Below are 1,031,746 nucleotides of genomic sequence, written 5' to 3' on the forward strand. Positions count from 1 at the left end.
ATATATATAAACACACACACACACACACTCAGGCTCATGAAGGATATGCATTTTTATAATAAACGTAAACATATCTTGCCTTTAAATGTTGTGCATATGTTTTTAAAATTTTACAAATTGCAGTTCTGATTGTGAAATTATTAGATATTAAATAGGCACAGTGTGGTGAACTCTGAAGCATGGAGCTACGCACAAGGAGACATTACAATCTGGGCAGTATTAACATGATTCACTGCTAATCTTCTTGCCTTTTAGCATCTCTCACTGCTACACATTCCAAGCATCAAGCTGAGTAAGATGCTGCTTCCAAGTGGACATTTACTGTACTTCACGGCAGAGAGCCTCTCGCGAGTTTGTACGGGATAATAAAAATTGAACAGGAAAGAGCAGTTGGGCCTGATTATACTCGGGATAATATAAAAAGTGCACCTAGTAACTGCCCAAGTTTACTTGGGATAATAAGGCAAACAGTTAAAATGTATTCTTTCCTAGTTAGATTACATAAGTTATTTGTAGAAAATAGGACATGTTACTTTATATTTGAACTACTGTAAATTCATTATAATATTCAGTGATAAAAGCTTTTTCCTCAAAAATGTGTGCCAAAAATATTCCGGCAAGTACGCTAATTGCACATATTACAATATTCATCAATCAGTATAAATTTCCTTCATATGTAAATATATCTTGCATGGGAAAGATTCTAGACAAAATAAATATACCTTACCTTAACACGTTTCTTGATTTTGTCTGAGATCAATGACATTCCAAAATCTACAACAAATTTTAGTGAAGGATTTACATTAATTACATGAACTTCCTTGTGACGCATTGGTAACGTTTTCTGTAATGAAAAACACTAATTAGTAATACGGAACATACATCTTTGTGGATTATTTTTGGGTTGACAATGTGTATCCATAAACAGAAGTGTACGAGAGAGATAGAATGCATATTTTACTGGCATGTTGGATTAATACAAGTTCAGAAACCAATATCAGCAACTCGTTTTCAAATACAGTTTCACAAAAGTACAACAGGGAGAGAATACCAAGAGAACCTCTCCTCGAGATGATTGAGTCAGAATTTTCAAATAGGAATTCCAGAAACTTATGTAAAATCACAACAAATCATTCTTTGAATCACAACCTACCTATGGTCCCTATACTCTCAATACCCTCTGGTTCAGACTGAAAATTTGCTTACGATTACCATAAAATTTTCTTTCTAACTTTAGTGTTCTTGAATAAGGTGATTAAATCTCCCCTTGACAAGAGTTTGAACCTGGAACCTATGACTTTGTAGCTCTTAGGTATGTATAGGTTCAATTGTGGCTAAACCCTTCTCAAACGTTTTCTCAATATATGGCCATGATTTTTAACAGTGTTCCAAGTTGGTATAATTTTTCATACATGCAGGGTAGGCCAAAAGTGTGTCACCTCCCATATAAAACACAAATGGGCTAACACACACCAATCCAATGTGCCCACACATGATGTGAGGAAAAACCATCAAGGCCATGCTACCAAGATGCCTGCCATTTTGAAAGCTGCCATCTTCGATGTACCCGTATGTTCTTAATGGTAAGGAGGTTAATGTGATACATGAAATAGGGGCATAATACCATGAGTAAATAACACCACCCTGCATTTTTAAAAACAAGGATGATTTCAAATCAGTAGGTGATTCTGGAAGTATTTTGAATGCTGATCACGAAAATGACATCCATTACTTTACTTATCAAAAGCATTTATGCAAGGGAAATTTAGGTTGTTTCCAAATTAATAAGTGATTCCAAAAGTATTTTGAGTGCTGATCACGGAAATGACATCCATTTTTTCCCATTACGTCAAGATTTTTCACAATTTCACAATCAAAATTATCATATTTGCCATTCCATTACGCCTATTACAGAACGCAACAAAATAAATGTAAGCAATCAAAATTTTGGTTGTTTACAAACCAATAGGTGATTCTGGAAGTATTTTGGATGTTAATCATGCACATGCTATCCATTTCCCCCCATCATGTCAGGATTTTTTACAATCAAAATTATCATATTTGCCATTCCATTACACCTATTACAGAACACAACAAAATAAATTTAAGCAAGCAAAATTTCGGTTGTTTACAAAACAATAGGTGATTCTGGAAGTATTTTGAATGCTAATCATGCACATAATATCCATTTCACCCATCACGTCAGGGTTTTTCACAATCAAAATTATCATATTTGCCATTCCATTATGCCTATTACAGAATGCAAAAGTATTTTGAGTGCTGATCACGGAAATGACATCCATTTTTTCCCATTACGTCAAGATTTTTCACAATTTCACAATCAAAATTAACATATTTGCCATTCCATTACGCCTATTACAGAACGCAACAAAATAAATGTAAGCAATCAAAATTTTGGTTGTTCACAAACCAATAGGTGATTCTGGAAGTATTTTGAATGTTAATCATGCACATGATATCCATTTCCCCCCATCATGTCAGGATTTTTTACAATCAAAATTATCATATTTGCCATTCCATTACACCTATTACAGAACGCAACAAAATAAATTTAAGCAAGCAAAATTTCGGTTGTTTACAAACCAATAGGTGATTCTGGAAGTATTTTGAATGCTAATCATGCACATGATATCCATTTCACCAATCACGTCAGGGTTTTTCACAATTTCACAATCAAAATTATCATATTTGCCATTCCATTATTCCTATTACAGAATGCAATAAAATTAATTTAAAGAAAGGAAATTTGGATGTTTACAAACCAATAGGCGATTCTGGAAGTATTTTGAATGCTGATGACGGATATGACATAAATTTCTTCCCATCACGTCAAGATTTTCCTCTAGATCAAGATTTTTCTCCACATCATTAAGTTCAATCAACCCACTACATTTTAACATTGAGTTTTGGACATTTTGTGAAGGAAATTTTTATGAGAGATTTTGAAAATGGAATTTACATAATCAAAGTTTACAATTTTCATATCAATGTGTCTTGTGAAGATAGAAGGTGGATTAAATGCTTACTATTCTATGTGCATTTATAGTTCAAAATTGAAGGATTTGTATTTTAGAAACCAATATTTTATCATCATCTAAGCAGAGCCATCTATTGAGGAAATCATGGAACTACACATTTTATTGTGAAATAAAGGGACTTAATATATTGCTATTTTCTGAAAAACTACACGTGATGGGTAAAAATGGATTTCATTTTTGGAATCGGCATAGTAAAATTATTCAGGGACAACAGTTATCTGTGAGTCATCGAAACCCATGCAGGTCTGTGTAATTGGTGTGCTCAGTTCTAACGTAACTCTCATGGTATTGATCATTTCATGGTCTATGCAAAACCTGACCATATAAAGGGTGATTCATAAAGAATGCCGGATTTGAAGTTGCTATAAATGAATTTTTATAATAAAAAAAAAAAGCACAAATCACATACCATTCTCTTCAGGAGATATTAAGGTTTAAACATGGAAAACAATATTGGGCATATGACTGCCCCCCCCCCCCTACTAGCCCTACACGCAATCACTCGGTCCATGAAATTCACCATAACCCGATCACACATTTCCCCATCAAGTGTGTTGAGGACACGTCGAATTTCTTGCTTAAGTTCCAACAAATTTCGGGGTTTGTTCTGGTAAACTTGTGACTTGGTGTACCCCCACAAGGAAAAGTCACATGGTGTCAAGTCACAAGATCGAGGTGAGAAGGTTTGGTCTCCTCGCAACGAGATTATTCTGTCCGGAAACTTCTCCCACAGCAGATTGATTGTTTCTCCTGAAGTGTGGCAAGTCTTGTTGGAACCATACATTTTTGATGTTCATTTGATCCAAACGAGGCCAAAGAAAATCGGTTAGCATTGCACGGTAACGAATTCCTTTCACTGTCAGAGCATTTCCTTCTTAGTCTTCAAAAAAGTAAGGACCATTCTTGGTGGCCGCGGTGGCTCAGTCGGTAATGCGTCTGACTACCATGCTCAAGGTCCCGGGTTCGATCCCCGGCCGGTTCAAATCCGGGAACTTTTCTAACGATGGAAGCGGCCCCGGCGCCCACCCAGCGTCGAATAACATGGGTACCTGGGGGAAACCCTGGGGGGTAAAGGCGGTCAGGGGCGTGATGCTGATCACATCACCCCCACTCACGACCGGGATCAAGAAAGTGTGGGGCGTTACACCCACACCCCCTATACGCCTTCATGGCGTGGTGCTATGCACAGGGGAGCACTTTACCTTTTTTACCATTCTTGTTGGCGCCATATGCAGTTCTTGAGCACGATGGTGATATGATTTTGCAGGACTCACAACAACAGAATCATGCACAACTGCATCATTTGCTTCACTCCGGTGACTTCGAGGGCGTCCAGGGCTTTTGATGTCTTGTGTTGATCCAGTTTCTTCATATTTCTTGATCAACCTACGAACAGTTGATTCGTTCGGTGCATGAAGATGACCAAGTATCATACGGAGTTTCCGAAAAGTCACCGCGAAACTTTCACCATTCTTGTAGTGCATTTTGACAATCAAAACTCGCTGTTCCGTACTGTGCCTTTCCATGGCGTTAACAACACACACAAGCAGTAGAACAACTGAAATGCTTCTCAACACAAAACCTTAATGATAACTGATAACAACAATCTCACAAACAATGCTGCCAACCAAACAAAAAAAAAATATGGCATCCTTTTCAAATCCAGCATTCTTTATGGATCACCCTCTATGTAGGTGAAGACCAAAAATGAAAGGAACAATCAATGACAATGCTTAACACCCTATAGCCAACCTCCAGCAATCTATGGTGCGAAGGGTCCTGGAATCAAATCCCAGGCTGATTATCGGAGTTCTTTTTGAGTATCCCTTCATCAATTTCATCATATCATCATCACTCATTCTCATCATATGATTAGTCAACGTGGCAGAAAAAGACACAAAATAATAAAAATCAGTGACGTATTCTGAAAATTTGACCTGATTAACTACAGCAATTCTTATTTATTGTATATAGTAATTCGATATAATAGAAAAAAAAAACACCGATGCAGGCATGTAAGTAAAACAAAAATTTGTGTAAACAACAAATTTTCTGGCAATTTCTACATGTACGTACAAAAAAAGTTGGTTTACCAGCAGTAAACCAGATAACATGGGAGAATATGCCACTGATAGAAATCAATACAAAGCATAACACCCTATAAACTGTACAATAATGAATGAAACATACGATCAAATAGAAAAACTTCAAGTTTAATGTGGTATTGAGATCCTGGCAGCTATCATGCTGAGGCAAAATAGCTGCACTCCTTTTATTTTTGCCTCTGCACCATAAGTGCCGATGTAATGAGTTTTTCCAAAATGGAAACTTGAAAAAACTTACCTCCCCATTTTTGACTATTCTGACTGCCTCTCTGGGTGTGAAAAGTGTGAGATATGGAAATCCGACACCCTTCCCATCATTCCAGTGTACGTAGCCACGAATTTGGTTCTCCTCATCTTCCATCAGTGTTTCATATGTGATTCCATGAATTCTGCACATATCTGCATTAGTCTGTTTGTAAGGGTCAAATTTGCCTGAAAATAATATAATGGTAAGTTCATCTTATTACATTGTCCTCTAGCCACGGTCTGAAGAAACTATTGTATTTTTTACCAAGAATGGTAGTTAGTGTGAGGAACATCATTTCATTTTCTGTAGAAATCAGTGATTTATTATTGCCTATTTACTTAAATAAAACTTTTTGAAATCCGATCCATGTAGCCTTGTTATGGATTAATAAGTGACAAAGTTTTGTTAGACTTTCTTATAATAATTATTGCAGGCCAGGATTTATATATGTTGTGATGTCCCTTCCTGTATACAATTCCAGTTATAACTTTTAGGTCAAATTATGTCAGATGGCTAGTTGTATTTTCAATATTTTTACCATGTTCCAAATACCTCATTTTTTTCAAAGCAATTTCTTCTCCAGTGGAGGCCTGGGAATGTAGGCGCCCCCAGGCTGCTCCTAAATCAAAATGTTTTTGTGTCAGAGCAGAAGGTGTACATATATTATTTCCACATTTATACTGAAGCACAGGGGTTGTAATGAACAATTTCAAGGAATGAGAAATAGCAAGAAAATTTCCACCCTCTACAATCCTGTGATATTTCCAGAGTGATGTTTGACGATATATCCCATCCCATTATGAGAATTCAACTGCCCTCCACACACCACACTCCAAACTTGAATGTTGACAGCAAAAAGAACCAGAACATCTTCACAAATTTAATTTTAAAGAAATTAGATTTTCCAAAGTGCATATATGAGACATAAAATGGACATCTAACGAAAGAAAGTTAGAAACATATAAAGTAATTCACAAATGCATATTTGCATTATGATCCTTTCTATGCTTATATATTGCAGTGGATTTAATAGTACTCTTTCTACAATTTGGAATACATATTCAATATGAGAATATGTACAAAGAACACCTTACGGCCACAAGATATAAATAAACAATTCGGACTTATGAGTAAATAAAATCTCTAACATGGAATCCTCCGCTTTGACAACTCTTGTATTTCCCTGGAACCTGCTTTATGAAAGTATGAAGGTGGGGCTTAATGTAGTTTCTTGATGCCCATCACAGTCAGGGGTGGTGCCAGAGGGGCGTGAAGGGATGCTTGCGCACCACTTAATTTTCTTCCATGCCCCTTCAGCACCCCCTTTTCAAAACTTATTTTCAACTTAATTAAATGTTTAAAACAATGTCGTGACTTTGAGCATAGAATGTTAGATATTGAAGTGATACTGCTATTATTGTATTCATCCATTTGTCCTGAAAGAGAAATCACATTTACTTTCCTGTAGTGGCAGTGATATATACAAACATCAGCAGCTGCTGTCTTTCGTTCGACAGCTCAGTGTGGGTTGTTTCATGTTATTTAATTATTTTATTTAGTATTGTTGATAAAAAAAAAAAAAACAGTTTTTCTCCACCCACTTCTTCTTACTCTCTTCTCAAAATAGCACCGCAACAAAAATGTTAGTTGTTTTCAGCAGATCATCAGGTTGTGCCCGGGAAATTATGTCACACGAGTTGTATCGAGATGGTTGTTTGTTCAGTTGTTGTTGTTTATGCAGACTTCTATGTTTGGGAAGCAGTCTGATAATTGCATGAAACTTATTACATGATTTCATATTTTTTGTACGTGTTATTTTCTTTACAAATAGTAGAACTTCAGGTTGCATAGGGATTTTCTTTTACGCAATGCACACAAATTGAACACTCAATAGTGGTCTGATATCTGTGCATCGTGAAAAAGGACAAAAAGACAAAGAACTGTTTATCAACGAAATCTTAGACTTTATGGAAAGGATATAAGATTAATCCAGTTTCAATTTAAATAAAATAATGGGCTCAAGACTGAACTTGGCACCAACGCCAAAGTATTTTCAATTCAATTTCAGTTAGTTTTATGATTTGTGTAACTACAGCAACAATAATAAAGGTAAAATATAAGTTCCTGGAAAGATATAAGATATGAAATCTTACTATCACCCCCCACACATGGAGAAAAATCCTGCAGATGCCCTTGCATGCATGTTTGATGTTTTCTATATTATCAACATCGCACCCCCTAAATGTCATTCCACACCCTCTCAGCACCCCTAGATGATTAATCCTGGCACCACTGTTGATCGCAGTGGAAGTGATATGATCAGCACCATGCTGTAGCTGACCTTATATCCACAGTGCACAGCCATGGAGTCATTTATGTAGAGAAATTAAGGGGATAAATGACACTTGAGATTGCCCAATTACTGGTTGCATTTATGACTACTTATCACCACTTACCTGGTATCGCAACAACTATTCTTCTTCCTTCAGCATCTCTTTTGGGCAGAGCAAACAGGTACCTGCAAGAACAAGGATGAACTTAGAATTTGTCCTTGGCGATAGAGCCACCAGCCACCATGGTTTAGTGGTTATGATGCCATGAGTTCTGGGCAGAGGTGTCTGCTGAGTGCATGCGGTGCATGCGTCAATTATGGGAATAGAATGATTATGAATTCTTTCTATATTACATTTCTTGGATCTGAAGTGAAAGAAAGTAATCATTATTTTCCCACAATTGATGCATGCACTCAGCAGATGCCTCTGGTTCTGGGTAACTTTGTTTGATCCTTCAACAATTCACCATTCATCACGATTAGCCTATAGACGTAGAAAAGTGATGTAAAATAGCCAAAAATACAATAGTAGTATTTTTTATTTGGATTGTTATTTTACATCATATGCCACTTTTCAACTAATTGTGATAATGAAGATGAGTCATGATTAGATGAATTTGATGAAGGGACTTGAACCCAGGAACATCAGTCAACCACTTAATGTGCTTGGCCAACGAGCCAGTTCATCATAGCAGTGCAACCAGTAATTATGTAAGGAACTTCTCTCACAGTGGCCGCGGTGGCTCAGTCGGTAACGCGTCTGACTACCATGCTCAAGGTCCCGGGTTCGATCCCCGGCCGGTTCAAATCCGGGAACTTTTCTAACGGTGGAAGCGGCCCCGGCGCCCACCCAGCGTCGAATAACATGGGTACCTGGGGGAAACCCTGGGGGGTAAAGGCGGTTAGGGGCGTGATGCTGATCACATCACCCCCACTCACGACCGGATCAAGAAAGTGTGGGGCGTTACCCCCACACCCCCTATACGCCTTCATGGCGTGGTGCTATGCACAGGGGAACACTTTACCTTTACCTTTACTTCTCTTTTTAACAGCTATTATTATATTTTTACGTTTTTTCATGTATCTAGCATCTTTTTTTGAAGAAAACTAGACCAAGAAATGAGTTCATATAACCAGAGTTGTATTTAATGGGCTCTTGGAAATAAAATATAAGGAAGGGTATGCTTACACATGGTGAGACTAACCCCTTCTCAATTCAATTTCTTGTTTAATAAATCTAAATCTTGAATTTAGATAGACAGGAAGGTCTTGTTGATGGAAAATATAAACCCTCCTAAGAAATACCACTCTTTTGGAGAATTTGTAGGCATTGTATTGGAAGATGTGGATAAATCACTATCATAATTAGAAAATTATCAATGAACTCCTGCAATAGTGTGCTCAGGTAGTTCCTAAAAGGAGCACACAACTACAAGGAATAGATAGATGACTCCTTTGTAGACTTTCTCTTGTTGGGTACATACAGTGCTTGAAGTGGGATATTGTTGGATGGGAGGATGTTTCCTGGAAGGGGGAGGGGTTCTCCTATGATTTAACATGGTGACACAGACAGGTGGGAGGACACTTAGTGTAAATTTTCCGAGCTGGGTGAGGGGAGGGTTAAAATATCACTACATCCCTCCTCACTTTAAGCACACCACTACTGAACTCATACCATTGACACAGACAGATTTCTCTTGAGAAGCGTGTAGACAAATTGAATTGATCTGCAGAAAGATTATCTTTATTTTAAAAACGCCAATTATTCTGGGGTTTCAGTAGATAATAATGATAATTATAAGCATGTGCACATTTTATTATAATTAAATGTTTCCTCACACCCTTGAATTGCGTAGCTTGAGCAGTAATTTTCCACGAACCTAATTTGTTTCATACCTTACATACACTAGTATTCAATATTCATCAGTTCAGCAAAAAGGACAAGAGAAATCTGTAAAATATATAAATCAGTGCTTGTAGTGGAAAATGTTAGCTTGGGGGTGTTTGTTGAGCTTTGGAGTTAACTGGGGGGTTGCTCCTAGGGTTTAACATGATTGAGTCAACTGGGGGATGTTTTGCAAAACATTTGCTAATTGGGCGATAAACCATTCCCTCGTACCCCCCCCCCCTCTTATTTCGAGCACTGACATAAATAATCTACGAATTTTGGAAATATCATGAAAATTGTTCAGATAGACAGTGGATTCAAGTCTGTTTTATGATTTGTATAATAACGAAAATTCATATAATCTTCAGCTGCAATGAATATAATAAAAGACAACTTAAATTAGATGGAAAGAAAGATCCTTGCAAGTAGTTAATCCGCCACTGTTGACAATCTCTAAGGTTGGAAAGCTAAATTAGTTTTCTACAATGGTTTTGTTCCAAGTCACTGGGAAAATTTTCAGTCATTACTTGCCACACTGTCGTGATTGCTTATCGGCGGAGTAGGTAAAAATCAAGATTTTTTAATAATACGAGTACTTTAGTTTCGTTTACATTATTTGTGCTAGTGTCGAGTGCTGTATTAATTATAAATATGAACGAAGACATGTTAACAAACGTGAAGTTTACAGCTGTCATGAAGCGATGTGTTCGATTAGCTGTCTGGCTCAAGGCATAAGAAAACCCTACAGCTGTTTCTTGAAGGTAAGTTACAATATTATTGTCCCTTGTTTCCTTTGCTTTTTTTTGTACATTTTTTCGTAGTGCACTATGTGCATGTGGCTGCCATATTTAACCCATCCATTAGATTTGCTTCTCTTCAGACCTTCTTTACGTACGAACTCAGTCGAGCGTTAGTTGGTTATTTCCAACTGTTTATTGATAGACGTGCATATCATCATCATCATTGGATAGGATTTCATCTTTATGAAGATTGGCGTCATCTGCATTTCGCATATCTGCAATTTTACGTGAAGAAAAATTACGTTACACATTTTTTCATGTTCTCCATTGCTTTCGTAAAACTTCTTCTTATGTGCAGGCGGTTTTTTTTTGCACGATATGTGAACAGCATTTGCCGTTCGTAAAAAAGGGGTGGTAGTATAGGTAGCCAAAACGGCAGGCAGGGGCCGGGGGGGGGGGGGCTGAGTCCCTCCTGGAGTTTCCGTCAGCCACCGGCACTGCCGTCAGCCCCCTTGACATTAGGTAAAACTATTTTGTGTAATTTGTTTGCAGTGAAGAGTGAAAACATAGAAGCATATATTATTCTGCTCCCAACTTTGAAGGATACATTCACAGAGAATGAACAGCAGCTACATTACATTCGTTCGTCTTATTTATAAGAAGTCTAAATAGCGGCAAGTATTTGGAACATTCCCTTCTCTAGACTTTAGAAAGAACCTTCATAGGGGAGCTTCTTTATCTGTAACTTCGCTGCCCCTGTTGCGATTTGCAACCTCCCGATTAGACAGAAACTTGTAACTTTGACAGTACATCATGCAAATTCCCTCACACATATTTTACCTTCATTTAATACTGTTAAACTTTTGAAAAATGGACTTGGTTTACAAAGCCCCCCCCTGATAACCCGTGAGCCCCCCTGATGGAGATCAATTCTAGCTACGGGCCTGCAAAACGGTAACAGTGCTGCCATCTTTTTGCATAGAGTGGAAGATGGAACCGTGCGCGTGATTTATTTTATGTGTTGGCGAGAAAAGACGGAAAAGAGTAGTAGCGCCAATGTCGCGGGGGACCCCGGGATTTTTTTCCACCTGTTCAAGCGGCTCCGGCGCCCACCCAGCGTCGTATAAATTGGGTAACTTGGAGGAAACTCTGGGGGGTTTGCTAATTGAAATCGGTAAATAACAGATTTAAAGAATTGTGAGAATGCATTGTTGGTGTGCACTTTATTCATATTCGTCTCAGCCTCATTGCGTTTTACAGATCTTATATTTTTTTATTCTAGTGAATTTCGCCCTTTTTTACGCGTATATAGTGCAAGATGAAGCGAAAATGGGCAATTTGCAGTTAAGCTAGCATTCTTCGATTTGGCAATATTCCTTATTAATGGCATGACTGCTTTACGCAGTGATCTGGAGTTGACCCAAGCCTTACGTTGTTGAATGACAGCATTTGCCGTAGTCGCATTAGAATAAAGCGGTCCCGGTGGAAGCACTTAATTTTTTTACCGACACTACAAAGCAGATGGTTTACATCTGTAATAATACTTACCCTTTAGTGATGAGTTCGTCCATTGAGGGAATGGAAATATCCAGATTGTGAAATGCTTCGGCATATGTCTGTCGTAGGAGAAGATATCGCTCCAGAGCTTCCTGTGCCATGGGAACGCTGAATTTCTTGCTTCTTAGGAAGCGCAGGAGAAATTTGGAGTCTGAAAATAGAGGTCCGTAAGGTTTTGACATGCCTTCAGTGCATTGTACAGGGTGATTCAAAAGTTGTAACCTACGACCAAATTTTGATTCTAAATAGTATGAAACTTGTACGTTACATTCGTCCATATTCAAAAAGAAAACAACAAAAAAACTTGAATCCCGACTTCATCAGCCAAGGTCACCGTTAGGAAACGCGAAGCTCTGTGTGAACTACATTCGCGAGGCCCTTATTTTGAAAAGAGAAAATGTAAACATCTTGCAATCCTCGTAAAATTTGACACCAAAACCAACTGATTGTTAATCACCACTCCTCAACGCAAATAGAGTTTCTTGTGAACCACACACACACAAAATCGTAACTTGTACAGGACATCTTGATATCTTCGTCGTTCACATTGATGTCGTCTACAAGCTGACACCTTGTGTATGCGTATATCAATAGCCTATACGTATACGTATATATGTGTTTGTGTGTGTGTGTTTTACTTAAAATCTTTACACATGAGCATTGTGAAAGTATGGACTTTTCATGATTTTGGTAAGTATGGTAGAGAGAAAGACAAAGAAGCGAGAATGAGAGAGACCTAATGAAGCCAGATATAGCACGGGAGAGAGAAAGGAAGAAAATATAGCCGCGAAACAGAGAGAGAGAAAGAGGGAGGGAAAGAAAAAGAAGACGGGAAAGAAAATATAGAAAAAGAAATAATCAAGAAGAGAGTAAGTAAGCACAAACAGAGAGAGATACTGAGATTGTGAAAGAGAAAGAAAACAGGATGAAAGAAAAGAGAAAATTCTATAATAGAGAAGCAAATAAACGTTCGGGAAGAATAAGAAGATAACTTTTCCTTATTCCAGGAAGGAGCCAAGCGGCCCTCCCTGTCAAGGACGTATTTAGGGGAGTCCAGGGGGTCCGGATGACCCTCCAAAAGACTTATCAAGTACTAAAATTAAATAATGAACATATACTCGTTTTGCATTTGTTGTATAATTTCCTCTGAACTTATTGGAAGACAAGGATTATATTGGGATCACATGGCTTTGAAGGACAGGAAGGACTTATTTGGGGAAGGTCCAGGGGTCCGGACCCCCCGAAAGACCAAGTACTAAAATTAAGTAATGAGAATATTAGCATTTGTTGCATAATCGATGGTTATTAATTTCCTCTGAACTTTTTAGAAGGCAAGGATTATATTGGGATCATACAGCTTTGAATTACATTACAAAGAAGATTTATGTACACTGGTACTCAAAATAATATGCATAAAATATTAACCAGAAACTTACTTTTCTCCAACTACATGAAAAATCATTTTTGTTACTATAAGTATTCAATTATTCATTTATTTGACATTAATTTTATTGCCAGGGCACTTGTTTTTATATAAATTATTCCGATCTGAACTACAGGTAAGCTACGTAATGAATATGCGCTGTTACATCTCTATTCTTAGACAGTCTTTTTACCTATTCGTGTAATAATAATATTAATTTATGTATTTTAATTAGTATTAATTTGATTTATTATAATTATTTTAAATTAAACATTATTATTATTACTACTATTACTATTCCTGAGACACTTGGTTCGGACCCCCCCCCCCAGAAACATATTTCTAGATACGTGCCTGCTCCCTGTGTGGACAGGGGTGTACCTACCCATTCTGCAGCAGGCAATGCGAGGATTTTTGTTGATCCAGTCTCTCATCTGAGAAAGAGCGTGCTCTCTGATGGCCTTCTCCTCCCTCAGCTCCTGCTTCGCCACCTGCTGCAACTCCTCGGACAGTTGACATTCGTAGACATCGGGTTCCGTCGCCCATTTGCTTCGGTAACTCATCTCCTACAAGAGAAAGATGGTAACAGTCAGAGGCTCATAAACTCCCACAGTTTCCCAGACAGTGTGCGATTTAACAGTTGGATCCAGGTGTAAATAGGAAATTCGTGTACTATTTTGTGATTTATTCGGTTTATGTTATTTCGCTTTTTTTCTGCTACTGGTGTTCACCCCCGTGGAATGGGCAACCAAGGGGGTAAAGGCAGCTGGAGCGTGGTGCTGATCGCATCGCCTCCGGCCGAGATTGTGAACATGTGGAGCCCTATCCTCTCATCTCCTCATAGGCATTCACGGCATTTTGTAATTTTCCTTTCTATAGGTAAATGTTTTATGTAACATAATTTGTTTCAAGAATAAGAGTTTGTTTCATATTTTCTTTGCTCTGTCTTTTGCTTTTCATATTTGAAAATAAGGTTTGTTATAATTTAATGAAAATTAATGTCAATTTTAGCTGGTCACGTACGTCGGTAAAAAAACGAACAGCTCATTTGGCTGCCCGAGAGTATGAAGTGATCGACTTTCGATATCGCCATCGAAGTTTCCGGGTCGAATCTCGGTCTAAGCATGGGGGTTATTTGTGAGTGTCCCTTCATCAGTTTTATTTAATTATCACCGATCGTCGCGATTAACCAAAAGTGGCAGAAACGGGACGTAAAATATATATATATAAAAAAAAACAATCAAATCACCGATGGCGCAGTGGTAACGTCGTTGGTTTGTAATCAAGGGGTCTGGGTTTGATACCCGATGGAGGCATATTGCGGGTCCCACTTTAAACTGTAGGTCCAGTTCTGATTAGCCTATCTATGCATAAAGTGGACTTAAAACAACAATTCAATCAATCAATCACCTCCACAAATGGCCGAATTTGTGAATGTGTAAAGTCAGTGGCGAAGCGTGACATTTTTACGTAGTCATCGCAAGACTTGTCAAACGTCAGGGTCGATCTTCCCAACCTGAAGAGAGGGGGGAGGGGGTCACAATATTTCTCCTCAGTAAACGCCAAAAATATTCCAAGATTTCGATAGCTAACGTCACTCTCACTTCTACCCTGAAGATGAGAAGCTCTCGAAAGCTTGGAATCTTCTCCACAATTCACCTGGTCGGTAACCCGAGAGAAACTTTTCATCAAAGGAGAAAATGTCTTCAGTAAAAATATTTTTTGAAAGCATTGCAAGAAGTGCAGAAATCCATACGCTGTGCACACACCTGCCCTGTCCATTTCTGTTGTCATAAAATATTAGGGAAAAAAAAGTCAATTATTGGCTCCCTGTACTGTTCAACTATGTTAACTAAGCGTGATTTATAACATCACCTGGGTTGTGAGAAGGATGGGATGGTTTTCTTTTAACGTTCTTGTGTGGCAAAGTGGATAAGAACATATGGTATTTCATTCATTCCCTGGGACAGCACCAAATCTATACTGGATCGTAGCAATCCGTAACTAACGCATAGTCCTTGCTCTTCTTTTGCAAATCTGCTAAATGCCCCGACATAACTGCCGACCAGTAGCGAAGCGTAGTCTTACGAAGGAGGCAAGCAATGTTTCAGTACAACAAAACATGTAGTACAATGGCACGCCAAGAGGGGGATTAAAGGTTTATAGCCTCATTGGCCCGGTCGCTGGATTTGTCAAAATATCATAATAAAGTGACGGTTCTAAAAATAAACCATATGATCCTCAAACGTCACATTTACTTTCGAAATTTCAGGTAACGTTATTCGTATGGTAGTAAACGTCTTACATATGCGAACTTTCCGCATACGACTAAAGGGGTACGTAATTTCTTATTTATTTATTAGTACTTTTATTTGTTCATTATTTTTTAATGTGGGCAAACGGTGACCAAACGGATTTAGGTAAAATAACTCATTTATTTAATTTACACTGCGTGATTGTAATTTAGGATTTGTGGGCACCCTAAAAATCGCATTCGGAGTCAAACATTAAAATAAAAAGTTAAACACAAACTTTAAAAATTTCATTTCAAACCAAAGAAAAACATGCATAGACGATGTACTCACCACAATACATTCCAAACTCCTTGGCATATATAGGAAATTTCCCGCTATCGAACAATTCAACAAATCTTAGGGCCTCAAGGTTCTCAAAACGTGAAGACACTCCCATGCTCTTTCCACAACTGGAAAGCATCCACGCAAGATCACTTTGGAAATCTCTGAAACGACCGAAAGTGATACCAACCTATTTCCTTCATTTTATCCCTCATGGGAAGGAAAGATATATCAGTATGGAGATAGAAATTAAGCGGTGGAATCAGAATCATTACAGCAGAAAGAGTATATACATAATATTTAAGTAATAAAGTGTCATACAGAGGCGGGGCCGGGGCCGGGGGAGGGTTGGCCCCCCTTTGGCCCAGTATTCCTAAGAAAAGGAAAGTCAAAGGCAGGAAAAGATGACAAAATGAGGAGACTACTACAAAAAATCCTGGGAGCACCACTTGTGTCATAAAAATAAAACTTAAAACATGTTCTTGTGTTCATAATATGTACAATGTATACGATTTAATTGTGCTGTGTAAATATCAGTAGAGAGTTCTTTTTAGATAGCTTTATCTTCACCCCAAGTTTTATTCAAAAGCAGTCAATTTATTGAATGTGGTTGTAAAATTTGTGAAACAGCTCACTTGAATTACTGTGTAAATAATTTGGCAGTTGCAAACACTGGTGCGGTCAACACTTTTGACGTAATTTGAGCTGGACCGAGCTGGACACAGGGTGCAGACCAAGGTCCGTCGAATCTTCCCTCCCTCCCTGGGGAAACTCTGGGGTGCAGACATTTCACTTCCTGGAAACACAAACCCCCGCCCTTTACCATCTCGCCCGAACTCCCAATATCCATTTTTTTACGCGTTTTACAATTCGCGAAATCTAAAATAAATTGTAATATAAAATGATATATATATATATGGAATTTAGAACAATGATAATAACTTATTTTAGTTATTTTATGACTAACAAATATTTTTATATTCGCGATCTTATTTACGTGTTCATGAAGACAAATATTCTTTACTCGTAGTTTTTGGTGGCAATATATCCTTCTGCTTTCGGTTGAGCTCGGCTATTTTCGGGAATAACGCAAGCTCAGCAAGCAGAGCTTTTGGTATAAGCGTTGTGGACGGGTTCCACTCGAATTTCACGCTTCGCCATGTGACTCCTTCGGGTGCGTTATTTTCCCGCAGAGCAGCCGCAAGCATTGAGGCTGGTGCTTGCTACAGAGCTGCTGAGGGAGTTTGCGGCCGTAATTTTTCGCCAAATCGAGTGCGATGGAAACGAAATAAGGCTAAAATATTAAGCACTTTAAATGATATTCGAATAATGCAAGCAGTGCTTGCATTGCTTGTACTATATCTTCGCCTCTGCTGCCGACCCGTCATAAGTAATAATAAATTTATCCTCCAGTTTCTACTTATTGACAATTTTTAAATCAACAAATAACCCGTCAGATATGCAATCGGTACTCACATCAGTAAAATCAATAAACCCTCCTCCTTATGCACAGATCTCAAGACAGTTGACAATTGAGACCTACTGTTAACATTAGATGGTTCGTCTAACATAATTGAAAGAAAGTCTGATTTTTCAGTTTATTTAAATTTTTTTTCACTCACGACATCACTAATTGCATGTATTAGATCATTGCATTACATGCTTTACAATGATGGAAATAGCACTCGGAAAAATTTTAATCCTGTGACGTCAGACAAACCCCTGCAGTAAACATGGGAGCTGAAAAAATAAAGGCCTTTTATGACCAGACCTTCAAGCGGTCGTTGGGTGTCTTCCGAGCAGGTAGAGAGATTTTATGGTGTTGCTCGGCTTATTTCGCACAAATATGAGAATATTCTGACTTATTTTTTAAAGTATTAAAAATGCAGTATTTTTATTATTTTGCTTAGTCATCGCCGCATGTGCCGATGACCTAGCCTCTGTGTCAAGTCCTAACTCCACAGACCCCTTTATATACCTTGACGACATGTTGCAATGTACACGGTATATTTATATTTATACCATTATACCGTGTGTGTGTGTTTACATAACGCGTGAACGCCACCTGTTCAAAACTTATCGTCTGCATTGCCAGGAAATAAGTCTACGCTCGGGTATGTGTGTCAAGCGAGTCTATTGTGCTTGAGAGAACAGAAGAAACCAGGCAAGGAACGTGGCCGGCGAGACAGTGGGTCAAGGGCAGCTGCAGTGAAAGTGTTTTTTACACTGTTCTCCCGCATGACTCAACCGCGGAAGCTCTATGGGGAGCCGCTTCGTCGTGGGTCAATTATCACTTCGGAGCAGTCCGCTGCGAAAGGGAAAGTAATTTGGATCCGAAGTGGGCGTTCACTTGGCGTTTTCTTTGGTCTTCTATCGAGAGGGTAATATATCACATGTGTTACTATCAGTGTTGCCATACGAATGGAAAATGGAAATGAAGCCTGCTCGGTGGTCGACTTTCGATCTCGCTACCGAGATTCCCGGGATCGAATCCCGGTGTGAGTATGGTGAGTGCCCCTTCGTCAGTTTCATCACTCATCTCCATCGTCGCGGTTAGTCAAAAGTGGAAGAAAAGCGACGCTAAATAACAAAAATAACAAAATACCAACTGAGAAACTCTACAAGAAATATATCAAAATAGCAGGGAATTTTAAAGCTATATTGTATTGATCGTATTTTAGAACCAAGCCTTTCGAAGTGTTGCAAATTCCATTTCGTCGCTTCGGTTCGGATCCCACTTTAAACGGCAGGTCCAGTTCCAATTAGCGTATGGAAGCATAAAGCGGGCTTAATTAAAGCAAACTTTACGAGATAAACTTTTGTTGCGCAATTCATTCCCGTCTCGAAATGAACCAATGTAAAAATTAAATGTAACTTGGAACATAAACTTTGCGTTATAGTACTTTAAAAATTATTATAATGTCACAGCCGGTATAAACCCAATGTTGTCATGAAAATATTAATATTTTGTATTGATTTATTGATTTGGTTTATTTTACTTAGCTTTCCTGCCACTTTTGGCTAATCGCGAAGATGAGGATGAGTGATGATATGATGAAATTGATGAAAGGACACTCACAAAGAACACCCATGCCCAGGCAAGGATTCGAAACCAGGACCCCTGACGTCATAGCGCGATGTGCTAACCGCTCCGCAACGAAAAGAGTGCACAATTTGATAAGAATATTTTTTTTTCTATTATTTTCAGTCATTTAAACATTCCTAACATTTCTGTGAGTCAACTAAACAAACAATAATAACAATAGCTAAATTTGAAGTTTTTTAATCGCAGATTTAAACTTTTCTAAGGGGAAAGATAGCTTGAAAAGGAAAATCGTGCTTCCAGTTTATGGCAACACTGCACACTACAGCATGATGTAATGCAGAATCGCGGGCCTCCATCTGTCTATTGACCTACTAGAGGCACAATGGTCAAATTGAATGTGTTTGATAATGAGTTTGCCCCTCATGGTTCTTTTCTGTGAACGAAGCTGTCTTATTTCGGTTCACTTCCTGCCAGCACCTTCTACCATGTTGCAGGAATAGTTCTTTACCAACAGTTCCACGTCATTGGGTAAATTTGACTTGAAGAAAATATAGGAAGTCAAGCAAAAGCAAGCAGGTTTATTTGCTAACGTTTCGTCACAACCACACGGCGTTTTCTTCCGACCAAGCACATTTTAATACAACGCATGCTCTTAGGAAAGATCAGAGAAAATGTCTAAATATTTACTTTCCTTTTGAAAAAAAAAAAACCACGAACGACTCCAGTGACGTACTAGATTGAGTAAGTTACTCAAAAAAGTAAGGTGTTAAGGTTACCGTTACTTGCTTACAAAAGTAACACGTTAGACCTACAGTTGTTACTTTGCTTCAAAAGTAACGCCTTACAGTTACCGTTACAACTACTTTGCTTTCATAAGTAACGTCTTACTGGGTGGGCGAGGTGGGCTCCAGCCCTCCGTGAAACAGTCTTTGCCCCATTTCCTGCCTACCAAAATAATAAGAGTAACAATAATAATATAAATGAATACAGCTAAGGGCGGGCACAAGGCTGGTTGCAGTGTTGTCTCTTTGTTACTTTATCCATCCGTCATAAACAATCAGAAAGAAGGGAAAATATATTTTACTTCTCAAAAGATACAATATGCGATTCGAATATGTTCAAATTTTTATGTAACTTTGATATTTGTATCCTTGCGTCAAGGACGTATTTAGAGGGGGTACATGGGGTCGGGATCCCTTTGAAAGACTTACCAAACCCAAAATTAAATAAGCAAAACACTTGTTACTGTTGCACAATATGAATTTGATTAAATTTAAGGACTAGATTGTGGTTATACTTGCATTGACAGTTCCTATGAAAATGTATGCGTACCACTAGTAATAATAATACATATAAAGATAATGATCATGGAATTTACTCTTCAACAGTTGGACTTCACAATCTTTTTGGTATTAAAAAATAACCAATTATTACATTAATTTTTTTGGTAGGACAGCTGTCTTTATAGAAATTTTAGTGGTCTTAACTAGATTTAAGCTAGATAATGAATAATACATGTTTTTACCTGTTTTATGTAATAACAATAATATGTTAACATTAATGATAACGATAATCATAATTATTATGAATTGAGGTGCTTTAATAATATGACTAAGTTAATATAAATATCAATCTATTAATTATAAACTTTGCTATTATTAAGTATTGTATGTAAGACACTTGGTTTGGACCTCTCCGAAAATACAGTTCTAGATACGTGTCTGCTTTGGATATACAATTTTAGTTAATGTGGCAACATTGGTCTACACTGAATGAACTGTTCACCAAACGGCAACTGCCTTCCATCAACAAACTTTCTGCTACAATCTCTCTTAACATTTTCTTGTCTGGCGGAAGTCCATCGCCCGTGTTGAAACCGAAGAAAGCATTACATAACGCGAAGACCCATCGCATCGCCCATTGTCAAGTCATGCCACCTGTTGGTTTATTCACTCCAGCGCCCCCTCCCCTCTTTCCCCTTTCACTTCTCGCGGAAGTTATGTAACCCGTTCCGTAATCCTCGCCCAAAAGAAACCGGGAAATCGAATCCGTGTCACTATGGCGGCTGATCCGAAATGTCTCGGGTGTTAGCTTCGCCCTGCGGTTTCTTTTTTTATGGTCGATCATTTTGTAGAGAGGTTATTATGTGTCTCTTACGTTTTTAATGCTCTTTTGCAGTGACACCTGAGGTGAGAAAGTGCATCATCATTAGCTCGTTCATTTAGTTACGTAATAAAGAACCTCGTTCATTATTAGAATCATTATACGTTGATTGGCAGTTCATATAAGGCGAATGGAAGAAGAAAAGTTTAGGTAGGTCTATTTACTTGCAGACCAAGCCCTGCGATTAAGCAATTGGAATTTATCATTGAGTAAGCGGAAAAAGAAGCAGCGCGCCTTATTTGAAAGCTACAAGTATCTACATATCCTAACGTTGTCGCCTTGTGATCGAAGGGTCCCGGGTTCGATCCATAGTCTTCGATTTGTTTAATTTCTCTTTTCTACCAGTTTTGGCTAATTGCAAAGATGAGAATGGATGGTGGTAAGATGAAATGGATGAGGAGACAATGTTCGGAAAAAGGCACATAAGTCAGAAACTGCGACGATTTTCTATTGCTTTCATCTAAGCCACACTGACTGAGAAAATATTATAAGTACAGGGTGATTCAAAAGTCTTTGGACACCATTTAATTTTGAAACCTGACAGGAAAATGTGAAATCTTGTAATGGGAGATGGTAGTAGAGGGGCGCAACTTGTAGGATACATGGTCACCATGGCCGCCATCTTGAGCGCAGGTTTGAAATTTCAAATGGGAAGGGGGGCAGGTAGCATATCAAATTACACTAATTTGAATTCCTGAACTCACGCTAGTGTAATTTGATATGCTATATGTCCCCCTTCCAATTTGAAATTTCGAACCTACGTTCAAGATGGCGGCCATGGTCACCATGTACCCTACAAGTTGCGCCCCCCCTCTCTACCAACATCTAGGGCCTTCACGATGGTGCAGTGGTAGCGTCGTCGCCTTGTAATCAAGGGGTCCCGGGTTCGATACCCGGTGGAGGCTCATAGTGGTTCAGATCCCACTTTAAACTGTAGGGATCAATCAATCAATCTAGTCCCATTACCAGGTTTCAAAATAAAAGGGTGTCCAAAGATTTTGAATCACACTGTATATAGTTTTATAATGGCATGTGTAAAGATTCTAAACAGTGATGATGTAATGTTTACTCACAGATCTGAGATTTGCTTTAAAAGAATGATCGTAAATAACAGTCTGCTGGAAAATTGCGCTTTTTGACTTTAAGTGATTCTTTGATTTGATTTGTTCTTTTAAGTCCACTTTCTGCACAGTAAGGCTAATCGGGACTGGACCTACAGTTTAAAGTGGGATCCGGACCACTTGTGCCTCCACCGGGTATCGAACCCGGGACTCCTTGATTACAAGGCGAAGACGCTACCACTGCGCCATCGGGGAGGCTTCTCTCCAAACTCTCGATAAATGGATGATACAACACCAACAGAGGATTGTACTGGTTGTACTGTAAGTCTAGACGCTAGAGTCTCGTTAGACTGGAAAATACAGCCCAGGATGAACTACGTGGGAAAATTGTTGACCTTTGGGTGTCTTCACACTACCAACAGCTGTTCGGATCCCAATTCAAAACTGTAGGTCCAGTCCAGATTAGCCTATCTGAGCATAAAAGTGAACTTCAAGCTAACTTTCTTGTCACATTTTGCAAAAGCGGTCAACTTAAAATTAACTTGCTGTAGATAAGATTGATTTTTATTTAATTATAGAATATACATATTTGTAATTTAATTAAAAGTAAAAATAAATTACTCAATTAAAATATTTTTTTTATTAATTACCTAAAGTAAATTAAATTGTTAATTTTATATCAGATATTGTATAGCAGCTTAGTAGTTCCATTACTAACTGGTTAAAGATGTTAATAAATTATGAAATAGTTGGAAGTGGTTTTTATTATGTGTACGTTTTTGTTTAGTTTGTGCTTTATTTTAATATAAATCAATTACATTTCATAGTTATTATTTTCTTACATTCTTGTTTTACTTTTATTGTGGGTATTGGGTATTGATGTAGATTTGTTAATGATCCTACTCACAACTACAATAATTTGTGTGTGTTTTCGATATTATGCTTAGTCAAGTATAGGCTATTTGAAATTAAAAGTAATTGCTTATTTTTTGTTTCTTATAACAAAAACTCTCCCCCCGGAATTTTTTTGGTGGGGGGATTTTTGAGGCCAAGATTGTCGGTGGGGGGAAATCCCCCCCCCCCACGATTTCGCACCCTGCGTTGTTTTCCTCTCTCTGTCTTGTAATATTTCATCCTCTGTTTCTATTTTCTTCTTCACTTCTTCCTGTTTCTTTTCATCTTTCATCCTCTGGTTTTCAACCTTTTCTTATATTTCTCTACTTCTTCCTGTTATTTTTCAATATATATTTCTGTGTCCCAATTCCCTACCTCTTTCATTCTCCTGTCTGTGCGCATGACTTTTTGATATTTATACTCGAAACGATTCTAATGTAGGCTATATGGGTGTGCAGGAGAGTGTGCTGACTATTTCACGGGAGAACTAGAGTCGACCCGGTGAGTCTCTAGGCGTGAGCACTAACGCAATGTAGCGTTTCACATCGAAACCCAGACGAGAACGAAACTATAATTTACTTAGCTATCGAGATGGTTCAAAATCATTAAAGATTGATTGATTGAGTTTCGATTTAAGTCCACTTTTATGTACAGATAGGCTAATTGGGACTGGGCCTATAGTTTAAAGTGGGATCCGAAACACTATGTGCCTCTACCGGTATCCAACCAAAATCATTATAAATGGGGTTTGGTAGGAAAGGTCTTCAGTCAGTCACACACATACAAACATAATTAGTTCTAGTTTTTGGACTTTTAACCACTGTTATTTTTTAAAGAGATTTACCTACGTTTCGGAGGCGTAGTCATATAATGGTTGCCTTGGAGGATTATTCTTGGTGGCCTAGGCTCCACCGCGTCTGTCGGTCACAAGGACCTCAGTATACAAAAAGTTGCCGGGTAGGATTATCAGTGGCCCAGGCTCCACTTGTCAGATGACCACGTCAAGGTAACGCTCAAGGCTTCGTGTGACACCGTTAGGTTTCCACCTTGATCTCCGGGGAATGGACTGATAATCCTACCCTGCAACTTTTTGTATATTGAGGTCCTTGTGACCGACAGACGCGGTGGAGCCTAGGCCACCAAGAATAATCCATTAGGCAACCATTTATATGATCTAACAGACTACACGCTACCCTGAAGACGGAGGCAGATTCAGCCTCCGAAACGTAGGTAAATCTCTTTAAAAAATAACAGTGGTGAAAAGTCCAAAAACTGGAATGAATAAATCACCACTGATTAGCTACAAAGAAGAAAAAAACATAATTAGAACATGACAACATGCCGTGCAACATTCCAATTTGAAGTTTTCTTCTATCCTGTGCCTACAGCGTTGGTTTTTGGCTCCTTGCTGTTATCAGCAATGAAAAACAAAGAGAAAGAGATAAAATCAAGCAACACGCCCAAATGCACACAAAAATCGACATTATCGTTCTTTCCATATGTATTGTGCAGGTGTTCAACATTATAACTGCCTGCTCGATGGTCGTGCACTTTAAGTGGATGACTTTCGACATTGTCATCGAAGTTCCCGGTTCGAGTCCCGGTCTCACCATGGTTTGTCTCATGTTTAAAACAAATATAGAACAACGTTCTATATTTTTGGTTTCTTTTAAACCTGAGCCTTAGCCATAACTCTAACCCAGAATCTTCGGACCCCAGATTGTTTGATTTTTTGATTTGATTTTAGTTTATTTTACTTCGCGTTTTGTGTCTCTTGGCTAATTTGCGAAGATGGGGATGAGTGATGAAATGATGAAATTGATGAATGGACATTCACAAACAACCAAGCCCGACCAGGATTCGAACCCGGGACCCTTGGCGTCACAGCGCGATGTGCTAACCACTCGGCCATAGGGTCGGGCGGACCCCAGATTGTAAATTGGGCATTCAACGTGCTCAGTCGTGGGTTCGATTCCGGTGAGGACACATCAGTGAGTGTTTAGGTTAAGCCACGATTATCCTTTCTGTAGTATACAAAGTATCTTAAAATTCGTCCAATCTAAAAAAATAAAGACAGAGGGACTTGAACGATATTCGCTCGAATATATAGAATCAAGGTTATTAGAATTATATGTGTAGAATATCAAATATCATTTCAATGCGACAATAATCGTACAAATATATGTGTAAAATTCGTGTTGATAGTTTCAGCCCATAATCATCTATTCATTTTCATATATTACTATGCCGGACCCTGTGGCCGAGTGGTTAGCACATCGCGCTGCGACGCCAAGGGTCCCGGGCTTGGTTGTTTGCGAATGTCCATTCATCAATTTCATCACTCATCCCCATCTTCGCAAATTAGCCAAGAGGTACAAAACGCGAAACAAAATAAACTAAATCAATCAATCAATCATATAATATCAATATTGGTAAGATAGACTAAATTACAATTTAACATGAAAATGAAGACTATGTTCACTTCAGTTTCAATCTCACTGCGTCTTTCATTTCACGATCCATATTTGAGGGTCAACTACCACAGACAAATCACGGTTATATGTGTACTACTGGGCTTCGAGCGTAAACAGCTCGTTTTGCCTGTTCAAGCGTTATTCGCTCGAGCGAAGAAACAGTCGATTCCGTAAGCCATCTAGCGTCATCCGTGTGAACTATTAGACGATCGAGCAAAGAAGCCTCGATGCAGCAGTGACATTTTTACGTAGTCATCGCAAGACTTGCCAAACGTCAGAGTCAATCTTTCCACGGGGGTATGGGGGCAATATTTCTCCACGGTAAACGCCAAGCCAAGATCATGAGTTTTGTCGTGCGATTCATAGTATCTGACTGATAATATCTCACGGTGCTGTAAGCGCATGTCCACACTATCTCAAGAAAACGAAAAATTATGAGTTTTGTTTATCATACATGTTCGTCCGATAATAAGTTCCGAGAAATCGGGAGAGCAAATCCTATCGAAAATAAAAAAATCAGGTTGATAACATTTTTTACTATAATATCACGAACGTGATTTAAAGCCGAAATTACTAGGAATTACATCAAGAAGAGACTGAAGAAAGGTGCTATTCCTACGTTGATAATGATGATAACAGGGCTCGTACAGTGGGATCCATAAGTATTGCTCAGCAAATTGTCCATGACTATTTTCGTTGGCTTTTATCTTCACCCTACGTATTCTTAAGGACTATATTTGTACGTATACTGGTTCAGAGGTTGTAAGCAGCTTGTTTGGTGTTTTGTGTCAGTTCTCGAAGCTCTCATTGCATAAAACAAAGGGAGTAAACGTGATGGGCAATTTGCTTGATAATACTTATGGATCCCACTGTACATGACACGTGAAGTGGATGACAAAATCCGGATTGATTTTTCTACGGAGTATATGATCGTAAAATGAGGAAGACGAAACTTTCTACCTGAAAAATGGAAAAATTGTTAAACCTCTCTCTCCGGAATCCGGGTGGTAAAATTTCCGAATCGAGATTTCAAATTTTCCGGAATCCTGATATTTTTGGCCATCGCCAGTGTGAAGATAAGATGTGCTAGGAAAAAGGTTCTGACTAGTAAGTATGTCTGTCACCTCGAGAACAAAAATCTTGATAAGTCTTGTTATTTGTAAACATAGTAAACACAAAACAACTTCGTGTTTTTGTAAACTAAGAACGTTTTTTTTCGAAATAGATATTTGAACCTCAGGATCCCAAAAATTAAAAGGAGAAATACTATGAAGAAAATAAATGGATCCAGAATTGCTCTTTCTCCATTTCTTTTCAGCACTAACCGTGGGTAAATTTATGCTTTTTGCTTACTCATATTTTTCTCTATGCACCATTACTTTCATGTATTCTGTGTAAGTTGTGTTGCGATGCTCTTCAATATGGGTTTTTCTCTTAACACAAGAGCGTTGCATGCTTTACAGTGCTGGAAATAGCAGACACTCCGAGGAGTTTCATCTTGATGATGTCACAGAACCTTGCCGTGGTTGTAAACATCTGGGCTGAAAAAAAAAAAGTATCTTATGACCAGACCTTGAAGGGCGGGGTAGCTGTCGACGGACCTTGGATTCGCACATTTTCTGCGATGACTGGGTCGCCTGACACCATTGCACTCAACAGGAAACGTAGCGGGACGGTTGGGCACGAGGGTGTAGACCTGGGCTCTCTTTCTACAGTGCGCGTCAAATCTCCTGCATATTGCCTTGAACGGCTGAACAGCACCAGCGAATCACAGACGTGCGACGTTGCCTAGTTCCGTGACAAGGCGTTTCGCTCAACCACGTTGTCTCTTTTCCGTGTGAGATTTCGGCATGGCACCGCTGCAATGCGATGCTATTGGCTATCGCCATATGCAGGAGATTTGACGCGCACTCTAGCTGTTTCATGCTGGGTTTCGACTCCACACGGCACAAACGCGTACTACTTTCCGGATGGCCCTCGTATTTTGCTTTGTCATCGCCGCATCTCCTGATGACCTCTGAATATTTTATTTAATTGATTTAGTGTAACTTAAATGAAAGCAACAGAAAATCGCGGTTTGTGACTTAAGTACTTTTCTCCGAACACGCTAGAACTCGTAAACGATGAAAAATTTATTGGATTGGTTTACGAACGTAAAGCATCAGCCACGTGATTCAAGAACAACCATATTTAGGAGAGAGGAATGCAAAGCACTAACTATAATTTTTCGTTCGTAAAACTACGAATAAATAACAAGTTAACAACAACAAATATATAGGCTATAAAGGGTTTTCCAATAAGAATGATATGATTTTGAAACGAACTGGCAACTATGCTTCAAATATTATAACTGTCACTAGTTGTCATTTGTATTTAGCATACTGTGACAATTTATCATGGCTAAATACACGCTTCAAGAACGTTTGGTTATTATCCAAAAAATATATATATGAAAATAGACGTTCTATTGAACTTGAAACGGATCATAATTTTGGGCAAAAAATTATCTTCTCAGATGAAGCTCATTTCTGGTTAAGTGGATATGTTATCAAACAAAATTTGTCGTTTTTAGTGTGAAAACAATCCGCAAGAGATTCACGAGAAGCCCTTGTATCCGCAAAAGGTTACTGTATGGTGTGGTTTATGGCATGGTGGCATCATTGGACTTTTTTTTACCTTCGAAAACGAGGTAGGAGATGCAGTTACAGTGACTGGTGAGCGGTACCGATTGATGATAACAGATTTTTTGTGGCCAAATTTAGATGAAATTGATTTGGAGGACATGTGGTTCTAACAAGACGGTGCCACATGTCACACTGCTGATGCCACTATCGACGTATTGCAAGAACAGTTTGGTAAAAGGATAATTTCAAGAAATGCAACTGTTAGTTGGCCTCCAAGAAGTTGTTATGTAACTCCTTTAGATTGCTTTTTGACGGGTTATTTGAAATCTATAGTCTATGCAAACAGACCACGAATCCTTGATGCATTAAAATTAATATCGAACGCTGCATTCGTGACATTAGGCCCGAGTTATTGCACAAAGTCATCGAAAATTGGGTTCATCGAATTCACTCGTGTGCACGAAGTCGAGATGGACACTTAAATTATGTGTTATTCAAAACATAATGTAATAAACTATGCTTCAAAATAATATAAAAAGTTTGGTTGTATCTGAAATAGTTCTATTTTATTTCATTGTAAAATCATATCGTTCTTATTGGAAAACCCTATATATGCAGACGACCAGTTATTGATGGCAGCAAGCAAAGATGATCTACCAAGGTCTGTTTTCAAACTTCAATCAATTCTTACAAATTATAACATGAAAATTTCAGAGGATAAAACAAAGTGAATAGCAATAATAATAATAATAATAAAAACTTCGTAAGAGTGGATGAATGACAACATAATTGAACAGGTAACAGACTTTGCATATTTGAGAAGCCATATTTCACAGTTCCAACACCAAAAATAGGTATGTTCAGAAAAAAAAATTAAAAATACAATAGATTAAATGGAATTTTGATAATCAATTTTGGAAAACAAACGAGAGAAGATATTTAAATTAGATACCATAGCATAATTTCAAGACCAGACCTTCTATGTGGTGGCGAATGTTGAACTATTAGTCAACATGATAAAACTAGAATAAATCGTTTACAAATGAGATATTTGTGGTCTTTAAGTGGAGTACCCTTACGAGACAAAATTAGAAGTGAACAAATACACAATAAATGAAAGGTCTAAACAATGGAGGAAGAAATTTGAAAAAATATCAGTTAAAGTAGAATCCACATGTTCTGAGGATGCCAGATAGCAGTTTGCCACGAAAATGATGAAATTACATGCCAAATGGAAAAATAAATTTAGGAAGGCGATATAACCGATGGAATTATCAATCTTTGTAGTCGCAGAACGGGCTTTGGTTACCCAAATCTGCAAGAGGAGGAGGAAGAAGATGAAGAACAAAAGAGAATCAAATTTTCATTAAGTCACTCCGTTTACCCTCGCCAATATTTATTTTCACAACAATGTTTTCTCCATTTCGATACCTTCTGCACATCAAACTCTACCAGCATACTTGACAATTTTCCAACGGGCTTCAATGATGGCGTAGTGGTAACGTCGTCGCCTTGTAATCAAGGGGTCTCGGGTTCGATACCCGGTGGAGGCTACACTAAACTGTAGGTGCAGTCCCGATAGTCTATCTCTGCATAAAGTGGACAACAATTCAAACAAACAAACAAACAAACATCACCAGGACATGTGCCAGTCGAACTCGGCAGAGTCAAAGTTCGGCTGAAAGCGAATGTGAATATACTAAGTGACACCTGAAAAGGCACAATACTTACGTATGTTGACTTGTCACTTTCGATGCTCAGGTGTTCGGTGCTCGCCCAAGGAAACCTGGGTGAATAATGATGGGAACCATTGAGGCAGCAAGATATACAAGCGCTCTCCTGGCCAATGGAAAGTAGGTTGCCCCTCCCCCGCCGACCTACAAAGCCTGTCTGCTCCTCAAAAAAGCCATCTTCCGCAACACGTGGTTTCCACGCGGTGTTAACAGACGTCTAAATGCTATCTTCTCTTGTAATGCAAACAGTCTATTCCCCTCCCTCCCACTTCTGCTCCTTCAAGAAATTGCCACAAGCGCTCATATTGTTCCTTTGCTTCCGCCGGTTTTCAATGGTGTCTGTAGAATGGGGGTGGGGGTAGGCTTCGGTAAACTTTAAAGAATAAAATTCCCGGAGATTTCTTTACAGCCTTCAAACTGCTTAGATAATTTTCTTTTTTTTGGGAGACCAAAGTCCTGAATATAAGCTGTTACCTGTTGGAGGTCTTCTTACTGTGAAATACAAAATTGAATCAACTTGCTCAAACAACCTAGCAACCACACTTTGTAAGCAAGCAAAACAAAAGCAATATACAGATATACAGGGTGTACCAAAAGTCCCATTACCCCCCCCCCCCCACCCTTTGAATTGTAGACAAAACTGCAAAATGTTATTTTAACAGCATGCGTATGATGAGAGGATGGTATACCCTTAAATCAGACCAATGACCACCATTTACTCCAGAGGATCTGTGTGCACACCGCCATTTTCATGGCACAGTATTATTCGCCTCCAGGTGCGATGTGAAATCCTCTGTAACATGTCAGATCTGGATTTCGGGGTGGCCATTTTAAGAGAATTCCTCAATGATGTGTTCAGAGACAAATGGATTGGGCGAGGATCGACAAATTTACCAGCACCTCTAAAATTGCCACCCCGAAGCCCAAATCTGACATCTTGTGATAATGCGCTATGGGGGCACATCAAACAGAAAGTCGCCCATAATCGTTATCAGACAACTGAGGAACTTCAAGAAGCTGTTCGCAGTGCGCTTGCTTACCTCATGCCAGCCAAGTTACGGAGGATTTCACATCGCATCTGGAGGCGAATAATACTGTGCCATGAAAATAGCTGTGTGCAAACAGATCCTCTGGAGTAAATGGTGGTCATTGGTCTGATTTAAGGGTATACCGCCCTCTCATCGTACGCATGCTGTTAAAATAACATTTTGTAGGTTTGTCTACAATTCAAAGGGGGAGTAATGGGACTTTTGGTACACCCTGTACACATTGAAGCAGCTCTTGAAGTGAAAATTCTTAGTTGGGGGGAATGTTTGGTCCATCCTTGGGGCAAGCTGGAGGGAATGCTCCTATGGTTCAACATAGTAACAATGAGAAAATTTTACCAGCTGGATGCGTACCATTCTCCCTCACTTCGAGTACTGTTCTGAAACCGTAATATTAACACAAAATTCTTCAAAATGAAACACCGGTCGAGTCTTCAAATAATATTGCGAAGTTTAATTGTTTGGTTTTCAATAACAAATTTCTTCACGCGGCAAATAAGAAAACAAATATTACAATAATACTAATTCTCGTCATTCCGGGAGATAACAAAGATTGTCCGGGAAACCTGAAGAGTAAGTTTGATTCAGGGAGGGTTGGCAAGCCTAATCCTCCCCTCCCTAAAGTCATTCATCTAAATCCCATCCAAAACCGTTCATTACAATCCCCTCAAAATACTGTAGTTTGTTGAATAAATACGCAGGAATTGATTTTTATTTTAATGTAATAGCCTGTTAAATTGTCGCATTATTTTCATTAAAACAAATTCAAAATTTCGCAATACGGAAAGCTAGCACATTGATTGAATAAAAACCTAAGCCCCGCGACAGGTTAAGTTTGCAGCAACTTTTCTCGTATATAAACCCAAAACGTACGCGCAGAATTTAGTTCCTCTACAATACTGCCGATTTTCTCACTGTCTATGATATGAACAGCTCGGCGGTTGAGGCAACACTGGCACAGGAGATGCTGAGCGCCGCTCTTGCGTGGATTAATACATAAAACCTGCTGCAAACTTAACCTGTCGCGGGGCTTAAGTCCATCTGACTTGCCAGAAAGTAAATATGCGCGTTTAATCAGTGTTCGTGGGCGAAGAATAAGACTTTTTAAAAAATACAATTTCACTGTTTAACACAAATTATTTTCAACTTAAGATAGAAAATTCTAACTGGGCACACCAAATATTCGTGCTGCAGTTGTCTGTTATAAGTAACTAAAACTAGTTAGTTCATTATAGTTGTTTCATGAGGCATATACAAAGCCGTAGCCAGAAATGTCTAAGGTCGGGGCGAGCTAAGTATCGCTAATCAATATCTTTATCCCTTAGCCCACGCAGCTCCTACCAGGAGCGTAATATTATTCATATCAGTGAGATGATGATGCTGATTCTGGAGTTCGCAAACTGATTTCCTATGAGTTGGCAACCTGATTTCCTATGAGTTGGCAACCTGATTTCCTATGAGTTGGTAACCTGATTTCCTATGAGTTGGCAGCCTGATTTCCTATGAGTTGGCAACCTGATTTCCTATGAGTTGGCAATCTGATTTCCTATGAGTTGGCAAACTGATTTCTTATGAGTTGGTAACTTGATTTCCTATGAGTTGGCAACCTGATTTCTTAGGAGTTCCTAAATTTATTTCTATTAATAGCGTAGGATCACGTGACATAGTGAGATAGGCCAGATCTTGGAATCAGTATACGCCACTGGCCCCTACCATTAACTTCGAGGCCGGGATCATCATATGAAAGTGCTCTTTTTTTTTTAATAAGTTCAAGTTAGTGTTAACCAGGGTGGCTAAAAAGCACGATTTTTATTAAAAATATTTTTTTGTTGATTTTAAAAAAATGTAAATCGATTTTTAATTTTTTTTTAAAAAACTCTTAAAATTGCTTGTATGGTTTTTGGCGCCATACATATAGATATATGTTTTTTATAGAAAGGCTTTTCCTAGTAAACGGACCTGTAAAATATTTGAACAGTTTGATTAAAGCAAATAAAAAATATACGTAAATATACATTTTTCTTATTCTGATACTGTACCTATTGTGGTATTGGTGTTGTTTATTGTAATGATACAATTTATGTATCACTCCACTTTTCTTTGGTAAGTTATAACTAGGAAACGGATTTCTAGGTCCATACCTATTTTTTTTCTTTTGCTACGTTCTAGAGATATGCTATTTAGATATCTTTGCGTTTCGTGTACACAACACCCCTCTACTGAAATTCTATAGGACCTAAAAATGCCTAAATGAACTATAAATCCCTATAAATGCCTAAAAGCCCTATTTTGACTTGAAAAGCGTCTTCTAAATCATTCGCTTAACTTTAAAAATAATTTTTATTAAGAACGACCCTTAATTTCCACCAGAAAAATTTGAGACCCTTGAATTTTGAGAACTTGAAAAAATCAGAGCCACAGAGGAAGTAATGCACCATCAAGGAGTGTCAACGTCTGTGCAAATTTCCGCCATCTTCCAGCCTGCATCACAAAATTGAAAAAAATGTGGAGCAAACTGACTGGATGAGGCTTTCTCCATCGTTGAACGCTGTACTTCTGAGGTGATAAAAGGTAGGTGTAGTGTACCAAACAGAAATACGAGCTGTTTTGGAACGGAATCGTAGCTACAAAATCATTCAGTTGTTAAAACAGGGCCGGCATTATCCAGGCCTCGAACAGTGTAAGAGCGCGGGAAGATTCCAAGAATACATCCGTCTGATTGGCTGTCTCGAGTGCCTGATGTGACGAATAGGAAAGGCAACCCTGCAGGAAACTACAACTGCCCTAGTATAGAGGCTGCTCATCAAGGACAACAATACCACTGCGACCTGCCAGCGGTTGAATTTTTTAGCACACTTTTATGCACACATACATGGGCGTCGGCAGGGGGGTCGAACCGATCGGTCGACCCCCCCCCCCCCTTGGAAATTCCCATCTACTTTTTTTTTTTCAATTTATGGCAATTTATAAACGAAACCCTTTATTTCACCTCATTTTGCGTCATTGTTTAAAAATGGTCTTGACATAACGAATTTGGTATGAAACTTTCATAGTTTGCGACATTGAAACTTTGTTAATTTGTAACTTTCACACGTTCCGAAGCTTCTTATACTACTGCGTTTGCTGCTGCTACTGCTACTAATGTTTGAAGTAACTATTATGTAATCTTGGTTGTAACAAGTACTATATTATTCATATAATAAACTTATTGGATGCTAAAATAAAATAAACAAAAACTGCTAGTGACTACTGCTACTAGTAATAATAATAATAATATAATAATAATAATATCCTCGACATCTTCAATTCGAGCCCCCCCCCCCTAGGAAAATTTCTGGTGACGCCCATGCACATATAGACTAATCGGGACTTGATCTACAGTTTAAAGTTGGATCCGAACCACTATGTGCCTCCAGCGGATATCGAACCTACGACCTCTTCGTTACAAGGTGACGACGTGACCACTACGCCTCGAGAAGAACCAAGTCTGCCTTGGGAATCAGGAGCAGTTGCATCTATGAAGTCTGCACCAATAACTTCATGCGTCGTGAAGGGAAGGTTCTCCATGGACACTTTTGGGTTGTAACGATCACATTGAAAGTTAATGGGATTGTTACAATACAGAAGTGTCCGTGGAAGAACTTCACCACGGAGAACATTGTAAAACCATTGGGTGGGCAGTGCTTCAAAATATGATAAAGTTTTTACGTTGGACAAATTGTATATTTTTTTATAATCAAAGAAAAGTAACTAAAAATAGTAACTTTTCTATACAAATTGCATCTGAAACAAGTTATTTCATAAAATTATTATTAATGAATAATTAACCTATTAATTTATTATAATCACCTAAAAGTCCTAAAATGGAGTTTATAAAGTCCTAAATCCCTCTTTTTTAGCACCTAAAAATCCGTTTCCCTAGTTATAACACTCAGAAATAGCTAAATATGAAAAAAATACATTTGTGAATAATTTTTTTTTGCATTTCTTGTAATCGCTCAAACCATCTTTGAACATCTTGTATATGCTGTGGTAGAAAATGCGTAACTGACAGGAATGCCCATCCCCTCAAAAAACCCAAAGCCAATGGCGCGTCCGCCTAGACCATGTCATAAAGTATTTAATTACGATATCGTGTCTACTATAATCCTATTACTGAAAGTCACTTTTTTAAAGCTTTACAGAACATTTTACTTGACCTTCCTCCCTAAAGCCTTCTATTCTACATCTAACGGACAGGCACGTATTTAGAAATATATTTCGGAGGGGGTCCGAATCAAGGGTCTCAATAATAATAATAATAATAATAATAATAATAATGACAACAACAACAACAACAATATAAATATTTAAATTAAAATAACTATGTCATAACTAAATTAAATATTAATTAAAATCTGTAAATTTATTAATATTGCATTTTTATTATTATATGAATACGTAAAAAGATGGTATAAGAATATACAGGGGATGGACAAAAATATGGAAACACCACGACATAGGAACGGGTGGTATCGACGCAATTTTTCCACTTGAAATCGGACGAGGTGCGACATTATTTTGTTTTGCGCCGTGAGATAGGATACTGTCAGACTGGTAGGAGTCGACAATTGCGCTGTAGGTAGCGTGCATTGCAGTTGATACTGAATCATGTCCGAGCTGACAGAGTTTCAAAGAGGGCAAATTGTTGGTACCCGCCTTGCAGGCGCCTCTGTTACCAAAGTAGCCATGTTATTTGGCGTATCGAGAGGGACTCTATCCAAGATCATGATGACATAATAGTGTGTCCGGAAAGACATCATCAGATAAGCACCTGCGTGGACGAAAATGTACACTGCGTGACAGAGACAGACAGACACTGAGTAGGATTGTGACCATGTTTTGCATGAAGAATGGTGCAGGATCCCATTATCCACCATCCAGGACTTGTATTGTCCATTCCTCGGAGACTGCAGGCCGTTTTGGAAGCTAAAGGTGCTCCTGCACCTTATTATCTACAGCATTCCGGCTTTTCTTCGCAGGTGTTTCCTTATTTTTGCCCATCCCCTGTAGATATATCTTCATATATCTAGCTTCCGTGTACTTAAGATTGCCAAAATTTGCATAGAAAACAAGGAAATTAATGTCAAATAGATAAAGAATCGAAATTAATGTCAAATAGATGAAGAATCGAAATTTATCGAATAATAAAAAAAGGATCTTAGATCTCGTTGAAGCAAAGTAAATTTCCTGATAAATATTTTATGCATGAGTAGTAGTGTGCATAAATCTTCTTTGGTACTGTCCTTCAAAGCAGTATGATCCAAATATAATAATAATCCTTGCATTCCAAGTTCATAGGAAATAAATAACCTATAGTACAATCGAGTACAGTATTATGCTGAAAAGTACATTTTCATTATTTTATTTTAGTACTTGGTAAGTCTTTCGGGGGGGGTCCGGACCCCTTGGGCCCTCCTAAATACGTACTTGCTAACGGATTAAATATGGTGCAGCTAGTAACAAAAGTGACTTGGAACAAGATAAAGTAAATGAAATACGAAGGTCCCCACAGCCTCATCGCGCATATTGCACGTGGTGACACAAGGTATAAACATTTTTCTTTTTACATATATTTTAGAAAAATATATACAAGTTGAATGTTATATTATTTCAAGGCATAAAATCCCCCCAAAATTTTGATGGTGCGGTCGGCGCCATTATCCCCCTCTGTGGGCAACCCTGGTTAACTGAAGAATCACCTTTACAGCAAGGTGGTAGTTTACGACAATGTTCCTTGTGCAGGTGTTTTCATGAAGTTTGTAACTGACTAAGGTCGCATGCGTTGTCTTTCTCCTGTCGTGCATGCTCTTTTTCTTCACAGCATCACTGCTAATGGAAAACAATTGAAGTGCGAAATTTGCGGTTACCCCACGTCCTCCGCCGAGAAACCTCAAGTTGAATTATGGCTTGCAATTCAAAAGTGTTTCGTTACGCGGGGAAGACTTCCTGATTGCTCCCCCCCCCCCCCTTCACTGCAACGTTTCGACACGAAGGAAGAGAAGAGAGTGTTATCTTAGGTTATGTAAGTCTTCTTAAAAGTTTATTTGCTAAGTTCATTGTCAGGAAAGAAAGGAAGCCAGCGAACACACTTTGTGGCTTGGGGCTATATTGTGGTGTTCTTAGGAAGCAGTGAAGCCGACTTCATGAGACTTTGGGAGAGAGGAAAGACTTTATATAGGGTCTATGTGAGGGATGCAAGGGGTGAGGTGACCCTTTGGGAAGGCACCCAAACGTCAACCTCATTTCCACCCTGGACTGCAAACTAACAAGGCTCTGGCGTGTGGACACAGTCAGTATAATCATCTGGGACTTCTGTTGTGCGTGATTGCCATTTATCACCATTAATCTTCATCTTCGCGATTAGCCAAAAAATTGCAAAAAAGGATAATAAATCAAATCAATCAATATATACGTATATCTACGTGTGTGCATACAGAGGTTTATCCAGAATTTTTTATTTGGGGGGTATAAGTTTGTGTTTAGGGGGTGTAAGGGTATATTTGGAGCCAAAATTACCATAAATTGGGTTTTGGTGGAACATTTTAAGGAGGTGTTGAAGAATGTTTGGCGATGTTAAGGGGGCGGGGGTATTGGGTGTGTGGATAAATCACTGTGTGTGTATTTGTTTGATGTATGTATGGGCTCCGGCATGGCCTAATGGTTAGCGCTTTCGCCTTTGGTACGAGCGTCCGGTGTTCGATTCCCGGTGGCAACCTCCATAATTTCGGCGTTGACCCATCATCGTGAGGACAATTGGGAAGCTACAGAGCTAGGCCAGAAAACAGGGGCGATGGGACTCAATGCGCTGAGCACGCGGGACCCAATGAAAAAGCTGCTTGCCAGACTCTGATAATTACGAATCGTAATTGTGTATCCAGTTTGCTCCGTAGCGGTATAATACACATTTGCAATTCCAGCTCCCTCCAAAAAAAAAAATCGTGCGTGCGCTAGTGTGTATATTTGATCAACCAGAGTAGTGAATATCCAGTGGGCTGCTTTTATTTATTTTTCACACTTCACACCGTTAATATGTTGAAATGCATGGCTGTGTAATTTTGTTAATTTTACACACTTCGTTCAAGAAAAAGATTTGGAAATTGGGGGAAATTTTAGTCATTATGTTTACATTCTGCAACCTTACGTAAAAGTCTCGTTTCTGGAAGGTTCAAAACTTACTGAACCATTCATTCTTTTGATTAATTGGTAAAATTACCTAGTAAATAACAGGCTCTTTCCTAGATCCTACATTTTACATTCAATTATTGAAAGTAACATTTTTTCCTGTTCTGTAGATTCTGCTAGAATACTAATTAACTGAATATTTCTATTTCGACTCTCAAAATAATAAGGTTCTCTTTTTACAGTGGAAGCTAATAATGCCAATTTCCAATTTCAACCCGATGCGTACGTTCGCAAGTGCCCTTTTATCAACTTTATATAAACATTGTTCAACCCACTGTGCGAATGAAGCTTTTTGCTTTTGGGGGGGAGAGGGTGGATGCTCACTCAGTGGCGTATTTGCGATTTCATTTTGGGAGGTAGGTTTTTTTGGTACGCTAATTTGTCCATATGTTACCAGTCAGTAAATTAAACTGCTGCCTTGAGGTTGGTTCTAAGTACCTTAGATCATTGGTTCTAACCTAGGTTATCTTATGATAACATTTAAATGTAATTTAAAACAGTTAGCACATATATTTACGTTGTAAGAAAACACAAACTCATACACAAAAATATCTATCGAAATGGTAACACTAGTTCGATAAACTGACCAAATTTCTATTGCCAAGTTCAAACTTAACGTCCATCTAACCTACATGCAGGTTTGTTGTGAACATTTTAATGGCCGAGTCTGCTGCCACGCACGTGTCAGCAGTAAGAATAAGCGTCAAATTTGCTCCTGCCACGTAATTCGTCTGCTAAAAGGATGTTTCAAATCTTAAGAACAGATGAAGACGAGAAAAATGCAAGTTTATGATTAGTGGGAATGAATGTACAGGTAATTTAGAACCTTTTTCTTTAGAAAGCATTTAGCGATATTATTTTAATGCTAACGGAACCTAACCTAACTACGAGAGCATTAAGGTTTATTATTAGAAGAATGCTAAGGGACCTAATCTTAAAATATTTATGTGAAAGTAATCGCTACAACTTCACAGTATGTGTTACAGACGTAATTGCATACATAGCATGATGAAATCACGATAAAACAAAGACCGAGTTTGCTGCCACGCGCATCTCTTTTGAGGTTCCAGCAGAAAAAGAACGTGGCAGCAGACACTACCCATTTTTAATACATGTAGAAAACAGCTTGTTGTTGTTTCGACTCGGTAAGTTTGTTCAGTTGCAGAATAGTGTCCTTTAATCCACAAGGTTTTCGGCTGGGAGATCTTTGGATCTTTAATGGACACAAATACTTTTTGAATTGTGTTTGTTACATACTTGACAAATGGTATACTACATTTCATTTCAATTCCATTTTCTTTGAGGAGTATAAAAACATCCCTAACAGGGATAAAAATAAATTTCCTTTGGTGGGGAAATTTGTGTGTGTGAGGGGGGAATCCCAGGCAGTCCCCCTTTAATTCGCACACTGGCACAACCACACTCTGGTGATTAGCTTCAACAGGCAGAATAATGTGAGTTGAAAAGATAGATAGATACACGTACAAATACAAACACGCAACTGCAATAAGGCCATCTGGTGTTGGGACGGAAAAAATCTCGACAGCAAAGTTGGAAATGTGCAGCAAGTACCGTTTACGTAGGCGTAAACACCCAAGGGGCAATCGTTTAGCAAAATGAGGATGTGCCAGTTGTTGGACGTGGAGGAACAGGAGGAAGGAACGTGCTACACGGAAATCGAATGGTACCGTTGCTGCACGACGGTCGCGTTAAAAAGAGAAAGCAGGGAGCATGTAAAAAGTGAAGAGGGGAGAGAGCTATTGTTCCTATATCCCGGTTCCTCTACTTCACGCGTTACGTAATGGGTGACAGCAGCTTGATTGCGTGAATCTGGACTGCACCGCGCCTTGGTAAACAGGAGAAGCCCATTAGAAAGAAACGCAAAAATCTGAGTGCAATCAAATGTGATAGAGCGAAAGGTTGCTTCCTCCTTATTTGATCGAGACTACTGAGAAATTTAAGAGGGGGCAAATATTTGCCTTTTTTAGTACATTCCCGTACATAGTATGCATTCCACCAAGGATGCTGTTGCTGCGAGGTTAGTCCCTGGCATGATACATGCAATGAATATATATATGGGTAGATAGCTGACTCCGCCTCTCCCCAACGGTCGCTGGGTGAAGCCACTCATGCGGGCAGCCATGTACGTCAGAAGAGGGGAACACTCCATTAGCAGCTATGCTTACGAATGTTAATTTCGAGTTTTTTTACAATTTTTGGGTTGGGAAGAATGTTGTAACGATGAAAAATGAATTCGTAACACATTGTGAGTTACTTCTATGCAATAAAATTAATTCACTGCTATTAAATTAATCGAAAGTCAGGCAAAAATACTTCGCGTACCGTGTAAAGTGTATATATTTTTTTACGGAAAGTTATCGGAAAGATTATAATTAGTAGGCTAAACGAACCACTGCCTTAATGCAACATAAACAAGGATATATTTAAGGTCTTCCAGAGGTCCTTATCCCCCGAAAGACTTAGCAAGTACTAAAAATAATGAAAATGTGCTTGTTTCCACTTGTTTATTTATTTCCACTGAACTTACTGGAGGGCAAGGTTTATATTGCGTTGCGGTCATACGGCTTTGTGTGGCAGTGCCAAGGAAGATTTATTTTATAATAAAGTGCATAAGATATTATTCACGAACTTTACTTTTCGTTAATTGAATCTAGCATAGCTTTTTTGCTTTTCAATAAATATTCCGCTTTGTATCTTTTTTTAAAAAACATTCCATTCTTTATTTTTTGTTCCTTATCAGAAAAATTGTTTTAACAAATTTTGTCGATCTTAACTATGCGCAAGCTAGATAATGAATGCAACCTGTTATATCTCTACTCTATTCTTAAATCTATTATTTTTATCTATTCATGTAACAGTAACAATGCAATATTAATTTATTTACACATTATGAATGAACCTATAAAATATATTAACGTATAATTTTAAACATGAGTATTATTATTTGGTTCTTCAACCTCTGAAATATATTTCTGGATACGTGCCTGAATATAAAATATTCCGTTCAGTTCGCTTAATTTATTAGTAAATAATAATAGAAACGTTTGTAATGTTAACAGATTTTGTGCATCTGAAGTTATTTGAAATCGCACAAATCCACGTTAATTGGACATTTTCCAAAAAAATAACCTCCCCTGCCTTTTTTTTAAAAAAAAATTAACAGACAATTCCAGGGTTTTTCAAACTGCCCAGCAGCTATGAAAAACGTTGCCACATTTATTCCTCTTAAAAAATAAATAATTTGATTTTGTTTGACAAGTTAACCGACTAATCCAGGGAATATCAAACAGCATAGGAGTTTGTTACAAAAATATTTGTCACCATGAAAAAATGCCATGCCATGAATTAAAAAGAAACGCTTGTCTTCCTTGCCTTTCTCTACAAGATGATTTCAAACTGTGTTCGCTCAGGCTACACACAAAAAAAAAACTTCGATATCAAGTGTAGTGTGCCAGACCCTGTGGCTGAGTGGTTAGCACATAGTGCTGCGACGCCAAGGGTCCCGGGTTCGAATCCCGCTCGGGCATGGTTGTTTGTGAATGTCCATTCATCATTTCATCACTCATCCCTATTTTCACAAATTAGCCAAGAGGCACAAACCGCGAAGTAAAATAAAATAAATCAAATCAAGTGTAGTGTGTTGGGAAATACCTCCTCCATATACGTGGTTTGTCCCCAGAAGCCGTAACTTCATATAAATATTTGGTGGTGGTGGTCAAGATTGACAATATTATTTTTTTACGCATAATGTATATACTTCTTGAGGAATTCAGGGGGCAGAAAGTCAGCGCCTATGCTTGTTCCATAAATAATATAAAAGTATACAAATATGTAGAGTGAAACACGAACTGGCTTCCTTTCACGCATTCTCACATTTCCAGTAAGATATACATAAAATAGTTACGTTTTTCACAGTAGAAATGTAGGTACACAATTAATAAATACATATCTATGAAAGGAAACATCCGATCCTGACTTTTCCAGGGTTATGCAGTGATATGCACTACAAGAAATAACCATATTTACGGCTACCACGCATACAGCCAACGCAGTCAACAAGGTAATGTTACCACAACGTTGTGGCAACGTTAGCTCCTAACATTAACTTTTAATGAAAATGATTTTTTTATCACCCTGTCTCTGAACGGCCCATCCCAATTTTTCCATGAAGCATTAGTACCCACTCTCAGCTACCTGTATATAAAATTTGGGTGAAATTGAAGGGGGGCATTCCACGAAATTCGCTCTTGAAGTTAGTCATTTATTTTTCTAAAAAAATACATGAAACTATACATAAAATACATCGTTTATTGATACACTGATCAGAAACCTTATTTAAATGAAAGCTTACACTATCCTGAGCAAAAGAAATCAAACTTGAAGTTTCTACGGCAAACCTGAGAGAAGATACTATAATTTATAACCTAATGCGTGTCATTCAAAGTGGAGCCGCATGTGGTGTACAGGGAGATTTTTAAAATTGCGTAATTTCTGAACCCCTTGACCAATCAAAATCGGAGATGGTGGGTGACATGGCCTGGATGATTTGACGTGGAATGACCCGAATGCTAAACATTTCCATTCACACATTATTAAGTAGTTTGATAATAACGAAAAAATACAATAAAAAATAATAGTTTTGCGGGTTAAGTGGTAGAGCAGCCACAGGTTGAATTTCTACCATGAGGACTTCACCAACTTATTTGACAAAAACTGTGTTGATCTTTTAGTTTCTAATACACATCGCTGTTCGTGCGATAAATTATACAATGCAGTGGCCATTAAGAAGCAGTATATTTGAGATTGGTAATGTTACGTTAGTCAATATTGCGTATTGTAGCATCACATAGCACGAGTTGCATGAGCGCGAAGAGCGAAGAACCGGGTAGGAATTCTGCCGTTGTCGTCTGCTTCAGAAGGCAGGAAGGGTCACATGAACCAATCACGGTAGACCTCTCGTACGCTGGCGTAAGAGAGACCATTTACGCATGTGCTGTAGAAATCGAAGCTTTCCCTCCAGAAAGGCAGCAAGGAATATAGAGTCCTGTACGCCGAACCTGCTCGGCGTCCGGCCGGGAAAGGCATTGAAAAGAGATGCTAGAACAAGTGTTGAGAGTGGAGCGTTGCAAGCGGATCGCGAAAAATAGCTATTATAATGCCATGAAGGTCAAACATATATGAAATTAGTCACGTTTTACTTTATAATCACAGCATTTAAGCATTTTTGAAATTTTAAATCTGGGAATGCCGAGCGTACTATAATGCTACGCCACTGATCGTTTGTATCACCTAAACGAAGTTTTCACAGGTGTACAAGGTGAAAATCGACAGCATAGCCCAATTGAAACAACGAATTTCGGCCGCAGTTGCTTAGATTACACCAGCTATGTTGGAGAAGGTGTTTTGGGCTGTGGTGGATTGTTGGCATATGCACCTAGACTTGAGGGGTGGTCACATTGAGTTATACTGATTTTGTGTCCTACTGTGATATATGTTTCAGTACATATTGCATTTTGTACAATAAATCCTGTTCATGCAGAAATGTATAGTGACTATAGAATTAGACAATAGACGTGCGTCATATCACACACATGAAAGTTATAGCACAGACAATACTAACCTATGTAACTATTGCACCATATACTGTAACAGGCATGTTAAGTTTATAGAGGTGAACTCATGAACACTAACTCACTATTTTTCTTTCTGACTCTTCTAAACCCAAAGGTTCATTGTCGCAGTAATGTAGTAAGTTTTCCATCTCTCCCTATTCTGGGCAAGATCTACCCACCCTTGACTATCCGTACCAATTTCCTTCAAGTCCATCTTAATACTGTCATTTCATCATTGCCTTGGACTTCCTACAAGTCCCTTACCATCAGGTTTCGCAACAATGATCCTATAAGCATTTCTATCTCCTTCCATGCATGGTCAATCCACCAAAGTCTTTTTGATTTGATAATTCTAATAATATCATGGCTAACATGCACAGCTATATTTTTTACCACTCTTGATTAAATTAAAAACAAATATGCAACAAAATTCAATTAGTGTATTTAAGTGCTATCAAGAATATATTACAGTCATCAGTCTTCTGATTTGGTGAAGTGTAACGAAGTTATTGACAATATCATTTACAAATTATTACACTGATATACAAAGACGATTCAAAACATCACATATCTTTCAATGGTGAAAGAAAGACTTTTACATGATCAAACAAACTCCTTTAAAAAAAATAACTTTTTCAAAATTGCATCACATGAAATTCAGACGTGTCTTATTAAAAATGGCAAACAGTGGCACTTTTCACAGGTACAATTTCTATTGTTCTTCTAGAAAATATATATACGTGTATATGCACCAAACACTCCAATGTTTTATAAATTACTGGACAGAAAAATATATCAATTTTCATTTATGTCTTGCCAAGTACTGACAAATCTTCACACACACATATATTGTTTTTTCTCATTGCTCACATGTATCAGATTCTGAGGTCTATCAGAATGAAAGTCCAAACAGAAAACAGCTTTTGGAAACACCATGTGGATTTTGTACTGAATAGTAAGTTGTGACAATTATTAGTTACTTACAGGTATTTCAAATCTAAGACCAGCTTTTCACGTAAGAGTACTATGCTTTTTTTTTATAGTTAGAGAATCAGTACAAAGTAAATTATAAGCCTAACTGTTATCCTACTGCAAATAATAAGAAATATTAACTCAAATGTCAATTCTATTAGCACAATATATGCCTTGCTTGATTTTAACGACTCCCAGTTGCCATTTACACTGATTTTACAGTTGAATGAATGATGATAATTTCTGCCATAGATATGAAATATTAGTGTTATATACTTTTTGAAACTTATAATGTAGTTACTACCACGAGTGTTTTATTTTACTTCGCTTTTGGCTAATTTGGGGATGAGTGATGATTGGACACTCACAAACATCCATGCCCAGGCTGGGATTCGAACCCAGGACACCTGGCATCGTAGCGTGATGTGCTAACCAATCTGGCACTGGGGCTGGCAGTTTTTAGATACAAACATATAAATAGACCTTACCTAAAATAAATAAATCTGATTACTCATATATAAAATTACAGTCAGTACATTTTTAAAAGTTACATTGAGTGTAAACAAAAATGTTATCGGTACTGTCACAGGCTTTTAAATTGTTTGCCAGAGATGAGATCCAGCAAAGTAAACAAAATAGTGTGTGGTAAAATAACAAGTCAGAGAAAAAGTTATACAAAATTTTAAACAAATTTCAAAGAACTGAACAGTTTTGATGTTCCAAGCACTACTATTATTCATGAACTTTCGGTTGAGTTTTGGTTTGAAGTCTATTTTATACACAGATAGGCCAAATGTGACTGGACCTACAGCTTAAAGTGGGATCCGAACCACGATGTGCCTCCACTGGGTGTCAAACTTGGGACCCCTTGATTACAAGGCAACGACATTATCACTGCATCATCTAAAAGGGCTCATGAACTTATTCTACAGTATTATTAACATGAATAATTCAACTATACACAGTCTTAAAGAACTTTCATTTTGTATTTAATGACTGGTATTTCTCAATTTAAATTATGAATATTGGGCCTTCCCGATGGGGCAGTGGTAGCATTGTCGCCTTGTAATCAAGGGTTCCCGGGTTCGATACCCGGTGGATGCACACAGTGGTTCAGATCCCAATTTAAACTGTAGGTCCAGTTCCGATTAGCCTTGCTGTATATAAGTGGACTTAAAACAACAATTCAATAAATTATGAATATTGTAGATTTACTGTTCCATTTAATATATTTGTATATATTCAATTTTGACATAAGTGCATAACTGATCCAACACACAGCTTCAGATAAAGCTTAAGAATATTACATATTTCCCACTCCTGATAAAACAGGCAACATAGATATATCAAAGACTGTATAATTATCTTATTTCAAACAAATATGGAATGTTACAATGTAAAATGAAACCAAGTATCATAGAAAGTAATTATTATATAAGTTGAAAGGGGTTCCCACACAGCAAAAAACTTGGAAATTTCAGGGGATTAAAAAAACAACTTAAAAAATCTCAGGGCAAAAAATCATCTAATTGATAGAGTCCCAACAAAACACATCTAAAGGACTATAATATGCTCCTGCCTTCTGATAATACTAATAATTGATTGATTTATTTGTTGTTTTAATTCCACTTCATGCACAGTAAGGCTAATCGGGACTGGGCCTAGTTTAAAGTGGGATCCGAACCACTAGGTGGAACCACAGGGTATCGAACCCGGGACACCTTGATTACAAGGTGATGATGCTACCACTGTGCCATTGGGGAGGCCCGAATAACTTTAGTAACTTGCTTTATACAAGCTACTTTGAACACTTAGTCTGTAGATATGTTTATTTTGCATTACAAACTAATTGATATAGTGGTCTATTTGTAAACTTGTATTTGTCAAAATTGTTCTAAACATATCATTGAAGTTAATTTTGTTTGAGTTGGGTTTTAATTCCACTTTATGCACAGATAGGCTAATTTGGACTGGACTAGAGTTTAAAGTGGAAACCGAATCACTGTGCAATGTGCTTCCACCGTGTATCAAATGCAAAAACAAAAATAACCCTTGGTTCCTAAATATGCGCACGAAGATTAATTTTATTCTTAAATTGATTTTGTTACTGGTATTAGAAAGTGAACTGATAGCTGATAATGATACCAATATTGTACAGCTCCAATATAAAATTGTGAATGTTCCTTCAGGAATATGATTAGTTCATTCTACTTCATTAATACATGTAACCAAGTGATTGTGATGGGCTTTGCCTTTGAAAACAGACTGCATATTTAGAAATTTACTTTACAAAACAATGACATATGAATTCTAAGTTTTTATTCATAAAAATATAAAACGACAGAATATTGCACTAAATTACAGGCTATTTATAAATACATCATTAATATTACTGATAAAATCGACACACGATATGTCTATCTCAGGTGATACCAGTAAGAGTATCAATTACATAATCTGTCACTTCTCTAATAAAGAAGGTGAAGATGGTATGGCTATGAGGGAAATGATTGATTGAATTGGTGTTTTAAGTCCACTTTATGCACAGTAAGGCTAATCGGGACTGGTTTAAAGTGGGATCCGAACCACTATGAGCCTCCACCGGCTATCGAACCCAGGTCCCATTGATTACAAGGCGACGATGCTACCACTGCACCATCGGGGAGGCCTATGAGGGAAATGAAGGAGGCCACTGTAATATATATTTAAAATAGTGATATACAGGGTGGGCCAGCATTCATAGCATAATTTAGTGTAGTACAATGCTGTAATGCAATCTACACACACTGCCAAGACTGTGGCGCTCAGTTGTGCAGGAGCTGCCTTTGTGTGTGTTTGTTCGACATGGAGTGCTGACCATGGTGCTCTTGCTGTCGAAACTTGTTTCAATCCCAAAGGTTAATTTCTCGATTTGGTGATATCTCTTGGCCACCCCATTCTCCCAATCCCACATGTGCTGATTATTTCTTATGGGGGTAACTTAAACATCAAGACTTTCAAATGTGTTGTGCCACCATAGTGGAATCAGAGCTACTGTCATCAATATCCCTTGCGATATGCTCCGAGTGATGGAAAGCTTTCAATGCTGTGTGGATCAATGTCTACAGCAGCGGGGCCATCATTTGCACAGGGTCATTTTCAAATACTGAATGGTAAACGGCATTTATGCAACTACTATTTGACACAGCAATAAATACATTACAAGCAGTTCGCTTATGATGAGTTTTCCTAAATATGCTATGAACACTGCCCCACCCTGTACTACGTATCAAGTATTCTAGAATAATATTGAGAATTCTGGAAAACTCTGGAAAAATACACTTAACCCTAGAACACTGTCGTGTTCCAAAATTACAGTGTAACTAGCGCTAAATTTTACGTACATGAAGGAATCTATTTTTAACACAACCTCTATCATGAAAACAAAATGATGATCGTTTGTGAACATTATTTTGTTTATTTTCCTTATAATGGAATTTTATTAATTTTAAAATATATAAACATGGTTTTATTTAACATAGAATATTATAAGAGAATGTCTTGATTGACAAGCCCGTACATACATTAAGAATGAAGGCGAAAAGTTCGAACAATGAAAAACAAACAATAATAATATTCATAACGCTGTAAATAATGAACAAATGTAATTTTAAAGTCTTACAAGAAAATAGTGCATGCTTCTAAACTTTTTTTTTCAAAATCTAACTATCCAAATCAAATTTACAAATGTCAAAATTATGTGAAAGTCTTTTCTAGAGCTACGTAAAATTGACATACAGTGCACAACATAACGAACAAAGTAAAGACGTTCAATGCTTGCACCCTCCTTACCACAGTGCTGCCTTGCCTCTGACAGAATGCCTGAGGCACTGCTAGGCAGAAGGGTGAGTGGGTGGTAGGTGGGAGGTAGGGGAGGGATTTGAGTGCAAAGCATAGGTAAGTTTTACGTACAGTAGTGTTTTAGTGTTACGAGTTCATTTGTGAACCCCGTTGAAAAATGACTGTCAATAACAGTACATTTTGATTGATTGATTTAGTTTATTTTACTTCGTGTTTTGTGCCTCTCGGCTAATTTGCGAAGATGGGGATGAGTGATGAAATGATGAAATTGATGAATGTCAACCAAGCCCGAGCTTGATTCGAACCTGGGACCCTTGGCGTCGCAGCGCGATGTGCTAACCACTCGGCCACAGGGTCCAACTCAATAACAGTACAGTATGCCCACTGCATTGTTATTTTGTAAAGCACACACAAAACAATTGGATTTCAAATAATATAATACAGTGCATAAAAAACATCATACAAACACTTACTAACTAACATGTCTTTGACAATTAATACTGTACGGTGCAAAAATTATTCTGGAATGTTAGGCCTTCATACTTACCTTTCTCTTCATATTAAAGAAAACTACTTTTCTTCTCTTTTTCCTGATTATGAATCCGCTTTCATCCAATTTCTGGCAAATGATTTGTATTATACTCATGGAGTATAAAGTCATAGTACTTTAACAATATATAGCATCATATTTATCCTTTAATCCCTCATGCAATTCTTGCAAACAAATTTGGGTTACTAAATTAAAATCCTGATAAGAACCATGGTCAGTGTACGAAGAAAATAATATATAAATGTTCGGTTTGAGCAGGTTTTAGCACATGAGCATTTTAAGACAAAGTATTAGTAACATTGATTTAAAAATGAACCAAATAGAAACATTCCCAGCACAAAATCTATCACAGACGCCAAGAGTGGAAAAACAATGGAACTGAACATCAAAATTTTCAATTATAAAATGTAGGCCTATACATAAAAAATACAAAAACAGCTTTTCTCCCCTTCTTTTGTTTCTTCTATTACTTTACAACAGATGTTCATTTTAGTATACCTACTAAACAAAAACTTGCTACCAGAACTCAACCATTAACACTTAGAATTTTTAAATTTTGCATTTTCATGGTGTAAAACGTCTTGCAACATATGACATTTAATGCAATAAATATGACATTGAAATCAATATTGCATAAAATAGCAAATTCATAATTTATGTGAGTCACAAATTTGTACCTGAAATTAGCACACATAATTTGCACATTAAGTTAAAGTTTTGAAGTCAGATGCCGCAAGATGAACTTTGCTCGAAATTCCTTTGCACCCAAATGGGAACAAAGTTGAATCTGAGCTTACAGATTCCAATACCTTCTGCACAAGTTGAGGTGAAGCAGGCAATCTCTCTTTATGTAGCATATCTTTAATGCAAGAAATTATGTCATGCTTAGCTAGCAGAGAAAAGGGTACTGCACGGGTCATCAGCGGAGTCTCTTTGAAAGATTTCTCTATTTGAGATCCAAGTTCAAACATATGCTGATTGTATGAGAATGCAAAACTACCTTTATCCTGATTGCAAGTATTCTTAGTATCACATAAAGCAAATCCTGAGATGAACAGAATTACAATACTATAATTCTCTTTAACATTGATCATATTTAGCGAATTTACGAAGTCCACGCCAGCTATCAGTGCATGTGGCAGTTGGAAATCTACTCCATCAATTATGACAAGATTCAACCCACACTTTGATAACTGGGGAACAACCATTGAGTATATGTGATTCAGAGATTTCTTTGTGTTATTTCCCGGTACTGCAAAGTGCAAGACATTTGAATTAATCACAAAATTATTCTGCATCACAGTTGCCATGTGCGTTTTCCCCACACCTGTCCCACCATAAAAATTTAAAACCAGTGGCGTGTTTACTGATGCTTCTTGCATGGATAAGAATTCCTTGAAAGCCGACAAGGTATTTTGAATGGCTATTTCTTGCCCGTACACTTCTCTGTAAAATAATTCTTGAAGGTTAACTATGCTTATGTCCACAGAACATTCACTTGTTATAGGGTAGAAAACATAAAATGGCAGTAAGCCAATTACAATAATAACAGGTACAATGATAAATAGAAATACCCACGGATATGTTTGATCTTCTTGTGAAGTTTTGTTTATTGTTTGTCGTCTCAAGCTGCTAGTATGCTGATGTTGGATTCCTGGCTGTACTGTTCTTGATGAAAACTCTTTGTCACCATTCTGACAGTCTTTTGTTTCTTCATTATTAGTCGATGCACTATTTGCTTGTCCTCTGTGCCTGACTGTGCTTGTAAGTGAACAATTTCCGGCAGGTAGGATACTCTTGCAAGCACCTTTGATCATGGATGCCACTGTTGCTTTGCTTTCAACATCGCTCCATGGGGAAACTTTTCCACACAACTCTTTGTCCTTGCTGCAGAAAGATGTCAGCTCTTCTCTGATCATGCATCTCCTATATGTGTTGCCCGATGCATGAATTTCACTCACAACTTGCTTCATCTTGTAACTAGATGGAATTGTGTTGTTTGGATCATCAATACGTAAACTGTTGATACTGATGTGCCTTGTTGTTACATTGTATTCGAGTCCATCCTTAGCAGTGCGGCCACTCTGAATGCTTCTCAAGTTTGGTAGTGACAAGGAATGGGTGTCCAACCCTTGGTATTTGGAGATCAGGTTTCTCATGTCCAGTAAACTTCAATCACACCTGAAAAACAAGTGAGCAGATTACAATAATTTACATGACATCAGTCTTATATTAATAACATAGATTCTATTCATAAATTGAAATATACACATTGAATTATGCTGAGAATCCAATAAAACTAGCTTGATTGCTGGGTGCAATTCAATAAATGGTGTCCTATCAACTGACCCAAAAGGGGGAAACATATTAAATAAGTATAGAGAAAACTTACAACATACTACATACATGGCAGCAGATGTGTAAATATAATTACACGTTATTAAAGTTAATAATTGTTAGTTAAATTGCTATTACAGGGATTTACATTCTAATTATATACGGAATTATTCCTGGACTTTTAGAACTACAGGACAGGAGGATGAGGGGGGTTAGAGGTGGCTTGTTTTTCAACATCATAACAGATTTCAACATTTTTCCATTTTACCATTCTTTGAAGAAAATTTATAAAAACAATATTTTTCCACTAGTTAAATGAACTTGAACTCCACGTTTACACTACCAGCGAGAAGTAAATGGTGCAAAAATCCACAAGCAGGAAATAATTGCAGCTAGTTCTCTGTAAATCACATGCAGCATGCATACCTATAATTATCTATGTAGCAACTTGTTGATTCTGTTTCCACTTTTTCTTTGAGGCCTTTCTGTCAGTGTGCTAACTTGGAAACATAAAGCCGGTGCACCCCAGGAATGGGAGATAGGGGGGAGGGAAGGCAGCTTCAATTTAAATCCATCTTTTCTAAATTGAAGCAATGGCTGTGAAGCATGGGAGGGAGAGAAGATAAGAGTGATCTTAACCCTCTCAGAAAAAATCAAGGTCCAAAAAATTCGATGAGACTAGGGTTGAAAAAGTGACAACTCAGCAAAATCGTGGCTTAGAGAACAAAAACAGAATGTATTGAATATGCAGCATTTGCTCCTCATTGTCTAGTACTACTGACATGTATTAGGTCATTTTTCGTAAGAATAAGTAGTTGTCCTTACAAAATTTGCCTCTGTCCAATGTACAGGGGAGAACTTTACTATTCACACACACGAATTTCTACATAATGTGTGTGTGTGTGTAATAAAATTCTCCCCTGTGCATTCTATTGTACCACGAATGCACTTAGAGTGGAGACAGAGCAGCTCAAAACATCATTAGATGGATGCTCCAGCCACATTTACCTAGCAGGTCAGCCCAATTTACACATTGATTAGGAAAAATGGGTGAAACATGAGAGAAGCTTATTCAGGGGGCAATGACGGTAAACTTCTAACTTGAAAGTTAACGTTAAAGATAACGAAACAAATGGTACAATCTTCAGAGTCAGACACGGAAGATTACATTTTTTAAGTCTGTACTTCGCAAGACTGTAGTAAATTTTCTCAAGTGTAACATTTTAATTATAATGCAGAAATCAGTAACACAAAAGTTAACAATGTGTTAACTTTTTTTTCAGACCGGAAAAAAATTCCCTAACTGTCATGAAGAAATTGCATGTGTCGATTTGGACTATATTCAATTTTAATCTATATTCAAGAGTATTCACTGTATCCTAATCTTGCACGATTTTAAATTTAAATGATTTTTTAAGTACTGGTAATACCTGCACAATTTTCTTAAAAGAAAAGCATAATGATCACACCCCCACTTAAATAAAAAACATAACATGACAATTACCGTATATTCTTATATATAATGCATACTTTTTTCCAAAAAATTTGCCCCCAAAAACTGTGATGTGTATTATGCACGGAATAATTTGGACAGCCAACATGAAACCGTACATGGTCATTCCATGATTCTGACAAGTGCACTGATTTTTCATGTTTATGGAACCCTTTCATGTTATATATTGTTGTAAAGCTTAAATTCTGCAGTTTCTGAATATCGCAATCAGTATTCCATTCAAGATAGTGACACTAATGTGCACTGCGGTTCAAATACGCTCATCACAAAATTATTTTCCTGTAGTTTACGGTTATTACAAGCATAAGAAAACAGTTTTTCTTTGTGACGTTTCAGAACACACGCTCCTTTCATCAGACATTTATTTTCATTTTGACTAAAGATAACTACAGGAAAATAATTCTATAATGCAAGCAATGCGAACATACAAGAAAAACTATCATCACAAAATGAAGGAACGTTCTATTTTTTATGGTGCTTTGGATGAAAGAAAAGACAAGGAAAAAGAAAATAATAAATAAAATGTATTACTGGCTCAATAATATATTGTGTGCGTAAATGTCATAATTGAAGAAATCTTGTGTTGCTAACTGCTACTTTGAGAATCTTCAACAGGCTTCATATAAATGTTACGTTAATCACCGAAAAAGTGTATATTTTGAAGGTTTTTTCTTTAGAAAAAGTAAAGGAATGAGCAAAACCACATATAAAAGTATACCAGCCATTTCAACGATTTTTCACTTTGTAAAGTAATGTTCTGTGACATCAAGAAAAGCAGTGCCATTCTGGCAGAATTCGAGCATTCACCTCCCGTCATATGTGACGCGTATCAATAGTATTTGTTGGGTTAGAAATCAGGGTTGCCTGTTTTTTTTTTTTTAAAAAAAAACCAAGCCGGGTGGGTGTTTTTTTCTTTTTTCTTTTTTTCGAAAAATCCAACCCGGATGGTGTTTTCAGATAAAACCCGATTAAACCTGGGCAAAACTGGGTGTTATTGGGTTTTTTCATCGCTTGACCTTGACGCGCTTGTCGTTTGTCGACAGCAACATCAATCCGTTTTTTTTCTAGCCACACCTCGTATTTAAGAATTGATGATCAAGGTCCACATCACCCCCACTCAGGACTGGATCAAGAAAGTGTGGGGCGTTACCCCCACACCCCCTATACGCCTTCATGGCGTGGTGCTATGCACAGGGGAGCACTTTACCTTTTTTTTTTTTTTTTAATCATCATCATCAAGGTCTCACACCTTGAAATGATTAAACCAAAAACATACATAACCCGTGCCGCAACAGACCACTGAGGGCCCAGACCAACCTACCGACTGCCGGCCACACTCCCACCTGTTCCTACTCCGAAGTGGGAGATCATAAAACCAATTACGGGGTGATGTGTGGTCAGCACGTCGAACCCCTAGTCGTCGTTGTAGGTTTTCATGACTGGGTTCTGCTACTCATTCGTAGCTCCCCAATTTAAACATGGTGAGTTTTTACCAGTCTCATACACAGGCCGAAATCTCAGGAGAAAAGCTGTTAAGTTTCCCCAAGGAGACTCAATCTCGCACGCATCCCATAGCCGGAGCATGACCGCACAGGCACAGTGAGGGGACAAATGATTAAATTATCTGAAATGCCATGTTCGATTGTACTCTTGCTGGATGGTGAAACATTTAATAGATCTGTGATCAGTTCCCAGGGCTGTGCATTGCAATACTATACTAATACTTAACAGCTGTGGTGGTTTAGTCACCTTCCATGCCAGAGTGGTTAGCACGGCATGCTGCAATGCCAGGGGTCCTGGGTTCCAATCCTGATTCAGATGTGGATATTTGTGTTTGTCCCAATGATAACACAGAAAATTGAGAAAATAGTTGGAAAAAGGGGAACACTACTGCTTAGCGGTATTACTTTTATTACAAAAAAAAAAAAAAGTAGACAGGCTGGCTGACTGCCATGCAGAAGACACAGGTTTGAATCTTGGGGTGGGTGATCTAAGGTCGGTATTTTTCCAGTCTTGTCCCTGCATAAAGCAGATGACGAACTCACCCAACCTCAAATCAATGGGTCCTGTGGGGTAAAGGCAGCCGGAGTTTGGTTGTGATCACATCACCTCCAAAATGGCCGAGATCAAAAATATGTCGGGCCCTACCTACATATCCTCTGAATGTGCCTTTATGGTGTGGTGCTATATCAGGGTGGCCACTCTAGGACCATGATAAAATTACCTTACGTATTACCGCTTCTCACCCACACATACACACACACATATATTAACAATATAAAGGTTCAGTGTAATTCCAATGTATTCAAAAATTCTAAATCAATTCAAATAAACAGCACATATGTATATTTCAAATATTAAATTTCAGGTGCGGAGTTTACATTTGGACTTCACATATTCACTCAAAATACATCTACAAACATAAGTTACTAATGTTACGGGATATACTAATGTACGAAAAATTCTAAATGGTATAAGAATTTTTAGCTGAAATCTACCTATTCAACTTCAGGATATATTGTCTTGCAATAATCTTCCATCTATCAGACAGATGTTCTACAAAGGACAATAAACGAATCAAGCCCGACCCTGTGGCCAAGTGGTTAGCACATCGCGCTGCGATGCCAAGGGTCCCGGGTTCGAATCCCGGTCGGGCTTGGTTGTTTGTGAATGTCCATTCACCAATTTCATCATTTCATTACTCATCCCCATCTTCGCAAATTAGCCAAGAGGCACAAAACACGAAGTAAAATAAACTAAATCAAAATAAAATCAAAATCAAATAAACAAATCAAGAGAATTCAATTTTATTTTTCACGTAGCTTTCTCTCCCTTCCTTGATAAAAATAAAACTTGCCTCAGAGCATTTATAAATTCAATGGGATATGGTTTGATTGATTGAGTTGGCGTTTTAAGTCCACTTTATGCACAGAAAGGCTAATTGGGACTGGAGTTACAGTTAAAAGCCAGATCCGAACCACTATGTGCCTCCACTGGTTATCGAACCCAGGACCAATTGATTATAAGGTGACGACGCTACCACTGCGCCATCGCGGATGTCCTTAATGGGATATGGATTTAATAAATGTTGCGATTTTTTAACATTTACGGAGCAAAATTCACGGAGCCAATTATTCATGCATAATTCCCAGAATTCAAAGAATGCCCGGTGAGTAGCCACCCAGGATATGCATGGGGAACTTTGCCTTTACCTACTATACAACATACGGTAGCTGCATACACACTTTTAAATCTGCTTCAATACAGTTTGTTCACAGTTGTGTTTTCCAATTATTTTTGTAGATGTTTCAAGTTTAAGTATCTCCTCCGTGTATTAACCATGCCAAAATTTTGGTTGACATATTTAATTGTCTTCACTGATTTTATCCAAAAGGAATACCGTATCCATCCTCCAAAATATCTGGTTGCTATGAAACTAACATTTCCCATGGACAAAACATTAGTGACCCCCTTTTGGATCTCAACATACATACATATGCACTATATTATTAAAAAAATATATTTGTCAAGCCATAGCTTAAATAAATGCCCTAAAATATTTAATGTCAAAAAATGTAGTTTAGGCAGATATTTGAAAGTGGCATCAGAATTTGGAGCTACCTCAGAATATGAAAAATCAATTTTTCATCCACCATCTTGAAATACTTTCAACAAATGCAAATGCAAAATAAAATCATTCCCTGGGTGTATCTATTTGCGACATGAATTTCAGCTTAAAAACTCTAAAATTGCTAGATATCGTGGTCTCAAAATTGGTGACCCTTCCAAAACCCCACACTATATTACAGTTATTTTATTAAAAACTTCAAGCTCAAGTAATGTCCTAACGTAGCTGAGACTCGGTTTTCTTAATCTACGAAAATCTAATCTCAAATATTTGCATAACTTAAAGCTCTCGCAAGACATGTTAAATCAGTCTGTCGTCCACCATCTTTAAACATGGTGACAAATTTTTCTCAAATACAATATGACACCAATCCTTTAAGTTATCTTGTAACTCTAAAAATTGTAACTCAAAAGGTTTACATTTATGACAAAAATGTATGTTCGCGATTTTACCACCACTCCTCCCCTAAACTATGAAATATAATTTTAAAAGTTTTACTGCAAAATTGCGGACTGACGGATTATCTACAATGACTGAGTTTTCCTTATACTCCGAAAATGCATTGTAGACAATTTTGGGGAAAAAGTGAGCATGGTATAGAGCATGTGTGCAACATGAGGAAAATCAGTTTTTCATTCACCATCTTGAAACACATTGTTCAATTTCACTCTCATGTAATACCATTGCAGTCTGTCAAGTTTTCTAGCTGCAGAAACATGTTATCATGGTTACTAAATAGATGACTTGTCTTTCTTTGCCCATCCACCACACCCATGCTCCTCCTAAATCGTGCATTAGATTTCGATAATTTTATTTTGAATTTTCAGTGAAAGTAATGTCACAATGCTCCTGAAAGTTTTATGCACAAAGCTCGAAATTGTTGTCTCTAAAAAGGGTTGAAAATGTAAAAAATGGTCAAAATATGAAAGTATATGTATGCATTGTATTTACTTGAGTACCCCACACACCCTATTTTTAAGAAGAAAAAAAGAAATTGTGGTAGATTATGAGTGTGCTAGACTTCTTGCGTATAGAACTCCTAACCACAAATAACATTTCTCCTACATGGGCAAGCAACCCATTACGTCCAATCAGTGCACTGAACTGGAGGGAGAAAGGTTAACTGTCTCAGTGGAAGGCACTGGAAAGATAACAGAACATTTGCACACATACTAAATTTTGAGAAATGAAATGAATCATTTGAAAAGTGTTTGGTTTAATTATACCACAGTTAACTTTATTCTACTTTCACGACATTTCAATAACATGTACCCAATTCTTCTTTGTAATGTTTTATTTATGGAAAAAATTATTGTAAAAAAATTATTTCACATGGGTGAAACTATGTAGCTTGCGCACATATGGAAGTGACTGATATCTAAAGTGCTACCACATTTCAAAATTATAAGCTTTGTTCGTTCAATGTTTTATCTAAATATTTCAGATCTTTTGATTTTTTTGTTTCTTGGATGTAAGTTCGTATTATTTCTGTTCAAAGTCCATTTGTAACATGATTTGAGAAAAATATCCTGAAAAACCCAATCTGACTTGTTCCACATTAATTATTTTGAGTATTATAAGCTTGGCTAAGCTTTTATTTTGCTAGCTTTCTAAAAATGTTGACAATTCTAGAACCTTACAATTATTTAAAGCAATAATTTACAAGATTTTCTGAAGAAAAAAACACACATTATGAGTGGGTTTTTCTGAAAAACCCCGTGTGGGGAAAATTGGGCTGGGCCCACCCAGGCCAACCCTGCTAGAAATAATAGAAAATAACTTCTTGAGCATTGCAAAGCCATAAGGTAATTTTGATCTCGCTTTCTACTATTACAGAATAAATAAGGTGGTTAAAGAGTGAAAGCTTTGGGATGCTAAACACAGTTGAGGGAGGGGGGGGGGGGGGAGGTGGCGTGGGTTGGTGACTTATTGTTTACACAAGAAGATATTCTCCTCTTGGTCCACATAGCAACGGCTTTACGACCTACAACTAAGAAAGCCACTTCTTGAACCTGGATTGTACTGCGCATTATATACGAGATATAATTGTTTGTCACTTTTCCCCATCAAAAACCAGGGTGCACATTATATACACGTAAATATGATATGTGGTGAAATACAGTAAATAAATTGATTGATTGAGTTGGTGTTCTAAGTCCACTTTATGCACAGTAAGGCTAATCGGGACTGGACCTACAGTTTAAAGTGGAATCAGAACCACTTTGCCATGTGCCTCCACCGGGTATCGAACTCTAGACCCCTTGATTACAAGGCAACGACACCATCGGGGAGGCCCTCGGTAAATAAATAAACTCACAATTTAAAATATATCAAACCATGATTTATGTTTTTACGAGTAGATTTAACTACATGGTTGGTTTGGTTATGTTTGAATTGATGTGAACTCCTTGAGTTGCTTGCCTCACAAAGTCATATACAGGGAACCACAGACATAGCCAGTGAACCTGAGCCCCCTGCTAAAACTTAGTCAAATTACACATTACATTGCTCTACAAAAGTATTGGTTGGGCTTCCTTGATGGCATAGTGGTAACATGATGTTGTAATCAAGGGTTCCCAGGTTCGATTCCTGGCGGATCCCACTTTAAACTGTAACTCGAAATGAATGGTGTGATTTTTCATGGAGGTCAACGGACTGGTACAACCTCCCAAACCCCATGGTGTGAATTAACGTCTGAAGTTTGTAGAATGTGAATATGTTGATTTTAAGTGATTGGAAGCAGCAATTTTGCCAACATTTCTGATAAGTAGGTTATAGAAGTTGTCATGCTCATAAATTTTAGCTGCTAGGAGTGTGTTTTTGACTAAAAGTGTTATATGTGTATATGAGTATTCATACAGAATTAGTAATGAAAAGCTGGAAAAAGTGTACTCTGTCAACGATCTTGGTGTTGTTGTTGATTGTAATTTATCCTTTGAGGAACATATTTCGAATATTGTTAAGGATGCATATAGACGACTAGGATTTCTCATAAGAAGCTCAAAGAGCCTAAATAATTTAAATGTTATTATGCTATTGTATAACAGTATGATAAGAAGTAAACTCGAATATGTGTCGGTTGTATGGTCTCCTGGGTTTATATCTTATAAAAATAGAGTAGAGCAAATTCAAAAGAGATTTCTACGGTACTTATACTACAAGAAGAATCAAGTATCTGCTTACGAGATGAAATTATCTTATAAGTATTTATTGAAAGAGTTTTGTTATGTAAGCCTCAGTAGTAGGAGAGAATTAGCACAACAAATTTTTCTTTACAAAACAGTAAATGGAATTCTGGATAATAGTAACTTTCTTCATCAGTTTAAATTTAATACTAGAAAATCTAATCTTCGAATGCGACACCTTTTCCTCTGTGATATTCCGAGAACAGAAAAATACAAATCATCACCTATATTCAGACTTTGTTCTGCATATAATAATATTTCTACAAAGCATGAAAATCTGGATTTTAGTCTGCCACTTTCCTTGTATCTAAAAACACTAAAACCAATTTTTGAAAAAGACTAGATATGCATCTGTGAATCCATTCTACTGTGCATTATTTTCCATTGTTCTGAAATTATTTTACCTTCTATGCTATTTTTATTATTATTATTATTAGTAGTATTATTATTGTTATTATTTTTTCCGTTCAATACTATGTAAAGGCCATGTTCTGAACAATGAATATTTATGTATATGGTTGGATGTATATATGTTTCTTTCCTGTAGTACTTCACTTATAATCTTGTGTGTATAAATGCGTTTGTGTGTGTGTTTATATGTAATCTACACTTTTATATGTTTATTATTTGAATTATGTAAGCTTTCCTGTAATTGGAGATTCTCTCTGTAGGAAGCAAACGAATAAATAAATATGCACAATAAAAAGGAAGACTGAGGTACAGAAACACTGAGGCAATCTAACCTTGCATAATCTATTCAATTTCCAAGTGGGGGAAAAAAATAAACCTGCGGAATATGTAAAGAAAACAGAGCTTAGCTGTGCACAATCTAAGTGAATGTACCTGTGCCACACATATATGGAAATATGTGGGTCAGAAAATTAAGTATTCATTATGACCCTTTACTATGTGCATTTAGACATATAGCTGATGCATATGATGTAGAATAGGCACCAGTAGAATGCACAGCACTGTATCATGCATTGTGCACACTCCTCACTGGCCTGGGAACCATGAAGGAATGTACAAAATGGGATGGAAAATTATTCTGAATTCAGAACAAGTGTGAATGCAGACATGTAGTGGATTCGCATGATCTAGAACAGTATCACCTGTATGTAAAATATCATTATGTATCATATGGAACTTAAAGCTTGCTAATTTTGCCCACACAGACAATGATAGAGCTTTGATTGCTCCCAGTATTAAATTGGGATTGTTCGTGTCTACAGCATGCGTGACTTGCATGTTCGATTTTTCTAGCAAACTTTATTTGAATGATCCGATATACATATATTAGCATACACCACACTCCTGACTAAGTAGAGTTATGTTTGTAAAGAAGTAGAAGCAGAAAGTGTAAAATGTTCATGATTTTTCTAAAACAATCCAGTCACCTAAATCAAATACAACGAAACATTTTCAAAAAAATCTCCCCCTGATGAGGAACTACAATAACTCAATGGTGGCTGGAGACCTGGGGGCAGTTTACCAACTGTAACCCCTCAAGAATTATGTTGAGATTTGTATTAATCTACAGATTTTGCTGTTTTACTTAATAAAAAATTAGTTCCAAAACACAAATAATGGATATTCAATCACAAAGTATGACCCACGTAAGCAAGAACCTGCCATTTCAGTGTGTTTTCGATGCTTTTTATTATTAGAACCCTTTGTATGCACACTCAAATAGCGTAAGAACACATCGATAATAATTATTGGTACCACACCTAGCAATCCTAACCTAACTACGTAAAATTATAGTTGCTGTTGTGGAATGTCATTTTGGGTGCTAGATTCATTTCCGCGAAACCTTCGGGCTGTTCTTCTTCATGGTAAAGTAACATGCTAAGTTAACAGACGTACTTAACTTCACAATAACACATTTCCGCAAGCTAAAATCTACTGAAAACGTTCATAAACAACAAAATCTTCATATAGCACCCAAAATATTTAATTTTCTCTAGGGGGTACAAAGGATAAGGGCACCGAGACCTGACCTACACAGCAAGATGTGCACTGTAAGAACATGCACCAATAGAGACTGACACTGCTTTTAATAATCCTGTTACAATAGGCTTGTTTGATTAGGAATTTTTTTTTCAATTATATGACAAATCAAGATATGATAGGAGGCATTGCTAACACACCATGTCCCTATATTAAGTAAATTTGTTACATTTATCTAACAGCATGAGTAATCATGGATGTGCCTGACCTATTTCTATTCCCCATTATATGTCAATTCATCTGTACATCCTTAATTAGTTTAAAATTTATTTTCAGTTCTTCACTGAATAATTCATGTTTCTGTTTACATTTTTTTCATGCAAGTTAAGGATGGCGAAAGATGCCCAATGACAAAAATCTGGTGAACAAACTGTGAAAATTTCAGTTTTCACACAATTGTTGGTATATTTTACATACTATTATTATACTAAAGAGCGTAAATAACTAAAACTGTTAAAAGTAACAGCATAGATCAACCCCTTCCCTTCCTTCCTATTCTCTAGATACTGATTTTGCTTGGATTTTTATATCTGAATATGCTAGTATTTCATTCACAGACGCTTTTTCTTCAAAATCTAAGGTAGATACTATGCAGCCACATCTGCAAAATGACATATTAGGAACTGAAATACGTCAGTTTAGTTCTCAGTTCATACAAGTTAATTAACCATTGGAAAGAAAGAGGGTCGGGTACCCTATTCTACACCCTCGAATTTTAGAAAGATTCAAGTAAGAGAGCTGAGTTAGGTTTCACATGTACTTACAGCAGATTATTTACATTTTGCTTGATGTGTGTACCTGCAGTATAAGATATAATTTTGATAACTTATTCTGTGATACATATTATTTTGACACCTGATTATGAGCTCAAACCGTGTTCATTACCCGTAAAATCCTATTTTATGTATTTTCACCTGCAAAAGCATCTGAAAATGTTACCGAAGAAAGTTTTACCACTACCTTATTCGGTAGATATTCAATCATAGACTGGTGTATAACGTTGCCGTTCTTGCATGATCGGATTCAAGAAACTTAAACCATGCTAATCTTATTTACATCATGGAATCCACTCACATTGCACTAATGCGATATTTTGCCTAAGCTAAAATTTATGTGCAAGGAACATTCTCTAGCGGTTAACATTCGACTATACGCAGTACTGTGGACACAAAATTAATGCAAATTTTCAAAATTGACTGACGTAACACCAAGTTTAAAGATTGAATATTTGTACGATACTTCAATCCAGTAACATTTTTTGAGCGTTCCTTCAGTCGTTAATCCTCTTGCAAAATGTTGGCACCAAATCTTATCTTAACAAATTGTTGTAGTGTCTAAAATCTGATCTTACATCTAAATTTACCCTTTGAAACTGGTGTTCGTAAAATCGCCGGCGTCAGCGAGCGAGTGATTTAATAGGCATTTGTTTTAAAAGAATTCCCTTCACTCCCAATGTGCTGCAAGTTTACCAACTCACTATTTTATACCTAGATGTAGCTATTTTAGCCTTTAGTGAAATACTATGTACCTAAATAAGAAAAGGTAGCAACAAATATTTATTTATCAGTATTATATATGTAGTCAAATGTATTTAGATCACATAGAACTAAATTCGAATATTTTTCTAATTAAAATATTTAGCGATTTTATGAGAACACCAGTTGACAACAATGGCTAAATAACAGGAATTTTCCCTCCATTCACGATCATCTGCTACATAAAGTATACAGGAAAGGGAAATTATACAAATCACATTACCGAATGTCGGGATTTTAAAAAATTTCCCGTCCCGACCCAAAAAATTCTGTCCCTCACACCCCTACTTCTCTATGATGTGTTGTTTCAAGGATCGACGAACCGTACTCTATGATTTAACCGCAGAGAAATAAAACCTATAGAATACTCTTTGATTTAACACACACACATTTTCCAGCAAATAACCACAAATTAGGCGTTTGGACAGAACGCAAAGAAGAATGACGCGCCAGTGACTTCACGAAATGTGTGTATGATGGGGAGGGGCAGTAAAATAACCACAACGTATATCATAATTCTTTAAAATTCAGTTCAAATTCAGAACTAGGGATTTATCCAGAATTTTCGTCTTGAGGTATGTAAGGTAGTTTTTAGTTGTGTGCAGTGGTGGCTATTAAGGGGGCGTGGGGGGCAGTTGCCCCGCACTAGGTGGGGGGTCTCTCTTATCGCACAACACTTGAGCAACGTTTCGTTCTGACGTCAGGCGAGGAAAACCTACGGTGTTAGATAAGGTCTGTTAGCTTTGGTTCTATTAGCATAAATCATTGCAAATTTATTATTTATGCTATTAGAACTAAGCCTAGCTAGCCTTACATATTAGGCATTTAGCCTAAAATTAAAAGCATTCTCCCGTGACGTCAGAACGCAAGGTTGCTCAAGTGTTGTTCGATAAGGGAGAACCCCCGCACTATGCTAAACCTTATGTATCAAGGGAAAGTAAACTGGCTTTGCCAGTTTTGGAACCCTACCACCGCCAATGGTAGTGTGTAAAGGTAAATTTCAAGCAGTTATACGGGATGTCTACATTTTGGTGAGTCTTTGGCGCGGAAAGAAACTTATTTTTTCCCCATTACTTTCGACTACAATATTGCAACTTTACTATTCTACATCTAGCTCCAATACTACCATAGCGTTGGTGGTCACAGCCAAAGTGCGAAATCCCAGGAGGAACGAGGGTGATCCCCCCCCACCGGCACACCAACCATCTTGTTCTAATCCGCCCTCCAAAATGTTTCGAGGAGAATAGTTTTTGTTGTAACAGCTAAGATAAGCAATTAGCTCTGACTTCAAGCGTACTTTGCTAAGAACAATATCGAAAAAGAACGAAGAACAAAGAATAATATCTGTCTCTGTGTGTGAGCGTTTCATGCAAGGTTTCTCTTTTTCCCTCTTTAGAACTGGTGACAAACAGCATCTGTCATAAAGGCGGTTACATCGCCGGATATAAGGACGGCGGAACTGTACACCTGTGGAACAGCAGCCTTCTGGAACCAAGAGCTGTTAAGCGGCTTTGCATGACGCGTGGTCAGCGCATCGAGTCCTCTTGCCGCTGTTTTCTGGCTTTCGAGACTGGAGTCCACCAACTGGCTCCCCAATTGTCTTCACGATGCTGGGTCAACACCGAGATTTGGAGCTTCCATCTGGAATCGAACTCCAGACTGCTCGCATCATATGTGAGAACGCTAATCATTAGGTTACGCGGAAGTTCAGTTCATATTAATATAGCGTACAAAAAATTTCCGAGAGTGTCAATTATACGTAGGGTATATGAGTTTCAATCTTCTTATTAGGGAAAGTCGAATGAACTGCAATGAGACATTTGAAAATGAATATTTCCTTCAATTTTTTTGCAGTTATCTTCCCTGTCCCATCTCTTGCTTAATTTGGTTTCCAAACTCCTATTCCCATCCTAAATGCCGTTTCAATAACGTTTCTTCCTCTCTCTTTCTCTTCTTTCTATTTCTATTTTCTCGTTTCTTCAACATCTTCTTTCAATTTAACTTCCCTTTCTCATTGCACTCTGTTTTGGTTCGAATCTCTTTCAACCACACATTTTGTCTTGTCTCTTTTCTTGCCTCTCAATGTTTTCTGTATTACTCCATTTGAAATCTTTTTTGTAGTTGTTTCCTTTTATACTTTCCTTCCTTAACTTCATGCATTTCGACTTCCCTTCTCATTCTCACTGTATCTTTCTAATCTTCTTTGCACTTCCTAATTCTCGTTCTCTTACTCATTTTCCCACAACGACTTTCTCCGTACTTGTTATTCTAACCCATTCCTTCCCTGTCTCTCTATTTTATCTTTTCCTTTTGGCTTACCTTTATTCGTGCCTCTTGTTTAACCTCTTCCTTGCGTTTTAGCTGTTGCTTCTTGCACTCATCGTTTCTTTTCGATCTTCTTCTCTCCACGACACCCTTAAATATGGGCCTGTCAAAACACCACTCGAATGTTTTTCCTGGACAAGAACTAGGGATGGAACATATATTTAGAGTGTCTTAGTTCAGTTCGCAATGGACCTAAAATAGCAGGCAAAGTATTGGAGTTCGAAGAGCAGCGGTACCCACAGGATGTTGACAAAGAGGAGTGGAAGGGTGGAGTTGGTTGTAAGCGTTTAAATCCTGAATAGTCCACCATTTTAAGGTGTCAAGCGACATATATGTGCCGATGTTTGAATTATCGAGCAAGGCAGATATGGAAGAGAGCTGTTTTGGAAGCTGGAAGAGGAAGAAGGTTCCATATGCACCCGCTCGAGTCACGTAGTCTGTGACTTCCTTACGGGAAATTGAAACATGTCCTTTTCCCCTGTCTTTTCGTTCAGAGATTTAGCTGCGCCGGTGTGGTTCGATAGTTGTTTGTTTTCGTGCGGTTGACTCTCTGACACGCCTTTCCATGTCGAACGCGTTTTCGTTTAGTGATAAATCATCTACTGAAACCGACTGTACTTTAACACATACTTTGATGGGGAAAGAGAGGGGTCTAGAGCAGTGATTCTCAACCCTTTTCAGTCCGGGACCCACCTTGAAGAATATTACACGTCGTTGGACCGACCCATAAGCAAGGACGCCGGAAGAATTACTTAGGGGTGTGCACCCAGTTTATATCGAGTACTTTAAGAAGCCCTCTTTTACGTTTCCTTAAACAAATTACACATACTTCATTCTAGAAAAGTAAAAATATAATTTAAAAGACTAATTTACCCTAGTTTAACATCTAACTAAACACACATGTTAAAATTGAAAACATTTTTTTTACTCACTTAACTAATGTGACGATTGGGACTGCCTTTTCCGCATAAATTGTGATATGTTGGTTGGTTAACTTAAGTATTAATCTGAGTGCGCATCAAGTCTCTTTCCGTACTTGCTTTTCACTTGAATCAGAGATGAAAATCCATTTTCACACAAATATGAAGCGGAGAACGGCATAAGCAACGCCTTATCCGAAACTTCAGGATACTCACGTATTAAAGATATCCAAAACTTTGTTAAGTCTGAACCTAAAAATTTAGTTTTAATGCCAGAATCACAGCTGATGTCACACAGTTTTACTGACAAGTTTTACTGAACTTTCAAAATACGAGAATGGGTGTCGAGTACAATTAAATTCACTGTAAGTTTCTGGAAAGTAATTTTTCAATCTCGTTACCGAAGCTGCTGGTAAAAAGCAATGGTAAAGCGTGAATAACAGAAATGTAGTGTTTAGACTATGTACAACACGGGTTGAATTTAAATTGTTAAAACACATATCTTAGTAATTTCAATGTAATAGGTTTTTTAAGACACAGTAAATACATTTTCGAGCTCTACTTCGCGACCCACCAAACGTCCCCTCGGGACCCAGCAGTGGGTCGCGCCCCATAGGTTGAGAAACGATGGTCTACACTCTAGAGGGTTAAGACCAGTGCCGTTGCTACGAGGGACAAAGGTGGCGGATGCCCCGGGCGCCAGATGGGCGAAAGAGAAAAGCTGGAAAATAGTGAACGTCTCGAGAACGACGGACGGAGACGAGTGATTGTTAGAGATTAACGGAGGAACACTCACAAGGAACAATCGTGGCCAGGACTCGAATCTTGGACCCTTGGACACGAAGGGTTTTATTAGCTTAATGTTATTGTAAGTTTGCAAAGAAACTTATATATTTGCTTTTATACGCTTCGCTCGCAATGAAATCCTTTCTCTAAGAACTACATCCGGTAATTTGCTTCAAAACAGTTACGCAAGATTTTTAGACATGATTGCATGATAATGTAAGTGATGATTGAAAGTGTGTGCCGGGACATTTTGAAAAAGTTACTACAACTGTATTAGTAAATATAATATTATTCGTAAATATTTAATTAAAATGAATATTAATTAACGGCAGTTTTAAAAAAAAGCAGCCTTGCAACATTTTAGCAATGCTGTTCTTCTATACCTGCTACTGTATTAACGATTCTTTGTATGCTCTAATAATTATTAGGGAAAGGATTTTAAGGTGCAAAATTATGGCCGGGAAAGGGAAAAGAAGGTTCTGAAAATGTTTTCAAGAAGGTGCAAAAAAAAATGTGCTGATAAAATGCCTTTATTCAATGCTCTCTTTTTCTGCGCCTTCTGTATATAATGAGCGCGGACCGCGTAGAGAACTGTTGTTCTGCCGAATAGATTTTGTTCAAGTTTGTGTTTTCTCTCGCGGGTTTTACTACATTATCTTGGGAAACATTGGGGCTGCAATGATTATATAATGCAACTTTATATCTCTCGTTCTGCTCTACAAAATCAGTCTATAGGATTTTATGTACCTGCTCAAGAAGAGTGAAAATAATTTATTTTTCTGTCCAATTTTTTTAACAAGACGTGAAAAGGAAGGAAGAAGGTGCTGAAGCATGAAAAAGGGGATAAATGTGCAAATCTCACGAAAAGGTGCAAGAAGGTGTAACAAAGTGTGTTAATTTTACTTGGTTTCATGTCGAAGATCAATTTTATCTTCTTGATCTTTACTACAGTTATTAAACATCAGGTTTTTATTATTATTATTATTATTATAGAGGAAAGCGGTTTGTACCACTGCTTCAACCTCTTCGCATACATGTTGTGCGAGTTCTTGCTGTTGTATCTACGTTGTTGTTGTTCCCGGGGAACTTGTCACGTGAGTTGTCTTGCTAGAGCAAGTAGGCGCCATATCATCGAATGAGCAAAAACTGAAGTTACGTTTCACATACACAGAGAAATTTCACTGCAAAGGTACAATGAAACAATACTATATGATTTCGCTTAGTTGTTTTTCTAGGGTTGTTAAAGGTCCAGGAACTCATAAATTATGAAGGACCGGAACTTTTTCTCGGACAATTTAAATTCGGTCCAAGTTGCGTATTGTTTCATTTCAATACGGAACTTGAACCCTATTTAAATTGATCTGGAAAAATGGTTCCTGGACCGTATTTAAATTGATCCGGGGAAAAACCATTCCTGGACCGTATTTAAATTGATCCGTGAAAAGGTTCCTGGACCGAATTGAAATACTTTACAGATAAAAAGGTTCTTTATGGTCCAGAACCTATTTACGCTTGCTGATTTTCTCTCTTGGATTGGAAATCCAAATCCGGAGAACCTCTTGATTACAAGGCGACGACGCTGCCACTGCGCCATATATACATAGGCGCAGTGTGTGTTTATATATATATATATATAAACACACACACACACACACACTTCATACACTGCATTGCCATTCATATACGTATCCATGGGGCAAAACTCCGAGCATACCCTCTGGCAGCCATATTGCTTCTACAGGATTCTACCATAAGTGTGTTTTTTATTGTTATTTTTTTTGCAAAAATTAATTGCTTTTATCCACATATTTAATGGAAACACGTAACAGCCCAGTAGCGGCTCGTGGTGAACCAAAGTGGAGGGGCGATAGCTCACAAATTTATTCTATTGATTTGCTTTTTTTTACTTCGCCTTTTGTGCCGCTTTTGGCTAATTTGCGAAGATGGGGATGAGTGATATGATGAAATTGATGAATGGGCACTCACAAACATCCATGCCCAGGCCGGGATTCGAACCTGGTACCCCTGGCATCGTAGCGCGATGTACTAACCACTCCGCCAGGGCCCGACACAAATCTGCTCTACTAGTAATGTGAGTTTAAATGGTGAATTTCGTATAACAGCCAACGTGATAAGAAAGCTATTATAATAAATTAATAATTATTTAACAGTAATGCGAAGAAGATGGAAGAAGAAATATAATTCTAACAGATTTAGTCGTTTAACAGAGGGGAAAATTCAGAGAAGGGATATTAATTTTTACAAAACTTGATAAGCACAATGACGAATATTTACGTGGATTGATCTTGAAAATTTCTAGTAAGAAAGTTACACAGAAAAAGTTTTCTGTCCAACATTACTAATTGATATGTGAAATAGGGCACCAAAATAAATATCTCACTGGAAAGGTGATATCTGCGTTACCAGAAGCTCTAAAGTAAAAACTTCAAACTTACCAGAAATCTTCAGACATGCTAGTAACTAACTGAAAATCATCCTTCTGTCCTTCAACGCAAAATTTGCGGGTGAACTCACGACCTCCCTTCTATGACACTTGTTCTAGATTCAAATCCGGCCTAGGTTTCTTATGCTTATTTTTTCATCCAGACTTCAGACTTCTGGTAGAAAAACTTCGCACCAACAATTTCTCCACACTGTTCATCGCGACAAATGCACAACTGCAGCACACAACTACCGAAAAGCTTCACTTTTCCATGGAAAATGAAGAAACAACAAGTGTCAATACTATCGCCTTCTCATCCGGTCGTTTTATTGCTTCGGGGTTGACAGACAATTTTGCCAAATTTTAAGAAATTTGTGGTTCACAGGTTCCTGCAGCGGCTCTTGGTGAGTTTAGATGACGAGTTTCTAATTTATTTAACATCCGCCTTGAAAAGAAATTGGAGAACTTTGTCACATTATCAGGAATTTTTTCAAACGTGCTAATCAAAACATGTAATTAAATCTACATGATGTACTCCACATCATTGTAATCCAAATGTACTTTTCACTAAACTCAGAAAAAATACAACGCATATATACGATAATTTTGCGTGTAACAAGAATCTATAGCCGACTTCCATGGCTAGCATACCGCATTACAAAGCCAGGGCTTTTGGGTTCGAATCCCGGCATGGGTATGTGTGTTCTTTATGAGTGCCCCTCCATCAATTTCATTATACCATCACTCATCCTCATCGTCGTGATTACCGAAAAGTAGCAGAAAGCGACGGTAAATAACAAAAATCAAGCAAGAGTCTGTACATTTTCAGTTACCGATATTTTCTTTCCTCATTGGAAAATGCGTTATTTATTGCTCTACTCTTATGTCATAAGTGAATAAGATTATGGAATACAGAATGATTTTTTTCAACGGTTGGTAATTTTCTTTCTTATGTTAACTTCATTGCTTCTGGCAACTCTTCATTGTTTACCGTTCTCCGGAGAGAGGGCCAGTTTCGCCTAGGGGGTGGGTTTCGGACGACAAACCCTCCGTCCTCCCAGGCACAGATCCCGTGCGTGTTATTCTCCTAGTTCCCTCGCCTCTTACCCCTCGCGGCCGCGCCTGAGATGCTCTACGTCTCGTAAAGCGGGAGGACGGCGCCCCGCCAGATTTTTCTCGAAGTTCCGTATTCCCCCGCATGGTGGCGTGCAAACTTCACAATTGTCGCGGAAGAATGAATACAGAACCGACTAACCAACGATCTATAAGCAATGGAATATTTGCAATTCAGACAATATAAAAGCTAATATATAAATGTTAATGTAATGTTTGTTCACTTGTGGTTACACACGGCAGTGCGGCCGCCCATGTAACAGCCTATACTCCATAAAAAAATTGGACACAGTGCTAAAACAAATTAACATCCAATAGCTTCAGATTGTAGAATTAAGATATGACAGACGCAACAAAAAAGGGATGAATATACATGCAATTTAATTTGAATACAGTGCGGGTAGGAAAAGAGTGTGTGTGTAAAATGGCTCTTCGTGAGTTTGTCCATGCAGACACCCATGCATTAATTCGACATTCAATTATTTCCAACTATTAACGCCATCTAGTGATCTAATATTGATTTTCAAGTACTTCAAAATTTGATAAGCTCATCCTTTTAAGTGCTGCGATCTATCGAGTTTGCTGCATCCTATTCCTTTGATTGCTGTCTCAATGGCTGCCGATTGACAACAGGGCCATTTTCCAACTCCGACAGAAGAGGCATCTCTTCGAAAACCATTTTGAGGCATGATTATCTCTCATTACCCACGCTAGCAAGTTAGCGTCTGCCGAAGGAGGGCCTCTAATTTAAAACTTCTCACACGCCACTGCCCAACAAAGCCTGTTTTCCAGGCAAGAGGCCGGGAAAGGACTTGCCGACATAACGAAAAGTGAGAGGCTGGCAACAGTGTTTCTAACTACACTTATATTCCACTAAAAATATCCGTTTTGTGGTTAAGCTCTTGGAAGTAACGGGTTACTGGTAACAACAAATAACAACTGCTTCTGGTTGTTAATTATTGTAAGTAGTAACTTTTTAAAATGGGTAATAGTAACTGCAACTAACTTATTTTCTTTCTTGCGTCGATTTCCGTTCTAACCGGTATGAAGCATGGATAAGGCATTAATGTTTCATTGTGTCTCCCCGTCTTCCACCTGTTCAAGCGGCTCCGTCGCTCACCCAGCGTGTTGTATAAAGTGTGTACATGGAGGAAACTCCGGGGGGTAAAGGCGGCCAGGGGCGTGGTGCTGATCACACCACCCCCACCTTCGGCCGTGATCAAGAAAGTGTGGGGCCCTAACTCCACACCCACTACACGCCTTCATGTCGTGGCGCAAAGCACTTTATTTGTGTCAGTTCTAACATCCACTTCATCATCTATCATATTCATGTGTATGGGGAGCGATGTAAATTATTATTTATTTAGAATCGGTGATTGATTGATTGATTGATTTGGTGTTTTAAGTCCACTTTATGCACAGTAAGGCTAATTGGGACTGGACCTACAGTTTAAAGTGGGATCCGAACCACTATGCGCCTCCATCGGTGATTGATTGATTTGATGTTTTAAGTCCACTTTATGCACAATAAGGATCTACAGTTTAAAGTGGGATCCGAACCACTATGTGCCTCCAGCGGGTATCGAACCCGGGACCCCTTGATTACAAGGCGACGACGCTACCACTGCGCCATCGGTGAGGCCCATTAGAATCAGTGAGATAATGACACAGGACGTAGTGGCAGAAAAAGCTGCGTTATGTAATAAAAATGCAAAGTAGAATTTACAGTTATATATATATATATATATATATATATATAACTGCAGACGATTGTTTTTCATATTTTATAACTGTACGAAGTAGTTTTTACCTACACATATAAAAAAGTGCAATGTTATAACTTTGGTTAATAACGGAAACTAAGAACATTACTGATACAAGCAACTTTGTGATTGCTTTAAATTGAATTGATTTTGATAGTAATTTAATATGAGTCCTTCTCCGTGGCCTTGCGGTCTACGGCTTTGAACTCCGACTGCGGGACGGCATGGGTTCGAGTCTGCCTGGGTTCAGTCTCCGCGTTCTCGGCGTGTGTATAGGACCGGTGGCAACCCACCATCGTGAGGAAATTGGAGAGCTACGAGGGAGTAGCGTAACCCGGACTCGGATATCTCCTAGAACGACTGAGGGTTCGACGTGCTGACCCCACGTCAGCTTATTACCGGTTGAAGATCTCCACACCTCTAGGTAGGATTGTGGGGGGAGACTGGCAGTCGGGAGATAGGCAAAGGCCCTTCGAGGGCTGTTCCGCCATGGGTTATTATATTATTATTATTATAGTTTAATATGACATGGAACTGGTCCTATACCTTGGACACGTGCATCTACACTGAGAAGACTTGATCTCTTTATTACATTGTGCACTCTAACGAACTTGCTATCATCATTTACTTATTTATTTTTATTGTTAGTAGTATTACTAATATTAATAACAGCTGTGGTCTTCTGTCTGCTGGCTTCTACGTGGGGGATCCGGGTTCAATATCCGGGTAATTTCAGCTTGGCATTTTTCAAGCATTGTCCATATATGGAGCTTCTCGGGGGCTCATACAACCTCGAATATATGGGTACCTGAAGCTCTGTTTGGAGGCTCTATTTAGAGTCAGATCTACATACAGTATCTCCAACTCTGATCGTAAGGTGGAGTCATTTAACTGAAATTCACTCACTTTTCTTTAAGTCAGGCGTAATACATTATTTCCTGTCTCCTGAAAATTCGATAAATTAGAATTACGCCTCTCTGATTTCCAAATGACAAATTGCAGTTAATGCTTTGAAATTCCCCTGTAATTTAGAGAAACAGTTTCCTGCCTCTCAATTGGGATACTTCTTGATTGAGGCATCTACAGTGCGTTCATTTTGGCTCAGGGCCGAGATTAGTGTGTGCAGGCCCGTACCCAGGATTTTTTTTTTAGGGGGGGCAAGCCTGAAACCTTGTATATACAGGGCTATTCTAAATGATCTTCCCGATTTCAAAGTTTAATATCTCACGTTTATTTAATCACAATGACATGCAAATTATTTTATATGAAAGAAAAACTCAAATTTGTTTTTACATACATACGTGTTATGTTCCTCGTCAAAGGTGCTCAATATGAGTGCCTTTTGTAATTCGGCAAACATCAAGCCGATAGTCAAATTCTTGCCACAATCTTCCCAACATCTCAGAGTCAATGGACGCAACTGCTTCTTGGATGCGTACTCGAAGTTCAGGTAAGTTGTTAGGTAGGGGAGGGTCATACACTTGGTTTTTAACATAACCCCACAAAAAAAGTCACAGGGGGTGGTATCTGGCGAAGGGGGGAGGGGGCAAGGAAGCAGAACCTGATCCTCACGACTAGCTCGTCCTATCCATTGATTTGGTAACCTTCTGTTGAGTTCCCTCCTGACATCCCGGTGCTAATGTGGGGGTGCCCCATCCTGCTGCAAAATAAAATTTTCCATGTCCTCTTCCAGCTGCGGGAAGAGCCATGTCTGCAGCATGTGAAGGTAGGAAAGTCCGTTTACAGTGTCCTCCTCGAAGAACATAGGGCCATAGGCCAAATGGTCTATACCACTTCCGAATTTAGTGACCGCTTGGTGGATCTAACCCGAACTTCGTCCTAAAACTTCGCTGGACACAAGAAACTGACTGTTGTACATGAAATTCCAGGACACAAAATGCTCTTCTGTCTTCGTTTCCAGCCATCTTGATTTACTGTCGCCCTAGCGGCAGAATGTGGAACTAAACATCAGCTTTGCCAGACACAAAAAGTTTTTGAGTTTTTCTTTCATTTCAAATTATTTGCATGTCATTGTGACTAAATAAACGTGATATATTATACTTTGAAATCGGGAAGATCATTTAGAATAGCCCTGTATATGTATATATTGTCATGAAATAAATGTCAATTATTAAATAATTAATTAATATCATTAATTAATTATTTTTTATTTATATATATTTATATTTATAAACATATATAAACAAATTAATTTGCTACATTTATAAACTAGCAAATTAATTCCTTTAACGACTCGTTCAAAATGTCAATAAATTAGAAGATAGGTGAAATGCTTTTAATAAGTGTTAAATATTATTTAATTATTGCTTTTTATTAAAAATGATAGTTAGATGTTCATACTTTTATTGTGTTATGTTTTTATAATGATGTAAATCTATTAATGGTCTCTCGAAAGGAAATATTTCCTTATCATAGTTGTAACTAAAGAATTCAGCGCCCAGGACGAGAATGATTTTCGCATCACCTGCACCGAATTTGCACCTCCCTTACTAGATGTAGCTGGCATACTTAGACATTGTAGAAATTTTATGTACTTACTCTTTTCCGCTGAATCCGATGAAAAGAAAACTTAGCATTCAAGAAATGTAGCTAATAAAAGGACAGTCGGTTGTGCATCCCACACCATCTTCATTGAAGCAGTGTGTGTTATTGTTCACATCTGCAAAATCGATTGCATAGATAACTAGGTGGAGGGACAAAAAATAAGAAACTTTAAGAAGACATTAGTTTCCTATTAAATTAACATGTAAGTGCTATGTTTTATTCCCGACGAAAGCAGGTGAGAAATGGAGGAATAATGACAGGTCGATCTAATTTCTATGTTCCAGGGGCTTAGGGTGACAATAACAACCACCTTTTCATCTACGGCTACATTTCTTACTAGTCCAATTTAATATAATTTTAAAATTTTATCTATGACTGTAGAAGTACGTTTTTACCCCATGCTGTTACCAGCCCTAAAGAGAGAGAGAGAGAGAGAGAGAGAGAGAGAGAGAGAGAGAGAGAGAGAGAGAGAGAGAGAGTGAGAGAGAGAGAGAGAGAGAGAGAGAGAGAGAGAACAAGAGATGTATGCAACATTCACACACAGGCTGACATCATTCTTTGTTATTCCTTCTTTGTATGTGTTTATGATGTTATTCTTAGTAAAGTATGTTTGAAGTCCAAACTAATCTTTGTTGTTATAACAAATTCTTACCCTCGGAAAATTTTAATGGGAGAAACATTTTAATAGAACAAGATCATTGGTGGGAAGGTGGGAGATCCCTCTTTCACCATGGGAATTCGTACCCTGAATGTGACCACCAACGCTATGGAATTATTCTTATAATGAAGAACATGTCTGAACGTAAATTGACCACAAAAAGAGAACATTTTCTCATCATCACTGCAGTTCGAAAAAAGTCAAAACAGGGAGTAAATATGGAGAACTGTCCCGACTCCCGACCAAATTGGAACATTTAGTAGCTTCACATAAATGGTTATAAAACTAAAATTACTAAATATAGTAGACTGGAGGCTACCTCTCTCCAGGGACAACCAGGTTTGCATCGAAATATTTCAAGGCCCCTTGCCCCCCCCCCCCACCCTGGGTACGGGCCTGAGCGTGTGCATAACTTTGGACAACTATTTTAACACAAGTTGGTACTCGTTATGCAATATAAATATAATTGCCTACATGCTAAAGATATGTGCTTAAATAAGCGAGAAGTTACGGGACGAAAATGCCGGCATCTGCGCCATGTCACGTTCTATCTCGGCCCAGACCTAAAACGATCGCACTGTATAATTGTAAACGTTAATGAATTATGTCAATAAACGTTTTACTTTCAACTATTGTCTCCCCAACAACGCAAGATGTCAAGTTTGATGCACAGGAAGGCTAATCGGGACTGGACCTACAGTTTAAAGTAGAATCCGAACCACTATGTGCCTCCACCGGGTATCGAACCCGGAACCCCTTGATTACAATATGTCCAGTTTAAGGAGTGCACGACATTGCACTTCTGTCCAATTCAACCGAAAAATCGTAATTATTTGGTTCCGTTCGGCGGTTGCTGCAAAACGGCTGTGCAATAGAGAGTAGTTTGACCCCAGTGTAACCAATACGCTCATTTACATGGGTGTTCTTTGTGAATGTCCCTTCATCATCATCCTCATCGTCACGATTAGCTAAAAGCGGCAGAAAACCGAAGATAGATAAACCAAATCAATCAATCAATGAAAATTTACTTTCAAAAACATTATATGGCTGCCCCCCCCCCCCTTTTTGGAAGAGTGGTTAGCACATCGCGCTACGACCAAGGGGTCCGGGGTTGGAATCCTGGCCTGGGCATGGATGCTTGTGAGTGGCCAAACATCAATTTCATGTCATCACTCATCCCCATCTTCGCAAATTAGCCAAAAGTGACACAAAACGCGAAGTAAAATAATTCAAATCAAAATCAAAAACGTTGTACGGATTCACTGTGACCCCTGAACAATAATTTTGGGAACCACCTAACTCAATAACAGTGAAAAATAGTTACTTAATTCACTAAACTGAAACCATTTTAAGGTTCATCCTGTATAACCAGACTTCCCGGAGGAAATAATGCAGGAACTTTAGCTGGCAACAGTGATAGAATCAGAGCCCCTCTTCCTGCTTCCCCTCCTTGCAAATTGAAATCCAGAGGGCTCTGTTGACGCAAGCGTGCTTGGGCTTCCCTTTTCTTCCCATTCTTCCAGCATGATTCCAGTAAATTAGGCCTGGAAGTTAGCCCACTTTGAGTACGAGCCGTGCCCTCCCCCTACCCTCCCCGCCCTCCGCCGAGAGTCGCAATCAAAGGGCCGGCGCATAGCTGCAAATTGAGCGAAAATGATAACCGATTCCAACCCATTAAATAAAAACCATTCCGCAAGTCGGAGAAGGAACAGACCCCCGCCGACCCCCGGACGGCTCGGAAAACGATCCGATCTTTATAGGAAAGTTCGGATTGTCATTGCATCGCGCAGTGTTGCCACTAGCGGAAGGAAAGATGGGCGCGGGTGTGGTGGCGACAATCTGTGATGTTGAAAATATCACAAACGACATATTCGTGGGGGAACCAGGTCGCGCTTTTTCTTTTTCCTCTCAACTTGCGAATGCAGGTTCATTTCTTGCTCTCTGATTGGCTGTTGTAAAGTTACGGTGCTCTGATTGTGAGAATATCTTATTTGCGCTGAACGTTAGGTTAGGTTAGAAGGCAGCAAATTTGCGCTGAAAATAGGAAATAAGATATTCTCACAATCAGAGCACCGTAACTTTCCAACAGCCAATCAGAGAGCAAGAAATGAATCCGCATTCACAAGTTGAGAGGAAAAAAAATCGCTACCAGGTCAACACGCTCACATTGTTGGAAGCACCGTGAAATTTACAAAATCCTACTCTTAACTTAACAAAATCGGGACTTTTTTATTTTATTTTTGAATGCTGTCACATTCATGTTGTCACTTGTCTGAGCTGTTGCTAGAGAGAGGCGTAACGAGACTCATGGGGTCCCCGGTGCAGACTACTCTAGTGGAGGGGCCCAGTCACTGCTATTGTAGTGGCTGGAGAATAGCAAAAAAGCGTAATTTTGGCAATGAGTTGGAAGTAAATATAATTTTCTTTATTATGTTTAAAGATGTGTTTGTTTTTTTATAAATGCTAGAAACGAATAGTCCGAAGTAACTAATAAAGTAGATACTGTGAAATACATTATTTACACATAAACAAATTAAGATTAATGATTAATTACAATGCTTACGTTATAGATTAATTACGCGTAAGCATCAATTACTTTGTTAAACGTGATTTATTCTCTGTCGTTTTCTGTTGAAAGTAAAGCTAGACCACTAAAACGTGCCTGACTTGTAGTACTGCGTAAATAAAGTTTTAAAATTTAAAATTTAGAAAACCATCTCTCTGCCTTTGCTATTGTGTGGGAAACGGTAAGGTACAGTCATCAGTAGAGCCCAGATTTGTTTGTAATTAAATTACATATTCTATTCCTTTCTAGATACATACCTTGAACAGAAAAATGTCAACGAATTATATAACTGACATGATATTGCATAAGTTTTATGTTGCATATTTTTATATATTTGCCAGGATATTACATAGTTTACATATTTACTAATTTACTTTACATATTTTTTTCCTATCTCGATTTGATTGATTGATTGATTTGGTGTTTTAAGTCCACTTTATGCACAGTAAGGGTAATCGGGACTGGACCTACAGTTTAAAGTGTACCTCCACCGGGTATCGAACCCGGGACCCCTTCATTACAAGGAGACGACGCTACCACTGCGCCATCCGAGAAACCCTTTTTTCTACCTCGATCCGTTTTCCTACGTTTTTGATCTCTGAAACACGATGAAGAATATTTGTAGCTCATGTGATGTCATATTTTCTAATCAATGATATGCATAACATATTTATATTGCAAACACTGATATACGAACGGCTAAGGAAAAAGGGGGGGTAAACTATACTCATGTTTTGTCGATTTTCGCAAAACAGGGACAAACTATGGGATAAACTGTGGCACATGGGAATGTTTGCGACTATGGTAAACGCGTTAAGAGCGATATTTAGGAGGGTGGAGTTCTGTGTCAGGTGGCAGGCAACAACGGTGACTGAACATAGAAAATCGGGGGCGGGTGTGAAGCAAGGTTTTATCCCCACTCCTGTTTATACTCTATATAAATGACATTGTCACATATATAGAGGGGAAAGACGCCGAGACCCCAAAGGTCGGGACGGCCAAGGTTCCGGTTCTCCTGTTCGCGGACGACATACGGAAAGAGAGAGAAGTGGAACTTTATGGGTCAAGAACTGGAAAGGGTTAAACGGATAAATTACTTGGGTCTAACAATCACTATGACAGGAACATGGGCGAGACATTACAAACAGTGAGGGGGAAGGCGCGAGCTGTAACGGATACAATAATGGGAATAACAAGAAAACTGCAAAACTATGAAATGATCTTCGTCGATAAGCTATATCGAGCCCTATTAATATCTTCCGTTGGGTATGGGTGCGATATCTGAGGGGCAAAGGGGAAAACGTAATTAACCAAATACACTGCAGCTACTTCAAAAGAGCCCTGCATGTCGCAACAGGCACCGCAAACAGCGGGGTACTACGGGAACTCGGGCTGGCGAGGGAGAACAGCAGACTAAAGTGGAGAAGGGTCAAATATTGGGCAATTCTTATAATAGCAGGGGCAGACACTATCAAAGGGCAAAGGGAAGCCTCTCATACAACAAGTAAGGGGAGGGGAAATGGGCTCGTTTGCAAAAGAAGTTAAAGGTAAACTATTCGAAATCGGGTTGGGAAGGGTATGGGAAGAAGAGCACGTAGACCAGGAAACACTTGAACTCGTTAAACAGCGACTAGAAGATATAGATCGGCAAGAAATAATGATGGAAAGTGCAACAACACTATTACTAGACCTCCAGGCAAGGGGAATAAAGTAAGCAAGGAAGCAAGATAGGGATTAGTATGGCTGAGACTGGGGGTGGAGACACAGTGCGGTGAAAAGAGAGGGAGGTACATATGAATGTATAATATGTAAGGGGAATGACGGGACGGATCATCTGTTTGCGTGCCCGGGAACGCGCGCCCTGCAGGACAAATGGCTGGAGGGTGTGGGAAAAGAAGAAGCACTCAAATTAGTTGTGGAAGAGAGTGCAGCTAGTGTGGAAAAGTTAGAGAAAATGGGAGTGTTTTTGGTGAAAGTGAAGGAAAAGAGATGTGAGGCGAGGAAGAATGACTGCAAAAAGAACGAGTGGAGTGAATGAGCCGTTAGGGGAGGGGAAAGAATGTGTACATAGGGGACAAACTAAAAGACAGCATATAAGATAAACTTAATGCAAAGTATATATAATGTATGTATTGTAGAAAAATCCAAATGTTATGTAGTACGTACAGCTTAGTAATCTAATCTAATCTAATCTACTTAAAGTCACCTAAAATTGACTGCCAAGTCGAGAGAAGGCTGAAAACAAAATAATAATAATAATAATAATTAAAACGGGGAATGTTATTTATCGAAAGATACTGGAATTCCTCCCCCCTTCCTTCTGGTTACATGTAATTGTTTCGCTTTTAGGTTTAGGCAAAGCACCTAGAAACTTGGCATCAGTGAAGAAGAAAGCTACTTTCCTGTACGTAGCGAGTTACACAATATGTTCCCTTGTACAATAAGTACAAGAGTAGCTATGCATTTTCATCCGATTGTTCTTTCTGTAGACGCTTTTTTTTTTGTTTCGAAAGTTAGAAATAGCTCTTTTACATATTTGCATATTCTACAATAATTTGCGATGTGAAAAGTAATTAATAGTTGACAAAATTGGTTTCTTAAATATGTAGGTATGTTGCTGTGCTTCTAAGATTCTAAAATGGAGAAAAGTTGATTTACCGGCGGTAAACGCGGCAACGTGAAGAAAATGCCACTGCCCATTACATACATACAATGACACACGCTGCACCAATATCGTGTAGATATGTTGACATTTGTGCAATCTCAACCATAGATGCTAAGAGTCCAGTTTTCTCTAAACGCACGGCCATGAAAATAGGCGGCCGGGCAGAATTACGCTGGTGCAACATTTGGGAAAATAAATGCGAGAGCGATACAAAATTCTCTGGTTCCCGCATACTGTGTGGTTACGTTAAACGAGCTGCGTTGCCTAGCGTCACACCAACCTCTCTCCGGGACACTTTCGAGTTCCCATTCGATAGGCTATACAGTTGTCATCCGTGTCCTTTCGAGCAAATATCGTCAGTTTGTATTACATGGATTACAAGGTCCATCTGTACAACAAGATCTTTCATTTTCTTAAACCTCCACACGGGGTTGTGCTATGATGTGGCAACAGCGCGAACTTCTGCCACCCGCCTAATTTCATTGCCGCGCATTTTATTACATGTTTTGTACTACACCAGTAATGGTTTCGCTTAGATTACTACTTACTAATGTGGTGTGCCAGTGATACTTTGCTTCAAAAAGTGATGTGTTTATTAAGGAGGCTTAATACTTCTAGCACCAGTCGCAGACGTGTTATAGAATAGTGGTGTACAGTGGAATTCACAAATAGCCTATATCTCGACAAATTGTCCATTACTATTTTTATTAATTTTTCTCTTGCATTGCAATTATAATTATTTTGTAATAAATATAATCTTAGGAGCACTCTGTTACATTTCACAACTTGATGTTTTCTGACAGATTTCTATGTAGAACGAGAATGAAATGACGTTGGAAGTTAACAATTTGACAATTTTAAGAAGATATTATTCCTTTTGGCTCGCATGGATTTGCTTTAAAGTGATACATGGAAAAATTATTTCGTTTTGAACATATCGTGTTTTAACGCTTCATACATAGCTCAAATATGTCATATAGAAGTATCAGACAAGGCACCTTAAAAACGTACTGAATAGTCCAGAAAATTTACAAATTGTCTGTCTCGAAATTAGCGACATCTCTGTTTTTCTTTTTAATGATCCAATAAAAGTTGTAAACAATGCTTTACTGTATGTTCGCAGAAAACTTTTCCAATAACTGCCATGCATTTCCATTAGTTTAAAAGAGAGAATGCAGACCCATTGAGGCTCAAGATTGCTCATTCGAAGTTCTTCCAGAGCTATTCTCCTGATAGTAGTCTGTGTTCTTGCTGACGCTGGGAAGTAAACTGTGTTTTTACAACTTCCTTCTTTGCTTGGAACTCCCTTCCTTTCATAAAGAACGACTGGTCTGGTGTGTGCGTACTTGTATTCCGTAATAACATCCCTTTCCTGACTTTATAACATTCTCTCCCTCTCTCTTTCTTCTCCCTTCTTGTTCATTTTTCTAGAACATATCAGGAACCAAAATGGCTGTCGTACCCTAAATTATTTTCAGGAGCAATAACCTTGTCTTGAAGTTCTTCTGTTTTTCCGTTGCCCTCCCTTCTTCGTAGCAACTTTATACTAGGAATAAGTTATGGCGGCAAAAGAACAATGACGTCACTCGTGGGGGTATCCTTTTAGTGCTTACGTTAACGAAGTCGTGTTAATATACTTCTTGCCCGGGATTCGTCTGACATTTTATTTTATGATCGGACCGGGAGCTGAGATGGATGATAAAGTTGGTGGCGCTAGCGTCGGTTTTTATAAGTGCGCCGTCTTCTCTTTTATGACTTTGTAACGGGCGAACTGTTATTGGCGCGCGGTTAATGTCCCAATCGCGTGACCGCCGAGCCAGCTTTCTGCTCCTCTCCGCGAAAATTAATTCCCAATTACGCTTGGATTTGCTTTGGTAATTAACGGTACCCACACGCGCTCTCCCTGTTGATTTGTGTTCCAGCGTTTTTTATTTTTATTTTATTTTTAAGTGAGGGAAGTGGTAGGTGCTGCCACGGCGATACGAAAGAGCTTACCCTTGTCTTCCCGTTTCCAAGACGATAAAGATATCTTTGTTGCCCCGAAAATGGGGGAAGGCAGTGCCGGATTCAAAGCCTCGGCGCCCCTCCTGCACTATTTTTTTCTGTGTTGGTGTTAACTTTCTGTACATCATCAGTAGCCGATCTCCGTGGCGAAGTGGTTAGCACAGCGCGTCTCGGGTTCGAATCCCGTCCTGGGCATGGGTGTTCCTTGTGAGTGTCACGTCATCAATTTAATCATATCATTACTCATCATCATCTTCGCGATAAACCAAAAGTGGCAGAAAAGTGAAGTAAAATATCTAGGTATACCAGGTCAATCAATCAATTAGTAAGGTGTTACTTGGTCGACTTGGGATCTCGATACCTAGGATTCCCGGTTCATTTCCTGTCCTGGTCATTCCATTGTTAGTCCCCTTCGTCAATTGCATGCAATCACAACTTCATCCTCATTGTCGCGAGTAGAGAAAGTTGCGGAAAAGCGATGCAAAGAAAATATAAGTACGTTGCATCATTGGTTATGCTTTATACATTTTTAAGTCCTCTGATAGGCTAATCTGGAGTGGACATCACATATAGTGTCGGGTTGGATTCACTGTGCAATGTACAGTTACCGGCAATAAAAATGAGACACCTAGATCCTGAAATACTCGCTTCCTTGCAAGGCTCCATGCGTGTTGCCTAACTCTACTGCGATAAGTAGATATTAATATCTAATTTTCAATCGCAATTTCTTCTACTGCCGTACAGTTAGGCAACACACATTTTGCAGGGAAGCGAGCATTTCAGGATCTAGGTTTTGATTTGTTTTGATTTAGTTTTATTTTACTTCGCGTTTTGTGCCTCTTGGCTAATTTGCGAAGATGGGGATGAGTGATGAAAGGATGAAATTGATGAATGGACATTCACAAACAACCAAGCCCGACCGGGATTCGAACCCGGGACCCTTGGCGTCGCAGCGCGATGTGCTAACCACTCGGCCACAGGGTCGGGCCAGGATCTAGGTGTCCCATTTTTATTGCCGGTGAGTGTACTTCTACAAGGAATCAAATCCACATGCACTGTACATAAAACAAAGTTTACAACAATTGCAATAATTGTTTGAATTTACAAATACAACAGCTCTATCAGGGGCGACAATCTTCTTCTTAGAAGACTGTAAGAGCACAACTGAAGACTTTTATTTGTTTTCTTTGCTGATTCATTAATATGTTGCAGTTTTTTTCATTTCATAGAGCACACACAGGCACACTATACCTCGCTGAAGCCCATTGACGAAATTTTTGCTTGGACATTCCCCGCCCCATTCTACCAAACACGTGTTTATAGCTATAGTGAGGCCACTCTTTTATGATAACGCCTTTATGACAGTCAGTGACCCGCTGTTGCTGCGTTCACCTACGAAGAAACTTGCGTCAACTGTTGGGGCACCAAGTGGCCACCTCTTAAACCCTCCTCCCCAAAGCAGCCAGCAGGAAAGCAGGATTTTGTCAAAATAACCGTTCTGCGCTGTGAATGGAGGCCGGTTCTTATGGCGGCTCTACTATAGTTCCAGCAGGCTTTTATATTCAGCCTCTCAAATTGTGGATAACACAAGAAATGAATGTCTTTGTACGTAACATGATCTGAATTGAAAGATAAATAATAGGAAACAATAACATTACGTTCTATATGCTTACTGTATATTTATTCTTTTCTAATGTTAACGACTTTCCTTTCTGGCAAAAACACACTTATTTGGGGGGTGGTGATCTTAAAAGTAAAAGCCTCATGCTGAACTCTTAACTTGGGATCGCCTATAGCAGCCGAGAACTCACATGCAAGTTTCTGTCCTGAACTAAGGACTGATGTAAAGGTCGTGTGAGCATGGCTTAAGGGCACACAAAGGGGAAAGCACTTGGAAAAAAGAAGGAGCACAACAAACGGGGCATAACAATCCCATTAAAGGCAGCATGGAAGAAAGAATGCTTCGTCCCGAATGATGTACTACTGCGAACGACTAATTCAAAAGAGCAGTTCCAGAGGCACCTAGAGAACAGAAAGCGCCACCCGAGAAGCCACGTGGCGCCCACGTGTCCTAATGGGGTTCTGGAGGGTTCGTTACAGAATGAAGTGGCGGTCGGTACCCGTCTTGTGATGAATGTATGTGAGCGTTATGCAGGGTTTTCTTCACATCGGACTGAGAGTTCCAATCGAGCGTAACAGGTCTGCAGCATTCTCGTTGTGTTTCGAATTTTCAGTGCTTAGCCCCATTATACCTCGTGCAGTGTGCCCACTTGGGAGGGAAATGCCCAGATCCGGAGCCTACTATACGGCGCACGCTTTTAGAAGGAACATGAGTTCGGCCAATACCCAGCCAGTGCTACTGCGCTGTTGCCTAGCTAACTGCTAGCGCAAGGGAAGGACAGAAAATTCGCGATGTGTCCATTGTTTTTGATAATGCATGCACGGTATATATGAGTACAGTGAAATAATATAGTGAATATTTCTACACAGGATTATAATATCATATCACTGTAGCATATACGAGAAACCCATACCTGAAAGAAGCTTGAATGTATTTATTCATCACCGCTCTAGTCGTCTTCCTCGGTCTCCGCATGGACGTTCGCAGGATTTTTTCCAGGGAGGGGCAAGGAAGGCACATTTCCCTCCATAATAGTGTTGTTCCCTCAAAAACATTGCTTAAATTTGAATATCTTATTCATGCAATAATTAACACATATTATTGTGACTGTAATGAAATTATATGTGAAAAATATATAATTTTTGATTCACTTTCATTTTCCAGGGGGGCCACGGCCCCCCATTGCCCCCCCTCCCGGACGCCCATGGGTCTCCGTATCACTGAATTCACTCATTTCCGAATCACTCTCCTGGAGGTTAATGACTAGATTTTGCACCCTTGGTGCCTGTACTACTGGTGCTAAGTTTTGAGAGTGACATTATTTAAAATAAAAAGAACACACGGAACACACACTATCGCACGAAAGGGCTGTATTTAATCTTTTCACAAACTGTTCTTTGTCGCACACGAGTGAACGATAAACGAATAATTTTACACCAGCCTTGCTACGAAAACGCTGAACTCAAACTGACCCACACTTTCAATGTTCGAGAACGCCCAGAACAATGAAGGGTAATTGTTTATATCGACACGAATTTAACACCCAGAGTTTTCCCTAGACAGAACAACTCAGCTGCGTCAACACGGTGGCAACGAAAAAAACAGGCTTCAGGAAATGAAAGGTGATGTTTCCCTTGTTTCTTCAAGGAACGATAACTCCAGCTGTAGGCGACGAAAATTCATGGGATTTGGACAGTCTTGTTCAAAATGCCTTTCTCCATCTTATGATGAACCTTAAAGTGGCGAGTTTTACGAAAACTTCTTGCGCGCAAGAAAAATACAGAACACGGCTTTTAACTTCCGCGCCGCAGTCTCCTAACTGTACAACGTTGCACTCCTGCCATTGGCTGATCGCCACGCACACCCTCGGCGTGGCCCCGCCCGATATCGCTTCTAAAAGCGTGCGTCGTATAGTCAAACAAGATATCTACACCATGAGAAACAAAAATATGATAAATCTTTTATGATAAAATTTAGCATTACAAAAACATAAAATGCAAATCCATTTTCTCTTTTTCTCTCTCTTATTTTCTCTCCATTTCTTCCTCTCTTTTCTTTTTCTCTCTCTCTTTCTTCCTCTATCTTCCCCCTCTTTATTATTAGTATTATCTTTATTATTATTATTTGCAGCAGGATTACATTCAAGGTTAGGCCTATAGCCGATTTCCTTGGCGGAGTGGTTAGTTAACACAGAGCGCTATGACGCCAAGAGTTTCAGGTTCGAAATCCGACAAGGGCATGGGTTTTCTTTGTTAGTGTCCCTTCATGAATTTCATATATCATCCCTAGGCCTCGAAAGTTGAAGACCTATAAATTGCCAAAAAAAAGACCTAAAAAATATCAAAAAAAGGACGTACAAATGTAATCCAAAGTCATTAATAACTTCAGTTTTAATTACAAATTTAATGAATAAAGAAAAGACAAAATTCTGGTGGTATGGAACACACAGTGCGAAAAAACTATATGAATGAAATACATCTTCTTTCAGACATTATATATTTTTTAGATTAACATAATTTGAAAAACCATATATGGCCTAACCACACTAGGGTTACAGAAGAAGGTGAAGTTGCAAACAAAAAGCCGTTAAGACCTAAAAAAAGGCTAAAAAAAGACCAATAAGCCAAAAAACGGCAAAAAAAGGCAAAAAGGACAAACAAAACCCACCTTTTTCTGGCCTACAATGACCCAAAATGAACATATATTATGTTGGGCCTCGTCTTCGGATACTAGGGAAAAAAAGGATATTTCCTCGACTTCCGAGCCCTTATCATCACTGATTCTCATCTTCACGATTAGCCAAAAGTGTCAGAGAAGCGAAGTAGAATAAACCAAATCAATTTTTTTCCCCACTTTATAAAACAGCTTTTACACAACATATATATGTATATTTCATACAAAATACAGGTAAATAATAAATAAGGGAAATTACAAATACTTAGAATTTGTTTAAAAAAATGAGAGGAAAATATATGTAATTAATTTCAAAATTAGCTTGTGGGAGGAAGGCAATGACGTATATGATGCACGATTTTTTCCCCTCTCTCTCTCTCTCTCTTCCCCTTTTTTCTATTTTCCTCGATTATTTTCTGTATTTCTTACTATTTCCCTCTCGTTATCCACTTCTTCCTTTCACTATTTATTTTTTCTTCGTTTCTTTTTCAACTATTTCTTTTGATCCTTCTCTCTCTGTCTCTTTTCTTTTCTTGTGTCTCTTTCTTTCTATCCCTTCTTTAAATCTTCTCTTCCATTCTACTGTGTATTTCTTACCATCGCTTCTTCTCCATTTTCTCTCTATTCTTACTATTTTTTTCCCTTTCTTTCCGAACCTGAATCGACACTGGCTGAAGTAGCTCTTTCAGTTTGCTCCGGTTTTCTTCGGAGTAAAATTTCAACCTAACCTTGAAAAATATTCAAATTCCTCGAAGAAAGTCTCTCAACCAATGAAAAATAAATGGATCAGACACAAACAGATGAACGAAGATCTTTCTCCACAGTTTACGTACTCATCGAAACGTATGCTTCACTTTCGAAAAAAAATCCACCCTTGGCGTTGCACAAACCCCGAAAAGAAAGAACACAGTCATCATGACCGAACAGCATAGGCCTTTGTATGACTATTGAGACCGGAAACTGCACGGGACCGGGGCCGGTCTCCGATTCAAATCACCAGTGCTATTCTCTCTCAACAGACGCCCGTCTCTCTCCTTATTGTTATCGCCCTAGCAGGATTTTTATATGCAGGCCAGTGTTGCCAAAAGTATAGAAGTTTGACTAAACCTTTGAAGTTTCTGCCTTTAGAACTTTTGGGGCTGTCCATCCACACGTACCAAAACACACTCAATCGTTCAGTGGTGGTGGGAAATGTAAGACTGGTGTGGTCTGATACCAGTGAGTAACTCCATTACGTCACTAAGCTTAAGTTCGAAAACTTTTGGATTCCCATGAGAAGTTGAAAGGGAAGGTTTAGGTCGGGTGAGTTCGGTTCCACTTCTTGTTAAACCCTCAGCATCTATCTTCATGGAATGGTGTTGCTCACTTCTTAACCTAAAACGAATTATATGCCGACGATTTCATTGAAATGGATGGCGATTTTAATGACACAGTGTATTTTGAAAATATATTGAAGTTTTTAAAGGAGAAGTCAATCTGCTAAAAGAGCATTGTTTGAATGCCATTATGAGTAGGAAAGCAAAATTATGATAGTCACCTATTTTCTTCAAGAAAATTAAGTTTACCTTGAAGAAACTTAATCCCATAACCCTCCCACTCGGTGTACCAATATTTTCATCTCTAGACGTGACCGACAATGAAACTGTGTCTTCTTCATTTACAAGCCAGAACGAGACTAGTACGCAAGATCTCATCACGACATTCGGCTGGACAGAATTTGATCATCCTCCCTACAGTCTGGACTTAGCGCCAGTGATTATGACGTGGCCGGCCGCCGGTTCTCCGACAACAAAGTCAAGCAAGCCGTCAGCACGTTGTTGAATGGCAGTACTTTACGTTCCTCAAATGACTTGAAAATATATTCTTTTTCCCACCGATAGTTCATCGGAACTTACTTTCTGAACAACCCTCGTACAAGAATTGTGGTAGGATAACCTGGACTACACGTAGAAGCGTTAGATGGCGAGTAAGGAACTTAATAATGACACACACGCATAATATGACCATGTTGGCAACACTGTAGTTTCATCAGTACATAAAACTATATTTTTGTCCGCCCCTTCATTGCCCCGATTCGTCGCACACTCCTCTATCGCTGGGTGTACCATTATGCGTGCCCTTCGCTACGGTACGCCCCAGTGATAATTGTAGCCGATCATTATAGCGAGCCAAACCAGCAGTCAGGGAACGCACGCTCGGTGCGTTCATTTAACATCACACTCTCCTGACTCATCCTGCGTGCAAAATGCGTAAATCATGTCCGCTGAATTGAGTCTGACCCCCAACATACGCTTGTCAATGATCATGTCAAGAGATAAGTTTTTCCCACGTACGGTTGCGAAGTGCTCCAGTCCTTTATACAGACGACACAAAGTTCACTTTATGCACACAGACTAATCGTGGATGTGTGCTTTTAACACGCAAACCATGCACCCACCGTTTCCTTACAAGGATATATTTTTAAGCAACGATCTCGTAAATAAACGCGTGTGACATTTTTGTTACTTTGAAATAGAGACGCTGCCGAGATGGCCTTGTAAAAATCGAGACGAGAAAGTGTTCGAGACTCTCGACCTCGTTCGACACTCTCGAATATTTACCTAAACCAAATTTTCTTTACTAGTCGATTTCTTTGGACATCCCAAGCTGTCATCTATCTGGTAATTCATAGATAAGTAATATATTTTGAAATTTCAATATCAATCCATTAGTGGTCATTGAGAGCCTGTGCCTGGTTGCACAACCGGCCTAATGAATTTGCTAATACTGCTGTAGGTGATGCATATAACAGCTCACAATTGCGACATAATAATCCTGAGTCGAATGGTGTGCAGGTGATCTGACAGGTGGCAGTACTTGTACCGCAAGGTTAAAGGACACATAGTGGTGCACGTACAAACGTGTTTGCAGTGTCCAGGAGTCAGGCTCCCAAGACCTTACCAGACCTGATTTTTACTTGTGAGGTTTACTGGAGGACAGGGTGTTTGCAAACAAACCGCGTACGTTTCGGCTGAAATCAGGAACCACCGGAGTAACACTGCGGTGAGTCACGGCGAATATGCAAACGCGTGTGGAAAACGGCGGACACTTTCAACACATACTCTTATCACAATGAACAATCAACGGCACACTATCCAATGTACGTCGTGTATAAATTATGTTAATATCTGTATGATATATTTCAAATTACAACTCATTTTGCCGGGCCGGTTCAATAAGAATCACCCTGCATAGTCAGGATAAAATGTGGATTTTCGAGAGACCGTAGCGTCGAAACGCGGCGTCAAACAGAACATCCCTATCAACAAAAGTGATTTGCCTTGACAACCCTACAAGCTACGAAATACTTTTGTATATTGGCACGCTTACATTCACCAAATCTTTTTGATGCATATCATAATGTAAAGATAACGTCAAAGTATCTCTTTGTATGTCGAGCCGTACATTAATGCATCAATCGATGCATTTTTTGGTGTAGGCTACATTCCTGCATCTTTATTTATGATGAACTTAAAACATTTGGTCTGAGTTACACACTTTATGCATTTTTTGTTTCAGCTGATGCATTTACTATTCTGTGTGTATGATGTTTCTACTATTTATCTAACATGTTAAAAATGTCATGTACAACTCGAAACGAGACAGACACTGCCAACTCTCGTCTCGTCTCGTGTCAATATCATGGGTATTTTGTAACAATCTAATTAAGGTGAACCTTTTCGTTTTAAAACCATCGAAATTGGAAAATATTTGTATTGACATTTTTCTTATATTACGCCCCATTTCTACCTCTGTATGTTAATCGCGAGTATGTGGATGAAAGGTGAAATTTATTAAGATATGAACACCTGGAACACCTTGACTCGAACAGAAAACTGTCGGTGATAATATCGTTAATCTACCACTCAACTTGTTCGGTCACCGAGGTGATATACAATGTGAAAAGACAAAATTGAGTTCTCCCAACCCTCAATAGTGGTGAAACGTCATCTGTCTCTTTTCCTAATGGCAATGATAACATTGAGTGGTAATTATTGAAATTGATGATGCGACACTCACTTAGAAACGTTCATGTTTAGGCCAGGACTCGAACCCGGAACTTTCGAACGTAGTTTAATTGATTGAGCTCTTGAGAAACTCACTGAAAACACGAAGATAACATTTTTGAGTAATGAAATTTCTATGAAATAATTAATTATTATGTTATAAATTATCCTCATTACTCAATTCGCAAAAATTACGTAACAAATTAACTGTTGATATGCTACGTACTGATGAGTACTGTTGGAAAACATCGTAGTTATACGCCAAAAAGAGATCCAACTTGTGACTGTTGCACCTAACCTGGTTGCCGCTCCAAACGTTGCATTTACGAGCCTCCAGAATTTTTTCATTTGGATCCTTGACCACGAAAAACCGGTAGCGACCCTTCTGAGTTTAAACTCTCAACAAGAGAACGAACAACGAAGAGGTGTCCACTCGCTCTCTCAAGAGAATTGCATATGTGTCATCTGGGGGTCGTCGATTCGCTGATCCCGGAACGTTTTGACTGATCGAGTCCCGGTGTCGCGGTAACAAATTCCCCATGCATATAATGATTTCGGACTTTACTGTTGATCTATTGCTCCTTTCGTTACAAGATTGCTGGTTTCATCAAAATTGTGAACGATATTGTACTTACATTTTCGTTTCTCAAAAAGCCTACTTGTTGTGACGTCATTTCTCCACAAAACCCTTCAACTGCCAGCGATTGTATCACCTGTATGCATCAGACTTGTAACTGTTAATTTTGCTTATCGATTTTACGTAGTCATTTGTTTTCAGCGCTGTGCATTCGTGCTGCAAAAGATGTAGAAACCTGCAGTATAGCGTCGTGTAGAATTCGTGAAAAAGGATAAATCTTTAAAGTAAGTGTTTGTTTCAATACTGAACTGATTCCATTAAAATAATTTTTAACATGTTGGATAAAGTCATTGTGAAATCGAAATGTTAGAGTTTGATATCATGATACACTGAAAAATTACATAATTATTTTAACAAAATATTATTGCTTAAAGAATTCACATTACCAATGAAATCTGCTATTGTTACGGCCATTTTTCAAATATGCTATTTTATTGCCGGTATACGTATAGTGTTGTGCACATATATTACTCGGCAAATTGTCCATGGTTACTTTTGTTAATTTTTCTTTTGCATCCTGTGTTTTACGGAATAGATTTATACGTCTGCTGATGCAGAGGTTGTCAAGAAGTTGTTTCGTGTTTTGTTTCAATTCTTGAAGCTCTGGTAAAATAAAGTGCATGCGTCCCGCTGTACATATATGCCAGTGGTATTGACCGAAATAAACACGCTGATACAAGTATATTTTGTAGCTTTTGCTTATCTCTGTGTATTTGGATTAATCATTATAGAAATATGCGATAGGCAAAAAAAAAAAAAAAATGGGGTGGGAAGAGATAAATTTTGACAAATATGATTCCTCAGTCACATGTTCAAAACGACAACTTGTCTTTCGTAAAACATCTTAAGGAGTAGAAAGAAAGCTGTAGATGATTCTTCTGGCTAGGCTTCTCCGATAGCGTTGTCAGGGTTGTTAAAGGTCGAAACCATTTTTCTCGCACAATTTAAATTCGGTCCAAGTTACGTATTGTTTAATTGAAAAAAAGGTTCCTGGACTGTATTTAAATTGATCTGGAAAAATGTTCCTGCACCAAATTGTAATACTTTACAGAAAAAAATGTTCTTGACGGTCCAGAACCCATTTACGCTTGCTGATTTTCTCTCCTGGACCGGAATTGAATTTATGTAAAATTTCTGGACCATTAACAATCCTGAGCGTTGCACTGCGTTGAATTCCCGGTTAAAGTACTCACAGGGACGTCGGAAGTTTTTTTGGAGTGAGGGGGGGGGCAGGTTTTCAAATCTATCTACCAGTTTTTACAATCTCATCCCCATATATATATATATATATATATATATATATATATATATATATATATATATATATATATATATATATACTATTAAATAGCTTATTTTATTTTGTTGTCATATATAATTATTACATAAATAATAAATATATATTTATTGAATATATGAATATCCACAGTGGCGAAGCCTCATAAGATATAAGAGAAGGCCCAGAGGCCTCTCTTACGGAATATTTTATTACTTATAATTCCATTAAACGGTGCTTAATACATGAAAGCTGAAATATTATGTCTTACGACAATTACCGCAAATTTCCACCCTTGCTTGGTACTCGATCTTCGCATGCAGTGAAGCATGATGGTAATGAGCCATTCCTTTAATTATTTGTAACTGAAAACGCACTAGTTTTAAAAGGCTGCGAAGTACACGTGGAAACGTATTGAGAAAATCCATATTTCTGAAGCTTTCTGATGGATGTGTTAAAAGGAAAGTTGCCCGTGGCCGTGTTCTCATTTACCATTTCATCATTTTATAAATCTTAGTATAATTTTAACAAAAACGTCGGTCGCATACTAAACAAGAATTACACGAATGAAAGAGTTAAAAGAAAATAATTTAATGATAGATTTAGTTTATTTTACTTCACTATTCTATAATTTTTAGCTGATTGCGAAGGTAGTCGATGAGATTGGGGCAATGTGGTATATTTTATTTGGTAAGCGCTATATTTTTCATATTTCAACATATAAAACATGTCTGATTCTAAAATGGCGTAACAAAAACGATTCTTTCACCTTTTACAGATATTTTCAAATCCCAGACTGCTATTCAGGGATTAAGATTAAGAAATGAAACTATCAGTAATTTCAGAGTATTTCTAAGCTATAGTTTTCCAACGAAGGCTTTCAAATATAGTGCATGGTTGGAGAGGGCCGAGGTGTCAAATATGGGGCAAGTCGCCACGCTACGTCAACAGCTTTAAAATTAGATATTTTGATCTGTAATTATAGTAGCAGCTAGGTACTTGGTATTGCGGTTTAATGAAATCAGTTTGAGCTTTACATGTCTTTCCAGATCAATGACCCCTCTGAGATGTTTCAGATTTGAGAGAAGAACCTACGACTGAAGGCTATCCCCCCAACCACTAACCCCCAACCCCGAGAAGTCTAAAATATCGATCATGTCTCGACCTTGCCACCTAGAACTAACCTCCCAACATAATAATAAATCACCTGTGAACATAAGAATGAACGGTGTTATCTCTCTCTGAGGTCTAAAACTAAGCCATCATCCCTAAACATGACGTTTAAAATAAAATCGTAAACTTTTAATAAATCTAAATGGCCAAGAAATAAAAGTTCCTCCCTTCCCACGAGACGAGGTGGTTCATACACTCCAAGTTTGCAGCGTTAAATCCCGAAAGGGCAGAGAACTGATGGTGTATCGGAACGATACTTGTCTGTCTCTAGTCTCGTCTTTTTATGTCCTTTCACACAGAAAATATGCATTAGTAAAGGAAACGTAAGGAGAGAAGTAAAACTTACCAATCTCTTGATTCTATATCAGGCGACTAATTGAAGTGCATTGATGCTCGATCTTGCAGTCGGTCTACTTTCTGCAAATGATTTAAATGTATATAAACTATATATGTACAATTATATCGCTTGGTGTGGAAGGAAATCCAAACTCATCACTACAATTTGCAGAGTAAATGCCGAAACACTCCTCTGCAGTTATTCTATTCTGAACAATGACTGTGTCGTCTGACCAAGTCTAAATTTGGAAACGGAAGGGGAGATTAGCCTAGACTTGAATATCCAAGAACTTACAAGGTGCAGCTATTCTCATGGCCGATGACCTTTTTGACAGCAAGGAGTCTCTAAATAAAGCTCGTGTTCGGAAGTGCTCCGGAAGATTTGAAGTTAAGCTGTCCTCTGTGCCCCTTCCTGGTGCATTGTTATATGCGAGCGCACTTGTAGGTACAAAACCTGGCAGGCTTCAAAGCAAAACTGGAAGCAGAAGCAGCTAATTCCTACGGGGATACTTGATTTGCAGAGACCTGACTGCCATGTATCGTGCCTCTTGTTGTTAACGGAAACTTGAGTGCACGTTCACAAATCTAGTGCAAAAATATTTGGCAAATATTCTTCACAATCAAGATAAGTTGAAATGCATGTAGTCTCATTTTTTAGGGCGTGACTGGGGGGAGGGGGAGCAAAAAGACAATCTTGCCCCTCCTCTGCGGTTTCTTAACATCAGGCAATACTGAAAGTACTTGTGGGTAGAGACGGAACAACCAAGGGAGGAATTTTCATTTCTTGGCCATTTAGATTAATTAAAAGTTTACTGTTTTAAACGTCATGTTCAGGGCTGATGGCTTAGTTTTAGACCTCAGAGAGAGGTTCATTCTTATGCTCACATGTGATTTTGTTTTATAACCCATGCCAATAGCACCGTGCCATGTAGGCACATTTAAGAAATGTTGGGGGTAGGGCTCACACATTTCCGATCTCGGGACATTTTGGAGGTGATGTGATCAGCACCATGCTCCGGCCGCATTTACCCCCCCAGGGTTGCCCGCAGGTACCCATTCATTTTAGGCTGGGTGAGCCCTGGAGCAGCTTTTCGCGGGGATAAGGCCGGAAAAATTCCGACCTTAGATCAGCCACCACGGACATCGAACCCGAGTCTCCGCGTGACAGTCAGACGCCCCTAGACCACCGCGTCGTCTCGCATTCGTCTCGAATTTCTTCCCACCTTCACCTTTTTACCTAGAAGGCTCAAGCTCCACCTGCTCCCTGGTTCGGAGCCCTTGCATCCATGGAATGTAGTTGCAGATGGAAAATAAGAGATTCAAAATTAGGCTGCTCTCTGCACCCTTCCCATCACGGGGTTTATTGTTTCACCGACCGCATCTGTCCGTAAAATCTAAGCGGCGAATTCCTAATGGGATAATTCCACCTTACACTTGATTTGCGGAGACGTGGCTGCAATTCTTATCTGTCACGTACTTCTTGCTGGTATCGAAACTTGAGTCCACGTTCATTTAACTAGTGCAAAAATATTTTTCCAATTTTTTTCAAAACGAAACCCAAGTTGGAAAAAATATAGTCTAATTTTTAGCACGGGGGAGGGGGGCAAAAAGACTATTTTACCCCCTCTCGATGATGAGTGCCCTCCCCCGGTTCTGACGTCCCTGAGTACTCAGTGCTTTGTGTCCCGCTTTAAACTGTAGGTCCAGTCCCAATTAGCTTAACTGGCTAGGAAGGAGACTTAAAACAGACTTTGATTTCTGATTAACATGGATCTGGTTGCGTTAAGTTACCAAGGTAAATTAGAAGGGTCACGGAGGGGAAACATTTATGGCGACAGTTCATTTGGTTTCCCATCTTTTGAAGGGGGTGCGGTTAAGATCAATTGGGGTAGGCTATGTCAACGCCAGAGCCTTGCTAGCCTTCAAGGACTTTCTGGCGCTCTAAAAAATACACCTGGATTTACTAGCATAAGCATGTTTTTATTTTCGAAGACGGGCTGGAATTATACCTGTAAAGGTGGATGGTACATTAGGGGAGGGCCCACATACAAAAAATATTTTGCATATTTAGAGGTGTTTTTTAAACTCTATTAAAATTGTAGTTAAAGACAAAAATGTTAATTGGGGCCATTTTAAGTGAGAGGCTGCACTACTTTAGTGATTTCATTTTGAATTTTTTTTTCAACATTTCAATCGAGGGTTGTAGCCCCATCAGCTCGCCCTTGTGTACGCCAGTGCCTTGATTTATTTGATATGTCAACGTTGTCGAGTGGTAAAATTAGCAGTATTTAAATAGCTTTCCGATTTAAATACTATTAATTTCTTATCCTTTTATTAGTATTATTTGGAGGTTATTTCGGTAAGTGGAGGGGCGGGTCGACGCTGGGGTCATCGTTTCCTTACCTCCCTAGCTAACGGCTTTGCATTGTATACACGTTGTAAATATGTATTGTAGCTGTTCGTACATCAAATAACACATCCACATAAATTGAAATCCTGTACACGTTACGGATGGATGTTTAAAAAACAAAATAGCTCCAAACAATTCGACAATTGCAAAAAAGAGTTATCAAAGAGAGGGAGAAAGAACGACAAAAAGCGAAAACACAAACCGGAAATTCCGTTTGCCATTCAACCCCAGGCTTTGCACGGTTGCCAATAGTTTCAATGGCTTAAAAAAAGAGAAGATATTAGTGGGGGGAAAAAGTACATATATCGGCAGGCCGAATGGAAACAAATGAAAAACGCAAAACTTCCCGAGGCGATCGATAGATGGCACCGCAGTGCAGTTACGCACTTGCAGGCATCCCCCCTCCCCTCCAATCAGCTCCCCATAAAACAAATGTCAATCGCCCGCTGGATAAAACAAACCCGGTCATGATTTACGGCTGGCGTCGAACAACAGATATACACAAAGTCAATTAACTTCGCATGACATATATCAAAGGCGTAGCGCCATTCACGGGGCTAAGTAAATCAACAGAATACATGAATATTGCATATTAATATCGACTCCCCCCCCCTCACCCCCGACGCGAGCGCCACCCAGCGCCGAGAGGGCCTGAATGGAGGCCCCCGCAAAAACCGATGGTGGAGATGCATCTCCTATCGCGTCGTTACGATGAAATATTGTGGCACTTTCGCGCGCCGAAACGGCCATTTCTGTTAACATGGTGAGGTGATCCGCATCTATCCTCTCTAATAGCAGCTTTGTGCATACAAATTAGCGGAACGAATGCGCTTTCGCTTGGTGAATGGGGTAGATTTCACCGCCCGGGATCGAAATGGTAACAAGCTATCGACGTTCTGGATACATCACAAGCCTTCCAGGAAAACTTTACTATTGTTATTATTATTATTATTATTATTATTAACCGGCCCCCGTGGCGGAGTGGTTAGCACATCGCGCTATGACGCCAGGTGTCCCGGATTTGAATCCCGGCCTGGGCATGGATTTTTGTGAGTGTCCATTCATCAATTTCATCATATCATCACTCATCCCCATCTTAGCAAATTAGCCCTAAGTGACATAAAAAAAGCGAAGTAAAATAAGCCAAATCAATCAATATTATTATCATTACCTATTATTACCGTGCTAACCACTCTGACCTCGGTAAAGTGTTGGTTAACGCAGGCTGTTAGAACGACAGTTGTCCCAGGTTCGAATCTTGGGTACAGCTTAAAGCCCCGTTTCCATTACCACAAATTTGCCGCGCAACATGACGTGCGGCATGGGACGCGGCATGTGCCAAGCATATGTTGAAATGGAAACTGTCTGCAACATGCCGCGGCGCAAGTGCTGGGGACAAAATTGCCCCAAACGATTTTGACGCACAACATGCGCCGCGAACAATGGAAACAGCCTGCAGTAAGTTCCTGGGGCACGGGCATGCGCACTAGAGTAGAAACAGACTACAATCTCTGATCCAACAAGATTTAATAACAATTCAAAATCACTTGCAGTCATTCTTACAAAGTTTTCGTATCCACTTTGAAGACCTAAGTCTCTCATCAACGAGTTCTTTTCGATAGAAAACTTCTAATCCAGTGGCGTCGCATACGGTTTGCATACGAGTGTTCACAATAATGGTTTTGTACTGAATGCAGATTTATTCCTCTCCCTTGTAACTTCATATTCAATAAAAAGTGAGAATAACAGTTCAATTATTTTCAACAATTTCCCCTCAAAATCACGCTATATTTGAAGTAATACAAGAAGGACTTTAGGGAAATTGTCCCTCTCCCCCTTAAAATCCACCAGGTTTAGCGAATTGTCGCTAAAGTTTGCAACTATGTAGCACAGACCTTTTCGAATCCCCCTAGACATCCCTTGTATATGCTGCACTATGGTGCCGAATGTAAGAAGTATTGCCGCTTGCATCAGTGTTCGCACAGGGAAGTGAACATCTTCGGGGTATAGTGGCCAACAGCCCCTTAGCTGTCAGCTCTATGCAACACGCACATCAATTGTGTTCAACGCTTTTCGTGGAACACTGTGGGAGTCAGTGATACCGACTATCTAGAAAAGTTATCAGGCATGAAAGAAGTCGTGTCAGAGTAAATTTCATGTATATGCTCGTACATCAAACATAGTATTTTTTCGAATAAAAATATATATGTGTGTGTACATTTAATATGTACGTAATTTAAGATACATGAGTGTTCACGTGCTCATGCGAACATTATCAGGCGACGCGCCTATTCTAATCTAGGTTGTTTTCGCCTTTTTTTTTAGAAGTTCATGGTACGCGCCTGCCATAACCACAAAACCCGCCATAGCTGTATTGTCCATCTTTACACAAGTTAAATCACCACCAAATTATTACAATACAAGAGAAGAAACACCGACTGTCCACTGAGGCACTGCACAATGCTACACTGCGGTCCTGCACACCAGTGTTGTTGCGGGCGTATTTTGCAGAAGTAGTTTTGAATTGGAAACAGTGCACTAAATGACGCGCAACATGCGTCATGAGTCTGGAACTTGTCAGATTGGAAACGTAGCTTAACCAACGTAAAGCCTTTTCCGAAAGGTGCAAGGCCGTACTTGAAGCGAACACACTTTGAGAATGCTCTCGCAACTCAGTCTTGAAGCCTTGGACTGGAAGCAAAAATCTCTCAAATTACCCTTTGACTGCATCGTCTCATACGATCAGTAGGCAAAACTAAGAACACATTGTTTTTTTTTTCCGTGCTTCAAGAAATCACGTAGCATTTTGTAAATTCTGCCACTTTTGACTAATCACGAAGATGAGGATGAGTGATGATACGATGAAATTGATGAAGAAACACTCACAAACTACCATGTCCAGGTCGGGATTCGAGCTCGGGACCCCTGGTATCGTATCGCACTCCGCCACAGAGGCCGGCAATGTAAACAAGTAAACAATGGGCTATTTAAAAATAGAATTTCAGACGTGAAGTAGGAGGTAATTGGTTTAAGGTTTAATTAACTGTTTAACCGAATGATTTTTCGATTGTGTTTTTTCCATAGTTAAGAAATTATGCTTTCAATTCAGTTTGCTTTGAAGGGGATAAAAACATCCCTGGTAGGGATAAAAATAATTTTCTTTTGGCGGGGTTAACAATTTCTGTCTGGGAGAAATCCTCGGCACCCCCTGCCCCCCGTTAATTATGAACGTTGTATCATTCATGGCGTCGGGAGGGGTGGTCGAACCTGTGTGTCAGTCCCCTTGGAAATTCGCATCGTTCGTTTAAAGTTACAAAATATCAGTCTTTTTTTTCTTCTTTAACAGCAGGAATAAAGTTCAGTTAGTTTATATTCGAACAGAATGGTGAAAGTAAAAACTGAGAAAGATTTGAGCGTAAACGCAGGAACCAGGTTCTGTTTTCATATTCTACAATTTAATTCAAATAATGAATAGTTTCACACTTTTCAAAATTTCAAAAATGAGAATTTCGTTTTAAACCTAACGACTCAAATTGTCCCTTAATATTCAAAGATTTGTTTCTTGAACAGGGAGGCAAAGTATAAACAAAACAGAACACTATTAATTAAAAATATTAACAACATGTAATGTGTAAAATGACAAAATGTTATGCTGGATATTACCTCATTAGGTATATGGAGTACAAATCTCTCCTCCAAAGATATAATAATAATAATAAATTGGCAGCTTAGTATCATTATTTATTTATAATAATGGTTTTTTGATAATTATTATTTTTAATGTTCTCAATTTTACATGAACACTTCTACAAATGTATGTGACGACATCTGTGATTATCTAACGTGACTGCATTGTTTTGCGTGGTTCAACCTTAAGGGCTGAACTAGATCACTTTTCTGTATTGTTTATTTCAGGACACCAACCTACTTCTCCTCGAGACTGTTGCTACTAATTAAAAACCTGAAATAAGTATTCCCTCAACCCGTACATAGATACAATAGAATTTTATTTTTCTTTCCTGATTTTGTCATATTTTGGAGCTTGCAACCCTGATCGTCCCGAAAAGACGAAAATGGCGGAAGCTTGTGAGTACGGACGGAGATCGTCCCTCAGTTTCCTTGCTCCTCTCGCGAGCAGGAAGCCAAGGAGCTAAGAACGAAGTCACACCGCGAGAGGGGGGTGCTGCTTGAGATTTACACATCGAGGCCCTAATGGAGGGGGATCTTCTCCTCCCCCTATCTCGAATCTAGCAAGAGACCCAACACAAAGCAAGCACCAGAAGCGTTGCGGTAATGTCGATTTTTTTTTAATATATCGTTTATATTTTCATTGTACAGGTCGCTATGAATTATTGGTTGAACAAGGCGCGGATCCACGGGGAGGTCGATAGGGGCGATTGCCCCTCCCAACTGCCACGATTTTGGGTGTATTATCATGCCTAATATTTTTGAAGACTTAAATGTTCTGTTTTATATCACCAAGTTTAACAAGCTCGAGAATATTTCTTAAAGCTTGATTTAAGCCCACTTTATGTGTAGATAGTCTAATCGGAATTGGACCTACAGTTTAAATTTGGATCCGAATCAATGTGCAATATGCCTGAAAAGGAAACGAACCCGAGACCCATTGAGAGAATAGGTTTTTGTGTTTATTTTTACTCATCTTGTCATTCAGTTTGCCGTAGCAACGGGAGGAATTGTGATAACTAGGCTCGGAAGTTGAAGACCTATAAATTGCCAAAGAAAGACCTATAAAAAGACCTAAAAATGTCAAAAAACAGGACCTAAAAACGGAAAAAAGGACGTATAAATGTGATCCAAATTAATTAATAACTTCAGTTTTAATTACATATTTAATGCATAAAAAAATACAAAATTGTGGTGGTATGGAGCACACAATGCGAAAAAACAATATGAATGAAATGCATCTTCCTTCAGACATTAGGCTATATATTTTTTTGATTAACATAATTTGAAAAATCATATTTGGCCTAACCACACTAGGATTACAGAAATAGGACTTCGGAAACCTTACCTCAGTTGGTTAAATATATATATATATATATATATATATATATTATTTCTTTACTACAGAAAGGATGTTTAAGAGGTGATGAACTGATGATGATTCGAATTGAGAATGGGCAGTGAAAGCGTAGTCGAATGAAAGTGAAGTTGCAAAAAAAAGCCGTTAAGACCTAAAAAAAGGCTAAAAAAGGACCAATGAGCCAAAAAAACGCCGAAAAAGGCAAAAAAGGACAAATAAATCCCATCTTTTTCTGGCCTACAATGACCCAAAATGAACATATACGTATTATGTTGGGCCTCGTCTTCGGACACTAGAAAAAAAAAAAGGATTTTTCCTCAACTTCCGACACCTAGTGATAACATACAACAATAACCATCTATTTCAACCCTGGACCCTTATTTTTGCAAAACAATACTCTAATCTCTAGAACATGGAAGTCAGCTTGGTTCCTATTTACAGTACTATATCCTGTTTATATTACGTAGAACGGCGCAAGTGTAGGTTAGAAATAATTCTTGGTGAGGTGAGGTACCCAACTAAATTTCGCTTCTTCCAACTGTAACTTCTGGATCCGCCACTGGGTTGAACAGCCATTTGCATTGAAAGTAGATACATCCGTATAACGCCATTCGCAGCAATGCGTATAATTGTCTTCAGAGGATAATGCGAAGAGAGTCTCAATTGTTTTCGTTCTCCTATATGACAAGAACATAGCAGCATAGTTTTGAAGCAATGTTTCATAGCGTTGAGATCTTTCATGTAATTAAATACTTTATTCCTCTGCATGTGGTTGAATGGAAAGCAAAAATGTTAGAGAATCACACTATATCCGGGCCACGTTATCTCCCGGCCCCTATTCACAGCGCAGAACGGTTATGTTGATAAATTCTTGTTTTTCTGAAGACCACTTCGGGGGTAGGGATTCTAAGGTTGCAGCTTGTTGGGTGAGAAAGAAACAGAGGGGAGAGCTACAGAGATAGAGAAATTAAGCAAGGATAGAGCGATCGAGAGAGAGAAAGAGAGAGGGACTGAAAGATAGAGGGGGAGAAGGGAAGCAAGACAAACAATGTTGAAATATTACTCTATTACTTATTAAGTATCCTAGAGAAATAGTTTGTGAATGGAACACTGCGAAATAGTAGACATATAACTTGAATATCTCTTCGTTTCAGCACGTGAACATTGGAAACGCTGGTTCCTTGACCGCCATCTTGAAATACTTCACTGAAAGACAAGTATAGACCTGTATTCCTATACTCCATGAGGCCTTGAAAGGTACGCTTCGCGGGCTTGCAGCAGACGACACTATGGGGGTTTGTCTGCGAGAACCAATCAGGTCCGCAAATGAGCGAGCCCGGTTGGCACATCTAGCTCGCTACACCCTTCTGGAAGGGTGAGTGACCTCTGCCTCTTGCTAATTCGGCCTGTTTGTTCGGCTGAGAAGCAGACGACACGAGAGTATCGGCAACAGTGTGCGAGCCACGTCTGCTGTTAGCCCGCGAAGCGCTCTTTCTAAGGCCTCCTGCAGTTACAAGAGGTAGATTTCGAACCCCGGACAATTGTATTGTCTTGTTTAGATTGATTTGCTTTATTTTACTTCGCTTTTTGTGCCACTTTTGCTTAATTTGCGAAGATGGGGATGAGTGATGGTATGATGAAATTGATGAATGGACACTCACAAACATCCATGCCAAGGCCGGGACCCCTGGCGTCGTAGCGCGATGTGCTAACAACTTTCTTCTTCTTCTTCTTCTTCTTCTTTTTTTTTTTTTTTTTTAAGGATTCGGTGATATCCCCAGCCATTCACACTTTTGCTCAACATTCATACAATCAGTCTTTATTCTCGGTTTTTCTCATTTTACGGACAACACAAACACCCAAGTCCTAGCCGGAATTCCCCCACGGGGACCGGCTGTCGTGTTTAGAAGTAAATACCAGAAAAATATCTCGTTACGAGCTCGATGCCAAGTCCTTGACGTTTACACCATGGTCGATTATGTTTCTCATCAACCAAGTTTATTTTGACGAACGCGCTTGGTATCATTAGCAATAATAAAAACAATCGTCATTTTTATAAAAACAATTTTATAGTTATGGCGTATTTAAGAAAACAACAGCATCACTCCACATACAAGCCTCCCTTTAATATAAAGATAACAAAGCGAGCAAAGAAGAAGTACTTATGTATCCCTCACGAAGCTCATATTTGTTTTTTTCCTGGAAATCTACTGCACTTGGAGTTAAATGCATCAGAAGATAAACTGACCGCATTAAAAAATAAATAAATAAAAGCAAGTGTTTTCGTGTGTTTATGTGTTTTTCTTATGACGTCACAGACAATTCCCAACCAATTTTCAGTTTCAAGACAGGCGCTCTGTTAAAGGTTATCGCAAAATATATACACAATATTCTACCCTTAAAATTTAAGAATCTGATTATTAATTTAAAATAACGTGACACAACGGGTTTTTCTTTGTGGGCGAATGCGCATTCATACCGTCACAGTTCTGCTGTGGATGGATGGAATGAGAAGTAAATATGGCGGAAGTCAGAGGTTTATCCTGAATTTCCCAACCGGGGGGGGGGGGGAGTTGTAAGGGTACATTTAGAACCAAAATTGACATCAATTGGTGCTTTGTTAAACATTTTAGGGGGTGTTACAGAAATTTAGGGGTGTTAGGTGGTGGAAAAATCACTGGCGCCAGTCACCGGTTGGAATATTGAGTATCTTTATTCAATATTAAGGTCTCTTACCATCAGGTTTCCCCGAAAGAATCTTGTTCTATCCTCTCCCACGTGCTGCACTGACTGCCCACGAAGTCGTTTCCATTTAATTATTCTAATAACATGAGGGGATAAATTTAAATTACGGAGTTCAATATTTTATTACGTTCTCCACTTACCTGTTGTTTAAACTAACTAACTAACTAACTAACTCCCTAGCCTTCTTAAACCCGAAGGTTCATGGCTGCAGCAACACAGGCCTTCCATCTTTCCCTATCTTGAGCAAGTTCTATATACTCTTTTCCATCCCTACCGATTTCCCTTAGGTCCATCTCAACGTTGTCCCTCCATCTTCGTCTTGGCCTTCCTACAGGTCTCTTACCATCAGGTTTCCCAACAAGAATCCTGTAAACTCCTCTTTCCTCTCCCATTCGTGCCACATGGCCTGCCCACCTAAGTCTTCTTGATTTAATTATTCTAATAATATCTGGACATGAATACAAATTATGTAGTTCTAAATTATGTAACCTTCTCCACTCACCTGTCTCCTCATCCCTTTTAGGTCCAAAGATTTTCCTAAGGATTTCATTTTCAAATACTATTAAACTATTTTAGGTTTTAGATTTTATTAGAAGAAAAACAATTTTAAAACTATATCTATGAACTGAGCAGTAAGACACACGATTTTGTAGGGGGAGGGTGTACTTGTGAAGGAGAGAATGTGGCATTCAATGACTTTCCATTTGTAATTTACTTCTGTAACCCTTCTTCCTTATACAAAAAGCTTAACATATGGATGTGCATACGCCACTGACAATAAGAACATCCTCCATGGCGGGAGGGGTTAGCACAGCACACCATAACGCCAAGGTCCCAGTTTCGAATCAAGGCCTCGACATGGATGATGTTCGTGAGTTTACTCTCAACAATTTCATCATACCATCACTCATGCTCATCGTCGGGATTGGTCAAAAGTGGCAGAAAAACGACGCCAAATAGAAAAGAAAAATGATCACATTTAGTTATAATTTGGAGTGCATTTTTTCTATCCTATTGTTCGGTCTTGATAGTTCTATCTATTATGGTTGTGAATTGCTCATTTCTGAAGTCTTTATTAGTTGTATGTAGGTTCCCCACTTGGTACCCTTCTGCACGCAAATTTGCCTGCTCCTGGCAACCCTGACAAACGCAAGAAGAAGAGAGAGTGCGGAGGATGTGTTCTTGGCTTATCTCGTCCCTCGATCTCCGCAGGGCGCGCCAGCAGCTCTCTCTTACGGTCGGAAACAGAACTATAGTAGCAGAGAGGAACACAACTTAATCTAGGAAGTCCTGAATAGTTCCTATTGGCATAATTTTCCTATAAAAGAACCCCGTTGAACTATGGGGAGGGAAGGGAATCCTTTTTTTCTCTTTCTCTCTCTTGGTTCTGTTGTCTTTTTCTGTTTTGAGTTCTACACTGTTTTAGATAAACGTAAATAATATCTGAGAAGGAAAAATTTCCGGGCGAGGCTGAATACGAAAAAAGTCCCCCAGCGAGGAGAGAAGCAGTATGGCGAGGGATGTGCCTTTTGGCCGAGTTCCATATCGCATCTTGGCGCTCTGAAAGGAAGTACGAAATATTGTATCCTATATCTGCATTAGGCTCCCTGTTTGTTGAGTTTCTTCTGAGAGTTACTTCTGCGTTTTCTTTTACGAGTTTAGCTATCAGAACATGCAGTGGGAGCGTCAAGAGAGGGGGGCGAATCCGTCCGTCGACCCCCGCCGCTGAAAATTGACATCGTTTATTTGAACTTAAGAAACGGGTGTAAGGATAACCCTTTTTCAAGACACTCAAATATCAACCCCCCTCCACGTAGTACACCATGGATTTCATTTTACAGACAAGTGAGGATCTTGGGTCTGGATTCACAACCAGTATATTCGTCTGTGGGGCTCGTGCTGTGTCGACCATAAATGTTGCCATTCACCCTCATATTCGTAATTAGCTAAAAGTGGAAGAAAAGCAAAGTAAAATAAATCGAATCAATCAATTGTGACGTTCCTCTCTGATCACTACGTCACGGTAGCTACCCAATCTCCTTGTGCGGCGGAGTTATGAGACTCTCCTTAATGTTATGCTACACTGAGCATTCTCAGGACGTAACGATTTGAAAAAGAAATAGCTTCTTGCCATTTTACAAATTTAATAACACAATTCACCTTTAAGCACTCACTGCAAAATAACAACAATATTCACGAACACAATCACATTTCAATTAAGCTGCGGATTTTCCTTTATAATAGTGTTTTTCACAAATTTAACATCATCTCACGCAACTCAACTTACTTTTTCCCTTTTTAGCACTGTTGTTCCGGCAACGGAATCAATAAAAGATTGGACAATTCCACAAATGTTTATAAACCGGAAATGACTTCCGCTTCCTATATTGCGTGTAACAAATATACAGCAAAAAATATAAATTTAAAGCAACACAAACAACAGTATTGAAACTAACAAATAAATAAAACAAAATTTCTGTGAAATTAGCAGAAAACAAATAAAATATTACATATGGCCAAAATAAACAAGGAGTATCACAATTAATCAACTTACAACAATGCAGAAATTCTTGATTGATCTTGTTTATTTTAAATCGCATTTCTGCCACTTTTGGCTAATCCCGAAGATAAGGATGAGTGATGATATGATGAAACTGATGCACATAGTGGTTCGGATCCCACTTTAAACTGTAGGTCCAGTCCCGATTAGCCTTACTGTGCATAAAGTGGACTTAAAACACCAAATCAACCAACCAACGGAGATTGGGTAGTTGAAAAGTCTCTCCAAGGATATAATAATAATATACTTGGTATTTAGTACAATAATACAGTAATACGTGTTGCGTAATAGACCTAATCATAACAACCATGATAATAATAATTATCATTATCATTTTCACTCCTAAAGTTTTGTCAATGGTCCTACGAACATTTCTGGCCACGCCAATGGCTAGGCAAGAAAGATGCCCTCTCAGGGGTGGTGGGTTACAGGCTAATCGGGACTGGACCTACAGTTAAAAGTGGAATCGGAAAGATTACGTGCCTCCATCAGGGTATCGAACGCGAGACTTCTTGATTACAAGGCGACGACGGTAACACTACTCCATCGGGGAGGCCCAAAGAGAAAGAGGAAAGATAGCGATAGAGATCAGATGGAAATAGAGGTAGAGAAACAGAAAGATAGAAAAGGATAAGTAGAGACACAGGAAAGACAGAGAGATAAAAATAGAAATACACAGAGAAACAGTGGAAGGATGAGAGAAAAAGAAAAGTGTAGATAGTTAAATAGGGAAAGAAAAGAAATGGAAATGAAACACAGAAACAACGGTAAATGAAACAAAGATAGAAAGAAAATGAGAGAAAAAGCGAGACAGCTGTACTAACACAGAATCAGAGCTCACATAGAAAGCCCGCCATCTTACATCGCTTTGAGTAATTTCGCTACAATTTAATATAAGATCAGTTCTCCGAGGTATCTAGCGACTATAACAAAATTGCTAATTTTGTCGCAGTTAGCGTGGTAAATATATATATATATATATATATATATATATATATATATATATATATATATATATATATATATATATATATATATATATATATATATATATGGTGACCTGGCGCTCATATTCTTCCACTTCTTTCTTAATAAAATGGATGTGTAATTTTTTTGGTCAAATGTGATTACCTGAAATATTGTATACAAAAAACTGAAAGGTGAGATTTTTTTATTTTTATACACTACAAACAGTTTGATACAGTTTTCAGTTTTCTACATGGCCTCCATTGCGAACTCTGCACAACTCATAACGGTGATTTAATTCATTCCATGTCTGGTGTAACATCTCTGGGGTGATTCTGTCGAAAGACTGTGTGATTTTGAGTTTCAAATCATCAATGTCTGTGGGTTTCTGTTCAAGTAGCCTGCATTTTCTTCCATCTTTTGGCCAATAAAGGTTGCGAAAGGACACATTTAGGCCATTGCTGGTTCGTAAACGCCATTTTTAACAATAACGAATCAGTTCAAACTTCATTGTTGCCAACACACTACAGAAAACTCCCATGTTTCACGCACGAAAACACCAACACGAAAATGTTCCTACTATCACATTTACGTTTCTATTAATGTTTTATTTTATCCATACCCAAATGGATAACCCTGTATATTCCTAAAAAAATATTAAAACGTAAAACTATATTAAATATAATTCCCTAATAACTAGATATAAGATAAGTCGAATAACATATTATTACAAATAATAATTTTAACAGAAAAATCTCTTACAAATAACGTTTACCTAGTTTAAACTCTTTTTCACTATTGGCACAAAATCAACAACTCCCTGACCTTGACACCGTAAATAAATCCATTGGAAAAATTATCCTAATTTTGTTTCAAGTGTGTAAGCTTCACTTACGAAAACCTTTTCTCACTTAACTGTAACAAAGATCGCTTAATAAGGCAACATTATCCTGCAACAGGAAGTTCAAAATGCGCATTTGGCATTATTTACGTATCTCTATACTATGGCTAATTTACAATCCCTTTCAATCCTACAATACTGTGCTATTAATATAGTGCTGTAAAAATGATACATATGTAGTCACGTGACGTATGCCTGTTTGTGACAGTTTCTTAACTGTTGGAAACTATTTTTGAGGCAGTTACTGCACGACAAATACTGACGACTGCAGTGGACAGTAGGTGCTTACTTGAACTCCATAAAGATACAACATGATGAAGTATTTTTTATATAAATAACTAACACGAAGATTTTTTGTAATGGCTCGTAATGCAGATATAGCACATAACAACTTCAGAATATTTTCCAACTTTCCCCGTTTCCGATTATAATAATGCCCTTGCACGTACTATCACTCATACACAATAACGCTTATGTAGAATACAATACATACAATAATACATCATATAATAACGGTTATATTATGAGCGAGGCGAGTAACAAAGTTTAACTGGACATTTACTCTTTTTGTTTGTGTGAGGTCCCCATTTTCTTACCGCGTTGGGCCGTTAGGGGTCCCGGGCAAATGCCCCCTCTGCCCCCTTCTCGGCGGTCCTGAACTTCGATTTTAGGGTTCTTTTAATACGTTCACTAGAAAAGCAGATACAACATTTATCCAAAAAACATGCTTGTTCTCGTATTTTTGTTTGAAATATGTATATACGAGGGTCATACCAAAAGTAATGAGCATTTATTTTCTTGCGGGTAAATGTGTAACAGCAGAAGAATGAGCGCTGTGAGGTAGGTGGCGCCATCTGTTGTGTATCTTTGAGTGTCGTAAGACGACAGTAGCTTTCATCACGTGACCAGTATTACTGCTAACAAAATGGTGGACAATCATATTTCGTTTCGTCAACTTGGTGTTCAAGAGAGACTTCACCGTGCCTATGGGAATGTGTCCATGGGTGTTAGTAGTGTTAGAAGATGGGTGAAAGATTTTAAAGATTGGAACATGATCATCCAAGCCGTCCCCCTCGAACAGCAACAAGAGGCTTGGGAACAAAGAAGTGTACAAAGGAGTGGGGACTGGAGATTATGGTTATGTACTTGGGTTTTAAATAATGCATCATAATAATTTACAAAAATTGTTGCTCATTACTTTTGGTATGTCCCTAGTACAGTCTTTACTTTCGAATTATTTTGAATCTAGTAGTGCTCAATAGAGCTTTAACATGCAAACCTGTAATATTTTCTTCTGTTTGGAATAAGGGAGACGCATCCCCCTGTGTTCCCCCACTTCCGACATATAGGGAGACTATTTCGGTAACATCTATGGCTCTTTTGCATTTGAAGCTTGTAAGCGAGTCGTAACTTTCGAAGCATCCAATCAGCAAGCGAGCTTCTGACGTCATTTAAACTTTGGACCTATTGCCAAGCGTCTTGCCCACGCTCTACACTGTTAGAAGGCTCGCTAGTTGGACTGGAGATGTTCCGAAAATGATCGGACTACTAATACTAATGATGGGGAAAATGAACTTCGAGTTCATTTTTCTGAGATTGAAGTAGAACCTGTTGTGATGTTGACAGTACATCCCTTCGGCGCTCTCCGAAATCAATTTCTAGTCGGATTTTTGAACCAAATAATAAATGTTTCCCGAGGCAAGTTGCCCAAACACTGTGGAACTTCATGAAAAGCTATGTAAATCATGGAGGCCCTTTCGTGTCACAGAAACTAATCTTGTGAAATAGCTGAGAGGATTTGGAGCGGGGGGAGGGTTGAGGGAAAAGGAAGGGGTGGGGGGAGATATGTGGAAGTCGGTATGGAGAAGATTGGCCAAAACCCGGAAACTATTTACAACTCCGATAATCTGTTTTCCAAGATAAGGTCCTGGGTTCTCTTCGTGGATGTTTATGGATTCCTGCTTCAAAGCAGACCCCCCTCCTCTCCCATCCTTCCCGCAGCGCGGCGCTGCAGTCGTTAACGGTTTTCGTCAACTGTGTGCAAGAGGGCGACATTCGAGTTTCCTCTCCAATTTTCGGATGCTTCCTCTTCGTTTCTTGCTTTCGAGAGCTCTGGGGGAAATAGGGAAAAATGTATTGTTCAGCTTTGGAAACTGTATTTGTCGTGCAATCTGTACCGTAGGCAGAAGACAAGCAACAAAAATATATTCGCATTTGGTGTAGAATTTAAGGAGGAAAGGGAATAGGGTTAGAGGCTATAGTTATAAGGGTAGTTATAAGGGTAGTTATAAGGGAAGATGAAAGGCGAACTACCCTCCATTATGGATACATACACTTAGCTCTTTGGAAAATACTCTCTATACAATAGCTTGATACCCCGAAATACGAGGGTGATTCAATAATTATTGTCCCTGACACATAAGCAGTATTATTTTTCCACAAAGTCCCCCTTCACAGTAATGCACTTCTTCCACCTATGCTGCAAAGCCACTATGCCAGCTTCAAAGAATGTCTGTGGCTGAGCCGTGAGCCATTCTTCCGCAGCGTCCATAACAGCAGCATTTGAGGGAAAATGCGTCCCCTTGAGGTGCTCCTTCAACTTCGGGAACAAATGAAAGTCACCAGGGGGAGGTCGGGTGAGTAGGGAGGGTGTTCCAACACATGGAAACCAGCAGCATGAATTGCGGCACCAGTAACATGGCTTCTGTGTGCTGGAGCATTATCGTGGTGAAACAGCACTTTTCGCCGCAACATCCCACGCCTTTTCTCCTTGATTGCTTCGCGTAACTTAGAGATTAGGGCTGCATAATAGTCCCCAGTAACAGTGTGTCCCACCAGGTAGTCAATAAGGAGCACACCCTTCGCATCCCAAAAAATTGTGGCCATAACCTTGCGTGCTGATGCTTGCACCCTGAATTTGCGGGGGGGGGGGTGAATTGCTGTGCCGCCACTCCATACTCTGTCGTTTGGACTCGGGATCATAGTGGTGGAGCCATGTCTCATCCACTGTCACAAATCTATCACAGAACTGCTTCAGGTCTGCCCCCACCATCAGCTCCAAACCAGCTCTTGAACATTGAACTCTGTCTTTCTGTTGTTCACGGGATAACATTTTGGGGACCCATCGCGCTGACACCTTTCTGAATCCCAAGTGTTCATGCACAATGGTTTCCACTGAACCTACAGAGATGTGCATGATGTCTGCTAACTGTTGCACCGTGATTCTTCTGTCAGCCATAATCATGTCATGCACAGCATTAATGTTTTCTGGGGTGGATGCTGTTGTTGGAGGACCAGCACCAGAGGCCTGTTGACAGCTTTCCCTGCCGCAACGGAAATCGCGGCACCAGTTTTTTACCACCTGGTAGGTAGGAGCCCCATCACCCAACACACTGACCATGTCCTCATGAATCTCCTTTGGGCTTAGCCCTTTTTTCTGGAGGTACTTGATGACAGCTCGTTGTTCGGTTTTCTCCATTTTTCAAACTAAGTGCCACCTCTCACACCTAAAACGGGAAAAACAAATTTACTATAGCACCTACGGTCCTGAAATTTTGCATATAGGCATCTAAGACATTAGGCTACAATATCCCCATCATTCATTGCAATTCATATACTTTAAGTATGCCGGGGACAATAATTATTGAATCGCCCTCGTATATGTTATTGTAATAGCCCTCCTTTTCCCTGGAAATGTTTCAAATACCACAGCGTGTATTCAAATCGTACTTACAAGTACAATGATGCATAGGCTGCATACTACAACTATCCTTCAAGACAGTCCATATATAGGTATAAACGAACTTAAACTTTTGATGAAATTTTGATTGACATATCTGTTCTGTTTGCAAGTTGTTTTCTTGCCATTGTTAACCCGGCAAGACAAGCGCTGGTAAAAATATCCATAAGAAAATTGCTTCTTAAGTCCGAAGTTTATTTGTTTTAAAGCATGTAAATAATATCTTCAATGAATAACATAATTTTATTAAGTTTGAACATTTTTATTTCATTACGCAAAGATAAAAGTCGAGAAAAAATTAGAAGGAAAGGACTCTAAGAAGAGCAGAAGAAAAGTGAGTAAATTCGAATGTTAATTGTTTTATAGCATGTGATTTGTAATGTCTTTAATTGATTAATACTGTATAATTTTAATTTTGAACATTTAAATTTGAATTACACAACTTATAGAAACGAGGAAAAAATAACATGTTTGAATACCAAACTGAAACGTATGACCACGCTTTGGGTATAATTTACCCAGGCAGTGTTTCTACTACGGCTCTACTGACAGCCGAGTCAAGGTCCCGACACTCCGGAGGGTTCACACTGTCTGAAACTCACGTTGCAGGCGTAAATGTTATTGCTTATCAGTACAGTTCTGTTCGTTTTAGCGTGCAGTGTAATTTCTCTCTAATTTCAGCCACCGTGTGTGCACGTTGCCTCTGTGTGTTAGTTTTTCTCTGTGGAATTCCAGTGTGTGTTCAATAACCCCAAAAAATAGAGCCTGTAGAAATAATCCCCACACTGTACATGAACTGAGCAATATACGAACAGAACTTACAAGACTTACGAAGAGGAGCTTTTGCGTGTCAATCAAAAGTTCATCGGGATGTGTGAATGCAGTTCGTCACTACTTTAAAGAACTCTTATAACGCAGGTTACTACTCGTTATGCAATATAAATACAATTGTCTTCATGCTAGAGATATGTGCGTAAAAATAAGCGGGACGTCACGGGTCGAAAATGCCGGCATCCGGGCCGTGCCTCGCCGTTCTGCAGGCACGCGCTATCTCAGCCCAGAGCCAAAATGTGTAAGAAATAAGAAATAATCTTAAACGGATCCTAGTGTCAAAAAGTGCATCGAACTGGATGGGGCAATTTATACACATCCAAAACCCGAATTGGATTCGAATGCAGAACTCGTAAACAAAACTTAAAAGAGACATTGATATCTCACGATTCAGGACACAATTTTATAATAATTTTGACCCGATATTGGAAAATTTTCTGCGGAGGGTTCAACACCGTTATTGTTAGTTCAGTTCTACTTTTTTCCTTCCATAATTCTGATCGTCAAAAGATCAACATCACGAAACACGGCATCTGTCAACAGGGAAATGTGATTAACAATCACTTATTTATTGTTTCTGGGGTTGAAAAGTCAGAAAGGGTCCAACAGGGGAGAGAGGTTTTTTTTGTGTAGTGTTTGCCCAGAGCAAACGTTACAGTTCTTCCCCTCCTGCCGACTCTTGCGTCTAGCACCTGCCTCATGTACTTTACGTCAAACCGGTCGCCCCTCCCGACCCATCCGTCTGGTGGGTGGGTGGTGGGATATGGAAGATGACGTCACTAATAGCATGACACGCAAGTTGATCGGATAGTTCACCTTTACTCGCTTTCAGAGTTGGCAGGACGTGGCAAATGTTACCGCTTCTATCTGAAATTCTGCCCATTTGGTAAAATGCACTACTGCGCTCACGTGCATGGCAACCATACGTTATTCCTCATTCATTTCCTGTGGTTTCTATCAAATGACATTTCTTTGCGAACTCTATATCAAGGACGCACACATGTCCCTCCTGGAGGCCATTTTCCAATATGGAAGAAGAAGCTACAATTGAATATTTGGAGAATTTTAATGTTTCTCATGTATTTCTGGACATTTATACCGATTTTAATGTCTGTGAATTGTGTCCAATCAAATGTATTATGTTTTTTTTCCATTTTTGAGTATGGTTCATGTATTTCATGGCTTGTTAAAGCAATATAAAGAAAACAAAAGAAGTAATATAGTTTTAAATACACGATATTTCTGTTTGCAGTTCTTTCCAGATTCAAGAATGATCAACTCTTCACTAGTGACCTATTGCCACTTTTTCATATCCTGATCCAATGCGCCATAACAGCAAACGCCACAAACTTCCTTTACACAGAGGCTCCAATGCTCTCATAAGAACGGAGATCGGTAAGATGCTCGTGCTAGATTGATTGATTGATTGATTTGGTTTATTTTACTTCGCTCTTCTGCCACTTTCGGCTAATCGCGAAGATGAGGATGATAGATGATATGATGAAATTGATGAAGGGACACTCAGCTTGGATTCGAACCTAAGACCCCTGTATGCAAGATAGAGATTCGGTTAGTTTCTTCAACTCTTCAGTCTAGGAGTTGCCTATTTGGGAGTGGGGGTCAGGAAAAGCATACGTTATTTTCCTCCCTCATTCTCACCCAACGAGTTTCTAGACGCCTGGGATTAAATAGTATTGATGACTTTCTTTGAATGAATCCTACTGAAGGATTGTAACACTTCTTTATAAGCTACAAATCGGAGAGAGAAGCATTTTTATTTTAAGTCCATTTTATGGACAGTAAGGCTAATCGGGACTGGACCCTACAGTTTAAAGTGGGATGCGAACCATTGTGCCATGTGCCTCCACCGAGTATCGAACCCGGGACCCTTTGAATAAAAGGCGACGACGTTACCACTACGGCCATGCGGAAGACCTGGGTTCTATTTCCGGGGTGAGCGATGTAAGGTCTGAAATTTTCCTGTCTTGTCCCCGCATAGAGCGGCTCCGAGTCTCACCCAGCCTCAAATCAATGGGTACCTGGGGGCAACCATTGGGGGATAAAGGTGGCCGGAACGTGGTGCTGATCACATCATCTACAAAATGGAAGAGCTCGAGAATGGGTGGGCCTCTTCTCCCACATCCCCTAAATGTGCCTTCACGGCACGCTGCTATATACACAGGGAACTTTACCATCTTATCTTACCATGGAGGAGACCCATAACACTACAAATCCTCAACAATTCATCAAATGTAGTGTTGCCCACGAGACGAGACTTTGGCCTGTCTCGTCTCGTGGAAATGCTGTGAAATGCTGTCTCGTCTCGAAAATATTCGTTTGTCTCGGGACACATGATCAATCTCGTCTCGTCTCGAATTTTTAAAAGCCTGTCCCGTCTCGTCCCGTGGGCAACACTAATCAAATGATTCTCCAGGTCTCCGTCTTTGCAAATAAACTTCAAAGACGGTGCATCAAGCAGTTGAATAGTTATTAATACTGATTTTATCATTATTATTATTATTATTGTGTGTTTGTGTATCTTATCACGTTATTTTCCATTTTCACTGTTAATATCCTGATATGAAATGAATATATTCTGCATTCAGGATTTCCCAAATAAATAAAAACATCCGTATCTGGACATTTGATAAAGCTCCACTGGCAACACTGTTCGGCAAAGCGTAAACGATAACCAAAGGTGAAGTCTGTCCAGTGTAATTACTCTTCCATTAACTCCCTCGGCCATCAACTATTAAGAATAGATGGCGCGCTTGATGTTACCTAATAAAACAAACGAGACACGTAGGTTAATGTGTGTGTGTGCGCTACTGTCTCATCTATTCAATGCCCCCCCTTCCCCTTCAAACCCCCGATGCTTTGCAATCACTGCGCAGGTGTAAGGCATGAAGAAAAGAGCATTTAGAAATCACCCTCAACGTGATTGCTCCTCACAGAATACAGGTGGTGGGTTTCATCACTGAAAGGTGCGTTGTGTAATTTGGTTTCCATAGTGTCAGCCCCCCGACAGCCCCCTCTCCCCTCCTTTAAAACGATTAATTTTAGTGGCCGGTTTAATGGTTACGCGAGGGCACCATTAACCGCGACATATTAACTCGAAAATTTCATTCTTTTGTCCGTTGAGGCAGGAGATTTTTTCGTCGCGTTTTCTGCCGTTAGGTTTTCACGTAATTTTGCCTGTACACAATATGTGTTGTGCCCACATGTAACGTTCATAATTTAAACGGCCAGATATAATCTATGATAATATTGTTACTTGTAATGACACACGAAAGCTTCATGTCTGAAAGAGTTCCCAACTAATCCACGAGGAACGTCACATGTTCAGTTTAAGTCCACTTTATGTACAGATTGGTTAATCGCGACTGGATCTAGAGTTTAAAGTGGGATCCGGACGACTATATGCCTCCACCGAGTATCAAACGGGGGTCCCTCGATTACAAGGCGACGCCTTTCCACTACACCATCGGGGAAACCGTAATTTGATCGCTGTTACATCATGCTAATTCATTGACAACCAAAGACTCCTCAGTGGCGTAGCGGAAATGCGCTCGCCGTGTAATTAGAGGGTTCCGGGATCGACCTACAGTGGAGGCACACAATGGTTCCTATTCCAATTTAAACTGTAGGTCCAGTGCCGATTAGGTTTTTAGTGAATAAAGTTGACTTAAAACATTGACAACCATTCTACTGTTTTTTTATTTTTTTTATCAACGTCTAAATTGGCTAGGGATAGAATTGACAAGAGATGAAACGAGATTAGAGTGCGCGTCAAATCTCCTGCATATAGCGATAGCCAATAGCAGCGCACTGCAGCGGTGCCATGTCGAAATCTCACACGGTTGAGCGAAATCCCTTGTCACAGAGCACGAAACTAGGCAACGCCGCACGTCTGTGATTCGCTGGCGCTGTTCAGCCGTCCAAGGCCATATGCAGGAGATTTGACGCGCACTTCTAGGCAATGTTCCGAGTTCTAAGTACCTCTCTCGTTCACTGTTTCGTCTCGATTTATGAACAGCAGTCTCGGTGTCCACACGGTCTCGTCTAGAAATATAAGGGCAAGTCAAAAGTTTTCTTCAAGTTGGCCGTAGGCTACTGCTTTCTGCGCGCGCATTTCAATAGAGTGTGTATTTGACGTTCCTTTAGCGATCTTTGACCTTCAACACTCAAGTTCTTTTCTTGTTGTTGCAGGCTAAACATGGCCATACCACTCTCCATCTGTACCAAATAAAACAACGAGTGGTGATTGTGTGTGTGTGTTTTCTGAAGGTGTACCAGGGGGCCGAAGACTTCCATCACAATATGGGGAGAGTGCTATACCACGGCGAAGTGTATTCGATTGGTTTGAGAAGTTCAAAAACAGTCGGACAAGTGTTAAGCACGAAGGAGGGCCAGGATGTCCATTCACATCCACTGAGGAAGCCCGTGCTATGGTTCCGCCAAACCGACGAATGATTCGATGAAGTGGCAAGTTATCTGCACATTAGTCCAGAGGCTCCAACTTAAGATAAATTTTGTGGGGGCATAAAGTGCCTTCCCCCCCAAATTCGGCGTCTATGCATTAGTCCCCCATATTGTGATGCGAGTCATCGGTGGATTTCGGTCCCTGGTACAGTGTCTCTCAAAAGTTTTAGGACAACGACATTTTAAACTAGGCAACCCAAATTACGTAAGGCACTGGTGGGTTGCGTGTAGAGTTAGGCTTAATTTCAGGGTTGCCATATGCACAATAGATATTTACGACATACGCGAAAGGAATAAAACCAAGAATTATTGTATAAAACTCTATTAAAAAAGTCAGTATTACATTTGTCGCAAATAAGAAATACTTTCTGAAAGAGAGAAAATCGATTTTCTAGTATTTCATCGCTGATGAGTCTACACAAAGGAAAAGAAGAGAGAGGAAACGAAAAGGGACAACAAATGAGAGGAGAAAAGAGAGAGAGAGAGAAAGGGGAAGAGGAAAAGTAATGGAGGGAAGAAAACATAGGACAGATGTGGATAGGAGAAGTAACGAGGAGAAAGGGAAAAGATGCGAGGAGAGATGAGGAAAATGGAGCAAAGAGGAGAAGAGAGGAGGGAAAGAGATGAGAGGAGAGGAGAAGAGGAGGTTTGAGAGGAGAGGAGGAGACGAGAAGATTTGAGTTCAGAGTAGAGTAAAAGAGAGAACATGAGAAGAACGAAAAGAAGAGGAGAAGAGTGCAGTGGAGTCTGAAATCTAAGACAGGAGAGGAGATAAGAGGAGTGGAGAAGAATGGGATGGAAACAAGAGAGAAGGCGATATGAAATATAAGTAGAGGAGAAGAAGGGAGAGAAGAGAAAGGAGATCAGGGGAGAGATGAGGTATTTGTAGAAAATATCTCCTCAGCGTCAAGAATTGATGCATTGATCAAAATATCGACATGAAACATTCAATAATATTTTTAAATGAATTGGAGAATGTATTAGATCTGTGTGAAATGCCTTTTTGCTGAGTTCAGAGCTAGATAAAATCTGCCACGTAAGACCTTTGATTCTACCTGCGATTACACCACTAAAAACATGAATTTAATTTTCATATTTATAAGAATTATCCATTTTTTCTCCACTTCTCAGTTCGTTGAAATTTAGGTTTTGTTATTTAATATTTCTCCTCCCCCCTCGTTAATTCCAAACAGAATCATTCCGTTTCACCTTGCTTGGACAATGAACACAATGGGATATGTCTAAAACTTACGAAAATTTTGTGGCACCGGAGGGGATTGAACCTACGACCATCAGGTTGACAATCTACAACGGTAACCACTACCCTACAAACTTTCGTTCTTGAGAATAGCTACGAAGAGCTGACCAGTGTGAAATGTAGATGCAACTCTCCTCCTACATGTAATGTGAAAAAGAATACTCGTTTGTAACAAAGAAAACGAAAGTAATACGAATCGGCGCAAACATTTAATGGAGAATTGCACATAATGAAGACTTTTCATTCGATATTTTCGGAGGTATCCTTGCATTGAATTGGAGCGGGTAAAAGTGTAAAATTAGTATGTCCTAGATCACCACAGATATAGTTATTTCATTAATATTTGTCAATGTCTTTGAAGCAGTACACATTTATCTTTGGAGTATCATAATTCACGATCTTATACGTAAAAATATCCCTTTGAACTTGTGTCAATTCATTTTTTTAGTAAATTCCATATACAGAACAATGTAGCTACTATACACTGCTATTACAAATAATGTTACAATGCTCTTGTTTAATAAAAGAAGAATTAAGAAGAAAAAAAACACGTTTTAAGGAGACTCGAACCTGGGACCCCTAGACGCCCAGTCGAGAGCTCTAAGCACTACACCACGCCTTTATCTTCCTCTCAACCAAATTTTTTATATATTCAGTCACTCCAATATTGTAAATGACGTTGGATATTCATGTAGTTGAAGTTTTACTTTAATTTTGAATCTTGTATTAGCAGCTATGTATTTGCTGTTTTGTAAGGAAACGCAAAACAAAGATATTCTACATGATTGTTATAAAGAGCTCATTTAATTTCTCATTAATAAAACCACACAACAATTTTTCCATAAACCTGCATGTTAAGTAGGTTCTAATTTATGTTTGGCTATTTATCATTCTTTTTAATTATCATTCCAATTAATCATAAACATGCATATGCCAGTGATTTTTAATTTCACGAAAACGAGAAAAGCAGGCACTTCTACACATGCTGTGCAGGAAGTTTGAGAATTCGCAGGTTGAAATTAAGCTTACATTATTTATAAACATTCAAATAAACGTCGCCGCTTTGTGATCAAGGAGTCCTGGATTCCATACCTGATGGAGGCACAATGTGGCCACTTTAAACTGTAGATCGCGAGCCGATTAGTCTTACTGTGCATAAAACGTACTTAATGCGTCCTGCAATGTAGAAGCCTCTAGATATTTTCCATTAATAATGTCTAATCACAATAATAAGTTAGAAGAAATAACTCGCATATTCGAATATTCTCGTTTTCTTCATCACTTCGAATTCTTTTTCGAAGATTGCTGCTAATACAAGAAAAGCAATTCAAAATTAAAGTAAAAGTTCAACTACATGAATATCCAACGACATTTACAATATTGGAGTGATTCAATATATAAAAAAAATGTTGTAAAGGCGTGGTGTAGGGCTTAGAGTTCTCGACTGGGGGTCTAGAGGTCCCAGGCTCCTTACGACGTGTTTTTTTCCTTAATTCTTCTTTTATTAAACAAGAGCATTGTAACATTATTTGTAAAGCAGTGTATAGTAGCTACATTGTTCTGCATCTGGAATTTACTAAAAAAAATGAATTGACACAAGTTCAAAGGGATATTTTTACGTATAAGATCGTGAATTATGATACTCCAAAGATAAATGTGTACTGCTTCAAAGACATTGACAAATATTAATGAAATAACTATATCTGTGGTGATCTAGGACATACTAATTTTACACTTTTACCCGCTCCAATTCAATGCAAGGATACCTCCGAAAATATCGAATGAAAAGTCTTCATTATGTGCAATTCTCCATTAAATGTTTGCGCCGATTCGTATGACTTTCGTTTTCTTTGTTACAAACGAGTATTCTTTTTCACATTACATGTAGGAGGAGAGTTGCATCTACATTTCACACTGGTCAGCTCTTCGTAGCTATTCTCAAGAACGAAAGTTTGTAGGGTAGTGGTTACCGTTGTAGATTGTCAACCTGATGGTCGTAGGTTCAATCCCCTCCGGTGCCACAAAATTTTCGTAAGTTTTAGACATATCCCATTGTGTTCATTGTCCAAGCAAGGTGAAACGGAATGATTCTGTTTGGAATTAACGAGGGGGGAGGAGAAATATTAAATAACAAAACCTAAATTTCAACGAACTGAGAAGTGGAGAAAAAATGGATAATTCTTATAAATATGAAAATTAAATTCATGTTTTTAGTGGTGTAATCGCAGGTAGAATCAAAGGTCTTACGTGGCAGATTTTATCTAGCTCTGAACTCAGCAAAAAGGCATTTCACACAGATCTAATACATTCTCCAATTCATTTAAAAATATTATTGAATGTTTCATGTCGATATTTTGATCAATGCATCAATTCTTGACGCTGAGGAGATATTTTCTACAAATACCTCATCTCTCCCCTGATCTCCTTTCTCTTCTCTCCCTTCTTCTCCTCTACTTATATTTCATATCGCCTTCTCTCTTGTTTCCATCCCATTCTTCTCCACTCCTCTTATCTCCTCTCCTGTCTTAGATTTCAGACTCCACTGCACTCTTCTCCTCTTCTTTTCGTTCTTCTCATGTTCTCTCTTTTACTCTACTCTGAACTCAACTCTTCTCGTCTCCTCCTCTCCTCTCAAACCTCCTCTTCTCCTCTCCTCTCATCTCTTTCCCTCCTCTCTTCTCCTCTTTGCTCCATTTTCCTCATCTCTCCTCGCATCTTTTCCCTTTCTCCTCGTTACTTCTCCTATCCACATCTGTCCTATGTTTTCTTCCCTCCATTATTTTTCCTCTTCCCCTTTCTCTCTCTCTCTCTTTTCTCCTCTCATTTGTTGTCCCTTTTCGTTTCCTCTCTCCTCTTTTCCTTTGTGTAGACTCATCAGCGATGAAATACTAGAAAATCGATTTTCTCTCTTTCAGAAAGTATTTCTTATTTGCGACAAATGTAATACTGACTTTTTTAATAGAGTTTTATACAATAATTCTTGGTTTTATTCCTTTCGCGTATGTCGTAAATATCTATTGTGCATATGGCAACCCTGAAATTAAGCCTAACTCTACACGCAACCCACCAGTGCTTTACGTAATTTGGGTTGCCTAGTTTAAAATGTCGTTGTCCTAAAACTTTTGAGAGACACTGTACAACTTCAGATCACAAGAAACGAATCAGTGCTTTCTGTTCTTCTTTAATTCAAACAGAGAGTGGCGCGGCGATTTTTTTAATCTGCAACAACAAGAGAAGAAAGTGATTGATAAGGTCAAAGATGCGGTAAAGAAACGACAATAGGTCAATCCATACTAAACGATTCAGCACTGGTTGCTTTACCATTAAAAAACAAACAAAAAAAACCATTATTTTTCCTTGTTGTGACCTCCACGCAAGGGTAATTCAAAACAGGTACTATTTCTTTTATATATGGCCTCGTTTTAAAATGCCGGCCATTTTTATTTCATTGCTTCGCACACTTTTGGTCTTTGCAGAGTTGCGAAATATGATAACTCAGTGAAGAAAAAATACAACGCTGAGCTAAAAAAAGACCCTTGTTTTCAGTATTTTTTAAGCCTTCTTTTGCCATCTCTAGTGCAAATGACTGAAATTGAGTCCAAAATTGATATTCGCTTTTCAACAAAAATCAAAATTTAGTATTTTTAGCGGTTGAGCTCTGTTACTGTTTTTTCTATCAGTTATGGTTCTTTGAAAATGATAGTTTTTATTTTTCATTTTTTTTTTCAAAATTTGAGTTCCAATATCTCTGTTGCGGCCTAATAAAAAAAATATGATATTAAGTCACATAAAGAAGATATAATGCCTTTTTTTAACTACCTTTGCAAAAGGCGTTACAACAAAAAATAATATTCTTTTAAAAAAAATGTCCGGCAACCAATTTTGTTGGACCATTTTATATCGATTTACAAATAAACACTCTATTGACATATGCGCACAGAAATCTGTACGGCCAACCTAAAAAAAATTACAGCAAAAGAGCCGATTACTAGCTCACCCTATGTATAGTGCAAAATGCTCATAGAGCGTATTACCGCACAAACGTTCACAGCATACAGTGGCCATTAAGGCAAACAATTTTCCTTAAATACACAAAGCTTATTCCAAAGGATAAACTGCTCCTTGAACTCATTCCTAAGCATTCCTTGGGGGCTGCAAAAAATCTCCATAGCCACTTACACTGTGAATAATTCGCAAGAGACCCTCGCTGCAAGCTAGGGCTTGATGACGTACACAAAATTTATAGCCTCGTCGCTCCGATTCCATTGTTATGCAGATATTAATTCAGTTGGGAAGCTTGTTTTCAGACGACGGAGTCATAATTCACGACGAAAAATTTTTCCGAAGTTTTACCAACCGTCTCTTGGAAGGAGTGTCGTGTGGGAGGGTTAGGGAGTAGACGAGAATGGAGGAGGGGGTCACAGTCGCAGAAGATTTCAAATTATTTCTCTTCTTACTTTGCCACATACAAGGTAATGGCGGAAAGGATCCAAAACATTGTTACATTTGTAAGGGAATTTCCCTCCACTGAGGGAAATTTTGCTGGAATATGTCACTTGGAAGGAGAATTTTAAGATTGGAGTGTCGTATTGTTGAATACTTTCCCCCCCAAAAATGCCATTCAATATTAGAGCCGCGGTGGTAAGGCGTCTGATTGCGACGGGGGGACCCTAGTTTGATTTTCAGAATTGGTGACTTCAGGTGGAAACTTTAGGAGCAATGTGCCTGGAACGACTCTGGGGTTCATCCAGTCTCTAACGAATGGGTACCAATGGTGCTCATCACATCGCCTCTACAAATGCCTGAGATCATGTATGTGAGAGGCTCTTCCTCCATATCCACCATATGTCTCCACTTCATGTTGCAATATATGATTAGTGCAATATAAACGAAATTATCACTGCATGTGCCCAAAACTCAATCTATGTTTTTTTATATCGTAAGAGTGCAATGAAGAAATATATACGAGGGACGTTCCAAAAGTAAGTTTCGTCATTTTTTTTCACAGGGAAGCTTTATTACAAGGAGAAGAATACAATGTCATAACAAAATACAATCTTTTGGCTATTTTTTCACATAGACGCCACCGACATTGATACATTTGCCGTACCGTGAAATCAATTTGAAGAAACCCTCCTGGTAAGAATCGGTGCCCAGCGATTTTACCTCTTCGTTGCTTCCGAAGTGACGACCCGATAGTGCTGACGTCTACTCAGAAAAAAGGTGGAAGTCTGATGGGGCAAGATCGGGGCTGTAGGCCGGGTGATTCAATCTCTCCAATCCCAGACGACGAATGTGTTCTGCAGTGACCCTTGCTGTGTGGGGTCTTGCATTGTCGTCCAAGAACAAAACCACTCAACGTCGTCTCCGTAGACACTCTGTAGGCATCGATGAATATCTTGAACACTAGTCCCATGCGCCCATTCATAGCACACGACAGTACACACTTCAATTTGTGACCACGTTTCCAGCACACGTTTTTCTGCCATTCTGGTTTGCACTCGAATGAGCTCGGGCACGTCGGTCTGCTGCTTATCTCGATTCTTGGGCACTCTGCGCATGCGCCATCGCTCCTCTGCTCTCGCTCCTCTCATCGTCAATTCAGGACAGATTGTCTTTTGTTATGGCAATGTGTTTTCTCACTTTGTAATACAGCTTCCCTGTGAAAAAAAATGATGAAACTTACTTTCGGAATGTCCCTCGTATGTTATTATACAGAACATTTTCGTTATGTAACGAAGAAGTTGCCTTTTCTAAACATATAAATTTTTTAACAACCTGAAACCTATTGTGACAATTACTAGTAATTGTTTTCTTTCATTCGTAAAGAAAACCGTGGGCTTGCATGAGATCATTTTGGCACTGCTTCTGTTAGTGTATATAGTTACTTTCAATTCTCAAGCACATTTTCTATTCATAGGTAGTAGAAACGTTTCCCCCAATATTATGTTGAAAACTATTCACCAAATTCCAGACAACGTCAATGATTCTTTCAGGCATTTATCTTCGTGATTGGAGCCCGTGCTGTGTCTTTGTTCTTCTTTCTATGTGCTCTTAATGCGTTTATTCTGTTTGAGTGCCTGTTCACTTCATCTTTCTCTGTGCTTATATCGTATGGCTATTTCTTGCTTTTTCCCCTAAGTTATTGGTGCCTTTTTAGAGCCTATTCCACCTTTTTGAGCCTATTTTCTAACCTGTAAGTAACTGTACACATCATCAATACTGTAAGTGATCAGCTTCCATTGTGTCTATATATGTGATTTTTCCCTTGGAATTTATACAGCATCTTTTCTTCAAAGAAGCCATTTTAATTATTTTTTGCTCGCTTTCTTGTTTGTTTCTTTTACAAAGCATCTGAAAAAGTTTCAACAGAGGCTGTTTAGAGCATGTAGTTTCTCGTGTGCTCTTTTACTATATAGCATAGTTCTCCCTGATCACACCCAGTGGTGCACTGGTTCAGTTAGTGGACCCAAAATATTATCACAGGCTTGGGCTCAGTGGGCAAATATCGTCCTGACCATATCTCAAAGATCTTCACTTAAACCTTTCCCTCATGTGTCCGTTGCGTCTGGCCATACGAGGTCTAGACTTCGTACGTATTTACTGTTTACTCACCCTTTTAAAGTTGTATCATCATTCTTCCCAAAGATGACAAAAAATTGGAATCAAACAAAAGTTCGTTGAAGCCCACTTTGTGCTCAGATAGGTCAATCGGGATTGAACCTATACTTTAAAGGGGTACCCGAACCGGGGATCGAACCATGATTACAGGAGGAAAATTAAAGGGAACGTACGTGTTGACCGTTAGATGTACTATCCCAGCATTTGCCAAGGGTGACTATGGAAGAATAGAGCAGAACCTTGGTCAGGAAACCAACCTTTGTTTCGGCGATGACCAGGATCAAATTTCTTACTTGGGGGAAAATAATCTGACGGAGGGAAATATTTTACTCCCTCGAAGGGAAATGCTTCCGTCCAAGGATGGCAGCACTGGCCTGAAGTTGAGGGCGATGCTTGCTGTATCATGAATGATTAATCTGGTGTGCGTTTAATATTCATGACATTCAAAAGGAGGCTTGAGCTTATCTTTTGTTACGATGTGGATTTATCGAAAACCATTACAACTATGAGGCACCTGGGAAACTTTTCCGAGGAGAAATTCTCCCCTCCCTCCTCTTTCCTTTACCTCTTCTTCTGGATGTCATAGTGGAAGGAGTTAAGATGATGACAAAGGAGCAAGAGAAACAGGCCGCCCAAAACGACGAAAGTTAAGAGTAACTCTGTGTAGGGGAAGTCGAGAAAGGATAGTGGGCAGTCTAGGACAAGTCGAGAAGCACAGCCAAAGACGTTGCTGGGAAGTATCGTTAAAGTCGGTTGTCAAATGCTAAGCAAATGCACATTAGCATGTATTTTCCCTTTGATTTTCACAATGGAAGGCTCCAGTAAGAGAACCGCCAGGGACGAGTTGGCAACCCTTGAATACAATGCCTTAAAATGCATTACAAGTATCTAGGGGTGTAGAAAATTAAATATTTCTATCGGTAAAGAATTATTATTATTATTTTATTTATTTATTTATTTATTAAACACTTCAGGCAAATGCCCAATTACAGTGCTTTGAGGTTAAATTCTGAGTTACGTTCATATACATGTTGACAAAACAAAAGTAATTAAGAATTGGTAATATAAAACAAAAACAATAAGAGAAGAAGCTATAAGAAGGAACAGAATAATCGTTACATAACAACAATATATAATACAAGGGTGGTATATAATAAAGTATACATATTTGGTTACAATGATATTATACAGGGTTCACATAATATGTTTGCTTTCAGGTCTAAATAGATCAATGTCAGGGGCATTATTAGTGACTATATTGTACAACACGCACATCCTCCTCATGGGATCCGTTTCGGCCATCCTGGTTCTACCGCGTGAAATTTGGAAGAGGTCATTTCTGGGTCTTAATTTTGAGTATGAAACATAAAAGTTTATTTTTGCGAGAAGTGCGGAGGAGTCTATTTTTCCATTGACAAGTTTCCATTAACTGGTGCATCTGTCTTCTTTTTTCAAGGGACGGGACACTCAGCATGTTGCGTAAGATGTCACCCGAAGTGAATTTTGGATAAATGCCATCTAATTTATATACTAAATGCCTTAAGAATTTATTTTGGAGTTTCTCTATTTTTTCGATTTCCTTTTTAAATAACAGGTCTCAAAGGACTGAGGCATATTCAAGTTTTGATCTGACAAACGTATAGTAAAGTAGCAAAAAGGTTTCTTTTTTCTTAAACTGGCTATCCATTCTCATCACAAATCCTAGGTTCCTATGTACTTCACTGAGGATGCGCGCAGTGTGTGTCTGGAAATTTAAAGCTTTGTCAAATGCTTTTATGATGATGATGATGATGATAATAATAATTGTTTCTTGTTACTTAATGTTGAGCAGAGCAATGGCCAGATACAGCATCATGTCGGGTCGGGTGTGAGACACGTCCAGCTGCAAGCCGCGAAAACGTGTTACTATAACATCCTTAAACATGGCCTCCTAACCTAATGACGCAGTCATTAGGCTATTAGAATGGTAATTGTGAAAATAATGTATTTAAGTTGGTTAAGGGGGCTAAGTTTTTGTGCTATCAGCATGTCCGATTTTCGCCAAGTGTCAGCAGCTAGGTGTATCCTGCACCAAACCCGGATCATGTCTATATTTAGGATCCTTGCAAACATTAGCTCACAATAAATAGTCACTATCATTCGATGAGAGCATTTTATCCACAAGTACACTTTGAAACAAGCGCCTTAGATCTGAAAAGAATGGCTAAATAGCAAATTGCCTGTACATATTTTTCGTTTAGATGGAATATACGGCCCTGGTGGAACCATAAGGTTCTGGAAATCTAATTTCTGTAAAAGACATATGTCCTCCTTTGAAAATAAAATTGAGGTAGTGTTTTTGTTACAGCTTCTAAAATACAGTGTTTGTAGATTAAGAGATTCCAACCAGTCCTCATATTTAAATGTTACATAACGATTTTCTCTTATAAAACCTGATCACTTCCAATTTGTTAAAATAATAATAATAATGAATCATTGAATAGATAAATTGTGATTTCTGAAAAAATTGGCTGTTCAAAAGACCATGTCACTACCTTAATATTAAATCCTATGGAGAATCTCTGTTTTGCGGATAATTTTGACCTAGCATCATCATTTTTGACGCCAGTGCGGTTAAATGTTTTCTCAATTAATAACCTCTCTTTTTGCTTCTAGGTGCGAAATCCGAGCTTGTGCGGGCTGAGGAATGACATTCACGGTACCCTCCACGGCTTCTGGTTCGAGTCCCTGCACGAGCATGGTAAGTAACTTGTATGTTGCATTGTGTTGTCTAGAAATACAAGTAAACTGTGATAAGTGCACGAAGGAGATAAATTGTGTTTCGAATTGCCACATTTACTACATGTGATTGATTTCTTTGATGCATATTTTGTGTGTAAATTTAAGCTCCACAATTTCTTACATTTTAAAAATATTTTAAGGAGGAGAGGCTATTTTTAAAAAGGCCCTTATGGAGGTGTTACGTTTTAAATTTTTTTTAGGGGCATGGGCCAACGAAATTAGGTACGAAGCATATTACAGAGTATTGAGGCTCTGGCGGCTAGGCTCATAGCCAGTATAGTCCTCTGTGGAGCTCGTGTTACGTCATTCATGTACAGTTTGTGATTGTCCCTTCATCCTTCACATCTCATCACCGTCATATCCATCTTCACGATTAACAAAAGTGGCAGAAAAGTGAAGCAATATACCGGGTGGCCAGAATTAAAGTTACCCAACTCAGAGCCCTCTGTTGCCTGTTTGAGGCATCGTAGAACTCAGAAATTTGGTGAATCCACTAGGCAGATCATGGGGAAGAGGATGGCGATAAAAAAAATAGTTCAATTTTCCGCCACCAGGTTGAAATGTGGCGCTGCACTTCCATGATGGGTTGTAATAATGACTTAAACTGCTCCAATGGGTTATGGATTTTCCTTTACCTTGCAATCTTGCAATAAACGAGATATTATTTTCTCGCAACTTCCAGCCACTAACAAATGTCTTTCTAATTAATAACTCAGCTAAATCACTTAACGTGAGTGCTGAACAAAAGTTCGGAAGTGATCACCATGCCATTAAATACGAAAGAACGTGCATTGCTGGTGAAGTTGTTTTATCAGAACGGTAGTAATAGTGCAGCTGCACTGCGAGATTATCGTTATGCGAAAGGACTTCGAAAGGGGCCCATGACGATATTCATTATTACAGCGCCACATGTCAACCTGGTGGCGGAAAATTGAACTATTTTTTTTTTTATCGCCATCCTCTTCCCCATGATCTGCATAGTGGATTCACCAAATTTCAGAGATCTACGATCCCTCATACGGGCTACAGAGGGCTCTGAGTTGGGTAACTTTAATTCTGGCCACCCGGTAAATCAAACCAATCACTCAGTAAATGAAAGAAAAACTTTGCTGAGATACGTTCTTCTGGGAGAGGGATGTCTTTTGAGAAGGCACTACGGTAACTGCAATGTTGCAGGCTAACGAAGCTCAGGTATCAGGACCCAGGGCTAGTATAACCCTCTGTAGGGCTGTGCTTAGTCCTGTGTTTTGTCTTTATATGTGCTCAACGCCCCTTTATAGCCTTAGCTTTTAACTAGGTAAGGAGATTTTAGTTACGATAAGGGGCTGGACCGTGTATAATATGACACTAGTGAAAATAACCCAAAAAGCGTATTTCAATTATTCAATCCTCAGGAAGAGTTATGCAACCCGCAACTTCAGCCAAGTTATAACGATTGCCTAACAGGGAAGGATAACATAAAAAAAAATAGGAAACGGCCGCAGAATTACAATTCTATCATCGTTGATCACTTACGAAACCCGTCAAGAAAAGCAGGAATCTTTCCAAGGTCTTAGGCCAGCATTGGTAATAGAGGGTTCGCGTCGGAAAATATGAGCTCAACAGGTAAAGATAGGAAGCGTCCTGTCGTGAGGGGGAAACAGAGGGAGTGGAATTGCAAAAAGAAGCCGCCGAGGGCAGAAATCGATACAACACACGAGGAGTAAAAGCACAAGGCAAGGTCGGCCTCGGTAAAATTGATTTTTGCAGAGGGTTGACTTAGCCACCGCCACATAGATGCTAGGGGAATCATCTCGTCTCTGTGAGAGAAGGTGTGCTGCCCGGTTGAACGATATCCTCCATTAATCTTTACTGCCGTCCACACAGTGGCGTGCCAAGGGTTTTCGAAAGGGGGTGGGGGTAGGTATAGTTTATTTTAGAAGTCACCCCTAATTTTGCCATATCTCCTGCCTTTGACGTTCTCTTCTTTAAGAGTATTGGGTCAATGGATGGTTATGATCCCAAACAATCCCCCTTGGGTACGCCACTGCGTCCACAGCGCCGACTATTGACTGGACTGAAGAAACTTAACGGTCTAAGAACATTAGTTTTCATCGCCGTCCAACTACCGCAGAAATGACCGTGATTTTTTAAAGTATCACGGGCAATTACATAGTTAACCTAATTAATGTAATTTTAAAAAGTCCAAGCTGCAATTTGAAATCATTACCTATATTTATGCACGATAAAATATTCAAATTTAAATAGAAACGGTCGCGTCTTGTTTTCATAAATTAACAGACAGACTGTAAAATTTTAACAGCAGAGTATTGTACGCTAACTTCTATCAGAGTGTTTCCTCACGAGAGAAATTAGAGTACCTTAGGGGTGGAAGGCAATTTCTGGACCCCGCCCAATTCACGTAGAGAGACAGATAAAATATTGTTTATGCCAACTTTACCCTCCCCCAAATATATTTTAAGTTGGCGCTTCTGTTCACCCACCCCTGAATATTCTCAGTTAACATTTTTCATTGTATATCGATAGAGAAAAGTTGATAAGTTTCTCTCTCTCTCTCCCTAGATAAATAATATATTTATTAGCACTCAGGTCCATAAGGGATAAGCGAGATTTGACACCCAAACGACAAGTGTTGCTTTGAGGATTTTACCAGTCGAAAGCAGGCTTGTGCTGCCGCCTGTCATTCAGCTACGGTGTGAAACATTGCTGTTGATTGGCTCGTCCCCAAGCGACATGCATCGCGTGTCGCTCTGGTTTGAAATCCCCCTAAGAGCCACCAACCGGACGCGTTGAGTGCTGGACTCACGATCTCACCACTGGCGGTATACGTCTTCAACTTGTAATCAATGTGTACCGGGTTCGATACCCTGCGGAGGTACATTGGACAGTGGTTCCCAATTAGCCTATCTGTGCGCAAAGTGAACTTAAAAAGAAAAATCTTTGCTACCGGTGGTCTAATGTTCGAGGCCCGGCCTGGACATTGGTGTTACTTGTGAGCGTTTTTAATCACTTTCATATAATCCATTCTCATCGTCGCGTTTAGCCTAAAGAGGCAGAGAGAGCAAAAAATCAGTTTTTGGAGGCGGATTAGAGTAAATCTCGCAGAGGGTTGATGATTTCATCTTAAAAATGAGTCAGCAAAATGAATAACTACTCTCATAAGAAACTTATTTCTTTTTATTGTACCGTAGACTTGTACAAGGTGTGAAAGAAACGAATCGAGAATTCTTCCCTCTGCTTCTTCCACCCTTGTAACATGTAATAACAAACCCATAAAATATTGTTAACTAATTCTTGATACTTAGTTGGGTATGCACTGTCAGTTTCACAACATTAATACCAGCGCAGTTATGTCATTTGAAAGAACGACAATTTATTACTCCATGAACAAATTTAAATGTATGAAATGCTTGTGTTATAAATGCGATTATTATATTGTTATGGAGTGAGAACTTACTTTTATTGGCTCTGGCATACTTTCGGCTAGAGGGGCGACGGGAGGGGATATATTGCTGGAATTAGTGGGATAATCGATTTAATTTCATACAATGATATATTGAATTGGGCAACTGTTGGGTTGCAATCACCTGAAGTATTCTCTACTCAATAGTTATTGTTGTATCGTTATTGTAGTTATTGCACTAAACCTGTGAAAAATGACTGTAATATTACTTTAAAATCACCTGCACGAGGTCATCCTCACGATAACAATAAACATTTTACAACCTTTCTACAATACATTTTACATTGTTTGTCATCATGTACATATTTTATATTTAGAAGTTGCTTGCAGTGTTCGTAAGTTTCTTATTTACTATGAAAATACTTGAGATATTATGTTGTTATCACCGTAAAGTTACAGATTTTTTTTTACCATGCGGGAAACAAGGAATCTGTGAGAACGTAAAGGTGCTCTGGTGTATCCGATCACTCAAACAAGTTCTGAAAATTATTCTCGTTGGTTTGTTTGAATTTTGATTCAAATCTACTTTTATGGACAGTTAGGTAAATTGGGACTGGACCTTCAGTTCAATGTGGGATCCGAACAACTGTGCGTTTCGAACCCGGGACCCGTTGATTACAAGGCGACGAGGTTACCACTACGCCATTTCGGAGACCCTTGTCTACACTGTCGATACCTACTTGAACTTTTTCTACAATTTTATTCATTAAGTACACCAGGAAACTTCTCAACGACTAAAGATTGTGCCGAAACGAAATACGTGTATGTCTCTAGCAAAGGATAAAGAGCTAGGAAACGAACAGAAAAGAGGGAATCAGACAAATGAGGGAGATAGAAGGAGTTGAGAGAGAGAAAACACGTAAACAGAAATAAGAAAGGAATGACAGAAAAAGAATGAGAAATATAAAAGGAATGCGAGAGAAAGAAAGAAAGGGGAAGAGATGGAAGTTGAAAGAAGATATTGAAAGAAGGAGAGAGAGAGAGAAAGAGTTTGTGAAATGGAGAAGAGAGAGAAGGAGCTAGAAGAAAAAAGGAAAAAAAGGAAAGAGAAGAATGCGGTATCTGAAATGAAAAGATGGAAAAAGAGAGAGAGATAAAGAAGGAAATGGAGAAAGAAAATGGAAAGGAGAGAACTGTCAATTACCACCAAAGCAAAACCCACTAGAAAATATGTCATTCACAGTTGATCCCCCCTAAACTAAATTTTCTCATGCGCCGGTCTGTGGAAATTTGAATCCGAGCCCATCATTTCAAAATCGAGACGAGACGGAGACAACTTTCCAAGATTCTCATCGTCTTTGAGACTCTAATAAGTATATTTTTCTACCTTTTATAGCACTGTTTGGCTAATGAGATGAATAATGATTGGAACCAATACGAGGATGAATAATGTAAATGGATGCACACACATACTCAAGCCTGGAACTTTGGTGAATAGTTAAACTTAACACGCTTGAACATCTCGCCGAAATCACAGTTCATTAAAAGTTCAACTATTGTTTAATTTGTTCTTTAATACAATGGGCAAAACAAAAGGAACAATAGGGTCAGACGTTTCGAAATGCACCAGAGCCCCCAGAGAATGAGCTCAAGGTGACACGAGGTAATATTCATCTGATAAACGTGGCTACCAACTCCAACCCTCTTTCTCTGTTTCCTTTTGTTTCTCTCCTATTTCCCCTTTTCCTTCTTTCTTTTAATCTTTTTCCCTGACTATCTTTATTCCCCGTTTCTCTCTCTTTCTCTCCCTCTCTCCACTCTTTATTTCTCCCTGTCTCACTTGCTTTTTCTCTTACTCTGGCTGTCTCTACTCTTTATTTCTTCCTATCTCTACTTGTTTTTATCTCTTACTCTGGCTGTCTCTACTCTTCATTTCTTCCTATCTGTACTTGTTTTTATCTCTTACTCTGACTTTCTCTACTCTTCATTTCTTCCTATCTCTACTTTTTTTTATCTCTTACTCTGGCTGTCTCTACTCTCTATTTCTTCCTATCTCTACTTGTTTTTATCTCTTACTCTGGCTGTCTCTACTCATTACTTCTTCCTATCTCTACTTATTTTTATCTCTTACTCTGGCTGTCTCTACTCTCTATTTCTTCCTATCTCTACTTGTTTTTATCTCTTACTCTGGCTGTCTCTACTCTTCATTTCTTCCTATCTCTACTTTTTTTTATCTCTTACGCTGGCTGTCTCTACTCTCTATTTCTTCCTATCTCTACTTGTTTTTATCTCTTACTCTGGCTGTCTCTACTCATTACTTCTTCCTATCTCTAGTTATTTTTATCTCTTACTCTGGCTGTCTCTACTCTCTATTTCTTCCTATCTCTACTTGTTTTTATCTCTTACTCTGGCTGTCTCTACTCTTCATTTCTTCCTATCTCTACTTGTTTTTATCTCTTACTCTGACTTTCTCTACTCTTCATTTCTTCCTATCTCTACTTTTTTTATCTCTTACTCTGGCTGTCTCTACTCTCTATTTCCTCCTATCTCTACTTGTTTTTATCTCTTACTCTGGCTGTCTCTACTCATTACTTCTTCCTATCTCTACTTATTTTTATCTCTTACTCTGGCTGTCTCTACTCTCTATTTCTTCCTATCTCTACTTGTTTTTATCTCTTACTCTGGCTGTCTCTACTCTTCATTTCTTCCTATCTGTACTTGTTTTTATCTCTTACTCTGACTTTCTCTACTCTTCATTTCTTCCTATCTCTACTTTTTTTATCTCTTACTCTGGCTGTCTCTACTCTCTATTTCTTCCTATCTCTACTTGTTTTTATCTCTTACTCTGGCTGTCTCTACTCATTACTTCTTCCTATCTCTACTTATTTTTATCTCTTACTCTGGCTGTGTCTACTCTTTATTTCTTCCTATCTCTACTTGTTTTTATCTCTTTCTCTGGCTGTCTCTACTCTTTATTTCTTCCTATCTCTACTTGTTTTTATCTCTTACTCTGGCTGTCTATACTCTTCATTTCTTCCTATCTCTACTTGTTTTTATCTCTTACTCTGACTTTCTCTACTCTTCATTTCTTCCTATCTCTACTTGTTTTTATCTCTTACTCTGGCTGTCTCTACTCTTTATTTCTTCCTATCTCTACTTGTTTTTATCTCTTACTCTGGCTGTCTCTACTCTTTATTTCTTCCTATCTCTACTTATTTTTATCTCTTACTCTGGCTGTGTCTCCTCTGAGAGAGAATATAGACTCTCTTTGTGAGCAGGTTGTCAGCTTTTTAACTCACACGAATGGAGTAACTGCTCCTAAATCTTGAGACTCTTTGTCGTATTGGGCCTCCCCGATGACGTAGTGGAAACGTCGTCGCTTTGTAATCAAGGGGTCAAGGGTGGAGGCTCCCAGTGGTTCGGATTCCACTATAAACTGTAGGTCTAGTCCCGATTAGCCTTATGTGCATAAAGTGGACTTGAAACTCAAATCAAACGAAACCAAACTTTGTTCGCATTAATAAAAAGTGAGCAGATTGCTATATTTTCGTACGACTGCGAAAGTCTTTTGTCTTTATCTGCATATTTTCTAACACAGTGACTTCTCTTAGTTATATCAACTTTTTATGACTTCGCGGCATACAGAACGTACGCCGTAGTTGTTATGCAGTGGCGTAAGCTGACTCTAGGACATGGACTAGCTCACTATGGATTATGGGCTATGGAGGAGGGTAGAAGACTAGGCTTCTTGACGTCTTGAGGGAAGCCACGTTGCCATCCCAACGGTAGTCAGGTTGCAAACTTATAAAAATTCAGGTTGCCAACTCCTAAGAATTCAGGTTGCCAACTCCTAAAAATTCAGGTTGCCAACTCCTAAGAATTCAGGTTGCCAACTCCTAAGAATTCAGGTTGCCAACTTCAGAATCGCCATGATCTTCTTTTTAAAATCAGATTAATTCAGTCTCTAATCAATTTTTCTTCAGTATTTTACTTTATAGGCTTCAGGCTTCGCAGATAGCCTGGAATATACGCTCCTGTTTTTATGTATGTATAAACGCCTTCCTTGATTACTAAGAACATTCTCTACATTAATTTCAAAATATGAACGTTGCTTTCGCACAGCCAGTACTTACGAAGAGAGTAAGTACATGCTCCTTGCGTAAGCAAGCAGGTCCTTAGTCTTTTCATCCATACGAAATATGGAACGTCCTACAAAATTTTAAGAAATAAGTAGGTGCAGTGGTGTGCTCAGAACTTTCGAAAGGGAAAGGTTAAGCATCAAATGTGCCCCCCCCCTTAGATTTCTGTAAAGAGTTAATGCAATTCGAAAGATGAAATTTTAGCGATATTTTACAACAAAAAATATTTTTTTGTGACTCACAGGCCCTAACTTATAGCAAAATTATTATTATTATTATTATTATTATTATTGAAGTAGGATTACATTTAAACTTTCAGGCTAATATGTATCTAACTATAAAAAACAGCTTTTTTCCTACATGAATTAATATGTTAAGTATACAGTTATGCAAATATGTATAGATATACAGAATAAGAAAATTGTAAATGTATGTAATTTTTTCAAAAATGCAATAAGTAATAATAATAATATTGATGATGATAATAGTAATAATAACAATAGCAATAATACTAGCAGTACTACTAATACTACTACTACTACAGTGGAACCTTGAAAACTCGAACCTCAACAACTCGAATCTTGATAAGACGAATTTTTGCACAGTTTATGGGATGCCGTTCGAGCTCAATAACTCGAAGGTAGACTATGGAAAACCTCTATGAGTCGAAGTTAAATTCTAATCACCTCTATAACTCGAAGTTTTAGTCGCACGAACCACAATAAGTCGAAGTGTTGTAAACTTTAGACCTCTATAACTCGAAGTCGGCGATTTTGTCCCTCAATAACTCGAACCTTGGGAAGTCGAAATCCTTGATACCTCGATTATTTTCCCCCTCAAGTTCGAGTTATCAAGGTTCCACTGTACTACTACTACTATTACTACTACTACTACTAATAATATTAATAAAAGTTTCTATGACTGCCCCCCTGAGGAAAAATCCTGCGGGCACCCTTGTTAAGTATACTTTTTTAGTAGCCAGTACTCATTTTGTCATCCTACGAGTATATTGCCTATGATGTTCATATTAAGGAATACTGGATTAAAGGGGGTAGTTATGACCCCCAGCATCCCTCCTTTGGCACGCCACTGAGTAAGTGCCAAATTCTATTATATCTGTCGCAGGCCCGTAGCTAGAGGGGGGGCAGGGGGGGCAACTGCCCCCCCTGAGAGCCTGCTCTGCCCCCCCTGTGAAAAATACAGAACACATTCCTACCTGCAATTTTCACTAATCTTTACAATTATATCATGTGTTACTCTAGCAACATTACAAAGACACTTATTGATTTTGTGATTTATTAGGGTGTATGGGATTCCGTATAATGTCGTATCAGGATTGGGGGGGGGGGGAATTCCCTTCCAGATTAGACTTCGGGAAATGATTTCACAACTTTCAGTATCTAGAACAGTTGCGACATTTTGAGTAGTATTGTACTAAAGGTGCCTAATGTGTTTGGATGTTTTTCTTGGATGTGTTGCTATGAACTTTGAATTGCTTAAATTTTTCTTTCCCAAGTCTATCTTTTGGTAATAGTGTGGTAGAGAGAGGGAGTGGATATTTTATTTTTGTAACTTTGCGTTGCTTTTCTGCCACTTCTAGCTAATCGCAACAATGAAGGATGACGTGAAATTGATGAAGAGACACTCATAAACAGTACCACAACTACAGGGGGCAGGGGGCATTGTCCCCTCCCCCTGACCTTGGACAGAAGTCTATTCTAGGGGAAGCAAACATTGAAGTCAAAAACAAGACTAGCAGAATCTAAGAATAGCAGGACAATTGGGTACTCATGATGGAATTAGTTTTTACGTGTTCCTTGCATTTGTCTACCAGACGGCCAAGGGCACTTGCAAGGGGCACAGAGGGGCAATTGCCCCCCTCGATTTCAAATCTTATACAAATAAAAGAACATTTTGTAAAATTTTCTTGCTCGCTTCGCTCGCAATTTCTGCTGTTCTTATAGTCAAAGTTCAGAGCTATAGCTATGGGGCGGCAGGAGTCGGCCCTGGGAGCCAAACGATCTATATGGAAAAAAAATGTTAAAGAGAATGCCATGGTGCTCCGTGAAATTATTGCACCTATTAAAACAATTTATTTCTATGAAACTTAATATGAAATATAAATTTGAATTTGAATTTAAAATTTTGGGTGCGTCAGCACTAAGGCTATTTTGCACCCGTCACATTATACGGGGTCCAGCCCCTTATCGTTACACATAACAGCTCTAACGTTGCATAACTAAAATCATAAAATATTCTGACTTTCGTTAAAAGATGAGGCTGTAAAGGAGCACTCAGCACAAATAAGGACAAAACACAGGACAACACAAACAAAATTATACTGGCCATGAGGCCAGTCGCCAGAGCCTTGTTAGTCTGCAGTCCAGGGTGTACTACGTGGAAGTGAGGTTGACTATTGGGTGCACTACATGGAAGGAGCACACCTTACACCCCATGAAATATTAATGATGACACTGTAATCCAAGAAGTCAGGTGTCAAAAAATGTATTTCAACTATAATATAATACAATCCACACAATATTTTGCAAAATGGTTAACATAACCAGTCGGCAAACGTTGTCTGTAGTGATGCAAGAGTCTCCCCTTTGACAGTAATAGAGTCCGTGATGGATTAAGGGACCCATGTTTTAATGTTTTAGCAAGTACAGAAAAAATGTATTAGCTACAAATTTTTACACAATTCATCAAAGTGTAGGTAATATGTAACCATTATTATTTAATTAATTCTATTTTTCTTGCATAACACAACACAATGGTGTTGTTGGATTCTCGTTAGATTTCTTTGTGCGTAAAAATCTTGCATACTGGAAACTAGAGGGAATCATTATGAAGCATCGTTTATAAAGGACTCCCTTAATCAGTTCTGCAGAGAGGCCCAAAGTTATCTATTAACATTATCGACCTGCAAATATCAACTAGATACATTCCCTATTAGCCTACCTAGGGATTTATGTTAAACTTCATATTCTTTGGCAATCTGGAAAGGTCATTATCGAAATATTGCTATTTGATGTTGCTTGAAGTTCTTTTGTTCGTTGTAGTTTCAAGATATCATCCCATTTCTGTTACTTATCTCTTTTGGGCGAGGGGGCAAGTGCCTTTGTGTACCCTGTTATATCTACCAATGCGACACAATAAATTAAAAATTTGCCCCCTCTAGGATTGACTTCGCCCCCCCTACAAAGAATTCCTGGCTACGGGCCTGATCTGTCGTGATTTAACCGCTTGGAATCGAACCCGTGACAACTTCACTAAAAGTAAGAGCGCAAACATTAGGTTACGCGGGAACTAAATAAATCCTAACATGTCTTTGGTTTCTAGAGTGGCTTGCGAAAATTTAACTCCTGCAGCGTTTACGGATTGACCGACGGTGCTCAGATTCAACGTCTGGCCGAGATGAAGGGAATCCGACAGACCACGTCTCCGGGGTAGATGAGAAGGACGGGAGGGGGGGGAGTTGCGATTCTCATTTTTACACCTCCCGCGAAAGGGCGCGTGCGCGGGTCTCGCAACTCGATACCCAGCGACCAATCGCGTCGAGCGCTAGACATCGAGCCGTTTCGCATGCTGCGGGGAAGGGAGGAGGGGGTGTTTCTCCGAAAAAGGCCATCACTATTTTATACCCCCCTTCTTCCCCCCCCCCCAACGCTGCTCTGTCCATGTCCCCCTCCGCCCCGCCGCGGGTCCGCGGGGGGACGAGTCTCGCGGGAGGGAGGGGGGGTAGGATTTAATTAGTCGTTAAGGACGACACACGTCGGAGTGCGTAAATGCATGCGTGTTTACATGCGGTACTCTCACACGTGCTACCCCGAAAATCTCCCCCACTCTTTTCTCCGGTCCTTCTAAGGGCCCCTCAGCAAGCATTGCGGCCGCAAGGAAGAGGACCCAGTACCGCACAAGGCCCTGAAAGGGTTTGAATGGTTTCCGTTGCCGGGTGTCCTCAGTACGACCGTCTTTCCGTTGGTTTACGTGTCGTTTTATCAGGTTCCTCCTTTCTCCCCCTTTTCCTTTTCTCTCCTTGGCGCTCATCTTTTGTTTCCTCTCTCTCTCCTTTTTTTATTCCTTCCCGTGCGCGACCGTATCGGAGGTGCGCGGGGGGGCGCCGCATAGTTGATAATTACCGCCCCAATATCCGCCTATTGGTCGGTACGACGTTCCCTCGTCGGCGACGGCGCTGCAGGAAGGAAGGAAGGAAGATCGAGGCACTTCAGCACCAGAGAGCGCATCCGAACCATAACATTCCAAGATTTCCTCCAAGTGACAGCCAGGCGACCAATCAGAGTGGGAGATAGCGGCCTCGTCTTGTATCGCTTTGGCAGAAGGTAAAAAAAAGAAAGAACGACCGAAAAATATCTTTTCAGTTGTCGTTTTCAGTGTGTGAATTGCCGAAACTGTTTTTACTGCTGCTGTCGCGTGCCTATCTTTAAATTTTTGATGTCCGATATTACCCTCCCGTGCCATATTGCCCGCTTGTTCTGTGTTGTACCACGCATTCTCTTCACTACTTTCAGAGAGAAGTTACACGGTTATGTAGCGGTTAATACCGTGTGATCAAGAGGGTTCCTGGTTCGATTTCACGTGCAGGTTCCTACAGCGTGAAATTTTAGTGATGCCTCGAATTTCTTCAGTGCTCTCGCCACTGAAGTTCCCGGGTTCGAGTCACCGTCTCCTCATTGATGTTCTTTCTGAGTGTCACTTCATCCGCTTTATCATCACTCAACCTCATCTTCGCGATTAACCAAAAGTGGTAGGAAAGCGACATAAAATAACAACAATAGAAAGTTTTAGTGTTTTTTTTGTTGGTTTAATGTTGTCTTCTTTATTAAAAAAAGAGATTTGTGCACAACATAATAGTATGATAGAAACGATTTCCTCTCCAAGATTTATACATTGGTGAGTAATTTGTCATTACTTAGTTTTCTAGTTTTTGGTGTTAAAGTATGCTGAATCTTATGATGTTGCTTTTGATGTGACTTTTCTGGCAAAATTGTAGTTTGGACGAGAGGTTGATCATATATAATTGTTAACTTTGAGATCTTTTGTTGAAAACTTCTCTACAAGTTGATTTGTTTGCATCTTTCAATTCCAAAATGTCCCATAAACGTCCACGTCACACAGTCGCAGGTTTAGTGATCATTTTCACTACATTGAAACCAGATGGGAACGTTTATTGACGATAAGAATATGAATGTGAAAGGATATTACGTTGTTATCTCCTTTACAATCTAGAGTAATTTGATTATGATAAATGTTCTAATGGCTCAATTTATTTTCATAAATTTTCCAATTTTCAAGAGACATAACAATTCTGTCTCGCTATATTTGTTATTATATGCGGAGAGGTTGCAGTTTCACTTTACTATATTTGAGATTGCTGCATTAATTTTCACGCATGCTTTATCTGAAACCAAACTGATGATTTTATGGCAATTTTATTTTATTCTAATGAACAATCAATAAAATGTTTGTTACGTTAGCCTTGATATATATATATATATATATATATATATATATAACAATTAATTATTGATTTTTGAATTAAATTGAATAAAATCAAACGTAAAATACACACACACAGATACACATAGATAGAGAGAGAGAGATAGAGGGAGGTGTGTGTGTGTATTTTTACAAAATTAGAATTTCTAAATCAACAAGTGATGATACGTACCATAATAATTTTGCATTCCTATGGGTGTAAATCCTTATAGCCCCTTTTAGCACTTTACTCGGGGTAACTGTAATTTAGTTGCTTTCAAAATTATAGCAACTTATGTAGCAGTACATTTAAGTACTACTGAAGGTGCAGCTGAAAATGCATTTTAGAAATATGAAACAAATTTTCTGTCATTTTTTTTTCAAAATAATGTATTATATATAGGGATAACCCGGATTTCTAGCCACCAAAAACTGCCTAAATAGTCATATAAAAAGGCACCAAAGATTTCGAAAAAGGTTCTACAATAGGCATTAAGTTCAAATATTTTGAATAAAAAAGCGTAAAATTTAAATCCTTCATTTAAAATTTAACACGTCGTAACGTTAGCAAATGTGATTTTGTAATATGGAGAGACAATTGTACTTTTGCATTAGCGGAAATTATTATTAATACTTTTATTGAGTTTGCAAAACAGAAAGATTTTTAGAAACTTTTGTTCTACGTCCTCAAATAAAGATAGTTTCAGTGTACATCACCAATTTCTCCAAGCGGTTTGTCATTCGTTCACAACTTTCTCAAGATGCTACTGCCGTATATTTATTTCAGCCTTCTAACGTCTTTCAAACTCTATGTTAAATTGCTCTTGGCAATCTTGCCTATTCTCGTATATACTCTATTTATTATTTCGTTTGTTTTGAATACTATTTATACTCAGTTGACAACATACTAAAGCACCACGTGCAACACAAAACACACGAACAAGTATTTAATAAAACTCCTACCTTTATAATCCACACTTCATATTCAGCAAGTAGTACCTTGGTGTAAGCGACAACACACTTGAAGCAATATGTTGTCTCCCTCCTTTCTTGAAATATCTTGGTACTCATATGCTCCAATAATCGAAATATTATTATTTGTTATTTGCAGTAGGACTATAGTGAAGCGTATAATTTACTTTCTGCAGATGTTCTAACCATATAACACAACATATGAACTCTGTATATTGGTGTAATCCTGTTAAGTTCAATAACAATAATAAATAAATAAATCACTTTTCCATTTTGCGCCACTTAAATGTTATGCTACAAAATTATGGTATTAATTAATTACTATTCAAAATATAGGAAATATGAAATAAAGAAAATTACTTATCAGCTATAGCATATGGGAGAGAGGAAGAGCCAATTCATAGGTTAACACGTACCTTAACTTGTTGTTTAAATGTGGCCATTTTCTCTCCTTTATGCACTTTGCAAGCAATTGATCCACATATTACAGAATCAATAGAGATGGTATGTTTTGTTCCGTATCTTGTCTTGTTACATTTCGATACACGGATACTTTGGCATTTCTAGATGGTAGATTGGGTCTTAGTAAGTGGTTGTTTTTGTGAATTGCTTGGTTGACTTTTTTTCTTGTAGAATTTGCGTATAATTACTGCAACACCCCGAGACATATTTGTATCTCGAAAGCCTACGAATCTCCTTATGGGTGCAATTATTAGAAATTTAGGACAAGATCCGAGTTCCACTTATATCCTATATTAATCCAGCTTTTCCAATGGTTTGCCGAGAATTGTTAAAAACATAGATATAGTGCGGGAAACAAAATCTGCAGATCTAATATCCTTGACATATAAACTTATACATTTACAAAGGTACTCACGGAAAAGTGAACACATAAATTAAACATTATTTAGATTTAAATGTTATTATCATAGCACTCGATTCATGAAAACGGCTCACACTTTTCCCAAACAAAACTAAATTATTTTTATTTTTAAAATATAATTATTCCATTATCATGTTTAGAAAAATTATGTATTACTTATAATGCAGTAAATATATTGCAGAAAATAGTTATGTTAGTCATTTTAAACTTGCTGTTTGAGAACTATTTTTTCAAATAGTTGGCAACAAATTACAAGCATAACAGAAAAAAGGCCTAGAAAGTAAACGAGAAAACTTGAACCAATAAGGCAATGAGACACACAAATGGAAGAAATGAATACTTTTTGTATTCAAGTACAAAAACATCGTTCCAGTCTATGTGTGGATTCATGTTAATACTTTAGTTTCTCTTGATGAACGAAAAATGTCCCATGATAGTAGATCCAAGGAACCAAAAAGTACGCACATTGTTTTATCAGCTGATGCATTCGAAATACATAAAATGCATTTTAATATATTTTCGGTTCTGTGTGACAGCGGAAACTCAATAACACAATATTTTGTGCAAATTTTGTACTACGTGTAATAATGATATAATAATACTCATAATACTTATATTTTAAAGTTATATTATTATTAAATTTTTAAATTGATGATTATTATTGAAAAGTGTTAATGTAGATAAATGTTGTTCAATAATATTTCTCAGTTTGACGTTTATATAGGGCCTTATCTTGTGTTGACTATTAATGCATTTAATTTTCTTGGTGAAATTAGTATAAAAAGCAAGAAACCATATATCACAAGAAGAAGTCATTGCAAATTAGAGAAATAGGATCAAATTTAATTTGCGGTGGTTTATTTTTATTATTCACAAATGTTCGATTGTAGGCAATTATAAATGGAAAGTAGATTTGTATTTATATTTTATGGGCTGGGAACATTTCAATGGATGGAAGCATGTATTGTTACTGTTTTATTAATTTCTGTGATCAAACTTCTGATCCTATGTTTACTGCTTGGAATAGAACGTTTCCTAAATTTCAGTCCCGAATTATTTTGCGTTTGAACCAAACAGAGTGTGTAATGATTTGACTTGAGTGATATTTTGTCAAGATTTGGAAATGTATCCTGTCATTCCCGATTGACTAGAAGTAAGAACTCTTGTTGAATGTGCTGTGTGGAATGCACCATTCGTCACTGGGAATGACTGCCCTTGGCCCATGGTAAGGAGGGCTGTCAGGGATCGCGCGAGGTCACAAAATGTCTGGCCGATAGACGTGTAAGATCTGTCCGTCACATAGTATCAGGAAGAAAGCTTAAGTCCACACTTAAGTTGCTCGCCTCCTCATGGATAGGGGAAATTCCGGATCATTGAATTCGACATCGATTATTGCTGTAGATTAGGGATATCATCTCAATTCCCCGCCTACAGCAGCTTCTCAAAGCTATACCACCCACGTGTAAATCCCAAAAGTTAATCATTACATTTAAAAATTCTTGCATTGGACCTCAAGGCGCTAACACCACTACACCTAGAATAATACAATCACTGTATTACCAGCCACACTACACCCAACATTTGATGCAGTTTAGACATGAGGGCAAAACTTGCAAGAGCTCCGTGCAAGAGTGAGTCGAGAGAGCGGCTACAAATTCCAACCCCGTATGATATAATGCTAATAATAGTTATAATAGAATAGAAATGCGAGAAAATAGCTTCCCCCCCATATTTCGGACAACTTTGTTCACTCCTTGTCAGTTGCAATATCGAGAAATGGAGGGCGTGAAATTCCGAGAGTGAACCGATTTTATTAATAAATTAACGTGCAAACTGTAACTTCTACCCTCAAAATTATTTAGTGCAAACTTTAACTTCATTGAAATATATTTTTCTTCTTATTTCGGTTGTTTTCCGTCGTTTTTGTACGTTGTCGCGACTTGGGTATGGGTGTTCCTTGTGAGCGTCTCTTCATCAATTTCATCATGATTCATTCTCTTCTTCGCGATTATCCAAAAGTGGCAGAAAAACGAACTAAAATAAGAAAAATCAATCAACCATTCAAATAAGTCTCTTTAAAAAAAATCCAAGAAGTAGCAAGATAGTCGAAGGCCCATTGGAACCTTAATGTCCCTGTGTCTTATGCAACCACCACAGCGTTAGAACAAAGTGGGTTGAAAGGAAAGAAAAAAACCTGGTCAAATGCATACTGGGTTGATGACTTACGGTGAAGTAACAGGCACAAGGAAGAACACCTAGAACTTACAGCGAAGCCTCACTTTTACCAGAAAGAAGGCTCTCCGATAGGCCGACTGACACGAGATCATTTCCTCAAGCCACCTTCCTGCATCTCTCTCCTTCTTTCCAGTTTGCAAATTTGGCTTTTACGCAAGTGCTCAAGTGACATTATTGCGATTGAACATGTTTGAATATGAGTGAAATGCAACCTCAATTATTAACGGTAAATACGGCCAAAGCTGCAATATGTAATAATTTCACTACACTACATTACATACCATGTTGGCAAGGGTTGAAAGAAAGTTGCTCCAGATGTCAGCAAAGGGAAGTTTCAATGCCCCCCTTTTGTTTACTAATTTTAAATGTACTGTAAAAAGGATTTATGTATATAGACAGAGTTATAATCCTCACTGAAACTACTCAAATTACACAGCTCTTATATTGAATATAATAACAAAATATTCACATACAAAGTACATTTCATCGGTCACTCTGTACAAGAAAGTACGACGCCCAGGTGGACAAGTATGTAAGTGGACAACACATGATCTTAACAGAGAAGATTACAGGTTGGATGCACATAGTGGTTCGGATCCCACTTTAAACTGTAGGTCTAGTCCTAATTAACCTATCTGTACAAAAAGTTCATCAATCAATTAATGTGTGGGTCCATTTCATACAGTCACTAGTAATCTCCATCAACGCGATTAGCCAAAAGTGGAATAAAGCGACGCAGAATTAGAGAAATACAAAATTCAAGTAAAAAGGGGTGTAGGAGTTTTTTTCGGAGTAGTATATGGGTATGGGAGTGTTGGCTGGAACGAAACTGAACAGTTTGAAAATGCGCAAAAAAATCTGTGAAAACCATAATTTAGTAAAACTTTTTTTTTTTTTTTTTTTTTTTGTAAACGTAACTTCCCAGTTGACTGTAGGTAATAGCAATAGAACTGAGCAAGAAGGGAGATATGCAAAGGTATGTTTCATATCTCGAATCTGATACACGATACATAACAGCCCTAAAAATTCAGTTTTAAAAACTTGTATTTATGATAAACTTAATTGTATTTATAATCACTATCTATCTTCATGCATGATAAAATATTGAAATTTCAATAAAAAACGTCTGCGTCCAGATTTTGTAAATTAACTGGCATAGTGTTAAATTTTAGTGGTAAAATATTGTATTTTACGAAAACGTCTAACAGCGTAGCCAGATGTGAAGGGTATAAAATAATGCCCGACAGGCAAGGATTTACATTTTTTACGGGATCTTTTTTTAGGGGAGGGATATATCATTTCGCTATTTTGCTTAAGATGGCAAAGAAAGATTAGAATTCAAAAGTGACAATCTTGCTTTTTCCCAGGATAGTACACTTTGAATACTTGGTTCATGGAATACACATAGATGTCGTACTGAACTGGATTTATAGGTATACATTCCAAGTGGCTGACATTTTGTCACAGTAATTCTTACGGCTTTCCATTTATTAATATATTTTACTTTTATAAACAAGAACCGCTTTTCAAGCACTTGTGAATAAAAATGTTAACGTTCTGATACGTCACTTGTTTTTTAACTCTGAAAATGTATATAAAGTTGAATCTTTAGTACTCACTTCTGTTAGCGTTTCGGGTGGACTCAAGAATGGACCAAATGTTTTCATGTGGTTCGAGCTTCGATGGTGATTCTCTTTCTTTTCATTCTCCCTCCCCCATTTTTTCTCTCTCATCCAAACAATATTTTCCTTCTATACCTTTCTTTCTTCCCTACTTTGTTCTTCCTATTATCTCTCACACACAAGCTTTCTCTTTCTCTAGTTTGCTCACTTCCTTCTTCTCTCTCACTTTCTCTCACAATTTTTATCTTTGTCTAGTTTGCTTGTATCCCGCCCTTCTTCCTCTTCCTTCTTTCTCTCTCTCTCTCTCTCTCTCTCTCACACACACACAAAAGATTCTCTTTCTCTACTTTGTTTGTCCTAGCTTCCTTCCTTACTATTTTTCTCAGCACAAATTTTCTCTCTATATAGTTTGCTTACTTCCCTACTTTCTTAATTTACTCTTCCTTTTCTCTCACAAATTTGCTGTTTCTCTAGTTTGCTTTCATTCTGCCTTTCTTCCTCATTTTCTTTCTCTCTCTCTCTCCACCCCTCTCTCACAAACAAATTTTCTCTTTCTCTAGCTTTCTTACATTTCGGCTTCCTTCTTCTTCTTCTCTGTATATCTATATCTCTCATACACACACACATTTTTCCTTTCTCCAGCTTGCTTACTTCCCGCCTTTCTTTCTTCCTCTCTCTCTCTCTTTCTTTGCTTTTACATTATATTTCTTTCTTTCTTCCTCTATCTCTTCGTAACTTCCTACTTCCTTCCTTTTCCTCTTCTCTGTATCTTTATTTGATTCTATCCCTCCATATCTCTTTCTCTCTTCCCTTTCTCGATCTTTGTTCCTCTGTTTCAGACTTTGTATTACTTACTAACAATGTATGTATCTCATTCTATATCTTCTTCCTTGTTATCCCTTTATCTATGTGTGATTCTGGCTCTAATATTAACAATTGTGAAAATTTCTCGTGTTCTGTGTAGCTGGGCGTAAACTATTTCACAGCGAGCTGGAATCCACCCTCACCCAGCTGGTGGCGACTTTCAATGGAATCATTACAACCTAGAAGTGTACTTGACTCTACGTCAAATTTGAATTAAATTTTCTGTGTCGGTATATACGTAGTTATTTACAATTAAAAACCAGACTGGATCCCGCATCCCCCTCATATACTTTCATGCCATATTGCAATGTGCAGGGGCTAGCTTTTCTTACAGTCGCAGTCAGCCCAGTAGCTAGATATTTTGGCGCCCTAGACAGTTATGCACCCCCCCCCCCACCAAGCAACGACATTTTATGAGCATTCTTTGATATTTTCTTCTTTGCGCCATGGTTTGAGACATTTGCATCCTACAAATTTTGAAATAAACAAACAAAAAACTCATTAAACATAGTTGTAATATAGGTTATATTTAAATATTCATAGTTTGTATTTCCGATTTAAAAAAGTTTAACATATTTAAGAATATTTTAGTTATGTCTTAGAGTCTGAAGACGTCTTTTAAAACGTACTATTACCTCTACCTTGGGAAACAAAAAATCCAGCAATGACCAGAATGTCAACCTACAAGTAAAGGAAAAATGTTAAGAACAATAATTATAACAAATAATATAGTGTGCGGTATGTTCTTAGTAAAAAAAAATGTAATTTAAAGTTAGTCATTTCTATTTGAAAAAAATTCATCGTCACAAACTATGTACGTATTACACATTTAAGTAAAATTTTCTAAATATTTATAAAATACGACTGATATATCAGAAAGAAAATAATTAGAATTTATATTTTCTTGCTTTTATTGAATCAAAATCGTATATTATTCTTACCTCTGCCAAGTGTGTCTCATATTATAAATTTGAATGGCACCCTCTTCACGTGTCTTAGGCTTCAGCCACTCTAGCCTACGGGTCTGGTCGGAATCATCCTAAAAGTACAAGTAAGCGACGTTAATTAAATCTGACAAATAAGAACCAATTGCGAGTTCATAACAGTGTGGCAGAAATTGATCATGTAATTTAGGCAGCAACCGTTAAGTCGTTTCATCTTCATCGCCTATGCTTTCTCTTTCCCTAAGAAAGTCCAAGTTTATAATTCCCCTCCTCCGTCTCTTCTTTCCGTTTCACTCCCCCCTTCCCCTCCCTCGGTTCCTCTTCGTGTTTATGTTTGTTTATCAAATTCTTCCACGTCTTCTCTAATGCGATCCGTCGTGGCTCCGAAAGGGTTCGCATGCAGAGCGCCAATTTGCATCTCATCTGAAATGGCGTGCCTCCAGCGATAAGGCACTTCCTCCTGCCCTCCCCCCTGCCCCTTCCAACAACACACAATAGCAGAAAGGAAGAAAAAAATGACTCCTTCAACTTAATTAATTCAATCTGGCAACAACGCTCTCTCTCTCTCTTTTCTTTTCACTCTGAAATTCCATCATTTTCAAGAAACCGGAAATGGAATCTCGATAATATTTTCCTTCTGCATGACCTCTTCTCCTGTCTTCTCTTTTCTTTCTTTCTTTCCCCCTTCTTCTGTAGGTCAATGGGCAACTAAAATTGCCCTGCCATTAGGCCCTCATCTATCACGTTGGAACAATTTTTCTGTCTCTTGAGACGAATGATTATAACTTCAATTGTATAGAGTTGGAGGAGAAGGAGGCCTGAGAAAACTTTTTCTTGCTTATTTTCTCGCTTTGTGGTAAATTCTATAATTCTCCTACAAACTAGGAACTTTTAATTCTTTTCGTCTTCTTCTTTTTTAATTAATTTACTCGTACTGTGGCTGAAGTTATTAGGAATTTATATTTTCTTCTTAGAATTTTTTAAAATGTTTCTTTGTCATTTTATTTACTTTCTATAGTTATTGTTATTATTTACTTCTTATTAATTCATATTATGTCCCGCACCGTGGCCGTGCGTCATGCTTTGGGCTCCGGTTACGGGACGAGCTCAGGTTCGAGTCTCCTGGGAGAAGCGTAACAACTTTCTCGTGAGATTTCCTGTGTATGGGACCACCCACCATCGTGTAGAAATTTGGAAGCTACGAATGAGTAGCGTAACCCGGTCATGAAAACCTACAACAACGACTGGGGGTTCGTCGTGCTGACCACACGTCACCCCGTAACTGGTTGGATGATCTACCTCGGGAGGCGGGAGTGAGGTAGGCTGTGGCCATCGCCGGCTGTCGCACAATTGTTATTATTATATCATGATTCATATTGTACTTTCTCTTTACCATAAGATAATGTCACTATTAGTTCAATCACGGCTGTAGTCAAGGGTATAGGGAAATATACGCCATATACCATCTGATAAATCTTACTTATTAGCGTATACATTATGTTACAATGCGTGTATCTTCTACTACTTTGTAATTACGTTTCGTTTATGCTTACTTATGTAATTTCGCCATTACTTTAGGGAGCTTATTACTGTGAAATACTTCTGGTTTCACGTGATAGGGAACCTAATTGCGAGAGGCTCGATGGAACGTAGAAATACACAAAATAGTATACAGGAATGTTGAAAAAATATATATCCCCGAAACGTGACGAAATGAAATAAAATTTGGTAAACATTAATGTCGCTCACTAGTTGACCAGTTAAGCCGCAGGAATATGGGAAGATGTGGCTGCAAAACCACCTTTCTGAAAATGACGCTTATTTTAGTGTTTGTAAGAAAACGTAACAAAAGAGGCACTTTGGAAGTAGACTCTGTTGTTCAATGTAAGTAGTAAGTCTTGAAAGTATTTTTTCACAAGTTCTTCATTTTGAGTGCTATTTAATAAAAGGTAGCAACACTGATAATATATAGGGTGCTCAGCCTGAGTTAGCGGTGGTGTGCTGTGTCTAGATCAGTGTTTCTTGAACCGCTTAGCCGTCGCCACGTACCGGGCCAGGCCCGTAGAACTGATCTCCAGGGGGGGCTCACGGGTTATCAGGGGGGCTCACAGGTTATCAGGGGGGGGCTTTGTAAACCAAGTCCATTTTTCAAAAGTTTAACAGTATTAAATGAAGGTAAATTATGTGTGTCGGGGGTCATTAAGTTAATTTAAGATATACAAAACGTAGAAATATCATACAAATACTACAGTTTTTTTCTATATCTTCTAAAACATCTCTTGAAGTGTTAATGACTGCTACTGACACCATCCCTTAGTACCCACGCCATACTATTTTCTATGATACAGATATTTATATCATACATGTTAAAATGTATAATATTCACTTCAATCATAGTGCTTATCGTACATTCCACCCTCGGCCGAAGCAATAAAACTTCCATTCATTCCCAAAACTTGGGAGCTGTTGACATTTGACGCAGATGTGGAAGGAATTTGGATAATGACGTCAAAGCCACAGATTTCTGTCAAACGAGGGGCTGCAACAGGGGCAGGGAAGGTACAGATATAGAAGGCTCCCTATGAAGGATGTTTCTAAAGTCTAGAGGATCTTCTAAAGACTTAATATATTCTGTTTACATTTTCACTCTTCACCTCAAACAAATTAGAATACAAAATAATTTTACCTAATGTCCAGGGGGCTTGCGGCAGTGTCAGGGGCGGCTCAGCCCCCCCCCCCCTGGCCCCTGCCTGGGTACGGTCCTGTACCGGGCTCTGGCGTCAAATATTCCGATTTCACAAAAGCAGAATTTGACTCATATATAAGTCCAACAAATGAAATATCCACAAATTCATTCCGACTTTTAGATGTAGATAACCAAACAGTATTACCAATCAACACAGCTGTTCGAATTTTAAGTCGCGAGAGGTTCTCCTGAAGTTTGCGATTTACAGCCCGATCTGGCCACCACCTGGAAAGATGGCCTTTCGTTCGAGTTTCCACTCCGATAACAGGAAATGTAGTCCTGATTGTAGTGGTGAGCGATCAAAAGATCTAATCGCGGAACCATTTTTCCCGCCTCCAAATTTGAAGGTTGACGGACGGGAACCACGGTTAATTTAGTTTGCGCAGCAATTTTTTAAAGCAAATATACTAAGGTAGAAATATTCTGATTAATTGGAATTTTCCGGTGTCCGAAATGGAACATTCCAATGAATGTTTAAAAGCAGTTTCAGGTTTTTTTCCCGAGTGGAAACATGAATTTTGTAGTGGCTGTTCTTTTTGCATATTTTAGTTATAAGTGCCTATTTTAGTTATAAATGCCTATTTCGGAAATAACTGCTTTCAGAGCACCTTATCCGCAAAAATGACGAAAAATATGTCGTTCTTTATCAATTTTAATGTCTATTTTGTATTTTTCTGCTTTTTTGCCTGCCTATTTTGAGAGTTTTTAGTGCCTCATATAAGCCCTTGTTATCCTTTGCTTTCCTGATATTGATGTGATTTACACGGATAGTGTAAATGATATAGGACAACTGAAAAGTATCATGCTGAAGATGTAACACATTATTTTGAATTATTTTGATAACACTCAGTCAGTAATTAAGCTGTAAGATTTTCCTAGGTGTATAATGATGAAATATTTTGTTTTCTTAAGAGCGGGGATTTCATTTCTAGAATAAAATACCGTAAGAGACAAATTATTGGATAGAATCGAGTCCCATAAGCCCATATAATTTGGTGTCACTGCCATACCAAATCGCACAGTGAGTAAAAATTTCAAGCAATGATTCTAAAGTTTCAACCACCTTCAGTGCTCATGTCAAATTTGATAATTTTCACTGCATTCACTATCGCTATAATCACGACCAAACAATTCCTCTAAACCGTACACGAACTTCCTCTCAGGCTAGATGAAAACCATAAGATCCCCTTAAGCTTTCATTTCGAATTCTGTCTCAAGAGTATTTCTTGCCTATCGTACAAGAAATAATATAGGTCACATTCTTCCGAGAACTTTTTTTTATTTATATACGCTGCTTGATATTCCAGCGAATAAGCATAAAACCTCACAAAGACTTGTTTGCGAAGCAGGGACCGGTCAAAATGTTTTGCAAGCCCAAGTCTCCTTTCCACACGCAATCCCCCACAATGCCCTGCGATCAACGCAAGACATGGGCTCGTAATGGCGGGGAATATAATTCTGTATGCAGAAATATTCAAGAGAAAGGAGCGATTGAAAAAAGAAGGACGGAGGGAGAGGGAATACGATAAAAGCTGGTCACATGAATAAACATAGAAATTACGTCCTGTCAGTGTTTTTGGAATGAGGTTGTTTGGGAGTCCAGAGACTGAGGGTTCGCAGAAAAGAACTTTAAAAGGAGCTTACGAGTATGTATATGTGCAATTAGGTGGAATATGAAGTACAGTTGATTGCAAACTAGACAGTACTCGTCAGAGTGACGTTGAATATTAATGATCAGAATATAATATGACTTTGGTCGATAAGCGTAGTACCGAAATCTCTTGTATTGTCATGTTTACACAGTGATGTTACTGTTATCGTATTCACTAATATTTTCAGCTTATGCATAAGGATACTTCGATATATCCAGGTCCCTGGCGACTAGGTGTCTAACAGGTTTGAGTAATTCAACCTTGTTCTTGCCAGGTCATTGGTGTCACATTGCATTTGTTGTTCTACAATATTTGTATTCAATCATTATTCAACCTCAACGTTTCTATTTACCCAAAAACGTTGAACAAAAGTCAAGTTTTGCTATAAATCCACTTTATGCACGGATAGCTAATCGGGACTGGATGTACAGTTTAAAGAAGGATCCAAATCACTATGTGCTTTCATTGGATATCGAAGCTCGTACCACTTCATTACAAGACGACAATGTTACCACTACCCATCGGGGAGCACCTACAACCAGTACATGTATGCATGGGAGGAAGGTAATGTGGTAAATGAGGCACGGTGTAAGTAATTGTGTGTTAACATCCTTACATAATGTTTGATTTTTCCAAATTTCTCTCCTTTCTGCAGTTTGTTGAGAGCTGGTTTTAGGATTTCTGCTTTTATTATTTATTTTGGGTGCGCAGATACTCTTTGTATCATTGTATCGCGGATTTGGATGATGTAGATTGTGAGAGATCATTACTTTGACACTTAGCAAATGATTTTCTGTGTGGATTGCTTGATGATTTCGTCTGAATTTAAGCGCGATTAGTTGAAACTTTTCTCTACTTGTAGGAGAAGACATGTACGGTCACCGGCAAGAGAAAATGGACACCTAGATCCTAAAATATTCGCTTCGCTGCAAGTCGTTATGCGTGTTGCGTAACTTTACGGCCATAAGTGAATTCTAATAGCAAATTTTGAATGGCTATCTCTATCACCGCCATATAATGCCTTGCAGAGAAGCGATTATTTCAGGATCTGGGTGTCTTATTTTATTGCTGGTCACTGTACATTATATTATCTTGTTTTCATGCTGCTGTAAGAATTACAAGACTTGTGTTGACTTCGATATCTGAACTGCTCGCATTCCCTGAAATACATTCAACTCGCACTGTAATATTATCAATATTGTCACATACTTATAAGAAGTTCCTAGGACCTCCGCGATGGCGTAGTGGTAACGTCGTTGCCTTGTCAATTTCAATTTTATTTCAATTTTATTACTCCATGTAAACCATTACATTGGTATTTGGAGGGTTCAGTAAAGTTCATATAAAAAATATACATATAATTACAAAATTTCTATAATTTACAATCTAGATATTCACTACGCTATAATATTCCTTATTAACTAATAGTTTCATTAATTTATTTTTGAAACTTGTCATACTTTCTGCTTTTATATCATTTGGTAAATGGTTGAATATTTTAATTGCCATCTGTTGGGGTCCTTCTTGAACTAATGTTAGCCTGGTGAAGTAAGGCTTTAAGAGCTGTTTATTTCGGGTGTTATATGTGTGTTCTATTAAACTTCGCAGCGCAATATTTTTTCTCGCAAATAATGACATTTCATATACGTATCTACAGTGAAGGGAGGGTTAATATTGTAATGAACGGGTCCCGTTTTCGATCCCGGTGGAGGCTTATAGTTGTTCGGATCCCACTTTAAACTGTAGGTCCAGTCTCGATTAGCCTAACTGTGCATAAAGTGGACTCAAAACACAAAATCAATCAATCGATCAATTATAAGAAGTTCCCACTAATTCTTGAAGCCACCCAGACAGTGAATAATATAGAGACTCTCTCGGGATATTAGCCAGATCAGTTCCAGATATGCTTCAGATTTCTTGAGACCGAGAGCTAAGGTAACTTTTATCCTCAGAAAATCTCTTCAAGCTCCCACTAGCCCTGTGGTTTGCTTCCGCATCAAATCCTTGGTTTCAAGAATCACGATGATGATATAAATTTTGAGATCTATTTAGAGTTCGTCCTACATCAGCTAGGTGACACTCCAGTTCTCTCTACGTATTTAAAAATATACATTAAATATTATTTCCACAGATAAATAGGTAGTTATTTATCTTAAAATAAAAGTTAAATATAGATCAATTACACAAAGTCGTATTTTCGTATTGTCGAAACTAATTTATCACGTAACTCACTACTGGGGAAATATAACCCTACTTCATTCTTTGTTGTATAATCGTGATTTAATAAGTACCGACAACAATGTTTCCTTTCTCCTGTGATAACACTTTTACCGTCGCTTTCTCTTTACCACAGAATAAGAACAAATAATGTTCTGTCTCTCGCCCGACCCTGTGGCCGAGTGGTTAGCACATCGCGCTGCGACGCCAAGGGTCCCGGGTTCGAATCCCGGTCGGGCTTGGTTGTTTGTGAATGTCCATTCATCAATTTCATCATTTCATCACTCATCCCCATCTTCGCAAATTAGCCTAGATGCACAAAACGCGAAGTAAAATAAACTAAATCAATCAAAATCAATCAATGTTCTGTCTCTCGATGCTTTTCTTCGATAATCGATTTCTGTATCACGTGATCTGTTTGGTCGAAAGCCTGTGTTCAAAGGTTTATTTAGAACTGTTTTAAATAAAAATTCATGAACGTTAACCTTAAATACAATGAGAAAAATGACGTGTGCTCTGACGTAATTTCCTCAAATGTAGTATAGAAGATGTTGTTCGAGGTCCATTTGATCATGTGCGGACGGTTTAAATAAATTGTGCAGAATGCTTCATAATCGTGCGTTTATAATGCGTATTTTTCGTAGCCTTGTATAAACCGCCACTGCTTTTTCTGCGTGTACAAGACTGCGATTACAGATACATGAATATTCACCAATACTGTAGGACCTAACAAAACTAAGAAAAGTATATTTTGTCTTCATAACATTGCGCCGGGAAGACCCATGGCTAAATTTTCCTTTATGCGTCGGTTCGCACGCATTGTTGCCTTTTTTGTCTTTCTCCGTTCGTATTGTTGTGCACGCTTAATCGCTGTTTCTGACTCCCCGTCTGGCTAAGAATGCTTTATGCTTCCTAACTCACAGGGAGGCGACATAATTCGATGAAAAACGTTGCTCCTTCTCTGCGGGTTCGCTCGGTCTTGAAATATTCGGTGAAATATGAAACGCAGGAAAAACATGATCAAAACGGAGGAACGAGTGTTGTTCTCGCATATGCTGGCTTCATTGGGTTGGTAAATTAAAGCCAGGGCTGTTCATTGCAAGTGAATTTCTTGAGTCTTGAACTCACCGGATCATTGTTAGTACAAGAGCCTTCATAGAAAGAAGTGGGTTTTTTTTAAACAAACTAAGAAATAGATGCTGGGTGGCCAAATATTTTATTCTTTACCAACAACTTTCTTTAGTAATCTGAGCAATTCCGGCCCAATTGTTTAGAAATGGCAAATAATTTTGTCAGAGTTGCCAACTGTAGGCAATATATACTTGAACCTGATTATTTGTAGATAAAACACACATTTTTCTCATGGTAATTATTAGAGCTCGTAAGTTTGGCAAAATGACTTTTCTTTCCTTCTGCATTGATTTATTTTTGTTATATACATTTTTATGTTGTTCCTGATGTTTTCTAAGCTTTTTTTCATTTTACCTATTTTACCTACTTTCTGCCCTACTGCTTATTTTTAACTTTAATGCCTTTTTTTGCCATTTTCAATGACATTTTAGAATGGTTTTAAAAAATTGTATATAACTTATTTTTCTATCAAAAATTGTATTTATTAGCACACCATGGTGCTGCCATAGACAATTACAAAGTTGGAGAAAGGGTGAAACTCTTACAGCTTCCATGAAAGTCTTCGGGGAATTGTTGCAGCAGCTGATTGAAATACCAGGAGGAAAAAGTTAGCTGTTGCAGAAAATGCAAACGTGTAACGAGTACAAATGTGAAAGTGGAGAAATTGAAAACAATTTGTGATATTCTTAAAGGCGTAAGTTCTTTTCCTGACGATATGAATCCGGTTAGAATAGCCTGTTTCAATTACTTCTGTCGAAATAGAAATAGGCATATTCTGTTATGAAGAAACCTTACAAAATATGTATAAAAGCTAGTTGTTATGTGCCATCAAGGCAACAAAGGAAATTGAAAATGTTATTTCTGTTTATGTTTCTTTTATCTACTATTTTCTGCCTCATGTTCATCTTTCTCTATCAATCTTTTGTTATTTTCTCCCTTCTCTCCTTGTCTCTCCTATTTTTTATTTATCTTAGTGTCTCTCTTTCTCTATTTTTTATTTACTCTCTCTCTTTCACTGTCTCTTGCTTATTTATGTTTACTTCCTTTGCCCTTTCCTCTTTCTCTTTCTTTGCCAGTCTCTCACTTCTTTACTTGACTGAGTTTTCCTTCTCTTTCAATTCTTTATTTAACTTTCTGTCTTATCTTACTTTCTTTCGCTATCTCTCTATCTATATATATCTTGCTTGCTTGTTATAATCAGATAATAAATGCACACTTTTCATAATTATACTAACTAACTAACTCTCTAGCCCTCTTATACCCGAAAGTTCATGGTTGCAGCAACACAAACCTTCCATCCGTCCCTATCCTGGGCAAGATTAATCCAATCTTTTCCATCGTTACCGATTTCCTTTAGGTACATCACAACGTTATTCCTCCTTCTTCAACTTGGTCTTCCTACATCTAAGCTACCATCAGGTTTCCCAACAAGAATCCTGTAAACTCTTCTTTCCTCTCTCACAAGACTTGCTCACTTAAGTCTTCTTGATTTAATTATTCTAATAATATCTGGACTGGAATACAAATTGTGCAGTTCTAAATTATGTAAACCTTCTCCACTCACCTGTCTCCTCATCCCTTTTAGGTGCAAATATTTTTCTAAGGATTTTATTTTCAAATACTCTTAATTTATATCACTCTTTTAATGTAACGGACCAAGTTTCACATTAATATAATTCTACAGGCAAAATTACCGTTTTGTATATTTTAACTTTTAGCTTTTCAGATATTATACTAGAAGATAAACGTTTTTGAAGAGAAACGAGAAAAGCATTTCCTGAATTAAGTCTGCTTTATATTTCCTTCTTGATATAATTTTCATTTTTCATAATTATACGTTCTTGGTTAAATAACAAGCATGGCGGATCGCATGTAATAGCAATCTACCTAACAAAAATGATGCATTGTAATGCCTTCCTGATCAATCACCTCTTTTCGAAGCAACCCAACGACAAAGGCATTCCCGTGCATGGCAACCTTGATTTTTCTCCTCACATAATCGCTTGATAAATGTGATTTTTCGGAGCACTGACGTCTTCCAGCCCTTTGGACTTTCACGTCGCGCCGACGAAAAAAATAGCAAGAGTGAGAGAGAGAGTGGCAGTGAACGGCGTTAAATATACAACCGAGAATCAAATTTCGATATTCATTTTTCTTGTAAGCGGAAACCGACCTCATATAAAGCGGTCCTCTTCTCACGCGCACCTTGGCACTAACTTTTGCGGGACCGTCCACGGCATTAATCATTTCCTATTCGGAAACCAAAGTTTCGCACGGTCAGTTCGTTTCTTTCTCTCCTCCCACTAACTCCGACGTGCGTAATAACGTTACATGCCCCCCCCCCCCCCTTCTCTCTCTTCCTCATTTCTCTCTCAGTCGTATTTCATCCTTCCAACTTCGGTACAATTGTCACCACGTATCCACCAGTGGATATTCCGATTTTGTTTCAGATGTCGAAAGCGAGCTTTTTTTTTTTTTTTTTTTACTTTCTTTAGTTCAAACTCAATGTTTAAATACAATGCATTGTATGATGGGGTCCCGGATTCAAATCCCGGCTTGAGAATAGGTGTTCTTTCTAGGTGTTCCATTATCATATCATCGATCATCCCCATCGTCTCGATTCGCTAAAATTGCTTCTGCGACGTAAAATCAGTTTCTGGCCGAGGACGTTCGTGGTATCAATATTAAGATGGACGTCAAGAAAATTGGTAGAGTTGTTTTGCCCGTGATGGAAACAAGTGGAGAGCTTGTGCTGCCGTGGCAATATACCTTCGGGTTCATGAATGCAAGAGAGTGAGTTAATTATGTGTTAATAACTTGTTGAACTTATTCTTACTACTACTAGTTCGGAATATCGATTAGGGGGCGCGTAGAGGACAGCTGCCACCCCACTTTTTGCCACCGCACTATGCCCTCTTTTCGCAAAGCCTTGTCTATCAAAAGAAAGTTAACTGTCTTTGCTCGCCATTCGCCTCTACTTGTTACTTGTAATGAAAAGTCTATCCCCAAAAAGAGATTGAATTACCTGTTCAAATCTGAATACAGTAAATGACAACAGACCCCCCTCCCCCCCAAAGCAAAAGTTACTCTGATGGTGAATCTCTTTTCATAGAAACGTTTCTACATATAATCCTCTGCTTGTTTATATTCTGTGTCCTATTCGTTTGTGTTTGCGATTTTTCTTCTCATCTAATCACGATTCTTCTTCAAGGAACGTACCGTACCAACCATTACATTCATCCAACGGATTCTCTACAGCATGTACGGTAAAAAAATGCAACTTTGTTTCACCTTGATGCAACATATGCATAGATGCACCATAGGAAACTAGATTGTGTTTCACTTATGTGCGAAGCTTTGAAGTGTGCCAACTACAATGCTCAAAGAAAAGCTAAATTCACTGATGCAACAAACTATATTATTCACATTCTTAGAAAATGGAATAATAAGGAAGAACGAAGACTAAAATTGAGAATGTCTTGTGGAAGTTTATCAAAATGTCCTACTTCCGTGCAGAGGATAAAATTATTATCATTATTATCAAATTATAATAATTGGCTCAGCATTATTGTCAGAATCTGTTAATAGGCATTAGCCACTTCGAACAGTTCACAGTTACCTTGCCGACAGCACTTCTCCCTACTTGTTATATGCGGGGAGCCTACTACAAAATAATAGCTGCGTCTATACGCAGATGACACGTCCTTTTTCGCAGCAGAGCAACAACTTGATCAAATCGAAGCCTGTAATTGACTGTGGGTTAGCGGGGGAGAAGAGCATGGCTGTAAACTACTTACGCAATCCTATACTATAACATGGGTATTCTGCATAGCAACAGCGATAAATACTTACAATTAATTAATTGATTTGGTTCATTTTACTTCGTTTTTCTGTCATTTTTGGCTTCGCGAATATGAGTATGAGTGATAATATGATGAAAGGCTTTCATTCCTCGAGTTCTGAGCTACATCTTAAACGACACTATATAACTATTGTGTTTGCTCAGTATGCCATAATTGACACTGATATTGAAGCAGGGTGTACAGAATCTGGCGCTAAGAATGATAAGTTGTCAATGCAATTTAGCCGCTCTTCAGATATATGAAAATCTTGACCTCACATCCCTGGGATGAAGTCGTGGATGACCTGGAACAAAGGAATCCATTCCAACCCTAATGTATAGGTCTGCTTTAGATCTGGAAGGAAATCGACATAACAGCAGTCAAGATATTTTCCTCTAGGTTACTACTTGGATGAGTGGTTGTTAGCTACTGTTCAACTAATCTCATGGTGTCGTGGGAGAAGCGCACGTGGAAGGAGCACACAGTGTGATCTGCGCACAGAGAGAAAAAGATCGTGGGTGAAGCGCACATTCAAATGTTCTTCTTTCTTTCCTTGCAGGTGAATGCGCAATGGAAGTTATTACCGGTGACAAGGGTAAACTTTGTCTCTTACTGGACGGACATCAGTATCGTGTTGGCTGTAAGACCAAAAATTTTTATCTACTGGAGATGTGCAAAGAAACGCCGGCTGAAGCAAGGGATCACTAAAGACAACATTAAACAACGACGTTTTGGAAAAAAAACAACTCATCAGTGTGTTCCGAATGTTGCTGAGTTGAAAGTTGTAAAAACGATGTCTGTATGCAGGAAAAGAGCAAAGGAGGAACTGTCAACGCCAGTGAACGTCGTCTACAAACAAGAATTTCAGAAATTGACAATAGAGGTTATGAACTAGTTACTGAAATTCCAAAATATGATGACGTAAAAACCTCTTTGTGTGAAATACGTAGGAAAACCCTGCGAACAAGCCAAAATCCGATTGGTAGTTCCGAAATCTCCTTGGATGAAAATGTATTGAGATTTTCTGACGGAACGAGCTTCCTTATGCTTGACCTGATAGTCGACAAGGAAAATAAATGTCTGGTGTTTGCAAGTAACAGTGGCAAGAAATTATTAACATCTTGTGATTCTTTCTACCTTGACGGAACATTCAAAAGTTGTCCGAAACAGTTTGAGCAAATTTATTGAATTCATACTGATGCAGGAAATAAACATCTGGCCAGCAGTTTATGTGTTACTACATGATAACAAGAAATCTACTTATAGACCTAGGCATTCTAGGTCGCAAGAGAAGAAAACAGTATATTGAAACCGACAGGTGTATAAAAACAATTTTAGACAAATATGTTGAAACTGAAGATTTATTTCGTTGCCTCAATTCCCTGTCGTATGTTGCACAGTTTGATTGAAGATCGTTCTGAAAAGTTGACGAAGCTGTAATAGAAGCTGCTGATAGAAGAACCATGAAACCACCTTCGTGTATTAATCCACACGTTGTCCAGTCCAAGTCTGGAAAGAAAAGTGCGATTGAAGGTTTTTATTGATAATCATACTGTGCGCTGATCCCACTAACACCTGAGATCCTATGCGTTAGTCCCACGAAATCTTGCTGTGCGCTGATCTCACGTGCGCTCCTCACACGTAATCAATCTCATAGGAAGGTTATCGGTCTAAGGATACTGCATTGCTTAGTTTCACCAGAAGGTTTTGGTCTGCATAACGATGTATGTAAGATGCAACCATAATATTATTATTTCACTTATTCTATTTTCTTGCAAATTAACTGTGACAACTGAGACAACGTGTCGCTTGCAATCGTAATCAATTGAACCTTTCGAACCCTAGCGACACGACAAGCTGCACGTCTCATGTCGCTTGCGTGTCGCTCGGACTGTGCCGTTTTTCTCAATACGTGTCGCCTCAGTTTGTTGTTCGCGTATGCGCAGTGAATGCTTCATTCCAACGAGCTATATTTAGACTCTAGAAGTGAACCCAACCGGAGGTCTTACAACATGTTTGAAGCTCTAATTTGTTGATATAATAAAGTATCGATATGTACAATGTTTTAAGATTTAAACACTACGTTCTTTTCGCTTTATCAATTTTTTTATGCAGTTATCTACTGTAATTTTCTTTCAACAACGTGTAAAGAGGCCGTGTTTTGAGCATTTAGGACGTGATTTCTGTTAAATTAAAAAGCCAGCTCATAGAGGCACTTTAGTCCAAAATAGATTAGTCAACATGGTAAAGTACTCTAGTGCATTGTTTCTCAACCGCCGGCCCTCATATCAACTATACTGAGCTGCGAAAGGTTATGCTGAAAGAGGTTGACAAATAACACAATCCAAATATCATATTTGAGTTGTGAGTTTTTAGACTAATCAGAACTGGATCTGGCCGGTGCCTCCACCGGGTATCGAACCCGGGATCACTTAATTACAAGGAGACGACGTTATTACTTCGTCATCCATATTTGTCAACAATCCTACACGTTATCAAACTATTAGTCTATTACTCTTTATGATTATGCTAGAATTTATTTTTCAATATTTAATTTCATGGGTACATGTTAATTCATGCATGAAACCTTAAATACTGGAAAGATATTGAAGAAGGCTGAGATTCATTTCTCTAGTGTTTAGGTCTTCGCTTTATCCAGACTGGAAAGTCTAGCGTATACAGTTTGAGGTTAGTGCATATTATTTATCTATTTCTCATGCACAATATGCCTCTCCCAAATTTCAATAACTTGCACAAATTTTACAATGCGATTTATATGTAACAACGTCTCTTGTTACTTTTTTGGGTGATTAAAAAGCTGATTAATGCAATTATATCGCTATCATCTTGCGAACTGAGCAAGAAATAAGTGCCGCGTGTCGCGTGCGGCTTGTCTCTTTGGTGTGAAACACTCGTGTCGCCTGTCGCGTGTCTCTTCGGTGTGAATATTCCCTTAAATTCTCATTACATATGTTTACGTTAGCGTGGAACCTTACGTACCTTACTACAGGGAAAAAGTTTTTAAATTCGATTTATATTGGCCCTTCACTTTATGGCCTCAAAGTTAGTATATCCGCCACCATTGGCGTACGCAGGGGGGGGGGGGGGCTCATGGGGGACTACAGACATCCAGAAATTTTGAGAAAATTTAAAGTTTCGAATGAAAGCAGTAAAGATCTCGGAAAAGCCCTACTCGTGAATTCAACTTCTCCTTTAAAATAAGTTTACCCGATTACCAGTCGTTTATCTTGAACAACTTTTAAAACGGAGGGTAAATCTGGGAACTACGAAATAGTTGATATTATATTCCGCTTTCCCCAAGAACGCAGCTATGTAATATCAACCTTTACAATTCCAGCCACTCGGAAAAAGAATCCTGCGTACGCTAGCAGCCTCTATTGATTTGAGCAATGCAATAAAATAAATAAATGTCCTGGTACGAATTCAAACCAGATCTATTTATTTAGAATTTAGAACATGAATGTGTATCTTCCAAACTGGGGATAATATAGAGAAAAGTCCAAGGTCCAACAGAACTCAGGGGCGATTCCTCCATGTAGGAAGTGAGGAACTTCCTACAGTTCATTTATACTTGTTTCCAGTCCTTTACTTTTTAGGAGTTTAATAATAATGCGTATTATAAAATTATGAGCGCAATGTATGTACAATTGACTAGGTTAGCTACGGTCAAGAGTTGACTGGTGCTGCTCGTTCCAACCCCAGCGCCAAAGACGATGGACTCACAGGCTTTGCTGCCCCGCCTGAGGAACCTACTACAAATAGATGGGTGGAGAGTGGAAAAGGGGCAGGGGGAAGGTTGCGGTTTCAAAGCATCCAGTGAGGAAGCATCGAGGGGTTCCTCAATCACTGGTGCCAATCCCATCAAAATGGTACTAAATCTAGCACAGTTTGATCTTCGTTGGCACCTAGCATCCTGCTTTTTGGCATAATGGTAAAATATAGCATAATCTGCAAACGCGAGTCCCTGCGAGATGGAAATTGAATTCAAAGGAATATGTTTTCAGGAAATAGAAATAAAATTACGTCCAAATCTTATTTATATTTCACCAGCGGATTTGTTTAAAAGAAAGGGAGTATGCATACACAACGACACGCTTTTTTTTACAACCATGCGACCAACCACACTCTATCTTTTCTTTATCCTGTTGATTTTGTTCCTGGGGAGAGTTTACGGCATTAAATCGATAGAAGTTTGGGGGTAAACAAACCATTTTCTCAAACCGTTTCAAGTTCTATGCTGAACTCATTTTGTTTGTTGAGCCATTCCGCACAATTTTGTGGGAGAATTAACATCACAAAACTGTAATGAATTATAAGTAACGCAAGTTCGAAACTCCAAAAGTATATGCATAATTGAACTTAAAACTGCAGTTATCCGAAAGAATAATTAATAATAAATCCTAGCACAATTTAGAAGCATTTGGCATTATTTCAGAGTTTAAGCAGCGCATAAAATATTTCCTAGTTCAAGGGGGCAAGGACCTGCACCTAACATTCAAAATGCAATGGATAATACAAGCGATATGTGTGACTGTAATTGAACACATTTTTCAAACCTTCCTCTGTTCCACATTCTGGTGTTCCCCAAGGGTCCAATCTTGGACCGCTTTTGTTTTTATTACTTATCAATCAACGACTTACCAAATTGCATACAAAATTCTCAAAAGTTGCTTTTTGCCGACGATCTTAAGCTTTTCCACGAAATAACTACCTCTGACGACTGCTTGAAACTACAGGACGATGTAGACGAGTGATTTCTTGGTGTAAAAATAACAAGTTGGATCTTAACCCAACAAAATGCAGCGTAGTCACGTACACAAAACGCAAAGCTCCTTGTGTGTTTCCATACCGTATTAAAAATGTACAAATCACGCGCAAAAATGAAATTAAAGATCTAGGAGTGACCTTCAACACCAAGCTCAAATTTAATGAGGATATTGAAACTGTTACTAAGGACGCTTTCAGAAACTTAGGTTTTATAATCCACGACTTCACGAAAATAGAACCAGTGAAAATACTTTACTATTCCCTCGTACGGTCAAAACTAGAATATGCGTCAGTAATCTGGAATCCCACTCAAATAGACTTAATTCATAAACTAGAACGTATTCAGTCAAAGTTTCTTAGATATCTCAAATTCAAAGCCTGTGGAGAATATCCAACATTCGATTCATACGAAAATCTAGTCTCAGAGACCAACTTCAGCAAACTAGCACTCCGACGACAAGTAAATGACCTGCTCTTTCTGTATAAAGTAATTAACGGTATAATAGACGATTCCAACTTATTGTCAGCCGTATCGTTTAATGTTCCCAGTTCCAAAACACGCCCCAAGCACAAAATCTTTCATTGCCAGAGAGCGAAAACTTCAATTCTTTCTACCTCTCTGGTGTGGAGAGCGTGCAACTATTTCAACACAATTTCATGTGTAAATAAAACAATTGATATTTTTACAATGAATTTATACAATTTTAAAAATACTATTACTGGAACATTGAATCAATGGTAGTAATATTATGTAATTAGAGCACTATAATTGGGCTCTGTTGAGCTCTATCAATAAATAAATAAATTTACTATTTCTTCGTACACTCCAAAGAAGCCACGAGTCGCCACTGGCAGAACTTCAAGATAGCGCATTCCCTACAAGTACAGAAACAACCAATTTCCTAAATCAAATTTAGAAAAAATAATAGTTTTTAACGATCTGCAGCCATCGAGAAACATACACATTAACGACAATGGCTGATAGTCGATAAAATTATATTTGAAAACCGAAGAGAAACGGATTGGGCAGTTTGATTCCATAGGTTAACGATAGATGTCACTACCGTACGTTTCTTCCGTCTGCTTCTGGAGCTTTCTTGATGACCCGTATCGGCTAGATTACGCTTCTCCCCTCCTTGGTGGGGGGCAATCATTTGTCTTCTTTTTCTTTCGCTTCCCGTTTTTCCTTCCCTCTCCTTTCTTAGCATTTCGATATCCCCAAGTTGGCGAAACGGCCGAAAAGAAAACGCTGCAACAGCCCCTTGGGGCTCTGGGAACGAAGCAATGAGGTAGATCGAGCCAGATTTACGACAGGGGTCTCTGCTTGCCACTTATCAGGTCAGCGCTCAGGTCGTCCACGTGACGTCATATATTTCACCTTTTATCTGTTCCGGTACGGTGAACATTTTTCCTCCCCGGGACGCGAAGAAAAAAAAACACGCACTCGCCCGCACAAACACACTGGCGACATCTGTGGAGCATCTTATGAAATGAATTTAGAATCTGTTTTCGTTAGCTCGGGAACGAATTATTGCCACAGTTGAGGAAGGGAACTCCAAAAATCGAGAAGTTGTTCATTTTCAATTGTAATAGTCTTATGGCTTGAGTATATTGATTTCTTGATGAAGAAGATGGAATATTGAAGAAATGAGACTGTCAGCAATAACCTGAGTTATTATTATTATTATTATTATTTCAAATACTTAGGAGTAATATTAACAAATGGAAATTATATTAAAGAGGAAATAAAAAGTAGGCTTAATTCAGGAAATGCATGTTACTTCTCTCTTCATAAACTTTTGTCTTCTCATTTAATATCTAGGAAACTAAAAGTTAAAATATACAAAACAGTAATTTTGCCTGTAGTATTATATGGGTGTGAAACTTGGTCCCTTACATTGAAAGAGGAACATAAATTGAGAGTATTTGAAAATAAGATCCTTAGGAAAATCTTTGGACCTAAAAGGGATGAGGAGACAGGTGAGTGGAGAAGGTTACATAATTTAGAACTACATAATTTGTATTCATGTCCAGATATTATTAGAATAATTAAATCAAGAAGACTTAGGTGGGCAGGCCATGTGGCACGAATGGGAGAGGAAAGAGGAGTTTACAGGATTCTTGCTGGGAAACCTGATGGTAAGAGACCTGTAGGAAGGCCAAGACGAAGATGGAGGGACAACGTTGAGATGGACCTAAGGGAAATCGGTAGGGATGGAAAAGAGTATATAGAACTTGCTCAAGATAGGGAAAGATGGAAGGCCTGTGTTGCTGCAGCCATGAACCTTCGGGTTTAAGAAGGCTAGGGAGTTAGTTAGTTAGTTTAGTTATTTATTAGTTCAGCACAGATACATCTCCTAATTATGTTGAACGCAATATACTATGCATAGAAAAAAGCAATGAAAATGACAATCTATATACACAATATTTACACTAATTTATGAACTTGTTTTCTTCAGTGCACTATATGATTCTGTGAATATATAAAACTTTACAGTTTTTAATAGTTCGTTCAGTATGTCCTGCATTCGCACTGCAGGTGAAAACCTATACACGTTGACTCTTGATCTCTTTGTGTAGAATAGATTTCTACAAGAGTGTAGCCACCAGGTGGGCAAAGGTGGGTTCTACACAGTTGCGTAGCGCATCAAAAATATTGGGAGCTCCTTTCGTGAGAAAAAAATATAATTCTATTATGCTAGAAGGGTAGGCCGACGTACAATATTTAGCTAGTCCCCTCCTCCCCACAGTTGTACGAGAAATTACCTTTACCACAAAATACCTACCCTTCTCATTTTCTCTTATCGACTTACATACAGTGTAGTACTTTCTGGAAACTAAACCAGGATGATAAAATTTCTGAATAAATAGTTTGGAGATAAATTTGGAAATATTATATTTTACTTCAACGCAGTGGCGTAGCCAGGATTCATTCTTGGAGGACAGGAGGCAAAATATTTAATTCATGGCTTCTTGTAATTTTTTATGCATTTTTAGAGCATTAGATTACATTATGTAGCATTCCATTGTCACGGGTGGATCACGCGGACTACATGTTCTATATTCAAGTAACTATTTAACTGCTAATTAAGCAACAATTTTGTTGAAGTTTTCTGTGCAATGAAATATGAAACTGAACACTTTGATTATGCATAACTACCGTTAAAATACTTTCCCAGATTTGTATCTATGATTGAACAATTTTTTGTCATGGGTTGGACAGAAGAATCACTGCCTCTTCACTTAATAAGAAATATACTTTAATTTCTGTGAATTGTCAAATAATGAAAAATAAATTACTTAAGACATGGAGTGGAGATAATTGACCTTTGAATATTCTAGTGGAGTTGAGAAGGAAATGCAACAGTTAGAGGATAAATTAATTGCTTTCTGGTGTCATGGGTGGCTCACAATACAAAACACAAGTAAATCAAAAAGGTAAAATAAACCAACAATATTTAAAATACCTTCTACATTCTAACTTAATATTCTATATATATATATATATACATGTATGTGTGGGTGGGTATGTATATATGTTTGTTCTGGCATAAACTTTCGAACGCCTGGAGCAATTTCAACCAAACTTGGTACACGTATCACTTGCAATCTGGAAAGGATATTTTTGAGGGTTAGACACCCCTGGCACCCCTAGGGGTGGGGTGGGAAGGGGTGACATGTAAAAATAATCGAGATCGACCAATATTAAATTCCGCACAAACAGACATCCGTGACTCTATGCAATTCCGCACAACGATAATGTTTCTCGGGTTGTCTAACATTCAGGCTGTGTTTCGAAAACGACCGATATTAGTGTGGAATCCATAGTTTTCGTGACACTCCCAATGCGGTTCAACATCAAGTTCATCACCTATCGGCATGTGGGCTGAGAGGGGGTGAAAAATAAAATGCCACAAATGACCTAGATTAGTGTCGAATCCATAGTTATCGGAGTCGCTAAGCTAATTGGTGACATTCACGATCACATTTATAATTAGTTACATTTTACCCTATAGTTAGAATTCATTATTTTCCTGTCTAATACGACATTGGGATAAATAAATACCCGGGCAACGCCGCGTAATCAGCTAGTTATGTATAATACTTGATTTTTTGGGGAATTGTTTAAAGAATAGTAGACACTCCTCTCTTGGGCTTTGAGGTGAGCGGGGCTTCAACCCCAAACGCAATCCGCTTGGCTACGCCAGCCCAATATGCGAGGTAAATTTTGTCCACATTCCCCTAGTAATATTGATACTAATAGTAACTTGCCCGACCCTGTGGCCGAGTGGTTTGCACATCGCGCTGCGACGCCAAGGGTCCCGGGTTCGAATCCCGGTCGGGTATGGTTGTTTGTGAATGTCCATTTTCATCCATTTCATCATTTCATCACTCATCCCCATCTTCGCAAATTAGCCAAGAGGCACAAAACGCGAAGTAAAATAAACTAAATCAATCCAATCCAAAACTAATAGTAACTCACATACTATTACTCACTCAAGTAAACTTACCATTTCAGTTTTGGGAGTTGAACTGAACCTCTAGTTTGTCGGTGTTGTTTCAGCACCAAAATGTCAATTGGAATCTACTAGAAAGAAATAGTCACGACTCCAGTCTTGAGAGATAGGTAATAGAACGGCGATAGAACTCCATTCATTGAAAAATGCTTCACTCAATGTAAAGCTGATCGAAAGAACTTGACCCTCAGAACATTATTGTACGCAGTCAGTGAGTTTAATTTTAATATTAGTGTACCTCAATATTATTAATCATAACTTTAGCGATACCATTTCTTGTCGATAGAATAGAAAAGTCTTTTTATTTATTACAGAGCGAGGTTCAGCTTTAGGGTGCTCTACCACCTAACTCTGGCAATTAAAAGTTACACTACATCAATTAATTTAACAGCAATGAAAAATAATAAAATTTGAAGAGAATGCAATGACAGATACACACACTCAGGAGGTTCCGGGTTCGATACCCGGTGGAGGCACATAGTGGTTCGGATCTCATTTTAAACTGTAGTTCCAGTCCCAGTCTTATTGTGCATAAAGTGGTCTTAAAACACCAAATCAAATCAAAATCAAATTAACACACACACACCCACATATCATACATTAATTAGATATTCTTTCTGAAATGAGACCAGTGTTTTTAATAGATCGTTAGTGTTCGAAGTGTGTTGGGGGAGGGAGGTAGGCATTGGAATGATATTCCTCCAGCTAAGAACATTTTCATAAAACATTCCCCAGGTTAGGATAATTTGCATAATCTTTCAGTTGTCTTTTTCAACTGTCACAGGCAGCCCCAACTACTTTTGGCTGATAACATCTTAATGACGCGTTTCCGGACTGAGATTCCTGATCTCATATTGGTGCTTGGATAATTCTTCATCTACCCTAAAAATCTGATTCAAAATCACGGAAACACCCTGTATAGATTAACCATTGGTCCCAGAAAACACATGCTTCTGTAGTGTAAAGCGACTGTAAACAATACTGTTAAGTAAAGGACCAATTATGGGGAACTGCCTCCTAAAGTTGTTTTCTGTTTACGGCCATTCCTCTTATTCCCCATACTATTGTGGCTCTCATTCCTCTCTAAGATAAGGAAAAAACCTTATCGGCTTCTGTTGTTGTTCTTGTATAAACCTCTCCATGGGTTTCGAAAAGAAAATGTTAAATGTTAATTCTGATATTGGGAACTTGGAATGGGACTTGCTATGAGTTGTGCAATGTTTTCTTTTCTGCTGAATTTGCTTACTAATACCTACGGACCTCGATATTCAGTGTTATTCTCCCCAAAATTGGCGTTTTAATTTTAGCACAATTTTCTGCCAAATATACCTAAAATTATACCTTCATTGTACTTTTAAACTAATACTTTATTTTGTAAGTCAAGTGGCGTACGCCTGCTCATGATTCATACCTTGGAAATGTCTTTTGAGGAAGGTATTTTCCATTTCTCGCGGAACATATTTCGACTCCCGTCTGACGGTAGGGGTGCTCAATATCTCTCCAGAACTCCCCCGCTTTGCTCGGAGACGCAAAACGTTCCGATAGAAGGTGAAAAATTGTGAAAAATATTCATTTACGTGTGGTTTCATGTAGTAGTCGGAATTATTCCATGTATAACACGCACCATACTTTTTTTTGGTGTGGGGGGTCACAATTTAGGGAAACTTGTGGATTACACACACGTAAATCTTATTTTTTTAAATCCTAAAACACAAAATATGTTGAAATTAGCGAAAAAGGTCACAAATCGCGTTATTTGGCGATTTTCAATGCATGACAATATGTTTAGAACATGTTTAGAACATAGTTAATAATTTCTCGCAACCATTTTCAGTGTTATCGTATTTGCGAAAAATCAAGGTCCGTACTAATATCGTACACCTTCTTATGTTTTTTTCAGGAGCGCCCTCTGAGCAGCCGTCAAAGAGGGCACCGCGATGCTCAGCATGTACGAAAACTCTTGCTCGTACCAGAGCGCCTTAGACCTGAAGCGAGTCTCCACCTGCCCTCCGGCCACGGTGGTTGGTCCGAGCCAGCTCAACATCAAGACCGAGGAATGCGTGGCGAGCAGCGATTGGGCCGGGTGCGCTTACCGCTTCCCTGGGCTGAGCGCGTGCAACTCGTCGACGTTCGAGCAGCTGAAGCAGTCCGTGGAGAAGGCGAAAGCGGCTTTGGTCGCTGGCGAGCGGGGAGGCTACCTGGCCAGCAGCGCATTCAGCGATCTTGCCGCCACCTCGCACGGCCTCAACGGCTTCAATGCTCGCGAGCACTTGACAGATTCACAAGATGGCGTCAGGAACAGGGACGATGCGTCGTCCAATGCCACGTCTACAGAGAAGAGGTCCCATAGTACAGGTGAGTCTTATTTCAATGTTTTTCAATTCACTTGATTGTTCTGCCCCTTATCTAGATAATTTGGCGCCCCCACAAGCACCGATATTTTATGGGTGTTCTTCGATATTTTCTTCTTATGCCATGGTTTGTGATGTTTACATCCATCAAGTTTTGAAATGATGAAACCTTAAAAATATATTTTCTGTATATTAAGATTCTTAATTTACATGTCTGATTTTTTTAAAAATGTTATATATTTAATAATATTTCACTTATGTCTTAGTTTTTAAAGAACATCTTTAAAAGTGTACTATTGCTAGTACTTTGGGAAACAGAAAATTCCAGCAATGTGTTACCAGAATATAAGCCTACAACTAAAAGAAGAAAAAAGGGTTAAAATAGTAATTAGAAATAAATAATACAGTGTGTAGTATATTCTCAATGATCGAACAGGGAACGTCATGTACCGACTTGAATGTTGACATCCAATTTCACGGTGTCCCCGCAAAGGAAGTATCTAGTGAAGGACAATTTGGCTGATTACAATTATCCACACCGCAGCCTATATAGAAACCAGAAAGCCATAACCAAAGTGGATGAATAGGAATAGGAAGCGGCAATAAAATAAAGGTGTCAGACAAGGATTCTCTCTGACAGATTGATCATCAATTTATACATACATTTAGGGAGCAATGAATGACGTAAAGGAGAAATGAAATGTCGAAAATTTAAAGGGAAAAAATTAGCATGCTCCGATGTAGAACCTTAAGTGAGGATGAAGCAGGGTTGAAAAAATAGTAAACGAAATGATAGAAGTCCTCCAAACCTGTTATAAATGTGAAGAAAACAGGAATGCAGCCGAGAACCTCAGATCCTAAGAACATACATAATGATAGGGCAGAATAGAATCCTTGAAGTCGACGAATTTTGGGAAATTACGATAACTAATGATGAAAGCTGGAGAAATTAGACATATAAGATGGTACAGGCAAAGAAAAGCTTTTGCTAGAAGATGCAATTATTAACCTCTAGGATCATAGATTTGACTATAAGCAAGATATTTGTAAAAATCATTTGTCTGGAGTACAGCAGCATATGGATGGAAAACATGGACAGCCGCTGAAGCTGAAAGACAAAGTTTGGAATATACTGAAATGTGTTGCTATACGAGAATGTCGAAGATCAAATGAACGGACAGAGTAACAAAGGGAGTTGTTTTCAGACATGCACATGACAAGAGAAAGCCTGTGGAAATTGAACGTCTAGAGAAGATGGTAAGCCATAAGCCCAGGATTGGTGTATGACGTTCCTCGTACTGCCCGTCCCGTCGAGGTAATTTTAAAACGGCTTCGAATTGGACACAGCCGTCTTACACATCGTTATTTGCTACTAGGGCTGGACTCTCCGCTGTGCCGTGTTTGTAATGTCGTTTTAAATGTTCGGCACATCCTTCTAGAACGTTCCGATTTTTATTTCCTCCGAATTATCATTCATGTTGCGAGTTGATGAGAGTGTTTTAACTAATGTTCTTAGCTTTGCCTTTTCCACTCTCTTGAAGGATTTTTTTTAGTAGTGTAGGTAGGGGGAAATCGGATCACTTATTTTTAAAAAAACTCTATTTATGGGATATCAGTACCTTTATTACAATTGAAATCTTATGCATAAAAACAGGCAAACCTTCAGCTAATAGACTAATATAGAAATTACTTTGATTTCGTAATATTTACCCAGATATTATAACTTTAATGCAAGTGAAGCATTGATCCGATTTCTCCAACTCAGCGGGGTAAACCGGATCAGCTGTGGAGTAAATCGAATCACACAGATTTTGATAAACAAATACCACAAATGAACTGATTTTTACCAAAGGCGTTTACACAGCGTTCATGGAACCACTCTTTACAAGACTGGCACTGTATCCAATCTCCAGGCTGGTGACTTTTTCATGGTAGTACGAAATACGGCAGAATCCACACCTCCACGCTTCGTTGTTCGCACTTCTTGATGCGAGTTTTCCTGCTTGCTTAACCTGTCTCTTATCCTTCTCATTCTTCCCCTTATCCCCAGGGTTGAGATAAGGATCATTTTCAACTGATGTCAGACGAAGCGAAGGAATACATTTTCGTGTATCAAACACGTCTGAAGCTTTCCGTATTGAATATTGTCCTTCTCTAACAGCAGCGATAGTTTATTCCATAGCAACAACTGATCAGGAACTATTAGGACCATGAGCAGTTTTCCGATTGTAGTTTCGAGGTATCTGAAACCTTAAAGCATACACATACACGTCGTACACATGTGTTGTGTTACAAATTAGGCTGCTGATGATCATAGATATACAGACTGATTTATGAAAATATAAATATAGCCTACTGGATCCCTCCAGTTATTTCAAAACAATCAAACAGACAGGAGAATTTGAATGATCCGATTTACCCCGAAATACACCTTATTAAAAACCTTCATTTTGTTTGCACTGATTTACGTGCTTTGATTAAAATTATCACAACATCTGGTGGGGCATGCTTAATTCAATAAAATATTACAACTGAAAATCAAATATACTTAACAAGCAATGAAGAGAAACTTATTACACGACAATGAAAATTTACATTTGCTCCTTTTTCGTCTTCACAAAAAATTCACTACTTCAAGCAAGTAGTCTGTAACTATTCTGGCGCCAAACAAACAATGGGTTCTGGCAATTTCCATTTCTTCTGAATCATGGCAGCACAATACACACAGAAATAACGCACAAACTTTAGTTCTTGTGTCTGCACGACTGAGTTGTTTTCGTCCTATCCGATTTCTCCCATGATCCGATTTCCCCCCTACCTACCCTATGTCATTACCTTTTTAATATGTTATTTATGTGTTGTGCAGGTCCCTTTATAACCTCCACTTTTAACCCTTCTCAAGGGGCTTCTCACACCACCTTGTTAACTCTGATGTTGAGATTTCAAATAAAGGAATTTTCCTTCGTGTACAATAAAGTGAACTGCAATAATTACCGTGGAATTTCTCTGCTCTCAACAACATATAAAATACTATCTAACATTCTTTTAACAAGACTAACCCCATATGCTAATGAAATTATAGGTGATTATCAATGTGGATTTAAACGTAACAGATCAACTACAGATCAAATTTTTCACATCAGACAGACACTTAAAAAAAAGTGGGAATATAATCAAAATGTCCATCAGCTATATATTGATTTCAAAAAAGCATATGATTCGGTCAAAAGAGATAAATTATATAATATATTAGTAGAAGCTTGTTAGTTTGATAAAAGTATGCACCAGTGAAACAGAAAGTAAAATTCGTGAGGGTATTAATGTGACTGACAAATTTACAATTCATGATGGATTAAAACAAGGAGATGTATTATCTCCATTGCTCTTTAATTTTGCCTTAGAATATGCTGTTAGGAAGGTAAAAGAAACTAACGAAGGACTAAAATTAAATGGTATGACTCAGTTGTTAGCATATGCAGATGATGTAGACTTATTAGGGGGATGATATAAATACAATTAAGAATAATGCTAAAATATTTTTCAAAACTGCTAAAGAGATAGGTTTGGAAGTTAACAAAGAGAAAACTAAATATATGCTTACAGGCCGAAACCAAGTGTTAGGTAATAATCAAAATCTAATTATCGATAACAACTCGTTTGAACCAGTTTCCAAATTCAAATACTTAGGAGTAATGTTAACAAATGAAAATTATATTAAAGAGGAAATAAAAAGTAGGCTTAATTCAGGAAATGCATGTTGCTTCTCTCTCCATAAACTTTTGTCTTCTCGTTTAATATCTAAGAAACTAAATGTTAAAATATACAAAACAGTAATTTTGCCTGTAGTATTATATGGGTGTGAAACTTGGTCCCTTACATTGAAAGAGGAACATAAATTGAGAGTATTTGAAAATAAGATCCTTAGGAAAATCTTTGGACCTAAAAGGGATGAGGAGACAGGTGAGTGGAGAAGGTTACATAATTTAGAACTACATAATTTGTATTCATGTCCAGATATTATTAGAATAATTAAATCAAGAAGATTTAGGTGGGCAGGCCATGTGGCACGGATGGGAGAGGAAAGAGGAGTTTACAGGATTCTTTTTGGGAAACCTGATGGTAAGAAACCTGTAGGAAGGCCAAGACGAAGATGGAGGGACAACGTTGAGATGGACCTAAAGGAAATCGTAGGGATGGAAAAGAGTATATAGATCTTGCTCAAGATAGGGACAGATGGAAGGCATGTGTTGCTGCAGCCATGAACCTTCGGGTATAAGAATACTAGAGAGTTAGTTAGTTAGTTAGTACAATGAAGGGTAAAAAATGGCCATGTGCCGATTCACGCTCCAAAAAAGAAATGCATGAATTTTTAATCATGCACGACTTTCAAGATAAAGCCAGGTCGTTCTGAAATAAGATGGCCTTCCCGATGGCGCGTGGTAGCATTGTATTCAAGGGATCACGGGTTAAATACCTGGTGGAATCACATAGTGGTTCGGACCCCACTTTTTATTTATTTATTTATTTATTTACTCAAAGTTTCAGATACAGTCTATTTGGCCATTTTACACTGAAACAACATAAAGTAGTAACAAAAAATAACAAAAGATAAAAGCAATAACAAGATTGGATAGATTTACATGTTGTTGGTTAGTAATATACAGAAATTACGTTCTGGAAGGAAAATATCTACATTCAGGGGAAGTTTGTTGTAGATTTCTGGGAGCCTGTAAAACAAGGAGCGTTGTAGAAGGGATAGCCTAGTGGTTGGGTTGTGGAAGAGTTGCAGGTTGCGCGTTTGCTTTTTGGGTACCCTAACTGTGAATTCACTGATTAGGAGATCTGTTCTGATTTTGCCATTTATTATCTTGTATAAAAATTTCATGTCAGCTAGATCACGACGAAAGGATGGAGAGTAAATATTCATAGCAGCCATGGTGTCTGATTTGGATACATGTCGAGAGGAAGGTATTCTATGGCGAACAATTGCAAGAAAGAAACTGAGAACAGAATCTGTTCTGATGAGATTGGTTTTTGAAGCCATTGCCCAAATTGGGGAACAGTATTCAAGGATGGGCGAGATGAAAGATTTAAAGAATAAAGCAAGAGATGATGGGTTTTGAATTTCGCTAAATCTGTATAAAAGACCGAGAAGGCGCATGGCTTTTTTAGTGCCAGTCCCAATTATATCCACTTCCAATTATCCTTACTGTGCATCAAGTGGACTTAAAACAACAACTCAATCGATCATGAAATAAGACGAACCTCCAGCAGAATTTCCGGGAAGTTTTTTTCAGTAGAGATCGGATTTTAAAGGGAAGTCCTTTTTTTATTTTTCAACAAGGATCATGGAATATATAACAGTGTTGATAATTATCTTCCACCAACAAGATTACATGGTTTTGACTTCCCTTTTTTCCTTTTTTCAGCCCAGATTCCCTTTTTAAAACATTTCTGGTCCCTTTATTGATTAGTTTTCAGCCTTCATTCCTTTTTTCTCCATTAAAAAAAACATCTTCCTTGGTCCCTTTATTGACAAGATATCAAGTATTTTGTACGACAGTTTTTTCCCTGAACAAAACATTCAACAATTGTCTATTTGGTGCATTTTACAGGAAAGAAAGAACAAGCGCCTTCTACCTTAACTTACCTCCATGAGTGTTAGGAGTACGTTGCAGCGATTGTTGAAACAATGCAATCTGGGCTTACGCAGCAACAAACGCATTGTAAGCGGCACGCCTGTTGGATTGAAAGTGTACTTATCTGCTAGTTTTTAGTTTTCTTGTGAAGATTTTTAGAATAGTTTTAACTTAACAGTGTGATAGTGACGACAGTATTAACTGTCAGTGAAATTGCGATGCCAGATACAAGTGGTAACAAGCAATGGAATGCGGTAAGCTGTTGCAAGGAAGATTTAATCGAGACAGTCGGTAAGATTATTCGCTGTACTTTGCCTTCAAAAAAAGGAAATGAAAAAAGACTATAGTTTATTTTTGCACCCCACTAGAAATATTATATTAAATGAAAGCACAATACATACCATTCATATATAAAATAAAATACGAAATTTAATGCATCCCTTTTTGCTTTTTTCTAATGGTATTATATTGTGCTTTAATTTACGTAAAATAGTATTTTCAGTGGAGAGTAAAAAAAAACTGTAGTTAGTCCTTATCCCCCCTTTTTGGCAATAATTTTTTTTTTTTTTTTTGGTCTTTTTTAGAGGAAAATTTTTCCCTTTAAAATGCGGTCTCTATTTATCATTAACGCCGTTTGACTTTCTGGTATGGGTTGACGACATCTTGAAAGGAAAATATATTTGAAATTCACTTGGTCCAAAAAAGGATATATATTACATAAATAATAGGAAGTAGGATATTACTATTGGACAAATGCAAATGTTGCGTTGCAAATGAATTTTAGGTAAAAACCTCCATGATCAATGAGTGTAGTAGCAGAGTGCGCTTGGAAACCTGAGATCCTGGATTCGAATCTTGTTTCTCATCAATCATTATTTAAATATCCTTGTGTGAATCTCATACTCAGAAATGTTTAGTACGTGTATGTATGTATGTGTGTAAATGTTTGTTTTTCTATTTTCTTTTGTGTGTGTGTCTTCTTCATCCTATATATTTTGTTTGACCTTGTTCCTTTCTTTGTAAACATTCCTCTTTTCTTTTTTCTTTTGGTTTATGTACACGAGTTATAAATGTATAAGCTGGGTTAGGTGGGAGAACAGGTACAGGCTGAACCACGCCCTTCAATAAAGAAAATTTGAATTTGAATTTTCTTTACACTTTCATTTTATTTTTTATCACGAAATTTGTGAGTTAATTTTCACAGAGAGGGCCAGCAGGTGGGTCGTGGCACAATATTGGCGCAACCCCTAACTTCTAGCACGTTGAGAATTTGCTTCAAATTTTGATTTTTAAAAATAAAGAAACTCAATTATCCTTCCTGGTGGTCATTTTCCAATATGACCTACGAAACACCAGTGAGATATAGGAGTAATTTTAAAATACTATTCTTCATGCATTTCTGGACAATTCTGCCAAGTCTAATTTCTTTGAAATTTTTTCCATAGAAACGTGATAATTTTCCTAGACAAATTAGCTACATATTAAATTATCATTTATTTGTAGAAGATTAATCGAAACCCACGAACTCAAAGCTTCTATAATGCAGCACAAGATGGTTCTCAATTTTAGAAACAATATTATTAACAAATTAAAGTTAGAATTAAAACAACAATATTCTTCTTATGGATTATTTAAGGAATACATATATGTTTTAAAAAGAGCACATCGGATATTGTTCTCATATTAAATTAAAATGAAGCAATGTTATAGCACAAATTAAAAACTCGTGGAATAAATTATTCGTAGCACTGTAATATTACTATAAATTCATACAATCCAATAATTAAGAAATATGAAATTAATGGCCCGGATGAACTATAGGGTAAAGGATGGAAAGATGGCGCACATTTTCTGTCAACGCAAAAAGCTGTTTATTTATCTTATTTATTTATTTATTTTAAATGTACTTTACATCATTTTTCAGTTCTTGAGGAACAATAACAATGTACGATGGATAAGTTCTGTATCACCATGTAGTGACAATGTGCACGGAAAAAATAGTAGCCTTTAGCCATCTGTCCCACCTGGGTAGCCACTCATTCATTTTCATTGTCGATAATATATTCGCTGCGGTCACAGTCCACAGAACATAAGCGAAGATGAGTTCAATTCCGGGTGGAGGCATAAGTGGTCCCACTTTAAACTAAGGTCCAGTCCCGATTACCCTTCATGTGCATAACGTGGGCCTAGAACCAAAACGCAAACTCAATAAGCGAAGGTGAATGAGCCGGTAACCTTAAATCCGCCAATTTCATATGTTCTTGGAAAGAAGTCGCCTCTACAGGTAGACTCTGGTTTGTGGAATTGTCGACTCGCTTCCGGCACTTCCATCTGCTCGTTAATCTTTCTCCGTCCAAGATGCTCTTTCCGTTGTTCTCTGGCACGTTCTGGGCATATTTCTGTAAAAAAAAGAAGTGAAAAGCATGCATTACTAACTACTACCGTAAAGGCTGAAGTAATGAAACGATAGTATCAGATTCCGTAGGAGATTACTGATCTTGTAAACTTTCATGTAAATGTAAAAAAGCGCCGCCATGTGTCCCAATCAACATTGCGCCATCTTACCCCACAACGTCAAGATGAATGTTTTTACAAAACCTCACCAGATGGCAACACTGACCTGAATATACAAAACAACTATGGAAGTACAACAGACAAGCTTCCCGAAAATGCGTTTGAAAATTCCTTAGTTGCTTCCTTTGTGAGATATATGATGCTTACAAAAGAGTGGTAATAAATTTATTTCACTTACCAGCTATGTGCTGACGACGTAAAAGACTTATAATATCTCGGCTAACGGATTTATCGGGAACACAACGCTTACTCATTCGTCTGTTGTCTCTTCTTCAAAACTGTGGAAAAGTGGCGCCAACGTCCTGCTCTTTCTCTCTTAGTCATGTGATGCTCCATCTGTCCACCCTTTACGGTATAGAAATTTTAAACGCAACTTTCCATTTTGAATGTATCACTTGCTTATTACACGATATATCCATTTCTGTTACCATTCACTCATTCTATCCTAATGCAGAATTGACCCTATCTAATGAATGTTATTTGTTTAATTTAGCACTATAGAATTACTTAATGCATGCAGTAGTGGAAAAATTGTTACTAATAAACAAGTGACTCACACACATTGGAAACTAGTGCGGAATTTTAATGTAGGCTAGTAGAAAAGTTTTCAACTAGTGTACCAATAACCAAATATGTGAAGTATTGCGGGCAGATTCCGACACCCCCATCAGGGATGTAGGAATTTTGTAACAGTTGTAGAGTCACGAACATTTCTGAATTGTAACAACCCCATTGAAACTTAGTGGGGTAGTTACAACCCAAAAGTGTTCGTGACTGTACAAAATTACAAGCTTACTTTCATGAAATAACATCTGCCAGCCGGAGATTTTCAGAACAATTTCATCACTGCACGTTCATAATATCTATTAAAATAGTTATTAAAGTAGACCATCGAATGTGTAACCACACACACACACACACACACACACACACACACACACACACACACACACACACACACACACACACACACACACACAGAGAGAGAGAGAGAGAGAGAGAGAGAGAAATCTGAACATAGAGAATATACGAGAAAAGCAACAGTAATGTAGGAATCCTTCTACATATAATTTCCTAGGTTGAACTTCTTAAAATATAGCGGCATTTTAACAAGGGTTCTACTTTTCCAAAAGATAGTCCTGAGTCATGTGTGTACATAGAGAAGCAAACCAACACGCCACTCTATCTTAAAGTTGCTTGAACATTAGAGCGTATCGAAGGCCAATGTTAGGTCATTAAAGCCTGTTATTTATGGCAATTCCAAATGACTACTTCAGGCCATTTAGAACGATATATGTTTCAATGAAACTCCGCTTTGCCATAAGACCAGTCATCCACCGCCATTTTCTTTACATTTTCGCAATCCGAAACTGTTCGGAAACGATGGCTGATAACATTTTCTTACGGGAAATCCAAAATTTACATTATTTTCTAAGGTGTACACTTGAACACCGTACACTAATGGCCAACACTATACCTAATACAGGCAGTGTACAAAAACTACCTAAAAAATTCTGGTTTCTCTCTTGAAACCCTGTTTCCTGTGGAACATCTGCTTTTGGATGAAAATAAACAGCCATACTTCATCACATAAGCGCAGTAATACATATATATTTTCCTATAATATCTAGTTTTTTTCTGCGCCTAGGGGAACTGTCATACGCACGATACCAAGCCTCGGAAACCAGAGAAAGAAAATATCCCACCGTCGCTACGGGCTCGCAGAAAACATGGGGGAGCTAAAACTCTCTCTTTTGCTTGCGGTGTGGGGAAATCTGTACAATGAAACCTCAGACAGTCTCTCCCGTTGCCATGGTAACCCGGAAGTGCAGGGGGGGATGAAGAATCGCGACAAGAAGGCGGTAATAAAGTAGCAGGGAGAACGATCCATCTTTCCTCCTCGCGTTTTCAGCCCATAATCACTTCGCGCCGCCGAAAATCTGGAAAGAGGAGGGAAGCGCAAGACAACAAAAAACGACAGTTAAAAAAAGAATTGAAGGAAATTTTTCTCGTGAAAATTTTTTAACGCTTTTTTTTAATTATCATGTTTCGGAACGGGAGAGAGGAAGGAATCTAAACTGACTCTAGCAACAGTTGCTAAACTCTATCGGCTATTAACACCTTCGCTTTTTCGCCTCTTCTGTTTTTTTTCTTTCGTTATTTATGTTCCTTCTTTTCATGGCTCCATTCTCTTCTTTCGGAGGTAATTATGATCTTCATAAAGATCGTTACATTAACTAGAAAATTGTCACCCCGAGTCCGTTACAGTTGCCGGTTTGTGATATTTTTTTTTAATGTGGAAAGGAAACTTTTACTGAAGGACCCATCTCCGTTTGAATCCAGAGGAGGGGTGGGAAGCAGTGGTCGGAAAAGAATTCAGTAGAAATGAGCCTGACTGAAAGGATTTGACACTTGTAGTGGCGTGTATTTTATAAAATGTTAATTTGAGTTTTAACTGGCATTCGGTGCGTTCTAACGTGCCGTTAAATTTTAACTTGTAATTTCAGTGTTCCACAAGTGATGGTGCGAAGCGAAAAGAAATTAAATGAAGTCAATTAGTACATGATTAGTTTCATGATTTACTAACGTGAGATTAAAGTTTAATTTAAGTTAAATTGTCAATGTTAACGGGGCCTCCTCGATGGCGCAGTGGTAGCGTCGCCGCCTTGTAATCAAGGGGTCCCGGGTTCGATACCCGGTGGAGGCACATAGTGGTTCGGATTCCACTTTAAATTGTAGGTCCAGTCCCAATTAAACTTACTGTGCATAAAGTGGACTTAAAATACCAATTCAATCAATCAATGGTAACATTTCTGCGCACCTTCATATCTGAGTTTTTTTTATTAGAATTCTGTGAGTTGTGTCACATGCTAACGTGAGATTAGAAATTTAACTTTAGTTTAAATTGCCATTTGCACTCTTTCAGTGAATGGCATATGTTAAAAGAAAGAATCAACTGCAGTCAAATGAGTTAAAACGAGCTAGATCATTTGCTAACCTGAGATTAAAGTTACCTTCCAATGTGAGATTAAAATTTAACTTTAGTTTTAATTGACATTTACACTCTTTCAGCAAGCGTTGTAAGAATTTAAAAAAATGCAACAACTGTAGTCAAATGAGCGAATTACGAGCTTCATTATTTGCTAACCTGAGATTAAAGTAATTTCTAACATGCGATTAAAATTTAACTTTACTTTTAATTGACGATTGCAAAGGTACACAGTTAAAAAGGAATAAACTGTGTACAAATTAGAGAATGACGAACTTCATTTGATAACCTAAGATTAAAGATATGTTTTATTGTCAATTAAGACTATTCAATTTCCTTAAACAACCTATTTTAAACGATATGATATCTAGCGTATCTTCGAAAACAGACGATGTCAAATTGTAATATAATTATTGAGCATTCCTAGTTGTTGAAGAAGCGTTTAAGTTTTGCAGTGATCTTTAAATTTCTGCTATGCAAATTTTCGGACTGATAAAAGATGTTGTTGCGTAGAGCAATAAAAAGGTTTTGTTCGTAAGTTTGATTCCAGTCCATTTTTGCACATATAGGTTAATTCGAACTGAACCTCGACTGGGTGTCTAACCACGAAATATTTTAGAACATTTCAAAATATCAGAGATTACTAATATCATACTCTAAGGAAACTTGTACACTAAAACACAATCTATATTTTGGTTAAAATGTTTATTATAGATCTCAGACTCCTGGACGGGACACTTTTCAGTTTTAAGAGAACATATGTGGGCTGCATGAATATTGAAAGAATAAACTTTACAAGACAATATTAATTATCGCGTTAATATATTTAATAATAGTAATAATAAATAATATTATTTATAATAGCGCTAAAACAGTAGCTTTTTTCAATTAGTTTCATTTTGTGTATACTGTATAATTGAATACTTTTAGGTAACAATTTCTTTAATTTACATCTTAAAATAATTACGTTTTATTTCATCTCTCTTCCTTCCTATTACTTATATTACATGACAGACGAGTAAAAAAACACAAATAAAGAATTCGAAGCTGGAAACCCTGGCTTCGTAGCTCTTCCTGCTAAGCACTCCCCACGGAGGTGGACATTTTAAATATGCAAGTTTGGTGCCGTAGATAGAACGGCCGTTCTATTACAATACTCGAACCGGGGAACTCCGGTCCTGATTTCGAAAGTCGAACGCTTAACGTAGGTCGGCCATCGGCTTGAATGGGTGTCACTGTTCCTGTTCGTTTCTAGTGGCAAAATTGTGGTGTTTTCTGCAGTTAAGATATTGTCTTCTTTGAGAATACTATTGAAAATAATAATTATATGGAAATAGTTTTTTTTCTAAAAGGTTGGTTAGAAATTTCTGATCAACAATTAGTTATTATGTGTTGTCCTTTCCATTTAAGTCCACAATGATACTTAAATATGTCCGTTTTGTATTATTTTGTTTCTACGAGGGAGAATCAAATGAAAATGTTAAAAGTCCGACAAAACTACAGAACAGTCTCTAAACAGTCCATCTTTACATGAGTTATCGACTGTTATTTACAAAAGGACCTCAAGGCTGCAACACTAATCAACTGAACTTCACAACATGATTTTCGTAATTTTAAAGATGGTGCCTCCTGCATACACACAGTGAAGAGCAGTGGTTTCTTAACCTCTTGCCCCCCCCCCCCAAATATTTTCATTTGACTGTCCCTCGTATATATATGTCCATTAAAGGCAGGGGATGGGGCAATGGGGGCAAAGGCACCCGTGCCCTTGGTGCCAGGGCCAGCCCGTCCGTGCTTCTTTCCATTGAGTTAATTCCAGTATCCCCCCCCCCCCAAGATGGGTGGAGAAACGTGTACCATTTAGCGACGACAACTCTGCAAATATCGGCCACACACAAGTACAAGTCGTAATCTGGTGTTGGACAACTTAGTTATTCATAGCTTAACGTACAATTACCATAGTGGACCCTGACGTATATGCAATCAGATGCCGCCCCTCTTATCTCATCAAGCCAATCTAGGCGACTACACCCCTCCAACCCTCGCATCAAAAAGAGAGTGTGTCGAAAGACATGAGGCTTTGGGGGTGAGCTAACTGGGGTTGATGCTGGTTGAATGGGGTTGGGGGGAAGAAGGGTAAGTGAAAGAGAGGCTCTGTTGGTGACCTTCCCTCGATACATTGTTTGGTTTATTGAATCATAATGGACGTTGCTGGTTCCAGGGATGGTTGATGGTGCAGTGGATGGTTGAGTTTCACTTACGATGTGTGTGTGTGTGACGTCCCCACCCCTCCCTCCTCCCCTATTTCCGCACGTCTCATCGCCGCCTCGGTTGTTCGGGACACGCGCCCACCAGCAAGTTCTTTTCTTGTCGCTTTGGTAGTCGCCAGCTCATGGACTGGGGAAGAAGTCTCTGCAATGGCAGTTGCGTTGCGCTCCATTCGTCATGCACGATTCTGCCCTTTGGAACAGCGAAATGAATAGCTGATGCCACGTGTCAACGTCTTCAAGATGGCCGCCGCGGTGGCAAGACCAGATTTAGGCGAAGTACCAGTTGGTGAGCGCCTAGAGGCGGTAAAAGTGATCTATCCCAATGCGGGACATAATTTGGAAATTACAATTACTATTTATAGGCATTCAATTTTGAACTTATGAGAAAATCTCGCAACTAAACTTCGAAATTATCAAGTGAAATTTTTTGAGGATATTCTACCAAATTTTTTAGTGAATATAGCTGCAAATGTTTCTGTTTATTTCTTCCAATAATAATGTAGGACCTACGAAGTTGTTGGAAGAGGCTACAAACTAGCATTCACAGAGTCATTTAGCGTTACTTCCATAAGAGTACGTATACGTAATAAATCTTAGAGCAGGGATGGCCAAAGGCAGTACATCATGTGTACTTTTTAGGGGTAGTCTTGAATGTGCTCCCCCTATTGTTTTCAGAAATGCTATAATTACATGTGTGTGTTTGGTTTGAATTTGAGTTGGTGTTTTAAGTCCACTTTGTTCACAGCAAGGCTAATCGGGACTGGACCTACAGTTTAATGTGGAATCCGAACCACTATGTGCCTCCATCGGATATCGAAGCCGGGACCCCACACGTGTGTGTGTGTGTGTACGATACATATAATTTAGCAATCCTTATATTTCAAAGGATTAGAGTATTAATATCTGAAAGGAAGAAAAATATCGTTATTATTAAGATTTTTTTGAATTTTTATTATTATATTTTTACGGTCTCGCAATATATATATATATATATATATATATATATATATATATATATATATATTTAAACCTAAATAAATGATTTTGAATCATTTAAGAGATAAATTTTTGTACCCAGATGATGGATGAAGACACTTTCTCAGTCCCTCACAGGTCAAACTGAAATTAGCTTTCGGCCCTCCCAGATGAGGTAGTGGTAACGTCGTCAACTTGTTATCAAGGAGTTCCGGGTTCGATACCCGGTGGAGGCAACTAGTTGATTAGATTCTACTTTAAACTGCAAGTCCAGACCCGATTAGCCTTTCTGTGCATGAAGTGGATTAAAAAAAAACATAGCCTACTCAATGACAAACCCAAATTAGCTTTCCCTTATTTTGTTGTTGTATTCTTAGCCTAAATGTTAACGTACTAATAATATCATTTTCATTCATTAATTTTTGACCCCCCAAAAAAAACGAGAAATCATATTAACATAATTAATGGAATGAATCGATCATACGTACATATCACGATGAATCGCACAAGTTCAAAATCGATTCTTTGGAGAACGAACTGCTCCCCCTCTTTGCAACCCGCGCTGTGACGTAAGCGTATGGCACGCTTCCACTTAACACTGCCTCCATACATCATGTGTGAATATGGAGCCACGTGTCCCAAGAAGGTCGAAATGGATCTGTAATGGGAATGGGTCACAAATCCTTTCAAAAGGCTTTTGTGTCTTGCTTCATTGTTTGGAAGAGGTAAGCGTCTGTATTTGCAGAAGTGTATTTTTCTATTGTTACTGTCTTCGAGTACACATCCTATTCAGTTAATGACGTCAGCGGATAAAGTAGGGATAAATTTAAATCGCCCTCAAGAACGAGTTACGAGAGGCAGATTTGTACTCGGGAGGTTGCAGGTTGAAATCCCGCAGTCGGACACCCTGAGGCTGTATTGGAAGCTTCTTTAGTAACTGAAGCGAATGTAGGGATGGTATCTTCAATGAACTCAACGAACACTTGCAACTGTCCCTTCATCAACTTCATCATGTAATCCATCATCCTCATCTTTGCGATTAGCCAAAAGAGCCAGAAAAGGGAAGTAAAATAAACCTAATGAATCAATCGTACAAAAACTATAGACAATGGATTTTTGTATGGATTTTGTATATAATACAGAGTGACCGAAAAGTCACGCAACCCGGTGTTTACGACCGTATAACGGAATAGCGAAACGGAATGAGAAGAAACGCTTTCTGCCAAGAGAATGCCCTGTATATTGGGAAAACTTAGAGAGACAAACATATGTAAGAACATGCATATTTTAATAACAAATAAGCAAAGTGTTGCCAAAGGCGGAAAAAAAATATTTGCAAATCGCGTATATTGATGCACGGAACTCACTGAGGTACATTATTGAAACATTTCACAATACCAACGAACAATTTGGATGGCCATCTAATGAATTTGACAGAAAAAGAACTTTGACGAAGTTTCAAAAACATTGCAGAAGGGAATAAATGGGCTGTTCCAAAAATCGATGTTTTCACAATATTACGAGGGATACTGGCAACACTGTTGGTGTCACGTGTCACTAACAGACGTGTTTCACCTCAGGCTATCACACTAAGGCACTTTTAACGACAAAGGTGAAAGTTGGTTATTTTCGAACATATGCAATAAATTACATACACCTTGCAACCCTGAAATGTGGGTATCACTACAAATTAAAGCAAATGTTCGAAGTGTCCACCATTTTCTTGGATACATAAGATGGTTCGCTTGATCATGTTCTCAGATAACCTTCCTGAGGGTTGCAACACCGATATTATTAATTCCCTGTGTAATGTTTCGTTTCAGCTCCTCCAATGTTCTGGGTCCCGTTTGGTATACTTTCCCCTTTAATTAACCCAACAGAAAAAAATCTCCAGATGTTAAATCGGGCGAGCGACTGGGCCATAAATCCTTGGATATTAGACGATCACCAAAAAATTCTCTCAGCATACGAAGAGATTCATTAGATGTATGGCAAGTTCAGTGGCGGTCCCTCCATGGAACAGAGGGAACAGGCTGTTCCCTCCTACTTACTGCGCTTTTGGGCTATTTAAATTATTTATATTAACATAATAAGAACACTTTTCTCTCGAAATCAACGTTTCCAAAAGTAACACTGAAGAAAATCTTTCACCGTGGCTGGACGTTTGTTGACGTCATCTACCCCCAACGCATCATGGTTCTCACCCCATGCTCTACCATGGTCTCTTAGTATCATGCCCTCTACTGTCTGAAGCCGAGTATTTCCGACCACGCCCGAAGGTAAACTATCCCCACGGCACAACGGAAGCTGAACACACTAGCTGTTCCCTCAGAGAGATATTGCGGATTCGCTTTTCTTCCAGTTTTTGCTATGTGCTGAAGTTTAATCGCGTCACAAGTGATACATTTGAGTGTAGAAAGTCTATAACTTCCTAATCTCGTTGAGAACTTGCGTCTGACATTCATAACGAACTGGAAAAATCTTCTACAGTCTAAGCGTCTGCTAAATGCCTTGGCTAAACGCTGGGAAATAGCTTCCGAGGGAACAGCTCACATCCACCTGTTCCACCAACCCCAAGACCAAAGTTTCAAGGCATGCAGTGGCAGGACAAGAAGCGAATGTTGCGAGTGTTGTATGATCGACTGGCTTAAGTCGAAAGCCTTTAGTTCATTCAACTTTGCAGAAAATACAACAAACCAACACATATTCTAACTGAATTAAAAACTAAAACGAAATCATACACAGAGCATTTTCAAACGAGTTACTACAACTCTGTAAATTATTAACTGAATATTCTTCCAGTGGCAAATTATATTGTTGTCCTTGTTTAATCCTGAGAAGGGAGTCTGGAACAGGTCGGGTTTTGTCACATTAACAACTTCTACTAACAGGGTGGCTACTCACCGGGAATTTCTTGAATTCCGGGAATTATGCGTGAATTATTGGCTCCGGGAATTGTGCGTGAATTCTGCTTGAAATTTTCTCTGTAGACATGAAAAATTGCAACTTTTTAAAATCCCAATTCCATTGAATTTATACATATTTATTAATGACCTGAAACAAGTTTTTCACAGTTTAGGTTTTATTTTTATTGAGGAAGGTAAATAAAGCTGCGTGGAAAATAAAACAGAATTCTCTCAATCCATTTGCTTTGTTAGTGTTCTTTGAAGAACAATCCATCTGATAGACTGAAGATTATTGCAAGATAAAATATCTTGAAGTTGATTAGGTAAATTTAAAATTCTTATAGAATTAACAATTTTTCGTAGATTACTATTTCCCGTAACATATGTGACTTGTGTTTGTATATGTATTTATAGTCCCGAGTAGCAGTGGCGTGCCCAGGATTTTTGTAAGGGAGGGGTTACCTATACTTTTTCTCGGTAGTCCGCCCTCATTTTGTCATATTTTCCTACCATTTTTTTTTAGGAATATTGGGCCAAAGGGGGGGTATAATCCCTACCAACCCCCCCTTGGGCACGCCACTGCCGAGTAGCTATGTGAAATGACAAATGTAAACTCCGCACCTTAAATTATATACAGTATGTAACATTCTTATTCGTACACACGGATTTTCAAAGAAAATGCTTTAATATCTGAAAGGAAATACACTCTTTTGAAATTGTTTCTTTACAATTCAATAACTAATATCATTAGGAACATAAAATCTTACGCAAATTCAGTATAACCAATAACAATAATAAATTAAATGAAACTGAAAGAAAAACATGCCATTTTTTGTACAACTTTTCTATTCGTACACTTAATAATATATAGGTAAGAAAAAAGTATATTCAGCAAATTGACTGACAGTTCTAATACTTTGAAGCGTATCCTTTGACTTTAATTACTGCTTGACACCTGTTCTTCATAGAATTAACTAGTTTCCGACATGTTTCAGAGCTTATTTTATTCCACTCGGCTTGCACAACAGTTTTCAACACTTGTTTGGACTTGACGCCTGCTTTATGGACTCGCCTCTTCAAAATTGCCCATAAATGCTCAATGGGATTTAAGTGTGGACTTTGAGCTGGTGTTTGTAGTAGTTTTGGGCACATTCCATATTAGCCAATTCATGTTAACTCGCGCCTTATGCTTACTGTCATTGTCTTGTTGGAATCTGTAGATAGGCGGCATGTCCATTTTTTGGGCACTCTTCTTTACATTGTTCTTCAATATGTCAAAATAGACATATGCATCCATGATACCATCAATAAACTGGATGGTACTAACACCTTTGGACGACATACAGCCCCAAATCATTAATGGCCCACCACCGTGTTTAACTATTGGAACTGTGTTAATGTGATCATTGTCTTTATTTGATTTTCTCCAGACCCTATTTATCCCATCTGACCCGTATATATTAATCTTGGACTCGTCTGACCATATGACACTATCCCAAAATTTCTGGTCCTTGTGGATGTGCTCTTTCGCGAATGAAAGTTTATTCCTGCGATTCACCTTATTTACATACGGCCTCTTTCGTGGTATTCTGCCATGATATCCATGTTTCCAGAAGGCACGTCGGACAGTTTGATCGGACATCATCTTGCCAGCAACATTTTCTACTAACGGTCATAACTGAGGAACACTTAGTCGGGAGTTTTCTCGCACTCTTTTTAAAATAAAGCGTTCGTCACGTTTATTCAACCGTCTCTCTTTTGGTTTTCTCGGCAATTCTGTGTTGAACCTTCCTCTCTAAATTTGTTTACTATGTATTGAACTGAGGAGTGTGATTTATTGACTGTTGTCCTATTTTTCTTAACGAATAACCTCTAAGAGCCAAATTTATAATTCAAGTTCCTTCACCTTGCACATTAGATAGATAGACGATAGGCCTACAACAATACCTACGCCAGCATTCCGTCAGCATTGACGGGGAGCGCGCCTGCATGTTCAAACTTGTTACGAAGTTGCAAACTGCACGAAATCGCTCGAATAGTGGTGACGTTGTATGCGAGGTAGATTGAAACTCTTGCCTGTACGAATAACAATGTTGCATGAAACAGCGTGTTTTTCTCTTTTCACACAAATTATATGCTCTGTTTATACACTTTGAATATACATTTTTTATTGACATTTGTTGTTGAAACCTTCATTAACATTAATTTCCAGGTACATATGAAAATGATTATATTTACTAGTAGATATGACATTTTTTCCTCGGAAATTCTATGTGTACGAATAACAATGTTACATACTGTATATGTACCCTCCAAGTGAATTAGAATTATTGGATTCATTGGAATCTCACAAACCATATATTGTTAATATAAGTATTTGTTTGTGTGTATGTGTGTGGGTGGTGAGAGACTGTAAAACCTTAGTTTGAAATAGAGAAAACATCTGCTTGAATTTTTGTAAAGTTCGCTTTGAAAACCGGGAATTATACTTGAATTTTACTATGGTCCTACAGTAGCCACCCTGACTAATCTAGCGAAAAAAAACTCAACCATCTGTGTGCCATTATTGGATTGAGAAAGTTTGAATTACAAGAATACTCAACTCTATGAAAAAAGGTCAACTTAATCTACGAATAAAGAGATGAAACAGGTCACGACAAAATATTATTTTCTTTCTCTGATGACTCATAAATTTATATTATCAAATTTTTCTTTGTTGCGCATCAACAATTTTATTTTTAATGTTTTCTTTATATTATATCACATTTGCTTTAAAATTATTATTGTCATATAATTTTGACGTGCCTCATGTTTGTCACTTCTGACATTTCAATAAGGGTTGAATTTTACTTGATCTATTGTATTATATTAAGACACCCATGCGATGGGGAGCAAGTGCAGGTGACCTGTTCCCCTGCCTGATTTATCACCGCACGCCACTGGGCAAGTTGCTCCATCTTGTTGTAGCCAAACATCACGTTCGTCTTCTTCCAGGAGAGCAACGAATTGCATTACGAGATCCCCGTACACAGGGGTATCCACTGTTGTCTCTAAAAATAACGGTCCCACAATACGACGTCGCGATATTCCACCCCATACACCGATTTTCGGAGAGCGCAAGGGTAGTTCATGCAACTGATGTGGGTTTTCTGTCTCCCAATGCCTGGAATTTTGGCTGTTGACATACCCATCCAATTGAAAGCACATTTCAGGGTTGCAAGGTGTATGTAATTTATTGCATATGTTCGAGAACAACCAACTTTCACCTTTGTCGTTAAAAGTGCCTTAGTGTGATAGCCTGAGGTGAAACACGTCTGTTAGTGACACGTGACACCAACAGTGTTGCCAGTGTCCCTCGTAATATTGTGAAAACATCGATTTTTGGAACAGCCCATTTATTCCCTTGTGCAATGTTTTTGAAACTTCGTCAAAGTTCTTTTTCTGTCAAATTCATTAGATGGCCATCCAAATTGTTCGTTGGTATTGTGAAATGTTGCAATAATGTACCTCAGTGAGTTCCGTGCATCAATATACACGATTTGCAAATATTTTTTTTCCGCCTTTGGCAACACTTTGCTTATTTGTTATTAAAATATGCATGTTCTTACATATGTTTGTCTCTCTAAGTTTTCCCAATATACAGGGCATTCTCTTGGCAGAAAGCATTTCTTCTCATTCCGTTTCGCTATTCCGTTATACGGTCGTAAATACCGGGTTGCGTGACTTTTCGGACACTCTGCATATTGGCTACATTAGGTCAAGTCTAAACTTCAGTACGACTAGTGAAAACTAGTTTCAATCGTTTTGAGTTCGTGTTTTAAGTCCACTTTATACACATTAAGACTTTTCGGGACTGGACCTACAGTTTAAAGTGTAATCTGAACCACTATATGCCTCCACCGGGTATCGAACCCGGGACCCCTTGATTACAAGGCGATGACGCTACCACTGCGCCTTCGGGGAGGTACAACAAGTTTCAATCGTAGTTATGTTAGTTTAAACTAGTTTTAACCACAAACCTGATTTGTATCTGGTTTTACTAGTAGGAACTAGGGGTCAATATAGATAAACATTTAATCTGTTGTAAATAGGTAGCCTATTGGATAAACTAAGTTTCATCTAACTTCAAGTTGTAACTGTAATCTGTATAGGCACACTTGTTCGGTTCATGACATTTGACATTATGTCAAAACTCTCGCAAGATTTTTTATCAGTTACGCCCCTGATACAATTATTAATGTCTGTGTTTACGGATTATAAACTTTAAATGTCCCCAATATTTGTATTTGCATTTAAAAAAATATATTTTTCTATCTAGTCTTTCCTTTTATAATTAAAAGCATATTCTTGAATTGCAGGACTGGATTCTCCGAACAGAGACAAGGCACCAACACACGTGCATACGCCATCATCGAGTTCAGGTAAGTGCTTCATTTTAGTAATAAGGGAAAATTTGAATTATGAGACATTTTAATTTAATTAGAGATGATATCAAGATGAGACGAGACGAGACTGCACTTATTTCGAGTTGAAAGTGCAGTCTCGTTCTCGTCTCGATTTATAAACATCTGTCTCGTTCTCGTCTCGATTCATAAACATCTGTCTCGTTCTCGTCTTGATTTATAAACATTGCCTCTTCCTGGTATCGATTTATAAACACTTTCTCGGTCTCGTCTCGATTTATATACATTGTCTCGATCTCGTCTCGGTATCGCTCCCGTTTCGATTCACATCAATATATTTTAATGTCCACTCTATGCTCCGATAGGCAAATCTAAACTGGACATTCAGTTTTAAAGTTGAACAACTATCTTGGATTGAATCCGGAACCCTTTGATATCAAGGCGATAGCGTTAGAACAACGCCATAAACAATGTATAGAAAGTCCTACTATTCAAGTTTTTACAGCATATCGAGGCAATCAAAGAAAACTTTTCTCAGCAAAGTTTTTCTGTTTGACACCTCATTTCGACGCTACGAACCCTTTGAAGTTGGGATTTGATCCTGAATATATATATGCAGTGTTGACGTGCAATTATTATAAATAATATGAATTTGTTATATATAGTGAAGTAGATATCTTCTTGGCATCTTTGAAGAACTATCATAGTACAGTAGATTTGGTTCAGGTAAATTTTTCAATATCGCACCAAGTCTCGAACGAGACGGTGACATATTTTTTTCTTTAAAATGAATGAATATCTGATGGACATTTTGATTACATTTCCACTTTTTCTCAAGTGTCTGAGTCTCGATATCTTCTAGGTTTTCCCTCAATGACAAATATTGCACTTGAGAAATTGACCTTAGCTATTATCCCCCCCATTCTATACTCCATGTTTTATTATGGAACGGAATTGCTTGATGCTGGAGTATTGTTTTCTGCACCCGCGCACACACATACACAGTACACACACCTATTGCATCAATGTTATCTAATCATATGCCATTCTCATCTCAGCGGTTATCTTAAACAGGTACACCGTTCGCCAATAGTTTCCGAACAACGACTTTGTATACTAGGCAATCCAACTTACACACGGCACTGGCGTGTTCCAATAGAGTTAGGCGCATTTTCAGCCTTGCCAAGTGCACAGTAGATACGTTCACTTGAAACATATAGGAAACTGTATTTTAAACGTATAATGGCTTCCTATTTTTCTATTGCATTTCACACACATCTATTGTGCTGAAGAGGCAATAATATTGGTTTTACTATTGTTGTTCTTGTTACTATTATTATAATTATATTATTTTACATTTTACTGTTGATATTCTGATATAAACCGGATTTATTTTGTATTCAGGATGTTTCAAGCAAAGAACTCCTCACATTCATCAACACATGCACGACATGTAATCCACATAACTTAAGGTATCTTTCTAAAGGGTGTTTCAATAAAAAGGTAACTGAAAGTATCCAAAACACACCATGTACAAGTTACCTTTTTTATTGAAAGACCCGGTACCATTGATAAATACTATTGCTTTTCATGCGAATTCTACATTTTGATGAGAAATGAGCAAGTTGCTTATACGTAAGGCATCACACACTCCCCTGCGACAGTCTTCAGATCAAATATTTCCACTCGTGTGCGGTTGGACATGTTCAAAGGCTTTCAAGATGCCAGGTTGCCATTTTGCCACCTTCCCGCTACTTCAGTAGCTTATCGGGGCCTGGAACCTTGCAAATATTTTGCCAACTGACACTCTCCTACCATGGAATTTTTACAGAAACGAAAATAAATCTTTATAGATCTTGGGAAGCTGTATTCTATAGTGTGTTCCGTACAGGACGCCGAATTTGAATCGAGTGCTATTGTTTTGTTTCGAGGTTGGCAGACCTGTTCTTACCAATGTTGGTATCTGTTGTCATGCCGATTAATGTAGCCTCAATTGTTTTGGCTTGTTTGTTGTGGTTACGATATGAGACCCTTGCCTTACTCCATGAAAAATTCCCGCAACGAGTGATCGCTTTGCACGGTGACCAGGAATGGCCGGCAGGTCATGTGATCTTACACCCTGTGATTTCTTCTTATGGGGGTTTGTGAAATCACAGGTGTACGCCAACAACCACTAACCCTTTTGGAACTGAAGGCGGAAATCATACGGCTGATTGGAGGCATCGGGACAGACATCTGCGAGAGGGTTATCAATAATTTTGTGGAGCGTATAGATGCATGCAGACTCGGTAGGGGTGGACATATGCCTGACATTGTCTTTCATACGTAAATGCGAGATGTTACGGCTTACATATATGTGAAATATTACTATTTTTATGATATTTTCCCTATTTTTATTTAATTTTCTAATTCGACGTCCTATACGGAACACCCTATAATATGGCATAAACATTTATTAATTTGTGATTACACCGATAGGGACTAATTGTTGTAACTGAGTATCAGTGAACAAAATTACAATGCTAAATATATTTTTCACGCATACTAAGTCGCTAAATAATGTAAACTCTGTATGATCATGTGATTTTTAATGTTTCAAATTTCACCATATTATGTGAAAGAATGGGCTAAAATCGTAAATTATCTGATATGTGGGTTTCATGTCTTCGATAACATTCGGACAAAAGTAATATTTTATAAATACAGTAGTGAAACGGATATATCCCCGTAGCGCAACAGGCACTACCTATCGACTGCCAGCTTCACTCCTACACACAGAAACCAAAACGTGTCAATTGACACACACATGTTGACTCCAATAACACATTAACGTGTATTAAACTGCAAATGATGCAGTTTTTGGTGTGTCAATATAAATTTAGGCAGCTCACACGATTTTAGACGGTCAACACTTATTAAATATTAAAGCCCTGCTATCTAAGTTGATATAAACAAACAAGCCCATACAATGCGAGTCAAACTTACAATTACCATCAACCCACCAGAAGACCAGAATACTTTACCTCTCTCTATTAAATACATATGTAAAGTTTAATTTTAGATTTATAAATACACACAGAAATGCATAAAAGAGCACTATCATCAGCTGGTGTTCCGTGTGACGCACTAAAAATGCATCAATTGGGAAGATCAGACAAGATCATTTCAAAGATAACAAAAGTACACATCTGTGTCAATTGATGCATTAAAAGTGAAATTTTGATATTTTTTAAATAATCTTGTCTGATCTTCCCAATTGATGCATTTTTAGTGCGTCACACGGAACACCAGCTGATGAAAGTGCCCTTTTATGCATTTCTGTGTGTATTTTAACACACCAAAAAGTGCATCATTTCCAGTTTATGCATGTTAATGTGTTATTGGAGTTAACATGTGTGTGTCAATTGACACGTCTTGGGTTCTGTATGCACATGCCTCGGCAGAAATAGATCATCCAATCAGTTGCGGCGATACATAGCTGTAAAAAGTTGACGAGAAATGAAGGTGTATGATTGTTTTTTTTTGTTTTTTAATGACCATGAACGTTGTTGAAGTATTAACGGTCATTACAAAGTTAACCTAATCAATATATAGAATAGTTTTTCTTTTTAGAATATAGAATCGTCTCTTTATTTTTTACTGAGCAAGGTTCAGCCTAGGGCTGCTCTACCACCTAACTAATATAATATTAATGATTCGTTTTTTTAAATATATTTTTAGGTATACCTAGGTACGCTACTGCAATTTATAATCATTTGTGAATAATGAAATAAACATGTTTGAAACGGTCTCGTCCCGTTCTTGTACATTAACATGCAGGCTGTAAAATTTTAACGGTAGAATATTGTAAATTTTATGGTAACTTCTAACAGTGTAAGTGCAAGTTATTTTATTAATATTTCCTGCTTACAATTTTCCATTATGATTTTTTTTTAACTAAGATTGGGCCCCGCTCGAAAAAATGTCATGCCCACGCCCATGCGCTGCATCACCAACATTTGCGTATGCCCATAAATGTGTGAATAGAGTCCAAACATGGGTCAATTGGCGCATTTTAGGATTTTAGGATCTGCGTTTATATTCATGGGGGGCTATATCCCTCTCGGACCCACCCTTGACGTTGCTCCTGCTAGGTCCGTAGTTAGGGGCAAGGTTGTTAAAGGTCTAGGAATTTCAAATAAATTCAATTCCGGTCCAGGAGAGAAAATCAGCAAGCGTAAATGGGTTCTGGAGCGTAAAGAAACTTTTTTCCCCGGATGAATTTAAATACGATACAGCAACATTTTTTTTCCGAATCAGTTTAAATAGGTTTCAAGTTCGGTGAAACAATACGCAACTTGGACCGAATTTAAATTGTGCCCACCTAAGTCTTCTTGATTTAATTATTCTAATAATATCTGGACATGAATACAAATTATGTAGCTCTAAATTATGTAACGTTCTCCACTCACCTGTCTCCTCATCCCTTTTAGGTCCAAAGATTTTCCTAAGGATCTTATTTTCAAATACTCTCAATTTATGTTCCTCTTTCAATGTAAGGGACCAAGTTTCACACCCATATAATACTACAGGCAAAATTACTGTTTTGTATATTTTAACTTTTAGTTTCTTAGATATTAAACGAGAAGACAAAAGTTTATGAAGAGAGAAGTAACATGCATTTCCTGAATTAAGCCTACTTTTTATTTCCTCTTTAATATAATTTTCATTTGTTAATATTACTCCTAAGTATTTGAATTTGGAAACTGGTTCAAACGAGTTGTTATCAATAATTAGATTTTGATTATTACCTAACACTTGGTTTCGGCCTATAAGCATATATTTAGTTTCCTCTTTGTTAATTTCCAAACCTATCTCTTTAGCAGTTTTGAAAAATACTTTAGCATTATTCTTAATTGTACCGTATTTATATCCTCCCCTAATAAGTCTACATCATCTGCATATGCTAACAACTGAGTCATGCCATTTAATTTTAGTCCTTCGTTAGTTTCTTTTACCTTCCTAACAGCATATTCTAAGGCAAAATTAAAGAGCAATGGAGATAATGCATCTCCTTGTTTTAACCCATCATGAAGTGTAAATTTGTCAGACACATTAATACCCACACGAATTTTACTTTCTGTTTCATTGGTGCATACTTTTATCATACTAACAAGCTTCTGAGGTATTTCAAACTCGACTAATATATTATATAATTTATCTCTTTTGACCGAATCATATGCTTTTTTAAAATCATGAATAGCTGATGGACATTTTGATTATATTCCCACTTTTTTTCAAGTGTCTGTCTGATGTGAAAAATTTGATCTGTAGTTGATCTATTACGTTTAAATTCACATTGATAATCACCTATAATTTCATTAGCATATGAGGTAAGTCTTGTTAAAAGAATGTTAGATAATATTTTATATGTTGTTGAGAGTAGAGAAATTCCACGGTAATTATTGCAGTTCATTTTATCACCTTTTTTAAACACAGGTACAATTATGGATTCTTTCCACTGTTGAGGGATTTCTTCTTTATTCCATATTAAACAAATTAATTTATGAATTTGACATATTATTGAATTTCCACCATATTTAATTAACTCAACTGGTATTAAATCAATGCCAGGTGCTTTGTTATTCTTTCGCCTTTTAATAGCATCTTTAACTTCAGTCAAGTTAGGTTCTGGAACTAAAGGTTCTGCTGTGTGTAACTCATTTACTTCTGATTTATCTCCTACATGGACATTTAAAAGGTCATTAAAGTAGTTCTTCCATCTATTTAGAATATCGCTTGGGTCAGCTAGAAAATCACCGTCTTTATCTTTTATCAAGTTTACTTTAGGTTGCCACCCCTTTCTAAATTCATTTACACCTTTATATAAATCTCTGATATTTTTGTTTTTGCTGTTTGTTTCAATTTCGTTAATTTTGCTTTTCAAGTAATCTCTTTTTTTACTTCTAAACGCGCGGTTAACTTCTCGCTTTATTCTATTATGTTTGCTTAGATTTGTATCATCAGAGTTATTTAACCACCTAAGTCTAGCCTGATTTCTTATTTCTATTAGATTATGACTTTCATTATCATACCATGGCTTACTTTTTCTTGGTTTATGGTATCCTATACTTTCTTTAGCTGCTGATTCTATTGCATTATGTATGTGCTCCCAATTCTTATTTACGTCTGTTTCTTATTTATATTTTCATCATCATTTAAATCCTGCAAAACATCAAATCTATTTGACAGTTTAATTTGTTAATCTTTCTTAATTCTTTCATCAGCAAATTTTCCTGTATTAAATTTTAGAACTTTTAGATTTTGTTGCTTATGATTTATCACTGCGAGTCTTTCTCTTAATTTAGCAATTACTAAATAATGGTCACTGGCAAAGTCAGCACCTCTATGTGCACGAACGTCTTTATCTTCCTCTAGAAACTGCTTTCTATATCTTTCTTCACACTCACGTGTAGAGCGACGCTCTCCGATGATGTCGAGTACAAAAGGTCATTTTGCCATTTTTTTGGTCTTCATTCCCTTCTTAAACCTGTCGATTCAAATGAAACCTATTGTTCTTAGTATTTTTTCTTTGCTTCCTCGTTTCAAAATTTGTAGGATGTAAATGACACAAACCATTGCATAAGAAGATACATGACATGTCGGTGCTTGTTAGTGCTGGGGGAAGGGGGGAGCTAAAATCCTGTCTAGGGCGCCAAAATATCTAGCTACGGAGCTACGAAAGTGAAAGTAAAGTAGAATGTCGCGAATGTTGTAAATGGTAAGGATATTGTTTCATTAGAAATTGTATTCTCACCCATACAATATCTAAAAGGAGTCACGAGTATGGATGGAACTCTCGTCCCGTGACAGTAGCCGAACACTTCAACACTCAGCTCCCCCCCTTTTTTTTCTTTTTTTTTAATCAGGAACGCTCTTCCTTTGAAACGTCATGTAATGAAAGAACCACAGACGTTTAAGCTGTGCGAAAAAAAACGAACCTCAGATTAGCATGGTACACACACCGCTTTCATCCTTACCCACCCTTTTCCAGGCTTTGTGTTCACGCTAAAAGATAGCAAAATACAGACAGGGGATTCCGCCATATGCTACACACACACAACCATATTCAAAATCCTCCCCCCATTCTTGCCTTACGCGACGCCAGCTACAAAATGGCGATCCGCGGGCGAGCCTCTTCCCTAGCGACTGATAGCAACCGCTGGAGGCTCTGGAAAATTGAGTGTATTATCACTGGAACAGCGTCCGAAGATAAGGCTCCTAACGAGAGAGAGGGAGAGGAGGATTCTCCACAACTCCTCCCAAAAGCATCTCTCCAGTGAGCAGGGTTGCCAGGGGGCCATTCGAAAAATGTCTGCTCGTGTGTCTTCTTCCCAGTCAAGAAGAGACTATTGTCAATAAACAGCAGGGAAGTATTTAGAGGAGTCTGGGACCCCCGAAAAAGTCGCCAAGAATTAAAACAAGGTTTCTTCTTTCGCTTAATAATGTTAAAATGGATGTTTCACAATTAACATTAAATAAGCAATATACGTTTTTGTCCTTTGCCGTCACCACACAGTACTTTTTAGTATTTAGAATAAATTTTCAGTATACTGTTTTTCTTGAAATGTGTTCTTCGATCTTCCTTTTTTTTAAAAAAAAAATGCTTCTCTGTTGGAGTTTTCACTGATCGCACATGACTAAACGCAGAGTATTCTGGTGAGAGGGTCTGGAGCAAGTGCCCCCCCCCCCCTCCCCGCCCATAGCGATGGCTTTGCCTGAGCGTCATGTTTGCTAGTAATGTTGAAATCTTGGTAAAATTAGCGAACTCTAACTTTGTCAGTAAAACTATCGGGCCCTCGTCGAATTTTGATAACGTTCCTTTAAAATTGAATGCTCAACTTCGTCAGCAATGTGATTAACTGCCTAAAATAGCAGTTAGTTGGTTAGTATGGTGAATCGGCAATAATCGAATAGCATTTCGCGCTTTGTAAGATGAAAACCCTGTATAAAAGGTCGGCTCTGGTCGGGTCAGCAACAGCATAGATCGGGATCTGTAAATTCATACAAAATAAATCAAATGGGGTAGTAAGTAACCAATCATGAGCGACCGGTTCAGTTCGGTTCATTTCCCTTCAGTTCGGACATGGCCATAACGCAGGGTATGCTACTGCGAGAATTAAAACTGGTCATGTGAGAACACAAAGAGGAAGTTACCATACTAGAGAAATCAGTTAAACTTGTATTTTGTAGACGCGTATAAAACAAACTATGCAATGCAACATTAAAATTACAAAAAAGATTCACCTAATCTTAAAAAAATGAAAATTAAACACTTCTGCAATTAACAAAATACAGCATCTTCGCTTTTTCTTCTTCGGAAGACATTCATTAACTGTTAAGATGACTAAATGAACTCGAAGAAACTGGTTGGCAATTATAGTTTTGTGATTGACATCTAGTGAGCATTTCTAGAATTAGAGGGCTTGTTTTCATGCGAGCGGTCCCACGTTCAATTTCTGGTGGTAACCATAAAAATGTCGGGGGTATCACCCAATATATATATATGGATATAAATGAAACGAGAATATAGCACTTTTGTTCCTGTTCTTGAAAATATTGTGTAGGTGTAAGAGGCAACTGTTTCAAAAGGCACCCACGTAATATTTCATGGGTTGCATTTTAGCAGCTTAACAAGGCTTTGTAAAAGTACGCACATTCTAACAAGAAGATAAATACACCGTCTAACTCACAAACTGAAGCGGATAGTCATTTGTTTATTCCTTTCACAGTCACCGCAGACGTAAATATTCCCCTTTGCTTGTGCCCGAGTGCCCCCGCGTTGCCATGTAACTTCTGCCCTTGTTGCTTTATCGAAAACTTCAACTGCGTCTCAGCTTTCTCTGCGTACGGCTCTCCAAACTCATGATGATACGAACACTTGCCACCTCAACAAAGCTGACGATGATGTGTTGATAAATGCCGCACATATTGGCAACGCAAGGGCAGTATTAAACAGCTTATTCCATTGCTCACGCTCCCTTTGTTTGGTTGAGGATGTACCAACTCAGGATGTCCCAATTCAGGAACAGCTATTTTCACGTGGAATGTTCTAAATTCAGGAACTGATATTTTCACGTGGAATGTTCTTAATTCAGGAACTGATATTTTCACGAAGAATGTTCCTAATTCAAGAACTGATATTTTTCACGTGGTATGTTCTCAATTCCGGAATTGATAATTTCACGTGGAATGTTGCTACTTCAGGAACTGATATTTTCACGTGGAATGTTCTCAATTCAGGAACTGAAATTTTCATGTGGAATGTTCTCAATTCAGGAACTGATATTTTCACGTGGAAAGTTCTTAATTCAGGAACTGATATTTTCACGTGGAATGTTCTTAATTCAGGAACTGATATTTTTCACGTGGAATGTTCTCAATTCAGGAACTGATAATTTCACGTGGAATGTTCCTACTTCAGGAACTGATATTTTCACGTGGAATGTTCTCAATTCAGGAACTGATATTTTTACGTGGAATGTTCTCAATTCAGGAACTGAAATTTTCACGAATTTTCACGTGGAATGTACTCAATTCAGGAACTGAAATTTTCATGTGGAATGTTCTCAATTCAGGAACTGATATTTTCACGTGGAATGTTCTTAATTCAGGAACTGATATTTTTCACGTGGAATGTTCTCAATTCAGGAACTGATAATTTCACGTGGAATGTTCCTACTTCAGGAACTGATATTTTCACGTGGAATGTTCTCAATTCAGGAACTGATATTTTTACGTGGAATGTTCTCAATTCAGGAACTGAAATTTTCACGAATTTTCACGTGGAATGTTCTCAATTCAAGAACTGATATTTTCACGAAGAATGTTCTCAATTCAGGAACTGATAATTTCACGTGGAATGTTCCTAATTCAGGAACTGATATTTTCACGAAGAATGTTCTCAATTCAGGAACTGATAATTTCACGTGGATTGTTCCTAATTCAGGAACTGATATTTTCACGTGGAATGTTCTCAATTCAGGAACTGATATTTTTACGTAGAATGCTCTCAATTCAGGAACCGCTGCAATTTGCCTCGGGAGGGAAGGGGAATAGGTAAGCACCGGTTTTTGAGAAGTACTTATCGTTACTGGACGCTACCCTGAAATACCGTACTACTAATACTAATACATTTGCAGAAACAGTAATGTGGTTTTTTGGTAGTTTCTTCTTTCCTCTAATATAGGGTCTACCAATTTGAACGTCAGATCTTTAAAATTAGATAGAACGAAAACCACAAGTGATAATGACATATATATTTTTTATTATTTTGAAGTGGAAACAATGGCATTATGTTTTGAACAATATGTCGTTCAAATGTCCTTGTCTGCTTCGGTGGGTAGAATGGATTCTGTATGTCCAATTTTCCAGCACGCCTGCACACATATTGAGCGGTATAGCCTCAATGGTTCGTTCGATGTTCCGTTTCAGGTCACGAACTGTGCGTGGCTTAGTCTCATAGACTTTAGATTTGACATAACTCCATAGAAAATAATCCAGGGAGGTTAGGTTACCTCATCTTGGTGGCCAGTTCACATCACCCTTTCTGGACAGAACTCGTCCGGCGAACTTTTCCTGCAATAATTCCATTGTTTGGCGAGCTGTGTGACAAGTTGCACCGTCCTGTTGGAAAAACACATTGCTGATGTCAAGATTTTCCAGTTTAGGCCACAAAAACTGGACCACCATATTCCTGTATCGCTCCCCATTGACAGTCACGCGATTTCCATGTTGGTCCTCAAAACAATAAGGCCTGATCACGCCATTGGCCCAAAAACAACACCACACAGTCACTTTTTTAGGATGAAGGGGTACGTCCAGAATCACTTGCGAATTTTCATCTGCCCAAATCCTACAGTTTTGTTTGTTAATGTAGCCATGAAGGAAAAAATGTGTTTCATCGGATAACATGATTTTACGGCCAAAATCTGTCGAACTGAACACGAATTTTGATAATAAATTCGAATAATTTATGTGCGATAACTTCCCACAGACTACTGCTCACAGATGTCACAGTTCCATCTCGTCATTCCATTCAGTGTTGCCATAAAACTCTCTCAAAGTTCTGACGTTCAAATTGGTAAACCCTTTAGTATATTTTGAGTATATTACAGGTATTTTGATTGTAGGTTAGGCTAGCAGTTACAAGGATGTGCAAAATGTCAACTGTTTCAAACGCAAATCTATCCTTCCCCGAGGCAATTAGTAGGACTTCTTGAGCTGGGAAGTCATTTCACCGAAATATCGAACTGGTAAAGACCAGTTCCTGAGATGAAACTGTGTTCATTGGAATTTCCATAGTTCCTGAATTGGTAAATCCTGAATTTGGAATGAAATAGGGTTGAAAAATTAGATGACAGCACCACATGAGTTTTTCTGTTTTTGGTATAGCAGTAGTATCACACAACGATCTGTTGGCTTACAATAGAACAGCGATGATATGTTTTATGCTTCAGTTGCTGCAGTATTTGAAACCAAGAAAAAATGTTTATTGCAAGATTCGTCACATCATAATATCGTTATTATGGTGTGAGGAATGGTAGCATTCAGTGGCGTATGCTGAGGCAAAGACCTGGACTAGCTATGGAGGAAGGGAGAAGACTAGGTTCATTCTTGACGTCTTCAAGGAAGCCACGTTGCCATCCTAACGGTAGTCAGGTTGCCAACTCCTAAGAATTCAGGTTGCCAACTCCTAAGAATTCAGGTTTCCAATTCCTAAGAATTCAGGTTTCCAACTCCTAAGAATTCAGGTTTCCAACTCCTAAGAACTCAGGTTTCCAACGCCTAAGAATTCAGGTTACCAAATCCTAAGAATTCAGGTTGCCAACTCCTAATAATTCAGGTTGCCAACTTCAGAATCGCCATTATCTTCTTTTTGAAATCAGGTTAATTCACAGTTCGTAATCGATTTTTCTTCAGTATTTTGCTTTGTAGGCTTCAGGCTTCGCAGATATCCTAGGTAGCTTTGTAGCTTTGTAGCTTTAACACATTTTTGAATTCTCATTGTTCCGCAAAATCAACGGGATTCCTCTATTTTGCTCATTTCTTTCTGGCGTTGTCACTGAATATGTGGAAAAGTAGGGCGAGGAGAGAATGAGATAGAGGAAGACAGAGAAATTTGTAAAATTTCCTTTCTGATCCCAGCATCTTTCAATGCGCCATGAGAGAAATGGATGTTTCTGTTTTCATTAAAATTTTGGTGGTCCTGGCAACCCTGGCAGCTCTCTTTTAATCTTCCAGCGTCGGCGCTTTTCCTCCCAGCGTGTAGTCCCGCCCTTGCAATCTTCTCAGCAGTTGCCATGGAAACCTATGGAGCTTTCTCTCCCTGCTTCATTACCTCCTTGGTTCGTTTACCATGTTTGTTCCTCTATTTATTTATTGCAATATATTGCTAAAAGCCACGGAAGTAGTACTTACTTAAAACCTGCAAACCTTTTTATCTTCAAAAATACGGTGCTCCGAAGTGAGTGATTTTTATATGCTCGGTTTCTGAAGTGACTCACCATAAAATTTGAATTTGAGCCATAAAAATTTTGATTTTCAAAATCCTCATGGAGTGTAAGAGGTGATCGACCCTTTGTGAAGCCACCCATATATCAACCCTTCTTGCAAGTAGAACACACTGGACTGTACTTTGCAGACTAACGAGGCTCTGGTGTCTGGACCCACAGCCAGTGGGGCTCGCGTTGTGTGCTGTCCACTTGTGTTTGTCCTTGTCCTTTCATCCAATTCATCTTTCCATCATATTCATCCTCGAGCGAATTAAAATAAATCAAATCAAATCCTCAGTTTCATGTTGTAGGTATAATTACTGTTATCAAAATAAAGGACCGTAATTTTAAAGATTCAGACGTACTATAATATAAACATAATTATTAGAGGGTGTGGAGATACGGCGCCACACATTCTGGATCATATTGGAGGTGATATGATCAGTACGTTATTCAGCCGGATTGCTCCCAGGTACCTATTCAATAGAGCCTGTGTGAGCCCCAGAGCTCGTTTGATTCTCGGGGTGGGGGATTTGAATTTTCCATCAATGTCCCTGTTTGCAGCGGCGCTGGGATTCGCCCAACCTCTAATAAATGAATACTCGGGGGTAATCCAAAGTGATACTCAGCACCCGAGCGTGGTGCTGATCACACTACATCCACAAATGATAGACTTATTTACTATCGTTCCTAGTAGAGTATAGGGCCTCCGTGAAGCATTTTCATCTTGTCTGATTCTTTGCCAAACTCTTGACCTTATAGCCCTTTCTTTCTTGCTCTGGTTCGGATTTAAGATTATTTGTTTTAATTGGGATTAAACATACCCTTCCGATTGACCGATGAAAGATAGCTATGAACCTACATACTGGACCCCCATAGGTACGTGGTACACCATACATCAAGTAATTTAATTACTAGAATATAAAGTTCACTGGATAGGATTGGATGACAGTTTATTTAACAAAACTTCAATTTAGTATTAGAACAATAATATTATATATACATAAACTGTCATTAACAATTATGACCTCAATGATAACATTAATATATAAATGAAGTTACTTTTCAATAGTTATCCTTAACTAATAATTGACTTTCTCTCCTTTCGCTGACTATTTAATTGGTATCATTATTCATCCATGTTCACCTAATTACCTAAGAGAATATTTCTTTGTTAAATTTCCCCCTTTTCCTACTTGTCTGTAATGACGATCACGCGGTAAAGATCAACAAGCAAATTAATATAATACTACGAACAACTCTACAAAATTAAAAAAATAATATTAAACTAATTCTCTACGAAAGAAATGAAATTAAACCGTCACCACTACGTGCGTCTAAGTCCCCTGTTGACCTCTCCCGTCACGTCGAGTGCCCTGTTTGATTTTGAACGTGTGCCAGCTAGAAGTGGAGTGTCTCGGTTCAGGATTCTTACCTCCAACCGGCAAACTGAATGACGTAACATGTAATCAGTACCATCTATTGACTTTTACCTTAACCATTCCTTTCTTTCATTCGGAGAGAGAGAAACCAGAAACTTACACAGGCTATAACCTCCAACCACGTCTTCTCTTGTTGCAGCAGCACCTGTTCGATTGTCCTTCTCCATGTACATCTAGAGCGTCATCTCCTTCGTGCTCCCTGGGGGTTCCAATCCAAAGCATCCTTTTCTATTGAGCCATTCGGTTTTCTCAGGGCTTGCCCGATCCACTGCCATGTCCTCTCCTTTATTTGTTGTGTGATTGGTGTCTGATTTGTGATATCCCAAAGTTTCTCATTTGTAATTTTATCAGGCCACTTTATATCCATGATCCTCCTTAAGCACCTATTCACTAATGTTTGTAGTTGGTGTCCTATTTTATTTGTTTGCTTCCAAGTTTCACAGCCTTATAGTAAAACTAACTTAACATTTGTTTGAAATATCCTGAGCTTTGTTCTTAATCCAATTTGTTTACTTTTCCATATTGGATACAGTTGATTGAAAGCTATATTGACTTTGCTTATTTTGTTCTTGACATCCTCTTCTGCTCCTCCATTTTTTGTTATTATTGCTCTAAGATATTGAAATTTTTCCACTCTTTCGACAATTGTGTTTTCTTCCAATTTCTGATTCTCTGTGGTGGCATTTATTCTCATTTCTTTGGTTTTTTTCCCATTTATTTTTAATCCGACTACTTTTGATTCGGTTTCAATGTCTTTAAATTTGTTTTCTATATCCTTGAAGGATGGATTGCGAAAGAAGACAAACATCATCGGAAAATTCGATATCCTCGAGTCTATCCGTCATTTTTCATTGTATTCCTCTGGTCTTTTGTCCAAAGCTTTCCTCATTACATCGTCCATCACTAATAGGATTGGTGCTAACACACACCCTTGCCTTACTCCAGTTGTATTTGTTGTTGGTTCCGATCCGATAGCTGGTTGTTGTGTATAACTTGATACTTGCTTTCTTCAAACATGTTTCTTATCAGATTTAGTGTGTACTAGGCATACATGTTTCCTGAAGAATTTTCCACATTTTGTTACCATTTAGTGAATCAAAAACTTTTTTCGTAGTCGATGAAGGCTGTATATAGTGTTGTTCTCCATTCTGCTGACTGTTCTAGAATAATTCGAAGAGTATTTATATGATCCACACGTGATCTATTGGAACAGAATCCTGCCTGTTTTTTCCATATAGTTTCTTGTATCCGTTTTTTTATTCTATTTAATGATATTCTTGCAACTACTTTACTCGGTATTGATAACAAGGTTATTCCTCTCCAGTTACTAGATTTTGTAAGATCTCCTTTCTTTGGCAAGTTAGTAATCAATCCTGTTTTCCATTCTTCTGGGTACCTCTCTGTTGTCCAAATTTGGGATATTAAGGGATATAAAAGTGCTGCTGAAGTTTCTATATCCGCCAACAAAATATCCGGCGGTATTCCATCTTCGCCTGAAGCTTTACCTTTCTTGAACTGTTTAATTGCTAGTTAAATCTCATCTAAATTAGGAGTATTTGTGTTTACCTTCTTCAAGCCTTTAATCTCATACCTCTCACCAGTTGCTGATGTTTCTAGATTTGATTTGTAGTTTCTTGTTCTTGATGTTCCCTGTTTAATAATTCTTGGAAATAATTATTCCATCTTTCCATTTGTTCTTTGTCTGATGTAAGCAACTTCCAATTGATATTTTGAATTGGTTTGTTCTGTTGAATTTTCTTCCTTGCCAATTGTCTTGTTATATTGTATAGTTCTTTTAAGTTATTTCTGTTTGATCCGCAAGTTCCTCTACACATTTCCTTTTATCCTGTCGAACACTTCTTTTAATATCTTGATCTGTTTGTTTGTATAAGTTTGTATAAGTTTGCTATTTCTTGTTCTTGTTGTGTTGTCCTTGCGTTGTTAAATCTTTGTTTCATTCCTCTACTGTATACTATTTTCTTCCATGTATAAGCTGAAATCCATTCCTTCCTTTGGGGATTTTTGTAACCAATGAGTTTCTGCAGTTGTTTTTAGTACTTTCGCCGTTTTCTCCAAAGCGTCCTATGGGTCTTTTATTTGATCTATCGGTTTCTGAGTTCTATTGTAAACTGTTGTTTTATTTGTGGTATTTTAAGTTTATCTATATCATACTTCCGGTTTTTTTTTTGCTGAATTTTATTACATGCTGCTATCATTTTGAATTTTACTTGTCCTATTAGCATGTGATGTCACTGTAAATATCAGCGCTGCGCTTATTCCTTACATCTTGTAGACTTCCTCGCCATCATCTACTTATTATGTTCTGATCTACTTGATTTTCTGTTTATGAAACTTGAGAAACCCACGTAACCTTATGACAATTCTTATGTGGGAAGATTGTTCCGCCAATTATTAAGTCGTGGCTTTCACAAAATTCTGCTAGTAATTTCCCGTTCTCATTCATTTTTCCTGTTCCATACCCGGTGGGAGCACATAGTGGTTCGGATCCCACTTCAAACTGTAGATCCAGTCCCGATTAGCCTTTCTGTGCATGAAGTGGACTTAAAACAACAAATCAATCAATCAATCCTTCATTGTTCCTAATCCATGTCTTCCCATTAGAAAAACCAAAGTGAAGCATAGCCGGACTGATCGATCGACGACGACTTTTGGCCTGAATAGGAAGACGAGAATAGCAACATGGAATATTCGTACACTGAGGGAATCAGGTAAATGTACGCATCTGATACAAGAAGCTAAACGATTAAGATTGGAAATCATTTGAGTAAGTGAAACCAGACTGAGGGAGTTTGGGGAGGTAACCAGTGATAAAATGACATTTTTTACTCAGGTACGATTCTATTCTAAAATAGGACCCATATCTGTTATTCAGCGTTATACTCCCACAGAAGAAGCAAATGAAGCAGATAAAGAAAACTGTTATAAAGCGATGAAGGACATCCTTAACAAAATACATAACAAAGACATACAAATAATAATGTGAGATCTCAATGCTAAGGTAGGCGACATAATTCAGGATTGGAAAATGTAATGGGAAGACATCCACAAATGGCCGAGGCTATAAATGTGTGGCCCCTATTTCCACATCCTCAATATGCTTTCGCGGCATTTTCCAGTGTGAAGGAGTAGCTTTACCTTTTACATTATCCACATATGTAGAGACACTGACTGTTGACTGCTGATCTCCGTAGCGGAGTAATTAGCTCATCGCGCGCTACGACGCCAGGGGTCCCAGGTTCGAATCCCGACGTGGCATAAGTGTTCTTGATCATCATATCATCATTCATCCTAATCCTCCCGATTAGCCAAAAGTGGCAGAAAAGCGAATCAATCAAGCAATACACATACTCACTATGTGTCTAATTCGGACATACGCTCATACTCAAAAGTAACAGTGGACTGTGCATAAAAAAATGAAAGTAATACTTCCTGTGTTATAAAGTTTTAGCTTTTATTTGTTCTAATTAGTGGAGGAATATATGTTAGTGTGGGCAAACCTGTTTAAATTTCTCTGAGCTCGAAGTGCGGATCGGTGAACATAAATTTTCTAAAGACAACATACTTTTGTCCATATTAATAAACAGCTTAAATTTCCATATGTAGTAATTCACCAACAGATGGCAGAAAATATATTGCATATTAATATTAAAGATAATGAACATTTATCAAACGTTTTGCAAGTAGTTCATATTTTATAAATAGAAGCTGTATTTTTGTTTAAAAAAAAGAAAAATATTACTAACTAAAATATTACTAACTAATTAGCTGCCTCTTTGCGTAGGCACTTCTTAGATATGTCCGTAATTTCCTGCATAAGTCACGCCTGCAATAATTAGACAAATAAATACGTGAATGTAACATTTTTATTGCTGATTTTGTTAATTGTTGGTAACTTACATAACATTTAACTTACATCGATAGCCCACGTGCTTTTTTCGCGGACTGCTTCAGTTCATTAACTAGGATATTCTTAATATGTTTGAGTTTGTGTTTTAAGTCTACTTTGTGCACATATAGGCTAATCGGGACTGGACCTACAGTTTAAAGTGGGATCCGAACCACCATGTGCCTCAACCGGGTATCGATCCCGGGAGCCATTTATTTCAAGGCAACTACGTTACCTCTACGCCACTGGGAAGGCCAATAATCTTAATAATTTTGTGTAATTATTATGCAAGACATACAATTTCATTACTTCATTTCTAGAGGCATGTGAGTGGACAGGAGTTTGCAGAAAGTGTGCTGGGTTGTAACAATCGTATTGAAAGTCAGCAGATTCGTTACAACTCAGAAGTGTCCGTAACTGTACAATCAGGTGTGGGGTGTAAGGGGTGACCCATTCGGTAGGCACTGTTACGTACCCGAACGCAAAGATTAGTTATACAGCGGACGATAGATGGCAGGGAACGGGAAAAGATGAAAGAGCTCTGATTAACGCGCGAGGAAAACATATGAAAGTAATTGTAAGTAGTAAAGTTAATTATAAATGTTTTAATCTGTGAATGTGTAACAATAATGAATTGAATCGAAGCGTCAGAAATGAAGGATCGCCATTTATATCATATATGGTTTGGCAGAAAAAGTAAAGAAGCCAAATTACAAGTATAATTCTGGGTCCTTATTGTTTAACGGGAACGAGCTTCTCTGCTAGACCTTTTGGTCGTTTGTCCTGTGGTGGCGCCAAGTCCTCGGCAGCTCCCAAGCACTTTCGTGTAACGCATTTATTGCAGCTCAGAGTCGAGGTTGAGTGCGGGATCGGCGGCGCCCTTCGATTACCCCTCTTTGGTTAAGTTAGGTGGTGGCGCAGTGCTTCCAGCAGCGACCCGAAGGAGGGGCTTTAGATCTTTGGGTAGATGCTTAAAAGGAGATAAATATAGAAGGTTGCTACATACGAAGAAGCCGGTAGTCAAAGAAGAAGCTTGTAGCCGCAGAAGAAATGCTACAGAAGAAGTTTGTAGCCAAAGAAGAAATATGAATACAAAAGGTTGCTACAGAAGAAGAAGAAGCCTGTGTCAAAGAAGAAGCTTGTAGCCAAAGATATATGAATATGGAAGGTTGCTACAGAAGAAGAAGCCTGTAGTCAAAGAAGAAGCTTGTAGCCAAAGAAGATATATGAATACAGAAGGTTGCTACAGAAGAAGAAGAAGCCTGTAGTCAAAGAAGAAGCTTGTAGCCAAAGATGAAATATATGAATACAGAAGGTTGCTACAGAAGAAGAAGCGTGTAGTCAAAGAAAAAGAAGCTTGTAACCAAAGAAGAAATATATATATATATATATATATATATATATATATATATGAATACAGAAGGTTGCTACAGAAAAGAAGAAGCCTGTGTCAAAGAAGAAGCTTGTAGCCAAAGATATATGAATATGGAAGGTTGCTACAGAAGAAGAAGCCTGTAGTCAAAGAAGAAGCTTGTAGCCAAAGAAGATATATGGATACAGAAGGTTGCTACAGAAGAAGAAGAAGCCTGTACTCAAAGAAGAAGAAGCCTGTGTCAAAGAAGAAGCTTGTAGCCAAAGATATATGAATATGGAAGGTTGCTACAGAAGAAGAAGCCTGTAGTCAAAGAAGAAGCTTGTAGCCAAAGATGAAATATATGAATACAGAAGGTTGCTACAGAAGAAGAAGCGTGTAGTCAAAGAAGAAGAAGCTTGTAACCAAAGAAGAAATATATATATATGAATATAGAAGGTTGTTACAGAAGATGAAGCCTGTAATTAAAGAAGAATCTTGTAGCCAAAGCAGAAGAAGATTGTAGCAAAAGAAGAGGTCCATATATGGATGCATAAGGTTGCTACAGAAGAAGAAGCCTGTAGTTAAAGAAGATGAAGATTGTAGCAAAAGAAGTACATATATGAATGCACAAAATTGCTACAGAAAAAGAAGCCTGTAGTCAAAGAAGAAGAACTGTAGGCAAAGAAGAAGAAGACGGTAATCAAAGAAGAAGAAGACTGTAATCATAGATGTTTATAGAAGGAAATTTGGAACACAAAACGATATATAGAAATTATAAGGAATTGATTGAGTGTGTGACTCTTTCTTAGTTTAGTTGTTAGCCTTGCTCAGTATTACAAGCAGAAGCGAGACTGTGTTCCGCTCATTCTAAATCCGTCACAGTAGAATGTCTGAGAGTTGGTATTGACAGGTTTGGAGCTCGACCGAAAGTGATGTTCGTCTTTTTCAGAAGTCGCGGGGGTTGATGGATCGCTGGGCGTTGCCCTAAGAAGCAAGCGGCGCCTGGTCCGGCCCTGAGACCTTTGTCGTAGCAGAGTATCTTCTTGAAGGAGAACAATCCCTGTAAGAAAGGGCGCGTTCAGAAAGTCGCACGAGTTTAACAAGTTAAACGAGTTATGGCAAGGCCGTTCCTTAAGGGGAAGAGTGATAGTTTCTCACCAGTGTGAATTTATCTCAATGTCTTTGGTATGGGCACTGCTACTAACAAGAAACCTGACTTTATGAGAGATTATGATTTTTTCCCCACGTTACAAGCAGAAGCAAATTCTTAAATTGATTTTAAGCGAGATGCGATCTGTAAAAATATGATGAAAAATATTTTACAGAATCTCGTGTATTCCTCGTGGAAAATAAACTTCAACGTCAGGTTACGGCTAATCAAATGGGAGTTTCGACTTTTCCTCCGACAACTGAAATCTTCAAGGCGAGTTCTTTCCGTTGATATGTTCAACTGCGCCATCGGGAGTTTGACATTCCCAAGACAAGAAATAAAATAATACTCCCATAAGCGCAACGCTAAGTTCTCTCCTCCTCCTACGACCATCCAGAGCACAGACCTCTCTGTCTCCAACTCGCTGCGGGGAAAGGGTGGTAGGGGAAGAGCTCGCGTCTGGCTGGACACAAACTGTTCCTCCTGCTCTTAAGTCCTCCAGTGAAGATTGTGAAGCTCGTTATGCAGGCCTGTAGCTAGAATTGATCTCCAGGGGGGGGGGGATCACGGGTTATCAGGGGGGGCTTTGTAAACAAAGTCCATTTTCAAAAAAATATTAAATGAAGGTAAATTATGTGTGTGGGGGGCGCTCATTCATTTATAAATATCATATACTACATAAATACTAGATTTTTCTACATCCTTTAAAACATCTCTTGAAGTGTCAAATGACTGATACTGAAATTATCCCTTACACACCCCATACTATTTTAGATGATACAGATATGTATATCACACACAATATTTAATCACAGTGCCTACAGTATATTCCACCCCCGGCCGAAGCAATTAAACTCCCCTTTCTTCCCAAAACTTGGGAGCTGTTGTTGGCCTTTGACGCAGATGCGGAGGGAACTTGCATGATGACATCAAAGTCATAGATTTCTGTCTAAACGGGAGGTTGCAACAGGTACAGTGAAGGTACAGATAAAGAAGCTCCTCTATGAAATAACTTTCTGAAGTCTAGAGAATGTTCTAAATACTTGCAGCTACTTCTGCTCATAAACAAAATGAGCGAATGTAATAGATGCTGTTCATATTCTGTGGATTTTTCCTTAAAGTTGTGAGTTTTCTACATTTTCACTCTTCACTGCTAACAAATTATTCAAAATAGTTTACCTAATGTAAAGGGGGGCTGATGGCAGTGCCAGGGGGGCTGGCGGCAGTTCCAGAGGGGCTGAGCCCCCCCTGGCTACGGGCCTGTCGTTATGGCTGTTCATAATGCCGCTTTTAGAGCAATGCGCGAAGATCGTTCTCCCACGAAACGCACCGGTTTGTTCCGTGTTTGTCTTCTACTTGCAGACATTACCCCGTGCGTGCTTGCTTCAAACTGTACTGAGTGTGCCATAACTGTCGATTAAAATCACGGGTTTCATCAAATTCACCAGACCAGATGTTCTCGTAAGATTTGTGCGTTTCGATATGACATAATGGACGCGCACAAATCGTCAATAAATTACTCTTGGTGGGGTGGAAATGGCCAATCAGCGTTCTGGAACTTTTAATAGCAAAGCCATGAAATGTTCTTGATTTGATTTGACTTTTTTCATTTAGCGTCGCTTCTCTGTCCCTTTTGGCTAATCGCGATGATGAGGATGAGTAATGATATGATGAAACTGATACAGGTACACTCACAGTGACCATCCATGCCTAGGCTGGCCTCTGCTTTCGTAGCACGCTGTGATGACAACTCCGCCACCGATGTCGACCAATGAATTTTTCTCTCTTATAATGGAATTCTGTCCCTTATCATATGTACATCTAGTTTATCTCCCCTTTTGTTTTTTCTCTTTCTCTCTCTCCGTCTATATTCTCTCTGACTCTCTTCCTCCCTCTCTGTCTCTTCACCCTCTCTCCCTCTCTCTTTCCCTATCACACACACACACATACTATATACGAGTGTTCCGGTGGACTCGAGATCTTGCCTCCGCAGGTTCAACTGATTTTTTTTTCTTTCGCATTTCTGCCACTTTTGGCTAATGGCGAAAAAGAGGGTAAATGCTGATGAGAGGAAACACACACGGTAAAAACACCCCCAACACAAGTCCCACAAGGAATTATTTTACCTGTGAGTTTAGACGCGAGAGTCTGTCTGCAACAATGTCTGGGAACACTGTCGCCGTTTTCAACAGTAAATAACGTACCGATTAGCCTATCCGAGCATAAAGTGACTTGAAACAAATTTCCACAAATTTTGATTAACTCTTTATAGTAGATATGGGAAGGCATACGGTGAGAAGAGGGATGAAGATAAATGGAATAAAACTGGTAAAGAGAGAAAGAAGGGAGGACAGAGTCAAAAAGAATTGGAGAGAAATAAAATATAGAAGAGAGAGAACAGACACATAAAAAAGAGTGAGAAAGATGGAGTAAAGATTGAAAAAAGAGGACAGGGTCAAAAAGAATTGGAGAGAATGAAAATATAGGAGAGAGAAAAGTGAGAAAAAGAAAAAGGAGAGAGAGAGAAGTGGGGGAGAAAGAGAGAAAGAAAATATATAGAGTAAGAAATTGAGACAAAAGAAAAGGAAGTTAGAGAAAGATAATAAATAATGAAAAAATGAAAATGATGGAAAAAGAACACACAGAGAATAACAAATTAGGGAAATAGATTACTTATTCCTTGAAGGTGAATTCACACATCCACCAAGCATACCCGAACGAAATTGCCTATAGACGCCTCTGTTCGAGTCCCGGCTAGGGCAAAAGAGTTTCATTGTGTCTATTTGCTGTGACCATAAACCATTCTCAGCGTCACTTGAAATTGGAATAAGTAGGAAAGAAAAATTAGCAAAATGTGTGTGTGTGTGTGTCTATCTATATAGAGGTCATTCCTTGTCAAGTCACGAACCATCTTCCGTAGTGATAAAGTCGTTGACTTGTAATCAAGGGGTACCAGGTTCATTACCCGATGCAGGCGCATAGTGGTTCGGATTAGCCTAGATGTGCATATATGTGAGCTTACATCAAAGCTCAAACGGTCATTCACCACTGCCCTCTCCGATTTTTACCAAACGTACACCACTTGTTTCGTGAGGTACCCTGAGCATAGATGTAATACCTTTCCCGAAGAAGGAAAAAGGAAAAAGAGTTACAGCATCATCAAATTTTCAGTAAAGCATCAATTGTTTGAGGGGCCAGCTTCAACTCGAAATCCTCTCCATACCAAGTGGTGTGGGGCACCATTATTACAGTCATTGCCCCCGCTTTTGTAAGTTTAAAGCCTCCTTGAGAATTTTGTAATTAATATTTGTGCTATGGTAACTTTACATGCAATTAACAGCTGTACTCTTTTAACTTTCAGGTCTTACATCCAAGGGATACCACTCAACGCTTGCTGACTCCTTACGTGGCTGCAAATCAGGTAGGTGTTTATTGCTCATGCTTCTCCTATGTGTTTTTATCTCCTATACTGCAATACGTACATAGATAAGGTTTCGATCTAACGTGGAAGAAATGCAGGTATGTAAATACAGGAACCAATGATGGTATTTTCTGGTGACGTTTTCTGGACGCTGGATGGGCAAAAGGGCCTCTGTGGAATGGGCACCATGGTCACCGGATCTCAACCGCTGAAACTTCACGACATGGAAACGTATTAAATCCGGGGTATATGCTGTCGTCCAGAATGCAACGACTACTCTCGAGTGTTACATTTGAAATACGTAGAATTCAAGGAAGGGTGTTGAAACGATTGAGGAACAGGTTTTGTGTGAAGGAAATGCGCTGTTCATCAGTTCGTGCAATTGGTTATAAATTTTATAGTCACCCTGTAGTAACACCAGTTTATTTAACGTACTTTGCATATGGGCAATGCACTTTTTTAATTATGGATCCAGCAACAAATTTCACTCTATGAAAGGTAATTCGTCTTTCTTGTGAAACCAGTTGCAATTTTTCACATGTCCTAATGTGATTAGATCAGGAGCGTAAGGTGGATGGTCATGCATTACATAACCTAACCTGCTCTAATTTCGTAATTGTGAGGCGGGCCTCGCGGCAATTAGCATTGCCTTGCAAGAAATAGGATGTCCTTCATTAGTTTCTCGAAACTAGCCGGTTGTAGATGCACATGAATGTAGCAGGTTCTCAGATGCTTGCGAAGAAAGCTGTATAATCAGCGTACAGTCTTGTAGACAGTTATTCGCTGGTGGTAGATCGGCTTTAATCTCTTCTGCGTCCTGTAGTAGGCGACGAAATAGAAATCGTTCAAGCTTTCTTCTTAGGTGACTTGTGAAACTAATAGACCTATTGCTAGTTTTAAAATGTGGATTTTTGAGGATGTTGCATCTTTTGGCATCTCTCCAGTTTACAGGTTAACGTGCTGTGAGAAGGATTTAATTGAATATTTTTTGCCTGCTAGATTTTGAATGAGGTATATAATGTCATATTCATGTATTGTAATGAGTGTTGACATAAACGTGCCATGCTTATTAAAATCATCAAATTTCTTTACTTTTTTCATAACCAGTAATGTCTCATTATAATATTTTATTTAATTATTATAATAGTTTACGCTGCCGAGAGCAGCTTAACTATGATTATTATGACAACAGTAACTTTTTTCAATGTTCGCGTATTGGTTTTTGTACACAATTTCCTTGCAACCAATCATGTACTTTCCATTTTATATGTGTATTTCAACATAAATGCTATAACAATTAACATTTTTATGTTTCATATAATCAATAATTACCTTCAATAGTGTAAAAGAAACAGCACAATAATTGAAAATATATTTCACATTTATTTCCTTGGTAGTCAATCAAAATGTCTTGAATCGTTTCATTTGGTAGGTTCTATGGAAATACTGCAATATCACTGACATCTATTATCAATTTTTGCATTTCTTCTCTGAATCCTTTTAGAACTTCCCTTTCTGATCCAAGATTCCTTCCATTCTTGCTCGGCGTTTCCCAAGCTTCCTCCCCGGTTGCATCACGTGATAAATGACGCAATAGAGCAAAACGGAGCAATAAATAAATATTATATTACGGCGAGCGCTACACCCCCGTTGGCACAATTGATCTTTTTAACGAAACCGCGGTCGCCTCAATTCATAGGGTGGGATGCAGAGAGACTCCCAACCAGCCAGTCCATTAGCTCATTATCCTCGCTTGCTCCCTCTCTTCCCCCTTTTCTCCCTCCCCCCCTGACTGGGGGGCTGGAGAGGAGGGGAAATGCTATTCACAAGTCCTTAGTTGCAGAGGCGCTTGCTTGCGGGCGGCCGCCATGATGAATGGTGTGCGTTTGCTTCGAGTCCTCGCCGCCTCTCTTCCTCCGGCGCTGCTCTCTTTCCTTCAGAAGTAATGCACTTGCGAACATTAGGATAGGCAGTGTTGGCAGCTATGTACAAATCGCACTAGTTCTGGAGCAATACTGTTCCCGGATAATAGAGACACGTGGTGGCAACGCGAAGGGAAAACATTGTGTCTACAGCTTTCCCAAGACTTCCTATGTTACAGTTACAAGAAAAATTAGTATGACTATTAATTTATATTGGAAAAGTGAAAATAAAAATCGCAAAGTGAACTTCGATTGATTTTGTGTTAAGTCCACTTTATGCACAGTAAGACTAATCGGGACTGGACCTAGAGTTTAAAGTGGGATCCGAACCAGTATGTACCTCCACCGGGTAACGAACCCGGGACTCCTTGATTCCAAGGCTACGACGCTACCACTGCGCCATCGGGGAGGCCCGCTCCATCCACAAAAACTTGGAGAATGGTGTGCCGTATCCCGACGACGTATTGCGAGTCCCATTTTATTTGAGTGAACAGTGGATGGTATTGTGTACCGAGATATCATCACTCAGTTTATTTCCCTGCTTCAAGAGTATGGCGCTACTTGCCATACCTCCAACGAAACTATGGCATTTTTGGGCGTGTTTTTTTTATGAAAGGATTATTTCCAAAAAATTGTGCCCCCACCAGATCACCAGATTTATCCTCTCTAGATTTCTATCTTTGGGGTTACCTCAAAGGAGTAGTTTACAGGATACATCCTGCAATAATTAAAGACCAACATTGAAACTGCAATTTTGAACATTAAGGAGAAAACACTTCCCCGAGTGTCAACCAACATGCTTAGAAGAGTGTGAGCATGTATCCATGAGAAGGGCACCCACTTTGAGTATCTCCTGTAAAAGTGACACGTTTGCTATTGTTGTAAGACTATTTCTCTTTTACGACTTGACAGCAATCAACAATATCAAACACTAACAAATGATCCCACAAATTGTTAAGAGTTGGTATTTACAGTTGAAAATAAATTCCCGGATATTTTCAGCAAATTAACAATGTTTATAAAATATTGTAATTGTTTTTGTTTGGATAAATAATAGCAAATTTATTGACCCAGTGATTGCCTACATGATTAGTAATTTAATCGGAACACTTAATGTCAAAATTGTAAAAATTATAATAATAAAAAGTACACAAACACAAAAAAGTCTCACTGACTCTCCCTTACCATTTCGTAATAAGCTCTCGTCAGCTGTCTTAAAATGGCAGGGTTGCCACACTTAAATGTCAAATTTCGGTGCAAAATTATGATTTTGATCTTTCATGCAAATGTAGGACCAATATTTAAGCACATATTGCGTGCGTCTGTTGACAAATTTTTGACCTGCTAGTGTTACCAGCTTCGGAGATATGTCCCAAATATGGCACTTTTTCACTCAACCCAAAAAATAGCCAGTCATAAATCAATCAAATGCTGCACATGATCATTATTAGTCGCAAATCACAGATTGACACGGCATCAGTCATTAGACGTCTAATTGTGACTCTCCGATAATTTCTTATATAGTTTTCTCACTCAAAAGTGCATTTCTAGAAAAGTTTTAACGCTGCCTTCCGCCAGTTATTAATATATTTAATTTTTTGTATGGAATAAATTGATAATGTTAAGCATTGAAAAATATCTCAAAGGATGAGGCTTTATAATGCGGCAAATCTGATGTAAATATCTCTTACTGTTTTTGTGATATAAATTTTCAAAGTTTGCGTTGCGTGACTTTTGAAACACTCTGTAGTAGTATCAAGGACTTTATTATCCTCGTAAATTACACAAAAAGGGGGTAGAAGTCGGTGCTAAAGGATTTGTGTGGGAATAAACGGTTTTCTCAAAACGTTGAATTTCACGTTAACTAATAATGGAAATCAAACACACAAACTGTATTTTTTGAATGGCAGAAAATTAATTAAGAGAAGTCTTACTTCACTCTGCGGCAATTTACAATGCATTATATAAAATAATGACATTGCGAGCGAAGTGAGAATGAAAATTTTTAGATCCAATTTCTTGCAAATTGAAAACAATATTGATTTAATAGGGAGCAAATAATTTCACGGGGTACTTTTTTAATGTAGATCGTTCGGTACCCAGGGCCGACTCCTGCCGCCCACTAGCTATGTATCTGAACTTGAGAATAAGAAAGGCAGGTATTGCGAGAGATCGAGCAAGAAAATTTTAAGAACTGTATTATTATTTGTATAAAAATTGAAGATGAGGGGGTCAATTGCCCGTCTGTAACCCCTGCAGGTGCCCTTGACCGTCAATATTTGCCCCCTTGCCCCCCTTAGAATAGGTTTCCGTCCAAGATTGGGGGCAATGTACCCCTGCGCCCCAAACCCTGTGCAGGGCGTGCCCAGGATTTTCAAAAGAGTGGGGTTACGTACACTTTTTCTGGTAGTCAGCCCTCATTTTGCCATGTTTTCACGTTTGACGTACTTTTTTATTTTTTTAGGAATACTGGGCCAAAGGGGGGTTATAACCCACACCAACCCCACTTTGGACACGCCACTGACCCTGTGGTTGCGTCACTGTCTTGTATAATTCGTAGTTAAAAAGACTCTTGACAGCCATCTGATAACATTGTGACTGTTTGGATAAAAATGGACAAAGCACCTTCTTTCCCTGTGGTCTTCAAATGTATTTAAAATTTATGAAACACCAGGCAAGGAGGAAAGAGAAACCGCAAAAATGATAAAAAAAACGGTAAAAAATACTGAAAAATGATCCAGAAGCGAGAAAGGGATGGAAAATGCAAAGAAAAATAAAGCAACATGAGAACAATGTATTTGGTTCTAACTGAAGAGAAGCAGAATACAATCAGGTTTAGGTAGCATTGTCTTCAGGGTCCAGAAAAAAAATATATAATTTTTCATCGACTTCCGAGCGATTGATTGATTTGCTTTATTTTAATTCGCTTCTTGTGCCACTTTTGGCTAATTTGCGAAGATGAGGATGAGTGATGATATGATGAAATTGATGAATGGACACTCACAAACATCCATGCCCAGGCCAGGATTCGAACCCGGGACCCCCGGCGTCGTAGCGCGATCTACTTCATTTGTGTCTCACTGTTTATTTAAATCCCAACTATGTAGTAAGGATGTGTGTTTTTTCATCACCCTTCACCGTGAGATTTTTCACACACAAGTTTGTTTTATCCTCTGTACTTCCCTTCTCTGTGTTTTCCAGTCTTTTTTTATATTTTTCCGATACTTGTCAATATGCTTCTACCTTAACTATACCGCGTTTGTTAGAACCTGTCCCCTTTCCCGCGCTAGCGATCGCTCGACAGTTTCGGTACCAATGAGAAACGAGGAAAAAATCGTCTGCTGGGCAGCGAGGAGCGAATGGAAGCCAGAAGAGAGGCGCTTACGTAGACGCTGCTGCCACGTTCCGTATTTTAATTGGCTGCCTGGCTTTGACTTTTCCCAGCTCGGAGAAAAGCCAGCGATCAGCTAGCGCGGGAACCGGGACAGGTTGTAACAAACGCGGTATAGCATAGAAAACAGAATCCAATCATATTTGATCCTAGTGTAACTAGTGCATGTCATGATTTGAGGGAAGGGCCAGTCTGGAAGCGAGATCTTCCCAGATAAATGATGAGTGCGTGTATTTACTACGATGTCGTAGACGTGCGCTGAATCCCGCTCTCTCTATGTGGTGGGATTATCAATGGATTTCTTCTACTGGAGTGAAAACAAAGGGGACCCAAATTCAATACTGTAAAATGAAAGAACACAATACGTGCTGAAATCAGTGCATGATAACATCCTTTCAATTTCAAATTAAACCTTCATTCAGAAGGAGTTCAAGTTGCAAATTTTAATCAGTGCGTCTAACAACCGCCTTTGTTCGATCATGCACTACTAGCTTCTGCTACGAAGCCAGAGATTCCAGATTCGAACCCTGGGTATTATTGTGTTTGCCCCACCATACTCTTCATCCTCACAGTTCCCATTAACCCAATACGCAGAAAAGCGACGTAAAGGAACAGAACAGCTCATAGAAAGAAGGTAAAATTTGAATGTACAGAAATTCTGCACTTCGTATCACCTTACCGCACACCATCAAAACAACTTGGAGTGTTACTGACATACCGAGACCGAGACAGCCTTGTGAAAATTAAGACCTTGACATAGCGTCTGCGACTTTCAATTTTGTTTGAATTGTTGTTGTTGTTTTTAAGTCCAATTTATGCACAGAGTCGGGACTTGGAACTACAGTTTAAAGTGGTGTCCGAACTAGTGTGCAATGTGACTGTACAGGGTATCGAATTCGGGACCCTTTGATTACAAGGCGACGACGTTACCACCATGCCATCATTTACAGATATGTATTTCCTTGAACTATAAAGTTAATCCATTAGTGACAATTGTAAACCTGTACAGAATGATCAAATATATCCACACTAAAAATCCGAGCTTAGATACCTTGTATGTTGGAAACGATGCTCCAAACAATCAAACAAGAAATGTATTAAGATACTTTTTTACTTTAATGACTTCTATATCCTGTGACTTTGTGCAGTGACTTGCTGTAAATTGTGTTTATTAACCGAGAATTGCCAGACCGATGCTAGAATGAGACGGGTTCCACAGCAAGAAAGCATTAGTCTGACAACATAGTACATCTTATGAGCCAAGGAACAAATCTGAACCCTCTACTTCGACGCAAGAGCGGTCCGAATTCGAACCCTATCACCGATACAGATTTTTTGGTGTTGGGTCTGCACCGTGAGGATAATAGGAATGCTATTTAGGAGGAACAAGTCAATTTAGAAAGCCGTTAGTTGATCCGTGTAAATGAGATCTTCATGCACTAACCACGCAACACCCTAACGAAAAGCCGTTTCGTCTTGAAAGAATGTTGCGTCAAAGAATGTTCGTGTGTGCATAAACAGGGCGGCGTCTACAGGGGGGATGATTGAATGCCTTGCTCTTCATCTTTGTTTCTAAATATTTATCTTCATATATCATGATGTTTGTAGTCTGTTGAAAAATTGCAATATCTCGTACCGCCCGTAAATAGAGTCATCGACAAGATTTTAGACCTCATTCAGTCAATATTGCGCCTATTATCTTTGAACGGAACCTCATCTGAAAATCGACAATATAGGACGTCCACATTTTTGATCGTAAAGGTTCGGCTCCTTTCGGTCTTTTTCTCGTGTGATATCTTGTGTCCGCTGCGGAAGGATTGATTATTCGCTAACCACATATATCACGTAGGAGATTGTTGCCACAGAAAGGCCAGTGGAATAAAATGAGAGCGACATCTCAAGGCAGACTGGCAGGTCTGCCTACAAGCACGAGCGGTACCGGAAATACCCGAAGAGCTGCGTTTAAAAATATGAACAAGGTATAGTCTTGCCACGAAACAGACGCGTTCCGCGTTGTGTAGATTGAACAGCGCAATCGTGCATTTGAACGGGTATAGATATGCGCAACCACGCAGAAGAAGAGCGTAATCGGTTGGCAACACTTAATGAGAGAGGGACGTTCCCCCTTGTTACAAAACTTTAACCAGTAAGGGGTTACCGTGGCCGACCGGCTCTGACTAATCTTGAAATTTCCGCTCTGGAATGAGAGAATCACGTCATCATTTCCCTTCCCTTTTTCCATATCAACGTTGCCAAATAACTGAACGGTTTTTGTCGCAAGCCCAGAAATAGTCAGAGCAGGGTAAAGTCGACAGAATAATGACCTAACATTACAGTTCCCTCCCCCACTTTTCTCAAAACAGACTCGAGGCCCCTTTTGTGTTTCATGATTGATATCCGAGGCATTGTCGATAAGGCTACTATTTCGAAGGATTAAGCACACTTAAAGGCGTCAATAAGAAAAAGAAAAAGGGGCAAGGGTGGGGGGGGGGAGATGAAGGGAATAAATATAAAACCTCACGCAATATGCCCTTTCGTTTTCGAAGTTTTCCGTTTGTCATTGACGGCGTTCCAGGTGTTTACAGTGGGTAGGCGTGGCTCCTGGAAATGGCGGTGTTCCGGATATTCCCACCCACTTTTCTTTCTTGTTCTTATTCTCCAAAATTTCTTTCCGTCTTCTTCTTTTTGGGAGGCGATCAAGGGGAGAATTAATCGCTTTCTTATCGAGCTCCCCTTCCCTGACCAATTTTCTCCAGATTTGATTTACCTGTTACCACTGTTCGGCGGGGACCACACCTGTGAACCTTCGCTCGATTTCTCTCTGGGAATTTGGGCCTTTGGAGTCTTTTCTGGCGCTGGGGTAGATACTAGAAAGTTGACAGAGAAACTGCAAATCTCATTAACCTGTGAGTTGCGACTCATGCGTTGTTTGATGAAATAGTACCCTTCAAGACCCCCGCAGAATTAGTTTATCAGGGGGTATAACGAAATGAAACAGAAACTTGAAGTATTTTGGAGAGAAGATGATTTCATACAATCACTGCTTCATCTATGTCAAGTATTAATTGTATTAACTGTTTTTTCAATATTATTTTTAGTTATAATTCCAAAAGGGATGAGTGGAGAAGGTTACATAATGTAGAATTGCACAATTTGTATTCCTGTCCAGATATTATTAGAATGATTAAATCAAGAAGACTTAGGGGGGCAGGCCATGTGGCACGAATGGGAGAGGAAAGAAGAGTTTACAGGATTCTTGTTGGGAAAACCTGATGGTAAGAGACCTGTAAGAAGGCCAAGACGAAGATGGAGGGATAATTTTGGGATGGACCTGAAGGAAATCTGTAAGGATGGAAAACATTGGATAGATCTTCCCCAGGTTAGGGACAGATGGAAGGCTTGTGTTGCTGCAACCATGAACCTTTGGGTTTAAGAGGGCTAGAGAGTTATTTAGTTAGTTAGGTATAATTCTGTTTGTGAATTGTTATTGGGGATTATGCGGTTCTTTATTCCCTCTAATTATGTAGTCTAAAGCCCTTTAGGCTCATTGTTAAATAAACCACATAATGAAAATAGCCCTTAAGTACTGTTATTTGAAAACCTACAACTGGCGACTATGCAACGTCCCCCGGTTGTACACCAGTCGTCAGAAAGTTAGTCCGCGACTCCTTTAGTCGGGAACATGAGAATCTTTGCAAATCATCAGGGCTTGCTGGGTAGAAAAGAAACACAACACAGTATTCAAAGTTAAACGCAGTTTTATAATAACTTATATTTCCTATCGTATATGGACTTACAAGCCAGGTACAGATTTGCTTACGTTTCTCCCTGAAGAGGAACAATTCTATAGCATTTTAAATCACATCCCAATCACTAAACACACTTGCATATAGAATTAACGTTGCACAAGACAAACGTAAATACACGAAAGTTTCTGTACTTAATTATTATTGCCAAGTATAGCCAGAATGAAACGAAAAAATAATTAACAATTACACTATTCGGGCATTCCATTAACCGTTACCACGTTTCTGTTGATTTCTCACCTTCACCTGTTCTATAACTGAGTCTGTCGTCAGGTGAAAAACATTCAGGTGGGTTCACTTCCTCTGCTGAGATGAGAAAGTGACGTCAACACGAACACATTATGACGTATTTATAAACATATACACAAGTTCCAAACACAACTGTATCAATCTAACTACAGTTGTCTGTGACAACTTGCACATTATTTGAAGTAACAAACATTTTATAAATCTTAACTTTTTACCTTAAACTCTCACTTTCGTTACAACTTACAACTTACATTACTATTGTCTTCCACTGCCTTAATATAATATTTAATAACTCTTCTTGGTTATTTGACTGCCTCTAGTTTGTAAAATGAGTTAATCTCAAACATATAATAATAGAACGTCAAGCAAATAAGTTAGCTGGTCACAGAGGACAGCTAAAGTGGGGAAGAAGAATGGGGCATGCTATCCCCCAGTTAAGAAAATTCTCATAAATAGGCATCCACCCACCCACTACATTTTCTCCATGTTGATTCATACAAGCATTCCCAAAAGTGGGCGAAGCACCACACCTCCCCTTCCCCAAGCTATGAATTTCCACTTCGAGCACTCCGGGGCAGAGTCAGGCCCGTAGGCAGGCAGGGTCGCCAGGCCTCCCCCCCCCCCCCCCGGGGAACTGCCGCCAGCACCCTTGACATTAGGTAAAACTATTTTGTATTGTAATTTGTTTGAGGTGAAGAGTGAAAATGTAGACAGAATATTTTTTTTTATCACAACTTCGTTCGTTCATCTTGTTTATGAGCAGAAGTCTAAGCAGCGGCAAGTTTTTAGAAGATTCTCTAGACTTTAGAAAGTTCTTTCATAGGGAGCCTACTTCATCTGTACCTTCCCTGCCCCTGTTGCAGCTTCTAGTTTGACAGAAATCTGTGACTTTGATGTCATCATCCACATTCCTTCCGCATCTGCGTCAAATGTCAACAGATCCCTAATTTTGGGAACGAACGGGGAGTTTTATTGCTTCGGCCGGGGGTGGAATGTACGGTAGGCACTATGATTGAAGTGAATATTGTACATTTTAACATGTATGATAAATATCTGTATCATCGAAAATAGAATGGAGTGTGTGTTAAGGGATGGTGTCAGTAGCAGTCATTAGCACTTCATGAGTTATTTTAGAAGATACAGGAAAAGAACTGTAGTATTTGTATGATAATGCTAAATTTTATATTTTACATTAACTTAATGACCCCCGACACACATAATTTACCTCCATTTAATGCTGTTGAACTTTTGAAAAATGAACTTGGTTTATAAAGCCCCCCCCCCCCCCTGATAACCCGTGAGCCCCCCTCTGGAGATCAGTTCTAGCTACGGGCCTGGGCAGAGTAAAGCTTGACGCCCATGAGACTGACACTGTAAGCGGCTACAGAACGCAACAGACCCGTTTCCGGCGTCTGAGTGGGCGATAATCTTTAAGATGACCTGCAGACTTCTGGCACGGAAATTCCTGCTTCGGTTCGGTGCGTTTCCCTGTAGTGGGCGTTACATCATTTGATCTCAATAGAAGCAGACAACAGAAGTTCTGTTACCGCGTTTCTCGTTTCTCTGCGTCTCAGTGGGCGTCCGTCAGTCATAAAAACTAAAATTTTACCTTTCATTGTTATTGTTCTCCTCATAACATTGAAGTGGAATTGAAAATACCTTTACGTTGTTCTCAAGTTCAAACTTGATTGATTTGTTGTTCTAAGTCCACTTTATTGTGCATAAAGTGGACATAAAACAACAAATCAGTCTATGAAGTTTGAACTTGAGAACAACGTGAAGGTATCGGGACTGGACCTACAGTTTAAAGTGGGATCCAAACCAAGTTCAAACTTAAGTCCACCATTAAAATCGAAACTGGATTTGACTTGTTTCCTTTCAATAAACATATACTACTTTGTTGATGAACAGTTCTTTGCCATTTTGCACTTTTACACGAAGCACCGCGTTGGAGGCACACAGTGGTTCGGATCCCACTTTAAACTGTAGGTCCAGCCTCGATTAGCTTCTCTGTCCATAAAGTGGAGTTAAAACAAAAACTTGAAGTCAGAAACTTAATCTCTCGATGCACAGATATCAGACAGATACTACTTATTCTCAGGCCCGTAGCTAGAAATGATCTCCAGGGTGGCTCACGAGTTATCACGGGGGCATTTATAAACCAAGTCCAATTTTCAAAAGTTTAACAGTATTAATTGAAGGCAAATGATATGTGTGGCGGGGGATCATTAAGTTATATAAAATTTAGAAATGTACAAATACTACATTTTCTCTATTTTTTAAAACATCGATTTTTGAAGTGTCGACTCCTACTGAAATCATCCCTTACTTCTGCACACTCCATACTACTTTTGGTGATACAAATATTTATATACACAAGAAAAAATGCACAATATTCAATCATAGTGTCTACAGTACATTCCACCCCCGGCGGAAGCAATGAAATCCCTTTCATTCCGAAAATTTGAAAGCTGTTGGTCTTTGAAGCAGATGTAGAGCGAATTTGCATGATGGCATCAAAGTCACAGATTTCTGTCTAAACGGGAGGTCGCAACAGGGGCAGCGAAGGTACAGATAAAGAAGTTGTCCTGTGAAAGAACTTTCTATTGTCTAGAGAAGATAATCTTCTAAATACTTGCCGCTACTTAAAACTTCTTCTTGTAAATATGATGAACAAATGTATTAGCTGTTGTTCATGTTCTGTGAATTTCCTTCATCAAAGTTGTCAGCAAAATAATATCTGCTATCTACATATTCACTCTTCACTGTAAACATATTACACAAAATAGTTTTGCCTAATGTCAAGGGGGGCTGACGGCAGTTCCACGGGGGGCTCACCCCTACCTGGCCTCTGTCTGGCTACGGGCCTGCTTAGTCTGCTGTCTTTCATGGCACCCCACATTCATGTCTTCACTCTGCAGTTTTACACCCCTCCCCTTCTGCGGGCGTCCTTGGTACTCTGTTATATCATGCTAATTCAAGGAAAATGATTTATTATCACCTTGTCTTTTTTACTAACATATAAAGTTAACTAGCGACCGTCCACAGCTTTTCCGCTTTTCATCAGATGTAAGAAAAAGACGAAGACAAAATCGTCACGTTCAAGCCACCTTGTCAAGATAGAATAAATTAGTAACAATTATCAAGCATTGCTTAGTGCAGTTCGTATCAGAAATTAGCATTCTAAGAATAATAGGCCTGTTTTTTTTAGGTGCTTTATATAGATCTCCTCTAAACGCAAGCATATCGAGATGTATCTACGAGTATCTCGTTTTACACACAGCGCCATTTGTTGAAACCTTTGTTGAAAGTATTTTCGTCTTTCTGGTTCCAGGAATTCGTGCAATCTTTATTTTTACGCAAGGATTCAACATTATGCCGTTTTCAGATCTGTTGGGATATTTTAGTGTTTAAACCTAAAACCTAATTTTCTAACATACAAATCTAGTGTTTAAAATTTCTAAAATAACACGGTTTTCAAACTTGGCATATATGACGAGCAATATCCTGTAGATTTTTAAATTTATACGATTTTTTTAATATGGAAAAATTCTATAATAAGCTTCGTTGTTAAGGATGTACATTTTAGGTGTTCAATCTCTCTTCCTTCTCTCTTCATACGTATGTCGTTCAGTTCTCTTCTATACAGCCTTCTGTCTTGTATATTTCTCATTTCTTCTTCTTTCTCCTTATCTTTCCTTTCTTCTTCTTCTTTCCTCTCTCTCTCTCTCTCTCTCTCTCTCTCTCTCTCTCTCTCTCTCTCTCTCTCCCTGTATCCCTCCGTTTATTTCTTTCTCTCATTTGTGTCTTGTCCTTATATTTATTTTCAAAATTCTCTCTTTCTCTACTTTCATTCATCTTTTAAATTACTCTTTTTGAAATTCAGTTCTAAAAGAAAAAAATATTTTTGTTAATATTTCGAAATTATGGAAATTTCCATTATCTTTTTTTTTAAATATGGAGTGCAGTATGTTTTATTTTATTTTTATGTGTATTTGTATCACATGTATCATTAAAATAGAATAATAAACACTCCATTATACATTTGTGCACTGTTGCTATTCGAATTTTAAAATCTGCGGCGATATGGTAGTGTCCATAAGATAAATGTTGGGTGGGCAAGATCGGCATTATCAATACTTTATATATATATATACACATGGTCCCGGGTTCGATACCCTGTGGAGGCACAAGTGGTTCGGATTCCACTTTAAACTGTAGGTCCAGTCCCGATTAGCCTTACTGTGCACAAAGTGGACTTAAAACAGCAACTCAAACCAAAACACACACACACACACACACACACATAAAATGTGTCCTTCTACGTGAATTGGTGGGGGGCAGAAACTGTCTTGTCCCACCCCCCGCCGAAAGTAAGCGGCTATGGTAGTGTTGACATATAGAATGTATTGCATACTTATTCATGCTGCTACCTGTACAGCCTACTTTAGGAAGGTCACTCCGGCCCAAGAATTAATTAATTTTAATACAATCTTGTATTAATTAATAAATTAAATATTTTAGGATCATATTTCAAAATGTGTAGTTTTTCCTTAGTTGGATTCATGGCTATCTTAGACCGCATGTGAAAAAAAAAATAGACTGCCTTCTTATAAAAAAAGGGGCTGGCGCTTGAATTACTTTAAATTCCTTCTAGCCCTGTCTATAAGGAAGAAAAAATTGAAACTCTTTAGACCGATTTTGCGACACTTATACTTACAGATTTGTTCTTATTTTTGTGCTACATCCGTAAAATATGTCAGGAGAAATTACGGTCTTAGACCGCTGGCATCCAGCTGCCGTAAAAATTACAGTTTCTAAAGCATGAACGGTCGTTACATAGTTACCCTAATTAATGTAGACCTAATTTTTTTTATTGTATCATCTATAAAGGCAGATTATGATTATAAATTACCGTTGCGTATACCATAAATATATTTTGAAAAACGGTCTGTTTTTACGGTAGTTGGATGACCGCGGAAATTAACAATATTAGACCGTTATTTCTCGAAACAGTTCTTGACAGTGTGTAACCGTTGCTTAAAGTTGTGTCGGTCAATAGTCGGAACGCCAACCACAAATGAATAGACACGAGTACTACTACTACTACTACTACTACTACTAATAATAATAATAATAATAATAATAATAATAATAAGTGTATATTAAAATAACAGTGGTATTTATTATTATTATTATTACTACCAGACATTGGCGGCGATTGGATTCAAAAACTGCAGGAGCAAGGTGACAAAATTGGGAGGGGGGGGGGGCAAGGACAGTTTACTTTCCTTTGGTTTAGCGTAGTGAAGGGGCAATATTGGCAAAAAGTGGGGAGGAACTGCCCCCCCGCCCAATCACCGCCACTGCTACCAAAGCTTGGGAAGAAAGGTAATCTTCAAGTGTTTGTGTCTACAAGGATGCACTCTCATTTATGAACATGCCGACAAAACTTGAAGATTACCAAAAGTATGATATTTATTTAAGCAGGCGTGTTTCGGCCTCATGGGCCATTCTTACAACCAACCCTTGTCAGAGATACAATAAGTAAATAAAACAAAGATGAAAAAGAATTAATGATCTTGATAAAACAGTAAAGGTAATATGAAGATTATATAATGATAAAATAATATATTGAATTGATTAGTATGTATACTAGGAGTAAAGATAAGTAATAAGTCTTTAGTACTGCATTGTGGGTTGGGGGGTGGCGTTAGGTATGCATTATATGTATAAGTGCAATTATTAAGATATGTAGGTTAAGGTACTTATTGGGACAATAGTAAGTTCTTTCGTTTTTCTTGAAAGTATGGTGGCAAATATTGTTAATCAATGGTGCAGCAGTTTCTTCCATTCCCCAATGCCTGTAACAATGAAGGACTTGTTATATGTTTTATTTTTGGGGATTTTTAGATTGTGTTTCATGCGGATATTATGTTCGGCCGAAGTTCTACGAGAACAGATCTTATTGGATAAGTATTTTGGAGAGCCGCCATTAAGAATTTCGTTCATCAAGGTGAATGTTAAGTGTTTTCTTCTGTTGTTAATGTTTAGCCAAGAAAGTTTCTTTAAATAGCGGGATACATGTTCTTTTCTTTTTAGGTTAAATATGAAACGTATACAAGCGTTCTGAATTTATTGAATTTTATAGTTTAGGCCCTGGGAGATATTACTGTATACTGGAGCGCAATAGTCTAAAGTGGACATCTTGAAGATAGAAATAAAAGTAACGAAGTTTTCTTCTTTTATTTTAACATGCATTTCAGAAGCTTGGTTCATATGGACTTCTTTGCAGCTCTGGAAATGTTTGCATCTTCGGCAACTGCTATCACATTTTTTCACGATTCTAATACAGAAGATTTTTGGCATTATTTCATACTTTTATCCCATATCTTCCATTTTCATCACCCAAATCACCATATATGTCAAAGTCTTTTAAGTACTACAGCGCTCCCTGTTTACAAATATATTGGTACGCATTTCTGATGCTCAAAATTTTGCTCCCAGTGTCAATATCAGGACATTTGGCGAAGCTCCCCTCAAGCTAGCGCAGACGTCATTACAATCGTGGCCAACAGATGGCAGCGCAATATCAAAGCTCTGAATGGGAGAACGATGTAGTTGAGGAGAATGCCGCTAAGGGGCAGCTCTGTTCGCGTTTCTGCATAATTATCAGGTGATTCAAAGCGAATGCCCGCGAATTCAATATTCTGATTTTTACATAAATGTTTCCGAAGAAACAAATTCATATTCATATGAATAGATTTTATTCTTGTTTAATAAGGTCCTGAAATCAGATGTTTTCAAGTATCGGTTGATTTGATCACTCGTTTTCGTAAATATTTGCACTGTAATGACATTTTCAAATAGACGTGTTGCAACATGTCGTGAATGCATGTGGCTTTACACATTAACAATTTCTGTCATTTGTAGATGGGGTGTGATCTGCACCACACACTGGCAGCTTTTGCCCCCCCCCCCCCCCCCAGCTCCCCAAGGGTTGGTCAAAAGTACCTATTTATTAGGGGCTGGGTGAACCGCAGAGCAGTTTGATTAAGAGACATTTCTGGAAAAATTCCCACGAGAGAGACTCTTCCCAGCAGGAATCGAACCCGGATATCCAGTCAGACAGCCTATCGACTGGACCACCACAGCTCTGCAATAATTTCAGATAATTTGGAAAATGTAAGGAATATCACATTACATGTAGCTCTTATGTAGTTTTATCAGTATTTTATACATACAAGTGTATATATCAGTGGCCTACGCTGGGTTCAAGTTGTGGGCTATCTCATCATACTGTCTGTAGTGTTCGAATTAAATTATTATTATTATTATTATGTTAATCCAAGCTCATAAAGGTGGAAACATCAATCAAACGAAAGAATAAAATGTATATTTACTGGAATTTGTAGCTAAATAAGGATGAAAATAGGATTATTGAAAATTGTGTGTGTGAAGTACTTATATTTCTCATTGAAAAATAAAATATTCAACATCCAAGGACATATGAACCTTCTATTATGTAGATATGCACATATCAACACAAAAGCGCTGCTCAGTCGTTCTGGAGATACACGGTAAAACTGTTTTACAACATGCTTCCCGAAGCAAAGGGCAATCTAATAATGCTCTTCGTTTTAAGTGTTGCACTTGGCCTGTAGATACGCCTGGGACAGTTCTAGGATATTTATACGCCAATCTGCAATATTGAACACAGGGACTCTGGAAACCTAGAACATTGAAACCCGGAAACTCTGGGAAACTGGAACTCGGAAACTCTTTGGATTGTCCTTGTTCGCTCTATGTTTTCGTATATACATTCTTGTGCTGCATCGGCTTCAAGAAGTATCAACTTCGGAGTCCTTGCTTCGATTTCAGATTGAAGTGCATGGGAGCTTCTAATCAAGAAGTGAACCGTTGATCTCATCTGAACCTCGCACCTATCGCTATCCCTCCACCTCACGCTCTGCTCTGTTGGTAGTGTTTCTAGCTAGGTACGTTTTTCGGATGTTACGCATTTGCAGCTTCGGTGCGAGTCAATCTCCGGCAGCCTCCAATCAAGAATTGAGCCGCCCACCAATACAGAGCCGGAATATATCCAAGATTTTATTATCTAATATAGTCACAAATATTCCTGAGGCCAGAGATGTTACGCAAATTATTTTCTTCTTCTATTGAGAGGGTGTGATTTCTTCTGTGTAACAAGTTATCTGAAGAAATTACGGTCTAAGGCCGTCAATTTCTCTGCCGTGTTTTAAAAAAATGACCGTTTATAAAGTAGTAACGGCTGTGATATAGTTGCCATAATTAATGTATTTTGAATGATTCAGTTTTAAACAACATATTTATGCCGTAAGAGAGTGTAATTTATAATCATTATTTATCTTTATGCATTATAAAATATTCACATTGAAATTAAAGAAAACAATTGTGTACCGTTTTTATAAATCAACTGTCAAATTTTGAACAGTAGAATATTGTCAATTTTTAGGTAATTTCTAATGGTGTTGGCCTCTGTCGTCCTCTTGACGTCGGCGAAGAAATTCCTTTACTAGTTAAATAACAAAAATCAAATTAATAATTTCAGTTTCGTTCACTTTATCCTCATTTCTTGACAGAAATGCCATCTGCAAATTAACTCTTATCTTTATGGTGCATTGAAAATGCATTGAGTCCACTGGAAAAAACGAAGAAACTAATAATTTCACGCAATTCACATTGTTGGTAGACCTGTATAATTTGATGCATTTAAAATGCATAAAGTGTATTTCTTGAATTAAGCATTCATAAAATTTGATGTATTTTCAAATGCATAAAATGTACTGTATCTCATACAAAATGCATAACATGTAATTGTTGCATTTAAAGTTCAGAAAATGCATTGAGACAATCATGTATAAAACTTGTTCGACACATTCAAAATGTACGAAATATTATCATGCATTAGAGATGATGCATTTAAAGTTGAAAAATATATTCATTTTTTCAAAATCAAGAACTCCATCTGGAAATTAACTCTATCTTTATTATGATGCAATGAAAATGCACAGAGTTCTGGAAAGAACGAAGAAACAAGGCAACGCATATTCTTGTATTTTGATGCATGCATCAAATGAAAGTGTATTCGTTGAATGAAGGCCTAGGATATATATTGAAGCATTCAGAAGAAAATGTGTTCGATGTATTTCAAAATGCACAAACTTGGTTTGGTTTGAGTTGTTGTTTTAAGTCCACTTTATTCACAGTAAGGCTATTCGGAACTGGACCTACAGTTTAAAGTGGGATCCGAACCACTTGTACCTCCATCGGGTATCGAACCCGGGACCCCTTGATTACAAGGCGACGACGCTACCACTGCGCCATGGGGGAGGCCCCCAAAATGCACTAACTGTATCTGATACAAAATGCATAACATGTATTTGTTGCATTTAAAGTTCACAAAATGTATTGATGCAATCAAGTATAAAAATGTGGTGTACTCTTTAAAAAATGTACGAAATATATCATCCCTTAGATTTGATGTATTTAAAGTTCATTATTTCAAAATGCATGAAATGCATTTACTTTCGTCCATGCGTAAAGGAAGGATAAACTTTCCATATGTGATAATTTGCCATATGAAGGGAACCACCAACGTGATGGATTTTTGTGTGAATTATTCACATCATTCTTTTCAGAAAGGGAAAATAAAAAGACTGGAGATAGGTTCGAACATCGGACCGCAACCGTGATGGAGGCTGTTTCCACTCCAGTGAGACGGGCATTCCTGGACAAATGGCAGAAAATCAATATGTGAGGTTTACTCCACACTCCTCCCTCCTCCGTTCCACATTCAGGAAACCCCATTCCGGACAAGTGGATGTTCCCGAGCGGTAACTGTTTCCGCCCAGTAACAGTGCTCAGTGTGTGTACGCGCGTTCACTCACATCCGGGGTATTTGCAAAATCCACAGGTAGATGGCAGCAGCGACGCAACTGATATCACTTCCATGGCTTCCTCTCACCTTCTTGTTCTGTCGCTGTACGATATTCGGAAGATTTATGTAATTATTATGCTAAAATGCACTAAAGCTTCAAGACTGGTTTAAATCTATATTTATGCTTTAAAAACGAGACCACTACATGAAAAGTACAGTGCAATATGAGTCGTCAACCATAGATATTTCTGTACACTGGCCAGTTATTGCCAAACCAGATCTTGGACCCATTGCGACAGTTGCAGAAGTAATTGACACAGAATACATCCAAATACGCCATTATTTCAATGAACTAATCATCACATTTAGGAGCCAGGCCATACGGCGACACTCCACTGCAACAAACGTCAATATGTTCAAGAGTCCAGAGAGAGTAGAAGTTATCATGCGTGCTCTTCCATCTTCAATCCATTCTTAATTAATTTAGAAGCACCGGTATAATTAGGGGTACGATTTTCATGACCTAAAATCAACAAAATATGATAAAAATATGGAGTTAAAAGGTAAAATGTCCATAAATATGGTCTACTAAAATGGAAGCCATCTACCACTGATGTTCGTCAATTTAGAAGCATCAGTATTCGATATTATCATAGTAGGCTCTAAAGTAAACAAAACAAAATTTGGACTTATGAGGTCCATAAATATGCTCTACTAAAATGGAAGCAATCTTTCATTGTAGTTCGTCAATTTGGTTGATTTGCTGTTTTAAGTCCACTTTATGCACAGTAAGGATAGGGGGACCTAAAGTTTAAAGTAGGATGCGACCACTATAGCCTATGCCTCCACCGGGTATCGAACCCGGGAACCCTTGATTTCAAGGCGGCGACGCTACCACTGCGCCATCTAGGAGGCCTAGTTCGTCAATTTAGAATTATCGGTAGCCTTCTCTATATTATCAATAGGGATAAGATATTTGTGATCTAAATATCACCAAAATATTCGAAATATGCGCGAAAAAGGGAAAATGTCATTAAATGTGGAATAATATTGATTGCATCCATCCACCACTGTAGTTCTTCATTTTAGGGACATGGTTTGATTGACCGATATGGTTTATTTTACATCACTTTTCTGCAACTTTTGGCTAATCGCGAAGATGAGGATGTGATAATATGATGATATTGATGAAGGGACACTCACAACTAACACTCATGCCCAGGTCGGGATTCGAACCAGGAAAACCTGACTTCGTAGCACGCTGTGTGATAACCTCTCCGAGACGGAGCTCGTCCATTTAGAAACGGGTGTTTTGTAGGTTGGTTTCATGTGGCATCAAGATTCGCATAGTCTCCATGTTTGCAGCCAATTTTATCTCTTCCGCCCGCCCTTGTGAATTCCGTATGCTTACAAGAACTGACCTCCATCATGGCTGCTGGAAGCCACAATGCAACAGTTTGTGACGTAGGTGAAGCACGAAATCAAATGCCCCTAAATATCGTCTAATAATAAGTTTTAATTAATAACTGTGTTTTCTTCGTGCGGTGTATGGTTAATTTAAGATTAAAAATCAAGGGAAGCAAGTGGAAAGTATGAGAAATGACCACTTAATGTTTCTTAAGATTTCATATTTCGTACCTTTTACCTGCTTCTCCTAATGTTTAATCTTAAAATAATATTATTAGATCATCACCTTTCGAGTTTTGCTGTGTAAGTGCAAGTAAAAAGTAATATTATATAACCCCATTAATTCTATATTCGGGATATTGTTATTATAGCTACGTGCTAGCGCTCTCGTACACTCAGAGAACTAAATGCATCATATCGATTGACGCACTAAAGTGTGTTTCATGGCTTCTTCATAGAATCAGATTCACATTTGATGCATTTTGGTGAATTTTTGTATCTCGTGAAAGAAACACCAAAGTGCATCTTTTGATTCGATTGAGGATTTCTTTCAGTCGAGATGCACTTCAATGCATCAGTTGATGCATTTTGATGCACCTTGATGCGTTTTGATGCACCAGAATGCATCTCTTTAGATATTGTACTTAAACGTTTCGTCTGAGCTACATAAACTATGCAACTCAGACCAAAGGTTTAAGTGCATCATCCAAAAAGATGCTGGAAGGTGCATCAAGGAACATCAACTGATGCATTGAAGTGCATCTTGACTGAAGAAAATCCTCACTTGAATCAAATTATGCACTTTGGTGTTTCTTTCACGACATACAAAATTGCACCCAAATGCATCAAATGTGAATCTGATTCTTCGAAGAAGCCATAAAACACACTTTAGTGCATCAATCGATGCATTCTGGTGCATCAATCGATATGATGCATTTAGTTTTCTGTGTGTATGCACGTCTGGATTGCAGAGCAAGCAGCGTTGTAAAGGTGGTGGGCTATTCAGAGGCTTCATCGGTCGCTTTCGTGCAGTGAGAAACCTGTCACCATCCGGCATCCGCATCCAGTTGTAATGGTGGAGATGTAAACAATATATCACTTCACATTTTTAAAAGCCGATAACTATTCAACCGAGAGGAATAACGTTTTCTATAAAAAGATCAGGAGTGTATATTCCTGACTAGCTAGGCTATCTGCGAAGCCTGAAGCCTAAAGCCTACAAAGTAAAATACTGAAGATCATGGCGATTCTGAAGTTGGCAACCTGAATCCTTAGGAGTTGGCAACCTGAATTCTTAGGAGTTGGCAACCTGAATTCTTAGGAGTTGGCAACCTGAATTCTTAGGAGTTGGCAACCTGAATTCTTAGAAGTTGGCAACGTGAATCCTTAGGAGTTGGCAACCTGAATCCTTAGGAGTTGGCAACTTGAATTCTTAGAAGTTGGCAACCTGAATTCTTAGGAGTTGGCAACGTGAATTCTTAGGAGTTGGCAACCTGAATTCTTAGAAGTTGGCAACCTGAATTCTTAAGAGTTGGCAACCTGAATTCTTAAGAGTTGGCAACCTGAATTCTTAGAAGTTGGCAACGTGAATTCTGACAAGTTCGCAACCTACATTTTTATAAGTTTGCAACTTGACTACCATTGGGATGGCAACGTGGCTTCCTTGAAGACGTCAAGAATGAGCCTATTGTCTTCTCCCTTCCTCCATAGTCTAGGACCAGGTGTCATAGTGAGTTAGTCCAGGTGTTAGACTCAGCATACGCCACTTTAAAAGGTGTTAGGTACAAATCAATGTCGCTGCTTAAATACATACTTTATAGCATATACAGTACACATATGGAAGACTATTTTAGTTTCAGTTGTAAACGCCGTGCACTAGCAATAGATGGTGTAACTCGGTGTGTATTTCGTACGGTACATATTATGCATCGGATAGCTCACAGACCGAAGCGGCACGCAACAAGCTAAAGGCGACAATCGACATGTGTCGCTTGTCGCTTCGATATGAACTCCCACTGTCGCGTGTCGCATGTCGCTTCGGTCTGAAATCTCCCTAAGAGTTATGAAACGACGAGTAATACTAGAATTAGGGCGCCGGCATTAACAATTATATTTTTTAAATTGAAATAGTGACGAAATATTTTTAAATCCACACAAACACACACACAGACACACAGAGATTCAACATTCAGTCACTCAAATGTAATGCAATTTTAATAACTAAGCTGTTCTGGAGCGGCTCTGAGGTTCACCCACCCTCTCATAAATGGAACCTGGAGGGTTAAGACCGAGACGGTTGAGCGTCCTGTCATCTACAAATTGCCTTGGTCGTGAATGTATGGAGGCCTACCTTCACCCCCCCCACCCTATCTTAAAGGCATGTTGAAAGTTAGTTTCTTTATATTTTCTTGCTATTATTATTAAGGAGATTAAGTGTTAAATAATACATTTCTGAACACTTTATATGGACGAGTCTGCAAGTAAATTCTATTATTTTATTACGTTAATACTTATTTGCTCCATTTTATTGAATTGTAACAATCATCTATCAAAATATGTCGATATATCATGAGATTGTGGACAAAATACTTTACTGAAACAGAAGAAACCCCACTTTTTAAAATGGAAGCTTGAATTCCAGCTGTACACATGCAAATTCAGCATAAAAATTATTGCATATTAAGTCTCATTAGAAAAAATTATGTTCTCTGTTTATGTCCCCATCTGGAGATCATTTACTAAATCCTCCAATTTTAACATCTCTATTGAACAATGCAATATTTCTCCAGTTTTGTCTTCTTGAATATTATAGGTATTATTACAATTGAAGACCTTGGTGCAACGACATGAAAAGCCACATCCAGTAAATTTTTCAGTAGAGCAATTTTTAACTTTTCAAAATTTCCATAATTCTTGTTATTCATTTAATGTTCGTTAGGCTTCATAATTTTTTAAATATATATTTTATCTCTTTGGCTCAAGCGAAGGAATGTTTTAAGTTTCACTTTACAGAAATTTAATTATTTTTCTAAATAATAGGTACACATTATTTTTTGGTTTGCCGTATTCTTGCCCTCACATAACAAACCAACTGAAAGTTTCGCGGCAAAAATATGACAAGCCACGTTCTCTAAATAGCTTTAATAACTATTACAACATTATTTTTTTTAAATGCCATCTGCTCCTGAATTGTTGTTGTTACTTTACGCCAACAAAAATATTATATAATTTTTTTTTCAGTTATAGCCGAAATTCTTGATGATACCAAGTCCAAAAAACATGATTAGGATGGGATTAAAAAAATTAAAAATATACCTTAACATTTTAATAATAGAGTAAGATGGGGCAAGACTGCGCAGTTTTTGTTCGTTATGTTTTATTGAAGTTATGAATCTATAGTAACATACGGAAAAAGTAACACAGAATACACTATCCTTTGCCAACATACAGTAAATTTCCGAAAGCTCAGTAAACAATATTTCAGCATAAAACAGACGAAAAGCATGACCATGCAAACGCGTAGTCTTACCCGCAGCGCTGGGTAAGACTGCGATCACGTTCGGGTAAGAATGCGCATCGTATTAACACTTTCTAAACAGAGTCACATTCGTATGAAGGTTCTATAAAAAGGAACACAAATCACTAAAGAAAGTTCCTCTTTCATATGAGAAGCATTTGTCGTGTCATCCTCAGATGTGGCACACTGAATCCAATCTTCGACTGGGAGCATAGGCGTAGCTACGGGTTGTGCCGGGTGTGCCTAGGCACACCCTAATGGGCTGCTTTATCAAAGAGAATTAAAGGCAGATATTTTAATAAGAAAGAAAATAAGCGGCAGTTTGTAAGAAGTTAAAAATATTATTACTTGGTACAAACGTGTGCATTACCGCTGATGAAACGAGTGTCTGTAGTTTTTCAATTTTTTGATGTTATTGGAGAAAAAAAGATATTTACTGCATTCTACTCTGTACTACAGCGCTTTTCTTCTATACCTGTCACAAGCTGCACGTGTGAGAGAGCTTTCTCCAAGCTTTCCCAAGTTAAAACTAAATTAAGAGCAACTCAGAAGCAGGGTAGATTGGAAGCCCTGCTCTTGCTATTTGTGGAACAGGAAAAAGCTTAGTCTATTGATGTAAATGAAGTTATTGATGAGTTTAAGAACATTGTACCTTTTGACAGACGTCTCTTGTTATAGATGACGTGTATTTTGATGTATTTATTTGTAACATTTATGAACATTTTGTGTGTGTGTAATTTCTATGCAATTTGATTTTTTTCTACTACATATATTCAGAAATTTTCAACACTGTCATTTAGTGAATTTATATTCCTTTACAAACATCAGTGCAGTTAAAGAGCCAAGTGATTGTGTTGCAAAATATGCTATTAAAAAGGTACAAGACCTCATTTTTTTTCTTTGTGCACACCCAAATATAAAGTTCTAGCTATCCTATGACTGGGAGTTCGCTGTACTTCTCATTGCAACCAGGGCAACTGTACTCTTTCTTTTGACGTTGCCACCTTGATACGTCTCCTTCAGCAAGCATATACGTTTCCATCATCGTACCAATAGCAGATGGCGGTACCCCATCAAGTAGTTCTACTTTCATTGTCGTCCGTGGAAAGATGAATGCAGGAGGAATGAAACTTCCTGACGCTCTCATACGACATACAGCAGTGATGGTTTGTCCACCGTTCTCCACTAACAACTTCCTTTCCTCTTCACACTTATCGCCTTTGGAGGTTTCGAAGGAACTGTGCTGACACCAGATTCATCCATATTAAATACACGGCATGGTTGAAACTTATATCTATCCAATAATTACTGCAGATTTGTAAAATATCTGTTCAACTGGAATTTATTGCGCAGTCTTTCCCCGTGTCGCAATCGGGAACAAAGCACGTGATGCTGTCGAGCCATTGCACAATGCAATGAAAACGAATACACAGGCGGACTCGGCATTAACACGGCTGCCTCTATGAATCAACAACGTGATATTCTCTACATCCACACTGAAGAGATTCTAAGAAACCTTAGTATCTAAATAAATAGTAAACACCTTAAAATTGTTCTCACCTTCCTCTCTCTCAGCACAACGAACTACCAACGTGTCTTCGCTAACATCCACGGCTAGCTTCCATGTTGGAGCAGTGGTGCCAATCGTGTACGATTTTTACCTGAAACTCGACGCGTAGTCTACCCTTCTCTACTCTACAAACGAGATATCTAATAAAATTCAACTTAAAAAATCATCTATTTGAGGCCGTAAATAATTTTGTACCAAATATTTTGCTCCCAAGAAGTTAGCTATAGAAATTAGAGACACATTAGTATGACAAGCCACATATTATTTTATTGTGTAATTAGTTTATTTGAAGACGACGAATTATTGCCTGATAGTCGATAGCCAATGTCCTCATCACTATCGTCTATAAGAACTCTTGAACTAGGCAACAAAGTGTCAAAATTGAACAATTATCTCTTGGGATTAAGTAGCACGTCACTGCATGACGTCACCTTACACATTGGCTTGTCACGTTTTCCTCAAAAGAGAGAGGGGAAATATTTTGGGCAACAACACGACAATCCGCATGTTGCAGTTATCGCTTAGAAATTTACGGAAACATCTCTTGAAATAGTTGGATATATTAGCAACACACAACCTGAAGCGGAAAAAGTGTGGCTTGTCATGTTGTTGCATCAAGTCCTTCAACAAGGATGGTTCCGCAACAGGACCGGGACCTTTTTCTCACACGATTTGAATTCGGTCCAAGTTGCGTATTGTTTCATTTAAATACGGAACTTGGACCGGATTTAAATTGATCTGGAAAAAAGGTTCCTGGACCGTATTTAAATTGATCCGGGAAAAAGGTTCCTGGACCGTAAATAAATTCATCCGTGATTAAGGTTCCTGGACCGAATTGAAATACTTTACAGATAAAAAGGTTATTTACGGACTAGAACCCATTTGCGCTTGCTGATTTTCTCCCCTGGACCGGAATTCAGTGTATTTAAAATTCCTGGACCTTTAAGAACACTGCCTTCAACTAATGCGAAACGTTTACTAAACCAACAACTGTATGCATTTTGCACTTATTAGAACTTTACCTTATATGTGATCATTCCTTGGCTTGTCCTTTACAAACGCCTCTGATTGTAAGGAGGGTTGCATATTTCTGTCGTCATGTCAGGTCACGCGCCTCGCAACTTCTGTCCTTGTCACCAGTGATTACGTCACGCAATGTAGGTTCGCCTGCTTCGAATGGGGCAATTCGGGTCACGACTCGAAATTAAACCGCTGCGTCGTAAAATATTTTATCTCGCACTGTCACCAGCCTACGCTTACAATCAAGGGATTCCGAATTCGATACCCGGTGGAGGCTCATAGTGGTTCGGATTTCACTTTATACTGTAGGTGAAGTCTCGATTAGCCTTTCTGTGTATAAAGTGGAATTGATTGATTTAATTATTTTTATTTTCGCTTTTCTTCCACTATTGGCTAATCGCGGAGATGAGGATGAGTGATGATGTGATTGAATTTATGAAGGGAGAGACAAGGAACACCCACGCTGAGGCCGGGGTTCGAATCCAGATACCATGGCGTCATAGCGGGCTGTGATAACCACTTCGCCACCCGGGACGGTAAAGTGGACTTCTCAAAAACGAACACAAACATTACATTGCTTTTATTTTTATTCATATTTATTTTATTTCAGACCGGCAGTATGATGTCGGACTGCCACGGGAGACATGTAGGTCCCTTCTCTGATTAATGCTAGGGAGTCAAAGACGGCCAAAGCGTGATGCTGATCACATCACCTACGTGCCTATGCCTTCATTGCATGTTACCATGCACAGGGTGTGGCTATACCTATCTTTATTCATCTTAGTTTCTTACACTTTATAACAATGGCATATGCATTGAAAAAAGATCATCAAAATTTCAAATTCGTTTTTTCTCCGTATTTTATCGCGATTTTTGCGGTTTGATGTTTTTTACACGCGAATTTTTCAGGTTCCCTTCTTGCAACGTCAGTGTCAGATATGATATTGCAAACTGGCGCAGTTCGGTTTCGGTAACGTGTCTGACGCCGGGGGACGGGATTGAAGGGGAGGAGAGGTTTGGGGGGGGGGGGGGGGGGCTGCCGCACAGCACACACGAATCGGTCGATAACGGTTCGGCTTCACGGACCAACGCTCCGCTGGTTTGTTGTGTCTCTGGTTTACCTCCAGCAAGCATTCCAGCGAACCTGCACTTTTATCCCTGGAATTGCCTTGTTGCATTTTGATTGCGAAGGGAGTTGCGTAGCGGGGGAAAAGAAATTTGTTTTCCTCGGAACCCTTTGGATCGATGTATTTTTTCTTTTTTAACTTTCGCTTAATCGTTGGTTGCCGAAGAACTTAAGTCACGGCGCACCGAGGAGCATAATTTATTTCTAGACATTGTTTCCGCAACCCAAAAGGAAATGACCAATCAGAGAGCAACATGCTGCTGGTTTTGGTTAAACTTCCTCCTGGCGCATGTTGAACCCTGACCCTCAATTCTCGTTAATATATCAAGTTAAAGTTATAATCTCTAATCTCCTTGAAAAATACAGGGTGTCCGAATTGAAACGCCCGAAAATTTGCGCTTTTTCAGCATTGGTTGTCATTTTCACGTTTCATCCCCTGGAACGATACAAAATAAACGAATCCTTACTATTCATTGCATATTTAAAATTTCCACAGCTAAGCTACCGTATACCACCTACCAAACTGTTCTTGCCCGTACATTATGTTTAATAAAAGTATTTGAAATTAGGGCGTTTCAATTCGGACACCCGGTATATTTTCCTACATAGTCTGTATGAGAAATTTTCAAGCATATAGAGGCAAAGAATGGTAGGAAAAGAAAGAATGACGAAGAAAAATGAAATCGGAAAGATTGAAAGGTTTATTTTTTGTTATTTAACGTCGATTTGCTTCAACTTTTTGGCTATTCGCGACGATGAGTATGATTGATGATGCGATGAAGTTGATTAAGGAACACTCACGAAGAACACCCATGACCAGACCGGGATTCGAACCCGGGACCAGGTGTAAAGAATGAGAGAGGGGGGAGAGTAAGGGGTGAAAAGACAGAAAGAAATAATATCTGAACGGAAGGGAAATAGAAAGAAAGTAAGGAAAAGGTCAAAATGGAGAAATGGAAAGTGAGAGAAAGAGAGAGACAGAAAGAATGAAAATTCCTAGCAAACGAAAGCAAAACATATATACCTAAAACTATGTTGTCCATCGTTCAGCCTTGCCTTATGAAGTAATTTAGGGAGGCAGCTGTAAATCCGATATTGCCAGAGGGCGTTACTTTCAGTTTGCTCCTACTTGCTAAAAGCTCCCTTAATTGTCTGAATTTTAATTCACGCCAACATTTATGCAAGGTGTAGTATAAATATGAAAAATATACATTTTTAAAAATAGATCTTAGGATATTTTCTTACTTCCTTTTTTTGGAATTCAACATCACTTGCGCTTCACTTGTTTTGAATTGAATTAGTTTTTAATTCCACTATATGTACAGAAAGGCTAATGGCGACTGGATTTACAGTTGAAAATGGGATCCGAACCACCATGTGCTGGTCGTTACTTGGGACACAGCGCCTTGAATAACGTAGTGTGGAAAACGGCAGTGTTCTGGGCTCTCTGGTTGGGTCCACTCGAATATGATACCGCTAGAGGCGCTGGTGTCGGTAAAGCTGCATGGCATTCGTCTGCTTATAATAAATGGAGTTTTCGCTGCAACGTCTCATTCTTTTGCATGAAGCATTTGTATGAATGTGATAATTGCTATGATATATGGTACAGTGATCGCGAAGATATTAACGAACATTCTCGACAGCCGACCACATCCTGTTATCGTTATACTTTCATTAATAATACGGGAGAAAAAATACGCCTTGAATGCTCTTGGTAACTAAATTCTTGTGTATGAATTAGGTTCATTATTATTATTATCATTATCATCATCATTTGTTTTAAAGATATACACACTGAAGCATTTGTATTTTTGGTCTCTTTACTTCCGATTTAAACTAATCGCGGCGATCATGATAATGATGATTGCATGAAACGGCAAGGGAAAACCCACAAAACTTCTTTAGTGCCATCGACATGAGTGTAAGGAAACTTTCAGACCAATGGGACAAGCGACACAGGATGTTCACACTGATGTGACTAGTGACACAGACGCTTCCAGACTGTAAAATAGCATTCATTGCGCATGAGAGTCCAAACAGCAAACGACACGTTCATATGCCGTATTCGCGTGCTACTTACTTGTTACTTTGGTCTGAAAGCTCCTTTAAGGACGGGTGCTCAGACCTAAGCGACGCGCCACAAGGGGAGTTCCCAACTAAGTGACAAGCGACATGGTGCCTTCAGTCTATTAGCAAGCTTTTGCTGCTAAGTATGCGAACAGCAGATCTAGGCGACACGATAAGCCACACGTGTCGTTCATAATGGGCCCTTTTCCTCAATAGCTTGCAACGTGTTGCCGTGGTTCGTTGTTCGCGCATGCGCGTTGCAATAAGTGTCTTGCTTTAGGGAGATTGCGCACCAAATCGACAAGTGGCACGGGACACCTATGGCTTGGGGATTTCACCAACAGAACGCTACGATTTGAAATGTTGCTCTTGATTGGCTCGTTTCCAAGTGACATGTGTCGCGTGTCGCTTCGGTATGAAAGTTGTCTTGGACAGAAGAACCCGTGTCGCTTTGGTGTGAAACCCCCGTATCGTTTGTCGCGTGTCGCTTTGATCTAAAATCTCCTTGAGGAAACGGTGCAGTCAGAGCTTGTGTTCCTACGGTTCGAAAGGCTGCATTGGTTACCAACTGCTCGCTTCCAAGCGACATTTGTGGTTTGTCGCCTCGGTATGAAATATTTCTCAGGATACTATTTATATATTGTGTACTCTAAAACACAATCCAACACCTGATGTCTGGAATCACATTGCGATGTTTCTTCTTGTGTTACGCATGTTATTTATTTATTTATTTCCCTTCAACAGAGACAAGTCTCCAATTACAGAAGGTAATATCAAAATATTAAATTTTCTTTTACAACTTGTATGTACGCACATACACATTCTCCCTCCTTCCTCCTTTACACACACACACATATTCACAAACATAGGCAGATAATACATAATATATATATACATACATACATCTTGGTGACAGAACACGTTTACTGCTTAACTGTGACAACAGAAATTTTCGGATATTTACACATTTCATCTGAATTACACAAAACAAGTATCATAAACCTGGCACAATATATCATTACAACAAACTTCAATATGACAACTCCAATTCTCATAATAAATACATTATTAAGATATTCATAAATTTGGTTCGTGTCATACCGAAATCCAAGTCCACCAAATGATTTGAGATCTTGTTATATTGAAGTGTCATTTTTTGTAGTGGGGAACCTTTATACATTTCTGTTCTTGGGAGATTTTGTGTGAGAGTAAACGTCTATTGTTATTGTAAATGACCCTGTCTCACATTAAGCCATATTCTCTCTAGTATAGAACTACTATCAATATGTCCATTTATTATTTTATACAGAAACATTTGTTGAGAAATTTCACGTCTATTTGACAGGCTTTCAAAATCAAAGTCATTTAACAAATCATTTTATGTTATTTTAAGGATTATTGGCGATATTCGATACTTCTTATAATATAAAAATCTGAGAAATTTCTTCTGTATACGTTCAATCATATTTTTCTGGAAGTCACACTTTGGCGCCCATACGGAACAAGCATACTCTAATTTGCTTCTAACTAAACATTTGTAGAGCATACACAAAGAGCATATATCATTTAAACTTTTAGCATTTCTTATTAGAAATCCAAGATTCCTGTAGGCATTCTGGGTAATGCAAGAAATATGCTCAGTAAAAGTCATATTATGGGTAATAATTACTCCTAGGTCTTTAATGGAATTCACTCTTTTTACAAATTCACCGTTAATCACATACTTATCATTTCGCACATTATTTCGTGCTCTGGTAAATATCATGTATGAACATTTCTTAATATTAAGCCTGAGATCATTTTCTACACTCCACCTATGAACCATGTTTATATCAATCTGTAATATCCTAGTATCGGTAATATCCCTAATTTCTCTATATATTTTAACATCATCTGCGTACATTAAACACTTTGAAAATTTGATTGTACCTTGTAAATAAATCCAATATATATATAGCCCCAATCCCACCACTCACTGACATAAATGTTCTCCATGAAGGAAGCCCCGGAGGCGAAAAACGCCCGATTACGACCCCCCATGAAATCGTCCCAAAAGGCCGAGAAAATTCAAAAATCTCTCAATCGGCCCTTCCTTAAGGGCGAAAATGCCCTTTTTTCACGTCCTTAGCAACCGTTGCCACGGGCATTTCTTTTGCACACATTGTTTCCTTCAATTCTTAATTGTCTAGCTACATTATATTTCTCACAGATCAATAGGACACAGATGAATGAACTCATGACTTTGAAAAGGTGCCTGAAACAAGGGTGACATCTACATAATAAGGAGTTTCAGCCCAGATACAATTACGTATATATTGTTATACTCAATGCGTAAATATCTGCATCGTGCTTGTTTTAACTAAATGTTTAGTAGGTATAATGACATGCAATTTCTTAGAGCTTGCCGTACCTGTTGTTGTCCATGGAAACTGACGTTGCTAGGGAACCTAAAGAATGTTTATTTTCAACCCGAAAACTACTGTAAGGGAATTATGCTAGACTCTTCGAATTTCAAAATGCGAGCATCAGAATTTATTACAGAGGCAAGGCAGGCAAAAGAGGGGAATGACGGAAAACAGTTATTATCCAATTACGTTCAAAAATGTGAAAATTGAAAAAGAAGTAAATATAACATTTTCAATTTAGTGTCGCAATTTAATTCGTAAATGAAAAACATCCAACTAATTATCTTGAAACGGTTATTACTTACTCAGTTCATTATTAAGAAAATATACAATAATAGTTTGAATATTTGTACCTTATTAGAGCCCATACACACATAAAGTTACTTTCTAAACTTTTCAAACTTATACATATGTTCCCCATCATCCAATACAACATGCAGACATTTTCAAAGTCATTAAGATCTATGAAGAACCCCATCTATAACATGATTGCGACCACAACGTGGCCGAAGGTCACGCATGCGAGCGTACAAGACGTGGCCAAAGGCCACGTCGAAAGTACGCGAGTCCAATAAATATATAGCCCCAATCCCACCACTCACTGACATAAATGTTCTCCATGAAGGAAGCCCCGGAGGCGAAAAACACCCGATTACGACCCCCCATGAAATCGTCCCAAATGACCGAGAAAATTCAAAAATCGCTCAATCAGCCCTTCCTTAAGGGTGAAAATGCCCTTTTTTCACGTCCTTAGCAACCGTTGCCACGGGCATTTTTTGCAGCACACATTGTTTCCTTCAATTCTTAATTGTCTAGCTACATTATATTTCTCACAGATCAATAGCACACAGATGAATGAACTCATGACTTTGAAAAGGTGCCTGAAACAAGGGTGACATCTACATAATAAGAAGTTTCAGCCCAGATACAATTACGTATATATTGTTATACTCAATGCGTAAATATCTACATCGTGCTTGTTTTAACTAAATGTGAAGGGGGTGTAATGACATGCAATTCCTTAGAGCTTGCCGTGCCTGTTGTTGTCCATGGAAACGGACGTTGCTAGGGAACTTAAAGAATGTTTATTTTCACCCCGATTTTGATTTTTTGATTTTGATTTACTTTTATTTTACTTCGCGTTTTGTGCCTTTTGGCTAATTTGCGAAGATGGGGATGAGTGATGAAATGATGAAATTGATGAATGGACATTCACAAACAACCAAGCCCGACCGGGATTCGAACCCGGGACCCTTGGCGTCGCAGCGCGATGTGCTAACCACTCGGCCACAGGGTCGGGCTATTTTCACCCCGAAAACTACTGTAAGGGAATTATGCTAGACTCTTCGAATTTCGAAACATGAACATCATAATTTATTACAGAGGAGAGGTAGAAATTTGATGGGAATGACGGAAAGCAATTATTTTTCAATTATGTTTACAAATGTGAAAATGACAAAAGACATAAATATTGCTTTTTCAATTTAACGTCGCTATTGAATTCGTTCATACAAGAAATATAACTATCTTGAAACTATCTTGCTTACTCACTTTATTATTAAGAAAATTGGCAATACTATTTTGAATATTTGTACCATATTAGAGCCCGTACACATGTAAAGTTACGTTCAAAACTTTCGAAATAACTGAAGCACGTCGGCGAGCGTACGAGACGTGGCCAAAGGCCACGTCGATAGTACGCGAGTCATTAATATAAATTGCTAAGAATAGAGGACCCAAATTTGAACCTTGTGGAACTCCAGATTTAACATCATAAACAAAAAACTTCGCTTGTTTTCTTAGAAGACTATAATAAGAGTAATTGTGTCAAAAGCTTTTGCGAAATCTATATCTATTGCATATACACTAAGTCTCTCATGGAACGCATCATGTATATCCTGGACAAAATTTATCAGATTTGATTGTGTTGATCTACATGGCAAGAAACCATATTGATTGTCACTTAAGAAACTTTTTACATGATTAAATATGAGATTGTATGGGATGGACTCGAATACTTTCGCCGGTGCACAGAGAATTGATATGGGCCTGTAATTTTCTATTTTTGAACTTTCACCAGATTTCACGCGTTTCCTTCCAGATATCAGGGAACATTTTTGTTTTCATTATTAAGTTATAAATTCTAAGTAGAGGATACATCAATACCTCAGAGCATCCTTTCAAAATGTAAGGTGGTATTTCATCTGGGCCGCTAGATCGTTTGCCTTTTAACTGTTTTGTAGCACTTTCATATTCTTTCTGACTAACTGGCGAAATAGCTAATGTGTATGATATAATGGACTCAGTGCGTTCGTCTATTATACATGGTTCAGATGTTTCAGCATATGCAGACCTAAAATATTTAGCAAAAACATCAGAAATATCTTTTGCAGATTTGAGAGAATTTTCTTCAAAATTCATTGTGATGTTACAAGCACCATTATCTTATTTTTAATAAAACTCCAAAACTCTTTAGTATTTGATTTCAAATTGCTTTCCAATTCCTTATGTAGTTTTAATGGGCACTACTTATCATTGTTTTACATGCTTTCTAGTTTGCCGAAACAATGTCTTATATTCTATTCTAAATTTTATATTTTTTCTGTAATACTCTTTTAACTTTATCAATTTAATGATATCATTATTAAACCAACATGGGTATTTGTTGTCTTTCATCTTCTTTTTGGGACTATGGCAAGAAATACTTCATGAACTCTATTACAAAAAATATTAACCGCCTGATTTACATCAGTCGTAGTAGGGGGTCATACCTGCCTTCCCACGCCCCTCTAATGACACGAAGATTACCTTGAATGATCTAGAAGAAATACCAAGTAGGTAGATGTTTTTATCAGATTTTTGGAATATCAAAACGGTTTCTTGAAAGCAGAGAAATCTTCGAAATCGACTTGTATAATCGAACAACTAAAATATGGCCTCCATCTGGAGTCGAATCGGAAATATCTAGCAAGTATGACTTACGTTTCAATTTGCAAAACTCCCAGTTTTAAGTTTTCAATGTCGCAGACATGTAAGGCAAATCTAGTCCTGAAATTAACTCTCGCTACCGACTGAGCAATGTTCTTTATAGCTATACCTGGTTCGTGTTTTAAAGCAGACCGCTTCGGACATTTTCGTTAACTCTCGTACTTCTTGCTGTATCTACCAATCAACGCTGAGATGTTTGTGCCATTGGATTCCACTGGAGTCGCCCGTTCTGAACAGGTCATAGCTTATTGGTAAACTGAACAGCCAATAGCCTCGGAGACGGTGAAAAGAAGCCATTCGTCAAAATTTCCGAGAAAGACCGAACCAGTTTGCTCAAAAGCTGGAACCACCTATAGCACAGGGCTACGGGAGATGTTTCGTGCGTTCCTGAAATGCGACCTTGTGCAGTCATGTCGAAGAACTTGCAGAACGCTTAAAGTGCGCGGGGAGCGGGGCCGCGGACAAAGAAGGGGACGAGGGGGGTGCAGTTGGAACAGCGGTGACTGTGTCCCTTTGATTCTACGCTCATTATTTCTCGCAACATTTGTTCCCCATTGTGGCAGTCTCTCCGCCGAAGAATGCCTCCTTAATGCACGGCCGCCATGAATCATTATAATTAGAGGTAATTGTAGGAAGAGGACAACTAAGAGACAATGTAGCTGCTGTCTTCGGAGCGAGGGGCAGCCACGAGAGGGATTGTTGGAGAAAGGGGCTTTTGAGTGGCAAATTGTTGAGAGGCTTGAAAAGGAGGTTGGGGGTCGAGAGGGTGTGGCGAGGGAGCACAAGCGGATCCTTCCAGATTCATAGCCTTCTCTTCTTTGTTTCTACCTGTTAGAGCAGGTTCGCTTGCGCTTCCTGGGATTTTATTCGTCTTTCCGTCCTGGTTGCACGTTTGTTAAGGTTTATAAGGATCATTCTTTCAAGTTATGTCCAATAGGTTCATCCATACGCCAAATTATATATGGGGAAGAAGTATGAATACGAATAAGATGGCTGTAGGCACTGGCGTACGGAGGGGGGAGCTGATATGGTACAGCTCCTCCCGACATTTTGAGAAAATCAAAATTCTCAAATGAAACAAAGTGGTAAAACTGCCCTTAAAATGGCCCGCCCCCGATTACCACTACCATACGTTTTCACTTTGAACAACTTTTAAAACGAAGGTCAAATATTGTAGTTAGTAGTGTACCCGTCCCTTACCCTAAAATGTGGATATCAACTTGTACAATTCCAGCTCACTCCGAAAATAATCCTGCGTACGCCAGTGGCTATAGGCAGATGAGCTAACAAATTTCAGAACTCCAGTTCTTGTTGAGTGTGCTGACCACGACATACTGGAGGGGTATTTAACTCACTGTCAGAGATGACAACTGGGTTTTAATCAACATTTTTAGCTTTCCATGAACCATAGGTTTTGGCATTGTCTGCTAGGAATTTTAGAAACTCTTATTCTGTGCACATCGATACACAGCCTATACTTTTGGCTTCATGCGAGGGATTCATTTTTTAAAAACTTCTCAAAACTTTGTGACGTCACACGTCTTTAAGAGTAAGGACATCTGACAAACATATATGTCAGAATGAAATGTTTGCTAATGTTTCGTGACGTCATTCTGAACTGATGATGCATTTATGCTCTCTCCGTGTGTGTTTATGGACCGACTTGTAGGTTGACAAGGACTTGCAGATATCATTGACTATGTTTTTAATGTTACGCTTCATGTTATGTTAAGTTATTTGGATGAGATTTGACCGCTGTTAGCGGTGTGTGACGCGTACCACCACACTCCGTCTTTCCTTTTAAACAAACAGTAGTTACGATGTTGTTTACATAGTCTGCAATGTCTGGGACGACCTTCTGGCAAGGCATCGGAAAGTCAAATTATCTCCCACGTAGTACACACCGGTAACTTCTTCTTGCAGGCTGTGTTGGTTCTTATTTGTGATTAGCGCCCCTCTACGGCCTCAGCTTTTAAATAGGCAAGGCGAGTTAAGTCCTCGGACACAGGTAGTGATTTTAGTTACAGTTAGGGGCTGGGCCCCGTATAATGTGACGGATGCAAATAACCAAAGCGTTGACGCACAAAAAAATAAATTTTAATTCAAATTCAAAATTCTACAATGTCTATGCGTATCATATAGTCTATACATTGTCTACACTTATCGCATATCCTACAGTCTAAAATGTATTATTAATATATATAGTCTGCAATACATATCCTACAGTTTCTACATGTATTACATAGTCAACAGTTTCAACACGCATTACATAGTCAGCATTGTCTACACGTATTAAATAGCCTTGAATGTCTTCGCGTATTACGTAGTCTAAATATATTACTAGTTTACAATGTCTACACTTCTTACATATTCTACAGTGTCTTCACGTGTAATAGATAATCTACATTGCCTACACGATTAGTCTACATTGTCTACACGCATTACATAGTCTACATTGTCTATTCGCAAAATGTAAACTATCTGTTCGCGCCTAGACACATTGTAAGGGTACCCAAACGCACGACGTATGCATTAAGTTGTTGGGAACTCAAGCACAAAAGCGCACTTCAATGTAAAGCTTTTGTCATTGTCACTCGCGAGTGACATCTTCGGGTGAAGAAAGACTCTAAAACATTGCCATTGTCCACCACTCGTGATACACACTCGAAACCAACTGCAATAAATTCCGTGACTTTTCAAAAGTACCACCCCGACGATAGGAGCCGTGGCACAAATTATACCTTTTTTTTATTCCGCCGAGGGAATACATAATCCGACTCACCCTAGCGTCGTTCCACTTGACTTACCCGTAACCCTACCCAGTGACCCCCATGCGATGCCGGACCTGTGACCCCCTTCCTCCCCTTAAAGGGGGGGCTGCGGTGGCACGCGCCGGTCATTGAGTCGACTCGACTTTTTCCCAGGCTCGTCAGCAAAGGGAGGGCGATATTTTCAACGAACCACCTTTATGCGGGGGGGAGCTCGACCCCAGGCTATCACAACATTGAACCATCACGTATTGTCACGCTTTTTAGCCCCCTTATCGCGAGGGTTGACTCGGAACAGAAAGGTATTATGGGGCGGACACGCGGACAAGAGTTCCCACCGCTCCACATCGCCGGGTCTCTGAGGACATCCTATTGTCGTCGCCGACTTCTGGATGAAGAGGACCTAGATTGGGGAACAAGGATGATAAATTGAGGATCGCTTTTGGGGCGGTGATTCCCGACCGTGGATAACCGCCGGGTAAGATGACGCCAATTAAATCACCAAAAGTTGTATTGGAGGGGGGGGGGTGTAGAGTTCTTAGCGAAATTGTCGTTCACTTGTCTAGCGCTTAACGCTGGATGATCCATGCTCTAATTCAATGATGGTAATTACAATGTCTCCTGGTCTTATCCAGTGACGATTTATTTAATTTGATTGATTGACTGATTTAGCTTATTTTACTTCGTTATACTGCTACTTTTGCTATCGCGAGTATGAGGATGAGTGATGATATGATGAAATTGATGAACGGATACTCACAGAGAAGTAGTTGTTAAATTACTATTTATTAGTTTAAGAGACCATTACTTACATTTCAGTCATATGATGCAGATTCTAACCGAGGACTCCTGGTGTCGTAGCGCGCTGTGCTAACCACTTCGCTACCGAGGACGGTTTATTTAGTTCTTGATTAACTTTACGCTATCAATGATATAACGCCATGCTAGACCTTTTATCTATGAGAGCAAAGTCGTTTTCGAAAGGTCGCTCTTTTAGAAAAATAATGTGATTTACGAAATTCTGAAAACTTGTATCTACTGAATAGCATCTTCGTATAGTTTGCTGTCTATGTAACAAATAGATAAATTCAATATATGAGGAATAAAACCACCTTATCCATGTTAAAAGCTTATGCTGTAAAGGGGCACACACAACCAACCTTACAGAGGATTATACCACAGAGCTTCTCTGTGATTATACCGGCCGTATGTTCAGACGCCAGAGCCTCGTTGGCCTCAAAGACTAGTTTTCGGGTGCACTACCCGGAAGTGAGGTTGACTTTTACGCACCTTTCCCAAAAGGTCGCGCCTTACACCCTCTTCTGAAATGAATATGCGATGAGGTTAAAATCAGCAGTTCGAACACCGGAAGTGATTCAGTTTGATAGCAGATGTCATTATAGAGTAACTGATTCTTAGGGGGAAAAGCAGAGGAGCGTGACCTTCACCCGTTTGTTAACAAGTACTTGTAACATTCTCTGGCAGTGAGAGTTTCGCTTTTCTGAGTAACTTAAGAGGTTTCTCTCATCCGAATAAGAGTCTTTCTGAGGCCTGCTAGATGTAAGTTTGCTACCATCTGAGGAGACTTTGCTATTGTGTTATTAAAGCAATTGCTACCGTCCGAAGAACATTTGGCTTACAATTTAGAAATAGGATTTGAAATATCTGAAAACCAAATCAGATACTCAATAAGCCGTCGTGTTAATAAAATAATAATTGCAGTTCTCAGTGGTGCCAACCCCTCACCAAGTGAAAGTACACATGCAATTTTATCTACTATATCTCTCCATCTATCTAAACATAACAATAGTTAGACAACAACACTAACACTTTTGATACACTGCGTGATCATTTGTGAAGACACCGAAATGCCAACTTTTCTACGTAGTGCATACGCACTGGATTGCATTAGCAGACTAACGACGTTCTGGCGTCTGGACTCGCAGCCAGTATAAATCTCTGTTGTGTCCTGTCCAGGTAAGTTTGTGATTGATCTTTTCTCCATTTCATCTTAATCACTGTTCATCCCCATCTTCGCGATAGCAACGTGAAGTAAAATAAATCAAAACTTTGAGACATTAGTTTATATACTGGTGTGTCTGTGTGGTGTATTGAAGGTATTGTTTATTGGGCCTAAACCCTACGATATACAAATCCACGAAGTGAACTACACTGCCAGACTTTCAATTGCGATATGAGAAATCGCGGTTCGATATTGCATGAAGGCTTTGTTCATTGTTGCACAGACGGTACCCAGATAGCACAGACAGCTTGCTGCAAGCATGAAGCAAGCTTACCATGGCAAGCTAAGTAGCTAGCAGCAAGCTTGCCATGGAAAGCTATAAGCTGGATGCAAGCTTGCATTAAGCAATCTAGTTACCACAATTGGAAGTTGCAGCAAGCTTGCAAAGGCATGCTTGCATCAAGCTTTTCATAACTAGCTGTAAGCTTACAGAATGCAATCCTCGAGGTAAGCGATAATATGTATCTTGAAGCTAAATTTATATATATCTGGATACACTTACATTCATAATAGCAAAACTAGGAACAATTGGGGCTAATTAAGAACAAACATCCATGTTTGTAAGGTCAAAGTTTCTCTTTGCAACTTATAGTCCTCCCCCAAAATAGGCAATAGTTAGGATGAAGAGTTCAATGAACTAATCAATAATCAAACAATCTCTAACTATACACTGGTATTCAATTTTTCTTTGCAGTATTTAGCTCCTGATTATATAGACTTGGATAAAATTATTTATCATGGGAGTTTCAATTTTATTCACCACATTTTATTTTATGATCTTCGTTGAAACTTCAATATTCACACACTTTTCAAAGGATAATAAAACACATTTTTTCACTAATTACAACCAAAGTTATCCTTACTAATGTTACTAAAACTTATGTTTGTTTAACATTTGAGTCGCATAGCCATCTAGTGTATGCCGCATGGAATAAAAGCTTTGATGCTTTATTCGCACTGGAATTTATTCCATTGTATTTAGTTTTTTTTTCATTTTGTCACTATTGTTTATGTTTAATAAGTATCTTTATTGTTATATTAAATGGGTGTCTCTATTGTTTTATCTTTTAAAAATGCATCCTATCAGGCTTACGTCGAGCTTGCCATGTCAAACTTGCTTTGACAAGCTAAAAGAAAGCTATCGCAAGCTTGCTATAAGCTTATGTGCTATCTGGATCTTACAAATGTTTTTATTCAGATTATTAACAATATTTTGCTTTCAGAAAACTTCACTTCTAACACATTTTGCAGTTTGCGAGATTGTATGATTTTCACTGAAAATAGCAGAATCAGAAACACCTTATATCACAGTTCAATATTGACATAGGGTCTATCACTGGTAATTCTCTTCCTTGCGGCCGAAGGTCTGGACTGCACGTCTGTATGGAATATGTACATTAGGGCTAGAACTGTACAATTGGCAACGCTATAAGCTCTCTAACTAACTATCTTGTTAAACCCGAAGGTTTATGGTTGCAGCACCACAAGCCTCCCATCTGTCCCTATCCTGGGCAAGATCAATCCACTCTTTTCCGTCCTTACAGATTTCCTTCAGGTCCATCTCAACGTTATTCCGCCATCTTCGTCTTGGCCTTCCTACATGTCTCTTATCATCAGGTTTCCCAACAAGAATCCTGTAAACCCTTATTTCCTGCCCACCTAATAATTCTAATAATATCTGGACATGAATACAAATTATGTAGTTCTAAACTATGTAATCTTCTCCACTCACCTGTCACCTCATCCCTTTTAGGTCGATAAAACTTTCTAAGGATTTTATTTTCAAATAGCTCTCTAGGTAAAATTATAAGTTTCTACACGAGGAAAACATTTGCAGCAGCTATGATAGGGCTGAATAGATTATTATCATGGATATGAACATAGGACCGTTGGTTTCCTATTCTGTTTGCGTGATGCTGGAGTACTGAGTGTGGCCGTACAATAAATCTCCCACCCTACTGATCACACGAACACATTGGAGAATGTTTATTTCTTGATCTGCGAAGTCTGAATGTCCTTTCAGGCCTACAGGAATAGATTTTTGTTCGTCCTCGCTTGAGCTCCTAAGGAAGGAAAAAGGAACCTTTGTCAATTTCTACATAATTTTCGAAATCGAAAATTTCCAACCATTAAATTCTATTTTTATCTTTTTTCACAAGAGAAAAAAGAAGTTTCATTTTGTCCCCTCCCTTCCCAGACCCCCCCCCATCCTACTCCTTCGGACAACAATTTTTCCCTTTCGGGAGCAGCTCCGGCACCACATTTCCTTTCCGGGTGTATCGCCCAAGAGCTCGTTCCATCTCGGAGCAAGGTTCCGGGAAGCAGGAAGCTGGAAACTCCGGGGAGAGAGAGGCGAGAGGGAGAGGGACGACAGAGCGGCGGATACCGCCGTCTCCGGGAGTCCTTCCTCCGTCCCCCTCCCTCCCATACAGACTCTAGGAAAGAGAAATTTCCTGAAATCCTTGCCGAGTGATTGCCGTCATTATTTGTAAGAGAAAATTGCGTCAATCAGGAGCCTATTCATTACTGGATTCTCGGACTAAGTGCGAGACTGGGGCGACTTCTCAGGTTCCCAGCTCGGGCGACAATTGGTCCAGATTACCGGACTAGAAGGAGGCAATCTGAACACCCCCACCCTTCTCCTCCCCTCTCTCTCTCTCTCTCTCTCTCTCTCTCTCTCTCTCTCTGCTCTTCAATCCACCCTTTCCGAAAGATCTCCCCCTCTCCTCTTTGCACCACAATCAATACCGGTTTCAAGAAAAAGATAAAAGTAGCGTAAAATGGAAGCTAAGAGTGGAGGTACAAAAAAAGGGAGACCAGGGAAAATACTACAAAGGGCGGCTTGAGAGGTAGAACAATGGAATTCCAGTGCAAGGTCTTTCCCTCTCCTCTTTTGTTCCTTTGGGCTAATGGCGATGCGTTGCAGAAATCATAATGCCCGCGTCTAAGTGACCGTTAGAATCAGGTGTAGCTAAAGCTGGCGTGAACGTTCTATACCTCGTCTATGTGTTTCAGCTTAAGGCTTCGGGTGGCTTCGTTAGCTCTCGTGCAACGTCGGGACGGCTGACAATCAGTCCTGAGATGTTGCCGCTTCGCTGCACTCAATGAAGCATTTCTGTCTCTCTCAAAGTTGATTTTATGCTTCTTTTCAGGCTGACTTGAATGGTAAACACTTAGGGAAATTTCAGACCGAAGCGACACGCGACACATGTTGCTTGGGGACGAGCCAATCAACAGCAACGTTTCACACTGTAGCGGTATGGTAGGCCGCACAAGCCTGAGTTCGATTGGTGAAATCCTCAAGCGAGACGTGTCGTAGGTCGCTTATCGTTTCGGTGTGAAATCTCTCTTGCAGTAGATTTCACATTACATTACTGTTTATGATTATCTGTTTTGAAAAAAATATATAAATGCTGAGCATTTGATGTTGTTTAAAGTTTGTGTTAGTATTGTATTAGAAACTTGATTGATACGTATTCTACTCTGAGCAAAATAACAATGTGTGAAATGAAGTGGGAAAAGCTGGAAATTTTTGACGAAGTCTTAAATTACGAAGTCATAGTTGCATAACAGATTTCCAATATTATTATCTATACATATGAAGCAATTGTTCGGGTGGTAATTATTTTCAACTATTTTTCACATGCGTAGTGTCAGAAAACCCGGGAAGTGTCCATTCCTTAGTACTGATATTGAATTGGGTAAATCGTCTATAGGTATTTTCTTATTGGTTTAAGTTTGTAATTCTGCAAACCAACCACATATTTGTGAACCCGTTCCCTCTCCGTAAAACGATTCTACTAAATATTGTTTAGTACTTCCGGCATAAACTAAACATTGTTTATTTCATTGGTTATGTTTCCTCCAATTTCTCTCCATATGTACACCGCAATTGTACATTTATTTCAATATCGCCCGAATGGGCACTGCTACTAAAATAGAACCTGGGTGTATCCAAGAATATGAATTTCTCTCCATGTTGCAAGTGGAAGGGTTTTTTTATGTTTATTATTACTCTAGACACGATGTTTGAAAAATATGATCAATAAGAATTTTCGGAATCCCATGTATTCCTTATGGGGAATCAACTTCAACATCAAGTTACGGCTCATCAAATGGAAGTTTCGACTTGTCCGCTGGTGAAATCCATCTTCAAACTGCCCTCTTCCCGTTGATATATTTTTCTATTCCATCAGAAGTTTCATATTCCCAGGAGAAAAAATCAAATGATATTCCCCTCCCATAAGATCAATGCTTTTCTCCTTGCCTCCTTTCAGTGTTGCCAAACCTGTTGCGCATAAAAGAACTAAATTTCACCTTGAATGAAGTTATGACTGACTTCAAGGAGCTACATTTACGAAGACTGGATAAAGTGCCTCCTAGGGTAATGTTAAATGTCAAAGGGGTGTGGGCACTGCTATTATCGTTAGCTCTAAATTGATTACAATTTATTCTTTGTTTTCAACAACTAGATCCGCCGGCATCGCACATCTCAATAATCCACCGATGGTCGTATGAAATCGAAAATATAGAATTCGCCATAACAATATTATATCAATTTCACGTCTAACATTGCGCTATAAAGAAGTAGCTGGGGAGATAAGAGGGAGTGGGGCGACGCAGCCAATATAACAATATCACGTCACGTGCAAAATGTATAATTATAACAAAAGTTGGTCTATGTAGGCCGAAACCAGTGATGAGGTTGGGCGTCCCAGTTCACAACCGAACGAGTGTACGAAAGAGCCAGATCTGGCTCCAAGAGAGCTAAGTTGGCACACTGCCACGGACGGAAGAGCTTGGGAGTAGAGCCTCATTTTTGACATCTTTTCCTGCCTTTCACGTTTATCTACAGGGATACTGGGCTAAAGGCCAGTATTAGTATACTAATCAGTAGACCCAAATGGAGAATTCAACGCCCGAAAGTGAGGCTCGGTGAGGCTCGCCTTAATGGATTTCTCTCGTAAGGCATGAGCCTCATTTTCTTGCAGTGTTGCCAGCTGCTTACTCGAAAAAATCACCAAGGTTTTTTTTGGGTCTAACCTAGCCTAAAGCAAGGAGCTGGCAATCTTGCTTGAGGCTTGCCTTACAGTGCATAAAGCAAGGTTGCCAACCTACTGGTACTTTTACCATGGTTTTTTACAAAAGAGAAAGGAGAGAGAGGGAAAAGTTAAACAACCGACAGTTTACCTACAGCCTTTTTCTTCTTGGTCTAACCTAGCCTAAAGCAAGGAGCTGGCAATCTTGCTTGAGGCTTGCCTTACAGTGCATAAAGCAAGGTTGCCAACCTACTGGTACTTTTACCATGGTTTTTTACAAAAGAGAAAGGAGAGAGAGGGAAAAGTTAAACAACCGACAGCCCACCTACAGCCTTTTTCTTCTTGGTCTAACCTAGCCTAAAGCAAGGAGCTGGCAATCTTGCTTGAGGCTTGGTTTACAGTGCATAAAGCAAGGTTGCCAACCAACACACACTAAACAAGGAGAGCCGGCAACAAATATGTACTGCCGTAAAAGAGAGAGAGATGGGTGGATGGTAATATAGTATGTGTGTGCGTGTGTGCGTATAATATGTAGCATTATTAACTAGAGTGTGTTGACAATTTACTTACAACTAAAAAAAAATAGAGATGCCAACGTTTGCTGTAAGATGAAGAAAGAGAGAGATTTATGGCTGGCAACAGTGGTGAGCGAATGTACCATATCGTAATTTTCCAAGTCCCGGGGACCAAAATGTTTGTATATCGTGACTTTTGTAAACCTCTCTCGGGGGAACATTGTAACACAAACAAACAAACAAAATAATAATGGTTGTTTTTAGGATGCCTGGCCCCTATAACCTCGCCAGGGTGCGTGGTGCCCAACCAAAAATGTAAAAGTTTTCTAATGGCTGCGGTTATAGATTACCGCACCTCTGTAGAGTTTCACGTGTTTTTTTTTTTTCCCCCCCCCCCCCCAAACTTCCATGAAACCCTACAGAGGACCTCCGTAATGCATGCAACGTGTACTAACGACTCTAGTGTTATTTTGATGTTGTGATATTTTTAGATATAGAGTTTTATTGTGAGATAGATAAAAATAATTATGTTTATTATAATATTTTCTTGATGAAGATGGAGAATGTATGTGTGTGTGTTACAAATAAAGTTGCATGCTTTTTTTTCTAGTGTGTGTGTATGTGTTTTTGATGTTTCGACAGCATCTGAAACGATAAGAAAGAAATTTTATTGTTAATTTTCACGTGTAAAAAACAACAACAAATTTTTTTTTGTGCAAATTTTCTGATTGTCTCGTGCTATAGTGCAAAAAAAAAGATATTGTAGCTGATAGCTAATGAAATTGACATTTGTAACTGATCTGAACTAGTGAAATTCGTATTGTGCTATTGTAACTGATTGTGCTAGTGCAGAAAATTTCTTATTGTGCAAGAAAAGATGTTAAAAAACTTGTTAAAACTGCTCTGTGACCCTCTCGTTCTTCACGTCGTAGGCGAAGGACTTCTCTGCAATCAGGATGACACTGCATAGGGTATCCTCGGGCAAGGCATCGTGGAACTCGCAGACGACCTTGATGTTGGTTCGATCGTTGACCACAACCTTTTTTCTCTTAGATGTGTTGATGACGGTCATGGGTCTCCGTGCTTTGAACTCGCTGGGCGTGTAGTACATGTCCACGCTTCCCTCGGTCACGCGTTTGTAAGCCGAGAACGCTTCGTAAAGTTTGAGGTAATCGTTTTTTGTCACGTCGAGGTTGTAATTCTCGCGCGGGAACACTTCGTTGCGTCCATTTTTGAGATAAACGTTCTTGATCTTGCAGTCGTCGAACTTGCTGGAATCTTTTTCCTGATTCTTGTCCCTCCCGGTCTGAAAAAGCACTACGACGAAATCTGGCATGTCGAACTGTATGTTGTTGAACTGCGTCGTCACGTCGAATTCCATGTGACTTCCCGACGCCACCTTCTGCACGCACTGGTAACCGTGAAAGTGAATCAGCACCTGCGGACTTTTCAAGATCTCCGCTTTGTACTTGAGGGCGTAGTTCGTTTCGTATTCTACCACCGGCATTCTCAATTCCATGCTTTGGATGACGCACTTGGCTGCTTCGGGTAGAGTGTTGGCTATCGGCGTGGTGCCGTCCGGACCCAAAGTAGCGTATCGCATCAGTGCGTCGTTGTCGTTGGCCGCTCTTCGAAACGTGACCCTCAGTCCTCCCTTCCACATGATCTCCTTGTAGTCCGAGAAGAAACCAGGCAGCAGACGCATGGGAAAGAGCACCGTGTGACTTTTCGTCGATATTTTGGTCCCGGCTTCGAATCCCCCGGCCTGGTAGTACGCTGCGTCCGTTTTGGATAATTTCAACGATCCCACTGCCGTCGACGTGATGCCTGGATAATCTATTCTGTCGATGACGGTGTTGTGTTTCCTCACCTCCACCTGCGAGAACAGGTGAGGCACGAAGTTGTCCACGAGTATCAAATTTGCTGCTGCGGGAAACGCGTCTCCGCTTTCCTTCTTTACCACGTCGAATTGAAGGTAGAGGTCCGCTCTGTGAGGATGAACGAACCCATCGCCTACGTCCACATCGTATTCGATCTCCCTGTTCGCCTCGTTCAGATTGGCGAACGTGCGACGGTTGGGAGGGAAAGATTGCAATTCGTAACTTTCGATTTGCTCCATTTTACATGTATGGTTATTTATTATACGTTGATCTCCACGATGGCAGTAGTCGTTGCACCTGCGAAATCCACCACGTCTCCTTTCTCGTTCGTCACCACCAACTCTATGTCGTCTATGCGGTTGCGACATACTGGAAAATAGATCGGCGAAGAGGGCGTGTAGATGATCGGTTCCATGAACTCGGAACTTGGTTTGAAAGTGGCTATGATTCCCGTCTGCTTGTGACTTCCTAACAATCCGTCCGAAGATTTCGTGATCATACCTTCGGCCACGTTACAGTGTACGTTCAGAGTCTCTATGGCCAAGAATTTAGGAATGTTGCTTGCCACGTGCTTGATGCCAGCTTCGAGTTTGGTGTCGTTCTCGAAACCTAAAAGTTCTCCCATGGTGCCCAGGTCCACGGTCTCCGTCGCGGATAGGATTTCCACTCTGTGCGTGACCGAATTTTGAGAAAGGTATGTGCCTTTGGGTAATTCAGCTTGCAAAGTGGAAAGATTGTATTGTCCTGGCGTGACGACGATGTGTTCGCTTCCGACGCTAATTTTGTTGTTGTGATGCGTAACATTGGGTATGAGGTACATGCTGTAGAATGCACGCAAAGCCACGGATTTAGGATAGACGATGTCGTCGTGCAGCGTGAGTTTCAAGATTGAAGATTCGCTCGTGAGATGGAACACGCCCATCCTAGTGATGCTGTTTGAGGTTCCACAATACTTTCTGGAAATCCTCGATCGTAGGGTTATTTATTTTAGAGAGAAACGCGAGCACGGAGAGGCAGAGATGACCACAGTTCACGTCTCCGAAATTTTGAATGCGTTCGTCGTTGTAGTATATGGAGGTTTTGTTCGTTTTCAGATAATGAATTAAATTTGTAGGTGGAACACCTCCGAAAGAATCGAAAACGAATGCTTTATCATCGTTTTTGTGGTAACATATCCAATGCGTGCCTGGATTTTCTTGATCGTCCAAGTTGACTACTCCGCATTCTCTTCTTTTAACGCTTGAAGGTAACGAGTCGGACATGAAAACTCCTCTGAAGTGTTTGATTTGTAACGGTTCGATCAGAGATTCAATGTCTCGGTTGGTGAGTGCTTCTGTTTCTTTTTTTTAAACTTTCTCATCACGCCCTTCCCCTTTTTCCTCTCCATGGCCAGGTTGTGACGTTTCTGTTCTTCCAACTCGGCCTTGTTCTTCTTTGAGTCGATGACGGTTTTCGCGATGGCGGCACTTCCGCCGGCCAAACTTCCAACGGCCCCCAATGCTGCCAGGATGGCCGGGATGCTGAATATGAAACCTCCGATCTTTTGCTGTTTCCGCGAACGCTGCAATCTTTTCAATTGAGGAGTGCTGAGAAGTAATTTCATTCCGTGTCCTTTCGACAAGCAAGAACGTTTCTTCTCGCGTTGTTTCTTGGTGAGTAACCCATCGAGGGCACCTAGATTTTTTAGATTGGAGTATGGTATCTGGTACACGACACCCTTGGGCTTCATGTTGATGCTCTATGTGTTATTTTCACGGTATGTTATTTATATATATATTCTGAGATTTTTTCTTGTGTAGTTTTTTTACGGTATGTTATTTATATATTTTCAAGGCCTCGCAGTCGTTACACAAATTCTATTACGTGCTTTGTTTTCTTGCCAAGAAGTTCCTTTGTCCCCTTGTACACGATTCGAGTTTTGTTCTCGATTAAAATAGATAGCTTCTCGTCGGATAACATGTTAGCGTATCGATCTGGTAAAAATAGACTGTATTGTGCGTTGAGCAACAGGCGTACCTTGGGACCATACTGGGTAGAAACGATTGAACCGGAAGTTATCGTGTAAGGTTTGTCGACTTCCAATTCCTGAATTTTTACATACTCAACTGACAAATTTAGCATTTGTTTTAATGCTTGGAGATCACTCATTTTTTCAGTCGTCATATCAAAAAAAAAAAATTCAGAGTGTTAGAGAGAAATTTAATTGTTTTTTTTTTTTTCACGATGTGTGTTATTTATATATATACCGAAGATTATTTTTTTATGATGTGTGTTATTTATATATCAAGTTTTTTTTTTCACGATTTGTATCGTATATATATTATTATTTTTTTAACAGAGGAAGAAAGTTCGTGCTTCGGAAAACGCGAGGATGTGCGTAGTGATATCTTCCGTCTCCTGCATAGACTTGTACCAATCATCAGTATACCGTCTTCTTCCCTGCCTTGCCTCGTACAGTTCGTCCGACCTATCGTTTAATTTCTGCCCTGCAGCCAAAAGCAGAATGTTGAGATCACCGCACCTCAGGCCACTGATCTCCCGAAGAAGGTCCTTGAGAACCATTTCACAAGGGATGCGAAATTCCGGCGTCGTTCTTGCTATGATTACAAGTTTATTAACATCTCCGTTAACTACCTTTTTGAATATTTTAGATAGTAGTTCGTGCGGCAAATCAGTTATGCAAGCCATGTTGTTTTTTTTTACTGTATGTTATTTATATACCCCACCCCAATTTTTGTTTCGTGTTCATGGCGATGGTGGTACCCAGTGCGGCGACCCGTTCACCCAGCGATGCGTCTCTGCTCACGAACCTTTCGAAAGCTGCATGCTCTAACTTTCTGTCTGCTTCGTGACGTGCGTCCAGATCCGTCTGCGTGGTGTTGTAGGCGATGTCGTGATCTTTGCATGCTGCGTCCAACGGATTCACACCCTTGTCTCCTCTCTCCAATCTTTTCTCGAGTTTGGTACCCGGTCCGCAGTACTGGTAGCCAGGTAGATGCATCTCGAAAGGTAACTTGTTGATGATGTCGTTCACGAGTCCCTTTCCTTCGGCCACGTTCCAGAATTTCGGAGGCAGCGTGTTGATGATTTTGATCAGGTAACCTATGCCCTTGTCGTCGTTCACGATGAAGTTGGAAAGTTTCGTGCTGATCATGTCCACGATGCCAACCTTCTCGTTGTAGAAATTACGGTTACCTGCATTCTCTTCGCCGGCTATCACCAACAATCGGTCCACGAGTTTCCTAACGTCGTCCACCCAAACGAATTCTTTGGGTAACGTGTTGTAGCGTTTCACGCCGCTGCCCATTTTGACCTGGTTCCAAATCGGTTTGATGAGATTCCTGTACTTCTCGCCGCTGCTCGATTTCACCCTATTCTGCGAGGCGTCGTTGTTCTGGTACAAGGCATCCGTCATGATCAGAATTTCCTTGTAACTTTGGTAATCTTCGTCGGTGTAATCTTTCGGCTGCTTTTTGGCAACGAGTTCCCACAGTCCCACCGTACCCGGATACCTGTTCCAACTATCCTTGTCGCCTAAATTGACTTTAATGTCGTTGCCTTCGAAGGTCACCTTCGATTTCCCAATCTTCCACACCACACCGCCGCCTTCGCTGGTTTCCATGCTGGGATACAATCCGAACACTTCATCCTTGTCGAATTTCCCCGTGCTCAGGTAGTCTCGTGCCAAAGGCCCCAACTCGATTTTATCCGAAGACGACGTGCTACCAATGGCTCGACGTCGTGCCGGTGCATCCTTCAGTTCGAACGGCGTCGAAGGAATACTCGAAATGGGCGTGGGTATTGCGTAACTTTTAGCTGCGAGCGGTACGAGTTCATTAATCAAATTTTTATTTTGTTCCGTGACACTTTTAATTTTTTTACCTAGACTGCTGATGGCATCGATCACGGGTTGATCCTGACGTTTCTTCTCTTCGTAGAATCCGCGATTCTCGGATTTCCAACCTTTGAAGCGTTTCGCGAGGTAATCGCGAAGCTTGAGATTTTCGTCTTCGATTTTTCGTTTCGTCATGACGTTATTTATATACGTCGTTTCTCACAACGTTGCAACGTTTAGAAAGTCGTTGATTTTGTTTCTGTATTTTCCTTCGTTGGGTTTTCTCGTCATGTCGATCGTCGCAAATCCGAAATCGTCACCGTTCCAGCAAGTAGAGCAGCAGCGTTCCGAAAATTGATTGTAGTTCATGTCTCCGCCTACGTAGTCATCGTACGCGTGCTTGAGGTTGGTGTGATCTTGACGAAACAAACATATGAAATTAGCGTTGTCGCGCACTAACTGTTTTGGAATTTTGGAAAACGTTTGAGCTAGGTAAAAACAATCCATTCCTTTGTGACGACCTTGCGTGAAAAAGTTGCGAATTTCATTTTGATTTTCCAGGATGGCGTCGTCGAACACAACAACTGAATTTTCACGACAATCGTCGAGTGGTTTTATTTCCGAGGCGAACGTTGCAATGTCCAGACCATCGTACAGTTTCATCAGTTGCTGGTATTTGGATTGCTCCAAACTTTTCGAGAACACGTACAGGTGCCTGTTCTTCCAATCTAACCAATTCGGTGCGAGGAGAAAATTGTCCACGAGCAGTGTCGTTTTCCCACACCCCGAAGGACCTACGATCAGACAGCGGATGCTGTCGGGGAGCAACTCGCCGTTCTTTTTCTTCGTTTGACTTTCCGGATCCGGTAGACGCTTCACCACGTTCCACGTACTCACAAGATCACTTCGTCCGCGTCGATCCAACTCTTTTCCGGAAGTCCCAGCCATTTGACAAACAGTTTGTCACCTTTCCTACGCAATACTTTCTCGATGAGGTACGTGTCGGGGTGTTTCGTTTTAGAGAGTTCCTCTTCGTAAAATCTTCCTTTCAAAATCTCGCCGCTACTATCTTTTATTATATACGTGTGTCGGTTTCCGGGTAGAACTCGAACCACCGTAAAAAGTTCCGTGCTCCAATTTTTTGTGAATCCCTTCTCGAAGGTGCGTTTGAATTTGCTGATCCTCACCTGGTCTCCAATTTTGTATTTAGCTTTTTTTGTCGTGGGTGTGTACTTTGGACAGTAAACTGAAGAAATTAAACGCTGCTCGTCGGACTTGGTAACGTCGGCTGGCTTCATGCCTATCGTTCTGTGTACTGTATCATTATAGGTGTCGACGAGTTCCGGCAGGATGTCGACCCATTTGTAATTTCCCCCGAAGCGTGAATCGTTTCCACATGTGTGTTTTCAAGGTTCGATTGAATCTTTCCACGATGCTGGCTTTGATGTGACTGAAGCTCGAATAATGTCGAATGCCATGTTTTTGAATAAACTTTTGGAATACGGCGTTGTAAAATTCTTTACCGTTGTCCGTTTGCAGAAACCGTGGTCGTCTGCCGCCGCTTTCGCGAAAAATTGTCTTGAATGCTTCCGTGACGCACGTTCCCGTTTTCGCCTTCAAAGGTAGAGCCCATGCGAATTTCGAAAACGTGTCTATGACGGTGAGGAGGTACTTGTTGCCCTTGTTCAATTTATGCACGTTTTTCAAATTGCCGCTACTCATCTCCACGAGGTCACTTTGCCAGAGGTCGTCGATGCCCTTGGTTACCACGGCCAAACGTTCGTAGTTGCGGCGTGCAGGTTTATGCAATTCTTCGACGATGGCTTGCCTAGACATTTTTTTAGAGATTACGTTTCAAGAGAAGCACAAGCGTGATGGGATTCAAAGAGGGTGGCACTTCGCTCGTGTTTTGAATGATCAGCTTATCGCCGGCACTCACGTCGAAAACGGTGAGATCTTCGTCTTCGTGTATTTCATATATGTTGCGCGTTTCGTTCCAACGTGCCAGAGGAATGTTTCCTGCTTTCTGGACACCACGATTCGATATCAAAGTCATGGTGGGAACGCTAGCTTTTCTACCGTGAGACCAGTACGAAAATTCGTTTATCTGAATCGTGCCATCGAGGAGAAACTTGTAGTACGGATGATAAGGATGCAACATGTACAGTTTGTTACCTTCGACGAACGTGGAGATTCTCTGTTGATTGGGAACGCTGTTGATTTCGATGGCTTGCAGAGAATGCAGTTTAGCGAATTTAGTGTCGACGCCGAGCAGATTACTGTGAAGCTGACCCAGTGTGTTTTGTACGGGCAACAAATGCTCGACTATGGTATCCGTTACGGTAGAAAATGACGGTTTGATTTTCACTTCCACGTTCAACTGCTTGTAGTTTTCGTTGAGTTCTTGCAACTTGGCACCGAAAGAGGCCAGCGTCGATTCCTGCGTGGATTCCAGCACTCCAACTTGATCTCTGATGTTGACGACGATGTTCTGAAGGTTCTCGACTTGATTCAATTTCGAGCTCTTCTCGGTAAGATCGTTCACAATAATTTGCATCTCTGTAAACTGCATGTGAAGGTCGGCGACGCTCTGCGAAGTGGGCAGCGTCGACACCAGGGAAGCAAGTTCGTCTCGAATCTGTTCCACGTTCGCCGTTTCCGTTTCCAGTCGTTTCAGCATACGTGATATGTTCCTTTTCAAAGCATGTAATTCTTTGGAGGTGGGGAGATTGGCCACTTTACTCTCGAGATCGCTCAACGAGCTTTTGATGTCACTCGAATCGGATAGTGCCGTCACCGCCGTTTTCAATTTTTCCAAATCTTCGCTCGAAGGTACGCTCGTCCGTAACGATTCCAAGTCACCCTGTATGTTGTCCAGTACGTGATGAAAATGAGCGAGATTCGTTTCGACGTTCAAATTTTCTAAATATTCGATCTTCTGCTGAACCGTGCCCAACGTGTCTTGAATGCTCGTCAACGCTCTCGCTTCAGCGTGAATATTTTTAATTTCTTCGTTGATCAATTCCAAGGACGCCTGAAGCGTAGCGATGGTGGTTTGAATGTGTTCGAAATCTTGATAGGCCTCCAATTGAATTTTTATGTTCGCGACGCTTTTACCGATGACCTGCAGTTCGTCCGACGATGGTAGGTTCGTCATTGTATCTTCCAAATTCTGCAACTTGGATTTAATTTCTTCCAACGTGCTGGTGAATTCTTCTTGTAATTTGGAAACGACGACATGTAAGCGTTCTGCGTCTATATCGTTCACAACGGTTTGAAGTTCAGAGAAATTCTTTTCGATTGCGGAAGTTCGTTCTTCGATTTCGAGTTTTAATTTTTCCAAATCTTCATTTTTCGATTGAAATTGCTGTAATTTGGCCAAATCATTTTGAAGCGAATCCACGCTCAACTGTATATTTTGAACGTTGTCGTAAGAAGGTACGTCGACATAATTTTTTATCAGCGTCTTCAGTTCGGAATCGATTTTCAGAATGGGGTCGAGACATTGCGTTTGGAGCGTAGCGATTTCCGACTCTAAACTTTTGTTTAAGGTTTCCTGCAAAGCGATCAAATCGGTCCTCAACTTCTTAACTCGAACGTCCAACATGAGAATCTCTTCTGCATGGTCTACACGCTTGGTGTTGCCGAAAATGTCGTTAGGCATTTTTGGTTAACGGTTATTTATAATAGGATAGACGATTCGTAATTCTACGAAGAGAGGAACAAGTTTGTCGTAATCTCCGAGGAGTTCCACGTACAGGTAATCTCCTGCAGACACATCGTACGTAATGTTAGAAAGCATCTTGTCGTGCTTAATTCGAAAAATATTCTTGCCGGCAGAAATTTTGATTTCGCCTGCGTTTTCCGGATTCACGGTGATTTGAAGTTTCCCGTCGATCGGAATTTCGTAGAAATCTAAATTGTTATTAAAAACATAAAACATCTTGCCCACATCGTCATTCAGTTTCGTCCAAATGCTGTTGAGGTGAATGATCAACAGACCGTTGAGTTTAGGTAACACGGAAGGTAAGACTTCATGATCTGGTATGGTTTCCATAATGATCTGTTTTTTGAAACCGAACAAATTCATAGGCATGCTGGTTATTTAAGAATACGGTCAAAGTTTTTTTGTAATGACAGTCAAAATGTTTTTTTTTTTTGTTTTGTTTTGTTTTTATGAATCTTCTGTTGAAGATGGACATATGTTGCAGGTTTTGCTTTCTGCTAAGCGATAGTGCCCCCACGGCAGTGTGTGAATTCCGCACTTCAGGATGCACCTCTTATCATCGTGCGCATCCAAAGCAATCTTCCTGACAATGTTGGTTGTCAATTTATGGTTGACGCTCTGGATTCGATACTCTTTTCGTAGAACAGGTGAGCGAGTTTTCAGGCATTCAACATAATCCTCGAATGCGAGATGCTTTTGTACAACCTGCCTACCTACACCCTTGGCCTTCTTGGTGACAGACCCCTCGGCCCGAATTGCATAGGCTTTGGCCCGAAGTCCAGCAAACTCAAGAATAACATCCCCGTCCTTCTCGTCCTTGAGTTTACCAGGCACTTTTTTGTTTCGGGGCAGGATGCCGTACTGGTTCGGTTGGGGATAGCCTGATGTGTCGAAAAGCTCGATGAAAGGTGGAATCCACGCTATATCCTTATATGCATCAACTGTGCGAACATGGTAGACCAAGCTGTCAGTATCTGTATATAAAAGAGAAATGTCACGATCATAATGTTTGCACAGTGTACCATAATGTGTCTCAAACATATGCAACTTGCTCAAGTCCAGAATCGTGGCACCAACATAAATTGGCTTGTTTAGGTGCACCACAGGTTTATCCATGTGGACCAGAGCCAACTGCTCATTATAAATGGTCCTTGATTTAAACAACGGGCTTGCAATCAGCTTACGACATCGCTTCGCATTGGTAACCAGCCTAACGTCCACGCGATTTCTCACGTTCTCCATCGTTTTACCGAACACAGCATTGTTCATCAGCTTGAAGAAGTTTTTGTCAAGCTCCGAGGTTGCAGCGATGCGGTGTTCGGTATTGGCTTTGATGTAGGGTACTAACCAGTTACTGTGCTCGAACCTGAGGATGCGATGAATTTTACCAATTGTAACACCCTGCCTCATCAACCAAGCAAGATTCAGGTAATGTACCACATACCTCTCTTTGGGCTCAACATCCATGATGAGCTTGGGTTGATTCGAGTTAGGTAAACGCTTAAATTCTGGAGCAGGTGGTAACTCGCTGAATACATCATGGAGCTTCTCGGGGAATTTAATGTCCACCTCGGCAAAAAATCCGTATGTACTATCTTCGAAATTTTTTATGTCGAAATCCGAAGGATTAACCCACTCGAATCCCTTGTACGGAAGTTTCTGCATCATGGAAAATCCATACAGGTTGTTTACATCTGTGTGGAGGATGTAGCTTGTTGTTGTAGAGGGATCGTAACCGGTGGCCATGTATTGATTGTTAGCACGTGCATAGCGTTGCGTCACCTGGACCATACCGCCTCGGATGCCTCGTTCCAAAAAAAGTAACTTTTCCGCATCATTAAGAAGCTGGAGTTTAATCCTGGTCATGAGCAGCATGGCCGACCATGCTAGTCCGGGGAGGCTGTAGAAGTAGGCAGGGTCTAGGTGGTAGATGTTTATTGCTGTCGCGCGAAACGCCTGCAAAACGTCCGCGAGAAGCGTCACGTCAAGCTTTAAATATGCGTCGTGATAATCCCCAAAATTTCGACAACGTAACTCTTGCCACATGGACTGGGCGTGCTGGTATTCCTCATTTGTTATGTTAGAGCCTCTCAGACGACTGTAGAATTTATCCTGTGGAGGAAGCGATGTTTCCTCGAACTTGTCGGGGTCCGTTACGTACTCGTATGGGTAGACCCCCTTACGTCTGATGAGCCCAACATCTAAGTTTGGAAAACTAGCTGCAGTGATAGTCAGCTGCTCGTCCCTAAGCTTGCCTACAAGAGCATCAAGGCTTGCATGGAGAAAACGCAGCGAGTCAAGAAACCGAAGCTCGATAGTTGCTTCCAATTCGGGGATAGACACCCACTTACTCACGCTAATATAGCGCTCCTCGTTCTGAGCTAAGACCCTGATACGACTATCATCGTAGCCGAGATGGGGTACCAAGTGATGAAAATCGTATCCCGAGCCGTTGTGAAAGAAGATGGGAATAAAGCGCGGGTCCCTAGCTTTTAAGTTGCACGTGTTGCACCACGGACCGATGTAGCTACCAGTATCATAATGGTCGTGGTGGTGCACTTTACTGTTATCGTCGGTGAAGACCAAGTTGCAAACAGGGCAGTTGGTTGCCTCCTCGTGCCTACGCTTATTCTTAGGAGAAAGTCGTCGCATGCGCTTGGGGGACAGCAACACCTTTCCTATCTTTTGGGCCTCCTCTACCATCCTCTGCAAGAAGTGCTTGACCGGGTCGGGACCGCGATAGACATACGGCTCGGGGGCAACACGTTGGTCTCGCCGTACCACAACGTAGGCGTAACTTGAGGCTTCGTGGAGTTGGTAAGGGGTGGTGGAAGAAACTTCGGGATCGGGATAGCAGGTGGAGAGAGGTTCGAGGAAGGCTTCGAAGTCTGCTACAATGATGGCAGGATGCTTTGCCATGGCGCTGTGCATGCGAAATTTTTCTGTCGCATCAGGATTGGGTAGAATAGTTCGTGCAGGTTTGTTGGTACTGCAGTAACGCATGTGAAGAGCGAGCTTCTCGGCAGCGATGTTTTCTCCTTGTAAGCTCTGGTGTTTTTGTTGTCGGTTGTCAAAAGTGATCAGACACCTTCGACAAACTTCTATGCTACCATGATGCTTGCTTTTCTGATTCGACACCAACCGGGAGAGCGAGCGAATAAGGGTGTAGTGGTGTTGCGTCTCGTTCTTGATGAGCAAGAGGTTGATTTCTCGTGCCTCGTTGTTGTTGCTCACGTTGCTCACCCGGATGGGGTGGACCTCATTTTTGTTCTCGGTGAGACCGTAAACGTTTATGGCTAATTGCAAGTTGCGAGCACGTGCCTCAAACTTGCCAACATCCGAAAGCGCCATCGGGTAGTCGATTCCCACCATTGCATCCTCCAACTCCGACTCGTACTGCTCGTAGTGGCCAACACGATACGGATGATTTTTCCAGTCGACGGGGTGCATTGCTGCCAGCACCGACCATACGAAGCACTTGTTATCCTTGTTCTGAATATTTAGAACAGCCTTCTTTGCTGCAACATCTGGTGGTAGAGGGACGTAACTAGACCCGGACATTGGTGCAAACTGACTAAAAGTAACACACAATTTATGGGGTTCTCCGCACAGCGAACCGCCCGAGCCTGTGGCCTCGTGCTCCTCCTGTTTAACAAGCAGCTCCTCGGTAAACTTGTCGTAAATTTCCCCAATGCTGTCACCATCCGCCAGATGCAGCGTTTTTGCTTTCGTTGCATGAAAAAAAGTGTATTTTTCATCGGTCGGTTTCTTGTATGTGCAACATAGCGTACCGTAGAATTTAGTGGAGGAGTGCGTAGCCAGTGCATTACTAAGAATAGAAACTATCTCTGCTCGCTTCTCCTCTAAAAAGCTACGAACATCGCAAGAGCCGTCCGACAATCGGACATAATCTTCTAATATTCCTCCAAAAGCAGACCGGTCTGCTTTCGTCGCAGGCTTGACGCGTTTGGTAGGTGGTGCATTGATGGGGGCTGCTTCTGCCTTTCTCTTGGTGGAGGTCGAAGGCTGGGCCCCAGATGTATTTTTGCTTAGACAAGTAAGCTTATGCTTCTTGACATACGCAATTGTGATCTGTTTATTGCATCCGGAACACAGTTCGGTGGCAGCCAAATGCTTGCCTGGCACGCAGGTGCGACAATGTCTTGCAAAATTTTGACTTGATATGCTTCTTTTGCACACAGGGCAACTTTTCATGGAGCGCATTTTTTTGGGGGGTATGTTTATTTATATGTGATCTGTTGGTGGCAGAGTGTTTACAAAAAAAAAAAAATGTCTTATGAGAAAAATTTTGCAGGCTAATTCTAATTAGTGTTAGTTTGAGGGTTTATTTATATATGGGTGGCGTTGTTTTCCTCAAATATGTGCTTTAATAAACCCTGTAAAAAAATTTAAAAAAAATATATAAGAAAAATATGATTGTAGATAGAAAAAGCACAATAAATATTGTATGCATGTGTAATTCTATTTAGCTTATTTTTGCTAGACACGAATCTTCTTCAGATTTTATTGCCCATTAGTATATTTTTCTACCAATCTAGTAGAAGTGCGAAACTATGAAAATGTTTTTGTTTAAGCACTAATCATTATGTTTCCAATAGGACTCCTATGGGACGTAAAACCTTGTAACTTTACTCTATGTATATACTAGTGCTTTTCCAACATATTCACAAAACCTTAGAACCTTCACAGACAAAAAAATAAAATTCCCCCTGTATACTTGTATAATTTTAATCTCCAGGTTCGATACCCGGCAGATCCCACTGTAGGTCCAGTTTCGCTTAGCCTTACTGTGCATAAAACAACAAATCCAACTTAGAATATCAACACATTCAAAAACATAAAGTTTCTCCCCTGTACACTTGTATAATTTTAAACTCCAGGTTCGATACCCGGCAGATCCCACTGTAGGTCCAGTTTCGCTTAGCCTTACTGTGCATAAAACAACAAATCCAACTTAGAATATCAACACATTCAAAAACATAAAGTTTCTCCCCTGTACACTTGTATAATTTTAATCTCCAGGTTCGATACCCGGCAGATCCCACTGTAGGTCCAGTTTCGCTTAGCCTTACTGTGCATAAAACAACAAATCCAACTTAGAATATCAACACATTCAAAAACATAAAGTTTCTCCCCTGTACACTTGTATAATTTTAAACTCCAGGTTCGATACCCGGCAGATCCCACTGTAGGTCCAGTTTCGCTTAGCCTTACTGTGCATAAAACAACAAATCCAACTTAGAATATCAACACATTCAAAAACATAAAGTTTCTCCCCTGTACACTTGTATAATTTTAATCTCCAGGTTCGATACCCGGCAGATCCCACTGTAGGTCCAGTTTCGCTTAACCTTACTGTGCATAAAACAGCAAATCCAACTTAGAATATCAACACATTCAAAAACATAAAGTTTCTCCCCTGTGTACATGTATAATTTTAAACTCCAGGTTCGATACCCGGCAGATCCCACTGTAGGTCCAGTTTCGCTTAGCCTTACTGTGCATAAAACAACAAATCCAACTTAGAATATCAACACATTCAAAAACATAAAGTTTCTCCCCTGTGTACTTGTATAATTTTAATCTCCAGGTTCGATACCCGGTAGATCCCACTGTAGGTCCAGTTTCGCTTAACCTTACTGTGCATAAAACAGCAAATCCAACTTAGAATATCAACACATTCAAAAAGATAAAGTTTCTCCCCTGTGTACTTGTATAATTTTAAACTCCAGGTTCGATACCCGGTAGATCCCACTGTAGGTCCAGTTTCGCTTAGCCTTACTGTGCATAAAACAACAAATCCAACTTAGAATATCAACACATTCAAAAAGATAAAGTTTCTCCCCTGTACACTTGTATAATTTTAAACTCCAGGTTCGATACCCGGTAGATCCCACTGTAGGTCCAGTTTCGCTTAGCCTTACTGTGCATAAAACAACAAATCCAACTTAGAATATCAACACATTCAAAAAGATAAAGTTTCTCCCCTGTGTACTTGTATAATTTTAAACTCCAGGTTCGATACCCGGTAGATCCCACTGTAGGTCCAGTTTCGCTTAGCCTTACTGTGCATAAAACAACAAATCCAACTTAGAATATCAACACATTCAAAAACATAAAGTTTCTCCCCTGTACACTTGTATAATTTTAAACTCCAGGTTCGATACCCGGCAGATCCCACTGTAGGTCCAGTTTCGCTTAGCCTTACTGTGCATAAAACAACAAATCCAACTTAGAATATCAACACATTCAAAAACATAAAGTTTCTCCCCTGTACACTTGTATAATTTTAAACTCCAGGTTCGATACCCGGCAGATCCCACTGTAGGTCCAGTTTCGCTTAGCCTTACTGTGCATAAAACAACAAATCCAACTTAGAATATCAACACATTCAAAAACATAAAGTTTCTCCCCTGTACACTTGTATAATTTTAAACTCCAGGTTCGATACCCGGCAGATCCCACTGTAGGTCCAGTTTCGCTTAGCCTTACTGTGCATAAAACAACAAATCCAACTTAGAATATCAACACATTCAAAAACATAAAGTTTCTCCCCTGTACACTTGTATAATTTTAATCTCCAGGTTCGATACCCGATGTTTAATCAAAACAACACTTTCTGTTCACTAACGCCACTCGTAATTATTATTATTAACACACACACATGCAAAAGAAATAGCAAGAAACAAAACTTACCTACAAAAAGCTGCTAGCAATTTAACACTCACAAATAGCAGTATAATCGCGCACAGTCATAAAACTTCACTGTTCTGTCTAGAAGTTTCCACAGAAAGCGAAAGTCATCTCCCCACCCGTCGCATCCGGTTGTGGTGACAGTGTCAGTATTGCCAACTCACTAGGCCTCTAAGTTCAGGGCGACCCGAATTGTGCTGCCAGAGCGTGTTGCGCGCGGACCAGGTTCGAGGGCACAAACTCAACTGGCATCACTCGCATTACTATTTCAGCAAAGCGTTGCAGAGCAAGCAATATTTGTGTTTCCCACGGCAGCATTATCACAAGCTGGTCGGGGGTTACGTACAGCAGCTGGCCCCCTTTCAGCGTGAACTTGGGAGTGGCGCGAATTCCACGTCGCCGGAGCGGACGTTCCACCCGGTACGGAAGTTGATGTTTATCGCGGCGTCACGAATCCCCGGGTAAACTGCTCGAAATAGACGCCAAACAGAACACGGCTAAATTAATAATAAATAGTATGCACGGGTAAATGTACAAATTGAAAGACATCCCCGAAGAGATTCGCCCCCACGTCAATCAATTTTACGTTCGAAGGCTGTACGGGAAAACCTTTTACATTTTTGGTTGGGCACCACGCACCCTGGCGAGGTTATGTAGGGGCCAGGCATCCTAAAAACAACAATTATTATTTTGTTTGTTTGTTTGCGTCACAATACACGCGCGCGCGTGCGTGCGTGTGTGTGTGTGTGTGTGTGTGGCTCATCGCCCCCGAGAGAGAGAGGTTTACAAAGGTCACGATATACAAACATTTTGGTCCCCGGGACTTGGAAAATTACGATATGGCGCATTCGCTCATTACTCTTGCCAGCCATAAATCTCTCTCTTTCTTCATCTTACAGCAAACGTTGGCATCTCTATTTTTTTTTTAGTTGTAAGTAAATTGTCAACACACTCTAGTTAATAATGCTACATATTATACGCACACACGCACACACATACTATATTACCATCCACCCATCTCTCTCTCTTTTACGGCAGTACATATTTGTTGCCGGCTCTCCTTGTTTAGTGTGTGTAGGTTGGCAACCTTGCTTTATGCACTGTAAACCAAGCCTCAAGCAAGATTGCCAGCTCCTTGCTTTAGGCTAGGTTAGACCAAGAAGAAAAAGGCTGTAGGTGGGCTGTCGGTTGTTTAACTTTTCCCTCTCTCTCCTTTCTCTTTTGTAAAAAACCATGGTAAAAGTACCAGTAGGTTGGCAACCTTGCTTTATGCACTGTAAGGCAAGCCTCAAGCAAGATTGCCAGCTCCTTGCTTTAGGCTAGGTTAGACCAAGAAGAAAAAGGCTGTAGGTAAACTGTCGGTTGTTTAACTTTTCCCTCTCTCTCCTTTCTCTTTTGTAAAAAACCATGGTAAAAGTACCAGTAGGTTGGCAACCTTGCTTTATGCACTGTAAGGCAAGCCTCAAGCAAGATTGCCAGCTCCTTGCTTTAGGCTAGGTTAGACCCAAAAAAAACCTTGGTGATTTTTTCGAGTAAGCAGCTGGCAACACTGCAAGAAAATGAGGCTCATGCCTTACGAGAGAAATCCATTAAGGCGAGCCTCACCGAGCCTCACTTTCGGGCGTTGAATTCTCCATTTGGGTCTACTCTAATCTCCACTAATGTATGTTTCCTTATAGCAATTCCCTTTACTGTATACTACATATGTTAAACTCCGCTGCTCTTTTATTTTCACAAACCAAATCTCACTACTCCCTTCGAGGGCCAAGGCCTGCAAAGCAGCTTTTCATTCGGCTAAACGGGGTCAGCGCATCGAGTCCCATCTCCGATCCTTTCTAGTTCGCCACTCATTTTAGCTACCCAATTGTCCTTACGATGCGAGGCCAAAACAAAAATTTCTGGACTTCAGCACTGGGAATCCAAGCGGGACATCCAATGACGAGAGCTTAACCATTCAGCTACGTGTAGGTATGTTAATCCCTACCAATCAATATTTCCAAAATAGTAATCCCCACTATTCCCAATTTAGGTAAATGGATTAGTTCCCACTACATTTTCATGTAATCTATCCATTTCTTCAAATACTAATTCCCATTAGTTTCTGTTTCAATGTTGAAATCCTCATGATTCCTATGGCTTCTATATACCAAAAGAGAAATGTAAGAAACAACAGAGTTCAATATTTTTTTCAATAAATTATGGTGACGGACCACTAGCTAGGGATCACTTGGTGATCTTAGAATATGGAAAAATGCTCAATTTATATTAACTTATTTCTCATGTTTGTTTTCCTTCTCTTTTCCCTCTTTCCGTTTTTGTCGGTTTTCTTTATCTAGATTTTCGCCTTCCTTTCTCTAGTGTTTCTCTCTCTATCTTGTTGAGTACTGGTATTACTACTACTCTTCTTGTTGCTTTTCGTTTTCTCCATTAACCTCCGTCCTTCTCTTTCTCAAGTTTCCTTTATTTAATTCTTATTTCTCCATCACTCTCTTCCGATTCCTCTCTGTCTCAATACAGCTTCTGTTTCTTTTTTCTTTTTCTTTCTTCCCCTCTTTCATTATGAAGTTTCATTTATTCCTTTCTCAATTCTTTTTATTTATTTCTCTCTCACGTTCTCTCATTCCATCTTTTCTTTTTTATCTCCTTTTATATCTTTGTCCTCTCTCTCTCTCCCTCCTTTCTCTTTTCTCATCCCGCTCTCTCTTTTTCTCTTATCTTTTCTCCCTCTCTCTGTGTCTGTGCGTGCTTCTCTTAAAACATTTATCTCTTACGATGATCCGTATAGGATGATAAAGCCGTCGCCTTTTAATCAAAGGATCCCGTGTTCGATACCCGGCGAAAGCAAATAGTGGTTCTAATTCCATTTTAAACTGTAGGCCCAGTCCTAATTTACCTATCTGTGTATGAAAATGGACTTAAAATAAAACTCAAACCAAACCCGCATCGGTATATCTTAATCCAGAGCACGCTATTTTTTATGTAGTAGCCCTTGATATCAGTGATGTGCCGTAGACTATAAGTTTACGTCTACATACGTTGTCTACACGTAATCTACGCGTAGATTACATTGGGTTGTAGTTTACATAGACTACGTAGACAATCTAAAGTGCATTAAAATTAATTTTCAAGGGTTTCATGAAAAGAAAGTGACATTTTCAACTGTATTGGTTCCTAACGAAATGAAAAGAATCCTATTTACAACAAAATTTATCTTCTATTATCAACTATGGAGGAAGATAAATAGTATGCGAAAAACAACAACAGATGGCAGTCGTGAGGTAAGAGTGGTCTTTTCCCCATACAACACTAGAATATTTCCTATATTAGGTTTCTTTCTAGGTGAGAAATTGTTTGAATTTGGAAGAAAGAGTATGAAAAGTTCTTCTCACACATCACCAACTGATAGGCAGTATAATATTATTTTTATTCTACGGCGCCCTTTGCTAAGTTATCACCTTTCGCCATGTTGTTTACATAGATTACGTAAGCTACGTCTATAAAATAGTCTACGTGTAGAATGTAGACTATCGTTGTTTACGCATACACGCACATCACTGCTTGATATAGATAATATGTCAAAATTCCGTAATGTTTCATAGAAAATATGATAAACTGTCTTCGTACTGACAATGTTATTCGAATTATATTAATTCCTGAGTCACACGCCTTTTGAATGGAATGGATGGTAACATTTGCCAGAGCAGATTCTTTTAGGTATCGGATTATAAGGTCAGCTTAGACCGGTTGACGATGGAAGGGCAGGAGGGGTGGGGGAGGTGTCGGAGGGACAAGAGCTGTGGAGAAAGTCTGGCCGGGATTGTAAATTTCTCGGTTCCGCTTCCCCAAATCGATCTCCGTTGCTATGACGACACTTCCGGTTTTCGGGGCGGTGCAGTTTGCCAAGAGCCGCACTGAAAGAGGCTGAGAGAGGACTCCGAAACCGAGCGCTGCGAGATAGTGGTGTGCGTGTGCCTGACTGTGTGTGTGCGTAAGACAAAGGAAGATTTTAAAATATGTTTCCATTGCAAAAGATTGAACCATTGCCTGTGCCTGTAACTTCATTCATTGCCTTAAGAGTAATTTCAAAAATTATGTATATAGTTTGAGTCGTTGTTTAAGTCCAGTTCATATACACAGAGGCTACTCGTGATTGTACATAGAATTTAAAGTGGAATCCGAACCACTGTGCAATGTATCTCCACCGGGTATCCAACCCGGGACCTCTTGATCAGTGTACAACTCTCTGTCTCATCTCGGAAAATTCTGGGTTAGAGTCCAGATCTGATCATGATTGCTCCTTTATGGACATCCTTTCACACACACAGACCTCAAAATGCATCAAAATCAAGGTTGATGCATTTTTTGTGCATCCTTTGACACAGTTAAACGTGTCATTTTGATTTCTTTGGAATGAACGTGTTGAATCGTGTCCGTTGATGCATTTTTGCACGTCATGAGGAACAGTAGGTGCTTAATGTATCCTTTGATGCATTTTTCTGTGTACTTTGGTCTTAGATGAACAAAAAGTGCATCATTTGCAGTGTATGCACTTCAATATGTTATTGGACTAAAATATGCATGTTTGATCCCACTTTAAACTATAGGTCCAGTCCCAATTAGCCTTACTGTGGATAAAGTGGGCTTAAAACGTCAAATCAATCAAGCAATCAATAAAATATGCATGTTTGTGTCAATTTTATACATTCTCGGTTCTGTGTGCATTCCCCTTGTTGCGACTAGATAAAGAACACACACACACACACACACACACACACACACACACACACACACACATCAATCTGATAATTTCGAAGTTGAATTATCTGGAACAAGAAAATAAATGTCCTTGAAAATCCCGCACTTCTTTTGGTGTTTTTTGCTTATTGGCATTGAGAAATTACATTAGGTACAACCAATGAGTGTATAATTTTATGGTTCGTTCATTTATGACAAAGCTTTGTTGTAACCATAAAAAATAATGTTCCTCGGGTTCGAAGGCACATTCAAAAGTTTAGACAGACACGAACTTAGGCGGGTGGGGAGGGGGGGGAGGTTCCTTGGATCAGGCTGCAGCTCCGGGCTTCAATCTGCAAAAAGGTTGCCACTGGAGAGTAACGTTCCATTTTAAAGGGGCCACAAAATGAAAAAAAAATCTGAAATGCGATAAAATATAATTAACATAACTAACCATTTACAATATACTATCATTAATGTTTAAAAGTCATCCTGTTAATTTCGTGAGCGAAAGCGCATTCAGGTTGTTCATCATCAGGTTACATTTAATTAATTCAGGTCCTACGCCAATAGGGAACACTTATTTACTTAAGTCTTGCACAAGTAGGGAACATTTAATTACTTCAGGTCCTACGCCAATAGGGAACACTTATTTACTTAAGTCCTACAAATGCAGAGAATATGTATTTACGCCAGGTCCTGCACCAGCAAGGAACATTTATTTATGCCAGTTCCTGCACCATCAAGGAACATTTATTTATGCCAGATCCTTCATCAGCAGAGAACATTTTAATTACTTCAGGTCCTACACCGGCAGGAAACACTTATTTACGCCAGGTCCTGCATCAGCAGGGAACACGTATTTACTGCAGTTGTGTAACTAATTATTAGAACTAATTATTACCACACTAAAGTCATTAATTATAACTCATATACATCAAAATTTCATAATAATAAACAACAAATACAAAAACACACAAAAATAATAATATTAATTAATATTTTTATATTCACAAATAATAAACAAAAAATAATAATAAATATAAATTACACACAAAAAATTTTCCTCAAATTTCTATAAACCTACAAAAAAGTAATAAAAATAATATTTTATAAACTAGGAGAATGCGAGATGGTGTGATACTGAGTCTACATTTAAGCAAATATACGTATGATAGTTCGAAAAGTTCGAATTCAATGTCTGTCACAGAGTCCAGAATCTGGGTTGAGGATTACGTCCTAGGGCAGACTCCGAACACATCGATCAGTATGTGACAGGCGGTCAGGGCGTCACGAATTTACATATCACAAGTGACATGATTTCTTTATATAACCTTCCCTCCTGACTCGTGCAAGTTATTGGTGTTTCGCAGTTTATCAGCCTAAAAACCAGACTTTTTTTTTTGGTATCAAAACTTTGTGACCTCGAACTTTCATTATTCCACATCTTGATGTCATCACTCATCTTCACCTTTATCCATATTGAGAGCAACTTTCAAATCCAGTTTTGTTGCCTGGTAACCGCTGTTAGTTTCTACCAGATGATAATGTGTATATACAGGGTGGGCACAAACTCGCTTTCCCCAATAAATGAAGAAATAAAAATATTGGCGGAAGCGACTTTGTGCCCACCCTGTATAACTCACTTACCATTCAATTCTCACAGTAATTTCATTGATTTATTGATAGCAATTTTCTGGAGAAACAAGAATCAAAAGGGTAGTGCACGGATCAGTAAAAGGTGAAAAATCTTCGTTTGTTCCTGTATACCACGGGTAGGCAACCCGCAGTACATCATGTGCCAGTTTTCATGTTCATTGTCTTGAATATTCCATTCCACCTTTACATAACTCCCAATCCCATGGTTCCGATTCTTTTCAAGTTTGTTAGTCATTGTGACAAAATATATGCAAAGATTATCAGAAGACGTACTAAAAATGCTATGGTCTGTTAATAAATATTGTGCATCTACACGCACACACATTTATTTAGTTAAAATACAGGGTGATTCAAAAGTCCCAATCCATTTCCAAGAAGAAACAGATTTATTGATGGGAAAACAACACGAATCAATCCAATGCCTCCCTAGGATGTGGAATCAATGTAATTCACCATGACCTACCCCCATGTCTAGGCGTAATCCCCACCTCTCCACAGTTGATCGGAACACCCGTTGCAAAGTTGCTGGTGTAATGGTGTCCGCAGCAGCTCGAATTCGATTTTTCAATTCCCGGATACCCCTCCTTATCTTCACCTGGTAAACCTTTGATTTGATGTAGCCCCAGGTAAAGAAATCAAGAGGGGTCAGATCAGGTGAACGGGGAGCCCATACCCTAGGCGAGCCACGTCCAATCCACCTGTGAGGAAGGACTGCATTCAAGTGGTCACGGACAATGTTGGCAAAGTGGGGCCGGTGCCTCATCCTGTTGGAAAACAACTGTGTCGTAAACCTGATCCTGAATCAGCTGTGGCTCTAGGAACTGTTCAAGCATATCCAGGTACGTTCAGCGAACATGTAAGGCCCATACACTTTTGTCTTAGTGAGACCCAACCACACATTAACTTTAGGTGTGTTTCTTTCCAACTGAAAAGTTTCATGAGGCTGTTCTCCACCCCATATCCTGCTGTTGTGGCGGTTTACGAATCCACACACGTGCAAACGTGGAAGGTCGCCTCATCACTTAACATGATGTTGTTCATCAAGTCCTCGTGTTCCAAAGCCGCAAGGAGATCGTAACACATGGACTCGCGACATCCATGGTCTTCATCCTCAAGCGCATGCATCACCGGGATATGGTAGGCACGTTTGTGAAGCTTAAAGCGTAGGATTCTCCATACGGATGCTTTGGATACAACAGTCTCTCTGCTGAGACTCGAGGGCTACGTTCAATTGCGTCCTGTATCCTGTGCACATTTTCTGCCGATGTCGATGGTCTTCCTGCACGTCTTTCATCCAGTACAGATCCTGTTCTGAGAAATTTGTTCATCAAGATCCTGGTATTTGCCCTGGACGGGGCAATTTTATGATATTTCCGCCAAAACATCGCCTGCACCTCAGCAGGCGACCCTTTCATCCGTCCACACACTATGGCTATTCTCTCTTCTTTAGTGGCCATTGTTTATATTACCTGTAAAAAAAACAAAAAAAAAAACTTCAGTATTATGAAAATGGATCGGGACTTATGAATCACCCTGTATAATGTTATTAGTTTTGTTCTCGCCTAGAAAAAGGTGCGTACCATTTTGTACCGCCAGAAAAAAACACTGTGTGTGTGTAGTTTGGGCAGAGACAATCGGAAATATGCAGCAATGAGAGTAGTGTTCCTCAAAAAACGAACCACGAAGGAAGCTTGTATGGTTTGCATGTAAGTTGTCCACTCCTGCTGTGCACTATCAATGTATCTGAAATACAATAACGAAAATTGGTGGACTGGTAGATCTACAAAATATTACTCAATATTTGTACTTATAACTAACTAATTAACTTTCTAGCCTTCTTAAACGCGAAGGTTCATGGCTGCAGCAACACAGGTCTTCCATCTGTCCCTATCCTGAGCAAGATCTATATACTCTTTTCCATCCAACCAATTTCCTTTAGGTCCATCTCAACGTTGTCCCTCCATCTTCGTCTTGGCCTTCCTACAGGTCTCTTACCATCAGAGCGTTTATAAATAAATCGTGCATGGGTTAACTGTTACACTATTAAACCTTCCCGTACATTGCAACATATCAGCAACGCCCAGAGAAGGGGAGGGTTTGTGCACCCAACTCGATCTCGGTCGATGTGAAGATGATGTGATCAGCACCACGCTCGGACTTTATGAATCGTAAAGTAACTTGCGTTACCCGAATCTAGTGTGCTTTAACTTCCTCTTTAATATTATTATCATTGGATAATGTCACTCCTTTTTTGGCAGTTCGGATGTAATTTTGCCTGATGACTGAGGAGTCAGAAACATTTATATCAACTAGATACGAGTCAAGTGTCATCACATTATGAGCCAAAGCGTCACTTGGCTCGTCCCCAGGTACATTGGCTGGTATGATATGTGCATCTGACTGTACAAGGGGGGAAAGTCCAAACCGGGAGGAACATTTCCTTTAAGCGCGGAGTACATAAGGGCGGGTGGCCGATCGGTAAAAGAGCATTGCATGATGGGAAGAACTGCGAGAGGAAACGGAAAGCCAAGTTCTCGAAACACTAAGTGGCAGTGATTGATTGATTTATTTCCTCCTGGTGCTCCTCCCACGACTATCGTGCTGCTCACAGCGCCCCCCGCGCGTCCCTACGGGGAAAGGAGTAAATACATTGGCCGGGCCCCGTCTCTGTCCCTCCACTGTCACGGAAACCACGCTCTGCCTTGACATTTCCATTTCAACATTTCCATATTTCGATGGCTGGCCCGTAACCACGTGGGGGCCAAGGAGGCACAGTTTCCTTTCCCCAAGGACCCCAAGCCCAGTGCCTCTAACGTCAAAATTTTGTTTCCTTCTTTCAGAAATATCTTTCTACAATATTCCTGTATTTTCTTGCCGGATGATGTAACGAACTGAATTAGCTTATTCGCTAATAAAGGGAATGTATCATTGAGATATTTTCTCTTAGCGGTTTTGCGCCTCCCCGATGGCGCAGTTGTCGTCGCCTTGTAATGAAGCGGTCCCGGGTTCGATACACGGTGGAGGTACATAGAGGGTCGGATCCCACTTTAAACTGTAGATCCAGTCACGAGCTTTTCTGTGCATAAAGTGGAAATAAGAACAAAACTTAAAAAATACAAAAAAAAATATGAAATTGTTATATTTTTCAATTAACAAATGTTTTTTATGAATTTTTAAGCATTATACGTATCTCAAAAATTGTAATCAACAACACTGTTACATGTACTTTTAGGCATAGTTGTAGAGTGGAAATGAAATCCGGGCTAAGTGCCAAATCATCGAACTTTCAGTTCTGATTCGAAAAGTGTGCTATGTGCCGAGCCCAATATGCTGTGCAGTGTGCTATCTGAAATGTGTATTGTTCGTAGTGCATAATGTAGCCAGTAGAATGCGTTCCACCGGCTGTGGAATGAAACAGTTCAACAGTTTTTCTTCGTTTTCTCGGAATTCCAGTTTTGGCACTTAGCCCGGTTTTCATTGCCACTCTACAGTTCTTCAATGAGTCTTATTTTCTCTGATTTTCTGTTTATCGAACTACAAGACAAATTTCAAAATGAAAATGATGATATCATGGTCAAAATTTTACGACTTTTCCAAATCTATCCAGGACATTGTTTTGAATTGTAGTTTTAGGTCCACTTTATGCAAGAAAGATTAATGGGGACTGGACCTTCAGTTTAAAGTGGAATCCGAACCACTGTGCCATGAGCCTCCACCGGGTATCGAAACCATGATTATCCAGGACACTGGGCAACACTAAAATGTAGGACAAGTGCTTTGAAAAGAAGGAGTCTGTTTTACCAGGCCCAGAATTTCGAGATTGACTTAGTATCGTGATGACATTTTAAGAGCTGCATGAAGGAAAAATGGTGGATTCGTCGAAACGAATCGATCGCTGAGCCCACAGTACCTAATGAAAACCCATTCAGCAAACAGTTTCTCCAAAGGGACTCATGCATTTAGTTTGGAATAACAATTACGAATAATAGGGTTGGAAGTTAGCAAAGAGAAAATTAATATATGTTTACAGGGTGAAACCAAGTGTTAGGTAATAATCAAATTTGATTGATAACAACTCGTTTGGACCAGTTTCCAAATCCAAGTACTTAGGAGTATTTCTAACAAATGAAAATAACATAAAATAAACTTAATTCAGGAAATGCGTATTACTTTTCTTTGCATAAACTTTTATCCTCTTGTACAATATCTAAGAAATTAAAGTTAAAATATACAAAACAGAAATTTTACCTGTAGTATTATATGGATGTGAAACTTGTTCAATTACATTTGAAGAGGAACATAAATTAAGAGCATTTGAAAGTAATATCGTAACGTACTCTGAGTATGGGATCGAACCAAGAACCTTAACCATTGAGGGGGTGATGTAGCTCGCTTAATCATTAATCCTCTTCATTTGAGCACTCGCCCTTCAAGGTAAGCCTAATGGTAATGGGCGAGGAGTACTAACTACACACTTAGAAATGGCAAAACACAAACTTTCGGATTTATACCTTCAAGTCTAGATCAACATGGTTGGAAGTAACAATACCTGTCTGTCTCTGATGATACAATTCCCCGCTGATAGCTGTTCATATCGAAACGTGTTTGATCGCTCAATCTCCTCGGTTCCTTCTTGTTCGGCGATTCCAGGCAAATAACAAAGTAGAGAAATATTTGGACCTAAAAAGGATGAGGAGACAGGTGAGTGGAGAAGGTTGCATACTTTAGAAATGCCCAATTTGTATTCCTGTCCAGATATTATTAGAATAATTAAATCAAGAAGACTTAGGTGGGCAGGCCAAGTGGCACGGATGGGAGAGGAAAGAAGAGTTTACAGGATTCTTGTTTGGAAACCTGATGGTAAGAGACCTGTAGGAAGGCCAAGACGAAGATGGAGGGATAATGTTAAAATGGACGTAAATGAATCGGTAAGGGTTGAAAAAATTGGATTGATCTTGTTCAGGATAAGGACGGATGGAAGCAATAACAAAAAATACTTGCATATAGTACTCGGCATGTATCAATCGACAAAAATATGGTTAACAGAGGTCCCGGGTTCGAATCGCGGTGTGGGCTTGGGTGTGATTCTGTGTGGCAGAAAAATCGAACAAATATTAACCAAATGAATCAATCAGTCAACAAATATGGTTGACTTCACTAACACATTGAAGCCTAGTTCAGTATGAGAGCAGCCTAAAGTGTCGCGATGGATGTTTCCGCTCCCTCTCTTCGTCTCCTTCGGAGTTCAGAGCTGGTGATCGTGCGCAGGTCTCTCCCCAGCCATGCAGCTAAGCTATGATGATTGTAAAAGAATGGTGCTTTCCTTCCTAATTTTACGTGACGCTATGCGTCGCTCCTCTTAGTTATTCGCCTGTTGATATGAATGATAGAAAGTCGAAAGGACAAGGACAGCACATTTCAGAGTAGATACAATTTTGAAAACGTTTCCCAACTTCTTTAATCTTCTAATCATAACGTATGTGATTATTCCTGTTATCATTTATTCTTATTCCCTTTTTCATAATTCATTATTGTCCTGTTACCACAAATCAAGCTTCAATTATATATTAACAATACATGCATCTAGTTTAATCTTCCTATAGTCTTATTTACATCATTTAAGCGAGACGAAATTCACGTATTACATGGTGCTGCTATCTGTTAGTCACCGTTTCAAATATTTACCATATGTTTTGGGCACGTGAGAACATCCCAGTGAATTGAACTCGGAGCTTTCCTTGATCATCACACTCTTTAGACTACCCAGTTATTTTTCCACGATATTTTAGAGACCGGGCGTTAGGCACTAAAAAAAAATAAAAGAGGCAGGTAGCACTACCAATATAGAAAGTATGCACTTAGATAGACAGTAAAACTTACTACAAAATGAAATAATTACATACATCTTAAGTTATGCTCTGTTTAATTAGGACGACATACCTGAGTATGCACACATATGGATTTGCACTTCATATAACGGAATCGAAAAAAAAAATATGTGTTTAAGGTTAGAGCAATATATCACTGTCACCACACAATGATCATTGATCGCACATGACAAGATACATACTTCTTCAAACTTTCAAATTTTAAGTATTTTCTTCTGTCCGAGAACACATTTTACAGTAGTGCAAAGTGAGATGAGAGAAACAAGTTTTGAGTCGCCGGAAACGTAATAGGGATATGAAGTGAAGTTTTTTTTACGATGCGGGGTGAAAGTAGCTATAACTAATTCAGAAAATATCGGCTACTGTATATATTTCAATTCTAGGGTGTTCGAGAAAAGGCATGTAAGTCACAAACCTTCGATTTTCTCTTGTTTTCTTTTATGCCTCCAGGAATCAATTAAATAGCATATTATAAGTATAATTTTATATTGGGTGTCGAGGAGTGTAGCCCCGTTCCAGTTTGTAATGCGATACTTTCGGTTATTTGCAGGAATGACAACCATCTTACGTGATGCACATTTTTAATAAACACACAAAAATAACAGTTTATACAAGCACAGTCTCTAGCACAGAGATGTGAAGCGATATTGATAGACATAACATAACGACGTCGCTGCTCAAGCACACACAGTGTTGCCAACACTCTTTTGGCATTTATAGTTCACAAAACTGAGCTGTCCGCCATATTGGAAGCAACTATATGGTGGAGCCAACACATTGGGCATGTGCAAAGATTCTATATAGTAGTGTTGCCCACGGGACGAGACGGGACAGGCTTTTAAAAATTCGAGACGAGACGAGATTGATCATGTGTCCCGAGACAAACGAATATTTTCGAGACGAGACAGCATTTCACAGCATTTCCACGAGACGAGACAGGCCAAAGTCTCGTCTCGTGGGCAACACTACTATATAGTTATGATCCAACATGTGTATTACGTTTGCAATAAAAAGAATGAACATAGAAAGCTACTTGTTCTAAACTTGCATTTTTTTCTTTTACTTAAGTGCTTTTTTTCTAGAACACACTAGAATTGCTTTAATGCAATATGAAGTTAATTTCGGAAACGAGGTAAATAGGCACTTACAGACATTAGACACGCAGAATAAGCGTTATACGCGACCTTCTGATAAGGGACCCAACCCTTGCGTACGCAACCCTAATACCCTGACATGAACTTATATTAAATCATTTTTATAACATCTGTAACAATAAAGTACAGGCATTTTGCTTATGATCCCGTCTCTAATTACACAATCATAGCAAGCTTAAACACGTCTTGTGAATATGTCATAATGGACCAGTCATTGATCGGGCGTCACAAACCTTCACTTCAGGCGCGGATGGAGGTGGCGGGGAACACACCCAGAAGCTTTATAATCGAAAACGGATTTCTGCTTCTGTCCCCTCCCCCGCTCTCTTTCCCCATCCCCTTCAGCCGCCACCCCTCCCCGAATCCCAATACCGTCACTCTCATTTCCTTCCAACCAGTTCCTGCGATATTAATTTTAAATTAAAGGATTTTGCCGGGGACACGGGCAAGAGAGGGGGTGGGGGAGGTTCCTCCAACTGATCCAGAGTTTCGATCCAGCGAGAGGAACAGGAGCGAGCCAGGGAACAGGAATAATAAAACTGGAGAAAATAAAATATATATATATTTTTATTTCCGTTAGTGTTCTTCAAAGTATTACACAACGAAGAACATGAGTTTCAATAAAGGTCAATGAGAGCCCTATCAAAACATGATTCATTTTGAGAACGAGAATTTCCTGGTAAATTCCACTCCATCATTTAGAACTGCATAATTTGTATTCATGTCCAGAAGACTTACGTAGGCAGTTCATGTGGCACGAATGGGAGAGGAAAGAAAAGTTTACAGGATTCTTGTTGAGAAACCTGATGGTAAGTGACCTGTAGGAAGGCCAAGACGAAGATGGAGGGATAACGTTGAGATGGACCTAAAGGAAATCGGTAAGGATGGAAAAAATTGGATTGGTCTTGCCCAGTATAGGGACAGACGGAAAGCCTGCGTTGCTGCAGCCATAAATCTCCGGGTTTAAGAAGGCTATAGAAATAGTTAGTTAGTTCTTGATTGATTTTTATATTATGGGTACTTCAGCCCATAGGCTACTTTTACCCGTAACGCAATAAGCCCTTTAACTAAAACAAAAAAATAAACTAATTCACTCATTCATTTCAAGAACTAAGCTATACTATCTCTGAGGAGTATGACGTCCTTACGCAGGGAAAAAAACTGAGACTGTATAAATTGACAGTCAGCACAGCACACGGAAGGACAAACACAGGACAACGCAACTCCACAAAGGATTATCCTGCCCGTGGGTCAAGGCGCCAGAGCCTCGTGGGCCCACAAGGAACAGTTACCGGGAAGTGACTTTTGAGTCCCTTAGCAGAAAGTCGCCTTATACCCTCATTGTACCCTGCACAGTATCTTTGCCTTCTACCACTCGTAAATTTTAAAAAAATAATTATTTTCAGTCGATTTGTTTCAACTTTAGTCCAACTCGCCTCACTATAGGTTATTGATTAATTCAGGTTTATTTTATTTCGCTTTTCTGCCACATTTGGCTAATCGCGACTATGAGGATGAGAGGTGATATGATGGAATTAATGAAAGGACACTGTCCATGCGCAAGTCGGGATTCGTACCAGGGACCCCTAGCATTGTATCACGCTGTGCTAACCACTCCGACACGAATATCGGCTCCCTCTCTCAAATATATACAGTACTATATACTGCTTACCATTAAAATAGCAACACCAGAAGTGATACTCTCAATAGACTAGACATTTGCAGAATGCTTAGAATTTGGTGGGGGGGGGGGGAATCATGAAATCATTGCACTCTTGGACCATCAGTGCTCTGCATAATTACTATTCCTTTGATAGCACTTGTCTTCTCTCATCGTCTTGCAATTTCAATGGATACACGTGCGTGTGTGTGTGTGTGTGTGTGTGTGTGTGTGTGTGTGTGTGTGTGTGTGTGTGTACATATAGTTGTTATCGCCTCCCCGGTGGTTTAGTGGGAATGTCGTCACCTTGTAATCTAAGGGTCACAGGTTCGACACCCGGTGGAGGCAAATAGGGGTTCGGATCCCACTTTAAACTGTACGTCCAGTCCCGATTAGCCTATTTGCGCGTAACGTGGACCTAATATCGAAACTAAAGCAATATATGGTAATACATAACGTAATATTCTTTCTGGTTCTTTTATATTGCGTATTACTGTTTCGCTATTTCCATCTTATGGTAAAAGACATATTTCTTTTTTTGCTCAGAATTTACTCCCGATATTAGAAGGATGATCTAAGCTAAGCTAATTAATCTCTTGTATAATACTATAAAAATGCAACTTTCTGCAGTGGTATATCATAGATTCAAATGCCTTTGATGGCTTTTAGCTGATGTATCACACAGTTTATTCTTCTTGTCAATCCACTCTATATAGAACCACAGATTAACTTCCTTTCCTGCATGGTGTGCGTCGATGTAATTAGCATTTTAACCGCTTTTAGTCGTGAATACAGCTGGCGCCCTCTGTCGTCTCATTACTAAGCACGCCAACCCAATCGAACCGTACGTTACCGAACAGTTTTCGTTGCCGGAAAATTAATTAGCTGGCAGGTGAGAAAGCGACAATGCCTTGTAGCCATATTTAAACATGTCCTTCGGTGCCAGTCAGCCAGTGGCCGCTTGCGGTTTGCAAGCGGACAGCATTTGTAGCGCGCGTGCATATATGAATTTTGTATTACGTAATTTGCTGATACTTGTGTGAGACGATGAATGTTTAGTGCAGTATTTGAAATGTTTTTGATGTATACTATCTGCACAGGTCATCCGCTAAGATGTTTGCACTGTTACAGGTTACCGTACAATTTCTAGTATTCTACCGTTAAAATTTGACAGTCTGTCTGCCATTTTTTTTAAAAAAAAGAACGGGTTGCAATCGTTTATCGGTGAGCGCATGCACATTCATGACGTCACCTCTCTGTGCTAGGCTACTATAAGAAGTACACGTGACTTCGGTATATGCTCCAAATATTCTCTGATTTTTGGAAGAAAAATTTCGATCCTTATCAAATAATATGAATTTCTGTTATCACTTTTTACTTGTCAAATAACCGTTAAACAATGCTGTCAGTAGAAAAATGTTTTTTACGAAAGTTGTTTATTTTTGTACGAGGAATGAGAATAATAAATACAAATGTAATGGCTCCTTTTAAAAATTGTGTGACCTTGAAATGAGCTTCAAAAACGTCCTCCCTACTATACTCTGTCCCGCGAATCTCTAGAGCTAGCGAACGAAAAGAAGTCTGCGCATGTGATGATTACAGAGGACTCGACCAATGAACTCGTGAGAGGAGAAGTGAGTGCTTGCACGTACTGCTTTGCTTCACCAACCCGCTTTGTCCCCTTCTCTTCCGTTATGCGAGGCCTTGCTCCACATATTCCCGGGACAAAGTATGAAACCTCCATTCGCTTTCCCCCTTAAAGTCAACTAACTTTTATTTGAAATATTTCTTTATAAAACGCTTCGTGTGTGAGATATTTCCCATTATCAACTTAAATGGTACACCCTGTATGTATGTTCGTGTGTGGGGGGAGGGGTGTAAAAAATACGGATCTATGTGTCTCATTGCAACAACAGCAGGAAACATCACACCTCTCCGCCACTTTTAGAGGCAATGTTTACCTGGACTCCAGACAAGCATAAAATGCATAATTGCCAGTACCTTACTCATCGATAAGGTGACATTATAGGCCCATGCCCACAAGACAAACCCCACCAGCCCCTCCTCATTCTCCTCACAACGCCACTTCCGCTTTAAAATTAGTCTTGTTGAGTTACACTATGCATTCCTTCCACATTCTTTTCACATAAATGCAGCAGCAAACGCAGCTCCAACGCGATAAGTGAACCTCTAGCTATCCACTTCCAGCACAATGAGAGACCATATGCTCCAGCACAGTGTGGGAACCGGTCGGAATTTTGAACAATTGTTGCCGTTCGATCGGCGGGTGGCGGCAGGGGTCAATGGGAGGAAGTGGGGCGCGTGTGGGGGGGTTTAGAGGGTCCCGTACCTACTTCATTAATGCGTAACGCCACTGATATTCGCGGAGCGTGTGAATTATTCGTTTCGCCCCTCCCGAGAAATTATTCCCGTTCCAAGGTTGATTTTTGTTCTGATCTCTGACTGCATGCGGTGACTCGAGAAGTGAAGATTATTATTCCCCCTTTTTATTTCCATTCTTGTGGAACCCATATCCCTACGTTTCTCTCTCTCTCCCTCTCTCTACACACACACACACACACACACACACATATATATATATATATATATATATATATATACAGGGTGTCATTTTAATGGCGCCCACGGACCACAGATTCGTATAGAGGACATCAAAACAAAAAAAATTTCCCAGTAACATTTTACTCGTTGCTGCGTCGATTCGACGCTACAGCCGTTCAAAAAAGACCGTTTTGCCGCCTGGATGCTGGCAACCCAACACAACATTTGATCGTACCTGTGACGTCATATCCTGCGGCGAAACAGCGCACGGTAGGGTTGCAAGGAACACATACATTTTGTGAAAAATGACAAACTACCAACCACATTATTATCTGTAAAACGAAGCGAGAAACACGTGCAGCAGACCGAACATCATAGCCTACCAGCCAGAAGATCAGCAGTCATCTTACGGGAAGGGGGAAGTGAACCAACGATATGAGAAATGGTAAAAAACGTATTCAAAATGAAATGTCAATGTTAGATTTTGTCTCAGCCTACATCTGAAATATCAACATCAATAAATTTTATTGGACTTACAGCTTACACGTGGCTGTTTACGCCCAACTACATGTCAAATATTTGCAAATCTCGTTGCAAGGTTGATATCTACAGGTTTGTATCCAGATGCCATGCGGTACTTTTGCGTTGATAACGGAAGTATCCGAGGTTCACGTTGTTACAGTACGGCTAAAACAAGTACAACCACAGTAACAATCTAATTATGAATCAGTGCCGAATATACTGCCCTGTTCACATTTGCAAACTATCACATGTGTATCCGGTGCATAGATAAACACAAAGTCGTCTTAGAGCTTGTATTACTACTACTTATATCCCTGTATTTTCAATCATTTTTGACAGTTACCTCATAATGCTCTGAATATACATTATATTATCTGTTGCTTACCTTTGGAATTTTGAGTTCTTTCATTTCTATTTTGTCATCTGTTCAGTGTGTCACAGACAACTAGTATCAGAAGGACGAAGTGGATAGACTAAATTGTTGATGCCAACTTGGTAACTAGATTTGCAAATATTTGACATGTAAGCTGAGACAAAATTCGATATGACCACTTCCACTTGAATTCTACTTTCTTTCTACTATTTTTCGTATCGTTTGTTTACTTCCTGTTAGGTTACTGAACGTGTTTTCTCGATTTGTGTTACGGTACATAATGTGGCTGATTGTAGCTATGTCATTTTTCACAGAATATGCGTGTTCCTGGGAACCCTGGAACGCATCGCTTTACGACAGGATATGACGTCACAAATGCAATCAAATGTTGTGTGTGGTTGCCAGCATTCAGGCGGCAAAACGGGCTTTTCTGAACGACTGTAGCGCCGAAACGACGCACCAACGAGGAAAATGTTACTGAGAAAAGTTGTTTGTTTTGATGTCCTCTATACGTTTCCGTGGTCCGTGGGCGCCATTAAAATGACACCCTGTATATATATATATATTATATCCATATATATATATATATATATATTATATGCATATATATATACTACATAGATACATAGGGTGCTTTTTGGGTGCAGAGTTAGGTGTAGTGCTGCCGTTCAAAACCGACAAACTTTCACAGCGCGTAGAAAACATCAAGGCCGGCAACATTTCTCAGTAAGATTTTGCTCCCGACTCCTCCAAAATGTGCATTTTGTATCCTGTAAGTATGCTTCCGTGAGACACAGTTTCAGTTTGCACCAATGAAGCTATAAGACCGAAGCGACACGCGACACGTGTTGCTCGAGGATTTCACCAATCGAACGTAGACTTGTCATTTCGCTGCAGTGTGAAATGTTGATTGGTTCGTTCCCAAACGACGTGCGTCTCGTGTCGTTTAGGTCAGATAGCTCCCCAAGACGGTTTTGGAGACAGAAACTACAAGCTACACGGAGATTTCAGACCGAAGCGACAAGCGACGCACGACAGCTGTAGTTCACACCGAAGTTGCAAGCGACGCGGGCCCCTTCAGACTATAAGCTAGCATTTATCGCGCATGAGCGAGCAACAGACTGAGCCGACACGATGCATGCTATTGGGAAAATGGGCCCAGTCCGAGCGACAGGCGACACGTGTAGCGCCTCACTTCGATGCGAACAGTTGAATATATTTCCGAAGTTTGTCTGGCACGTGTCTCTTCGGTCTGATGGTTCTCTAATACGACGGGCAAACGCATATATTCAAGTAATAATTATCACAATTGTGAGACAAATATTCTCTACGACTAAATTTTTTGGTGGTCTGCCACTGGTCACGCGGTCATTCGTACATTATCATCATACCACGGTGGCACGTAGGGGTTCCGATCGCACTATAAACTGTAGATCGAGTCCCGATTAACCTATCTGCACATAAAGTGGACTTAAATCTAACTTCAGCTTCACATCATTATCCCCATGCAACCTTCGCAGTGGTGTTGTCAGAGTAGTGTGCAGTGAGACAGGCGTCTACCTAACTAATTAACTAACTCTCTAGCCTTCTTAAACCCGAAGGTTTATGGCTGCAGCAATACAAGCCTTCCATTCCATTTGTCCCTGCTGAGCAAGATTTATATACTCTTTTCCATCCCTACCGATTTCCTTTAGGTCCATCTCAACATTATCTCTCCATCTTCGTCTTGGTCTCTTACCATCAGATTTTCCAACAAGAATCCTGTAAACTCTATTTTTTCCCTCTCCCATTCGTGCCACATGGCCTGTGCACCTAAGTCTTCCTGATGTAGGCTAATTATTCTAATATTATCTGGACATGAAATACAAATTAGTTCAAAATTAAATAACCATCTCCACTCACCTGCCTCCTCATCCCCTTTAGGTCCAAATATTTTTATAAGGATTTTATTTCCAAATACTCTTAATTTATGTTCCTCTTTCAAGATCAAATCCCTCGTTTTTCATCAATCCACCCACCCCTTGATTCCCATGGTTACGATTAAGCTTTAAAAAAATCTGGATCACTTTCAGACCCAGGCAACCCCTTCCCCCGTCAACATCAAGAATTTATTCCACCAAAAAGTGGTAGCTCTGTAAAACCGTGTGAAATAGGTATTTAATATCAGGTCACAGACATGTAAGCTGTTTCCCAATGCAGCTGTTTTGGTGAAGTGTGATTGATAGGCAGGGCCTGCATTGGAAGCGGTAATCACTGATCCAGGCACGCAGCTGCAATATAAATCTTTTGGGAAGGGAGAGGAGAGAGGGGGAGGGGAGACTATGGAATCCCCAGGTAGACAGGAAATGTTCGGAGCAATTTTAAAATTCCATTATATAGTTAGGAAAGTAAATCAGGAAACTTGTATTGCTTTTGAAATTAATCTTTTATAGTAGGCACGTTAACTCTTTTTTTTTTTTTTTTGAAAAGTTTTTGACATGCACCTGTCAACGTTTATATTAATGGTAACTTGGGAAGGGGGCTTTGCATGCATTCCCTTTTTTGGTTCGGCTGACAGGCAATGTTCCGAGTCTGTCTGATCGTGAAGTATTGACCTCGACTGCTTGGCTCGGTTGCAGCGCGCATGGCCGTATTTACAAGGTTTTTAGTTCAAGTCCCACGCTCGTTCAGCCAAGATTGAACAATCAACTATTTACGTCACATTAGGCGTCCGCACGAGAGGCACCTCGGCATCTCCTAGTGCGTCTTCAAAATATTAAAAAATCTAGAATCTACCATTAAAATAATGAAAATTATATCGGTGTTTAAAATGTTAGGAATTTCCTTTCATTTCAGATGATCTTTCTCTCTCCTCAAAATAATGTGATATTGTTTACTAACATAATCAGTAATCACACAGTAAAGATGTTTTTCACTTTATAAATCGCATTGAGTTCCTACACAAATCAGTCCGCACTTATCCCTCTCCAGAGCACAACCTCGACAGTTATAACCTCAATATGCTGACCAATGCAGAAATTTATTTTATTATAAAACATAAACTAAACGTAACGTTTCAACCTTCTAGCAAGGTCTTCTTCAGACTCTGCACCAAGTACAAATGAAACAAGATACAAAAACAGGGCATTACATATACACAAACATTACTCCCCTCCAGACTATTAGAAAGTAGTTCTGGAACATTCTAGCAGGAGGCTTTCCCTTGTCCACTGTACTTTCACCTACAAGGCTAAACATATTTTCTTCCATCTAGAATGTGGTTGGACTCTTTATCTCACCCTCTTTTTCCTTCATTCTTCTTTCTTCTTCTCTCCTCTTTCTCTCTTGGCCTTTCCACTCTTTCTAACACCATCTTCCATTCTTTGTTTATCTTCAGTCCCCCATTCCAGTTCATTGTGTCTTCTTCCTCTTTCTTCTCTATTTCCTTGGCTTCCTTCCATTTTCTTACTCTAGTAATCTCTTCTTTCTTCCTATCTGCTTAGCCTCATCTCACTTTATGTCATCCCCTGTTTCTCCCGTGTGTTTAAATATCGCATTTCTCTCTCTCTTAAGTCGTACATCATCCCTATGTCGTTTCAACCTGTCTTTCAGCCTTTTTTCGTTTCTCCTATGTACACACTCTGACATTGTTTACATTTCACTTCGTAGATAATCCCTTCCTCTTCCTCTTCTCTGTTTTCCTTTTTCTTGTTTGCATTCTTCGCTATTCTTAAGATGCATCTCCCTCCCTTCCGTGCGTTTTAATGGCTGCTTTCCTAAGCACTTTGCATATCTTTTCTGTGGTTTTCCCCATACTCCTTATTCCAAACCTCCTCTCTTTTTCTTTCTCTTCCTCTTTTTCTTTCTTTTCCAATTCTCCCCTGCCAATTTTCTTCCTTCTTCTGTTTATCTCCAGTCTATCCTCCTCCTCATAGCCATTCTTTTCCAGCTGTTTCCATAGGCTATTTATTTTGCCTTCCTTTTCACATTCTTTCGTACATATTTTCTTGATTCTGTCCACCATATTCTTTATAAAATTTATTTTTGTCACCTCACTTACATCACTTATTTTGTGGCAGAATACCCCTGCTGCACACTTCTTCTGATGCCAAGCGGTTTCAATTTCTTGTCCTCTCTCTTCTCAACCTCGACAGCTATAGAGCGACCACAAGCAAGAGAGCCTTCTGCCAAAAGCCTTCGCGCATCATCCCCTCCATCCGTTCAACTCGGGCCTGCTCCACTCTACCCTACCCTTCCCCTCCACGCGCGAGTACGATGCACAGAACACACGGTATACGCGCAGGCTATTTTGTCTATGGTCCCACTGTAAAGCAATCTTCTTCAACTCGGAAGGCTTATTTGTTTATTTACATTTATACATAGCAAGAAGATTGCAGTAGTAATGAAAACAACACCCACACGAAAAATAAATACAAACCGATTTATGGAGAACCTCTGTGCAATTTATAAAGTGAGGATAATAATGGTTTAATAGCGGCAAACAGTAATTATGAGAAGATCTTGTTGTCGCGTAAAATGGACAAAGATTCTTTTGACGATTTCCCTTGCAGTGGAAAGTGATAAAAATCTCATCTTCCTATACCTAATGGTTTCTGTGAGAAGGGAACGTGAAGTTACGACAATTATGCTATCCTTGTCCAGATACAGCTAGGCAATTGATACTTCCCTTAAGGCATCCCCAAATAAATTAGTATGCGCACGCCTATGATAGCAACTAGTCTGTCTCTATTATACTATTGTGGGTAAATGGACAAAAATGCACGGAGGATGTGTCTAACTCGAGTGGACGAGACTAAAATTCGCTGTGAGCTTATATCATTATTTCCTTCTTATGCTTAAGATTGTTTATTATTGCCCGGTTTTGCCACGACGACGTCAATAAGTTTTAAACTCCAGTGTTCTGTCAACTGGAGACGATTTTCACAGCGCCTGCTACCCCTTGTGCGTTCCACTTGCAGCAGTTACCCCTATTTTGCTACTGGACTCTTCCAGTTAGCGCATGCGCAGAAGCAGACTGTTTTCACGAAACCTGTTTTACCCTTCTACGTTGTCATTGATTGCTTCTTTCTCAAATGGCATGTGATGCGTATCACTTCGGTGGAAGTCCCAAACACAATCAATCAGCGCATTTTGAATATTTTCTGCAAAAAGATTGATTGATCTCCCACATGGCCTATTGTCTAGCACTCTTTGGTGCGAGTGGTCCTGGGATCGATCCATAAAATATTGGTGTTGACCCAGCACCGCGAGGAGTATAGGGAGATGTACTTCAAAGAAAATAAAAACGGCGCGCAACCGTTTCTTTTATTTGATTATATTATCATGCATAAAGATAAATAATGACTATGAATTTTAGTTGCGTGCACCATAAATATATTTAAAACCTAAATCATTAAAATTACATTAATTAGGTTAACTAAGTAATAGCTCTTAACATTTAGGAATGGTCATAGTCATTTTTTACGGTACACTGTTAGAAGTTACTGTAAAATTGACAAAATTCTACCTAATTCTGCCTAACGTTTTTTATTTCAGTTTGAATATTTTATTATGCATAAAGATAAATATTGATTATAAATTACACTTGCTTACACCATAAATATATTATTTAAAACTGAGTCGCTCAAATTTCATTAATTAGGGCAACTATGTTACTACATGAAAAACGGTCACGATTATTTTTTAATGGTAGTTGATGGCAGCGGAAATTGATGTTCTTTAGTGTTGCCCACGAGACGAGACTTTGGCCTGTCTCGTCTCGTGGAAATGCTGTCTCGTCTCGAAAATATTCGTTTGTCTCATGACACATGGTCAATCTCGTCTCGTCTCGAATTTTTAAAAGCCTGTCCCGTCTCGTCCCGTGGGCAACACTAATGTTCTTAGACCGTTAATTCTCCAGTCGACTTTTTTGCAGTGTAGAGGCAAGCATTTGTGTCACCTAGGATAAATGTTCATCCTCATCGTCGCGGTTGTTCAAAAGTGTCAGAAAAGAGACGCAAAAATACAAGCAAGACCAGGGTGCGAAATCATTGAAGATTGGTGGGGGGGTAGAAAGATCTTAATATACAACCCCCCCTCCACACAAACATATGTATAAATTATACGATACACATATTTATAATGTTATTAAAAGTAAAAGGAATACTAAATTAAAAATATATTGTTATTGTTATTAATTACAAATATAGAAATCAATTTGGTCGTTTTATATACATATATCAGATATTATAAACTGGCAAACTGATTCCTTTACTAACTGATTAAAGATGTTAATAAATTATGAAATACTTGAAGTGCTTTTATTATATGTAAGTTATTAATTAGTTTTTGCTTTATGTTAATGTAAATCATTGTTTTACTTTTATTGTGCGTATTGATGTAGATTTGTTAATGATCTCTTGAGAGAGAGAGCATTCAACACTCACAACCACACTAATTTGTGTGTGTTTTCGATAGATATTATTCTTAGTAAAGTATATTTGAAGTTAAAAGTAATTCCTGATTTTTTGTTTGTTGTGACAAATACTCTCCCCCCCCCCCCCGGAAATTTTTGGTGGGGCAATTTTTGAGTCCAAGATTGTTGGTGGGGGAACCCCCTCCAGGATTTCGCACACTGAGCAAGTCAAGGATTTCAACGAGATGCGAAACCTTCTCATTCTCATGAGACGAGACGTAATTGTTCCGAAGATAACCACTTCGCCACAGAGGTTGACTCGTCACCCAAACTCCGTGTAATCCTTACAGAACGTTCCCTGTATAGATACAAAGCTGTGGGTTTAACTCGAACTGAAATAGATCCTGCTCCACATTTGCTCCTATCCCATGACGTCACTGCTGACGTCTCCACTCTCATATCTGAATGTATCTTCCGCGAATCTTGTCCTGGAAACTTTCTTTCATTTTATCTCTCTCAATTTTTTTTTTTTAGCTTTCGTGTTAAGTTCGGGCGCAAACGGGAGAAGGAGGAAAGGGGGAATAAAAAAGAACTTTCTGAAAGTCAAAGCAACGACATTTCAGGGAAGGAGAAAAAATAATTTTTCCTAATCGTGACAATTTCCCGCTTTTGTCCCCCGATCTGTAGCTTCTCGCGACAGTGTTGCCAATCCCGTTCTTCATTCTCCACATAGTGAGGCTGACTTTTAGTCTATATCTATTTTGCTTTTTTATACATTGCTTTTCTGTCTCTTAAGGCTCCAAGTAGCCAAAAGGTTAGCGCTATTACCTTTGGTGCGAGTGGTCCCGGGTTCGATTCCCGTTCGAAGTCTTCAAAATTTCGGCGTTGACTCAGCGTCGTGAGAACAGTTGAGGAGCTACTTGAAAAGTTGTAGCCCGCTACGATCTAGAAAGCCAGAAAAACAGAGGCGATGGGATTGGATGCGCTGACCAGGCGTCACGCGATGGAAAGAGCCGCTCAGGCAGCCCTTGGCCGTTAGAGGGCTGTTGAGAATGGAATTTAGTTTTAGTTTTTAATGTCTTGGGTTAATCCTGACTTTGAAGCCGAATGGTGAGGCAAACACAATGTTGTAGCCATGCAGGCGCGGCGCCAATGTGTTGCGCACACTCTAATTGTCTTACCCACCTCTTTCAGCACCCGTTTTTGTCTTCACAGAGGGAAAAGTTTGTAATAATCAAAAATAGTTTTCTGGCAACCAAACACTTGTTTAAACAAGCAAGAAACAAATGATTATTCACTAGAATGAAATGCTCTGTAGTAATCGAGCACGTTGCATTTGAAATTGAATTAAAAAATTCTGGGTGCGTCAGCACTGAGGCTATTTTGCACCCGTCATACTATACGGGGTCCAGCCCCTTATCATAACAAAAATAAAAGTGTGTCTGAAAACTAAAATTCCATTACCTTGGTTAAAAGCTGAGGCTAAAAAGGGCGCTCCGCACAAATAAAGACAAAACACAGGACTACACAAAATTATACTGGCCATGGGGCCAGTCGCCAGAGCCTCGTTAGTGGAAGTGAGGTTGACTATTGGTTGCACTACGTGGAAGGAGCAACCCTTAGCTACACTCCAAATAATCGAGCACGTGTGCTTATAGTTTCCAAATAATTTATTCAAAATTACCAACTTTAGTAAATAGTATACTATATTTACAGTTACCAAAAAGTTTAACAAAACATGTTTTGTTAATTCAACCAAATATCTTATTTCTGTGTTGCAATGCCATTCACGTTATGACTTAAGAAAACCAAGTCTTTATGTGCGTATAATATTGAGTATTGAAGAGAGACCACTATTATTGTATACTACAGGCAAGCTATTGATACTAATATGAATAACATGTTTTGGTCAAAGCAAGCAAGCAACAATTAATCAAGTCATGGGCATATTTTCATAGAAGCCTACTAAATGTTGATTGGTATTTGATGTAGTGCGTAAAGTATACATGCAAGTTTCATTTTGCCTTTATTTTCAATATCGCACCCCCTCAATACCTCTAGATGGTTGGTTAATCCTGGTGGCGAATAGAGAGTATCTAGTGGCAAAACCTCATTGATTGATTTATTTGCTTTATTTTACTTCGCTTTTTATGCCACTTTTGGCTAATTTGCGAAGATGGGGATGAGTGATTACATGATGAAATTGATGAATGGATACGGACAAACATCCATTCCCAGGCCAGGATTCGAACCCGGGACCCCTGGCGTTGTAGCGCGCTGGGTTAACCTCCGCCACTGAGGTCAGCATCAAGAGTTAGAGACTTTGGTAAATATTTAAAACGCCAGAGCCTCGTTAGTCTGCGAAATGCAGTCCTGGGTGTAGTACATGGAAGTGGTGAAACGTGATTGCATACATTCAGGATAACACTACGTTGTTCGAGGGTTAGTCGACAGCAGAGGTCCTGGGATTCGAATCTCGGCCTGGATATCGACACTATGTCTCGAGTTGTGTCTCGTTCTCGGTCTCGATCTTGTCTCAAATATCCTGATCTCGTCTCGGTATCACCCGCAGGTGGCAGAGTGGTGGCGCTGCCAGGTTAACAGCGAAAATGGTTGTGGATGTTCGAAGCTGATTATAAGGATAAAGTTGATTGAGATTCAGTAACAAGCAAACCGTGCAGGAAGTAACAAACCATGGGACTGACTGACCCTCACACGAGAAACCCCGCGCGTGCCGCTGCCTACCTTGGGGAAGTTCCGCGAAATCGAGTCGGGTTATGGCAACACTATCGAAGTTTCTTCGATGGCAATCGCCTGCTTCCCCCGGTTTTCTCTGGAACGCGAAACGGGGCGGAGCTTGCTGACGCATTATGGGAACGGTTCCGGGCGCCGATTGGTCGAGGGAGAGATGGCGTAACGCCCAGCAGATGTGTCTCCTCGCTCGCTCCGGCTTAGACACGAGGACACGGCCAGAGCGTCGTCGAATATAGCGAAGTCAGCGGAAAATGTGAGACTAAGAATCGGGCCAACAAAAATACGATCGACCTTTTGCGAGTGTGTGTGTGTGTGTTCTCCTTGCCGTGCGTTTTGAATTGATTTAACCGTGAGGCGCGATCCGAATTATTTTTTTTCAAAAAACGTGACAGTTGACATGTTTTACAGTCCGTGAAAATCAGTGATTATTACAAGTGTTGCTCCTCGTGTGTTCGGTAAGGCTGCAGTGTGTCTCAAACATAGTGTCCACAGGATTCTTGTGCTTTTTTGTGGCTCTTGTCAAACTCAGGGATCGAACCGAGGACGCAGGGGTCAAACCGGCCCCGTTCTGCTGACCTGATGAGCGGTCTCGATTGATGTTCTGGGATTTCTAACGGTCAGCCAAGTACTATTGCCAAAATGCTGGACATTAAACCATCGGCCGATTATCTCAGTCGGGCTGGAACTTTTACTAACTTCTCTATGCTCTTCGCTGGTAAATATTGTTTTATAATGTATTATTCTTTAGTTCCAAAAGCTTTTGCAACGTATGGTTGAAGCAAGGATTAGATTTATCGTGTGTGTATTTGAGACTCCCCATTTGCTGTTGCCCCAAAATTAGTGACTCGTCTCTTTAGAAGTTGTGTAAAATTTACAATAATCTACTGTTATAACTTAACAGCGTATCAATCAATAAAAGAATCAATGTACCTAAGTTTCTTCATGCATAAAGAGGGATAATGCTCATGAAGCACAATAGCGTGAATCATAAATATCCTTGTAGGAACTGAATCAGTCCAATTACACCTCCGTGGTGAAGTGCACACCGCTACGACGCCAGGGGTCTCTTGTTCGAATCCTGTCCTGGGCATGGGTGTTCTCTTCCCTGTGAGTGTACCTTCATCAATTTCATCACATCATCACTCATTTCCATCTTCGCGATTAGCTATAAGGGGGATAAAAGTCACGCTAAATAACAAAAAACAATCAATCATTAAAATTACATTAATTACGGTAACTAGGGTGAAATGCATCAGCTCAAACAATAAATTGCATGAAGACCAAAGGTTTAAGTGCATCATCGCGGAAGATGCAGGAAGGTGTATCAAAAATGCATCAGTTGATGCATTTAAGTACAGCTCGAAACAAAAATAAATACTCACTTGCACTTTGGAGTTACTTTTATAAAAATGCATCAAACTGCAAACCCTGATCCTTGGCAAAGGCCAAAAGAATACATTTTGGTGCATCAATCGATGCATTTCTGGTGTATCAAATGTATTTGATGCATTTAGTTTTCTGTGTGTATTCAAAAACCGTTAATTTTTACGGTATGGTAAGATGGTAAAGAAAATTGGCGGTTTATACCGTTATTCCTCCAGAAAACGTTTTACAGTATAGATATGAAGTCATCCCCACCTTGACAATCGTTACCTGTATTCTTTAAAGGGGATTGCCAGCAGCTGTAAGAAGCATTCTGAATGTCATTATTAGGATGCCTTCTTTTTCATTCTTTGTGTTAAAACAAAGGCTTTAATGTTTAAAATTACTTTCACGTTCTTACGAGCGTGATAGCACCTTGCTTTGGTGTCTGTGTGGAAATAATCTTGATTAAAAATTCCTTTTTCTTTCGGCACATTTGGTTAATTCTCGCTTTATTTCGCTAAATTAGTTCCCTCTTGCTTTGTGATACTTCATCCGATTCATCTCACCCCTCATCATCGTCGCGATCAGACGAAAGTAACAGAAAAGCTACGTGAGATAGTTCCTAATTATAATCTAATTCAGTATAAAATAACTATGTTGAAAAGTTATACTTATCTTGGTAGTTAAAGTTATATCCCAATTTAAACTTGTTTACACAGAAAAAAATAATTTGTTTCAATTAACAAACACCTTTGGTTAAGCTTTTTGTTAGTGGTGGTACCTTTTACTAAACTGGTTGATTTTGACTAAATTATTTGGTAATCATAAGCTTTGATAGATTGATAATTGATTTGCTTCTATTGTGCTTTGCTTTTGTGCCACTTTGAGCTCATTGCTAAGATGGGGATGGGTGATGATATGATGAAATTAATGAATGGACACTCACAAACATCCATGCCCAGGCCCGGATTCGAACACAGAACCCCTGGCGTCGTTGCACCATAAGCAAATGTGCACCATTTGATCATTTGTGAAACTATTTTTTTTTTAGTTTTCCTACTTTTTCTGTCCTAATTATTTCAACCTAAATTAGATGATAATCAGAACTGTCTCACTAAAATTCAATAGAATATAAAGAATTAACGTTAATATGCTGCATGTGACTAAGAAAATTAGTAACAAATTCATGTCCATTGACATATCAAATTTTATACTGCCTATTTTTATCATTTTGGCGGCTATTTGCCTCCCCATTAGTGCCTATGAATAGGCACTCTAGTTATGCGATTATTAGAATGCGGCGAAATATTTAACTTGGCCTATTTTCTTCAGAACATTGAAATCCAAAGCTGGATTCTGATCCCCATAATCCCACTTTGATTGCTCCTATGCACACAGTGCATACTGCCAACAAAAATTTAATTTTGATTCTAAAGACAGTGGCCTAAAATACTCATAGAGCCAGAGGTATTATTTAAAATAAGTCTATGGGACATGACGTCCTCTTAAACTAAGAGTTCCAGCCTCGAAAAATTAACACCATATAATGAATCACTTGCTAACTGTAGTTGTTTGATAAACGTTAGATGGTACTCCGATACTACATTCGTTAATACAAATTTAGTTATAATTGTGCTGTTGATGTAAATTCTACTAGTACCCAAAAAATACATTACAAAAGTAAGTTTCAAGAAAAAGTCGAAAAGCATAGATATTGAATATGCGCTAAAATACAATATTTTTTAATGAAAATATAACTTATATTACTAATTTTGAATTCTTATAAACTAAATTGTAAAGGGTCTTACTACACGTATTTTTGGAATGCAGCGTATAATACTGAAAAATGTATTAAATGTTAGTTAAAAGTTAAAGTTGCTGTTTGAGAGAACTTTCAGATCTCTGCAACATGTTATTAAGTATGAATAACATTAACAGAAGAATACATAGAAAGGAAAGCAGTCATATGACTCAATGATGTAGTGAAACATTGTTTATTTTGAACGTTCCTACTGGTACGAAATAAGTAAAGTAAAGTTACTTGAAACAAGTAACATAAATACTAAGGAACCTTCTTAGTTATGTGATTTCAGTTTTGGGGGAAAAGCTTGATTAAAGTTATAATCCATCCCCTTGGCACAATTTTCCTTTTATAAAAAAAATTGAAACCGCTTGTGCTGTGTAAGTGCTACACAATTAGGTGCAGGTCGAAGACTGGCATAACAGTGTTCATTTCTTGTAGATTATCAACGAAAGGACAATTTATGCGATCAGTTCGTGCCTCACGGCAGTGGCGCTAACTTATACGGGCCCGTGGGGCCCTAAGCCCATACAATAATTTGTCCTGTTCTTCTTATTATTATATGTTTGTTATCGTGATCCGTGGTGAAGTGCAATCAGTAAATAACATAAAATATAATAATACGTAAGGAGGCATTGTTGGTGTGTATTAATCATGACACAAGGAAAGGAGGATTTAAAAGGTTTTTTGTAAACTTACCAGAACTCATGTGTTTGAAGACCTTTTCATGACACCCTTGTCTCACAGGTTTAAAAACATTCCTATTTGATCAATGAAAAGTAGATATATCTAGAAATACCGGTATAACCGCATGTTAACCGAATAGCTCAATGTTATAATCAGTGGTGACGGTTGGGGGTCGGGGTAGTTCTTTCCCCTGTTTTACCACTTTTGTCCTTTTTTTTTTTTTTACCTTTTTGAGAAAGTAAACTGTTCTTGCCCCCCAGCTTTTTCCCTCAACCACAGCTACTGGGTATAATAATAATAATAACAATAGGTCTAATATTACTTTAAAAATATGATTAAGTATAGGTAAAATAATACTAATAATTATGATTATTATTTAATGAATAGGTAAAAATATAGCGTAAATGAATACTGAAATAAACCCCGCACATTCATTATCTGCTTTTCTAGTTAAGATCAACAAATTTCTATAAAAAGAACAGTTGTCCTTCCAGGGAAATTAATGTCACTAGATAAATGGAATATTTATAGGTTTTTGGTGTTAGCTGATGTAAAGTGAAGTCCCTGTATATTATTATTATTATTATTATTATTATTAACACTATTATTAGAGTACAAGAACATGCTTCAAAATGCACTAAAATTATACAAAACCTCCCAAAAATGACATGAACACAATCTGCAAAAAACAAATAAAAAAAAAAAGAAGATCACAGTTGCTTTATTCAACTTCTTTTGTTGTGACACACATTAATATCTAACTGAGAAATGTGTTGGCCTTGTACCCACAAAAGAGATGCAAATGCATCAAAATCCCAGCCGTGAACACGAACTCGAAATGCATCAAACCAATATTGAAGCACTTTCTGTGCATTAATCGACACATTTAAACGTGTAATTTTGATTTATTTGAAATGATCTAGTGCATCGCACAGAACATCAACTGGAAGAAGTGGCCTTTGATGCATTTATCTTTGTATTTTTGATACCCAAGAAGTACATCATTAGCAGTTATGCACTTTAATGTGTTACTGGAGTCAAAAGAATGTTATGTAATTTGTGTCAATTCCGCTAATACACAGATGCATTTCATAAACGTAACCATTCATTTCAAACACTACATTCACAACATGGAAATAAGATAAATCTCTTATTTTCAAATGTAATTCGGCTTTATATTTTATCATTAAACGAGCACATTACAAAACTTTTTAAGGATACATATTTTATATTAAACGAGCAAACTCTTTTCATTGACGGAATTAAACGTTTAAATATTAACTCAGGTTTATGCTGCGCCATCTACACGCGGATATTTGTAAGCAATCTTTCAATCGAACAGGTCAAGTTCAGGTTGACCTATGTCTCCCGGACAACAAAGGTAAAATTTCATCCTGGGAAATAGGGGCGACCTTTTCGAAGATCACTCAAACGTTAACACTAACGCTCCACTTGGCATATCCTGGACACATTCTTACAGGGAAACGAGTCTCCGGCGTCTAGGCACAGCCAGCATAATCCTCTGTTGAATTTGTGTTCTTTGTTATGGCTGCATGTGTTTGTGCCCAATACTTTCAATCACGATTCATCCTCATCTCATCGACACGGTTGGCCAAAAGTGGCAGAAAAGCTATTTAAAGCAAATTAGCAAAGGGCAAGGTACCAATTTCGTGAAAGCAATTACTGAATCAAATTTAGAGGGCTTAAAATTTTATCATGAGCAGATTCCTAGGATGAACGATCTAATACCGCATTTGATCGAAATAGGTCCCAATGTTTGACGCTGGCGGACTGGAATTAATGTTTTCCAATGTTTCGTACGCTCCAAATTCTTTTGATATATTCATATCAAGAAGATAATATCAAGAAAACTTAGGTGGGCAGGCCATGTGGCACGAATGGGAGAGGAAAGAAGAGTTTACAGGATTCTTGTTGGGAAACCTGATGGTAAGTGACTTGTAGGACGGCCAAGACGAAGATGAAGCGAAAACGTTGAGATGGACCTAAAAGAAATCGGTAAGGATGGAAAAGAGTGGATTGGTCTTGGAGGACTGTTTTGATATTGCATTTGAAGGAAATCCACCAAGACCACTCACAACCCACAATATCAATAAATGCGAAAAATACAATTGGCATAGTTGATGTGTGAAGATAAAGCCTATTATACAAATCCAGTTCACAATATCTGTATTTAAAAATTACAGATTGTTATTCTGGGAATAAAATGAAACAGTTTTAACCACAATGTGAAGTAGTACGTTTGTATTTGTATTATCTGACAACTTTTAAAAAAGCTCAAAATGAGAAAAAAATATTCTGACCTGCTCCTCCACTTCCCTCCCAGTTCGGCCTAAATTTTCTCAATTTCCAACCCTGTGTGCAAATAATGTACTATGTAATATATTCTTTCTTTTATATGTGACTTCGAGCTAGCATTTTAATTGAGTGTATGGCAAATTTTCTTTCACGTCTTAGTTTGATAGTAATGAAGTCCCTCTGTCGGTGTGACGTCTGGCTCCAACGCCAGAGACCCGGGTTCGATTCCCTATGGAGCGAATTCGGATATATCCTTGCTTAAGCTGGTCTGGAGCTCACACAGTCTCTGAAAAATGGGTACCTGGGAGCAAGTCCGCGGGTTGAGGTGGCTGGAGCGTGATGCTGATGACATCACCTCCAGTGTCGCCGTGATCGAGAATGTTGGGACCGCACCTCCACATCCTCTTTGTCCAAGCCACGGCGCAGAGATTATTTGTTTAACGTCGCTTTTCTGCAACATTTGGATTATCACGACATTGGGGATGAATTTATATGAAATTATGTGGTTCAAGTGACAATCACAAACACGCATGAACAACATAACAAGAAATGCAGCCCGGGGTGTATACTACATGGAAGAGAGGTTGGGATTTGAATGCTTTCAGATAATGTCACTTCTTACGCCACGAGAGCTTTGTTTCTAGTAATAACGATAAATATTAATAACTTGTTACACCAAAAGGTCCATGGTAATATGTTTATTTTTTCATTGCAGATACATCATACAAAGGAACATGGAGTTCTCACACAGGCAGTCAGACTCAAGGTAGGTCCAATATATTGAATGTTCTCACTGTTGTTGAAGCTTGGGATCTATTAGAGCAATAGGTAGCCGTTTCGATTCCACATTATATAACTTGAATGCAAGTTTTATTCTATTTTACGCATTTCCACCGCAATTACTAATTCGGAGATGACAGAGTTTCCATCTATGTTTACTAAATTTTGGCGAGATACCGTACATACAATTTAATGATTATGTATTTGTCAAGGACATATTTAGGGGGGTTCAGGGGGTCCGGACCCCCCTCCGAAAGATTTATCAAGTATACTAAAATAAAATAATGAAAATATATTCGTTTAGCCGTTGTTGTATAATTTCCTCTGAACGTATTGGAAGACAAGGATTATATTGGGCTCATATGACTTTGAAGGACAGGATGGACGTTTTGGGGGGGTCTGGACCCCTCCCCCCACACACACACCTGAAAAACCTATTAAGTACGAAAATTGAATAATGAAAATATACTCGTTTAGCATTTGTTGTATAATTTCCTCCTTAACTTATTGGAAGACAAGGATTATATGAGATCAAACGTCTTTGAGGGACAGGAAGGACGAATTTAGTAGCGGTCCATAGGTACGGACCTCCCGATAGACTTACCAAGTACTAAAATTAAGTAATGAAAATATTAGCATTTGTTGCACAATCGATGGTTATTAATTTCCTCTGAACGTTTTTTAATCAGAAACTTACTTTTCTCCAACTACATGCGACATTTTTGTTATTCGATAAATATTCAATTATTCATCTATTTGACATAAATTTAATTGCCAGAGTACTTGTTTTTATGTAAATTATTCCGATCTTAACTAAAGGTAAGCTACGTAATGAATATACGCTGTTATATCTCTATTTTTATAGCTACAGTCTTTTTACCTAATTGTGTGATAATAATACTCGTATAATATTAATTTATGTATTGTAATTAGTAGTATTAATTTGATTTAATATAATTATTTTAATTTAAACATTATTATTATTATAGTTATTATTATTATTATAGTTATTATTATTATTATTATTACAATAATAATTATTATTATCCTGAGACACTTGGTTCGGACTCCCCCCGAAACGTATTTCTAGATACGTCCCTGGTATTTGTGGAATTTCTCATTCTTAAGTCCATGCAAAAATTTCACCAAGAATAAGTCTCTGTCGTGGCCTAAGATCTCCCCGCCAAAGCCTGAATTTTCTTCTCTGAGTGTTCCTTCATCTATTATCCACATCGTCGCGATTACAGCAAAGAGGCAGAAAAGTGACGTAAACAAAAAGTGCAAAGAATATTTTCTCTCATTTTTTTTATTCTTGTGACGCAAAGGGTTAGTGTAAAGTAGTTTTTCAGATGGAAGTGACAAACGATAAGTATATTTATTATTTAGCGTCGCCTTTATTCCACTTTTAGCTAATCGAAAAACAGCAACTATCACCCATGTCAGACCTGGACTCGAACCCGCGAAATTCGGACCAGTGACGAACGACAGGAGATTTGTGATGTAAGACAGGTGGGTTCCGGAAAAATAAACCACACGACCACAAACTGCACACTTCGGGATAGGCTCTTTCAATCTCTTCTCTGTAAGAAAGCATTTCCAGTGCATGTGCGACGAAGAGACCTGATCGACACAATTAGAATCTGCTCATTCCGAACGACAAAAAAGCGACATGTACAGCTGAACGTACCACTGCAGCACGAAAGGAGATTTGTTCCAAGTCGCAAGTGTTTTTTATCGCCTATACCGTCAGATGTCTCTTGTTACTTTGGACTGAAAGTATTCTAAATATATTTTATGGGATATAAGGCAGTGATTGACAAAATAATGAAAAGTTTATCATATTAGTTATTGATAAATAACGAAAACTAGTATTTTTGTTCCATTTTACCGGGTTCCTGTCGAGGCTTTGCATTTGTTATTTCATGTATTTATTTCAATCATCATTCATTATCATCGTCAAGAATAGCATGTAGAAATAGAAAAGTGGCAATAAATAACAAAATTGTAATAATTTTTTATTATATTTGTTTTTAAGCGATTGTTAAAGACACCTAGAAAAATGCAGACTTATAGCAAAATTTATAAAATATATATATATATATATATATATATATGTATGTGTGTGTGTGTGTGGGTGTGTGTGTGTGTGTATGGGGGGGTGTGTGTGTGTGTAAAATGTGGCACAATTTTGGTTCTGACAGGGTGTATAAATGGGGTGCCGAGATGTACTGAGCAAATAATTAGGGGTGGCGCGTAATAAAACTAAGCCTGAGAGTTACAGAATTAATATATTGAATCCTAAAAACCAGTCATCCTAAATGGCTCAAAAATATAAAGATCAGTATTTTCTCATATGAACGGAGCTTTGGTGGATCAAGTTAAAAAAGATCGGTTAGAGTTAGGAAGATAGAAGTCTTACTGACTGGGAGAAGGAAGTTATATCCTTGTGCTTCGAATATAGGAATTTGTTCCATCTTTTCCCCTTGCATTTCCATTCCCTTTTGACTTCATGACGCAAGCGATGAACGTACCTCATGGCTGTAACTTACGCCACTTTTCCCTTTTGCTGCGAGGAAACTTCTCTCTTTTGCATTTGGACGTTCGTCTTAGACCAAGGAAGGCATTGTGTAAACTTTCTTTAACGATCCTTCTCTAATTCTGTCACTCGTTCTCTTACTATTTCTCTCTGACTTTTGTTTCTGGTACTCTCCTTGCTTGACTTATTTCCTTCTTGCTTGCTCTCTCTATATCTCTGTGTGTTTCTGTCGTCTATATCTCTTTCATTCTTACACCACCTGCATCTCTGTAGTTATCTCTCTTCATTCTCTCTAGTTTTCTAACGTTTCATTTCCTCTTAAACTCTTTACCTGTCTTCTTTCTTTCTTATCTCTCTCCCTGATTATATCGTGTATATTCTTTATTCTCACACCCTTTATCTCTTTTTCTCTCTTTTCATTTTCTCACTTTTCCCCTTTCGTGTTTAATTTCTCTCACACTCTTGAACTGCCTTCCATCCATCTCTCTCTCTTTTTATACTTTTTATTCTCACATCGCCTAATCATTTCTCTTTATCTCTATAGTTCTCTGGTTTTATTATCTACTACACTCTTTACGTTTTTGTTTCCTTCTTTCCCTCTCTTCCTCTCTATCTCTCTCTGTGTGCGTGCGTGCGCGTGTATGCGTGTTCCTTATATTTCTTTTTCATAGTTTCTCTCTATCACCATACACGCCCACAGCTCATTTATCTTTCTCTCTCTCTCTCTGCCTGTTGCAACGTCCTCCACTTAAATGCCTAATTTAACCACTCACAAGTCGTCATAAAGACCTAATTTTAACTCTGAAGGCTTGCTAGGTAGAACAAAAATAACACAATAAGATTTCCAAAGATTAAACAATGTTCACACATACAGAATTAGATCCTTTTCTTTAGATTAGCCAATTAATGCTTGCACGGATGAAAGAACAATTCTTCAATTCTTGCAGCATCTCAACCACTAACAACTAAAAACACTTGTACATTCAGAATTTACGTTGTGCAAATCTCACTAGAAGTGGAAGTTTCTGTACGTAATCAATACCATACGTTCGCGTACCTCAAAACAACTTTTCTTGTTCTCCGTTTCAGGTTTCCATTTTGTTAATCTTACTCCCCTTCTTGCTATTTTTTCAACCCAGCCGCCGTTAGGTGGGAATATATAGGCAGGTTCATCATCCTTCTATATTTTCTTCTTTTCCAATGTTTTTTTATATTTACACCCTACAAATTTTGAAATGAAACAAATTAAAAAAAATATTAAAAATAAGGATTATGTTTTCATTTCTGATTTAAAAAAGGTGTAGTATATTTAAGAATATTCAGTTATGTCTTAGTGTCTGAGGACCATATTTTTAAAAGGTACTATTACTACTACTTTGGGAATCAGGGAATTCCAGCAGTGTGTTACCAGAGTGTACCTCTGTCAATTGAACATTTCTCCCTCTCATATTCTGACTTTGTTGTCTAAAAGATAGCTTTGAATGACCCCTAGGCTTCAGCCCTCATAGCCTACATTGTTGCTTCCTATTATCTGTCTCATTTGATCTCTGTTGCAATCGTTTTCCTACCACTCTCAAAAATCCTGACTCATGACCCACCACGAATCTTGCCTCTTCCTACAGCCGCCTCTGTCGTGTCATTTGAAATATCGATTTGACCTGAGACACGACGTCGCCTCCTACCAAACCAACTTTCTCTCTCTCTCTCTCTCTCTCTCTCCGTTCATTCAGCCTAAGCAACAGCTCCTTCCACACGCATTTTCCGATTTCCCCATTTCCAGCAGATAATGCGTTTACATCCGCAGTCGGCAGGGTCTGTAATTCGTTTAGGCCAAAAACGGAGGATTTCTTGTTTCTTTCCGCGTGCAAGTTATAGCATTTCCCCGGTAGATGGCGAGCAAATAGATCTGCGAGGAAAATTGATGCGTAACCGAATTTCGTGACGAGGACAAACAATAATTACTTCAGAACATCCTTCGTGAATTTGACAGAATGTTCTTGTTATTACATTTGCAAGCCTTGGTTTTGAAATTTGCCAGTGACACATTATTATCTTAGATCTCCGCGTACATATAGTTTAGAATACATTTAATATACTCGAGTCTAAAGCTGGTGCCAATTTGGGTGTGGTCTAATCAACGTCAACAGAAAATTTGAACCAAATTCCGAAATAAGTTATTCATAGGGCTTTCTATAGGATTTTTTAGTGTTATTATTGTCAAAATTCTCATTTTCGTTCTATCTGATTTTGCTTTCAAATGCACCGAAAATTAAGCTCTCCTGGTAAAAACATTATTTTAGGAGCACGATTCATACGTTTGTTGTAACTATAGGATGATGAAAAAGTCAGGTTATATAAGTGAAAAGACCTAATACCCCTGGAACTTTGCTTGTGCTGTTACTTGAAGACAATCCTTTACGCTAAGAAAAATAAGAGATCACAGACGCCGTTTCCCAAATCTGCTCCACCACATTGGCAGACGAATTTTAGCATGTATGCAAACAGATGGTGTGCACATTGAACGTGTACTGCATATCAATCGTGTGTATATTTATATGCACTTATTTGTTTTCCTCTGTGATTTGACTTTTGCCTCATCCTGTATATAAACCATTAAGCATATGAAAAATACCATTGATCTTCAGTGAGGCATCAATTATATTTATGCTTTAAAAAGTTACTAGGTGATTATGGTACATATGTAGTCTGATGAAGGTTACATAATTCAATTCCGTTAGCAAAAATCAATTTTTGCAATCAGGTATGCTGACAATTCTCAACTTCTTTTTATTAAAGAATTATAAACTTGAAAATGACACTTTTTCTCACTGAAAAGTTCAAGAAAGAAAAAAAATGGAACCATTCTATCGTCTCTTTGACAGAACATATAAATAGTAATTTAAATGGAGTAAGTATAGCATTCTGGGGGAATGATGTTTAAACAAATTTCCTGTGTTTAGTTCTGAAGTGGCCATTTTTCCAACATGGCATTTTTTTGCGTTTTTTGGAGTTTACGTAAACCTTAATATCTCAAAAACCAGTAGACGGAGAGACATAAAACAAAATTCTTTTTGTAACTAATGAAGTGTACTTTGTATGACATTCAGGTATGTTTTGCTCAACAATGCATCCTAAGTTCGAAAATTGTGGTGGAAATTGTGGTAACAGTAGTTAAAAAATTAGATTTTCAAGCCAGATTTTTTTTAAATGAAGAGGTTTAGTCTAAGGTTAGAATATTTTTATGTGTAGTGTCTTCAATTAAAATTTCAGTGCTTTGAAATACACCCCTTATTTCAGTATGAACCCAACATGACTGTTTATGGAATTTTAACAGATTTCGGGGTTAAATATGTCGGATGAGTCCTCACGAAATATATGAAATCCGGAAGAAAGGAAGCCCTGCATGAACCTAACTCACATTAAAAATCTGAGTTGGTAGACTCAATTAGTTTGGTCAATATGAGATAATATGACCTAATTTGTGATGAGGAGTAAGATTAAGCTACATACATACCTAAAATAGCGAAGCCTTCTCACTTTCTTTTTTTATTTTGCTTTAAAAAGCCTCAGCAAATATAATACCATAGGATTTTAATACTTGACTTACCAGGAATTTATATTACAAGGAATGAAAATTTAAGACCTATGAAATCTCATTGCAAAGGGTTTGATTTATTTGGTAGAGTAAGAGAGGGCGTAACTCAGAAAACAGAGTTAGGAGTTAATCAACGAAAGCTCTCTGCACCATGCTGGAATGTTACAATATTCATATATACTTGCCTACAATGTACATGAATATTGTCATATTCCAGTAAGAGATGCGGGGGTAGATAGTATTCGTTGATTAACTCCAAACTCTGTTTTCTGACTTACGCCCTTCTTCCAGTTAACCCTTCAGCTACTTGAAAGTAATAGAAAAACAGCGGCGATGAAACTCAATGCTCTGACACATGATATCCAAAGAAAATCCATGTAGCTTAACATTTTTGAAAATAAGTGTTACAAAATATGCGATACAAAGCATTATTTACTATCAAGGTTAATTATATATTAATTTCTTAAAAGGGTACAAAGCAACATGCTGTTCATGTGCCTGTTTTAAAAGTTGCTTTTCGGTTTGGAGAGACGCTTCTGCAAGTTTTAAATTGGCAACACTGTTGCCTAACTCATCCCTCCCCTCCCCTACACGTCAATTACCGCCACATTACCGCATCTAATATTGCAAAGGGCTCCCCCTTCGCCATGTTTACGTAGAATCGGAATTCGCCCAGGATGCGAACAGAAAATGACATCGGGAAGAGGAAAACGAAGTTGTCGCAAATTGATGCGAACCGCCAATTCCGAGACGTATATATCTCTCTCTCTCCTTTTTCATCCCGGCACCTTGTCTTCTCTCCATCCGTCTTCCCACCTTTCTCTCTCTTTCTCTCTTTCCCGTCATTTTCTCCCGATGAAGGCGCTCCGCCCGCGCCGGAAGTTGAGTGTAACAACGGGAAATTCGGAGACAGACCTGGAAACGAGTGTTCGTAAGGGTTTTCCGTTCCCGCCCGCCTCCTCAAGATCGGTTTTGCGTTGCTCTTCTTTCATTACTTGGGTTTTCTCCCGCCCCCCTTCCCCCCCCCCCCTCGTTCCGACGTATTCTATTTCCTCCGCCGCCCCTGCTTCCTGCCTCGAAATATTTGCGCCCGCATTCCTCTGCGCTTCGTTTTTCATTTGCCATTGTTTCCCAACCTGCGAGTCTCAACAGGCCCGCGTCTTACCTCGTGTCGAATGTGCGGTCGAACGTACAGTCACCGGCATTAAAAATGGGGCACTTAGTTCTTGAAATACCCGATTCCCTGCATGACGTTATGTGTACTGCATAACTTTACTGCGATGAGTGGATTTTAATAGCAAATTTTCGATGGTAAGTTCTACCATTGCCGTAGAGTTAGGTAACAGCAACGTCTAGGTGTCCCGTTTTTATTGCCAATAATTGTACAAGTGTCCTTAATATACTATTAAACTCAACACTGATTACCCAATTTAACTCTTTTCAGTCCAGTAATACGTGATGGTGAAGATATATTAAATTACTTGGACATGCATAAGACTGACGTCAAACTAGCGAAATACAAAAGTGCTTAGAGAAAGTAAGGACAGTGTTGATTCCGAGTAAAACACATTTATTTTACGTATTTATTGATTTAATTATTGAATTCATTTCTATTTTATGTTTCTTTAAGTTTTATTTTTAACATTGACTTCAATTCTACCCTACCTGAGTCGCAGTAAAGTTGGACAATTTTGCCCTCTAGGTGTTTTTGTAAAGACTGATGTCAGGATGTCATCTACAATTTACAATTCTACCGTTCAGTCTGCCTGTAAATTTACAAAAATCGGACACAACTATTTTAAACTTACATTTGAATAATTTTTCTGGCGTAAAGATACATAAACTGCAGTGGTGTGACATTAACACTACATCTACATCCATTGCCTCTAATATGTAATAGCAATTAATATTAAGGGCTTTCGGAAATGAATTGGACAAGCGTTATATAATCCACATTTGTTACCTTTTACCTGCATTACAAAGATGTACATTACCAGTAATCTCCCCCTGATTGAATGCACCGCTCCCATTTATCGGGAAGTTTCCTGATGGTTTCAGAGAACCACTCTCTTGGAGTAGACTTGCACCACTCACGGACACCCGTCTGGAGTTCTTCATTAGATTGAAAGTGTCGACCACGCAATGCGTCCTTCATTTTGTCGAACAGTGCATAATCCGAGGGTCTAAATCCGGTGAATACGCAGGATGTGGGAGCACCGTAAAGCCAATTGTTGCCAATGCCTCCTGTGTTTGGCGGCTCGTATGCGGCTTTGCATTGTCATGCTGAAGAATCACCCCGAGAGCCCATTTTCCTTGCTGCCTCTGCTGAATTCTGCGTCGCAGCTTTCGTAGAGTTTCACAGTAGCTGTCGATGTTTACAATTTGGTTAGTGGGAAGCCAGTCCACCAGCAAAATTCCATCTTCATCCCAGAAAACTGTACCCATTTGCTTCTTGGGAATGAGAGTCGGTCGAGGTTTTTTGGAGCGTGGACTTCTAATGTGTTTCCATTCCATGGATTGCCTTTTTTTCTCTGGAGTTTCGAAGAGAAACCAAGATTCGTCGCCAGTCATCAGTCTTTCGAAAAATGTTCTCTGTCTTGGTTGTAACGGCGCAACAATTCTCTGCACATGTCCACTCGCTGTAGTTTCTGCTGATCCGTCAGATCGCGAGGCACCCACTGAGCACAAATTTTCCTCATTTGCAGATCATCATGAATGATTGCATGCAGAGTTGCTCGCCCAAAACCAGTTTTACGTTGCAGTTGTTCAATTGTTACACGTCGATCTCCCATAATCAAGTTGGAAACACTTTGGATTGCTGCTGGGGTACGCGTTGACCTTGGGCGACCACTGCTGACACCTTTGTCCACTCTTTCGTTTCCCCTTTTGAAATTTTGAAACCACTGAAACACTGCACTCCGTGAAGGCGCTGACCCACCACAAACGGCCACAAGTCGGCGATAAATTTCGGATGCCGAAACACCCTCTTTAAACAGGGACCACGTAGCCCACCTCTGACCACGAGAATCACCTTCCATTTCATAGCTTGTTCACGTATTCACTCACACCCGTTCACGTTATGAGTCAGCAATTCTCTGGTAGTGGCGCTAGCAGACCCATCTTGTGGTGGAATGTAGAACTATGTCCGACCGTTAAGTAAAACAAACTTCGCTTGACAGCTGTTATTTCCAACAATGCAATGTTGCCAGTCCAATTTATTTCCGAACGACCCATTGTAGTTTAAGATCATTTTTTACGGTATTATGGCAGCGGAAGACGATCTTATTCCAGTCTCCTGAACGAGGGAGATTTTGTAGTTCCTTTTCCCAGAACTCAGACTATTGTTTTTTCTGCTCCCTTGGCGTAATCGCCGCTATGAGGATGAATGTTGATTAGATGGGATTGCTGAAAAAATGAAAACAGGGGAATACTCATAGAGCATCTTCGATACCGTGTTTTCCTCAAGAGTTGTTCCTTCACTAAATTCAAAGTCGAGTTCAATACTAGGTGGAGGCACCGTAGGTCTGTAGGTTCAGTCTCGATTAGCCTTTCTGGGCACAAAGTGCACTTAAAAACTAAGGGAAACCAAGTAAAAAGTAAAAAAAACTTTAAAGAACAGCAAAAAATCAGTCGCACACAAGCAGCGAATGCGCCTGCATATCTGCAACCCATTTAACTTTGTCGTATTTTGGGTTCACAGCTGATTCAGGATAACAGGCTAGTTTGGCCTTGTTTAAATGTTCATCGCCGTTCTGTATTGCCGACGGCACGCATTGGAAACTATTTGAAGTCTAGCGGACGACTCTATAGAGACGCTATGCAAGAATTCACTAAAATACCACATTTAAAACGCATGCGCCAAGATAATGCCTCTGGTATAGCATCGGACAAAGAATGTGATCAGTAGGGGTAGGATTTTTCATGACAGCGTATTTTTTTGGTAAGGGTGATGTATATAAATTCATATTGTGAGGATACTAATTGAATTAAGGTGTTTTTTAAGGGCATATTTTTGGCATATTTGGCTATTTCTACGTGATAAAGCATATTTTGATGGATTTTCGGTCATATTCAGAATATTTTCGCGTTCAAGAAATATACAGTCATTTTCCAAGTTCTTCGTTCTTACTCCCATGTTTACTCGTGGTTTTCTTTTTTACTGCAGCAAAATAATTTTCATTTTTAATTGAAAATTTACAGAGAGTATTTATTCATTGTGCATTTCAACTCATCAGGGCCCATACAGTGAACTAAAAATATTATGTTTATAAAAATATAAGCATATGTTAGATATTGATGTTTCAAGCAGTCTAGTTATAAGGGCATATTTCTCAAATTATAGTGCATATTTTGCAAAATGTTAGGTCATAAGAGCATATTTTTTTTGCATATTTTAGTGATTTTTAGGTCAAATGTGTTACTAGTAAACAGAATATAGTATTTTAAAGTTGTTTGTGTCTTTATTAGCGTTGTCAACCTGTGTTGCAACTGCTGATTTTACTTCAAGAAGTCAGTATATAACTACGGTGCCATCCCTGACTTGGCAACAAGGAAATACTCAAACATCGCAATAAGGATATCGATACTCTATATCGAGTTATTGATACCAGTTCCAATATACTGAATCTGACATCTGTCGCGATACATATAATATAGGTACAGCAGGAGTGAGACATAATATGTTGCCCCCAACAGGTACGAGACCAAAACAGTTCATGAAGATTTTGCATTATTACCAGTTTTAAATTTTATCTCAACAGTTAAATAAAAGATATATTTTCTGTTCTTATTTTATTGTTTGTTTATTTGATTTATTGTTTTAAGTCCACTTTATGCACAGATAGCCTAATCGAGACTGGATCTACAGTTTAAGTGGGATTCGAACCGCTGTTCAACGTGCCTTCACTGGCTATCGAACCCGGTACTTCTTGATTACAATTTTTTATCTCAACAGGAAAAATAAAATGCAATAGTGATTATTTATTAATTAATTAATTATTATTAATGAAGATTTTCAATTATTACTTCTTTTTATTGAGATAAAATGAAAAGGCATTAATAATTAAAAAATATTTTTAATTACTGGCTCATTAGAAAGGCCCTCTCCTTGATGCCACACTTGTAAGCTGGAGCCCCGTATTCAATCACAGGGGAGGAACATTTCACAGAGGCTCGGATCTCGCTTTGCACTATAAGACCAGTGCCATTTAATCTATCTGTGCATGAAGTGGATTTAAAGTAAAATTCTGAATCATTAGAAGCCATGAAAAAATTCCATTCCCTGTCAAAATGTAATGATAGCTTTGGAACAGTGTAGAATGAATATTTAACATCAAAGCTTACGAATCACCCCGTATGAAGTGCTTACGAAAAGAGGGTCGAGCTTTAATTATCATTCCCCGCCCTCCTATAACCGCACCCTAGAAAAGTCGCCTAATGCGGTGTTGAAAAATCAAGCAGTTTCGTTGTCCCTTGCTATCTGCCTAATGGCGAATTACGACATTGGCATCCACCCCACCCTAGGCGACATTAATACTCTAGCATTGAGAGCGCTGCATCAACACTATTACCCAGAAACCCACTGGAGAAAAACAAAAGAACGCCGCCGTCTCCGTAACACGTCAAAGTTCATGGCTCCTTGGAGACAAACAGTGGGCGAAAATGAAGTTTTAATAATGTCCGTGATTTCGCTTTATCGTCCATTTGACGGGGGCTGACTAAGATTCCCCCTGGGGGAATGCAACGCTACAATTAATTTTGCAATTGAAATTAGCGGCGGATTAGAGGGGGTTCGCCTCGAGGGGGCAGCCGCTGTATTGAGATGGCAATTACGTTCGCTTTTCTTCCCACTCAGCTCTCTCTCTGGCCAATTTGATGAGCTCGCCTGTCGGCTGGGGAGTCCCAGGTCTGTTACATCCATCGCCGCTCCGGGTCCCGGTGGGACTCGGTGCGAGTTTGTGGCACGGTTCTCTTTATTGGATTTGCAGCCCTTTTTCTGAAGGTTTCTTGTGCTGGGCAGAGGCGGCAGGAGAGAGGATACCCCTGCCAAGAGAATACCGGTAGTGAGCCTGATGGAGCTGTAGCAGTCCCAAAAATTGAGGCGAAGAGTTGAGAATCTTGGTAATTTTTTGTTTGAGAGAATTTCGTTCTGCCCAGCTCAAGCATGGAAGAAATATCTTCAAGTGGCTTCTATTCTCGTCTAATAAAGTTCTCTCTGTCCTTTTCACTGCTTTATATATCCCTAATTTATTTTCTCATATTTTTTCGGTTTCGTTTCTTTCTTTTTCTCCTTTATCAATCTATTTACTTCTTTGTATCTTTGTCTTCCTTTCTCTCTCTGTTTCTCTTCCTCTGTTTCGCTCTCGATTTTTCTCCCTCTCTTCCTTTCTCTCTCTTTTTCTTTTCCTTTGTCTCTCCTTTTCTCTTCCTTTGTCTCTCTTTTTCTCTTTTTCTGTTTCGCTCTCGATTTTTCTCCCTCTCTTCCTTTCCCTCTCTTTTTCTCTTCATTTTTCTCTTTTTTTTCTTCCTCTGTTTCGCTCTCGATTTTTCTCCCTCTCTTCCATTCTCTCTCTTTTTCTCTTCCTTTGTCTCTCTTTTTCTCTTCCTCTGTTTCGCTCTCGATTTTTCTCCCTCTCTTCCTTTCTCTCTCTTTTTCTCTTCCTTTGTCTCTCTTTTTCTCTTCCTCTGTTTCGTTCTCGATTTTTCTTCCTCTCCTTCTTTCTCTCTCTTTTTCTCTTCCTCTGTTTCGCTCTCGATTTTTCTCCCTCTCTTCCTTTCTCTTTATTTTTCTTCCTCTGTATCATTTCTCTCATTTTCCATTTCTGTGTATCTCCCTCTCGAGGTTTTCCCGATGACATAGTGTTAATGTTGTCGCATTTTAATCAAGGGGTACCAGTTTCGATACCCGGTGGATGCAATTTTCGTCTGGATCCCACCTTGAAACCGTAGTGACTGAAACCAAAACTCAAACTTTTCCTCTCTACGATTCTCCCTCTCTGTGCGTGAATCGTCATCTACTGTAAATTATGATGAACATTGTTTTATTGTGTAAAGGATTTGGACGAACAGGAGTGTGTTCCAAGAATATTTTACGGTGGGCTACAGCCCACCTGTCTTCCACGCCCTTGCTTGCCGTATGCGTTTTTATGAAGCGGCCTTAGTAGATTGTGAACCTTAATATTCTTTTCGAAACTATTAGCACATTACAAAATCTACGCTCCATTATACGCGTATAATAGTCATAAAGTCTTGAAATCATTGTTTCCTGATTACAGGGCGATTCAGACACTGGATTGGGAGAAGGGACGTTCTGGAATGGACACCACAGTCACCTAATCTTAACCACGTCAACTTTGTTTTATTGGGAATTTTGTAGTCTGAAGTGTATGCTGCGAAATTCCGATTCCTTCTTCATCGCCAAATGGATAAGAAGTGCAGCTGCTGTTCTCGGTCCTCACATTTTGAAGATAATTCGAGGAAACTTTTGAGGAAGTACGTTGAGACCGATGGCGGAAATGTGCCGTTCACCAATTCTCCCGCTGGTTCCAGATTTTATGGCCACCCTGTATAAGGTTCTTAATGTCTCGGAGAGGGGATCGTTTAATTTTAGGGTGAGAGAGCCATTTGCGTCTCGTGTATCAAAATATTAATTGTTCATTGCACTTTGTTATTTCTTTAACCCACAAATATAACCTGTATATAAATAAATTCACGCAGCTACTACTATATCGGAATAAGTTTCATAATATTTTTTTATATATACGTATACATACGGATATGTAGAGAAAATTTTCCTCGGTAAAATTTTGCTTGCTGACGCCTCGTTTTGAAGTTATGTTAACAGCATGTTCGATTCTGCACATATACAACCACGAAGGATAGAAAATGAACAAACCTGAAAATGTCAAGATTTTAAGTCTACTTTATGCAGATTTGATTACTTGACTTGTTGTTTTAAGTCCATTTTATGCACAGTAAGGCTAATCGGGACTGTACCTACAGTTTAAATTGGAATCCGAACCACTGTGTTCCTCCACCGGGTATCGTACCCGGGATCCCTTGATTACAAGGCGACGACGCTACCACTGCGCCATCGCGGAGGCTCACACTTTATGCAGAGAAAGGCTAATCGGGACTGGATAGTTTATAGTTTAAAGTTGGATTCGATTATAAGGCAACGACATTACCACTCCACCATCGAGGAGACCAATAGTGTTGAGACCTACACAGCAACACACGATCAGAAAACCTGTTGCGTAATTCTGCTCACATGTACAGTCACCGGCAGTAAAAATGAGACCCATAGATCCTGAAATACTCGCTTCCCTGCATGCCGTTATGCGTGTTGCCTAACTCTACGGCGGTGGTAGAAGTTGCCACAGAAAATTTGCTATTAAAATGCACCTAATGCCGTAGAATTAGGCAACACACATTACGCCTTGCACGGAAGAAAGCATTTCAGGATCTAGCTGTTCCTTTTTTATTGCCGGTGACTGTACATAATTTGACTCCTTTAATGCTAATGTTCGACGAAATCAGTCTTGTTGTTTTTTTCATTTGGAATGAAACATTCATGATAGTTTCGAATGAAGAAATATTGCATTGAGACCCAGCAAATAAATTCCTAATCTGGCCGTGGTGTTCTACCACAGTGACATCGTGGTTGCGGTCTCTGCTCCTACTTCCTGCTTTGACTAAGTACCGGAAAAGCAACAAGTTGGTCCACATGCACAATATTTCCCCAGCTAAACACCATTTGCCGGCGTTTTTTTGGTCCGTTTTTGTGCGCGGAGCGAAAGGTACGGAAACGGATGCGCGATGTGTGTTGCATATGAACAGGCGTAACTCTTGCACCGGAAGAACCATTAAATCAACCTGAATAACTTACACGTCTGCGCTGTCTCTCCGTGGATCGAATTTCACTGAGTACAACGAATGTAACGATTGCAGTTCAGGAACGAATCCAGGTTGTCGAGACTTTTCCCTGGCCATAGATCAGGAGAATAATTGGAGCTGCTGTTGTGGCCACCAAGTACACAATCTTCATCCAATGCTTGATGATTTATTGTTAATAATAATAATGAAGATGATGCATCTTACTTTGAATAGCGTAGTTAAATCCGTAAAGATTTATTTCATTTTTACGTAAAATATGTACACCCAAAGACCGCCCCATCCCCGCACACACATTTCTTATTTTGCCTCTAATTATGGTCCTTCATTCTTAATTTACCTATAGTGCAGGAGGCCTTAGAAAGATCGCTTCGCGGGCTTACGGCAGACGACAATATGGGGGTGTGTCTGCGAGAACCAATCAGGTCCGCGAATGAGCGAGCCCGGTTGCCACAGCTAGCTCGCTGCACCCTTCTGGAAGGGTGAGTGACCTCTGCCTCTTGCTACCTCGGCCTGTTTGTTCGGCTGAGGAGCAGACGACACGAGAGTATCGGCAATAGTGTGCGAGCGACGTCTGCTGTTGGCCCGCGAAACGCGCTTTCTAAGGCCTTCTGCACTATAGTACAGTATGGTTTTGCGATTCTACTTAACGTGTGTTTTAGTATACGTAAAGTTATTGTAATTTTTAATTTGTAATTTTCTATTTAAGCTGCAACTAAGATGCCATGAAAGGGAAATAACTGTAAAGAAGAAACAGGGTTCAGGAATAGAATTTCCGTCATCGCCATTTTGATGACGTCATTCGAGGACTTTAAAACTTGGGGTCATGTTCTCCGCTAGAAGTGAAATATTTTTCGGTAATCCGACCCCACTAATTACTCAAATGCTATACGCACATTACACTCATACATACAAGTCATAAAATTGCAGTGGTGCCACCTTATATGAGCCTGTGGGGCTCGAGCCCACCCTGCTAGTGCACTATATTTTAGAAATGAAACATCCGCTGTTTTTCCCTTAGATGACCGCTAAAATGACCAACCCCCTCATCGTTTGGCAACATAAGCACCACGTGGTGTATTTCTCCATAGCAACCAGCTGTTTCGCCTCCACGCCCCTGCGCGACGAAAGGGTGACATCGTACGCTTTATCTTAGCCTTCATCTCGAAATTAAACTGTAATAAATTATAGTAAAAGGTGTATGTATGAAATTGTCGTATACATCAAAATTTGTTTACTAAGAAACGTATTGAGATATAGTAGTAGCTGGGTGAACTTTTTTATAGACAGGTTACATTTGTTGGTTTAAGATATAACAAAGTGCAATGGACAGTTAACGTTTTGATACAGGAGATGCAAATGGCTGTCTCACCCTAAAATTAAACGATCCCATCTCCTAGATATTTAGAATATTATACAGGGTGGCCATAAAATCTGCAACCATCGGAGGAAATGGTGAACAGTACATTTCCGTCACCCGTCTCAACGCACTTCCTCAAACGTTTCCTCGAATTCTCTTCAAAATGTGAGGATCGAGAGCAGCAGTTGCACGTCTAATCCTTTTGTCAATGAAGCGGGACTCGGAATTTCTCAGCATACACCTCAGACTTCAAAATTCCCAATAAGACAAAGTTGACGGGGTTAAGATTAGGGATGGCCAAATGGATCCGGATCCGATAAATCCGGATCCTTTCGGATCCGGATCCGGATCCAAAAGTTACGGATCTGGATCCGGATCCGAGAGTTCCGGATCCTCGGATCCGGATCCGGGTCTGAAAGTTTCGGATCAGGATCCGAGAGTTTCGTATCTCAATCCCATTATAATATTACCACACCTTAAAAGGTATTATGATCTTCGATTACAAAGAAATTTTTCGTTAGTCCTACAAGATTTTTTTTTCAAATGTTGTTCCTAAAATACTTTGCTACGCATCGGCTAACACACTCGTGCAAAAAATAATCTTACTTGTTTAACATAAAATGTCAGAGGTGATTTTATAAATGCCATTGAAACGAATATGTATTCATTCGAATGTATTGGAAATGAAAACACACATAAATGTGAGACATTCCATTCCAGGATGAAACCTTTAACACATATAAGAAGATAGAAATGTTATACAAAAATTATACAATTGTTCTACAGTTACAGTTCTACAAATTAAAATAAAACATTATAATATATGCAGTGTTAAATAATTACAAGGGAGGTTATCTAAGTGTCCCCCTCCGATTTCCATGAAACTTGGCAGTATAGTGGGGCCCAAAGGAAGAAATACGTGTTTTCTTTGTTTCAGCTAAAAAACTGTTTTAGGGGGCAAAACCCCCTCAAATATCAAGATGAAGACAAATTGAAGTGAGGATCTGACCCCTGTGTCCCCCTCTGATTTCCATGATACTTGGCAGGTGTATAGTGGGGCCCAAATGAAGAAATACGTGTTTTTTTGTTTCAGCTAAGAAACGGTTTTACGGGGCAAAACCCCCTTAAATGTCAAGATGAGGACAAATTGAAGTGAGGATCTGACCCCTGTGTCCCCCTCCGATTTCGATGATACTTGGCAGGTGTGTGTATAAACGGGCCCAAATGAAGAAATAGTGTTTTTTTGTTTCAGCTAAAAAACGGTTTTAGGGGGCAAAACCCCCTCAAATGTCAAGATGAGGACAAATTGAAGTGAGGATCTCACCCCTGTGTCCCTCCGATTTCCATAAAACTTGGCAGGTGTATAGTGGGGCCCAATGGAAGAAATACGTGTTTTTTTGTTTCAGCTAAAAAAAACGGGTTTAGGGGGCAAAACCCCCTCAAATGTCAAGATGAGGACAAATTGAAGTGAGGATCTGACCCCTGTGTCCCCCTCCAATTTCCATGATACTTGGCAGGTGTGTGTATAAACGGGCCCAAATGAAGAAATTCGTGTTTTTTTTTGTTTTGGCTAAAAAACTGTTTTAGGGGGCAACCCCCCCCCTCAAATGTCAATATGAGGACAAATTTAACTGGGCATTTGACTTATGTGTCCCCCTCCGATTTCCATGAATCTTGACAGGTGTATAGTGGGGACCAAAGGAAGAATTTCGTGTTTTTTTGTTTCAGCTAAAAACTGTTTTAGGGGGCAAAATCCCCTCAAATGTCAAGATGAGGACGTGAGGATCATCTGCCCCCTGTGTCCCCCTCCGATTCTCATGAAATTTGACAGGTGTATAGAGAGTCCGTATGCCCCCTGTTTCTTCCTATGCCATATTTACGTGGTTTCGGGGTCAGATCCCCACTTCAATTTCTCCTCATCTTGACATTTGAGGGGGGGAATGAAAACACACATAAATGTGAGACTTAGACCTCCCTTGTAAGTGTATTAATTAATTACAAATCGCGCACGCGCGCACACACGCACTATATATATATATATATATATATATATATATATATATATATATATATATATATATATATCTGTGTGTGTGTGTGTGTGTGTGTGTATGTATATTATATATATATATATATATATATATGTATATTAGCAGGTTAGGGGATGGAAAAGAGTATATAGAATTTGCTCAAAATAGGGAAACATGGAAGGCCTGTGTTGCTGCAGCCATGAACCTTCGGGTTTAAGAAGGCTAGAGAGTTAGTTAGTTAGTTAGTTAGTTATATTAGCAGGTAACAATATGTTATAAGTACATTCTTACTTTCCAAAGAAGCGCATGTGGGATGGCAAAACGGATCCGGATCTGAAAATTCCGAAACCGCGGATCCGGATCCGAAAATCTTTTTGATCCGGATCCTTAGGATCCGGAACCAACCGGATCCGGATTTCGGATCCGCTAGGATCCGGATCTGGCCATCCCTAGTTAAGATTAGGTGTCCGTGGTGTCCATTCCGCAACGCACCTTCTCCCAATCCAGAGTCAGGATCTTCCTGTAATCAGAAAACAATGTTTTCAAGACTTTATGGTTAATATCTATTATGTATATGACCGGCCTCAGAGATTCCTAGATTTATCTGTCACAAACGTAGTAACTTTTCCTTATCTTTCAAAAGTTAATACAACATATCACCAGTGAATTAGTTGACCAGTCATTTGATTTATTGTCTACGCATAAAAGTAATTCCCCTTTATTTTCAGTTCTTCAAAAAATCAATACGTATGTTTCATAAAGTATAAAGTACTAAATATATATTTAACTTTTTACAGGATTTTCATGACAATAGAATAACAATAATTTTTCAGCGCCTTCTCTGAAACAGAAAATAAGTTCAGCTCTGGTAATGCGAAATTTGTTAATTCACATCAGTCATGGAGAGGGGAGGATAGCTGCCCGCCTTTTAAACGCCCTCTAGTTAACGATAACTTAGATACATAAAATGCTGTTTTGATGCAAATATAAATTTTGTGTGCTATTTAGGTATGTGACTGATTCACATATAAGATTTGCTCAAAACATGTACTACAATACACCAATGCAAGAATTTTGAAAATGGTACACATTATTGCGGGGATTTTGAAAAATGTGTTTAAATTTAAGCAAGCGCCTCTACTCATGGAAAAGATAAGGTGTAAAGCTATATAACACTTTTTCTCCTTTTATGACTTTTATGATTGGTTGTTATTTCGCCAGTGGCGGAACCGATGTCTAAATGTAAGTTACTCTGTGACCAGTTGTAAAGGCCCTTCTCTCGCTGTGATAGGCTGTTTTTTTATGTTTCTGAAATAATCTCTAGAAGCGCACTAGTAAACCACCAAGATCACTTGCCTCCTGTAATAATCCATGAGCGTCTCATAAAGGCTCGTCAGATGGCGTTACTCTTATGAGTAGTAAAACCTGAGAGTTTGGCAAATATTTTCTCGAAATTGAAACAAACAGGTACTCTATTTTCAGGAGAACTTTTTAATATATTCGAGTTATCCGTTGTAAATCAAAACACCAGAAAAAATATCAAGATGTCTCTGATGAAATCAAATATTAAAGAACGCTATTATACGATAAAATGTGATAAATACAGTAGAAGTTGTATTACAATGTGAATTGCTATTTTTAAAATGACTTCTTTCTATAGGTTACGAAATCATATATGAAACAAAGTTCACATGTGGATTATAAGTACAGCCCTAAAAGTGGCGGGAATCCTAGTAAAATTTACAGATTATCTTCCTATTGGCACTACAGGATATGGGGGTATTCAGTAGGGCTGATGGAAATAGTCAAGCTCACGGGAATTTTCAGTAGGAGGTATGGGAATGCTCAGTAGAGCCTATGAGAATTCTCCTTAGGATCCATGGAGATTTACAGTATGGTGTATAGGGATTCCCAGTAGAGCCCATGCGTATTCTAGTACAGCTTATGATTGATTGATTTGGTTAATTTTACTTTGTTTTTTGCCACTTTTGGCTAATCGCGAAGATGAGGATGAGTAATGATATGATGACATTGATGAAGGAACACTTACAAAGAACACCTATGCCCAGGCGTGGATTCGAACCCTGTACCTATGGCGTTGTGTTAACCACTCCACCACGGAGGCCGGCTGTAGAGCCTATCAATATTCTCATTAGGGCCATGTATATTTTATCTTGATTTAAAATTCAATTACTTTTATAGGCAAAAATAGCAAATATTTTTTGTAGAATAATATACAAAATACTAATCATGTAAAATCGTCAATAGTGTCATTATCATTAAACTGTAAATAAATGTGGCAACTGATATTTTGCAAACTATCATTTAAAAATTGCCAAAATTCAGCTACAGAACTGTAAAAAAATATATTAAGTTACAATTATAGAGTACATCCAGAATATTTTATTTTCGCTGGAAGAAAAGTTACTGAAATTATTACAGTTTCGTTAACACACTCAACATACATTTACGTAGTAGGTTCATATGTACTATATCAGAAACACAAAAATGTATATTTACATGCAATTTTTCATTTACTTTAATCAAACTGTTCAAATATTTTACAGGGCAGGTTACTAGAAAAATACTTCCTGGTGCCAAAAAACATTTAAATGAAAAAAAATCTGATTTAAATTTAAATAACCATCAAAATTGATTTTTGAAATAAAGATCATGATTTTTTATTCACCCTGGTAGGACCTTTGAGAATTCTCACTTGAGCCCATAGTGATTTTCAGGAGAGCCTATAAGGATTCTCAGTAGAGCTCATGGGGGTTTTCAGTAGGTACCATGGGGATTCTCAGTAGAATCCATGGTGATTTTGAATATAGCCTATGGGGATTCCCACACGAAGTATCATGCGGATTCTCAATAAAGACCATTAACATGTTCACGAGGAGCTTCAGCATATATCTTGGGGATTATTAGAAAATATTAATAGAATCATCAGTCATTTCTTAAGAACTAAAGTGGTCCTGAGACAAGAAGAGTTGAGAACTTCTGTTCTAGAAAGATTTCTGCAGAGATATGCTTAACAATTCGAAATATTTAGAAAGAAAAATATGTTTCGGTGAAACACCCACGACCACAAGACATCTAATTTTAGAGACACCCTGTTGCAGACCATTTTAACAAGCGCCATCCTTGCAAGAAGCTTCGCAAAGTGTTGACAATTAGCTTATTGATTCTTTTGATTTGTCGAACCAACTTTTACGCAGAGGTTTCGCTCCCCGGTGGCCTCCGAGGAAGGGTAAGAAGAAAGGGTAAACGCGGGGGGAGGGGAAGGGGGACGCCTATTTTCATGTCATTTCCAGCCCCCGGCGTCCCGACGGCCTCGACGCATCCGGCAAGAGACGCTCGTTATCGGCGAGGGTAAAAAAGGGGAGAAGGGTGCCGTAAGGGGGACGAGATAGCATTCGGGTGCAAACAGAGGCAGGGTCGATAGTGGCTCCGCCACTTTGTCCCGCGTATCTGAAAGCAAATTTAACAAGTTCCGAGTGAATTTCCCCCGGCTTTCCGTTTGTGTAATCTGACGGGAGCTTGAACGGAGTTTTCTTGAATCCAATCTCACTCTCATTCTCTCTCTCTCTCTCTCTCTCTCTCTCGGCCAGCGAAGGAGGAAAGAAGAGATATAGGGAACCCGCCATCTCTGTCGCCGCTTCCTTCCTTCGCCACCCTCACCCCCTTCGGGCATCATCAGCTCCCTTTTGAAGCCTCTGCGTGACTGAAGGGGGCAAAGGGGGGGGGGAACTGCCCCCCCGGAGGCATCCTGCAGATAAGCCGTTACTTTGTCACCGGCCCTGGTGTAAGTCAGCCACCAAAATGGCGCCCCCCCAACTCCCATCATTCCTCCGGGGGATGAAACAGCACCAAAACACATAACGCGAGACGGGTCCTTTGATCACCTTTATGGAATGCCCAGTCGACTGTGAACCAAAACACCCACACACACACAGATAGAAAGGGGGACACAAAGACATGCACACACACGCGGATGGCGCTGACATCGCCTGGAAGTGAAGAAAAGGACCACAAAGGTAATCCTGCGCACAAAAGGAGCAACCCAACAAACCATGCAGGTCTGTCATGCGTGTTGCATACGACGGAGGACACATCCTGGGGCTAGTTGAAAACCCTCTTGTGCTACAAGAGGTACGAGGTTGCTATCAAAGTGAACGGGGGAGCAAGGGGAATGTCCTTCAGAGACTTAGTTTCCTTAATTTTTCTAATCTAGCCCCTAACTTCCCCTGGGATGTTTACCTGGTAAGATAAGCTAAATAACAAATATTTTTTTTTCCACCAGAACACACTAACAAGTTAACTTTGACAGCAACTTATGAAGAGGGGTGGACTGGGGTGAAACTGAGGTGGGGGTAGCCATTGCAGCAGGCAAAAGGCAGAAAGCCGAATTTTATGATTGATTGATTTGGTGTTTTTAAGTCCACTATATGCACAGTAAGGCTAATCGGGACTGGACCTACAGCTTAAAGTGGGATCCGAACCACTATGTGCCTCTACCAGGTATCGAAGCCGGGACGCCTTGATAACAAGGCGACGACGCTACCACTGCGCCATCGGGTTCTCATCGGATCACTCGTTGTCATACCCTCAATAACAACAAATATATTTCCACTAATGTAAATATAAAATAGCAATTTACATAATGTAATTATTATAGTTTCAACGTTCATAGTTATTAAATAGTAAAATAAATACATCACCAATAGAATTTGATATCGCTGTTACCGTACAGACCCAATGTCCAAGAGGCATCTAATGTGAAATGTACTATGCAATTGATGTCAAATTTTGGATATCATGTGGACATACAGGCTAACCCATGGATATCCAGACTTGAGATCCCATTGATATTCAGGATTGGAGATCTCATAAACACCCGTAATTGGAGATCCTTTCTCTACGCCTCTATTACAACGCTACAGTGCCGCTGCTCACTCTGTAGTCCACATACGAGAACGCTCTTCCACAAATACGGCAGGTTGACCGACCAAGCCTCTTTTAATCTATACAGGGTGTTTCCGGGCTGATGATACAAACTTTCAGGGATGATGGAGAAGGGCACATATATCAATTTCAGATAAGAGACCCTGGTCCGGAAACGACTTAGTCGAAAGTTATAAGCGAAAATCGGTGTATGAAGATGTAATACTTTTATTACCTGCACAAGTTTCACAAGCTGCTACATTCACAACAGGTGTTCAAAGTGGCGTCCCCCAGCTTCGCTGCAGGCATGACATCGTCGCACAAAGTTCTGGCGTACTCGTTGGAACAACCCTGGGGTCTTTCAAACAACGTCACAGGCAGCGAGAATTCTTGCCAGGAGATCCTCTTCAGTCTCGACAGGTGTCTCGTACACAAGACTTTTCACATGATCCCACAAGAAGAAATCAAGTGGGGTCAGATCAGGTGACCGATCTGGCCACGGAACAGCTTGTGAAACTTGTGCAGGTAATAAAAGTATTACATCTTCATACACCGATTTCCGCTTATAACAGTCGACTAAGTCGTTTCCGGACCAGCGTTCCTTATCTCAAATTGATAAATGTGCCCTTCTACATCATCCCTGAAAGTTTGTATCATCAGCCCGGAAACACCCTGTATATGTCTACACTCGAAACGAGAAGCAGCACACCACGCGGCATATTAACGTCTGAAAGACACATATCTCGTGGATATTAGTCCAGTAGCTCTGGATGTCCAACAAGCACCCAGGAATATCCATTAGACATCCAGTGGATATCCATTGGATGTCTACTGGATATCAAGGGGATACCCCTATGAATATCCAGCAAGTATATTCCGTGGATGGTCTGTGTTTCGTTTTTGGATATCAGTGCATGCTTAAAACTTTGGCGATATTTAAATCTAAATGGATATCTAGTTAACGTTCAATAGATATCTACATGTGGATATCTTATGGATGCCACTTGGAGATTTATGCCGTATGAGAGACAGATCTCCGCCAAGTCTCGTCTCGTCTAGGTAGTTCCCGTGGCAGAAATACGCAAGCCTAAATGCAATAGGCACACGCATTTTTCCCCCCTAATTGCTTCCATGAAGCTGGAAAAAGCGAGGCGCTTATGTCCAGTGGCGCGGCGGTTAGCAGGGATATGGAGAGATTTTTCACGCTCAAGAGGATCACGAGTGGGTTGCCGTCTGTAATGGAGGTAACCAAGCGTTGCTAAATTTCGACAACAGGCGCTGAATAGGGGTGTTTTCTATGCAATCAACATTTTGAGACGGGGATAGAAAGAGAGGGGGAAAAGTTTCCAGACCGGAGAGGAGGGGGGGGGGGGTGAGCGAGAAAAAGATAGACTTGAACCCGTTTCAGACTCTTATCTTCTAACCCCCTTCTCCCTCTCCACTCCCCACAACTTCGCTTTGCTCGACACGCAGCTTATTATTCTGGCTTAATCATGCCGCACTTGAGTTGATAGCGCTCCCCATTTTCACTCAAACTGAGAAGCAGTAGCGCCAACTCAGGATACTTTTTAAATATGTGCTGATGAATTCAGAGTCCAAACATTGTCCATTGTCCAGAGTGTATAATTTACATGTAGACCATGCTGAGCTCCGTGGCGGAGTGGTTAGCATAGCGCGCTACGACGCCAGGAGATCCGGATTCGAATCCTGACTTGCGCACGGGTTTCGTCATCAATGCCATCATATCATCACTCATCCTCATGGTCGCGATTAGCAAAAAGTGGCAGAAAAGCGACGTAAAATAAGTAGGGCTGAACCGATGCCGATGTATGGGTATCGGAAAGCATCGGTAGGAATTCTTTTACCTATACCGGTCGATACTTTTACTGGGTCCGGAGGGAAACCGTGCGATACTTTCGCGGATCCTACAAATTATGCAAAATTTGAAGTTTCTTTATATTGTGTACCAGTCTTGTATGAAAACACTGAATTTTGTAATAACATAACATGTAATTTAAGAATGCCAGATTTTAAATGTGGCTAGAAGTTAACAAGAGAATTTCCCAAAGAAAAGGCAGTCAACCACTGATGAAATTCTGTTTCCCGCAGACTTTGTAATGTACTGTATAGTGTAATTAGGCCTATGCCCTTTAAATACTGTTCTTTTAGGTTATTTCAGTTAATCCGGACTTTCGTTAAACCGGTCAACTTATCGCTCCATAAGTCCGGATTAACGAGGTTTTACTGTAATTGGAGTAAAATACCTACACACTAATATTATTCAATATTTGAACAAATTTTAATTATTATATTTTTCAAGTATCGTTATTGGTGAGAGTATCGGCATTGGTTTAAAGTGGTATCGGATGAGCCCTAAAAATAACCTAATTCAATGGATCAGTTTCCAACAGACTAGTGATGCTAAACAAATCACAGAACTGTGATTTTTTCACTTGAAACATAAATCACAATCACAACTGATTCAGTTGTGTGTAGTTTTACCACTGGTAAAAGATATTGCGCAGACCCGCGACTCCTGTGTATCATACTCCCGCGTGGAGGGGAGGGACAGAGTGGAGTAGACTTTCTTATGGCCCGAGTTGAAGAAATGGAGGGGAAACTGCGCGAAGGATTTTGGCCGAAGGTTCTTTCGTCTGTGTTTGCTTTATTCTAAGAATGGTGATCGGAGTGATGACGGTATAAGACCGTCAATTTCCGCAGTCATGTAAATACCGTAAAAATTACCAGGACCATTTCAAAAGCGTTTGGTGTCCATTACAGAACATATAAATTAAGTTGACTGTCCCATTTATTTGTGAGAGATCAGAGAAGAGAAAGTTTGAGAGGTCATTATGAATTTTGTTAGATAGACATTGATCATTTTTTCAATTTCTCTATTAGTCAGATATTTAGTACTTGGGAAATATTTAATTCTACTTTTATATTTTAAAGATTTCAGTGATTTCATAGGCTATATACTACTATGCCATCTATGAATTGATTTTCATTCTATTAATTTATTATATTGCATAGATAAAATAAAAGTCCGAATTTCTACTTTCTAGATACTACTACTTTGGTGCTGCCATTTCTTTTGTGGAGTGGGCGACGTGATTGGCCCTGACGGGCGCGTGAATCTTACACGTCACAGCAAGCGCTTGAAACAGCCAGTCAGAGGAGAATATGATTGAAATGTGCCTGCGTTCTTATGGTATAAAAGACCATGAAAAACAACGGCCCTACTAAAAGTTTAGTTGCGTTCTGGTTATTTGATGTTCGTATTCTAACGCGCGAAGAGTAGCCAATGATAGATGAGAGATGAAATTGTAGAATTCCAAAGCTGGGACTCGAAACTAGTATTGTGACTCGACCACTCCACGCGGCTAGATTACCTAACTCGCACTAGCGGAGGAAACGGATGATATTTATTTCTAAATATTTTTTCTAATTATCCTGTTGATATTATGCAAGAATAATTAGTACTCAATGTGTTGGGCTTCAGCATATATTTACCCACAGTGCAATTTCAAAGTCAAAGTTTTTTTTTTTTTAGAAATTTTCTCTGATAGGATGGGAACAAAATATCCATTCTTTGGTAAGAAATAGAGGTAATGTTTCATTATGTCTATCCCACGTCGCTTTCATCCTTCATAGTACACGTCCTGGGAGTGTCCGAATCCGCAAACGCTGTTACGTTGTTTCCTGTGTCAGCGAAGTCCGAATCGAAAAGCTCCCGAGCAGTACAGTCAGGGTGCGAAATCCTGGGGGAAAGGGGGGGGGGATTTCCCCCACCAACAATCTTGTCTTCAAAAATCCCCCCACCAAAATTTTCCGGGGGGGGAGAGTTTTTGTTACAAAAACAAAAGGACAGCAATTATATTTTTACTTCAAATATTCTTTACTAAGGATAGTATCGAAAACACACACAAAGTAATGTGTTTGTGAGTGTTGCATACTTTCTCTCTCTCTCATTCAAGAGACCATTTACAGATCTTACACCATTAACAAATATTATATTGATATAATATATACATAATAAAGGTAGAATAACAATGCAATACAAAAATAACTATGAAATCTGATTGATTTATACTAATAGAAAGCAAAAACTAAACAAAAACTTAAAGCATAATAAAAATATTTCAACTATTTTGTCATTTATTGACATCGTTAACCAGTCAGTAAAGGAATTAGTTTGCTACTTTTCAAATATCTGATAGATATAAATGTATATAGACTTAATAATTATTATTATAAATATGTATTATACGTATAAATATTTATATATTTGTGTATATGTGTGTGTGTGTGTGTGGATTAAGATCTTCCTTCCCCCCACCAATCTTCAATGATTTCGCATCCTGTATACAGTTCCCACTTTTCCCGCCAGGTGTCAGTTCGAATGCCACCCATTGCCCTCTGTAACACAATACGGAAGCAGAAGGTAGACGCCAACTAAACATTATAATGCGTTCCACCTAGTAAATATTTAAAATGTAGCACGTGATTTTTTCTTTTACACATTTCTAAAGATAACCCGCGAGGAGGAGGCCCTACCCACCGACACACTCGCACCTTCCGAGGTGGGAGAACATCCAACAAGTTACAGAGTGACGTGTGGTCAGCACGGCGAACCCCCAGTCATTGTTGTAGGTTTTCTAGGAACGGGTTACGCTACTCATTCGTAGCTTCCAAATTTCCTCACGATGGTGGATGGCCACCTGTCCCATGCACGCACGGCTACTTGTGCGGGGACATTCTTAAAGATAGTGTTATCAATAAAATGTCCACATAGCAGCGTGGTTTAGATCGCCTCTTGAATGAAAGTCGCATCTACAATGTGAAAGTTGAAATAAGGTTGAAAAGTGTAAGGCTTCAGCGAGTTGAAGCGTCTTCCTCTCTCCTCAAGCTCCATCTATGTCGCGATTCGGACCATGACGGCACGCGAATTTAGCAGGTGGACGATTCGGACACGACGCTATCTGGGTGATAAGAAACTATATAGGAGAGGTCTCACCATGCGAACAACGACGAGACTGGGGTAGTCCATAATGGAGTCAGATGCCTGACATATCGGCTGAACACGTGAAAACATATCCCAAGACAAAGTTGTCCAGTCCCAAAACATTGCGCGTGAAAGAATGTTACAATAAAATTACAACCGTAACGTCGTTAGAAATAATGATAGTGCAATGAGACAGCCACACTTAATATTAATTTTTCTTATCATCACATGTGAAATGCAGTAAAAGACATATAATTAACTTACTGTTTCTTGTCTCCCGCGGACAGAAATTCTCCCAGCATTCCATCTTGAAAAGGGCTGAACATAGATGCTAATACAGAATACATCAATTTCTTCATCTTGTAAATATTTAATAAAGGTTATACGTTAGCCCCAACTTGTTTTATGTTAATTTTTGTGTGCCATATCTGTTTTGTTTTAAAAGCTCGTTAGCGAGTTTTGCTTCTCTGTTAGGACAAGATGCATTGGAAGTACATCCCTTTCCCCCCTTCTGACACGTCACGGTTACATTGTTTACAAAGAACGATATCCTTCGGTTAACTCACTTCTTCACCCTGTCCATGGAATCTGTGGAGCAAGACCGTGCATAACGGTAGAGAAGAGGAGAAAGCGAGCAAAGCAGTTTTAGCTGCGGTCGCGTTTCCCCCTCCTCTCTCACGCGTTCTCTCTCTACAGTGGAGTCGCCGTACTAACCGGTGTGCAATCACAGCTCAGAACGGTTATTTTGACAAAATCCTGTTTCCCTAACGTTGTCACTTCTTGTCCAAGCGGTGGGCATAATTGGCTGTTTGACCGCGAGTTCCTTCGCAGGTAAACACGGCAACAGAGGGTCACTGCCATATAGACGGTCTCCGCGCCGGTTTCTGGACCGGAGGAGGTTTCCGAGTCAGAGTGCAGATAAATGTCTTGGTTATCAATTTCGTGATCTCATTCTCAGAACATCATTCATGCACTGAAAGGGGGCTGCAGTCCCATCAGGCACTGTACAACCCGTTCCACCGTACCAAGCAAAAGAAGCTCAATGATGCGCATTTGAAACCTAGAGGTATTTAACAGGAGTTGGCAACCTCGCCGAAAATCTCTTCCAGTTGAAATATCCGACCAGTGAAGCAAAAGCTTCAAAGAATCAACAGCTTCAATTTCCAAGTTAGCTGCTCCGGAACAGAATGTGTGCAAAAACCGGGCTTTCAAAGACGGCGGAAATGCAAAAATCCCGCCTCTCCCTCTCCGCTACTTATTCATATCAAAACTTCCCCCCTTCCCTTCCTCCCCCGTAGGTGCAATAAAGAGGGAAAATTTTCAATTAACTCAAGAAGAGATAGCGGGGAGGCATTCTCTTACTTTGTGTCTCGTTCTCTCGGATTTTGGAACTAATATTGTTTGCATTTTCTGCCTTTGGAATGCCCTGCTAACTCGTTATTTTCTTAATTATTTACACTTCTTTTGCATCATAGCTTTACTCTGATACACAGCTATATACAGAGTGTTCATGAAATCTATACCCAATTTTAGAAAGCGTGCGCGACTGGTTGGATGACATGTTTCCAGGACGTTGCATTGGGAGAAGGAGCACCGTGTTCTAAAAATCCGGGATCCGAGAAAAGTATCCGCTGCAGTGGCTGCTCGAATTATTAATGTTTTGAAGAGAATTCAAGAAAGCATGTTGAAACGTTTCAGGTTTTGTGTGTGTTAAGACCGGTGGCATACATGTGGCGCACATTTTGCGGTAAGGAAATCCTCTATTCGTCAATTTTTCCTAATTGGTTTTAAACTTTATGGCCACCCCATACATTATTTGTTAATTTGCCTTTTATAGAGATTTCACACCGAAGCGACAGGAGACACATGTCGCTTGAGGATTTCTCCAACCGAACGCAGTGTTTTGCGGCCTGTCATGCTGCTACGATGTGAAGCATTGCTGCTGATTGGCCCGTTCCCAAGCGGCGTGTGTCGCCTGTCGCTTAGGTGAGAATTCTCCATAAGTTTCAAGATGGCGACTATTTTTCAAAATGGAGGAAATATTTGCTGCAAATCTTAGAGAGACGTCGTGGATATGTAATATACTGATACGTGCATTGAATTCTGTGGATCCAGTTAAAAATACAAAAAAATTAATACCGTGCGGGACCGATGTTCATTAGGTATATGTCGCATTTAATTACAAAACTGGGGATGTCCAATATGAAACGATTATTTTACTTCTCAGTGGCAATTTTTAATCATATCCAATGACATTCTCTGTCATAATTGAGGACTAAAAGTGGTAAACGTTGTAAGTGCTAAAAGCGAAAGTGTTGGGAAATCGCATCATTCCGCACATCAGCCCGTAAGAACGTGCACACTGGTGACCTCTATACACGCCCTTTGAACTACTTAGAGGGCTACCAGCCACATTTCACGTTTACCACGTTATAAAGCATGGCACATTTCACAGTTTAACGTGGAAAACGGTGCTTGAATTCTTGTGGCACTTACAGCGTTTAAAATTTTAGTATTTAATTCTCTCTTGTTTACTTTCATTGATTTTTGACGCTGTAATGAATTTACATTGTTTCATATTCACTTCATGATTCCATTTCCCCGTGAATTTAATGATTAGTGCATATTAACTAGTTATGATTGAAATATTTGTGCATGATTTTTATGTATCACTTTATTAAGAATATAATTTAAGTAATTTTGGATATTTTAAAGCATGTCAAGACAATCCATGCAATCACGAAATAGTCGGATAAGTTGCTTATATTATGTCCTATACATTAGTTTTTAATTGGAAGCATCAGTGTCCTATAAACTCGACAACAGATGGCGTACTTTTACTGGTGACCTCAGACATTTGAACATTTGATGATGTAAAATGATTCGTCTTTATAAATAGACATTGTTTTTATCATTTTATTTTTTTTCTTCACTAATGTAGAGCATAGTTACTTTCTTCTCCAGATTTGAATTTAAGATTTTTACAGTCCCGAGTTTCTCATATAAATGAGCAAGATATTTAACAATAAGAACTGCCTGTACGTGTTAGCTACATATACGTGTAGTCATTTTGTCTGTGTTGGTGCGTTTCTTGAATACATTTGACTTTTTGGTCGCATCATATTTTTTATCCTGACCTGTATTTTATGGGTATGTGAATTTAGAAGAAAATGGTGTTGATTTTTATTTGTCGTATATATACGTATTTTTACCATATTTTGGGTAAAACGTGGCATGGAAGAACATGTTTGGATCATTTTTAGGGTATTGCCTTATTTTAGAAATATGTTACGATTATGTAAATGGAATAATAAGTTTATTTACAGACGATTTTTTCATCTGTGAACAATTGTTAGAAAAAAGTTTTGCCATTTGGTTCTATTTTCACTAAAATATGTTAGTTCAGGTTAGGTTAGATTAGGTTAGGTTAGGTTAGGTTAGGTTAAAGTAAAATCGTAGTCTATACACAGGTTAAGATTGATATGAAAATCACAGACACCTTGATCGCAACAATTGGATGTTGTGTCTGGCCGATATAAGATTTATCGTAATATACCAGGGGCGTTCAAGTCAAACCGGAATTTTTGAGTTTATTAAATATAAGAACGAATTTCAAGGAGTGGAAACTGCATTTCTTTTTCGACATATTCCCCTGTTACATTTATACACTTATCCCAGCGTTTAACGAATGGCTGGAAAGCTTCGGCATAGAAAGATTTGTCAGTACATTTGAACCATCCCAGTACAGCCGGCTTCACTTCGCAATTTCTCGAAATTTTTTTGGTTGTGGTGTTCGCAAGTTTCCACTACTTTGATGTTCGTTTCGAATGAGCGATTGATTGAATTAAAAGTTTTGGTTGCGTCTGCACTTTAGGCCATTTTGCACCCTTCAATGTACCCTTACCTAAAATTCTGATTGTAATACCATTAAGCCTTGTTTCCATGATATGAAAAACTCAATATGCTGACCAATGCAGAAATTTATTTTATTATAAAACATAAACTAAACGTAACGTTTCAACCTTCTAGCAAGGTCTTCTTCAGACTCTGCACCAAGTACAAATGTAACAAGGTACAAAACAGGACGATATATATACACAAACATTACTCCCCTCCAGACTATTAGAAAGTTGTTTTGGATCATTCTAGCAGGAGGCTTTCCCTTGTCAACTTCACTTTCACCTAAAACGCTAAACATATTTTCTTCCATCTAGAATGTGGTTGAACTCTATATCTCACGCTCTTTTTCCTTCATTCTTCTCTCCTCTTTCTCTCTTGTCCTTTCCACTCTTTCTAACACATTCTTCCATTCTTTGTTTATCTTCAGTTCCCCATTTCAGTTCATTGTGTCTTCTTCACCTTTCTTCTCTATTTCCTTGGCCACCTTCCATTTTCTCACTAGTATTCTCTTCTCCCTTCCTATCTGCTTAGCCTCATCCCACTTTATGTCATGTCCTGTTTCTCTCGTGTGTTTAAATATCGCATTTCTCTCTCTCTTAAGTCGTACATCATCCCTATGTTGTTTCAACCTGTCTTTCAGTCTCTTTTTCGTTTCTCCTATGTACACACTCTGACATTCTTTACATTTCACTTCGTAGATAATAACTTCCTCTTCCTCTTCTCTGTTTTCCTTTTTCTTGTTTGCATTCTTTGCTATTCTTAAGATGCTTCTCCCTCCCTTCCTGTAAGTTTTAATTCCCGCTTTCCTATGCACTTTGCATATCTTTTCTGTGGTCTTCCCCATACTCCTTATTCCAAACCTCCTCTCTTTTTCTTTCTCTTCCAATTCTCCCCTGCCACTTTTCTTCCTTCTTCTGTTTATGTTCAGTCTATCCTCCTTCTCATAGCCATTCTTTTCAGGCTGTTTCCATAGGCTATTTATTTTGCCTTCTTTTTCATATTCTTTCGTGCATATTTTCTTGATTCTGTCAATATGTTAACAATAGTGTAAAATGGAAATAATTCATATAATTTCTCATAAAATAATACAATTTCATTTTCATAAAATCCAACACACATATAATTTGAAACATTTGAAAACAAAAATCTAAATGTAGGATAATGAAAAATAATGTTGTATTGTAAATATAATCAGTGCGCGTCGATATGTGCAGTGAAATATTTAGATATGTTAATTCGAAACTGTTTACAGGAAATATTAGAGCAATTACAGAGGCAACAGATTGACGATTTACAAGCAGTTTCTTTTATATTTTATTTCTTTGTATATGATTCATGAAACATATAATGAAAAATATAACCCAGGAAATGTACAAGTAGTAATCTTTCTTCTTGCATAGCAAAATATCTTCAAATGTATTCTGTATGGATGTATGTGTGTATACATATATGTATGTTTGTTCCGGCATAACTCTCGAACGCCTGGAGCGATTTTAACCAAACTTGGTACACGTATCAGTTGCAATCTGGAAAGAAATACTGTGGCGGTAAGACACCCGTGGCATCCCTAGGGGTAGGGGTGGGAAGGTGTGACATGTACAAATAATCGAAAACGACCGATATTAGCGTGGAATCCATAGTTTTCTGGGTCGCTAAGATGAATACTGACACTCCCAATGCCGTTCAACTCCAAGTTCATTTTACACTATAGTTAGAATTCAATGTTTTCCTGTTTAATAGAAGATTGGGATAAATAAATACCCGGGAAACGCCGGGCAATCAGCTAGTGTAAAAATAAATTTGAAGGTGACACAACTGGCAGCCAATGAATCGTGAGTTTTCTGAATCAAAGTTAATGGAACAGTGCTGTTTAGAGACAAATTTTAGAGTTTAGAAACACGTATTCCTATTACCAATCTAAAGATGCTCTCCTCCAAAACAATGTACAATCACCGGCAATATAAATGCGACACATAGATCCTTAAATACTCTCTTTCTTGCAATGCGTTATGCGTGTTGCCTAACTCTACGCCTGTGATAGAAGTTGTCACTGAATGTTCGGCATTAAAATTCACTTATTGCACTAGAGTTAGGCAACACACACAACGCCTTGCAGGAAAGCGAATATTTCAGGATCTAGGTGCCCCATTTTTATTGTTGATGACTGTACAACATTTAAACACATTACTCTTCACCGACATACAATTTTGACCATAAAGGTTGCTATTTTTCTGGAAATGTTTAGCAATATTTTCTTGGTTATATTTTCAGTTCTAGGCGATACAAATCAAAGTCGTATTGATTACGTACGACGTATGCATTTTATAGAAATCAAATAAGTAATTTAACGATGAGTTCCATGGGAGTTATGCTTGGTGAACCATTGTCCACTGCTGCCCCTGACGACCCAGACAGTTCCGCCAGGCCCTGGCAACCCTGCGTGGAAACCGGGGAAAGGAATCCCCTGTTGAAAGCAAGCTAAACATCCGAGGAAGTGAGCGACGAGGGAGCCAAATTTGCGAGAGAAGTGGTTTTCTGTTTGGCCAGACGCGGGGCGCCAGAATTTTAAACGCGCTCTGGGAGGGTTAAAAAAAAAAGGAACGATTTTCTCTCTCTCGTCCACAAGTTTTTCCCGCATTAGTGGGAATGGGAGGCTGGTGGTGGGGGGGGGCATGATACCCAGATGCTTGGTTTCATTCCTGTGTCTGTTCGCCAACGATACAGCTGGCTGAATTTAGATTTTTCGAGTGGAAAATGTATATACAGGGTGCGCTTGCAACTTCGTAACAGGATACTTTTATTTAGAAGCACAGGGCCGTACTGACAAACAGGGAATGGGGCATTTGTTCTTTAGGTCCCGATATCATATTGCTTTGATTTTGGATCCCTTTAACTGATATATATTTTTTTTTTTTAAACGAAAATGATCCTATTGATATACCGTTATAAATTTGAGTACAAACAACAGCTTGAACCGATTATTGACCAGAAAAAGCCGTGTCTAACATATGTAAATGTAAATTAAGAATTATAGATTGGATATGTGTGCAGAAATAGCGTTGTAAGTACTTACAGTATCAGCACACACACAAGATTGTATTTGAAGAGATTGGAGGAGAGAAGAATTCCCTCGTGTGGTTTCTGCATCACTTTTCCTGGTTGTTAATTTTTCGTACTTCATATGTAGATCTATATAATATGAGGGGCTATGTACATGCATATACTTATGACGTCAGGGACCTCGGGTTCGAATCCCAGACTGGGCATGGGTGTTCTTTGTGAGTGTCCTTTGTCAATTTCATTAGGCTATATCATCACTCATGCTCATCGTTGCGATTAGCCAAAAGTGGCAGGAAAGCGTGGCTAAATAACAAAAATGCAATCAACAAACACATACTGATGCTTCAAGAGCATTTACTGTTAAGTATTACAAGTACCACAGTGTGTGTGTGTGTGTGTGTGTGTGTGTGTGTGATTGCTACGTCTTTGGACTAATCGCACGGATTAGGGTGGATGACTACCCCAACGCTGATCGAGACTCGAACACGGAATTTTCGTTGTCGAGATCGTGAATCGACAGTTCGTAGTGCTGGGTCAGCGAGGTTGCAGAAGTGGCGAATGCTTAATTTTATGAATTCAAGACATGATTTTCAAGCTGAAGTTCTTGATTTGGAAGTTGGTGCTTCGGCTTTTGTCGGGATTTTAGACGAAGTTTCTATCGTCTCAAGTTCGCACACCTCAACTGGAGGCTCATCTTCGAGAGCTTTTTCCTATTTACCAGTGATATTCCATGGTCTGTATACCATCAAGGCCTCCTGCAGGATTTTTCTTAGGGAAAGCAGCAGTACTTAAAGTGGGGCAAAGGTGGGGTGATGCTTTCTCCAAGTTAAGAGAATTCTCTTAAGCATCCCCGGTACTAGGATAAGTTGCATAGGTACTTAATCTTCTGCATTTCACGACACCCCTCGTCAATGTTTTCAGGCTGCAATTTCAAAATTTGATTTCCAGATATCTCAGGGAGGGAAAGTCCCCCCGGCGCCCCTTTGCGGGCGCCCTTGTCTACCATGATGAGGCGGTAAATCCCAGATGCGAAGTGGGCGTATACGAAGAAAATAGATTGTACTGTTGCAACGTAAATATATACTGCCTTTGCTTGCTGAATTGTTCGCGTTTCAATAGGAAGTACACTTCTGCTCACATAAAGTGGCACATCAAATATTCAACTCTATAAAATGTGCCACTTTATGTGAACAGAAGTGTACAATGGACGAAGGTCCTTCGACCGCTATTTCTTCCTGTGTTCGTTAAAGCCCACCAGCACCACAGGTCCGGTCTGCAATAGTGCAGAACGGTTATTTTGACAAAATCCGGTTTCCCTACTGGCTCCTTTGGGGAGACGATTTTTAACGTTGTCGGATCTTGCCTAAGTACTAGGCCTAATTGGTTGTTTGACAGCGAGTTCCTTCGTAGGGAAACGCGGCAACAGAGGGTCACTGCCATAAAGGCAGTTCCCACGCCGGATATAAGAGCGGCGGGACTGTAGTGTTAACATGTCGAAGGAGGAAACTACGGGCTTACAATAGGTACGACAACATTGTGTGTCTGACCTTCGTTTGTTTCTCCCGCGAGCGGCGTTCGGCACCTTGGGACACGAAAGTAAAATACGCCAGTCGAACACAATTGAATCGATCACTGATTGGTTGCTTTCCAGCTGTGAGTTGAGCCTAGCACGATCAGTGCCATTCGAATATCCACAAGAAATTATCTTGTTTCTTGCCGCTAGATTTGGCGGGAACTGTCGAAAGGACTCGACGAGTTCTGCCTAGATGCACGTTCATGGCATATCTGTTTCAATTTATAATCTCATATGTCGACCAAGACCAAATTGAGAACTCCCGCTGTCAAAATCATGACCATCAAGACCATTTCTTGAATGGATAGGAAGTCTTGAAGTCTAAAAAACGAAGAAATATGCCACATATCCTGTACATGATATACCAGTAACAACGGTTTTCTAAATCACCAATTGTAGAAGGTTAGGTACTACATAGCCAACAAATAAGACAGCGATGCTTGTCTAGTGTTGTGACGGGAAGGCAACAGAGTTGTACCTAATGTTCTATAGATGGCGAAAGAGTAAAAGCACCATGTTTATTCCACATGCATGTCAGATGTCTAACTATTAGCCTCTCTTTGTTGTATTGTATATGTGAGTTTTGTAGTTCGCAAATAAAGTTTTTACCAAGAGGAGGTTAATGTTAGAAAGTAATAGTTTGAATAAATTGATTGTGGTAACCCAGAAATATACATGCATTTTAAGCAAATACAAATTAAGTTTCATTAATGGGAACAAATGTTCTGTAGATGTGTGAAAGTTCGTCCCCCCTTTCCCTCGTTTCTGTCCGGCCCTCTTGACTACTTCCTACTTTCATCCCTCAATCTCTCCTTTCACCTCACCCTGGGTGCCAAGCGAGCAGATTATATTTGAATTACGAAAGGGGGGTTTCACACAATAATTTATATTTTTATGGCCCTGGTTCGTTTACACATGTACAGAAAGTGAATATACAACTTGTTAAATGGACAGTACCGTAGTTCTTTGAATCATAAGATTCTAGTAGGATATATTGGTTTATTATACGTAGTTATAGGTATATATACATATTTTACATAGCGTTTCCATGTGTGTCTTGCATAGACCAAATTAACAAATCTCTAAATCAATATAATTGCGCACCTATGGCATAACCATCGGCACTTCCTTTACCACAGAGTTAGCATACCTATCTCTGTGGGCCTATCCTCAGCTTAAATGATATTCCGTTCATTACAAATGCGTTTCCTTACGCCTTCACTCCTTCTTTTGGGCATCAATTAATCAATACGGAAATATCCACATAATCAAAGCTTTTTCTAAAAGGGGACTTGGGACAGCAACAGGGGCTGGCATAACCAGATGCTACATTATTATATCCAGTTTAGCCACCATAAGTGGACTAAACTTGAGGAGACGTTCCTCTTTCATCGATCAATGGGGAAACACTGTTTTTTTGCTAAAGCCCACTGGCCTTTTTTATAGTCGGGGTAAACGTCCGTGGACGAGGACCCCGTAGCTTTGGAAAATTCCACTGCCAACGGTCTTTTGAAAGAAAACTAGCTCCCCCAACCGGGGAGGTAAAAAACAGAGGAATTTAACATCTAGCAAGGCACAATCCAATAAGCATATACACTTACATGCAATAATAACAGAAAAATACACTCATGGAAACATATTACTTAACCCTACACCTTGTAGCTGGCCAGCAATTAATAAACATATTACCAAAACCAGTAATGGTCAATCCGACCGTTACAAATGATACCATGGCATGCAATGATTAAACTATACACGGCCGCAGACTCCAAAACTTGTCAATTCACACAAATATGTTGACTCCAAACATATTGACGTACACAAACTAAATACACACAGAAACGCATAAGAGAGTATTTTTATCAGCTGGTGATGCACTAAAAACTGCATCAATTGGGAAGATCAGACAAGATCGTTTCATGCATAACAAAATTGCACATTTAATTAACTGTGTCAATTGATGCATTAAGAATGTAATATTCTAATCTTTGAAATAATCTTGGGCCTCCACGATGACGTAGTGGTAACGTCGTCGCCTTGTAATCAAGGAATCCCGCGTTCGATACCCGACGAAGGCACATGGAATAGTGGTTCGAAACCCACTTTAGGTCTTTAACTGTAGATCCGGTCCCGATCAGCGTTTCTGTGCATAAAGTGGACTTAAAAGAACAATTCAATTCAACTTTGAAATGGTATTGTCTTGATCTACCCAATTGATGCATTTGTAGTGCATCACACGGAACACCAACTCATAAATGTGCCCTTTTATGCAATTCTGTGTGTATGTTGACACACCAAAAGATGCATCATTTGCAGTTTATGCGAGCTAATGTGTTGTTGAAGTCAACATAATTATTGTGGCAGCCACCGAGTGTCGGGAGCGGTACCAGGGCAAACCTTCAGAGCTATAGTGATCGACGGTTTGGCTATTCGTGACATAAGTCACCTGATAATCGTCGTTAAGTACCATCAACACTCCGAAACCCTTGTGAAATATTTTCCGATTTTCCACTATTTGTACCAATGTAGCTAATAAAAGTGGATTGCTGAATCGAGTGGTGCATTCCAAAATTGCTCTAAAGTGAATAGTTGTAAAGAAAAATAAAGACTGGTATATATACGTATATCAAAGTTACCCTACCCTGGGTTTAGGCAGACACGTAGGCCTATCTAGAAATATATTTTGGGGGATCCGAACCAAGTGTCTTAGGAATAATAATAATACTAATAATGTGTAAATTAAAATAATTATTTTATAATTATATTGCATTAAATAAGTACTAATTAAAATATACAAACTAATTAATATGATATTTTTATTATTACACGAAATAGTAAAAATACGGTATAAGATAGAGATATAACAGCACGTATTTACTATCAAGCTTAAGATCGGCATAATTTGTATAGAAACAAGTGCCCTGGCAAAGAAAATAATGTCAAATAGATGAAGAATTTGTTGAATAACAAAAACGGATTTTAGATCCAGTTGTTGGCGAAAAGTAAAGTTCCTGATTAATATTTAATGCGTAATAGTAGCATGCAAGCATAAATTTTTCGAACTGTCCTTCAAATCATTTGGATCCGAATACAATCCTTGCCTATCACTAAGTTCAGAGGAAATTAATAACCATCGATTATACAACAAATGCTAAACAAGTATAGTTGTAGTTTAATTATTTAATATTAGTGCGTGGTAAGTCTGGAGTTCCGGTTTTGTAATTCCCGGCTTCCCGGAGTTTTTTGGTATTTTCAGGCCGTGGCGAGTTTCTCAGCACCTTTAACGATAGAAATGACTTGTTAAAACCTATACAGGCACAAGAAGCACATATACAATACACAATCAAAAACATGCACAGCAGTGTCACAGTACACCCGGTTGATGGCAGTGTTTCACAATAAGATGGGTACACACATTTCTACATATTACTACTGTGACTGTTTGCGCTCATGATATTTGAAAGTACGAAAATATTGCTTCGTGAACTTCTTTATATTTGAAAATGTGACTGGTATAAGGTATTGTTAAGAAGGGGATGACATTTAAAATGTATTGCCAGGGAAACTTGGCTATAGGGGGGGATTTCCTCGTTACTTCACACCCAGACAATATTAATTTCAACCAACCACTCAATTTAGCTCAACCAATGCAGCTTGATCGAAATTTTCCTTTCAAAGAAAAAAAAAATCAGGATCGCGCTGATAAAATGCCATGCACTGGCAACCCCGTCAGCAGAGCAAGATGAGGTGGTGGGGTTGGTTTGACGCGCACCGGGCGGGGCGATGCTCTGACGCCACAGACGCGTTCGACCGTTAACCGCTCGAACCGGGCTCCGGATTGGATGGGCGATGCGACACCACTCGCGACCGTCTTTTGTTTTCCTCTCCCCCCGCCCGCGCTGCCACCTTGGAACCGCCGAGGAATTAGGGCTCGTAAACCTAGAACAAAAGAGCGCGATTTCCCGCGATGGCAAGCTTTCGGGGGTCCCCCTGGTGGTAATTTTTCTCCTCCACTTTCGACCTTCCTGTCACTCGAACGTTTTCCCCGATAATGTGGAAACAAAGTTTTCTGTTGATAATGTCCCTATAGAACGTCGCGTAGGAAGTAGGTAACCTTATATATAGGGTTTTTAACAGCTTACCTCTTGTTTTTCGTTTTATCAACTGTATTTTTATTAGAAAATTAAAAATAAATTGCTTTGTTCTGTGGGGTGTTCCCAATGTTATGTTTTTGTTCATTAAAAATCATAAAGGTAACGTACACAAGCGGCAAAATTCCTGTTGTGGGCCGCCCCCCCGCTATGGAATGTGTGTTCTAACACGACACTCATTGTATGCAAGTGGTTGGTTGATATGGTCGTTTTTGAAATTATTATAGTTATAGTCATATAGTAATAGACTCCTCTCTCATATTTGATGAGCACATTTCAGAAATTTGCAAAAGAGCAAAGAGAATGCTTGGTTATATATTTTTCTCATGGAAAGTTTTAAAAAAGGAAGATACCTTAATTTTCCTGTATAAAACGATAGTTCGTCCTATTCTTGAATATGCAGATGAATTATGGTTTCTGACTGCAACCAGTCACCTTAAAAAAGTTGAATTAGTTCAAAAACTTTTTATCAGGTTATTATGCACAAAGTTTAAAAAAAAATTACTATGACCAACATTACTCTGAATGATTATCACAGTTGAATATGTTTTCCTTAAAAGAAAGAAGAAAAATGAAAAGGATAAATTTTGTAGAGAAGATATTAAATTTCCAAGTTGACAGTGAATACTTTTTGAATAATATAGCTTATAAAATTCCCAGATATTCCCATAGATATATCTCAATCCTCACATGCCTAAACAAAGCAAGAGGTTTAGTAGCTGATCTTGTTGAAACCTACAATTTGAATTTATGTTGATGTATAAGATTGTAGGATCCACTGCTTTATTTTATAATTATGTATTCAATTTTTTAATTTTGTATAACCAATTTTGACATAGTGATACACCTGGTTGTTTAATCGTTATCATCACTTCAATAAATATTATTATTATTATTATTAGAACAATACACAGTTAATTGCACAATAAACAATTATTAGTATCAGAGATATAATAGATCTCGTTGAAAACTGTAACTTGAAGTGTAAATATGCTAACTTGTTATGGTATGTTATTCTACAGCTTACGTATTTTATTCGTGTAACTTTGTACTTTTGTATTTGACTTAGTGTTGTATTAGGTTTCATACTGTGCTCAACACTTAAAATAAACGATTATTATTATTATATAACTGAACGATATAAACGAAATAAAAACATTGTTTCTGCATTATTATTTTTTTTAGCGCTGCGGGACGGCATAGGTTCGATCCCGGGTTCAGTCTCCGGGAATTTTCGGCCTGTGTATAGGGTCGCTGGCAACCCTCCATCGTGAGGAAATTGGGGAGGTATCAGTGAGTATCGTAATCCGGTCTCGAAAATCTCCCATAACGGCTGGGGGTTCGACGTTCTGACCCCACGTCACCCCATTACCGGTTGAAGAACTCCACACCCCTAGGTAGGATTGTGGGAGGGAGACTGGCAGTCGGGAGATAGGCCAAGGCCCTTCAAGGGCTGTCGCGCAACGGATTATTATTATTATTAATTTATAAAATAGCCTACGTGTGTGACACTCATGCAAAAATTGGTTCTTATTTTTAATTAAGGGTGGCAATTTATGTAGTTTTATTGTTATTATATAACTACACCTACATAAACATTAAAGAGGTAATTCGATAACTAAATTGTATCTTGAACTTTAGCGTTAAGCTAGCGTTAACAACAGTGATTTATCAACAGAACCCGGGCCTCCCCGATGGCTTAGTGGTAACGTTGTCGCCTTAGAAACAAGGGATCCCAGATTCTATACAAGACGCAGGCGCATACTGGTTCGGATTTAACTTTAAACTGTAGGCCCATGCCCCATTAGCATGTCTGTGCATAAGTAGACTTCAAACAAATAATCCAGCTTATGCACACAACCTCCGACACACCAACATTTCCTCAACACCTACGTATAATTTTTCACATTGACCCAATTTATGGTTATACTGGCTCTAAATTTACCCTTATGTCCCCTTTCCCCTAAATGCACCTCAGAGACTGCTGCCGCATTCCTCATATTGTACACTGTAAACATTGACCACATTTGGCATAAGAAACAAATTTATTTGAATTTTTTGCAACGCATGAGATTTAAAGTTAAATGATACTTAAGCCTTTCTTTCATTTGTGTCCACACTGTGAAAACGACTTAGTCAAAAACGAGCAAAATTTAGTCACTTTTGACTAAATCCAGTACTGAAACTAGCACCGACTCAATTTGCGTCAAAAGTGAATACTAGCATTTAGTCAATTGATTTGACTGTATTTCTTAGTCAAAACTTGAAGAACATTTAGTCATTTTTCGAGTAATATTTATTCAAAATCGAAGAAGAACTACTACTCAAGTTCAAAGTTAATTTACTCAACTTTTGAATAACATTTAGTCAAAATTGAAGAATCACTACTTCTCAAGTTCAAAGATAATTTACTCATGTTTTGAATAACATCTAGTCAAAATTGAAGAAGCACTATTTCTCAAGTTCAAAGATAATTTACTCATGTTTTGAATAACATTTAGTCAAAATTGAAGAAGCACTACTTCTCAAGTTCAAAGATAATTTACTCATGTTTTGAATAACATTTAGTCAAAATTGAAGCAGCACCACTTCTCAAGTTCAAAGATAATTTAGTCATTTTTCGAGTAATATTTAGTCAAAATTGAAGAAGCACTACTTCTCAAGTTCAAAGATAATTTACTCATGTTTTGAATAAAATTTAGTCAAAATTGAAGAAGCACTACTTCTCAAGTTCAAAGATAATTTACTCATGTTTTAAATAACATTTAGTCAAAATTGAAGAAGCACTACTTCTAAAGTTCAAAAAGTCAAAACTGAATATTATCTACTTCAGATTCAAACAGAATCAACATTTTTCAAGTGACATCGAAATTGTAGAATAATTACCGTTCAAGCTCGAATAGAATTAGACATTTTTGAGCAAAATTTAGTACAAATTTAATTATTATTCAAGCTTGAAGAGAATTTATTCAAATTTCGAGACACGCTTTGCCAAGTAAGCCATATCGTCATCTTGTCATCTTTGGATAAGGCACAGAGTTGAAGAAAAAGCACTGGCATCTTAATTTAAAAATATAACACCTTGTAAAATTCCTGGGAATGCTACTGTTCAAAACTAAAGAAGAATAACTAACTACTCAAGTTTAAAATAATCGATTATTGTTCACCAGCCATTAGTGAGAACTGAAGGAAATGTTTAAGCTGGAAGAGAATTGAGTCCTTTGTTGGGAACTCCATAGCAAAATATTGGAAAAATAATTTTTAAGCTCAAAACTTTACAAACAAATCCAGGAAAATGACAAGCTTGCAGGTACTTATGCACAAAAAAAGGTATCAGTTATATACTAGTCATTTTAAAGAAACTGCAAAGTATATTATAATAAAATAATTTTATTATATAAAAATAAGAAACACACGAAATATCATCTGATAACAATACTTTATCACTTATGTGCATAATAGTTAACTTTATAACAAAATGCAACACTGAAGTTATGGAAAATGTTAAATAATTACATGTATGAAATCAATCCAATAATTACTTGGCACATATATGAAAACAATCTCAAAAGAGGCATACAGGTTGAATAAAATAGAATATCATTGAAGTCCTGCACATAGGAGGAATTTTATCCAAATGTCAGGCAAGAAAAATATCAAACCAAAATATACATTTCAAATTAGGCAAATAAATTTAACATCAATACGTAACCATAATATGTCAGAAATCTTGCAAAAAAAAAATATATAGGAATTCCATCCAATTATCAGACAGAACACATGAAAACAATCTCAAAATAGGCAAACACATTACATGACACTTCTTCAACATAAAATATGACATTGAAGCCATGCACAAAAGAGAAATTTGCCAATAGGGAGTGAATAAAATACATAATAATCAATGAACAACGTACATATCACAAAGTAAGCAAAGAAATTGAACCATAATATTAGGTCATTGAAGTCATGGAAAAAATGTAGGAATTGAAGTGTTAGAACACATTATGAAAATAATAAAAAATAGGAATACATTCTTAATATAATTATCTCACCATAAAATATATTATTCAAGTCATGCACAAAAGAGAGGCCTTACAAGGAGGAATTGAATCCAACTGTCAGGCAGAACACATGCAAAAAAATGTAGGAATTGAAGTGTTAGACAATACAATATGAAAAAATAGGTATACATTCTGAATGTCATTATCTCACCATAAAATATATTATTCAAGTCATGCACAAACGAGAGGCCTTACAAAAAGGAATTGAATCCAACTGTCAGGCAGAACATGCAAAAAATGTAGGAATTGAAGTGTTGGACTGAACACAATATGAAAACAATAAAAAAAAATAGAAACACAATGCTGAATATCATTATCTCACCATAAAATATATTATTCAAGTCATAAACAAAAGAGAGGCCTTACAAAAAGGAATTGAATCCAACTGTCAGGCAGAACACATGCAAAAAATGTAGGAATTGAAGTGTTAGACAATACAATATGAAAAAATAGGTATACATTCTGAATGTCATTATCTCACCATAAAATATATTATTCAAGTCATGCACAAACGAGAGGCCTTACAAGGAGGAATTGATTCCAACTGTCAGACAGAACACATATCAAAACCAAAATACGCATACAAATTGCATTTAAATAACTAACCATAAAATATGCCACTGAAGCCATGCAAAAAAAGTAGGAATCTAAGTGTTAAGACAGAACCGTTATGAAAACAATAAAAAAAATATGCATACAGGTTGAACGTTACTACCTCACCGCAAAGTATGTCATTGAAGTCATGCACAAAATAGAAGTTTATAAGTGGGAAGTGAATCGTATATTCATATAATGTACATAGTACAAAGTATAAATCACAATATGCGGGGAGAAGTGGAACCTAAAATATGTCATTGAAGTAATGCAGAAAGTAAGGGAAGTGAATCCCAGTGTTAGACAAAGAAAAGCCCATACCAAATCAAAATATACATTTCAAAGCAGGCATACAAATTTCACGTCAATACATAATTATAAAATATGACATTGAAGTCTTGCACAATAGAGAAATTTGCAATTAGGAAGTAAGTAAAATAGTAATAATATACATAGCACCAGGTATAAATCACAATAAGAAATACCTTGAATGCCACTAGCCTACCTTACAATATTGCATTTAGGTTGCAATAAAAGAAAGAATTTACAAATTAAAAGTGAATGATTAGTTCACACTCCTGATTCTTTGGAAAATCAGTATCATATGTCTAATGCCCTACAGAATCCCAAACATTTCATTAGTGGAGCAAAGTTTATGTCTTAGAATTATGTATTTGTAAGAGTCATCAATATTACAAGATCTTCGTGTATGTAGAGTGTGGTAGTTGTACAGGTGTTTTACGTTAACAATACTGACTCTTTTACTTGAGAGAACAAGATAGGAATGAAAATGGCTATTAAATCCTACTGTATTTAACACATCATATACAAAGAAAATGTCCCCTTCATGTATAACTATATCAGAAATTATCCCAAAAACTGGCTCACCACCAATACAGTCTATGAGAACAGTATCTTTCCTATTGTATTTTGTGCCATTGAAGCACACAGTTTTGCAAGTAACCACTTCCTCCTCATCAAGGAAATCAATTTCCTTTGATATGAGTGGTCCATATGAGAGCAAGTGAAGAGGAACTGAATTCAGTCCTACTACATCTGTTGTGGAATTCAATTCAAAATATTTCTGATGTAATATGTGAGCCATTTTAAGTTGATGGTGATCTGCAACAGTTTTAGCAACATTAATGTAGTTGCCTGACAGGGAAGCCCGTTTCTTAAAAGGATAATGCTTGCTCTCATACCGCATGCTCCAATATCTTATTGGAGGACCAAGCTGTCTGATAATTCTTGGATAGTGCAGTGCAAAATGCATTTTTGGTGTTAAATGCCTTTCTGGGAACAACTGAAGGAAAAGTTCATGATGATCATGCACATTTTCTTTTAATTGAAATGTCTCGTCCAAAGAAATTACTGGTGCTACCACTGTATCAATAATGGTTAACATTAACAAAAATAAATGCCAAAACGGATTGTCTTCCGGAATTTTATCACCAATAATTAGAGGCAAGTTCCTTATTAAACACCACATCTGAGATGCACTTTGACCAGAAGACCCTTTAGGATTATTTATTCTATCTTGTGACACAAGCACAGGCTTGGACAGGATGTCACATTTACCATAATCAAAGGATAAGACACGGTCATTAAATGTTGACAGTGTGAGAAATTTATCAATAACAATGAACTGATGTAATACCAGTAGGGTTACTGTAGCTCCCCATCCTTCAAAAATATCATGAACAACATCTACAACCAAGTTCTCAGTCACATGGAAATATGGAAGAACAGCGAGAGGACACTTTTTCTTTATGCCACATTCAGAAACATTTAGTTCCCCAGAAAGTACTCTTTCAAGCTGATTGTTGAGTTCATGCTCTGAACGTAGTGTATTTATGTCTTCAGTTGTTGTAGTATGCATGTCATTTTTATGCAACATGCAGAATCTACAACAATAATTGGCTGAAAAGCTCTCAACAAAACCAAGTAGCTTGTTTAGTCCAAGATTATCACCTACTACTTGCCAAACAACTATATTATACAACTTAGATCCAACCGCAATACCTGTATCAAGAGCTGATCTCAAATCTTGCAATAGAGGGCCTAAAATCATTTCATATCCATATACCTCAACATCAACAGAATAATGAACATTGAGTAGAAATATGTGGTCCAAAGTTGACTGTAATTTGACAGGAAGATCCTTAATCATAAAATATACAAAACCTAGCTTATGAATGCCTGCATGTGATCCCAAGGGATTTGCAACCTCTACATCATCAATATACAACTCTATACATATTGTAGTACTGTCTGTGAAAAGAGAATTTGAAGAATAATACATACCATCTTGTACACTCTTTAGGCATTCACTTCTCAATCTCTTTTCATTCTTATAAAAACTAATGATGTCCAGAAATCCAGGCACTGTAAACAACTGCTCAAAGGTTTTTAAAATTGAAATATATTGGCATGTGTCTCTTACCAAAAGAAATTTGGATTGCCCATGGCTATCACTCCTTCGTTCATATCTCCTTCCTAGTTCAATTGACACAGGATCCACATACTTTCTGTGTTCTTTGAAAAACTTCTTTAATTTATGTATAGAATCTAGCTTGCCAAATGGTATGGAACATTCATCAAACTTGGAAAGAAATTGAGGAAGACTGTCAGGATTTGTGCAATATTCTGAAGTCTCTTGCTTTAAAAAAGATGTAGTGGCCTGAACAATTTCTGATGTGCTCTTAATTGTTTGCACTACACCTTTGTATGTTAGATCTGGCCTAGCACATAGTTCAGCACAATACTGGATTACATCATTCAAATACATATCTCTGTGGTGAGATATTTCATTAACAACTTTTGGCATGACACAGTTCTCACTAATGTTACAGACATCAACTATTGGATCCACATTAGTATGATGCACAGGAGATATTTGAGGAGGCACAGTGCTTCCAGTGTGGAATCTTAATAGATGTCTATGGTAAGAGTATAGCTTATTATATTTTTGGTTGCAAGACTTATCAAAACAGATAAAAGTTGTAATACTCACATGAAATTTACGAATATGCTGGCAAAGTTCATGTGGAGTATTACAACTTTTATTGCAAACAAAACAAATCATTTTGAATATTGCAGGGTCCACTCTACTCACTCAGATTCACAAACATGCGAGCTTGGAGCTCCCTAACACAAGAAGGCTGCACTGCTGAGTTATTACATTTATAAAAAGTATACTCCAGGAATAACCATGTATTGCGACAATACGAGGAATATTCCAGATTTAAGTTGTACATTAACTTAAAACACAAATCAACAGCTTTCAATAGGGATTGTGCTTCAATACAAAAATTTTCAACAATGATAAATTGTTGAGATGGCTCAAGTCTGTCCCCAAATGACACCACAAATGGCTGTGTCCTCTGGCCTTCGAGAAGTCTGTCCTCCTTTAGAAACTTCTCTACACCTTCTCCATCCTGAAAGAAAATATTGACGAAAGTAAGATTAAAGACAAAAATTTCAAAATGTAATTTAGCTTGTTGCTATTAGAACACTATTAACAATGTTTTGTTTTGGAAAATTTATAACGGTGGATACATTCAAAAGTTCACTTTGGTGAACACCTTCATCTTTGAAATTCATGCAAGTTAATCATAAGAACTGCATAACTGATAATGAAATTTTATATGTTGGAAGAGAACTTGCCACTAATTACATCAGTTCAGTAATACTAGCCTATAGATTTTTTCCAAACCTACAAAACTATTACATTAAAATTTGGTATGGTAGTGATTGTGATTACTCGTTATAAATTAGAACAAATTAAAAATTGTAATTTTAGAAACATTGCATTATTTGAAGATGACAAATAAACTGACCGCAGTGCGTCACGATGCCAGGGGTCCCGGGTTTGAATCCTGGTCAGAGCATGGGTGCTTTTGTGAGTTTATGCACAGTTTCAGTTAGTCTATAACCTTTAGCCCAAGTCATGTCAGATGGTTAGTCATAGTTTTTATACTTCCACATTCCTAATATCTTTTATTCTGCAATATATGGCTGATTTGAAAGCTATTTTCCCCATGGAAGGCTGGGAGTTGCAACCCTCCAAATCCTCCTAAATCCTGATGAACTCTTGATCATATACCTCATAATGGTGAGTATCCCATAAAACTTACTAAGCCTGTTGATTGCTTCTAATCATAACAGTGTTCATTAGATTACATTTTTTACATGTCGTGCATCCTTCAGCTTTCCAATGACAAAAATGAGGAAGTAGAAAGAAAAGCTTAAATTAATTTCATTCAACAAGATATTTGCTCTAATCGTCGCAAACTTAATAGAGAAATGTTTCGACAAATGACAGGAAAGCTTATTATGGATGAATTGAAACTTGTGAGCTGGAGTGAGGACCAGCCTATACTTACAGAACCGTTTACATTTCCCATTGAATTTGATTGGGTGGGCAATCTGGTGGTGTTTGGGTGGGCCACCCCTGTCGTTGTCCCTGTGTACACCTTTTCCTTACGGTTTAAAGAAAAAGAACCCTTTGTTTTCACTATCTCAGATGGTTTTAATTTTACAGCACCTCAAAATGTCCTTAAATCTGCATTGTCTGTTACTCTTGAGGGCTTCGGCACAAGATACCCTCGCGCACACACACACATATATATATATATATATTTTTTTCTCCTTAACCAATGATCCAATCTATCCGACATTTTACACAAAGCTCAATAAAATGATAAGGATTTCAGAAAAGTATACAACACTCAAAAGATTTCACAAAAGCCTTAAATTAATTATTGATGTACTTGTAGCCTACATTTTTGTGGTGCAAAAACTAGGTTACGAAAACCTGAATTTTCAGCATGTGGGCAAGATGGAACCAAAGGTGGTTTTGTTGTTGAAAATGATTGCAAAGATGTGCTCTTTCTCTACAAAGAATGAAATTTCTGTTGTTTTTCTGTTTTACTCCTTGTAACAAAAAATTTGCTTCTCGGATATGGCTATATGGCTGCGAGGTAGCCATTTTGTATAAAGTTCCCACAGAAAAAATAAATGGATCAAAGTTGTTCAACTTAAAATTTAATATAATATTGGTTTTGTATTTTATCAGACATGCAGACAAGTTTCAGTTATGGTGAAGTTTGGTATTTGAAATTAGGAAAATTTGCTGTCGTGAATACAAAAAACAAGTCAGAATAACATGAAATACCAACATGTAGGGTAATACAAGAAAAATTTAAAATGGAGTATTATATACGAAAGTAATTGATTTGTTAAAGCATGATGTGAATATGTTATACAAAACCAAGAAAATAGTTTTGAATCTTTGGTCATAGTCATGGCAAGTCAGAATGTGACAGTATTGGTGGAACTGTAAAATGCAAAATTCTTTCTGGGAAAAGTATTCACGTTACCCTTGACAAGCACATCAATACTCCACTTTTTGTAAAATTTAACTTTCCTATTCTTTTCCTTTAACTGGTTGAAAATTGTAACCATAATTTTGACATGAACAATGGCAATTGACAAATACAGTGCTTATTAGGACAATTGTGACTGACAGCTTGCAGTGACAATTAAATTTCTCCCGACCAAATGTAATGGCAACAATTCACCACACAACTCCTGACTGCTCCAGGATAAGAATGAAATTAATTATATGTGAAAATAGCGGAACAATTCCAAGATTTTCCTCTTTATAAATGACTAAAGTTATTAATACTTACAGGCAATTGCTGGATAAAATGTTCTGCTGATTGATGACATGTAGGCCTAATTTTTACAGTCTTTGCTCCCTTCTTGATGGACAATACTCCTTGAGGTAACAAAAATGGGAGAAGCAATAGGGCACAATTAACTTCTGAAAGAGAAAAAGTATTTAGTAAAAATGCAGTTAATACATGTGTTAAGACTATCACTAAGTAAAACTTTATTGCACACGTATGATGAAATGAAATTACCCCTACTGCAATAAAGGGTTACAGCTCATTCAAATGAGAATTGTTATTGAAGATACATGAAAGCTTCAAAATCTTGTCTGTGTATGTAATACTATTAGAAAAGTGATAATTTTTCCCTAAATGCCAACATAATTATTACTAAGGCTATATTTTATCCCAAGAATGTTTGGGAAAAGTATTTACAAGAAAAATTGCTTACTTTTTGTTGTGCTTGCTGTGTTGGCTTGTCTCAAGAAGTCATTGGCAAGATCTTCCGCACTTTTGCGACCACAATTCCTGGCTTGCAAGATCAGTTGGTCTGCTATTAAACCAAACTCCTTGCACAAAATATCTCCTTTGTCTCCAAATTGTTCATTGAATTCGGCATCAATCTAGAAAGGAAAAACAAATTATAAAGGCTTGCATGTGAGCAAGAAATAAAGATATATTTCAATTTTTAAAATTATAGTTATAGACTCGTTAACATGATTGAACATCCTAATAAAATGTACATGCACTCAATGAACATTATTCAGTTTGACACTGGCTTTCATATCGATTGATTGATCGAGTTTGTTGTTAAGTACACTTTATGCACATTAAGGCTAATCGGGACTAGACCTACAAAGTGGTATCCGAACCACTATGTGCTTCCACCAGGTATCAAACCGGGGACCCCTTGATTACAAGGCGACAACACTACCACTGCACCATCGGGAAGGAACATGCTTTATATCAGAGCACAATTAACATCAAGTAGTGCACAAATCAGTCATGCATACATTCAGTACCATCCACAAGTAAAACAAATTGTGTGTCTATGGTAAACTTTGAAGTATCTTATGAATACCAGTAATATATATTTCTAGAAGTTAATTAAACCACTAAATAACATACCACTTCTGGCAGGAGAAGTTTTGGCCAGGCCTCTAGAACCTCATGTGTAGAATTGTTTCCCTGAACAATTTGGCATCGCCTTCCTTCAAACGTTTCTGCCATAAATTGCAGCACTTTTTCTGCTGGTCTATCATTCTCTCTCATCCATTGTTGTTTTTGCCTGTAATCAACACTAGCATCTTCCTTGAATTGTAAAATTGACCTCTGGCTTTTTTTATAAGTTCTACCAATCCCAAGTTCTGTTTTCTCTAAGGAAGACAAGTTTCGGGCTCTGAAGTTCTTAAACCTCTCTTCAATTAACCCTGTTGAGGGACAGCCATTGATTCCACGGCAAAACCACTGTTCCTGTAAGTAAATTAATCAATGAAATATAGAATTTCCAAAATGTTATGTTACTTCAGCATCTGCAGAGCTTATCAGGTGGTTCTAAATTAATGCAACAAAATACACAAAGTTGGACCACATGTCGATAAAATTAATTTTACAAGAGAAAGTGTAGAGCAAAATAAAAATCACACCAGGACAGTGACATGCTGGTTTTAAAAGTGAATATCTTCGAACTTCGAAATATACTTCATCATTCATATCCAATATGTGAACGCTTTGTGGGATTATTTTCTTATTACTCTATCAAATAATTATTTTGGTTGCAGTTACTCTGAGTAATTTTCAAATATCAGCATAAGAAAGTACAATCAACTACAAAAGTGGTCTCATTGAAGTCAATAATATCAACACTACGTTATTTTAAATATAATACATACCGAGTAATTTAATTTTATGTGAGTAAACACAGAATTATACTTACATAGCCACAACCATCCTTGCTTTTCAAGGAAGGAAAAGTACTTATTATCAATTTTGCCAGATTAACCTTTTCAATGGTTTTTGGCTGACAACTATATTTTTCTATAAAGCAACTAACAAACAGCCTGTTGAGTTTATGCTTTTCTAAAATTGTCAACATAACGGCATTGTCCAACTTTTCCAATAAGACCGGATATTTTCTCCCTAATATGGACTTTAGGTCAAGCTCCAAATTGCTATCCTGACTATCATTTGAAGTTCCTGGCAACACTGAAGGTATATTCTGAGGCACCACATCAACATCTAATTGCAGCTCTTCCACTTTAGTGATTTCTAATGTGCTTATATCCTTACTAATAGATCGAAACTTGGCAAGGAATTTCAGTCTTGGTCCTGCTTTAGGTATTAACAACTTAACTGTATCATTGTCAAGAAGCCCAAAACTTTCTTCATCGATCCCTTCACCTATAAAAAATATTCACAAATAAAAGATAGATGTACCTAAAATCACTAGAAATCCTTAAGAAAGTCTTATATCAACTTTAGTTGTGGCACACACTGGAGGTCCACTTACATAGATATTTTAGTGAAAAATGCTGGCCTAACAAGTATTAGAACTTGGGTCTAGCATAAAGTAATATTGCTCTACCAACTGAGGTACTGAGCCAGCCCTGATTTCGGTTGATTTTTAGCTTTTGCATGTGTGAGAAGGGTCTCAGCCTCTGATACTGCAACAGTCCTGATCTGATTGAAACACTGACAAGTGACAAGCATCTCCTAACATGGAGATATACAAGAGACCTGGTTTAGAGTCCCAGTGAAACCTGGATTTTTTCACAAAAACATCTGTATCTCATTCAAAAATGACTAAATAAAAATGGCTCCCATAATGGAGATTATGCAATAAATAAATTTCAATTAGCACATGCAACATCTGCAATCAGTATTTGGTGCAAGTAAATTTACTGCTCAAGTTCTGAATGTCCAGACAAAGAGATGTGATGAAAATAAACCCATTTGATGAAGAAAAAATAAAGTTGCCAATTTCACCAGAAGCAATTTTCACACAACATTCAGTTTAGGAATAAATTCAAGACAATTGCTGATATCTAGAGTCAAAAGCTCACAATATAGACAGAAATATTACCTTCTTAATTTTTCCAAAATAAATGTTTTCTAAAATCTTTTAACAATATAATAAGCACTAATTTATATGGAATCATGTTACGTAGCATTCAATAATTGCATTGGAGGAAAAATATTAATGACAGAGACTAAAGTTAAAATATTATACACCAATTAGATTTAAAAATGAAGGAAAGTAATGAAATCTTTAGTCAATATCCAAGAATGTGTAAATGTAACAGACTGGTTCAATCAAGTTTCTTCGCAACATAAATCGGAGATGAAACCGTGCCCAGACACATTTTCTTCATTACATTTGGTATCACATGAAAGACACAGACATTAACAAGTAACGAGACATTACTTTTGATTGGTTATACTACAAAGTAGGAGCGTAGTATAATTTTTGATCAAAGATGTAGATTTGTTTGAACTTTCAAGTCTCCTTTGCTCACTAATATGAAATCATGTCTTGGCATTATTAATTTTTTTTCCCAGTTAAATATTGCCTTTAAAAACTGAAGCGGCACGTGTGCATCAAATATACCTGAACTAAAATGGGTTATAGAAGCATCAGGTATTGTACGTGATTATTCACTTTGCATGTAGCGTTTCATTTTCTAAGAGTAGTATAAGTAATAAGCAAATATTCAGTAAAAATGCTTACGACTAAATTAAGTCTATTGCTATGAATTAAAATTTTCACTAACAGTGTTTTTGAAGGACATTCATCACATTTCCACTTAATGAAAATGATCAGATAAAATAGAAATTAGTGAGAGGGAAATATTAACGCAAAGAAAAACACTGCAAGTAGATATGTTTCCTCTAAAAAAATATATAACACTGATATTACATTGTTTCCCTACTAAAAAACAATCCCAAACATTGATTTCTCTTCAAAATTTAATATCAGTTTTGGCCCTTAATTTCAGGCATTTGCATTAGATTCGTGAAAAAAGGTATAGAAAACAAAATGTAGCTTGAAATGTATTGAAAACAAGGTTTTTATACCCCACCTTTGTTATTTTTCTTAGCCGTGTTGTCAGGATTATCGCAATTGCCTGCAAAGACCAAAAATGCCACAAGACAAGAAACAAAAGTGACCGCCATTTGCAAACGAAGCAAAGTTATAGAAAAATAACGCCTGTTTTAAACTACCCTTTCACAGGAGTTACAAAAAAAATGAAAAATTTCAAAAATGGTTGAGCCACCAGTCCTGGACCATTTCGTATGGATTGACCCTGAAAATTCCTACAATGTCCAAAAAAAAAAAAAAAATTGTTACAAGGTGAGAAAAAAACAACAGAAATTTCATTCTTTGTAGAGAAAGAGCATGTCTTGCAATGAATTTCAACATCAAAAACTTTTAGTTCCATCATGCCCAGATGCTAAAAATTCAGGTTTTCTTAACCTAGTTTTGTCACTAAAAAATTAGGCTACAAATACATTATTAATCTTTTTTCAGGCTTTTTTAAAACCTTTTGTGTGCTAATATTTTTTTTCTGAAATCCTCAACATTTCATTGAGCTTTATGTAAAATTTCAGAGATTTGATCATTGTTTAAGGAGAGATGAAAATTAAACCAGTTTGGGGTTTCTTTTAATCATAAGGGCAGGGTGTACCCCATGTGTCATCAAAATCTGAGGTGGTGGGTGACAAAATCTGTGCTTTTTGCATTAAATGCATTTACTTGATTCCTACCTCACAATGAAAAGTAAATAACTTAACTGTAGGATAACTTAGTACACAAAGTAAAAGACACAAGTGCAAATACCCAAATCAGTTCAAAATTCGAAACAAATATTTTTTAGCATTGTTTCTACTTGGAAATAGAAACTAACAGTGGTGAAAAATATTGCATTATTTCTTGTATAAAACTGCAAACTAATTATAGACTTATAGACACTTAAAATCTGCTGAAGAAAGCTTCAATTATATGTCTCATTATAAATATGGCACAGAGAAGCAATTCAAACTTTTACATACAATTTGAGGATCTTTGTGCAACCTATCTACATATAAAATTAATCGTACAAGGAGAACGTGAATGGAATCAAATATATCATCTATCAATGGCTACTTAATATTGGTCCAAGTGTGCCATCATTAAAATAAGCCCATCACTTATCCCCCACATTCTTATAGTTGTAATTCCTATTAATACAAGACCTATATGTGCCACACAAGAATATGCAACCAAAGGATTCCAGGCTGATACCCAAGGGAGTAGCAATTAGAATCTATTTTGGCAGAGTTAGGTGGTAGACCGGCTGAACCTTCGCTCAAGTAAATAAAAATACTCTTTCTATTCTATCAACATCTGTATATAAAGTGCTTTTGAAACAAATCGACTTCTCAGTATTGTGAATATTGTATATTCCACAAAAAATAAAATTAAGTAAAGCAAGTAATCCATGCAATTTGCAACAAACAACTTTATGCCATTTAACATGTGTTTGGAGAGTGAAAACAATGTATAATATCCACTCACAGTGATTCACACATGTACTAACCATGGAAATTCAAACCTAAGCAAGAATAACTCAAAACAAAATGGGCAGAACAAGGTCTATGCACAGTCATAACTATCCCACTTAATGTGCATGAGAACAAACCCTTGCATAACAATAGTCTGTATTCTCCAGATTTTGTGTGTAAAATGCAGAGAAATAGTTCCAGCAGGTTTGATTACATATACACTGTAATAAGGATTATAATTTATGACATACTAGACTATTTTTTGTACCAAATGAAGTTATCAATGTTGTGTATTCCTGTTTCAACTTTAAATTAACCCACATATTTGAATCATTTATCATGAGCTTTAGAGATTAAAATAATGACTAGTGCCTTACTGATTATACTGCTCAATTTCTTTACAGATCTTTGCAAATCCTAAAGGCAGCATTCGTAAAATGGATGGATAACTTTGATAAAACCTTGCTATGTGCCTATACTATCATATAGAAGAAAATATGAAGCTTCCAATATTTACACTAGTGCAATTTCCTGAGTAGCGAGTATATAAGATACACATTGACATTTGAATTACAAATTTAAGCAGAAGATAACATGAATTTCAGTAAACAGAAGCTACTTCTTAACAACAGACCAACTTTTACCACAATAAGTATATGATAGAAGGGCATGTGAATGAAATTTAAGTAACAAGTATGCAGTCCCTGCAACAAAACTAGATTTGCACATTTCTATTGGTAGTACCTACAGTAAAATTCAATACTATAAAACACACTGATTGGATGTAATCAAGGTCATACTCCTTGTTGGCATATCTGCATTGAGTTTAAGTTCAGTATTTCACCAAGATATGCAATGAAACAAGTTAATGCTTCATGCATAGTTCCATAACATTTACTATTCACACATGCTCTCTCCAACATGAAAACACACGTGTACTAACCATGCAAATTCAAACCTAAGCAAGAACAACAAAACAAAGTCTAACAAAGTCATAACTATCCCACTCAATATTCATGAGAACAAACCATTGCATAATAATAAGTCTGCATTTTTCAGATTTTGTGTGCAAAATGCAGAGAAGTAGTTCCAGCAGGTCATAGATCGTTTAAATTCTGGAACTGCAGGACAAATTTAGGCTTACCCAGCTGGAAATTTTTCCAATTGGTTCCGATAGCCAATATGAGTTTTTAGACAGCCTATCGGAACCGATTGGTCTATTGTAATGAATTGGTTTCTATTGGAAAGTATTTTATTGTTTTCAATATATTGCTTATGAAAAATTCTTATCTATACAACTGTAAATGCAATAGAGAAATCATATAAAACAAATCTCTGGTAAAACATGCGGAATTTGTAACTTAGATAAAACCTTCACATAGAATTTTTTTCAAATATATGAAAGTTTTTAACTCTGTAGCTTTGTGTTTAACACACTTATAGAAAATCGAAAAACATGCTGTTTCAGTTATAAATTATTGTTCTTCCTTTATACATGCAAAAACAGCAAAAAATTAGGTTAAACAAAGAATCGGTAACGGTTCCGATTGTTTTATCATTTCTCCTAGCACAAAGGCTAATTATCGTAGAATTTTGGAAATCATTGTCACACGAAATTAGAACCTTCCTTAAAGTAATGAGCGCTGTTTGGACTCTAAAAGGAACCAAACCTAACCTGCCTAACCAAACGACGATAGAATATATTGAACAAAATATTAAGTGATCGCTCTAAATCGAAATCGAACCATGTAAATATTGCATTCGTAGCATGATGAAATCGCAATAAAACAAAAGGAACTTGGGCCGAAATTCAGATCAAGTGTGTTGTTTTTCCCAAAAACTTCTTAATTACAGGAAATGTGGTGTCAAGAATTAAACTACCTATGCCTAGAGTCAATAAATAAATTTATAACATATTGATTCTACAATATATAGAAACTTACAAATGGATAGGATTCACCAATTGGAAATTGGAATTCCAATAGGTTTCAGTTGTGATTCCGATTGAACCAATACATTCCGATAGCTGTATTAGGCATCCGATAAAATCAGATTCATTCCAATTGAAATTTCAAATTGGAACCAATAGAAAATTCCAGCTGGGTGGTGCAACTGAACTTACATTGCTGATTGAAGAAAATAAATTTATGTTAGTTTTGTAGCCGTATGAATTGGATTTCTTTACAAATTCGAATTTCATTTATGTGTACACTACTTCAGATATTAAATTTTCTTTCGTTGGTAAAGTTAATGTGAATCAATTTTTAATTACTAAAGAATAGTGGAAATAAAACAAAGATATACATTGGAATTTTTCTTACATTTTGACGGTATAATAAAATATTGCATTCCCCTTAGAAGACATTCAAAATTTCCGCTAATTTTCCCTGTTGCTACGTTTTGCGAAAAGTAAGCCTATTTCGTTTCTCCTTACACGGCAAATTTTTAAATTCACTTTCTATTAAAGTAATGTAATTTTCCAGAGATTTAGCTACTAGACAGGGAATTAAAATTCCCATTTATTAAAAGTTTATGATGAATGAATAAACTAGTCATCATAAAAGAGTGGCGGCCATATTCATTACACACTAAGAGCACATGGTAACATCTGAATGTTAAAAAAGTACTTACGTTCGAAATTTGTAGAAAACTCTTCTAATCCCCAGGTGGATAGTAAATCCTGGACGTATTTATCCATTTTATCTTCACACTGAATTAAACAAATACTCTTCTTCGGTGAATACAACAAATACTCTTCTTCAGCTGCAACCAGTATCTAACACCTGCACACTCCAACAGTTACTACGAGAAAGAAAGCATTAGGTGACGCTGCGCTCCAGGTAACAGTATCATTCCGCGTAGTGGAATGAACAGACACACAGAGGAGTTCATACGCGAAAAAATATAGTTCCCCTCTTTCGGTTGCTTATAAGTACAGACATTTCGTCCTCTCCATTATTTATGGAATATTCGAAGATTTTTATTTCGTGATTACAATTTCAGCCAAACTGTAAAACGTAAAATAGTGTTCAAAGCATTGACTAAGTCCGCTTAGTCAGACTCGAATGTACTATGTCACTCAGTACTTAACAGTGTATCTTCATTTCTGACTAAAATCAGTGCGAATATATATATTTAGTCGGTTTTGACTAAGGCATTTTTAACAGTGCATTCTTTTCTCTACTTTCTGTTTATTTCTTGATTTGTACCTTTTTGTCAGTTCTAAGTTCCCTTTGTTTTCTTGATTACTCTATTTCTGTTTGAGCGTTTCTGTTACTGCCTTTTTTATGTCTTGTTAGCTACCCCCGTTTATTTTCTTTCTCTCTCTTGTTGGCTTCCTTTATTTCTTTAATCACTCTCTCTCTCTCTCTCTCTCTCTCTCTCTCTCTCCCTCTCCTTTTGGCCCCATGTCATTTCTCTTCTTCTCTTCTCTCTATCTCTCTCTCTCTCTCTCTCTCTCTCTCTCTCTCTCTCTCTGTCTCTCTCTCTCACACACACACACAAAACTTTCTCTATCTCTCGCTAATCGCTTCTATGCCTTCTCTTCTCTTTATCAGTTCTTTCATGTTCCGTGGAGCCTCTCCGATGGCGTAGTGGTTACGATGTCGACTTATAATCAATAGTGTTGCCCACGAGACGAGACTTTGGCCTGTCTCGTCTCGTGGAAATGCTGTCTCGTCTCGAAAATATTCGTTTGTCTTATGACACATGGTCAATCTCGTCTCGTCTCGAATTTTTAAAAGCCTGTCCCGTCTCGTCCCGTGGGTAACACTATTAATCAGGGGGTTATGTGTGTTGCATAACTCCACGGAGATGACCGAACATGCTATAGAAAATTTGCTGTTAAAGTTTGCTCATTCGGCATAGTGTTAGACAACACATCGTAAGTAACTGTACATAAGGTTGACATAAAACATAGCTCAACACCAGTTAAATCACAGTTGTTCGGATCTTTTTTGTTTGTTATTTTATGTTGTCTCCACGCCATCCATCCTTTGTTTTCCTAGTTTTAAGCCCCTTAAAGCTAATCAGGACTGAACCAGCAGTTTAAACCAGTGACGTCACCAGGAAAACATGAGCGGGAAATATTTTCTGGTAATTGGTCGCATGTAATATACTACAAAATGAAAGGTACTTATTTGAGGTGAGAGATTGAGAGCCAAGAACAGATTGAAGTGTGTGCACTTTATTGGTACGTATAATTTCTTCGGTATTTTGACTAATCATGCGCATCTTTCTATTTCAGGATATGCCACGAACACCCTCAGCAGTATGTCCAAATCTTCATTGGATCCGCACAGTCACTTACGACAACCGGGTAAGTGATAAATAACTTGACTTTTGTGACGAGGTTGTGACTTTTCGTGCTCAACGGATAGGTAATTTTTGTCCAATTGCAATGTTTTAAAACAATATTTTTATATATTTGAAACATGATTGGCAAATGGGAGAGCAAGATGCAGTGAATGGTTCGAAATTGGGAAACTAAAGAAACTAGACATTAAAAAATACTCCCCTTTTATTTTTATTATCTTCTTTATTCTCTTGTTTTCTGTTATCATTTTTCTATGTTCTGCATTATAGTATTTTCCTCTGTTGTTCTGCATCTCGGTCCCCTCTTTCTTACTTTTTCATTCCTCTTGTCTTTTACTCTGCTTTCCTCAGTTATTCTATCCTCTCTTTCTATTGACTTTTCCTCTGTTCTGCACGTTTAGATTACTCCTATCTTTTTTATCCTTCCTGCTTCTTTCGTTTTCTATTTTCTCTACTTCATTCTCTCATTCTTTGTTCTATTTTCTATTTTTCATTATCTCTTATCTTTCTGTTTTAATTTTATTATCTTTTTTCTTTCTCAATATCACTTTAATTTCCATTGTTTATATCTTTCTCGTTCTGTGTTTGTATCTACTCCCACTCTTTCTCTATATCTCTCTATTTCTATCGCCTTTTGTTGTGTGACAGGGATGTCCCGAACTTTTACCTTTTTTCTTTTTTGCATCCTGCCAACCCTACACTAAAGCAAATATTAAAATTTCCAGATATTCTGAAATTAAACGTAATGTGACAAATACATTTATCTCTACTTTCAATTGCACAGTGGTTCGGATCCCACTTAAAACTGTAGGTCCAGTCCTGATTAGCCTATCTGTACATAAAGTGGACTTAAAACAAGAATTCAATCAGATAATCAATCTACTATTAATCTGCTGCTATCCATGGGGACCTCCCCTTTGGTTCATGGTAACGTCGTCTCCTTGTAATCAATGGATCCCTGGTTTGATATCCGGTGGAGGCTTAAAGTGCTTTGGATCCCACTTTGTGCATGAGGTTGACTTAAAAACCAAACTACTATCCCTGGGACCACGAATGGTGTCAATACCATACCCAAGAATTCCATAAGGGTGAGACATGCCACAATTTATCTTAACTTGTTAGTGCTCTATTTCGTATTCATCCATGCGTTTGCGTGTATGTGTTGGGGAGGAGGGGGTGTTACTAAGGGAGGGATATGAAAACGAAGCTCCATATTTCTATTTGCGGAGTGAAAACAACCTCGAAAGTTTTCCCTGGCTGCCCCAACGCCTATGAAGACGTCCACCGCAGCTGCGACTGTCAGCGCCCTCTGTTATGGAGTGTTGATCAAACCCCGCGGGAGTTTGTGTTTGATCTGAGCTTTCTGGTCCGTGTTTACCCAGGCAGCGAGCGCCTCTCCCTCCCCTCCTAGGCTAATGTGACACTCTGTCTGCCCCCGAGCGATCTTTTACAAATATCATAGAAGCGACGATTGGCCGCATATTGGTTTCATGCTTGTAGCCACGAAGAGAGAGAGCATCTGAATATATAGGCACACGAAACGGAACCCTCCTCCCAGGTTTTGTCAAAACAAAACACTGTCGTTATTAAACTTTGGGATCAGTGTAAACGCACTTGAAAAGAGTCGTTCGGGGAGGATTATTGCAATCAGACTACCGTGCGCTTAATGAGAACTGCGGGGTGTACGTGCTGTGTGGACAACATGAAGCAGAAGTTCTTCTTAACCGGTCCATAGAAAAGGATTTCCTCTGACCTTTGCGATGGAACCTCAGACCTGGCTTTGTGAAGTGCGTCTCGCCTCGTGTGGTAGGCCTGTCTTGTTCTTGATTTCCTCTCGATTAATAAACCACCTACCTTAATCGCGAATCTAGTGCCGGGCTTCTCCAATGGTACAATGGTAGCGTCGTCGCCTTGTAATCAAGGGATCCTGGGTTCGATACCCAGTGGAGGCAAATAGTGCTTCGGATCCCACTTTAGACTGTACGTCCAGTCCCGATTAGCCTTACTGAGCATAAAGTGGACTTAAAATTCGAAATCAATCAATCAATCGCGAATCTAGTGTCTTCCGCTTTTGATTGATTGATTGATTTGATTTACTTATACTTCGCTTTTCTGACATTTTTGGCTAATGATGAAGATGAGGATAAGTAATGACACGATAAAATTGATGGAGGAACACTCACTCACTCACAAAGAACAACATCTATGCCCAGGTCGGATTTCGAACCTGAGACCCCTGGTGGCGTGCACTGTCCTAACCACTCCGCCACCGAGGTCGGGACGATATATTCATTAGTACAAGCTAAACATTCAACGTACCGCTGCAAAAACTTATTTTTCTTTCATATTTTTTTTTCTGTTTGACGTCTGGTTTCCACACTACGAGCCCTCGAGCAACTGTATTTTATCCTATATTTATGCAACCACGATGCAAAAGTTCGAGTTTAGAAAATAAAATAAAATAAACAAAATATATGAGTTATCTATCTAATCTATAAAAATTGATGTATGTGTGTGTGTGTGTGTGTGTGTGTGTGTGTGTGTGTGTGTGTGTGTATACACCAATATGCGGCATAACTCTCAACGCCTGGAGCGATTTCAACCAAACTTGGTACGCGTATCACTTGCAATATGGAAATAAATACTGTGGGGGTAAGACACCCTTGGCACCCCTGGGGATTGGAGTGGGAAGGGGGTGACATGTAAAAATATTTTTTCGCTTTCTGCGCAGACCACTGCGCATCTACCATATGACGTTGCAGAGGATTCAACGCATTTCGTTCTTCTGCGCAACTGCGTTTGCAGACTCGCTGGCTAGCCTCAATAAGCAAGTTGCAGAACTACTATGAACGCGAGTACACTCTAGAATATGCGACCTAAAGAAAAAAAAGTGTAAACAGACAGAACAAGCCATTAGCTTGCCATAAATTTCCACTTTCCCTACTTCTACCGGTAATGACGTCACATGTTGCTCCCAGACTTTTGTGTGGAAGGCTCTTTCTTGTTTATGTTTCCTTGTCAGCTGATATTCCGTGACCGTTCCTTCTTACTGTCGTCTCTCTTTGTCTTCCGAAGGTGCAGGAAAACGTGGGGAGAGAACGAACGATTCTTTCCAGATATAATCTCTGGCAGATTGTTGTTAAAAGCCACCTTCGGTGAATCGATAGAGATTTAGGTGGAGGGGGATGGAGTGAAGACTATTGAACGGCATATTGCGTGAATTGCATCCAGTGGAGTAAAAGAACTGAGATTTTTTTGGGACATCTGAAAGTGTTGTAATATAATTTATCACCCTTCATCTATCCCTTATGACTTATTCTTTTCCTATTTTTATATTTCTTTGCTTGTATCCATCCTTTTCTACATATGGTGTTCCTTCCGGTGTTTTCTTCATAAACTCTCTCTCTTTTTTTTTTTACGAACGTAGAAAATATTGTTATACTTTTGACTCGTTTATAGTTACGACTGCCAAGCAGTGTTGCCACTTGTTGAGAATTTTCCCTCGGCGCAGGTGTAAAGGGCAAAAGGAATTTTCATGAAAAATATCAAAATTACAGGAACATTCGAACACATCCGACTCATGTATTAGATTCCAGTTTTATCGTTCTTTCTATTTCGTTTTCGAAAAAAGTAGTTTTCGATTTTCATTTTTCGAAGAAGAGTAGATAACCATACCTATTTACAATTCCCTTCATCGTGATATTACTAAGGAATCTGAAACGCACCCATTGCTGCAAATTTTTTAAGTGTGAAAGGTATTTTCCCTTTATTTTGTAGCGTAATTTCGTCCTTTATTTTGTAGCGTAATTGAAATTCCTAATATGGCTTAGGGAAAATCAATAATTTTCCTTATTTCAGTTTTGAAAATTTTTATAATAACACAGATAATGTTGTCTTAATATTCGCTGTTGCCATGAATCATGTTTCATCTATTTTCGTAAGGTGTACAATTTTATTCCATTAATATAATTGTTCCTTATTTTTATTTCTTCAATCAACTCTAGTATTTTTCTTTTTGTTAATTTGTGTTTTCTGTAGCTTAATGGAAGTAAACATATTTTATGAAGTTTTGTGATTGGGATTTTTATTTTTTCTGAGATAAGGGGAATTTTTGTACGTAGGAAATAGATATTGTGTTCACAAGTTCTGACAACGCTGCTGTCAAGTTGTTGATGCGTCTCTGGAAGTTTAATTATATAAGGTGGTGAAATCGTGAGTCAATAACTTGAACACATCTTCTCTTCAGTTCCATATTATTCCTTCACCGAGGCAACAATTATTCATTCACGACGGCCTCCATGAAGAAGCGGTCAGCGCCACGTACTGCGAAGCCAGATGTTCCAGGTTTGAATCGTGGTCGAGACATGTCCCATCATACATTTCATCTCTTCATCACTAATCCTCATTGTCACGAATAACTTATGTGGAAGAAAATAATAAACATAGTGAAATAGATTATGGATCATGTTGTGTGTGTGTGCGTCCTATATATCATAGTAACTAATCATTATCATAAGGCCCTAGGGCCCACCTTCGCCTGCTTCAGAGTTCTTCATCCTTACCTTTTCTTGGCATGCTTCAGAGTTCTTCATTCTTACTTTTTCTTCTTGGCCTGCTTCAGAGTTCTTCATTCTTACCTTTTCTTCGCCTGCTTCAGAGTTCTTCATTCTTACTTTTATTTGCCTCTTCTTTCCAGTTGTCCATTTTCAACAATTCTTTTGCTGCATCCTATCTTCCGATCTATGTTGTGGACGTGCAACAAATCGATGTTTGAATTGAACAGAAAAGCAAGCCAAAATATTGACGCAATTGAATATTTAAAAAATTGAAATCAGCAAGCATACATTTGGAAAAAGTAATAAGTTTACATGTATTGCCTATTTAGATGTCTTTTGAAGCACCTATAAATTGTACGCTTGTGATGATAAACATTGGAACATTTTCATTCCAAGACATTTCAGAAGCGGCTGAAGCATACAGGGTGATTCAAAAGCAAATTTACAGTATCTAATTTTCGTTCCTCCCATGATAATTAATTTACGTGAGCGGAGTTACGAGCTCTGATAGAGCAACTCATCTTTAATTTTTTCTTTGCAACCAGTAATTCATTGTCGTTACACCAACAAAATAGTTGTATCTCGGATTGAGAAAGTTTTCATGTCAGTACGTGCAACGCACGCTCACATAAAATTCTTATGATGGGTAAATCAACAATTAGAAAGTATCAATTTATTATTGAATCACCCTGTATATATCACTGGGTACTTTATTTTCAGCCCACATTTGTTGCAGCGCCCCCAAAAAACACCTACCCTGATTTTATTGCAAATTTAAGCCGATTTTCTCCATGAAATAATAACTTTGCTGCTTGTAAAGCTTCATTTTGCTGATAGGCCAGAATCACACAGCCGTATCGACCGGATACACAAACAAATATCCCTCCCAGTGCTGCCTCTCACGCAGCTATTGGCTAATTTTCTCCCGTCATGCCTCTCGGTGATTTGTTATGCGGGTGAGCATATATAAAAGGGGGAGGAAGCAGTGCAGATAAATTGAGATGGATAATCATGGCTAATGACCGAGGACCCGCTCTCAAAGCATCATTGTTGAAACTGATGACCCATCGTTGTTGTTATTGTTGGATCGGACCCTCCTTCAAGGGGCAGGCGTCGCTCTCCGCAAAGGAGGTTACGCTCACGGGGGGGTCACGTTACCAAAGCCTAATGTGTGTTCCTCCATATTCTTCTTCCTCTTCTACCTTTTTACCTTTACCCGCTGTGACAAGCGGGTTGCAGATAGTGTGGGAAATAAATTACCTTGCATGCAATGTCCTTCGTCCGGTTTCGGTGCTTTCTGTAGCAGCAGGTCGAACGGCAACGTTGCCAACCATTGTACTTTATCACTGTTACTCTTAGTCAAACCGGCTCAGTGGCAAAGATAGTTAATTGGTCGACTTTCGATCTCGAAGTTCCTGGGTTCTAATATAGGCGTGAGCATGAGAATTCTCTGTGAGTGAAATAAATTAAAAAATATTGAAAAATGCTTTTGGTAAAATTACATAATGAGCTTATTTTTAATCACATTCTTCATGAAAGTAGTAATACTAATCTTGTACGGATATTTAGGAAACATCCTATGTTGGTTATTGTTAATTGCGATCTTTTGCCTAAGTGCAATAACGTGAAAATTGATTGATTGATTTGTTTTACTTTACTTCGCTTCTCTGCCCCTTGTGGCTAATTGCGACGATGGGGGTGAGTGATGATATGATGAAATTGATGAATGGACACTCACAAACACCCATGCCCATGCTAGGATTCGAACCCGTGACCCTGAGAGTCGTAGCGCGGAGTGCGAACCACTCCACCACGGAGGACGGCTGATAACGTGAAAATGTAGTGACATATGTTCTAACTTAATTTGAATACTTCGTTGTTGCCATGGTAATTACGAAGTGTTTTTGTTACTGAAATGAACAGGTGTATTAAAAGAATAGGCAATGTTTTTTTGCTCGTTTTCATGTAGGAATTAATAATAATTAGAAATTTTTTTCGTGGATAATTATTTTGCCGTAGGTAAACTTATTTAGTATGATGCTGTCAAGTTATCTACATAGGCAACATAATTCAAAACTGTTGATTGATTGAGTTGGTGTTTTAAGTCCATTTTATGCACACTAAGGCTAATCGGGACTGGACATACAGCTTAAAGTGGGATCCGAACCACTTGTGCCTCCACCGGGAATCGAACCCGGGGCCCCTTGATTACAAGGCGACGACGGTACCATTGCACCATCGGGGAGGCCAATTCAAAACTATTGAAATTTATCTTGTTTTAATCGATTTCCGTGGCGGAGTGGTTAACGCAGCGCGCTACATCGTCAGGGATCCCGGTTCGAATCCTGGCCTGTGCAAGGGCGTTCTGTGTGAGTGTCCTTTCATCAATTTCATCATATGATCATTCATCTTCATCTTTGAGATTAGCCAAACGTGATAGAAGAGCCAAGTTATATAAACCAAATCAATCAATCAAATTCATCTTATTTTAGTTATTCACTCAAACAGAGAATTTTTTTTTTTATGTAAACCTGATTACAAAATTAGACACGCTTTATAATCTTGGGATATCATCAGTAGGTTTGCTTAGAAACTTATTCATGTAGCATAATGGTAACTGTAACACGTTCATTTTGTTTTTGTAACTCACTGAACTCTGGCTTAGCTAGAGAAGAAAGTGGAAATCCTCTGTTGAATGCAACACGCGCCATATTTCTTCCCCGGTCGAGAAAGAAAACCGATGAAACGCTCTTCAAGAAGAAAGTAGCCTTGAAAGCTTTCTGGGGACTCCCCTCCACGTAATAAACGCTTTAGCTAATTACCTCGAAAATCTTAGCCGAGGTCCCCGCCCCCCAGGTCGTTGTAAATGGCGTCAGGTCACGCGAAGCAAAGATTGGTCTTCCTAACAACAGTGGACAAGTCGAGAAAACACCAGACAGGAAGGCTGGAATGAATTTCTTGATCAGTTCTGCAGTGATGTTCCTTTGGCAAGCGAACAGTTTTATTGCGGCCGAGATAAGAAACAATTTGAAGTCGAGATCGACTCCGTGATCCTGTTTTGCTGTTGTTAAAGAAAGGGCGTGAGGTGATGGATCTAACTACGCAAGTGGATTTCATTCTGAACCTGGCAAGTGAGCCTACGCTGTATGGAAGCGGCATATCGGAGAGCGAAATGGGTGCGCAGTAGTCTCACTGCGCATGCGCCTGAGAAACAAATAGCGTTGTGTGGGCGGAGCTTGTAAGCCTTGTGTGTGTGATTCCTTATCTATACTTGCTCAAGACATACAAAATACATAGGTACAAAATAAACAACATAAATTTAATATCTAGAAGCCAACACATGTTACACGCAGTTACTATAAAAAAAAAATGTAATGTCCTTTATATTATATAACTTCCAAAGAAGAATTACAATGAGCCTCAAATCAGGATTGTACGGTTGTTATGTAATCAATATTTATCTTCGCTTGGAATAGTTTGTTGAAAACATTTCGGAAGATTGCTGCATAATGTGCCAAGACCAGATCCTGTTAAGTAGTTAGGACCTCCACATTCTCAATCTGTGCAAACTGAAAATATTACTGCTATCTGTTGGACATTTGAAGTACTACTTGTACTTGAGGTCGAAGCTGGAATTCCGTTTTGATATCTAAAGCTGTAAATGTTGGACACATTGAGTTTCACTGAACGGTAATAGAACTTGCGACATGGCATATATTCCATATACATTTCTGCTTTAACAAACATACAAATACATTTAATTGCCTTTCGATCCCGCAACTAAAGTTCCCGGGATCGAATCTCATAGCATGGGCATGGGTGTTCTTTGCAAGTGTCCCTTCATCAATTTAATTTGATCATTACTCATCCTCATTGTGGCGATTTCTCAAAAGTGGCTCAAAATCTAAATAATAAAAATACAGTACATTGAATTGAAGAACCACGGTGGGTTTCTAGAACACCCTGTAGTGCCACTGTTGCATGGTGTCTTTCTTATTGCATGATACTGGTTTATTCACGATTCACGGCCTTAAAGGGAAGCAAATTCCAAGAAACGTTAGAACATCGATTTTTTTTACACTGATATTTTGACGCGTGTCAGGAAATCCCTTACCGCCATCTGGCAGGCAGTGACAATGGCCTATTACAGCTAGAAGAGTACGAGAACCAAATAAGCACTCCATGTATGGTATTTAGAGTAGGTTAGGTGCAACTACGTTTACAACCAGTTCCAAAGTATTTACAGAAAGATAAGAAGACATGATATGTTGCAACAAGGTACAGAAAAAATAAGGATAAAATATTTTGAAATAATCTAATCATATTGAAATTCATTTTTTGGTTTATTCCGAAGTCACACTTATGTTGAACATATACAAATAAATAATTAAAATACAACATATTATAAATACAGTTCCAACACAGATTGACGTTTAATTGTAAAAAAAAAAAAAATTGCGTCTGGGAATAATTCATGCATAAAAGAAATGTATCCAAATCAAACAATAAGAATTCATTGAAATATTTTTGCATTCTTATAGTTGGTGAGTTTCTGTGTGCATTCAAGCTGGAGAAAAGCGTGTAAAACGGTGTTCTGTTCCTTGCTGTAAAAGTGCTACATGAAAATTAATGTTTTTAACCGTTCTAACAGGGTTAGTTTTTCTGTCAGACAGTTCAGTTTAGAGACTATCTTGGAAGGTATTGAGACGAAAATTGCTGCTTAAATGATCTGATTCTTATTATGGTGCTCAATATTGCTTTTAAAATCACAGCAATTTCAGCATTTGCATTTGCACTTTTTCTGTTGCATCCTCCCAAGTCTTATACTGAGGATTCCAAAGAAAATAGGGGGAAAAAGATACATATGCACAAAGGTAGAGGTATAAAAGAGTATTGATGAAAGGTGAATTACTTCCCTAGACTGAAAGAAATCATATTGCAAGATAAAAGGTGTTAAAGATAGCAAGAGATTCAAAGTATTGGAACAAGAATAGGATAGTGAATACAGGGGAGGATTAAAGTGTCGGAAAGGAATGTAGTCGCAGAAGGAAAATATGAGAACAAGTACACATAGAAAAATAAATGCATCATATCGATTGATGCACTAAAATGTATTTTATGGCTTCTGCAAAGAATCTGCAACGTCCCACCTACACACAATTACAACACTTCAATTAGGAGGACGGCAAAAGTCTACCCATAAGTGCTAACTTCCTTAATTCAATCGGCGGACACAGACTCTAGATGACTCAGGGCTTGCTGGGTAAAACGTGAACAACAGCTATTTATATGTATATATGTTTATTATAAACTTATCGTAAGAAAGTCTGTTAGCACACTAGTCTTTAACCTTTATCACTTAAGTGCAATTACATTTACCATACACGTGCATTCACCACTTCTGGATTCAAAAGGGGGAAGGGACCATTCAATTTATTCCTCGCAGTGAGGCGCCAGGGGGAGTATAGGGACCTAATTTTATTTAGGGTGCTGTTCGCGGCCGACGTCACGGGCTCCCCTGTAAGAGAAAGTAGAATGTGCGCGGTACCCCCAACCACGGCTGGGAACTGGCCGTAGCCAGCCGGCACCTCCGACAAGCGGGCGCTGGGTAAAGGACACCCCCGGCGTTAGCTAGGAATAGGCAAGCCGAACGGTGTCTCCTGTACAAGGGCGGCAGGTTAGGAAGGAGGTCCTGGTGCTCCCAGACAAGCCGGGCAGGTAGAACCTGGCACCTATCAGCCGAAGCGATTAGACCAGGTAGTTAGGTTGCTGCTAGGCTCTTCTTCTTCTTTCTTCCTCCTTCCTTCCATCTGGGATGGCTGCTAGGCTTCTGGCTGGATGGTCGGTTTTTTCCAGGATGTTTGCCAGTTGACATCCGGGAGCCAACTGAGCTCCGGTCTCGCTGCGCTGGGTTTTATACTCGCGGTGGCGCATGGGTGGTGAAAATTTTATCTACAAGTACGCGTTGCTAACTCATTTTTTTACATATTGCAAACTTCGTACTGAGAAATATCAAGGTTTTGACATTGAGAAATCACTAGTGGGAAAATCACTAGATGCACGTGACAATATAAACTAAAACTGTGTGCATTCAGACAATACAATTAATAATGAGCGTCGCAGGACTCTGCTATTCTAAACAACACGTTGAACAGTGTAAATTACAATAATTGATAACATTAAAAGAATATAGCGACCACGCAGGGTCTAATAATGAGTTGAAGCTAGTAAACGTAGAGGTGGAACCGTTAACGTTTACAGAAAACATTTAAACTAAAAGCATACGTCTCGCAGGGACATTCCGCTTAACTCTTTCATCCGATTAAAAAGAATATAGCGACCACGGAAGGTCTAATAATAATAATTGAATGGCGACCAAGCAGGGTCGTTACAAATCAAATTCATATTTGATGCATTTGGGTGCATTTTGTATGTCGTAAAAGAAGCACCAAAGTACATCAGATCAGTCGAGATGCACTTTAATGCAACATTTGTTGCGTTTTGATGCAACTACCTGCATCTTTTTTGATGATGCCCTTAAACGTTTGGTCTGAGCTACAGACTTTATGCACTTAAATGAAAACGGTGCAGGAAGGCGCATCAAAACGCATCAACATGCATTAAAGTGCATCTCGACTGAAAGAAATCCTCACTAGCATCATATGATGCACTTTGGTGCTTCTTTTACGACCTTCAAAATGCATCTAATATGAATCTGATTCTTCGCAGAGGCCATAAAACACACTTTAGTGCATCAATCAATGCGTTCTGGTGCATCATCGACATGATGCTTTTAGTATGTGATAAGTTGATCAATGTAAACATGGGGTGCGGTTGCTCACTGCTGAAATTTTCCAGCGGTGACGCCAGACTAGCCAAGTGCCATAAACTCCTGGATCCTCGTGCAGAGACCATTGAAAAAAGCAATAGCGTCGTAGGAGCTCCTTTAAAAGAGCAACTAAGGGCCAAGATGTGGTTGGTAAGGCCCTTCATGAGGGCCTCAAGTACTAGACTCTCCTTCGGCCGGCTCGGCAGCCAAGGCGGTCATCGCACCGGGTAATTGCATCAAGGGCCCCCCAGCCGCCCTAAGGGCCGTTGTAATGGTCGGCGATACAAGAAGGGGGGAATCCCTTCAAGGCAAACAAAACTGCAGGGATTCCCTGAAACTGTATTGACCTAACTCTTGGACGGGGGCGAAATTAAGAGCAACTGGGAGATGTGTGGGAGGAGGAGATGCCCTTTTTCCAATGACTCTTCATGAGCGATGACAACGGGGGATCCCTTACTCGATTACCTTCTTCAGTGGCCACGGATTGTATTGGCTAAAGATTTATCTTTTCTCTTCTTTCTCTGGCTAGCGGCACTCTGTTCAGCAGTGGATAAGATACACGTTACATCCCAAGATGAGATTTTGCAGATTCTTACGTACCTTACGCGTCTCTGCTAGGAATTAACCCTTCGCTCCTAAGGTCGCGAACAAAAGACTCATTCTCAAGTTGTGGTAAACGAAACGCTCGATATAACCTTAATGACAAGGTTTATTCCTCGTATACTCACCTACAAAGTTATTTTTTATAGCTTGATGCTCCTGTTAACTCTAACTAACTCTGTAGCCTTTATAAACCCGAAGGTTCATGGCTGCAACAACACAAGCCTTGCATCTGTCCTTATCCTGGCCAAGATCAATCCAATTTTTTCAATCCTTACCGATTTCTTTTAGGTTCATCTCAACGTTATCTATACATCTTCGTCTTGGCCTTCCTACAGGTCTCTTACCACAAGAATCCTGTAAATTCTTCTTTCCTCTCTCACGAACTCGAGATTCCAAAGTTAAGTTTAAATAACACAACTGTAATGTAAGATTCAGGACATTACATGTTGATTAACTTAAACGTGTGATTCCGTATATTTCTCTTTATGGCACACACTTTATGCATCACAACCTTTTCCTTTGCACTCTGTATCACGACTTTTCCCCGTAGTATGATTTTTCCCTCGGTTTCATAATTTCTTCAATCGTGGACTGAGTATATGAAGATTTTTTTTCCTTGTACACAGCATGACACGATTTTTCCACGGAGCACTTAGTATAGAGCGATATTTGTACCGTGCAATTAAAATCGCAAGATTTTTCAATTGGCGCACTTAGGTAGGGGTAGACAAACTAAAAATAATTCAGGCACCGGCCACTTTTTTCTCAGGAGCCATCAGGTTTTTCTTTTCAAATACTGGTAAGAAAACCATGAATCCAATTAAGATAAAGCTATTATACATTTAGAAATGTGACCTCAAGACATTCAATTTATTAATGAATACACGATTGGTTAAGAATTAATGAATTCTTGGGACGAAGTTGGCTTCGTGAATAAGGCTTTACCGGTAGCAGCATAAATAACTATGCAATACATTCTAGTACTTAGCCGACTCTACCATATCGCTCCAGATTTTAAAATTCGGCTACCAACAGTGCAAAAATTATAATGGCGAGTTTATTATTCTGATTTAATGCAGAAAAAACATATACAGTAAAAACTGCATATCCCGGAACCTCTATAAGAAGGAAACCTGTAAATACGGAAAAAAGTCCCCAGAACGGACCGATTTCATACCTGAAAATGACCTGCTTAAGGCGGAAACCTCCTTAACGCTGAAACGGAACACCATTTAAAGACCAACGAGATGTTTTTATTCTCAGTAAGATGGAAATTTCTTCCTTTATTTTTTTGCCAGAAAGAAAACAATGCAATACTGTAAGTGGAACACGCCTCTGTTGCCACTCGCTTATCGGTAACATTGTCGATATGAAAGAATGCGCTACAATACTCATAGCTGTTACGATTCCGTTTCTTTCTTTCATCTCTTACCCTCTTTCTCCACCTTTCTATGTCTATTTCTCCTCTGTTCTTTCGTCATCTTTCTATTTTTCTTGTTATCTCTCTTTGTTTCTTTCTTTTTTCTTCACTTTTATCTGAATCTTTCTTCACCTCTCTTATTCCATCTTTCAATATTTCTCTTTCCCTCTATGCACATCGCGCTACGACACCAGGGTCCCGGGTTCGAAAAGATACATAAGTACGTACTGTAAGTTGTTACAATACTGTAAAAAGTGTGCCAACAAGTTGTGTAGTTACTTAATTGTAATCTCTGCTATGCTTATTGCGACTGTATCGCATTTTTATTCATGTACGTACATGCATTAGTACTCTACATTATAAGTAATGCGAAATGTAAATCTGTCCTTCCATCATTTCCTGCAGCGCTCTATGCTGTATTTAAAGTCAACCCTGTATAAGAAGGAAAACTGTTAAGACGGAAAATTTTGCACGGAACCATCATGTTCCGGGATAGACACGGTTTACTGTACTTTACTCGATGTTTAATAAAAAAAAAAAAGTAATGGAAATTTTCATAATTGAACTTAAATTATAGAAAGAAAATTAGAGCTGGATTTGAAAATAGAGGAGTCACGTGAAAATTTTCAGACCCTATGCAGACTTCGCGCCATGTATTAATTTTTCTACCCTTGCACTTAGGTTTCTCAATTTTTCATAGGCGCACATTTTCCACACGAAGCACTTAGTTATTACAATTTTTCACGCGGTGCATTTAGTGTATAACGATTTTTCCACGGAGGACTTGTGTATCCGTATTGTTCCTACGGAGCAGTTAGTTATCACAATTTTTCTCACATCGCAATGTTATACCCGGATTTTTTTCCACGGTACACTCAGTGCATCATGATTTTACCAGGGCACGCTTGGTGATTCATAATTGAAGACTAAAATTGGTAAACGCTGCAAGTGCCACAATAATTCAAACACCGTTTTCCACGTCAAACTGTGAAATGTGCCATGCTTTGTAATGTGGTATACGTGAAATGTGGCTGGTAGCCCTCTCGGTAGTTCAAAGGGCGTGTAAAGAGGTCACTAGTGTGCACGTTCTTACGGGCTGATGTGAGGAACGATGCGATTTCACAACACTTTCGCTTTTGGCACTTACAATGTTTACCACTTTTAGTCCTCAATTTTTCCCGAGGTGCATTTTTTGTGTAAGGAATGTTTCCCGCGAAACACTTAATGCAAAAGGATTTTTCCCACGGAACACTTGATTCAAGATATTCCCGTAGACCGCTTAGAATATCAGCATCATTCAGTTTCCACTTTAAACTGTAGGGCCAGTATTGATTAACCTATGTAAATACAAATTCAACTTTCAGCTGTTTTTGTCCATAATCCGTGAGTAAGTATTGACGTCCTCGTCCTTGTTGGAAGTGTCATGGATCAGAAGATAAATCATATAGTTTTGACTTAACTTATATTCAAGTTGTTCAATTCACTTCTTCAGGCTCTCTTGAACTGTAGATAGATAGTATTAAAATGCAATATAACTTCCTAAGTAAGATTTCTTGAACGAAAACCTTGAATGCAACTCTTTCCGGAGAACATTACTTAACATCTGATGGCAATTCAATTCGTTGTTCAATTTCTTACTACCGACATAAGACCAAATAATCAAAAATACACTACTGTCCTGAACACGGAAACAGAACCACTCTCTGAAATGTTAGTGTGTATATAATATACCAAGTATAGTGGTCAAAAGTCCAAACAATTCAAGATATTCTTATCGTGTTTCGAAATACTGTTCTCTTGAATGAAAACCTTGGACAACATTGCTCTTTACAGAAAATTGCCTAATGTCTGAGTTTGCAAGAATTACGATATAAAATTCGAAACGATACCATTAAGAGATAGCACTGCGATATCGAGACTTGATCGAGAACGAGACGAGACAAGACTGAACCAAGTTTCGTCTAGTCTCGATGTAGGCCCTAGCTGTTTCCTTGAATCTCGAGACCAGACAGACCTTGACGCTGTGATGGATACTATCTGTAGAGGAGGGAAATAGCATCTTCCGAGCTAATGTGGACACTACGCCCCCGCCCTTACCGAGGGGAGCATGTGTCGTCTTTTGTTTCCACCCTTGTAGTCGCCGGCTCCTTCGCCTCCCCCCGGGGCGGCAGTTATCGCGCATTTCACCGCAATTTTCCCAATCTGGCCTCCTTTGGGAGACGGCAAACACAATTCACGGCAATCAATTGAACTGCCTCGGGCTCAGGATGACCAGTGCAAGGGGACTCTTGCTTGGTGCGATTGGAACTTGATGACACACTGATCTTTTCTCTTCTTTTGCGTTCTTTAGATGGTGCCACAGTGCTCAAAGTAATACCGTTACTTTTTATCGCTTGTGTTCTCCTCCGTGGCCGCGCGGTCTAAGGCTCTGTGCTTTGGACTCCGACTGCGGGACAGCAAGGGTTCGAGTCTGCCTGGGTTCAGTCTCCGGGTTCTCGGCGTGTGTATAGTACCGGTGGCAACCCACCATCGTGAGGCAATTGGGGAGCTACGAATGAATAGGGTAACCCGGTCTGGGAAATCTCCTATAACGGTGACCTCATGTCACCCCATTACCGGTTGAAGATCTCCACATCTCTAGGTAGGATTGTGGGAGGCAGACTGGCAGTCGGGGGAAAGGCCAAGGCCTTTACAGGGCTGTAGAAACACAGGTTATGTTATTTATCTCTTGCAATTTTTTTAATTTTCACTTTGTTGCTATGTACGAAAAATTAAGCTTTTGACACTGATTGCCACGTGGGAGACCCAGGTTCGATTCCCGGGTTGGGTGATGTAAGGTCGAAATTATTCCTGCTTTGTCCCAGCATTCTCATCCCGCCTCAAATCAATGGGTACCCGGGGCCAACCCTGAGGGGGGGGGGGGGTAAAGGCGACCGGATGCTGCTCACATCACCTCCAAAATGGCCGAGATCGAGAGTGTTTGAGCCCTACCCGCACATCCCCTAAATGTGCCTCCTTGGGTCCATCTCAACGTTATCCTTCCATCTTCATCTCGGCCTTCCTACAGGTCTCTTACCATCAGGTTTCCCAACAAGAATCCTGCAAACTCTTCTTTTCTTTCCCATTCGTGCCACATGCAGCCTGCCCACCTAAGTCTCCTTGATTTAATCATTCTAATAATATCTGGACATGTCTGTTTTTATTATGTTTCCAAATTAGAATTAATATTTGTTCAAACTTCTTGGTTTTTGAAAATGGAATTAAGTATTCTCTCAATGAGAATTCTTCGAAAATTTGAAAGGGGGGAAATAATGTTGAAACAACTGGCAATGTATCTGCCACTGTGAGGCACAACTTTACCAAACAGTATAAACACTCGATTAAGTGTTGTATTACTCCAATTAGGGTGTTACCCACTTTAGAGTGGTGTTTTTCATAAAATTTGTGCAAGACGTTGTGATTTTAGAGAGAAGGGCTAAAAGTTGCATTATGCCGCATCCATAAAGTGTTCGACGTTGTAAGTATTCTCATCAGTTTGGGTAACAATTAATGTTTTCGATATTATAGCGAACGTGAAAATATAACGTCCCTGATGGTATGCGGTACATTAGCGGATTGTTTCAGATCATAATATGGGAACAAGCAAGGACAATGAACGGCAATTAGTGTTATTTCCGAATTCAATAGTGCAAAATGAATATATAAAAAAAGGTTTACCTTCGTTTGTGTAAAAATTGCATCGCAAAATAGTTTCATTTGTCGCCGGCTCTGTGGTTGAGTCTTAAGACTCAGCCGGACCTTTTGGCCGACGCCAGCCAAGCCCTTTGCGAAGTCTCCTTTCATTTCGAAAAAACTTCTACGATATTCCATAACATGAAGATAAAAAAAAAATCTTACAAATCTTTCAGAGCATTGACTTGAATTTTCGTGTGGTTTGCTTTCGCTGTTTTGTCTAGATATTTTCAACACTTTTGCAGCTACGTCTATTAAACTGTTGGGAATATGCAGACAACAGCAAAAACGAAGCACATGAAGATTCATTGTCATGGTCTAAAACAGCTGTTCTCAAACTTTTAGTCGTAACTAGACGTCTAATGTACCCTCACCATAGGTTTTTCCAGAATGGTGGGTTTTGGAGATTCTTTTTTTTTTCGGCTGGATGATTGGTGGGGCGTTTTCGACATGCGTGTATCTGCAATATAGCAAAATGACATTCGGGCTGTATGTGGCAAGGTGGTAAACAAATTACAATTCTTGGTTTATTATTTTATTGGGTGTTCCCACGCTTACAATCTTTATGATTAGTTAAAAAATAAACATATGAAACACATGTATGGTACGAAGTTCATTAAAAAACTTTAAATTTTTAATTTTTTTTACAGATTTATTAAGTAACAAAAATAAGTTTGTAAACAAACTGTCAAGCACAATTTTGAAGTTTTTATTGTAATTCCTCAGAGTTTCTAGTGAGAAGGATGTGCCTTACACAGTCTGGTTGTGTACTTGAAACTTTCAAGCCGAGATTTAGTCTCTTTCGGTATTCTCTTTAGGTACACCATGGATGAAAAACCACTCTCCGAGCTGTTTGCGTAGCTCCCCTTCAAGTAGTCCATGTTCCCCAGGAGGTACGCGTACCACAGTTTGAGAACCACTGGTCTAAATTCTAAGGAGATGTAATATTTCAAATTCTTTTGCATCATAGCAGTTTTTCGAAAGTAGAGGACATTTCGGAAACTGCTTCGCTGGCGTCGGCCGAAAGTCCAGCCGAGCCTTATTGTTGACTTTCGATCTTGCCAACACTCTTTCTCGCTCTCGCTCTCGCTCTCTCTCTCTCTCTCTCTCTCTCTCTCTCTCTCTCTCTCTCTCTCTCTCTCTGTCTCTAAGTTTCCAGGTTCGATTCCTAGCCTGGGTGTGGGTGTTCTTTGTAAGTGTCCCTTCAATAATTCCATGTTTATCCAAAAGTGGCATAAAAGCGACGCTGAGTAACAGAAATACAAATAGTGTCATTTGGCAAAAAGAAATTGGAAGGGGCAGGCACGTATCCAGGAATTCCTTTCGGGGAGGGGCTGAACACCATCTTTTTAAGGGGTATAGATAGAACCTCACAATTGTATGTTTAAGGCTAGTGGTGGCTACTGGGTTCCAAAACGGAGGGGGATAGATGCAATGAAAGTTTACTTTCTCTTGGTAGACAAGGCTTAGCATTAAGAGGCTATAGTGTGGAGGCAAAAAAAGAATGGGGAGCACCAATCCCTTAAATCGTTGCCACTGTTTAAGGCTGCAATTCTAATCAGAACGTCCAATCGGAACACTTTTTACCACTCGACTCCTCTGTTTCCATGCATTAACATTGTTTGCCGGAAGCATCTCAGTATGTGTGTTTGTCCATTTCTTCTCATTAGAAATAAAAATATCAATAGCGTCTTTGAGTGTTTTTACGAAGTTGTTACACATGCACGGGATGGACAATCCACTCGACAATGCGAGATTCAAAATGTGGGCTGGGAACTGGATGCAGACAGATCGAATATTTCTCTCTGAATCAAGCCTGAACACCACAAATGTGTCTTGTTCTCCTATGTTTGCAGCTCTTATAAAAGCCGAAACCTCACCAGATTGTTCATATTCAGGCCTAAGTACTCGCAAGTGTTCAAAATTGTCTGTCACAACTTCCACAGTCTTGTCATATATCGGCAAAAAAGAAAGGAAGTCTTGTAGAATACAGCTGGGTCCCGAAACAATTACTGCACAGTGAAAACCCTTCCGTTACCAACACATCTAATGTTTCGTCTCCCAATATGATCAAATGCTTACTCATTTATCTCCAGTGACGTGCCCAAGGGAGGGTTGTTGGGTCATAACACCATTTGACCCAGTATTCCTTTAAAAAAGAATGTCAAAGACAGGAAAAGATGGCAAAAAGAGGACTCCACATAAAATAGTATGCGTAATCCCCTCATTATATCATCATTATATTCTAGAACATTCCGCAGATAAAACGATTCGTTAATATTGCCAGTAGTTCGACTCCTCTTTTCAAAAACATATCCTCTCGCGCTTTCCAGAGATAACAAATTATAAAGGAATCGTCCTACTCGTCGCGCTACATTTGTTCCACAGGTTCCAAATGATGACAAGTCTTTACATAATGCTCAAGTTCGCTGCGATAACACCTAAAAGCGCAAGAAAAGTTTATGTGAAATATTATCAACAACACGGTTAAGATTCTTCAGCTTGCCTTGACAAGTATTTCTCTCCTTAAATTATCGTCGCATTATTTTATTTCACACCACAAGAAACCAAAAACCTCATTTTATCTAGTGTAAACAGAAAACTTTCGGGGGGGGGGGGCTCGAGCCTCCTAAGCCCCCCCATTGGATACGTGCCTGGGAAGGGGTGCCACAAGCCTGGCTACGTCAGTGTCTTCATTCTTCCTTCCTGTCAATAATCTTCCGACGAGTTCAGTTCGTTTTCCCAAGAACCCAAGATCGACCACCGAACTGCGAAGATAGCAAGCGGTCATTACGTGAAAGAAATATGGAAGGGCAGTCCTCGGCCCTTCGCTGAAACCGTTACATGTGGCTTTCCCGGTAATTTACCTTCTCGGAACACATGAAAGGAAACGCCACTTCCTTGTCCCCCGCGCAAAGAGCGTTGGGTAATGGCCGCATGCAAATTGGTTTTGTGGTGACGAAAGTGGAGCAGGCGGACATGATTGCCCCCCCAACCTCCTCCGATTGCATCTTACGTGCGAGGGACGTAACGAAAACCTAGGAGACCTATTTCCGACAAGGTTCTTGCAAGCGTCACGCGATACGGCTGCCAACGAGATAATATTCCACAAACCTTGCTGCCTCTGGCTTATTTCCACGGTGGAAGCTCGGTGGTGATTGTTGTGAAGCTGAGTTCCTTCAGGCCAATCTCCGTCTTGGCCTAGAGGTTCCAGGTTTTATCGTACAAAGCCATTTTTTTTAGCTGAAATCTGTGTATGTAGCAACCATATCCTGTAACTTTATTACTTTGTACAGCACTGTGCGAGGTGATGCCCGTTCTTGAGAGTTCAATCCGGGAGGGAGGGTTTTTTTTGTCAAATTTTTAAATGTTACCAGGGAGTAAACTACTAAATTATTGCCTCGCAGTTCTAAGTACCTTAGAAAATTGGCCCTAACCTAGGTCATAGATATTATAATAACATTATAACGTGATTTAGAAACACTTAGTGTATTTACATTTTACATGTGCATTCAAGCAATGAGCTATCGAACTAGTAACACCGAAAACTTGACCAAATATCTACAGTAAAACCTCGTTAATTCGGACTTATGGGGGGATAAGTTGACCGGTTTAACGAAAGTCCGGATTAACTGAAATCACTTAAAAGAACAGTAGAAAGTGCATTAAAACTCCGTTTATAGCAAGAAAACACGTTTATTATGGTGTATATAAAGGGCATAGGCCTAAATACACTATATAGTACAGTACAAAGTCTGCGGGAAACAGAATTTCATCAGTGGTTGACTGCCTTTTCTTTAGGAAGTTATTTTGTTGACTTCCAGCCATATTTAAAACCTTGCAATTTTCTTCTTTTTTTTTCTTTTGCCTTTTGTCTGTCCGGACCAAGCGAAGTCCAGCTTATCGGAGTCCGTTTTAACGAGGTTTTACTGTATTGCGAAGTTCAAACTTAATGTCCATTTAATCTAGCTACAAGTTTCTTGTGAACACTTTAAGACTTGTAAAATATCAACACTTCGCCATGAAAACATAAGTGGAAAACAGCCTGCTGTTGACTCGGTAAGGCTGGTCAGTTGCAGAATGGTGTCCTTCTTTAATCCATAAGGTTTCATACTTTTCGGCAGGGAAACTTTTGTTGACTGGACCATTAATTGACACGATTAATTTTGTTTGCTTGTTACATCCTTAGGAAATGGTATACAGTGTGCTTTGAATCACATTTTCTTTGAGGGTGATAAAAATATCCGGCAGGGATAACATTTTATATGGGATGAAATCCCTGGCACACTGTTGTACAGTCAGCGGCAAAAAAATGGAACACCTAGATCCTGAAATTGTGGCTCCATGTAGTTCGCTGCACTTTTTGACACTATAAGAAGCTGATGCTTCTCCTCATTTATAATGAATACAATACCAAACAAACTTTACACAATACACCAGCGAAGACGAAATCATACGTACAACGCGCGAAGTGTCGACTGAGCAGCTTGGAACTAGCGTGGCAACCCTGGAGGGCAAAGGGTGTGAAGGAGGGAAGGGTAAGCTCCGAAAACGCGTGACCTTGTCTGGTTTACTTTCGTGCAGAGAGCAATAGATGCAGTGTAGGTGTATCCCGATGTCAGGCTGGTGCAAGGAAATGCCGTTGAACTAAGTACACGAATAGCGGCGTTCAAGTTCAGAAGAGGGTCCCGGGTTCGAATCCTGGCCTGGGCATGGATATTTGTGAGTGTCCATTCATCATATCATCACTCATCCCCATCTTCGCAAATTGGACAAAAGTGGCACAAAAAGCGAAGTCAAATAAAGCAAATAAAAAAAAGTTCAGAAGATTCAACAAATGCCTGTCTGCTGCACCACGTGACCATACAGCAAACGCTACACAGCTCCGAAACGTAGTCGCTGTTTCGCCGTGTATAGTCGACGACGCGCTGGCTACGTTAACGACCGGCTGGCTTTGAAGTTCACGGAGCGCGCCCACCAGCTGCAACAATCACATTCAACGCTTAGTGTTGCCGCACATCTACTCTCCACATCTACTCTACGCCACCTTGTCCCTCCGCGTACAAGCACCTACCCACGGTCTCCGATATTTTTCCGGCATTTTGGTTATTCACGGACTCCCCAAAAATGCCTCGCGACACTTTCGCCGAGTCTGATTATCCTTGAAATTATGCAAAATTCGAATTTTTTTTAAAAATCATTTTAATATTCTGATGAAATTCTGGAATATTTTAAAGCAAATGTGTTGGTAAATTGATGCCTATAATTAGAGTGGAATAATTATACACTATATTGATCAAGAGAGCTAGGATTTTTATGACCTAGAAATCACCAAAATATGCAAAACAAAATATGCTCTTATGATCTACAAAATATGCACTATAATTTGAAAAATATGCCCTTATAACTAGACTGTTTCAAACATCAATATCTAATATATGCTGAAATATTTCCATATACATATGGCCCCTGATCAGTTGAAATGCACAATGAATACTTTCTGTAAATTTTCAATTAAAAACGAAAAAGATTTTGCTGCAGTCCAAAAAAAAACAAAAAACACGAGTGAACATGGGAGCAAGAACGAATCCACTTGGGAAATGACTGTATATTTCTTGAAAAAGCGAAAATATGCTGAATATGACCGAAAATCCATAAAAAAATGCTTTTTCACGTAGAAATGGCCAAATATGCCAAAAATATGCTCTTAAAAAGCACCTTAATTCAATTAGTTTCTTCACAATATGAATTTCTATATATTTAGGGAACACATCAACCTTAACAAAAAAAAATATGCTGTCATAAAAATCCTAGCCATATTAATCAATATTTTGAACATCTTTTAATTATTACAATTTTCAAGTATCGGTATCGGAGAGAATCTGTAAGAGTATCGGCTTCTGTATCGGTTCAAAGTGATATCGGCTCAGCCCTATTCAAGGCGTGCCACTTACTTACAGTTACTTCATTACAGTTTATATAATTAATTACTTACAGCAAATTACTTACTGTTACGCTTACAGTTTACTGAAATTGGACACAGGACCTCCTGGTTGAAAAGCGAGAAATTCGTTATCCGATATACCATGGAAGTAAATGATTTGAATCAGTGGTTCTCAAACTGTGATACGCGATCAACTCGGAAGAGAAATGTCGAGAATACTCACATGATAACTTTTTTGCTGCAGGTGTGTAGAGCAGACTTCAGTGTTTCAGACTTCATAGCTTTAACACTCAACAGGAAAATACGGTTGATTTTGTCACTGACACTCTTCGTTTCGTGTGGTTTGAAATAAAACACTCGTTCGAAATCTCTACCCATTTCATTCTTCAACTCGAAAACTCACAAACATTTCTTAAAGCGTAAAAAAGTCACGAACACGACGTGGATCAGTGCCGAAATAGATTACATTTGGAGTCGAATCTGCGCTTGAAAATTTCAAGTGCACAACCAGACAATAAACTGTGTGAAGCTATGCAGGCACATTCTTCTCATTGCGAACTCTGAGGATTTACAACAAAACTCCAAAATTGTGCTTGACAGTTTGTTTACAAACTTCTTTTTATTCTTAATTTTTTTGCAATAACTCTGGAAAAAGATATGAAAATTATTTTTTTAAAAAAAAATCTATTTCTAAGCGTACATGTTTCACATTTCAATTTTTGTAACTAAGGTTAAAGATTGTAAACTTAAGAACACCCAATAAAATAATAATAGGATTCTAATGTTTATTTGTTTACAAACTTATTTTTATTCTTAATTTTTTTTGCAATAACTCTGGAAAAAGATATGAAAATTATTTTTTTAAAAAAATCTATTTCTAAGCGTACATGTTTCACATTTCAATTTTTGTAACTAAGGTTAAAGATTGTAAACTTAGGAACACCCAATAAAATAATAATAGGATTCTAATGTTTATTTGTTTACAAACTTATTTTTATTCTTAATTTTTTTTGCAATAACTCTGGAAAAAGATATGAAAATTATTATTTTTTTTAAAAAAAATCTATTTCTAAGCGTACATGTTTCACATTTCAATTTTTGTAACTAAGGTTAAAGATTGTAAACTTAAGAACACCCAATAAAATAATAATAGGATTCTAATGTTTATTTGTTTACAAACTTATTTTTATTCTTAATTTTTTTTGCAATAACTCTGGAAAAAGATATGAAAATTATTTTTTAAAAAAAATCTATTTCTAAGCGTACATGTTTCACATTTCAATTTTTGTAACTAAGGTAAAAGATTGTATCCTTAGGAACACCCAATAAAATAATAATAGGATTCTAATGTTTATTTGTTTACAAACTTATTTTTATTCTTAATTTTTTTTGCAATAACTCTGGAAAAAGATATGAAAATTATTTTTTTAAAGAAATCTATTTCTAAGCGTACATGTTTCACATGTCAAGTTTTGTAACTAAGGTTAAAGATTGTAAACTTAGGAACACCCAATAAAATAATAATAGGATTCTGATGTTTATTTGTTTACCATCTTTCCGCGTACAGCCCGAATGCCATTTGCTCTATTGCAGATACACGTCTCCAACATATCAAAAACTCGCCACTAATCAGGCAGCCGAAAAATTCCCCAAAATTCGGAGAAAGCCCATGGGGGAGGGGGGGTACATTAGACGTTCAGTTACCGCTAAAGGGTACAATGAGAAAAGAGTTTGAGAATCGCTGATTTAAATTGTTCATTACGCATTTCCCTATACATATATCTATTGACTGATTCGTTTAGGGCATGGGCCTCAATGCATGTTTACCCCCATGTTTCCTACATAAGCAGAAATGCCAGCCCAAATGCCACCATGGATCAATCATGGGTCTTCACAAAAATGGTAAACGCAATCCTATCGCCTGGCATTTGTTTTAATTGCGCGATTCTCGCTCTCAATTAAAAGTTTGTAGTCACGACATTCTGGTAAGGGAAGGGGGGGGGAGGTTTGCAACGGCAGAGACCATCTGCTTTGGTGTTGACGCGGCGTGTGAACGCTGGCCCCACAGCGGCTACCCATCAACCCCGTCACGCCTACAACCTATGAACTCGTAATTAGCGCATTTCAGCTTACGGTCCCCGAAATCTCTTTCACCCCCTCCCCCTCTCCCCCTGGGCTCATCATCCACTTAACGCACTAAAGTGTATTTGATCCTCGCTGATTCCCACACGACTCATATGTACGAGTGTGTGTGTGTGTGTTCATAGAGGGGAGTAAAAAAAAGATCCGTGTGCGTGCGTTGTGTGTGGAGTGGGAGAGGGAGCGATGATCACAGAACGGTCAGGCAATCATAGGAGCATCTCTCACCCACCTCCCCACAATGTTGCCAACGCGGATATCCAAATTCTCACTTTTTAATTTGAATTTGGTTTTTAACTTATTTTTTTCTGCACCGTCGTATGACATTGATGGAAGAACAATCTGTAAAGGAGAATTCACACCGAAGCGTCAAGCGACAGGCGTCACGTGCCGCCTGTCGCTTCGGCGTGAATTCTCCCTAGCAAAACATCACGTGCCAGTGGCGGCGATTTGGTTCCAAAACCAGGAGGGCAAGGTGACAAAACTGGAGGGAAGCAAGTTTTCTTTCCCTCGTAGATAAGGTGTAGCATAGTTCGAGGGTAAAAGTCGCAAAAATTGAGGGGTGGCGGTGGGGGTGAAGCAACTGCCTCCCCTAATCTCCGCCACTGTCACGCGCCCTAGTAGATACTCGAATCCAGAACGATTTGAAGGCAATATCGTGAATCTATTTCTCATACATGTTGCCACTACAAGAAAAATGGCCCTCTTATGTATGTATATATAATATTGAAGGTTTCCCGTATATGTAGCAGATTACCATGAAGGCACATTTAGGTGATGTGGAAGTAGAGCCCCATACATTCTCGATCTAGATCATTTTGGAGGTGATGTGATCATCACCACGCTCCGGCCGCCTTTACCTCTCAGGTATCCAGTAAATTGAGGCTGGGTGAGGCCCATAGTCGCTTTTGTGGGGACAAGGTCGGAAATTTCGGCCTTAGATCACAAGCCCCGGGAATCGAACATGGGTCTCCCGAGTGGCAGTCAGACGCTCTACCGACTGGACCACCGCGACTCTATATTGAAGGTTTATTCCATTGGAATTCTTCAGAATCGAATAGATAGTATATTTCGACAGTATCATTTAAATTATACTTTCAAATATTGTGACTGTCTCAATAATTTTATTATTACTTGTTAACAAAATACAGCATTGAATAGCTGAGTTACATGAACGTAGCTTTTTCATAAGAACTTAAATGTAATTTTGTAGAACAAACATTATAATTTTGCCTGATATTGCAGTTTTGAATGTCAAAGTCCTCTTGATAGTGTCTCTTTCTCTCTCTCTCTCTGTCTCTTGGCGTCTTTGTTTTAAATATAAGCTATAGTTTCGAGTATAAACTGTCACTGTACAAAATTTTTAAAAGAGAATTCTAGAATTGTCCAGTCGAGTGCGGTGGGTAATTACTGTCCTTCCCTATCTCGATATCTTGCCTGTCGTATACTATGGATTTCAATATTTTCTGGGTAATCTCTCCTGAGGTTGGAAACTCTGAGCGTGATCGCTCCCCGCATGGGGTGACTTTTTCAGCGCCGTTGCCCTACCTCCGCCCTGATCACGTGCCTCGAGGGACGCATAACAGCGCCGACAATTGACTGCTGGCTGACTCGTCATCTGTTCATTACCAGGAATTAAACGGAAACTTATTTTCGCGATTGCTCGCGTTGATATGTCACAGTCATTTCGCTGCAGTCCGTATATCTTAACTGGTGCTGTGAGATGCAGCATTTCCTCATGTGTGTGTGCCATGTGCATCATGCATTATACAGGGGCGTCGTCACTGATGGAGAAGACTGGGCTCGGGCCCGAATTTACATGTGTGGAGGCCCTGGAGCTATCAACATCGCGAGGACCCTCGATGTAAAATTTCAGTGGTAACTTTTCTTGGGCAAGTTACGTCAAATGGTTATCTTCTTACCAGGTTTCAAATATCTGTTTTCTAAAGCCGCGGTAACTCAGTCAACCTCCGTGGCGGAGGGGTTAGAACAGAAAGCAACAATGCCAGGGGTCCCGGTTTGGACAGAGAATATATAGAAAATACTGAAAAATTCAGTAAAAAGTGAAAAACTGGGGATACTACTGCTTCGGGCGTGGTGCTGATCACATCACCCCCACCTTTGGCAGTGATCAAGAAAGTGTGGGGCCCTAACTCCACACCCCCATACCCCTTCATAGCGTGGGCAAAGTACAGGGAAGCACTTTACTTTTTTTTAATTTTTTTTTTAATAAAAACCCTTTTCAAAGTAAGGTTCCATATTGAAGATCTCTTTGCAGATGGAGAGCCGGAGCTGTAGCCCCTTCCAAGCCTCCCCTAAATCCTTGGCTGGGTGAACTATAGACCACTGTGAGATAGTCTTTGCCTACACCGATGTTAAAACAAGCTAGAGAGTGATCTCACAGTGTCCTCAGACCATTTTGGTCAATGTTAAACCTTAGCGGTGTTAAAAAGGTGTTGAGTGTAATCGTTTATCTGTGTTATTTGAACAACACTGAGGTCAAACATTAACCAAATGAGGTGTGGACTTCCTGAGACCACTGTCTGTGTCGTTTTAACACTTTTTTTTAGAGTGTACTCTCCTTCCAACCCAAATAACATATAAGAAACGGTCTGACTCTGAATCATTTACAGTAGAGGAAAGGTAGAACGAATGACAGAGACAGAAAGAAACAAACTTACAAACGCCACGTACACGCACAAGCACATATACACACACGCAGACAGAGAGATGGGGAGTGGCAAAATATAGAGAGAAATCAAGAGAAAAGAGTAGAAAGAATAACAGCCAAAAGTAGGGAGAAAGAGAAGAAACACACACACACACAGAGAGAGAGAGAGAGAGAGAGAGAGAGAGAGAGAGAGAGAGGTGGCGCAAAGATATAGAGAAACAATGAGAAGAGAGTAGAAAGAATTACAACCAGAAATATATGAAGAGAGAAAGAAGGAACAGGAAAGACAGAGAATTGCAGGGAGAAAGGAAGGAAAGAAGAGAGAAAATAGAAGGCAGAGAAAAAGTGAAAGAGAGAGGAAGAGAGAAAGAAAGAATGAGGGGAAGAGAGAAAAACAGAGAGAAAATATTAGTATCCATTACCACACACCTGAAAATATTTTGTCCACCCCTGAGCCAACCCGAACTCCATATCATTCCCCTTCTTTATCTTTATTTCCTCCTCCTCTTCTCTCTGCCTCAATTTCTCTTCGTCCTGCTCTCTTATTTACCATACTCTTCCTCTTGTCTTTTTTCTCCTCAACACTACACCGCCCTATCCTTTTCTCCTCTCTCTTTCCACTATTTATTTTTTCATCTCCTGTCTCTCTATATATCCCTTTCATTATGTCTCTTTTAACTCTCTATTTCTTTTCCTCACCCCCACTCTCCGTATCTTTTCCCCATTTGTCTCTCTGTTCCTCTACCCTTCCATGTCTTTCTCCCTCTATATATGTCTACATATCAGTTTGAGTTTCTGAGAAATGCGTTATACCTATGCTGGATCGATATTTGCCATATAAATAAGTATTCCATCGAATGCACAAATGCATTGAGAACATGATTCGTGTTTTAACATGCAACCACAAGAAAAAATGTACAGTCACGGACATTTCTGGGTTGCAAACATACAATTGAGTTTCAATAGAATCGTTAACTACCCAGAAGTGTCCGTGACTGTATACGTTGATGCTTCTCGACGCAAAAAACGCCTAAGAGTATGCAACCAACTTGTCTCAAATGTTCATCGTATGGCACTTTCAGTTTCATACAGGTAGTTTCGATTTGGATGGAGTGTTAAAATAGAGGTGTTAACTTTCTCTCGTATTTTATGCATAATACACAAACTTACAGAAGAATCTTACAATATTACTTATCCGACAAGACTTCCACAGAGGAAACAAAACCTAATAATGCCAAAGCACAAAACCTATATTTCGCCACTAGCATTGCTTCTCTCATACTTTCAAGAACATTTTTTTATCATTGTTCCATTAAATATACTCATTACGACTGCTCATGATGGTTGACAGTAGTCCCTCTAAAATATTTAGACATTAATATTAATGAAGATAGTAAATTGAGGAATTTATCGTGTTCATGCTTTGTCCTAATATCAATAGATGTGAAATTTGCTGTTCAAGAACCTTGAACGCCATCTCTTTACGTATTATACAACACTAGCTGATTACGGTGCGTTGCCTGGGTATTTATTTATCCCAATCTTGTATTATACAGGAAAATAATGAATTCTAACTATAGTGTAAAATGTAACTAATTTTAAATGTGATCGTGAATGTCACCAATTAGCTTAGCGACTTTAAAAACTATAGATTCAACACTTATCTAGGTCATTTGTGGCATTTTATTTTTCACCCCCTCTCACCCCCCATGCCGATAGGTGATGAACTTGGAGTTGAACCGCATTGGGAGTGTCACGAAAACTATGGATTCCATTCGCAACACAGCCTGCATGTTAGACAACCCGAGAAACACTATCGTTGTGCGGTTTGCATAGAGTCACGGATGTCTGTCTGTGAGGAATTTTTTTATCTGTGATTCTCGATTATTTTTACATGTCACCCCTAGGGGGGTGCCAGGGGTGTTACTCCCACAGTATTTATTTCTATATTGGAAGTGATACGTGTACCAAGTTTGGTTGAAATTGCTTCAGGTGTTCGAGAGTTATGCCGGAACAAACAAATACACAAACACACACATACATCCATTTTTTATATACGTACATATATATAGATTTACTCTTTTTTTGATCATGTGGAAAAAATCTCGTCTCCCAGTTTTAAATTCATGAAATTCAAGTTTCTAATAATAATGTTTCATCATAATAGATGCCACTACTTAGCATTAATATTAATATTCCTTGCTTAATTTTTATATTTACAGATCCATACCAGATGTTTGGGCCTACTAGTAGCAGATTAGCCAGTTCAGGTAAATATGTGAAAACTCTATTTTCGCTTCGTAAGTAAGCAAATATAAGTACTTTTCAATTGCTACTTCTCGCTAAATTGTATTATTGTATTGGCTATATCTATACTAGTATCAACATTATTCTCTGGAAGTCATAACATTTTGTAGGTTAGGATTATGTATTTTGGAGGAGCATAAAAAAAATGTAGTAATTTCTAGTCTTATTCTCACGAAAGATGTTGCCAGTCTGAGCTTGCTAAGATGAGAATGAGTCTTGCTAGATAAAAAGTTTAAGGATTTTTTTGGGGTTATTTTTTTTATCAGTGGAAATCTGTAATCTGTAATGAATGGGAGTATCGTCATGATCGTTCCTACGGCTCTTTTAGTTCATCCTCATCGTTTCGACTAATCGATAGCAGTAGAAAAGTGAAGTTACTAAGCAGAACTTTCATTTTATGCTCTAATGGGAGAACTGAGACTGGACCTGCAGTCCAATGTGAGATTCGAACCACACCGTGTACAGGGTGTCTCATAAGTAATAGCGCAAACTGACACAGGTGAAAGTACTCGATGATAGAAGCAAAACATTCTCAGTAAACATGGGTCTGAAAACGAGCCGTTTTCGACATAATCGCGAATGTGCGGTTACAACCCACGCACTGTGTGGCATCGTCAACCGGGCTGCGTTGCCTAGTTCGAGCGTCAGACCGACCTCTCTCCGCGCACTTTTGTGTCATCCATGACCTGTCGAGCAAATACTGTCAGTTTGTATCACATGGTGACAAAGACAAACTCTACAACTAGCGTTGCCCACGAGACGATACTTTGGCCTGTCTCGTCTCGTGGAGTCTCGTGGAAATGCTGTCCCGTCTCGAAAATATTCGTTTGTCTTATGACACATGGTCAATCTCGTCTCGTCTCGAATTTTTAAAAGCCTGTCCCGTCTCGTCCCGTGGGCAACACTATCTACAACGAGACCTCTCATTCTCTTAAACCTCCAAACACACGGGGTTGTGCGCTGACGTGGCAACAGCGCTAACTTCTGCCACCCGCCTAATTTCATGGCCGTGCGTTTAGTCGATAATATCGTCGTTGTGGTAGTAAGAGACAAAATAAAAAGCTAGAAAGAAAACATCTTGTTAACAAAGCTAATGCGTTCCGTTTCGTGAAAATTCCCCATCTCAAGCCCTGATTTAAGCTAATTAAGTCCACTCACTCTCTGCGCAGTAGCTAACAAAGCACCTCACTCCGCAGCAGGTCCGTATCCAGGATTGTCTTGACTAGGGCGCCAGATCCGAACAAAGAGAAGATCCGAAATGCTGTGGGGTTGATTGAATGTAGGTTACTTTACGTCACTTTCCTGTCAAGTTTGTCTAATCGCGATGATGAGGATGAGTGATGATATGTTGAAATTGATGAAGGAACACAAAGATAACGCCCATGGCTAGGCCGAGATTCGAACCCGGGGCCCCTGACATTATATCACGCTGTCCTAATCACTCCTCCACAGTGGCCCGCGAAATGTTGTTGAAGTATTAGATGTGAACACCAATGATATGGTAATATTACAGCTAGATCTAAATATACAATTGTAGAGTTTCACTACGAAAGAAATTCAACTTACCTATAACCCCTCCGACACAACACTCAGCAAACCAGTCGCTTACAGGCAAAGGATCTCACACTGCATACAGAAGTATTCAAATAGTACTGTGTTCCGTAAATTAACAATGTTTTAAAATATCCTTCACCTTTCTTGTAGCAGCCATGATAATTATATATTTAGAAAATAACATATTTATAAATTAAATTATACATATTAGCACTTATTATTGTAATAAATGTCTAAATGTGAGTTTGAAAAGAAGATACGATACATTTGCTCATCACTACTGCTTAGAAAAAAGTCGGAATACGGATTAGAAGGAATGGATTATCCCGACTAAATCGCGTAGCCTTGAATCAATTGTTATAAAACTAAAACTACCTAACAATATTGCCGACTGGAGACTTCTGCATCCTGCCTCTCTCCACAAAAAAAACATTCATTTATGCAGAGACACAGTCGAATTATTACAAATTGAAATATCGTAGCTTTTTATAGATTCACATTTATATATTTCATAGCTCTAGGGGGTGGGCATGGCCCCCATGACCCCTCTCTTAAGTACGGGCATGCTCCAAACTATAGTATGCAGCATTCTAGACTCGCTCACTAGCATCAATAAACTGCAGTCAAAACCTTTTTGGATTACGTGTGGCTGCAGTGCAAATTTTGAGGTAAAGAAGATGACGTCACCGGAACAAATCTCTCGAATTTAACAACTGACCGCAGTAATGGGAAAGCAATTACAGACTCCATATTTTCCTGTAAATCAGAAGCAAATAGCCCTTTCGAAAGGATGACAAACGATCCTGTAAGGCATATTTTCCCATAACAATCAAGGAGGCAGCAGACCGTAACGACAGACAAAATAATTTACACATACACTTTTTTATCTATCTCTTCTGATGTATTTTCCTCCCCTTTCGGGGCGGAAGACTAAGGGGTTGTTGGAAATAACCCTAATGGTTATTACGTAGGTCGAATGGTAGACTTAATGTTCGCAGGCTTTGGAAAAAAAATATGGGGGAGGTTACTGTAATGCTAGTTCAGTTCCCACGACTTTGACCCCCGCCATTACATGGTCGACTGAGGGTAATTAAGAATTTTTCGAAACGATCGCATGACTTGCCAGGCTCAATGCACGTGCCGCTTCTCTCTATATTCGAGGGGTGGTCGTTGGCGAATGAGCAACGCCAGAAGGGGTGGATGTGTAGATACGGCACCGTGACCGCCACACGTCGAATGCAAACACGATATCCTCTGGTTTCATTAACGACCGTTAGGTGGCAGAAATTTCTACGTCAGGGAGTTCGTTTACATGGACGATCACTGTTATTCATTTCGTGATGCCGAACCCTGACTTCGTTGTTCGTGTCACCGTGCTTCCAATCAATACAAAAGTGATTCAGAAGTACCAACTAATCATGTTTCTTCTAAGCATTCTTACTTTTCCCAGTAACTGCAAAGTACTTACTTTATAAAAGCTGCATTTTAGTTACGTTTCATCGTTACTTGAAGACAAAATAAGAGATACTTTATGCAAGGGTAAGAAATCCATTTCCAATTTACAAGTTTTCAAAATAGTCCAAACTGACCAAAACATCGGAATGGCAATATAGCATGTTCTCCAATATCACCGGTTTCACTAGAAAACATCAGTTGTGAACTTCACTAGGAAAATTTGAAATAAAAGAAGTCACATCTGAAATAATGAATCAACGGATTCCGTCTGAACCATCATCCTTATACTGCAGGAGGCCTTAGAAAGAGCGCTTCGCGGGCTAACAGCAGACGTCGCTCGCACACTGTTGCCGATACTATCGTGTCGTCTGCTCCTCAGCCGAACAAACAGGCCGAGGTAGCAAGAGGCAGAGGTCACTCAACCTTCCAGAAGGATGCAGCAAGCTAGTTGTGGCAACCGGGCTCGCTCATTCGCGGACCTGATTTGGTTCTCGTAGACACACCCCCATATTGTCGTCTGCTGCAAACCCGCGAAGCGATCTTTTTAAGGCTTCATGGAGTATAATGCTTTACTTCCGCCTTGTTGAGCAAATAAGAACAAATGGACTGAATTTTCCATAAATTGTGATGACTCGAATGGGTCACAATCAGGTTAATATGAACAACTATAGGCTTTCCTTTCCTTCCGTTTATTATTTTTCTTTATTATATATTACTTTCTTATTGTATTTCAAGACCTCCAGTTGCAATAATGTTTATTGTATTAATATTTTCATCTTTAACAATATCGTTACATACATACATATGTATATAGTATTATTGATAATTATTCGGTTTCAAGTACTGAAGTCCTGTATTACTCTCCTGTCATTTTCGATACAATGATTCTGAGGTCCCAGGTTCAAAACTCTGTGAAAGCACATAGTTGTTCGGATCCCACTTTACACTGTAAGTTCAGTCCTGATTAACTTTTCTGTGCATAAAGTGGACTTATAAGAAAAGCGGGAATGCAATGGTTCTGCATGTTTGCTTAGGTTAAATTTTGTTAAAAAAAGAACATTGTAAGATTATTTGAGGTTAATTCTTTGTTTGCTGTGGCATTTCTATAAACTTAGCTCTTCAGCTATCTCGTCGACCAATGAACGTATGAGAGGGGAGAGGGGACAAAGTGACTGCAGCTACCGGCCTTTTGCAGCAACACGCACTGTTTTGTTCCACCACTCGCTTTCTCCCCTTCTTCACCGTTATGCGCGGCCTTGCTACACAGACTTCTGGGACAGACTGTAGGTGTTGTGAGAGGGTTATTTCTTTAAATTTACCCCTCTAATATCCCAAGTGTGGTCTTGATATATTGATGAGATGTTTCTTTTTGATTGTCCTGTGTGTTTTGTCGAACTATTGTGCTTTAAATCACTCAATCCTCTTCTGTTCGCAGGCTCCGGTCAGATCCAGCTGTGGCAGTTCCTACTAGAGCTCCTGTCGGACTCCTCGAACGCCAACTGCATCACGTGGGAGGGAACCAACGGGGAGTTCAAACTCACGGACCCGGACGAGGTGGCCCGGAGATGGGGGGAGAGGAAGTCCAAGCCCAACATGAACTACGACAAGCTGAGTAGGGCACTCAGGTAAACCCTTCTTCTTGTCTCACAGCTGCTTCTCTTCCCATGACGTTAACCCATGCAGAATGCTCTTTTTGATTGGCAAACCATTTTTTTTTGGTCAATCCTGTTATGAAATGAAGCATTGGGTTATGAAGATATTGTTTTCTCTTATTTCACGTATTTTTATGCATATTTATTCTAATCGTGATGATGAGGATGATTTGACAATACTGAGGATTGGAGACTCACAGCCTACAACTCGAATTTGATGGCGAGACCAACACACATAAGTTTCTGGGTTCGAATCCTGACTTGGGAATGAAGGTGCCTCTTCAATGAGTGTTCATCATCGATTTCGTCTAATCATCAACCTCATCATCGCGATTAGCCAAAAGTGGCAGAAAAGTGACGTCTAATTACAAAAATACAAAATTCTTTCCATCAAATCTACTAGTGACAAATTATTTTATTGTATTACCGTTATTTTAGTCAATCTCTTTCATTTCCTTAAATATCCATGCCTTGCTCAGGATTCCAATCATGAAGCTCAGGTTAATCAGAGCACAATAATAATAATAATACTTTCTAAGTTTGCACTAATTACTCGTGAGGTTGTGATTTTCTCCAAAAGTGCGAGGTATTCATAAACTATAAAATTTTGAAAATCCAATTCCCTTTGGGAAATCTTAAAATTCTCGGTGAATTTTTGTTGTAGTACTAAATTAGCAACGCCAAATTGGAGTTCATATTTTCTTTATTAAAGTGCGAGGTTCAATCTGTGGCTGTTCTCCCACATAACCCAGTTTATACCTGGAACTCGTTCATAAACCAAAGAAAACAAAAACGAAATAAAAACAATGAGGACACACACAAAAAATAAAAATAAAATTCAGACACATTTATACACACACACATACTAAACATTTCTGGACAGGAGATTCATGGAAGGATATTGAAATAGATATACATAATTATGCTAGTTTTGTGGGGGTAACATAGAACTATGTACAAGTAAATATAATTAGGGGCCTATTCTTATGTGCTAAAAAACTGAAAATATTTATTTTTTATGTTCTAAAAGGAGCGTAAATATGTGGTTACAACTAAAAAATATTTTCATTCAAAATGACAGACTGGCCCACAATTTTTCATATTCACACACAGATCTAATTGAAGACTAAAATTGGTAAGCGCTGTAAGTTTGATTTAATTTGAATTTAAAATTTTGGGTGCGTCAGCACTTTCTTCAGCTAATTTGAACCCGTCATATTATACGGGGGCCAGCCCCTTACTATTACAAATAACAACTCTAACGTTGCATAACTAAAATCATAAAATATTCTGACTTTCGTTAAAATCTGAGGCTGTAAATGGGCACTCAGCACACACAAGGACAAGAAACAGGACAACACACACAAAATTATACTGGCCATAGTGCCAGTCGCCAGAGCCTCGTTCGTCTGCAAAATGCAGTCCAGGGTATACTGCGTGGAAGTGAGGTTGACTTTTGGGCGCCTACGGGGAAGGTACCCCTTACACCCCGGTTAACGCTGTAAGTGCCACAATAATTCAAACACCGTTTTCCACGTTAAACTGTGAAATGTGCCATGCTTTATAATGTGGTAAACGTGAAAAGTGGGCTACCTAAGTAGTTCAAAGGGCGTGCAAAGAGGTCACTCGTCAAGTCAACCTTGCAGCAGGTTTTCGCATATGTAGTTCCAAACGTGCGCGCAAGAACATAGTTCCACTGAGACGGGTTCTATTCTGACACAACTGCATACTTGCAAGAAAACAGTTATTTAATTTGTAATATACAGACAAAATAGTACATCCATTAGCAGGTATGGACTTAATTGGTTGCAATCACTGTGCAGACGAACTTAGAACCGTAGATTCGCCAACTGCAATGTGTAGTGCGTTGAGGAGACACTGAAACTTTAGAGCGAGTCGAGCGAGACTGAATGCGTTGCAGAACGCGTGGAATCGGCGATACCAGTGTTGCACATCCCACTATTTTAACCCTATGTTTATTGTAGAGCGGCGAGAATGGCTGAATCTCCTGTTCAGCGCGCGGTTTTACCCGAATGTTATTTTGGACTTCGTCCGAAGGGAAATTTTCTTCAAAGACAAGCAAGTTGTTTTGAATGCATAATCCTCCTTGCGGCAACAAGATCAAAGTAAAACAGGGCGTGAGGTGATTTGCCGTCAATGTGCGCACGAATTGTATCACGGGTGTTGAATGATTTGCTGTTTGAGTTTAGCAAGAGGAAACGATTGTTTGTTTTTTGACGACAAAAGAATCTCCGCGGTATTAAAAGATATCGCAGTGAGAAGAAACATGTTTATTATTTGGACGAGACGTCCTTCAACTCGGTGGGTGGGGGAAGGGGGAATAAAACATGGAAGGATACCAGCATGCAAAACCACGCCAGGGCTGAAGAAATCAACGATGAGGGGAAGGGGGAGGCTTATTGTTTCACCCACTGGCGGCAATGAAAGCTTTGTTGAAGGTGCATATTTACTGTTCCGCGCAAAGAAAGGGAAGGGTGATTATCCGCAAGAAATGGACAGACCAAGATTTGAATCCTGGTTTAGTGAAGTGATTCATAAATTGAAACCAGAGTAATAGCGACAGACAATGCACCTGATTGTATATATCACCAATAACAAATCATGCTTTTTTGGTGGTATAACTTGAATTGCGTGTGTCTTACAGGAACGGATGTATTGCGGACGAAGCAACCACGTTTTTCATAAATGTATTTCTTTCTAAACCAAAAAAAAAAAAAATTGTCATTAAATTCAAGAGGGCCTATCGTTGTTTACTTTTATCTTTGTTCATTTTTATTTTTGCGTGCTCGAAATATACACACACGCTCTCGTGTTTCGAAGATATTTCGCATTTATATTAAGTAATGACACATTTATTAAATAATCTATGCGCAGAAAGTACTTTTGAAATTTTATGTTTCAGGAGACAAAGAGAAGCAAAAATACATTCCACTTGACATGCATGCGGGTTTTGATGTGTTGTGCGGTTGGCAATACTGTGGATTTTCTCAGTGTCTGCGATGTAAGCAGTTCGGCGGTTGAGGAAAGACTGGCACGGAAGATTCTGAGCTCAGTTCTCGCGCGGATTGATACATAAAACCTGCTGCAAGGTTGACTTGACGAGCAGCTTAGTGTGCACGTTCTTACGGGCTGGGAACAATGCGATTTCCCAACACTTTCGCTTTTGGCGCTTACAATGTTTACCACTTTTAGTCCTCAATTTTTTGCACAGTTTCTTCGTAGAGCTGTGGAAGCCAGTGTTTACGTAACGTGGATTCATCGGGCCGTGTAAATTATATGCATTGTGACAGGAAGTTTTTCAGAACCGGATTGTTTATTTTTGGCTGCGACAAATCACAAATCTAAATAATATTATGAATACTTAGAACCTTCATTTGAACATATTGGATCTTCTATTAGCACTTGTCGTGAACGTAGCACATCTAAAGCTGCATTGCAATGCTGGGTGACTAAAGAACGCTGTTCTGCACGAAATGCCTTGCCACGTGGTTGATAAAACAGCTCCGGCAGTAGTGACCGGTATGTTGTGGAGCCCCGAATAGGGTACTACGTATTTTACTAATTTACTGCATGCAGTGGCGGCGATAGGGTTCCAAAACGGGGGTCAAGGACAGTTTATTTTCCCTTGGTAAATAAGGTTTATCATAGTGCGGGAGAAAAAGTGGCAAAAAGTGTGGGGGGCAATTGAATTGAATTGAATTGAATTGACTTTATTGCTGGGCGAGGTTCAGCTGTTGCTGGTCTACCACCTAACCCCAAAAAGTACATATTAAAATTAAAATAAAATAAAATTCAAGATTACAAAGAAAATGAACAAGAAAGTACAATAAAATACAAATGGAATAAAATCTCATACAATAGAACAGATAAAAACTAAAAATTAAAATGAAATTCAGATTACAAAGAAATTGATCAAGAAAGTACAATAAAATACAATAGGAATAAAATCATATACATTGGAACAATATTGGCAGTGAATTAGATAATAAAGTAACTGAAGTCGAGAAAGTTGATAGTAAGAAAAAAAAAATTCTGGCAACTCACAGTATTTATCATTATTCATAAGTTGATTTATCCTGCTTCTGATCGTTGATCAGTGATTCACGGAGCATATCGCGAAAACGTCTGAAGTTTTGATTTTTGGTTAGATTACCCCCCTCGCCCCCTAATCACCGCCAAAGGCTGCATGTTTTGCCTATTTTATGCATTAACTCCAAAATGTGTATTTACACAAAGAATTTAGGAAGTTTTTTTGTCTGGAATGTTTGAAACATGTACATTTTATATTATGTCCCTAGAAATATATGTTTGATGTGATAAAGGTAAAATTATGCATTTATATGTCAAATAAGACTTCTCAGATTACATGGCAATCATATGGTCGGCACTCCTAACGAGTATGGCCAACTTACGAAGCAACAAAAAAATGTTTTTCCCTAAAAATCCGCTCTCTAATTATAATATAGTTATGGATTTGTCAGGCGAGGCTCGTATGCGTGTAAGATGTGTTGTTTAGTACTATTCGTGGGAAATTTAACACAGATATTGCTCATCGAAGAGTAGATCCCTTATCATCCTAGCATCTTGGGAATTTCTGGCTACCCCCTCCTTGGCAAAGCGACGACGATGAATTTTGGAAAGCCAGCGAAACGCCTGCTGTGGCGTACCAACCCACCCGGAGGAAAGGGCTTTCAAGTGTGGGTGTTCCGGGATGAAGTTCCGTGTTCCGGGGGCTTTCCGTGTGCAGCGGAGACATTCACTTCCTGCCTGATTTCCTAATAGATTCGCCTCTGCGCAGGACACCCAGTATCGACCCCCCGCGAGAGCCGAGTCCGCCCATTACTCGGAGGCATCCACACCCCGAATCTCACCCCCGCCCTCCCTCACGCCCCTGCGGAAAACCCAACCAATATCGCGGGTAACATCCAAGCCAGCCGAGTTCCCAGTATTGGCTTATTTTGCAAACCAATGGATCTCGTATTTTTTTCATTAATTTTTTAAAGGGATGCAGTGAGTTCTATTTTGGAGTTTATGCAAAATTTTAAGTTGCATCGCGTTTAAATTATAACCACTTAGCTATCTTACGCGGAAATGAACACATACCTTGTCCTTGGGCGTCCGAAAGGGTTAAACAGCAGAGGCCAATACTCAGTGGAGAGTGAATGTAAAATGAAAATTGTATACCTAGGTATTTCATTCTTGTAATGTCATGTCAGTGGCAAGAAATTGAATTAATCATTATATAAAGAAACATAAATGCAGGAATTTCAATAAAAAACCGTAAATGCTGATTGCTGATAGATTGCATAACAATCTATAAACGTAACATTTTCACCCTCTAACAAGATCTTCTTCAGACAAAGATTCAAACTACGAAAATGAAAATCATTTTCATGTATCATTTTCATTTTAGTTTGAATCTTTGAAAATCATTTTCATATATCATTTCCATTTCAGTTTGAATCTTTGAAAATCATTTTCATATATAATTTCCATTTCAGTTTGAATCTTTGAAAATCATTTTCATGTATCATTTTCATTTCAGTTTGAATCTTTGAAAATCATTTTCATATATCATTTCCATTTCAGTTTGAATCTTTGAAAATCATTTTCATATATCATTTTCATTTCAGTTTGAATCTTTGAAAATCATTTTCATATATAATTTCCATTTCAGTTTGAATCTTTGAAAATCATTTTCATGTATCATTTTCATTTCAGTTTGAATCTTTGAAAATCATTTTCATATATCATTTCCATTTCAGTTTGAATCTTTGAAAATCATTTTCATATATCATTTTCATTTCAGTTTGAATCTTTGAAAATCATTTTCATATATAATTTTCATTTTAGTTTGAATCTTTGTCTGAAAAGGACCCTGTTAGAGGGTGTAAACGTTACGTTTATAGTTTGTTATACAATAGAGACTACCTTGGTCAGCATTTTTAGTGTTTTATTCAACATTGAAACAAGGTTCAATAATGTTTTCCATAGGAATTTCCAATATATGCATGGGGAAGGGGGCGCAGAGAATGAACTGTTTCAGACAAGAAAGCAACTTATACTTATTTGGTGTAGGATAACATTTAAGCTTAAAATTTTCGCTCTACTAAATACTAAGTCAAAAAGATGTTTCTACTTTAATAATCTTTTATTTATATTTTATGCAGCTGAACTACACCCATTTCGTACTTACGCATAGAAAAACTGAACGAGTTCATTTTAGCAAAATGACAGCTCCGTAGAAAAGTTAGAAAATTACAAACTTTAGAGATGATTGTGCGCTCTCACAAGCACGGGACATATAATACCTACCCCTATATTGGTTTATTTCACTTCACCTTTCTGCCACTTTGGCTAATAGTGAAGATGAGGATGAGTGATGATATTATGAAATTAATGGAAAAAGAGGGGAACGCCCCGAAAATTTTCCTCGTCACATTACTTCCGCTTAATGTTGATTTAAGCCATGAAAGCCAGCCACATAGCAGAGATTAAGGCTGCGTCTGTACTGTTGTTTTTCACAATTTCGAAAACAATTCCTGCTGATTCTAGAAACAGTGACTGAATGTCAGCAGTTTAGATAGTGGCGTTGACAGAATTTGCTACAAATGCACTAGAATGTAAATCATAACACGGGAATGAATGAATTGGCCGAAGTCTACGAAAAACAGGCCCGTAGAGAGAGGGTCGGCTAAGGGGGGGGGGGTCTGAAACCTACAGGGCGTCAACTATTTTGGGGGGAGGGGGAGAAGGAAAACATACAAGCTGCTACTCATCCCTTGTTCCTATTGAAGACTTTCAGGTGATGAAGTGACCCCTAGATATTACCTTTGGGGGCCACCACGTGAAACTTTTATTATTTTAATTTTTAAAATTTTAATTATTATTCTTAACCTTTCTTTCTTCAATTGTAGGCTTATATTTTGGTAAACCACTGCTGGTAATTTTGTTCCCAAAGTAATAATAGTACGTTCTTAAAGATTTTCTTCAGACACTAAGACATAATAGAAATATTCTTAAATATATTTAAACTTTTTTTAAAAATCAGAAATGCAAACTGCGAATCTTTAAATACAATCTATATTATTTTTAATGAGTTTTTCAAAATTTGTAGGAAGTGAATATTTCAAGAAAATATCGAAGGACGAACATCAAATGTATGCTTGGTAGTGGGTGAAGGGGGGAGTAGGGCACCAAACCACAATCCTTCATAGGGCACCAAAATATCTAGCGACTGACGAAAAATATTATAGCACAATATTGTATGTTCTGCAAATTTCATGTTTTGCTGACATAAAAATTAGACTATTATTGATTAGATAAAATGGATGAACGAGACCCGAATCTTGATCTTTCATTAGAGAAATCGTGTGTTGAACATGCTGTGTGAAGTAGATGGTCATGCCTTTAAGAACTTTACTACGAGAATGAATGGCTAAGTCTTTCGAACACCAAATAATTCACACGGACGACGCTAGATAGCGTACGGAATGGAGAGGTTCTTTACTCGAGCGAATAACGCTCGAACAGGTAAAACGAGCGGTATACACTCGAAGCCCAGTAGTTCACTTATAATCGTATTGTGTCTGTGGTAGTGAGCCCACAAATATGGATCTTGAGATGAAACAAGCAGTGAAATTGAAACTTAAGTGAACATAGCCATCATCTCCATGCTAAAATGTAGTTTAGTCTATTTTATCATGTACCAATGCAAAGTGATATATGAAAATGCAATTAATGATTGTGGGCTGAAACTACCAAGGCGGATATTTTACATATAGGTATGTCTCTACTATTATTGTCACATATTAAAATGATATTCCATTGAATACGGATATTCTAACGAGTACGAGCGAGCGAAAGTCGTCCCATGCAGTACGTCAATGTACAATGCGATCCATTGAAGTGTAGACCGCCGCGTTGGTGTTTGCGCTATCGACAAGCGGGTCACTCGCAGCCGTTTGTCGGTGAAGCAAGTGCACAACAGTTTTCGTAATTATTTCAAAAAGTTATTTACTTACCAGATATATAAAAGGAGGTGTTGAAATTAGTCGCCATCGATGCGCACACACTTTTGATACATCTTTATTAAGACACCCACTAAAGTAAGCTTGCGGGGGGGAGTTAGAAACCGGTTTTTAAGGAGGTCCTTAAAGTAGACACGAGACTTTGAAGGGATAAGGGCTATTGTTTTCTATTATGTGTCCTGTTTATTAGTCTGGCGACTGTGAAGTGATAGGGTGCTTCTTACGTATTGTGTTTCTTCTATCGTATTCAACTGGCTCAGCATATATGTTTTCTACTGCACAGCGTGTATTTATTTAGGCTTCATCGAAATGTGAAGTTGAAAGGCGATTTCAAACAAGATTCCTAGGTGTAAAAGTTCCATGTTGTCAAGCAATCCATTTTCTGTATACACGTCAAATCCACACACACTGGAAGAACTGGAACGTAACATCCACCAAGAAATTACGAACATTAATCAACGGGAACTGCAGCGAGTTATGGGTAACTTCATCAAGAGGTGTCGAAAATGTGTGGACAACGAAGGCGGCCAGTTTCAGCACCTACTTTCATAAACTGATAAGTAAATAAATCACTCTTTAAACTAGTTACAGAAACTTGCGCGCTTAATTCACGGACAGTCTAGTGCCGACATACGGCCGCGAGCGACTCGATTGCCAATAGAGCAAACACCGTCGCGGCAGTCTACACTTCAATGGATCGTTCTGGCATGGGAGGTTCCTGCACATTGGTAGATACAATGTGTACCACCCTGCATAGTTTTAAATGTGCATATCCCATAAAACTCACCATTCCTAAGGTTTCATGCAAACACATCCATCAAGAATAACAACAAAATTCCATCGATTTCTCACACCTGGAACTTGTACAACATAACCCCTAAACATGCAGAGAGAAAACAAGATGAACGCTACGTCATGCATGCTAAAACCCATCAGAAGCGTAACCTCGTGTAGCTTCTCTCTCGCTAGAGATATAAACAACCAACAAATATTGACAGAAGATCAGGAATTTCTGGAAAATAGATAATTTGTGTACGCGGAAGGGAGCGAGCAGCGGGAAAATGCCCCTCATATCCCCCCCCCCCCCAGGCCGGTAACCTAGTTACAGTGCCGAGCGCACAGGGACAGATTGACTATTATCGGCGGTTCACCCCTGCCCGAATGTAATCCTATTTGGCACCCCCGTCGCCGGTATAAACCCATCACCATTTTTCCTTCATTCTTTTTTCCCCGTCCCCCTCTACCGGTTCTTATTTTATCCGGTAATGCACGCACAAAGACCCAAAACACAGCAGTCAATGGGGCAAGCTGGGAAGAAAACAAGCAAAAAAAGAGAGAACGAAAATTGCAATCAAGGTTCAAAAAGGACGCCGAACTTATCCTATTTGCACTTTTTTTTTTCAATCTTTGATTTCCGAACTTGGTCATCGTTCCAGGTTTATTCAAGCTTGAAGATTACAGGACACTGATTGTATAGTGGCTCGTGTTGATGTTCTTCAGTTCATTTAACACCAATCTCATACAAATATCTTAGAATTACACATCGTTTTTTAGGTTTTTAACCTATTTTTTCCTTTACAGGTATGTAAGAAATAATAAGTTATGTCAGCGTTTCGTTAAAAAACGCAACGACTGATGAAGTTTTATAGTGCCTAAAAAAAACTATTTTGCTTGTTAGAACCTATTTTAGGTTTATGCGCCTAAATTAAGCCCTTTTTTAGATTTTTATATATTTTTAAAGGTTTTACAGGATTTTTATGTCACACAAAGGCATTTGCTTTGTTTGGTCACGAAAATATTCAATGGCGAACGTGTTTGAAACGTACTCTCTGTCGATTTCCCTTCCTCCAAGTCCTTGGTGATTTTTCAAAGCTCTAAACAAAGCAAAATGTCTGGTCCCACTGTTACCTGTACAATACAAAGTGGTCTGATCTGTGTTTTCTTGCTCACTTTCGAGTCACTTCGGTGCTTTGTGGTATTCACGTCTTGCAAACTAACATTTCAGCATTGAAGTTTGCACCACTATGTTTTTGTTGAAAGATTATTTTCAGCATACAAGATGATCCTCACAGACAAAATTGTGGAGTTTGACTGTGGAAAACATGAAAAAACATTGTTGCCTAACTATACGTCGAAGAGTGGATTTCAATAGCATATTTTCAATGGTAAGTTCTGCCATCGCCGTAGGGTTAGGCAACACACATAACGTTATCCAAGATAGTGCGTATTTCAGGACATAGGTGTCCCATTTTCATTGCCGGTGACTATACCTTATCAGCATTTTTCAGGAATTTTGAAGTATTTTAAGTTTTTTAGAACCTACTTCAGAATTTTTCGAGCCTAACTTAAGGTTTTTAGAACCTATTTTAGGGTTTTAGAACCTATTTTAGAATTTTAAGAGCCTTTAGGAACATAAGAGCACACTTTTTAGAACCTAAAAATCCAAGGTCTATTTATAATTAAGCACAAACCCTCTACGTTGCTGATAGGGAATATCAAAAATAGGTTTTACAAATCTTTATACACATTAACAACACATATAACCAGTGTGGTATTGGAACATATTCCAGTGGGGGGAAATAGCAATACCTACTCTTGAAGCACCAAGATATTATACAAATTAAACATAAATTTCTCCTCTCAAGAGCCAAATATTCGCATCCAGAGGAGGGTAGAAATCCCATCATTCCAGGGTTGTTGAAGGTCCAGGAATTTTTAATAAATTCAATTCCGGTCCAGATGAGAAAAACAGCACGCGTAAATGGGTTCTGGACCGTAAATAACCTTTTTATCATTTCAATTCGGTCCAGAAACCTTTCTTCAGGATCAATTTAAATATGGTCCAGGAACTTTTTTTTTCCAATAAAAGAACTTGGACCGAATTTAAATTGTGCGGGAAAGAAGGTTCCTGTCCTGTTGCAGAACCCAATGGAATTTATGGGTTCCTGGAGCTTCAACAACCCTTCCTCATTCCTTCTTCAAATAATACACTGTAGATAAACTATCTGTAAGTAACGACACAGCAGTCTTCTCATACACTTCAAGATCTCGAACAACAAGTGTTGGAGTCATTCTCCAGCTTGTATCGGCAAGCGTGTTTCAAGACACTGGCGTATGCAGGGTGGGGGCTGATGGGGCTACAGCCATCCAGAAATTTTGAGAAAAATCAAAATTTTGAAATGAAAGCAGTGCGAAAAACCAAAATAGTAAACGCGAACTACCCTTAAAATGGCTCCCAATTACCATTTTTGTCTGAAAAATTTTTAGAACATAGGTTCAAACAGGTAATTGCGAAATATTTTATAGTGTATCCCGCCCCTACTTAAAACGCAGCTACGCCATATCCACTTTCACAATTCGAGCCCCCTTCGAAAAAAAATCCTGCGTACGCTACTGTTTCAAGATTAACGCAACACCGCAGCGAATCGATTAATTGATTGATTTACTTTATTTTATCACCTTCTCTTCCACTTTTGACTAACCACGAAGATGAGGATGGTAACATGAAAATGCTGAAAGGACAATCACAAACACATATGGACAGGACACAACAGCAGCACCACAGAGAACTAACTATACGACTGTGAGTCTCCTTAGTCTGCAATATGAAATCCAGAGTGTAGTCTTGCACACCAACAGGGAATCGAACCCTGTAAGTCTTTCTTACAGGGCTACTGCGTTAACTTTGGGAGGCGCCTTATTTTTAATTGGATCCGAGTCCTTACTTTTTAGAGAGGCAATTCACACCCAGTTTGTATTAGTAGTGTGTTGCTCGTCACCATAATTAATCTCTAATGATTCTCTTTTAAATTCCAGGTACTATTACGACAAAAACATTATGACCAAGGTTCACGGGAAGAGATACGCGTACAAGTTCGACTTCCAAGGGCTCGCCGCGGCCACGCAACCTGCGGCGGCTGACCCGGCAGCTTACAAGTACCAGTCCGATCTCTTCATGTCCAGCTACCACCACAGTACCAAGCTCAATTTCATGGGACCGCACGCAGGCATCCCGTCTTCATCGGGTAAGAGGCATTTTAAATGTAACTTTTTTTGCAAAATTAACCATGTTGATGCTGCTTTTTGTGTGTATGAGAGTTACAACGTCATTAAACAAGGAAGTCTGTATACCAAAACACCTACTTAACGGACAAGTGTGTATAGTTAAACACCTACATAACGAGTAAGTGTATATAGTTAAACACCTACTTAACGAGGAAGTGTGTATAGTTACATACCTACTTAATGAGGAAGTGTGTATAGTTAAACACCTGCTTAACGAGATAGAACAAATGTGTAGGGAAAATATCTAGATATTACATTTAACTAACATTTCGCCCATTTCTTTTGTTATAGGTTTAATAGAGTGGAATTTATATAACAACGTATGAGGGGTAGTTGCATTACTACAGTACTTCTGGTGTAGATGATATTAGGGTGAATACAGTATAGTATAGCATTCCTAACACGGTAGCATTAGAAATGTATTTAACTACGAAAGTATTTAAATACTGTCACAGAACTTCTGTTATCATACATGATGCACTGGACTTAGAAGTATTAAGAAGGTTGAAGGGAATACAGGGAGACGCATTGGGTCAATGTAGAAATTATATGTATATTAGAACAAATATCATATTATATTGTTAAACTTGCAAATAAATGCTTATATATTTTCATTACTCTGGAAATTTTTAAAGTGGGTCAAGGCTGATAGATGCGTGTGCGAATGTTTGTTTGTGTGTGCGTGTAATGTTTCACAAGAATTCAATGGTAGTCCACCTCTTTCCTCCACACTGATAATTCTTCAAATACCACACTGGCAGATACAGAAATATCTTTCGGGAAGGCTCTGACAGACTATCCAAGTGCATCACATATAATAATAATAATAATAGAAATTATTATTATTATTATTATTATTATCACTATTATGGGGGAAATATGCTTCCTTGGCCCTCCCTGGAAAAAATCCTGCGGACGTCCATTATTGAGAATGTTAGATTATATAATAATTGTAATAATTGAGTTTATTAGTATGCATTGCCAATGCAAAACTGTTTCATTCCGACAGCGCAAGAAAGTAAATGAACATCATACTACGAAACGAAGCACATACAAGTAATTAGCTTTTTTTGGCTCTTTTCCAGGGGGCCCGGACTCTTTGAACTCACTCTAAATATCTCTTGGACACAGGCTAAGTGATATGCTACCGTATTTGCACGTATATGACACTATCAATCAACTGTTCGCAGACACTGTAATTTTAATATGTGTGGACGAGGGGTGGGGTTTTGCCTCAAATCTCCCCCGTACTTAAAAATGTCTGTACACCAAACAGATTCTAAAATGTAGAATCTCTCGTGGATGTTTTCGCCAACGATATACCTTTAACACGCAAGTCGTTTTCTCTCCAGATTTTTCCTATAAATGCGAACATATACTTAACCCTTTTGCTAAAGTTTTTTACGCCGTTTTCTTATCTCTGTGGGAGAGAGCCGTAAAAAAATATATATCAATTCTGCCTTTTGCACCGCATTATCTCCATCTTCTCATGGTGGATCATGACGTGCGGTAAGTTATAATCTCCCTGGAACATAATCCGTCCGCCATTTTGGTTCGTTACTTCTCGTAACCAGCGGAATAATTCGACTCTCAGCCGAAGTTTTTATCGGATTCGGCCCGGTTTTACGCCGCACACCATCAAAACATGACGTCACGGGGAAGCTTAAGAGGGGCAAAGCCTATTGAAAGCGAGAGGGTCGTAAACTCAAAGTGGCAACGGTTGATCACGCCAACTAGCGGTTCTCGGGCGAACTAATCCACGTAAAGACGACTTGGAGAGTTTTCATCGCGATTGTTCGACCCAAAACTTTGACTCTCTGCACTTGGTATTTACGACAACATTTCAAAACGGGAGATAGCTGGATTTTCCACGGGCGTTACTGCAGTTAGTACCCGTGCCAGATCATAGGTGTCGATAGTGTCGGCGTTACGTCTATTTTCTTCTTCCAAACCCTTCATTTCGCCACGGATTCTCCACGAACGTTCATAACGTTGATATTGCTCGCAAGATTGCACCGTATTCAATTCAGCAAACTCCATTTCGGGGGGGGGGGGGAGGTTTAGGTATTCTTTCGAAAATAACTTTTTTCGTCAGGCTCCGTTTCAGATCTCTGCAGTAAAAAATTTACACGAGTTTTTCATGACTCAAGTTTCCTGCATTATTCCTTATCTTTGTGTAAAATCTGGCGCCATCATTCTTCTGTTCGTCTTATTGTTGTTCATATCCATTATCGGAACAGGTACTGTGGTGATGCTAATTCTCAATTCCTTGCAACAACACATGCACATGAGAATATGCTTCTTTTGGGAATAATAACGAGACGAGACGAGACTTAGAAGTTCTGTGTCTCGTCTCGAATCTCGAAACATATAAGGGGCCTACAGAGCACTACACCTCACACATTTTCATAAATTTTCTTTAAAGCGTTCTCTGACGTCTTATTGTGATGCTACAAACCCTGCAGTGGCGGCGATTATGCCCCCCCCCAAACTTTTCGCCACTTTTGCCTCCGAACTATGCTAAACCTTATCTACAGAGGGGAATATACAGCGTGTCCATAAATATACTGTCATACTTTAAAGTGGTATTACGTCGCATTGGATAATCGTATTTAAATGAAATTGGTGACATTTGAAAGAAAAACTCAAATATTTTATTTTACAACTCATAGACATTGAATGTGGCCCCCACGAGTGGCCCTGCAGACATCAAGGCGATATTCCCATTCATGCCACACACGCTCCAACATATCCACAGGGATGGACTGGATTGCAGAAGTGATGCGAATTTGCAGTTCTTGCAGGTTTTGAGGCAATGGGGGTACATAGACACAATCTTTTATGTAACCCCATAAAAAAGTCACAGACCGGCAAGTCAGGTGACCTCGGCGGCCAATTGTAGAAGACGTTATCATCATTTCCGGCACGTCCTATCCATCTTCCTGGAAGCCGCTCATTCAGATGTTTCCGAACATGTAAATGCCAGTGAGGAGGTGCTCCATCTTGTTGAAAAAATAAATTCATTGCCTTCATTTTCTTCCAATTGTAGAAATAACCATTCAGTGAGCATGTCAAGATAAGCTGGGCCTCTCGAAAGAAAAATGGGTCATAGACTTGACGTTTCGATACGGCACAAAAGACATTCACTTTAGGGGAGTCCCCAACTTCCAAAATTGCATGTGGATTCTCACTCCCCCAAATCCTTACATTATGTCTGTTCATTTTTCCACCAACGTGGAATGTTGCCTCATCACTGAAAATTATTTTTCCTGACAGATTTACGTTATCCTCCATTAGTAACATAAAATGTTCAGAGAAATCTAACCGTTTTACAGGGTCATCAGGTTTCAACTTGTGCACTAATTGCAGTTTGTAGAGGTGAACTTCAGTCGCGTACGCAGGATCTTAGATACGGTGGATTTAGGGATGTTCAACTGCTGACTAGCTCTACGTACAGACTTCTTAAGACTACGAACAAATGCCTCCCGCACTTGTTCCACAATTCCCGCATTGACAGATGGTCTCCCTGAATGGCCTTTCCTTTGATGACATATGCAGCCACGATCCACAAAATCCCGGTACCACTTCAAAATTGACGTGTGTGAAGGAGCCTGATTTTGAAACCTTCGCCTATAAGCACGCTGAAATTCACCAAACTCTGCGTGGAATGATATTCTAAAACACACCAACTACGTTCTTAAATCTTCTGTAATAACAACACAATTTTAAAGGAAAACATTCACATGTAACCTGCCTGCCTGCTAAATATCCAACAATGAACCCGCATCGTCCATTGTTGTCAGGAGTGAGGAGTGAATTTATTTCAGTTTCTATGTTTGATCTCGTTTATTGTTGTCCATTTCTGATATTGATGTCCATTGTTGACATGCACAAAAATATTTGAGTTTTTCTTTCAAATGTCACCAATTTCATTTAAATACGATTATCCAAAGCGACGTAATACCACTTTAAAGTATGACAGTATATTTATGGACACGGTGTACTGTCTTTGTCCCCCCCCCCCTTTTACGGTTTTGGAACCCAGTCGTCGCCACCTCGAGGAACGGAATTTTATCCTGAAGATATGCAACCACAAATTATAGTAATGGATTCCTTTGTACTTACTAGAAACAGAATTATTATTTATCTTGAAAAAATATCAGACGCATGGAGGGGGGCACTGATGTTGAAGCGCCCTTGCCTTTGGAGGTCCACACCGGATTTTGGTCAGAGACTAACCTCTTTGGCAGGGGTACCCAAACATCTTCGTTTCACGGCGCCTTTTGTGTTTCAATATTTTTCTGCAGTGCCCAAGTCGGATTGCAGGCCTATCTAACACTTGCAACGCTCATTAGTGTGGTTAGGTTGCTTGCCTTAAGTAAAAAAATAAACACATATTTCAAATTCAGAAACATTTTATGTGTAAAAAGTCTTCTAAATGAGCACATATTTGGAACAATCACATAATTTCAGTGAAAATATTGAAACATTTCGCGGTGTCGCTGTAAGTTAGCCACAGCGCACACTTTGGGAACTACTACTCTATGGTATTAAAATACTGTTGATTACAATAATTTATCTGTGAGGTATTTTAACGCCACTGAAGTTAAACGTTGACCATGCATGGATGTCCGCAGGATATTTTCAATAGAGGGACAAGCAAAGTATTTTTTTTCTGGTGCGGGGGACAAAGGAGGCATATTTCCCCCCATAATAGTAATGCCCCCTCAAAAACACTGCTTCAGTCTGAATTTATCATGTTCGCTCAACGTCCGTATAATAATTAACATAAATTACTGTTCAAAATTCAATGCGATTCGCTTTCCGCCATTCATTACTCCTGCTGGGACATTTATTTCGTGAGATCACAGAACTCGGGGAAGATGTGCGCGAAGTGTGTCCAAGACATTACGTAATTTGTATTACAAACACAAGCATTTTAGTGCAAACATCTACGTAGTATTCAAGTGTATATACGCGTTGAGTGTTATATCATGTTGAATCAAACCTACCAGTGAAATATTTACGTCCACTAATGCAGACCACATCTTGCTAATAGGAGAAATCAATCTTACATTGAAGAAGATAAAACAAAACCAGGTGAGCAAGAAACCCCACTTAGAGAAGCTAAGGGAAGAAGAAGAAAGACAAAAATTTGCAGAACATTTCCAAGGAAACTATACTAAGTTTAAAGCTAGTTGTAATAACAAGGATGAGATGTGGGATGGAAAAAAAGCTGCTTACAGAAGGCAGTGGATGAAACAATAGGCTACAGGGAAAGGAAAAGTGCAAAGAAACCATGGATTACTGAAAGTATGCTGGAAAAAATGGAGGAACGGAGAAAATGGAAGAATGGAAATACAGAAGAGGGAAGACATAATTACAGGATACTGAATAACTAGCTAAGAAGAGAAACTGACAGGGCAAAAGAACAATGGATGAAACAAAAATGTGAAGAAATTGAAGAACTGGAAAAAAGAGGAAGGTATGACTTGATGTATCGTGAAGTAAACTGCTTGGGCTTCCAAAAGAAGCTTCTTACAGAAGAATGGAAAACAATGTGGATGATAGAAGACGAGGAAGGATGTGAAATCACAGACAGAAAAGGAATATCGAATGTGTGGGGAAAGTACGTTGGAGAGCTCTACCAGAAAGAGAATCGCCCAGACAGTCTGAATGTAGAAAATGAAGACGACGTGCCTGATGATGAGAAACGATACTATATCCTGAATGAAGAATTTGAGCAAGCACTCAAAGAAATGAGGAATGGGAAAGCAACGGCCACTGATGAAATTCCTGTTGAACTTATCAAATGTCTGGGAGATGGAAAAAGAGAAATACTACACTTATGCAATGAAATCTATGAGAAAGGGGATTGGCCACAAGATTTCACGGAGACTGTTTTGGTACCTCTGCAGAAGAAAAGCAATGCCAGAAAATGTTCTGAGTACAGGACAATCAGCTTGATATCTTCTCACTCGGCAAAAATTCTTCTAAGAATTCTGAACAGACGCCTATACTCGAACGTCAGTGGCAAGTTAGAGGAAGAACAGTTTGGTTTCAGGAAAGGGAGAGGTACAAGGGATGCAATTGGTTTACTGAGGACCATTGGGGAAAGATATTTAGAGAAAGGAAAGGAGGTGTTTGTAGTATTTGTAGACCTGGAGAAAGCCTTTGATAGAGTGAATTGGGTTAAACTCTCAGAAATTCTGAAGAAAATTCGGGTAGATTGGAAAGAGAGGAGACTTCTAAGCAACTTATATATGAATCAACGAGTTAAAGTGAGAACAGGAGACGAAATGACAGAAGGCTGTGAAATTGGAAGAGGAGTACGACAAGGATGCTGCCTATCGCCTACTTTGTTTAATATCTATTTAGAAGATATAGTGAAAAATTGTGTTTCCAGGGAACAGGAGGTGTCAAATTGGGAGAAAGAAGAATAAACTGCATAAGATTTGCTGATGACATGGCATTACTCGCTGAGGATGAAATAACCATAAATAGTATGTTAGAAGAGTTAAACAGCAGCTGTGAGCAGTATGGGATGAAGATTAATGTAAAGAAGACAAAGGCAATGGTTATAGGACGGAAACCAAGAAATATTAATGTCAGAGCAAACAGTGAAAGAATCCAGCAAGTGGATAGCTTCAAGTACCTCGGGTGCACTATAAGCAGTGACATGAGCTGCAAACAAGAAGTGGAAATGAGAATCTCACTAGCAAAAGAAGCTTTCAATAGAAGAAAAAATGTTTTTTGTGGACCCATGGACATAGGTCTAAGGAAGAGATTAGTGAAATGTTTTGTGTGGAGTGTAGCACTATATGGTGCAAAAACCTGGACGTTGAGAAGAAATGAAGAGAAACGACTCGAAGCTTAATGTGGACATGGCGAAAAATGGAGCGTGTAAAATGGACGGACAAGGTAAGAAACGAAGCCGCACTGAAAAGAGTTGGTGAAAAAAGATCTATACTGGAGACCATCAAGAAGAGGAAAAGAAACTGGTTAGGACACTGTCCAAGAAGGAACTGCCTGCTAAGGGATGCCTTGGAGGGAATGGTTGAAGGAGGAAAAGTCCGTGGAAGAAAGAGATATCAGCTTATGGATGATATTAAATTAACTGGGTCGTATGCTATTACGAAGCGTAAGGCGGAGAATAGGGAAAGCTGGAGATTGCAGTGAAAAACCTGCCAATTAGGCAGAAAACAATGAATGAATGAATGAATGCAGAAAGTCAAACTACACACTTACGTAGGTCCTACAGAACCAACATACTGCGACAATTACTGTGACTGAAATGAAATTATGTGTGAAATATATACCTTTGAGGAGGATATTAATTTTCCTTGGGGGGATTTGCCCCCCCCCTTGCACTCCCCTATCGGGCGTTCATGTGTGTGTGTGTGTGACAAATGTCTGTGTCGCTTTAACACCGATTACTTTTTAAAAATGCAGATATCCTTTTGATAAGAGAATTCGATTTCTTACAAAGTCGTCTCGTTATTATTCCCGAGAAACAATGTGGGCTTGTTCGTAAGCACACCACAGTCTTGGGTCTTGTCATAAGGACGACGTGTTTGGAGAATTACAAGCGCGTCTAAGTCGTTAAGTAACCATGACGACGCGAAGAAGAGAGGTTTGCAGATGTAAACCACCGAAAGGAGACAAAAGAGAATCGGACCTCTCTCTTCCTTCAACCCCTACCCCCGTACACAAAATCGGGCTGCCTCAACAATGGGCATGTTATTGCCGCAACATTATCTTCTGCCGTGGCGTTATGGCCGGGTAGGAGATTCGTTGTTTCTCCTGCAGAGAGCGGCAGCAGCGTTGCCATTCCACGGAAGGGAACTGCGAATATAAATCTACCCTGTCTCGCAATCGGATACCGCCTTAATGGCATTAGCAAAGCTTTCTTATCTTCTCCTTTCCTGGTTTTATGAGAGACTCGCTTCAACTCGGACCTCCAGAGCGAACGGTTCCGAGTTGGAAGTGCAGATCTTGGTTTCCTTATAGTCTACGACGTGGTTGGACATAGTCAGTTCAAACCTTATTTTCGTCGAGGGCTATAGTGGAGGCGCCCTTTCAGCCGGCGTGTGGACCGCCTTTATGGCAGTGACCCTCTGTTGCCCTGTTTACTATGACGAAGAAATTTGCTGTCAACCAACCAATTAGGCCTACTGCTAGGACAAGAAGCGGGCAACCTTAAAATCCCCCCCTAAAGCAGCCAGCAGGGAAACAGGATTTTGTCACAATTACCGTTCTGCGCAGTGAATGAGCACCGGTCGGTACGTCGGCTCCATTATAGTCCGCGACAAGATACAAAATCTATAATCTAAATGATCAGGACGCGCTCTGACCTCACTTGGCTTGGCAGTTGATCTTGTAGAGACGATTATTCAAAATATATATACTGTATGTGTGTGCGCAAATCGACCTTAGATCATCTACCACAGGATTCGAACCCTGATCTCCCTCCCGCGTGGCAGTCGGATACCCTACAGATTGGAGTATGGTTAGGTTCGCATGGTACAGTCACGGACACTTCTGAGTTGTAACAAACTCATTGGGATTCAATTGGATGATTACAACCAAGCAGTGTCAGTGACTGTACAAAATGGTACATAATTAAAAAAAATATATGTAAAATGGCGGGTGATGTAGAAGTAGGGCCATACACGTTCACAATCTAGGCTATTTGAGGAGGTGATGTGAACAGCACCACGCTCCGACCGCCTCCCCCAGGTAGCTGTTTATTGCAGAGCAGCTTTTATGCAGAGACAAGCACCTGGATCTCTTCTTACATCCTATTTTTCATTTTCTGCGGTTCTATTATTAACTTTACTTTCATTTTTCACTAGCACAAACATAAACATCCATGTCTTAAGACCACCGCGATGTGCTACCCACTCGTCCACAGGGGGCGTCAACTGGACCACAGCGGCTCTCCTGCTTTGTTAGAAACTGTTGAATTGAATATATTGAAGTTGGAGCATCTACGCATCCTGTGGCATTCCCACACCAAGAACCCTGGCGTAGATTTAATGGGAGGAGGGGAGGTGGCCCCTGGTATTAACACTTATTTCGAACCCCGACTGCAGAACAGAAGTGAGACAAACTTCAAGTTCACAACTTCCCTTGAATGTCATGCATTCCTGTAGTTATTTTCAAACTGGGCGTAAAATCCACCAATTGGCACACTGATTCTTTTGCCATCCAATTCTCCATTCTATCCCAAAATGCTACACAATGCTAATTACAAGTTTTCATAATGCTATAATATATTTAATTGTTTCCCCTTGGCGGCCTCACTCCCACATACCTCAGCAGAGGTGGGCGATCACCTAACAATTTACGGGGTGTTGTGTGGTCAGCACGTCGAACCCCCCAGTTGTTGTAGGTTTTCCATGACCGGGTTACGCCACTCATTCGTTCTCCCCAATTTCCTCACTATGCTGGGAGAAAGGTTGTTAAGCTTCTCCCAGGAGATTCGAACCAGCGCGTGTCCCGTAGCCCGATCCTAACGCCTGACGCATTAGACTGCACGGTTACGGTGCGAGACTACAAAATGCTAAATGTTATTCAATTTTGTTCTTAAAATGTTGAATTTTAAAGTGGAAAAGTCTGTCACCTCTAGTTACGTGTTTTCTATAAAAAAAACAGTAACCGTAAACGAAACATAATTACTTTTTTAAGTAACGGTAGGCCTAACTGTAACGGGGTTTCATTTTGAAATGAGTAAGCGCAACTGTACTTTGGGGCAAAGAGACTGCAACTTTAAACTCGGTCACTTTTCAAAAGTAATTTTGCAAAAACCGTCACCAAGTAGGGGAGTGGGAGCCCAAAGTAGCAAAAAATAATACAAATATGTACAACAATACACGAAATATGTTATTTTTCCTGCATTTAACCTCTCTGGAGGGTGAAGGATGTGCTTTCTATGTTCAAATTTAAATAAGAGAGATGCAGTAAATTTGAACATAAGATGCACTTCGTGTGTTAGCAAGGAACATGATTGCGGAAATCCTAAGAAGGGTCAGCGGTCGTCACCCTTCTCCCTTTTATTGCTCATCTAATATCCGTCCGCGCAGCCAACAACAGTTTCGGTCTTCGCCTGAAAATTATCGATTTGCTAAACATGCAATCTCTCTCTCTCTCTCTCTCTTTCTTTCTCGGTCTTTTCTTCACCCTTTGCCCACACGGTCCTCATCGATCCTTGAAATGAAGTTGAAAACGCGCTCATCATTTAAGCCTGTTCGTGACAAGCGAGTGGGTGCGAGAGAAGACTTTTTCGTCAGCTCCTTTTATGTCCCTCCTAAAGTGGCCTCAGCGTCTGAGATTGGAGTTTGTGTTCTTCGAGTGGCTAATGGACATGTACTAGTCTATGCAGCGCTCGCTACATCGCTCGCTTGACATGTGCCTTTGTGCTGAATGAAGATGTAGCCAAAATGCAACGTCTTTTGTTCTGGAAGTAACTGTTTCCTTTGCTGGCTGTGCTCACCTATTTTCTGTAGTTAGGGGGAGGGGGGAATTAAGGATTAATACCATGGATCACATCACCCTTCTTCCTCCCCACACACTAAGCCTGCACAAGGCTTACTGTTGCTTCCTGTTGGATTAAAAATTAATTGGAATCCAATTAAAAATTAGCCAATAGACCTACATAAAAACAAGTTACATCAACATTTAGCTTATTCAATTCTGCGTTAATCTATGCTAACCACATTTTTAAAGATGTAAAATTTGTCAAAACACCGTTCTTATCAATTTGGCAACACCGGACGTACTGACCGGTATTGACAGCCCGCAGTTTTCACGGTTCCACTGACATCATTGTGTACGGTGTTGCCACTTTCCACATATATCTTTACTCCGTTCAGTAATAATCTGTATAAAATCTGTTTCGCAATGTGAATTGACAATGATAATGGATTTTAAGAACAGATGCAAAGAAAAACTCAATATGGTGACCAAGGCAGAAATTTATTTTATTTTAAAACATAAACTAAACGTAACGTAACATAGGGATGATGTACGACTTAAGGCAGAAAGAAATGCGATATTTGAACACACAAGAGAAACAGGACATGACATAGAGTGGGATGAGGCTAAGCAGATAGGAAGGGAGAAGAAAGTACTAGTGAGAAAATGGAAGGAGGCCAAGGAAATAGAGAAGAAAGGAGAAGAAGACAATGAACTGGAATGGCATTCTGAAGATAAACAAAGAATGAAAGAAGGTGTTAGAAAGAGTGAAAAGGACAAAAGCGAAAGAGAAGAGAAGAAGGAAGGGGAATAAAGAAAGAAAGGATAAGGAAAAAGAGAGAGAGAGGAGTCCAACCACTTTCCAGATGAAAAATCTTGTGTCTGGAGGGGAGTGATTTTTGTGTCTATATACCTTCCTGTTTTGTAAATTGTTTCATTTGTACTTGGTACAGAGTCTGAAGAAGACCTTGCTAGAACGTTACGTTTAGTTTATGTTTTAAAATAAAATAAATTTCTGCCTTGGTCAGCATATTGAGTTTTTCATATCATGCAAACAAGGCTTAATGGTGTTATAGATGCAAAGAGCTTCAAAACAAGAACAATATTGTATTTGTAGAACTACCAATACTGAGAAAAGTTGTTTTGCAAAATTGATAAGAAGGTTGTTTTGACAAATTTTACACCTTTAAAAATGTGGTTAGCATAGATTAACGCAGAATTGAATAAGCTAAATTTTGATGTAACTCGTTTTTAGGTAGGTCTATTGGTTAATTTTTAATTGGAGTCCAAACTCGAGTATCTATAATTCTTAATCCGACAATAGATGCTCCAACGTCAATATAGTCAACAGCTTCTAAAGAGATACGAGAGCAGCGATGGTCTGGTTGACCGTACAACAAATGATTTAAGCCTGAAGAATAAGAAATAATCTATATTTGAAAAACCAAATAAATGGAGATGATATTGTGCAATATATTTAAGCCCAAACAAGAAATATCTGGGACAATCATATGCAATGAAAAGGAGACAACTGGATCCTGCAATACGCTCTTCCATGCTAGGCGTAATGTGTGTTGCCTAACTCCACGGGGATGAGCGCACTTCTATAGAAAGAACAAGTTGTTAATTTTTGTACTTTTCTGAAGAAACATAGGCTTACATCTCTACAGATTCTTCACATATTAATTTCTCAAATTGTTTCCCGTAACTCCCATGTATTTGAGGCAGGCTGCAGCCTCGTAAGTCCTCTATTTAGGTGCGCCGTTTATTCCTAGCACCCTTCTCTGTTAATTCTCAACCATGGCTCCGTGTACAGTCACGGACACTTCTGGGGTATAAAAAATTAATTGAAAGTCAATAGAATTGTTTGAACTAAGAAGTGTCCGTGAGTGTACAATGTAATTTACTAAAGTTTCGAAAGAGGTGAGACTTGCGGACAGTAAATCTCGGTCTCGTTTTAAAAACTCTAGAGTCATTCTCGTTTCGTTTCTACAGTGTTACCACTCTCGAGTATCGAAAACTCTCGAGTCCTTCTCGTTTCGTTTTTACCGTCGTACGGGAACCAGAGGAATGTAACTCTAGAAATGCTGTTTTCAGTTATGTTCTAACAAACTCTGAAACGCTCTACTCTGCTTGAAGTCAGGTTGACATCTCCACTTCTGATCCTTACCAGTAAGGTGGAGTCAGCTATCTCTATATAATTTACTGACTATTTTAAAGAGTCAGACATATTCCTAAGGATACATTATTTCCTCGCTCCTGTAAATTTGATAATTTGAAGTTACGTCCCTCTGGTTCTCATATCACACAGAGAACTAAATGCATCATATCGATTGATGCACCAGAATGCATCGATTAATGCACTAAAATGTGTTTTATGGCTTCTTCAAAGCGTCAGATTCACATTTAATGCATTTGGGTGCATTTTTGTATGTCGTGAAAGAAACACCAAAGTGCATCATTTGATTCAAGTGAGGATTTATTTCGATCGAGATGCACTTCAATGCATCAGTTGATGCGTTTTGGTGCACCTTGATGAATTTTGATGCACCAGAATGCATCTCTTTTTATGATGCACTTAAACATTTCGTCTGAGCTACACGAACTCTGTAGCTCATACCAAACGTTTAAGTGCATCATCCAAAAACATGCAGGAAGGTGCATCAAGGAACATCAACTGATGCATTGAAGTGCATCTCGGCTGAAAGGAATCCTCACTTGAATCAAATGATGAACTTTGGTGTTTTTTTCACGACATACAAAAATGCACCCAAATGCATCAAATGTGAATCTGATTCTTTGAAGAAGCATAAAACACATTTTAGTGCATCAATCGATGCATTCTGGTGCATCAATCGATATGACGCATTTAGTTTTCTGTGTGTACGATGCTACAGTGTTCTCGGTCTCGTATGATGAAGAATGAAATTACGTACACTGTAAAAAAGTTGATTCAAGAAATTACGGTCTGGGATCATCCAACTAGAGTTAAAAGAATGATCGTGATCGTTTTTAGAGTAACGGTCATCACATAGTTGCCCTAATTAATGTAATTTAAAAGAATCAGTGTTTAAAAATATATTTAGCTATGGTATAAGCAATTGTAATTTAGAATCATTATTTATCTTTGTGCATGGTAAAATATTCAAATTGAAATAAAAAACGGTTTTGTAAGTCAGTAACAATAACGAATGTCAATTGTTTTCTTCTTACCGGGCCTCCTTTTCTTATCGCCACCATGATAACACCGCCGAGCGTTAGTGCACAAACCGTAATCAGTATTCTGTTCCGGCAACCCCAGGCGGGAGAGGTTGGGGGGTGAGTGAACCTAACCACCGCCCTCGCTAGGAAGCCAGAATGCATAAAGCGGAACGCAGGCGTGAGCTGGAAGCGAAATCTGAAAAGAAGAAAAAGACTACCCCCACTCCACCCCCGACCCCATCCTCGTCGGACTTTTGAATCACATATATGCCAGCGGCAGCAGAACACTCACTCCCGATTCATCGTTGTTTAAACGCAAGATGTCTGAAAAGGGATGTGAAACCGACAGGGAAACTTGTGCTTTGGAAGTTTTTCCTTGTAATTTTTGGTGGAGGGTTCCCGCGAAACCTGTCCTTTGAGAAGAAAATTTGTTCGTATGCAAAACCGTGCTTTGTATGTGCTTGTATTCCCTTAAAGAGCTACACAACAAAAGAAAACATTCATCTGTACACAACGACACCCTATTTTTTTAAAAAAAAATCACTGTAAAGAAGTTAAAGATATAGAGATATCATATTTGTTAAGGTTGTGCTCAAGGGCGTAGCAAGGATTGTTGTCGGATGGGCCCAATCATGATTTAAAAAACTGTGTTTGACAAATGGTAGTAAAAAAACGACTGTAATGATATCGTAAAGTGCAGTATCTATTGTAGCTGCTTTATTCATAAAATACTGCCCCTGAAATATGCACGAATACAATTACATATTTAATTTTCAGTTATTAATTTTAATTATAAACTTTTGTTTCTTCAAAATTGTGCCTCTTACTGTGGTATTAATTAGGATTGCTTTCACACTTGTTAATCACTTATTTGATTTTTCTTATGAACGGTTTCCATTTCCAAACGATTCAATTCATACCACACGGTCACCACTGTTGCTTGATCGTTTATTTTAATTTTTTAAAATTATTTTTCGTTGTGACTCCCGTGCGAGGGTAGTTCAAAACAGGCATTATTTCTTTTTTCTACAACTTAGTTAAAAAATGATGGTCTTTTTTGTTTCATGGTTCCGGCACTTTTGGCCTTTTCAGACAATTGCGATAAATTTCATAAGTCAGCTAAGGAAAATGATAGAAAGCTTGGGTTAAAAAACATTGTTTTCAGTACATTTTATGTCCTGTATATTCTTTTACCATCTCTGATGCAAATGGCTGATATTTAGGGCCAAAAACTGATATTCTCTTTTCCACCAAAATCAAAGTGTTTATTTATGTATTTCTTTTTTTAACAAAAAATGACCGTAATATCAGACATGTAAGATATACGAGTACATCCAAAGAATTAACAGAAAATATTTGTCTGTTATGACTTTCTCTTTTAGCTATAGTTATTTGAAAATGTCGTTTTTCTTTTTTCAAAATTCGAGCCTTAGTATCTGGTTGGGAATATAATAAAAATTGATATTTACAGCATAAAGAGTACTCAGTGAGGGGTGTCTGTAAAATAATTGAGTTTGATATTCAATCAAATATTATGAACATTATGACCAATATGGTGAATCAATTGTTCACAGGGCATTATGCTGGGTCTGCACCAAATTGTGATGTCTTGAAAAAGCATGGTGCAAGTTTGTCATACTATTAGAAACTTTACTTCCTTTTTTCGGAACCAACTATATAGCTATAGCTACTCGATGGAAAACAAAGTTACAACAGGGGGAATTTGGTCAAGAACAATCAAATTTACGTTTGTAGTTACAAATAAAGAAATATTTACATTACATGCCTTTTCATTCATAATAGTTAGTAATGTGCTTACTATGCCACTCGCATGATGTAACTAATAAATATGTTGTAACTTAATTACATACAATCCATATTCAATCTTGTATTTTCGGCCAATTATCTCTTGTATTACAAATTGTATTTTTCTGTTCATTTCAGCGAGCATATTTCCATCACCAACTTCATATTGGACGAATCCCAGTGCCAACTTATACTCTAACATAGCAGCGGCATCAAGTCACTCCATGACGCATCATCCAAGCCACGTGACGTCACATCTTGGCTCGTACCCCCACTACGCATGACCAGCTCCATCGACTTGGGGACGAACCTACCGCCGACTAAATATGTAGGTACATTTTTTTGTGAACATAAGGCCAAAAAAGTATAAGGGGCATAACCGAAAATTGAAAAAAAGCAACAGACTTCATAAAGTGAAGAGAAAAATAATTTCGGAAGACAATCTGATGTGGGAAAACCTCATATTTTGGCTACAATCACATTTTTTCGGTTGAAATTATTGTTTTTTTATATTTTATTTGCAAGGAATGTAGTGATTCGTCATTCCTTTTATCTTCACATTAGGCTTAATTGTTATTTTTTAATCAGAATAGGCCCAATTTTTCCCACCGAAAAGTGTGTTCAGTTAATTAATGTTTCCCTTTCCCGTTTGTAACAATAGAAAAAGAACTTTCGAAGTGGACGTTTAATAAACAAAAGTGCTCCCTCGAACGATAGTCATAAAAGAAAGTATAAGTATTGATTGTTGTAAAATTTTAGTGGACCTTAAAAAAAAAGCACTATGGAAAAAAAACAGTAAAATGACTCGTTGATTGTTGTTAGTGATTTCGTGTATAGTGTTTTTTTTTTTTCATTTCACTGGATTAGTGAAACAGAACCTGGCATTTCAGACTGAAGACGTGTTTATTTTAAAAAGTGTACAATATGATGCAGCTGTTCAAGAAAGGCTCATATCCCAGCAATTGATAATGTGTCTCAAGATTTACTACGAATTGTACCAAACTGCAGTTTAAAATTAATGTGAATGGCAAACTTTACCCTACTGCACAACGGCTGTGTCTTGGACATTGTTGGCAAAGTTTAAGAACATAACAATACAACAAACAAGCAAAACCCAAGTCTGTGAAACGAAGGCATAAAAACACTATTAATGAATCTTACGTGCTTTCTTTTCGCCAGCAAGAAAAACGAACAATCGTCGGATTTTTTAGTCAGGAGATTGTCATTTGGTAAATAATGGCAGGAGAGTGCAGATGTGTGTGTTAAAAAACAGTCCTGCACATATGTCACGCTGTCGATATATGCCCTGCTTTTAAACCATGTGTTACCAAATCCTCCCCATCCCTTCTTTCATCCATCCCAGGGAGTACCGTTAATAATATCTCAATTATTTATTTATTTGTTTATAAATTTAGTAAAATGTTGATTTGTTTTGTTAGTTTAAATTTTGAAATATGCCAGTAATGATTTTTTTGTCATTCAGGAAAGTTTTCGACTTTATTTTTTTATATTTATATATTTTTTAATATTTTATGATATTATTTATTGTTATTAACTTAATTTTCTAGTCATATAATACGCCAAAGATAAATTGCTCCCAAATATGTCCTAGACGTGAATTTCTAATTTTTACAAACAATAAACGTAAATATTCCCTTTCAGATTTTTCGAAAGTATAGTTTTGTTTTCTGACGTTTTTCTGTTACAAATGTGTATAGCTCTTGAGAATGTTACACATAATGCCAGTTTAGTTTCAAAATAAATTATGGAAAAACCTATAACAGAGAACTCCTAATCTATGCATATTCTACAATGTAAAGTTTCTTGAAGAAAAAAAGTAGGTCCAACTTGGTGATTCTATATTTTTGTGCATAGTTTGTACATAATTCAACCATTATTTGTGCATTGTGTTTATCACGTGCTTAAAATCGAAATTTCATTGTTAAATTCACAATTCATCCATTAACCTTCCTTCACTTTCATTATTATTTAAATTTAATATCAACAAGTATTTTTTTTTAGTTTCCAGTATGAATACATCTCTTTGTTAAAGTTTAAATTTGAAATAATGAAACATGGACACTCATAAACGGCGTTAAAACAATCATCCACCATCAGAAACTGTGTAAAACAAAACACCCACAAATCACATGTAGTTCCGGACAACAAACTTTTTAAGTTTGCTTGGAACTACACTACACAATACAAGTTTTCTACTTTCAATTTTAAGATCTTGTTTGTTTTATCAGAATCATTTATTTTGTTCAACACCAGTGGTTTTTAATCCCATGCATTATCCTTATCCTTGTGGGCAAAGGGTTAAACAATTCGCACAATTGTGTATTATTCTAATGTGTTGTTGTTGATTTGTGCATAATTACCTAATACCACCACTTAACACACCTTCTTACCATCCCAACCCCTTCTAAGTGTTGTACATAATTATCTATATACCAAGGGGTGGCGTGTGTGTGTGTGTATAAAGTAAAATGTGCGTGATCAATGTCATGTTCTGTAGAATGTATATGTACATGATAACAATGATAAAAGTAAAGCAAGAAAATGTTTATTTTTTTTTCATAACAATCCTTAGTGGGAGGTTACCTCAGTTGTGAATTTGTGAACTTTGGCAAAAGCTACTTGCCAAAAGACAAAACATCTTACTTCTGCTTCAAAAGTGTTGGATTATCCTTTGCTATATGATAAAACGTTGATCTGAAATCTACAGTCATAACCACATTCTGTGTTTTTTACGCAGTTCAAGTGTTGTCACATTAGCATATGTGCATTTCTTATTTTCATTATTCTCTCTTTGCTTTGTTTGTATCACTGTTAATTTCTTTCTACATCTTTCTCTTTCTATTGTAGTCGTCTTCTTTATCATCCTTTCGCTCTCTTTCTCTCTAAATCCCTTTTTCCTCGCTCTTTCTTTCTTTCTTTTTCTCTTTTGGCTTGTTTTCTTCTTTCCTTTCCCCTTCCTTTCACTTCCTCCCGTTAAATTTTTCTTATTTTCTTCTGCCTTTACCTTTCTATATTTCAATCTCTCTCCCTCCCTCTCTCTCTCTCTCTCTCTCTCTCTCTCTCTAACCTTCAGTTTCTTTGTTTTTCCTTTCGCTATCTCTCTGTTTTTCTTCCTATGTCTTTCGCTCTCTTTCTTCTTTGCTTTATCCCTTTCTAACTTCCTCCCTCCATTTATTTTCTGTCTTTATCTTATTCCTCTGTCTCACTATATTTTCTCTTTGAATCTCCCCTACTTTCCATCTCTTTCTCTATATTTCTGTTAAATTTTTCAAAAAATTCTCAAGCAGACTTTGAGTGGGCAGGAGAAGGGAATAAATAAGTGGGGAACTATTTTTCATAGTGCTTCCGACTCTATGTTCTAAATAACACAAAAAGAAAGTACTACGTTGAAATAAGGAAAACAAAGCAGTAGAAAGCGGCTGGTGGACACTCCCTATACTACTGTAATTGACAGCAAGGTAGGTGTAGATTTATGTGCCATGTATGTATGTTATTTATATTGACATGTCATAGAAATATCATGAATTGAAATATACTCGATTTGAGAAGCTCACAGTCCTGATTTCATACCGTTTCCATTTTCGGATTGCTATGAGCATAGGTATAGTGAAAATTCTGTACGGACTTACATCAACGATACAATCGCGTACTTGTGGTCCCTACGAGGTAGATTTCTCCATTCTTTTTCCACGATGTGTAGCTTTTCAACTTATTTCTGCCACCGGACCGAGTAGAAATCCGGTACGTATACATATTAATTAGGCTGAGCCGATAGCACTTTGAATCGACACAGATACTCTCATCGATTCCCACAGATAATTAAAAGTTCTTTAAAATATTTGTTTATATTAGTGTGTAAATATTCCACTTTAATTATTACATGTATCAATTTACCAAGATTTTTGCCTCAAAATATCGGGTGTCCACAATTTATCTTTACAACTTCAAATCTAAATAACTAAATAATGGAACGAGGTATTTCAGTTCTGTTGCCTTCATTTAAAAGACAAACTCTCAAAGTTTTTTTTTACCACCTCAATGTATCTCTATGTGTGCCCCCCTTGTTACCCGTAGGATATCAATGCGATACTCGATTTCCTGCGATGTCCGCTTTAGTACTTCCTCAGTAACTGTTGCGATGGCTGCAATAAACTTTTGTCGTAGGACTTGAATATTGGCAACTGGCGTTCGGTACATAATATCCTTAAGATAACCCCATAAAAAGAAATCCAAAGGGGTTATGTCGGGTGATCTTGGTGGCCAAGTAATTGGGCCATTCCTCCCAATCCATCGACCACAAAATGTTCATCTAAGGACCTGCGTACATCTAGAGCCCAGTGAGGTGGCGCACAAGTCTGTTGGAAGAAGATATCTGGCTGAAGATGCTCCAGTTGTGGGAGCAAATTGGTCCAGCATAGCCAGGTAACAATTGAAGCTAACAGTTTGTTCAGCGAAGATAAAGGGGCCAATGATTTGATTGTGCATAAGACCACACGAGTGTCCATGAACTTTCTGTGCCATTCACGGATTGTTGGTCTTGATGGTGGTTCTCTGCCATACTTAGTCCTGAAATTTCGTTGGACCTGTGTATTAGATCTTGTCTCTATGAACCATGAACTGTGCCTTCTCCTGTGGAGTAGTCATTTTGTGGAAACGTGACCTCACCTCTTCACCACTTACTCAATGTACCTGAAGAAAAAAAAAACAGTAAAAAACTTTGAGAATTTATCTTTTATATGAAGGCAACAGAACTGAGATACCTCGTTCCATTATTTAGTCACTTAGATTTGAAGTTGTAAAGATAAATTGTGGACACCCGGTATTTAATTGGTTGATTTTACTTCGCTTCTTCTTGTGCCCCTTTTGGCTAATTTGCGAAGATGGGGATGAGCGATGATATGATAAAATTGATGAATGGACACGCACAAACATCCATGCCCAGGCCAGGATTCGAACCCGGGACCCCTGGAGTTGTACCGCGATGTGCTAGCCATTCCGCCACTGGGGCCGGCCTTAAAATATTCAAGAATTACTTGGTATGTTATCTCAAAACTCTGTTATTTCACACAAAACTGATACAAAATAACAAGAAACTTCGAATTTTCCATAATTTCAAGGATAATTACGTTCCGCGAAAGTGTCGCGTGGGATTCTTGAGAAGACTGTTAAAAACCAAAATGCCTGAAAAGTATCTGCCGGTATCGGTAAACAAATTCCAACCGATATTTTCCGATACCAATACATCGCCATCGGCATCGGCTCAGTCCTAATTTTAATGTCATCTTATTGTTGGAAGGGCTAACAATGCTTTCGATGGGCACTGAAGAAATGGATATTTCTTCTTTCAGAAATCTGTGTTCGAACTGGCACCGAGATAACCTTATAAAAATTGAGACGAAAACGAAGCCACGGGCTTTGAGACGAGAACTTTTGGACCGAAATGAAAAGCGACATGTGTCACTTGCAAACGAATCGTAGTGGCCCCGTCTAGTTGGCTGCACTTTTTGACACTCGGTGCAGTGCAGGTGTATCCAGTGTCAGAGTGGTGCAAGGAAATTACGTTCAACTAGACGGAAAGCGGTGTTCAAGTTCAGAAGAGTCAACAAATGCCTGTCTGCTGCTTTAAACGGTCATTTGATTAGTTAGAACGCACCACGTGACCTTACACCAAACGTACACCGGTCCGAAAGGTAGTGCAGATGGTGCAGACACCAAATACACTACTTGACTCCAAATCAACCAACTAGACGCTTCGGTGCAAAGAGAGTCAAAGCGAGTCAATAAGTGCAGCCAACTAGACGGGACTAGGGAAACGAATCTGCAGCCGCCGCTTGTCGCTACGACTGGGCCGTTTTCTCCATAGCGTGCACGGTGTCTCCTAGATCTGTTGAATTGAATGCGCAATGAGTGCTTGATTGATTTGGTATATTTTACTTCGCTTTTCTGCCACTTGTGGCTAATTGCAAGGATGAAGATGAGGATGAGTGATGATATGATAAAATTGATGAAGGGACATTCACAAAGAACACCCGTGCCCAAGCCGGAACGCGAACTCAGGAACTTCGGGACGAGATCGAAGTAGACTTCTTAAGAAATTTTAGCTTCGAAGCTGATTCCACTGTTGGAACCAAATGCATAAATAGGTACAAACAACTTTTGTTCGTAACTTAGAAGCTGACATGCCTGTTGAAGGCTATGTAAAGGTTATTTCAAAAACTGGGAACGTGGCGTCGCACAACAAACCCTACAGAAGCAGAACGAAGCTCACTATTATGGTGGGGGAGGAGGGGGGTATGCCTCGTTTGCACTGATGTAAACATGACGTCGATAATAGCTTGAAATAAATGTACAGGGTGATTATGTTTAAAATATCTATTTTGATTGTTGTTTTTTTTTAAGTTATGAAATATCTCGTTCTTTTTTTACTTTCGCTGAGCTAAACGTTCTGTATAAGATGAAGGTACTAGTTCACTATCAGCTGGTCTTTTCTTATTATTATTAATATTATTTTAAAGTTCGACTATTGAAAAGAGAAAGAAAGGTCATTTCAAATGGGCAAACATACATCTTGAATGTACAGTACAAAACTTTCACAGAATTCCGCGAACAACTTACCTGAGATGGGCAAATGGCGTAGCATCTCATAGTGGATGCTATCTGGATGATGATGATGATGATGATGATAATAATAATAATAATAATAATAATAATAATAATAATTATTATTATTATTATTATTACTACTATCATATTTCTCGCACAATATTTTTGCTTTTCTACTGATAGGTCTGCCGAATTTTTAGGGTTCACGTATTGTCGCTTTTTTTCAGCATATAACATTTTCTCATTCTACAAGTATAAATGTTTCTATGCAACAACTATTACCTGAGTAGCAGTTAAACTTGTTTCAGTTACGCAGTGGGTAGTGGGTATTTAGAGTACAAAGCTAGCCTTAGCTACTTTTGACTCGACATAGATCTATTTCAGCTGCCAAGTTGGTATTAATGGAGAAGAAAGCTGGCCTGTAATTCTCCTGAGGAGTGATTACATGAGCGTATACACCGGTGCGAGCGTGGCGTACAAGGACAAACTTCTCATAAAGCTATCAAGCAAGAAGAAGCAACAGCGCGATATGATGGGTGTGATCTATCGATTCGGCCAGGAAACCCAGCGGGAAATTCGTGCGACGTTGAATTAGATTACGATTGAAACAAAATTTATGGAAGCTTCCGTGACTGCGAGGGGGTTTCTGTGGGGTCGAAGGGAAGCCGGGGGAGGGGTGGGGGCGCGTCGTTGGAAGTCACGTCATCCTCCTTCTCTACCTGCATGACAAACAGTGCGTCGCAGGAGAGTCTAATGAGTGCCCCACTTGCAACAGGAGGCGTTGCGAGAGAGCGTATCGCAGGGTTCGCGGAGACGAGACTTGACATTGTCTCGGTCTCGTCCCGATTTGTAAACACTTCTGGTTCTCGTCTGGGTCTCAAAGTCAAAGTTTATCCTAGTAACTCTTCTTATCCTTAACTCCTGTAGTCGTGGACATGAAGACTCTAATGGTCTACAATGAAACCTATCTCAAGGTAGGTTTAATAAGACTCCAACCAAGGTTTGTAAAGTTTTTAGATAAATGTTTATTATACCACTTGAACACTTACAACGAGTAGGTAGATGACTCGTAACTGGAACTTGAAAATTATTGGTTCTTGTAGATAAAATAATACTCACTGCAAAGGTCAACACTAAAGTGGCCCAAATCTAGGTTTTACAGAAGAGCGGCTTAAACCTATTTCACTTCTTCCTAGACGTGGAGTTATTCACCTGAGATGGCCGATTTAGGTTTTACAGAAGAACGGCTTGAACCTACGTAAATGGGAACTTTCATCCCATTCGGCCAACCTAGGTTTTACAGAAGAGCGGCTTAAACCTGTTTCACTTCTTCCTAGGTTGGAAACGTTCCAATTTGTCCAGTCTAGGTTTTACAGAAGAGCGGCTTGAACCTATATCACTTCTTCCTAGACTGACACAGACATCTTTTTCAAGCCAAAATGCGTCGTATTTATACTCAAGTTTCCAGCCTCGAACACCGGCCTTTAAGTAATTTCCTGATACAATTTTCTGAATTATAACAGATAGATATTCGAAAAATACATAGTTTTGTTTTTAGTAATTTACAAAGAAAGTTTACATATTCGTTAACAATTTTTTTCTTTAACCTTGATAAACTTCTTACATTTTGGAAAATATACACATTTAAATGTTCCGCCATTATCTAATTACAATTCGGTTAGCTCATTAACATTGATCATTTTTGATTGGCGAGTTTATATTTACATCATAATAAATGCATATTGAGTTAAACGAACTGACTTCATTAAACTAATACATAAAGGTTAATACTTTAGACCATAAGCGCACTGACTGGTGCGTTCACGTTTGCGTCACAAACTGAGCCATACAACATGTAAATTTTATAAAAATTATCACGAATCAGTACTTATTACTAAGTACATGCAAAGTTACTAATTGTGCAAGGTTGTAACAAGCTAAATGATTGATTGATTTTTCTTTATTTTACTTCGCTTTTTGTGCCACTTTTGGCTAACTTGCAAAGATGGGAATGAGTGATGACATGATGAAATTGATGAATGCGCACTATCAAACATCCATGCCCAGGCCGGGATTCGAACCTGGGACCCCTGGCGTCGTAGCGCGATGTGCTAACCACTTTTTTTTTTTTTAATTTTTTTTTTAAAGGAAATACCCCCTACACGGAGGTATCCCCCACCATTCACTCTTTTTATCACTTTTACACTTTTCAATTCTTACATTCTTCTTTGTTTCTTATCAACTGGACGAACACAAATACCCATGCCTTACCCGGGACTCGAACCCAGAACCCCTGGCGTTGCAGCGCGCTGTGCTAACCACTCCGCCACGGAGGTCGACATTCCCCCTTCGCCACGGGGAACGGTATAATAAGCTAATTGGGACTGGACTTACAGTTTGAAATTGAATCCGAACCACTGTGTAATGTGCATCTACTGAGGATTGAACTCGTGACCAGTTGTTTACAAGGCAACAGCGTCACGGAGGACAGAAAGAGTGAGTGGGGGGGGGGGGGCATCTAAGAAGAACGAGATCATACCCTTCTAGACTTGTCGAGACGAGACCGAGACCCTACGTTTCGTTCGAGACTTTGGTGTGGAATTTGAAATGTTTACCTAAATTAAAATTTCCTGAATTACAACTTAATTTAGACATACAAAGCTGATATCCACCGGATTATTTATGGACAACGGAGCTCGTCGGATTTTTTCTCAGGGTGAGCATAGTAAGATTTATATCTTGCCCTTCAGCCAGAGAAACTTATATATTTACCATTTATTGTTATTGTTATTATTAACATTATCGCTATTATTATTATTATCATCATCATCACCTCACAAATTGAAATCGAATTGAAAATACTCTGGCGTTGTTGGCAAGCTCAGACTTGAGTCCTCTATTTAAATGGAAACTGGATTTTTCTTGTTTCCTTTCCATAAACATCGATCACTTTGTTGAAGAACAGTTCTTTCCCCACACCCTAGTTACGATAGTCAACGTGATTCTAATGTCTCTGGTGAAAACGTTTTGGCGTTATTTTGTTGGACATGGCAGTTAATTGCTGCAACTTCCGGCCTCTAAATCACAGGAAAAGAAAGTACTTATTGTTTCACAAAATCACTACAATTTCACCATTCGAATTACGTGAACTTTTCACAGCTATCTCAGTGAGGGCAAGCATCCCCCCAACCTCCTCTACCCTATTCTGCGGGCGCCCTTGTTTATGGACATTATAGTAATTAGTACAAACTTATTCCATTATCCGCAACCGTGGACCTGTGCAGCTTCGTATCATACCTTCAGGACAAAATTCCGATTTTAGAGGAAGAAGATGGGAAGTGAAAATACAATAACGAAACTTCCTACAAGCCTGCATGCTAAGTTTGCTTCATGAAGTTTCTGTAAGAGGGCGGCACAGTTGAACACTTTGCATCATGGGAGTTCTGGTTTGCTAACAAAACACCGGTCTGTTGGCTGTAGTTGAGAATTGGCTACTGATTACGTTCTGTTTGTCGAAGTTTATCGGCTTGAGAAACTTTAGAATCTTGTGTTAATGTGCAATTAATCAATGGTCTTCTGCATTTTAACTTGAGGAAAGAATAAACGTAGTAAATCCTGTGTTTGAGAGAGATCGACAGCAGTTCAGAGCAACATGCAGTTAGAAGGTAAGAAACGTAGAATTTCATTTCGTTCTGTAGGATAGAGGATAATCTTTCTAGGTATAAGAAGTTACGAAAACTGTTTGTGTGGATGTGTGATTAGTTGACTGTACTGTTGATACATTTGTTTCACATCAGTGGATTTTGAGCAGAGGAAGTCCGGTTTTGACATGTACTTCTTTTTAACTCGAGCTTTCGCCACATCATGTGGCTTCTTCAGGAGTTAAGACAAGTACAGTCAAAGTGTACATTAGATTTTTGATCTTCCGTGCTTCTGCGTAGAGCTGAGTTGTGAAAATAAATGCAATGTAATTTTTCCTATCGATAACTTATTACGTTAAGACGTGACTAAGCTGTTGTAAAGCTTCACTCACTTGTGAGAGAAAGATAAAATACGTATTAACCTTGTACCGTACAAGGCAGAAAGATCAACAAAGCATTTGGTATGTTTTGGTTTGTAGTTCGCTACCAGACATTTGCGACGCATAACTCGTAAAAACCTGTCTGAAGCCAGTGTGCACACTTGACAGGACATACAGGGAAGAATGGGGTTTGTAGTGCAAAGGGGCATTTAGTTTCTCGTTCGTTTGCTTTTCTGTTTCAAGTTAATACAATGGGAGAACATACAATGTCAAGTAGTAACTATATCGAGCAACGTCATTCATTCTTTACGTTTGTACTACGGTTCAAAATCCTGCTTGAACTATTTGAAAGAATGAATGTCAATTTTCCAAATCCAATCGAGTGTTTGATTCTGTATCCCTTGCTCCTTTGTATTTTTATTTCACAGAGTACCACCTTTGTGCACTTTTCGCTAATCACGACAAAAAGAGTAAGGTCCAAGTTACGATTGATAAATTCCGAATTTATCATAGTGCACGGCAGGAGTGCCCGGGGGGGGGGGATTATGGAGCAAACTGCGCCATAGAGATTTGGGGGAATTTTTTCCTTTCAAAAATATAAAATTTAACATTTATATATTTTTCTAAAATATATGAAAAAAATTACACCTTTCATGCACCATATTTAATCCATTAGATCAGTGGTTCTCAAACTGTGGTACCCGTATCCCCAGCGGTACAGGAAAGACTTGAAGGGGCTACGCGATCGGCTTGGAAGAGAAATATCGAGAATACCCACACGACTACATACTTATGCGAGAGCAGTTTTTTTTATCTATGGTGTACCTAAAAAAAAAAAAAAAAAAAAGTACCGAAATGGAGCAAATTTGGATCCGGATCTGTTTGAAAGTTTCAATTGCACAATCAGACAACAAGAAACTCCGTCAGGCTCTGCAGGCTCATCCTTCTGACTAGAAACTCTGAGGATTTACAATGAAAATTCCAAAATTGTACTTGACAGTTTGTTTACAAACTTATTTTTGTTCTCACTTTTTTTAAAAAAAATAACTGGAATAAATATATAAAGTACATATATACGGAATGTCATTTTTCTCTATTGCATATACACGCCACGGCCCAAGTTCCTTTTCTTTTATCGCGATTTCATCGTGCTACGAATGCAATTTTTACATGGTTCGATTTCGATGTACGTATGTTAACACATACTGCGGAGTTTTAGCGATTACTTAAGATTTTGTTCAATATATGCTTTCGTGGTTAGGTTAGGAAGGTTAGGTTTGGTTCTCGTTGCATTAAAATAAAGTCCCTAAATGCATTATACTAAGGTTCCGATTTACTTCTACAGTGATTCCCACGCTTCTACGATATTTACTGTCGCTTGTCGACGGAAAATATCTTGTCCATGGGAAGTGTGCATGCTTGCGTAAGGTAACTTTTAAGTTTCTTTTTTCAACATAAATAACTTTTTTCGAGTCCAAACAGTGCTCATTACTTTAAGGAAGGTTCAAAGTTCGTGTGACAATGATTTCCAAAATTCTACGATAATTAGTCTTTGTGCTAGGAGAAATCATAAAACAATCTGAACCGTTACCCATGCATAGACAAAATTACTATCCTATTCGTGATTCCACAACATATCGGCCCGGGGTGGTTTTGTCAACCATGTGGTCAATTCAGTTCATGCAGAATAACGTTCTCAAGTCACCCAGCATTTGCCAGGAAACTAACATTGCATTGCAGCTTCACGGGTGCGTTCACAAGTGCTAATATGGGTCCGAAATATGTTCAGATGAAGGTCGTTCTAAGTGTTCGCAACAGTAGGGTAACTAACACGTTCTGCGCCGCCCCGCAACTTTCAGTTGAGTGCCCCTACTCGTTTGTTTTTTTAAATTATTTTTTTAAAGCTTCCCTTTCTAAAATATTAATTCACGCCTGCATTTATATTAGACATATACAAATATGAAAATATATACATGTAATTTGAATATGTAAAAACTGGTACGAAAGGTTAAGACAAGACAAACTGTAGAAAAGCATACATTATAATTACATATGAAAATTCACTGTTACTACAAAAATTACGATATTGTTAATTGCCCATTACCAGTCCTCTACGTTTTTTGATGGAAGCAAATTATTATTTTGCTAGTTTCGTCAAGTCCAGTTTTCTAGCCCGATCGCTTTCGGTACTAAACAACGCCAGTCCACTCAATCTCACTCTTGTAATTGTGCTCTTCAAGTATTTTTTGATCAATTTTAGCTTCAAAAACTAACTTTCATTTAATGACGTCACAGGTAAGGTCAAATACAGCATATATAAGCAGTGCGCATACGTCAGGAGTTCTACTAGCCAGAATTTTGTTTTCTATCAGCAGGAATTCTGAAATTTCGTTGAGTTCAACATTTATTATTATTATTATTATTATTATTTCAGCTTTGACACTACATTCCGAAAACAAACAATATCTGTAGCTACAGTGTAAGATACATTTTCTTCATATTTATCCCAGAAAATAGCAGATTCCGCTAACTGTCTGTCTGTCTGTCGGTGTTTCGTTAGGGTGGTGGGGCTTAAAAAGGCGAAGCTTTTTTTGATTTGTTTCATACATTGAAATATATTGTTTACTTGATTTACTACAATCTCTAAAGCACGGTAGAAAAACGTATTTTCTTGCCTGTCGTCACCCTTCGGTGACGTAATCAATGACTTGAACTATTCAGATAATGAAGGTTTTCTTCTAATGTGGTAATTCACTAATTTTCTAGTGATTAACATTTTCTGTTCGCTGTTGTAAGGACATAGAAATAAAATATGTTTGGTTGAAAATATATTTTAACGCCGAAAGTAAAACTTTTGTGAACTATAGGTCTTTCTTAGTTTATCATTCTTACTGCGAACCCGTACGCCCCCGCCTCCCCCGCACCACGGGAGATGCGGGGGTGCTATTTGCACCACTGGTTTGCAACAGTATTTAGATTTTAGTAGGACATTTGTTGCAGGGGACACCCCACTGAAGAAAATTAACAATCCGGTTCTTAAAAACTTCCTGTCACAATACGTGTGCATGCAATTTGCGCTACTCAATGAATTCACGTTACGTAAACATTACCTCCCACAGTGTCAAGAAGAAACTGTGTAAACAAAAAATAAGATTTTTGTATGAACATGAGAAAGAGCGGGTCAGTAAACCATTTTGAACGAAAATATTTTTACCTTTAGCCACACATTTCCGCTGTTTTTAGAACATAAAAAGATAGGCTAAATATTTTCCAGTTTTTTAGCACCTAAAAATCCGCTCCTTACTAATTCTCTTCTATAGGGTAACTTCGGTGATTAACGCCACCAATTGGTCATTTCGTTCTAGAACTCATACATTTTTATTGTTAGGAACATGAAACTTACATGTATATGAGAATGAACTTTCCTCTATTGTGTAATAATAAAATATTGATTGCACTGTTATAATGAAAGCAATAAAATACTAAATTCTGTGTTAATGCGAAATGGCGTTATTTCCAGACCTGTCGGGTAATAACGCCATGTTCATAATTACAAGTAAAACATTCACATTATCCTAATTACAAGTAAAACATTCACATTATCCTAATTACAAGTAAAACATTCACATTTTCTTTACTAAACTGTACTTGGAAAAATAATTACTGTAGTAAGTTATTAGAAAAAACATGTCTTTTTTTTGTCTTTTCGCGATACCCAGTCCCTCAAAGTTCTGCGAGGAACGTGCAGCACATGCCATCTTCTATCCCTTGTTTGATGGCCGCCATAGCTTGCCTCAAGTCATCCACTGACCATTTGGCCCGTATATTTCTACATTTCCTCGCCATCTGAAAGAGGAAATTAACCGAGAATAAATATCTGTACGCCTCAAAAGTAACTGAGCAAGGATAAACCTATTTTCGAAATCAACATTTCCTTAAATTTGAGTTTAAATTGAGTGGCGTTATACCCCGACACGATGATGGCGTTATTTCCCGAAACAACAGACTGTAGTTTAACCAACTGTTCTAAACTTACGACACCGACCATGAAAACCGTACACACATCATTCACTTACGTAATAAACGTATTGTGTACGTACAGCATTGTTAACATTTAAAATCTAATCCTACAATAGAAAAACACTCACCTTTGTCGGCGCGATGAAAATGTGGACCCTTTTTCCTCGAAACTCAACTCAAACGTCTACACTGTTCAAAGTGTTTATCTTAAATGAAGGCTCGACAATGGCAACCGTTCTTATCAGCAATGCTACCAGGCACCATTGTTTATCGCACAACGGTGAGTCACACCTTAACTTTGCATGCGTCCATGTTTTCAGAGTTGAAACTTTGAAATGGCGTTATTTCCCGCCTGGCGTTATTCACCGAAGTTACCCTACATATAAAAATGGATGTATGTGTGTGGTTTGTTGCGGCATAACTCTCGAACGCTTGGAGCTATTTCAACCAAACTTGGTACACGTATCACTTGCAACCTCGAAAGAAATACTGTGGGGGTAAGACACCCCTGGCACCCCTAGGGGTGGGGGTGGTAAGGGGGGACATGTAAAAATAATCGAAAACGACCGATATTAGTGTGGAATCCATATTTTTCGGGGCCGCTAAGATGAATAGTGACTCCCAATGCCGTTCAACTCCCAAGACACCCCTAGGGTTGGGGGTGGCAAGGGGGTGACATGAAAAACGACCGATATTAGTGTGGAATCCATAGTTTTCGGGGCCGCCGAGATTAATAGTAACACTCCCAATGCCGTTCAACTCAAAGTTCATTTTACACTATAGTTAGAATTGATAATTTTCCTGTCTAATAGAAGATTGGGATAAATAAATACCCGGGCAACGCCGGGCAATCAGCTAGTCATATATAATTCTGTGCCCCTAACAGAAAATAATTATAGATCCGTCGATGTATCCCTGTACCCGAGCATTCCTACGCCAATCCTGCTGAACTGCTGTTCAGATTTCAGCGACCATTACGTGTCACCGCTACATTAACATAAAATTCATGTTTGCCGGAACTGGCTCACGTAATATTTCTACCGTTAATGTTAAGGCAAGATCCATGTTAACTCGCGGCCGTTTTCCTTTCGCCTCCTTTTGTTCCCGAATGCAACACTTTTGAGTCATGCAGCAGGAAATGATCGCTCAATATATTAGCAAATACCTAAAATTCTCGGACGTTTATCTTTGATCTGTGGCGCTAAAAGACAACCGTCCTGTCGATTTCTTCGTAGCCGTGATTAATGCAGCCCTATCACGTACTAAGCTGCCCTCAAAGGTTCTTTTCTTTCTTTTTTCAAACTTCAAGCCTGGCGAAATTTCCTTCGCCCTTTTGTTCGACTTCCTTTTTTTGTTGTCGATAACGGATAGCAGAGGCCAGTTTATTGATTTCCTCGCCGTAAAGCGTGTTAAGAAAGGCATTGTGAAACTTCTTCACTTTTTCAAAATAACAGAATCTTTTCTTTTAAACATTTATACATTTTCTATACATTTAGAGATAGGTGGAATGTTAGCTACAATCGAGGTCCGTATTGTTACTAGAGTGCGCGTCAAATCTCCTGCATATGGCCTTGGACGGCTGAACAGCACCAGCCAATCACAGACGTGCGGGGTTGCTGTGCTCTCCTTGACAAGGCGTTTCGCTCAACCACGCTCTCTCTTTTCCGTGTGAGATTTCGACATGGCACCGCTGCAGTGCGCTGCTATTGGCTATCGCCATATGCAGGAGATTTGACGCGCACTCTAGCATTTGCATCCATACCTCGGATGCACTATAAGCAGTGACATGAGCTGCAACCAAGAAGTGAAAATGAGAATCTCAATAGCAAAAGAAGCTTTCAATAGAAGAAAAAATGTTTCTTTGTGAACCCATGGACATAGGTCTAAGGAAGAGATTAGTGAAATGTTTTGTGTGGAGTGTAGCACTATATGGTGCAGAAACCTGGACGTTGAGAAGAAATGAAGAAAAACGACTCGAAGCTTTGAAATGTGGGCATGGCGAAAAATGGAGCATGTAAAATGGACGGACAAGTTAAGCGAAGCAGTACTAAAAAGAGTTGGTGAAAAAAGATCTATAATGGAGACCACCAAGAAGAGGAAAAGAAACTGGTTAGGACACTGTCTAAGAAGGAACTGCCTCCTAAGGGATGCCTTGGAGGGATTGGTTGAAGGAGGAAAAGTCCGTGGAAGAAAAAGATATCAGCTTAAGAATAATATTAAATAAACTGGGTCGTATGCTATTACGAAGCGTAAGGCAGAGAATGGAAAGCTGGAGATTGCAGTGAAAAACCTGCCAATTAGGCAGAAAACAATGAATGAAAAAAAAAAGCTCGCAGCTTGTAATTCTTTAACCCGCTGTTCTCCAGCTACGCGAGGAACTTCTCATATTAAGGCTCTCAAATTCTTAGAATGGCATGCTACTAAACTAATTCATATTTTCGCCATACCAAATGATGTTACTGGGTTTTCAATGCTAACATTTAAAAGTGGTGTAAGGGACGACCCTTCTACAAGACACCCAAATGTGAACCTCACTTCCATATAGTAAACTGAACTTCATTTTGCAGACTAACGAAGCTCTGGCTTCTGGACCCATGCCAATATCTCTACAGGACTTGGATGTGTTGTCCATATGTATTTGTGATTGTCCCTTCATCTTTCATCTCATCACCATTCAATCTCATCTTCACGTTTAGCCAAAATTAGCAGAAAAGGGAAGTAAAATAAACTAGTTCAATCAATAACATGTATATTGCCAAATTTCTAAGTAAGTAGGGAGCGAAACCCGTGACAACCTCCCCGTGCAGTGCTTTGTTGGCGTTTTCTTTCTGTTTGTCACTTTATGCTCAGAAAGGCTAATTGCAACTGGAAATATAGTTTAAAGTGGAATCCGAACCGAAATTAGCTTCCACCGCGAATCGAACCCGGGGCCAAGCCCCCCCCCCCCCCGCCCTGAGATATCTGGAGAAAGTTCATGTAATTTAAATGGTGGAATTGCAACGATAATTTATCACATTGTTTTCTGCGACTGGCTGGCTGTCAGTCACAGAATACTACAGTCTCCTACAAAATAAGGAGAGAACGTATTCAAAAGAGACACTAGAATCATGTTGACTACCGTAATTAGGGGCGTGCGGGACGGAAAATCTTTAGTCGGAACGGGATTAGGAAGGAAATGATAAATAACAATCCTGACGTTCGGGACTGAAAAATAATCTCCAGTTCCAGACCACGTCGGAAAGTTTTCGGGACTGTTAAACTGTTAATTTCAAGAAATTTCAGACACTTACAGTTCAGAAAATTTCAAGAATGTTTTAAATAAGATACTTTGGAATTTCTCGGCTGTTCTGGATTAGGAAGAGCCTCCCCGATGGCATAGTGGTAGTGTCGTCGCCTGTGCATAAGTGGACTTAAAACCCCAACTCAATCAATCAATGGATTAGGAAGAGCCGGGAAATCATTTCCAAAAGTCGGAATCTGACCTTCATAATTGACATCTCATTTGATTTTTTTTATATGTATATAGTGCCTTTCGGAATGTAAAACCGTAAGACAGAGATACCGTGGATAGTAGATATAGTATGTGCATTGTGGAAAAGTACAAAAGGACAAAGAATTGTCTATCAATTAAATTGAAATCTTTAAAGAAGTGAAGCAAGACTAATCCAGTTTCTATCTAAATAGTAGACTCCAGTTTGAACTTGTATATAACGACAAAATATTTCAATTCAATTTCATGATTCTTAAAGTAAAAATGATGATAATAATAATAATAGCAATAATAATAATAATAATAATAATGAAAGCTGCTATGACTGAAGAGCAAGATATGAATCTTACTCTGGCCCCCCCTTGAGGAAAAATCCTGCTGGCACACTTGCCCGGAATCCCTTGATTATATCGTTTTCTTTCAATTCACGTGAAACAAAGTGAATGCAATTTTAAAATAGAAAATAAACCAAAGATTAAACACTGAAAATGATAACAAGATTATTCTCATCATTCGACCCAGTACGACAATGGCCAATTTAATTGGCAATATTTATACATCTCACAACACTGGGCCGCACAAGTAGGGCTATTGCTCGTCAAATTGACCATGACTATTTTCATAATTGTTTCTCTAGCCCTCCCGTTGCCAAGCTTTTCGACACTTTCATTTTACGCCCGACCCTGTGGCCGAGTGGTTAGCACATCGCGCTGCGACGCCAAGGGTCCCGGGTTCGAATCCCGGTCGGGCTTGGTTGTTTGTGAATGTCCATTCATCAATTTCATCATTTCATCACTCATCCCCATCTTCGCAAATTAGCCAAGAGGCACAAAACGCGAAGTAAAATAAACTAAATCAAATAAAAAATCAAAACCTTTATTTTACAAAGCGGGGTATTTTGACTACCCCAATACTATTTTGTGATTTAGTGTAATAGGTTTTTAGATTCTATTATTTTCAATGAATAGCTTTATTTAGTATTGAAATACAGTTTTTCAAATTATTAAAAGTATTTAAACTGAACATAAACACCGTATGTTGACACTAGTGCAGCGTTGCCATGTATGAGCGCTCTAATTCAACTCAACAATAGTAACCTGAAACAATAGCGAACAATATATGTTATTTGAGCTAAACAATGGATGTATGGTAAAACTCAACAATGGAAAAATTAAATAACGAAGATGAACGAGAGACATATTTCGTAAAACCTTCATTTTTGGCAAATAAGAAGATAAGACATTTCATACCAAGCGGGGTACTCACAATCTAGGGTGACCAGATCCTTACCAGCAAAAAACAGTACACACACATACCATGACAAACTTTCTTCAAAAAAGGAAAGACAAAGGACAAAAGTTTTAAAAATAATTATTATTTTATTTGATGAATCCCCAAAGTATATGAGTGGCATAAAACAAAAATGAAAACTAAATGTATTTAAAATTTGACATATTAAACTAACTACAGTTGTGAGCAAAATTTTGTTGAGAACATGTCACTTACACTTTAAGTCTTTAAAACAATTCCAATAACTTCAAATTAACAAATATTTCATAATCAAATGTACCAATATTTAAGTATCATCCTTAATGGTTCTGTACTTTTGCTTCGAGTGAATAGCATGTAATAACTTTGTATTTTCCATAACCATATCATGGAAGTCACTACAGGTACAACTGAAATTATATTTAATTATTATTAGGTGTTTGTTTCAGAGTTTCAGTTTTCAATTGAGATTTCTCAGCAGTCCACATGTTATTCATTAATGAGAAAACTCTCTCAGTGGGTGCATTTGTGGCTGGAAGGCACAAACTGAACTCTACAACATCAAATACCTGATAAAAGGAAATACATTTTTCCTGAAAATATTTGAATATCTCAACCCATCTTAAATCTACTCTAATTTGAGCAGTGTTCCATGCTTTCAGTTTTTCAAGAGTAGCATACGCTCTTACATTTGAAATTTCATCAAAGAGATAAGAATCATTAAGTTGATTTCCTGACCATTTGTTGAAAAATTGTACGCTATTTTGCACCCTGTCCCATTCGATCATCGAATCCAGTTTTGCCCAATCCAACACAGTCATTTCAGAAAAGGGAGAGGACCACTGCTTAATATATTCAATACAAGTTGAATGAAATGAACGCACATGTTCCTTAAAACTTGACATACAAACAAACCCATTTTCCTCCAGACTTTTCAGTTTCGACTGCACTATAAGAGGCAAAAAAAAGGGCAGTTATATCTGTCAACTAATTTTTGTTTAAGTTCTACAATCAATGCATAACCTTCTATCATAGAAGCATATTGACCCTCTAGAAAGTGAACAAAGTCATTAAAAAGTGCTGCATTGGAATGGATAAAATAAAGCCATATTTCAGATAGGGGGGTCCTCAAAGAACATTTTAATGATTGTGGGACACTTGTCCTGTGATAGAAAGTATGATTTCAATGCTGGATGGAGTTTAAGTATGCGCTCTACGGCTGGCAACAAAGAGAGCCACCTAAGCCCCGCGACAAGTTAAGTTTGCAGCAACTTTTCGCCCATGTAGACCCAAACGTGCGCGCAGAATATAGTTCCGCTGCAGTACTGCCGATTTTCTCAATGTCTGTGATATGAACAGCTCGGCGTCGAGGCAAGACTCGCACGGGAGATGCTGAGCGCCGCTCTCGCGCGGTTAAATACATAAAACCTGCTGCAAACTTAACCTGTCGCGGGGTATAGTTTTGCTATAAGAAAGAAGCTTTGAGAACTCTATCTCCACGAAATCACAAAATTCACGTAAAGCATGTTCACGTACTGTATATATGTAAAAATATGAGTATATTTTGTGCACCACACTTTCTATGCAAATCGGTAAACAGTCCATCGCAGTTTGTACACAATTATTCACTACATGTGCAGAACAACCTACACCTACAATTGGTTTGTTTAAGCATTCCTGAACAATACTGTAAACATTTTTTTTACCTTTTCTTGCTGCTCGTCCAAAGTTGCAGTTGGTGTTGTCAGCACATAATCCAACAACTTTAGTTTCAATGTTGTATTCATTTAATGTCTTCAGGATATACGAAGACACAATATCGGACGTTTCACCACACTGTTCTTGAAAATCCAGAACGTTTACGTGCACTCCGCTCAAAGGAAGGAAGTAGCGCACCAACGATGGAAACAATTTCGTAGCTTTATGGTTCGACGAATCTGTGTAAACTGTAATTTAATTTACCTGATACAACTCTTTCTGAAGCTCTGCAATTGCATAGGGGCTTATCACATTTGTCACGACCGCTTCACATTTTGTTCTTGCACAAGCATATTGTGGTTCGAAGCACCCCTTAACAAGTTTCGAACTACAGTCTGTAGAACGAAATGATTGATTATGTTGCACTGTATGAAATGCAAGACACGCTTCTGCTGCTGCTAATCTTTGTTCTTTAGGCCGAAAATTCTTGTTTCGAAAAAAATGTAGAAAGAGTAGCACTAGATGCAGCAGCAGCGTCGGCAGATTTGTGTTTTGCCTTGCAGACCTTCCACTGTTTGCAATTGAAAACTCACCTGAACATTTTTCACAGTGAACATCAATATCGCTTTTGCCTCTCTTAAGAAATGGATAAAGAGATTTCAGTTCTGAATTAAATGCACATGTCCTCCTAGGAGGCATCTTCACCCGACAGTGTTGAAATACGAGACGTGTACTTCAGGAACGAGACTTCCACTCTACGCACCCCGCAACAACTGGACAGATCGGCGCCACCTGACCTTTTTGTTCGCAACTGTCTACAACCTGCTCTCTGCCGTGGTAACTACGCATTGTTCTAACCGGATGTTCATTCCCTCCAGCCCGACCACGACAGAAAAGTATGTACTGCATAAACTGTTGACATGGAAAAACAAAAGAAAATATAAAATAAATATTTGGACTTCGGAGACCGGAGTAGAAATCAGGACATTTCGCAGGACATGTGTGAAAGAAAGGACATATCTTAATTTTATACATGGCTTCGCATTCTGCAGGACAGCCCATCAAAAAAAAGGACTGTACTGCGAAAATCAGTACGGATGGTCACCCTATCACAATCCCACCAATATATCCCGCCAAAAATAACTATAAAAACAAAAAAATGGGTCAGTCACGAGTGTAAATACAATTTCAATCATTTTAGGACAAAGTCATGAAACCTCAAGTATGTAGCTCTTCAGATAAAATTATTATCGGGAAAAATCAACCTGGGGTAGTCAGAATACCCCGCTTGGTAATGCGAGGGCTAGCATCCTACGTGTTTCTAAGGACTGCAATTTACACGTACAGTGGGATCCATGAGTATTACAGTGCAAATTGTCCATGACTATTTTCATTAATTTTTATCTTGCATCCTGTCTGTTTTTAAGTGATGGATTTTTATGGTTCAGAAGTTGTCAACAGCTTGTTTTGAGTTTTCTTTTAATTCTTGAGGCTCTTACTGGGTCAAATAAAGTCCACGAACATGGTGATGGACAATTTGCAGGGTAATACTCATGGATCCCACTGTACGTATGTTGGTGCAGAGGTTGTCTGCAGATTGACATTTTGAATCAATTCTTGAAGCTCTTATTGGGCAAAACAAAGAGAATAAGCATTGTGATGGACAATTTGCGTGGTAGTATTTTGTATTTATACATCCCAAATGCACTTCCTACTTTCCCGTTCTCGAAACTTCTGGACCATCAATTTCAGTCTAGTTAACTCGCTCAATCAGGTTTCTTGAATCGTAAGGAAGAACACAAAAGCTGAACCATCGAACGGCCTTATTTAGAGTGATATATCTGCTGTCAGGGAAGGAGAGATCATACGGCGTAAAATCTCGTTTCTGTTGTCCATCGTCCGTCGACTTTTTCCCTCGCGAGAGGGCAGCAGCAGCGGCGACGACGGCGGTGGTGGACATTTCGCCCGAGAGTCACGTTAGGGCTTAGCTCAGTGATCTGTAAAATGCAAACTCGGGCACTCGTGCTTTCAGAGGGGCGAAATCGACCAAGCGTGTTACGCCGGGGGAAGGGGGCAGGGACAGAGAAAAAAGAAGAGTAACAATCTAGGAAGCTGAAAAGGAGGGACTCGCAAATGGTCCCGGAACGGAAAGTGGGGGAAGGACATGAGAAGTTTCTCTGTTAGTTCCCCTCCCTGCCACCGGGACCGCCACGCGCCTATAGTCGTTCAACCGGGAAGCATATGTTGCGAATAAAGTGTCAAATGTTGTCGAGGAGAGTCACTCGATTAAATGGATTCAGAAAGCGAGTCACGTGTTGGGTCCGATTAACCATGAAGAGGAAGAGAACAAGGAAGACTGCGATGTTTGTGTGGAAGAGGGGTGGAGGAAGAACGGATACATGTCGTAGCAGATAGCACTGCCAATTGTCGCTTGCTCGGCTGGGTGAAGGGAATATTTATCATCTCTTCAAAGTAGGGTCCGGGACCTCCTACTGCGACACGCGGATCCATAAAACATCAGCTCTTGAGCTTTGTATTAACTTCCAGCGAACATGGTGCAAGGCAATATAGAGACGGATAAATATGTGCAAGGCATTTCTGTCTCGTTGATGAGCACTTACTTCCCCAGTTACAATATTCATCTAAAGCAGAAAAAGTAACAAAGGTATAATGAATGCTTGGAGTCTGAAAAGAGAAAATATGCTTACTTATCGTTGTCTGATTGAATTGGTTTTATTTCACTTCGCTTTTCTACTTTCGGCTAATTGCAAAGATGAGGATGAGTGATGAAATTGATGATGGGAGACTTTCAAAGAAACCCCATACCCAAGCGAGTTGTGCTAACCACTTTTCCATGGAAGTAGGCGCGTATCGTTAGGGATTATACCGAAACGACCTTGTAGAAATAGTCTAGAAGGAGGCCAGATTCTTACGAGATTTGTCGCGCCAAAACCAAGAGTTAGTGTCCAAGATTTCGAGAATTTGCTACACACACAGACAAAGCTTATATCTTTCAGACTGTTGATAGATAAGCCATATATTTTGTTTACAGTAAAACTAAAAAGTCATTTTGCCGCCCTGGGCGGTGGCACTCTGTGATTGTTTGATTTGCTTTATTTTACTTCGTTTCTTATGCCACTTTTGGCTATTTTGCGAAGATGGGGATGATTGATGATATGATTAAATTTATGAATGGACACTCACAAATATCCATGCCCAGGCCAAGATTCGAACCCGGGACCCCTGGCGTGTGGCACTCAAGTGGTTTTAAAGTGAGACTACTGATATGTTCCTTCAAAGCGGTGGGTTGGCATATATTAACTTCCAAGTTATGTAATATAATATTATAACTTTCAAGTTTTCAATAGGCTTGTTCTTTTTCCTTCTCTTCAAATTTTGGCGCCCTGGGCAGTGACACGGTTCGCCCCTTTTCGCCGGCCCTGAAAGAGACGAAGGGTTACAAATAAAAGGGACGCAGGAAAGAAAAGTAGGCAAATTTTCCTTATTCCAAGGGTGGGGATCAAACGACAATAGCAAATCAAGTTAAGAGTACGGAAGCCTCTCTTCCCAGAAATAAAGCACTGTGCACTGTACTCACACACATCTGTGTGTGTAGCGTGTAAGATGAATATAATGGAAAGCCTTTGAAGATTCACTCAGAACCTTCGGCTTCGAAGCAAATTCTACTAATCCCTGGATCATGAAGGTCAGGTCTGTAGTATAATAGTATTTTCCATTAACACTTTATACTGTTAATTAGTTTGTAATTTTTAATTATTTCCATATCGCGTTGTGAAATGTAATCGAACCAAAAATTTAACAAATATTCAATGTAACATTTGATGTTCTATAATTGACTTTATCTCCAAGACTTCAACATATAAACTTCTTATTACTGTTTTATTATGTGATAATAATGTAAACGTCCGAATGCACTTATTCTTTACATATGTTGCGCAGCCGCGAGGTACAGCTAATCTAGAATAAAGATTGAACGTAACTTATAGTTACTTTTAAAAGTAACTAACTGTAAACAGAGTTACACTGCAAAATGAGTTAGTATAACTTTGATGAATCTTGAGCAAAGTAATTCTAAATTAATTGCTTTTAACAGATAACTTTCAAAACACCTGTCTTTATGTTCCCTTTGTACATTTCTTTTGTGACTCGAGTAATGTCGATTTTGTATGTGGCAGGCAATACAATGAATACTGATTTCTCTCAGGCTCATTTCCCTTCCGAAATCTCATACTGGCTTTTGTTTTTGCCCTTGTTTATCTGATCTCCCACGCAGAACGGTACTTAACTTTGCACGAACCTTTCCACTTGACTTTTCTCCCCCTCTCCTGTCTCCACACGCGTTTTTATCATGGTCCCTTGCAGTACACACTCTCATGTGAATTTAATTGAACCTGCCAACAACAACAACCATTATCACGAGAGATCATCGGAGCTGCCACCTACCGCGTACCACAGTTACTAATCGTCACGTGATTGGAAATTGTATGTCGTCACGCAATTAGATTCACATGGGAAAGATGCATCACCCTTGGTTAACGGAAGCGGGCCCAGTCCACCCTCCTTAACCCCCCCCCCTTTTCCCTATCGAGCGAGCCACCACGTGCAACGCTCATGTTTAGGTCTAAAACTCGCAAGTTTTAAGTGTGTGCATGCAGAAGGCGCGTGCATACACAAACGCATAATGTAGGTGTCACGACCGAGAGATCGAAATGGCGGCAAAAGTCAACTGCGTTTCGTGTACCGACACAGTTATCTTTAAAACTGAGTTGCTAATCTAGCTGCTGCTTGCTGTTAGATCTAGCTATTCCTATTTTGGTTATTTGACGGGGTCGGGTACCCTATTCTGCACCCTCGAATTTTGAATATTTTTTTTTTCGTCATGAAGATTATGTGATCCTATTTGTAATAAAAAAAAATGGAGCGCGGAAAGAAGTATTGACGACTGTACAGACGTTTAAAGTTGCGATTTTGTCGTTTGAAATTGAGTCCAAATTTCCCACCGATTCCGGGCTCCGCCCCTGGGGTAATTGACTTACCGCCCCCTACCGCTACCGCGGCCCCGCCTTTATCTATAGAGTCCCTTTTAAAGGCATGTTAGAAATTGGCCGAAGTCACCTGCCCCCAACACTATTTCTCACTGTTTTCCGCATTGACACATGAAGATACAAAAAATGAAGGCTAAAATTAAACCAAAGAAGGTAACTTACCTCTTTTTACCAAGGCCAGGTATTGAATTGTGGGTCGAACTCCTACGTTGAAAGTCCTTGTTGTCCTTTTCCACAGAATACCAACCTCCACTCCCTTCCCATCATAAACATTAGAAGTCTCAAATTATCCCATCCCACAAGTCATTTAGAAAAAAACAACCCTCCTCTTTACGGCATGCAGTTGCCAAAAAAAAAAAAAATCCAATTTCTGAAGTCGCATAAATGAAATACAATGTCTGAAATGTCCAATCCGCCAATATATCACACAAATAACATATCGCAATCGCAAATGTTCCTATTGCACAAGTCAATCATAAGAAGAAAAAGAAAAAAAATCAGACGTGCGCCTGTGACACAAATCGATGATCCGAAATCTTCAGACTTGCGCCTGTGACATGAATGCATCATGAAAAACCTTTTTGACGTTACGCAAGGAATTTTAATTTCATAAAAAACGTAAGTTTCGTAGCACGTAGATCTAAAAAAATACTTTCCACGCTATTTAGAAACATCGTTTATTATGAAGAACTAATTTTTGTAACGAGAATATTTGAAATGTGCGAAAAATCGAGGGTGTAGAAAAGGGTACCGGAGCCATACTTTGTATACAGTGCAGCAAGAGAAAGTAAACTGGTCTTCCCCCCCCCCCAACAGTTTTGACACCCAATCGCCGCCACTGTGTGTAAATAACATACATAATTTTGTGATATGTAGGCCTACTGCAGTACAACCAAGCAGTCCTTTAGAATTAGAAGTCATTAATAGATATATTGTCGATGAATGGATCTTCTTCAGTACAGCCTTCTTTTCAAGGAACGTTTACACACATGCATTGAAAGTTCTTTGAAATCAACGTAGCTCTCAACGTTCATACTGAAAGAGCATTCTTGTCACTTGTCCGCAAATCATTCGTGCACGATAACACTCGTTCAGTGGGGAAAACAAAAGAAACTCCCAATATTTTAAGAAAATTTAAATACCGTGGCACTTTCTGACATTGACATGTAAAATGATTTCTACTCAGTCAGACCTCGGATTTTACGTTTTTAACCTATTTTCCCTTCACAGGTACGTAAGAAATAATAAGTTATGTCAGCGTTTCGTTAAAAAGCGCAACAACTGATGAAGTTTTATAGTGCCTAAAAACCTATTTTGCTTGTTAGAACCTATTTTAGGCTTATGCGCCTAAATCAAGCCCTTTTTTAGGTTTTTATATATTTTTAAAGGTTTTACAGGATTTTTATGTCACACAAAGGCATTTGCTTTGTTTGGTCACGAAAATACTCAATGGCGAACGTGTTTGAAACGTACTCTCTGTTGATTTCCCTTTAAGTTCATGGTGATATTTGAAAGCTCTAAACGAAGCAAAATGTCTGGTGTCACAGTTACCTGTACAATACAAAGTGGTCTGATCTGTGTGGTCTTGCTCACTTTCGAGTCACTTCGGTGCTTTGTAGTATTCACGTCTTGCAAACTAACATTTCAGCATTGAAGTTTGCACCACTGTCTATGTTTTTGTTGAAAGATTATTTTCAGCATACAAGATGATCCCCAGACAAAATTGTGGAGTTTGACTGTGGGAAACATGAAAAAATATTGTTGCCTAACTATACGTCGAAGAGTGGATTTTAATAGCAAATTTCCAATGGTAAGTTCTGTCATCGCCGTAGGGTTAGGCAACACACATAACATTATCCAAGATAGTGCGTATTTCAGGACATAGGTGTACCATTTTCATTGCCGGTGACTATACCTAATCAGCATTTTTCAGGAATTTTGAACTATTTTAAGTTTTTCTGAACCTACTCCAGAATTTTTAGAGCCTAAATAGAAATTTTTAGAACCTATTTTAGGATTTTTAGAACCTATTTTAGGGTTTTCAGAGCCTATTTTAGGAACCTGAAAGCACACATTTTAGAACCTAAGAATTCGAGGTCTAGTCATAGTAATAGTAGAAGTGTATTGCTACAGTATTCTATGCCGATGAGTCATGGTCTCACAAAAAGTCCCGTTTTACGTTCCAAAAGAAAAAAACCGGGACTAAAAAATAAGGGACTGTCCCTGCTAATTCGGGACGTCTGGTCACCTTATTTTCTAGATCTTGGGTCAGTCGTGACGATGAGGAACAATGCTGAAGTCTACGATAGGATAAACACAATGATACGTCAATGTTCAGGCACATAGTGGTTCGGATCCCACTTTAAACTGTAGGTCCAGTCGCGATTAGCCTTTCTATGCATAAAGGGGGACTTAAACTCAGTCAAACGTGCAGAAAAGCGATCCTAGGTAAGAAAACTACAAAATACTTTCCATGATGATAATCCATTCCAAGGTACTTGGGACAAATAACCAATAACGCTGCGCGTGCCTTCAAGAGAAAGATATTCACAGATTAATCACTTGCAATCACCTTGAGTCACCACAAATCACACCCTCTCCTATGAGTCACAGTGGTCATGAGAAAGACGGCAACTATTAAGCTGCAAGCCCACTGGGACAGAAGCCCAGGATTTTCGGAAAGGAAGGGAGGAAGAAAGAGTTAATACCATCTTTTTTTGTATGGCATTATATTTACCATATTTTCCTTGATTTCAAAGTTGCTTTATTAAGGAATTCTGGGTCACCAACACCCACGCCCCCTTTATTGTTGATGTGGAGTTCTGGTAACTTATGCCTCCAAGATGAAATATTGCAGATATGTGGTAAGGTGAAAAAAGGTGCTGTCACAATACTGTTTAAAGGTTATTACAGATACTGTTGTATGGGAGATCTGTCCGCTGATATAAAATTTATGGTTATTATTATTTAGAAATAATAACTATAAAGCCGCGTTTACACCGGGGTTGCTAACACATGTTACCAACAAATGTTGGTAACATTTCGAAAAACGCTTGTGAATTTATCAACATCTCATGTTAGCAACAGGATTTCCCGTGTGTCAACAGAAATTTTGTTAACCACAAGAAGTCGGTAAAGATCAAAGAATGTTAGAAACATTTGTTACAAAGACATGTTATCAGAGCCTTTTCGATGTTAGCAACATTTCCCCCGCTTCCCCTCCCGCCACCATCACGCCAGTGACAGCCAGCCAGAGAGTTCAAAAGCATCGTTTCGTGCGATGTGTATTTTGTTTTATAATTTATTTATCACGGAAAATCTTTTGAGAGAGATCAAAGAATCATGTGCTGAACATAGTTGAATTGTTCTGCGAGAAGCCTGTTCATTGGGACCAAACTTATCCACAATTTAAAGACAAAAACCAACAGGTCACTTTCGCTATAATTAGCTCTTGTCCGCAGTGAAGGTCTCACCCAGAATCTTCTTGGTTTTCTCTTTTGCGCCAAAATGGCACATGCTACCACAGAGAGTACAACTTCCTCCACAGGAAGCCAACTGAGATCATGCAACCAAAATGTTAAAAGTTATTAACAAAAATAAAGTCAAACTATTATTATGGTTACCAACATTTGTTGACAACATCTGTTGTTAACCGTGTTGGTAACAAAAAGTTGATAACATTCGGTGTAAACGCGGCTTAACAATTATTAAAACTAATAATTATAAATGATGTCCTGGAAAGACATTTTAAGCACCTCTAAGACCCATGAGGACTAACCGGCAAGGAATCGCTCGGACATCTCATAGTAATTCTGCAACAAAACATGATTCTATGTGATCCATAGATTCTCGTTGTGTTTTATTTTAAAAATTGCCTTTGCTGCAAACGTTAGTCAGTATCACGACATTTGAGTTTTGCCATCAAGTTTATAACAACCCTAAATTTCAAAGTGATGAATTTCCGGTCTCATGTTGACGGTATTATTGATCAAACTTTATTGAAACTTACTGCATATTTGAAAGAAATACTTGAAGACATAATGAAAGTGGCAAACATGGTGGCGGTGAAAAGAAAGCGACATGGTTGGTCACTATGAAAAAAAAAAAAGAGCACTGGCTTACGTGTAGGGCTGTAGTGGAGAGTATACGTCGTATACCCTCTGATTAGCCTTCTGCTACAATACGTATATTCCGGCCCCCGTGGCGGAGTGGTTAGCACATCGCGAGTTCGAATCACGGCATAGGTGTTTGTGAGTGTCGATTTATCAATTTCATCACATCATCACTCATCCCAATCTTCGCAATTAGCCAAAAATGGCAGAAAAGCGAAGTAAACTAAACTAAATCAATCAATCAATCAACAATACGTATATATTCTACTAATTACGGTCAAATACCCCTGGTTTATGTGATCGGATACAATGTTGAGAAATGGGGAGGATGGGAATGCACAATGCATGTCGGCTATCATTTGATTGCTATAATACTTTGATAAAAAGTATGTACAGTTAATTTTAACGGAACCTTTGCTGTTGGTCTCTTCGCGCTGGTCTTGAGTAAGATGGGATCTGCCTTTTGTTATTGAAACCAATGTGGAAGTTTGCTTGAGATTTCGAAGTATTGAGTGAGTCCATGGGAAAGTCTCAACAATGTTGTTTCTTTTTACTGCAAAAATTGGCGGCTCTTATAGAAAGGCAACTGCCCTCCCACGCCCCCCTAATTGCCGTCATTGGCGACAAGTAATTGTAATATGTCTGCTTTATGTTAATTATCGATATATCTCACACGAATTACATTCTTTCTGTAAAGTTAATTGATTTCATCCATTTTATGGAAACATGGTCTTACGAGATCGGAAAAGTAAGTGGTTATTGGTATGAATAAATGTTTCTTCTTTTGTGAGCGTTCAGTTGACAAATACTGTAGTAATCTTAGTCTGAAAGGGCAAAAAGTTTTACATGTTCGCTCCTATTGTGTTTATTATTCTCACGTAAGATTCCGTCGCGATCGGAGAAAAGTACTTTTGTGTTCCTAAAATAATTGCTTTTCCTTGTGAGGTAAGCATATACCCTTCTTCGGATGACAAACTCTTTTATTGCGTTGATTACAATAACAGATTCTCACTGTAACAATTGCTCCTCGCTTTGAAAACTTCTGCCCCATTCAACACTAAAACACACCAGCCATTCGAGCAGAACAAAAGCTTCTGGAACTTCTAAGTTTCTGTCAAAGAGGTCAGGACTCTCCCTTGCACGATTGTCAGTCCCCATAGACAAAAGATGATAAGGAAGACTGCCACAAGATAATGGAGTAGCGAGAGTCAAATATAGAATTAGTGAATCGCGACAGGCGACATTGTAATGGCAGTCAATAGGGGCTCCTCTTCAACCCATTTATTCCGACATCTTTCTGCTGTTTTCGCGAAGAACTTCTCATTGAACGCCCTTTCACAGTTGCGTGTGGATTTATTACGTCCCGATTCAAGCGTAACAAGCAAGGGGGAGGAAGAAGAAGAACCACACACACAATGAACAGATCTAAAACAACTCCCGCTCTCTCCGCATTGTCGCTAGTGTCGCTCGCAAGAAAATTGCGTTCGAATCGTTTGGAGGAATTTGATGTTAACAAAAGGACAAAGCAAGCGTGAGCGAACGCTGGCAAACTTAACTTTAATTTCGTTCGGCAGGGAGGCATTTTTTTTATTCCGCAAGCAGAAATAACCTCGTGCTCGTCAACTAGGAAAACTCCTGCAAAAGGAACCCGTAGCAGTCGGGCCCTGTTGACAATTCTTCAGTTAACAGGACTCGTCTAGACTTTGGTGAGTAATGTGTCACATGTAATCTACGCGTACAGTATATTACATTGACTAGTAGGGCCTCCCCGATGGCGCAGTGGTAGCGTCGCCGCCTTGTAATCAAGGGGTTCCGGGTTCGATACCCGGTGGAGGCACAAGTGGTTCGGTTCCCACTTTAAACTATAGATCCAGTTCCTTTGATCAAAAGGAATGATCATTTAGTCATGTTTGACTTAATTTCACATGTGACATGTCTGTGACTTAATTTCACAAAAAAAGTATGAGCAAAACATCAAAGAATGATTTTCTAATAATTTCCAATCTCCAAAAGATGATTAAGATTTCTTGTTATATAACCAGCATAAGCACGTATACCTCCACGGTAATATTCCTGTGGGTTACTTGAAACAACAAATAAGCTTCTTCTTACCTCCAGAAGAATTAATCTATCCTGAGACTCCAAAAGATACCTAAGCAGCATCATTAGAAGTGATCCAGAAAATTCATCCGTCAGTAGAAGAGTTGAACAGAAGTATCAACCATGGGCACCGACTTGTCAAACCTATTGGGGGGAGGGCCTCTGATCACTGAAATAAATTAATGATTGACTCACTCCCTCCCTTTTTAAAGTTTTGGCCTCAGTTAGTGTTGCCCACGAGACGAGACGAGACTTTGGTCTGTCCCGTCCCGTCTCGTGAAAATGCTGTCTCGTCTCGAAAATATTCGTTTGTCCCGTCCCGTCTCGTGTCCCGTCTCGAAGGGTTCTGTCCCGTCCCGTCTCGTCTCGTCTCGTTTTGTCTCGTCTCGTAAAAGTGATCCGGGATATCATGCCAACAAAAGTCAAAAGTAGCAGAAACACGAAATATTTTTCCGGAAAGTGGGATAAAGCTCCAAATATTTTACCCATTGCGTGGTGAGAATAAATAAGGTTCGTTAATCATGAGGATATTAATATTAAAAATACAGTTTGTTGGTTACTGATTGCTAGGTATCTTATGAAATCTACCTTGTGGTTTTTCTGGCTTCCATACAAGAGTGCTCTTTTCATTACTGCTATACCTTTTGGAAGTTTTGAAATGTTTTCCACTAGACCTTCTTTCTTTCTGAATGTCGAACTTCCGTGCACTATGAAAATGTACATTTCTTCTTTAAATTCTAAGCTTGGCGCTCGGGAGCAACAAAAAAGTTTTTAAATGTGTAGTACGAACACAAAAGACTATTAAAAATTTCAATACTTAGTATATTACAAATGGAAAGCATTTATTGTTTTTAATATTGTTAAACATCTTCTATGACATAAGTTTCAAAAAGTGTTTATTTGTGATATTGTGCTGTTTCTTATGCTCAGCTTATGACGCACATACTTCTTTGTTTTCTCTTTAGCCTCTAAGTCCGGTACCACCACCGCTTGATCTAATTTATCCTTCGGCAGGCACGCATATGCCTGCAATATATGTCGGGGGAGGGTGTCTGAGCCAAGTGTTTCAGAAAAAATGATAATAATAACATTAACGACAACAATTAAGCAAATGTTTAAATTAATACATTAATATAATTCATAGGTCTATTCACTTGAATATGTAAATTCATGTTATTACATTAAATGTTACAAAGATTGTAGAAGAATAGTAATATAACAGCACGAATATTAGCTAATATCTAGCTTACGTGTAGTTAAGATCGCCTAAATTTGCATAAAAACAACTGTCCTGGCAAGAAGTTTAATGTCAAAAAAGGTAATGAATTGAATATTTACTAAATAACAAAAAAGGATGTTAAGTCCACTTGACGAAAAATAAAATTCCTGATTAATATTTTATTCTCATTATTATAAGTAGTAGTGTACATACATCTTCATTGATACTGTCATTCAAAGCCGTGTGATCGCAATAAAATCCTTGTTCGGCATAAAAAAGGAACCCTCGATTATGCTAAAGAAATATATTTTTGTTTAGCTAGAGCAAGGCTCCAGGAGGATGCAAGAAGCCGTTCCTGCAAAAGTGTATGTTGTACGAAGCGAAGAAACGTGACAAAACCACCACGTATGGAAGGCAAACCTGCATATATTTTATATTGCACATTTACAGATCCGTGACCCCTGAAGTTATAAAAATCCCAACTTCAATGATTCTTTTAGACATGCTATAGTTGAAAAAAAAATATGTTTAGATGCACCAAAAGTGCATCATTATCAGATTATACATATAACGTGTTATTGGAATCAACATATTTGTGTAAATTGGGTGCCTCCCCGATTACGTAGTATTAACGTCGAGGTCTTGTAATCAAGGGTCCCCGCGTTCGATACCCAATGGAGGCACAAAGTGGATCGGATCGCACTTTAAACTGTAGGTCGGTTCGCGATTTAGCCTATTTGTGAATCAAGTGGACTTAAAACCAAATATCAACCTTAAGAATATTAGAACCCACTAATTCACCCGCAGCTAAGTCAAATTTCACGTATCCCTCTTCATCCTCGTTCATAGACTTCCTGCAATACCCTTGTGCATGTGGGTTGTATCCCACCAGGTGCGAGAAATGTGAAGAGTTATTCTTTCCCCGTACTGCGTTATTTCTTTTCATAAGAGTAAGGCTAAATTCTCGTTTTATCTGAACTTTTAAAAAATGTGCAAAATACGTCTCTATCTTTAAACAACCACCCTTTCTCATGTATGTGTAAAATAATCCCACTCTGTCTCAGAAAACCTCTTCCTACGATCAAATGAAGGAAACAACTCTCAAGTCTCAACAATTATAATTTTTTGCTTCAATTTCCTATAATTTATACAAACAGTAGCACACATCACGTCCATTGGTGCAACACTGTCAACAGCTAATGTTACTTTCCTCGTCCTAATAAATTTACTTCCAACCAGTGACGGCGCCAGGGAAATGTGACTGGGGGGGGGGGGGAAGGCTGGCAACAAAATATTGTAAGGGGGCAGTCACATTAAAACGCCCAAAACACTACACATATATATACATATATAATAATACTTATAATTATAATAATAATAATTATTATTATTATTATTATATTCATGTATGGTGTTTTGTGTTTGTCTTTTATTTAGAGTGGACGTTTACTGCCTAAATTTACTTCTTGATTACGAGTTTATCTCCACATGATTCGTTTTAATAAAGACATTAATTCTTTTTTATTGATAAGTTGCGTTGTCTCTAGTGGCCTATTTCAGTATTGGAAGACATTCATAATGTTATAATTCATCGTCTTTCTTGAGATGAAACTACTGATATAAATATTTTTGTTATAAGATAATAATATAAATGACGAAAAAATGCTTCGAAGAGTTTAATTTTCTTGCAAAATAAACGTGACGTTGGAAGAAATGAATCTTCTTAAGTATTAGAAACAATGTGAGGCACTTCTCCTGTAGGAGAATTCTGCTCTATGTGCTTTGGAGAACACATTGCCCACCTTTGGTACGTCCAGGACTTGACATTTCTTCTCAATGGCAAGAACAGCCAAATGAGGCAGTTTGCATCCAGCATCCTGTTTCGAGCAAGCCTTTTCAAAGATTTTAAGGACAACCATCTTCATAATGCTGAAGAGTTTTGGGCAAAATTTGTGTTTCACCTTTCAGGGAAATGTTATCACAGGATAAAAAAATCAGACAAAGGTTACAGTTATCTCATAATTCAAGAAATATTCCTACCCTGGCATTACTTACTCTTACTCTACCACTCCAACGTATGTCTGTGCTACACAATTACAGGCACATATGGGGTTCGTGGGAAGAAGTTCTTCGATTTTGATATGTACGAGAAAGAGCGAACCTGCATCCAATGATTGAAGAGTGGCAAATCCTAATAAGCATTCTTTTACCTGCCCGCGATATTGTTTGAATCGAATTTTAAGTGTAATTTGCATTTTAAGGTTCACGTTCAATACATTTCCAAATAATATCCCCTCATTAACTTCAAGAGTATCGAAGAAATTCCCTTTGTTACGGTTTCCTCAGACTCATAATCTCGAAATTCAAGTCCCTGAATAGTAAGAAACCGCGATGAATCCACAACAACTGACATGTAGTGTCGGGTTTTCTTCGATCACCTTTGGTCCTAGGTTCGATACCCAGTGGAGGCACTTTAAACTATAAGTCCAATCCCGATTGGCTTTTCTGTGCATAAAGTGGACTTAAAACATCAAATCAACCTACCAACCAAATCTTGAATCAACTTTGAATGTCTTTTAATAATTAGCGTTGTCACTAACGACCACGATTAGAATAATTTGCCCATACTACAGATGATGTCTTGTGGTCCTGAAAATATTCGTGATGTTTTAAAACCATCCACATTCAACACTTTTTCCCAGTTCTTAAGACTGGTTAAAACTTAGGTTAATCTCGGCTATTACAGGACGTAAATGAATGAGAAATCACCTATGCCCAGGTCGGCGCTCGAATCTTGAACGAAAGTCACATACACATAGCTCTATATATATACTAAACAAATTAATATTTGTTAATCAAGTTGGTATTATAAGCAGGAAAGTGATATCATGCAGATTACACCACTTTGAAAAGGTGAAAATCGTCATACTCTTATAAATGAACTCTCTTATTATTCGATATTTAATTAACTTCAGTTCGAGGGCCCGGGGGGGGGGGGGGTTGCGAAGTGTCTGACATGGGGCGTCCCCCTGCCTCCTCTGGCGTCGTCACTGCTTCCAACCCTCTAATAACTTCGCTGCTGATAGCCTCACCTTCGAAATGGAAGATTGTGTGTCGGCGAATAATACAAAGCACTTGTGTTCACTGTCCCTCTTTCATTCAAAGTCTGCCGTTTCCCTTTTCAGCTTTTCCTGCAAAACTTCCTGTCAGCAAGCAAAGCAAATTACAGAATTGTTATTGCCCCTCCCTTGCATCAACCTTCATTCCTACTTTAGGCCTGGATTTATGGCACTTACCCGCTACTGCAGGTCAACCTCGCCCCTATGTTTGGTGTTTACCCCCTGAAGCAACGGTGTCCATTGTTCAAAGCGAAACCTCTGTCAGTGAGGAACGGCGAAAAATAGTCTCGGAATACACCCTGGCCGTAAACAGACTCCCGCCACCCTGACATTGGTGTCAGCTTCCCTCTGAAGTTTGATAAAACTACTTTGTGAAATTTGTTTAGTAACGATTGAAAATGTAGACAGTAGATACTACATGTATTTTGCTCATAAACTTGAAGGCTAAATTCACAGAATAAAAAGAACAGCTACAACATTCCTTCATCTGATTTACAGAAAGGCTAATCGGGACTGGACCCACACTTTAAAGTGGGATCCAAATCACTATGTTCCTTCACCGGGTATCGAACCCGGCACCCCTTGATTACAAGGTGACGACGCTACCACTGTACCATCGGGGAGTCCCCATAGAACAACGTTTCCTTCTACGACGATTATACAGAACTTAGTGCACTTCCTTCATTCGAAATCTATTCTATATCAGGCTCAGTATTTCGTTATTACAATCCAAGGAATAGTATTTTCCTTAAATAAGAAATAAATAAATAAAAGAAAGCATTGGAAATAATCTTCAAACGGACGTAAAAAAATCGAATCCAACCACCTGTAGAATGCCTGAGGGAAACAACAAGAATTTTCTCAACAAAGACATTTCCGAAATTTCCATAACATTCTAAAAATTTTGCAACCCGTGCAAATAATCACGTGGTAAAATCTTGTCATGGTTCCCTGTAAACACTAAAATCACCAAATTACTTCTTTCCATAATACCCGTATTTTCTCCTCCTCTTTAGCTCTCAGCTGTTCGGAGTGGAATAATGCAAGATTATTTGTCCCTAATTATCTCTTTCTCTTAGTCTTGCTAATATCTTGGACGCCTTAATAACTTTCCCAACAACTCCTTATCAATTTGTACTGCCATGTTTCCCACAATGTTTTTCCTACTTCCTAATAACATTCACTTCTGTACACCCTTTGATGTAAAAATTAAATAATAATAATAAACCCTATCCGTCGGTCCGTTTATCTTTCCAACCTATAGAGCTGAGACTATGTTTACAAGATAAATCTCGGGACTTAGATACTCCACGATGTTCTGGCCCCTCCTTCCACCTTCTCTACCTGCCCTTTTACTTGATGTTATTTAGAATTGTTTTAGTATCTGGAGTGCCATTGTAACATAAAATTATTAATCTGGAATAAATTTTAAAAAAAATGGGTAGTAACGCTGTGTTTCGAAAGAGTATTGAAAATAAGTTTAGGTGTTCATTCATTCATTCCTCTCTCTAGAATAGTCTTCTTTTGACTTAACACGCGCTTATCAACGTTTCTAATTGAAATACCCTTTTCCAAGCAAACAAGTATTTGCAACTGATTAAATATTTTGCTTTTATTTTTTTCGAGACATTCGAGACGAGACGAGACTTTTCAAAAGTGTCTCGTCTCGAAAACGAGACGAGAAAGGCATTCCGTCTCGTCCCGTCTCGAATTTCAAAAGGCTTGTCCCGTCTCGTGTCTCGTCTCGTTTTCGAGACGGGACATGTCCCGTCCCGTGAGCAACACTAGCCTCAGTGTTCGGAATCTCGTAAAAGCCCATGAATTCCTCAAAAATGTTAAAATTTTTATTTACAGTTCGAATGCAAAATGTCAATTCTTCACGGATGGATATGTCACAAGTTTCGTTAACCATAATAGCAAAATATTCCCGACTTTTAATATCTGCTACCACGGAGCGCAAAACAGATCTCCCTAATATACCAATGATCTCGTTCTGAATGTCATGTGAGAGCAATTTGTAGTCCGAACGTCCTATCCACTCTCCTAGTTCATGCACATCTTATTTTGAAACTCTTTTTAATAAAAATGTTAACAATACTCATAATTATATACTTAGTATATAGTAATAAGTCATGTGTTTTGCTGTATCTGGTCATAGCCCCCAAAGTTGATGGTTTAGCGGTCTCAGCCCTCCCGAAGTTGACGGTCTTCAACATTTCAAATGTGTATTTAAAGTTAAGTTCATGTGGCACAATTCAGAGTAAACTTTACAAGAGAAGGAAAATAATACATTAGATCCTTTTCATCAAAATTATTTTAGGGGCTCTGCCCCCACATCGTTAACATTGGGGGTGCTCGAGCCCTCCCCCTCTCCCCAAGCCCCATGGAGTCGGCGCCTATGGTATCAACTACACCGCCCTTGCACAATGGAAAATTCAAATAAGTCCCGCGCAACTGCATACATATTCGTGACGTAGCGCAACGTACACAGAAGACTTGGAAAGGAGCGATTCCACTAAAGAACTGTAATGATTATTTAATAAAGTAATTGTCCCGGGTTCGATACCCGGTGGAGGCACAAGTGGTTCGGATCCCACTATAAACTATAGGTCCATTCCAGATTAGCCTTACTGTGCATAAAGTGGACTTAAAGCAACAAATCAATCAATCAATCAATCAATTAATTAATAAAGTAATTGGGCACGATTGAATCGCTTCTACACGATCCCGACACATCTAGATTCACACGACATTCAGATGTACATTTTTAATTTAAATGGCCCTTACGCAATGTAGATCCACCGGAACTAACTTCACTTTTTTGTTCGGACGCCTTTTCCCCTTCAAAACTGTTATTCTATTCAAGTCTCTACAATGAATTGTTATTTTTAAGTCCACTTTATGCACCTGTAAGCTAATTGGGACTGGACCTACAATTTAAAATTGGATCCGAACCACTGTGCAATGTGCCTTCACTACGTTTCGAACCAGAGACCCCTTGATTGCAAGGTCATGTCCACAATGAGAGATTTTTTTCGTGTTCTGAAAAAACTCAATTGTAGGGAAGTCATTGTTGAAAGACTCCATTTATGTTACTGCATGCCAATCCGCTATTGAAATCAACAACATTATTGTTTACTATGCGCCCCAAGGTGGAATATCAAGAGAGATAACTGTGATATATTTTCTTTGAAATCTTGTCCGTACATATATGGTCCATGAAATGCACAACTTCAACTTTTGTGTAGAATAAATCGCACCCTGCATCTACCTTCTGTTGTATACTGCCTGTATCAAAACACAACTTGAACTTCTATATACTAATGTCCAAAATTAAAGCAACAAACCGAAATTATTTCCCGTGTGTCCATTTGACCACATAATACGATCAGGTGATAGTAATGTTTATGATGTCATAGACAACTGTTTTAAGATAGAAAATAAACTAACCTTAATGTGCCAGGATTCAGGGGTGCCCATCCCCCCCAAAGCCAATGGCGCATCCTCCCAAAAATCATGTCATGCGTTTCCCCCAAATCAAATCATTCGCGCCCTTAAACCAGTTCGTAATCCCCACAAAATATTTAATTACGACAGCGTGTCTACCGAAAGTAACTTTTTTTCTTAGCTTTACTGAACATTATAATTGATATGCCCCTCCTCCCTAAACAGGGATGCCATCACTCAAGACCACCCTTAAAATGTTTCATCATAATCGAGAATATCGCGTGGATCCCACTTTAAATTGTAGGTTCAGTCTCGATTAGCCTTAGAGTGCATAAAGTGGACTTAAAACACCAAATCAATCAATCGAGAATATCGCTTGTCTTGTAATGCAGCTTTAGTATAAAAACTTCATATTCATCTCATTAAAGCGCCAAGGACACATTGTAGCAACAAATTATTACGAGCGAAGCGAGCAAGAAAATTTTTACATTCATTTCTTTGCAGGCTTTGAAGAATATTAATTCAATTCAATACTTTCTTAAAATCCCGAGATCTTTAGTCTTTTCCTTTGGCACATTCGGGGTCGAAAACGTGTGGATACCTTAAAAATACAGTCTCCAAAATGTAATGTTCGAACTCTCTCTCCACTACAGAAATCCCTTGACAATCTAAGATTTAACACTTTATCAAGAGCTTTCTATCTCCCCCTTTAAATTTCATAATCAATCCTACCACCAAAATTTCCATGCCAATTTTAGACTTACTATTAATATTGAAGAGTAGATATTGGCTCCTCCAAAAAATTAATTCTCACTCCACTCCAGAATTTCCACAACAGTCTAAGACAATAGTAATACGCAAGAATTGGATACCCCCTTCAATTTCATGCTCAATCCCCCTCTAACTAAAGTACCCGCCATAATCTAAGACCTAGAATTAAATACTGCCCCCCTCAAAGTTTAATTCAGAATCCCCCTCAGGACCCACGTGTCAATGAATGCCTAATATAGAGGAGTTCGATACCCTATCCACCTTCGATAACGCCCTAAATACTTTCATTTCTTTATCTAATGGATTAAATATTTAAGGTGTAAAATTTTTACATATATTTTGGAAAATATATAAATATTGAATTTTATATTATTTGAAGGGAAAAAATCCCCCACAAAAAAAATCTGGATGGCGCAACCTGCGCCATAACCCCCCCCCCCCCTGTGGGCACCCCTGCCAGGATTTATCAACAAAAAAATCACGATAGCAACAGGTTAAAGTTGGCAAATTTATCAAAAAAAAAAAAAAAAAAAACACGAGGAAAGGATTTCTGTTTGTTGCTTTAATTTTGGACACTAGTGTATTATAAAGTGTGACTGTCGCACCACAAGAGCAACACAGGAAAATTTCATGAATTTTCTAATTTTTTGTGCACTTTCTGTTTCCTTAATTATTTTGTGCACATGCAGCATGCGTTTGGGGCTAATGTCAGGCTCTGTGGGGGGTGGGGGGGCTTAGGCCCCTCTACGCCCATGGATACAGACAAGAATTACGATTCTTGAGATGCATCGAAGAAAAGGCCAAGATAAGAAATGGAAACAATGAAAGAGCTCGTGTGGGAGAAAAAAAGAAGAAAGGACATGCACAGAGAATGAGGAAACAAGAACAATCAACAGTTGGGCTAAAAAAATGAACGAACTATTTTCAGTTGGGTGTTGATTCCTTCGACAGTCATGGCAGAGAGCTTGTCATGTTTTCTAAAATCCCTTCCTCTCGTTCTTCCTCTTTTGCTATATATTTATTTATTTATTTATTACCTTGTTTCTCTTTCTTCCTATCTTCTCTTTCTATATTTCTACGTACCTTTGGTCATCTATTCTTTTCTTCTTCCCCTGTTTCTTTATCTTTTCTTTCTTCTACCTTATGTTCCATTCTTCCTCTGTGATCTAATTCTCTTTTTGTCTGTTTTCTACGTCTTCTATCTACTTTCTTCCTTGTGTTCCTTTCTTCTTTGTTTTTCCTTTCTCACTCTTTCTTCCTCTGCATACGTACGTGCAAGTAGGGAGGTTATTTGTCTTTTACCGCGAGAGCGTCGGCCGCTCGGCGTCCCCGTCATGCAACAGGTCCGGCAAATTGCGTTACAGGAATTCCGTAACAGAAACAGCTTGTTTTGTAATGTTTCCACTTTTCACAATTACAGTTACAATTACAATTGAAATAACTACGTACCTTGTCGCAAGGATGCTGGAAAAGGTGTCCTCCCAAATACAAATATTTCTGGCACCTTATTTCTGACATCTAGTGTTGCCCACGGGACGAGACGGGACAGGCTTTTAAAAATTCGAGACGAGACGAGATTGATCATGTGTCCCGAGACAAACGAATATTTTCGAGACGAGACAGCATTTTCACGAGACGAGACAGGCCAAAGTCTCGTCTCGTGGGCAACACTACTGACATCTAATCTTAGATTAGACATCGCTACTTTATACAGTTGTCGCGAGAGCGCCGGCAGTTTATCGGGGGAGTTGTCAGCCGCGAGAGGGCACTTCATACTGCACGAATGCGACACTGTCGACAGTGATGCCAACCGTAGGGACATGTCCCTACGCATAGGGACTTTTCACTATATTTCGCCCGCGTAGGGACGTAGTTACATATTTTGCCAAATGTGGGAAAACGTAGGGACTTTTTTCAACCTTGGAAAATAACATTTTATTGTGCAAAGGTGCAAAGCTTAATCGCCAGTCAGTTGCACTTTCTTCGCGCAAGGTTTGGAATGAATGGATTAGTTTATCTGGATACTTTAGCGAGGAGGAGGAAAAAAACTAACTAACAAATCTCCATCAGAATTTTGGAACATGTTATCGGTTACCAAGAACTTTCAAGGCAAATTCTTTTTTAAAAACATTTCCACTCTCGCGAAAATAGTGCTAACATTGCCACATTCTAACGCGGAAAGGAAAGAATATTTTCAATGTTAAGTGATACAAAAACAAAAAAGAGAAATAAAATGGGACCAGATTGTTCAAGACTGCAGGAAATACAGCATCACCAACCAACATCTATCTCTTCACAGCAGCAGCATGTATGACTTCAAATAACATAATCAACAGTAAACGACTCAACGTTATTCATTAAGGCAAGAATTTACAATACCGGACCCTTCTGTAATTTCTATGCTACGTCTTATACTCACGAAATAATTAGTCGTGATGATTTATGTCAGGTTAACATGTTGGGGTGAGGTGAAAAAATTGTTCATTAACGTGTAGAAGTTGTAAAATAAGCTTTTCAATTCTCGCAATTATTCTCCGTATACAAGTATGGTAGCCATATTTGTTGATATGAACAATTGACGTTCGCAATTAGTTACGCTGTCTACATCGTTGCCACACGGTTGATTTCATACTTTGAGAGCATGGATCGTGTAAGAAGGCGGAAGAGAACAGTAAAAAAGTTGTTAATGTTGTACAGATTGTTAGGTGGAGTGTGCAGGAGGTTCGGTATTTTTCCCAAATAAGGTGCTTACGTGTGACAGTGACAATCACGATGTAGAAGAACATGTGGAATGTGGACTGATTTGATTACAGGTAATTTTGGCAACAGTGCATCGATCGTAAAATTGCAGGATACGAAAATGCCGTCTTCGATGATTAACGTTTGCCGTTAAAGTGATACGAAAATAATATTTTTAATCGGTTCGTAATCACAATTAGCGCAAAACCATTCACGGATAGACCCACTGACCATTCTCGGTAAGGTTAAGTTAGGCAAGGAAAACATAGTTAAAATTTGGGGTCGAAAAACCATGCACGGGTAGCCCCACAAACCATTGACGGATAGCCCCACGAACCATTCACGGTAAGGTTAGGTTAGGATAGGCAAACATACACTGCTCGCCATTAAAATTGCAACACCCAAAAGGAAATGAGATAGAAACACGAAACTTGGCAAATATGTAGTTCATAATAAGATAAGAAAATGATTACAGTTAGAGCTCGGTGGTGTGACATGTGACACGTAGAACATGGTTGCATAACCCCAAGGAGCTAGTAGCGTGTACAGCCTCCACGGGCGGCAATAACTGCTGTAACACGGCAAGGCATGGACAGAATGAGTCTATCGATGTCTGCTTGCGGTATGGCGTCCCAAGCGGCTTCCACACGGTGCCAGAGGTCTTGAACATTACGTGCCGGAAACCTGAGTTGGGCCAGCCGGCGACCCACCATGGACCAGACATGTTCAATTGGCAACATATCCGGCGAACGTGCTGGCCAAGGAAGCAGGGCACGTGGTTAGCTTCCATAAATGCGAGGACATTCCTTGCAACATGGGGGCGCTCGGTATCCTGTTGAAAAGTGGCATTATGCAGTGCATGGATTAATGGGAGAGCAACAGGGGTGAGAACCTGTGTGATGTACCGTTGGCTGTTCAATGTCCCTTGAATGCGTACGAGACGCGAACGAACACCTATGGCGATGGCACCCCATACCATGATACCCAATGAAGGCCCTGTGTGATGATGCATGATGCAGGCGTCATGAAGCCTAGTGCCACGGTGCCGCCACACGCGTGTACGTCCATCATGATGTTGTATACAGAAGCGGGATTCATCAGAGAACACTACAGCATTCCACTCCGCCATCCATGCACGACGGTCTTGGCACCATCTCAGACGCAAACGCCTATGCCCTAGCGTCAGAGGAATCCGCAACAGTGGGCGCCGGGGAAAAAATCCCCGGTTCGCCAAACGTTTAAGCACGGACGTTGTAAAACATACCGTACTTCATGCGCAATCCTCGTTGACGTGGCCGTTCTGTCTGTAAGGGCCATGCGTATCAGACGTCTGTCATCTCGTTCCGGCGTCCGACGCGGACGTTGTGAACCTCTACGTCGCTCTACAGTGCCTTCCTGGACCCACTGGTTCCATACACGGATCACTGTGGATGCATTCCGTCCTACACGCGCACCGATATCACGGTAGGATAATCCGCATTCACGGTATGCAACAATTCGGCCGCGATCGAATTGGGAAACCTGCTGGAATCGCTGCCGTATTCGACGACGTGGCATTGCTGACCGATTTTAACACACTACACTTACGACCATGCACTTTCACTGCTCTTCTGCACCTCTCCTCTACACACTGTGCACATTTCGTCCGATTCCGATTACCCCTTCTGGGTGTTGCATTTTTAATAGCGAGCAGTTTAGTTAAAATTTGGGGTCATAGTAATATCAGGAATGTATATTTCGTTTTCTAAGTATTGGAAACACAAAATCTTCCCCCAAATAATGAGCAATCGTGCCGATCGCGGACCACTCAATTTAGCTTATTTTGCAATTTCTGCACGTGACCCCCAAATCTTAACTTCAAATTCGTGATTAGGATGCCTCAAATAGTGAGTATGCGAAATATTACAAAAATCGTGGAGGGGACCTGTATTGTAAATTTGCTTCCTTCATTAATTGTGGAAGCACCGACAGAAAGATTGGTAAGTAAATGTGTATATTTTATCGTCTGTTTTGCATGCTCATGAGGTGGTGTTTTTTTAGTCACTTCACTTGTCGTAGGGACATTTGGTCAGTTGTAGGGACATTTTGACTACGTCTGTAGGGACATTGCCGAAAAATGATTGGCAACACTGTCGGCTACCTGACGTAGTGATTGCACGCTCATGTTCACTTCTGTTTGCATTTATCAGTACGCGTGTTGTTTTCTACTGTGTTATTGAGTTCGTGTGCTATTCAGTGCTATTGCTTTATTGTGTATTAATTGTTATTCATTCATAAGTTGTGAAAACCAACTCTTGCAGAAAAGTGGTCAGGCCATTACAAGAGACAGGATCTCTTGAACCTAAGAAACGTGTTGTATTGCTGTTGAAGGAGGTCATTTTCAACATCTCTTGTATCACAAGGGGGCTAGTGATCATCAATATTATTACTTTTAAATATCATGCTACGCTTTCGGTTTGCTTTATGCGCCGGGATGCTGTCTTCCCTTTCTGTCAACTGAGGATAAAGTAGCGATGTCAAATCTAAGATTAGATATCAGAAATAAGGTGCCAGAAATATTTGTATTTGGAAGGACACCTTTTCCAGCAACAAGGTACGTGCTTATTTAAATTTTAATTGTAACTGTAATTATGAAAAGTGGAAACATTACAAAACAAGCTGTTTCTGTTACGGACTTCCTGTAACGCAATTTGCCGGGACCTGTTGCATGACGCGGCTGCCAAGCGGCCGACGCTCTCGCGGTAAAAGACTTATATAACTTCCCGTTATATGTATGCGTATGCATGATCATTGGCTCTGCATTAAATGATTCTGAATTTTACATCATGCGGACTTTGGGTGGGTTCGAGGGGGCTATCATTAAGATTGTTTTTATGGCGGGCTAGAGCCCACCTTCACCCCCAACCCTCAAGAATGGCGACGAACTTGATGTAGTCCAGAGTGTATGTCACGCACGAGGCAGGAGAATGAAATGCTGAAAATGGAGAGAAGGGGGGAGATGAAACTAGAACAATAAAAATGAGAAGAATGTTGAAAAGGCAGAATAAGATGAACAGGCATAACAGGCTAATTCACAGAAATTTTCACACGTAAAGTTTTGCTTAAGAAGTATCTTAACACAAAGAAATTGTCTCCCTCCCTCCCACTTTCCCCTTCTGTCTCTCTCCGAGCATCAAAAGTAACAAAATGGTTTCTTTTTGTGCAATAAATTTTCGCAATTTGGACAGCCCTACCCCTTAACGGAAGATCTTAGTTAGGGACAGCCCTTCCTTAGCGTAAGGTCGTTTGTCAGAAAGGAAGGAAGATGGGGGGAGAAACTGGCATCACTGTACGCGGCGACGAATCGACGAGGGGATCACGTGACCGGATCTATGACGTGTACTGCTTTTCCTTTGCTTCCGGTGCTGTGCGCTGATACAGATCGCGGAGGAAGGCGTAGCAAGAGTGTTAATGCCGGGCGCAGATTTTTGAATATTCATGGCTTCAAGGAGCTGGCAGGGTATGAAAAATTAGTCCACCAAAAGTAGACGTCCGTGGGCGTTGATGCCGATATTGTTTGTTGTATTATTGCCATGGGGAACGAGGGAGACTCGAGCGGGCACATCATTAGGCTTACGACAGTCATTTGTTCACGACAAATTCTTTAGAAATGTCCTGACGTAATGAGTTTTTAACGTGTCTTTCGGGGCGAGAGAGGAGCCGAATTTCAGGAGATGAAACATTAACAACGAAATTAGTGCAAGTCAACACGCTCGGAAAAGAAATCAAATGCTCGGCGCTTTTTTTAATGGCCTAGGAATTCTCCATGCGCCATTTAAGCTCGGCGGGAAAAAAATGTAATTATTATTTTTACCGTTGTAGCAGAGGATTTACGCTGAAAACATGTTCGTCTTGGCTTCTTACTCGTTTTTGTGTCATTTTTCTTGCTCTTCATGGAGAGAACGCTGCTCCTTGGCTGAAGTTCTAAGTTGGCATCACTTGGCTTCCAACTTGATGGACAAGTATATGAGGAACCATGAAATGGGGCGGCTTAGTGGAAGTGCGGTGTTGCCACATATGGGAAAGGCAATATAAGCAAGGGTCAACTTGATTCTCGTACACGATGTGGCAACGTTCATCGTACAGTGTTGCCTAGTCCAAGTGTCAACTCTCCCTCGAAAGGGAAATGTACTGTTGTTGACAACTATTGATAGGATTTTTGTATGAGGTACAGTGGGATGCATAAGTATTACTAAGCAAATCGACCATCACCATACTTATTCTCTGTTCAGTGGCGGCGCCAGGATTAATTATCTAGGGGTTCTGAAGGGGTGCGGTAAGAAATTTAAGTAGGTATCTATCATAATGTGTCATGGAAACTGAAGAATACTAACTTGCTTAATTTTTGATTGATTTTAGCACAACAATGACATGTTTGGAAATTTGAAAGAAACAGCTTATTGAAGGGAGGCCAGTGAAACACATTGTCGACCGCAGGTTTTTTTCCAGGGAGAGGCAAGAACAGCGGTCTCACATTAGGTGCTCAGTGTGACTGCATGACATAAAATAACACTGTAGGAGTTAGTGTTTTCGGTTGAACATAGGTTTTTTAAAAAATGATTCTGAAGTGGGTGCGGAAGAAAACAAAGGGGTGCGCAAGCCCCCCTACGCACCCCTCTGACGCCGCCCCTGCCTCTGTTTTATGCAACTAGATATTTCAAGATCTCCAGCAGAAACGCCACACAAGCTTCTGACAACCTCTGCACAAACTACGTAAAAATGCATTCCTCAAAAACACGCGGGATGCAAGAGAAGGATTAATGAAGATAGTGATGGACAATTTACCGAGCATCTGAATTTCGACCCTCTTTCATTTGGTCCACCCTGTACATTCCATTTCTTGAATCAACGGATGATATGTAAGGCCGTTTTTCCTTTGAAAGCTGATTCGCGCGAATAAAAGGAATATGGTGTGAAGATGGGCAAAGGACGCACGTCCTCATATTCACGCACATACAAGTATTTGAACAAGTTCGTCGGCCTAAGCGTGCACAGCCAACGAAATGAGAGTATTGTAGACCTGCAAAGGGGAAAACACAACGGCAAGTTTCAATCTAAAATATTGTTTCACCTAACAATTGTGTAGCAGTTTTCGATGGTATGTTTTCCAGCTCATTGAAAGTGAGAAAAGGAAGAAAGTGAAAGAGCTTGCAAATGCAGATGTACACTATAATCTGGGTTTGCATTTGGCGCTGAGCACTGGCGATGTCAGTGAGAAGGCTGTGCACGACGCACATAGCACTGTTGCCACCCAGGCTCTTAAGAACCAAATCTGGTTGCTCTTTTGTAATGCTATTTAGGTAGGAGAAATCACGAAATACTCCAAACTGCAAATGCAGCGTTTAGCGTAAAGATCATTCTTATCAACTTGTCTCAGTCATATATATATTTATTTATTTATTTTTGTGGTTAAGGACAACCATCTTGCTGTGATCTTTTAGGCGTAGTTTCCAATTGGGGTAGTCCACGTACATGGGATCCACCCACCATCTTTACTCATTCAGAACCAGGGTGCGAAATCATTTAAGACTGGTGGGGTGGGGGAGAAAGATCTTAATCTACAACCCCCCCCCCTCACAAACATACATATAAATTATACGATATACATATTTATAATGTTATTAAAAGTAAAAATAAATTACTAAATTAAAAATATATTATTATTAAATACACAAAAAATAGTTACTTTTATGTATATCATTTATTATAATGTTCCTTTACTAACTGGTTAAAGATGTTAATAACTTATGAATTAGTTGAAGTGTTTTTATTATGTGCAAGTTTTTATTTAGTTTTTGCATTATGTTAATATAAATCGATTAGATTTCATAGTTATTATTGGCTCGCATTCTTGTTTTACTTTTATTGTGCGTATTGATGTAGATATGTTAATGATCTCTTGAGAGAGAAAGCATTCAACACTCACAACTACAATAATTTGTGTTTTTTCGATATTATTCTTAGTACAGCATATTTGAAATTAAAAATAATTGCTTATCTTTCGTTTGTTGTAAAAAAAAACTCTCCCCCCGGAAATTTATGGTGGGGGGGATTTTTGAGGCCAAGATTGTTGGTGGGGGAAAATTCCCCTCATCCCCCCAGAATTTCGCACCCTGTTCAGAACCATCCGATATTTTCTCCGATGAAATAAATCATAGGGGTGGTTGATTTCCGAAAACATGTAGCAAGAAGTCCTTAACCAGAGTTGCAAAGCATCGCTCTAGGCAGGCCCGTACCAAGGGGAGGTGCCATGGCCTCTCCTCGAGCTATGAAATATTTAAATGTATACCTGTAATAAGCTACGAAAATAACATCGATTTTTCAAATTTGTAAAAATTTCGATTTTGTCATTGCATAAATGAATGGGTTTGTTGGCAGTCTGTAATATTGAGTAGTTTTAGATTTATAACAATTGATGCAAGGGTACCAGACGTGACATAAAATATCCTAATTCAATCAACCTCACAGCATTTCAGATCTTCTCTTTGTTCCACATTTTTCATTTTGATAATGAATACGTAACTGCTATATCCCTATTCTTTACCTTCTTTCTATCTATTCATGAAATAATAACAATATAGTATTTATTGTTTTAATAGACCTATAAATTATATTAATGCATTAATTTAAACATATATTATTATATTAATAATTATTATTTTCATTTTATTATTATTTTTATTTCTGATACACTTTGTTCGAACCCCCATAAATATATTTCTCCTACATACCTGGCCCCTCCCTCAAAAAAATCCTGGGTACGGGTCTGTCTCTAGGCCAGTGGTTCTTAATTTTTGTCAGAAGATAGCTCTGTAAATTATTTTCTTTTAAATCAATGTATCGATCCAACATTTGAAAAACTTTATACGTTTATTAATATGGACCCTTGAAATTAAATATTACGTAGCTAATAAATATATTATGGTGTAATCATATAGAATAACATTTCGATTACGTGTAGGTTTGGTGACAAATATAACATTTGGTTTAAATTGGCAGTCTATCTCATGCCAACATCATTAAATAAATTTGGTAAGTACTGATTTTTATTGGCATGTTGCATATTGAACACAGAAAAATTCCATTATCCTCAAAATATTCCCAGGTAACGGTTCCGAATGATTTTTCACAAGTTTTATGGGAGTATTACAAAGTGCTTCAGAATACTGGATGTTTTCAGCACCACGCCCCTGGCCGCCTTTACTCCCAAGAGTTTCCTCCAGGTACCCACATTATACGACGTTGGGTGGGCGCCGGAGCCATAAAATATTTGTTAATGAAAATGCTGCGCACTCTAAAATTAAAGTTTTCTAAACCTCTCGCAGCCCAATATAATTGAAGCCAGGCACTGCTCTAGTACATAGCAGATTGTCGAGTCTTTATCTTTATGCATGGTGAAATATTCGGATTTAAATTTCAAAGCTTTTTCTTAAATTTCAATGCTGTATTATAATGTATGTACGTATATGTGTATAACATTTATGAGTTTGTGTAACTGTGTTTAATATTCCAATATTCTCATTCTAGCATGTAGTTCCATTTTAGATCCGCTTTAGGTATTTTAAGGTAATTGCAACTGGCAACACTGCTGTTGAAGCACCCAGGGCAGGTAGACGGCTCGTGGAGTCGATGCGGTGAACTCAAGACAGTGAACTACTATAGTTCGTGGGCGAATTCAACAAGATGTGGGCATTTGAATGTAAAGCTCCATCCTATGTGGATTTGATGTGTGCAGGAACCTCTTCTGATACCAGCGACTTTTTTGGTAAGTTGAAAAACATCTTCATTTTTTATGAGTGAAATCATGGGTGTTGGAACGTCATTCTTGTGCCACTTGACACATTTCACAGCACAACCACATAGTGGAAACTTGAATATATTCTAGGTATGTGCGTATACCTACTTCTTGACTTGACTGTTGTTTTCCTTTGTATAGCTATGATCGGTTTTGTTTAGTTTAGGAGCGTTAATTTGACGCTGTTAATAATTTTAAGTTTGTTGAATCTTATGTCGATAGTAATCTTGTACGTACACGGTTAACAACAGATGTCGGGAACAAATGTTGTTTTGTCACGTAAAACTTCGAAATCTATCCATTGAAAAAGCGACGTTATTCTCGTGTGGGTGGGGGGGAGGGGGTTATATTCGGTCAAGTGATGTAATTTCAGAGTGCAGAAAACTTATTTGGGATCCCGAAAATCTGGAGTGGGGGGATTGTGGAATCTAGGCAGGAACAGTCTTTCGTCACTTACAGGGTAGTATCAAATTGGTTTTAATGTACTTTGCATGGTGTTTCACTATTTTTTCTTCAGACCCTCTCCTCCCACCCCGATGTCGGCATGCCCTTGTAGCTTCATAATATTGTCTTGTGGTGAACTGTAGTTTGTAGAGATCCTGGACAAGGTATTCGATCACCATAAATACACGGGAACAATGGAATTGAGAATTGCAAAACCTTGAAGAAAATGGGACATCTTGTTACCTTGTACGATAATTCATATGGCACAAAGTGGAAGCTTATAGAAAAATTCACCCAGGTTTTGAACTCCTTTGGACAAAGTTATGAATCCATATCTACCGTGCGTCCATTTCGATCTGCAGCCGAGAGATCGGGAGAAGCGTGGCGGGCGGCGCTGGCGGAGATGCCGACATTTGCGGCCTGTAATGCTCGCTTATTTTTACGGACATATCCAGACATTTATATAAATATTGCAAAACGAGCACTAACCTGGGTTATAATTCATCATCTGTAATTCATCCAAGTTCTGCAATTATATACACAAAAAAATACGCTTTAGAAGTGACGATAAGAGTCACAGATAATAAAACATTTTAATCATAGTTTTGACCAGCAACGTCCTGCTTAAGTTTATATCCTTGAAAGAGTTTTGTGTCGATGGGGATCGTTTGGAGGTTTCGAATGTGCAACACTGTATCAAGATTACGCTGCCGACGAAACCATTAAAAGTCAATGGTTTTCGTGAGCTTCCTCGATGAACTCGATGAAATTGGGGCAGCGTTAGAAAGTTATCCAAACAAACCTCTACGCCGTGTTTCACAGGAGATGGGAGTGTCAAAATCATCAGCACATACAGCCACTAAGCTACTAAAATTAAAACCATACTCTTATAACACAGGTTAGTGCTCGTTTTGCAATATTTATATAAATGTCTGCATATGTCCATAAAAATAAGCGGGCATTTCAGGCCGCAAATGTCGGCATTTCCGCCAGCGCCGGCCGTCACGCTTCTCCCGATCTCTCGGCTGCAGATCGAAATGGACGCACGGTATTATCTTAGCCACCGATTGTACTTGCTAACTTTGTTTTTATATTTATTGCCCTATTTCCAGGGTCGGCACTAGGCGCTTTCGGGGCCTGGGGCATACAATGTATACCGGGCCTGTAACCATTTTTTTCAGAGGTCTGAAAGAATCAGATTTTTGTTCGTTAGTGTAAGGTACAGGTGTCCTATGTAAACACCAGTGGCGTACACTGGGTTAATAACCTGGGCTATCGCACCATATCATAGTGTTCGAATGAACAAAAATTTTCTGGTGGGGGTTTTTGTGTTTTTAACTCATTTGGGGTTACTGGTTGATGTGATGTAACTGTGATTACAAAATATATACCTCGTAAATAAAACATGGAAATGTACACTGTTAGTAAGGAAAGGATTTCAAGAATTTCATTCTTATTTGCATAAATAAGAGGCCCATATTGTAAAATATTATGTAGGCCTATATACGAGAATAAAAATAAAATTTCAACCTACCTATTTTCACGATTTTATGTTCGGGTACTCCTTGTTGGCACAGTGGTAACGTCGTTGCGTTGAAACTAAGGTGTCCCGGGTTCGATACATGGTGGTTTAGATAAAACTTTAACTGTAGGTCCGATCCCCATTAGCTTATCTGTTCATAAAGTGGACATACAAGAAAAATCCACAACGATTTGGAGCTTAGGCTATAGTCATTCATAAGCCGAATAGACAGCTTGTTAATTATGTCCCTCATTTCAGTTCACTACATAACACAGCACATATCATTCACAAAAATACAATCCACTCACTACTGTATTCACACGTTGCCTCTAAATAAATTCCACGCACAAAGACCACTCGACGCGATCTAGACTAGAACTGGTCCTTCATTTCTGTAATTTTTAGATGCACTCATAAACCATACCCGCTCAGCCAACAATTTTCTACTCCCCACTGTATCTCTTGTCTCTGCATGTGACACACTTTCCCCTTGCTGCGATAATTTGGCTTCAAAATTCCCCATTCCTGGAAAAATTTCATGCTGGGAAAAATTGGTTTGCAACATTGACCCAGACTGTTGAGGAAGTTCAGAGGGTATTCCCCCCGCCATATGGAACCCTGTTCTCTCTCCTGTAACAGTTTGGCTCCACAATTCCCCGATCCTGGGGAAATTGCATGCTGGGAAAAATTGGTTTGCAACATTGATCGGTGTCCTGTCAAACTTGACCACGTTGACCCCCGTGGAGTTGCCCGCCGGCGCTGGGCCAGACGTCTCGCGAATTCAAAGAAAGCGGGCAATGTTTCCAACTCCTCTAAGAAATCAGGTTCACCTTCTTATTGAAATGAACAATTTCATGCACATTTTCTGATAGATAATTTTTTTGTGTATTTTATTCACAGAGTCTGGGCTTCACAGATAGCCTAGATAGCCCCGAATATACGCTTCTGGTAAACCCAATATAAATATTATAACAATTAATATTCAGTTTAGTTAAATATTTATTATCTAACAGCAATAAGCAGAACTTGTTGAAGGTTAAAACCAAGAATTAAGAGAGACTAATAAGTTTAATTACTGTTTAATTTTCATTGCGCCACTGGACTGGTGTGACGTTCGTTCTATTTAATGAAATATTGTGTTAAATGTCAAATTATTTCCTTACTATCAAAGTAGCAATTTTAATGATATCCAAGAACATTATCTATCATGATTCTCTTCTTGTTTACTTTTTATTGATTTTGACGCTGTAGTGACTCTACATTCAGGATTGTTATATTGTAGGTCCAGGATCCCATAAATTCTAATGGGTTCTATTGGGTTCCGCTACAGGACCGGAATCATTTTTTTCGCGCAATTTAAATTCGGTCCAAGTTGCGTATTGTTTCATTGAAAAAAGATTCCTGGGTCGTATTTTAATTGTTCCTGAAAAAAGGTTCCTGGACCGTATTTAAATTGATGCGGGAAAAAGGTTCCTGGACCGAATTTAAATTCATTCTGGAAAAAAGTTCCTGGACCGAATTTAAATTCATTCTGGAAAAAGTTCCTGGACCGAATTTAAATTCATTCTGGAAAAATTACTGGACCGAATTTAAATTCATTCTGGAAAAAATTACTGGACCGAATTTAAATTCATTCTGGAAAAAATTCCTGGACCGAATTTAAATTCATTCTGGAAAAAAATTCCTGGACCGAATTTAAATTCATTCTGGAAAAAATTCCTGGACCGAATTTAAATTCATTCTGGAAAAAAGTTCCTGGACCGAATTTAAATTCATTCTGGAAAAAGGTTCCTGGACCGAATTTAAATTCATTCTGGAAAAAAGTTCCTGGACCGAATTTATATTGATCCGGAATAAAGGTTCCTGGACCGTATTTATATTGATCCGGAAAAAAAGTTCCTGGACCGAATTGAAATGCTTTTAATATGAAAAAGGTTCTAAATTGTCTAGAACTCATTTAAATTTGCTGATTTTCTCTCCCAGTCAGGGACCGAATTTATTTAGATTTCCTAATTGCCTTCTAAAAATGTCCACGAGTAGCTACGTTTTACATTGGAATGCCACACTGCAGTTGTAGAAAACGTAGCGCAGGGGATAAATTATAACGCTGTTGTTCTCTCGTGGGCGAGGTTCTAAAACTCCCTTGTCGATGAGTTACATAAAGCAATGGACTATATTAGTAATTAGTATGACGTCACATTGAGGTTAAACAAATCCGATCCAGGAACCGCAGCCAATAGGAGCCGTCGATGAGGTAAAGCGAGGCTGTTGTTCACTTATCTTATTTTAAAATTACTGCAAACTTATCTTATTTAATCTCAGGCGTTATCATTATTTTTAAATACTTGAAAAATCAATCAAACTGTACTTAGGTACAAGGTGATAAAAAATAAAAACTGATTCGCTCTTGACTACCTGAACTAAAATTATTATTATTATTTATGCAATATTTAAAATGCATTTAAATACTAACATAAATAAAACTGGAGAACCTGTAGTTCTCTCAACTCATTCTCAAATATGCTTAGCATATTATTGGAGCAAAGTTTGAAACTAAAACCGTTGTGGTTTAACCATAATCATTCTGCGATGGCAAAATGGATTTCCAGGATTTTGGTCATGATCCAATATCCGAAGGAAAATATGTGTTTGTGCGCAACAATATCTTGACGTCGACGTATACATATTCATACGTATAAAATAAATATTCTCAATAACTTGCGCTTGATACAAAACTTTGCAAACATAATTGTTTACCTTCTGTTGAAGTATAACAATATTTTTTAGTGATGTACTTGCTAGGCTAGTATTTTTAATACTGCAAAAATGTTTGTGCCTAAAGCACATTATTAAATAATAAGCCTGCTTTTGACCTTTAATATTATTAGTGCCATGATTATTATAAATGAATATTATGTTACGCAAATTAAAAATATTAGACCTGTTTAACATTAATAAATGCCGTAACGTGAAGCAAAAATTGCAATATTTATATTTTTAAGATTTAAAACAATCTAAATTTTAAAGTTTTCAACATTCGAAGCTATAACATGCTAAGGATAAATATTCAACTGTCAAACAAAACAATATTTCGGACAGAGAAAAAATTATAAATATATAATAGCAAAGAAAATCTCGTTAATGTGTGAGAAACGTCCGCGCCGTGTAAACTGCTCTCCTAATATCTTCTAGTTATCCATATTAAGTTGGCTTAGCCTAACTGAGGTGCTTAAGTATATATGTGTACGGACTCTTTCACGTCACTACTGCTTATTTATGTACGAACATTTCACGTCACTACAGCCTATTTATACATCTATTACTTCTAAACTAGAACTTTTAATTAATCGGGCGGTTGATACTCTAGACTTCACTCTAGTAGCACCACTTTAAATACGCTTGGCGTAATAGCGGGCGTAATTGCTACCGCTTATCTAAGTATATAATGGCGTTTTGTTTCTTCACATAACATGAATTTAGAAAGAGGTAATGTATTCTTAAGTTAAGATAACATAAGGCAAGTGACTATCTTGTACATTCTTGACTATCTCCTTAATCTAAGCTCCCTTCTTGAGGTGCTAGGAGACTTTACTCATTAAGAATATTAATGAGTGGTCCTCGGGACCTTATTCGTTCCCAAAACTATATATTTATTAAAATGTAATATCCTCGTTGCAATAATCTTAGCAGTTATAGTTCAAGCATTCTAAATCATTTAAAAGTTACGGTCAGTTTGAAACAAAATTTAAATTAAAACTTTTAAGGAGTTTCAATTAATAATAATAACAAAAAAAAATTGACAGACAAGCATACTCTCTGACTCGTTGAAATACACCATAGTGCCACTGAGTCAGTCAATAAACTCTAATTTATTTTCCTCGTTCACTAATATAACTTCAATATTCACTTTTAATCCACGTTTTTAATTAATTAATATGTTAAGGGTAAGCATAATAACTGTCTGAGCAAAATGCACAGGAACGTTAGATATGTAAAAAAAAAATAGTTTAGAATTACTGTAGCTTACTGCATTATTTTAACCCTTATAAACAATGCTGTGATAATTTTCGTATCCAAGATCATGTAAAAAATTTTCCTACCTTTAAGTTCTAAAATCACTGTAAATTCAAGAAACCATCGCATCTAAATGCCCTTTTCTTCTAACTTAGCTAAAATCCTAGGAATGGCAAAAATTTCCCAGGTGAGAATTCTGTTGTAGCCAGGGAACCGGATTCGCGAGCGAACCACAGTGCTACCAGGAGCGGATTGATAGGGAAACGTCCACAGACGTCCCGGGGCCGGCCACGTTTTTGACGAAATGGGCCTCCCTAAAGTGCAATCAAACCTTCCGCCACGCGGAATGACGGACGCTCCTGATACCAAATCGCCAGCCCGACGCGGATAACCGCGACGGAGCTAGGGCGCAGGTTCCTCCGCATCTTTAAATTTTGCGGGTGACCGACCCTGACTTGAGGTCGATAAGTTTCATCTGATTCATCCTCGAGTTAGAACTCGACAGCTATCATGGCACACACACACACACACACACACACACACACACACACACACACACACATATATATATATATATATATATATATATATATATATATATAAATAAACTTTCTTCCCCCATTAATGTTAAAAAAAACCTTTAAGCCCTACGTATTTTCAAAATTGTGGCAATAACATACTAAAACAAAACTAGACCAATTAGCAAAATTTTGGGGTGGGGTTAATTTAAAATTGGTTAATCAATTTTTCATCTCATTTTCGTAAAAATGCATGAAAGCCCTAAGCATCTCCATCCACGTAACGAACTCTGTGGTTCGCGGGATCGAAACCAAGAACCTTAACCATTGATGTGGGTGATGCAACTTATTCATCATTCATCCTCAATGACGAGAGCACTCGTCATTGACATGACAAGTCAAATGCTTGACAGTGCGAAAGGCACAACTGAAACGAAATACCTTAACAACTAGAAAAGACAATGGTCACTCATTCGGTTTTATGAACCTTCAAACCTGAATCATGCCTGGGTTAGGCTAATTAACTGTCTATCTGAAGAGTGATGATTAATTCAAAGTGACGTTGAATAAAATAAAACTAAGACCTCCCTAGGCTTCGTTGCTCGTTGACCAGGACTCGCCTAACTTTCCCTCAAGTCCTTCCTCCAAGCTCTTCTCTCTCCTCAATCCAAAACCAAAGTCAGTCCCTTCTCAGTCTGTCTCACCTCTATATCACCCAGTCCATGGAGACCTTCCTCCATGCCGAATCTTGAGTTTTGCTACCTCTATTGCAAACAGCTGACTCCATAAACCTGATGGAACTTCCTATATCCTGAATACATCAGGAAGTTTGCATAGCATAACACTGTGCATTATTCACATACCACACAGGTTGAGACAACTGGAGTAAACAAGTGAATGCCCTGGTCAACATGAAGCATCCAGAGAGAGTTTAAATAAAATATAATCTTATAGATTAATACGATATCACAACAGGAACGGGCAGTGTTGCTACAACCAAGGGAAGGAACGCGCGCGAGAGAATGGGGCTGCATAGAGAGGGGTAACGTACGTGACTGCAGCGTTGGCGTTTCGCCCAACCTACTGTTATACACGGCCGTGTTCCTTAGATTTTCGAGACAGCCAACACCTGGATTAGTCTTTCATCCTCACAAGTGGATAATTGTTTATCGTCAGGTCCGTATTCGGTCCAAGATGCGTACTGTTTCATTTCAATACGGAACTTTGACCCTAATAAAACTGATTCGGAAATAGAGGTTCCTGGACCGTATTTAAATTGATCCTTGAAAAAAATTGTTCCTGGACCGTATTTAAATTGATTCAGAAAAAATGTTCCTGGATCGAATTGAAATACTTTACAGATAAAAAGGTTCTATACGGTCCAGAACCCATTTACGCTTGCTGATTTTCTCTCCTGGACCGGAATTGAATTTATTTAAAATTCCTGGACCTTTAACAACACTGTCTACATTGTTTCATATGAAATATGTTGTTCACTTCATGATTTCATTCTAATAGTGAATATGAATTATTTTTGATTGAAATATTAAGTTGTGTTTAGAATACAATTTCGGTAATTTATATTTTTATATACTCTTATGTCAAGACAATCCACGAAGTCAAGAAAAGTTGCTTAATTAAAAGCGCCAGCGTCGTATACTCGTAATAAATCGTTCACGATTATTTTTTCTGTCTCTGGGCTTGTACAGCCTCGAACGGGTGGCCCGAGTTGTCCATCACTAGGACCGGTTCTGCCTATTTCAAGCTACTAGATTAACTGGTTTTCAACCCTAATAAACTTTTTCTTTAAATGTGACTAGTTCTTAACAATTTTGTTTATCTTTAAATAATTCAGACGCCATATTCTGTGAACAAAGTATTTCTAAATGTCTTTATACTTTTCAGACACTCTACCACATGAGAGTCTAAGTAGTCCTATATGTCCTGCTGCGAAGCCAGAAGCATGCTCACCGAATGCACAATGCGAGAAAACCTCGACGGGTATGGAGTTTATATTTTCTAGTATTGTTACACTTCCTTTGTTTCTTCTTTGGTAAAGGTTATTTGCAAGACAGCACAAGGGGCAGTGATTTTTCCACATACCCACACTATAAAAAAGTTGACTGAAGAAATACGTCAAAGACCAGTGTTCGGAAAGTTACTTTTAAAATGGTAACTAGTTACAGTAACTTGCTTAAAAAAGTAAGTTACAGTTACTCATTTTAAAAAGTAACTCTGCCACAGTTACATGTACTTCAAAAGTAACTGCAATTTACTTTTACAGTTACTTTCTGCTGAAAATGTTCTTGCAACCAAATTACACAAATCGATCATTAATTGTAATAAATTTTTTTTGAAGACTAACTGGTATTTTACTTATGTTACTGGTACATAATATAAGTCTTCATATAAGTCTTTATATATATATAACAAAATAAAGTGCTCTCCTGCGCTTTGCGCAATGCCATGAAGGCGTTATGGGGGGGATGGAGTTAGCACCTTACACTTAATTGATCACGGCCGAAGGTGATGTGATCAGTACCACGCCCCTGGCCACCATTACCCCCCAGAGTTTCCTTCAGGTTCCCACTTTATACATTGCTGAGTGGGTGCCGGAGCCGCTTCAATAGGTTGAAAAAATCCTGATTCTCCCCACCGAGTATCGAATACGTGTGTCTTATGGTAGTCAGGCTCCCTAACGACTTGTTTTTTTAACAAAAAGAATACCGCTATGCAGTAATATCACCCGTTATTCGCATTTTCTCAATTTTCACGTATGTCAATTTTTCTGTTTTCTGTATTCTTATTGGGACAAACGCAGACATCCATGTCCGAAGCAAACAAATGCGGGACCCCTGCCCTGGCATACAGTGCGTTGTGCTAACCACTCTGCCACGGAGGTCGACTGATCTACCCTGACTCATAAATTTATATTTATTTTTGTTGTTGTACTTAAGGAATGTCCATTGGAGAGGGGGGAGATTCTAGAAACTGTATAGAAATAGCATCATACCGTATTATACCATCTAACATACCTATACCTCTCATTCGCTGCTCACGTATGTGCGACTTTGTGTCCGCTAAAGGGATGCAGGGTGCTATCTCGACAATTTACGGAGGTCGAACCACATTTCCGTTTTACTAGTCATTTAACTTCAAAATAAGCTTTGTACAAAACATTTTTTAAAAATATGGGACATAATTTTTTTAATAGTTGACGAACAAGTTCAAGGTCACTTTACGATCAGAACAGCAGCTGTGACTAGGCCAAGTGAGATTTCGAACTCCCACCAGGAAACCTATTGAATACAAGACCATAGCAATAAACACAATAATATATCTGAGGCCCATTACTGTGTACATAATTTCATAATTCATTTTTGTTTTGGAACTCATGAAGAGAATGAATTCAATATCGATTCTTCTGTATTTTAGTAATGATATTTGTTCGCTAATGTTACTTGAGGACGTATGCTGAAACAGAAAATTATTTCTAACAAAAAATACCACCTTCCAAGTGGCCTCGTTTTTTTTAATTCAGGGGTGTAGAAAGATTATGTATGAGCTTCAAAACATTATCCACTTACAAAGTTAGACTTCCACCGTATAGGCTGCTATAGGGTGTGTTTAGAGAGAGATAGAGATCACTCACGTAGAATATATTCTAACAAGGGAGGTCTGTTGCGCATAAAGGGTGTATCAGAGAGAAATAAATTTGTTGTACAATTTTAAGTGTTTATGAACAAGAAAATTATAAAAATGATAATGTAGTAGCCTATAATTGTGCTTTATCAAGGAAGGTGAAAATGGCATTTGAAACTTACCCCTTCAGTTCTCTGAGACAATTACTTAAACAAGCGAGAATGATGGCTAGAGTCTTCCTGATTCGTTCGTTTGCCACTTGAGTGTTTTAATTCTATGTTGTATCAATAATAATGGTGAGATCTGTCATTTCAAGAAGATGGGTTTTCATTTACATGTTAATCGAATAGCACTTACCAAAATATATGTTTCTTCAAAATTTCCAGAAATGCTGAATAATCGCAAATAAGCGAATTCTAACCAGAAATATTTTTACTTCCATTTTTAAATTATCAGGAACCGAGATAAATGAAATCACGTGGGAACAATTACATTCTTTTGCATTCATATACACACTTGCTAGCTCTCGTCTTTTTCAGATTCGTTCATAGTACCAGTACCGTTGAATTCTTTCGTAAAAACACTGAAATGTTGCAGTACGTCACTTTTCAGTTTAATCCAATATTATAGCAAAGAAGAAAACTATCGGATGCTGCTTACAGAAGGGGGAACACCACAGAGGAACAGAAACAAGACACACTTCACATCACAAAACTGACAATGGCAAACTGTCAGCAATAGGAATGAATTCTCCTAGAAGCTTATCTTCCCGCTTCTGGGAAATCCACCCCTCTTACGAGGTGTGTATATCGCTTTGGAATTCAGGTCTTCCAAACGAAAGATGAAACATACGATAAACCTTGAAATTCCTGGAACCGGGCTGGAGTCTACCAACTGCCCACCGACAGGAGACAAATTTAGTATAACAACTTTCTCTTTTCCTCTTCATCTATTGTTTGCAAGAATCAAAGGATGGGCTTTCATATCGCAGCAGAAACTGAATTCCGGCTCACTTTAAGTTCTAAATAGCCAATAATTTAAGACACTTAAGTGTCGCAAAGTAACTGTAAAAGTAACTGTTAAAACGTTACTTATATCGTAAAAAAGTAACTCAGTTACAGCTACTGTCAAAAGTAACTAGTTAGTTACATTTTCTCAAAAAAGTAACTAGTTACATTTTCTCAAAAAAGTAACTAGTTACATTTTCTCAAAAAAGTAACTGTTACTTGAAATTGAGTTACTTGTAACTAGTTACTTCCAAACACTGTCAAAGACCGCCATTTTCCTGTGCTATCCTACTATTGTAAGAAATGATGACAGTTTTAAAAGTATAACTGCCATTACACAGTTACCAGAGTGTAGGGGGTGTAAGGGGTGACCTTCCCTTCTGAAAATTTTGTCACATATATATATATGTGAACAATGTAATTTTCCAACAGGGCTTTCAGAAAACACCCAAATATCACCCACTTCCATGACTAACGAGGTTCAGGCGCCTGCGCACACAGCCAGTATAATCCTCTGTGGGGTTCGTGTTGTCACCGATATGTGTTTGTGATTGTCCCTTCGTCCATTTCCTCATTATCATCTTCGCGATTAACCAGACGTGGCAGAAAAGCGAAGTAAAATAAGACAACCAACCAATCCACATAATGAATGCATTCGTTATAATTACATTTTCAAAAAGCTATATTTATGGGAGCACGCAACTACAATTTAGAATCATTAATTATCTTTGTGAACCACCCTGGTCCACCCTTAGCACCTTCCCTGCAGGAACTGTTAAATTTAAATAGTAGATTATTTATTATAAACTTTGTAACTTTGTAAATCCACCATTTCGCCCCTATTATTTTGTACTTTGTCACCTGGACTATTTCATCATAAGCATGGTAGATACACTGCCAAAACGGTTTTGTCAGAATTGAATAAAAATCTATCACGTTTGATTAAATTGAATTGTCAGAAGTAACAACCAGCATTTAGTCATTGAATTATTTCACGTGCAATGTCTGTATCCTTCTGCTGTCATTACAACCATACTATTTGCTCTGTAAGAAGAGATTCCCCATTTATTTTAATGTTGGTTGCATGGAAAATTGGTGATGTAAAACTTAGAACAAACGTTTCAAGTGATTTGACTGTCCACATACTTTTCAGTTTTTTTCATAATGCATAATTAGAAGTAAAGGGATTAATCCCATTTATTAAATTGTGAGAATGCCAAAAGAGTTGGCTTTGTCAAGCAAATCTTCAAGCCTGAATAATTGGTTTAGTTTTGTGTGTCATTTTTTTTAAACAGTGTATTCAAATTCTGACATAGTTAATTTTATTTTATTATTATACTAAACTTCTCTGATTCTATGTTTTCGTAGACTTTGATTTTCTATTGTATTGCTCTGAACTTGAAATCAACAACCAAGTAAGAATATTTTTTGTACATATTGTGCTTTGACAACCTACATACGTGTTTTTTTTAGCAGCATGCAACTGGTGAAACGAACACACAAGATTGTTGGCAAAGGGTATTTTGGAAATTTTATAGTACATCTTTCGTGTTTTTAGGGCATTGTTGCATTTTTATAAAGCATTTCCTGGTAGTTTATGTGTATTAATATCCTAAAGAGAACACTATGCATATTTTGAGTTTCTCGTCAATTAAGTTAATTTTCTTTCGTCTTCATCGCGCGATTAGCCAAAAACGTAAAAATAAAATTTAAAAAATGAAAAATAATTTATGAAGAAGCCCTATTAAGGCATTTTGTACAATACGATACTATATTCTATAATGTAGACTAACTTCGCTTGTGATTTGTTGGCAGAGAAAATTCATGCAAGGAATCTGAGCTGGTTGTTGCATACATAATGGTAAATGTTGAGTATTTCTGTAGTCTCGTTATGTTGAAGCAAGACCTAAAAGGAAAATTTAATTTATTTTTAACAGGTTGTTTACTAAGATTTCTTCCACAAACAGGATGTGTGGCACAAACAATAAAGATCAGTGTCAACTGTGAATTTGTATCTGGTGGTTGCATGCATGCAGAACCAAAATTGTCACCTTTGAAAAGCCTTAGCGTCGAAACGAAGCCCAATCGAGCAAAACGTTAAGAAAAGTTGTTGTTTCTCTTTCTACCGCGAACACTTAGTGTTGCCCTATCAAGAAAAGTAAAATAATAATAATAATAATAATAAAAATCTATAAAAATGAATGAATTAATTTTAGGAACGTTGATGCAGAAAATATAAATATCAATCAGTTGTTCTCTAGAAACATCCCTTCTCATTGTTCAGTTAAAATTTGAAAATTTTCTGTCTACTGGTTATTGAGATAATCGTGACCAAATTTACCCCATAAACTTAAGTAAAAAAATGATCAAACTTTTCGCCAAGGTAGGAGATCGCCTTAATGCCCTGTACCAGGCACGTAGCCAGGGGATGTTCTGAAGCACCTCCCCGAAATCCTACAAATGTTTCGTTAGTTTATAAACCCTGCTTTGAACCCCTATCCGAAATAGAATTCTACATACACAGAACATATTTCTTTTTTTATAATGATTCTAAACATTCAATTCACAAACATCTAACCAGTCACTTTCTCGCTTTAGATGGCTGTTGCTGATAAGGAATAACCCCCAGAAATAAAATCCTAGCTACGGGCCTGGCCTGTACTCACTGAAAGTTTGTTAGTGCAATATCCTCAGTGTGCAATGGCGTGCCCATAGTTTGAGAGGGGGTACGTATTCTTTTTTTGGAATCAGTTCTAATTTTGACATCTTTTCCTGCCTTTGACGTTCTTTTTTATGGGCCTTTGTGTACGTCACTGACTGTGTGTAATATAATGCTTTCATTTGCACAGATTACCAATTGCCTAGGAATAAAGCGAGGCGTGAGTTTAAGGGCAAGAGGCTCGAATTTGAGGATGAAGCAGGAAATACTTTGAAAAGGGAAGAAAAGCATCGACAGAATGCGAGAATTGGGAGGAGTAGATCTGCATCAGAATCGAGGACAGAGTAAGTAGTTGTTATGAAACGTTTTTGTCTGCATAAAGGTTGAGGCACTAGTTCAGATTTCCGTGTAAGAGCTGCTTCTTTTTGTAGCACTAATGTAAAATGGTAGTGTCCAGGATATTTGAAAAGAGGGGAAAGGTTACTTACATACAATATTTTCTGGCTCCGGTACCCTTTCCTACACCCTCGATTTTTCGCACATTTCAAATATTCTCGTTACAAAAATTAGTTCTTCATAATAAACGATGTTTCTAAATAGCGCGGAAAGTATTTTTTTAGATCTACGTGCTACGAAACTTACGTTTTTTATGAAATTAAAATTCCTTGCGTAACGTCAAAAAGGTTTTTCACAACTTTATGATGGCGAATTATGCATTCATGTCACAGGCGCAAGTCTGAAGATTTCGGATCATCGATTTATGTCACTTTTTCTTTTTATGATTGACTTGTGCAATAGTAACATTTGCGATTACGATATGTTATTTGTGTGATATATTGGCGGATTGGACATTTCAGACATTCGATTTCATTTATGAGACTTCAGAAATTGGAAATAATAATATGGCGGAGAAATCTTGACTAGCGTTGTCCATGATTAGTGGTTATGCAGTGTTGCAACCTTCTTCATAGAAAAATACCTACTTTCGTGTTACTGATTTTGTATTTTTTTCCAGGTTCGAAAACCCCACGAACCATGCACGGATAGACCCACGAACCATTCATAAATAGCCCACGAACCATGCACGGCAAGGTTAGGTTAGGATCTGTTAGGTTAGGAAAACATAGTTAAATTTGTTTTTCGAAATTAAATTTTTTTCGGGTTCAAAACCCCACGAACCATGCACGGATAGCCCCACGAACCATTCATAAATAGCCCCACGAACCATTCATAAATAGCCCCACGAACCATTCATAAATAGCCCCACGAACCATTCATAAATAGCCCCACGAACCATTCACGGATAGCCCCACGAACCATTCACGGATAGCCCCACGAACCATTCACGGATAGCCCCACGAACCATTAATAAATAGCCTTAGAGATACTGGGCGAAAGGGGGGTTATAACCCCCATCAACCTCACATTGAGCACGCCACTGATCCTGTGAACGTCATGTTGTCGCAAGTTCGTAATCAGAAATGAACAGTAACTCACATTTATTTACGTTCTAGAACTGTTACACAGTTACAAAACCGCGTATTGGAAACACTGACCGCTTGTTACGTCATGAAACGCTCGCAAATATTTGGTTCACGTAGTAGACGGACATCAAGAGAACAGCTTTCGTGCATCGGAGTGACATTAATGTCGAAAATTACATGATTTACCGGCAAAAAAATTTCAACGAGGTGAAAACAAACTTCCAAGTCCTTCCTAAAGTATAAATAAACCCATTTCAGAAAGTACTTTCTCCTGTAAAATTGAAGAAATACGTTTTGGGGATACGAAAATTTTACCGCGACTTCTAATTTTTATGATGAAGGGAGTGGAGGTTGGTATTCTGTGGAAAAGGACAACAAGGACTTTCAACGTAGGAGTTACTTCATTTTTGGACTTACAAATTGAACTTCGACCCACAATTCAATACCTGGCCTTGGTAAAAAGAGGTAAGTTACCTTCTTTGGTTTAATTATAGCCTTCATTTTTTGTATCTTCGTGTGTCAATGCGGAAACAGTGAGAAATGGGGCCGCCGTAGCGGTAGGGGGCGGTAAGTTAATTACCCCAGGGGCGGAGCCCGGAATCAGTGGGAAATTTTGACTCAACAATTTCAAACGACAAAATCGCAACTTTAAACGGCTGTACAGTCATAAATACTTATTTCCGCGCTCCAATTTTTTTTTATTCACAAATAGGATCACATAACCTTCATAATGAAAAAAAATTTTCAAAATTCGAGGGTGTAGAATAGGGTACCCGACCCTATTTTCTTAGTAGTCAACCCTCATTTTACCTCATTTTTTCCTGCCTTCGATTTCCTACTTGTTTTGGGAATACTGGAACAAAGAGGAAGGGGGTTATGAGCCCCACAAATCCCCCTTGGGCACACCACTGGTAGTGGGTAGGTTAGAAATTTTGTTGTAGTTTTAGCCAAAATATGTAGATTTTTCATTCTACTCTATAAGTGTCCCTGATTGTTTCACAATGTCATAAAGGCCTATATAGTTGCATTTGAAAATTATTCTTTACCTGTATCTGTGCCGAAAAATATTGTCAGTATTTGGAGACTGAGGCTCTGTCCGAAAGGTACAAAGTACAGACTTGAAGTATGGTCTTCGCAGAAGTGACGTCACCTAGTACAGTTCGAAAGTGCCAAGAACAGAAGTACGCAAGTGCACAGCTCGCACTGCAGATGGTTGGTGACTAGGTCATGTGGTTTCCGCACTCATTCATTTGTTTAAAATCACGGAGGTAGAAAGCCAGCGACACAGGTAGATATACGTTATGTGCCAGGAAGTTGTTGGTTATAGTTCTTCTAATGTGCGGAAATGTATGTGTACGAACATTTGAAAATTCTATGCGATTTCTATGGTGAAAAATAAGTGTTTAAAACGAGAGGAAAACAATGAGTACTCAGTTATATCCAGTGATCGTATTTGGCGCTGCAGTCTAAGTGCAATTCGAAAGGCATGTACTTCCAGTCCACGACTTGGACTGCACTCCCAAGACCATACTTGGAGGAGATGCTCGCTTCAAGTACTGTCTTGCACCTTTCGGACACTGCCTGTACTTTACTTTACTTGCGTTATCTTGATAAATTCAGAATGGTGACCTATAATATTCTTCTCTGTCTCTTTTAGGTCTACAGATACCTCTAATGGGGCAGACAGCATGAAAAAGGTTTCAAGGGTAATACCTAAACACAAAAGGCGGTCAAAGGTAAGTTATTTATATATATATATATATATATATATATATATATATATATATATATATATATATATAATTAATTGTCCTATATAGCTTCTTTGTTATATCTCTGGAAACGTGCACCACCTGCTTGGTTGCATATTAACACTTTTCTTGTGTCATGAGGGACTATAAGCATTGACTGCTTTTGCACTTATTAGGTTGAGAATTTTTGTCTATTTGTCTTCTATTCCTATATATATTAAATCATAGACTTCGTTTTAGTTTATTGCTTGATGCTTTGAACATAAAAAATGCATATTCTTAGTTTCTATAAATGCCTATTTTGAGATTTAGTGCCTGTTTGCAAACTCTTGTCATTGCTTTATTGGTATTTTTGCTTATTCTTGCTTACTTTAAGTGCTTTTGACTTCCCTCACGGTAGACAGGCCAGTACCCAAAGGAGGAGCAGAGGAGGGCCATGCCCGCCCCCTAGAGCCATAAAAAATATGTTGATGGTTTTTCAAATTTTGCTTGAATTTAGATTTTGTCCTTGCGTAAATGAATAGGTTGTTTCTGGACAGAGGCAGGCTCTAGAAGTCTGCGGTCTGCAATATTGGGCTATTTTAGTTCTATAACCATTGATGCAAGGCTATTAGACGTTCCAATTTAGTCGGGACAGTCCATTCCTTTTAATCCATGTCCTGACTTTTTCGTCTCGGCTAGGACACTACTAGCTATAAAGGAAGAAAGACTTTACGCCACTACAGACATTGTGCTGGTTATGTAGAAATTTTATAATACATTTTTAAAATTGTCTGAACGAGTCAAAAACAGCTGTTTCAGATTCAACAAATAGGAACCCCTTCATTGTTGAATCAACTTTAATGGTTTCTTCCATTACAGTGTCACTAATGTTTCACATAATTAGAATAGAGGGGAATTTTCTATACTCTTTACATTATGGAAGAAAGGTTCCTCAATGCCTGCAATACAAAACCAACCTTATAAGGGGCATTTCACTCTCCACCTGCACCACAAGGTCTGTGATCCCTTTTGCCACCCAACATCAGGGTTTTTTCTGCAACTGATGCCCATTCTGCACTCAATGGCTTAGATTTTGATTTATTGATTGAGTTGGTGTTTTAAGTCCACTTTATGCACAGTATGGCTAATCGGGACTGGACCTGCAGTTTAAAGTGGAATCCAAAGCACTATGTGCCTCCACCGGGTATCGAACCCCTTGATTACAAGGCGACAACGCTACCACTGCGCCATCAGGGAGGCCTCAATGGCTTAGGGTTAATTAATATTATGTAAATAGGGGAATCCACTTTGCAGCAGAATAGTTGCTAGATTTCTGGGGCAAAAAATTGCCTGAAGTACTTTTAACATATTGTTATTTGTCCAGAACACTCAAGACTGGCCCCCCCTGAGAGCCTGCTTTGTCCCCCCTGTGAAAAATACAAAACACATTTCTACCTGGAATTCTCACTAATCTTTACAATTATATCTTGTATTACTCTAGCAACATAAGACATTTATTGATTTTGTGATTTATGAAGGTGTGTAGGATTCCATATAATGTCGTATCAGGATTGGGGGAAAAGTTTCCTTCCAGATTCAGATTTCGTGAAATGATTTCGCAATTTTCAAAGTTCAATTTTGTAGAACAGTTGTGACATTTTGAGTAGTCTTGTATTAGAGGTGCCTAATGTATTTGGATGTTTTTCTTGGATGTGTTGCTATGAAGTTTGAACAGCATAATTTTTTGTATCCCAAGTCTACCTTTTGGTAATAGTGATTCATGTGATAGAGAGAGGGAGTGGATATTTGATTTTTGTTACTTAGCGTTGCTTCTCGCCACATCTAGCTAATCGTGACAATAAGTGTAGATGTGAAATTTATGATGAGGCACTCGCAAACAGTGTTGCAATCACAGGGGGGCAGGGGCATTGTCCCCCCCCCCAATCTTGGAAGGAAGTCCAATCTAGGGGGGGGGAGCACACATTGAAGTAAAGAAGCCTGACTAGCAGACTCTAAGAATAGCAAGACAAATGGATACTCAAGATTTAATTAGTTTTAAAGTATTTCTTGGGTCATTCCATGCCAAACCATCCAATGGTGGTTGCATGACCATTTTAGAAAAAATTCATTTTTAGTACATAGGTTTGTACATGTTTCTAGATATCAAAACCAATGTTAAAAAAAAATATTGTCTTTAGGTCTCCTGGTTCAGCCATTTTTCCAACATGGCGCATGGCTTTTTTTGCTCATCTAGCAGTATACAGAAACCTTAATATCTCAAAAACCATTAAAGCTAGAGACCTGAAACAAAATTCATTTTGTAGCTAATGAAGTATACTTCCTATGATATTCAAGTATGTTTTGCTTGAAATTGCATCGTAAGTACGAAAATTATGGTGGAAAATGGGGTAACAATAGTTAAAAAATTGCATTTTTAAGCCCGATTTTTTTTTAATGAAGGGGTCTAGTCTAAGGCTTGACATTTTTTTCACGTGTAGACCTACCTACAGGGTGTCTGCAAATAAAATATCAGTGCTTAGAAATGCACCCCTTTTTTACAGTATGGGCTCAAACATGGCCGTTCATTGAATTTTGACAGTTTTCGGGGTTAAATATCTCAGATGGGTTCCCTTTAAAAATTCTGAAATTTGGCACATAGGAAGCCCTTCATGAACCTAACTCACAGTAAAAATCTCAACTTTTAGATTTAACTCGTTTTGGTCAATATGAGGTAACGTATGTCACCTAACTTCTGACGTTGTAAAGTAAGGTTAAACTACATTCCATACTTAGAATAATGAAGTCTTTTCTTTTTCTTTTTTGAATTTGCGTTAAATAAAGGCTCCGAAAATATAGTAACATAAGGTTTTAATACTTGACTTACCAGAAATTGAAATTACAATGTAAGACAATTGAAAATCTGCGAAATCTTATTGCAAAAGGTTTGATTTATTAGGTACCCACGACCAGTTGGTATTGTCAGCTCCAGTTTCCTATTCATTCTCTTTGTTAAATCAGGCAGGATTCTTTGTTCTTTCACTAAGTTCCTAAGTAAATTATCAGAAACCTTCAGTTCATCACATATTTTTTCTTGACCAAGTGGTAGCAATCAAACTGATGATTCTGACCTTTTCAACATTAGTTTTTTGCTCATTTACATTTTTCTTATAATTTCAATTATATGATTGTACTGGCCACGGAAAGAATTGTCACACATGCTTTCTTTTTCTTCAGTTTTAATACTTAGTGAAAAGCAACTTTCCAGTTTCCTTTGCACTCCTTGTAGGATGTGAATAGTTTTTCGAGCAAGATCACTTTGTTTTTCTGCAATCAACCTCCTCAGTTTTGAAACATTAGATGCATAAAAAACAGAACAGACTTCATGCATTTCCTTTAGTTTTCCTTGGTTTGGCACAAAGACATGATTTCAATTCTGGCATTTAAGTGAGTCACTTTCTCCACATATGAAACTTTTACCCCAACATGTCAGGCATATTGATTTAACTGGTATAAGGCTTTCTTGACACTTTTTTACCTTACCTTACTTAACCTTTTATTTAAGTGGTACTTCTGAAGATCACAACATACTATACCATATAAAAAGCTATATTTAATGGTATTTGCATATTGTCTCTAAGCCGTACACCTGTAGTCTTGACCTAAGAAGTGTTATCATTTTCACTGACTTTAAGATTAGTTAGGTCTTTGGGAACCTTACCAAAAGGGTATTTATGACAGTCCTCTCCAGTTAAAAATATTACAGAACACTCCATTTCCTGTCACAGATAACGAACATTCACAAGTCACTACTCTCGGCACATTAGGCAAAGGAAGAATGACAGCAGAGATTGTACATGCACAGATCAATTCCAGGCTTGCCTCACATCCTATCAAAACATGTCTCTGAATCTTCTGCTGTGCATGACTCACATCTATTTCAACGAATGTCTTTTCTTGGAAGAAAAAAAAAGTGGAAAATAAAGGAAACAAAAGATAATATATTCTACCAGCTTTGACACTCCAAAATAAATAGCCTACTTTTAGTTGAGTGCCCAAGGAGGGGTTTGTGGGGGTCATAACCCCATACCTTTGGCCTAGTATTCCATAAACAATTACGTCAAAGGCAGGATAATGTGGCAAATACAGGGCTGTATACTAAAAAAGTATATGTAACCCCCTCCCTTCCCTTTCGAAATTCCTGGGCATGCCACTGCCTATCTTAAGCTGCATGTACTGCTACATTGATAAAAATATGGGGGAAGCTCAGTTTTGGAGCTGACAATACCAACTGGTCATGGGTACCTAATAAATCAAACCTTTTGCAATGAAATTTTGCAGATTTTCAATTGTTATACCTTGTAATTTCAATTTATGGTAAGTCAAGTATTAAAACCTTATGTTACTATATTTTCTGAGCCTTTATTTAACCCAAATTTAAAAAACAGAAAGAAAAGACTTCATTATTCTAAGTATGGAATGTAGTTTAACCTTACTTTACAACGTCAGAAATTAGGTGACATACGTTAGCTCATATTGACCAAAACGAGTTGAATCTAAAAGTTGAGATTTTTACTGTGAGTTAGGTTCATGAAGGGCTTCCTGTGTGCCAAATTTCAGAATTTTTAAAGGGGACCCATCTGAGATATTTAACCCCGAAAACTGTCACAATTCGAACGGCCATGTTTGAGCCCATACTGTAAAAAGGGGGTAAATTTCTAAGCACTGATATTTTATTTGCAGACACCCTGCAGGTAGGTCTACACATGAAAAAAATGTCAAGCCTTAGACTAGACCCCTTCATTAAAAAAAATCGGGCTTAAAAATTCAATTTTTTAACTATTGTTACCCCATTTTCCACCATAATTTTCGTACTTACGATGCAATTTCAAGCAAAATATACCTGAATATCATAGGAAGTATACTTCATTAGCTACAAAATGAATTTTGTTTCAGGTCTCTAGCTTTAATGGTTTTTGAGATATTAAGGTTTCTGTATACTGCTAGATGAGCAAGAAAGCCATGCGCCATGTTGGAAAAATGGCTGACCCAGGAGAACTAAAGACAATATATTTTTTGAACATTGGTTTTGATATCTAGAAACATGTACAAACCTATGTACTAAAAATGATTTTTTTCTAAAATGGTCATGCAACCAAATATTTTAAAATTGGTTGATTTGACATGGAATGACCCTCTTGCATTTTTCTTCCAGACGGCTAAGGGTACTTGCAGGGGGCACAGAGGAGCAATTGCCCCCTCGATTTCAAATTTTATACAAATAAAAGTACATTTCGTAAAATTTTCTTGCTCGCTTCACTCGCATACGCATAAAAAAGATAAGCTACATAGACGTGTGTTATGATATCCATTTCATAAAAGAAAAGTTAAATCTTAACCCTGACTGTTTCCATGATATCATTTCCATAGCATCTTATATATTGCTCTCAGAATTTTAAACGGCAGTAAAAATAAATGACATTTGCAACTGCGAAGCTATCAATGGGATTGCATACATTGACAGAAGATGCCATATTTCGATTGCTTGTAATATCGAAAGAAGAATTAGACGAGCAAATAGTGACTGAGAAAACTTGCTTGCCTTGATGTCCTGTACAGGCTGTGAAAGTTGTCGGTGCTATCAGGCGGCACCCTATGAATATAGGTTCAAGAAAATGACAATTCATTGTCTGTAGCAGACGTCTGTTAAAATACCTCATATATCTTAAGCCATTCTGTGACTGGCAGAAATCAGTATCAGCATAAAAAAAGCCCTGATATTTGGGGTTTGTATGCTTCTGCTCAAAAAGTGATTGCGATAAGCGTCCCAGAGACCTTGTGCCGCGGAAATGAGGTAAGGCGAAGGAGGCCCCTTATATCCTTCGGTTTCGTACCATAGTCATTAAGGAAGGTTTTTTTCATAATGTAAAGAGGATACAACATTTCCTTCTATAAAACTTGATATAAAATATTAATGATGACACTGTAATCCAAGAAGTCATTGATCAATCAAGGGATTCCTATTTGTTTTTCGGGTGTCAAACATGTATTTCAACAACACAATATTTATCAAAATGATTAACGTAACCAGTAGGCAAACATTGTCTGTAATGATGTAAGAGTCTTTCATTTGAAGCAAATAGAATCCATGGTGGAGTAAGGGACCCATGTTTTAATGTTTTAGCAAGTAGGCCTACAAAAAATGTATTACAAATTTTTACACAATTCATCAAAGTGTAGATAATATGTAACCATTATTACTTAATTAATTTGATTTTTCTTGCATAGCACAACACAATGGTGTTTTTGGATTCTAGTTAGATTCCTTTGTACATAAAAATATTGCATACTGGAAACTAGAGGAAATAATTATGAAGCATGTTTTTTAAAGGGCTCCCTTAATCAGTTCTGCAGAGAGGCCCAAAGCTGTTGGTACATATTAATCATCTATTAACATTATTGACCTGTAAATATCAAGTAGATACAGTCCCCTATTAGCCTATTTCTGTTAAACTTTATATTCTTTGGCAATATGGAAAGGTCAGTATCGAAATATTGCTTTTTGATGTTGATTGAAGTTTTTTTGTTCGTTGGAGTTTCAAGATATCATTCCTTTTCTGTTACTTATCTCTTTTTGGGGGGGGGAGTGCCTCTGTGTAACCTGCTATATCTGCCAATGCGACACAATATATTAAAAATTTGCCCCCTCTAGGATTGACTTTGCCCCCCCCCCCACACTCAAAGAATTCCTGGCTACGGGCCTGTCATACGAGCCATTGAAAATGGCATTTTGTATCATCCCACATGTATGCAACCCCATTTAATAGCTCCTTGATTGCCACTGGCATTTATTTTTACTGTCTAATAAGATTCTAAAATCGAAAATACACCATAGAAACAATATTATGCCAGCAGACACACTGCCAGGGTGAAGTCACTTAGCTGTTCCCTTTAAATAATTTATTTACAGGGTTCGGACTAACTCCAAAGTCCTGGACAAGTGGAGGAGTCAGGAAAAGAAGGCTAGGACTGAGGTCATTGGAAACAAATGATTTTTTTTTTTTTAAAAAAAACAAGCTTTCAAAACCTAGAAATGTCAGGAGAATTAAATGATTTTTGCTTGGCAGAATTTGTAACCGGAAACACGTTTAGTTTTATCTTCACAAAAATCTTCCTTTTTGGGTAATATTGCTTATAAAAAAAGTTTTTTAATTTATTTTAAAAAATGTTCAACAAACATGATTCATTTGATTAACTTACAAAGTTGAAGTGCAAATCTTATTTTTTAGCATGTTAAATCATTACACAGTTATGTAAAATACCTGGAAAACTCAGGTACTTTGCAAAGTTGGTGTGACGTGTGAGCCCTCATCTATCAACCCCAAACACATGTGTTGCTTTTCATGGCCTATTTGAATTGTTTGTATTATGCATACATGTAGTCTACCTGTATCACACAATTTTTCTTTTCGCTCTCTGACAGAAACAAATGTCAGGGTCAACTGCAAATATTTGCCATGTGGTTGCATACATATGGGTTAGAAAATGCTGTTCTTCAACATTCCGTAGCAATGTTGACATACATTCCCTCCCTCCCTCCCTCCCTCTAGAAGTAAAGTCTATAATTGTACTGCTGGTAAAGATAATTAAGAACAAGTTTAAGTGAAAGAGCATCGTCATATAAAATGTGGCCTTTCCAAGTTCTGTTAACTACGTCCATCTTATGTCAAATGCTTTGCTGATACTCTTCATGCAATGTATTATGATAATTTTTAATCGCCCATTTTCATCATTCTTTGTGCCTATAAATCTGCATCCAAGTTATTAGTTTTAAGCATCACAGAAAGGGGCGATTACCGAGGGGATCAAACTGGTCAGTGCCTTAAATTGACATTGTTTTTTAAGTTAGATGATGGGAAAAATTTATTATTTTGATAGTGAATAACAGAAATAGTTGTTTACTATTCCAACAGAATAAACAAAGTAAAAATTGCATATAGAGCGTAAAATACAGGGATGAGATCACAACTTCATTTTCCTTATCCTGCCACTTAATTCAAGCAATACAGGCTCCACGAGTTTTCAAAATTCCAAAAATTATAATTATGTGAGAGGTCACACAATGTAAACTTTATGAACAAAGTTTTCCCATGATTTTTGTGACATGGAAATGTAATAACAAAATACACTGGCTTCCTAGACCCCATTGTGAGACTACACTGCAGTAGTTGGTCCTGATTTCCTCCTTATTGACAATAATGCCCGTTCCCCTTGAGCCAACATCGTTGACGAGTACCTGGAAAGTGAGGGCATTTCTCGTATGGAGTGGCCGGCATATTCCCCTGACCTTAATCTCATTGAAAACCTTTGGGATGCCCTCGGGCATGCTGTCTCTGCACGCTTACCTCCAATGGCCATTGCTCGCATCTGCGATGGTTGATTACCTCATTGAAAGCATGGAAAATTGTTGTAAAGTTTGTGTGAAGGTCCGGGGTGGTCACATACCATATTACTGTAAGTTTTGTTTTGTTTGCCTTTAAACATCATTATGTTAATGACCCAAATGTGACGTCATCATATAACTTACGAAAAGTAAATATTTTTTCATCTTTTGTACACAATTCTTGTTTTCTTTAATGCATAAACACATTTGCTACCTTCATGTGCAATTTTGTGTTAATCGAAGCTTTACTTTTCCATTTTTGTTGATTTTACCAACCTGTTTAACTTTTGGAAGAGTGTTTAGAATAACTGTGTATCTGAGTATATTAAATGTATAAATATATAAACAAACTAACTAACTTGGTTTTACTGGATTATCAGTCACTTGGTGAATAAAAAAATAAATATTTTCTGAAGGCTATAATAAAAATAGGCAATGAATAAGTTAATCATTAATTTATAATAATTTAAATTTTATTATTACTGTAACTATTCAATTTCATGTCATCCACCTGACTGTACAAAAAAGTTTTGGCAACATTACACAGATTGCTAAGTTTTAGGTGTCAATGGGATTGCCATATACTATATTTGCTCAAAAAATGAAAATTTAAATCAACCTTATGATCAGTTAGAGTACTTATGTCAAATCCCAATGCTTAAGTTATCACTCCCCTCTTCCTTCCCAACAACTACTCAATTTTCAAATACCACTGGCACTAAGCTATTGAGAGGTTCTTTCATCATTGGTGTTTACAATATAGTTTGCTTAATTAAGAAAAGAACCCTAGCTATGATTTTTTTTTTAAAAAAAAGGAAAACACCTTTTTCATTGCTGTCTTTTGAAAACAAAGATGTGAACATGCAATTCTTTCATTCTAGTCCCTTGATGGTACAATCAGTCGGAACAGGGACAAGTTTATGTCTTTTGCGGAACATGTTAAACTGTTCGAAAAAACTCCTCCAAGATTTAGATCATTATCCAAGAAAGGTTTGTATACATTTTGTTCCTTTTTGAAGGTTAAGTATATAAAATAAATTAAGACCAGATTAATGAAACTTTCAACAACTAGACTAGTGTCAATCTTTAAGATTCTTCTGTACATTTAAATCCTAAAGAAATTACTCTTGTTATAACTAGACCTGGGCATAAATGTCCTTTTGCGCTATCTTCTACACTTACTATGACATCATTAATAAAACCTCATTGTGGTGATACATTTTTATAAAAGAATTTAAAAAATACATTGTTCCCAATGTTTGTGTATTACTTTTGTTCATAAAAACATAATGGTAATGAAGATGGGGGCAAAATTCACTTAACGGGCCTATCAGGCACCTCCTTTGGATGTGTGTTCAGGACACTCATGTCAGTGTATGATTGGTTGGTAATGATGGTATTTTTTGTAATTATTATAATTAATATATTACTGCGCCTATGTAAACTAAAAGAGCATCATGAAAGATTAATGTCGTTTTTTTTAGGTTTAGTGAAGGTTAACATTTTTCAGTGAGAATTAAAAATATCATTAACAAAATAAATCTAGTAACTATGCATGAATGTATGATCGTATATGAATATATCACAGTATTTTTCTGCAACTGTTGTGACTAAGGGCATCTGGAAGGAATAGGGGGAGGGGATGGCAAAGGGGAACCATGACCCTCCTGGAAAATACCTAAATATACAGTGCTTTTCATGGTCAAGTCACCCATGGAGGGGCGGCCAGCATGCCAAGCAGTGAGAATGCATCTGCCGGCAAACTGGATGCAACATCAACATAACTGGAACCACTAGCTATGTAATGAAATAAGCTTGTACAATTAAAATCTTGTTACAAGAGGTGTTGAAAATGTTGTCCTCCTGCATCCACACATTTACGGCATATTTTTAGGAAATTTTAACTATCGTGCATCAGTTACTCTTCTGAAGTTGCCTCAATTTCTCTCCTGACATTTAAAAGCTTGGTAGCTCGCACACACGCGTCATGGAAATGTCTGTTTCTCATGCAAGGCACCAGAGGGATTTTTGAGGAGCATTTCCAATCGTGCTCCAACATTGTCATCTAATTTCTCCTCAGTAAGACCACACCATTTTATGCTTTGCTTTTTATCCAGAACCGATCCTGTTTCCCTAAATTTGTTCGTTTTCGAACACTGGCTCTCTCGAACAGGAACGTCTGGGAATTCTGCTGCAAAACTCCTAACTTCCCTATAAGAATTTGTAAGTGTCATACATAAAAAATCATTGTTTAAAATTGTACACACAGCATGGCATTATTAGAATGCAGAACAGCACCAGTAATAAATAAACTAAAACAAAACAATTTAAGGCAGTTGTTGACACTTTAACACTTCACAAACACCAGCTATCTGGCTACTGTACTGAAGCACTGACACGTGCAGAGAGAACAAGGGTATTCTAAGGTCAGCATAAAGCTGTAGGTCTAAATGCTAGCAAATACACTCACTAGCCGCATCCATTGGCGATTTGACTGTGAAAAGCACTGTATATTCCACGCATATAATTTTATTTGTCAAGGTAATTTGCATTGCTTATTATTACAAGGAAGACTGATAGGGGGGGCATCAGGAATGCAGTTGTTTTGAAGGGTGTGACACTGTTTTATTGGAAAAATTCTCTTCTGTTGCTCCTTCCTTGGAAAAGACCTTGCAGACGTCCCCCCTCCCTTTTAACATGCTGGCTGTAAACGTGACTTTCTATGCCTCCTGATTAACTTTTTATTTATATCTATTTTAAAATCTAAACACAGTAGATATTTGAAAACCCCTATTGTTCTACTGAAAACAGTAGACTGAATTTTCAAGGTAACTTCTGATATATTTAGAATGTTGAATTACTATTGATGGTAATAATTTTGTTGAAACAGATGCAGCCCGAGGGCCGCCACCTTCAAATAAGAAAACTAATGTCATGATGATTACAACCCCAAGATCACCCAAGTTGCGAGCGCTTGCTCGAAAGAGGAGTATCAGTGTTCTGTCTTCAGAAGATAGGGATGCAACAGAATTGAAGAAAATTCGAAAGTAAGTTTTTAAATCATGGTAGCTTATAATACTACAAATTCTTTCACAAAAAGTGCTGACTTGATTGTAATTTAGCATGCAATGTTAATTGAACTTTATCCATTGTCGACTATCACAACTTTTATTTATTCTAACGCTTTGTTTTGAGAGAGCATCTCTCCTCTCATCTCATCTTCAGGTAAACACTTTCTTTTCCTTTTTACCAGTGGTGGGGATTGAACCTATGACGAACTTGAGATTTACTATGAATCCAGTGTCCTAACCTACTTGAGTGCCTTCCCCAGGAATTGATGCTACTTGCTAAATTTATTAATTTTATTTCCTGACTGGCAGGGGAGGGACATATTTGCTTGAAATCTACACTGGAATTTCTTGTGGGGCCTGGGCTATGTAAGTTACTTTGATTTTTCTATGTCCAATTTGAGTTGTCCTCCGTGGGTGTGTGGTCTAAGACACCTAGCTTTGGACGGTGACTGCAGGACGGCATGGGTTCGATCCCAGATTCAGTCTCTGGCACTGGCGTATGCTGGGTTTAAAACCTGGGCTCTCTCTTTTTATCATAATGTTCAAATGGGAGACTCTTTTTCATTCAATTTCTTGGATTTTAAGGTGATGTGACATTGCGATTAAAATACATACATAACAATTTACTAAGAATTATAAAAATATCACTGTGTCATTAATATAAAAACGATAAGGAAAACATTTCAAATATTTCATGATTATTTATAAAATATAGAGGTCCATATTGTGAAATATTTATGTAGGCCTACGTGCGACAATAAAATATACGCGTATAATAAATTTCTTACCTTGAATATTTAATTTGAACAGGAACTCCATTCTGGCAACCTCTGTGGTAAAATGGTTATTAGCACAGCGAACTATGATGCCAGGGGTCCCGGTGTCAAATCCAGGCATGGACATGGGTATTCTTTGTGAATGACCCTTCATGAATTTCATCGTATCGTCACACATTCTCATCATCGCAATTAACTAAAGTGGCAGAAGAGCAACACAACAAATCAAATCCATTCTTCTCTTCTTTGCGATGCCAGTGGCCTGCATATCCTCACGATTTGAAGTTTATCCTCATGCAAAAGCAGAGTAAATATTTTCGGCAATAGTTCGTTAATTATGTCATTCATTTTCGTTCACTACACGACGCAGCACAGATCATTCAAAACATATATACTAATTCACTCACTCAATACACATAAGAAAATCCACACAGTAAGAAACCTAATTTTCTTAAACTTCCTTCAACGGGATTTCCACTCGCAAAATGCCCTTTGTCATCTCCGGCCAGTCAGTCTACCTCAGCCAGTCATAAACAAAGCACCAGAGGGGTTGAAAACGACATTGGTTGAAGGTCAGTGGCCTGTGAGTTCTGCATGTGTTCGATGGGACAGTGTTGTTTTGGCCTAGAGGACAAATTCCCTATCACATGCCAGCCACTCTTTTTCCCGTTCCTGTAATAGTAGTTTAGTTTCAAAATTTCCCTTACCCCGGAAAATCCCATGCTGGTTAGTGCATTGGCATCGCTGTAAGGTTTTACCGCCATTGTAAAACGAAGAGTTCCCTGTCTAAGAAGCCACTACAAATACGTCACAGACCACCCCCAGGCGCTGGTTGGGGAAGAATAGAACCGCTGAAGTCTGGTGGTAGTTTTAAAGCAAAGGAGTCCATCCTCATGTATAGAGCGAGCACAAGGAAAACAAATCTTGGACGAAAATCCCCACGCAGCCTTTTCTTCCGTTGAGCTCGGGCCATAAGGAATCATGGTCCACTCGCCCCTTCCTCTAGTCGCTGGAGTACGGTGCACAGGAGTCGCGGGTTTTATACTATCATTTTTTCCCACGGTCGTTGTTTGAGAGTGAAGCATGAGTCACATTTGATAGTCTATTATTTTCTGTATTTAATCTGGGCTTCGGCGATAGCCTAGGTAGCCTACAATATACGCGCCTGGTCTCTGGGAATTTTCAGCCTGTGTATAGGGCTTGTGGCAACCCACCATCGTGAGGAAATTGGGGAGCTTCGAATGAGTAAGCATAATCCGGTTGCGAAGACCTACTACAACGGCTGGGGATTCGTCGGGCTGACACCCCCCCCCCCCCCACCAGACTATTCCAATCCTAGTTCAAGATCCCCATGCTTAGAGGTGATGAAGGAAAGCGTGGGAGGGAGACTGGCAGCCAGTAGGTAAGCCAAGGCCCTTGATGGGCTGTTACACACAGGATTATTTTTTATGTCCAATTTGATTCTTTGTGCAGTTCTTTAATGTTGCTCCATTGTATTTCATGTGATTCATTCCATACATTAATGGCTATTTTTGATCTTTCTATTTCTTACCTTAACTATTGTAGAACCAATATTTAAATTAAACCAGCATTTGTTATATATACACATATGTAATGTGAATTTATGAAAAGAAGGTCTTATCAACTTCATCTTCATGTAGAAGATCTAAAGTGAGGATGAAATAGTACAGATATTCATATAAACTATTTATATTAAATTTATTAACATAATAATAGCAGATATGAAATAACCTGAATATTGTTAGGTATTTCAATCAGTTTCAATCAGATGTGTTGTCAGTGATTGAACAATTTTTGAAACATGAAATGTAAATGTTCAAAAAAATCATGAAATTGACTTTATATTGCTATTGGAAGGGGCTATACAACCATCCCTGACAGGAATTAAAATTTGCATTTGTACCGCACAATGTAGTTTTGTGAGTATATTTTTTGAGGACTTTAAGTGGTATATATCTCCCCTAACACCAAACCCCCCAATATTTTTTTTTCACTAAGGCCCAATTTATGGCCATATTGTTTCTAAATTGTCATACACTCCCCCTAAATATAAACTTACACACCCCTGATGGAACATTTTGGATAAACCCCTGGCTGGGCCTGATCTAGAAAGCCATTATGGAACTTTAAACCTTGCCAAATGGAAAGCTACTTGGCACACCTTGACCCCTCAAAGCTCACAAAGATTATAAAAGTTTAGTTTAGAAGGAAGGAAGATTCCATAATTGAAATATAGAGCAGACTGTGATCTCTTTACAGACACATAATTTCTTAATCATACATGTTTCACTCTACTTTTACCTGTTTCAATTTGTTTATGATAACAAGGTCGAAATCTTGGAAGATTGAAAGTATTTTACCACACTGATGCAACTTTACTTTGTGATACATAAGCACAGAGCAGTGGCGTTCCAAGGATATTTGAAAGGGGGGAATTACATACACTTTTTCTGGTAGTTAGCCCTCATTTTGACATCTTTTCCTACTTTTGTGATGTTTTTGTTAGGAATACTGGACCAAAGTGTGTGGGTTATGACCCCATCAACCCCCCTTGAGCATGCCACTGGCACAGAGATGTACCTAGGTGTACTTTGCATTTAGTTAATTTTGTTTTTTGGTGTGGGGTAACTTTATTACTTGTATGCTGTTCAAAAAACTTACTCCAAAATGCTATTTAAAGCAATGTCCTTTTTTTATTTAAGGAGTGGAGCTAATCCAAAGTCTATTCCTGTGAGAGCATTTTCCAAAACCACTGTACCTGAACCATTTAACCTCAGTGGAATGCAGAGAAAGGTAAATTGTTGCAGTTGTTTTATTTCATTTATGTAGTATTTTGATTCAATGCATCATTAGGTTGGTTTCTATTGTAGTGTGTGTGTGTCAGGTGCAAAATCATTTAAGACTGGTGGGGGGGGGATAAAATTTTAATCTACAAACCCCCCTTGCCCACAAACATACATAAATTATACGACATACATATTTATAATGTTGTTATTAAAAGTAAAAAAAATGCTAAATTAAAAATATATTATTAATTACAAAAAAAAGAAATAAATTTATCAGATATTATAAAGTAGCAAACTACTTCCTTTACTAACTGGTTAAAGATGTTAATAAATTATGAAATAGTTGAAGTGGCTTTATTTTGTGTAAGTTTTTATTTAGATTTTGCTTTATGTTAATATAAATTAATTATATTTCATAGTTATTATTGTTTTGTATTCTTGTTTTACTTTTATTGTGATTATTGATGTAGATTTGTTAATGATCTCTTGAGAGAGAAAAAGCATTGAACACTCACAACTACACTAATTTGTGTATGTTTTTGATATTATTCTTAGTACAGTACAGTATATTTGAAATTAAAGTAATTGCTTATGTTTTGTTTGTTGTAATAAAAAACTACCTCCCCCGGAAATTTTTGGTGGGGGATTTTTGTTGATGGCAAGATTGTTGGTGGAGGGGAAATCCCCCCATCCCCCCAGGATTTTGCACCCTGGTGTGTGTGTGTGTGTGTGTGTGTGTGATGGTGTGTGTATGTGTGTTTGTGCACGCATGCGCAAAAAAGAAAGGAAGGAACAAGACGGGTGAGTAATGGAACAAAACAATAAATACTTCCATCTTTGTATACATAGGTACACTCACTCTCTCTTTATCTCTCTTCTCTATCTCTCTTCTCTATCTCTCTTCTCTATCTCTCTTCTCTATCTCTCTTCTCTATCTCTCTTCTCTATCTCTCTTCTCTATCTCTCCTCTCTATCTCTCTTCTCTATCTCTCTTCTCTATCTCTCTTCTCTATCTCTCTTCTCTATCTCTCCTCTCTATCTCTCCTCTCTATCTCTCCTCTATATCTCTCCTCTATATCTCTCCTCTCCTCTCTATCTCTCCTCTCCTCTCTATCTCTCCTCTCCTCTCTATCTCTCCTCTCCTCTCTATCTCTCCTCTCCTCTCTATCTCTCCTCTCCTCTCTATCTCTCCTCTCTATCTCTTTTTCTCTTCTCTCTCTCTCCCCGATTATAAGTTTGTCAGGATGAAAACACTTATGTACGAAAATTTTACATTGTGCTCTGTTGGGACCATGAGTGTTGATGTACAGGGTGGTCCAAAACTGTGGAGACACCCGAATTAAAGTTGAATGACATACTATTCTGCAAAACTAGCATTGTAGGTTTGTAATAGGGGTGGAGGAAAATGTTATAGGACATATGACGATGACAGTGACAAGGCTAATGTTTATGTTCATAAGGAAGTTCATAAACAGAATATGCAATCCTTGTCATCCGATAACTAACTTTGGACAGAAACTGTCTCACAATGTTCCCATAGTGTTCTGGTGTTCCTCCCTACTGAAAGAAACTTTGTAAAAAGTACCTTCTTTCGTAAGCAAGGATGAAAAAACCTGTTCATTTAACAAATCCAAGTAGCCCTAAGCATTTAATGTTCCGTCGATGGAAAATGGACTAACCAATCGTGTTCCACACAGTACGCCACACCATTAACTTACCAGCATTAACAATTCAGCTTTGATCTGTCGAAAATGGGTTATCAGATAAAAAGCATCGAATATTCTGATTTATGAACTTCCTTTTGAACATTAGCCTTGTCATTATGAAGGACTTTTCATTCAATGGAAGCATCACACTGTAATTGTTTGTGACAACCATTCATAATGCACAGCTATTCGTGGATGTATCAGATTAAAATAGTGTGCAATGGCATGCAAACTTCTCTCCCTAGATGTCACTTTGATCTTGATGCATTCCCGATGCACTAAAAAAAATTTAAAGGCATTTTTCTAACACCTCGAAAAGGAGCAAATTGGTACAAGAATTCAGTCATAACTTTTTACTGGTTAAAGATACATCGAAAAAAAAACTTCACCATTGCATTTCTCGTGAAATTATATCCTGATTTGAGATATCACCCCCTTTCCTATTTAAAATTCTGAAGTTGAATTCAAGATGGCGGCCATCATGCCCTATAACATTTTTCCCCACGCCCATTACAAACCTAGAATGTTAGTTTTGCAGAATAGTATGTAATTCATCTTTTATTCGGGGAACCACCCTGTATAATGCAGAAACGTGTAAAATTTTGGAACTTAAAATCGGGTTTCCACTTTATATAAATAGTGCTCAAAATGAGTGGGGATGGTACCCACCAGCTATGAAAATTTATGCAAAATATCCTCCAGCCAGGGCCGCCATTATGATTGAATCTTTTATTCACATAAATGTCTTGTGCAGAGGTGATCATGCTAGAATAAAAGAAACAAACAAAAGGAAACCCATATTAGTGATAGATACTTAATTTACAATAAGCTTACTTAGTGTGGAAAAGGGAACTAAGGTTTCAAATGGGGACCACAATTCTGTTGTGAAAAGATCTTTCAAGGAGAAAATTTCTGCCGGAACACAGTTCTATCAGTTTCCATATTATTTGAGAGGGTAGATGCACTGTGATTCTTTGTGCAGAAGGTGATGTGCTACCGCCATGCTATTGCCGAGAGATAAAAAGAGGAAGGCACAGGGTTGGGAGAATTGTCAGTCAGCATATTCCCATTTGTGCGAAACAAATCCCTAGCTGAAATATATAAAATAAAGATCTGGAGATACTATTATTTTGCATCCTCAAAACTACTCCCATTGAAGGAGTGTTCTAAGATTTTGACAAGTTTCGAGCCAAATAATTTTAATTTGAAACGGTACGACTTGCAGCTTCCATCCAAGTATTACATGTACAATGTACATGAAAATCTGTGATTTTTTTATGGGTACTACAATGGTCTCTGAATACAAATATTCTGCAAATTCTGCATATAGTGTTTCTTTATCTTCATCAGAGAGCTCCTGGAGTACTGCTGCATGATCATGTGATTAATATAATCTTGGCTGGCAGGAAACATTCCTGCACATGGTACAGAGTGCCACCTAAGGGGGACTGATCTCTTCAGAGGTGTGAAGGCACTCCATATAAAAGGCGTGAATGCCTCTGTGTTTTTGTGAGAATAATAATAATAATAATATATCTTTATTGAGCGGGCGAGGTTCAGCGTATGCTGTTCTCCCACCTAACCCTTGTCAGAATACAGTCTACAGTTACAAACGGTATATATATCCAATAAGAAGAAAAAAAGAAAGAAAAAGAAAACAAAAATAATAATAATAACAATGATAATAATAGTAAATAATAATAATCAAATAAGAACTGTAAAGATACAATTAATGAGTATATGTATACACAAAAATGAAAAAATACATAAAACTAAATTCTAAATACAATTTTAAGTATATACATATATATAGGCACACACACACATGTACACATAAGTACATATTTGTTAATGTTTGATGGTGCAAGAATAGAAATATTTGACATGAAGTAATATCAAATTCTTATATTGACATTAGTACATTGTGGGATGTATTTTTATTCGTGTGTGCTTCTAGATTCAAACTGTTTACATAGTAGATAGTCCTTTGCTGTGGATTTAAGAGCATGCAGTGTTGATTGGTTAGTTATTGTTATGGGCAATTTATTCCAGGTTGAAACTGCATTTACCAAGAATGATGATTTGAAGGAGGCGGTACCGTGATGACATGTAAAAAGTTTGTTATGCCCTCGCGTGAAGTGTGAGTGTATTTGAGTGCCTACTTTAAGTTTTCTAAATAGATAATCTGGTTTACTTACTTTCAAAATTTTGTTTATGAAGGTGATATAGTGCAGATGCCTTCTTCTGTCCATTGTTAATATTTTCTTTGTGTTCAAGTGAAACAGGATATGTTCATATTTTCTTATGTTCAATGCAAATCGTATACAAGAATTTTGCATCACCTGAATTTTCCTTTTATCTCTGACTGAGACCCCAGGACCATAAACTACATCACAGTAATCAAAGAGCGTAGATAGGTTACCTACGGCCTTCCTGCCAGGTAAGAGAGAATTTAAAATTTTATAAAAGGTGGCACAGAGTGCTGCTGCACTGGTTTCAGAGGGTTAAAAAGTCTTGCAAAATTTCAAGTCTTTATGTTTCAATTATTTGTTAATCTGAAGTAACCTACTGGCAAAAATATGATATGTCGTTACTAACCATGTGACCTTGTGTTGAATAAGCCAATATAACTCTGTGAATGATACTGGATGCTTTTGCTTATCATTGTCTCCATCTTCGGAATATTGACAGGATGATCCTTCAGTTTTTAACTTCACTGCAAGTCACAAGAAATGTTGTTTGAGCGTTCCAAGAAAGCATCCACATCCAGAGAAAAGGAACATCAATAAAAGAAAAACAGACCAGGTATGTGTGGAAAATTCAAGACATTTATGCTCGTAGAAAAAGACACGTTCATTTTTCCTTGCTTTAAGGACAAAATGTATTCACTTCCTTGATGGCTGCATGTGTTGAGTAGACTTAGATCTTACCACCAAAGGTTTCGGATTAGTCATGGACTGGGCATGGGTGCCTCATCTGTGTCCTTTCATCAGTATCATTTAATCGCCATTCACCCTTGTGGTGAGTTGCTTGGACTAATGTTTTAGAGACTCATTCTGTCTCAATCTTCACGGTTGAATATTTATATAGATATATGTAGGAAGTCTCTGAATTCAGGATGTGCTTGGGAGGAAGCAGTAAATAACATTACAATCAATAATTTCGTGACTGGCCATATAGTACATTTGTGGTGCACTACAGAGGATAGGTGCGGCAATGAGATGGTGCTTTGGCACTTCTGCTTTCATCTCCGCTAGAGGTAGTTGCTTGTATGCCAAAAAGTCACTGTTGTGAAGGGTGGGTCTGGTGCAGGGCATATTCAGCTGTTAAATCACTAAAACTACTGCTAAGAGCTCTCTCTCTATCTGGCCCACCTCGCCAAACAATTCCACTTAGTTCTATAGTAGGACTACAGGCAAAAGAGCTTGCACAGACCTGAGACTCCAGTGCGTTGTCCTCCTGCATGGGGGGAAGGAGCAGAGTGGAACAGGCTTCATTACGGCACTAGTTGAATGGATGAAGGCAAGGTGCTTGAAGACTTTTGGTCGAAGGTTGTTTTCGTTGTGGTAACTGGCTCTATATTAATGCATATGTGCTTAGGGTAGGAGGGTCAGGTTTAGAGTTCTTAGCAATAAGTTTTAGTGACTGTTACCAGAAAATTGTGAAAGTAGTTGCCTATGAACAGTGGAAATTGAGAATGTTGTAGTTTGCAACAGGCAAATGCCAAATTGCTGGCCCCTGTGGTGGAGTGGCTAGCACATCATGCTATGATTCCAGGGATCCTGGGTTTGAATCCCAGCCTGGGCATGGGTATTTGTGAGTGTCCATTCATCAATTTCATCATATCATCACTCATCCCCATCTTTGCAAATTAGCCAAAAGTGGCACAAAAAGTGAAGTAAAATAAAGCAAATAAATCAATCAATCAAGTGCCAAATTCTGCCAAAAACTAGGCAAATCTGCCAGCAAAACATTTCAGATGCTCAGGCAAACACATGGCAAGGAAGGCTTGGGCAATGTGCTGCATTTAAGTGGCACAAACATTTTCCACAGGGGAAGGAGGGAGAGGGAGGGAGAGATAGATAGCTAGAGTTTGAAAGATGATGAGTGTACTGATCAGCCAAGAATGGTCACAACTGAACTCAAGATTCAAGAAGTTGCAATGATCTTGCATGCCAACCACTCCAAAATGATAGATGGATGATACAGCAGCAGCAGGGATTGGACATGGATTCTTGTAACATGCTGCAACAAAACTAGCATGGAGCACGAAACCTTGTGGAAATCTTGCTTGTAGCTTGTCAAAGTCTATGGCAAGCTTGATACAAGCATGATGCAAACTTGTTTCAAGCTTTCTCCAATTTTGCTTGTTTACTTGATTCAAGCTTGATGCATGCTTACGGCTTGCCATTATATGCTTGTGGCGGGGTGTCAGGGGTGACCTTCCACGTAGTACACCCAAATGTCAACCTCACTTCCACATTAGTACACCCTGGACTGAAGACTAACGAGGCTCTGGCGAATGACCCCATGGCCAGTATAATTTTGTTTGTATTGTCCTGTTCTTTTGTCCTTATGTGTGCTGAGTGCCCCTTTACAGCCTCAGCTTTTAACAGAAGTCAGAACATTTTAAGATTTTTAATTACGCAACGTTAGAGTTGTTCTTTGTAATGATAAGGGGCTGGCCCCCGTATAATGTGACGGGAGCAAAATAGCCTAAGTGCTGACGCTCCCACAATTTGAAAATCAAATTCAAAATTCGATATATGCTTGCGGCAAGCTTACTGTGCTATCTGGCTACTGTTCATTAGATACCCTGTGGTGGCACATAGTAGTTCGGATTTCACTTAAAACTGTAGGTTTAGTCCCGATTAGCCTTTCTCTGCATAAAGTGGACTTAAAACAAACTCGCTCACAGTCCATGAAATTATTGACTTTTGTAGTATCATTGGTGATGTCTGGAGACCTGCTGTAATACGGCATGTACTAGAATGCAAGGGACTATTATTTTATGGTGATCTAGGCTCCACAGTATCCGAAGTAACCAGACTTGAAACTTAGAATAGTCAATCTAACAATACTTGTAGACACGTTAAGTTTGAACAAGTGTTCTCGGGTTACCGATTTAAACTGGCTGGTATCCCAAGAACATTTGTCCGAATCACATCACCAGGAAAGCTAGAATTCCTACCTTAACTTCCTTTCTAACTGCCCCAAGTCTATAAAAAGAGGTACAGTCAAGACATTGGTTCATAGGCAAGCACCATTTGTAAAGCAGAATAAGACCTAAACAAAATAAATAAAAACAAGACACACTGTGGAGACCTCAAAGCAAATAATTAACCCACACACAATAATAAACCACATACTCCAGAAAAATCAGTGATCACCACCCACATCGTATCATAAGTCTGTGGAGCAAGGCCACACATAACTGAAAAGATTAGGTGGTGCATAGCACTGCATGTTGCTGCAAATGGCTGGTATCTGCACTCACTTTCCCTCTCACCAGTTCATTGGTTGAGCACTCTCGGGTCATTACTTGCGCATAGACTTGTTTTCATTCAATCGCTCAAGATTCCTAGAACAGAGTATACATGCCATTCCAGGAACACCCTTCATTCCAATTAAACCAAAACTATTTTCAATATATGTGAATGTTAGATCAATTTGTAGGTAAAAAGTTAGGAACCTCATGTTGATTTGAGGATATTTGATTAACTTAACTGAGACTGTAGCTAGCAGAAGGTTCCGCAAGTGTGTGTGTGTGTAAATTCAGTGAATAGTCAGGTGTAGAGCCCTGTTGTCAATTCTTCACCCCTGTTTGTGATGGGTTAAGGACAAAAGAAAGGTCAGTTTACCATTTGCGTTGAATGGCCTACAGCCTGCCAGTAGTAGATGACAGAATCTGGCGCTTCACATGGTGTTCAGTTTGACAACAGAGCACTCATTGCCCAATCATGCAGAAGAAAGCTGAACTACTTTTCTAGTTGTTATTCCATATATAGAGATAAGTTTTAAATCATAGAACTAATACAAATTTAGTAGATTGATTTACTTTACATTGCTTTTTAGCCACTTTTGGCTAATCACGAAGATGAGGATGAGTTGTGTGATGAATTTGGCAAAGGGACACTTGCAAAGAATACCCATACCCAGGACTTTTGGCATCGTAGCTGTGTTAACCATTTCAGCAAAGAGGTCAGCTTACAAATTTAGTTTTTATAGAATTAACCTGTAAATTTACTGTAAAAATAATGAAGATTAATGAGCATTTTATATTGTAATTAACATCGGGTCTTAATGTGTATGATAGCAAATTTTTTTAACCAGAAAGGAAAGTAGGCTAACAAAATGATCAATAATATGATAAAAAATAGCGAAGAGACAGAAGTAAATCAGGCATTTATGTAATTAAATGCTGTTCTTCATTGCAGGACATGAATAATACACTTACTGTAACAAAACCTTTTAGTTTTGAGGAGAGGGATAAACTCATGCTTCAACAAAAAGAACAGAAAATTAAGCAGGTATGTAGTTCATTACGTAAAAATGTAAACATTGTATGAATTGTTGCACTTTAGGTTAATATTGCACTTGATTTACAATATGTAGAAATAAATTCTCATTTTAGAGGATTCTACAGCACAACGGAAACACAAAGTTGGAAATTCTTTTGACATGTGCTATATCCAGAGGTGTTCATTTTGAGTCAACCTCCCCTCACCCTCACCCTCCGAGATCGCAGTCGCCCTCGCCCTCCATCGCCCTCACCCTCCAAGATCGCAATCGCCCTCGCCCTCCACCGCCCTCACCCTCCGAGATCGCACATCGCCCTCGCCCTCCACCGCCCTCACCCTCCGAGATCGCACATCGCCCTCGCCCTCCACCGCCCTCACCCTCCGATATCGCTCTCGCCCTCGCCCTCCACCGCCCTCACCCTCCAAGATCGCAGTCGCCCTCGCCCTCCACCGCCCTCACCCTCCGAGATCGCAGTCGCCCTCGCCCTCCATCGCCCTCACCCTCCGATATCGCTCTCGCCCTCGCCCTCCACCGCCCTCACCCTCCGATATCGCTCTCGCCCTCGCCCTCCACCGCCCTCACCCTCCAAGATCGCAATCGCCCTCGCCCTCCACCGCCCTCACCCTCCGAGATCGCACATCGCCCTCGCCCTCCACCGCCCTCACCCTCCGAGATCGCAGTCGCCCTCGCCCTCCACCGCCCTCACCCTCCGAGATCGCACATCGCCCTCGCCCTCCACTGCCCTCACCCTCCAAGATCGCAGTCGCCCTCGCCCTCCACCGCTCTCACCCTCCGAGATCGCACATCGCCCTCGCCCTCCACCGCTCTCACCCTCCGAGATCGCAATCGCCCTCGCCCTCCACGACCCTCCATCCGCCCTCACCCTCCACCACCCTCCACCAACCCTCACGTCATTACTAGTGGGTTGATTTTTGCTTTTTTTGCATTTTTACCTTGAGGAAAATTCATATGCTTTCAACGGTTTCATTCATATATATATATATCTTGATTTGGGATACTCTGGCAACCTTTTAGAGTTCTATCACAGGTGTTAGTGTATATTTGAGCTTAATGTGCTTATTATTGCATATACGTATTGGCAGTAATTTCCATGCAATCGTTCATTTTCAACTTTGTCTCTTTTTGTGTGTCTAATCTGTGCTATATGGCCTGTGGGCTCTAGTTGGATGGGTCAAGAACATCCAGTTATTGGAAACTACTGTTTATGCTAAGATCAAGAAAAACTCCTCCCACATCACATCAACCAGGGACATCTAGAAGAATGAGTCACATTTCTAGGTTCCAGAAACAGTAGCAGGGATGCATTATTTGTTCATTATTTGTTGATTATCTTTGTAAATCTGTGCGTCTGTCCGTGCCTGAGTGATACCTGTTTGGGGGAAGGTTAAAAGGGGAATTTCTCTTTCAGCTTCCAAATGTTCATTCTTTGGGGGCTGACCCCTTCTCCCCACACACACATACATAAATAAATATACATGCCAAGGTGGGGGCTGTCACCATCCGTTTGAAAACCTGAACAAATTGAATAAATATTTACACTTTATGGAAATGTGAATAGTTCATTAAATAAGTAGATATGCAGCAGACCCGGAATACAACGGAACTCTGTTCCGGCAAATCAGTTTGGTGGCGGAATTTAATTCCTTCTATGGTATGGCCGTAGACATGGGTTGGGTTCAACAAATTTTTTTTGGGAGGGATCAGACCATTGATCAAATTTCAATAATATAAATAATAACAATAATAATAAATATTATTATACAATGTTAATCAAAATACCATAAAACTTATATAATTTAATTCCATTATTATTATTATTATCATAATTTTCATTAATATTATTATTATTATTATTATTATTATTATTGCTGTTATCAACTCCGTGAGGAGACTTTCGTTCTCGATCCACCAGATGAACAGCATAGCTGTTTTACATTGTATATTTTACATTTAATACAGTTAGAGTACACGACATGTGTAGTTATTCTTTTTTGTTAATATCTTTTATATTCGTTGTTCAATAAAAGCTTTCAAAGTGAGACAGCTGAACATTTTATTTAAAAAAAAATTGGAATTTTCAAAACTGTGGAACCATTTATTATTTCGATTAAATGGTAGATTATGATATAAGTATAAAATGGTTTCTTTAATGTACACTATTTTTTCGATCTAATGAAACTTTTATTTTTGTTATTCTGTTCGAATACTAACTGAAATTTATTTCTCTTATTAATAATAAAACTGTTTTGTTATTTCTCTTATTAATAGTAAAAATGTTTTGTATCTTGAAATAAACTATGCAAATTCCAGGGGGTCCATGAATCGGTTCGGTTCGATTCTCTCCTCCCGATGCTCATAATTGTTCTTGTACTTACCAAACAGTCGACAGCCGACAGTCGCTATGCACTAAGTACGTGTTTTATAGGACTGCATGTATACACTACATAGGCCGCTGGGTGGAGGGTGGTGAACGTAACGCGCTACGAAGCTGGAGGTCCTAGGTTTGAACTCCTGTCAAGGAGGATTAAAACCTTATCAAATGGGGCAACTTAAAGGTCGGAAAGGCAATTTTGGGGCACCCCAAACCCATTTTTCAGTCAGAACCAGAAAAATACACTAGAAAGACAACAGCAGAAGTGAAAATGGAGCAATGGAGGTGGGCTGTGATTCCGAGAAAAAACTGTTTTGCACAAGTTTCGGGAATTGCAAATGTTTGAAAATTCTAGCTCTATCATTTGATTGATTTGGCCTTCTTTACTTCGCTTTCTGTTACTTTTAGCTGATTGCAAATATGAGGATGAAAGATGATATGATGAAATTGATAAAGGTACATCGATCGTCTCAGCATTGTCTCCCCTTGTATTTTGAAAAGCTTCGAATAAATTTTTGAAAATGGGATACTGATTTTGTTTCCTGGACGTCCATTAATACAACATGTCAGAAGTTTCGGGGGGAGGGAGGTTGAACCTTTGAACATCCAAAGTCCCTCTCTAAATACGGCCATGTGCTGTGACACTGGACAAAGATTTTATGTACATAATACGCCATACAAAAGTCCATCCTTTGTCACATTCATTCTTATAAACAATAGATGAAGAGGAAAAGTGAAAGTTCTTGTACTAAATTTGTCCCCGGAAATTTAGGAAAAATAAATTCGATTTAAGATGAAAATGAAATCGTACCGGCATCATTTTATAAATGGCAGTTAAATAAAAACTCCATTACGTTGGGGATGGGAGCTCAAACACGCATCCAATAGATAACATTAATCACTCACATACAGCTCCTACTTTATGCGGCAGCGGTAACAAATCATATAAATTACTTGAATGTCTTATCACTCGAATACTTTTATTCTCGTTCTTTGTCTTTCAGATGTGCGTATTTTAAGACTGTTATTGCTTTTATTTTCTGTTACCTACGGAAATCTTTCTAGCACACATGTAGACACTCCAGGAAAGGAAATATATGTCTCTCCAAGAACTTCAAGTGGCAATGGCATCTGAAATTATACGATTTGGTCTTAATTGATTTCATATTTTAATTTTCGCTCTCAACGCCATCATCGACCGAGTATTTACTTTCTGAACACATAGCACGTGTACCAGTACTGCATACCATATTTTGATAAACCATGCTCTAGTGGTAGGTTTTACCACCATTGACCAAGAAAATACATTCTTTATGTAGACACTTGGAAGTTTTGGTATTTAGTTCCTTCCTTTAATTATACATCTCTCCAGATTTACAGTTCCTATACGGATATAAACATGAGCTTATTGGAGATGAAAGAAAGTTACAATCCTTTCCCTGTACTCATTGGGTAGAACGAGGCACTAAAAAGTTAACATATTTGCCCTATGATAATATATATAAGTCATGTCATTCCATGTCAGTTCAACCAAGTAAAAAAAGAGGTTTTGGAACCTATGTTCTCAGATTTTGATGAAACTTGGCACATTTAATCCTTTCATGCTGGTGACAAACTACATTATTTTCTCTATCTTGTCTGGTTTCATTTCTACAGTTTCTCAAACTTTCAGTGATTCATCCTTTCCTCTATTCCCAAAGCCTCCAAGTGAGCTGCACTGTCTTCGAAAAATAATTCTATCTCCCTTACAAATATTCAATCTTTTTGAAATTTCACAACAATGATAACCAAGTAATAAGAATTCCACTTATATTTTAGTAGACAATTAAATTAATAAACTAGTATTATTATCTAATTTTTTGGGACCGAAAACTTGGTTTACTAAAATTTCAATTATCATCGAGAGGGAAAGGTGCAACACCAACACAAGTATTTTTGTAATGAACTTATAAGATCTAACTTACCCAGAGACAAAATTGATAGCTTTTTCTTTCCTTCTGAAAATATGACAACTTATTTCTAAAAATGTTTAAAAACGGCTACCGGATTTTATATTTTTCAAATTAATTTAAAATCTAAGATTCTAATTCAAAATATCATTGAAGTAAATGTTTAGAGCATACAATTTTAAGTAATGTTTTCCTGGATGCACAGAGGGCTGGGCACGGGGGAGGGGGGGCCGTGCCACCATCCCTGGAAAATGAAGGTCAACCAAAAAGTACGCATTTTACACACATTCAGACCTCTCCGATGGCGCAGTGGTAGCGTCGTTGCCTTCTAATCAAGGGGTCCCTGGTTCGATACCCGGTGGAGGTACATATAGTGGTTCGGATCTCACTTTAAACTGTAGGTCCAGTCCCAATTAGCCTTACTGTGAATAAAGTGGACTTGAGACACCAAATCAATGAAATCAGTTCACACGCATCCTTTTCTTTCAGTCACAGTCGTTTGTGTATATTATTAAAAGGGTATTGCAGGGACATGATAACTTCATATCTACAGAGTGTTTCTTTCAGGGGGCAACACTGTTGTGTAGGAATATGCCTCATTTACACCCCTCTCCCCCACCAAAATAAAAGTCCTGCTGATGTCCATGAATTGTTCTTATTAATTATTAGATTGAAAGCATGCCCTTATAATATCTTATATTGTTTTTTTTACATTTATAAAAAGACACATTTTAAAAAGTAGTTGACATTCTAACTTTTAATACACGGAATGAAATTAATGAGAAATATACTTTGCATTATAAGTTGTAGATTAAATAGCTTTGGTGACTTTGATGATAAAAATACTTAGTTCCCTTGGCCATCCACATTCATTTCTTTGCATACGAATATTCCAAAATTCTATTCCATGACAGTTTGCGAATATTTTGGGATGAATATTGTTTGTTGCTGTATGCTCAGATGTGATAATAGGAATAATGATACTACTACGACATTGGGGAGGCTCGTATGATGCTTTTTATTATCTTATGTTTGTAGTCATATATTTTGTTAAATTGCAGCATATTTTAATGTTGCTTATTACGTGATATATGCATATTGTTAATGTAATTCGTTCATTTGCACCGATTTTTAACCCATGCTAGTTGATAGATGAGGGGGAAGAACTAGCTCCCCACCCACAACCCCCACCCTCATACACACGGAGATATAGAGAGGGGGTTAACAACATTGTAAGGGCACCCTTACATACAATTTCAGTAGAAGCATTTTAAAAATGATGTTTCGGATAGTCAATATGTTTCGAGCACATTACAAATATTTTCATTTTGTGGCATTCAATTTCTCCTCTATTGAATGGCCTTGCTGGTTCCAGTGGCGGCGATTGGGTTCCAAAACTGGGGATGGCAAGGTGCCAATACTGAGGGGGCAAGGACAGTTCACTATCTCTTGGTAGAGAACGTTTAGCATAGTGCGGGGGCAAAAGTGTCAAAAATGGGGGGAGTTAACTGACCCCCTTGCCCCCTAATCGCCGACACTGTCTGGTTCTGTGCAGTGAAAGTACTTCGAGGTAGGTTTTATTATTTATTTTAACTTACACGGTCCATACTTTGGGATCCAATATCTCCTGTTATTTGTGATTTCTGCACTCGGAAACACATTTTATACGTATTACATCATAGTATAAATCTATTGAGTGCCTTCCCGATGGCGCAGTGGTAGTGTCATCGCCTTGTAATTAAGGGGTCTCGAGTTATAAACTCGGTGGAGGCACATATAGTGGTTCGGATTCCACTTTAAACTGTACGTCCAGTTCCGATTAGCTACTGTGCATAAAGTGGACTTAAAACACCAAATAAATCAATCAAATCATTCAATCTAAATCTATTGATTAAAAATTTGACATAAATCATTCTCGAGGGGTATTGTCGGTCAAGGCTCAAGGGTCCTGGACATAACCACTCCTAAACCACCCACTCTAATATAAGTAATTCTAAGGGTATGCTTTCAGTCAAATAACCAATAATCATGGGCATACGCAGATTTAATTTTTTCGTGGAAGGATTGTAATCGAGGAATATTCCCCCATAATAGTGCCGCACCCTGAAAGAAATACTCCGTCGATATGAAGCATTGATTGGAAGCTACTAGTTACAAGTAACAGTTACTTTACGACACTTAAATTGCAAACTTGAATATTTGTGGCGTGGGACAAGAGCTACATTTGGCAACTTTTAAAGATTTTCGTGGAATCACCTAAGCCAAATTTTCAAGGCTGACTGAAAGCACAGACGCCAACTATCTCCTCGTTTCCTTGTTAAAAGAGCAGGGGAGGGGGAGAGCGCATTTAATCCTTCCCAGGACCAGAATCTGTGGCCAGGTCTCTTGTCTTGACAAAGATTTCCAGATATAAACGTTCCTCATACTGAGAATGGAATCTGCTTCAGAAAGTCGCCTAAGGGGTAACAAACAGGTCCACTCGGTTCATATAGCTGCAGAACAACGAGCCCCTTTATTTGATCTGTGATAGTGATAGAGAATGCAAATACTTTGTTGCTGATTTTCTGCAGTGGTAAATGGCTACTGCTCGCAAACCAAAATCCGCGAATGAACATAGCAACACCTACAGGCATGTTGTGAACATGGATGTTAAATAGTTCTTTATTATTTCGATTTCCTTTTTGAAGTTATATTGTTCGTCTACACGCAGTGTATGCTTGCTTATAGACTGAAGGGACCTGTGTCGCTTGTCGCTTCGATAGCGAAGAGACAGGCAACAAGCGACACGGAAGTTTCAAGCCGAAACGACAAGCGACACTTCAGTCAATCTGCATGCACTCGCCACGAGACAAACTGGGGCAAGACGGTATTCAGTCCGAGCATCAAACGTCAGTTCGAAAGGTTTCATGTATTATTAAGGGTTCGTTTCCAGCGACACGCATTGCTTGTCGTCTGTGAAGGGACAAACGATAAGAAAGAATTCATCGCCTATTCCAATAGACCGAGCGAAACGTAAGCGATAAGCGACACCTGTAGCTTCTCGTGTCGCCTCAGTTCGAAAGACTGTTTTTATTTTTGAAGATTGTTTTCCAAAAGATACATGTTACATGTCGCTTCGGTCTGAAAGTTCAATAAATGAGTGTTTCTTTTTTTCATTATTGCTATTGAATTCTTATAAGAACTTCTATGCACTGTGGAAATGGATTGTTTTCTTTAAATTCTAATCTTGCCGCTGTGAAGAAACAAAAAATATATTTTTAAATGTGTGTAGTGCGAACACAAAACCTATCCAGAACTGCAATATTTAGTACAATACACATAAGAAAGGATTTCCTAAAAGCTTCATAAAATGTTTCTCGTGCATTAGAAACGGGAACTTTTAAAAGAATAAGCAAATAATTTTTTTTTTTTAAAGAAGCAAAGCCCTCAATTTTCTTTATACAGTTTACAATATTTTCTTGAACTGCCCATTCCCTAGCACAATAATTTTCACAAAAGCTGAATCTGTATTGTATGAATTGCATTTGTATTTGTAGTTTTAACACAACATACAATTAATAACCTTGAATAAATTGAAAAATGGGAAATAACGATGGGTTACTTCCAATTATTAAAAAGTATTTAAAAAAGTTTAGATATTCGTTCATTACTCTTTGTACCTTATCCTTTTTTAGACGTAATGAACGCTGGCCTGGGTTTCCAAGGAAACTACGTTTTTCCAAGTAAATAAATGTTTGCAAATGTTTAATGTTTTTTGTTTGTAATTCTTCTAGACGGGAAGAGACTTTTCACGAGCCGTCTTGTATTGCCTCGTGTCTCATCGCAACAGTGAGACGTGACAGGCATTCAGTTTCATTTCGAATTTCAAAAAGCTTGTCCCGTATCGTGTCTCCTTTCGTGAGCAACACTATAGATCATGTATATATTTTATCTATTTTAATCAATTGCAAAGTAAATCCGTCAGTGGCAGCCATGGCCTTGTGCAGCTCAGTTTTATAAATTCAGGATAAAATTATCCTTTTCCGAGGATTAGTTGTGTCGAAATGTACAAAAATGTTAAGAAAATTTGTTTGTCTCGTCCTCTATACGCTGTGAAAGTTTGTGCATCGACATGCTGTGTATGTTTCTTATTCTACAGACCGAAATTTTTCCCCTCGAGATCGAGATTGGTGCTTACAACTAGAGCCGAGATTATGCTAAGTCTTGTCTCATCTCGATACCAGCTTATAAGATTCCTAATTCCAATAAAAAAATTTACAATGAGTTTGTAGTATATTGAAGAAAATTATTATGAAATGTTATTTATTGTTGTTATGGGGAATTCGAAAAGAGGTTTTCTTATTTGAAACTCAATCCCCCCTCTCCACTAGAAATAATTGATAATTTGTCCCCTCCCTACAGGAATACTTTCCGCCTCTAATGAATAATATAAATATATGAAGACTTATACAATTAAGACTTATTAAAACTTCCGAACCAGCCAGAAGCATAAATAAAATGCATGTAAGTCTTCACATATTAGTTTATTCCAATTAATGATTTTTAAAACAAGTAACTCAGTTACTTTTTAACTGTAACTGTTTTAAAAAAGTCACTTTCCGAACCCTGCATATGTCCCTGCGATATCCATTTAATAATAAACGCAAATGACTGTGTCAAATAAAATTATATGTGTGAAATATATCCTGTGCCCCGCCTTCTGGGAATTATTTACAATTTTATACTCTAAAAAATTGCTTCATTGATATTGTAGGACTTCGCGACCGGATTACGCTCACTCACTCGGAGCTCCCCAATTTCCTCACGAGGGTGGAAATAAATTCCGACCAGAGCCGGATTCGAACCTACGCCGTCCCGCAGCGGACGATCTCAAGACGAGTAAACGCCTACGGAGGAGGACAAGTTAGATCATATAAGTTCATTATAAAAATACTTGTGTTGATGTTGCACCTTTCCCTCTCAACGATAATTGAAATTTTAGTAAATCATGTTTTCGGTCCAAAGAAAAATAGAAAATACTATTTTATTAATTCATTAGTGTACTAAAATATAAATGTGAACTGTTAAAATATATTTTTCTGGAATCCTTATTGTTTGGTTAACATTGTCGTAAAGTTTACAAAAGATTGAATAATTTTTAAGAGGGATAGGATATTTCTCCAAGGCAGCGCAGTTCATACTTACAGGCTATGTGAACGGAAGAAAGGATGAATCACTGAAAGTTAGAGGGGTTATAAATATGAAACCAGGCAAGTAAGACACAAAAGAAAAGGTCGTTTCTCACCACCATGAAAGGATTAAATTTGTCAAATTTCATCAAACTTTGAGATCATGAGATCTGGTTGAATTGACTTGGAATGACCCATAAACCTTTCAAATATACTCAGAAGGGACACAGATTTCTAAGCACTAAAGCACATTTAAAACACGGATTTTAAAAGATGAAACAAATTTGAAAAAAAAAATAAATAAATAAAACGAAGGCATGTGTTTTTTCAACATTGATTATTTTTGTTTAAAAAATCATGGCTAGAAGTTAGTTGGTACCTGTGTGTGGTTTTACTTTACATATGGCTTCAAATATTTCCGAATATTACTACCCTTATAAGGTCTTTATCCATTAAGGGCTTTAAACATATTGGATTGTTTTTCTGTGTCTAAGTAAAGCTTTTCTAGTCAAGTGAAAATATCTGCCGTTAAATAAAGTACCAGCAGTCTTTCCTTCCCACGGACGCTTTCTATGAATCATCCAGCGCATTCTTCATGGTTCCATAGGCACGCACACTGTCTACCAGCAGGGTGGAATGTGCAGGTAATTCTTAGAATTAGGCTTCAATTTCATTAATGCCTTAATGCCTCAGAAATAGACATTTGAGGCTCATAGAAATTTGTACGAGATCATCACGAATAAATCGTAATATCTCTTTTTGAGCTTCAATTCCATTCGATGTCAGGTCAAATAGTATTCGATGTAAGTTACAACGGGAAAAAAATATTATCGAAAAATTGATATATTATATTGGGTGAAGTAAAGTAAAAACAAACAAAAGTAAAGTGTTCCCCTGTGCTTAGCACCACGCCATGATCCGGTCGTGAGTGGGACGTGATCAGCATCACGCCCCTGACCGCCTTTACCCCCCAGGGTTTCCCCCAGGTACCCATGTTATTCGACGCTGCGTGGGCGCCGGGGCCGCTTACATCGTTAGAAAAGTTCCCTGATTTGAACCGGCCGGGGATCGAAACCCGGGACCTTTAGCATGGTAGTCAAGACGCGTTACCGACTGAGCCACCGCGGCTTATTGGGCGAAAGAAATTTATAAAACAAAAATAAATTTAATTTAATCCTATCTCCTCGTGTCTCGATCTGGCCCCGCCATAACCCTCACCCTCCATCGCCCTCCACCACCCTCCACTTGCCCTCACCCTCCAACACCCTCCACTTGCCCTCACTCCGCACGCCCTCACCCTCTGAGAGTGCAGTCGCCCTCCACCGCCCTCACCCTCCGTGATCGCTTTCGCCCTCGCCCTCCACCGCCCTCACCCTCCGAGATCGCAGTCACCCTCGCCCTCCACCGCCCTCACCCTCCAACATCGCTCTCGTCCTCGTCCTCCACCGCCCTCACCCTCCGAGATCGCAGTCGCCGTCGCCCTCCATCGCCCTCACCCTCCGAGATCGCAGTCGTCCTCGCCCTCCATCGCCCTCACCCACCGAGATCGCTCTCGCCCTCGCCCTCCAACGCCCTCACCCTCCGAGATCGCAGTTGCCCTCGCCCTCCACCGCCCTCACCCTCCGACATCTCTCTCGCCCTCGCCCTCCACCGCCCTCACCCTCCGAGATCGCAGTCGCCCTCGCCCTCCACCGCCCTCACCCTCCGAGATCGCAGTCGCCCTCGCCCTCCACCGCCCTCACCCTCCGAGATCGCAGTCGCCCTCGCCCTCCACCGCCCTCAGCCTCCGAGATCGCTCTCGCCCTCGCCCTCCACCGCCCTCACCCTCCGAGATCGCAGTCGCCCTCACCCTCCACCGCCCTCACCCTCACAAGTCTTCCGGAGGGTGAGGGTGAGGGTGAGGTCTGCCCTCACGAGGGTCGCCCTCCGGAGGGTGAACACCTCTGGCTATATCTAGAATGTAAGTGTGGTGTGGAGTGTATAATTTTCAAATTCTAATGACTCATAACCTACAAGTGATACAGTTAACACATATGTAAACAAAACTGCAATTATTGACTTTTTCTCATAATGGAATTTGTCACTAGTATGTGGAAGATGGGAGCTTACATGAGCTTCAGTGGCACAGCTTGCTTTTATTGCTATAATTTTCCTATGATCAATTGCAATAATTTTTCATAAAGAGATTTTGCAATGAGAATCTGTATGACATTATCGTAGCAAACAAAAAAATGTTTATCACCAAAGGGTAGACAAGAAAAACAGGCAAGAAAATTGGTTGAAAGCGCTGACTTTCAATCCTCCCCTTTCTTCAACAGTATTCCATCAAGATTTTGGAAATCTGCACTCCCCTTCTGGGTGCATTCAGTTACTTTTGAAGTTATTGTTAATGTAGTGAAATGTTCAAAAATAAACATCCAAATGGTGCTGAATTTTGAAAGGGAAGGAAAAGAAACAAATAAACATTCTAAGATCCATTCCTTTTTAAATCACACATTTCTCATATTTGTATATACTTAATGTAAATATAGGCATGAATAGGGTTACCAGACATCCGGATTTTTCCCGGACATGTCCTACATTTTAGCCTTATGTCAGGCGTCCAGGAGGAATTTGAAAAATATCATAAATGTCCTACATTTTGAGCGTTGCATAATATTAGCTAATTTGGAAAAATTGCAACAGAAAAAAGTCATGCAAATTACAAGTCTATGGACTGCGCTTCCAAACTCAATAGTGAAATTTATTTTGATTCAGTCATTGCACAAAAACAAAGTTTGTCCTGCTATTAAACAAACGGGAAAACGGAAGCAATTAACGAACAATGTCTTGGGACCACTCTCTGATAACGTCACTGTTCAATGCCTGAGCAGAATTCTTGCCTTAGGGTTTATACTAATGGAACAAGGTGTTGCCCATTCTTATTCAATAGTCAATATAATTTGATTGTAAAGCAGGGGTATAGAGAACAAAGTTATTTAGGGTGTCTACCAGTAAGAAAGTCATGGAAGTCAAGAAAAAGTAAAAAATCAACAAGTAGGTCAAGAAGTCACTAAAAAGGCAATAAATTATTCTTGTGGTCAAGAATTTTTGCTATTGATTTGTTGATTTAGTTTATTTTACTTCACTTTTTTCTGTCCCATTGGCTACGCGAAGATGAGGATGAATGATGGTAAGATAAGATGGATGAATGGATAGTCATAAACATATAGGGACAACCGACACAAACCCCACATAACATTATACTGGCTGTGAGTCCAGATGCCAAAGCCTCACTTGTCTGCCAAACACAGTTCAGGATGCATTAATACGAAATAGCAGATCTAATTCTCTTCTTAAATTCAGCTTCAGTTTTCATCTTAACTGGCCCTTTCGTAGGGATTTTCATTAAATAAATATGTATTTTCTTAATTACTAATTTCCAACTTTACCTAAGTAGGATCTAGAAAAGTCCAGGAAAAGTCAAGATTTCTGGATGTTTTATTTTGGTAGACACCCTGTTATTGAACTAAAAACTACCCAAGATGAAACCATTTTAAATTACAGTAATTGCTGAATATTTGTTTGCCATTACAGGTCAAATGTTGAGAGAGTACTTTCATTATTAGCACAACAAACTCACGAGAGAATTATTTTTTCATAAACTCTGTAAAATGTTTGGTATTGGTCCTTATAATTTCAACGAGTTTGACTGTCCACTCGAACATCAATATATAGTTTGACTAAACCTGAAATTTTGAAAAAAAAATGTCTGCTCTGAGAAGTACCACTTAAATCAAGTAGTAAGAGGTGCATTGATTAGTATGATTGCAAGTTTTGAAATTTTGCATTTAAACATTCGTTGGGAAATAATTTTTTAAAAAACTGAAAAGTGTCATTTTATAACTACTTCCTAACGTATTCTATAGAAATATGTATTATTTATTGAGAATGTGTTGCATCCTACATTTTGACTTAATGTCCTACATTTCCCTTACAGCAATCTGGTAACACTAGGCATGAATAAATTTTTATGAAATTTTGTCAGGCATACAAGTAGGCAACACTGGTTTGTGAGGGTTCAAAACATTACCTGTATATTGCCTGATATGGTTTCTCGTGGCAAGAAATGCACACTTTCTGCTGATATTTCTGGAGGAAAAAATATTCTAATGTAAAAACGGTGTGTTTTTTGTGGAAATTTAAAATTCCTCAAGATATTCAATGTATGTAAATATATATTTAATATATTGGAAATTATGTATGAAAGTTACAAATTATACTTAGGCTTAGCATAGTCTGTACTGAAGAAAACTGTTGAAAAAAAATGTCAAGTAATAGAAGATGAATTTTTAAAAACATCTTCATTGGCCCCACATAGGCAACGTTGGGATGTGAGGAGTGAAAACAGTATCTGCATTTTGCCTCATGTTCTTTCTCATAAGAACTGCACACTTGCTGTTGCACTTGTGGAGAAAAAAAATCTAATGTAAAAGCCATGCTTGTTTTAGACTGGAAATCCGCCCCCACCCACCAAATATAGACAGAATCAAATTAAGATTTACTAATTACTAATAGGATGCATCAAGACTCATGTAGCACTCAAACCATGTATTTCCGAACATTTTATGAGCCACCAAATATATATGTCACATCCTGGCATTAGCGACCTCACCTAATACAGTGTGTTTTACTTGCTTGTGGCCCCAGATTTTCGCTTACAAAAATCAAACTACTGGTGACAATGTAATGAAATTTATTTAAATTTAGCAAAAATCATGGGCTGAGAGAGTGAAATGCCCTATATGACACACATGTCTGTGTAGACTTTACTTGTGGGACACACAATAATTACATCTAGTGCCTGGGATGTAGCCTATAACCAAAATTATGTGAAATTCCATTTTATGTAAGATCAAGATCAGGTGTACACTATTAAAAATACAATTTTAAATTTTTATACCATGATAGCATTCCACAAATAATAATACATAAATAATTAAATACATAATGAATAATAGATAAGCATTATTTGTTATTAATATTGAAGTGTTTTGAGTTAATTTTAGTGTAGTACTTTAATTAGTGTGATTTCAGACATCTGCAATTATAGCAAAATACATATATTCATACATGCGTAATATATACATATGCAGCACAGAAAGATTCAAAGACTCAACCCATAGGACAACCCTGTTGTTAGTAAAGAAAAAGGTAAAGTTCTCCCCTGTGCTTAGCACCATGCCATGAAGGCGTATAAGAGGTGTTGGGGTAACGCCCCACACTTTCTTGATCCGGTCATGAACCCTGTTGTTAGTGCAGAGCAAAAAATAGAAGACTGAAATTTGTTTGAAATATGTGGTTTTCAATCTAAAGTGCTTGAATTTTGAACCCAGAATAATGTGCCATTGTGGCTGTACACTGGTACGAGCCTAAAATGAGGATGAAAAATGCCCTGTCATGTGCTTCATCCTTAAAAAGTGCATTTACATTGACACAATACCATGCTGTATTACGGAAATTAAGAATGAATGATATTTAGAGGCAGAGAGTCCTGCACTGAGGCTGTGCAAGCTTTGGCTCTGGCTACAGGATGTGCAGTTTTGAGTCTCCTGGGGGAAGTGTAACAGCTTTTCTATTGAGATTTATGCCTGTGAATGAGACCGGTGGTAACCCACCATCATGGGGTAATTGGCGAGCTCGGAGCTATGAATGAGTAGTGCAACCTGGTCATATAAAACCTACAACAACTTGGGGTTCGTCGTGCTGACCACACATCACCCTGTAACTGGTTGGATGATTGCCCGCTTCTGGTGGGAATGAGGCTGGCAGTCATTAAGTAGGCACTGGTTCTGATGAGCAGTTAAGCTATGGGTTATTAGAGGCAAAGTAAAAAATTTAAATGCTTCCATTAAGGACAAAGAATGTGGCAACTAGGCATATTTTTCAGTTCTCATTGAGGCTCATACCAGCGTACATTGAAAATTCAAGCACGTTAGAATGAAAACTTCATATGAAAAAGAACCTTAACATGAATTGTTAATTTCCTATGGTAATGTGAGTAATTTTCATGTTGTTGCAGGCACTTGAAGAAAGGCAGAAATCCAGAGATTTCCATGCAAGACCAATGCCGGATTTTCGTGCTCCTAATCTCCCTGACAGCCAGGAGAAGACTCTAATTGAGCAAGTTCCTTTCCACCTGCTTATGGAAGAAAGAAGCAGACTCAAACAGGAGAAGCTGAAAGAGGAGGTATGCATAATTTTTATCTATTGTAGTTTTATAAATAAATTAATGCACTTGTTGGTTATGAAAAACTTTTTTTACTCACTCTGTTAAGGACAAAATTATTAGAGATAAAACTGATAATCAGCGAGTACAGTGTGTTTTAAAAATACTGCAGGATTCTAAAAACCTATAACTTTTAAAGTAATATGTTTATTACAACGAAATATTGTTTGTTACACAGAAGAAACTTTCAAATTAGTGTTGGATGTGGTTTGGTTCATCGCGAGATCTCCAGCTGGGCACCATTCACATCCAAACACACTTGCAATTTTCTTTTGAATCTGAAAATTGCATTCTGACAGTGCTCATCTGGAATGTTTTGAATCACATCAATCTCATATCTTCTTGAACTTCATGTCATCAAGATCTGCCAGTTTCTGTGCATACACCTGGTTCTTGACTTGTCCCTATCGTCAGTAATTGCAAGGCATAAGGTTTGGTGACCTTGCGGGCCAACGTGTGGGTCCTCTGTGGCCAATCCACCTCTCCACAAATTGACCATTGGGTCATTCCATGTCAATTCAACCAAAAAAAAAATCCTCTCAGATTTTGATGAAACTTTGCACATTTGATCCTTCCATAGTGGTGAGAAACCACATACATTTTTTTCTCTAACTTGTCTGGTTTCATTTTTATAGCCCCTCAAACTTCAGTGATTCTTCCTTTCTCAGAGCCTCCAAGTGAAACTTCACAATAATGTTAACCAAACAATAAGGATTGTAGAAAGAACACTAATAAATTAATAAAATATTATTGTGATTCTATTGGACTGAAAACCTGGTTTACTAAAATTTGAATTATCATTGAAAGGGAAAGTTGCAACGCCAACACAAACACTTTTAAAATGAACTTAGACATATGCTTTAACTTACCCAGAAATAAAATTTATGGCTTATTCATTCCTTCTGAAAATATGACAACATATGTATGAAATTTTTTAAAAATGGCTACCAGATTTCCATTTTTCAAATTATTTTGAAATCTAAGAATCTAGCTTTAAAATATCATTGAAGCAAATTTTTAGAACATAAAGTTTTAAATAATGATTGCATACGAGGGTCACTATTTATATTTTGAGCCTAACAATGAAAAAACAGGAATTTGGCATTGAAAACTGCTTTATTGTTTTTCGAAGTATTCTCCTTTATGGTCAATACACTTTTGCATTTGTTCGAACCATTTGTCAAAGCAGTTTTTCCAATCTTCTTGAGACACCTCCATAATATGGTGTTTGAACGCATCAACGGCGTCTTCCGCCGACGAAAATCGTTGTCCACGCAATTTATTCTTGACATTCGGGAACAAGTGGGTGCCAAATCAGGACACTACGGCAGATGACCCATCAATTCGATTTTTTGACTGTTCATTTGTTTTCCGTATTTGACCGAAGACCTCTGGCAAACAAATTGTTGTGTACCATTCAGAGTTGACCGTTCTACGTTCCTCTAAAGGCACAGTTGCCACATGACCAGTTTTCCCGAAAAAAACAGGCGACCATTTGTTTCGATGTGCTTCGAGCGCCAACAACTTTTGTTGGATTGGGTTCATCTTGAAACACCCATACAGTCGACTGCTGTTTACGTTCCGGCTCATATGCATATATCCATGATTCGTCACCTGTTACAATCTTATATACGTCTTTTGAAGCACCACGATTGTATTTATTGAGCATTTGTTTGCACCAATTGACGCGAGCGTCTTTTTCAGTTTTTGTCAAATTGTGTGGGATCCAACGAGAACATACCTTTCTCACAGCTAAATGATCATGTAATATTTTATATATGCTGGTGGAACTAATGCCTATGGTTGCCTCAATCTCACAGTATGTCACATGACGATCTTGCAGTATTAGGTTTTGCACAGCATCAATGTTTTCTTGAACAACAAGTGATTTTAGACTACCTTCGTGAATCTCGTCGGTGAGCGACTGGCGGCCACGATTAAATTCGTTATACCAGCGTTTCACAGTGGCAAAGGATGGGGCTTCATCGCCAAATGTGGAAGTAAGTTGCACTCTTGTCTTGATAATCCACGTCGAAAATCGTAATAAATTATCGCACAAAAATGTTCACGAGTTAATTCCATTTTATTGTTGTCGCGCAATCTCCAAGGTAACATAAACAACACAAATGAAGCTATTTTACAAAACATTTGAAGTACGTTATGGTCAATAATGCCAGACGTCAAACGTCAAATCGCGCCTAACTTCAATCAGTGTTGCCAAGGCTCAAAATATAAATAGTGACCCTCGTAGATGTGCAGACAGTGGGGCAAGGGATGGGCGGGTGGGGGGGCGGTGTCCTCTTCCCTGGAAAATTAATGTCAACCTAAAAGTATACATTTCACACACACAATTTTAATTCAGTCAGTTTTTTGTGTTTATTACTAAAAGAATATTGCAGGAACATCATCACTTCATATCAATGGAGTGTTTCTTTAAGGGGGAAAGACAATTATTGGTGAATATGCCTTGTTTACCCCACCAAAAAATCCTGTATGAATGTTTTGTTCTTAATGATTATTTGTTTGAAAGCATACCCTTATACTTTCTTATATTAGTTTAGTTAGATTTATTAGGAAAAACACATTTCAAAAAATTAATACTCTAACTTTTCAACACATGGTTTTGGCCCGCTCCTCCCTATATTCCTTGCTCTTCCCCATACAGATACGGTAGGTGACTGTAAGCACTGCTCCTTTGCAGTTAGAAATTTGTAAGGCAACATTTAGATGGCTTACAACTTTCTGCAAGCAGAAGGCAGGAGTTCCCGAGATCCCATGTGCCGCCTGGTGCTGAAGTGTTGCAATCTAAAAACCAGGATCTCTACTGGTATCAGGCCGAGTTGAACTTTGAAGTTTTTACGAATTTTGCCATATAATTACATACATTTTACTAGAACTAATAAAGTGTAAGCCTGGCTTACATGGACGCTCCGCTCCATGCCTGAATGCGTCTACTATTGTTCTAGAAGCGCTTATGATTCTGGTAGGTTTCTTAATGACATGCATCATGCTAAAAGGTTTCCTTGGTTTGGGTGTACTGAGAGAAACAAAATATTGTTTGTTACACATGTACTATCTTTTGGGCAAAAGACTCCGAATGGTGTATGGTCTTCTGAATTTAACAACCTAATTTTTTAAAAAAGCTATAAAATAGTCTTCCAAACATTTGTTGCATAGTGAGGCATCTCATTTGCTAGCTTTTAAATGTGCATGGACTTCAGACAACAAAATTGTACTTTCAGATAGACAATACTTATACCGAATAATCCCATAACTAAACTATTACACAAAAAGGGTGTAGCCTTCCTTTGTACTTGGCATTCCCACCCAAAATGCTCATGCTATGCCACTGCATTCCTCATGATGTTCCTGCAATATTCTTTAAGTAATAAACACAAAGAACTGTGACTGAATTAAAATTGTGTGTGTGAAATGTATACTTTTAGGTTGACATTCATTTTCCAGGGAAGAGGACACCCCCCCCCCCCCACCTGCCCATCTTTTGCCCCACTGTCTGCACATCTATGCAAACATTATTTAAAATTTTATGCTCTAAAAATTTGCTTCAATGATATTTTGAAGCTATATTCTTAGATTTCAAAATAATTTGAAAAATAGAACATCTGGTAGCCATTTTTAAAAAATTTGTTACATATTTTGTCATATTTTCAGAAGGAATGAATAAGCCATCAATTTTATTTCTGGGTAAGTTAAAGCATATGTCTAAGTTCATTTTAAAAATGTTTGTGTTGGCGTTGCAACTTTCCCTTTCAATAATAATTCAAATTTTAGTAAACCAGGTTTCAGTCCAATAGAATCACAATAATATTTTATTAATTTATTAGTGTACTAAAATATAAATATGATATGTTGTCATATTCTTTCTACAATCCTTATTGTTTGGTTAACATTGCTGTGAAGTTTCAAAAAGTTTGAATAATTTATAAGGGGGAGAGAATTATTTTTCTAAGACAGTGCAGAGCAGCTCACACTTGGAGGCTCTGGAAATGGAAGAAAGGATGAATCACTGAAAGTTTGAGGGGCTATAAAAATGAAACCAGACAAGTTAAAGACAAATAATGTATGTGGTTTCTCACCACTATGGAAGGATCAAATGTGCCAGGTTTCATCAAAATCTGAGTACATGGGTACCATGGTCTGGTTGAACTGACATGGAATGACTTCCTCAAGAAAAAACTTGAACTCCAAGGATGGGGGGCAACATCTTGCTGGAAGTGGACCTCATTGACTGTAATGACATGTTACAGACATTCCTTGTCTTGGAACTTCAGAGGTTATGCACAGTCAATGAGGTCCACTTCCATGATGCCCCCCATCCTTGGAGTTCAAGTTTAGGTATCTGGCACCGTTCAGCCTGTCCTCATGTAACAAGAATGGACCAATGAGGTGCTCCATGGAAACTGCGCACAACACAATGACCTTGGGGCTATCATGCTTGTGTGTCCAACTTCTGTGGATTCTCCCCCCCCCCCTCAAATTCGGCAATTGTCTCACTTTTCCCAAAACATGGAAAAAAATACTAACTAAGGCAGTTATATTATAAACTAAAAACACTTTACAGATTAAGTTTCTACTTTATATCAGGGTCGTTTTCAGATCAAGAACTAAAGTAAAAAAATGTTTAGTTTAGAAGACCCTGATATAGGGTAGAAATGTAACCTGCAGTGTTTTCAGTTTATAATAAAACTGCCTTGGTCAACACCTGTAGTGTTTTTAAAAAGATATTAAATAATAACACACATTTCCTATGATTTTCTGAAACAAAAAAAAAAAAATCATCTGGACAAACTATGTATTCTGAGACCCATCCAGAAAGGGTAAAATCTTCGATGAAGAGAAGTCTGATTTACCAAGGATACAGTAAATTGCCTTTTCTGTTACTTGGCCAGCTCAGTCTTCTTGATTTAATTATTCTAATAAAAGTAGGGGATGATATGTAATTGAGTATTATGTAACCTCTTTTATTTACCTGTTCCTTGCAGATGGAAAAGATGGAACAAGAGAAAAGGGCAGCTAGGATCTTCAAGGCCCAGTCACCTACAGTGCTGCGCAAGGACCCGTTTGTGGCTACTAGACCCGAACGACTCATTGCAGGTATCCAGGACGTGCAATTAAACACTCAGAAAAGGGCAGAAAAAAGACATGAATTTGATATGAGAATAAAACTGAAGGAGCTGGAGGCCGAGAGGGCAAGACTAGAGGTAAGTGGAGTACTTTTCTATTCTCGAATAAGGATTCTGGATCTCATAAATGCTGAACTATTGTGTAATTTGAGTACATACTTCTGAGGATCCCAGAGTTCAAATCTATGTCTTAGCAGTTGTGTATTCTGAAAATTTGACCTGCAACAATTATTTAGTGTATATTTTTATTATACACCCCATTACATTAATTAGATGTAATAGAAATACGAATGCAGTCATGCAAGTAAAACAAAACCAGAAGTCAGAAAACTTCAAATTTTCCAGCAATTTTTATATTTTTCATAAAAATCTCCCTTTCCAACTTGTTAAAATGTTCCAATATAAAATGGCTAACACTGTATTTGGAATCTTCTGTTAAATAAATAAATAATTCCCCTGCACCAAGGGAAATTTCCTCCATGTAGCAACACTGTCTCTGCAAAGTCCAGCACAGAAAGCAGGAAATATGTCCTTATTGTATGATACTTAACTGTTTATAACATTATGAATAACAGAGAATATGGCAAGTTAAATTAATATAAGGTGACAAAATGGATGATATTCAACTTGATGTCATCAGAAAGTGCACCTTGGAAAGAAACAGTTGAATAGGTGTTAATTCCAGCATGCGTACTCACGGGTGTTAAGGAAAGCATATGAGAACTTCTTGCAGTGAGAAAATTTGCAATATATCACATACCTTGAATCAAGACCATATGCACAATGCTTACCTGGCATGTTTTCAACACAGGATCTGATCTGTTTGCCCAAAATATGGTGGTGGGCATGTTTTTGTGCAGTAAATTGTGGTAGGGGGAGTTAGCTGAATATCACACATTAGATTTATTGACTGAGTTTTCATTAATGAAATTTCTGATCCAAACTCCATGCAAATTCCTTTCTTCTTTTTTTTATGTTTTGATGGCAAATTTAGTTTACACTTCTTAAACTTTTCACTCATATTTGTCATTGCTTAGAGTAGGTTGCAGCAGGGCTTTCAATTGTTGCTTTTCCTTTTGTATAGCGAGAGAGGGAGATGATGGAGCTCCTACAGGAACAAATTGCGGAATTACGGAAAGAAACTGTCCATAAAGCACAACCTGCACCAAATAACAAACCAATGAGAGTAATTCCGTCTGTGATACCACTTACGGAACCGTCTACTCCACGCTGTCTAAAACGGCATAACCTCAAACAAAACAATAAGGAACCTGATAATGAATAGTAGTGTAAAGTATTGCTTTGCTCACTGCTGCGGAAGGACATTAATATAGTTTTCTTCAATGTGATATTTAGAAATTATTCTTGTGCATGTTTTTAAAAAGGGAATGTCTTGTTTTCTATCTATCTGCTACAAATTTCAGGTTTTCATATTTATATCTTATTTTACTCTTAGGCTTTAATGTGTGTAACTTTTTTTCTGCATGACAACATTAATACATATTAGCATCATTTTAGCAATGTTACCTTAATTTTGTGTACAATAGTTTTCAGTATAATAAATTTGCCACTTGATGTTCATAGTTTAATTTCTTGGCATCAGTGCAATCCTTTGATCACTGGAAAACTGTTTCCATTTTTATGGTATCTGTAGTCATTTGATTTTTAATTTCTATATCTGCACAAAGCAAGATGATGAATTGAGGTCACTGGCGGTGTCAGAAGAAACTGTGGAGAGGCAGGGGAGGGAGGAGGATATTTTCGGGAAGCAATCACATTTAGTATGCACCTAAATACGGAATAACCTGATCTGATAGATGCAGTTTTTTGGAATCAACCGATACCATTGGTATCTTTACCGTAAAGTATTGGTTCAAATACGTGGGCTGTACATTTAAGTTGCAACACTGTCAGGAAGAGGTGATAACACTGTGCATGTGCTATCAGGTATTGAGCATTGTCTGATGGGACCATGTCGATGTGTGGAGTACCAAAAGTGGTCAGTGCAGCGAGTGCTGTTGTGTATGCATGACGTTGAAATTAACACCATTTTGTGTACTGCCCTAAAACATGTTTACAAAGGTAGAACTGATTGTGGAACAAAATCCAGGTGGCCCGTGGCAAAAATGCACAAGAATGTCAAGACTTGGATGAAGCCTGTAGCTACAATACCTAGCCATATCTCATTGTTGCACAATGGTTACATATCAGGAACCCAGCATGATGCAATTTCCCTCATGTTGAAGTTGTTCTCACTGACAAATACACTTACCCATTGCGCAACAATCAGATATGGCTAGGTATTGTTGCTACAGGTTTCATGCAAGTCTTGATGACATTCTCATGCATTTTCTCCTCAGGCCACCTGGATTTTGATCCACAATCACTGTTCTACCTTCGTAAACTTGTTTTAGGGTGTTCATTTCAACCTCGTGCATACACAACACTAGCTGCACCGACCACTTTTGGTACTCCCACGTTGACATGGGTGCCAACTGACGCTGCTCAATGTGCGATAGCACATACAGGATGTTATCACCTCTTCTTGGCAGTGTTGCCACTTTTAAATTTACATCACACGTATAATCAGATACCAGCATACACGTTCTGGAGTATGGGTATCTTGCAGGGTCCAGAAAGCTGTAATACATTTTCAGGTAGTCGAATTAGCATGTTGTCATGTGAGAACCACAGGAACATAACTCAAAAATGCAGTTTTTGGTTTTGTTTAATGTATCTTCTCTGAAGAGCTCCCATTTGGAATCAGGTCGATGTGTCTACACCTCTAATCTTTAGCAATAAAGTGGAGTCACATATCTCAAATTTACTGACACTGTTTTAGTCATACTCCTAGCAATACATTATTTCCTCTGTCCTGTAAATTTCATAAATTGGAGTTATGTTTCTCTAGTTCTCATGATATAAATTATGCAAAATGCATGATTTTACTTAATTTTGCACCAACATTGTATAGTAAAAAATATGGTGAATTTCGTAATCTAATCATAGCCATAATATTCCTATGTGATTCTTTGAATATTTTTAAAGCGAAACTCTGGTAGATAGATGTGGTAAAATTCCAATGGAATACCTTGTATACACATGTCTTAATATATGTACATATTCTGACCACAATTGTTAACCCTTATACAACGTTCAAGCATTGAAGCATTACGATCATGGAGATTGAGTACAATGAACCTTCATGGCATGATGCAATACCCAGAGCATGACTTCACTTTATGAATTGCTAATAACAAGATATGAAGATTAGTCACTCAAGGATGATTGAAAGGTTCAGATTTCTGGAAATGAAAGTTGAAGGAAGTTAAAAAAAATAGATGAATCGAGGAGAGCTGCTATGAGCAGCACACTATTGAAGTAAGGGGAGTGTAAAAAGAACAAAAATGTGTGTATCAAGTGCACAGCAGTAATGTACAATACTTATTACAGTATGGAGTGGAGGCATGAATAATAAAGGGGACAGAGGTACGATACATACAGTGGAGATGAAATACAGTAGAATGGACAGAATAAGGTGCAGGAAAGAATAGACCAGACACAGGAAGCCATTAATACTACAGCCTAGCTCAGTCACTTGGCATCATATTGGGTGACAATGAGAAAAGTGAGTTTACTGAAAAATTTCTGCTGACCGAAAAATAGACAAACATGAGGAGGATGGAGTAGAAAGACTTCAGCGAAAGTATACAACCCACTATATTAATTTGTGGGTTTTATGCACGTGTGGACTAGTGTGAACAGTGGTACTGTAGTGTTGTAAAAGGGGTGGAAAGAAGTTTTGTCAGTCTCTTGTCAGTGGGGAACCTCTAGTTATCTATTTCATCAGTGATGATGCATTGTGGCATATAATTGCAGGAAAAACCAAAAGGTTGATCCGTGTAAAGGGGGTCTCTTACCCTGCCATACTTTTTACCTATCAACGCATGCAGCTCTCCCACTCCTGCTTACTGGCTTTGAGGTGGTGTGCTGGGTGCGCAATGACCTCTGTAAGATCAAGTGAGATGCTAAAGCCTGTACAGTGGGATGCACAAATATTGCTGTGCAAATTGTATGTTATTTTCATTAATTTTTATCTTGCATCCTGTGTGTTAATAAGGAATGCATGTAATATGCATATGCATGTACAATGTTGTCAGGAGCTTGTTTGGTATTTTGTTTCAATCCTTGAAGCTCTCACTGGGTAAAGCAAAGAGAATAAACATGGTGATGGACAATTTCCTTGGTAATGCTTATCCATCCCACTGTACAAGGAGTGGTAAAAGGGGCAAGCGGAAGGCCAAATCTTTATGAAGAAAGTAGGTAGTGGAAGGAGAGTGAAGAAGGAAGGTTTGGTTGATTTCTTTAGCAATTATGTGGAATAATCTTGCCTGCATTTGCTGACAGAATTGTGGACTGCTAAACAGTGCCTGAAGTCAAATTGAATGCAGGGAATGGAAAATTTATGCAAATCATGTCTCATTGTCACAATGTTAAATCTAGGTGCACGGCCCCGCCCCCTCCTCCCCAGCTAGTCCCAAGATTTAAGAAAACTATCTCTCAACATAAAAATTTTCTAACAGCCACTAAACACCACTTCATCCATAAAAATCACTATTTCCAAACTCAAGTGCTACACATGATCAGTCATAAACAGAGCTAGGAATTTTAGGTGCAAAAATTTGCCAATAAAGGTGCAAAAAAGGTGCCAATTTTTGTACAAAAAAGGTGCTAAAATAGGTGCTAATTTTCATTCAAAATTTCTATGTTCTTCTGAGTGAGGCTACATCTGCGGTCACTAAGCAGATACTTGTAAGTTGAAAAAGAACGCTCAACGTCAACAGACACAAGTGGTGCGTATTTTGTTTTCAACCAGTAATCCACATCCTTGTTGGTTGTGACTTTTTGAACATCAGGGTTCTTGGCTAAACTTTGTTCTAACTTCTCTTTCCCGACCCCTTGCAGCTCTCGTCACACATCCATCAAAACAGCCCACTGTGCTTCCTTTTCAGAACACTGCTCCTCCAGTTTTGCGATTGCTGTAGTAAGGAAAGAGACGCCATGTACAATATAGAGTTCATCTTGCAATTCCTGTTTAAGTGCAAGTTTTTAGGCTTTTTCTACAGCTGAGGAATCACTAGGCAAAGCATCTAAAAATTTCGATATTGTATGGAAATGATTGCAAATAAACACTGCAGCTTTTAACCATGTGCCCCATTTAGTGAGGATGGGAGAGGGTGGTAATGAAAGTTTCGTAATTTCTAGGTACTTCTGTATTCTAGGAGCCTTTTTCACTTTTTTCTTAATGCCAGAAACAAATTCGTTCACATATATATATTCATCTTTAAGAGCTTCACAAACTCGATGCAAAGCATGAACAATGCAGGCCACATGTTTTAAGTTAGGATACATATTCTTCAGATTAGAAAATGCAGCTAACATGTAAGATGCTTGGTCTGTAAGAACTAACCACACACTATCATATTTTACGCCCTCCGGCCACAATACAAAACATGCATCATTGAAACTTTGCATTACACTTGCATTATCTGTTTTGCAAAGAAAATAAGTTTTTAAAAGCATGGGTTTCACTTGATGCCCATTGAGAGGTGCTACTAAGATGTTCGAAACGTACCTGTTTTACCTATCTGTGGTTTCATCTAGTATGAAATAGACTGGATGGTCAACTATTACTTGCCTGATCTGCGAGATTTTAGCTTCATAAAGAGGTTGAAGGTAAAGATTTCCTTAAGGTGCTCTCATCTGGAACATACTTCCCAGTATATTTTTGCAAATATGATTTCATGACAGGATTGTTAACTTTCGAAAGAGGTATTCCACACGCTATAAATGTCCTTGTATTTCTGGAACTCGAAGATGCAAGCGCCTCACCAATGAATTACTGTCGCTTCCCACCTTTACCATCTCGTAGTTCTTTATTCCAGACATGCTTCCAACTTTGTAGATGCTGCACAACCCGAGTGCGTTGGTGTTTGTCATCAACAGCAATAGAAATATCACACACATCACACCTGAGAACAGATCCATCACTCAGGATGCTGTCACCGCTAAACTGTTTAACAATGTCCTGCAGTTTCCCAACATTTACTTTATGTTTTGGCATGGTGAACAAGCCAATCTGATGCGTCGATCACAGACTGCAGTTACCTTGCTCGCTGAGACGGGAGAAGGAAACGAAAACAAAACAGCTTTCCTACAACAATCCGTAAACAATACAGCATAGGACAAAAAGAGCACAACTTCTAGCAATTGTAACGCGTCATTGTTGGCACTGTTTAAAGTCAGAGCGCTTACTACATTAACGTCCAAGAACTGAGGAAAGCCGATTCATTGTTGTGCGGTGTCTCGAATGTGGGTGGGGTTAAACAGTGCGCAAGTTGTATTAAAAAAAAATGATAAAGATGCAAAAAGGGCAAAAAGGTGCAAAAGGTTCTGAGATTGTGAAAAAGGTTGAAAAGGTTCTGAGATTGTGAAAAAGGTGCAAACGAAACACCATGAGTAGAGTTCAATAAGTGCTTATTTTAGGGATGAATCACTTTTTTACCCATTTTCACACAAAAAAATTTAAGGTGCAGCACCTAAAATTCCTAGCTCTGGTCATAAACCACAAATTTACATGGATCCAATCACAAAACTGTGAGTTATGGTCCTGTGATAATTCTGTTCCTCCTTCTCTTTTAAAATTGCCACTGTGAAAAAGAGAATTTCTATTGAGCCATTAATTAATTTCTAGAAACTCCTGTATTGACTAAACTGGCATTCAAGGGTATTTCAAATATCCCAATAGGTGAGGCTTTATAATGTAGAAAATATCAGTGTAAATAATCAGTTTACTGTAAGCACTCTGTTATTTATAAGAGTTTTGAAACACACTGTATAACAAGGTTGCACTTTGCATTAAGTTTCAAGTATGGTGCTGTACAGTCACAGAAAGTTCTGGGTTGTAATGAATTCATTGACTTTCAATGGAATGGTTACAACCCAGCAGTGTCCATGACTACAAAGTCACTTTAGAAGTTTGATGTTTTCGAGAAAGAGAAATTACACATCTAATAAACAATGCATCTTTATTTTTCCAAATATCAGTCTTTCTCATACACATAAAAAAAATCCAACAAACTAACGCCACAATACTTTTTTTTAACGTCTCTTCTCTAGCAAGCTTTTGGTTAAAAATAGTTCGATATATTTATAAACACGAGTATATCAATAAAATTACATGCCAATTTTCTTTGAGTGAAAAATACACAGCGATCAGCTGCCTCAATTTTACATATCTTTTCAGTATCAGAATAGGATGCTGCAGTAATGTATAATATTCGTTGTTTTTTTTCACAGACTAGTGCAAGTACTTATGTACAATCTACATTCAAGGTTCCTATATACAAAGTATAAATTTACCATCACTCGTACATGACCTCAACACACACACAAACTGGTATAAACATTACCTAAATACACAAATAGCTTTATCACTGACCTTGGCAAGGTACAAAAAATCTACAGGTAGAGAAGCAAGTTTAAAGAGGCTTAATACTACAACATTGGAAGAAAATGTATCATGTAAAATTACTATTTTGGATGGGGTATGCTTCAGCTGATAATTATTAATATGCATGTAGTTCTAAATAAAACATTAGAAATGGTATACAAATGAGCCAGTGCAATTTAAGAACACAATTCTTGAAGTGTAACTTTATTATACACAAGACATCAAGTTGTAATGATTATTATGTAGATATAGTTTTCATTGTCTGATAAATAGCTTCTTTTTGCTTAACTTATAACATTTGACTGGAATATATATTTTTATAGAGAGATGTCAATGCATTTCATTGTTGAAATACATTGTTCAATATTCTAACATAAAGTACACTCTAGTGAAAATGTAGGGTGCAAATTATTATTGCGCTGCCAGATCTATGTCTGTGGCATTGAATTTTGTGGTTAAATATATGTTGTAATAAGGTTAAACTATATAAATATGGAGACAGAAAGGAGACCCATTAATACCATACCTGGTATTTTAACTCTTATATATTTATCAGACAGCATATCAATAATTCCAATACGCATACACCCATTATGCAAATATTTGTGGAGTAATTTTACATAGTATTTTAACGTTACTACTTCATAACAGTTACTGTGTGATGTAAAGCAACCTTAGTAGAAAGGTATAAAGAAGTATCACAGTGGATCACAAAACAAACTAACGCTTAGTGTACTGACTGAACAACAAAATATGCAAATTGCTTTACATTATCAAAAATGTACAAATTATATAGAGTTAGCATCTGACTTGAAAAGCATATTATTACGAATATAGAGGCCCCACTATCTTCTTGATACCATGAATCACCTTTGAGCATTGCTAAAGTCTGAAAGAGTCAAAATAGAATAGTGCAGTACAATAATAATAGTATCATATGCTTTCCCAACAAAATATTTATAGGTTATTTTATCTTTTCAAGCAATACCATATTTTTAAAAACATTAACAAGTACCCATAATTTCAAAAACTGTTCACATGGAGACTATTATTAATGCTCTTTTATATATTTTCATAAATGACACTGAGTTGTAAAATTGCACATGGTACAAACCAAAACAAATGAAAAGGGCCAAGCATATTGACAAATCTGATTTTATAGCCTCTGGAAAGAGTGACTAAATTTTCAAGCCTTTTAAAACTAACGTATGTGAGTATATGAAACATTAAATTACAGTGTACTGATCAATTTTCACCACAAAATTCACTTTTCATACTTCGAAGGTGAGGGAAATATAGTTTACATTAATTCCAGCCTTCAAATATGAATGTAATACCAATATTGCTCTCTTAAGCCTTGTAAAAATGTAAGGGAACATCAATTCTTACCAGTACCACTTATTGTATGGCGTAGAGTAAGTCCTCATGGTTGCTATGGGGGGTAAGGTACAATTTCTTAAACCTGTGAATGAAAAAGCTGAACACACATGCATCCAGTATTTGCGTTATAGAGACTGTTAGCCGATTTAGTAGCCATTCATTATAGCAGCCAGGTGTTTCTTGTCCTCCTCTGAAAGCCCACTCTTTAGTGTTCTTCGTACTGCAAAATGAAGCACCACTCAAGATATCAGCATTACGTTACATATAACACAAAAAATACAAATATATTAATAGTATTTTGTTACGCACAAGTATTATATATTAGGTAAATATTATAAGTAAAACTCATCAATATTTCAAGTTATCAGTAAATATATATGAATGGATGAAAGGAGGAGGGCCACAAGGGCTAAATAACAGCTAAAACTAAACACTCGCCAGACACTGGAATTTAAATATTCGCAGCCATGAGTAGTAGCTAAGAAATGAAAGATGGTGGTGTGAGTACAACCTGCATAGTTATGAGGTCCAGATCAAAGTTATACGTAGAATGTAGAGAAAAACTTTGTTTTCAACAAGTCTGATGAGAGAACAGAGTGGTATGGTATGATGTAAGAGGGGGTTGCAATGTGAAAGAGGGTTAGTAAAGATGGTGAGGTGTCTAGAACATTACTGGGTGGCCTTGTTCAGGCTGGGGAGTGTGGTTGCTCTTATGGCTGATATGTAGGTTCTCTCCCATCTTTTACATACTGAGGTGTTGGTGGATTGGGGTAAGGGGTGGAAAGAGTTGTTGAAGGGATGATGATGTAGCTGGTATGAATAGCAGCAGTGAAGTCCAGATTTTAAGTGAAGGAGCGGTGGCTGGATTCTGAGGTTGAGAGCTGTGGATGTTTCCTCCAGATGGAAGCCATCACAGATGTTGCATGTGAGGATAAAGATGTTTGAGGTGTGGCAGGTTCCCTTGCGGTGGAGGGTGAATTTGCCAGTTACAAGAATGGGGCAGGTTTTGCACCTAGGGCAGTTTAATTTTTGAGCGGGAGGGAATTGGTTATAGGGGTGAAGGGAGGGATATAATGGACATGGATGTTTTGGAGGTTGGCGGGGGCATTTGAAAACAGGGGTTGCCAGGAAAGATGTTTCTGGTGTCCGGATTACAGAACATAGGGTATATCGGATTTTGTTGGGGGTCGTTTTGCAAGTATAGGGGGTTGGTGGCAGGTTTATGGTGTGGGTGTGAGGCAGCTTAGGATATTTATTTGTTGACCTGGGTGGAAAATATCAATGGTTGACCAAGGCTTGATGTAGGTGAAGGTTGTAGTTCTGTCAGGAGGTGGGTGAAGTGTTGAGGCATTATCCATGAGGCCAAGTAGAATAGGATGCTTTCATGGCATGGAATGGGTGAGAGCTGGAGAAGGGTAGGTATTGCATGTGGTTGCTGGGTTTGATGTGGATGGATGGTCATTTGAATACACCTCATACCATACCACTCAGTTTTTCGACAAGCCTGTTGAGAGAACCACATTTTTCTGTACAGTATATAACTTCGATCTGGTCCTGGCAACTATGCAGGTCGAAGTCACACTTCTGTTTCCACAGGGTGGTTACTCACCAGGAATTCCTTGAATTCTGGGAATTATGTGTGAATTCTACTTTAATTTTTCTTGTAGACGTGAAAAATTACACCTCTTTTAATATAAATCCTATTCACATTTTATGCAAATAAAAATTATTTTCGTAAAATTTTCTTGCTCGCAATTCCTCCTTTTCTTACTCTTATCAAGTTTATAACCATAGCTAGGGGGCGGTGGGAGTCGGCCCTGGGCGCCAAACTATCTAAATGAAAAAAAGTTGTAAAATTGATTGATTGATTGATTTGTAGTTTTAAGTCCACTTTGTGCACAGAAAGGCTAATCGGGACTGAACTTACAGTTTAAAGTGTGATCCGAACTACTGTGCCATGTGTTGAAAAAATAATTGAAATAGTTTGTTCGAACACAAATGCTTTAGCACCAACTTCTACCCCCTTTTTGCATAATTTACGAGGACAATAAAGTCTTTGATACTACTACTACTACTACTAATTATTATTATAACAACAACAACAACAATAATAATGTTGGTCCCGGCAGGTTCGAATCCTGGCTTAGGCATGGATGTTTGTGACTGTCCATTCATCAATTTCATCATATCACTCATCCCCATCTTCGCAAATTAGCCAAACGTGGTACAAGAAGCGAAGTAAAATAAAGCAAATCAATAATAATAATGATGATAATAATATTATAATAACATTATTATTAACACTGTTATTATTATTAGTAGTATTAGTATGTTTATCCTGGCACTTTCTTCCCGCCTGCTCAGACAAAAATTCGTGGTTGCGCCTCTGATTGTAAATAGAAACTCAGCATCTTAAATTAAATATTTTAATTATATTACGTATACAGTTTAATTGAATTATAATTTTTGGATGTTGGAATGACATAGACCCTTTTATATTATTAAGATATTTGTGTGTGGATGTTGAGGCGTACGTAAGGGTGAAATAGAGAAAACATCTGCTTGAATTTTTGGAGAGTTTGCCTTGAAAACCGGGAATTATACTTGAATTTTATCATGGTCAGAGTAGCCACCCTGTTCCACGATCTTTCTTTTCTCAACAGCTGAAGATTCAGCTTGCGGCTGAAAAATTTAAATTTTTCCAGTGTCTGGTGAGAGTTTCCTTTTCCTTACATGTATATTTAGAAATTCAAGCTAAAAAATTTAAAGCTTTTTGCTTTTTACCATTGGCAAATCACACATTTAGTAACACAAACATATAAATATAATATGTCTTTAGTAGTCACAGTAATTAGAAATAAGCAGTAGTCATCAATGTAATGTTACACAGTTTTAAAATTATTATATTAATAGAAAAATACATAGATTCATATTTGATATGAAGAGTTAATTGGGTGTCAGTATTGTTGTATGGGAAGTAAATACTCGTAAAAGGCCATGAAGTAGAGGAATTCTATATGATGTTGCATATTTATTTTTCTTCATTTCGAAACAACTTACGCAAAAGTATTTCACAATATACAATTTTAAAAACTAAATCAGTACTTTCTAGTGCCTTTATCCTGTCGTGGAAACACTATAATTTGCAACTCTAGCATTTGTAGTTACGGAGGTATACATATTCATTTTAAACCTTGTCCAATTTTGAACTTCCCAGTGAAAAGGAGGTGGGCATTTAAGGGTCTACATTTACTGTGCACTAGTGCCTTGCAATAACAAGTTGAAATTTTGACACGCATTAGAGGAAGTGTATGCAACTTGGCTTGGATATCTCTTGTCCCTTTTGTGCTACACCATTTCAATATATATGGAGACGACATAATGTGTGCATACTGAGCTCTCATCAGGTTACTAGAAAGAATAATGCCACCTTCCTGGTTGGATTACATTTGTAACAGCAGGCACACAACACAAAATATGCATTTTTTTGACACGTGTGGCTTTTTAAGGCATATTTTGGGGTATTTTATTTGCTAACTTAAACAAGCTGAGGGTATTTTGTTTGGTGTGTAAATATCACTGGGCTGTGATCAAAAGTTCCAAAGTTATTGAGTCCTGAAGTTAGCTCTGAAGCTCATTTCTCATATTTGGATCAAATTTTCTGTTGCGCACCATCTTCTTCCACAGGCTATAACTCCAGAACTATTTCTCGGAGGAACCTAATTATTTGGAATACAAGCCTTCCAGACATGATTGAACCTTCATGCCAAATTTCATCCAAATCAAAAAAACCATGACCTGGAGACCCTGGTCGATCTGACGTATAATGACCCAAATGTCAATTACATGCACTGGAGTACACAGAATTTTTATTCAGGAGGGGCTTCAATTATGTATAAAGGTACGTAGTGCATAACTGCTTTCTAACACAAGATGCTTCATATATATATAGAATTTCCACTCCCAATAATGACAGTTAGGGGTTATTTTAAGGGTAGTTTTTCTTGTATGTACGCATTGCTTGCATTGTAGAATTATTTTCTTGTAGTTTTAAAAAAAAAGAAAAGTTCTCTTGAAACGTCACAACGAAAAACTGTTTTCTTATGCTTGCACAGGGTGTTTGTATTTACCATTCTGTTCCCATCAGAGTTCTTCATTGCTTTTATTTGAAAATGTTGATTTAGAGAGGGCTGTAGCCCTGTCAACCCCTCCCTCTGAATATGCCAGTGATTACATGCATGCACAATGTGTGGAAACTAAATATTTCCACTTGACAATAAAAGCTGCACACAGAGATTAAATAATGTTTCGTCCCCCTTCAATTACACACCAACCACCTCTGACAGGGTCCAATTTGAATTTACAATTTTTGTAATTTCTGATTTGACATATAGAAAAAATTATTTACACAAGAATTGAACAACTTTAACTGCCCCCCCCCCCCCCCCCTTGCTTCAAATAAACTCATGGTTAAACATATGACACTAGAGCAAGGAAACCAACAAGTTCAATTGTAATTGTTATTGCCATCACCATAGCACAGGGATTCATATTTGATAACCAAGAAATCACAGATTACAAGGTAGACACTTGTTATTGTTTTCTGTGAAACATTAAATACATTTTATTACATGTAATAACTGCATGCAATTAGACTTAAGCTTAAATTTTTAAACATTATTAAACCAAACCGGGCTAAACTGATACCACTGTACATCAATACAAAGATTACTGATTCAGGAAATTTTGACAAAATAAAATTACTCTGTTATACAACATACCAAGTGTGATAAAAGAATATATGACCTTATTTTATTGCACACACGGTTACCATATTTTGTGAAGTGAAAAATAGGACACCTTATTTTATTTTCGAGAATAAATGTACTTGGGATCCTGCATTCAGTCTCTCGGTTCAACCTTGAAAACACCCCTCTCTCTCCCTCCCCCCCCCAGATCTGATCCCTTCTCATGACTGCCCTGCTTTTTTTTTTCTGTCTTCCACAATCACAACCATGCTCACCCTGGCAATGACCAGACATTTCCCTTAGGGATTTCCCTCTCATCACTTTCTAGTTGCGAGACTCATACCTGCACCTACAGACATTACATGAAAGCTCTATCAGAGGGATATTTAAGTTAACACTGTCATTAAAAAAAAATGATGGAAAAGTACCAGACTTTGTTTCTCAAACATTTGTTTCATTGTGGAATTAGGTGAAATGGGGTGTTTATCTTGTATCTGTACATACGATGGGATAACAACAGTGAAAGAATACCATTTAACCGATACTCAGATATTGATAAAGTAGTATCTGCTCAACCCTTATCTGCATTACCTAATGTTAATGTTGAAATTCGGCAGCATATTAATCTGCTTATACTTAAACATATTCCAAAAAGCCTCAGAATAGTAACATCAAAATAAGAAGAAATACAACATAAAAGGAAAATGATGCAGAAAGTACAAGTAAATTGTCACTGCTATTTGCACTCGCATGTAAGATTGATTAAGTTTAAAACAGAAAAGGCCAAGCATATGCACTTCAGCAGATGCACCATATAATACATATTACCATCCATGCATGTTATCTTACTTGTACTCCAATACCTCTGACACCCAATATTACGGAATTCCAATATGGCAAGGTCAGAATTCCAAATGTAATATGGCTTGCATTTGATTTGTAAGCTTAAAATATGATTGCAATTCATATATTAAAAAAGTTATTAGCAAAACAAAGGGCATTATTTCAAAAAACATTCCAGGGCTGACTATTAGTATTTTCCAGGAGCCTCTTTATTTGTTAGTTTCCAACACCACATGCCAAAGACAAAGCATTATTTTTCAAACAACCCATTAATCACCTACAAGACATGCACGTATTTTTTTCTCATTATAAATTATCAGGAAGAACTTACGCATGCTCTATCATCACTGAGAACTAATAACGTGAGAGAGCGTTAACACCTACCCCCATAGACATTATCTATTGATTGTTAGGATCCATCAGCAATGGGAACACATTGTTCTCCCGAGTCCGTGACCGTTTTACTGGAGGGAGAAAGAATTATTAGCCACTCTCGTAAAGTTCTAAGTCTATTTTCCCCACCTTCACCATCAACACACACTCTTTCCTAAGTCATGCCGGAGAACAGACGAAGGGAAGACAGGAACTTGGCACGTGCGCTTAATGTTCGATTTCTGGAAACAACCACAGGGCACATGATCTAACAATGGCACAGGTGTCATTAAAAAATACACACAGACACAATGGGATACACAATTGCACTGCATTCCTATTATTTAGCAACATAAAAGCAAATCTTGCGAGCCAATCCTCTAATCGTAAACAACTGCATGATCTGCGCATTGGAATCTTAGTTCTGAACTGATACATTTTACCACATGCAATGGGCATGTGAACGTGAAGCTAACGAAAGTTGAATCAGAATTTCTGAAACACAAACCCAATATACGATGTATATTGTCTGGGTAGTCATTGGAGTTTTGTCTTGACATAGATTCTTGGGTTACATCGACATACAGGTAAAAAGGTGCACATTACATGTCATTAAGGCACATAGGGTGTAGAGGTAAGGGGCCCACTCATTAACGATCTGTCATTGCAGTGGTGAAGGAATCAGTACCATGCTCCAGCTTCCAGGTACCCATTTTATTAGAGGTTGCGAGAACCCCTGATCCACTTTATGAAGGGATATGGTCTGAAAAAAACTACTTGAGACCATACACCCCAGGAATGGAAGCTGAGTCTCATGCATGAGAACCAACCTCCATGGTGGAGTGGTTAGAACAAAATACTACGATGACAGGGGTCCCAGATTCGAATCCCACCCTGGGCAAGTGTGTTCTTTTAAGTGTGTTTCTTCATCAATTGCATCATATCATCGCTCATCTTCATCTTTGCAATTAGCTGAAAACAGCAGAAAAGCTAAGTAAAATAAACATATCGATCCTGCACGGCAGCCAAATACCCTACCAACAGAACTTTCAACATGCTGAGGGATTAATAAATTTATACTATAATAGAATAGTACTTGGTAGACCTTTCAACTACCAATTTCATCATTGTAGCCGGAGTAGTTTCATAGATTGGATATGCCTGTTTGGAACTTATCACATAGCATAGGTGTTCATTGTGGCAAGATACAGACATAAATGATATTTTTTTATAGATAGTATTTGCAGGTCTTGATGATTTTTTTTTGGGGGGGGGGGGGGGGTCTTACTTCTCATTAATGTACTAAGTGGAAAGTGATGTGTGGCATATTGAACCACTGCAACGTGAAAGGTTGCATTTGTGTCTTAAGGTTTGTTTTCACTCTGAAGGCAGGTGTCATGTTGCTATTCACTTTGGTGTGAAAACTCCCTTAGATTAAAAGAGCACATTACAAACTCCGATGTTTTAGTTTTCTATTTCACAATGTTCCACTGCCACACCTGTTACTTCAAACAATGCAGAAAACTGAATAGGTGATTACAAATACACACATATACATATAAAAAAATAAAGACAAGGATCCACATCTTATGAGGATTCAAACACAGCACCAAAAACCTGGGGATTGTGAATTTGGTATTTCTCGTCAAATTATTCTCCCCTACGTAAAAAAATTCATAAAGAGCAGGGTTGAAAGTAATACAGTGTTAGCATTCCAGTATTTTTGTAGCTCTTAGAGGATTGTCTGCAAGATCATAGAATGTTACAAACTTGTTTTCTGTTTAGGTAATGCACTGCTGAGGTAAAAACAAAAAGCAGTTTTCTCTATTCTATTTGAAACCTCATTAGAAAATATATAACCATGGAAACTTTGTCTACCTTTCACATCTTGATATTGTCAACATCCTTGGCCAAGCAACAGGAACTGAGACCGTAAATTCAACTCTTATGATCCTTGCTAACTACTTACATGACTTCCTATCCGAGTGTCTCGTGCGCTTTCTCTCCCTTGGAGTTGTACGTGTTGTCGGAGCTTTCGTTGCCGTTTTCACAAGACTTTCCAATATCTCATCATCTCCATCAGTCATGGTATCTGTTGCACATTCATCTCTGAGAAGAGGGCCAAGTGTTGTTCGACCTTAAAGAGAAATTACATTAGTTTTCTGGCTCTCAGGATTCTCACAATTTCTATAGTTGAGCTGTTACGCTAATACCAGTCTTATACAAGAGAACCAAATATAGGGAAACTAGTACACTATGAACGAAAAGTCACAATCTGATACTATTTATACTGCAAGAACATATTAGGTATTTGCATGTAGAATTGACGTAAAATAATGTCATAGGTTGAGAGGAATATTTATTCTCTTTACAAACATTGTGCGGTAATTTGTATGTTTCTCGATAGAGGTCTGTCGGAATGCAACAGTTAAAGACCATGTTCTGATGTGTATGTTACTCATGTGTTTGGTTCCCACATTGTGTTTCTGAAGTTGTCTAACCACACGACTATTATTTATTTATTTATTTTATTTATTATGTCTTGTTTATCATGGCGAAGTCAAGGCTTTGTATTTGTAGCCTTTTCTACTACTTAACAATGTTTAAATTGAAATTTCAGTATCTTAAAATAAAAAAAACAAAACAATTTAAAGCATTGCATAAAAAGGGAAATATTGAAAACAAAGAAAGGAAAGTATAAAATTACAAAGAAAAAATTACATACAGGAATAAAAGCCTAACCTATACTCACGGGCATACAACAAAAAACACACACACATATTCATGACAGTAATGTGGAAATTGGAACATTAAGTTGAATAACAGGTTTCAGTGTTTTCCTGCAGTAAACTGTATTCAATTTGATCCTAACGTATAAGCTTGCACTAATGTGCTAACTATTTGTGCCCAGTAAGAAATGTTTTAATTGTGATTTCAAGAGACATGCTGAAGATGTCGAGGGGCAGCAAGTTCCAAAGAAATGAAAGTTAGAAATATATCTACTAGATGTGAGGGGTTGAAACCAAGATATGGACTTTTCCAGTTTTGTTTTCAACTGTGTTGCAAGATTTATGGAATAACTCTCCTCTTGCTGACTTCTTGCTTCAAATGCAAGGGTAAATTAGACGTTGGGCAGTCGAGCAGTTGTTTATGACCAGTGCTCGAAAAATTTTCTTCAAAGCTAGGTGCCAGCTCTGAAAATCAGGTACCAGGAAACTACCTACTAGCAATTGTGCATACTACAGTGTGTTTCAAAAGTCGCACAACCCAAACTTAAAACCTCTTGCACATGAGTGTAAGAATGAGTAGTAAAATACTCTTCAGCAATGCACACGCGCTGCTCCAAAGAATACGCCATGCTGAATCAATTAAAAGAACAGGCATAGTAGCATCGAAAGTGAGCAAAGAGAATTCAGTGTAACCAGAAGGCAGACTAGGAGTCCAATTTTGGCACAAAATCTTGGTTTATGATTTTTCACGTAAATGTATAGCCAATACTTAGGCACTGTTGGCAATATTTCGACCTGCTAGCATTGCCATATATGTCCCAAAAATGGTACTTTTTCACTCAACCCATAAAATCGCCAATAAAAAATCCACCAAATGTTGCACATGATCAATATTGGTCGCAAATGACAGATTAACATCGCATCACACATCTAATTATGACCTTTTCTCATTCAAAAGTGCATTTCTGGAAAAATTTTAACGCTGCCTTCCGCCAGTTATTAATTTATCTAAATTTTCTGTATGGAGAAAACTGATAATTTTAAGCATTGAAATAAATCCCAATGGATGAGACTTTATAATGGAGAAAACCCGGTGTAAATATCTGTTACGGTTTTCATGATATACATTTTCAAAGTTTGGGTTGTGCAATTTTTGAAACACACTGTATAAGAAGCTGAGCATCACGGTATTCAAAACATCGCTAAATCATTCGAGAAAAACTGAAATGAGTGTTGGGGGACAAAGAGTAAGAAATTATTACTGACTCTCTGGAATGTTCACAACGTTGATTTAAAAAAAAATAATTTGCTAACTTGCGCTGTACTGCAATTTGAACTTAGAATCATCAAAATTTCGTACATATTACAGCATAAAATCACAGTCGCCATGGCGACCTGGATTTTTGGAGCCCTGTTTATGACCATTGATAACATAGCTCAGGCCAAAACAGCAAAATGACAACATCCTATTAACAATCTACTCTTAGCAGTCAAATAGGGATGAACCACATTGTCTGATAAACAACCACTGTCTAGTCACCAAAAGTGGCAATTTGAAAAATTTATTCGGTATGAAACCAAAATTTCTAGTCCCATTTTGTGAATTGCAACCTCAGATTTCAAACACTATGCTCAACTTACCAAGATCTTTCCTCTGGCGCCTCCATGGCAGGGTTCCATGGAGTGACTCTGCATCTGATATGTCACTGCCTCCGAGCAACTGTCGCAATTCAGCATCTGCTCTGTCTTCTTTGCTCTTGAACTTCCCGACCTGCAACGGATGAAACTAAATCAGGTTCACATGTACCTCGCATCACACATGCAATCAACATAGTCAACTGTGCAAAGGTTGAAATAAATGCTTAAGTAAACATGCTGGAACCACAAATGTGGTATACTCTTTGGATGCAAACTGATGGTTTACTGAAAACCTGAACAATGAAGCTAATTTATACTGCAAACAAATCTATTTAATGTAGATTTTAAAACATACATTTTATTTATATTGATAAAAGTTCGGCAGCAGTTATCAGATATAGTCATATGGTTGACTAAATCTAGATTATTTGCAACATGTATGTTGATATTTTTAAAGCATTAGTTCAACAAATTATTTATCTTGATGATACTGATCATTAAAAATGAATGTACTCCATAGTGAGACCGTCATTTGAAGGTCAGGCAGGACCTGCCAAGTGTGTGTGTATTGTAGGATGTACGGTCAGTGCATATGTAATCAAGAAATCCTGGGTTTGATTTCTGGTGGAGACATGTTGTACAGTGGTTTGGACCTCACTATAAACAGACACTGTCTTTTGTCATACTCCGCACATGGAACTAGAAAACATGGTGATGGGATTCAAAGACCACATTTATGGTTAAACATTGAGACTTTTTTTTTATTTCTTACTGTATAATTTCTGTAGACATTCTGGTGTCTTGAGGTGGAGATTATCCATTTCATGTAACGATTGCACTGGATACATCTTACAGTGCAAATTTTAAATTCTTAGCTTGAGAAGTTTGAGATATCAGCACATTAAAATGACGTTGATTATAATCAATACTGTAATTGACAGTTGAACGTCTAACTTCCATAGTGTGACAGGTGGACCTATAAAGCTTACGTTAAACTAGCATGTGCAATGCCTTTTTTTTAACACACATTATTATTTTTTATATATCTGTACTCTTCATTAGTTCCAAAGATACTGATATTATGTAATCCATTGCACCTTATAGGCAAACAGATCTGCACTTCCTCATAATTTGTTGCCAAATTTGATGTTTTAGTAGGATGGATACACAGGGTGGCTACTTACCGGGAATTCCTTGAATTGGCTCGGGGAATTCTGTGTGAATTTTTCTTAATAGACTTGAACAATTGTAACTTTTTTTCATTAATCCACATCCCATTGCATTTATACATATTTATTAATGCCCCGAGGCAAGTTTTTCATGAAAAGAAAGTTCATTGAAAATAAAACAATTACATATATCAGTTTACTTTGTTAGTGTCCTTTGCAGACCAATCTTTCTGACAGATGGAAGATCACTGCAAGATAAGATATCTTGAAGTTGATTAGTTAAAAGTGAGTTTCAAATTATACAATTAGCAATCTTTCATAGATAAATATGTCCTGTAACATTTGTGACTTGTGTTTGTAGATGTATTTCGAGTCTGGATATGTGGAATTGAAAATGTAAACTCCGTACCTTAAATTAAATACTTTAAATATATATATACCGTTTAATTGAATTGGATTAGAATTTTTGGATACGTTGAAATCAGACACTTTTTATTGTTAATATATTTGTGTGTGTATGTTTGTGGGTGATGAGAGGCAATAATACGTAAGGTTGAAATAGAGAAAACGTATGCCTGTACCTTTGAATTTTTGAAAAGTTGACCTTGAAAACTGGGAATTACTTGAATTTTATAATGGTCGTAGAGTGGCCACCCTGATTCAGTTAGTGTATTCGCACTGCAGTTTAATTGCTGATTAGTACAATCTGCTAGTAGACAGACAGGTTTCTGCAGAGCAGAATGATTGCCAAGCTTAAGGCTCGACTGGATCTTTGGCAGCCGTATGGGAGAATTTTTTCAAATTTTCCTATTCATTTGAAAAACAGATATGATATTCCAAAATATGAAAAATTACATGCACTTAAAATTCCTTCTAGAGCAATGACGTGCATTTTCGTGTAGTTTGCTTTCGCTGTTATCTAGATATTCTCAAAAGTTTTGCGATTGTGTAAGTCTGATAATATCTATATAACAGTGAAAGCAAACTACAAGGATATTCACGTCAATGTTCTAGAAGGAATTCTGAAAAAAATCACCCATATGGCTGCCAAAGATCCAGTCGAGCCTGAATTTTGGTGCAATCAGTCCCAAATAACCCTAAAATTTTGATGTTGGTCCACGATCATGAGTGTAATTAGAGAACTACTTGAAGAAGCGACAGACTCCAGTCTAGGAAGCCAGAAAACTGTGATGGGACTTGATGCATCATCCAGTGAAAAGCTGTCTCATATCCCTGGCCCTCGACAGGCTGTTGCTCCTCGGAATTAAGTTTTATTTAGAGCCAAGCCAATACTGATCTATCGATATCAGTTGGAATTTATTCACCAATAGCAACAGATACATTTTCAGAGTTCAGGTCACTCACGTCAAAGAAAAAAAAAATATGCAGCATGACACTGTCAACTATAATTATCCTGGGAATTATGCAAAATGCATAATTTTCATTAATTTTGCAACAGGATTCTTGGGAGAAACTATTTTTGTGATTAAATATTTCATGTGAAACTATTGATATTTTAAAGCAAACCACTGGTAGATTGATATATAGGTCAAATGAAAAGTAATACGATAAATATTCAAATGTAAAACTAATGTGTAGATATTCTGACCCACTTTAAATTGTCAGTGTTGAAGTATTGATTGGAAATTGGAAGGATGTTGGGTTCAAAGTGGTTGATACCTAGTTTTATTAGGCACAAATCTCTTACTTCTCATTTAAATAATAATTCAGTATTTTTCAAAAAAATATTCTAGTATTAATACAGTTTGCATACAATTAACACAGTTCGGATGGGCGACGGGCTAAGAAGACAGGCGATGTAAAAGATCAGAAAAAGTGAAAACGTGGCTATACTTACTTCAGTGATCATCTTTCCTCTAGTTTTATTCCTTTCACGGTGATTGGCTTTCTTCTCTCGTTGTTGTATGACTCGCTCCCTCGTTGTGCGGTACTCCAATGAAAACTCCGAAACCACTTTGCAGAATTCATTTGGCTTGGCCTCTTGCACTCGATGGAGAGGCACTCCTAACCACATAAGGAACTTGTGGAATCTGTAAAGGCAAAACATTATGAAATATTTATTAAGAAAATCACACATAGTATGGTGACCACAGTGCAACTCGACACCATTGTCTGAATGTTAAGTTGTAATCAGTTGATGCTGCCTCCCCGATGGCTCAGTGGTAGCGTCATCACCTTGTAATCAAGGGGTCCGAGGTTCGATACCCGGTGGAGGCACAAGTGGTTCGGATCCCACTTTAAACTGTAGGTCCAGTCTCGATTAGCCTTACTGTGCATAAAGTGGACTTAAAACACCAAATGAATCAATGTAATCAGTTGATGATTACTGAACTATCGTTGGTGGGGGCCCATTTTTCTTAACTGCTATACTCTACGTTCATTGAAAATATGTTTCTTGCAGATGTTGCCTGCATAAACAGGATGGCTACTCACTGGGAATTCTTTGAATTCCAGGAATTATGCGTGAATTTTTCTGCAGACATATTAGTCTTTTATTAAACTAAATCCCATTGAATTTGTACATATTTATAAATGTCCTCAGGTAATTTTTTTTGCAGTTCAGTTTTTATTTTTATCGAGGAAGGAAAATATGGCTGCATGGAAAATAACACAGAATTATTTTACTTTATTAGTGTCCTTTGCAGAACAATCTATCTGACAGATGGAAGATATAATATCTAGAAGTTGATTAGGTAAATTTGAGAATGAAATTCTTATACAATTAACAATTTTTTATAGATTTGTATATCCTGTAACATTTGTGACTTGTGCTTGTAAGATGGATAAAAAAAAATTGTTTGTACTCCTGAATTTTTGGAAAGTACGCCTTGAAAACCGAGAATTATACTTGAATTTTGTCATTGTCCTAGAGTGACCACCATAATAAAGCAGTCTCCTGATGTAATCAGGACCATGCTCTGGCCACTTTTAATCCCTTGATTAGAGGATGGGTGAAATAGCAGCAAGTCAGTGAATTGCCTTACTATTTGGCACACACAGATGTAGTGTGTAGAAATTTCAACAAAACATGCAGGCTTGACCAGGATTCGAATCTGGGTATCTGGCATACCATGCCACAAATACAATTTCCCAGACAATTCCACACAGGTACAACAGCAAGAGCGAAAAATCAGGTGAAACCAGGGCTGGCTCGGTAGCTCAGTTGGTAGAGGAATGACATGGTGTGCCAGGGAACCAAGTTCAAGTCCTAGTCAAGCATGCATTATTTGCTGAAATGTGAACGAAGTCAGTGAATGTATTACAATAGCGGGGTGTTCAAAAAAATGTAGACACACTTTAAAATGAAATAGCTGCTATATTATTGTGAGTATCACAACAATAAAAAGGGAAAAGTTACAACATAGACACAGTTTCTGCATGCAATTACAATAAGTGCTCAAACTGCAAAACACCAGCCTGCAAACACCTTTGCACACGATGCTGTACATTCCTGATGACATGTTTCAGAGTAGCCACAGGGATTGCTGCACAAGCCTTTTCAATTTCATGGCACACAGTTATGCAGATTAACAGTGCCGTTTAATTTAAACTGAGCCTCATCACACCACACAATTTAGAAAACAAAATTAGCATAGTTTTTCACCTGCGCAAGGTACCATTCACAAAACTGATTTCTTCTGTCTGGGACATCCTCATTCAATGTGTGTAACAGCTGTGGAATGTACAGATTTCCAGTTTGCTCTGTGCAAAATACGACTTACGCTTGCCTACTCGCTCCTGTTGCACATGAACATTGTTGTGTTGATTTCTGTGGTGAGCATGTGAATGCATCTAACACCTGAACAGACATGTATGACGTGCTTTCAAAGTGTGTATACATTTTTTTTAACACCCCAGTATATTCCTTGAAAAAGCAAAAATGTGCTGAATATGACCGATATCTATCAAAATAGATTCTATCACATAGAAATGGCCAAATATGACCTTGAAAAGCACCTTAATTTCATTAGTTTCTCCATAATATGAATTTCTATATATTTAGGGAACACATCATCCTTACCAAAAAAAAAAATATGCTGTCATGAAAATCTTAGCCCTAGTAATGAGTAACTATGAGGAGTGGCTCGAATCGCTTAATTTATAAACTATGTATTTAAGAAGTAGTATAAAAAACATGTTTCAACAGGCAATGCTCTCACTGAAATGTGATAATGACTATTTCTTGAACGTTACTGCTAACAAGGATACTAAATGTACAACTACAAAAAATCCCCTGCTATCAGTAAATTGTAACATTGATGGTGGACTGATAAACACACTAATAGATATGATTTTAAATAATGATCTGTAGTGAACTAATTGTACAAATATTTGATGTGGTGCTGTATGAGGACATTGCTGTGCTCCACACTAAGTAACAATAAACCATTATATTGACACTACTTTATCATCATCATATACCAGTTCAGCTGTAATATATATATATATATAAATACCTGTTAATTACTCTTCGATGAACAATCCCCAGCACAATGATTCTTTCTGCACAATCTGCTAAGAAGTCTGCCATCCTAGAAAGAGATTGAAAAAGGAGGATATAATGCATTAAGTATTTGAATTTTTCTTACTTTGTCACTTTTCTGCCTCTCTAGGATAATCGCAACGATGAGAATGACTGACCTTTAGATTAAATCTATGAAGTTAATTTAAAACTATCTTCAAGAATCTTTAGGCATGCAGAGCTGCAGTTGTATTGTCATGTGCATAATAGTGACATACTATCAAAATAATTTAGCTTCAAGACCTGCCAGAATGTTCCACGTTAAAATACACAAATAATCTCAACGAGCAGTACATCAATTTGTATGCATTTTAAAAATAAATACAAGCATTGAATCTGCAATCGAATAACAAAAGAAATTCAACTACAAGAACGTGACGTAAGGAGTGTTTTATACTTACTTCCCCTTCATCATCATCGACCCATCATGCTTTGCAATTGCCTTTAAGTGGTCCCACGAAGCTTTACATTCTATCTCCATTCGCTGGATGTTTGAAGTAAGCTCATCAAAGTCCACTTTGGAAGCCCTTGTGATTGCACCGATCTGCAGGCAAATGGATTCATTTATTTTGTTTTCGTTAACATAAAATTTCAAATACAGTACTTGCAATTAGCTAAAAATGCAAACATTTATTTCATATATTGTTACTCTTAGCATCCACCATAAGTATATGTGTGTGTCTTTCTTTCTTTCTATGTTCTATGGTTGTTACATAACACTTCTACCCCTTTGGTTAATGACCATGATATGTTCTAGGTTTTTATTATTAAATGTATTATTACTAGATTTTGTACTAAGTTGTCGTATTATTCTTACTATTAATAACTCAGTAATACTCAGCGGTGAACGATGAGACTCTGTGAAGTACACAGACTCCTCTCAGGTACAGGGATAGTGTTAGGCAAATACAATGAATGCTCACAGCACAGAGGAATAAAACCACATTATGGCAGTAGACAAAACGAAAGGATTTATTCTTTATTTATTGCGATTATAATGCAAAGAGGCTTAGTACAAGGGGGAGGATTTTACTTTGACGATGACTCAACTAAAATGCATAAACTCAATGTGTGGCTATCGGCATGCCTATGGTCACATAGGTTTAGCTTGCGCCCCGAACTACCACACCAAGAGATATGCAATAATAACTGAGCCAACGTTTGCTCTTAGACTTTTATTCCAAATTAGTCCTTAGGCTAGCTTTATTTCTTAACGTAGAATGGTTGCAGTATTGTGCATAGCATCAATGCATGGCCATCGGCATACCTATGCTCACATAGGCTTAGCTTGTGCCCCAAACTACCATACCAAGATGTATGCACAACACCGAGAAGTTCTTTTCAAGTTAAAAGTCTTCGACGATCTGTGGCGAATGTGTGTGTTATTTCTTATGCAATATCCTTGCTTTTATACTATTTCAAGAACACAGATTCAAGTACAGATGAATCACATACTATCTACAAAAGATGCTACCAATAAAACTGACATCTACACAAGTTTAGAAATACAAATTCACATAGTGCACTCTCGCAAATCTAAAGATACATTGAACTCCTCATAATAGAACATAAAACACAATAAATATTAAACAAAAGATATACATTACAAACAAGGTGCAATATTACATATAATAACACGAAAATTATGCTTTCTTTCACAAAATAAATATATTAGTGACATATTTTAAAGTTGTGATGTCACAAAAATATGGATCATATCATCCATGAATGATAAATTGATGAAATGCACATTGAGGTTTGCAGGTTTTTGTCAGGGGAGGCAAATGAGGCATAGTATTTTCTCTCATAATACCACTGCCTCCTCAAAAAATGCCTTACAAAGAAGAAATAAAAATTATTGTGACTGAAATGAAATTATATGTGCAAAATATAAAATTTTAGTTGGACATTCATTCCAGAGGAAAAGGGGGTGGCATGCATTCTACCAGTTGTTCATGGAAATGCATGATAGGATAAAGGCACAAATACATCCATGCCTTCACCAGGGTTAGAAATTTGGACCTATGGCTTCTAATAGCATATTGGCCAATGATGCAATCTTGTAATCAAGGGGTTCTGGGTTTGATTCCCTGTGGCACATTGTACAGTTGTTCTGATACCATTATAAGCTGCTAGTCTAGTCCTGACTTGGAACGAACTTTACCAAATACTAGTGAACTGTCTTGTATCTGTTTACCGTGTGGATTACGAGCAAATCGCTCCTGATGATTTTCAGTTGATGTTTTGATGTTTATTTGCAATTTTTAAATTACACCATATAATTGTATTATTGTAGGCCACACACATAATTACATATATACATATAAATATATAAAATGGATAAAAGCAAGGATGGTCAAAAGGGCTAAATAAAAATCAAAGAAGGAGAAAGGAAGCTCTCACCGGACAGTGGAAAATTTAAGAATTTTCGCTAACTTTGTCGTAGCATCTTCGGTGTGAGAAGAAAGAGAATGAATTTTTCCACTGTCCAGTGAGTGTTTCCTTTCTCCTTCTTTGATTTTTATAAATATATAAATATGTATATGCATATAAATTCAATATCATGTAAAAGTAAAAAGTAAAAGTAAAGTTCTCCCCTGTGCTTAGCACCATGCCATGAAGGCATATAGGGGGTGTGGGGGTAATGCCCCACACTTTCTCGATCCGGTCATGAGTGGGGGTGATGTGATCAGCATCACGCCCCTGACCGCCTTTACCCCCCAGGGTTTCCCCCAGGTACCCATGTCATTCGACGCTGGGTGGGTGCCGGGGCTGCTTGCAACGTTAGAAAAGTTCCCGGATTTGAACCGGCCGGGGATCGAACTCGGGACTTTGAGCATGGTAGTCAGACGCGTTACCGACTGAGCCACCGCGTGTTAATTTATTTCAAATTGTGGTGTAAATGAAGAAGTTGTAATGGTCATTGACAATATACATTGTACTGTGATAAAAAAATTGTGTCAACCTTCATTCTGGTTAATATATCTTTTGTAAATCGTGTGCGAACTAGTGTCGCTATTTTTACTTTACAAACTGTAAGTCTAAACTTCACTAATTTATTACTACTTGATTTATTGCATGGTGACTTACCTCGGAGTAAAGATCGGATGAATCTGGGAACTTTTCCATTACTATATGACACAGATGATGCAGAAGTGAATGCTTGTGCACTGTATCTTTGACCTCAGGAACTTTGGACAAATATTCTATCTGGAACCCTTTCACCTGCAGAAATAACAATTTGCATGAAACAAAATGTGAAACATGGGTGTACTCTGGTGTAAGTTTTACATATTAGTTTGGATTTAAAAAAATATTTTGATGCTGTGTTAGTGAACATTACATGTACAGTATACAGCAGGACATCATCCAATTCCTATCCAAGCCAATGCCTTGGTGGCTGAGCTCATTGCATGCTAGTCTCCTAATCTTACACATTCTGGATTGGAGTTCTGAGTTGAACATAGGCGCTCCTCTATGCTTGTATTTTCACAAATTTTATTTAATCATCATCACATAACCTACATTGCCACAATCAACCAAAACAAGTAAAGGCAATGCAATAAAACAAAAATATCATTTTTTCCAGTATATCTCATCCTAATTGCTCTCTGTGCTTAAAGTAGGTATTAATTGCAATGCAATGTGAATAAAATTTCACAATTCTTTACATTTTGTCAAGATTAATTAATTCACCAAAATAGTTTTTCTTGTATGTAATCATTGCTTCCATTGTAGAATTATTTTCCTGTAGTTTACAGTTATTACAAGCATAAGAAAACAGTTTTTCGTTGTAACGTTTCAGGAGAACACACGCTCCCTTCATCAGACATTTATTTTCATTTTGACTAAAGATACAGTTATAACAATGGTTAGTAAATTTTTAAACAAAAAGAATCCCTTATATAATGGATGTTGTCAATGTTACATTGTTGTAATATAGCAACTTAACTGTGAAAAGAAGCAGTCTGTTTTATTTTTATTTCAGATAAAAAAAATTTGATGACATTATTTTTTTATTTAAAATTATGAATCCCAAATATCATCAGGTAATTCAAAGTCATCATTGTTTTCACAAAGTCTCTTGATGTTTTCTGATACATTAAATTTTAAAGATGGTGGCTTACTCCATTTGTGAAAAAGAAAACTCCATATTGGATCTATGTTACCATTTTCATTATTTAATCTTTTCCACTGTTCTTCTGCAATGAACGAAGCTTCCCAGACATTCAACTCTATGTTTCCCGTCAATCTTTTTAAAACCCTTCTCTTTTTAATAAAATGCTTCTCTTTGATGATGTGAGCTGACAAACCTGTTCTTGGGTTTAGATTTATAATGTCCAAATGGTGTTTGTGCCTTGCTGTTTGTCCTACATAATCCTTTGAACATGAACAACAACTTATATTATATATTCCTGTGGTTTCCACATCTGGTAGAGAGTTTCTCATTTTGAATTCATTAAATGTACATTCCAAACTTTTTGGTGACCTAAAAACAATTTTGAAATTAAATCTTCTAAAAATTTTGGCAATTTTATGTGAGAATCCCTTGTGGAATGGAATGCACACAAATTTCTTTTCAACAGATTTTTCATCTTTGTCTGTATTTCTCTTTTCCTTTAGATGATGATATTTGGGATTCATACTTTTAAATAAAAAAATAATGTGATCAAATTTTTTATATCTGAAATAAAAATAAAACAGACTGCTTCTTTTCACAGTTAAGTTGCTATATTACAACAATGTAACATTGACAACATCCATTATATAACGGATTCTTTTCGTTTAAAAAATTGCTAACCAATTTTATAACTGTATCTTTAGTCAAAATGAAAAAAAATGTCTGATGAAGGGAGTGTGTGTGCTCCTGAAACGTCACAACGAAAAACTGTTTTCTTATGCTTGTAATAACTGTTAACTACAGGAAAATAATTCACCACAAACTCTGGAAAGTAAATATATTAATTTGACCTGGTTTCGTCAAAATTAAAAGGTTATTATTATTAGAAGTAACAGGTGCGGCAGTGAAACGGGCGATTTGGCAACCCTGGAAATAGCAAGTTACGTAAGCAAGCAGAAAACGGGAGTGGTGTCATCTGGACAACAAATCTTTGCCATTGACACTGATATCGGTGTTCAGTCGAAATGGCGTCGTGGACCGGTGAACAACGCGCTTTTGCCGTGAAGGCGTTTTACAAAAACAACGACAGCTGCGTGGCCGCGCAGCATGTATTTCGTGCCCATTTCCATCTCGCACGTCATGCCCCAGTCCCGTCGTCGCATGCTATCAAATTCTGGGTGATATGGTGAGAAAGAGGGGTGGAAGTGCATGTGTGTGACGGAAAATGGGGGCCACCTGCGTGATGTCATTTTCAAGTGATGGACATCTTGTGCCGTGACATGTCTGTGCAAGATGTGCACGTTGTTCAGAAACATTTATCACAAATTGCAAGCATTGTAAATTCATGTTGTATTTGTTTGATATCGCTGTGAATAAATTTATATCTCTGGTGGAGGTTTCAAAATCGCCCGTTTCACTGCCGCACCTGTTAGTATTATTAATATTACATGAAGATAAATAATAGTTGGAATTTTAGTTGGAAACATTCATATGGAATTCTCTAATGTTCATGGTGTTTTCCATAAACTATCCTGCCCAACAATTCTAAATGAAGCAATAGTTGCCTTTCAAAATAAAGAATGGGGGCAATTTTTTTCAGAAATACATTTAAAATGCCTTAATCCTTTCAAAACACACACATCCAGATTTGCTATTAAAAGCATAGAAATGTATGTATCCTTTTGCATACCTCAGTGCCATTGAGGAATATCCCTATGGAAAGTAATGTGCTGAGTATGCAACGGAATGTTTTGTTGGTCTGTAGAACTTCCATTCCTTGTTTCAGATCCATCAGAGGCTCAGCTACTTCCTAAAGATAAAATATTTCTGTTAGAAAATATAGATTCACATAAACAAGTAAACACAAATCTAACAGAAAAAATTAAAAAGACAGTCCAATAACAAAACAGCAACTGCACGACCTGGATTATTATTAATCGTTGAGAAAGATGCCTAATGACTGCATTAAAATATTATGAAACTTTCAGCCACCATTAGTGTAGCAATTGCATTAACACTAATAGTTCCACTAGGACAAACATTACTTTCTCTACAATGATAATAGCACAAATTTCTGAAGATAGCAATGTCAATAATCATACAATTAGAGATTTGAAATTATTTTTAATATCTATGGACTGAACTGAACTCCATGGCATGACAAACATTTGACGGCCAAACTTGCCAAATGACTATTGCTTTCAAGAAAGCCACATGAGGCTAGATCAACAACACAATTTTGGAACTCTCACCAAGGATTGAACCTGGAATAGCTTGCACCAAAGGCAAGAGAGCTGATTGGAACTTTATTACAACAGCCATGTGATATTTAACTATTACAAATGAGCGACAGTAGTTCAGTGGTTGGGCATGTAACTGCCACATGGGGGACCAGAGTTTCTGATGATGTCCCTGCATAGAGTGGCTCTGGGGCTCACCCAGTTTCCAAGCAATGGGTACCTGGCGAGGAAGGGGGTAAAGGTGGCAGGAGCATGATCACATCAACTCCGCTATGGCAGGGATCATGAATGTATGGGGCAGTACCTCCACAACCCGATGGCATGTGCAGTGCACACGTTCTATATTTTATTCTTTATGTCCAATGTCTAGGAGGAATTTGAAAAAAAAAAATCATAAATGCTACACATTTTGAGCATCACAGAATATACATTAACAAATTGCCTTTCTGCAGAGGAGACTTGGAGAAATAGCAGGCTTTTCAGAGAAGTATGATCAAAACATTATACTTCAATATTTATTAAAAATTCATTTTTAATTTAAAATATATTAATTTCCTAGTAACAGTGCTCATGTGGGGGGTGGGGTGTTCCTCAAACTGGAACAAGCATCCTCCGACCTAGAAATTTTCACTTCAAGCGCAAGTAATATGTATATTTACTGTAGATTGTGTTCTACTGCTTATAGTTATCTGGTAACACTACACTGAGAATCCAGTGTGAATAGTTCCATTTATTACCCAGGTTATGACTGGAATTTGGTTAGCTTCCAAACAGCATGTAACTTGTATCTAAATATATCCGTTTGGGAGTTATGTGGAGAGAGGTTTCCGCACAGTTTTTGTTCACGATCGATTTGGCCACCTGTATAGTGGTTTCGTCAGACATGTACTTTCTTGCCGCAGGTGGTGAGATTCCATTTTCTCTCGCTCGCATTTGTGGTGGTGCTAGTTGACTCAGGCCTTTCACTTTCTGCTCCACCAGCGTGAGTGTGGTACTTACTTTTGCCTCGCATCGGGATTTTGGTGCCACTGGTCCCCGGTCTCATCGTTTCACTCTCTTTTTCAAAAGGCACGTACGGTTCGTGCTTGGTTTTTTTGGAGTTGGCATGTGGGGAGAATGGGTTGGGTGTAACTTGTATTTATTCCTTTGGGAGAAGAAACCCTTGAGCAGTCAAAACAATGCAGCTGCTGAGACTAACATGCAACGAAACATGTCACCAGTGGGGGCTACATTGAAATAACTGGAAAAACTTACCTTCTCACTATTTTCAAAATCCAGTTTGAAAGCCCAGAGTTTGAGCCGAGGAGGCAGCTCTGAAATGGATGCCAAAGTGAGGAGGAACTGTTCGGCGCTGCCGAGAGGAACATCAGGATTTGAACTTTGAGCTTCTTGAATTTTGGACCTCTCTTCCTCGGTTGGAAGCATTGTCAATAGTTTCTGGAAGAAAACATAGAAAATATAAATACTGAAATGACTAAACCCTAGACAAACATCAACTGAGATACAAATTTTTTAATGAATTCTTCATCAGCTGTGGTAAAAGAAAAAGTATTATGGATTGCATATGGGTTAAAATAGGTATACCAGAATCTGGAATCTAAGGCATATGATGTAATGCTGTTGTGTTGTAATTAATGTTCCCAGGTTTGATCCCCGGTGGATCCTATTTTAAACTGTAGGTCCAGTCCTGATTAGTCTATCTGTGCATAAAGTGTGCTTACAACAAACTTTGATAGGAATCTAGGGGTGTGTATGGTGTGATATGATATGTGTGTGAGTACATAGGTACTCAACTTCTGATTATTTTATTTCTTGTTTGCAGAGCTGCAGAGCGGTTGCACTTATGCTAATACGATTGATCTTTAATATATTATAAGCTAATATTGTATACACAAAAAATAGAAAATTAAAAAGAAAGCAGAAAAATTATAAAAGCACATAATTTTGTAACTAATCTATGTGGGCTCACTAACTATACAAAGCCCAAAATAATTAATGCTCATGGTTACTCTAAAATTGATTGAATTTGAATGGAAGTAAGAAAACTATAATTATATTAAACAGAGACTTATCTGGGCTGGACCTATACTTTGCACATGTTTATTGCCACCAGATCACACAATTATAAACTATTCTATAATAAATTTGCTTGCATATATATTAATTTATTATTTGTTGTTATTATTACTACTATTGAGATTAGAATTGGAGGTGTGAAAATGTGTGCAGACTGAACACAAGGAGTGTGCATGCACACCACAGCTTCCCTCTGATACCGCCTATAAGTGGTTAAAAATTAGATTAGCATATTATCGCCAGCTGATTCTTCCTCCAAGATCAATTGACAATTAACAGCTGATTGAATACACAACCACATTGAAGGAACCATCAAATCTTTAGTATGCAAAATCTTTCAGACCAATGAAATATACAGATATTTTTTCATGCGGGAATAAACAAATAATAATAATAATAATAATAATAAAAACTTACCTCTATCCCCTCTCTATTCATGATGGTGGAGTCCATCTTTAAAATAGCAGTTTTGATTGACCTAGGTGGTGGCAACTTCGTCATTCCAATATTGATGGCATTGGAACGTTTTGGATCCAAAACTATAATTTCCTTATTCTTATTCATTTCTTGTTGCTTCTAAAATTACGAAACATACACAGAAATTAATTTCAAGCAAATTAAATGGCCTTTGATGTACAAAACAAAAATTAGATTCCACCACACATTGCACTTGCCTGTACACTGAACAAAAGCCAGATGTGTCGCCAACTATAAATAATGAGTAATGTGGTGGTTAACATAATTGTGTGTTTGTGTGCATGCATGTATGTAGGTGTAATTAACTTATGCTTGTTTTGAATTTTAGCCCATCTCTTTAAAAGGACGAAATAACTTTGTTTATTCAAATCAATCAGAGAATTCATACTAACATGTATTTTTTAAATGCAATCTATTTCTTGGAAGGACTACCCTATCCTTTTCTCCTTAAAACAAAACGTTCACTTATTTATGGAAGTGTTACTAATAAGGTGAACAATGGTTTATATTTCTGATGCAATCAGACAACAAATCCAAAAATGTACAGGGGAAAAAAAAACTCTAGGTTGAAACTGATGTCAATACTTTAGGTACTAAGTGTTTTTAAAATTTAACATATGAATATAACAGGTAACATACAAAGGAAGTGGTAATGGAAGCTTTTTTCAGTGTGCACATATCCCAAAAAAACACATTCAACTTCTTAACACACATAATTCCACCTGAAAAAAGTAACAAAATTTGTCAAAGGTGCACACAGCTTAACGATTTAGAAACACTTATGTAAAATGAGTAGCTACTCTGACAGTAATAAATTATAACTTCCAATTAAAAAAATAAAAGATAGTAATGCAAATATCAACATACTGAAAATTGATCTTGATAAAAAGAAAGTTATTATCCAAAAATGTCAATATGAAATCACCATAACACTGTAATTGTTATTTTTTAATCTTCCTTTTACATAAGTACTCACTATTCATAGGAAAAGTAATTGTACATTTGAAAATTATTTATTTTTTAAATAATAGCAAACTTATCAAGTATCTTATGATTACCATGATGTTGATGAAGTAAAATTACAGACTGATCCTGAAAGTGAAGTGAAGTATCATCATTTACATTACATATTAGATTGACAAGTTCTGACGTGAATCATAAAACAAGCCTAAATAATTAGTGTTTTGAAACTTCTAGTTGCAAGGAACATCAGGTAGATGTTCCTTTTTTTCTCCTCTTCTTTTAGTTCTCAGTTGCCCAGTTGTTATAATTTTGTTAGAGATGTCTCTTACCTATAAGCCATATTTGGAATTGAAAAAATGAACATAGCATTCAGAAACAATGTGTACTTTACTATCTGTTAATTGAAAATCAATTGTTAATTTACTACATTGTGGAGAAAAGGCATGATTGCCTCTTGCACTCCTTAGTCCGCACGTAGCAGATTATGAACTAAAGAAGAACTTTCATGAAGTTACGATTAAAATTTTAATGATGGTAAATGAGCATTAAACTCTGTTCAAGTTAACAACTAGAACATGTTTGATCAGCTTCATATAACATAAACATTGTGGCACAAAGTGGGCTTGCTATGATCATTTCATATCCAACTGTGCACCTATTTTGATACACCCAGTGAAAGAATTATCATAATACTATAAGTATGTCAATTGTAAAGGAAATAACATGTTCCAGACTACATATAGAAACATCAGATTGAAATTGCAACAATAGGAGTTTCCTCTCTAAGAAATTGTATAAACGCAAGGCAAGGTGATTAAGTCAAAACACATGTAATACATAATAAACTATCCTCCAGAGACGGGAAGTTTTAATTTCAATGTTTTGACACACAGGCCTACACATTTGTGTTTATCCATGAATATCATATTTAGACAATGCATTTGTGCCCAATGGAAGTACACAATTTTGACATTAATATTTTTTCAAATATAACTTTCAGAACTTGGGCAATCTGAAATGATATGTCCTGTGAGTGAGTTGGTTGAAACTAGCTGAAAGTGTAACAAAAATATGTATTACATAAAAAATAGTTTAATAATAAATGTTGGTGCCTGATGTTAAACTGAAGGCAATAAATTAATTTCAGTCATGTAGGTAGAGATTTATCAGACAGCCATTAATTACTGTTGTTGAAACTAATATCTTAAATGCTTAATTACAAGTTTTTCCCCTTGGGTTTTGGTTACAATCTCTTTATGTATATACTAAATGTTTCAAATTATATTGCAATATTTGCCAAAGAGTGTCTTGTTTCATAGCATACAAAAAATTGTATTGTACTGTACCATGTAAATAATTTTCAAGTTGGTAATATGCTCATTGCCTAGAATACATGGTTCACTGTATTGATTATGAACTAGAATATGCTGTAGTGAAAGAAACTGCAGATAAGCAAATTTAAGAATATGAAAGGAACATTTGCAGGACATTAATGATAAAGATGTTCCAGTACGAAATTTGATACATTTTGAAAATTAATGTAAATGTTCCTCATTGTAGTGAAGTATCTTGTAAAATAGTGTACACAATCTTGTATCAATTTCAAAAGTGGGCAGGAATTATTTAAATATAATGACAAACATAAACAACAAAAAGAAACAAATATACATAACATATTAAACTTATAAACTATGCAGGGTGTTCCATAATTATTGAATCTGCATTTGAAAATTTTTTTTAGAATACATGTTATATGGTTTACATCCACTATATTTTAACTAACTTCCCAGCTTCCATGATTCTAACTTTAATAAATGCTGAATGATTGAGGTTGGCCAAAAATGCTGAATGATCATGTTTTTGCACATTCACTAAATACATCAGTGATCTGTCATTGATCTCTGTCAATTTTTTAAAAAACAAATCACTTTTTACCGTTGATAAGTATGTATTTCTCTCAAACTGCATCATATTTTCAGTATTGATCATAACGATATCAAATGAAGGTGTCATATGAAATAGCTTGAGACACACAGAGGACATAACTTCCTGAAAAGTTATGGACATTATAATGGGAACATACTTGAACATTACAAACCATGTGGTGGTGGTAGGATTTAATATTTTTAACACTTAGTTGGTGATCTTTTTATGACTTACTTTCTTTAGGAGTAATTAGATGTACTCAATGTTGTGTGACAGATACGATCTTTCACAGTTAATTGTTTATTATGTTCGAATATTGCCTTCTTGAATAAATTATACTGTAGGCAACAGTCCTTTCAATTGAGTCTATTTTAATTAAAAGATGAGTGAATGATGAGGATGAGTAATGATTAGACGGAATTGATGAAGGGACTAACGTCCAGGCTTGGACTCAAACCTGTAAACTTCAATGGCAAGATCTAAAGTTAACATGCTCAGTCACCAAATCTGTGTGCAGGGTTGCATCTCACCTCTAGGCAGCTATAGCCATTCTTTATTTGAAGGAAAAGAACCCATGTTTTGTTTAAATAATAAAATTAATGTTTTCAAAGAAGGAAAGAACTATAAAATACTAGCCTCCCCACAATTATTGTAACTCTGTGTAAGTTTGTATATCAAAATACAGTGCAATCCCGATTTTATGTTCCTGAATTGTACACTTTCCCACATTATACATACAGCCATGGTCTCCTCAAAAAAGTAAACTTGAGGTTCCACCATATACCTCCGAATAATGTCCATTCCAGGTACAAAGGGTTTGGTTGCTCAGTGGTATTATAACAATCTCTGGTCAAGATACAATTTTTGTGTAACTTTTCAACTTTCTGGGAGTTATAACAACAACCACATTTTAAAATTACCTCTGGTTGCACCTAATCATTCATAGTCATTATGCACACAACTGATCATGAATTGTTTTATTTTTTAAAAAAGTCCAATAACCATGGAACACACTGTACAAAAATATACTATAAAATAACATAAATTTCACATACAATTCACATTCACAGAAAGCATATGAGCAGAATTCTACACAGATCAACTACATTCCCCCGCAAGCAGCATACATCTACACAAACAGAACCCAAGCCTACAGTGTAATTCTCATACGTACTTACCTCCTACAGATACGGCATGCCAATGGTGTTGCCAATAAGATTTGGGGGGAAGAAATAAACATTAATAAGCAGCAAAGATAAGTATCAAAAGCCTGTCAAATTAACAATAAATGTAGTACAGTTAAAATAGTAGATAACATAGCAAGTTACACCAATTATGGAAAACTACTGCAAAGCATAAAGTGCTCATACAAAAATGAATGATACTATTTGAAGAAGCAAAAATGGCAAATATGTGCATAAAAGAACGTGCTTTTCATAGACGATTATAAATCAGTTATTTCATGTAGCATAAGTCAATATATCAAGTCTGTACTAAAACAAACTTCCTGGCACAACGGCATTTTGAGGGCCAAGGCTGTCAAGCAGCTTTTCAAGAGGTTACGTCAGCGCATCAAGTAGCATTGCTGCTGGTTTCAGTTTTTTAGACCAGAATGTACAGGGTGTCTCATAAGTAATAGCCCAAACTGACACAGGTGAAAGTACATGAAATAGAAGCAAAAAAGTCTCAGTAAAGTCTGCAAATGAGCTGTTTTCGAGATAATCGCGAATGTGTGATTACAAGCCGCCACTGACTTCATTGTTTGTAAACATCGTCCTAGTTGGTAAAATAATTATAATGTGTGCGAATGTGTGGTTACAAGCCATCATTGATTGCATTTTGTAAACACAGAGTGCTTTACTCCTTGCGCGGTCCAAGGTTTGCTCTTTGTTTACAAAACAGAACATTTCCGAGAGGTGGTGATGTATGGATACAATGAGTACACAGTTCAATCGTTCTGTGGGAGTCATGTCAGTTGTGCTGGACTGCGTAGTGAAAATGGAACCTTACAGCAACGAAGAGTACATTTTACCAACTAGGACGATGTTTACAAACACTGAAGTCAGTGATGAATTGTACCCACACATTATTAGTATTTTACCAACTAGGACGACGTTTACAAACAAGAAAGTCGGTAGCAGCTTGTAATCACACATTTGTGATTATCTCGAAAACTGCTCGTTTGCAGACCCATGTTTACTGAGACACTTTTCTTTCAATTATCATGTACTTTCACCTGTGTCAGTTTGGGCTATTACTTTTGAGACACCCTGCATAAACACTGGTTTTCTAAACCAGAATATCTCAATTCCAGTTTTCTTTAATTGAAACTTATAATAATGTAATCAAATTTTTCACAGCATTGAGCCAATTTTCCATGACTTTCTTTTAGTCACAGGTCAATTTCCACAAGTTTTTCAACATTTCCAGGTCAGTGGGAAAGCTGACATTTCTTATGATCTGCTATGAGCATCAAAGTATGTTACCTCATTGTTCATGTATCAAAACATCAAACAAACACTATGTGATGGATCATAATGTCTTTGAAATAGTTGAAAATTTTTCAATTTGCTTATAATCCTGGTAACCTAAAGTATTATAACATTGAAGCAGCAACCATTAAAAGCCTATGAAAAGCACCAAAAATAAAAAAGTATCGAACAAAAATATGTAAAAGCCACCGAATGCACCCATAATTATATCCAAATGCAAGGTTACTAAAATAAAATATTAAGATTCTAGTAGTCAAGCACAACATGATGCTACTTTCAATACAGCACAAAGTCTTGATGTAAATGGAAGAACGAAAATTAATTCTGAATATAAACTAAAGGTAAAAAGTATTTTTAAAGTACATTTGATGCCCACTGAATAGAGATAATGATTCATTTAGCCTATTTTATTTTGTATCATTGCCTATCCTGCATCCAGAGAGAGAGTAAAGGTATGGATGCTTGGGCAAGGAGGAAGTGAGGTGATCGTTACAACACTCTCGTTATCTTTATTCTTTACATACATATATGAAAGCAACGAGAGTCATTTAACATGGGTATTGTTACCTCTGAATTAATGGTGTATAAAACACCAATATCACACATTCTTCCTACATATGGGTGTATCATATATAATTCTGGAAGGAAGAGAACTTGTGGCTTCTCCATTTCTGATGCCTATGACAGCAAATTAAATCTTAGTTTTCTTATTACACATGGCTTTCCTGCCTTTTAAAGGTCAATTTCAATGGTGAGAATGAATTATGCATGCATTGTACTGTGGTGTATGGAGGTAAGCAGTGCTCGAAGTGGAGGGAATGCAGGGGGATGGAAAATTTTCACAAAGCATCCCCCACCTACTGCACTGTCTCCATGTTGCTCCATGCAAGCATTGCCCTCAACCCCCATTCCCCAAACTCCACCAAGCATTTCCCCAGCCCAGCTAGGAATTTCCAGTTGAGTACTCGAGGTAAGGATCCATACATTATCACTCTACTGTAATGCAGGCGATGTGACAGTATCGTGTTTTGACATCAAGGTGTCGTTGATGAGAGAATGGATGAATTGCAGACCCACTAATGCAGCGATAATGGAAAAATTTCCCCACAGGGATCAAACCCTGGTCCTTGCATGATGGTTAGATGTCCCACAGATGGAAATTGATGAAGAGTAAACATTGATTCCAATACGTCAAGTGCTAGCATATTTGAGGAGAGAGGAAGGGATAGACAGATACAAAGTAATAGAAGTAGAGGCTGAAAGAGAAAGAATGAGAAAATGAACAAACTATGATGAAAATTTTTGGTACTTGAAATTATGACTAGGTCACATTTCCAGAAATGCCATGGCAATGATGATGTACAGTAGTAACAAAATGAAAGGACACACAAAGTCCCAAATACTTAAGCTTCACAAAAGCATGCTTAGGATATCTATTTTTTTAAATTTTGCTGCAATAACCTCTCCACCACAGATTTTAGCAGCGGTTCTCAAAAAGAGGGGAGGGGGAATACCACCACATTGAACTTGTTCTGTTTTTGATTATGTATCTTGTGGTAGTGATGTACTGCTGTTCTTGGCATCATAAGATTTTGAGTGTGATTTGTTCCCCTCAGGGACATCAGTAACAGGAGGGCAAAGGTAGGGTATAGCCACCCCCCCCCCCAAAACGGTCCCAAGAAATTTTCCAAAAATGCCATTAGCTTTTTAATATGACTGTTAATCTCTTATAGTGGACATAAATTTGCATGGAGAGTGAATTCACAAAAGAGAAATGAGAGAGAAAAAAGATGGAAGGAATGATGTAAACAAAGAGAATGAGGAAAAAATAGAATTGGAGAGAACAGAAACAGAATGATTGAGAGTAAAAGAGAACAAGAAAGATTTGATTGATTGATTTAGTTTATTTTACTTCGCGTTTTGTGTCTCTTGGCTAATTTGCGAAGATGGAGATGAGCGATGAAATGATGAATGGACATTCACAAACAACCAAGCCCGAGCAGGATTCGAACCCGGGACCCTTGGCGGCCCAGCACGATGTGCTAACCACTTGGCCACAGGGTCTGGCAGAACAAGAAAGAAACAGATGCAAAAGGAGAGAGAAAGAGTAACAAAAATGCTGAAAGGGAAAACAGAGAGAGAGAGAGAGAGAGAGAGAGAGAGAGAGAGAGAGAGAGAGAGAGAGAGAGAGAGAGAGAGAGAGAGAGAGAGAGAGAGAGAGAGAGAGAGAGAGAGAGAGAGAGAGAGAGAGAGAGAGAGAGAGAGAGAGAGAGAGAGAGAGAGAGAGAGAGAGAGAGAGAGAGAGAGAGAGAGAGAGAGAGAGAGAGAGAGAGAGAGAGAGAGAGAGACCGACCGACCGACCGACCGACCGACCATTACTCCTGAAGCAGAACCAACCTACAAATTTTGTGTCCACTCTCACGCCAGCCTAAACTAAACTCTCTAGTGATGCCACTGGTTCTCATTCGTTCAGCTCTCTAGCTTAAAAGAACCAATGTACATAATTCTACAAGTTTAGGTTTATGTACAAACCTTATTTTTTGTCTCCGTCTGCCTACTGTGTAATATCTGCTGTATATGGTACTATTGTTCAGTAATTGCTATCATAGTTATGACCCAATTCTACTGTTAAATCAATGACAAATTTTTGTTTGCAGATTTTCGAGTGTTTTATCCATTCCACCACTCTACTGGACCCTATATCTCCTGTTGCAGCCATTCTTATTTCTTGAATTTATCTATGCTCTTAAACAATTTAAAAATAACAGAAGAAACAAAGAAATGAAAATATAAAGATGTATTTCTGTTCTTACCTTCCTCTCCTTTTGAAAGTAATGCATGCAAAGAAAAACAATACATTTCATTTAATATGATACATTTTGGAAAATCTGATGTGCTTTACTAAACTCTACAGTTTTGTAGAAAATTGTAAACCGTAAGTTCATTTCATTGTTGTGCAATTGTGATTTTGGTTTAGCAATGGTACTGGAGAGAAATAGTAAAATTGAAGCAGCTTTTGCATTCAATCTTGATTCAGGAATATTTTGAAAAGTGCCTTAGCTGCAAGTGTAATTTATGCTTGTGCCACAAATAATTGTGCATGATATAGGTTTTTAATCTGTTTCTAATGCACTTGAAACACACATTCCTTATACAATAAAATTAGATGTACAATAGTCATCATGGAGATCCAAGGCCTGCAAAGTAGTAATTCACGATATGGTATCAAGGCTAGATGAGTTGATGCATGGCAGTCTCATCTTGTCTCGTGAATGAGAAACTGTGTCTCATTCTTGATCCCATCTTTGTCTCATTCTCAGTTTTGTGTTGTCTCATGTTGAAAATGTCTTGTTCTCAGTCATGTTTCAATTTGAAAATGCCTCTCTTGTTGTCAGCCTTGACTCAAAATGAGAAGGGCTGTCTCATTCTTAGTCATGTGCTGCTACACTCAAGAATGCCTACTCAAACTTGATGCAGTTGTATACAAGATAAGTTTCAGAAGTTTAATTTTGGTCTGTCCCAGGCACTTGGATGCATTGTACAATACTGATATGGGATAATGATGGATTGTTATTAAAAGTGTCTGACTCAGCAATGTTCGCATCTTCTTAAAAACATTAATAAATAAGTGAAGTAACTTCTATTTTAGGGGACTTATCAAAAACAAGCTCAGTACAAGAGACTGAATATTAAGTCCAAAGACAGTTCTGATTGGTGCAAAAATATGAGCTTTAAGTCTAAATGAGAAAATTTAGAGTTATCAGTACACTCACTACCTTGGCCACAAAATCCGATTTCAAATTATCCAATATCCATCTTGGATACAATGGATAATCTGGATATCTAAATACCTGGAAAATCCAAATGTCCAAATATTTATCCAGATAATCTGAATAGTAGGAGTGCAGACTTGATGAAGGATTTGTGAAATATGAACATGACAAACAAAAAAATATGTGGATAGCCTGTAAAATGATAAAACTGTCCTGATAATGCATACACCGGATATCCGGACATTTTGGATAATCCATATATCTGGATAATTTGGATATGCAGATAATTAGGATAATCTGAATATCCAGATATTGGATAATTTGGATATACATACAATATAATCCATATATCTGGATATCAGAATATCTGAAATCTTGATATTTGAAATGTGGATAAAATTTTATCTGGATTTGACCATCCTTATCGCAAACATGAATGTAGCAAGTTGACCCACATTTTGCCCTCATAATAAGGTATTACATATTTAATTGTATTGACAATTTTGTTGAATGTTCTCACTAATATGTATGCATACAATTAAGTTTTCCTCTTCCATTATTGTGTATCAAATCATTATGAGCCAAAGCTTGCTAAGCTTTTGCATTGCATGATGTGTTAAGTTCCAGTGTGGCTTGTTTTAATTTCTGGGCTGCTACAATTTCTTCAAGTATCTCCCCACTTGTCCTCAAAATGTTGGTTCAAAGCTAAATGTTTTGGTATTCTCATCAGGAAACAATCCTACGACAACTAAGTGAAAACACTAATCATGATCTGTCAGGTATCTTAATTTTATGACCTCCTCCAGCCAAGGGGAAGACATGTTATATAGCATAAAACCTCTAACATTAAAGAAAAATTTAAAACAATGCATCTGGATATAATGGTGAAAAACAGTGTGAAATAAATATTCAAACAGTAATAAAAAAAAGTTACTAGTATATTTTCACATTTGTTCTTATGCTACGTGTTGAAACACTGATATAAGCACTTTATGCAATGCCTAGTAATATGAAAGCATTAATACAGTATGTTTATTTTACTTTCAATCTTATTAAAATTACTCAATATAAAATTGATTGATATGAAAAAAGTAGGTGCAAAATTTGTTTATATTTAATTTTAAAACACAAAGTAAAAAATATTTCTTTTTCATTTTTAAAAAAAATGTCGAAAAAAGTTCTTAAAAACTTAATAGTATGAAAAAAAATTACAGATTTTTTTAAAAACCTATACATTCATGCATATTACTTCTAACCACTTCTAGCAACAAATAATTGAGTGAAGCTAAGTGAATTTAGTAAAGCTGTGACAGATATATATTACTTAAAATATAATGTGACAAATTAGGATAGATGCACTTATTCCCATGTTAATAAAGCAATAGTTAAAAAATTATCATATGTGAGTCTGCAGTTAATTTAATTATTGCAAGTGTGCCCAATTAAAATGACCCATGTTATTAAATTAGAAAAGAATGCAATGATTTGACATAGGTAATCACAATAAAAATACATTTAAGGGAACATAATGTAATTATGAAGTCCTAAGTAAAATTAAAACTATATTATATTGTATATTGTATTTTATGTCACTTTTTAACTTTCTAGGTTAATTGCAGTGATAAGGATGAATAATGAGTTAATGATATAGATGGAGAAATAAACACAGTAAAACATTCTTGCCTTACTTGAAATTTGAATTTGAAATCAAAATTTTGGGTGCGTCAGCACTTAGGCTATTTTGAACCTGTCATGTTGTATGGGATCCAGCCCCTTGCCATAACAAATAACATAACTGTAACGTCGCATAACTAAAATCTTAAAATATTCTGACTTAGTTTAAAAGCTGAGGCTGTAAAGGGGCACTTAGCACACTTAAGGACAAAAAACAGGACAACACACAGAATTATACTGGGCATTGGGCCAGTCGCCAAAGTCTCGTTAGTCTGCAAAAGCATTTCAGGGTGTACTACGTGGAAGTGAGGTTGACAATTGGGTGTACTATGTGGAAGGCCATCCCTTACTTGTAATTCGAATCTACTATCCCTGGTGCTGTAGTTACATACTACCATTATGCTATGGTGCTATGGGAGGGACTATTATCAAACATAGTATCTGCTAGGTAACTACAGTAAACATTAGTTTGTAAAAATAGTTCTGAAAATGTTTGTGTCTGCAGAATAGAATTGGGTTATTTTACATTGCATTTCTGCCACTTTGGCTAATCACGACAATGAGAATGAATGATATAATCCACAAAGTGAGTTGGTATCATTGAATGACGTCTTGCCTCATTTTGATTGGCTAGCATGCTCAGAGCCATGAGGAAGAATCAAGCCTGCTCAGTCGGCAGGCATCCGTTAAGGGGGAAAGAGTGGAGTGACTCTTACTGTACACGTGAATGGTGAGTGCGGATATGCGAGGGGGGGGGGTGTAAGTAGATTGGGGTTCCTTTTAATTCTTTAGTTAGATATTTATTTATTTGTTCAATATTAGGTTTGTTATTTTCAATTGATAATTAGATTATTATTAGTTTCAGTATAGAGGAACCTAATCTATAATTCTCGGTCATATGGCCGCAGGCACTACTCACGTATTGTCCCCCAATTATTAATCAACTAAGTTGTAGGATATAAATTTATTTGAATTTGATAGAAAAGGAAAGGGAAATATTAACTAGTTGTCTATTAGAATTCCATATTCTGGCATTGTTAAAAATAAAATTGAAAAGATCTAAGTTCTGGTTTGAATTCGTAAAAATAATTTCCTAGAAGAATGGACTGGGACAACAGCTTACTTTCATTGGCACTCTGTATACAGTAGATCCTGCTTTATGCAGTTGAGATTGAGCGTGACTAAAATGAGATGGGCCCTTTTTTATAGCTTAGTTACAGTGATGATATAATGAAATTGAAGAGATGCTTAGAAAGAATGCCCAGACTGGGGTTCCAACGGACTCCTGGCATCATAATATGCTGTGCTAATCATTCTGCCACAGAGGTCGGCATAGACTGCATTGACTATAACACTACTGGAAACATTTTCCATTTGGAGTTGGAGACTTAATCACATTTATTTCAAACCAAACAAGTTAGGCTGCTAAGTTATGCATCAAATTATGATTCACCTTCATCGACATGATTAACACAGAGAGCTTAGAAAAAAAATGACAGAACATAACTACAATATAAGAATTTCAAGGACTAGAACTACATTATGGACACAAAGTGCCTCTCAAATGTATTAACTTGATGTGAGTACTGCAAATACATAGACTACAGTGAATATAGCTGGCATGAAGATTTGATGGAATTCTATATGAATTCTTAGCACGTGTAAAGTAAGAATTTAGAATATATAAGCCTGATTGTACAAAACAAAACATGTTTACGAAAAAAATGTTGTTGCTGAGAAAAGTTTAAGGATCTAACAGGTCTACACAATTTATTTTCATAAAAAGGAATAAATAAATCAAATAAAATACTTTAAATTATGCAAATGCATTTAATGAAAATTTTTAAATAAAATTACTTGGGACTTCATAATCAACCTTGTTATGTAGCATTATAATCATGTAGGAATCACTTGAAATATTCACATACCTTACTGATTATATCCTTAGCTCTAGACTCGAACAAGTGCTCCAACTTTTGAGTGTCGACAGGAACAGTCTGCAATTCATCCCAAATCATACCAGTCTTTTTGAGTTTGGCTAATATGATAGGATCATCTCTAACTTCCTTCCAAAAAAGCTTTACTGTCTTCTTTGTCTTCTTTATGCTTTTTTGTGACTCGTCACTATCGGGGTTACTGTTTGTTAGCGAGTTCCTATGTTTCAAATTCACACCAAACACAGGAGGACTAGAAAAATTTGAAGGAGGCATTGGTGGTCCACTACCACCAAATTTATTTACAGGAGGGGGAGGTGGTGGTCCAATCCTCGGCATGGCCGGTGCGATCGGTACTAGCGGAGGTGGGGGTGGTGGCCCACCATTTGTAGCCATGCATGGGGAAAGAATGTCAATTTCATCTTCGCTTTTCAAGTCCGTAAAATCAAGATCACAGAGCGTTAGGGGTCTCTCCAAGGAATTCACTAGTTCTTCCCAATGTAGTTCGTTCTCGGATTTCTTCTGCTCCACACCAACTTTAGCAACTTCCGAAGGCTTGAGATCAACTCGAGATTTTGACCTTGCGAGCTCTTGTTTTGCTTTCGACACTACGCCGCACATGTCACCTATCCTTATGAGCTTATCCTCGACGGGGCTATGGATGATGTTTTGACTTGCCAGTTTCTGAGTGAGGTCCTTCACCGTGCTTTCTCGCTTCAGCTGCAGCATCTTTCTCTCGGGAACGTCTCTCTCCTGCTCTTTCTGAAGTGATGCTATCCTCTCGCTGACATTCTCACACTTTTGCTCGCCATTTTCGTTAGGCCACACTAAAGGCTTTTTCACTAGTCCATTTTCAATTTTTCCTACGCTAGTCTCATTTTCGGAGTCTAGTTTGTTTACTGCGTTAATTAGTGGGGTGAAATCTTTGCGGCTAGACACACGGTTCAACTGAATTTTGTTGGATTTTTCAGCATCATCTTCACAACCATACGAGCCATTGTTTATCCAATTTTGCCGTGCTGTGTTCAATTGTGACTGAGATTTGGAAGTTTTCAGGTTACCTGGAAAAATAATAGAACTTTTACTTATATTAATAGTACATATTAACAATATTCCAAACCATACACAAATATTTATATGCCAACACTAAAAAGTATAACAAAATGACAGTGATAAACTATAGAAAATCCCTTGGAAATGTTTTGGACTTACAAATTGCATTTTTATTATTATTATTATACAAGTTTGGCTGGAACAAATGTACATTTCTTGTAATATGAAATAACTTTACTGTAAAATAATATATCAGTCATACAAAGAACAATAAAAGAATGACTTAAGGATAATTTCCAAATTATTTAAAACAAGGTCAATTGTGAAGTCTATCAGAGACAATATCACAAACCAGAAACAATTAGGAGAAGATTATATGATATTTTTTCTTGCATTAGACAAATAGAATACTCATCAGATGATACCTGGAATGCTGTGAAGCCAACATCCTAGGTTTGAATCCTGGGAAACAGTGATGGCAGAATAAACAAAACACAATAGGGCATTGGAATTGATTTGCTTTATTTTTCTTTGCTTTTCTCCCACTTTTGGATAATCATAAAGATGAGGATGAGTGATGACGATATCATGAAATTGATGAAGGGACCCTCAGAAATAACACCCATGCCCAGGCCAGGATTCGAACCCAGGACCCCTGGCATTGTAGCATGCTGTGATAAGCACTCTGACACAGGAGCCAGCTGGGGGTCCAGTCATGTTTAGTATACACCAAAATACCACATAAAAGTTCATATTTGGGATAAAAGAGTTTTTATTATTAATGAAGAGAAGCAGTAAAACCATCACTGTAGAGTAAGGCCAGCCGCACACCAGATCAGACTCTGAGAAGGTTTAACATGGGGCTCTTATGGGCAGCCACACACTGGACGAAACATTTGACTTGTCACCTTGAGTCACGTTGCGACAGTTTGTGAATGTCTGGGAATTTGGTATCGCAAGGAGCAGCTTGTGACATAACGATCTGTGCATGCATGAATCCATTCAATTCGGCCACAGACATCTAGTTACAGACCGGAAACTTCATGCCAAAATTTCTGCACTGGGAGACAGTATCATGGCGGTGATATATTTATTTAATTGCAAATTAAACGTGATTATATTCTGACACAGGAGATTGCTGAAACAGAAAATCTGGATGACCGGGTTAATGTTGCCCTTAGGAAATAAGCTAAATAGCTCATGTATTGTTATTTGACCTATGATTTAGGTTTAATTAAAGGACAAAGCAAGATGCTACTACCTTTTGTATCTTTATGGAGATATTAAGTCATATTTTAAGATGCATTTTGAAATATTAAAAACTGACTATACACAACATATAAAATTATACATTAATTCTGCATGTAAACTGTTATCATGTATTGTTAACCTGCTTCCCAAATTATAAAAGACAGGCCTAGACCTGTTGCGTACATGGGCAAAATCTGCCATCAGATTTTAGCTAACTAACAAAATCACTCGCCGTGTTGCTTTGTCACTCGTTGCATCACTTTGTGACTCATTGTGTTGCATTCTGTCATGTCACTTTGTGACTACTCGTGTCGTGTCACTTCGAATCCGGTGTGCAACTGGCCTAACACTCTCCATTGTGTTTATTCCTTCATTATTTCATCAATTTGCCATTCATCCTCACCAATACAATTAACCTTGTTGTGGGAAAGAACATACAATACGAAAAATTACAAAATGCAACATTATAACATATATAAAATTTCACATAAAGGACAATGCACATAACAGTGATGATGTAAGTTAACACAACAATTGAAAGGATGCGATAGGTTCGATTAAGATAACAGAGCTAACCAAGAAAATAAATAAATTTCAGTTAATTAGCCTTCTAACAAATAACTGAAATAAAATATTGCTTAATTGAAAAAGCAGTTTATAACATGTAGAAACTATTTGGAACTTAATGTTTTCATACTCTACAACTAAATCCAAAATAAAAATGGATCCAGAAGAGAGTATCCCAAAAATTAGATTTCTCTGTGAACTTGATGATTAAAATTTCCCCCTAACTTGTAAAGATATTTAATGAAGGCAAATAGAGATTACAAAAGAATGCATTTCAGTACATTTGTGGTTTAAGATCTGAAGAAGTGAATGAAACCTTTAAATGCCACTTGTGCCACACATTCACAGTTTAATAGTATTTATGAGGATGTAATAACAATTGTAATAGTTATTAATGATAATACTATTATTCTTAGTGCTTAAAGTGGAAATTAATAAGGTGAGGGATTTTGCTCAAGCCTTGAAATTAGCTGGAAGGATTGTGTTTAGCATGATGGCAAAGAGGCAGTGGGATGATGATTTATGTAAACTTTCCTACCTGAGAATACCCCCTACCCCCTGCACTCCTCTAACTTTGAGCAATAATTTTACTTCTCAATTTTATATCAATGTCCTGATGCAAAGCCCTCCTTCCCCCCCACACAAGAAATTCCTGACTACCTATATGTGATAGAAGGAAGTGAAAATACGTGGGAAAGCACAATACATAGGAAGTTATATGTGAAGAACCAATGATAATATGGAATCTTAGAAGAAAAATCCAAAAGAACTTGTCTGAGAGAAGAGTATGTACCTATAAAATGCAAAAAAAATGCAGTAACCTACAGAGTAGAAGCATGGAACAAGAGGAAGAAAGTCGAATGCAGGAATCAAGTTGTCAAGCTGAAATTGAGTAAAAACATGGTTTGAGAACACCACCTACATTTTAGAAGCCACCGACCTGAGGACTATTGAGGCAGCACCCCTTTAAAATCAATAACAGGAAACCAATATGGAAAAAAGGAACTTCTGTTACAACGAGCCAAAGTTTAAGTCCACTTCATGCTGAAAGAGGCTAATTGGAACTGGATCTACAGTTTAAACTAGGGACCGAACCGCTTTCTCACGAGCCTCCACTGGAGATTGACCATTGGATTACAAGGTGAAGGAGTATCCACTATACCATTGGAAAGAACATTACAACGAGGAAAGGAAAGATGAGTCCAGCTATATCCTGTACAGTGAGTAGGGGTTGTGGAGGTACATTTTCTTGCCCTGACTACTGCCCTCACTTCCACATGCCTCAGCAGCAGTGTGAGATCATCCAAACAGTTACGAGGTGAAGTGTGGTCTGCACAATGAACCCCCAATTCATTGTTGTACGTTTCCGCCACCGATCCATTACACTGGCCGAAATCTCAGGAAACAAGTTGTTATGCTTCCCCCAGGAGACTCGAACCAGCATTCCACAGCCAGAGCCCAAAACCTGACACCTTAGACTGTGGAGGTAAATAGAGACCCAAATAGAAAAGGAGGAAATGCAGTGGAACGGAATATGATGGAGATGCTCTGTGTGTCAAAGAAACACACGGAATAATTGCTAATGACAGTTCTTGTATTATACAGCAGACAGAAACTGTAAAGTCCAAAAAATAAAAACACTTACTCCTCAGTTCACAACAGACATGTATTACTTACTCTCATTGATTCTATCTTCCGAATTTGCCAGTAAGGCCTTTCTTGAAGCAGTTGTTTCCTGCTGTTCGCGGATAAAACTACGTTGCCGTTCAGCCCGCTCTCTCCTTCGACGAAGAGCAGGCGTCACATCTACATCTCCCACTGGCATTGAGGAAATAAGGTCAAGTTAGAGGAAACCACATAGGGTTAAAGCATACAGAAACCTCATTACCACACCTACTGCTTCGTTAATGTTAAGTATATTAAATTACATGAAAAAAAATATTTTTCACAATGCAAATAAATATCATAACAGTTTTAGAGTCTGTTAGTCTTATTTCCTTTGAGGATTATGCTGGCAAACTTTAGTCCCATAATACAATGTTAAAAACTGTTAATTTTGAAGTTAGAGATTTCAAAGGCTATACTAAAAAATGTGATAATATTAACCATTTCTGTGACACATAAACTACTGCATAACAGTTTCAATGATCCAAGTTACCTTAGACAAAAAAAAAATTCAAACTGTATGTTATCACACCTCATATAAAACTATCAAAAATACTTAAAAGTACAGAAAAAATATGTCATGGTAATAGCTGCAAACTGAAAAATATTAAAAATACAATTACACAAAAATGTATTTTAGTGAGGTTGGAAAGCAAGGAAAAATGGAAGAATATTTCACTTCCAGCGGAGACTGGCCCTTTTGGGGGCAGATACTACATTAATTCCTGAACCTAAATGGCCCCAGACCCCAAGTTTTTAAGCGCTCGTTTGTCTGTAATGGCATCTTCAAAATGGCGGTCATGACGAAGATTCTAAACCTGAAACCTGTTAGTTTATTGCAGTTATTTATCATTCATGACATCTTATTTTCACCTAATTTGCAGTTTATAACTGTATTATGATAATAAGAAATTAAAAAGACAAACTTTATCAAATAATATTAGATATTTTGGCCAATATGGCAGCAAAAAGTCTAAAAATAAGCCTTTCAGCTGTTTCATCATGTTTTGGAAGTGCAAGAACTCAACGCTAGCATCCAAAATAGTGTCAGACTAAGCCCATGAAATAATAATAGTTCAATTTTTGACAATCTGTATATGTACAGGGTGTTTCAAAAGTCTTGATACCATAGGACAACTGCGTTATTAGTGCAGATGGCGAAAAATGTAAAGAGAGGAAAGTTGTTGGAAATATGAGGTTTTCATAACAATGTGCTTCAATTTTCAATGTAGCATGCACCGTTAAGGCTGCTCGCTGGTACGAGCCTCAATGAGAACTGACATTGCCTTGTTGCCACATGCTTTGTCCTTAAGGGGGAATTTACGTTATTGCAACACCGTACTGTACTCGGTAAATTGGGGCACGTTCTCCGCCGGAAGCGAAATATTTTCAGTCTTTCCGACCCCACTCTTTAAAAAGTGTTCAATACTATCTTATTCAAAAATAAAAAAAATACCAAAAAAAAAAAAAAAACACGATAAACTTGTTTTCTCTAACTTACAAAACTATACACAATTAATGTATTGTATTTTTTTAAAATTTGCATATGGGACTAACAACCAGTGCAAAATATGCGCAAAGGAGTCAAATTCATTGAGTGTGAACTAAATATGCCTATTTTTTGTTGAAATTAGTAAGCAAGTGCTTTCACACTACCACAAGTATAGAATTAATTGTTCAATCAATGAAACACATACATAATTAAAATTTTAAAAAATCAAACCAAATAATAATAGATGCTTTCGATCCTTTTTGTGAGCGAGCACAATACTTGTACCTTTAAAAAATACACATAACCAGGTTTGTTATACAAAACCTTTTCTTTCAGGCAAGACACAGAAGTAAGAATAAAAATACACAGTTTTATATATTTGTGTCAACTTTATACAGAGCTCGATTACGTTAAAAAAAAGCAGGGGTGAGTGTTTGTTTGAAGTTTTATTGTGTGGGTGGGTATGTATATATGTTTGTTCCAACATAACTCTCGAACGCCTAGAGCAATTTCAACCAAACTTAGTACACATATAACTTGCAATCTGGAAAGAATACTTTGGGGGTAAGACACTCCTGGCACCCCTAGGGGTGAGGTGGGAAAATGTAAAAATATTCGAAACCGACCGATATTAAATTCCGCACAAACAGACATCAGTGCCTCTATGCAATCCCGCACAATGATAGTGTTTCTCGGGTTGTCTAACATTCAGGCTGTGTTGCGAAAACGACCGATATTACTGTGGAATCCATAGTTTTCGTGATACTCCCAATGCGGTTCAACTTCAAGTTCATCACCTATCGGCATGGGGGTGAGAGGGGGTGAAAAATGACCTAGATTAGTGTCGAATCCATAGTTTTTGGAGTCGCTAAGCTAATTGGTGACATTCACGATCACATTTAAAATTAGTTACATTTTACCCTATAGTTATAATTCATTATTTTCCTGTCTAATACAAGATTGGGATAAATAAATACCCGGGCAACGCCAGGTAATCAGCTAGCGATTTGAATAAAAATGCACATAAATTGATTGATTGGTTTAGTTTATTTTACTTCGATTTTCTGATACTTTTGGCTAATTGCAAAGATGAGGATGAATGCTGATAAGGATGAAAGGATAATCACAAACATATAGGAACAATACAACATGAGCCCCATGGAGGATTATAGTGGCAGAGAGACTAGTTGCTAGAGCCTCGCTAGTCTGCAAATTGCAGTCCAGGGTTATTCCGTGGAAGAAAGATTGGCATTTGGGTGTCTTTTGAAGAGGTCACCCATTACACCCTACATGCAAATTGAAAATACCATGCAAGAACTTTTGGGTTTTCAGCACCAGGACTGCTTTTAATGGAGTATTAATTATTTTTTTTCTTCTTGGAACTGCAGTTAAATCATACTGTAAATTTTGTTCCATATTTTTGAAAGATCGCTTTCCCTGGTCATTATTTGAGAAGAATGTGCGTATTGAATATCCTGAATTATCCAGTGGCTGTTATTTGAAATCTCTTAGATTTCATTGGTAGTGGGGACCATTGAGGAGGTATTTGGATTCAAGTAGAGGCCATGGCTGAGTTACAGCATAGTCACCTTTGGTGAAAATGGTGCTGGATTGAATCCCAAGTGGGGGCTACAACCTCGTGAGGACAATTGGGGAGCTACTTGAATACAATACTAGCAGACTCCAGTCACGAAAGCCAGAAAATAGAGGTGAAGGGGCACCTTGAACTCACCATGCATCAGCCAACGAATAGCCACTGGTGAGGCCCTGCCCCTCAAGTGGCTCTTGTGCTACAGTTTAGTTTAATGTTTGATGTTTATGACTTAGCGTGTCATTCCCGTTGACCTTTTTCCTTAGAATTTTAAATTTAGCCATTGAGACTTGACTGTATTTAGCAATAAGCAATAAGTAAAGTGTCATTTGTGACTTGAAGACAAACCAATCAAATGCATCCTTATGCAGTGTGTGGCAATTTTGCAGTGTGAAAAGTTGCTAATGATTGATTCATTCTCAAGTGGCACATGTTGCTTGTCACTTTGGTGTGAAAGCTCCCTAAGGGAGATTTCAGACCAAGCAACAAACAACGCATGTTACTTGGAAATGAGCTAATCAACATAATGTGTCACACCATAGCGGCATGACAGGCTGCACAAAGCCTGAGCTCAATAGGTGAAATCCTCCAGCAACAGAGGGCACTTGTCTCCTTGGCATGAAATTTCCCTTAGGTTTACTCTACATACTAGCGAACAACAGTAAATGCAGTCCCATAAAAATATTCTAGGAACAGATCTAACTTCCATAATTCACAATATGAGAATACTTCTTTTAAATTAGGGACTCCTGCGTAGCTAAATGTTTAGCGCTTTTGCCTTTGGTGGGAGTGATCCTTGGTTCGATTCCCAATGGGAGCCCCAAATAATGAGGACTTAAAAGAAGTAGCAGAGGGCTCCGGTCTCGAAAGCCAGAAAACAGCAGCAATGGGACCTGATGTGCTGACCATGGGTCACCCAATGAAAAAGGCACTCTGACAGGCCTTGGCCCTTAGAGGGCTGTTGAGCATGGTTACGCACTAGAACTCTGTATCTACACATACACAGAGGTGTAAATTTTTAATGTTCATATCATCACGTCACTTTTTCCACTGCCATGACCTCATAACATTTTTTGTTTGTTTGTGAAATGAGAACTGAACAACTGTATAAAGTTGGCACAAAATATTACTACTGATATTTTCTTGTTATTACACATTAAGTTGTGTTACATTCTCTGAAAGCCTTTAAACGAAAGTCATTACTACTTACGCTTACTATCTTTATTCGATCCATTCATTTGAGGAACATCAGCTGCTATTGGTGAAGGCGAATGTGATGATGGGGAACTAAATGTCTCGGTTTCTTCATCATCTATCAACGTTGATTGAAGCAGAGGGGAAATTAGTTTTGAAGAGTTCAAAATGGAGGTTGATAGTGGAGATGTGCCTGTAGAGTGACGGCGAGATTTCCTTCTCTCTGCAGAATCTGATTCCAAAAATGATTTCCTATTTCGTAGTGTTTTCCTGTAAAACAATGGAAAATTGTTAAGTGTAGCAAGCAAAGGTTTAGGCTATATGCAATTCATCTACAAGTAACATTGTTATTGTTTAACTATTATAATTACAATGTAATGACAAAACTTTTAAGACTCGGAACATCCAGCATAATGCAGAAGACAAAACCCACACTATTATCACAATTTGATCCATTACTACTGCATACAATTTGTAGACTTGTGAATTGAGGCAGTAAAGTTTACAGGAGAGTTTATTTGGGGATGATTTGTTACATGTGTATTACACATTATGTCCTCCTAAATAATTGAAAGCTAACAATATCTATGATACCATGGCCATACATGAGCTGAAGCAATAAGTAAGTATGCTTGTTCCCTCAAACATACCTAACACACTATATTTTTAAAGGACAACAACCTGGTGTTTCCTCTGTACCACAATCAAAGGCATGGTGTCCGGTCATCGGGAGATGCGGTGATGACAAAGCAAAATAATAAAAATATTGCATTATAAATATTTTAGAGAACAAGTAAAAAGAATAACTCACGAGCAGTGGCGTACGCAAGGGGGGGTTACAGGGTTTAACCCCCCCCCTTGAGCTTGTGAAATATTATGAAAAATGCTGTTGAAAAATTTTAAATGGCCAATTTACCACAGTCAAGGATCTGGGACAATACTATTACTATTACTACATCTACTACTACTACCACTAATAATAATAATAATAATTTGAATTATTATTTCCATGTAGCATGGAGAAAAGCACAGCATTGCAAGCACACGCGTCTTTCAGAGTGATGCCTTGAAAATAAGCACAAGTTCTTGAAAGTGAAATATGAGGGTAACTATGATTTAAAAGAGAAATAAAATGTTTTGTATTTCAGTTGCAACAATGTTCAATACTCTGGCGTACGCAGTTTTTTTGGGGGGGAGGGGTCGGAATAGTAAATGTGGATAACACATGGCTTCGTTTTGGAGGGCAGGATGCATAATAAAATATTTCGTATTTTTGGAGCTTTTCAGTCTATTAAAAGACAAAAATGGTAATCGGGACTCACTTTAAAAGAGGTTTCGTATTTACACATTTTGATTTTTTAAAGTTCTTAACGGATTTTTATTTGAAAATTCTGATTTTTTCAAAATTTTGGTAGGGGCTGTAGCATCACCGGTAGAGGTATGCATATTTCGTTTTTGACAAAAAGAAAACGAAATTTGAAATAACACATTGCAATGTTAATTTTTAAGGTTTCTGAAAGGTGTGAGGTGCATTTTCCTACCCTGTTTTGTCACGAAATGATGCGAAATGAACTGCAAAATGCGAAATAGACTCTTAAACACGAAATTTACCGTTTATATACCGACGCGACAGTTTCTGAAGTCTGAAGTATCCTGTGTGTTATGCAATTCACGGAAAATTGATTAATTTTGCTGTAAATATTTGAAAAGCAAAAATGGACTCCTCTATACAGGAATAAACTTAATATTCTGGTAATGATTTAATGTGCTATTAGTAGGGATATGTTTATTTTGTGTAATAGTGCGATTATATTCACATTTTTAGAACCAAAATGTAATTTTATATACCGCTATAACAGCGAAATTTAATTTCATTTACAGCTTTTGAACCCGAAATTGACTCTGTTTTTATACTGAAATTTTGCTTTTTTATTTACCAAAAGCATGTGCCTCTAACCATCGGCCATGCCTCTACGTACGCCAGTGTTCAACGAACATGTATTTTTTTTGTGTGAACAATGAGAATTAACTAAAGAAAGTTCTTGGTTCGTTGTTAGAGGCTAATGTATAGACAAAGGCTAGGCGGACAAGAATACAGTCACCAGTCTGCCTTTCCATTGTATTATTTACCGCAGCACGTTTGAATGTCTCTCTTTAAAATGTCTCACCTTGTTGACTAGACAATTATTCAAACGACAATAAGCTTAACTATTCGAAAATGTTTTGTTGGTAAGAACAGTGAGACAATCCAGATGTGAATTATCGGGAACATTTATGCGGGGAAGAAGCCGGAAAAATTCCAACCAATTTCGGGAATCGAATCCGGATCTCCCGCGTGATTGTCAGATGCTCTACCGACCAGACCACCGCAGCTTCTTGGATGAGTTCCATACTTTAATTATTTCAATTTATTTTAATATATTTTCTTGTTTTATGGATTTTCTTCACCCTTAAAATGTCTCACCTCGTTGACCAGACAAAAAACAAAAACAAAAAAATGCTCCCAGGATTTGATAAAAATTGAATGATTAGAAAGTAATTTCTTTCTATTGTTTTCATAAATGTTATATTTATGTAGATCTCTACTACATAATAGTAGTAGTGGTATTAGTAGTATTATTAGTAGTAATTCAGCTAATTAATTAATTATAAGTATTATTAATTAATTGTGATTATTATTATTTAATTAAAGTAGAATAAATCAAAGGTAATGTGAATTTGGAGAAAGTTTTAGAAATAACACCCCCCCTTGACGAAATCCTGCGTACGCTACTGCTCACGAGTATTCACATTTTTGTGCAAAATAAGCCAAGCGACAGCATGAAACAGCTAGAAATACGCAAGAGATTTGCTAAGCTTAGCACATCGAAATGAGAGCCCCATGTTGAATCCTAATGCAAAATTTCCTATTGCCTGTAATGGTATTACATAACCCAACTCAGTGCATAATTGTGTGAATCCCTACTATATGTTCGGTGGCGTTCGACTGTTCTTGGAAGACAACCCTACAACAAGAAATATTTTGCCCACCCTTGAAGGTCTGGTCATATAACAGGCCCTTTTTCTTTAGCCCTTATATTTACAAGCATGGCAAGGTTTCTCTGACGACATCAGAATGAAACTACTCCTGAGTTTTCCAGCATTGTGAAGCATGCAGTTGCTCTCATTTTAAGAGGAAAATACACATTGAGTGGCATGAAATCTGCTTCTCATTATCAAAACCAACGTAGAAGCTTGACTTAATGTAACTTGAGATTTCAAAGTATTGAGTGAGCCCCATATGAAAGTCTCAATGTTCTTGTTTCTCTTTCTTGCAACAATTGGCGCTTACTTGAGAATTGATGCTTTTTCATATTGCTCAATTTAAGTAGTGCGGACTCCAAAGTATTTTCTTCCAAGTTTATCATTTTTAGTGTTATTAACAGTATTATTAAAGTTACGAGGGTTATTTTTTAAGTAAGGGGTCATTCCATGTCAAATCATCCAGAATTTTGTGAAAATGTCACCCACCATCCCCGATTTTGATGAAATTCGGTATGCTTATAGAACTTTTCATGCTGATTACAAAAATGACAACTTTTTTAAAATTGGTCAAGGGGTTCAGAAGTTACGCACTTTTTAAGATCTCCGTGTACGCCACATCCGGCTCCACTTTGAATGACACGCATTAGGTTATAAACGATCAGATCTTCCTTCAGGTTTGCCGTAGAAACTTCAGGTTTGTTTTCTTTTGTTCAGAATAGTATAAGCTTTCATTTAAATAACGTTTCAGATGAATGCATCAGTAAACATGTATTTTTATATATAGTTTTATGTATTTTTTTTAGAAAATAAATGACTAACTTCAAGAGCGAATTTCATGCAATGCCCCCCCTTCAATTTCCCCCCAATTTTATATGTAGGTAGCTCAGAGTGTGTACTAATGCCTGATGAAAAAATTGGGATGGGCGGTTCAGAGACAGGGTGATAAAAAAATCATTTGCATAAAATGACATTAAAAGCAAATCTTATTAAAAATGCTTATGTATTTAGCACAAAACCTGAAGTACAATATGTTTCAAGTTACAATATTCAAAATTTATGTTCACTAAGCATAGGCGTAACCTGGCGGGGGCAAAGGGAAGCACTGGCCCCCTCCAAAATTTTTAAGTTAAATATATTTTGTGATCCTCCTGGCACTTGAGGAACAAACAAATAAAGAGTAATAATTGTGATTTTTCAAATGTATTTATCAAATAATCCTGGACACTATTTTTATGCGATGGATAACTTTGCGATTATCTCAACCCGAAGAAAGTTTCCAAGTGACCCATTAAGATAGTACTTAAAAATTGTACTTTATGCATTGCCAAAATTTCATGTACTATAAATTGTTCCGTTCACATTTTAGATGGATATTTTGACCATTTCAAACACACTAAAGTATTTGACTTGTCACTAAGTACGTATGTTCATCCATTTGTATTGTTAATGTCCACTGGACACAGCATACTTTTTGGCCAGTAGTGGGAAGTTGATAGACAAAGTGGATGCAAGAATTTAATTGCTGCATCGCCATTTTCACGTGGACTTTTGAAGCAATCCTACAAACAAGTTTGAGTCACGCACACACATGCTACTACATAACTGTTCACTGTTGGAATTCGAAAGCCACTTCTTCACAGAAGTCAAACCATACAGTTATACAAAACATATCACATCAGCACTTACTATTTTGGCTCTGACTGTTAAACAACTAGTGTTTCGAAGTAATTAGTTACTTTTACAAGTAACAGTTACTTTTTATTTAGGAATTCTAACTGTAACTAGCTACTTTTAAAGGTAAGTACCTGTAACGTTAACAACGGTAACAGAATTACTTTTTGCAGTAGGGAAATAGCTAAATTGGACAATTCTGTTCCAGACTATAAAAATAAAATATGTACCTTCTCCAGATGCTACGTGAAAGGATTTACTTGGAATTGCTGTCAAGGAAGCTATACTTTGTTGCATGCTAAATTTAGAACATCCGCTTTACTGTAATTCATTTCTAATTGTATGTGAAAACTCCATTGTTTTTGGTAGACTGCTGCGTTCGTTTGGAATGTTGTTGTACAACTAGGAAAAAGTCATTGTCGATGTAGTGGATCTTTGGATATTGTTGAACTTGGAATGGAGGAGGAAGAAATAGGTGCAAGTGGAATCAATGACACCATATTCAAAATACCGTAGTCAGCATACAAATGATTTTTAATTATAATCGTTCAAGCAAAGTTGACTGTGTTTTCCATCATTTATTAGCAGTAATAATGTAAATATATGAATACATATTATGTACTAGAAACATAAGTAAAACATGGAAGTCTTCTTGATCATTGATTTTGTGTAACGTTTACACAAATCAATGATCATTAACAGTACGTTACTGTTACAGTAACTGTAAAAGAAACTCAGTTACTTTCAAAGTACCAGTAACAATAACTGAGTAACTTTTTTAATGATTGACTGTAACTCAGTTACTTGTAAAAAGTAACTTACGGAACCTGTAAGTTCAAAATAGTGCATACTTCCTGGTACTGTTGTAGTACTTTGCAATCGCTGACACATTGTACTGTGGGTTGTTGTCATTTCACCCTAGATGATTACTAAATAAATTTATGCCTTGAATACTATTTCTACATAATTGCCGTACTTGTTGCTTTATACTATAGAAGTCTTTACAAGTATTTTTACTATTCCAACCATCCCGTCAGAAGGATATTTTCTGTGGTATGTGTCGAAAAAGCTCCATTTGAAAAAACATCAATCAGCACAAATGTGTAGTATTAATTCTTACTTCATATTACGTATCCCCATGAAGAGTAGCCAAAAAAGAACTTCCATATTGAGATAAAATGCACAAAAAGAATGTTCTCGAAGATAAATTTGCTAAACTTGGGAATATTAATAATAATTATATATATAATTATATAATATATAAAATTTTAAAAAATGAAGACTGTTGAAACTAACTTAGATACAGTGGAACCTCAATTTTACGTTATGCAGGAGACCAAGCTGAAAAAACTTAATACGTGGGAAAATATAAAATCATGGAAAATTTCTAACCAGACCATCAAGATTGAATGCAAAATGAAGGAAAATGTAAAATCGAAGAACTTAAATCGGGGTTCCACTGTAATTATTACTTGCAATATTTTAAAATTAATCTATAAATTTTGGAGGGCGCAAGTGCTTCCCTTTGCCCCCGCCAGGTTACGCCTATGCTTAGTGAACATAAATTTTGAATATTGTAACTTGAAACATATTGTACTTCAGGTTTTGTGCTAAATACATAAGCATTTTTAATAAGATTTGCTTTTAATGTCATTTTATGCAAATTATTTTTTTATCACCCTGTCTCTGAACCGCCCATCCCAATTTTTTCATCAGGCATTAGTACACATTCTGAGCTACCTACATATAAAATTGGGGGGAAATTGAAGGGGGGGCATTGCATGAAATTTGCTCTTGAAGTTAGTCATTTATTTTCTAAAAAAAATACATAAAACTATATATAAAAATACATGTTTACTGATGCATTCATCTGAAACGTTATTTAGATGAAAGCTTATACTATTCTGAACAAAAGAAAACAAACCTGAAGTTTCTACGGCAAACCCGAGGGAAGATCTGATCGTTTATAACCTAATGCGTGTCATTCAAAGTGGAGCCGGATGTGGCGTACACGGAGATCTTAAAAAGTGCGTAACTTCTGAACCCCTTGACCAATTTTAAAAAAGTTGTCATTTTTGTAATCAGCATGAAAAGTTCTATAAGCATACCGAATTTCATCAAAATCGGGGATGGTGGGTGACATGGCCTGGATGAATTGACGTGGAATGACCCTAAGGTCTGTTTTGCAATAAAAACGAAGTAAGTAAATGTTTTTTTAAAAAAACATTTATTTTCTGAATTTACATACACTTCTCTATTTCTCTAAATAATTTCCTTGCCGGTTTAAACACTTATCGTAATGAACTACGAGTTTTTGGATACCCTCCTCATAGAACTCTGCCACCTGTGAGATAGCCAGTTACTCACGGTCATTTTCACTTCTTCAGTGTCTAAACGCTTGCCACCCAGGAAGGTCTTCAGATGGCAGAAAAGGTGGTAGTTGCTAGGTGCAAGGTCTGGACTGTATGCAGATGATGATCTGATCGAATCTTTTGGCTGGGAGATATTCGATCATCTGCATACAGTCCAGACCTTGCACCTAGCAACTACCACCTTTTCTGCCATCTGAAGACCTTCCTGGGTGGCAAGCGTTTAGACACTGATGAAGAAGTGAAAACAACCGTGAGCAACTGGCTATCATCACAGGCGGCAGAGTTCTATGAGGAGGGTATCCAAAAACTCGTAGTTTGTTACGATAAATGTTTAAACCGACAAGGAAATTGTGTAGCAAATAGAGAAGTGTATGTAACTTCAGAAAATAAATGTTTTTTAAAAAATGATTTACTTACTTTGTTTTTATTGAAAAACGGACCTCACTTAAAAAATAACCCTCGTATTAACAATATATAAATTGACAATTCACAAAAGCAATATCAACAAGAAAATAAAATACAATAACATGCTTTTGTAGTTGTAAGGTCTATGGTACTCCAATGAGCTTTTACATATTGAATAGGCAATGACCTTGGCGTTTACCATGGAGGAATATTGTGCCCCCCCCCCCCCCCCAAATCTCGTGACGACTACGTAAAAATTGCAAACTTCGCCACTGACCACAATAAACTTGCTAAACACAGTGGATAGGAGTCAGAGAAAAAGTAAGAAGAAATGTGCTGGAGTTCAATCCCCATCTGTGAGCAGTAGACTATTTGATTCCAATTCTGGACAAAGCAACAATTTAAAAATCAGTTACACACATCTTCTCATTATCTTCTTTGCAAATGGATGAACCATTCTAGGATTAACTTTGCATTATTAACTTTGTCATTATAGCAAATTGACTTATGAAAAGTACAATGACAATATATATATTGATTAGCACCCTAAAAAGACAGAAATATTACATTTTCAGTGAAAAAGGTGGACCTATGCAGTCCAATCATTATGGTAATCATTTTCAACATTATCCTGTATTAATGACAAAATAATTTACGCTGTATATGAACCTATACCTGATAGTTTCATCCAACTGTTTCAAAGGAGCACCGTTCTTCTCTTCCCCATCCTCATGTAGTAACACAGCCTCATAAATTTGGAATTGACGTAGAAGGTCCAACTCTGTTCCCTGTTTACACATATACCTGTTGAAAAAATTTAATCATTTAGTGGTACACTTGCAAGCAGAATGTTCAAAACATCGGTAATTTATTATTTCTGTTATCCATGTTTGCGGTAGCTAAAGAAAGTATAGGATACCATAAACCGAGAAAAAGTAAGCTGTGGTTTGATAATGAATGTCATAATCTAATAGAAATAAGAAATCAGGCTAGACTTAGGTGGTTAAATAACTCTGATGATACAAATCTAAACAATTATAATAGAATAAAACGAGAAGTTAACCGCACGTTTAGAAGTAAAAAAAGAGATTACTTGAAAAGCAAAATTAACGAAATTGAAACAAACAGCAAAAATAAAAATATCAGAGATTTATATAAAGGTGTAAATGAATTTAGAAAGGGGTGGCAACCTAAAGTAAACTTGATAAAAGATAAAGACGGTGATTTTCTAGCTGACCCAAGTGATATTCTAAATAGATGGAAGAACTACTTTAATGACCTTTTAAATGTCCATGTAGGAGGTAAATCAGAAGTAAATGAAGTACACACAGCAGAACCTTTAGTTCCAGAACCTAACTTGACTGAAGTTAAAGATGCTATTAAAAGGCTAAAGAATAACAAAGCACCTGGCATTGATTTAATACCAGCTGAGTTAATTAAATATGGTGGAAATTCATTAATATGTCAAATCCATAAATTAATTGGCTTAATATGGAATAAAGAAGAAATTCCTCAACAGTGGAAAGAATCCATAATTGTTCCTGTGTTTAAAAAAAGTGATAAAATGAATTGCAATAATTACCGTGGAATTTCTCTACTCTCAACAACATACAAAATATTGTCTAACATTCTTTTAACAAGACTAACCCCATATGCTAATGAAATTATAGGTGATTATCAATGTGGATTTAAACGTAACAGATCAACTACAGATCAAATTTTTCACATCAGACAGACACTTGAAAAAAAGTGGGAATATAATCAAAATGTCCATCAGCTATTCATTGATTTCAAAAAAGCATATGATTCGGTCAAAAGAGATAAATTATATAATATATTAGTAGAGTTTGGAATACCTAAGAAGCTTGTTAGTATGATAAAAGTATGCACCAGTGAAACAGAAAGTAAAATTCGTGTGGGTATTAATATGTCCGACAAATTTACAATTCATGATGGGTTAAAACAAGGAGATGCATTATCTCCATTGCTCTTTAATTTTGCCTTAGAATATGCTGTAAGGAAGGTAAAAGAAACTAAAGAAGGACTAAAATTAAATGGTGTGACTCAGTTGTTAGCATATGCAGATGATGTAGACTTACTGGGGGATGATGTGAATACAATTAAGAATAATGCTAAAATATTTTTCAAAACTGCTAAAGAGATAGGTTTGGAAGTTAACAAAGAGAAACTAAATATATGCTTACAGGACGAAACCAAGTGTTAGGTAATAATCAAAATCTAATTTTTGATAACAACTCGTTTGAACCAGTTTCCAAATTCAAATACTTAGGAGTAATATTAACAAATGAAAATTATATTAAAGAGGAAATAAAAAGTAGGCTTAATTCAGGAAATGCATGTTACTTCTCTCTTCATAAACTTTTGTCTTCTCGTTTAATATCTAAGAAACTAAAAATTAAAATATACAAAACCGTAAGTTTGCCTGTAGTATTATATGGATGTGAAACTTGGTCCCTTACATTGAAAGAGGAACATAAATTGAGAGTATTTGAAAATAAGATCCTTAGGAAAATATTTGGACCTAAAAGGGATGAGGAGACAGGTGAGTGGAGAAGGTTACATAATTTAGAACTACATAATTTGTATTCATGTCCAGATATTATTAGAATAATTAAATCAAGAAGACTTAGGTGGGCAGGCCATGTGGCACGAATGGGAGAGGAAAGAGGAGTTTACAGGATTCTTGTTGGGAAACCTGATGGTAAGAGACCTGTAGGAAGGCCAAGACGAAGATGGAGGGACAACGTTGAGATGGACCTAAAGGAAATTGGTAGGGATGGAAAAGTGTATATAGAACTTGCTCAAGATAGGGAAAGATGGAAGGCCTGTGTTGCTGCAGCCATGAATCTTCGGATTTAAGAAGGCTAGAGAGTTAGTTAGTTATCCATGTTTGCTGTAATAGAATCATGACATTTGCATTCACAACTCCCTCTTTTTTTTGTTGTCGTTGTTGTTGTTGTTGTTGAATCATGTACTAATAAGATTACTTAGGCTTGTGTGTTCTTTCTAGCAGTTATTGTACTGTAGTTCTATGAAGTCAAGGCTCCTGGATTAAAATTTTGGATGTGGCATGGATTTTCTTTGTGCTTTTGAGAAGGAAAATAATATAAAATAACCAGAAATGTATCAGTTTGGGGTAAAGATGCAAGTGTATAATGTTTCATTCATTTTCATTCATTTATCTCCAGTGATGTACCCAAGTAGTGTTGCCCACGGGACGAGACGGGACAGGCTTTTAAAAATTCGAGACGAGACGAGATTGACCATGTGTCATAAGACAAATGAATATTTTCGAGACGAGACAGCATTTCCACGAGACGAGACAGGCCAAAGTCTCGTCTCGTGGGCAACACTATACCCAAGGGAGGGTTGGTGAGGTCATAACCCCATTTGACCCAGTATTCCTTTTTTTTTTTTAAAAAAAAAAAAAAGAAGAACGTCAAAGACAGGGAAGGGAAAAAATGGCAAAATCAGGACTGACCACCAAAAATAGTATGCGTAACCCTTCTCCCTTCCGAAAATCCTGGGCACGCCACTCTTTATCTCGGACACATTTTTTAAAATCAACTCACCAGAAGTTTTTATCATTCCGTATTGGAGATTGAAGTAAGATGCGTTCTTCCTGCAGGTTTTGGATATGATCCTTTAGAGTGCTGTCGTCTGCCTGCCTTCACACCTAACCTTAACAAGGCCCTAATTTTCCACCCTTGTGACTTGGATTTTCAAGACTTAGAAAGATTTCAGACCGAAGGGACACGCGATACATGTCGATTGGAATGGGCCAATCAACAGCAACGTTTCACACCGTAGCGACACAAAAGGCCGCACAAACCTAATCTTCAGGCGACACGGTGTGAAATCTCCCTTATTAGGCCACTGTCATTGTCACCTCGAAGTAGTAGCTCTTGTTGAACACAGAAGAAAAAAATTCTCCTCAACTGGTGGGAATGCTCCTCAGTTTTCTTCTCTCTCCTATATGTTCTGTGCTTGTTCACTATACAGCCAACACCTTACGATTTAATATACAAAGGACATGTACTATGTAGACATTTTAACGAAAAATCGGTTGAAGTCGAGGATGGCTAGGTGGCTCAGGTGGTAGAGCCCTGATTCGGGTCCTGGTAGAGCCTGCAATTTCTGCCTAAAATGTCTACATATGCAACATCTTCTTGCTTTCTTTTCTCGACATTCATAAAATTTTCGGCTGTCTCTTTATGGTTGTTAAGTGTTTGAATGTATTTTGAACCCAGTAGGCTTAAACAAAAGTATTTTTTATACCATGAAATTCTAGGACTGCATTTACAAAATTTATTTCTGGCAAAACTAAATCATCACTCAAAACTTTGATTTTCAGTTGACCTATGCAGCTTATTTCCGTTTTAATAAATCACTACAATATCCGGTACTGTTGAAATATTCACTTTAGAGAGAGAGAGAGAGAGAGAGAGAGAGGCCTTGATCTCTTCGGCCCTAAACCCGAACTATCACTACATTGAGGCCCCAGAAGTTCTACTGTCGTCAATGTCTTCATTTTCGAATCACTATATCTTATAAAGCAACCAGAGGACGCTGACTGATCACTAATCGACTGTATGTATTGTCACACTTACCTCTGAAATCTCATTAACCGATTCTTTGTAGAGATGAACCGAAAAATTGAATCCGCGTATTTATATCCTCATTATATTCTAGAACGTTCCATAGATAAAACGATTCGTTAATATTGCCAGTAGTTGACTCCTTCTCTCATTCAAGAACGTACCCTCTCCCGGCTTCCAGAGATTAGAAATTACAACGAATCGCCCTACGTGTGGCTTTGTTGTGCAGCTTCCAAATGCTGACAAGTCTCTACATAGTGCTCAAGTGCGCTGCGACAACACCGAAAGCGCAAGAAAAGTTTAAGTGCAATATTATCAACAACAGGGTTATAGAAGTTTCTCTGTCTTGCCTCGATAATTGTCTATCTCCTTAAATCATCGTCACATTACTCAAAAAGCCAAAAACCTAATTTTATCTAGTGAAAAATAAAAACAATATTCCTGGGAAAGGGGGGGGGGGGGGTGCTCGAGCCACCTCAACCCCGCCTTGTATACGTGCTATTAACAATAACAGGGTTATAGAACATTCTCCGTCTTGTCTCGATAATTATTTCTCCCAAATTATCATCACATTATTCAAGAAGCCAAAAATCCTAATTTTATTTAGTGTAAAGAGAAACATTTCCTGAAGGGGATTCGAGCCTCCTAATTCCCACCTTGGATACGTGCTATTGACAATAATAGGGTTATAGAACACCCTCCCTCTTGTCTCGATAATTATTTCTCTCAGATTTATAAATTTATTATTTTCACATTATTCAAGACGCCAAAAATCTAATTTTACCTAGTGTAAATTTCCTGAGGGAGGGGGGGGGGCTCGAGCCACCTCATCCCCACCTTGGATACGTGCTATTAACAATAACAGGTGTATAAAACATTCTCAGTCTTGCCTCGATAATTATTTCTCTCCTTAAATTATTTTCACATTATTCAAGAAGCTAAAAACCTAATTTTATCTAACGTAAACTGAAAAATTTCCTGGGAAGAGGGTCAAGCCCCCTGTGCCCCATCTTGGATAAGTGCTAATGTCAATAACAGGGTTACGGAACATTCTCCGTCTTGTCTCGATAATTATTTCTCTCCCTATACGCCTTCATGGCGTGGTGCTATGCACAGGGGAACACTTTACCTTTTTTTTTTACCTTCTTAAATTATTGTCACATTATTTTATTTCACACAAGTATCCAAAAACCTCATTTTATCTAGTGTAAACCTAAAACTTTCGGGGGGGGGGGGCTCGAGCCCCCTAAGCCCCCCCCCCTCTGGATACGTGCCTGCAGAGTAAGTATTTGCACTTCTTAGTAAACCTTCACATTATATCTAAAAAGGTCAATAATATCATGCTATTTAAATTTAAGTAATATGCACAAACTGCTCACCTTTGCACAACATTTTCCATTCCTTGCTCTTCAAGAGCATCAACTTGATCGTAATACGTATCCTGGTCAGGGATTCCATTCAGAACTTTGTTCACCAGCGTCATGGCATAAATTAACAATTCCACATCTGCAGAATCATGGTCATTTAGAAGATTCATGATGTTACTCCAAGGAGGCGTACCTAGTCAAAATATTTACCAATGTTTATTATTTGGAAACAGATTAAGTAATAATTACATTTTCATGTGAAAATCCTGGTTGCAATTTCCAAATTTAAATCCTAAGTAGATTTAATTACTTTTACACAATTTCAAGCTAATTAATACTTGAAAATGTGTAGTCTTGGCCATCCTTAATGTAGTAGAAATCTTATTACTTGTTCCTATTTCACTTTTAGAAACAGACTAAACAACATAAGGTTTTATGCACATTAAAATAAAATAATAATTTGTATCTGAAGAAGAAGTAGGCTCTGTATATAACAAACACAAAAACATTGGTAACAATGATTACAAGCATTCATCCCCAAAACTACATTTGAGATAAAATAAAGTGTTTCAGATGATATGAAACCCTAAATTTGATCACCTATAACATGAAAACTATAAGAGATATTTACATACAGGGTTTCTGTATTATGATATATGACACTGAAATGCAATTACTTTGTACACGTATAATGAACACAAAGTCACAATTTTATTGTTAAAGATTGTCTCCATGACACGAGTTGTAACCGATTTTATCAATCAATAATAATAATAATAATAAAAACCAGCGGAATACAGAACAGGCAGGCAGTTGAATGCAACTTGTACTTAAAAGCAGATCTGCACTTGAGATTTTATACATATACCTAATGCTCTGTTGTGAACAGTGAAGAGTATGCATACACTAAATTTTCGTGTTTAATTCTCAGAATAATTATTTCAAAGTTATTTGGCAAGGATTCCTTTTTTTGCATCCTTGCATGGTATGAAGTACAAAAACTTCGAATTAATGACTCTGGGATATTATATTATCACTTTTTCTTCATCCTGAAATTGGTGTTCTGGGAAAAAAATACTTGTATGGGATTATCCATTTCTAGAATTTTCTGTATGGTGTAAAGTAACAATTAAAAATATTTTAAATACTTCAATGGACAAGGCCTCTTAATGCATAAAATCCAGTGTAAATATCTTCTACAGCTTTCATGTTCTAAGCGATCAAAGTTAGATGTTACATGACTTTGAAACACACTTTAGTTCGAAATACTTGCAGTATTTCATATACCTGAGAAATTTATACCTTATACATGCTTGGACTAGGGTCAATTACAGAACTTCAGTCAAATTGAAGTTAAAATCTTTTCTATAGAAGACAATGTTCTAAACACATCAGGGCAAAATGAAGAACCATAATTTCAGTGAAACGTTGCCTTTATAGTAATTGTGAGAAGGTAAATTACCTCTGGCATTGTCCACAGCACGTACAGCTTTGATGAGAAGCGAACAGTTTGACTCCACATATTCAACAAAAACCAAGAGCAGCTTCAGAGCAGTCTTCACCACCAACCTAAACTTATTGGATATCAGTGAATACAGCCACTGAACGGTCGGGTTGTGTTCCATAACTCCATTCATGCCATCCACATAGAGCATTACTTGGCCAAGAGCTGAAATTAAAATTGAATATTAATTTTTATACACACTATAAATTTATAGGAAAATAGCAATCAAGCATTTGTTAGATTTATGCTACTTCCGCCAAAGACATGCACTATGACTATATCACTCTACTACTGGTGATATCTTAACATAAAGTTGCAATATTGTAATAAAAAGCTTATAATTTTAATTTATATTTCTCTAATATTAGAAACAGGGTTGTATTAAATATATTACAAAGTTGTGATAAATTACTTCAAGTGAAAACCTTCTGTTAATTAATTATTGTGGTTAATCTAGAACTATATAAACCTCATTATACACATTTTTTTATTCTGATTATAATTCCTACATTTCTTGCCATTATTCCTATTGAAAGAAAAACAATAAGCAGATGTAACCATAATGGATGGCACTGGTCACAACTCTGTTGAGCAGTAGGCCATTGAGGGCCAAGTGACTTTTCGTTGGGTGACATGTGGTCAGCACATCGAGTCCCATCACTCCTGTTTTCTGTTTTTTTGAGACCAGAATCTAGTGCTTCCAGAGCTATGATCATTCGACTATGCAGGAACTCAATATAAAATTAACAGATATAGAAATAAAGAATATAAATATTATATTCTTACCTCGAAGGATGTAGTTTTGGTAGTTCTGATCAGCCTCTGAACCGACTTTGATAAGGCATGCCAGCCCATCATTTTGTACAAATTCATGGACAAGATCCTTGTCCTCCTGCAATAAAAGTACTTCGTTTTATTCTTTTGTCTTGCAATACATATTCCAGGTTTAATAAGAAAGCAGTACAGAATATACAGATATGCGATATCTATTAGCATACATTAACAAACAGTAGATGATGAGAAGAAATTGAAGTTAATATATTCTAATGTTTCACATATATGTATCTTGAGTTGGTGTTTTAAGTCCACTTTATGCACAGTAAGGCTAATCGGGACTGGACCTACAGTTTAAAGTGGGATCCGAACCACTTGTGCCTCCACCGGGTATCGAACCCGGGACCCCTTGATTACAAGGCGACGACGCTACCACTGCGCCAATGGGGAGGCCCACATATATGTATCTAGAAAATGATCTAAAGGTTACACTATCCAAAATATTTTATTTCCAGATTTTGTGTATCATTAATGAGTGATTATACGTATATGGCATACTTTAATGGTCTATTTGTGACATAATTTCTGGGTGTTTCTAAATTAAACGTCAAATAATCTGTACATGTTAAGCCTACTGGACAAATTAAGTTACATGTGGAATGGTCTTAAGTTTAGCAATTGGCACACTAACCTGGAATATTTGCTTCAGCGAGAAGAGGGCTCTCCGAAGTTCGCGTCCCTCGCATTTCGATAATTTTTCTGAAACAAAAAACGAAAAATGTTAATTCTAGAAAAAATAATACGAATAATCATAATAATAATTTTATAGTCCATTCTCACACTAAATGCATTTGACCATATAATACTTTTCTATAAATGTAATCTAAGTATTCGTACAGAGTAAACTAAATTTTGACTTTTATTCAAGGTTTCCAACTTATGCAACCTAAATGGCATTTTTTTCCAATTTGCTCTCACACATGGTGAATGTTACATTTGTGCCGTAAACATTGCTCCAAGTGAGGGAGCACGCATTGGCATCCCCCCAGCTAGCAAAACGTTAGCAAAGCAACCCCTCCCCCATTTGCCTCATTGTCACAATGTTAAACCAGAGGAGCATGCCCCCAGCTATATAACTCCAAGCCTCGACCAAACATCTCCCCAGTTAACCCTTTCCAAAGCACTGGCCGTAAAAGATAACGATAACTCATTTCGTTATCTCTTTTCTAACCAGTGCTACGAATTCATTTGTGAACGTTCCTGCAACTGCAAGCAAATGAAGTTGTTAAGAAATAACGATCAAATAGGCTTGTGAGATTTCTGAATCATTTCATTACATGTATAAATCGAAAACTATTTCGTCATCAAAAAGTGATACCCTCAAACGGGACGAAAGTTATTTTACAGATTAGGTCGCCATTGGTACTCGTATCTAATGGTCCAAGGCGTAACTAGGAAGGGGCAGAGGGACTTTGACCCAGTTTTCCTTCAAAAATATCAGATGCATGAAATTATCGCAAAATATAGCAACAACTGCCAAAAGAAAGAAAGAAAAAGAAATTTACGAAATTCCTGACTACCATTGTATATTTTCTCGAAGTGCATAGAAATGATTGAAAAATTAGTTAGTTGGGGTTAGCTTGGAGGATGACTCAATGGTTAACTATTAACTATTTTATCAATGAATGTGTTATTTGCCTTGAACATTTAAAATTCTAATTTTAAATACGCAGTTTTCGAAAATAAAATCTTTAGAAAGATAGGTATATGGACCTTTAAAGAGATGTAATAACAGGGTAATGGAGAAGGTTGCAGAATACTACTGAACTACAGAATATATAGACTATCCATCCTCTGATACAATAATTAAATCACGAAGACTTCGGTGAGCAGGCCATGTCAAGAAAATTGAGAAGTTTACAGGATTCTTGTTGGGAAACCTGATGGCAAGAGATCTGTAGGAAGGCCAAGAGTAGATCTCTCTCAGGATAGATATGTGTAAACCACATGTTGCTGTAACAATGAACTTTCGGGTTTATGTATGTTTGATTTGATTTGATTGATTTAGTTTATTTTACTTCGCGTTTTGTGCCTCTTGGCTAATTTGCGAAGATGGGGATGAGTGATGAAATGATGAAATTGATGAATGGACATTCACAAACAACCAAGCCCGACCAGGATTCGAACCCGGGACCCTTGGCGTCGCAGCGCGATGTGCTAACCACTCGGCCACAGGGTCGGGCGGGTTTATGTATGTATGCCAGTGTTAGTTATACCCAGTGGTCGAAGCGAGGGGGCACGTATCCTCCCCAGCTAGCAAAATTTTTGGTGCAAAGCATCCCCCCAGCTGTCTCACTGTCGCCATGTTAACCACTGGGTCATCCTCCAAGCTAACCCCAACTAACTAACTCTCTAGCCTTCTTAAAGTCGAAGGTTTATGGCTGCAGCAACACAGGCCTTCTATCTGTCCATATCCTGAGCAAGATCTACATACTCTTTTCTATCCCTACCGATTCCCTTTAGGTCCATCTCAATGTTATCTCTCCATCTTCGTCTTGGCCTTCCTACAGGTCTCTTACCATCAGGTTTCCCAACAAGAATCCTGTAAATTCTTCTTTCCTCTCCCATTTCTGCCACATGACCTGTCACCTAAGTCTTCTTGATTTAATCATTCAAATAATATCTGGACTGGAATACAAAATGTGCAGTTCTAAATATGTAACATTCTCCACTCACCTGTCTCCTCATCCCATTTAGGTCCAAATATTTTTCTAAGGATTTTATTTTCAAATACTCTTAATTTATGTTCCTCTAACCCCAACACTCGACCAAACATCCCCCCAACCAGCAATTTCCACTTCAAGGGTTGGTAACGAAAATGATTCGATGCATTGGTATCACATTTGGAGAAAGTTTAGTTATGACTCTTTGACTACACATTCAGCGTGTTGCTTGTTACAAACCACTACACACCTAAAGCGAACCACTTTTTGGTTGTTTGTCGTTACGTAACTTCTAAACAAACACTCTGCTGCTTCATTTTGCAACCGAGTTACCCATCACCAAACGGAAAGCTCATCTATCAAAGTGCGTTACGTAATTTGCACATACAGCTGCGTAAACTTACACTAAGTGTTGTGATCCTAGAAGCTAGTTTTTAGTGGCACTTGCGTTAAAACGCTGGACAAAAAATATTGGCTTATGCACGTCTTGCAACTTCACTTCTAATTCAACGAAAATAACTTGTAAATATAGAGTGCAGTAAACTCGATGACGCTTGTTGTTCGAGATCAGTTTAGATTACGAGAGTGATAAAACGAGCTTTTCTAATTACTTCAAATTATAGGCCTACATTTATTTAAAATAAAAGATATAAATGTTAGCCTACTTCTAGGCATGGCGGATTAATGACTTTTTCTCCAAAAGACGCACCCTTATACCCCGTATTATAGTTTTTTTAAAGTTGTCGTCAATTATATGTATTGCAGATTCGCTATTAGATCCACTGTCTACGAGGACAGACTGCGTAAATTTACTCATCATGGGAAAGGATAGTCGCCATTTACTCCCACGTTATTTCTGACATGAGGGGCAATATATTACATAAATTTCTATAAATTGATTGATTGATTTACTTCGCTTTTCTGCCACTTTTGACTAATCGCGAAGATGAGGATGAGTGATTAAATTGATGAAGAGGCACTCACAAAGAATACCATCGTAGCTTGCAGTGCTAAGCATCTATCGTGATTCAATCTAGGTAATCTCGAATGAAAATTATGAAGTGGTGGTGTTTTTCTTTTATCTTAACCGCGCAATATATATCGCTATTCAATCAGGTTAACCTCGAATGAAAATTAAATGACGTGGTGTTGTTACTCCATATCAATTTCATAAAAAAGCTTCAAATCAGGACCGTAGTCAGAATTTTATTTCGGGGAGGTTCATCTCTAATCCGCAAACCAAGAAATTGATTTTCTGAATAAAGAAAGAAAAGGCTCCAAAACAAAATTGCACCGCGAGGCTACAGCACCTAGCTTTACTCCAGTAAATACGGAAAAGATAAGTAAATTGCAATTTCCAGGTTATTTGTGGTGAAACTGCTTTACTGCTCAGTGCTCAGCTATTCTGGAAGATCATCATATCTATCGCTCTCTTCAATGTAAACAAAAGATATCTGGTAAAAAAAAAAAACCTTCAGGAACCCCCTAATTCTTCCTCATCGATCATTCTTTTGTCATGCCCTTTTATCTCTCCTAACAGCAACCTCCCCTTCTTTCAGAATTGGAGATTATATCAACGACCACTTCTACGTTTTTAAAAATCATATCGAGTAAAGTGGTTTGCAATAATAGCTTAGTCAATAAAACTTTTCATTAGTATAATGACGAAAATGTTCTTGTAACTGAATGGAAGTTGTCAAAATTCTTAAGTGAATAGGACTGGCGAATACGTTTTCATCTTCCTGCAACAGATTATTTTCTGATTTAGTAAAAGAACAAAGACACAGATTATTGCAGATGGCCTGACTGAATAGCTTTAAGCTCTGCTATTGTGCTACTACAGCGACATCTTTCGACGGAAATTGGCGAGCGTATTATTTCACAAAACTGACAAAATTCATAGAAGTCACAGGAAGAACATCGGTAGCTCCCCGATGGCGTTCTGATAAAGGGTTCCATACCCGGTGGAAGCACAGTGGTTCGGATGCCACTTTAAACTGTGGGTCCACTCACGATTATCCTGTATGTGCATAAAGTTAACTTAACATGTTAAAAATTCTAAACAAAACAAAAACTCAAAATAGCGAATGCCATGTTTGGCTCGTCCCAAGCTGTAAAACCTAGGATGTGTATACTATGCATATGGTTGTTCAGTCAGTTGAATATATTTGTATATAGTTTCACAGCTGAGGAAGAGGCAAGTAGCGCTTTTTACACAGCTTTTACGAACAGCTGCGGAAACCAGGAATACCACAATGTGCTGATTATCCTACGTGCCCAGGTTTTCCCTGACAGAACGACGAATGTGCAAGACACTGTTCATTCCATCTACGTCTGTGGCCTCTAATTCAGCGTCGAGTTGAAACAAATGCGCGTCAGTTAACAGACATCCTCTTAATTCCGGAACACGTCTATTTTCCTTCAATCAGTCTTGTGTCTCGCAAGTTTCGTTTTGGCCCCTCGCACTGAATACAAAGATGCAAGAAACACCCTTCCCTGCACAGCACACGCCAGCTTAATGATAGGATGACGTCATGCATTCTTTGGGTTGTCTCCCCTTACGTCGCCATGGTAACAGAGACGCGAGGGTCAGTAGTTGTCTCGATACATGTGTGCAATTTTTCCCATTGTATCCGAAAGCCTACTTTCGCAATTTTATTGACTATGCCTTCTCGCCCACTATTCAGAAGGAAATGGCTTATCGTGTCAGATGCCAGTATAGTTTTTTTTAATGTAATTTTGTTCTTTTAGTTGTAATAAAAGGGCTTTTTCACTGAGCTGTGTGAATGGTTCTATGTCAATTATATTTGTTGATTCGTGTTGAATGACGTCGGACTATTTACCACTGTTCGAATATATTCGATCTGTTTCTGCCCTCATGAGATTGATTTATCTCTCCCTCTATTTCGGGTTAATCGCGACGACGAGGATGCTGGAACAAACATACAATGATACACTTATACGTCAGTTCAGGTTTTGAACTTGAATTTCTGGCTTCTTAGCGCGTTTCGCTGAAGGAGTTTGGCTGCTGTGTGTATTTTTAGATCGATAATTCTTAACCAGCAGTACCAAGATGTATATTGCGATTTTTTCCAGAAATTATACATGTATTCATGTTTGCATCAGTTGATAACAAACTTTATATCAAGATGTTCAACCTTTTTTTTGTAATGCCAGCAATGTTTATACACTTATGTATTATCAAGTCCTTTGCTGCAATTTATAACAATTACCAATGAAGGCGTCATGGGCGGAGTTTGAACTTTTGCTTTGGGGGTGCCAGACTCTGGGAGAAGCATATGATATTATAAACTAGGAGATATTCGGTAACTAGGGGTGTGCGGGACAGAATTATTTTGGTCGGGACGGGAATTTTTTTAATCCCGACCTTCAGGACGGGAAAAATTCGCCATAATGTTCGAAATTTCCCGAAACTCAGAAAATCTCGAATTCTACACGTCATTTTCAACTTTGTTTTTGCATTTCTGGAATAAAAACAAACAATTTGCTATCAGTTCCAGACACTTGCAATGCAAAAACCGTCGAGAATTAACAAATTTTAAAAATGACCATTCGTTATTTCCAGACTTTTCGGGATCCCGCACATCCCTATCAATAACCCTCAGGTATTGAATATTCCCTAGTTTATAACGGGTCCGGAGGCCTTCCCCCCGAAATAAATAAAAAAAAACAACTTAAAAACACTGAGTTTTAGGCCTTTTAGATTTGCAAATGTTAACTTTCCTCGCTTAAGTAAACAAATATTAATTAGTATATTGGTTGTCAGTTTTAAAACAAGCAAAACAGTACGATTATTGCATTTTGCATTTCATTTTCTTTTATTGATACATTACTCGTATTACTTTAAAAGAGTTACGGTACAATAGTAAGCTTCAGAAATTTTAGAAAAATTAAATTGAAAAGTTCTTTTGATGCCTCAGCAGTAACTGTTGACTCAACACAAAGTCATTTTACGTTTTTTCTTTCTTCAAACTGTACACATCAATCAAATCGTCTAGGACCCGCGATTGCGTCACAATTACCGCACATGCCATCAAGCCAAACGTCAAGATTTGCGGTATGGCTTCATAACAAAAATGTAGTAACTGAACTTAATCATGTGTTTTTTTTTATTCTTTTTTAAGTTCCTCCAAAACTCCGCCTATGGAAGGCGTAGCGTAGTGGTTAGCACAGCGCTACGGCGTCAGAGGTCGCGGGTTCGAATCAAGGCCTGGACATGGATGTTCTTTGTGAGTGTCGCTTCAGCAATTCCATCATATCATCACTCATCCTCATCTTCGTGATTAGCCAAAAGTGGCAGAAAAGCAAAAAAAAAAAAAAAAAAAAAAAAAAAATCGATCATATGAAGGCGTTGTGGTAATGCCGTCGCCTTGTAATCTAGGGGTCCCGAGTTCTATCCCCGGTGGAGGCATGAAAGGTTTTGAACAGTCCTCACTGTCCTATCTGTGTACAAAATGGTCTTTAAACAAACTTTGATTTGACTTCACATTCAGCCGACAGGGCGAGGGCATCCACGCCAACAATCACGCTCAAAATTGTTGCGTATGAAACGAAAGTGAAGCACGTGTTCGGAGCTTATATATTTTTAATCGAATTTTTATTATTGTTAAGATAGAGGCCAAAGAGAAAAAGAGAGAGGGAGAGAGAAAGAGAGAGAGAGAGAGATGGGATAGATAAAAAAGATAGATGCAGACAGGTGGAGAGAATTTGATGGAATGAGACACAGAAAAATATAGGTATAAATTGGGAAGAAAAGAAATACAGGGTGGTGCAAAAGTAGGTCGACAGTTTACAATTGACACTGTCAAGTAGGTTTAGTATTCTTTCACCAGAAAGGAAACCCATGGCCGTCATGTCTGGGGATCGTGGGCCACTCAATGTAAGATACAAAACAAAGACTGTCAACATACTTTTGTACCACCCTGTATAGACAGAAAGAAAGAGAGAGGGCCAGAAATATCTGAAGCCAGAATGAAAGAGGATAGGAGGGAGGTAAAGAGAAAAAGGGACGCATTGGTTAGGAACCTTTGACAATATCAGAAGAGTTACTAGCTACAGGAGCCATTAAATTGATTTGCAGGAAGATCGTAGTGCTTCGTGAGAAGATTATACTGAAACCCACATTAGAGCAGACGATTGGAATATTCACTCTTACAGTCTGCCGTAAGCGAGATATCAAGGGGTCAAATCGTAGAGACGGATTGGCAGTTCACATGCGCTTGCATGCAGTGACCCACTTACATTTATCGAAAGCGAGTGGGGGTATTTAAGGGCGCTAATTGATATTTCCGCTTCGACGGTGGCCCACTTGCTCTACAGATGTCCCGTGTCACTGTTAAAGTCGACCTTCCTTGGCCCCCTTTCACGTGACTGTAATTATTTGATTAATAACTTCACTCATTGCCCGTCTTGCAGGAACGAAATATTCAAGCAAATACGCCACCCATCACGAACATCAAGCGGCGAGAATCTGAGTAGATAATGGCACGTGTGCGGCGTTCATCTTCATGTACGAGGGTTGGATATTAATTACCGGCGTTGTGACATCTTTGTCCCCTTTGACATTAGTTGTCCTCTGACCTCTCTGTTGCGGTTAAGTAAATGGTGCAAACAAGTAGCAATTATTACATTGACCAGCCAACAAAGCACAGTTCATATTGATTGAAATAGGACTTGTTGCTACTGTAGTTGTTTCGGAGACTTATTCTGCCTTCATGATATAATGTACAAGGTGGTCCAAATGTCTTGTTATCCCTGCATAATAATTTAGAAAGTTACCGATCAAAATGGTTTTGAAATTTTTGTTGAATAAATATTCCCGACATAGACTTTAAAGCTGCCAAATTCAACCTTGGACCCTGTGTATCTCCATTTTCCATCGAAACGATCGGAGGTCAAATTCTTGCGTTTCCGTTTAAAATCCAGTCCTGGAACTTAACGATCGCACCTCCTGCGTTTGCATTCACTTTTCCCATGTTCGTGACCGTTCTTCAGAAATGGATTCGCTCTTTCCGAAATTGTCCCAGCCCTGTCCATTACTTCTCATGTAGCCCTGAAAGCCAGGAGATGTAGAAACGTCCACATTCTGCAACCACACCCGCACATCAATGTTTTGCTGCGTTTGGGCGGGATTCAAACCTGTCATCGATTCCTCGTAAATCCGAGTCAAGGAAGAGGATGGAAGGTTAAGTAGAAGGTGACAAAGAGCTTTTCGTGCAGCGTAGGGCTTCTTCGGAGATTACAATGGATAGGGAATCCGGAAGCCGGCAAATGTTAAGAAATCACCTCCCTCAGTTTATGTATTGGGGAAACCTCCGAGTCAGAATCTGGAGCGAGTAAATTGATAAAGAAGCCAAAATTGCTAAATGTTACACTAGGAATGGTACGGAGACGTGACCGAGACATAATTTCCGAGACTCTCGATCTCGTTCGAGACTTTCGCCAACCTCCGTGGCGGAGTGGTTAGCACAGCGCGCTACGACGCTAGGGGTCCCGGGTTCGAATCCCGGCCTGAACATGTTTGTTTTTTTTTTGTTTTTTTTGTGAGTGTCCCTCATCATAGCATCACTCATCCTGACGATTAACCAAAATTGGCAGAAAAGCAAAGTAAGCAAATGAGTAAAGTTTCAATTTTATAGAAAATACAAAATAAGCCTGAAAGAAAAGGTTTGATTGATTAATTGATTTGCTGTTTTAAGTCCACGTTTTGCACAAATGGGCTAATCGGGACTGGACCTACAGTTTAAAGTGGGATCCTAAACACTATATGCCTACCGGTATCGAACCGGGGACCCCTTGATTACAAGGTGGCATGAAACAAAAGGATGGCAACATCTGCAACCAAGAGTATAAAGTGGCAACGTCTGCAACCAAGAGTACAAAGTGTTGAAAATGATGGGGGGGCGGGGGTGGGCAGTGCATAAAATTAGAACTGTCATGGTTATTTTCACTGAGGTGAATCGTTAGCAAAATTCCGCTCAGAGATGATTTTACGGAAAGAGAACTGGATCTATCCTACGTAACAGAACATAAAACGTATTCTGCCCAGTTAGTCACGGAGAGATGAAGCCCCGCTATTTTAACTGATTCCTGGCATCGTTCGTCGAATGCAGAAACATATCCCAGGAATAAGTCTTCTCCTCCTCCGCTCTGCCCACGCACCCTTGCGGAAAACGGGTCTCACTTATCGCACAGCACTTGAGCAACCTTGTGTTCTGGCATCACGGGAGACAGCTTTTTAATTTTAGGCTAAGTGCCTAAGTTGTTAGGTTAGGCTAGCTATGTTTATTTCTCTTAGCCTAAATAATAATTTTTCATTGTATTTATGCTAATGGAACCTAACCTATCCTCGTAGGCATATCTCGTCTGACGTCAGAACACAAGGTAGAAAACCTGTTGTGCGAAAGGGAAGACCCGCGGAAAACAAACAATCCTTTTCCAGATGCTCCGTGAGCATTTCTTGCACGGGAAACTCTTTAGCACAAACTCAAACGAAGGTCTTGGCATTTTTTGTTGTTTCAAGGTAGGTGCATACGGGTGAGTCAATTAAAGGCAGTGAACTGTCATACGTGGTAGGGATAACATCAAATAGAAACTTAAGTATTCAATAAACTAAGAATTATTTACTCTACTAAAGGCCAAGTAAGATTAAAACTTGTAAGGACTCATTTTCCGAGTTGTTTTGAACCATTGCCCCAAGGTCTCGCGACTCACTGGTTCAAACTAACCGCTTGGCGGCGCTAGTAACTTCCGTATTAACCTTGCAGATCCTTTGATTGGTTGATTTGATTTGATTAATCTGGAAGGTGAGGATGAACGAAAAGCTGTTGATTAAATGACAATCACAAACACGCAACACAAATCTCACAGAGGATTATTCTGGCTGTGATTCCAGACTCCAGCCTGGTTAATCAAACAAAATGCGGTCCAGGGTATACTACTCCCCCTCCCTCTCATCGGCAGATGCAAGTTACTTATTCTGTTATACAATCTATCGTATGCGCAAGAACCGGTTGAATTCATGGCCTGTACGTTTGAGTCTTTGTTTAAAGTCAACGTTTGTCGCAAAGAGTAATCGGGACTGGATCTATAGTTAAAAGTGGGATCCGTACAGAGCCCGGAATCCCTTCATAAAAGATGACGACGTGACCACTCCATCGGGAAGGCCCATCATGTCCTGTATGCAATTGCCTGTTTTCTACATATTGTATATACAAGGTAGGTAGGGACGAAATTTCCTGTGGCTGTCTATGTTTAATAAATGAGCGTGAATCACTTATTTTTTGCAGCTGGTACAAACGCATAATTATGCATTTATTGACAATATCCACCTTGTGGCCCATTCATCGTAATCTTGACGCTCCACCATATTCAGTTAGAAAGTTGCGAGGTGTCCTTCCAGACGAACAGTTGCGAAGAGTCATGCTCAATTTCTCCCCTCCCCCTCCATACACCTACGTAACAATCAAAGAGCAAACAAAGCACTTCAAAACAACAACAAAGACCACAGTCAGTTGTGACAGATGAAAACAACGATCTCCCTTTTGGCGAACGAGTCTGGTCATCGATGACCGAGTGGTAGCAAGTGGAGTGTTTGGGTGCGAGGGGTCCCACGAAAAGCTCTCGAATTTGAATTTGGTTTATTTCGGTCTTCTGCAACTTTTGGATAATCGCGAAGATGAGGATGAGTGATAATATGATGACATTGACAAAGTGACACTCGTAAAGAAATTTGCACGAAAAACTTCGCTCACCAAAACGAAATCAGAAATATGGCACTGTTAGCAAGGAATACATTGTGGCTAATTTCCTCATCAAGAGTTTTGTTTTTATTAATTCCTTTAATAGTTACTACTTGCTTTAAAATGTTAATATTTATTAGGTTACATTTAATATGAGCGTAATTCTGTGTGGAATAAGAAACCATAGTCCTCTCTTGAAGCTTCAATTATTTGTCATTCTTATTACTTGCTTATTATTTGTTATTTTATTACTTATATCGCTTTTCTGTCACTTTAGGATAATCGTGACGAAGAGGGTGAATCGTAATTGGATAGATTTGCTGACAGGAAACTATTGTGTGTCATCCGCCCCGAGGTGTCGTCGTTGCGATGTGCATGATGAAAGTGACAAATATTTAAACATGCAGATAATATCATCCTTGTGTTTGTATTTCCTGTCAATTTCGGCTAATCGCGACGATGAGGAGGAATAATGATTGATGAAATTAGGGGAAAAAACACTGACAGAAGGGAAACCCATGACGGGATTGGAACCCCGAACCTCTGGTGGTCAAATCCCGGCTTCCTTATTGAAGTGGTCAGTATGGTGCTCTATGACTCAGAAGTTCTGAATAAGTTACATAATGAAGACTTAAGAAAGCATGTGTGCACGTTTTGCGAACAGGAACAAGAAACTGTAGAATGCATTTTTGTGGTGCTACGAGGAAGCTAGGCAGAGTGTACTCAGTACTGAAGAAGCCAAGCTGAAGTGAATCAGTTACAGGTATTTTCTTTATAGCCGAGATAACTTTTGCAACTTTTCAGCTACGCCTGAAGTGAGCTGGTTCATCTCCTCTCCTTCCTGGACAACCTAAGGGACACTTGAAGACAAGGTTACGAAGGTAACGTACCACTTTACTATTTCTACCATGCACGTTAGTTACCGATTTAAATGCGGGTCCCAATTCTTATGCTGGATAATTTACGCAATGCGTACACGAGGTCAAGGAAAGCTTTGAAGCTGTGCGAACATATTTTGTAAGGCGCTGAAATTATTAATTTCTAATATAGTTGCTCTCGAAATGTATGCTAGTAAATTACAGCCCTTGGAAGTCTTATTTATGTACAAAAAAAGCGTTTTATACATGCACAGGACAGGGGCGAAAAGATAGTTAGGGCAACCAAGCCTAACCTAACATATTCACAAAAGCATTCAGCAATCGTGTAGTTCTGCCTCAAAATACTTTGTGCCAGGATGTGTTTGACAAGCCATAAGTTATAAATGTAGTGTATGTATGTGTGCATACACACAATTTTCGTAGGTACTTGTTTACTATCCGTCGGACAGATTTCTTCATTTTTACACAAGAAACTACTTACGGTAATAAGTTCCTGTAGCATTGTCTAACATCTGGAAGGTGTTTGCTGTCATGTGGGAATGTATCACAGCGGAAATTCATGTTTTTTGTTCAAAATTAATTGTCCGACGACGCGTATACCTTCGTAGATCATCACGCGTCGTGCTTGTGTTTTGTTGATGTACATTGGGATGCAGTGTTTCCAACCTTCTGTGTTTCCAACCAAAAATACAAACATGACGTGTCGTGAATGCGTGGTGAAATTCATACAGGGAGCCCCACAAACCATTGACGGATAGCCCAAAAAACATTCACGGATAGCCCCACGAACCGTTTCCGGCAAGGTTATGTTAGGTTAGGCAAGCATAGTTAAAATTTTGTTCGTAAAACAATGCGAAGAAGTAAAAAAAAAAGTGAAAAAAATTAAATTACATCAGCTTTCTTCACGGGTGTTTTTTGGGTTACGAAGGTTGGAAACACTGGTACCGAATGAAAATCGACAAAACACAAGCACGACGCGCGATTATCTACGAAGGTGTACGCGCCATACTGTGTCATACGCAAGCGAGACAACGCAAATAAAGAAGTACTCGTAATGTGAAAAATTGACATTACTTTCATAAAAAAAAAACGTGAATGCACCTTAAAGAATGTTCCGCGAAGCAGATAGGTAAGTACGAGTGTTAACAGTGACGAAACGAAGAAGTTACAGTTGTTTGTGGAATAGTAAATTTTTACCACCATGCAACATATTTCACTTTCTCAAAGGTGTACATAGGGTCGAGGGTACCGCCGTTTCCATAAAAATACCATTTCTTCCACGATTTATATGTACTGTCGCGAATATAAAAATGGACAAAGAAATGTAATTTTCCACGGTTTGTTTTTAGTATTATTTTTCAGACATTTCGGAGAGGGTTGAATCCCCACTCTCGTCACGCCTTTACTCTGTGCTATGTATTACATTAATATACGTCTGCCACATGTGAAATGTTGAGGTTGGCGTAAAGGGTAATCTAATTGGCATTTTTCTTAAGGGATGGGAGGGCTGGCTGAGAGAGAAGGGGGAGCGGTCGTCCCACAATTTCAGCTTCCAGACATGGCCTGGTTCTCTAGCATTCGTAGATATCGAGAAGAGGTGGAAAACACTCGGGGTATTGGTATAAGACGCTCCAGTGGCGTACTCAGTGAAGAGTTGATGGGATGCAGCTTACATACGGCTCTTTGGCCCACAATATCCATGCTATATGTTGATTTACGACATTACGATGATGGTTGTTAATTATTGAATATTATTAGAACCAAGGATTGAAATATATGTGCACAATCACGACGTACTCTTACCTTCATGTAGTGGCGTATTTAAAAGGGAACTATGAGGCTCTGTCCCCCCCCCCAAAAAAAAAGATGCTTATACTCAGTCAGTTGGTACTGCACTTGTGTATCTAATGGCAGTATTCTTAACATACAGTCAAGGACCGAGATACATAGGCACAAAGTATTCATCAATATTTTCATTGACTTTAATTTTGCACCCTGTGCACGGGAAAAGGTTGTATTTGTACTAAGGCGAAGTGAAATAAAATAAATTGTTTTTTTCCAACAAGTTGTCGTTGACAGTGGCTCAACATTCAACCGAATTAACTCTTTTACGTTAAGAACGATTCCTTGATTTCGATAGCTATGTATCAAAAACAATTGTTAGCATTGATAGTCCTAACATATTAAAAAAAGAAAAAAAAGTCAACTTTCACACGAGTCCTTTGATTACTGGTCACACTCACACACACACATGGCTTGGTGAATTTTTCTAAATTCATAATATTCATCTTTTAGCACTTAAAGATTCACGCAATAAAACGGAAATTAAGTTACAAGTTATACTTCAGTTGTGGAAGAACAAAAGAACTGAAATTCAATTATCAAATTATGTAAGTGTGCCTAGTTATTTTCTAAAGAAGACTAAGTTGCAGTTAACTTACTGTTCGAAGTGAATAATTACAAGTCAGTTAGCTTTTTCAGAAAGAGTAACTGCAACTGAATTTGTTTAGTTTTCGAAATTAGAAACTTCAACTTGATCAGTTTTGGAAATGAGCACCTTCAAATTAGTCAGTTTTGGAAATGAGCAACTTCAAATTAGTCAGTTTTGGAAATGAGCAACTTCAAATTAGTCAGTTTTGGAAATGAGCAACTTCAAATTAGTCAGTTTTGGAAATGAGCAACTTCAAATTAGTCAGTTTTGGAAATGAGCAACTTCAAATTAGTCAGTTTTGGAAATGAGCAACTTGAAATTGGTCGGTTTTGGAAATGAGCAACTTGAAATTGGTCGGTTTTGGAAATGAGCAACTTCAACTTGGTCAGTTTTGGAAATGAGCAACATCAACTCGGTCAGTTTTGGAAATGAGCGACTTCAAATTAGTCAGTTTTGGTAATGAGCGACTTCAAATTAGTCAGTTTTGGAAATTAGCGACTTCAAATTTAGTCAGTTTTGGAAATGAGCGACTTCAAATTTAGTCAGTTTTGGAAATTAGCGACTTCAAATTTAGTCAGTTTTGGAAATTAGCGACTTCAAATTTAGTCAGTTTTGGAAATTAGCGACTTCAACTTTGTCAGTTTTGGAAATTAGCGACTTCAACTTTGTCAGTTTTGGAAATTAGCGACTTCAACTGAGTCTTACTTTTCTTCTGTTATTAGTTGTCCATAATAGTGGGCTGCTTTTTTTTTAAAAAAAAAAAATAGTCCGTCCTTCACTCACATGCATATGAGCAGGGTGATATTCTGAAAGCCTTGCCTCCCCGCCGAAGTGCATCGAGTGACCCATTTATCCACATATGCAGAAGACAACAAGGAAAGACGCCTTCCCTTTCCATTCGTGAGAACTGTTTACGGCACTCGTCAAACCACTAAACAACCATTCCCGTCGTTATTCAGGCAGGTGTGGTCTTCATAACTGAGAAAACCACAAGCATTAAAAAGCCTCACTTCACCTTGGCTGATGTCACAGACTCGCAACAGACTTTCACTTTCTTCCCAAGATACAACGTGGGATACATTCTTTTGTCTTCCTCTATGCAATGAACTTCATTTGCCTATATTTCCATTTTTCATAGTCGAAAGATTTGCTTGTTACGTTTAAAGTACACTTTAGGCTCGGAACTGAACGTACGGCTCAAACTGGAAACAAATTCACCGAACTGTGCCTCCACTGGAGTCGAACCCGGGACAGGTTTAGTCACTAACATTGGCGATTCGTTCCTCAGATGGAGTCTGGTGGTCAACGCAAAGTTCCGCTCCTCCCACAAAAATCTATTTGAAGTTAGCACCACTGCTTAAGGGGAGGAGGTACAGTTACACTATAATTGTGCCTTTATTTCAATATCGCCCGAATAGGCACTGCTACTGAAAAAAGAACCTGGTTATATCAAGAGTATGAATTTCTCTCCATGTTGCAAGTGGAAGCGTTTTTTTATGTTGATTATTAAGCTGGACACGATATTTGAAAAATATGAAGAATAAGAATTTTCGGAATCCCATGTATTCTTTATGGGGAATCAATTTCAACATCAAGTTACGGCTAATCAAATGGGAGTTTCGACTTTTCTGCCCTCTTCCCGTTGATAAGTTACCATTTTCTATTCCATCGGAAGTTCGATATTCCCAAGATAACAGATCAAATAATACTCCCATATGCCCAACGCATTTATCCTTGCCTCTTGGCAGTGTTGCCAAACCTAGTGCGCATAAAAGAGCTAAATTTCACCTTACAGTTAATACTGACTTTCAAGGTGCTACATTTACGAAGTGCTTCCTAGAGTAATGTTAGTTGTCAAAGGGGTGGGGCGCTGCTATTACCGTTAACTCTAAATTGATGACAATTTATTCTTAGTTTTCACCATCTAGATCCGGCGGCATCACCCATCTCGTGGTCGTACGAAATCGAAAATAAAGTATTCCCTGATAACAATATTATGCCAATTTCACGTCAACACGGCGTTATAAAGAAAAGTAGCTGGGGATATAAGAGGGGTGGGGCGACGCAGCCAATATAACAATATAACGTCACGTGCAAAATGTATAATCATGGCAAAAGTTGGTCTTTGTGGGCCGGAACCAGTGATGACATCATAGTGAGGCCCGGGGGAAGCGCCCCAGTTCACAGGCAAACGAGTGCACGAAAGAGCCAGATCTGGCTCCAAGAGAGCTAAGTTGGTAACACTGACTCGGGAGGGAAAAGCCGAGCGGAGACTGTCCCGCATGTCTTTAAGGGGTATTGTGTCCCCCTTAGCAACAAATTAAAACATGAAGCGAGAAGAAAGGTGACGTATTTTTTATATATTAAAAAAAATCTTGTTAGTGGTTAGCACAGCGCGCTACGACATCACGGGTTCCGGTTTCGAATCCTAGCCTGTGAGTGCCCCTTTATCAATTTCATAACATCACTACTCATCTTCATCGTCGCGATTAGCCAAAAGTACGGAAAAGAGAAGTTACATTACAAAAATCAAATCAAAATCTTATTAGGAATGAGAAGAAAGGTGACGCAAAATAAGATAATAGACATTCTTATTTTGCGTCTTTACTGACGAGACAAACATGAATGATGATTTTTAAATTTTACATGGCATTTCTTCTGATTTGGGTTAATCGCGAAGATTGTATGAAAAATAAGATAAAATTGAAGAAAGGGCAATCACAAACATGCAGGGACAACTGGGAGTTCAGACGCCAGAGTCTCGTTAGCCTGCAAGAATGCGGTGTACTGCGTGTAATATTTATTTATTTATTTATTTATTGAGAAAATTTCAGATACTGCACAGGTGGCCATTTTACACTGAAATTGTCAACAATGAGAAAGCAATAATTATAATAAGCATAAAAATAAAAAATAAATAAATAAGAAATAAGAAATAATTAAGAGTAACAAAACAACATAAAAGTGAATAGCAAATGAACAAAAAAATAAGTAAGAGATGGCACTATGTGATATTAATTACAAGTATTTCTTCTGATAGAAGACCGAAAGGCAAACTCGGAGGAAAATATATCAATACTTGCGGGGAGATCATTGTATTGTGCTGCAAGTCTATAAAAGATAGATCTTTTTTGAATTTCTAGTCTAGGTTTTTTTGAATAAAATAACCTTGTATTGCGAGTTGTGCGCATAGGTACTCTAAAGTGGACTTCCTCAAGGAGTGTGTTGCAGCGGATTTTGCCATTCACAATTTTGTATAAGGAACTGAAATCATTCTGCAAACGTCGCTGATAAGCAGTTTGTAAGTTTAGAAAAGACAAGAGATGCGGAGATGAAAAATTGCGTAATGAGGGAACCCTGTGACGGACTATAGCTAGGAAGAAGTGAAAGACTGAATCGGTTCTGGAGAGGTGAGTGGGACACGCCATGGACCAGACGGGAGAGCAGTATTCTATTATTGGGGAGATGAATGATTTGAAGTACAAAGTGAGGGCTGAGATGTCACTAATTTCAGTGAAACGGTAGAGTAAACCTAAGAGACGCATGGCCTTTTTTGTGGTTGAGGTTTAGAGGTTGACATGCGGTTTAAATGAGTCTTAAGTCTACTTTTATGCACAGATAGGCTAATTGGGATCCGAATCACTGTGTGCCTCCACCGGGTATCGAACCCGGGGCCCCTTGATTACAAAGAGACGACGGTGCACTATAAATGGTGAAATGAATGAAGGGACACTCGAAAAGAACTATCGAAACATCGATACCAAGGGCGAGAATGCAAACAAAAATCTTCGGAGTCTGCTACAAGGGGAGAATGCACTGTAAAATCTTGAGGGAAAAAGTGCAAGTATCCTGTAAAAACAACCCATCATACGCACATGCCCACTCAACCTACCATAAAGCCACATGAACGTTTCATGAATAATGAAAACGTAAAAGTGTGAAAACACGAAAAAAAAGGTAATACCGTCATTGCTAGAACATTTATATTCGCCTTTGTTTCACATACTAGTTACTACAGTCTTACATAACTGGCATTAAAGTTACACTTGGGCACCTTTACACGTAAGACACCAAACAGGTAGACCGCATTCCCACACCCATCAAGAAATGTTTGTGGTTACGTACGAAGCATTATGTTTTAGAGAACGTTTTACTTAGCATTTGCATACGATCGTTTGAGAGCATCCTGTCATACTTGCTATGAGCTATGAAGTTACAGAATATCCTCGTTACGATCTCCAAAACGCAATATTTACAGCGACGAGAAAATGTAATATATAAATAATATATACCTGTCATGTTATTATTGAAGATCAGTCAATATTCATGAGCACATGTAATGATGGGTTCAAACCTTTTCATTGGTTTAGTAAAAATTTTGCTTTTTTTCACAATAGTCGAGAACATAAAAACTGGACAAACTGTGCAATGTTCCAAAGCGCTCTGAAAATTTAATGATGGCTTTATTTAATAGATGACTACGATATACATGGCGGACGTTTCTTCTACGAGGGGTGCGATGTAAATTTCATTGAAAAAATAGTTGTCATATATTTAATCCCGTGCACAGCGGAACTTATTTTTATTTATTATGTCTTTTTGCATGTTATGAGATACATAGCAGCTTTTACCCAGTACCAACAGATAATTGTTCATAGTCTAAAATAACTAAATTATATAAAATAAACAAATTAAATAAAATATAATTAATTAATTTCGAGTTTGTGCCTGGAGGAAACTCTGGGGGGTGAAGGCGTCCAGGGGCGTGATGCCAATCACATCACCCACACCTTCGGCCGTGATCAAGAAAGTGCGGGGCCCTAACTCCACACCCCCTATACGCCCTCATGGCGTAGTGCAAAGCACAGGGGAGCACTTCACTTTTTTTTTACGAGGTACCGGATGAGTTCTGGTCAAGGTGCATCAATTTCATCTAATAATCTCCCATCCTCATCGTCGCGATTAATCAAATATGGAAGAGAAGCAACGTACGCACGCGCACACGATTAACTAAATCGGGAAGAAGGAATTGTTCGGGACTGCTTTAAAATAAATTGCTTCTGAATGGTAGTAAAAGAACAGAAGTTGCATTTCAGTTTTGAACATCCCCATTAAATCTTGAAGCACAGTTACACAATAACATGTACTGTAAAAAAATGTATTAAGAATACACTTCAGGGTTGCAAAATAAGGTACGGAGCTCAAACTATAGGTACTTCGCCTTCCACCTATAACCAGCAGGAGGCCGGAGCAATAGCACCAAACTAGGCTTGTGCGATAACCTATGCATAGAGTACTTCGCGCCGTTACCACCCTTCGAAAGAGGATATGCTGACCTCAATTCAAACCCATCATTTACAATTACGGTTCATCCCATGAGGACGAGAATATGCATGCAGTCAATCTTGCAATCCGAACTTCGTGCAATAAATTTTCAATTATATAGCTCCTCTGTATCGTTCCTGGAAAGAAACAAGCGCACAGATTCCATTTCCTAGTACTTCTCCCTGTTCCTATCCCCCCTAATGAATTTGTACCCTGTACTCCCATTGGACGTAGAAGTGCAATATGCAACGGGCGTCCGCAGATTTTTTTTTCAGGGGGGGCAGTCACAAACTTTTATTATTATTACTGCTATTATTATGTTATTATAACACTACTATTACTAATACTACTATTTGTATTTTAAATTACATACATTTGTAATTTCCATATTCTGTATATCTATATGCAATTTGCATAACTGTATATTTAACATTCATTCATGTACGACAAAAAGCTGTTTCTTATAGTTAGATAATCAGTATAAAGTAGACTGTAAGCTTAAATGTAACATTACTTCAAATAATAGTAATAATAATAATAACAACAGTAATAGTTGCTGTAGCTTACGGCCTGTAAGTCACAGAAAACAATAATATTTTGTTATAAAATATATCTACAAATTCGAATTACATTAATCTTTCCAGAAATCTCAGAGGGGGCAAGTGTCCCAGTCTCATCTCGTCTCCTTCTCGTTCTTCTTTGTGCTTATTTTTGTTTCGGTTTCCACTCGGAAGTTATCGAGTCACAAAATGTTTAATATAAGGAACATGTACATTGAGTCACCATTCAGTTCCACATGTAATTAAAGCAAAAACTTTTCTTTATAACGTTTTTTCTCTTTTGCATCTTGTTTCGACGCTGCGAACCGTTGAAATACGGAATTTTATCCTGAATAGATGAAACCGGGCAGCACAGGCTCGCAATTGTCACTAAAGGATTAACTTTGCAATTACAGTAAACAAAATATAGGATTTATCTGAAAACAAATCACTAAGATATACGTTTGGTATGTCTGGATTAGACACGTAGTAATTTAAATTTATTTTGAACAATTTCTTCAAATATATGCCAGAGTTTCGAACGAGATCGTCTCGCTTGCATTTTGCAGATATTTCATCTATCTCTATTTTCGAAAAATCTCGTAATACATAGGTTTAAGTGTAGTTTTCCGAACACCCTCTTACAAAGTTATGAAGATTATGGGGAAGGTACAGGAGGAGGGTACAATGTACCCCTGTAATCCCCCCCCCGTTCCTGCGCCACTGTTTGTAATGACGAGCAGCGGCGGTTCAAGGTGGAGAGCCGCCGTGCCATGGCACTACCCTCAGAAGAAACGCATACCTCGCCCAAGTATTGTTAAATTAATACATTGATAGTTTACAGACAAGGAGATTCGAATCTTGCAATCGGTCAAGCTGCCGTGACGACCATCCCAACCTGCTAACTGCATCGCCAGCTGTTTCGTACCCTCGCAAGACAGCGGTCCGTGCCGCCCAAGAGCTGGCCTAGCCCACTTGACAGACGTGCAGAGGGTTGAAGAAGTCTCAGCGAGGAACATTTCCACTATGAGCCGGGAACAAAGTGGCAGGGGTTGGGGTTAGCCCATAAGACACCAGCCGTGCCCGTTTTCGCCTGGCACGGAGATAGAACTTTCGCAGTGTTTGACACAGTTGCCACCTTCAGAGATAAGTCGCTAAATACGTAGGGTTCGTAAGACCCGTTGGGGAAGTAAGTAATTCGTGAAAGGTACTATCTACTTTTCTGCCTACTTTTGGAGAAACGAACCTAGTATTTTCCAAAGTTAAATGAACATTTTGATAATAGATACATGCGCCTAGAGGGCCATACAGACTTTTTAAAAATATAAAAGTAAAAAATCCTATGGTGATGCGAGTTTCCTTTGGCATTTCGACAATTTATTTTTACAACAAATGTCTAGGATATATTCGACATCCAGTTGGAATACGTGTGCATGGGGGAGGAGAAGGTGAGAGGTTTTGTTTTTCCCTTCCTCTTGTAATTGTTGTTTTTAGGGAAGTGTTGATTGATTGATTGATTGATTTAGTTTATTTTACTTCGCGTTTTGTGCCTCTTGGCTAATTTGCGAAGATGGGGATGAGTGATGAAATGATGAATGGACATTCACAAACAACCAAGCCCGACCGGGATTCGAACCCGGGACCCTTGGCGTCGCAGCGCGATGTGCTAACCACTCGGCCACAGGGTCGGGCTTTAGGGAAGTGTACTCTAGTGTATAAAGATAGGTTAGTGGTGCGCCTCCCCGATGGCGCAGTGGTAGCGTCGTCGCCTTGTAATTAAGGGGTCCCGAGTTCGGTGGAGTCACATGGCACAGTGGTTCGGATCCCACTTTAAACCGTAGGTACAGTCCCGATTAGCCTTAATGTGAATAAAGTGGACTTAAAACACCAACTCAAACCAAGATAGGTTAGTGAGTGAAGATGAATCGGATTAGTGCGTTATTAATTAAACACACACTGTTTTCCACGTTTTCCAAACGAGGATAAACATCTTGGCCAGTGGTACAACCTCAAGGAGGGGGTGGGGGTGGGCATTGGGGATTTTTTTCGATTTCTTGATCACGTTGGCACTACCCATCATTGTTGCTGCCGGCCGCCACTGATGACGAGTGCCCACGGGAAGCCTGTTCTGGCTCCTAAAAGGCCGAGTTGGCAACAGTGGTTTCGAACTCTTAGTTACAACCAACAGACGTAATAACAAGCACAGCTGATATCTAACTGTAAACACAAGCCAAGTGATGATAAAACTTGAAAGGGGAAATGCACTCGTATTGAGGGCATTGGATAATCGGAGCAATCATAATTTGTCTGCTGATAAATGGGAAAGGTTAATTTCTTCATATGAACAAAAGTTTGCCTGCAACAATTCTTCTGAATTGATAGAAATAACTGAACGATGCGTGAAGATTTCTTTGATACAGTATACTGTAATTTGGAAACGAATCTGTTTATTTACAGAAGTCATATCGGGTTAAAATGCGATACAAAATCGACGAAGAAACTATTCATAGTTGTGCTGGAAGTTTGTATGATTATGACTTTTGTTAACTTCAGTCGCTTTTCTGCCACTTTGACTAATCGCGACGATAAGGGACGACTGGATGAAATTGATAAAGAACATCCATGAGAACTCGAACCTATGAACTTCTGAGGAGAGATCTGAAGTCGACCATCCAGCAGACTGCTGCTGGGAATTTGTGTTTAGCGACGGGCTTCGTTATGTTTTTCTTTTCGCTTGTTTAGCGCCTCTTTTGCTACAGATTCGTCCAGGGCGATCCCTTGGTGCAGTTCTGCATGCCACAGAAAAAGGTGTATTCAGTCACCACCGCTATATTTGTGACAGATTGTGAGAAGTAGGAACAAAAAGGCACCGAATGTGAGTTTGTCGATATAAGCCCACGTTTTGGTCAGGTAGGCTAATGGGGACTGCACCTACTGTGGAGTTTGTCTCCACCGAGGACCGAGTGCGGGACCACATGGGAAATTTTCAGCATCATTAGCAGGAGAGCACAGACACACGATGGTAAAGGTCGATAGACAAAATGATGCATGGCCAAATATCAGCGAGGATTCTTTTTTTGAAAATTTCTTCCCAATATTCAACAGTGCTCTTTGCCATGTGCGAATCTCATTCTGTGGACAATTCATTTATAGCTTTATGCATTGAATAATATTAGGAAGGCTTTTAGCAATGTTCATAAATAAAAGACAGCAATGAAAATAAATTACAAATAAAGGACTTTATCAGCAGTCGCATTTTTAAAGGACAGTCCTTTAAGAAAAAGGGACATTTGGACTCATTGCAGAGTCCAGCATAATTTCGTCCACTCTTGAGCCCAATCGAAGGAAATTCTGGTACTTTAAGTGTGAAGATAACTTTAAGGGTAGATGTCAAGTCACTGGCTTATGGGGCTACAACCCTTTGCGAATTTGGAGAAAATCAAAACTTTCTAATGAAAGGGGTGAAGAACTCGGGAAAAGCCGAAGTGGTAAATACAAATCTCTCTTAAAACAACACCAGATTACCATTTTGTCTTATGAAAACTATTAAACCTAAGACTAAAATTGGTAATTACGAAATACTTTATAGTGTTTTCCGCCCCTACTTAGAACGCAGCTATGTGAAATCCACCCTCACAATTCTAGCCCCCTCCTAATATTCCGGTGTGCGATATTGTGGCGAGTGACTTCAGAGGAAGAAGGAACGGGGTGAAAAAGAAACAGAAATGATCCGTAGTTGTCTGTTGACACAATCCACTACAGCTGTGCTTGCGTTCTAAGTCTTTCCACCACCCGTTCTGTCACGACATGCACAGCTGGATCATGAAATATTCAAGCAAAGAAAACACAAAGAAGAAAAAGGATAGAGTTCTTGCGTTACGTACAGTTCAAGACCCTCTTCAAAGGGTATCGTCGTACTGCTTCCCGTGGCATGTTATTGTGCCTTGCTTTGTATAGGTTCTCATGGTGGGAAAGATGTTCTGAAGCCGTAATTTACCGTATTATTTCCAGTCGTGACTCTCACCTTTGTCGGTGCCGCGGTGTGTCTACAACGAGGGTTGCCCTCGGTCGCATTTCGAACCTTTTCACTGGTGAATCAAACGCAAACATCATCTGAAAGAGGACTACTTTCTTGACTGTGATGTTGCGTCACTTAACCCTTTTTGGAGTCCAACGAGTTAGAAGTGCAAAGAGTGATTTCGGGGCGCTCGTTCAGATCATGATTGGACGCTATGAGTCTTCAAAACATTGAATCCTGTCTATATATGCAGCCTGACAGAAACTTACGAATTCCAACTTGAATGTAAAAGTAACAAATGGGATAAGAGACACAGGGGTGGATAGCGGATGACACATGCACCCGGTGGCGAGCGACTCCTCTGACATGACTTTATTTCTCTCTCCTATCTCTTTCTCCCTCTCCCTTTCTTTATCTTCCCTCTCAACCTTCCTTTTTCTTCTCTCTCCCTTATTCTCTCTCTTTCCATCTGAGAGAAGGAAAGAAAGAGATCGAGAGAGGAGAGAGAGAGAGAGAGAGAGAGAGACAGATTTCTTCTTTCTCTCTCTCTTTCTCTTTTACCCTTCTTTCTCTCTTTTCAGGAAGGAAATAAAGAAAGAAGGAAAGAAAGAAGATGAGAGAGGGAGAGAGGAGGAAGAGAAAAATAAAGAGAGAGAGAAAGTGTTTCTCTTTCTCTATTTCCTTCCTTCCCCCTCCCCTCTTCCTTTCCTTTCCTTTCCTTCCGGGAAGAGAGAGAAAGAATGGAAGAGAGGTGTTTCTCCCCTCTCCCTTTCTTTCCTCCTCAAAGAAAGAAAAAGAGGAAGAGAAACAAAAAGAGAGGAGAGGGAGAGAGATTGCTCCCCCACTCCTTCCCCTCCTTCTCTCTTCTTTTCGAAGGAAGGAAAGAGAGAAAGAAGGAAGAGAGAAGAAAGGAGAGGCTAGAGAGAATAAAACAGAAGAGAGAGGGGTGGGAAGAGGTGACATGGGTGATGGTGGGGGATATGAGAGATCATTTACACACACACTCTCTCTCTCTCTTTCTCTCTCTCTCTCTCTCTCTCTCTCTCAATTTCTCTTTTCTCCCTCTTTCTTCTTTTTTGAGAGAGAGAAAAAGAAAGGAAGAAAGAGAAATAAGATGAGAAAGAAGGGGATGAGAGAAAGAGAGAAACAGAGAGTGAGAGAGAGAATCTCCCGCCCTCCATCCCTTTCTCTCTCCCTCAGAGAAAGAAAGAGAGATGAGGGCGAGGGTGAGAGAGTTGTCTCTCCCTTCCTGAAAGATAGAAGGAGAGAGAGAGAGAAGAAAAGAAAGAAGGAAAGAACCCTGCCCCCCTCCTCTCTCCCTCCTTTGGAGACGAAACCAATAACACCGTTCAAACACCGGACAAAACTTCTCACACTTGTTCAAGGCGATAAGATAGACGTTCGTAGCATCGAGAAGAAAGAGTTTGTATTCTTATAAATTACACTTTCATCTCAACACAAGACCAAGACTGGGATCTTCATCTCGAGACGAATCCGAGACTAGCTTCTTCGTCTCGACATTGGCATTATCGTTTCAAGACGCTACCGTGCCCAGTCTTGTCAGCACCGTCCCTACTCCATCAAGTATCGATATACCAATCTGACTTGTAATTTACACATTAACGCCAATGCCTGCAGCAAGGGCTTAAAACTGGATACACAATGGTGTATTTTTGGCTCTCCCTTTAGTGCACTAAAACCTTGTGTTCGGGGCTGCAATCATTCCGATCTTGCAAAATGCAGCACCCACGATCCACAGACTCATTTCGGGCATTGCCAACGCCGGAAATATAGCTCGGAAAAAAGGGGTGTAAAGAATCTTTTCATTGCTTCTCTTCTTACTCCTTGTTTTATGAGAGCTGGAGCGAACTTTCCATTGAGGCATTGATTAATAAACTCGTAAAAAGACTAGAAGTGAAGGGTTCGGAGTGAAAGAGCGCTTTGGCCGCTACTGTTGTCTCCAGTATCGTTTTGCGTGGCCGTGTGGGTGCATTTTATGAAGCATTTCTTTGTGCTCGGCCGTACTCTTCCCTTATTGCTCTCCTTCCCTGCAGAGCGTTCAAGAGCTACTTAAGCATGTCTTCAGGTGCATGTGTTTCGTATTAGAACAGAAGTACCTTATCTCACCCACTCCTGCTCCTATTTTTCACTCGGCGCTGAAACGTCATCTTCATCAGAGGGGACTTGGCTCAGTGTTGCCAGGAGGCACGAAATAAAACTGTTTTAGGGCGAAAAGATGCTTGAACAAGACTTGATACAGTCTCGTCCTCGTTTCCACAGCTCAATTTCAGTCTCGTTTTAGTATAATTTTGAAGATAGTACCGAGACCAGACTCTTCCGAGACTTGTCTAGCCGGGACCGAGAACGAGACGGATCGTGACGAAACAAGACAAACTTTCCGAGACTTTGCATGACGCTGCAACATTTACCTAAACCAAATTTACTTAAGTATGTGAATTCTTCAGACATCCCAAACTAATATCTACCTGATTATTCATAGGTTAAGTCGCACTTTGTTTATAGCAATTGCAAAGTCAGTCCAGTAGGGGCAATTGTGACCCTGTGACGCGTAGCTGCATACATACACACACAAATATATACACACCCACACATATATATTCAGGATAATATCCAATATTTGAAGAAGGGTGTAAGGGATGGTATTCTCGGAAGACACCCAGATGTCAACCTCTTCCACGAAGTACACCCTGGACTGCGTTTTACAGACTAACGAGGCTCTGGCGTGTGCACTCTCAGCTCTTTGGGACCTACGTTTTGTCGTGTCCATGTCTGTTGCGACTGTCCTGTTATCATTTTTATCTTATTACCATTCATTCTGTAGGTTAGCCTATACCGTGCATAACCACTTAGACACTCAAACTCAAGGCTCTGTTCGTGTTCGGTCATCCATTTCATAGGCTCCCAAATCATGTTCAGTGCAGCGATTAACCCACGTGACGTAAAATAACGTAAAACAAATAGAAAGGAGAGAGAACAGAAGAACCGAAACAGTGAAGTACAGAGATGTTTCTATGCAAAATGCAGGATAATCCCTTGGAAGAAAAGAATCGCAAATATGAAGAAAAGATGCGTAAAAACGTGTTTGTGCAGTGTGGAACTTCGGCAACTGCTGAATAAAACCAGACAGGAAGCGCTTGAAAAGCGACAGTAATGCAGAAAGCTTGAATGTATCGTGGGTGGAGAAAGTAAGGAAGAAGTACTCTCAAGGGTAAAAGCAGAGAAAACTGTGGAGTCATTTCAACATAGATGAAATGACGCGACATAGGTTTTAAGGACAATTGTCTGCCAAGAATATCCATGACCTTCGAAATACGCGGGTTCAGGGTTCGATTCCCAGAGGGGATACATGGTACAGTGGTTCGCATTCCGTTTCAACCGTACGTTCAGTACCGATTAGCCTATCTGTCAGGGTTTGAATTGGGGTTTTTCGGGTTTAATTGGGTTTTTTTCGGGTTTGATTGGGTTTTGTCGAGCTTTTATAAATAAAATCTGAATACATGTAGTAATTCACATTTGTAATTGCCGTTCAACCTACCCACTATTACAAAATTTTATACCAATTGTATATATCTTCACACAAAAATGGGGGGGGTCGTATCATTTGATTTGACTTGTTATTGATTTTTAGTTTTGGATAATTATATATAGTTTCTACCTACCTGTGGTGATCGCGGCTATAGGGTTGAAATGAAACTCCACCTCTTATGCATTTAGAATCGGTATGGATGAAGGGGGGGGGGGCGTGGTATGCACATTATAACAAGGTTAGTCGAGCACACAAACTGTGCAGAATAAGGTTGACTAACAATGGCAGTGAGCCTAAAGTATCTAAAGTAAACATATATTGCTTAAATATGTCTGCATTATACAGTGACGCAACCACAGGGGGGCAGGGCGTCATTGTCCCCCCCCCCCCAACCTTCGACGGAAGTCAATTCTAGGGTAGCAAGGGGGACAAACATTGACAGCCAAGGGCACCTGCAGGGGAGGCACAGAGGAGAAATTACCCCTTCGATTTCAAATTTTATGCAAATAAAAATTCATTTTGTAAAATTTTCTTGCTTGCTTCACTCGCATTATCTGCTTTTTTAGTTTCCTCGAGTTTAGAGCTGTAGCTAGGGGCAGCGGGAGTCGGCCATGGGCGCCGAATGATCTAAATGAGAAAACGTTGTGACAAAAATAATTTGAGTAATTAATTCGGCATAAACGAAGGGGGGATGTTCTACCTTTTGAGGCGAGTGCATCATGGGCCATGGGGGGGGGATGGGTACCCCTGGTTCAACATACATATTGGAATCTTTTGTCTAAAGTACCTGCAGAATCTACAGCTTAATACAGGCCTATGTAACTTCTTAATAATGATTAAACGTTTGTACTGGTGCACTGAGCTCTGATATTTCATTCTACTTCATTTCAATATTACATGTGTTGTGCATTTAAGATAGCAAAAATAATCTCGAGTTATAATGACAGTCGTGATCGCATTCTAAGAATCTCAAATGCAATTTTCATTAGTGTACACCTCTATGACGTTCCTTCATTTCTGAAATCAATGAAATACCAAAGTTAATGAAAAACCCGCTGTGTTTTAAAATGGTTTTTTTCAAACCTGGACTCAAAGTAGCGGCTATAAAACAGAGCCACACAAGTTTCAAGAAGACTTGTAATTTGCACTGTACAAGTTTCCCCATCTTTCTATTTCTGCTAGAAAGACAGAATTCTACAAATTTCAAGAAGGAATGTTTGCCCACTCTCAATCTCCTTCCATCCCACTCGTCTCTCTCTCTCTCTCAACAGACACAACTGCACACAGGAGCCTGATCTCAAAATATGGCACTCTCAAACAAAATGCCTTGCAAATCAGCCACCGTAGCACATCTGCCTGCTCTTGGTTGCGAGACCTCTGCACCTTTGGGAAGGGGTTTTGTAGGTCTTTGACTCATTCCTGGCCGCGTTCCAGCCCGCAGAGTAACCTTCCAGATATCGAACCCTCGCAAGGAAGCGTGCGACTGGATCCCTTTCAAGAAGGTCTCTCGACTGGGGATCACGTTTTGGACCGCAGCCATGGCGGACGCATCTTCTCTCGACGAGAGTTCAAGGAACCACGCGCTGTTTTCCGGTTGCATTCGGGCGGAAATAGACTTGCCAAAGCGTTCCCTCCGAAGCAGAGGCCATTTTTATTGTGCTATATTTTTATCAATGGTTGAGTGTTTGCCCCAACCCCGATTGGTCGCGTATTTTAACTCCCGCCAGTGTCATTTGGTAACCTGTTACTTTTTGGATTGGCATCACATAACTAGACCCCGGATTTTTATGTAATATCAAAGTACAAAATATGTACATAAATATGTAACAATAATTGATAAAATATGTACCTATATATGTATTATCAAAAGGATATGTAGCTAAATATGTAGTATCAAAAAATATGTAACATTAATAATAATCGAGTATCCTAGCAATTTGAAGAGTTCTGCTAGATATTTAATTTATTTGAACATAGTCAACAAAATTTTAATGACCTATGTTGTTCAAATTAAAATTTGTATAAAATTTATAAACTCAAAAAAGCACAGCAACGTGGATATAGTATTAAAGAAACCAATTTTGTCCAACTATTCATGACTTTTCACATCATAAATTATTGTAGACTATGTAAATATGTAACTTTGTAACTTTCGAAACAAACTTAAAAAAAAAAAAGCATCTCCAGAAAGAACAATTGAATGAATATACCATACATAGCTACTTTGGTACTTTTTGTACAAGGGAACATATTGTGTAACTCGGTACGTACAGGAAAGTAGCTTTCTTCTCCACCGATGCCAAGCTTCTAGGCGTTTTGCCTACAGCTAAAAGCGAAACGAAAATATGTAGTAAGAAGCGAGGGGACTCCAGAATCTTTCGATGAATAACAGTTCCCGTTCTTTTTTTTCCAGCCTGTCTTTCGACTTCGAAGTCAAATTTAGGTGACCGTAAGCACTATGCATCTCATTGAGTAGAAAATATAATATATGAGTTTCAAATTTCCTTCATGTTTCAGAGATCGGAAATACAGGAAAAAGGATCAAGATAGGAAAAAATTACCGAAATATGTTGTTTCATGCAAAGTAAATTAGCAAACATGTAAAATATGTAATATCCTGGCAAATATGTAAAAACATATAACATTAAACTTATACAAATTCATGTCAGTTATATAATTCGTTGACATTTTCCTGTTCAAGGTATGTATCTAGAAAGAAATAGAATATGTAATTACATACCAATCCGGGCTCTACACATTACCGAAATCGTATAGGCAACTGTTACGTGCTGTTATTTGTTTTAACTAACAATTGTTTCATTTGCCTGCATTGCCTTGGTAAACTCAGTCCAAGCCAGTTCATTCATTAGAACAAAACATGATTGCCTGCACTAGGTGTGTTTGAAATGATCGTGTTCGATCTGAGCAACTGATTAACTTTTACTTTTAGTTTCATTAATCTAGCGGGATAGAGCTGTTTCTCATTCATTCTTGTTCTGTCCATTGCTCTTGGCGCGAATTTATTCTGATGTAGGTACGTGAATCAATATTTCATGCGCTTGATTGTGTTATTGTAGTCAAATAATTGTAACTTTTTGTGTCCCGGAGGACCAAGGTAAGAAAGTGCTAATTATACTACCAGCATACCAAATGTTTTATGGAAAAGTGGAAATATTACACAAAAATATATTTTTACGACTAAAAAGGATTTTTTCCACTTAAATGGTACACTTCATTGTTGTTATTGCAATGGAAATAGTGTGTGGAATTTCTGAAGTACCTTCCTTCTACAAATTCTGCAATTCGAACACTGAGTTTAAAAAAAAAGGTACCAGTTACGTGATACCAAACTATAGTCCATGGCACGTAAATATCAACATACACTGACAATGTTTACTTTCGTGTTTCGTTTCTAAGAAAGATCAAGTTTTTTTTATCCGGACTGTATGAAGACTTGAGTTCGCGAGCAGCTGCCAAACAATGTTTTCCCCACGGGGACTAACAAATCGTGAATCTCGCCTTTCACAGAAGTTAAAAATACTCCTCCGGTATCCGATAATCCAGTTCAGCACCCACGAACCTCATCCAGATTCCTTATGCTAAAAAACCTGTTTCCATGACTTGGCGTTTCCGTCTGACGCGCGATCCACCATGTTTTCAGGGCGCTTCGTGCCTAACCTTCCACACTCAAGACCAGATTCACTTTAGTCAGTAGCAACGTATAATACATCACAAACTACTTGTAATACATTTGAATGCTTGCTGCATTCACTTTTCGTAAATGTGCGAATTAGATTTTTCTTTGGGAGACGGGGCATATGAAGTGGATGCAGAGGCAGGGGCGATTCCTCCATGTAGGAAGTGAGGAACTTCCTACAGTTCATTTGTACTTATTTCGAGTTCTCTGCTTTTTAGGAGTTTAATGCGTGTTATAAAATTATGAGTGCAATGTACGTACAATTGACTAGATTAGCTACTGTCAAGAGTTGACTGCTTTCGCTCGCAACAGCAGTAGCCCAAAGAATAGGCTTTCTGTCGCTTGCTGAGGAACATCGGCGGTCATCCTACAGACAGATGGGTGAGGGGTGGAAGGGGCAGTGAAGGAGGGGCGGCGAGGTTGCAAAGATCGGCGAGGACCGAGGAACCAGCAAGTATTTTCCTCAATCAGCGATGCCAATCCCAGCAAAATGGCACTAAACCAAGCACAATTTGATCTTTCTTGACACTTAGGACCCTGCTTTTGGCATAATGGTAAAATCTAACATAAACTGCAAATGGCAGTCCCTGGGAGAGGGAAATCGAATTAAATGGAATATGTTTTCAGGAAATAGAAATAATATGTCCAAATCTTATTTCTACTTCACCAGCGGACATGTTTCAAACGAAAGTGAGTATGCCGATCCAGTGGCAAGCTTCTCTACAACCATGCCACGATCCATCCTCCAAAATTCCTTCATCCTGCCCGATTTAGTTCGTCAGGAGATTTTATGGTAGGAAATCGGCAGAAAGTGGAGGTAAACAATTTTCTCAAACCTTTTTTAAGTTCTGTGTTGAACCCATGTCGTTTGTTGCACGATTTTAAACAATTTGGGGGAAAATTTACACTATTAGGCCTACATAACTGTTAAGAATAAGTAACGCAAGTTGAAAACTCTAGAAAATTAGATGCAGAATTAACAATTATCCGAAAAAAAAAGTCATTAATAATAAATCCTAGCACAATTTAGAAGCATTTAGCATAATTTCAGAGTTTAAGCAGCACTTTTTATCCTCACTCCACACGACGACAGGGAAGGGGAAGGAAATCGAAATTCTTGCAAAATCTGAAATATCTTCAATGTTATTCTCGTCGGTTGTTATAGGTTCACACTTAAATATTTCATAGTTCAAAGTGAGGAGCAATGGCCCCTTGCCATACCTTGAGCATGGGCCTGCAGCTAACATTCTAAATGCAATGGATAGTACAAGCGATACGTGTGAATTTAATTGAACGCATTTTTCAAACGCTTCCTCGGTTTACCATAACTTCTTCCTATATCCGAAAAAGTCACGAGTCGCCACTGCGCAGAGGTAAGAAAACAGGTGCTGCTATTACCATTAACTTTGAAGTGATGACAATTTATTCTTAGTTTTCACCGTCTTGAACTGGCGGCATCACCCATCTCAATAATCCGCCGATGGTCGTATGACATCGAAAATAAAGTATTCCCGGATAACAAATATGTCATCTTCACGTCAGCCAAGGCGCTATAAAGAACAGTAGCTTGGGATGTAACAGGGGGTGGGAAGATGCAGCCAATATAACAATATCACGTCACGTGCAAAATGTATACTTACTATGACATTATGACAGAAGTTGTCTATGTAAGCCGGAGCCAGTGATGGCATCATAGTGGGGCAGGGGGGCGGGTGCCATAGTTCACAGCCAAACGAGTGCACGAAAGAGTCAGATCTGGATCCAAAAGAGCTAAGTTGGCAACAGTGCTCGCAGCCGTCGCAGAGAGGAGGGCCTCGCGGAAACACTTCCCTCAGGCTGCGGATATTAGTATTGTTATTGTTAACCGTAACTATAACAAAGCATTAAAATAATAAAAACTACGAAACGAATAATTCATTTCCTATCCAAAAGTTTTTTTTTCCCCCCCGAGGGTTCTCTGTTTCATTAGCGATTTTTTGTTCACGAATTGTCATTGCGTTTTACAACTCGTGTATTAGTCATTCTCAAACAACGCGATGTCCAAAAATCAACAACAAATTATCGCAACATCCCCTTCCATAGTGTAAAAAGTGTTCATGTCCTTCAGTAGCGTCAAAAAATAAAAACTCTTTCGTGTCTACCATCTATTGTGTTTCCGTTAAGATACTCCTGCTGCTGCAGCTTACGCATTCCAACGTTTGGAAGTAACTATTTACGTGGACATTAACGTACAAATATAACGCATTACAAGTAAGTTACTTTTTGTAGTTAACGGAGTTGCTTTCCTTAACAAAAGAACTTTGACTGATTTACATTTCGAAAATAGTAACTGTATCCGAGTAGCTTCCTGAGAAAGTAAAATGTAACTCTGTTACTTTCACAAAGTAATTTCCAAAAAGCACATTTTACAATCATACGTGGACAACATCTACAACTAAAAGATTTTTAAAAAATGTTGTACTTACCGATTATCGTATGCACTCGAACCGAGAGTTGTGTTCGAAGCACGATCGAATTCTTTCTACTGGAAAGAAGGAAAAAACAATTTTAATACATATGTTTCATCACTCACACAATTAAGCTAATCAAAAGAGTTGAAACAACAATTCAATTCAACAAGTCCACTTTATGCACAAGTAATAAAGATAGATAGATATGTTATTGACAAAAGTGTACAACAATTATTCGACATGTGAATAATTATAAGCTACTTGGAATGTGTTTAAAAATTATTGTTACGTAATTAACTTTTATAAGCAACTAATTTACAGTAATATTAACTTTAAAAAGTAACAATCGTACACACAGAACCCAAAACATGTCAAATGACACACATATGAATGTAATGTTTTGATTCCAGTAACACATTACAGTGCTACTAATGATGCATTCTGGTGCATCGAAATACACGGGAAAATGCCTCAAAGGGTACTTTCATCAGCTGCTGCTCACCGTAATGCACTGAAAATGCACCAACTGAAAAGATCAAACACGATCATTTTGAGGAAACCAAAATAACGTGTCAACTTTGGTTTAATGCATTTCTAGTTTCTGTGTCTAAGGAATACAACTGTTTTCGCTTCTGAAACATGTGTTATTAAAGTATATTCACTCGACATTTACATGTTTCTATTTTTTTTACCACTGTATAAAAATTATATATTTGCACTTACACTTACACTTACACGTCAACATTTGTCTGACGGAAAACTAAACCAGAGCACGGCCAACAGGTAGCTGTCACCTTTTTAAGATAATGATACGTATTGTGAAAATAATGAGAATAAGAAACTTCCTACTTTTAATAAGGAAAAAAATAAACAGATTTTCACTTCACCTTAACCTGTAGGCTTGCGTTCGCATGCACGCAGAGACGTCAGGCAGACTGGGCGACCGCTCTGGGCGCTTTTTTCCTTGAGGGCGCCGAATAAATAGAATGCTTTTTTACCAACCTACAGATTCAAGTAGGGTGCAGTAAGTAAGGAAACTGAGAACCGTTACTCGGGGGAAACCGCCTTTTAAAAGAAAGTGCAGGTATCTTGTTTATATATCGCCACGTCACTATTGTAATTGCAGTGCGTCGCTTTTTCACATCCATGACAATTTAAGTGATGGGGTGGATGATGAGTTAATTAAATCTTGGGCTATCCTATCAGGCAGCTCGATGTCGGACTTTTGATCTCCCACCGAAGTCCCTGGGTTCGAGTTCCGGCATGGGTGTTCTTTGTGAATGTCCCTTCATCAATTTATGTAATCATCACTGACCTTCGTCTTCGCGAATAGCAGAAAAGCGGCATAAGATAAACAATATACATGAGGCATGGCAAACTGCCAGACCACGGTTTATGTAACGCGTTCTGCGAGTAGTCATGTATATCTATCTCATTGTTAGGGAGACAAATTTATGGTAAATAAAAACTGAGGAGAGCGGTAAATAAAATGTTTGATCAGCGGTATATACCAGCGGTGAAAAAAAATAATTGGTACATACTTTTTCATCATGAGAGGAAACAACATACAAATGAGCTAAAAATTGATAAACTACTTCATTTTTATATACTGTACACATACAAAAGGACTTAGCTGTCCAACCAAATAGAAAACATCAACACAAAATCACTTCATTTCTAAATTGCATATCTCAAGTGATATTTTCATTGTATATATTTAAAGGATAATATCCTTGCTGTTCAACAAATAAAATAATCACTACTGCACATACACAAACACATGTTGAAAATCACATGATGATAAACAAAATTAATTCATGACTGAACACAAATGACACCATTGTTTCCCTTGATGTGCGGGAACAGACTAATCTTATCGCTGCTACAGCTAGCAAGTTCAATGAAACTGGAAGTTGAGTAGACATTCGGGAGAAGAAAGAAATGCAGCTTGGCAGGGAGCGAAGTTTTCGAACTGAGATTATGTGCATGGGAAATCCAAATTTGCAGCGTCTTCCTGATGTGATCGAAGATAAAACGTTCTTCAGCTGCAAGTGGTAGGAAACCTTATGCAAACGTTTCGTTACAAATGGACAGTTTGCGTGCACAACCTCGATTGCCGGTTTTTGCTTGTTTTCTACTTAATTTGATGATATTTCACAGTTATTTCGCGAAAAGGCGTTCATTTCGTGAAAAAGCACACATTTCGCATAACTTCGCGAATAAAACTCATGCATATTTCATCATTGGGGGTGTAGTTACGTGCAGAATGTTCAAAATTGTATATTTTTTTCACATTTCGCGATTTCGAGCATCGCGAAAATTCAATGTCCCTACTCATTGTGTTTGTTCCATCATCCTTATCATCTCATTATCGCCCATCATCCCTATCGCACAGAAAAGCAACGGAAATTAACCATATATTATACATAGTGTATTAAGAAGGGCAGTTCTGTTACTTTATTTTCACTTTCAGTGCCCCACATATATTCACAAACTCTATTTAGTAGAAGCATTCTAATTTTTGCAAACTCATATCACTCTGGCATGCTTAGGAACTATAGTTGTAGTTACATATGTGTATGAGTAATGGATTTTTCATTTTCGATGGCAGCAAAAGACAGTCTCGCCTGTACCATTCGTGGCAGGAGCAAAAATCAGAGTCCGCTCTAATATTCTCGACAGGAGCAAACGACAGTCTCGCCTCTGTAATTCTCGACAGAAGCAAACGACAGTCTCGCCTCTTGATATTCTCGACAGGAGCAAACGACAGTTCGCCTCTGATATTATCGACACGACCAAACGACAGTCTCGCCTCTGATATTATCGACAGGATTAAACGACAGTCTCGCCTCTGATATTCTCGACAGAAGCAAACGACAGTCTCGCCTCTGATATTCTCGACAGGAGCAAACGACAGTCTCGCCTCTGATATTCTCGACAGGACCAAACGACAGTCTCACCTCTGATATTATCGACAGGATTAAACGACAGTCTCGCCTCTGATATTCTCGACAGGAGCAAACGACAGTCTCGCCTCTGATATTATCGACAGGATTAAACGGCAGTCTCGCCTCTGATATTCTCGACAGAAGCAAACGACAGTCTCGCCTCTGATATTATCGACAGGAGCAAACGACAGTCTCGCCTCTGATATTATCGACAGGATTAAACGACAGTCTTGCCTCTGATATTCTCGACAGGAGAAAACGACAGTCTCGCCTCTGATATTATCGACAGGAGCAAACGACAGTCTTGCCTCTGATATTCTCGACAGGAGAAAACGACAGTCTAGCCTCTGATATTCTCGACAGGAGCAAATGACAGTCTCGCCTCTGATATTCTCGACAGAAGCAAACGACAGTCTCGCCTCTGATATTATCGACAGGAACAAACGGCAGTCTCGCCAGAAGCAAACGACAGTCTCGCCTCTGATATTCTCGACAGGAGCAAACGACAGTCTCGCCTCTGATGTTATCGACAGGAGCAAACGACAGTCTCACCTCTGATATTCTCGACAGGAAGAAAAGACAGTCTCGCCTCTGATATTCTCGACAGGAGAAAAGGACAATCTCGTCTCGGACATTCTCGGCAGTTGGAAAATACAGTTTGTTCCCTGACAAATGCGACAGGAGCAAATGGAAAATTGAAAACAGGATTGATTAGTTATCTTTTCTAGGAAGAGAAGATAGGTTGTCTAATAGATAAGCATGTCTATAAGTGTATTGATTATTTGGCAAATCACGAATCAGCACTGATGTACATAAATTATAATGTTCATGAATGTTTTGTTTGCAACTATTTAGAATGAAGTGTCTCAGTAGATTTAAGTTTTCACGTTTATGAAGAAAATTCACGTATAAATCACATTTATTTCCCGATGCTAATGATTCCCTAACTTCCAGAAATTCCCGGGAAGTAGACACACTCTGGCATCGAATGGGAGAATTCTTAAGTTTGAAAACGAGAGTAAACCTGCAGGGGCTCTCCTCACATTCCAGGCACCATCGCATCAACCGCTCTTCTTTTCGTCTTGTGCAAAAAGTAACAAAACCAGTTCGTTTTCCGGCGGACGATCAAGAATTCTTTTTTCTCAATGCAGAGCGAAGCACTTGACCCATTTAAAATATGCGCATAGCAAATTGATGCTAATTAACACAGGTGCATTTTGCGGCTTTTCCTTTCAATGGCATTTTCCTTGACGGTCTGTCTGATCATCAAAGCGAAAGAAGAAAATGTAGGTAGTGATAAAATAGAGAATGGTACTGGTAGTATGTGTTAGGGATGGTATCGAGGCGAGACTTGGTAGTCTCTCGGATTAGTCTCGTATCGTACATACTTGTCTCGGTCTCGTCTCGATTTACGACTGCTTCCTTGATGGATATGGGTGAAAAATGTACCAAACTTTAATTCCCACATATTTCAATCTAATAACTTGAAATGTTTGAAAACAAATTGAAGGCCCTGCATATGTAAAAGCCTTTGCTCATTTGCAGGATCCATTCAGGCTTCACCCCCCCCCCCGCCCCCACATCTAAAGCTAACATAATAATAGTAATAAATACTATTTTTTTTCACAACAACGACTATACCAAACCACCACTTACGCCTGAATGGTAGAACACGTCAAGGGATCGACTCAAATGTGCCACCGCAGGCAAAGGCGTGGACGAAAGGCGTAGCTTTGGAAAGTAAAGGGGGCAACCGCTCTCACCCAAATTTCCTTGTTTATTAAAATTTACAAGGGTATATTTGTTAACTTCCCGGGACCTGAGGTTCGTGCTCTGCCCCCGCCATCACCTGCGTTATGCTGTTATTAGTAACCTATTTTAATCCAAAATTAGGGGAATAATGTGGATGGTTTCTAAGAGGTTAGGGCCGAGAGGAGAAGTGTAGAAAAGGATTCTAGGAACTTCTCACATAAGTCAGGAAAAAGAGTGTAAGAGGGGAGCAAAGAGAGGAATTTAATCTAAAAAATGTGATTTTACTGCAAGATATGTACAGCTGCATAGGCACATGCTAAAAATAAATTCTACGATGTTCTTCTATTCTCTTTAGCGTTTGTCACTGTATCTAATCACAATTCATTCTTTGGCTCATATCAGCAAAGCTATTTGCGAAAATTCTTCTCCTTTCGAAAAACCGATATGATATTCCGAATTCTGAGCAAAGTACCGTCAAACGGGGTAATATGCCCTGCAAAATCCGTGGCGAGTGACAACACGAAAATTATACGCGAGGAACACTTTGTCCTTTACAAATGTACTGAAGGAATACAAAAGAATTACAAAATATTAAAGGGGGCAAATAAGTCAGCATTTTCGTGACAAAGTTACCCCAGAAAATGGGGTAACTTCGTCATCTCTGCTTACGTTCCTACCAGGTCAAAATTAAGACCATGAAGAGGTAATATCGTCACGCAAAATGGTATGAATTGCAAAATATATCCTCTTGTCATACTAGTGACATTTGTGTATCTTTTATTCTTATTTTCTTTTAATTTTTTATTGCTTTTTAAACATTGAAATCTTACAACATGCTTGAAAACAAAACAAGTTCAGAACATGTATCATAAGGAAACAAAGAGCAAGATGTTTCGTTACAAAACATAGACAATACAATCAGTCATCATCTTCACATGCCTCACACGTTTAATACTCATGACGAAGTTACACTCAAAGACGAAGTGTTGACGGTATATCTGCTTATAATTTATTTTAAAGCATTCAATCTCTGCGTGGTTTGCTACGGTGGCAAGAAGCAATCTCAAATGTCTAGATCACAGGGAAAGCAACCAACCAAAGGCCTTAACAGAAGACATACAAAAAGCGCATAAAAGAAAGAGAAAGAGAGAGAGAGAGAGAGAGAGAAATAGGAGGCCGTCCGTTATTACATGCTAGTCTATTTCCATTACAGTGGCCCTGACCATGACTCTGCACACAGCAATAAAATAACTCTCATATTCCTTTACAACCTTAGCATGCACTGGAAGGCCATTGAAAAAAAACACCCATCAAGAAATTAGTACCTGCAGAAATAACACAGAGGTCCATGGGTGCAGTCGTTCTCTAGAGCCAGCAGCAAGTTGGGGTCCTTGTGGGCCACGGAGCCACACTTGATGTTCAACAGGTAGGAATCGCAGGTCCCGTAAATCCACGGACCGTCCAGGATCCAGGAAGACATCTCTGAGGACACCGCGGCACTTGCCTCTTCGACGACGCTACCGTGTCTGTTCTCACCGGCAGCTGTCGAGGAAAACGAGGAAGCAGGTCATCCGCCGTTCCATATAGGAAATCTGGAGGCCGGGAAACCTACTAAAAGTTACGTTTCCCACGACAATCGATACGGAACTCTCTTGCCAAAAGCCACCTTCACTTCTTGCATTATGCCGGAGATGATGGCTGCCTCCCCGCCTTCTCCAAAAGGCAAGGAGTTGTCCAGATTTCTACGACGCCCTCCAGTTCTGTCCTCCAGCGGGCATCGTGACAAACACAGGAAGCTGTGCCATGAAAGTAAACAAGCCTTTTTTTCCTCCGCTGGGGCTGCTGGCGAATGTGTCAACTGCACGAGAGTCCAGCTTTCTCGTGTGCGTGTTACGGTTGGCAAAAGAAACTGACTTTTGGCAATGGCCTTGCTTCTGGGCAATGTCGCAGCATGATTAAAATCTTTAGGGGAGAGGGGGTAAGTAGTTACATTTAGTTCGCCACTTTCTCCGCCAAGTTTCCAAGACACAGATAAGTTACGCAGACCTACAGTGAGTTTAGAAAAGTGTACGAAATTAGCTGTTGCAATTTGTATAGTTCGACGCCTGACTATATCAAGATGCTCTTTTTGGAGACTGTGTAATTCAGATCCTTACAAACATTTGTTTTTAATCCTTTTTAACGCACGAGCAAAGACAATTGGATATTTTCAGAATATTGGAGTATGAGTTCCTTACATTTATTTGATCAATAAATTTCGTACTGCGCCAACTTAATGCGATTATGAGTGTAAATGAATACCTGGCGACATTCGTGGGCCACAAAAAATGGCTTAAATCCAAGACATCTAGCTTCGCAGCACGAATCATTTTACATATCTTACATTGCCAGACATTGAAGTATGAAGTACCTATAGGTTCTCGTAGCCTGATGCTGAACTAAAGTAACAACTTTGGGAGCAACATTTCAGTGCGAAGTCTAAGGAAGAATTTAGTCTGATGCATCGGGTATCGGCTCAGCCCTAAAGGAAAGTTGATCGATCAAAAAAGCTGCTGGAGCATGGTGTAAATCACGTAACCTCTACTACAGAAGAAACAAAGAACATGTGGAAGCCTCCCTCCACATCCCTATGTCCCTTAACGGTGCGATGAAGTGTACAGTTAGCAGCAATAAAAATGGGACACTTAGATCCTACAGTACTCGCTTCTGTGCTTGGCGTTATGTGTATGGACTAACTCTACGGCGGAGGCCGAAACTTGCCACCGAGTAATTCAGGATCTAGGTGTCGCATTTTCATTGGTGGAATAGCTTTATCTTTACCGCCTATTTATACGTTAAGAACAAATATCCATTGACGAAAACCAATAGAGAATGCAATAGTAGAAGTAGAAGAAGGAAGCTGCTGTTTGTGTAGAGAAAAAGTTGCCAACGTTTTTTCAGACCATTTTACTTGCATATAGGAAGGCCAAGACGAAGATTGAGGGATAACGTTGAGATGGACCTAAAAGATTGCATTAATCTTGCCCAGGAGAGGGACAGATGGAAAGCTTGTGTTGCAGCAGCCATAAACCTTCGGGTTTAAGAAGGCTACAGAGTTAGTTTACTTGCATATAGGCACATCGGAACTGGGAAAGTGGGATCCAAATGTATGTACGAGGGAGGATCAAATGAAAACCTTAAAAGTTTATTATAAATTTCAAATGTTGTGGTATTGCAATGAAAGTTGGCAATATTGTTTCTAACAGTATTCTCTTTCTTCAGTAGGTGGCAGAAGAGTCTAGTCAAACAAGCGCCAGCACAGGAGCAGTTTCAAGATGGCCGCCCCACTGTCCACATGCACAGCATTAGAACAGCGTTCGGTGATCCGGTTTTTGAGTAGTGAAGGTGTGAAACCAATTGAAATTCACCGCAGGATGGCAGCAAAGTATGGTGATTCGTGTTTGTCCCTGCAGCAAGTATACGAGTGGTGTAGGAAGTTTAAAAGTGGTGTAACATCTGTGGAGGATGCTCCTCGACCGGGACAGGCTCACCGCGTAGTGACCGACGACAACATTGCGCTAGTGGAACAGCTTGTAAAGGACAACAGGCGTATTACCCTGAAAGAAATCGCAACAATATTGAATATGAGCTTTGGTTCAGCTCAACACATTGTGCATAATGTTCTGAATTTCTATAAGGTATCGGCACGATGGGTCCTACGTCAGTTGACCGCTGAATTGAAAGATCGTCGCGTCGACGCCTGTGAAGAACTTTTACGTCGTTTCAACACCGAGGGTGATGCATTTCTGGACAGGATTGTTACAGGCGATGAGACCTGGGTTCACTATCATCAACCAGAAACCAAGAAAGCGAGCAAGGAATGGCGGCATAGCTCTTCGCCGAAACCAAAACAAAATCTCACTCAACCATCAGCAGGAAAGGTCATGCTCACTCTCTTCTGGGATTCTAAGGGAATAATTTTGGAACAGTACATGGACAAAGGAGTGACAGTAACCAGTGCCTCGTATTCAAACATGCTGAAAAATGAACTTCGCCCTGCCATCAGGCGTAAACGGCAAGGACTTTTGTCCTCAGGAGTACTCCTACAGCATGACAACGCCCGACCGCATACTGCCCGTTTGACCGTTGAGACTATCGATGACATCAAATTTGAGTGTCTCATTCATCCACCCTATTCACCAGGCCTTGCCCCCAGTGACTTTCATTTGTTTGGACCACTCAAAGAAGCTACGTGCGGCAAACATTTCAATAGTGATGAAGAGGTGAAAAATGCGGTGCACGAGTGGCTACAATCTCGATCAAAAGAATTCTTCCACCGTGGTATCCATGCACTTCCGAAACGGTGGAATACTTGCATTGAACGTCAAGGGGACTACGTTGAAAAATAAGTGGTACGATTTCCTTTTCATTGTTACATTCTAGCATTTATTGCACTTTTAAGATTTTCATTTGATCCTCCCTCGTACAATGTACTTTCACAGGAGATCGAAGCCAGTCAATATTTTTTCAATGACCTAACGTTGTTTTGCTTGGGCCAAAGGCAGGGGCTACAATCGCCATCCACCAAACTTCTTACGCACGCCACTGACTTAAGGTATTTTCCCATCTGCGGTTTCAGTAGCCACACGTTTGTCGACCTCTAATACCTGTGGTTTCATAGAAGCCGTTCGAGGAAGAGCGTCCTTGATGACCCATTTGCACTCGTATATGCTTGTGAATTCGAGCATGAATGCCCATAGGCACGGTGCGTATTCAATTACAATACATTACCTAAATCCCGCCCTGCATCCAACACACGACACACACAAAAGCAAGTAATCCAAACATGAGCTGCAGAGAGAAGACTGCAAATTTTTAAATTAACATTGCACGCAAAAGTAATTAAAGGTTTGACAGGCGTTATAACTGCTATAGGAGGATGCACGCAAGAACGCCAAGCGGATGTTTACAGGCGTTGAGGATAGTTGACGTGTAATTAAAAGCTAACGGATTGCTAGCCGCAGCCTCTGTCAGCCATACAAATCCTTGCGTTATCTGGTGCGAGAGGAGGGAAACTAATAATGAGGTAACGAACGATAGAGAGAAAGACAGAACAGAAAACTAGGACATCAGAGAAGAAAGGAATAAGTGGTCAGAGAAGGAAAGGAGACAGTCAGAGAAGGAAGGAATAAGTGGTCAGAGAAGGAAAGGAGACAGTCAGAGAAGGAAGGAATAAGTGGTCAGAGAAGGAAAGGAGAAGTAGTCAGAGAAGGAAGGAAGAAGTGGCCAGAGAAGGAAAGGAGAAGTAGTCATAGAAGGAAGAGAGAAGTAGTCAGAGAAGGAAAGGAGAAGTAGTCAGAGAAGGAAAGGAGAAGTAGTCAGAGAAGGAAAGGAGAAGTAGTCAGAGAAGGAAAGGAGAAGTAGTCAGAGAAGGAAGGGAGAAGTAGTCAGAGAAGGAAGAGAGTAGTACTCAGAAGGAGAGAGGGGTAGTCGGAGAAGAAAAGAAAAAGTCACCAGGAAAAAAGGAGAATAGAGGCAGGGAAAGGAAGTAGTAAAAGAGAAACGGGGATGGAAAGGGGTAACATATAGACAAAGAAGGAAACCAGAATATCAAATATAAGTTTACCACAAGATTTATATTTTGAGGATGGATTAGTGAATCCCAAAGTGAGCGATCTTGTCCCTTTGGAGACTATGATTATACCCAGAAGCAAGACAAGAACTCTGTGAAGAGGTAGCGATGTCTATTTGTTTACCATTGCAAGCCTTGTATTTTTTGTGCTTGTATATTTATTTAACATGGATTTATTTCCACTTTTCGCTAATAGCGACGATGAAGAAGAATGATAATTAGATGAAATTTATGAAGGAACACTCAGAAATACCTATGCCCAGACCGGGACTGGAATCCGCGAATTTGGGTGGCGAGATCGATCAGTAATAAAGCGAAGCATTCTCCAAGAAGCGTTTCCTAAAATTGGGGGAAATTGAAATATGTTTTATCATCCTCGCCATCCGACACAATCTAGTTTTACTTTTTTTACGACATTGAGTTCAATTCAAGCCAGAGCTTCTTTTCCCCCTGACTGCTCAGTAGAATCAAAGAAATGAGGCGCCAACTAAATACAATTTTGCGATTGCGACCACCTCTAATTTCGTACACAGGAGTCCAGTGTGTGGATGAATGGGCGACTTAGTTTGGTACATGGAAGAAATAGGGCCGTGGGACCAGTGTGCCATAGAAATGAGGTTGTTGGGATTTGTATACGGAAGAAAAGGAGCGGTGGAGGTTTGTATACCAAAGAAAAAGGCTAAAAGAGCTATGGATATTTGTATGCGGAATCGAGGAGTAGTGGAGATAGTGGGAAGTAATGTGTGGAATGAAGTAGGCGGTGAGATTCTTGTGCGGACAAGAGAGATCGGGTGTCTTTAGAAGGACCACTAGACTACCAAGTCATAACTTGCATGTCCAGCAATGCTCAGGAAATCAGCATACCGGATTGGGGGAAACAAATATCGTGAAAGAACCATCATGGGGGATGTGTTTAACAGGCCAAAAGCATGTAAAAACCTCTCACTCTTTTTAAATTTACTTTCTGCGATGCAGTGGAAATAAAAAAAGACAAGCATGACCACAACACACAGTTCTTATGCACTTTAAAAAAAAAAAGCGGGGTTATCTTCTGTGCACATAGCTTGACCTGGTAACACTGCAGGCAGTTTGCCCCCAGCACTGGGGACCGCAAGCGGGTGCAATGTATCCGATCCCGCTGGTCACGTGTCCGTCGCATAACTATCACGGGGAAACCGGTTCTGCCGATCCAACAGCGACCACTTTTATCAATGACCGAGCCAAAAACAGTGTTGCCACGTGGGAATAAATTACTCCCGAATTTAAAATAAGGAGCGCATTTGTTCCTCCCTCCCCCTTAATGCACTGCGACTTGCAGGTTGTTTTAGGATGTATAAAATGCTTACCCGTGCGGTTGCCAACGGGACTACATTCCTACAAATATGAGTCTGCGTATTCTTTCCTACAAGCCAGACAATGAGAGTGAAGCCACGTTCCTGCGTGACAGGAATACCAGATCCTGCAGACAGGAACCAGGTGGCAGGGAAGGTAGGAGATGCGAAGAAAGCAACACTCTCGCAATGTTTGGAAATTTAATGACAGACTCTTTATTTATTTGATTATTCTCTCATTCGTCGAGCCACGTGCGTTTAGTGTTTCGTTAGCAACTGAAACATGATAAATATTTCGTGCAACATCATTCGAAGCCGGGGTACGAAGTTAATTCTTATATTTGAAAAACTAATTCTGGAAATTGTGTAAGTCGTTCCCAAGGGCGTCACTGGTTATTTCACTTTCTTCATCTAAACATGGTACCTTGTTGTATATTGTAGAAAGGAGAGCCTTGTAGTGGAATCCAAGGAATTTCCATTGCTCGTGTGGCTCGAAGACTGAACTGGTTTATTAAGGAATCAGGTCTGATTTTGCCGTTGATGATTTTCATGCAAAACTTTAATGTCTGCTAGTTCAGGAGGAGTGTGTGGTGGCTGAATATTCAGTCATAGGCGTAACTTGGCGGCAAGGTCGTTTTTAGGGGGGTCCGGGGGGCCCGAACCCCCCAGCCCCGAAAGACTTACCAAGTACAAAAAAACTAAATAATGAAAATATGCGTTGTTTAACATTTGTTGTATAATCGAGGGTTATTTGTTTCAATTTATTTGAAGGCAGTAAATATTTAGTTTTTATAATTCCTTTATTTAACATTAATCTGATGTGTGTGTGGGTGGGTGTGTGCAAACAAAAGCTAACGTAGTACAATGACTGAATAACAACATAATTATTTCATTGGGAGACGCTTGACACTAAACTATCCTACCGCACTGCCAAGGATGTATAGGGGCGAAGTCCAAGATTCTGCCCCCCCCCCCCACCCGAAAGACTTACCAAGTACTAACATTAAACAATGGTTATTTCTTTTCGCCAAACTTTGAATGACAGTACCAAAGATATTAATCTGAAACTTTAATTTTCGTCAACCGGATCTAACATTATTTCTTGATATTTAATAAATATTCAATTCTTTATCTATTTGGCACTGATTTCCTTGCCAGCGCAGTTGCTTTTGAACAAATTTTTGTGATCTTAACCACCCGTTTTTACTTATAAATGTAATAATAGCAATACAATATTAATTTAATATTTATTATTATTATAATTTAACCGTTTACATGATTATTTATTATTATTATTTGCGAGACACTTGGTTCAGACCGCCCCGAAATACATTTCTAAATACATGCCTGCTTGACGGGGCAAGGGGGTATTTCCCTCTCCCCAAAATTTGCAGGTTTATTAAAATTTATAAGTTAATGGTACTTTTGTTAACCTCTTCGGGCGTGAGAAGCAAAGTAATGAATAATTTTAACGATTTCGCACTTTAACAGTTATTTTCCGCCCCTGTTCAAAGAAGGTGTAATGTCTTGTTTATGGAGGTGTCTCCGAGAAGGTATTATGTGGCGCGTAGCGGCCAAAACAAAAAAGCAGAGCACAGAATCGTACCTGAAAAGATTACTTCAGAAGCCACGATCCTGATAGGAGAGCATTATTAAGAATAAGAGAAGAAGAAAGTTTTGAAAAATAGGCCAACAGATTATTTACTTTGAGTTCCATTAAATCTGTACTGGAGACCAAGGAGACGTCTCGAGACTTCAGTGGTAGCGTGAAACATCTCTGTTTGTTATACATTTGCAACTTGGAAGCGAGTCTCAACTCCAGAAACCTCCAATCAACAAGCGAGCCGTTGACGTCAACTTAACCCAGCACCTATCGCTAGCCCTCCTGCTCATACCATCGTTTCTCAACCTATGGGGCGCGACCCACTGCTGGGTCCCAAAGGGGGCGTTTGGTGGTCTCAAAAATGTATTTACTGTGGCTTAGAAACCTAGTACATTTAAATTACTAAGATATATTGTTTCAACTATTTAAATTCAACCTGTTTTGTACGTAGTCTAAACGCTACATTTATGTTATTCGCGCTCTGCCATTGGTTTTTACCGGCATCTCTCAATTTCAGCATTTGTTTTTAGTTAGATGTTTTACTAGAGTAAATTAGTCTTTAAAATTACATATTTACTTTTCTAGGAGTAAGTATGTGTAATTCGTTTAAGCAAGCGTAAATTAGGGAAGGTAGCAAATGATTATCAACTGGGTGCACACCCCTACAAGTAATTCTGCCGGCGCTCATGCTTATGGGTCCCATGAATTGTAATATCCTTCAAGGTGGGTACCGGACTGAAAAAGGTTGAGAATCACTGCTCTACACTATTGATAACGGGTCTCCCTTATCGCACAACAATAGGACAACCTTGCGTTCTGACGTCACCGGGGAATGCTTTTATTGCTAGGTTAAATGCCTAAGTTGTCAGGTTAGGCTACCTAGGTTTAGTTCTACCATAAATAATACATTTACAGTGTATTTGTGGTAATACAACCGAACCTAACAGATCTAACCTAACAACGTAGGCATTCCTCGTCTGGCCTCAGAACGCAAGGTTGTCCTACAGCTGTGTGATAAGGCAGACACGTTGATAATACAGATTAATTGATTGGTAGGCTCACTGGCTAAACTCGTGCGGTCAGCTGGATATGTTCCGAATGTAAATAAAATATGGAGAAAATGAAATTAAAATTCTTTGGTCTTTCGGCTGGACTTTTGGCCAACGCCAGGACAGCTGGTTTTCGAATGTTCATCTCCTTTAGATAAATCGCTAGGATATTCCAAAATCTGGAAAATTACATGTGCCTTGAATTCCTTCTAAAGCATTCATGCGAATCTTCATGATGTGTGGTAATTTTCGTTTCTACGTAAGTCCATTAAAGTATTGACAATATATAGACAACGGCGAGAGAAAACCCCACGAATATTCACGTGAATGTTCTACAAGGAATTCTAAAGATGTGTAATTTTTCAGATTTTCAAAATATCCTAGCGGTTTTGCGGAAGAAGAAAATTCGAAAACGGTTTGGCTGGCGCTGGTCAAAGGTCCAACCGAGCCATAGTAACAAACTGACAAAACACACGCTTGGATTTGATTCGTTGTTTAGCGTCGGTATTCTTCCAGTTTTGACTAATCGCGACGATGAGGATGAGTGATATGATGAAATTGGTGAAGGAACACTTACAAAGAACATACATGCTCAGGACGGGATTCGAAGCCTGGACCCCCTGGCGACGTAGCCTGCTGTGTTAACCACTCCGCTACGAAGGTCGGCAAAACACATACTTGGATTTGTTCGATTCTGATAATAATATGATAAAACAGTGGTTGGCAAAAGTGACTGGGGGAAATAGGTAAAATTAGCTACATAGACCACTGAAACGTCTATACACAGAGAAAAATGTTTGTTTGGATTAACCAAAAAAATGGTAGTGGTGTACAAATCGTTTGTTTAAATAGGCATCAACCAAACAATTGTTCGCCAGCACCTAAAGATTTGGTCAAGTTCTATTTGTTTGTCGTAAACAATTTTTTGGTTACCAAAACCAAATATTATTTTGGTAAATCTAACCAAATGTAGCCCATTTGTTTAGGAAAACCAAATAATTTAGTCAAAATTGCTAAACGATTTGTTAAATAATTTATTCATAATTACTTATGTTATAATGTGGCTAATTTTAGCTAGGGTGGATAGTTTTAAGAAACTAACTGCTTTCAAAATACACATTCAGAATAGAAAGTTCACGTGAACTACGCGTTTTTGAAGCGTGTTTATTTTTCTGCGCCACAGTTAGCTTCTGCTTATATGTTCAGAATCAAAAAGGTTGCTCATGGGAGATTTACTTTTATTCACTGCAGTACATTTTCTTCTTTAATTTGTAGCTTTGATGTTCGCATATCTTTCGAAGAGAGTTAAAGCACAATTTTTCACTATGATTACAATCAAACGTACCATTATTTGTTGTCCAAAAACGTATGTTTCTTCTACACATTTTGACAGAACCATCTAGCGGCCGGTGTAGGAAACTCAGTATAAAGTAAGTATATTCTGAGCTTTTTTTCAGAATATTAGGTTACACAACAACATAACGACTCGCTTCGAGTAATTACACTGGTCAACAAATTTTAATTATTTTTTTTTTGCGACATGGATGAAAATTCACTTTTCTTTATTAATCCATGATGCTGAACACGATACTGACAATGAAAATGCCACTCAACTTCCGGTTTAAGAATTATACGAGGTATTGTCGAAAAGTCGGGTTTCCCAATGTTCTAACGTAGTGGAATGACGTATGCTTGGTGTGCACGTGACTTTTACGCTTGAACTGTATTATGCGAACAGTACAAAACGTGGGTATATTTCCATCTGCCTTTCCAAGTAAATTCATGAATCATAGTTTTTACATTAATCACAAAATAATTATTTTCTGTTATACTACTGTATGGTGTGTTCTTTACTACTTACGTGGGATTAAATCAGCTTCCTCTTTGCTTCCCTTTTGCAGCGAAGTTCAAGATCATCCCTGGTTACTGTCCAGCAATAGTCGGCAAGCATTCCTCTACTCCATTTCCCTTGGTATCTTTTCTCCATTACAGATATTTGTTGGTGGAAACGCTCACTGTGTTCATCACTTACCTCCCCACAACTTTTCGGGAAGAGATTGAGATGAGAGTAAAAAATGCAATTTAAGGAACATATTGCAACCTATTTTTTGATACGATGAAACCAAATTATTTACAAGTTTCCTTCAGCACGTTTGTTTCCCAAAAAATTGTTGGAGACTTCTCCGAAAGAACTCCATGTACGTTTCTCAACATCACTTAGCAGGTGTTCGAAGATCTCGTCCTGGTGAAGTTGACGAATTTGAGAGCCCACAAAAATTCCTTCCTTGATCTTCTGTTCACTCATTTTTGGAAATTTGTTAAGTAGATATTTGAATACCAAAGAGTATCGATCCAACTTTTTGACAAATTTTTTGATCAGTCCAAGCTTTATATGAAGTGCAGGAAGTATAATATTTTCAGATTCAACGAGAGGTTCATTATGTACATTCATATTTCCAGTTTCCATACTTTGACGTAATGGCCAATCCTTTTTAATAAAATGAGAAACTCTGTCTCTGCTATTCTATTCGCAGAGGAAACAGCAATATTTGGTATAGCCTTGTTGGAGTTCAGTTAAAATAGCAATGACTTTCAAATCTGCACATATTTTCCATAGGTATGTACCTAGTTGTTCTATTTAATTGATTGAAGGAGGAATTTTAGGCTATCATACGATTCTTTCTTTTACACAGAATAACCAATAAGGATTGACGTCAACTGATTGCTGTTATGAAGCAGTACAGCTTTTAGACTTTATTTCGATGCATCTATGAACAACCGCCACTCTTCGCAGATGTGCTTAATGCCCATAGCCCCCAATAAACCATTAATATCACTGCAGTATATCAGATCTCCTTAGGTAGAAAAGTATTTTTCCAACATTTTTTTACCGTCACGATATAATGACACCTTCACATTACTAGCCAGAAAATTCCATTGTTGAACTCTGGAGGCTAATAGCTCTGCCTTGGCTAACCTTGTGCTGTTCTGTAAGTTTAACATCACCTGCAAAGTCCGGATCTGTAGATGTGGAAGGTTGTGGATCGTATAGTTCGTCTTGTGAGTCTACGGAATAAGATTCAGGGGGTGTTGGAACAGGTAGTTCATTACTATGCACTACAGGACGAGAAGCAGAACGAATATTTGGAAATACAATTGTCTTCTTTTTAGTATTGGACATACGTTGTATTGATGGGACCATACAAAAAAATAAACAATCGTCTGTATGATTAGTGGGCTCCAGCCGAATCATGGGAATAGCAAATGACATCAATGGTCTTCTGTGATTCATCCAGTCCAGCAGATTCGTGTAGCAGGTCTTACAACGGAAATGTGGAGCCCAAGTCTTATCTTCATCTCCGAATTTGCAGTATTTACCGAAATATAGATTGTAGGCTGTTCTTACAGCAGGGGTAATATTTCTCCGCTGTCCAGAAAACACAATTTGACCACAAACGTAACAGACATTGTTAGCATTGATAATGCATTTACGTGGCATTTTTTAACATCACTCAGCAATTTAATTAAATGTCAACCTTACCAGAAACGGACCACGTAATACGCAAACACGATCTTTGATAAATGCACACACACTACCTAGTTTTATAAAGCCACAATCACGTCTGCACAAATTAACACCCCACAAAACAATGAATAAAGAGGTTTTGTGGCTGATCTTTAACAGTTCCCCCTTTCCTTACAACAAATAAAAAAAATAAGATAAGAAAAGAAAAACTCAACATTTACTTCTTACAGCTGTTATTTATTACAGATTTATTGTTTATATAGAGAACTTCTCCAAATCAACATTGCCCTGTAACTCAATTATAATTAGTCAATTGCGATTTTTAACTACAGTTTCGTATTTAGGAGACCAATATTGACTAGAAATTGTATATATCACTCATGTCGCATTTTGGCTGTTGACCAGTGTTATCTATCTACATGAGTTTCAATTTTCGACAAAAGACTTTCATACTACACTCGACGAAACTAGACAATCGTTATTTCAAATTCGAAAGCACGCTCACGCACATATAGTAAATTTAACCAAACGTTTTGTTTCTCTTTACTTACATATGTATCATTTTGTTTACGAGTACCATATTTCGTCTGACCAAATTTTTTGGTATTCTTAAACAAAATTATTTAGTAATTACAAGCAACATTTGGTTATCGGAAACAAAAAGCATAACCAAACAGCTCAACCAAACTTTTTTGGTAATTCCAAACAAACGAGTTTTTTCTGTGTAGAGTAGTTGGCATGGCCCTCCTCTCCCATTCGATACACCATGTAAGTATACCGAGGCAAAAATATTCCCCTTCAACCCCCTCATCTTACAAACACCTTGGGCGTTAAGAAATTTAAAAATAGATGGCTTGTGAATGAAGCTCCTAAATATTTCAATGCACAATAGATGCAGAGTCATTACGTGGGAGCCGTGCACTCAGTTGCAGATGTCGTCGAGTGTCCGTGGGAGGAGAGAGAAGGCGTTCAGATATTTCTGCCTTCATCTTGCACTGACCTTGCTCATATGCAAACGCCACACTCCGTTTGCAGTGCAGGTGTGAGTGAAGCAAATTTCAAGGCACGATATGGCGTTCGAGTCGCCAACTTGCGGAAGCTCCTGAAACTCCTGACCAAGACAGCAACTCGTATTAAGCACAATAATTGGGACTTGTGATTTCCTTAAAACTTTACACTTAAGGGGACGAGGAATAGTTTTAATGTCGAGCCAAACGCGAGGTTCTAAACAGACAATCTTTCGCCAACTTTTCGTCGCGTCGAGCTGAGAAAATAGAGGTGTTTGCGCTGGATGGTCGTAGGAGGAAGAGAAAACTTAGCACTACGCTTATGGATGTATTATTTTACTTGTTCTCTTGGGAATACCAAAGTTCCGATGGCGTAGAAAAACACGTGAACAGAAAGAGAACGCATTGAAGATTTCAGTTGTAGTAAAAGTCGAAACTCCCATTTGATTACCAGTAACTTGAAGCTCAAGTTGTTTTGTTTTTTCTCCGGATGGGATTCTGTAGCTAAATTCTTATTCATTATATTTTTTTTTTAACCATCGTGTCTTGCTTAATAATAATCAACTGAAATAAACGCTTCCACTTGCAACATATGGAGAAATTCACATTCCGACGATATTGAAATAAATGTACACCTCGTGCGAAAATGTCACTTTTCGGATTAAACAAAGTCACTTAGTGGTGACGCTGGAGGAGACCTAGCACGAGACACTACCCCTAAACCTCGAACCAAGGAGTCAAGATCCGCTCCTTGCTCGAATCTCTGATCAACATTGTCTGAGTGTCTAATTCAGCACATGCTAGGAGTAGTTAACGCCTCGATTCAAAAATCAAATCGTTTAAAAAAAAGGGGGGGGGGAATGTAACCCACTATCTCAGATTTTCTTCAAATTTGCTACATTTGTTGCTCATGTGGTCTTAAAAAAAATAGCTTTAATATTCTTCAATATTTGGTTCAGGAGATGCATGAGTGTATAGAGTTTACTGAGACACTCATCTGACAAAATGTTGGAATCGTGGATTCATTATTGTAGACCTCAATTCAAAAACTTGTACACGATTAATTTGATCGTATACAAGGCGCTTTACTCAGTAATTAGAATTTGTTGAAATTTTGCACTTGTCTTAAGAAATAAACGAACTTCCTTGGAAACATAAAATGTTTCTAAATTTTAAACGCACAAAAATTCTCTCTAGAAACAAAGAGAAAATATTGAAAAAATTATGGGTTGGTTTCAAACTAGTTTTTTTTACCATGAGCCCCACTTTGAAAACGGATGAAAATTGCTACAGTTAAAGCATAATATATGTATATTAACAAGGTCAAAATCTATAATGAAGATATGTGGAGAAACAAAACTACACCTTTTAACTCCATCCACCGTGGCAAGTGAAGACCGGAATATTGAGCTCCTGAAGTGGCACGAAATTTTTGGTTTTGAACTTTTCAACGCAGATCAACGACCAAACGAACCAGGCACTGGCAACGCTGCTTCCCGACATCTCTCGAAGGAATGACATCCTGCGAGCGACACTCCGCTACAAAAGAAAAAAAGAGGAACAAAGAGACGCCAAGTCACGACTCGTGTCTCCTCGCGATTATAACCAACAATAATCAAGCATTCGAAACAGGGACAACGAGATTTGGGACAAGAAGCAAACCTTTCTACGGGGACAAACAGTATTCCACCCACGGCCAACTCTCTAGAGCTCCAAGATTTCTCCTTGCTTCATTTGCCACGGGTCGGGATCACAATGTACAATCTATATGAAGTTCCCCCCCCCCCTTCTTTCCCCGTGTCGCACATGGAAAATAAAAAAAATCTGAGTGTAGCGTATTAGCTCGTTGACATAATTTACACTTATTGAACGGGAGAAAGTTGAAGCTCAGAAACAGTCTTTCGAAGTAAGTTACTTTTTTTTCGACAAAAATCACTTATTTTTTAAAATTAGAAACTGTTACTTTTTCAAGTAACTTTAAGTTACTTTTCTTTGTTTTCGCATAGAAGGAAAAAATAATATTAATCATCTAATGGCGACAGCGTAAGCCACTTCACTATTGGAGAGGCCTTCGTTGTAATGCATAATATTTAGTTTCTTTCGTTTTTGGAATAAAAATTTCTATGCTTATGAAATAGTACAAATTTCTGTTAGCATTTCTTTACTTGTCAAATATCTGTGAAACTACGCGATGAATGAAAAAATGGTTTCTACAAAAGTTGTTTATTTTTGTAAGAGGAATAAAAAATATTAAACAAAAAATTAGGTCTATATTATAAAAAAAATGAGTGACGTTCAAAATGGCTGCCTACTAAAATACACATAATGGCATTCTCTTTCAATTTAAGCCGGACCCTGTGGCCGAGTGGTTAGCACATCGCCCTGCGACGCCAAGGGTCCCGAGTTCGAATCGGGCTTGGTTGTTGGTTGTTGGTGAATGTCCATTCATCAATTTCATCATTTCATCACTAATCCCCGTCTTCGCCCAAACGCCCAAAACGCGAAGTAAAATAAACTAAATCAATCAATCAATCAATCTTTCAATTTAAAGTTAATTAACTTTTATTTGAAACATTTCTTACGAAAACGTTTCGTTTGTTCGAGTTATCAACTTAAATGGGCCTCCCCGATGGCGCAGTGGTAGCGTCGTCGCCTTGTAATCAAGGGGTTCCGGGTTCGATACCCGGTGGAGGCACATAGTGGTTCGGATTCCACTTTAAACTGTAGGTCCAGTCCCGATTAGCCTATTAGCCTTACACCAAATCAATCAATTATCAACTTAAATGGTTCACCATGTATTCTAGCAAATTTTACTATATGTCCGCGATAATTACAAGAAATTGGAAATCCTGTCATGTCATGTCTGATAAAAAAATGGTCTTCATAAATTAACCAATCCTTTAAAACATATCAAAAACGATTTGGAAGTTCGAAGAAGAAGGCAGCTGAAAATCTTGTCCCATATTTTCTCCCTTTGATTCAACCCGACCGACACGTACGCAACATGATCTCATATTAAAGGCGGCTTGGTTTACGATCTCCGTACAGGTTTGCGTCCTGTTATTAGCCAAAGTTAATTGCAAGCGCAATTGGTTTGGGAAGCAGTAAAGATTGCTAACAACTCGCAACGGAGGCGAAGAGACCATTGAAATATTGACAACGAAAAGGAGCATGCGTGTGTTTGTTTAGGAAACTTTCCTATCAAGCATCACTCATTTTATTTGTAGCAGAACGATGATAAAAAGAGAGTGGGGAGAACTATGTGAATCCTTTAAAAGTTCTTTAACATTTGTGGACGTTTCGTCATGCACTTTGTTATTAATAAATAAAAGTTTAGGTGGCTGCTAGCGGAGCGTATCTACAGTATAATCTCCTGTATGAATGATGTGGACCTTCACAAGACAGCACAGGGGACAGCTTTACATTTAGCTATATAATTGCAATAATAATTGCACATTAGCCTCTTTTTTGCAATATGACTCAAGTCTTCTAAAGCAGTATATGAAAAAAAGGGAAAATGGAATGCAATCAGAACAGAAATTATTAAACCCACGGCCATGCAATTGGGCGGGTGGCACAAGTTGGCGCTGTTGCCACGTCGGAGCACAACCTCGTGTATTCTGAGGTATAAGAAAATGAAAGATCTCGTAGAGTTAGTCTTTGTAATCCATGTGATACAAACTGACAGTATTTGCTCGAAAGGTCAGGTATAACACAAAAATGACTCGGATAGACGAGGTCAGTAGCGTACGCAGGATTTCATCAAGGGGGGTGTTATTTCGAAAACTTTCTACAAATTCACATTACCATTGTTTTATTATACTTTAATTAATAATAATAATAAATAAATTAATATTTTTATAATTAATTAATTAGTTACTAATAATTAATACTAATGCAGCTGCTATTTATGAAAGAAATAGAACAAAATTACATTTCTTTTGTTCCAAAATAATTGTCTAGTCAACGTTATTTGTATATGATAAGTGAGACATTTTAAGTGTGAAGAAAATCCATACAAACAAGCAAATATATTAAATTTATTAAAATAATCGAAATATGAAACTCATTAAAGGAGCCGAGGTGGACTAATCTGACAACCTCGTGGGAGATCCGGGTTCGATTCCCGGAATTGGTTGGAATTTATCCAGCCTTGTCTCCGCACCCAGCCTCAAAGGAATGGGTACCTGAGAGCAACCTTGGGGGATGAAAATGCGGAGCATGGTGCTGATCACATCACCTGCACCACTATGTGTGCCTTCATGGCACGGTGCTATATGCACGGGGGAATTTACATTACATTTACCTATGGAACTCGCCCAGGATGATGATGAAGTGCGAGAATACATGTTGCTAAATTCCACTGAGTCTATGTTTTCGTTGAAAAGTAAGTTTATAGACATTCCAACACATTTATCACTTCTAGGTGATTCACAAAGCACTTCTTCAACATTATTTAATGATGTGGATGTAGACTCAGCATCACTTGAGTGTTCACAAGGGGATGTGAAATCAGTACCGGGAAGAACGTTTGCAATAAGGACGAAGCAATGAATTTTCACAATTCTCGCGAGAGTCACTGCACGACTTTTTGCAAAAAAAATTGCAAAATTGAACTTTGCGGCCGCTTAGATTGTGTTTGGAATGTTGTGTTTTTCTTCATGCTGCATGGGAATAATAATTCAAATTATTATTATTATTATTATTACTGTCGCAGATCTTTGACTGTGTAAATTAGCCATTTTTAACTTTTTTCTACAGCATTTTCCATAATATTTCAAAAGTTCAAGGAGGAGGGGTTTAAAGCCGGTAACCCCCCCCTTGCGTACGCCACTGGACGAGGTCGGTCTGACGCTCGAACTAAGCAACGCAGCCCGGTTGACGTTGCAAAAAAGTGCGTAGGAACCAGCGACTTTGTCCCGCTCTTGCATTGCTTTTCCCATATGTGGCACCAGCGCAATTCTGCCCAGCCGCTTATTTTCAAGGCTGTGCGTTTAATGCTCCTCATGGTGTAGTGTTTATTTTGTAATTATTACAGTTATTAATGAATTAGTCTTTCTCTTCATTACTTTCTTCACTAATTTACGGGAATCAACTATATCATCAATAGCAAGACTACAGTATATTCCCATTTAATATGTAGAGTGAGAATATTTCCATAACATCTCTGGTTGTTTTGCATATGCAAGCTTGGGGGCGAGTCTCAACTCCCGAAACCGCCAATCAACAAGTGAAACGATGACGTCATCAACCCAGCACCAATCGCTAACACTCGTGTTCATGTTCTACACTGTTAGCAGGCTCGCTAGCTAGACTAGCGCAATCCTGGAGATGTTCCAAAATTAATAAGTCTTCTAATAATAATACTATTTTAAGGTGCAAGCTTCACAGAATTTTGACCTGATTCTAAACTATACGGCTTCTTCAAGCATACCAAACGGATATCTGCATGATTATTTATATAGTTATGTAATACAAAGCCTATACATTAGTGAATTATGAGTCTGTGCTCCATGGCTGCATATATATTTAGTATAAAATTTCGTTTTCGAGGGGTCATAGCGTCGAAATGAGGCATTGAAAAGAAAAATGTTAAGCAAAGTTGCTTGCCTTAATGATTTCTATACGCAGTCACAGGATATGTATGCTGTTTATACTAGCTATATATTTCGAGACCGAAACGAGAACGAGACGGATGTTTATGAATCACTGGGACAGGCATTTACAAATGGAGACGAGTCCTCTAGTCTTGTCTCGATATCATCTATGACTGAGACAAACCAATGGTCCAACACAGAATGATCTATCCTGATTTTCAATAAGAAAACATACTCTCAACTTCAGAATCAGGATCACTGAATTTTTCTTCCCTTTTTGTAGAAATTCCTGTCACCAAATTGGGGAATATTATCTTTTCAAGTTCAATGCGCAAAAAATAAATTGACAATTACGAAACTGTCAGTTACACTTTTATATTCAATAGGCTTTAAATTAACTTTCACATACTCTTGTGAAGGGTTTAGATTTTAACAGCATTCCGATAAGAACAGCCTGCAGAGAGAGAGAAGTCATGTGAATTGATATGGTGCTACCTGATAAGCCACTGCGCTCACCGAGCGTTGAGATCGCTGGGTCATCTGCATGAGAAAGTGCATTGCATATTGTTGCAGCAACGGCAGTTTCAAGAATCAAATAATTTTGTTCCTGTACACCGTCAAGTGGTGCAGATTTGTATCTGAACAGTAAAATGAAGTTAAAAAGGAATATAACGAGAAGTAAAAGAAACCCCCTTTGGTAGGGGTTTCGTGAGTACATCGGGTTTCGTGAGTACATCTCTCAATGCACTCCGCGACGGAGGCGGCATCCAACGAGTATTGTAGCAGAAATAGCGAAACAATCAAAGAACGCGTGTAAATTGTGACTGAGTTTTCGTTTCGGCAATAACAATTAAAATGGCATTTGCGATGGACAAACACGCACCCAAAATTTGATGATAAATACTGAAAAAACATTAGATCTTTTCCTCGCGGATGTGTGTCAAGCTGGAATTTCTATTGTAGCGGTCTTTTATAATAAATTTGCATGTAACGCATATCGTGTTCGTTCTTTACACACCAGAGCTTCATTGTAAGCCAAAATTGATCTGACGAGCTTTATACAGTGTGTTTTAAAAGACCTGCAGGATTCGTAGAAAAATATTCCTTTTTTACACAAAGGAAAATTTGAAGTCACAAGATCTTACGCCTTGCGATTACTGGCTGTGGGGACATGTCAAGATACCAGGTGTATGCACAGATCCGACAGATCTTGACGACCTGAAGTTCAAGATACGTGATGGGATTCACAACCATGGATGTCCAGAAACGAGGGCAAGGGGGGCCACGCCACGCCCCCCCCCCCCTGGAAAATGTATGTCCACCTAAAAAGTATATATTTCACACATATTTCATTTGTCATAGTAATTTATGTTTTATTGAAGGAACATAATAATTTCAGACTGAAGCAGTGTTTTTTGAGGCGAAATCACTATTATGGGGAAAAATGTCACCTTTGCGCCCCTGGAAAAAATACCTTGCTTGCCCCTCCCTGGAAAAAAGTCTTGCGGACGTCCATGTTCACAACATTCCGGACGAGCAATTCTCGGATTCAAACGTAGATTGCACGTGTGTTTTGGACATGAGCTGGAGATCTGGTGATGAACCAAACCACATCAAACATTAATTCTTAAAGTTTTATCTGTGTAACAAACAATATTTCGTTGTAATAAGCATATTTCTTTAAAAGTTATAGGTTTCTGGTGGCTCAGTCGGTAACGCGTCTGACTACCATGCTCAAGGTCCCGGGTTCGATCCCCGGCCGGTTCAAATCCGGGAACTTTTCTAACGGTGGGAACGGCCCCGGCGCCCACCCAGCGTCGAATAACATGGGTACCTGGGGGAAACCCTGGGGGGTAAAGGCGGTCAGGGGCGTGATGCCGATCACATCACCCCCACTCATGACCGGATCAAGAAAGTGTGGGGCGTTACCCCTACACCCCCTATACGCCTTCATGGCGTGGTGCTAAGCACAGGGGAACACTTTACCTTTTTTTTACCTTTAGGTTTTTAGAAACCTGTATAACTTTTGAAACAAACTGTTCACTAGAAGTAATAGTTTGAGGTTTTGATTTTTTTTTAAAAAAAAATCTCTTGCAATTACCCGTTTCTGGCTTGTCGCCGATTTAAACAGAAACTATTTTATGGTTATTCAAAATAAACGTTTTCTCTCTGTAAAACCGTCAATTTTCGCTGCCATCCAACTATGGCACAACCGTTTTTAAAGTATTAAAAGCCGTTACATGTGCACTAATTAATGTAATTTTTATGATTCAGTTTTTTTTAAATATATTTGTGGTGGACAACAGAATAAAGCTACAGTGAATATAGATGACATGAAGACAGTTTTGCTCACGAAAAAAAGGGTTGCGTCCCACTTTTGTTTGCAAACTAACAGGCAGACTTTTACATTTTAAGGGCAAGTATTATACATTTTACGGTGTGGAGTTTAGTTATCGAGACAAGAACGAGACTGCCGCCTACCTATATCAGGCAGTCACCGCCATTTTTGAGGCACCAATCAATTACAATTTTCCATTCTTACGAGCTACTGGTTTTAATTATTGGTTCCTCAGTATAATGCACCCGGGAACATTCCCGCTGGTAGAATGCTGCTATTACGAAGACAAATTAATAAGTCATACGAAGATAGAAAAGAAGATCGTGAAGCCATTGGCTATCACGTCGAAGCTTCGGGAAAGACGACTAATTATCCTCTAACAACAATTCACCGCATTTTCCGGAAAGGCAATCATTTAATTGTTGTCAGTATGTAATCACTTCGGTGGCACAGGAACGTTGGGGCCAATTACAGTTAAGCGGTTGCAAGAACGGAAGCTGTGATTCCCCTTGCTCCCTTCTGCCCCCATGAAAATTGATGGACGAAATTATACGACGGTTTGTTGGCTGTTTACGCAAGAGCTTCCCGCCACTTTCCGCTGGCCTAAGTAACGGATGAGCAGGGAGGTGTGACTGGAAAAACTAAGCAATTACTAAACACAAGCATTACAGTTATTATCCTTGGTAGTTCAAGTGGCTTTTCATGTACTTGCCGATTCTATCTTGCATATCGCTACCTTGGACAGACTTAAAGAAAGTTGTTCGTTATCTTCCTCAGAGTCTTCAAGACTAGTCAAGATTCTGAGGATACGATCTGACTTTCTTTAAGCTTGTCCCGGACTATACAGTTAGGCCCGCTTTAGACGAAAGCATTTCCTTTAACATTTTTGCTAGCATAAATGCTACGTCAATGTTTCCAAAAATCTTATAGCACATGGTACTTTACACGGAAGCATTTTATGTAAAATTTCGGTAAGCTTTTGCGATTACAATGTGTAACATATACAGCACGAGAGACACGTCGAGTTACACCATCTATGCTGAGTGCAGTGTTTACAATCGAAACAACTAAAAGATGCTTCCATACGTGCACAGTGAATGTTGTAAAGTATATATTTATGGAACGCCATTGTTTTGTACCTAATATTGTTTTATATGAAACGTTAGTCCTCTCGGTTGAATAGTTATCGGCTTTTAAAAATGTGAAGTGATACATTGTTTACATCTCTCGCGCGGCCGCCATTACAAATACGCACGTGACCTAGAGGTCGCTTCTGATTGGTTATGCTACGAAAAATGCTACGGAAATAGGATGTAAATGTTAAGGAAAATGCTTTCGTCTAAAGTAGACTGCAGCTGTTTAACTGAGAAGCAGATATTAAAAAATAGTAGATATTGTACAGAAAACTAACAACTATAAATGTCGATACCTTGGAGAAGGCACCAAAAAAAGGCAACCTCACTTCCATGTAGTAAACCCCGGTAACTGCAGTCTTGCAGGCTAACGACACTCTGGCGCCTGGGTCTACAAGGAATATAACCCTCTGTGGGGGTAGTGTTCTCCTGTATTTCTCCTTATGTGACCTTTTATCGCCTCAGGTTTAAACCAGGGTATGCAGATTTTATACTCGAAGACAGTATTGTCTTAGATTTTGTTAAGGAATCTATGACTTGATTAGTTTTAAGAATTGAGACATACTTTATTTTCTTGTTAGAGCCCTGTCCTCAGTTTTTTGTTTAAGGGTAGTGGCGACGATTAAGGGTGTGGGGCAGTTGCCCTCCCCCCACACTTCTTGTCACTTTTGCCTATGCACCATGCTAAACCATATCGACCAAGGAAAGTAAACTGTCCTTACCCTTCAGTTTTGGCGCCTCCTCCCCCCCTTCCCCAGTTTTGGAACCAAATCTCCGCCACTGGTTAAGTGGCTTATCCTCGTATTGTGTGACGGGCATGTGCTGATGTCCCAAAAATATAAAAATCAATCAATCAACGTTGATACCATGAAAGCCCAAAATATATTCAGGAAGAGATTTTGCATTGCCGTACATCCCATACCAGGAGTATCAAAGTTTGTTTACTTCTTGCTTTAGCACTTATCAAAATTGAAATTAATACATTACGAGCGCTGTTAGGGTTGTCTATAGTAGCATACCCTGTCTCACCGTGTGAACGCGATGACTGGGCCAGCTGTCACCTTACTCCCCACAAAAGATCTGCAAATGTTATTCTCCTATCCGGATTCCAGACCCGTGAGTGTTCCTTTGAAAGTATCCCTTTATAAATTCCATCCAATCATTCAATCCCATCGTCACGATTAGCCAAAACTGGCACGAATAGCGACCCAAAATAAGAAAAATTACAAAGAAACCCGTAATCGCTAAACCGCGATGGCTGGTCCTTTAACACACACTTCCCTAAAGAGGCAATCATTCTCTTCACGGATTTCATTCATGTTTTTCTCTCTCTCTCAAGTACCCGTCTATGTATGCATGCAACATATCATTCGTGAAAGCATTGCTCTTCAAAATCACAATGAATGATAAGGGAGGACCAACGATATAGGCTATTCGCGGCAACATTAAAAGAGAGAAAGAAGAAAAAGCACTTGCGAACTGCCTACGTCGATTCAAATGCGTCATCAGAACTGGAGTAGCCGTCAAGAAAACGAGAAATATGATCTGGAAGGCATTCCTGGCACGAAATATTTTTCGCAAAGTGTTTATCCATTCCCGAGCCACTGTTTATTCCATTGCCTCGACCGTGCTGCCATCTACATTCAAGATGGCGGCCGCAGCTCTACTCCCTCGCGGGACGACATTAATTGGGTGACGCCATAGCCTACCCCTGACACTCTCGAGAAAGCCATAAATCTAGACGTCTTCGGCATTGAACTTTCTAAGCAGCTGCTATAATATGGCCATGCATCTTCCGTCTGCTGGCTGCGACATCCAACGGAAAGGTTAAGGAAGATAATGTTTATGGCGTTTTTAGTAGCGGAAGGCACTGTAACATTAAGTCATGGCAAAGATCAAATACCATATTTAATAGAGGAATGTTCAAAAGAAAGCCGCTGGGGACAACATATTTACGAATACGGCAACATTTGTTTTTAGTCAATGTGAATTCACATAAGTCTTCTTGGTGCAATGTCTCTCCACCGGAGGCCGTGATCGATACCCGGTGGAGTCACATTGCACAGTGCTTCGGATCCCACTTTAAACTGTAGTTCCAGTCCTGATTAGCCTATCTGTGCGTAAAGTGAACTTAAATAACAAATCAAAATCCTTCACCGGAGATCGAACCCTATACCCATTGGTTACCAGGCAAGATGTTGGGAGAGGCCTGGCTAAGCCCCCGCTTTCATTTGATCACTGGTCCCGGGTTCAATTTGATTATTGTTATTAGCGTCACTTTTCTGCCACTTTTTGCTACTCGCGACGATGAAGATGAGTTATGTGATGAAACTGATGAAGGGACACTCACAAAGAACTCCCATGCCCAGAATGGGATTCGAACTCGGCGTCGTAGCGCGCTGTGTTAACATCTCCTCCCGGGTTCAAATCCCGGTCTGTGCATGGGTGTTCTTCATCAGTCGCTTCATCAATCCATCTTCTCGATTAGCCAAAAGTAGGGTAAACGCTAAATACAATAAACCAAATCATTCGTTTATTGTAGTTGAAACCCAGCCAAGAAAATGAAATTTGAAGATCAAATATGTTGCCAATTGATCTTCCAGGAAATAGTGCATTAAAAAGTAGGAAAAAAGGCAGATGGTGGGCATTTCCATGACATATCCAAGACATTAACCCGGAACCTCTGGCTTCGTGGCATGCCATGCTAATCCACTGACAGTTAAAGCAATTTTTAAAAAGGGGTAGTGCCACCAAAAGTACCTTAAAGAATGTCAAAAAAAGGAGGCGAGCAGGCCAAGACTTTCCCTTTGTATTGTAAGATTTCTGGCAGTGGCGTGCCGAAGAGAGCGGGGTTGGTAGGGGTCATTCCCTACCCCTAAAAAACGCCAAATGCAGGGAAAAAATGGCAAAATGAAGGCTGCCAATAACAAAAATGTTTAGTAACCTCCCCTTTTTTTCGAAAATCCTCGGCACGCCCCTGACTTCTGGTAAAACAAAGGAAGGGCCGTGAATCTGCTCCGCAATTGAAACTCAATTTCGTCATTACAGTCGGTGTGCTCATTGAAGCGTGGCGCATACAAAGTTTACTCTGGAAACTTGATAATTCTCCACCTCCGTGGAAAATAAGCCAATCCTGCCTCGCCAGTGTTGCCACACCAAGGAATATTTCCCTAGGCGCAGGGAAATTAGAGGAAAATTTAGGCGAGAGGGGAATATAGAGAAATGTAATGCAAACAAACAGGAAAAAAAATTGAAGGTATTCGCCTCATGTAGTAGGTTCATTCTTTTTTGAAGTGTGGAAGTCATTGCTCCCTTTCCTTCGTCGCGGAACTTATCCCCCCCCACAGAGAACAACAGTTTCAATTTGACTTAGAAAGATTAATTTAATTCATTTGGTTTATTTTACTTTGCTTTTCTGCCACTTTTGGCTGATTGCAATGGTGGGTTATGAGTGATGTGATGAAATTGATGAAAGAAGTCGCAAAGAAACGTCCATGATCAGGACGGAATTAGAAACCCAAAAGAAAACTCCTTAGCGGTGGTTTCCCATGTCAATATCTTTCAATTTTCTCATGTGTCAGATTTACACTATTTTCACATTCAGGACAATACACAAATCCATGTCTTACCCATGATTCGAACCCGGGGCCCTTGGAGCCGTAGTGCGCTGTGCTAACCACTCCGCAACGGAAGTCGGCAACTTAGGAACCACCAATATCTTCCCACTATATAACTTTTCAAATAATAGTAATAACACAGCTAATGTTAACTGATGTCATGACTCTTTTTGTACTTCGTATATTTTTCACAAAGCATTTCCTTAAAGTTTTTGCTAGCATAAATGCTATGTAAAATGCTTCCAAAAATCTTAAAGCAGATATTAGTACTTTACACGAAAGAATTCCATGGAACATTTCGGTTAGTTTTTGCGATTACAATGTATAATGTATACAGCACGAATATCACATAGAGTTACACCATCTATGGTGAATGCACGGTGTTTACAATTGAAAATACTAAAATATTCTTCCATATGTGTACAGTAAACGCTATAAAGTATGCATTTAAGCAGCGCTATTCTTTTGTACCTAAAACCATTTCATACGAAACGTTATTCCTCTCGGTTGAATTAGTTATCGGCTTTTAAAAATGTGAAGTGATACATTGTTTACATCTCACGCGGCCGCCATTACAACTTCGCACGTGACCTAGAGGTCGCTACTGATTGGTTACGCTAAGAAAAATGATTCGGACCGAGCCTATCCTTGAGAAATGCCATGAAATATGCCATGGCATCTGAAATGCCATAAAATTTCTCACTTTACACGGTAAACGTTTTGTTCATGGCATAAATGTTACGTTTCGTCTAAAGCGGCCCTAAAGGTGGTGTGTTGACCACCAGACTCCGGCCGTCTTTATCCCCCAGGTTCCCATTGATTGTTGAACTTCAGAGCCGATTTCTGCAGATACATTCTCGGGTGGGAATCATTCTGATATCACCCACCCTTGGAATCGAATCCGGATATCTCGCGTAGCAGTCAGACGCGCTACGGACTGGGCCGCCACAACTCCAATAATAATAAAATGACGTTTTGTGATCACGATTTCAATTCATATGAATCGAAGGTGAAATTTGCTTGAAAAGGGAAATTTTGTGGCAACACTGCATCTGTCTCGAAAGAAAGTTTTATATTGAAAGGGATTTTTTTTTGTACCCAGTAAAAGGGAAATTGAGCTAGCTTGTTGCAACACGATCAAGACTTGGAACTTCCAGAATCACGCAGGCCTAATCTTCCAACCTTTCAAAAGCCCATTACGGAGTAATACCGGAGCCGCACGCCCCAGTGTATCAATTGCGGGTCCCAATTCCGTGGCCATCGCCCGAACGGCAAAGAAGAATGCACCTTGCCTTCCGAACAAAAGAGAAACGCCATACGCCACGATGCTCTTTTGTTCTGGTTTTTGTTTGATTAATGACGTGAGAAAGCATCTGCCAATTCGATATACTCGGCTTGTTTAATGGCGTGGTAAACTTTTCCGTTCTTTTTTTTTTCCTGTATCTTCTGTTCGAGGTTCGTGGGTTCATTGTCCGTCTCTTCAAGGTCACTGGACGTCCTGGAAGTCTTCGTCTCTTTTTCCGCTCTTGCAGCTCTGTCGAAGCCTGATCGTACGCCGAACTGCACCTGGCAATGGGTTAACCTCAGCCAAGGACGTTTTCTAAAGGTTGCATTCTTTAGCAACGTCAGACCACTGGCAGGATAGGCAAGCAGTCAATATGCAACAGATATAGTCAAAATTTACTTTTTGAATGAGTCTGTATGCACTAGTAAGTAATAGATGGTTTCGGCTATTTTAATACAATCTTCTGATGAATAATCTTAAATTCTTAATTCGGTTAGAATTACGAATACATGATTGATAAATACTGCTCATGATTGCTTACACATTGGGCAGCAGACAAATCTCAGATTTGAAGATCCGGGCAGTTGACTGATCCCGAATTTCGAGATCTGGGCAGCTGATGAATCCCAAATTTCAAGATCCGGGCAGCTGATGGATCCTAAATTTCAAGATCCGGGCAGCTGATGGATACTAAATTTCAAGATCCGGGCAGCTGATGGATCCTAAATTTCAAGATCCGGGCAGCTGATGGATACTAAATTTCAAGATCCGGGCAGCTGATGGATCCTAAATTTCAAGATCCGGGCAGCTGATGGATACTAAATTTCAAGATCCGGGCAGCTGATGGATCCTAAATTTCAAGATCCGGGCAGCTGGTGGATACTAAATTTCAAGATCCGGGCAGCTGATGGATACTAAATTTCAAGATCCGGGCAGCTGATGGATCCCAAATTTTAAGACCCGAATAGATCATGAATCCGAAATGTTTGGTTCTGGGCAGTTGATGAATCTAAAATTTTCAGATCCGGGCAGTTAAGAATTTCAAGATCTGGCCAGCTAACGAACCCGACATTTTAAGTTCCGGACAGCTGACGAATCCCAAATTTCAAGATCTTGGATGCTGACGAATCCCAAATTTCTAGATCCAGGTAGCTGACGAATCCCAGATTTGGACACACCGGTAAGGGATCAATACATATTTCGTCATACAATGGTAGCTTTGGTAATGAAGGGGTTCGATTCCTGCTTCGGATCCCACTTTGAATTATATTTCCTGTCCCGATTAGCCTATTTGGGCAAAAAGTGGACTTTGACATACACGTAGGGTAACATTTTCAGTCCTGATTCTCAAGACAAAAATGTTTAAAGAACTTCAGGATGGCGTAAATATGAAAGAAAGCTGCGGCTTTACGGGAAAACAATAGAATTCAAACTACGTAATTTGCAAGGTCGTAAAGGAAAGTTTTCTGACCTTAATCAAGGACAGTCCCATCAAAATTGCATTACGTTTGCTCGTAATAAGGAAAACACGTGATACAATGTCGTGCATCAGACACGTTTAGATATACAGTAATAGCTTCCTTCCTCATTATTATATGCGGAATCTAAAATTTACAGCTATGTATTATACAGTGGAGGAAAACTCGGGTGTTTATGAATTCACAAAGGAAATCTTACTCATTTCCACTGGTTGATGCAAGAAATACGATGGATCAAGCAAAAAGAACGTATTTACTTATGCAGTAGCCTTCCAAGCTACAGGTTGTGAATGACATATCTCCGTCTAGGCCCACAATATAAATTTCAAATATGTGTAACTCACATTTAGCGTATTATCTGCTATATAGCCCATGTGTTTTACACCTACGCTCATATGGTTGCTTTTAATCTGTTATGACGATTACATAATAGTCCCCCCCCCCTTGCATGCGTGAGGCAAAAGTTAGGTTACATAGAAAAACAAATGCGTGCGTACAAACACAGGAATGGATGATGTGTAAAAGTTACAGTACATGTTCAATATCTGCACAGTCGACTTGAATGCATGCTTCAAGACGACGTTAGCAGTTAAGACGTCTGCTAGTGTGGCTCGGGTGATGAGAGAGATGGCGCCTGTGATCCTTCTTTGACGTTCCCCTGCCTCTTAACTTGTTTAACGTACACTATGAACTTTAAGTCTCCCCGCAAGCAAAAAAATCAAAGGGTGTTAGGTCTGGTGACGGCGGTGGCTCGACGAACTAAATTTTGCTTCACCCTGTAGTTATGCTATACTGCAGGAGGCCTTAGAAAGAGAGTTTCGCGGGCTAACAGCAGACGTCGCTCGCACACTATTGCTCTCGTGTCGTCTGCTCCTCAGCCGAACAAACAGGCCGAGGTAGCAAGAGGTAGCGAGGTAGCACTCACCCTTCCAGAAGGGTGCAGCGAGCTAGCTGTGGCAACCGGGCTCGCTCATTCGCAGACCTGATTGGTTCACGCAGACACACCCCCATATTGTCGTCTGCTGCAAGCCCGCGAAGCGATCTTTCTAAGGCCTCATGGAGTATAATATAACGGAAGTATTGAAATTAACCAAAATGTAGAATGTGAAAGACGACATTAAAAATGTTATTGAGCAATTCCCTAAACAGGCTAACTAAAACGGAAAGGACAAAATAGTTCGTGACATTAAAAAACAAACTTTTTTTAATGTTTATTGGTTAACAGCGGTTGTATTGTACGGGGGCCATTCGGGATTGGACCTACAGTTTGGACACGTTACTCTTCTTCAAAACTCGTGAACATCACTTTATAAAATAAGTATACTGTGATATATTATTGTTACTGAGAGGAAATTTGTGGATGTGGAAGGGGGTGCACAGCGTCGCTTGTGGTTATAACCTTAAGCTTGTTTTAATATATAATAACACAGACCTCTTGCTCATATTTATTTAGTACTTTCGTGGTTGCAAAGCAATGATGTTACTTTTCAAATTTCAATGAAATTCGAGTAGCGTAAAACAGAAGTTCTACTGCAGGAGCTCCTGAATAATAAGACAGGATTCGCGCAATAGCATGAAAGTTTGACGACCGGAGAAAAGGGAGGGGGGGGGGGATCTCTCAGAACGACGATCTCCCAGCTCTGGAGCAAACAATTAAAAAAGAAAAAAAGAAAAGTCACGGGTTATTTTTAAATGCGACCGTCTCGCAAAGAAAAAGTCCTCGACCTAACAGACAAAAGGCTTTCTTCTTCAATCTTTGTAAGCGCACATGCTAAATTTGTCGCTGTATTTAGGAGCTTCATTTGGGTACTTTTGGAACTGATTTGAAGGCAGTGGTGCCTAGAGAGGGAACTGGCCAACGTAATTATGGATTGTTGTGCAAATAACTTAAACTTTGGAAAGTATTTCTAGTTCCATACCTATTTTCAAAGAAATGCTTCAAAAAGTGATACTTTTTGTATTGGATAATTTGTATCTTTTTTATGATCAAAGAGTACAATTCACTGAAATAGTGACTTTTTGTGTACAAATTTCATCTAAAACTATTTAATTCATAGAAATATGATTAATTAATAATGCTACTTATTAATTTATTGTAAACATATAAAAGTCCTAAAAATCCCTTCCCTACATATTCCCATTTCGATAAATGTTATATTTATGTAACTTTCAATATTCCCCCTGATGGCAACGTTGTTTCCTTCTAATTAAGAAGTCCCGGGTTCGATTCCTCGGTGGAAGTAAATTGTACAATTGCAGGGATTCCACCTTAAAAAACGTCCAGTCACGATTAGCCTTTCTAAACACACAGTGAACTTGAACACTTTTGGAAAATCAATGCAACAGTACAAACGCAAACAGGTAATCCTTAGCGAGGATGCTAACCAATAACCTCTGACTTATCAGGACTGCTACATACCGTGGAGATATTTCGTGTTGTAACACCTTAAACCTATATTGCATGACAGATATCTTAGCCGGCAGCGAAAGCAGATCACATGAAGTTTCATGCTCTAAAAGGAATTGCAAAGAGATGTAATTTTCTAGAATTTGGATAGCGGTTTTTCGAAACAGGAGGAATTTTCGAATAGATATGGTTGGCAGAGTTAAGCGTTGAGATTGATGACAATGTCCACATTACTTGATTCTCTGATCACTTCATACGAATAAAAACAACACCTTAGTACACCATTCCAACAGAACAAACCGACGCGAAGTGGTTTCTATATCTGCAAGAATGTCCCTGTATGCACATGAGTTTGTCACCCGTGTCAGTTTCCAGCAGATGTTATTTCCGTTGACAATATGCCTCCTTGCCAAAAAGACACCCAACATTCCGTCGCTTGGCCCAGTTTTTAACTAAAGATGTTGTCGCCCGTAGGAGGACGCCCTGCCACGTCACTCTCCTGACTCATCCGGTGCTGGCTTCCCAAATTGTATGGAAGTTCCGACTACATTCCAGGTCTAAAAGACAATAAGGGGGGGAAGGAAAGTTTGTGTGTAACGCATGCAAGAGGAACATAATATTGTTAGCTATATGGACACTGAAAATATACGTGTACATAGTTTCAGTGTGATGGACACTAAAATTATTTTCGGGCATTTTACTCGTATGCAACGAAACTTATCAGAAGATAGTGTCTGGACATTTCACTGTGCTTGGCCTGCTTAAAGCTTTTTCAATTGCCACTTTCCCAACTTCGATTACATTTTCTGATCCTTGTCTCATTTTCACGAGCATTTGGGACCCAAATCTCCTCATATAAATCCTTTTCTCCAATCCGAATTTCCATACTTTTAGATATTTTTCGAGTCCTGATTTTCCTATAATTCTTCTGAATTCCAAATTTACCTATTCTACATATTTTTCGAGTCTTATTTCTTATTTTAGACTTCTTTACTGCCAAATTTTATATTTTAAGTCTTATTCGAATCTCAACTTCCCCATTCTAGATATGTTTCGAGTTCCAATTTTAACATTTAACATCCTTTTCGAGACTAACTTTCCCATTTTTAATCTTGTTCGAATCTCAACTTTCATATTTAGTGTTGCCCACGAGACGAGACTTTGGCCTGTCTCGTCTCGTGGAAATGCTGTGAAATGCTGTCTCGTCTCGAAAATATTCGTTTGTCAAAGGGACACATGATCAATCTCGTCTCGTCTCGAATTTTTCAAAGCCTGTCCCGTCTCGTCCCGTGGACAACACTATTCATATTATAAATAGTTTTCGAGAAGTTCCAAATTCTCTATTTTAGACCTTCTCGAGTCCAAAATTCCCTATGTAAGATTTGTTCGATTTTTTTTTTTTTTCAGTCCTGATTTCCCTTCTTTAGATTTTTCGAATCTCATCTCAATCCCTTTTTAGAGATACTGCTGAAGCCGAGAACTGAGCCTTCGAGACAGAACGACACAGACCTCTGTGAAATCGAGAAGATCCGAGACAGTGTCCTAGGCTCTTGGTTCAACAAAAATTGTAATTGCAAAAGTTAATCCATTAGTGGCAATTCCGTGAATCTGTGCAGCGTGGTTGCATACATTCAGGATATAATTGTTTTTCGAGGGTTCATAGCACGGAAACGAGGCGTCAAACAAAAAGCGTCGATAAGAAAGATTGTAAATTTCTGTACCGTTACAGATTGAAGTACACATTGATTGTATTGTTTATATAAATTTCCAGAGAAGGCCGAGAACGAGCCATATCTATTCTCACTTACTAAAAAATATCCTTTAGAGTATAATTTCCCTTCAGCTCTTCTGCAACCAATTCCTATGATTGAACGCACAGGCAGTTGGAACCATATCGAAAATATTGAGATTTAGCACCGTATCCCAACTTTCTGAACAACTTTATTTACTTTTTTTAGCGCCTATAAATTGTCTCCGTACCATCATTAAATAGCGAGTTGAAACTGGATGGTCGAGGAATACCCAGTCTGACGACAGCTCGTGCTTGAGTACAGTATATCACGTGGATGAAACAAACGCACATGCGCGTATTCTGCACCAGCATCACGGCTCGATAAAGCTTTCATCTGCCTTGATACATGCTACTGCCTCGGGCCCCCGGCCGCGAGTGACACCAGCCTTACGTCAAGGAAACCGGTTTTTCCCTAAACCGCAATTCGTGACGGACCAGAAAACCACGCGGCCGGGGACTTTCGCCCTTGCACGCGAAGATATGCCAGACAGCGTGCTTTTCGTTTCTTTGTTCTCATAGTTGCGGTTCTCTAGCTGGTCTACCGTTCCTTTTAATTGCCGATTCAAGTCATGTTTATAATAATTTGTCATCTTTCGTCCGGGAGTTTAGTCGTTCGCTCATTAATCTCTTGCAGTTTGAAATACAGGGTGTCTACAAATGCATTGCCGTGAACTGGAAGGGAGCGAGTCTAGCAGTGATAGATTAGGTCAGCGGTGGAAGGAGCTCATCTAGCTGCCTTCTCTACAGGCCTGTAGCCAGACAGGGGCCAGGGGGGGCTGAGCCCCTCCCCTGGAACTGCCATGTGCCCCCCTGACCTCAGGTAAAACTATTTTGTATGATTTGTTTGCAGTGAAGCGTGAAAATGTAGACAGTTCACAACTTTAAGAATAAATCCACAGAACATACACAGCAGCTATTACATCGCTCATCTAGCTTTGAGCCGAAGTCTAAGTAGCTTCAAGTATTTAGAAGATTATCTGCGTTTTGTAAGTTCATTCATAGGGGAGCTTCTTTATCTGTACCTTCACTATCCCGTTTAGACAGAAATCTGTGACTTCGATGTCATCATGTAACTTCACTTCGAATGTGCATCAAAGGTCAACAGCTCCCAAGTTTTGGGAACGAAGGGGAGTTTCATTGCTTCCGCTGGGGGTGGAATGTACTGTAGGCACTGTGATAATATATATTTTCCTCTTTTTTTGTGTGTGTGTGTGGGGGGGGGGTATAAATATATGTATCATCTAAAGTAGTAGGGAGTGTGTAATCGATGAGTTCAGTACGAGTCAATTAACACTCAAGATATGTTTTAAAAGATGTAGAAAAATGTAGTTTTTGTATGATATTTATAAATTTTATATAACTTGATGACCCTCCTCCCCACACACACATAAATTACCTTGATTTAATATTGTTATTTTTTTTAAAAAATGGACTTGGTTTAGAAAGCCCCCCCCCTAAGATAACCCGTGAGCCCCCCTGGAGATCAATTCTAGCTACGAGCCTCCTTCTCCACCGTTCAACCGGGTGGGTAGGTAGAACTGATTTGATTGATTGATTTAGTTTATTTTACTTCTCTTTTCTGCCACTTTTGGCTAATTGCGAAGATGGGAATGAGTGTTGGCATGATGAAATTAATGAAGGGACACTCACATACACCCATGCACAGATCGGGGTTCGAACCTGGGTCCCTTGGCATTGTAGCGCGATGTGATAACCACTCTGCCACGGAGGTCGGTAGAAATAACCCACAGAGAGACTTTCCTCTGTTCAAATTCTACACCGTCGTCGTCTTGTAATCGAGGGGGGCCGGATTCCATACTCGGTGGAGGTCATCTAATCATCACCTATCTTCATCGTCGCGATCAGCCAGAAATGAAATAAAAGCGAGACTAAATAACAAAAATACAAATACAGATAAATTCAGAACTCGATGCTTTATTTACCAGGACGAAACACGCTCTGCTGCGTTGTTTTAAACTTGTGCATGTAAAGTTACAATGGAAAAACATGCACTTCAGAGAACAACACGTGACACTTGTGTATAAATGGTCAGATTTGGATGCAAATTAACTGTAACCGAACAAGTTACTTTTTGGAAAAAGTTGTCCCAACTCTGCTGTGGGCATATAAAGTAATAGATAGATCCTGGACCTACGTGGAATTCGAACCAAGAAACCTAACTGGGACACTAACTTGATAGTTAATTGCTAGTTTTGTGTCCCGAAATGACAGACAATCTATCGTGTTGGTTTCCTGAGAAAAAAATTATATCGTCGTTTTTTGGACTTTTTTAGTGCACAATAATCTTACTGATGATCATCCCACAATTAACTTTAATTTTCATTAAACTATAATTATCCTAATAAATATTTAAACATGAACAATATAGGGGTAATAAAATTTACAGCTTTCCCTTTTCCTTACCAACTCGCTCGTGGTTTTCTTGTATTGCTCAGGCAGCATTTTACGCAGAACCCGAACACACGACATGGACTTTAACGTTATCGTAGGGAGGAAATGATCAGGACTTACTTGTCTTGGAAGCCCTCGAACTCTTCGGGCTGCTCGCTGATGCCGGAATCCAGATCCAGATAAGCCCCATAGTCTCCGTCCTTATACAACTGGAGCGCTGCATCGTCAAGCTGAAAAAAACAAGAAACTCGATTTTAGACGGATCGGCACAAAGAAGAGAATCTATAATGCGTGAGAAAAGTACTCCAAAGAAATGACTGCTTAGGCTCGGAAATATAGGAATTGCGTAGGGAAATGTCAGAATCAATTTTGTTACATTTAATCCGAGATTCAGGGGTGTAAGGGGTGCTCCTTCCAAGTAGTGCACCCAATAGTCAACCTCACTTCCACGTAGTACACCCTGGACTGCAGACTAACGAGGCTCTGGCGACTGGCCCCATGGCCAGTATAATTTTGTTTGTGTTGTCCTGTGTTTTGTCATTATTTGTGCTGAGTGCTCCTTTATGCAACGTTAGAGTTGTATGTAACGATAAGGGGCTGGACCCCGTATAATGTGACGGGTGCAAAATAGCCTTAGTGCTGACGCAACCAAAATTTTAATTTCAAATTCAAATCCGAGATTCACTTTCAGCAACACATGACGTCACAATTGAGTGATTTTTCGCTGGAGAAAATGAGACATATCAACTTCCCTCTTTTAAATGCTAAATTCTCATATTTCAAACTGCATGTTAATACCCAGAAATTCCCGTTTTCAAATTTTCCATGGACCTATTTGGATGTAAAAGAAGAATTTTATTTATTAAACTTCCGTACGCAATAACGACACCGGTCAAAATTAGACTAAACATATAGACTTCCACTTTCGAGACCGACAAGTGTATTCACTAAGCATAATCTCGTCACTACTTAATACAACAGTGTAACATATGTATTAAAACAAACATAATAAAAAAAAACAGTATATGTAACTGAAAATGGACACCACCTTGGAAGAGTCTGAAAAGTATGTTACTTTGTAATAGGAGGGTTAAGGCGCACCCGCGAAAGTATCAGCAACTTGTAGTTGTAACGGTTGTTGCCTTCTCCTCTCGACGCACTGTCGCTCAATGTTGACGGCTGCCGAAATGCATCATCGTTAGGTTAGGCTGGTTAAATTTAGTTCTCTTAGCATAAATAATACATTGTTGGTCAAGCCCCGAAACACTGCAGAGAAGGCGAAAAGCGGGGAGGTTGGTTTATGCTTGTGCAATAAGTGAGACCCTTGTCACGGAACCAACACACTGGTAGAATTTTTATGTATCGGAGCAGTTGGTGTGGGGACTGTAATGTTCTTGTTAGAGACGGGAAAATGTCCATCACACTTTAAACTGTTGGTCCAGTTCCGATTAGCACTGTGCATAAAGTGGACATGAACTTCAACAAGATTCTTGCTTGTTGGCTGCGCAATGCCACAACCAGAATTCAGTTGGTCGAAATATCTTGCCACATAGTAATATTTACATTTCATCAGATTTCGTGACCGCAAAACGTGTGGTTGTTGACTTGAATTTATGTAGAATATGGACACATGGATCTAGTGAGAATCACTCGTCTGTTGCTGGCACGACTGCAGCCAGGCCACCGGGCCCCGAAGAGAGGCAGAAAGAAGGGGAGAATTGGCCCAGGGTAGGGGCAGAAGCTTGAGCTTGAATCGCCTCTGGTATAGTAGAGCAATTTTTATTCAGGCGAAAGTTTCGTATGCTTTACGTTCGAACTTCCTAAAAAAAATCGACCAAGAGTCCCGAAGGGTCAAATCTCGTTCTCGTCTCTGTACCTAAAACTCAAGGTCGCACGCACCTTAACACGTGCAGCACGGTCATCAACGCACGTTCAGCTTGTAATACATTCACACTTCGTAGCATACGTACCGATGACTACACGGTAGGTGCATGAGACGAATGGTATTCAATCGGTGCCGACCTACGCACATTTTAACGCTCGCACCGAAACCCATTCTCACCCTCTTCACGAACTGCGGCTAATGACTCCCCTAATAACACGTCGTATCATGTCGTAGCACATTATTCTCTCCTCTGTTAGCACCTTGTTAACTTCAGGGTGTGCTAAATGCTAGAAACGTGTCCGCCTGATCTTTTGTCCCATGAAATTCGACACTTACATATCCGTAGCATTAGTGGTTGTCGAAGTTTTCTAGTTTTCTGTAACATTCACCATGCAAACACGTATGCCTCAGCGTGCAATCACAGTGCAGAACGGTGATTTTGACAAATTCCTCTTTCTCTGTTGGCTACTTCGAGGATGAGAGTTTCAAATGTTGCCGATTGTTGCCCAAAGAAAAGAGGAGGGCAGCGGTAGGTCTAATTGGTTGTTTGACCGCGAGTTACTAAACGAGGTAACAGCGGGTCACTGCCATAAAGGCGGTCTCCGCGCCGCATGTAAGCGCGCCCTATAAGAGGGAACAAACGAGGGACTTAGCACTAAAAAATGGGCAGAAAATTCACATGGGACAGAAACGCAGTTGGCACTAACAGAGACTGATTCAAAGCAATGGGACAGTTTGTACTATAAGAGGCAGAATAAAAAAAATTGGACGTTAGGCAATAAAGAATAAAATCATTGAGATAATCTGCATTCACATAAAAAGAATCAAAATATTGGGGGGAAACCGACACAAAATGAAGCAGAATATTAAAATGGAAAAATGTGCACTAAAAGCAGCAGAATTAAAAATGGGACAATCGGCACGCACTAAATGAAGTAAAATCAAGACATAGGCAGAATCCATAAATGACATCACTAATAAAGGAAGAATCAAATTTTGGACAATCGGCAATGTAGGAGATAGGATTTTAAAAAATTGGTGCATTTGGCACTAAAATAAATCGGACGATCTGCATTCAAATAAGAAGAATCAAAATATTGGATAAAACCGACACTAAAATCAGAATAGAAAAGTCGGACAATAGGTATTAAGAGACAGAATCGGAACTAAAAGAGAAGTGAAAAAATAAGTCAATCTGTATTCATTTTAGATGTTTATTACACATAAAAAGGGAAATAGTCGTAGACAATTATGATCTAAGTCAAAAGTAAATTTCACCATGACATGGGAAATTTGATAACATGACCATGACATTGTTTGCTCCACGTACAAGGGCGAGAAATTGAAAATCAAACAGAAAATAAAATAAATTGGAAGATATAGACATTTCTTTTAAATAGGCACCTAATAGACACAGAGGAAACATCTGGTTCCCGATCAATTATATATGAAACTTGTGCCGCAGGTAAGTTTTTGGAATTCATCCTCACTGGATTTCCTTGCACCTTCATGGCTCTACCCAAGAGGGTTTCTCCGTGAACAGCAGTGTGGAACTTGCAGAAATCGTTGCCTGGAGGAAGCGGAAAGGAGGACAGTTGTAAACAAAAGGGAGGAACGTAAATGTTCATGGAGAAGAGGCAACGCCTGAATGTCCTTTGGTGAAGGCCGTCAGCAACGATAATGCAGTGTAAAGGGATTTGGCAGAGGCGGATCACGAACCCCGCACCCTTAAGAAGCGAGTTGATGAATAATTCTGCAAGACGAATTCCGCTGTGAATAGTAATGGTGCAGTTTTCTAGCCCCCCCCCCCCCCAAATTGGATCTCTGTGGGATTTTATGACTTTGTCACTTTTACTGTATCAGAGTTCAGAAGTAAATACTAAGTACATGAATTTAAACTCCTAATATACATTAGTTTATGGGATAAATTACACTAGACAGTGGTTCCCAACCTTCGACCGATAGTTTCGTTCTTTAAAAGTCCATGCCCCTATCCCAAAGATTTTGCTCGTAAAGAGCTTTCTGGTTTTTTAAATTTCATACATTCATTAACAAATACTGGGAACCAGCAAGAGTGCAAGAACGTGTGGCGTCCTGAGGGATATGGGAAAACATAGGGAGGGTGTCGAAGCGAAGATGACATGCTTCAAGTACTGGGTCACGCTGGAACTAGGTGCTGGAGACTCACTGAAAGAACAGTGTCTGCGAGTTCAGATTGAGGAAGGGTTCGCACGCCACTGGGCAAGTGGGATTAGGGACGACTTGTACAGAATGGATCTGGGGGAACTGTGGGAAGATGTGAGGGGCGGGAGGTGCGAAACTGGGATGTTGCAAATTATAATGGAAAGGTTGGTGGACAGTAGCAGGCAAGACATCATGGCAGAATGTGGGGACAAGTTAACGCTCGCCGCTGCACAACGCCAGGGGCGTGGGTGGAATGGGGGAGGAAACGAACCATTGATACGTGTACGTACCAGCAAAGAAGTGGATTCGCCTGATTCCTGCTAGGGGGTGGAGGCAACACAAACTCAAGGAGCCGGACGGTCGTGCCATCTGCACGTTATGCGGCGAAGAGGAGATGAGGGCTCACATCCTACATGAGTGTGTTTGGTCGGCACCCCTCAGACAATGCAAATGGAGGGACAGGGCAAGGTACAGCATTGAGCAGACGATCCAGGCTGTATGTAGGGAGGAGAGGAGTGATATAACGAATGCAAACATCGAAGCCCTGGGCTCCTATTTACATGCAGTTTGGAGGGAACGCAGGAAAATGCTGCAAGGAGTCAGTGAAAGTGAAGGGTACGGAACAGCGGTGGCTCAGGCATAGGTGGAGCGTTGCAGTGTTGTGAAGGTAGTGATAATGAACAATCTCAAATGTAAGAAGAGGACCATATTGCCATTTATATATGTACATATGCAATTCTTTTCCAAATGTTTCTGAATGTATGATCAATGGGGTGTATGTTTAAGGCGGGGTGTTTATAAACAATATTGTAGGATACGCACAGCCGAAGGGCTCGTATCAATTACAATAAATATCAATATCAATATGCAGCCTTCAAATGTAATATTAATAATTATGGCATAATCATAGAGAGGATTAGTTCCTTTATATCTAGGCTTGTTGGCAAATATAAAATTTGGTTTAAATTAGCTGATAACGACTGGTTCGAATGGAATATTATAGTTTTCTATGGCCAGTATCATTAAATTAATTTGGTAAGTGCCGATTTTCATTGGATGTACCATTTAAGACACCGAAAAATTACAATTAACCAGAATATTTCTACTTCAATATATTTGTTAATAAAAATTCCAGCCCAAAGTAATTTGACCGTGGTGCCTGTCCCTTTATCTCCAAATTTGGAGGCGGGAGACAACGCGCCCCTGGTTAGATCTTTTGATCCATCACCGCCACTGTTGCGAAAGTTCTTCTTCTTATCTTCCAAGGTGGTTGCCAGATCAGTCTTCAAGTCGATTCACCCTTTAGGCCCAAACTCGAGAACGGCCCCGCGCGATTGTAATTGAAATTTGGAAGCCGCACGGGTGACAGTCCACAATCATTGTTCTTGTTACTCAGTGTGAAACTCACCTTGACGTATTCACACATCTCTAAGGCCTGGTCAACCCGCAGTGTTTGTGGAAGAGCGCTCGTTTGTAGTATGTATGAGCAGCCGAACTGTAGCAATGTAAGAGGGGCAGGAAGGACGGAGGAGGATGCAAGTGAGGCAGGAGGCTTAGTCGGTCGCGTCCGTGCAGTAGGAAACCTTCTTGCCATCTGATTCGTGAGAAACAGTTTATAATGATGTGGCTACGTGAAAAGGAGAGCGACTTTTCTCGCAGTATTTCTTACCCATCAACGCACACGGCACCTTCGTCGCCTTGTAATCAAGGGGTCCCCGGATCGATACCTGAAGGAAGCACATAGGTTCGTATCCTACTTTAAACTGTAGATCCAGTCCCGATTAACGTATCTGTACATAAAGTGGACTTAAAACAACAACTCAACTTTACAAATATTAATTGAAAATGTGTATTTTCCTATTAGAGATTAGTCATAACAATTCGAACGAAAATCCATTTAAAACCATTGAAAAACATTCGTGATCTTTGACCCAGCCGGTGGTACTGTAGGTATGGATTGATTGATTTGCTTTATTTTACTCACACTCACAAACATCCATGCCTAGGCCGGGATTCGAACCCGGGACCCCTGGTGTCGTAGCGCGATGTGCTAACCACTCCGCCAGGAGAGCAGGCTGTAGGGTATGGGCAATGTGACGGTTCTCGTGTTAAAATCGAAACGTCGTCGCGATTAAGTTAAATACCGAAAAGCGACGCACAATAAATACAAATACACACACAGAGGACCGGCTGAACGACCGAGGTTAAAAATTTCCAATGCAGCATGAGATGCGATCGTTTACGTCACCGAAAGAGGTAGGGCAGTGAAACAATGTGACAACGCAGACAAAGAGGGCGTAGCTCGCCGAATTAAGCAGAAGGAAAGCGAAATCTGGAATGATGGGCGAACGGAAAGGGCGGTGATTGGGTGGGCAATGAGAGCCACACATGATGTATTTCCTTTCTAAGATCAATCATGGAGTCTGATCGGTTGACGTGACTTGTCTCCGGTGATTCAAGATACTTCTTCATAAACGGTGATTTTGCAGCAATCGAGTCCAAACTGCGGTTATGCAATGTGAAAAAAAATATGCAGAGTGGCAGTACAATGCATCTAAAGTTTCTAGAATCATTACCGACAACTTATTGGTCGTTGAACATATAGGCTCGCCTAGTGGTCTAGCGCACTCAATATGAGGCATTTTTCATTTGTCCTGCGCTTATTATAAAACAAATATCCGTGCAAAATGTGCGTATGTGCAATGCATCTCCATAAAGACTTGCTTTCTTTCTTAAATTGCTACCTCTGTTTGGTTCAACGGCATCAATCGATCTTTGTATCACCATGCACACAACGTACTCACGATCTTGGCCATTTGTGGATTGGCACCACAGGGTTGGCCTCCGGGTACTGATTTGAGACTGAGTGAACCTCAGAGCCTAATACAGTTTGAAGCATTCCCACCCGAAATTTTCCACGCCGGGAATCGAACCTGGGTCTCCCATGTGGGGTCAGATTATCGAGGTAAGAAGGTAAAGATAAAATTTATCTCCTGTGAATCACATCGTACACTTCTGTTCACAGAAAGTGGCACACTCGTTTGAGGTAAAGTCCAGCTTCGTCGCCGGAAGTACAGTCGAAGGAAGTGTTCGGAAAGGAGCAGTGTTGCTTACTATCAATCAATTCAACCATATGCAGGGGATTTTGTCTCTCTCAGACTCGAAGAAAAGGGCTAACGGAAAGATTGCAGCGTAAATATTAATTAACTGGAATTTCCACGTCTACAATCAAAGTAATGTAAATGTGAAATATTCCTGAAATTTATTTGAAAAAGGAACGCGTTTTTGACGTTCGTGACGAAGTACTTATCACAATTCGTTAGAATGCGAGAGACCCGGGTTCGAATTTGGCCTGAGCATGGGTGTTCTTTTTTAATATCTCTTCATCGTCGCGAGTAGCCGAAAATGGAAAAAACAACACTAAATAACGAAAAGGAATGACGCAATAAGAATAAGCGAGACAGAAATAGTGCTGTTGCAATTCATGAAAATGATGCAAGGAAAAATCTTTCGGGAATAGTGTTATCCTAGTCCAGGAGAAGTCTGGAAGAATAAATAAATTCCTTCCCCATACACTTTGGCAAACAGAATCGCAAAGTTGGCACTGAATATGCGATGGGAAAAATAATAGAAATCCTAAAGGAAGAAGAGTTTATGTCACAGCCAGGGGGGCACATGAGAGGAGCCCCCCCCCCCCACCCACCACCACCACCTAATCAGTCATCCAGGCTATTAAAAATAAGTCAATGTTTGTCCTCTCCTTTAACTTAACAGTAAATGGAATTTCTGTAAAATAAAAATTGTCGGGCTTTACTTGTTTTACACCTTGGTTTCGTAATGGAGCACAAAAATAGAATTGTGACTTCCGCAAAATTCTTACCAAATGAATGAATGTCTGCGTAGATTCCAGAATAATGACTCTTCATTTTGAAATAAATAGTTAAAATAATATAATTTATGTGCCGTTGGTTAATGAGATTCGTCGTCACATTGCAGAATCCGCTATGTTGACGGAGAGTAGAGAACGGTAATCATTTATGGTTGGAAACACTAACTTTCCACAAAAGCACGATATCCCAAAGTCTTCATTAATTTTCATGCACAAGCTTCACTTGTATTTTGTCAGCAATGTGCACAGCATATGAACCCTATCTGATGAAGCGTATTGCTTTCAAATTAATGTAAATAGCGAGAAGCGACATCAAAAGTTTCGAGCTGGACAGGAAAAGATGCAATCGTATGGATAAATTACTCGAATAGATTGGTTTCTTCACCGTGGCTTGTGGCCAGCTTTGTAAGCTGAAATCCTAGGTTCGACTCCCCGTGTCTCCAAACATATTTTTTCTTACCAAATGGGTGCTACATAATGTATTTTATTCTCGTCACACCAATTGCAGCCTGAAACTTCGTTATTGTTTGCGTGCCAATAAGAAAATAATGTATTGAAACTATTACTCGTTCAGAGAACGTGACTATTACTCGAGACTACTTGAAATTGAGATTCTTTTGTTGCTGCTAAGCCTCGATATTTACAACAAGTGCTAAAATTGAAAATTGTTGTGTGATAAAACACACCGTTAATATTCTCAAGAAGAAAACCACTGAAACTATGAGTAAGTTGTGAGGAACATCAGCATGTATTTTAAGATGTTCCGTCATTCACGTGTCACTCTCCTAGTTTTATACATAGATAGATATTTACAAGTGACCCACTCGATGAATGCTCGCACCTTAAGAGTAATTTTCAGATTGGAAAGAAAGGAAGCCTGGTGCAAATTTTAATGTAAAGACGTGCGCAGATTGTATGTACCTTCTCTCATGTGCCCCCCAGGCTGTGACATAAACTCTTCTTCCTTTAGGATTTCTATTATTTTTCCCATCGCATATTCAGTGCCAACTTTGCGATTCTGTTTGCCAAAGTGTATGGGGAAGGAATTTATTTATTCTTCCAGACTTCTCCTGGACTAGGATAACACTATTTCCGATTTTTTTTTCAGGAATTGCAACAGCACACTATTTCTGTTTCGCTTATTCTTATTGCGTTTTTTCCTTTTCGTTATTTAGTGTTGCTTTTTTCCGTTTTCGGCTACTCGCGACGATGAAGAGACATAGACTCAAAAAAAAACACCCATGCTCACGCCAAATTCGATCCCGCGGCCCTCACATTCTAACGAATTGTGATAACTACTTCGTCACGAACGTCAAAAACGGGCTTCTTTTTCAAATAAATTTCAGGAATATTTCACATTTACATTACTTTGATTGTAGACGTGGAAATTCCAGTTAATTAATATTTACGCTGCAATCTTTCCGTTAGCCCTTTTCTTTGAGTCTGAGACAAAATTCCCTGCATATGGTTAAATTGATTGATAGTAAGCAACACTGCTCCTTTCCGAACACTTACTTCGGCTGTACTTCCGGCGACGAGGCTGGACTTTAACTAAAACGAGTGTGCCACTTTCTGTGAAGAGAAGTGTACCATAAAGGCACACAGTGGGAGTAACGAGGTAAGGCTCCACATATTCCCTGTCTTGGTCATCATGGATATGATACGATCAGCACCATGTTATGTCTGCCTTTATTCGTCTCATGGCTGTCCTCAGGTACCTAGTGATGAGAGACTAGATGCGCCCAGAGCCGCTTATACGTATAAGCACATAGAACAATTAATATGTGAGATCACCCACTCTGTGACTCGATTGATTGATTGATTGATTTGGTGTTTTAAGTCTACTTTATGCACAGTAAGGCTAATCGGGACTGGACCTATAGTTTAAAGTGGGACCCGAACCACTATGTGCTTCCACCGGGTATCTGTGACTCGAATACTGTTCTCCCGCGTGGTAGCCAGTCTCGTCTTATCGACGTACATCTTTAGTATGCTGAAGCACCTTCATAGAATGCTCTTCTTGAAACCTTGAGAGAAACATTATTTTTATTCTTGTCCCGAAAATGTATAATAAACTGAAATGAATGAGTGAGCTAAAATTTTGGGTGCTTCGGCACGCAGTCATTTTGCACCCTTCTAAGTACACGAGAAAAAATCCCCTTATCTAAAACCCTTGCCTTAAAAGTTCAGAAAGGGGCGTAAAGGGCCCCTTAAAGAACGTTAAAGTGCAAGTTTGTAAAAGGACTTGCATAGGACACACAGCACATTAAGTAAGTCAAGTACAGTCTACAACCTCAGAAACGGTGTAAAAAGCCCGCACTTTCAAAAAGCGAATAACAAGTACGCAAAAGTCGATATTCATGTTTTGTCAGGGATACAAACCGACCTCCGTGGCGGAGTGGTTAACACAGCGCCCTAAGTGGCCACAGGTCCCGGGTTCGAATCCCGGTGGTTGTTCTTTGCGAATGTTCCTTCATCAATATCATCACCCATCCACATATTCTCGATTAGCCAATCAATCAATTTCATCATGTCAAAATTCATCATCGTCGCGATTACCTAAAAATTAGAGAAAAGCGACGCTAAACAAAAAAAAATCAGGGGAATTCAGTATTCGGGCATCATTTTCGGATCCGAAGGCCCATCTCTAACACAAACAAGGGATTACTAAAATTTTACCCGGTTCCGAAAAAATAGGGATCCGGTAAAGACCGGTTACCCGGACCTGAAACCGAGAATCCGGTACCTGGATTAAGAACCGAATATGAGATACCCCGGATATTTCAGGATCCGACCAGTAGGTAGCTAGGGAGCAATGCTACACAGTAGGCCACGGAGACCGGTTAAGCCAATCCCCTCCCAATCCCTTTTAGATTGTACTTGTCGCTTCACGAAGGATTCCTTTTCGGAACATAAAACATCTCCCTACCTTATTCCTTCCGACAACCTGGTCACTGCACACATCTCCGGGCTGCATAGGGAGGGTCAAACGGTCCGGTCACCTCGCAGCCTCAGCTGGACCATAAACAACCCACACACGCGGCCGATTATGGTTCCTCTAGCCTCAATTGGCGAAACGATCTCCAAGGGACAACACGAGTCCTGGAACAAATGACACTGAACAGGTCAACAGCGTGCAAACACGTTCCGGCACTTGTGAGAGAACATGCGAAAAGGAAGCAAGGGAAAGAACTGTGATTACTCCATCACAGGTTGAACTGTGATTTCTCCATCACAGGTTGAACTGTGACTTTTACTGTGATTTTAACTAGGCGGATCGCAGTTACTGTTGTGTTCTTATGAATCGAAAAAAAAATGAAGTGGTCTTGGAAATGCATCAACTAATTTCTAATTTTGATACAATCACTATAAATTATACAGTCAACATCAGTTCTTTTTTAATTTATTCGAAATTTCGACACACAAACATACACACATGTCTTTGCTAAGAGTTGAGTAGGACACATGTGTATGTTTGGAAATATCTAATAAATACAGGAATATCTAATACAAATAGTACTATACTATAATTTATGTTGAATATGCAATGACTAGCTACACACGTACAATTTCCAAAGTTCTAAATTTAAGTACAAAATGTTTGGATTGCTAATAAAATGTAAAAATTCAAGGTCTTTCAACTTCTTTGCTAGTTTTCTAGATACCATCTCGAAGTACAGTTGTACTCAGAGGCGCCCACAGACTTTTTCTAGGGAAGGGGGGGGTCAAAACTGAGTTGTGTCCCCATGGTGTTAAGGTATGAATCATCAACAATTTTCATTTTCCAATGTTCTTAAGAAATCACGTCTCGGGCTTAATGTGACGCACTTTGAAGCCAGAATTCCTTGGTTGAAATACAATTACTGAAGTAAAACTACTATAACAACAACGTTTGAGGTGCAACACACTGTACTATACAGGAGCAAGTAGAAAGTTTGTATGTGTTACTTTACGTAGTTCACCATTATCATACTTCTTTCAAGAACTGCAAAATATTGTTGGATCAATCTTTATGCCAAATGCAATGTAGCATACTCTACAAAAAAACATTGTTTAGTAATCTGAAATACAAATACTGTTAATTACAGAAAATATTAACAAACATTCTTCTCTAGCACTGTCAGTCTCTATGAAAACAAAATACCGAAACCTTCTTTTCTTCATGCCAAATGTTTTCACTTTCTCTACAGAAAATCAGCAAAACGTTAAGTTTCGAAAACAAAAATTGTAACCTTCTTTTTCTCAATCCAAATATGTCTACCACAAAGCAAATCATGGAATAATCTTCGCCACTCAAATGGCAATATACATGTTGGGATTTAGTCGTGCACACTGCCGAGACCAAGTTGCCTCATCAGAGAAATGTAAGTTGAAAGTCTGCAAGTGGTAAAAGAGTAGCAGAGAAAGACAGTTAAAATATGTGTTATAAATAGATATTTTAAAGAACATAACACCCTTTTCTTAAAGAATTGAGATTTAACAATCAATATTTTCTCAAGCAATATTAAACGAACTTGGGCAAGACAGGAATTTGAATTTCGCACAATTTAATCATGGTGTTTGGTGTATATTGTCATTTTCCAGGGGGAGTCATCCGACCTCCCTTGACCCCCCTGCGGGCGCCCTTGCTTGTACTTACTGATTGTTTGAATTGTTGTTTTAAGTCTATTTTATGCTCAGATAGGATCTTCGGGGTTGGACCTACAGTTTGAAGTGAAATTCGAACCACAGCACATGCTCCTGTGCCGTGGACCGAACCCGGGATCCCTTAATTACAAGCAGATAGGGATACCTTTACACGTCGGGAAGACTCTATTCACTGTCTGATTAGTACTAGTGAACGAGAGTTGTGATTGTGATTTGTAAATCACAGTGACCCAATAATAGCAACCTATAATCACTGGGTTGGAGCCATTCTGGACTCAGGAATCACACAGAATGGGGTTATCGCAGGCTTCATTCAGTCAATGAGGCTGGCTAATTCATCATGGGAATACAAAAAACAAAAGTCGGCGATTTCTTGAGCACAGGCCGGGCATTGAAACGCGCAACGGTCCCTTGGGACACATTGAATCCCCACGGGATCCTGTTACCAGAACAGCAACAGGATATGCTAGACGCAGCAATCCCGATGTTCGACGATATATAACATGTATCCTTGTGTGTTGTAAATTCAGTGTACGCAACATATTGTGTGGCTAGGTGTTAGATGTAGTATACTATAAAGCAAAAGATGGTATCCCCTGTGCATAAAGCCATAAAGGCACTAGAAGGCTTGTCCTTCACCAGGAGGAGGAGATATACTTGGCCTGATGCGGGAGACTTATTAGTTACACCCGACTATCAAGGGGACAGGCACGCATCTAGAAGTATGTTTTTTTGAGGGGGGGTCCGAGTATCTCAATTTTATTATTATTATTACCGGTATTAATTACTTTTTGAAAAATAAAAAAAAAATATAATAGTAATAGTTGGCCTCCCCGATGGCGCAGTGGTAACGTCTTCGTCTTGTAATCAAGAGATCCTGGGTTCCATACCCGGTGGAGGCACATTGCACAGTGGTTCGGATCCCACTTTAAACTGTAGGTCCAGTCCCGATTAGATTAGATTTATTCTTTCATGTGTGAGTCATAAGCTGTACGCATTACATAACATTTGGATTTTTTCCACAATACATACATATATATACTTTGCATTTAGTTTATCTTATATGCTGTCTCTTAGATTGTCCCCTATGTACACAATCTTTCCCCTCCCCTAACAGCTCATTCACCCCACTCGTTCTTCTTCCATTCTTTCGTCCTTCTTCCTCGCCTCACTTCTCTTTCCTTCACTTTCACCAAAAACACTCCCACTTTATCTAACTTTTCCCCACTAGCTGCAGTGCTTCTTCTTCTCCCACACCCTCCAGCCATTTGTGCAGAGCGCTCATTCCCGGGCATGCAAACAGACAGTCCCGATTAGCCTTACTGTTCATAAAGTGGACATAACACCAAATCAATCAATCAATCAAATCAAATAGTAATAATAATGTTTAAACAAAAATAATTGTAATTACAGTATATTAAATTAATTAAAATCGTTTAAATTAAAATATTCAAATTAATTATTTTTAATTATATTTTTATTACATTAATAGGTTAAAGGACGGTATAAGAATAGTGATATAATAGTACGTATACATTATCTAACTTACATGCAGTTAAGATCGGTTAAATTTGTTCAAAAAAAAATTTAAAAACTGCCCTGACAAGGAAATTAATGTCAAATAAGGAGTGGAAGGGAGTGGGGAAGGGTTACGAAGATCGGCGAGGATCGAGGAACCAGCAATACCTTCCTCAATCAGCGATGCCAACTCCAACAAAATGTTACTAAACCAAACACAATTTGATCTTTGTAGGCACTTAGCACCGTTTCTAGCATAATCTGCAAACGCCAATCCCTGGGAGAGGGAAATCGAATTCAAAGGAATATGTTTTCAGGAAATAAAAATAAAATTATGTCCAAATCTTATTTCTACTTCACCAGCGGACATGTTTCAAACGAAAGGGAGTTTGCCGATCCAGCGGAAAGCTTTTATACAACCATATCACAATCCATCCTCTATCTTTTCTTCATCCTGCCCGATTTAGTTCGTCGGGAGATTTTATGGTAGGAAATCGGTAGAAAGTTGGAGGTAAACAATTTTCTCAAACATTTTTATGTTCGATGTTGAACCCATGTCGTTTGGTGCACCATCTTAAACATATTTTTTTTTGGGGGGGGGGGGTAAATTTACACTATTACATAACTGATAAAAATAAGTAACGCAAGTTCAAAACTCTAGAAAAGCAGATGCAGAATTAAAATCATCCGAAAAATAAATAATTAATAATAAATCCTACCACAGTTTAGAAGCATTTAACATAATTTAGAAGTTTAAGCAACACTTTTTATTATCGTCAATCCACAGACAGGGAAGGGGAAGAAAATCTAAATTCTTGCAAAATCTGATTATCGTCAATGTTATTTTCGTCTGTTTTTATAGGTTCACATTTAAATATTTAATAGTTCAAAGTGAGGAGCAAGGGCCCCTTGTGGTACCTTGAGCATGGGCCTGCAGCTAACATTCTAAATGCAATGGATTGTATAAGCAATACGTGTGAATGTAATTGAAAGCATTTTTCAAACCTTCCTCGGTTTACCATAACTTCTTCCTACACTCCGAAAAAGCCACGAGTCTCCACTGCTGACTTGTCTCACAGCGGACAGGGAATAGTTTGGAAATACACGACGATTGTCAAAGTGAGGAATGCGAGGCGTCGAGTACATCGAGTGAACCGTAACATTGTGTAGTTCACGCTTCGGAAAAACAGAAGAGTTAACAATCTGCAGATGATGCGACACACTTGGAATGTTTATGTCATGGGAAGTAGGTTCCGCGTTGGGAGAAGTAGGGAAGCGATAACATCTCTTGGTTCTCAGCCGAAGTTCTTCGCAGGCAAGGTGGGCGCATTCTTCGCTGCGGTCGGTGGGAACTTTCAGGATTGGTGGAGGGAGGAGGGCAAGAGACGTGTGAAAAAGCTGCAGATAGGAAAGTGGTCAAGGGTCAGGGGTTAAAATGCGATACGCACTAATCGCCGGATGTCCGGTTGGAAAAGCCCTTGCACTTTTCTTCGCGCGATTCCGATCATCAGATGGGAAAGATTACGACAAAGAAAGCAAGGTGGGGTTTGGAAAGGGGAAATGTCTGTTGTTCGCTGAAGAATTGGTATCTTTGCATTTGTCTTAATTTATGTAGCTTTTCTCCCACTTTGGGTGATCGCGACAGAACGAATCAATTATGATTAGATGGCCTTAATATAAGGACGCTCGCGAAGAAACACACATGCCCAGTACAGAGTTCGAACCAGGAGCCTTCAGTAGCGAAACCGTAAGCAGACTACTCGTCGCGCTTGGCCACCAAAGTGGCGCTATACTACGGACTAAGACTTCGAGACAGTACCGAGACTAAGTCTCGGTCTCGCCTCGGAATTGGAGAACGGAAGCACGATTCAAAAACCAGATGCCTCTCTGATGTCGTTATGGTAACGTCTTCGCCTTGTAATCAAGAGATCCCGAGTTCCATACCCGGTGGAGGCACATTGCACAGTGGTTCGGATCCCGCTTTAAACTGTAGGTCCAGCCCCGATTAGCCTATCTGTGCATTATGTGGACCTAAAACTACAAACAAACAAAAGCAGAGACTCGTAAGAGACCACACCTTTCGAGACTTGACGAGACTGTGCAGAAGGCTCAACATCCCTGTAGTCTCAGTCGGCACTTTTGTAAAATAAAGTGCAAACTAGTCAACATACAACCTGGCGGATGAATGAAAATTGGTTTACTGTGAGGCTTATTTGAAACATCTGGTACAGTTGAATACTTCGTGTAGGAGTCGTGGGTGATTTGAGGTCAAAAAGACATTTCCTTGCAAAACCATAAATGATTCACGCAAGCGGAGCGTTGCTTCTTCACAATAGGCGTGTTTCACCTACGTCACAAACTGTTCCATGATGGACGCTAGTTCTTGGATTCCAGCGAGCAGGCGACAGTTTTAAACCTCGTTTACGTGTACAGTATTTGTTGTTCAAACAGAAGCTCAAAGTTATTTTACGATATTTTCTTCCACACGACACAAAAAAAAAGGACCGCAAACATGGCGGCTGTGCGCATCCTGACGTCACATGAAACCCACCTATGCAAGAGAATCAACAAGAAAAAGTTACAACAACAAAATAAGATTCAATTATAGCCTATTCAGATCATGGCTGCTTACATGAACTTCCTACTAATATAGGCTATATAACAAGATGAAGATATATACATTTATATGCAAGCAATAGAATTTCGCTGAAAAGTATACGAAAAAAAATATTGCTATTATTATAAATTACCACTTTCATAGGTAAAATTATTAAGTTGTAAACGCGTCAGTGGTAGACCGGAAATGAAAAATAATTTTAGAGTTTTCCGTAACTTTAATCTCTATCGTTTGACTATTCAGCACACGTCTCTTCACCGTGAGAAACAAAGATCTCCGGTTATTCAAGTCTCTCTTGGTCATGGGTCCCGCGCTTATTATTTACTCCAAGCCCACCAGCTCTGCAGAGAAGGTGGCACAACAAAGCGACATTCTTCTGAAGGACCTCCGCGGATGTCAGCTCAAGTGAGGACATCAGCCTTTGGGACTCCCCACGGTGTCACCGGTGAGGTCGCGACCTATGGCAGTTCTTTGCATCACCGCCTGTCGCGCCCTCTCCCGGGTAACTCGACCCGGAGAGCGTCGAGGAATCGATTCTCCACGAACGGGCGAAAGACAAAGAGGGACAAGGGCGCGAGAGGAAGCTGGCACATATGTTACCCACTATGTTTCGCTTTCTTTCTTCTGTTCCGGCTACTTGTTAAAATTTGTATTTTTTTTTTTTACTTAGGGTCTCTTTTATTCGGTGGCGAAGCGTAGTGTCGCTTGAAGAGTATAGTCCCAGTCCTTATTGAAACGCCACTTTACTTCAAAAAAAGGTTCCGAAAGATCAGTTTTCTTCTGACAAGTCCACGTGGAGCCCAGTATATCCTCCCCTCAAACCCTTCCCACCAAGTCCACGTGGAGTAAATGAAGTGTTGCCAATTCAGTTTCTTTAGAGATTTCATAACATGAGATTGCCGTTATCTTTGCTAGGCTGTGTTAATGTGGTGTGCTATTTCTTTGTACAAGGTGCGGCAGAATTCATTAGACAGTTTGAAATTCCAAAACTATGTACTGTAATATAAACGAATGATCAAACACTTATATTGCTGCAAGGTACATACAAAAGCATTTCATTTGGTGTTTACGATTTCAAAATAATGTCAGTGAGATTAGCTCCATTGTTCTGCAAACATATCTCTGCACGCTGCGTAACAGATTCCATCGTCTTGCGCAGCATCTCCGGTGGAATGTTTGGAATTTCAGCTCTTATGGATTCCTTCAGCGGTTCTTACTGTTAGCAGTGCGGTGATTCTGAAAATCTTCACCCAAGTTAAAATTGTCTAGCGTGTTGGAACCTTCCGATTTCTTCCGATATTAAACTTACGTCTGAAGTCACGTTGCGTTGCAGTAGCCGATTCACTGTTTTTGAAAAATCGCTCCACAGCATACGCACGGTGCTCACTTGACCAGACCTCCATGTCTACTGAAGGCTTTGAGCTGCTTCACTAAATAACGAGTGAAACAGCGCGCTATCTATCGGCAGAGGTGAATGGCGCTAATTTCAAACTGTCTAATGAATTCTTCCGCACTTGTATATGTACAATGTGGGTGGGGTACCTTTGGAGTATAACGTCGCAGTGAATGAAACACTGGTGGATCCCACTTTAAACTGCAGGTCCAGTCACGATTAGCCTTTCAGTGCATAAAGTGGGACTTAAAACAACAACTCAATCTAAACACTGCAGGCTTTTAGGAAAAAGAGGTCCTGGGTCGAAACCGGATAACGCGTCCGGTCGGCTTCCTCTCAAAGATGCCGAACTGGCATGCCAATGAGGACTCTAACCATAAGCATAAGCGTGTGAACAGGAGGAGCGGTGATTTATTTATAAGCAGTAATGTTCTATGTACTATAATATTAAAAATATAGTTCTACAATATAAAATATACCACTTAGTCTCAATCTCATTGTAAAAATTATTAGGCCAATTAACATACATGTAAATAGGTGATGAACGGTCCAAAGTTATTCCGCGACTGTCGCGTAAGAAATAAATTACCTGCGCCTAATGAAGACCTGAATTTTCTCTCTAATTCAAATGTGACTGTGCAATATCTATCCTTAGGGAATAGAACAATAAATTGTTCGAGAGTAGAAAAATTCCCCTACTTCCTTCATCTCCAAGTTTAATGTTTCTTTTAATTTCTTTGAAAGCCATACGTAAAGAAACGACATTTATCTTTAGAGCTGAGTAACACTTTACCGTTTCACTTCCTGAAATGATTTTCGTTATCGCGCCCAACACCGTGTGGCGCTCGTGCATGACTCAGCGTAAAACGGAAACTGCTGCCTGCGTTGAGATAAAAATTTGCAATGCCACATGCGAATGGCGTGCGACACCATGGCTATACGGATGTAGGCCTATAGCAATGGAGTGCAGCGTAGATCTTCTTTCGAAAGCGAAAGTTTGCACGAGTTCGTTATGAGCTCAGGTAGTCTAACTGAGACTAGACCTAGAGCTTATAGTGCAGGATCTGAACTACTGTTCCTGTAAGAGTCATTGACACCAACTCTATGCAGTAAGTGGATTTTAATAGCACATTTTCAATGGTGTGTTTCTACCACCGCCGTAGAGTTAGGTAACGCACATAACACCTTGCAGGGAAGCGAACATTTCAGGAAATAGATGTCCCATGTGACTGTACCTCCACAGGGAATCATAGTCGTAACTCTTGGATTACAAGTAAAATGTGTGAATGAAAATAGAGAATAGCTATATGGAATTAATATACACACAATGTACTGTATGTTTGGTGTGCTTAGTAATATGAACTTTTCAAACCACATCATGACTTGGGAGAGGAAACACTGAATTGATTTTGTAGTGCAGTTGTTAGTTGACAGAAATGTTGAAGTGAATAAGCGCAATGCACTGCCTCATGACGATACACTATAAAAGAATATCGTGCAGGCGTACGTTCCTTCTGCAGAGTCTTTTGTCACTAATCTTATTCGTAGGGGCATACACTAAATGTCAAAAAACACATTTGTAGTGTTAATTTTTCACATTTTTGAAAGGTGTAAGGTGCATTTTACTACCATGTCTTGTCACGAAATTGCGAAATGAACTGCAAAATGCGAAATAGACTCTTAAACACGAAATTTAAGGTTTATTTACTGACGCGACACCTTCTGAGGTCTGAATTATCCTTAAGAGTCATGCAACTCGCGGAAAATTGATTAATTCTGCTGTAAAAATTGAAGAAGCAAAAATGAACACCTTTATGCAGGAATAAACTTAATACTCTGATAACCATATAAATGTGCTATTAGAAGTGAAATGTTAACTTTGTGTAATAACTGTAGTTTTTTAATAAAAATTGAATTATATTTACAATTTTAAAAGCAAAATGTCTTACTATATATACCACTTTCATACGATTTTCACCGCTATAACAAAAAATTTTTTTTTTAAAATTGACTCTGTTTTTGTACCGAAATTTTGCTTTCTTATTTACCTAAATTATTATGTACTTCTACTTATTCGTCACAAAGAATATCCTTGCATAGTAGGCAAATTGCCAATCTCCTGTGTGGTACAGGTTGCTTGCTTCATATAGGAGTTAGCGGTCAAGTTCACCCTTGCAAAACCCGTTTTGCTTGCGCCTGTACAATCTCAGCACATTCTCATTGCCATGCACATAATTAAGGGCTCTGAAAATTTGGCTGGCGGGGGGGTTACGTTAAAAACTTTGAAAATAAGTTATATCCTCACGCAGAAATACCTTCGCCGCCAGTGAACCGCACATGCAGAATTTTTGTCTAGGCGGACACTGATAAACTGGCGAGTCGACTCTTCAAACAAAGTTTCCAGCGGCGGCAGGCTACCTTTCGCGTTTTACCGCTAGGAGGTGCTAACCGAAAACGTCTTCTCGAGTCCTTCACGACGTGTTGACTTTCCGGGAGGAGTCTGGCAATATTGAAGCAACGGCATTTTTGTGGCCCGGCACCTGGCATTTGTCGAGAACCTTCGAATCGGTAACCTGTGCGTTTCTCGGAGGAGTGGAAGGGGAGGGGGGGGGAGGGAGTGGCGTTTATCTAAACTATAAGGAATTTTGCAACACGTCATGTTAATTCGGTAACGAAACTCAGTCGCACCTGAAACAAAGAAGAACTGCAGAAATCGAGACGAAATTATGGGCTCGACCAGGACTCGAACCTGGATCTCGGGCATACCGTGCCATTTCTCTACCAACTGAGCCCCTGTATCCACGCTGGGAGAAACTATGCAACGTCGATGTCATCAGTGTTCCAAGGGCAACACATCCCGTTGCAGTATCACTGTCAAAACAATGATCCCACACATGTAAAACAGCGGCAGCGAAAAATAAAAGTGCAACCAAAGCTGGCTCCGTAACCAGTTGGCAGAGCAATGCAACGCCATACCAGACCACTCCTGTTCGGGTCCTAGTCAAGCATACATTTTTCCCTTGAATTTCTAGTAGTACACCCAACGGCAAAATAAATAGTACGCAAATGTTCCGTCACCTTTTTCATTCAGTCCTTGTTCCACAATGATGAGCATGAATTGAAAGAAATATCCCAATAAGCAAACGACAGTGTCTGCTTTGTAGTGTTGTCCACGGGACGAGACGGGAAAGGTTTTTAAAAATTCGAGACGAGACGAGATTGACCATGTGTCATGAGACAAACTAATATTTTCGAGACGAGACAGCATTTCCACGAGACTTCCACGAGACGAGACAGGCCAAAGTCTCGTCTCGTGGGCAACACTACTGCTTTGCCTACTATTATTTTTGGCATTAACTGTACATGGAGTTGTACGGACTAGGGATGACCAAACGGATCCGGATCCGAAAAATCCGGATCCATTCGGATCCGGATCCGGATCCAAAAGTTACGGATCTGGATCCGGCGGATCCGGATCCGAAAGTTCCGGATCCGGGTCTGAAAGTTTCGGATCTGGATCCGGATCCGAAAATCCGGATCCGGATCCTAGAGTTTCGTATCTCAATCCCATTATAATATTACCACACCTTAGTCCTACAAGAATTTTTTTCAAGTGTTGTTCCTAAAATACTTTGCTACGCATCGGCTAACACACTCGTGCACAAATGTCCGAAGTGATTTTGTAAATGCTATTGAAACGAATATGTATTCATTCGAATGTATTGGAAATGAAAACACACATAAATGTGAGACATTCCATTCCAGGATGAAACCTTTAACACATGTAACAAGATAGAAATGTTATACAAAAATTATACAATTGTTCTACAGTTACAGTTCAACAAATTAAAATAAAACATTATAATATATGCAGTGTTAAATAATTACAAAATGTAAGACTAACAAGGGAGGTTATCTAAGTATCCCCCTCCGATTTCCATGAAACTTGGCAGGTGTATAGTGGGGCCCAAAGGAAGAAATACGTGTTTTTTTGTTTCAGCTAAAAAACGGTTTTAGGGGGCAAAACCCCCTCAAATGTCAAGATGAGGACAAATTGAAGTGAGGATCTGACCCCTGTGTCTTTCCGATTTCCATGAAACTTGGCAGGTGTATAGTGGGGCCCAATGGAAGAAATACGTGTTTTTTTGTTTCAGATAAAAAACGGTTTTAGGGGGCAAAACCCCCTCAAATGTCAAGATGAGGACAAATTGAAGTGAGGATCTGACCCTGTGTCCCCCTCCGATTTCCATGATACTTGGCAGGTGTGTGTATAAACGGGCCCAAATGAAGAAATACGTGTTTTTTTTTGTTTCAGCTAAAAAACGGTTTTAGGGGGCAAAACCCCCTCAAATGTCAAGATGAGGACAAATTGAAGTGAGGATCTGACACCTGTGTCTTTCCCATTTCCATGAAACTTGGCAGGTGTATAGTGGGGCCCAATGGAAGAAATACGTGTTTTTTTGTTTCAGATAAAAACGGTTTTAGGGGGCAAAACCCCCTCAAATGTCAAGATGAGGACAAATTGAAGTGAGGATCTGACCCCTGTGTCCCTCCCATTTCCATAAAACTTGGCAGGTGTATAGTGGGGCCCAATGGAAGAAATAAGTGTTTTCTTTTGTTTCAGCTAAAAAACGGTTTTAGGGGGCAAAACCCCCTCAAATGTCAAGATGAGGACAAATTGAAGTGAGGATCGGACCCCTGTGTCCCCCTCCGATTTCCATGATACTTGGTAGGTGTGTGTATAAACGGGCCCAAATGAAGAAATACGTGTTTTTTTTGTTTCGGCTAAAAAACGATTTTAGGGGGCAACCCCCCCTCAAATGTCAATATGAGGACAAATTTAAGTGGGCATTTGATTTGTGTGTCCCCCTCCGATTTCCATGAAACTTGGCAGGTGTATAGTGGGGCCCAAAGGAAGAAATACATGTTTTTTTTTTGTTTCAGCTAAAAAACGGTTTTACAGTGCGAAACCCACTGAATTGTCAAGATGAGGACAAATTGAAGTGGGGATCTGACCCCTATGTCCTCCTCAGATTTCCATGAAACTTGGCAGGTGTGTGTATAAACGGGCCCAAATGAAGAAATACGTGTTTTTTTTGTTTCGGAAAAAAATTTGTTCTAGGGGGCAACCTCCTCTCAAATGTCAAGATGAGGACAAATTGAAGTGGGGATCTGACCCCTGAGTTCCCCTCCGATTTCCATGAAACGTGGCAGGTGTATAAAGGGGCCCGAAGGAAGAATTACGTGTTTTTTTGTTTGAGCTAAAAACTGTTTCAGGGGGCAAAATCCCCTCAAATGTCAAGATGAGGACAAATTGAAGTAAGGATCTGACCTCTGTGTTCCCCTCCGATTTTCATGAAACTTCGCAGGTGTATAGAGGGGCCCAAAGGAAGAAATACGTGTTTTTTGTTTCGGCTAAAATACTGTTTTAGGGGGCAAAACCCGCCTCAAATGTCAAGATTAGGACAAATTGCCGTGGGAACCATCTGACCCCTGTGTCCCCCTCCGATTCCCATGAAATTTGACAGGTGTATAGAGAGGCCGTATGCCCCCTGTTTCTTCCTATGCCATATTTACGTGGTTTCGGGGACAGATCCCCACTTCAATTTCTCCTCATCTTGACATTTGAGGGGGGGGGGGCTCTATACACCTGCCAAGTTTCATGGAAATCGGAGGGGGAGACTTAGACCCCCCTAGTAAGTAAGTGTATTAATTAATTACAAATCGCGCACGCGAGCACACACACTATATATATATATATGTGTGTATGTATATTATATATATATGTATATTAGCAGGTAACAATATGTTATAAGCACATTCTTACTTTCCAAAGAAGCGCATGTGGGATGGCAAAACGGATCCGGATCCGAAAAATTCCGATCCGGATCCGAAAGTTCTGAATCCGGATCCGAAAGTTCTGGATCCGGATCCGAATCTGAAAATTTCGGATCCGCGGATCCGGATCCGAAAGTTCTGGATCCGGATCCGGATCTGAAAATTTCGGATCCGCGGATCCGGATCCGGATCCGAAAGTTCTGGATCCGGATCCGGATCTGAAAATTCCGGATCCGCAGATCCGGATCCGAAAAATTTTAGGATCCGGATTTCGGATCCGCCAGGATCCGGATCTGGCCACCCCTAGTACGGACTGCAGAGCGAACGACTCCATTGCGTTGTGGGATTCCTTCCTTTCTTCGCTGCGGCGTATGCAAAGAATTACACGATTCTACCTCTCTCTCCTCTTTTTTGATGTTTGTTTCATTAAAATTGCAATTCAAACGTTCGACTGAAATAGTTTTATCAATATCGACGTCAATGTTTTCGAGTATCGATTCGATATAGATAGTCAAACTATATCGATTTTCTATATCGCACATCCAGCATCTCTTGGTTCATCTGGATCTGCCCGTTCGCACTTCATTTCGCAACCTTGTGATTCTGATGACGTCAGACGAGGAATGCCTACGAGGTTAGGTTATGTCTGTTAGGTTAGGTTCCATTAGCAAAAATACAATTAAAAATTATTATTTAAGCTAAGAGAACATGGCGACACCCTGTATATGAGACGGACCCAAATTTGGCCGTTTTGTTCCTCCCTGCAACAATAATAATTTCGACTACCAGCTCATACAGTTAAACACTGACGTATGGAAGGCGGAGCTGATGGGGCTACAGCCCTTCCCCCAAAAATTGAGAAAATCAACATTTGTAAATAAAAGCCGTATAAAACTCGGGAAAAGTGAAAGTGGTCAATAAACTCCCCTTAATATGAAATCCGATTACAATTCTTGTCTTTGAACAACTTTTAAAAGTAAGATTACAAACTGTAATTGCAAAATATTTTATAGCAGACTCCGCCCCTACATAGAAAGCTGCACATTTTCAATTCCAGTCCTGTCCGAAAAAAAATCTGTGTGTGCTAAAGTGCAGTTAAGGTATGATTATCGGGGATAGTCAAAACAAATGTCAAACGAAACTGTCCTGGTAGTGCTCGTATCGTAATTCTTTACGCAAAAAAAAAAAGTGCAATTTGCCCTGAGATAACTTGTTCGAACATGCTCACGACCTATAAAGCAAAACACGCCACTTAATCATTTCTATTTTTGAGTTAATATATGCGTCGCGTCGTGCTGTAAGAATCGGACAAGCTCATGTGACGACATCACCAGCTGATCGTCCTTTGTTTCATCACCTTCCCCGTCCCCTCACTCTCTCCCCTGGAAAACTTCACTTGTAGAATTCAGATCTTTGAGCACGGTACATTCTTGCACGGTGACGTGTTGGTTCCTGCTAGAGTATTCCCCACAAGCTCAGCTGACGGAGGAAAAAGCGAAAAGACAGAACAAAAAAAAATGATGAAAAAAAGGCAAAGTGCTTGGCCAGCTCCGTGAAGCTATATGGCCGTTGAAAACAAAGGAATGTCTCCCTTCCGTTTTAACGCCCGTTGTGGTGCGTTTATGTCTGCGCACTCTATCGCGAGTCTTTTGTTTGTAGCGTTGAGTGCGATAAACGGTTGACAATGAATCCCCTTTCTTGGTGCTCAAAGTTTCATAGTGATAAGTTAGCTGGCTGCCAGAAATGATCATCCCTCTTTATTTATTGCTGCGGGTCGCGGATTAAGGAATATTTCAGACAGAAGCGACTCGTGACACATGTCGCTTGGGAACGACCTAATAAGCAGCAACGTCTTACACGGTAGCGGCGTGGTAGGCCGCACAAACCTGTGTTCGATTGGTGAAATCGTGAAGCGACAAGTGTCGCCCGTGGCTTCTTGCTGCAGTGTGAAATCTCCCTTAGTGTTCTTAAATTCGCGCTTAATCCTCTTCTCGCGTTTAAATTTCTTCTTGCTGCTGATTCCGGTAGTTGTTTGCTTTTGTGTATAATTTTGTTTCCGATTTTTCCACTTCGCGAAGTCTTTCGCGGTTTTTATGCCCAATGTTTATTTCTTTCGCGATTATGTTGTTTCATGTTTAATTCTTTCGCTATTATTATGAATTAATTATTTTGCCGTTATTCTGATTGCTTTCCGGATAATTATTTCGTGTTTATTATTTTGGCGTTAATTCTTTCGCTGTTGTTCTGATTGGCGTCATTCCTTTCGATCCTGATTCACGTTTAATCATTACGCATCAATTTCGCTTCCCATTTCATCGCACATAATCTAATTGTTATTCCTCTCACTATATTCTCTTTCGTTCCACCATATAATTGCTACCGGAAAACAACCGCTGAAAAACTGAAAGAGAACATTAAGAGCACTGTTACATCTGTTGCTTCGACACAGAAAACCTCTTATCGTGCTTGTATCCTATTAAAGGTATTACGGCACACAGGGAGCGTGGAGATAGCACTCCACGCATTCTCGGCATCAACCATACTGCAGGTGACGATCCGCATCAGGCTCCGACAGCTTCATGCAGGAACATGGTCGGACAATTTCCTGCCTGCGATTGCCCAACTTCGAAATCGAACCTGGGCCTGTGGCAGTCAGACGCCCTACTAACTGGACTGCCATATTTCTCGGATTACGGAAATTACAAAGAATAAGGGAACGAGAGGAAAAACTACGACAATTCAGAACGTACAAAATTGTATGTATTACCTGTAAGCTACAAATTGTAGTCTTTCGAAAACTAAATTATTATGTGGCCAATATAAAGTATTAATTCACACTTAACTCAAACATACATCTACCCACTCGAACGCTTCATCCTCAAGGAGGTTTGGCAAACTTACCTAAAAAGAAAGAAATAAATATTAATATTGTTTCATGATGCGTTAATACAAAAATTGCAATAGTAGCACAAAAATTATATCATTTAAATAAAATTAATTTTAATTCGCGCTAACAATTATGTTACTATAAATTGGAAATAAATACATATAAAAGCAGAATTACACTGCAATGTAATACATACAGGGAGGTTATTTCAGTCGTTCACCGCCAGCGTGACGGCCGTTCCGCGGACTCTTCATGCAACAGGTCCCGGCAAATTGCGTTCAGGAAGTCCGTAACAGAAACCGCTTGTTTTGTAATGTTTCCACTTTTCACAATTACAGTTACAATTACAATTGAAATAACCACGTACCTTGTCGCACGGATGCAGGAAAAGGTGTCCTCCCAAATACAAATATTTCCGGCACCTTATTTCTGACATCTAATCTTAGATTAGACATCGCTACTTTATCCTCAGTTGACAGAAAGGGAAGACAGCATCCCGGCGCATAAAGCAAACCGAAAGCGTAAAATGATATTTAAAAGTAATAATAATGATGATCACTAACCTCCTGTGTTATAAGAGATGTTGAAAATGACTTCCTTCAACAGCAATACAACTATACAACACGTTTCTTAGGTTCAAGAGATCCTGTCTATCGTAATCCCTGACCACTTTTCTGCAAGAATTCGTTTTCACGTAATTATCGTACATAAAAACTCTCTGTTCAAGACTATATTTGTTTAACGACATAAGTAATGAATGAATAACAATTAACACACAATAAAGCACTGGCCACGAGTAAGCACATTACAATAACACAGTATAAGCAACACGCGTACTGTTGAACGCAAACAGAATTGAACATGAACGAACACTGACGTCTGGTAGCCGACAGTGTTGCTAACCATTTTTCAGCAATGTCCCTACAGACGTAGTCAAAATGTCCCTACAACTGACCAAATGTCCCTACGCCAAGTAAAGTGATTAAAAAAACAACACCTCATTAGCATGCAAAACAGAAGATAAAATATACACATTTACTTACCAAATCTTTCTGCTCGGTGTTTCCACAATTAATGAAGGAGCGAATTTACAATACATGACCCCTCCCCGATTTTTGTAATATTTTGCATACTCACTAATTGAGGCCTCCTAATCACGAATTTCAAGTTAAGATTTGGGGGGTCACGTGTAGAAATTGCAAAATAAGTGACATTGAGTGGTCCGCGATCGGCACGATTGCTTATTATTTACCGGAAGATTTTGTGTTTCCAATACTTAAAAAACGAAATATACATTCCTGATATTACTACGACCCCAAATTTTAACTATGTTTGCCTATCCTAACCTAACCTAACCGTACCTGAATGGTTCGTGGGGCTATCCGTCAATGGTTTGTTGGGCTACCCGTGCATGTTTTTTTCGAGCCCAAATTTTAACTATGTTTGCCTAACCTAACTTAACCTAAACTTACCGAGAATGGTCAGTGGGGCTATTCCTGAATGGTTTTGCGGTAATTGTGATTATGAACCGATAAAAAATATTATTTTCGTAGCACTTTAACGGCAAACGTTCATCATCGAAGACGCCATTTTCGTATCCTGCAATTTTATGATTGATGTACTGTTGCCAAATTTACCTGTAATCAAATCAGTTCTTCTACATTGTGATTGTCGCTGTCACATGTAAGCACGTTCTTTGGGCAATATACTGAAATCCATAAGTTTATTAATTAGCCCACAGCCATCCTCCTGCACACTCCACCTAACAATCTGTACAACATTAACAACTTTTTTACTGTTCTCTTCCGCCATTCTTACACGATCCATGCTCTCCAAGTATGAAATCAACAGTGTGGCAACGCTGTAGACAGCGTAACTAATTTTAATTTGTTCATATCAACAAATATGGCTACCATACTTGTATACGGAGAATCATTGCGAGAATTGAAAAGCTTATTTTACAACTTCTACACGTTAATGAACATTTTTCCCCCTCACCCCAACATGTTAACTTGAGATAAATAATCACGAATAATTATTTCGTGAGTATAAGACGTAGCATAGAAATTACAGAAGGGTCCGGTATTGTAAATTCTTGCCTTAATGAATAATAGGGGTGTGCTGGACAGAATTTTTTGGGTCGGGACGGGATCGGGACGGTAATTTTTTTAAATCCCGACATTCGGGACTGAAAAATTTGCAATTTCCCGACCAAGTCGGAAAATTTTCTGGACGGGAAATGTTCGAAATTTCCCGAAGCACTGGAAATCTCGAATTTTACAAGTCATTTTCACTTTAGGTGATTGTTTTTGCATTTCTAGAATAAAAACTTACAACTTTCGATAAGTTCCAGAAACTTATAAGGCAGAAAACGTCGAGAATTAACGACTTTTTAAAGTAAAGAATCCAGCACACCCCTAATGAATAACGTTGAGTCGTTTACTGTTGATTATGTTATTTGAAGTCATACATGCTGCTGCTGTGAAGAGATAGATGTTGGTTGGTGATGCTGTATTTCCTGCATTCTTTAACAATTTTGGTCCCATTTTATTTCCCTTTTTTGTTTTTGTATCACTTAACATTGAAAATATTCTTTCCGTTTCCGCGTTAGAATGCGGCAATGTTAGCACTATTTTCGCGAGAGTGGAAATGTTTTCAAAAAGGAACTTGCCTTGAAAGTTTTTGGTAACCGATAACATGTTCCAAAATTCTGATGGAGATCTGTTAGTTAGTTCTTTTTTCTCCTCCTCGCTAAAGTATCCAGATAAACTAATTCATAAAATGTAATTTACCAAGATTGAAAAAAGTACCTACGTTTTCCCTCATTTGGCAAAATCTGTCCCTACGTTCCTACGCGGGCGAAATTTAGTGAAAAGTCCCTATGCGTAGGGACATGTCCCTACGGTTGGCATCACTGCCGACACGTGCAGTATGAAGCGCCCTCTCGCGGCTGACAACTCACCCAACCCCCGATAAGCTGCAGGCGCTGTCGCGACAACTGAGAATAAAGTAGCGATGACTAATCTAAGATTAGATGTCAGAAATAAGGTGGCAGAAATATTTGTATTTGGGAGGACACCTTTTCCTGCATCCGTGCGACAAGGTACGTGCTTATTTCAATTGTAATTGTAACTGTAATTGTGAAAAGTGGAAACATTAGAAAACAAGCGGTTTCTGTTACGGACTTCCTGAACGCAATTTGCCGGGACCTGTTGCATGAAGAGTCCGCGGAACGGCCGTCACTCTGGCGGTGAACGACTGAAATAACCTCCCTGTAATATGTGGCGAGGAGAAAAGACTTCGCCCTCCAAGGGTTTGAATAGTTCAATGATATCTGTTTGCACTTTCGAAGTTATTAAATGGTGAGAATGCGTTATTTTTTACTGGTACCTCTTTACCGTGCATTTGTGACGTCCGGAAAAGGGAGACGAAAGGGGGGGGGGAGCAGAGTGCCCTAGAAAATGTTCATTTCAGTCACAGTAATTTTTATCAAGAATATAAGAGCGTTTCAGGAACATAACTTCAAACTGAATGAGTGTTTTTGTTTCTAGAGAGCAACACCACTATAGGGGAAATCATGCCTCGTTTGACCCCTCTGGAAATATATTGCTTGCTCCTCTCTGGAAAAAAAAGTCTGCGGATGTCATTGCGTGAGAACTGTTTTTGCCTGGCAAATTGCAGTCAATAACAAACAAATACTGACTACTAACAACTTTTAAAAAAGACCAATATCAGAAAAGTTTTCTTTTTCTGATATAACTGAACAAGGGCGCCCGCAGAGGGGAATTTGCCCCTCCCCCCCCCCCCCCCCCCCGAGATATCTGGAAAGACATAAATCCTAATGATGAAATTGTAGCGTGAGAATATGGACGAGGGGCTGTGAAAGAGCAGATTAAGTGCTTGTGCAAATTATCATCGTGGTGGGGATGCTTTGTGAGAATTTTCTTAACTGGTGGAAAGAATCATCCCAAGTTTCTCCCGTGACCCCTGAGCTTTTTTGAACCAAATATCCTAGCACTGAGGCAATGGCCTGGAAACCAACAAGTATAGACAAGGAAAGGAGAAATACCGGAAGAACAAGTGTAAAAACCCTAGTCATCTGCGTTTGTTGAGCCTCCTCTGTCAAACACGAATCAGCGACTCTTCCAACGTGGAAGCCTGCAGAAACTTCTAACGTAAGAATCTGCCTTTGTCCGAGCATAAGAAGGGCTCCAGTGCGATATCTCCCACACGCAAACGTCTTCATCCAAACAAATTCCGTGCCAAAGGCTTGATTGTGGAGGAGGCGGCTTATAAAAATAGCAGTTGAAGGCTCGTAATGTCAAGGTGTGGGATGACCGCTGTTTTAACGCTTCGCTGTTATCGCTTTCTACTCGATGGCGCAGGAAAAAAAAAAAAAACGCACGCCTCGATTCCACCGAGCGTGAAAGCTGCGATACAATGCGCAAGAGCCAGCATAAAGCAAACAGTTTATGCGGTAACCGCAGTTGAAGAATTATGTGGATTTTTCTGTGCTTGTTCAGGCTCTACTGGGCATTGTTACCCTATCGTCGTGTGAGAACTACAAGGACGTAACTCCAATGTACCAAATTTACAGGAGACAGTAAAGTAAAGTTCCACGTGCATATAGCACCGTGCCATGAAGCAGGCGCGGCTCGTGCATAATTTTTCTGGGGGTTCACCAAAATTATGCAAAGTGGACTTATCTAAACCTTTTGAGACACTACACGCTTTGGTTCGTAGAGATAGTACTGGGAAAATTATCAAATTTTGGCCGGTAGATTACTGACAAAGTTAATTTGCTTTATGTTCAGATAACAGTGACAGCACCAAGGAGTGTGTGTGTAGGGGGCGATCATTTTAATTTAAGATTTTCGTATGGTATTGTATTTAGGGGTATCTCAGAATCCAGATATAACTGATCGCACAAAACCCAAACAACTTTTTGTTCGTCTTCTGACGTAAGTGCGAAATGCCTTCATTGTTAGGTTAGGCTTGAATAAATAGTAAATACTACATTTTCGGTCAAGCACGGTAAAGCCCCGAAAATTGCAGTGTATATATTCTAAGACAACTAAACCTAAAAAGCCTAACATGTCAACGAAAGCATTTACTCTGACGTAAGAAGACCAAAAGGTTGTTTAAGTCTTGTCCGATAAGCGACCCCTCGCCCTCGCGCAATTTTTTTCTTTTCGGCTCCTTCCACCTGAAGTGTTTCCATCTTAAAGAAGAAAACTCTGAATGTGTAGGCAAGTTGTTTTCTATCATATTTATCTTATTTGTCCCATCATCTTTACTTCTAGCTTTCGTTTTGGGTCACCTCTACATTTATAATACACCCTCTTCATTAATCTAATAAGTCTTGTAAAATATAAATAATGCAAAGAGAATGCCAAATGAATTCAAATTGAAACACATAGTGCAACACTGGAAGAGAGAAGAGCGTGGTTCACTCCAGCTCGCTGCTGATACTACGAACTGCGCATGTCCGTTTTGACGCGACGACCTTCCTGGAGTATCAGACTGCATGTATTTTCGCCATATGTACGCGTCGAGCTTCTGCTAGCCGTCCAATGCTTTAGCATGGTAGGGGTTGCCTTGGGAGGTTCAGCGGAGACTTTGCACGAAACGGAACTAGAGGGGAGCTGAGTGGCTCTGGCCCGCGGTTTCTCCTTCTCACTAAGAGAATTTGGCACTCTACGCTTATGAACATCTCAGTTATTGTTTATTTTGTATATTACTGGGGGTTCACTGCACATTTGCGCTATACAGCCAACCGCGCCTGCCATGAAGGCACATTTAGGGCAGTGACATATACTGGTTCCACGATCTGGTCTATCTCACTATGTCACGTGGGCCTAGGCTATGAGTATAATTATATTTACCAACTCCTAAGAAATCAGGTTGCCAACTCCAGAATCAGCATCATCATCTCACTGATATGAATAATATTATTTACAATTTCTCATCGATTTTTCTCCCGTATTTTATTCTCTAGACTTCAGGCTTCGCAGATAGCCTAGATAGACCAGAATATACGCTCCTGATTTAGGGGATGTGGGGGCCTCTCCTTGTTTCGATACCATACCTAAAGCCTAGTTTACATTGGTCGAGTAGACGGGAGAGCAACTGGAGCTAGTAGGGTAAACAACTGGGGAGAGTACTGGATCCAGTACTCGCTCCAGTAGTCAGGACAGTCGAGTGGCTGTCCAAGGAGGACCATGAATAGGAGGTGACAGGAGACAACATAAAGTTTGTAAAACTGTACCGTGAATATGAGTGTCCCAACAAAAGAAACTACGGGCGTATGAGGCCATAAGTGCAAGAGATGAGACGATGTATTTGGTGTAGGAGAAGTAAAATTTAAAATGTAAAAAAATACGTTCTACGTACAAGCAAGAACAATTGAAAATAGAAAAATCAAGGAAATTAGTTTTCTTTCTAGACATGCACTCGTGCATTATTGTATTCATTTCTCGTAAAAAGAAGCGTGTAAACCGTTTCAGAGCTTATTTTTTACGCCAACAACGTTGATGGGTTCATTCTGTCAAAAGAGCACACAACAGCCGCAGCCACTATCCCACTTTGCTAGAGTCTAGTAGAAAGGGTGTAAACAGCTACTTGCCATAGAAGGGTCGAGTCGAGCAGACAGGCCAGTAACTCTCCCGCTCAATCGATCAATATAAACCAGCCTTAATGGAGCTACGGAGCGGACAGCTTCAGCTAATAGAATCTACAGTTCAGAGGCTGTCTGTGGCTTTCTGGTGGAACACCATGTTGTCGCGGACAGACTTGACAGCACTCCGGAGTGTAAACAAGACTTTCTACCCGAACCTACAATGGAGATGAGGACATGATCATCCCGACCCTGAACTCGCTTTGTGAAGCACGCTGGCCCTTTTCCTTAAAATCATTCGATTTCTCAGGCGAACAGGAACAGCAGGGGTCCGAAGTCAACAGACCATGAAACATCCGGTCACTGAAGGCACGGCTTCCTATGTGAAACCCCCTTCACCCCCCCCCCTTCCTTAAAGACTTCCGGCATAGACAAGGCAAAACCAAATCTAATTCGAAATCACTGAAAACAATACAAAAGCACGATTCGACCTTTGTGAGGATTTTTTGTTGGCAATCAACACTTGCAACTTGAGAGCAAGTAACAACTCTTGAACATGGACGTCAGGAAGTGGGGTCAAACGGGTCCGTCAAATCCAACCCAACTAGGAAATTAATCATTGTTCATTTCAAGTTTTCAAAAATCGTTAATTTTATATTATTAATAATAGAAATAAATCGAAAAAAAATGAGTGTAACATGCAGAAAGCCAATTGTTTTTCATATTCTACCATTTACACCAAGGAATAAATGGCCCGACAGTTTTCAAAATTTTAATACACGAGATGTCTCACAATATAAACTTTATGGCTAAAAATTCGATCCTAACATTTAAAGCTTTTTCTTTGAACGAAGTGTATAAAAGTTAATAATACATATGGAATAAAATGTATATGAGTTAATAATAGTTATTACTGTATAATAATAATAATGTTTATTGCTATTTTTTATACTCGGTAGCGCGTCTGATTTTCACGCGGGGACCCGGGTTCGATTCCTGGGATGGGTGATCTAAGATCGGAATTTTTCGCCCTTGTACCAGCATAACGTTGCTCTGTAGCTCACCCAGCCTCATATCAATGGATAGCTGAGGCAACCCTGGAGGGTTAAGGCAGCTGGAGCGTGGTGCTGATCACATTACCTCCAAAAATTGCCGAGATCGAGGATGTGTGGGGCCCTAGCCGTACATCCCCTAAATGTGCCTTCATGGCACGGTGCTGTATGCACGGGGGAATTTTATCTACATTTACTGAAGTTTTATCAATGGCCTGACCCGTCCCCCTACAAATATTTCTGCCGACAACCATGCTCTCGAGTTCTTCAATCAACGTCAGCTCACCTCAACACCTGTTGCTGACGCTCTACGCTAGCTAGCCAGCTATACTAGCGCAGTCAGCTGGGGCTCAGAAAATAATGACTAACTGCGGTGCCAATCAAGTAGAATGGGCAAAAAGTCTTGAAGAGAGAGGCCCAGCGTGGTCAACCAAGACAGTTCCGTGCAAGGGCATCCAGGTTGCAACCAACCAATCAAGAGATGAAATTAGCTGATAAATCCCTGCAGCCCCCTTTCTCTCCTTGCAGCTTGATGGTAGTGGATATATTCATGAGGGTTTACAAAGTAATTGGTTCTTTAAAATTGAACTTCGAGCAGGAAGACTTCAGTCGCACTTGACGCTTTGCCGTACTTTTCTTACTGTTTATTTGACCTCGGTTAAGATATCAGACACAGAGGACCATCCGCAATATTCAGTAAGGACGTTTTAGAAAATACTGGGTGGCCCCAAAAAAGTAACCAAAAGTATTAACTACTTAATATTTCGGTTACCCTGTATATCTCGCTTTGAATGAGGAAGCCTCCTTAGTCTCAAAACTTTGATATAATTCCACTTCATGACAGACTATAAAGGAGACTAATAATTAATTGAATGTTAGTGACAATCGTTCTGCATTAGCATGCAATGCTAATTGGACATTATCCACTGTCTGATGCTTTAAACTATACTTATTCCAACACTACGTTTCGAGATAGAACCTTTTCTCTCGTCTTCAGGTGAAGAGAGATAGATATAAATATATACCTACAAGCGAGAGATGAACAAGGAAAGAAAAGAGAGAAGACAGAAATGCGAGCGAGAAATAACAAGAAAAGAAAGAGTGAATATGAAAAAGAGGATAACACAAGGGAGTGACGTACAAGGAATGGAAAAGAGAGGGGGGAGGGGACAGAATATGGGTGTGAGAGAGGGGAGGGGACAGAATATGGGTGTGAGAGAGGGGAGGAAAATGGGTGTGAGAGAGGGGAGGAAATGTGTGTGAGAGAGAGGAGGGGAGAGAATATGTGTGTGAGAGAGAGAGGAGGGGAGAGAATGTGTGTGAGAGAGGGGAGGGGAGAGATGTGTGTGTGAGAGAGAGGAGGGGAGAGAATGTGGGTGTGAGAGAGAGGAGGATAGATAATATGTGTGCGAGAGAGGGGGGAGATAATATGGGTGTGTGAGAGGGGAGGGGAGAGAATATGTGTTTTGAGAGAGGACAAAGAATATGCGTGTGAGAGAAGAGGGAAAAGAATGTGTGTGTGAGAGAGAGAGGGAGGGGGAGAGATAGAGAATATTGTGTGTGTGTGTGAGAGAGAGAGAGACAGGAAGAGGGAAAAGCAGTGAAAAAAAATGAAGAAATATAATTTATGGGTAAAAAAGGATGGCGAAAATCTAGAAAGGAGGGAGAGAAAGTGACAAATAAAATAAACTAGGAATACGCAAAAAATATCGTTATTCCCTTGACCTTCTCTATGGGCGCCCATGCAAGAACTAAAACCCCGAACTTGTTGATTACAAGTCAAATATCAACAAGTACACTCTTTGGAGAAGCTATTCGCTGGTTTGATTTCAAACAGCAACTTCGAGTGCGGTGGCGATTAACATCTTTACGTAAATTGTTCTGCGTTATCGTGTACGATCTTGAGGTGGAAATAGTTGTCCCGACGCAGCTAATTAAGAAGAACCTTTTAATGACGTAAGCCCCTTAGGAACGTGGCTAGTATTTCTCGCCATTAATGAAAAGGAGCAAAGTGTGGGTCTCGGATTGTCATAAATTTCGTCCCAAAGAAAAGAAGCATGTAAAACCGGATGCGCAGCTACAACCAATAAAAAACAAAGAAGAAAAAAGGGAAGACATAGACAGAAAAAAAGGCAAAAACCGGAAATAGCTGCGACCAACGCTAATGTTTAGATTAATTTAAGGTCATATGGAATCAAGTTTTGGCTGTTGGGGGGAAGGGGAGGGGAGCTCCAATTACTCTTCATCTCCAACTACCTTGAGGGCAGTCAATTGAATCAAGCTTGTAGGCTGGCGGGAGTCTCCTGCCGCACATAAACGTATCAAAAGCAACTGCTGGAAGAGGAAGAGAGAAAGAAAAGAAGTCCAAATGCCCAAGGACATCTGCTCATATGTGGCTTTAATATATCCTTGGCGAGGCATTAAGATGTGGCTGTTATCTTTGTCGGAGACGCCAGTTTTAACGCCAGCCAATTCAAAGGAGGTTGCTTCGAACAATGGACGGGAAAATGTGTTAGAGAGAACTTTTTTTTTACCAGTACTTCATTCGGGTGTTCTTTCTTTGGGTAGGAATCTATCCAGCAGCCTATTTATGACTTACTTCCAGGGGGCTGTATCCTTATTACTGTGTAATCCTCTAATTAAATAATGCTACTTGATATTGGTACTATAGGGCATCCAAAAATATACATACCAAGTATGAAATAATAACCGCCATAAAGAGAATATAACGAAATCTTCCAAATGTACCAATTCAGTATAAGAATTTGGTTCACGTCGGCATCGATTGTCACTGCCTTGGACTATCGTACACACATCACCAACTCTGACTAGCCAGCACATTGTACAGACCTCAACCCAAGCCTATTTGTAATGGAGTTATCTCAAAGACGTAATCAACCCAAGGGCTTTGGAGGAGCTCAGAACATGATCATTGAAATTTTAAAACGTTATGTCTCACATCTTGTACAGTCACCGGCATTAATAATTGGACATTTAGATCCTGGATTACTTGCTTCTCTGCATGGCGTTATGTATGTTCCCCAACTCTACGGCGATGATAGAAGTTTCTATTGAAAATTTACTATCAATATCCACTTATCGCCGTAGATTTAGGCAAGACACACAACGCCTTGCAGGGAAGCGTGTATTTCAGAATATAGGTGTCCCATTTTTATTGCCGTCGACTGTACATTCGCGAACACTTCTGGGTTGCAACGGCAGCACTAGCATGCAGTGCGGTGATTACGCCCCATGTTCCCGCGACTGTACCAAGAATACGAAATGTCACTGGGCCTCCCCACTGGCGCAGTGGTAGCGTCGACGCCTTGTAATCAAGGGGTTCCGGGTTCGATACCCGGTGGAGGCACATAGTGGTGTTCGGATCCCACTTTAAACTGTAGGTCCAGTCCCTATTAGCCTTTCTGTGCATAAAGTGGACTCAAAACACAAAATCAAAACGAAATGTCACTGAGGTGAAGAGTATACATATTGAACATGCCATGTAAATTCCTCTTCACTACTCGGCTTTATTTTTGATGGTAAACTTTGGACACTCTGTGTACAAGTAGTATTTTAAAAATTGAATTTTAAGTAAGCGTGTGGTGATAATCATACGTTTTATTTGTTATGGGTAATACTATATCCTTTGTGCCAACCTCCGTGACGGAATGGTTATCGTAGCCATATACGAAGCCTGGTCCTTTGTTCGAATACTGGGTAAATCATGAAGATTTGCATTGTTTGCCCCAGCCAATATCATCATCAATCAACCTCACCGTCGAGATTAAGACAGAGAAAAAGAGGCTAAAATAACCGAGATAATAACAGCAATAATAAGTTATATACGTTACGTGTTATAACCAACAATTCCCACGCCCAAGATCAACTTCTGCAGATTCGCATATAGAAAAGCGAATTTCTCCAAATCAGGCTCATGAAATGTTGCAATTTGGAACGCAATAAGGCCTCCACTACGGACAATGGAACTACACAATTAGTCATGGGCACGTGTTACGAGGTTGCATGAGTGACGAATCCACGGGATGTTATGGAATTGCAGATTTACTTCGCTTCTTGGACGGCAAATTTCTGTTCCAGTAACTCGTGTTCAGTGTTCGTAATTGATGAAGGTTATGGATAAAAAGTAGGCTTGTTCATTTTTCTTCAATTAGCACGTATAGATCCTATTTTGCACCTATGTGGCCTTTTTGGAGGGGGTACTGGTCATTTCTCCAGATTTTGCAACTTTTTCTTATTACATTTTAAACATTTTTGAGGTTCCTTAAATACATTTTGCTTACAGGCCGAAACCAAGTCCTACATGATAATCAAAATCTAATTATTTCGTTTGAACCAGTTTCCAAATTCAAGTACTTAGGAGTAATAATAACAAATGAAAATGATATTTAAGAGGAAATAAAAAGTAGGCTTAATTCAGGAAATGCGTGTTGTCTTTCTCTTTATAAACTTTTATCTTCTCGTATAATATCTAAGAAACTAAAAGTTAAAATATACAAAACAGTAATTTTGCCTGTAGTATTATATGGATGCGAAACTTGGTCCCTTGCATTGAAAAAGGAACATAAATTAACAGTATTTGAAAATAAAAGCCTTAGAAAAATATTTGGACCTAAAAGGGGTGATGAGACAGATGAGTGGAGAAGGTTACACAATTTAGAACTACATAATTTGTATTCATGTCCAAATATTATTAGAATGATTAAATCAAGAAGACATATGTGGGCAGGCCATTTGGCACAAAAGAGGAGTTTACAGGATTGTTGTTGGGAAGACTGATGGTAAGAGACCAGTAGTAAGGCAAAGATGGAAGATGGGGAGATAACGTTGAGATGGAGCTATTGGAAATCAGTAGGGGTGGAAAAGAGTGGATAGATCTTGCTCAGGATAGGGGCACATGGAAGGCCTGTGTTGCTACAGCCATAAACCTTCGGGTTTAAGAAGGCTAGAGAGTTACTTATTTAGTTAGTCCTCCACGGCAATGTATCACAACTTCCCTTTTCCGGGTGAAAAACTACCATTTTTCGTCAGTTTTTTTGTTTTCCCTTCACAGTAGAAACTTGGAACACAGGAACCGTACCTGAGATTACCCTTCCGGGAATCGTACCCAAATCTCCCGCGTGGCAGTCAGACGCTCCGACAGGATCACGTGCCCCCTATTATCCTACTACCTCTTGGAACTTATTAATAGAAACAGGATCACGTGCCCCCTATTATCCTACTACCTCTTGGAACTTATTAATAGAAACACAATGTCTTACTGAATGACAGATGTTGAAAATGTACGAGTGTGCCAGCTCCGAGGCTACTTTCACCCGGTGCGTTATATTTTTCAAAGACAAAATCGGGACTGGACCTACAGTTTAAAGTGGGATCCGAACCATTGTGCAAAGTGGCTACACCGGGAATCGAACCCAGAACACCTTGATTTGGTTACAAGGCGACAGATTTACAACTACGCCATTGCAAAGGGCCGTTTCGTTATACTCGGCAAGTACGTAATCTATGCAAAAGATTGAAAAATATCGGGGTATATAAAATCATTCTACGTGTTAATATTCATTTCAGACATACAGGGTGATACAAAAAGGTTGTCGGAGATGAGAAGAAGACCAAACTGTTAAGAGACCTCACGAGACAAAGATTTTCTCTTCAAGATCTTCAAATGGATAGGTGATTACTGTGCACAAATGTATGGTTTTTAGTTTGTTATAACAACTATTTCGCTGATATACCCAAAAATTGAATACTTATATGATGAAAGAAAATTAGAGCCGTAACTTCTATAACAATAACGGCTAGATATATATTTCTAAAACATGTTCATGCGTGCATTTAGCCACTTGCTATGAATGACTCTTCGCTAGCAATTTCATAGTGGATTAGTCTTGACGTGTCTGGACCCGAGCCAATCGGAAACCACTAAAAGGAAATGCGAGTTTTGCCGTCTTTAATGTTTGACACCTCTGTGACGTCATGTCGGAAACAGACGCGCTAGAGTAAGCATAACCGCTGCCTAAACACACAAGCTCATACGACACTTAACAGCATCCTGTGCCATCGACTGCGAGCACCCAAGAACCTGTTTAACGTTTTCCGGCAATTTTCACGAGGTGAATGCCGGGAAGGAATTTCAGTAGCAGCATTTGCAGGTACCGGAGCGCACGATTTTCACATGGAAATTATTTCCGCGATCGACGAACAAAGACCAATCAGATGACAAGACGACATGCGGCCTGATAGTAAAATTTGCTTCTATACATTATTTCTGCAGCCGAAAGAAAGGTGACCCATCAGAGGGCCTTGTACAGTGGGATCCATGAGTATTACCGTGCAAATTGTCCATCACCATGTTAGTGCACTTTATTGGACCCAATAAGAGCTTCAAGAATTAAAAGAAAACTCAAAACAAGCTGTTGGCAACTTCTGCACCAGCATATATAATAATCCATCGCTTAAAAACACACAGGATATAAGAGAAAATTAATGAAATGAAAATAGTCATGGACAATTTGCACGGTAATACTCATGGATCCCACTGTACCAGAAAGATTTTCCAATCGTACACCTAATTAAGTATAAATCACAGCTAGTGATTCTGCCGAAATGGGACGATCTTGTCTGGTGAACGAAGATGTTTAGTTTTTGGTCTCGTCTCGCCTTGCAGATGGGTTCATCACAGCGTTCCTGCTCAATACTTTATATCGCTCCCCCTTAAACACACACATGTAGCATTTCTTAATTGATTGAGTTGGTGTTTTAAGACCACTAATAAGCTAAACCGGACTGGACATACAGTTTAAATTGGGAACCGAACCACTTATGTGCCTCCACCGGGTATCGAACCCGGGACCCCTTGATTACAATGCGGCGAAGCTACCATTGCATTTCTCAATTAACGTTAAACAATACATAGAACCTGTACGTAATTATAAAATACTGGCTGATTGCCCGGGTATTTATTTATCCCAATCCTCTATTAGACAGGAAAATAATGAATTCTAACTATAGTGTAAAATGAACTTGGAGTTCAACGGCATTGGGAGTGTCACTATTCATCTTAGAGACCCGGAAAACTATAGATTCCACACTTATATCGGTCGTTTTAAATGTCACCCCCTTTCCACCCCTATCCCTAGAGGTGTTTAAGGTGTCTTGGGAGTGTCACTATTCATCTCAGAGACCCGAAAAACTATGGATTCCACAATAATATCGGTTGTTTTCGATTATTTTTACATGTTACCCCCTTCCCACCCCCACCCCAAGGGTGGCCAGAGGCGTCTTGAAGTTGAACGGCATTGGGAGTGTCACTATTCATCTTAGCGACCCCGAAAACTATGGATTCCACACTAAAATCGGTCGTTTTCAATTATTTTTACGTCAGCCCCTCCCACCCCCACCCCTAGGGGTGCCAGGGGTGTCATACCCCCACAATATTTCTTTCCAGATTGCAAGTGATACGTGTACCAAGTTAGGTTGAAATCGCTCCAGGCGTTCGAGAGTTATGGCAGAACATACACACATACATCCATTTTTATATATTAGAAGATTCATGCACCCCCATATGCCTGAATAAGTTGAATAGAAAGCAGTTATAATTTAGGTACAACTTTCTGGATTACTAAAGTATTGATTTAATGATTTGGTTTATTTTACTTCGCTTTTCTGCCACTTTTGGCTAATCGCGAAGATGGGAATGATATGATGAAATTCATGAATGGACACTCACAAATATCCATGCCCAGGCAAGGATTCGAACCCGGGACCCAGGCGTCGTAGCGCGATATGCAAACCACTACGCCACGGGGGCCGGCTAGCCAAAAGTTGCAGAAAAGGGACGCTAAGTAACAAAAAATCAATCAAGACTGACGCTTGTCTCAAACGTATGTTGGATGTGGTGATAGAGACTGGCCCTAAAGTGGGGTCCGAACCACCGTGCAATATGCCTCCACCGGGGATCGAACCCCGGACTCCTTAATTACAAGGCGACTGTGTTTCCATTTCATCATCGTGGAGGCCCTTCGAAGCTTTTTTCGGTACCTTCAATATTTTATGTGCAATTTTGGACTACCCCGCAAGACTGAAGACTAAACATCTCCAGCGGTCATTTCTGGAAGTAAACAAACCATTCCGCGAATTTATTGACCATACCTATTTTCTTCTCGTAATTCTGAGTCTTCGAGACAACTCAACTGTTGGTCTCCGAGGCAATACGGGACGTGGAAAAGTCAATATGTAATCTTCGAGCATCATAATGCATACATATTCTCCAAACACAGCCTCCAAATCAGATTTTTCCGATGTGGCCAGTGACCAAACTCGGAGCGGAACGGAATCAACCCGGAAAAAAATTGCCGGTTGCTACCTCAGACCCGGTCCGATCGTGACCAATCGAACCTGTGGTTATTCAAATGGACGCTGCACTTGAACCATCTTTAGCATGCGTTTCCCATTCATGAGGGGCCGGTCCTTGTTCTAGCGTCGGCAGGTTAACTGCACGGCAATTAAGGGGAGAAACGCACATTGCGTGAATTGGCGACTGCATTCCAGGTCCTCCCGCGCGCGTGACGCATAAGAAAACTTACGCATTTAAAAAGTAATGCGTCTGCCGCGAATGGTGGAAAAAGTTGCTTTCGGCACGTTACGCGAATGAAAGATGTGCACTTCCAGTGTTGCCAGTGCACCTCGTTAATTATAAAACCAAGAAGCTGTAAAACCTCTCCACGTTTTAGCCACTCTTGTGATTAAACACCGGATCGACAGACGGCGTTCCTTTTCTTCTTCTTGCAGCAGGAACGGCAAATAATACATAATATATAGAAACTATAATCTGTGCATGGGTATTGGGGGTCGCGAAAATGTCCGTCGAAACCCGCCTACCATGGAAATTGACATAGTTCAAGTTAGAAAAAGAAGATGGCTTGTTATTTTTATTGTTAATAACTGAAATAAGGTTCGTTTAGTTAGTGTTCGAACAGAATAACCACAGAACATCTTAGATTTCATTCAAAGTCGATTTCTTGTAGAATAATAACATTTGTTGTGATTACAGGGTTCAAAATCATTGAAAACTGATGAGGGGAGGAAGTTCTTAATCTTCAAACCCCCTCCCCCACAAACATGTGGAAATTATACGATACACATATTTGTAATGTTATTAAAAAGTATAAAAAATACTCAATTTAAAATATATTATTATTATTAATTACATAAAAAAATTAATTTGTTACTTTTATACATATCAGATATTGTATAGCAGCTAACTAATACCATTACTAACTGGTTAAAGATCTTAACAAATTATGAAATAGCTGACGTGGTTTTATTTTGTGTAAGTTTTTGTCTAGTTTGTGTTTATGTTAATATAAATCAATTAGATTTCATAGTTACAATTTTTTTGCATCCTTTTTTTACTTTGATTTCGCCTATTGATGTAGATTTGTTAATAATCTCTTGAGAGAGAAAGCATTCAATACTCCCCACTTCACAAATTTGTGTGTGTTTTCGATATTATTCTTAGTAAAGTATATTTGAAATTAAAAGTATTTGCTTATCTTTTGTTTGTTATAACAAAAACTCTGCCCGGAAAATTTTGGTGGGGGGGGGGTTTGAGAGCAAGATTGTTGGTGGTGGAAAATCCCCCCCTTTCCCCCAGGATTTTGCACCCTGGTTGTGAAGGATGCCAAACTAGAAAGTCTGCTATCCGACGATGAATTTCTGAGGACAGTTTTAATTCCTTTTAGAACACTGAACGACTGTTCTCCGCTGGCATTTGATGATAAAATACAAAAAGATTTTGCACAAATGCTGTTAAATGTTTTTCGCGACTGGCACTCCGGTTAAAATAGAATACTGAAAATAGGGTTATACTGTAAGAAGTTATTTAAACTCTATAGAAACTCCTTCATTCTACCTTCTTTCATTAAATAAGCAAGTAAAAGGATGTGATATGTTGTTTTATTTTGCTTTTATCACAATATTAAGGAATTTTAGTTATCGATGGTCTCTGTCACTTCTGCGCCCCCCCCCCCTCCGACCCCCTTTTTGGACTTGCGGCCCTAGATTGTAACCTATAGGATAACTTAGTGGCAAATCCCACAGTATTAATTAATTATAATTTTTAATTATTATTATTATGAATAGACATATAAATTATTAAAGTCGCGGTGGTCTCATCGGTAGAGCATCTGACTGCTACGCGGGAGACCCTGGTTCGAATCCAAGGGCGTTGACGCCCACTTAGATGCGGAAAAACGCGGCAACAGATCCGTTTCCGGCGATAGCCTTTAAGAAAACCTGCAGACTTCTGGCACGGAAATTCCCGCTTCGGTTCCGCGGGCGTTACGCCATTTGATTTCAATAGAAGCAGACAACAGAAGTTCTCCGCGTCTCCGTGGGCGTTTTCCGGCCTTGTCCCTGCATAAAACGGCTCTGGCACTCACTCAACCTCAAATCAACGGGTACCTGGGGGCAACCTTCGGGGAGGGGGTAAAGGCGGCCGGGGTGTGGTGCTGATCACATCAACTCCAAAATAACTGAGAACGTGTGGGGCCCTACCCCCAAATCCCCTAAATGTGACTTCATGGCACGGTGCTATATGCACAGGGAACTTTACTATTATTATTAACTGGCTGATTAGCCGGCGTTGCCCGGGTATTTATTTATTCCAATCTTCTATTAGACAGGAAAATAATTAATTCTAACTATAGTTTAAATGTCATTGTGAATGTCACCAATTAGCTTACCGACTCCTAACCACATCTCACCCCCGCCCCCCAATGCCGATAGGTGATGAACTTGCAGTTGAACGGCATTCGGAGTGTCACTATTCATCTTAGCGACCCCGAAAGTTATGGATTCCACACTAATATCGGTCGTTGTCGATTACTTTTACATGTCACCCCTTCCCACCCCCACCCTAGGGGTTTCAGGCGTGTCTTACCCCGACAGTATTTCTTTCCAGACTGTAAGTCATATGTGTACCAAGTTTGGTTGAAATTGCTCCAGGCGTTCGAGAGTTATGCCGGCAAAAAAACATACATACATATAATATTTGTATTGAAGTACATGGGCAGCATTTTGAGCAACTCTTTTAAGATTTTATTACAATGTGTAATAAATTCTACTATGTATGAAATAAAAAAAAATGTTGATTTAATAACACAAGTATTGTTTTCACATACAAATATTTAATTCTCGGTCAAGCGACTTTTGGGACACCCGGCATATAGAAGATTATTAATATTTCTGAGATACTTGGTTCGGACTCCTCCAGAAATATAATTCTAGATACGTGTCTGCATACACAGGAGAATGCAGTCATCACCCTCCACATGGTAAGGCCGAGTACACACCTTGTATTCAGCAACAAGTGAGAGTTCACGATCGATATCTTGGCAGAGTTCATTGTTTGCCCTCTGTCCATTGTGTTCCGGTCGTGTTCCCGCATTCGAATTCAGAGGCCGTGCGGAGGAAACATCTTCGGCGGTTCCCAAGGCCAGCGCAAACAGGGTGCAACTTTCCAGAGGACAAAACACTCAGCGTGTCCAAGATAACTGGTAACACGAGTTGCCAATAATTGAACACTGGGACTCCAGATGTCGAAAGCCTCGCGAAACCGTTAGGATTCCTCAAGGGACAATGATACCTGGATTTCTCCATTCCTGGGATCTCTACTGGATCCATCTCTTCTGCAGGAGTTGTTGCACGGAATAGAGATTAAACAGCACTTACACCCACTGTGCGAATTAAGCTTTTTGCTTTGGGGAGGGGGGAAGTGCCCAGTCAGTGGCGTATTTGTGATTTCATTATTATAATGATAACATTTACAAATAATTTAAAAACCCTTACTCGTACACAAAAAGTCCGCCCCCGTGGCTGAGTGGTTAACACATGCGCTACGACGCTAGGGGTCCCGGGTTCGAATCCCAGCCTGGGCATGGGTGTTTGAGAGTGTCCATTCATCAACATCATCATGGCATCACTCATCCCTATCTTCGCAAATTAGCCAAAAGTGGCACAAAAATCGAAGTACAATAAACTAAATCAATCAACAGTACACAAAAAGTGCTTTCGAACTTGTAACCAAATTTCTATTGCCAGATTCAAACATAATTTACATTTTATATCCCCAATGTATGTGTGGGACCCTACTTTCAACCCCCCCCCCCCACCATATGCATGGTGTGTTGCAATCTATGAAAGGATAGCCCTATATTTACCTTAACCTTCACTTACTAATTTATAAAAAAGAGTCAATGCAGATTAACTTTACTTTATACCAAGTTGGCACCACTAGAAAACACAATAACGTTTATAAAACCATTAATAAAACAAAGTATAAAAGTTTTTAGTGCCTTGAAAGAGTCCCACCGCTCCTACTCTACTTAAGACGTCGCTTTCTTTGGGTTTTTTTGGGGTATTTTTGGCGCTTTTTCAGCAATTATTTTGGTTTAATCGAGACGATGAGAATCAGCAATTGGATGAAAGTGGCGAAGGGAAGCAAAGGACTCAAACCCAGGACCTTCTGTGGCGAATTCGACCATGACCACTTTGACGGCGGTTGCGACTTCGAACCTGCGTCCCCAGCTAGAGGGGCCATGAAAGAAAAAAAAGTGGCATGAGAGTACGCACGCACGTGAGAAGTGTTTGCATGACACACATCGCGCTACGCATGGCCATTGATGGACAGGGTGAGTCACTTCCCAGGTGGTGTCGGGTCTGCAGCCAACTCGTGTGCAAGGAGACACGAATTGAGGAGTATTTTTAGGACCACGAGCCACGATGATACATATCATGCCGCTTCGTTTTAAAGTTCAATTGTTTCTCTCTCGCATCAAACTGATAAAGAAAATGGATTGACGTTCTTGTAGAAGCAAAGCAATTGACATCTATTACGCTGATAACAGAAGGATTGCAAAAATTCGAAGTATCTGTGATCAAATTAATTTCATCTATGCAGGTTATGACTGCATTCGCTTTCTTTTCGACCTATTTTGCTTTTTACGTTTCTGCATTTCTACAAGTAGTTCTCAGACTTCCCCTAACTTTTGCCTGTTGTTGTTAGTAGATCCATATGCGACGTTTTCAATTAAATACTACCGGTCTAAGTAACACAAAAGTATTGAACGATTGAATACGATTATTTTGCGTCACTTTTCTGCCCCTTTGGCTAATTACGACGACGTGATGAATGGTGATACGCATAGGCGTAGATTTCTTCCGATATTGGGGAGGGGCAAAGCTAAGCAAAGCATAAATGCCGACGTTTCTCAGTTTGTTTGTGTGTGGGGGGGAGGGGAGTGGCACGTTTTTTTCAGCAGTAGGGTACACACTGCTTACCTTGCAGTCTCTGATTAAGATTTTTCCAAAGGACTGAAAACATCAGCAGAAATTTGCAGGCTTACCACAGTGCTTCCTTTTGTGAAACATTTAATAGTCGAGAAGCAGTTGTAGCCCTATTTCTTCATAAGTTCAAGAGCAGAGAGATAAAATCCATATTACTGTATTGTCCTTAAAATAGGCGAGATACGAGCAAGGCATCTTGTTTCCTCTAAATTCACTGGGTGCTCGAAAGAAGACATAATGAAATGAAGTAAATGCACAGGCATGCTGGACATTATAAAGACTCAGCTGGGTGATATACTACACATTGTTGATATGCCTATTTCAGAAGAGAATCCTGCGTAATTTACGCCTTCTTTGCATTCAAAGTTCCTGTGTGCAAAAGTTTTATAATCGTTAATAGAAGAAATAATTCTAATTAGAAATGTGAGGGAATAAGGTGCGAAATTGTTCTCACACAGAATCTTATATTATTTCATCAAATTTTCATCACACAACTAATATGTTGTTCCAAAATGAAACAATGTAGAGGCTTAATGTAGAGGCTTATACATTGGGCCCCTTATGGGGGGGAAGCGAAGTTAGGGGGGGGCGGCCACCCCCGTTTCGGCGCCCCTGGTGATACGATGACATGAAGTCACAATCACAAAACACATATGGACACAATCGTAGCCTTGTAATCAAAGGGTCATGGGTTCAATACCCGGTGGAGGAACATAAATGGTTCGGATCCCACTTTAAACTGTAAGTCCAGTCACGATTAGCCTATCTGTCAATTCAACATATGGACACAATTCCTACAGACCTGGCTGCAGATCCAGGCGCCAGAGCCTCGTCAGTCTGCAAAATGCATTCCAGTGTGTACTACACGGAAGAGAGGTTGACATTTGAGTGTATACTGAAAGGTTAGCCCCTTAGACCCGCTTCAGACGAAAGCAATTTCGTTAGCATTTTTCTTAATATTTATGCCATGACGAAAATGCTACTGTACAAAGCGAGACATCTTATGGCATTTCAGATGCCATGGCATATTTCATGGCATTTCTCAAGGATAGGATCGGTCCTACTTCCGTAGCATTTTTTCATAGTATCCAATCAGAAGCGACCTCTAGGTCACGAGTGCAGTTGTAATGGCGGCCGCGCGAGATGTACGTACACAATGCACCACTTCACATTTTTAAAAGACGATAATTATTCAACCGAGAGGAATAACGTTTCGTTTTAAATTGTTTTAGGTACAAAAGAATGGCACTGCTTAAATACATAGTTTACAACGTTTACTGTATACACGCATGGAATAATATTTTAGTTTTTTTCAATTGTAAAGACCGTCCACTCACCATAGATGGTATAATTTGATGTGCCTTTTGTGCTGTATATGTATTAGGCCTATACATTGTAATCGCAAAAGCTAGCCGAAATGTTCCATGGAATGCTTCCGTATAAAGTAATATCTATCTGCTATAAGATTTTTGGAAGCATTTATGCTAGCAAAAATGTTAATGGAAATGCTTTCGTCTAAAGCCGCCTTATACCCCTAACACAGAAACATTATCTCGGAACATAATGTGGATTCTTCTTAATATTATCACTATTCCTGTTATAGTTACTATTATTTCGAATATTATTGTTCATACTATATTAGTATTCTTAGTAGGGAAACACTGCTGAAAGAAATGCAGAGAGAGAGAAAGAAATGGAAAGGTGAACACGAAATATCAAGAAGAAAAAGAGAGAAAAATAAAGGAAGAGAAACGGAGATAATGCAGAACAAATGGGATAGAAAACTGAAAGGAAAATATTAAAAAATAAATGATCAAGAAATAGTAAGTAAATGGTACTAACTAAGGAAGAAAAAGAGGATACATGAAAAGAAAAGATGCAAATAAAATACAGAAATGAAAAATCAATAAGCAACTTTCCTTATTCCAGGAGAGGAGGTTGTGACCCCTCTTGACCCTTCCTGCGAGCGCCATGTCCCAGATGTTAATTGTCCGCGGGTATTTAAACTGTAAACTGAATATACCATAAAATATTTCTTGCGTGCAGCACTTCGGCTATACCAGCATGTCTCTTCACCTGATAAAAATCCATCAAGATTCAGGAAGTTTTACCCTGTCATGCTAAGAACTACTACTCTACATATTAGTACCCCAGTTCTAAGAGTGCTAGTGTGCTCCGTGGTTAGCTACTATCCTGGAAAGACGTTCCACCAAAGGGGAAGGTTTGGTAAATATTAACTGGTAAAACAAATCCTTTTTCTCAACTGCGAGTACTCTTTGCCCGTTATCAGCATTGTAGGCTTTGGTCAAACACTGCAGATCAACACGGCTTGTACAGTATTATACGAGATAACGTTATCTTGCCTCAATATACCTGTCTTGGCAGCACGCTGCTAACCTACATAGAACAGTTCAGAGCAAACAGAAACCATGTTCTCAAAACAATCATGTTAATAAAATAATAGGAAAATCATTTTTTTGCAATATAACGAAAATTTTCTTCTCATTTTTTCTTTTCACCATTAGATGTATCGGCGTCAGAGTATAATTCCGGAAGGGAGGCAAGATGGGTCAACCAAAATTATATATTTTTTTTAGGGGACAACGCTATTATGGGGGACCATGCTCCTCGTTTGCACCCACCCCTGATACAAAATAACTTGCTTGCCCCTCCATGGAAAAAATTCTGCGGACATCCATGTCTGAATGCTATCTTGAAGTAATATGACTGAATTACATGAGGCTAGGTTTCCTACTTGATAGTCTCTCACTAGTTATAGTTCTTTTCCAGTCTTACGGCAGGCGCTCTATATGCTGGCAAGGGGAGCGGGGAAGCGACCAATCCAGCGAGATAAGAAGGTAAATTGCTTTCATGTTGTATTTACCAATTTCGGAAGCGTTCAATTAGTCCAATGAAAACTGCATGACGTGGAAATTACACGCGAAACAGAATCGAAGTATGGCCCTTTCAATTTGTAACTCAACAATGACCAAAATGTTACCTACCATATTTACGTACGAAATCTAGCTTCCTTTGATTCGGCCTCAACTCAATAATGCCATAAATGTTACTTGAAAAGAGTGACAGAGTTATATTTACTAATTTAGTGACAGTTACTCGGAAATGTACTTCTTACTTATGAGTCACAAGTAACTTGTTACTTCGAAACGCTGCTTCTTACTCCCGGCACGGGGCTGAAAATAAATTTTAGACACCACTGACGTACATGAAACGATGGAAGACCAGAGTCGAGGGTTGCTGAAGCACCGAAACACGAAGCCCACAGAGAAAGACTCCTCGTCCTTGACACATTTGTCGAAGACAATTCGACACCTACGAACGCATTCCTCTCGCCCTGAAACAATACCCGGCCACCCCACACGCACTTTCCACTACTTCCGCGGGTAGTCAAAGGCGTCAGTATCCAGATCTCCAGGTCACGGCGGCTCCTAAGCGTGAAATTCTTACTTTGATCTAAAAGTTAGTCCGTTGCAGCTGCATATTCTCTCTTTGAAATTTAACTCAGTTGCTAGTTACTTTGAAATGTAACTCAGTTGCTACAGTTACTTTAAAAGATGTGTTTCTCCGTTGCAGCTGCATATCCTCTCTTTCAAATGTAACTCAGTTGCTACAGTTACTTTAAAAGATGTGTTTCTCCGTTGCAGCTGCATTTCCTCTCTTTGAAATGAAACTCAGTTGCTACAGTTACTTTAAAAGATGTGTTTCTCCGTTGCAGCTGCATTTCCTCTCTTTGAAATGCAACTCAGTTGCTACGGTTACTTTAAAAGATGTGTTTCTCCATTGCAGCTGCATTTCCTCTCTATGAAATGTAACTCAGTTGCTACAGTTACTTTAAAAGATGTGTTTCTCCGTTGCAGCTGCATTTTCTCTCTTTGAAATGTAACTCAGTTGCTACAGTTACTTTAAAAGATGTGTTTCTCCGTTGCAGTTGATTTCCTCTCTTTGAAATGTAACTCAGTTGCTACAGTTACTTTAAAAGGTGTGTTTCTCCGTTGCAGCTGCATTTTCTCTCTTTGAAATGTAACTCAGTTGCTAGTTACTTTAAAAGATGTGTTTCTCCGTTGCAGCTGCATTTCCTCTCTTTGAAATGTAACTCAGTTGCTACAGTTACTTTAAAAGGTGTGTTTCTCCGTTGCAGCTGCATTTTCTCTCTTTGAAATGTAACTCAGTTGCTAGTTACTTTAAAATATGTGTTTCTCCGTTGCAGCTGCATTTCCTCTCTTTGAAATGTAACTCAGTTGCTACAGTTACTTTAATAGGTGAGTTCTCCGTTGCAGCTGCATTTTCTCTCTTTGAAATGTAACTCAGTTGCTAGTTACTTTAAAAGATGTGTTTCTCCGTTGCAGCTGCATTTCCTCTCTTTGAAATGTAACTCAGTTGCTACAGTTACTTTAAAAGGTGTGTTTCTCCGTTGCAGCTGCATTTTCTCTCTTTGATGTGTAACTCAGTTGCTACAGTTACTTTAAAAGATGTGTTTCTCCGTTGCAGCTGCATATTCTTTCTTTGAAATGTAACTCAGTTGCTACAGTTACTTTAAAAGGTGTGTTTCTCCGTTGCAGCTGCATTTTCTCTCTTTGATGTGTAACTCAGTTGCTACAGTTACTTTAAAAGATGTGTTTCTCCGTTGCAGCTGCATTTTCTTTCTTTGAAATGTAACTCAGTTGCTACAGTTACTTTAAGAGGTGTGTTTCTCCGTTGCAGCTGCATTTTCTCTCTTTGAAATGTAACTCAGTTGCTAGTTACTTTAAAAGATGTGTTTCTCCGTTGCAGCTGCATTTCCTCTCTTTGAAATGTAACTCAGTTGCTACAGTTACTTTAAAAGATGTGTTTCTCCGTTGCAGCTGCATTTTCTTTCTTTGAAATGTAACTCAGTTGCTACAGTTACTTTAAAAGGTGTGTTTCTCCGTTGCAGCTGCATTTTCTCTCTTTGAAATGTAACTCAGTTGCTAGTTACTTTAAAAGATGTGTTTCTCCGTTGCAGCTGCATTTCCTCTCTTTGAAATGTAACTCAGTTGCTACAGTTACTTTAAAAGATGTGTTTCTCCGTTGCAGCTGCATTTTCTTTCTTTGAAATGTAACTCAGTTGCTACAGTTACTTTAAAAGGTGTGTTTCTCCGTTGCAGCTGCATTTCCTCTCTTTGAAACGTAACTCAGTTGCTACAGTTACTTTAAAAGGTGTGTTTCTCCGTTGCAGCTGCATTTCCTCTCTTTGAAATGTAACTCAGTTGCTACAGTTACTTTAAAAGATGTGTTTCTCCGTTGCAGCTGCATTTTCTTTCTTTGAAATGTAACTCAGTTGCTACAGTTACTTTAAAAGATGTGTTTCTCCGTTGCAGCTGCATTTCCTCTCTTTGAAATGTAACTCAGTTGCTACAGTTACTTTAAAAGGTGTGTTTCTCCGTTGCAGCTGCATTTTCTCTCTTTGATATGTAACTCAGTTGCTACAGTTACTTTAAAAGGTGTGTTTCTCCGTTGCAGCTGCATTTTCTCTCTTTGAAATGTAACTCAGTTGCTACAGTTACTTTAAAAAATGTACTGCAAGTATGAACTGCATGCGAGCTGTTCTTGTTTAGTGATGACTAAAATTTACTCATTTTCATTAATTTTAATGTTAACACTTCTACTTGAAAAAAAATAAGCGAAGCATAACCTTTACTCGGCTCCGGGTTCGACCCTAGTAGAGGGCACACGGTGGTTCGAATCCATTCCCACTTTAAACTGTAGGTTCAATCCCTACAAATAAATCAATCAATCAATCGTGTCGGGTGTTCGACTGAATGTGAAGTCTCCCAAAGTTCTCGGTTCAAATCACGGCCACCTCAAAGTTGTGTCCCTGCCACTAGTGTTGAATCCAGCCACTTTCCTCCGGGGGGGGGGACATCAAACTTCCCAGGGGGATGTCATAATACTAATATTATTACATTGCCCCTAACCTCTGATGACTAATTACATGAAGTGTACATTTCGATAAGACTGAACAAGCACGTCACAAGCTTCCACAGCAAACTATTGACTTTAAAATAGCTGCAAGAACTTGAAATTCGTTACAACAATAGAAGCTTACGTTGTACTAGCTCTGCCACGCTGCACGTGCCCATTGTCGAGTTTCAATGACTGACGATAATTTAAATTCGTCCACTATTTTGACTTTTAATTATAAAGAGGACTGAATCAGTGCTTATTATTACGAAAAAGTTCAGTACATGAAAGAAACCCAAAGTGAACGCAGGAGTTAAATTTATTTGCTATTGTCCGAATGCTCTACCAAGTTATTGAAATTTTCAGGGGTTCCCCCTGCCACGACGACTCATGGACTTTACTTAGGCATTAACAACGCAGTTCTATTTAGGGATAGGACAAAACCAATTTTTTCTAGTGCGTAATAGAGAAAGTGAAAATGTTTCATTGTAAAACATGATTCAGATCTCAAGTGATGACGCCACATAGATAGTGGATAAGGCCAAGAAGACATCTAATCTCGACTTCAAGGTTATTCCCTACACGGATACATCCAATCAATCGGATTCCAGGAAGTTTTCGATAATCTTCAAGTATGTAGACAACGTGTGTGGGGAATAAGGGTTCATACTTGGAGGATGCGAAAGAGGAGATTATACAAATATTAATTTCATTCCATACTATCTTACATAATAGTTTTATTACAACCGTGTTTCTCGCGCCCCAATATAATCATATCATAAATATTTAGGCAGTAACAGATGCTAAATTAAAGAAGGAAATTGAATTAGAACCAGGACTCGAACTAAATAAAATGTTATTATTAACAAATGTATTGCACTCTTTCGATAAATCGAGATAACACTTTTTTGTTTTGAGCTGCCTTCGTGCCCGATGTACGTTTCCTCCACAAGCATCTATGAGTTCCACTCTCGTCTGAGCATTTCACCAATTTCAGTGAACATATTTCATCCTCAACGTCGCAGTTAACCTTAAGAGCCAGAAAAAGCAACGCAAATTACACTTCACAAAGCAGCTGCGTGCTTGTTATCCTTTCTACCTACAAAGTTGTTTGAAATAAAGACCACAGGTGTTTCTAATTTTGTGGAAACGCTGGCAAAAGAGCTTGCGCAGACTGCGAATCCTGTGCACCGTACTCCCGCGTGGAGGGAGGGACAGAGTGGAGCATGCTTCCTTATGTTCCGAATTGAACCGATGGGATGGAGGAAAGATGCGCCGGGTCTTTTGGGCGCAGGTTCTTTCCTTGTGGTCGCTCTATAACTGCAGCCGCTTTCCCCCCTCTCCACGCAATCGCGTTTCCTCTCACGTGTTCATTGGTGGAGCCGCCTCGCGTCACTACTTGCGCAGAGACTTGTTTTCTTTCCCTTGCTCCAGAGATAAGTGTGTCAGAGTACAGTCCCAGGCCTTACGGTAAATTAATGTTGATTCATTCTGAAGTTTATCATCAACTAAGACACTACACTATGTGTAAGAAAGTCATTGAACACCCCGGTTTCAACTCTGAAACGAACTCCTCATGGAAAAGAGAGTACAGACGGGTATATATACGGCAGAAGGAGGCTTCTCTGATCATTCGCTGATAAAATGACGGACAGGAAAGAGCTCAGCATGTTTGAAAGAGGGATCATACTAGGCTGCTCCATAGGACGCATGAGTATACGTAGCATAGCTGATGCGCGACAGGTCCCTAAATCAACTGTAGCCTTTGTCATCAAGAAGTGGAAGGAAAAGGGACACTGCAGCAATGCACCACGAAGTGGAAGACCCACGAAATTGGACGACCGGGACAGGAGAGTGCTGAAGAGCGAGATTCGGAAAAACAGGACCCGTCTGATGCATTCGATTGCAGAAGTTTCAAAGTGCGACCAATTTGACTGTTTCGACCAAGACACTTCGTCATGGTCGAGCCGCTGCGCACAAACCCCTGATAACAAAAAACAATAAACGGCAGTAGTGTTGCCCACGGGACGAGACGGGACAGGCTTTTAAAAATTCGAGACGAGACGAGATTGATCATGTGTCCCTTTGACAAACGAATATTTTCGAGACGAGGCAGCATTTCACAGCATTTCCACGAGACGAGACAGGCCAAAGTCTCGTCTCGTGGGCAACACTAAACGGCAGAGACTACGCTGGTGTAAAGAGCGGAGAAACTGGACGGTGGAGCAATGGCGGAAGCCCATATGGAGCGATGAATCACGCTTCACACTGTTTCGATCAGATGGGAGAGTGTGGGTATGGCAATTACCCGGAGAACGTCTGTTACCACTGTGTGTAGCGCCCAAAGTGAAATATGGTGGTGGCGGCATCATGTTCTGGGGTTGTTTCTGCTGGCATGGCGTGGGTCCACTGGTACCGGTGTATGGCCACATGACGTCTGCGTCCTACCGAGATATTCTCGACAATTCCATGCTCCTCACGTTGTGGCGTTTCTATGGAAACGAAGAATGTGTGTTCCAGGACGATAATGCGACTTGTCATGTTTCCAGGGCTACCATGGAGTGGTATGCAGAAAATAATGTGATTGAGATGACTGGATTGGCCTGCTCAGAGCCCTGACCTCAACCCTATCGAACATCTATGGGACGAACTGGAGCACTGATTGTGGTCGCGATCGCCTCGCCCTTCTACACTTCCAGTGTTGGTGACTGTACTGCAAGAGGAATGGCGGAATATCTCACTCGGTGTACTACACGACCTTCTGGCCAGTTTACCACGACGAGTGACTGATGTTGTCGCTGCCAAAGGCGGACCGACCTCCTATTGATTGCAAGAAAACTGATGGTATCCGCTGACATGTGGTGTCCAATGACTTTCTGCCACATAGTGTACTAGCAGCCTATAACACCCGTTACATTTACATACTGGGGCTTTCCCGATGGTGTACTGGTACCTGTCGTGGCCTTGCAATGTCCCGGGTGCGAATTTACAAACCCTAAGTGCTGCAGAACCAGAGGTATATAACGCCCTCTTATTGGCGGTGCGCACCTGAAGTGTTTACGTTCCTTGTTCGTCATTCCTCGTTTGACTGCTTACAGGATAAGTATGGAAAGATCAGACTCGTACATCAAATTGTCGAAATTATGCTAAGAAATAATTATATATTTGAATGAAAAAAACTTTTTTTTTTTTTGGATCTTTTTCAAGTGATAAAAATCAACATGAGGCCATCGAAAATAATAATGCTGATATCTCTGCATTAAAGGAGAAATTTCATATCTTGAAATATACTAAATAATTCCATTTCTGTATAATCAACGATGGACGTGACATAGTAAATATACAATAAATAAGACTGTGCATAAATAGTTACAATGTTTGCACTGATGTGACTTTAAATAAGAAATCCATTCACTTCAAGAAGAGTTCTGATTTCCTATCTTTCAAAGCATTAACTTAAAAAAATGTGCTAAAACACTAACAAAGGTTTTAAGGGGTTTCGTATCTTGTTGGGATGGATCTCTGAAATCTACAGTCAGTTTCAACCCTGCCATCTAGCGTTATCTTGAATGAACACTGCATTAACTTCCGGAATGACCGCCAATCAGAAGCCACATAACGCTGGAGGTTCTGCAGCCCTATACGCGTCCAGGTTCCGATAGCCGGCTGAAGCACATAGGAGGATCGGATGCCACTTTAAACTGTAGCTTCAGTCCCGTTCAGCACAGTGGACTTTAACACTAAAAAAACTCCCACACAAGTACTGACAATGAACAACCGGGGGAGGTGGATTTTCCACATCCCTCTCCTTCAAATACCAACCTCATAATAGTAAAAAGAAAAATTATTTCTGCTATTCAAATTTTATATCAATGAGCCCGTCCCCTAAAATAATTAACACCAATGTCCATGCCAACTAGCATTTCTGTAGGTAGAGAGAGAGAGAAGCAATAATCCCAAGAGCAACTTTGCTCTCAGGAGGAAAAGTGAACGTCCCACGCCTACCACGAGGGCAAGGAAGACCACGAGCCGAGGCTTCAACTATCTACAAGTCATACCGTGCCTTCGGGCAAAACGAACGATGCTTGTTCAGCCAAGGCAGCGGTCTGGTGGTGGTAGAACGAGGAGAAATTCCCCTTAGGATTGGGAAATTTCGAGGGAAAAAGTTAACAGAATTAGGGATGGTGTGGAAACCGCAATTAAGATAAGCAAAATATACGACTTGACCAAATAATCTGGTTGGTATGCCTAAAGAAGTCGCAGAATTAATTGGTCTAGGTATTTTTTTTTTCAATATCATACCTAAGTCTCGAACAAGACCGAGAGTGCGTCGTCGCCTTGTAATCAAGGGGTCCCGGGTTCGATTCCCGGATGAGGCACCATTACATAGTGGTTTGGATCCCACTTTAAACTGTAGGTCCACTCCCGATTAGCCTATATGTGCATAAAGTGGACATAAAACAATAACTGCCGGCCCCCGTTGCGGAGTGGTTAGCACATCGCCCTACGACGCCAGGGGTCCCTGGTTCGAATCCCGGCCTGGGCATGGATGTTTGCGAGTGTCCATTCATCAGTTTCATCATAATATCATCACTCATCCCCATCTTCGCATATTAGCCAATAATGGCACAAGAAGCGAAGTAAATAAAGCAAATTAATAACAATAACAATTAAAACAATAACTCAAATAACTCAAGACCGAGTGTGGGACTTCCTGATGACGTAGTGGTAATACTGCCGCTTTGTAAGCAAGAGCTGCCGGGTTCGGGTCGCACTTTAAACTGTAGGTCCAGAGTAACCTATCTGCGCACAACGTGTACTTAAACAAACTTGTGAGATCGAGAATCTCGGACACTAAATTTTGGCCTCGTCTCGATCTTTTACGAGAACATCTCGATCTCTGAACAACCCTTACACAAAAATTATTGCAGTTTCAAAAATATTTAGAATTATGAGGACAATGTTTCATATGTATCAGTCCATTGAAATCCGAATTCTTCTGATGAAACGTGGTTCATTTACAATGACCTGTAAAACGATTTTATTTCTATTTTATGTGGAATCGCAACTCTGAAGATGATGAACTGATGAATCAAATGATGCGACAAAAGCAACGAAACATCCATTTCTGACCTATGATTCGTACAAGGACCCCATGAGTTTGCAACCTGTTACGCTAAGTACACCGCTACGGAGACCAGCTTGTAATAAGGTTTTGACAGGAAAAAAGTAATATTTTACTTAGAAAATTGTTCCCTTAGACAATAAAATATTACTTAGGAAAGGGAAATTCCTAGGAATTACTTATGAAATATTTCTTCTTTTACTCTGGAATTTCTTTGCAATAAAATATTTAACTCCAGAAGTGGTAAGCAGTACTTGAAGAGGATGAAATTTTAGTTGCGAAAGAGAGAAATCAACTTGCTTCGAAAAGGCACTTGCACTTCCAAATGGAAAATTTTAACAGAAAGAGGGAAATTTCCGCTTCTTGTGAGGGAATTTTTTAAAGCCAGGTTACATCACTGCAGCTCCTCTTCACAGAACCTGCAACATCCTCGGCGATTGTTGAAGGTGAAATTACCGGCTGTGTGGAAGAACAACAAAGACATTCCATACGGACTTCGAAGCCCAGAAAGAGTTTAGCTTCACAGTTTTCGCACTGCCCGTGAGCAGTCCTCTATGCTAGGAGATGGGCACGTCCTTCTGTTAATCAAAACAATGAGGATGAATGATGGTTAGATGCCCTTGCTACGATGGCTACTTAGCTAGAGGGCTCATACTCCACTTCTGGCGTTGCACTTAAAAGTACAATGAAGCTTATCTGTATAGTTGAAGTCCTGATTCGAACGCTGGTTCTGTATCTTAGACACAGCTCGAGGGGAAGCCGACCCGGAAGCGTATCTGTTTTCGAGCCAGCGCGCCTGCTTTTCTGAAAAGCGCTGCTGCCACTTTTACATGCAGTGTTTAGACATCCATTCATTCACTGTGACGTCATACTCCTAAGGTCTCCACATTGTATACAAAAAATAGCACAACACAATAACACAACGTAGCAAAGATAACCGCACCCTCACGTTAAGAAATCTCTACAGAAACTGAATTGGCAACATCGCATTTACTCCACGTGGACTTGACAAGAGCTGTCTGTTCGTAAAACGGACGCTATTGGTGGATAATGTTCGAGGGGGAGGATATACTGGGCTACACGCGGACGTGATGGATGGTTGTTTTACTCTTGTAACAGAAGAAACTGATGTTTCGGAACTTTGTTTGAAATAAACTGGCGTTCGAATAAGGACTTCAACTTTACACAAATCATATACTTTCAGGTGACATAGACATACACTGGCTCTTCGGAGAGGCTCCAGAGAGGAGGGACGGGAACATCCGTGACTTTCGTTTAAGATACCACCTCATGTCGGACGGTTGTATGTTAATAGCCCTTTTACAAAATAGGGCCTCTTCTCCCAAATGGACCCCCCCTTGATGATGCGGGGCTGTAGACCCTCCCCCCAAGTTTCTCCCATCTTGAATCCGGACTTTTGGGGGAGAGGGTTTGGATGTGCATGTATGCACCTACCCACCGTTTATCTGTCCGTGTGTGGGGAAGCGTCCTTGAGCTTTATCAAAGGTAGCTTCCCAGCATTCGCGTGGCTTTACTATGGAAGAGCAAGGAACCCCGGAAAGTTGTCGGAGTCCACAGATCACGCCGCGAAATAAGGACGAGAAGTTTCTCGAACTTCCACTAATGAACCGAATACTTTTAGCTCATGAATCGGAATATCTCTTGTTCCTTTGTTTGGCTGTAACAGTTGGGAACAATGACTTTTCTTAGTGGGAAACTACCTCGTTAGCCTTACAAGCGCGGGAACGAGAGGCAGCTTGTACTTTGATTGATCGCCTCTCTTGGGTTATTTAAGACTGCGTGTTGCCTCGTGGCAGATCACTTTGTGTGTTCTTTTCACTAATTACCAGAAAGCACGTCTAAATTGCCACAGTTCTTAATACACTCTTGAGGAGAGGGCAGTCTCCTTCCATACTTAAGGAAATCACAAAATAAGGCATGTAAAAAATGGCTTTACTAAGTCGTATTCACACAAAGCACGAGGCTGCTGTCTCATTTTTACTTGCAGTGTTGTGTGTGTGGAACAGCGGTGGTGCAGTCAGTAGGGCGGTGGACTGGGGTTCGATTTTCGGGGTGGTTGATTTCTGGTGTAAATTTTTTATGCATAAGTCTCTGCATTTAGTTCTCCCAGCCTGTAATAATAGGGCTGGGCGGTAAAGCGGCCGGCCCGTTGTGCTGATTACATGACCTCCACATCTCCCCAATATGCCTTCACGACATTTTGGTTTCAATGTGAAAGAGTAGCTTTATATATATATATACACAAGGTGTACAACTTTGCTTCCGCCGTTTTCCGACAGGTGGCAACAACAGGAAGTAGCGGTCGAAAGTTTTCGAAGATGCAGAATTGGAGACATTGCTGAGTGAAGACTCGCGTCAAACTCAAGAAGAATTGGCACGATCATTGGGAGTGACACAGCAAGCCATTTCAAAACGTCTGAAAGCCATGGGTATGATTCAGAAAGAAGGAACTTGGGTCCCGTATGAGCTGAAACCAAGAGACGTTGAACGGCGTTTGTGTGTTTGTGAACAGTTGCTTCAGAGGCAAAAACGGAAGGGATTTCTGCATCGGATTGTGACCGGGGACGAAAAATGGGTTCATTACGATAACCCAAAACGCAAAAAATCATGGGGATATCCCGGCCATGCTTCCACGTCGACGGCCAAACCGAATATTCATGACTCCAAGTGAAACAATCACAGGTGCTCGTTATCGAACGCAATTAATGCGTTTGAGCCGAGCATTGAAGGACAAACGGCCGCAATACAGCGAGAGGCACGACAAAGTGATTTTGCAGCATGACAACGCACGACCCCTCGTTGCCAAAGTAGTGAAAACGTACTTGGGAACATTAAGATGGGACGTCCTACCCCACCCGCCTTATTCTCCAGACATCGCTCCCTCTGATTATAACCTGTTTAGATCAATGGCTCATGAACTGGCTGACCAACACTTCCGATCTTATGAAGAAGTCAAAAAGTGGATCGATTCGTGGATCGCCTCCAAAGATGAACAATTTTTTAGACGCGGCATTCGTACGCTGCCCGAAAGATGGGAGAAAGTAGTGGCCAGCGATGGACAATACTTTGAATAATGCCTGGGTAAGCAATGTTTTTCATTACAGCGTCATATTTTTGGGGAAAAACGGCGGAAGCAAAGTTGTACACCTTGTGTGTGTGTGTGTGTATATATATATATATATATATATATATATATATATATATATATATATATATATATGTATGTATGTATGTGTGTGTGTGTGTGTTTTTCAATAAGTAATAATGGCATTTTTTAAACAGTTTTTTGGTACTACCTATTATGTTGACGCCGCCGATGCCGATGTATCGGTCGATACCAGTGGTATTGGTATCGGAAAGTCTCGGTTGGAATTCATCTAAACAAGCCGATACTTTTCCAGCATACCTATTGGTCTGCAAAAATGCCGCGAGACACTTTCGCGGATTCTGATTATCCTCGAAATTATGCATGTTTTTTTTTTTATTTTTAAAAAAAACACTTAATTTTGTGATAACATAACATCTATTTTAATATTCTGATTTAATTATTGAATATTAAGCAAATTTATTGGAAAATTGATGCATATAATTGTAGAAGAATATTTACAATCCAATATTGATCAATATTTCGAACAAATTTTTATTGTTGCAATTTTCAAGTATCGGTATCGGTAAGAGTATCGTTATCGGTTCAAAGCAGTATCGGCTCAGCCCTAAAAATAACCAAATCAATCAATCAAAGCCGGCCTCCCCGATGGCGTAGAGGTAATTCAGTTGCCTTGTAAGCAAGATACCTTTGGTTCGAACCCTCGTGGAGACATATTGCATTATGGTTCAAGTACCACTGCATTAGCTTTTCCGAACATAAGAGGGAACAAACGAACTTTCCATAAATTTCTTCCCAGACCGAGACTGCAGTTTGTATACCGAGACCATACCGAGAAGGGCATTCTGTTTAGTCTCGTTATCTTCTCTCGTAAAAAAAAAATAATAATAAAATAAATAAAAAATGGACACGATGCCCTTCCATGATCCAGCAACATCTCAATCCCTCACTCTCGTAATCGTGCTGGCTTCAAGACGAAATACATGACAGGCTCAGTTTGCAATTTTCACAGGGAACCTGTTAGGTTTGCTGTAACCTGATAGGCAGTCACCACACCCATGGAATTAAACAAGCGAGAATTCTGAAGTGAACCAGTATGTAATTCGAGTTGGAATTTAAAGTTAAGCCAGCAAAATGTGCGCACAAAACAAATGCGAGGACAATATCCCTACTTTTTGACTGGTCGTAAATACATACAAAGAGGAAATTTGTTTGCAAAAAATAACTCTACTATATAAGAAGGGGGAAAGACACTAAATTTGCAGCAGAGGGAAATGTACTCTTAACGAACGTAAGAAAGAGTATGTTAATACTACTAAATGAACTAAAACAGCATGGGGCAACAGCCGGTCCCCGTGGCGCAGTGGTTAGCACATCGCGGTACGGCGCCAGGGGTCCCGGGCTCGAATCCAGGCTTGGGAATGGATGTTTGCGAGTGTCCATTCATCAATTTCATCATGTCATCACTCATCCCCATCTTCGCAAATTAGCCGAAAGTTGCACAAAAAAGCGAAGTAGAACAAAGCGAATCAATCAATCAAAACAGCTCTAAGAGGGCTGCTTTTCCATCGAGTCCCATCGCCGCTGTTTTCTGGTTTTCTTGACCGGAACCCGATACTACTTCTTTTCAAGTAGCTCCCAAATTTTCCTCACGATCTTTTACGCTGCATCTCGACCACAAGGTGGGGCACTCATCCTTCCACAAAGTTATTGTTTTATTAAAACTGTTTTAGAGCCCTATTCGACTATGCTGGCTCCGCTTATGGTGGAGCAAACACAAAGCTTCTCAACGCCTTGGATGTACTGCAAAGACGGGTTCTTCGGGTCTGTCTTGGCTTGATGTCATCAAGTCCTAACGTTCATCTATAGAAAGTAAGAAACAAGCACTATACCAGCGACGAAAAATGTTAACGGTACAATATCTACTCAAAACATGGTCGAGACATTTCCACCCTTTCAATAAGATCTTCGCTATTCAAAGACAATGGCATATCGAAAAGGATTTAACTTCTATTCCCACACGTAATATTTTCGTATATTGTTATTTAATTGATCCCGAGACCTACCACCTCACCTTCACGCACATAGAACCACTCATCTCTCGTCTGACAATTCCTATTGAATCACGTGTAGAGATACACTACGATGACCACGGCAGACATGAAAAATTATAAAGAATTGTAGCCTAAGTTGACTTTTATATGCACTGACGGTTCAAAATCCAATGATGGAGTTGGTTGTGCATTTTAAGTCCCGTCGTACAATGAAATTAAAAAAATTACATTACCACAAGGTATGTCAATATTTTCGGCTGAGTGTTATGCCGTATATCAAGCGCTCCTCTAGGTTGTAGAACTAAGAATTAACCACTCCCTAGTCCTGACTGATGCATTGGGCGTCTTGCAGGCTTTGTCGAGAACAGGCAGTGCTGCTTGCAAGTTAACACCATTTGAATACTTGATTTTCTGCACGATGCAGCATCTTCGACAAAAAGGACAGAGAGTGGATTTCACTTATATTCGTGCGCATAGTAATCAAAATAAATACCATGACATAGTAGATGCAAATGCAAAAAAAAAAAAAAGAGAACCCAGGACTACGTAACACCTCTTCGATTATCTTATACAGATCTCTTACCCAGAGTAAAATATAAGATACAAAAACAGTGGGAGGAGTGGTCCAAAATAGAGCTACAAAATACCCCGTCCTATAAGTGGCATGCTCAAGTCAGAAATCTAAGACTTTGGTACCAAAACATGAATTCACCTCGGGCAGTGGTTGTTTTTTATATTAAGAATGCGAACAGGCCATGTATTAGTAAATCAACATTTGGCTCGTTTAAAGATTGTGCCATCAACTTCCTGCCAATGCGGAGAAGATAATCAAGCACTTAATCATTTATTATTTTCAATGCCCCTTATGACAACAACACCGAGACTCTCTATATAAAAACTTACAACATGCACGGGTACAATTTCCGATATCCTTATCGACATTAATATCTGAACCTCGCACTGCAGTTCTTTGGATTCTTTATATTTTCGCTAGAAAACATAGGTTTACAATCTAACCAACCATGATGATCCGCACGACAATTTAAATAAAAAAGACCCCGAAAGACCGTTATACCATAAGAACAGAATGGACTACACAACATTCAAAAAGTCATCAGTGAACGATATGCAACAACAGTTTGGATCATATAATAGTAATAATACCTGAACTCAGTAACTTTGGCTAGAACTCGCAAATGCGGTGTGAACCAAAAAAAGAAAGAAGAAGAATGTCCTAACAATGTCAACACCGAAATTTTGGGAGACCTGGCCGGGAACCGAACCGCGATCGTAAGCACCAAAGTTCAGAGCAATCTGGTAAATAAATTAAGGAGAAACTGAAAAACAATCCACAGCAGCTACATTACAATCTCACTTCTTTCTAAAACAATCATTCAACGTTGCGTGACGACCTTCATCATTTCTATTGTTTTGTTTCAAAATTTATAGACCAAAGGTCGTTTTGAAGTAGATATACTACGATTGTCATGACTTTCAAGACGAGGTGCAGAATATTGACGTGTACGTTACCAGTTGGTTGCAAGAGCAGTAGTGCAGTGGAACAGTCGCAGTACCTTCGTTACGATCCAAAGGGTTCTGCATTCGATTCAGGCAGGACAAGGAGCAAGGACATATTTAGAGAGAGCTCCATATCCCCTGCCGGATTCGAATGTAGAGGGGGGCATGGGGTCCGGAGCCGCCATGTACTAACTTTATATTTAAAAAATAAATGCTTATCTACCGTTTGTTGGAAATGGGTTTTGTATTGACAGTTGTCTGCGAAAATTAATAAAAAAGGTGACAATATATTGTTGTAACGTAAGAATATTACGTATCAACAGGAACCACAATATTTTTCAAGGAGGAGGCGATGGCAACCGTTCTGGGAGCAAGGGGATACTTGCCCCCTGAGAATTTTCAGGTTTATAAAAATTTGTGTTGTGTAATTTTTTAACCTTCTGGAACCGAAAGTTGTTCAGCCCCCTAAAAGTTAGGCTCCAAGTTACAATGCTAAGCCGAATCACTGTGCAACGTGTCTAAGGGACTCAATTCTGTTCTAAACAGCTGAAGGTGGGCCAACCGGCATTCTAATCCTGAGCTCTCATTTTCAAAGTTCTGTAAAGCCACTTTATGCATAGGGGAATATCTACGGTGGGCCTGTCAACAAATCCAAGTATCATTAAGCCTCCCAAAACACAATCATATTTCTGTCTGGTTTAGCAAGGGGGGAGGGCTATACTCGCCATCCTCCCATGAAGCTAAAACAAAAAGAAGGCAAAATCTAGAAAACAACATGTCCCTATTGATATACAAAATACAAAAAAGCTTATCTAAAGCCCCGGTTTTTCTCAACAACCTTCAAAATTTTTCAGAAATCTCAATATATGCTCATTTTGGCGCTAACTTTATCCTTATACCATCCTTAACCCCTGACGAAAAAGTCTGGACAAACGCCTACGGCAATGGAAACAAGACGGAACATGACGATGACACCTTCTTGGTCACGTCAGACAGGTTTACACTTGCTAGTCGCACTCGTACAAGAATTTAATATTCCTTTCTTTACTTTCCGTGTACCTCACGTGCAAAGATTACTTGCAACAATAGCACCCGACGTTACGTTCCTCTTGTATTCGTCGTCAAAACGCACGTATAAGCCATGCTCACTAGATTGTAAAACACTTAAAAACTTTGATTCACAAAACCGTTCAAAATATAAACACTGATTTTAACCTGCTTATGCACTATCAACAAACCGAAGACAAGAATATAGACACCTGAGCTTCACACACCTCCAACTCCCGAGAGAAGATCAAGAGAAGGTTCGAAAAAAAACAACAAAAGGTGCAATGCCCTTCGAGCGAAGGTGTGCGGTTTCAACTTACCCTGTGAGGAGCCTGAAGTAGCCTGTGCACAGCTGCTATCTGGTTCACTAGGGGTAAATTCAAGTGAAACGTGTACTTCGGTGGTCGCGGGGGTTCCGGAAAGTTCGTCGTGAATGCAAACGGGTCAATATCGTTCAGATATTGGACTCGGCAGGTAATCTCTTCCATCACCCGTGGACCACGCTCACGAGTTGCTCGCCGCGAGATAACTACATGCTCTGAAGCCGGCCAACTCGACGCGCCGGCGACCGCAGCGACATCCAGGGACGGTCTGGAGAAGCTCGGGAACAAAACACCGACCCGGAGAAAGTGTTGCCAACCGCATGGCACAATCTCTAATTTTCAATTCGCCTGTTGGTGCGAGGAGCACCGGGTTTGATCCAGGGGTTTATACAGAATTTTCCATCGGGGAAGGGGGGTTCGTATTTAGGGGGGTGTGAGGGTATATTTAGAGCAAAAATGCCAAAAAGTGCTTTTGTGAAAATTTTTAGGGGGTGCTGAAATTTTGGGAGGGGTTTAGGGGTGTGTGAAAAATCCCTGGTTCGATCACTCAACAATGAGAGAGCTTCCATTGAATATAATTAATTTGCATTTTCCGGTACATAATAATTGAATTGCATGACGTTATGCTCATGCTGAGTTGTGGTTCACCCCTACCACTCTTCCAAACCCTCAGACACAGAGAAAAAAAAAACAAATTTCATTAATTTGGTACAATCTTGAAGATCGTGTATTTTTACCATTCGTGGTTGTGTCATTTTTCAATGTTAAAAGAAATATTACATATTAATGAAACTTCACCAAAATTACAAAAACATTTCTTAAGTGTATTTAACGAATAACATCGGAGTTTATTATTAAAAAAAATGCACAGGAAATTTGAAGCAAGTCTTATAATTCTAGAATCAGTACCTTGAAATGATTATTTTTGTACTTTCTTATCAGAGTATATAAATGTTCACATTTTTGTTCGACACTGAAATGATTATGTAATAGGTATTGGTTTGACGGTATATCTCACTACTTCTCAACATTCCCATTTCTACAACTTTGTTTTTTAATTTAGTATTTCATTAATTCATTTATCATCATCATATTCACTGTTAACTTAGAAACCTTGCTAATGTGGGTAGTTAGTAGGGTTTACCGACCGACCACTTTTGATCTGAAACCAGAAGCCTGAAAAAATGATAAAATATAGCCAAGGGAAGGCCGTCTCCTCCCCCTTTTCCTTAAACTCCTTATTATCCTGTACGAAATTTCTGGGAATGCTACTTTGGACATACGAAAGAGGAGGGTGCAGCACCCCTCAGCTCAAAATCATAGACAAAAGGAACAAATTTTGAGAAAAAAAACATTAGGTGAAATTATAAGAATGAATGAAAATTAATAATATTTTCAAGAGCAAACATCTTGTGTTGAATCCTTCATTTATACATTACGGTGAAAAAGGAATCTTTATTATTTTTAATGTATTTATGTATATCAACATACCCAGCATTTACATGAACGTATCGCTGGATGTGTGACTTTAGTATCCTACAGTCATAAATCAACTGACATTGAACCTATACAAGTTGCAAGCAACCATATGTTAGAAAAAAAAAAGAGCTTACTGCAGAATAACACACACAAAGTTAAATTACAAATCAAACCTATCAACAAGCACGAATTGGTGGGGATAAGGATGCTGAACACTGGACTGACTTTGCCTATGGACACATACATAAATGGCGTGTGTTGCTACAACAATAAGTCTCCGACTTTAGAAATACCAGTGCACAAGTGAGTAGCACCGACAAGTTTAGTATCATATAGGGAGAATTTGGAAGTCGGGGTTTGCAACACTGCTTTGACTGGCTGATGTTTTTGTTCCGCGTTACGAGAGCCCGAATTTACCTTTCCAATTCAAACATTCTGCGAAAGCATTCAAAGAATCTTGATACGCTTATGAAGCCACCGGCCGTAAATTATTGCAAACAATAGGATAGAGACACGAACGTACTTTATGCGACCTTTACATTGTTCCTCTCAAAGTCACACTTCGTAACCTGCTGCGATCACAGCGGGATGATTGGAATGTTTAATCTCGACGTTTGCACATGCATTGCGCTACGTGGTAGCCTTTCTCTGAAGGCTTGGGGAATCGAAGCCGCTACCTTCTGGGCAGCATGACAAGAACCACCTTGAGGGGGAGGAATATCACAGAGGTCAGGGATGGTAGGGAGAGAAAATGAGATTTGACACAATCTCGTATTTCGCGTTGCAAATGTCTGTCTCGGTCTCGCCTCGTGCTGCAGATGCCAGTCTGGTTTTCGATCTCGCCTCTATATCCAAACTTCAGTTTCGTTCTCGCTTCGGTCTCGCGTCAAGTGTCTCAAAATAACAGCATAAAAATGGACAAATAACTTTTCGAAACAAACTAGTAATTTATATATTTGCACTTTTCTTATTTTACTTTGCTATTCTGTGTCTAGAGCTAAACACAACGAATAGAGTGACTAACTACTTGTTGAAATTGATAAAGGGATAATTGCAAAGAAATACACGTGCCCAGATCGGATTTGAACACTCGTGGTGATATTGAGTTAACGGGCTCGGCCATCTTCGTGACGAACGCACGCTTTCACATTATACATCACATAATTAACCTATCTATAAGTAGGAACATTGCATTTTCGCGATGCGCGAAATCGCGAAATGTGAAAAAAAAAAGATGCAATTTTGAACATTCTGCACGTAACTACACCCCCAATGATGAAATATGCATGAGTTTTATTCGCGAAGTAATGCGAAATGTGTGCTTTTCCACGAAATGAACGCTTTTTCGCGAAATAACCGTCAAATTAAGTACAAAACAGGCAAAAACCGGCAATCGAGGTTGTGCGCGCATACTGTCGATTTGTAACGATACGTTTGCCTAAAGTTTCCTACAACTTGCAGCTGAAGAACGTTTTATCTTCGATCACATCAGGAAGACGCTGCAAATTTTGATTTCCCATGCACATAATCTCAGTTCGAAAACTTCGCTTCCTGTCAAGCTGCATTCCTTTCTTCCCCCGAATGTCTACTCAACTTCCAGTTTCATTGAACTTGCTAGCTGTAGCAGCGATAAGATTGGTCTGTTCCCGCACATCAAGGGAAACAATGGTGTCATTTGTGTTCAGTCATGAATGAATTTTGTTTATCATCATGTGATTTTCATCATGTGTTTGTGTATGTGCAGTAGTGATTATTTTATTTGTTGGACAGCAAGGATATCCTTTAAATAGATACAATGAATAGATCACTTGAGATATGCAATTTAGAAATGAAGTGATTTTGTGTTGATGTTTTCTTTTTGTTTGGTACTTGTGTATGTGTACAGTATATAAAAATGAAGTAGTTTATCAATTTATAGCTCTTTTGTATATTGTTTCCTCTCATACTGAAAAAGTGTGTGCCAATTTTTTTTTTCCACCGCTGGTATATACGGCTGATCTAACATTTTATTTACCGCTCTCCTCAGTTTTTATTTACCATAAATTTGTCTCCCTATCTATAAGTAATCAGACAGAAGATTGATTGATTGGTTGATTTGGTTTACTTACTTCGCTGTTCTGCAACTTTTAGCTAATCGCGAAGATGAGGATGAGTGATGATATGATGAAATTAAAGAAGGGACACTCACAAAGAACACCCTTGCCCAGGCCGGGATTCGAACCCAGGAGGACAACTGGCGTCGCAGCGCGATGTGCTAACCACTCCGCCACGGAGGTCGGCGATCAGACACAAGAAAAATAAAGCTTTGGTACGTCTACATTAGTCGCAGCATTGATTAAGCAAAATTGCGTAATTTTACTTTTTTAAGGTAATCAAAGCTCCCAAGAAATGAGTCTGCGGGAGAATAAGTCTCGGCCTCGTCTTGATTTTCCGTACATATGTCTCGTCCTCGGTACCATCCGAATCTGTTAGACACGGAGGAAGAAAAGGGGGACCTCTGTTAGCACCAGGATGCCTGAAAAATGGGCTACCCTCTCGCCACAGCTGCCCGCAGAGTTATAAGCAGAAAGGGGCAAGCAAAGTGTTAAAAACAATTATGCCTTACTTTGATAATTTTAGGGCGTTACAGGTCACATATCCTGAATTATGTAATTCCTGGTTGTGTGAAGTATGTATTACGAATATCATATTCCCCCTTCCCCTTAAATTCGGACTTCCATTCTTAGTTTATGTACTAATTTTTCTCTCGTCATTCCTTCCTTTTACAAAAAAAATGAAATTTCACCTCGATATGATTGGCACATGAGCAACAGTGTCAGCAAAAATGGCGGCAAGTAGTGTGACTGTAGCTGTGGGTTAGCAGTATAATCAAATTCATTGTAAAGGAGAACGTGAAGCCAGATGAAATATTTAAAGAAGGTTATAAGCACCGTAAGGGGGTATAAACAATGTCAACGATGTCAAATAAAAGTATACCAATAATGCCAACAGTTTGGCGAAGAACAATAGTTTCTGACGAGCCGCAAGGTGACGTTTGTCCGATTGGAGCATGCAAGGTGGTGATGTGTAAATTTTTTGAAGAAATGGTCAGAATTGAGCCTAGTATTATTACACATTGACGAAGGCTGCCGTACGAAATGCCTCTCGCAAGAAAAGGCCGGGGATGTTGTCTGGAAATGTCACTCTTCAGTTCTTCACCATGACAATGCCCGGTCTCGTACGGTCAATTTGAGAGCAACTGGAACGTTTTGCCCAATGTTCCGCAGTAGCTACGAGAGCAGGTCAGTTCTTTATACGCCAAAGGAATCAGGGAATTTCCTAACGATGACAGTGGAACCAGAGGGGGAATACTTTGAAAAATTGACATAGTTTGGTGTTTGTACGACTTTCCATTTTGTTCCTATAAATAAAAGTTTCGGTCAAACTTGAACGACCTTTGTACATGCAATTCGTGCTTACCCGAATCTAACACCCCCCCCAATAAGAACCTTAATTCGTACACTGACCATATGACACACTATTTGTTCTCATCTTGTTCGAAGTTGAAATTCTATTTAACCATGCCAGTGTTTCTACGCCTTCTCCCAGTTCTGGGTTAATCACCTATCTAAAGTTCGACACCACAATCCCCGTATCCGCCTCCAAGTGTAAAACATCTCCCCTCTGTGACTCAAAGCCTTTGTTGGGCATTCTCCTTCCGTGTCTGCCCCATCAGATCGAAGATAATCCACTTTCGTGACTTCAAAGAATGTGAGCTCATTTGATCCGCGAGTGGCAGATGCGGGGGTGAGTCTTTCCACCATGGGGTTCCCCCAATTCGAATACCGTTGAGCTGGTCAGGGGCGTATCCATGGCAACGAGGCGACAGTTGAGGGTTGTTTCTATCCCCGCGCGCCATTTGGGAATATTATCGAGTGCCGTGTCATGTATATTAGATGCCTTTCACAGCGGTTGCATGGGGGACGGGAAAACAAATGAACGTCTGGAATCGCAAGCTGAGAAACGAATTAAGTACGGACTTACTGCTCTGCTGTAGACATTCATTGGTCGTAGTTTGATAAACATTGAAGTTCGACTTAGGGTGCGTCAAGTACAGGGATTGTATAGAGACAAAACTACGAAGTCAGAGGCCCCAAATTCGAAGCCTGGTTAATTGTGGTGTTCAGGGGTGCCAATCCCCCGCAAGGCCAATGATGCTGATCGCTAGTGTCTGGCTAGTAAACGCACCAACAGTGCAGACAAGTGGTTCTCAATGTTCTTGAACCTGTAGTCCGGGAAATTAGTTTTCTTAAAAGTCGATGTCTCGTCAGGTAGCTTTCTGTATATTTTATCTTCATACGTTAATTAATATGTACCCTTGGTATTTAATAAATAAATTATGGCATAATCATAGAGAGTATTAGTTCATTATGTTTTGGATTGTTGACAAATATAACATTTGGTTTAAATTAGCTGACAACAACTGGTTCGAATTATAGTTTCCTATCGCCAGTATCATTTAATTAATTTCGTAAGTGTTGATTTTTATTGGAATGTTCCATTTCGGACACCGGAAAATTCCAATTAATCAGAATATTTCCACTTTATGTTTGTTAATAAAAATTGCTACTCACACTAAATTCACCATGGTGCCCGTCCGTCAACCTCCAAATGTGGAGCCTGCTCTCGTGGCGGAGTGGTTAGCACATCGCGCTACGACGCCAGGGATCCCGGGTTCGAATCCCAGCCTGGGCATGGATATTTGTGAGTGTCCATTCATCACTTTCATCATATCATCACTCATCTCCATCTTCGCAAATTAGCCAAAAGTTGCACAAAAAATCTAAGTAAAATTAAGCAAATCAATCAATCAATCAATTCAAATTTGGAGGCGGGAAGCAACGATCCCTTCTCCTGTTGGATTGGTTGATTGCTTACCGGAACTGTCGTGAAACCATTTCCTGTTATCGGAGTCGAACTCAAACTCTACAAAGAACTAACCGTTAAATTCAAATTTGTAGGCTGCACGTGAGACAGGTGTCCTCTGAGAGGCTTTGATTTCTCACCATCACTGGAGAAAAATAATCTCTTCTTTATCGCTAGTGAACCCAGAACGAAATTTCATCTTTCCAGGTGATTGCCAGCTCGGGCTGCAAGCTCCAAACTTCAGGAGAACCTGTCGTGGCCCGGTCAAATTGACGCCAGGGTCCGGCGGTTGAGAAACACTTGTTTAGAGCAGGAACCAGAGGCTTTGATATAAGTGCTGGGTTTAGATGACGTCATCGGCTCGCTTGCTGATTGGATGCTTCGTGAGTTACGACTCGCTCCCAAGTTGCAAATCCACAACATTCAGAGATGTTACGGAAACAATCCCACTCTACCACACATCCAACGAATGTCTGTGATGGGAAAACTGTGCTATCCGGATCGCCTCTTCACCACCGCCTCCAGCAGACATATGTGTTTGTGTGGTCAGATCGTAACAGCATCTCCAAGGACATAATTTTCTGCAGGGAGACAACCTGGTGAGCTGGAAATTGTATCCGTGGGAACATACTGAAAGGATCCTGTGCGAAATTCACAGCGGGAGTCTCCGCTAAAACCTTGCTGACACTAACTCACTCGTGCCAAGGACTTCTTGTTCTCCAGGCACTGTTGGCAGATCGGGGGAAATGCCCCTTGGTGTGCAGAAAATCTTTATTAGTTGCATACATATCAACCTATATTGGAGGAATATCAATCTGAATAGAGAAATATCACTTTAGTTGAAGAAATTTTCTTGTGTTTAGGAGGAACATCCTCCTAAGCTGGATTCTAGATTTGATTAGAAATATTCATATGAATGAGGAAGACAATTACAGATCTGACTTGCAAAAATGTAGATCTAAGTAAGATGAACTTCTTGGTTCCTCAGAATACGGATTTTTTTCCACGGTGAAGAAAATATATCGGCCATTTTGTTCCCACTTCTTCTATTGGAAAGCTAAGCCTGAAGTCTAGAGTATAAAATTCAGGAGAAAAATCGATCAGAAATTGTAAATATTATTATTCGTATCAGTGAGATGATGACGCCGATTCTGGAGTTGGCAACCTGATTTCTTATGAGTTGGCAACCTGATTTCTTATGAGTTGGCAACCTGTTTACTTAGGAGTTGGTAAATTTATTTCTATTCATACCCTAGGATCACATGACATACTGAGATAGCCCAGATCTTGGAGTCAGTATACGCCACTGATTTCCAGCTCATTTCTTTGCTGCTTTGTATTTTTTTTCCGATTTCAGCGGATCCCAACGATGAGAAGGATGAAATTGATGAAGGGACACTCACAAATAAACAAACTTGCCAATACCGGAATTCGAATCTGGAACTTCAGTGCAAGTCGAGCCGGAAGCTAAAATATTTTAATGGGGAATTCATTTAAATAAAGCAATTAGAACATGATAATGAAGAAGGCGATTATTTGCGTATTCTAATCTCAATATACCCACATTTCAACCTGGTTGTGAAAATTTGAACTATTTTTTTCGTCAGCACTCGCTTCCACATGGTTTCCATAGCCTCGCTACAAAGTTTCACCGCAATTCTATGCTTTAAACTGGCTCCAGAGGGCCCTGAATGGAGCAACTTTAATTTTGGCCATCCGGTAGCTCCTCAGTTATTCTCACACGATGCTCGGTCAATACTGAAATTCTGCAGTCTCCAACGGGAATCGAACCAGGGCCAATAGCAACGGAAGCAAGACCCATACAGCACAAACCTCCAACGGAAATCCATAGTATATGCACAAATGTCTAGATCAGATCCATGGATATTATGGATAGCATTAGATGTGCATAGGATATACCGTCCTGGATATCCAGTTCTCGATATCAATAGGACGTCAATGGAGCATCCCGTCCTGGATATCCAGAGAATGTCCAGAAAACATCTATTGCATATCCCCTGAATATCCATACTCATCGGGATATCCAAGAAGGATATGATTTAGACGTTCTGTGGATACTTTTTGGATATGTGTTGGACTTTCTGTGGAACATTTTTGGATACATAATCCACAGAATCTCCAAAACGTATCAAAAAATGATCCACATAATCTCCAAAACGTACTGGACATTCATGGATATCCTATGAACATCCTTAACTTCGACATGTGTGTTGTATGGGGAATTCCAACCATTTAGCAAAGATTAACTTCTACGTTTTCTCGACACAAAGACTCTTTTAGATGAAAGGGAATTTATCCAGGTTTCTAGCTGCAACATTGCATTTCCAGAGCCGACAGACATCAGGAAACGGACCCAACGCCATTGCAGACGAGGACGAGCACATATATTTTCTTCCTCTCGAGAATGACGTCACGAACGTCTGCGCAGATCAAGTTCGTAAATACCGGGTGGAACGTGCTAAATCTTACCTGGAAGACCATTCCCGAGATGGCTTAATAAATCGCATTGCGATCCCAGAATTTGCAAGCGGCATGAAGCTTTCTGCAGGTCGTTGGTCCTCCCAGGGAGGCTATAGCGAGCAGAGAGAGGTGTGTTCGGTACCGAGCCTGATAAGGATGTTGTGTAAAGTTGAAGGTTCATCAATGGTTATTAAGAATCTGCAAATGTCATTGTGTATATTTATGACTCAGAAAAGCCTCAAATTATACAAGGTACCCAACGGTGGCGAAGCCAGGGTTTCTATTCGGACGAGGCTCAGCTTTTGATAAGTCTTGTAAAATTTTAGGGGGAGGTGGGAGATGGTACTGAAGAAACAACTAGCAAGTATCTGTAACTAGTAATAACAAATCACTATTGCCAGAATTTACTGAACGAATTGAATTGTTTTAAGTCCACTTTATGCACGATAAGGCTAATCGATACTGGACCTACAGTTTAAAGTGGGATCCGAATTGCTATATGCCTCACCGGGTAGCGAACCCGGGAACCCGTGATTACAAGGCGATAACGCTACCACTGTGCCATCAGGGAGGCCTAACTAACTAACTTTCTAGCCTTCTTAAACCCGAAGGTTTATGGCTGCAGCAACACAAGCCTTCCATCTGTCCCTATCCTATCTTTTGCATCCCTACCGATCTCCTTTAGGTCCATCTCCACATTAACTCTCCATCTTCGTCTTGGCCATCCTACTGGTCTCTTCGCATCATTCATCCCAAGCCAAGGGACCAAGTTTTGCATCTATAGCTATAATGCTACAGGCAAAATTACTGTTTTCTATATTTTAACTTTTAGTTTCTTAGGTATTATACGAGAAGATAAAAGTTTATGAAGAGAAAAGTAACACGCATTTATTGAATTAAGCCTGCTTTTTATTTCCTCTTTAATATCATTTTCATTTAGTATTACTCCTAAGTAATACTAAGTTTGGGGAGGCCTACTGAACAAATTAAATTCGAGGAGTTTTGAGTGTGTGTTTTGTCTTGATCACACGTGTGGACAACACATATGTCAATGACAATAATTAGGGTTACCAGACGTCCCCTTTTTTCGGATATGTCCTACATTTTAGCACATACGTATGTCTGGTATCCGGGAGGAATTTGAAAAAAAAAATCATACATATTCTACATTTTTAGCATCACATAATTTAAATTAAGAAAATGCGTGTTTCATTTGAACAAAGAGAAGCAAGTTATAAGTCTATGGACTGCACTCCCATACCCAATACTGAAAATTATTTTGATTCATTGTCGGACATTGGAATGGCTGATTTAAATTTCTACATATGGTAATAAAAGAAAAAAACTCCAAAATCCAAAACTTCGAATGAGAAAGAGACCCCAGGTCATAATGCGAATGTTAAGGAAGTATTTTCATTAATATCAGCACAATGTACTGTTGAGGGAAATAGTTTTCATAGACTCTGTAATAGGTTTGGTACTGGTTCAGTATAATTTCAGAGTTTGATTGTTTAGTTTCATAAGTTGTTTTTTTTTTTTTTTTTTTTTGCTTAGACAAGAAATTTTGAGAAAAATTGGCTCCTCTGAGAAATACGACTGAAAACACGTGCAGTAAGAAGTGTATTGATTACAAATTTGGGAATTTTGTAAAAAAGAAATAAGAAAATCATTATTTTTGAAAATTGAAAATGTGTCAATTTTACATTATTTGCTAACATGTTTTAGTAATGTGTAGACTATTACTACGCATGATTTGTGTCCTACATTTTGAATAAAAGTCGTCCTACATTTTGGGACAGCATGTCCTACATTTCCCTTACAGTAATGTGGTAACCTTACACACATAATACTACACTGCTCGCCATTAAAATTGCAACACCCAGAAGGAAATGAGATAGGAACACGAAACTTGGCAAATATGTAGTTCATAATAAGATAAGAAAATGATTACAGTTAGACCTCGGTGGTGTGACATTTGACCCGTAGAACATGGTTGCATAACCCCAAGGAGCTAGTAGCGTGTACAGCCTCCACGGGCGGCAATAACTGCTGCAACAAGGCGAGGCATGGACAGAATGAGTCTATCGATGTCTGCTTGCGGTATGGCGTCCCAAGCGGCTTCCACACTTGCCAGAGGTCTTCAACATTACGTGCCGGAAACCTGAGTTGGGCCAGCCGGCGACCCACCATGGACCAGACATGTTCAATTGGCGACATATCCGGCGAACGTGCTGGCCAAGGAAGCAGGGGCACGTGGTTAGCTTCCATAAATGCGAGGACATTCCTTGCAACATGGGGGCGCGCGTTATCCTGTTGAAAAGTGGCATTATGCAGTGCATGGATTAATGCGACAGCAACAGGGGTGAGAACCTGTGTGATGTACCGTTGGCTGTTCAATGTCCCTTGAATGCGTACGAGACGCGAACGAACACCTATGGCGATGGCACCCCATACCATGATACCCAATGAAGGCCCTGTGTGATGATGCATGATGCCGGCGTCATGAAGCCTAGTGCCACGGTGCCGCCACACGCGTGTACGTCCATCATGATGTTGTATACAGAAGCGGGATTCATCAGAGAACACTACAGCATTCCATTCCGCCATCCATGCACGACGGTCTTGGCACCATCTCAGACGCAAACGCCTATGCTCTAGCGTCAGAGGAATCCGCAACAGTGGGCCCCGGGAAAAAATTCCCCGGTTCGCCAAACGACGAAGCACGGTTCGTGGGGACACTGGACGTTGTAAAACATCCCGTACTTCATGCGCAATCCTCGTTGACGTGGTCGTTCTGTCTGTAAGGGCCATGCGTATCAGACGTCTGTCCTCTCGTTCCGTCGTCCGACGCGGACGTTGTGAACCTCTACGTCGCTCTACAGTGCCTTCCTGGACCCACTGGTTCCATACACGGATCACTGTGGATGCATTCCGTCCTACACGGGCACCGATCTCACGGTAGGATAATCTGCATTCACGGTATGCAACAATTCGGCCGCGATCGGGAACTGGGAAACCTGCTGGAATCGCTGTCGTATTGCCACGACGTGGCATTGCTGACCGATTTTAACACACTACACTCACGACCATGCACTTTTACTGCTCTTCTGCACCTATCTGACCTGCTACAGGTACCACTTACCAGATGGCGTGGCAGGCGCACATGACGCATGACGGCCTTGAACACCTAATCATTTCCTTCTGCACCGTCTTGGTCAGTTTATAAATACTGTCAATGCTTCTTACAACATCGCAAGTATCATTAATGTTTTGGATTTTGCTCAAGCAAGACTTCCAAGTTGTTTTCAAGTCGTCTCTCTTAAGGAGGAAAGCTAGTGGCAACCCTGCCACGCGCCCCTGGTAGTTATGTCAGAGCAAGCGTTTGCTGTGTTGGGTTGCATACGTACAGGATAGATTTTAAGTGCTTATAGCGCAGAAACTAAGCGCTTTGGAGGTAAACTTTATGGGGAAAAGTTACTTGTTTTTATGATATCTACCAGCACCCAAGCGTTGTTGAAAGAGTTTTGCGACACCCTGTATAGTGGAACCACAAGCAAGAAAACCTGCGCAGACCTGCGACTCCCGTGCACCGTACTCTCGCGCGGAGGGGAGGGTTAGAGCGAAGCATGGTTTCTTATCGCCCGAGTTGAAAGGAAGAAGAGGAAGGTGCGTGGGGAATTTTCGTTGAAGGTTCTTTTCTATGTGGTCGCTCTATAGTGACAAACGCTTTGCGTATTTTCTCTAGATGAAGGATACGAACTTCCCTCACTTCGAGTATTGGGGCCAGTAATTAATTTTTTGTACAAGCATATTAAGTCGCATAAAAAACACTAACATATAGACGAATCACACCAATTGGACTCTAATATTAACTTTTTGTTTTACGAACTTTTACAGATTCAATCGGCACATTATGTTTGTAGTACTTTACACGAGAATACATATTTTAGTTTTCTTATTTGTGTAATTCAAGCTCGAAATTTTTGCCACACCCTGTTGCAGATAAGCGTAAGATCCGTTAAGTAGAAACTAGTACAGCTCCAGCAGAGTTTGGAATTCAAAAATTACTGAACGAGGAAACAAACAGAATGAATGTCCTACCTAAGATTGGAACTTAAAGATCTTAAAGATCCAGGAACCAAAAAATTCGAATGGGTTCTATTGGGTTCCGCAACAGGACCGGAACTTGGACCGGATTTCAATTGATTAGATTGAAAGGTTCCTGAACGGAATTGAAATACTTTAAACATATAGAGGTATTTTACGGTGTAGAACCAATTTACGTTTGTTGATTTTCTCTCCGGACGGGAATTGAATTTATTTACAATTCCTGGACCTTTAACAACCCTGCCTATGACTCATATGTGTTAGCTGCCTAATATTCCTCTGTTCTGGTTTAAATTTTTCCTCAAAGAAGGGGAATTGAAATGTCATGTCTCTTGTTTAAAATGTGAAAATGAAGAAATATTTTATTGTACACCTTGTTGTCTTCAGTTCGACTTTCGTTAAATATACTTAGTTTTATAAAAATGTTTGAGTGGAAATATAGCATAAATATGTTTTTTGAAAGTTACACATTTCTTCATATTTTGCAAATATTTATTTTCTTGAAAGTTGATTGGTCCCCTACATAAAAAAAATCGCTGCTCTGTTTATGGCATTCAATGAACTGAAATTTTAATAGCCTGCTTCGATTCAATTGGAGCCAAGCAAACTATGCCGACAACCTTGAGACCGTGCGGATGAAAAAGAAGAGGCACAATCATGCGACAATTAACCCTAGGCTTGCGGCTTAACCCGTTACGTCAGTGTTTGCGCAATCGACCACATCCGCCAGCGAGGACGAACCTCTCTTAAGATTCCTTGTGTTGCGCTGGTGTTTGCTCAACAGATCCCTCATGGATCATTGTTTTTTTACCTACTTCAGCATTTCTTGCTCATATGTATCTCCCGACGCATTGACGCCCATGGGGCCAGAGCCCATCCGATAATTCGTCGTATTGTTATTATATTTGTTATCGTGATTCGTGGTGAAGTGCTTATTGAAATCGATTAATAAATATTATTTTTTTTTTTAAAAAAAAGTTAAGATGCATTGTTGTTGGGCATTAATTTCATAAAATGTTGGCCGGCCCCCGTGGCGGAGTGGTTAGCACATCGCGCCACGACTCCAGGGGTCCCGGGTTCGAATCTCGGTCTGGGCATGGATGTTTGCGAGTGCCCATTCACCAATTTCATCATATCATTTTTCATCTTCGCAAATTAGCCAAAAGTGGCACACAAAGGAGAGTAAAACCAAATCTTAAAACGTGGAATGAGAATTTTGTGAACTTATAGTTCGTTTTGAGCCCACCCAATATTTTTGAAAATATGGCGCCTCTGTCTCGACGTTTCCATCTCGTTATTTACCATAGCCTTCAATTGCATATTTCTTAAATTGCATCACTTTTCTGACACGTTTGGTTGTTCGCGAAGATGAGGATGAATGATGGATGATCGGGTGAAAATCATGAACGTACACTCACAAAGGAACAAGATTCGAAAACGGAAACTTTTCTTTTTGACCACCCTGTACTTTCAGACGTTTCGGAGGAGGGAGCAATCCGTTTTATATTATGTTAAGAGTCCCCTTATCTTAATCCACACATGACACGATTCCAGAGACCTTACAACAGTGGCCGTGTCAAGTAATTTCGCGAGAAGGGGGCAATGAAGAGAGTTTGGTATTTTATTTCTTACTCTATCCTGGGAATCTCCGCAGCAGGTGGCGCATAACGATAGAGAAGGGGAGAAAGCGAGTGGGTGGAGCGAAGCAGTACGTGGTTCTGCAAAGGTTGGCAGCTGCAGTCGCCTTTCCCTTCCCTGCAATCCCGTTCCTTCGCACGTGTTTATTGGTGGAGACCTCTCGAGTCACTACTTGCTCAGAGACTTACTATCCTTAGCTTGCTCCAGAGATTCCCGGGACAGAGCATAGTAGTCACGTGGAGGTGTAATGTTCATTGGTTCGAGGTCCAACTCATACTTAAAACACAAATACTTGAAACGCGCGTTAAATCGTTTAAACAGATGCCCGTGTTTGGTTTGTAATACTCTTAAACCTTTCAAGCGATGCTTCTTTACTCACCAGATCAATACATTTTTAATGAATACCCCCCAAATAGCCATTCCTATAGTACTTTGCACAGAAACATAATTAATTTAATCTCAAAGGCTAAACAAATCCATATTACCCTCCCTCCCCTCATATTGTGTGTGTATAACTGCCAAGCATATTTTTATTAGGTATGAGCGATATCAGTTCTACTTATGTGGTGTGTATTATATTATTGAATTAGAAATGCTCTTTTTAAGTTTAAATATTAATAGTTTGTACTAATTCTACATTTTTTTAGTTCAGAAATACTATATTTTGCTCTCTTTCATAGTTCTGTAAATTGGGCTTAAATTATGAACCACTCTATTGTTTCCACGTTTCATTCGAATGGTAATGCTGTAGTTCGAAGAATAATAGGAGGTGGTTATTACTTAATCAAGCAACTCCATCCTCTGCCACAACACTGCCCTACAACTGGGATATGATTTATCTGGCTATCCCTGAAAGTGAAAGGCTGATTTTTCATCCAAGTGAAAGATGGAGACCAGAGACGCGAACTTTCGAGTCATCCGCACATTGCCCACTAATTATTGCACACCCTGTATGAACTTATCTGGTTAGGGGTAGTTCCTGAAATACCTGTAGGTCAGACCGAATGTCAAGAAGACGAATTTGGTTCTGAAAGCCATGTTGGAAATGTGATTCTACGAGACAAATTATCAAGTGTCATCACTGTTTATGAGCAACCATTACATTCAATTAATATTACAACGAAACTTACCTTCGATTTCCCAGGTGAATTTCTTCTCGATGACTGGTCGGTGTCCCTACAATAAAAGGAAACGCATCATTACATATTCAGTAACACGAGTACGTACATACAGGAAACGCCCATGAAAATGATACACTTAGTAAGAAAGCCTACAGGTGCAAGGTTACACATCCATAACCAAGGTTACACTTTTAACGTTTTTGAATCTGCAGGTGATAAGCTGCAATGGAACAGAAATATCCGTTACTGTTCTCCTAAGCTCGTTAACTTCGTATTATAGTTGGAGTCACTGACGTACGCAGGTTTCTTCTTTTTTCAGGAGGGGTTTGAATTGTAAAAGTCGATATTACCACAGTTATTATACATATATGATACGTTTATCTGTGATAGTACCCAGCTGCTTTCTAGGGGGGATGGCATACACTATAAAATATTTCATATATTTAGAACCAGGCTGGATAAAAATCAAGATTTTTATTTAACAAAAAAACATTTTTGATGATTTTTTTTATTTAGCTAAATCGGATTTTTTAAATTTAAATCGATTTTTTATATATATTTTTAAAAATCACACTTAAAATTGCTTGTATGGTTTCTGGCACCATACATATATTATAGAAAGGCTTTTTTCTAGTAAACGGCCCTGTAAAATATTTGAACAGTTTGTGGTTAAATCAAATAAAAAATTATATGTAAATAATAAATATATATTTTTCTGTTTCTGATACTGTATGTATGAACCTACTATGGAAATGTTTGTAGTTAACGAAACTATAATAATTTCAGTAAATGTTATTCCAGTGAAAATAAAACATTCTGGATGTCCTCTATAATTATAACTTGAAATATTTTTATAGTCTTTGCAGCTAAATTTTGGCAATTTTCTTAATGATAGTTTGCAAAATATCAGCTGCTATGTTTGTTTACAGTTTAATGATAGTGACACATGATTAGGATTTTGTATATTTTTCTGTACAAAATGTTTGCTATTTTTGCCCATAAAAAATATTGATATTTAAATCAAGAAATATATGAATGGGTTCACAGTTTACATATTACATTTCCTTTCATATGAGCTTCACATCGTCAGGACATATATTTTGTTTCCTTCCTTTTTCTTTCTTAGAGTCTAATAAACAATATTAAATGATTACAAGGTGAATGTACTTTCACGAAAAGTGATGCTGAAATCTATAAAATCCTTATGTACATTATTCTATAAATTATTTGTTTAAAGTCATTTAAATCAATCCACCGTGTTTAGAACTTTCCACTCTCAAATATGGGAATCGGGGATTATTAAGGGGGGGGGGGGTCTTGTCTACACGGTACTGTAGTCCCAAAGTGCTAAGTTTCGTGAAACGTCATGTGGGACCACGTTTTTAATAACTTTGGATGTTTTCATTAAATAGGCTATATGCATCAAACCATTTAACTTCCACAAAAAAATGCCATGATGATGATGATAATGATATACCCATAATGATAGTTTGATAAACATTTGATAATGATAAATGAGACTTATTACAATAGAGAATGCATTTTGGGGTCTTCTCGATATTATCTTCCCGATCATGTGGAACTAGAAGTATTTGACACTAATAAGCTCTCTGAAGTAATGGTCAAATTACATTTAAATAAATATAGACGAGACGAAAGTAGAAGTATACGCATTGTAGCAGAAAGTATACGCTAATGAATAAGGTTAACGAGAGGGTAGGCCTATACAGTGTATACCGCCGTATACCCTCGACTACAGTCCTGGGTCAACATTTACCGTTGTTTTTTTTTCGATTTTTTTGACTGCTATTATTTGAAAATTTTGATTTTCTCAAATTTTAGAGGGGCTTGGAGCCCCATCAGCCCCACTGCGTATACCAGTGGTTAGAGGGGAAGCTGGTATAGCACTTAATACATCATCACCACACATATACATGATACTTTTTTCTAGATTTTTTTCTGGGGTGTTTTGCAATTAAAAATCTGATTTTTTCCCCTTTTCTAATATAATTATTCGCTACCAATGATCCGATCCTAAACTGTCCTCTCACTAAAATTTCAGAGGAAGCGATTTTTATTTTGACCAATTGTATTCTTCCATCGTAAGCTAATCAACTGTAAAATGTCCTAAATATACCCTATTCAAGCTTCATCTAGTGAATTTTAGTAGTACACAATGTAAATTGTGCAAAAGTCTCCTTCTCCATTGTTTGTACTCTGCTTATTGTAAAGTGTGTTAGGAAGCTAACAGTTTATTCCGCCTTTGCATCTAAGATACAACACGCTAACAAATTGTGCATATTTTAAGCGACATACTGCACCTAGTCCTTGTCTGTACTTAATGTTAGCACTGAACAATTTTCTTGTAATTAATTCTGTCAAAATTTTATTTTTCAGGTAAGTCTTCTTGGTTTTTTATGCAAATTCCAGCAATACAATTTGTTGCAGTGTACTACACTTTGTATTCTACTAGAAATACGGACGGTAAGTAGGTATACTTAATACTTTGTAGTTTAAAAATGTATTGATAATGTGTAATACGTGAATTGGAATCATGGAGTAAAAATAAATTTACCATTAATAACTTAATCCATTGACAAAGATTTCAGTTAAAAATAATATTGCGGTTTTAAATTCACCATATTTTCAATTAATGACATAGTTAAGTATGTAAGGTATGTTGGCAAATACATTTTAAAATCACGAAGCAATAGTGAAGGAGCAAGAAGACAAATGATAAAAATGCAACAAAAATGACCAAAAATACTGAAGAATGGCTTAAGAACAAAAAAGGACGAAAAATGCAAAAATAAAAACAATGTTTTCTGGTTCTAAGTGAAGGGAAACTGACTAGTATCAGGTTTGGTATTGTCCTCCAGGCCCATAAAAAAATATAATTTTTTTCCATCAACTTCCTAGCCCTGATTATTATTAGGTTACAAAAAATATTTATATTTGTGAAACTAGCACCGCCTTAGAAGAGGGGCAAGATTTTACCCTAAATGGAAGGGAAGCTATCTAGCAGCAAAAATATTTGAAATGTAGTTTTAGCATATCAGGTCGAGGCACACATTGGTTCGGATTCCACTTTAAGCTGCAGGCCGAGTCCTGATTAACCTTACCGTGCATAGTGTGGACTCAAAAACTAAAAAAAAAAAATCAAATGTAATTTTAGCGTTTAGATTTGGGAAGAAAGTTATGCCAAAATTCGACATTTAAAGTTGCGCAAGTTTCAACTGCCCTCCTTTATTGTCCTTTACAAAATGAAACACTTTGTTTTTCTTTCGATACAAGACAAAAGCTGTGTGTGTACATTATATATTCAAGGATGGTGACAGAAAGTATGTAAACATCGACAACAATAATGATTTTTTTTATTTTTTATTCCTCCATAACTCAAATGAATGGTCTTCAATATCCAGTTATAATATTGTGAGTTTTCAACTGGAAAGAATGCTGCTTCCTGGATGAGGGTTAATGAATGATCCTTTTACTTGACTCACGGGAGTTTTCCAAATTGATAAGTGCATGTGCATCTTTTTATTTAATTAATGGGTAAATGTCTGTTATATCGGAGACACATTAAAAGCGGTTTTTTTGTGTTTCGGATTGTTCGTACTTACCAATTGTGTATTGCGAACCATAGTTGAAGGTGCCATTATGCTTTTTACACGTTTGGAAACACTGGCGAGACCGCGTGACTTTCGACGCTCGCTCCATCTGCAGGTACATAATGGAAACAACGGCATAATGTTGTCGCTTTGCACAAAATGCAAGTTTATTGTATCAGAAGTGCTTATTTCTTGTTGTGCAGCATTCTACGGTGCGAAAATACCTCCACGAACTTTCAAAATGCTACAGAAACTCATTTCCGTAAGTAGTTTCTGCTGTAAAAATGAAGAAATGTGTCTCCGATATAACAGACATTTACCAATTAATGTCTTATTGGGAAAGTTTTAAAACTCACAAGGAACGCACAATTTTTGTTCTATTTCGTTCTGCATTAAACTCTCACAGAATATATCACTGAAAAATGGTAAAAGGAATTTGCGCAAAATGAATATCGAAAAATGAAAATCGATGCCATTACAGAAGCGATCACTTACTGAAGTAAATCTTCATCTGGCCAATGCAGGAATAGAGATGCTCGATAGGGTTCAATATAAATCTGCATAACGCTTGGGGAAAACGAATGCTTTTACCTGTATTGTGGGAAGTAATTTATACAAAAAAAAATCATACGTAGCAATTCTTCTCTTGTTAATTACGCTCAAAAACTCTTGGAAAAAGTTTCATTTGCTGTCAATTACACCATAGGTGCCGACTTTAGGGGGGAAAGGCACTTTCTTTTCCCAAATTCCACAAGAAGTATATACACGTGCATTATGCATAAAAAATATTGTTGTCATTATTGCCCCCCCCCCAAATATTAATATGAAGTTGGCACCCTCTGATTATCACATTAGCCAAATAAGACATCTATTACCCAAAACTCTAGTTCAAGGAAGCCTTGTCATAGATCGAGTTTTTTTCATACCGCATGGAAATAACGCGAAGAAGGTGATTTTATTTACGTGTTTGTTATAAGATATTTGTTTTATCCTGTATTATTTTGTACTCTCGACTCTGGAAAATGTGAAGTTTCAAGTTTTAAATAATAGATAAAATTGACAGATATTATTCATCAATATATTACTTATGGATTTTCCTTATCTTACTCAGTAAATAGTATAAATTCAAAAACAGCGAAACTTCTTGTGGAATAATTTGTGAGACTTTCTAGTATCGACAATATTCATAACAAAAATGTGCACAGAGTTAAGACACGAATATACTTTTTTATTGAAGCATTCATGTTTTCCTAAACACTTATGTCTTCAATTTGATTGGGTGGGCAGAGGAATTTTTGGGTGGGCACTTGGAATATCAACTACAATGCTCAAGTTATCGCTCCCTTTTACTTTGCCTATTATCACACATATTATTAACGTTTCGCTCGAGAAATCGGTATTTCCCAGGAAATGGAAAGAAGCTTTGATAACACCACTCCCTAAGCAACTAATATGAACGACCTTCGACCTATAAGTGTTCTGCCTGTGTGTTCAAAACTCCTAGAAAAAATAATCTATAAACAGACGTTTACCTTCGTTGCTCAAAATAATATTCTTTCACCGGCACACATGACATCTACGGCTATGCTGAAAGTCGCAAATGACGTCCTCCAGGCTGTGGATAAGAAATTCCTAACTGCACTAATATTATTGGATCTGTCCAAAGCATTTGATACGGTACAACATAAATTACTTCTCAGTAAACTGAAATATTACAATTTTTCACAATCTACCCTTAACTGGTATTTTTCATATTTTAGTAACCGGAATCAACGTGTAAAACTGTCTCCTACTTTATTATCTAATACTTTATATATTTCATTTGGTGTGCCACAAGGATCTATATATACTAGGTCCCTTATTGTTGACGATTTATATTGCAGACCTACGCTCAGTTGTCAAATACTGTAACGTACATTCATATGCTGATGACCCCAACTAACTAAATCATTCCATCCAATAGAAATTGCCATAAGTACTGAATACATAAGCAATGATTTGGGTACGATAAAAGCATGGTGTGATGCAAATGGCTTTGTAATAAGTCATGTTATACATTTATTGGAACTCGAAATGCTATTTGTTCGGTCGAGCTCACCAATACAACAATTAAAATAAATGGTGATGTCAGCTGCCAAATCAATAAATCATTTGGAACACTTACATTCTTGTTTAAATTTAACAAACTGTTATCTTCCAAAATCAAACAGCGATTAGTTGAAACACTCGTACATCCATTTCTAGACTATTGTGACGTAGTGTACTCTGGTAGAATAAATAGAACTTTACAAGCAAAAATTCAAAAAATGCCAAAATGCGTGCATGCGGTTAATATTTCGCATCCCAAGGCGTGAACATATTTTACCTTCCATAAATGGTAAGAATAGCTTGAATATGTACTGTAGGCGACTACTGCATACATATTACCAAGAGTATGTCGAGTATACCTAAAATAGAATCTTTCCGTAATGAAGTAATGAATTTTCTTTTAGCAGAGCAGAGATTGTGTTCAAATACTATGATGTAACTTGTACGTTTATGTTATGTATTTTGTCCATATCTTCTTTTTCATTTTTATTTTACTTCTATTTTTATGTTGTCTTTTCACCATTTCTTGTATCATTTATTATAATTATTTGATCAGAAGCAGTATTTTGTATCTAAATCGTACATTTTGTTTTGTACGTACATATAAGAAATTTAAATTTAAATGTACACCATGACATGGGTTAGGTGGCAGAACAGCCTCAGGCTGAACCTCGCCCACTTAAATAAAGAATTTGGATAAAGAATTTGAATTTGACCACCCGTCGCGCCGTTCCTGCTTAAAGACTACCTATGATGCGTTTCGAAATTCTAGGAGCAATGAGTTCCAAAGATAGGAAGTGGAAACGGTGAAAGCTTTTGAATAGAAATTCGAACTAGTCCAGGCTTTTTAATCTCATTTTATATGTTGTGCCTTTTGCGTTCATTCTTTGTTCCAAAGACTTGAGTCAAAAGGCTTTAGAAGATTTTAGCAGCATTAACTATCAATTGCTTTACAGTTTCAAATCTGAAAGCTCAGATTTATTTAAGATAAATATATGTTCAAGAAATTAAAGTTCATGGTTGTAGTAAATCGAAAACTGGAGCACAGGGAAACAACTTCTAATTTGCTCAGTGTAATTATTTTAATATGCATAAGGTGCAGATAAACATAAAAATATTGTTTATAAAAGATAATTTTGAAAATATGTCGCTTGCTCATTATAAATTAAAAATGCAATATTTAAATAAAACATTCTTCCTTGTTGATAGAAAAATGTTCAAAGATATGTTGCGTTACTTAAGAAGAGTAAATTTTCACAACATTTTTTGTTATTCTATAATTACAAATTTACAACGTTCAAGCAAAAGGATTTAAAAAAAATACTTGAAAAAGTATACCTCAAAATGTATCTAAATTTTATTTAGCACCATTTTTTCTTCGTATAGTCCGAGTATAATATAGCGAGAGACAAGTTAGTAAATTTTCGTTTATGCATATTTTTTGTTAGATGACTAACATTGCATTAATTATTTTAGATCAGATATTATTCGTAATAGGAATTCAAGCTAAAATTCTGTGCATCAATTTCTCAAGGCAAATCGAACGGAAAAAGTGCTTTCAGCACTCTCCTGCCACCTATTGGTAAGAGACGAAATCACTTCGAGCCCGCTCACAGCAGAGGTGCAGCAGAGGTTTGGCGAAGAGCCAGCAGTAAACTAGAACTGGAAACTTCACGAAATTTTATCTAAAAGCAGGGATTCGATGACGTTGTTGACATGTATTTCCACGAGTTGCGGTGTTGGTTAGTATATCGCACTGTGTCACTAGCAAGGGCGTATTTGGGTGGGAGGTTCGTTCGGACTACTCCTACGTATTTCGCTGTTCTGCTATTTTTGGCTAATCAGGAAGGTGAGCATGAACGGCAAAAACTGTGTGTGTGTGTGTGTGTGGGAGGGGGGACAACTGCCCCCTCGCCCCCATAATCGCCGCATTGATCAGAAGTTTTATTTTTCGTCAACTGGATCTAACATCCATCTTTCTTGTTGTTCAATAAATATTCAATTCTTTATCTTTTTGACTGCCCACGAATTTACGTGCAGTTGTTGACTTTTATATTAATATTCCTGCTGGCAACACTGATGCGTTGCAGATACACTGTTGTCTTGAATGTTGTCTCCAAGGTTGATCACTTAAGTTTAGAATGACCGCATTTATTTTTGTGTTAATGTATGAGTTTCTGCTAGTTCTAGATGTTTCGTTCAACCTCCTCTCCTTATTCACCCACCTTATATTAGTGCGAATCGTACCTCTTTGTATGTTATTTCGAGCATAATAATGCATTCCTGTAAATGTATATTTTCAAGTTTAGTGTCTATCATGGCTAAAAATGCAATGCTGTTCCCCTATTTATTTTGCACTATGGTTCTTTAGCAGTACACCATAGAAAGAAGGCATTGTTTTGTTTTGTTCATTCAAAAGTAGCAGATAAACGACACACAAAAATCAAGTCAAAAAGTGTGCACGTGACGTAGGGAATTCAAAACATGTATTTACCCCTTATTTTGGTGCCTTTTTTTTAGGTGTCTGATTTCATAATTTTTGGTACCTATTTAAAAGTCTTTGGTGCTTATAAATCCACCACATAATTATTATCTTAACAGAGCTGCAGTTAAACCATCAATTTTTTTTTCAAACAATGGCTTGATGCCCTGTGTCACTAGTTCCCAAAGTGTGCGCAGCGCCCTGGGGCGCCGTGGTTTGCTTACAGGGGCGCAGCGAAATGGTCCAATATTTTCACTGAAATGATATGATTGTTCCAAATATGTGTTTATTTAGTACTTTTTGCATTCGAAATGTTTCTGCATTTGAAATATGTGCAACCTAACCACACTACCTGAGCGTTGCAAGTGTTAGATAGGCGTACATTCTGACTTGAGCGCCGCGGATAAACCTTGAAACACTAAGGGCGCCGGGAAACGAAAATGTTTGGCAACCCCTGCCCTGTGTAATAGAATAAAACATACAAAAAGCCGTAACTATAGAAAAATGAAATGTTAATACATACATAAATGCACAGAATCGCATACAGTAGCAGTATAAAATATGTGTCGATGTCTTCGCTAGCGGTGTCAGGTTACTATTTTTTCACTGAACGATATTAAGTACTTACTTAGGTTTGGAGTCCCTTGGGCTGCTGTTTCTTCTTCCAGAATTCTTCTTCACGGTGGCGTCCACCTCATCAACTCTCTGCTCACTCGTTGTCACATCTGTTCAATACAAAATACACAACAAGTTAAGCAAAGCTCCGGGAATACAGCACAAACATGAAATGATTGATCGTAGGGAAAAGGTTGAGATATCGACATATACAGGGTGTCCCCGTGAAAATGGACAAACGTTTGCACCACGTGGAGGACACCAAGGTGGAAAATTCGTTAAGATATGATTTAGTTTCTTCCGCAAAATTAATGCTATGGACTTATTATTTTGAAGAATATATCACGAGTGATGATTTCATATCGAATGAACATACTATTGGTTATTGCGATATCGGTGCATTTAGCACAGTTATATGTAGGTACATTTTTCTGGTGGAACTCCAAACATTTTCTGACCATGAAATTAAAAACAATATATGAACTTTTTAAATTTTTGAAAGTAATATTTTGAAAAAAACAACTGCTCTTTTATATTTTGACCTTACTTATAATCTTTATATTTGTGGAACACTATTGTTTCTAGTTTACACGTTAATTTTCCTAGCTGATAAAGCTAATCTAAACTGAAAAAAATTGCAAAATGCATGGGCGTAACTTCGAACTGAACTTTTGGGGTGGAGGTAGAATGGAAAAGTTTACCATTTCATAAAAGGGCTATTTTGGTACATAGATGTACATTTGAGAAATCATAAAAAATACTGTTAATTACTTTGTTCCTCAGGTCACAGGAGGTAAAGAAATATACGCTTAACTTGTAAATATTAATAAATCTAATTTTTGATGGGGGAGCAAGTGTCCCCTTGTCCCCGCCAAGATTCTCCCATGGTAATAAGTAACAGAATTTTTCAGTTATGCCACTTTTGCCACAACAAAAATAGACAGTTGTTATATTCACCAATCATCTCTTCAGCAAGTTCTCGAACTGTGGTGGTTCAGTCGATAAGATGTCTGACTCTTATGGAAGAGACCCGGGTTCGATTCTCGGGCTGGGCGATTTCAGGTTGGAATCTTTCCAACAACGTCCCTGCATAAAGCGGTTCTGGAGTTCACCAAGCCTCCATTACCTGAGTGCGACCCTGAAGGACTAGTGAGTGGTGCTGATCACATTACCATCACAAAATGGCAGAAATTATGGACGCCTGCCACCCTATCTCCACCACACCTCCCTTATATGACTTCACGACATGTTACAATGTGCAGGAAACAGCTTTACTATTACCTTCACACCCACTTCTAAATTAATATCAGTAAGTTAGTGCTCTAACCAGGGTTGTTAAAGGTCATTGGAACCCATAAATCCTAATAAGTTCTATTAGGTTCGGGAACAGGACCGGAACTTTTTTTTCGCACAATTTGAATTAGGTCCAAGTTGGGTATTGTTGGACCGAATTTAAATTGATCCTGAAAAAAGATTCCTGGACCGAATTGAAATACTTTATAAACATAAAAAGGTTCTTCACGGTCTAGAACTCATTTATGCTTGCTGATTTTCTTCCCTGGACCGGAATTAAAATTATTTAAAATTCCTGGACATTTAACAACCCCGGCTCTAACCATTATGTTTCTAATTTACTCTTAGTGTCAACTGTAAAAGAATATTAACAATATTAATAATAATAAATAAAATAATTACTTCCATAAAATAATAAGTTGGAATTAATAACAGTCTTCATGCATCGTACACCATGGAGCAACTTTCCTAACTTTCTCGATTGACTTCCTGCATTTGTTTCGAAATAATGTAGTACAAGGTTTAGCAGTTATTAAGAAAATTTAACACACCGGCGTACAATACAGAATGATTGAAAAATCACACGAAGTAAATTTTTAATGTTAGCACACAATGAAAACAAATTCCATTAAATATAACACCTTCATTATATTTATCTCTAAAGCATAAAAGTCAAAATATTTGAAACCTAAGTACACCTATTTATGATATGAATATCTTTATATCATGTGAATATTTTATGACTATCTGTACTGATTGAATACACGTTTTGTGAAAGAAAATTCATCTTAAATTTCAAATATTTGCAAATAAATTATAATTTCTTTAACGTTAACACATTTGAAATATTCTGTATAAGTAAATTTATTAAATAAATTGAAGGGATCCACATGATAAATTAAACAAAAAGAAAGACGAACAATATAATTTTTAATGTAGAATTTCCTTAGTACTACTATGAATATCAGTACATAAATAATCTGAAAGCAATTAAGTTTTTACCACTATCTTTTTTAATTAAAATTCTTTCAATTATAGTTGTCATTTATGAAATATGGATTCTAGTCAACTCATAAAAAAAACAGTATTTTGATACTCAATCAAAGTATAAGATGTATTTCTGTTACGAAGGCACAGTCTTTTGCTTTTAACAAAAACCTGCATTATATATTTTAAATATATACAACTCCACATTTTTCTATTCCACAATTTGTCCACCTGTAAATTCCACCTGGCTTGACCATATAACGAATAAACAAATAAGCAAAATGCAAATGTAGGAGGAAAGCAAATTATAATCACAAGACACCAGAACGTTGCACTTTATGAATGCAGAATGTCAATTTGAAAGGAAACAGAATAAATTATAGAGATGTTTAAAACCTAGTACTACAAGAGAATTTGCAATGTAAAAGTTAACAAATGGAGAACAGTGAGTGAAGATAGAATATGAAAAGTGATTAAAATTAAAATGATCGAGCACTTTGACAATATACTGCAATGAAAGAGTAGCTGAAACAGATTTCTTCCGGTGGAAAAATATTCCAAGCCAAAGTTAAATTAGCATATGAGTAGTTGTCGTAAACCAATCGTGCAATTGATGACTAAAATGAGATAGCAATAACCAAACAACTTACCTTTCTTTGGTGCCACATCTGCTTCCGGTGGCTGAGGACTGTATGCAGGGGCGTCTATGGGACTACCAGGTGTCATGCTGCCAAGGATGTCGTCAATGTTAGTGTGACTTCCAATAAAACATTGAAGGTTCTTGCGCGACTTGACCTCATTCCTTTTCTGGTTATTGTTGGTATCTTCTGCCTGAAATACGCCACTATCTTCCACATTATCGTAAGGCGATTGTCTTCCTGCTTCTTCCACATCATGCCTAACCACAGTAGATCTACACTTCGACAGGACTGGTGGTGTTTCCAGACCGTCTGGGCTGGTTCTGTCACCAAGGGGAGCCACTGGTTCGTCTCCCGGAAGGACAAGAGGGAATTTAGGCAGCTTCTCTTCGGTTACGCCAACTTTATCTCTATTGCTCTCTTCTTCTGAACTTTCAGACTCTGTCTCTTCAGATGCAGATTCAGAGCTTTCAGACTCGGATTCGTCCTTTCCTTTCTTCGACTCTTCTTCGCCGATTGTTGGGTGCACTTTAGCCACAGACTTGCTGCTTTTGATCCTCTGTATCCCTTCTGGAACATTATCTGTGCTGTCCAGCCACCATGGTCTTTCTCCGGATTCTTGCCGTCTTACAAAGAACATACCAGCGCCTGCTGCCAAAGCTCTCATAAGGAAGGATGACTGTTGGGTGCCACCTTCATTCTGCTCTTCCTGCCGTGTTTCATCTTCTTGTGTTTTCTCCTGCAACTGGTTTATCCTTGTACTTGAGGGAGCTCGTGGCGGCTTATCAGATGTCTTGGTCGGGGATACCCGTTGTTCAGGAGATGCTGAGTTTGTTCTTGATGATACGGACAAACCCGTTCCCTTCTTGGCCACTGAGGATGACTTCCCAATTCGTCTAACACTGGCGATGCTGTTGATGCTACTCTTGCTAGATTTGAGAGCAGTCCCCTCATCCTCGCTGCTACTACTGGATGAGGTGCTGCTGGAACTCGAGCTACAGGAAGCTGACCTGTTAACGCGTCGGAACGAGCCGCTGCGCCGGACAACTTTGCTCCGAGAAGAAGTACGCGACACGCTTCCGGATTTTTCGTGTTGACCATCTTGGTCTAATTTACCCGCTGATGGGGATCGCTCCTGAAGTTTAGATTTGGATTTACTCTTGTTTAGACTTCCCGTTGAGGGACTAGGCTTTATCGAGTCAGACGCGTCTTCTACTTTGGACTTTGACTTCGTCTTGTGTAGTTTGTGTGACGATCCGCTAGTTGGCAATTTGCTACCAGATTTGCTTGGTTTTACGGAATTGTCGGGACCTTGTTCCTCGTTCGTGGTACTCTCCGAGCTTTTCCTGTCTCGTTTTGCTTTGACTTGAATTTCCCTGAGTTCGCCCTGCTTCCTTTTGTACTCTTCCGCTTCCCTTGTATCCAGATCCATGTTCAGAGTTGATTTTCGGAAATCCTTGTTGGCAATGTTTAAAGACGGTGACTTCTTCAGAGAGCTGTGTGAAGGCGATTTGTCAATTTTCGACGATGCATCGTGATCTGTCTTTGGAACTGGTGGTGGGAGCTTATGAGCAGCAGGGCCGTCATTGGTTACTAAAGTAGGGCTGAATCGCACAGAAGACTTCGAATGAGAAAGAGGGGACTCCGGAGGGGTTGTCTGGACTTTTGGAGAGGACGTTTCCGAAGAAGACGAAGTTTTCTTCGCAGTCTCTGTGTCAGTTGGACTAGGCAGTTTAAAGTTTCGCGTCGACTTTGATTTTGTTAGGGAACTGCTTCTGGATAAAGGTTTACTAGTTTCGTTCGTAGTAGCAGAGCTGTCTGCTTGGCCAGTAGGCAAACGTTTGCTCGATGGTGATTTTGGCAGTTTTTCATCAGTTTTGCTTGTACTGGATTTCACCTTGTCTTCTTTCTTCTCGGGTTGTGCTATCGCTTCCTTTGAAGACTCTTTCTGCGGCTGCGAGGTAGCTTTCGGTTTGGTCGTTTCTGAGTTTTCAACAGCCGTGGATGATTTGCTAGATTTGTCGCCCAAGAACTGATTGTCCTGGGCTTCTGTCGGTGAAGTTACTGGCGACTCCTTTTCGCCTCGGGATGATCCATACGAACTGTATCTTGAGCTGTACTTGGAAACGGGAGAGTAACTGCTGTATCTGTCTAGATATGATGACCATGGTGTAGTAGAGTACCTTGAGGTACCGTATCTGGAGTACCGTGACGTGTCGTCTCCAAAATCGGTCTGCGTTTCTTTGGTGGCCGTTTCAGGTCTCACGGTTGGTCGTGGGACTTCTCTTTGTATGTTACGTGCGAAATCAGATGGCCTGCTCCTCCTGTATGATGATGGAGGATTTGGTGACGTGCCTCGAGTGACCACGGTCATTGTAGTGGGCACAGTCTCCTCCTCACTGCTAGACTCGTCAGTACTTGAAGATTCTTCCTCAGTGTCTGACGAAGACGAAAGCTCCGACTCTGTTGGAATATTCTTGGGTTTGGTGGCAGGAATGGGCTTTGGTTCACTCGCAACTGGTTTTGGAGTGGTGGTAATGGTGCTTCCGCGAAACTTATCGGCAAGGGAGGCCACCAGACTGAACCCACATGGTGGTTTCTCGGTAATTGGACTCTTGACTTCGTATGTGGGCTTCTTGTCGTCCTTCCATCGGCTTGACAGGGTAGTTCCGTACCTGCTGGTATAGCTCGGGGTAGTGTCGACGGGCTTTGAGTATCTTGAAGACGTTAAAGAATCCGAGGACGAAACTTTGCTTGTGGTATCGTTCGTTGTCGCAGTGTTCGAAGAAGCCTTGCTATCTTCAGTTGACTCTTTACTCGTTGATCTGCCGTAAGCCGGTCGGGATGTTGATCGACTGTACAGACGATAGGAAGGGTAGCCACTACTACTGTAACCGAGGCTCTTATCTGTTTCAGTCGTAGGACTTGCATCGTTGCTGGAAGGTTTGGTCGCACTTGGTGACCCAACGGTACCAGTTCCCCCACTATTGCTCCTACTGAACTGTCTACTGTAACTGGAACCATACCCGGACGCACTACTGGAAATCTTTTCCTTTTCGGTTCCCGACGAAGGTTGATAAGACCCGTAAGTGGTACGGGTGGTATTTGTTGTTGAAGGGGTCGATTTACTGCCATAATCCGACGTGTAACCGGAGGATGATGACGTTCCGAGGAGGCTAGTGCCGTACCTATCCCGTGACGTTGAACGGTCTCTGGCACCGGAGCCATAGGAGGACGGGATACTGTAACTTGATCCTGTGGTCCCAGTACTGCCCGATCCATATGTAGAGCGGTACCCTGTTCTGTATCCAGCGGATGTGCTACCTGTAGTCGACACGGGCGAGGTTGGAGTCGTTCCCCCAAATCGACTCCTGCTGTAGTCCTGAAAGGTAAAGTCAATGTAAGTTTCACACAGATTAAAGTCTCCATGAAACATGTTTAACATTTTAACTGTATAAAAACTTGTAAAAATAATTATTCACGTAAAAGGCAGTTTTTGCTGATTTTCCATTGGTTCAACACTCTAAACAAAAAGTCGAACACACTTTTGGAAAATGCAAGTCAAAATATATGACACAATCATTTATTATAATTATACTGGGAAATATTAGAAAATATGGGAAACCAACGGAATTTCAGTTAAAAAATGATGCACTTTTAAATGAATTCTTGAATACAAATATACCACTACACATGTTTTCAAGCATACTTTTCTGAGGGATAAATTTTTGTCAATTAAAAAAAAATTCGGACGCTACATAAGTATTACCAAGCAAATTGTCCACCGCCATGTTTGTTGAACTTAGTTCACACAATGGGAGTTTCAAGAATTTAAACAGAAAACCAAAACAAACTACTGACAACCTCTGCCCCAGCAACGTAAAAATCCATTCCTTAAAAACATGGAAATATGATGATAGAAAAAATAATGAAAGTATCTGGGGAGAATCTGACGGGCAATACTTGTACATCCCACTGTACGGGGAAAAGAGAACATCTGGCAGCCAAAAGTGTGTAATCTTCTGCTACTTACTCTGCATACACTCCCTCAGGTTTCGCCATGTTTAAAACATCATCTGAAATATATTTTAAAAGTTTGAAACAAATGCTTTTGTTAGGTTTGTAATTATCTTGGAAGTTTTGAAGTCTGTTTTAAACATTTCAAAAAATCTGCTTAAGACTCGTTATTGAATTAAATTTAATTTAATTAAAACGGAACGTTCTTTGCTTCAATGTGCAATATTACTCACAACATTTTTATTGCATTTATAAAAGAAGTGATTCTGTATGTCATTACATAGTACAGTGGGATCCATGAGTATTACCGTGCAAATTGTCCATCACCATGTTCGTGCACTTTATTTGACCCAATAAGAGCTTCAAGAATTAAAAGAAAACTCAAAACAAGCTGTTGACAACTTCTGCACCAGCATACATAAATATCCATCGCTTTAAAACACATAGGATGTAAGAGAAATATTAATGAAAATAGTCATGGACAATTTGCACGGTAATACTCATGGATCCCACTGTACACACCTAAGTTATATTTCTACGAAATCGCACAAATTAACAAATCATAGACTCAGATTACACTGTCAGACGCTTTTTGTAACCTACAACCGATATCAGTTTTATTTATTACATAACTTTAAAAAAAAATATCAGTTTGCTTTATTCTTCGTTTTGTGAATCGAACTTGATATGTTTGTCACTCAACCATGTTTCTTTCGAATGCCACTTCTATAATTAATCTTCTGTTAATATATACATGTACATACAGGGGGGAATTGCCACTAGGCTATAGTTAGGGGTCGAACAAAAGTGAGACGCTGGAGGGGAAGAAGTGACAAAACCATCGACTATTAAAATTCCCTAGTATTGATAACAGCGAAAAAAAAGAAGAAGAAAGAAACTTGTCAAGTCCTTTGCTTGATTATATCACGAAAGATGGTAGACGGAAGGAGTTACTAGCAATTAAATAACTTCTTACTTCATAACCCTATTCTCAGTAGTGTATTTTAACCGGAGTTCAAAGCTGCATGGCAGACTGCAAAGGAAGCCTCGTTAGGTAACAGTGCTCGAATACAAACAATTGTTCCTCGAATGTGAACATTTTTGAATGCCAATAAATCTAAATAATAATAATGTCGGCAGGATCCAAAACAAAGGATAGCCCAGGGGCCCAAATTTTATAAACCCCCACTGTATACATAAACCCAGGTGACTAAATGCATAAGCGCCATTTTTCTAATCTCAAACCTTGAGGAAGAGCCGTTAAACAAAAAGAATGAAGAGAAAGTTGTGGGAAGCAGGTTTCGATCGGCCCTAAAATGTAAAATTAGACACTACTAAATTTCATCCGTTCCAGCGCTTAATAACCCCGCCAGCCTGCAACTGGCGCTGCAGTTGGCATGGACCCAAAATGGCGGCACACAGTCTACATGGGCTCCGTTCACACGTCGACACACAAGAGAAAAAAAGACTTCTTCATCCCTCTTTTTATTCCTTGGCCTGCTTTGTGTCAGAGGGGTGTCGAGTGCAAAGAGATTAGACAATCTACAAGAGCTTACGATCATCGCATCAAAAGAATATGACGTCACTGGATTTGTTGGTTTGTGTAGGTCTTTCTTTTCCCTATCCTGCGACACATTACTACAACAGCCTGTTCAACACAACTCTCTCTCTCTAGCTTTTATAGCGTCGTTACTAAATAACAACGTGCTGGAACATATGGCCTAAACGAGTTTCGCTGTCCAGCCTGAGTAAACAGACTTTGCGAAGATAGCCTGTCACTTGAAACTCCATTACAAGTTTAGCAGTGTGCGAATAAGAACCCATGTGCCAGTAGAAAATGAAAGAAACCTCTCTCCCCCAAATTATGAACATTGACATGCGTAAAAAAAACAACTACAAACTATGAACACGGCAGCAAACATAACTACAGGCCGCACCAGGCCTGGCTTTAAGGGCAATTGAGGAGATGGGGAGATAGCCCCTACACTGTTTAAAAATATTGTAAAATTTAGAATAACAGTCTGCCTGTTAATTTAAAAATCGGGACACGATCGTTTTTTATGCACATTCATTTCATCACTCCTCTCTGCTGCGAATATAATGATAATGGTAATCGCTTTGAATATTAAGCACGTACACACACTCATTGCCTACATATACAGTATAAGTATAGAAGTCCACAATAGCCTGGCTACAACATTGAGCAGAGCAGCGCTTCAAGTGGAAAATATTAGTTGGGAGGATGTTTGGTCGAGGTAACCTTCAAGTTAGCTTGTGAACGGAGTGACAATGAGACAGCTGGGGGATGCTTTGCGAAAATGTTGCTGGTCGACGGGATCCCATCCCCGCATCCCTACCTCAGTTCGAGCACTGGCATTCAGACAAAAGAAAAACTTCCAAATTAAGTGATAATGATAATTATAAATTGCAGTTGCGTGTATTGTAAATATATTTTAAAAAATTATATAATTAAAATTACTTCAATTACCGTCAACTCTGTGACGGCCGTTAATATTTTAAAAATGGTTAACGGTATTTTTTTAACGGTAGTAGGGTTGCATGCAACCGAAATTCATGGTGTTAGACCATCATTTTTTCGATCAACAATTTACAGTGTAAAGTGTCTCCACTGAGAAGGATAAATTGTTTTACTAAAGACCTAATATCTGTAAATAATATTAATATATAAATTATGGATTTGGATTTCATATTGGACACAAATTAACTCTATATATCTCTCTCACCCACACACATGAGTAAGTCGATCGTGTTCTCTGTCTCTTTATTCCAACCCAGTGTGTTTTTCGTTTCGTTCTCAAAGGGAAAGTTTCGATCTTGTGTAGGTCTCGTCTAAAATCTCGAAATACCTGATACATATGTAAAACAATAATCAAACATATACTAACAGTTTAAATTTTTGCACATTGAAAACATTTAAAAACTAGCCATAATAAATCACACATCCACCCGCTTGACACGTCCGAATAAGTCGCATAGTAAATAAAATCTGTGCAAGCAAAATTTGCACATACCTCACATTCTAGATAGTTTACTAGTGTATCGAAAGAAATGTGTGTAGTAGGTCCCCGTCGCTATTTTTTAGAACTATATCTCGTTCTTAGTCTCGTCCCGACTAAACAAGTCTCGGTCTAGTTTTCATCTCGAAATTTGAGACGAGATCGAAATTATCTCTTCTCGGTGCCATCACTAAACAGAATTAATAATCCGGCATTGTATTTTAGATTGTACGAAGGTCATTCTGAAAGTAACTTCCGTTTGGGTATAAAAGACACACCAGGGCATTGTGAGAGTTTTTATTATATACAACTGAAAGAGACAACTCTAAGCTATTTTTCCTCATAAGCTCCGTTTCTGTTGAGACATTTATCATATCGGCGAACAAGGTTTACAATTCCCATGTCAAAGACAACTGCCGCCTGTGCATTCAGCCATGCAGTAACACTGTCCTTGAGGAACTGTGTTTTGGGACAGAAAAAGGGATGCTGTTGGTGGAGTTCCTGGAACGAGGCACAACCCTCAACGCCCAAGTGTATTGTGAAACCTTGAAGAAATTGCGACGAACAATTCAAAACAGGCGACGTGGCATGTTGAGTTCTGGCACTGTTCTCGTGCATGAACGCTCGCCCGCATACTGCTGCTCGAAACAAGGACCTTCTCCAACATTTTCAGTGGGGATTGTTTGACAACCCTCCTTACATCCCAGATTTGGCACCTAGCGATTATCACCTCTTTCCACAAATGAAGAAGTGGCTTGGGGCACAGCGCTTCAACAATGACCAGGAGCTCAAGGACAATGTAACTGCATGGCTGAATGCACAGGCGGCAGATGTCTTTGACATGGGTATTGTAAACCTTATTCGCCGATATGATAAGTGTCTCAACAGAAACGGAGCTTATGTAGAAAAATAGCTTAGAGTTGTCTCTTTCAGTTGTATATAATAAACACTCTCACAATGTGCTGGTGTTTCTTTTATACCCAAACGGAAGTTACTTTCTGAATGACCCTCGTACATTCCTGTTCAGATAAAATGACACATATTTCAACTGTCCAACCTTAAATGTGCCACTTTATGTGAACGTGAATGCACAAACAGTGTTCAATGATTTTGTTGAGAAGAGACTAGAATTGACAGGGGAGCCGACAACCTTAGTCGACTAATCCCCCATTTCCCATAGCACCCTTCCAGCAATCAATAATAACAGATAAATAAGTACCCATTTAGCTCAAATATACAGTTTTTTTTGTTGTAATTGAGTAATATATTAAAACGTGATTACCACTCCGAAAACGCCCTCCTCCATTTGCTACCTTCTCACTCATTTTTTGAAGACGTTATATTTTCAAATAAAGATGAATTCATGAAACAGATTATGAGACATACCAACGGTTCGAACCTAGAGAGCTGTACACATAGGGCCGGCCCTAGTCATTTTGCCACCCTGGGGCAGATGGCGGCAGGTGTTGCTCCCTTTCGAACGCTTCCCCCCCCTGTCATTACGCAGCTACCGGAAATTGAAAATCAACATATTCCTAAGTAAAACATCGCTATAAAATAAATAATGAGACTTGTTACGCTATTTCAAAACTATTAAGAACAAAAGGATATTTCGCTCGACCACGGGTAAACTTTTAAAAAATGCGACACTAATTTTATAAATTATTATATTTTATGAAAACTCTCTCTCTCTCTCTCTCTCGCTCTTAAACGTATCTTAAATGTAACAAGTATTAGGAAAGAAATTAAGGCTTTACTTCATATGCTTACCATTGTAGGTCTGTGACATCGTACAATTGGATTTTAAAAAGAATTGCATGTAATATTCCCGGATCTCCCGCGTGGGTGATCTAAGTAAGGTCTGAATTCTTTCCTGCGTTGTCCCCGCATAAAGCACCCAGCCTCAAATTAATGAGTACCTGGGGGCAACCCTGGGAGGTAAAGGCGGCCGGAGAGGGGTGCTGGATCACATCACCTCCCCTCCAAAGTGGCCGAGTGGTTAGCACATCGCGCTGCGACGCCAAGGGTCCCGGGTTCGAATCCCGCTCGGGCTTGGTTGTTTGTGAATGTCCATTCATCAATTTCGTCATATCATAACTCATCCCCATCTTCGCAAATTAGCCATGAGGCACAAAACGCGAGGTAAATAAACTAAATCAATCTATCAATCAATCAATCAACCAAAGTGGCTGAGATCGAGAATGTGTTTGGCCCTACCCTCACATCCCCTAAATGTGCCTTCCTGACATGGTGCTATATATGCACAGGGAACTTTACCTTTAGCTTTGCATGTAATATTCTTTTTCGTATAATGCTATCTTGCATAAAATGGAAAAAAGCGTGTTGCAGACATGATTGACCGAAGATAGTATTTTTATTAACCTTAATTCCCCCCCCTAAAAAAAACTTTGTTCGCCACTTGCCACGGTTACCGACACAGTTAATAAATTCGAAATTCTACACTAAGGTTCAAAATCGTATCCCTTTATCAGATTAAGGTCTCCTTTGGTGTAATTGTTCTATTATAGCCGAACGCAATTTTAGTTCATCTTTTAATTCAGTAGCCTTCATGTATTAACATTCCGACAAGTTTTCTACACTTTTCAGACAAAAGGTCAGATGGCATGTCTTTATGCTTACTAATATCATAAAAGAATTTGAAAATTCACTATGATTGTTTAAGCTGCTCAAATCTTTCTCTTAAGAGCTAAAATAATCGTGTAGGACCTGGTAATGAAAATCAACTTTGTACCGTTTATGTGGATCTTGAAAAGTTTCGTCATACTTAAACTGCTTCTTCTTTCGATTTCGGACCTGTACAGTGTTGCCTATCTTTGGATCATCTATATCTAAATTCGATGCCAATTCAACCGGGACTCTCAGGTCTTGACGAGTGGATGGAGTAGGCCCTTCCAAGCTGCCAAGTGGCGTCTAAGAAACTTTGAAATATTGTATCACTCCTGCTTTTTTCAAAGCGCTGATATGTTTGCAAGAAATCATCTAACAGCATCTAACACATCTTAGATTAATGTTTTGAAGAAATTTGCTCATTACATTACGTGGAGTAAAAAGTCATACCAGATAACTAGTGAGCAAAGGAATGAAAAGCCACGCAACTGGTTTCCAATACACTGAGCCTCATGTGTGACCATTTGAGGAGTTTTATTGTCGCCAATTATTTGAAGGAGCGCATCATAGACCTCTTCCACTTTAGCACATTGTGGTTCGGATCCCACTTTAAACTGTAGGCCCAGTCCCGATTAGCCTTTCTGTCCATAAAGTGGACTTAAAACAACAACTCAACAACAACAACCTCTTCCATTTGATATCTCAACGTAGTTAAGGCATCGAATCTGCTTTCCCACCTGCTGACACTCAGTGGTTTTCAAGTGAGACTACTGATATGATCCTTCAAAACAGCGGGTTGGCATATACGAGGGGGTTTCAAAAAGTTTTGCCTGTTGAGGTATACTTTGTTTAATAATGGAAAGATTGAAACAATGAACATACATATAGTTTGCCTATAGTGTCCTCTACTAAGAGTTACCCTTCCACACAGTTGCCATCACGTTCAATGCATTTGTGCCAACGTTTTATCCAGCCCTGAAAACCAGTTTGGAAAAATTCCACAGAACACTCCCTGCCTCACCTTTTCAAAGCTGTTTTAACCCCTGTAGGTCATCGAATCTCATGCCACGAAGCACAGACGTAGCTCAGACTTAAGTGGTTAAGTTCAAAGTGGGAGAAACCGAAAGTGTGGACTTGTCAAGGAGTGGCAGGCCATCAACGTCGTTGATCGACGACAATCGCCACAGGGATGAAAATTTGCCACTCTGGGCAGTGACACGGTTCGCCTAGCCCCCTTCCGCCGGCCCTGTGTGCACAGTATGTCATCTTGCTTTAATCGAGAATCGAATGGAGACTGATTGTTAGTCATAGTCAGTGTTGTCATATAATGCAAGTAGTAAAACGGATAGCAATTAGCATCTGATGTAATACCATATAAACATAAACAGTATTCAGAAAGACACTATAACTGACTATATTTCTCAATTTTATCTTTACTAGTTTCACTAACTGGCTTCTAATTCTCACTCCATTAGATCCGACAATATAAATTAGAAATTTGTTACTACAATATTACATCAATTCACTTGATCACACAATTCATATTTTGAATAATTTATATCCTCGATTAACGATGAATCCGGCTTTCTTACAATCTTTTACCAGACATTCTTGATTTCATGCCTAAATATTTTTTTTTACTAAAACATTCGACCCCTCCACTATGAGCACAATAATGATTGTCTAATAATATGTACAAACAGGTCAAGAGTGTTCAATTTCCTACCAAACCAAATATTTTTTTTCCCCTTTGCATGCAATGTTTACACATTTAGTCTGTTGATTGTAGGCAGCCTGCTTTTTTAACTTCGACAACCGAAAACAAGGATAACGCTCTTTTAGACTGAGCAAATGGGAGCAGGGGAGAAGATAAGCACTAGCAGAGACCTCTTGCGGAGAGGCGGAAAACCGTCCACTTTGTCAGCAGCTCACTGGAAGCCAAGTCAGTGTATATTTGTGCATACTGCTCGAGGCCCAGTTTCCGCAACGTGTTTATTTTATGAATTTATAATGCTCCAACGCGCGCGCGTGCCTGTGTGCGCGTGTGCATGAAAGAGAGTTGGCTTCAGGCAGTAGATGCACGTAGGCGGCCAGCCTTCATTGAAGATAGCTTTATAATCCCCAACACCTGCAGCCAAATGCGTTGCATATTTCCTGGTTTTTGCGCTTCCGAAAAATATGAAAGGACATGTAGCATGTGGAGGATTTCAAAGTTCACATTGGTTTATCGCTAATAAAATACGTGCCCCTCTTCACGCTTCCTTGTATATGGAAGAAAGCGGTTTATTGAGCTAGTGTGCGTGCGTCAGCAGAATTGTATGGAAAAGCAACAATTTTGTAAGAATTCTGAGAAAATTAACAGCTTGGGGGGGGGGGGATGATAACTGGTACAGAGGAATTCGAAAGAAACGCCTCCCTTACGGTTATGCAACCCGGTATTTTATATCGTCTAGTTTCGCCTGGTAGAGTAGTTCCCGAGAGGAGCAGTGTTTCCAAACCTATAACCGCAGTGTTTCCAACCCCGTATTGGTTGGTTGGCTGTTGATTTGGTGTTTTAAGTCCACAATGAACAGTATGACTAATCGGGACTGGACCTACAGTTTGAAGTGGGATCCGAACCACTTTGTGCCTCCACCGGGACCCCTTGATTACAAGGCGTCGACGCTACCACTACGCCATCCAAGCCTGTATTGCTTCGTAGAAGACGAAACCTTCACGTAACTTCTTCATTCGTGATTTACATTTGGTTTACAGACTCACATTACAGGACACTCTTTTCCTGTATTGCATGTTTTCTGGAGCATTTATTTTTCCTTCTGTGGAGAAAATTCTGTTATTATTTTAAATCTTATTTTTCGCAGCTTCTCTACCATTTATTGGCTAATCGCAACAATGAGGATGAATGATGACTCGATGGAATTGATAAAAGGACAGTCATAAAGGAACCATGGGGAGCTAGATTCATATTTTTATTATTACTAATATATTTCTCTTTTTTTACTTTACTTTTGGCTAGTCGCAACGATGAGGATGTATGTTAAATATTGTATTGTAATTGTATGATAAAATTGATGAAGGAACACTCATAAACAATCATACCCAGGCCGGGACTCGAACCCGGGAATTTCGGCAGCGAGATCAAAAGCCGACGGCTTACCACGCTCGGGCACAGCGGCGGCCAATTATTATTAGTGATATTGTCTCAAGTAGTGTATTTTTCCACCATATTCTTTCACACAATCATGAAACGGATGAAAATTAAAATGTTAAAATACCTGCCTACGTTGTTTTTTTTAGCTTGCAATATAAACCCCTACTGCACGAAGCTAAATTGTGGGAATACGAAACAGAGCCAAGTTAACATATCTTGGCCGTGGAAAGTGTTAATAGAAAATCTAGAAAAGAGCCATTTAACAGTTGCCTGATTGCTTTTCCATTTGTTGTATGGGAAGAATTGTCTGAAATGTGTGTGTAGTGGCAGGCAAAAGAGAACACAAAGATCTAATAGAGAGGCAACACTGTCATTGTTCTGCACTGCACAGACCACGCGTCTCATCGAGTGGGCGGGGCACTGTGGGTGCGAGCGAGCTGCTGTTGCTTCTGCAAAGAGAACACTCACAAACAACTGAATGACGCTCCGCTTAAAATCTAGTCAATCGAGAAAGGATTTGTTGAGGAAGTGAATTGAAATATAAACGCCAGAATTTGGTCTAAGCCTATAATGGTTACTAGCAATAAGAGCTGATCAATTTTTACATGTGGAATTCCGTAATGAACGAGGCAACAGGCCGCACTCCACACCTTTAGTCTGGTAACACTAATAAATCATCTCATTATATGCGTTCGGTTATGCTGATTTAGCTCCGTGTAGAAGATATTTCTTCACATTTTTCTCACCTTGGCTTCCTTGAATTCACGAAACTGTAAAGCCATGAACGCGTTAACCCCCTATAATCACGGAGTCCCAGGTTCGATTCCTAGTGGTTCGGATCCCACTTTCAACTGTAGGTCCCACTTCGGGTAGCCTTTTTGAGCATGAAATGGAATTAAAACAAAATTGGAACACGGTAACCCATCACAACACACGCGCAGTGAGCGTTGAACTTAATGACTGACAACTACATCGAACTTTCAGCGAAGCTGGAATAAGGTCTATTTGCCATGCCAAATAGTGTGAATTTTCAGTCTCGTGGTGCTTTCTATACGAAGTGCAAGCAAGTTATCTAAAAAAAATATTCAAATGTGAGGGTGAGTCGAGCTATGTTTCATTCAATAAGACTCTTCACTTCAAACATATTTTGCTCTATAGCTGTCGATTTCGAATGGGCATCTAAGACTGGTTGCTTAACGGACCGGATTTGGAAAAAATCACGGACTGTCATAGTTCCAATCACACTACAGACATAGCAAAAATTGATCGCCTGAAGATGAGAGAAGAGGTGATCGCTTGATATGTCTAGAAATATATAGATAGAATATATAGTCAATCAAAAAGAAAAACAATGGATAATGTCCAATTAAGTATAGAAACGCTGTTAGAACCGGTGTTCATTCACAGAGCAGAAGGGTTATTTTGACAAAATTCTGTTTCCCGGCTGGCTGCTTCGGAGAAGAGGGCTTTGTGAAGTTGCCGCTTCTTGCCCAAGCGGTAGACCTAATTCGTTGTTTGGCCACGAGTTCCTTCGTAGGTAAACGCGGCAACAGAGATCACTGCCATAAAGGTGGTTCCCGCGCCGGCTGAAAGAGCGACGGGAAATTAAAGAACCATTGTCACTAACTTCAGACAGACATCTAATCATTTCCTTAGGTTTCGAAGCTGATCCGAAGGGACAACAAATACCAAAAAAACGACATGAATTAAATGATCGATTGGTCCGTCCTTCTGTTGATGGATGGCAATCCATATTAACAATAATAATCGTAAACGTATCATTAAAGAGTCAACAATCAAAGCTAATACGCATCTATTGATCAGAAATTACTAGAGGGTTAAAGTTGTTTTTGTACCTCTTGTTATTTTAAGTCGCTCTTCTGCCACTTTCGGCTAATGAGGATGAGTGACGATTAGATTAAATTGACACCATGATACCAATACTGAAGCCGTGACTCGAACCCGGAAATTTCGTGGTATCGGAAGTGGACCATTTAACGCGCTTGGCCACCAAAGAGAACCTTCTCTGCGGCCAAGCGCGGTTAGTGATGGACTAACGATCCAGACACCGAATGTTCCGGGTTCGAGTCCCTTCACAATCTAAGACATAAGACTGTATCAAAACTTCATTCCCCTCCCCTCCACCTCAAATTTAATACTCAATCTTCCCAACAAAATTTCCATGCCAATTTTAGACTTCCTGTTGATATTGCTCCCTCCAAAAAAGCAATCTAAGACGTAATAGTAATACACAAGAGTTGGGATCCCTGCCCCCCAAAATAATTATCAATCCAGCTACCTGAAAATCCCACTAACTTCATTAATCGCCCACCATAATTTCCCTATCAATCTAAGGCCTAATATGTAAGAGTTGGATATCGCCCCCCCCCCACCACCAATATTACTTATTACCCGTAACAATTCCCCTGACAATCTACAAATTACTATTTGTATAACAGCAATGGCTAATTGATAACGTAAATAAACTTGTTCCCTGTTTACTCAGTCAAATTTCCATCACAGTCTGCGCCATAATGTCCCTCCCCCTGGGCACCACTGATTTAGAACTGTGACAACGTGAGAGGTGTAATGTAACTAATAGTTAAGTGTTAGGAATGGGTGCATGTGTGCTGCGCATTTGAATTTCATGTGAATCATATCTGTCAATAATGTGAATATTAATATTATAGAATATAATATAATGTTGCAGGTGTGTGAAAAAGTAACCATGAGCACCAAGGTATCAATAAAAAAGAATTGGAAACATAAGTTGCATATGGAGATGTGTGTAATTAGTTTTGTTCTGGGATGTAGCAAAGAACATCGGTTAAACCGTGCGGGGTTTCAATACTGTGTCCACCCGCCGTTAGATTCAAGCACTGCATCTAGTCGACGAGGCAAGGATTTCACGAGCAGATGTTTGGTCTTCTCCTTAAACTCTCCCAAACATCAAACACGTGAAAATGTTTTCGATTGGGAGACTTCGCTGGCCAATCTACTCTTGAAATTCCTGGGGGCTGATTAAACCAGGTGGTGTTCGCTTTCGATGTATGGACGCTGCTGTTGTCTTGATCGAAAGTCACATGCGAAATCTCATCTTCAAGGTGTCTCTCTCGCACGCTGGGAAGCGTGTGGTTTTCCAGCACTGCGATGTATTCCTGCGAATTCATTCTCGAGGACACTTCCACCAATCCACCTACTCCAGACGAACTGATCCATCCCCACACCGCCACGGATATCCTGCCACTCCTAGCATGGGTAGAAATGTTCTCGGGGCCGTAGCGAGTGTTGTTGCGCCTCCAAACATAAACCTGACCATTTTCGTCAGACGAAAATACTTTCTCGTCGCTCAAAATTACGTTCTGCCAAAATTCTTGAGGAGCTGGTAAATATTGTAAAGAAAACTGATCCGTGCTTCGTGATGGAAATGCATCATTGCTTCTTTCTCGACGGTGCCGAACTGTTGCAGCATGGCACTCCAGTTTCAACTCTTGGCGAATCTTCGTTGTAGCCATGAAGGGATGCCCTCGCTCATCTCAATGATGCCTGCATCTTCTTCCCTGGTTGCCTTCCTCGGCCGGCCTTTGTTGGGTCTTCACTTCATTCCTTGGTCCCCTTTTTCCTCGTAACACCGAATCCAACGCCTGACGCAAGAATCGTCCACACCAAGGGTCGTAGCAATCTGTAGTGCAGCAGATCCGCCGCACAAGAACATGCGGACTATCTTCTCTCTTGTAATTTCCGAAAGTAAGGCATGATGAAATGATATCGTAAAGGAACATTCGGACCGAAGGGACATGCTGCACGTGGCACATGCCTCTTGAAAACACCTTATCATTGGTGCATGTAGAGTTTCACGCCCATTACGGTGCAGAAAGTTTCATTTTATTGGTTCCGTTGCAAGTGGCATGCTCAAGGCATAGATACGAGTAAAACTGCTGCAGGATCTCGAACGAAGCACCCACCGGGGCTCGAATTAAAGCCAAAGCGTGGTGGCAAAAGGCAACCGTGAAGTTACTGCATCTGAGATTTACGTCAAGCAGGGCCTGCGTGGTGTGTGCAAAGAAACTCACGCTTGCTTTAGGAAATAAGGATACTATTGAATCAATGCAATATAAAAGAGTATATACCGTAAAATATACATTATTATTGACTCATGCATTCCCTGAAAAAAATGCATTGTTTTCTCGCACATTTCTGCCCGCAATGAATATAAATGTATAATCTATTAAATTAAGCAGGTGCATGCAGATTTAAAAATATTGATAAGATAATTCAATTGAATTGAATTGTTGTTTTTTAAGTCCACTTTGTGCACAGAAAGGCTAATTGGGACTGGGCCTACAGTTTATAGTGGGTTCCGAACCACTATGTTGCTCCACCGGGTATCGAACCCGGGACCCCTTGATTAAAGGTGACTACTACGATTGCGCCATCGGGGAGGCCCTAGTCCTCTTACGGAGATAATTCGTTCGGAGCAATAGAAATGCCCTATCAAAACAATTGGGGAATATTATTTTCAATGTGGATATTCTTCGGAAAATATGTTTCTAACAACAGTTTACCTAAATAGTGGGGACTTGGGGTGAGAGAGAGAGAGAGAGAGAGAGAGGAAAAGCACACAATTTTCTGTTCAGTGCGAACCTTTGGGATTGCTTTTTCCTAGCCCACCAAAAACACAATACGTATTACCCAAATACAACCCAAACCTTCAATGGCAAAATTGTGAGTCAATCACTCAACTGGAATAAAAAGTACGGATTTAAATCTAGGCCAGAAGATAGTTATTGCGCTACCATGTGCCATTACAAAAAAAAATCCACTTTGCCCGCGAGAATTGTCATGCCTGAGTGATATGTAGTTTACGTTAGTTGTGAGAGTTGCTTCAATTCCATTGCCTGCCAAGAATAATGATAGCGCTGAAAGCATAAAATACAGAAATGTGCATGTTTGGCGTTCTATGAGAAAAGCAGATCCTTGTGTTTTCTTTTCAAAATTTACTAATGTTATGTCAACTTTTACATATAGCCAATGGCGACAGAGGATGAATGATGCTTCAGGGAAATTGATGAAGATTGAAGAAACAACGAAAAAGAAAAACTCATTATCAGAGGCTAGGACCCAAGAACCCTGGCTACGCAGCATGTTATGATATTTAAGTATATCACGGATTGCTGTTAAATCCATTCCTAGATATTTGTAATGAATGAACCCCCGTCCCCGCTACGAGAGAAAGAAAGACTATAGGATGTGAAACATTCACAATGTAATTGCATTGCTTTACATCGCTCTTGGCTGTATTCCAAATGTAGTAAGAGATCAGCGATAAGTTGGATTTTTGTTTTTTGTGCCAAGGTATAAGTGTATTTGAGCGCAAGGGCTACCTATTTCATCATTTATAAAGAGTTAACTTCGTCGTTACACTAGCACCAGGCACAAATGCATCAATTTCTATTTCGGTTATTTTACATCACTCTTCTGCCTCTTGAGTTAATCGCGATAATACGGATGAATTATCAATTTATAAAATTGTGACGGGACAAACTCAGTGATACATTCATGCCTGACCAGATTTCGAATCTGGAACATATGACCTCGCTTCGCTAGAAAGGCTGGCAGAAATGTATCGGAAAAGTGTAAAAGCACCAAGAACCGGTTTCACCCAGCACAGACAATGAAATCATTTACAGCGACTCGCTGTGGCAGTGTTGCTCGTCACCCCCTCCCCCTCACTCGCAGATAGTATAGCCTTCTCAGCACCCACCTGCTGATGGAAGAGTGGAACCACAAGCAAAACAACCTGCGCAGACCCACGACTCCTGTGCACCGTACTCCCGCGAGGAGGGGCGGGGGAGAGTGGACCATGCTTCCTTATGGCCCGAACTGAAGGGAAGAAGGGAGATCTGCGCGGGTACTTTTCGTCCCAAGGATTTTTTTCGTTGTGTTCGATCTATACTTTTCGTTTTAGGCATATTCCGACTGGAAGGTTTCTGGCACCCCTCCGCCCCCCCCCCTTCCCACCATGGTTAATAAATGAGACCCTTGCACTTTCAAAACCCTTATCGCAAGAAAAAGCTGGCATCAATTTTACACCACCATACAATAAGATTTACACGGGAAACATTTCCTAACATATTTTCTTGATTCGGACTAAGGGCAAATTAAAAGGAGTCAAAGAATTAAATTACTGAAAATATGGAAAAGCGCGATACCGAAATCTGTGAGTGCGAAGCGAAAATCGAGAAAAGGAAGAAAAATTAAGTATAAAAGTATTCGAATAACCAGATTAAGAGAGAAAGTTATCACGGCTCGAACAATGCAAATGAAAAAAAACGGGAATACGAATTGAAATATACGACAATCGGAAGTAGGCTGAAGGAAGCAAATTTTAATAAACGTGGAAAGAAAACGTAATGAAAGGAGCGCTGGTTCGATTCGCGACGGAAGCTCATATTTGTTGTTCGAATCCCACTCTACACTGTATGTCCAGATGCATTTACACTTAAAACAAACTTCGTGGAACTTTTTCCAAATCAGATGTCGCCAAAAATTTAAAAACAAAAAGAATAACTCTGAAGGAAAAATGCCGAAAGCGTTATTGCAAAATGAAAAAAAAATCTTCACATATTCGTTCGGAAGTGGTAAAAGAATAATAAAAAACTCAAGCATAAATGTTAATAACACTTGTTATTATTACCAGAGACATTCTCAAAATAAACTTCTTTTCCGTTAAAATCAAATCAAGAGGAAAGCAAGACCTCCACCCGGTCGCGTGAATCTGTGGCTAGATTCAAGAGTTGGAAACACTACGCTTCTCGCGAGCTGCTATTCCTGGCGAAACTAGATGATATAAAATTCCGGGTTGCATAACCGTAAGGGGGGACGTTTCATTCGATTTTGAGTGTACTTCACTCCATTAGTACAAACATCACCAGAAAACGTTAAATGCGTTAATATCCTTTCCAGTAATTTGTTCAACTGATGCTGAAAAAAATTACGGGCCAACTATTTGTCAATAGAAATAAAAACCATGAATTATCATCTTATAGTGTTAGGTATCGAGAGGAAAGAAGTTTCACCTCAATAGAACAACTAGTATTACCCGTGCCATTAATCACTTAGGGAAAGACAAAGCTACGTAATATGCCGTGAAGGAGGAAGGGTGGATGTATAGGACACCATACATTCACTTGCTATTTGTGGAAGTGATGCGATCGGTACCGCACTCCAGCCGCCTTTACCCACAGGTACGCTGGGTTAGCTCAGTCACTCCATTCAGGGACACTGCTGGAAAAATTCCCACCTGAATCACCACACCTTGGGAATCAAACCCGGATGTCTCGTCATTAATCACCTAGCACGGCTAAAATTACGAGGAGATAACGTTATGTGCTATGTCATGTGTTATGCTAATGAAGAGCGGAGGTTAGCCGTCATTAAATTAGATTCTCTGTAATGATTTTATGAGTTGTTGATTATGGAATATACGATAGAATACTTCCCCGCACTATATAGGAAAATAGGTTACCAATATTAATTTTCTAACACTGAAATAATAGGAAGAAAATTGTCCTCAGGATATTCTATTTCTACACCTTAACAAAAACACCTGACGGTCCCGTATTTTACTGTACGTCTGTAAACTTTATCTACGAATAACCTGAATCTCTGTCAGAACTACCTGTGACACGGCAGGAATTTAATAGTTTGAATATTCGTCAATAACTCCGAAACTAATAGATATATAAAGATAAAATTCAAGAACTCATATAGACTCAAATTGACGCACCTCAGACTACTACATTAATAAATTGTTTCGGTGTATCGGACATACACTTATCTTTAGATTTGATTTTGATTTGATTTGATTTAGTTTATTTTACTTCGCGTTTTGTGCCTCTTGGCTAATTTGCGAAGATGGGGATGAGTGATGAAATGATGAAATTGATGAATGGACATTCACAAACAACCAAGCCCGACCGGGATTCGAACCCGGGACCCTTGGCGTCGCAGCGCGATGTGCTAACCACTCGGCCACAGGGTCGGGCACTTATCTTTAGAATATTAGAGCCAATTGTGTATGTAATTACCATTCAAGAACGTATTTAGAGGGGGTTCATGTTGTCCGGACTCCTTACGAAAGAGTTGAAAATAACTAAAATTAATAAGCTTTATTTGCTCATGTACTAAAATTCATGTTTCAGCACTTAAATTACATAAGAAAGAAATTGTATAGACGCTGTTGTGTAAAATAAAGTTTATTTCCACCGAATTTACACGAGGATAGAATTTGACCGAAGATGAACCAGTTTTGTATAATATAATAATAATAATAATAATAATAATGTAGTTATACATGTGTGTATAATATACATTTTTTAAACTTTTGCATAATAACATTAAAGATAAACAATATTACGAGTAGGTATAATAATACGGCTATTATTATTAATGATAACGTTGTTATTATTATTAGCATGCAAGAACTCTTTCCAAAATATATTTCTAAATACGTGCCTATTTTCATCCAGCCTTCTCCCTTGTAGTCGCAGCAGAATTTTAGAATTTTTATTACTCCATATAAACCATATACGAGTACATTGGTATTTGGAGGGTTCAGTACAGTTCAGATAAATATAATTACAAAATTACTATAATTTACAATCTAGATATTCACTAACGCTATAATATTCCTTATTAACTAATATTTTTTTAAAAAAACTGTTTTTGAACCTTGTCGTATTTTCTGCTTCTATATCATTTGGTAGGTTATTGAATATTTTAATTGACATCTGTTCGGGTCTTTCTTGAACTAATGTTAGCCTGGTGAAGTATGGCCTTAGAAGCTGTTTATTTCGGGTGTTATATGTATGTTCTATTGAACTTCGTAGCGTAATATTTTTCCTCGAATATGATGCCATTGCATATTTATGTACACTGAAGGGAGGGTTAATATTTTGTATTTCTTAAACAACATTTAACAGTGATATTTACTGTGAATTAAATATACTTCAACAAAGAAAGTGACTGAGTTTTGTATCATAATCAAATAATCATTGACACCATCACCCGTGAAATATATACAAATGAGTATACGTATATTATTATTTATATGTGCCACTTTGCTGTTTCTGTGATCGAACTCGTTGGGTGTCCGCGAAGATTCCGTGTTCGAATCAAGGCCTCGCCGTGTATGGTCATTTGTGAATGTCTGTTCAATTTCATGTAATCATCCTTCATCCTTATTCACTGGACAAAAGTGGCAGAATATCGTCGTAATATAAGAACAATGTAAAATGTGTGTGCAGTGACCTTTTCTGTCGTACAATTAGGCAATAAAGGAATTTTATTCGACTTCTGTGAAATCTATAATTCCAGACAGGGCATATCATATTTTTGAAAAAGAACAAACTTTCGTTCTAATAATTACACCATTGAACTTGCAAAATTTGGCACTGTGCTCTAGTTCGGGGCTGTAGAGTCCATGCTGAGGGGTGATAAACTGTCTTTTAAAAAAACAAAAAACACATAAAATATTTCACAACGAAACAAAAGGAATCTTAAGCATTTACAAAAGTCCATAGCTTCGGAAATGTTAGGCTTCTTGGCACATTCTATAAGTGTCCAGCCAGCAGGATAGCTCGATTTGTAACAGCAAAGGAGAACGTACAATCAGTTCATGGTTGGACTCGCGATTAGCGTCATGTGTTAACGGAGGTCGCGGCATTGTTACCAGGTCCTTTAACTCTTAAGACGAACGACCTGGCAACGCTACCCAGTCTACAAGTTCGTTCCCTCTTGTCTATTTTAGATCTCGACTCTGGCTTCCGAGCCAGGACGCTCGATGCTTTTGCACATCTCTCTGAGGTCTTTATGCAAATAAACTGACCGTGTAGGTGAAGCATCCTGTCTCTGTTGCGAGTCGAAAAGTCCGAGGTCAATTCTCCGCCGTGCGAAGCTGGCGACATCTTTCGGTGGCGGTGCAGTTGCTCAAACATATATTTCAGATCCTCGGAGAAATTCTTTCGAACGTCATCATGAGTTTGTAAACAAATCAGTATTTTAGGAAATCCGATATTTTGAAGACCTTGGAATTCTTCAAAATAAAACTTGTTTTAAGTGTTGCACACATAGGATAATTGGGACTGGATCTGTAATTTATAGGTCTGGAATGTGCGTGTAAGTGTTAAATATATTTCGTTTTGTCTGATCCTCCAGCATGTCATACAAAAGGTATTGAGAAATTTCTCTCGCATGCAAATTTAGTTTGTCATTTGACTAATTTCTTTTTGTAAACTTCCTTCCTCCCGGTTTCGATAAAAAATATTGTGTGAATAGATCTTCGTTAGTATGATTTATCACTAAAGAAAACACTTTTTGGTCTGAAAAACCTCCAAGTGCCTAACAAGTTATAGGCCCAAGCCATCGTGAACTGTACAACGATGCATTTTGGTAACGAACTATATCGCTATTTGGTTATATAATATGCCGACGGAGCTTTGCGTTGCATAAATATTTGTTGTGCATAAATTTCGGCTAAAACCAGTGAGGTATTTAAAAGAGTTTCAAGTCGGGAGGGGGGAATTCCAGTGAAATTATCGGGGTGTCTAATCGTGTTTTTTAAAATATAATCTGAGAATATTTGTGTACTCTTATGTTTACTCATAAATATCTAATTTTGATAATAAATTATTATCTAGGAGACAAACTGAAACTATTAAAAACAATTTAAATTTGAATATTTTTATCTTGCATAAAGATAGATAATGATTATATATTCAGTTTTGTCCACCATAAATATGTATGTTTTAAAATACTGTATTATTAATATTACATTAACTATGGTTAAGTATGTTAGTACTTTAAAAACGGTCGTGGTTATTTTTGACGTTAGTTGAATGGCAGCGCCATTCCTCAGTTGACTTTTTACAGTGAACAATCTAAGTATTAGTTTTTGCTACGATCAGCTGTTATTTATAAATTAATCCAATATATATATAGCCCCAATCCCACTGACATAAATGTTCTCCATGAAGGAAGCCCCGGAGGCGAAAAACGCCCGATTACGACCCCCCATGAAATCGTCCCAAAAGTCCGAGAAAATTCAAAAATCGCTCAATTAGCCCTTCCTTAAGGGTGAAAATGCCCTTTTCTCAAGTCCTTAGCAACCGTTGCCACGGACATTTTTTGCAGCACACATTGTTTCCTTTCATTCATTCATTCATTCATTCATTCCTTTATTTGGAACCTAACAGCTTTTATGCCGTTTTTTGTCCATAACAATACAAACACAATTGTTTTACAATAAAATTATCAGTCCATCCCCCCTATTTTACAGATATTAGATTTTTTTTTTTTTTGAACATTTTGCCTTTTACAATTGTATGTTACACTTCCTTAAAAATGATAACAAACTATAACCAATTCTCACATCTGGATTAACAACTAAACTTAACAAATTTGTTGGAAACTGAACCTTTAGATTATTTAAAGTTTTATACAAGATATTTCTCTCTCTATTATATTTTGAGCATTCCAGTATTATATGTTGTGCATCTGCACTTTCCCAGCCACATTCACATTTCTTATTGTTAGTTATTCCAATTTTGGATAAATGTTGCCTAGTACACGAATGGCCCGTTCTGAGTCTATTAATTAATACAATTACATTTCTTGTAGCACTTACATGATGAAACCATGGTTTTTGTGTTTTGAATTCAGCAAATGGTCTGTATGATTCTCCAACTGTTGTAAGTTCATTTCGACACCAATCAAACCATTCATTCAGAATTTTCTTCTTTACTCTAGGGAGAAGATCCGTATAGTATAATGATAAGTTCGTAATATTTGGAAGGCGCACTGCTTTCTTTGCACATTCATCTACATGAGAATTACCTGCAATATTGCTATGAGCTTTAACCCAAGAAAACTCAATGGTTTTTCCAGATTTTTGTATTGTTTGAACTAATTGTATGCAATTTATAATATAAGGGGATAATTTGTAAAGACTCTTGTACGAAGATTTAAGAGCCTGTAATACACTTTGCGAGTCAGTAAGTATTAAGAACTTTCGTAAATTTAATTTTTGGACATATATTAAAGCTTGGTAAATTGCGTAAGATTCTGCTGTAAATATTGAACAGTCTTGTGGAAGCCGAAATAATAGGTCTGTTTTATGTTGTGGATCGTACACTGCACATCCAACTCCTGACTCACTTTTAGATCCATCTGTGTATATGAAATAAAAACTTGGCCATTGAGTAAAATATTCCGATATGTGCGAATAACGAGGGAAATGAATATTATCCAGAGACTGTTGAGGATAATCTAATGAAAAAACAGGCCGTGAACGCATCTGTAGAACATCCTGATATTCTTGACAAAATGAATTATACAATTCTATCCACATAGCAGATTTTCTGTTTGTTATTTTTCCTGTTTCATTTAAGTGTATCATATTTGTTAGTACATTGTTGAAAGGATGCTCACAATATGATTTCACTTTGAAGAGCATATTTGCTGCTAACATCTTCTGTCTACATGAAATGGAACATTCACCCGCTTCCATGTATACTACTACGTTTGGAGTGCTGTTCATAACGCCTAAACATCTTCTCAAGAATTTCCTTTGTATGACATCAATGGAATTCAATTTTCCTTCTGTCAAGTTACACATTGCCAATAGAGAATAATCTATCATAGGCCGAAAATAATTCTTGTAAAATAAAAGCATAACTCGAGGATGACATCCCCACTGAGTATTTGCTATTGCTTTGAACAAATTAAACACTTTTTCTGATTTGACTTGTATTGCTTTAATTTGGTCCTTCCAAGTTAGTTTTTCATCCAAAATGACACCTAAATATTTTACTCTGGATGTAATGGGAATTCTTGTTTTTCTGGACATTGAGTGAACTATTGGAGGTGTTCCCTTTTTACTAAAAATTGTAATATTAGATTTTTCCATTGAAATGGAGAGTTTTTTACTTTCAAGCCACTTTTGCACTTCCAATATTTGTTCCTCTAAAACAGGAAAATCAGTGTGAATTTGTGTCGTGGACATATAGATACAGATATCATCTGCATATTGAAGATAATTGACTGTTGGAATTAATTTCCTTTTCATCCCGATCATATATATGTTGAATAACAAAGGACTTAAAGGACTTCCTTGAGGTAACCCTTTGCAGGCTGAATACGGTCCTCTACTTTCACTGAAAAAGTGGAAATATACGGATCTTTTACTGAGTAACTTCCATAATATCAAAACATAGTTGTGAGGTATTTTTAGCTGTTGTATTGTTTGGATTAGGATATTAATATCTACATTATCATAAGCTGCGCTTACATCTAAGAATGCAGCTAATACAATTCTGTTTCTTTTCAGTGAGTCGAAAATATACGAGGAAAGAGTGATTAATCCGTCTTGGCATCCTAATCCCTTTCGAAATCCTATTTGTTCGAACTGAAATATGTTTTGGCTTTCTAAAAACCATTCTATTCTTTTTTGTATCAGTTTCTCAAATATCTTTCCTAAAACTGACGTCAAAGCTATAGGTCTATATGATTTACCTATTTGAGGGTCCTTGCCTGTTTTTAAAATTGGAATAATCAACTGTTTGGACCAATCTTCTGGTACTTTTCCATTATTTAAGAATTTATTAAAAATTGTGCACATCGCCTTTAACGCTATATCTGGAAGGTGATTGATCATCGAATAAGTAATTCCATCCATCCCTGGAGCAGATTCTTTACTGTTGCCGATGATTTCATAGATTTCCTCTTTTGAAATTGGAGTTTCAAAACCTTTCGCCGAACGTAGTTTTGATGTGTAACTACATAATTCATTTGGTGTTTCAACTACTCCGTCTGACACTGTAGGTATGAGTTTCTGAATAAATTCAGTCTTCCAATTTGATTTCAAAGGGACCACATTTGCTGTACGAGGATTTTTGAGCGACCTAAACTTATTCCACACATATCCTAATTTCATGCTTGGGTGTAAATTTTCACAAAATAATTTCCATGATTTTCTTTTTGCTTTTATGCATAATCTCTTTGATTTGGCCACAGAGTGTCTGAATGTTATCCAGTTCTCCGGATTTGGTTGACGTGCGTATATTCTTGCTAATTCGACTCTATGTAGTTTTGCTTCAGCACACTCTTCTGTCCACCAGTATATCTTTGGGAAGTGTTGCTGACTACTTTTTATCACCCTGGGACAGCTCAAGTCCATCGCAGCCGAAATGGTTTTTACAAACTCCTCGTATGTAATATTATCAGGTTTTAATCCATCATCCTCTGAGAAATAAATATTTAAAAGTTTAGTATAATTAGACCAATTAGCTTTGAATATTTTCCATTTTCGAATAGTTAATATTCTTTCATTTGTTGCATGGCAATAAGCCAGGTAAAAATAACATGGATAATGATCGCTTGTTCTCAAGTCCACATCGGCTTCCCATGTAAAGTCTGCACAATACTTTTCTGAAATTAATGTTAAGTCTATAGCTGACGGATTACTTCCATTTCTAGGCATATGAGTAGGTGAACCATCATTTATTATAGTTAACTGTTCCACCTCCATCCATTCAACAAGAGTTCGACCCAACTTATCTGCTGCCTGTCGACCCCACAATGGGTGGTGGCAATTGAAATCTCCAGTTATGATTAATGGAGTCTTGAATGAACTAATCATAGACCTTAAATGTTTCACTGCAATTTTTTGCGATGTATAGGTAGATGGTATATAGATCGAGATAACAGTAAATATTTTATTCATAATTTGCACTTGTATTCCCACTACTTCCACCAGATATTCTCGAAGAATCACTAAATTGGGATTAAATGATATGGGTTGGAATGCCAGGCTTTCATGTACAAATATACCCACTCCTTTTCCGCCTTTTTGATTAATTACTGCATGATAATTTTTTATTTCAATTGAAACTCTTCCATCCCCCCATACTTCACACACACATATAATGAGAGGATGATGCTCTTCTATCAGTTTCATGAGTTCAAGTTTTCTTGAAGGAAACGAGCATAAATTCCATTGAACAAACAAAAACATATTTTGCATGTGATAACTTACTGATTATTATATTTAATGTTGAGCATCTTCATATGATTCAAGCTCTTCAATAAGTTTCAATAACTGTGAAGTAATATTTGTACAATCGACTAGAATATTTTTAATTCTCTGAAGATTATCATCCACAGTTATGTTCGACGTTAGTTTTGCCATAACTTGTAACAAACTAATCATTATTTGCTTTTGAGAGTCATATTGTGGGATGCTAGTTCGTAATTTTCGTTTTTCCGTTGTTGTCACTGACGTTGGACTGATTTGGGAATTTAGTAATACATAATCTGGTCTTTCTTGTTCGTTTTGGGTTTGAGGATTGTCACACGACTTTAGATTTTGCATACCTTTATTTTTCATAACTTCTTTACTTTTACATATCTTCCCAAATCTTCGATCAGCATAACTATTGTTCATGTTGTAAAGATGAGGTTGAGAAGATTTCCAAGAATATAAGTTTCTTGATGTCCCTGATTCCTCATCTCTTAGAGTGGCCAGCACCTCATATCTGTTACCTGTTGTAATTGCTGAACTTTGAGCTTGTACAAAGGAAGACTCTGCTTTAGTTGTTTTTAACTCTGGGAAATCTTGTAGTATGTTTGCATAAGAATAATCGTCTCTTTCGGTCATAAATGAACTACTAGAACTAACTTTTCTCTTTGCTTCTTGATATGAACAGCCCTCATATGCTATCACCTTCTGAATTTCTCTTTCCTCTTCCCACTTACTGCACGACCTCTCAGTTGCAAGATGATTTCCTGAGCAATTTATGCATTTAGGTACTGCAGCACAAATATCATCATGTTCATAATCACCGCACCTTGGACATATCGCTTTGGACTTACAAACATCCTTTGTGTGAGAGAAACGGAAACAATTCCTGCACTGCATCACAGATTTTATTTTAGGTTGTACCTGAAATATGTTGCTGAGTAGCTTTACATGCGAGGGCAACCTTTGTGATTGAAACGTTACGCTGATCAATTTGGTCGGTTTGAACACAAATTCCCCATTTTCTTGATAAATCTTCTTCTTCATTCTTTCCATTTTGATTATTGGAATATTTCTCTCAGCCTCTGCTTCATCTTGTACTTCTTCTAAATTTATATGTAACGGTAACCCATATATTAGTCCTATTCTGTGTAAAAGACTCTTCGGAATCTTGACATTTACTTTATACTTCTTCTGAAACTCTTTGTTCAAGTAAAAGTCATTCGCATCATTGGATGTTAAAAAGTAAACCTTTGCACGATTAGGACCCGATGCCTTAACATAATTAACCTTAATTCTAGCTTCTCTTAAGTGACTACCTAACATAATAGCACTAAAGCTACCAACGTTGTGTTCCGCACCTTCAACTAGCACAATATATGGGCCATCATGCCCAGGATAGAATAAGTCATTTTTATTCACATTGTCCTTTGATTGCATTGTACGCTCTAATACGTTTGCTTTGAAAATTTTTGGAGCATTTATAGATTCCTCCTTTCCACTAACTTTTGCTCGATTTCGTTTTGTGTTCTGACTTTTTGGTTGCTTAGCAACCAATTCAACATCCATATTTTCTCCGTCTTTATTTGAAGACGTGTCCTTTTTTACTTCTACTACTTCATTCATCTCCATTTGGACGTCCTCTCTGCTTTGATTAATAATTTCCTCGCTAGACATTTTCCCTCACTTGAAAGAAATTTGTTGAATTTCTTACAAGCAGGAAACTTTATCTGGATGGCCCAGAGCCTTCCATGCTATCTAGATTTAACACTGATTTATCTTCTAAATCACAAGATTATTTAATCTTAACTTACGTTTCAATAAATGTACTGTCTTGTAATAACACTGAACACTTTTACAATAACAACGATGATTAAATCCACAATTTAAGCTTGAATTTGTCTGTAACTATATATTACGCAACTAGCTAATATTTCACCACAGACTATTCTTTTTTTTTTGTTTCCTTTCAATCCTTAATTGTCTAGCTACATTATATTTCTCACAGATCAATAGCACACATATGAATCAACTCCTGGCTTTGAAAAGGTGCCTGAAACAAGGGTGACATCTACATAATAAGGAGTTTCAGCCCAGATATAATTACGTATATATATTGTAATACTCAATGCGTAAATATCTACATCGTGCTTGTTTTAACTAAATGTTTAGGGGGTATAATGACATGCAATTCCTTAGAGCTTGCCGTGTCTGTTGTTGTCCATGGAAACGGACGTTGCTAGGGAACTTAAAGAAAGTTTATTTTCACCCCGAAAACTACTGTAAGGGAATTATGCTAGACTTTTCGAATATCAAAATACGAGCATCAGAATTTATTACAGAGGCAAGGTAGGAATTTGAGGGGAATGACAGAAAACAGTTATTATCCAATTACGTTAAAAAATGTGAAAATAACAAAATACGTAAATATTGCATTTTCAATTTAGTCGCTATTCAATTCGTTTAAGCAAAACATCCAACTACTTATGTTGAAACGGTTATTACTTACTCAGTTCATTATTAAGAAAATAGACAATAATAGTTTGAATATTTGTACCTTATTAGAGCCCATACACACATAAAGTTACTTTCTAAACTTTTCAAACTTATACATATGTTCCCCATCATCCAATACAACATGCAGACATTTTCAAAGTCATTAAGATATACTCTATGTGATCAAAAGTATCCGGACACACCGCGATACGTGTGTTTATCATAGAGGGCGTCACAGTACTGCCATCTACCGCGTGGAACACAGAGTCAGGGAAGTCAGTATGCTGCAGACAGTGTGAGACAGCAGTATGGGATGGTCTGAGGAACTCGCAGACTTTCAACGTGGTCAGTTGGTTGGGTGCCACTTGAGTCGGAAGCCTGTGTGTGAGATTTTCACCCTCCTAAACATCCCTCTGTCCACTGTTTCCAATGTTATAGTAAAGGGATGTGTACAACCCAAAAGCGTGCAGGCCAACCTCCCATGTTGACCTCCAGAGACCATCAAGTGTTGAAGAGGGTCGTACAGCATCATCGTCAATCACCCATCGCCACCATCACACAGGAATTCCGAACTGCATCAGGATCTACTCCAAGCACCATTACTGTTTGGGGCAAGGTGCGGCAACTTGGTTTCCATGGCTGAGCAGCTGCCCATAAGTCAAACATCACACAGGCAAATGCCAAACGCCGCCTCGTGTGGTGCAATGAGCTTCGAAACTGGACCGTAGAAGAGTGGAAAACCGCTGTGTGGAGTGGTGAATCACAGTACACAATGTGGCGACCCGATGGTAGGATGTGTGTGTGGCGAATGCCTGGTGAACGACATCTACCAGCCTGTATAGTGCCGACAGTGAATTTAGGAGGTGGCGGGGTTACAGTGTGGTCGTGTTTCTTCTGTAGGGGTCTTGGCTCCCTTGTTGCTTTACATGGCAATGTCACTGCACAAGCTTACGTTGACATTTTAACAGCTTGCATGCTGCCAACCGCCGAAGACCAGTTCGGGGATGACCATTGTGTCTTTCAACACGATCGAGCACCCGTCCATACTGCAGGGCTTGTGGGGGAGTGGTTTCACGACAACAACATCCCACTCATGGACTGGCCTGCGCAGAGTCCTGATTTGAAACCCATAGAACATCTCTGGGATGTTTTGGAATGCCGACTTCATGCTAGACCACACCGATCCAAATCAATACCTCTTGTCATTTTGGCGCTCTGCGAGGAAAGGGCTTCCATTCCTCAGGAAACCTTCCGGCACCTGATTGAAAGTATGCCTGTGAGAGTTTACGCTGTCATCATGCCTAAGGGTGGGCCAACACTGTATTGACTGCCAGTGTTTCCTATGGAGGGTTTCCCAAACTTGTACATTATTTTCAGGTGGGTGTCCGGATACTTCTGATCACATAGAGTATGAAGAACCCCATCTATAACATGATTGCGCCCACAACGTGGCCGAAGGTCACGCATGCGAGCGTACAAGACGTGGCCAAAGGCCACGTCGAAAGTACGCGAGTCACGATATAAGCATATATGTATGTGTGATTGTTGCTCTAAACGATTTGAGAATATAATCTGTTGTTGCCAGCTGTACAGACGAAGAAAATCTAGTTGATGTGGGTCGATATACTGATTGAGATGTCAGACAGCGATTCAGACTACTTAAAAAGACCATCAGTGACAATGAACCTAAGGTTACTTGTTGGATGTACCCATTTAACTAGGATAGCCTCTTTGGGTCAACGTTATTGGCACGCGAAGAAGGAGGACGGGAGGGTGGGGGTGGGATGGGAGTCAGCCCCTTTCCATCATTGTCAAAAATGGTCTCCGCTGGGAAGGAGAAATTGCTTTGAAAAGTGTCGCTAAATATTAAAACACAATTGCAGCACGGGAACGTGATTGCCCAGGCTGTTGATGTTCCCGTGCTTGCAGAAAGCACGTCTTTTCATCAGAAACTACGCGGCTCTGTCGCTATCTACTGTCAACCCACTCTGTTGAGGGAAGCTAGGATGCGAATAAGCTATACAGGAATACACAAATGTGCGTGCAGCACACTAGTCACTCAAACGAAAGAAAATTATGCAAAGCGAAATTCCTTAATTGAAACATAAAACAGGATTTAGTAAAAGGTGGCAACAGCATGTGCGTAAGCGCTGCTTCTCTGGTTTCTATTCGCATCCCTCGGTCCAGCAGACTATACAAAAGACCACACATACAAAAAAAAAACAACAGACATATCTAGGTCAGTACTGCAAGCCAGAGCCTTCTGTGAGGTGGCTTGAAACGGACCACTCAATACGTTCGGCTTATTTGAGGATACTGCTTCCATGATATTGATGGGGTGTAAAGGGTGACATTTTGAGAAGGGACCCAAATGTTAGCCTCACTTCCACGTATACATCAGTGTTGCAGGCCAACGATGCTCGGGCGTTTGGACCTACGGGATCCTCTATAAGGCTGTGTTTTGTACTTATATGTGCTGAGTGTCCCTTTACAGCCTTAGCTTTTAACACGGGTAAGGAGATTTTAATCCTGAGAGAAGTGTCGATTTTAGTTACGGTAAAAGGCTGGGCGTGTATAGTGAGGGGTGCAAAATAACCTAAGTCTTGACACACCAAAAAAATTTATTCCAATCGATCAAAACCATAGTGCTGACGAGCATTTTTTTTACAAAAATCTGATTATACTGGCATACGATTTCAATTCTACATAGCATATACGTTGGTTTATTATTTGCTCGTCCGAATCAGAATACACAACTTGCTCTTTCACGACAACGCGCCTCCACACATTAACATCGTTGTCCAGCATTTACGTTCATGGGCCGATAGCGATCACTGCACGTACAGGAATTGGCACCGTTCGTCTATTTGCTGTTCCCCAAAAATACAGCCAATCCAGAAGGAGAGCAATTTTGGCACGGTTTCAGAGTTCTCGAATGACGTGACGAAGGGAGCTAAACAGAATTCCGTAAGGTCAGTTCCGCGAACACAATTGCCTAGCTAAAAATTTACAGTAGCTAAAGAGTTGAAACTAGTGATCTATAAATGCAAAGTTTTTTTTTAATAATTATTTTTTTTATGACATTAAAGTAAAATTTCGTCTAAGCCTCGGAAAATTTTGGAAGTTACGGAGGGTCCAGTAACCCCTTTAACAATATGCCTGGACTACCAGCTCTAAAGGAAACGTGTAGACACAGTCACTTTAGTTAAGCAAAATATGGGACTGGCTGTTAAACAAATGGCATGCCCCTTAAAAAAATTCCTAGGCACGTCACAGTTTACAGTTAAGGGAACTTACCGAGATTCGATATCAACATAACAATATAAATGGTCCTGTTAGACTTTGCATAAATAACTCCAAATACGACAAGGCGGTGGAAAAAATACTTGTGTGAGGAGGCAGGAAAGGTTGTTTTTTCTTGGAACGCAGTCACATTTAATGTACCACTAATTTGCACTTAATATTTGCCGATTTTCTCGCTTGAAAGGATGAAGGGCGTCCGCCCCCTGCTCCCCCCGTGGCGAAGTCATTGATGATCGGGTGATGGATATTTATAAGGAAGATAAATTTAAAGTTGTTAGTCGCATTGTGGCAACTTGAATTGAACAAGCTTTTCACGCAAACGCCATCTTAAATTAAGTCACCTTTCTTTCTTTCCAAACAATGACGAAACGATTTGCGTCAGACCGCGTCTGTTTGTTCCAAGTTCTCTGCCTAGCTTCTTGCCTACGAAATTCCTTCGTGTGGGTAGTTCGGGAACTGATTGATAGGCGGAGCCACGCAACGTTCTTCAACACTTCCAAGCGTTCACCGTCTATTTCCGTGAATCTCAAAAGTCTCCTGAAGACGAGTAATCTGAATGTGTGTTTGTGTGCTCGTACGTGCAGTAGGAAGAGAGAATAACAGGGTACGATATGCGAAAACAAGCAAAAGCAGCGAAGTAAAATAGCATCTCTACGTCAGATGTCTCATCCGCAGAAATTTCCGTATCGCACAAAGTAGGACAGAAAAGCATTAATATGCTTGTGTAGGGGCGATGGGTGAGAAATACCCCAAGTATTATATGCTTATTTTAGGGCTTGACAATAACCGTAATATCTTAATTACTTAAGAGACTTTACAAAATAAAACTATGTTTTCCTCGCTCAGCAGCAACAGAGCATGTAGGCAAGAGACGGGAAATATACTTTCATCTGCCGATTCAGTTCGTCAGTGTATCTTAAAGAATATTAAAAGTTCATGTAAAGCCAACGTAAACGATGAGCACATACAAGATGCAACTGAGTAGAAGACAAAATAATAAATATAATAAAACTAGCAAAGCAGAGAAAATAAAACACTAGTTCTACCAGTTATGAGAATTGGTTGCAAATATTTTAATGTGTGAGTAAAGTGCATTTACAAAGGCACTGTTGGAAGTTACCGTGATATTTACAACATTATACCGTTAAAATTTAATAATCGTTCTGTTTATTTACAAAAACGGAACTCACCCGTTCTTTACTTTAACTGGAACATTTTATTATACATAAAGAAGGATATTGATTATGAATTGCAGTTGAATTCACCACAAATACGTATATTTCTTAAAACTGAATAATTCCTATTACATTAATTAGTTTGATAATGTGCTCACCGTTAATCCTTTAAAAACAATTTTTTTCACTCTAATCGGATCGCAGTGCAAACTTACAGTCCTAGAACTTCCATGTCTCCAGTCAACTTTTTACAGTGTTGATTTTCGCTGAAGAAAAAAAACGGGATGTAGTTGAACGGGTAAGGCGCCGAACGCGTGAAGACTTTCAATGTCGGCAAAAATAATCCCAATTTTCTTCCTTCAAATTCCATGGGGTACTTGAGTAAATAAATAAATAATAATACTGCAGGTTAACTAAGTTACTCCCTCAAGAAACCGGCCCACATGATTCACGCCCCCGTCGTATGGAGGGAGGAAGTCAAGCAGCCAAATGCAAACTGGAGGAGGGAAGAGTTGCAACTCCAGGATTTTATATTTGGAACTGCGAGCGAAAACACGATGTCGTCACTCGCCCATTTCGCAAGGGAACTTCGCATTAACGCAGCAATTGACGGGAAGAACACAAAAATCGCCGAGAACGGCTTTCCTCCTGAGTTTTCGAAAGAGAACACATTTGCCAAACGCCCTCGGCTCCCTCCTCCGACTCTTTCGAAGCTCCAGTGTTGTCGTTGACACTAGCTTAGAAATCGAAGAGGTCTGCTATCTTGCTATTATCGCAATGTTCATCACTAAAGAGCGAAAAGACGGGTATAAGTATCAACCCCGTAGAAGAGTGGGGATACCAAGACCAGACCTGCTACAGTCTCGTTCCCGTCTCACTCTCGAAGGGCAAGTCTCGCTATCGAAATACCGTGCGTTCATTTCGATCTTCAGCCGAGAGATCGGGAGAAGCGTAGCGGGCGGCGCTGACGGAGATGCCGACATTTGCGGCCTGTAATGCCCGCTTATTTTTATGGACATATGCATACATTCATATAAATATTGCAAAACGAGCACTAACCTGTGTTATAAGGGTACGGTTTTAATTTTAGTAGCTTAGTAGCTGTATGTGCTGATGATTTTGACACATCCATCTCACGGCATCGAGTTTTGCTTCGGTTAGAATCCGTCGTTTTTGCTTAGGTGTTTTAAAATTTAACGATCCAGTTTCTCGTAATTTAAGGATAAGATGTCTAACCGTATCTCTATGTGGAGGTGAAACGCCTAGGAATTTCTGTACAAATTGCCTACACTCGTCTCGACACGAGTCTGTTTTCACGTAAGTGTCATACATAAGAATTCTTTGTTCTAACGTGAACCTTGCGGCTGGCATTCCAATCGTCTCACTGACACAACACACATACACACTGCAATAACACAAACAAGTAACGGCAAGTAACCAAGAATATCACTCTTGCGCACAGTACGAAATTAACACGCTCTTGGTTTACATCTGCTCGCCACTATATTCACAGCTCTGTCTTCATCTAGTCACGAAGGAACAAAAAACTCGAGCTCGGAGATTTCGGATTGCAAGGAAGCTCACGAAAACCATTGACTTTTAACGGTTTTGTCTCTGCAGCGTAATCTTGATACAGTGTTGCACATTCGTAACCTCCAAACGATCGACACAAAACTCTTTCAAGGATATAAACTTAAGCAGGACGTTACTGGTCAAAACTATGATTAAAATGTTTCATTATCTGTGGCTCTTAACATCGTTTCTAAAGCGTATTTTTTGTGTATATAAGGGCAGAACTTGGATGAATTACAGATGATGAATTATAACACAGGTTAGCGCTCGTTTTGCAATATTTATATGAATGTATGCATATGTCCATAAAAATAAGCGGTCATTACAGGACGCAAATGTCTACATCTCTGTCAGCGTCGCCCGCCACGCTTCCCCCGATCTCTCGGCTGAAGATCGAAATGGACGCACGGTATATGCTTTGTCCGAAAGGTCTTGTCAGAAGTGACGTCACCAAGTACAGTTCGGAAGCACCAAATTAAAGGCTGGTTTACATTGATCGGTTGAGCGGGAGAGTTACTGGGACGAGTTACTGGCCTGTCTGCTCGACTCGACCCTTCTATGGCGAGTAGCTGTTCACAAACTTTCTACTAGACTCTAGCAAAGTAGGATTGTGACTGCATCTGTTTGTTACTCTTTTGTGAGAATGAATCCATCAACGTTGTTGGCGATTAAAAAGAAAGCTCTGAAACGATTTACACACTTTTCTTTTACGAGGAATGAATACAATAATGCTCGAGGACATGTCTAGAAAGAAAACTAATTTCCTTGATTTTTTCTATTTTCAATTGTTCTTGGTTGTACGTAGAACGTAAATTATTTATTTTCAATTTTACTTCTCCTACACCAAATACACCAAGTCTCGCCTCCTGCACTTATTATGGCCTCATACGCTCATAGTTTCTTTTGTTTGGACACCCATATTCACGGCACAGTGCTACAAACTTTGTTGTCGCCTGTGGGACTTGAATCACCTTTTATTCATGGTTGACCTCTTCTAAATACAATTACAATTTATAACAAGCATACTCACAACACTCTACGACAGCACAGACTCTATACTCTCCTCAAAAAGGGTTGACATTGATAGAGTGGTCTGTTGAGTTTACGCTCGAGTGAAAAAATCGATGGGAGAGGAAGCAACTCGGTCGAGACGCTCTCCTCCGTGGACAGCCACTCTACTGTCCTGACTACTGGAGCGAGTACTCTCCCCAGTTGTTTACACGGGGAGAGTAGCTCGCTTTACCCTACTCGCTCCAGCTGCTCTCCCGTCTACTCGACCAATGTAAACCAGGCTTAAGCGAGCAATCGAGCCCTCAGCATGCAGTACGCGTCATTGCAGACTCGTTTGTTCGAAGACAAGTGTTGGTAGTAGCAACGACGGCTCTAAGGGGAGAGCCGCCGTGCCATGGCTCTACCCTCAGAAAAAGGACTTGCTTTGCCAAAATATAGTTAGATTAACTCATTTACGAGCAAGGAGATTCAAATCTCGCAATCCTCAATCTCTACGCCAGATCCCCAGCTATTCTCTCACTTGCTCAGAGCTATCCGAGCCAGTGTGGCCTATACGTTGACGCATGCGCAGAGGCTTAAAAAGTCTCAACGGGAAAGAGGGGGTAGCATAAGACACTAGCCGAGCCAATTTTCGGCTGGCACGTCGGGAGAGCTTTCGCATTGTGTTGACATAGTTGCAAACTTCGAAGATAAGTCGCTAATGCTGACCGATTTGGAATATCCGTTGGAGAAGTAATTCGCGAGAAAGATACTGTCCTGTCTACTTGGGAAGAACGAACGTTATATCTTCCCAAATTTATATAAACATTTAGATAGATGCGCCTAGAGAGCCATTCAGACTTTTTTGTTATCGATTTCTTCCTTAAGATAAGATATATTCCTTGCTTTCACGCACACAGACATACACGTGTTGCAACTGACGTTGGCAATATTGTAGATATTTTTTTATCAAAGGGAACTCTCATCATCAGGGTATCTTTTACATTTATGCTTGTAAAAAATCATACTGAAAATCTATCAGTATATGAATTTCACTTGGAGATATAATTCAATTTCTTGCGTTGAACTTTAAAAATTTTAGATCCACAGATCATTTAGCAGATAATCATATTTTAGTTGTTAGTAACACCCAGTGGGTTCCAAAACCAGGATGGGGCAAGGTGCTAAAACTGGGGGAACAGAGAGTTCACTTTCCCTCGTAGATAAGGCTTAGCATAGTGCGATGGCAAAAGTGACAAAAAATAGGGGGCAACTGCCCCATCGCCCCTCCTAATCACCGCCACTGGTAACACCGATTGTTGATGTGCCGTCTACCGTGCTGTGGTTGCAAATTATAAACAAAGCAAGGTGAGGATACCGTGTTCGACTCAGTGTCTCTAATTGTACAGTGTTTTCTTTTTTTTTGTTTTTGTGAAGTGAAAGTGTCCGATGGTGTGTGAAAGGTAGGGTAGCGAGTGACGATTAGTCAGATTAGTGTATTTTTACTAGGGAGCGGAAGTTGATGACCTAAAAAATATAGGTATATGACCTATAGAATGTCCTAAAAAATGGGAAATAATGACGAAAAAAATGCAAAAAATGACCATTAAATTTGTTAGTTTCAGGTTAAAAATTGAAATGGAAAGCAAATTAAACAATCCATCCTCCCCTTATCTGATCTTGAATCTGAGTTTGCCCCAGACGGACACCTGGTAGTTTCCCCCGACACAACAAAGACTGTCACAGTTCAGCATTTCCTTTGCTCGTAAATTGCAATCCTGCGAGATAAATATAGGTCTATGTTCACCTTGGTGAAAAGACTCAAGAATATTACCAAAATGAAAGAAGTGATAAAATATGACGAAACAATACACCGAATATTGCGAAAAATCACGGAAAAATGCCGAAAATCGGGGAAAATAACCTAAAACCTGAAAATTAGCAAAAAATGCAAAAAAAATGCACTTTAAGATTACCTTTTTTTGGGTTGTAGACGAAGTGTAATATTGTGTATATTTAATGGGCATCGTGTAAGAGATGTCAGAAAAAATATGACATTTCATCAACTTCCGCTCCCTAATTATTACATGCACAATTTTCCAAGGGAACACACGATATTAAATTAAAACTTAAACAACTTGGCCGTCCCACACCAGATTTAAACATTAATTCTATTCAAAAAAGTGGTAAAGGTGAGAGGCGTCGAAATTTTAATAGCCACATATATTTCTTATAAACTCTGTATGACCTCCGTGCACAGCATGCTACGACGCCAGGGATCACGGGTTTGAATCCCGGCCTGGGCATGGGTGTTCTTTGTGAGTGTTAACTCATACTCATATTCGCGATTAGCCAAAAGTAGCAGAAAAGCGAAGTAAAATAAATCAATCTTAGGAACTCTGGGTTTTTTCTGCAATTTTAGTAAACAAAGTTACATTAGATATCTATGACATATGCTAGTGAAGATTTTTTTGCAATTTCTTGATCACGTTGCACCAGCTGCCGGCCGCCACTGGGTAGTAGTAGTTGACCTATTGTGTGGAAATGTATAAGAACGTTTTAAAATGCTATGCTCCTTCTATCGTGAATAAAAGTGTTATAACGCGGGAAAAACCACGTGTTTATTTACTGATTGTATTGGGCGCTGCAGTCGAAGTGCAATTCGAAAGACTTGCGCTTCCAGTAAAAGGCGACACCATTTTCGAAGGATGTTCGCTTCAAGTACGGTCTTGCAACTTTCGGACACGGCCATAATATGGGGTGTAAGGGGCCGACTTTCCCGCAAGCATCAAAATGTCAACTTCTCTTCCACGTAGTTCACCTCGGTAACTATGGTCTTGCAGGCCAACGAAGCTCTGGCGTCTGGACTCACAGCCAGTACAATCCTCTGTGTGGCTTGTTTTGTACGTATATGTTTGATAGTCCTTACATTTCATCTTATCATTTATCCCCATCGTTGCAACTAGCCAAACGTGGCAGAAATTCGACGTTAAATAAACTAAATCAATCAATCAAAATATAGATGAACAAACATGGGCATCTTATAACCGCACAGAATTTCACAGCTTACAGAGGCCATTAGAAAGTTTTGTCAGTTGTTTCAAATCCACTTTACACTCTGATACGATTAACTGGACAACCTAAAGTGGGATGGGAATCACTATGTGTCGGTTCCCGAACCTAGGACCAACGACAGCGTTACCACTACGCCATCGGGGAGCTTCCTACAGTTCACTAAAGCAAATACATTTTATTGATAAAAGTTTTCCGTTTGATGTCTTCTTGGAGAACTACGAACCATCGAAAACCTTAGTTTTATCCTGGATGTACGCAACCACGCAACACAGATTTACAATTGTCATTAATGCATTGACTTTGCAATTACTGTAACAAAATATGACTCTTCTTCAAATAGCCAGGTACATATTCGTTTGTATGTCTGAATATGTTGCAAGTAAAGTAAATTTGGCTGAAGGAAATTAGTTTCGTGTAGCTTCTCTGTCTCGTCTCGACAATGGAAAGCTTCTGGTTTCGATTTTTCAAAGACCTTCTGTCTCTCGTCTAGATCAAGATATCCATAACATAAATTTCTAAATGGAACTTACAATCATTTTGCAATCGATATATCTCTATCTGACGGGAAGCGAGTCTGCTTCTAACATAGAGAGAACAGTAGTCTGCGTGCTAAATTAATCCTAGCCATTGAACAAGTGGATCTGTTATGCCAGTCATAAACACTCCGAGGGTGGTGCGAATATTCACCGGACTGATTCTGTTTACAAGATTGATAATCGGTTTCTTTTTATTGCAGCGGGCAGTGTGTCTTGCAACTAGCAGCGTGGGCACTGGGCCAGCTGTTTATGGCCCATACATATGCCTCCATTATCTTGCCTCGCAGTCATCCATTTGTTCCAACGCAGATGATTCCAGTGTGGGTTTTGCAACCACGTGATGCGTAGCTGGCGACATCTGGTTTTGCCTCCTTGCGCCACTTTTTTTTTTTTTTTTAAATCAACAATGCGATCGAGTCCATTACTCTTCCTTGGACAAGCGAGGGCTTTTAAAAGTTTTTGAATCGCACCAGCGTCCATTAATTTTTTTGGCACTGGACATAATATGAAGAAGCATGGTCTTCGTAGGAAGAGCATTCGATGCGTGCAAATGTGCGCATGCCAGCTGAAAGCTGGACCAGGAGGTGTAAAAGATGGGTACATACAGGTGAATCAATTATCGGTATTGAGTGGACGGTGGTTAAAGCGTGCAGGATTGAACTGTCATTGAAACATAGCATTCAAAACCAGTGACGTAGCAAGGGGTGGGCCTCGCGCCTGAATGAACCTCACGTCTCATTGGGTTGGTACAAAAAATGTATTAAATAGAAGTGAGGGGGAAAAAAGATGGAAAGGGCTAATTTATGTAGGCAATAAAATTTAAAAAAATCTGTTTTTATCTGGCTTTAAATTCTAGTTAAACGTTAAAATACGTCAAATCAGGGGCGTAACATGCAGGCGGGCGGGACTCTAAGTCTAAGGAGGTCTGAAAAAGTAAAAATTATTGTCATTTCTCATGTGAAATATTTACGCAAAAATTCACGATAACTTTGCGTGGACATTTTTACCCATTTATTCCTTTCTCGAATAAAAAGCGATTTGTCTTGTCTCTTCTTTCTCTCGATTTTGCACTCCCGATTTTAATATGTTAACAACGAAGCACGTCCAACTGCCACGAAGCAAGTGCGAGGCATTTAAATGCTTGGGTTGTTTGCAACTCAAGAAGGCAATGGAAAATATAAGTTCTTACTTCCTTCTTACAGCTTCATATTTCAGCTCCCGGAAAACAAAGAAAGACATTTTTAGGGCGTGTGAAATTATTATATATAACTTTCTTCACTAATTTATTATTATTTAAATATGATAAATTGCCGACGTATCTCTGAAGACTTTGTACCGATTCACATTGAGATTTCAAATTTAAAGAACGAATGGGGGCCTCGCATTCTAATCTCGTCCAGGTCCTCGCGATATGTTGCTACGCCACTGTTCAAAACACAATAAAATTGTTAATTGATAAAAGAAAGCGTTTAACACAGTGTGAGGGATTGCTACAGGGAGTCAACCTCGGTGCCTAAACGTCAATAAAATTATCAACACATGGAATTAACGTGTAGTTCCAGTATATTTGTGGATATAGTTGAAAGCTATTCTATGTGACTCTGCCCTCACACGCCCCTCTCACGCAGTGCAGACAAGTCCTCTCATATTTACTGCAGTTAGGAATTTCAAACTCATGCATCTCTGTCAATCATATGCTGGCTATTCACATTACTAAAGTAGAAGACAAATTAAAGAACCCTCGTATAAATCTTAAATGATCCATAACATTTTAAAATTAAACAAAGAAAGCTCATTTATAGCATTAAATTTAGACGCATAACGTTCCTGTTATGAAAATTATCTACTTTACGTGATTTCAGTCTAACACATTATCAAAATTTTGAGCACTTGTTAATAAATACTGGAATGACAATATACGTAGATCACTCGCATCTTCTGTAACGGAAATGGTTCATTATCTCATGTAATTAACAATATAAGTATAAACGCACATAAAATTCAAATTACTTAAATTATTATTTTCTTTGCAACAAGTAAAAAGCACTGGATACTTTCAATCTAAAGGAGATTTCACTCGTTTATGAAATAGACATATTTTAATTCTATAATGAAGCAGTAAAATTATGAACAATAAACAATCTCTTCAATAGAGAAATCATATGTCCTGTATTATTGCAACAAGGCCAATAATAACCTATATTGTGTATAATTCCACTATCAGAATTAAGTCTTATAGTATTAAGCCTAACATTTGTTTATCAGAGATCGTCAATGTTAGTTCCACTTATGTGATCGTGAAAAATAGATAGTCCAATCTTTAATTATTAGGATGAAAGCTTTGTAAGTCACAACATTGCTGTATATTCACTAGCTTAGCATCATAGGTGTGCGCAGACCCTCTGATTAGGGGGTGGGGGGCAAGAGCCTTGATGAAAGTCAGTCGGGAAAGAAAAACCTCATTTTATCTCACTCTTTTAGTTTTATTGCATAATGCACGCACGTGAATATATAGGCCTATATATATATATATATGTGTGTGTGTGTGTGTGTGTAAACATATTATTTAAATACATTACATAATCAATTCATGTGCCCTATAACAAACCAACAGCTAAAATGACAAATTGTCTCTGAAATGTGCGCGCTCCTCTTCGTCCAAACAATTGTTCATGGAATATGACAAAATTGTTTAGCAGTAACAGACTGAAGTACTAAGTTGATACTACTTCTCTCTCTGGCAATTTCCAATGCATTACAGAAAAACAATGAAACTGCGAGCGAAGCGAGCAAGAAAAATTTTATATTCAAATTTTTGCAAACTGAAAACAATATTGATTTAATAGGGCCCCTTAAATTTCATGGGGCGCCATGGCATTCTCTTTTACATTTATTTTCATTTTGATCGTTCGGGGCCCAGGGCCAACTCCCTATAAAATTTGAAATCGAGGGGGCAATTTCCTCTCTGTGACCCCCTGCAGGTACTCTTGGCCGTATGGAAGAAAGAATGCAAGAAAGACGTGAAAAGTAATACCATCTTGAGTGTCCTTTTATGCAGCTACTCTTAAATTATGCTAGTCTTGCTTTCTTTTACTTCAATGATTGGCCCCCTTGCCCCCTAGAATTTATTACCGTCCAGGTTGGGGGGGGGGCAATTTAAAATAATTATTATATTGGGGATGCAGAAATGCGATAATTTCAAATTCAAGTGGTGTTTATTGAAAGGGGCAACACTTATCGGGGTACAGTATTATGTTCCTTGCTTGTCCCTCCGTGGAAAAAAATTGCGGATGTTCATGATTAAGGGGGCAATTGCCCCCCCTTGCCCCTCCCGTGCGCACGCCTATGCTTAGTATTTACAAATAGATTAGGTCATTATCTTAATCATAACTTTCATGTAAAGTAGACATCACGTGACCCATACACTTTTGCCCTTCACCAATAACGTTTGGTTGGGTTCAGGGGTACCCATCCCCCCCCCCCAAGGTCAATGGCGCAATCCCCCCCCAAATCCCGTCATGCGTCCCCCCAAATCATGTGGGAATCCACATGAAGTATTTAATTACTATAGCATGTCTACTGAAAGTAATAATCTTTTAAGCTTTATTGAACACGATACTTGATCTGCCCGTCCTCCTTAAACAAAGGTTTCCATCCCCCAGCTAGACCGTGGATGCATTACCCCTCAAAATATTTTGGGTGAATACGTAATAATTCTTTTTATTTGAATACAATAGCCTGTTGAACTGTCCATATTTTTTAATGGTTCGAATTTTCGAAATAACGGAAAGCTAGCAATCTCAAATGTCATAATTATATAAATATGTATTTAAACAGTGTTTGTGGTTGGAGAACAAGATTTTAATAACCCACAATTTGGGTATTTAACACAAAGTCTTACACAACTTAAGATCGAGAATTACAGAACCCTAGCTAGAAATTCCTAAGGCCGGGACGAGAATATAATAAGGTCCCTCCTTCAAAGAACTCTGCTTCTGTATTTCGTTGATTATTTGGTGTAACTGCTTGGGGTAACTACAATTTTTTTAGTAATCCATAGCAATAATTACATGTCTTGAACCTGTGCAGCTGTCTTGAAACCTGGACTAGAAGCGAAAATTTTTCCATTTACACTTCAACTGCATCAAAACCCTATGAAATCACTTAGCATTTTAAAAAGTTATTCGTATTACATTTACATTTGCAAACAATAGAAGAACTACAACCAACAGCTGGACTTTCAACTTCCATGTTTTCAAACAAGCGAACGGGTGTAGCAAACGAGTGTGCAATGCCTCGTGCTGCATGCTGCTGGCTAGATAGCTGGTTTAATTGACGCTTTCGAAGTGCACTAGACATAGGCGTGCACACGGGGGAGGGGGGGGGGGGCAGTTGCCTTTCCTAACATTCTCACTTAGAAACTGAATGTAGAGAAATCTTATTACCGTTATTGAACAATATTATTATCTTTAAAAGATAACCGTATTTTGAAGCCAACGAAAGTTCCCAGCAACTACGGCGGATTTATGTCCTATATAATGGGACTATCTCAATTCGTTTTCCAGCAAATTACTTGTTATTAAGATTCACGCATTTCATTCGCTAGCCTAGTTGTGTTACACCAGAATAAATTGGCCACACATTGGAAATGAATACATTATGTGTAGTTGATTTGAATCTGTTGCATGAAATCTTGTTTATATATAAATTAGTCTGAACCACAGAGATGGAAAATAAAGGGGGAGGGAACAGAGAACTTGTGTGCCACGAAAGCTGAAATTCTTCTAATAGTGATTCTCGGTGGGCCCGGACACACACTATATGCGTCCCTGTTTAGAACCCATCAATACAATACAACAGTGAGATGGAATGAGGTTTTTCTTTCTCCGATTGAACTTCCATCAAGGCTTTTGCCTTCCTTAATCGCACGCCTATGGAACTAGGTGATGTCAGTTCCGACAAGACGGTACTTCAAGCCCGCTTCTTCCCACCTTTCGGACACAGCCTTACTTCTGGAAGCACCGTATATAATGTTGGACATTGCACCTTTTCACAATGTGCTCCGTCGCAGTTACAAATGGACCCTAGGACCACCCGCTTGGCAATGCGTAGGCATGATCCTGTAGCCAACCTGGCTCGCTGTGTCGCCGCTGGGGAAGAAGGGAAGTGGATGATTAGTGCGGAGCGACAGATGATGGTGGGTGGAAAGGAGTCCTCAGCGTGTGATATATGATGGCCCTGTCAACTGCAATAATTTCGGTTTCTGGACAGTCTGGGAGAGTCCCAGCGCTTCCACGTTGAGATATCATAAAGAAAACTGTGGCAGGACTCTTTTTACAATAGGGATGGTGCCCCGAATCTGTCTTCATTTGAGTTATAAATATCTGTCTCGGTGTCAGGGCCTCCCAAATGACGCAATGGTAACGTCGTCGCCTTCTAATCAGGGTGTCCCGAGTTCGATGCCCGGCAAATATTGGTTCGCATACCACTTTAAAGAGTAGGTCTAGTCCCGATTAGCCTATCTGTGCATAAAGTGGACTCAACCGTCGTCTCGGTGTCGAAGGGTAAGTGGCGGAGTGGTTAGCACAGCGCGCTACAACGCAAGGGATCCCGGGTACGAATTCCGGCCCAAGGCATTATTCTTCTTTGCAAGTGTCCTTTTATCAATGTCATCATATCATCACTCATCCTCATCGCCGCGATTAGAGCGACCTAAATAACAAGAATCAGCAAACGGAGAAATATAGCTTAAATAATACAAACAGCGTGTCACCACACAAACTCTCACAGCGTATGGAGGTCATTAATTAAAATGAAAATTAATGTTCAAAGATTGACAGAGAAAGAAAAACAAAAGGAATTTAGTAGATTCCAAGCTCTCTTGGAAAGTACACAGCATGAACCAGATATTGAAACAAATTGGGAAAATGTGAAGAGAATCTACTTAGAAACTGGAGAGAAGGTACTTGGAATTAGAAATCAACTACAAAAAGACTGGATGTCTGAAGACACTTGGGAAGTAATAAGAAATAGGAAACAAGCAAAACAAAAAATAAACCAAAGCAGAGCAAGATTACAGAAAGCAGCAACCCAAACAGAGTACTCGGAAATAGATAAAAAGGTGAAGAAATGTGTGAGGAGAGATAAGAGGAAATGGGTAGAGGACTTAGCACAAAAGGCAGAATAGGCAGAAAAGAGAGGCGACTTAAAACAGTTGGATGACATAACTAAGAAATTATCCAGAAAAACATTCAGGAAAAGTAAACCGGTGAGAGATAGAAATTGTAATCTATTGCTAACCCAAGAACAACAAATGGAAAGATGGAAAGAATATTTTTCAGACATATTGAATTGAGAAGGGAAAAGAGAAGAAGAAACTTGTAACCGAACAAGAACAGAAGGAAATAGAAAATGTACCAAAATTAAATTAGGGCCCCCAACTAGAGCAGAAGTTAGACTAGGAATAAAGCAAATTAAGAATGGCAAGGCTCCTGGAATGGATAACATCAATCCGGAACTAATTAAAGCTAATGTGGAAACTTCCATTGACCTATTACAACCGATGTTAGAGAAAATATGGAATGAAGAAAAAGTTCCATTAGAATGGAGAGAAGGTTTAATAGTAAAGCTGCCAAAAAAAAGGAGATACAACTAACTGTAAAAACTGGAGGGGAATTACTTTTCTAAGTATACCAAGCAAGATACTATCGAGAATAATCTTAAATAGACTGAAGGATGTTGTAGAATCAAGATTGAGGAAAGAACAAGCTGGTTTCCGCAGACAACGTAGTTGTGTCAATTTAATAAATACTCTAAGAATAATTCTGGAACAAAACAATGAATGGCAAGCCACCTTATATCTTACGTTCATCGATTTTGAAAAGGCTTTTGACTCACTAAATAGAAGAGTCATGTGACAGACACTAGCAGAATATGGCATTCCAACGAAGATATTAAACCTAATGAAAGATATGTACGAAGGTTTCGGGTGCAAAATCCTACATGAAGGACAGCTTACAGAATACATAGATATTACAAATGTAGTGAGACAGGGCTGCATTCTATATCCGACAATATTTCTGCTAGTACTAAATGCAGTTATGAAGAAAACGATGGGTTACAGGAAAAGAGAATACAATGGGGACTCAAAGATAGACTAGAAGATTTAGATTTTGCGGATGACATCTGCTTATTAGCTCAAAGACTTAGCGACATGAAGGAGAAACTAAAAAGGCTACAGGAGGAAGCAAAGATAGCAGGATTCACTATTAATGTGAGCAAGACTAAAGAAATGAGTCAATGCAAGAGGAAAAGAGAAAATTGAATGTTTGTCATGAGCTGGTTGAACAAGTAGAGTGATTTACATACTTAGGAAGTGTCATAACAAAAGAAGGAGGTTCAGATGAAGACATACAAAATAGAATCAAGAAAGCCAATGTGGCATTTATACAACTGTATCCCATTTGGAAAACCTGCAATGTTTCTAGAAAGACAAAAATAAGGATTTTCAATACAAATGTAAAATCAGTTTTACTGTATACTTGCGAAACATGGAAAACCACACAAGCTAACACGAAAAGGATACAAACCTTTATTAATCGCTGTCTCAGGCGTATCCTCAATATAAAATGGCCAGAAATAATATCAAATGAAGAACTATGGAGAGAAACTAAACAACAGCCAATTGCAACCCAAATAAAAAGAAGACAATGGAGTTGGTTAGGACACACCTTACGAAAACCAACTGGAGCAATAGAGAGAGGAGCCGTAGACTGGAACCCCCAAGGAGCCCGGAAAATAGGACGTCCGAAGAAGACATGGAAGAGAACAGTAGAAGAAGAAGGAGCCGAGAAAGGAAAAAACGTGGAGAGAGGTCAAGGAGTTGGTACGTCACAGAGCCAAATGGAGGTGTTTCACTGAAGCCCTATGTTCCTGATGGAGCAAAAGGAATTAAGTCAAATAACAAGAATCAGCAAACAGAGAAATATAGCTTAAATAATACAAACAGTGTGTCACCACACAAACTCTCACAGCGTATGGAGGTCATTAAGATAAACAATTATTCTTGTTTCGATGCAAGTTCTCGAAAACCTGGATTTTAACCTGAATAAATGCAACCTCGCTGCTCAGGTTTATAAATGATAGTACCGTAAGGGGATTTCTGGGGGCTTCTGTTTTCTGCACCCACTCCCTCCCCCTCTCCTTTGCTCAATGATTCGAAAGTTACTGGATGTCTCACAATACTGTAAACTTTTTAAATGCCGTTGTATTGACTATAAACAAAGCACATGACACAAAATTATTTTTTCTTACAGTTGGTCGTCGAAAGTGCCTATAATATCATTGCTGTAGAAATATACACCATTTTTTGTTGGATAATCAAGATTAAATAAATAACGAAAAGAGGTGTCTCTTTACAAAGACACCCAAATAACAACCTCCCTTCTACTCTGGACTTCACTTTGCAGACTAGCGAGGCTCTGGCGTCTAACTCACAGCCAGTATAATACTCTGTAGGTCTTGTGCTGTGTCGTTCGTATATGTTTGTGACTGTCCATTCATCCATCTCAATTTATAACGATTCATCATCATCTTTGCAAGTAGCCAAAAGTGGCAGAAAAGCGAAATAAAAAAACAAACAACTAAAGCAATAAAAAAAAATCTGAAAAGAATGTTCCACCAACCCCCTCATTTACCACAACCACGTGTTTAATTTTTCAGCTTTGGATTCTACAGAATATAAATAAATTGCATTCTGTACCTCGATATTTCTTCGATAATCGATTTCAGTACCACGTAATCTGATTGATCGAATCTGTCTTGGAAGCTTTGCTTAGAACCATTTCTCGATAAGTATTCCTGAACGTTAACCACGAATTCAAGGAAAAGAAATGACGTGTGACCTGACGTCACTTCCGTGAGGCATGGAATCCAATGTGTTGTTCGAAATTAATTTGATGGCGCACGGACTGCTTCAGACAGCCTTAAAACTAAAAGTTGATTCCCTATTAATGACTCGTGTAGTCAGTGCCGACCACTTCAGAAAGTCTTCAACGTTGTCAGTCGCGTGCTCTACATTTCCGTTGTCTTCAAGAGGTTATGCAGAGGAGAGATTTGGAACGCGACGAAATGGAAAACAGGCGCAGATGCAGCGAGGGTCTAAATAAAGCGGTGAAACAGCTGCTGGGGTCGCCCCGAGATGCTGACGACAGAATAAGAGATACTGGGACTTCTGGAGATGAATCATGTCAGGTAAATTGCACCGGGATAGAATCAGGAAGATAGTGAATAGGTCTACAAAATACAAAAAAGTAAAACTTGTTGCGCACGAGCACTTATTTTTCAAGCAGAACGCCATTATTGATGATGACCTACATATCAGGCACGTATTTAGAATTTTTTTTCAGGGGGGTGGGTCAGAACCAAGCGTCTCAGAAATAATGATTAATATAAACGTTTAAATTACAATAACTATATTATTATAATAATTAATTTAAATAATAATAACTATTAAATTAATATTGTATTGTATAATAATACGTAAAAAACGGTGTACGTGTAGTTAAGATTGCTGAAATTTATATAAAAGAAACTGCCCTGGCAAGGAAATCAGTGCCAAATAGATAAAAAATTAAACATTTATTAAATAACAACATAGAATAATATATCAAGTTGTCGAAAATTAAAGTTTCAGATTAATATCTTTGGTACTGCCATTCAAAGTTCGGTGGAAATAAATAACACTCGATTATACAGCAAATGCTAAACAAGTACATTTTGATTGTTTAATGCTAGCTAGCACTTAGTAAGTCTTTCGGCGGGGGAGGGGCAGGTTCCGAAAACGTGGACTTAGCCCCTAAATATGTCTAGAATATATAGAATAGTTTAGTGTCAAGCGTCTCCCAATGAAACAATTATGTTGTTGTTATGCAACAAAAGAGTCATTACACTACGTTAGCTTTTGTTAAGACACATACACATCAAATTAATGATAAAGGAATTGTAAGAACTAAATATTTAACGCCTTCAAAGAAATTGAAACAAATAACCGTCGATTATACAACAAATGTTAAACAACGCATATTTTCATTATTTATTTTTTGTACTTGGTAAGTCTTTCGGGGGAGGGGAGGTCCAGACCCCCTGGATCCCCCTAAATACGTCCTTGCTACGTATGTACAAAACTGTTACTCTTCAACTGATTATTGTTGCACAAGGTTCTTGAAACAGTAACAATAAGTTCAACTGAGACGATTAGGGCTAAGTGGTATCCGTATCGAAAAGCAACGGCCGTAATTTATTTACCAATATCAGTCGATACTTTGCCGGCACTTTGATTTTTCACTAGATGTACAGAAATGCGGACATTGGAAATTATGCAAAATTCAAACTTTCTTTATATTTTGTACTAAATTTTGCATTAAAAAAGTGCAATTTGTGATACATAACATCTCTTTCAATATGCTGATGTAATTCTTGAACATTTTAATCAAAATTTTCTGGTAAATCTATGTTTAAAATTGGAGAATATTTGTTTAAACTAATTGAACTATCATTCTTAAACCCGAAAGTTCATGGCTGCAGCAACACAAGCCTTCCGTCTGTCCCTATCCTGGGCAAGATCAATCCAATCTATTCAATCCTTACCGATTCCTTTTAGGTCCATCTCAACGTTACATCTGCATCTTCGTCTTGGCCTTCCTACTGGTCTCTTACCATCAGGCCTCCCAAAACAAGAATCCCGTAAACTCTTCTTTCCTCTCCCATTCGTGCCACATGGCCTGCCCACCTAAGTCTTCTTGATTTAATCATTCTAATAATATCTGGGGATGAATACAAATTATGCAGCTCCAAATTATTCTTCTCCTCTCACCTCTCTGCTCATCCTTTTTGGGTCCAAATATTAATCTAAGAATTTTATTTTCAAATACTCTTAATTTGTGTTCCTTTTTTAATGTAATGGACCAAGTCTCACATCAATATAATACTACAGGCAAAATTTCAGTTTTGTATATTTAGCTATACATTAATATTCATTATCATTTTCAGCAACTTTTAATTATTATAATTTTCAAGTATCGGTAAAGGTGGGAATCTGCCCAGTCCTAGACACGATTGATTGGTTTGTTTATTTTAGTTCGCCTTTCTGCCACTTCTGGCTAATCACAAAGATGAGAATGAATCATGATATAATGAAACCGATGAAGGACAAGCACAAGAATCAGCGTATTATACTGACTGCGGGTACAGGCGCCAAAGCCTCGTTAGTCTGAAGGTTGACATTTGAGTGCCTTCTGAAACGGCCACTTCTTTAACCCCTCAATTTTTGTGCTTTATAGGGATTAATTTGTAAATTTTATAGATATAATACAGTAAAAACTGCATATCCCGAAACCTCTATAAGAAGGAAACCTGTAAATACGGAAAAAAAGTCCACAGAACGGACAGATTTTATACCTGAAAATGACCTGCTTAAGGCGGAAACCTCCTTAACGCGGAAACGGAACACCATTTAAAGACCAACGAGATGTTTTTATTCTCAGTAAGACTGAAATTTCTTCCTTTATTTTTTTCGCTCGCAAGAAAACAATGCAATACTGTAAGTGGAACACGCCTCTGTTGCCACTCGCTTATCGATAACATTGTCCATATGAAAGAATGCGCTACAATACTCATAGCTGTTACGATTCCGTTTCTTTCTTTCATCTCTTACCCTCTTTCTCCACCTTTCTTTGTCTATTTCTCCTCTGTTCTTTCGTCATCTTTCTATTTTTCTTATCTCTCTTTGTTTCTTTCTTTTTTCTTCACTTTTATCTCAATCTTTCTTCACCTCTCTTATTCCATCTTTCAATCTTTCTCTTTCCCTCTATGCACATAGCGCTACGACGCCAGGGTCCCGGGTTCGAAAAGATACATAAGTACGTACTGTAAGTTCTTACAATACTGTAAAAAGTGTACCAACATGTTGTGTAGTTACATAATTGTAATCTCTGCTATGCTTATTGCGACTGTTTATTCATGTACGTACATGGATTAGTACTCTACATTATAAGTAATGCGAAATGTAAATCTGTCTTTCTATTATTTCCTGCAGCGCTCTATACTGTATTTAAAGTCAACCCTGTATAAGAAGGAAAACTATTAAGACGGAAAATTTTGCTCGGAACCATCATGTTCCGGGATAGACATGTTTTACTGTAATATAAAATGTGTACACTTTAAAAAATCTAAATGTAGTAAGTTTGTGCACCGCAAAAGGTCAGACGCCTTTTGTGTGCAGCATAAGAAACAAATAAATTACATAAGAAAGCATTTCTGATTTCTGTCACATGCTGTTGGTTATTCTGATGGCAACTTTGCAGAAACCTTGCGCGTAAGAATATAGTGCACATGATGAAGCGATATTGTAGTTCTGGGATCTTACATTATGAGCTGCACAGTTACGACTAATATTTTCATGGGCAACATTAACTTCGTTCTTACAGCAGATGGAGAATAGTTTAGTATACTTATTTAAGTGGCTAAGGGAGCTTTCCAGCAGGATTGATTCATTTGGTTTATTTTTACTTCGCTTTTGTGCCACTGTTGGCTAATAATTTGCGAAGATGGAGCTGTTGATGATGTGATGAAATTGATGAATGGACATTCACGAACATCCATGCCCAGGCCGGGATTCGAACCCAGGACACCTGGTGTCGTAGCGAGATATGCTAACCACTCTGCTACCGCAGTAGGAAATACAACTCAGCGAGCAATGAGAATTAATGGTGGAAAGTTTTTTTTGCCGTGACAGTTAGTACTATATGCTTCTACGTTGTAAACGGTATTATTGTATTGCAGCTGTACTTATAACCCTCGGAATACCAAAGGGTTACATTTTGGACCCCACGCATATATTTGTAGCTGTATTTTACCCGGTTTTTAGTTCCGAAACTGGGATTTTTTTTGTAGCTGAATATTTTTGGTTTAATGTAAATGACAAGCAGTAAAAGGTGACCTTTCTCGAAAAATTTGCTATGAAAGAAAATGTTCTTTTGTGTCTGGGGTCCAAAATGCACCCCATTGGTATTCCAATAATGAAAGTAAATGCAGTGTCTTGGGCATTAGAAAAGTTGTTTGTCAACTACATTTTAATTTAATGTGATGTATACTCTCTGTTTGTTTCCATTGTATCATTAGAAATCATTAATCATTCAAAATCATGAAAGCTATGTATAGAACATGAATATGAATGACTTTGTTTTTTACATATTACATATTATCTATACTTGTAACTTGGGAAATACATTTTAAAACTACTCTCTGTATGTTATTTGAAAAACCCTCATTTTAAAACGCGAAACAAAGAAAAAAATCATTGGGGTCCAAAATGTACCCCATTGGTATTGCGTGGGTGTTGTTTTGCTTGGTATTTCGAGGGTTACAACTATGGAAGGTGTCTAGACGATGCGTTATAAATTAACACCAGTACGAGATCTAACCTTTCGAGATTTATCGAGACGGAACTGAGAACGAGACAAACATCTGTAAAATGAAGACAATAGACGAGACGAGATCGAGTTGCGCATCTGAAACTCGAGACGAGCTTTTCAAAGTAGTGTTCCGCCACTTAGCTTACTTTTTGTTTTTTAATCAACGAATGATAACGATAGAAAAAAATTGATGGGTATCAGGATCACATCACAGAGTTTTGGATACAAATTAGGAACTCTGAAAAAGAGTAATACAAATAAAGTCGAGACGATTATCGCTACCAGGAAGCGGAGAGATACATTGGATACAAAAACATAGTCCACCTGTTTTGTTGATTTGTTTAAAATCGCTTGACTGCAACGGAGATGACAAGAAGATGGGGGGGGGGGGGGCGACGTAAATGGGACTTGACTGAGGTAAAAACAAGAGAAACGCTATTCAGGATCAGTGGCGTACCCAAGTAAGGCTATCGGGCTCAATTCCTATCCTAAATTTCCTATCGATACATAATTATCGCTGAACTGTAGATTCATATGCTAAAAAATAGCCCAAAAATAACTTATTTAGGTTACACAACCTTCTAACGTGCTTTCGAAGGGTGGTATTTGTATCTTTGTTAATTTACGTCGCATTTCTATCACTTTTTGGTCTAATTGCGACCATGAGGGTGAGTGATGAAATTGATGAAATGACTCTCACAAAGAACACTCATGACCCCGAACCACTTAACGTTGTCGACCATGGCTTCAATGGCATTAAAGTGACTGCAACTGCCATATTAAGGTTTTCTCATGCGTTATTGCTCTTAGGAGGATATATCTAATCATTTGAGCTCTAATTTGCTGCACCTATCCCACGTTGTCGAACATTTAGCTCTTTGCCTTTGATGTTAACAATCCCAGGTTCGATTCCCGATGATCGACCATTGTGAAGACAATGGGGGAGCTTCCTGAAAATAAGCCGTGGACACTATAAGTGGCGGGTTTGAGAAGATATCACATCAGCCTCCATGATAGAGCGGCCCTCATAACGTGCTATGAAGCCAGAGGTCGCAGGTTGGAACATTGGTTGAGGCATTCCTTCCGTCGCATCATCTATTTCGACAACTCATCTTCAGTGTGTCGATCAGTCGAATGGTAGAAAACCGTTGTAACTGAGACATGTTTCCCGAGACTGAGACGAGTGTTTATGAATCGAGATGAGAACGAGGAGATGATACTTTTTAGATATTGTCTCGAAAGCATTCCTACCAGGAAGGTCGACAACTGGATTGAACCAACAATGTCTTGTGCAAGCCACAAAATTCATCGGGAAGGGGGTGTAAGGGGTGTTTTTTCGGTGGGTACTCATCTCAACCTCTCCCCCATGCAGTGCATCTTGTAAACCAGCTTCTCTCTGGAAGGATGTTTTCTTTGCGATTGTCCCTGATGTACATGAATTAATACGTACCCTTGAAATTAAATGTTAATAAATAAATTATGGCATAATCATAAAGAAGAGATCTCCAATGGCGTAGTACTAACGTCGTCGCCTTGCAATCAATGGATCCCGGTGGAAGCACATAGTAGTTCGGACCACACTTTAAACTGCAGGTCCAGTCCCGATTATCCTATCTATGTACAGGGTTCCCACACACCTGGAAAACCTGGAAATCTCAGGGAATTTGAAAAATAATACAAATCTCAGCGAAAATCTTGTAATTGATTAATGGTTCCCAATGAAGCAAAACTGAGGGATTATAATATGCTCCTGTCTGTGGATAATCCAAGTTGTTGTAGCATTTCTCTTTCAGCAAGGAACTCATATCTATTTGTTTGTCTGTTTCTTGTTTTTAAATGTGATTCCAGGGCTGGTGACCAAGTGTATACCCTCATAAATTTTGCGCTTTTTAAAATTTTATTAGTCAATTTCGATCTTTTACGTGACGTAAAGTATATTTCAAGATGTGGAAAACTCATAATAAAGATAACCTGATGTCCAAAGTTAACCAGTGTTCATCTGATTTTCCTTATTAAGGAGTAGTTTTACGTTTTTTCTTCCTTCTTTTTTTACAAAATAGTAAAAAAATGGAGTGTCCTGTTTAGGGAAATATTTATTTTCTGCAATCTTTTGTGTACAATATTGTTGATGTGTATTTACTGCATTTAGAACAGAATTTTAAATATTTACTTACTAGTGCCATATATGAATTATGTACTGTTCATAAATACTTGTTCATATTTTAAGTTTTTGATCATGTTCAACTATTGTTATAGTCATGACATGACGTGAATTTTTACATGCCTCAAAAGCTCACATATGTGTAAAATGGAATTACTTGTAGGACCAGCAAATCTACATTAATATCTTGTAGTGAAATAGTTTTCTCAACAGATATGCCAGAAATTGAATATCATGAGGTGAAGGCCAGTTGAATGGTGTACTTAGCCCCCCCCCCCCCATCACACTTGCACCTGCAACTGTCACTAACTTACCATTACGTACTAGCATTCCTCACTTATTCATCTTAGATTAGGCTTGTTTTGGAGCACTGTTAAGTTGGTTTTGATTTTATCTCATGCCAATGTATATGTGGAAAGTGGGTTTTCTGTAAATAAGCAGGTTTTAATATAAAACTTGAAAGAAGAGTCTGTTGTGGCTATTCGGCAATTTTATGATGCAGTGAAAGTGGTAGGAGGAGTGTCAAATGTAGAAGTAAGCAAAGATATGATCCAGTGTGTTAAAGGTGCACGTATTAGATACGAAGAAGCATTGCAGAAGATGAGAAAGAAATGTGATCACAAAGAAGACAAAAGGAAAGAAATTAAACGTAAAGCAAGTGAGATCCGTTCTTTACAAGTCAAACAAACAAAAGATGCAAGAAGAAGCAAAGGCTATTGCAGAACAATTAAAAAAACTTGAAGCTTCTGAGAAGTAAAGTTTCTTAATTTGCTGTATCAGACATTAAGTACATTTCTTGTTTTATATTTCAGTCTCAGTAACTTATTATTCCTTTTTAAATCGGTACTAATAATTGTCACTTCATTTTTATATGTTTTAAAAATGCCAATAATTTGTTTGTCTTAACTATCATTGTATGCATTACAGATTAATTGATATTGTATCCATTTATAAACATGTATGAAAAGTGTGAAAATATTTCAATGTTCTATATCAGATATGTTAGAAATTGTTTCAGAATTATTTAAAGTTCTAGAAAACTGGTCATATTTGTTCTTAATTACATGCAAAGAAGAGTAATTTTATTTTATTATTGAACTAGTTTTGTTATTTGCATCAGAAAACAACGGTAATAAAGAAGGTGAGGATGGTATGGCTATGAGGGGAAATGGAGGAGGCCATTGTAAAATTAAAGTAGTCATTTACTGTGCATTCAATACTGTGGAAAAAATATGAAGATTCTGGAAAACTCAGGGAAATCTCAGGGAAAATGGATTTGGAGTTTGCGTGGGAACCCTGTATGTATAAAGTTGACTTAGAACAAAAAACTCGACGACAATAATCATATAGAGTAATAGTTCGATTGTATCTAGGGCTGTTGATAAATATAAAATTAGGTTTAAATTAGTTGCAAAGCAATGGACCTAATGAACCTCTCGCTGCCCATTCATGTCAGGCCCCGACGGTTGAGAAATACTGATTTAATCATTATCCATCCATCCTCATGGGCACGGTTATTCAAAAGTGAAATAAAAGCGAGATAAAATAAGAAAAACACAAATTCAATCTCAGAAGATGGTATAGTCGAGACAGCTGTTCTTTAAATTTGCTGTTGACTTGCGAAAGAAGTTTGTTGCGAATCTACTTCGTGTCGAGATAGGCTGGACCTACAGTTCAAAGTGCAAACGGAGCCACTGCGCAATGCGCATCGCCAGTGCCGACTCCAAAGTGGTCCCGTGGTGGGTCACAGCCCCCAGTTTTTTTGGAAAAAATATTTTTATGACAATGTGTCATTATATATATATATTATATACAATATTCTGTATTAAATTTTGATCTTTTGATAATTTTTATGCCCCCCCTCTGCCACTCTATCACAACCCCTCTAGCCCCCTTTTTAAATTGTCTAGCCTTTGCTTCTGGCATCTGCTTGCAATCGAAACCCCTTTTATATAAAGGGATTCCTATTTCACCTATGAAGTGAATGATGTAACTGTCCTCAGCATGCTAGCACATGCATTATAACTTTAAGAATCAAAATCAATTACAAAATGTATTGTATACAGCGTTGTTTACTTACGTAACTCCGATATGCACACATCGCAGAAACCAACACACATTAGCTTTTCCCCCAAATAGCAGCTGATTTGTCCCAATTCGCTTGAATCTACTCCGTCTCAACTTTCGATTGCACTATTCCCCCTACGTTCTGACTCCCGTCACATAACACAGCTTTTGTTGGACGATAACTGGTCCGTCACAATGGGATTCACTTCTCACGCGCTCACAACCACACTCACTGGCTTGTGCGGGGGGGCCACTTGGCTTCAGCTATCGCCCATGTGCCAGTGTGTATGGGACCAATGCAAAATTAGACAGCGCTGGCACTAGGTTCGGATCGCAGTGTTGCAAACTCGCACCCTGAAAATGCACTGAAACTGATGCAAACGTGGGGAGGAGAAGTTGACAGTATTCAAGGTTTTATGATGTTTTCGATGGGTGTCACTATTAGTACAGTCATGAGGAAGCTGCCGACGTTATGAAACCCTTACACAGACCCAAAAATAACTAAAGGTTGTGTGTCGTTTTAGTAGGAAATCCTAAAATTCAAGACACACAGGAAATGGTGTACATGGTAGAAATTTTAGCGTGGTTTTCAATAATGCAATAACAATACAAATTTTCTTCTGTGTCATCAAGCGAGTGCGTAATTTAGGCCGGTTGTGGCTCACCCCTTCCCCCCTATTTCGATTTGCTTCCATCTCTGTCTTCGTAGAAAGTACTCGTCATTTTCTTGACAGAAAACATAAGATAAGTATAAGAAATGTAACCTCGTCGTGCTATGAAGGTGTATAAAGGATATCAAGGTACGACTCCACACATTCTCCACTTTGGCCATAGTGGGTGTGATGTAATTAGCACCACGCTCCAGTCGCCCAGGCATAGGCACCGAGAGACAGGCGCAAAATACACACCCGGTATAAAGGCAGCTACGGACCCCCCCCTCCTCCTTTTCAAGCACACACACGCGGACACTGAAAGTATGAAATATATTAAAGTTTACTTCGTCAAATCATTTTACACTGAAATAGTTTAATCAGGATTAAACCTCCAGCTCAAGAGTAGGATCTCAAGCACTGAAATATGCTTCCAATGAGAATCTGTCATTAAAAGCCAACAATCACACTCTTGTTGAGGACAGGTCGGCGGGAAAGAGGTAATATTCTTCATCCACCGAAAGAAGTGTGTCAGTATAAACAAAACCACGTGACTTGAGAGGTAGTTGCATGTCAATTGGTTAATTCTTGACTCATCTCATCCATAATCGGTGACTTAGATGATTATTTAGGCTTTATCACATGCACTATATTTCTCGGTATTAACTAATAGGAATTCTTACAAGTCACGTGTTTTTGTTTACATTGAGTTCGTTCTTACAGCGGGTAGAGAATAGTGATGTGTATCTTTACATTGTAAAACTAAGATTTTGTTTTATGGAACAGGGCCTTGAATTTTTTTAAAACAAATACTTACTCAAACCATTCAATTAATAATAGAAAAATTGTTACAGGAGCATGTTGTCATATCAATATTGTTATCCATGTACGCGAAAATGTTAGTTTTTATAGCTTAGCTTAAGTACGTTAACATACCTTTCACTTGTATATTCATATGATGTATAAACAATGAATACAACACCAAACCCTTCACTTTTGTTTTTAATATTTCCCTGTTTTATATAATTCACTAATGTTCATATTTCTTTTTTATTGTTTTGAAAGCAGTTTCTTAAGATCTGAAATAGTTAGGTGTAAAGGCACTATATCGTAATCTGAAAATTTTAACCCTGAAATTTCTTCTACATTCTTCTTTATCATTTCAACATCCATATTTTTTCTGTTGCGTACATATGACTTTAATTCAGTCATATTTTAGTTTTCTCTTGGTTATGAGGAAAGATCTGTGTGTACTTGAAATTTAGTCATTTGAAAACTTTTCCTTGTTTTGGTTGATAATGGTTGTTAATAACATTTATAGCATACAATGCAGAGCACCATAATTGAATATTTGCCTGTTTTATTCCAAATAAATAGAAAAAGAACATTCTTGCATCAATTGTATTTACACTTTATATTTTGGAAACAAACCAATGTACCAAGACTTAGTGAAAGATCCTAGTAGTTGGCAATCTTGGAGGAGACCGGCAGAAACCACCAGTGAGACGAGCACTATTTTAAGCCTCATCTTACGTTACCCAGAATCTACCGAAGCCGCTGCAAGTTTGTTATCTTCACAAACACAATGCAGCACGTGTTTTTCGGTCGCGCACACGTTATGACATGTTCCGAAACTTAGCATTACACCGGGAAATGTTCGAACTGTGATCTACAGGCTGGGAACAGGATTACTAGCTTCCGTGTTGCGGTTCAGATTTTCAACCCGATTGATAGATGGAGTTGTCGGCGTTTCGCTTCGTCGAAGCTATTTGTAAAGGGAGTCAGTCCAGTGCACTGTTTACACAAGATTGGGACAACGGAAGGTTTGCCAGGAGAATAACCACGGGAAATTGGTTAAAAATGGGTGTCTTAAGTGAAGGAGAGAGAGAGGAGGGGTGGGTATACAGGTCTCGATAATATAGAACAAGTTTGGAGGTAATGGAGTGAATGGGATAGTCAGAATATCGAAATCTATCTCTTGTATTTGTGGTTAATTAACGTTGTCTACCACGTTGTTCATCGCGAAGATGAGTTCTGTGAAATAGGTGAAATAATAAATGTTTCATCCTGTTCTACACGGAGATTCAAACTTCGAACGTTAGATATTGGGAGTCTTCCCTGGTCAACGCCCTCGGCCACCTCTCTTTCTTTAGTCAACAATTAATCTTTGTTTTTAACAATGAAAAATTAAGATAAATTGATGAAAATGGTGAGACCAAATATTTTAAGACATACTTGGAATCTGAATTGGGTTCTGCTGTTTTCGGAGAGCGTATGTCTTAACTTCTACACCACGCAAGCCGGTAGATGTTCGTTGCTTCACTAAAAATTGACATCATCTACTTTTTGTTGCTACACTACTGCTTTAGAATCATATTTTCACCATAAGGGCAAGTCAAATTATGTAACCATAACTTCACTCCATCTGAAAGTTTTCACTTATTCTGTATATATCACACTACAAGTTAATTCGAGGCTTTTCGTATATCGGAGACATTGCTTTTGATGTCTAGGAAATATCTTCCCTAGTAATACTATTCTGTCTGTTGTATACTGTGGCGCCCTCCTGATAAAGTATTTGCTAACGTCGTCACTTACTAATCAATGCCTCCGAGCTTCTATTTCCGATGGAAGTACATTACATCGGATTAATCTTTAAACTGTAGGTCCATTCCCGATTTAGGCTATGTGAGCATAACGTGCACTTTAAACCATCTTTCCTGTTCCTAGTTTGTTGCTTGGGCTGCTCTGTCCAGAGTAATTTTGAAATTTCAAGTATTTTCCTGCATGGAAATGCAATAATTAATAATTTTAAACCACGAATCTCAAGCTAAATGCCTTCTCGGCGGTCAGGTAAGATCTTAAAATTTTCGATCCGCTGGTATTCGTCGTCATCGTGACCAAAAAGCACTTCACAAGCTTTACAAAGTTAAGAATAAGTGGATGTAATTCCATTCTGGAAGGAAAATGTACAAGGTCCACCTAATAGAGCAGCTGAGGAGTGTATATGTACAGTGTCTCTCAAAAGTTTTAGGACAACGACATTTTACACTAGGCAACCCAATTTACACAAGGCGTTGGTGGGTTGCGTGTAGAGCTAGGCTCAATTTCAGGGTTGCCACGTGCACAATAGATATTTACAAAATACGTGAAATAAATAAAAACAAGTATTATTGTATAAAAGTATTAAAAATATCACTATTATATCGCATGTGACAAAATTCCTTCTCAAAGAAAAAAAAATAGGTTTTCTACTATTTCATCGCTGGTGAGTCTACAGAAAGGAAAAGAGGTGAGAGAAAACGAGAGGTGACAAAGGACAGGAGAAAGAGAAAGCGAAAGGAGAAGACGAAAAGTAGAAGAGAGAAGAAAGAGAGGATAGACGAGGAGAAGAGATGTAGTGAGGAGAATGAAAAATGATTCTAGGAGAGATGAGCAAAGAAAAAAGAGTAGAAAATCGAGATGAGAGAAGAGGAGACGAGAAGAGGGGAGTGGAGAGTAGAGTAAAGGAGAGAAAAAGAGAAGAACGAAAAGAGGAGGAGAAAAGTGCAGTCGAGTCGGAAATCTAAGACAGGAGAGGAGATACGAGGAGTGGAGATGAGTGGGATGGAGATAAGATGCGAGAAAAGTAGGGAAGGCGATATGTGATAAAAGCAGAGCAGAAGGAGAGGAGAGAAGAAGGAGAAGGAGAAGGAGAAGAGAAGAACAAAAGAGACTGAAGAGAAGAGGTAGTTGCAGAAAATATCGTCTCAGCGTCAAGAATTGATGCATTGGTGAAATTGTCGACATGAAACATTCAATAACATTTTGAAATGTATTGGAGAATGTATTAGATCGGTGCGAAATACATTTTGGCTTAGTTCAGAGCAAGATAAAATCTTCCATGTAAGATCGTTGATTTTACCTGCGATTATACCACTAAAAACATGAATGTAATTTGAATATTTATGAGAATTATCCAATTTTTGTCCACTTCTCTGTTCGTTGAAATGGAGATTTTGTAATTTAATATTTCCCCTCTCCCCATCGTTAATTCCAAACTGAATAATTCAGTTTCACACGGCGTGAACAATGAACACAATGGCATAGGTCTAAAACTTACGAAAATTTTCTGCCAGCGGGAGGGTTTGAACCTACGACCATCAGATTGACAGTACTGAACGGTAAACACTACCCTACAAGCTTTCGCTCCTGAAAGTAAGTAGAAGGAGCTGACCAATGTGAAATGTAGATGCAACTCTCGTCCTACATGTAATGTGCAAATAATACTTGTTTGTAACAAAGAAAACGAAGATAGTACGCCTCGGCGAAAACATTTAATGGAGAATTGCACATGATGAGAACTTTTCATTCGATATTTTTTTCGACATTGAACTCGAGTGGAAAAAGGGGTAAAATTAGTATGTCCTGAATTGCACAAATATAAATAGTTATTTCATTAATATTTTTCAATGTCTTTGAAGCAGTACACAGTTATCGTTAGTGTATCATAATTCACGATCTTATACATAAAAATATCCCTTTGAACGTGTGTCAAATCATTTATTTGTTTATTTTTTTATAAATTCCATATGCAGAACAATGTAGCCACTATACACTGCTATTACAAATAATGTTACCATGCTCTTGTTTAATAGAAGGGGGATTTTAAAAAAAAGAAAAAGAACACCTAGTATGGAGGATCGAACCTGAGACCGCAATCAATGATTTCAAGAACTCTAACGAATACATTACGCCCTTTGTTTCCCTTGGAGCAACAGTTTTTAATTATTCTGTCGCGTCAATATTGTAAACGTTATTCTGCAAAAAGAAGTCCAATACTCTGATATAGCTCTGTACTTCTAGAATTACTCTATGCACATGCATTTGAAATTTAACTCTGAATTTATTTCTTCGTTGTTAGTATATCTAAGCTTGTGAATATATTTTATTTGTAATTTTATAACGGTTACATGAACATCTAGGAAATAGTTCCTTATAATAACCTCCGGTTGACCAAGTTGACAATATAGACAAATGGAATACAGATTGTCATCGAGCTTACATTGTTAAAAAGGAGCGGATACACGTATTACGATCCCAATACTTATTCAATAAGGTTTCTTGTTTGTCAGAAATTATGACTTAAACTATTGCATGTTGAGCTAGTGCCCACCTAGCCGCCTCTGATGAAATCTATCATTCTTCACATTCTCTTTAAAATTCGACTCTGGTCACTTGTAACTTGCTGGGTGCAGACACTGTGCATCGACGGACAGTGTTTTGCGATAAGAAGCGGTCTTGAATAGCGTGAGTGAGTCACTTTGAACGCGAGCAAGCTACGCTACAAAGCTTGTTTGCCTTTGAAAACCAAGTCATTTTTTTTACCGTTTCCGAACGCGATTGCTATTGTAGAAGTATATATTCTCTCAAAAGAGGAAGAAAGGAAATTAGACCAATGTTCTCCAGTCGTTTAAAACCAAATATTGTCTATTAAACGAAAAGTTCACGATTGTCAATAAACCTATCTGAGCATAAGTTGGAATAATTTAATAGAAAGATTCTCCAAAATGTCTCTCCCACTGTCTCCGTCTGGCCAGTACCCTGGAGGGCATGGGGGCCATGCCCCCCTCGAACCCTGAAATATTTAAATGTTGATTTTAGAAATATGTAAAAATTTCAATTTTGTTTTTACATAAATGAATCTGTTTCTTGCGCAAAAGTCTTCAGGCTGCAATATTGGATGGTTTTAGTTTTATAATGCAAGGCTAGCAGACGTCAGATTCACCGATTTAGCCAGGACAGTGCGTTACTTTCAATCCCTGTCCCGACTTTTTCGAACTGCAATCGTGATGCAAGAATGTCTCTTTATTATTGTTTTTTTTCTTAACTCACAATTAGACATGTTCTTTATTGTAATAATAATTCCTAGTACGCAAAATTTAATTTATAAATATATTATTTTCTAAACATAGAATTATCATGACTTTTCAATGGAGCTCGCACTATTTGAACTATTTTGTAATCTGTATCTCTCTCTCTCTCTCTTTTATTTATATATATATATATATATATTTGGGTCTGGCCCCTCCCTCAAAGAAATCCTGCGTACGGGCCTGGTCTACGTCAATGACAGAAATGCAAGCAATATTTTTATTTATTTTTAACCCAACTAAAGGAATGTGGAAGAATTTAAAAGAAATAAGAAAGAGCAGAACGACTGTTGCACTACTTTAAAAATTGTTGTTCTTCGAGGAAGAAAAATAAGAAGTATTTACTCCAACACCTTAACACAGTGTCCCACGAGACTCTCTTAACTAATACTGTCAAATGTGAAGTGATTTTATGAATAAAATTTTACGCCTGTTTACGTCTAACGTTGCGCAGATTTGGTAGTTCGCAAACGGTGTAATTATTTCGTGTTACCTTACGGAACAGAAAATACATTTCATAAGACTGTTCTGAACACGAGACTTGCGTCAGTAAACAAGCATTTCGTCCGTTGCAGTATCACAGGAAAAGAATATCGTCCTGCAATGTTCAAGCCTCTAGATATTTTCTATTAATAATAAGTTAGAAGAAATAACTCGCATTTTACAACTACCAATATTCTCGTTTTTCTTCATCACTTCGAAAATTATTTCTCGAAGATATGTGCTATACTATAAGAAAGCAATTCAAAATTAAAGTAAAAGTTCAACTACATGTATACCCAACGACATTTACAATATTGGAGGGACAGAATACTTAAAAATTGTTGTTTCAATCGAATGTAAGGGCCTGGTGTATGTCGACCTCCGTGGCGGAGTGGTTAGCAGAGCGCGCTACAACGTCAGGGGTTCCGGGTTCGAGTCCCGGGTAAGGCATGGGTATTTGTGTTTGTCCAGATGATAAGAAACTGAGAAACTGTAAGAATTGAAAAGTGTAAAAGTGAGAAAAGTGTGAATGGTGGGAGATACCTCCGTGTAGGGGGTATTTCCTTTAAAAAAAAAAATAGTGGTTAGAGTTCTCAATTGGGTTGCTAGCGGTCCCAGGTTCGATCTTCCTTAGGAGTTTCTTTTTTAATTCTCCTTTTATTATAAACAAGAGCATTGTAACATTATTTGTAATAGCAGTGTATAGTGGCTACATTGTTCTGCATATGGAATTTATAAAAAAAATAAACAAATAAATGATTTGACACACGTTCAAAGGGATATTTTTATGTATAAGATCGTGAATTATGATACTCTAACGATAACTGTGTACTGCTTCAAAGACATTGAAAAACATTAATGAAATAACTATTTATATTTGTGCAATTCAGGACATACTAATTTTACCCCTTTTTCCACTCGAGTTCAATGTCGAAAAAAATATCGAATGAAAAGTTCTCATCATGTGCAATTCTCCATTAAATGTTTTCGCCGAGGCGTACTACCTTCGTGTTCTTTGTTACAAACAAGTATTATTTGCACATTACATGTAGGACGAGAGTTGCATCTACATTTCACATTGGTCAGCTCCTTCTACTTACTTTCAGGAGCGAAAGCTTGTAGGGTAGTGTTTACCGTTCAGTACTGTCAATCTGATGGTCGTAGGTTCAAACCCTTCCGCCGGCAGAAAATTTTCGTAAGTTTTAGACCTATGCCATTGTGTTCATTGTCCACGCCGTGTGAAACTGAATGATTCAGTTTGGAATTAACGATGGGGGGAGGGGAAATATTAAATTACAAAATCTCCATTTCAACGAACAGAGAAGTGGACAAAAATTGGATAATTCTCATAAATATTAAAATTACATTCATGCTTTTAGTGGTATAATCGCAGGTAAAATCAACGATCTTACATGGAAGATTTTATCTTGCTCTGAACTAAGCCAAAAGGTATTTCGCACCGATCTAATACATTCTCCAATACATTTCAAAATGTTATTGAATGTTTCATGTCGACAATTTCACCAATGCATCAATTCTTGACGCTGAGACGATATTTTCTGCAACTACCTCCTCTCTTCAGTCTCTTCTGTTCTTCTCTTCTCCTTCTCCTTCTCCTTCTTCTCTCCTCTCCTTCTGCTCTGCTTTTATCACATATCGCCTTCCCTACTTTTCTCGCATCTTATCTCCATCCCACTCATCTCCACTCCTCGTATCTCCTCTCCTGTCTTAGATTTCCGACTCGACTGCACTTTTCTCCTCCTCTTTTCGTTCTTCTCTTTTTCTCTCCTTTACTCTACTCTCCACTCCCCTCTTCTCGTCTCCTCTTCTCTCATCTCGATTTTCTACTCTTTTTTCTTCTTTGCTCATCTCTCCTAGAATCATTTTTCATTCTCCTCACTACATCTTCTCCTCGTCTATCCTCTCTTTCTTCTCTCTTCTACTTTTCGTCTTCTCCTTTCGCTTTCTCTTTCTCCTGTCCTTTATCACCTCTCGTTTTCTCTCACCTCTTTTCCTTTCTGTAGACTCACCAGCGATGAAATAGTAGAAAACCTATTTTTTTTCTTTGAGAAGGAATTTTGTCACATGCGATATAATAGTGATATTTTTAATACTTTCATACAATAATACTTGTTTTTATTTCTTTCGCGTATTTTATAAATATCTATTGTGCACGTGGCAACCCTGAAATTGAGCCTAGCTCTACACGCAACCCACCAACGCCTTGTGTAAATTGGGTTGCCTAGTGTAAAATGTCGTTGTCCTAAAACTTTTGAGAGACACTGTACTATTTATGACGCTAGAAACATGTCAAGGAAATGTGCTTTGTCAAAATATCCACGTTAGGCTTTTCCAGTCCCCTTATCTCGTAGGTGTAATTTGAGAGGGGCAGGGGGACACTCGCTCCCAAATTTTCAAGCTTATTAAAATTTACAAGTTAAGATTATTTTTGTTACCCTCCTTGGACCTGAGGCCATGTTTTGCGCTGCTGCCTTGCCCCCATGCATTTCAACGCAGAGCCTTGCCGTGTATATAAAACTCCAACCCGTTATGTGTTGAGGGTTGTCTAATTGCGAGGGGTTAGTACATGATTGAAATTCCAAGCCAATGTTATTGATCTTTATTTGGACTCGTGGCTAGTTGACGATTCACAGAAATTCTATATAGTTTTCGTTACCAAACTTGTGACCTTGTGAAACACAACCGCAAAGAGAGAAAGAGGACTTGATTCCACTTCATGACTTCAAAATTATATACTTATATCCTAACTACCACATAGATTAAATGAGCATATTTATCTAGTTTTTCCTTGTTTGTTGATGGAAGTACAAAGTGGGTGAGTTGAGTTGGCCGACCCCTGCTCGTCCTAGGATGGGTCTCCTCTTATCGCACAAGACCTAACCTACATCCCCGCATTTCGCCTTCTCTGCATTTTTTCGGGGCTTGACCAACAATATATTGTTTATGCTAAGAGAACTAAACATACCCAGCCTAACCTAACGATGATGCATTTCGGCAGACGTCAGAAGGCGAAGAGGTTGGTTGAGTCTTGTGCGATGAGTGAGATCTGCCTAGGATCGTCACTTAAGGTTGATGATGACGATGATAGAATACTGAGTGAGGTTCAGGCTTAGGCTGCTCTACCACATAACTTTGGAAATTAAAAGTTACAGTACATGCATTAATGACACTAAAAGCAATTAGAGCAAAACAAAATTAACATAAATGAAAAAAATATGAAATTTTAGTCTAGAAGACAATGAAAGACACATTAACACACACACACACACACACACGCATTCACATACACATTTCCCAAACCTAGATTAAAATAGTTATACACAATTGAGATGGACCTGAACAAAATCGATAGGGATGGAAAAGAGTGGATGAATCTTGCTCAGGATAGGGACAGATGGAAGGCCTGTGTTGTTGCAGCCATAAACCTTCGGTTTTAAGAAGGCTAGATACACATTTTGAAATATTCGCTGTGCAAAATGAACCAACACCAAAGGTCTGTGTTTCCTTTCAACACTTTCGCAAAGCATTGTTTTCATCCGTTTGCAATTTTTCGAAAGATTCTTTCCCCGTGTCTTGCAACATCAGCGTCTGTTTCCTCAGCTGTTCGCATCTCCATTTCTACTCTCCAGAATGTTTGTATCCTGCTTCCTTCTAACAAGGAACGCCGTCCAGCTGGATTCTTTGGCCAGCGTGTCTTTGTTTTATCAGAATGAAGTGAGCTTTCGTTTATCCCGTGCGGTGTCTTCTTCCTCAGCAATTGTTTATACGAGTTGTTCCACGTAAAGACCCATTGCTCGAGGGCTACTATGTCCGAGAAGAACTGTAAGCAGATGCTCTCAATTGCAAAACATCCGTGGCGGAGTTAGCACGACGCAAACGGTCACGGGTTGGAATCCCAGCCTGGACTTGGGTGTTCTTTCTGAGTGTCCCTTCATCAAATTCATCATATCATCACTCATCCTCATCGTCGCGAATAGCCAAAAGTGGCAACAGTGGCGTATTCTGTAAATTTGACCTGGTGTACAGCAACAATTCTATTTTTTGTATATATTTATTAATGCATATGTTAATTAGATTTAATAGAAACAAAACACTAATGCAGGCGTGCAAGTAAAACAAGTCCGACAACTTCAAACTTTCAGGCAATTTCTATGTACATGAAAAATGTTGGTTCACAGGCGGTAAACCGGATTACATGGGAGGAGAATACGCCACTGGGTGGCAAAAAGCTACGTATAATAACCTAATGCAATCAATTAATTACAAAACAAAACACTCCGATTGAAATTCATGCATGAAGCATGTAATACGACTTATAACCAGGAAGGGATTTACCACTAGGCTATCTTAGGCTATAGCCCAGGGCCGCAAGTTTTTTTTTGGGGGGGGCGCACAAGAATGAGACGCTGAAGGACCAGAAGTAACAAAGATTGGTTGGTTGATTTGAGGTTTTAAGTCCACTTTATGCACAGTAAGGCTAATTGGGACTGGACCTACAGTTTAAAGTGAGATCCGAACCACTATGTGCCTCCATCGGGTATCGAACCCGGGACCCCTTGATTACAAGGCAACGACGCTACCACTGCGCCATCGGGGAGGGCCAGAAGTGACAAAGACCATCGAACTATTAACATTCCTTAATGTTGTGGTAATAGCAAAATAAATAAAAAATATGTCAAGTCCTTTTACTTGCTTATTTCATAAAGAAGGCGGAAGGATGGAGTTTCTAACGTTTAAGTAAACAGGGGGAGATTTGCCACTAGGCTTTTCTATACTTGTTGTATGTACATTTGTATAATTCACTCAATAATTATGTCAAAAGTCTTTGGGAAAGCTATGAATTTTATGAAAAAAGGGAATATAAGTTAACTATCTCAGATAGTGTAGTGTAGTAGTCAAGTAGACAAAACAAAGGCAAAGAAAACAAAGAATAAGAGACGAGGAGTTGACAGTCATGTAGAACTTGATGAAAAATCGAACATGAAAATCTATACACTTCTACAAGCCGCGAAGGAATAACCTGGCAGTGACGTCACTCCCTGCTAAGTCAGCGTTGCCAACTACTATGAAAGGAACCACGGCACGAGTAAGAGTACGAGCAGTAAGGATCTCGGTGCAAACTACCAATCTCTAATTTAATGTTAGCACTGCTAATGTTTATTTTATGTTTTTTTTAAATTATTTCATATAATTCGGCTTTCAGCAAACCTTCTGCATGCGGAATATTGTGAGATGACAGCCACGACTTCATTTCATCCTGCTGTTTGAAGTTGGGATTTTTTCCACTAACTTGTTGTGGTACGGAGCATTGTCACACACAATAACAGAGTTTAGGGGCAGATTGGGAAGAAGTTGTTATTCGAACCACAACATAAAATTGTTAGTGTTCATCTCCCTATGATAGTCCCCAGAAGTTGTTTTTGAAAGGAACACTAACTTCGCCCCCTCCACAAATCACTTTCACCACCTGCATGCACAATAATAAACCTGGGACCCTTTCCTATTGGCACTTTTACCCCCCCCCCCCCCCAGAATCTTTTGAATCCAGCCAAACTTTGGGGACAGTGTGTGTTCACGAAACTTTCATCCATGTAAATGAAAGACCGGCGGTTTGCTCTCTGTGCAGTTCTTTAACTTCACGCAAAAAATATCGCCGCCCGCAACGCATCGATGCTGTTTTGTTCAAGGAGTAGCTTCCTGCTGGTTACGCTATGCTTTTTAAATCTGAACCCTAATTTTCTTATGATCATACGCAACGACCAACGCGAACCCTTAAAATTAATATTTTCTTGCAGTTCCTTCATCAGTTTATGTACGGGGACAACAATGCCTTTCGTGTATAAATCATGGATTGTTCGGCGCTCGACTGCTTCATCAAAAGAATCCAGATTTATGACACGTTGCTGAGCGTTCAGTCGGTTTTTACCCCGCGTTGAAAAAGGTTTCCCGCTCGCACTCGAAACACTTTTGTCTTTCTCCTTCAAAATTCTCCACACAGATCTTTCACTGACACTTGTCGCCACGGACGTTCTGTGAACAGCTGTGGTTTTGTTTTCATCGCAATCAAAGTACTTATACACATTGAAAACTATTTCTCTTGCATCGCTGTGCAAGGGCTTACCTTTCTTTACGCCACTGCTCATTGTACAACAATCACAAAACCAGCAAAAAAAAACAACAAAAAACTCGCTAACAAAGAAACAAAATAGCCTGCAATCCTTCGCTCGTAGCTACGGTTTGTTAGACTAATGTAGCAGTGTGGGGGTTTGCACGCCTGCATCACCCCTCTCGGAATGATTTCGATTGGTTTGCACGTCACTTTGCCGTCCGCTGTAGCGAATGAGCCTTCGCTTCTGGAAAGAGAGGTGAAGGTGGGAGATGACGTCACTGCCAAGTTATTCCTTCTGCGCTGTAGTTATAGTTGACAAACTAGTTGCAGAATTGGAAAGATGAGAAGTCGTATACCACGAACTTAAAACCATCTTTCATTTCCTCGATACTTTAAAAACAATTTCTTCGGAAGACGTGAGGAAAAATGCTGAAAAAATAAATATCCAGACGAGCTCATTGAAGAACGTGTCCGCTTTCTAGAATGTTTAAAGGATTTGCAAAGTATGAAGTTAATTCGGCTGGTGACTATTTAAAATTTATTTATGAAAAACATTTTAACAGTACTTTTCTCAAATCTTCACATTGCTCTGAGAATTATTGTTAGTCTTTTACCATCAAATGCCAATGGAGAGCAGCCGTTAAGTGTTCTAAAATTAAAACTGCCCTCAGAAATTCAGCAGACTTTCTAGTGTGGCATCCTTCACAGCGAATGCTGATGTCCTGCAAGAAATTGACTTCAAAAGTCTCATTCATTCGTTTGCTGTCATGAAAGCCAGAAGGAAAAAGTTTTAGGTGAGTGTTCTTTTGTTAAATCTAAGTGTATTGTTTCATACAAGTTTAATGAATAATTCTTAATCGGGTGTGTCTATATTTTAAAGTTTACAAGTGTTACTAATAAAGAATATGCGATTAGTGGAAGTGAAGTACCATGATAACAAAACATGATGATGATGATAATGTGGGCAGGGCCAAATACATAGAAAAGCCTAGGGGGCAAACTTTTATAAATGCTCCCTGCTTATATCTTACATAGATTGAAGTAACTGTAACGTAACATTGTTACTTTTAAAAGTAACGATAACTGTAAGTAATTTTCTCAAATGAGTAATAATACTAACTGTAACTTTATGGACAAAGTAAAAAGTAAATTTGCTTAACCCTCGAGTACTCGCGCGGCATCCCGTAACACGGATACTCGCGCGGGTGACAGTTGTCACCCATAAGTTATTTTATTTATTTCGAAAAGACTAATTATAGTATGGTGGATTTTTTTGTTTTGTTATATTTACAATCTATTCTAGGGACACTTAAAATATTTTTTGAATTATTTTTGTATGAAACAGGTGTTGTAAAGAAAAAAAATACCAAATCGTTCTTTAACAAAATTTTGCATGGAAAAAATATCTTAAACTTTAGGCTACCGTAACTTTTTTTTAATGCAGTATAACATTGTAAAACTCCTTGCTCATCTGAAAGACTGCTTTATTTAGAATCCATAAACATATATATTAACATAATTTGGCCTTTATTACAGGACAAAATAAATCGCTAAAGCGTACCCTGCATTTTACATATAGAAAGAGTATAGTCACAACAATGTTTGTTACTCGTAATAATTTTTTATGCATATTGTAGGTTGAAAATTTCAATGACAAAGAATTGATGAATGATCACTACAGATGTGACGTCTACATTTTTCACAATGTTTTCTGGTTGATTTGTCTCTTGCCCTCCCACACAGATAGGAGCGACCTCTACTGTTACCCTCTTGTCTGCGCTCAGGCTGAGGAGTTTCTTCGTTTACAAGAAGGGCCTTTCCTCTTCTCTTCAGATGTGCAGGGATGAAAGGAAGCTGGATGAGACTCTCAATCAGAGGTTTTATGAGTTCCAACGCCAAACCTTTCAGGAATTCTTGTCTTGCAGCTTTGTTGAACTTGTAAATGATTGAGGCGTTGACCACAAGTTTTGCCCTACAAGTTCTAGGACTTCTCTGATAGGCGCAAGCCGATCAATTTATCTTCGCTGCTGACGATCTCCGATGTCATCAAAACGAAGACATCGCATGAGGAAATGAAATCTATTCTCACTAACAAGATAACAGACTTCCACAACAGTCCCTGCAGAGTTGTCCCACATTGCTTAGTTTTTTCCTTTTACTGCCAAAACAGCCAATTAGTAGCAAAATGCCTATGAAAGCACGAATTTCAACAACATTCGTGTGTTTGGCGTCCCGCTCTCGGCTAAAATGCTCCTTTATATGGTCAATATAAATGTTGGTTGATGAAGCTATAGTTCCAATAACGTTAAAAAGTACAAAGCAATCAAGTGCACTGCGTGCTTCCCTGCCCTGTCTAGTTGGTCCTGGGAGCCGCAAAATAATGTTGTCACCTATGGTTCGTTCATTTCTGGGCTGAGAGGATAGTTCTTCCACTTCATTACATTCTTAAACTGGACTCTTAAAATGTATAAATTTGCAAATGGGATGTCCTCTTCATCACTGGATTCTTCTTCCGCATTTGGAGGCAGGTCATTTTCGGCATTTTGCACTTGGTCCGTTTGTGGCTCATCTGCTTCTCCTGTGTCAAAGAGATCGTCCTGGACATCTAAATGGTCATCTCCACCATCGTCACTATCATTCTCCACAACATCGTCCTCATCGGAACTCTCACCAAGCAATACGTCCAAAATAAGAGAGCTATTACAGAGTCGTGGACGCTTTGGTGCATTCATAACGCCGTTAATCGCGCGGGGGACAAGTGTCACCCAACTGACTTTCAAGCGCAATAACACGGGCCACTCCTCACTACAACATACAAACTCACACAAGTCAGGTAGCTGGAAATGTAGGGGGAAGGTACTGAAGCCCCTATCACTCCCTTCCATCACACTGCTTGGCGGTAACAAAAACAAATGGGCTGGGTGACAATGGTCACCCGCGCGAGTACTGGAGGGTTAAAGTCAGATTTATGCTTATATATGCTGATTCGAACTAGACCTACAGTTTTAAAGTGGCATCCGAACCACTGTGCGATAATGCGATGTACTTCCTTCCACCGAGGATCGAACCTGGAAACGTTTGATTTTGGGCGACATAACTCAAAACGTAATCTCCCTGTTAAGTGTGTGAATTTTGTAACATCATAACTGATTATCATCATTCAATTGTTTGTAAAGTTGTTTACATGAAAATGTAAATTCAGCCATCATGAAAATTGGTTTGTAAGTTGTGTATTAAATCTAGATTACTGCGAATCCTTGTGATGACATTTATTCTATGATAAACTTACGTGTGTGCATAAATTAACCTCTGTCTACAATTACGATTGTGTGTAGCCTTATTCATTCACCATGAAAGGTGTTTGCTGAAAATGATAGTAAATATCTCTGCGGAACTGCAAACAAGCATTTTCGTGGCCTCGTGAAAGACCAGAGAAACTCTTGAATGTATTTTCGGAACAATTAACTCACTTGTTCCATAGAATAAGCAACATTGGAAGAGTATCAAGTTGGTCTAGGCAAACTATTGAGGTCAGGGAGACAGAACGAAACGGTGATGAATATGCGAAATAGAACGAAAAAAACATTTAGTTTGTGGAAGTGCCTGCAGGTGGCATTACGTCCGAGGGTTTCTGGCGGAACGTCTAGAGCCATCTGTTGGCTGAGATGAAAACGTTCTCGTGACAATTCTCAGAGTGAATTCTCAACAAATGTTAACTTTTACATTTGTCTCGAAGATTCGAGGAAAATGGATTGCCAATTAAATAATAATAATAATATGTTCGTCTTGGTAGAGGTAATAAAGTTAGAATAAAATTTATTGTTTTTTTAAACATTAAATGTCCCGCACCGTGACCATGCGGTCTAAGGCTACCATAAAGCTTTGGAATCCGGCTACAGGACGCGCGCAGGTTCGAGTCTCCAGGGTAAAGAGATACAACTTTTCCTGAGATTTCGTCCTGTGTATGGGACAGGTGGCCGGCCACCCACCATCGTGAGGAAATTAGAGAGCTACGAATGAGTAGCGTAACCCGGTCACGGAAACCTACAACAACGACTGCGGGTTCATCGTGCTGACCACACGTCACCCCGTATCTGGTTGGATGATCGCCCACCTCTGGTTGTAGTTAGGCTGGCAGTCGGTAGTGTCACGTTCCAGTTCCGCCGAGGCAATGAAAAATGCAAGGAAGAAATGTTTCCCGAGAGCGACGATAGATGGCAGCACGCCATGTAAAGAAGAGCAGAGTTCATGTAGAAACTAGTAGCGGAGAATAGCAATTATATATATTATAGTAAATGCAAAATACATAAAGGAAGAGTATAACAATTATAGAAGGAGTGAATAAAATGTTGTAAATAGCAAATTAAGATAAATAAGAATATGCTCGTATATGAAACAATCAGGAAAGTTAATAAGTGAGCAAATGAATTCAGAAATGTGTGTGTCTCACCTTTTTTATCTTCTTGAAAAGAAAGTTCGAAGAAAAGATAGACGAGCATAGCAGGGAAACAAAAGAGAATAATAGAAGACTCGAAAAAAATATAGGTGAAAATAGTAGAGAATTAAATGAGAATAGTAGAAAGTTAGAAAAAAAATTAGAAGAAAGTAATAAAAGGATGGAAGAAAGGCTCGAGGAAAACAGCAGGAAATTGGAAGCTTCGAGGTCCGAAACCCATGAGATGTTCTTGAGATTGAATGTAACGTGTGAAGGAAATAGAAAGTCGCTGGAAAGCAAGATAGAAGAAACAACGTTGTTAATTGAGAGTATAAGTTTAGAAATAAATAGAAGAATAGAAGAGGAGGTTTCGAATCTCAGAGGAAAATAAACAAAGAAACGAAAATTTGGAAGGAAAGCTGGTTGAAAGTAAATCTCAGATAGAAGTAGCTGTTTCAAGAACAGAAGAAAATGACAGCAAGACAGAAGTAGATGTTTCAAGAATAGAAGAAAACGAAAACAAGATAGAAGTAGCTGTTTCAAGAACAGAAGAAAATGACAGCAAGACAGAAGTAGATATTTCCAGAATAGCAGAAAACGAAGGCAAGATAGAAGAAGCGAAGGTCCTTATAGAAGATAGAAGTTGGAAGACGAAAGAGGAAAATTACAATGACGAGCATGACAACAAGATAGAAGAAGAAGCTATAACGTTAAGCGAAGTAAACAAAGAAGATACAGATAAGAAAATGGAAGATGAAGAAAGAGGAATAGAAAGGGATGAAAAATTTAGTTGTCAATGTAATGATGAAGAAATCCATGTCGAAATGAAGATGATAGAAGAAAGTTCCAGTGACGAGTCTCTGACGGAGGAAGAAAATAAGCATACACCTAACCGAAGATGTAAACAAAGAAGGAAGAAAAGTAAAATGAGATTTAGATATATTCACGTAAAGACATGGAAGAAGAGGAAGAGAAAGAAATTAAAAATAGGAAGGAACCTGAAGAAAGTTAAGAATATGCTAAAAAGGGTCGACATAGATCAAATGGATTCTGATGCTACTTCGCCAAAGTGAAGAAAGAAGAAGTCGAGACGGAAAAGACAAGGAGAGCATGCATTTGATGAAAATGTAGAACATAACAAGAAGTCTTGGCAGAAACCAGATTGGAAGAAGAGAGAAATGAAAGTAATTTCTTTACTGGATGAAAGGTGGAAGAGGAGGAAGAAGGATCTTGATAAGAATAGAAGAGAAAATAGAAGAAAGAGAAGAAAAAGAGGAAGAGAAAAAGAAAACAAGATAATGACAAGCAACGAGTATTTGAAAGAATCGGAAGGAACAAATAAGACTGAATAGTGCAAAGGAAGGAGATGTTATGATTTATAGACTGACAAGCAGACGTTTCTAGAATTAATAAAGTGTATGAAAAAGGTTCCAGCTCACCAGAAAAAAGAATCGTGGAATTATTAGTTGGGGTAAATATTAATGACCCATTTGAAAGAAGAAAATTTTAGTTATTTAATGTTAGTTCCTGTAAAAAGATATATAATAGCCATCGTTGGAGGAAAACCTATTCAGCAAATGATATCTGAGGAAATATTAATGAGTGCTAATCTATATCACCATCCCATTTGAACAAGGACCGATAGTGGAAGATCAAACCTGTAAAACGAAAGATGCCAAAGAAAGTAATATGGAAAATGAATGTAAACTTTTCAATTGTACGAACAGAAGAGAAAGAAGAGAACAGTTAGGCACAGAAGAAAGTTAATTATAAAGAAAACTCTCAGGAAAAAAGGAGAAGATAATATAGAAGAAGATCGAACAATATCAGTAAAATGAATTCTTTGTAAACTTAGATGATTAAAAGTCATCGTGTATTTAGAAAAGTGCAAAAGAAATGGGTTGTAATCCCAGAAGATAAAGAAAAATCGGTTGTATTCCGAGAAATGGGTTGTAATCCCAGAAGATAAAGAAAAATCGGTTGTATTCCGAGAATTGGGTTGTAATCCCAGAAAATAAATATATCTAGATACATGCTGATATGAAATTAAGGTTGATGTGAAGAATTATTGTAGCTGATGGAAACACTTAGATGGTCAACTTAGAGAAGAGAGAGAGTTCTTTGAAACAGAAAAATCTGAGCTAACTGATAATCTGTAGAGAGATTGCTGAAAGAAGAAAAGTGTGAAAGAAAAATTACTATTTTGGCAGGACATCGTCAGGTAAAGACTATCTTGGAGAAATTATACAGGTTTAGCATTAGACGAGCAGACTTGCAGGAGATGAACTATTGAAGAATTATATTTTGTATCTAAAAATAATTTAAGAGGTCACGAATATTTCCGGAACGTGGTGATAAGATATCTCGAAACGAAAATAGAAAGAAGAGAGAAATGGAGAGATGAGGAAAAATGCTGCATGCCAGGAGATATAATTGCACAGAGAAAGTGAAAAGGAATATAAGCAGTAGAAATGAGAGTCAATGAGAAGAGTCATACGAGATGTAGAGAAAGTGGAAAATTTATCTATTTCCAAAAGATTTTTTCAATAGAGAAATTTTTCATCCTCAAGGAGGGGGATATTGTGTCACGTGCCAGTTCCGCCGAGACAATGAAAAATGCAAGGAAGAAATGTTTCCCGAGAGCGACGATAGATAGCAGCACGCCATATAAAGAAGAGCAGAGTTCATTGTAGAAACTAGTAGCGGAGAAGAGCGATTATATATATTATAGTAAATGCAAAATACATAAAGGAAGAGTATAAAAAATATAGAAGGAGTGAATAAAATGTTGTAAATAGCAAATTAAGATAAATAAGAATATGCTCGTATATGAAACAATCAGGAAAGTTAATAAGTGAGCAAATGAATTCAGAAATGTGTGTGTCTCTCCTTTTTGATCTTCTGACCAGGAGAACATCGTCAACTTTTGTATTTGTCCGTCCCTCGGTGGCGCTGTGTCAAATTAGCCGCCCCGAAGCACTTACGGTTGCGCTTCTTATTAGACGCACTTGGCCATAGGCAGCGCTTGCTGTTACCGATCCTGGGCTATTCCCCTTTTGGTCGTTACATAGGAGGTGGCGCTAATGTCAGTTTAGTTGACCCTACTCTTTCTATAAGTGTAGCTTGTATCTTTTGAAGCGGGGAAAACGAGCGCATATATGGAATAAATAAGATTACCCTTTAAAAGGAAAGACAATAAATTAGAAGATAGAAAAGAAGAATAAGTCCTTTCCAAAAATAGAAGGAAGAAAAGAAGAAGAAGCCTTTTCCCAAATCAAAGATAGGAAAGAAGAAGAAGCATTTTCCCAAATAGAAGGAAGAAAAGAAGAAGAAGCCTTTTTCACAAAATTGTGAGAAGAAAGAAGAAGATTTCCTTTCAATTATTCATATATATTTATAAGAAGAATATAACCGACGTAAAATTTGGAATCAGCATATATATATATATTTCAATGTACCAGGTGGTTATAATTAAAGTGACTGTGTTCAGAGTGGTACAGCACGGGCTGTAATGAGAGTAGCAGTCTTAAACTTCGTTGATATGCTAATGAAGCAATGCGCTCGCGAATTATGCAAAAAAAAAATAGTTCCAATTCTCGCCACCAGGGTAAAAAATGGCGCTGTAAGCAGTCAAAACGTGGTATAGTTACAGGAAAAACACTATAAATAGCAGAAAACAATACTCTTTGTAATAAAATATCGCTACAATTTCACTATTCGAATTACATGAACATTACTAAAGGAAAAAGCAACAAGCGTCACCAACGACAACCAGGGAGCTCACACAATGGTTAGGCAATGTCACCGACTTTGACGTCAGAGTTACGGAAAATTCCACGTTTCGACTGCTTACAGCGCCATTTTTTACCCTGGTGGCGAGAATTGGAACTATTTTTTTTTTTTTTCATAATTCGCGAGCGCATTGCTTCATTAGCATATCTACGAAGTTTCAGACTGCTACTCTCATTACAGCCCGTGCTGTACCACTCTGAACACCGTCACTTTAATAATAACCACCTGGTATATACAAGCTTCGCTATATATTTTCTCTGTATTGTGTATAGTTTTCAGAATATAGATCCGCATTTAACTATATCCTCTTGGCTATAAAACGCTTTCTTATTTGGAATTCTCGAATAAAGAACCTATCCCCTGAGATTAAGATATCTGTAGCCGTGGTATAAGTTTATTTTAAGAAGTGCACTAGAGGGACGTTGCACAAGTGGCGCCCATAACGTGGAGCCTTGCCTTACCTTAACTTACCCACGAATGAGACGTTGCACAAGTGGCGCTCCTAACGTGGGGCATACATAAGGACGTTAGCTGTAGGTAGGCACTGCCCCTCACGGCTGTTATTATTATTAACATTATTAAATCATATTATTATTATTATTATTATTATTAATAACATATATATTATGATAAAAGTCAAGATCGTTAAGAAAGTCAGGTTCGAATGTCTGGGCTCATTTGCAAGAAGACGTTGCGGTTTGTACAAGAGGGCTCTGATAGTAGTGATGACTTCTGTAGCGTCATATCTGTGTAAAACACCATATCCTTTCCTGCTCTACCTCAAAACCAGACACACAAACCATGCTGTAAACGCAGTTCCTACTCAGAAAAGATAAATTGTGTTTATGCAGTCGCCATTGTTAAGGATGCAATTTTATGCATCATGCTAGACCTCTTCTGCTACCTGAACTGAATATGCAAATCATTATTATGAATATTTCTAGTAGATAATTTATTTCTGAAACTACCCGTAGTGAGTAGATAAAATACTCGACCATGGACAACAGAAGTGTTCGGCAAGCTACTTTTCAAAACTAACTTAGTTACAGTGATTTTCCGACAGTTCCAGTTTCGAGTCCTGGCATATTTATAGTACATATATGTATCTGCACTTTAGCAAAATTTCATAACCAACTCTTGAAAGATACATAGGTAAAATAAGAAAAAAAATTAACTCAAATAGCCATTTTGAGCTGGGAAACATCACTGGGTACTTCTATTTGGCAAGAGAACGTTGCTCATTTGTAGGTACATATATTATACAGGGAGGTTATTTCAGTCGTTTACCGCCAGCGTGTCGGCCGGTCGGCGGGCCCTTCATGCAACAGGTCCCGGCAAATTGCGTTAGAGGAAGTCCGTAACAGAAACAGCTTGTTTTGTAATGTTTCCACTTTTCACAATTACAGTTACAATTACAATTGAAATAAGCACGTACCTTGTCGCAAGGATGCTGGAAAAGGTGTCCTCCCAAATACAAATATTTCTGGCACCTTATTTCTGACATCTAATCTTAGATTAGACATCGCTACTTTATCCTCAGTTGTCACGAGAGCGCCGGCAGCTTATCGGGGGTCGGGGGAGTTGTCAGTCGCGAGAGGGCGCTTCATACTACAGCTGTCGGCAGTGATGCCAACCGTAGGGACATGTACCTAAGCATAGGGACTTTTCACTATATTTCGCCCGCGTAGGGACAGATTTACCAAATGAGGGAAAACGTAGGGACTTTTTTCAATCTTGGAAAATAACATTTTATTGTTCAAAGGTGCAAAGCTTACACGCCAGTCGGTTGCACTTTCTTCGTTCTCGGTTTGGAATGAATAGATTCGTTTATCTGGATACTTTAGCGAGGAGGAGAAAAAAGAACTAACTAACAAATCTCCATCAGAATTTTGGAACATGTTGTCGCTTAACAAGAACTTTCAAGGCAAGTTCTTTTTTTAAAACATTTCCACTCTCGCGAAAATAGTGCTAACATTGCCACATTCTAACGCGGAAACGTAAAGAATATTTTCAATGTTAAGTGATACAAAAACAAAAAAGAGAAATAGAATGGGACCAGAATTGTTAAAGACTGCAGGAAGTACAGCATCACCAACCAACATCTATCTCTTCACAGCAGTAGCAGCATGTATGACTTCAAATAACATAATCAACAGTAAATGACTCAACGTTATTCATTAGGGGTGTGCGGACTCCGAAAAGTCGAGACCGGGATCGGGAAAAAATTTTCCCGTCCCGATCCCGATTTCGGGAAATGACTTCCCGACTTTTCGGGATCCCGAGCAGTCGGGAAATACCGAATGGTCACTTTAAAAAGTCGTTAATTCTCGTCGTTTTCCGCATTGTAAGTTTCTGGAAGTTATCGGAAATTTTAAGTTTTTATTCTACAAATGCAAAAACAAACACTTAAAGTGAAAATTTCGTGTAGAATTCGAGATTTCCAGGGCTTGGGAAATTTCCCGTCCCGAAAATTTCCCGATTTCGTCGGGAAATTGCAATTTTTTCCCGTCCCGAATTTCGGAATTTAAAAAATTCCCGTCCGGACCCAAAAAATTCTGTCCCGCACACCCCTATTATTCATTAAGACAAGAATTTACAATACCGGACCATTCTGTAATTTCTATGCTACGTCTTATAATCACGAAATAATTAGTCGTGATGATTTATCTCAAGTTAACATGTTGGGGTGATGTGAAAAAAATGTTCATTAACGTATAGAAGTTGTAAAATAAGCTTTTCAATTCTCGCAATGATTCTCCGTATACAAGTATGGTAGCTATATTTGTTGATATGAACAATTGACGTTCGCAATTAGTTACGCTGTCTACAGCGTTGCCACACTGTTGATTTCATACTTGGAGAGCATGGATCGTGTAAGAATGGCGGAAGGGAACAGTAAAAATGTTGTTAATGTTGTACAGATTGTTAGGTGGAGTGTGCAGGAGGATGGCCGTGGGCTAATTAATATACTTATGGATTTCGGTATATTGCCCAAAGAAGGTGCTTACATGCGACAGCGACAGTCACGATGTAGAAGAACATGTGGAGTGTGGACTGATTTGATTACAGGTAAGTTTGGCAACAGTGCATCGATTGTAAAATTGCCGGATACGAAAATGGTGTCTTCGATGATGAACGTTTACCGTTAAAGTGCTACGAAAATAAGATTTTTTATCGGTTCGTAATCACAATTATCGCAAAACCATTCACGGATAGCCCCACTGACCATTCTCGGTAAGGTTAGGTTAAGTTAGGTTACGCAAGGCAAACATAGTTAAAATTTGGGGTCGAAAAATCATGCTCGGGTAGCCCCACGAACCATTCAGGTAAGGTTATGTTAGGATAGGATAGGCAAACATAGTTAAAATTTTAGGTCGTAGTAATATCAGGAATGTATATTTCGTTTTTTAGGTATTAGAAACACAAAATCTTCCGGTAAATAATGAGCAATCGTGCCGATCGCGGGCCACTCAATTTAACTTATTTTTCAATTTCTGCACGTGACCCACAAATTTTAACTTCAAATTCGTGATTAGGAGGTCTCAATTAGTGAGTATGCGAAATATTACAAAAATCGGGGAGGGGTCCTGTATTGTAAATTCCTTCCTTCATTAATTGTGGAAGCACCGAGCAGAAAGATTTGGTAAGTAAATGTGTATATTTTATCTTCTGTTTTGCATGCTCATGAGGTGTTGTTTACTTGGCGTAGGGACATTTGGTCAGTTGTAGGGACATTGCCGAAAAATGGTTAGCAACACTGTCGGCTACCAGACGTAGTGAGTGTACCCTACCCTCATGTTCACTTCTGTTTGCTTTTATCAGTACGCGTGTTTTTTATACTGTGTTCTTGCTAGTGCTAGTGCTTTATTGTGTGTTAATTGTTATTCATTGATTAGTTATGCCGCTAAACAAATATAGTCTTGAACAAAGAGTTTTTATGTACGATAATTACGTGAAAACGAATTCTTGCAGAAAAGTGGTCAGGCAATTACGAGAGACAGGATCTCTTGAACCTAACAAACGTGTTGTATTGCTGTTGAAGAAGGTCATTTTCAACATCTCTTATAACACAGGAGGTTAGTGATCATCATTATTATTACTTTTAAATATCATGTTACGCTTTCGGTTTGCTTTATGCGCCGGGATGCTGTCTTCTCTTTCTGTCAACTGAGGATAAAGTAGCGATGTCTAATCTAAGATTAGATGTCAGAAATAAGGTGCCAGAAATATTTGTATTTGGGAGGACACCTTTCCAGAGCATCCTTGCGACAAGATACGTGCTTATTTAAATTGTAATTGTAACTGTAATTGTGAAAAGTGGATACATTACAAAACAAGCGGTTTCTGTTACGGACTTCCTCTAACGCAATTTGCCGGGACCTGTTGCATGAAGGGCCCGCCGACCGGCCGACACGCTGGCGGTAAACGACTGAAATAACCTCCCTGTATATGATATACATGACCTATAGAGTTAAATGCCTTCTGGCAAGGTGATAATTAGTTGGTGAAAAGGGGATGACTGAAGTTCAAAAAGTCCAGATGGAATTTATTTTTAAATATATTATTTGCTTCTTTATTCACATGCTGTAAATGCCCTACTCATCAAGTCCATAATAAAACAAACCTCAATTCTCTACAATAAATACTTCTCATTCTATGAATTTTTAATAACATATCGGTGCATTTCAAAACCCTCCGCATTAAAAGTTCTTAACCAATTAAAAATTAAATCTTCATTTGAAAACCTTCCAATATTCATCTTGCGGTGAAATTCAAGTATGTCACACTTTCATATGTAGCTATGTAAATGAAAGAAAGGACATATCATTCCTTGTTTTCGAGAAATGACATGCTAAATGACACAATGTGGAACTGGATCAACTGTAATCCCAGTTGTCCTCAAGAGGTTAAATCAGACTTTTTTGGTGTGCTGTGAACAAAACTTAATTGCTACAGTATTCAAGCATTGGTAGTGTGCTCACATCATGATCATCATCATCATCATCATCTCAGCACTGGTAGTTTCATTTTATGTCGAGCTATGAATTGCATGGTATAGGTTGTAGTTAAAATTCAAGAAAATGTATAGTGCGCTAGAGATAGAAATAAAAGCTGTAAAATAAGGAAAATTCTGTCAATATGTTCACTGATTTGAAAAGAATTGGGAGAAAAAATATAAAAATTTCCAATCCAAAAATTCATGGAAAAATTAGTCCCCTCCCCACCAAAAAGAAAAACGTTTCAGCACTTTCAACTCTAATAGTAGTAAGTTATTACTTTGACATTTAACTTAGATGGAAATTCTCAACTTTGTTCTTCAAAATGGAACAAAAGGGAAGCCACTTTTTTGCAACAAAGACACAAGATACCAGACCTTCACTTTTAAGTATATGTCAGCAACTGATTGTTGTAGACTACCATAGACACAATAAAGCATAGAAACACAATGGCTTATGATAGTTTTAGTTGTTGCCATAAAATACAACCGCGAAAGTTCAAGTAATATTTATAATTCATTGTTGCGATATGATAAACAAATGCCTTCACCTTGACATGCCTACTTTCGTTGTAGTGCAATATAAGCTACTGTATTTTTAGACGCTAGTCTAGCCCATCAGTGTTGCCACAAGTAATATACTACTACACAACTGGAATTTGTGATGTGTGGAAACAATTTTGACTTTACCAGGCAATTCATGTTTTCCAGGTCTGTAGGAATAATATGTTAGAATTATTCTTTTTTTATTTTTCCGAAAGGTAAACTGATGGATACTCTCGCCCACAATTTCTTGATGTTTTCCAGCGATAACTTTGTCGCATCACTAAACGGCAGTTCCCGCCCTCGGACGGCTAGATCTTGTCTGTGCATAGGGTAACATCTCTGCTTTCCTTGGAAGATAAGAACTTGCTAGTGATGATTGGACATTAACTTTTGATTTTTTTTTTTGGGGGGGGGGGTTAAGTCCGATTTATGCACAGATAGGACCTACAGTTTAATGTGGGATCCGTATCACTATGTGCCTCCAACGCATACCAAACCTGGGGTCCATTAATTACAACGTTACCACTACGTCATCGGACAGACCTGGACATGGACTCTTCTGTCTGGTACAGTGCCATGATTCTCAGATATCTACACAAAGCAGAGTGCAAATGTAAGTCCACGGAATTCACTTTCTTGCTGTAGACAACCAACTGGGTTGCTCAATCAACTGGGAGCAAGTTGCTGACTTAATGTGGTGCTCTGTTACTTCCGAGCAAAGTAGTTCCAGCAATGTTGTTTGTAACGCCAGAGGTTTAGGTTCCCAGGTGTCCAGAGTATCGCCAAAATTGGCCCAAAGATTGGTTGGAAAACCCTTTGTGTGTGCCACTGGTCATCTGGCTGAGTGAGAGAGGCGTCTGGAGGAGAAGCAGCGTAACGATGGCATATAGGCAACTCACAACACTTATAACTTGATACTTTCTTATTTTTCGGTTATTTTTGGCCTTGCTGCTTCGCTCCATTTGATAAACGTGACCAGTTAGCTTTCCTTATGCATTGGGACACACAAAATACTCGTTACGATGAACCTAGATCCCCCGAAGGACAAGTCTGCGTGACACAAAACCCTCTAAATCATGAATTTTTAAAATATTTCCGGATTGTGTCAACAATGAATATTCTCTGAGCTCAACTTTTTTTGTGGTGATCTACTCTGATGAAGAGCAAAAAAAAAAAAAAAAATCTTATCCCTTTCGTTTCGATATTTTATTCTTTGTTCGTATCACTATGCCCTAATATACAAAGAAGGATTTTTTTCACATCCATTTCTTTGCAAGTTGACAACAATGTGAATTTAAAAGGACAACAATAGCAGTGAGTAAAATATGAACAATAACCAGTTACGATATGGCCTCAAATACAATAAAAATAAGGCCTCCCCGATGGCGTAATGATAACATCGTTGCCTTGTAATCAAAGGGTCTCTGGTTGTACCCGGTGGAGACACATAGTTGTTCGGCTCCCATTTTAAACTCTAGGTCCAGTCCCGATTCGCCTATATGTGCAATAAGTGGACTTAAAACAACAAATCAAAGCAATGAAAATAAATTAGGATGCTGTTGTGGGGTAATATAGATGCACACAGTATATTACAATTTTATGTAGAAATTAATTTTAAGCAAGATCTTTGTTATTCTCAGGTTTTTGAAGAAATGTGCGAAGTGACAACTTCTGTACAATAATCGACATTGAAAATGGGTTTCAAATGTACAAGATTTTAGTTGCTGCCGTGCGTAGTGGAGAAGAAACTCAAGTCAATTTTCGCTGCCTCTTATCCACAAGTTCACATAAATCTAATATTTAGTAGTGTGATATATATATATCACATATATATATATATATAAAGTTTTAAAGATTATATCATAAATTGCCAACAAAAATCATAAAAATGGGGAGTTTGTTTCACATATTCGATAATGTAATGCACCCAAGAACTTGAAATGACTTTCATTCGGTTGACAAAGACCATTCTTTGAAAATAAGGCTAAAGTTTGCGTCCCCTTTCAAAAATAGCGGGGGAAGAGGTGGCAAACTCCTCATTTTTATGATTTTTCATTGAAAGTTGGGGCCGCGGCCCACTCAACCCCTCTTATCGGCTTTGTCGTTTTGATTTCTGCACAGTTGCATGCCCTGATGTTTTAGCTGCAAAACAAAAGTTACCCGAAGTAGATTGTCAAATAGTCTACGAGTTATAACATTTTTGTCAAATAAGTGTAGGAATTTAAAATTCGCTCTGACTTCCATACGTAACTTTGGAGTCGGGGGGGAGGAGGGGTGCATCCACATGACATGCCAAAGCTTCGTTTAACCCACTGTAAGTGTTTCCGACCTAACAGGTATCAAGATAATAAAAAAACAGGAATTTTGTAATCAGCTGGATGGTCGATTTTTGAACCAAATTACGAGTAGCACCTTATATTCGATGGCCGAAAAATCGACTAAAATACGAGTAAAGGTTGCTTACAATTTACTTTATATTGATTCTGTAACTACAAAAGCAGCAATGGCAATTCGTCGTAATAGAACTAGAAGAATGTAGCTCCAAAAAATGAAGTTTATAAGAGTCACATTATTTCCTCTCCTGTAAATTTCACGATTGGAGTGGAGTTACGTCCCTCTGGTTCAGGGGCGGCGCCAGAAATTTTTCATCGGGTGGGCAGAAGCTGATTAGGGTGGGCAGGTATAAATATAAGGTCATATATATATGTATGACATATATCGTTTACATATGTATCCCTACTCTCCTCTCTTACACTCCCGATTTCCCTACACTTCTTTTCCCTTACTTTTCATCTTTTTTTTTTTACTCTTTAAAGCCTTCTTATATCTCTCTGCTTGTTACCTCTTTCTGCTTTTCACTTTCTCTCGTTCCATTCTTCAACTGTTTCTCTTAACTGGCACACACAAATGTGTGTGTGTTTGGTGTCTTTCCTCTTTCTTTTCTAATCTATTCTCGCATCTTGTTCCACTTTTTTGTTTCCGATGGACACAATGATTTAAAGGAAGTGTTTGTGTGTGCGCAGCCATACGTTCTAATCACATTCTATCATTCATGCCAATGTAGTGAAATAAATGTGAATCGGTTGCATCACATTTTGTCCTTCAAGTGCAAAAAATACAAGGCACATACTCAATTTTATATAGCTATCCGGCAACAGAGATAGAAAGTGTGATAGACAATGGTGAAGAATTAAATTACCTTCTCGTAATTTAAATGCATGTTCCTCATCATATGAATTTTTAGCTGAAACTTTGGGGTTAGTGATCACTTTTCTTGGCTTACAGGGTTATTGCAACTGATAAATGTATCTGAATGTATGTTTGCAGTAACGGCGATCGGGTGCCAAAACTTGAGGGCAAGGACAGTTTACTTTTTTGGTAAAATAAATCTTAACATTAAGAGGCCATAGTGCGGATGCAACAAGTGGCAAAATGTGGCGTGGGGGAACTTTCACCCCTTGTTCCTCATAATCGCCGCCGCTGGATATTTGGATTAAAATTAATGTCTTATTGGGAATGTACACACACTCGCGCGCGGAAAAAAAGCAATTCTTTCTTCATTCTGCATAAAGTATCCCAAGGCTTATGAAAGGCTATTTTGACAAAACATCGCCAAAAAGTAATAATCAAATAATATTAAAAATCTCTTAACAATTGAAGAGATTATTTGCTATTCGTTTTCTGAAGTTAGTCTTCGTTACTCATACGGGAGAAGTAACACACGTATCGTTAGATGAACACATGCACTGAGGTAACAAATAGTTTACTTTTTGTAGAACGTGATTTTGGACAAGGAATTCATCGAAATTGATCACCATACCCGGTATTTTATCTCTTTTTCACAGATGACTTGGGTTGTATGGCGCGACCTCTCCGAAAGCGCTCAAATGTCAACCTCTATCCTGCCCAGCATACCCTGGAAACTTTAATCTTGCAGGTGAACGAATCTCTGGCGCCTGGAACCACAGTCAAAATAATAATTTGTGTCTGCGTGTATTTGTTTTCGTCCTTCGTCACTTTCACCTAATCACCATTGAACGTCATCGTCGTTATTAGCCAAATTAGCAGAAAAGTGACTTCACATAGAAAAAATCAGTCGAATCAGCAACAACTTACTCTTTCAAAAGTGGAGTTTCATTAGTTCATACCCTTCGAAAGTTGAGGTGGAAGTTTCAATTTCACATTGTTTCATTCTTGGATCAAGGCAGCTAACTCCGTGAACAATAACGTTGTTTTCCGAAAGTCTCAAATATTTGTCTATGCCAACACAAGCTCTTAATATCACACATCTTCTGTGGTGATAAAATAACACGTTTCCTGTGAGTTCTTTCTGTATATTTATTTTTTGAATGGCATAATGTTGTCGCCTTATAATGAAGAGGTTTTGGCTTCTATTAACCCCTCCCCTGGTGGAAGCACAAGGCACACTGGTTAAGACTCCACTTTAAACTGTAGGTTTAGTCACGATTAGCCTATCTGAGCATAAAAGTGGATTTAAAAACAAAGAAACAAAATTTTCTAATGGATACTTCGTGACACCTTTTTTCTTTACTTCATCTGCATGCATCTGCATATTTTGTTGACCTTTTCTGCTGAAGCTCTGACGCTTCTAAAGTTTAAACCATTCTCATCGTGATTGATTAGTTCTCTGACGTCCTCAAAACAAAGCTTTCCTACCAACCCCTTTCTTCTTCTAATTCTACGTAAGTTAATCACAAAAAAAAATCGCATCAATACGTAACTGATAGGCTATTATTAATTCAATAATTCTGTAGCTTTTTCCAAACCCACATAACTGTTACATCAAAACTTATACACCTCGGTATTGTAGTGATTATTGTGATTACTTCTTATTAGTACAAATACGAATACAAAGTTGTTGTTTGTATACCACTAGATATTTGAAGATGACATGTATGTAAAATTGTAATGAAATAAAGAAAGAGACACTTCTGGAATTTCAATGTAGACCTAATTAAAAAGTCGATATAATTTATTGTGTTGCTGGAGGAAGCAACGCTAAGATGGGGTTTTTATTTGTTTATTTAGAGATTATTTTAATCATGCGCAATCCTGGATTTATATATGTGAAGGCATGGAGTTTACAACACCAAGACCCCACCCCAACCCCCTCCACAGTTTCAGTTATAACTTCTCGCTAATCTACATGAGGTGGTTAGTTATACTTATTTCTACATTTTGTCATCACATCCGAAGTACTTCCTTCTTTTCTTTATGCAGTACTTTTCCAAGCAGTTTCCCCCGGTGAAAGCCAGAGCTGCAGCCCTCGAGGTCACCTTAAATTCTGATCTCATCTTGACCATAACCTGCATAATTTTGCATCTCCCAAGCCTACTCGCTACTTCTAATCGTAGAAGTATTCAATTGATGACAGTTTATTTTGTTTCAAGTTCTGTAGTAATTCTTTTTGCTTTCTAATGACAAATTTAAGACAGCTTTTTATGGGATGATGATATATGAACATTTCTAGTATAGAAAATATTCATGAGTAAAATATACATGTAATGAATACCAGAATATACTTATTTATTGAAACATTCACATATCCCCAAGTGTATGTACTTAGTGAATTTGATTGGGTGGGCAATCGGGTGGGCACAGGATTTTTTGGGTGGGCGCTTGCCCACCCATGCCCACCCCTGTCGCCGTCCCTGCTCTGGTTCTCACAAGACGAATTACAGATAAATGGAATGGCAGAGGGGGCATGTCTTGCTGAATTTTTTGTCGAGAGATGGCGCAAGAGTCACAAAGTAGCGGAAGACGTTTGAGGCACGCGTTCCTAGATGTCAGCAGTGAGCAGAATTTTGAGCAAAGCCTAGAAGTCGAACGTGCCCACCGCACACACAAATAAATGAATGGGTCGTGGAAACTGCTTACTTGTGTATAGCAAGGGGCGACCCAGATATGTAGGTGATTTGCAATCTTAGTCAGAAACCATATTTAGGTAACAACGCATCTTTGAGGACCAAGTGCATTGAGACTTCGGCTAATGTAGTGTTCAAATTGGAAATGTTATGTGGAGGTGGATAGAATGTAATAGAATGGTTCTTTATTTTAAGCAGCCGTGTTTCGGCCTGATGGGCCGTTTTTCTAACTAATCTTTGTCATAGATAGGGGAAGGTGGGGCAAGACGGGTTGACTAACGTTTGAATTACAAAATGAAATCAGATATGATTTTTATCGCCACGTAGTTTCATTTGTTCTATGTTAATGTAAAAAATATATGAAAGCTGAAAAGACACGCTTAATATTTGGAATATATTGTGATTTTTTAAAAAGAGCTGTGCCCCGTCTTGCCATAGGCATCAAATTTCAACACTTGCACTAATATTTTTAAATTTCCCGTTATCCCTGATATGTAATTACCATCTTATGTAATCCTCATCTTCGCGATTAGCAAAAAGTTATAGAAAACAGAGGTAAAATTAACAAAATCAATCAATCAACCAACTAAGCAATAAACATTCTTGAATTAAAAAAAAATAATAATTACTCAACGCCAATAGTGGAATAGTGAACGCACGCTGGGGTAGAATATTTGTGAGGAAAAGAATGATTTACTTTATTCGTTTGTTCCTTTTAAGTCCACTTTATGCACAGATAGGCTAATCGGGACTTGAAGTTAAGTTGAAAGTGGGATCAGAACCACTGTACAATGTGCCTCCACTGTCTAGCCCGGGGATTCATATGTTCTCCATCGGGGAGAACCATTCATTTTATTATTCTGTTTCAATATTATTACTCACCTCAATAGAGTTTTTTCCCTGTAAAACGCACTTCTTCATTAATATCTAAGATTGGAAATGAATTTGACCCCCGGCCCCGAAAGCAAAATGTTTAAATCCCAAACTCCTTGAGTAGGTTTGGTGTGCGTTTTAAGTCCACTTTATGCACAGATAGGCTAATCGGGACGGGACCGGATCTACAGTTTAAAGTGGGATCCGGAGCACTGTGCTTCCACTGGGTATCGAGCCCGATATCCAGGGTGTAAGGGGCGTCCCTTCCACGTAGTACACCGTGGACTGCATTTTGCAGACTAACGAGGCTCTGGCGTTTGGACCTATGGCCAGTATAATCATATGTGTGTGTTGTTTATTGTTTTGTCCTTATATGTGCCTCAGCTTTTTACACAAGTAAGAATGTTTTAGTTATTCGACATTGCATTTATGTTGTGTCGGTTTTAATTTTAGTTATGGTGAGGGGCTGGACCCCACATAATGTGATGGGTGCAAAATAGCGTAAGTGCTGACGCACCCAAAATTTGAAATTCAATCAATCGAATAATCAAAACCCGGTACCCCTCGAATACAAGGCGATGACATTACCACTGAACCATCGGTGAAGCCGCATTGGGTAGATATGGTGTGGTGCCATAACGATGCTCCTTCCACGCGGCATGCGGAGAAAGTTTATGTAGGTTAAAGAAAGATATATCTTGTAAAAAAAAAGCGGCTAACGAATCCACAATCGTTCACCTGTGCCAAGGAGGAGGAAAGGCGGACAGGGGAAATCGCCCACATTCCCCCCCCCGCCCCATTAGCAGGCATTCTGAAACGGAGGGAGTCTATTTCGGTTGAGTTGCACGGGAACATAACTGGGTCTCTGGATCGAGCATATTCCGGATGAATAAACACATCTCCTTTGTTTGTCTGTCCTCTTTCACTGGGCTTAGAGTCCAAGCTCCTACCGCGGCTGTAGGTGGTAACACTGGAAACTTGAACCTCTGCTTTGGTGCTGGAAGCAGTGTTGAGTCCAACCACTTTCCTCCGGGGGCGGGAATAATAGTAATAATAATAATAATAATAAAATTCTTTATTAAGCGGGCGAGGTTCAGCCTATAGGCTGCTCTGCCACCTAACCCTTGGAAATGTAATGTTTCATATACAGGGTGACCAAGAATTAAGGGGGCACCTTTTGTCACTGTAACTTTTGTATTAACAGTTACTATTTTTCTTTCCTTTTTATCTTTCTTTACGTGTATGTAAAATCTAACCGACATAGCGGAAGAAGTAGATGTTGTTTAGAATAACAGCAAGTCGCCTAAGTATTGAGCAGCGTGTCAAATGTGTACGTGTATTATCCATTACCAATAACGTGTAGCTGAAGTTCAGCGACGAATGCTGCAGGAATGTGGACCTCTAGCACTTAAAAGTAACACTGTCTCAAGAATCAACAAGCTATTTGATGCAACCGGAAGTGCATCTGGTAAGTCACGAACAGATAGAAGAAAGCCAATTACACCTCCAAGTTTGCATTGATTTAAATGGAGCTCAAATTGATAATTATGTGGAAAACAGATAAAATTGTCATTGCTATGTCTAAGTTGTAATCTTCAGATAATTAAGACGCTGCCAATATTATAAATATGTTCTCGTTGTTAATTGCGATGTTTGCAGGCAAAGCTTTGGGAGTCGAAAAGGGGAACGATGATTTGTAGGCCGTGGTTGAATGGTGGGGTAAATCGAAATTGTTCTGCTTGCGGGTAACATATTCATGGATATCAAACTTCACGGCTGGGTATGTCACAGGCATAAAATTATGATACAGTAAAACCTCGTTAATCCGGACTAATGGGAGGAAAAGTTGACCGGTTTAACGAAAGTCCGGATTAACTGAAATAACCTAAACGGACATTAGAAAGTGCATTAAAACACCGTTTATAGTAACAAAACACGTTTATTATGGTGTATTTAAAAGGCAGAGGCCTAAATACACTATACAGTACAGTAAAATATAAAGCAATACGACAATGCAATTGTTGACTTCTAGCCACATTTAAAACCTTGCATTCTTTTTTTTGGCCTTTTGCGTTTTGCTTGTCCGAATTAAGCGAAGTCCGGCTTATCGGGAGTCCGGATTAACGAGGTTTTACTGTACTAATAAAAACAATGCTAATATTATAAAATTTGATCTTACCTTGAATTAAATTCAACAAGAAGGAAATAACGAAAGAGAGAAGGAATGAAACAAACAAACAATGAAGGAAAGAAAGAAGAAGAGAAATGACATAAAGAAAGAATAGGAAAGGAAACGAAGGATGGAATGAAAGAAAGAAGGAAGGTGTGAAAGAAGGAAAATAGAGAAGAGAAGGAAGGAATGAAGAAGGAAAGAAACAAAAGAAAGAAAAAGGAAGGAAGAAGAAAATAAACAATAGAAAGAAGGAAGGAAGGAAGAAGAAGCAATCAAAATATGAAAAGTGTAAATTTCAATGAGACTACATAAGCTTATCACTATCATTCATGAGCAAATTGTTGAAGATGAAATTCATTACAACCATAGAATTTCGCATTACACCAGGCCTGCCGCTCCACACATGTCCATTATTGAGTTTTAAAGAAAGGGAATTGATTACATAATACTAGTTTGTGGGAGGATGCCATGATACGCACCCACTTATTGTATCATTTTAAGTGTTTAATATGTTAATTGTCTATGATGACGTAATTTGTTTTGTTCAATTGGGTAGTCTGTTATGGTTATGGACTAACCTTAAAACATTTGATTGTGGGGTTGTGAGCAGTGATGTGCGTCTACGCGTAAACAACGATAGTCTACATTCTACACGTAGACTATTTTATACACGTAGATTACGTAATATATGTAAACAACATGGCGAAAGGTGATAATTTAGCATAGGGCGCCGTGGAATAAAAATAATATTATACTGCCTATCAGTTGCTGATGTGCGAGTACAACTTTTCATACTCTTTCTTCCAAATTCGAACAATTTCTCTCCTAGGATGAAACCTAATATAGGAAATATTTTAGTGTTTTATGGGAAAAAGACCACTCTTGCCTCACGACTGCCATCTGTTGTTGTTTTTTGCATACTATTTATCTCCTTCCATTGTTGATGAGAGAAGAGAAGATAAATTTTGTTGTAAATAGGATTCTTTTCAGTTTGTTAGGAACCAATATAGTTGAAAATGTCACTTTCCTTTCATGAAAGTCTTTAAAATTAATTTTAATGCACTTTAGATTGTCTACGTAGTCTATGTAAACTACAACCCAATGTAATCTACGCGTAGATTACGTGTAGACAACGCATGTAGACGTAAACGTATAGTCTACGGCACATCACTGGTTGTGAGGTGAGAGATATTATGAATGTGGCTGGATAATGGAAGTGATTTTAAAAATGTGAATGTGTTAATTCAGAGGAGGCCACTCCGCGACTTGCACGTTATTGGCTAGAGCTTGTGACGTCACCAAGCGGACACGAGCGGAAGAAAACTATGCGTAGAATGTAGCAGATGGCCCATGAAACGCTGTGTTTTCATGCATCTTTTGATATTATACACCAAAGCTGTTAATTTAATTTGACAACAAGAGATCAAATACGCGATAGAAGAATATACTTATTCCGAAACAATGCATAGTTTATTTTTCAGACATTATTTGCGTGATATCTTGTCCCTGTAGGCTGTAGTCCACTGCCGGCTTTTCTTTCCAGCTAACCTATTGAATTTATTTTAAATGTCTAATTCTAAGTAAAGTTCTTGTCCGGGCATATTCTGATATGAATTTTTACTGAATGTCCTGGAATTTCCCTTTAATAATTTTACGCTACTTTTAAGATTCTCCAGTTAATCGCCACGATGAGGATAAATTTGTTTTTGTTATTTAGCGTCTTCTTCCACTTTTGGCTAATCGCGACGAACAGGATGAGTGATGATTAGTTTAAATTGATGAAGGGACACTCGCAACAGGCACGTATCCAAGGGGGAGCTTAGGGGGCTCGAGCCCTCCCGAAAGTTTGCGGTTTACAATAGATAAAATGAGGTTTTTGGTTTCTTGTGGTGGGAAATAAAATAATGTGACGATAATTTAAGGAGAGAAATAATTATCGAGTCAAGCACGTATCCAAGGTGGGAATCAGGGGGCTCCAGCACCCCCTTCAGGAAATTACGCTACATAAAATTAGGTTCATGGCTTCTGGAATAATGTGATGATAATTTGAGAGAAATAATTATCAAGGCAAGACACAGAATGTTCTATAACCCTGTTATTGTTAATAGCGCGTATCCAAGGTGGGATCAGGGAGCTGGAGTCCCCCCTTAATTTTTTTCAGTTTACACGACATAAAATTAGGTTTTTGTTTTCTTGAATAGTGTGCCGATAATATAAGGAGAGAAATACCAAGGCAAGACGGAGAATGTTCTATAACCCTGTTGTTGATAATATTGCATTAAAACTTTTTTTGAGCTTTCGGTGTTATCGCTGCACTATGTAAAGACTTGTCAGCATTTGGAAGCTGCAAACGTAGCGCCACACGTAGGGCGATTCATTGTAATTTTTTAATCTGTGGAAAGCGCGAGAGGGAACGTTCATGAATAAGAGAAGGAGTTAAACTACTGGCAACATTAACGAATCGTTTTATCTACGGAACATTCTAGAATATAATGAGGTTACAATACGCGGCTTCAATTTCCAAGTTGATCTGTACAACAGAATCTGTTAATGAGAATTCAAAGGTAAGTGTGACAGTTCATTCATACTGTCGATTAGTGATCAGTCAGTGTCCATTGGTGGCTTTATAAGATCTAGTGATTCGAAGATGAAAAGGACTAAATACCGTAAAGTAACGAAGTCTACTTACAACTAGTTCCAGTTGAGGTCCAAAGTAGAAGACATTGACGACAGCGGATCTTCCGGAGCCTCAGTATAGTGCTAGTTCGGGTCGAGGGCCGAAGGGATCAACAACAATCAACAACCAATAATCTGTGTATTACTCTGTACTGTTTGTGATCCACATGGATTTGTGATCATCCCTTCATCCATTTCATCTACTCACCATTTATTTTCATCTTTGTGATTAGCCAAGGGGTAAATTATACTTGAAATAAAACAAAAGCAATACAAATTACGTTTTCCTGTATTTTAGGCACGTCGCATTTATCAGCCAACAGTCTAATCGGAGGTAAATGCAAGCTGAGAATTATTTTGATTTGATTTGATTTGATTTAGTTTATTTTACTTCGCGTTTTGTGCCTCTTGGCTAATTTGCGAAGATGGGGATGAGTGATGAAATGATGAAATTGATGAATGGACATTAACAAACAACCAAGCCCGACCGGGATTCGAACCCGGGACCCTGAGAATTATAATTTGGTCTCTTATCCACCTGAGTTGTTGATCTAAATTTTTAGATTTTATTTGTAACAATATTTACTACTGCGAGGAATTAAAAAAGAAACTTCCGGCTAATTTCGGCACTGGCTTCCTATTCTGTAATACTGTAGTTACATTTGTTGTAAGAACATAATACATTAATTTACTTTGTATAAATATTACATTTTCCATCGCTTTTCCTAATTAAATCTCATACCATATCCAACACACACATAAAATGTGTTTTACTAATAATACAGTGCGCAATTAGAAAATAAGTCTTCTGAAGCAACACAGATATGGCTTCCCCGATGGCCTAGTGGTAGCGCCGTCGCCTTGTAGTCAAGAGGTCCCGGGTTCGATACCCGGTGTAGGCACATAGTGGTTCGGATCCAACTTTAAACTGTAGGTCCAGTCCCAATTAGCCTTTCTGTGCAAAAAGCGGACTTAAAACGCCAATTCAATCAAGCAACAAAAATTAAATATTAAATCATTTTTTTTGTTTATTTTACTTCACTTTTCTGCCACTTTTGGCTAATTGCGAAGATGGGGATTGACTCATGATGATGAAATTGATGAATGGACACTCACAAACATCCATACCCAGGCCGGGATTCGAACCTGGGATCCTTGGCGTCGTAGCGCGATGTGCTAACCACTCTGCCACGAATGCCGGCTATTAAATTTACATGGAAAGAGTTTCTGCAGTATGTTTGAGTTGAGTCAAAGAAATTTCATAATGTGTCAGTATTCTCGCGGCATGTATTTAAATGTGTACAGGGCTAAGGCCTACCTACCGACTGCCGGCCTCACTTCCACCTGCCGAAGCGGGAGATCATCCAACCTGTTACGAGGTGGCGTGTGGTCAGCACGACGACCCCCAGTCATTTTTGTTAGTTTCCATGACAGGATTACACTACTCATTCGTAGCTCTCCAATTTCCTCACAATGGTGGGTGGCCATTAGTCCCATACACAGTCCGAAACCTCAGAAGAAAAGTTGTAACGCTTCCACTGGGAGACTCGAACCTGCGCGTTCCGTAGCCAGAGCCCAAAGCATGACGTCTTAGACCGAACGGCCACGGTGTGCGACTAAATATGCACTAAGTTTTAAAAGCAAAAGTACCTTCTGCGCGTTGTAACATGCCATGAATTAATATAGGGATTATGATTCACAATCCCGGCCATTTATGAAGGTGGTGTTAGCATCACGTTCCGAACCCCAAAATACTATTTTTTTAGACCCCTGGTGAACCTCAAAGCAGTTTTCATGCAAGGACGTTGCTGAGAAAATCCCCCTCGGGACCAACCACCCTGGGAACAGAATCCTCCTCTTCATTGTGACAATCAGATTATTTACCGACTGAACCAACGAGGCTTTTTAAAGCACATATAAAATAAATTAAAGCCAGTGAAATAGTATTATATTTGTATGATATCTTTCAATTATAATATAATAGACGTGTATACAACGTATTATATAGTTAATACAAAAATCATTGATAAAAATTTTCCTTGCTTTGATAAGTATGCTTTATATTGAATAGCTTCTTTGGTCATTATTTACACGACAGCTCTTCTCATTGATTGACGAGAAGATTGAAAGGATGTGCAGGGGAGAAACATCTGTCCTGTAAGTCGTACATTATATTTTCAGCTCAATTTCTCAACAAACGCACATGAAGTAAAGTAACACAGTGCAATTGTTCATTAGTGTTGGCTACCTACGAGATGTTCAAAGTATTATTTTCGCGGGCGATGTTTCAACTTCAAAGATAATAAATCTTATCTTGCACTCAATATTCAATAAAGCAATACTTAGAAACTGAGTTCCGATTGTGTAAAGGTTTTTGAAAGTTGCATACGTGATGATATGGAAGGCGAATGTTGAAGTAAGGCCAGAGGCGCAACCACGAATTTTTGTCTGGAGGGGGCAAGTGCCAGGATAAACGTACCAATAATAATAATAGTAATAATAATATTAATAATGCCATTATTATTACTAGTGGTAGTAGTAGTTGTATCAAAGACGTTATTATCCTCATAAATTACGCAAAAGGGAGGTAGATGTCTGTGCTAAAGCATTTATTTGGAACATACGATTTGAAATATTTTTTCAACACCAGAAATTTTACATTAGCTAATAATTGAAAACAAGCACACAAACTGTATTTTTGAATGGCAGAAAATGAATGTTAAATGCATGACGAAGATATTTTTTTGTACATATAACATGTATAACTTCCATATGTTTTACACATATGCAACATGGAGCGACATAAAATAAGAAAATACATATGCAAGATGCTAACACTAAATTATGTACGTATTCAAAGTTTATTCATTACATATATACAAAACATATTATTTAAATACATCACATTACAGAAAACGATTATATTGCGAGCGAAGCGAGAAAGAAAATTTTTAGATCCAATTTTTGCAATTTAAAACAATATTGATTTAATAGGGAAATAATAATATCACATGGCGCCAAGGCATTCTCTCTTTTACAACTTTTTTTTAAAAAAATTTGGCGCCCATGGCCGACTCCCGCCGCCCCCTAGCTACGGCTCTGAACTTGACGAGACTGAGAAAAGCAGGCATTGCAAGCGAAGCGAGCTAGAAATTTTTACGAAATGTATTTTTATTTGTATAAAATTTGAAATAGAAAGGGGCAATTGCTCCTCTGTGCCGCCTGCAGGTGCCTTTGGCTATCAATGTTTGCCCCTCCTAGAATTGACTTCCGTCGAAGGTTGGGGGGCAATGTCCCTGCCTCCACCTGTGGTTGCACCACTGAGTAAGTCCGAAATTTGGAGGAACAAATTGAATCAATCCTGCTACAGCAACTTGTTTTTTGGGAAGCAATGATCACTTTATTCCAGGCGATTTTCTTCTATTATTATTGCACGTGTCAAGAGCACAAACAGGCTGATTTGTTCTCATTCTACCGGCATTCAAGAAAAGATGTGTATAAGTAAATAATCGACCCATTTATCTCAAGCTTCCGTATACGCTAACGAAGTAAGTTCCATTCTGTCCTCTTAATGACGTCATAGCTAGCACAGAATCATGGGAAAAAATCTCGGAACCTCGGGAATGGCATACCTAATAAAGGTACCTTGGTGTTAATTTGTGTAAGTCAAGCGTCAAGTCAACTTTGCAGCAGGTTTTCGCATATGTAGATCCAAACGTGCGCGCAGAATATAGTTCCACTGAGACGGGTTCTATTCCGACACAACTGCATACTTGCAAGAAAACAGTTATTTAATTTTTAAAATACAGACAAAATAATACATCCATTAGCAGGCATGTACTTGATCGGTTGCAATCACTGTGCAGACGAACTAGGATCCGCAGATTCGCCAACTGGAGTTTGTATTGCGCTGAAGAATCGCTGAAGATCACGAGGGAGTCGAGCAAGACTGAATACGTTGCAGAGCACGTGGAATCCGTGATACCAGTGTTGCACATCCCACTATTTTAACACTATGTTTATTGTGATTGATTAATTATGGTGCTATACAGCCGCGAGAATGGCTGAATCGAGGTATCCTGTTCAGCGCGCGGTTTTAAACGAGTGTTATTTTGGGCTTCATCCGAAGGGAAAAGCTCTTCAAATCAAGCAAGTTGTTTTAAATGCATAATCCTCCCTACGACAACATGATCAAAGTAAAACAGGGCGTGAGGTGATTTGCCGTCAATGTGCGCACCAAGAGAAAACCGCCCGATTTGGTGTTTCTTTTAACAGGCCGAAACCAAGTGTTAGGTAATAATCAAAATCTAATTATTGATAACAACTCGTTTGAACCAGTTTCCAAATTCAAATACTTAGGAGTAATAATAACAAGTGAAAATTATATTAAAGAGGAAATAAAAAGTAGGCTTAATTCAGGAAATGCATGTTACTTCTCTCTTCATAAACTTTTGTCTTCTCGTTTAATATCTAAGAAACTAAAAGTTAAAATATACAAAACAGTAATTTTGCCTGTAGTATTATATGGGTGTGAAACTTGGTCCCTTACATTGAAAGAGGAACATAAATTGAGAGTATTTGAAATTAAGATCCTTAGGAAAATCTTTGGACCTAAAAGGGATGAGGAGACAGGTGAGTGGAGAAGGTTACATAATTTAGAACTACATAATTTGTATTCATGTCCAGATATTATTAGAATAATTAAATCAAGAAGACTTAGGTGGGCAGGCCACGTGGCACGAATGGGACAGGAAAGAGGAGTTTACAGGATCTTGTTGGGAAACCTGATGGTAAGAGACCTATAGGTAGGCCAAGACGAAGATGGAGGGACAACGTTGAGATGGATTTAAAGGAAATCGGTAGGGATGGAAAAGAGTATATAGATCTTGCTCAAGATAGGGAAATATGGAAGGTCTGTGTTGCTGCAGCCATGAACCTTCGGGTTTAAGAAGGCTAGAGAGTTAGTTAGTTAGTTATTAAACGATATTGCCGTGATAAGAAACATGTGTATTATTTGGACGAGACGTGCTTTAACTCAGAGGGGGCGGGGGTCATACATTGAACCAAACATTGAGGACACCACCGTGCAAAACCACCGCGAGGGCTGAAGAAACCGACGAGAAAAGAAGAGGGGAAGGGGGAGGCTTATTGTTACACCCACTGGCGGCAATGACGTCTTTGTTGAAGGAGCATATTTACTGTTCCGTGCAAAGAAAGGGTGATTATCAGCAAGAAATGGACAGACCAAGATTTGAATCCTGGTTTAGTGAAGTGATTCATAAATTGAAAGCAGAGTAATAGCAGCAGACAATGCACCTGATTGTCACCAATAACAAATCATGCTCTTTTTTGCTGGTATAGCTTGAAGTGCGTGTGTCTTACAGTAACGGATGTATTGCGAACGAAGCAACCAAGTTTTTCATAAATGTATTTCTTTCTAAACCAAAAACAATAATTTGTCATTAAATTCAAGAGGAGCCTATCGTTGTTTACTTTTCTTTTTCTTTTTGGTGCTCGAAATATCCACACATGCTCTCATGTTTAGAAGTTATTTCGCATTTATATTAAGTAATGACACATTTATTAAATAATCTATGCGCAGAAAGTACTTCTAAAGTTTTATGTTTCAAGAAACAAAAAGAAGCAAAAATACATTCTACTTGACATGCATGCGGGTTTTGATGTGTTCTGCGGTTGGCAATACTGTGGATTTTCTCAGTGTCTGCGATGTAAGCAGTTCGGCGGTTGAGGCAAGACTGGCACGGAAGATTCTGTTCTCAGTTCTCGCGCGGATTGATACATAAAACCTGCTGCAAACTTAGCTTGACGCTTGGCTTAGTCAAGAACTATTATGATCTGAATACAATTTGGTTTGTAATAAGGAGTTTAATTGCGAGTGCAAATGTAATATATTAACATTAACTGACATCTAAATATATTTTTGGTGTGCGAGAATTAGTAAGGTTTACGTAAACATATCCTTATTTGATTTCCCACTACCTGAGGGCTTCAAAGTAGGCTGATAAGTCTCAGGCTCGCCGTTGAGAAATAAACGTAAGTTGATCCATTGAGAATAATCCGGGGAACGTAACAATGTTTACACTGTGATCTTGTTTTTCCGGGCGTATCCATACAGAAACCACATAACCGCAGTTTGAGGCTCGGCGATAAATGTCGATATGGATATCTAACTAACTAACTTTTTTTTTTGACCCTATCAACTGTTAGTCGATTTTAGTCATCTTTCTGAATTTTTTGCAAAATGTATTTAGTTCACTATGCACTTATTTCTCACAAGAATAAAAAAACAACAACATATATATACGGTTTGTTAGATCGTCAAATTACATATTCTTGCATACCTATCCATAAAGAAGCCATATAGTGGGAGGAATAGGATCCGTGAGCAGGGAATGGAACTTCATGGCGACGCAAACCATTATATAATTTATCTCGTACTAACTAAAACTCTAGACTTCTTAAACCCGAAGGTTTAATGCTGTCCCTATCCTGAGCAAGGTCAATTCAATCTTTTCCATCCTTACCGATTTCTTTTAGATCCATGTAAACGTTATCCCTCCATTTTCGTCTTGGCCTTCCTACTGGTCTCTTACCATCAGGTTTTCCAACAAGAATCCTGTATATTCTCCCATTCGTGCTACATGGCCTGCCCACTTAATTCTTCTTGATTTAATTATTCTAATAATATCTGGACAGAAATATGGTTAGGCAAACTAAAGCAATTTCCCCTCAAACCTGGGCAAAATTTCTTCAGAAGGTTTTTGAAGAGTTTCTAACTCAGAAATCATTGCTGAATAACATATCGAAAATCAGACAAAATCGAACCACGGGAAAACCTCCAAATACGGATTTCATAATGGCGGACTGGGTTTTGTGAATTTCCCAACATTTTATGTTTATTTGTGAATAACTTTTAATGTTTTGTGTATTATTACTTATAATTTGTGTTGTGTCGAAAAGGATGAAAATCTCTAAATTGTGCGTGATTTGTGAGAAAAAATAAGAGGTAGTTAAAAATATGATCACCACGAATGACCAGCATTGCATGTAACTTGATAAACGCTGATAGAACCGGCTCATGGACGATTTGAAGTTGCAGGCTATGCTGAAGATTCTCTCCATCATTGCAGCAGCCAGACATCACAATTACCTCAGGCCTCTGTACCTGTACTTGCAGAAAATTTTGTTTGTCGTCTGAAAATCTAACCGTGCAGAAATTGTTCCTTGGAGGTAAATTTGTGACGAGATGAAGTGACAGATTGTGGACCGGAATTGGATTGAGTTTTGAGCTTTTGTTTTAAGTCCACTTTATGCACAGAAAGGCTAATTGGGGCTGGACCTACAGTTTAAGTGGGATCCGAACCAATATGTTTCTCCAACGGTTATTGAATCTGGGACCCTGGGTCGAACTCTGATAAGTTATCTTAATAGAACAAGTACTAATACATTCCCTGCAAAGCAGGGGAAGACTGACACGAGGAAGCGGATTTACAGAAATCCAGAAGGCAACATGGCTGTTTTCCATACACCTGGATTCCACTTACAACTTAGCAATGCAACAATATCCAAGAGTTTTGTTGAAGAGTAGTGAACAACGCAATGAAATTCGAGAAAGTGGACAAACGGGGGGACCTTAATGATATTAAAAAAGCAATCTAACGACTGGAATTCATATCCCCATTCCATCTTGACTCAAGTTTCTGGAACATTAGTACACTAGTCAGTCACAGCTGCTTCAAGAGTAAATCTTGATGAATTGCATTACATCGGTACGGACATCGTCTTCAAAATAATTGAGAAAGAGGTGTTCAAATATTCTGCCAAAAGGTTGACAAAGTGAAAACAATAAGTTCTTCTGCTGTGGTGAGCCCTGTCGGATACGATATACAAGTAGATGCAGCATTCTTTCAGAGAATGACTGATTTCGCCACTGGTGGTGCTACTGGAAGATGCCATGTCTTACGAGATTCGTGCGTATCCTAATGCACTATTCGAATGACAAAGTACGTATGTTGAGGAGAGCCGACAAGTCTCAGTTAGTTCATACAGTACTCAAATACACCAACAGGTTACGAATGGAGGAATTTCAGTGTACAAGCCAGTGCGTTTTGGTTGGTGGATCTATCCTACAGTGAGTTCCATTGCGTAACAAAGAAACACACACAAACATTGCAAGCTCTTGTGTAGATTTCACTCTGAAAAGAGGTGGAAAGTATATCGTTGTTTCTGATGGCTACAGTGACTTTCCTACGATCAAGGGCAGAACCCTCAGAATATTCTGCATCAAGACTGTAGAAATGTTATTTCAGCGCCAGCAAAAAGAACACATCCTAGCTAGTGAAAACAACCAAGCTATTATTTCTCTTATAGGAGTCCGTGAGACAATGAAGAAGCATCAGCGTGCTGTGTACAACGCAGGCGAGGATGTTCATGTGGACATCGTTCGTACTGCAGTCTCATCATCACAAAATGCAAGTGTTTGTACAACAGCAATAGAGGGAAGAGGCCGACTTGCTTCTGTACCCTACCAAAGGTTTCAAGTCGTACTATCGCAGTGATATAAGGCGGCGAACATCTCCCAATACTATGTTCGATATCCTCAGAATTCAATCATTGTTAGGTCGTGACATCCGCAAGCTGCTCCTGTTTCTGTATGTTTTCACGATTTTGTCTGATTTTGGATATGTTATTCAGCAATGATTTCTGAGCTAGTGACTCTTTAAAAACCTTTTGAAGCAATTTTGCCCAGGTTTGAGGGGAAATTGCTTTAGTTTGCCTAAACTATATTTCTGTCCAAATATTTTTCAAAGAATTGTATTTTCAAATGCTCTTAATTTATGTTCATCTTTCAATACAAGGGACAAGTTTCACATCCATATTACTACATGCAAAATTACTGTTTTGTATGTTATAACTTTTAGGTTCTTATATATTATACGGGAAGGAAGAAGTTTATGAACAGAAAAGTAACACGAATTTCCTGAATTAAGTCTGCTTTTTATTTCCTCTTTAATATTTTCATTTGTTACCTGAATTTGGTAACTTCCAAACGTATCTCTTTGCCTGCTTTTGAAAATATTTTAGCATTCTTCTTAATTCTATTCATTCTTAATTCACTTTGATATTTGTAACGGAAATGCTTTTTTCTTTTTTTTTCTTCACGTAAATTTTGGTATAAAATATCAGGATGGTGACATTTAAAAAGTTGAAAAGTTTACACATATTTAATAATAATAATAATAATAATAATAATAATAATAATAATAATAATAATAATAATAATAATAATAATAATAATAAAGCGTTGTGCTGCAACAATTGTTCTTGTGCGACACGACAGCGTGATACTGAAGCAACAATAGCCCACTCTAGCAAACCACCTTCGCAGGAGAAATACGCCCTAAGACGAAAATGAAATTAGCACCCAACAACTTCAACGTATGTGGCGTGTCTGCTTCTGCACAGTTTCCCGATAAACGGGAAAACCGTGCTTCTGAAAAATGCCTCGCACAACAAATAGACCGTTTTAGAAGATGGACTGTTTCCAACAAACGTCATTGCATAACATGACTTACGGTGCAGCCAGCGCCCCCTATCCTCTTCTCCCACAACCACCTTCCCAGCTGATAGGTGGGGGGACAAATTTGGTAAACACCGCCCTCGCTGTTGAATTCCATTGTTTCGTGAGCTGGAAAAGCTACATAAAACGAAGAGCAAAGAAGTTTTCCGGCTTCTCGAAGTTTCTCTTGTGACGTCATCAGACTGCGAATAGCTTTTATGAGATCTTAACGCTTCGTATCTTAGATTTGGACCCAGCAGGTCTCCTTAATGAAGAAACGATTTAACATTGTCTGTCTCATTTTATATCTAGAACCAATTGTTATAGCGTCAACTCTAAACGCGATCTTGAATGTTGGTTCTGTCAAAAGAAAAATATGACGTCAACAGTTTTTTTAGGTCGGAATTGCTGCTACAACCATTTCTCGTCTTCTTCTTCTTCTAAGAGAACCAAACCCAACAAGCCTAACCTAACCACCACAGATTATTTACTACCCCAAAAACCTACCAGTCAATGGAAATGCTTGAAATAGTTGTAGCAGCAATCACTACCTTTTTCGATATATACTGAGGTGCAAAAAAAACGCAACACCTCAAAAATATTGATATATATGATGACATGCCAATTTTAACCGTTACTTTGTGCTTCTATGTAGGTTTTTTATAACTCTAATTGACAACAATGTATACAGAGACAATTCAGCAGCAGAATAAGCTCAACAATGGCCAACAATGAAAGTGTATAAGCAACCACAATGACATACATGTTAAGCTGCATTCTTGTGCAATAAAATTGGTTTGTTTCAACAACAAAATCAAATAAGCCATTATTGCCACTCACTGATTGTGCCTTCTTTCTTTGCATGTGAAATCCATCACTTGAAGGACATAAGATGCCATTAAGTACGGAGGACGCTGGCAAAGCAGTTGCATTGGTAGAGGATGGGCGCAGTTTGCGTTATGTTGCTCAAGTGTTGCGTACCACACCGTCCACAATTTCACGTACCATCCAGAGATACAGAGAGCTTGGTACATATTCTAGACGGCCAGGTTCTGGACGGCGGCGGTCAACATCTGCAAGAGATGACCAGTTTTTGCGCCTTAAGGTTCTCCGTAATCGCCACATGACTGCAGTTGAAGTCAGAAATCAGCTTGAAGAGAGGTGTGAATGTCAGCAAGTGGACTGTGAGAAGAAGGTTGCATGATGCCAAACTCTTATCCAGGAGACCTGCTACGGGCCCAGAACTGACAAGAAAACATCGAAAGGATCGCTTGCGTTTTGCAAGACACCATAGTGACTGGAATGACGAGCAGTGGGGAGCAGTTCTCTTCTCTGATGAGTCTCGATTTAGCCTTAGATCTCCAGATGGAAGAGAAAAGGTTTGGAGAAGGACAGGAGAAAGGTATTTATAGTTCACATTTTCGTCAAGAACAACATTCAACGGTGGCTCTGTGATGGTTTGGGCAAGGATATGCTAGACTGCACGAACAGACCTGGTTCTTGTGGATGGTTGATCACTCACGGTACACCGCTACATTGAAGAAATCCTTGGAGATCATGTTATTCCCATTGCTCACTACATTGGTGAGAATTTCATGCTCATGCATGACAATGCACGTCCTCATGTAGCACAATGTGTCAATTGTTACCTGAATGATGTTGGAATTGAAGTTATGCAGTGGCCAGCACGTAGTCCAGATCTCAACCCTATCGAGCACGTTTGGGACATTTTAGGGAGAAATGTTCGCCATCGTGCCCCAGAGACCCTGCAAGACCTGCGAGAAGTCCTCAAACAGAAATGGGAGCGAATCAACCAGCAGGACATCGTAAGGAGTATGCCTCACAGGATGCATGCTGTAATTGATGCCAGAGGGAACAACACACGTTATTGAATATGATCGGAGTAGTAAAAAGAATCTCGTGAAGTGCTACAGGGAGTCAGAAAAATATGCTTGAGATCAAAGTGGAAGAAAAATTTCACAAAATCATGGGAAATGTTCAGTGCGCACAATGACTGTACAGTTTACGTTACATTACATTACGTTATTCATGGCGAGTTGGTTAAAGAAATTACTCTTTCTGTGTTAGAAATATTGTAGCAAGAAGAAAATGCACAATTTTCTGCAAAACTTATAATTACAAGCATGTCATAAAGAGTTTGGATTAAATATATCACCTTGTCTATAAAATTTTCAAGTGTTGCATTTTTTTTGCACCTCAGTACTAACCTTCCTGAAGTTATTAAATCTTGTTCCTTAATGACGTCACCTTGAAAAGATCTTTGGAGTTTCATTCAACTGTCTTCCGTCTCTAGTAAATAAAAATAAAACAACTATGGTTTCTAAATGTGATATGGAAATTCTGAGAAAAGAAACTCTTTCTTTGGATCTGTGAAAAGCATTCGGCTTGATCTTGTGAATAGTTTTGCCCTTGCACTTGATGTATGTTATTAGATTGGCTTATTGTGCAAGGGCAATAAATACATTGATCTGTAATTTTCTTTTCTTAAAATCTTCCGTTACTGCGAGAGTTGTTATCATGTTCTAATTGACACAAATAATTAGTTTCTCTGTAGATAATTAGTTACCATTTTTGCTTTCAAAGCGTTGCGAACACGGAACAGTGATGAATTCTACTCTAGACAGATAAAGTTCGATCAATGTCATTCTTAATTTTATTCCAAGCTGCTTAAATTCTTAGTTATTTTTTTAGGACTGAGCCGATGTATCGGTATCGGCCGATACCAGTACGAGGGTCACTATTTATATTTTGAGCCTAACAATGAAAAAACAGGAATTTGGCATTGAAAACTGCTTTATTGTTTTTCGAAGTATTCTCCTTTATGGTCAATACACTTTTGCATTCGTTCGAACCATTTGTCAAAGCAGTTTTTCCAATCTTCTTGAGACACCTCCATAATATGGTTTTTGAACGCATCAACGGCGTCTTCCGCCGACGAAAATCGTTGTCCACGCAATTTATTGTTGACATTCGGGAACAAGAAGAAGTCATTGGGTGCCAAATCAGGACTGTACGGCGGATGACTCATCAATTCGATTTTTTGACTGTTCATAAAGTCGGTTGTTAGACGCGATGTGTGACAGCTGGCATTGTCTTGATGAAGAATGATCCGACGGCGTTTGTTTGTTTTCCGTATTTGACCGAAGACCTCTGGCAAACAAATTGTTGTGTACCATTCAGAGTTGACCGTTCTACGTTCCTCTAAAGGCACAGTTGCCACATGACCAGTTTTCCCGAAAAAACAGGCGACCATTTGTTTCGATGTGCTTCGAGCGCGAACAACTTTTGTTGGATTGGGTTCATCTTGAAACACCCATACAGTCGACTGCTGTTTACGTTCCGGCTCATATGCATATATCCATGATTCGTCACCTGTTACAATCTCATATATGTCTTTTGAAGCACCACGATTGTATTTATTGCGCATTTGTTTGCACCAATTGACGCAAGCGCCTTTTTGAGTTTTTGTCAAATTATGTGGGATCCAACGAGAACATACCTTTCTCACAGCTAAATGATCATGTAATATTTTATATATGCTGGTGGAACTAATGCCTATGGTTGCCTCAATCTCACAGTATGTCACATGACGATCTTGCAGTATTAGGTTTTGCACAGCATCAATTTTTTCTTGAACAACAACTGATTTTGGACGACCTACGCGAATCTCGTAGGTGAGCGAATGTCGGCCACGATTAAATTCGTTATACCAGCGTTTCACAGTGGCAAAGGATGGGGCTTCATCGCCAAATGTGGGTAAATTGATCGAAGCACTCTTGTCTTGATAATCCACGTCGAAAATCGTAAAAAATCATCGCACGAAAATGTTCACGAGTTAATTCCATTTTATTGTTGTCGCGCAATCTCCAAGGCAACGTAAACAACTCAAATCAAGCTATTGACAAAACATTTGAAGTACGTTATGGTCAATAATGCCAGACAATTCCGTGCAAACGTCAAATCGCGCCTAACTTCAATCAGTGTTGCCAAGGCTCAAAATATAAATAGTGGCCCTCGTAGTATCAGTATCGGAAACTATCGGTTAGAATTCATCTACGGTTTCCGTCATAATAGTCTCTCACGGGGTCCACAATAATGTCGCGAGACACTTTCGGGATGAGCGCGCTTCACATAGAAAATTTTGTACATCGAGCTCACACTTCCTGAATGACCTTTAAACGACCCTATATATTGAGCGCGCAAATATTTTTCTACCTTTATGATTAAATGTCAACCTTCCCTCACACTTTTTTCCAGACTTGGGATTCGACAATGTGTAATCTAATAGAGGGGGGAACCCCGTAAAGAACACCGTAAAGAAGAATGTTGGTTCCCCCGTTTATTATGTACTAATTTCTTTCATTTTTGTTTTACAATTTACATTACAAAAATAAAAAAAAAACGTTGTAATGGTGGTTTAAAGGTTGTTCTTTATTAGCAACGGCTTCGTGAGAATTTTTAGGATTAATAATTTTTAATTCAGCAGTCAACTTCCTCAAATCTTTTCTCCCGACCCTGTGGCCGAGTGGTTAGCACATCGCGCTGCGACGCCAAGGGTCCCGGGTTCGAATCCCGGTCGGGCTTGGTTGTTTGTGAATGTCCATTCATCAATTTCATCATTTCATCACTCATCCCCATCTTCGCAAATTAGCCAAGAGGCGCAAAACGCGAAGTAAAATAAACTAAATCAAATCAAATCAAACCTCAAATCTTTTCACAATAACATATGAAGCATTCCACCGAATAATGCTGTATGGCACATTTCAGTGAATGAGAGAACAACGGATAAACCCTGTTGTATGTTACTGGACTACAGTAGAAACAACATAAAACCTAATGCAACCACAGTAGCAATCTTTGGGCAACATCCGACCTTATGACTGGCCAGCTTGTAGCCTGTAGTCGCAGGGCCGCAGCATGATTCCACTGGTAACTCGGCACATATCCCAAAATTACCATACAGCGTTATTCGGTGGAATGCTTCATATTTTCAATCGACAATAGCCTCGTCACATAAGGTTAATGGCTTTCAATCAAACTTGGTCACATACGATAGAGCTCTCAGGCAGCGAAGCAGGTCGTCAGTTTCAGCGTATTTTTCTAGAATGGCTTGTATGCGTCTGTCCGTCTGTCTGCATGCGTCTAAGAAGAGAGAGTATCTGGATTGTAATTACAAGTACTTTCTACCACTGTCACTTCCAAACACCACACATTTCTTTCCATTATCTAGAGTTATGTCCAACATAAGGAAGCTCGTCCCGTCGGAAAGTCGCAGCATCTCCTCATTGAAAGAAATTTCAAAACTGTCGGCCGGATTTTGCGTAGTTCCCAGTGCTTTTCTGCGTTCCTGGCACAGATTGCCTTCCACGTTCTCGCATCTAGGAACTTTGGTCACCAATTCGTATCCCCTGTTGAACAGTTTACCAAACTCTTGCTTGTAGATGGCGCTGACGCGTCGAAAGGTCCTCTGTCTCTTTTCCTGCACTTAGGACTTGGCTTTTTCTACTTCCGACTCAGCAACGTTTGGTACACATTGATGAGGTGTGGATTCCAAAACATCGTTGTTCGATGACGTTTTCACTGAACTGAATTCGCTTGAATTGCCGTTCCTTCACACGCCGCCAGTGGATAATGTTCTCAATTTGACAGCCATGGCAACACGATACGGATACCCGTCGAGCAGAAGACTAGGTTTATTCTTGTAAGTGGTGATTACTTCCATTTGAAAAAGCTACACAAGGACAAAGCGCTCTGAACCACGACTTTCACACTGCAAATACCTTGCCTGCACCTTGGATATGCTAGGGTGACTCAGTTTTGTGACATTCACGTGCGCTCGATAAACGGCTTCTCTTCTGTGTGCGCTCCAAATAACGTGCGCTCGACGGAAAATTTACAAGATTCAAACTTTATTTTTATTTTGTGATTACATAATAACTATTTCAATATGCAATTCTTCAATATTCTAAGCAAATTTCTTGCTAAATTGATGCATATAATTGGAGAAGAATATTTACACACCAATATTGATCAATATTTTGAACAAATATTAATTATTACAATTTTCAAATATCGATATCGGTGAGAATCGGTAAGAGTATCGGCATCGGTTCAAAGTGGTATCGACTCAGCCCTATTATTTTGCACTTTTCTTTAAAATTTAAATATTATAATTTTGTTATTATAAATATTATCTGAATTTTCAGTTCGGTCAGAAGAAAAAATTCACATTTGACAAAAAGTATTGGCAATGGATTGTATTCAACTTGACGTCATCACGCAGTGAATTTTGGGAAGAAACAGCATGAGGTCGGGCAAACAGATTCTTACGTGTTATGGAAATCGTACGAGAAGCCTTTTAACGGAGAAAATTTTCAAGTAGGGCATTCCTCATATGATCAAGATAATTATGCTTTGAATCACTTCGGCAAAGATCATACGCGCAAAGCTTACCCAGCATGTTTTCATCTGTTTGCCGGAAATATGGCGGCGAAGTGTGATTTCGCCCATTGAAATGTGAAGTTATTTTATCTATAATTTTCTTCCTTTGCTTCTTTTTCCCATTGTCTCTCCCTCCTTTTCCTTTCTTTCTATCTCCCCCTTTCTTTTCATGTTTCTCTAATTCCTTCTTACTGTTCCTATCTCTTTTTCTATGTTCATTTTTCTCTTTCTTTTTCTCCCTACCCCTCTCTCTCTCTCTCTCTCTTTTTCTATTTCCCCTTTCTTTTCGTGTTTCTCTCACGCCTTTCTATATTTCTACGCCTCTTTCTCCCAACCTCTCTCTCTCTTTTTCTTTTCCTCTTTCTTTTCGTCTTTCTCTCATTCCTTTTTACTGTTCTTTTCTATTTTTCTATATGTTTATTTTCTACGCCTCTTTCTCTTTTTCTATCTCACTTTTCTTTTCGTCTTCCTCTCATTCCTTCTTACTCTGTTCCTTTCCCTCTTTCTATGTTCATTTTTCTCTATCCCCTTCTCTCATTTCTTTCTTCCTCTGTGCGTGATTCTAACAGTTTCTGGTCTGGATGGGCTAAGACTATTTCAAGGGGAGGATACAGCTCAACTCGAGTTCGATACGAGGTGGAGGGAGACACGCAGTGGTTTGAATTCCAGTTTAATACTCTAGATGCACCCACGATTAACCTACCGGTGCAATAAATCATGCCATCTTGGACTTGTTTGTGTTAATTTTTTTTACTCCTTGGTCATTTTTTGTTTTCATTGTTGGTGACTTTAGTACAAATGGACATTATGTTCTGTGTACCAATATGAAATGTTATCAATAAATATTTTGCGAGACTAACTAATGTACAACGGTACAACTGATGTTCTCCAAAATGCGTAGATAATGCAATTTTGTCTCAGGTTTTTATCCGGACACGTTGTAAGCCAAATTGCAACCAAAACTTTTACTTAAGATTTTCTTTGAAAGAGAGCAGTAGAACTATCTTCGCGAGGAATATTAATCATTAGAATATCTTGGTTTGTTTCCTATTATATCTCAAAAACGTAATATTGTAATGTCATATGGTGTAATTTCACTGAAACAACTATTTGAACCAAACGAAATGAGATCAATTGAGATATGAACGTTTAAGTATACCATCTTCTTTAAGAATTTATGAAAAATTTATTCATTAAAAAGACTTGAAAGTAAAACTATAATTTTGGTAGGTTTAAACCATACACAAAACAGTTATTCATATTTCTTTCAGGGATCAATTTTCGTGAATAAAACGTGTAGAATAGGGATTAACTTTCTACATTTATATTGTTTTGTATCAAATAAAAATAATAAATAATCATATGCTGCCATCTGTGAACATAACAAATGTAGATTAATTGTGGTAAGAGATAATAACATGAATTAGGTTGCTTTTGCGACAAGGGTGTAATAGGGTATTTATCTTTTCAGTGCCCTAGCAGAGTCAGGGCGCCATGCTCAGGCGGCGCACCGAGATTTTGTCCAGTGGGCCAATTCGACCCAGCAAAGAAGCCGTTGACAATCTCTTCACCGTCATTAGTACAGTGAGATGCACAAGTATTACTCGGCAAACTGTACAAGACTGTTTTAATTAATTTTTCCCTTCCACCCTCAGTGTTTTTAATGAATGGATGTTTACGAATGCTCGACAAGAGGATGCTAGAAGCTTGTCTGACGTTTAGTTTCAAATCTTGAAGCTGTCATTGGGTAAAATGAAAAGAATAAACGTGCTGATGGACATGGGCATAAGTTGGGATCTAATTTTGGAGACCAGAGGCTTAACTTGGAGCTTAACGTTGGAAAGGGGGGCGTAAAATAGAAAAGTTTTCCATCCCAAAAAAATAGCCTCCAGGTTTATTTGATAAGTAACTGTTACATTTAGGAAATCAGAAGTATTATTTTGCTCCTCAGGTTAACAAAAGTACCCTTAACTCGTGCATTTTAATACATTTGAAAATTGGAGGGCAAGCATAGACGTCCGGAAAGGGAGGGGGGGGGGAATGAATGTCCCTGGAAAATGAATGAATGCCCACCTATATATTTTACACATAATTTCATTTCAGTCCCAGTAATTTGTTTATTATTATAAGGGTGGTGAAGGAACATGGTACTCTCAGACTAGAGCAGTGTTTTTTGAGGGCGCATCACTATTATCGGAGAATATATGCCTCCTTTGCCACCCCCCTGGAAAGAAATTACTTTGCTTGCCCCTCACTGGAAAAAACCCTGCGGACATCCATGGGGGGAAAGTGTCCCCTTGCCCCAGCCAAGTTTCGCCAATGCTGGTATATTAATGCGAAGGAACAACGAGGTTGACATAAAGAGGGTAGGCCTACTTATGCATTCCGGTTCAGACAATAACGATTATATAAAAAGTACACTCTCCAAAAGAAAGTTGACTTTCTTTTTCTTTGAACCTTTGGAAATCTGTACGTAGGAGGAAAGAATATTAATTGAACATTATCCATTGTTTAGTGCTTTAAACTAAACCATATTAGACAATGGATAATGTCCAATTAACATTGCATGCTAATGTAGAACCATTGTCAGTAGCATTCAGAGAAGTGTCAGACTATTCTGTCTTGTATAGATCCACCACAGCATTTGAAACCCTGGCCTTGGAGCAGTGTCGCTAGTGTCGCTAAGCTAAGTTACGGAGAAGCCTGTAGTTTACATATTTTCCGTTGTTTCAGAAAGCATGGCGCTACTATAACGTAATCAATTCAAACTTTCCTAGTAATGTAAAGAGGGAGTACTTATGTGCATTGCTCTATCTCTACGATTACAAGCAGCATTAGCCAAATTCCTCGCGTGGGTGCATTACCCCGTTCGACCCACGGTCAGTTCCGCGACACCAACCATCACCTGGCCACACTGAATCTGCTCTGCAAGCCCCTGACTCAGATATAGGTGGGAGTCGGTTAGGCGAGAGAGACGCGGAAAGCACCGCCCGACTTGAAAATTTGCCCTCACATCTATAAAAGGAAACCCCCCTTGCGCTCTGCACTAGAGTAATTTGAGATTAGACGGTGTAGACATCTATTGGGGGAATTTAAGGCACGGGTTGCTAAGAATAGAACGGTGAGTTAGCTCGGCGCCTGCCCAGAAAAAACGAAGCAGCGAAGACGCCATCTTAAGGCCTATCCCTTCGCTATCCGGCTGTCTGATACCACAGACGAACGACTAGCGGCAGGCCAAAGGGGGTCTTCCCAGCTACCAAAAGCTTTTCTGTGGGTGCTTCAGTCGAGTGGGGTGAAGGAAACGTGCTGTTGTGATTGGATTAATTCGTCCCATCTTCTTGTAAATCGGCGCTTGGGATATTCCAAGTAGAGATGTCCAGCACAAAAACAACGAAAACCTACACATATCGCAGCAGTGGAGGAGGAAATGCTGATGTTAGCATCGAGTACAGCGCTGACCTGAGCGCTCTCACAAGACTCGAGGTACAGTACAACCTTTTTGTTTCTTTTTCTTCAATTGACAAATTTCCTAACTGCTTAGTTTAAGTGCAATGCACGTGCTGACTCTACCTAAGTCAAATAACCAACTAACAACCTTTTTTGTTGGAAAATATAGGCGATTTAAGGCTAACTATTGGACAGTGGCGGCTCTAAACATGGCACTCCCCTTGCTGCCCATCCTACTATTAAAGAAAAAATGCGATATATATATATATAATGCTATCATTAATGCAATGTTGTATTCATTCTTGAAGTTCTGAGAACATTTGGAAACTGAAGTTTGAAACGTCTTATATTTCGGTACAGTGTGATGCATAGGCATTACCAGGCAAATTGTCCATTTTTGTCTCCTACCTTGTGACGTTTTATTTAAACTCTTGAGCCTGACATTGTATAAAACAAAGGTAACGGGCATCGTAATGGACAATTTACCTGGTAATACTTATGCATCCTGCTCTACGTCGCTTTACCAACTCTTCGATTAATCGCAACGATTGAACACAATGATAACATTGATATTTTAACCAGGACTCGAACTTGGCACCCCCTGACTACGTAGCGCTTGCGATACACAATGGAGGCCTAAAAAAAATTCGTGTCTGGTTCTAATGTGACCTCATTCGAATTTTAATTAGTCGGTGCTAACAAATGCAAAATTTCCTACTTGGCCTTTTCTGTTCACCTTTTCTATTAATACCGTAAGTTTTATATGTAAATTATGTTTTAGTTATAAGTCACAAAAATCGTTTATTAGTGTAGTAGTTGTCCATTATAAATTACAGAACAGGTTAACTTCGTAATTATTCACTTTGTCATAACTAGGCTTCGGATAAAAAAAACCTTTAAATATATATGCAAATATGCTCTTAAAATGCTCGAAATATGCTCTTTAAATTATCAAAATATGCATTTAAAATTTTAAAAATTTACATCAAACAGAAAATGTAGCCATAGCTTGTAACTATTTATTAATTCCACTGTTTACATAAGTAAAAAAATATGGTTTAGTTTACCTTATTGATAATTGACCATGTTTTACATATAGTTTTCATATATGTATGTTTATCATAAGTCCACTAACTGTTTTTGACTTCACTGAATGTCACGATTAGCAGAGGGTGGAATTTCACCAGCTGTCTCTCATTCTACTTAGCATGAAACGTTACTATTGCACTTAATAACTACGTATTGTTTCAGATGCTCAAAAGTAAACTTATGCCTGCTATCCACGAGAATACTTTTATACTCTGAAAACACTTTCTCCACATCACAAGAACCTTCATGAATAGAGCAAATCTCCTTTAGGAGCTTGTAGCCAGAATTCTTCGCGAACACATACTGAATCATGTTTCTGAATTGCTCCAAAGGAAAGGAAACCTACAAATTTTCAGACAGAAACAGCAGAATATGCATTTGTAAGAAAAAATCGGTAAAATATGCAATATATCCTGAAGACGCTGAAACTATGCATTTGCATATGCTATATGCAAAATGCATAACTATTCGAAGCCTAGTCATAACTCTACCAAATTTTCATTCTTCCGAGCAATAGTCATTGAAAAATTTCTTACGAGAATTTTCCTGTACTCCCTCTGCCCTTCTAAAAGTTTTCTGTCATCGCTCCATTGTGAAATATATAGACATTTACATTGCCTAATTACACCACCTTTGAGATAACCACGACTGTAAGGTGTGAAATGCAGGAAAATATCTTAACACTTCTCTTCCGTAACTGAGGAGAGACAATGAAAATCTTGGATAAGTACAATCGGGTAAAAGTGAAGGAGGATTTTCGATTTTTAATTTCCGTTGTAATACATGCAAAAATCCAATGTATGTAAAGGTATTTGTACATTTGTCAATTTACGTCGCTTTCCTGCCACTTCGGCTAATCACGATGATGAAAATGAGCGATGAAATGATAAAGAGACACTCGAAAAAAGCATCGCATGTCCATACCAGGACTCGAACATGGGGACTTCGGCCACCGAGTCGGTTAAATGTATGTAATAAAGGATACTTGAAATACAGTTTTTACGGGCTTTATATTTAGAATTTTTTAACAAATTAGATTTCCACAATGCAAATGAAGGTTGCTCATGTAGATAATGCATGCAATATATATATATATATATATAGACTATATTTAAAATGGCGAAGTTGTAAATTGTTTATTTCAATTCAAATTCAATTTGTATTTGTGTCTAGGTTCATCATATAGATTTGCAGAGCCTGTAGCTCACATAGCCCTATCCCACACTGAACTGCTTACAGTTCGAAATAACTATTAATTTAACGTTGTATCAAAATGCTAGTCAAGATTATTGCAGCTTCAGTTATACAGTATGTTATCATGAAATAAATATTATATAAGCCTTGATCAGTTTTGTTTACAAGCACACACCAGATATATTCACATTCATATTTATACACATTTAAATCTGTATAGATTTTAAATTTAGTTACAAGTCTAGCACACATTTCTTTCCTGATCTTATGTCAGAATTGTTAGAAATGATGCGTTTGGATGACGTGTTTATATTCCTTTCATACACAGAATGAATGCTTGCTCGGTCATTACTTTAACAGCCTATGAGCTAAAGTTTTTACTTTATATTCCACTTGCAGCAAGATTTTGTTGAACTATTGATAGGGTTAGGGTTTGAATACCAGAATATATACATTACTAATTGTTACGTCACGATATATCACTGTAGGTGTTATCATTTTTATAACTACTAATCACTGTTCTTTCAAATCATGATATGTTAGTAACAGAACCAGTTTCTACATGAGTTAATTCAGATTTTTCTCATGGTGGTGTAACATAATTATTATGGGGCTGATGACCATAAATTCGGTGCTTATGAAAAAAGTTTAGGGGAGGATATTAGGGGTTGTTGGGGTGCGTTTCTATAAACTCAAACTATTTGTTATTAAATCCTGTACGATACGCTTTGTTTGCAATGAATATCAATTGCCACCGAACCTAGTTTACAGACTTATTCAAATACAGTTTACAACTTAACATTTTATTTAGTCATTGTCAATATTTTTACAATTTATGTGTGTTTTCTTGTGAAGTGATAACTTTACACTCATTTGCCTACATTTAGCAAATGCTAAAATGAAAGGTGTTTCCAGCATTACGCCGTACCATGAAGCCACAAATTCTCTCTCAATCTCTACCATAGTTGAGGTGATTTCATCATTACCACGCTTCACCCGCCTTAGCATCCTCTGCATGGCCGCCAAAAGTTGCGAGGTTACGTAAACCCCAGAGTTACTTATGCGGGAATATCGTCGGAAAAAAATCTGAGATCATGCACTCCTGGAATTGGTAGGCTTCAATAAATCTGTATTCTAAACAGACAATTCTAGACATTGAAAGAAAAGCTGTTTCCTTTGCACGTACTATATCGACACGTGAATTTATTTATTCATTTGTTCATTTAGGACCTAACAGTTTTTTTTTCCGTTTATGAACTTCTCACTTACCTCTGCGTATGTGCATTATTGTTTTATATATCTTTATATCTCGGGCCTCTGCAATGGTGTGGTGATGTGGTCACCTATTAATCAAGGGCACTTGGATTCGATCCCCGGTGAAGGCACAGTGATTCGAATCTCACTTTCTATGTCCTGTTCGATTGACTTACCTGAGCATAAAGTAGATTTAAAACAAACTTTAATTCTCTTTTTTGCCATATTTCATAATAACACAAAAATGTAAATATGATCTCTTTAGCATCTTAAAAATGTTGAAAACTATTTCCTAATCCAGGATTGGGATGCACCACAAAACTTGAATAATTTATTGGAAATTGTATCTTTCATTTGTGTAGTTTTGTTTAAAATATTTGTGTCCATGTAAAACTTTGTACATTTCAGTTTCACGTCAGCACTTTCCCAGCCACATTCGCATCTCTTGTTGTTCGCAATGTCATTTTTTTCATAAATTGTGTTTGGAACAGATTTTTCAGCCTAAAAGTTGACCGTGGAGTGTACATTACAAGTTGCAAAAGTACTTCACTTATTTGGTACTTGCCTCGCCACATTTCTGGCTTCGTTCGCCTTCAGTTCCTATACTTTGAGTGGGCACGGTGTTCTTAAGATAACAAATAGAGAACGTTTTCCTTTGAAGTTAGGCCCGGAGGGCTTGCTGGCCTCAATGCTTTAGAAATTATTCCCTTTCCGAAAAAAAAAAATCCTCCACGAGCATAGCCATAATGGGCGTAGCAACATGTTTGCTCTGTTTCCCTTTCATATCTACGTAAGTTCCTTTTTCAATTTCGTCTTTCTTTACTTCTCACTCTTTTGTTTTTCGCAATCATTATTATTGATTTTGCACCTAATTATTTTTGTTGTTTTTCTACTTTTGCTTCTAACAACATATTCCAAATAGTATATTCTAGTAAAATGCGCTTAACAAGTTCTACTTTTCGTCTTTTGACAACGTTTTTGCACTTTCTACGGTGCCTCTTTTCATGCTATCTGGCTGATATTTATTATTTGTCACAATGCCGTCTTCAAAGGTCAATGTTACTTCATAGTAACAATTGTGATAACATAAAATTGTATTTTGTGCACCATAAATATTGAATATGTGCAATAGCTCGACTGGATTAGAAAGTAAGCTGGACATAATCTATATTGTACTACTGCAATTGTCAAAATCGACAAACTTGAGAAGAGATACCTAAAGGATGCAGGGTAAATTTAGTGTGTTTTATGGAAAATTAGTCTTAGGGAAAGCTACTAACATTATCAGGAAGTACAACCTTAAATTCTGTTTGTAATGCAGCAAAAAGGTTACAATGAACACCAAGAGAACGTGTAAGTTGGTAATTTTAAAGGAGACCTGTGCGTCATTTGTGAAAAATAAATGTTTTAGGTGAAAGTAGAAGAAATGTGAAGGAAGGAATTCAAGAACATAGTTACGGCAAAGCAAAGATGTCACGGAAGCATTGAACAGTCACATGATAAGGTATAGACACGTAGTTTCTGTAGGAAAAAAACAGAAGGAAGAAGGCCTAGGGGTAAACCAAAGAAGGGGGTCATGGTGAATGAAACAAGAAGACATTCAAGAAGGTGGTCAACAACAGAACGATTGGGAGGAGTGCTTCGAGGCACCCCGCTGTTATAAGGGAATGAAGGGTGGAGAAGCAAGAATGAGATAATAAGGATAGGAGTAATATGACAAATGAAAATTAAATAAAGTGAAAATTTCCTGACATTTATTCCAAATGTCTAAATCAGTATCAAACAAAATATGTTTAGCAGAATGTTTCTAACTACATATTTATGTTACAACAGTTATTAGCATGAAGTAAATTAAACTTTGAAAATGGCATTGTTACATATAAATTACATTGCTGGAACACCGTGGAAAGTGCTGAAACGTCCCTAAAATTTAGTCATTTTTAAATGCAACTTTTTTAACTCTTAGATAAGGTCTAATAGTATTTGCAAGGAATTTCACAATAATCTAGGGCGCTATTGTTATTTTGTCTCCCATAAATCCTTATACTAGTTGGACTTGAAGTTATTTATCTTCAACTAATGACATTCCACTACCTCTGATTGACTGACCTGTTATTCAACATCCTTGATTGAACGAATAAGAAGACTACACATTGTATATCATGATGGAATACCTACAAAGAGGACACTTTTTTCTGTGACCCCGGTTCATTTCGATGTATTGGTGATATCATCAAGAATATTTCCGTCGATGCCCCTACATAAGTGGTTCTTTAACACACCCAGCCTCACATCAATAGGTATATCACTTGAGGTGAACATACTGCTAATCACACCACTGTGAAGAATAGTGTTGAGAACTACCTCCACGCTCGCTATCTGCTTCCAAGGTACGGTGCAACACACTATGGAGGACTTTCCTTTTTCTACTGTCGTTAGAATGGAACATTTTCAAGTACAGATCTTCTTTTGTTTCTCCCTGCCTGATATCACCTGTGATCAGCCTCATTTGGCGAGCAGAAATGTCACTCGCCAGTTTTCACATTGAAGTTACCACCCACACAGATACCTTATGGAACAAACTGAAAGCCTGGCACAGTACCAGTGGATAGTGAACGGTGTCCAGAAGTTTCTATCGGCGATACCTGACATGAGAATGCCTGTGATAAATGCTGGCGACTTGGAACAATGACAGAATGTGTTCAATGGTACGACACCTCTTTAAGAGCTTCATCCCTTTCAGTAGTCATACAAACTAACAAGTCATACATTCAGGAACGCACAAATTAACTGGATACAATTCCTGCTACGTTCGGTTAAGGTTAATTTTAAAGTGAAAGTGTTATATTTTTCTATTAAAATTATTATTTGTAATTAAATGTTATTACCTTTTTCTTATATCTAGTTATTAGGAAATTATATTTAATGTAGCTTTCATTTTAGTATTTTTTATATTAATTTAGAGAACCATCATGTTTCTTATTTTAGCGACGTTTCAGCGCTTCTCAAGGGGGGCTCTGACCCATGCAGTGCTTGTTAAACATGTGTGTTCTATAATTAGCGAGTCCCTTTTCGATTTCCGTGGTACAGTGGTTCGATATAGCGGTTCGGATTCCAATTTAAACTATTGGTCTAGTATTGAGTAGCAAGTCTCAAAAAGTCTCTCTAGTCTCAAAATTTTCAAACGGTATCTATATGCTAAGTTTTTTGAAACGTTAAGTGAAGACCATGTTTTGATAAAGATTCGATTATGTTTCAATTAAATATAAGGGTTGAAATCATTTAACTATTACAAAAATTGCCATTGATTGTATAATACTGATGATGATGATATACTGGCATAACAGAGGTATATTACAAAGAGAAGACCTTTTTTTTTAAAAAAAAAAGAAATATAAAATATGGTTGCATTAAAACGTAAAGGCTACAGTACCTCTTTTGATACGTCAGCACACTTGTCACTAGAACGTTATGCATGAACTCTTGAAATAGTGTCATTTGCAGCGTGGTAGTTTTCCAGCCATATCTTCACATATTTCTGAAACTGAAATTGATCAACTGATGGGCCTTCTCTACATTATGTTCCTATCACGTGAAATTATAGATATTTGACCATAATAAGCTCACGGAATAATGGCCAAATTACATAAATAAATGAAATGAAAGTAGAAGGCACACGTCACGCCCCCTAAACCCACGTGAACGACCCTAATTTTCTTGTTTTTCAACATTCGATGCGAAATGCAATCCAATTTTTTCACCTTTCCTGAAGAATAGGTGGAATCTACATGAGTCAAAATTACAAAGATGTAATGGAAGGAAAAAAAAGACAAACAGAAGACACCTATAAAACAAAGATGGAAAGAACATTTGAATGACGTCAAGGTGTGGAAACCAGTGAACACACACTCCTGCAAGTGGATATCGAGGCAAATATGTTTTGATTAGACTCCATAAAGAAAGAAGATGATGAAGCAAGATGGACGAGCAACGAGAGAAATGTAGTAGAAAGTGAATAGAAACGAGGGAAATGTAGTAGAAAGTGAATAGAAACGAGGGAGATGTAGTAGAAAGGGAATAGAAACGAGGGAAATGTAGTAGAAAGGGAATAGAATCGAGGGAAATGTAGTAGAAAGTGAATAGAAACGAGGGAAATGTAGTAGAAAGTGAATAGAAACGAGGGAAATGTAGTAGAAAGTGAATAGAAACGAGGGAAATGTAAGTACGGAATGGATTAAATTAATAAAGGGAAAGGAAATATTTCCTCTTTTCCTCTCTCCTCGTGATACATACAAAAAAAATCCATAAGTGAGAGTAGAATAATTAAGGACTTTACAAGAGAGACAAAGAAAAATAAATTGAACTTACATAACGCAGGATTTTAATTGTGCGTCATTTTTTCCCCGCAGGGTTGGCAGCGTTCTGAGAGGTCACACGTTGTAGGAATAAAATTGCGGTTAGTCAGTATGGAGCGCAACATGATGAAGGAGCGAGTAACTATCGTTAAAATTCGTTACAAGTACGGAAACTGTGGGCAAATTACCTGACATTTTCGATAAGAGAAGCGCCCCAAATGAAACAACTGTGCGACCTCACACCGAGAGATTTTTCTCCTCTGGGGATTCATCAAGTCCAAAGTTTATGCTGCGAAGATAACAACGATTCCTGAAATGAAAGCAGAAATTCAATGAGCTATCGACGGCATTGAGCCACAGTTATGCGAAAAAGTGATTCAGAATTTTGTCAAAAGAATTCGATTGTCAAATGCGTCGTGGAGGACATTTTGTCAGATATTCTCTTCCACATTTAATGGCAATGTTCATCCTTTCATATAATGTAATAACTTTGCCAACTAATAAATATATGAAGTGATTTTTCCTTAAATTAAATCCTGCGTTACGTTTGAGACACCCTTTACTATAACGATTTTTAACATTTTTTTGTTAATTGTATTCAGGGATAATCGCGTACTTTCGACGTGGGCTTTGGCCACGTCTTGTACGCTCGCATGCGTGACCTTCGGCCACGTTGTGGACGCAATCACGTTATAGATGGGGTTCCTCAATGATCTTAATGACTTTGTGAAAATGTCGGCATTTTGTATTGGATGAAGGGATGAAGGGAAACAAGTGTATAAGTTTCCTAATTTGAAAAGTTTTGAAAATAACTTTGTGTGTGTACTCTAACATTGTACAAATATTCAACACATTATTGTCTATTTTCATAATAATAAACTGGGTAAATATTGTCCGTCTGAAAATAGTTAGATATTTGATTAAAACGAATTTAATAGCGACACAATATTGGAAAAGCAGTATTTACGTATTTTGTAATTTTCACATTTTTAAACGTAATTTAAAAATAATTGTTTTCCGTAATTTCCTGAGCTCGCCGACGTGGTTCGCTTATTTGGAAAGTCTTGAATATAACTTTGTGTGTGTACGGGCTCTAATATGGTGCAAATATACAAAATATTCAAAATTGTCTATTTTCTTAATGTTAATAAAGTGATGATTTCTATGTTATATTTCACACCATCCTGGAAATATGCTAACTGTGCCTCACCCCCTCTGCTACATTTTAAGTTTGGTGCTGGACCTACAGCTTGAAAATGTTTGCCAATGCTTGTTTTAAGTCCACTTTATGCACAGATAGTCTAATTCGGACTGGGCCTACAGTTTACAATGGAATCCTGGAATCCATGTACTTAATCGGGCTCGAACTCGGGGCCCGTTGACTACAAGGCAACAGCGTTGCCACTGCAAGATGAATCGCTCATTCACAATGGAGCATGGTACGTCTTGTTTAGAATTCTTACCTGTACAATCTCTGTTAGCTTTGCCTTATGGGTGTGCAGGGCCTCCCCGATGGCGCAGTGGTTGCGTCGTCGCCTTGTAATTAAGGGGTCCCGGGTTCGATTCCCGGTGGAGGCACAAATGGTTCGGATCCCACTTTAAACTGTAGGTCCAGTCCCGATTAGCATTACTGTGCATAAAGTGGACTTAAAACACCCCAAATCAAACCAAACCAAGCCTTATGGGTGTAAAGCATTGGCATAGCCTTTGCCTGTACAGACTTCTTGGGCCTGAAATCATTCTCCCCCACGCTCCGAAATTTTGGTATCTTATTACTAACAATTTTATTTGTCAATAAGCGTTCAATTAATTAATTTCGACTATCATCGCATCATTTTCGTGGAGTGATTGTCGAAGAGCACAGATAAATTTCAGTCAGAATGACTGACCACGTGATTTGAAACCGCCTCCACCCAAATGGAACTAGATCAGGTATTCTTAACTTTATCTTCATTATTCTAACAGCATGCGACCCCAAATATTTGATTTCTGTTAACCAAAGTTTTCTTATCTAAGGCTTACTCAGCCATTTATTCTCACGTCATATACCATGGCGAATGAAATCGAAGTTTACTCAGAAGGCCATATGTATGATATACCTACCATGTTGCCATCTGCAGTTTGGTCGTGGTACTAATTCAGGTATTTCTTTTCCATTGCAGGACAAGATTCGCCTCCTTCAGGATGACTTGGAGTCCGAGAGGGAGATACGACAGAGAGTGAGTACCCTTTTTTTCTTTATCTTGGCTGTAATTTTGGACGGTTTAAGGGGACGGAGGGAGCATTGACCTCCCTCAAGACGTTCCAAATTAACAACAATAATGAATGAACGAGAGAGTAAATAGCAATCAATTCTCTCTTCGAGTGTACATTTAGGGAACAGTCCTCTTCGACGGAACATAATGACGAATGATTGATTTAAGACCTCACCACGAGAACAGGACGTTAATCCACCTCTTGGTTGCAATAGTAGCACGCATAACAATAGAACTGTACTCGTAAGGACGGAGTGTCTTAGTTACTCAACGCTTCGACACAATTCAAATGTGTGCTTCTCATTTCTCTTGAGAAAAACACAAAAAAAGTGTCGAAACGTTGAGTAAAATATTATTTTTGTTAAGTCCGGACCGAGATTTCTTTGCCCGGAAAAATTTCACCATGGTAAAAATTATATTAATTTTGTGTCAATTGCGTACACTAGTCTATAAGAAGAATCTGTCATTTCAAAACTGCAGAAAAGCCCGCTAGACATTATTGTCAAGCGAAAAAAAAGCTTGGAATGCACATTTAGCATTATTTACTTTTACCTGGTCCTTGGTAATTTTATAATGCGCTGCTGAGACAGGCAGTCATGAGCAAAAATACTGTTATTGTTCAGTCTTCTGTAGACTTTGCATGTGCAGTTAGTAACATCATGAAAAAAAAGTCATGCATGTTTCTCAGTCGGAGAGAAACTATATCATTTTCATGGAAAGGTAATGTTGCCAGTTTAGCCGGAAATTGAAAAAAAAATCATGTTTCAAGCTCATGTGATGGAATTGTACACCTCTCTTATTCAACTCTTGAGTTTCATCAGAACAAGGATACACCACAAAATTTTCTACACAATAATATACAGGTGGGTGACTGGTATTTGGTGTGTTATGAAGTCAGTATTTATCCAAGTGTAGTGAGTGACAGCTATCGACACTGATCTGTAAGAGATATTGGTATCCACCATGATTCCATCTGGAAATTATTGGAAGAGGCCAGCTGCTGAGGACAAAATTGCGTACACAGTCACTAACATTGTTAAAAAAAAGAAACTCCTTCTTCTGTTGCAAGTTCACTTGGCCAGTTCAAATTCAACTAAATTCAAGTAAACAAACATTGCGAAAGTGTTATGTTTTTTATAAGTTTAGGTATTATATCACATCAAAATTACTTTGTTAGACGTATCGGTTGATACGTACCCTTACTCCAAAATGATTTATTTTACTTCGCTTTCCTGCCACTTTTAGCTAATTGCGACGATAAGGATGAGTGGTGATGTGATGAAATTGATGAAGAGGCACCCACAAAGAACACCCATGTCCAGGTCAGGATTCGAACCCGGGACCCCTGGCATCGTAGTGCGCCCCGGAGGTCGGCAAGTGCTGCTTTTATGTTTTCTAGTTTCCCAATGAATGCTGTATTTAAATTATTCTGCCTAATTAGAGTTGGCAAAATTTGAAAGTCACACACGTCACAAAAATTGTCGCACACGTCACGAGAAGCATACTTTTGTCACAAGGAAAGAAGAAAGTGTAGCTATCAAAACCAAACCTGCATGGAATTGAAACTGCACGTGTCTGGTACATTTGACAAAAATATGAGCAAAATACCAACAGTCACTTCACAGAGTTTGCATGTCAATGACAAAAATGCGTTTTGTCACTGCGCAAAGACGTCACACACTGATTTTCCACACAACAAACATGTTCTACGAACAACAGATGGAATATTCCATGGTCAGTATATGACCCTTACTCCAAAATAATTTAGGAGAAAAAAGCAAGTCATTTCATTCACAAATATATGAATTAGAAACAAATTACTTCCACATTTCTCGTACAAAAGTCACACACGTCACCATGGAATCGCCCAATATTCTTTGTATAACATATCTGTTTTTAAGCATTAAGGATAAACTTCCCGAGACTTGTAGAATGTATTAGATATCGTGAGCGAAGTGAGCAAGAAAATATTAAGATTTATTCGTTTATAAATTCACAATAATGTAAATTTAATAAAGCCAGTATTTTCACATTTGGCCTTGGACGTTTACTCTTTCCAAACTTTTTCTATTTTTCATCGTTCGGAACCCTCTCCACCTTGATATCAAAGCGACCCTCCCTTCCCCCTTACTTACGGCTGTGATTATATGTATTATGAATCTGACTACATGACCAGTACGCACATATTTAAATTGTAATGTGATTTGGTGCTCCATGAAGCAGTTATATAAAACTTCATGCTGTTCTCTGAACAAAAAAACAACATTAATTATGTACAGTTCCCCTCCCCCTATTCTTGATCCCTGAATTATGGCCTCTTATGGTCTTGTCTATCAAGAAAAAGTAACTTACCTTCCTGTTCTGGCACCCGATCGCTGCTACTGATTATATATTTTATTAACTTTGCCTTTAATTCTTTGTAGCAATCCTTTTGAAAGATTTTAACCATAAGATCCGTCGAGTCAACGGAGTAAGAATTGAACGAATGCAAGGAATGCTTAGTGAACATGTAGAAGATATGAAAATAAAGAGCAAGAAATAACCTGAATTGTGAACTATGCACATAAAAAAATGTTATAATTATCCAAAATAGTACTTCTTTTCAGGAAGTAGAATGTACCCCAAACTACAAAACTTTACACGTGGATATGCGCAAAAAGAGACATAACATTCCCAAGTAGTTCTTACGGCATATATGCTGACATCTGTACTAATTTTTTATGCCCACTTAAAAAAAATGAATATTAATCCCGCCAAGTTAAATTTTCGGGTAGCTTCTCAAACATCCACTTCCGGCCGCCATGTTGAAACGCACATCAGGGTAATAGATTTCCTCGATAACATATTTCCGCGTGTCACGACCTCTTATTGCATTCCTCACTTGAAACGTTTACCTCCTGATGCAACGCCAAGTGCTATTTTGAACGCGCGAACGGCAGCTAGAAACCTCTACCGTCAGTAATTTTTTCCAACCCAAGTTGCTTCAGGAGAACCCTGACTTAGGCCATTAACTTAACCGAATAAAAGCAACGATTTCTCTTGCCTAGAAAGACTTGTAAACACCGGGTGATATACTGGTACATTCATTTGATTCTCGTAGGTCATAAAATTGCGAATGGGGCGGTGAACGTTCAGGCTAAAAATAGTTAACTCATCGGTAATTTTAAACCATTGCTTATAAACCAGAGACTGTATGTAAGTTCTGTGAGGTTTGAACCATTCCGGGTCTCTTGATTTCTTCATCAGTGTAGACAGCCGGTCTCCTAAACGATGTTCATTTTTCTTAAATGTATTCAGAATTTAGGACTGTGCATCAATGATATTTGAAGTGTAGGTAGAGCGGCGAAAAGCATGCAATCGACCATCTTTTGTTGAGACGAATTGAATGGGAAGTGTTACACAACTATTTCTGCTGGCTGCCGGTGTCTTTCAATGAGATAGACAACTTCTAACTTGCAGCTAAATAAGCGGATGGCGCGGTCTCTTCCCTACCAATAGCCGATTACCTCCCCGCCGATAGTTAGGCACAATATCACATTCAATTTGCTTATGCCGTAAACTCGCTTCAGCTACTCTAAAGATTTCTACCTGATTGGTGTATGCTTGAATAGAGCCGGTTATAAAGGTAAGAAATTTGGAACAACTGAACGCTATAATGTGAAGGAATATCCATATATTTTAGTGCATTGAGATGAATTTGTCTTGTCGAAAATCCTTAATTTTGTGTACCAGAAAGGATATTAGGAATCAAAGCAAACTTTCAGTGCCGATTGGAAGGATGGGGCACCATTTCCCACATAGTGACAGAAAGTAAGCAGTTATGGTGTGCCTATCACACTTTTATATCGTTCAGAAGTCAACCCTGTATTTTACCATCTTTCCCATGTTGGGCACGTCACTGTTTTCCTTACACCCACTGATGCGGTCAGAAATTTGGTATAGGAAGGGTGTGTTCGTACCAGGATGCCAATTTGGCTAATCGCCACGACGAGAATGAATGACGATGAGATTAAATTGACGACGAGAATGTCACCACGGAGCGCCCATACCCAAGACGTGACTTGAAACCAGAACCTTCGGTATCGAGATCGTGAGTCGACCACTCAACACGCTTGGCCACCGAAACGGCTTCGACATCCTGATTGTTTGCGATATTGTTGTTTCAACCGCGATTGTTTCTTAAACATTCTTGGGCCAGCAGTGGCGGCGATTAGGGGTGGGGAGGGGTCAGTTCCCCCCACTTTTTGACCCGCACAATAGTCTCTTAATGCTAACCTTGTCTACCAAGAGATAGTAAACTCTTCTTGCCCCCTCCCCTCCACAGTTTTGAGTTATTGCTTCCCCAAGTTTTTACATTCAATCGCCGCCACTGTGAGCCAGTGATATTTCTTAAACATCCTTGGGCCTCCATGTTAAAAGGTCTTGGGTTCGATCACCAGTGGAGGCACATTGCACATTGGTTCCAATCCAGATTTAAACGGCACTTCCGATTAATCTATCTGAGCATAGAAAAACTCCGGAAATGTAAATTATAGTAGTGACTATTAATAGAAAGGAATCGTATATCTGCTTGTGAAATTCCTTGAGTCGCCACTGTTCATATACATAAACACTCAGGTTTTGAGAAGGGGACGAGCCTTTTGGCTCGTACCGAGTTGTGAAAGTTAGGAATATAGAAAATTCTGACTCTGCAGTGTCTTGAGCACGCAGCAACACCCATCTATATGTTTTACAAATGCCTAATTTATTGATATTTTGGCACTAAATTTGTATTTACACCGCCTACAGTGACCTTACACCTCTAAGATGGAAAATTTTGCTTCACCTCCTGTGCCAAGGTTGCACTCAATGCATTTCAGCTAAGAAATATCATATTTTAAACTGTTATGGTTCATGCATTTCTAGGCATAAGATCAACCAACGCAGATTCAAGCTGAACCAAAATATATTCCACATGATGTTGTACACCATGACAGTTGTGGAAGTTTGCACATCCTAGAAGACTACAGGATGTTTAAATCTCATGTTACAACGACCTTCTGCCCATCCCCTGCTCATGTTTGTTATTTTAAGTCTAGAAATGTTCTTTGATGTGGGCTGAAGCCCTACAATTCTCTGCCACGATCTGATTCCTTCGAGGAATGAGCATTGAGTAGCAAGGACCAAGGTGGAGAGACTCGCTTCAAACCAGGGCAGGCCTAATTTTGTCCTCCCCGCTTAGAAGCTGAAACCGAGCCAGGACAAGGCTCTCAGAATATCTCACCCTGAGAACCGAGAACACACTCACAAGCCAAGAATGTATTCCGCCAGACACGGTGATTGCAAAATTCACGAGACGTTAAGATCCAAGTTTCTTTCCACTAGAAGTCATGTGCGTGGGTGAGCATGATATGCATTTTTCCTGGATTTACAGTCCGCTTGGTGATAGCTTGCTCAACGGTCAGTCAACATATCAACTCACAGACTCGTGGCCAACTAGATTACTCGCGAGGTAAAATTGGTGAGGGGAGAGTTGTGTAACGTTACACCGACTCCAAAAATTTCAGCGACCTCGTGTACATTTATGCACATTGCACTGACCGTTGCAGCTTTGTCTTCTTCCTTTCTAGCACAGCTGAACTACTTGTCAGCACTTAACCAGAGAAGCTGGCTCACTACTACTTGCCAAATTTGTACTCATGTGGTGACACGTCAAGGATTAAAAACTCGATCATCCCTTTTAGAAGGGAAGTGTGAATATCACATTCCGTAGGCTTGCTTTCATGGAAAGGAAATTAAATTAGTGTTATCAATAATGGAATTCATTGTTGTTACCTTTATGGCTTTGATTCTTTCCCATATTCAGTTACAGGAACATTTATCGTAGAATCTGTGTACATTGGTCACTTCAGATGATGAGTACCGCTAGATGTGGTTGTGTCTATCAGAGACGATAGTGGAACTTTAGGATTTGCTTTCCAGATTTGCCACCTTAGAATGTGATTTTCCTGTCACCTGTATACCAGCTTTAGTAAGTCACTGTGATGCTGAGAGTGAACGTGTTAGGTTCTTTCGCACTGCTTGTCGATTCCTGGTCAAAGTAAAAAGGAGGGACCTTCTCGCAATGAAACTTCACATGATTAAACTACGAGTTCTGAGCACAATCTATATTAATCAGTGCGCAAAACGAAGTGGTGGCACCCTAATTCATTCTAAGTGTGACCCAACCACTCATAGGCGCAGATGTGTAATAAATGACAGTGAAATGTGGCTTCCTAATTGAAACCCTCCATCTTTGTTAACAGTAAACAGTACAAATGGTAGCAAGGTTCCTGGCATTGGTTTGTTTGAATAAAACAATTAATATTTAAGCAATATTTAGTTTCTGATTTACTATTGTCACATACTAGACTTTCTTCTATTTTGTTCTGTTTATCACTTTTTTCTTCCCCTGGCTTTCATATTCGCTCAATTTGAGTGAGCAGAAAGGTGGGCAGAGATCACATCACGGTGGGCAATTGCCCACCCTTGATAACCTGTAGCAACCCACAAAGATCTTTGTGCATGTAGCTATCCAGTTAGTAACACGAACTATAAATGCTCTTTTATTCATATTTATACTTCCGCTGCGCACCATAGCTTTAACAAGCTTGGGACCGAAGATTTATGAGCAGAAAGCATTACACAACCTCTCGTTTGTTCTAAATATAACCCCAATTTTTTGTGGAGTTCCGCTCAACAACATGCAATTTCACGTCACCCTGCACAGTTGCTGAAAATTCTGCCAAAGAAACTTCATGCTGTTGAATTTGGCATCTGGTGTTAATAAATCGAATGGGAGCACAGACATCGCTAGATGTTGCACTTCACTGATTTTAATAGTTGCCTGTGTTCGTTAAGTTTAAGTCCCAATTTTTACAAAAGTGTACATTTTATATGTAAAGTTATGAAACTTGGCATGTTTGCTATTTATACATAATTAGTGATTTTAAGCGTTGTAGGCAATGACGGAATGCTCTTTGAGCCGCCATATTGGAAAATGGCTGCTAGAAGTAACTTTTAGCATTAAACAATTGATTAGATGACCAGATTTTGATTTCTTGTTTTAGAGCTCTTCTTGACATTACAAACTTTTCTCTAAATCATAAGAGCTCCATACAATTTTTAAAAATTGAAAATATAGTGCTGGCAAGAAGAATTCTCCAGTAAACGACTTTTTTTTCCATAATGCACAATATCACTTTCAAACCCAAAATGAAAACGAAAGAGGATTTCAAAATTTTTCATTTGAAATACCGTAATGTATATTTTGTCCTACAGTTTCCTCAATAATTGACGATCAAAATTTCACCGCAGAAAATCAAGTTTCTGCTTGAAAGAACAAAATATAGAAGATGCAGGATTTAGGGTGGGGTCAAAATCATACAGTTTGCCACAAACAAAGAATCAAATTTGTTTTCACTCGTTGCATCTTCGCATTAGCACATGAAATTATTCCAGTAGCTATTTGCCTTGCAATTTTTCGCTATGTCTCATCGTTTCAGAGCAATTATCAACTAATAATTGGCGCAAAATATGATACGTAAAATTATCACCAACTATTCTTGCTCCTGGCAAGAACATTCGAGGATATTTTTTAGCGGTTGTCCGTCGGCTGTCAAATCAATAATGTTGATATGTTTTTAATATAAGAAATATATGTAAGTTTGAAACGCGTCTTTCATCCGAGCAAGTGTAAGACTTTTAGTAAGTGTTGCAAAGTCCTGATAAAGAGATTCTCTCGGGTTTTCATCATTCGTCGCCAGGTAAGCTTCAAGACTTACTTCTAAGTCCTGATAGTTTAACCGGGAATATCTTGGTGGTCATGCATAAATATTACCAGGAAAATTATCCATCGCCATGTTCAATCACTTGTTTCAAGCAATGCCAAGTTCAATAATGAAACCAAACATCAACGAAGCAGCTGGTAACCTCTACACCAGCCTCAGTGCAATCCCATGCCTCCATGGCGGAGTGGTTAACACACAGCGCTACGACGCCAGAGGTCCCGGGTTCGAATCCCGGAATGGGTTTTCTTTGTGTGCTCCTTAATCAATTTCATCGTATCATCACTCATTCTCATCTCCACAATTAGTAAAAAATGGCAGAAATACGAAGTAAAATAAACAAAATCAATCAAGAACACGTAGAACGTAAAGATAAATGGATTACAATAGTGCTGAATAATTTGCTTGGTAATCATCAGCTTATTGATTAATTTAGTCATTTAGAAGTGTTTCACGCTGCATGTTCAGTTCATAACAAAAACAATCCCTAGCTATTGGGGATGGCAGCTAGGATAATGGTAAGCAAGTTTATTTTTCTCGCGAAATATGAGTTAATGTCTGTCAGATGTGGCTTGCTGTCTGCCAACCCTCGTTCATTCCCCAATCATCAAAGACAAGAGTTTCGTTCAACCATCTTCCTGGGTAGGGTTAGCTATAGTGGGATAGCACTGCTTGCTTTCCCCAGCGCTGCAGGTCAATGATGTGGCTCATATATTGTGAACCTTGTTGTGAAAACAGGCTGAAAGATTTGCAATCTCGCACATGGTGAAGGGATCCTTTACCTTTCTGCCAAGATCGTGTATCCCGCGTCCATTTGTTTCGTGGTTTTTCGCAAGTGCCGAGAAATGCCAAGCAGTCCGTTACACCCTTTCACTCCTCGTGTGAATCACCAAGAACAAACACAATGTTTATTTCGGTGCAGAGAGTTTGAGATGACAAGTCGAGCGGCACGCAGAAGTTTCATTGGAATCTTGACAAAAAAAGAGTCACTTCGGATATCTTGAAAGTGACGTCACGGAGTCTATAAATGCCGTTCGCATCATCGAGTCGGGGTGGTAAATCCTGATGTTTTTACTGTACACCCGCGGGACAACATCTAAGCAGCATCCAACTGATGTTTGTCTTCTGCTATTCTCGTACATCGAGTTTGCGTTCTTGCCGTTGAACTTGGGAAGAATTTACAAGAACGAGGAATGTCTTCGAAAGATCACTTCAAGTGCACGTCGTTGACCTCAAAACGAATCCTTGCCTGCAGCGCCAACAGTGTTGGAAATACAAACTAATGAACGATGATGAAGTATGGTGTAACAGCTTTTCGCATTATGTGAGCTAGACCATCACCATCTTATATTACGCTTCGCCTACATGTGATGACATCATAGTAAGAAAACAAGCTAGACCGATTATATATTAGCTTTCTTTATCCTATATTTTTGAACTGTATTTGTGAACTTAGGCATCTAGTAAGCTACAGCCTCACAAGACGATAGAATGAGTGATACGCGTTCAACAAATTACGAAATGGAAGTGAATATGAAGGCGAAATTTAAAATGCAATGACGAGATAACATGAACATGCGGTTGTGTAGCTTGTACTAACTGGTATGTCTCGTTTGATGCAACTTATGGCATACGACAGTGCATAATGGGAAAAAATTGATTTCCATTTCTCGTGCTACGTGACAGCGTGATGTCACATGAGGTAGCAACACACAGAACCTAACAGTCGCATGCTACATTTTGCCTAATTGTTACCTCACTGTAGTTACACCTGCAAGTCGGTGGCCATATAAAGTTAACAGTGCCTAATATTTTGTGGCATTGGTCAACAAGAAAGATCTGTTAACGTATTGAGCAGGTCTTTGAATCGCCATTTCCCCGAGAGTTGAGTCTTTCAGATTTCACTCAAACAAATGTTTATGTTGAACATCATGGCGATAGATGTAACCAGTTTAGACATTTACATATTATTTTTGTTATTTTTGTGACACTAGTCGGGTAAAAAATAACAGCTAATATCGAAATATGTTGAAATGATAGCCTCACTAAATCTGTCTGTTAACTACCAGTACTCAGAAACCATAGTTTAGAAACTCATAAAAGTTAATTAGTATTGGTAGTAGTGAAGTAGTGTTAGTCGAAACGTTCGTTTTTGTTCGTTGGACAGTTTTATGAATAATTTACTAAATAGAGAAGTGGGAGACGCTCATTGTCAAGATACTAAAGGGAATACCAACAAGGAAGGAAGGCTATTAGCATAATGGTTCTAGCAAAGACGTAAAAATTCAATGCGTAGCGATCGAGCCCTGTTGTCAGTTCTTCACCCCTGTTTACGAGTATTCTGAGTAAAACCTTACAGCCCTCGGGTCAGCTTGCCTATTCACTAATTTCAACTTGGCTAGCAACATACACAATGAAGCAAATGATAGAATTCAGCACTTCCCGTGACTTTCAGTTTGGCGACAACGCACTACTTCTCCAACCGCATGGCACATGCTCAGTGACCTTGCTAGGAAGGACAGTGTGATTTTTTTTCTTTTTTGCAAATTACGATTTACACGGACACTTGCAGATAGCTGACAGCTTTCTTTCTTAACTCTTTTACATGGGGAGATTGACTCGCCCCACAATCATAAAGGCACATAAGAATTGCGGAATTATTGAGCATGTCCTCCACATTACTCAGAGGTGTTGGAAGCATTTACAAGTGCCTTTCAGGTGGAGACTATTCCAACTATGTCCTTGCATGGAACGGCTATAGGATTCACCCAGCCTCTAATGAATGGGTGCCTGTGGGGAGTAAAAGTTGCCGGAGCGTGGTGCTTATCACATCGCTTCCATAAATGGCAGAGATTGTGAATGCTCCCCAAATTTCCCCGTACGCCGTCAAGGCAATGGGAAGGTGATAGCTTTACCTTTTACTTTTATGTCCGAATCACTCTTGTGACCATCAGAGACAGTTTTTCAACTATAGCCTAATATAAAATTTGAGCAAATTTAATATTCAGATTAAAATATGTATAAATCCTATATAGTTTAGTATACAAGTAGTAAATTTCACAACAGTAAAACTGTGTCTGACACAACATGTCAGTTTATCCAAAACAATACTAAAAAGAATATGATGAAATAATTCACTGTTCTTGTGATAAAAGCTTCAGCGTAAATATACCACTGGACCAAGGAACAAAAACTTCACGCTTATCCTGAATTCTAGACATCACAATCTCATTATCTTGAAATCCATGTTTTTCAGAGCTTGGGAGACCGGATATATTAATGGTCGTCACGACTCACCTCGGCACATCACGGGTCGGTATGGCTCCAATTTCAATTCAATTATGAGCGTTGAGTTCGGTTCGGAATATTTCTCTTCAGCTCAGCACAGATTGGAACAGCCAGAATGCCTTCCCGAGAATTAAAACCGGTTCTGAGCGTTCGTGGTGCAGATTATTTTATTTACTGTATCAATTATACCATGTTCTTTGGTCTTTAAAGCTTTATCAATATTTTTTTCCCGTTTGCAGCGTTTCTGTTCCTTTCTTCCCGTTCGTCTTTTCGCACAAACAGCAAACCACTACCATAAACCCGCCTTCCCCAGAAGATCTCCATTACAACTGTTAGCTATTGAGTCGTGCCAACCGTTCATGAGTTTCCTGCTTTACACTCTCTAGGGTAATGCTGAAAGTAGATGAAATGTTTCAGTTTCTGAGCTTCTTGCTGCGCATTCAAATTTGGGATACTTGATGATCGTTCAGAAATAAGCACTCCTTGCCATTGTCAATCATAACAACTTTATTAGCAACTGGCAACTTCTGGTCTGCCTCGCTTACAAATATAATTCCTATATTGGCCAGTACCGGGATGACAAATACTCACTGCTCTGAAAGCAGATTGCATATTTCAGCTATAATATTTTCTAAGTACACTCATCAAAATGAATTACCTTGGAAACTGAAAGATGTTCAAGGTCACGAGCCGTTGGCGGCTGGAGACACGTTCATAATATTATGTCCCATTACTTCCGGTCGATGATTGTGTCTTACGTTACTTGCTGACTGTCATTAAAGTTCAGTTAACGCATAACTATTTCTGTGCAAAATACATTTTATCCTCCTGTTTAGTAACTACAATGTCTGTAATACTCAGAACTGACATTTTGGTTGCTTCAACTTCAAATCATTACAAATTGCTTGAGAAGTTACATTACATCATAGTAATGTTTATCAAATTATAATCATACGATTTTTATGCTTCTTGAGAAACACATTGAAATGTGCTGAATGGGAAGGTTTGGGCACTGCAAGTATAGTTTTCTTTTTATTAGTTCTATTAGTTGCTTCACTAATGTGAAACTTATATTCTTACCGTCTGAGAAATGAACGCATCGTTGTGGAAAAAAATAATCTGTTAATTCAAATTGCGCAATAATATGCTGCATATGCATGCGCTTGCGTGATTATAATACAAATATTAGTTAATATGGTGTTGATGACTTTGAGCGGGGAGGGGGGATATAGTAATGTAATAACACAATAGTCTGTTAATCCTCGACGGGACTAAATACTCGAGCATCACTAAAGGAAGTTACTGTATTTGGTTTATTTGTAAATTAGCAAATAACAATAGTAACATTGAAGTTTCTGGTTGATCCATGTCCAAATTCCTGGAACACAGTTGAGCTTCTGAATAGCTATTTTGTTGTCGAGTTCCGCTGTCTCAATTCCTTGTATTTTGTAGATACATGAAACATGTTTCTGTCTGAAATCTATGCATGATAATTAATTGTCATCTTTTCTGTTCGTTCCAGATTGAACGAGAAAAGTCAGATTTAAGCGTTCAGGTGATCCAACTGTCAGAACGCTTGGAGGAGGCCGAGGGCGGTGCAGAAAGCCAGGTAAAGTAAAAAGCTACATTTTTAATGTATTTCCAAGCACAAAGTAAAACAAAACATCCTCCACCTCCATGTTACGATACAAGTTGTAGAAAACACACATTTCGAGTTCGCCAATAATGTTTAGCCACTATGTTTACATAGACCACACACAAAGGAAGTCGTATAAGAGAGAACACAGCAATTCTAGAACTAGTCGATCTCGATAGAAATTTAAAAAAAAAAAATGTAAATACAAATTTTGCACAAACAATCGTGCATACTTATTTACGTTGTATGTCTTGAAAATTTGGATTATAGCTGTTTGTAGGGTGGAAAGACTAGAACATTGTAAATACGTCTATTCCAGATTTTCGGTTTTCCTTAATCGTTAGTAACAAAACGTTTCCTGGTACACAGTTAACGAAGTTTTCGAACGTTCTTTTACATTTGCCCAAAGTACTGGGGATGCATCCACAACACCCACCAGCTACACAGCAGTTGCATCACACGGAAACTGTTTACGAAGTATCAGCAGTATAACATCTCTGCTCTGCTTCTGTCCATTGATGTTGGCAGCTTGCCAGCCAATTAACGTCCAGGCTCTTTTGAAACTCCTACAGGAAGAATGCCAGCTGGTCTTTTCACATCATCAAACGGCCGACAGAGATCAATGTAAAACTGTACACCACAGAAATACCACGAAATTTGCACCCAACCAGAGAATTGCACTATTCTGGATGCAGTCAATGTTTGTTTATAACATTTACGGAAAAATGCAGATCTGTAGGGAATGAAATTGCGCAAGAGGTAAATACATAACAGCTTGTATACATAAATATTGGAAGGGATATGTGTCTTTCATTAGTATTACGTCACGTTAGTCAAACCGGAAGTTGAAAAGTTATTTTGAGGGCGGCCGAGGCGTGGTGCTGATCTCACCAACTACACAAATGGCCAAGATTGTAAATATTTCGGGTCCTTACTTCACATCCTCATGTTATACGAGGGTCACTATTTATATTTTGAGTCTAACAATGAAAAAACAGGAATTTGGCATTGAAAACTGCTTTATTGTTTTTCGAAGTATTCTCATTTATGGTTAATACACTTTTGCATTCGTTCGAACCATTTGTCAAAGCAGTTTTTCAAATCTTCTTGAGACACCTCCATAATATGGTTTTTGAACGCATCAACGGCGTCTTCCGCCGACGAAAATCGTTGTCCACGCAATTTATTCTTGACATTCGGGAACAAGAAGAAGTCATTGGGTGCCAAATCAGGACTGTACGGCAGATGACCCATCAATTCGATTTTTTGACTGTTCATAAAGTCGGTTGTTAGACGAGATGTGTGACAGCTGACATTGTCTTGATGAAGAATGATCCGACGGTGTTTGTTTGTTTTCCGTATATGACCGAAGACCTCTGGCAAACAAATTGTTGTGTACCATTTAGAGTTGACCGTTCTACGTTCCTCTAAAGGCACAGTTGCCACATGACCAGTTTTCCCGAAAAAACAGGGGACCATTTGTTTCGATGTGCTTCGAGCGCGAACAACTTTTGTTGGATTGGGTTCATCTTGAAACACCCATACAGTCGACTGCTGTTTACGTTCCGGCTCATATGCATATATCCATGATTCGTCACCTGTTACAATCTTATATACGTCTTTTGAAGCACCACGATTGTATTTATTGAGCATTTGTTTGCACCAATTGACGCGAGCGTCTTTTTGAGTTTTTGTCAAATTGTGTGGGATCCAACGAGAACATACCTTTCTCACAGCTAAACGATCATGTAATATTTTATATATGCTGGTGGAATTAATGCCTATGGTTGCCTCAATCTCACACTATGTCACATGACGATCTTGCAGTATTAGGTTTTGCACAGCATCAATGTTTTCTTGAACAACAACTGATTTTGGACGACCTTCGCGAATCTCGTCGGTGAGCGAATGGTGGCCACGATTAAATTCATTATACCAGCGTTTCACAGTGGCAAAGGATTGGACTTCATCGCCAAATGTGGAAGTAAGTTGATCGATGCACTTTTGTCTTGATAATCCACGTCGAAAATCGTAAAAAATCATCGCACGAAAATGTTCACGAGTTAATTCCTTTTTATTGTTGTCGCGCAATCTCCAAGGCAACATAAACAACACAAATGAAGCTATTGACAAAACATTTGAAGTATGTTATGGTCAATAATGCCAGACGATTCCGTGCAAACGTCAAATCGCGCCTAACTTCAATCAGTGTTGCCAAGGCTCAAAATATAAATAGTGACCCTCGTAAAGTGTAAGGGGTTAGCTTAACATTTTGTTATATACCTATATTAAGGCTGGCAGACGTCCTTCTTAAAAGGCGTCCTGTATTCTACGAAATATTTTTATATCAATTGAATTTACATTATATATTACATTAAAATAATATATAATACAATGTTTATTAGAATATATCACTTATATATTTTTGTGTAAAAACTGCTTTGTACACTCCCGTGCAGTGTATGTCCTGTATTGGTAAAGGACAACTATGCCACCCTAAAGTATGTATGTATGTGTGTGTGTGTGTGTGTGTGTATGCTTATTGTGTGATATTGGTACTAAGAATGCATTCATTGGACACCAGGAGAGAAAATTATGCCCATCTGAAATTTTCAACCAGTATATTGGTCTTGTTCCATTCTTGTCGTTTTTGTATACGAGATTGAATGAAAAATGTTAACAAACTCAAGAGATATTTGTAGTCATTGAATTTCCACATTAAATTGGCCATTTTAGAGCTTTCCTATTAGAATATGATGTTTCTTTCCAGTTCGAAATTAACAAGAAGCGCGATGCAGAGCTTTCAAAGTTGCGAAAACTCCTCGAGGACGTCCACCTGGAGTCTGAGGAGACCGCCCACCTCTTGCGGAAGAAGCACCAGGAGATTGTCATCGACTTCCAGGAACAAATCGAACAACTGGCTAAGGCCAAGGCCAGGTAACTAACTTTCTATTCTCACTACAACCCAGGACCGAGTTTCTGATTTGAAGGTTTTGGTGGGGCTATTATGTACAGAGTAGGGGATGATAAAGGTCGGATATATCTTTTAATTTTTTTTTTAACCAGTTTGATTGGTTGGAATTATGTTTTTAATTAACATATTGACTTATTATGTCCTATAAAAAATAAATGTACAAGTTAGATACAAAATTTCAGGACCTTGACAAAACGCACATCTTTACATCTATACCCTGTCCCAGTTATTTCTGGAGCAGGCGAACGAAAACATGTCTTTGCACAAGTGGTGACGCGAGACGGCTCGACCAGTGAACACGCGAGAGGGAACTGGATTGCGTGAAAGGGCGGCGGGGGGTCGACTACAATTACCAAGCTTTGAGCAGAGTGTACTTCTTCGCTCTGCATACTCGATTTCCTCCCCTTCTCTGACGCTATGCGCGGCCATGCTCCAAAGTTATCTGGGACAGGGTATAGAGAAGATAATATAACCTCCTGTTTTTGTCCTTTGTCTTTGTCATGAACAGCGCGTGTAGTGTGTTGATCTTAGAATGTTATTTTTTTGTTAAGGCTAGTTATTAGTAGTGAAAACTACGTAGTTTTTGCAAATGCCTGTAGATGAAACCAGCTTTCATAGTTACAATTAGTGCTAATGAATGCTAAGAGTGAAATCTAGTTTCTACTAGTGAAAACGTTACGTTAGGTTTTCTACTTAAAACTGCGTTTAAATAACATACCGAGTGGTCTAAAAGTCCCGGAACGGTCACATATCGTGAGAAATACACATCGAATCGGAAAACAAAAAAAATCGTTAATAATAAGTGAAAGAAAGCTATTCAATGATATCACACTTGATTCCCCACCCCACCCATTTTGTATTGTAGAATCGGAAAGAGGACTTCATTCCGAGTCCAACGAGCTATCAACCATCCTCCTAGCTCAATTAGGAACGGAGATATGGAGATTTTTAATCTGCACGTCAAGACCCTTCCATATACTCTATTGAAAGGTTTTGACGTGCAGGGGGTGGGGGTGGGGAATCAAGTGTGATATCATTGAATAGCTTTCTTTTACTTATTAAACACATATTTTTTACCGATTATTGTGTATTTCTCACGATATGTGACCGTTCCGGGACTTTTGGACCACCCGGTATATAGTTGATACTAATTCCGTTAGTCGCACCAGAGTTCAAGCATAACCTAATAAACCAACATATTATGTACAAAATCCTTGACAAGAATTGCATAAATTTCAACAGCCCGATTAGCTTGCCTGTCCATAAAGCGGACTTAGTTATGTTAATTTACGCTCGTTTGAAATACGAGGCACTATAGGTATTCGTTAAAACTAGCTGTAACTAACTAATTGTTCATGCTTCCTGTATTATTATTTCAAACATATTTCGGGAGAGAGGGGGGGGGGGGTTCTACCCTCGCCTCTCTCGACACGCCTTTTTGTTGACTCAGCCTAACTGCCCAGTCAAATCAAGTGCCACTCCTTGCAGTACAGATTGTGACGTCACAAGCTAACCTATCCTTTAACTTCTACTTCCAAAGCTACAAACCTATCTTACGTGAAATTTATAATGACGTCAGCCAGTCTGTGAAGTTCTGAACAATTTCGTTCACCTTTCTCCTTCAGACGATGCTAACATTCTATTTCGGATATGCTCAGGTGAGTTCGGAGCCAAGAGAAAGAAAAGAAAACATAACTGAGAATTCTTCACGGAGCAAACTTGAGCCTAATATTTCCAGTTTGTTTTGCTAACCCGGATCCCCTTGGCTCGACACTATATTCAGAAGACCCCAGTTCCTCTACGAGAAGCGGAGCTTGCCAATTTCCAACAACGAGGTATCAAGCAAGATTTAAAAGGATTATGATCTGGCCATACTTTTTGTTGGGCGATTGTGAGCTGGTGTTAATGCTCCGATCGTGAAAATTACAGCCAGAGTTCTAATTCTTTGATATCTAAAAATAAACACCGTACGTGCAGAAAATGGCACAACTTGACTCTTTAGTTTCATTTTTCAAACCATAGATGGAGTCACCAGCTAAAAGTAGCTTGTTTTGTAGAGAATTCGGTTCAGTAGCAATTTTTATTTATTTTAATTTTCATTGTATTTTGAAATAAAGTAATATTTCAGCTTTCTTGTAAAAAACGTACAGGGCAGATGCAAGATTGCATTGTATTGACATATTATCTAATTTCCCTGAAATATTTAGTATATAAATATACACATTATGCAGTTTAGTGAACATAATTCTTACAGCATACAGAGAATCGTTATTAGCGTTGCCAGATGTCATTTAATGAAATATGTAACATAATGTGTACTGGAAATACAAACTACGTATATAACTGTTGTGTGCTAGTGTATAGGAAGGTGAATTTTTAAACTCCTGGTCAGTGTGTGTTTTGTATTGGCAAAGGAGAAATGTGGTACTCCTAATTATTAATAAAATAGTATTCTCATTGAAGAATATTGTGAACGTAGCAAATTATTCTTTAAATACAAGAGAGTGCCAAGAAGAAATATTTTATAACAATTTTATTAATCAATGCAGAAAATATGTTTGTTTCTTAACTATAGTATATCTCTTCATAGTACTAAACATGTGTTTTTCGATTTTGACCGTTACCGATATTTAAAACACCTCAGAAGATATCTACTATTTATTATTGGTACTTTGCATACCACATCAAAATAAAATCGATTACAATAACTGATTCAGGTGATAAGTATGAAGTTGATGTGGCTCTTACAGAAAGAATAGTTTTACGTATTGAAGAATCAAGAATATTTTTGGATATGATTCTTTGAATCCTGACAATAACAATAAATTTGTAAGCGCTAATACTTGACTCATTTGCAGCTTTTCTTCTCATTTTGTAGTAAATATAATCATTTTCATATGCACCTGGAAATTAATGTTAATAAAGGTTTCACCAACAAATGTCAATAAAAATGTATGTTCAAAGTGCATAAACAGAGCATATAATTTGTGTGAAAAGAGAAAAACACGCTGTTTCATGCAACATTGTTATTCGTACAGGCAAGAGTTTCAATCTTCCTCGCATACAGTGCCACCGCTATTCGGGCGATTTCGTGCAGTTTGCAACTTCGTAACAAGTTTGAACATGCAGGCGCGCTCCCCGTCAAGCGGAATGCTGGCATAGGTATTGTTGTAGGCCTATCTTCTATCTATCAGCGTGTTCGAAATGGGCAAGGTGAAAGAACTTAGTTCCGATCTGAAGATTGTTATTATAAATTTGACTCTTAGAGGTTATTCGTTAAGAAAAATTGGACAAACAGTAAATAAATCACACTCCACAGTTCAATACATAGTAAACAAATTTAGAGAGGAAGGTTCAACACAGAATGTGCCGAGAAAACCAAAAGAGAGACGGTTGAATAAACGTGATGAAGGCTTTATTTTAAAAAGAGTACGAGAAAACCCCCGACTAAGTGTTCTTCAGTTACGACCGTTAGTAGAAAATGTTGCTGGCAAGATGATGTCCGATCAAACTGTCCGACGTGCCTTGTGGAAGCATGGATATCATGGCAGAATATCACGAAAGAGGCCGTATGTAAATAAGGTGAATCGCATGAATAGACTTTCATTCGCGAAAGAGCACATCAACAAGGACCAGAAATTTTGGGGTAGTGTCATATGGTCAGACGAGTCCAAGATTAATATATACGGGTCAGATGGGATAAATAGGGTCTGGAGAAAATCAAATAAAGACAATGATTACATTAACACAGTTCCAACAGTTAAACACGGTGGTGGGTCATTAATGATTTGGGGCTGTATGTCGTCCAAAGGTGTTGGTACCATCCAGTTTATTGATGGTATCATGGATGCATATGTCTATTTGGACATATTGAAGAACAATGTAAAGCAGAGTGCCCAAAAAATGGAAGTGCCGCCTACCTACAGATTCCAACAAGACAATGACAGTAAGCAAAAGGCACGAGTTAACATGAATTGGCTAATATGGAATGTGACCAAACTACTACAAACACCAACTCAAAGTCCAGACTTAAATCCCATTGAGCATTTATGGGCAATTTTGAAGAGGCGAGCCCATAAAGCAGGCGTCAAGTCCAAACAAGAGTTGAAAACTGTTGTGCAAGCCGAGTGGAATAAAATAAGCTCTGAAACATGTCGGAAACTGGTTAATTCTATGAAGAACAGGTGTCAAGCAGTAATTAAAGTCAAAAGATACGCATCAAAGTATTAGAACTGTCAGTCAATTTGCTCTGAATATACTTTTTTCTTTTATATTTATAAGTGTACGAATAGAAAAGTTGTACAAAAAATGGCATGTTTCTCTTTCAGTTTCATTTAATTTATTATTGTCATTGGTTATACAGAATTTGGGTAAGATTTTATGTTCCTAATGATATTAGTTATTGAATTGTAAAGAAACAATTTTAAAAGAGTGTATTTCCTTTCAGATATTAAAGCATTTTCTTTGAAAATCCGTGTGTACGAATAAGAATGTTACATACTGTATTAATATTAGTATTGGTTCCCTAAACACTGACCACTGGTCGAACGTTTAGTTGACGATTTTCGATCTCGCCTTTGAAGTGTTCGAGCTCTGGCCTGGGCACGGATATATTCATCCTCATCACCGCGATTTGTCAAGAGTTAAAAAAGTGATAACACAAATATAATACAATACCACAAGAACACTGACCAGGCTACAATTCGTGCAGTTCATACTTTATATTTCAAATTTCTGCTAGATTAAATGCAGATAGACGAACATAGAAATGAACAAATGAAATTACTACTTACATACTGAGCAAGATAATAGCTAAAGAAACTATTTTCATCTCCAAGTGTATTTAAGTGTAAAGACATTGCATAATTTAAATGCACCGTATCAACTGTCAATTTAGCTGCTTCAAAACGATCTTAGCTTCAATTTATGTATGATTCAGCTCCCTTTTAATAATCTGATTTGGCAACACTGATTTGTAGGCACCTGCTAAGTTCTTCTCACACGTAGCCCCTGGAGGAACAGAAAAATGCATATGCTTCTTGTGATTAATCCTAAAACCCCGGGCATCCATGCTATATCTAAATCTAGAGCTGACTACGTAGCGATAATTAATCACGAGTGCTTGTCAAAAATGGCGGAAGCACTCTCATCCACCTTGAGATATTATTCCTGCAAGTGTTCAGATCTTCAGATAGAGGGCTCTAGTTGCCATGTGGTTGGATTCCTCACCATATCTTAGCCAAATGAAGAGTCAGAGGTTCCATCTGGTGCAATTTGTTGGCAGTGAATGTTGGCTTACAATGTGAAAGCTTGGGTCAGATCCATTAAACAAAGAGATGAATTGGCAAAGTATGAGTTTCACATACCGTCGAAGCACTTGAAACAAATCATGCTCTTATTGTTAACAGCTCACAGTTAACAATGAATTCTTGCAAGATTTCAATTAACATTGCTGAGGACTTTTAGAAAGAAACAATAAGCAGTTTGCTAATGCGATCTTCAGAATTCTCAATTACAGTTGACGAATTATTGGAACAGTGCGATTCTTTAGTATTACCGTGCAAATTGTCCATGACTATTATATCCATGACTGTTTTTAAGCGATGGATGCTGGTGCAGATGTTGTCAACAGTTTGTTTTGAGTTTTCTTTTAATTCTTGAAACTCTTATTGGGTCAAATAAAGTGCACAAACATAGTGATGGACAACTTGCACCGTTATACTCACTGCACAATCACAGGCGAATCTAGATTTTTTTTGGGGGGCACATAATATTGCTGTAAGCATTTGCTTAATATATACTGATTGAATTCAGTTATTTTACGTCGCTTCTATGCCACTTCTGGCTAGTCGCGAAGATGAGGATGCGTGATGATATGTGATGAAGACACACTCACAAGGAACACCCATGCGTTATTAACACTACAGTATTACGTATGCTGCGAAGGTTATCAGCAGCTTGTTTGGCGTTTTGTTTTAATTCCAGAATGTATCATTGCACAAAACAAAGAGGATAAACATGGTGGTGGACTATTTGCTTGGTAATACTTATGCATTCCACTGTACAAGAAGAACACGACGGAAAACACTCTTGTTACATATTGCAACACGTACGAACTTACCTGTCAGAGATAATTTTGAAAAGAAAGAAAAATGTAAACGCCTAGTTGCACATTTCTTGAGGGAGACAGTTTATATTCTCGCTTCTCTGTGACATTTCGGAATCGGCTCGTGAACAAATAAGGCACGAGCTGCCGACACTGACTCCCGAGTCTCCGGCTGGCAAAAGGCGCTGTATAAAAATAACCGGCGCACAACTATTTTCGAGTTGCAAGAAGAAACCTCAGGGAGCGAAAGAAGGGGGAAAGGAAGAATAAAAAATCCACTTAAAGCACAACGTAACATAACCTCAAAATTGCTCCATAAACATTTCCGAAGCACGTGTGTGTTCTAAGAACGAGAACACAGATTATAAAACAAAGGTCGACTGGCAACTGTTTCAAGCTTAAAGTGATCGTTTTCCTCACTTCTTTTGTGTCGAAAGTCAAGATTTCAATAAAAAGTTCAAGGGCTGATGCTCACTGTAATAGCGTATTGGACCTCAAAATGAGATACTGTCGTGGATTAACTTTCCTTCTTAGTCAAATAAAGATAATACAAATGTTTGACTACGCGCGAAAATCAGATCTATTTGTAGATGAGCCACCGTAATGTATAACCAATATTTTTTTCTGATTAAACCATTGATGTGCATTTATGTACAAGCAGAGTTACTGTACAGTGGGATCCATGAGTATTGCCGTGCAAATTGTCCATGACTATTTTCATTAATTTTTCTCTTGCATCCTATGTATATATTTTTAAGCGATGAATTTTTATGTATGCTGGTGCTGAAGTTGTCAGTAGCTTGTTTTGAGTTTTCCTTTAATTCTTGAAGCTCTCATTGGGTTAAATAAAGTGCACGAACATGGTGATGGACAATTTGCACGGTAATACTCATGGATCCCACTGTACATACATACTATCGTGTGGGTAAAGTTAGTTTTAAGTCCATTTTATGCTAAGAGAGGCTAATCGGGATTGAACCTACAGTTTAAAGTGGGATCTTAAACACTGTGTAATATGTTTCCACCGAAGATCGAACCCGGACCACTTGATTAAAAAGCAACAGCGTTTTCACTATACCAGTGATTCTCAATATGTGCGCCGCGGCGCCCTGGGATTCCGCTTGAAAGGTGCCGCGAAATGTTCCAATATTTTCACTGAAATGACACTTACTTCTTAGTCTCAGCATGATTTTAGAATCTGACCATCGCATCAATCCAAATATGTGCTTTAGTACTTTTTACACGCAATTAGAAATATGTGTTTATTTTTAACCTAAGCCAAGCAACCTAACCATACTAATTGAGCATTACAATGCAAGTGTTAGATAGGCCTAAATTCTGACTTTGGCTTCGTATAAAGATCTTGAAACACCAAGAGCAACGTGAAATGAAAAAGTTTGGGAAACCCTGCACTACACCATCGGAGAGACCTATGTAGCATGCACATGCTAATTTTCATTAATTGTAAATTGTACATGTTTCAATACAAGGGCGTGTTCAAGTAAGAGGCTGATGGAGCTTCAGCATCCACACACCCATTCATAATAGGGTATAATATACATTTTTACAAAATTACAAGTAGTTGGCTTTGTATTATTATAAATTACTATTCGTAAGTGTCCTTAGTAAATGCGTGTCTTATTTTGTGTTTCCAGAACTGAGAAAGAAAAGGCTAAGTTCCAACAGGAAGTCTATGAGCTTTTGTCACAGCTGGAGTCAGCTAACAAGGAACGAGTAAGTGATTAATTATCTTAATTCCTTAGAAATTGTAGCGACGTGATTCGAACAAGTGTTTTCGAGTTACCAGCCATTTAACCTGGCTGGTAACCCGAGAACACTTGTTCAAATCTTAATTCCTTGTTAATATATGTTTCCGGCTTTTCGCCTTTTCCTTCCCAAAGAATAAGTCCACTTACTAAAGCCATTTTCTGGTTTTATAGATAATTCTGGTTCAGGATAGGCATAGAAGTTACGTTAAACTTTTTTTAAAGCTTTTAGCTAAAAAGAGTATATCCTATTTATAAGTGTTTGTATCCGGTCGGTACTACAAGAGAATTTGAATTCTATATTGAATACGAAATATGAATTGAACTAGTAAATATTCAATTAAACACGGAATTATATACAAGAAGAAAACAATTTTCAGTACTACCTAGCCCTCTGAAGCAAAACTTTCAATAATTAAAAAACACTGACCTAAAAAAAAAGACGCTGAAAAGAGACAATTTTAAAATGTTCAACATTAAGAAATATTCACTAAACGAACACAGCTATATAAGATACGCACGAATGAAATTGCTAGTAGTCCGGCACACGTGAACGAGACTAAATTTTGACGTACTTTTTTTTTGTATGTTATATTCCTAGTATATACACAGTGCAACGAGTTATGAAGTATCGGGTACAACCTCAGTATCTTGGCCAACTTTGCTCGATTCAAGATGGCGTCCTCCATCATATGATAAATTGTAATATTGTGATATATCTTTAATTACCAGCTGGGTTTTAATTTTTGTTTCTATTGTACAGTATGTTTATGAAGTTTTTAATTTTATACGAGATGTTGAACTTCATCCTGAAAAATATTTTGATTATCTACTGGTTCCATGGGAAAAATTATCCTATTTTTAAAAACAAAATTAACATTTTCCTTCTCTTGCACCAGCAACTTGTTTTGGCCTGTTTGGCTTGTTGTTTATCTTTGATAGTGCTACAATAGTATATATTAAGGGTCAAGAAATACGGTTAGCACTTCAAAAGCTTTCGACAACTCGTAAATTCAGAATGGAGTAATCAGTCAAATTTAGAATGCACGTGAGGGAAACTTCCCTCTACATATGAAAAGGGATAACCTGATGTTGCCATACTTCTTTGCAACACTGCGAACATTATTAAAATGATGGTGCCAGAATGGGTGGCAGTGACAATTTATAACTTTAATATACAATTAGGTGAATTATGATTTTTCATTACATTTTTATTTTATAACACAACTTCCGTGTTATTCGCCACCTACTCTCATCGATGCACTCTTTCCTTACATACAATAACTTTATTTTTATAGCTCAAAGGTATGGTGTTATTTGACAATATCCAGTTCCGATGTTAAAAAAATCTTTTGGCGTAGCCAATAATTTTTATCGATAATGTAAATTTTGAAGGAAAAGTTTCTGTTTTTAATAATAATGAATAAATACACCACAATGTATAGATTGCAGGTGTAGTTTCTTGTAGCCATTGGTCGACGCAGACATTAGATTAGAGTTTTTTTTGTCTTTTAATAAGGGGGACTAAAACTAAAATCCATAGATCATTATAACTAATTTGGATATGGTGCAAGTCATCTTGAAAACCGAGAGTTGCTCAAGGGTACTCAATAATCTCAACTGATACTACAAAGAAGAACACTATAAAAAGAAAAAAACAGCCCCAAATGTAAGAGTGGATCACAAATTTTTGTAAATGTTGTCATGTTACATTGTGTTGAGCATATTGTTTCATATTTCACCTGCCCAAGGATAGAATACCTCTGTAATGTATTTTAATATTAATGAATTTTCTAAATATATTTTATTAATTATTCAAGTATTCAATGACTTCTCATAATGTAAATAAATGTTAAACAATTGCTGTTCTATCATTTCTGAATTTCGTGTTAATAGACTTTATTTACCAGTCCGCCATCTTTCAGTAAGAAATATAAGCTTCTGGTCAGTGACACCAATCAAAATTACAGCTTTTGTAACCAGCATATATTGGAAATACTACATAGCATACCTGACTTTCGTACTCTGGATGCTTTTTGCAAGATATGAAAGAGAATGAGGAAATAATTTGAGAGTTTCTCATACGTTTACGTTTGATCGCGTCGGGAATCTGTTAATTTAAGTTGAGGAAAGCAGCAAGCACAGGCTGATTTAATTTTTAATATTGTAAATATTATTTTCTCATTATTTTTCAAATTGCTTTTTCCGACAAGTAGGTTTTTGTTAACTTTTCTGTCAATTCGTGTCTTTTTAAATTGTAGGTTTATGTAAAATTCTTTGTTTCTCCTGTAGTTCTATTTTTATGTTTCCCCTCTTTTGTGTATTCATATGCTATAAAAAGTGATTCTTATATCTACAATTCAAGAATGATAGTACATTTCTCATAGTATTAATCTTTTAGTGTATCTTTACATGGTCAGTTGTTTGCTTATGTTTGCCTCGTCTTGCAGTTGGTGAGCGTCAAGCAGGTTGAGAAGCTAGAGATCACAGTCCACGAAATGAACATCAAAGTCGAGGAGCTCAACCGAACCATTGTGGACATCACATCCCACAAGACTCGCCTGTCCCAGGTAAGAATTTGACTATGACGTCACCGAGAGAAGAAATTCACGAGAATTATCCATTGTAGGCAACCGGCTAGCGGCACATTCCCACTTCTTGTCGCAAATCAAGGACGACAAGATACAAAGACTGCAGCAAAATACCTAACATGTTCTAAGCTTTAAAACTACCACTAGTTCATTCAATCAACTTGGAAATAAAAAGAAAAAAAATTGTTACGGAGCAATAATACGGTATTAATGATAGCAGAATAATAAAGAAAGAAAGAACTTAAAGACTAAATCCTGGTTGTTACTTTCGACTATTCAACCTAATCAAAAATGATTTATTTGTATTCAGTTTTAACAAAACCGTTTTAACAGTCCGGGCAACAGTGTAGTTTTTGGAGATAATTACGCAGTATTATTATTATTTTGTGAGATTCATATGCATGAATATCAACATCTTGAATGGTTAATACGGATTTACCTACGTTTCAGGAAACAAAAGAAAAATCTAAAAATGAATGATTTTGTTTATAAGGAAGAGGAGAAGGTCTAAATATGGGCGAAGGTTTAAATAAGGGTTTTTGAGTTATCAGCGCTTCCGGGTGCTGCAGCCTGGCAGAGGCTGTGCGAACTGGTTATCTGTCAAAGACAAAGATTGCGGCGCCAATTCGCAAGAGAAAGTGGTGGTTAGTTTCGGCCTTGGACGCTGTTATAGAATTGCGAACTCCGAAAACTTTTTGCAGGTATGTTTTAACTCAGCGTTTTCTGAATTCTCATCTACTTTGTATAGGTTATGATATTAGCGGTACATAAAACAAATGTGCGCTTTTATAATGCCATGATCTGTTTGTGAAATATGTAGAACAGAACGAGAGCTATAAAATGGTATAATATAAATTATACCATGTTTACCATAACTTATATTATTTGTTACAGTGTTGAATAAATAGTGTTAATGCAACTGGATTAGACCTGAATAAAGGTCTTTTATCAGCACTTTTTTGCACCTTTTTTTAAATTATTTTCAGAATCTATTTTCCCTTTCGCGACCATAATTTTGCATCTTTAAATCCGTTCCCTAATGTTAACCATTGAAAACTTTAAAACAATAAATGAATAATTAATTATTAAATTCCTCACACAAGTTTTTACTGTTCTGCTTCAGTCTGAGCGTCGCGAGTGAGGTGAAGTCAGATAGTTGACCTCGTTCATTTTATAGTACAGAAATCAACTTACATCTTTGATAGATAATAGGGGGAAATACATTTCAGTTAATTTGTATTCGGGTGTACTACCTGAAGGTAAGAAATAAGTTACTAGCTCAAAAATTGGAGTAGGAAATGCAGAAACCACATCGGAATTTGATAATTTTATGTTCTTCCTCATAATTCAAACTGTAAGTTTAAGCGAGGGTACCAAATTCCAAAAGTGGGATTATCCTTAACCAGTGGCGTCGCAAGAGAATTGAGTTCTGGTGGGCTCAAGGATGGACAAAATACTTTCAGGTGGGCTCCTATGACTCGTTTCTCTTTCCCTCTCCCTTTCTCTTACTTTCTACATTTCTCTCTCTCTCTCTCTCTCTCTCTCTCTCTTTCCTCCAATCTTACTTTCTCTTCATTTCATCCTACACTTCCATTATTTCTCTCTCTCTTTTTTTCCTCCACTTGTCTTTCCTTTTCTTGGTTTTCCTCCACTCTCCCTTTTTTCTTTCAATTTCTCTTTCGTCCACTTTGCATTGTCTTTCTTTTCTGTCTTTCTTTTCTCTTTTTCCTCCTACACTTCCATTATTTTTCTTTCTCTCTTTCCTCCATTTTACATTGTCTTTCTTTTTCTCTTTTCCCTTCTATACTTCCATTATTTTTCCTTCTCTTTTTCCTCTATTCTTCCTTTTCGTCTTTTTCTCCTCCACTTTTCCGTTCATTCTTTCTTTTTCTCTTTTTCTACTTACACTTCCATTCTTCTTTCTTTCTACTTATCTTTTTCCTGTTCTCTTCTATTTTTCTTTGTCTCTTTCCTTCTTTTATCTTTATCATTCTCTCCTATTTTGGAGAGAAATATTTCCTTCTTTGTCTGTTTCTCTGTGTGTTATGTTTTCTCAATTCCTTACTTTCATTTTTCTGTCTCCCTTTCTTTATATCTACGCCTCCTGTCTCGACCTCTCTACACACAGAAAAGTAAAGGCCTCAGCTGAAACAAAACATGCACAAAGTACTTTGCTCAGAACAATTGTTTAAGTGCATCATCGACAAAGATGTGTATTGAAAAACGCATCGATTGATGCATTAAAGTGCAGTTCGACATAGCAGGACTCGCTTGCAACATATGATGCACTTTGGTGCTACCTTTGCAAATGACACAAAAATGCATCAAACTGTAAACCTAACTCTTGACACAAACCAAACTTTAGTCCATCAATCGATACGATTCTGGTGCAGCAAATAGATTGGATGTATTTAGTTTTCTGTGAATATTTCTCTGTGATTCTTGCCCAAAATTATTCTGAAAATTTCTCATGCAAGCTATTTGAGCGGGCTAAGAATATTTCACGTAGGGCTAGAGCCCACCCTTGCCCATCCTTGACCCCTTTCTTCTTGATTGAAGTGGGCAAAAATTATAACTAGAAAACTGTGCATTTCAGTGTATTAATGGTTTCATATATGAAATAATAAGGAATAAATAGAATCTCAAGGACATAATAATAATAATAATGAATTATTCTTTAGTGCATTGCATAGCTATATTGCTGTGTTGCTGACTGCCCTTTAGAGACTCAGTTTATAGTTGGTATGGAGAGTTTGGTCCTTACTCACATGTATTGTTTTAATTGTTGGTAGAAATTTGAGATTTGAGGGACTGTCTTTTAAAAGGGAAACATTATGTGTGAATAGCCCCAAAAATTCAATTTCAGTTAATTTTACTTCTAAATACCTGACCCCTCCACAAAAATTCATCGGAACTTCAACGTCAGAATTTGAATGCAATATGCTACCAAAAATTGTTACAATTTAGTAGCCACCACAATTAATGTAACACGACACGTAATCAAGTGTTAAAGGTTTCATTTGAGGGTTCATTGGTGTAACAAAAATGCCAAAAAACCAAAACATTAACATCAAAAAGGAATGTTCTGTTACATCACGTCTGGATATTTGTAAGATTACCCGTGGTAATACTTGGCACCATTCTTTTTAAAGTCTGTAATCCAAGTCTGTTATATTGTGGTAGCTATTCATTGTACTATAACGGCACATTCCTCTTGTGCTTTCAGGAGAACATTGAACTCACCAGGGAGGTGCAGGACCTGAAGGTGAACATTGAGAACGCCACCTACCTGAAGTCCCAGCTGGCTACACAGCTTGAAGATGCCCGCCGACGACTTGAAGACGATGAGAGGGTAAGTGCTTCTTCAGGGGCTGAGGAACTATTTGAAGTGAAAAGGTGAAACTAACTAACCTCTATGGTAAGCCCACTGTTCCAATTGGGAACTTCTACTTTTCATTGTTCTAAATGTTATGACGTCCTTAAGAGTACCACATAAATAAATTAATATGACTTAATTGCAATAGCATCAAATACGTTTTTTAAATTTTACAAAACCGCCTGTGTTTTGTTTTTAAAATATCGCATCGTGTAACCGTCTAAATTGGACATTTTTGCGTGTATGTCATTTAAATTTTGACAGAATACTTCTATCTGGCAAATTCTGTACAACCAGGAATGCCTCAAAATGTTAATATTGGTTGTATGTAGGTGTCAGATGATACCACACACGAAACAATTGCGTCCTAAATTGGCTCTGTCAAAATATCACAATTTTGTTTTGCAATTTGGAGATAGAACATTGCATTTCCAGTGGACACAATAAAAATAATGTGTGTATTAGTTGATCAAGGAGGATCATTTTACCAGTAAAATTTCGTCATTCCAGAAGCACAATTACAGATGTTTGTCAAAATTTAGTAATGCATCAATGCCCCAATAGAAAATAATAATATTATGAACATTAGGATACTGTTTTCCATGCGAACAAGTTTAGAATTGTATAAGTTTGGGGAGATGACGTAGAGAATGAACTCTTTCTGTTTTTGGTTCAAACCAAACACACACATACGCGTTTAATATACACATTTATACACGAATATTGAGAGATAAATTTTGAAAGAGGAACACGAAGAAGAAATTTATAACAAAACCATATGTTGTGATAGTGTGCGTATTATTAAAAGGAAAAAAGAGATGGCCCAATATCCAACGATATTTAGGAAAATAAAATAAATTGCATTTTTTGCAAACATTCTTTTAATGGGTATTGAGATGGATGGACATATTTTGCATAGTTTGGATCCCACTCAGATCCAGACTTAGCATTAAGTGGACTTAAAACAAGAAAAGTGCTATAATTTCACATACACTCTTTTAGAAAGCATTTATTACTTCACTCTGCAGTTGTTACTGAAGGATATCATTTGAAATGCACAGAAGGTAGTGTATTTATGATTTTTTTGTGGAGGCAGTTTTTTTTTGGGGGGGGGATGAATGAAAAGTTGCATATGGTCCCAGTCCACATACTCAATAATTGGAATCCAGTGCAATTTCGAACACATTAAATATATAAGCGATATTCTACGAAATTTGAATTACTAAATGAATGAGTGATAACCATAATGCATTTCGGGGAGGGCTCGTGCCAGACAGCTACTTCAATGTGAAGATATAGACGTCTGGTGAAATGTTTACCGGGAGACGGTATTTTTTTTATTATCGAATTAAGTCGGAATAGAAATGCTGACAATGATTGTTGACTTTTCCAGAGAAGATCATCCCTGGAGGCCAGCCTGCATCAGCTGGAGGTTGAACTGGAGTCCATCCGCGTCCAGCTGGAGGAGGAGTCCGAAGCTCGCCTGGATCTGGAGCGGCAGCTGACAAGAGCCAACGGAGATGCTCAGACCTGGAAGTCCAAGTACGAGACAGAGTCCGCCGCCCGCGCCGAAGAGGTTGACGACATAAGGTGAGTGACTGTGGAAACCCTCCAGAAGATAACAACATGCATATTTTAGATGATAGACGTCCCGTATTAGCCTGGATAGTACTTGCCAGTACTCTCGCGTTCCCTCTGACAGAAATTGATTACAAAACCAGAAATATAGATGTTGCAGTTGCAACAATATGAAATAAATGTAACGTGCTGAAAATCCAGAGGTTCTATGATGAAACCCTGAGCAAGCATTTTTGACTTGTCCACGAATTCTGTAAAGGGGGATAGACTGAGAAGTAAAATTTTTTTATAAAATTTAAGACACAAACATGTCGGAATTCTGTTTTTTATCAACAGACACATAAGTGGCATCTATATTGAATCAGCCTGAAAATAAGAAAAACTACTATGAGCAAAAATGGTCATAAACTTTGTTACGGTTGGATTTTTATAAAATTTGTTGAGAGTCAGACAAGTTGTGTCCTCAACTTCCTGCGAATGCGGGAAAAATCTACATTCAATTAATCATTTGCTTTTTCAATGCAATTTACGGCAACACCATCGTGCTACTTTATACAAAAATTTACAAGGCGCAAAAATCCCATTTCCGATATCCATATCAACACCTATCTCCGAACCTCATACTGCAGTTATGTGAATTCTGTATGGGTATGCCCGGAAGCACAACATTGCAATGTAAACATATTCATAACACCCAGAACAAGCAATACCAAAACAAACCACAAAACCTCTCTATAGCTTAGGAACAGAAAGGTCAAGACCATTTAATAAAATCAGAATTCGGTACCTTTGGCTAGAAATCGCTTAAAGGTGGTGTGAGCCAAGAAAAGAAGAAGCAGCAGGCTTTTGTGAATGTCCACAGTGAGACAGATATCGATAAGCGAATAAAGTAATTCTTAGGAAAAAGAGACATAGAATTATTATATATTTCTACAAGAAGAGTCATATTACGTTGTCTTAGTGGTCAGTGCTATGTTTTACCATATTTTCATGTATCCGACATTTATTTTTAGAAAAGTATGGTGAAATCTAGATGGGAGTTCTAACCATCCTATGCACACCATTAAAATGAAAGTGTGGCAGAAAAACACGTTAAGTTGTTGAATTGGTGTCATTTTGACAAATTAATTTAATCATCATTCATTCTCATCGTCGCAAGTAGCCTAAAATGTAGAAAAGTAATTGAAAATAAGAAAATGCAAAGCCAAATAAAGGGAGAAAACGTCGAATACATGTCTAGATTGTAAAATATAGCTCTATTATTTTTTTTTAATGAAGCCATAACCTCATTTTACGGTCACGTCATAGTTATGAAACACGCCCCTAGGAATGGTGCAATGCTGAAAACAAGTGACAAAAGTTTGGTCCTCTGTTGGACGGTCCTTAACTGTGAATAATGGTCATCTTTTTGATGACATACGTAGCCTGAAAGGTTGGCAACACGCCAAACTCTTTTGTATTGTTGGTTGCGAACACAGTAGGGAGTGGTTCTTTCGCTTACCACCACATATCTCCATTTCTGGACATGCTTTAATATGCTTTCTGGAAATTTTACAAGATGCCTACTCAACCAATTTGTCTAGCAATTCATACGGATGAAGCTGTTAGCATTCCAGTAGTTGAAAGTAAGACGGTAACGAGGTTGAAAGTAATAGTAATATTTTTTCTGCACTTTTGGCAAATCGCTTGGAAGATGATGAATTACGATTAGATGACACTAATAAATGACCACCTTTAGAGAATGTCCATGTCCAAGCTGGGACACGAACCCGGATCATTCGGTGGCGATATAGAAAATCGAATAATTAACGCGCTCAGCGTTGATTCTCTACAACTTTTGTCTAATCGCGACAATGAATGATGATAAGCTGAATTTTGTGGAAAAGACACAAAAGATACCCGTAACTTTGCCAGGTCCTATATTCAATAAAGTTAACTGTAGAAGTAATTCCTAGTTGCTGTTGTGTACTTTTTAGAATGAGTAACTGCAGCTGATTAATTCTTACAAGTCGGTTATATTTTAAAATATATTTTTTAATAAATCAGACAGTTTTTAAAATGTATGTGGTCGTTCATCATTTCACAACCGAGTATCGTCACATTGTTTCACATTGCTAATAGCAAAATGACCTAAATTTTATATATATATATATATATATATATATATATATATATATATATATATATATATATATATATATATATATATATATATATATATATGGGGAGGGAATAACACTTACCATGAACAGCGCCACAGTACTTGGAAAGGAAACTAAATAAATAAATGAAAATACATGCTGTAGGTAATTGTTTTTATTATTATATTACAAAACCAAAGAATGTCATATTTCACTCAAAATGTTACAGGACAAGAAAAAAATATAGGTCTAAAATAAACGAAAGAAAAAGAAGGGGATGAAATACAGGTGAATTATAATTTGATGATCCCGAATGTGCATCGTGGTTGTTACTTCGCTTGAACTATTTAACAGAGTCGACATAGTGTGTGAAAGAGGAGAAGGCTTGTATATGACAGAAATAGTGATATATCACAATAGACTTTGTATATATATTCCATATTTACGTACACACCTTGACATATCCAAACTTTCACACATAACACCCTCCCCTTCCTAAAATATTTAAAAAAGTTCTCATGTGTGGTCATTTTGGTGGTAAATTTGCCTTTACGTCTATCAAAAATGTAATAATCTTCAATTAGGCAAAACGTTAACCAAATAACAACATTCATTTAACTTATAAATTCATGTTATATAAAACTACATGAAAGACATTCAACAAAGACAAAACACAATTTATCTCCAACTAGCCTTGTTCACATTATATCTTCTTAAATCCTTTATCTTTTCCTCAACATCTATCAATTCTCCCCCTCTAACAAAAAAATCACTCAAAGGTCTTAGGTCTTCTTTTTACCAAAGGTAAGTTGTAGTCTATCTGCTTCTTTCTTGTACCTAGAAGATCTTCGAAATTCTCTGTTCTCTATGTTCCTCGTTTGTGTAGTTACAGCTGCCTCTGGTTCTCCATGTCCTGGTGCCGCCTCTGTATACATTGGAAACGTCCAAAAATTATCCAACTCCTCTTCCTTCTTCTCAACCTCCAAATGTCTGACCTTTATAGTTGTATTTAAGCTTTCCAACTTGATGTCTGTGCACTCTTTTTGTCAATCCATTTCTGAGTTTCACTTCTAAAAGCCTTGCTCCTACTCTCTTAATCACCTGAGCTTTTATAAATTTAGGCACTAAGGATGGACATTTTTTTATCCAAACTATCTCTCCTGATCTAGGTTTCCAAGATTTTGCCTCATATTTATTATTGTATATCTTTTCATCTATTTGGCAATTTGGTAAGTTGAATATACTTCTCGACTGATAACTCGTATCTCTTTCTGCTGGAGACATTCCTAATCGTTGCCACTTGGATAGTATAAGATACTATCTATCATTTTTTCCCAGACAATTCTACGTCCATCATTTCTACTTTGAAAATATTTTTTTCTTAATAAGCCTTTAACAGTCTGCACCCACCTTTCCGCTAAACCGTTACTTTACGGATTCTAAGGCGGTGAATGCATCAATCTTATTCCATGCTTTTCACAGAATTTCTCAAATTGATTACTCCTGAATACTGAATAGGTGACAAAACTCCCAATAGAACTAAATTATCCAATTCAGCCTTTACGTTTGGTTGTAAACTGTATGGAACCTCGTATGCTTTTTTGAATATTGGAACTTCTCCCTCCTTGATTGGTATTGTAGCTTTAAATTGCTTAATAGGCTCACAAATATTACCAGAGAACTTCTTTGTATTTATTTATTAAGTATTCAACTTTTTGATCATTAAAAGTTAGTTGTTTAGATACTGTTAGCAAACAATTGTCCCTAGAAATCCTTAACTGAAACCAAGATTTCCAATCTGGTCATAATTCATCCAACCAGGTCCTTCCTAAAATAGGTGTTTTTAACTTATTTCGGGAAATGTACAACGGTATTTTTAGACCTCCATTTTCTAACTGCACATCCAGCATAACTCTCCCTACTATTGGTAATGGTCTTCCATCTGCATTCCTTAAAGCGAGAACACTCTTTATAACTGGCATGTTCCTAAAATTCGTTGTATGGAATTCCTCATCCCAAAGAGATACTGCTGCCCCAGTATCTACTTCGAATTGGACCTCTTTTTTTGTTGCACATCAATCTAACCACACAATTATCAGCTTCACTTTTAGAGCTATTCACTTCAACGTCCGATTTCTGTACAAAAAATTGATTTTTATGTACGCTATTCTCATGCGAAGGATCACTTGAATTATTATTAAGCTTCACAATGTCTAATCTACTTTTCTTATTAACGTACTCTGGTTAATCAGCTTCCACATTTACAACGTTTAATAATAAACTTTTCATATATGTATCAACATCTGATTTAACCCTAGTTGCAGATTCATTTCTAATAACGTTGCTATTTTTATTCTTACAGCACTGCTGAAAATGACCTTATAATCCACAGTTAAAACAATGTACTTACATTCCAAGCTGGACATTTGTAGTTATCGTGTACATTATTACACCTTGTACATTTAAAAGCCGCTTTCTTACTTTGCTGACTAACTGTTCTATCTTTATGTACATGATGTGCATTACTAAATACCATTTTATCTTTTTGATAAAACAACCTCACATCTTGCTCTATAATTTCCATGGTTGATGATAAGGATATACTGCTTTCACAAAATCAAGCTCTTGTTCAGCTAATAATTTCTTTCTTGTTACCTCACTACGTATGCCAAAAACTAATTGGTCTCTCATCATTTCATTAAGAAACGTACCAAATTAACAATTAGCTGCTTGATGCTTCACACTTATTACAAATTCAGTTAACGTTTACCCTTCCTCTTGTCTCAACAAATTAAACTTATACCTTCCAGCTATGACACTTCTTTTAGGCCTGAAATGAGTTAGCAATAAAGCGCACAAATCTTCATGTATCTTTTGTGAAACTTTTGCTGGTGCAACTACATCGCTTAGTATATCGTACACTATTCCACCAGCTACGTACAAACTATTTTATCTGCTGCAATATTACGAGTATTTGCTAAACAGAATTGTACATTCGAATATTGCCATGTTCCACATGGAACTCTTCAAAAAACTGTACATGATTACTAACATCCGTTATTCGTAGCTTCTTATTCTTAATAAGACTAATCTTCTTATACATATTATTATTGTTACCTTCTCTCCATTTTTATCCTCGTCACCATTGTAATAATCTTCAATTAGCCAAACCGTTAACCAAATAACAACATTTATTTAACGTATAACTTCGTGTTATAAAAATACATGAAAGACATTCAACAAAGACAAAACACAATCTATCTCCAACTAGCCTTGTTCACAGTATATCTTCTTAAATCCTTTATCTTTTTCTCAACTTCTATCACAAAACACACTTACACCCCACAAATTGAAACTCCTTCATAAACCTATGATATTACGGCTACTGAATTAATTTTGGAAGTTAAGTTTTTCATAACAAAGCATCCTTTCATCTCTCCAGGCGCAAGTTCACGGCCAGGATCCAAGAGCAGGAGGAGCACATCGAAACTCTGATGGCCAAGCTCACATCCGTCGAGAAACAGAAGTCCAGACTGCAGAGCGAAGTGGAGGTCCTGATTATCGATTTGGAGAAGGTAAACAATCCATTTTTAAATTACTTACAATGGCGAGCTTTCTTTTCCTTAGTTCAGGTGATTATATCTTTCTTGTACTATTCTGAGTTCGTAAAACGTAATATGCAAATTTACTACCGACATTGGTAAATATGCATATACCGAAAACTGAATCAATGCATACATTTATCGATATATACCCATGTATTGCATTTTATTGAAACAAATATTTTCGAATTATTTGAAAATTGCCAAATCTTACTCGAGGCCGTGCATGCAATGCCTGAAAAACTTATTAATTCTGACATTTCGACGTTAGGATCAAAAGTCGATTTTTCGTTTAAATGGACATTGTGCATTGTCTAATGCTTTTAACTATACTTATTCTAAAAATACGTTTCGAGAAAGCACTTCTTCCCTCGTCTGTTTACCTGTTAATTTGTTACGTGAAGACGAGAGAAGAATAATAGACAATGGATAACTTCGAATAAGCATTGCATGCTACACATTGTTTCTCTGTGAAGTGGTTATTTTCTCATTCCTGGAAAGAAATTTTCTGCACTTGAGCCTATAGTGCAGAAAAGTTTTAGTATTAGAAACGTTTGATGCACGCTCATTCGAAATTTCTCGACTGTTTGAGATCCTGAAAATAGGGATCGGGAGAAGAAATATTTTTTTCGATGCTGGTAATTAAATACCTTGTAACTGTATTTGGCACCTCACATCTGAAATGATTTGCGAAACATGAAATATGTGGTGACACTTTTTTCGTCACTTTCAGAGCAAAATCAAATTAATTTTCAATTATTTTTCATGCAGTCTTTTCGAGCAATTTGTTCAGAAACTCAGTGGGTTCAATGTTTGAGAACGTTTCCATTAGAACAGAATTGTATACATGAATATTCTACTTGATTGAAAGTATTATGATATAAATTACATGAAAGCTATTTTTTTGGTTTATTTTTAAAACTTTTATTTCAAAGATATTTCTAAGGGGTAGAAACCCCAACCCCTTTCGGCACATTCTTGTTCTGCATTTCGGCGCATTCTGTATTAAGCACTTGTCTGGATAGGAATCAAAAGTGGTTATCCGACACAGCTATTTGTATGATTACTCTAATATATTAGTTTAGAGCCACTTTTTAAAGATCTGTAATAAGCAATTATAATTTGTTTACTGTTGAATAAACAGAAATACAAGATAAGTCGCTGAATATTACCTATTGAGATTTCTACTTTCCATTCATAACAGTTCTCCTTCGATTAATCGAAATATTTGCTGCCACTTGTGCTGATCGATCGATTACTTTGATCAGCGCTTAAGTTAACTATTGTATAATAGATATTAGTAGATTTTTGGATTCTAGTATTCTTAATGTTACAAATTAACTTATTAATATCAAATGATTGATCGATCATATAAATAATACTTACTGACATTTCCTTTCCAATTCTAAATGCAATGCAGAAATACTTATTATCAATTAATTGACTATCACCTTATGCAATATTTCTTTTCATCGCTCCACAGGCGAACAACACAGCCCGCGAACTGCAGAAGCGCGTCGAACACTTGGAGAAGATAAACATCGACATCAAAGTCCGTCTCGACGAGACGATTGGCCTCTACGACCAGGCCCAGAGGGATCTGCGCAACAAGCAGACGGAACTGCAGAGGGTCAGCCACGAACTCGACAAGACGCGCGAGCAGAAGGACGCTCTGACCCGTGAGAACAAGAAGATCTCAGGTCAGTTGGAGATCTTTTTCACAATTTAATTATTGTTTATATGTATTTCACGGAAAATAGGGTATCCCGGGGCAGAACGAGGTATGTAATGTTAATAACACTATTAAATTTAAAACTATAGAAAAACTGGCAGATTGCTGGTACGAACCTTTAATAACCACAATACATTGAACAACTTTACGAGTATTAAATACATGCTATTATTATTTGTAAAATTTAACAAACGATGGAAATTATGTCTTTGCTTTTTGAGCGGGGTAGAACGGCCTACCCTGTAAAGAGTCAGTTTTATGATGCACACAATTCCGAAGTTAGTATCGCTTCGTCGTCATCACTGTCTATACCAGCACACAAATTGTGTGACCACTTTTTACACAGGACACACGACACTCAGTCTTAAATAACAACTATTTATCATAATATAGAACTAAAACCATTGGGAATTACCTCTTGCAATTGTTATATATACACACAGGGTGTATCATAAGTAATAGCGCAAACTGGCACAGTTAAAAGTACACGATAAAGAAGCAAAAAAGTCTCAGTAAGCATGGGTCCGCAAACGAGCCGTTTTCGAGATAATTGCGAATGTGTGGTTACAAGCCGCCACTGACTTCATTGTTTGTAAACGTCGTCCTACTTGGTAAAATGCTAATAATGTGTGCGAATGTGTGGTTAGAAGCCGTTACTGATTGCATTTTGTAAACACAGAGTCCTTTACTCCTTGCGCGTTCCGAGGTTTGCTCTTTGTTTACAAAGCAGAACATTTCCGAGAGGTGGCATTGCAATCAAACAGGATGGACACAATCAGTACAGAGAATTGTACATGCTTGTTCATTAGTAGCAATGAGATCTCCAATGACTTTTGTTACTGTATTATTAGCATTTTACTAACTAGGACGACGTTTATAAACAATGAAGTCAGTGGCGGCTTGTAACCACACATTCGCGATTATTTCGAAAACGGCTCGTTTGCAGACCCATGTTTACTGAGACTTTTTTTTACTTCTATTATCGTGTACTTTCACCTGTGTCAGTTTGCGCTGTTATTTTTGAGACACCCTGTGTATAATGTATATAGTATTTACACAATTCGGCTAATCTGCAAGCAGATATTCTTCAAAATTATAAAAAAATTAACAAAATGATGCGCAAAGCACGATCATTGTATATGAACAACTCTACAATGTGATTCACGACTTCCCATGATGCAACAGAACAAAGAAAGGAAATTTTCACAGTCTCCACAGGATGCAACATCCACCAGAGGTTTTAGTCGGAGTAGCCCGTTCTGCCCCTATATATAATTTTTGATTGCTGACATGCTATTCCTACTACATGTGGTGAGTGTGAAAGATCGGGATATTTTACTTACTCTTTCTCAAAATTGTGGCAACTTGATCTTGTCATGATCAGAAAGATAAACGAAATCCACCTGTACTGCTTTGTAAAATTCCAGGAAATTTATCCTCATGAACTGTGTTGCCTTTGGAAATTCAAAAAAATCATATCCTCTCGAAAATGCAGCGAATCTATTCCTTGATGGAAAAGACAAGAAATTTATCACGCCTTGGAACAGCCAGAAATTTCCATCTTCTTGGAAATTTCTGAAAATTTGTTTCCTCCTGAAAGGTGTTTTACAGTCCTGAAAAGTTCAAGAAATTTGCTCATTCTCTCTCTTGGACAATTCAAAAATGTAATTTCCTTATCGAAATTTCATGAAATTTGTTTTATTTTCTACTGGAACGTTTAGGAATTTTTTTCACTCGCAAAATGTTCACGAAATTTGTTCACTTCCGATAAGTTCAGGAAATTTGTCACCTCTTTGATTTAACAATTTTGATGGTTGACTCCTGGAAAATTCATCAATTTTGTTTGTTGCATCCTGGAAAATTCATTAATTTTGTTTGTTGCCTCCTGGAAAATTCATTAATTTTGCTTGTTGCCTCCTGGAAAATTCATCAATTTTGTTTGTTGCATCCTGGAAAATTCATCAAATTTGTTTGTTGCCTCCTGGAAAATTCATCAATTTTGTTTGTTGACTCCTGGAAAATTCATCAATTTTGTTTTTCTGCCTCCTGGAAAATTTATTAATTTTGCTTGTTGCCTCCTGGAAAATTCATAAATTTTGTTTGTTGCCTCCTGGAAAATTCATCAAATTTGTTTGTTGCCTCCTGGAAAATTCATCAATTTTGTTTGTTGACTCCTGGAAAATCATCAATTTTGTTTTTTTGCCTCCTGGAAAATTTATTAATTTTGTTTGTTGCCTCCTGGAAAATGCATCAATTTTGTTTGTCGCCTCCTGGAAAATTAATCAATTTTGTTTGTTGCCTGCAGGAAAATTCATCACTTTTGTTTGTTGTCCCTTGAAAAATTCATCAGTTTTATTTGTTGCCTCCTGAAAAATTCATTAATTTTGTTTGTTGCCTCCTGGATAATTCATTAATTTTGTTTGTTGTCTCCTGGAACATTCATTAATTTTGTTTGTTGCCTCCTGGAAAATTCATCAATATTGTTTGTTGCCTCCTGGAAAATTCATCAATATTGTTTGTTGCCTCCTGGAAAATTCATTAATTTTGTTTGTTGAATCCTGGAAAATTCATTAATTTTGTTTGTTGCCTCCTGAAAAATTTATTAATTTTGTTTGTTGCCTCCTGGAAAATTAATCAATTTTGTTTGTCGCCTCCTGGAAAATTACTCAATTTTGTTTGTTGCCTGCAGGAAAATTCATCACTTTTGTTTGTTGTCTCTTGAAAAATTCATCAATTTTGTTTGTCGCCTCTGGCCAATTAATCGGTTTTTTTTTTGCCTTCTGTGGAATTCAGCAATTTTTTTCCACGCCTGATGGAAAATACAGCATATTTGTTTCTTCCCGTAAAGTTCAGGAAATCCTTCCCTCATAAAAGGTTCAAGAATTTTTCCCTGGAACATCTATGGCATTTTGTTACTCTTGAACAATTTATTAAATTTATCCAGACAATTAAATGTCTTTGAAAAATTCGCACAATTTCGATAACTCAAAATTAAACTTGCTGTAACACTTATAAAATGTGGTATTCATTCATTGAAATGTGTGTTAATACTTATTAGAGTTCATCCAGTGGATATTTAAGAGATGACAGGTAGCTAATGAATTAATTGTCGTTCCATGCTAGATGACCTGCATGACACCAGAAACCAGTTGACCGACCTGAACCGCCGCTACCATGAGTTGGAGATTGAGCTGCGTCGCTTGGAGAACGAGAGAGAAGAGCTCACAGCTGCCTACAAGGAAGCCGAGGCCGTAAGTACATTGCTGGCAACTTATTGTTGTAATAGTTTTTCTTGTATGTATTACGCATTGCTTGCATTGTATAATTATTTTGCTGTAGTTTACGGTTATTACAAGCATAAGACAACAGTTTTTCGTTGTGACGTTTCAGAACAGGTTTGTCAGCTCACATCATCAAAGAGAAGCATTTGATTAAAAAGAGAAGGATTTTAAAAGATTGGCGGGAAACATAGAGTTGAATGTCTGGGAAGCTTCGTTCATTGGAGTTTTCTTTTTCACAAATGGAGTACGCCACCATCTTTATAATTTAATATAACAGAAAAAATCAAGAGACTTTGTGAAAACAATGATGACTTTGAATTATCTGATGATATTTGGGATTCATAATTTTAAATAAAAAATAATATGATCAAAATTATTATTATTATTATTTTCTGAAATAAAAATAAAACACACTGCTTCTTTTCACAGTTAAGTTGCTATATTACAACAATGTAACATTGACAACATACATTATATAACGGATTCTTTTTGTTTAAAAAATTGCTAATCATTGTTATAACTGTATCTTTAGTCAAAATGAAAATAAATCTCTGATGAAGGAGCGTGTGTTCTCCTGAAACGTCACAACGAAAAATTGTTTTCTTATGCTTGTAATAACCGTAAAGTACAGGAAAATAAAAATACTTACTGGTGTAGCTGCAGAGATCTTTTGGGTGAAATATGATTACAAATGGGTTGTTTTTTTATAATTCTTAACTGGTACAAAAAATATTTAAACATTAAACACGCTGTTCTTTCTGTTTTTTTTTTGGCGTCGCTACTTCTGGGGTTCATCGCAACGATAGCACGTTCGAGCGCATTACACTGGCCACTCCGCTCCGCAAACCGGCGAACTAAACTCTCGGTTCTGAAAATAGGCGTTTTATATTTATTTTGGAGTTATAAACTGCGGCAGATTCTTGAATCTTCTTGCAGAATGACACAATAAGGGCAATAGAACTATAACATTGTATCTATGCACATACGCAAGGAAGAACACTGAATATACTGTTTGGGTCCTGTTTTGGTCATGGGCAAACCAGAATTTATGTATATGTGGAGGCCCTGGATTAACACACAGTGGCGTGCCCAGGGTTTTCGAAAAGGGGCTTTTACGTATACTTTTTTCAGTAGTTAATCCTCATTTTGTTATATTTTCCTGCTTTTGAGGTTCTTTTTTACGAATACTGGGCCAAAAGGGGAGGTTATGAGCAATCCCCCATTTGGGCACTGGACTGAGCTAACATCATCATGAGTCAACCTATACGCAATTTCAGTAATAACAATTAGATCAAGTTATGTCAGGTGGTTGGCATGCATATTTTTACCACAATTCAAATATTTCGCTTTGCTTCATTTTGTGGACCCTTGCTGTGTAATTTTTCCCAGTGCAGGCCTTTTCAGATTGAGTCACCGGGCTACCTGCACCTAAGCATTCATAAATTCTAACTTGAATAGCTGTTTGAGCAAAGTAATTGTAACTAAGTTACTTTCAAGAACAAGGTAACTGTTACTGAGTTGCTTTTCTCAGCAAGATAACTCTGCGAGTTACATTTTAAAAAGAGTAACTGTAACTTAGTTGCGTTCGTTAGTAAAATAACTATTGCGGAGTTTTGATTGCAAATAGAACTACTAAGCAAAGAAACTGTATTTCAGTCTCAAAAAAGCAACATTTCTAAGACTTGGCTGTTAAAAGTATAATCATGAGATGGAATGAAATATATACATGTGATGGGTTGTAATAACTGATTTCGAAAGCCTGTGGATTTTAAAATTTTGTTGTTAAAGAAATGTAGCTACACTCTCAAGTCAAAGCAGCTTTATAACCCGCCATTTTGTATTCCACAGGGACGCAAGGCCGAGGAACAGAGGGCCCAGAGGATTTCCGCCGAGCTTGGAGCCTTCCGCCACGAGGCCGAGAAGAGGTTGAGTGAGAAGGACGAGGAAATTGATGCTATTCGGTAAGGATTTCCAACAGTGCATGTGCTTATGATTTTCTAGGGCGAGCTATGAAATGCTCATTTTGGTCATCTGAGAGTCTTCCTTAAGATATTAGGCGAAGAGCAACAACTTATGTTATACCGTGCAACCGAGTAGGGGCGGCTAAAGGTCAAGTACTAGTTCCCAATTTCTCGCCCTTTTCCCTACTTCTCCTCCGTACACCGTGACCTGGCTGCAGTGTTGCCAGTAGCATACCAGTGATTCTCACAAGAGTCAATATGCTATATTGAATTCTGAAATTTGTCGCTGTAGGATTTCACTTGACCAGCACATCGACGCATATTTACTCTTTTAATTAAATTATAGAGCCTATAAAACTGATTATTTTCATAATATTTATTTTGTCAATAATTGAAAAACCTTAACCACAGTTGGTATGGAAGCTTCTTGAATAATGCTCACAGTCACTGATCCAATTTTGCTGCAGGAAGTACAATGATAGCAGAAATCATTGAACAAAATCTACTAATATATAAAAATGGATGTGTGTGTGTGTGTGTGTGTGTGTTCCGGCATAACTCTCGAACGCCTGGAGCGATTTCAACCAAATTTGGAACACGTATCACTTGAAATCTCGAAAGAAATACTGTTGGGGTAAGACACCCCTGGCACCCCTATAGGTGGGAGTGGGAGGTGGGTGTCGTAAAAATAATCGAAAACGACCGATATTAGTGTGGAATCCATAGTTTTCGGGGTCGCTAAGATGAATAGTGACACTCCTAATACCGTTCCACTTTAAGTTCATCACCTATCGGGATGGGGGTGAGAGGGGGTGAAAATGTCAAAAATGACCAAGATTAGTGTCGAATCCATAGTTTTTGGAGTCGCTAAGCTAATTGGTGACATTCACGATGACCAAACTTGGTACACATATGACTTACAATCTGAAAAGAAATACTGCGGGGGTAAGACACCCCTAGCACCCCCTAGGAGTGGGAAGGGGTGACATGTAAAAATAATCGAAAACGACCAATATTAGTGTGGAATCCACAGTTTTCAGGGTCGCTAAAATGAATAGTGACTCTCCAAATGCTGTTCAACTCCGACACCCCTGGCACCCCTAGGGGTGGGGTGGGAAGGGGTGACATGTAAAACGACCGACATTAGTGTGGAATCCATAGTTTTGGGGGTCGATAAGATGAATAGTTACACTCCCAATGCCTTTTAATTTATTTATTCTTGCTCTTGGAGGTGGAACTAAAAATGTTGTTCATAAATTGTTGTTAAATTTATATTATAGTGAATTGTAAAATATATTACTTTATAATTTGTATGCTGTACTTATGCTTTTTAAATAGGTATAAATGAAATTAGTTACATTTTACGCTATAGTTAGAATTCATTAAACACCCGGGCAACGCCGGCTAATCAGCTAGTGTATGATATAGTATTAGATGACCGGTGAGTTAAAGTGCGTGAAATTGCTGAGGCTATAGATATTTCGGAAGAAGATTCATTTTGCATGAAGAATTGCATGTGTCGAGTCAAAGCTTTGCACACGATGGGTCCTACGATTGCTAACAGCAGATCAAAAACAAATTCGTATGAAAATCTCTAAACACTTTAACAAGAATAAGACTGATTTTGTGCTTTGATTTATAACTATGGATGAGACCTTGTCTCGCAAATACACAGCAGCAGTATCGGTGATTTGGTACCAAAACTGTGGGGACGAGGACAGTTTCCCTTTCCTTGGAAGACAAGGCTTAGCATTAAGAGGTCATAGTGCTAGTGCAAAAAGTGGCAAAAAGTTTTGGGGGGAACTGCCCCTTCCTAATCGCCGCCAATGTTCACCAGTATCGAAACAGCAGTCAAAACAGTGAACAGAAGCAGGTTAGGTTGTTCAGCCTAAAAAGAAGACCGGAGATATTCAAATCATTTGGATGAAAAAAATCGTGAGAAAATACCTGGTGTGCGGAAGAAAAATAAAGACAAATGCACAAAAGTGTATTTGGAAAGGTGACAATTAAGAGATTTTAACTATGAATTATTGGATTCATCCTATAACCCAGATTTGGCTCCCTCTGACTTCTATGTCTTCCCAAAACTCTTAACTCTTCCTCGCTGGTCGGCGCTTTTCATCGAATCAAGAGGCGATTGCAGCTGTAGAGGAGCATTTTACAGGCCTTACAGAAAACCACTTCAGGGAGGGAATAAAGGTGCTGTAATAAATGTATTCCTCTTAAGGGAAATTATATTGAAAAAAAAATTGAAATTATAATTTCGTTCTTCCATTGTTAGGTCGAGAATTTTTCAGACTACTCTCGTATTTACAAGTGGGCTCTGCTTCGGTGATCATTGTCATTGTCTTTCTCTCCTTTTTTCATCTCTTCATATCTGTTTCTTTCTTTCTTACTGTGCTTCTTCCTCTCTTTCTACATTTTCGCCCTGCTCATCTCCTTCTTTCTGCCTTTGTCTTTCTTATCCTGTTTATCTATCTCCGTTTTCATATTTTATTTATCTCATTCTTTCTATCTTTTTCTTTGTCTGTTCCTCAGTCTCTCTATTTCTTACTCTGTTTCCATTCGTCTGCTCCTCCATCTCTTTTCTCTTTTCTATCATTTTCTATATTTCCCCCTCAGTGTCTGTATCTCTCTCATTATTTCATCTGCTATGTTCCATTCCTCCTCTTTTCTCTGCTCTCTCTCTCTCTCTCTCTCTCTCTCTCTCTCTCTCTCTCTCTCTCTCTCTCTCTCTCTCTCTCTCTCTCTCCCATTTCTCTTTCTTCTGTTGCTCTGTTTCATTCCTTCTCTCTCAATCTCTCTCTTTCTTTGTAGTTCTACTTGTTTGCGAGATTCTAGCTCTGCTGAGGAAATTTCACATGGGGATGGACTGCTGGAGGGAGAGAGAAGCATTATTTTACGAATGGCTAGAGCCACTCTCACACCCTAGTGGCGACTCCCTTGACCCGCCTATTAAAAAGTATCAAATACGTAAAATAAAGCCTACTTGCAGTGGCTAAACTTCATTATTTGCTCTACTTTGTTCATATGCATCTTTCTGAAGCAACATGAACACAGTATAACAGAATGGCCTATTCAAATAAAACTGAGCACATACTCATTTCTCAACTTTTTGGAGCATGTACTGTATTTCTGTACCTCTCTAATCCCAACATGATCACAGCGTTATGCACGCACGTTTTAAAAGGAATAAAATTGAACATGGCTTTTAAAAATAAGATGAGCATTGAATAGGCGACATCTCAAGCAGTCTATCTTAATAATTTTGGTGCAGCGCGATTAGGACATCGCGTATATGTCACTGGCTAATTCTGTTCTTGCCAGTGACGTCAGTTCATTTTCACAGGCTCTGCGGAACAACTGTTGCCAGACAAATTGGTGCCATATAACTGTGAACGACCAATAAAACACAAGAATAATCTGCAGCCACGACCTCATGCTATTAATATACGAAAAGTAGCCTGATACACCGAAGACAGAATGCACTGCTAACTGCAGCAAATGGCTTTGCTGACAAGGTTCTGCAAGCGCGCATACTAACCTTTCTTGCACTAAAAATATCAGTGAGCAGTAGAAAGTATGATCTTTCACCCACTTCTTTTATTCTATTTTCGAATCATACCCTTAGAGATATTATATTGTCCCTCCTGTTCTTATTCCTTGAATCAAATTCAGGAATACTGAACAGGACTCATCCATTTCCTTTTGTAGGGGGAGGGACATGCAAAGTTTACACCCATGACCTACCTGATAATGAATCGCTATCCAAATTGTTTCCATTGCAAAATTCTACGCGATATATATTGATATAGTGAGATATGTTGTCATACGCATAAGTGTAAAAGGATCCATAAACATTCGAACAGATGTTCTCGGGCTACTAGCCAGGTTAAATCGGCGTTAGGTTCCAACATTTCGAGCGCATACTTGCTCTCATCTTCAGGGAATGTGACACATCGAATCACGTCGCCAGGAAAGCTACAATTCATATTCTCCAGAAACATTTAAAATGCCACTAACACTCACGGCACGGTCTCATCATTGTCGGTCCGGCTTTCAATCCGTGCAGAGATATGAGTGTTTCAACTAGTAATCGTCACGATTAGCCTAAAGAGGCAAAAGATCGAGGCGGAGTAAGGAGAAAGAAGACGTTCGAGAAAATTTGGTCAAATATCGCGTACTTCCTAACACACCCTCAACCAAGAGGTTAAAAGCAGTGAAAATTATCGACTTGCCCCTTTGATTTACTAAATTTGAATATCAATGATTTATAAATGAACTGCGAAAACTGTGGTTTTGCGTTATGAGCCAGGTTTCTCAGTTCTCTTTGTTGAGTTAATCAAGTGGACTACATTTTGCAGACTGGCGAGGCTCTGGTGTCTGGAATCACAGCCAGTGTGATCCTATGAGGGATTCGGGTTTGTTTTTCGCCAATTTTGTCTTATCTCTTATGCTCATTTTCGCGATTAGTCGAAAGTGGCAGAAAAGTTAAGTAAATTAAAGCAAATCCATGAATCATCCAGAATGCATCAATCACCATTATAGTTGTGATAAACCCGGAGAACTGGAATATAACATCAATATTTTCAGTAAGGGACGTCGTATGGTATTGTAGTGTTCATGATAGGGTGGTTATTTACCCTCCAACCCTCTTACATCCCCATAAAAAAAGGAAAGAAATCGTATTTATGAAAATTTATAAAAGTTTAGCACTCACTAGCTAGAAGAGAGTCTTAACTCCCCCGCTCCCAAGGAATTTCTGAGCATGGTATAATTGTCCTTTATCTGAATCTTTTTTAAAAAAAGAAAAAGAAATGTGGGGTAATTTGGGGGTATGTTCCCATCGCCCCCTCCCTGGCTGCGTCATTCCTACGGTTTCTACCATCGATTGGCATTTGTTCTTTTGTAAGCACCAATTGACGGTTTAATTAGACTTGCTTGAAGAAATTGGACCCACTGTTGATCTATTTCCGGTTCTTTATCTCAAACGGCATTGAACATGGCGAAACAAAATTGTCCTCGTACTCTCACTCTTGCGTCATTCGCTAATTAAAAGAACGAGGCGAAACGTAACAGGGAGGGAGGCAACATTGCGAGAAACACGATATACAAACACAACATACCTCGTGAAGGACGCCCGAAACTAGGCCACTGTCTTTGTAGTGCTGTCTGTTTGCAGCTCAAGAATGCTCCTAAAATAAATTATCCGATTAAGGATTTAAATATAGTTGCTGAAAGTGTTCAATCCCGGTCGGAACATCTCCGGTACGGGTTAACATGTTCCTCAGTTTGAGAGCTACGGCGGTGTAGCACTCACTCGCGGCCTCAGCGTAACCATCCATTTCGGTGCGTTCGAAAATACCATGCAATAGTGCACCGAAGCCATCAGTGTCTCATCTCTGTTCTTCTTGAGCTCGCGTTGATTGTGAATTCGATTGATTTGATCCAAAGATGGCGCCCGGCAAGGCAGCAACTCACTGGCAGAGGCCACCAACGGCCGTTTACGAGGATAACTACGGTTACGGCATAAACTTCTATCAACCCATGATCGAATACGTGAACGATAAATCTACAGTAAGAAGGCTAAAGGAATTTCCCCACCTGCCTTACGTTGACGAACGTGGTTTGAATAGATATCGTTCCAGCAAGCAGGTGGAATCGTACACAGAAGATGATTTGAAGAACTTTATCAAAAGTAGCGAATCGAAGTCCTCAATTTCGTCCGCCTACACCGTGAGCAAAAGGAAGGCGTTCAGCACAGCAAAACTTTCCAAATCTCTATCAACGTCCACCGTAAGCAAGCGACTGCTGAACCTCATGCAAGAAGAGAAAAGGTCTCAAGAAGAATGCGAGAGAGCTGCAGAAGAAGAGAGAAGATTACAGCTGGAAGAAGATGCGGAATTAAGACGCCAACAGGTTATGGATTTTAACGCCAGCATGTCCGTGAAGGGAATCGAGTCTCAACTCATTCTGGACAGCCTGCAGAACGAATCTTCAGCTACTGGTATCGACGTGGCCAAGTACAAGAGGAGCAAAGTTATAACCGTCTACGACAAGCGCGAACATGAGAAGTTCCTAGACAACAGGAAAGACCTTGCCGTGTTGGATGAAATCATCAAGCCAGTGGACAAGATAAGGCTTGAACTCGATTCTTTTCAACAGAAGACAAGCAAGTATTTGGAAGACAAAAGGTACGTGGTTAATCGTGGTTATTTCATCATCATCACCATTGTGATTGGTGCTCCAGTGGCATGAATTAAAGTTAAGTCCATTATCATTATCTATTTACAGCGTTGCCTAAGAAATAAAATATTGAACGTAAACTTTTAACCTAGCAGATTTATGGGTATGAGACGTTGACCTATCAAATTGTGCCTAACTACTCTGGTTTCTTATTGGAAACCGCCAACCGATCACGTTTATTTATCTTGACATCTCTAACCTTAACAAGGCAGGTTTTATGTACACACTGATCTGACGTTCCGGGTTTGAATCCGTGGTGGGACTGATACCTATATATCTGCTAGCATTTTGTGTGCATTATGCGGAAGGAAATGGCAGAAAGCCACCAGTCTGTGTTTGGTCAAAACACTGGCGAATTGTTCTCCTTTCAAAACAGTCTGTGTTGATGGAATGATGAATGATGCACGCAAGTATCCAACCTTGGTATTTGAACCCAGGACTCACTATAAAGCCACGGGACCTGGATTTAAATATTAGGTAAGAGATGCATATTTGCCTTAGCCCCTTCATCATTTCATATCCTGCAACTCATTCTCAACCCGTACGTAGAAAAAATAAGATGATGTAACCTAAAATCAATTAATCAAACCCCCAATTTTTGTGTGAAGATAACAAAATCAATGAATCAAACTTCCAATTGTTGTGTGAAGACAAATAGAAAGGGTAGCTAAATTATATATATTTTTAAAAAATCGTTTATTGCTTATTATATTATCAAAATTGGATTATTTTTGTTCCCCTTCCCCCAGAATTTCCCATGAGGTACCGCGTGTTCTTGGTGCCCCTGTCCTATAGTTTATGTTGTTACTTACATTTAAAGCCACAAATGAATATTGCTATTAAGAAATTATTATAATTCGTTTAATTGATTGACCTGCCGTCTGCTACAGAGTTTAAAATGGAAGACATTTTAATTTTCAATGGTCAAATATTCCAGAAATTTAACGCCACTGGCCCAGAAGTCAGAAAATGGTAAAATGTGGAATTGACTATTAAGAGAAAAAAGTCACCCCTTGCCAGAAGTCCTTGTCATTCTTTACGTTTTTCGATATAACATTTTTTGTTATATCCGTTCTGACGTCTCTCTTCGTCTTTGTCCAGTTGTGGCGATAAGGGGGGGGGGCAGTTGCCCCCTCGCTTTTCGCCACTTTTGCCCCCGCACTATGCTAAACATTATCCACAAAGGGATTTTAGAACCCAATCTCCGCCACTGTCTTTGTCTAATCTTGGTGCATGCCTTAGAGATTTAGTGTCTCTTACTGGGACTCTGACTCATGAATTCCTATATTGCCTTCATCTTTCCCATAGCTGCTGTGTAGTTCCCTAATTTGCTTGCTGTCGCTCGTGTTGATTGGTTGATTTATTGGCTCTTGCAAGGGGGTAATTTCTGATTGCCCGATGTTCATTTCCGGTCACTCATCCATTATCTGTTCCAGCACGACGCTGCTTGACCTTTCACTGTCCACATCATTTGCATCAAATCCACTTCCGGTCACCCATCCTGTGCTGTTCGAAGGGGACACTGCTTGACTTTCTCCAGCTTCTTTGTACATGACTGATGCATCACTGGTTTTCTCGCTGTCTGTTTGTTGTCCTCGGAGTTTTACAAGCGGGGAAGTTTGTATATGATCCTTCTAAGATCACGTTGTCAAGTTGGACGATTTGCCTGGACTGCCCAGAACTTCATCTTCAACCTTTGCATGAGAACGTGGAGGGTCTCCTGATTTCTCACATCATAGATACCACTTGAAGTATTTTGATGTAGGTGGGGCACCATGCATCCAAACTACACAAGCGTAGGTAGGCAGACTTCGGCCCAAAACATTAAAGATTTTTTGTGTCTTCTTTATAGCGTTAGCGCCTGCGTCTTAAATGCAAGGTAAATTTTTCCGTTATAAGTAGAAAATAAATTTAAAATATATTTTCAAATAATGCTTATTAAAAATAGATACTTGAAGGTTTCCAATGAGGTATATGTGAAGTATTTCCTCCCATGGAGTACAATTTTACAAACACGTAAACAGATGGCTCAATATTTTTGACGCGGATAGTAGTAGGTGGTTCCTTTAAAGAACCATTTGATTGGCCGATCACGTGATGCATGGTTGCTAACCACATGCTTTTGGATCGTTGGAGCTTACAAGCAAGACACGTGCCTATGTATATTATTACTTGTCATATTGGTTTAATTTTTTCATGGTCCACTTTTTGCTGGAATTTCCCTGAAATCAGAATTAGTGAACTTTTCCACTATCATCAAGATGCACAAACATTTTAGTTGATGGGAAGTGCACGCTTTGCTCATCCTTAACGCCGTCACGGTCATTGATAATATAAGGATTCTTGGATGCTGAATGAATGATATTTGCTATTTTCCATTCCAGCAAACAGACGAGCATTGAGATCGAACAGTTGAATGCCCGTGTTGTTGAAGCCGAGACCAAGCTGAAGACAGAGGTCACTCGCATCAAGAAGAAGCTCCAGATAACGATCACAGAGCTGGAGATGTCCCTGGATTCTGCCAACAAGAACAACATCGAGCTCCAGAAGACCATCAAGCGACAGTCTCTGCAACTCACTGTGAGTAGTCGCTGAAAATCACATTGCAAATGCAACTATTGGGTTGTTTCACGACAATATGCTCCCCCGACCTCTCTGGGCAACGCCATAAATTCAGGTGGTAGTGTTATACATGGGAGAACAATGGAACAGTCCGGATTGGCAATTCCTTACTGTTTGAGATATTCACTGAATGAAAACAACCATTCTTGGTGACCTTAGATGACAATCTATTATGCTACTATATCTAGATCCACCGAAGTCCATAGGCCAAATTGATATTAAAATGTCAGTTCTCTATTGCCACTACCCCATTTAATCGAAATACCAACTCGTTTAGAATTTTAGGAACGGTAAAGTTTTAGGTTTTGGTAACTTCCAACAATTCGACAATAACTTGCAGGGGTATTTTAGGGAGAAGGGTTGGCATACCTCGTTTTAATGGTAACAGAATCACTCAGAAAATAAAGGCTAACGAATAAGCGAGGATTGTAATTTTGAAAAACGTTTGAAAATTTGGAATGCATTTTTGAGAAATTACAACACAATTACAATTGCTTACTTTCGAATATTTTAGTTTCATATCTTGTCTTTGAAAGTTCCTTGAGATTCATATTTCACCAAAGTGGAAAATTAATGTACGGTGCAGTCCATAAGTATGGAAACACCCATTTCAAAAGGGTGGTGTAACACGAATATAATATACATATACATGTATATACAGAGAAGGGAGAAACCAGATAGGATATGTGACCAATATGGTTGCTATCTTGAAGTCCGCCATATCGGATTCAATTTAATTTTCTTAAATGGAAAGGTGCACATGTGACATATCAAATAGACTACAATTTCAAGAGAAACATGTTATGCTTCATTTTCTTGTAACTTTAGTCTTAACATGATTGTGCAACTTAAGAGTTACAAAATGTTACAAAAGATTCGTATGTAGATGAGCGAGCATTGTCTGGTTTGTTTATAACGGAAAATCCTCAAAAAGTGGATTTGTTTACCTTGCTATGTGAATCTTTCAGATCTTGATGATGTAAACAACAAGTCTGTGAAACATTGAAAACAGTGTTTCAATTTCTGAATATTAAGAATTATACATAAATAAGATGCATTTTCCAGAACAAGACTTAAGATGTCTTGAAACGTCTGGAATGAATTTGATTACTCTTACACGAAATATTAATTTTGTTTTTGAAAAATTGCCCTGTGCTCATATACTTCAGGGTAGAAGTGTCTAGTACTCCTTTTAACATTATCTGTTAGCTTTAGGTTTCAAAGGAAACACACATACTTCATGTATATCCTTCTCGAAAAATCTAATTACCCGATTACTTACCACGTCTTAATGAACGCGCTTATTTTTCTTCCTCAAACAGGAGATCCAGGCTCACTACGATGAGATCCAGAGGCAACTCCAGGTGACCTTGGACCAATATGGAATCGCCCAACGCCGCGTGCAGTCCCTCACCGCAGAGGTTGAAGAAATCCGTGGTAACTTCGAAACAGTAAGCGCAGTTATTTTAGCCAATGTTATCTTGTTTTGATCAAAATATTAGCTTCTCTGTATAATGTAGTGGTCAAAGGATTGTGGATTCAATAGACCGGTGTTTTAATTCATTGACTCAGATCGCTAATCTAAACCATGGACCAGGGCAGCAAAGCATTCTTATATTTTATTTTTAAAATAATATATTATCGTAGCATGTATATGTTAGTTCATCTTCTACTTAAGTGGAATGCCGACTTTTGACATTACTCTTGTTATTGTTCATAAATTTCCAGTATTTTTCAATATTCACTAAAAAGATGGACGTTTGGCTTACTGTTGAGTACCGCCGGAAAAAAGCTCCGTGAGTATTACCACAGACAAGGATATATACCCTTATCTATGGTATTATATACATATATACAGGGTGATTCAAAAGTCTCTTGACATTTTTACCAAAAAGCATTTTATTGACAAAATTGACAGTGCTCTAGAATAGAAGGCAAACTCAATTCATTTCCATGTGGTGACCCTGTAAGTCTAGGCATCGCACCCACCTCTTTTGGGTAGACCTGAACACATGCTCCAATGTAGCTGGCGTGATCTCCCTTGTTGCTGCATCTATTCGCTCCGCCAGTTGCTCTATGGTGTTGATCTTTACTTGGTACACCCTAAACTTAATTAAACAGCAGACAAAAAAAGTCTAGGGGAGTCAGATCTGGAGAGAGAACCGCCCAAAATCACCCGATCCACCTATCGGGAAAGGTGTCAGCGAGGTAGTCCCGAACGATTCTTGCGACGTTGGGTGGTGCACCATCTTGCTGGAAAACAACAGTGTATTTTATCCCATCCTGAGAACCATTAGCGATATAAGAAAAATGTCAAGAGACTTTTGAATCACCCGGTATTTACACCCGCGCAGACAGTTTATACAGTTTATGTATGTGTATACATACACATACCGATGTGTACAATTCTATCAGAAATTATTGAATGTGGCTGATCTTTGTTTATATTTACTTGTAGGCTTTGAGAGCTAAGCGAAGCATTGAGCAGAGCTACGAGGAAGCTACAATTCGCATCAACGAGCTCACCACCATCAACGTGAACATTGCCTCTGCAAAGGCCAAGATCGAGCAGGACCTCACCAACATCACAGCTGACTACGACGAAGTCACCAAGGAACTCAGGGTAAGCTTCACCATCTACTTCCATGACGTCACTCTACCGGACAATATTCCATTCAAAACATCTCAGATTCTTCCTTTTGTACTGAATGTAGAGTTTAAGATCTAAAACAGGCGTTTACCTTAAAGTCCGGAGAATCTATACCTTCATCAGAAATTACAGTACTTACTCCATGGAGTGTTTTTTGAATCCCGTGACTTCATCTATTTGTAAACAGATGGAAGTTGTTGACTTTTGCCATGAACCTTCTGCTAAATACTTACTGTGGCAGAGAAGGTCTTCGAAAAATGAACCTCGGCAGTGATACTCAAATGTACCATCACAACACTGCTCCAGTCAGTCTACCTAAACATTTGACCTTGTCGTTGAATCTCAATTTTACAAGCAAGCATTTTATCCATTTGCTAAAAATAACAGGAAAGAGAACTTCATTTCATGAGAAGAAAAATGTATTCATTTGAAACTTCGCTCGTGTTAAAAATTGAAGACTAAAATTGGTAAACGCTGTAAGTGCCACAATAATTCAAGCACCGTTTTCCACGTTAAACTGTGAAATGTGCCATGCTTTATAATGTGGTAAACGTGAAATGTGGCTGGTAGCCCTCTAAGTAGTTCAAAGGGCGTGAAAAGAGGTCACTAGTGTGCACGTTCTTACGGGCTGATGTGCGGAACGATGCGATTTCCCAACACTTTCGCTTTTGGCACGTAAAACGTTTACCACTTTTAGTCCTCAATTCATGACTTCCAGATTCAAAAGAAAATGGAACATTTCGAAGTGTTATTTTATTTCTCCAGAAATGCTTGCAATTACGAAGCGAATGTGTATAGATGAATCAATTAAAAGCAGAGCACCACCGTTCGTTGATGGAATGACCACACTCTTGAGATACGTGGAGGAAATTACAACGAATGAAACCTTAATTCTTCACTAAACTGAGTACTCATACTGTAATGTATGCCAAATAGTATTGAAACTTATATTATTAAGAAGAATGCACACAATTTCTTAGTTATTGTGTGCACTATTCCGCCACGGCTTCACGACTGACTTGTTCAAACCATCCGGTTGGAGGCGCTCGTGTTCGTATTAACCTTCTTTATTTTTTGGCTAACACCGCGTACTTTTGCGATTGTGATGAATATTTTTCACTTTCTTCGAAACACAATTGACTTATTGAGTGCTGTAGTCCATTCTGTTGTTATGATATAACGACTTTGCGAGGTCTTTTGGATTTAAATTATCGTGAGGGTCATTGCTGTTTAGATTCTAAACCTATGTTTTCTAGCGAAACTATAAAGAATCCAAATAACTGCAGTACGAGATTCAGATATTAATGTAGATAAGGATATTGGAAATGGAACCTGTGCATGTTGTAAGTTTTTATATAAAGAGTCTCGGTGTTGTTGCCTTAAGGGGCATTCAAAAAATAAAGGTTGAGTGTTTGGTTAGCTTCTCCGCACTGACAGGAAGTTGATGGAACAACCTTTAAACGAGTCAAATGTTGGTTTACTAATACATGGCCTGTACGCATTCTTAATATAAAAACAACCACTGCCCGAGGCAGATTCATGTTGTAGTACCAAGGTCTATGATTACTGACTTGAGCATGCCACTTATAGGACGTGGTATTTTGTAGCTCTATTTTGGACCACTCCTCCCACTGTTTTTGTATCTTATAATTTACTCTGGATAAGAGATCTGTATAAGGTAATCGAAGAGGTATTACATATTCCTGTGTTCTCGCTTTTTTAGCGTTTGCATTTGATTATTATACGCACGAATATAAGTGAAAACCACTTTGTCCTTGTATTAACCTTTCAGCCCTGAGTGACATATCACATTATAGAATCTAGCGTATCTGTATGAACTTGTCCACAAACATGCCACTCATGGCTACTTGCGATGGTGGCCGTAGAGCGAGGAGAGGAAATAGCAGTCTTTGGTCTTAATAGTCCATGTCCTAACTCAGATCTTATTTTTACAGCTTGTTGATGAGCGCTACCAGCGCGTGCAAGTTGAGCTGAAACACACAGTTGAGCTCCTGCATGAGGAACAAGAGCGCGTTGTGAAGATTGAATCCATTAAGAAGTCTCTGGAAATCGAAGTGAAGAACCTGTCCGTGCGTCTTGAAGAAGTGGAAGCAAACGCTATTGTTGGTGGCAAGAGAATCATCAGCAAGCTGGAAGCTAGGGTGAGGCATCACGATTCTTTTCCTTTGCATGCTTTATTACACTGTGAACTTAATTGACTATCAGTGGGAAGATTACTTAATTGTAAAAGCGAGTTCTCATTTCAAACTTTGAAATCTTGTTTAGAACACAATTTACTGTCTTAACACTTCATAATCACATTTCATTTGAATCATGCAAGGAGATAGGTAGGAAAGGTCAAATGCTGATCAACTACACCATGCACAAAACACTCCAAACTATTTTACTCTAAGTAACTTTTAAAAAACGTAAAAGAAGTCAGTAATAACAAGAAATACAAATCTTAAAATAGTATCCAATGGGCAAAACTGGATTTTTGGAATTTCCATAGGTGTACAGTACACAAAATTAATTTAAAAACTTGTGGTTTCAATTCGTCCATTGAGAATGCAAATGTTCTATCTCCAAATTGTAAACGAATCGAGATATTTTGGCAATGGTCAATTTAGGATGTAATTGTTTCATCTCTGCAATTGTCTGATGCCTACATGCAACCAATACTGATATATGGAGAGTCTTTTTGATCCATGTGCAGAATTTGGAAACAGCCACGAGAAACCTTACGACAATTTCATCAAACAACTACAAGTGCCATCCGAGTGTGAGATAAACCACTTGCATTCTAACCTCAGTCGTTTGTGGGAGATACCGTATCATGTCGAAGACATGACTCGAACCCAGGACCACGGACGCCATAGCCCAATAGTAAAATCACCTCTTAAAAAGGGCCCGAGTATGAAAGAAGCTGGAAAGAGCTTCTTTCAAGCAAATAACACCTGCGATCTTCAGCGGATGTAAAAATCCGCTGATAACGAATTCTTCCGGAATCGCAGGAAAGAGAATGCAAACACTGCTTTACGCTGAAACCGCCGTTAGCAAGAGACGCGGTCTCTCAACGGCCGAAAGTTCGAATTTCATTTAAATAGCTTGAGAGAATATTTCTCCTCCCAGTAGGTATCTGAAATCTATCGCGTGCACAGTCGTAGCCTCGTAATTATATAAGCAGTTGAATTAAGAAAGTTATGGCGTGAATAGTTGTTGACTCCGGCTTATAGTCGGATTATCGACCGGCGCTATAGGAGTTACAGCGAGGAGTAGTACGCTATCCAAAGGAGTTTTATTTGAGGAGAGTTTCATCAACGGATCGGCGAGTGGATCTTCACATCGAGTTCTACAGGTAACGAACTTCCCTATATCCTTGTCTATCATTCTCTCATACCCCTGTCAGACCAGTCAATTGAAGTGTTTAAATTTAATAGTGACTGTAGTTCTTATTTTACAGGGGCTAGCCCCCTTTTACTGGCTTCTAAGTCCTTCTCGCTTAGCGAGTGCTCTAGGCTAGATTAGCCTATCTACGATCCCAAATATTTAGACTTTATACGATACTTAGCAACGGTAGCGGGCTTCGGTTCTTACTTTTGTTGTTAACAGACAAGAATTTTGAATCATAGTGGATTCAAAGTATTTGATTGATTTCACAAAATATTAATAATTTATTTTACTTTGCTACCAAATGACAAATTTATAATGAAATTGATTCATCTCCATATCGTTTCCAGAATGCAGTGTTATATCTAGTAGATAGAACACTGGCAATCTCAAATCATAGCTGGTGTTGCTTGCAATTGTTCTGAAATTTCAATAATGAATTGCAGCATACATAACTAACCAAACAACTACTTATTTTTAGAGAGGCTTCAATATATCAGCCTTTGCAATGATACAAACTTTCAGCACAATCGTGGCAAAGGTCTAATAAATATAATGTCAAACTTTAAAGGGCTCTCCTGAAAAAATGAAAAATTTGACATAGAACATTTACATTCTCAGTAGACAAATTAGCAGTGTTGAGAAATGCTGAAATCTCTCTTTTGACCTTGAGAATTTTACAAACTGAAAATAGTAAATGTATAATATATATATATATAGGGTGTTTTTTTTAGAGTGATAGAACTTTGAATTGAAATAAAACGCATAAAAATATAAGTTTGAAGCCAATTGTGTTTTCATTTGAAAGATAACTTTCTGACATTTACTTTTTGAAAATAATTTCCGGCATATGTCCACCACGACTAGCTGTGATGAACCGGATTCGATCAGTCCAATTTTGAACCACTTTTTAAAGTGATTGGGGACGTATGTCGTTAATAACACGAGTTATGTTGGCTTCCAAAGCGTCAATTGTTGCTGGTTTATCAGCATAAACCAGAGACTTTAGATATCCCAAAGAAAATAATCCAGTGGCTTTAGGTCCCATGATCTTGTGAGGCCAATTCACTGACAGCACCGATATTTCCGAAGTGCTCTATACGTTTGGCGAACAAAACATTGATTTTGGAAATCTTTCCATGATCATTTGCAAATGCTCACTGATATGAAATGACAAAACAACATGTCATCAAAACAAAACAAATGACAGCTATCCCTATCGAAAGTTCTATCACTCTTAAAAAAAACACCCTTTATATGCACACATACTCTCAAACACACGCTCCCTCACCACCCGATATACACACAGGGTATCGCGTTGTAACACTGGCAGATTTTAATAGCCCCTTGAGGATATTAAGGCAAACACATTTTCTTACAAGGTTTTATTCGTTGAGACCGTGTGACGATTCTACGAGTCCTTGGAAAAGGGCATGTTCTATCAAATATGTAGGCACTCACATGATACAAGTTCACGGTTGCACTCTTGTTCAGGCATAACCTGTGATTGTAACCAATGTGAATACCGAAAGAAAAAGTATGAAAATTATCTATCGCATTTGTAATACGCTGTTCACCGTACAACCTTTCTGCTTCCAGTTGCGCGATGTTGAACTCGAGCTGGATGGGGAGAAGCGTCGTCATGCTGAGACCCTCAATATCTTGCGCAAGAAGGAGAGAAGCGTGAAGGAACTGATGATCCAATGCGAGGAGGACTCCAAGAACATCACACTCCTCCAGGAAACCCTGGACAAGGCCAACCAAAGGATGAGCACCTACAAGAGGCAACTGCAGGAACAGGTATGTGCATTATATATCACACATAAGTTCACTATTTAATATGTATTTTCAACATGATATACATATTCGAAAGATACATCATTAACATAAACATTTTATAACAGTTATTTCAGCATCTACACGTATTTGTTGAGTAGATAACTTCCATGAGGTATCACTTGCAAAGTTTTGTAAGGTAGATTTAAATAGAATAATAAAGAAAGCAGACGATTCCATCTCAAGACATGTGCAAAGTCAGTATTCATTCACAGAACTTATTTTTAAAGCATTTTTATTGTCAAATGTTCGTATACTGTTAGCAAGTATAACTGCCAATAAATTCTCTTCTTGCACTCCTCCATAATGTAAAGTGGGGCCAATTGCTTTTGATTTCATGGTCTTGTGTGAAGAATATTGGAAATTTCCAATACAGATGAATAGATTTTCTTATTGCAAGTGCAAAATGTTTACTTCTTGACAATGTTGTGCTCAGAAATTGTTGTTGTAACCATTTTTTGGCCCAACTTACTTTATGAAAAGAAAACAACAAGAGAAATAAAGGTCAGAATACTGATCAATTGGCGCTTGCAGTATGCCAAATTTCAAATGAATAGAAATGTTGATTTGATATGGAATGACCCCCACTGCTTTATGGACACTCCTCACATATCCTTTTGCGATTTTTCTCCACAAGTGTGCCTTTCTCATAAGGCCACGTAACGATTCTCTTTCTTAATCTCTTTGCAGGAGGGCTTTTCCCAGCAGAACGTCACCCGCGTACGACGCTTCCAGCGGGAACTCGATGCCGCTGAGGACCGCGCGGAAACAGCCGAGAGCAACCTCTCTCTGATCAGAGCCAAGCACCGCACCTTCGTCACCACAAGCACCGTTCCTGGAAGCCAGGTGTACTTGGTCCAGGAGAGCCGACAGCAGACAACCACCGAAAGCTATTAAATCAGTCGACGAGAAAGAAAAACCAATCAGTCAGAGCGTCTCCATTTTTTATTCTATAACGGGTTGGAGATTTTATGCAATTTATGCTTTTTACATACACACAAGTATATTATTACACGAATTAACATCGCATCAGGAAAAAAAAATGTTGCTGTTTCATATCGAATTTCCTTTTAGATAATAGAATACAGTGTAGAAGTTAGTACGAGTTAGTATGAACGTGCAGTATGTACGAACGAACAAGCTTTTAAAAACGTTATTACCCTAACCCTAGGCTGGGTGGGTTTTGGTAATATACAAGAGCTTCATGCTCAAAACCAAAGAAACATAAACGAAACAGCAAAAAATACTGCCAAAACGAACCAAGAACTTTGTGTGAGTGTGAATCCGTGACTACTAATTTCTACACTGTTAAGGTTGGATGTTGGGTGAATAGAAATGGCATGTTGTTAATGAACAGCATTTTATTTCTACCAGGGCTTGATCACTGTGAGAAGTGTACGATAGCTTTGTAATGTGACAGAAGCAGGTGGTCGTAGCACATGTAAAAATATAACTTTTTTTTTGCATTAACAACAATATTTCTAATAATCTGTACCGAAAACTGTGTGGAAATTGTTTATTTCAGTGTCTCAACATTATACAGCAAAATGTGAAATTGGTTTTATGCCTTTGTTCAATAAAGAGGAGTGCTACACTACCAAATTCCCTGCCGCTTCATTATCCTTATCCTATATTTATTCTGTAATTATTTTTGTCCATACCTAGCAACACTGCTTGAATACCGGAAAGCACATATGCTTTAGTGAGATGCAAAGTTTTAAAAGGAATATCTTTGTAACATAGTAATACATAGACAATAAATTTTTTTCTAAACCAATATTCAGTACATTAACATTACATAGATTGTACTTGTTCACATTTCCCTATATGATAGTCTCGAACACAAAACTTATCTTGTTTAACTGATCAAATGCATGGTGAATGGGTTTGGACTTTTTACCACTGTTTCTGTCACGAAAGTATGAACGCACTGCATATACGACAGTCGATCCTTGAATGTTGCTAACAGTACAGAGGACCGCCGGCCTCCGTGGCGGAGTGGCTAGCACATCGCGATACGACGCCAGGGGTCCTGGGTTCGAATCCCGGCCTGGGCATGGATGTTTGCGAGTGTCCATTCATCAATTTCATCATATCATCACTCATCCCCCTCTTCGCAAATTTGCCAAAAGTGGCACAAAAAGCGAAGTAAAATAAAGCAAATCAATCAGTTACAAATCACCCTATTATGTGTGTGTTTACACAGTTCATAGATTCTACACTGACAGAGCGGGGTTAAAAATATCCAAAGTGAATTTTCTACCTTACATCCTCAGACATTGTCTGCAATTTCTTTGATACTTCGTATGGTATAAGATTTTCAGTTGACTCAATTATGTACACGTGGATGCACAATGGATGCGCGTGCGGCGTACTTGTCACATCCCAAAGTTGAACAATGATCTAATATATTCCCTGCATCAGTGTTAGAAATGAAAATACCTAGGGGAGAGGAGGGGTGATGTTTGTTCTACCCTTGTGAGGTTCTACATGGTCAAAAAAGTAGGCGAGAAAATTATTTACGCAAATTATGCCAGCTGGAAGGGGTGGGATCCCCATACTTCGAAAACTGCCCTGAAGAGTAGACTAAGTAAGTTTTCGAAAGGTTAGGATCCAAATTAAACAGTGGTAGAGAGTCTCACAACCTATTTATCATATTTTACCTAACAAAAACATTTTTAAAACGTAGATATGAAAACAAAACTAGGATTCGCCCCACGCAATATATTCCTCTGGTTTGAACACAAAAACTTATGTAAAACTGTACCTTGACAAAAAATTTACCCATTCCTTACAGTGATCAGTGGCGTTGCCATCGAGCGACTAAGGTAGGAATTAAACAATGAACAAGTCTAGTCCAAGTTTCTCGTCCCAAAATTTAATTAGATGGTAATTTTTTCAAATAAAATTAATAGGCTAAGCATTTTAATAAATTGGTTAAGTGTTTCTATTACAGCTGCAAATGGGGTTGCCGACGAAATGGATACCATCCTAACAAAAGTTTAAATAAAATAGAAAAAGAGGGAGATATGACCTTATGTCCCGTGAAATTGAATGCCTGGACTTTACAAAAAAAAAAAAAAAAACAGTTTGGTTTTAGAAAGGGAAGAGGTACGAGAGACGCCATAGGACTACTGAGAATATTTGGAGAAAGATACCTGGTAAAAGGTAAAGAAATGTTTGTAGCATTAGTCGACTTGGAGAAAGCCTTTGATAGAGTGAACTGGAACAGGCTCTCAGGGATCCTGAAGAATATTGGTGTAGATCGGAAGGAAAGGAGGCTTATGTGCAACCTATATGTGAAATAACGTGTAAAAGTTGGTTGGGTCACTGGATGAGAAGAAACTGTATCCTAATGGATGATCTTGAAGGAATGGTGGAGGGAAAGAAGAACGGAAAATCCGGGGAAGAAGATTCCAAATGATTGACAACACTGTCACCCGTCACTTCGCTCTGTACTAAAACAGTCCGAGGCAACACGCGAAAGGCGAGTAGTATCGCTTGGAAACGAACCCTCAGTAATAAATGCAATTTTCTTCGTAGGGTTTACAATATTTTCATTAACTTCCCATTCAAAGAACTTATCGAGGGTAGTTTTCTTATCACAATATTTTGACACAAACATAGGTATTTGAATTGGTAGTAGAGTACAATTACAAAAGAAAATATTAACATGAAATAAATTGAAAAATGGGAAATAATGCTGGGTTTCGAAAGAGTGTTAAAAATAAATAGAACTGCCTTCTTTTGATGCAATAGACGCTGATTTTGGTTCCCAAGGAGAATACTTTATTCCAATAAGTATTTGCAACTGATTATGACGAGAGACGAGAAGGGAAATGTCTCCCCTCGTGAACAACACTATGCAAAATACTTAGCAGCAATGACAGCTAAAAGAGAGTCCAACTGATAAGGTTTGTGTGTGTGTACATAAATATAAATATCTGGCAACGACCTGTCGACAGTAATCTTTCTTGAGGTGGGCAATTACATTTTCTTAGGCAGAAGAATGTTTATCATAGAAAAACATGCAATTCATTTGGACTGCAATGCTCACTACCAGAATATCTTGTTTACAACCAGAAGACAAAGTTTATCTAAGTTCTATGCACAGATATGCTAATCGGGACTGGGCCTACATTTCCACTTGGCGGTGAAAATTTGAACTATTTTTTCATCGGCATTTGCTTCTCCATGGTTTGCATAGTCTCTATACTAAGTTTCACCGCAATGCTTCCAATGGACTCCAGATATCTCTCAGTATGGGAATATGGGTTCCAAATATGTACCACCAGGTACATATCTAGAACCTTTCATAGAAAGGGCTGATACCCAAGGAACTTAATGCCGAGAATTGGTACTCGTGCTAAATGAATGACAGCCGTTCATAGAGTAAACGTTATTTTTAGCAAATTAAGTGGAGTGTAATGAAATATTTGTTACCATCACGTATCTCCTAGCTTTGTTCTTGGTATTTCGTAATTACTATTCTTAATCTTTGCCTTAAAAGTTATTCAAAGACAAAAGTGGTAATTGGGATGATTTTAAATGAGTTTGCACTTACCACTATCTTTAAAGTTACTTTTTATAAACTCCTGGTTTCATTTGAAAATGTTGATTTTCTCAGAATTTATGGAATTTATGCGTACGACAGTGGTGATGAACAATTTGCTTGGTAATTCTTATGCATTCCATGCTAGGTTCCTAAAGTCGGTAAAATAATTGGTTTCAGCAGATTCACGAAGTCAGTTAATTTCGTTCGTGTCTTTCATTATGGAAGATTTCACACCGAATAGACAAGCAACACGAGAGTTTCACACCGAACTGCCCAGCTACAAGCGACACTTGTTTCTCTGCAAAGTTTGCAAGATTTCGGTCGGTGATGATACCATTACAATTGCACTAGGTTTATTAGTCACCAGAAGGAAGAGTAAGATGAGTCATTGTTATATACGTAAATCATGTTGTAAAATTTGTGCAAGCTATTGAAACTTTGGAGGGGCTCATGTTGTCCATGATAAAGTGAAGAAACCATGTCCACTAACCTCAAACAGTGTACGCTAGACTTTTCACTTTCCTTTCTAGCCTGGATAAAGCAAAGACATAAACACTAGAGCGGTGGTTCTCAACCTTCGAGAACGTGGCCCTGTAAATTCTTTATTCAAAAGTGGATGCCCAGATCCAAAGAAATTTCCTCGTATTTAACTTTCCAGTTTTTAAAAATTTTATAGCCTTGAACTTATATTGAAAAAAAAAAAATTCTGGCATAATCATAATTCGATTACGTCTATGCTTCTTAACAAATATAAAAAATGAGGTTTGTGTAGCGGTAAGTAATCGCATTGTAATCCATTGATCCTAGGTTCGATATCCGGTGACTGCACATAGTGGTGAGGATCGAACTTTGAACTGTAGGCCCAGTCGTGATTAGTCTACATTGGGCATAAGGTGGACTTTAAAACTCACAACTCAAATATGAAATTAGGATTGTTATTTGTCAACCACTTTCAGCAGAATCTCTCGCGTTCCAGTATAATTAATAGCAGGACCCGATACCGGGCCGCGGCCAGACGGTTGAGAAACCCTGCACAAGAGTATACTACCATGTTGACTGATCTTTTCTGGACTGGCTTGCCTCCAAGCGGTGTTTCAAGCAAAAGCAGTCACGGCCTCTTTACATGATGTTGAAGGCCAAATTACAGCCCATAACTGCACCAGGAAACTTGACAAAGACGAAGAACGTTGTGTTTAAATCTTGAAACATTGTACATATTGATACTTTATTATACCAACAAATTAGAGGTTGCGCTCTCTCTTACAGCTTAAATATAGTTCGTTGGGGTGAATCATTCACTGCGCATACGCCTATTTCCGAATAGGCCTCATAGGCCGGGGCCTAGAGCGGCACTTTGGTAGGGGCGGCACGATTGTTTGTTTTAAATTTATAAGGAATACCTAATTCTCGGATTGACTCTTTTTTTTTTTCTCCGGACACACGAATGGAATGACAATGTAGTTGTATTGTAAATATAAGTTAACAAGAATATTTCTTAAGAGAGATAGGCTAGCAGGCTCGGAACTAGTTTACTAATTTGTTGTTTTAATTACCGACGTTGTTTCGAATGTAGAGTATTGTGCTGAGCCGGGTCGGCGATTGCGACAAGAACGTGGAACCTGCCGCTTGCTTTTGAAAGATAACACCGGCTTGGCTGCGTTCCAGGAACGCCTTTCCCCTTTACTGCCGGCATTGGCCGCTTATCAAAAGCATGTGATTCGCGTTCAATGTTGAGAAGAGGGGGTGCTCGTTCGGCCGGCGCAGATCGTATGCGCAGTTGTCCGTGGATGCATTACGTCATCGTCGAAAAGCTCGGCACTGAAAAGGCTGGTTCCTTGTGCAAATATTGAGATATTTGACAACGAATATCTTCTAAAATATAGTAGCAGGGGAAAAGTTACAACTTTTACTGTTAAGATTCATCCTTTCTAATCAATTTATCACAAAGTTGATTCAAATGTGTAAAATGGTTTTCAAGAAATCGTGTTCCGAAGGAACCCCTGTTTTGTTCTCTCCAGGTTTCCAATGTAAGGGAGTTTTAACTTAAGCGCGTTGGATTTCTTTTTGCTCTATGTTTTGAAATAAGATTATTTTGTTCTTGTCAACTGAAATCATGCATAAATGCTATGGAAAGCTGTGAAAACTTCTTCTTCTTCTTCTTTTCCCTTATGCCCACTTAGGCGTCGGGTCCTTTCAGCCACTTCTTGAAAGAAGTTCTATCCTGTGCCAGTCTTTTCAGTTCGTCCGGTGTCTTCCCTCTCTTCTGTGCCAGTCCATAAATGTACTGGTTCCAGTTCAACCTGGGTCGTCCCCTTCCTCTCTTTCCTTCTGGTCGGGCCTCGAATATTTGTTTCGGTTTACGCTCTTCCTCCATCCTAATAAGATGTCCCAGCCAGCCTAATTCCCTCTCCTCGATGATTTCAATCAGTGGTTCCTGATTCAGGCATTCTCTTCTTATTGTTGTGTTTCGTATCATATCTCTCCTTGTCTTTCCTACAGTTTTTCTTAAGAATTTCATTTCAGTAGCAGTAAGTCTGCTCTCCAATTTAGTTTGCATTATCCAGCTTTCTGATCCATATAATAGCGTGGGAAGATAGACTGTTTTATATATTTTCATTTTTGTTTCTTTACTAATCTCCTTTTTACCTATAATGGTGTTACTGATATTATAGTACAGATTATTTGCTTTCTGAATTCTGTGATTAATTTCAGAGTCCAATTTCCCGTCCGCAGTTAGTATGGTTCCTAAATATTCAAACTGTTCTAAGGTCTTATTATTCCAATGAATGTGCATCCTTGCTGGTTCTTGTTTAGTGAAGTGCATGACTTTCGTCTTGCTAACATTGATTTCCATCTTTCGTTCTTTGAATGCTCGGCCCCACTCTAGGACAGCATTTTGTAGGCTGTTGCTATCTTTTGCTAGAAGAACAATATCATCAGCGAATACTAATGTTTGTACCCATACCGGTTTCATCTTATAATTTCCAATTTTGCATTTTCTTGTTCTTCTTTTGCATTGCTTTATAATTTGATCCATGAATAATATGAAAAGAAGAGGACTAAGCCCATCACCTTGTTTTACTCCTTTTCCCATATTAAATTCCTTGGAGGATTGTCCATTTATTCTAACCGTTCCTTTAACGTTCTTATATAGACTTTGAATTATTCTAGTCAGTTTTGACGTTACTTGGAACTGATGAAGGGCCTTCCATATTTGTCCTCTTGGTACTCTGTCGAAGGCAGACTTTAAGTCAATAAAAGCTGTAAATATTTCCCCTCATCTGCTTAATATCTTCTCTATTGCGTTCCTCAGGGAGAAGATTAGATCTTGAGTTTGACGATGAGGCCTGAAACCTGCTTGTTCTTCTTCCAATTTATCTTCCACTTGTTGCCTTAATCTTTTTTCTATAATGTGTGAATATAGTTTCAGGGCTACTGGCGCTAAGCATATTGCTCTATAGTTTGAGCAATCGATGGTACTTCCTTTTTTATGTATAGGAATTATTACATTCAGTTCCCAATCTTTTGGTATTTTCTCTGTTGCCCATATTAGTCTGTATAAATCCCATATCCATTTCTCTATTTCCTTTCCTCCATATTTTATAAATGCTGGATGTATATTATCCCAACCGGGTGCTTTACCAGTTTTTAAAGATTTAATTGCCTCTTGTACTTCTTTTAGTTGGATTTCTTCCTCAGCTTCCACGTTCTCATTTTCTTCCCTCATGGGTCTTTCCTCATACAATTCCTCTTCTTCTTCTCTAAAGGTTTCCGCATAATATTCATTCCACGTATCTAAAATTTCCTTCATATTGGTTTTCACCTCGTTATTCTTGTTTTTGATATTCCTTATTTTCTTTCCTCGTTTTCCTTTCAGATTTTTCAACACATGCCAAAATTTTCTTGGATTATTTTTATGATTTTCTTCTATTTCCTTTCCAAATTGTTCCCAGGTTTCCGTCTTCGCTGTTCTCACTATCCGTTTTGCTGTATCTCTTGCCTGTATATAAGCTTCTTTGTCCTCCATTCTTTTGGTCTTTAAGTATTTTAGCCATGCTTTCTTTTTAATTGCAACTTTTTCTTTCACATTATCGCTCCACCATCTTGTCTGCTTCTTTTTATTTGTTATCTTTACTATTTCACATATTTCTGTTGCAACTTCATTGAGGCTTTCTTTCATTACTTTCCATTTATTTTCCACATTCCATTCTTGTCCATGGTTTTGTTCTTTTTCTCTAAGTTTTTCTTTCAGTTTCCTCTGAAACGCCTTTCTTTTATTTTGGGTTTCTAATGTTGATATTTTAAGTTTAGTAAGGTTTATCTTAATTGGTGCAGGTAGTGGTTTGAATCGGGTCGTCATTACTAGTAGTCTATGTTGAGTACTGAGCTCGGCGCTGCGAAAAACTCTTACATCCATTACATCATAATGGCTGTTTTTTGTATATACGCAGTAATCTATTGTGCTCTGTGCTCCTCTGCTAATTGCTTCAAAGGTAATTTGATGTATTATTTTATGCGGGAAGAAGGAGTTTCCGATGCGGAGCTCGTTATCAATACAGAACTCCAGCATTTTATCTCCATTGCTGTTTCGGGTCTTTTCAGCACCATACCTTCCCAAACTTCCATGTCCTCGTCTAATTTCATTTCCCACTCTAGCATTCCAATCTCCCATTATAATAACGTTTTCCGTTACATTTCTAGCCTCATCTAATATTTGTTGGAGGGAGTTGTAATATAGTTCTTTTTCTAGTTCATCTTTATCCTCTGTAGGAGCGTATACTTGTATAATGGTAATCCTACGGTTTAATTCCAATTCCAAATTCAGTCTTATTATCCTAGAGTTAACTGCTTTCCAGTCAGTTACTCTAGTGTTCAGTCTTTCACTAACAATAATTCCCACACCTTCTTTTACTCTACTCCTTCTTTCTACTCCTGAATACCTGAGAACATATCCTTTTTCCATGTCAAACTCTCCTGATCCTTTCTTTTTGACTTCACTAATTCCTAATATTTCTAGTTTGTATTTCTCCATTTCTTTTACAATCTCCACTTCCTTTCCTGAGAGGGAGGTGATGTTCCAGGTTCCAAATCTCATAGTCCGTTTTACCTTGCATTGTCGTCGTTGTTTACTCTGTTCGGCTTCTATTCCTGTGTTTCTCTGAATATGTATTATTTCACTTCATGTGGGTTATTAGCCCTACGATGAAGCTAGGGCTGTGGGAGGAGTGCTCCCTTTAAGCCTCTGCCCTTGCTTGGTTTTCTTTCTGGGTTTTCTCCCATAGCCTTCGGGTCAAAACCCTTACCACAAGGCAGTGGGGTTGTAGCTCTTCCGCCTCTTAGGATGTTGGGACTCTACAGTCTTTTCCATCTCTAGAGCCGTTGGCCGGTTTTCTGTTAGGGTTCCTTCCCTTAGCCTTTGGGGATCCCTCCCCTCCCTACAAGGCAGTAGGGGCAGTGCTTATTTAATGGCGGCACTTCCTCGCCATGTACAATGCTGTCATTGGGCTTTTCTGGGTTTTTATTGAGTATGAACTTGCCAAAGACCATCCTTCCCAGGCCCTGTTAGCATTGTCGCCTCGGTCCGGGACTGCTTATTTGGCATTGCCTTATTCGCAGCTAACCACAGATAAGTTGCCGTAAGGATTGTTGTGCGTATTGTAATCCCATAAAAAAGGCGAGAAATGGAGGCTTTCTTTGTCTTAACTTTTTTCAAAGAAAAAAACATGTTGCGCAAAAGTAAATACGCAGTATTTGTTTCATCGCAACAAAACAGCCAAAGTTTTAGGTGGGAAAGGTTTTCTCGCCGAAAGCTGCTACTTGGTACTTGCCAACAAAAGGAGGGTGAAGGGAGGTGAGCAAGCTCCGGGTAGGTGGGGGAGGGGAAATAAAGGGCTCGCGTAGTAACAAAGACAGTTCTTGAAATGAAAGTGGATTGCACGTGACGGAAATGTGATCTGCAACTTCTATAAATGAAGTTGCAACCCTCTGCGAAGTTTCTAGACGCACATACACTCCTTTGTTTAGCCAGAAGAGTTCACTGTTCAGAACTGAGCGGTTGTGGTGCGTGCGTCTCTGTGCTTGTGTTGTGAGAGAAAGAAGTGCTGTTTGTGTACGTGTGTGGCTGCAAGTGTCTGTTTCTGAATTGCATTTTTGGTGGCTGACTACATAAAGACAGTTAGTTTTTAGTCTCTGAAAGGCTTAGAGTTGACATGGCGGGTCCTAGTGATCTCCGTTCCGATGAAATTCGTGACGAGCTGGAGTTGATGGACACGGACTCCGAGTGGGAGGAAGAAGAGTTTGACTTTTCATCTGGCATGTCATCGGAATCTGATTCTGATGACATGTCACAGAGACGTGACACAGCGACACGCTCCCCTCTCCCCCCTTCTCCTACTCCTGGCCCAGCATCCCCTGCAGACTGGCACAAACCCACACCCGGTAGATGCGCTCCTATCCTGCAACCTTTCTCCGGACCGACAGGCCTGACGTCACGACGTGTTGACGAACATTCTTCACCTACCGACTTTCTTTCCTTGACTTTTCCTACAGAAATATTCCAGCATCTGGTGACTGAGACCAACAGGTACTATCACCAACATATTCGCAGAAATCCAACGACCAAGCCCGAACGTGACGTGACTCTGGATGAGATGAAGACTTTCATTGCATTGACCTTACTGATAGGACATGACTTTAGAGCACATTTGTCAGACTACTGGTCCACGAAACCACATCTCCTAACACCATTTTACGGACAGAAGATGGCACGGAACAGATTCACACACTTGCTCAGATTCCTCCACTTTGAAGACAATGACAAGGAACCCTCCCGCCAAGATCCCAATTATGACAGGTTGTGGAAGATGAGATTTATCTTTGATAAACTCAATGAGCTTAGCTCTAAATGCTACTATCCTACAGAGCATTTAGCAGTTGATGAAGCCATAGTGTTGTTCAAAGGCAAAGTCATTTTCAAACAGTATATCCCAAAGAAGCCCAAGAGGTTTGGGATCAAGATCTACAAACTCTGTGATTCTTTAGGGTATACCTACGACATGACAGTATATGGGGGCAAGAACAAGGACAGGGCGACCGCGACGACTTCTACGACTCACAGTTTAGTTGTAGTGTTGACGGGGAAGGTGCAGGGAGTTGGCCATAAATTATTTATGGACAACTACTTCACTTCTCCCGAGCTATTTGACGATCTCGCAGCAAAAGGTGTGTATTGCTGCGGGACCGTCAATCCCAGACGAAAAGGCCTCCCTCCCAACTTTACGAAGACAGACCTGAAACTGAAGAGAGGAGACTTACGTGTTCGGGTAAAAAATGACATGACAGCGATATGTTGGAAAGACAAGAGAGAGGTGTATGTGTTGACCAACATCCATCAGTCACAAGCTGAGGGAAATTTCTGCGACGACCATGGCAACGCCCTCAAGCCAGCTATTGTATGCGAATACAATAGCCACATGGGGTACGTTGACAAGGCCGACCGGATGACGAATTCCTACTCCTTCGAACGAAAGACCAAGAAATGGACTGTCAAACTCTTCTTCCACTTACTTGACCAGTCTGTCCTCAATGCTTACATCTTGTTTAAGACATTTCATCGAAATGAGAGACACATATGGTTTCGTGAAACGTTGGCTCTAAGTCTTTTGGAGACAAGTGGCGAGCCGGGCCCGTCCGGGGGGCACTCTCCAGCTCCTCCCCAAACGCAAACTGGGGCCAACCCTAGGCCTTTCTCCGGACAAAGGAGCAACCTTCCTCCAGCATCCCTGCGGTATGAAGTTCGTGGTACCCGACACTTCCCTGCTCTGGAAAACGAACAGCTGAGATGTGTTGTATGCGGGCCCTCAACTAAACGGCGCACAAAATACCGGTGTATGGCATGCCGTATGCCTTTGTGTGTGGTGCCATGTTTTATGAAATTCCACCAGTAAAAGTTGAGGCACCACACACCAAGCCTGGGAGTTGTTGCAGGAAAGGTAAATAAAATAAAATATTTTTACTTACTATGGTTCATTCCGCTTATAACGCTATATAAATGCTCCATCTACTGCATTTAGTCTCCAAGTTACAGTCGTTTGAAGGTCACCCTGTAATTTCCTCAAAATTGGGCGGGTCATCGGGAGCTTACCAGCGAAAATGGGCTTGGTAAACAAAAGGTTAAAGGGGTTTCGCATTGTACTATTCTACTGTTAGTTGCTCGAGAATATTATTCAAGAAGTAGGTGGTGTGTCGCGTCTCGCGTGTGTCAGTGTCCGACGTGCGTTTGTTGGGGTAAGTTTAAAGCGTCATTACGCTCATTATGAGCGATCAAAGAGTAAGACTCAGTGGGTCACAATAGGTGCGTTTAATGTGACGTCAGCATTCACACCACCGTCATCTTCGCGGCCAAGTTGTTTGTCTTCTGCAAGGAAATACCCACCACGTAGCGTTCGTTATACCTGCGCCACTACGTACGCTTGTAAAATGTTGGTAACATTGCATAAAATTAATGACAGTTGTCCCATGTCGAAATAGCGGTAATCTTTCATATGTTCAAACTCTTTGCGCAGTCGACAGAGAAAGATATGGAGAAAAAGCGAGGTTTTGGGGTGTAGATCCATGTGAATTGGACGATAACGAAACGGAAAGGGGCCTATACCTTTGGTCAAGTGTACTTCACGTGTTTATTTACTTGACCCAGCTACCTGGAATCAATTCGTTTTCGTATTTTTTAGTGATTCGAATTCTGCTTGAAATATTTACATCCAGTGCAGATTAACTGTAAATTCCAAGGCTCTGCCATTGTCGTCTCTGTTTCATTTTAACGTTTGTTCAAGCTGTAATTTAATATGTTGAGTTGCTCGAAAACAGTAATTTCACTCCTTGCTTTAAACATTTGGGATATGCCGGTCTTAGTGGCGGAGTGGTTAACTCAGCGCGTTACGATGCCAGGGGTCCCGGGTTCGAATCCCGGCCTGGACATGGGTGTTCTTTGTGAGTGTACCAATTTCATCATATCATCACTCAACCTCGTCTTCACGATTAGCCAAAACTGGCAGAAAAGCGAAGTAAAATAAACCAAATCACTCAATCAATTTGCTATACTTTGATATGTCATTACTCATTAATATGTTTTAAACAAGCACTGCTTTTTTTTCTGACAGTTCGCAAAGCCTACTAGCGGCACCTTTTCTCATGGATCGGATAGCAATGGACATTTCTACTTTGACATAAAAAAAACGTTTTAAATCCATTCATTTTACAGATAATGACACAAACATGAGATGTGCAAAATATCTCGGCGATATTTGTTTTGGATCTCGAGAAACACGCCTTCAAACACCGCTGAAATTCACCTCCCACGTCACGGATTTGAAAATGTCCTCTCCACAGACACGAGGTCCCCTGACGTCATCACTTAGAAATGCGTGCAGGCAGGGCTTCTGCTCGTCCCGTCAACTTAGCATGAGCCGCGGAAGCGACATCAAAGTCACTTGTTACTGTGCAAATTAAGTATCTTGTAACTTCCAGTGCAAAAATCTGTGCTCCATTTCTTGGAGATGAATTACGCCCTAGCAGTATAGCAGTATTTACTATATTTCAGCCACTCGGTAGAGGCGTTTCCCATTAGGGTGACAAAGCAAAACTTGCAACAGTCAATCGCTGAACACGTGAACAGCCTTGTTCATTGCGAATACATAGGTTGGTTCTGACTGGAAAGAAGTTAATGTTATAGGAATGTCTTTTCTGGAATTACAATTATTTTCTTCGCAAATTTTAAGATAATACGTTTAGAACACTCTGGTTTACATGCCAATTTCTGCTATATAAGAGGTGATAAGGTATAAAAAGGTACGGTAAGTTTTTAAATTTCCTGCAGTAAATGACAGTTTCTTCAGTTAATATATATATATTGCAAATTTTTGTATTTAGCCTACTTTTACGTCGCTTCTCCGTTACTTTGTTTAACCGCAAAAATGAGAACGCATGGTTAATTTAGTATGTATCTTCTCTAACATCACATTTTTTCCCACTTTTGGCTAATCGCTCCAATGAAGATGAATGACTACAAGCAGTATTCGAAGTCGGGGTGCAGGAGGACCCACCCCCCCATACACACACACTAATACTTCCACCAACAAGCACAACAAGCACCCAACCTGCCACGGTACGAGACGAACTTTTTCTTCTGTCCCATCTCATTTCGAAAACATTCACTTGTCCCATCTCCTTTTATGAGACAAGACGGAAAATGTCTCGTCTCGTGAGCAACACTAACATTAACAATAGAAGCATCCCCCTAGCTGTCCCCAAAGTCTCGAGCAAACATCCTCCCATGTAACAATTTTCAGTTCAATGAAATGTCACTCACAAGGAAACAGTCATGCCCAGGTCGAGAGTCAAACCTGGAACATGCGATTTCTTCAGATAAATCATGAATTTTGTGTATAATAATTACAACGCCAAGTTCATTCTTGGTAATTCTGAATCTGCGGTTTGGTTTGCATATAGTATAAGCAGGATAATATTCAGTTTTCGAGGGCTCGTACCGTCGAAACGAGGAGTCATATATATATATATATATATATATATATATATATATATATATATATATATATATATATATATATATATATATAAAGAAAAGTTTTTTTTGTATTTATAATGATAAATATACTTCTATATTTTTCGAGACTTGAGACGAGAACGAGAATTGCCCTCCGAAACCGAGACGGATGTTTATAAATCGAGACGAGACTGTCAATGAGACATTTACAAATAAACACGAGACAGAAATTTACAACTCTCAACGAGAACGAGACCAAGCCTGCCACGTCTCGTCTCGATAGGATCCTGGACCCGACAAAGTTGTGTGTATGTAGTCACGAAGTCACGCTAGTATTGATACTTTTCTGTTCATCTTGTGTCACTGCATTTTTAAAAACCAAATATCTTTAGGATGACTCGAGGGGGGGGGGGAATAACTGATTTGGCTTTCTCAATGCAGTTTCATATCGCAGAAATTCTGAAATTATCAGGAAATTGCAGACATTTGGTCTGCAGTCCCATCTGGTGTGTGGAATTACGTAATTTCCTTCCCATCCGTATCCCGTCCTACGTCTCTAATTTAAGAGAATAAAATAAGTCCGAAGAAATTTTTATGAACAAGCTGATAGAACAGGTAACTCTGGTAATTTTACTGAACCAAAGGAGGGTGGACCCGTTGAACCCTCCCTTAAATACGTCCTTGGTTATACACATTATTTCCTTGTAATAATTATACATAAACTAAGTATTAATATGTACTGTGCAACTGATGTAATCTTCTCAGTGTATTTTCTCTTAATTTCCCAAAAATATTTGATCATAACTTGCACAACAGAAATGAAACACAAACTGAAATTGCTTTATGGAAAATATAGTAAAATAGGCTTTATAAATAAAGTGAAGAATGTGAAAATTCTTATTTTGCACTACATAGGTTAAGGTAAATTTCGATAAATATAAGTTTAATATATATACAGTTTTGAAAGTTTGATCAGCAACCAATATTACAAGCAATATTTTTCGCATGACCTGAGAACACGCACGCAGCAGAACCCTTTTATTTATCTTGCACGTGAGCAGCAGGTATATATCATGGAAGAATGATCATTACAAAGCATAGCTTTCCTTTCCACTATCGCTCCTTCTTCCATTATTTAAATATGTACAGATTTGTAAAACTGCTCCACATGTTCGCTCACCGTGGGCTACCCGCAGTAAACTGGACGCTTGAAGCAGACGACAAACGAGCTCTCTCTAAGTCGTGACGTATTAACATGGCGGGGCGTGTTTTCAGCGCAACGCTAGCATCGCAACTTTGGAAGTCTCGTTTTTGCCTTAAATTGGACGCAGAGAAACGCGAGAACTTGCAGGGTGTAGTTTTGAAAATTGTTGTAAAAAAAATTGAGTGGAAATGTCCATTGAAAACAGTTTGTGTTAACGAACGAAATATAAATAATCAATTACAAATGTCCAATTAAAAAGATGAATTTAACTTTCAATATTATCATTTTTGTCGTCAAACTTACTGGAAGTATCAGCACCCTTCTACCAAAGAACAAGGATACACTTCTTGCAAGTGCGATTAAACACACCAGTTCGATACATTTGTACTAAAAAGTTACTGAGACACTTGATATATGAACTTATTTGAAAGGAATTGTTCACTCCGTACTCTGTAATGTTTGCTTTGTTCATTAATGTTGGCACGCTTTATTCTCGCCAATTTTCTGATCAACAATTATCGAATTCCGTGCCCGTGAAGCGCACCTTCTGTTGTTCTTCGCCGAAAATTCGAGGATAAATGTGAGTTTCTGTTAAACAACCGAATACTGCACAATGTATACCATCGTAAACAAGGTTCAAATCTCCCTCCCACCCTTTTGAATTCCGTATGTTTACAAGACTGGCCTCAATCATGGCTGCTCGATCCCACAATGCAACAGTTTGTGACGTAGGTGAAACACACCTATACAAAAAGAGAAAAGCGGAGAAATATGAAAAGCAGGAAGCATTTCTAAAGAAGGTTCCGAAAATCAGTTCTATTTTTTATAAAGAAATGTAATCAGGAAAAAAGTGAGGAAAGTGCCGTTGATGAGCTCTGTGTGTGTTCTGTCCTATCACTTAAATGAAGTAAAAATAAAAGTCTTCTCTGAAAACAAGGTAAATATTAAAATGTAATTTATATAATTTATGTCATAATAGTTTCATTAGTTTATTTCAGTTTGTGAATCATTGTTTAAATAGAGATTTGAAAACAACAGAGTATCTGTAACTCACTCGCAACATAGAACTATTAAAATTATATACAGGGTGACTGGTAATTAGATGTATTCCCTGAAAGGGGTTAAAGTAGAGACAATTTGCAATAAATTTGACCATATGATACCCCGTCCGAAAATTAGTATTTTTCGAGATAATCGAATTTCAATTGTTTTTTTTTAAAAAATGACAATTTTCCACATAAAAAGATGGATTGAGAAAAAACTGCTCATTGTATGGAACTTATTTCAGCGTTTTCTGATAGCTAACAAATAAGTGGTTCGTTGAAAAAAAAGTTTTTCCCAAATAACAATCACATGTAAGTAACGGGTGGGTCTAAAGTTACAAGTGATGATAAAAAAATGCACTCTTAGTTTACTTGGCAACGTATTAATAACAAAAATGGTATGACACGAAGCGTACAAATTACGTAAATTACTTCCTTGTGTCATCTGCTATCCAATAAGGTGCAAATGTTGCTATCATTCACATTTGTGTACAAGAAATAATACTTCATTCCTCTTCATGTGAATGGAATCAATGAACAATACAATTAAAGAACATTACACGTCTTGCTCAAAGTGGGCACCTCCGTTACGAATGCAGGCACGCAGGTTTATACGGACATTTGTTCTCTTAACTCGTGATGTGATGGTGTCCTTGATGTGCTGACCAGCTGTTAAGATGCTCTCCCTGAGCTCTTCTTGCGAGTTTACCGGTGTCTTGTCATCTGGTTCCAAATGTAAAAGTCGCAAGGCTTTAAATCGGGGAATCGAGCCGGCCAGGGAATCGGGCCGCCTCGCCCAGTCCATTTCTTTGAGTAATTTTCATCCAGCCACTGTCGCACGCCCAGGCAGAAGTATGGATGGGCGTAATCAACAATCATTTGATCGAGCCATTTTTCCTGCCCCAAATCTTAAATGGCATCACTTATGAACATTTTTTGAGGAACGGGATGGCAATGTTGTTGGAGGATGTGCCTCTAGATACAAGACGTGACATGATTTATCATCATGATGACTGCCCAGCTCGATCCCCTTGACGCCTTGCGACTTTTACATTTGGAGCCAGATGACAAGACACCGGTAAACTCGCAAGAAGAGCTCAGGGAGAGGATCTTAACAGCTGGTCAACACATCAAGGACACCATCACATCACGAATTAAGAGACCAAATGTCCGTATAAACCTGCGTGCCTGCATTCGTAACGGAGGTGCCCACTTTGAGCAAGACGTGTAATGTTCTTTAATTGTATTGTTCATTGATTCCATTCACATGAAGAGGAATGAAGTATTATTTCTTGTACACAAATGTGTATGTTGGCAACATTTGCACCTTGTTGGATAGAAGATGACACAAGGAAGTAATTTACGTAATTTGTACGCTTCGTGTCATACCATTTTTGTTATTAATACGTTGCCAAGTAAACTAAGAGTGCATTTTTTTTCATCACTTGTAAGTTTAGACCCACCCGTTACTTACATGTGATTGTTATTTGGGAAAAACTTTTTTTTCAACGAACCACTTATTTGTTAGCTATCAGAAAACGCTGAAATAAGTTCCATACAATGAGCAGTTTTTTCTCAATTCATCTTTTTATGTGGAAAATTGTCATTTTTTAAAAAAACAATTGAAACTCGATTATCTCGAAAACTACTAATTTTCGGACGGGGTATCATATGGTCAAATTTATTGCAAATTGTCTCTACTTTAACCCCTTTCAGGGAATACATCTAATTACCAGTCACCCTGTATATGCATATTTCTAACTGAAGCTAGAACAGGAGGGGGCAGGGGGCATGTGCTGAGGTAAAGAGGGCGCCGAACGAGCAAAGCAAGATTGTAAAGAGTAAACATCGTGGGATACTGTGAAATGAAAGTATTGTCGCTATGTTTAAATAATAATATGCATTATCAGTTTGCAAAGAAATGGTTCTAAAAATTTTCTTGCTCGCTTCGCTCGCAGTCTGTTCATTTATTTCAGAGTCATATTATGTCTGTATTCAAACATGCAAACGTGAGCTCACCCATGCAATGAATTCTCACTGATGTTTAATCAATGAATTGGGCACCCCCTAGAGATGAACTCCGACTTACACCTACGACAAGAACCATACAAATACAGTTAGAGAATATTGCGCAAGTGTTCCTAATTTCTTTATAACTAGCTTAAGAATTGCATGAAATGATTTCTGGTAATAATATGTTTAAATTTTGTGTTTTTCAATGTCATCTCTTGTCGTTTGTCTAACGATTGATTAAACCAAGTAGTGAACATTATCGGAAAGCAATACTCGAAACATTAGACTGAAATGTTAACATTATCACAAAAATCTATTTTACATCTTTTCCTGCATTTGACATACGTATCTTTTCTACTGAAATGTTACGTGAAGTGTAGGGGGTGGGTTAATCTCTGGAAACATCTATGAACAAATTGAATTAGAAACTGTCCAAAATATTCACTTAACATCCCAAAACTTACACCCCCCCAAAAGTTTCCAACATCCCCCCAAAGAGGAAAATCCTGGATAAATCCTGCAATACACGTGCAGCTTGTCGTGTCGCTTCTGTTCCAAAGTTTTAGTTCATTACTTACGGTTCTCTTCCAAGCGACACGTGTCGCTTGTCGCCTCTTGCTTGTCGCTTCGGTGTGAAATCACCCTATAATTTAAGCAGACCTGGTGACAACAATTACTCTCTGCTGGTGACTTAGCTCCTACAGTGGTCGACTTTCCATTTCATCTTGTCACCGAAGATCCCGAACTCGAGTTCCGGCCTCTGGATTTGGTTGTTCTTTGTGCGTGTCCCTTCAACATTTCAACTAATCATTATCCATTCTCGTCGTAGCGATTAGCTAAAATTGTCCGAAAAGGTTATACATGTAGTGGCGTAACCACAGGGGGTCATTGCCCTCAGATTTCGACTGAAGTCAATTCTAGAGGGGGCAAACGTTAACGGCTAATGCACCTGCAGGGGGGCACAGAGGAGCAATTGCCCCCATCGATTTCTAATTTTATGCAAATAAAAATACACTTCGTAAAATGTTCTTGCTCGCTTCGCTCGCAGTGCCTCCTTTTCTCAGTATTGTCGAGTTCAGAGCCGTAGCCAAGGTTGGCCATGGGCGCCGAATGATCTAAATGAAAGAAAAGTTGTGAAAGAGAGAATGCCTTGGCGCCCCGTAATATTATTTGCGCCTTATTAGGCGCTTCGCTCGCAAGATAATTCTTTTCTGTAATCTATTTAAATAATATGTGTTGTATATACAGTATCATTGACAGTATGTATTGAATAAACTTTGAATGTGTACACAATTTAGTGTTAGCATGTTGCATATGCATTTTCTTATTTTATGTCGCTCCACGTTGGACATGTGTAAAACATATCTTGTACATGAAAGTTATACATGTTATATGTACAAGAATAATTATTTTCGGAATGCATTTATCATTCAAAATGTAGTTTGTGTGCTTGTTCTCTAAACGTGTTGAAAAAATATTTCAAATAGCTTGTTCGAAACAAATGCTTTAGCACCAACTTTTTGCGTAATGGACATTTCCACTTTGACATGAAAAACGTTTTAAATCCATTCATTTTACAGATAATGACACAAACATGAGATGTGCAAAATATCTCGGCGATATTTGTTTCGGTTCTCGAGAAACACGCCTTCAAACACCGCTGAAATTCACCTACTACGTCACGGATTTGAAAACGTCCTCTCCACAGACAGGAGGTCCTCTGACGTCATCACTTAGAAATGCGTGCAGGCGGGGCTTCTGCTCGTCCCGTCAACTTAGCATCAGCCGCGGAAGCGACAGAAAATTCACTTGTTACTGTGTAAAACGAAAAACAAGTATCTTGGAACTTCCAGTGCAAAAATCTGCGCTCCATTTCTTGGAGATGAATTATGCCCTAGCAGTTTAGCAGTATTTACTATAATTCAGCCACTTGGTAGAGGGTTTTCCCATTAGGGTGACAAAGCAAAACTTGTAACAGTGAATGGCTGAACACGTGAACAGCCTTGTTCATTGAATACATAGGTTGGTTCTGACTGGCAAGAACTTAATGTTATAGGAATGGCTTTTCTGGAATTACAATTATTTTCGTCATAATATTTTCTTCACAAATGTTAAGATAATACTTTTAGAACACACTGGTTTACACGCCAATTTCTGCAATATAAGAGGTGATACGGTATAAAAAGGTACGGTGAGTTTTTAAATTTCCTGCAGTAAATGACAGTTTTCTTCAGTTAATATACATATTGCACATTTTTGTATTTAGCCTACTTTTACGTCGCTTTTCCGTTCACTTTGTTTAACCGCAACGATGAGAACGCATGGTTAATTTATTATGTATCATCTCTAACATCACATTTCTTCCCACTTTTGGCTAATCGCTACAATGAAGATGAATAACTACAAGCTGTATTCGAAGTCGGGGTGCAGGAGTACCCCCCCCCCCCACACACACACACACTACCACCAACTGCACAATCTAAGTATCACCCAACCTGCCATGATAAGAGACGAAATTTTTCTTCTGTCCCATCTCATTTCGAAAACATTCACTTGTCCCCCAGATGAAACATGCCTCGTCTCGTGAGCAACACTAACGTTAACAATAGAAGCATCCCCCTAACTGTCTCCAAAGTCTCGAGCAAACATCCTCCCATGTAACAATTTCCAGTTCAATGAAATGTCACTCACAAGGAAACAGTCATGCCCAGGTCGAGAGTCAAACCTGGAACATGCGACTTCCTCAGATAAATCATGAATTTTGTGAATAATAATTACAACGCCAGTTCATTCCTGGTAATTCTGCATCTGCAGTTTGGTTTGCATATATAAGCACGATTATATTTAGTTTTCGAGGGCTCGTACCGTCGAAACGAGGAGTCAAATAATAATAATAATAATAATAATAAATATTAAGAAAGGTTTTTTTTTGTATTTATAATGATAAGTCTCTGCATACGTTGTTAATTCTATATTTTTTCTAGACTTGAGACGAGAACGAGAATTGCCCTCCCAACCCGAGACGGATGTTTATAAATTGAGACGAGACTGTCAATGAGACATTTACAAATCAACACGAGACAGACATTTACAACTCTCAACAAGAACGAGACCAAGGCTGCCATGTCTCGTGAACCAACCAATTAATGCTTTCGGGGTAACGAGATGAGGCTCCTTTTTTCGCAGTACAAAATTCAAAATAATTATATCGTACCATTTCAGTATGGGATATTGTTATACACATGGGCGTATATATAGTTCACGGGGGGAGGGATGGATCAACTTTTGGTATGATTAGGGTTGCTTTATTTCGTGAAAATCCAGGATACTGCTGGCCGGAAGCTTGTTGGGGAGAATGGGGGGAGGGGATGTTGGACCCGACAAAGTTGTGTGTTTGTAGTCACGAAGTATTGATACTTTTCTGTTCATCTTGTGTCACTCCGTTTGACAGTCTCAATGCAGTTTTTTTTATCGCAGAAATTCCGAAACTATCAGGAAATTGCAGATATTAGTCTGCAGTCCCATCTGGTGTGTGGAATTACGAAATTTCCTTCCCATCCGTATCCCGTCCTATACGTCTCTAATTTAAGAGAATGAAATAAGTCCGAAGGAATTTTTTATGAACAAGCGGATAGAATAAGGAAACTGGTAATTTTGTGAACCAAAAAAAGAAGGGGGTTGGAACCGTTGAACCCCCTTAAATACGTCCATGGCTATACACATTATTTCCTTGTAATAATTATACATAAACTAAGTATAGATATGTACTGTGCAACTAATGTAATCTTCTCAGTGTATTTTCTCTTATCTGCACGAAAATATTTGATCATAAATTGCGCAACAGAAATGGAACATAAACTGAAATTGCTTTATAGAAAAGAAAGTTAAATAGGCTTTATAAAGTGAAGAATGTGAAAATTCCTATTTTGCACTACATAGGTTACGGTAAATATCTATAAATATAAGTTTAAAAAATATTTTTGAGTGTCTTGTCAGCAACCAATTTTATAAGCAATATTTTTCGCATGGCCTGAGAACACACGCAGCTGAACCCTTTCATTTATCTTGCACGTGAGCAGCACGGATATTTCATAGAAGAATGATCATTACAAAGCATAGCTTTCCTTTCTCCTATCGCTCCTTCTTCCATTATTTAAATCGGTACAGATTTGTAAAACTGTTGCACGTGTTCGCTCACCGTGGACTACCCATCCGGAACTGGACGCTCGAAGCAGACGACAAACGAGCTCTCCCTAAGGAGTGACGTAGTAACATGGCGGCGGCGTGTTTTCAGCGCAACGCTAGCCTCGCAACTTTGGAAGTCTCGTTTCTGCCTTAAACTGGACGCAGAGAAACGCGAGAACTTGCAGAGGTAATTTTTCCAGGGTGTAGTATTTAAATATGCTGTAAAAGAAATTGAGTGGAAATGTCCATTTATGACGATAATAAGGTCTTTGATACTACTACTACTGCTACCACAAGTAATAATAATAATAATAATAATAATGTAATTATTATTATTGGTACGTTTATCTTGGTGCTTGCCCCCCCCCCCTTTCCAGACAAAAATCGTGGTTGCACTCTGTGTCAACCTCTTGATTGTTATTGGCCAAGGCTGGCAATTTCTCAACGGTGAGAGCCATTCCGCAAGAAAAGGGATCTTGGCTTGGCAACACTGAAGTTTTAAACATGGCGAAAGTTTCAAAGTATGCTCATTTTAGCTGTGTTTATTTTGACTGAAGTGGCCGTTTACTCTGACAATTGACGTAAGTACATAGAAAAAAAATTAAATTATTATTAAACACTGTATATTTTATATTGATTACAATTCAATGGAAGCATTTATTTTAGCTTTAGTTCTTCATTCTCGTTTCTCTGCAAGTTCTTTGCTTGTATGCAGTGATGCCAAAAGCAGGGAAATTTCCCTCGGCACAGGGAAATTTGAGGGTGAAAAGGGAAAAGGGAAATTTAATGAAAAATAGCTAAAAAACAGGGAAATTTAAACGCACATTTTCGTTTCATTCTTTTAAAAAGTTCGAAAATAGATTTTTCAGCGTGTACTTTTTCCAAATGAATAGTTAGCAACAGCCACACTTTTCAGTAAGCTTTCTTTCTCCCTGTTATAGATGACCTTGACCGGTCAGTCTTATATTTGTCGCGTTTCCTAGAAAGGCCTCAAGGCACGAGCCGTGCTGCACCTGGAAAGAATTTGAGACGCGATTTTTAACTTCTTTCCTTGTTCCATCCATCATTTCAGAACGTAGTGGCTGTGTGTGTGACTTTGTATGTCCTGTGTCGTTGCAAGGAGAATGGAAGAGGAGACTGATAGGAAGCTACCTGCAACTCCCAAAAAGGTTAGAAAACGTCGTGGGGATTTATCTGCGGATGAAAAGATATCTGGGAAACATGTCTTCAGCATCCACACCCATGATTTTTATAAGAGGGAGTCGACAGACGAAACATAATCATGAAACAGCTCTCGTTTGTATGTGTGCCTAAATTATGGTTTTAACAAACGTTTACTAAATTGTAATTGTCAGAGAGTTACTGATTTTCTTTTATTTTTAGAGAAAGATTGAGAAACTTAGTAAGAAATTTAAATATGTGTGTGTTACATAAATGCTTTTTAGGTATGAAAATTAAATTACCAACATAAAGCTAACATTGTTTCCTGAACTTGTGATTGTCTCAGAAACATTTGCACTGTGAGTGAAGCGAGCAAATTTTTTTCCTTTGAAAACTAGCAACATATTGGGTAATAATAATTGTTTCCTAAATCCATGAATATCATAGAAATATTTGTATCCCAAGTGAGGCGAGTGGGAAAATTTCCTCTTTCTTTTCTTCCAGGAAAATTTGAAAAACCGTAAGTACCCGACCCCACTACGGTGCGCCCCTGTTATCTTCTCTTGTTCGACAATATCTGCAAATTATTTCACACTTTTATTATTTTCATAAATATTTAATAATAATAATAATAATAAAGTTTGTTCTTCAGGCAAAACAGGCGTCAAAGGAAAAATATTGACAGCAAGCCCCTAGCTAAGCTTTGACATTGGGTGGGTTTCAAAGTCCGACAATCATTGCGCCGCAGACAAATTTTTTTTGGTTTGGGGCTTTTTTCAATACATTAGTGTTTTATTTTAAAATTCAAATGTTTATTTTAGGATAATTATATTATGAAACTATGATCAGTTTCTAGAATTTTATTAATATGAGGGGAGGTTGAACCTACTAAACCCCCTTATATACGGTCCTGATTAACAGTTATAGTAATACAAAGATACAGCTTCAGATGTGTTTTGAAAATTGAGGGAAATTTAGGTCGAAAATGGGAAATTTTACACTGGTAAAAGGGAAATCCTGCATTCTGAGATTGGCAACACTGCTTGTATGTAGTAGCTTGCTTCCCTTTACGCTAAACGTTGATGAATTTTTAGAAATTTCCGTATTCAAATGTCATCGTTGTTTTGTTTACTGTCCTTCAAAGACGAAGGAAACTGATAAAATCCCAATTATAAACTACTATACAACCTGTAATTGTGGAGAAATAAATACTGAACATTTGTTCCCAAGCGTGGAATATGTACTAAAGTAATTTAGCCATGTAGGATTTACGGATTTACTATTATTTTGTAAAGTTTGGCTTCTGTATGTTTACTTGATGAAGAAAGTCGTTTATAAAATAGGAATTTGAAAGTAATCTTTAAAGTATTGAGAACGTATTATAAGCTCTTCCAAGTTGCAGAAACTTTTAAAGAAATTTGTCTGAAAATTAAATTTGCGGAAAAATTGTGTGTGTTAGGAGCTGGCTATGGGGATAGGCCCAAGTTCCTTTTGTTTTATTGGGATTTCATCATGCTACGAATGCAATTTTGACATGGTTTGATTTCGATGTACGTCTGTTAACACATACTGCGGAGTTTTAGCGATTTCTTAAGGTTTTGTTCAATATACGCTTTTGTGGTTAGGTTAGGTTTGGTTCCCTTAGCATTAAAATAAAGTCCCTAAATGCATGCTACTAAAGTCCCGATTTACTTCTACATTCATCTCCACGCTTCTACGATATTTACTGTCGCTTGTAGACGGTTCAAATTTCGTGTGACAATGATTTCCAAAGTTCTACTATAATTAGTCTTTGTGCTAGGAGAAATCATAAAACAATCGGAACCGTTACCCCTTTATGAAATATCAATTTTAGTTAACCTATAAGCCTACATGAATTTTCATGGGTCGAGTGGGGGCCATGCCCCCCCTCCCTTTGGTACGGGCCTGGAGTATAAGGAAATGAAAAGATGGTCTCTAGAAAACATGCAGTAAGTAATCACTAAGACTCTGTTAACAGACATAATTAGAAATCGAACCATGTAAAATATACCCAGAGGTTGACGACTAATTTAAATCTAATTTTATATTTGACAGCAAGTCTATACATAATTGAACTATTTATTACTCTTTATGATTATACCATAGTTGATATATTAATATTGAATTTTCATTGAGGATGCATATTAATTTACACATAAACTAAACCCAGGTTCGAATCCTGGCCTGGCCATGTATGTTTGTGAATATCATCACTCATCCACATCTTCTCAAATTAGCCAAAAGTGGCACAAAAAGCGAAATAAAATAAATCAATTAATAACATAAACTTTAAAGATCAGAAATGTATTTATGAGTGAAAAATGTTGGGATCAGGGCATCGACTTGTAAGAAATAAATCTACTGGGTTGTGTCTCACAAATGTTGAGAACCACTGCAACAAGTAGGCAAAATACACCACGAGTTGATCCGTGACCAGGTTTAACAGCTATTTAACCAAGTTATACATTATGTGCTCGAAAGCCACAATACAAATATATTTTACTGAACACAAAATTTAATTTAAAGAGATTTGATATAGATTTTTTAAAAGGTAGAGCAGTATTTTCTTTCTTGCTTCATGTATGTGTTCGTATGACAAATTCAAATGTTGAAAATCAATATCATGCTATTATATTCTATTAAAATCATATACAAAACTACTCTAGTTTTGTGAATATGATTATACCACATAGATATATTTAATACGCCTATCGAGATATGAAGATAACACTCTGAAAGAACCGCCCATTCAAAAAGCCAACTTTTTTTTAAAAACACTGTTTATGTCTAGCTATGAATTTCATATTGTAATTTGTATTTTATATTTAGAAAAATGTCTATTCTATAGTAGGAAGAACAACGAATACCATGGAACAGTGAAAATACTCCTGTATTTTCATTGATTTGAGACACTTTTGTGAAAAAAGCCCAACCAATAAAGCAACGGGAAAAAAACAGTTTTTTTCCACCACCACTTCCAACTCTCGAAATAGCACATTGTAATGTTAATTTTTTGTGTTTCTGAAAAGTGTGACGTGCATTTTCCTACACTGTTTTGTCATGAAAAAATGTGAAATATACTCTTAAACGTGAAATTTAGAGTTTATTTACCGACGTGACACTTTCTGAAGTCAGAATTATCCTGTGAGTTATGCAATTCATGGAAAATTAATTAATTCTGCTGTAAATATTTGAGAAGCAAAAATGGACCACTTTATACAGGAATAAACTTAATATTCTGGTAGCGACATAAATGTGCTATTAGAAGGGATATGTTTATTTGGTCTAGTAAGTGCAGTTTTTAAATCAAATTTGCAATTATATTCACATTTTTAAAACGAAAATGTAATTTTATATACTGCTTTGAACCTGAAAGTGACTGTTTTTGTACCAATTTTTTTTTTTTTTTATTTACCAAAAATATGTGCCTCTAGTATGTATTGCATATTTATGCTGTTACCGGTTGAGCCTTCCTTTGGAAGACCACTCCAGTGCAAGACTTGTTTACTTTGAATTCAGTCTTGTATTGATTAATACATTAAATGTTCTAAGATTATATTTCAAAACGTGTAGCTTTATCTTATTTGGATGCATCTTTCTTAGCCCAAATTTGTAAAAATGAATAAATAAAATGCTGAGTCCTGAAAACAAGGGTTGGCACGATTTATTTTTAGTTTTATCTAACCTTGGATGGTACCATTTATTGTTTTAAAAGTTCTGACCTGGTTCCTTCATTTTACACTCAATTTTTTGATCTATTTCATATTTGACTTTGGTTATTCTGTAACTAACTACATTCCTAAACCTGAAGTTTTTTTTGATGCTTCAACATATGTATTTCACCTGTCCTTATCCTGAGCAAGATCATCCACTCTTGATCTTAATTTTTTCATTTCATCTTCATCTTGGCCATCCTATAGGTCTTCTACCATCAAGCTTCCAATTTTATTGGCCATTTTTGTTTTCTTTTTCTTTTTGATTATTCTGTTGGAATTGTACTTTACTTCTGATATTGACTATAAAGATAATATCCAGTTTGCTTCTCCTAAATTGAAATTAACTAACGAGTACAACTTCTAGTGATTCCCACACAGCAGGCAGGCATTTATTCATAGCACTAAAACATTGACGAAGATACTTTTTGCATAAAAGTGTATTTATTATAGATATTCTTATTTGCAGGTTTAGCATGAAGCCAAGACGACGCTCAAGCAAGCCAAACGTCAGCAGAGATACAATAGTTGATACTATTTCGCGTTCCGCCAATTATAGTAAAAGCAAACATAGTGACAGGACATGTGCAATAATAGTTCCCGAATCTCCTGATGATTACACAACTTTTCGAGATACAAAATCCAACTTTGGTCTGTCTGTTGACGAGACTCCTGACAGCTGTCAGAGGATAGGAGTAGAGCCATCGTCACCTGAGAAAGTGGCTGCGTCGTCGTCATTTCTGGGTGGGGACAGACCAAATTTGCACATCTCAACCCTTCTGCAGTCCCCGTCAGAATTTATAAAACGGCTTGAACAGAATGAAGTGTGCACAAGTTCTAAATTGCACAGTTCAGATTCCACATGCGAGCAGCAAGATCAGTGCAAAGTGTCTTTGCGATCTTTCACTCGGAAATCGAGGCTTAGCCTTCAACGAAGAGCTCTTTTGGATACTCCAAGTGAATCGGCAAAGAAAAGGCAGAAGCGTGGCAAACAGCAGGACACGGATCTAGTTTCTTCACCTGAACGTGAAACACTGACAGAGGCACAGACAGGTTCAAAAGATTCTAAGATAAGGAGTACAACACGAGCACCAAATAGAACGAGACGGGATGTTTTACACTCTCTAAACTCGCCCATGACACCTAAATTAGCCAGACTTTCGATCAGAGCACAGTCGCCAAAACTGAAATCTAGCTGTCCCAGTTTACAAAATGAATTGGACAATCTTTCAATTAGTAAAGTCAACAGGAAAGCCAGTCATATCCTTGAAAAGGAAGTTTGTGAAGAACCACTCGCTAATACCCCAAAACACTCGAGCACTATTTACAACACAGAAAGTATGATTTTGACGCCAATATCAGATAAAACTGAATCTGGTTCATCACAAGAACTGAAGACTCAAGTCGAGAATATCATTCATCATCTGGATGATGAAAAGTGTAGAGATGGTAACAAAGTGTCAGTGACAAATACGACTAGTGAATCTTGTGAGACTCTTAATCGAGGTTTAGCATCGAGACAACAGTGTGAAAGTGTTGCTGATCACGTGCAATTCTCTAAACAAAATAGTGAAAGAGATTATATTGATCCAACGAGGAATTGTGACAAGATGAATGTGGACGATGATGATGATGATTATCTTCCTCCAACTCAACCTATTGAATTGGAAACACTGAAAGGTTAGTAGATTCTGTATTATTACATTTTTCATAGTGACGACATTTTTTCTATCCTGACAGCCAAGTGGCTGAGCATATGAAGTGTTCAACTTTGTCTTTTCACCAAAGTTCCCAGATTCAAGTACCAGCCTTGACATTGGTTCTTTGTGAGTGTTGCTTCATGAATTTAATCTAATTATCACTCATCCGAAAGTAGTAGAAAAGAAACATTAAATAACAAAATTTATTTTTCTGTGCGATTACCTTCCAGAATTGGTGATTTTAGTTTAGCGTAATTTTGCTTCTGAATTAGCATGCAATCTCATTAGTAATAATTGTTCCTCACCAATGGCATAGTGGTAACATCATCGGCTTGCAATCAAGAGGTCCCAGGTTTGATACCTGGTGGAGGCATACAGTGGTTTGGATTCCATTTTAAACTGTAGGCCCAGCCTTTCTGTGCCTAAAATGTGCTTAGAAACAAACAAGCAAATAGTAAAAATATTGTGAACTGAGAAATAGGAATATTAAGTCAGATTTCAGACCAAAGTGACATGTGATACATATCACTTGGGAATGAGCTAATCAACAGCAACATTTCACAACTTAGCTGTCTGACATGCTACAGAAGCCTGCATTTGCTTGGTAAAATCCTCAAACATTATGTGTCGCTTCAATCTGAAATGTCCCTAAGACTCTCTTGCACTGAGCATAAATAGGTGAGGCCTGTTTTAGGGAAACATTGGCTCAAATTATATAGTGTACACCAGGCATGTCACACACGCGGGCCGCATGTGGCCCTCGATATATTTTTGTGCGGCCCCTTTGCTATTACCTGTTTTTAAGTAGTAGAGCCTTCAGATGTAGTAGTTGCTAAAATATCTGTGTTATTATATAACACGATGTGACATTTCACATGTTTTCCTCTTGGACAGGATATACCAGTCGGTAGGTGAAAAAAGGGTCGTGTTGCATTATTGGGGTGGAATTGGAATTTAAAATTTTGGGTGCGTCAGCACTAAGGCTATTTTGCACCCGTCACATTATACGGGGTCCAGCCCCTTATCTTTACACATAACAACTCTAACGTTGCACAACTAAAATCATAAAATATTAAAATCTTCTGACTTTCGTTAAAAGCTGAGGCTGTAAAGGAGCACTCAGCACAAATAAGGACAAAACACAGGACAACACAAACAAAATTATACTGGCCATGAAGCCAGTCGCCAGTGCCTCGTTAGTCTGCAGTCCAGGGTGTACTATGTGGAAGTGAGGTTGACTATTGGGTGCACTACGTGGAAGGAGCACCCCTTACACCCTTTATTGGGGTGGTTGACGAATGTAGTGTAGTCGGAGTTGATAGCTAAACACTCAAAACCTTTTGCCGAAGGCGAGTTTATTAAACGGTGCTTGGTAAAAGCTGCTGATATAGTTAATCCCGCAAGTGTAAAAGCTTTGCAAGGCATTTCACTATCCCGCAACACGGTTGCTGAAAGAGTAACCGAACTGGCCTGTGATTTGAGTGATCAAATTAAAACAAAAGTGTCAAATTTCATTGCTTATTCCATCAATTGTGATGAGAGTGCAGACATCGGTGGTGTAGCTCACTTAGTTGTGTTTCTTCGTGCTTGTGATGAGGAGTTCAACATTTTCGAGGAGCTATTGGACATTGTACCGTTGCATGACACTACTACCGGTGAGGATATATTTATTGCTGTTCGTGAACTTTTGGGGAAGTATTATTTACCTTTGTGAAAGTTAACCTGTGTAGCTACAGATGGTGCCCCTTCAATGACGGGAAAAAACAATGGTTTTGTGACAAAACTGCAAAACGAATTTCGTGAAACCTGCGATAAACACATGTTCCATCATATGCATTGCATCATTCACCAAGAGGTCTTGTGTTCAAAAGTAATCAACATGGAAGGTGTGATGAAGCTTGTGAAAAAAGCTATCAACTTCATAAGATCCCGTGGCTTAACCAGCGACAATTTTCTGCTTTCTTAGCAGATTTAGAAAGCGAATATTCTGGAGTGCGCTACTACACAGAAGTGCGCTGGCTATCGTGTTCTATGGTTCTTGAAAGATTCTGGAACTTGAAAGATGAAATATGCCAATTTTTGGAAATGAAAGAACAAGACACCAGCCTTTTCTCGCAATCAACGTGGTTACAAGATCTTTCCTTGCTTGTTGATATAACGAAACACTTGTGAGATTTAAATTTGAAACTGCAAGGAAAAGATCAATTAATCACCAACATGAATGATCAAGTCAAGACATTCAAGCGTAAGTTTTGCCTTGTAATCGAGGGGTCCCGGGTTCGATACCCGGTGGAGGCACAAGTGGTTCGGATCCCACTTTAAACTGTAGGTCCAGTCCCGATTAGCCTTACTGTGCATAAAGTGGACTTAAAACACCAACTCAAACCAAACTCAAGCGTAAGTTATTGCTTTGGGAAAAACAGTTAAGAAACGAAGACTTGACGCACTTTCCAACTTGTTCTAAATACAGATCAAGTTCAAAGGACCCTGTTTTGTACAAAAAGTAAGTTGCAAAAATTCAGCTTTTGAATACTGAATTCGGGAAAAGGTTCCACGATGTTCGTTCTTTCGAAGACAAGATCTCCTTGTTTTCAGCCCTGTTTACGACACGTAGAAAAAGTGGCAGCACATTTGCAGATGGAAGTAATTGAAATTCAGTGAGACTCAACTTTGAAACAAAAGTACAGCGAAGTGTGTATCCCTGACTTCTACAAGTACTTGCCTGCACGTTTTCCAGACCCCCACACATTTGCGTGTGAAATAATTTCCATGTTCGGTAGCACTTACCAGTGTGAAAAACTTTTCTCACTCGTGGAAGGAAACAAGTCACCAACGAGATCCAGATTATCAGACGTTCATCTTAGCTGTGTTCCGAAAGTAGCTGCTTTAAATAAGATGTCTCCTGATATTGATAAGTTGGTGGCAGAAAAAAGATGCCAGCTGTCAGGCAAGAAGCAATGATAAAGTTTCAATGAATGTTCAATATACTTTATTAAGTGTTATGTTAGACATTCTTTAAAATAAAGTATTAAAGATAATTTAATTTTTTCCTTGCAGCCCGCCCTATCTAACACTACTGATTATTTGGCCCAGTTCAGATTTTGAGTTTGACATGCCTGGTGTACACGATGTAGAGATGAGGAATTCACATGGATTTGAAAGAAATCTAACTCATAACTAGACCTCAGATTTTTAGGTTCTAAAAAGTGTGATTTTAGGTTCCTAAAATAGGCTCTCAAAGTACCAAACTAGGTTTTAAAAATCCTAAAATAGGTTCTAAAATCCTTGAAATAGGTTCTAAAAGTTTTAAAATAGGTTCAAAAAGTCATAAATTAGGCTTGGAAAATCATGAAGTAGATTCCAAAAAACCTAATATTCTTCAAAATTCCTGAAAAACACTGATTAGGTACAATCGTTAAAAACAAAATTTCAAAACAATCATAAGAAATTTTGGTACTACTTTCGTTTAGTCAAAACACCTATAGCTCATTTATTTCGTCGTTTTTAACATTGCTCCTTACTTATTCTGCATTGCGGAACATTCTATAAGGTGTAATTATAAATTGCTCACGAAAATAATTTCAATTTTTCATATTACGAGTAATTATTGTTGATTGTTTTCTTTGCTTGTGTGAGAGACAATATGGTGCGAGCGTTCTGCATCATCGTGAATCATGCTTGTGTTTTGTCGAGTGATGCAGTGTTTCCAACCTTCTAAACCACAAACCATTCACAGATAGCCCCATGAACCATTCATGGTTAGGTTAGGCAAGCATAGCTAAAATTTGGGGTCAGGTCATCTTCTTGAAAAAACATGGGGTGGTTGGAAACAGTGACAGGGGTTACATCATCAAGTGCACGGAACATTCGGTTCGTACATGGAAGCAACGGCAATCGCGATATTTTTATACATAAAAACATGAGTTATCGCTAAAAAAGATGAAACGATAACAGAAAATACATTCGGGAACTTCAACAATGCTACAGAAAGTGATTTGCGTAAGTAGTTTCTTCTGTAAAAATGAAGAAATCCGTTTTGACTAATTGAAAGTGTTAACGAAATTTTAATAGGTGTATATATAATAACCAAATATTAATTTTCCAACAAAATTTTCATTTGTATACATAATTTTCAAAATTATCCACAAATTATTGTAATACTATACTTATGCTGTTAACAAAAGTTACTTGTTTAATGAAAAATGAATTGCATATTTATAATTTGCTGCACAATACCAGGGTGACTACTCACTGGGATTTCCTTGAATTAACGGATATATGCATGGAATTTTCTCCATACATGTGAAAAATTGCAACTTGTATTAATACAAATCCCATTGAATTTCTGCATATTTATAAATGGAGAGGCAAGTTTTTCACGAGAAAGGAAAATAGAATAGAATTCTCTCAATCTGTTTACTTTGTTATTGTCCTTTGCAGAACAATGTATCTGACAAACGAAAAATTTTTGCAAATTAAGATATGTTGAAGTTGACTAGGTAAATTTGAGTTTGAAATTCTAATACAATAAAGAAATTCTTAGATTAATATATCTTGTCACATTTGTTACGTGTTTGTAGATGTATTTCGAGACTGAGTATGCGAAATAGGCAAATTTAAACTTGGCAACTTAAATATTTTAAACACATATACGGTTCCATTGAATTGAACTGGATTTTTTTGATACATTTGAATCACAGACCCATTATATTGTTAATATATTTGTGTGTGTGTATGTGTGTGGGTGGTGAGAGGTGGTAATACAAAAGGTTGACATAGAGAAAACATCTGCTTGTACTCTTGAATTTTTGGGAGTTTTGCCTTGAAAACCGGGAATTATACTTGAATTTTATCAAGACTACATAACAATATTTTTCATGTTATCCACAGTCAAACTCTGCGATTTGTCTGTGAGGATCATCTTACATACTGAAAATGATCTTTCAACAGAGGCATTGTCAATGGTGCAAATTTGAATGCTGAAACGTTACTTCGCAAGGCATGAATGCCATAAAGTACCGAACTAACGCGGAACAGAAGTTTGTACTTTGGACTGTGCAGGTAACAGTGGCGCAAGAAAATTTGCTTTGTTAAGAGCATTGTAAAAACATCATGAACTTGGAGGGAGGGAAACCGACAGAAAGCATGTTTCAAACACATTTGTCATGTATGTTTCATCACCAAACAGAGTAAATACCTCTGCGTGATATAAAAATCCTGCAAGACCTAAAAATAATATAAAAACCTAAGAAAAGGTTCGATTTAGGCACATCAACGTAATGTCTTCGCATTTGCACAATTTCTTTAACTCTTGCATGTCCGTACATTTTTCTTATGAATACAATACGGTATTTATTTATGAGTCAGCCACTTGTGGACAACTCACTTTTTGCATCATAATTAATATTTTCTGTGACTTAAAATCCACAAATCCTTTCTCCAAACTTCAAATTTACTTCACAATCATACATGCATTCTTCATTTTATTGTACACAAAATGTTAAACTCCTCCATCAGGAGTTCTGTCTTTTTCGTTTCCTGGCACCCTTAGTGTTTCAAGATTTCTCCATGGCTCCCAAGTCAGCATGTAGGCCTATCTAACACTTGCAACGCTCATTAGTGTGGTTAGGTTGCTTGCCTTAAGTAAAAAAAAATAAGCACATATTTCAAATTTCTAAACATGTTAAGCGTAAAATCTTTGGAACAATCATATCATTTCACTGAAAATATTGGAACATTGCGCAGTGCCCCTGTAAGCCAACCATCGTGCCCTAGGGTGCCGTGGCACACACTCTTTGGGTACCACTGTCCTACACAATCAGACTCATGACCGGGGCTTCATTCTTTTGGCTACTTTTCTCCTAATTGCCCACAACTTCTTCCTCTACCACTCCTAAGGTGAATCAGTATTTATTGGTTTTATGGTGACTAGGCCTGTAGGGTAGTACAGAACTTGATAGTTTTATCTGAGAAAATTGTGGGGAAGTGAAACTATAAATGTCGCCAAAAGAATGAAAGCTACTTTCAAAAGATTTTGTGTATAATTGTGAACATATAAGACAGTTTGAATAATATGACTTTCGAATTTGTTTATGTCAGGGCTGAGCCAAAACCAGTGTATTCGATACTCAGTCAAGCTGTAGGCACATTGCACAGTGGTTTGGATCTCATTTAAAACTGTAGGTCCAGTCCCAATTAACCTGTCTGTGCATAAAGTGGACATAAAACAAAAAACAAAACAATACTTCATTCCAACACCAGTGTATCGGCTGGATTTTATTTACCGATACCAGCTGAGGCTTTTCTGGCACTTTTGGTCTTTCACAGGATCCGTAGGAATGCTGCTTGACACTGTCATGAAGTCTAATGCCATGATAGTTATGTAAAATTCGAAATTTCCTTTTTGGAGGCACATAGTGGTTCGGATCCCACTTTAAGCTGTAGGTCCAGTCCCGATTAGCCTTTCTGTCCATAAAGTGGACTTCAAACAATTCAATCAATCGAAGTTTCCTTTTATTTTGCACCAATATTGCATGGAGAGACTGTCTTTTGTGATTGCATTGCAGGTATTTTGATATTCTCATGTAATTCTAAATATTTTGAAGGTCAATTGATGCTTAGACAAGTTAATATTTTAATGATGTGATTTATTTTTTAAATATTATAAATGGGATTGGACACAAAATCAGTTGCACTATAATTTTATGTTTTTACTTTTAGGTGTTGTTGCTCATGTGGAAGTGCGAACCGGAAATGATAATCGTTCCATGGGAGTGAAGGCTGAAATGCGCTCTTTGGGAGCCACAGTAGTTGACAAATTCACCCCTGAGGTAATAAGAATAACTTTAAAAAAAGTTCTGTGCTGATACAAATGTATTCATTACAGAAAGAATCAGGCCACTGTGTTGCATATTAAAATGTTGAGCAAATTAAAGAATTTCAGCCACTGAAGAACAAAATTTGTTGATATGTATTATTTTAAAGCAACACAGACAATTTGAAAATTAAATTTGTGAAGAATCTGTTCTTATTTCAATGCCAAAGCAAGCTATTTTTTTTCCTGACAGTGCAGGTGATTGGGTAGCAAAATGGCGTGGTTCACAGTTTATTTTCTCTTGGTAGACAGGCCTTAGCATTAAGAAGACTTAGATTGATTGATTTGGTATATTTTACTTAACTTTTGTGCCACCGATGGCTAATTACGAAGATGAGGATGAGTGATGATACAATGAAATTGATGAAGCGAGACTCACAAACACCAATGCCCTGGCCAAGATTTGAACCCAGGATTCCTGGTGTTGTAGCATGCTGTGGTAACCACTCCACTGATGCCGGCTAAGAAGACTTAGAGATGGAAAAACTGGGCAGGGGCTTCAACGGTCACTACAGGGGCAACTGTCCCCTGTAATTGCCACCACAGCTGCTTGGTATGAAAAATCCAACCCTGGGTAGGAACGTCATGATGCGAGATGCGTAATTTTAATTGATTCTGCATATAAATTGTATGTAAAAATGAATGCTTTTGTTGTTGTTGTGAACTAACTAACTCTCTAGCCTTCTTAAACCCGAAGGTTCATGGCTGCAGCAACACAGGTCTTCCATCTGTCCCTATCTTGAGCAAGATCTATATACTCTTTTCCATCCCTACTGATTTCCTTTAGGTCCATCTCAACGTTGTCCCTCCATCTTCGTCTTGGCCTTCCTGCAGGTCTCTTACCATCAGATTTCCCAACAAGAATCCTGTGAACTCCTCTTTCCTCTCCCATTCGTGCCACATGCCCTGCCCACCTAAGTCTTCTTGATTTAATTATTCTAATAATATCTGGACATGAATACAAATTATGTAGTTCTAGATTATGTAACCTTCTCCACTCACCTGTCTCCTCATCCCTTTTAGGTCCAAAGATTTTCCTAAGGATCTTATTTTCAAATACTCTCAATTTATGTTCCTCTTTCAATGTAAGGGACCAAGTTTCACACCCATATAATACTACACGCAAAATTACTGTTTTGTATATTTTAACTTTTAGTTTCTTAGATATTAAACGAGAAGACAAAAGTTTATGAAGAGAGAAGTAACATGCATTTCCTGAATTAAGCCTACTTTTTATTTCCTCTTTAATATAATTTTCATTTGTTAATATTACTCCTAAGTATTTGCATTTGGAAACTGGTTCAAACAAGTTGTTATCAATAATTAGATTTTGATTATTACCTAACACTTGGTTTCGGCCTGTAAGCATATATTTAGTTTTCTCTTTGTTAACTTCCAAACCTATCTCTTTAGCAGTTTTGAAAAATATTTTAGCATTATTGTTAATTGTATTCACATCATCCCCCAGTAAGTCTACATCATCTGCATATGCTAACAACTGAGTCACACCATTTAATTTTAGTCCTTCTTTAGTTTCTTTTACCTTCCTAACAGTATATTCTAAGGCAAAATTAAAGAGCAATGGAGATAATGCATCTCCTTGTTTTAACCCATCATGAATTGTAAATTTGTCAGACATATTAATACCCACACGAATTTTACTTTCTGTTTCACTGGTGCATACTTTTATCATACTAACAATCTTCTTAGGTATTCCAAACTCGACTAATATATTATATAATTTATCTCTTTTGACCGAATCATATGCTTTTTTGAAATCAATGAATAGCTGATGGACATTTTGATTATATTCCCACTTTTTTTCAAGTGTCTGTCTGATGTGAAAAATTTTATCTGTAGTTGATCTGTTACGTTTAAATCCACATTGATAATCACCTATAATTTCATTAGCATATGGGGTTAGTCTTGTTAGAATGTTAGATAATATTTTATATGTTGTTGAGAGTAGAGAAATTCCACTGTAATTATTGCAGTTCATTTTATCACCTTTTTTAAACACAGGAACAATTATGGATTCTTTCCACTGTTGAGGGATTTCTTCTTTATTCCATATTAAACAAATTAATTTATGAATTTGACATATTAACGAATTTCCACCATATTTAATTAACTTGGCTGGTATGAAATCAATGCCAGGTGCTTTGTTATTCTTTAGCCTTTTAATAGCATCTTTAACTTCAGTCAAGTTAGGTTCTGCTGTGTGTACTTCATTTACTTCTGATTTATCTCCTACATGAACATTTAAAAGGTCATTAAAGTAGTTCTTCCATCTATTTAGAATTTGTTGTTTTTGTGGCATTAATAAATTGTATCATTAATTAATTTTGTTCAAAATCCTGGGAGATTACTATGGCATTCTTGCAATGTAATAAGGACTGTCTACAGTATATGTACGTATACTTTAACTTTATTTAGGACCTCTCCGATGGCGCATTGGTAGCATCGTCACCTTGTTATCAATTTGTCCCAGGTTCGATACCCGGTGGAGGCACATAGTGGTTCGGATCCCAGTCCTGATTAGCCTTACCGTGCATAAAATGGACTTAAAATACCAACTCAATCAATCAATTTAACTTTATTTACTATTTTGAAAAAATAATAATTATAAAATGTTCAGTCCAAATAATTGTAATATGTTATTTGTCCTTTTTATTGTAGAGCAAAATAATTCAATTGTGACCATCTCTTGTAAGAGAGACATTCAAACTAAGTGGAACTTTCTTTCATAATAAATGTGAGTGAATCGTTTGCAGGTACGCATCTCAACCATACAAATGTTACAGATAAATTTATGTCCGTGAATGACAATCCAAGCGATTCTGATTGCAAGCCAACAAGGTGACCTGAGATGGCAGCCAAAAGACAACCTCTCTCCCACATAGTAGTACGTAGTACACCTTGTTAACTACAGTCTTGCAGGGCAACGAGTCTCCGGTAGCCCTAGAGTCACTTTTTGCAGGGACAAGGACAGAGAAATTCCAACCTTAGATCACCCACCCCAGGAATTGAACCCAGGTATCTCACGTAGCAGTCAGATTCCCTACAGACTAAACCACTGCAGCTCTACAGCCAATATAATCCTCTGTGGGGTTGTGTTGTGCTGAGTTTTAACTAGGGTATCGAGATATTTTCCTCAGAGACAATAGTTTTTGTTCTTGTTAAGGAATATATGACTGTATAAGTTTTAAAATTGAATGAGGAAGTTTTTTACGGACATATTTTATTTTCTTATTAGTAGAGGCACATATTTTTGGTAAATAAAAAAGCAAAATGTCTGTACAAAAACAGAATCGATTTCGGGTTCAAAAGCAGTAAATAAAATAAAATTTCGGTGCTATAGCGGTGAATAATCACATCAAAAGTGCTATATAAAAGGACATTTTGGTTTTAAAATTGTGAATATAATCCTAAATTTGATTTAAAAACTGCACTTATTACATAAAATAAACTTATCCCTTCTAATAGCACATTTATGTAGTTACCAGAGTATTAAGTTTATTCCTGTGTAAAGGGGTCCATTTTTACTTCTCAAATATTTACAGCAGAATTAATCAATTTTCCGTGAATTGCATAACTCTCAGGATACTTCAGACTTTAGAAAGTGTTGCGTCGATATATAAACTGTAAATTTCGTGTTTAAGAGTCAATTTCGAATTTTGCAGATCATTTCGCATTATTTCGTGACAAAACAGGGTAGAAAAATGCACCTCAGACCTTTCAGAAACATGAAAAAGGAACATTATAGCATGTTATTTCATTACTTACGTGAAATTTAGAAGATTTCGTACTTCCGCGTTGCACAATTTAATGGTTCAATCCTATTAATTTCGAAGATCCACTGTCTTCATTCACAAAAGGGTACGGCCGTACCCTTTTGTGAATGAAGACAGTGGATCTTCGAAATTAATAGGATTGAACCATTAAATTGTGCAACGCGGAAGTACGAAATCTTCTAAATTTCACGTAAGTAATTTAAACCGCGTTTACCGCAACCACCATGAATGTTATTTCATATTTCGTGTTTTCGTCAAAAACTAAATTTGCATGCCTCTACTTATTAGGGCTCTTCTCAGCTTTGTTTTAGTTAAGAGACTTATCCCTGTATTGTGGGATGGGCAGAAATAGCTGATTTGCCCATAAATAAAGAAATCAGCAAATCAAGCAAGCCAACAACAGTGTTGTGAATATTCAATATGGGAAGTGCTTTGCCAAAAAGGCAGCATGGTTGATCACCTGTGGCTATTTCGTCCAAAATAAATATAGTTTCATAATTTACTTAGTGTATGTTCGATATGCAAGTGTGTGTGTGTGTGTGTGTCTTTTTTCTAATATACTCTCATAATTTTAGGTGACGCATGTGGTCTTCAAAGAAGGTCTTCTCTCTACATACAGGAAAGCCAAAAAGAAGAAAATCCCTTTGGTTTCTGTTCTTTGGATTGAAGCATGCCGCAGAGCTGGTCGGAGAGTTTCCGAGGGAATGTACCCTCCCTGTGACATAGAACATTATGAAGAGCCTAATTTATTTAAGACCCTGAGGGTAAGTAATTAAAATTTCCATGTAGTGTGAGTTTAATGTATTTGAGCAGTAAAATTAAATTTGTGTCACATACTTAATTGTCTTTGCTCTTTCAAAATTCTACATACAATTTTTAAGAACTGAGTTTACCTTGAGGTGTATTAATAATTTTGATATGTTTTCCAATATGGTGAGTGCTGTTTTTGTAGCAAGTTAACATTTTATATTTATGTAAATGGTTATTTCTCTTGTAGTCTACGGTTATTACAAGCATAAAAACACAGTTTATCTTGGTGATGTTTCAGAAGAACATGTGATCCCTTCATCAGACATTTATTTTTAGCTTGATTAACCTTTAACCACTTGCCTTACGACTTTTTTTCCAAATTGATGTCAAAATTTTACACTTTTTTTTATATTATATTTTACTACTACTTTACATGCAAAATTACATTAACAATGGTTTTTGGTACAACAATCAAAAATAATCAAAATATTCTACTCCAAATAGGCATTCCTTTATTAACCCGAGTATACTCGGAGCTGTTAAATGTGATATAAATTGTGATATTTACTAACAATAATGCAATGAACAAAATGGTATGTTGTTTATGTTATAAATGATATAATATTGATTTCCAAAGACAAAAGTAGTAATTATTATTTTCACAGAAAACTGAAAGCGTGGTGGAGCTGGTGCTGGAGATTCAGGATCAAGTTCTTGCCACACTCGTACAGATGTCAAACTAACATCAGAATGCGAACTTTCGATTGAAATATCATCACAGTCAGTTAGCTGTGCTTATATCACTCATTTTGCTGCCAAAAGGACGACAAAGTTCCAACCGAATCAACGCTTCCGAACAATGCGTTCTTGCAAGCAACCGAATGTCACGCAATGCAGAAAAGCTGTTGTCTTTCTTCACTTCTTGCCGCCTCAAGGCAGGCACAAAAATTAGTGCACGCTCGAGACATCTGTTGGCCGGACTTGCAACTAACTCCACCTACCCAATTCATCATGAAAGTTCCGCCCGACTTAGTACGGGCCGGTAAAAAAATTACATTCAAACTCCTCATGTTTCCGAGATAACTCGGGATAATATTTTGCCGGAAGAGTACCACATCCAAGATAATTCGGGTTAGTAAGGCAAGTGGTTAAACAGCCGAGCTGGTTTTCGAAAGTAACCTCTCTCTCGCTGCGGCCTTTGCGCGCGATTTTTAAATTTTTACACTTATTTCAGAAAAACGTTATATATCTGAGACTATTTGAGAAATCTGCTTCAGATATCTTTTGTTTGAAAGCAAAAACATCGGAGCACGCGACCGTGTACAATTCAGAAAGCCTAAGTGAGAAAAACGGGGTTGGGAGGGGCCAAGTCCCCAAATTTCAATGAAAAAAAATCTGGTGTTCGCCCCCTCTTCTCCCGTTATTTTGGAAAAAGGGTGCAAACTTTTGCATTGTTTTCAAAGAATAGACCTTTTGCAACAAAGGGAAACTTCTTTCAAGTCTAGTCCTCATACAGGCTGAAATATGACGCAATATGTACAATCCTGCATTTTGGCAAAAATGGCTAATTTGCATATTAGATAATAAATTAGTATATCTCTGAGACTATTTGAGCAATCTACTTCGGATAACTTTTGTTTGAAAGCAAAAACATCGGAGCATGCGACCGTGTACAATTCAGAAAGCCCAAGTAGAAAAATGGGGTTGGGAGAGGCCAAGTCCCCAAATTTCAATGAAAAAAAAATCATCTGGCTTGTGTACATATTTCCTTTAAAAAATATATAGCTCTCATATTTCATTGCTTACCTACTAAAAAAAAATATCCTAGGTATACATTGATTTCCCTTCAAAATTGAATATCAGTCAGTTTTGACCCTAAATTTCAGTCATTTGCATTAGATGTGGTGAAAAAAGATGCGGAACATAAAATGTACTGAAATCAATGTTTTTTACCCCAGATTTCTATAATTTTTCTTACCTGAGTTGTCATAATTATCACAACTGTCTGCATAGGCCAAAAATGTTGCAAGTCATGAAACAAAAATGGCTGTCATTTTCAAACAAAGTCTAGTTTTAGAAAAATAATGCCTGTTTTGAACTACCCTTGTGCAGGGGTTACAACGACAAACAAATGAAAAATTTTAAAAATGGTCAAGCGACCAGTGCTGGTGATTGACCCTGAAATTTTAGGCAATTTCCAAAAAAAGTAAAATTTTTGGTAGAAGGAATAAAAAAACAAAAAATATTATTTTTGTAGAGAAAGAGGATGTCTTTGCAATGATTTTCAACATCAAAAGTTTTTGGTTCCATCATACCCACATGATGAAAATTCAGATTTTCGTAACCTAGTTTTCCCACCACAAAAATTAGGCTACAAATCCATTATTTGTCTTTTTATAGGCATTTGTAAAAATTTTTGTGTGCTGGTGTATTTTTTTTCTGAAATCCTCATTATTTCATTGAACTTTGTATAAAATTTCAAAGAGATCTAGTGATTGGTGGTTAAGGAGAAAGGAAATAAAATGTAATCAAGGGTATCTTGTGTGGAGGGTCTCAAGAGTGACAGACAACACTGAGTTGATGACATTTCAAAGTGCTGTAAAATGAAAACCGTTTGAGATAGAATAAAAAAAATTAGGGGGTTCTTTCAACCATAAAGGAAGGGTGTATACCAAATTTCATCAAAATCGGAGTTTGGTGGGTGTCATGACCTCGTTGAAATGGCACTGAATGACCCTGTGGAGAAATATGTCACACGCTTTTGTACAGAACTGCACAAGTGTGATTTTGGGAATCTTCATGTCTTTGCACTGCATTATAGAAATTACTGAAGTCATTGTGGCCTGTATAGTTCCGTGTTTAAACAAAATTATTTATTAATAAGATTGCTACTACATAACCTCACATAGCGTCGTCGCCTTAGAATCAATCACATAGTGGTTCGGATCTCACTTTAAACTGTAGGTCCAGTCCCAATTAGCCTTACTGTGCATATAGCGGACTTAAAAAAAAAACACCAACATAAACCACACAATACATAACGTCATTGCCTTGTAATGAAGGAACCCTGGTTTCGATACTCTTTCGAATGGTTCGGATCCCACTTTAAACTGTAAGTTGAGTCCGAATTAGCCTTTCTGTGCATAATGTGGACATTTTTTTTTTTACTGAGCCACTTTTAAATGCTTAATGAAAACTTTCCCTTTTTTCTTACTTGTTTTGGTTATGCATAGTTCAGGACATGGTCCCTCATGATTTAAGCCCTCCAACTTTTCGGTACAAGTTCTTAAACTGAATGATTTTTCAAAGAGGATCAAGTCCTTACCTGCACCACTCCAAATCGATGGCTCGTCTTGTTTATCAACCCTGGTGGTTATTTTCAATGTAGACCATATTAACACAAGACAGCAAAAACACCACATGAAAGAACAGAATAACACAGGACTATGGCCACAGTAAAGAAAACAAGTATCTGCAACTCCCACGCTTCCAAATTCTCCCGCTTCCTCACCCTATTTGCAGTGTTACATACCCTCTATATTTCGAAGTTACTGACCAGATGACTGATATGTCCTAAGTATTGGCTTCTGATTTTACTTCTTATAAATACCATACGAGTGGTACTCATTGACTAACTTCATAAGCTAATTTGTTCATTACTGTTAAGTTTCACACATGAATATCGTACCGAGTTAGGTGGTGCTACAGATACACAGAAAATTCTGGAAGTTAGCAACACTTGTGGCCAGTGTGGGCGAAGTGTTTCCAACACTCTCCCAAAGATGATTCGGGCCGGGGACCGCTTGCGGTCGACCATTTTTTTTGTGAAGGAGGAAGGACAGTGACCATGCAAGAACTGCATAAGTCACTCGAAAAGTGAGTAGAAAGGCGAGTACTAGTCCTCTTTCTTCTAGCGTGGGTCAGCTGTGCCACATTGCTGAGCCTCGTGGAGGCTGCAGCTGCTTTATGTTTACAGCCAATACAACAGGAATTAGGGGAATTGAAAACACTGCATATGTAAATATTCATGTGTGAAACTTAACAGTAATGAACAAATTACATTTCAAGGTATATCAAGGCATTGAAAAACATGAACTTAAGATATCAAAATTGTTTTCAGAAATCAACGCAAGCGGTGCTTGCTTCATCTTCCTTTGCCGCATGCTTCTGCTTAGAATAGATGTTTGTTTACACAATCACAAAAATATGTTGTGAAAAGTCAGATATCCGATTCACATATTCCTGGAACTCTTTAACATTTTTTGCTATTCCCGCCAAAAATGTTAATTCAGAAATTCACTGCACTTGGAACAATTCAGATCAAGACTTTCTACTGGAGTAGTTGCAGCTTTTCACTATTTGTCTCCACTTCCATGTCTTAATCTGTTCAGACAAACCTCTGCCTTACACACTTTTTCATTCTTAATAACTACTAACAGACTTACTATGGCCTTTACATGATGTAAATAATAAATACAAAGTAAATATTTATTTGTTACTAGGGATGTGACGAAGCTGAAAACTTACCGATGCACTCACCGATAATTTTTGGAACCAATACCGATATTTAACTGATTCCGATACATACGATTATTCAACAGAAATGGGATGATATTTTCAACATGACAAAAATAAATTTGCTATGTGCATTTCTATTGCATATCATATGTATATACATATACAGGGTGTATCATAAGTGATGGTCATAAATGAAACCAGACGAAAGTTCCTCTTCCACTTTTCCGAGAGATGCTCAGTGTCGGAGCTAGACACCACTGAATGTGTGGGAAAGTACAGTTCACACCTTTGTAGGACGAGTACTATGGCAGTTAGAAAGGCGGTTCCAAAGAAATCATAAATTAATCTTACGTGCTCTACCAGAAATGCACTATGGGAGATCTGTGGGACCTAGACAGAAGGGACTCCCCATAGGAAATGTGGTTCCCCCTAGAAAGAATACGTGAAAGGGGTAACTGAGGAACCAGGTGGACGTCAATTACATGATATCCAGATACCATTCACAATTACGGAAACACGATAGACGAAACTGGATAATTTTAGCATGGCTGCGTTGCCGGAGGGGCAATTGGCATAGCAACACTGACAGTAAATGCAAGCAAAATGCTCATTGGCTGACGAATGTCATGGGAAAACATTGTGGTTGAATGTGACCTCACATGGGAAACAGTTTCAAGGAAGGTATTAACACATTCGGGTCTGGCCTCATAATACAGCATTTTTACCTCTGGTCTGCGGTTTTTGGTTGCTTTTCAAAAAATCATAGAAAAAATATTTTTAATTTGTTTTTATTTGCCACATATTTCTTAAATCTACAAGACTTCCTCTTTTCAATGAACAAAAATTTGTTAAAATTTCTTTTCATTTTCAGACATTTTTAAATATTTTTTTCAGCAATGTTTTGTGAAGAAGAAAAAAGTAAAACATTGTAACAAATGTTAATATAGAGATATTTTAAGTTCGTAATCTGGAATTTTCAATAATTAACTACATAAACTATCAATACATCTTTTGAATCTTGCATAAGAATGCTTCTTATGTGCACATAACAAAAAAAATTACAAATTACAAGTAATTATCTTTTGAATGAAAAAGTGGCTGCAGGACAGGACCAGACGATGTATCAGTTGGTTCTGCGTCATCTGTAAAAATTAAACAAATAAATAAATAAATAAAATAAATTTTCATTTGACATACACTATACAAAATAATAAATGGAAAAATTAAAAATACATCAGTGCATGTAGGAGAATCAAACAAGAGGCAAGATGAATAGACCCAAAAAAATTACCTCTTCTCACTTCATTCATAAAATACTAGAGTTTGCAACACTGTTTATATTGTCGACAATAATTATTACGAATATAACCTACCTTACTAATCTTCAAATTCATCTGCATCATGAAAATCGTCGCTAAGTTCAAACTCTGAGTCGGAATCCTCTATGCAGTCTGGATCTAACGAAGCCATTCTAAACAATGCACAGTACATCAACGCGACAACAAACAGTCGCAGGTGCGAGATAAAAATAGCACATGAGTCACCTAGCGGTCGGAATTTCAACAGAGGGGCTTGAATGAACACGTGCATGAGACGAAGTACGAGCATAGCCCGTCGTTCAATCTGCAAAGCGATTGCATACCTCAGGACGGGCAATGCCCGTCGTTTGTCCACATTGACTTCAAGTGCACTGCGGGCTACGCCCGTCGTGAGACCCCAATGTGTTAAAAAAAATACCCTGAACACGTATGATACACTTGGTGGCCGCAGTGGCTCAGTCGGTAACGCGTCTGATTACCATTCTAAAGGTCCCGGGTTCGATCGTCGGCCGGTTCAAATCCGGGAACTTTTCTAACGTTGGAAGCGGCCCCGGCACCCACCCAGCGTCGAATAACATGGGTACCTGGGCGAAACCCTGGGGGGTAAAGGTGGTCAGGGGTGTGATGCTGATCACATCACCGTCACTCACGACTGGATCAAGAAAGTGTGGGGCGTTACCCTCACACCCCCTATATGCCTTCATGGCATGATGCTATGCACAGGGGAGCACTTTTTTACGTATGATACACTTTACTTCTTATTAACCAATGCTCAACATTCGTGCACTTTCGTGCTAGAGGCTTGTCTATATTGAGTGTGTAGGCAAACCTAGTGCCAGAAGTCGCTCTGGGAAGCATAAAGCTTGTATTTGATACCATTTGTTTCGGTCCAGGTAATGGCATTGTTGCGAGAGGATGTATTTGTTTTGACCTTTGATTTTTTTATTCAATATGTCATACACTGAAAAGTAAATATAGTGTTTTATCTGATTCTTTCATTAAGTAGATCTTAATGTCATTTTCCTGTAGTTTATGGTTATTACAAGCATAAGAAAACAGTTTTTCATTGTGACGTTTCAGAACACATGCTCCATTCATGAGACATTTATTTTCATTTTGACTAAAGATACAGTTATAACAATGGTTAGCAATTTTTTTTAACAAAAAGAATCCATTATATAATGGATGTTGTCAATGTTACATTGTTGTAATATAGTAACTTAACTGTGGAAAGAAGCAGTCTGTTTTATTTTTATTTCCGATAAAAAAATTTAGATCACATTATATTTTTATTTCAAATTATGAATCCCAAATATCATCATTGATATTATAAAATTTAATGTAACAGAAAACATCAAGAGACTTTGTGAAAACAATGATGAATCTGAATTACCTGATGATATTACCTGATGATACCACCGTGTGGTAACGGGGCATAATTCGAAAAGGAAGAGTGAAAATTTTCAAAAAATGATTCAAAATCACTTATTAGTACATAACAACAGATATTAGACTAAAAACAAGAAAAAAAAGTGACAAAAAATAATTCATGCGTTTAAGGGTTACTCAGTTTGCGCCGTAATTTGTAACTCACCCTCTATATTTTACTTCCAGAAAGCCAAATCCATCCAACCAAATTATGAAGGCAAGGTAAAAAGAAGAAGAATGAAGAAAACGAGCAAAACAGACCAAGAGAGTGATGATGGGTTCAAAACTCCGGACTTATCCCCACTGAAGCGATGCTTAGAGAAAGGACCAAACCCAAAACTCTCCACTCCAGTTAGTTGATTTATTTTATTTTACTTATTTTAAAATTTACTCTCACTGGTAAAGTGTGGTTATACAATTTATTAATACAGTGATTGGGATTGTTGACACTGAACTGGTCTTAAATAAATGTTTCAGGCTGTGGGTTAATGTTTTGCACATTTATTTCAGTTCAAATATAGACGTAAGGCTCTGATATATTCTGTTCTTTCATTTGCAAGCCACTCTATAAAATTTTAGACTAGCCAAAAGCTATTAAAATTATTGCCAACAAATATTTTTGTACTCCCATGTATTTTTTATTGAGAATGAAGACATTCCCTCTGTAACTTAAGATTTTCACCAAACAGAATATTGTTTCAACATTTTTGTCCTTTCCTCTACAACTCACCATACGTATACAACAGCTGATGGACCCATATGAGCACTGCACATTGAAGTCATGTGAATGTAACAGCCAATCTATGTTGAAGAAATAGGTGCCAGAAATTCTGGCAATTTTGCTTGTCTGTCTCCCTCAATGCCTCTCTTTGCCCATGTGGCCTTTGCCACTGAGTGGTATGGTGACATTTATAGAATACTTTAAAGATAGCAGTATTTCAACTTCTATTTGACACAAGGTAATATACATCTTTCTTTTGTTGGGCTGAATATTAGACAGGGCTGGTACCGGGGTTGGTTATAACGTGCAGTGACGCAGGATGCCCTGGGTTCAAATTTGAGATAAAGTGAAGTGGCCATTGTTCCATCCAATTATCAACATTAAGAGTAGAGAGATACATACTTTCGCATGCTTGTGTCTGGGACATGTCAAATATTGCAAGGACCAAATGTAATCATATAGGCACAAGACATCAAAAGATGTGAATAGGTTAAGAAAAAAGTTATAACATCCCTTTGAGGACTGAGTCCTGACAACCTGCTTTTCATTGGGCGATGCATGGTGATCTAATACCACTGTTTGTTGACTCCTAGGAAAAAACAAAAAAACAACCTTGGCAGAAATACCTGCAATTGTGTGGAAAAATTCCTTCTCAACAACTGACAATCTCAATAACAGATTGGGCACCTGAGCACAAATTAACCTTTAGGTGCCCGATCATCTTGATCGAGATGCTCTTAGGTAACCCTCGGGTGCCCGATCGTCTCGATCGAAACGCTTTGTCAAGGTCTTAGTTTTTACGTTATAACTTCGCTATTTTGGGCTAGAATTCCGATTTTCATTTCCTTTTTCATATTGTTGTTAACACATGTATTTAACAGAAATGATAGTTGCATGTTGTTGTTTTTTTTTCATGAAAATGGCGGGAAAAACGCGACTTCTTTTTTGAGTCTCTTTTCAAGCGAAAAATTTTGCAAAGGAAGGCTGGCTTTGTTGTTCTAAAGCAATGCGTTTCCCTCACCCCCTGGAAACTGCATTCGAAGGAAGTTTGTTTAGCGGTACCCGAGGTCAAAAGGAATGTTTTCCATCCTTTTGGAGGGGGGGCAGGGGGAACCCCAATTTTTTTAATAAAAATGTTTTTTGGGGGGATTCCCCCTCCCTCCAATATATACGCTGAATGTGCATAAATTTTATATTGTCTGAATCTGTGATTCATTCCATTTATAACACCATTAACCCTTGTTTCCATGATATGAAAAACTCAATATGCTGACCAAGGCAGTAATTTATTTTATTATAAAACATAAACTAAACATAATGTTTCAACCTTCTAGCAAGGTCTTCAGACTCTGCACCAAGTACAAATGCAACAAGCTACAAAAACAGGACGATATATATATATATACAAAATTTGCTCCCCTCCAGACTATTAGAAAGTTGTTTAGGACAAAAAATTGCTATTAGACTATTAGACTATTAGAAAGTTGTTTAGGAACATTCTAGCAGGTGTCAACTGTACTTTCACCTAAAAGGCTAAACATATTTACTTCCATATAGAATGTGGTTGGACTCTTTATCTCACGCTCTTTTTCCTTCATTCTTCTTCCTTCTTCTCTCCTATTTCTCTCTTGTCCTTTCCACTCTTTCTAACACCTTATTCCATTCTTTGTTTATTTTCAGTCCCCCATTCCAGTTCATTGTGTTTTCTTCACCTTTCTTCTCTATTTCCTTGGCCTCCTTCCATTTTCTCACTAGTATTCTCTTCTCCCTTCCTATTTGCTAAGCCTCATCCCACTCTATATCATGTCCTGTTTCTCTCGTGTGTTTAAATATCGCATTCCTCTCTCTCTCTCTTAAGTCGTACATCATCCCTATGTTGTTTCAACCTGTCTTTCAGCCTCTTTTTCGTTTCTTCTATGTATGCACTCTGACATTCTTTACATTTCACTTCGTAGATAATCCCTTCCTCTTCCTCTGCTCTGTTTTCCTTTTTCTTTTTTGCATTCTTAAAAAGAGAATGGGACAAAAAATTATAGGAGAATGGGATAGTGAAAGGGTAGTGAAGGCGTTGAGCAATTAACCTCTGAGCTACAGTC

General features: G+C 38.6%; 7 protein-coding genes across 19 annotated transcripts in view; 4 read left to right on the forward strand and 3 right to left on the reverse strand.

Moving 5' to 3' along the window:
* Positions 1 to 29,986, reverse strand: part of LOC145988258 (alpha-tocopherol transfer protein-like) — a 34,276-nt gene extending 4,290 nt beyond the window's left edge. The window contains exons 1-6 of the mRNA XM_083123124.1: positions 29,921 to 29,986; positions 13,737 to 13,917; positions 11,920 to 12,079; positions 7,868 to 7,929; positions 5,403 to 5,596; positions 728 to 844 (exon numbers count right to left, since the gene is read on the reverse strand). Of these exons, the coding sequence (XP_082979250.1) occupies positions 728 to 844; positions 5,403 to 5,596; positions 7,868 to 7,929; positions 11,920 to 12,079; positions 13,737 to 13,914 (711 nt within the window). The 5' untranslated portion in view covers positions 13,915 to 13,917; positions 29,921 to 29,986. The remainder of the gene's footprint in view (positions 1 to 727; positions 845 to 5,402; positions 5,597 to 7,867; positions 7,930 to 11,919; positions 12,080 to 13,736; positions 13,918 to 29,920) is intronic.
* A 14,293-nt stretch (positions 29,987 to 44,279) lies between these two features.
* On the reverse strand, positions 44,280 to 63,286 carry LOC145987720 (torsin-2A-like). 3 transcript variants are annotated; one of them, XM_083122306.1, is made up of 2 exons: positions 63,212 to 63,286; positions 44,280 to 51,368 (listed from the first exon to the last, which is right to left on the reverse strand). In XM_083122306.1, the coding sequence occupies exon 2, from the start codon at positions 51,344 to 51,346 to the stop codon at positions 49,892 to 49,894; it is 1,455 nt and encodes a 484-aa protein (XP_082978432.1). In that variant the 5' UTR covers positions 51,347 to 51,368; positions 63,212 to 63,286; the 3' UTR covers positions 44,280 to 49,891. The 3 variants fall into 3 exon arrangements, with proteins under 3 accessions (XP_082978432.1, XP_082978433.1, XP_082978434.1); XM_083122307.1 differs by having other exon boundaries at positions 63,224 to 63,274; XM_083122308.1 differs by lacking the exon at positions 63,212 to 63,286 and adding an exon at positions 63,100 to 63,199.
* Positions 63,287 to 308,480: 245,194 nt separating this feature from the next.
* Positions 308,481 to 441,442, forward strand: Ets65A (DNA-binding protein D-ETS-3). The gene is made up of 7 exons (XM_083122310.1): positions 308,481 to 308,977; positions 315,147 to 315,197; positions 376,378 to 376,449; positions 406,562 to 406,609; positions 411,091 to 411,280; positions 423,175 to 423,383; positions 439,045 to 441,442. Exons 1-7 carry the CDS (start codon positions 308,902 to 308,904, stop codon positions 439,188 to 439,190), a joined length of 792 nt encoding a protein of 263 aa, XP_082978436.1. The 5' UTR covers positions 308,481 to 308,901; the 3' UTR covers positions 439,191 to 441,442.
* A 7,529-nt stretch (positions 441,443 to 448,971) lies between these two features.
* Positions 448,972 to 553,270, forward strand: LOC145988259 (targeting protein for Xklp2-A-like). Of its 2 annotated transcripts, none has more exons than XM_083123126.1 (13): positions 448,972 to 449,195; positions 490,168 to 490,405; positions 498,839 to 498,934; positions 504,432 to 504,585; positions 507,383 to 507,461; positions 516,780 to 516,888; positions 518,789 to 518,945; positions 522,469 to 522,559; positions 526,950 to 527,063; positions 530,696 to 530,788; positions 546,351 to 546,518; positions 551,561 to 551,779; positions 552,786 to 553,270. In XM_083123126.1, the coding sequence occupies exons 2-13, from the start codon at positions 490,324 to 490,326 to the stop codon at positions 552,984 to 552,986; spliced, it is 1,563 nt and encodes a 520-aa protein (XP_082979252.1). In that variant the 5' UTR covers positions 448,972 to 449,195; positions 490,168 to 490,323; the 3' UTR covers positions 552,987 to 553,270. The 2 variants fall into 2 exon arrangements, with proteins under 2 accessions (XP_082979252.1, XP_082979251.1); XM_083123125.1 differs by having other exon boundaries at positions 490,186 to 490,405.
* Positions 553,271 to 558,772: 5,502 nt separating this feature from the next.
* Fhos (Formin homology 2 domain containing) lies at positions 558,773 to 851,581 on the reverse strand. 10 transcript variants are annotated; one of them, XR_014441685.1, is made up of 25 exons: positions 851,336 to 851,581; positions 792,599 to 795,968; positions 789,682 to 789,778; positions 780,882 to 780,927; positions 698,237 to 698,346; positions 657,246 to 657,304; positions 623,552 to 623,619; positions 622,873 to 622,978; positions 622,045 to 622,251; positions 620,595 to 620,775; positions 615,272 to 615,400; positions 607,141 to 607,394; positions 602,860 to 603,000; positions 598,306 to 599,372; positions 585,490 to 585,648; positions 584,251 to 584,433; positions 582,447 to 582,566; positions 579,727 to 579,861; positions 577,038 to 577,180; positions 576,572 to 576,646; positions 573,952 to 574,144; positions 570,928 to 571,072; positions 568,527 to 568,694; positions 560,604 to 560,814; positions 558,773 to 560,103 (listed from the first exon to the last, which is right to left on the reverse strand). XR_014441685.1 is itself a non-coding variant. In XM_083122314.1 (25 exons), exons 1-24 carry the CDS (start codon positions 851,354 to 851,356, stop codon positions 566,585 to 566,587), a joined length of 7,227 nt encoding a protein of 2,408 aa, XP_082978440.1. In that variant the 5' UTR covers positions 851,357 to 851,581; the 3' UTR covers positions 560,265 to 560,814; positions 566,570 to 566,584. The 10 variants fall into 10 exon arrangements, 9 of the variants coding, with proteins under 9 accessions (XP_082978441.1, XP_082978440.1, XP_082978438.1 ...); XM_083122314.1 differs by lacking the exon at positions 558,773 to 560,103 and adding an exon at positions 566,570 to 566,649 and having other exon boundaries at positions 560,265 to 560,814; positions 570,928 to 571,057; XM_083122312.1 differs by lacking the exon at positions 558,773 to 560,103 and adding an exon at positions 566,570 to 566,649 and having other exon boundaries at positions 560,265 to 560,814.
* A 57,510-nt stretch (positions 851,582 to 909,091) lies between these two features.
* On the forward strand, positions 909,092 to 981,867 carry Prm (Paramyosin). Its single transcript, XM_083122320.1, has 18 exons — positions 909,092 to 909,398; positions 919,417 to 919,473; positions 932,125 to 932,211; positions 935,009 to 935,175; positions 942,974 to 943,052; positions 945,535 to 945,654; positions 948,902 to 949,027; positions 950,445 to 950,641; positions 956,213 to 956,345; positions 957,856 to 958,072; positions 961,228 to 961,355; positions 963,234 to 963,346; positions 971,977 to 972,172; positions 973,537 to 973,665; positions 974,673 to 974,837; positions 976,820 to 977,026; positions 979,854 to 980,054; positions 980,781 to 981,867. The coding sequence occupies exons 1-18, from the start codon at positions 909,288 to 909,290 to the stop codon at positions 980,985 to 980,987; spliced, it is 2,640 nt and encodes an 879-aa protein (XP_082978446.1). The 5' UTR covers positions 909,092 to 909,287; the 3' UTR covers positions 980,988 to 981,867.
* A 22,899-nt stretch (positions 981,868 to 1,004,766) lies between these two features.
* MCPH1 (Microcephalin) overlaps positions 1,004,767 to 1,031,746 on the forward strand; it is a 47,123-nt gene continuing 20,143 nt past the window's right edge. The window contains exons 1-5 of the mRNA XM_083122321.1: positions 1,004,767 to 1,004,820; positions 1,009,016 to 1,010,226; positions 1,016,967 to 1,017,076; positions 1,021,490 to 1,021,678; positions 1,029,116 to 1,029,280. Coding sequence (XP_082978447.1) covers positions 1,009,023 to 1,010,226; positions 1,016,967 to 1,017,076; positions 1,021,490 to 1,021,678; positions 1,029,116 to 1,029,280 — 1,668 coding nt within the window. The 5' untranslated portion in view covers positions 1,004,767 to 1,004,820; positions 1,009,016 to 1,009,022. The remainder of the gene's footprint in view (positions 1,004,821 to 1,009,015; positions 1,010,227 to 1,016,966; positions 1,017,077 to 1,021,489; positions 1,021,679 to 1,029,115; positions 1,029,281 to 1,031,746) is intronic.

The sequence above is a fragment of the Lepisma saccharinum genome, chromosome 5 (genome assembly GCF_977018435.1).
Source record: "Lepisma saccharinum chromosome 5, izLepSacc3.1, whole genome shotgun sequence".
In the NCBI taxonomy this organism is placed as follows: Eukaryota; Metazoa; Arthropoda; class Insecta; order Zygentoma; family Lepismatidae; genus Lepisma; species Lepisma saccharinum.

Bases quoted from the DNA above. Each gene is read 5' to 3' on its own strand.
- LOC145987720 (XM_083122306.1), bottom strand. From the start codon at position 51,346: ATGAGAAACCTGATCTCCAAATACCAAGGGTTGGACACCCATTCCTTG.
- Fhos (XM_083122311.1), bottom strand. From the start codon at position 851,356: ATGTGTGCATATCGGAGTTAC. The intron at 620,776-622,044 runs GTAATTTACCTT...TATTTTGACTAG, and splicing joins TGCTGTGGACAATGCCAGAG to GTACGCCTCCTTGGAGTAAC. The intron at 582,567-584,250 runs GTAAGTTTTTCC...TTTTATCTTTAG, and splicing joins ATTTTGAAAATAGTGAGAAG to GAAGTAGCTGAGCCTCTGAT.
- Prm (XM_083122320.1), top strand. From the start codon at position 909,288: ATGTCCAGCACAAAAACAACGAAAACCTACACATATCGCAGCAGTGGA. The intron at 943,053-945,534 runs GTAAGTGATTAA...CTCGTCTTGCAG, and splicing joins AGTCAGCTAACAAGGAACGA to TTGGTGAGCGTCAAGCAGGT. The intron at 973,666-974,672 runs GTAAGCGCAGTT...ATTTACTTGTAG, and splicing joins TCCGTGGTAACTTCGAAACA to GCTTTGAGAGCTAAGCGAAG.
- LOC145988259 (XM_083123126.1), top strand. From the start codon at position 490,324: ATGTGGGCATTTGAATGTAAAGCTCCATCCTATGTGGATTTGATGTGT. The intron at 498,935-504,431 runs GTATGGAGTTTA...TCATTTGCACAG, and splicing joins ATGCGAGAAAACCTCGACGG to ATTACCAATTGCCTAGGAAT. The intron at 551,780-552,785 runs GTAAGTGGAGTA...CCTTTTGTATAG, and splicing joins CCGAGAGGGCAAGACTAGAG to CGAGAGAGGGAGATGATGGA.
- Ets65A (XM_083122310.1), top strand. From the start codon at position 308,902: ATGCTGGACATTAAACCATCGGCCGATTATCTCAGTCGGGCTGGAACT. The intron at 308,978-315,146 runs GTAAATATTGTT...TTTTCATTGCAG, and splicing joins CTTCTCTATGCTCTTCGCTG to ATACATCATACAAAGGAACA. The intron at 376,450-406,561 runs GTAAGTGATAAA...TTATATTTACAG, and splicing joins CAGTCACTTACGACAACCGG to ATCCATACCAGATGTTTGGG.